Consider the following 1153433-nt stretch of genomic DNA (forward strand, 5'->3'; position numbering starts at 1 on the left):
GAAAAACTTTGATTACAACTTCAGCGTTCATTAGATTTGCAGAAATTCATCCATGAATGTCTAGGTTAAAAGAACTCCTGCTTCAGGGTCCAAACCAGAATTAACAAGTAAAATGCAGATTAATACAGTACAGGAAAGCAGCTTTCATGACTAAAAGCAGAGGCGTTTCTTAGCAAATTGGTTGAGTATTCGTTTTCTAAAACTAGACAACCTGGTTTCAAATCTGGCTCTGACATTTGCCGGCTGTACTTCAGTTTCCTCATCTGCAGATGTGGGTTGATAACTGAACCTATTTCACAGGGTTTTGTAGGGATTGAATGAGTTCATACATGCCAAATGGGTAGAATAGAGCCTGGCACATAGTATACATGCAATAATTGTTCCCAATTATTTCAGCTCAGTTGAGTCCTACTGATTCCGTACTTCCTGACATATTCCAAGTTCCTCTTCCCCAGCCCAACATCCATTATGACTATATAATATGCTTCCTCTAACACTTTAGTGCACATGTACATTCACGAATCTGTGGAAGACACTGCTGGTTATTCTCCCAATATCAGCTCTCATCTTCTATAGTACAAGTCCATTTTCCAGACTTCCCTGTAGATAGGGTACTGAATGAAAATTAAGTTCTACCAATAGACGCACTTGAATGAGATTTGAAAAGTAAAAATGAAACAAAGGAAATCCTGCTGTTTTAGATCTCTTCTGCTAGCAAGCCCAGTTGTGGAGACATGAAGTTTTTCTGCATTGTATTACAGTAACTCATCAACAGTTTTACAACTTTCAAGAGTCAGTTTCAACAGTATCAATAACAGCTTCCTGCAGCTGCCTTTCTGATTCCCTAGATAAAAATATGGGACTTGTTCTAGTTCTAGAAGCTAGAACTCATGATTCAATTTGGGTCCTCCTGCTGTTCACCTTTCTGACGGGGCAGAGGTAGCAGGTCTCTCTGGAAATTATCCCGGAGCCTGCACTCCTCCAGCCCTTGCAATGATCCTATGAGCCTCTAATCCCCATGTTGAAAGCCTTTCTGCTCAAAATACCGAGACTGGCTTCCATTTCTTGAATTGAACACTGAATAATAAAGTCTATTTCCCTGGCCCTGTTAAGAGCTATTAGGCTAAGATCATGTCTCATTCATCTTTGTATCCTTCATGTCCAAAATTGTCAAGAGAGGCTTCTGGAAAATGAACCCCTTAAAGAAGTGGGTGGAGCCACTAACCTAAGTTAAAAAGGGGCTCGACTGCCAATGGACTGAGGCAGGTCATTTATTTGTATTCACCAAATGACCTTTGAGGGCAGAGCTGCTATCAGACCAACCAATGAACAACACACTACCATCACCAAAATAACAAAAGGCAGGGGTTGAATGAATAGCTGAAACAGCAGTGCCAGCTTTGAAACAGGAAGGTGCAGACCTTCCTTGCTCCTCACTGGGGGGCAGTTCTCTCCTCTGCAGATGCCCCCGGCCCCTCAGGAGCCCAGGGAGATGTCAGGAGATAATAAAGGGGAAGAGACTGTGGGTAGTTCCAACAGCCGGGCTTATGAATGTGCACCAGGAAAACTGCAAAGAATCGAGAAAAGAATAAGTACTGCTGGGCACAACCCCAAGGTCTGAGGCCCAACATGGCTGGAGACCAGAGGGGTTGCCTGTGTGGGGTACAGGTGCGTGGAATGAGGGACATAGTGCAAAAACCTAAGACGCGTACAGTGACAAATCCACGCACTTTGGAAATCCGACTGACTCATGATCCAGTCCCAGGTCCGTTGCTAATCTCTGTGTGACCTGAGACAAATTCTTCCAGCTGCATGAGCTTCTGCCCCTCACTCCTAAACTGAAGATTATAATCCTTATCCCAGGGGATTAGCACCCCAGCAGAGGGAGCACCTGGCGCACAGCCCTCCCCAAGACCCTTCAGATCCTCAATCTCTGCACATCCCTCAAACCCAGTGTGGTATTCTTTCTAGTGTTAACACTTTGCCCTATAAAATAACTGATTTAGTGTTTTGTTTTCTAATGATGGTGCCTGAAGGTAAGTCACTGAGGTTTGTGTGAAGGGCAATTTCTCAATCCACTCATTTTGTCTGAAAATGCTTAAGGCAGGAAGTAAGATTCCCGGAAGTTTTTAAGTGCAGAAAGGATGGAAGGTAGGAGGGAGCTGTTCCAAGAAGATTGCTCCTGCCAGCTGGGGAGAGAGTGCAGGACTTGGCTTTGCTGTCCCTGTGTAATCATGTTGTCCACGCTCATCAGTGGGGCTATTAGCATTTGAGTGTAAGCCAGTCTTCCTGTGGCATCCCGGAGGATGGCTGCCTCCTTCCATGTACACTTTGTAATCTACTGCAGGTTTATTGTGATGAATTTCTCTGCCAGAAAGAACAGAATGTTTCCACTTAGTGAGAGAGATGGCTATCTCAGATATCTCACCCGTCTTTTCACCAAGATATGTCGTATTTCCTTCGGGTAGAGAATGTCTCAAGTTCTTCAGGACAGGTCTAAGCCCTAAAACACTGGGAGGACTGTTTATCCTTGTAATGAGTCTGTGATGTTCCATGGGCTCCTTGGCATCTTCTATGAAGCCTGTTGTTGGGTTTGCGGACTGAAAAAAATGCACAACCTAAAAGTTGAGAATTATGTTTTATTTGGAGGGCTAAACTGAGGACTTAAGCCCAGGACACAGCTTCTAAGATAGCTCTGAGAAACTGCTCGGAAGAGGCAAGGGAGGAGCTGGGATATATAGGAGTTTTTGCAACAAAGACCAGGGAGTCGGAACATCAAAAGATTACTGTTAATTAAAGAAAGCCAGATATCTCAAGTTAAGGAATTGAGCGCTTTTCTATGTATGGGAAGATGCAAGAGTTTGGGCTCACTGAAATCGTTCCTTTGATGTGCACATCAGCTATGTGCAGCCAGTATCCTGTGTTTTCCCACCCTGAGTCTCCTCAGGGTGCATCATGGGGGTTGGCTGTAGTGACTGAGGACTTGGCAGTGGGCAGCCCATTTGTCTCCATCCTGAGTTCCTTCAGGGCTCACCATCCGGGTGGCTGTAGTGGCTTGATGGCTGCAACATCCTTTACTTGAAACGGCAAGCAACATTTTTTATTGACAGGTTCATCCACGACAGGTAGGACTAAGGGAATTAGCCTCATAGAAATTGAAGTACCTCCCAGCAGTGAAGACACATATACAGAACCTCAGGAACATCAACCATAGGGAAACTTGGAGAGATGGCCCTGATACCCCTTTGGAAGTAGAAATCAGAATTAGGAAGAAAACTACCATTACTGGGCACCCATTATGTTCACAGCGTTGTGGCAGGGGATTTTGTAGCTCTCGCAGACTGGGCATGAAACAGTTAAGCTGTCAAATTCTAAGCTTCAGCAGCCAGTGGGAATATTTGATGTTACTGCACAGGAAGCTTATCCTAGACTGAATAATTCCTCCACAGGAGGGGAGCCTTTTTGCAGGTTGAACCCTGTCTGGAAGGTGCTCTTTTCTTGTCAAAGAGCCAGGGGCAATAGCTATCATCCTGTTCTCCAGCTCCTGCCCCTCCCCAGCCAAGAAAGTGGTGCAGGCAACTCAGCACCAACAGAGAAACACACAAAGCTCCAGGCAGAGATCCCCAGAGCTCCTACTGTACTCTGTGCACAATGGAAGAAAACAGACCTCCTTATCCGCTGTTGATGACCACCTGCATCTTTAAGCCCCTGCAGACCGAGAGACTGGGAATCCTCTACCATCGCTTTAAAAAATTACCAAGTGGAAGTGACCATTGTTTTGTCTACCTGAGCAGGATATAGACAAGGAGGAACTCAGAAAGGGATGAGAACAATGTAAAAACAGGATGACTAAGAAGAGCCTCTAGATCAGAGGGCTCCCAGATCCCTGGTGAGAGACTAATACAATAAAATGTATTGGGCTGTGATAGTATTGGGGTGTGTTAGGTGTATGTGTATGAGAAACCTGTTTTGCAAAGTGTGTGTATTATACATACAGAAGGGAAGAAAAGATTAAATAATGAAATAATAAACAAGATGCCATTCCAGATATTATTCTATGTGAATATCTGGCATTGAGGGTATTCTAATAATTCTTACAATTAAAATTCTCATAAGAAGCTTTCTTTTCAGGACTTGACATTAACAAGGGTTATTCTCATTATTTTATGCCACTTGTTTAAAAAGAGTGCTTCAGTTATTCCTCATAGAAACACTGGGAAATAGTTCCCTATATCCATTTTACAGACAAATGAACTAAGGTGCAGGGGTGTTAACTGAGTTGCCAAAGCAACATAATTTATCAAGTAATAGAGCTAAACTGCAAGTCCAAATATACCTGATTATTTACAAACCTGTGCCCTATTTACTAAACCATGCCCTCGTCACCCCCATCTGTGTCCTAATCTGTGGCATGTCCTCTTAGACAAAAAGGAAGCCAACTCCAGGGGGAAGAACTAGGACAAATAATTTTTTTAAATTAAAGAATCCAATAAAAATAAAAGGAACAAAATATTTGTCAAAATAAGCCTTTTGACAAAGGAGTATACGTGGCAAATAAGCACATGCTTAACATCATTAGTCATTAGGGAAACACGAGTAAAACCCACAATAAAACACCTCTACTTGACAGCTAGAATGACTAAGATTAAAAAGAATGATCATATCAAGTGTTGGTGAGGATAAAGAGCAGCTGGAACTCTCAAACATTGCCGGTGAGAATGTAAAATAGTACAACCACTTTGGAAAACTGTTAGATAGTGTCTTAAAACGTTCAACATACACCTCCCATACAACTCAGCCATTACACTCCTAGATATTTATTTACATAAAAGTGTGTGTCCACACAAAGACCTGTACATGAATATTCAATGTAGTTATATTTGCACTGATGTGCACACTGTTATACATAGCAGCGTCCATACAAAGAACAAGGTATTGATATACTCTAAGTCACGGATCTCAAAATAATTATGCTGAGTGAACGAAGGAAGACAGAAAAAGAATACATACCATACGATTCCAATTACAATTCTAGAAAATGCGAACTGATCTATAGTGACAGGAAGCAGATCAGTAGTTACCTAGGGATGGGGGGAGCAGGAGAAGAGAGAGATTACAAAGAGACATGAGGAAAATTGGGGGAGGGAGTAATGGATATACTCCTTATTTGAATTGTAGTGATTTTTCATGGGTGTGAACATATATCAAAACTCATCAATTTGTACTGGTTGTTGTATGTCAATTGTACCTGAAAAATATCAGTAGAGATAGGCTGCCAAGAAGATACAGCAGTAAGAAATAGGAGAAAATGAAAGCAAAATCAAGCAAGGGAAGTAACCTAAAAATAAGTGCAATATAACAGTTAAGAACCCAAGCCATAGACTCAGCTCTCAGCAAGACACTTAACTACTTCTGTAAAATGCAGATGATAATAGTATGTACCTCACAGGGTAGTTGGGACAATGAAATGAGTCATACACATAAAGCCCTAGACCAGTGCCTGGCACTTAATAATGATTCAATAAGCACTAGCTATTATTATTGCAGAAATCATTGTTTTTCATCTAAAGTCAACCCTTTTCCATTGGAAAAATCTTAAAGTCCCATCCAGCTGATAAATCCAGAAATAAAACCAGGGGCCAGTGATTTCCAAACTCAAGTTTTCTGTTGAAGGTCGATTCCTCCTCTTGAACATGGCTCGCTGTGGCTCCTTGAGATTTTGCAAGTCAAGTGCTAAATAATGTATTTAACTGCCCAATACACTCACTATCCAAGCATCAGGGAAATAAAGGATAACAAGACTCCCTTAGTGAGGGTGAGGGGAAGCAACAAGATACTGGGTCACTGGGGTAGAGCATCACCTGGATTCTGTTGCACTCTCATGGATATATATTTGTACCTTGACCAATTATTCTAGCTACCTTGGGTTCTACAACCAGAAGGACTTCCTTTGGCCAGTGTTAATCAGTACCAGAACTGAGAGGAGAATTGAGGAGCATTCCATCATAAGGCACTGTACCACCTTGGTAGTTCATTTCTATTTGAGTCATGAATGTGGATCAAGGGTTGCTTTCAGGGTTGAACAAGCACAGGTCTCTGTTTCCTAGGCTCGAGTCTTTCCTACAGCACAACTCTTTTAAGTCCTTTCTTAGCCAAGCCTATTGATTGCATTGGGTTAGAGGAGGGAGGAGGCAAGGAAGACTCAGTTTGCCGGTACCACCCAATACCAGAAATCTTGCCCAAATTTTACTTTTGAATTTGGACCTCACATTTGTAGCATCGGTTTCTTAATATCAATCTTGGGGACTCTGCACATCTCCCTAAATCTTAGATTATTGGCTTCTGCCTCCAAGTTTGAAGAATAATAGGCTGGAGTAGTGAGGAAAGGCTCATTTTTTCTGCCATGTAGCTCCTGTCTCAACTTCACTACCCATCCAAATGTGCATTTCCAACTTTCCCAGGCAGGAATGCACAGGAGAGCTGCTCAGAAGCAATCTGGGGTCATCAGGCTTCCCAGATTCTGCTGGATCCTCCCAGATATACAGTATCCTAATTGAGGCACCAACAATTAGCCCATATTCTTAAGGCGCTTGTTTATCTGATTCAACAGATTCAAATTCCTAACTACAGGTAGAAAGAAATTAATTCTTTGAACAGGGCTGTAAATCCACCCAGCTATTCTCTGTCAGCTATCAGACGGGCCAAAATCAATAACTTACTTGAAGACGTAGCCAGAGGTGGCAATATTTTGACATTTTTCTACCAGGTTCCTAAAGTTCCTATTTTGTGGACAACACTCTGAGTTCTAGCAGAAAATTGATAATCTTTTAACCAACTGATTTTCTACCACCTAACAAGGATTGCTGGTACCTCAGCCCCGTATGGCAGAGTCCTCACAACTCCCTACTCTATCCTGACTCAGCCAGTTTTATATTAGGGGATCTGTCAGTGGCAACATTCCTGCATTAGTCAGGATTCTTTTGCTTAGAAGTGACAAAAACCCGTCTCAAATGAGCTTGGGCAAAGGGATAACTTATTAGAAGGATGTGGGAGATCCCATACAATTGAAGGAGAAAAGGCTAAGACTTCTGAGGGTAGTGACTTAGCCAGCTTTTGTCACTGTTGTAGGCCCAATACCTGGAATAGATTCTGTTGAAAGTTAAATGAATAAAAGACCAAACTACAGTAAGGGCAAGGTTGCTACTTGGCCTTGATAATAACTAAAACAGCACTTCATGCCCCAGGAAGAGAGAGGAGATGGGACTTTATAATAACCAGCTTTGGGTTGTCTCCCCAGTCCATCTATTGTCAGAACTTCCCTGCTTCTGTCATCTACATGGTGTCCAGGGATCATCCCCAGGAAGCCAAACTCATACTCTGTGATCCTTCCTCCTGGTCAGTGTTGAGTGTTGCAGCATTGGCCACAGGATTGGAGTGTGGCCAATCACATCTGCTCTGTAAGAAACTTTATTTGGGCCTGAGATTCAGTCTCTTTTTGGGTGGTTGAATTGGTTACATGCAAATGTAGATACTGATGGAGGCTGTTATTCAAAGTGAGAGAGAGAAGGTTGAGGGAGAGAGGAAGAGAAGGAAGAAGAAGAAGAGGAGGAGGGGGAGGGGAGAAGAAAGGAAGAAGAAGAAGGAGAAGAGGAAGAAGAGGAAGAGGAAGAAGAGAAGGGGGGAAGGTAGGGGGAGGATAAGAGGGGATGGGGAGGGAAGAACAAGGAAAGGAGGAAGAGAAGAGAAAAGAGAAGAGCAGATAGCATTAGAGAGAAACAGAGTGCCAAATGCTTTTGAGGTCCTGGTCCAATTCCACTGCCAGGCTCGGCTGAATCCCTGTACTTGGGTTCCAAGAGATGTCTTTTATTCCTATAACAATTTCCCCTCATTCACAGAAGCTAGCTCAAGTTCTTTTCTGATACTTTCAACCAACAGATACCTCCCACCAATAAAAATATGGACACTGGGAATTCAGAAGGTTACAGATTTGCCTGTTAGTGAGAGAACAGACAACGAGCGCCATGGCCTTTACTACTCCCTCACTCCTGAAAAGAAATTATTCTGGCTGCAGATAACAGAATACAACTAATAAAAGCTTAAGAAACAAAGGCATTTTGTTATTGAACTAAGCTAGGAGAGGGGAGGCAGGCCACTGACAGGTTTTTTGCAAGCCCCAGTAGTGTCACCAAGCACCTAGCCATCCTCAGCTTACTGGTTTTCTACCTTTATGTTTTCGGTCATAAAAGGCTACCACATAGCTGGGCATCTTGAGCAAAATCCAGTGGCAAATCCAAAGGGACTATGCTTGCCCCCATTGTGTGACAGGTCTGATATCATGTTCCTGGCCCACCATCAGCCTCCTTCAGGGCCCATCCTGTAAGCAGCTGTGATATTAAGAGAAGAGTCCATGATGGAGGTGAAAGTCTGGCACTGGAATCTAAGCCCTTGTTTTTTCTTCTCACTATTTTATGTTGGAAGAGTCACTGAAGCTTTCTGTCTCAATTTCCTCTTTTTTTTTTTTTTTTTTTTTTTTTTTTTTTTTTGCGGTACGCGGGCCTCTTACTGTTGTGGCCTCTCCCACCGCGGAGCACAGGCTCCGGACGCGCAGGCTCAGCGGCCATGGCTCATGGGCCCAGCCGCTCCGCGGCATGTGGGATCCTCCCGGACCGGGGCACGAACCCACGTCCCCTGAATCGGCAGGCAGACTCCCAACCACTGCGCCACCAGGGAAGCCCTCCTCATACGTTTTTTAAAAAAGGAAAATCGTTATCCTCGATGGTTGTGAAAAGTAAATGACATAATATATATAACTGTGCCTAGTTTAATGCCTTGGAATTGACACGTTTCTCAAAGAATGAGACTTTCCTTCCAGCCTCCTAGGTCTCCTAGGGGAGAAAGTACAAGAGCCAGCTCAGAAAAAGCATGGGCTTTGGAGTCAGACAGATTTTATTTCAAATCCTGGCTCTGCCATTTATTAGCTATCTGGCTTTGATAAATTACTTCAGCTTGCTCACTGGCAAATATTTACTGAGCACCTACTATGTGCCAAGCGCTGTTCTGCCTGCTGAGGATACAGGAATGAATTAGAAAGACATACTCCCTGCTCTTTAAAGCTTATATTCTAGTTTGCTCGTTTATTAAGGCTAACAATACATTACATTCTATTATTGCCGTAAGGATTAAACAAAACAATTCATGCAGAATACGTGTGAATAGCAGATGCTCTCTAAAAGTGAATTCTCGTCCCTCCTTCCCTTTCTTAGGCTCTATTGGATGCTGGAAAAAGTATTGGCTTGGCTGTTAGAATGCTGGCATTCTAATCCTAACCCTGCAGTTGACTAGTTAGTTGTGTGATCTTAGGCAAAGACTTTAACCTTTCTGGGTCTCAATTCCTCCTCTATAAAATAAGAGGGCTGTTTGAAATAATTTTTAAGACTCCTTTTGTTTGGTTGAGATTCTGTATTTCTCAAAAGTAATCATTCACCTTGATATATTGTGGCAGAATGGGTATATTAGGCTATGTGATGATTTAAAGACAAATTTATAACTAACGTTCATCAGGGACTCACTAGGTCCAAGCATTGTGCTGTATCCCTATTTTCTGCTTTAATCCCATGACAACTGTATAAGGCAGGTATTACAATCTTCAGTTTATACGAGGAAATGGAGCCTCAGAGAAGTACATTTGGTCAAAGTCACTCAGCGAGTCAGAGGCAAAAGTGCCATTGATACCCACACCTGTCTGACTCTAAAAGCCATTAGCTTTGTCCTTTACTGCTACTGTGTGGCCACTGAGAACTTGTTATAAGACCAATTGAACAGAGTTAGTGGCTCTATAAATGAATCAGGATGTCACATCGGGAACGAGTGCCTCCTGCACAGTTCATCCATGGGAAGACACAGATATAAGTCTGGGCCCCTTCTGCATCCCAGGTCCTACTCCTGGCTTCCCCTACAGCTGCCTCTCCCTGCCTCCATCTCTGCGGATGGGTCCATGTGATGGCTGGGAAACCAAACATTATTGTTCAGGAATGATGTTTTTCAAATTGGACATCTGCTGCTTATTTGGCTGGGAGTTTGGCAAGTGTTTCAGTTTGTTGTGGTGGTCAGACCTAGAGGAAATAATTAGGTAGTCATGGCAACCAGCATCCCAGGAACACCGCAGTGACGCCAAGAAGAGAGCACTGAATGGAGGGTCCAGATGTCCACTCTGCCATGAATGCTCTGGCCTCAGGTTCCTCAGCAGAGTGTCTGGAACTTCAGTTCTAAAAGTCTCTCAATAGGAGAATGAAATATTTAATTCCATACGGAAAGAGATAGGTCCTGAGATCCAAAGAGCACCTGGACAGGTGGTTCAAAATTCATACGAAGCTGAGAAAGACTAAGGAGGGGTGCAAAAATGCATCTGTGAAGCATCCACTATGTCCCAGGGACTGTGCTCTATGTGTTGTACCATCGTCTCAGTTCATCCTCATGATATCCTTTGGACAGAGGAAGAAACTGAGGCTTAGAGAGGTGACATGACTTGCCTAAGATCACACAGCTAGATAGTAAAGGAATCAGAATTTGAACCCTGGTCTAGTTGATCCTAAAGCTTTGCTACAACACCTATACTTATCAGTGATCAGAACCTTTCCTAAGATCGCTTCTGCTAGAAGTGGAACAGGGGCTGAGTGGAAGGTAAGATGGCATCAGTCCTGAAGGCCATGTCACTTGATATTCTCTCCCCTATGTTGCCCAACTTGGTGGGATTCTGCCCTCTGGCGTAGACCTAAACCATTTTAGCATAGGCTGAACATTTTCTCACCCCAATTAGTTTAAATCCATGTTCTCTCTACAGTATTTCTGTTGTGCCCTAGGCAGTTTGCAGTTGAGTCTGAGCCCAACTCTCTCTCTTTCTTTGCCTTATAGAAAAAAAAAAAAAAAAATGACAGAATGTGCAAGATGCTCTCCAATTCCTGAATCATGGATCACCCCTCTGACTCAGAAGTTGGATTGCTTGTTACCTTATACATCTTTGAAAATTCCTGTTCCCCTTGCCAGGTTCAGAAAAATCCCACTCTTCAGTGATTTTTCTTCCTTTTTCCAGCTTCCTCTAATTTTTTTAGAGTCTCATGATATTATTATATACCCTTTTCTTGGGAGGGAAGGTTATCTGGCACTCATGCCTCGTAAGCTCGAGGAACAGATGAAAATTCTGATATTCCTGAGAAGTGGAATCAGAGGACCTGCCTTTGAGTCCCCTTTCTGCCACCAACTAGCCCGTAACTCTGAAGAAGTCAGTGGACATTTTTCCATGTGCCAAATGAGAAGTCAGACAAACTCCAACTGAAGGTGTCTTTCAGTGCTAAGATGTGGTAATACAAGTCATCCTTCTAGTAAACAAAATTTCAATTCCCACTTGAAAGTTAAGATTGTTCAACCTGCTCCTCACTTCAGAATGGACAGGGTTACCTTTAAGATGGATGCAAATTCAATCTCCTCACCTTGAGCTTTGGATTTTTCTACTTCACATTCTCTCTGAGTTCTGAGGAGGTAATCTACGAGTTTTTAAGAGAGCTGTCTTTCTCTCTCCTGATGGGTAGAACACTGAATGAAGGGCAAATAGAGATGGTGGTGGTGCCAGGGAAGAAAGTAAACAAGTTAAATGATACCTTCAAAGAATTGAAGGCAAGGGTTGCCTGGGTCAGGCTGTCCTCACTATTACCATATTTCACTGTGCTTTGGCCACAGTGGATGATGGTGTAATAGAAAGGGCATAGCCTGTGGATCTGGTTCTGTCACTCACACCATCTATAAAAATTAACTTGAAATGAATCAAACACCTAAATATAAGGGCTAAAATGATAAAACTCTTATACAAAAGCATAGGTGTAAATCTTTGTGATCTTGAATTAAGCAACTGTTTCTTAGATATGACACCAAAACTACAAGCAACAAAAGAAAAAAAATGGATAACTTGGACTTCATCAGAATCAAAATCTTTGGCGCTTCGAAGGACACCATCTGGAAAGGGAAAAGACAACCCACAGAATAGGAGAAAATATTTACAAATTATGTATCTGATAAGACACATACCTTGAAAATATAAAGAACTTTTACATCTCAATAAAAAAAGACAAACAACCCAAATAAGAATGGACAAATGATCTGAATACATATTTCTCTAAGTAGTCCCCCCTTATCCATTGGGAATAAGTTCCAAGACCCACAATGGATGCCTGAAATCGCAGATGGTACTGAACCCTATATATACTATGTTTTTTCCTACACATGTATAGCTATGATAAAGTTTAATTTATAAATTAGGCACAGTAAGAAATTAACAACATTAATTAATAATAAAATAGAACAATTATAAGAATACACTGTAATAAAATTTATGTGAATGTGGTCTCTCTCTCTCTGTCTCTCTGGCTCCCCCTCAAAATTATTATACTGTACTCACCCTTCTTCTTCTTGTGATGATGTGAGATGATAAAATGTCTACATGATGAGATGAAGTGAGGTGAATGATGTAGGCATCCTGACGTAGTGTGAGGCTCCTGTTGACCTTCTGATGATATATCAGAAGGAGAATCATTGGCTTCAGGTTGTCCTGGATCTTTGATCCATGATGATGTTGATGCTTGGATGTCAGGAGCAGACGACCTGGAAGCTTGCGGGGTCCTGGGTGAGACGGAATGGGACTGCAGGAGATTTCATCGTGTTACTCAGTACAATGCACAATTTAAAATTTATGAATTGCTTATTTCTGGAATTTTCCATTTAATACTTTCAGATCATTGTTGACTGTGGGTAATAGAAACCACAGAAAGTGAAAATGAGGATAAGAGGGGACTACCATACAAATGGCCAATGAGCACATGAAAAAATGCTCAACATCCTTGGCAATCAAGGAAATGCTAATAAAAACAAAAAGGACAGAATTATTATTAGGGCAGTCAAAATACTCCGTATAATACTATAAGGATAGATATATCATTACACATTTGTCTAAACTCATAGACTATACAACACCAAGAATGAATTGTAATGTAAACTGGACTTTGGGTGATTATTGTGTCAATATAGGTCCATCAGTTGTAACAAATGTACCATTCTGGTGGAGGAGGCTAATAATAGCAGATGTTATACATGCATGGGGGCAGGGATTACACGGGAAGTTATACATTCCTCTCAATTTTGAGAACATAAAACTGCTCTAAAAATAAAGTCCTTAAAAAATTAAAATAAATAAATAAAAATAATAAAAAGTGTTGGGGAAGATGTGGAGAAATTAGAATCCTTATACGCTGCTGGTGGGAATGTAAAATGGTGCAGCCACTTTGGAAACCAGTCTGGCAGCTTCTTAAAAGTTTAAATGTAGAGTTACCATATGACGCAGAAATGCCTCTCCTAGGTATATACCCAAGAGAAATGAAACTATATGTCCACTTGTATATGAATGTTCTTGTACACAAATGTTCATAGTAGCAATTTTCATAATGGCCAAAAAGTGGAACTCAATGTCCATCAACTGCTGATGGGATATATAAAGTGTAGTATATCCATACAATGGGGTATTATCTGTCAGTATAAAGAAATGAAGTGCTGATAGATTCTACAAGATGGTTGAACCTAGAAAACATGATGCTAAGTGAAAGAAGCCAGTCACAAAAGACTACATATTGTATGATTCCATTTATATAAAATATCCATAATAGGAAAATCTATAGTGACAGAAAGTAGATTAGTGGTTGCTTAGGGCTGGGGGAAGAGAGATGCAGGGACAGGGGGTGATAGCTAAAGAGTATGGAATTTCTTTTTGGGGTGATGAAATGTTCTAAAATTGATTGTGGTGATGGTTGCACAGCTCTATGAATGTACTACAAACTATTGCATTACACACTTTAAATACGTGAATTGTACGGCATGTTAATTGTATCTCGGTAAAGTTGTTACTCAAAAAAGTAATAACCTAGGTTGGAGTTGTTGGTGGAGAGTAAGTGAGGGAATAGGGGAAACAAAGTTGATTGGCTAGGATTTGATCATGTTGAGGCTGGTGAATAGGTACATGCAGGTTCATTATATTATTTTCCCTACTTTGCTATATGTATAAAATTTTCTATAATAAAAATAAATTTAAATAAGTAAATAAAACAGCAAGACATAATAGGCTGGCAATAAATGCAACTATTACTATTATTATTATATCCTAGAGCCGAGCACTGAATTTAAGAATTTAAGCATATACCCCTAAATAACCCATTATACCTCTCACAGCTTTCCTTTAACTTGCTTAAATTCCTTTAGCAGGAGTTAGCTCTTTTCACCATGGCCCCAGAGGAGCAGGAGAACAACTGGTCACAGACATGAAGACAGCATGTAACCCCTGATTTGCCCCCTTCTTTATCTCCCCATGGCTAATCAGTCACCCGCTCTTGCCAATTTTCCTTCCAAATGACTCTTATCTTCAGCCACTCTTGTTACCCATGCCACCTACCTAGACCAAGCCCTTGGCAAATTCAACTTAGGCTACAGCAACAACTCAGCTTCTCTCACAGACTTTCATCGTTCCCTCTCCTGAGTCTAGTGCCCATCTCTCCTACACACCACCAGCAGACTCTTCCCATGAATGTCCTTACTTATTCCTTTCCCCTGCTCAAAGATTAACAGGCTCTGCATTGCTTATGGCATAAACTCTTAATTTTTCTATCTGGATTCCTAACATCTGATGCCATCCTGTGAATCCAAACTTATCTCTATTTCAAAATTTGTCCCTATTGCTTTGATTTAGCACTTCCATCCACTGTGTCCTTTCAGGCATCCATGTGCTTCAAGGGCGGTAAATCTGAAATAGTCTTATCCAATCACGTTATTCCATTTTTCTTCCCAGTGACTGGTTTGGGAATGAGCATGTGATGAAATTCTGAGCAGTAATCCAGGAGAGGGGGTCTTTTGGGGAAAGTATATCTTGGGGGAAAAAAAGTATTACTCATAAAAAGACATGGAGGAAGAGACGGGCCCTTTCCATCTGCCTCCAGCCCTAGACATCTAGGCATTGAGGAACAAAATGTGATGCCTGGAATTGCTGCAGCCCTCTTGTGACCATGAAGAGAAGGCCAAGAGAATGAGAGATGCTGTTGAGCTGGAGACATAAACCCACTCAGCTGCTGAATTAAACCAAACCTGGAACTGAGCTACTTCTGCACATCTTATTACATGAAATAATAGATGTCTTTACAGTGCAACACAGTTTTACTTCAAATCCTAAATCTTCTTGAACCATCTCAATATAGAGTCTCCCTGACTCTGGTTTAGGAGACAGCAAGACTCTGATTTCTAAGCCTCTTCCTGTGACTTATTAGTTCCTTGAATTTGGCAAGTTACTCACTTTTTCTAGTCCAGTGCTTCTCATATGTTAGCCTGCATCAGAATCACCAGGGGGGCCTGTTAAAACACAGATTCCTGAACACGACCCTCAGGGATTTATTTTCAGGAGGTTTGTGAAGGAGCTGGAGAATTTACATTTCTAACAAGTTCCCAGGTAATGCTGTGGCTCAGAGGACCACACTTTGAGTAAGAGTGTCCTAGGCCTAAGTTTCTTTGTCCACAAAACAGACATGAGAGCATTCCCTAGTAGGTTTTATGAGGATTAAACATGATAATACAGATACAGTGCTTGGCCCAGTGTCTGGCACAGAAGTAGAGCTCAGAGATGATAGTTATTAATGTTAACTTGGGAAAATATTAATCCTGCAGCTGAGGGCTCAGTTTGTGCAAATTCCAGGCTCAGAATCATTTCTCTGGAGTTCTGGAGCCTTACATAGCAGGCTTTCCCAGACAAAAGAGCCAAAAGAAACCTGTTGACTGGGGATATTAACTAGGTGGCTGCGGGAGAATGACATGAGTGATTTGCTGGAATGATTAGAAATCATCCGAAGTATGGCTAGGTTGAGAAGGAGTGGGGAGGAAGAATGGCCTTCACTTATCAGACTCCCATTAAAATGGTTTGTAGTGTGTCCCAGCTTTATCCAAATGATTAAAGAGGTGAGACCTTGAAGAGGGGTGGGGGAGGGAACCAGACTGGTCTCTGGCTTTCAAAGAGAGAAGGCAATAAAAGATTAGTTATTAAATAAATGAAGTTCAGGAAATGATCCAATGTCTTGGGAGTGTTCAATCTCAGAAGACGAGAGGCTTCTAACCTTGTAGAGTCAAAGAAAATTCACAGAGACACACACTACCTCAGGCATGCCATTCTCCTGCAGTTTCCCAGGGTAAGGAAAAATTAAGAAGACTGAGAAATCTGAATTAAAAAAAATTTTTCCATGAATTCTTTTCCTAAAATTTCCAATAGATCTTACTTTGTTTTACTTCCCAGCAGTAAAGAAAGGTTTCTATCGCTGTTGTTGCTGGTATGTGGCATAAACACAGCCACTTACTGAGTCCTTAACATGTGCCAACATGATGCTAACATTTACCTGCATTATTTCATTTAATGTCATTTAAGTGTCATTTAAAGTCATCTTCTGACTTTGCTGTGAATTTTCATGTATGTATGAACCCTAGAGAGCCGGAATGACTATATCAGAAATCTTTCTTCTTTTTTGTCCCTATTTCCTTTTAATGAGTCCTCACCACCTACAACTTGCAAAAGGTCAGACATTACTATCTCGATATTAGAGATGAGGAAATTGAGTCAACGGAAATGTTAAAAGCATTTTCTACCACACAACCACACGGCTTTAGTCAGTGTTCTTTCTGATTTTAAAGCCCGCACTCTTTATAAGTCTTTACCTTGAGTTGGCCTGAGATCTGATCTTGAGAAGAGTCAGAATCTGTCCACAATCAGCTTAAGATCAGACTGCTCTCAAGCAAATTGCTTATCTTCTCTGGTGTCTGTTTCCTCTTTTGTAAAATGGAATTTCTGTTAAGTTTGGAGGTAACATGTGTAAAGTGCTGGCTACTGTGCGTATAGCAAAAGACATCAATAAAAGCAGATTTTATATATATGTATATATACACATATATATGAATACATACATATACATACATATATATATAAACTTATAAAAGTGTTACAGTGTTAGCTCTTATGTTTAGATTTGATCCATTTGGGGTTAACTTTTTTTTTTTTTGAGTTAATTTTTGTATATGGTTTAAGATAAGGATCCAACTTTTTTTTTTTTTTTCACATGAATATCCAGTTTTTTCAAATACCATTTTGTTGAAAAACTATCCTTTCCCCTATTGAATGGTTTGGCATGCTGGCTGAAAATCATTTTACTATATGTGTGAGGGTTTATTTCTGGGTTCTAATTTTGTTCCATTGGTCTATATATCTATCTTTATGCCAATACCTCACTGTTTTGATTACCAAAGCTTTTCAATAAGTTTTGAAATGAGGAAGTGTGAAACCTCTAACTTTGTTCTTCTTTTTCAAGATTATTTTGGCTATTCTGGGTCCCTTGAGATTTCATATAAATTTTGGAATGTGCTTTTCTATTTCTGAAAAAAAATCATTGGGATTTTAACAGGAATTGCATTGAATCTATAGATAGCTTTGGGTCATATTAACATCCTAACAATATTAAGTCTTCCTGTCTGTGAACACAGGATGTCTTTTCATTATTTGTGTCTTTAATTTCTTTCAGCAACATTTTGTAATTTTCAGTGTACAGGTCATTTACTGCCTTGATTAAGTTTACTCCTAAGTATTTTATTCTTTTTGATGTTATTGTTTTCTTAATTTCATTTTCAGATTGTTCATTGTTACTATATAGAAATGTAACTAATATTTTGTATGTTGATTTTTTTTAACGTTTTATTTTATATTGGAGTATAGCTGATTAACAATGTTGTGATAGTTTCAGGTGCACAGCAAAGTGACTCAGCCATACATATACATATATCCATTTTCCCCCAGTGCATGTTGATTTTGAATTTTTCAACTTTGCAAATTTATTTCCTAGTTCTAACAGTTTTTGTGGAATTTTTAGATTTTGTACATATAAGATCATGTCATCTTTGAACAGAGACAGTTTTACATTTTCCTTTCCAATCTGGTTGCCTTTTATTTCTTTTTCTTACCTAATTACTCTGGCGAGGACCTCCACTATTATGTTGAATAAAAGCAGCAAAACCAGAGCCTGTCCTGCTCTTAGAGGAAAAGCATTTAGTCTTCCACCACTGAGTATGATGTTAACTATACATTTTTTCAGATATGGTCTTTATTATGTTAAGGTAGTTCCCTTCTATTCCTAGTTTTTTGAGTACAGATTTACATTTTTTAAAGACACTTTTGCTACTCAGTGGAGAATGGGCTGGTTGGGGATGAGCTGATAGCAAGGAGACCCTTTTGGAAGCTGTCATACTAGGGTTTTGTTTTGGTTTTGGCCACACTGCGTGGTTTGTGGGATCTTAGTTCCCAGACCAGGGAATGAACCCGGGCCATGGCAGTGAAAGTGCCAAGGCCCAACCACTGGACCACTAGGGAATTTCCTGTTATACTAGTTTAAGCAATAGGTAATGTCATCCTGAATTCAGAAATTATCAGAAAGAATGAAGAGGAGAGAATGGTTATAAGAAACTTTTAGGAAATAATGTTAGTAGATCTTAGTGATTGATTTGATGTGCTAGAAAGGGAAGGGTCAAGGATGCTTTCCAGTTTTCTGACTTGGGAAACTGGATAAAGAAGAGCCCTTTGAGGAATAATTTTGTGAGGAAAGATGATGAATTAGTTGAAGATGAGGCACTCAGGGACAAGAAGTTAGACGGAAGGGTCAGAAGCTTGACAAGAAAGGCACAAACTGGAGAAGTTTTGATGTATTTCCGTCCAGGTGGTAATCAAAACCATGTGTATGGATGAGTTGAACAAGGTTTACACAAACAAATTCTTGGAGAGGCCAGGCAGGGAACAGCCATAGTGAATGGACCTGATGCTATACTCTAAGGGGCCACAGGGACTGGGGCAAATGACCATGCATGTCCTGCCCAAAGACTTTCCAATGTAATCAGCCAAGCAGAGACTGCTGGCTTGCGTGCAGGTCTTCTTCCACCCCATTGTTCTCCCTCATAGACCTAACAGAATAGGTTCCATCATCTTAATGGAATTTCAGGGAGCGTGACCAACCAATGGGGAGGTAATTAGAGTCCAGAGACACCCCTCGCCTTCCCCCTTGACATCATTCTACAGAGGCAGATGTGGCTCCAGCTGCAATTGGCTCTGTTTTTAGCAGCATTACTCAGAGCAGTGGCTGCCGGGAGCTCAAATTTGAGAGCCTGGGGGTCTTTAATATGAGAAAGCCAAGAGATCTCAAGGCCGAGGCCAGCAGACCTGCCTCCTGTTTCAGGGTCTGGAAGCACAGTTCTTCAAAACGTCAACGTATTAATGACCTGCTGAAGGCTTGGCTTCCGGTGCATGGGATATGTGGAAAGAAACGGTTATTTTTGTTGTTGTTTTTATACATAAACAACACAATCTGACTTTTCAACACTACAGATAGGTCTGGGCAGCCAGGATGGAAGACCCCCCACCGGGGTGACTTTCTGCAGCCAGTTCTTACATGAGCCTGAAGCTCCAAGGGGATTTGGGCCTGAGCAGACAGAGGTCAGCATCTCTGTTCCTGTTTTTCCTACGAATGGCAGGCCAACTAGGGCAGGAGATTGAGACAATTGGCCTACATTGTTGAGGCTGATATTTGAAATGCTGTATTGAACAAACTTAGCAAGTCTGTGATTTTTGCCTCTTTGATGGCTATGCGGACCAGGGAGGAGATTTTAGGAAGCTCTTTCCAGTGATAGAAATAATTAGCTCCATTAAGCAACTAGCAAGCAAATACACTCATCTTTAAAATCCTAGCTCAGATGTCACCTTCTGCATCCAAACCTTTGCCCATATCATTCCTTTGGGGCCCCATAACATTTACTTCTGTTTTGAGCCTAACTAGACCATACTTTGGGCTTCTCAAAGGCAAAGAGAATCGTATTTTAATTCTTCATGTATCTGCTCCAGGGACAAATGAGAGGTGCCTCATACACATTGTGTTTGAATGAATTAATGTATGGCTTTACTGTTTCATTAAGGCATTGTTCCTTCCCTCACAGTGCCTACTTCCTGTGGCTCCCACATAACTTTTATTTCTTTTAGCGATTGTATTAGTTTCCTAGAGCTGCCATAACAAAGCACTACAAAGTGGGTGCCCTAAACAACAGAAATGTATTGTCTCACTGTTCTGGAGGCTAGAAGTGCAATAACAAGGTGTCACAGGATCAGTTCCTTCTGAGGGCTGTAAGGGAGATTCTGTTCCATGCTTCCCTCTTCGCTCCTAGTGGTTTGCTGGAAATTTGAAGTGTTCTTGCTTTGTAGGTACATTGCCCCAATCTCTGTCGTCATGTTCACATAGCATTCTCCCTGTGTGCACATCTAAACTTCCCCTTTAATAAGGACCCCAGTCATATTGGATCCAGGGCCTACTCTACTCTAATATGAACCTCATCTTAACTAATTTCATCTACACTGACCCTGTTTCCAAGTAAGGCCATATTCTGAAGTTCTGGAGGTTAGAACTTCAAATTATGAATTTGAGGAAGACACAATTCAACTCCTAACATGTTTTAAACCTAGCAATTTTCACAGCACTCTCCACTCTCATAGCTTTTTCCAGGTCAGGGATTATGTCCTGTTCTTCTCGCAAGGCTGAGGTGTATTAGAAGGAGCTCTCTGTAGAACAAGTCACTCCTACTTCCTGGCCTTGGCTTCCTCATATGTAAACTGCAAAATTAGAATAAATAATCCTTCAGGTGACTCCCAGTTCTGAGATTCTTGGATTTCTCTGGTACTCACTAGCCTCAGGGCCTGCTGTCTTTTCTAGGCATTCTTCCCTCATCATTAACTAGCAGCAGACCTCACCATCTGTATGTGACTGTTACCGATCAATGGCATTTCTCATTTTTTTATTCAATAATTTCCATAATCTTCTATAGCTGGTTAATCTACATTTTTTGCTGGGTGTGAAGGTATACTCACAATGTAATTTTTAATAACCTTAAAGAAGATGTTATCCACACAGTCCGAATGTAGTTCACACTCAGTTGTCCGAATGACGATCTAGCCTTCTCTGAATTCCTGTTGCATGAATGAACAACTAGGTCTGGTATCTGCCTGGTAACCTTGCAACCCAGACACCTATTGTTCACCTCTATCAGCCAGTTCTTTCCTTTATGCACATTTCTCTAGCCACGTTATATGTGTATGTCTCTGTGCATCTCTGTATGTATCATCATTATTAATATCCATTCCTACCTTTATGCCTTTGTTTTAGACATTCTTTACTCCTCACATATGGCCTTTTCCCACCATCTCCTAATCATCAGTCAAGATCCTACTGAAATGCCACCTCTTCCATGAAGCCTTCTTTTACCTCCCTAGGCCAAAGAACTCGCTCCATTCTCTGAGCTGCCATTGTACTATATGTGTATTTTCTTTCACATTTAATCACTTTCTACTTTGTACCTGCAGAGGATTCAGCCTCACCACTTTTCAGCTCCAACTCTGAGTAAATCAATTGAACTTTCAAGTCTCGGTTTATCCATCTGCCAAGTGAGAACCATCATGCCCAACATTTAGAGTAGTTATGAGAATTATTTAATACAATAAATGCGAAAGTACTAGAACACAGTAGGTGCACAATAAATGTTAGCTCCCTCTTTGTCATCACCCGTGTCAGGTTGGTGCATTTGTTCATTTCTGTACCCCGCCCATCACCTTCTAGAACAGAACCTGGTATTTGCTGGATGCTTAATAAAAGATGGAGACATGGATGGTAAATTGAAGAATCTGTGAGAAAAGTTGAGAATACTCAATTTGGGCTACTACTTTTATATCAGCAATGCTGGAGTTGAGTCTTCATGGTCCAAAACCAAGCAAAGAAAAATATTTCTGGTCCCCTACATACAGTCCCTCACCCCATGACCCAGCTCCAAACTCACACATTATTTATTTATTCACTCCTATTCAGACACTCAAAATGCTAAAGCTGCCTCTTGGCTGCTATATTCAAGCCTGCCTTTCTCTCTGGACTTGACTTGTTCTGTGTATTAGTTCTTGTTTCTATTTGTCCATCAAAGTTTACATGCTCCCTGTACTGATCACTTAGGATTCCAACTGTCACCAAAAAAAAGTCTTTAATTAGTAGCAGGAAGGGCTTAATGGTATGGTAGCCATCCTCCAAAATGGCCCTGAATGAGCCTCACTTTATGATATCCATGCCCTAGTGTAGTACACTCTCATGTTGAATAAGGATGACTTGGGTGAGCCTTAAAATATTGAGAAAGTGACTGTGTGTGATGTCCAAGGCGAGGTCATAAAACACATTGCTGCTTCTGCCTTGGGCTCTGGGATTGCTCACACTGGGGGAAGCCAGCCACCATGTTGTGAGGACACTCAAGCAGCCTAAGAATAGACTCATGTGGAAAAAAACTGAGGCTTCCTGCCAACAGTCAGCATCAACTTCTCAGTTATATGAGAGACCCACCTTGAAAGTGGATCTCCTAGCCCCAGTCAACACCTCAGATGACTTTAGCCTAGACCAACATCTGATTCAATCTCATTACAGTCTTAACGTTTGAACCACCAGCCAAGTCACTCCCCAATTCCTGAGCCACGAAAACCATGAGAGATAATAAATATGTATTTTTGATTTAGGCCACTATATTTGGAGGGGATTTTTTTGTGTAGCAATAGATAACTAAGACATTGGGTTACCCAAGAGCAATTGATTCCTTATACCCAAAGACTAAGAGTACAATTCCTGCATTCCAGGAGGTACAAGTCCAGTGAGAGAGAGATTGGGAGCAGAGGGAACTATCTTGAGTTCCTACAAATTAAAAGCAGGCAATACTTCAGTTACTTTGTAAAACTTCATGAGAGTATCTACAAAAGGTGAATATGTACAAATCCTAACATTCAGAAATTCCATTCACAGATATGTACTCAACAGAAATGCATTCACTAAAGACACATGCAAGAATTTTTAAAGCAGCGTTATTGATGATAGCCCAAACTCAGGAACCACCCAGATGCCTGTCAACAGTAGAATGGATCATTGAATTGTAGTATATTCACTGGAACACTGTGCAGTAACAAGAGTGATCAAGCAAGCCACAATTACACACAGTATGGATACATGTCTCAAACATTGTGTAGAGTAAAAAAAGCCAGACATAGTAACATCTATCTGTGATTCCATTTGTATAAAGTATAAAAAAGGCAAAATTAATCTGTAATGTAAGGTAGTAGTTACTTTCAGAGAGAGTAATAAGGGGGCTGCCAGGGTGCTCGTGATGTTCTGGTTCTTGACCTCAGTGCTAATAACATGGGGCAGATTCCCCATTTGGAAAAATCAGTGAGCTATGCACTTATGATTTATGCACTTTTCTGTATGTGTGTTTACTTCAATAAACAATGTACTTTTCAAAAAGGACTTAATTTTTAAAAACAAATAAGTGTATCTGAGAGCAGTACAAATTTAAAAAGATCTTGCTTTATATTAAGGAGGGAGAAGGGAAATTCCTGGTCTGCCATTAACTTGCACTGGGCCTCAGTTGCCTAACCATAATAAAATAACTATTAATACTCATTTTGTATCAACTATACCTAAAGTATTATATCAGAAAGCAAATAAGTATGACATTGTAATTAATTATAAAACAATATTTCAGGACAGATGATATTACACTCATTTTATAAATATGGAAACAGAAGTCAAGAGAAATTGAGAAACTTGCCCAGAATTACACTGTGTATCAATGACATGGGTTGCATTTGAACCTAGATCTCTGGTTCCCGAGACTGCTTTTTTCACCAACGCCATGTGCCTACTGAAAAGACGGAAGTAACTAGGTGTGACTTCTCTTCCTCCAGTACAAGATTAGGATCTATGCAAGTGTAAATCTATATTGCATGTGTATGTAGGTTTGTACACATACACAAACACGCCCCCCTATGTGTGGGGGGCTGTATGTGATTGTTCATGTACTGAGTTATGAGGCCAAGACTCTGTCTGCCCAGTGCCAAGATCTAGACAGAAATTGAAAAATGTGAAGATTCACAGGGATGATTCCAAACATTTGATTTTTAGCATTGAATAATTCAAGCAACTGACTAGACCCTCCCTCTGCTGTTCATCCAGATATTTACTCAGTACAGACACTGACTCAGGTTCAGTGACCTCATGGGTGAATTGATCTGTACAACCGTCCTTTGGTATCTGCAGGGGATTGGTTCCAGGACCGCCAATCCCAGCACTAAAACCCACGGATGCTCAAGTTCCTCATATAAAACGGTATAGTATTTGCATATAACACATGCACATCCTCTTGAATACTTTAAATCATTTCTGGATTACCTATAATACCTAATAAAATACAAATGCTATGTGAGTAGTTGCCTGCACAGCAAATTTAAGTTTTGCTGTTTGGAGCTCCCTGGAATTTTTTCCAAATATTTTCCATCCTTGGTTGGTTGAATCCACAGATGTGGAACCTGCAGGTAATGAAGGCTGACTGTATTAATCTCCCTGATGTTTTTCTTGCTTCTGCTATTCCTGATCTTGAACTTAGAATAATAAAACTCCCAAATTGAAGCTGGGCACATGGTCACTAAACTAGAGGCTACATTTGTCATCCTTCCTTGAAGTGGGACATGAATGAGGGTAAATGATGCCTGGAACCTCCAGGTTACCTCCTTGAGGATCATGCCCTTTATGCAGGACTTGCTTTTTATCCTCCCTGCATGCTGGAAAGCGGACGAGACAGCAACCCAGCCTCAACCAGAGATAAGGATGACACTCTAAAGATGGTGCCGAAATCAGCTGGAAGAAACCTGTTCACATCAGCCCAATGTGAGGGCTCTGTTCAGCCTCCCTGACAAGTGTAGCTTTAGAGGAGGGTGTTAATGCACAGAGACACATGAACAAGCACCGTGGCCCATGGCCAATAGCTCAGCCCTCAGAGAGCAGACACTTGGGTCCCCAAGTTGGAGACCACTCTGTGGGAGGCAGCCTCAGAGGAATGGATAATGTCCTCTTTCCCCCGTGGTTGACAACACAGTCCCATCTGCACCTTTTTATTTGATCCGCACCACAAACATATGGGTAGAAATTAACTTTATTCCATTTTGTCGGAAAACTGGGTCTCAAATAAGTGTCTTGGTCACGTTAATAAGTGACATGGAGCCAAAAGCTTTTCATCATTCCTGGTCTCCCTGGAAAAGGAGCTACATGGAAACTTGAGGCCAAGGAAGGGGTTCCTGACAGATGGCTTTTCACCATTCCCACAGAGCCACACAATTCAGAGTGGCAGTCCAGGCCTCCTCTGCAAGAAGGTAAAAAAAATGCAGGAATTTCAGGAATCTGACTCTAAATCAGCCTCGCTCTCTGTCCTTTGCCAGCCTTGGGTATAAGCTGGAATAATTGGAAGCCTTATGATCATAACCTAGACTACGGCACGCTCATTCTCACTGGAGCCTCGCAACAAACCTGAATTTTTAGTTTTCCCATTTTTTTATAGATGGAAAACCTGAGGCTCAGAGAGCTTAAGCAACTTGCCCATGGCACCCCAGTGAATAAGTGAGATTCTTCACAGCAGACTCTCAGCTCTGCCTGAGCTCTGGCTCAGTGTCTGGCTCTTTTGAAGTGTACAATAAAATGTGAGTTACTATTTGGAATGGCAGGTAGGGATTAAATTGAAGTCTCCTGGACCTAAATCCACTATTCCACTTGGCCTCTGTCCTGATGCTTTTTCCCTGTCCCTGAGGCTGCCTTGGTAACCTACCCCGTAATTATGATGGCATCACTGGCATGGTGTTTACTGTGTGCCAGGAACTGTTCTACATGCTTCATTTATTAACTGTGCCCATGCCCTCCAGACAAAGACCACGAGGAACAATCTGTAGTTGAACGTTGGGTTGATGGACTCATTGAAATGAGGGAGCGTTACATCACAGGGAACCATTGGGTGTTTCAGCAGAGGGTGACAGGAAGGACTTATAGGATGTGTACTTAAAGGAACCGAAGTCAGGTGATCTTGGAGAGAGTTCAAGGAAGTAGGGGTTTGCTCGGTATTGGGTGCTATCAAGAAGCAAGGATAAGGCAAAATATTATACATAGGATGAATAAACAACAAGGTCCTACTGAATAGCATAGGAAACTATATTCAATATCCTGTGATAAACCATAATGGAAAAGAATATGTAAAAGAATGTGTATATATATGTATATATATACATATATATATACACATATATGTATAACTGAGTCATTTTGTTGTACAGAAGAAATTAACACAATGTTGTAAATCAATTATACTTCAATAAAATTAAAAAAAGGGAAGAAGAGAAAGAGGCTAAAGAAGTAATGAATAAAGAGGCAGCAGTCACTCACGCATATTAGCAGGGAAAGGCGGATGTCTGGTATTTTTGTGGTTTGCATGGTGACCCCGTTCCTGTAAATGTTTAGAAAATATATAAAGTAGCCCTTTTTTGGTCTCATTTGTGAGATGATTTATGTTCAGCAAGAGAACACTGCAGCCTGGCTGCAAGGGCGAGGCCAGCACCTAACAACCTTGCTTTTAGTGCTGGGCCAGTTCACAGATGTCCAGCAGCTTCTTCTCATCTATTTCATCTTCACAAGAATTCTATTTATGACTTAGATCCTATTAGTATCCTAGATGCGGAACATGAGATACAAAGGATGTGAGTAACTTGCCAAGGTCCCACAGGTAACAAATGGAAACACTAGGGTGAGAACCCAGGCAGTGTGGCCTCAGAAATCTTCCCTCCTGACTGGTGGGTGTAATATTCCACCTCTCCAGTTATCTCCCCGGGGCCTAATTCTATCCGTAAACCCTCAGCGTTTGACCCTAATGGGACACTCCTGCTGACTCCTCGACCCTATGCTGTGGATTCCCTCCAATCCCATGGCTGGATTCCACAGATCCTCGGTGGCCCAGACTCACTCTCTGGAAAACAGCTGAAACTCCTGACCTGAGAGCCTGCCTGGACCTTTCGCTCATTCCCACCCCAAACTCTCTGGAAACCTGCTCCGCCTGCTTTGCTGGACAGCCCCCTCATCACCTCCCATGGCTCCCCGATGTCCTCCCCGCCCTGGCGAATGAGGCTTGTTTCTGGAGGGGCCAGACTTAGGGCCTGCCCAACCCCAAGTGCCTGTTGTGACATCCTGAAAGAATCTGATGAAGGCCCCCCTAGGGTGTTAGACGCTGCCTGCCAGCTTGGAGGTGGGGTTGTATAGGAAGCACTAGCTGAGCCCCTATTTAACAGATCTGTGTCCTCGGGGCAAGCTACTTCACCTCTCTGAGGTCCATCTGCTGTCAAACTAAGGGCACGAGGGGCACTAATGACCCCCTCCAAGTGCTGCTGGAGCATCAGATGAGATACAGTATTCTTCTTTTGGTGGAAACTGAGGAAGGGATTAAGTTTTCTTTCTGGGTTGATATGGAAGAGACTGGAGAGAGTGAGCAAGGCAGGGCGACACAAGCTAGAAACCATCCTGTGCAGGGGGAGCCTTCTAGAGCTATTCGTCTTCCCCTCCACTTAGGGGATAGAAGGAGCCCCAGGTTGGGGACTACACCCTAGAGGTTATGAGCACAGACACTGTCACTGGGCCTCACGGTTCAAATCCTTGTGCCATCAGTGCTAGTGTGTGGCCTCAGGCAAGTTGCTTAACCTCTCTGGGCTTTTCTCTCTTCACGTGTGAGACGGGAAATAACACCACTTCCACAATGGTTGTGAATGAGCAGTGGGTCAGCATCTGTGGAGTGACTGGACCAGGACAGGCTTTCGGCAGAGGGAGGTTCCCTCCATTATCCCACCTTGCGAGGGTGTTTGTATTTGAAAAGAGGCTGAAGGGGAAAGGGCAGTGTCTAACTTCAAGGTCGGAAGGGCTGACACAGCCCTTTCAGGCTTTTGGGGTGGGGGGAAGGAGGGCATCCTAACCCCCATTCAGTGGGTGACCACCTATCGTGAACAGCTCAGTGCAGGGCCAGGCTGCCAAGGTGAGGGTCAGGGGCGGGTTTCAGTCTTTGGTGGGCCTGGGAATGCAAGATATTGAATATAGTGGGAAAGTATTGAATTTAACCTCAGAAATACTGAGTTCTAAATCTGGTGCCACCATGTTCTGGGCTTGGGAGAGTCACTTAACCTCCATCTTTTTCTCCTCTCCCTCCTCAAGAACTGAAGGGAAGTTCCTATAAACCCAAGGTTAAGTACTTGACTTCTACTTTTTAGTCTTCACCACAACGATCTCCAGTATGTAATATTGTTATGCCCATTTTACAGAAGAGAAAACTCAGGCTTAGAGCAGTCAAGGAGCCCACCTTAAAGATACACAGCCAATAGCGGCTGGGCTGTGACGGACCCAGGTGGCCAGACTCTAGAGCCTGTGCTCTCAACCTCTCCCACGAGCACAAAAAGCATCTCAAGTTTTCCTCTTTCTTATCTGAAACCCTGGAAGAAGAACTGCCCCCCTGCTTTCTTCCAGGAAGCTCTGAGGATCAGACAGGCGGATGGATGTGACTGGGACGTGCCCTGCTGACTGCAGGATGCATGGCAGAGATTTGGGGGTGTCCTTGCTCACTGTGGCTTTGGAGGGCAGCGTCAGCCCAAAAGAAGTCCTCAGCATGGATGAGAAAAGCAGATTTTAGCTCCAGGTAAGGGGCAGTCTTTCTGAGGCAGGAGATAGATGGGCCGCAGGCTGAGCAGCTGGAGTTTGTCCCCTGTGGACAGGTACTTCAAGATGAAGACGATAGCAGGAGGGAGGAGAAATTGAGCCCTGCCCAGATAAGAGATAAAGAGACCACATATTCCTCATTCTCAAGGTCAAGGAGACCTTCCCGACTACACATGTGTAGAAAGGCTCCTCAGAGGTCAAAAGGGAGGGAGCACCAGCCCATAGTAGGTGATGTCAACCTACCCATAGCCCTCTTCGCTAGAATCCATCTTGGCTAAGAGATGTGTGCACGCACATGATAGGACACTGAGATAAACCAAATATGGACTCAGAGCCAGGCAAAGCAAGATGATTAGCCAGAAGAAATGCCCCATATAAGTGATTCAAACTACCTCGAAGGCACAAATCTCTCTCTGAGTCCGCCCATGTGTGCCTATTCACATGTACTGTTTTTCCTCCTAATAGACACTTTGTTTCACTACTTTCCACCTCTTTGTGGAAATCCATTTCTACAAAGCTGACGGGCCAGGCGCCTTGTCACTGGCCACTGGTCTCCGGTGGTCACGTGGCTAGGATTCAGCGCTCTCACTGCCGCAGCCTGACTTCAATCTCTGGCCAGGGAACTGGAATCCTGCTTCAAGCCACTGCAGGCCGAGGCTACCCAAGATCATTTCCACAGTGCATGCTTCTGAGTGAGTTGGGCTGCCTCTGAGGCAGGAAGCCTTCCCAGCAAAAGAAGCACCCAATGAGAAAGCAAGGGGGTTCCTTAAACACCTAAGGTAGGTACTGGAAGCTTCTAGCACAGGGCTCTGCCCACGGGAGATGCACCATTCAGTGGAGTTTCCCTCCTCCTCCTCTCATCTCTTCTTGTTAGATGTTCTCCAGCCACCATTTCCCCTCAGATTCTGTGAGTTCTCCTGTTTCCGTGAGGTTGCCTGAGCCCGACTAGATCTGAATGTCGTTTGCCAACTTCCTCACAGCCTCTGGGGCAGGGGTGGATCTGCGGGAAAACATTTTGCCTGAACTCTGGCTCGGACTCCTGCAACATCTGTGGAAAACAAGGGAGTTTACCACACAGCCCTCTCCCAATCACACACTCATTTCATGCTTAGCTCCCCAGAGCGACCTTTCTCAAGAAAAATACCATTTAAAACTTTTTCTCCACCTCTTTCCCTCTTTCTGAGAGGGGGAGTTCTGAGGCCAACGATGGAGAAAGAGTCTTTGGTTTCTCCCTGTAAATTGTTGTTCTAATAGCCTGGGCCAAAGCAGGCAGAAGGGACCTCTGAGTGTACCGTGGTGTGATCTCCACGAGGTCACAAGGCAGCAGTGACTCCTTGACAGCTTTCCCTGTCACCAGAGGACAGGAGAGCCCCGTTTTCTCAGGAATTCTGGGAGAGGAGGATGAAGATGATGATGATGATGATGATGTGCATGATGAAGAAGAAGAAGATGATGATAGGAGAGAGACAAAGACAAAGAGACAAAGAGAGACAGAAAGAAGGAGAGAGAGAGAGAGAGAAAGAGGCACTACAATGCCAAAAGGAATTTTCCATCCCTTTGAGATCCAAAGCCCTATGACTCAAGGTGTGGTCCACAGACCAGCAGCATCACCATCACCCATGAGATTGAGCTTGTCTGAAATGCAGAATCCCAGACCCCACTCCAGACTGACCAAATCAAAACCTACATTTCATCAAGACCCTCCGGTGGTTTGGAGACACATTAAAGTTTAAGAGGCACTGCCTGACATAAGATTGCCTCCAAGCTTCTAGCTATGTTCCATGGAAGTCCAAATACCTAGTGCACATTCTATGGAAGTCCAAATTCCTCCCCAAATTGTCTGTGAATTCCCAGGGAGCTCACTCTCTGAGAGTCACCTTTGGTAACTCTGGAATAATTGTTATTTCCTTGCATAAGACAGTTTATAGCTTCTTTTGCCCTCTGACATATATCAAACCAGATTGGAAACTGAGTCCCTTTCTCAGTTTCCACTAAAAAGCAACTCATACAGAGCATTTGTGTGAATGTGTAGGAGATTTTCCCCAAATGTGTTTAGTAGTGGGGATGGGGTAAAACAACAACTGTAACCACTTTATACTGAACGCTAGACATCTCTGATCTTTGACTACACAACACTGGGAATTCTTCACTGGCCCCTCACCCCAGGTGTTCCCTACTTCACCTCATCTCCCCAGATCATCTCTTTCTATCTCTCCTCCCTGGTCCCAATCTTCTCTTCTCTCCCCATCCCTTTCAGGAGCTAAGCTTCCCTCATTTTCTCATACGGAGCAATAATGACATCCCTTCTGTTGTCTTCATACTATGCTCCTAAGATTCCCCATCTCTCCTTCATGTCTCAAAACACCCATCTTTATAGCAGCACTATTCACAATGCCAAGAGGTGGAAGCGACCCAAGTGGCCATCGACAGATGAGTGGATAAACAACATCTGGTATATGCACACAATGCAATATTATTCAACCTTAAAAGGGAAGGCAATTCCAACACATGCTACAACAGGAACGAGACTTGGGAACATTATGCTAATAAAATAAGCCAGTCACAAGAAGACAAATACTGTATGATTCCACTTACATGAAATATCTAGAGTAGTCAAATTCATAGAAACAGAAAGTAGAATGGTGGTTGCCAGAAGCCGGAGGGAAGGGGAAAATTGGGAGGAGTTGATTAATGAGTACCAAGTTTCAGTTTCACAAGATGAAAACTTTCTAGAGATGGGCTGCACAGCAACATGAATATATTTAACATTACTGAACTGTACACTTAGAAATGGTTAAGATGGTAAATTTTGTCATTTTTTTCCACAATTAAAAATTAAAACAAACAACAAAACCTCTGGGCAAAGAATGTATCCTTCTGAATCTTAGTTTCCTCACTGGATATTGAGGATGAATATATGTGCTCTCCTCTAAATACACCTCACAGGACTTTTGAAGCTCATGTAAATTGATGACTTTGAAAGAAAAAAAAAAAAGACAATTCTTTTCCCAAGAGGAATTCTGGTGCCAGGGGTTTAGTTCACTTTCCTTTGTAGCCTGTATATCTCTCATTTCCCTCCCCTGTCCTTCCTAGGCTCCACCCCTCCCCTAACCCTGCTCCTCTTCCTCTACCACTTCCCCTCATGGTGTGCCTTAGCGTTCATTTCCTTCCTTCTCTTATGCTTCTGATGCCTCTGGGATTTCACTGACTTCCAAGGCTTCAAGTTGCTCCATGGGTAGATGAACACCAATCTATAACTCCTGTCCAGATCTCCTTCCTAATTCAAACTAGTTTATCCTATTGTCTACTGGACTTCTCCCTTACGCACCTCAACTTGGCATGTTCAAAGCCAAACAAGCCACCATTCCCCACCAACCATCTCCTCCAAGGTTCCTACTCTTATTGAAAGGTCTAAAAGCCATCTCCCTGGTTGCAAAAAAAAAAATCTGGGAATCACCCAATGACTGCCCCCCTCTCCTTTCTACCCTCACTCCTTAAAGGCCTACTCAAGGGAGAGGGTCTCAGATGAATAATTTCTCAAAGGTTCATTTCTCTCTTAGGTTGCTGCCAGAGGACACTGCAGGGTGGCTGTGCTCTGATCTGCATGTCTTCCTCATTCTATATCCAAGCTGAAGAGACATGCCATTCTTATGGCAGAGGGGAAAAAAGACATGGCTGAAATTTGCAATGGCTCTTAATATTTCTGCTTGGTCTTGGCCTAAATCACTTCCACTTTTGTTCCATCAGCTAAATCAAGTCATATGCCCACATCTGATGTTAGTAATCTATTTCCTTATTGCACTGAAAACAAAGAAAATAAGGCATGCAATGATGAGGAGGTAAATTTCAAATAAACAAAAGGCAATTCTGTTACCATGGCAGGAGACAGACTCGTTAAACTCATTGACCCAACTGGGGAATAGGCTTGAGAATCTGTAGTGCTTTAATGAAACCTGGTCTAAGGCAACTTCAGACAATTCTCAAGCCCTCTCATTCCAGGGGAATCATGATAACCCACACTCTTCAGTGCCTATTGACAATACAATCTTTTGTTTTTAATCTTAGCTTTGAGGGTGGCATGACTCAATCAGATATGAAATGGGAGAGGGCAAGGAAACTGAGAATGACTGTATGGTCCTATATCATGGGACCTCATGTCATGTTACAGATAGAACATGGGAGCTCCAGGAGATAATGTGACATGCCTTCACTCCAACAACCTGGAAGTCGGAGAGTTAGAGAGTTGGACTTCAAATACAAGTCTCTCTAACCCCGAAGTCCCTGCTTTCCTCCCCATACCTTGAGATGTCTTACAGAATTAGATAGCTATTACTGCTTAACAAATGACCCAAAGTCAATAATTTGAAACTTATTATCTCACAGTTTCTGCAGGCCAGGAATTAAGAACCAACTTATCTGGGTGGTTCGGGCTCTGTCATGAGGTGACAGTCAAGATGTCAGCTGGGGCTACAGCTATCTACAGGTTTGACTGGGGCTGGAGGATATGTTTCCAATTGCCATGGCTGGCAATTTGGTGCTGCTTGTAGATCCTCTCCATGTAGACCTCTCCATAGGTTGCTTAAGTGTCCTTACAGCACGGTGACTGACTTCCCCCAGAGCGAGCAATGTGAGAGAGAGAGCATGCCACAGAAGCTATCCTAGCCTCAGAAGTCACATAAAATCACTTCCGCCACATTTCATTAATTAGAGTAAGACTGCCCTACATTCAAGGGAGGGAAATTAGGCTTCACCTTTTGAAGAGACGAGAATGATGGACATATTTTAGACCACTACACTTAGCAAATGAGAAAGAATTTGCAGCTCTGGTGTGAGTTGCCTAGGCTTTGTTTAAAATGAATTAGAGGTTTCCAACTTCTCTCAGGTTAAAGATAAAAATCCTCAACAAGACAGCAAGGCCATACATGCCCTACACACTGCATGCCCCCAGCCTCAAACCAGGTCTTTCCCCTTTATGTTACACACCTGGAGTGCTTTCATCTCTTCTTAAATACTGCACTCCCACCTGCCTGAAAGCCTCTCAGAGATGTTCCCTCAGTCCTCTGTGCCCTCCCCCAACCTCCTCTTGCCTTGCTAACATTCACTCATCCTTCAGGTCCTGGTTCAAAGTCGCTTCTTCATCAGATTTCCCTGATCCCTCAGACCACATCAGGTCTGGTCAGAAGCTTTTATGAATCCTTGAGTTTTTTTTTTAATGATACTTTTTATTTGCAGTTATGTATGGATGTGATCATTTGATCCACATCTCTCTTTTCCACTAATGTTCAGTTTGTATTGAGATTAATTTTTTATTCACTGTTGCATCCCCGGCACTTTTCACAGTGTCAGGAACGTAACGTGTACTCAATTACAAATGTGTTGAATAATAAGTGCCCAGACAATGATCTTCTCGTAGCAGAAGGTGTGCAAACGGAGGTGGAACCACCTTGTTATACGTGTGTTTGAGGGGAGGTTCAAGCGTCAGATCAGAGCTGACTGGATGACTTTTAAGGTTCTTTTCCTTCAGGGGAGTCTTTGAGATTCTGTGAGTCTGTGATTCTAGGGTTTCCACTCACTGGGAGACAACTCTGCCTCCCTGGATGACTCACCTATGGCCCAGGTCTCAGGTCTCCTGGCTCCTAAGACACACCCTCTCAAGGGGCAGCTAACTCCAGGCTCATGTGGCAGCCTGGTACTCACATCAATCACAAGGAAAGGTTATGCTGGAAACCTTGGGAGCAGCTGCCTGTGGGCTCTAGCAATTGGACCCTCCGTGGTTCCTTTAAGAAGTTTTACAAGGTTAAGGTTTGCTCTAAAAATAAGCCCACAAGGCTTTTTAAAAAGCTTCTAAAACCATAGGTCCACAACAGCCATTTTTGAAGGGCCAGTGAGCCTTTAATAGCTTCAAAAGCCACTACGTGGCCTGCCTGCCACAGAGGAGAAAGTTCAATATGCAGCGTGTTTAAAAACAGACCTGCTTTTAAGTCTTCTAGAATCTGCATCTGAAACATGCTGCTCCTATCAAAGGGGTTCAAGAGGGAGATCAGTATGTGTGAGGCTTGTTTCCCCAGAGGCCAGGTTCTTTGCACAGTAATCAAGTGCCCCAAATAACCACAAAACTGCAATTAGTTGCCTATAGAGAGATTAGTTCAGGTTTTTCTTTCCTGTTCCCTCTCTCCTCCTATAGGTCTCTTCATATTATGGGGTACTGTGGATTATTCTGTTAAGTGCATACAAACACAGACACACACACACACACACACACACACACACACACACACACACACACACACACAGGATCCATGGTGTGTCAAAAAGAATGTGCACCCAGATGGAGTGCCTATCAGATGATCGGCAGCAAATGAGGAAGGGCACTTATTTGTTAAATTGTTCTTAAATGCAATGTGTGGCACATAAAAGGTAGGCAGTTATATTTATAGGTATTGAATACCTATATTCAGGTGGGAAGGCAGAGGTTAGAGATGAGTGGAGAGCAGTAGAAAGAATATCTCAATGAATCAGAAATATGTTCTCCCCCAGTATGGAGATTCCTCAGAAAACTAAAAATAGAGTTGCCATGTGATCCAGCAATCCCACTCCTGGGCATATATACAGAGAAAACTCTAGCAGCACTATTCACAGTAGCCAAGACGTGGAAACACCCTAAATGTCCATCAACAGATGAATGGATAAAGAAGATGTGGTATGTGTGTGTGTGTGTGTGTATATATATATACACACACATACACAACGGCATACTACTCAGCCATAAAAAAGAATGAAATAATGCCATCTGCAGCTACATGGATGGACCTAGAGATTATCATACTAAGTGAAGTAAGTCAGAAAGAGAAAGACAAATACCATATGATATCACTTATATGTGGAATCTAAAATATGACACAAATGAACCTATTTATGAAACAGTAACAGACTCACAGACAAAGAGAACAGGCTTCTGGTTGCCAAAGGGGAGGGGGACCTGGGAGGGTTGGAGTGGGAGATTGGGACTAGCAGATGCACACTATTATATATAGAATGGATAAACAACAAGGTCCTACTGTATAGCATAGTGGACTATATTCAATATCCTGTATTAAACCATAATGGAAAAGAATACAAAAAGGAATTTATATATATATATATATATATATATATATATATATATATGAATCACTTTGCTGTACACCAGAAACTAATGCAACATTGCAAATCAATTATACTTCAATAAAAAAAAGAAAAAGAAAAAAATGTTCTCCCCAAAGACATTTTACAATTTGCAGGGAAATTGGAGAGGGGTACGGGTTACGATGAACCATATTTAAGCTCTTTGAATCCTTCAAGCCTCAGTAAGGAATTCCCTATTGACCCCTCTACATAATGAGGAACCTGAGAAGTTAAGATGATCTCACAGGTCTATCAGCCTCTGTGCACAAATGTTCTTCATTCTGGTATAAAGGGATAGTATGACTGCTCTAGACATAGACTACTGAGGTTTGAATCCTGGCCTCACCACTCACCAATTGTAAATCTTTGGGCAGTTTTCTTCACCTCACAGACCTTCAGTTCCTTTATCTGCAAAACAAAGATAATATCTAACATAGAGGGTGATTAAAGAGATAAATTGCAGTAATCTGTGTGAAACTGTTATCAGCACACCTGGAACATAGTAAGCATGTAAAATACGTTACCTCATATGAGAGGATAATTACTTTATCCTGAGTAATAAAGCATTTCTTCCCTGTTTGGGGGCAGAAAGGAAGGAGCAGAGAGCTCATTTGGAAGGATTACAGCATTTAGGAGTCAGAGATGGCTACAGAACTGAAATGTCTCAGGTGCATTCTGGATTACCACGGAGAGCAGAGATTCTTAGACGTGAGCATGTACCAGAATCTTCTTGAAGACTTGATAAAACACAGCAGGCTGGGCTCACCCCCAAAGTTTCTGATTCAGTGGGTCTGGGGTAGGACCTCAGAATTTGCATTTCTAACAAGTCCCCAGGTGAGACTAATGCTGCAGGTCCAGGGACCACTCTTTGAAAACCACTGTCCTAGAGCTCAACGAGTGGTAAGTAGTAATTTAACAATGATCCTCCCCAGCACTGAGCACATTCATTTTATGTCTTGTCTCAAGCAATCCTCCCAACAGAACTCCAAAGTAACTACTTACTCACTTCCTTTTCAGAAATAAAGAAACTAACATGGGAGTTTGGATAACATGGGAGTTTGGCCTTTTATGACACAGTCCAGTGGCAGAGCTGGATTGGAAATCCAAGTCTGATTGCCCCAAAGGCTGTGCTCTTAATCCCCATTTAGCAAGTGAGTAAACTGAGTCATGGAGCAGTTAAATCTTGCCTAGATCCCCCATATAAAAGGTAGCTGAATTCACTTTCATATCTAGATCTGTCTGACCCCAAAGTCCAAGGCCTTAACTCAAGCTTCTTTGCGAAGCAGGGTATGTTTAAGGCTGTATCCATTCCAGCATGGAGCCCAGGACCTCTTCCCTGGTGCACGATTTTCCTTTGTCCTTTCCTTTTTGCTTGACTTCTCTGGGTAATTGCCTCCTTCCTCCAGGCCCTTGACTGGGTAGGCAGTCTTCGTGGGGATCGAATGACCACAGAAGGAAAATAACTTAGAACAGGCGATTCTTCATTCTTCCTCAGCTGGTGTTTTCCCGTCAGAGCCTGGAAAGAAATGTGGCCTCTGCACACTTTAAATTGGACCATCAATTATTTGTGTCCTGAATATGTAGAGCTCATTAGGGCTGCGCTGGCCACAGTAGAGCACCTGGGCTGAGAAAAGTAAACTTTCCTCAGCTATTTCATTCCATGCTGCCCCTCCAGAGTGGAGCCTGGCCTGGGACTGCCAGTCACTAATGTGACCAATTATTTCTGTCCTCAGTTACTAGGTCATAAATCCTGCCCTGGCACCAAGTCCCTGGTTTCTGGTGGAAGAACGTTGGGTTTTAGGAACGACTCTACCTTCTGGCTGCGGAGTGGTGTGATACTGTGGTTAGGACTCTTGGACTTGAAGCCAGAGTGTTGCTGGGACCTCATTATGGCCTGTCAATAACCAGCTGTCACATTCCTGCTCTACTTGTCAGCTATCAAATGGGTCCAGTGCCTCCCAAGTTTGCTCGTGACACTGTGTTTGAGAAAAGAGGTCAGGCATCTATAAGGGACCACTGGGAATATCTAGGTTTATCTGAAATCTCTGATGTGGTTTCCTAAAAGGAAGGTGCAGAGTCAATCCCAGGCTTCTTCCCGTTCTAGGGCCTTTGCACTTACTCTTACCTGCCCAGAATGTTCTTCCTTCTGCTGTTTGCATACCTGAATTATTCTCACTCTTCAGTTATCTCCTCAAACTTCCCCTCTTCAAAGAGGCTTTCCCCAGCTCCTACCTAAAGTCCCCTTTCCTTTCTGTGCTCCAGTTACTCTCTGAAACATTACCCTCTTTTCAACCTCTTCGGCATGGAACACAATCTATACTTACCTTGTTTATTTCTTTGATTGCATGTTTGTTACCCAATGATGTCACATGCTGCCAGGTTAAGCTGTCTTTGTGCAACATTCTGAATGAGAATTTGCTGTCCCCTCTGTGAACTCCACTACCCCGAGATTAGGAAGCTTGCTCTTTAAAAACTCTGACAATTGCTCATCAGGGCAATTTGAGTTTTTCAAACCAAGCAACCAAAACAAAGTGCAGAAGTAAATTGAGTGCTGAGGGTGACACCTGACTGAAAAATGTTTGTGTTCATTAACTTAGTTTTATTGTTTTTATTGATGGTCATTAGATGTTATAAATTTGATCTGTTTTTAAAAAGGCAGGGAAAACAAAATGGAAAAAGACAAAAGACAATCCCTGCTTTGAAGGAATTCCGTTAAACGGAGAGATACACAGAATAGCAGACCACTGCACAGCCATTTGCTAAGTTTGCCAATCGAGGTAATAAAACCGCATGGAGGCTTGTGAGGTGAAGAAGGGCAGAAAAAACCAGCATGAGTAAAGCCAGGGCTAAGAAACAGGACAACATGTTCAGGGACTTAAAAGTAGCTCAGTGAAGGCTGAATGTGAGCAGAGGGGAGTGAAGGACTCATAAATACCTCTAGTGCTGCCCCACCCCGTCCTCACTCTGGGTTATGGCTGTGTGATTATTTGTCTGTCTGTGTATCTGTCTGTAATCTGAATCCCAGATTCCAAGCACGGTGGTACTTGGTGGTCCCTAGTACCAAGCACAGTGCCTTCCCAAAATCAATACTCACTTATCATTTTCTGAATGAGCTTTGAATAAATGGCCAGGTTTCCAGGGCAGTAGAGGTGGCAGGTGGCAGACATATTTGCAAAGTTGCAGACAGGGCTGAGAAAACTGGGGAGAGACAAAGGGAGCCTGGACTTTGGTTGATGTGTAGGTATTTCACAAAGGTTTTGGCCAGCAATTTGGCCAAACTAGAATTGAAACATGGGAAGAATAATTCTAGTTTTATAAGCCATAACCAAATGTCATTAAAATATGGTAGATAATTAATACCCAATAAAGGAAAATTAGAGTTATTATTTTATAATTTCCCCCAAATCTTATTATATATAAGCAGTATCTAGGTTCAGTTGTCTACTTCAACTTAATGGTTTTGCTAATAAATGACTAAAGGAAAAAAAGATCCTTTGGTAATGAAGTTTAAAATGCAGGATTTGAAATCAAATGGATTTCCTATCTGACCAAAGCTTTGCCACATTCCACATGACCTTAGACAATTAACTTAATGTCTCTGAACTTCAGATGTCCTTCCCATAAAACGGGGCTAAAATTGCAAGTCTTATTGTGGCAATTAAATAATGTGTTTCAATTATCTACTGCTGCCTATCAAACCACCCCAAATTTAATAGCTTAAAACAAAAACTTGTGATGATACCTTACAGTTCTCTGAGTTGCCTGAGCTTGGCCAGGTAGTTTTTGCTTAGAGCCTCTCATGAGTTGTAGTCAGATGTCGGCTGGGGCTAGAGTCATCTGAAGGTTCAACTGGACTGGATGTCCAAGATGCCACACTCATAAGGCTGGCACTTGCTCTCACCTGGGAGCTCAGCTAAGGCCTGCTGATTAAAACACCTAAACATGTGCTTTCCATGTGACATGGAACAGGAACACAAACAACAGCACAGCAACAGGGCTGGGTTCCAAGAGGGAGCATCCCTAGAACCAGCACTACCAAAGCATCTTGTGACCTTTTCCTGGCAGTCCCAAATCATCATTTCTGCTGTTCTCTGTTGGCCAAGTAAGTCACTGAAGCCAGACTAGATTCAAGGAGAAGATAGAAGTGGACTTCACCTCTTGATGTGAGGAGCAGAATGCATGTACAGAGAGGGAAGGAATTGGGGGCAGCCACCTTTGGAGACTATCAGGCACACAGTACATGGCGTAGCTTAGTCATGGATGAACATCTGTTCTCTCCTCCCCATCTTCAATTTAACTCATTACTTTTTCAAAATCCTTTTGATATATACTTTTAGAAAGTCAGAGCTAGGCAAAATGGCACTTTGAAGATGATCTAGGGCTTCCCTGGTGGCGCAGTGGTTGAGAGTCCGCCTGACGATGCAGGGGACGCGGGTTCGTGCCCCGGTCCGGGAAGATCCTACATGCCGCGGAGTGGCTGGGCCCGTGAGCCATGGCCGCTGAGCCTGCACGTCCGGAGCCTGTGCTCCGCAACAGGAGAGGCCACAACAGTGAGAGGCCCGCGTACCGCAAAAAAAAAAAAAGATGATCTAAGAGATTCTTCTCTTATTCTACAGACAGGAAAACTGAAGCCCAAAGAAAGGTAATACTCAATCCACGGCCTCTGTCCTTAGGCTGTGTCCCAGGTTCTCAACAAAATAGATCCTTAGTAAGTGTTTGCTCATGAAGCAAGTGGCTCTCCACACCATATTACTGTTTATAAAGTATTTCCACATAGACCCTCAAAGGCAAAGTGAGGCAGTGAGACGTTACCAGATTTTGGAATAAACAGATCTGTCTTAGAATTCTAGCTCTTCTACTCCCTTTATGATTCTCAGTGAATTGCTGAACATCTCTGAGCTTCAGATCCCCTTAATCTAGAGATAGTCTCATGAAGCATGGGTTTCTAAGACACTGTGAGTGCTGAGGTCATTAATTCAAGTAGCTGATACAAACCAAGTGCTCAGTATATGGCAGCCATGTTTGTTTCTTATTAAGTTTCACAAAAACCCTGTGAGGTAGGCATTGTAGTCCCACTTTACAGATTGGGAAACTGGACCTTGAAAACAGTAAGTGCTTTGCTTAGCACAAACAGCTAGCAAATGGCAGCTCTGGGACCTGAAAATCAGGTCAACCTTGGAAGCACCTTCCTACCCATTACCCCCACCCTCACTGCCCACACATCTATCCTTTGTAGTCTACTCGAAGAAGCAGAGGGGAGATCCTGGGTACCAACAATTTACGAAATTAATGACTACTTAGGACTTTTTTCCATTAGGGGAGGGAAATCTGCAGATCATAGTCTGCTCATATTTTAGTACTTTTTCTAGCACTTTAGAGAGTTTTATTTTATTTTTTTTAATTAATTAATTTATTTATTTTTGGTTGCGTTGGGTCTTCGTTGCCGCGCGTGGGCTTTCTCTAGTTGCAGCGAGTGGGGGCTACTCTTCGTTGCAGTGCGCGGGCTTTTCATTGCAGTGGCTTCTCTTGTTGCGGAGCACGGGCTCTAGGTGCACAGGCTTCAGTAGTTGTGGCATGCGGGTTCAGTAGCGTGGCTCACGGGCTCTAGAGCGCAGGCTCAGTAGTTGTGGCACATGGGCTTAGCTGCTCTGCGGCATGTGAGATATTTCCGGACCAGGGCTCGAACCCATGACCCCTGCATTGGCAGGCATATTCTTAACCACTGCATCACCAGGGAAGTCCTAGAGTTTTTAAACTTTCCATATTTCTTTGATCTTCAATAGCACATGAGATAGGAAAGGCCAAGATTATCATGTCTATTACATAGATGATAAAATCAAAGCTTACTTTCAGCAAAATGCCCATGGCTTCCCTTCATACTCTAGCGAGAGGAGGCTGATCACACTGTTTGCCACAAGGCAGATAAATTAGAGGGAATAAAGAAGATAAAAAGAAAACTTGGAATCAGAAGATTGTGAATATAGCTTTTTGATCCTCATTCAACTGGTGTCATATCGCCATTTGAAAGGCCAAAGGTAAACCTTGTCAAAAACTGTGACATTCCTGGAAGGGCATCATAAGCCGAAGAAAATTAGAACAAGAGTAAGACAGAAACCATGGGGGAAGGGAAAGGGAACCAGATACCCAATGGACAGACTCGGGCTGGCCCCTAAAGAAATCTTCACTTCCTGATCCACTGGACAGGGAAGGATTATAGCCCTGTCCAGCTCCTCCCCACCCACCCCCATCCACTCACCCACCCCGTTTAATTGTTGACTCCACTCTCCATGCAGATATTGACATTTGTGTCAGCTCAACACAGGGCCAGTCCCCGGGATGAAGGCTACACCCCTCTGTGCATGGCACACGTTTTAAAAAGGTTATTTGAAAATATGTGTTCTAGATCCCAAGAGAGAGTGACTTGAGAGGAGAAGAATTATTTTATTGTTTTCTGGGTTGCTTTCCTCCCCAACTATCACCCTTTCCCCTACTATGAAGAAAACTCACTTGAGAATCTTCCCTCTCGCCTCTCCTTTCCTCTCCAGAGCAAGATCAGAATTAGCAACATACTCTCATTTCCAAATGATAACAAAGTGGAATGATGGCTGGGGAGGGGGCTCTCTGGCCTGGCAGAAACCCAGCTTGTGTACAGTGTTTCTGTTCACTGTCACCAGGCAGTCAGAAGACTCAGGTTGGAGGACCAGCTCTACCCCTTTACCAGCTGTTGGCTGGGGACAAATGACATACTGCCTCTGAACTTCACTTTACTCAACTGTAAAATGGGGATACTCCCCAGAAGAGTGAGGAGACTCTTCTGTAAGATGACTCCAGGAAACATGTTTCATAAAATGTTCTCCATGTAAAGCTGTTACAGTGAACTTGGCAGGTCCCCTCTCCTTCAACTCCAGAGCTTTCTTTCTCCTCTCACTGCCAACTTATACCCAGATATACCCATGGAAGAAATGTACTGTCCCAAAGACAATAACATCTTGAAAATGGGATTAGAAGGGATAAGGGAAGGGGAGAACAAGCCTTTCAAATGACAGCAAGTGGGAAGTCTTGAACTGCTTTTTCTTCTTTTTAAAATTACAGTTTACATAAGGGTAAACCTGTTGAAAAGAACATTGTTCTGGAATCCTGGAAAATGAGCTCTGCTGGAATTTACCACATGACCTTGGGCAAGTCACTCTGCTCTGTGAGCCTCACTCTTCTACAAAGGGGGTCCCTAAAGAGGACTGTTGCATAAAATACACTCTAGACACAGACAGACGTGGCTTCAAATCTCAGTTCCTGTGGTTTATCAGCCATATGACCTTGACCTCTCTAAGTCTCAGCTTCCTTGTCTCCTAAGCAAGGTTATTAAAAGTACCTATCTAATATGGTTATCCTGAGGATTAAACAAAGTAAACTACATAAGAGATTTAGTAGCTTGCTTGGTTGATAGTAAGTACTGAAGAAAAGGAAGTTATTATATTATTAGAACTATCATTATTATTATTAGTGTTATTGTTACTGTAAAACTCTTTGGATTTCAAGTAAGTAAATCTCTATCCCTAAGTTCTCTGCACTCTCTAAGTTGAGGTCAGTCTCAGCAGGGGTATATTTTGAATGGCCCATTCTCTCCAGGGCTCACAGCAATACCGCAAGGAGACGGTGTCCATCCTGTCTGGCACACAACTTGGGAAGGGAAATTAGGCCCTTCTGTGCCCTCTCTCTGGAGTCTTATATTTTCTTTCTGGCCCTGCCCTGCCTGGCTCAGGTCTGATAGCTGGAGTTGCTGTGCTCTGGGCTCCCACTAGTCAAGCAGCCAGTGGGGAGAGGAAACCAGAATAAACATGTTTTGCAAGAGCACAGTCACTTTAAGTGAAAGCAATTTTAAGTAAGGACAATACAGAGCCTTGGCCTCCTGTTGGCAGCTTCCTCCACAGAGGGGTTTGCCGTGAAAAACCAAAGGTTAGACTGATAAGCTGGCGGTGCCTGCAACCTGGCTTGCAGGAAACTCATGACAGGACCTCCTCATTCATCATCTGAACCCATCACAGGCCAGAGGGTGTGGGACCAGGGGTGGGGAATCCAAAGACCCAACTGGAATCCAGTCTCAGCTCCTCTATTGTGACTTACGGCCTGTCCTTTCACCTTGCTGAATCTCAGCTGCCCTATGTATATATATTTTTAAAAAGGAATAAAATCTGCTCTGGGCTCCCATGAAAACTTTAAAAATGTAGTTATAAACTTTAAAGTGATTTGCAAAACTCCGAAGTTTATCAGAAGTAGGTTTTAATCTCAGCTCCATTGTCTGCTAGCCATGTGACCCTGGGCAAGTTAATTTGTTTGTTTGAAACTCAATTTTCTACTTTGTGTGTTTCATACTTGTCCTGGTCTAGTGATCCCAGAGGTCATCAAAGCAGCAAAGTATGCTAAGTTGGTGTAGTTTCTTGTTGCTTAAAAGGTCCAGAGATCTGAAATCCAAAATTAGGGTGTCTCTCTAGAAGTTCCAGGGGAAAATCTATTCCTTGCCTCTTCCAGCTTCTGATGGCTGCCACAGTTCCTTGGCCCATGGCTGCATCACCTCAGTCTCTAGCCCTGTGATCATATTGCCTTCCCCTCTTCTGTGTGTAGTCAAATCCTCCTCTCTATTCCTCTTATAAGAACACTTGTGATTGCATTTAGGGCCCCGCTGGATAATCCAAAATAATCTCCTCATCTCAAAAATTTTAATTTAATCACATCTATAATGTCTTTGCTACATGAAGTAACATTTACAGATACTAGGGATTAGGGCCTGATACCTTTGAGTTCTATTATTCAGCTACACGTAGGGATATTTAAGTAGTAGTATTCCTACTACGCTTACTAACTTCATTATTAAAGAGATGGAGGGCGTCAAAAGGATTTCACCATTAAAAAATATCTTGTGATTGAAGCTGAGGATTAGGGAGTCTTGAGGTGTACCAGAAATAATGTTGAAATTCTTCATATTTCTATGCTCTGCATAGAAGCCCATCTTAGTTATCTCTTTATCCCAAGCAAGTGACTGAGCAGAGACACTCAGTACAAACTTGATGAATGGATGAATGAATGCATGGAAATACTTGCATAAATTTGAATTTCATTTGAGTATAGAAGAGTATTTGTGTGTGTAGACTAAAATCAGATGACCTGAATGAAACCATGGCCTCCTCACTTACTAGCCATGAGATTTTGGGCAAGTTACCTAGCCTGTCCAAGAAGTTTCAGTGTTCTCAGATATAAAATAAACATAATTAAAGTATCTACCACATAGGGTTTTGCAAGGAATAAATGAGATCCATATAAAGGAATTTTCATCGTGCCTGGCATGTGATAAGAAATTGTATAATATACACATTAGCTATTACTAACTTTTTAAAAACATCTTTATTGGAGTATAATTGCTTTACAATGTTGTGTTGCTTTCTGCTGTATAACAAAGTGAATCAGTTATACACATACATATGTCCCCATATCCCCTCCCTCTTGCGTCTCCCTCCCACCCTCCCTATCTCACCCCTCTAGGTGGTCACAGAGCACGGAGCTGATCTCCCTGTGCTATGCGGCTGCTTCCCACTAGCTATCGATTTTACATTTGGTAGTATATATATGTCAATGCTACTCTCTCACTTCATCCCAGTTTACCATTCCCCCTCTCCGGGTCCTCAAGTCCATTCTCTACGTCTGTGTCTTTATTCATGTCCTGCCCATGGGTTCATCAGAAACATTTTTTTTAGATTCCATATAAGGTATCACCTCACACTGGTCAGAATGGCCATCATCAAAAGCCTACAAATAATATATGCTGGAGAGGGTGTGGAGAAAAGGGAACCATCTTGCACTGTTGGTGGGAATGTAAATTGATACAGCCACTATGGAGAACAGTATGGAGGTTCCTGAAAAAACTAAAAATAGATCTACCATATGACCCAGCGATCCCACTACTTTGCATATACCCTGTTACTAACTTTTAAAAGTTTCCAAGTTTAATTCATTCAATATATCCTTTGTATATGCCAAGAATTGACTAGTTTCGGGGGAAGGGAGAGATGGTTAGTTTAGAGAGAAATAGAGGAACTAGAAATACATCTTCAGACTTACACTAAAGAATTCTAATTGTTTTACTCATCTTCAACCCAGATTACCACAAGGACCAGGATTGGGCTTTGCCTCTAGGTTTTATTCCTTGGTAAAACAAAACAAAACAAAACTTAGATCAACTGAGGTCTTTCTTTCTTTTAAAAATTCCTTCAACAAGTATTTTCTGAGCACCTATGACTTAGAACCTTCCTGAACTCCTTTCCACTGGGGGCAGGGACTGAACCAGCAGTCGAGAGTTTCATGGTCCAAGGCAACAGCCTAGAGTATGGCATGGCTCTAAGCCATAGCTGTGGCTCAAATGATCGGATGGAATTGGGTAGGGACAAGACTGGCGATTGAAAGAATAATATCTTCATCAGGGAGGACTGGAAGAGATGCCAAAACATAGATACCAAGGCCCAAGAGATCAGAAGGCCTGGGGACTGATAAGGAGTTGGGTGAGAAGAAACGCCCAGAATATACGTTGTTGCTGTGCTTGGCTTTTATGTGTTGCTTTGTTTGGAAGAGCAGACTGCATTTAAAGGACTTATTTTCAAAGACTGTAGGCTCTACCAAGAAAACAGATATGTATACAACAAATTTAAGATGGACTGTGAAAAATGCAGCTTTAGAAGTGTGACAGGGCAGGGAGATGAAAGCAAAAAATCCAGCTCAAGGACAATGGAAGGGGATGAAACTGGGAAAGTGTTCCAAAGAAAGTGACATGACATTTCAATGGGTTTCATGCTGTTTCCTGTAACCCCTAGCCTTTCAAAACATACTTTGAAGAATCAAACACAAGAGACCAGTAGAGATTATCTGGTTTAGACCTCTGCTTTCAAGGGCCTGTTTATCCCTATTTTATAGATAAAGGTGCTGAGGCCCAAAGAAACACAGGAAATGTTGGCGGAGAGAAAATGATAACATAGATCTTTCTGCTTCTTAATATTCTCTGCTTCTAGACAGGTTAGATAAGGAGGAAATACAATTTTTTTAAATTGTAATTGCTAGATCCCTTGTATCAGCTAAAAGTATGAACAGTTGAGAATGACAAAACTCCAAACAACAATGGGTTAAATAGACAGAAACATACTCCTGTCTTGTGTCAAAGAAATCTAGAGATACTTGTACACAAACGTCTATAGCAACACTATTCACAGTAGTCAAAAAGTGGAAACAACCCAAATGTCCATGAACAGATGAACAGATAAACAAATGTGGTATATACATATAAGGAACTATTATTCATCCATTAAAAGGAACAGAATACTGATATATAATCCATCCGATGTGCATGAATCTCAAAAACATTACACTAAATGAAAGAAACCAGACACAAATGGTCACATATACTACGATTCTATGTATATGAAATGTCCGTAATAGGCAAATCCATAGAGACTGAAAGCAGACTCATGGTTTCCAGTGACTGAGGGAAGGAGGGAAGGGAGAGTGACTGCTTAACGGGTACGGTGCTTCCTTTTGGGGTGATTAATATATCTTGGAACTAGATAGATGTGATCATTTCATAACCTAGTGAATATACTAAGTGCCAGTGAATTGTACACTTTAAAATGGTTAATGGCCAATTTTATGTTACATAAATTTTACCTCAATTAAAAAAAAAAGAAATCCAGAGTTGGGAAATTCAGAACTGGTAGGCAACTTTACGACAAATTCAGGGATCGACACTCTTTCTATCTTACAGTTCTGCCACCTACAGCTTTAACTTTTACCTCATGGTCCAAAATGGCTGCTCAAACTCCAGTAATCACAACTGCATTTCAGCTATCAGGAAGGAGAAAAGAAAAAAGAAGTGAAATAGGGAAGGACCCTGAAGAATGACATATACATTGAGATTTGAAGAATGTACAGGAATCAGCCAGAGGAAGAGTGATGAGGAAGAGCTTTCCAGAAGAAGGACTCAGAGGGTACAAGTCTCGGGAAAGTTTGGTGGAGAAGTCCAGCACAGCTGGCACATGGGGAGTGAGGAGGAGAATCCTGGAGCATGGACTGGATTTCCTGGCCCACCATAGGCCGTCTGGCTCTGGAAATCTGCTATCTTTCCTCTTGCCAACACAGTTCTGGTTCATTTTACCATACCATACTCCTGAGCCTTAAGGAAATTGATTCCATAATAATAAATGAGAGAAGAGTCTAGAGATGGCCTTTGGTATACATAAAAGCACACATTTTATCTTCCAGTCAAGGACTTTTTGAAGTTATTTACCTCTCAGAGACAGCCGCCAAGGACCCCATGACTCAAGGGTTCTCTCCCGCCTCCTGAAGGCATGTTTTACTGCTGTCCTTCTAGAGGTCCTCTCCACTGTCTCCCTCCTTCTATGACCTCATTCTCAGTGCCAGTGAGAGCCAAGGTAAATTGTGCGGACTTACAGCCAGGGCCAGCTGCTGAGATGTGATCTGGTTATTTGTCTCTGCAGGTCCCAGGGGAGAGGCCTTTGGTAGAACGAAGAGGAGGAAGCCCTTGCCTTAGGTCACCAGTGTCCACGTCTCTCTGTCTTGGCTTTGAATGGAGCTGGGATTGTATGTGCCAAGGGGCACAGCTGGGGCCAACCTGCCCTGGATGAACCTCTCACACCTAAAGAGAGAAAACAGGAAACTGCTGTGCTCAGCTAGGGCTCCAGAACACTTTGGTGTGCCCTAAAGATACCACGGTTTGTTGTGATGACAAGAATGGCAGAGCTGGAGGACCTGAGTCCTGGATGGGTGACAGGATGTTCCCAAGGCAGAATTTGAAGAGTTAACCTGGTCAGCTCAAGGGTTACAGGTTATCTCATTAAATATCTTTTGGTGTTAACCCAAGAAAACTCCCTCCAAATTGCTAGATTTTTGACCAGGAAAGTTGGGGACAGAGAGGAGACAAGAATGCAAAGATTAATAGGGAATGAGAACTTGAATACTGCTGCGTATATGAATGAACTCTTAGCCGGGAATAACTGCTGCCTATTGATTCCTAACCACGTGCTTCACTCTAAGTGCATTCATCACACGTTTAAATTCATTTTATCATTGCTCCAATGCTGTAAGGTGATATGATTATCTCCATTTCACAGGTGAGAAGCTGAGGCTCTAAGAAGTGACATCACTTGCCCAAAGTCACCCAGCTATTAAGAAATAGTGTATGATCTCAAGGTCCAGGATCTTAGTTAATATCCTTCACTGTTTCTCTTTAAACTCTACTAACCAGCATTTCCCTATTCAGGCAGACATGGTGTTTCACAACACAGGAAAAGATGTGAAGAAATCGCCAAGCTCCTCTTCGATTAAAAGCAGAAACAAGGTAGCTGAAGATGTGAGATGCCTGGCTGAAGGCTGGCGATGGACAAAGGGTGGAGGAGAAGTAGGGCCCTCTACTTCCTGCCATCTTGCACTAATCTGTAAAACTCCTGATATAAACTGGGTAGTTTCCATTCACCCTTGCAAATCCCCTTTCCACCTCAGTTTCTCTGGGCCCCAGAAGCCTGGCCTCCACAGTCCCCATCAACCCTCTGGCTTCCACTCGGGTTTGACCAATGGGAGGCAACCTCAAGAGATTTGAGAGCAAGTGAGAAAGGTCAGAGTATTTATTCCCTGCTCCCTCCTGCGAGGCCACAGGTTGGCAGTGGTTGTGCTCCTCTACCAAAGGCCTCAATTCCCATCAGGTAGCTCACTGCTGAAGCTACCGCACAGCTCCTACTATCTCTAAGGGCCCCGTTACCCTTGTTTGTTTCCTTTAATTTCATTCATACCTTTGTTAATAGTTCCTTTGTTAAACTGTCCTCAATAACCCCATTCCAATGAGTCATCTGTTTCCCATTAGGACCCAGGGTAATTCAGTATGAGAGTTTTAGGTCTGGAAGGCATGTCAAGTGTCTACTACTAACCTGCTGTATAAAAAAATAAAATAAAATTCAAAAAATAAAATAAAACCAAAAAAAAAAAAACAGTCTACTACTCCGGTGGTTTTCAATTTTTCTATTGTTACCTGCAGAGATCTAGTCAGAACCATAATTATAAAACTGATGAAGTTCTGGAAGGTCACAGAACACTGCCGGCTCCGCAACCCACCAACTCCTCTTCTCTGCCTGCCTCCAACCTCTCCTTGAAATGTTAGGGCTGTAGGGAGCCCACGTCGGAACCAGCTGACCTAATCCAAACCCCTCACTCACACCAGGAGAGAGGCAGTTGGCAAAGTTTCCAAAGTGTCCTTTGTTGGCCCGAGTGGGTCTGATTTATGCCCTGGGCCTTCATCAACAGTTTGCCTCTATATCTTCCAAAGTGTAAAGTCCCGTAAATCTTCCCGGGGAGTGACAACTCGACCGCCGGCCCCTGTTATACAAATACACAGAAATGTCATTAAGGCAACCAAGAGCCCCACTGGCTTTGGCAGAGGTCTTTTCTGCCAGGCTCAAGTTACCTAAAACCAATATTTGAACAAGGACAAAACCACATGTTTTCAAAACGAAATTAAAGGGGTCTAATACCAGGCCTGGAGATGTGGTTACATCACGCATGCTCCAGCAGGCCCTCTGGGGGCTCTGCCATTGGGCTTGATCCAGCTGCGCAGGCTCCCACCCCTCTGCAGTCACCGGACTTACCTGTCCTGAGTGTGTGACTTCACCAGACAGGTGACACCGAGGGACAGACTGAGCAAGAAATAGGAACTTAGGAGGAGAGGGGGAAGATGGTGGAAGAGTAAGACGCGGAGATCACCCTCCTCCCCACAGATACACCAGAAATACATCTACAAGTGGAACAACTCCTACAGAACACCTACTGAACGCTGGCAGAAGACCTCAGACCTCCCAAAAGGCAAGAAACTCCCCACGTACCTGGGTAGGGTAAAAGAAAAAAGAATAAACAGAGACCAAAGAATAGGGATGGAACCTGCACCAGTGGGAGGGAGCTGTGAAGGAGGAAAAGTTTCCACACACTAGAAGCCCCTTCATGGGTGGAGACTGCGGGTGGCGGAGGGGGGAAGCTTCGGAGCCGCAGAGGAGAGCACGGCAACAGGGGTGCGGAGGGCAAAGTGGAGAGATTCCCGCACAGAGGATCGGTGCCGACCAGCACTGACCAGCCCAAGAGGCTTGTCTGCTCACCGCTGGGGTGGGCGGGGCTGGGAGCTGAGGCTCGGGCTTCGGTCGGAGCGCAGCGAGAGGACTGGTGGCATGAACACAGCCTGAAGAGGTTAGTGCACCACGGCTAGCCGGGAGGGAGTCGGGGGGAAAAGTCTGGACCTGCAGAATAGGCAAGAGACTTTTTCTTCCCTCTTTGTTTCCTGGTGCGCGAGGAGAGGGGATTAAGAGCGCTGCTTAAAGGAGCTCCAGAGACGGGCGCAAGCCGTGACTAAAAGCGCAGACCCCATAGACGGGCATGAGACGCTAAGGCTGCTGCTGCCGCCACCAAGAAGCCTGTGTGCGAGCACAGGTCACACTATCCACACCTCCCCTCCCGGGAGCCTGTGCAGCCCGCCACTGCCAGAGTTCCGGGATCCAGGGACAACGTCCCCGGGAGAACGCACGGCGCGCCTCAGGCTGGTGCAACGTCAGGCAGGCCTATGCCACCGCAGGCTCGCCCCATACTCCGTGCCCCTCCCTCCCCCACGGCCTGAGTGAGCCGGAGTCCCCGAATCAGCGGCTCCTTTAACCCCGTCCTGTCTGCGCAAAGAACAGACGCCCTCCGGCGACCTACATGCAGAGGCGGGGCCAAATCCAAAGCTGAGCCCTGGGAGCTGTGAGAACAAAGAAGAGAAAGGGAAATCTCTCCCAGCAGCCTCAGGAGCAGCGGATTAAATCTCCACAATCAACTTGATGTACCCTGCATCTGTGGAATACCTGAATAGACAACGAATCATCCCAAATTAAGGAGGTGGACTTTGAGAGCAAGATTTATTATTTTTTCCCCCTTTTCCTCTTTTTGTTAGTGTGTATGTGTATGCTTCTGTGTGAGATTTTGTCTGTATAGCTTTGCTTTCACCATTTGTCCTAGGGCTCTATCCGTCCGTCTTTTTTGTTTGTTTTTACTTTTTTTTAAAAAAATTTTTCTTAATAATTATTTTTTATTTTAATAACTTTATTTTATGTTACCTTACTTTATTTTCTTTTATCCCCTTTCTTTCTTTCTTTCTTTCTTTCCTTCTTTCTTTCTTTCCTTCTTTCTTTCTTCCTCCCTCCCTCCCTCCCTCCCTCCCTCCCTCCCTCCCTCTCTCCCTCTCTCTCTCTCTCTCTCTCTCTCTTTCTTTCTTTCTTTCTTTCTTTCTTTCTACTTTTTCTCCCTTTTATTCTGAGCTGTGAGGATGAAAGGCTCTTGGTGCTGCAGCCAGGAGTCAGTGTTGTGCCTCCGACGTGGGAGAGCCAACTTCAGGACACTGGCCCACAAAAGACGTCCCAGCTCCACGTTAATATCAAACGGCGAAAATCTCCCAGAGATCTCCATCTCAACACCAACACCCAGCTTCACTCAATGACCAGCAAGCTACAGTGCTGGACAACCTATGCCAAACAACTAGCAAGACAGGAACACAACCCCACCCATTAGCAGAGAGGCTGCATAAAATCATAATAAGGCCACAGATACCCCAAAACACACCACCAGACATGGACCTGCCCACCAGAAAGACAAGATCCAGCCTCATCCACCAGAACACAGGCACTAGTCCCCTCCACTAGGAAGCCTACACAACCCACTGAACAAACTTTAGCCACTGGGGACGGACACCACAAACAACGGGAACTACGAACCTGCAGCCTGCAAAAAGGAGACCCCAAACACAGTAAGATAAGCAAAATGAGAAGACAGAAAAACACACAGCAGATGAAGGAGCAAGACAAAAACCCACTAGACCTAACAAATGAAGAGGAAATAGGCAGTCTACCTGAAAAAGTATTCAGAATAATGATAGTAAAGATGATCCAAAATCTTGGAAATAGAATAGAGAAAATGCAAGAAACATTTAACAAGGACCTAGAAGAACTAAAGATGAAACAAGCAAAGATGAACAACACAATAAATGAAATTAAAAATACTCTAGAAGGGATCAATAGCAGAATAACTGAGTCAGAAGAACGGATAAGTGACCTGGAAGATAAAATAGTGGAAATAGCTACTGCAGAGCAGAATAAAGAAAAAAGAATGAAAAGAACTGAGGACAGTCTCAGAGACCTCTGGGACAACATTAAACGCACCAACATTCGAATTATAGGGGTTCCAGAAGAAGAAGAGAAAAAGAAAGGGACTGAGAAAATATTTGAAGACATTATAGTTGAAAACTTCCCTAATATGGGAAAGGAAATAGTTAATCAAGTCCAAGAAGCACAGAGAGTCCCATACAGGATAAATCCAAGGAGAAATACGCCAAGACACATATTAATCAAACTGTCAAAAATTAAATACAAAGAAAACATATTAAAAGCAGCAAGAGAAAAACAACAAAAAACACACAAGGGAATCCCCATAAGGTTAACAGCTGATCTTTCAGCAGAAACTCTGCAAGCCAGAAGGGACTGGCAGGACATATTGAAAGTGTTGAAGGAGAAAAACCTGCAACCAAGATTACTCTACCCAGCAAGGATCTCATTCAGATTTGATGGAGAAATTAAAACCTTTACAGACAAGCAAAAGCTGAGAGAGTTCAGCACCACCAAACCAGCTTTACAACAAATGCTAAAGGATCTTCTCTAGGCAAGAAACACAAGAGAAGAAAAAGATCTATAATAATAAACCCAAAACAATTAAGAAAATGGGAATAGGAACATACATATCGATAATTACCTTAAATGTAAATGGATTAAATGCTCCCACCAAAAGACACAGACTGGCTAAATGGATACAAAAACAAGACCCATATATATTCTGTCTACAAGAGACCCACTTCAGACCTACAGACACATACAGACTAAAGTGAGGGTATGGAAAAAGATATTCCATGCAAATGGAAAACAAAAGAAAGCTGGAGTAGCAATTCTCATATCAGACAAAATAGACTTTAAAATAAAGACTATTAGAAGAGACAAAGAAGGACACTATATAATGATCAAGGGATCGATCCAAGAAGAAGATATAACAATTGTAAATATTTATGCACCCAACATAGGAGCACCTCAATACATAAGGCAAATACTAACAGCCATAAAAGGCGAAATTGACAGTAAAACATTCATAGTAGGGGACTTTAACACCCCACTTTCACCCATGGACAGATCATCCAAAATGAAAATAAATAAGGAAACACAAGCTTTAAATGATACATTAAACAAGATAGACTTAATTGATAGTTATAGGACATTCCATCCAAAACCAATAGAATACACATTTTTCTCAAGTGCTCATGGAACATTCTCCAGGATAGATCATATCTTGGGTCACAAATCAAGCCTTGGTAAATTTAAGAAAATTGAAATTGTATCAAGTATCTTTTCCGACCACAATGCTATGAGTCTAAATATAAATTACAGGAAAAGATCTGTAAAAAATACAAACACATGGAGGCTAAACAATACACTACTTAATAACGAAGTGATCACTGAAGAAATCAAAGAGGAAATCAGAAAATACCTAGAAACAAATGACAATGGAGACACGATGACCCAAAACCTATGGGATGTACCAAAAGCAGTTCTAAGAGGGAAGTTTATAGCAATACAATCCTACCTTAAGAAACAGGAAACATCTCGAATAAACAACCTAGTCTTGCACCTAAAGCAATTAGAGAAAGAAGAACAAAAAAAACCCAAAGTTAGCAGAAGGAAAGAAGTCATAAAGATCAGATCAGAAAAAAATGAAAAAGAAATGAAGGAAACGATAGCAAAGATTAATAAAACTAAAGCTGGTTCTTTGAGAAGATAAACAAAATTGATAAACCATTAGCCAGACTCATCAAGAAAAAAAGGGAGAAGACTCAAATCAATAGATTAGAAATGAAAAAGGAGAAGTAACAACTGACACTGCAGAAATACAAAAGATCATGAGAGATTACTACAAGCAACTCTATGCCAATAAAATGGACAACCTGGAAAAAATGGACAAATTCTTAGAAATGCACAACCTGCCAAGACTGAATCAGGAAGAAATAGAAAATATGAACAGACCAATCACAAGCACTGAAATTGAAACTGTGATTAAAAATCTTCCAACAAACAAAAGCCCAGGACCAAATGGCTTCACAGGCGAATTCTATCAAACATTTAGAGAAGAGCTAACACATATCCTTCTCGAACTCTTCCAAAATATAGCAGAGGGAGGAACACTCCCAAACTAATTCTACGAGGCCACCATCACCCTCATACCAAAACCAGACAAGGATGTCACAAAGAAAGAAAATTACAGGCCAATATCACTGATGAACATAGATGCAAAAATCCTCAACAAAATACTAGCAAACAGAATCCAACAGCACATTAAAAGGATCATACAACATGATCAAGTGGGGTTTATTCCAGGAATGCAAGGATTCTTCAATATATGCAAATCTATCAACGTGATACACCATATTAACAAATTGAAGGAGAAAACCCATATGATCATCTCAATAGATGCCGAGAAAGCTTTTGACAAAATTCAACACCCATTTATGATAAAAACCCTGCAGAAAGTAGGCATAGAGGGAACTTTCCTCAACATAATAAAGGCCATATATGACAAGCCCACAGCCAACATCATCCTCAATGGTGAAAAACTGAAAGCATTTCCACTAAGATCAGGAACAAGACAAGTTTGCCCACTCTCACCACTGCTATTCAACATAGTTTTGAAAGTTTTAGCCACAGCAATCAGAGAAGAAAAGGAAATAAAAGGAATCCAAATCGGAAAAGAAGAAGTAAAGCTGTCACTGTTTGCAGATGACATGATACTATATATAGAAAATCCTCAAGATGCTACCAGAAAACTACTAGAGCTAATTCATGAATTTGGTAAAGTTGCAGGATACAAAATTAATGCACAGAAATCTCTGGCATTCCTATACACTAACGATGAAAAATCTGAAAGTGAAATCAAGAAAACACTCCCATTTACCATTGCAACAAAAATAATAAAATATCTAGGAATAAACCTACCTAAGGAGACAAAAGACCTGTATGCAGAAAATTATAAGACACTGATGAAAGAAATTAAAGATGATACAAATAGATGGAGAGATATACCATGTTCTAGGATTGGAAGAATCAACATTGTGAAAATGGCTCTACTACCCAAAGCAATCTACAGAATCAATGCAATCCCTATCAAACTACCACTGGCATTTTTCACAGAACTAGAAAAAATAATTTTTAAATTTGTATGGAAACACAAAAGACCCCGAATAGCCAAATCAATCTTGAGAATGAAAAACGGAGCTGGAGGAATCAGGCTCCCTGACTTCAGACTATACTACAAAGCTACGGTAATCAAGACAGTATGGTACTGGCACAAAAACAGAAATATAGATCAATGGAACAGCATAGAAAGCCCAGAGATAAACCCACGCACATATGGTCACCTTATCTTTGACAAAGGAGGTAGGAATGTACAGTGGAGAAAGAACAGCCTCTTCAATAAGTGGTGCTAGGAAAACTGGACAGGTACATGTAAAAGTATGAGATTAGATCATTCCCTAACACCATACACAAAAATAAACTTAAAATGGATTGAAGACCTAAATGTAAGGCCAGAAACTATCAAATTCTTAGAGGAAAACATAGGCAGAACACTCTATGACATAAATCACAGCAAGATCCTTTTTGACCCACCTCCTAGTGAAATAGAAGTATAAACAAAAATAAACAAATGGGACCTAATGAAACTTCAAAGCTTTTGCACAGCAAAGGAAACCATAAACAAGATGAAAAGACAACCCTAAGAATGGGAGAAAATATTTGCAAATGAAGAAACTGACAAAGGATTAATCTCCAATATTTACAAGCAGCTCATGCAGCTCAATAACAAAAAAACAAACAACCCAATCCGAAAATGGGCAGAAGACCCAAATAGACATTTCTCCAAAGAAGATATATAGACTGCCAACAAACACATGAAAGAATGCTCAACATCATTAATCATTAGAGAAATGCAAATCAGAACTACAATGAGATATCATCTCACACCAGTCAGAATGGCCATCATCAAAAAATCTAGAAACAATAAATGCTGGAGAGGGTGTGGAGAAAAGGGAACACTCTTGCACTGCTGGTGGGAATGTGAATTGGTTCAGCCACTATGGAGAACAGTATGGAGGTTCCTTAAAAAACTACAAATGGAACTACCATATGACCCAGCAATCCCACTACTGGGCATATACCCTGAGAAAACCATCATTCAAAAAGAGTCATGTACCAAAATGTTCATTGCAACTCTATTTACAATAGCCAGGAGATGGAAACAACCTAAGTGTTCATCATCGGATGAATGGATAAAGAAGATGTGGCACATATATACAATGGAATATTACTCAGCCATAAAAAGAAACGAAATTGAGCTATTTGTAATGAAGTGGATGGACCTAGAGTCTGTCATACAGAGTGAAGTAAGTCAGAAAGAGAAAGACAAATACCATATGCTAACACATATATATGGAATTTAAGAAAAAATAATGTCATGAAGAACCTAGAGGTAAGACAGGAATAAAGACACAGTCCTACTAGAGAATGGACTTGAGGATATGGGGAGGGGGAAGGGTAAGCTGTGACAAAGTGAGAGAGTGGCATGGACATATATACATTACCAAACGTAAAATAGATAGCTAGTGGGAAGCAGCCGCATAGCGCAGGGAGATCAGCTAGGTGCTTTGTGACCACCTAGAGGGGTGGGATAGGGAGGTTGGGAGGGAGGGAGAGCAAGAGGGAAGAGATATGGGAACATATGTATGTATATATATAACTGATTCACTTTGTTATAAAGCAGAAACTAACACACCATTGTAAATCAATTATACTCCAATAAAGGTGTAAAAAAAAGAAAACAAAAGAAATAGGAACTTAGAGGAAATTAGGTGTGTTCCTTTGTGCATGCCTCAAGCAGTGATTCCGGATCTGTAACAGGCTCTCCACAAAGGTCTGGGAGCCCAAGGGTGAACAAAGTCATGAGTCTCTGCTCCCAGGGAACTCACACTACAGCGTGGGAGGAACAGTAGACGATGGGTAAGTTGTTTTTTAATTGAGGTATAGTTGATTTACAACGTTGTGTTAATTTCTGCTGTACAGCAAAGAGACTTAGCTATACCTATATATACATTCTTTTTTATTTTCTTTTCCATTATGTTTTATTACAGGATAGATAAACCGAAGTCATTTCCATACCGAAGGACGAGTACCAGGGATGCAGGAAAGTTCAGGATGCCTTTGGAGGCAAACAGCAGGGACAGGTAACCCAGGGGCTGATTAGGGGGCCTGTCAGAGAAGCCTTCCAACAGCAGATATGCTAAAAGGTGCTCTATCTAACCTATTATTCTGGCTTTGTATGTGTGAGGCCCAGGAAAGAAAGGCTGTCAAGGAGAGGAGAGAAAACCCTGCTTTCTCCCAGGAGGGGCAAGTGTGAGAGGAAATTTGAGCTTTTCTCCCTGTTGGCAAGCTGGGGACAGAAATGGAGCACGCCCAGCTCAGCCTTTCTGGGCCCTCTCTATTTTAGAAACAGTCTGCCACAGACACCCCTCACCATCCTTTCCCCAGATTCTCTGCAAGAGTGCATGGTAAGGATGGGCAGGGTTTTTGCAGCTGGGCCAGCCCACTGGTACCTGTTGCTGTGTGGGTATATCTTACTCAGAGGGCAGCAACAAGGCCTCTGGCTGCACAGCTGAAGCCACGTTCTCTGGGTAATAAAGCTTTCAGTAACTTTGCTCTCCATCTGCCTCTTGTGTCCTGAGTCTCTCTTAAAAGGGAAGTGTTCCCAACAGTTTCCTTCCAAAACAAATAACATGCAAATTGGTTCAGGGTATATTATTAGACACAACTATGGGACACAAAATTTTTTTTTGTATTGTACTTAGAAAAATAAGATAAAATACGGCAGTATATGAAGCATGGTTATATTTATGGGTAGTGATACAAGGTTTTCTTATTTTTTAAGGTAGTTTCTTTTTAAAAAAATCAGTATGTGCTATTTTTCATCTTAAGGGGGGAAATAGGTAAGTGTAATGAAATGGCCTTTCAAATTTGATAAAAATATAAGAGGAACTTGTAAATCCTGAAAAAGATATTGAGGATCCTGGATGGAGCAGTCCCAAGTGGCTGTCAGAGCAGGCCCAGCCTGTGCTCACTCTCTTTTAACTTCTTAAGGAACTTTGTGTTCAGTGTGCAGGGCTGGAGTCCCTCTCCTCCTGAGGGTAGTATTCCAGGCAGGAGCCTGTGACCTGTCTATGCTCATCACCTGCCAGGACCCACATGCTGTATGACACGTCTGTCCCTGGGGAGTGAGCTCTGTCACGTCTCCGTGCAGGTGTGCACACCCCATACCTTCGGCTGGAAATACCTTTCCCCCAAGGCACATGATGAAGACACGATCTTCAGTGTCCCCTTCCCCAGGACATCTTCCCTGTTTTGTCTCTATTTTCCCTAGGCAAACTGGACGTGTTCTACTCTCTACGTGTGTTTAGAATTTAGCTGTGAAAGTACCTGGCGCTTTGCATTGGAACTGCCTGTTTTACTTACTGTCTCTCAGCGTCAGATCTGCATTCTGTTCACTCCCTGGCTTCTTTAACTATTCATTTCCTTCAACCAGAACACTGATTATGCTCTACGACAGGCCAAGTACTGGGCACTGGGGGTACAAAAAGGAAAAGACAAAGATTCCGGCTTCAAATGGCTTATTGTCTAATACAAAAGAATTAATATTTCTCTTCCAGAGTAAAGTAGAGCTTGGTTGTGAAGGGAAGGTAGAATTTAGCCAAGCAGATGGCAACAATTTTTAAAAGAAAGAAAGATCAAGGGAGAGTAAATAGCAGACAAGACCCAGAAGCCGAAATGGCCCATTTTATGTAGGAACTTATAGGTAATTCAGTATGGTTGGGACAGTAAGTGCAGCGAGGATGGGACAGAGGGGGCCGGGTGAGGCGGGAAGAGAGTGCAGAGAGGCCATAAAGTGAGGGGTAGGCCTGAGCCAGGATGTCGAGCGCTGTGTGTGCCATGTTAGGGAGCCTGTACTTTATTCATTAAGGGATCGAGTACTGTCGGAGGCTTGGCGGGTCCTAGTCAGATTAGCGAGTCAGGAACATTGTTCACCACTGTTTTTCCAGTGCCATGAAGAATAGAATATTAAGAAACATTTGATGCTGAATCAGAACATCCTCGCCTGTCCTCAGACACTCCAGGATCTGAAAGGCCAGGCCATTCTGCCATGGGGAGGAGCAGCCACCTTCTCCTGGTAGGATCAGAACTACAACAGTCCTGGCTTTAACAACTTGAACTCCATTCACGATGGTGCTTAATTCACACCCACCCCCAGGTCTCTCTACTATTACCTACACTGTGTACACGTCTCTCCCTCCCCCACTTGGTCCATCAACCACCAAGACCTGTGATTTCCATCTCACTTTACCTCCCAGATCAGCCCTTTCCTCAGCATCAGGCTAAACCTGCCAGACTTTAGGCCTCTGTGACAGGCAGCTTCTGCAGTGGGTCCCAGTGCTCCCCTGTATTAGCTGGTAGTGCTGACCTAACAAAGTAACACACAAATGGGGAATTTATTGTCTCACAGTTCTGTAGGCTAGAAGTCTGAGATCAAGGTGTTGGCAGGGTTGGTTCCTTCTGAGTTCTGTGAGGAGAGTCTGTTCCAGGCTGCTCCCCTTGTAGATAGCTGTCCTAAAGTTCACATGGTGGTCTCCCTGTAAGCATCTCTGTCTCCAAATTTCCCCTTTTTATGAGGACACCAGTCATATTGGATTAGGGCCCACCCTAGTAGTTTCATTTTAACTTGATTACCTTTGTAAAGACTCTCTCCAAATAAGGTCACACTCTGATGTACTAAGGGTTAGGACTTCAACACATAAATTTTGGGGTGGGAGTGACACAATTCAACCCACAGCCTCCCCCAGTGGTTAGGTCCTCATGTAATCCCCTCCCCTTGAGTGTGGGCCTTTATGCCCCTGCCGTGCTTACTACCAGTGACTGCAGGTGTGTGATTCCAGGTGAAGCATTTTTCTGCAGCTCAGGCTGACCCTGGGGGATCTGACCACACTCCTGACAGCTGGGAGGCATGTCTCTGTGTCTGTCACAATGAGTGGTCACATCACTCAGGTAGGAGTGGCATAGGGAAGACTTCTAGGGGGAGGTGACACTGAATTCTGAAGGATTTTGCCTAAAGGGAGAGCAAAGGGCATTCGAAGTTGAGAGCTAAAATCAGGAGAGACAGGAAAGGAGTAGGAAGGAAAAAAGACAAGAAGTAAATGAGAGGAATGGCTACGCCAGCACTTCTCCACTTTCATGGACCTTCTCTTGTTGTCATGATCCTGGTATGATAAAAGGCTCACCTTTCACATCACACCCCCTCCTCATTAAACTCACAACCATCAGGGCCTCCTAAGTGCTCCCTCAGGGATTTTTGTCCATACAACTCAGGCTTCATGGGTGTTGTGTCTTGAACAATGCAGCAAGTTGGGCAGGCAGGGAGGAGGCTGGTTTTAGGGTAGACCTTTTATGGGTACACAGGTGTACCTACAAATTCTAGGGGGATGTTCCATCTGGTGAGTGGAACAATTAGACCATGAGAGACTGTGGTGACAGCAGCAGGTTATAGTCTAGAAAAGCAAATAACAGGGCCTGGCATTTAGTAGATTCTCCATAAATATCTGTTGATGAGTTGTTCTGCTCTGTGACTTCCTTGACAAGAAGAGGGGTACACTGACAAGTGCATGGGATATGCACTAGGGATATGGAACCCTGAGTTAGGAGATACTAGGAAGTCTGGAACAGTGACCAGCATCAGGTAGGATTCTGCAAATAACTGAATCCCAATCAGTATTTCAGCTCAGGGCCCTGGGATTCAAGACAGTGACCATGCAGGGGAGCAAGCAGAAATATGGTCAGCACTGCAGTACCAGGGACCATGGCCAAACCAGGGCATTTCACTTTTTTATTCATCAACACATCCTGTCCTTCATTTGTTCATTCATCCAACTATCCATCCATCCTTTTCTAAATGAAATCTGTCCATAAAAGTTAGCATTTGACTTCCCTCTCACTTCCTTCTTTTCATGCCATAAATCCTTTGCAGAGAAGTGATTGTTAGTAAGACAGAATAAAGACAGAAAGGTGTGTCAGCACAAAAATACATCGAAGATTTCCTAAGAAATTTGGTCAATATTAGGAATCAAAATGCTGATTTGGCTTTGAATGTTGATGTTCCACTCTGAAGAATTGGAAGACCCTCAAGCTTTATAGATTTACTGCTGCCCCTTCGGGTTGAAGCTGAGATTCTGAGCAGAGGAGGAGGATGTAAGAAGTGGCAGAAGAAGGCAGGAAGTGGGTGTAAGAAAAGAAGATAGACAAGGAAGGAAGAAAGGCCCTAGATCTCAAATATCTGTATCCAGTGGACTCTGGCATGGGGGATGGCAACATGAGAAAATAAACGTTTCAGATCATCTTTATGTATGCTCAGAAATAAAAAGGATTTTCATTTTGATGATAAGAAATACTACAAGTTATCCTGGTATTTTGTTCAAACTAGGACCAACCTTTCCTAGGCCCTGGGGACACCAACATTTATTAAGATACAGTCCCTGCTCTGGGAGTTCCTCACATTCTAAGGGAGATGGCAGACAAGCAGACAGAGCAACGTGACGGAGGATAGTTCTGTTGATAAGATGGGCATTGCATCCAGATTTGGACTTTCAAGAAGACTTCCCACAGGATGTGTGGTGGCTGAGAGGCTGAATTTTGAAAGAAAGGCTGGAGTTATTCAGACAAAGAAGTAACAAGAGTTGTAGGCAGTAGGAAAAGAGCCAGGGCATGAAATGCTGGTGGTGGTGGTTAGAGAAGAGGTATGAGCAGGAAGGAGCAAGGTGGTAGGGCAAGAACTAGGTCAGGAAGGATCTTGTATGCCAGGATAAGCGTTTAAACTTTATTCTGACTGCTGCTGAGAGCCATTTGAGGAATATTCCGCAGAACTGTGATATTAAGTCACTGAGATGGAACTACTGGAATTTCTTGGATGCCTCCAACTGTTTACCTCTGGGTCCTAGGCTCTCATGTCTGGCCTGAAACTCATGCAGCCTTTGGCTTCATCCTGTGCCTTGGGAGCAAGGACTGACACCCCTGGCCCAGAGGATGGGCTCATTTCCATGATGTTGGGCCACTGGGTGGAGCCTCACTAGGTGGGGCCTTCCAGAAATGAGCGGTACACCCATGATGTCAGAGGGGTGGCACATGGGGAATAGAGTGGGGTGTAACTGCTGCTATCACTGTCCTCCCTCTTTCCTCCTGAGAAATTACAAATCCCTCCCCAGGATGCTGATCAAAGAGTCCATGCACTTCTGGAGAAATTCAACCTTCTGTAAAATCCAAATTACTTCTGGAAACTGTAGGATTGTGAAAAGACCTCAAGCTTTGTAGTGAAGTTGATCTAGATTTGGATCCTGGCTCTGTTACAAGCTGTGAGACCTTAAGCAAATTAATTACTTTCTCTGAGTCTTAGTTCTTTATCTATGAGGTGGAGATAACAATGCCTCTCTCACAGGGTTATTAGGAGCATCACAGAAGAAAATATTTGTAATTCTCTTTGGCAGCATTATATTAGCTCTGCCTCCAGAGAACTTTCTTCTTGTGGAGTTTTGCTCTTTTATTGGTCATCCAGGGCTCACTCAGTTCAGCTGTTCTGCCCTAGTAAAAGAATTAGGGAAGTATTATTTGAGAACACGGATGCCATTGGCCAAACTGAAATATTTGGCTCATCTTGAATTCGTTAGTAAATTACACTAAGTCAGGCACCACGAATTTATGAAGTGGGAGTGCAAAGAGCTTTGGAATCAAGGTACAAGTCCTGAGCTCCTTTTTCTGTCTATGCCCTTGGCCAAGTCCCCCCTGTGGAAAATGAGGTCCTTTCCGGTCCCTTCCAGTCTTGATGGTCTCCAGAACAAGCTAATAAATGATGAGACTCCAATGAGTCATGCTTATGGGGTAAACAGGAGATGTAGCACCAAGAGTGTCCCTCTTTCTTTGTTTATGTAAGTTCTGTGCATTTCCATGCAGGCCTGCAGCTAAGAGGAAATTCTTCCATGGGAAAAGAGTTAAGAAGTTCATGCTCCAAGGATGAATCATTAAATATTCCAAGAATGTCAGAGAGAAATAATGACCTACCCCAGGGGACCCCCAGGGGGAGTGAGAGAGTGAGTAACTGAAGTTGCCACACTCTGAGCCTGGTGCTTTCTCCAGTCTGATTTTAAAGAGATTAACATGATGCAATGCCAGGATGGGACTTCTCTCCACCTGTCTCTATCCCTGTCCTCTGGATACAGAAGTCCTTTCCAGGGCAAACCCATTGACGCTATCTTTGGAATCAGACATCTGGATTCAAAACCCAATTCCGCCACTTACTGTGTGATTTTGGCCAAGTGAATTCATCTCTGAGCTTCAATTTCTTTACCTGTCCAAAAGAAATACACATATCTATGCCCCAAGATTTTTTAAAGGACTGAATGAAATAACATAATAAAGCCTTTAGCCTAGTATCCTAGGAGAGACTCCATCAATGGCAGTTAATATCTTAAGAAAAGGCAGCTGGGTGGAATGGCCACATGCTGCGTGTATGGCTCAGGCCCTCTCTGAATCACCCTGGGTCTCAATGGATGAATACAAATTATGAGGTTGGTTTGGTTTCCAAGCATAGATCTAGAGGTCTCTAAAGTATGGGGAGGGGAAGCAGAGATTTCTTCCAGCAACATAAAGGGAGAAAGAGAGCTTCCAAGAAGCCGAGTGGCCAGAGGAGCACGCCTGGCTATCTGCCTGAACGTGGACCTGCAGCTGGGCCGATGCTGGGAGGGTGGGGCTCTGAGGGGTGTGGTAAGCCCGATGGGATTCATCCAGTAATCGTTCAACAGTTCTCTGCTGGGCACCTACTATGTGTTAGCCCCTGGTTCTGGAAACCAGAGACATAGAAGAGAACAAGTCATTGCCTCTGCCTTCTTAAAGCTGACATGTTAATGGAGGAACAGAAGTTAAACAAAAATAATTAACTGATATCTTTCAGGTAGTATGTATTTCCCTGATTCAGACAAATTAATCTCAGGTTTCTGAAGGGAGGCAGAAGGGCTGGCAGGGGCCCACAGGTTGGCAGCATCCTCTGTCCCCAGGTGGGCAGTGTCTCCAGATGGCAGCAGGAGCGATTCACCGTTACTGGGGTTGAAAGCACAGGTTCGGAAGTCAGACAGCCAAGGATGACACCTCACTCCACCAATTTCACACTCTGGGTCTTGGGTGCACTACTTAACCTCTGGGAGCTTTAGTCTCCTGCTCTATAAAAGAGGTGAAAACACAATTACCTTTGGGGTTGCTATGAGTTTTAAATGAGATGATAGATACAAGGGCTTAGCAAGCACCCAGCTCAGAGTAAATGCTCAATAAAGGTGAACCATTAATTAGACTGTTATTATCCTATTAATTAGCATGACCAGAATGTATGGGTTCATCTGAAATGGATTCCTACAAAAAACAGCAATGGGGTGCATGTGCAAGGAACCCCATGATTTAGGGCAGGAACTCTGTCCTGGATCCAGCAATGAGTGGGAGAAAGCAGAGGGCACTTGGGGTGAACATGAAGGGGGAAAGAAAGTGGGACTCCAGTGATCAATGCCAAGTATGGAACCTAGGCACATTTGGCAGCAGAGCAAAAATAAAGAAGAATTTGCAGACAACCTGAGGTACAAAGAGAAAGTCGAGATTCAAGCCAAAGAGTAGCTAGTAATATCTCATTTTGACTGAACACTTCCATGTGCCAAGCCCTGTGTGTTTGCTATACCGTTTAATCATTCAGCAGTTCTCTGTGGTAGGTATTATTATCCTTTATTTTACAGATGAGGAAACTAAGACTCAAAGAGATTGTAACTTACCGAAATCAACCGGCCAGCAAATGTTCTTAAACCTGGATTTGAATCCAGAGGTATCTAATGCCAAAGCCCACGTTCTCAGACATAAGGCCATTCTGTTTTTCCCAAACCCACTTGGCCTGCTTTAATCAGGATGGTTACCTTCATTCAACTGACAAACATTTATTAAGCGTCCACATTGTGCTAGCCATATGCCATGGACTGACCTGAGCTAAAGTCCTCAATAACTCTTAGTAGTATGCAAAGAAGGATGTGCAATTGAAGGAGCCCTACTTGGAAAATGGACAGATCTTTGTGACTAGTAAAGGGACAGTTTCTGACAGCTCGATTCCTCAAAAGGTACCTCAAAGGCCACCTAGCTCATGTTCTGGCATGTTGTATTGCACTGAAAATGGTGTTGCAGAATGAATCTGGGTCTCTGAGCCAGAAGACCTGTTGCAGGTCTTGGACATGTCATTTAGCCTACCAGAGCCTCAGTGTCCTCCATTGCAAAACCAGAATTTAAGACTAGAAGCCTAAACAAACCCTGGGATGACAGAAGGACTTTTGGCCTTGAATTAAAATCTTTGAGCTTCAAGGGAGAGCATCCAAATGGTGGAATAGAATGATGCTGAGCTTACCTCTTCTCATGAACACACCAAAATCACAACTATTTGCAGAACAACCATTGATGAAAAAGACTGGAACCTACTAGAAAAGATCTTCTACAGCTAAAGACATAAAGAAGGAACTACAACAAGATGGGTAGGAGGGGCAGACTCATGATACAGTCAAGTCCCATACTCCCAGGTGGGTGACCCACAAACTGGAGAATAATTATATCACAGACGTTCTCCCAGAGGAGTGAGTTCTGAGCCCCACGCCAGGCTCCCCAGCCCAGGGCTCCTGTACTGGGAAGATGAGTCTCCAGGGCATTTGGCTTTGAACTCTAGTGGGCCTTAGCTTCAGGAGTCCCACAGGACTGGGGGAAATAGAGAATTCACTCTTAAGGGCAAATACAAAATCTCACACACTCTGGGACCCAGGGCGAAAGCAGTAATTTGATAGGAGCCTGGGCCAGACCTACCTGCTGGTCTTGGACAGTCTCTTGGAGAGGTGGGGGTCAGCTATGGCTCACCCTCAGGACATAGACACTGGTGGCAGCCATTCCTGGGAGCTCATTCTATCATGTGGATGATGGTGCTGGTGGGCACCGTTGTGGAATCCTCCCTTAGATCATTCATGCCAAGACCTAGCTCCAACCCAACAGCCTGTAAGTGCCAGTGCTGGGACTCCTCAGGCTAAGCAACTAACTGGGCAGGGACACAGCCTCACACATCAGCAGACAGGCTGCCTAAAGATCTTCTGAGCCCACACCTGCCTCTGGACATGGCCCTGCCCACCAGAGGTCCCAGGACCCAGGTCCACCCACCACTGGGCAGCCACTGGCTCCAGAATCTCCTGAGCCCTGGCTCTGTCCTCCAGGAAGCCTGCTCCAGCCTCTGGACCAGCCTCACTCACCAGAGGGCAGACACCAAATGTAAGGAAACCACAATCTGGCAGCCTGCGAACCCAGCCTGCTGACAGCAGAGCAGACCCTGCCCTGGAACCAGCTGGGCCACGACCCTGCCCACTAGCAGGCCAACACAAGCTTTGAGACACCCCAAACCCCATATCCAACTGCATCAAGAGCCAGCCCCACACCCCCACCAGATCTGACACCAGGGATTCCTGGGCCCTGCAACCAGACTCATAGACCTGGCTCTGCCTGACAGTAGATCTGTCCAGCATTAACCCTAGGACCTGGTTTCACCCACCAGTGGGTGGGCAACAGCTGCAGAGTCTTCTGAACCCTGACTCCACCCACCAGTGAGCCAGCACTAGCCCCGGGGCCTCCTGGGGTTCTGCAGTCAGCCACCTTGCGACCTGACCCTGCCAACAAGCAGCTGGCAACCTCTGCGTAAAGCAAGGCCTGGCAACCAAGCAGACTGGAGGCCAACCAAGCCTACCAGACTGTTTACATAGTCAGCCCAACACAACAGAAGGACCCATGAAGCCCTTATGGGGGAACCCCTGGAACACATAGCTTGGGTAACAAGAGGGGAGCGCACTGCTGGGACGCATAGGATATCTCCTACGGAAGACCACCTCTCCAAACCTGGGAAATGTAATTAACCTACCAGATACCTAAAAATACAAACAGCAACTTAGGCAAAATGAGGTGACAGAGTAACATGTTCCAGATGAAGGAACAAGACAAAATGCCAGAAGAAGAAGTACGTGAAGTGGAGACAGACAGTCTACCCAAGAAAGAGTTCAGGGTAGTAATCATAAAGATGATCAAAGAACTCAGGAGAAGAACAGATGCACAGAATGAGAATTTAGAATTTTTTAGCAAAGAGTTAGAAAAGATAAAGAACAACCAAACAGAGATGAAGAATAACTGAAAGGAAAAATACACTAGAAGGAATCAACAGTATACTAAATGATACAGAGGAATGGATCAGGGAGCTGGAAGACAGAGTAGTGGAAATCACTGCTGCTCTACAGAAGAAAAGAAAAAAGAATGAAAAGAAATGAGGACAGCTTAAGTGACCTCTGGGACAACATTAAGCAGACTAATATTCGTATTGTATGGGGTTGCAGAAGGAGAAGAGAGAGAAACAGGCTGAGAACATATTTTAATAGATAATAACTAAAAACTTCCTGGGAATTCCCTGGCAGTCCTGTGGTTAGGACTCAACACTCTCACTGCCAGGGGCTTGGGTTCAATCTCTGGTTGGGGAACTAAGATCTCGCAAGCTGTGTGACAGGGCAAAACAAAAAACAACAAAACAAAACAAATAGCTGAAAACTTCCCTAACCTGGGGAAGGAAACAGTCATCCAAGTCTAGGAAGTGCAGAGAGTCCCCTACAGGATTAACCTAAAGAGGAACACACAAAGACATAATGTAATCAAAATGTCAAAACTTAAAGGTAAAAAGAGAATCTTAAAAGCAGCAAGGGAAAAGCAACAAATAACATACAAGGGAACTCCCAGAAGACAATCAGCTGACTTTTCAGCAGAAACTGTGCAGGCCAGAAGGGAGTGGCATGATATATTCAAAGTGATGGAAGGGGAAAACCTACAATCTAGAATACTACACTCAGCAAGGCTTTCATTCAGATTTGATAGAGAGATCAAAAGCTTTACAGACAAGCAAAAGCTAAAAGAGTTCAGCACCACCATAGCAGCTTTACAAGAAATATTAAAGGAACTTCTCTAAGTGAAAAAGAAAAGGCCACAACTAGAAACATGAAAATTACAAAATGAAAAAGCTCATCAGTAAAGGCAAACATACAGTAAAGATATCAAATTGTTTACATACAAAGCTAATAGGAAGGTTAAAAAACAAAAGTAGAAAAATAATCTATATCCACAATAATCAGTTAAGGGATACACAAGTTACATGTAAAATATGATATCAAAAGAAGTAATCATGAGGGGAGGAGAGTACATATGCAGGGTTTTTAAAATGCATTTGAAATTAAGAGATCAGCAACTTAAAACAATCATGTATCTATATAGATGGCTATAGAAAAACCTCATGCTAACCACAAACAAGAAACCTATAATAGACATACACACAAAAAAGAAAAAGGAATCTAGATGTAACACTAAAGATAGTCATCAAATCATGAGAGAAGAGAACAAAATAAGAAGGGAAAAAAAGTTCTACAAAAACAACCTCAAAACAATTAACAAAATGGTGATAAAAACATACATATCAATAATTACGTCAAATGTAAATGGACTAAATGCTCTAATCAAAAGACATAGAGTTGCTGAATGGATACAAAAATAAGACATGTGTATATGCTGCCTACAGGAGAGTCACTTCAGATCTACAGACATACACAGACTGAAAGTGAGGAGATGGAAAAAGGTATTCCATGCAAATGGAAGTCAAAAGAAAGCCCGAGTTGTGATACTTATATCAGACAAAATAGACTTTAAAATAGAGACTGCTATAAGAGACAAAGAAGGACACTATATAATGATCAAGGGATCAATCCAGGAAGAAGATATATAATTGTAAATATATAAGCACCCAACACAGGAGCACCTCAATATATAAGGCAAATATTAGCAGACATAAAGGGAGACATCGACAGTAACACAATAACAGTAGGAGACTTTTAACACTTCACTTACATCGATGGACAGATCATATGGATAGAAAGTTAATAGGAAAACACTGACCTTAAATGACACATTAGATCAGACTGAGATTGACTTAATTAATATATATAGATATACACACAAAAAAAGAAAAAGGAATCCAGATATTCCATCTGAAAGCAGCAGAATACACATTCTTTTCAAGTGCACAGGGAACATTCTCCAGAATAGATCACACACTAAGCTGCAAAACAAGCCTTGGTAAATTTTAAAAAATTGAAATAAAATCAAACATCTTTTCTGACCACAATGCTATGAGACTAGAAATCAACTACAAGAAAAAAAAATGCAACAAACACAAACATGTGGAGGCTAAACAGTATGCTACTAAATAATCAATGGATCAATGAAGAAACTAAAGAGGAAATCAAAAAACACTTGGAGACAAAGGAAAACGAAAACACAATAATCCAAAATCCATGGGATGCATCAAAAGCAGTTCTAAGAGGGAAGTTTATAGAGATACAAGCTTACCTCAGAAAACAAAAGCCTCAAATAACAACCTAACCTTACACCTAAAGAACTAGAGAAACTCAAAGTTAGTAAGAGAAAAGAAATCATAAAGATCAGAGCAGAAATAAGTGAAATAGAGAATAAAAAAAAAAAAAGAAAATATCAATGAAACTAAAAGCTAGTTCCTTGAAGAGATAAAAGTGATAAGCCTTTAGCCAGACTCAAGAAAAAAAGGGAGAGGGCACAAATCAATAAAATCAGAAATGTAAAAGGAAAAGTTACAACCCACACTACAGAAATACAAAAGACCATGAGACTACTATGAACAACTATATGCCAATAAAATGAACAGCCTAGATGACATGGACAAATTCTTAGAAATGTACAATCTAAAATATGAACATACCAATTATCAGTAATGAAATTGAATCAGTAATAAAAAAGACTCACAACACAAAGGTCCAGAACCAGATGGCTTCACAGATGAATTCTACCAAACATTTGATACCATATGAATTCTACCAAATATTTGATACCAAAACCAGACAGAGATACTACAAAAAAAGAAAAGTACAGACCAATATCACTGATCAACATAGATGCAAAACTCCTCAACAAAATACCAGCAAACAGAATCCAACAACACATTAAAAGGATCATACACCACAATCAAGTGGGATTTATCCCAGGGATACAGGATTTTTCAATATCCACAAATCATTCAGTGTGAAGCACCACATTAACAAATTGAAAAATAAAAACCATATGATCATCTCAACAAATACAGAAAAAGCTTTTGACAAAATTCAACACCCATTTATGATAAAACTCTCCAGAAATCAGGTATAGAGGGAACATACCTCAACACAATAAAGGCCATATATGACAAACCCACAGCTAACATCATACTCAATGATGAAAAGATGAAAGCACTTCCTCTAAGATCAGGCACAAGACAAGGATGCCCACTCTCACCACTTTTATTCAACATATTATTGGAAGTTCTAGCCACAACAATCAGACAAGAAAAAGAAATAAAAAGGAATCCAAATTGGAAAGGAAGAAGTAAAACTGTCACTGTTTGCAGATGACAGGATACTATACATAGAAAATCCTAAATACACTACCAGAAAACTAGTAGAGGTCATTAATGAATTATGTAAAATTGTTGGATACAAAATTAATATACAGAAATCTGTTGCATTGCTATACACTAACAACAAATTATTGAAAAGAGAAATTAAGGAAACAATCCCATTTACAATCACACGAAAAAGAATAAAATACCTATGAATAAACCTACGTAAGGAGGTAAACGACCTACAGTACAAACAGATGGTAAGATGTACCATTTTCTTGGATTGGAAGAATTGTTATTGTTAAAATGACCATACTACAGATTCAATGCAATCTACAGATTCAAGGCAATCTACAGATTCAATGCAATACCTATCAAAACACCAAGGGTATTTTTAACAGAACTAGAACAAATAATTTTAAAATTTGAATGGAAACAAAAGACCCTGAATAGCCAAAACAACCTTGAGAAATAAGAACAGAGCTGGAGGAATCATGCTTCTGGACTTCAGACTATACTACAAAGCTACAGTAATCAAAACAGTATGATATTGGCACAAGAACAGATACATAGATCAATAGAACAGAATAGAAAGCCCAGAAATAAACCCACACACTTATGGTCAATTAATCTATGACAAAGGAGGCAAGAATATACAATGGAGAAAAGATAGTCTTTTCAAGTGGTGTTGGGAAAACTGGACAGCTACATGTAAAGGAATGAAATTAGAACATTCTCTAACACCATATACAAAAATAAACTCAAAATGGATTAAAGACCTAACTGTAAGACTGGAAATCATACAATTCCTAGAGGGAAACATAGGCAGAACACTGACAGAAACCGTAGCAAATTTTTTTTGGATCTGTCCTTTAAAGCAAAGGAAATAAAAGCAAAAATAAACAAATGGGACCTAATGAAGCTTACACTTTGCAGAGCAAAGAAAAACATAGACAAAATGAAAAGACAATCTACTGAATGGCAGAAAATATTTGCAAATGATATGACCAATAAGGGGTTAATATCCAAAATATATAAACAGCTAATACAACTCAACATCAAAAAAAACCAAACAACCTGATTAAAAAATGGGCAGAAGACCTGAAAAGACTTTTTTTCCAAAGAGGACATGTAGATGGCCAATGGGCACATGAAAAAGATGGCCAACATCACTAATCATCAGGGAAATGCAAATCAAAACCACAATGAGATATCACCTCACCTCTGTCAGAATGGCTATCATCAAAAAAACCACATATAACAAATGTTTTGAAGAAAAGGGAATCCCAAACACTGTTGATGGGAATGTAAATTGGTCCAGCCACTATGGAAAACAGTATGAAGGTTTCTCAAAAAACTAAAAATAGAACTACCATATGACCCAGCAATTCCACTCCTGGGTATATATCTGAAAAAAACAAAAACACTAATTCAAAAAAATACATGAACCCCAATGTTCATAGCAGCATTATTTACAATTGCCAAGATATGGAAGCAACCTAAGTGTCCATCAGCAGATGAATGGATAAAGAAGCTGTATATACAATGGATATATATATACAACAGAATACTACTCAGCCATAAAAAAGAATGAAATTTTGCCATTTGCAACAACATGGATGGACTTGGAGAGTATTAGGCTAAGTATAAGTCAGACAGAGAAAGATAAATTCTACATATCACTTATATGTGGAATCTAAAACATACAACAAACTAGTGAATATAACAAAAAAGAAACAGACCCACAGATATAGAGAACAAACTAGCAGCTACTAGTAGGGTGAGGGAAAGGGGGAGGGGCTATACAGGTATAGGGGATTAAGAGGTACAAACATTTATGTATAAAATAAGTTACAAGGATATATTGTACAACACAGGGAATACAGTCAATATTTTATAAAAACTATAAATGAAGTATAACCTTTAAAAATTGTGAATCACTATATTGTATACCTGTAATATATATAATATTATACAGCAACCACACTTCAATAAAAAAATAAATAAAATAAAATAAAATCATTGAGCTCAAATCCCACCTCTACTGCAAGTCTACTCTGTGAATTTTGGTATACCCACACCATCCCACATCCTGGGTTTCTCTGTTAAACAGAGGTAATTGATTAATCCACATTCAGTGAATCTTTCAAGTGGTGGCTGTTTCCTCCCCCACATTCTTGCATCATGGGGACGAGACTGGAGATTGATTAGATGTCTTCCTTCTTACACCCAGCCCATTGTCCCACACCCCTCCAAAAATTTACCAGCTTAGGAGCTCATCAGACACCTGACAGCTGGGAGAATGAGTGCCTGATGTGGGGGTACAGCACGACAGTTGTACCACTCAGCTCTACTTGCTTTGAATAATAAGTTCAACTTAACTGAATAGCTCCTCTCGGAGCCTGTTTTCTTTTCCCAGTGAAACTTATGAGAGGAAAATTAGTGGGATGAACTAGTCCCTGCCACTGCAGTTGGTCTCCTGGGGGCAACAGATTTGCCCTGGTCATCATGTCCTTCCTGTCCATTTACTATTAAAATTGGTCACTGGAGTACCAGAAAATGCCTCCGCGATCCCCCTGGGTGTCAAACCACTCCCTCCATGCCCCCATTGTATAATGGCAGCCCCACCTCCTGCTGGATCATCATCCTGCCGATGATCAGAATCAATGAACTCTAAGTGGTGATTCCTTTCCTCGCCTGCTGGTCTTTTGACATAAAAAGCCCAAGGTGACCAGGAGGTAGAGATAGCTTAAAGTTTATTGGGATTCTTAGAGTGCATCCTGGTGGAAGTATTCTTCTTTTGGGAGCCAGTGCCTCTAAATCCACAAAGTCCAGGGCTGTGGGGATTAAAACACAGATTCTCCAAGTGGATCTCTAGGAGCCATGGTAGACAAGACACTCTTGCTTCTACTCCTTTGTTCCTGGACCCCTGAATTCTACCTACTGGGGACACAGCACCATATAGTGGTCATTGATTTAACATGTTTACTGCATCCTGGAAGATAGTGCCCATCTCTGCAAGGTGCCATTTCAAGCCTGGTACTTTAGATGCTTCTTCAAAAGGCCATTCCATCACTCTATCAGGGGGCAGCTTGTGGATTATACAATATATGATAGGACCAATGGACCTCATCATATGTCACGCCTTATGTCCTTTGCTGTAAAGTGGATTCCCTGGTGTAATGTGATATTAAGCACAGTAGACTCTCTTATTAATGGATTGAACACTCTGTAATCTTTGGATGGTGGTCCTGGCCAAAGACTTGCAAGTAGAAAAGGCAAACCTATACCCAGAATATGTGCCACCAAGTGGCCCCTACTATTTGAGGAATCTGTCATCCCCACTGCTATCAGGCAGCCTAGTTCTGTGATACTATCTTCTACCATTAGCTCAGACCCCAGTAGGACAGGCAACTAAGCTTCTCAATAATGATTGTTCTCCTTTGTCCAAATCGTTCCCTTTCGTGTTGGTAAACTGAGTGTCCTTCCACAAAACATGATTAATTGGTGAGTTTTCTAGCCTTTTCTAGCCTTGGTACCCACTACCAAGAAGAGATCTGGCACAAGACAGACCCCCAACAAATAGAAATGAAATACCAAATATTTATATAAACCTACTCCGTGCATCTCACTGGAACTGATGTGAGCACTAAAATCTCCAATGTGTAGGAATCTAGCTCACAGTATACACTTAATACAAATAAATAATACAAAAAAATATAAATGTAAGTAAAGAAACATTTGTGAATATACGCCTTTATATGTGGCCTTGGGATAAGGAAAGGACCTTTCTTCTTTGAGGAAAGATGCTGCAATTTGAGCAATTCAGCAGCATGGAACAGAGACTGAACTCCTTCTCCAGAGCTTAAGGGCAGGACTTTGACTCTCCGTAAGGTAGAGAGATTTAAGGCTAGCTTTTATTTCTTCCAGCACCAGCATTTAATTGCAGACTTAACAGGGGCTGAGGTCTATGAAAGATTCGCCTTGTTTCTCTGAATGTGTACATTATTTACCATAGAGTCTATAAAATATTTACCTTTTTCTCAGCCGACTGCACCCTGCTCAGCCTTAACTACCTCACTGCTGCTCAAAGCTGATCAAATAGGTGGCTGGCATCTCTCCAGAAGTGGATGGAGTGAGCAGCTGGAAAGGAACCATATTTGATGCATTTGTCAGAGCACATAGCAGTCAAGGGTGTTGAAAGCCTTTCTGAAGGTACTAGGGAGAGGTGTGGGTCTTTAATCCCTTCCCACTTCTAACTACCTACCTACATCTATTCAGGGTGCACTTATAGAACAGCTACTGTCAGCTAGAGGTCTTGAGAAGATGGATGGGAGGAACACACATTCCTATGTCCTTGTCGGAGAAGACAAGCCCGATGATAAAGAATCCTGACAAGAAGAACACCCAGATATTGGGCTAACTCTCCATATGACCAGAGTGTGCGAAGCACGTGGCCTTATGAACTAGATTTCTAGGTTGAAATTCCACCTTACTCCCTCCCTTATGAGCATGTAACCCTGGACAAATTGCCTGACTTCTGGTTGCCTGAGTTTCCTCAGGACATTAATAGTCCCAATTTCATGGGGTTACTAAGCATACCGTACCCGACACATAGAAAGCACTCAATAAAGGTTAGAGGTGAGGAGAAAGGGGAGGACAATCACAGGACGGCTCTACGTGGTAAATATGTTACGACCCCCACTTTATAGATGAGGAACTGAGATTTAGAAAATTTAGTACTTTGCCAAAATTTACTTATAAGTGGAAGAGCCAGGATTCAAGTTCATGTCTGCCTAATTCCAAAGACTCTACTTATAATCACTGCTTACACAAACACACACACACACACACACATGTACACATTCATACATAGGAAAACATGGCATAATCATCATGTGTACCACGGTTTCGGTGATACTACCAACCAACCTTCAATGAGATAAGATTTTCTTGCTATTTGCCCTTATAGCACCTCTTTCACTACAGTCATCATGATTGTAATAATTTATCAATTTGATCATTATTTGCTACAGTCTGGGTCCCTCCCTAAACTGTATGCAGACAGGTGCTTGTATTTATCATGTATTCCCAGTGCCTTGATGAATATTTCATACACACTGTCATTTAATTTCCACAATAATGTAAGCAATATTTTTCTCCCATTTTATTGCTAATGAAACTGAGGCTCAAAGAAACCAAATAACTCATAGAAGAGCCCACAGCTAAAAATAGGCGAAAACAGCTCAATCTATTCCAAAGCCCATGCCCCTCTATTGGGCCATACTCTCCCCCAGAGGAAGGAAGAAGCCAGTGTTCAAGGGTAGAGGAACAAATTTCTACGTATTAAGTGCCACCATGGCAGGCATCATACTGAAATTCATTATCGACGCTATCTCTTTTACTCCTCAAGACAAGTTATTGTTCAAAACAAGATTTTTTTCTAAGACAAGTTTTTTTGCAGACCCAGGTGCAATTCCTGCTGGGCTGAGCTGGTGTGGGGGGAAGAGGAGGCTAGCACTGAGCATGAAGTGACTGGGGAAAACTAACAAGGCTACAAAGCCCTTCAGTGTAGCTTTGCTCCAATACTTCACGTTCAAAGAATAAGGCCAGCTCAGTTGGGGCTCAGGCAAAGGCCAAGTTCAGGAGCTCAGTCCTGGCAAGGTGGGGTGAGGGAGGGATCAGGAGAGAAGTCAGATGCTTTGACCCCATCATTTTGACTCTGACTCATACAGCACTACCTGTTTGCTATACTAATGCTCTTTCTCCTATGCTTTTAAGAAAGAAAATACAGGTACCATTGATTTTCTCCATCTTTTATGTTCAATTGCTGGTTGATTCTTAATGAACACTACTGGTAGAAGTACTTGGCACAAAACAAAGTTGATAATGATAAAACCACACATAGTATAATGTGTTATTGACTACCAGTTAACAGAAATATCAATTCTTCTTAAATAAGAATAGATTTTCAAACTGAATTTTATAGAATTAATGTTCACAAAAGTAAATTGGCAGTGGCAGAAGCTATAATCAGTTCAACTGAACATGGAAAAAATGATTGATTAATATAATATTCATTTTACAATTCACAAAGAAATATTAGATTCTAATAAAATTTCAGTGGGGGCTTTCCTGGTGACACAGTGGTTAAGAATCTGCCTGCCAATGCAGGGGACACGGGTTCGAGCCCTGGTCCGGGAAGATCCCACATGCTGCGGAGCAACTAAGCCCACAACTACTGAGCTTGTGCTCTAGAGCCCACGAGCCACAATTACTGAGCCCACATGCCACAACTACTGAGGCCCACGCGCCTAGAGTCTGTGCTCCACAACAAGAGAAGTCACCGCAATGGAAAGCCCGTGCACCACAACAAAGAGTAGCCCCCGCTCACCACAACTAGAGAAAGCCCGCGTGCAGCAACGAAGACCCAACGCAGCCAAAAATAAATAAATAAAATAAAAAATTTTCAGTGGGACAGTCAGAAATAGTGAATTGTGCCGTACAGAAATTCAATCAAAATTATAAACTGGCTCAATAGAATTTGCTCCAGAAAACAAATTTTTGGATCAACATGAGTACAATTTTGATGAAAATAGTTGTTTCATATAGTAACAGCTTAAACAACTTTTGGGTAAAATGCAAGGTCTCTGAATATCTTATTCATCTTACCCAGGGTCTGGTGCTGCACTGGGGACCTTACTTAACATTATCTGTAATCCTTAAGACAACTCTTTGTTATAGGACAGCAATCCCCCGGTTTTCAGATAAGGAAACAAACCAGAAAAGGTAAGCAATTTGCCCAGGGTAACCCATGATTTAGTACCAGGGCCAGGATTATTTGTTGATTAAAACAGAATAGTCTCATGGAATAATGGTCACCTGGACCTCCCTTCCTAGATTTCAGGACACTTTGCAAGGGGCGGAGGTAACTCTTTATTTCTTGGCCTCTCCAGAAAGGCAGGTGTGGCTGTGCCACTTTTCAGGTGGAAATGTTGAGACTCAGGAGAGAAATGCACTAGCCTAAAGCTTCACGTTGTATGAAGGGTTTGAGCTTTCCCTGATCCCCAATCCACCATTCTCTTTACTCGATGAAATGACCTGCATTATAATGCTATCTCTAGAGGGGTGGGATAGGGAGGGTGGGAGGGAGGGAGACGCAAGAGGGAGGAGACACGGGGATATATGTATACGTATAGCTGATTCACTTTGTTATACAGCAGAAACTCACACACCATTGTAAAGCAATTATACTCTAATAAAGATGTTAAAAAATAATAATAAAATAAAATAGATAACTAATAAGAAAAACAAAAAAAGTAACTAGAAGCAGGGAGCTCTCTACTCCAAGAAGGGTAGAGTTGTATGGAATGTAAAGTGATTCATTCAGGGCTGACAGCATTCAGGGAATTTTGTCTCCCCACCAACACCCATCCCCCAAAGTAAAACTATCCATCAAAGATACCCAAATTAATACATCTTTCAAAGAACAGCCCATGGTCCCTGTGCTCATTATTCAACACTCAGGCAGTGAAGGGAAGGAGCCTAAGCTGGTCACTTGCAACATATTAATATCAATGTCTTCTCTTATCACTGGTTTCTCCACGAAGCAGATTTCTCCTATCTGTTCAACAGCTATCTAAATTGGGGTTTCATGAGGAAAAGAACTAAACACATTTCAGGTCTCTGGGGAAAGAAATTAAATGTTTCTATTATGATTTCCATTTTTTTTAATCCAAATCAATAAAATCATACTGAACTTTATTTCACATTCCTGGCGTGACACCTTAGTGTTCTGTGATGAAGAAGCAATTTTATAGGACAACTTAGGGGATCACCTGCCCTGGTTCAGGGGATCACCAGACCTTTCAGTTTTAAAACTGAACACAGTGTCAGGCAAATCTGGATGGTTGACCACCTTACTTGTTCACTACTGTATTATCAATACTAGCAACCACGCTACTTCCTGGTGTGTAATGACCCTCTGCTACTCCCACTAGAGTTCTCAGCGTCTTGATTTCTTTCCCTGTAGAATGGAAACAAAGGGGGGTAATACTTGTCCTGTCTCATTCACAGTGTTATTGTTCTATATAGTAACATTGAGGAAGGATTGTTACTGTTATTTTTTACACTTATTATATCTAGTAAAGTAAAAGAGAATTTAAATAATCTCTGAAAAATGCTATCCAGAGTGTCAGCTTTTTGAGACTGGAACAATGTTTTACTGTATTATGGCGTGCAGCACAGTGTCTAGCAGAAAAGATGCTCAAAAACCTAGTTGGATGAATAAAAGAATGAATAAGTGGATAGTCAGATGAATAACTACATGAATGAACATAAAGGGATTAAATTAACTCATTTCATAGGATTATTTTCAGAGACAGAAGTTTAATCCAACCCCTGCATTTTTCAGAGCCCACATACAAACAACAAATTCTTGATAGGGTTAAGATTAAAACTGGGTCATTTTAATATACTAAAATATGGTAAAAAAAAAAAACTCAATTAACTGTACTCATTTTCCTCAGTGATATTTTTTTCCCCCAGCAGCAGAAACTTTAATTCAACCTGTAGTTTACAGCTCTTCTTTCAACAGAAGCCTGAGGGCTTGTCTAACAGCAGAGCACTTGGGTTTGAATCCCACCTCACATCTACTCTCTGCTCTTATACCCAGATATTGATAAGCTTCAGAGATGGCTTCAGAGAAAGACCTGAGAAGCTGGAGGGGGTTATCCAGGAGCCCAGGTCATCGAAAGACATTAGCATCAGCATCAAAAAATTGCAAGTTGTACCAGAAGCCTGACCAAAGCAAGCTAGCAATCTCAACCTGCTTCCATCCTTTCTTCTACGTTGCCTTTCCAAATCCAATCTCCTTCTAGGCCCCCATCAAATTTCTCCTCTTGTCTCTTTGGCTTCTGTCATAGTTAAGACTCCATTAGACTCTGAGTAACTTGAGGACAAGGACCTACTTTATTCATCTCTAGATTCCAGAACTTAGCAAAGTGCCTTGTAGCATAGGAGCTCAAGAGATATAAGAATGAATAAATGAATTTAATGCCTAAAAGTTCCAGTAGTACCCCAAATTACAACATTTGTGCCTAGCTTGAAATGTGGTTTCAAGAAGTGTTAAATAAATGTGTAAAATAATGAATAAATGATTGATATGAATGACTACTATTAATGGACTATTGATTATGTGCCAGGCACTGGCTAGGAACATTTTGTATGCTATCTTATTTAATCCTTTCAATCATTTTCTCTGTAGTGCTTAGCACTATCTAACATACCATATATTTTAACTTATTTACCTTGTCTACTATCAGTCTCCTCCACAAGAATTTAACCTCCACAAGGCCCTAAATCTTTGTCTATTTTGTTCACTGCTGCTTCCCCTGCTTAGAAGAGTGCTGGTACCAAATTTATATTCAGTAAATATTCATGGTATGAATATTGAATAAATATTACCATCCTTACCTTGCATAGAAAAAGCTAAATTTAGTGGTGCTAAGAAAAAAATCCCCGATCTTGTGTCAGACATTCCAAGTCTTGCATGCTTTCACTGAAAACTGGTCACATATTGTGATGTAGGTAATATCATTATTCTAGCAGGGTGGACACTGAGACTCAGGAAGATAGGATCCCCGGCTCGAATCAGATAACAGTTCACCTAATAAAGGGCTGGGTCACAATTCAAACCCTAGTTCGTGTGGCCTCAAAACTCTTGCTCTTGCCATGACCTCAATCCACCTTGCACTGAGAAGACAACCCATCCCTGAATTAGAATATTCACGGGAAGGTGTTGCAAACCTAGAAAAAATCGAGAGACCCCATTACAACCCAAGTCAATTTAGAAAGACCCCATTGAACAAAGAGCACCCTTTTAACATTAACGATGCAATAAATGCTGAATGCAGGAGATTAGAAAGAAGTTATTAGGAGGAGAAAGACATGCCAATAACTTGAGCTCTTAATGAGATGCCCACCGCATCTAGGACGAAGCAGTTTCCCAGAGGATTATTTGATGTGGAAGGAATAGTAAGCAGCTCTTTAGTGGCACCCAGACACATCCTCTCACATACACACCTGCTCAGGGCTCAGTGAAGACAGTGCGTAAATGTCTGGAATATTACATAAAAGCTGTCTGCCCAACCAGTCAAAGCTATTAAAATCCATCTTGCTGAAACGAACCCTGAGAGCAGGTCAAACAAATCTAATTTTTATTGTTCCTTAAGGAGATGACTGTGTCAGAGACAAAGGAGAGAGGCAGGAGGCCAGTTAGAAAGAAAAAAAAAAAAAACCCTAAGAGGCCTTAAAAAATTAAATGTTCAAAAGAACCATGGCAGGCAAGATAAATGATATATTACAGTGCTGGTTTAAACCTAATTGATGACTAATGTTGTAATGCATCTGAACCTACACTGATCTATTATCCGTCTGGTTCAGGATGAAGGGACACTGGGAGGAGAAAAATTGCTAACTGTTTTAACCTGATGGAACTTTAAAAAAATAACCAGCCCAGTTACTTTAAAAGATAAATGGCTTGGTGGTGACCTCCTAATGTATATCAGGGTCTTGCAACGCAAAATCAAATGTTAATTAAATAGAATCCAGTGCAGGAATGATGCAGAAAGAGCGTGGTTTAGAGCCCAAGAGGCCATAGGGAATTGTGTTGTCGGGTTTCAAAGAAACTACCAGTGGAGAGGCAGTAATGGCAGACCACATAGGAGTAACTGAAAAAAATCAGATGTACACACAAACACCATCTAGATAACACCTACATAAAAGTTATACAGAGTAGCCTGTGGGCACAGCTAAATCACAGTCATTGGAAGGGCAGGGTTACCAACAGAGTTGCTTAAATTCACTGAGGTGGATCAGAGAGGCTTTATTTTCTTGATCTGTTACAGCACAACCTCAACATAACCCTCAGAAAACAAAACAATGCAAGATGTAAGAATACGTCAAAAGGATTCAAGAGACAACTTGAAATGGCTCCAGATGGCCAAGTCTAGGATGATGTTAGCCACAAAAGAGTGAATGTAATAAATTGTAACAAAAGACTAAAATAAGAGTCAATGAGCTCATACTGATATTAATAAATGAATATATGAATGAATGGATGAATGAATGAATGAAGAGAAGGGAAATCTTGTTAGAGTAGATCCAACTAGTAAGTGTGTAAGATATGAGGGAAATAGAAAAGCATCATTTCACATTCAGCAAGATAATAACTGTTTCAGGCAAAAACCACAATAGAGTCTAAAATTAGTGAGCAAAAAAATGTGAGAAACAGAATATTTATATGTTTCCACTGTATCTCCACTTTGAAGACAGCTGGACCAAGGGACCACAGTTATCACCAGTAACGGTGCAGATGGACATCATGTGCCTCCTGTTAAAATGCACTGAGAATACCACAGTGATATTCTTGATAGAAATGCATAACCAGAACTTAATCATGAGGAAATATCAGAAAAACTGAAGAACATTCTGACCAGAAATTGACTAGTCAGTTCTCCTCAAAGGTATCAAGGTTGTATATCTAGTATCAAGTCAAAGAATGACTCAGGAAGTGTTCCATATTAAAGGAGATCAAGGAGATATGGCAATGAAACACAACCTGTGAGGCTGGGTTGGATGCCGGACCAGAAAAACAGACATCTGTGGGACAACTGGAGACGTTTGCATTAAGTCTGTGGATTAGATACCAACATTGTATCAATGTTCCTCCCATAAATTTGATAGTTATACAATGGTTATTTGGGAAAAAAAGTTAACATTTGGGGAATTAGAGTAAAATACAGACTTTCTTTGTTCTAATTTTGAAACTCTTTTGTAAGTCTGAAATTATTTCAAAATGAAAAGTTAAAAAAATTAATACATAGAAGGCCATCATTGCACTTTCTCTGAGGAACTATACCTAGAACAAGCTGTTCTCCTCAGAGGTGGGGAGAGCTACCACAAAAGCCTGTATGTCCTTGCTCAGTTGGGAAAGGAAAGAACCAAGAGCAGAAAGAGGTGATCACTTTGATCAAGTTCATCAGAAAGGGTTAGGTACCTACAAGGCATGAGCAACCACAGAACAGTTTTGCCTGGCTTGCTCATGCCCAGGATGGTATCTGACCCTTTAGGTGCAGAGGTTGCAAACAGGTACACTGAGAACAGCTCTCTACTGACTGTGGCTTAGGAGAGAGAAGAGAGGGAATCATTGTTAACAACTGTAATAATAATTACACCATTTAATTTGCACTTACTGAGTTAGTCTCTGTGCTAATGTCCTTAATATATTATCTAATCTAAGATGTATAAAAGCCCATGAGAGAGGTACTGTCCACATTTTAAGAAATGGGAGAAGACATATTTGTTTTGTAAAACAGACTTGTTTCACTAAAAGAGAGATTTAGCAGTATTGTTAAAATGACCATACTACCCAAGGCAATCTATAGATTCAATGTAATCCCTATCAAATTACCAATGACATTTTTCACAGAACTAGAAAAAATAATTTTTAAATTTGTATGGAAACACAAAAGAGCCCAAATAGCCAAAGCAATCTTGAGAAAGAAGAATGGAGCTGGAGGAATCAGGCTCCCTGACTTCAGACTATACTACAAAGCTACAGTCATCAAAATAGTATGGTACTGGGACAAAACCAGAAACATAGATCAATGGAATAGGGTAGAAAGCCCAGAAATAAACCCACACACTTATGGTCAATTAAACTATGACAAAGGAGGCAAGAATATACAATGGAGAAAAGAGAGTCTCTTCAACAAGTGTTGTTGGGAAAACTGGATAGCTACATGTAAAAGAAATGAAATCAGAACATTCTCTAACACCATACACAAAAATAAACTCAAAATGGATTAAAGACCTAACTATAAGACCAGATACTATAAAACTCATAGAGGAAAACATAGGCAGGACACTCTTTGACATAAATTGCAGCAATATGTTTTTGGATCCATCTCCTAGGGTAATGGAAATAAAAGCAAAAATAAACAAATGGGACCTAGTTAAACTTAAAAGCTTTTGCACAGCAAAGGAACCATAAAGAAAACAAAAAGATAACCTATGGAATGGGAGAAAATATTTGCAAATGATGCAACTGACAAGGGATTAACTTGCAAAATATACAAACAGCTCAATATCAAAAAAACAAACAACCCAATTTAAAAAATGGGCAGAAGTTCTAAATAGACATTTCTCCAAAGAAGACATACAGATGGCCAATAGGCACATGAAAATGTGCTCAACATAGCTAATTATTAAAGAAATGCATATCAAAACTACAATGAGGTATCACCTCACAGCAGTCAGAATGGCTATCATCAAAAATTCTACAAATAGGTTCAGGGAACTCTACTCAGTGTTCTGTGGTGACCTAAGTGGGAAGGAAATCCAAAAAAGAGGGGATATATGTATACATATAGCTGATTCACTTTGCTGTACAGTAGAAACTAACACAACATTGTAAAGCAACTATACTCCAGTGTAAAATAATTTTAAAAAAACATTTAAGAGAAAAGAAAAAGTCTACAAATAATAAGTGCTGGAGAGAGTGTTGAAAAAAGGTGTACTCCTACACTGCTGGTGGGAATGTAAATTGGTGCAGCCACTATGGAGAACAGTATGGAGGTTCCTTAAAAACTAAAAATAGAGTTACCATATGATCCAGCAATCCCATTCCTGGGCATATATCCAGAGAAAACTATAATTTGAAAAGATACATGCTTATTTAGGTGAGATTGAATTGCTATAAACTTCCCTCTTAGAACTGCTTTTGCTGCGTCCCATAGGTTTTGGGTCATCGTGTTTTTGTTGTCATTTGTTTCTATGTAGTTTTTTATTTCTTCTTTCATTTCTTCAGTGATCTCTTGGTTATTTAGTAGTGCACTGTTTAGCCTCCCTGTATTTGTGTTTTTTACAGTTTTTTTTTTTCCTGTAATTGATTTCCATCTCATAGCATTGTGGTCAGAAAAGATGCTTGATATGCTTTCAATTTTCTTAAATTTTCCAAGGCTTGATTTGTGACCCAAGATGTGATCTATCCTGGAGAATGTTCCATGTGCACTTGAGAAGAAAGTGTATTCTGCCACTTTCAGGTGGAATGTTCTATAAATATCAATTAAATCTATCTGGTCTATTGTGTCACCCAAAGCTTGTGTTTCCTTATTTACTTTCTGTTTGGATGATCTGTCCATTGGTATAAGTGAGGTGTTAAAGTCCCCTACTATTATATACAATGGAATATTACTCAGCCATAAAAAGAAACGAAATTGAGTATTTGTAGTGAGGTGGACCTAGAGTCTGTCATACAGAGTGAAGTAAGTCAGAAAGAGAAAAACAAATACTGTACGCTAATATATATATATGGAATCTAAAAAAACAAAATGGTACTGATGAACCTAGTGGCAGGGCAGGAATAAAGACATAGAGAAGGCACTTGAGGACATGGGTGGGAGGGGGAAGCTAGGGCAAAGTGAGAGTAGCATCGACATATATACACCAACAAATGTAAAATAGCTATTGGGAAGCAGCAGCATAGCACAGGGAGATCAGCTCAGTGCTTTGCAATGACCTAGAGGGGTGGGATAGGGAGGGTGGGAGGGAGGCTCAAGGGGGAGGGTATATGGGGATGTATGTGTGCATGTGGCTGATTCACTTTGTTGTGTGACAGAGGCTAGTGCAGTATTGTGGAGCAGATATACTCCAATAAAGATCTATTTAAAAAACAAAAAAAAAAACAAAAAAACAAAAGAAAACAAAAAAGATATATGCACCCCAATGTACATAGCAGCACTATTTACAATTGCCAAGACATGGAAGCAACCTAAGTGTCCATCAAAAGATGAATGGATAAAGATGTGGTATATACGATTCAAAAATGATACAAATGAACTTATTTACAAAACAGAAATAGGTTCAGAGACATAGAAAACAAACTTATGGTTACCAAAGGGAAAAGGGGGGAAGGGATAAATTAGGAGTTTGGGATTAAAATATACAAAATATGATATATAAAATAGATAACCAGCAAGGACCTGCTGTATAGCATAGGGAACTATACTCACTATCTTGTAATAACTGATAATGGAAAAGAATCTAAAAAATAAAATATATATATATATCTGAATCACTTTGCTGCACATCTGAAACTAACACTACGTTAGAAATCAACTATATTTCAATAAAAATTTTAAAAAAATAAAAGAGAGATTTATCAATTTGGCAATGGATGGAAGTGATAACTCCATAGTCTATGCTTATTATTCTTAACCCTGGTATACTCCACAGCCTCAGCAAGAGTGCAGAGCCCACTTACCAATGACTTTTAAAAAATTTAACTAGATTTGATCCATAGTTTAGGGTGAAAGTTAAAATGTGAAAAGAAAAAAAAATACCCAAACCAAGGAATTTCTTAGCCAAGTATACAAATATATAGGCAAGAGTGCTGCAGGGTCATTTAATCTACTTATGACACCTATGATATCCAACACTTAGGTAGAACTTCACTTGTTTCACAGTAATCATTAATGTGCTAATTGCTAATGATCTTCATCTGTTCTTTTGAGTCAATAAGAATTTAGTGAACATCTTCTTGTGCAAAATATAGTGCTGGGCCTCGAAGGGATAGGAAAAAAGAAGTTACCTATTTGGACCTACTGAGGGCAAGCCATGTTAAGATCTATCATAGCAATATTCCTTCCTCTCCTTCTCCCCCCCACCCCGCCATCCCCCTCCCACCCTTCTTCTTCTCCTTCTTCCTTCTTCTTCTCCTTTTCCTCCTCCTCCTTCTTTTTCCTCTTCTCCTCCCCCCTTCCCCCTTGTCTTTCTCCTCCTCTCCCTTTCCCTCTCCTCCTTTTTCTTTCAAACTATAGAAGCACAGAAAAGGGAGGAATTCCTAAACTGGAAGATTTAGGAAGACTTATGGAGTGTAGAGCCCTGAGCAGGGTCTTGAACAGGAGGCTTTAATATGCAGGGATGAGAGAAAAAGCTTTTCAGGCAAGGGGCTCATTGGAGCAAAACAATATTGGTGGGGGAAGTTCAAGGAAATAAGAACTAGCGTGAGTGGTCAGAGCATGTGTACATGAGATGGTAAGTGTACGGAGGAAAGAGCAAGGGGTAGGAGTGGTGGGACTGCCGAGGGAGGATGTGGCTGATCCTGAAGAAGCCATTAGTTCCCTCAGGAGGGCTCTGCATCTAGCCTTCTGGACCAATGAATGGTTACTTGTAGGAGGGGGTAAGTGATGAATAAGCAGATTCCTTGTCATCATCCAAGACCTGAATCTAATTCATGAAGGTTAGGCTCAGGAATCTGCATTTACACTCTTGAGAGAGTCTCACAGACACTAAAATGACTATGAGACCTCCACCTGGGCACAGGTTGTTATTATTACATTCTTTTTAAAGAAATGGTTATATGTGCTCTTGTCCTTCAAGGTTCTCTGTAATCCAAACTTTTATAATATAAACTGGCTGTCTCTCTGCTTTATAAGAACCAGTAGAGTTTACTCATAAGGGCTCACTTTCCATGATATATCTTGATGGTAGTGGATGATATGAGTGTCCAAAGTTAGGAAAATAAGAAAAAACACTCTTGGGAAGAATTACTAGCTTCCCTGTTAGTGCAGGAGCTGACAAACAAGCTCCCCTATACAGAGGCACTGGCTACTTTCCAGTCTGGCCATGACCACTCAAGCTCCCAGACCACTGGCTAGAAAGGTCAAAGTCGTATTTTATGAAGCTCAGCTACTTCAATGACACATAGTGTTGAAAAACCTCAAGTACTCTGTAAATAGATTTCTAGGTTTTCTTGAAAGGTTTATGAGAACACCATGGCTTAGCACAAAGTTATGTGAGTGAAAGGACCGGAATGCACCTTTGAAGGGATGCATGTCACTTTGTAAATCTGTGCCTAGCCACCCAGATAAGAACACAAGTTTTGGGGTCAGGAAGACCTGGGTCCAAATCACAGGTCTTTCATTTACTTGCTGTGTGCGGAGGCAAGTTACTTAATTCCTCTGAACCTCGGTTTTCTTGGGGCTATAATGCCTAGTTCTCAAGGTTATTTTGAGGGCTGTTCTCTTCCCCCAGATATCTATATGACTCATAACAACATCTCTTTGGGTTTTCACTAAATTGTCCTTCTCAGTGGAGATTTCCCCAAGCTCTATATTTTATGCTGAAAGCACCTCCCTACCTGACCCCAACACTTCTTATCCTCTTCCCATGCTTTAATTTTCTCCTCAGTACTTAATATAATACATTATATATTTTACCATTTTTATCTTCTTTATTTTCTATCTCCAACAGTAACATTTTAACAACAGAAGAGTGGGGATTTTTGCCTTTTGTGATCACTGCTATAACCTCTATGCCTAGAATAGTATTTGAAACAAAATAATAAATACTTACTGAATGAATGCTTACTGAATGAATGGATGGATGATTAAATGGTTAGTCAATGGGAAGATTCCAGGGCCAGAACTTTTGGTCAGTATGGCTTGATAAGTTCATGCTTCCACTGTCCTTGAGTGCCAAATATCCAGAAATAAGAGATCAACTACAAAAAGAAAAGAAAAACATTAAAAACCTAACTGTGTTATACGAGAGGTTAAAATTAGGAGAAGAAGCTGGTGGAAGGTATTTAGGAACTTTCTGTACTATCTCTGAAACTCTTCTGAGAGTCCAAAAATTATTTAAAAGTTAAAAAAAACAACTGTGGTTAAAAAAAGAGAAAGATTAGCATCTCTGTGGCCTAGAAATAGAACTAAAACACAGCAATAATCAGGGGCTAAAGGTGTGGCCCACTAGGCTCTTCACCTAGCCCGCCAAGACTGTGGGTAGTTGAATTTCTGCGGCAAGGAGAATCACATGTGGCAGGGACCCAGAGTGAATCTCAAAAGCTAAAATTGAGAATCTGGGCAGGACTCTCCAATCCACAAAGGGAGGCTTAAAGTCATACTACCTGTTGTCCAGGGCTATGGCTTGTGTAGTGCTATGGGAAGGAGACAAACAGCTGTTCAACTAGGACTTGGGCCAAGCTATTTGTTATTGGCCCACTTCTAGACAAGGGTGGAAAAGCAGTATTTGAAAAGATAGTGGATGAGAGTTTTTCAGCATGAAACATAGATCATTGGACTCAGACTGAAACACAAGGAAGGCTAAAGATAAATAAAAATTGAATTGTACTTACATAAAAAGGGCAGAACATCATAGATACCAAGAAAATCTCCAAAGCTACTAGAGAAAGAGGACAGATTGACTACCACAGAATAACAGCGAGGTGGATGGCAGGTAGCCCATCAGCAGCAATCTCTGCCAGAACTCAATAGATACCTACAAAGTGCTGATGGGGAAAAGGACCTCCCCTAGACTTCTATATTCTGTCTTACTATCAATCAAAAGTATTAACATATTAGTTTGCTTGGGTTGCCATAACAAAATACCATGTGCTGTGTGATTTAAACAACAGAAATTTATTTTTTCACAGTTCTGGAGGTTGGAATTCCAAGATCCGGGTATTGGCAGGTTTGATCTCTCCTGAGGCCTCTCATTGGCTTGCCTTCATGCTGTGTCCTCACATGGTCTTTCCTCTGTGTATGTAAATTCCTGGTGTCTCTTTTGTGTGTCCAAATTTCCTCCTCATATAAGGACACCAGTCAGATTGGATAAGAGCTCACACTAATGGCCTCATTTTAACTTAATCACCATTTAAAGGCCCTGTTGCCAAATACTGTCACATTCTGACGTAGCGGGGGTTAGGGCTTTATCATATGAATGGGGGGGCACAATTCAATACATAGCAGAGTAAGAGAAATAAAGACATATTCAGATCCACAAAAAATTAGAGCATTTATTACCTGTAGACACTTGCTTCAAGAACCATTAAATGCTGTTTATCACTAAGGAGAGAAGAAAATACAAACAATACTAGAAATACATCCAAAAAGTGGTAATTAAGTTGATTATAAATGAATTAAATTCATCTGTTGAAAGCTAGAGATTATCACATGGGTTTTTTAAGACATCCTGTTACATGAGTCATAAAAGAGACATATCCAAAACACAACGACCCAAAGATTGAAACTAAGTGGATGAAACAAGATATAACAGCCCCCTATGAATCAAATAAAGCTGGTACAGCAATATTAGAATTAAGCCAAAACAACTTAAGGAAAAAAAAAATTAGTGAAATAAAGAATACTAGATAATAATGAAAAGAAATTCTGCCAAGAAGATGTAAAAACCGTAACTTGTATTTATCTAAAACCTAATAAAAATATATAGAACAAACACTGACATAGCAGATGTGTAATCATGACTGGAAATTTCAGATCATCTCGCTCAGAGATGATTTAACAATCTTGAGTATATATACATTTATTCTCACACACACACAGATACATGTAAGTTTCTAACATAGAGAATATATATGTTCCCCTTGAAAGTTCTCTCTGCCTTGTTAATCTGGCATAAACTTTTCAAACTTCAAGACTGAATCTTACTTGGGTCTCTTGGGAAGAATTAGTCATTACAACTCTGGGTTCCCTTAATATCGTCCACATATCTTCTATAGCACTTATCTTAGTATTTGTAGAAAGGTACCTATTTGTTTCCACTAGACTCTGAGTCCCTTGTTGGCACTGGCGTGTTGTCCATCTCTGCAACTCCAATTCCTGGCACATAATACATGGTTGGCAATTGCTTGTTGAATGAATGAATCCATAGTTTCTGCCCTTGAGAGCTCACAAGGTAGAATAATAAGCAGCTAACATGCATTGGGAAAGTCTAGGTGCTGAGCACTCTTCTAAGTGCCTTATAGGTAGTATCCCATTAGGCATCACAGCATCCCTACAAGGTTAAGTGTTCAGATTATCTCCCTTTACAGATGAGAAAATTGAGACTAGTGAGCTTTTGTGTTGATAACTTGTCCAAAGTCATACAGCTAATAAATAGCAGAACCAGAATTTGGTTCCAAATTCTCTGATTTTGGGGTCTGAGCCCTTCACCATCATATTATGCTACTCATATTTTATATATGAAAACACAATCACTAATAGAAATGGGTACTGGCCAAGCAACCATTGAACTAAATAGTCAATAAATTCAATGCTATTTTGCTGAAAAGATTAGTTGCACAGATTCATATCTTGACAAACTGTAAAGTGATTCCCACATCTTTCCCTTTCCCTCTTCTCTGGAAAGCACTCCTCTCTCCCACTTCTCTGGAAGGATGTCTTGCGTGAGAGATAAGGGAAGAAGTCATGTGGTCACTTTCCTTGGACTCCAGCTCCTCTCTGAGGTCATTCCAGAACCCTCCTGGCTACCCTACAATTCTACAGTCTTGGCAGGAATTGCAGAGTGGTGCCCTGTGACTCTCAAATCCATCTGGCTTGATGTTTCTCCGTGTCCTTAATAGGGACAGGAGAGATGAGTGGTACTAAGGGCCCATGTAGACAACTGGAAAGCTGCTTTTTTCTCTATAATATCGAGAAAGTTCAGCTATAGGTCACTCAATATAGGTCACCCTGGGGTGGAGGGGAACAAGACAACCATTTGCTTCTTAATCCTCATTATCATGAAAACATTATGAACTATTTTATATTTTTGGTGCCTGGATCACATGGGTCATGAACTAACATATATACACATACACATATACAGATATACACCATCGACAGCTTTATTCTCACCGAAGTAACAGTCAAGAAGAAAATACTGCTTTATTTGAGGAGATACGTATCAACTTCTCGAGTTCTGGAAGCCCTCATGCTCCATCCAGTGTCACTGAGAAATTATTATACAGCTTACGTTGCCCATTGTGTCTGTTATACGGTACATTTGACCACAGTTTATGAGACAATTTACCACCGAATAATTTCCCACCAAATGTGGAAGCTAGAGGTAGTTTAATTCATGTCTAACTTCAAAGCTGAAGCAATTGAGGGCTGCAGCTGAGCAGTGAAACAGTTGGCAGGGTGAACATTGTAAAGGCTTTGTCTACAAGATTTAGAGTGCAAATTTCTGGCCAGTAATTCAACATCAATGATCCCTTTTAAGAAATCATCTTGAAAAGCTCCTCTGGTTTTCAAGGTAGATCTCTTAAAGCCCCAGATTGGTGAGAGAGATAATAATCAAAATAACAATACTCTGTTTTTTGGTAGAGAGGGTTCGAGTTTTAAAATGTATTAACAATTTAGTCCTAATACGGATTTTGCTAAGGCTTTATTCTCCCCCCAAATTAAAAATGAGAAAACTAAAGTTCCCAGAAAAGAAATGACTTATCTGTGCAAAATCACACAGTTGTTAGGAAGTATTATAGATAAGACTTAAACCTAGATTTTCTTGTCTAATACAACACCCTTCCCCCTATACCAAAGTTTGTCGGTTGTACTTTACTTTGTGGTTATTTTTAACTGCCTTCAGATGTGGGTCCCTTAGCCACAGAGCTAGAATCTCTGCTGTGTTGCACAAGGGAAGGACAGTCAGAAGATAGCTGAGCTGAGAGGGACCTTAGAGACCATCTAGTTCCATATTTTTGCTTTAAGATGAGAAAAGCAAGACCCAGAGAGATGGGGTTACTTATTGAGACGAGACCAGGGTCAGAATCCATCTTTCCTCATCTTCAGCCTTCCTGCTACTCCCTGACACTTCGTCAGAAATGTATCACCTCCAAACTCTTGAAATTGTATTTATTTATTCAATCTACATTTACTCATCACTTGCTATGGGACAATTAAAATGGTTTAGTTACTGAGAACACAAAGATTTATACTACAGAAACTCTTAGTCCTTTAGGGAAGATAGATACATAAACAGTTATAGTTACTATTGGAGGTTTACACAGATGAAATGGATTAGGCCTATGCAACAGGGGAAGACTTAACCAAGGAGTAACAGTTGAGTTTTCAAGTAAGAGGAGAAGTTTACTATCCAGATCATGGAGAAAGGGTTTTGCATGAAGAGAGAATTATTTGTGTAAAGGAATTAAGGCTGTGAGAAATCACCGAGAAAAACATGCCAGTCCTTAGGTATGGGTAAGTCACAGGAGACTCAGAGTGACAGGAAAAGAGAGTGGAAAGAACAGAGTCAGATGAAGGCTTCATATGTCATAGCAAGGAATGAGGACTCTCTCCACAAGGAGATGAGGAACTTTAAAGCATGGAAGGCAGCAGATTTGATTCACAGACTGACTTTGTTAGGTGAGTATTATTATTCCCAATTTTAGAGATGCAGAAACTATTGGGTTCACAGAATAAATAACATGCTCTCATCATCCAGTGTGTGTGTGTGTGTGTGTGTGTGTGTGTGTGTGTGTGTGTGTGTTAAAGAGCCTCAATCAAGACTCGGGTACTCTGAATCCAAATCCCAAGTTCTTTAGACATCACCATGCTGCCTCTGAGAGTAAGTGCTTTTTAAAGCGAGAGACCGAGTCCTGAGGTCCTTCCAAAGATGTACAGCATGGAGAGTACAGAGGCCCCATACGACTCCTTCCCTGATGAAACACCCACCTGACCACTGCTTACTTCCCAGAGCCTGCTTTACTATTGGTCTGTAGAGCTTAGTTTATCTTTCCCCAGTTTCTGAAAAACAAGTGAATGAAACAACTATAGTTTTCTCTGCCTAAGACCCTTAAGGGTTTATGTTGACAGGCCAGGCAGTAAGATGTTAAGAGGAAGAAGGCACTGCTCTCTCCAGCTCGGCCCTCAAAAGAAGAGCTCAGCCAATGCACAAAATCACTCCACGTTCATATTCTGCCTCTCCCTCCCTCCCTGTCTCTCTTTGTCTCTCATATTATTTTGTCTCCAGACTCCTTCCCAAGAATCAGCATGTCAAGCCTGTGCTTTCTACATGATTCTAGGATGCAAACAAATTTATTTATCCTTTCTGCTCAAAAAATGCATTGATTCTATGTTTCATTTCCTCTGTGATATACTTTCTGCTCTTTGTGGTTATAGAAATGAGAAACAAAGAATCCCAGATCAGAAGAGTTTTAGTAGCAACTCCGTCCAACTGAAGCATCTTTTGTAGCTTTTGTATCTAAAAATCATTTGTGGCCAATGCATTGAGAGTTTGTACCTGACCTACAGTAGACCCTCAATAATTTTTAGTTAAGTTGCCCAAATGCTTGATTTCCTCTCTAGCATCTTGGGTAAAAACTGGAAGAAAAAAAATCATAACAGCCATCTATGTACAGCTGAGCAAATTTCTAAAAATGTAAAAGAATACAATCAAGAAAATAATAATTACCAGGCCAGTCAAAGTCCAGTTAGAAAACCAGAAGCTAGACCCAGTAATTCAATAGAGGGAATTTAATAGGAGAAACTCATTTCATGTGTCTTGGGAGAACTAAAGGTACAAATGGGATAGAGGAGTAACCCAGCAATTAGCAGGAACCCACTGTCACCCTTAAGGATGGCAGGACAAAGAAAAGAAATGGTATCAGAACTGAGAAGCAAAGCCACATAGAGGGAGGGATTGCCAGGGGGAGAAGAAACCATTGCAGAATCACAGCCACCCTGGAAATGCTGCCTGAGCGAGCAGAGTACTGCACTAAGGCAGCTATTCAAATAGCCAGGCACATGAAAAACTATTGGATTTCATTAGTCATAAGGGAAATTCAAGATAAAACCACAATGAGATGCCACATAAAACCCATCAGAATGGCTAAAATTAATGACTAGCTATATCAAGTGTTATCAAAGAAGTGGAGCAACTGGAACTCTCATACATTAATGGTACCATTGTAAACTACTTCAAGCACTTTGGAAAACTGTTTTTCAGTATCAATTAAAACCAAGATGCAGAAATTCCAATACTGGTATTTACTTAAGAGAAATGAAAATACATATCCACTAAAGACATGTACAAAAAAAATTTACAGAAACTTTATTCATAATAGACCCAAACTGGAAACAGCACAATTGTTCATCAGCAGGAGGAATAGATTAGCAAATGGTGAAAAATGTGTACAATGGAATAGGACACAGTGATAAGAAAGAGCAAACTATTTACATTCACAAAAATGGATGAATGTTATAACCATGAAGCATGATGAAAGGATCAATCACAAAAGACACTATATGGCTCTATCTACATGAAGTTCTTGAACAGACAAAATTAATCTATGTACATGGAAGTTGGATAGGGATCACTTCTGGGTATGGGTTATTGACAAGGAAGAGGAAAGCAGGAGACCACTGAGATAAAGGAAATGTTCTATAGCTTGATCTGAGTGGCAGTTACATGGGTCTATACATATATGAAAAAATTCATTGAACTAAACACTTAAGATTTGTGCACATTACTGTAAGTAAATTACACATTTTAAAAGTACCAAAATATTCCCTAGGATAAATAATATGGTAATGTATATCTTTGTGTATAGATCATAACCCACATATCTGTCTACATAAATAGAAGAGGCCACGAAATATAGTGTTAAGCATGCCAACTCTGAAGTCAGACTGCCTCGGTCTATGTTCTAGCTCTGCAAACTACCACATGTGCAAGTGTGGGTGTGGCATGTCAACTCTACTTTTCTTACTTTTTCCCTCGTCAGTAAAATGGCAATAATAATAGTACCCACCTCACAGGGTTTAATGAGATTTAGTTGTCCTAATACACATAACTCACTTAAAATATTGCCGGTACATACTAAGTATTTGGCTCTTGTATTCAAATTCTCCAGAGAAACAGAACGAATAGAAGATTGATTGATTGATTGACTTTTAAATTTTTTCTTTTCTTTTCTTTTTCTTTTTTTTAAGGAATTGGCTCATGCAGTATGGTAGCTGCCAAGTCCAAGATCTGCAGTCAGAAAGCTGAAGCCCTAGGAGAGCCAGTGGTGTAGTTCCAGCCTGAACAACAGTAGGCTTGAGACCCAGGAAGAGCAGATGTTTTAGTTTGAGTCCAAAGGCAGGAGAAAAACAATGCCCCAGCTCAACAGTAGTCAGGCAGGAGGAGCTCCCTGTTATTCAGGGGAGGGTCAGCCTTTTTTTTCTATTCAGGCCTTCAACTGTTTGAACGAGGCCCACCACACTAGCAAGGGAAATCTGCTTTACTCAGTCTGTCAACTTAAATGTTAATCTCCCCAAAACACTCTCACTGAAACAGCCAGAATAATGTTTGTCCAAATATCTGGGCACCCTGTGGCCCAGTCAAGTTGACACATAAAATTAACTACTAATAATTAGCTACTATTATTAGTGAAATTCCTGGATTAAGGAATATTGACATATTAAAGATTCTCCATACACATGTCACACAATATCTTTGAAATGGTTTGTACCAGTTTACATGTCAATCACCAGACTACAAGAGGGCCTGGCACACCATTTAATGAAGAAAACTATGTACAGATGTTACAGAATATTAAAAGGAAAGAACAAAGCACTCTGGTTAGGCAGTAAGCACTGAGACTTGCAGCTTTAAGGGGAGCGCAAAACCCTGAAGAAGGCTGGATACGGTGATTTAAAACTAACTTGCTCTTAAAAGCTCCTTGTTTCACAGATTCCATCTTGAAATTACTGTCACTACTTTTGGTACTTGTTCTGCATTTTGAGCCCCACTCCTGTTGACTTGCCTCCCCAGTCCCTCTCCAACTTGGCTACTGCCTACTTGCCATCCTCTTGTCTTGCCCTGGCACTCTTAATACACAGTTTCAGCAACTGCTATCAAGCAGCTTTCTTAAACAGATGGTGGAAAAGGGGATTCTAGATAAAGGAATTAGCACAAGCAAAGACGGAGAGGAGAACTTTTATTAAAGGTGAAACATATGTCTACCCCTGGGCTCAGCAATTTCAGTACTAGGTATTTACCATATAAGAAATGAAAGCATATGCTCTAGTGGTGGAAAGAGAGTTTATGGCCTTGAAACTCACGGTGCCTGGGAGGAAGGGTGTCATAACTCAGAGTCATCTCTCACCTGTCCCACCACTTCATCACCTTCTCCACTCGCTCTCCAGTCCCATTCAGTAACAATTTCTTAATGTTCCTGAATCCTGCTCTGCTTTCTTTTGTCTCTGAACCTTTGCATATGCTCTTCCCTCAGCTTGGAACACCATTCTTTTTTTTGGCCATGTGGCATAGCATGCGGGATCTTAGTTCCCCAGCCAGGGATCGAACCTGCGCCCCCTGCATTGCAAGCACGGAGTCTTAACCACTGGACCTGCCAGGGAAGTCCCTGGAACACTATTCTTTTTTTTTTAATACATTTATTTATTTATTTTTGGCTGCATTGGGTCTTTGTTGCTGCGCACGGGCTTTCTCTAGTTGTGGCGAGTGGAGCCTACTCTTCGTTGCAGTGTACAGGCTTCTCATTGGAGTGGCTTCTCTTGTTGCGGAGCACGGGCTCTAGGTGCGTGGGCATCAGTAGTTGTGGCACGTGGGCTCAGTAGTTGTGGCTCATGGGCTCTACAGTGCAGGCTCAGTAGTTGTGGCGCACGGGCTTAGTTGCTCCGCTGCATATGGGATCTTCCCGGACCAGGACTTGAACCTGTGTCCCCGGCATTGGCAGGCAGATTCTTAACCACTGAGCCACCAGGGAAACCCCGGAACACCATTCTTAATTGTTATCTGTTGACTGGCTCCTACTGTCCTTAGGGCTCATCTCTTGAGCATAACCATGCCTATATACCTGTAAGTCAGGATGGCTGAGAGAAATGTACATCCCGAGTAACCCTTCAAACTTGGGAAAAACCTAATTAAAGCTTTCAGATGATTCCTCTTTGCCATTAGGATCAAAATCTGGAAACATGTGGCCCAAAACAATCTGGTTCTGATTGCCTCTTCAGTTTCATCTCTCAGCACTTCCCCTTCATGCTCCAAGGCCAAAGTATACTGGAAGTCTTTCAGACCCTTGACACCTACTGTTGCCTCTGGGCCTTTGCACGTGTGCCGTCCCCACCAGGAACACTCCTCTCTCTGCCACTCGCTCCTCTAGGTGGCTGGCTTCTATTCACCCCCAAGTCTCAACTTAACGGTCACTTTCTCAGGGGAATATTCTGTGGGCCCTAGATTTGATTAGCTACTTCCCCACCCAATCCAAAGCTTCCTCTCTCCTTAAGATAATACTCCTTATGCTTTATGGATTATTTACTTTGTCTTTTTCTCACTAGACTAGAAAGCCCATAAGGTGAAAACTGTATTTATTTATTTTACCCTTTCACCTCCAAAGCCAAGAACACTGTCTCCAGCAACTTTTATCTCTATTATTTACATAGTAGGTACTTCAGTTTATTGGCTAAATAAATGAATGGTGTGGAGGTGTGTGCATGTGTATGCACGTGTACACACACACATAAGAAACTTTGAACAGTTATAAATGCCAGATGTGTTGGTTAATCTCCATTTACCCTCTCTCCAGATCCATTTGCTGCCCTACTTTGCCCTGCTCTATGCTTTGGGAGGCTGACTCTGTTAAGTTATATCACATTTGCAACCTGGCTTCCAGCTGGATTCAGTCAATGGGAAGCACCAATGGAAAATTAGGAAGCTGAGCAAAGAGAGGCTGGGACATTTCTTCTTCTTCTTGCTTTGGTGCCTTTCCTCTGGCAGCAGCTGTGACCCTCTATGGCTGTAGCCCCTGCTGAGAGGCTGCTCTCCAAGGCTGCAGCTCTTACCAGACTCTAATAAACTATTTCTTCCTCTTGCACCTTTGGGTCTAGAAGAGATACTGGCTTCTCACTGTTAGTATTCTCAAGGTGCTCCCAAATCCATTGTTTGCTCCCATCACTCTCTAAGTAGTCCCTTCATTACATTCTCTTCACTTAAACTATCTGAATGAATCCTGGTTCCTTATTTTCCTCTCCTCTCCCAACTGCCAGCCCTCATTTGCAGGACTCGCCCGGTTGCCTAGCACTTACTATGCTACTTACTGATCTCTTGTCTCCATTGGATGATGAGTGCCTTGAGGGCAGAGAAAACATCTTATTTATCTCTGCATCCCCAGGGTTTAACACAGCACCTGGCCTATACTAAATACTTAATAATAATTGATTGTTGGTCCCCATCTCATCTGTAAAATTGGACTGAACTATGTCTAAAACCATTTTTAAGTCTTCCCAAGCAAAAGAGGCAAAGAAAAAGTTCTTTTTAGATCTCCCCTCCTGGAAGAGCTGCCCAGGAAGATGCAAACACATTTGCCTTTTTTGGGATGATGTTGAAGCTGTCTCCAGTGGGGTAGATGCCTAAAGAAGCCCATCTTAAGCAATTTATGTTGGAGAAAAGATTTACCACAAAATATCACAGTTCAGATCAGATTTAATAGACCAATAAATGGCTGCTTAACAAGGACATTTGGTTACTGTTACATTAAGTTTCCTAAGGGACTTTGTTCTGTTCTACTAAAAGGCTGCAAAGGGCTATAAAAGTACAGGCCTTCCAAATTTAATTTTTTTAAAAAATTCAGTCTTTTTTGGAAATTGTTTTTCTTAAGTGACAGTATGAAAACAAGCCTCAAACGTTTTCTTTTCTAGGCACTTCCTTCATGTATTTTGGAGAAAGTTTGGCCTGACTTACAAGGAAACCCCTTAATTGTCCCTTAAAAGTAGAATTGCGTCATTGTGGATAAGATATGGTGTCCAAATAGCTCCCTGGGGGCTGGACGCTTGGAAACTCAGCATGATTTTAATTGTAAGCAGACAATTTGTTTTGGATTGTATGCAGAGCATGAAAATATAACTGCTATAGAATCTAACAACATATAAGAGGATTAAAGTCTAGTATTTCTCCACTGCTTTACTTCTTGGTCCTAGGCATTTTTGCAAGCCAGGAATTCACCGTCTAAAGTTATTCTGTGTCCTTTTGAAAATCTGAAATGTACTAATTATTAGATCCTATCTCCTTGAGGGGCAATGCCAGTCTTGTTCACTCCCATGTCACTGGTGCCTAACGTTATTGCCCATGTCATCTGTGCCCAATAAATATACTGCATTTCATCGATTCTAAGACATACTTCTTTTCATAGCTTAACAGCTTTGAAATCAGAATGCCTTATATCATCAATGGCATGTCACAGATTAATTGGCTTTTCCTTTTTCAGTGATACCTAAAATCATGATACCTGTTACAACTGATGGTATCTTAGACTCAGTGAAATGTGGAATGCCGAGTGCCTATGCTGAGCCAGATTCTATGTCAAGTCCTTTAATGCATTTTTCATTATACCTTGTGATAATAACTCTTTAATGTAGGTACTAATATCTCCATTTGACAGACAAGGCTCAGAGTAGTGCAGTCAATGGTCTAGAGTCACAATTTCTGATAGAGTTGGCCTCAAACCCGAGCCTGATTTCCAAAGCCCATAATCTTCCCATTATATTGTGCTGTCTCCCAGTGGAGACTTCAGATAAATGTATTTTAGAAACTATATATGTTAAAATCTGGGATGCTTCATTGCAGATTTAACTTTCTCTACCCTGGTTATCCTTAATTCAAGCAATGATGCCATCTCAAAGAGCTCTCAAAAGAGATCAAGATGTATTAATTAGTTTGTATTCTTGGTGACAGAGTGAAAGAAATATTGAAAGTATCCATGGATATCTCATAGCTCCAAGGCTAGGTGAAGGTTGGATATAGTTGGGACTCAGGAACTACTGGAACCAGAGACTCCAGGGCTGACAGGACAGTATCTTGTCTCTGCTTCTCTCTGTGTACAGCTTCATTCTTCTCTTTTACTGGAAGTCCATGATTTACACAAAGCAAAACAACGGCCCTTGACAGCTCCAGAGTCATACATCTTAGAGCTTCAGCTAATGAGACAGGTTGAAAGAACCCGTTCTAACCCAAACCTAAAAATCACAGAGCATGGGCTCATTGGCCCAGAGTTCAAGTATCTGCCCCACTCACCCCTGGAGCTGGAGTCTTGGGTGTTGTCAACCTGGACTCATGTGGCAGGTCCCACGGCAACTATGTGGCTGAAGTTGGAGGACAAGCAGGGCAAGTCCCAGAAAACAACAGTGGTAGGCAAGAAAATCCTCTGATATCTGTTCTACAAAGCCACCAGAGATGTCCGGAAACCATATCTGCAGATGATCAGAGAAGAAGGGCAGAAATATTTCCAGTCAAGGAGATTGGTGGGAAATAGAACTCCAGATGGACCTGGAAGGATGGCTATGATTTGGGTGTGTGGAGATGTGAGGGGAGGGCTTTTCAGGTAGGGAAGCAACGTGACAAATCCGTAGTCTAGTTAGGAGCAGGTCATATAGTAACACAAAGACATAGCTGTAAATTAAATCTAGTGGCATTGAGGAAAGTATATAAGAAGATGTGATAAAAGAGACCTGACTCTGTTTGAGGAATGAGAGGCAGCTTCCTTGGAAAAGTGAGATGTGAGCTGTGATCAGAAGGATGAGCAGACGAAAACAAAGTGAAGACCAGGGATGCTGGAGGGAACACCTCTAGGCAGAAGGAAACATATGTAAAAGAACCTGTGGTGGGGAAACCAAGGCAAGTTTGTGGAACTAGAAGGACCAGCTGCTTCGGATCTCTTTCTGGGTCTCTGTTAAAGCCCACTGAGGGGGCTTCCCTGGTGGCGCAGTGGTTGAGAGTCCGCCTGCCGATGCAGGGGACATGGGTTCGTGCCGCAGTCCAGGAAGATCCCACATGCCGTGGAGCGGCTGGGCCCGTGAGCCATGGCCGCTGAACCTGCGCGTCTGGAGCCTGTGTTCCGCAACGGGAGAGGCCACAACAGTGAGAGGCCCGCGTACCGCAAAAGAAAAAAAAAGCCCACTGAGGGATTCCCTTATGCAAACCTAACCAGGTCATTTACCTGCCTAGAGCTCTTCTACTACTTTCCATTACTTTCCAAATGGCTTACAGTGTACTTGAGATACTGACCCCTCCATCCCTGGGCCAAGCGTCCTCCTCCATTTACTCCACTGTGCCCTAGGGAATAAAATATACTCTAATTTTCTATGTACCATGATGAGACAAAAGCTGAAAAGCACCAAAGAGAATAAAGTTCAAATATCTAGCTTACAACTTAGTTCTCCTCTCTAATTTCACTGCCAGGCACAACCATCACAGTCTTCCAATTTTCACCTCTAAGATATAAGAGACACATGTGAGGCTTAAGGGGGAACTGGGACAATGTAATTTCCGTCCACTTTCCCTCCCTACTTGCTTTCAGAGTAGCATTTGTAGGTGCCCTCATGAAACTGATTCCTGAGGATTAGGCCTTTCTCTGCACTCTCCCCTTTTCTATGCATATGAGGCATACAAAATTTCTTTAATATTTTCCCCCAGCCCTCCTCCAACCACAGCCCCGTCAAACAAAATTGTTTCACACCTCTGTGCCTTTGCACTTCTTTGGTCTTCCTGGAATGCCTTGATCCAAATCCTTTGGAGCCCTAGTGCTGAGGGATATTAATAAGTATCGCAAAAAAAAACAAACAGACATGATTGCATCTGGGAGCAAAGAAGATGAGGAAACCCTGGCTGACCAGAGTTAGAGGGTGACTTCACCACAGGATTTCTCAGAGCTCTCTGCATGGTGAGTTGCACTGTGAATTTCTAGGAAGCGTAGTTATTTGGGATCCTGGGTTTCCCAAAACTCCTTAACCAAACAGCCATTGTAGGTGGGACATCTGTGGGATGAGGAAATGTTCCCAAGGTCACAGAGATGGGAATATGAAGAAATATGGGGTTTGGGTTTAGGATGGAGAGAAGTAAGGGTGGAGGAAGAGGGTGAGACAGAGAAGGCAGAGGAGAAAAAGGAGGAAGGGGAGGAGACATCTCTACCAGAATGAAGGCTCCCCTTCAAACCCTGGAGATGTGCCAGATCGTCCCTTCCTACAAGTGATTATTTCCCCCTTGGCTGAATCCTCCAGGGTTGGGCTGTGTGGGGCATAAAAAAATAAGCAAGCAAAGCTGCCTCCTGCTGCTACTCAGGGACCTGGTAAATAACCAGCCCTAGACGGTGAGGAGTGTGCCTCTCCTTTTTTTGTCAAGGTCCCAGCTGCAAGAAGGATGGTCATTGCTTGCTGTTGGGCTGTGACGATGCCTTCTGCTGCAGCCTTTCCTTCCGTATCTCTAACAATAGCTCTTCATGCTCTGGTCAGAGTTCACTTAAGGAATGAGAGTCAAAAGACAGATGATGTGGCATCACTACTTAATTATTCTACCAGGACTGTACTTTAACCACTTGAACTAACAATATACTAATATTAATAATAATGTTATTGATCAGAGTTACCATACACTCAGCATCTTTTATGTATCAGGAACAGTACAAAACGATGTGCATAATGAGTGTTCAAAGAATGGTAGCAGGATTATTATAAATATGCCTTTTTTTGTCCTTGTAACTGCATGAGCTGCTTCACCAACTTGGGTTGCAATTAAGGTCACATTTTCATGATTAAAAATTAAGATGAGCATGGCTCTGGCTCCCCTCTCTCTTTTTGCTTCCTCTCTTTGAATTGCTTTCCTCATCCAAACACTCAGTGCTATTTCTAATAACTCTCAAAGGGAGAAAAGGAGGCTTTGGTCCGTGTATGAGTGGCTCTACTCAGCTTCTGACACTACTGCATTAGGTCATCACCACAGCCTGGTCCCGCCTAGTTACCTTCATGCTCACCTCCTGCCTTAGTGCCATTCTTACTATTTTAGACCCTTTCAAAGCTGCAGAGTTTTTTTTTAAGGAAGGACAATACTATCTTCCCAGGGTTATTATTGGCCAATGTTGCTCCACATATGTGGTTCCAGCTATCCTCGAAGCATTCCCACCAGCAGAATCACAGGCCGCACACTTGACTGAAATGACCCTTCCTTTGCACCTTCTGAGGGCTAATACTGAACCTGGATAATCAGTTCAAAGATTTTTTCATGGGGTGTATTCTTTTAAGCATCCCTCAGTGTCCTTTTTGCCAGTAGAGTTTAGTTGGACCATCTCTAGTCATTGGAAAGAGCATAATGCAGTTGAATATCCAAAGGAGAGTTCAGATCTCAATGTCTTGAGTCTCTATGCAAATATTCCTACATCCACCCAAGAGATCCACTTCAAATATGAAGGGAGGGAAGTCTCCCAAAGCCACAAATAAAAGGCTTTGTTACAGAATTCCCTCTGGCACTGTGTGCCCACTTGCCTTATGTTTGTGCAACTAAAAAGGGCCACCCACCGTGTGAGAGACTCCTTTCAGATCAAAGAAAGATGACTCCACTGGTGCCCAGGCTTTCTCCTAGACAGAGAGGCAATTTCTAAATGGCGGCTTACTTTAAAAAAAATGTTTTGGACCCCACTCAGGTACGCCACTACATTTAGGCCACTGTCCTTTCTCTGTCTGCTTTGCTGGCTCTTTCTGTTCCTCCTGCGCTCTAAATGTGAGTTTATAACCCTCTGCTTTTCTCTTTCTCTTGACATCTAAGTTCCAGCTTCAGCATCCACCATGTTGGTGACTCTAAGATTCTCATTTCCTTACCAGAGCTCTGTTGGGTACCTACCTAGAGTCTGGCACTTACATGGTGCCCAATAAATTCCTTATCTCTAAATGCCAAAGGACATCTTCATTTATATAGCCCCTTTCATCAGAAACTAAACCTGTCTACAATTGAGTTTTTCTTCCCATAGAAATTGACGTTCTCCAAGTCCCCTTCTCTTAGTGATGCCACCGGCTTCCCAATCAAATTTCAAGTCGGTGGGATTATCTTGGTCAATTTCTCCCCTCCACTTGCTGCTCTATTTTGGCCCATTTCCACACTTGTAAAATGGGATAATAATAGTGCCTCCCTCATAGCACCCAGCATAAGGAGGCAATAAATGCTAGCCATTATTATTGTTTATATTCAGGAACCAGAATTACTATATTTGGCGTGACCAGGAACTTGTCATGATCCTCTGAGGATGGATCCCCACTTAAATTGTGGTTCTTAGTGTGATGACACTGTACACACACTAAGAGGGTTATTATAAAAGGTGTATTACTCACATAATGAGGCTTTCGCGGAAGATCAGAGTGGCTGGCAAGTACATCCAAAAATGGCTTGAGAGAGGGCAGGGGCAGGAAACTTGGTTGGGTTTTTATGGTGGTTGGGGTGGTGAGGGTTCCCATGCATGATTTAAACTTCCCACTGGTGCCAAAGGAGGGAGTACTGGGCTTTCTTACCAGCTTGGCCAGATGTGGGGAAGAAGACGAAGGAGAGGGAGGATGAGGCTTAAAAGCATCCAAAAAGTGGAGTCAGACTTTATTATAAAGCTGGGGGCTTCCCTGGTGGCACAGTGGTTGAGAATCCACCTGCTGGTGCAGGGGACACATGTTCGATCCCTAGTCCGGGAAGATCCCACATGCCATGGAGCACAACTAAGCCCGTGCACCACAACTACTGAGCCTGGGCTCTGGAGCCCACGAGCCACAACTACTGAAGCCCGTGCTCCTAGAGCCCGTGCTCTGCAACAAGAGAAGCCACCGCAACGAGAAGCCCACGCACCGCAACGAAGAGTAGCCCCACTCGCTGCAACTAGAGAAAGCCCACGCTCAGCAATGAAGACCCAATGCAGCCAAAAATAAATGAATTAATTAATTAGAAAAAATAAAGCTAAGAGGGCAGACCTCAGCCAGTCAGCTACCAAATCTTCTCAACTTTTAGTTTGAATTCTCTCTAATATGCACCTCTTCTCTCCCCTCTTATGAACCTGAATGAATGAAGGCTCCAATAACTTTTTCAATTCAAGTAGCACAAAACCTCCTTTCTGGCTTCCCTACCTCTGTTTCTTTGACCCCCTCTTGCCATCTTTGTCCCAGCCACCATTTTGCTAATGTAATATCTCAAATGTGAGTTTCCTTAAGTGGTTCCCCATGTAACTTTTTAAGACATAGTCAGAAAATTCCTTGACACTTTGCCTAAAAAGAGGTGGGGTCTATGTCCCCTTCCCTTGACTAATGAGGTACAGCAGAAGTGATGCTATCAACTTCCAAGACTAGGTCAGTAAAGGCCATGCAGCTCTACCTGGTTTTCTTGGAATGCTTGCCCTGAGAAAGCCAGCCACCATCTATGAAGTCTGGCTCCCTGAGACCACCATGCTATAGAGGCTAAATACAGGGGCTTTGAGGTATTTGTTTGGGAGGCTATATACAGGGGCTACTGTTGATAGCTCCAGCTGAGCTCCCAGCCAGCACCCAGCTCAACTGCAGCCTGAGAATGAGCCATCTTGGACACCCAGACCAATCAAGACTATCGCCTACAGCCTCAGAAGACATCCGACTCAAATGGTATGACAGACCCCAGACAAAAACTTCTCAGTAAGCCCTTCCCAAAGTTCCGACCCACGACATTGTGAGTAAATTAAACGGCTGCTGCTTTATGTCACTAACTTTAGGGTAGTTTGTTATGCGGTAATAATGGCTAGAAAACCCTCATTTTGGGCATTAAAAATTTGGACTGTCAAAGTATAATTTTTTAAGAATATCAACAATTATATATGTGTAACCTAAAAAAAGGGTACAAATGAACTTATCCACAAAACAGAAATAGAGTTCCAGATGTAGAAAACAAACTTATGGTTACCAGGGGATAAGGGGGAGGGAGGGATAAACGGGGAGATTGGGATTTATATAACACACTACTGTATATAAAATAGATAACCAATAAGGACCTCCTGTATAGCACAAGAAACTACTCAATACTCTGTAATGAGCTGTAATGGGAAAAGAATCTAAAAAAGAGTGGATATATGTATGTGTATAATTGATTCACTTTGCTGTACACCTGAAACTAACACAACATTGTAAATCAACTATATCCCAATAAAATTTTTTTTAAAAAGAGTATCAACAATTATAGAGTGAGCACAAGAGTAATCTAAGTTATTAATGAGGGAACCAGCAGATTACTAAAAATCATTCACATGTGAGACATGTTTTATGTGCTGAAGAAAGTACGTTGGAATAAGACTGCTTGGTTAAACACAAAACTTGTTAATGTTCTACAAGGCAATAAAACCATAATCTTTGGGGTTATTTTTCTTCCAAACAAAAATTATTTACATCTGTACTGGAAAACAAATCTATAAGTTATTATCTTTCTTCACAGACTCTGGGCCTTAAACAATAGTAAATCATGTGCCAAACATTAGAAAATTAATAATCCTACAGTAGGCCTATTAGATAGTGCTCCAACATGATACTGAAAGAACACACAGCTAAAGTTTTGTCTATATTTTCAATAATTTTTCTTACTAGGACCTACACTAGATCTCACCTTTTCCTACAAGCTTTTTGAAGGTTGAAAACAACCAAGGCACAAATGGAGGAGTAGTGGAGCTTCCGTCTCTGTGGCAGACAGTGGGAAAGAGACATTAATGGGTGATGATGTTCTAGCACCTTCAAACCACATCATAAAATCACCTGCCTCTTTCTTGTATTGCAGCTGTTATATAGCTAAATCTGTGGTTTGCAGATATTATATGGGTTAAAAAGCTGACTATTTTTTTTTTTTTTTTTTTTTTTTGCGGTACGTGGGCCTCTCACTGTTGTGGCCTCTCCCGTTGCGGAGCACAGGCTCCGGACGCACAGGCCCAGCGGCCATGGCTCACGGGCCCAGCCGCTCCGCGGCACGTGGGATCCTCCCGGACCGGGGCACGAACCCGTGTCCCCTGCATCGGCAGGCAGACTCTCAACCACTGCGCCACCAGGGAAGCCCTGACTGAGTATTTTTACTTTGGAAATAATGGAACTCTTAGTAGTGAGGATGATGCTGGGGGAATGGCCTGAACATCAGGTTTTCAGACTCTAATCCTAAAGTCTTTAGCATAGTGTGATATATTTAATCAAAGTAGGAGATATTTGTACAGAAAAACAGAACAGGCCCTGGACTAGGAGTCCTTTTTACAAGCCACCATTTACTAGCTGAATCACAAAACCTGGTTTCCTGGTCTGCAAAACTGGGCTAACAGTACTTATTTTCCTAACTCAGAGAGAGTTTTGGAAATGGTACAGCTCTTTTTACAAGAAAAGGATTATTATTATTATTACTACGACTACTATTATTGTTATTACCCAGTTGAGGATACAAATGGGGGAAAGGAGGATATCCATTCTAGTAGGTTGCTGGGCCTGTCCAAGCAGCTGGCAGAAGTTCTTAGTGCAGCTGACTACTACCCATGGAATTGTCTGAGTGAACAGGATGTTCTGACATATATTGACAGGGGCAGCTCAGGAAATCCCCTCTTCACCCCAGCAGTGACTCACGGGGACTCAGAAAAACCAAAAGTGAGCTGGGGGAGTCTCCTGAGCCTTTAACACACTGGATCGAGAGAAGAACTGGTCCTCCAAGGAAGGGAGGAAGTACTGCTGCAGGCTTTTGATTCACAGAGAATTGGATTAAACCCTGGCTCTGCCACTGTGTGGCCACGTGACAGCAGGAAAGTTTCTTTTCCTCTTTGAGTTTTAGTGTCCTCACCCATAAAGGGAAGATAATAATACCCAGCTCAAAGAGTTGGTGGGAAATTTGAAATTGGAGAGAGAAAAAAAAAATCAAAGAGTTCTTCATAGAGTAGGTAATCAAAGAAAACCCCCAATCCCCACTGACAGCAGAAAGGCTAACTACATGGTGATCTAGCTACACAATAGAAGATACTCAGCAGTAAAAGGAATAAACTACAGCCATATGCACCAGCGGGGGTGAATCTCTGTAATATAATAAATGCAAATGTGTGTATGTATATGTGTGTGTGCATACTGTATATTAAAAGTAGGGAATAAACATTGCAAGAGTCAAGAGCGTTTGGAAAGTTGTTAATTTGGCTGGCGGTAGAGGGAGAAGGAAAGAAGAGGAACACGTGGGTAAACACCAACGTTCCAGTTCTAATGTTTGGCGGCAGGTTCAATAATATTTTAACTTACTATTAACAATGATGATGGGAGTTTACTCACTGCTAACATGATAAGAGCATATCATGAACTAAGGATTACAATTAATTCAGTTTTTTCAACAACAACACAGAACAGGCACTCAATACATACACCTTCCTGTCTCCTGGTCTCCTTCCTAATCTCCTCCTTATTGAAATTTTTATTTTAAGAGCAAAGCATTTTCTTTGTTGTATTTGTTTGCTTCACACTGCATACAGAGTCCTTTGTCCCACACATCTTTAATTAAAGCTAGAAATTATTGGTATAGCTATGCTTAATTGCTTCCATCTTTGGTAACTGTTTTAATTATACAGTTGTCTGCTTCTCTTCTCTATAATGCCTTTTCTAACTTCTATTTCTCACTCATGTTTGTAATATAATAAGGGGGACATGCAATAAGATATTCAACTAATTTAAAAGAAAATGCTATAGTGCAGACAAGCTAAAGCCAAGACCTCAGAGCCGACACATAAGGCCTTTCACAGTCTTGCACCAAACTCAAGACTTAACCCTCAATACACATCCCTTCCAGTCAAACCGAAAGACTGTTGTTCCCCAACACATTGTGACTGTTTACACCTCTATGCTGTACCCTTCTCGAATGCCTTTAGCACCATTTTTTTTTCCCCCTTGGAAAATTCCTGCTCTTCTTTCACAACCACACTTAAATATCACCTTCCCCATGAAGGCTTCCTGAGCACTCCCAGGGAAGTTGTTTCTATCTCTTCTACGCTGCTACATTACTTGAAAAATACCACTACATTAGCCCTTAACACGGTGATTGTAATTATTTCTTCACACGTAGTTCCCCTACCACTCGAGAGGAGGGACTATACCTCGTTCACCTCAGACGTGTCTGGTGCATTACAGACAAGAAAAGAAAAATGTGTAGGAGTGAGTGAGAGATTGTTATATCAAATATTTCATACCTCCTCTGCTCTCAGGCAATTCTTCAACTGACTTGGGGGTGCTAAATAGATCAAGTGTCCATCCAGGGAGGCTTCTTGGAGAAGGGATTTATCTGGAGCCTGGAAGGATCAGGAAGGATCAGAAATATGGAAAAGGGGGTATCTTCTCTGAGGACTCCATCAGTCCCGAGTTGCTGTCTTTCTCGGTCTGCACCTGGAAGACCCATCCCCTTCCTGGTAACAGAGCGCCTGAGAGCCCCAATAAGGGAGATTACTCTCTTGTGACACAGTTTCACAGGAAGCACACAAACACTTGTGGATACAACTTTGGGTGGCCTGGAAACAATTTCCAGAGGGGGAAAGTTGTAAGATATTTTTGTATTACTCCTATTTGGTGAAATATGTTCCATCTTCTGAAAGTGTCCATCAGGAAGGGAAGTTGGTGTAACCGAGCTCAGACTACAAAGGAGGTCAGTCAGACAGTGAACACTATAGCAGTCCCTGGTAAGTGATATGAGTGCACATCAGCAAGTACTACAGCCTACCAAGAAAAAATAGTATGGTGTAGTGACTAAAGAAGAGGATTTGGAACTAGAATTGGGCTCAAGTTCAAGTTTCATCTACCCAGTCAAATATCCTTGGACAAGATACTCAACTTTTTTGATCATTTAGTTTGTCACTGATGACACAGTAAGAAAATAACATTTACCTCACAAGATTGTTGTAAGATCAAATGAGTGTAGAAACAAGGAGCATATCAGAAGTGTTCAATAAATGGTAGCAATTACTATTATTTAAACTCTCTGAGTCTGTTTGCTTCGAGAAAGAAAAAAGGTGAGGGGCAGGCAATGTTACCTACCTCCCAAGAGGTAGGTGACAAAGCATTCAGTACAAATATTTAGAAAAGTGTTTAGCACATGGCCCAGCATTCAGTGAATACCTGAATCAAGAAGAGAAGAAAGCTTAAAATGAGGAAGTTGATCTAAGATTTTTTAGTATTTTTTTCCAGAGGTGTAATCAGAGACCCTCTTTAACAACTTTAAATAGCTATGAGCCATTTCGCCAGGAAAAAAAAAAATCTAATGTCTGTATATACTTTAAAATTCTAATAAAATTGTAGTGACCCTCTGAATCCTACTTAAAAAATAGAGTGCTTGGATCCCCAGGTTTAAAATCCCTGGTCTAAATAAAGTTATAAAATATAGGCCAGAGGAAATGGGAACTACACTGTAGATTTTCTTTTCCTTGGTTTTAAATGAGTGGGTCTATTATTCATTTTAAAAACTCTTGTTAACTGAGGCAGGCAGACTGTTAAGTATAAATTAATAAACTCTCTTGGTGAAAGAAAGAGGAACCAGTGGCAAATATTTAATCTTTTCTCTTCGAAGTTGGAGTGGTTTAATCTCTGCCCTTTTTGAGCATGCTATAGATTTTAATCCCCTTTTGGCCTCTTCTTTTGATTAGAGCTAATGGAATTGTTCCCACCTTATGTCCTCATTTTCCATTCCTCAACCTGTCTGGACTTTTGCCTCCTAAGGTTAACATCACTATGAAGTAATGTAATCCATCTTTACTAGTTAGACAGATTTATTCAGAGCTCTTTCCCCACAGCTGTCTGTAAGCACGGTGAATCCGACATCCAGGATCACCCACTGGGGTTGGATATTATATTTATAGTATCTAAGCCCAAAGCTAAGAAGCAAAGTACACTCAAAATGCCCACAACTTTAGTGAACTTCGTTTCAATTAATTTGCCTCACTTCAGAGCACTGGAGTTGGCCTTACCAACATTTCTGGGTTGGAGAAAACGTGCAGATTCATAGATTCACAAACATTAAAGTTTAGAAGGCTGTCTAAGGGACAGCACCATTTCTTATGGAGCTTCCCCATGAAAAGCTTCTCAACAGAGGCCCGGGTAGCTACTATCAATTAGTTGGAAGTACCTTAGGACCAGAGACCTCTTTGCCATTTCTGGTATTCTAGGGAATGCCTTTGGGGAATATCCTTGTCATCACCTCCACACTTGAGTCCCTCTTTGGAAGGGGACCTCCTAACAGCCTTTTCCATGGTGGGGCCATAGAACTTTCTTATACCCAAGAGTCAAAACCGGTCTACCCCGTTGGAACTGACTTCCTTCTTGAGGAAAAAAAAAAACACATCTAATCCCTCTTCCACTTGACAAACGTTCAGTGAACTGTTTAATTGATTGCTCCACTTACTATTTGTTGAGCAGTAACTATATCCTAGGCACTGTGCCAGACACTTGGGGTACTGTGGTGAGCAGGATAGACCCCGGCTCTTATAGAGCTTATATCTCAGCAGGAAAGAGACTTGATGACAACTGTGATTCTTCTGATCATCAGGCTAAACACTCATAATTTCATAAACACTTGTATGCAGTTCCTTCACCATCCTGCTCAGCCTCCTCTAAATTCGGTCAAATTGGTCTAGGACCCTCTCAAAGGTGGGACTAAACAGAACACCAGGAAGAAGGCAGGGGAGAGCTTGGCCTATCATGACTACCCTGGATTAATTGCTTTTCCCTATGAGTCTCTGAAGTTCAAATGATTATCAACCTTACGTCTGAGTCCCCCCAGCTGCCCTACGGGCTAGGGGATGAGGGCAGTGCCTAGACGATCTGAATGACCTGGAATAGCTGTCAGTTTCATTCTGATCTTGGGGCACTCCCACTGTAGGGGTTACTTTGCATTGAGACCATGGACTTCTGGATCAAAGAGATCTCGGTGTTAAGTCTCAACTCTGTCACTTACTAACTTAAGCAAGCTGGGCCAACTTTATGGGCATGTGACCCATGCAGTCATGAGGGTAAGGGAAGGGAGGAACCATGCTCATAAGGAGTCTGAACTTGGTTTAGTGCTCTGCTGTCACCATCTTGAAATTCTTAATAATTTCTCAACATGGGGCCCTGCATTTTTACTTTGCACTAGGTCCCACTAATTATGTAGCTGTAAGCAAGTTATTTAACCTCTCTGAGCTTTCACGTCCTCGACTAAGACACGGAAGATGATGATATCTACTCCACAGGTATCTGCGATCTTTACATGAGACAGTGTGTGTGCCATGCATATTCCATAGTAAGGGCTACCCCCAACCAGTGTAAGTTAATGGCATTGTTATTTAGAATATCTCTTCTGAATTTATTATCTATGCTGCTAAAGTGAGCACTTCTAACTTCTATGTGCCCTTAATTATCCTATTTGTACCTCTTCTATTCTTCTAACTTAATAATACCTGCTTGGGAAAGGGGAGTTAATGTGGTTTTCTTGTTTGTTTGTTTCTTTACTGGGCATCTGATTTTTTTGTTTGCAAATACCACGTCTGCGTAGCTTACGCAAAAGGGAATTTTTGGAATGATAACATGATCTCAAAACAAACAAAAATGATAGTAAGACTGGAGAATCAGGCTTGGAAATGAGTAGGAACTAAGGCAGCTTCACTCCCAGGCAGAACAGTTCTGAAAAGGGTGGAATGCATGAGCTCCTACCATTTTCAGTCTGTGTCACTCTGCTGAAGTTTCAAATTCCAGAGAGAGCATGGCCATGACCTACCTTGGTTCACAAGCTCACCCCCAGGCCAGGGAATGGCAGGGCATCTGATTACAGTATGTATCATAGATTGGAGGTGGAGGGGACTCTGCAAATTAAAAATGAGGTGCTAGTAGAAGGGGGACATTGGTTTGGAAAAATAAAAACAGAACAACAAAATTTCCCCGGAGTGTCTGCTATGTACCCGTCACAGTGCTAGGGTCTTTTGCATAGTATTCATTTGACATTACATTTACTAGCATGAGGTAGGCACTCTGTAGATATTTGTTGAGTAAGTGAATAATTGAGTGAACTTATTTACCTCTCATACAACTCTTGGAGGTAGGTAACAATAGTTCCATTTTACAGAAGAAGAAACTGAGGCTCCGAGAACAGTTTGCTCAAAATGACACAATCTACAAGTGGCAGAGTTGAGATTAAAACCTGATTCTGTTTGATTCCAAAGCTTATTTTTGTGCCACTGCATGCTGCCTGCCTTCCTTGGGGTATATCTGAGCGACCGTTCTAAACCTCAGGACCTCCTGCAGTGCTGCCCCAAAACACGGGAGCTTGATGAATTATCGTCATTGATGGGTTCTAAAAGGTTTATCTGGGCTGGGAAAAGTTCATTTTGTGATTCTCCACTAATTACAAAAAGGAAGTGGCGCAAACTCTTTAACCTGGGGCAGGATCTTTCAGTCTCTTCAACATTAAAAGGGTATGATAATGGTGTCTCCTACAAGGTTATTGTGTGATAACTGAGAGGATGTTTGTAAAGCCTTTAGCACAGTTCCTATAACAGAAAGCCCTCAGAAATGACACCTTATCTATAGGCTCCAAAAAGTATAGAGAAACAGGAAGAAAGTGCTGGGGAAGGCATGAGGTTTCAGTATCATATTTCATCAGTTAAGTCTTAATTTACATATCTCTTAGAAAGAAAAAGCATTGCCAATTAAGTTGCGACGATGCCTTCTTATGATTTCAAGTTTTTTAAACTTTTATTAATACTGAGAAAATCTCTTGTAGACACAATTAAACATGATTTAGATAATTTTTAATGAAAATCTCTTTTAGACTTCTTTGACATGTTTTTTAATCACATATTGCTCTTTTTAAAAAATTTATTGAAGTATAGTTGATTTACAACGTTGTGTTAATTTCTGCTGTACAGCATAGTGATTCAGTTATACATACACACACACACACACACACACACATATATATATATATATATACATTCTTTTTCATATTCTTTTCCATTATGGTTTATCACAGGATATTGAAGATAGTTCCCTGTGCTATACAGTTGAACCTTGCTGTTTATCCATTCTGTATATAAAAGTTTGCATCTGCTAACCCCAAACTCCCAATCCATCCCTCTTCCACTCCCCCTCAGCAACCACAAGTCTGTTCTCTAGGTCTGTGAGTCTGTTACTGTTTTGTAGATAAGTTCACTTGTGTCATGCTTTAGATTCCACTTATAATTGATATCATATGATATTTGTCTTTCTATTTCTGACTTACTCCACTTAGATAATCTCTAGGTCCTTCCATGTTGCTGTAAATGGCGTTATGTCACTCGTTTTTATGGCTAAGTAGTATTCCATTGTATATATATACCACATCTTCTTTATCCCCTCATCTGTTGATGGACATTTAGGCTGCTTCAATGTCAATCACATATTGCTCTTGTGTACATGTAAAAAGGAAAATTTAAGCAAAATACAATGGTTAAGGTATTCGTAAGACTTCACATTCAGAATGGTTCGTCTCTTCTGAAGCACTTTCCTCTCAGCTGTTGATATGTTTTTCCACACAATATTGTCAACTAAGCCACCAAGAGAGTTGGGGAACGCAGCACTTCTTAAAAGAGAGCTACTCTGCTGTCTTGGAAGTTTCTGTCAAGCCACCAGTACCAATTTGCCAATTTTGATGCTGGTGCTATTTTCTTATTCTACTAGAAGGTACAAATAGAAGGTTTCCAGACAACAAATGGAATTCATATTTGATCCTCCAAAGGACCGCAGGTGGTTTGTTGATTAAAACGTCAATGACTGTGCTTATCCAGTCATTTTGTCCAGGAATAATAACCAAGTACTTCCAGGCAGGCAATGCAACTATGCATTGCTGGAGCCTAGTTATCTGACATCATCGATTGTAAGGCGTGCCCTGATTTCTGTGACGTTAAATGTTAAATAAGAATATGCGTCTTAGAATACATGAAATAGAGCATTAAGAAAGTTCTGGGAATGAGATGTCTTCAGACCTTTGTTTTATTCCTTGATTTGTCACAACTAGCTTGTGACTTCACAACTAGCTTGTGAAGCACAGTTGTGCTTCACAGCTGTGAAGCATTTGAAGAGAACTTAGGTATAATTTTGTTGAATCCTCTCACTTCACAGGTAAGAAAACTGAAGTGCAGAGAAGCGTTGTGACTTAGATCATCCAAGGACACTCTGAGTGGGAAATCCTAACTTCGGTTCCTCTGCCCTGAGCACTCCACTCTGCTGACTCCTATGAGAAAAGGGTTATTTCAGAAGAGTACATATCATTGGTGATCCAATGTTGTTCTGTCACTAGAAGTACCACAAGGTTCTCTAATGGGCATCTATTCTGGGTATTTCCAACTGCTTTAGTCTTCTTGGCCTTTAAGTCCCAAATCAAATGTTCTCTCTTCTGCAACGTCTTTTCCAAGAGTCACTCTCAGCCCCCTGTCGCTACCTCCAAATCCCTAGGCAGGTAATTGCTCCAGGTTTTCTGGTTTTACAACACTTACTTCCTGTTCCTCTCATAGAAGTCATCATATTGTTAGATATGAATTTATTTGATTAAAAAATTTTTTTCACATGGAATATTACAAACATACACAAAGTAAACAGAATAGTTTAATGAACCTCGACGTACCCATCATCCGGCTTCCACAATTACCAACATCCTGTCATTCCTGATCTTTCTACACCTCCCTAGCACTCTCTACACTCTAAAATTTTTTTCATTTGATGTAAAATTCACATGTAATGAAATGCACAATTACAAATAGAGATGCTCATGTAACCCACACCCCTAGCAAGGTTTTGAGCATTTCCATCACCCCAGAGAGTTTTCTCATATCTTTTCACAGCTAGGCTTCCTCCTAACCTTCAACTTTCCACCCATCAGGCAAATGCAGGTAAGTTTATTTTCCATAATAAATTATGATGAATTTTACATAAATGCAGTCATACAGTGTATGTTCTTGTATGTCTAGCTTCTTTCTCTCAACATAATTTCTATGAGATCCATTCATGTCATTGTATGAATCAGTACTTGATTCTCTTTTATGACTAGTATTCCGTTGTACGGATATATGACTGTTTATCCATTCTTATGTTAATGGACATTTGGGTTGTTTCCAGTTTGGGGAATTAATAATAAAGCTTCTGTGAACATTCATGTACAAATCTTTTTTATAAATATGTATTTCTATTTCTCTTGGGTTAATATCTAGGAATGAATTGCTGGGTCACAGTGTAGATACATGCTTTTGGAAAATGGTTCTACCATTTTACATTCCCACCAGGAAAACAGGGGAGGTCCTGGTGCTCCACATTACCTCCAGTATTCATGTCAGTCTCTTTTTAATTCCAGCCATTCTAGACGTTATGAAGTGCTATCTCATTGAAGTTTGAATTTGCATTTCCCTGATAGCTAAAGATGTTGAGCACCTTTTCATGGGTTTATTAGCCATTCATGTGTCTTCCCTTATGAAATGTCTGTTTAAGCTTTATGCTCATTTTAAAATTTGGGATTTTAAAAAATTATTGCATTGTAGTCATTCTTTATATAATCTTGATTAAAATCTTTTCTCAGATATGTGTATTTCTTCCCACTCTGTGGCTTGCCTATTGATTGTCTTGTGTCTTTTGATGAAGTTTTATTTTATCACAATTTTTATTTTGTGGTTATTGCTTTCTGTGTCCTGTACTATTGGCTTACATGCCACCTCCATCACTAGGCTGTGGGTTACTAGAGGGAAAGAGTATAAATATTTTTATCTTGTGCCCCAGTCTCCAGCACAGAGCCTGACCCATGAGTGCTGCACTAAGGCTTCTGGAGGTAGGGAGGAAGACATACGTATTCTCCTTCCTGTCTGACATCTCTTTGGGGAATAATCCCCAACTCTCACTATTCAGTCCTGCTGGTACAGGTTCAGAAGCTCAGCTTTTCTGAATCCATCCCTAGGAATGTGCACTTGACTAAAAATGGGCCAATCAAACTTTGCTCAGCATTCTTGCAAGAAATAGGAGCATGGAGATACCCTCACCCTCAGCTTCCAAGATTTAGGAGAACATTGTAAGGCTAAAGCAATTGCTAGCCATCTTTGCTACCACATGCACTGCTCTTAACTTGAATATGAAGTAAACATGGGAATTAAGAAGTGAAAAATGGAGAACAAAAGACCCTTAAAGACATATTTGAATCCCTGGACCCAGGTTTTCCTAAAGTTCACCTCCCTTCTGAACTGCCCAAGTACACGAGACAATAAATTGCCTTTTGGTTTATTTGTTGTTTATTTAATCAAGCTTGATTTGTATTTTTATTTCTTACAACCAAAAGTCCTATTTAGCATACTCCTTAACGTTACACCCTTGCCTTCAAGTTCCCGTCTCATTTCCATAGCTCCAGAGGTCCTTTGGGAGGTGAAGGAGATGGAGTGGAGGCTGATATTTTTAAGTATCTGAAAGTGTATAAACAATAAAACAGGAGTTCTGGATCTATATATTATGTAGCAGTGTTGAAAGTCACAAATTTTTCATTATGATAAAAGCAAAATGAATTACAAGACGTATCATGGAAAGACCTGCCACTAATATGTCTGAGTGTACCCCACTTCCTACTATCATTTTATTTCAACATATTGTCATCAAACATTTGATCAATAAATGAATTTTAAAAAATCCTCAAAAAGAACAAATTCTTTTAGTAGTGAAATGTTTGTCACATAAAAATTTTGAAAATAGCATATATCATGTAAAATTGATAAAGTAGAGTTGTTCTGGTTAAAGATGTATGTATGTGTGCATATCTGTGTATGTGTGTGTATATCTGTGTGGTTTATGTGCCTGTGTGTTGTGTTTATGCATCTATGTATGGATGTGTTTGTTTATGAGTGTGCAGTGTATAAGTGGCTACGAGACTGTGTGTGTATGTATGTGTCTTTGTGTGGCTTGTGCATCTGTGTATCCATATCTGTTTGACTCTGTGTCTGTATATTTGCGTCTATATTTCTGTGCATTATATTGTGGTCTAATTTGCATTTGTGTGTGTCTATGTGTGTGTACTGTATGATATATTCATGTGTCTATGTATATGTCTGTGTGCTCTTTGTATAATGTATATATGTCTGCATGTGTGTTTGTATAAATATGTATACATGCTTATGTGTAAGTCCTTGGGAATGTCTGTGTAGCTATATGGGTGTATGTGTGTGCATGTGTGTGGTTGGGGGCAGCAAGAGGGCAAAGTTACCACTATCCTATTCTGTACTTTGTGCAAATTAGGAAAATTTGCCCTCTCTGCTGGGGCAGAGCAGCCTCGCAGGCCCAGAGTTCAGCTGGCAGAGTGGGGACGGGGTTTCAGCCCCCACCAGCCCCCTCCTCTGGTGTCTTGAAGAAGAGAACAACCTGGCAGGGAGGGGGCATTGTGGAAAGCCTGGGAGCCCATTCAGCCTCTTCTTTGCTGTGCAGGCACCTTCCGATAGGATCCAGTCTGAAAACTACTCAAACCAATGTTCTTTTATGGTTTCCAAATGCCATGATTCTCGAGAAGTGAATGGCAGTGGATACTGCACAGGCTCCAGGGGCCTCCTTTGATTCAGCCCCTGAGGCCTGGAGCATGTATGACCTAACAGGCCGACTCCCACCCCTCCTTTGGCCTTGTCATCATCTCATGGCCCTGGACTCTCTTCTTCCACCTGTTCCCTCGTTGTAGAAAAACAGTCATTGGAGTTTAGGGTTGCACATTGTTGTCATGGTTCATCACATAGTTTGCACTTTTGTTGAAATGGCTCATGGCCAAGAGGCTGTGGGGTTGAAACTAGGCAGCGTTAGGGGAGAAGGATGTACGTGGTGTGGAACTGGTTAGGATGGTGAGGTTTGGGAACTGGGGAGTGGGTGAGCAGCTCACATATGGAAGACAAAGTTGGTGTTGCAGGGCGAAACCAGTGAGATTATTAGGACTTGCATTCATCCGAAGCCTTATATCCAACATGAGCATCTCTGCCCACTTTAGCTTCTCAGCAGAAGCTGCCTCTTCATTTTGGCCTGTGGCGTCTTTCGGTAGATGACTTCCGGCAAGTTGCTCTGCCTTTCTGAGCCTTCACTCCTGCAGCAGGAATCCCTACTCCCTCAGGTGCATGGCTGGGAGGAATCACTGTGACACTGCATGTGGAAGTGCAGAGCCAGTGCCCAGTAAATGTTAGCACAGTCTTTCCTTTCTCTTTGTACCCAATACCCGCTCTTCTTCTCACCATGGGTTGCCCCTAGCTCTTTCTCTGTGCTTTTAGTATAGCAGCCAGCTCTGGCCCAGCACTTAGCAAGTACTCAGTACATGTTTGTTAACTGAAGAGATGAAGGAAGGCAGGCAGGCAGGCAGACAGAGGGCAAGTAATAAAGTAAGATGGAACATTCCCCCATCTTTGGAAATGAGCTACTGGCATCCTTTAGAGAAGAGAGTTGAATAAACTAATGATTTTGCATACAAAATATGGCTCTAGGTGATGGCCAGGATGGGGAGTTTGGCAGCCTTTCTGGTCAGTGGTTTCCCCTTACGGACCATCTGTTGGGTGTCCAGTGAACTATTTCAGTTATTTTCCTCCTGAGAGGACAGTGTGGATTTGGAAGAGAGAGTGTATGCAGTGGCACCTGTTTCTGACCGAGGATCAAGTTTAAGGGAGGCTTAAAGGAGTCTAAGTTGAGAAAGAAAGAAAGGAAGAAAGACAGGAGAAAACAAGTTGGATTAGGAGCAAGGGACCCAGGAGGCAGGTAAAGGCTGTCACCGCCATAATTATGTGCCAGTGATATACCCACTATTACAGAGCACTGTGCTAGTTGCCGAGATTATAAAGTAGAAGGCATGGTCCTTACCCTCCAGAGGCTTTCTGATCTAGGGAATGGAATTGGGTAGAAGACTAAGAAGTGTGGAACACTTACTATCTGTTCAGCCCTGGGACACATGTTTTAAGATCTATCTCAAGAAATAAATATTACTTTTCTCCAAGGAAACTACAGAGAGGTTAAGCAACGTTCTCCAGGTCACTCAGCAAACAAGTAGGAACTAGGAGAAGAACCCAGGTCTGTCTGCTCTCATGACTTCGTGCTGCCCACAGGACTGGGAGCAAGGTCACCAGTGCAGGCATGTAAAAAGGAAAATGAACTTTACAAGGTGTCCCGGGGCCGGTGCCGCATGAGTAATACATGATGATTGTTGCAGAAGCTTAGAATACGAGATGTGCTGAGGCCTCAGATAGAAGAGGAAACTTTGCCGAGAAAGTAGGCCCTCAACTAGACGCTGAAGGCAGACTATGAATCCAACAAGGGAAGGAGGGCGGGGGAGGCTTTCCAGGTGGAAGGAGGCATAGTGTGTGCAAAGGTGGGAGCTGGGAAAATTCACACCCTCTGGGTTTGTGTTGTGCATTGTGGAGTATGGGAAAGAGCCCAGCCTGCTCCAAACTTACTCACAGTGCAGCCTTAGGCCAGTCACCTAATCTTCCTAAGCCTCAGTTTCCCTATCTGTACAATGGTTGTGATAGTAGTCACTTTACAAGGTTACTGAAGACCCTTAGGTCTTCAATGCATGTAACGCACCTGGTTCCTCAGAATCACCCATCTCAGTTAGACCTCAGTCTAAATCACGCCCCCTCTCTCATAAGATCCTATGTCTCTTCCTACTTGCAACTGAATCCATATATAGATACAGATAGATATATTGATATATGCTTAACCTCTCTGTACTTTATACACACACACACACATATACACACACACACATATACACTTGCATGCTTATTTACTGAATGTCAGTTTCGTGACTGTCAGTTCCACGATGACACGGACAATATCTGTTTTTCTCAACACCATCTCTTTATAGAACAGTAGGCACTCAATATATCTTTGTTAAGTGAGTGAATACATAAATGTCTGAATGAATAAATGAATTCATGAGTAAATGAATAACCACACCTATTTCTGTGCCATGACTCTAAGAGTCTCGGGGAAAATAAGTCTTTTCTCTGGTGAGGGGCAAGTTGTTAATGTAGGAAAAGCATTCAGAGAGTGCAGTCAGAGTAGCAGAAGGCCTCCACAGGTCCCCAGGGAGAAGGCCAGAACTCCTGTCTGCCTCCTGGTGTTTCATGAAACAGTCTGTGAGCAGGAAGGAAGTGACACAACGTCCAGTTCAGCTGGTTCCAGGCTTTCACAACCTAGCTCTTTCTGTCTCGTTTAAGCCTGATGTGCTGCTTCACGGGTGTGACTTGTGACCTGTCTACTGGACAATGACCGCATGACACCCACGCTGCCCGGCAGCGACCTTGAGTGGGCATCTAGACTTTCCAATAATTGAGTCTTTTAATCCAATGCAACACAATAACCCTTTATATCAAGTTAAGGACGAGGAGTGGGGATAAACGGATTCACTAATAACTACTAGGCATTTGATACGTTCTAGGAGTTCCATGATAGAGGTAAGGACGGGGGGCTGAAGGATACAGAGGAGGCTATATGGCCCTGCCTAAGGTGAAGCAGTGAACACACAGTTGAATAACATTTATAGCTTTCAAAATATGGTCTGTATATCATGTCATCTCAGTCTCCCTGTAGCCATGGAAACTATGGAAAGTAGGGATGATATTTGCATTATTTGCTCCTAACATATAGGGAACTGAGGCACCTAGGGTTGGTTCAGGATATAGATCCTGTTTCAGGGCAGATATGAACTGAGTGCTCAGATCTCATGATTATCAGTTTAGGGATCTTTCTTTCTACTGGACCTCACCGTCACACACTGGACTTTATATTGGTCAACTGTGTGAGGGTGCCTGCAAAGTCACAATCCCCCTACCCCCTATAATGTATTTCCAATGCACTTTTGTGATGGGACATCAGAATCTAATAAATCAGAGGTTGGCAAGCTAAGGCCCACTGAGGCACACTGGCCATTGTATGCTTTTGTAAGGTTGTATCGAAACACAGTCATAGCCTCTCGTTTACTTTTATCTATGATTGCTTTGCCCTACAAAGGCAGAGTTGAGTAGTCGCAACAGAAACTGTATGACTCACAAAGTCTAAAATATTTACTGTTTGGTCCTTTATAGAAAAAGTTTATCACCTCCTAGAATAAATGAACAGAATGGAAGTAAGTGGAAAAAAAATAGATTCATTCATTCACAACAGGCATTTTCTTTCCATTTAAAAGAAAATGAGAATGGGCCACAAAATTACGCCTCTGTCACTTGGCTGGATGACACCGAAAAAATCATTTATACTCTCTGAGTCTGTTTCTGCACCTATCACCTTATAGAGTTGCTGTAGGATTTCCGTGAGGTAAGGTATATGTATCAGTTATGATTAGGTTTGGCCCCATGGACAGAAAACACAAAATTAAAGTGTCTTGCACAAGAGAGCAGCTTCTTTCTTACAAGTAGAAGTGGGCAGTGGGTGTTCGTCTGGTGCTGCATGGTGTCAGAAACTTAAGCCCTTGCACCCTGGGGCTTTGCTGTATGTAGCTTTCATTCCTGAAATCCTCTCATGGTCCAAGATGGCTGCTGGTGCTCCAGCCACTGTGCTGTTGCTGCTATTACCACTAATGATAGCATGATGATAAGAAGAAACAAACCTCAGATCAAATACAAAATGCCTAGTAACAGAGATATCTATAAAGACCAGGAACCAAATCCATATTAATTCAAGTTTAGCCAAGATGAGACCTCCTGCCATAGTTCCTAAGGCAACCAGTATATTTCATTTATTCTATTCCTGAGGTACAATGAGGAGGGTCTGGAAGCTGTCTTACACGTAGCCAGCATCTAACACTTTACAAAGTATTTCCATATTTGTTACCTCATTTACTCATCACAATACTCTGGAAAGGTAAGATGAATAGGTCTTAATATTATCATTCCTTTTGTACATGATGATTCACACAGGTGCCAAGTAACCAGATCCTAGTACCTCCTACATTCCCGAAGAGTCCATGGTTAGATCTCCGGATATTTGTTGGAAATGAAGGTGAACAGTCATGGTGTGGAAGAAAGAAAATGACCCTGTACAGGAGCAAAACTTGCCACCCCAAAATGTCTCTTTGGCACGTGAATTATTTACAGCTGAAAACAATCAAGGCCCAAAAAGACTCAGGAAGAAACTCGGATGTCCTCCTTAGCTGCCTAAAGAATGTAGACAGAGGACCTCTTCCAGGAAGACAGCTATCATTGTACTATAGTATGAACTAGATATGGTAGACCGAGAGGAATCTAGGAAGGCTTTTTTGTTTGTTTTTTTAAAATTCCTGTGTCCCAGTGTCTTAGCACACCCAGCAAACATTTGTTTACCAAACATTTGCTTTTCCATCTTCATGTAAACTGCCTTCCTCCCTTTTGAAGACATAAACCATTACCCCCTACATCCTTTTTTTGTCTTTAGTGGAAGATGTCTTTACAGAGTTACTCAGTTTTGCTGGGTCTCTCCCATGTACACGTGATTAAACTTTCATCTGATTTTCTCCCGTTCATAATGTCAATTTAATTCTTAGACCAGCAGAAGAACCTAGAAGGATAGAGGAAAATTTCTTCCTCCAGCATCCCCAAACCAGGGCCCCTAGCAGATGCAGCTAACCACGTGGCCTCAGCCCCACTGAGCTACTATCCTCGCCTGTAAGACCAAGATGAGAGCATGTATTTGGGGTTGTTATGAGGATAGCAGTGTGACTATCATGCACATGGCCCATATCCAGTTCTGTGAAATCAGTTATTACCGAGGCTTACCTCTCATGACCAGTGTGTCCTTCGAAAATCACTTCCTTTTACTGCACCTCAGTCTCCTTTTCTAGGAAAATAAAGAGTTTAGACTTCTTAAACTATCTTCCAAATCTCAGTCCCATCAGCTTGGGAGCCTGCCTTTTTAATAGACATGGCTTATGTTTGAGCTCAGGTTGGAATCTTCCCTCCTGTTACTTATTGTGAGTCTCAAAACAAGCTAAAAAACGTTTCCTACTCTTTGCATCTGTAAACTATGGACAAATAGTACCTAGCTAACTGGAAAGGTAAGGATCATGAAGATTAAATGACATAGGTGTGTCCAGGACCCACCAGACTGTAACTTCCTTAGCGGCTGAGGTTCATTTGTTTTGTACATTTAAAAAATGACACCTTTTCAGAAGGTTGTTCACAAAATTGGTTGAGAACATTTTCGTAAAGTATCTCGGGAACAAGACCTCATGCAAAGTAAGCATTCAATAAATATTATTATTATTAATTTCTTTATTTTAACACCTGTCTGCAAGAGTCTTGGTGTTCAGTGCATGGTTGAGAAGCGAAGTTACAGGATACACGTCGGACAGATACCCAACAGCGGCTGACGGGAGTCTGCGTGGGTGAGTTCTGCGAGAACAGCCCCCAAACTAGGAAACTCTCGGCCTGAGAGGACAGAGCCCACTTCAGGCCTTTAAAAGCTCGGGGGAGGCCTTCCCTGGTGGCGCAGTGGTTGAGAGTCCGCCTGCCGATGCAAGGGATACGGGTTCGTGTCCCGGTCCGGGAAGATCCCACATGCCTTGGAGCGGCTAGGCCTGTGAGCCATGGCCGCTGAGCCTGTGCGTCTGGAGCCTGTGCTCCGTAACGGGAGAGGCCAAAACAGTGAGAGGCCCACGTACCAAAAAAAAAAACAAAACAAAAAAAACCCAAAAACCTCGGGGAGGCGGGAAGAAACCGGAAGAGGATGCAGTCCACTCCAACCGACAGGCGACCGCCGCAGGAGGCCACGGCAGGGCGCAGGCGCGGGCCAATCCCGGGTCCCGTTCAAAGGGCCAATCGGGGCGAGTTTTACAGGGGCCGTGGCCGGCGGGGGCGGGGGCGGGGCCGCGCGGAGGGCGGGTCGGACCGCCCAACCGAGGCTTGGTGCGGTTCCGCGCGGTTATCGGCAGGGCCGCGCTAGCTAAAATGTAATTTCAGATTGGACAAGTAAGTGACCCTCCGCCCAGTCCCACGTGTGTATCAGGGGCTTTAGCAAAAGCGCAGGCTCGCAGCGCGCACATTCTCCAGCTCGAGAGCGCACCCGGGCCCAAGCCTCCCTCCCCTTTCCCGCAGTCGCTGCCTCCTCTTCCTGCTCTGGCCGCCTGAGTCTTAACGCCAACGCCAGCCGTGCGTTGGCCCCCGAGACCTTGTTGAGTCCACTGTGTCCGCTCCTGGGTGAGGCGTACGGCCACTTAAGAGAAGGGTGGGTCTTTACTGCATCCCCAACGCTGCCTAGGAGATGTCTGGAACCCGGGGTCCCCTGTCATCACTATCCAGTTAACTATGTTAATTTTCTTTCTCCCCCCTTCCCACCGTATTTTGGGACATTTCCCCAGGCATTTTTGAACCTTTTAATTCCAGTCTGGCTACCTAAGGCATTTTAAGGCCAGTGCTGCTTGTAGCTTTCAGCAGCTTATGGTAATGTTTGAGGTGCAGTTTAGTTTAGATGGTATAATGCTCTTTGGCTACAGTTATCCTGGGTAGGAAAGGCCTAGGAGTGTCCATTTTTATTAAAGTCCTTTTTTTTTAAGCTGAACAAGATGCAAAATGGTGAATTCCCCTAATCATTGGCTATTTTCCACTAAAGCACTTCTCATGTCTTAACTAATTTTGTCTCTAAATTAAAAAGTCAAGTCATTTCCAAGATAGGGAAGAGCAGTCATTATTAGGTTACTTTTTAAAATAGGATATCAGGAGGGAGAGAGTGATTATGCTTTTGAACCACAAGTCAGTAAGAAAGAAGGCAAGCCTTCTCTTAGTTTGTAACTGGTATATAGATGGTAGAATTCTGCTTTGTTTTGTTTTGCTTGCTTTTCCCCTCTTTCCTATGATCCACCGACTGCATATCCTGAAATTGTACTTTTTAAGTTGCCAGCTGGGTCTTCCAGCCTTTTGACTGCCTCCTGGTCTTCTGGGAATCTCCTGTTAATGAGGTCCTGTGGTTGGCTTTTGACTTGGTGGCCACTGGCCTGGCTCTTGGAGGGAGCCAGCTGAGGAGGGCCTCCTGGTGGGAGGCTCCAAGAACTCTTATTAAGGATGATTGAGGGAACAGAGAGGGTGAGAAGGGCCTGGAGATTGATTTTGAGGGGGAGGGAGGTTGGGAGCCTCCCTGCTGGATTTGGAAGTCAAAACATGTGTATTGGGAGAAAGGAGTAACCCAGAGGGTGGAGATCTGTGTCTTTCTGGATGAAATTAAGAAGTTTACTGGGAGGAGACTGAGCCTTCTTCCAGGCTGTGTTAATTTTTACTGTGGGCCTTGTCTTTTCCTGGAATCTGGTTCTCTTTCCCTAACCTTTCACTTGGTTCAAATCACAGTCAATTACCAGCTGGTTCTGAAAACAGTTTGAGGTAGTGAATCCTGCCCTTAAGCTCACGGCCGGAGTGGGACCACCGCCCCCCCACGCAAAGTATTTGAAATAATTATTTTACCAGAGTGTACTACAGAGATTATTCAACCTCTTACCTGCGCATATTTTTATAATGTGGAATTTAGAGTCAACCCAGCGGATGTAAGAGGCGGTCATCCAAACCAGCTCTTGTTCATTCGTTTGTTCACTAATTTGGGAATGTGTTCTTGGCCTGGCATTGTGGTAGGCTCTGGGAAAGCAAGGATGAACAAGACTTGGTCTTTGCTTTCAAGCTTTCATCCAGTCTGCTTCTGTCTAGTCTGGCAAGGGAGATTATATGATAGTGAGCTTAGTGCTGTAGCAAGGTAGAAGAAGATTCTCCTCTCTAATGGGCTGTATGGGAAAAGAATCTAAAAAAAGAGTGGATAGATGTATATGTAGAACTGATTCACTTTGCTGTACACTTGAAACTAACATAACGTTGTAAATCAAGTATACTCCAATAAAAATTAAAAAAAAAAATTCTCAGGAGTTGAGAGAAGTCCAAATGGCCCAATATAGGCTTTTATTGAAAACTTCTCAGAGGAGTTAATACCCAAGTTGAGTTGCAAAGCATCGGTGTGATTGGGTTGGAGAAAGAGGAAAGGGGATTATCTGACTTGGAACAGCATGGGCAAAGCTATGCAAGTCTGGTGCATTGTTGATTAGTATGGGCAGACTGGAAAGGGTAAGGGGAAATCACCAGAAAGGAGGTTCGGGAGAGTGAAAAGCCCAGATCAGGGAAGGTCAGGTGAATCAGGTTAAGAGAGTTTGAAATGCATCTCCAGAGCAAGCAGCAGCTATTGAAGTGACACTGTCAGATTTGTGTTTTAGAAAGTTAATTCTGGCTGCAGGGTGGAGAATGAATTGGAGTGGTGAAGATTGGAGAGAGGCTATTATAATGCAGGTGAGAGATGGGTTAGTGTAGTAGCTATGTGACTAGAGGAGAGAGATTAGAATAGAATGGTTAGGAATTAATTACTGATTGAATGTCGGGGATGAAGAAAGGATGTAGCAGTCAAGGTACCACAGGAAAGAAAAGGCATTCCCCACTAGGATATTTTTCAACAGCTTTATTGAGGTATACGTGACATACAGTAAACTGTACATATATAAAGTGTCTAATTTGAGAAGTTTCAACGTATGTATTTATCCATGAAACCATCATTACAGTCAAGATAAAGAACATTTCTAATACCCCCAAAGATTGCTCATACCCCTTTCTAATCCCTCCAAGAACCAGTGAGTTGTTTCTGTCACTATTTAAACTCTTTTAGGATTTTATCTGTGGGGTCATACAATATGTATCTTTTGTGTGCGGTGGCTTTTCCTTAGCATAATCCTCTTGAGTTTATCCAGGTTATGTGTGCATACATAGTGTTTTTTTTTTTTTTTCTGAGTACAACTATACCATATTTAGTTTATCCACTAACCCATTGATGGACATTTGGATTATTTGCTGCTTTTTGGCTACTACAAATAAAGCCGGTGTCCATATTTGTATAAATGTCTTTGTACAGCCTTCATTTCTATTAGTTAAATACTTAAAAGTGGAACAGCTAGTTCACATGGTAGGTGTATATTTAACTTAAGAAACAGCCAAACCGTATTTCAAAGTGATTCCAGTTGCTCCAACTGGTGTGATCACTCTTTTAAATTTTAGCTATTCTAATAATGTGGAATCCTCTCATGGGGTTGTATTGTGCACTTCCCTGATGACTAATAATTTCAAACTTCTTATCATGTTGCTTATTTCCCTGTGTATATTTCATATATCTTCTTGGCTGAAGTGTTTATTTCTTTTGTCCACTTTTTAAAAATGGGCTGTTTGTTTCCTTGTTGACTTTCAAGAGGTTTTTTTTGTTGTTGTTTTTTGCGGTATGCGGGCCTTTCACTGTTGTGGCCTTGCCCGTTGCGGAGCACAGGCTCCGGACGCTCAGGCTCCGCGGCCATGGCTCACGGGCCTAGCCGCTCCGCGGCACGTGGGATCTTCCCGCACCGGGGCACAAACCCGTGTCCACTGCATCGGCAGGCGGACTCTCAACCACTGCGCCACCAGGGAAGCCCAAGAGGTTTTTATATATATTCTCATTAATAAGTTCTTTATCACAGCTGTGATTTGCAAATATTTTATCCCATTTCGTGGCTTATAGTTTCATTTTCTTAGCAGTGTCTTTTGAAAAGCAGAGTTCTTAATTTTGCTGAAGTCTAATTTATCAATTTGTAATTTTGATAATGTAAATTTTATCAATTTATTCCTTTATGGATCATGGTTTTGGTATCTTAGAAATCATGCCTAGCCTGAGATCTCAAATATTTTCTCCCATTTTTCTTTTAAGAAGCTTTATTGTTTTTTATTTTACATTAAATCCAGGATCCATTTCATGTTAACCTGTAGGACCAGATGTGGACAAAGTTTTTTTTTTTCATATGGTATCAGTTATTCCAGCACCATTTGCTAAAAAATCTATCCTTTCTCCATTGAATTGTCTTTGTACCTTTGATCAGAATCAATTTACCATTTGTATATGTGGGCCCATTTTTGGATGTTTTATTTTGTTCCATTGATTTCTTTGTCTGTTTTAATGCTAGTACCACTTAGTTTTGATGACTGTAGTTTTGTAATAAGTATTAAAATCAGGTAGTATAAGTCCTTCAACTTTGTTCTTTTTAAAAGTTATATTGGTTATTTTGCATCTGTTACATTTCCATTTTACAGTCATTTTGTCAGATTCAAAATAAAGGCCTGTTGAGATTTGAATTGGAACTTCATTTAATTTATACATTAGTTTGGGGAGAGAATTGACTTCTTAAATATTGAGTTTTCTGACCCATGGACACAGTATATCTGTTCATTTATTTAGGTCTTCCTTAATTTCTCTCAGCAGTGTCTTTTAGCTTTCAGTAGATGGGTCTTTGTCAGGTTATCTGTAGGTATTTCACATTTTTTGACGCTATTGTAAACAGTATTGTCTTCTTAGATTTCAACTTTCAATTGTTTGTTACTACTTATATATTGATCATGTATCCTGCCATCTTGCTAACTGACTTATTAGCTCTAATAGCTTTTTTGTGGGTACCATCAGATTCTTTATGTGATCATGTTATCTGTGAATAAAGACAGTTTTACTTTTTCCTTTCAATGAGGATGTCTTTTATTTTTCTTGCTATAATGCGCTGGCTAGAATCTCCACGCAGTGTTGTGTAGAAGTGATGAGAGCAAATGTCTTGCCTTGTTCCTGAGCTTAGGGAAAAGCATTCATATCTTCAGCATTATGATTTATGATGTTAATTGTATATTTTTTGTAGAAGCTCTTTATCAGGTTTAGGAGGTTCCATTCTATTCCATCTTTGCTGAAAGGGTTTTAGGAAGTTCCATTCTATTCCATCTTTGCTGAAACGTTTTTTTCTTTGTTTTTTTTTAAATGAAGAATGGGTATTGCATTTTGTCAGTTGCTTTTTTCTGTAACTATTGAGATCATAATTTTTCAGAGTCTTAATATGATTAATTACATTCATTTTTTGGGGGGGGAATGTTAAATTAACTTTGTATTCCTGAGATAAATCCCAGGACCTATATTATCCTTTTTATATTTTGTTGGATTCTGTTCTATTTGCTAAAATTTTAAGAATATTTGCATCTGTGTTAATGATGGGTATTGATATAGTTTCTTTCCTTGTATTTTAAGTTTTGTTATCAAGATAATTCTGGCCTCATAGAATGAACAGGCAAGTATTTCCTTCTTTTCAGTTTTCTGTAAGAATTTGTGTAGAATTGCCATTATTTCTTTTCTAAAATATCTAGTAGAATTCATCAGTGAAGCCATTGGGCTTGGAGTTTTTTTATGGGGGAGAAGGAGAAGTCAACTGATTTAATAATATAGGACTATTCAGATTATCTGTTTCTCCTTGAATGAGGTTTGATAGTTTGTGTATTTCAAGGAATTTGTACATATCATCTAAGTTGCTCATAATATCCCCTTATTATCATTTTAATATTTATAGAATCTGTTGTAATTTCATCTCCTCATTCCTAAGACTGGTTATTTGTCTCTTTTCTCTTTATTTTCTTGATCATTCTGGCCAGAAATTTATTAATATTATTGATCATCTCAAAGAACCAGCTTTTGGTTTCATTTATTTTCTTTATTGTTTTCCTTTTCTTTTTTAACTTACTGATTTCTGCTCTAAAATTTATTATTTCCTTTCTTCTGTTAACTTTGGGCTCCTCTTACTCATTTCTTTCTAATTTATTAAGGTGGAAATTAAGGTCATTTACTTGAGACTTTTCTAAGATAGGCATTTGATGCTGTAAATTTCTAAGTATTGCTTCAACTGCATCCCACAACTTTTGCTGTTTTTATTTTCATTCAGTGAATATACTTTCTAGTTGTTTTTAATGTCTGTTTGACCTATGGTTATATAGAAGTGTGTTATTCAGTTTCCAAATATTTGAGGATGTTCCACATAGCTAACTATTATTGACTTTTAATTCCGCTGTAGTCACAGAGAGTACTTTGTATGACTTGAATCCTTTTAACTTTTTGAGACTTGTTTCATGGCTCAGAACGTCTGTCTTGGTAAATGTTCCGCGTACACTTGAAAAGAATGTGTAGTCTCCTCCTGTTGGGTAGAGTGCTTTTTACATGTCAATTAGGCAGCTTCATTGACTACTCTTAATGTTTTATATACTTGCTGATTTTCTGTCTATCTGTTCTAACAATTATTGAGTGACATATTTAATTCTCTCATGATAATTGTAGACATATGCATTTCTCCTTGCAGTTCTATCAGATTTTGCTTTATGTATTCTGATGCTCTGTTATCATGTGCATTAATATTTAGGATTTTTAGGTCATCTTGGTGAATCATCCCCTTTATTATTTCATAATTTCTGATGATATGTTTTGCTCTGATAGCTACTTAATCATTATTCCTGATAATATTTTTGCTTTAAAATCTACTTAATGTTATGTTAATACAGCAAACTTCAGCTTTCTTTTGATTGCTCTTTTATGGTATATCTTTTCTTCCTTCTGCTTTTTAACCTATTTGTCTCCTTATATTTAAAGTGGGCTTCTTTTAGGCAGCATATAGTTAGACTGGGTAACAAAGCAAGGCCTAACAATCTCTGCTTTTTAATTAGGGTGTTTAGACTATATATAATGCAATTCATATGGTTTGTTTTAAACATATCATCTTGCTTTTTTTTTCTGTTTGTTCCATCTGTTTCTTGGTCTCTTTTCTCTCTTTTTTTGTCTTCTTTTAGATTAATTTTTTTAAATTCCATTTTCCCCCTTTATTGGCTAATTAGGCATATCCTTTTTCCAGATATTATTTTAGTGGTTGCTTTAAGGTTTATAGTGTACATCTTTAATTTATCAGAGTCAACTTTCAAGTGGTATTATACCACTTCATATGTAATGTAAAACCATATAACAATGTATTTCTAATTCTTGTCTCATAGCCTTTGTGCTACTGCTATTTCATGTTGTATATTTTACTTCCATATATGTTTTAAACCCCACAATACATGGTTATTATTTTAGTTTTAAGCAACTCTCTTTTTAAGACATTCAAAAAGTATTTAGAAGTCTTTATATGTACCACATAGTTACCTTTATGCTCTTCCTTGCATTTTATGGATCCAGATTTCCATGTGATATTATTTTTCCCCACTTCTTGTGGTGCAGTTCTGCTGGTGGTGAATTTTGGTATGTCATTTTTGGTATGTCTGATAAAGTCTTTATTTCAGGTTTAGTTCTGAAAGATTTTTTCACAGCGTAAAGAATTCTAGATATAAAGTTTTTTTCTTTTAGTCCTTCAAAGATCTTGCTCTACTGTCTCATAGCTTGCATTATTTCTGATAAGAAATCCATTGTCATTCTCACGGGTTATTTTTCTTTGTTGCATAATCTGCCACCCCCCACCCTGACTGCTTTTAAGTTTTTCTCTTTATCATTGGTTTTGAACAATTTAATTATGATGTTTCTTGGTTTAGTTTTCTTTATATTTCTTGTGCTTGGGGTTCATTGATATTCGTGATTATATGGGTTTATAGTTTTCATCAGATTTGGAAAATTTGTGTCCATTGTGTCTCATATATTTCTCCTGGTCCCTTCTTTGTTCTCTCTTTCAGGTATTCCCATTTCACATATATTAGGCCACTTGACATTTTCCACAGCTCACTGATGCTCTGTTTATTTTTTCAAAATCTTTTTTCTCTTTGTTATATTTTAGATAGCTTCTATTACTGTGTCTTGAAGGTTACTAATCTTCTGTGTTATCTAATCTCATATAGTTAACTTTTCATCTCAAACATTTTAGTTTTCATTTCTAGAATTTCAACTTGAGTCTTTTTTGAAATCTTGCATGTGTGAACTTTTAAGTTCACTCTTTCCTTTAGCTTTTTGAACATATGAAATTCAGGTATGATAGCTGTTTTAATATGTGTCTACTAGTTCTATCAAATGTGTCAATTCTAGGTCAGTGTCCACTGATGTTTCTCATTTTAGTAGTATTTTCCTGCTTCTCTGCATGCCTGGTAATTTTTGGTTGAATATCAGACATTATGTATTTTACCCTTTTCAGTGCTAGATATTTTTTGTATTTCTATAAATACACTTGAGCTTTGTTTTGGGGCATGAGTAAGTTATTTGGAAACAGTTCTATCCTTTTGAGTCTTGCTTTAAGCTATGTTGAGTAGGGCTAATTCTTCTTCACTGCTGAGGTAAAACCCTTCTGTGTACTCTACCCCATGCCCTGTTAATTATGAGGTTTTCCACACTGGCTGGTCTGAATAGGCACTATTCATGGCCCTGTGTGAAATCCACTGATTGTTCTCTGTGATCCTTTTGAGTGCTTCTGGCTCAGATAGTTTCCTCACATACATACAGTGATTGGTACTCTCCTGAATACTTCAGGAGCACATCCTCCTGTGCATCTCTCTCCTGTCTTGTACTTTGCCCCAAGAATTCTAGCCTCCTTGTTCTACTTAGATCTCTAGCTCTGGCTCCTCAATTCGGGAAACTGCAGGGCTTGGTATGGATTTCCTCTTCTGTGTCCTCTGTCCCAGGCATTAAGCTTGAGCAGTTTTAGGATACCTCATTTTTTCCCCATCTCTTTGAGATTACTGTAGTTTTTTGCCTGATGTCCAGTGTCCTGAGAACCTTTGTTTCCTGTATTCATTATTTTAGTTGTTTTAGGTGGGAAGGTAAATATGGTGCCTGTTACTCCATCTTGGCTAGAAGTGGAGGTCCTCAACTGGAATTTTTGAAGAAAATTTTAAAAGGGACTATTTGAGGTTATGAGGAAGGGATTTATATAGGACCCTGGAGGTCCTATAACCCCTTCATCAACTTAAATTATTTAGAAAGTTCTTAACAACATGGATGACAAAATGAAGCAGAGTTCATACAGCAGGTACATATGCAGTGCTGTGTGTGTGGGCTGGGTTTAGGCAGAGTGGAAAAATAAAGTAGAAATCATTCAGGCTAAATGTCTGTGTTGCCAGTCCCTTGGGCAATCTGGATTTTGGGCTGAGTTACACTGAAATCTGTTGCAGACCAGGCTGAGGGCTGAGTATCCTGAATTCTGCTACACTGGCCATGGGATGAAGAGATTAAGAAAGGACTCAGTTTCTGGTCGGCTATGGGGGATGAAAGTTGAGAAGGCAAATTATAAAATCAAGCGTGATTTATATACACCAAACTCAATGTAGTTTACCAAATTCTGGGATTGTAGAATTATGTGGCCAACTCTGACATTAGAGTGTGGCTATTGGTCGGCTGTTTTAAATCATCATGTGACATAGTGGACAGAGCATGGGGTTGAAGACCCTCTCTGTTTTTTACCGACTCTGTGACATTGGGCAAGTGACCTAAATGCACAGAACCTTAGTTACCCCATCTCTGGGTTGTGGACCCTCCAAAGTTGTTGGGAGGATCAGCAAAGCTGTCTACTAAGTCACTAGTACCAGTCCTGGAAGAGAGAAAATGCTCACGCAAAATCTGTTGATCCAAGACGAGGGTTGGTACAAAATATGAGTTTGAGAAACATTGCGATTCATGTGAAGGTACCTATTGACAGGACATATTAATAGATAACACTGATTTCTAGGGACCTATTAAAGGAAGAGTAGGGTATTTGAAGAGGGCTACCTCAAAGCCCACCTTCAAAGGGACTTTGTGAAGACACCCCAGGTCCCCTTCCCTTTTCTCCTGAACAAGTTGTTCTGATGTTAGTGTCCGAGATTGGGTATTGGGCTGGATGGGCTACTGATTTGTCCCAACATGTGTTGCATCTAGGGGGCCTCCAGGAAGGTAGAGAAGACCTGCTGTGTGCTCACGGTGGGCTACTAGCCCAGCTTCCCTCATCTCCACACAGCATCATGTGGGAACATGGGTATCTGAAGATCATTCTTGTTAAATGTACCAAGTGCCCCGTATCCCTTCTTCCTCCCTCTTTATTTTAGGAAAAGCCACGGCATGGAGGGGTTATAGGAGCTAAAAGTATATAGCAAAGAGGAAAGAAAACTCAGGAGGTCGTGAGAGTCATCTTAAAACGTTTGAAGGGATAGCTCACCCAAAGGAGGTTAGGTGGCTGATCCCGTGGGATAAAAATGAGGACTAGAGGGTGGAAGCCATATAAAGTAGAATTCAACTCAGTACGAGGATCCTTCTTCTTATTATAGTACTAGCTGCGTATTGTGAAAATTCAAACAGCACAGAGAGGGGAAGTTAAAAATTGCCCTTCAAGCTTCCACCGCATTTCTTTTCCCTAGATGTCACTGCAGTAAGCAGGCTTTTGCATATTCTTCCTGAAGTTTTGTATGTTAGGTCCTTATACAATACAGTGGTTCTCAAACTTTAGCATCTGTCAGGGTAGCCTGGCAGATGTGAGCCGCACTCCCCAGAGTTTCTGAATCAGTAGATCTGCGCTGGAGCCTGAGAATTTGCATTTCTAACATGTTCCCTGGCGATGCTGTTGCTGCTCCTCTGGAGATCACAGTTTGAGAACCACTGTTGCTTTTCCTCTTTACAGAGTTAATACAAATGCGTTCATACTATGGTGTCTAAGAACTTGCATTTTTACTTAATAAAATATAATTAGCAATTTTCTTTAGCTTTTCATTGTTTTTAATAGCTGCTTCTGTATCAGTTTTAGCAATTCCCCTATAAATAAACATTGAATTTGTTTCCAGGGTTTTTGTGAGTGTGCCCTTGCCTTTAAAAAAAAGAAAGTTGAAATGGACATTTTTGTATACATCTTTTAGATGAGCCAATCTTAAATGCTTAGAAGTTCAACTCTTGGGTAAAAGGGTAGATTTTGAAAACAGAAAGGAGGTTGAACCAATTATTCTCCCACTAAAAGTGTCTGAAACTGCCTTTTTCCCCAAACTCTTGCCAACGACGGGTACTAGCATTTTCATTTTCTTCCCATTTTTTAAGGTGTACAATTATATCTCAGTATTCTTTGGATTTGCATTTCCCTCCATTATTTGTGAGGCTGACATGTATGCATTGTATGTCTTTTTCTGTGAACTGCAAGTTTTTATTTCCTCCATCACAAGGAGGAGAGAACAGTATGAACAGAGGCACCAAACCTTCATTTGAGGGACTGCTAGTAGCTTTGTAGAGTTGGAGCCTCAGGGGTTGCAGTCAGGGAGGAGGCAGGGAGGTAAGGTGAGAGGCACAGGCAGAGCCGTAGCTTTGAGGGCCTTGTGGGCCAAAGAAAGAACTTGGGCCTTACTTTGGGCAGAGGCAGTACTGATGGTGTTTAAGCTTACGGTGTAGCTCTTGGCAATTTTAACAGGGCGTGTTTCTGGAGGGGCAAGCTGTCCAATAATCTTCCAGTAACTCATTCTTTAGGCCTTTCACCCTGGGCCTTGAAGCCACCTGGCCATTCTTGATAAACAGGTAAACACAAGACTAGACCAGAGGCCTCAGCCAGCCTCAGGCTGGGCGCTGTCTTCAAGGGAGGAATTTTGCAAGATCATGCAGGGACTGGGTTTTGTTGCTCTACCTAATACTGTACTGCCCTGAGCCCTTCCTGAATTTACTGACATCTGACAGCAGTCATCAAGGTTGGTGGGTTCTTCTGTTGTTTTTATTTGAGTGACTTTCTGAGAAAAGCTGTGGATTTGGGCCAATATGCTAATGATATTGCTTTGAAGGTCTGATTAGTTCTGTAGAATATTATTTTATAGTTAATTATGTCAACAAATCAACAGCAGCCTCTTGGAGAAGAAAGTAAAAGAGGGAGATAAACTACATATATATTTAACAAATTGTTCAGAACTCCAAGAGAGGTAGGAATTCATGTGTTACAAAGAAGAGTCCACTTAACAATAAAAAATCACTAAGTTTGCCTGTAATTTTCCCTGTTATGTGCATAGCTTTGTCATTGGCTTATGGGGTTAAACTATAATAACTTTGCATTTAGAATCAGGACACCAGCCCTGGCTCTCTGTGTGTCTGTTCTGCCACTTTTCTGCTTCCAGGGTCCTGGCATGAGAGTAAGAGGCCGTCAGATTCAGGCTTTGGCTTTTAGTGAACTCAGGCTGTGAATTGGGTTTGTGAAAGATAGACCCCATCTTTCTTCTCCCCTCCGTGCATGTGTCTGTGGGAATGGGGCTCTGGGTCAAGGAGGATGATTGACCTGGGAAGGGGTGCAGTGCTTTACACACAAGAGAGGCTTGCTGATGGTGCTTCTAGAACTCTCCAGGGACGGAGAGTTTTTAGAGGCTTTTTATTTCAAAAGGTATTTGACTATTTTATACATTAATAATTTCTCCCTCCCTCACATCCCAGGAATTCCCCTATTACTGCATGACACACGCTGTGCTTGTCTCCAGGTAGAAGGAAGTAGGGGGCCAGAACATTCTCAGTTAATATCTAATGTTTCTCACAGTAGCATTTATAGTGACATAGGTGGTGGTTATTAATCAGAGCATGGAGGGGGCGTTTCTGATGGTTGAGTGTCTGAGAAGTTTTCACAGGATGAACAGACTTGTAATTGTGTTCTGAGTGTGTCCAGGATGAAAGCAGCTTGGTTAGGGAAGGAAAGCCAAGTCATTTCAGGGATGGATAAGAGTCCTGCTCTGGCTTAGGCAAACCTGAATTTGAGTACAGCCTTCTTCCTCTCCAGGCGGCGTGACCATCCACCGGGTATCACTCCTCTCAGGATTTGAGTGTCCTCCCCTGTAAATGAGGGAAGGGTGGGTGTCATAAATGTGGGCCCCCCTCTCCCTTTCTCTGCAAAGAGAATAGCTTGGAAGGGCTATTAAAGGGCTTGGAAGGCATTTTAACAAGTCAGGAGCTGCTTTATTGGCTCACAAGTATTGAAGAGAAGAGAGCGTAAGCAAGGTTTTATGGAAGGGGACATGGGAGACTCAAAGTTTAATCTGCTTTGAGGTGGTGTTTGTTTTTGGAGTTTGGGGATGTCCTTTGATGCGTCAGATTTTCCATCCATGATTTCGTTAGGGCCTATACTGTGCATTTGGCCTCAACATGGTTGGGGTTTGTGTTTTCTTTGCGTCAGCTGTTGTGCTGTTGCCTGTGTGGCTCTTGGAGGGTGGTGGGTTTTGGCTACCATCCAGGGCTGCCTCAGAGTTGATCCCTGTGGCTGCCACATTGTGAGGCGGGCATGAGGATTTGGGGAGTTTTGCCTTTTCTGCCTGTTGGAATCCATCTTTGCATTTAAAAGGACAGCCAGCCGTTCTTCTGTCTGATTTAATAACACATCCCTCCCCCAGTCACCGCGTATTTGTCTTTAAAAATGGGCTCAGTCCAAAGCATGAAGATCCTCAACATCCTGAAAAATACTGGGTTTCTGATCCAATGATTGGAACAGTGATGAAAACAATAAACTGGTGCTTCTTTTACCAGCTAACGTCTCTGTATTCTGCAGAGAAAGGTGGAGTTGGAATAAGATGCTTGGCTTCAAGAGTATAGCTGAGATTCCGATGGCAATCTGGAGCCAGCTTACTGCCATGTGTAATATTACCAGGTGCATTAGGTTGAGCTTGAAGTACATCAACAAGGCATAACTTGAGGCATCACCATTTGACTTTCAAAAACCAGCTTCTTACATTAAATTGTCAGCTCTTTAAAATCAGAAATGATATATTTTTCAGCTTCCTATTCCTAGTGTCCTGGCACAGAAAAAGCACTTAACATTTGTTTACTGGAATTTGAGCTGTTAGACATGGTGAGAATACCTAGGTATAGATCATGCATATTAAGTAATTGCAGATGTCCAGAGGTGATTTGATGGTGAAAAGGGAAGGTTGGCACATGTTAATAGTCCTAATAGTTGCTGCCGTTTACTGAGCATGTACCATATATCAGGCACTGTGCTGGGCACTTCGGTTATACAATCCTAGTTCATTGTTCAAAGAATACAATGAGATTGGAGCTGCAGGAGACAGCCTTTCACTTTCAGAGAAGTACCTGTCAAGAAGCTGTACATTTTCTCCCATGAGTATTTTTGGTAAAGCCAGTGGAGAACCAGATATTATTGCCAGATTAGCGCTTTCCTTCCCATCCCGAACTTTCTCTCCATCTTAGAGCATGTGTGCATTGTTTAAAGTGGTATTTAGTTCCTTCTGTCAAGGAGACTAAAGTTGACCAGTGTACTCATTGCTTACCTTTTTCTTCCCAAACCTACCAACCCCCTGATTGCAATATAACTAAATAAAAGAAAAAACTTGTGTGGGTCTCGTGTACTTGAGCTCCCAGCCAAGACCAAAGATCAAAGTCAAGAGAGGATATTGAGCTCCCTCCCAGGTCCCTGGGACGCTGTATGTGCAGACACTGTTTCCACGTCAGTCCTGGAGGAGTAGCCCTTTGAGAAATAGGACTGCAGGTAAGCTCATCCACTTTGGAGCCTTGTAGTCTTAGGAAACATTGTTACCGGTCTTTGGTCACTTAGGGGAAGAGAAGGAGGAAAATACAAGAGAACAATCCCCGGAGGTTGGTTTTCAGCACTGGTATTTGAGCATGACCCCTTAGAATCTCTGGGATAGTTGTGCAGAGAACAGCCTCCCTTGTCTGTGACCCTCTTTCCTTTTCTCACGTTGCCTTTGAGCAGCTTGCATGTTTGTTAAAGAATCAGCCATGAAGCCTCTGGTTTTCTGTGGCACATTTCTAATAATATTTGTAAAGGCTATTATTTAATGAACCGCATACATATTTACCATCAGAGCAGTCTTTTGATGGTGAACAGGGGCTAAAAGCCAGTCCAGTCTTGCACTGGGGACTTGGCTGGGAGGCTGTTTCTGCCCTTCAGAGCCTCCTATAGACTGAAAAGTTAGGTAAGGCTCGGGACGTGTGTGCAGCCAGCTTGAATTTCTCCCTGTAGCTTTTCTTTGCCTTGGCCTTCACAATCTATGTCCTTATTTCTCCATCTGACCAGCCTCCCTATATTCCCTATTAGTTGTTTTTGTTTTTAGAGAATTTATCTTTGACTGAAATGAATGAATTGGAACTAATGTTCTGACTCTCAGCATTCATCCATTGGGCTCTGGAGCCATACCGTCCTGGCCTGGAGTCTCAGCTCCTCTGGTTTTGTGCTCTATGACGTTAAATAGCTTTATTGCTGAGAACCTCAATCTCCTAAACTGGAAAATGGGCTCATAGTGCCAACCACACGGGATTGTTACAAAGGTGAAGTGAAATCACAAGATCAGGTGGGCGGTTTGCAGAGCAGAGCTTAATAAATGCTAGTTGTTGCTGCCTTTGTTGTTGATATTGATATTGAAGAAGTTTTTGAAGGATTTGGTTTTCACTTTTAGGTTGGTGTGTAGAAAGAGCCCTAAACTTGCCTTAAGAGGCCAGGGTTCAAATGCAGGTGCTGCTGTTGTTTGCTGTTTGTGGTACTAAGGGCAAATTTCCCCATCCCACCAACATATAAAATGGTGATAGGGTTACCAGCTTGACTGGGTTTCAGTCAGAAGATATGAACACATGTGTAAAAGTGCCAGGCATGCGGGAGGATCCTAATCCTTTTCTAAAAAAAGAACAAATTGGAAGAGGGAATAATGTTTTCCACTTTGCAGTTACTTTATTTCTTGAGGCCAAGAGGGACTGGCATACAGCTTGGAGTCTAGGACACAGCCGAGAGTACCTATGACCCAGGAACAAAGGGCACAGAAAGGGGAGACAAGGAATCTGAGTTGCAGAAACTCCTCTGGCAGAGTTTTTATAACTCACAGGGTTGAGTTTCAGGGAAGCTGCCTAAGGGCTTGAACTTCTTTGTTTCCCTTCTTTCAGGGTCCAGGTGTGGAAACAATCATAAAGAGATCACTTAAAACTATAGTAATGGGAAACATGGTGAACTTGAAATATTTAATTAGGATCTATTTCTTACAAAAACATGAACTGGGAGGTCTGTGCGAACAGTGCAGGGAGGGTAAGATGCCCTTGTTCCCGTGGGTTTGACTCTCTTCCCAACTGATGTCTCAGTTAAATGGTCTAGAAATGGGTAGTTTGCCAGAGAGAGGCCACCTGGTGTTGAGGAAGGGTCAGTCTCTGAAGGTGGTCAGCCTGAGTTCTGAGTTAGCCGGTTGTAGACAGAGTAGGCAGGAATACCTAGCAGAGTCCTTGGCAAATGGGCATTTACTGAATGGAGGGTATCAGGCAGTATATCATCCTGAGAATGGTTAGGGATTTGGGAGCCGGAGGGAATGAGATTGCTCTCAACGCCATCACTTGCGAGTTATATGACATACTGGAGCAAGTTATTAACTAGTCTAGGACTTGTTTTCCTCATCAGTAAAATGGGGATGATAACAGTAATTATCCTCAGGGGTCGATGTCAGGATACAAAGTGGATTAAGAATGTAAGCAAGCTGCTTAGCAAAGCATCGGATACACAGTACATTTGTACCTTTTATTATTTCCCTAAAGATAGGTTTTAAAGGTGTCCACTGAGTCTCAGAGACTTGGTGAGTTCGTGCTATGTGCCAGGCACTGGGCTAACACTGGGGATACAGCTGTGGTCCAGGCAGCACTGGAGTTAATGTCTAATGGCAAAGCTCCACTGTCCATACGAGTGTGTGTGTGTGGGCGGGGGGTGGGGTGGTGGTGGTGGTTCTCCCAAAGGATGGGCTCTTTCCTGTTTAGCCAAGAGATGGGTCCAAAACCCAGAGCTGGGGGAAGCCCTGAGTCAGCTGCAGAGTGGAAATCTGCCTCTTTGGACTTTATTGGAGGTAAATCAGGATGTCTGGGTAGTGGGTGGTAAGATGAGGAATTCCTTGTAGAGGAAGACAGTCAAAAGTGAGGGAGCCAGGCCTGAGGAGCTGGGCCAGCCCCCTGGGGGACTCTTTTGTCACTGGCGCTGGCAGGAGTACAGAGAAGCCTGGATGATGGCTGGCCAGGTCTGTGTAATCCAGAATGTTTGTATAGATTCTTCATTTCCTGTGTTTTTCCCCTTGTTTCTCCCTCCAGTGTTTAGAATAATCTTGGACAATTCTAGCCAAGGACAGAGAGTTGTTGGCTTGTCAGGATCAGTGTTGGGGAGCAGCATCCCTGGGCCCTTCCAAGTGGTGACAGGGGGAAGCTAAGAGAAGGAACCCCGAGTACAGCAAGAGGATGTGTATGTGGTCAGTTCGGGGAGGTGGAACAGCGAGCCCGGTCAGGCTTCCTCCTCTTTGCAGATAAAGAGACCGAGGAAGATCTGAGCCATGGCACTGTCCCGTTTTGTCCTTCACTGTATCCTCAGCTCTTAGCAGGGTGCCTGGCACAATCCGCATTTCTTTGAATATCAGTCATTGATTGCAAAATGCATCATTATTTCATGTACCACTAAGAAGGAAAGAACATGCTACTGATCAGTCGTAAGATGCCATTGGTTGCCCAGTCACTAATTTTGAAGACGCTAAATGTGAAAAAAATGAGTGTCTCCGAATTAATAAAATGTAGTTGTAAGCATCCAATAAATATTTGTTAATTGGATGGATGAAGCATACAGAGATTAGAATCAAGGAAAAACACTAGCGCAGATAAGTACAAACCTAGGAATCCAACTATTAAAGCATTAAAGCCCGAACCTGTTCATCCTTGTTTTCTGTGGATTCACTGATCTAGGTGTTCATTCCGTAAACATTTATTGAAAACCAGTTATGTACCAGACACTGTACTGGTTTGGGGATATAGAAACTGTAGGAGCTGGGGATCCAGAAATCAATCAGTTCCTTTCTTCAGGTTCAGGCCAGTAAGGGAGACGGACACAGAAACAAAAAATTCACAGTCAGAGTGGTCTTCAAAAAGTTGGCAAAGAAAGTAGGGGCACAGTACTCTGGTGGCAGCAGGGCGTGGAGAGAGGCAAGGCAGTCTTTCCTGAAGAGGTGGTGGTTTAGCTGGATCTTGAAATGGAAGTCAGCAGGCACACAAGAGAGGAGGGAGGTAGCAAGGGAAGAGAAGCACGAGGGGAGACAGTCCCGTAGCAGTGCGGTACACCTGCGGTCCTGCGAGGGGTTCAGGATGTCTGGAGCTTGGTGTGAGAATGGGCAGGACGGAGGTGGATGTGGCTGGACAGCAGGCAGAGGGCAGCTCCTGGAGGGCCTGGGATGCCGTGCAGAGGGCCTCAGCCAGTGGTTTTCAGCCATCCTGAGTCCTGAGGAAGGACCCAGCAGAGCGATTGCTGGGGGCAGGCTAGAGGGCCAGGCAAGGGTGATCTTTGCTTCAAACAGAGCAGCTCTGCTTGGATCTGTTTTATTTCAATTTTTCCGAGTAATGGCTTGAAGGAAAGATATCCCTTTTGGATGCTTGAAGGAATGCATGGTTTGAAAACTGGTGCCACTGGTCATACGGGCGAGGAGATGAGAAGGCACTTAGGCTGGAGCCTGGGAGTTGCTCTGTGAAGCTCAGACAGAGGTAGCACATGCTCTTAACTACAGATTCCCCATTGGCCTCTACACCTGCCTGTGAACCACAGGGGGCCACACACCTTTGGGAAATCTTCGTGATCAAGTCAGAAGCTATCACTTGTAATAAAGCTGGTTTTGATTGGGATAAATAGCCAGGAAGCTGTAATGGAACATCTGCTGGCTGACTTCATTTTAGAATTCCCAGGTGTGACCTTGCCAAGGAAACATTACCTTTTTGAAGTGGAAGGGTGCAGAGCGCTGCTGCGGTTGAAATGAGACCCTGGGCGCTGAGGCCGCCCCGAGCTCACCTGGGGAGTTGTAGCATGTTCACCAGCATGGGTATCTTGGGGGCTTGTTCTTATTCTTTAAAAGGCCAATCTGGAAAATGAAAGCCTCTGTGAGATGTCTGTGTCATGGGGGCTAATCTGACCAGAGGGACTCAGAGCCGCAGTGCAGGCCAAGGAATTCCTGAGTGTTCTCTGGTCAGATTTCCTTGTAACTCGCAAGGGGTCTGTAAAGAAAACAGATTGTTTAACAAGTTCCTGATCCTGTCTCCCTCGAGGCTCCTTCCCAATTCCCAGTCACTTCCTGACATGGCTGCAGTATATTTGCCTCTTCTCCAAACCTGTATCGCAAGCTGCTAAGAAGGAAAGGAAGGGACATGAGACAGATGTGGGACCTCGGGTCCAGGCTGCTCTTGAGTGGTGCTGGCTAAATCTTTTAACTTCTCAGAGACCTATTTGCCCATCAGTATAAAATGCATCAATGTGCATTTACTGTTCTTAAGTGTGTGGACCTAGCATTAAGAGAAAAGTTACATATCTCTTGGCGTCTCATCTTAGTCACCTGTAAAATAGATTTTTAACTATACTCACCTTCAGGGGGAGAGGGGAATTGGATGAAGGCAGTCAAAAGGTACAAACTTCTGGTTATATGATAACTAAATGCTAGGAATATAATGTGCAACGTGATACATAGAATGAACACTGCTGTATTTATATATGAAAGTTAAGAGAGTAAATCCTAAGATACCTCATCACACAAATTTGTTTTTCTGTTTCTTTACTTTTAAATCTCTATGAGATGATAGATATTCACTAAGCTTATTGTGATAATCACTTCTTAATGTATGAAAGCCAAATCATTATGCTGTACACCTTAAACTTACACAGTGCTCTATGTCAATTATATCTCAATAAAACTGGAAGAAAAGAAGTAGTCTCACCTTGTAGAGTCGTAGTGAGTAGAGGGGCTGTATGTACTTTTTACAGTGCTTGTTGGCACATAATAGGTGCTCAGTACATAGTTTTTTGAATGAATGGCCGCCTGGGCAGATGAGGTTCCTTTTCAGCGCCATGGGCATTGTCCTTGTTTCGATTCAAATTCACTGAGAAGAGAATGCATATCTATTGCCTCCAGATTCTCAGCTCTATAACCCTTTATTTATCCTCATAGCACTTTTCACCCAGTGTCAGGACTTTGCTTGAATAATTAATGCAGTTCGTAAATCCTCACCATCTGACTCCCTTCCAAGAACAGAAACTCCATATCTGAGGCCATGCCTGTCTGTTCACCCACTACCTAGCTCAGTGCCTGTTAGCACACTGGCAACAATGAATGTTTTGTTGGATGAATAAATAATCAATGGCTACCAGTTCATCAGCTGCATCCCTTCATTTCCACTTTCAAGTTGTGCCATGCTTGGCTTTGCAGACCCACTTGGTCTTCACGTGGTTTTGCCCTTGATACCCGCAGGTGGAGGGACGGCAATGCCCGGCGGAGATCGGGACCTCGGGAGCTACTACGTGGGTGTGGACGTGGGGACAGGCAGTGTCCGTGCAGCTCTGGTGGACCAGAGGGGTATCCTCTTGGCTTTCGCAGACCAGCCAATCAACCAGTGGGAGCCTCAGTTCAACCACCACGAGCAGTCCTCCGAGGACATCTGGGTTGCGTGCTGCATCGTCACAAAGGTATGGCCTCAACTCTCGCGTTCTCACATGTGTTCTCCTGCTCCCACCTGCTGAGTGTGTATAGTGTGTCCATCTGGTGCCAGGGACAACGTCGGGGTAACTTTAGACACAGGCTTTGCCTTTAGGGAGCTCATGGTCTATGGCAGAGACCAACAGACAGCTGGGATGTAACGTGATATGTGCTGGGAGCAAAGTGACTGTGGCTAGAGCTGAGGAAGGGGCCAACACTGAGGGGCTCCAGGTAGACAGGATGGAGGATGCAGAACATGTAGACAGAGGATTCAGTCAGATGTGACCGAATGTGAAGATGTCACTGATAACCATAGATGACCTCTACTGCGCCCTCAGGTGTGCCCAGTGCTGTGTAAAACATGTTAACATGCATTATGCAGTCAAATCCTCACAACGACCCTATAAAGGTACCCTCATTTTATTGAGGAGGAAACAAAGGCATAGAAAGATTAGGTAACTTACTCAAGTTCATGCAGTTAGTAAGTAGGAAAGGCAGTCTGACTCCAGTGCTGCACCCTTAGTCACTGGACTCTCCTGCCTTCCAAGTGGACAAATGAGGGGAACCTCATTTTGTTCAGAGGGAACTGCATGTGCAAAGGCACAGTGGCCTGAGAACACGGTGGGTTCTGAGAAAGGAAGGAAGTCAGGCAAGACTAGCGCATCTCTGAGTTGTGCTGGGTAGACGTTTATCTTGAGTGGCCTTGGTTTGCGGTCCGCTTGCTGGCTTGGGAAAAGGAGTGATGCTGGTTGAGAATTGTTCCCTTTTAGTTTCACTTGACTGGTTTTACATCCTGGTGATCAGGAACGACAGAGGTGCTTTTGTAGTTTTTTCCAGAGGGAAAAATAAAGTCCTGGGTTCTCTCTTCTCCCTGTTCCTAGTTTAGTTCCTTAAATATTCACGAAGGGCTTGGTAATTTGCAGATGGACAATTCACCATTCTGTCCGTATTGATCAGTCTGTTTAAACTTTAATGAGCTCTGGGCTGATGTTAGTGCCCCTGGAGAAGAAGGCAGGGAGCGAAGGTGGGGGTGGGAGGCACTGGAGCATTATTATATAGGAATAAAAGGGGGGCACATCTTCTCTTCTGCCTGTTTAATTTTCCTCCTCCCTCCCCCGCCCCGTCCCAGCCCCGCCTTGGTGAGAATCTTCTACTCTTTGCCCTTGGGTCTCCTTTGTTCTTCCAACATATAGCATTTCTTGCCATTAAGGAAATTGTCAAGAAAAAATTTTATCCCCTGATGAAAAGCTACTTTAAAAACAGGTCTGCTCTAAGTACAGCTTGGTTTAATGTTGGATTTTTTAATCATCTCCCGGTGGCAGCCACCTCATCATCTGCTTGCACCCCATTAGCCACGTGAGTGCTCTGGGCATTTGTCCTTAGCGAGGATGTCTCTCTGTAGCAAACCTGGATAAAGCTATTGGGTCTTAGGCTGTTCCCCTCGCATGGGGTATGGCCATGTGGCCGCATGTCAGAAGCCATATGATAAACATGACACACCTACTCACAGCTATATTGCTATGTGAGGTTGAAGGAGGGGAGCATGTTTATATTAGAGAAGTAACACACCAGAGAGCACAGATTCTGGAGCCAGACTGCCTGGATTGACATCCCAGTTTCAACATTTATTAGCTTGTCTTCTTGGACAAGTTACTTACGGTGTCTTGCTTGAGTTTCATCATCTGTAAAATGGAATGATGACTGTACCTATCTGCATTGGGTCCTTGTGAGGATTAAATGAGTTAATACATATAAAATGTCGTAACAGTGCCTGGAAATGAGTAAGCACTATGATTCCTATGGCGATGATGATGACAATAACAGAAATGAGTAGATTATGGAGGAGAGTGAATTTCTAAGATGAAATACTGAAAAGTCAATGTCAGTAAGGGAGGCACCTCATGGGAATATTCACTCCTTTTGTCGTTAGGGTTCTTTCCATGTAAGATTTTGAGAAGCAATGGTCTGGGGCAAGGGGTGACATAAAATACATCCCGAGCTGTCTTGTCTTTCTCAAGGACTTAAGGAAGTCAAGAGTTTGAGAGCAGTTGTACTTACTGCTTCCTTTTCCCTAAGTTGCTCACATTGCCTCAGACGCTTTCCCCTTAGTCAAGTTAATGAAAACAATAAGAACAACAGTAACAATATGATGATGATGATGGCAGCTAACATTTCTTGGGCACTGATTATGTTCCAGGTACCATGCTGAACACTTTATACCAATCACTTCATTTTATCCACACAACAGCCTCTTTTTTAAAAAAAAAAACAAACTGAAATATAGTTGATTTACAATGTTGTGTTATTTTCAGGTGTACTATTTTTTTCGGATTCTTTTGTCTTATTGGTTATTAAAAAATATTGAGTAGAGTTCCCTGTGCTATACAGTAGGTCCTTGTTGGTTATCTGTTTTATATATAGTAGTGTGTATATGTTAATCCCAAACTCCTAATTTATCCCCCTACCCTTTTCCTTTTGGTATCCATAAGTTTGTTTTCTGTGTTTGTAGGTCTAGTTCTATTTTGTATCTAAGTTCATTTGTATCTTTTTTATTAGATTCCACGTACAAGCAATATTATATGATACTTGTCCTCTGTCTGGCTTAGTTCACTTAGTATGATAATCTCCATGTTGCTGCAAATGGCATTATTTCATTCTCTTTTATGGCTGAGTAATGTTCCATTGTATATATGTACCACATCTTCTTTATCCATTCCTCTGTTGATGGTCATGTAGGTTGCTTCCATGTCTTGGCTATTGTAAATAATGCTGCAGCGAACATTGGGGTGCATGTATCCTTTCGAACCATGTTTTTCTCTGATATATGCCCAAGAGTGCTGGATCTTATGGTAGTTAAGAACCTCCATACTGTTCTCCATAGTGGCTTCACCAATTTATTATGAACTCTGTTTTAGAGCTGGAAGAAATGAGCTGTTAAGAGGTAAAGAAACCACCCAAAGTCAGGGGTTGGGCTGCTGCTGTCTCCCTCTTGCTCTGTTTTTGTCCCTCTCTTCAGCCTCATCTTATTCCACATGCCCGCATCTTGGAAATCGTATTAAGCTACCTGAATTTTTTTTCTAAATTAGCACTGAATGGAGAACTTTGAACTTATCCTGATTGTTATATTAAGCATTCTGAATTACAAGTGCCTTTACCCAGCTGTCTGCTTATGTGGAAAATGTGTGCCCCCCCCGAGCAGGGGTCATATCTTGTTTACCTGTATTTCCTTAGAGTTCCTCACTTGTAATGTGCCCCATTCATGTCTGTTGAGTACGTGAATGAGTGAAATATCTGTTGTTTTCATTATCTGGCATGCTCTTCTCTCATCTTTTTTTTAACCTGCCCAGTTCCTGGGTACCTTTTAAAGTAAAATTAAGCATTACTTCCCCCTGGGAGCCTTCCTCTGGATGACCTCTGACAGTCCCTGCCTGCCCTTGACAGCCTCAGAAGAAAGAGGGTGAGAAGTCCCTCTCTGCTGCCCCAGAGCCCACGTATTCACCTGTATCAGTATCTGGTCCTTACCAGATTGTGTTTTAATTGGTGACTTGTTTTAACCATGAGCTGAACTCTTGGAGAGTGTCATCTCTGTGTCCACAGCACCTAACACATTGCTTGGCACAAGTTTGATGCTCAGTAAATGGTTGCTGAATAAGTGTTACTTAGAGCTAAAAACGAGCAAACAGAAAACATTCTGACATCCCTTATCTTGTTCAAATGTTGCAATAACTCTATGACATAGTTTTCCATACTTCCTATTTGACACGTGAGGATATTAAGGCTCTGAAACTAATGAGTATTAGAGACAGACGTAGACCTCTACTGAGATGGCTCCAAATCCTCTTCTCTGTTCTACTCACCACTGCCCCTGAAACTGTCAAGTCTTCATTGGGTTGATACCCACACATCTAAAAATCTCTATGGAAACGCACAAGTCCTAGAGCTTATGTCATCCTTGATTTTAAGAGTTTATATCCCTTTTTGGAGCCGCAAATCTTAATCACCTCAACAAGGCAAGAACATTGCAAGGTAGTGTCTAGTAACAGCTTCCATTAGGAAGAAGATAAGCTGGAGGTACCATTCAGCCAGCAGGTATTTGTCAAGTGTCATTAGTCTGCGAATATTTATTGAGCACCTACTATGTGCTGTGCTCTTTGCTAAGCGCTAGATTATATATGGGAGTGAGGGCTACAACAGGTTCTCTGCCCATGAAGCCAACGAAATACCATTTTGTTCTAAATTGTACCAGCTATGTGAGTAATGGTTGGAGAGAGAAGGAGCGGAAGAGGGAGTCACCCGTGTGGGATTGAGCAATCATGTCAACCTCCTATATTTATAGAACTTTTATGGTTTACAAAGTACATTCCTATCCATTTGATTGTCATACAAGGTAGGTAGGGGAGGGGTTGTTACTCCCATGTTAAATTGAAAAGAAATACTGAAATCCAGAGAGTTAAGTGACTTTCCCTAAGTCACCCAGGAAGTGGGTGATAAGCCTGAACTCAGGCCAGATCTCTGCATTCCCTCCATCTCCAACACCACATACCTTCATCTTTTGTCTGGATTAGCCTTGGAATGTAACTGACCTCATCTATGTCTGTGCACTTCCCCTCTCCAATTGTGCTCCTTCTTGAGCTGGAATGATAGATATCTGTTAATGCTAACTTGATCAGGTCACTCTTTTGCTTACAGCTCTTCTGTAGCCCCATACTACTGCTTGGATAGAACTCAGAATCCTTAAATGGCCTGTAGGCGCTGTGTGGTTTGGTTTCAGCCTGCTCTCCTGGCTCATCTCATGATGCTTCTCTCAGCTCTGCCTTCCACCCATATTCTCCTTCTGTCATAATCCCACACATGCACTGCTCCCCTTGTCCTCTGGCCGGGCTTTTGCACACATTCTTTCTTCTTCCTGCACACTCTTCCTGCCTTCCGTTGACATATTTCACTCCTATTCATCCTTAGATCCATACTGTCCGATACAGCAGTCACTAGCCACATGTCACCGTTTAAATTTAGTTAAAATTAAATAGAGTTTAAAATTTGGTTCCTCCATTGCAGTAGCCACGCTTCAAGTGCTCGGCAGCCACGTATGGCTGGTGGCTGCTGTGCTGGACAGCACAGGTACAGAGCATGTCCATCACTGCAGAAGGTCCCTTGCATAGTGCTGCACTGGATCTTAGTTCAAAAGGCAGTTGTTCAAGGAGGAAGCCGTTTCTCGCCCAATGTTACCTCCCAACTAAGTCCTATTTTACTCAGTGTTTTCACGTCTCTTGTACTTTTTTGTCATAGAACTTCACATGGTTTGTGAATCATTCATTTTTTGATTAATATCAAATAGTAAAATCATTCTATAATCAAGTAATAACATAACAAAATAAATGAAGTAAAATAAAATAATTCCCATTTGTGGATTAATAGCTGTCTTTTCTACTAGATTTTGTACTGCAGGAGGGTAGGAACTGTAGTTTGCTCATCCAGGTCCTCACGTATAGTAGACCCGGGAAATGTAAAAAGAATGAATGGCTCAAGACATTGGGACCTCCCTACTCCCAATCAATGAAGAAAGCTTGAGGAAGGATGTAGGGTTAAAAGTGAGACTGGAGAACACTAAGAGTGATTGTTCAGGAGGAATATTACGGACAGAAGCGCTTAGGTGGAAAAGTTAGAGTCATCCCTGGCTGGAGCAGGTGGTTTCCAGTAGGAGGAGGAAGGGAAGCTGGAATTGGTGTTGGGGGCATACCTGGGGTGGCGGGTTCTGAGGCCAGTTGGGAGCTCTTCTAGAATCATCCTGAGTTTCAGACTGACCAGCAACAGATTCAGGATGGCTTGGAGGAACAGAAACTAAATTCAAGGATGCCAGTTAGGAGGCAATTTCCTTCTTCTGATAAAGGTCTGGAAGCTGAGATTTGTTTGAACCATAAGGTCTGGGAGGCCTGGGGCTATGTCTCTCTTGTTGAGCATGTGTCCTCTGTGGTGGCACATGTAGGTGCCTAATACTCTCTCTTTAATAAATGAAGGGCTGGGTTAGGATGTTGGCCGAGGAATAAAGAGGAGGCACGAGACTGAGAGACTTTGGAAGGAAGATCGAACAGGACCTGGTGACGATGGAGAGGAAGGAGGTAGAGGCAGTGTCAGAGTTTCTGTCCTTGGAGGAATGTTGGTGTCACTGACATAAATGGCAGTGTTTGGCCTCTATCTCTCTACCTTATGTTCAAGGGACTGTACCACACCTGAGCTAGGATGCTGTGTAGGTAATGGACCAGGACTGGATTTGTTCATTTTACTGGTCACTAGAGTAGATTTTGTAAAGCTGAAGGCCTCCAGGGGCCTTGCAGGTAACATACACCCCACACAAGCTGTATTAGCCTTGTTGTTATTCCCACCTTAGGGCCTTTGCACTGGCTGTTCTCCTGCCTGAAACACTTTTTCTGCAGTTTTCTACAGGGTCGGCTCCTCAGGTCCTTCAGGTGTTTCCTCAAATCTCACTTTCTCAGCAACTACCTTCCCCTTCTCCGGCATTCCTGATCCCCCTGACATCACTTTCTAGTATACTGTACATACACGATATAACCTTTTCGGTTTATTGGCTGTTGTATATCCTTACAATGTAACCTCCAAAACAGTAAGGAATTAAAAAAAATATTTTGCTTTCCATTGTTTCCCAAATACCCAGAAGAGTGCACAGCTTGACCTTAGAAGGGGCTTGATTGTATTTGCTGCCTGACTGAATGCATAATCGAATTGTGTAGGCAACAGGGAGTGATGGGCCTGAGGGAACTGGGGATTTCATAACCTCATGCACACCCCCAAAGCTGACAAAGGCATTCAAATCAAGATTTAAAAGAATACAGTACCAGCCACATGGAACTCTATTGCAAGCTGGATTCCGTGAGGCCCCAGGCTTTGACGCTTGCTCCAAATACAGCCAAAGATAAAACCAGGTATGCCTCTGACCCTCCCGTTCTCAGTTCGGAAGATTTCTGAGGAACACTGTCTCCCCACCCAGTAAGGCACAGCCTGCTGATTTAAAACACATGCGGAATTGAACTGGTTCCCACAGTCAGAACAAAGCGATGCACAATCCCTTCCCCAAACATTTGTTTGCTGCCCCATAGCTACGAGTTGACAGTTGCGAGACATGGACCAGGTTACCGAATGAAGTTGCAGAAGTCTCCTTCTCTGGAAATTCTTTAGCAGAGCAATGTGCTTTCTCTCTAGCTGAGGAAATTCCCTTGATGCCAAGCTGTTGGGGTGAGTTTACTAGCCTGCTTTCTTCTTCCATTAATGAGCATATAAAAAAGAATCCTCAGGTCAGCAGGTCGAGTCCCAGGGGCCTTCTGGGTAGTGTGACCCTGACAGCCATCTCTCTGAGATGATTTAGATGGGGGTGGGGTTGGGGAGTGGAGGGGGTCCTCATGATAAGCCTGATGAGCATGGTCATAAGGCATTTCCATAGAAGGCTGGGGAAATGACAGTGGCTGCCCAACCAGATCAGGTTTAAATGCATGTCACAATTATTCCTCCAGTTCCTGGTGATAGGTTTTCGTTTTAGAGATGGAGACACTGCACTTTTGAGGCTGAAAGGCCATGGTTAGAATATAGAACTCTGTAGGTCTTCGAGGGGATTCATAAAGTAGATTGTAGAGAATATTTTCTTTGCTTCTACTGGAAAGTCAGTCCCACCATAATTCTTAGGAGGATTTGAGTTTATCCAAACTTTTCAGTTGTTTATCCTGTCATTTTATATGTGCTTACATGACACACAGAGCATGCTATGCTTCATACATCAGAGAGATTCCATGAACACAATTAGTAAGGCAGCGAGTGAGTTTTCCATCCTTCATATTTCCTACAAAGGTTTATCGGTTCCAGAGTACTTTCAAACCAATTGACAGTCTTGATCCTTACCTAGGAGTTCTCTCTCTCTCAGGAACCTGAGGCTCAGAAAGGGGATGAGATTAGTGCAAGATTACCTGATCCGGAAGTGGTGGAGTTGGAACCAGAAGGTGGCTCTTTTGACACTGTAGCCCATGCTTGTTTCTACTCCAAAGCTGCCTTGTGGTATTGAGTTTTATTGCATCTTCTACATGTTCCCTCCCAGTTCCTCTCTTGACTAATTGCAGGCCTGTGTGGGGTGGGCTTGCCCAAGTCAGGCATGCACTCTCTGGGCACAGAGACCAATAGGGCCGCAAGGCAGGTAGACGTTAGGGCTGGCTTGTTGATTGTTAGATTGATGCTCCATGAGTTCAAAGAAGATTGGAGGCAGCTAATTTCCTCAAATAGTGGCTGCTACTTATTGCGCACCAAATGCCAGATGTTGGGCTAATCACACCTTATTTTGCTGAATTCTCATAACGTCATTAGGAGATGTAGGTCTAAGTAATAGCTTTGTGTAACCAAGGAAACTGGTTTTCTGGCTTCCCAAAGTCACATGACTGGTTGGTGGCAGAGCCAGGTTTCAAACTCAGGGCGTCTGCACCCAGTACCATTGATCTTAGCCACTACCCAGGGATTTCCAAGCCAAGTTGGAAGGACATTCCAGGTAGAGGAGGCCATGCTTATAAATGCTACAGAGACATGATCCAGCAAGGCAAGGGGGTGATTAGAATGGCTGGAATTGGGTAACATGCCCTGGGTCACATAGCCAGAGTGACAGAGCTAGGATTTGAAACCAGGTCTTTGTGGGTCATTGTCATGAGGCCATGCTGACAGGCACTTGGGTTTGCGGCTCACATTCTTCTGAGTCTTGATGGATCAGTGTAGTAAAGGTGTACGGGGCGTTCACCTGGTGATGTGGGGCAGAGGTATTGCCAGGCATCACAGATGGCTGACTAGCGATGTTCTTGCATACAGCACATGCCCTCTCTGCAGGGTGAGTCTCTTGGGCAGGCAGGCAGTATGGTGGAGTAGGAAGAACACAGACTCTGAGTTTGAATTCTGGCTCTGCCATCGACTGACTGGCTGTACGACAGGATTAAGTTCAAATTCTCAATCTTTGGAGCCCACTTGCTGTTCCCTTCCCTCCCCAGTCTTCCACTTATTTTTTTATGAAATGGGAATACTAAATGTTTCCTCAGTGGGTTTTGTAAGGATTAAATAAGATGATGTTTGTAAAGTACCTGACACTCCATAGGTGCTCAATATATGGTGACATTTTATAATTTATTGTGGTTATTATTTGAAAAAATTAATGCTTTTCTTTGTTGAAAAATCTGTAATAATTGTGTGTAGCTCTTATTTGAGGAACCCATTAAATAGTAAGAAACAGAATCCTAAATGACAAGTCCAACATTCCAAAACAGGAAAAAAGAAGACTTGAGCATTTTATTTTATTTTATTATTATTATTATTTTTGTGGTACGTGGGCCTCTCACTGTTGTGGCCTCTCCTGTTGCGGAGCACAGGCTCCGGACGCACAGGCTCAGCGGCCATGGCTCACGGGCCAGCCGCTCCACGGCATGTGGCATGTGGGATCTTCCCGGACCGGGGCACGAACCCATGTCCCCTGCATCGGCAGGCGGACTCTCAACCACTGCGCCACCAGGGAAGCCCGACTTGAGCATTTTAAATGGTGATGGACACATTTGAGTTGACTTTTGTGGTATTTAAAAGGTTATTGTCATGTTTTAAGTTGGCAGGAAATGTTAATGAGTATGATCACTCATGCTTTTTCACAAAAGGAAACCATAGAAACAAAAATTAAAAAATAGAATTCATCAATAAATCTGTTATTCTCCAGCTTAAAAAATTACATGACAAAGTGAAAAATCTCCCATCTCCTCCAGCTGTCATTTCTGTTCTCAGAGGCAACCACTATTATCAGTTTGTTGTATATTTTTTTTGTTTTTTTTGTACCTTATTAATATATCATGGATGTATTTCCATTTCATCTTTTATAGCTCAACTTTGTAAAAAAAAATTTAACAGCTTGAGGTATAATTTACATACCATAAAATCATCCATTGTAAATGTATAATTCAGTGATTTTATTAAATTTACACATTGTGCAATCATCACCATAATTCAATTTTAGAATAGTTCTGTTACCCCCCAAAAGTTCCCTTATGCCTGTTTGTAGTCAGTCCCCAGCCCCAGTCATAGATAACTGTTTTCTGTCTTTATAGTTATTCCTTTCTAGAAATTTCACATAAATGGAATCATACAACATGCCTTCTTTTGTGTCAGACTTCTTTCACTTAGCGTAATCTTTTTACGGTTCATTCATGTGGTTGCACAGATAGTACTCTTTCTGAGTACTATACTTTTGTATGGATATAACACACTTGGTTTCAACATTTGGTTAAACCATGGTGAACATTTGATTTGTATAGATTTTTGTAGATGCTGTTTATCAGGTTGTAGAAGGTCCCTTCTATCTTGGTTTATTGAGTGATTTTTATTTATTTATTTTTTGCATCTGTTGGTGTTTGTACTTTATTCTATTAGTATATGTTATACATTAATTGATTTACGGATATTGAATGACTCTTGCATTCCTGGGGTAACCCCACATGGTCATGGTGAAAAATGAATGTTTTATATGTTGCAATATTGGTTTGTTAATATTTTGTTAAGGATTTTTACACTTAGGTTCATGGCAGTTATTGGTCTACAGTGTCCTTTTCATTTGATATCTTTGTTTGGCTTTGGTATCAGGGTAGTACTGGCCATGAAATGTTGGAAAGTGTTCTCTCCTTCACTATATCCTAAACAAATTTGTATAGGAGTGGTATTGTTTATTCTTTGAATGTTTCACAGAACTTCCCAATGAATCCATCTGGTCCTAGAGTTGTTGTTTTGTGGGAATGTTTTAGGTGCAATTTTATTTTTCAAGAAAGACTGTTTCTTAGTTTCTTGTGTAGCTTTGGCCAAGTTCCATAGCCCCAAAATGGTTGTTTTTGATGATGTTGTTCAGTTTTATGCTTTTATTTTGCTAAGAAGATTTGCCAACCTCTTCATACTATCACACCCAGAAGATACTTCTCTATCTCTTCATTTTATTTTTATTTTTTTGGCGGTACGCGGGCCTCTCACTGTTGTGGCCTCTCCCATTGCGGAGCACAGCCTCCAGACGCACAGGCTCAGTGACCATGGCTCACGGGCCTAGCCGCTCCGCGGCATGTGGGATCTTCCTGGACCGGGGCACGAACCCGTGTCCCCTGCTTCGGCAGGCGGACTCTCAGCCACTGCGCCACCAGGGAAGCCCCCTATCTCTTCATTTTTAGTGACTGTAGAAAATTCTGTTTTACAGGTATACCATAATTTATTTAATAAAAATAATTTTTCCAATTTTTAGGTATATTCTTAAACAGTTAACTTTTGTTTATATGTAATTTTACTTACTCATGCTAATAATTCACTAAGATAGGTTCCTAGAAGTAGGATTGCTGGGTCAAAAGTTATGCATTTTTTAATTTTAGTAAATACTATACTATATTCTTTAAAATTTGTACTAAATTATCACACTGTTAGGATAATATAAAAGAAGGTCCACTTCTCCCTGTCTTGCCACTACTATATACTCTTAATTTTTTAAATTTTTGCCAATAAGAAAAACAAAGATTGGGATATTTTTATTTGCATTTATTTAATTTTAGTGGAGTTGGGAATCTTTTTATATACTCTTTGACTATTTCTTTTTATTTTATGAAGTGACTTGTCATGTCCTTTGCTTAATTTCCAATTAGATCGGTTGTCTTTTAAATTAATTTATAGGATCTTCTGATATTTTAGTGACATTGAACTTTTATTTGTTTTCTGTTGTAAATACTTTATTCTGCCATTCATTTCCTTCTAGTCATAACTGTTTTCAGTCTTTTAAAAGCCTGTATTTTAATTTATGTTTTTTTTATTTGTTTTTAAAACAGAAAGTTGTACAAGGGATTGATTTAAACCAAATTCGAGGGCTTGGGTTTGATGCCACGTGTTCTCTGGTTGTTTTGGATAAGCAGTTTCATCCTTTACCAGTGAATCATGAAGGTAGGACCATTTCTCTCTCTTTTCTTGGTGGTGGGATACTGGCCGGGGCCCAGTTGGAGCATGATATCAAGTGTTATCACTGTTAGTGAGATTTACAGGTGGAGCATGGAGCCCCAAAATCATGTCCCTAGAGGTTAAAGCTTGGGCAGCAGTTAGTAGGAGAGGGATGACATTGGGATTAGGTGGATTAGGAAGAGACTTGGCTCCATAATGCACAGGAGCCACAGCAGAAAATCTGATGTAGGATGAACATGGGATCATTAGCTCAGAGTGAGTAGCCTTGAAACAGTTAACTGGTCTGGGCCTTTTCAAGGAAGGGAGTGTTGTCTATGCCTGAAATTGTTTTGCATATGAAGCTCCTCCACCACATTCATTTGAGTGGGTGAATCAAGTTCACTTAAAGAAAATAGAATAAGACAGACAGGACCATATATCACACAAAAGCTGGAAACAAATGGCCTCTCTATTTTCAATAGCCAGACCAAAGACATTCACATTTAATGACGTTGTTCTAATACACTCTCATTACACTCTCATTGCACTCTCTCATTACACTCATGAGTACTGTAACGAGCTGTTTCAAATGTAAGTGCCAACTTTTATCCACTGTCAGAAATTTCTCATGGGTGTGTCTCTTTTGGGATACTCTAGCCAGTAGTGCTAGCACCAAGGTTGCAAACCCAAAAGTCAGGTAGGTAATGTAAATGAATACAGCGTGCCAGATTTGAGAAAAACAACAGCACATGTGCAGAGATAAAATTCAACTGACATTTAACCTTTTGATGAGTGGCAGACATTTGGGAGCAGTGGAGACTGTGGTGCACTGGAAATTGCAGGCTCCATCTAAAGGAGTGTGACTCTGCATTTTCAGTCGGTTGTTGCCAACATAGGTATCACAAGCAAGGCTCGCCTTTGGGCGAGGCTGTATTAAAGAATCCTTGGAAGTGGACACTGCTGTAGCAGCACCTTTCTTAACTGGCGGCTGTGGATACTGGGGCACAATGGGACACCCTGGCATTGGAGTCAGGCAGTCCCAGATCTTAGCCCTGCTGCTGTTGAGCTGTGACACCTTGAGTGAATCACTTAACATCTGCATGGCTTGGTTTCTCGTCTGAAAGAATTGGAATAATGAAACAGTAGCTTTGCTGTGAGAATTAAGTGAGAGCCGGACGCCTGAATGCTCAGAAAAGTTTCTTAAGTCCGATTATGAATTCCTTAAGTTAGGAGAATGTGTCTTACTTACTCCTATGGACCTAATGCATGGAACAGTGATTTTTATAAATGACATGCCCTGCAAAAGTATGCAAATGGATGAATGATTAGAGCACAGTGGTAATGGTGACCATCTTTTACACATACACACACACACACACACACACACACACATTTTTTTCTATTTATGCCACATTAACTACCCCCCCCCCCCCCCCGCCGTGTGCCTATCCCTGTCTGATTAAGTGTTGGGGCTTCAGAGACGAATATGAGTCGTCCTTGTTCTCAGTGGCTGACCACTGGCTCAGCTGGCATTGTTCCAGCCCAGGAGGGCAGGGCAGCCCCCTTCTAGACCACTTCAGAGAGCAGAGACCCAAGGAATGGGACTGAACCTACAGACCTCAGCTCAGGAGCAGCAAGCCCTCTCCAGCCACGGAGTGGGCTGCTTGGGGAGGCTGCCAGCACTTCTTCGTTGGCTTGTTTTAAGTAGTGGTCAGGTGATGGTCTGTTAGGGATGCTGTGGGAGGAATTCTCATTTTGGATGGGACTTTAGATGTTAAGAGCCCTAAGTTCCAAGGACTCTGTACCTTCTAATCTGCTAAGACACATGGTTTTAAACTGGTTAGCACATTAGAAACAACTGGAGATCTTTTAAGATTACCAATTCATGAGCCTTACCCCCAGGGTTTGTATTCAGTTGGCTTGGGGTGAGGCTAGGGCATCAGTGTTTTTAAAGTTTTCTCGATAATTCTAGTATGTGGAGAATTACTGGGTGCAGATGAATGGACAACTAAAACATTAGGAATAAGAACATCTGAAGTAGAGGAAGAGTTCCTTGTTAAACCTGCTTATACCAGCACCCTCCCGGATGCCATCTTTTTTCTCATTGTAGAGAGAATTGCCTCCTGTTGACAGTTCTCCTATTAAAAGTGTTACCTAGGTTGCAACCTGAATTATAAGTGTTGAAAAAACTGTATTCCACCTAAAAGGTTAAAATGTACCCATTCATCAAATGCATCCAGCTGCAGGTGCCCTCATCAGTTTCTTGCCTTTCAACAGGTTCTATTAAGGTTAGATTTTAACGACAATGGATTAGCCTGTACTAGAAAATGAAATTCAGATTTTAAGGATGAATTAAGAGGGTCTTTAAAGACTTCTGTTTACCTGATAATGACCCATTCTTGACTGGTTAATTGGAGTAATTGTGAAGAGCAGGGAGTGGGGTCAGGAAATTAACCATCACCATTAAAACCAAACCCATAAGACCAGCGAAACTTACTTTCTTTTGATGGTAACCAAAAAGAAAAAGGAAAAGAAAAAAAAATCCCAAGGAAATTAAGTGCACTAGTTTGAGAACACTGACCTACATGATAAAATAGTCTCATTGTTTGCCTTTTCTTGTTTGGTCTTTCTTCCTTTTCAAGATCAGACCAGTGCTGGGTTGGACAGAGGTGCCATTGCTGTGTGCTTCCTACCTCTGCAACCCACCTAGCTCAGACCATGACTGGGTGAATCATTCCAGCCACAGGAGCTCCTGGGAGGGAGAGGAACCAAGGGAGATAATTTAGGGTCAGGGAGGAAGTTACTACCTAGGCTACTCTGTAACAGAAACCTAATATTTAGATGGTTTTCTGATTCACAGTCATTTCCTTCAAGTACCCCGGAACACCTCCTGTGAGGTGTTGACAGTATTAATTGAATGAGTACAGGGATAAATAATCTGCCCTAAGGTAAACTGACTATGTAACCCTAATTCTGCTCTACCAGATTATTTCCAGTTCTCTTAAAATATGATGCCTTTATGGGTCTGTGCTCTCTTGGTTTCACGTGCTGTTTCTATTGTGTAGCCCCTCCTCCCTCACTCTGTCTTCACCTGCTTATCCAGTGGCCAGTCATTTTCAGAATTAACCTAAAGCTTTCCTGCGTCTTGGAAGCTCCCTGTGCAGCCTCGGACTCGGCTAACTGGGGGCTTCTCTGTGCTCTTCCTTCTCTCTGTACCATGTCCAGGACTTCTGTCATCACTCCATACAGACGTTTTTCCATTTACCCACGTGTTCCGTAAGGGCAGAGACTGTGGCACATTCTTCTTGGTATCCCAGCACCCAGCCCTGTGCCTGGCATGTAGCAGATGCTTAATAAAAGATGAAATGAACTTTCAGTGGAGTCATTTATTTGTGATTTTCTACAGGCACTGAAAAAAAGATTAACTTCCAGGTTGTTGTCTGTAATGAACATTGTTAATTAATAATCATAATAAATATAATAAAGTAATTGATTCTACACAGTGCTCAGTGTGTCATTCTGAGAGCCTCTTCATGTAGAGGTAGTAGTGGCTGATCGGTCTATCTTTACAGTAGAAAGTTTAGCAACAGGTGTTTTTGTCTTGAAGCAGCTGCAGACAGATTCTATACAATATTTAAGATGCAATGCAGATATTGTCCCCCCCAACACCCACACACCCACATTGTGTGCGTGTGTGTGTGTGTGTGTGTGTGTATGAATGTGTGCCCACATACCCACAGTCTGATTCCGTGATGGTTCTGGAATAGGACCTGGACATCAGTATTTTTAAAGCTATCCCAGGAGATTCTAATGTGAAACTAAAACCAGAACTTTAAGCAGTTTTGTCGTACAGTAGAATCACTCAGCTGTTTAAACAAAATCTTAGATGTACCTATGGAAGGTTTCATGTACTTTCTCTTATTTTAAATGTATTACTGTTGTTTGAGGAGTTTTTGTGGGACCTGAAATCTCTCCAGGCAGGCAAACCAATGAGTGAGTCCTTGACTCATTATGATGATGACCTAATTTAGATGTATCCTTAGGCTGACTTTTTTGGTAAGTTTTAAAAATTCTTTTTCAAATATATGGAAGAGTAAGGAAAATAAGATAACAGCCTCATATGTATGTATGAGGATAAACAGATGAGGTTTTGCCACATTTGCCACAAGTCCTTTTTTTTTTTTAAAGAAAGAACCACTTGAAGCTTCAGTCCATGCCCTCCCCCTCCCCCGTCCCTCTGCCCAGCAGGTAATGGTTCTGCCATAGCTGGTGTTCACAAACACATTTCTTCTGTGCTTTTACCACATGTGTGTATACCCACAACAACAAACAATATATACTGTGTTTAAAAATACCCCAGCTGGTGTCATTATTCATGTTGATGTGTGTAGCTCGAGTTTAAATTGGTTTTACTAATTTATTTATCCATTCTCTGCACAGATCTACTTTCAAAGAACACTTTGTGCTTTTCCCAGCTGTGAGGTAGTAGGCATGTCTTCAATCTCGGAGTCAGATTGTCGTTGAAAACGGCCTAGATCTCAGGGTTGTTTTAAGGATTAAATGAGACGATGTGTGCAAGAGGTTCAGCACGAGGCTTGGGACACACACACGCAAACGCGCATGTGCAGCTTTATAAACATGCATATCAGCAAAATTATATAATTGCTGCAGTTATTTTGCCAGTAAATAAAATAACATGTGAAGTGCCTATCTCAATTACTCTTGAGTCCCTTTTATCTTCCCCGTTTATAATCTCCCAGGTATATTCCTTGCTGTTCTCTGCATTTTGCCATCAGAGGAAGCAGAGGACTGTGAAAAGAATACTGGCTTGCCCATCAGTGCAGGATGAATTAGCAGAGTCTGGGGAAGGGGGAAAGGGGCAACTAGTTTCTCTGTGGGCTGCAGGATGGTAGAGGTAGGATGTGAGGGGCACTGCCCATGCTCCTTTTCCAGCTGATTTTAAATTCTGTTTCCTGTGATTTATTCCTCTTGAGGGCCTACTATGTGACAAGTACTTGCCATATCCTTTATGCACATTATCTTTTGTTCAATGAATGAAAAATCTCAGTTAATCCTTATATGCTACATTTTGCAGATAAGGACACTTAGGCTAAGAAAAATTAAATAACTTTCTCAGTATTTCTGCCTATACTGAAAGAACGTTCCCCATTAGGTCTGCCTGGTTCCAGAACGGAAAAAAAATTCCAGTGCTTCCCACCCCACCAAACAAACCAACCGAGTGAGGAAAAACACTTAAATTAACTAATTTTAATTAGAGTAACTAGAGGAAGTGAGAATATAGGCAAATAAAAGCCATTATGTAACTGTATATGATATTATACCTAAAATATTGGTCCATATTTCAAGGAGACATACCTTAAAAAGCTGAAGTATTGTTTTAGGCTTATTTCATTGGCTCTTTTCTTGAGTATGTATCCAGAAAAGTTTTTCTAGAATAGGTGAAATAGGAAAGGAAGGGGAAAAGTTGAGAGAGAATGAATGGTAATATAATTAATTAGTGGATCTTGACTGGTTTTTCCTTTAGACGTTTAACCCTGGGACTATATTCAAAGAGCACGTCTCTTCAAGGGTCCAAGATATGGGTAGGATGTACCTAGTCAGTGTTGGTGGTGGTCCTTTCACTTGTTTCTTGTTGATGTGTGAAATTATACAAGCAGTTGTGCAGATTTTTGCCCTTGGGAATCCATAAGTGCCCCCTTGAATTAGAAGGATAAGGATGCACCTGTGTCCTCATCTCCCTTGTTTTTGCTAGGGGATTCTCATCGAAACATCATCATGTGGCTGGACCACCGGGCGGTCAATCAGGTCCACAGGATCAACGAAACCAAGCACAGTGTCCTGCAGTATGTTGGGGGCGTGATGTCCGTGGAAATGCAGGCCCCGAAGCTTCTGTGGCTAAAAGAGGTAAGTGCATAGCGTTGAGGAGCGATTACTCATAATAGCAGAGGATTCCATTTATTGAATCTATTGGTACCAGGCACCCTGCTCATCACGGCTGTTGTATTTGATTTTTGCAGCAAGTCTCAGGAAGGTTGATCCCATTTTATTGATTTGGTTGTGGTTAAGTCATTCTGCTTAACTCAGGCAAGGCACTGAAATAAGTATTTGATGCAGATTATCTCTTTGAATCCTAACGGCAACCCTATAAAGTAGTTTTTTTTCTTTTTCTGTATTTGTAAAAACTAAAGCTAATAGAGATTCGTCAGCTCCCCCAAAGTGACTCAATAAGTATGCAGCAGAACCAGGATTTGAACCTAAAAATGACTGAAATTGATTTTCTTAATATCCACTGTTCTATTGAAGTTCAGAGAGGTTAATTACCATTCCAGTTAGAAAGTGGCAGAGCTGGGATTCAAGTCCAAATCTTCTGACTGGAACATTCTTTCTCTACATACTTTTAGCCCCCAATGATTAATTTTTGGCCTTAGTGGCATTTTATGGAATGCCTTTCTCATCTCACCTGAACTTGAGTTTCCATACCCTTTTGTGATAAGGTGATCTCTGGCTAAGGCACTTGCAGGTGGTTCCCATTTCCAGATGTTAGAATCATTTATGAAGTGTGGAGAATGGTGATGTCAGCTTAATGGTTCCCAGTAGAGATGGATGTGTGAGAAAGTTCAAGTCCTCTGGGAATTGCAGGAACTTGAAAACCCCTAGGTGGTCTGGTGAGGAGAGAATCCATCTAATGATAAGACCTGCCGTGATTCATTTGCTGGCCCTGAGGTTTCAGGTGGATTGAGTCTTCAATTACTCAGATGTGGGGTTGGGGAGAGTTTAAAGGTGATGAGGAGGTGTCCTTGGATTGCCACCATGGGGCAGAAGGGAGGTAAGTAAAAAGGGCGTCAGTAATCAAGCCAGGCTTGGCTTGTTACTTGTTTAGTATATTGAGCTATTTTGTAAGTTTTAATTTGCAGAAAGACTTCTATATTTGCTAAGAGTTTGAAAACACAGAGTGTTTTAGGAGTTGGGGGTTTTAGGATCCTAATTCTGACTCTGTTTGCATCACACTGTGTGACTTTGGGCAAAGCGATTCTCATCCCCAGGGCTCACTTTTTCCATCTCTAAAGTGAGAGAGTTGGACTGGATCAGTTTGGAAACTTCATACAAAAATATCCTGAAATACAAAGCAGTGTATTGATTTGTATTTGCACTGCCTCCACACTCTGCTATGTGTGCTATAGACTTTAACTGATCTCATCCTAACAACCTCTGCCTGGTAGATGGCATGGGAAACTGAGGCTCAGAGAGAGGGTTATATGACTTTCCCAAACAGACGATACAGCCAGAATTTAAACCTGTGTCTCCTGGTCTCCAAATCCCAGCTCATCCCATTAGTCATGCAGTACTAAAATCCTCTGTGAAGCATACGCTTTGGGAAGGACCAGGAATGAGGGTGGTGATGGTCTTTAAGCCAGCCTAAACATGTGCAAAAGAACAAATTGGTTGGCTATGTCACCCTTCTGGACCACAGGTGAGGAATAGCTGTTCTGAATTAAGTGAGGAGGATTGAGCAGGTGGTCATTGGTACAATACCAGAGCCTTATTAAGCACCTGCTTCATAGCCAGCTCAGGGCTGTATATCCCAGGAGATCTAAATATACCTTTGGTATGAACCTGTCAGGATATTTACCTGTGTGCTTGAGATCTAACTGCACTAAATAAAGCCCATAGAAAATAATTAAGTTCTAGATTTGTGTGGCAATGATTATGACCTAAGACTGACCATCCATCCATCCATCCATCCATCCATCCATCCATCTAATCAATTCCATTTCAGAATTTTCTGAGTAAGGCTCTAAACAGTGCCTCACTGTGCATTTAACTACCTGAAGGCTGACCCTCAAATCTGTTTTTCAGACTTTTTCAATTTTTTTTTTTGTCTTTTTGGTAAGCATGCCCAGGAATCCTTGCTGAGAGTTCCTTTGGTTTTACTGTGATTACAAATTCAAAATCAAAACAACTTCTAAAATCATGTTTCGTACCTTCTCCTTAAAGCCTACCAGCATGGCTTACAGCTGGCTCTTCTCAGACTTCAATGTGTAAATGAATCACCTGGAGAGCTTGTTAAACTGCAGACTCTAACTTAGTAGCCCTGTGGTGGGAGCTAAGAATTTGCATTTCTAACAAGCTCCCAGGTGATGCTGATGTTGCTGGCCTGCAGACTCACAAAACCACTTTCAATGCTAAAGGCTCTACCTTTGTATCCTGAAAAGCATCCATGTGTGGAGAATCGGGAAACAGTACCTTCTTTTTATTGGGCTTGTGGGAGACTGAGGCACAGGGAAGTACAATAGCTTGAGCTGCTGTTCAACAGCACATTCGACGTCAGAACATGAGAGTCTGTGCCAAGTTTACTGGGCTGCCATTTGTTTACTCTTCATTCATTCCTTAATTTGCCAAATCTTACCTGAGGTCCTGCTGTGAACCAGCACTGTGGTAGGAACTGGGGACATGGGCACAAAGAGGACTCGGCCTTACCCTCAAGCGGCACAGTGACCACTGGGGACAATGGTGGGGGAGCATAAGGAGAAGAGAGGCACGGAACCAGAGCCGGCAGAAGATGCACTGAGCGCCGAGATGCAGGCATATGCAGAGTGCTTTCAGGGAAAATAATTTGCTTCTGCACGAGCTACCTGAGATGAGCCTCAAGATATGAGTGGAGGTTTTGCATAGTAGAGAAGATAGGAAGGATACAGTATTCTAGAGAGAATGAGGTTCATTATGGTAAGGTGTGTAGGCCCTAGGACAGGAGCCTGGGATGCTTCCCTGAGTGTAGTAGGAAGTGAGACCAGGTAAGTAGCCTGGGTTCAGTTTGTTAAGGGCCTATTTGGTGAGAGAGATTAGTGGATGGTTGTTAGGCAAGGGGGAAAGTGTCTTAGATACCTTTGGCAGGGTGAAGGGATTGGATTAGGAATGAGAAAATGTGTGTGTGTGGGGAGTAAGAACCAGTTTATTTATTTATGTTTTTATTAGTACATGTGCATTTATTTATTGACCATGCCGTGCGGCTTGTGGGATCTTAGTTCCCCTACCAGGGATGGAACCTGGGCCCCAGCAGCTAAAGCACCAAGTCCTAACCACTGGACAACCAGGGAATTCCCCTAAAACCAGGTTTCTTACTTTCCTCATTATAGCACTTAGTTGGCCTTGCTTTGCCCTTAGGATAAACTCCAAAATTTGTAACCTGGCTCAGAAGATGGTGTATGACGTCATTTTCACCTCCCTCCTCTGCTTACTGTGTGTCTCTCACTTTGCTCACTCTGATCCATCCACAGGGATCCACTCAGAGTGCCTCAAACACACCAGCTCTTTGCCACCTCAGCCTTTTGACTAGGGGTTGGCAAACTAGGGCCATGGGCCAAATCTGGCCTGTTGCCTGTTTTTGGATGTCCTGGGAGCTAAGAATGAGTTTTACATTTTCAGATGTTTGAAAAAGAATCAAAAGAAGAGTCATGTTTTGTGACTTGTGAAAATGGTAGGAAATTAACATTTTAGTGGCCATAAATAAAGTTTTATTGGAGCACAGCCATGCTTGTTCGTTTATCTACTGTCTGTGGTGCTTTTGCCCTACAGTGGTAGAACTGAGTATTTGAGATGGAGACTGCATGGCCTGCAAAGCTGAAAATATTTACTCTCTGGACTGTTAGAGAAAAATTTTGCTTACCTCTGGTCTTAATGATGCTCTGATGCTGTGCCTTCTGCTTGAATATTCTTCCCTCTTCTCACCATTGATTCTAACTCATCATGTAGGTCTCAGCTTTATTGTCACATCCTTAAAAAAGCCTTTCCTGACCCTCAAATAAATCAGAGGTCTCTTGTCATTGTACTCTTAATTTTACTTCATTGTATCTTTCATAAATTGCAATGACACGTCAATTTGTATGATGATTTGTATAAAAGCTCACCCCCTCCAACCAGAGTAATCCACAGGAGGATGGAGATGATATCCATTTTGTTCCTTGTTGTGTCCCTATCCCTAATTAAATGCCTGGCAGATAGTAGGTACTCAGTAAATATTGTTTGAATGATTTGAGTGGGCCAATGAGGAGCTAGTGCAGTTTTCCAGGTGAGAAGTGATGAGACCTGAATTAGGCACTGTGGGATGGAGAGGAGGTGGGTTCCAGAAATCGTTAGGGGTTAATGTCAGCAGGACATTGGGGCTGATTGGCCATGAGGGGCGAGCTAGGTGGAGGAGTCAGAGCTCACCGCTCATCTCGGTATTGCTGTCATTCATGTGCTCCTTGTCCTTAGCCTGGAATCAGATGTCAGAGGGAGTTGGGCAGAATTTGGAGTTCAGACTTCTCAGAAGACAGAAGTGGTATACTAGGACCACCGTACCTTTTGGGCAAAGCCTTTGCTTGGGTCCTAGTTCGGCAATATGGAATTTTAATCATGTCCTTTACATATAAGGTTTGTGTGTTTTAGGTTGACGTACGTCTCCTTAATGAGAATTGTCAGATAAAAGGAAAAATGCCATTTGATTTTTTCATAACCCCCAGCAGTCTGGCTTCTCCATTTGGTCTCAATGATTCTGACTCTCATCTTAATGAAGGCCAAATGTAAATTAAGTTCTCTCAGGCTGGAACAGCTGGAGTCTCCTATCTTTATAAACATGAAACATTGTAGGGTAACAAGGTGCAGGCTGAGGAAGGTCAAGCAAGTTAACAGGCTGATGCCGATCCTGACAGCTCAGTGTTAATGGAAGATAATTATCTGGCTTGTAGCGGATGCATGGAGATATTCCAGTCCGTCTTTTAACTCATTTCCTCTTTTTGCTATTGTCAGCAGAACAGAAAACTAATCATTTTATAGTTTGCAATTTTCATTGTTCATTCCAAAGGTCTGGAAGCAGCTGGCTGGAATGTCAGAGGATTTTGTTGATGGGTTTAGAAAATATATCTGCCCCTTTCATCTCCCCAGTCCATGCCCTTCTGCTTCTCTTGCCCTGATAACATATTGGGAAAATGAGTAAATGATTCTCTGATTGGCTCTAATGTGCTTTATCCTGTGTATGTAGATTCTTGGGAGGAACCTGGGAGTGTGGATAGCCAGAGGGGTGGTTTGATAACTTCCTGCTAGCTGTGGAGGGTGCTAGCACACTTAGCATTGGATGCTTTGCAGTAGGAACTCTTGAAAAGAAAACTCTGTTAGACTTCAGGAAAGCCTGGTCCTTGTCCCTTCTGTACAGTAAGAGACTGGCATAGTAAGGGCCTCGACTGGCCTTATTCTTTCATTCTTCTTGATGATATAGTAACAATTATTCTCTTCTCTTTAGGTTTCTCATCTTGAAACTTTATGAAAGATAAACAATGTCAGTTTCTTTCTTGGAAACGCACCATTTCTTTTTTTTTTTTTTTTTTTTGCGGTACACGGGCCTCTCACTGTTGTGGCCTCTCCCGTTGCGGAGCACAGGCTCCGGACGCGCAGGCTCAGCGGCCATGGCTCACGGGCCCAGCCGCTCCGCAGCATGTGGGATCCTCCCGGACCGAGACACGAACCCGTGTCCCTTGCATCGGCAGGCGGACTGTCAACCACTGCGCCACCAGGGAAGCCCACCATTTCTTTTTGGATGGCAGTTTGGTGGAAACTATAGTCTTTTTCTGTTAGTTACTCTGGCTTTACATTTTGTGCATAGGTCTGATATTATTTACCTACATTCGTCAGATCTTAGCAGTACAGCTCATACAAGATTGGAGCTCTGGGAGATAGAACACAGTTCTGTAACAACAGAAAAAGTACAGGATTTGAAGCCAAACACACTTGCATTTAAATCTTTCTCCACCATTTACCGATTTTGCAACCTTAGGCTAAGTCAGCATCTCTGAGTTTCAGCATGCTGAGCTGTCAAATGATGATAATAATATCAGCTTTGTGGAATTATTATAATTTAGTCAGATATTTGTAAAATATCTTATTCAAAGAGTAGTCTAATTCTCACTTCCACTGTGCATAAAAATGTTTGTCTATACTGATGGGCATGTCAATAACATTCTAGCACCAATCGAGAGAATTTTAAACACTAGAATATCTTATTTTAAGTAGCTGAGTGTAATGAGTGGTATGCTTTTCCTGTTTGAATAATAGCTATGGAAACCACCTAAAAATGACCACAGAGTTGTCAGAGACAATCATAGAAAATAGTAGAAGAGTATAAAGCATATTTTCAGAGTCATTCATTTATTTGAATCATCCACATCCTATGTGTAATACCTATACCAGAAAGCAGCCAGCTTTGAATTGCAAAGCTGATTGACTTACTGAATACCTTCTACTTGTTTCCCCTAAAATTCACCAGTGCCTCCAGCCCCAGAATTATTTTATTCCACAATGATTATTTAATCTTTACACTAGTCTTGTGGAGTAGATATTATCTCTTTTTATAAATGAGGAAACTGAGGCTCAAAAATATTAAATGTCTTACTCCTCGTCTCGTATCATGCAAGCATACGTACATCAAGAACCATACAAACAGCTCCATCCCCCATCCCCCTCCTGTGGAGACCTGTGCACTTCACTGTGGGAACCCAGAGGTGGTCTCTGTCTTCACAAAATTACAGCCTTTTAAAAATTAAAAACACACACACACACGTATATGTATATGTATTTATTTATTTGGCTGAGTCGGGTCTTCGTTGCGGCATGCAGGATCTTTTAGTTTTGGCACATGGGATATTTAGTTGCGGCATGGAAGTCTTAGTTGTGGCATGTGAAATCTAGTTCCCTGACCAGGGATCAAACCCGGGCCCCCTGAATTGGGAGTGCGGAGCCTTAGCCACTGGACCACCAGGGAAGTCCCCAAAATTACAGCCTTTTTGGACTAAGCAATAACAACAGAATAAGGAATTAGATGAAAACAGTAGCTAAAATGTATACAGTGCTTATTATATACGTAGTACTTGTCTAAGCATTTCATCCATGTTAAACTCATCTAATCCTCACAACCACCCTATGAAGTCAAGTCTCATATTTTACAGATGACAAAACAGACTCAGAGATGTTAAGCAATTTGCCTAAGGTTATTCAGCTAATAAATGGCAAGGCTGGGGTTTGAACCTTGGCATTTCAGACCCATAGACTCATTTCAGAGCCATTTCACTCTACTACCTCTTCAAGTGTTTGTCTTGCAGGGTTTGAATAATCTAGTTCAGGGAAAAAACTTGGAAGTAATGACTTCAGGAGAATCTGAGGCTGGGAACAATGGGTGGTAGGTTCGTTTTTTTCATTTAAAAAGTCTTGGCTGAGTGTCTCCTGTATGATGGGCACTGAGGTTGCAAGGTGAGCAAGACAGATGAGGGCCCTGGGTAGCCTTCTGGGAACTTAGATTCTAGCATAGAGCAGCAGAAAAGAGACACGGAGACAAATACATAGGCAAAGTGATTTTGTTTTCTGGAAAATGCTATGAAGGAGAATGGCAGATGAACAGATTTGGCATAGCTAGTGTGTTCTCTTGGGAGGTTTTGGTTGACAAGAATGATGAGACTTTCAGGAAGAAGGAGCAGCAGATTCAATGAGAGGAGGAAGGCACCTGAGAGATCAGCATAGGAGGTCAGCAGGGCTGGCCAGGTATGAGCAAGGCAGGGAGTGGCAGGAGGTGGGTAAGAGAAGTGACCAGGGGCCAGATCCTGCACAGCCTTGAGGCCGTGGACAGGAATTTCGATTTTATTCTAAGACAGTGAGAAATGGTTGATGGATTTTAAACATGCGTGTGACATGATCTGTTTTATGACTTCAAAAAGATCCTTCTGGCATATGTACTGGGTAGATAATAAATATTTGTATAGGAACAACAAAGTTTACACTATAATGTGAAAGGGAAAAAAGTTATGAGGCTGTGCAGTCTTATAAATGCATTTGTCTTAAGAGACTTACAGTATAGAAAAAAAATGGCTGTATATTACAAAAAACAATAATGAGACACTATCCGTGGTTGGTATAGTTTGCTAATGTTACAGCACAAAGATCATGCTTTTATTACTTCTTTGTACTTTTCCATTAAAAAGTAATCTTATAGTCCTAGCTAACCTTTCTGGTTGACAACACTTCGTTATTTAGCATGGGATTTTTTTTTTCTTCTTGGGATTATTTTCCTAAACCATCTGCACTGTATGAGGGACTTTACATGCAGTATTTCCTCTAAGCCCCTCAGTGACACAGTATTATTATCCCATTTTACAGATGAGGAAAACAAGACCCAGAGGGCTTAAGTAGCTTGCTTCCCCAAAGCTATGCAGTAAGTGGTAGAACCAGGATCCTCACCAAGTCCAGCCCTCCTCCAGCCCCTGGGCTATATCCGTTGGCCCTCACTGCCCTGTTGCTCATTTCAGCTCATGTGTAGGGTTACAGGCTGGCAGCCCACAAGCTGAATCTGGTCCCCAGATGGGTTTTGGTGGACCCACCCTGTGCTTGAAAAAAAAATTCTTTTTTGAATTAGTGTCCAACATTTAAAAACTAAGAAATTTCACATAAAAATCCAGATTTTTCTGCTTCTCTAGAAAAAATAACAAAAGGATTTAGCAGTCCTGGGTTCACATTCCCATGTGGAAGGAACTGGCCAGAGTTGTGCAGGAGCTGCCCCTCGAGAAGGGGCGAGTGTCCTTCATTTCACAGTGGTCCCCACCCAGCCTGCCTCACCATTTCCTTTTCCAGCAACTACCCGTCTAGGCACTTGGATTTGAGACCCAGACTGCGGGAATTTGTTCAAGGAATCCATCATTACTTTTCCTATAACAAAATGCTTAGAGAAATGGAAAGACTTTCCAGTTGGGGAATTTCTTGGTCAGTGGATCTAAGGATACCATACTCATGTTCTCCTACACCTCTGGGTCTTTGCTGAGGTCTTCCTTCTGCCTGGCAAACTTAAAATCATTTCTTTTCACTTGGGGAAACTTATACTAATTCTTCAAACTCCAGGAAGCCTTCCTTGACTTTCTCTATGTTGATTGGGGTCCTGCCCTCTGTCCGCTATGGCATCCTCCCCTTACCTCTACCCTGGAATTCATTAAACTATATTGCACCTCACTTATCTCCATGTCCCTGGTGTCTAGGGCATTGCTTAGCATCTCACACTGATAACTCAGTACATATTTTAATGGATGGATGCATGAACTTATCAAATCATTTATCATGCCATTTTTGATTGCTGGGTTTTGTCTGTCCAGATAGTTCCATTCCAAAGTAAAGGTCCACTGCAAGTTGAGTGTACTTTCATTTTCTCTTCCCTGTTGTGGAAAAGGAAGTTTGGAGTATTACTACTCCTTTCTACCCCAGAGCCATCCCTTGGCTGCAGTCTGTTACCTTGAGTCACTGCTTATTTTGTGAGATTGATGCAGTAACTCCTCTGGGCCTCTCTTCTGTGTCTTTGTGCTCTGAGGGGACTAACCCCTTTATGTTGCTCCCTTCGCCCCCAAGAAAATCCAAGACACATCAACTGAATCAGACAAGCTCTCTTTAGAATGTTTATACTAGGGCCGTTTTACGTTTGGACCAGATTCCTCCCAGCCTTTGAGCACTGCGGACGGTACTGTCAGCTGATGTTAGGGCATCTGTTGTGGATTTTCTCTCCAGGGTGGTCTTCCCATAAACTGGGCTCGTAACTAAAATATATGGAGTGTTGAGGCTGATGGCCTGCCTTCATTTACCTGGACAGTGAATCCTTTCCTTATCCCTGCATTTGCATATTTGATTTATGCCAAATATATGCTGTATTCTTTTACTTTTATAGTCCAACAGAGTAATTTAAAAAAGCAGGCCAAAATTTTAAAAAAAAAGAAGGACTTGGCCTGATACCTAATAACATTTAATAAATGTCAGCTATTGTTATGATACTTTATTTTGTATTTTACTTTATAACTTCTGTGACTTGGACATATGTTTTCTTTATTTGATTGGAGACATGGCCTTGCAAGTTAAATGTTACTATTTGTTACATTTTATAGATAAATATAGTAAGCCTCAAAGAGATGCAGTGACTTGTCCACAGGTATCAGGCTTGGGTCTTTATGAAGGTCCTTTTGGATCTAAATCCTGTCTTGTTTTTCTCGTTTGTTTTTTTTCTGCTGCACCATGTTCCTTCCTCATCTGGATTGGTGGATTCTTGGCTCCGTAAGAGGAGGGACCAAACCTTTCTCTCCATACCTGACTATTGTCTTCCCCGACCCAAACACAGTGCTTGTCATTGAAAAAATATTCAATAAATATTTGCTAAATGAATTCTTGTTTCCTGGTCCTTTCCAGACTTACGGCTGTAATAGCATAGTCCACGTGCCCAGCTTCCTTGCTGCCAGCCTTGTCCGACCACTGTGTAGGGGTGTCAGCTACATCTAGGAATTTACAGTATAACCAGAGAAGAGAGAGAAAGATTGCTAAGTTTGGCTGGCCTTATGCTCACATGGTATGATTCGATGTAAAACAAAAAATGAAGAAAATTCTTTCCTCACAGTGGTTAAAATGGAGGTCACATCTATTGGAGGAAAATACTGTCTTTAGAAAAGACACTAAAATATACAGTGCAGTTAATGTGTGTTGTGATACAAGAACTCATTAGCATGATCAGCTGCACTAAGGTGGACTGTTAGCTTGGAAATCTGGGGGCCCAGGATAGGTGGATGTTAACTGGGGAAAGGGAGGAGGGAGGCCAGAAGTCTGACAAGATGCAAGTCACAGCATTCTTCTGGAGGGGTAAGTAAATCTCATTTCTCTGAACATATGGGTTGGTTTTATTCTTTTTTTTTTTTTGGTTCTATTGTCTTCAAAATGAGAATAACTGTGCTGCTATTGTAGGGATATATTCATTTAATCAGTGAAACAAACATTCATCTAGTAACTGCTATGAGGAAGGCGTTGTACCTGGTGATGGGGAGACAAGGCGGAAGCCAAGAGTATCCTTTAATCTCAAGGGGCTCCCAAGTCTAGGACCAAATGTAAGAGGCTGTGAAAGCCATTTTTTCCCCACATTTTATTATCAGAATTGTCAAACATACAGAAAAGTTGAAAGAATTTTATAGTGAACACTTAGAACCATCACCTAGATTCTGCCATTAACATTTTACTGTACTTGGTTTATCACATATATATCCATCTATATGTCCTTCTATCCATCCAATCAATCCACCTTAAGTTTTTGGAGTAAGTTGAGATATTGTTACCCTTGTGAAAGCAGTTTGAAATAATATCTTTCCGAGATACTTACTAAATTCTATTTAAGATATTGACTCTGTTTGATTGCTGTCTACAAACATCATCAACACCAGCACTAGAATTTATTAACTATCTACTGAATTTATTAACTATCTATCTATCTACCTTTTAACTCTGCTGTCTTGCTTAATTCTTTTGAAAATCCTGTGAGGTAGATGTTAGCACTTACTTCACAGATAAAGAAGATGAGGATGGAGGGAGTTAGATGGATTACTACCTACTGGCTGTTACTTCTGGCAGTGTTGGGATGCAAAAACCTGGGTTTTCTAACTCTAGGAAATGAATTTAAGGAGTCAAAAGTTAGCTGGTCAACTCCAGTCTTTATCAGGGGCAAGGTGCCCCGGTCTGTCCTACAGATGAGATACCTGGTTCTCTTAGTTTAAATTTCAGATCCCAGATACCACATTTGTTTGGCTTAAATTTTGAAGATAAATATGAACTCTAGAATAAAAAAGTTACCTAAGTTAGACTCACAGTTAAAGAATCACGCTTGAGACCGGGTGCGGTCTAAGATTCCCTCCACTACACAAACTCCAACCCATTTCTATTTCGTCTGTGTTCCAGCACAGGGGTCTCCAACCCCCAGGCCGTATACTGGTACCTGTCTGCGGCCTGTTAGGAACTGGACTGCACGGCAGGTGGTGAGCGGCGGGCGGGCAAGTGAAGTTTCATCTGCTGCTCCCCATCGCTTGCATTGCCGCCTGAACCATCCTCCTCCCCGCCCTCGGTCCGTGGAAAAATTGTCTTCCACAAAACTGGTCCCTGGTGCCAGAAAGGTTGGGGACCGCTGCTCCAGCACGTTAGAGTTACCTCCCAAAGAGCTGGCCTCTTCCTCCTCTTTGCATTTACCTCCTCCTGAAACATCTGCAGTTGGAAAAAATGAATAAATGATCTAACTAGTTCCTTAGCTCTTCTGAACCCCAGGGTCCTGGCAGTACTTCTGCAGCTAAGACCTCACTGGAGGCCAGTCTCTGTGCATGAAGCTGTGTCCACTCTGCTGGTTGAATGACAAAGGGACTCAGGGATCCCCATCAAAGCCTACATCTCTCTGAATCCTTCCTGTATGGAGAGGCTGTAGATTAGGTGAAACTTGGGAGTGACCTCAGTAGTAAAAGGAAGTCTGATCTCAGCTCTACAGCCTCATCAGTACCCCTACCCACACCCTCTCAAAAAGCTGCTTTAGTCTGGCTTCCAGGCTGTGTCATCTCAAGAGTCAGTGTCTTCTGGCTCAAAAATGCAAGACTAGGGAGTGTTCGGAGGGAATTAGAAGCTGCCTGGGTAAGTGGCTCTGCCCCCTCTGGCCTCTGTCTCTCATTCGGGCTTCGCTTAAGGGTCTGAACTGTGGCACAGATAAATGTTTCCTTCCAGTAATGCTGCATGTGCAGAGTATTAGAGCTTGCCCAAGGAAAGCAAAGCAAGCTACCAGGACGTAAGATCTTTTTACCAATTAATTATTCATAATATTATTAATAATAAGGGTTTCATCTTCTCTAGTATTATTTGTATTATTCACCACTGATTAGTGAAAATGACCAGTCATGGATGAGCCCCAGTTCAGGGACTGGCATTTGGGAACAGCCGTAACTCCTGAAGTTCTCTTTCGGTGCTGGCATTCTGTGAGCCTAAGATAGAGGAGAGAATCAGGACCAGGGTGAAACCTACTGCAGTTGTCTTGGCATGAGGCCGTGTGGTCTGGCTTTGACCGGGGGTCAGAGACCAGACCGTGGACCTGAGAAAGGGAGTGAGTCACTGTGCAAGTATTTATCAAGCACCGCCCATGTGCTGGGAAGCAGCAGCCAGGCAGCAGTGAAGGAGTATTGGGTTTGGAGTTCAAGTGGCCGAGGTTTCACACCAGGTTGTTCACTTAACTGTCTGCATGATCTTGGGCAATTCATTTCACTTAGGCGCCTTAGTTTCCTGTTCATGAAATGGTATTGACAACAATATTTTGTATGAGAAGTTATTTGGTAAGTTGTAGGGTGCTGGTGGTAGGGATGTATTTTCAGGTGATGATTAGGACAGAAGTTGATTTCTGGGAAAAAGGTTAGTGAGGTCTATTTTTCATATACTTAACTCTAGATGCAGTTAAGAGAGCTAAGAGTGAAGGGGAAAATCCACATGGTCTGAGGGTAGGCCCTTTTTTTTTTTTTTTAACCGTGCTTAATCTTGATGGACAACTTGGGGAGTAGGTAGTAGTATTTGTGTTTGAGCTTGAAACAGGCTAGGAGTGAGTGCTAGAGCAGGGCATCTAACTCAAATCTAACTCAAGCCTGTGCCCTTTCCACAGCAGCTCACAGGCCCAGGGTTGTGGAGAGTGGAGGAATCAGGGGGAGAGTAAATCCATCCTCTGATGCCCCAAGTGACTGTTTACAGAGCAGTTTCACTTGCACTGTTATTAGTAGCTTATGGGGCACTGTCTTCAGTAACCAGCATTCTCAGGATGATGGCTGTAAGAGGAGAGGTCTTTAGACCTCAGAAGAGGTCTAAAAATACTAGCATGATACCCATCGGTTCCTGCCAGAGTTGACCGAGGACATTCATTCATTCAGCAAATATTTATTGAAAATTTATTTTATTTCAAGTACTTGGTTAAATGCTGGGCGTATAGCAGTAAACCAGAGTCCCTGTCCTCAAGCAGCTCATATTCTAGAAGAGGGACAGAAATAAAGGCACAGTGCTCTGTAGGTAGGATGGAAATTCAGTTCCTTATGGAAATATGCCCGGGTTGGGGGAGAGGAGCCAGGAGGAGGTGACATGTAGGTTGGGGGCTAATGGAGGTAAGCACTCAGTGGGGTGGATGGACTGGCGTGGGAAGAGGTCTGGCAGTCCGAGGAAAGGAGGCCTCCGTGGGGCTGCAGAGAGAGCGTGGTGCGAGCCTAGAATGTGAGAAAGCAGTTCTAGCTCGGTCTAAAGGCACCTTTGGAGGCCCTTTTGCGTATTCAGTACCATTCATTATGGGAATTTCCTTTTTGGACATCATGGGATGGAGCCCTAGCCCCAGGCATAGAAAAGCCAGAAGCTTCTGTCGCCCCTGTTCTGACCATCGCACCTCAGGGCCTGGATCTGAGAACCCAGTGATGACAGGCTTGGCGTGCTTCTGTGGCGGCAGTGTCCTCCCTGGGCTCAAGGAGAAGCCCTCCTCATTTCAGTCCTCTCAGGACCAGACTAGACAATGCCCCGGAGCGCAAGGCAGAGAATGAACCCCTCTTGTCCAGGAGGGTGGGACGGAACCCCGGGCGGGGACTCCTCCTTCTCTTTGGTGGGCGTGTGACTCAGAGGTGGTGACATCAGCCATGACTTCATTCACCCAGAGGAGAGGCTGGCTGCAGACCGCGAGAGGGGCTCTGCCTTCTGCCCTTCCTTCTCCATGTTATGTCTCATTGTCGGGACGTTGTCATGGTCCTGCTCTTGTTTTCCACACGTCTTTTTCATTTCTTTCTTTTTCTGTCATTCTCACTTTATTCCCTTCTCATGTTTAAACTATTCTTTCTCTTCACCCCATCTTCCCTTTCTCTCTCTCTTCATCTTTTGCTTTTGTCTTTTTCTTCTCATTCCTTCGCCACTTCTCTCTTCCACTTAATCTTTGTTTCATTTTCTTTCTCGCTCATCTTCTCTTTTGCCTCCCTTTTCCTTTCTTTCTTCCTCTTCCTCTGTTCTGTCTCTTTCTTCCGTGTCAGAAATATGTATGGAAACTGGTCCTCCTGCCTTCCACCTCTTCTCCCCTCCAGATTTCCCACCATGTTTTTTTCTGTCCTAACCTTCCTAAAAGTGGAGTAACAAATCACCCCCTGCTCAGACCTCAAGGTCCCCCCATTCTCTTGTGGCCTGTCTAATGAATTCAGATTTGCTTCCTACTCCACTTCAGTGCACATCTCTCAGGCTGACATTCTCAGGGCTCCTTTTCCATGGCCAGGGATGCAGGTGCTGCTTCTTCCTGCACTTTTGTTCAGGCCCGTTGCCCCAGCTGGACTGCCCTCCATCCCATCTTCCTTAGTCTTTGCCTTCCCTCCACAGCGAAGTCAGACACTACCTCCCAAGTAATACGTTTCTTCTGCTGCCTGCCCACAACAGTGCCTTTCTTTCATGACCATGCAGCATCCTTAGTTTATAAATCAGACATTTTCAAACTTGAATTATTCTGTGCTGCTTCTGTATCATGGCTGGGTGTTTCCTATGCAGACTCTTTGCTATACCTCACCAGTAAGCAACCTGAGGATTAGGACCAGTATATTCCTGCCTTTCATCTATGGTTACCTTCACATGTAGCACACACCTGGCCACAAACCAGGACTGATAGACAAATTATTGCATGGTCAATAAGTATTGCATTTAAGAAATAGTTATTTCATGTTAACTGTAGGGCTACAGGTGAGTTAATTATGGTCCTTCCTTAAAAGGACCTAAGAGTCTAATAGGGAAGATGGATAGGCCCCATATAATTTGAGAAGAGTAAGGATTGTGGGGGAAACTAACATTTACTGGGGATGTGCCAGGATGAGCGTTGTAACATGCATAACCTCACTGAATTGAATCATACTATCAATATAATGAGTTAAACACTGCTGTCAGTGAACAAAGGGAAACCCAGAGATATTAGGTGACTACTGGCCAGGAGTAATGTAATTACCAAGTAGGAGAACCAAGGTGTTATTTTTTTTTTTAAATTTTATTATTTTTTAAAACTTATTTGCTTTACAATTTTGGGTTAATTTCTGCTGTACTGCATAGTGATTCAGTTATACATACATACACACACACACACACACACACACACACACACACACACATATACACATACACATATATACATTCTTTTTCGTATTATTTTCCATTATGGTTTATCACAGGATATTGAATATAGTTCCCGGTGCTATACAGTAGGATCTTGTTTATCCATTCTCTATATGATAGTTTACCTCTGCTAATCCCAAACTCCCAGTCTATCCCTCTCCAACCCCTCTCTTTTGGCAACCACAAGTCTGTTTTCTGTGTCTGTGAGTCTGTTTGTTTTGTAGATAAGCTCATTTGTGTCATATTTTAGATCCACATATAAGTGATATCATATGGTATTTGTCATTCTTTGACTTACTTCACTTAGTATGATAATCTCTAGGTCCATCCATGTTGCTGCAAATGGCATCATTTCATTTTTTTATGGCTGAGTAATATTCTATTGTATATGTGTACCACATCTTCTATACCACATCTTCTTTATCCATTCATCTTTTGATGGACATTTAGGTTGTTTCCATGTCTTGGCTATTGTGAATAGTGCTGCTGGGAACATAGGGGTGCATGTATCTTTTTGTTTTTTGTTTGTTTGTTTTTTCTCTCCAAGCAGGTATAATGCTCATGATAAAAGCAGTAAAATCATCACAAACACACCTTGGAAACATTATGCTAAGTGAAAGAAGCTGGTCATGAAAATACCACTTTTTCCATTTACGTGAAATGTCCAGAATAGGCAGATCCATAGAGATAGAAAGATGAGTAGATTAAGGACTGTGGGGTCAGGGGAAATGAGGAACATCTTTCTTCTAAGGTGATGAGTATGTACTAAAATCATGGTGATGGTTGCACAACTTGGAGAATATACTAAAAACCATTTAATTGTACATTTTAAATGGATAAAATGTATGACGTGAATTATAGTTTCATTCGGATGTATGACCAGGCGTGGGATCGTTGGATCACATGGTAACTGTATTTTTAGTTTTTTTAAGGAACCTCCATACTGTTTTCCATAGTGGCTGTACCAGTTTACATTCCCACCAACAGTATAGGAGGGTTCCCTTAGGAGAACCAAGGTCTGAACTGAAGTGTGTCAGTCTCCAAAGCCCCAGCTCCTTCCTGAAGTTGGAAACGTGGCGGGACTGACATTCTAACTAATAAGAACAATCATTTAAGACGTGCTCACTCTGAGCCAGCTGGTGTTCTGCACACTTCACATACACTTGCTCGTTGTTCTCTCAACAGCTCTGTGGTGAAGATGGTACTGTTGTCCTCTGTAATTCTCATAGGACAGAGAAGTAGAAGTGAAGAGTAGTTCAGTTGCTTTCTGAAGGTCACACAGCTGTGACGTATTAGAGCCAGGATATGCACCCTTGCGGTCTGGCTCTGGAGAAGAGGCAGTGGAGTGTGCAAAGGCACCTCCATGTAGAGTAGCACGTTGTGTTACTAGAACTACCATTGCATCAGTCAGTTTGAGGAATCGGACAGGGGAGAGGAGGGGTGCTGAAACGCAAAGGTGTTGAGCGGTGAGGCTAAATGGAAGCCTGGAGCCAGACACAAAAACCTTACAGTGTTCAGTGCCCTATACAAGGACCCTTCACAAAAGATGCAGAAGTGTTCCTTAGAAAGGGATGTTTTCTGTGACATTGGACTGTTACACATCCATCATACGGAAGGGTTTATGAAGTTCTGCTCTTCTACTAGTTGAGTAGTGAAGGGATTTCTCAGTCGTGGACCTTGTCTGTGCCCTGCAGGAAATGACAGTGGTATAAATAAAGAAGGAGATATATATACACATATATACATATCCAGATGAGCCCCCGAGAAATGCCAAATGGAACCGTAAAGTACACCCATTCTTTATGTGTTGGGGGTAAGCAAAGTTTGGGTTGAAGGAAATTGGGGAAAGAAAGAAGAGGGCCACCACTGGGAGCCAGCCTGGACTGGACACCAGGTTGTCCTCAGATGTCCCAGAGCACTCGACATTTGATGGAGCGCTTTTCCCACCTCAGCCCCCTCTCCAGTACGCTTGGAAGCCATTCAGCCTGGTGCTGCACTGACGCAGGAGTTCCAGCCAGGAAGTGAATGAATCCATTTTCCAATTAAAATGAAACTTCTCCAAGGGACCTGCTCACCCTAAGAAGAGAAATTTATCTTCCTGGCAGTCTGGCTTGGCTAGGATATGTCTCTGCCCCTAAGACAGATGGTGAAAAGCCATTAACTTGAATGAGAAAAGAGAAACTGGGACAGTCCTTATTCACAACCTCATTCACTTATCCATTCATTTCTTATTTCCATTTACATAAACTCCTGTTCAGCTTGCACATCTCTGCTCATTCATTTATTTGTTCATTCACCTAATGTTATTCCTTGTCTATAGATCAGATACAGTGCGAGGTCCTAGGAACAGCGAGACTGAACAAAAACACAGTCCCTGACTCTTAGAGATTTCAGTTTAGGGAGAGAGATAAACATGTGAACAGATGATGGGAAGGGCTATGATGGGGATATTCACTGAGTATTATGGGGGCATAGCACAGAACACCCTACCCAGCTTAGGGGAATCAGAGAAGATGGCATGGAGTGCGTAACACTTGAGTCCTAAATGATGAGCCCATGTTGGCCAAGTGAGGGAGGGAGGGTATCCAGATAAGGAACACTATGAATAAAGATGTAATGGTGAGAAAAAGGACGATGTATGTGATTTTAGTGCAGTATCTCAGATCTATCAGAGACGAAGCTGGCAAGTAAGACATGGTTTGTACATGCCACGTTAATAAATTTAATCTTTAACTCCAAAGGTAGTAGAAAACTTTGAAGGGTGCAAAGGGTACTACATTGAAAGCTCCCTGTGGGTGGGGCTGTGTCTATTGTTTGCTCTCATTTCCCTTGCACTGAGCACAGTACCTGACATGTAGAGGATACCAAATAAATAATGAAGGAATGAATGAATGATTTATATAGTCAAATATTCATTTTACATAGGCCATTACATTCTAACTGGCTGTGTAGAGGGAGGGAATTGAGGGGGTTAAAATTTGAAAGAGGCTGTATCAGTTAGGGTAGTGACAGGCCACCTCAACACTTGATGGAGTAAAAAAGCAACCATTTATTTACCTTGTAATTACGCAGGTTACTGATTAGGGATGAGCTAAGCTAAGTGGATTTTCTTGTCTCTGCTGAATGTGTTCAGGAGTCTCCGGAGGGCTGCTGGGTTTCCTGATCTTAGCTCTATTCGGCTCTCTTGAATGTGTGGAGCCTTGGCCGGGACGGTTGGTTTTTGCTCCACGTGTCCTCTCATCCTCCAGCAGGTCAGCCTGAGCTGCCTCACGTGGCAGCTCTACATTCCAAGAAGACGAGAGCAAGGTCTTCAAGAGCTCAGTTCAGAAGTAGCACAGTGGTGTTTCTGCTTCATTGCATTGGTCAAGCCAGGTCCTAAGCCCAGCCCCAATTCAAGTGGTGGAGAAACAGATTCACCTCTTTTTTTTTTAATTGAAGTATAGTTGATTTACAATGTTGTGTTAAATTCTGCTGTACAGCAAAGTGATTCGGTTATACATATATATATATATATATATATATATATATATACACCATTCTTTTTTAATATTCTTTTCCATTATGGTTTATCATAGGATATTGAATATAGTTCTCGTGCTATACAGTAGGACCTTGTTGTTTATCCATTCTGTATATAATAGTTTGCATCCGCCAACCCCAAACTCCCACTCCAGCCCTCCTTCAGCCCCCTCCCCCTTTGGCAACCACAAGTCTGTTCTCTATGTCTGTGAGTCTGTTTCTGTTTTATAGATAGGTTCATTTGTGTTGTATTTTAGTTTCCACATATAAGTGATATTATATGTTATTAGTCTTTCTCTTTCCGACTTACTTTACTTAGTATGATAATCTCTAGTTGCATCCATGTTACTGCAAATGGCATTATTTATTCTTTTTTTTAAGGCTGAGTAGTATTCCATTGTATATGTGTACCACATCTTCTTTATCCATTCATCTGTCGATGAATATTTAGGTTGCTTGCCATGTCTTGGCTGTTGTGAATAGAGCTGTTATGAACATAGGGGTGCATGTATCTTTTTGAATTATAGTTTTTTCTGGATATATGCCCAGGAGTGGGATTGCTGGATCATATGGTAATTCTATTTTTAGTTTTCTGAGGAACCTCCATACTGTTTTCCATAGTGGGTGCACCAACTTGCATTCTTACCAACAGTGTAGGAGGGTTCCCTTTTCTCCACACCCTCTCCAGCCTTTGTTATTTGTACAGTCTTTGATGATGGCCATTCTGACTGGTGTGAGGTGGCACCTCATTGTAGTTTTGATTTGCATTTCTCTAGATTCACCTCTTAATGCGAGGAGCTACAGAGTCATACTGCAAAGGGCATGAATACAGGGTTGGGGAGAGTTCTGGCCACTTTTGTGGTATACCATAGACAGGATGGCAATAATCCAGGTGATAGAATGTGATGGACTGAAAATAGGATAGTGAAGATGTGGTGTGATGGGTAATTTTATGTGTCAACTTGACTGGGCCACAGGGTGACACTTGTTCAAACATTATTCTAAGTGTGTCTGTGAGGGTGTATCTGGATGAGATTAATATTTGAATTGGTCAGCTGAGTAAAGCAGATTCTCCTCCCTAATGTGGGTGAGCCCCATCTAATCAATTGAAGACCTGAATAGCATAAAAAGGCTGAAAAAGAGGGAACTCCTCCTACCTGAGTGCCTTGAGCTGGAAATTGGTCTTTTCCTGTCTTTGACTGAAACCTTGGCTCTTCTTGGGTCTTGAGCCTGTTGACCTTTGGACTAGAAATTACACCATCAGTTCTCCTGGTTCTCAGGCCTTTGGGCTCAGATTGGAACCCCTGGGTCTCCAGCTTGCCAACTGCAGACCTTGGGACTTCTCAGCTTCTATAATCGTGTGAGCCAATCCTGATAATAAATATACATATATGAAGAAATATACAAATGTACATAGATGTCATATATATGAAGGAGATATATATATATAGGATATATAAGATATACATATTATAAGATATATATTTTATATATAAGGTATATATATATATTACATAAGATATATATATGTAGTCTCCTATTGGTTCTATTTCTTTGGAGAACCCTGACTAATACAGGGGGGGTGAAGAGGTGGGAACCTCTTCATGGATTAATTGGGAGTTTAAATTAGAAGGATGATTGGATGTAAGCAATGAGAGAGAAGGAGAAGATGAATCCTAGGGTAACTGGATCCCCTGACATAGAAAACCAAGGAGGAGGAAAACATTTGGGGAAAATAACAGATTCTGTTATGAACGTGTCGAGTTAGAGGTGCAGTGGCGCATCCAGGAGACGTGTCTCAGGAGAGTTTAGAGTTTGAGATCGTGCATGTTACTCAACTAGTAGTTGGTTGGAACCTTGGGAATAATTAAAATTGTCCAGGAAGCATGTGAAAAGTGAGAAGAGCATTTGGATGAATCAAGAACATCTCTCTGCATTTAAAGGGAAACTAAGGAAAAGGAGCTCAGGAAGGAGATAGAATAGCAATGATGAGAAGGGCATGAAGGGATCCAAGAGAGTGAGGTGGTGAGGAAGACCTCCTCACTTCTCTGTTTGTCCAAGTCTCCCACTTTATTTCACGTCTGTTGCAAGACCTTACCCAGTCCAAAGCCCTCTCTTCTCTTAGAACCCTCCCTTCCACAGACAGTACCACCCACGAGGAACTGTGTTATCTAGGTTACCATGGCATCCTTCTTTCCTCCTTCTGCATTTTATTGTGCTTTAGGGAGGCAGACCCCTGAACTAGCACTGGGCTGGGCGTTAGAGGTCTACATTTTAGTCTGTCTTTCCACTTACGTGTTGTGTAACCTTGGGACAGTTGTGATCCCTTTCTGGGTTTTACTTTCTTAACCTGAAAGGTGAGGTTTATAATTTCTTACCTTTCCCCTATTCTTTGCCTTAAAGAATTATACAGGTCGGATGAGATCATGCATGTCAAAGCACTTTGAAACACGTGAAGCTCTGCAGTAGTAATTAGAGTGAAATCCGTTGACTTATCAGGCACTCCACATTATTTCATTTAACCCTCCCAACGTCCTTTGAGGTAGATGCTAGTAATGTGGCATTTGAGGAAACTGGGGCTTAGAGAAATTAATTTGCCTAAAGCTACACAGCTGGGAAGTGGTGAAGACAGTAATCAAACTCAGGTCTGCCTGACTCCAAAGTTCTTAGGGCCCACATACCAAAGCCTTGTTTTCCTAATGCATGTGGTGTATCACATTCCTGGGCAAAGTCAGCTTTGCAGAATACGATCCGTTTTCATGCAAATGATAACATTTTTATGGTTGGAAAATCTGCTCTAGTGTGGATTATAAATTTACCTTTCTGTAGAACAGTAGAGCTCTAGGGGAGGTGTGGGGGGAAGATGCATATATGTATCCAGTTCTTGAAAATTAAATAATTTAAATTATACAATAGAATTCTTTCATTTTATAAATAAATTCTGTGAAGGTACAGTACAGTTAAACAAAACCTTCTCTAAAGGGGGTGATCTACCTTGTCATTTTAGAGTTTTGTTTTTTGGGTGTCATTCTCAGCAGTAGCATAAATATTTATTCTACTTGACCTTTAGGCTTCAGCTCAAATCTATCCTCCATGAAGTCTTTTTTGGCCACCCAGGCCCCAAAGCCCTTTCCCTTCTCTGAACCCTGTTTGTGGTTACTCATTAGAGGCAGATATAGGGCCACACGAAAAATATTATGAGAAAGTTATGAGGCTGACTTACCAAACCTTGGTATCAGGCTCATTATATTATCATCATACATCATCTTATTAATTACCATTTCCTTTGCACACATCTTTCTCCAGCTTCATTGTAATTTTACTTTATTTTTATGTATTTATTTATTTGCGGTACGCGGGCCTCTCACTGCTGTGGCCTCTCCCATTGCGGAGCACAGGCTCCAGACGCGCAGGCTCAGTGGCCATGGCTCACGGGCCCAGCCTCTCCGCGGCATATGGGATCTTCCCGGACCGGGACACGAACCCGTGTCCCCTGCATTGGCAGGTGGACTCTCAACCACTGCGCCACCAGGGAAGCCCTGTAATTTTACTTTAAAAGAGTTTGACTTTAAGTTTCTTTATACCTCCTGAAACTTTTTGCATTTAAAAAAGTTAGCGGCTTTTTGCCCTCCAGGAGTTTGAAATTTTGAGATGGACTTAGGCACGTGAATATATAATAAGGACACAGCAAGGGATGGAGGGATTCACTGAAAAGGTGATATTTGAGCTGCATTTGAAAATCGAAGGTAGATGTTTGATCATGAGAGAAGATGGGAAAGTCAATCCAAGTAGCAGCATCAGCCTCAACAGAGTCAGGGAGATATGAAAGAGTACAGTGCGTTTGGGGAAGAGAAAGAAATGAGGTGAGATCAGGGTGGGGAGTGATGAAGACAGGGATAATGGGCAGTGAGCCAAGAAGGAGTCATAACAAATAGTGGCCAAGTTGGAGCTAAGTTACGTGTCCTGAGAGCCATGCCAAGGAGATAAAATGTGATTCTAGGCCGCAAGGAACTGTCGAACCATTTTAAACAAAGAAACGTCATGGTAAGTTTTAAGTTTTTAGAAAGATGTCACTGGTAGCACAAACCTCTCAGCGTATCTGTCTGACTTAAAATATCTGCAGTGTTTGGTCTTTTTCTCTGTGGATGGGAGTATGAAACACAGTTATTTCATTCATTCTGGGAAGTTTCTGTTTGCGGATTATGACCCAGTCCATGTTTTCAGCATCATCTTTTTTTTTTTTTAAAGAATGAAGTTGAGGATTAAGTTTCTTCCTGAAACATCTCTCCTTTCTGGGCCATCAGCCTGTGCCCTAATTCTCAGTTGTGAATATAGAGTGAGGATAAGGTTTTGCTTTTTTAGGGGACGTTGTGCTGGAAAACAACATCGTGAGTATTTGGGATGTTCTGGCAGGACCATTTACTGGGAGGGAATTAGGGAGCTCTGTTCTTCCCTTTCATTCACTGCACACAGCAGGGAGCCCAGATAGAATCCCACTGCAAGTCGTGACAAAATACTTAGTTGATCCTTTTTTAATTGGTCATCCCTACTTTCCCATGCTGCTCCTAGACCCTCGCATCTCCCAACATACATTACAGCGTCTGCTTCATTTTACCCTCAAGTTCCCTTGGCATCTAGAAGCCAGCAGAGACCTCACTGCCTCCCTGGACATGGCAGTGAGAAGGAAAGGGAGAAAGCTCCAACTCTCTGCCCCAGGCTGGTGGGGTGGCTGCTGCCTGGCCTTGAACCTCAGATACACTACTCCACCTCCGCCCTCTGCCAAGACCCGCAGCTGTGTGTGCTTTGAGTGTGGTTTTATGAAGTAATAGATGATTAAAAAAGAGATTTGTTCTCTTTGGTGGCTTTCAAGCCTGAGGGATTGCTTAGCTCAAAGGATTGTTATTGGAATGCAGAAGCCTTTATTGCCAAGTCATACACCCCAATCACTGCTGATTTCTTTTTTTTTTTTTTTTCCTTGAAAGGACTACTTTTTGTTAGTTGCTTGGTAACTGGAGGAGAGGCTTAACTCCTTCAGCACAGAGAGCTCCTAGTTTGAACTGGATTCAGTACCCACATTATGAGATGCGCCTAAAGTTGGCTTGTGTTGGGGACCTGCTCTGTGTTTGCTCTAGCCCGTGTACCATTTGTGCATGGAAGTTGTTATGAGGGATGTAGAAGTTAAGTGAGTTGCCCAGGATTGAAAGTGAAATCTCTGAAGTTTAATAAAACATTAGAGGGCTTCCCTGGTGGCGCAGTGGTTGAGAGTCCGCCTGCCGATGCAGGGGACATGGGTTCGTGCCCCGGTCCGGGAAGATCCCACATGCCGCGGAGCAGCTGGGCCCGTGAGCCATGGCCGCTGAGCCTGCGCGTCCGGAGCCTGTGCTCCTCAACGGGAGAGGCCGCGACAGTGAGAGGCTCACGTACCGCAAAAACAAACAAACAAACAAAAAACATTAGAAAAAATGTGTTTTGGAGGGCTTTTCTTCTGTAAAGAATGGTAATAGCTTCCATCATGATGCTTCCAAAAGGCCAAAACCCACAGCTCTGCTAGATCTGGGAGCCTCAGGGTGGTGACTGTGGCCTGGGAAGGAAGGAACGCTCACTTTAGAGTGGGAAGCCCCATGTGGCTTTGGGTTAAGGCCTTGTCATCTGAACCTCAGTTTCTGCATCCTTCACGTGCAGACTGTTGTGTATCACCTACAACCTCTGAACCATCCTGAGAATCCAATGAGATGAGGAACGTGGGGGCACTGTTGTAAGCTGTGGAAGAATCTAAGAGGACAGTCGCTGTGCCTGATGCAGGCCCAGTGGTTCCAAGGATGGAATTAATTCAGTAAGATTGAGGCCCTTGGCTGGGACTCCGCTGGTTGGGGAGAGGCAGGGATGGAGAGATTTTCTCATAGAACTGGATTAAGAATCCATCCACGGGGGCTAATAGGCCCTTGGCCAATCTGGCATTTGATGACTAAGCATTTGTGAATCATGTAGCCCAACCTAAGTACACCATGGGAACCTCATAGGTGGTGTCAGCATCTCCAAGTAAGGGATCAGGCTTCTGGAGACATCCCTCTCATCCAGGCAAACGCTTTCCCCGTCTCCTTTGCTGGCTAAGCTGCAGACTTTGCTTGTGGAGAAGGCAGGGAATACTACTGCTGTCTTCTCCCCCAGGACCATGTGCGTTTTTAAGGGTGCCTTGCACTCCTTATATGATGCCATTTCTGGTCACTCCTTCTGTGGAGAGTTTGAGCCAGGGTCTCTGGCTTTGTCCAGTGAAGCCGGCGTTGTCTCAAGAAAAGATGGCGCCGCCAGGCTGCTTTGTCCCTCCTGCCCCCGATGTGTCTCTTTCTGGCCAGAGGCCTGATGCTGTCTCTGAGACATTCTGCCTGGGTTCCGTTGTCCACAGAGGCTGTCTGCGTGGCTACAGGCTGAAAGCTCTCATTTTGCAAGGTCTGTAATGACTGTATACAAGATCTAACAGAAGCAGTTATTTTCTGAGTTCAGGAAGACTGCTTGGCTTTGGCTGGTAGCACTGATCGTTGCTGCAGTGGTTTCGTGGTTTATTTCTGATTGGCCTTGGATTTCTGAAGTCTTTAGAAGGAGGATGCCTTTTCTCCCTGAGAACTGATCACCGAAACCACAGAGCACATGGAAAGAGATTTGGGGGACTACCCAGAAGACATACTAGTAGCTTGACTCATAGTTTCAAAGGCTACCATGTTCTGACTGATCTATTAGCATATAAAGATACTGCTAGTTCAGAGCTACGTTTGGCATACTTAGTCAACTTTAAGTGTTGCTTTGTTTAACATTAAGACGTATGGGTGTTCAAAGGAAAGTTTAGCCCTTTCTAGATGTAAGCGCTCCCCCAAATGCTTAGGAATTTAAAATAAACAACCAACAACAACAACAGAAAATGGGCTTGACACTGCCTTTTACATCTGAGCCCTTTTGATGTTATTATTGTTTTAATGGGACCCTGTTCCTGGGTTAATACTCAGTTTCTCTGCTGTGCGTGGATGTCTGTGTTCAGAGAGTGGTGATAGGGGAAGAGAAAATAGGAAGAACTCATAGAATTTGAGGCCAAATATAGATAAAGAATAGTTGTATGTCTATAAAATAGATAGAACAGCACTCAGGACTTTTGTGGTGTTCTAAGGAGGTAACACATGTGGAAACCCTTTGTAAACTCTGAAGCGCCTCTCACCTGAGAGAGATTGGAAGGTGAAACTGAGCAGTTTGTCTAGTTGTTGAATGCATATTTATCGAACGTCTGCTATGTGTTACCTGCTAGCATATACTAGAATATGTCTCTTTTGGATCTTCTGTCTTGTTGCCTTTAGGTTCCCAAAGATACCCATGTACTTAGGATACGTTCCTTTTTGTTGTAGCCTCTTGGGGAGGGAATAATTGAAACCAGGACGTGGAGAGTTGCCTGGGTGGTAGGAAACCTTTCTTGCTGCTGCTTCTGTCTGTATTGCTCTTCTCTTTTTGAAGTCCTACTTCTCCAGGTCCTTGGCAAAAAAATGGCCACTTCACAGTTTCCAAGTTTATCTCACCTCCAATTCCATTCAAGGGCAGAAGTTAAATGACTCCATTTGGATCCTGATTCTAAATTCCTGGGAGAAGGAATCTGATTGGCCCAGTTAGGTCACATGTCCACCCCTAGTCCAGTTAAGTGTGTCAGGGGGACTGGAGTCATGTGATTTCTACCTCACAGCTAAGGGTCCAGTCCTGTGCCGGGGAGGAGAAAAGACAGTTGTGGGATATTATGGTGCATAAAACTGACAAGGTCCTTGACCTCATTGAGCTTACAGCCTAGCAGAAGAGAAGGACATTATACAACTACTTGCAGGGTGATATGGGTTATATGACAGCCAGACCTCACCTGAGGAGATCCTGAAAGACCTCCCCAGGGAAGGATGGATTGGGTTAACCAAAGTGGGCAGAGCAGCAGGGTGGTGGGTGAGGAAGGAGTGTTCTGGACAGAGGTGGCAGAGGAAGGAAAAAGCCCAGTGGCAGGAAAAAAATATCTGACCACATTGGCAGTGTGGAAGAAATTGGAAGGAACAAATATTTTAAAAAGTTATAAGAATAGCTTGATTCCGTACCATTCTCTCTGGCTTAGATTGGAAGTTCTTTGTGGACAGGGACTATCATTCCTGTTGCATTTGGAACCAGTCAGCCTGGGGAGACTTTTTCATGGCAGGACACATTGCATTTCATCGGGTAATTTCGTAGTGTGGTTTTTCTCCCCAGTTCACAGCTGTTCAGCTTTGAAATCTTTTTATGTGTCTTGAAGAGTATCCTCTTGCCCTTCACTGGGAAGATGGATTGCGTACCCTTGCAGAATGTACTTCCTCCTGCTCCAGGTTGGCAAAGAGGAATAAAAGGGAAATTATAGTCATTTTTGGAAGGATCAATAATTGCCAATTTTTCTTTCCTGTATAGTACTGCTTTTATATCACTCACCATTCCCAGCCCCTGAACAGATGTTTTATTGGGCATTGTTGGCTATGCTTTTGTTTTGAAAATTTTGAAACATTATTGAAAGAGGAGAGGGGGAGAAAAAATAGCCCATAATTGATTGTAATATGTATTTAATTTGGCAGAACTTGAGAGAGACTTGCTGGGATAAGGCGGGACATTTCTTTGATCTCCCAGACTTCTTATCGTGGAAGGCAACAGGTGTCACAGCACGGTATGTTAATTATGAGTTGGATTTTATTTGTGTTCATCCATTCTTGGGTGTCTGTATATATACACACACACACACACACACACATATATATATATATATATATATATATATATATATAGCTTTCTTAACTCGCTTTGACTGGATGTACTGTTTGTACATCTGCATGCGATTTTGCATACTTGAAACATCTTGAATCCATCTTCCACTTCCACTGCACATGCCCAAACACCATTGTTCCTATGAGGCCTGGAATGTGGGTATCCAAGGTGAAGACCATTCATTAAAATTGGACACATTTAAAGGAGACGTGAATAGTCCATTGTGAAATGTGACTATTTTTCCAAAGGCGCTTTTTACGTGATGAATAAAAGAAACATTTTTTGGCCCCTAAAATTAAGGCAAGAGTTATGTTTTTCAAGGAAGGTGATTTTAACTTTAACTAGATGGGTGTGTTAATGAAGCTATTTTGCTTTTTATATCAACGTACCTGAATCATCCCAGAGTGTAGAAGTATGTATGTTGAAGTCAACAGTATTTCTCAAGAAATTACAAATATTATAAATAAGTTATGTGCTACACATCAGAGACAGTTTTAAAAATACTCATGGAGTGTGATTGTGGCTGCTACAATGGATGTGTGCACAGATGTGCATATATATGGACAGATTGGACATGTACTCTCAAAGCATGCAAACCTGTTGTCATCTTGACCTCAGATTTCAGGGGATGCACAAGGGGAGGGGGCAGTAGGGCAGGGAGGGGTCTTCTTATCTTGGAAATGATTTAGAATTGCATATGAGAAAGGGGATCATTTCCCAGAGGACCGAAAAACCTGCATGAGTATGTATATATTTAGGTATATCTTAAAGTCATCTCTTTTAGAGAGCGCTAAATCCTCCCTATTTTCCCTTTTATTTAAACTCATGAGAAGCTGGGAATGGGAGTACCATTTTCCCTGTGCTCTTTCTGTCTATCTCATTTTGTATGATTTGGATTTTCCTTGTAGAGAGTTGATGAGAGTGTGATAGTTCATTTGGCAGCAGGGGCTTCCAGAAAGGAGATAGTAGAAGATGTATTTCACAAGCACATCATTCATCTTGTTGATTATTCTCCCCTCCCACTAATGAAATGCTAGGGTGGAGGGGATTCACGTGCATATTAAAATGGCCTCAGTAAACCTCAGGTACTCATCCCTCTCTGGGGAGAGGGCTCTGGAGGAGTGGTCTGAACTTTAACCCAGAAGGTGCAATTAGTCACCATTATATTGTTATCATCAATGGGGAGGGGGTTGTTTGGGTGAAGATCTCATCTGGACATTCCTCTTTTCGTATGATATTAGTTGTCTAGAGTTATTTCTGGCAGGACCTTTCTCTAGTTTTTTCCCCTATCTTTGTGCAGTAGTGAAGGAAATGTTTTGATTATTTTAGCCAAATGGACCTAGGAGTCAAAACAGTGCTAATAGTGTAGGTATTGGTAACAATCCATTGGCCCCCACAAGCCTTGAGAACTCAAAAGCAGAACTACAGATGGAGGAGGACCTTGATTTTCCTTCTCTTTTTCCTTGGATGTTAATCAATCCAGTTCACTGATGTCCTCCCTGTTTTTCTGATAGTGCTAGATAGTCCACACCCCCATTTCCAAGTGTCTAATGCCATATTAAGACACCAAGAAGCCAGCTTTTTGAAGCTAGCTCTGGCTCAGATAGATTTAAATGCATTGCTTTGCTTATCCACTGTGGAGTTACAACACGACTTATCCTCAGTTCTGCCATGCAAGAGGTTGGTGACCTTGGGAGTGGCCTTACCTTCTTTGAATCTCACTTTCCTTATCTATAAAATGGGGATTGTGATACCAAACTAGCCTGATTATAGGAATCAGCCGAATCATTTATTCAAAGCCCAGATCCTCAGGGCTTCCAGTTTCAAGCCTCCTGAATCAGAATCCCTATGGGATACCTGGGAATTTGTGTGATTAACAAGTGCCCCAGGTGGTTATATGGTCCGGTAAGTTGGGACAACATTGCCTAACAGAGTATACATGAAAGTAATATGTAAGGTGGTCCATACCTGTGAAGGATTGGACGTATTTTGAAAGGTCAGATGGATTTGGTAAATTTAAAGGTGGACAGCTTCTCGTTGGCCTATCAGAACATGCTTGGGGGCTTCCATTGCCCACCTGTGACAATCTGAAATCCTGAGGAAGCAGAAAGTTTAGTGCTCAGAAATGATTTATTGACTGTCCAGTCATCCCTGCCATTTTTTATTGGCTGAGACACTCATGACTCATTCTACTTTCCTTAGCGTGTATTTGCAGTCCCCTCCTCGCCCCTTGCCCATACTCGCCAGCACCTTCAGAGGCCTCCCTTCCACCTTTGCTCTTCTGGAGAGCTGAGCCTGTGGACCTTGGGCACCAGGCACCAAGTTCCTCTTGTAAAGATTGTTGCCCTCTCCCAGGCACACTTCTCTCTTACATCTGTCTTTCTTTTTTGTTGTTTCCTCAATCTCTTCATTCTTTCTTCTCTATTTCAACTTGCATGATCAGGCGAAACAAGTAATCTCAGAGCTTTCTCAATTATAAATATAATTGGGGTAATGACAATACTTACTCCATGGGGTTATTGTATGGACTGACTGAGTAAGGTGACAGAAGAACTTCCAACACAGCGCTGAGAAAGTTTTTGAAGGAATTAGCTCTTTTATTTTTCTATAAATTTATTTATTTATTTTTGGCTGTGTTGGGTCTTTGTTGCTGCACGCGGGCTTTTCTCTTGTTGTGGTGAGAGGGGGCTACTCTTCGTTGCGGTGCTTGGGCTTCTCATTGGGTGGCTTCTCTCGTTGCAGAGCACGGGCTCTAGGCATGCAGACTTCAGTAGTTGTGGCACTCAGGCTCAGTAGTTGTGGCTCGCGGGCTCTAGAGCGCAGGCTCAGTAGTTGTGGCACACGGGATTAGTTGCTCCGAAGCATGTGGGGTCTTTCCGGACCAGGGCTTGAACCTGTGTCCCCTGCATCAGCAGGTGGATTCTTAACCACTGCACCACCAGGGAAGCCCTAGCTATTTTATTTAGTTTCCTTACTGTATCGATTTTGGCAGGGAGTCTTTGCATTAAACTTCTGGCCTAGCGGAAAGAGGGAAATCCTTGTAGTCAGACTGACCTGGGTTCAATGTCTCTGCTATGTACTGTCTGTGAGCAGCTGGAGTAAATTACCACCCTCCCCCTCGCCCACCCCCTGCCCAAATTCAGGTCCTCATCTGGCAGTCCTGTCAGGGTTAGAGGTACTGTGGATAAAACGTGTAGCACATAGTATTTAAACAATTCATAGTTCTTTTAATGAAAAATCCCCATTGTCTTTCCATCTTCTAGAATAAGGAAGATGAGGGTCTGAGTTTGAATGTACGAATGCCAAAAAACACTCTGGACAGTGGAACATGAACTTGGCATCCTCTGGGCCAAGGAGAGGTTCAGATTTGGTGTTTATCTGGCTCTTATTGTGATTGTTTTGGGAGGCTTTGGGGAAATGGGTGCCAAAAAGGCTAGAGGGTGTTTTTTTCCCCTTTCTTTTTTTCTTTTTATTATTCTAGTGGAGTCATGGCTGAAAAAGTGATCAGATTTCACCTTGTCTTAAGCCTTCAGACTTGTTTTTGGCAGTGACGGTGTGTAAGAAGTCTTCCTCCTCCTCCTCTTATCTGTTTTTCTCTCTTCTCCTGCTTTCCCCTCCCCCCTCGCTTTATTTATTGTTCTTATCTTCTAAACTATGGCAGCTACTCTTGTTTTTCTGGGTCACTGAGAAAATCACCACTTTGGCCTATGATTAATTTGTAATTCAGCTCCATTCTTTTCATTATATTGATGAAAATAATTATTGCTATTTTTTTAAATAATAATTTATATAATCATCATAGTCATCATTTATTGACTGCATTCTCTATATCTGTGCTAACTTTTTAACAAATGTGAACCCCATTAGTCCTCCCAACCATCAGTTAAAACAGGTGGTGGTATCACCATTTTGCAATTCAAGAACTAAAGCTCAACGTTGTAGTAATTTGCCACATCCTAGCCTTTAGTGGATAACTGTCCAGAATTTTGGTAACATGAGAAGTGGGAAGTCAGAAATTTGAGTAATAAAATTTTGTATAATCAGACAAAAACATATTCATATGTATAAATCCTCCCTCTAAAGAGATTTGATGTGACTGATAATAGAAGATAAAAGCAGTGATAAAAATATTAAAAAGTCACAATGGAGTGAAATATTAATAGAATAAGATAAAGCCAAGAGCTTCATAGAAACTATATGGTTCATCATAATTACTAATTGATTTGTTTCCAAGCTTCCTAGTGGCCAAAGAAAAGGTGAGAACATAATCAAGATTAACTAAGTGAACACATAAGAACCCAACTGCTGTTCAGGAGAAGAACTCCCTATAACATTGCAGTCTGAGAGCAATTTCTCCTAGATTATCAAGGGTTGCCAATATTCTGTAAATTGTCTAAAAGTATGTCCTTTGAAATTCAGTTATAGCTTCAAATAGACTTTATTTTAAACCTAGTTTTAGATTTACAGAAAAGTTGTGAAGGTAGTACGAGAGTTCCCATTTACTTGACACCTAGTTTTCCCTATTATTAACATCTTATGTTTGTGTGATACATTTGTCAACAATTGATGAACCGATGTTGATATATTATTATTAACTAAATTCCATACTTAATCATATTTCTTTAGTTTTTACCTAATGGCCAAGATCCTATCCAGGATACCATATGCAATTAGTCATATCTCCTTAGTCTCTTCTTGGCTGTGACAGTTTCTCAACTTTGTTTCTGATGACCTTGACCGTTTTGAAGCGTGGTCATATATATTATAGCATGTCCCTCTAATGGAATTTGTCTGACGTTTTTCTCATGATGAGACATGGGAAGTATGTTCTGGGGAGGAAGACTACACTGCCTATTGCTATTGAGTACCGTTCTCATCATGTCATATCATATCAAGGGTACATACTAGCAGCATGTCATCACTGTTGATGTTGATCTTAATTATCTGGCTGAGGTATTGTTTGTCAGGTTCCTTTCCACTTTCTATCTTGTATTATTGGAAGGAAATCACCATGCACAGCCAACACTAGGAGTAGGGAGTTATGCTTCAATTCCTTAAAGATGGAGTTATCTACATACGTTATTTTGAATTATTTTTATAGAAGATTTGTCTATTCTCAATTCATTTATTTTTATTTCTTTGGACAAAAAGAAATTGATTACCAAGTTCCTTATGCACAAGAGACAGTTTGGTTAGTTTGCTTTAGAAGTTATATGTTAGAATGTCTGAGTTTTCTATGGCATATGGGGAAACAGGGCTGAGTTTCTAGAATCTCAGGTTTATTTTTCCTTACATTTTGTATATGATATATTACTCCCCCCCACTACAATGTACAATTCTGTGAAAGTTGTCAGTAAATATTCTATTTTCTACTTTGAGATGAATTTATGTTCTTTAGAATTGTAATCCTTTTAAAATAGCAATTATTTTCCTGATTTGCATGGTTCTCTATGTGTGGGGTTTATAAGGGATATTATTATTCTGTTATTTTTCTTATGGTTATTTGCTAATCTGTCAGGAGAAGATTATGGCAGGTTATTGATCCAGATCTATAGTCATTTTCCAAATATAATCTCCAGGATCTCAAAAATAGTATCATTATTTAATGACTCTTATTACTGTATTTCATTTTTTAAATTATAAATCTACTTTATACAATTTATTTTTTTTACTCTATGTATTATTGTATTTTCCCTATCAAATATTATCTGAAAACATGTTTTTGATACCCGTATAATATTCTATCTTATGTCTGTATAATGTCTGTGTTAGTTTTGCCAAGTTTTTAGGCTTAAAATGATCTCTTATTTTAATGTGCATTTTTATTATTAAATGCAGTTACCTTTTCTTATATTTATCAATCACTTGTTTTATTAATTTATGTCAATTAATGTCAATAATTGTATCTATTAGTATTACATGTATTAATTGCCTATTTATGTCAACTACTAATATTTATATTGGATTTCAGTGTTTTCCTAAATATTGGTGAGAATTCATGTTTTTGTTTGTTCATTTTACTATTTTCCCCAAGGTGTTATTTTTGAAAAAATTTTAAAGCTACAGAAAAGTTGAGAGAATGGTATATGGAACACCATATCTTTACCTACATCAGCGGTCTCCAGCCTTTTTGGCATCAGGGACCTGTTTCGTGGAAGACAATTTTTCCATGGACTGGGGTTGGCGGGGGGTGGTTTTGGGATGATTCAAGTGCATTACATTTATTGTGCACTTTATTTCTATTATTATTACACTGTAATATATAATGAAATAATTATACAGCTCACCATAATGCAGAATCAGTGGGAGCCCTGAGCTTGTTTTCACTTGCCACTCACTGATAGGGTTTTGATATGAGTCTGCAGGCAGTTGATTTATTATGGTCCCTGTGCAGTCAAACCTCTCTGCTGATGATAATCTGTATTTGCAGCCGCTCCCCAGGGCTGGCATCACCGCCTCAGCTCCACCTCAGATCATCAGGCATTAGATTCTCATAAGGAGCACGCAACCTAGATCCCTCGCGTGCGCAATTCACAGTAGGGTTCTCGCTCCTATGGGAATCTAATGCTGCCGCTGATGTGACAGGAGGCGGAGCTCAGTAGCGGTCCGTGGCCCGGGGGCGTTGGGGACTCCAGACCTATAATTCATCAATTAACGTTTTCGTTACATTGTGCTCAAAAGTATTCTATCTCTGACATGCATATGTGTTTATTTTGCTGAACCATTTATAAATGAATTGCAGATACCACCTTCTTTCCTCATAAATTCTGCAATGTGATCCCCAAGAGTACTGTCCTTCTCCTGTGTAACCACAGTGCTGTTATCACACTTAGGACCATTAACATTAATCCTCATTATTTAAATTCCTAACAGGTGCCCTATTGTTAACTGTTCAAAGTGCCACTCACTTTTCCTTGCCATTGGAGTTCTGACTGATAGAGACTACATACAGAACATATTAGCTAGATGAAGAATGAAAACCTGCCTCATTATCTTAGAAAATACTTGTTAACCTTTAATGTATAGAGCTTCTGGTATACTGGGTGGATAATGCAGCTCAGAAGTGAGGCTAAACCAGCACTTACATGTTCAGGTGTATGTGTTCTTATATGGAGGAAGGCAGGCCCGATATGCCAACCAGATGTCATCAAGTCAAGTAACTGAGTCAGCAACATGAATGCAGATCCTGCTGAGGTGTGCTTACCTAAAGCCAGTGCACACTGGTTGCACCTGGGCATGGAGAGTGAAGGCGTGGGCTCGATGTTATTCTAGGAATGACTTAGTACCTTATCTTTAACACAGTGACCCCTTCAAACATGGCTTAATATATTCCAGTGTCACAACAATCAGAAGGATTTCCCTTACCCCCTTGGAGAAGATTAAGTGAGGGGATGGGGTGCAAAGTCAGCTGAGCTTCCTCTGGTGCTGCTCTTAGTGGAGAGAGCGGGCAGGGAGCAGGCTCATCCTCCCTAAGGACTGAGGCAGCAGCAAGGGAGGAAGAAGGGGTAGACTTCCACGATAATATCTGCCTCTGGTGGCCTGCCTGCAGTCCACATCCCTTCCTTAGTACTTGACGTCCTGATTACCTCACTCAGTTGCATATCTAAGATAAGACTTGATTAAAAAAAAAAAAAGCTTTATTGAGAGAGAATTCACATACTATACAAGTCACTCATTTAAAGTATATAGTTCAGTGCTTTTGATAGATTACATTATTTTTATGAATTTTAGTAAAATATCTATAGCATAAAATTTACCATTTTAAGTGTCCAATTCAATGGCATCAATTACATTCATGGTGTTGAACAGCTATTACCACTACCTATTTCCAAAACTTGTTACCCCAAACACAAACTCTGTAACCATTAAGTAACAACTCCCTGTTCCTGCCTTCCCCTGCCCCGTTAACCTCTAATCTACTTTCCGTCTCTATGAATTTGCCCATTCTAGATACCTTATATAAGTAGGATCTTATATGTCTGGCTTATTTCACTTAGCATAATGCTTTCAAGATTCATCCATGTTGTAACGTGTAAGAATTTCCTTCCTTTTTTACGGCTGAATGATATTCCATAGTATGCATATGCTACATTTTGCTTTTCCATTCATCTGTTGGTGGACCCATGATGGATAATTGGGTTGTTTCTTCCTCTTGGCTATTATGAATAATGCTACCGTGAATATTGATGCATAAGTATCTGTTTGAGTCTCTGCTTTCAATTCTTGTGGGTATATATCTAGGAGCGGAATTGCTGGGTCACATGGTAATCCTATGTTTAGCTTTCTGAGGACCCACCCACTGAACTTTTCCATAGCAATTGCATCATTTAACATTCCCACCAGCAATGTATGAGGATTCTAATTTCTCTACAGCTTCACCTGTTTTTTTTTTTTTTTTTTTTAATTATAGTCACCCTCATAACTGTAAAGTGGATTCTCACTGTGGTTAACGACTTGATTTTTTGTTAGAAATCTATTGAATGAAAGTAAAATTTATTGAATTTAGGTCATCCTAGAGGTAACATTTTTTGGCCAGAACTTGGTTGAAACTTGACAAGGATTCTGAAGGTAGTGTCATAAAATTAAAGAGTTCTGGGGAAAAAATAACAGTTATTTCTGATATGATTGATGCTAAAACTCTTTGATATGCATTGTTTTATGGTTGTGTTGAAGGATGATTTCTCAGAACAATGGTATAAAACCGTTCTTCTAGGGAGAATGATTCAGTCATCCTCTCGCGTCAGCTTATTTTTTGGTATCTTTAATAGTGCTGAGAAATGGCCTGTAAATATTAGATTTCCTTTACCCTTATTTTGGGGAAAGAAGAGTGCTCTCACTCTCTACAGAAGAAAAATAATCCTTATCTCTTCACTGATGAGTAATAGAAAAAATAGAAAATTAGAAATCATAGTGGTTTGAACAAACAGGCGTTCATTCTCTTCTGTAAGTAAATACAGATGTATAGAGTTTTGGGCTACTATGACAGTCCCACAGACTCATCAAGGACACTAACTGTTTTGGCATTTTTACTTCGTTATCTTCATCCCTGACTTCCATTCTCAAAGATACCTCATGGTCCAAAATGGCTTATGGAGTCTCTGTTTTTCAGCCCACATTTCATATAGCAGGAAGAAGGAAGGTGGGAGTTGCATAAAAAGGATATACACACCTGAGTCAGCCTTCTTTAGAGAACCTTCTTTGAAGAGCTGCATAATACTTCTGCTTGCATGTCATTGGTTTATGCTCACACGCAGCTAGAGCCTGGATAAAATAGGCTTTTAGTTGGTGCGTTGCGTTTCTCTTACTACTAAAGAAAAAAAGCGAGAATTAATACTGAGAAAATAAAAAGATAATCACAAAATTGTAATTTCTCAGTAAGTTACACTGACCGTTATCCCAGATACTAATTTATAATCCTTCTATAATAGTGACAGAGAGAAGGGTGAGCACAGGACAGGTCATAGGGGTGGTGATATATAGTTTGAAACAACTGTAGCTCATAGTTTCCTTCCTTCATTCATTTCACTTACTCATTCATTTATTCTTTGCATGTATGTTAATAGAGCACCTAAGTGGTCTCTTCTCTCTAGTCTAGCAGTAGGTAGGTACACATTTATTTAAACTATTCAAATTCCTGTAAGGGCTGGAGCCAAATACTCCTTAGCTCACAGTTTTGCTCTGCCATTTATCAGCTGGGTGAACATGGGAAAGTCATTTAATCCTTCTCAATCCCAGGTTCCTTTTATGGTTGAAGGGGGACAAAAATTACATGGCTTTGTTTTATGGAGAAAATGGAGCACCCTGGGTGAAACCTCTAACCAGTTTGCAATACAGAGTAGTACACAGGAAGTGCTACTTTCATTTATCTTTCCCTTCAGTCTTTATTTTTTAGTTTTACGTTTTAAGGTGAAGCTAAATTCAGTTAAACAGCTTACAGGTGGGGTGGGGACAGTGGGCCATTTAGAAACCAAATAACCTGTTGGGCAACTTCTCTCCCCTATTGGGTTTTGTCTTGCCTTCCTGTAGGGTTCTGTGAGTCAGAGGGTGTGAGAGTGTCTCCAAAGGTCTCAGAGCTGTTGTGGGCGTGAAGAAATGAGCAGATGGCAGGAGACCACAGGCCATCAGTATTCAGAGGCTGAAAGTCCAGGAAGGGCAGGAGAGAATGGAATATGCCAGGGCTGTCGGGGCAGGAGGGGAACGGAGTGTTCATATCATGGCTTCTCACCCATGCCTACAGTTGAGGCACAGACCCCCAGTGACTGGGAGTCCTGCTGCTGCCCTGCACTAACGCTTAGCTATGGGATCATCAATGACTGTCCCTCTTTATCTGCTCCGTTGAGTCCAACCCTGGGGAAGGTTGAGGTTTCTTCTTTCACTTTTCATCAGTAAAGCAAATCTCGATGGAAAAGGTTAGGAATCCCCACATCTGTCCTTTGGGACAAAGGTGGTAAAAAATGTGTGACCTTGGGTGGTTATGATGTGCACCCTTCAGTAAGAACCACTAGTCTGAATTTGCTCAGTTCCCATAACTTAAAAAAAAAAAATAACAGCCAGTTTGTATTGAATACCTGCTGTGTATCAGGTACTGTTCTAGGTCTTTTTTTTTTTTTTTTTTCGGTACGTGGGCCTCTCACTGTTGTGGCCTCTCCCATTGCGGAGCACAGGCTCCGGAAGCACAGGCTCAGCGGCCATGGCTCACAGGCCCAGCCGCTCTGCGGCATGTGGGAATCTTCCCGGACCGGGGCACGAACCCGTGTCCCCTGCATCAGCAGGCAGACTCTCAACCACTGCGCCACCAGGGAAGCCCCTCTAGGTCTTTTGTTTAAGATATATGTGTATATGTGTGTATATATATATTGAAGTATAGTTGATTTACAATGTTGTGTTAGTTGCAGGTATACAGCACAGTGATTCATATATACATATATATATATACATATATATATATATATATATACACATATATATATATATATATATACTTTTTCAGATTCTTTTCCCTTATAGGTTATTACGAAATACTGAGTGTAGTTCCCTGTGCTCTATGGTAGGTTCTTGTTTGTTATCTATTTTATATATAGTAGTGTGTATATATTAATCCCAGCCTCCTAATTTATCCCTCCCCCTTTCCCCTTTGGTAACCATAAGTTTGTCTTCCATGTCTGTGCATCTATTTCTGTTTTGTAAATAAGTTCATTTGGATCTTTTATTTTTTAAATGCCACATATAAGTGATATCATAGGATATTTGTCTTGTCTGGCTTATTTTACTTAGTATGACAGTCTCTGTGTCCATCCATGTTGCTATAAATGGCATTATTTCATTCTTTTTTATGGCTGAGTATAGTATGTATGTGTGTGTGTGTGTGTTTGTGTGTGTGTATACCACATCTTTTTTATCCATTCCTCTGTCTTTTTTTTTTCGGATCTCATGTGCTTATCTCTAGACATGAGTTCTATATGCCTGAAAGATAACGGCCAGTATGACTAATTTTCCAATTGAGCAGCTATGTAGCATTTCCTTTACTTAACAGTTTTCTCTGAGACCTCGAATCACTTTTAGAATTTAGTTTTGTTTGCTCTTTAATATGGTAAAGTGGAACAATCTTGGGATGGGGTTCCTCATTTACAAATAGTATGATGGTAGAGTCTTTGCCAAAAATGTTTTGGAACTGTAAAAGTGCTAAAAAATAGAGATCTCATTTTCCAGGTGATATGACAGACTCCCAGAAGGGTCTCACCCTGAAGGTGAAACTAGTAAGTGAAGTATGAGTTAGGTTTTAAGGGGACATCCCCACATCATACATTGTTTAGGGGTCCTTTCTCTGACCCGAGAAGGCCTCCCTCGGGATGGACAGGACATCTCAGTCTTGGTGGCCTCTTAAATTAGTTTGCTATCCAGGATGGCGGTCACTGTAGGTGAACTCTTGTGAACCTAGTTATTGGGCCTTTTGAATATGATGTACCTGTGCGACTCTGGGTAGCCTCTAAGTTTCATTCACTCTGATTAAAGGTATCAGTATTCAGTCTTGGAACCCATGATACTGTAAGGGCTGTGAGGCCTTGGCGGGTGGCGTGGTTTGAAGCTTGGAAGATGTGTGTGGTCCAGCCAGGTAACCTTGGGCCCCTGGCACTTGGTCTGTCTGCAAGATTTGGTGATTGAGCTAGTGATCCATTTAGCCCCTCCCTGGACTAAAACTCTGAGTCTGAGAGGTAATGGTGTTGACCAAAGTCTTGCTGTGGCTTCTTTCTTACACCTCATTTTTTGGAAAAAGTATTGTAAAAGTCTAACATTAAATTCAACCTTTGGGGATGTAATTTAGTGTCAAAATGCTATACTCTTTCCTTCTTTTTTTCACCTCTTCCAGTTGGTTTAATATCTTTTAGTATACCTTCCTTTTTTCTTGTTTTCTTCCTTCCTCTCTCTAAATTATCGTCAAGGACCTTTGAAGAGAATTCTTAAATGTTATTGAGAAATTGCAGTCAGGGAGTCCTTTGTTCCCAAGTCATTTAGAAGATTACCTTTCCTTTTGTTAAATACGAAAAATTGTCAACCTGTATTGTGAGAAGGTGCCAAAAACTGCATTCACCAATAAAAAGCGTCAGCTCTCATTATTGCCCAGATATTATTCTTTTCAAAAGCTGAGTGCTCTCCGCAGGCTTTCTAAACAGTCTTCGGCTCATTCATCTTCCTGGTTTCGTTACATTTTGAACCTCTCTGGGTCTGTATAGAGTGGCAGCCTGTCTTTTAAAAATTAATGGGTTCCAAATGCCATTCAAGACTATTTCTGCCCTCAACCTCCTGCTCCCTTCTCCAGCTCTGCCTGTTAGGAGTCTTATATTCTGTATAAATATTGAGCTGGAGATAGTTTCTGAAGAGGTGTTTGGACTTTTAATTAGCACTGACAGCCTGTCTGCTTGGGCTTTTGCTCTGCGGTCTCCATGGAAAAGTCAGGCAGGTCAGTATGGAGGGGGCGGGGAGGCCCGCAGTGGATATGTTCCTGGCGGCTGGCCCTAGAGACACTGAACTCTGAGCCAACCATGAAGTCATTTTGAATTTAAGGAGTCTTGCTAATCCAAGGCAATGTGTCTTAATTTGACAAAGTAAAGACTGCCCGATAAGCAACCCTAACTACAAGTTCTGTGAAACTGGGGGTGTTTGTAAGTTTAGATTGTGCTAGAGAAATGTGGTGATGTGGAAGAATGGGTTCATTTTCTTCTCTTTACTCCCTTTCCCAGCCCCTCCCTCCTCCCCCCTCCCCTCCTCCTCTTCCTCTCTCCCTCCCTGCCTCTCCCTCTCTCTCCCTCTCTGTCTGTCTGTCTGTCTCTCTCTCTTACTTACTTTGGCCCAATTCGGCCCTGCAGTCTGGCCTCTGCAGTGGCTTGATGTGAAATTTGAGAAACATATGTAGTTTTCTATTTCAGGAAAATGATCTCAGGAATTGAATGTGTTTTTTTGGTTGGCTGTTAAGCTCTGATCTTGCCCAGTGTGGTTTTTTGATGATGGGAAAGAGGCTTCAGAATGCTTTTTGTCAGAATTTCGTGTCATAAACCTTACAGCTTGGTTGCTTTCGCTGGGCCCCCACCCCGTCCCCAGCCCACGACACAATGTCATCTATTCTGTCAGAAGTGGGAAGAAGTGCGCGTTGTTCGCATTACAATCAGTTCATTGCTGCGGGCACGCACATACACGAAAATGGCCGCCGTGTCTGTCCTTCACAAAAGCTATTTTAAATGTAGTTCAGTGGAGGACCAGGGGTCTGCATACTGTTGCCCATAAAGGAAAAGGGATCCGTGGGGGAGAAGTTGGCCTTTGTTTTGCCTTGTAAGGGCCAGTATTCTTCTTTGTTCTTGAGGTGAGAGCCAACAGTGGGCCCAGTGCCCTGCACACTAAACTTCAATGATCTAGCCATGCGATGGATGTGCAGACCAGCAGCGTCACTGGGACCTGATGAGAGTGGAGCTGAGCGAGGGGCTCAGGCGAGCGAGGCTGGCACAGGCACGGGCTGAGAGTTGGGTCTGACCTGCCCCATGTCCAAGGGTTTCCAGTGGAATGAGGCACGGCCCCAGCCCGAGAAAGGCTCCCTGACCTGTGGTTCTCCACTAGACGTGAGCTTCTTGAAGATGGTAGCATGTCCGTGTTCATCTTTGTATCCAGGGAGTACTTGCTGAATTACTAAGACAATCATGTGCTCAAGTGGAGGTCTCTGCAGAATATGCTGGGAGTACAGAGAAGGGACTGACCTCCCCACCTCAGAAATTGGGGTGGGGTAAGGGACACAAAGGAGGAGAAAGTCCAGGAAAGGCTTACCCCGAGGAAGGGAGCTGACATTCCTGGGCAATATGCAAGTTATCCTATTTGATTCTTACAGTGTATCATTTTTATAGATGAGGAAGCCAAGACTCAGGGAGGTCAATGAACATGTTCAAGATCACACAGCTCCTGAGGAGCAGAGGCTGGATCTGAACCTAGGTTTGCATGGCTCCAAAGCAGTGCCCCTTGCAATGGCCCATCCTTCTATCAGGGGAGCAAGGATGGGAACCCTAGTGCCTTTCACACTGCACTTGTCTCCTCCTCTTGTTTGGTCTGTAGTGAACTGATCACCTCCTTCTGGCCCTAACATCTGACCTTTGTCTAAAGGGTTTGGGAAAGTTTAAGAGACTTTGAGGCGGTGGTGGAGGTGGGCTTCCCAGGAAGTGAACGCACTGAAGCTTAAGCTTCAGGGACCCTTGCTCGCATGGCCCTGTGAATGCAGGTAGTTGTTGGGAGGCATAGAATGTTCCAGGTGGAGAGGGGTTGCAGTCAGGAAGCATTTCTACGTAGGCATTTCTGATCTCAGGAAAAGGGAACCTAAATCCCCAAGGCTCCAGGTATTTGTTTTAATTTTTTTCTTATTGTAAATATTCATTACTGTACGTGATCTTGTATTCATAATTTTGTATTCCTTTCTTTACGAGTTCCCCCATATAAAAGCTTCAGGCCCTTCAAGATGTGGATTTGCCCTGGAAGTGGTGTGAGAGCACCCTTCACGGAAGAAGGAATGTAAACTCAAGGTAGCCACTGAGTTTGGGCTCCGGGGTAACACACCAGCCCTGGGACTCATTGTGTGACCTGGAGCAAGCTTCTTACCTTTTCTGCACTTCATTTTCCTCTTTGTACCCTGTAGGCTTGCTGTAGAGATTGTAAGCAATCACGTGTATAAAGCTTGTAGGACAGCGTGCTTAGGATTCAACAGATGTCAGCTTCCCCTGGTGCTGTGATTGTTATTTGTTACTGGTATATGAGACCCACGTAGATGGAGCTGAATACCCATGTCTGCCATTAAAACATTGACCTTCTGAGAGGGATAGTGCAAGGACAACTTCAGACTTACATTAAAAAGCCCACAGACTATCCTTTTATGCATTGATTTCCTTATCATCTTTGACCATCATCCAAATGGCTTCAAATAAATTTCATTATGTGGAAAACTGGTGATATGTTCACAGAGCTGAGACAGGAGCTGTCTTCATCTCCAGCCGCTCTTCATCACACACCAAGATTCCAGCCCTGTCAGACGTCTTGCCCAGTCCCTGGGCCTTTTCCTGTCTTCTTTGCACATACTGTTCCTCTCTCTAGAACATCATCTGCCTGCTTTTCTCCTTGCTGAGCTGTTGCTCATCCTTCAGAATCCATCTTCAATGTCCTGTTGTTTGTGAAGCCCTACAGACTCCCCGGGGCAGTTAGACACTCCCTCTTCATTGGTCCTCTAGTTTTCTAGCACTTCTCTCGTTGTACTGTAATTATTTCTCGGCACATGTTTTTCTTGTACTAGCTTCGGAACCCTTTGGATGAAGAAACCACAGTTTATTCACCTTTGTAGTGTGTATGACGCATATTAGGTGCAGAGAAATTTGGGGGGGATTGGAAAAAGTGTTTCTTTTCGTGTCATTACAGTATGTCCTTTTTACAGATGAGGAAACTGCGACTCAGAGAGATCAAGGAACACATTCAAGATCACACAGCCACTAAGGAGCAGAGAGGCTGGATCTGAACCTAGGTTTGCATGGCTCCAAAGTGGTGCTCCTTTCTGTGGCCCATCTTTCTAGCAGGGGAGAAAGGATGAAGACCCTAGTTCCTCTCACACTGCACTTGTCTCCACCTCTTGTTCGATCTGTAATGAATTGATCACCTCCCTCCGGCCCTAAGATCTGGCCTTCGTTGAAATTATTTGGAGAGTATAGGACGCATATTAGGCACAGAGAAGTTTGGGGGGATTGACTGGAAAGAATTTTTCTTTTCATATCATTATATTTTAAAAGCCACAATCATTTGTTCCAGAAGAACTGTATGGTATGATTACACAGAATCATGTTTTCCCATTGGTTTTTACTCCAGTTTAAGAAAGGTTCTTAATGTCTGATTGATCTTCAATTTGAAATGACTTTGTAGCGTTTTCCTTGTTTCCCTGCTTCCAGCCCTCTGATTTAAGCAGATGATGCTCTGTAAATAATTACTTGTGTCTTCCTTGCTCTAAACTGTAACTTGGTGAGTATAGGACCTTGCATGTTTGGTCTGCAGCTCTATCCCCAAGACCTAATAGTTCTAGAAGAACTATTATTACCTCTTCTAGTAGAAAAAAGTATAATAATAATTTTAGTGGTATTTTATATAATAACAGTATTTAACACATGCTGGCACTGTTGTGTGCACTTCAGACATACGAGCTCCTTCAGTCCTCCCAGCAGCTTTGTTTTATATGTACTATCATTACCATGCATATTTTACAGAGAAAAAAACTGAGGCTCAAAGAGGCCAAGGACCTTGTCCAAGACCACACAGCTGATGAGCAGCAGAGCTGGGATTTGAACCCAGGCAGTCTGGCCCCAGAATGCAGGCTTTTTACCACAATGGTGTACTGCCTGTGATTAGCACTAATTAGCTCAGCACTTATTTGTTAACAGATTATTAAGGGAATCCCACAGAGACCTATTTTTCTAAAGTGAAGAGTTCATTTGTTAGGTGTTTATTTACCGTAAACCAGTGGTTCTCAAAGCATGATCCCCAGACCAGCAGCATGAACGTTACCTGGAAATATATTAGAAATGCAGATTCTCTGGCTTCACCCCATCTATTGAATTAGAAACTCAGGGAGTGGGACCCATTAATCTGTGTTTTAACAAATCCTAGAGGAGCTTCTGATGAGAACCACGGCCAAAGACTAAATCATTTTCTCTGGAATTTTACTTCCTTCTTTTGGCTTTTCTTCTTTTTCTTCTTCTTTTTTTCTTTCCCTTTCTCTTTCCCTTCCTTTCCTTTCCAGGGTAGAAAATAAGAAAATTTTAATTTTTCCCAGGTTTATTGAGATATAATTGACATGTGATATTGTGTAAGTTTAAGGTATGCATTGTGTTGATTTGATACACTTATATATTCAAAATGATCACCATGGTAGCATTCAAGATCTGTTCTCTTAACAACTTTCAAGTATATAATAAAGTGTTATTAGCTATAATCACCATACTGTACATTAGATACCCAGAACTTATTCATCTTATAACTGGAAGTTTATATCTTTTTACCAATGTCTCCCCATTTCCCCCACCCCAGCCCCTGGCAACCACCATTCTCCTCTCTGTTTCTATGAATTCCACTTTTCCAGATCCCACATGTAAGTGATATCATACAATATTTGTCTTTCTCTGTCTGAGTTATTTCATTTGGCACAATTCCCTCAAATTCTGTCTGTGTTGTTGTAAGTGACAGGATTTCCTTCTTTTTCATGGCTGAATAATATTCCACTGTATACCTATACCATATCTTCATCCTTCCATCCATTGACACTTAGATCATTTCCATTTCCATTTCCAATTTACATTTCCCACCAACTGTTTAAGCCGTACTGGTTGTATCTGTGATGAGGGAAGTAGTAAGAGCTGGAGCTATTCACTAGCATCCTTGCCAGAGGGTGTCCTAAGAAATGGATTGTAGGTTTTGCAAAGCAGCAAGGACTCCATAGTACTCCAGAGAGTGACTTGTATTCCTAGGAATGGAATTCTGGGAGGTCCAATTCCAGAGAAAACCAGGCACCAGGTGAGACATTTTATGTTTTAAATCTCCTTGTTTTCAAAAAGGTATCTAAAAGCGATTTAAGAGTGTCAAGATTTAGTCTTAAGGTTTTTTTTGTGTTAAAGAGGCCATTGGTGCAAGTCAAGACCTAAGGACTGTAAAAATATTGATGCAACTGTCAGAGGTACATGGTATTTGACCTCCTATTAATAAAGACAAATTACCGCATTTCTGTGATATTTGAGTCTGCAAGAACGTCCCTTAATTCTGCCGGTATTCCATTCCACAGCTACTGGGGCTGAGGGGACAAGGGACACAGGCTTGTGTTTCTGATTTATGAGGTGGAATAGTAGTCTGATTTACTAAACTGAAAGTCAGAGAAGGTTCAGATAACAACAGAGTGAAACTTCATGAATGATAACAGCCACAGCAACAACTCAAGTATTTGCTGGTATAGCAGCAAGTTTTGGCCTGAAGTCATCTGTAGAATAAAATACAAGCTGGGGGGAGTGATTAGTAGGGGAGCACAAATAAATAGAGGGCAAGGCAAGTACTGAGCTGATTAAACTGGAAGCAGGAGGACTTTGAGGGAGGTTTTCTCGTGGAGCTTTTCAGGATGTAGGGAGTGGGGTGTTCATCCTGGCTGTTTGCTAACACCATCCCACTTCAGGGATTGTTCCTTTTCACCCAGATTTTAATGGCGGGTCATGCCAGCATAGCAGAGTAGGGTAGTACACCCTGAGTTACTTAAAAGACGTCTCAGCGTACTACGCAGGGCAGCGTTTTTATTTTTCACCCTCGTCTTTGCTTCGTTGAAAGAGAGCACTTCAGATTTGGTTCATCTAAGCCTCCAACTTCAAAGGGAGCTCATTCTAGTTTGACAGCAGTCACATCCATTTTTTGCCAATTCTTTGACCTTTAGAACAACATGCACTCAGGTCTGACCTGTCAACTGTCTATAAAAATCCATCCCCATCAAGGACTTAATATTTTCAAGAGCATATCTAAAGGATGGGAACCCTTCTAATTTTGTTCCTGCAGGACTTGTTTTGGGAGAAACCAGCTGCTGCTTCTAGTCTTAATGAGATGTGACTTTAGAGGGGGCCTCGACTTACATTATGGTCCTGTACCCTTTTATTACAAGCTACGCATGATGTTTTTAGCCATTCACGTCAGCATTTTTCTCCAGCTGCAGTCAATTTTATCTCATTCTTGTTGATCATGATCATTTGACTGTGAAAGTATAAAAAGAAATTAAAAAAACACAAGTGTTTCCAAAGGCCATTTGCCATGGGAAAATAGAATATGGTGACCTTTCCACTTACGTCCATTTGGGGGCTTTTGGCCACGAGGGTCAGTTCACATGTGGCTTCTGGGACCATTCTTTGGTGTGTTTCAGGCAGTCCAGATGTCTTGAATTTCTGCAGAATGAGAAAGAAAAGCCAGAGAGGAGTCTGATTCGATTCAACTAGAACCTGATTGGCTAATTAGGATAATAAAATTCCTGATGCATCTTATTCATGTCTCTGCAAAATAGTAAAAATAATATTACTTTATGTTTAAATAGTTCCTGTCCTCTTAAAGAACTCAAGCAGGGTCCCTTTCGGTATTGCCCTCTGTTCCCAAAATATATCTGAGATGTTGTACGTGGTTTCAGAATGCAGGCACCTCATCATGAAGGATAAATGACTGTGGTGTGGGGAATAATATATTATTGGAATTACCTAAAATCGGGGCTGAGGAAGCCTGTCAAGCTTCTAATAGCTATGAGGCATTTTTGTATCTCAGTTTCTTTATCTATATTGTAGGGATAATATAGTATCTTCCTCATAGGCTTATTAAGACCGTTGATTGTGTTAATACGTGTAAAGCTTTTACATAGTAATACTGGCACATGGTAAGTTCTCAGTAAGTGCTGTCGTTCGTGTTGGTTTTAGAATCAGTCAAATATGAATTTAAATGCCCCCTCTGTCACTTACTGGTCACACAGTCTTGGGCAATACTGATAACGATCAACATGGATGCCATGTACTGAATATAACTTACAATGCCAAGCATTATATTAGGTACTTTATGTACATTCTTTTTCTCTCAAAACTTACTTTAACTTTCCAAGGTATGTATGATTATACCCACTTCATAGATGAGTAACTTAAGGTTTAGAGATACTAAGAAGCTTGCCCAAAGTAACAGAGCTAGATTAGTAGCAAAGCTGACTCTCTAAAGTTCTTGTTCTTAGTTAGCTACTTAGTTAGGTTCCCCAAGCCATAGTTTTATCATTTCTAATAGGAATAACAATAACTCTTTGTCAGGACTACATACTGAACGTTAAGTATTTGGTACCTACTGGGTACTCTTGACATCATGCACTGTGATATTATTATCACCTCCTATTACAGCTTTCCATGCAATAGAATTTTCCTTTTTTCTGTTCCTCATGTCATGTATATATCTGTAGGGATTGAAAGAAAGTTCTTAAGTCTGTGTTCTTGCATTTCTGAGAACTTCAGAATCACATGTATGATTTGGTGCTATATTTGGTGTCTGGGTATCTGTGTGTACATGTACTTTCTATCCAGTCTAGAAGTAGATGGATGGGTACTAAATCTGGGTGCTATGTAAAGCAACTCACAAATGTTCAAAATCATGGACTTGAACATGAAAATGTCTTGGCTCGACATTTTGCTTTTCTGTTTATTCTGAAAGTTGTTTAAAAAAAAAACTGGCTCAGCGGAAGCCAAGCATTTGGGAACCGAATCAGTTTGGATCGGTAGGGTGGAGTCAGCATTATACATACATACTTGGCACTCAGAAGCAACAACAATCCTTATACTGGTATGTAAAGATATAATATATTCCATGATGTTTTAGCTTGTGTTGCCTGCCTTAGTAAGTGAAAACACTTTGTAAAATTGGGCTGCAGACTACTGCCCCATTTCTCCCTCTCCTTCTGGTGTCAGATCCTCCATATGAAGGATCCTTGCCCATTTTCTTCATTTATTCAATTACCCATTCACTCCTTAACCCCCAGCAGTATAGTTTCACCCTTACTACCCACCTTTGGATCTAAATCGCTTACCTATATTTAGAAGTGATATTAAGATATTAACATTAAATCCCAAACTGCCTCGTATTACTGATATGGATAGAGAGGATGGAGACCTCACTGTGGTCATTGTCACTGATCACACAGAGGTTAAGTGATGCCAAAACTGGGGTTGAAATGAGCGATGCAAAGACTGAGGCCAAAGACGAAAACTCGCAGTGCTTTGGGGTAAGTACTGTCGCCATGCTGAACTTCGGTGTATTCCTGATTGATCCCCACTTTAGAGATGTGGAAAATGTCGCGGGACTGAGATTTTAATAACCTGCCCAAGGTCACTTGGCTTCTAAGTACTTGCCAGGATTTAAACGATAAAACTCAGACTCATGACCACTACAGTCCTGCAAGCCGCTCAGTAAGTATTTGTCAATTAAAAAAGAATCAGTTCCCTCAGTTCTCAAAAATGAAGATAAATGATCATGTCATACATTATGTTTCACTGTGAAAAATGTTGTAACTGCAGAGTGTACAGTACAATGAGAAACATGTGAGGCACAATGAATTATGGTGGGCTTGGGGGCAGAATGAGGGAAGGAATGGGGAGACGAGCGTCTCAGGGAGGAAGCACCAAGACCGGGTTCCAGGCCTTTCCTTTGAGCTACCAGGGCAGCCTGCATTTCTCCCCCGCCCTGGGGCATACTATTCAGTGTTCTCGTGTGTTTACTCATCTTTACCTCCCACTGGACTGTAAGCTCTCTAAAGGCAGGGCCTAAATCTTGTATCTTCATCACTCAATACAGGAGCTGGTACCTAACAGCTGTTTAATAAATACAGAATGACGAGTGAATGAGCTGCAGGGGTGAATACAGTGCACAGGTGGAGACAGGACATTACAGCCAAAGACTCGAACATGGATGAAGGTGTGAAAAGTCATTGCATGTCCAGAGAAAAGTGGGTGGTGTGGAGTGGACAGGGCATGGAAACGTAGACTGGGGTCTTGTGAAGGGTTGGGTCTGTCATCTGTACCTGTGTGTGCCATGATTAAGGGTGATATCCTTAGATTTCTTGAGTGCATGCCTTTCTTCAGTACCTCTTCATCTTTTCAAGGACAAAGACAAAGGACCAAAAGTTGGGGTATATCGTGGGAGTGACAAAGATCTATTTTCATATCCCACTTCTGCTACTCATCATCTGTGTGACAGTGGGCATGTCACCTAGCTTTGTTGTCCTGCTTATTATAGAGTAGGCATTCAGTGAAGATTGGTTGAGTGGACTAATTAGTGTAATTATATCTTTTTGAAAGAAAGCTTTGAGGAATTTGAGACAGAGCTACATAGAAGACCTAGTGCTGTGCCTGGTGTTTGTTCACCTAGTGGAAGACATGGCTTAGGAATTTCTAGGCATGAGGGACCCTGGGCGTTTAGACACAGTAGCAGCGGTGTGGTTCACAGTGGCTGGTCTGCCTGGAACAGAACCAAGCTAGTGGCAGGGTAGGCTAGGGGCAGTCAAATCCCCAGGGGGAGGAACAATTGGGCGAAAGGAAACAAGGTTTGTCGGGGCTCATCAGGTCAAGGAAAAGGCTCCAGTCTCAGTGGAACCCTGGATGGCAAATCAGGTAACAGCTGAGATGCTCAGTGGTTTAGACCTCGGCTGGTAGAGAAGCCAGGGTTCAGGGAAGCCTGGGAGTGGGGGCCCTGGGCTCCTGAGGCCTTGGACTCCAGGCTAGGACATAAGTAGCACAGTCAAGTCCAGACAGCCTGGTGTGGCTGAGCCTAAGCCTACTGTTTGCCCCCTGCTATGGTCTGGAAAGGGCTCATCTTAAAGGTTGTAGGGCCACGGAAGAAAGGAACTCATGCATTTTGATTGTCAAAAAGTAAAACAAGGTACGCTTTATCAGTGAGCTGGACACTTCTGGAAGAGTTTTATAAGTGTTCTTTGGATTTATAAAGTAACATATGATTTTTCTTTCCTTTCTCTCTATAAATCATACCAGAGAGTAACATTTTTTTTTCTCTAGACTAACTTTGACAAAGACTGGACCATGCTGTGTGTATGGCCAGTGTATAGATTTAGAGAATGCTCGGTTTCTTTACTCCTCGCACATTTATCAAAGCCCTGTTGTGTGCCCTGCCTTTAAGGGACGCTGAGATGAAACCAAGGCTCCCCCAGTCACATTGCAGTGCAATTAGCACCATAATGGAGGTCCTGTAGATTCTAGATTCTGCAGCCGCAAAAAGGGGAGTGATCAGCTCTGTCCAGGGAACCAGCACAGGCCTCACAGGATAGGAAAGGGATGAACAAGAATTTACCAGGTGGATGACGAGCGCCACCTGGCAAACAGGCAGCAGGTGAAAAGCCGTAGGTGTGAAAGACCACGATGCGTCTGCAAAGGTGGAGCTTGTTGGCATAAGCAGAACATAGGGCACATGTCAGGAGCATTTGGAGAGAAGAACAGGATGTCCCCATGTGCTTTACTCAGGCTTTGGGCTTTTGGGCGCAGACTGGAGTCAGACTGCATGGCTCTAAACCCTGGCCCCGTCGCTTCATGCCCCTGTGATCCTGGGCAAGCACCTCGATTTTCTGTCCCTCCTTTTCCTCATCTGATGTAATCATAGGACATACCTCACAGGGTGGTTGTGAGAATCTGAATAATAACATAAAGCACTTCGAACAGTGTCTGGCGTATCGATTATGATGGTGATTATATGAGCTATAGAATCATATAATTAACAATGATCATTGTTCTTAAATTGTAACCTATAGTCCGGGTGGAACAACCTGATGAGAGTGATGCTTAAAAAAGGTGGAGTGGAGTGTGGATTGGAGCAGAGGACTGGGGCTGGCAGTGGACAAGTATTGCAAAATTCCCAGGGATGTTGGAGGGCTGACCTAATGTAGTGGAAGAAGAGATAGGTCTGGAAGATGCTGGAAAGGTAGGCTTGCTCGAGTCCGGTGAGCGATGAGATGAGGAGGGTGAGAACCCTTTTCTCTCAGCATTCAGGAGTTGTGGTAGAAAGATGCTGATGTTCAGGGCTAGCATGTCCATATTTCAAGGTACCACCGTGGTTTTTATGAAAGTTCTGCTTCCTGCATTGCCACTGAGCTCACATCCATACTGTGCATGCCGGGCAGAGTTCTCTTCATGATGTTTTCAGCCGACTTAAATGTAACCCATGATGATGACCATATTTACATAATGTGTGGCTGGTGAAATCATGGAAGATTGGAATTTCCCATTTTAATTCCATTTTAAAGATGCTTGTTAAGCAGAAGGATATAATTCATTTTTCAAACTGCTGAAATGTTATTTTGGCCTCTTGAATCAAAGGCATTCCGCAAGTGTTTTCTTTATTACATGCCTTAAACTTTAATTAGAATTTAATTATAAGATCCTGATGGCATGAGTAAGAGGAGCAGATGGGACAGTAAAAGCAGCTTCGTGAAGGAGGATTAAAGATTGAAAGTTGCTCGCTAATGGCGTAAGGAATGAACAGAGAGCTAAATTACTATGCTTTTCTGCTATTCTGATGCTTTTTCAATTCTGCAACTTAGTTTTATTCCTGGTTTGAAGCTGAAGAATCTCATAAAATAGATTTTTTATTTCATTTTTTCAGTCACTGGAGTAGGTTTGTGCATCTAAAGTAAACTCAATGGACACTTTATTTGAATCTCCATTCTAAACTCAAAAGGATCCTTTACTGTTGGTAAATATTTTTGAACATCAAGATAGAAAGCAGTACCAGGGTACAGGCTTTTTCTCCCTCTCTTGCTTTATGGGTTAAGAAAAAAAAAAAAAAAAAGATGGATAGATGTTCCAGTAGGTATTGTATGCAATTGTGCTTCTAGAACTTGGCTGGACTGAAGTCATTTTTATAACATGCACCCTGTGGGATGTGTCAGCTCTGGGACAGGGAAGGAACACTGTGTGTGGGGTCAGGGTCAGAGCCTTCATAATTTGCTCTTGGACAAATCACTTCATCCCTCTGATTCTCTTCCCTAACCTGTAAAAATTATTAAATAATTCCCACTTTAGTGTTGTTGTGAGGATTTCATCTAAACACAATAATTCTGTAGTGCTTACTGAGGGCCTACTAGGTCAGTGCCTGTCCTCAAGAAGCTAGCTCAAAGACTAGAGGGGAAATGGACCAGTAAATAAATCAAGATGATGTAATATGTCATAGGAGAGGTATACATACAGTGCCAGAAGGATGCAAATCACTAACACGGACAATTAGAGCCAGGTGATAATGTATATATAAGAATGCTATTAATATAAAATGCTTTACAAATATAAGCCATTTATCAGTATAAGGTGATGACGTTAGGGGTCCAAACCTTTTGATTATTCTCAAAGCAGATAGAACATTATTTACAAACAGGTAAAACACAAAACTGGTAAAAGACGTGGCAAAATGGTGCTTTATTTCTTCTGGCACCTTGTACAGCAGTTTGTACATAGCTCACACAGCTTGGGCTCAAATCATATTTGCTGAATTGATCTGAAAGAGGCTCACGTCTTCTCATGAGTAAACTTAAAATGAGCATAAGAGAGATTTTGCTAGAGGTGGATGGTGACGGTGTGAGTCCATGAAGCCAGGGTGGGTTTTTCCATGGGAATGTTGGCTGTCTACTCAGAAGGTAGCTCATGTGCCCCTCCTGCCCTCAGCCTGTCCCACTATTGGCCTTTGCAGCCATCCCCCTCACTCCTTGGGTCATTGGCTGGAGGCGTGGTAGAGATTTGGAGTGGGGGCACCTTGGGACTTCCCCCCACATCACAGTGAGGATGACCCATTCTGCTCCCGGGGGTATATCTAGCATGACCTTCTGGTCGGCTAAATGATTCCACTTCTTAAATGCTTTTGCTCCTAGTTTTTCTTTCTCTTTGAAATCTCAAATTTTGAATCTCTCTCCTCCCCCCACTAATTACAAGCTTAATGCAGGCCAGGCAACAGTTGAAAATAAAGAGGAGGGAAAATTACATAATGAAACAAAAAGCATTTCATCTCCTACCATCTAGGGACAACTTTTTTCTTTAAATATTTTGATGTCTGCTCTGTTCTAATTGTTTGCAAATTCTGTATTTTCAAACTCACCTACTCACTGAAATTTATTTGTAACTCCCAAATTAATACGGAGTGGTGCTTTTGTGGTCATTCTCAGACATGCACGGAGCAGCAAAAAAATTTCTGAGTTGCTCCGACGTGCTCATTCCCAGCGGGGTTTGAGCAAGGTGACCCTCTGCCCTCATGTTTCTGTTATCGTGTTATAAATGTGTCCCTTTTGTGGTCCATTAGTGCCCCATTTTTCTCATTTTTGTGCTTCTTGTTGGTGATTTTACTGTTTAAATGAGCCCCAAGCATAGTGCGGAAGGGCTGTCTGTGTTTCTAAGTGCAAGAAGGCTGTGTTGTGCCTTATGGAGAAAATATATTAGATAAGCTTTGTTCAGACATGAGTTAAGTGCTATTGGCTATTGAGTTCACTGTTAATGAATCAACAATATATATTAAATGGCGTGCTTTTAAACAGAAGCACACAAAAACAAGGTTATATATTGGTCAGTTGGTAAACATGGAACCAGAGGCTTGCAGGAACCTAACCCTGTATTTCCCCTAGGAGCGATGAGTCTGTGTTTGTGGAGACTTTGTAGAACCTAATACTGAGAACCGCCTGTGTATCTTTCTGCTCTTCTTGCTGTCTCTTCCATCTCACAATAGCTCAGTCTCTGTGTTGTGTGCAGTATGTATACATTTGCTTAAATTACATGTGCATATATTTAGCAGTTATGGTGTCACATGACACACTGTTCTGTGACATATCTTTTAACTCATCAATGGTGTTGGCCTTTAGCCTGTTTGCACCCAGATCCATTTGTTGCCCTGTCCTGCTCTGTTCTGCATTCCAGATGGTTGGCCCCTGCCCCCTGGCAATTTGACACCAGTGGGAGATGGGAGGATAGGAGAAAGGGAAGCCAGAGCATTTGTCCTTCACTCTCTGCCTCGGACAGCATCGCTGGCAGTGGCCACATCCTCTGCATGGCTCTCCCACCCACAGAGTAGGTTCCCATGGCTCCAGCTTCTGCTGAGTGAGCCCGGCTCTTGGGCTCCAGCAGCCATACCTCCTCCCTTTGTCCTTTCAGCCAGCAGGTGGGAGCAGCTTCCTGCTGCTGCTAATCTCTGAGTTTCTTCCCTGTCCCCTGGGTAAAGCATCAGATTCAAACACCAAAACAAGACCAAAAAAAGAGAGAATAATAGCAAGGGTCCAACACCATATGAGAGAGACTGAGAAAGGAGTGGAGAGAGTCATCAGCACCAGAGCCATACGTGCTGTGTGGTGCTGGTCTTTGCATTGTGCACAGGTTAAGCAGCTGAGATGCCATTGGTGGTTGGAAAGCAGCCAGTGCCTCTGGTCCCGAGCGTATTTGTCTGGAATATGATGCCCCTTAACCTGACTAGCTCATCCACTGAGGGGGAAAAAAATCCATTCTGATAATTATACTGACAGGGTTCTACGAGGGCCTCATTCCCTAGAATATATATTTTTTTCTGGCCTCCTTATTCCCTTCTTTACTTTAGGACCCTATCCCAAGAGTATGAGGTCCCTTGTGGGTCTTACATTCCATTTTGAGCCTCTCGTGTTGGCACAGTCCTTATTAAAAATGTATTTTCTCTGAGCCTTGGCCACACCCGTTGAAGTGTGGATTCACAGAAGGGTCCTCAGAGCTGAAAGACATTTTTGAAGAACCACTATACCAAGCGGCATTAAATATTTGTCACCTGCCACATGTAAATTGTTCATCTATTTGCTTTACCTCTTGGACCAAAAGGTTTCTTGTCTCGTTTCTGCTAAAGTGGAGATCACAGAAAAGCTGCCTTCTACCTTACTTTCCTATCCCTTTTGGTCTTTTCCTATCCCAGGAATATGGGACTTTTCTCTGTCCTCGTAGCAATACTGGGAAAGATTGCTTCGACCTTTCAGTATTTCATTGGAGGGAAATGTGGAGTGATGATGGAAAAAGCCTCAGATTCTGGGGCAAGCAGAATGGGCTCTGCAAGCTGTGTGGGTTTGGGCCTTTGATATTTACAGTTTAAGTCAGTTGGGCAGGTAAAATGGGACAGCACGTGAACAGCACTTAGCACCATTCCTCGCACCCAGTGGGGCTGCCATAAAAGGAAGCTCTCTCTTCTCATTTTCTTAGCTCCTCTATCTGGGACTTTCCAAATACATTTTTAAGCAGCCTAGAATAAAATATGCTATTAATAATAACCAAAAGCATGCAGTTTAATCTTATTAAATAAACCTGAAATGTTGCTCAGACACCCTTCACTATTTATGGAATGCCGTTGTAAAAAAAATTTTGGTTTTGCTAAAAAAAAAATAATAACTTACTGCAGCTTAAAGGCTGGTTTCAGCCTTTGTTATTCACACCTGGAAACATACAGAAGTTTGGGTAAGTTTGGCATCCGCATGTGCATGTATATATTTGTATATATCAATATTTATTCTTTCTTTCTCTCTCTCTCTCTCTCATTCTTTCTCTCTCTCTCTCTCACTCTCTCTACATATATATGTATGTATATGCAGGCACACATATAACTCTTTAAGAAACGTTCTTCTAGTGTTTTATTTTCTTAAAGTCTGTACTTCACATCATTTTTTTCCCCCAGAACTGTTTATCCTCACTCCAGACATGACCTTTGGAAAGGTGGCAGAAAAAACAAACGACTTGTGTGTTTTGGGGCAGTCTGCATTCCTTTTAACTCCCTGAAACGGGGCTTATGCTTGGGCTTTCAATCTATTTGTCCTGGGGCCCAACCCCTTTGATTCCTGCTTGAAAATTAACCTGTTGTTCAAGCTCACATGAGAGCTGCCCCAGAGCTCTCTCGGGTTCGAGAACTAGAGATCTATGAAGTGTTTGACTTTATTTGTAACTTTAACCGCGGCAGCCTTAACCGGGCTTTTGTTTTCTTCTTTAACTTTATCCTTGTAACCTTAACCTGATTTTGTCTTCAAATCTCCATCCTCCCCCATCCCACAATTCCTAATCCCTCTTTTATCCTCAGATTTTCCTCCAAAGTCAAGAGTATGACATTTAAATTCATCCTTTAGGAAGTGTCTACAATCTAACACAGACATAGAGTTAGGTCTTTTTTTTTTTTTTTTTTTTCTGGGTTGCTTAGGAAGATTAAATAAAGGTTTTAGAATGTAGAATTCAAAAAAACACGGGCAGAAGTTGTGGTGTGGCCTGCGAGTAGGAGTGTGGGTTTTAGAAAGTACCATGATGCTTCACTTGGCCTTGGGGAGACTGTTTTTTCCTCTGTGAGGAGCCAGGAGCCAGGGCTATGGATGGTTTAGGCAGAGAAGGATTGAAGGGATAACTGCTTCCAGACCCTGAGCCTTGAACTCTCAGCGATGGTTCAGGCTCTCGAAAAAGGGAGCAAGAGGCGTTAAGAGGATGGAGGAGTCTCCACGCAACTTCCTTTAGCCCCAGCTCGTGTGCATTCATCTCCCAGCGGGTGCCTGGCCCCACGGAACATACTGCCATACCTCCGTGAACCCTCACAAGCCTGCGAAGGAGACCGTAGTGTTTCTCTTTTACAGTGGAGGAAACTGAAGCTCTTCAAGGTACAGGAAATTTAGGGTCTGACCAGGATTACAATGGGTCTGGATTGCCCAGTTTGTGGATCGTCTTTCTCTTTCCCCCAGTACTTTTTCCTCCTTGGTTTCCACGGCCCCTCTTTGGAACTTACTTTCTTTTAATATTCCTGCCAAAGGGAGGGACTAAGATCTGTGCAGTATCTATGATGCGTCAGGCACTGTTTTATGCGATATACATCCATGCAGGGTACATTCTAATCAGAATCCTATGAGAGGGTGGTGGTCTCCCCATTTGAGACAGGAAATCCCTGAAGCTTTGAGGGTTAGGTCATTTGCCCAAGATCACATGGGACAAGGAGGTGACTCCCTGGAGACTAGGTATGACTGCATAACCTTTGCCATGCCCACTACAGCAGCTCCCCACATTAGGACAACGTCCCAATATTGGAGTAAAGCCACTCAGATTAGAAGTGGTAGATGTGTGGCCATGAGTGCAGAGGTGTTGTGTGTCATGCTCTTTTGCAATCTCGTTTTATTTCTAGAGATTCAAGGCAGAGGTAGGCTTGCTTTCTCAGTCTCAGTTTCCTTAAAAACAAAGGTAGCAACAATAATGATGAATATTGCTCAGACGTGAGTATCTGTGTGTATGTACCAGGCACAGTTACTTGGTCTTTATTTATCTTTTATTCTTCCAGGTCAACCTTATAACAATTTCAGAGTGTTCTCTCATTTACAGATTTGGAAATACTCAGGGAAATGGAGTCACTTCCCTGTCCCACCTCACACTACTAATTAAGTGGAGGAGTAGGGATTTGAACCTACACCAAAACTATTTCTTACACCAACACTATTCTCCCTCCACTCAGCATATGGGACACACATCCCTGGGAGCACGTGTGGGGACCTCAAGGGATTCATAAGATGACTTATAGTAGTGGAAGGATAGGGGTTAAAGAACACTGATTCACAGAGTTAAGAAGTGACACGACACGCCCCTTTTCAGCTGTCATATAAACCACTGGATTACATCAAGGAGAAAGTCTTAAGTGTAAGGATGCCTTTTATAACTTCCTAATACTTCATCCTTTTTTTTTTAACCAAGAGAGAACAGGGCTCAGGCTCTGAGCCTTAGGCAACAGAACCTAAAAGAACGCAATGACATTTGTTATGCTTTCATTGTACTTAAAATTCTTCCCTATTTAAAAAAGTATTATGGCATGTTTATACATGCAGAATTATATAATGCATATGTAAGGTATAAAGAATATTATAATGAACATCCATGTACCTATTACCTACTGAAAAATGACACTATTTTCAGGTACTATTAGAAGCTTCTGTGTATCTCTCCCCGTCACATTTTCCTCCTCTCTCTCCCACCAACATCTTTCATAGTCATTGCACGATTGTCAAAATCAGGTAATTAACATTCATACAATACTGTTATCTGATGTATAGAATTTATTCTAGTTTTGCCTGTTGTCCCACTGATGTCTCTTTTTCTGGACCAGAACCTAATCCAGGATCACGATGCATATAGTTGTCAGATCTTCTTTGTCTCCTTTAATTTGGGACAGTTCCTCAGTCTTGTCTTTTATGACCATGACATTTTCGAAGCATCCAGCCAGTTGTTTTGTGTCATGTCCCGCAATTTATGTGATGTTTCCTCAGGATTACATTCAGGTTTTGCGTTTTTGGCAGGAAAACCATAGAAATTATGTGCTCTTCACAGTGCACCGTATCAGGAGGCACACGATATCAATTGGTCCCATCACTGGTGAGGTTAACTTGTGATGCCACTTGGCTAAGGTTGTGTCTTCCAAGTTTTCCACTGTAAAGTTACTACTTACTTCTTGGTAATTAACATTACCTTGTGGGGAGATAACTCTGAGACTGTGTAAATATCATGTTTCTATCATGTTTCCTATCATACTTTGCCCACTAATTTTGGCATCTATTATTAATTCTTGCTTGAGACAATTATTCCTGTGATTTTGCCAGGTGTTTTTCTATGTTTATTATTCCTTCTGTACTTATTAACTGGAACTCTCCTTAGGTGGCTCTCCCCTTGTCTCCCATTTATTTATTCTTTCAATTATTTATTAATATCAGTATGTACTTTTGAGTTCTTATTTTATTCTATTGGTTATAATCCATTATTATCATTATTTTGTTGCCCAAATAGTCATCGACTTAACCATTGGGAAGCCCTTCATTTTGGCTTCTGTGTCCTTTAGACTTGTCCTCATCTTTGGTTGAGCACGCGTTTACTTTCGGGCACCATAGGCTGTCACTTAGTACTTTCCTTGCCCAGCCCTGGAATCAGCGATTCTCCAAGGAGCTCTTAAGAGAAGTCGACTCTTGCTGTGCTGCTTCCTTTCCTCCCAGTCGCTCCTTCATCCACTATAATATGATTTCTACTCTCCCCAGTGCACTGATGCTGCTGTTGTTACAGGCAGTGGGTATTCTTGGTTCTTATGTTACTGTGTATCAGGCACCTCTTAGGCCCATATCAGGTCCTCCCAGGAGGATGGTAAAGAAAAGTTGCATTGTTTCTTGTTTCAGCTGCCGATGCAGCACCCAGGTGTGCGTGGGCTCTGAAAGACATCCCACAGGTATAAACTGACAGTGCCTCACCTGTCCATCCGGAACCATGGGGCTTCCCTGTTGATGCCACCTCTGAATCTCCCTCTGTACCCACACGTACACAACCTGGATGTGTAGGGGAACTGATGCTCTGTCTCTCCCCATCGTGGATATTCTGAGACAGTTTATATGGCTTGGGGGATTGGAGTGTGGAGGTTGGGGGATAGTACTATGGGATGGAGAATCAGCCTCTTTTAGAGGGGCTAGCTTGCTAATGCAAATTCATCTTGCCTCTCCTCCTTATGTGTTTCACTCCCTTTGTTTACCCTTCCCTCCTGCTCCCTGAGATTGCACTTCCTGTTGTAGTGTCGGTACTTAAACCTCTTGCTCAGGCTCTGCTTTCTGTGTTTAATACTCATTCTCTATAATCCCTTAACTTCCATAATATCATATGTTCATGCATTTATTCCAATTCATTCATTCATTTAAAACTTACTTCTTGAGACCTTCTCTGTGTGAGGCATTATAAACAGGTAGATAAAGACCTTGGTCACATGCAGCCTATTATAGTGGAGAGACAGAAATAACCAAGTAACCAAATACAAATAATTCACCTCAATGACAAGTGCTTGGAAGAAAATGCAACAGGGAGATGGTAGAAGGGTGGTCAAACAAGGAATGGCTTGGAGAAGGTTAGTGAGTATTCTCTAAGAAGGTGACCTTGAGCTGAGAGGGACTAAGGAGAAAAAGTGAGCTCCAGAAAGAGGAGGAAAGGCAAGGACTCCCAAACCGGGATGTACACTTGACCTGTTTGAAGAGCACAGCAAGGAGGCCAGTGTGACACAGTGAGCAAGGAGCTAGTTGTTGGAGTTCTGGCCAACAGAGGTGGAAAAGGACCACTCCTTGTAGGACCTTATAGGGTGTGCTTCGGAGTTTGGAATTTTTCCAGAAGTACGGGGAGGCCACTGCATAGTTTTGGCAAACCAGTGACATGATGTGATTTACATTTTAATGGGCTCTTTCTATGTGCTGTGTGGAGAACGGATTGTTGGGAGATAAGAGTAGAAACAGGCAAGAGGCAATTGCAATAATCCAAGTGAGAAATGACTGCGCTTTCGACCAGTCATAAAGATGATGGAAAGTGTTTAGGTTGAGGATCTAGTTTGAAGTTGGTGCTGAAAAGACTTGCTCGTATGGGGGAGGGGAGGTTTCAGGCAAAGACTAGTCAAGGATAAATCCCTGACCCTTCTCTTCCCTTGAACTTGATGATAACACACGTGCTTACACCTTTCTGACACTTCTGTCCAGGTCTCATTCACAGGTTCCTCTTCGAGAGTCTCTTTACGTTAGTTTTCAGAGGCTCCTGACCTTTGTTCTTTGCTCTTTTTATTCTGCCAGGGGTTGTACAGCAGAAGACACAAACTAGCCTTCCTGTAGGATCCCTGGAGGTAGCAGATAAGAGGTGCAGGCTGAGATAACTGCACATGCTGACACCATGTGAGTGGGGACAGCCATGGTGAACCGTGTAGCAGGAGCCTGGTCTCAAGGGGGCTTCCTGAAATGATCTCAAGAGAGGGCATGCTGGCCCTGTATTGCAAAGCCTTTTGGTCTTTCAAGGCAAACCAGAAATCCAGATTTAAAAAAAAAAATTTGCAATCTTAGGAGTTTTATACGTTGGCTGAAACTTTTTTTAGAACTCTGTGGGGGCCAAACAAAACAAGTCTGTGTTCCAGATGTGGTCCATGGGCCACTGGTTTGCAACTTCTGCCGAAATATTCTTTCTGGGGTAACTCAGTGTACATGGCTTGGTTTTCTTGATTTAATTTCTAAGCCAGTGACTTCCAAATCTGTATTTCCAGCACTTTTCTTCAAAATATAAGTAGCCACTGGACATAGCTACATAGCTTTTTTTGAAAATTTTTATTGGAGTACAGTTGATTTACAAAGTTGTGTTAGTTTCAGGTGTATAGCAAAGTGAATCAGTTATATATATGTGGAGATATATATATATATGGAGATATATATATATATATATGGAGATATATATATAGATATATATATATCCATTCCTTTTCAGATTCTCTTCCCATATAGGTTATTACAGAATATTGAGTAGAGTTCCCTGTGCTGTACAGAAGGTCCTTGCTAGTTATCTATTATATATATAGTAGTGTGTATTGGACATAACTACATAGCTTTCCGCAGTTGTCTCCTACCAGAAGGTCCCAGGTTCACATTCCCCACCAACCTGCCCCTTTCCTGCCTGCTTCATCCTAATGACTTGCCATCTTTTCTCAGAGGTCCAGGCTGAAACCTGGCTTCAGTCTTGACGCCTGCCTTTCCGACCAACATCATATTCAGAAGTCCATCTCCATGTCTTGTTTGTGTTACTTTCTAAATATTTTTCAATGTGCCTTCTTTTCCCTTCTTCTACAACCTTAATTCGGTCATTCAGGTAGCTTTGGAAGCAATATAGCTAAGGCTCCATTATTATACCCATTTTACAGATGATGAAAACTGAGACTTGGAGAAAACTTGTAATTTGTCCAAATCACACAGTAGCAAGTGGCAGAGTAGCAGTTTGAACCCAGGCAATGTTAATTGAAGAATGTGTATTCTTCATCAGTACAATATAATGAATTGCTCATCTATATTATAGGAGATGTAAGTAACAAGTGTGTGATCTTGGTACTCATTCCACAGTGTATATGTATGTCAAATAATCATTTTGTATACTTCAATATATACACAATTATATTTGTCAATTATTCCTCAATAAGTTGGAAAAAAAAAGAACAATTCTGTGGAAAATAAATAAATAAATAAATGGAAAGTGTGTAAGAAGTGGAATTGCCTAGATTTGCTTATAGTAGACCTCTTCTAGTAAGTTGATAAATTTATATATTTTTGGTTACAATATCATCTTGATATAAAATGGTGCTTGATAAGTACTCAGGGGGTATTTGAAAACACATCTTTCCCTTGCAGATTTTTAGCTCCTTGTTTTAGATACATTTTCTTCATGCATGAAATCAACTGAATCACAGAGAAGTTCAGTGCAAATTGTGAAAGTTCAGTGTTCACACTGAAGATGCTTTAATGTCATTTACACATATGATATATAAGGGAGTCCAGGTGTCTGAAAGTAAACAAAATTGACCCCCTGTGACCAGGAGCCTGTTGCCTGCTGTCTCTGAGTCCCGTTTTTGGGTGGGTTCTCTGTAGGTCATCTGCACCTTCTGGCAGCCTTCTCCCAGCTGTCCCCAACAGACAGGCCTGGCCTGGGCTGGCTCTGGAAGGCGATTCTGCCTGCCTCCCCTTTCCTTGGCATTTTCTAGAGAGTTTTATTTTGTTTTGTTTTAATGGAGAGCTGCTGGCAACTGCATTATGACCATGTGGCAATACCCAGTTGGTGGTCAGTTCTCTGCTTACTTTAGAGGGTAGATTTTATTTTGGACAAATTTTAGTCACCCACAAGAGAGCAAGCTTGTTCCTTGGTACTCTGATGCTCTGAGTTCAGATACAACCAAAAGCCTTTGCAAGAAACCCTCGGGGATTTTTCCACCAAAACAATGTAACTGTGGTGACTGAGAGCTTGAACTTTGGATTCAGACATTCCTGGGTTTGAGCCCTACCTCCTTTCTCTGAGTCTATTTTTTAGTCTGTAAAATGGGAATAATAATACTGCATAGGATCCTTATGTCCACTGAATTAGATAATGTCTGTGAAACCCTTAGTCAAGTACTGGCCTATAATAAGCACTCAGTAAATGTCATTTATTACTATTATTATTGTACTAATTGAGTAATTATTATATTAGCTCAGGTAACAGTTCTTCAGTCAGCTCCTATAATGTATTCCCCTAGCATAGCTGTCCCGTTGAAGGAACGGCTTAATTATTGTTAAGCCGTGCTTGGTTAGCATTTCTTCCTGCCCAATTTTGAATGCATGAATGAATTAAACAAACACTTTTTGAGTATTTTCTAGGTGCCAAGAACTGCACTAAATCCTGCATGATTAAGAATGACATGCTGTGAAATTTCGCCCCTTTTTACTCCCTGTTTTAAACCAGAACTGCATTATTGTGTTTCCTCAAATGTGCCATCTCTCTCCTACCTCCACACCACTGCGAAGATTGTTCCCATGGCCTGGAGAGCTCTCTCTCTCTCAGTTATCAAGCTGGCAGATTTCTACCCTTTGTTCAAATCTTATCTGAAGCCAACTTGACTCCCCCAGGGAGATTTAAGTGCTTTTTCTGTTGTCTGTGTGCCATGCTTTGAGTACGTTATTCCTTTGTAATATGAGTGTGTGTATTACAATTGTTTGCCTGTGTCTCTTCTCACTGGACTAGGAACACTTTGAGGGCAGGGACCGTGTCTTTCTACTTTTGCCTTCTTAACAAAGTGCTTACAGCACGTAATTCTATTTATTGGTGAGTGGGATGGATGAATGGGTAAGTAGATGGAAGAAAGAAGAAAAATGATATGTGAATTAAAACAAATGAATAAATAAATGAAAGAACCGATGAAAGACACAGGGACCTGACCTTAAGACCTTAAGATATTGTCATGCTTACAGAGGAAACAGGAATGTAAACACTCTCAGGGTGCAGTGGGAAATGCTTAGAGGTCCTTAGAGTATAAATAGCAAGTGGTAGTCAACAGGTTCTGCCTGTAGACGTGTCTTGTTTCAGCTACTCCGTGTTTGCTTATTTATTTAAAAAAGTAATTCAGGTACTGAATATAAAAATCCAGACCTCCGGCTTCTCAGATTTGGCAACACTGGGCCGTTCATTCTTTGTATGGAGCAGTGTCCTAGAGCTTAGGGAGCTGAGAGGCAGGGGCTGCCTTTAAGTGTAGGTGAGCGCTCTGCAGTCCCCTCAGCTTTACTCATTTATGTTACCATCCTGACCTTGAATGCACTTGGGTTTGCAACCCCTACTGTAGAGGGAGATTGGGAATTTCTCTAGGTGGGAAGTGAGAAAAAGGACAGTTTTAGTGTGGATGGAAGGAAGGAGTGGCCGTGAGTAGAAATGCCTGGAGATGTGAAAACTCTGTGGGATATTGGCATAATTCCCATCCACCTGAAGCACACAGCTGGTAGGGTACTAAAGGGATGGCTAAGGCCAGAGAAGCCTGCGGGGGCCCAATCAAGGGTCTTTTTTGTATTTTTTGCTAAGGAGTTTGGCTTTCAACCTAGGGTAAATGGGAGGAATGACATGGTTGTCCCTTGTAAGGTGGATAAATTCCAAAGGGTGAAGAGTAGATGGAGGTGGACCTGATAGGAGGCTATTCTCTAATTCCGTGGTTCTCAGCCTGGGTGATTTTGCTTCTCAGGGGACACTTGGCAAAGTCTGGAGACATAACGAGGGGGTATGGTGTTGGCATCTTGGGAGTAGAGGCTAGAGGTGCCACTAAACATCCTACACTAACAAGACATCCTCCACAACAGAGAATTATCCATCCCCAGATGTCAGCAGTGACAAGATCGAGAAGCCCTGCTCTGTCCAACTGAGACATCAAGAGGTCATGAGCTCCTTAGTGACAGAGTGAAAGGGATACAGTCAGTGTATCTGGGACGTAAAATCAGTGGGCCTAAGCGACTGATTATTTGATTGCGTTTGTTTGAGGAGAGAAAAGGAGGATGAACAAGTAGAGAGAAAAAGCTGAGCAGGATTTATTTAGCAAATAAAGAAGAAGCCAGCCTTGAAAGGTAACTGAAAGTGCTATGTTGTCAACACCATCGTTCATGCCTATTGATTAAACAGCACAAACAAGCACTTATCTTTTTTCATCTTTAAGAACAAACTGATATTTGTAATTTTATTGGGATCTAGCAAACTTAGCCTATTTGGGGAAAAAATATAGAAAGGTTTCCATTTATAGTCTGGTGCAATTTTTGCAAAAGATTTATACTTTAGAGTTTTGAGATAAAGTCATGAGGCCAAGGTCAGTTTAAGTGTGGTCCCAGGTCACTTTCCTGATGTTTTTCTCCCTCTAGAAATTCGTTGATCCTTTAGTACAGCGGTCCCCAGCCTTATTGGGACCAGCAACTGGTTTTGTGGAAGACAGTTATTCCACGGACCGGAGGGTGGGGGATGGTTTCGGGACGATTCAAGCACATTAAGTTTATTGTGCACCTTATTTCTATTATTATTGCATTGTAATATATAATGAAGTAATTATACAGCTCACCATAATGCTGTCAGGAGGCGGAGCTCAGGCGGCAATGTGAGCGATGGTGAGCGGCTGTAAATACAGATGAAGCTTTGCTCACTCGCCCGCCGCTCCCCTCCTGCTGTGCGGCCTGGTTCCTAACAGGCCACGGACCGATAGTGATCTGTGGCCCAGGGGTTGGGGACCCCGGCTTTAGTTTGTATCCCTTACAGAAATTCATCGGAAAATGGGAAATTATGAAGGTAACTCTATCAAAGCGTGTCTGAATTTTTCTTCTAACATGACTATTTTGACACTTGTTTTTACTAGTTAAGGGAAAATGGAGCTTGGAATTGACAGCTCTTAACCTTCCTTATGCTAAAATTGATCTCTTCTGTTGGTGCAGGAGATTCGGCTTTTGAAGGGCCAGGAAGAGGACGGGGTGGGGGGGAAGGAAAGGTTGATTAATAGTGACCTGGCATACCACTCAGTCTTGGACAGAAGCTTTTTTAAAGTCCCAGATCTTCACCTCAAATAGTGCTTCATCCAGGCTCTGCTTACCTGGAAATATCTTATGTCCATTCAAGGTATATAGATCAGGCAGGATTATGAGGAATGAGGTGGTGAGTACACTTAACCTCCATCTTCACATAATCATAGCTGCTCTTTGTTTTCCCTCTTTGGAAACTGCCATTATGAGAAGAGTGAGAAGGTGGGAGAAGGTTCCACTGGTATTCATCCAGTCCCCACTGGAACACGTGTGTCCATTCTGTTTTGTCAGTGTATCGGCCAGAGTCCCTGCAAGAAGCAGGTGGCACACTCCAGTGGGGTAATTGGAGAAGAATGGGCAAGTGTGGGGTAACCACAAGGGATAGTGTGCAAGACCCCTGGGCTACCAAAAGTGGAGCTGGTGCCAAGGGCAAGGGGCGGCTGTGTTACCAGGTCCTGGAGAGCTTGTGTACGGAGAGGCTCAGCAGTGTGACCTTTGGTAGGGAGCCACAGCCAGGCCACACTTCCCTCTTGCCTGCTGATACCCCTCAGTGTCCCCCGCATTGGCCAAACCCAGGCCAGAGGGCAGAGAGCCTTTTGGTGTGATCCACACCATCAACATCCTGGGTGAGAAAGCAGGGTGGAGAAGGAGAAGGAGAAGGAGAGTGAATCTGGAGAGGCAGATGGAATGTCTAGGACATGGGGACATTCCTTCTGATTGCTTGCTTCCTGTGGTCAGATATTTGTGGAAGAGTTGGGTGGTGATGGAGGCTGTGCTTTGGAGTCAGAGAGTCTGGCCCAGAATTTTATCTGCTCCACCTGCTAACCGAACGAGTCTCAGCTCTTCAGAGTTCCCCAAGCCCGTGTTTCCTCATCATATAATGGGAGTGAGGTTAATGCTACACCAAAAGGTTTGGGAGAGCCTCAAAAGAGAAAATATTTCAGTGCTGTTGACTGGGACTTGGAAAAGGCTGGAAGAAGCTATAGTAAAATGTGAGCAGTGTATCTCGGTGAAGTTGTTTTTCTATGTAAAGCAGATACAACTGTGTTTTGAGCTTATCGTTGCTTTCTTTGTTCATTGTATTTTTCTGTATTTCAGATTCCCTACTGTCGGGAAAAGAAAGACATCCATAAGGGCTATTAATAAATATGTTGGTACTGCCCTTCAGATTATGATTGTTGGTATCGTGCTCTCTGCCTTGCTGAGGTGTGTGAATGAGCAGCCACAGCAGAGCTGGCCTGACTGTGGACAGACCGTCGTATGTCATTTCTTGTGATGTGGCCATAGGCTCAGTTCTAGTGTTCCATCCCCAGGAAGCCTCTGCTGGGCACCCCCCACCCCCACCCCAGTGCTTCTCCTCTGAGCACCTATAGCCCAAGGCTATTCCCAGCACTTAGCACATTGTGTTGCAATTACTTCCTGTACTAGACTGGGACCTCCTTTAGGTCCATGCTATCTTTTATTCATCTCCATATCACCAGCCTTGTCTCTTATTTGTAAATGCTGCCTCCATTCCTGTTGCTCAGGTTCCCCCACCTCTCTACAGGGAGTCCTCAGCCTCACATACCATAGCTTCTACAATGGAGAACAGCAAATTCCAAAATCCCGGGAAGAATTTTGATTATTTTCATATGGGTCAGGTCCACCCCCTTTATTGAATCAACTATACCCATGGGAGTGGTATGTTATAAAGGTCTCAGCTTTAGTCAAGGATCGAGTCCCAGGGGAATCTGTTGTGGCCAGTGGGGTGGGGTCTATACAATCATGTCAGCTCTTATTTAAATCCATTGGTCGCAGTGGAGGAGGATGAATCAGTTAGGAATGCATTCAGCTTCATGACAATACCAAGAAGCTTTTATTTAGATCAGTGGGTTGCAGTGGGGAAGAAACATGGATCAGGAATATATTTGCAAGAGTGCAAACATTGTTTTCTGGAGGGTGAAAGAATCTTAGATATTACAATGGTTTGTGGCTTTCTAAAGCTCGTCCCTACCTAACAATGTAAACAGATATACAGGTATTAAAATTTCATGGGGGCAGGGATAAGGAAAGGGATGTCTAAAAAGTCTCTTTAGTGGGGTTGATGGAGAAAAAAAGGTTGAGAAACACTGAGTTATAATGACAATAATAATACCTAACACTTACGGAGTATTTAACAAGTGCTAGGAACTTTTTTGGATGCCTTATTGTATATTATTAACTCGTTTAACAAGGTACCCATTTTACAGTGGTTTAAACAAGTAGACTTGATTTCCTACTCCTGCACTCCTAAATAAAAGTCCAAAGGGGGTTTGACCATGTCAAAGCCAGTGTGTCTTTAGTTCTGTAGACTTTTCCTTCATGCTAATTATCTCATGGTTGCAAGATAATTGCTGTAGCTCTAGACGTTACATCTACCTTTAATGCTAGAAGAATGGGGAAGAAATGGAGAAAGCTGTATCTCCTTTTTTCTTTTTCTTCTTCCTCTTCTTCTTCTTCTTTTTTTTTTTTTTTTAATGAGAAGCATAAGAACTTTTACACTCCCACTGGACTTCTGCTTAGGTATCATTGGGTGTAATTAGGTTGCATGGCCACTTGTAACTACAAGGGAGACAGGGATAGGGAGAATAAGATTGTCATGGTTCACTTAGGTCTACATAATCTAATCTGATAGCCAGCTATGACTATTTAAAATTTTTTTTTTTACTGAAATATAATTCATATTCCATAATATTTATCATATTAAATGTACATTTTGGTGGTTTCTAATATATTCACAAGATCATGCAGCCATCACTACTATCGAATTCTAGAAGATTTTCATCATCTCCAAAAGAAATCCAATATCCATTAGTAGTCACTCCTCATTACCCCTACCCCCAGCCCCTGGCAACACTAATCTACTTTCTGTCCGTATGGGTTTGTCTGTTCTGGACATTTCATATAAATGGAATTATACAGTCTGTGGCACTTTGTGTCTGGGGTCTTTCAGTTAGCGTAAGTTTTTCAAGGTTCAGTTAAGTTGTAACATGTATCAGTACTTTTTAAAAATCAGTTCCTTTTTATGACTTGTTAATAGTCAACTACTTGGATATACCACATTTGTTTATCCATTCATTTGTTGATGGACATTTAGGTTGTTTCCGCTTTTTAGTTGTTATTATAAATACTGCTGTGAACATTCATATACAGGTTTTTGTGTGAACGTATTTTCAGTTCTCTTGGGCATATTCCTAGGAGTGCAGTTACTGGATTATATGGTAACTGTGTGTTTAACCCTTTGAAGAAATACCAGACTGTCTCCAAAGCAGCTGCAGCATTTTATAGATCCTGATGGAAATGAATCAGTTTCTCCACATTCTCACCAACACTTGTTGTTTTCCATTTGTTGATTCTACCCATCCTAGCAGATGTGAAGTGGTATCTCATTGTGGTTTTGATTTGCATTTACATAACAACTACTGATGTTGAACATCTTTTCATGTGCTTTCTAGCTATTTGTGTATCTTCTTCGGAGAAATGTCTATTCTGATCTCTTGCCCTTTGTTTCCAAATGGGTTGTCTTTTTAATTGTTGAGTTATAGTGGCTGTTTTCATTTAAATCAGTTAAAATGAAATAAAATAAAAATTCAGTTTCTCAGTCTCACTGACCACATTTCAGGTGCTCAGTCACCATGTGTGGAAAGTGGCTGCATTATTGTACGGTGCATGCGTAGAGCACCTCCATCACTGCAGTGTAATGGACAGCACCGGCTTAGACCATCAAGACTGGTCAGTTGGAGGTGGGGACATGGCCACTGTAAACAAAATCAGAATTTTCTTATGCTGAGGGAAATGGCTTAAACATTAGAACATTCTTCAGAAGGAGGAAGATGTCCTGGTCCTCGGAGATAGGGAGATACATATTTAGTATAAATCTCCTGAAGGTGCATAGAATTTTTCCAAGGGAGGAGCTGGGGCAGGGGGTGAGTGGGAGGCCAGAATTCTAGACCAGGGATTGGCAACCTTTCTCTGTAAAGAGCTAGATATTAAATATTCTTGCCTTTGCTTCTACATGGTATCTGTCACAACTATTCAGCTTTTTCGTGAAAAAGCATTCGGAGACAATGTGTAAGTGAATGGGCATGACTGTGTTCTAATCAAATTTGGTTTACAAAAACAGGTTGTGGGCTGGATCTGGCCCAAAGGCCATGGTTTGTGAGTAACATTATGTAGAAAGGTATGGAAGTTTATAGAGGCCTACCATGCTGCAATAAAGGGAATGGTAAGATATTTGGCTTTAGAAAATAGGCTTTAGGGATAGTGGTATATAGAGAAGGCTAGGAAGAGAGACAACCAGACTGTAGGTATCCTCAGTGCATGTCAAAGTTGTTTTGTTTTGTTCTGGCATTTTTGTTTGTTTTTTAAAATATTTTTAGTGACAAGAAACCATCAGAGGTTTTTAAGTTGGAAATTATACAGTTATGTTGGCTTTTTAGACAATCCTCTGGCACCATTGTGAAAAGCAGATCGGAGCAAGGGAAGCTAGAGGCAGAGAAGACCAATTAAGAAGCTGTTGAAGAGCCTGAACAAAAGTAGTAGTATAAACCAAGTCATTCTGTTAATGAGTATACATACGTGTCTCCCTAATCATGTCAGGCTGTTTACAGAATACCCATGACAGTGACACAGGTTAAGCTTTTGTGTCTTGGGTACAAATAAAGATCTGCTAAATATCATGCTAATTGCATCTGTACAGATATTGACAACCAAGCAGATAACTTGTCCCCACTAACTTCTTCACTGTGGGCTGGGCAAGAAGCAATGTTGATTTAAATGAGGTGTGAGAGTGGGACTTGGACATGCTCTTTTCATGTCCCAGGAGAGTCACCTGGAAAGCCAGAGAATTGGTGCTGAATATTACTCTGAGAACATTGGTGGCCTTTGGAAAGCTGTGAGACGGGAGTCGACTGGGGAGGCTTATTGTGGCCTTGGAAGAGTTATTTCTAAATGGGGAAGTGAGCTCCTTCGCCATGGCTCAGTTCTGAAAGGCCCTTGGAGGGGAAAAGGAAGCCTTGCTGCACTCCTCATTTATGAAGTTGGGTCCAGAGTTGAGCACAATATGGAGGTTTGCCTGGGAGTGTCTGCCATCAGCAAAGATGAATAATCCACGTGGACTTCAAAAATAGCAAATGCAAATTATGTGTCCATGGATTTTTTTTTTTTCAACATAGTAATCCTTCCCTGTGAGTACACAACATATTTTCAAAGCCAATTTTGCAGATTGAGGGAGGAGAACTCTACAATAAATGTTGCTAAGCTGTTGCTAGGTTGGTTTTCCTACTTGTAAGCATATTAGTACAGAATCCTCTGAAGTTTAATTTGGAATGGGATAATGTGTAGTGATTTTTGAGAGTCTTTATTATGTGACCATACTCATCAAGAAAGCATCTTGGCTTGTTCACTAGTTATATCATCACTGATTCCTAAAATTATGAAATATAAATTAAAATATAAGAAACAGCTTTGGGCTCTTCACAAAGCAGAATTATACCTCACCCTAGGAATGAAAATGAAGGAATACCGTCCATGCACAGCTATTTTTCTCTCTGGGTGTCCTGACTTCAGATACTGTGAGCATCAGAAAAATGTCTCCTGAACCTGATTTTGAGTGGCCAGACCTACATCCAGTGGGAATTATGAGTAGTTCCAAGGGTGGAGTGGACAGAGGTGATGACATGAAAAGAGACTGCCCCTTTGACCAGGCCTGGTTCATGAAGTCATCTTTCCAAGAGTGGGTGGTGGGTGGGTGTGTACCTGTGCAGGCCCCTGTGGAAGCAGAGGTCCGCTGCCTCTCCAGTAACACTCGAAGGGCAGAGGCTGTGGCTCGCCCTGAATGTCAGTCTTTGATGTTCTATGGAGGTCTGATGAGAGGAGTGAGGGGACCTCATCCATTCTCTGAGTCCAACACCCTTGAACAGAAGGGACAGACTGAGTCCAGGGCATACAGTGTTCACTGAGTTTGTCAAATTATTTTTCAATCGTGTAGGGTTTGGGACTTCCCCAAGTGTATTTTGCCAAGTGTTTGTATACTGGTGTCTATTAAGAGCAGTGCACTCTGTACATGTCTGATTCGTCTACCCTGGAATTTTCAAAATACTGTAGTTTGGAGATATCTGATGTCCAGAAAAGGTCTTCTGAATTTTTAAATGTCCTTTTTGCTCTTTAATGAGACCAACAGAAATGGATGACTCCAGTGATCACAAAGAGGCCCAAATTTGCTCCCAACTTCCTGGCCACCAAGGAGCTTTGGGCATGAGTATTTTCTGGGATATTTGTGCCAACAGTGCTATTCTAGGGCATGTTTCTGATTGTTTTACATACACCTGCTCAACAAAGCTGTTTTTGAGGGATTTGTCCAGCAGTCATTAACTTTTTCTTTTCTTTCTTTCTTTTTTTTTTTTTTTTAATGAAGCTTCTCAAGTCTTTTCTTAGAACAGGGAAATCTCTTTGTGACAAAGAATAAATAAACGCTAGCTAGTTAGATGAACTAGTTCCTTCAACAACAACAACAAAAAAGTGCAGAGAGGGGAAAAAGAGAGAGGGAGGAGAAACTATAATGAAAAAGACTTAGGAAACATATGGACCACTCCTGATATATGGTTCTTATTTGAACCTTCACTCAAAAAACAACTGTTAAAAGAAGAAAGTAAAGTAGTAGGAGAAGTAGGAACACAGAATGGACATCTGGTGATATTAAGGGATTATTTTAAATTATGATACTATTGCAATTACTTTTAAAAAGATATCTCACATTTTATAGATGCATGCTTAAATATTTGCAGAAAAATAATGCAAAGTCTGGAATCCTCTTAAAACGAACTGGAGTGAGGTACTGATGAAACAGGATGGCCATGAGTTGAAATTACCTGAAGCTGGGTGATAGGTACATGAGAGTTCACTAACTATGCTTTCTAATTTTGAACATGTTTATAATTTAACATACTAAAAAGTTTTAAAAACTTAACAGTTTGGAATCTCTGAAAGTCTTGGGTTCCTAAGGGAACTTCTTTTGGTTGCCTTTGCTTCTATTCCCACCTCCCTAAACCTCAATGGAGGGATATTTTCCCCTTTAGTTGTGGCTGTTTCCCTCTGTCTCTTTCTCCCTCCCTCCCTTCTTCCCTCCCTCCCTATTTCCTGTCTGCCTGTCTTTCTGTCTCCTCCCTTCCTGTCTGTCTTTTCTGTTTTCCTGTCTATCTTCTTTTCTTGCTTTTCTTTCCTTTCCTGACCTTCACTGGGGCTGGGACAAGAAGACACATGTTTCGTATCAAGTTGCAAATATACTTGGGACATATTATCATGGCAATACAGAGGCCAGGCACTTTCTGGAGACTCAGATGAAAGAGGCAGGCTGCCAGTGCCTGCCTGACCTCTAAGTGGTCTTACTGGGCTGAGGACAAAACTTGACTAGGCCACCCTCCCCCAACATCAGTCACTGTAACTGGTTTGTAAAACTGTTTGCCATGATGAGAAGGATTGGGGTCAAAGTTAACTTCTTATCATTAGTGTGGATTTTCAAAGGAGACGTTGGGACCCCAGTCTTACATTGTCACTGTCTGTGACTTGGAAGGAGTTCCTGGCTTTGAGGTTTTGCTATGAGATTGGTCTGATTTGGTCCGTGTCTGAGCAGACAGAGAGATTAGATTATTGACCCCCAAACTAGCCTCAGAAAGTAAGTCATGATGGCAAGAATCACCTGCAGAGATTTTTAATTCTTTAAAAAAACCTTTTAGTAAAGATAGTTGAGCAACCTGCTGGGAATTCTGATACAGTAGATCTGAGTGGAAACAGAAGCTCAAATCTGTAATTTTGTTAGCTTCCCATGATTCTTATGATCATTCGGTTGGGGATCTTCTAGATTCAGGGTTTTTTTTTTTTTTTTGATAGATTGGAGGGATTCCAGCTGCTCAAGGAGCTGATTGAGATTGTATTTTCATATAGTTCTGCTTTATTACAACGGATGTGGCAAGTTTTCCATTGGTGTTATTGTTTTTAATTGTTTTCATTTAAGATGACCTGTTTCTGAGCAAGGCTTTGCATCTAGTAGTTATTACCATAAGCATAAGGTAAATAAATGGTGAATACAGAAAGGAAAGTCAGGAAAAAGAAAGATAACTAACACTTATCGAGTGCCTGGTATTGTAGTCGAGTTGACTCATCATTTATGTTTTCTCCTTTAATTTTTGCCAGAGCCCTGGAGAGCAGTTATTACTACTCGGTTTTGCATTTGATGAGATTAAAGTTCAGAGAAGTTCAGTATTTTACCTGAAGTCACACAGTGAACCCATGCCTGAAGGAATATTTGAACCCAGATTTGTTTGTCTTTTGTGCCACGCAGCCTTTCTGAACTCTGCCGCCCATTTCCCAGTCCTTTCTTGGCCCCAGAGGATTGTGTAACAGGAGGGGAAATCTGTTTAGAGGTCAGGAAACCCTACCAATGCGGCAGGCTGCCAGAGCTTCCTTTGCTGGGCTGTACCAGAGTGTTTGTTTTTCTTGGTCCAGCACTGGGTAAAGGTTCCACTGATAGCTTTGTCACTGCTCAGAACACCAGGTGTCATCACTGGGAACTGTTTGGCAAAGGAACATGACAGCTGAGGGACAGAAGCCTCTTCTAGGTGGTTTGCCCATATCTGAATTTGTGTGTGTGTGTGTGTGTGGTACCTTGTCACAGGCCTGAGATGTGGGAGTTTTGTGAGCACCATCCAGCATCTTGGCTTTCTCTGACAGTGTGAAGGTCAGAATGTCAGATGGAAAGAAAAAATTCCCCCAGTGGATTCCAGGCACTCCCTGTCACTCAGCTAGTGTACTACACACTGGTCTTCTTTCCTGTGGCCTGTTTTCCAGGTCACTTTCCTCAGAGGAGATCCTCCTAAAAATGTAGGTCTGATTATGCTCCTCACTTGTGAAATCCCTTCAGTGACTCCCCATTGCTTGAGCCCCTCAGCATAGCAATGAAGACCCTTCCTGGGCTGGCTCTGTCCCTCCAACTGCATTTCCTACTCCTCCCTGCATCAGGAACAGCCCGAGTCCTTGCACTTACAGCTGTGCAGCCTATTCTAGACACAGAGGGGAAAAGAACCCCAAGAAAATGGATAGAATTGAGTTCTAACTTGCATGGTGCCTGGCAGTATTTGACTTTTCCTTGTGATTGTGGCCTGTCTCTCCCACTGTACTGGAAGCTCCCTGAGGGCAGGGCCTTTAACTTGTCTCCTGTTGTATCATCACACGGGGAACAATGCCCAGTACATAGGAGGTGCTCACAGGATGGAACAGATGAATGGTAGTCACTATGCAGTGCTGTTCAAGGTCAAAGGAAGGCTGGCTTATTGGCTGGAGTGTTCAGGGAGGGCTTCACAATACACCCGTTGTGAAGGAGTTCGGCTTTGAGGAATCAGCAGAACTGGTTGTGGCTTTAGTCTTAAGAGAATCAGAATTTTTTGCAGGGCTCTTGATGTATCAGAAGGAAGATGGGTTTTAGAACCAAAGAGATCTAGGTTCAAATTTGGACTCTTTCACTTACCCGTTTTGTGACTTTAAGATCTCTGAGTTTCAGTTTCTTCACCCATAAAATGAGATTGATACTACTTTCTTTATTCTGAGGAATTAAAGTGTTATCATATATAAAGCATGCGGCATAATGTCGAGCATGTATTAGGCTCTCAATCAGTGGTACAGATACAGCGTGACTAAATGTCTGGGAAACGGGGATTATTTAGAGGAGGCAGTTACATTTGATAAAAATGGCACAATTGTTACACTGGCACAGAAGAATCAGAGTTAGATTTCACAATTTTGTGGCTATTTTCATGTTCTTTGGAGATTTCTCTCACATTGCTATTCATTTTTTTTAACTTTGAAGAATTGGGGGAGGGGTGTGTGCCTCCAGCCTACCCACCTGATACATAGATTCCCTCTGCCCTAGCACTGGGGACCTGTTTGAAGGGAAGGCTCTTCTGGCGGGGGGGATCATGATGAGAAGAAGAGGGGGATGAGAATCAGCTATTTTTCTGAGGTGGAAAAGTTGGAGCTACTCTTCCCATAAGAAACAACATACACCTGACTTTCCTTCTGCTGTGTGTGTGCACGCGTGCGCGCACGCATGTACACTTCTCTATAGACCTTGGTGTGAGAGTTTTCACTGAGGTCATGATCCTGGCCTCTACCTAATTCTTCCCCTCGTCTTATGCCATCCCTCCTTTCCTCACTTTGTTCACACACATCTGCTTCTCTTGGGCTCCTAGAAGATGCCAAGTTCTTTTCTGCCTCGGGTTCTTTGAGTCTGCCAGTCCCTTTGACTGAAATTCTTCTCCTCTGGCTCTTTTCATTTTTCAGAAGATCAGCAGGGCCCTTCTCCTGCAGTAGTATTGGAGCAAAATAATGGAATTGGTTTTTCAGTGTTTATTTTACGTCATACCAAGGAATAATATTTTAAGAGTGTTTGCAATTCTTAATTTTTTTTAAACAATGACATTTAATATATTTCAAATACAAAAATGTAGGCACATGGTAGGAAGCCTTCCTCTGGGCTCTACTGCTGGTCCTACTCTTGGTGTCAGTTCCCGCTCCCCTGGGCTCCCTGTAAAGCTACTGTCTCTTCAGGGAGGACGATTAACATCACGCTCCGCACCCTCACCCTCACCCTCACCCTCACCCTACTTGAGCCTTCAGAACCACAGCCTCCGGGCAGTTCTTCTGCCTTCGTCTGTTGCAGGTGGTTTTGTCCCTGTCCCTACGAATCCGGTAGGTGGCCCTGCTGGGGACCCAATTCCTCCCCCTCCCCAGTGGGAGATGGGTGGGGGCAGAGGGGTTACCAGAGTGGAGTGGCAAAGAGGGGCCAGGAGTGCTTGTCATTAGGGTATCCAGGAGGGGAAGGAGGGAACAGTTGGACGGGAAGAGTCAAGAAGGACAAAGTTGCTGATGAACGTCTGAAATCACAGTATCATGCCAACAAAAATAGCAGTAATTCAGGACTCAAAAACACAGCACAATATGCTTTAATACCAAAACGTGGTGGTGTATTCACAGTTCTCACCTTAGAAGTTATCTCCTCAGGGAGACCCCCTCAACAGGGACTCTTCTACCTTCCACATTGAAGTCCCCATCGCACTTACTACTCTCTGGAAATACATTGTTTCCCCTTTTGGATTGTTTAGTCATCTAAATATATTGTTTAGTCGTTGAAATCCCCCAAATGTAATCTAAGCTCCATGAAGGCAGGACCCCTGCCTGCTTGCTCCCCAGTGCCTAGACCTGTGTCTAGAACGTACATAGTCAGTTCCAATCAATATGTGTTGAATGAGTGGACGGGAACAGCTTTGGCAATCCAGGTTGCTTTGGGTGAGCTGAACATTGAGGAAAGGGGTGTAGTTGCCTACAGTTCTCTAAGCAAGGTCAGGCAATGCTGATACAGGCTTGGTTATTATCATTACAATTATTATTTTGTTTCAAAAACTTTGAGGATGCCAGGCATGTTGTGGAATTGAGGGAAGTAAAAATCTTGCAACAGATGGTACCACCTGCAAAAGAGAATAAGTCTAATTTTCTACCCCACCCTCCGTTCCCTATCACAGATATGAATAAACACACACCAAATTGTTTTTAATGCTCCCTTTGGAGGGAGGGCACGTTTAGTATTCTGAGTCAGGCTAGGAGAGTCTGTAGCCACAGGACAGCTGGGAACTCAGGTCCACGGAGGGCGCCCGGGATGGAGGTGAGGAGAAGGCGCCTCCTTGTCTGGTGACAGCAGCTGGGGCCTTCTCTGCTTCCCTCCCCACAAAAATCCAGTTGGAACCAGCGCATGCTGGGATCCTGCCTGCCAGACAGAAACAGATGGCCTCAGGCCGCCGCCGATCTGGTGGCACCAACTGCATAGCTGCTGCTTTACTCACGGTCAAGGGAGACGGAGATGGAGATGGTGGAGGTGAGGGCCGGTCACCTTGCATTCCCTCAGCAGCTGAAGTGACTCACTTTGCCGTGGCTGAAGTTACAGGTCAGGTTCTGTGGGCTGTAAGAATTCTGTCTGCTCACGCCAATGAGAAGCAGACTTGGCTAGGAATATTTGTAAACCTGTATATCTTCAATCAAAGTGTTTGAAAAAGATACTTTATTTTTTCCCCTTCATCCTTCACCTGCCACAGAAAGGGCTTGTTGGAGTTAGCTTAGCAGTCATTTGTTAAGTGCACTGCCCGCCCCCCCCCCCGCCCATGCAGCTTTGAGGAGGACAGCAAAGAGGGGGTCAAAGAAGCTTCCCTCAAGCAGCCGCATAGCACAGGGAGATCAGCTCGGTGCTTTGTGACCACCTAGAGGGGTGGGATAGGGAGGGTGGGAGGGAGGGAGACGCAAGAGGGAAGAGATATGGGAACATATGTATATGTATAACTGATTTACTTTGTTATAAAGCAGAAACTAACACACCATTGTAAAGCAATTTTACTCCAATAAAGATGTTAAAAAAAAAAAAAAAAGAAGCTTCTCTCACATCCCTGAGGATGTATGAGCAACTCGGAAAGGCAGAGCGGGAGATGTAAGTAACATTGCATGAGGAGTTAGATGGTTTACTTTCTGGGGCCAGGATCATCACCCACTAGAGGCGGGACCCTTGGCAGGTCCCTTAACCGCCATGGCCTCCTGCTGTCTCATCTCCCATACGGGAAGGTAGGACTGGATTGGGAACATCGGATAGATTAGCTCTCATGCCTGTTCTTATCGATTGGAAATTGCTGTCTGGAGCAGTGTGTGGGATGACTGGTAAGTCAGTCTCAGCTAAGCGACAAAGAAATATCCACTCTTGATGTTCTCCAAGTGTATGGACCCAGGGATAGTGGCTCACAGGCCAGATATTACCTGACTTGATGGTAATTTCTGCCCCTGTTATTTTATGATTCCATGTGTCCTACAGGGATCATGTAACATTTTCCAGTTTTAATCATTGCCTGAGACTTTATTAATGAAGGTGAGGAACATACACACAAGCTGACTTTTATTGAGAGTTTGAGATTCTGTCATTTGACCCTCCTCTTTTTTCTTTTTTTTTTTTTTTCCGGTACGCGGGCCTCTCACTGCCGTGGCCTCTCCCGTTGGGAGCACAGGCTCTGGACGCGCAGGCTCAGCGGCCATGGCTCACGGGCCCAGCCGCTCCGCGGCATGTGGGATCTTCCCGGACCGGGACACGAACCCGTGTCCCCTGCATCGGCAGGCGGACTCTCAGCCACTGTGCCACCAGAGAAGCCCCTTGACTCTCCTCTTTTTGGAGAGAGAAACTATTAAAATGACTTGCCCAAAGTCATTCAGCTAATAAGTGATAGAACTGGAATTCAAACTCAGATCTGCCTGCCTTCAGAACCCAAGTGCTCAACCACCACCCTGCACCACTCCCCAGTTGGAGATTGTCATTAAATGTCCATGGGAATGGCACTGGATGTTAAGGACACAGAGATCAGAAGGGTGCTCGAGAGATTTGTTAACTGCTATCTGCCCATCTCTTTTGAGCTTACAAAGCACTTTCAAAATATTGTGAACATATACTGAGTGCTACAGACCCATACAGAATTTTTTTTTACCTGGATTATTTCATTTAAACTTTCAAAGCTATTACTGCTTTTTTTCAGGGGAGATAACTGAGGCTCAGAGAGTTAGGCAACTTGCCCCCGTGGCTGGGACTAGAGCTGAGGACCTCTGGAGTCTCTGATGGCACCTGTTAGTGCTGGCGAGTACCGAGTGGACCACTTGGCAACATTAGAGGTGCTTTTGAGTATGAAAGGTGGGGTGAGTATCCCCCTCGCTTAGGTCTCTTCTGTCCTCTAGAACTTGGGGAAGATATTGCCCTTACTTCCCAGTGTGAGCAGGGAAGGTTCCCGGCTGCTCTTCTGGGCCCTGTCCCCTGGCTGGGGCCGAGGGAGCTCCTCTGGTCCAGGAGTGCTCAGCCAGCGTCTGAGTGGCTGGTCACCATGTGACTGACCTCATGCAGCAGGAAACTTTCTTCCCCTTCTTGAAAACTGAAAACATTAGGGCTTTCCTGGTGGCGCAGTGGTTGAGAGTCCGCCTGCCGATGCAGGTGACACGGGTTCGTGCCCTGGTCCGGGAAGATCCCACGTGCTGCGGAGCGGCTGGGCCCGTGAGCCATGGCCGCTGAGCCTGCGCATCCAGAGCCTGTGCTCCGTCCGCAACAGGAGAGGCCACAACAATGAGAGGCCCGCGTACCACAAAAAAACAAAACAAAAACAAAAAATAAACTGAAAACATTAGACCATCAGATGTATGACTGCACTGAAAGCAAGAGATTAAAAAGAGGTGACCTGCCGAATAGGTGACCTGGAGTAGACCTTTAGAAAAGTGAATCTCCTGCTGGCCCTGCTAAATTTAATTTCAATAATTCTGTTTTTGTTTTTTAAAAAACTATCTTAGAAACTTAAAGGTTAAAGAATAATAAATACACATACCTAAGTATATATAGAGAGATTTAAAATGTGTATGAAAATAGGGCTCTTCAGAGGGTAAGTGGAATAGTACTTTTCTACTTCAGTAGTCTCTCCACTTGATTCTTTTGCTTGGGGAACTTTCTGTCTTTCCAGTCAACTCAGTTCATTTGGTGCTGTTGCTTTCCTTTTATGAAAACGATTAATTCTGGAGATTCAATCAAAATAGGCTTGAAAATACAACCCTCAAATTGCAAATACCAGGGAATCTGGAATTTGCCTTTTCTGGGCTGAAGTTGTTTGTGGGTAAGTTTGCTGCCTCGCCTCTGCCTCTACCCAACAAGAAGTCTCACTCTTTTCCAGGTCCCCCCTCCCAGTTCGTTTCCAGCAGACATGCATAGGCACCCATGCACACCCACGTGTGCCTGCATGCTCACACACGTTTTTGACTTTGTGCTAATAGGTAAAAAAGGCCAGCATCAGCAAGGCTGGGCCGCAGGCCTGTCTGGTTTAAATCTAAGCTGCCTGGGAGATCTGGGGTAATAAGTGAGTGACAACAGGTGCAGATTTTGTTACACCCTCCTGAGCTCAGCCCATAGTTCTTTCTTTGATTCTTTTCACCCAACACCCTTGCCTTAGTTGCGTCCGATAAATTTTATAGCTGTTTGATCCTGTTTCAGAGCGAAAGGGAGATTTTTCTCTCCACTTGGCTGAATGGTGCCTAAGTCAAAACCCCACTTCCTGCCCCCTCGTCACTTCTTAAGAAGTAGTGGTAAGGAACAACCGCCAGCCAGAAGCTGCTGCTGGGTCCGGTGTCTGCAGTCTTGCACGTGAAGAGCTAATTTTCGGGTCCTGTTTTAGAAGAGCCAAGAATTAACTTGCAGAGAATTAACCATTTGGGGAGAAAATAATTACTGGGCTTCTTCTGCCCTGTGATAACTGGAGCCACCGGCGGATCCTTCCTAGTGGTGTCAACGCCCACTTCTATTTAAAACAAAGTATTGCTCTAGGGGCCTTGAAAGTACTATCTGGATGTGCTCTGTGGCACATTTTTGTGTGAGCCACACTGAATGTTGGCGTTACAAGGGGATTTGTTTCATATCTTTTTGGTGCAAAGTCCCAGGGCAGTGAGACATTTTCTTTTTTTAATTTTTATTTTATATTGGAGTATAGTTGATTTAACAATGTTGTGTTAGTTTCAGGTGTACATCAAAGTGATTCAGATATACATGTATCTATTCTTTTTCAAATTCTTTTCCCAATTAGGTTGTTACATAATATTGGGCCGAGTTCCCTGTGCTATACAGTAGGACCTTGTTGATTATCCATTTTAAGTATAGCAGTGTGTACATGTCAGTCCCAAACGTGTATGGCTTCTGCAGGTGTCAGATGTGTTCATGGGCCCTGCATGCGAAGTTGTGGTGGGGCCCCATCAGGGTTCCTTCAGAAACAGGCTGTGGTCTGAGAAGAGCATTGTTTCTGATATGGTCCAGTGTCCTCTAGAAATTTTGAACCTTGCCCAGCTGCTCTGTTCCCCAGTGTGTGGATTTTTTTTTAAATATACTAGCCCACAGTACGTTTGGAAAGGAGATGGTGGACTTTTCCATTGGTTATTGGAGGGGACCTGAATACAGCAGGTCAGATGCCTCAGTCTGATCAGAGTACAACAAAATGTCACGTGGTCTCATGATGTAAATACCCACTGTCCGCTGCCAACTTCACAATCTGGATGTCTGTCCTGCATTCTCTCCTGATCTCCAGACTGCACAACGAGCTCATCATTAGGTATCTCTACTTGCTGGCTCACAGGCACCTCAGGCTCCACTCCTTTTCCCTGAAATAATTTTGCTTTTCTTTCAGTGTTTCCTGTCATAGGGAAGGTGCTATCAGTATTACCCAAACCAAAACCCTTGATATCATACCTCCCATATCCATTACTGTTCACTAAATGAGGGGCAAAGACTATTATATTGCCCCTTAACTACCTCCGGGATCCGTTATCCTCCTGACTGGGCTCCTTGGCTCCCGCCGTCCTTCCTGCCTTTCCCCCAACTTGTATCCCACCTCACCTTCTCACTCCTCACCTCCCTCCCCGAAACCGGTGGTCTGTCCACCTCTAGTCTTATCTTTGAACGTGGATCTATTACTTCTCCATTTGAAACCTTTCGGTAGCATCCCATGCCTGCAGTTTTCAAGTCTTACCTCCCTAGTGTGGAGTTCAGGCCTGCTGTGATCTCGCTATCCCCTGATGTTCCCAGCTCACCCTCTGCCACTCTCCTGGTGGAAGGGATCAGAAAACCTGGATCCCTTCATTCTCTTTCAACTCTTTGTATTTTTGCACATGCTATCTCCTCTGCTAGCAATGCGCTTTCCTTAACTGGCTTAATCAACTTCTGTACTTTTGTGTTATTAGGTTATAGTCCTATTTGTGGCTTATATAAGATGGCATCTTTCTTTCTTACATGGTAGTCTAGAGATGGATGCTTTCCGTGAGATCCTCCAGGAACCCAGGTGGCTTTGAACCATCCTTACGTGATGCTCTTGTACGCATGATCTGAGGTGGCTTTCAGCCTCGGTCTCCTTCCAGGCAGCAGGATGAAAGATGGATGAAGAAGAAACATACGTTTCCCTTTAGGGGCACATTCTAGAAGCTGTACATATCTCTCCTTCCCAATCTTTCCTGCCTCCTGGCTGTCTGGTACTCTACTTCTGTGGTAGTAGAAGTAGTAGCAGCAGCAGCGACAGTGATGGTGGTGGTGGTAGCAATAGATCTCTAGCAGAAGTCGTAATAATAGTAGCAGGGGCAATAATAGTAGTAGGAGTAGAAACAGTATCATTTCCCATTCAGAGTTTCAGAAGAAATTGAAGGGTTAAGTGGCCTTGGTCACAAAGTCACACAGCTAATGCATAGACAGCCACGTCAGCATTCGAACCCAGAGCCCTCTTACTCCAGAGCCCACCACCAGCTTTCAGTCCAATCACACTGAGTGACAGTTGTTTCTTTACATGATTATCTCTCCCGCTAGAATCTGAACTCCTTGAGAAAAAGGACTTTTCCAGTCCTTTTGTCTTTTGTAGAGCTTTGTCTTTGTAGAGCTTAGCATAAGGCTTGGCATATAGTCAGTAATCAGAAAGTACTTTAGACATATAAGTCAGGTTTCTTAACCTTGGCACTCTTGACGTCTTGGGCCAGATAATTTTCTGTTGCAGGGCTGTCCTGTGGGGTGTTGTAGGATGTTTAGCACCATCCTTGGCATCTACACACTAAACGCCAGTCGTACATCTCTCTACCTCCCTGTCAGGGAGACCAAAAACGTCCCCAGGCATTGCCAGCTGTCCCTTGGGAGGCCAAATTCCCCTGGTTAAGAACCACTGATTTAAATCAAGTGATGGCCAAGGAGCCTTGAATACTGCTCACATCCAGAAAGGACGTCTTCAGGATTGGTAAGGCTGCTGCGTCTCTCAAAGATGATGATTTGTTTTCCAGGCCTCTGTGTGTCTGGTGTACAGAGAGGAGGCTTGCTACACTCAGAGGGTGTCTACGGAGGCGGCTGCAGTGATCTCCCTGAGTATGCCAAGCCTTCTTGGGAAATACCAGAGAGGGTCCCTCTGGAGGCAGATCTCCCTGGGCCCTGCAGATCTGCTGTCTGGCCTGGCACCATGTGGCAAAATCTCATCGCCTTACCCAAAACTATGCTTTTGTAACTCTCCCGGCAATACAGGGGCCGTGTTCTGTTTCCTGATTTCTCTTTTCTATTTCCAGATGTGTTACTGGTGACATGTGGAGCCCATGGAGAACTCTGTTGCAACCCAAGTCTCTTATTCTCTGCCAGCCCCGTTGTCATAATTTTCCCGCCGTCTAAGCCAGTCTAAGTTATGTTACCATGTGGTGGTCAATGTCTGGGTATCGTTGTCACCTATATTATTCTCGGGCCTGTAGCATGTTGCAAGGAGAAAGCTTTATAGGTTTTTCTACAAAGGGAGTTAGCCCTTCTGTGCTTGCATCGCCTTTATTGATGACAAGGGACAGGAATTCTAAATCTGCCATTTATTTGTTGTGTCATTTTGGACAGTATACTTAGCTTCATTGATACTTTATTTGTTTACAAAATAGAGTAACCTATTTGTCCAAGCTACCCCTACAGAGTTATTATAAGAGCAGAATAAGATAATCTGTGCAAAAGGCTTAGACTCCCCAGTGTTATATACTATTAGTGCACTTTTTGCACCCAAGAAGACTGCAGCATCCTCGTTCTTTGGTGCTGGTTGTAAGTTCAGTTAAGGTAGACTCTATCTCTGCCTTTTTCTCCCAGTTCCTAGGACCTAGAAAGTATTCAGTAAATACGTGATGAATGACTGTACGAAGAAGAGTTGGAAAGTCAGACCCTGTGGTCCATTGCTCCACTGGGGGCTGGAGACAGGGGTAGAGAGTTGAGTTATTGCGTGGTTTACATGTCACTTACATTTGTGAAAGACGTTGCAAGCAATCACATTTTTAAGAGTTCACAGAGTATTTACTAGAGGTCACAAACTTGAGTGCCTGCAGAGGCGGTACACACGTAAGACACTGGCAGGCATGAGGTAAGACAGGTGAGGAGGGACCCAGGAAGCTGGGGAGAGCACCCCCAGCCTGAAGACATTCACAGTTCATGTACTTTGAAGTCTCTGCATCAGCCAAACAAAATATGTCTTTGGGCCCATTTAGGTCTTCCGGCAGCCATTTGTGACTCCTAATTTACAGTGTACCTAGGATAAACCCTGGCGCAGGTGCTGGGCAGATAAAGATGAGGCGCTCAGAGTCCAGTAGCAGAGGTGGACAGAAAATGAACAGTGAAAGAATGAGAGTAGCTAAGGTGTATTGAGAGCTCCACCAAGCTCTGTTCTGTGTCCTTTACAAATGACAACAGCCCAGTGTGAGGTAGGGGCTCTTATTGCCCCTGTAAATGAGGCTAGTTAAGATGCAAAGAGGTTGAGTAACTTGCCCAAGGTTATGAAGCCAGTAGCTGGCTGGTGATGAAATGTAATGTGCTGTGGCCAATGGTGGAAGAGCACAGCAGCCCCCTTCTAGATCTCATCCTTCCACTCTTGCCCGCTTCCTGTCCATCCTCCACACATCAGCCTAAGTGGTCTCACAGGGTCACTGAGATCAGGTCCCTCGCAGTCTCCCAGTTGCTCACGCAGTAACGTCCCTGCTCCGAGGAGGCCCCGTGCCATCAGGTCTGCGCTCAGCTCCGCTTGCTCAGCTGCACAGGCCCCAGACCCTTACGGTCACTCTCCCCTCTGCCCAAGTCTCTCCTTCTTCTGAAGGACCGTTGTCATTCCTCTGGCCTCAGCTCCAGGGTCCTCTCCTCAGAGGCCCACGCTGCCAACCCTGTCCAAAGGCAGCCTTCTGCGTCACTCTCCTCCTTGTCATTCTGCTGGTCTCCTCCCTGGCACGCGTGTTTGCCTGGCTGACTCCCCCACTGGGATGTGAGGTCCAAGAATGCCAGGACATGTCCTGTTCCCTGTATCATGCCATTGGTGACACATGGCCTGCACAAAGTAGACACACGATAAAGACATGTCTGTTGACTGAACGAGGCAGCAGGTGGGAGGAGGCTAACTTCACGGTGCAGAATCAGAGGGATTGAGACCCACCCGACGTCATATAGGTTAACGATGGCACAGTCGAGATTTGAGCTGATCGTGACAGCGCCTTGCTTGAAACCCGTCATTGCCTCCCCATATTTCTCCGGTTAGCGTCCCTGGCACTTGGCATGGGCCACAAACCTTGATGTCTGGCCTTGCATCGCCTCCAGCCCCATGGCCCCCGGTTCTCTGCACACCCTCCCTTCCTGCTGTAGCCACGCTGACTTTGCTGCCGCCTAGTCAGTCCACGTTCTGGCCGGTCCAGCCCTTTTCACATTCTCTTCCCTCAGCTCTCATTATCCTTCAAGTTTCATCTTAAACACTCCTTCCCCAGAAATCTGTACCCAAGCCCCCGGACCAGATTAGATGCCTCTCAAGTACGCTCCATTGCATTGATCACAACTGTCGCTACAGAGTCATTTTTGTGATTCACTGTCTGATTCTGATTCTGGCTCTTCTGCCCAGGTCCCCAAGAAGGGCACCCGGTTCATCTCACTCATCTCTGTGTACGCAGGGTCGCTTCCTGGGCCTGTTAGGTGGCAGGTGCTACGTAAACATTTGTCCAGGGACTGAGTGAATGAATCACTGAGTGTCAGTGAGTGAATGAAGAGCACCTGAATCTACTGTACCCACCTCCCTTCTCTGGGAAATCTCCCTGATAAGATTCCACAGCCTGGCGGGCGCTTGCCCTTCACAGATGTCTGTCTGTATCTGGTAACCAGAGAGGTCGAGCTACAGGGGTAAGGAGCCCTGTGTTTGTCTTGTCCCAGCGCAGGAACGGGAAGAGCTTTGGCTCTGACTGTTATAATGAGGACTAAAATTAGCCCTTCGGGGGTGATCTTTGTTTACCACTGCCTGAGGTCACTGTTCTTGGAGAAAGGTCAAGAGAACCGGACAGGAGGTGGGTGTTTACAAGTTCTGGCCCGACTAGCCCACGATACCACGCCTCAGACCCTCGTTTCCCTGACCCCTCATTAATTAGATCTGAAGAGGCGACCTCAGACATGGATTTTGTCTTTGAAGAAGGATCCAGAGCCCAGGATAGCGTCCTGAAGGCTTTGTTCTCCTCCTCCCCTCCACGCTCAGTCAGTCTCTCACCAGGTCCTTGTGATTCCAGCTCCTCAGAAGCTTCTCTTCTTCCTCGGGGGATGGGCAGGGGCATGGGGGGTGGGGTGGTCAGAGTTCTGCTGTCGCCTGAGGAGCCCTGTGTTTTAATTTGCATTACGTGTGACGGTACCTCCCGCGACCTCCAGGTTGGGCGTTCTTCAGGGTTGGTGGTGGGAAACCAGGTCTGTACAGAGATGCAATCAGAAGGGAAAAGTGTGGGGCAGATAAACCTGCTTTTGCCCTCAGAACAACTATCCCCCCCACCCCACCCACCCCGTAGTGGAGCTCTGTCTGCAGGCCAGGCACTAGCTAAGCATACAGTCTGCATCACCCTGGACTGGCCCGTTCTCAGTCATGGTAAGATCCAGACATGGCTCACTAGCTCATCTCCAGGACTTCTGTACCTATTCAAGCCTAAGGACAGCACATCAACTCTTGCTTTTTTAGCTAATAACACTATTTGAGACCTAGAACTTCACTGGTGTCTCATCCCACCGACACAGCTGCCTCGTGTGTACACATCTCGCTGTGTCATTGGTTTCTCATCCCACCGACACAGCTGCCTCGTGTGTACACATCTCGCTGTATACACATTCATAGGGACTTGGAAAATGGTGGGCAACTGATATTTGTTGAAGAGGATCTGGAAGAGAAATCGCAGTTGCTAATATTAGTAATTTTGGCTCTGCAACTTTGAGTCAGTTACTTAGTTTAATTTTGTTTCTTTTTACCAGGACTGTCGGGAGGCAAAAATCACATGTGTCAAAGGTGCCTAACCATTTTTTCTTTTGATCAGCATGGCTGTCCTCCTGGTTGGGACACTGCCCTCTCCCTCACGCCTCACTGGACAATGCTTGTTCACCCTGCGGGTCTCACTGAGATGCCACTTCCCCAAGCAGTCCTTCCCTGACCCCTAGGGTAGATTGGGGCCCTCTTAATTATAAGATTTCAAAGTACCCTGCACTTTTCCCACTTAAGACAGCTGTAAGTATTGATATAATTTTATGTTAAATGCTGACCTCTTCTGCTCCCTCCAGGGTACAGGAGGGCAGATACCATATCTATCTTATTTTCTTCCTTGACTGGCACAGAATTGGCATTCAGATTGACTTTCCCTAAGGTCAGCATTTAGACCTCCATGTCACTAAATCCTCTTTCACTTGATTTCACTTTTTATTCTGGAAACCTTCAAAGGTATACAACAGTCAACAGAAAAGAAATTTCATGTACCCATTACATGTAGTGGCTGAGAACGTATTTGTCCTGCATCCCACTTCCTAAGCGATGGGTCTAGTGACTGCTTTGGGGGAAGTGTTAGGGAAGTACTTAGTACATATTACACTGATGTTACAGATGTGTCAACATGCGGCTCACTCTGGAGAGTATGTCCGTGTGCACATATGCATGTGGCAGTGATTGGTCTAATGGACTAGGATGATGGTAGATATTTAACTGAAAATCTTCTGGTTTGGAGTTTTCACGTAAATGCCACTGAAAACATGAATATTTCAGACCCTTTCTGAATCTAGAGTAGTTATTAAGCTCAGGGGAACAGACTCTGTTTGGAGGGAATCTGAGCCAATTTATAGGCTGACAAGAGAGCTGTGTGTTGATATAAAATCCACCCTCCCCATGTGGTCTCTGCACCAGTTGGGAAGAGATCTTGGGGTTTCAGAAGAGACCATTTAATGGGGAGATTTTCCATAGGTTTGATGGACAGATTTCAGGAGAAGTATATAGTACTTGTGTGTGTGTGTGTGTGTGTGTGTGTGTTTAAATGTGCCAAGTGAAGCTGAAGAAAAAGGAGTACTGCTTGCTAATACCAGTTATTGTTAATGAAGGCCTGCCCAGGTCAGTTGCTGTGCCAGGAGGTCCTTTACAGTATATCTGTTCCTCACAGCAAGGTTTTAAGTTCAATGTCATTACCCCACCTGAGATGTGAGAAAATGGAGTGGTTCAGAGAGTTGCCCATGCCTAATCACATAGCAAGTGGCAGAGCTAGAATTTCAATCCAGGACTACCTATTTCCAAAGCCTGTGCCCTTTCCATTACACAACATCCTGAAACATTCTTTTGTTTACTTGAGAGGTAAGTACCAGTTGGGAACTTATTCACTTCCTCCTTTATTCATTGTAAACCCAGAATGTTTTACAAATTCTGCAGCAGCAGCCAGCTCTAAGGTTTAGGCATGTCATAGATTTTTTTTTTTTTTCCCCCAAATGGCTTATGTTGGTGTTTCTCTGCTTCTGGTTTGGAAGATTTTTCAGAGTCAGATATCTATTGTGACAATATTTTTAAACCCTTACTGAAAGTGCCAAGGCTGTCCCATTAGCTGTTCTTCCACTAGGCAGTCCAATCCATATTGGTGCCTTATGGGTGCATTACAGTGGCTGGGAAGTCCAAGACTTTGCATGTGTTTAGCAGTTATCAGTTAATTGCCTAAGTTGTAACTTTTCAGTGTTAGGATTTCTGTTAAGAAACACCATAATAAATTTGCTCTGACTTATTCCAGTTGAGGGGGAAATAATTAGGAAATGACTTTATTTTGACCCAAGGATAATAAATATCTCTCGCCTCACCTTTAGAGATTTAACATACTGGGTCATTTCCATGACCCAAGCTAAGTTTCAAGTTCTTTTTTTTTCTTATTACTTCCCAGCAGCTACCTTTGTTCAGTTTAAACGAGGCCATTCCTTGTTCCCAGGCATGATTCAAGTATTCATACTTCTGTGTCTTTGTTTATAATGTGTATAGCATTTACCATCTTACGACTTTTTAATACCAACTTCATCATCTACTTCTTTCTCAGATTTTTTTCCAGCACTTGAAAGCACAACTGCATATTGCCTTTCTATGTTTTGTTTCTCCATGGTTTGGATTTCGGTAAGGCTGCTTATTAGTGTCACTTACACCACAGTAATGAATGGGCTCATTTTCCCTCCTTCACTGGACTGAGGACTGGGACTCATGGTTTATCTCCATTGCCCCGTCACCTCCCACAGAATCTGCACTGCGTAGCCGCTCAGCGTCTTTTACTAAACTGCAATCTAAAGGGAAACTTGTGCGCTTTTATTTAAATAAGACCGTAAATTGGGCACAACTGTTTTCATGACTTTGAAATTCCCAGAAACGTTATTCTTCAGTACTGTTCTTTTGTTGAGATCGAAGGGGTTGGCTTTACAGTAAATCAAACGAATTGCAGAATCTTAGGACCAGAATAACAATGATAATAATGATAAAAACTAGAAGTCACCTGCATCATCCATTCTCTTCTCTTCAGGCCAGTTCCCAGCCATCTTAAACTGACATGGCCGTCCTTTCTTAAAGATCCCTTTGAAGAAGAATGTCGTCTCATGCCAACTCGTGTCTTCTAGTCTTGTAAGTTAGGCAGTTTTCTCTCAGTTAATCTGAGTCCTCCTTTACTGAAATTTATGCTCGTTGCTTTCATAGAAATGGAAAACAGTTGCTTTCAACTGAAGATATTTCCCTTCCTAAAGATGATTATTCCATCATTCCATATCCTTCTCTTCCCCTGGTGTAATTTTCCCTTCCACCTGACATTCTTTTCTGTTCTCCATTTCCAAACTATTGAATGCTACACTCTTTTTTTTTTTTTTTTTTTGCGGTACGCGGGCCTCTCACTGTTGTGGCCTCTCCATTGTGGAGCACAGGCTCCAGACGCGCAGGCTCAGCGGCCATGGCTCACGGGCCCAGCTGCTCTGCGGCATGTGGGATCTTCCCGGACCGGGGCACGAACCCGTGTCCCCTGCATCGGCAGGCGGACTCTCAACCACTGTGCCACCAGGGAAGACCTACACTCTTAATTTACTGGTCTTTTGCCTAAAAATACTCAGGCTAGGTATGATTAGTAAGTGATCATTGATTTCAGGTGTATCTAGAAATATGTCTCACACCATTAAAATCAGTGGATCCAGCCAGGTTGGTGAGTAACTGAAATACCGTGACCCTCTGAGATCTATGGTGGTTTCTTTCTAAGCCTGCCATCAGTCATTCCCATCTCAGTTTCTCCGGTTGCCTAATTTACAAGACATGATTTGTTTGTTGTAAACCTTACTTTGCAAGGTTCAAAAGAAACAGAAATGATGCCACAAGGGAAACAGTAAATATAGGCCATGGATTTTTTTTTTTTTCAGATCTGGTTTATAAATAAGCCTTTCTCAATTAGAAAAACACATGATCATTTTAAAGGAGATAAAAAAGAAAAGACATGGTACACTGTAAATGCACTTTTACCTTTTTGTATGGTTTCTCAATTAAGAAACCCCATGAGCTCCTTTGTGCTAGTTATTAGAAAGAAGAGTAAGCAGGCAACTTCCCTTCCTTATTTAGTTTAGCAAGGATATTGACTTACACTTGAGCAGAGGCCTCTGGGCCCTTTTGTTGGTTGGTTGTTTTGTTTTTAATTTGAATGCATTTAAAAACTCAGCATATGGACTGAGTTGCAGTGGTAGAGCTCCAGTTGAGCCCTAGCCCTCAAAGCCGACTTCCAGTACAAGAATAAAATGGGTATGCTTGCAGGTTAAAGAAGACATCAGTGACAGGTACTGAGTCAACAAACATTTATTTAATGTCTTCTATGTGTTAGCCTTACTGGAAAGTCAAAAAAGCAGAATGTTCATCTAGTTTACAGTTGAGGGTGGGAGACAGTTTAGCAGGCAATCATAATGCAGCGCATGCTAGGATAGGGACCAGTGGAAGCACCATGGAGGGGGGATGAACAGCACACCCTTGGACAAATTCCCAAAGGAATCGACACCTGAAGGTGATTAAGATTTACCAAGGGTCAGTAATGTAAGGGTGTTTCAGACAGAGGGAACTGCATGATGAAGCACAGAAGCGAGTGGGAGCAGGACCCATTCAGGAAGCTGCTGTTTGTTTCGACCAGAGAATGGGCAAACCACCAATAACTTAGTACTGCTCACCCTAGTTTCCCTAGGATGTGTATCTCAGGCACGTTTTTCATTTTTTCTCTGGTTCACGAAGTTAATTTCTCAAGCCTTCTGTGCTCCCCTAGAGCTTTGTATTTGCTCGCATTAAAACCCTTCTTAGGGCTTCCCTGGTGGCGCAGTGGTTGAGAGTCCGCCTGCCGATGCAGGGGACATGGGTTCGTCCCGGGAGGATCCCGTATGCCGCGGAGCAGCTGGGCCCGTGAGCCATGGCCGCTGAGCCTGTGCGTCTGGAGCCTGTGCTCTGCAACGGGAGAGGCCACAACAGTGAGAGGCCCACGTACCAAAAAAAAAAAAAAAAAAAAAAAAAAAAACCCTTCTTACATTGATTTTTTGCATTCCCCCCGGTACCTACGACTATGTTCCCTTCCTCCCTCTGAGCTACTCAAGGGTGGAGATCCAGTACTCGCCTCTGTATCTCTGTGACGCCATGCTCAGTGCTGGCAAAATTGTGTCTGAGAATTAATGAATCACTCCATGATGCATGAAGTATTCTGACTGGTTTTGACCCTAACTTTGCTGAGGGGGCACAGTTTGGGCCCAATATTGGTATCCCAGATATGAATCAAGAATTTGTTTTTTAAATATTGTATATTAACGCATGTATGTGGAATCTGAAAAAATTGGTATAGACGATCTTATTTACAAAACAGAAATAGAGACACAGACGTAGAGAACAAACATATGGATACCAGGGAAAGGGGGGCGATGGGGTGAATTGGGAGATTGGGATTGACATATATACACTGTTGATACTCTGTATAAAGTAAATAACTAATGAGGACCTACTGTATAGCACAGGGAGCTCTACTCAGTACTCTGTGGTGACCTAAATGGGAAGGAAATCCAAAAAAGAGTGGATATATGTATACGTATAGCTGATTCACTTTGCTGTACAGTAGAAACTAACACGACATTGTAAAGCAACTATACTCCAATAAAATTTAAAAAAAAGAATTTAGTTTTTAACTCAATTTTACGTTGAGTTGAGCAAGAGTGAGCTGGGTTGCTTAGGTTATTATTTCATTTAGTTCACATAATGGTCAACTCAGAGCTGAAAACCCATCTCATTTCTCTGCAGTGTTCTTAACATTGTCTCAAAGCAAGGTTTCATTTGAATATTTCTTCCGTTAGTCTTTCCTTGATCAGAGGTAGCTATGGTACGGTGATGATGACGACGATGATGAATGAAAACAATGAGAACAAAAATGGCTACTGTTTGTTGGGCATGTGCTGTGTACCAGGTGCTGTGCTACATGCTTCACATGCTACATGTGAATTAACTCACTTAATGAACTTATGAGGTAAATACTACTATTACTCTCCTTAAGGGATGAAGAAAATGAATGCAGGGAAGCATCACCGTGTCTGATCCAGACTCTGTACATGCTCAGTAATGCTTTCCTCATAGCAGCAGTGAAATCAAAAGACTGAAGGAGCCCTGAGGAGGCTGGGTATTTTGTCTCCCATCTGGAGGCAGGATCATGCTTGAACTGAATGCCTTGATACACACACTATGCCTAAAACATCTCGTCCACAACCTCGGTTCCCCTGGTGAACTCCTATTCACATTTCAGGACTCACAGCTCAAACTACTCCTCTAAGGGAAGCTTCCTTAATATCCCCAGGTAGGGTTGTCCTCTTCCTGCATTGTTCCTCTTAAATACCTTGTATTTCACCTGTGAAATCCCCCCATCAGTGTCACACAGAGGGTATGCTCCTAGAGGCAGTGTGTTTTATAGTGAAGGACATGGCTCTGAAGCTAACTGTTTGGGTTCAAACACTTGCTCTCCCCATGTGAGCTGGGTGATCCTACGGTGCTCTGCTCCCCCAAGAGACTGTTAACGCCCTGAGGCTAGAGAGATGATATTTACTATAAATGCTTAAATGGCTAAGTCACAAAATTGCCATTTTCTTGCCATTAATAGCAAATCTGACTGTATCCTCCTTCTGAAGAGCTGATGTACTGTTTCTTGATCTTGATCCCTGAAGGATATTGAGAATTGAAATTGTTGTTGTCATTGTTTTTAATGGACTATTTTTTAGAGCAGTTGTAGGTTTACAGCAAAAATGAGCAGGAGGTACAAAGATTTCATATCCCCCCTGCACTACACATGCGTCTCAACATCCCCACCTAGAGTGGTGCATTTATTACGATGGAGGAACCTACATTTACACATCATAGTCACCCCAAATCCATAGCTTACATTAATGTTCTCTCTTGGTGTTGCACATTTTTATGGGTTTAGACAAATGTAAATATGTGTCCACCATTATAGAACCATACAGAGTACTTGCGCTGCCCTAAAAATCCTCTGTGTTCTGCCTGTTCATCCCTTGAGAACCTAGGTTTAAGGCCATCTTTTTGTTTGCTTTTTCTTTTTCATTTCCATTTCATTTTCCTGTTTTTGTTCCTTTCCCTTCCTTCCTTTTTTTAGAGACAAGATATCTTGAAAGTTATGAAAACTTCAAGTCTATACTTGTAGTTCACCAACTCTTTTTTTTCTTAAGTTTAATTTTATTGGAGAAGAGTCGATTTACAATGTTATGTTACTTTCAGGTGTACAGCAAAGTGATTCAGTTATGCATATACATATATTCATTCTTTTTTAGATTTTTTTCTCTTAGAGGTTATCACAGAATACTGAGTAGAGTTCCCTGTGCTCTACAGTAGGTCCTTGGTTATCTATCTTATATATAGTAGTGTGCGTATGTTCATCCCAAGCTCTTGATTTATCCCTCCCGCTACGTTTCCCCTTTGGTAACAGAAGATTTGTTTTCGATATCTGCAAGTCTGTTTCTGTTTTGTAAATAAGTCCATTTGTATCACTTTTTAATTCAATTTCACATATGCGTGATATCATATGACATTTGTCCTTCTCTGTCTGACTTAAATTAGTATGGTAATCTCTAGGTCCATCTGTGTTGCTGCAAATGGCATTATTTAATTCATTTCATGGCTGAGTAATATTCCATTATATATATGTACCACATCTTCTTTATCCATTCCTCTGTCGATGGACATTTAGGTTGCTTCCATGTCTTGGCTATTGTAAATAGTACTGCAATGAACATTGGGGTGCATGTATCTTTTCGGATTATGGTTTCTCCGGATATATGCCCAGGAGTGGGATTGCTAGATCATATGGTAGCTTTATTTTTAGTTTTTTAAGGAACCTTCATGCTGTTCTCTATAGTGGCTTTACCAATTTACTTTCCCACCAACAGTGTTAGGAGGGTTCTCTTTTCTCCACACTCTCTCTCTAGCATTTATTGTTTCCGGACACCAACTCTTTCTTTTAATGTTTTCTTCTCTTTGTCTTGTTTGAAAAGTCTTAATCTGGCTCTCTCCCCTTTGTGCTAGAGAGATACTACTTTGTGTGAAAACTCTCGGCTCTGCAAGCTAAGTAAGCAGGCAGCTCCTTGGTTGCTAGAACAGTTGGCATCATAACTGAGAAGGGCACTGGCATCACCGTGGTGACCTCCACTTATCATTATGGCCATCCTCATATTGGCATCCTCAGTACCTGGAGTATAGTGAGTCCTGACAAAGGGAGAATAGGTGAGGGAAAGAATTCTCCAAGCTCTTGTGCATTTTGCACCATGGGAGAAGAATGGCATCATTTCTAGAGACCAAACCAAAATTGATAGAGAAAGAGAACTAGAGCTATAAGATCTGCTAAATATTCTTAGTAGCTGTAAGTATTGAATGCCTGCAGGTGGTATCACTGGACAAAATCAAGCATAGCAGTTTGGAATGTTTATTGTAGAGGAAGTCACTATGTCTTCCAAAACAGTTGAAAGACAAAAGAACAGTTGTCAATGCCTCTTAAAAGATAAAGTAAAACATATTTGTTGAGTGCCCACAGTATGTTAGGTACTATGCTAAACTATAGCATAGTATAATTCTTATTATAACTAGGGGAATTTGTAAAGGTAACCCCAGCTTATCAAGGATGTGTTGGTTTTATAACTTGTTTATGCACTTATTTATATTGAAGAGTATTCTTGAGTTAAGGTGATGTTTGTTGGGTGCTCCAAAGGCCTAATATCCAAATGGCCAAATGGAATAAAGGAATGCATGGGGCCAATTGGCAAGAGCTATTTGAATCTGCCCCTTTCTCACCCTCTGCCAGGAATCTTAAATTATCTCTTCAAGGCAGACCAGCCCTAAATGATCATATATTAATATAACTCTCTTTTCCTTGCTCCCCACCACAAGTAGTTGCATTAGAATAGCTTTGCTCTTTTTCATATATTTCTTGTCTGTAGCATTAGATCCCAGGCTTACTGATGTGTACACTTTAGATAACGTTGGATCAGGCCCAGTGCTCAGCTTGACAAATGGCACATTTGGGATGCCATTAGGACTGAAGAATGTTGAAAGATAAGGATTGTATAGACACCACTGTCTCTGTTGTTGCACAGTGTGTTGTCCTGTAATAGGATAGGCCAAGATGAGCTGACCTTGGAAGAGATATTTTAATATTGGAACTCATAAAATGTTTGGGAAAGTTCTCCCTTGTGATTCAGACTGGGATAGGTGCATATGTCCTAATCTCTTCTAAGTTATACTAAGATACAGCTATGATTGGGAATAGGTCTTGGTATGAATAACCTCATATTCATACTAGGGTAGACCTTGCAGAGGAAGCCAGCACTGGAATGTGGGACCTTAAAGACAAGAGGTTTGGAAGAACTAGAAGGGGGACCAGTGGTGAATCTTTGGATGACCAGAGCCAAGAGGCTGAGATCGAGGCTCATGTCCAAGAAGTCAGAATAAGCCTGAAATGATTGAGTTAGAAACCCAACATCACCAGAATGGAGAAGGAGCTAGGGCAATGGCAGAGGCAAACCAGAGGCAGGGGCCGGGGGCGGGGGGTGAAATCTGAGGATGTTCCCATCAAAAGGCAGCCCCAGCAGCCCCATTTTAATGGCCTTTAGCTCTGGGGTCTGCCACTGGAAACCCTTGGGCCCGTAGCCCTGCCCACTTAGTGGAAGAATCTAGGGCAGGATATAAATTCTTGTCGTTCTCCATGTCTTTTGATACCGTAAGCTCTATGAATACCCTGTAATGCCCTTCATAATATTTATTAGAAATTCGAGTGAGCCGTTCATGGATTTTTCTCTCTTGCTAGATTCTAAGCCCCATGAGGGAAGAGACAATATCTGATCTTGGTACACATTAAGAGCTTACTGAATATTTGTACTGAACGTAGGACGGAGGGAGTGAATCGCTCTTTTGTTCCTTTTTCCTCATTTGGGGAAAACGCTCAGCCCTTGAGGTTTGCAGGCTCTCTCTGAGACGTGCTTTGCACTGTACTGTTTCCCACTGCCAGCCCCTGGCACGTGTGGTTCTTTCCACCTGAAACTTTCTTCCCTTTCCCCACTGACAGTCATCTCTGCCTCTCTGTCTTCTGCTCCCGCCTCTTCCTCTGCTCATGTAGACCAACCATCCATCTGACTAACATATTTTTTCTGTAGCCATCTTGATGCTGTCAGTCTGGTTACTGGGAGCTCTGAATGTCCTGGAACCCATTTAGTCTTTTTAGGCTAATTTTGCAGATTTCTACTCTTATTCATGACAGACTGACATTACAGCTGAAATCTCAAAGGCGGTCTTAATGTCCCCATCTTGAATGAACATTTCATTGTCCCTGTGTCCCCACCTACGGTGTGCATCCTGAACAGCTTGACTTTTATCAGACCATCCTCACAGGAAACCTAAGGCAGCGACTCATTTGCTCCCTAGAGCTCTGTGTTTCTTGAGCTCTTCATCTCTTTTTAGTCTCATGTTTTTTTCTTTATTAAGAAAAGGAAATCACAGACAAGGTCAACACAAAGAAATCAAATATCTCAAATTTCTTATCCTCTTCACATGCTCTGATTTGCCTTTGCAGTGATGTGTAAATAGCCTTTCATGAACTGTCCTGAATACGTGCATAGTTAACAAGTGTGGACTTTTAATGGATCAGACCAGGGTTTGAATTTCTGCCTTGCTCCTTCCTAATGCTTGACTTCAAATGAGTTACCCAACCTTACTGAGCCTTAGTGTCCTGCTCTATCAGATGGGGATACTGATAGTATCCTTACCAGTGGGTTGTGGGAACAGTTGCGATAACCTCCGTAAAAGTCCTGGGTACGGTGCCTGGCGTATAGCAGGGACTCAGAAAGCTCTCTAGTTCCTTTCTCTTTCGCCTTTATTCTTCCCCCTTCTCTCATAGTCCCTCTAATTGTTACCATCCTTATATTTTAGGAGATAAATCCAAACCCCTGAGTCCAGGGGCTTTAGCAAGATCTTGGAATGTTTTGGCGGCGATGTTAGAATCCTTTGTTTTCTGACTCTTAGTCTCGTTCTCTTTGGAGCATGGGAAAGCTCCCTGGACTTGATTACTTATTCATTCCTTTCATGCTCCCCATATTGTCACGGCCACCTTCGAACCATATTATCGGCAAGCCTAACTGAAAAGGCAATTTAATATTGCCCTGTGTTGCATCATGGCATGTGTTATTTCGGTCCGTCTTGGACCTGTCAGCAAGTCTTGATGAAGTACAGAGTCAATAGTAACAAGCCTGGAGCCTGACAGCTCTTTAACAGGAGCAGCTCTGATGGGTGCAGTGGTATTTCTTCAGAAATAAGACCCTCTTGGTCTCTTTGTTGATACAATTAGCAATCCTATCCAAGTCATATCTCCCCACGAGCTGTATCTTCAGTGCTGGTAATTCGGTCTGTTGTATGGCTTGGAAAAACAGAGCCATCATAGGCCTGGGGTGTACTGAATGCCATAGCCAGGAATACGTTGGTAATTTATCCCTGCTCTCAGCTCCAATCACTCTGTTATCCACTCACTTGTTCGATTGAGACTCTCCAGGTTCTGCCTTCCCCAAGCAGAGAACAAAAGGTTTCCCTTGAAAGTGGGGGCCTGGCAGTGTCAATACAGTGAACTGCTTATAAATAATGCAGCAGTGCTGACTTCATTTTTATAAAATCATGTTGGAGGAATATGGGATAATGATCAGGCCCCTGGAACTCAGCAGGCATGCGCTTTTGATGTGTGCCTTGCTCTGGGTAAAAGCAGGAAAGTCAGAAGTTCTCCTTGTTCTGGCTGCTTCATGGTTAGAATCTTGGTGACACTTTCCCTTTGTCTCTCCCAGAGTTTGGAGGCTCCCACCAGCCTAGAAAAACTCTGATATGTACCTAGTGGGCCCATGGTAATACTTTTTGAATTAATGTGTTTTTTTAAGGTGATGATGGTAATTATAGCAGTTACCACTATTGATCATCAAAAATGGTTTTAGATTCTGTCACTTTAATCCTCCTAAGACTAGAGTCATCTGGCTGGCCTGTTCTCTCTACACCCTCTATCTTCCCAACTACCCTTAGGCTTTTTCTTTTGTCTTGCCAGATTCCCTAAAAACAAATCCTCAGGGTATAAACCTAGCAGCCAGAGCTCTGGGAATTGAGTTGGGGAAAGCACCTTGAGGGCCGACCTGTGAAAAGGCAGGCCCTTACTTCATCTCTCTGGTCTTGTCAAGATGCCTCTACTCTTGTCTGAGCCTTGGACCCCACTCTGTCTGAGGGTAAACCTGAGTCTTCTTCAGGGTGTGGGAGAAGGAGTGTCCAGGTTGCTCATCATGAGGGCACACGGGGGGGTCTAGTTTCTTCTACATGACTTTCAACCATCCTATTGACTTTAGCCCCACTTTTATTCCCACTTTCCATGTCCTGAACTTTTCTGGGTCTCTTTAGGGTAATCGTCGTTTTTTCTACTGCTACTTAAGTTTTATCTTTCCGTGTCTACCAAGAGAGTTACTACTCATCTGTCCGTCTTTTCTGGCTTTCAGATTTCTGTTGCTGTCATCTTCTATCCTGTCTTCTTTGACATTGTGGGGTTTTGTCTTTTTGAAATTTTCTTCCACTGTCATTTTTTTAGAATTTTTAAAGGGAGCAGAGGTCAACATGTCTAGTCAGTCTGGCATCTTTAACTGGAAGTGTCTTTGTTTTTCATTTTTTAGAAAAGGAAAGATGTGTTTGAGATTTGGCATGTTTTTGTGTCTGGGGAAGTAGGTGATGGGAGGTACGTGAGGTAGGCAAAGTGCATCTTCAGAGCTGTCTTTGTTCTGTTTAGGGGGATGATCTGCTCAGGGAGCCCAGGGCTCTACTGCTGCCCTTGGACACTCCAGGGTTCTAACTCCTGTCTCCCTTAGGGCCTGTGCAGAGGGAAATAGCTGAAGATCTGGGCCTTAGAATACGAACAAATAAAAAGTGATTGGGAACCTGAAAGCTTCCTCCTGTAACTGACATCCTAGGGTTCTCATTCATTACCTAATAAGCATGCATTGAGCTCTCAGAATTTGCCAGAGAGGCACTCTGCTTGTTGCTGGGGAAAGACATGATAGATGAGGCAGATATGGTCCCTGCTGTGGGAGGTCATTGACAGGGCTGATATACTGACATTCCCAGAAGGCCAGATAGAACATCAGGAAATGAAACAAAATAAAATAATAACATTCTGTTATGATGCGGAGGTAGATCCTTCAGTACCTCCTGGCCTTACCCACTCACACACACTCTTGCCTAAGATAGTATAAAATTCAGCAAGCCCACAGTTCTAGACTCCTCCAATCTGTCAGGTCCTTTAATCAAGGTGGGCCACTGAGACCACTGAATTTCAGGCACACCTATATAAAGAATAAGGGCAACCCTAGGCGACCACATCCAGTTATACCATCATGAATCCTTGATTTCACTTGTGTGTTTTTACACTGCTTGTTTGTCAGTTCTGAGTTAAACAAAGAAAAAAGAAATCTGACTTTAGTTGAATTCAAGTTGCCTTTCTAAAAAAGTATGATTTCCTCTTTAACCCACAAGTCTTCTTGGTGAATCGATCCTTTTATCACTATGTAATGGACTTCATTTTCCCTGGTAATATTTCTTGTTCTGAAGTCTACTTTGTGATGTTTGTATAGCTACTTCCACTTTATTAGTAGTAGTATTTCTATGGAATATCTCTTTCTGTCTTTTTACTCTTTAACCTATTTGTGTCTTTATAGTTAGAATAGGTTTCTTGTAGACAGCATATAGTTGAATTTTATTTTTTATTTTTATCCAGCTTGATGATTTCTGTCCTTGCATTAGAGTTCTTAGGCCATTTACATTTAATGGTTGGGTTTTAATCCACCATCTTGCTATTTGCTTTTTACTTCTTCGATATATTCTATGTAATTTTCCCCTTTACCTGCCTTCTTCTAGATTGCTGAAATATTTTTTAGTATTCTGTTTTATATCCCAAATTGGTTTATTCATTTTATCTCTTTTTTACTGGCTCTTCGAGGATTTTTAATATGCATTTTAACTTATCAAAGTTTACCTTAAAATTATTTTATACCCTGTCACATATAATATACTTTCATGTCTCCCTATTATTTGTGCTGCTATTGTCATATGTTTTCTTTGTACATATAAGTCCCACAATGCACTGATTTTTTTCTAAATTCTCTTTTCAAGATAAAGATTTAAAGTCAATTATCTTTTAGAAAAATTTTAAAATAAAAAGTCCTTTGTATTTCCCACATATTTCCTGATTCTGATATTTTTCATTCCTTTGTGTAAATTCATATTTCCCTTTATTATCATTTTCCTCCTGCCTGAAGAATTTCCTTTAACATTTCTTACAATGAAGGTTTCTTGGAAATGAATTTTCTCAGCTTTTCTTTGTCTGAAAAAGCCTATGTTCCACATTTCCTTTTGCTGAACATAGAAGACTATGTTGATTTTTCTCTTTTTAAATTATTTCAGTGCTTTAAAGATGTCATTCCATTTTCTTCTGGGTTGTGTTGTTTCTGGTGAAAAGTCAGAAGACTTTTTTATCCTTGCTCCTCTGTAATGTTTCTTTTTCTTTGACTACTTTTAAGATTTTCTTTTTTCACGTTAAAAAAAAAGAATTTGATTATAATCTATCTTGATGTGGTTTTGTGTTTATCTTGCTTTGGTTTCATTCAGCTTAGCTCTGTGGATTGATAGCTTTTATCAAATTGAGAAAAATATGTGGCCATTGTTTCATCAAATATTTTTTAACTTAGTTATATTTATTCTTTATACAGCAGGTCCTTATTAGTTATCTCTTTTATACATATTAGTGCATATATGTCAATCCCAATCTCCCAATTCATCCCCCGCCCCCGACTTTTGCTCCTTGCTGTCCATACGTTTGTTCTCTACATCTTGTCTCTATTTCTGCCTTGCAAACTGGTTCATCTGTACCATTTTTCTCGATTCCACATATATGCATTAATATCCTATATTTGTTTTTCTCTTTCTGACTTCCTTCACCCTGTATGACAGTCCCTAGGTCCATCCACGTCTCTACAAATGACCCAATTTCATTCCTTTCTATGGCTGAATAATATTCCACTGTATATATGTACCACATCTTCTTTATCCATTCATCTGTTGATGGGCATTCAGGTTGCTTCCATGACCTGGCAATTGTAAATAGTGCTGCAGTGCACATTGGGGTGCATGTGTCTTTTTGAATTATGGATTTTCTCTGGGTATATGCCCAGTAGTGGGATTGCTGGGTCATGTGGTAATTCTATTTGTAGTTTTTTAAGGAACCTCCATACTGTTCTCCATAGTGGCTATATCAATTTACATTCCCGCCAACAGCGCAAGAGGGTTCCCTTTTCTCCACACCCTTTCCAGAATTTGTTTGTAGATTTTCTGATGATGCCCATTCTAACTGGTGTGAGGTGATACCTCATTGTAGTTTTGATTTGCATTACTCTAATAGTGATGTTGAGTAGGTTTTCATGTGCTTCTTGGCCATCTGTATGTCTTCTTCGGAGAAATGTCTATTTAGATCTTCTGCCCATTTTTTGATTGGGTTGTGTTTTATTTGTAATATTGAGCTGCATAAGCTGTTTATATATTTTGGAGATTAATCCTTTGTCTTGATTCGTTTGCAAATATTTTGTCCCGTACTGAAGGTTGTCTTTTTGTCTTGTTTGTAGTTTCCTTTTCTGTGCAAAAGCTTTTAAGTTTCATTAGGTCCCATTTGTTTATTTTTGTTTTTCTTGCCTTTACTCTAGGAGGTGGGTCAAAAAAGATATTGCTGTGATTTATGTCAAAGAGTGTTCTTCCTATGTTTTCCTCTTAAGACTTTTATAGTGTCTGGTCTTACATTTAGGTCGTTAATCCATCTTGAGTTTATTTTTGTGCATAGTGTTAGGGAGTGTTCTAATTTCATTCTTTTACATGTAGCTGTCCAGTTTTCCCAGCACCACTTATTGAAGAGACTGTCTTTTGTCCATTGTATATCCTTGCCTCCTTTGTCATAGGTGCGTGGGTATATCTCTGGGCTCTCTATCCTGTTCTGTTGATCTACATTTCTGTTTTTGTGCCAGTACCATTTTGTCTTGATTACTGAAGCTTTGTCATATAGTCTGAAGTCAGGGAGTTTGATTCCTCCAGCTCCGTTTTTTTCCCCCAAGATTGCTCTGGCTTTTCACAGTCTTTTGTGTCTCCATACAAATTTTAAGATTTTTTTGTTCTAGTTCTGTAAAAAATGCCACTGGTAATTTGATAGGGATTGCATTGAATCTGTAGATTGCTTTGGGTAGCATAGTCATTTTCACAGTATTGATTCTTTCAATCCAAGAACATGGTATATCTCTCCATCTGTTTGTGTCATCTTTGATTTCTTTCATCAGTGTCATACAGTTTTCATAGTACAGGTCTTTTACCTCCTTAGGTAGGTTTATTCCCAGGTATTTTATTCTTTTTGTTGCAATGGTGAATGGGATTGTTTCCTTAATTTCTCTTTTTGATCTTTCACTGTTAGCATATAGGAATGCAAGAGATTTCTGTGCATTAATTTTGTATCCTGCTACATTACCAAATTCATTGATTAACTCTAGTAGTTTTCTGGTGGCGTCTTTAGGATTCTCTATGTATAGTATCATGTCATCTGCAAATAGTGACGGTTTTACTTCTTCTTTTCCAATTTGTATTCCTTTTATTTCTTTTTCTTCTCTGATTGCCATGGCTAGGGCTTCCAAAACTATGTTGAATAACTGTGGTGAGAGTGGACATCCTTGTTCTGTTCCTCATCTTAGAGGAAATGCTTTCAGTTTTTCATCATTGAGAATGCTGTTTGCTGTGGGTTTGTCATATATGGGCTTTATTATGTTGAGGTAGGTTCCCTCTATGCCCACTTTCTGGAGAGTTTTTATCATAAATGGGTGTTGAATTTTGTCAAAAGCTTTTTCTGCATCTACTGAGGTGTCATATGGTTTTTATTCTTCAGTTTGTTAATATGGTGTATCACATTGATTGATTTGCATATATTGAAGATTCCTTGCATCCGTGGAATAAATCCCACTTGATCATGGTGTATGATCCTTTTAATGTGTTGTTGGATTATATTTGCTACTGTTTTGTTGAGGATTTATCCATCTATATTGATCAGTGATATTGGTCTGTAGTTTTCTTTTTTTGTAGCATCTCTGTCTGGTTTTGGTGTCAGGGTGTTGGTGGCCCGGTAGAATGAGTTTGGGAGTGTTCCTTCCTCTGCAGCTTTTTGGAAGAGTTTGAAAAGGATGAGTGTTAGCTCTTCTCTGAATGTTTGAGAGAATTCACCTGTAAAGCCATCTGGTCCTGGACTTTTGTTTGTTGGAAGATTTATTTTTTTTTAACATCCTTATTGGACGATAATTGCTTTATAGTGGTGCATTAGTTTCTGCTTTATAACAAGCTGAATCAGCTATACAAATACATATATCCCCATATCTCCTCCCTCTTGCATCTCCCTCCCACTCTCCCTATCCCACCCCTCTAGGTGGTCACAAAGCACTGAGCTGATCATCCTGTGCTATGTGGCTGCTTCCCACTAGCTGTCTGTTTTACATTTGGTAGTGTATATATGTGCATGCCACTCTCTCACTTCATCCCAGCTTACCCTTCCCCCTCCCCATGTCCTCAAGTCCGTTCTCTACATCTACGTCTTTATTCCTGTCCTGCCCCTAGGTTCTTCATAACCATTTTTTTTTTAGATTCCATATATATGTGTTAGCATACGGTATTTGTTTTTCTCTTTCTCACTTACTTCACTCTGTATAACAGACTCTAGGTCCATCCACCTCACTACAAATAAGTCAGCTTCGTTTCTTTTTATGGCTGAGTAATATTCCATTGTATATATGTGCCACATCGTCTTTATCCATTCATCTGTCGATGGAGACTTAGGTTGCTTCCATGTCCTGGCTATTGTAAATAGAGCTGCAGTGAACATTGTGGGACATGACTCTTTTTGAATTATGGTTTTCTCAGGGTATATGCCCAGTAGTGGGATTGCTGGGTCATGTGGTAGTTCTATTTGTAGTTTTTTAAGGAACCTCCATACCGTTCTCCATAGTGGCTGTATCAATTTACATCCCCACTGACAGTGCAAGAGGGTTCCCCTCTCTCCACACCCTCCCCAGCATTTATTGTTCGTAGATTTTTTGATATGGCCACTCTGACTGGTGTGAGATGATACCTCATTGTAGTTTTGATTTGCATTTCTCTAATGATTAGTGATGTTGACCATCGTTTCACGTGTTTGTTAGCAATCTGTATGTCTTTTTCAGAGAAATGTCTATTTAGGTCTTCTGCCCATTTTTGGATTGGGTTGTTTGTTTTTTCGTTATTGAGCTGCATGAGCTGCTTATAAATTTTGGAGATTAATCCTTTGTCAGTTGCTTCATTTGCAAATATTTTCTCCCATTCTGAGGGTTGTCTTTTGGTCTTGTTTATGGTTTCCTTTGCTGTGCAAAAGCTTTTAAGTTTCATTAGGTCCCATTTGTTTATTTTTGTTTTTATTTCCATTTCTCTAGGAGGTGGGTCAAAAAGGATCTTGCTGTGATTTATGTCATAGAGTGTTCTGCCTATGTTTTCCTCTAAGAGTTTGATAGTGTCTGGCCTTACATTTAGGTCTTTAATCCGTTTTGAGTTTATTTTTGTTTATGGTGTTAGGGAGTGTTCTAATTTCCTTCTTTTACATGTAGCTGTCCAGTTTTCCCAGCACCACTTATTGAAGAGGCTGTCTTTTCTCCATTGTATATTCTTGCCTCCTTTATCAAAAATAAGGTGACCATATGTGCGTGGGTTTTTCTCTGGGCTTTCTATCCTGTTCCATTGATCTATATTTCTGTTTTCGTGCCAGTACCATACTAGGATTACTGTAGCTTTGTAGTATAGTCTGAAGTCTGGGAGCCTGATTCCTCCAGCTCCATTTTTTATTCTCATGATTGCTTTGGCTATTGGGGGTCTTTCGTGTTTCCATACAAATTGTGATATTTTTTGTTCTAGTTCTGTGAAAAATGCCATTTTTTGTTTGATAGTGATTGCATTGAATCTGTAGATTGCTTTGGGTAGTATAGTCATTTTCACAATGTTGATTCTTCCAATCCAAAAACATGGTATATCTCTCCATCTGTCTGTATCACCTTTCATTTCTTTTAGCAGTGTCTTATAGTTTTCTGCATACAGGTCTTTTTTCTCCTTAGGTAGGTTTATTCCCAGGTATTTTATTCTTTTTTTTGCATTGGTAAATGGGAGTGTTTCCTTAATTTCTCTTTCAGATTTTTCATCATTAGACTGTCGGAATGCAAGAGATTTCTGTGCCTTAATTTTGTATCCTGCTACCTTAGCAAATTCGTTGATTAGCTCTAGTAGTTTTCTGGTAGCATCTTTAGGATTCTCTGTGTATAGTATCATGTCATCTGCAAACAGTGACAACTTTACTTCTTTTCTGATTTGGATTCATTTTATTTCTTTCTCTTCTCTGATTGCTGTGCCTAAAACTTGCAAAACTACGTTGAATAATTGTGGTGAGAGTGGACAACCTTGTCTTGTTCCTATCTTAGAGGAAATGGTTTCAGTTTTTCACCACTGAGAATGATGTTGGCTGTGGGTTTGTCATATGTGGCCTTTATTATGTTGAGGTAAGTTCCCTCTGTGCCTACATTCTGGAGGGTTTTTTTATCATAAACGGGTGTTGAATTTTGTTGAAAGCTTTTTCTGCATCTTTTGAGATTATATTTTTTCTCCTTCAATTTGTTAATATGGTTTATCACATTGATTGATTTACATATATTGAAGAATCTTTGAATTCTTGGGATAAATCTAACTGGATCATGGCGTATGATCCTTTTAATATGCTGTTGGATTCTGTTTGCTAGTATTTTCTTGAGGATTTTTGCATCTTTGTTCATCAGTGATACTGCCTGTAGTTTTCTTTCTCTGTGACATTTTTGTCTGGTTTTGGTATCAGGGTGATGGCGGCCTCATAGGATGAGTTTGGGAGTATTCCTCCCTCTGCTATATTATGGAAGAGTTTGAGAAGGGTAGGTGTTAGCTCTTCTCTAAATGTTTGATAGAATTCGCCTGTGAAGCCATCTGGTCCTGGGCTTTTGTTTGTTGGAAGATTTTAAATTTCAATTTTATTACTTGTGATTGGTCTGTACATATTTTCTGTTTCTTCCTGCTTCAGTCTTGGGAGGTTATACCTTTCTAATTATTTGTCCATTTCTTCCAGGTTGTCCATTTTATTGGCCTAGAGTCTCTTATGGTGCTTTGGATTTCTGCGGTGTCTGTTGTAACTTCTCCTTTTTCCCTTCTAATTTTATGGATTTGAGTCCTCTCCCTCTTTTTCTTGATGAGTCTGGCTAATGGTTTATCAATTTTATTTATCTTCTCAAAGAACCAGCTTTTAGTTTTATTGATCTTTGCTATTGTTTTCTTTGTTTCTATTGCATTTATTTCTGCTCTGATCTTTATGATTTCTTTCCTTGTACTAACTTTGGGTTTTGTTTGTTCTACTTTCTCTAGTTTCTTTAGGTGTAAGGTTAGATTGTTTATTTGAGATTTTTCTCGCTTCTTGAGGTAGGCTTGTATAGCTATAAACTTCCCTCTTAGAACTGCTTTTGCTGCATCCCATAGGTTTTGGATCATCGTGTTTTCATTGTAGCTTGTCTCTAGGTATTTTTTGGTTTCATCTTTGATTTCTTCAGTGATCTCTTGGTTATTTCGTAATGTATTGTTTAGCCTCCATGTGTTTGTGTTTTTTACGTTTTTTTCCCTGTAATTGATTTTTAATCTCATGGCATTGTGGTCGTTTAAGATGCCTGATATGATTTAAATTTTCTTAAATTTGTGATTTGTGATTTGTGATTTGCTTGCTTTGTGACCCAAGATGTGATCTATCCTGGAGAATGTTCCATGTGCACTTGAGAAGAAAGTGTAATCTGCTGTTTTGGGATGGAATGTCCTATAAATATCAATTAAATCTATCTGGTCCATTGTGTCATTAAAAGCTTGTCTTTCCTTATTAATTTTTTGTCTGGATGATCTGTCCATTGGTGTCAGTGAGGTTTTAAAGTTCTCTGCTGTTATTGTGTTACTGTCGATTTCCTCTTTTAGAGGTGTTAGCAGTTGCCTTATGTATTGAGGTGCTCCTATGTTGGGTGCATATATATATATAATTGTTATATCTTCTTCTTGGATTGATCCCTTGATCATTATATAGTGTCCTTCCTTGTCTCTTGTAACATTCTTTATTTTAAAGTCTATTTTATCTGATATGAGTATTGCTACTCCTGCTTTCTTTTGATTTCCATTTGCATGGAATATCTTTTTCCATCCCCTCACTTTCAGTTTGAATGTGTCCCTAGGTCTGAAGTGGGTCTCTTGTAGACAGCATATATAGGGGCCTTGTTTTCGTATCCATTCAGCGAGCCTGTGTCTTTTGGTTGGAGCATTTAATCCATTCACATTTAAGGTAATTATCGATATGTATGTTCCTGTTACCATTTTCTTAATTGTTTTTGGTTTGTTTTTGTATGCCCTTTTCTTGTGTTTCCTGCTTAGAGAAATTCCTTTAGCATTTGTTGTAGAGCTGATTTGGTGGTGCTGACTTGTCTTACCTTTTGCTTGTCTGTAAAGCTTTTGATTTCTCTGCCGAATCTGAATGAGATCCTTGCTGGCTAGGGTAATCTTGGTTGTAGGTTCTTCCCTTTCATCACTTTGAATATATCATGCCATTTGCTTCTGGCTTGTAGAGTTTCTGCTGAGAAATCAGCTGTTAACCTTATGGGAGTTCCCTTTTATATTATTTACCGGTTTTCTCTTGTTTCCTTCAGTAATTTTTCTTTGTCTTTCATTTTTCCCAGTTTGATTACTGTGTGTCTCAGTGTGTTTCTCCTTGGGTTTATCCTGCCTGGGACTCTCTGTGCTTCCTGGACTTGGGTGGCTATTTTCTTTCCCATGTTAGGGAAATTTTCTGTTTAAATATTTTCTCAGGTCGTTTCTCTCTCTCTTCTCCTTCTGGGACCCCTATAATGTGAATGTTGATGCGTTTAATGTTGTCCCAGAAGTCTCTTAGGCTGTCTTCATTTCTTTTCATTCTTTTTCTTTATTCTGTTCTGCGGCAGTGATTTCCACCATTCTGTCTTCCAGGTCACTTATCTGTTCTTCTGCCTCAGTTATTCTGCTATTGATTCCTTCTAGTGTATTTTTCATTTCAGTTATTGTATTGTTCATCTCTGTTTGTTTGTTCTTTAATCCTTCTAGGTCTTTATTAAACATTCCTTGCATCTTCTAGATCTTTGCCTTCATTCTTTTTCTGAGGCTCTGGATCATCTTCACTATTACTATTCTGAATTCGTTTTCTGGAAGGTTGTCTATCTCCACTTCATTTAGTTGTTTTTCTGGGGTTTTATCTTGTTCTTTCGTCTGGTACAAAGTCCTCTGCCTTTTCATCTTGTCTCTTTCTGTGAATGTGGTTTTTGTTCCACAGGCTGCAGAATTGTTGTTCTTCTTGCTTCTGCTGTGTGCCCTGTGGTGGATGAGGCTATCTAAGAGGCTTGTGGAAGCTTACTGATGGGGGCGACTGGTGGTGGGTAGAGTTGGGTGTTGCTCTGGTGGGCAGAGCTCAGTAAAACTCTAATCTGTTTGTCTGATGATGGGTGGGGCTGGGTTCCCTCCCTGTTGGTTGTTTGGCCTGAGGTGACCCAACACTGGGACCTACCCTGCTCTTTGGTGGGGCTAATGGCAGACTCTGGGAGGGCTCACACCAAGGAGTACTTCACAGAACTTCTGCTGCCAGTGTCCTTGTCCCTGTGGTGAGCCACAGACATACCCCCCCACCTCTGCAGGAGATCCTCCAACATTAGCAGGTAGGTCTGGTTCAGTATCCTACTGGGTCACTGCTCCTTTCCCTGGGTCCTCATGTGCTCACTATTTTGTGTGTACCCTCCAAGAGTGGAGTCTCTGTTTCCTCCAGTCTTGTCAAAGTCCTTCAATCAAATCCTGCTAGCCTTCGAAGTCTGATTCTCTAGGAATTCTTCCTCCCATTGACAGACCCCAGGTTGGGAAGCCTGACGTGGGGCTCAGAAACTTCTGTCCAGTGGGTGGACTTCTATGGTATAAGTGTTCTCCAGTTTGTGAGTCACCCACCCAGCGGTTATGGGATTTGATTTTATTGTGATTACACCCCTCCTACCATCTCACTGCAGCTTCTCCTTTGTCTTTGGATGTGGGGTATCTTTTTTGGTGAGTTCCAGTGTCTTCCAGTCGATGAATGTTCATGAGTTAGTTGTGATTCCGGTGCTCTTGCAAGAGGAAGTGAGTGCATGTCCTTCTACTCTGCCATCTTGAACCAGTCCCCCAAATATTTTTTATTAGATATTAACAGGGTCAGTTTTATGTTGTGAATGTCTTGATTTTATTGGCTTCTGTTAAGGATTTTTGAACTACTTTGCGTGGGAGGCTATTAATGTACTTTGGGCCTAGTTTTATCCTTTGTAGACTTCTTTTTAAACTTTGTTAGTGCAGGTAGTGTAGTCACACTGCTAAGGCATGTGTCTTTTAGGGTCTCCACTGAATGTCTCAAGTGATCGGTGAGGATGTTCCACTCTTAATTTTAGTAACTCAAGTGACTCCTAGCTCTTCGTGAAGTCAGAACCATTCCGCTCTTAGATTTCCACTCATTCCTTCATCAGACCTCACGGAGTGTCAGTGTGCATATCTACATCTCAGTAGTCAGCAAAGAGTTCATGGGACACTTGTGCAAATTTTCAGGGCCCTCTTTCTGCATTGCTACCTCCTCTTAAGAAGTCTGTGCTTCCAGCTACCTTAAATTCCCTGGATTCTGATCTCAGTGCCCTTAGCTTCATGATACTGCTGTGTTTTCCTTGGCATCCCTCTTCCTGCTTTGTGGTCTGGTGTGTGCTTCCAGGCAGAAAGCCAGCACCATCTTAGGGCTAACCCCATTGTTTCCTTCTCTCAGGGATCACAGACCTGTGCTGCCACTTGTTCAAGGTCTGAATACAGTTGCTTCTTATGTTTACTTGGACTTTTCTAGTTATTTAAGGCATGGGGGTAAAATCCAGTCTCTCTTACTCCATCATGTTTAGAAGCAGAAGCTTCTGTTATTGCCACTTTAGTGAGTTTCTGTCTTTTTGTGTGTGTGTGTGTGGTATGCGGGCCTCTCACTGTTGTGGCCTTTCCCGTAGCGGAGCACAGGCTCTGGACGCGCAGGCTCAGCGGCGGCTCACGGGGCCCAGCCACTCTGTGGCATGTGAGATCTTCCCGGACCGGGGCACGAACCCATGTCCCCTGCATCAGCAGGCGGACTCTCAACCACTGTGCCACCATGAAAGCCTGAGTTTCTGTCTTGATGTGGCATTTAACTTCATCAAATATTTTCTATTCTTCAATATGAGTTGATCATTTTTCTCCCTCTTAATAAAATCCTGTGGTAAAATACATCCATATATCTTCTGTTATTAAAACATTCTTGAATGTTGTTCTTGATGTATTTTTTCCACATTTTTATATTAAATTTGGTCATGTCTTATTTAGAATTTTTATGTTCTCATTCATAATGTGAGAGCGGCCTCTGATTTTTGTTTCTTATCTCTACTTGGTTTTTGTAACATAGTTATCCTACCTTTATAATTAACTTGGGGGAACATTCCTTTTTTTTCTAGATTCTGAAATATTTTGGAGTACTCTGTTCCTTGAACATTTGTTAGAACTTTCCAGTACAACCATCTGGGCTTGAAGTTTTATTTGAACAGGGATTTTTAACTGCTGACTCAATTTCTTTAATGGTAACACATTTATTAAGGTTTCCTGTGTTTTTGAGTCAGTTGCGATAAGTTCTGTTTTTCTATTAAGCTGTCCATTTCATGTAAATTTTCAAGTTTACTAGCATAATGTTATTCATGTAATTCCTTTTTTTTTCCTGTTAATGTCTGCCTTATCTGTAGTTATAGCCCCCATTTCCATTCATGATATTTGTTATTTTTACCTTCTCTTCTTTTCTCTTCCTCAGTTTTTACCAGAGGCTTTTCTGTTTCATTTGTCTTTTCTTAGAACCATGTTTTGGCTCTGTTGATTCCCTGAATTTTATCTTGCTATTTTATGTCTTTCGTCTGCTTTTATCTTTACTACTCCTTTTTGATCTTTCTTTCAGTTTAATCTATTACTGTTTTTCATAATTTCTTATGTTACCTTCTTAGGTTATTAATTTTCAGACATATTTATTTTCCAGTAAAATATTTTAAACCTCTCAATTTCTTTGTGAAATACCAGTTTACCCATCTGGTCTCTGCTTGTATTGTAAAACATTCTTCCTTTCTCTCCCCCATATGAATATATAGAATTGAGTTTGTTGACTGCATTGGAGTCTTTTAATTCTTCAATAATAGTAGTAGTATTCTTTTGGTTTACCTGTTTCTTCAAATTCTCAAAGAATCATAAAAGCTTTAAATAAATTGTCTCTCTTTTCAAGTGCCTTTTTTTTATTTCTAAGAGCTCTTATTTTATATGTTTCACATTATGTTGTTCAGTTCATAAAATTAAATGAATGGTAATATTCTTCTTTGAGTGTTTAGTCATTGAAGTCATCCTCTTTGTTTTGCTAATATTTTTGATCTTGTATCCTACTCGGATATTTATGTTGTCATATTTTTAAAAATTTGTATTTGCCATTTCTTTGCTGCCCTTTTTTTTTAAATAAAAAAGCAAAACCTCTTTATCACATTTTTTAAAACCTGTATTGTAAGCAAGATATCCCTTAATTTTAACCCCAGTGTGATTATTATCTTTCAACCAGTTGTAGAATTCAGCTCATTCACATTTGTTGTAATAACTGTAATAATTGATTTTATTCTTTATATTTTATTTTTGTTTTCTGTTTATATTACATTACTTGCTCTCTCTTTTTATTTTAATTGGTTTAGTTTGGTTTCACTGTTAATTCTCTCTTTATTACCTTTTTATTCCTTGTTAATTTGAGCATTCTACTAAGCTTTTTTTTTTTCCACTAGTGATTACCATATCATTTCTTACAACCAACATTAAATTTATGTTCTGCCCACACATACAAAGTCCTTTTCCTGCGTACCCCTTGTCCAATGTCTGACTTTGATGTTTTGCTAACTTAATATTTTCAGTTCCAGGCTATCATTAGATTTTCCTTCTAATATAGCATACCTGTTGTGTTTCAAGAAAGCTTAATATTACAAGTTTCTGTTTACATGATCATCATCTATTTAGATTTAAATATGTATGTACCCATATATACATGTGTGTGTATATATATGTATGTAGACACACTATGGAGAGAGAGAGAGAGAATATGAATTAATATCAGGATTCACCACCACTGCTTCCTCTAGTCTTTGATTTCCTCTCTGTTGAGATAGCTGCTCAGAAGCAATTGTTTTTTGGTTATGTTCTTTTTCAAGTATTGTCCTCAGAGAATGTATATGGGAAGTTTCCTTTTGAATCCTTGCACATTGAAAATCTTTTCCTTTCCCCAACAGCTGAATAATATTTTTTCTAGATATAGGATTTTTGGATCATTTTTCTTAATGGTTGTACATTTTTCCACTGTCTTCTACATTCCAGAGTTGTAGATGAGAATTCCTTAGCTAGGCTGAATCTCTTGCCTGCCTCTGTAAGTAACTTATTCTTTCTGCCTGGAAGCTTGTATAATTTTCTGTTTATGCTTGAACTTCAAGTATTTCCTGGATTCACTTCCTGGACTTAATGAGACTTTTCACTGAAGACTTAAATCTTGCTTCAGCCAGTTTAAATAAATAAATAAATAAATAAATACATAAAAACTAGTACTCTATTTCTTTAATTAGAACATCTCCTTCATCTTTTCTTTTTTTCCTTTTCCTCTTCTTTAAAAATCCCTTCTGGAATTCCTGTTATTTTCATGTTAGGCTGCCAGATCTGCCCTCCAAGCCTCTTATTTTTTCCCTCATTATTCCTTTGTGTCTTTGTTACAGGTAGTAAGATATTTCGTTCACTTGGTCTTCCAGATAATTAATTCAATTTTTAACAGTGCTAGTGTTTTGTTTTGTTTTTTTAATTCTCCTATACAGAAATGTTTAATAAAATTGAAAGTTAGTGGTTTTAATTCAGAGTCTTTCATGCTGCCTTCTGATTTCGCATTGCTTTCATTATTGATGTTCTCTTCCAATTGTTTTCATCATTTCTACCTCACTGAGACCTTCCTCTTAGAGGTGTTCTGTATGATCTTCTCTCTCAGGTAAACTAGTCCCCTAAGTTAGGTATTATTTTTGTTTTGCCTACTCTTTAGTTTATGTTCTTTTGACTCTCATATAGGCTATAGGCTTTTATAGTCTCGTTGACATTAACAAATCTGAAAGCAGTGAAAGTTACAGCAGTTTCTGCCCTGGTGTTCTTGCTGGCAGGGAACAAATAATGAGTGACCCTTTTCCCTGGGTGGACTCAGCTCTCCTTTCCTGCTGCCAATCTTTGAAACAATTCACCCTGCTAGGATAACCCCTGTCTTTCTTGGGCTCCTATCTTGAATTCTGATCCTACAAATCACTCCTCCCACCCGTGCTCTCACACACGAGAATGTAGGTGCACGTGAACACACACACGCACAGGCTGATAGGTCAGCTTGCCTGAGGGTGAATAGCTATCCTGAGAGTGCAGGTTGTTCACTAAAACACCTGAGGGAATGACAACAGTGGTCCTAATAGAAGCCTCAGAGGGAGGCAAACCTTTTGTTCTGCTGCTGCTAGCTTGCCTTTACTTACTAACAAGACAAAGTCCTGTACTTGCTCTCTCTCTGCTGAAGCCTTCTGGAGAACCTGTGGCCTCAGATGTACTCTCTAAGTATTGCCAGTTGTGCTGTGCTTGTATATCCATATTACCCAAGAGTTGATTTAAAGAGACCCAAATGGGAGGGACACTCACAGTGTCTGAATAACCCTAGTGTAGGAGGGACTTACCAGAGGCATCTGCAGCTGTAAAACTTCCTGCCTCCTGGGTTTGGTCACCTTCACTCCAAGCATACTCTCTGGCCACTTATTCTAACTTTCTGCGAGAACTGGACATCCCTCTCCTTGCCCTTATTGGGGGTGGGGAGGGAGAGTCTGCCTGGAATAGCTTAGTCATGCTGTAAAGTGTTGAGCTGTTTAACTATTGCTCTGTTATAAACCACAACCAGTGCTCCGTAGTTCAACACAGTAATCATTTATTTGACTCACAGGTAGCTCATTTAGGCTGTTCTCTGAGGGGTGGTTCTTCTGTTCTCAGCTGGACTCACTCCCTCCAGTCTTGGCTCCCTGGAGATGTCTGATCCAGGCTGGGCTTGGTGGTCATTGCTCTGCCCCACATACCTCTTATCCTCCTCCTGGCACCAATGGGCTAACCCTGAGTGATCTTCTCAGAAGTTCAAGAGAGCAAGCAGAAACACATAATGTATCTTGAAGCTTAGACTTGAAACTGGAATGCAGTCACTTCTGCCTCATTATTTTGGCCAAATCCAGTCACATGACCGAATCCAAAGTCTAAAGGTAGGAAAGGCGGCCCTGCCCACAGTGTGAGGTTGGGAGGAGGAGGGTGTAGCCCTACAAATTAAGTGGCAAAGTATGTGGATACGTAGAGAGCGGAAGACTTGGGACCATGAACTCAACCTGCCTCAGCATTTAAGAATTGCAATGAAACATTTCCAAGTTATAATGCTACTTCAAAGGAGACAGCCATGAGGTTAGCTTGGAGGTAGTGAGGAAACTTGTGCAGAGGACAGACACATTGGAACTGGACCATAAGAACAACATAGAGTTTTCCAAGTAGACAGCGTTGAGTGAAAGGAGCAAAAATCAGTCAAGAGGGAAGGGACAGAATAGAGGCACAGAAGTCTGCAAATGAATGGAGCATTTGGTGAGTGAAGAGTTTTCCTATGTAGATCGATCCCTAGAAGCAATCCTTCCACACAGTCTTTTGTCTCATTTAATTGTTCTTTCCAGTGAGCTATCATAGCTTCTAAAAAGTTGGAATTTCAGGCGTTGTGCCAGGAAGAGTTATCCTATTGTATATTCTTCAGAACATGCTGCATAGATGGCTGCTTTCTTTATACCTCAAAAAATTATTTTGCTTAAATAAGGTGAAGGGTTTAGCACATATATATTAAGTTTCTACTGGGACTAGTGTTCCTTCAATATATAGGTGCCACTTAACTTAGCTCAATGTGTTCTGCCATATATGCCACATGTGAAAAAAATACTGAGAAATAACATTTGTTTGCTTTCAAAAGACATTTAGGTTTCACAAAATGTGAGCTCTTCTGTGGAGCCCTCCCTGACACTTTCTCCCCCTTTCTCCCACCAGGTTCTCCTGCTAAAAGTTCTCATTTCTCTCTCTACTTTCTACAGAACATTTTTGTTAGGATGTGATTTTAGTGGGATTGTTTGATCACTGTCTCCTCAATTAAATTGTCAGCTTCTAGGAGAGCAGTAGACCAGGTCTTTTGCATATAACTGGTTCCCCAGAGCCTAGCATAGTGCCAGGGTCATAGTGACTGAATACTAAATATTTGTTAAGTGAGTGAGTGAATGAGTGAATCACTGTGAATGACTGAATGAGATAGGCCTAGACTATTGGCCCTATGAGATAGGTAGGTTTTGGTTTATCTGTAAAACTGCAAGCGTTCCCCAGGTTTATCACTTACCTGTGGTGAGGCAGACAGACCATATTCATTCTCTAGAGCTTCCATTCAATCAGTATTCATCATGGCTTGACATATGGCAGAATGTGGACTAGGTACTGGTGATGTGGAGATCATTAGGGCTGGTTTTGCTCTGAAGGAGTTGCTGGTTTAGTGGCAGAGATAGAGAAGGAAAGGGGCAAAGGCAATCATTGTGTTAAGTGTTAAGATACAGGTATGTCCACATTGAACTTGGAGAAGAGGCTTTGGACTCAGCTGGCCCTCCACTGGGGCTTTTTGAAAAGGGGCAGTCTGAACTGAGTCACGAAGGCTAATCAGCGGTTAGACACGTAACAGGGAAGAACATTCTGGGCAGAATGGAGTAAAGGTTTCAAGGTACAGGGAAGTGAGCAATCATGGCCACTATAGGATACTTCAAGTAGTTCAGTGTTGCAGAATGGAGAAAGCAAGGGTGGGGATGGCAAGCGAGGAAGCTGGAGGTCAGCATGGTCATGTCACAGAGGGTTGCTCAAGCCCAGCTAAGGATGGGACTTCTTCCTGAAGGGAGTGAGGAGCAATTGAAGTGTTTGAATCAAGGGTTGGTGTCATCGGGTTTTACCTTATGAAGTTTGCTCTGGACACAAGGGAGAACAGATTGGAAGGCATGGGACTCTTGGGAAGAAGATATATAAAGAAGCAGTTAATTATACAGTGTGATAAGGTCTGTGTGAGATTTGATTCCTGCGCTGTGATCTCAGAGGAGGAGCATCTAAACTAGAACTGGAGTCTCAGTCTAGTCTAAAGGAAGTGTTTCAAGTTATCAGGGCTAAGAAGCTGGGAAGAATTTTCCAGGCACCTAGAAGTAGGGTAGAGGCACAGAAGTGTTCGAGAATGTGACCTTTTCAGAGTGCTGCAAAGGATTCTTTATTGCTGGAGTGTAGAATACTAAGAGGGAATTGATGAGAAATGAAGCTGGAGAGTAAAACGCCATCCAGAGCAAGTCTTCCTTCTGTTAAATATTGCTTTAGACTGCAGTTATCACATCTATACCAAGAACTTTTTTTTTTTACTTTTTTATCGTAGAGAATTTTGAACCTGTACAAAATAGAGAAGTATAGCGAACACCCATTTAGCCACCCTCAGCCCTACAGCCGTCAACCTGTGGCTGGGTCTGTTCCATCTGCAACACCATTCACTGCCCCTTCACTTGCTCTTTTAAAGCAGATCCCAGATAATATATCTTTTTTTTTTTTTTTTTTTTTTGCGGTACGCGGGCCTCTCACTGCTGTGGCCTCTCCCATTGCGGAGCACAGGCTCCGGACGCGCAGGCTCAGCGGCCATGGCTCACGGGCCCAGCCGCTCCGCGGCATGTGGGATCTTCCCGGACCGGGGCACGAACCCGTGTGCCCTGCGTCGGCAGGCAGATTCTTAACCACTGTGCCACCAGGGAAGCCCAATATATCATTTTATACATCAGTGTTTCAGTATGTATCATTTAGCTAAGAAGCCTTTTTCAAAACATAACCACAATTATCAGTTTCACACCTAACACTTAATAATAATGCTCCGTATCATCAAGTAGCTAGTCATTGTTGTAATTTCTGTTTATCTCACAAATGTCATGTAAATATGAACATAGATATAAATACAAATATTTATATACATTGTTTGATCCAGACCTAAATAAAGGGCTGGGAGCCTTTTGAAAGAGAAAGAAGATGCTCTCAGTCATTAACAGGTGTCAGTGGGGACTTTTGATTTAAACAGGGATGTTTATTCTACTTTTTCAATACTATTGAAATATTGAATAGTATTTCAATACTATTTCAATTTATTCTACTTTTTCAATACTATTGCAGATATCTGGACGAGTATTAGGCAAAATATAAAGGAGACCAGGCTCATATTATTGGTTCTACCTTTCTCCCATTTTCTTAGGTCTCTCTGCTCCCTGGTGTGCAAATGGACATACTCTGCAGAGAAAGGCTGGGATGACAGTTTCTGGAAGATGGTTGGTTTGGAAGACTTGGTTGCAGATAATTACAGCAAAATAGGTAAAAAAAATAATTTTTTCTGATTATGTGTATGTACACATGAATATATTGGTGTTTATTTTTTGTTTGTCTTTGTCTGAATTAAAATATAGGAACACAGCTCTGTTTTTCCAAGAGAAGCGAGTAAGTTATGATGGGTAGGCCATGACTAGTAGGCCCTTGCATTGGGGCTTATAGGAACTGAGTTATGAAAAGCTGCCTTGAAATGTAGACTGTTAGACGTGGGGCTAGACTGAGGAAGATACTTGCATGGAGCAACTGGGAATAGCATAATCGAAGGGATGTGTATGGATTGTCTCCAGTCAGACCTAGGAAAATGTCTTGTGATTTAGGTTCAAGGAACCAGGCAAGGCCATACAGAAAAAAAATAATTGAAGAGGTCAAAATTGGAAGGATCAGGAGCAAGACATAAACTGGAACGTGAGCCAGTGGTTCCTGACTAAAGCCGTAGGGTTCCTGACTTCCAGTTTTATGTGACACTAACTGGGTAGTAGAGGTGTGGATGATTGGTAGGAATTTACCTGGTAAAAGAATTCAGATACTAGGTACATATAATTGTAGCTGATATGTTAAAGTTTCAGGTTTACATGTTCATGTCACAGAAAGATGTTTATTTCTTATAGTTACTACCTACGATTCTAGTAAGCTGTCATCAGGTAGGCAATTATACCTGATTAAAGAGAAGTACTTCTGTATTGTTTAGTGTGAAGGCTAGGAGGTTGTAATGAGACAATTTAAAAGTACTGCAGATTAAACAGGATGGCAGAGTATTTCCCTTTTATGTAGTAGAATAGAGGTAAGTGATTATAAGGCAGCTCTGCCGTTCTCATAACATGTCCTCCAACTTTGGGTCCAGATTAGCCACTTCATTTCTCATCAGTTCCCAGCCAGTTAGTGGGAAGAATATAAAGGACCAGAAGAATCCATCCACATTCCTTTGGAGGAAGCATAACGTGGAAATGGGCCACATCATTTCTGATCACATCCTATTGACTGGCACTTGTTGTTTTTTTTTTTAACATCTTCATTGGAGTATAATTGCTTTACAATGGTGTGTTAGTTTCTGCTGTACAACGAAGTGAATCAGCTATACATATACATACATCCCCATATCTCCTCCCTCTTGCGTCTCCCTCCCACCTTCCCTGTCCCACCCCTCTAGGTGGGCACAAAGCACCGAGCTGATGTCCCTGTGCTATGCGGCTGCTTCCCACTAGCTATCTATTTTACATTTGGTAGTGTATATATTTGATCGGCACTTGTTAATGAGGCCTCATGAGGCTGTAGGGGTGGCTGGGAAATGTGGTAATTGGCCAGGCAGTCAGGTGACCATTCATGTGACTGGCCAGAAGTTGAGAGCTGTGCTATAAAATTTGAGTGAACAACTAGTAGTGTCTGCCATAGTTTCAACCCCCCTGATAACTGAGTCACTTAGTAGGTCGTTTCAGTCCAGCCTTTCTCTGGTGGAGTCCTCATGACTACTCTCTTAGATTGCAAGAGTATAAGAATAGAAATATGAAAGATCCACGTAGCATCTATGCTGCTATGCTGTGGACAACATAGCTCAGTTGTCCATGGTCTGTTCAACTACTAATAGCTAAATCTGGGGTAAAGAACAGAGCCAGGGTAGTATGCAGAAAGAACCCTTCTGGACTTTCTGTGGCTCGACTGAAACCGTCATAGGATCTGAGCTGGTAGAGAAGGGGAGGAGCTTGGGACCAGGGGAAGGGAGGAAGAAAGCAAAGCAGCAGTCATTAGTCATCAGCTGCATTCTAAGTCCTTTGGTCGGTGATTTGGTAGGTGATTCATTTATCTCATTAGGCCCTCACAAACCTATTTGTCTAGCTATTTCCATTTTACAGATGGGAAAACTGAGATTCAGTTCTTTTGTCTGCTGTTTAGTTATAGGGTCAATAGTAGGACTAGGGTCTCTGAGTCTACACTTTTCTACCAAAGCAGACTTCCTCCTTGGGATATCTGGGACCTGAGGGAACTGACGTGGCTGTATGGCTGGCCTCCAGCAGGATTAAGCAGAAGTCCAACATTTAGCACCCAAAGCCAGTTTGAGCTTGACTGGAACAAACATCCGTAGTCCACACCTAGACAGGAGTCAGAGTGTGATGGGCTCTCAGCTGATGAGTGGATATAAATTCACAGGGTATAAAAAGTATTAATACTTTAAGTCATATGGTGGTTAGTTTTAAAATTCTGGGTATTCAGACCTTCTGGAGCCAGCAACTGAGATAGCAGCTGGGGAATAGAGTCAGTCTTTTATTCTGGGGGCTGAGGGAGCCAACCAGAGGATGGCGGGTCAGGACTCCAGCCAGCCAGACTGGAGTTTTGGACAGTGCCTCAGGTCCAGCAGGGGAAATGGTCAGCCAGACAGCAAAGTGATACTCAACCAAAAGCTTCTGGAGGGCAGGGACTGTATCTGCCGTACCCTTGAGTATCTTGGCATAGAAGATGTTGGTAAATATCTACTGAAAGAATGTGTTTGACTTGAGCACAATTGTTTGAATTGAGACGGATTGGAAAGAGTTAAGAGAAAACGGTGGCAAAGAGATATCTCAGGTGTCTTTATTTGCTCTGGCTGCCATAACAGCATACTATAGACTGAGAGACTTAAACAACAGAAATGTATTTCTCACGGTTCTGGAGGCTGGGAAGTCCAAGGTCAAGGTGCCAACAGGGTAGTTTAATTCTGAGGCCTCCTCTTGGCTTGCTGTGTGTTCATGTGATCTCTTCTTTGTGTGTGTGCAGAAAGAGAGCTCTCTGGTGTCTCTTCTTATAAGAACACTAAACCTATCAGATCAGGGCCCCACCCTTTTGGGCTCATTTAACCTTAATTACTTCCTGTTGACTCTTATCTCCAAATACAGTCACATTGGGGCTTAGAGCTTCAACATAGGAATCTTGGGGACACAATTTAGCCCACAACCCCAAGGTACTAGTGCACTGGTCATTAGAGCTAAAGCAGGGCCACTAAGTCCTGAGTCCCCAGTCTGGTGTTCTGGAGGCTCCCCATGAGCTCCCTGCCTTGAAGAAGAAGCATCAGGACTGAGTACTAGGGGAGGGACTCTTGTCCTGTAATTGAGGGGTTCAGGCAAGTTGGGTCTAAAACACTGAACTGGGAGCAAGGGTAGTTTTAGTTTTAGCACTGATGGTATGAACTTAGACAAGTCTCATAATGCTGTATATCTTTATAGCCTTGCCTATGAAAGATATAGTTAATGGTAGAATGAAAACTAATAGTTTACTGTTTCTGAGACATGATACTATTGCATTACAACCAGTATCCTTTTAAATTTTCAAAACAGTGTAACAGAGTTATTTTTATTTATCCTGTTCTACAGCTGAAGAAACCAAGGTTCAGAAAGGGGAAGGGTGTCTAACCTATGCTTGCACAGTTTGCAAATGGTAGAAGCAGAATTGAAACCTATGTTTGGAGGATTCCAAATCCTCTTCTAATCATTTTGCTGTATTGACTTCCAAATAATGTTTATTGTGTGTGTATAGTAGGCAACAAATAAATGCTAATCCTCCTTCCCCTTCTATATTTCAAGCACATTTCTGTGTGCTTTCACATACCTTGTTGCATGTAATTCTTAAAACCAGTGACAAAAGTACTGTTACCTTGTTTACAGATGAGAATCAGAGATATAAGTAACTTTCTATAACCACATGCAGAACCAATAAATGATGTCAGGATTGAAACCCTTCCTGTGGGAGGCCCTAGAAGGAGCTAATATTTTACTGGAACACAAATTTCAACTTCAATTGCTTCATTGTTTAAGTGATTTTTAAAATTTATGTGTCCACCCTTTCCCTCAAATTTAGTGTTTGTTCCTGAGTATTCCCATGGTGTGTTGAACGCAGATTTATTATAGTACACATTGATTACCTGTTTACATGTCTTGATTCTACTGTAGACTGTGAGCTCCTTGACCTGTGGATTTTCACTTATTTACATTTGTATTCTGGCCCCAGCACAAGACATGGCACATTTTAGCAGCTAAATTACTCTTTGATTAATAAGTGGGTAAATGAATGACTGGGGTGGCTGGTACTGGGACGTCCACACTTTTCGCTTTTAAAAGCTCTAGTGATGTTTACTGATTTTAGCAGTTATCTTAGGTGACTTGGGTTCAAGTTCAACTCTGATTTTCTGATTATTTTCATCTTTTTGTGCTCCCCTCCCTTCCAACACAAGACCCATGTTTAATTAGTATATTAGCTCTGCTAATAGAGCAATACCTACAGGAAATATTCATTAAAAGTCCATAATGCTAATCTAGCAGAAAATTTCCAGAATAATTTTATTAGATTTCGCCTGTTAATGGATTTTTAATGGATGTCCTAAGGAGCCATATCATTAACCAGAATATTACCATACATGAGTTAAAACTTACCCAGTCGTCAAAATTAATTGTATGATGTTTCCTTTGATTTTCATTTCTGGTGACTTGAACTTGTAGTTTCAGTCTGAACCAGAAGTGGAGGATGTTAAAGAGGACATGCACTCTCAGTTGGGACTTTCAGAAACTCCTCTGGAAGCTACCTCCAGGCAGTCGGAGCAATTCTTGGAACTATGAGAAATGAATCTCGGAAGCCTCCCTATGAAGTGTTAAACATTTCCAGTGGACTCATTACCCATCAAATGTGGACACTACAGTGCAAAACCTTTTAACAGATTTGAACAGCACATCATGGATTTGAGCATTAATATAATTACCATAATTCGCTCCATGTGGGGCTTTTAGCCAAGTCTTTACCAGCCTTCCTGGGCTCATGCAGTAAATAAATGCTTTCCCTGAAAACTGAACACCTCAGCAACTGATAGTCTTATGGAGGGACATTTTTGAAATAAATTATTTATGAAGTGTAAGTTAAGGATCAAATGCAATATTTATATGGTGCATTTCAAGGACAGGGGAAGAAATTTACAGTGTTTTAAGTAACTACTTGCAAGTTTCCAAAGATAAAATGTTACTACCTAATGCCTTCCTTAAGGAGGTATTTGGATGGTTTGGTTTGGGAACATTATACAAAGTAAAAGAAAAAAATAGTTTTGTGAATCAAAAGAATATAGTAGACATTTTTTTTAATATCTTTATTGGAGTATAATTGCTTTACAATGGTGTGTTAGTTTCTGCTTTATAACAAAGTGAATCAGTTATACATACACATATGTTCCCATATCTCCTCCCTCTTGCATCTCCCTCCCACCCTCCCTATCCCACACCTCTAGGTGGTCACAAAGCACCGAGCTGATCTCCCTGTGCTATGAGGCTTCTTCCCACTAGCTATCTATTTTACGTTTGATAGTGTATATATGTCCATGCCACTCTCTCTCTTCGTCTCAGCTTACCCTTGATATTTCTTGACAATTAAAACTATACTAGTTGATTTCATGTTCAGAATTGATGGAGAAAACCCAAACCAGTATTTTGTAGGGAATTATATACCCATAGACCAATTAAATGATCTGTGTCAATAGATTTTGACCTTCAGTTCTCTGTGAATCATTCCCTGGTTACCCATCTAATCCTAAACATGTATCAAAAGCAAACAAGAAGGAAGAGATCAGCAGGGAGGAAGGACCCTTAGGAAGAGAAGCAACACCCCACCTGTTCTAATTGATTATCCAGGCTCTCTTTCAGCAGGTTCCATTGCTTTTTCACTTCCTGGGAAAAGTGCTTCGTTGTATTGTTGGGGCAGGCCACTTTATGCGTGTGTACAGCATGGCTGAATTATAGAGTGACTATCTGCATTACAGAAAGAGCCTTGTTACATAAAAAGGTACAGTGTGTTAGCTTATAGATCATTCGTTTTGTGGGGTCAGGGAAGCCAGGCAATGCAGGAACTAACTGTTAAATGAGAGGCAGAAATGATGATGAAGCCAATGTAAACGGGACCATTCCTTAAGGGGAGGGAGACTGCATTTTTTCACTGGGTTTCTCTCCCTTTATGAGACCACGTTTTAGACGTCGGACACTGTGGGCCCTTCACCTGGCACATGGTACATACTGATGAAGTATTTGTTGAATATATGTTTAAATGAAGGATTTGATTAAATAAGCCCCCCTTTGGCTTTGATTATTCCTAATAGTTAATGGACCCTATAACTTCTTTTGAATTAAATGATACTACAAGTTGATAGACAATGTTTTTGTTTCATAAATTCAGTGTTCACAGTCATTTTTCACTAACCTGTTTACCACTGAAGAAGGGCTCCTGTGGAAGACACTGCCCCCCGTCTCCCCCCCGAATGAGAGCTCATTTCTACAAGAAGTCTCTCAGAGATTTTCCAGACAGGAAATGTTACAGACTCCTTCACAAAAAAAAACCCAAATAACTGAAACAACTTATTTTAGGAAGATTGGGAATATCGCTTTTCCAAAGAGTAAAATAGACCCTGCAGTTAACTGAAGCTGAATTTTAGATATTTTTGTCCTGTAGACTTAAAATTATAGCTAAAGAATCTTGACTAATGACATGTATGTGTTTGGGACATAGATATGTCAGAACTCACCACTGTCCCTCTCCAGAGTCCAACCAGTTGAGAACATTTCACAGAGACACCTGAAGCAAAGCATGATATTGACTTTGGTTAGACTGAATTAAAGAGCAGTGGGGGGAATCCTACCCTCTTTTCTGAACCTTGGGACCTGCATGGCACTGACTTGATCCATTCATTGGCAGGCCAAGGAGCTGAGACAAAGAGACAAGACACCTGGCTGGGCTTGCTTCGGCACTTGATCTGCTGAATTTAAACTCCAACTCCAAGAGCTCACTGGCCCTCAGGTGGTTTAAATCCAAAGAGCCCCCAGGTTGTTAAAGTAGACACATGCCAAGCCTGTACTGACCCCATTTCAAGGCTGTTGCTCCACTTCCACATGGCCCCGTTAGGTGTTGGTTTTTTCCAGAGTCTCATGGATCAGCTAAACGATTCCTACTCCCAGGCTGGAAAGAGTAAAGAGTATAGAAGCAGGAGATGGGAGTGTGTATACTAGGGCTACTCCATCCTCGGGGAAAGAAGAGGAAATGCCCCTGTGGAAACATGCCCAAGGGGTTTTCACCAGCAATATTTATCAGGACCAGTGTTGGGAGCCTGAGTCCAACAGTGTCATCCATAGTTGTGGGGATTATAAAATCCTTTTAAGCTGTGAATACTCAGTGTTCTGAATTTGCCCAATAGAACTGGACATGTTTACAAGGATTTATCCATTCATTGCTTGGAATGTGAAACTTGTTTTTCATTTAGAGGTTTGCTGAACTGCTGCACCATCTTGGTATCACAAGATGCCAGTGCTGTTTTTAGTAATTTACATTGGGAGGTCTGGAGAAACCTTTGGCCACAGGTAATCGCAGTATTTTCCAGGCTCTGTTGGGGCCAGTTGTACGACCTCTTCCATGTCCTGAAGGAGACCATCCCGTGGGTGCTCTGGACTGGGCTTTGCCCTTGACCCTGGGCCTTTGATCTTATTACCCTGTCTACTGTTAACATCCTTCTCATTCCTGCCCAAGTGGCAGAACACGGTCTTTCCAGTACTTGAGGCAAGAATATATCCTCTGAGTATCGTACTGTCTTACTTTACCCTTTAAAATTAAACTTCTGCCTGATGGAGAATGACCTAGAGTTCTTCCTGTCAGTTAGTGACCTATCCAATCATGCATCCATCCCTCCAGCCATACTACTGAGTGCCTCCTATGTGCTAGGTGCTGGTCTAAGTTCTGGAGAAACAAAAATGAATTCATCATGGTCCATCCTCTTGAGGATCTCATGTCTTTGGGGGTGAAGGGTGGAGATAATTGAATTACTAATCTCAGTGTTTTTTGTGTTTTTCAATAATCTAAAGATGTCCAAATTACTTGAGTAAGCAGAGCATGAAGTCACTAATAACTAGAGGCTGTAGCAAAGAAGTCTTTGCATGAGCTAGCATTTGAGATGTGTCTGAAAAAATATGAGTAGTAGTTTACCAAACAAAGAGGGGAAATGATTTGTAAGGCAGAAGAAACAGCATAGGCAGAGGCATGGAGGCATGGAAGAGTGTGAGTGTCTGTGAATGGTTGAGTGTGGCTAGAGCAGTGGACCTGGGATGGGGTGGGGATGAGTGGCAGAGGATGGGATAGGAAAGGGGACTGGGTTTAATCTCCAGTGGGACTTTTATCCTTCCTTGAAGCTGGGGCCGCTGGTAAGAGACTCAGCGTCACAAGATTGGCTTCATTGCTCTCAAGAGATGGTGCCGTTACTATCCTGCCAATGCTGTAAATAAAAGTGAAGGCAGTTTTAGGAGTTTTTTAGCTCCTATGAAGACGAGAAAGAGAGAGTGTGTGTGTGTGTGTGTGTGTGTGTGTGTGTGTGTGTGTGTTTCCCAAGCCCATTTCTTTCCTTTAATTACATATGGTACCCATTATGTACCTTCCTTTCCATCAAGATTTGTTGGGAAGCTGAAATGACATATCAGATCAGAGGACAATGTCTACAAAGCCTGTAGACATGTTAGCTGTTATCATTTTTGAGTGTACCTTGGCACTGGAGGACAACAGTCTTCACTCCCTGGATACTCTATGTTTCCTACCAGTGGGCCTCAAAGAAGTACCTGTGCTCCCCACTCTTCACCACCCTTAGATTCCCAGCAGTACTATTTCAGCTGCTGGCCCTTCCAGGAATAGTCCTGCAGAGCCAGAAGGGCAGGGGAACAGTGATGACCACATCATGTTGTAAGGTAATGGCTTTCAGAGGTTTTGCTGTATACAAGGTTTCATGTAGCTGCTCCTCCTTTCAGTATGGCACCTGGAAGATAATTGGAAGCCTCCCAAAAGTGAGGTCAACCTCCAGCTTCTCTTCCTACCACTGGACAGCCAGTGAATACTGGAGCCAAAAGGGATCATGGAGATTTTGCTCTAATACATAGATGAAGAACCAAGACTCAGGGAGGCAGGATGAATTTCTTTGTCTTGCAGCATCTTAGTGACAAAACTGAGATCAGAAACGAGGTCTTCCAACTCCCAGTCCTGTTGCACTACTGTCGCACTACTACTATTTTTTCAACCAGTTTTGGGCATTTAGCTAATCTGGATACTGTCACTTGAAGGGGACTAAGCACTGGGAGAATGTCACTGAGGGAAAGACTTAGGTGAATTCACCCAACCCGTTGTCCAGTCTTCAACCTTGAACATGAAGGAACCGAACTTTGCCCAAGCAGCTGGAAATGGTTGCATCTTGGACTATATCAAGCAAGCTTTTTAGTGACTGATGTAGATAAAGTAAAATAATTAAGTAATATATTAGCCATTGCCTATTTTAATAGTTAAGGGTTTGGTCACCAGAGTCAGACATTCCTGAGTTCAGTTCTGGCTCTGTCATATGTATTGCTGTATGTGGTACTTGATTTTTCTGAGCCTTAATTGGTATATTTTGAAGATTAAAGAAAACATTGCAGGTAATGTCCCTAACACATACAGAGTCTTCAGAAAATGTTACTTCTTAGTATCTTAACAACTTTCTGCTCTCCTGAACACAAACTCCTCTCTAAGTTATAGGTCATGTACGCCAAGGCCAGTTCCCTTTGAGTAATCCCATGTAATTATTACCAACTTCTTCTGACCTTGGGGAATGTCTTTTTCTGAGCTCCACCTTTGTATTCACACAGTTTTTTTCCCAAGTTGGATATAATAAAACTAATCAGATGTCTGCTTCTAAATCATAATCACATTCTTAATTCTTTAAGAGGTTACCTTGGGCTTCCCTGGTGGTGCAGTGGTTGAGAGTCTGCGTGTCAATGCAGGGGACACAGGTTCGTGCCCCGGTCCGGGAAGGTCCCACATGCCGCGGAGCGGCTGGGCCCGTGAGCCATGGCCGCTGAGCCTGCGCGTCCGGAGTCTGTGCTCTGCAACAGGAGAGGCCACAACAGTGAGAGGCCTGCATATCGGGGAAAAAAAAAAAAAAAAAGAAGAGGTTACCTTGATCTGAATTACAGGTTTCCCTAAATTCTTCAGTCCCAAAAGTGGCAATCTTTAGTTTTTTCTCATGAACAAAAGAGCACATATCCACAGGCAAATAAAAAAAATACAGGATGCATTCGTGATAATTAACTGGGAAACTCAGTGACTAATGTTCCTACAATGCTTTACAACTTTAGAAGGGTTTTTCTTTTCATGTACTATCATATTTATATTTCCCATCAAATTCGAAAAATAGGCTTTAACACAGATTTACATTTGGGGGAACCAAAAATCATGAGCTTTAAAGTCAGAAAGACCGAGGATCATATCCCAGATTTACCTCTTGTCTGTATAACCTTGGATGAATCACTGAACCTCTCTGAGACTGGATTTCTTCATCTATTAAACAGGTATAGGAATACCTACCTTGCATCGTCCTTATGAAGCAGTGATTTTATATATATATATATATATATATATATATATATATATATATATATATATATATATATATATATAAAAAAATATGAAGTGTCTGACTTTTGGTAAGACCCCAGTAAACAGTAACTAAATTAAACAACAAAAGAAGATTTGGTACTCTATATCATAGTGGAGCTAACATTGGGCTCCCCTAATGCCAAATCCTATGAATAACTAAAAAGGATTTATGATAATTTTGTTCAAAGGAAGGAAAACAAAGAAGGTTGGGCTAATGGGATGCAAAGACAAGATCATATTAATGACTGAGTAAAAAAAAAGAGAGGAAAGACTCTTATTTTCCTTCTTTGCTCTTGTTCATCAACTTAACAGTACTAGGCATCATGCTGCATGCTTTAGAATAATGGTGAACCAAAGCCAGCAGGGTTCCTGCCTTCCTAGAGTGTTTAGTCTAGTGGAGAGAGCATTAATCGACCGAGAACAAAATTGCCACTGAGGTAAATGCTACAAAGAATGGGGAAAAGGGGCTTCAAGGGTATAAATATAAGAAGGGGTATGAACTTGTCAGAGAAACTAGGAAATGTTTGAGGCAGTGATGCTGAAAATAGGTTGATATGCATCAACTCTGTGAAGAGGGGTGGGAACAATGCTTGAGGCAGAGGAAACAGCATTTGAATGACTCTGGCAGGAGGGGGCATGATGAAATGAGGCTAGTGTGGCCAGAGCTGAGAAAGTTGGAAGCCAGCAGGATGCAAGAGGATGCTGAAATCGTTATCCCAGAGAACCAGCTTCATTCAGACCAAGCATGGCTGTAAGAAAACAAAACCTAAGAAGAGTATTTAGACCATCTCAGTCAATTTTGTATATTCATGCCTAATCAGGCATCCACAGTGAAGAAAATAAGTTGTAGATATGATCTTGGAGCCCCTGAGAATAAGACTGAATTGCTGCTTAGAGGTAGGAAATGGTCATACGTTATCCCAATTTTCCAAAAGTTCGGTCCCTCAAAACTATTGACCTGTGTCCTTCATATTAATGATATGATATCTTGGTTTTGATTATTAAGCCTATAATTGTGAAAGAAGGTGTCATCAGGAGGTAGTCTGGGTTCACTATGAATAAGTCCTGCTACCCTAACCTTAGGTGTTGCCTGTTCTTGAAATTCTTTTCTCAGTTACACTCCCTGTCTGGGTGGTTGGTGCATAGACCAAGCTCCAGTAGCACCTGGTGCTTCCATCGTGTCTGCTTTTATATCCTCTTGTAGACTCTCTGTGTTTTCAGACTCTTTGTTTCCTCTTTGTGTCCTAGCATCACCACTAAATGAATGTTTGATAGAGACATAGATGGATAGGGAGGTTGAGCTCCAACGCAGAACTCTTGATTTGCCCACACAGCCCAGCCGCACAACATGCTGCTCCTGCGGGCATCTCCATCTCAGTAAAAGGAACCACAATTCTCCCAGTTGGGCAGGACCCAAACCTAGAAGTCATTCTTGATGCTTCTTTTTCTCTCACACCTTACATTCAGTTCATCAACAAGTCCTTTTTGCTTTGCTCCAAAAGGAACCGGAATTAAGCTATTCCTACCCCTTTCCACTGTTACCCTCCCAGTTCAAGGTACTTTCATCTCTTGCTGGGTTAGTGCACCAGCCTCTTCATTGGTTTCCTTGGTTATGTTCTTCCCTCAGATAATCCGTTTTCTACATGGCAGCCAGAATATTATTTTGAAAATGTAAATCAGATCATGTTACTCTCCTGCCTAAATTCTTCCAGGGGCTTTACATTACAATTGGAAAAAAAAATCTAAATCCCTTGCCATGTTATACAAAGTCCTATGTGATATTTCTCACCCTCTCTCTCTTTTTTATTGCTTACCATGCCCCCATGTAGTCACTGTCCAGCCACAGTGACCTTCTTTCTGTCCTCAAGCATTTCTAGTGTATGTTGCCTTTGCATTATCTCTGCCCTCTGTCTGGCTTGGCCCTTCTCAAAATATTCACATGGCTGTCTCTTTGTCTCTGTTCAGGTCTCAGCTCAAATGTCATTAGAGAAGAGCCTTCCCTTCCCACCTGTCCTAACATCCCCACCCCCTGCTCTAGCCGTATTCTGTTTCTCTGTTGTGTTTTCTTCTTAGCACTTGTCACTATCTGAAATTACCTTATTATTATATTTATTTATCTGTTTATTGACAGAACAGCTGCTCATTAAATATTATTTAATAAATAAATGATTTAATTAGAATTTTGAGAACACAATAGATCAATAAAATGGCATAGAAGAGAAGTATCCTGCATGCTGCACATTTTTTGAGAATTTTTAAAGTTTTCTTATAATGAAAGGAGAGACATTTGAAATGAATATATTCAAGAATGGATCCCAAAATGGCTGAGAAATGATCTCAAAGACTGTTTGTAAAGGGCCAAATCTCAACCTATTTGTGAGTTCCTGGTATGAAATGCAGAATTGCGTTTTAAGTTGCCCTTGTCAATATTTTCAATCAACAACTTAGATGAATACATAGAAGACTTCATGAATAAATATGTAAATGATACAAAACAAGGAACCGTAATTAATACATTGAATAACATAGTCCAAAAATTATTTTGAATATCAGCAGACTAGAAGGTAGTCTAAACTTAACAAGGTGAATTTTTACCAAGGATTTATAGTCATGTCTTTTCGTTAGAAAATACAAGGAAGGAATGACAGAAGATATGAATAGACGTTTTTCCAAAAAGACATGCAGATGGCCAGCAGGTACATGAATAGATGCTCAGCATCTCTAATCATCAGGGAAATGCAAATCAAAACCACAGTAAGATATCACCTCACACTCTTGAATGGCTATTATCAAAAGGACAATAAAGTGTTGGCAAGGATATGGAGAGAAGAGAACATTTATGACTGTTGATAGGAATTAAATTGGTACAGCCACAGTGGAAAACATTATGAAGGTTCCTCAAAAAATTAAAAACAGAACTACCACAGGATGCAACAATTCCACTTCTGGATATTTATCTGAAGAAAATGAAAACACTAACTTTAAAAGGTGTATGTGCCCCCGTGTTCATTGCAGCATTATTTACAATATCCAAGATATTGAAGCAGCCTAAGTGCCCATCGAAAGATGAATGGGTAAAGATGATGTGGAATATATATACAATGGGATATTATTCATGGTTGCCAGAGGCCAGGGGTGATGGATGTTAACTAGACTTACGGCGATGACCATTTCACAGTATCTACAAATATTAAATCATTGTGTTGTACACCTAAAACTAATATGTTATATGTCAATTATGCTGCAATAAAAAAAATACAAGGAAGGAAAACAATGGTGCATATGTAAACTCAGTAGTAACCTAGATTTATTAGAGAATACTTGGTTGCTAAGGAGTAATGAACCAAGTAAATATTTGTTGAGTACTTACTATGTACCAGTCACTTCTAGGTGCTTTATAACTATTAACTTATTTAATACCCTTAAGCAGTCTAGGTAGGTACTATTATACTTATTTTACTGATGAATAAACTAAGGCCAGAGAAGTAAGTTGCTCAAGGTCACACAGTAAGTAATAGAGCCAGAGACAGGTCTTCTCTAGAGCCTGCATATCTGACCACAAGGCTGCAGAGCCTCCTGGGGCTGAGCTGCACTAATACAGCTGCACTATTCAGATCAAGATAGGAAGAGCCACTTCTGGTCGGATTAGATCTGAAATCATGTGTCCCATTCTAGGCCTCACATTTATAAAGGCCACTGACAAAAAAATTAGTTTATCTGCAGGAAAATGACGCAGATAGAAAAATATAATTTAGACCCAGTGAATGCAAGAAACAGTTGAAGAGTCTGGGGTTGTCTGATTTAATGAAATCACCTGCCCAAAGTCAAAACATTAGTAAATCATGGAGCTAGATCCTAATCCAGATCTGCTGGACACCAAAGCCCCTTCTCATTGCTGACTCAAGGAGATTCCTCAAGAAGATCACAAAAGATGCCTGCCATCTCAGAGGTTCCTTCTTCCCTTTCTCTGAAATAGCATAGGGGAAGGAGGCCTAAGGATGTGGCTCCTAGATGAATAGAACTATCTCGGCTCCTCTGAAATTCCAGAAGAACAAGTGAACAATATGACGTCTTACAAAGCAGCATGTGTTTTAATCACATTAAAATGTACAGTTCAGTTTTGGATTTTTTCCCCCCTTCTTCTGAAAGTTATTAGCTTCTAGATCCTGTTTGGACAACTGAGCTCATGCCATGATTGTCATCCATTTAGAGGACATTTAGTTCAACGTTCTTGAAAGGCAGCCGTTTCCAGTGGTTGCCCTTCTCCATCACGTGTAACACGTCAGCTGCTGCCTCTCCTGCTTAGCTTCTCTTGGTCACGCAGTGGATGGGTGACGACCTTGGCCTCTGAGGTGGCCCTTACCTCTGACTTCCTAGCTCCTCTGCTTTGCCCTTTACCCCAGTTCTGTAGAGTTTTGATGGTGCGATACCCATGACCTTTTCAGTTTCCCAGCACGGGCTAACCTTTCTGAGAATCCACATCAGAAGGCTGCTGTGGTCAGGTTGGCGGGTCACCGGTTGACTAATGGCCTTCTCCAAGGTTTGCTGGCAGATATCACGTTGCCGTGAACTCTATTGATCCTAGAAGTTTGCCTGCTGCTCAGACAACCTCTGTGGGCAGGAGGAGGCCCCGTCACCCATCTGTTCTCGTGGCGAGGAGAATGAAGATGATCCCTTTGTGGTATCGTAAAATCTAGAAAGACATTAAAAATTCCGTTAAATTTTCATACCCTTTTAGCTGTTGAAATGTACAATCTATTAGGAGGGGAAAAAAACCTCCTGCAATTTTATTTTCCCCGCTGCCCTTACTTCAGAGGCTACTTAAGGGACCAGGTAATGATTTTACGATGTTTATTAATACTTCATGTTCTTCCCTTCCCGCAATCTTTTCTACCAAGGGCTATGCATTTCTCTTTAAATTGAAAGTACAGAAGCTGCCAGGGGTTCTTTAAGATACAGAGCTTTTGCAATATCATATGTTGTCCTGTTATGGACATTGTATGTAGATATCTGGTGTCTCAGAGATGCTGGGTGGGAGACATTTATTTTTAAAACGCACTATCAGGGAATGGAAAGAACATGGGTTTGGGAGCCATACGTATATGAGTTTGAATCTTGGCCCTGCCATTCCCTGGCTGTGTGACTAGTATGAAGCAAGTAGCTGAACCTGAGTTCACCCACCTGCCACATTGAGAAAGTAATTCCTGAATAATATCTGGTCATTAGAATGACCTCATACAGAGACCTCATAATGCAGGCCTCACAGAAAAAAACCTTGTCCGATCTGAGTACTCAAATTATTTTTAGTTTCTCTTAGTTTTTCTGAATAATTATTTTTATTTTCTCATGGGCATCCTATTGAGTCACTGGCAAGATATTCCTCACCCCTTTAGCTGCTTGAGAATTTAAAGCAAAATTGAGACTCCTTTTTGGTGGATTTTAAAGCCACTGTTATATATGTTTAGGCCCATCTCAATTCATTTTGTTCCTATCTTTGGCTTTATTTAATCTTTAATCCCACTCCCCTTGTTCTGTCTTTGCCTACTAGTTATAAGCTCTCTCAAATATTTTCTAAGACAAAATAGTATACAGAAAAAACTTTGGAACATAGTAGGTACTCAATAGATATCTGGTAAATGAATGGATGTAGAAGTGTTAGAAAATACACAAAGAAAGGCTTCTGAGGAGAGTTAAAACAAAGGAAAGAAAGTTGAGATCATGAGTCCTGCCTCTGAGATATCTAAATGAAGACAAGGAGTAGGCAGTTGGGTCTATGCTGAGACGAGAGATATGGTTAGAAATAGAGATTTGGACATCATCAGCATAGGTGATATTTGAAGCTCCTGATATGTGTCAGAGACTCTAGCAGAAGAAGACAAATGGATCTGGGGGAAAGGAAGTGCAACACTTAAAGGCCAGGTAGAGGAGGATGTGCCTGCAGAGGAGGCTAAAGAGTAATGAACAGGGAGCTAATCAGACCAGGAGAGTTGAGAATGGGAGGGAACAGTCTCCGGGGAGGTTGAGAGAGGAAATGAGATTAGGACTCAAAACTATCCATTTGATAAAGTGACTTTATTATACTAGTGGGGGCAGGTGATAAGGGTTGAGAAATGATGATTAGTTCAACAGCTACAACTAACGTTGACCGGATGCCAGACACTGTGCTACGTGCTTACTATGGATTATTATACTGCAGCCCGTAGTCATCTTATACCTCCCCCAACCTTTTACAGAAGAGGTAAATTGAGTCCAAAGAAATTAATCACCCAGAGTCACGCAGCTGGCTAGTGTGGATTCAAGCCACATGTCAGACATGTAGTCAGATATGTAGTCTGAGATGGCAGACTCAGAATAATAGCTGAGAAGACAGAGCCAGCAAGTGTAGACAGTTCTTTTTTTTTAAAATTCATTTTTATTTATTTATTGTTGGCTGTGTGGGGTCTTCGTTGCTGTGTGCGGGCTTTCTCTAGTTCCGGCGAGCGGGGGCTACTCTGCATTGCCGCGCGCGGACTTCTCATTGCGGTGGCTTCTCTTGTTGCAGAGCACGGGCTCTAGGCGCGCGGGCTTCAGTAATTGTGGCTCGCGGGCTCTAGAGCGCAGGCTCAGTAGCTGTGGCACACGGGCTTAGTTGCTCCGCGACATGTGGGATCTTCCTGGACCAGGGCTCGAACCCATGTCCCCTGCATTGGCAGGCGGATTCTTAACCACTGTGCCGCCAGGGAAGTCCCCTAGACAATTCTTAAGAAATTTGCTTGGCAGGGAAAGAAAGAGAAATGGGGGCAGTTGCTAGAGGAGGAATAGCTGAAAGTGGATGGAGTTTTCTGTTGCTTGGTTGGTTGAAGATGGCAGAGGTTTGCTTGAGCAGGTCTACTTGCTGATGGGAAGGTTCCAGTAGTGAGTGATAGGTTGGGGATACCAGAGAGAGAAGGGAGAATGGGCACTGTAAGTTCCCAGGGAAGGCAGGAGGCATTGGCTTCTAGACAGGAGCAGGGATATAGCCCTTCTACTGTAATAGACAGGAAGAAGATGGGGAGACCTGGGGGAGTGTAGGCTCAGAATGGGAAATTGACGGAGCTCCCTTCAGGTGACTTCTGTTTTCTCTGTGAAACTGGAGATGAGATGATCATCTGTGAGTGTGGTAGAGAAGTGGGGGAGTCAGAAGTTTGAGAAGAGTGGAACAGGTTTAAATAGAGAATGTGGGAGCAAGATGATTAGAGAAAACCTGGAGGATTGATGAATGGTACTGAGAGCCTGGGTGAGGGGTGGTCATGAATTTATTATTAATCTGCCCTGTTGTGTAATTTTCTCCAGCAGCACTCAGCATTCTGGTTGCAAGCACAGAGGGCAGGATTGTTCATTTGTTGTTTTGTTAATCTTAGTGAAGAGTAGCACCACCCATCCAGTTCTGCAAGCCCTTGACACCTCTTTTTCCTGGATTCCCCGTGTCTACTCAGTTACTAAGTGCTATCAGTTTCATCCTCCAAACATCTGTAATTCATGCCCTCTCCACCAAGTTTATATTCCTGGAATCTCCCATCTGGGCTATTCAACAGGCTTCTAGCACTTGTCACTGAGTGGAAACTTGCTTTCTTCAACCCATTTTGCATACTGCAGCCTGCATGAACATTTTATAATGAAAATGTAATCCTGTGACTTCCCAGCATAAACCTTCCCAAGTCTTCCCAGTGCTTTTGGGGCACAAAACAGAAGTTCCACCATGGCCTTCCCTTCTGGCACCATTTTTCCCTCTGATGTCTGTCTTCTGGTCCATTGCCCTTCTTTCAGTCCTCTGCACATCACACCCTTTTCCTCACCACCGAGCCTCCTCTTATGGTCTTACTGTCTTGCCTCTAGTGTCAAGTCCATGTTCTAGGCAGCAGAGGAGCAGGGCCAAGGGCAAAATTGTGCATGTTCAATGAGTCTGATTCCATTTTAGAATGTTCTCTTTGACAACGCACCAGCCACTTCTGCTTACATCTCATTGACAAGAATCGTATTACACAAATACAACTATCTGCAAGGGAAGCTGAAAAAAGATGTTTTTCGCTTGGTTGCATAGCAGCCTCCAATAAAATCAGAGTTGTGTTATTGAGAAAGAAGGGAAGGATGTGTGACTAGGTAGGCAACTCTTAGTCTCTGCCATAGATGAGAAAGTGTTTTCCAGGTGAAGAGTTTAATGAAGGGTATTGCTGATAGAAGCGAGAGCATACATAAAGGTTCAGAGCTGAGTAATAGGGTGTGTACAAGGGAGAAATTGCTGGAACATTGAGTTAGAGGCCAGAAAAGGGGAGGGATAAAACTGGAAAAGTAGGCAGGGACCAAAGTATAATGGCCTTTCTATGCACAATGAGTTACTTAAGCTTTATCCTGTATCTTCATGTTCTCAAAATGGTATCTTGTACCCCAAATGACGTCAAGCAAGATGGTCCATTGAGTATGGAAAGAAATTTAGAATTTCTATTTATTTCTTTTAAAATTCCATTTTTATGTGTGTTTCATAATGCACACATGTAATGCATAAATTCAAGAGCATATGTATGTAATTTATAAGTAATAAATACATATTGGGAACTGGTGCTAAAGACTTAGTGGTATGCACAATCAAGATGTTAGAAACCATTGCATTAGGCAACAGGGAGCCGTTGAAGGATTTTAAACAAGGAAATAATGAGGTTCATTTTGCCATTTCTTTCCTTAACAATATAAAGTTCTTTAAATTAAAAAGATATGTTTTTAGAATGTTAGTACTTGGAAAAGAACATAGAGAGCATCTACCTGGTTTTACAAGGGAAACAACTGAAGCCCAGGGAGGTGAAATAATTAGGGACGGTCTCTGATTTAGTTTGAGGCAGATCCTGCGTTCAAACCCACATCCTGTTTCCTAATGGTCCTTTGTGTGTTTTCCCTACACAATTCTTCTCTTCCTGATTCTCATCCTCTTTCTTCAACAATTACTCTCCTCATCAGAACCGCGGACATGTGGGAGCCAAGAAGGGAGCAAAGGTGTACATATCTATTAAACATGAACAACCAACAAAATAGAGTTTTTGTGAAAGTAAATTAACCAGTTTAGACTTCAATTCTATTGACTGTTTTGCTCTCAACCTAGAAGTCTCAAGGCACAGATTCCTAGTTTCTGTTTCCATGATGCTGAAACCGTCTACAGTTCGTTCAGCTCACTGGAAAGAACTTTGACATTGTATTTGCAAAGCTAAGGGGCTACAAGATTGAACTGAACAGCTTTCTGACTTGGAAAGATAGTCTTTCTGAGAGGTGCGCTGCTCCGCTTTATCTCAGCTCTGTGCATATGAAGAAACATGTGTTCCCATGGGAATGTGTCTGTGTTTGGATATATTTCACAGAGAGTATCTTGTAAAAACTGATAGGGAAAAAATCTGATTTATAGAATCCTGTTTCCTGATGCTGTGAATACTAGTTCAGGTCTATGTTAACTACTTCTTGGCCAGTGTAATTGATTTATTTCCTCATGCCATCATCAGCCGAGCTATGCAAGTGGGGGAAGCACAGGGCTGATAACCAGATGGTGAACACGATCTGTACTCTCTCGGGTATTCTAAACTATTCAGAAACTTCAGTTTATAGGGGTACAGACCAAGGGTTAGGTGTCTCTAGACGAATGTGTTTGTCAAGTTGATGATCGTGTTTACCAAGATCCTTTTATCACCAGCTGAGTCCTCTTTTAATGGCTTAGGTCACCCTGGAATTATTTCAAAAACCAGCCTGATGTTAGAACCTCCTGTGGGCTTTGCCAGACACAAATCTGAAATGAAGTCTGTAGTCTTCATGGTAGCAAACTCCAACCTCAAGCTCAATTATATGAATCATGTGCAAATGTTTTCATATTTGAGCAAGTTCTCGCCCCTGCAAAAATGACCATTTATTTAAAAGAGAGACCCTGCTTAAAAACATTAAAAAGTTTGGGGATATAGGAATCTTGACTACATTTCCCAAAGGGGAAATTTTATATATATATATATATATATATATATAATGTATGTTTTAATGTCTTTAAGCAGGCTTGCTCTTAAATATATATAATTTATTTGGGATTCTATATAGAATCCTATTTCATATATATATATATATATATATATATATATATGAAATTGTGTGTGTATATATATACACACATACACTAAACACACTTATCTGTAGTTTTAGGCCCAGATAACAGTTTTTTTGTTTGTTTGTTTTTGTTGTTGTGTTGTTGTTGTTTTTTGCGGTACGTGGGCCTCCCACTCCCACTGCCGTGGCCCCTCCCGCCGCGGAGCACAGGCTCCAGATGCACAGGCCCAGCGGCCACGGGCCCAGCCGCTCTGCGGCATGCGGGATCCTCCCGGTCCGGGGCACAAACCCGCGTCCCCTGCATCAGCAGGCGGACTCTCAACCACTGCGCCATCAGGGAAGCCCAAGATAACAGTTTTTATTTGACAGTCCTGCATAGTCTGAGATTTAGTTTGTATATTGAAATAATTGCCTTTTATGGAACATTCTAACCACTTTGGGCACAACAAGAAAGAATCCAGTATATACCATATAATTTTATGGTCATTTCTGAATGAACATATATATGACTAGAGTTTCTGATTTTTATTACTTAGAATGTAGGCTGTTGCTACAATAAAATCTCAAATTACCGTGGCTCAAACAAGAAAGGGTTCTCTTTCTCTTGGTCCAGGACTGTACTGCACCTGAATGGATTCAAGGATACAGGCTTTTCAACTGGTATTCTGCCATTCACAGGGTTTTTGACCGTATGACTGAAGGAAGCCCATTCCAGCCCTCAGGAAGGAACAAAGAGGAGGGGGAACATATAGTCCTCTCCTTCAAGGTCATGAACAAGTACTTACACAGATCATTCTTACTCTCATCCCCTTGACCAGAACCTCATCACAAGGCCAGAACTCGCTGCAGGAGGGGCTGGGAAATACATTCTTTAGCTGCTGGTCATGTGCCCAGCTGTACTATAGAAGGGACAGAGAATGTATATTGGGGACCAACTGTTAGTCTTTGCCATACTAATTAAGTTGATGTATGTTTTCCAACATCTTTTTTTCTATCTTCAGTAGAAATGGATGTCAACTCCTATGAGACTGTTTCTCAGTCTACCCTAAAGCGTGAGGGAACAGGGTGGCATGAGAACTAAACTTAGTTGAACATGTACTCTATTCTATGTCCTTTATTTACGGTATCATTTAATTATTATAACCACCATGAGTAAGTATTATTCTTCCCAGGTTACAGGTAAGGAAACTGAAGCTCAGAGAGGTGGAATAATGCCACAAAGCCAAGTGGTAAATTTGGCACCTTTTAATTTTCTAGTTATTACAAAATTTGATTCTGGAAAAACAGCTGATTCTCCCTTTCTGCGCCTCCATTTCCTCTCCTATAAGCTGAGGGGATTAGACTATATCAGCTCTTTTCAAACTGCGGGCCTTCTTAAAACACTGATTGCCAGGCCCCCTGTAGAGTTTCTGGTTCAGAAGATGTGGAGTGGGGCTTTTCCAGCGAGCCTCCAGCCATACTTTGAGACCCATTAGAGTAGATGATCTCTGATTTCTTTCAGCTGTTTCCTACTGGAGGACGAGTGACCTTCATCTCCTGTGTTGGTGGGTGATCAGAAACATTACTACTTCATGCAGTGACTTCCCAATGGCTTTGGCCAAGTTTAATGATGATCCAGGAAAAGTCTCAGTATTCATTTACGGATTTGTTCAACCAATATTTATTGAGTATTCCATGTGCCAGGCATTGTGCAAAATACTGGAGATAGAGTATGATGAAGACACACCTGGCCCCTGCCTAAGATGTGCACATAGACTATGGAGAAAACAGATTATTCATTTACTGTTGTTATTGAAAAGGATGTGCAGGGCCCTATGAGGATAAAATACTCTTCTCCAGAATTTGCGATGATAGCTTCAAACTTTAACCTAAACAGGTTTACTTTCTGCCGTGGTCTTAAATTTTCTGTTTTCTATATCTAGTTTGAATTTTGTTCTTTGCTTTTTGAGGTATTTCTGTCGTGCCAGTTCAGTAAGTGGCATTTTTAATTAATTTTTGCCAATCTTAACGTCGCCTTCCTGTCCTAGATGAAACCTTAGCTTTGTTCAAAATTTGCATTTTCATTTTTAGCAGATAGTGACAGTGTAAATCAACAGCAAGAGCAGAAACCCTTGTCTAAAGCAATTTCCGCACTATTATTCCAACTTCAATGAAGTTAGAAGTCCTAGGGAGATGAATTCAAATAGTCATCTCTATCCCCATCCGTACCTCCAGCAGTTTGGCTTTTATAAAGAATAAAAGTTGAAGGATTCAGAGTTCTTGAAGGGAGGATGTCTAGTATAAAAAGAGAAGGAAAGGGAATAGCGTCTTGATAACAGTTATCGTTTGTTGAGTGTGTATTATGTGCCAGTAACTGTTGCCAAACATCTTACATGAATTATCAAGTAAACTTTCTGACAAACCAGTGAGGTACAAGTTCTATTATTATCTGCCTTTATAGATATGGAAATCAAGGCTCACAGAGGTTACATAACTGGCCCAAAGTCTCATAGTTATTTGCTGGAGGAGCAGGGATTCAAAACCAGGCCTTTCTGACTCCAAAAGCTCATGCTTTTTACCAGTAAATTACAACCCCAGTCATTTCAGTCCATGCATTTTTCATGGGGATGGTGCTGAGTCATTCGGCGTGCTGGTTTTCTGACTCATCTCACTGAACAGGGCCATATCTGATGTGTCGTCTGCACTTTGCCTTGTATCCTCTTTCTTCTTGCCCATTTTTCTAGCACAGTGCACCTACTCCATCACCTTCTTTCTTTCCATTGGCCGTAAAGCAAAAGCTTCTTATGGACTGTCTCTGTGATACTGTAGAAGTCTGGTAAGCTTGCCAGGGGGTAAAAGTGCATTTGTTCAGGACTGTAATGTTTATTTGAAAGGGATGTTCAATCACAGGTCTGACTTTTTTATGAGCCTCATCTATATCCTTGTGATTGGAAAAATGCTTCAGTCAGTAATGCCTCCATGAAATTTCACTATCACATGCATTTATTTTTAAAGATTTGGCAATAAAAAGCACTCGAATTATTGATAATACATAATAAATATGAAGTAAATAATGTGTGTTTTAAAATGAAATTTACCACGATAGTGATGAGAATATGGGCTTTTATTTTTTGTAAGTCAAAGACTTATGAAAGGTGGGTTATCCATCACTAAGGAATAGGTAAGCCCATTAATCTGGGGGTTCAGTTTTTCTCTTTTTATTGGCAAAAACATGATTCTACTCTTCAAAAGAAAGAGTTAGGAGTTTTACTTTTTAAGCTCATTAAGATGGTTCCAAAAGTCTTGGCTAGCAAAACACCTTTTTAAAAAATCAATTTTTCAATAATTTAGAGTGAAGCAGACCCATATAGTTACATTTCCCTTAAGGGAGATATGCTTTCAAAATAATTAAAGTAGAGGCAGTTTTATAGATCTTGAGAAAATGTGCTCAGAAAATGTCCTTTGATTTGCTATGAACCCCGAAGCTTTGATAAAACTGGACAGACCTGGGATCAACTTCCCACCTTCATCACTAGCTCATGGCGCATGACCTAGAGGTACAGAGAATGCTACCTGCCCACCTCATCTGTATACTCTTATCCCTTTTCTTAACAAAAGTCAGGCTTTCAGCTGCATATAGGGCTCTTTAAAGACTACATTTCCTGGCTTCCTTTGCAGCTACATATGTTCATCTAAGTTTTGGCCAATGAGATATAAGCAGAAGTGTTCTGTGGGATTCCTGAGAGGCCTCCTTTAAAGCGAGGTGAGGGGGCTGCTTGGAAAGGCACCCTCCTGCATACCTGAATCAGGTAGGTTGGCTGGAGTTCTTGCAGCCGTTTTAGATAAGGAAGACAAGGGCCATACCCCAGGGTTGGCAGAGTAGGGAGCTTTGGTGGTGCTACCATACCTGCCTTGGATTTGCTATCTCTGGACTTCTCTGCAAGAGAAATTTATTTCTGGCTTTTTTTACTGTCACTATTTTGTGGGTTTATAGCTACATTTAATCATAACTAATAAAAATAGTGACTCATCAAGTTTGGGGAAACAGCAGGAACATTAACATAATAAGTTTAGCTGTCATTATTGAGCACCTTCTATATGCCAGGAACTGTTCTGAGAGCTTTATTTGTAGTAGCTCATATAACTCATTCAACAGTCTTCTAAGAGACCATTATCCCCATTTTACAGGTGATGAAACAGAGGCATAGAGAGGTTAGATAACTTGCCTAGTGTCATACAACCAAGCCAGGAGTTGAAACCAGTCTAGCTCTAGAACTTTCTCTAAACCACTGTGGGAAGGTGACTTGACAACATTTTCAAAACAAGCAAAAGCTAGACTCAGACTCCAGCTTTTCCCTGTATAGGAGATTTATCCCTTACACCTGACTTTGTTACTAATTATGTTGAGTGTCCTCTGTCACTTCGTTTAATTCCCCTTGTGCCTCGGAGTTTCCACCAATAAGAGACATGTAACAGTACCTCACCATGTGTATTGGGCATCCACTCTGAGCCTGGCGCTCTGCCAGGTACGAGAATACATTAGTGACAGTTCTGCCCAAAAGGAGTCCACAGATTGCTCAAAGAGTTGAGACCTGAACCTTTGAGTAAAACTGAGGAACAAGGGAAATGCAGAACAGCATTACCACGTCCAGGGAAGTTTTTGCTGCTTGGCATATAGTAGGCAATCCATGAATATTTCTGGAACTGAAGTGACAGCACATGATTAAGTGCCGTATGAGCAGGAGGAAATAAATGTTGTGAATCAAAAGGAATGGAGACCTTTGGAGTCCAAAATGCTCAGGCGGTAAGTGTCTTACTAAGGGTAAATTCTCAGTTAATGTTGGTGGGGTCAGTAAGTGAAGGAGTCTTGCAGATTTGGTAAGATTTGGGTCGGTGGTAGGTAAATTGGGCTGCTCTCTCCTTCCTGCTCTTCCCGTATGTCAGGTTTAGTTCCTTGAACACATTCCACGCTTGCCTGCTTTGGTACCTAATACTTTCCTCTCTTCTGGCCACGCTTTCCCAACCTCTCTTCCTAGAGAAGTTCTGCTTGTCCTTCTGGTCTCAATGACCTACAGGGAGCCTCTCTTGAGTAGACCAGATCTCTCTAACATAACCTCTAGATGTGATAGAACCCATCAAAATGGAAGACTTGGTTCTATAGGCAGTATATATTGTGAGAATTTTGTCAGCCAGAATTATCCTTGAAAATCCCATAGAAAGTGAGCTCCACGGTGGAAACTGACAAACCAGCATAGGCAATAATTACAGTATTTATTTCTTCTTCCTTTGAGACACTGGCCTATTTTAGGGTCTAGGTTTATGAAAAAATTAGATCACTTTCAGCCGAGCACCCCTAGGGGGTTACGTAGTAGACCATGATATAAATGGCGCCCTCTGAAGTTGTTCAGTGCCTGCAGAACTGTACACAGTGGGCTTGTTAGAGTCACATGTAGCAATAGGAGACACGTGCACTATGGGAAAATCAGAGCTGAAGCCAACCCAGCTGGGTTCCCTGAGTGGGATGGTGAAATAAATCACTTGCATTATTTATATTGTTTAATTTCTCTCTGCATCTCTCATTTGCTTCCTGAATCCTGGGTACAGTTGAATTCGTGTGTCACATCTATGAAAACCACAAATCTTCTGCACTTCCTTTTATAACGCTCATTATGTTTGAATTTTTCATGGATTGTTTGTAATTATGGGTTTAATGTTCCTACTCGATTATATATTCCATGAGGGTAGGGGCATGTCCACCTGCTGTGGCCCCAGCACAAACACAGTACCTGGCGCAGTTTTTCCAGGCAGTTCCTTGCCAAACATTGATGTGGCTTTCCACTCCCCGGCCTTCAAGACGATCCACTGAACTTCTTTCTCACTTACTCAGGGCCGAGATCTGGAGCTGCTGAGGCACTCAATTAAGTGTAGGGGGAGATAAAACCTGCCTGGGCTGGTGCTGCACTAATGCTGCAGAAACTCCTGAAACTGATAATTATCCAGAGACACTTGATATAGGAAGGGCCTTAGGAGCTTTGGACCACCTCGGCTCATCATCACCTCATTAAGCCCCCCCCAATTCCCACTGCCAACGCCAGGCCCCAAGGCTCCTCCCCAGCCTGACTTTGAGGCCCTTTCACAAGTGAACGTCACTGAAACATGACCTTGAGCATATGTCAATATTGGTTTCTGAAAAGACTATCCAGTAACACCAGCATTATCTTCTCCCTTTTAATTTTTCCTTTTATTTTGAAAAGAGTAAAAGTAAAGGCAACTAAAGAAAAGTCAGAAAGTAAATGAAAGCAGAAAATAATCTTACCACTCTAATACCCCAATACAATTTTAATTAACTTTGCCTTTTTTCTGGCCAGTGTAACACAACTGAAACTATATGCTATCAATGGTTTATAGTATACTATATACTATCAATTTATATACTATATACTATCAATAGTTTGTGACGTGCAGTTTTTAAAGTAACACTATTACATATTCATATTTCCATTTTTCCATTATGCTCTTTATAAGCCTTTTTTTTTTTTTTTTTTTTTTTTTTTTTTTTTTTTGTGGTACGCGGGCCTCTCACGGTTGTGGCCTCTCCCGTTGCGGAGCACAGGCTCCAGACGCGCAGGCTCAGCGGCCATGGCTCACAGGCCCAGCCGCTCCGCAGCATGTGAGATCCTCCCGGACCGGGGCATGAACCCGTGTCCCCTGTATCAGCAGGCAGACTCTCAACCACTGTGCCACCAGGGAAGCCCCTATAAGCATAATTTTAATTACAGCATAAACTGTAAAATTTTCCACAAACTTGAAAATTTTATGTATCTAATTTTGCTCTCGTAAAGTAATAATAGACACTTACGTGTAGTCACTATTGGAGGTAAGCAGTCAGGCTGTGTCATTTTCTCAGATTTCATCTTCCCAGCTCTGGAATTCTGTAAGAAAAGGCTGAGTACACTTAGGATGATAAAGGCAAAATATAATATCTCAACTCTCAGTTGTTTAAAGGCCAATGGCTAGGTTAGTTCTACCTCTCTACCTATCCTTTTGATAATAATTATTGTTCATTTATTTTGTGTGTGCTGTCTGGTCCCACCCTGTAGTATGTGCATCAAGAGAGATGTAATCTCTCTGCAGAGTCTAATTCTGCTGTTTCCTCCAAATTTCTGTTATCTTTTGAATCTGCTTGCCTATTTGGGTTTCTGTCTTTCATGTTAGAGCCTGCCCTCAGAGGGTCAGGTGATCCTTGGCTATCTGTTTACGTTCAAGAATGGTGTACTAAATAGCTGATTGAAAATTCTGTACAGGGCTTATCAGCACGGTCCTTACTGTAGGGCAAGCTGGATGCTTTGCTTAGTAAGAGAATCTTTGGGTCTCTTCTCTTGCTCTCATTGGAGTCCCCAGAAAGAGTATCTTCCACTATTTTAATATCCTGTAGCAGGGATATAGGCCTGGCTTCTTGAGTTCAAGAAGGCAGGGTAGGGAAGAGGTTGGATACCTCCGTATTCATTATGAAATCTTTTGCTGTTTCTTCCCCTTTTTCACTTTAACTTCCCCACTCTTAATTGCCTGGTATCCTGTATCCAGATGCCTCAGTTTTGCTTTTTCCAGGGAATAAGCATCCAGTCTTTGGCCAGGTTGGGGAAAGGGATGGTCATGACGCCAGTGTAAAGTCACTGTTGAGTTTACCTTTTTATTAAATAGGCTTTCAAGCAGACCTCCTATTTTCAGCCACTCTTTAACCTCATTTCTAGAGAGAACATGTGCCACTAAATTCCTAAGCCTTTTGGGGTTCTGCAGGGCAAATTGTGTTGCTTCTTAGCTTTCCTTGCAACCAATTTAGGATTCAGGTAGCTTAGGATTGGTAATTACCATTCATGGTTCTTCTTTCTAGCCTCCAAAAGTTTGTTGCTGCTATCACCTTTTACATGTTTTTGGCCTTATTTCTTTTAAAAGACATACCTCTTCCATCTCATACTCCTCAGGATGACGACTATCACAAAAACAGAAAACAGCAAGTGTTGGCAAGAATGTAGAGAAATTGAAAGTTTTGTATATTGTTGGTGGGAATGTAAAATGGTGTATCCACTATGGAAAACAGTGTGGTGGTTCCTTAAAAAATTAAAAATAGAATTATCATATGATCCAGCATTCCATTCCTGGGTATATACCCCAGGTAATTGAAGGCAGAACTTTAAGAGATATATATGTACACCCATGTTCAAAGAGCACTATTCACAATAGTCAAGTGTCCATTGACAGATGAAAGAATAAACAAAATGTGGTATATACATACAATGGAATATTATTCAGCCTGAAAAAGGAAGGAAATTCTGACCCTTTCAAGGATGAACCATGAAAAGATTATGTTACGTGAAATAAGACAATCACAAAAGGACAAACACTATATGATTCCACTTATATAAGGTACCTAGAGTAGTCAAATTTAGAGACAGAAATTAGAATGGTGTTTGCCAGAGGCTGAGGGGAGGGGAGAATGGGGAATTATTGTTTAATGGGTACAGAGTTTCAGTTTTGTAAGATGAAGAGAGTTCTGGAGACGGGTGATAGTGATAGTTACACAACAATGTGAATGTACTTAATTGCACACTGAACTAAAAATGGTTAACATGGTAAATATTATATTATGTTTAGTTTACTACAGTTTTTTTAAAAAAGGAATACCCCTTTACTTTTATCTCATGCCCATTGTGAGAGAGAAAACTGATTAATATGTTCAATCTATTACTTAAATAGAAGTCCATTGTTCCCTGTTTTGTTTTTGTTTTTTCTTTTTGCGGTATGCGGGCCTCTCACTGTTGTGGCCTCCCCCGTTGCGGAGCACAGGCTCCGGACGCGCAGGCTCAGTGGCCATGGTTCACGGGCCTAGCCGCTCTGCGGCACGTGGGATCCTCCTGAACCGGGGCACGAACCTGCATCCCCTACATCGGCAGGCGGACTCTCAACCACTGCGCCACCAGGGAAGACCTGTTTCCTGTTTTATAGGAAGACTTTTGGAAGTTAAATGACTTGCCCTGGTCACAGAGCTAGTCATAGGCAGGCGAGGATTTGATCCCGTTCTGGGAGGAGGGCTGGGGCTCTTACCTGCTGTGTTACATAGATCAATTCATTCTTTCAGTAACCAGCAAATATTCATTAAGCCTTTTCTTTGTCCCATCACTCTTGACAGTAACAGTGAGCAGGAATGTTTAGCTTATATTACATTACAGTGTGAAGAAGGGATTCCATACAATAGCAAGAACATACATAAACAAGACAGTGGCAACTACTGATCTGTGTTACGATGGAAACAAAGTGCTGACAGCATTGTGGTGGGCAAGACTTTTGAGTTGAGACCTTAACGTGTAGATGGTTTCAGCAATGTGAACATGTGGGCAGGAGTGTTCCTGGCATGAGAAACAGCATGTGCACAGGCCTAGGGAGGGGAATAAGCCTGGCTCCTTTGAGGAATTTAAAAAGACCAGTTTAGCAGAATGTAGTCAGAGGGGGATTGGTAAGAAATGGGGTAAAAGATGTGTTAAATGTGGAGCCTCATGAGCCTTGAAGTAAGGCAGCCAGAGTTTTCCTCGGGGTGGTAACAGAAAGCCACTGGAGGTTTTTCAGAAGGGAAATGATGTGATGATTTTGCTTTTTAACATGCGGTTGGCTTTCACCAAGTATCTACCGTGTAGCAGGTGCTTAGGTAGACACCAGAAATGCAACAACGAGCAGACGCTTTTGCCCACAAGGAAATTATAGTCTGGTAAGGAAGGAAGAGCAGACAATGCCAGTAACACACAGCAGCATAGCCCACAGTGTGCGCTCTGGGACTAGAGATGAGTTTTAGGAAAAAGTGTTCCATGATCAGTATAGAAACGTGTCTAACTTAGTGCAGCTCGGCATTTCCCAAATTTACTTGCACCAAGAGCTTCTTTTAAATAACATCTTCTAACAGCTCTTTGAACTCATGGAGTGTGAAACACACGCCGGACAACACTGAATTTAGGAAAGACGACAATTAAGTTATACGCTGGTGGGATGACTCTGCTGAGAAGGGAACTAGCACAGTTCAGGGCGTGGAGGAGGCAGGCATTCAGGGTGGCCTTCCAGGAGGAGGTGAGCCCTGAGTTGCTTCCTGAGGGGGGAAGAGAGGTTAGCCACGTGAAGAAGCAGGGACGAATATTCCGTAGAGGAAGAACAGCCTGAGTGCAGACATGGAGACCCAAATAGCGCCCTCATCATCCTAGGAAAATAGATGTACTAATTTCAAGCAGGACAAAGATCCATTTGCTGGTTTCGCTCTGTAGTGGAAAGAGTTGTTTTAAAATGGAGACAGTAGAATGCAGTTTTCCTAATCTGGATTTTAATGTGAACTGCCAATTTCTGCTTTCCAGTAGGCCTCTGTCCTCTGCTGCCACGTTCGGCCTGTCTGAACCTTCACCGTCTCCTTTCCACACCCTTCTCTTCCCCTGCCCTGCACACTGTGCAGCTCTGTCTTGGGAAGGGCAGACAGAAGCCCCTCGCTGTGTACCTTTCTTGCCTGTGTCAGATGGCGGAGGCTTCCTGGAAGTGTGGATTTCCTGTTAGTACCTACAGCTCTGTTGGCACCACTCTTTCTGTCTTCACATTGTTTCTGTATTCTCTCACACTGCCGCCCAGTTTTCCCTTCCACATTCTTCCAGGTTCATTTTGCATCTGATTGGTGTAAGGCAGCGTAATTAGAGGATGTCACATTTCCACCGGAGGGTCTTCCCTCCTGTGCGCCCAGCCCCTTCCACCTGATAGAATAGAGGCTCTTTACATGGGTTATGTTTTCTTCATTGTTATTAAGTGATTAATAAAAATAGCTTCCACTTATTAGCACTTAGTAGGTACCAGACACTATGCCAAGCACTGTATATTACCATTTAATTTTCATAACCCTAAGTATGTGTTATTAGTTCTGTTTTACAAATGAGGAGAAGGGGATTAGAGAGTCACTTGCCCAAGGTCACTCAGCTGATCAGAAGAGAGGCCATTATTTAAACCAAGGGCGCAGTTGTAAATTTCACGCATCCAGTACACAGTGTCATTGAATGCTCTAATTGTAAACATTTATTTTCTGGGGATTCTGTGGTTACATCTGCTGTGTTTCAAACTCACCAGGAAGCTTTAAAAAGTACGGATTCTAGGGCCCCACTTCATAACCACTGAGCAGAAGTCAGATGGGGCCCGGGAATTGCTGTTTTCGAAAGCTCTCTGTGGGATAATGCAGTGGTTCTCATCAAAATGGCTTGGAGGGCCATTGCTGAGCCCCACCCCAGAGTTTCTGCTTTGGGAGGTGTGGAGTGGGGCCCTAGAATGTGCATTTCTAACAGGTTCCCAAGTGCTTTTCATGCTGCAGTTGGGGATCCCACTTTGATAACGTTGGTCTGATGCAGTAGGTAAAAAATGAGGGAACAGAGCCAAGCGATAAGAACAGGAGGGTTAGCATTTGGAAAGCAAACGCTAATGCATTTTTCTTTTCTTTTCTTTCTTTAAGTCCTTGAGGCATTATTTGGTTCTGACCAAACATTTTAATTAAGAAATAAGAAGGGAGATATGTTGGAGTGGGATTTGGAGTCAGACAGCTGGTATCAATTCCCAACTTCACCACTTAGGAAGGCTCTGGGCTTCAATTTCCTCTGCTGAAAAATGGTGATGCTAATATCTGCCTCCCAGCCATTTCATAAATGGCATTTCAGTCTCCATCTCTTCCCTTTCCACTTACCTCAGGAAAGACTTGCGAAAATCCAAAGCCTTAACCGTTAGTCTTAGGTTCAGGAAGTTTTTCGGGCTATGGAAGCTAGCTATAGTGTGATTTCATTTTTTGAATTATTTAGACCTGATATAGTTGGTTTCTCTTCTGACTCTTTTGCCTGCTCCTTCATTGTTCCCAAGAGCATATGCGAGGTGGAAAAACGGTAGTATCCTGGAGCATCTGTTGGATAGTACGCTAGTTCATGGCCTGCCGCATTGGCTCTGGGGAGAAAGCAATATCACCCTTCCACTGGAGAGGGAGACTATAGGTTACTAAGCAGAACCTCACTGAGGGAATTTGCAAGTACGTCTGGAAGACTATCATTTTCCCAGGAGGAAAGAGTAAATCTAAAGCAACACCTGAGCTTTGGGATATCGGTGTTTTTACTCACTGGCTGACAGAAAGGCTTTGCAACCAGAGCAACTAGATCCTAACTCCAATCCTGCTATATACATGAAGTGGGACTCAGACTAAGTTACAAGTCCATCCTGTATCTTGGTTTCTTTATCTACAATATGGGGATGACCTCCCCTCCCTCACAGGCTTAATAAGAGTTCAGATGAGATGAGAGCTGTAAGGTGCATTGTACCATGCCTGGATCACCACTGGTGCTTAGTGCAATGTGGCCTCTTTCCTTTGTACCATGATTTGCTTCTATGTAACTTCCTCTATAAGGGGGAAGAAAAGAGGAAAATAAAATACTTATGGAAAATCAGTTAAGTGCCTTGCGGTGTGCTAAGCTCTTTTATATTCATCATCTCGTTCATTTTTTTCACAGCATTCCTTTTGTGTACTACTCTTCCCAGCTTATACAAGGAGAAGGCAGCAGTTAAACACATAACCCAAATTCTTACAGCTGGTAAATGATGGAGTGGATTTGGACCCAAGTGTGTCTAAATTCAATACTTGGGCTCCTTCCATCCTATCTCACTATTTGAGCAAGGAACCTGGGACAACATCCATCTAAGGAAGGAGATGCAGGGTTTCAGGTTTGATTTTTCTGGCTGGAGAAAAGTATTCATACTTTTGCCTTGTTTTTCTAGTTCCTTAAAGATGTGAGCTACTGGAGGATATTAGACATCTATTTATGGCTTCCACTTCTAAGTGAGGGATAACAGAGGTGCCATTCCTAAACTCCTCAAGTAAACCATGTTGCCATGCATTCAGAGATGTTCTCGACAGTATTATTTATAAAAAGAGTGGTTAGAAATGACAGTGTTGAATTTTATCTGAGCCCTGTGCTCCTGGAAAACAGTGAAGGCTTATACATGTCCCCAAGCTTTACATTCCAGGAAATGGCCTACTGCAGAGAAGCGTCCTTCCCCATGTGACTTGGATAAGACTCCTGGATGCCTCCTTTGTTTACTTCTTACGGAGGCCAGACACAGACCCTCCAGATTCCCATTCTTTGCCTTATGAATGATTAGCTGCACTGCTTGTCCCCACTGATCAGTTGGAACAAAATGCATGTTAACCAAACTTCGTCCTTCCTCAGGCCCCTGAGCTTTGGCCCACCCTCAGCCTGAACCATCATACAGCCCTCCTTCAGAGTCCTGTATTAGGGTTCTCTAGAGAAACAGATTGATTGTGTGTGTGTGTGTGTGTGTGTGTGTGTGCGCGCGCACGCACATTATAATGAATTGGTTCATACAGTTGTAAAAGCTGGCAAGTCCCGAGATCTGCAGGGTGAGGTGGCAAAGTGGAGACTCAGGAAGAGCTGATGTTTCAGTTCAAGTCCAAGGGAAGGAAAAAAGCCCCTGTACCAGTTCAAAGGTTGTCAGTCAGGAAGGATTCTCTGTTAGTGGGGGTTGGAGGTTGGTAGAGCAAGACATAAGCCTTTTTGTTCTATTCATGTCTTTAACTGATTAGATGAGGCCCACCCACATTAGTGGGGGCAATCTGCTTTACTCAGTCTATTGATTTAAATCTTAATCTCTTTCAAAAACCCCCTCACAGAAACACCCAGAATAACGTTTGATCAAATATCTGGGCACCCTGTGGCCTAGTCAGGGTGACATATAAAATTAACTATCACAGGTCCCTCCCCCAAAATAGTCTTGCCTCAGGGTAAGATGCTCTCTGGTCTACTATCCAGTCACACCACTCTTTCACGCCATTTCTCCACATTTTGTTCTTTCTATCCTTGTTTACTCTGTAAAAGAAAGACCCCTTTTGTCTAGCTCTTGGGACACTTGCAGATCTTGTGGTCACAATATTCTCCTTATTGCAATAATTTTCCATCCCTTACTGCAAATGCCCCTTTACCCCCTTACAGTAATCCTTACTAAGTCTCTCCTTACTAAGTCTGGATCTGTTTTTAACTTGACAGAAACAAATTAAGTGTCTGAAACTAAGGGATTAGTTAAGTAATATGGCACATCCATACTACAGAATATGATACATTTTCAAAGAGAATGTACTCACTGATGAGTAAAGAAGTCTGTGATGTATCACTGAGTTAAAAAGGCAGACTATAAAATTGCATACTTGTAATATCCCTTGTATCAGTACATAAAATTAAATACTTGGGTATCTTCATATTTTGGAAGGGTATTCTCTATTAATTTCAGTAGTAGTTATCTCTAGGAGGAGGAAAATAAGGGAAAGGTTTTTTTTTCTCCTATCTTTCTGTATTGTTTGAACTGTCTGTAATGAAGTTGTATTATCCTTGTAAACTGAAGAAAAACCACTGTGCATAATAGCTTTGTGATCTTGATTTTTGTTTAAAAAAATAGTCAATTCTGGTTATTCAAGCCAGGGCCTGGTGGACTGGCCTCATGGACACCCCCCTCCATGGATGTCTACCCTTGATCACCTTCTAGAGGCTGTACAATCCCCAAAGTCTCTCCAAAAGGCAGAGTCCTGAACAGTTTGTCTGTTTCTCCTCCCAGCTGAAGGCACTGAAGTCTGTTGGAGATCTGGGCTGGCTTCCTCTGCCCTCGGTTCCCCCTCTGGGAGCCGTCCCTCTGGCCATTGTGAAAGGATGAGAGGGCTGGTGACACTTCTGGGCTTTGGGCCAGCCTTTTTCATTTTGCGCAAGGTCTGTTCAGTCTCCCAGGTCCTGTGTCCAAAGAATGAGACTTTAAAATGGAGAAATTACATTTTGTTTTATTTACAAAGGTTGATCTTCTTATCACTTGAGCATTTTTCCCAAAATCTCCATGAGCCTTCTCCCTCGGCCACATACATACTGGATGACCTACATGGAGACTTAAAAGACATTAAGTTAGAGCGTCATTTTGGGACACCACTTCTGCTGAATTCCCATGGCAACATGGTTGAGGGCTTCAGGGATTTTACTCTGACATTTGGCTCAATGCCAGCCTGGCAAATTCCACTCCTCCCCGTGGGTCCTGCAGTGCCAGCATCCTCCTTCACTCAGAATGAGGTCATTGTCTTTGTGGTTAAATAGTGGACACTTTCTGCTCTTCAGCTTTTGTTCTACAGTACAGCCTTAGAGACTTACAGTTTTACAGCTCCAAATTACCAGCCCTCCCCTCTAGAATGCCTCCACACTGGCAGCCTCTCACCACAGATTAAGTTCTAGATTAGAACCTCCGTTCCTCAGCCCCCCAAATCTGGATGTCTCTTAGGTGTCAGGGCTAGGGCATCGTCACTTTGGGGCGTTTCCTTTTCTAGTTGAACCAGATCGGATTTATATACTGATGTCATTTGCGGGGGGGGGGGGGCAGTTCTGGTTCTTAGAAAAAAGTTTAACAACCATAGCCACATTCCATTTTTTTTCATATATTTGAGATGTTTCTGGGCTTTGGTGGTGAAAGAATCTAACGTCTTAGGATAAACAACAACAACAAACTTAGCCCTTTTTGCCTTTATGTTCAGTATTTCTTTGTAGCTTGGCTATTGAAACACAACAGCTATTAAACAGCTGTTAAACTTAGTTCTTCATAGCAGCCTCTCCTTGCCCAGTTGAGTTCCCTATACATTTCCCTCTCCTCCTTTATATGTATATTTGTCTGTCTGTATCTGTGTATTTATTTCCCTTCTAAGGATCTCAAAACACAAAGGCCCTGGTCTTTTAATATTGTCTCTGTATTGTTGAGTTTTGCTGTTAAACCTGACCAAAAGGGACACACCGTAGTCTGCTTTCCATATTCTGTCTAGTAAATGGTTGGTTGTCAGGACAACGGCATAGAAGGTGGAGGGTCATTGATAACCACATGAATTCTTTAAACAAACATGATGAGAGCAAATTCCAGTGTGTGCTTGAAAGCTGCAAAAGAAGAGGAAAGGTTTCAGACAGGTCCTTCCTTTTACAAATTTGATACTCCCTTTAAGAATTAGCTTCAGTTGGAGTTGCTCGTACTTTCATTAAAAACCCTGAATCTTGGCAGTGCCCTTGTTGGACAGTGTGCTTGTCCTTCCAGCATGTTAAGTGGGACTTGAATAGCACCCCGACCTGAGCACCTGCCTGTGCTCTTGACAGAGCCCCTAGCACAGCAAGGTGGTCCTCCACGGTGTCTCAGGAACAGACACAGAGTAAATGCCCAACACACATTGTAGGAATGAATGATCTCAAGTCTTCACAGTGTCCCTTATAGATGCATTTATGATTTATATCTGCAAAGAAACTGAATTCAGAGACTTTAAGTAACTTTTTCCAAGACGCTTAAAAGTGTGAGGGTGGGGATATGCACAGAACTAGAACCCAATTCATCCTGGCTTCTAAGACCCCATTCGTTTCATTATAGCACACTGCCTCACTATAAAAAAATAATAACAATAAGGAAGAGACATTTTAAAAAGGCAGAAGACTCCTAAGATGAAGTATATGCTTTTCAAAACAAAGGTGGAAAACCTTTTTCAAAGGTAAAATCGTTGGGGAAAAAAGAAAAATAATATGTAATTTAATGTTCATTGAGAATAAGCAATTAATTCTGCCCTCCAGGGGTGAATTTATGTCTAGCTTATTTGCACATGAAAGTACAAGATTGGCTTCATTTATATGAAAGTAAGACATCTGGTTGGGAAGCAAAAAATTTGGTCAATTACCTGAATCATGTTTGGTCTACATGATAGAAAAGCCCCAGATGTCTTCAAATCACCAGATGTTTGGCGTTGTGCGGTTAACACCAGACCCACCATCTGACTTTGTCATGTGAGAGCTTGCTGTTTGATTCCCCCATTGTTAGAAGGCTGTTATCATTTTGTAAACCAGCAGTTTGCAAACAGTAGTCTAGACTAGAGGCCGACACTGGCCCCGACAAAGTGTTCACTGGTGTGTGATAGGATGAGAAAATAAATTCATAAAAGGAAATGTATTTAAGTGAATGTCCTTTATTTTGAGATCATCTCCTTTCTCTTTTTTTCAGTGATAGAACATTGTGTCAAATGATCTTTATTCTAGGATTTTTTTTTTAATGAATCTAGGGGACCAAATAAAAAATTGAGAAGCCTATCTCAGTCCCCAGTTTTCTTTATGTGATTTTTATATTTTACTGGATTGTGCAAAAAGAAAATAAAACTGGAGAGACCACTGCTCTAAACCTGGTAATATCTTCAGCACAATGACAGCTAAAATATTTTCATATATTTCCTGAATTTGCCTTCCCCTAGCAGTGGGGGAACTCTCCACGGCAGAACTGTTTGTCTGTTTCTTAAAAGCATTGGTCATCTTAACAGTCAAGGGTTTTGCTGACAAAATCATAATTTTTCCTTTTGAAGCAAACATTTGGTCCTTAAAATAACTCTGAAGGGAACACCTTCAACGTTTTAAAACATTTCACTCTGGAGACATGCCATGGAGACACGACCATGGGGAGACACTTTTTGTGCTGGAAAACTGAATTCCATCACTGTGACTATTTTAACAGATTTTCACAGTTTCTGCAGTTTGCTCTCATAACCCCCAAAGCATATATCTCTACATGCCCTAACGTTGAGGATCTCTCCTCAAGCTTTATAACCTCAGCCAGAATGTGCCAGGCAATATCCCATACACCAGCAGTATGGAGTCATAATAACCATGATATCCCACATTTATCAAGCATTTGCCATGTGGCAGACAGCATCCTAAAGTGCACTATATGTATCATCTTGTTTGATTCTCACAACCTCTTTGGGAGAAAAATAGCATTATTGTAGCCTTTTTGAAGGTGAGGAAACTGCAGCAGGGAAATTGAATCAATTGAATCACCCTGCCCAAGTCACAAGCCCTGTGATTGGTAAAGCCGGGATCCCCACCCAAGCCTGCCCACCTCCTGACCTGACCTCCTGAGTGCTCTGATAAACTGAAAGAGCTCTGCCCTCAAGGCAGTTAGAATCTAAAATAAAAGAAGGAGGCACAAGGAAAAAAGCCATTATGTAGAACAGAATGATGTAATTCCAAGAAACATGCTGTAGGATGGTACAGGCAAGACTGATTAATTATGAGCTACCCAGGAAAGGCTCTTTGGAAGTGGCCTTAGGCTAGGTGAGGACAAAATAGGGCATCAGCAATTAACTAGAGAATTAGGTCACTGTGGGTGTCAAAGTGGATGATTTCAAGCTAAAAAGACTGCACTTTATGCTCTGTATAGTTCAGAATTGGCCACCTGCACCGCTGGAACCCACTGGATCCTTGCCACCTCTCCTGTTCTCCCTGTGACTTAGACTGATTTAGGTGAGCTTCCTGCTCCCGTTGGGGGAGGGGGCAGGATGGCACTGTCACAGCAGGGAGTATAGAGAAGTGGAGGATGCCTGCCTCTAGTTGGGAGCCCTAGGGTTCAGTCCAGACTCTACTACCACAGGGAGTGGCCCCAGGGAACCCACCTTTCTCCTTGGTTCAGTTTTCTCTGCTGTAAAAGGAATACACTGAAGTTGATGGTCCCTAAGGGCCATTTGAAGTCTGTTTTTGAAACCTGCCTAGGAGAGGAAAGGAAGGAGCTAGATGATTCAGCATGCTGGGATTTCATGTTCCTGGACATGACCCACCATGGGAGCCTCTTGTAAATGAAGCTTCCTCCTTTTGTATCCATGACAGCCAACACACACTTGAGATCATTCTCCCTGGCTCCAGTATCTACCCCCTTGAATCTATGTGGTATAGTACAAAGATCTCAGACTTTGGAATCTGAGAATCCTGGACTGAAACACAGACCATGCCCCTCATCAGATAGGTGACTTTGAATAAACTATGTGACCTTTCTGTTGTGTTTATTTCTACAACTGTAACATGGTGAGTCTAATACTAGCTTAATGGATTTGTTGCTAGCATTGAAGTGGATAGCAACTAAACAATGCTAACTAAGAACAGTGACTGAAACTCTGTAGGTTTTGATAAGTAGGCACTATTACTATTAGGATATTTATCTTCCTAAAATACAAGTTGTATTGTATACAAGCCACTTGTATTGTATACAAGCGACTCCTCTGCTCACTGACCTATAGTGGTTATCAGTTGCTTGTTAGAACAAGTCCAAACCCCTTGGCCTGGTGTCCCTCCTTAGTGATAAGACCTGGGGCTTTTCACCTATAAGTTAACCACCGTCCACTTCTTGAATCAGACTTGATCAGGCAAAGAGAATTTGAGAGCCTCTATTTCACTAAGGATGATATCCACAATGTCTTGTCACCAGAGCATCACTGTACCTAGTGAGAGGCTTGGGCCTGCTGGTCAGCCATTTTCTAGGCACGTGCATAAGCCTTAATGCATTATATTGTGCCCAAGTTAGAGAGATGAGAGTGTACTACTGGTGGGGATTATATTAGGAAACATGTTCCTTGTCTCAGCAGCATTCAAGAGTTAAACTTGAATCCAGTCTCTGCTCTTGACTCCCCCAACTGCTGATATTCAGCATCATGGGTGTGTGTGTGTGTGTGTGTGTGTGTGTGTGTGTGTGTGTGTGTGTGTGTGTGTAATCTTTTTGTCTAAGTTAGTTGATCTGTACTTTATGTTCTTTTCTTTCTTTTTTTGTTTTTTAATTTGTTAACATCTTTATTGGAGTATAATTGCTTTACAATGGTGTGTTAGTTTCTGCTTTACAACAAAATGAATCAGTTATACATATACATTTGTTCCCATATCTCTTCCCTCTTGCGTCTCCCTCCCTCCCACCCTCCCTATCCCACACCTCCAGGTGGTCACAAAGCACCGAGCTAATCTCCCTGTGCTACGCAGCTGCTTCCCACTAGCTATCTACCTTACGTTTGGTAGTGTATATATGTCCATGACTCTCTCTCGCTTTGTCACACCTTACCCTTCCCCCTCCCCATATCCTCAAGTCCATTCTCTAGTAGGTCTGTGTCTTTATTCCTGTCTTACCCCTAGGTTCTTCATGACATTTTTTTTTCTTAAATTCCATGTATATGTGTTAGCATACGGTATTTGTTTCTCTCTTTCTGACTTACTTCACTCTGTATGACAGACTCTAGGTCTATCCACCTCATTACAAATAGCTCAATTTCGTTTCTTTTTATGGCTGAGTAATATTCCATTGTATATATACGCCACATCTTCTTTATCCATTCATCCGATGACAGACACTTAGGTTGTTTCTATCCCCGGGCTATTGTAAATAGAGCTGCAGTGAACATTTTGGTACATGACTCTTTTTGAATGATGGTTTTCTCAGGGTATATGCCCAGTAGTGGGATTGCTGGGTCATATGGTAGTTTTATTTGTAGTTTTTTAAGGAACCTCCATACTGTTCTCCATAGTGGCTGTATCAATTTACATTCCCACCAACAGTGCAAGAGGGTTCCCTTTTCTCCACACCCTCTCCAGCATTTATTGTTTCTAGATTTTTTGATGATGGCCATTCTGACTGGTGTGAGATGATATCTCACTGTAGTTTTGATTTGTATTTCTCTAATGATTAGTGATGTTGAGCAGCTTTTCATGTGCTTCTTGGCCATCTGTATATCTTCTTTGGAGAAATGTCTATTTAGGTCTTCTGCCCATTTTTGGATTGGGTTGTTTGTTTTTTTGTTGTTAAGCTGCATGAGCTGCTTATAAATTTTGGAGATTAATCTTTTGTCAGTTGCTTCATTTGCAAATATTTTCTCCCATTCTGAGGGTTGTCTTTTGGTCTTGTTTATGGTTTCCTTAAAAGAAATCTATAAATTCAGTTGAATGAATATTACTGAGAACTTATGTTCTGGACACTGCTAGGTACTAGGGGGAGGGGAAATGAATGCAGAGATAAATAAAATTGTCTTTGAGCTATTCTCTGTCTAGTAGGAGAGAGGGAAAGAGATAGACACAGGGAAAAAACAAAACATAGCATAAGGGTTATTTAAAATTTGATTTAAAATATATGGTATGTTTATTGATTGAACACCTACTACAGGTCAGAAGAGAAGGCTAGGGATATAAAAATATAAAAAAGAGAGTCCAAATCACAGAAGAGCTTACAAGATTATAATAGTTACAAAGTATAACTCAGAAGAGGTATTGGCTGGGAATAGTGTCTACTGAAAGTAAGCCCTATGAGGGCAGAGACCCTTATCTATCTTGTTCTTTAATTCATTGTCAACACGATAACAGTGCCTGGCACATAGTAGGTATTCAGTAAACATTTCTTTAGTGAATGATGAATGCTAAAGATATCATCAGAAAATTATTTACTCAGTAATTTAAAATAGAATATAATTCCTAGTTAAAACAAGATTATTTTTAGGAGGAAAATGAAGGGAAATGAACAACTTAATGTTTTGGAAGATGTCTTTCAACAGGTGGCAGAACATGTCAGGTTTGAGTTTTTCACTACTTTCTCTGACTGAGTGAATAGTTCTGGGTATGTGTACCTCCCATTCGGAGCAAGAATTACTGGAATGTTTTTCAGTCAGTCTTGTATCCGTTGTGGTTCCAGGTCTAGAAAACTCTGTGAGCCAACCTGCCCAGGTGAGATCTCTGTAGAGGAATTTAGGTGCTAGGTATGCATCAAGCCCCTGATTCTATAAGTTTTTTGAAAAATAAGTTTCCATAGCCAGTCTACTGGCAGCCATGAGCACACAATAGTATTTTGTTTTGTTTAGTTGAGGGTTCGTGGTTCACGTAACTTTCGAGCTCTACCAGAATTGGATCAGGTCTTTACACATCTTTGAAACTACCCCAGCACATAGTATGCCCGTGTGAAATAACAAACTCATAGAAACCACCACATTCTTTTGAAATAACTCCAGCCTATTGTTTGAAAGTTAGTCTTGGTTTCCGTTCTCCCACCTTGAAACCAGATTGAAAGTGGATTCAATCAGAAAGGACTCAGAGACCCACTCTGCAGGCAGGGCAGGATGTCACTTAGAACTGTCCCAGCTGATCCAGTTGGCCTGCTGACCTTGGCAGAACTAAGCGGGGACAGGGGGGTCCAGTGCCAAACAAGGAGGAACCGGGTTGCATACCACCCACGCCCAAACCTCTCTCTGACATTTCCACGGGCTTTGAGCCAGCTCTCCCCCTGGGTTTCATCTCATGTTTGTAGGAATACAAAGGAACACTGAACCTTCCAGTTAATACAACACCCCGCCCCCAGCTCCCCCTTCCTAGAGGGGATAACAGTTCTGTTGACCATTATAATGCATTTTCTGTCTCCCAGCAATCCCCACAGTCATTAATTTCTGCGGCTGACGTCAGGAAAGAGGATTATGTGTGTGTCTGAAACTGTTCCCAAAGTGCTCATTAGTCATAGATAATTGAAAAACTGGTAGGGGAAGATTTGGTGTAATAGAACCCCCGCCTGTGAAGAGCGCCTGTAACCACCGGCTAATTGTAGGCCCCAGCTTGTGACCCTCACGCCAACTCTGCCCATCAGAATGGGAACCAGTGGACAAAAGCCCAAGAGCCCTCAGAGCAGTTGCTTTTCTACACCCCAAGGTGAGAGTGTGTTCACAGGAACAGAAGCCAACCAGATCAAGAAAATAAGTGAACTCGCTTTGGGCCTCTCCCCTGCCTTCAGGCTGAGGAGCAGGGTTTGGCAAAGGCTTGTGACATTCTCCTTACTTTAATTTTGCTTTTATTTTAACCTAACTAGTTTCTTTTGATCACAAAAGGAATACAAGGCCAATGTACAGAAGAAGCACAAATGACAGAGAAGAGCACCCTGCCCTGGATCCCATTCCCCGCTGTAACAATATTCTGCGTATTTTTCTAGGACTTCTCTGAAAGCGTATGTGCTTACATTTCTGTGTCCTCTAACAAAATTCACAAATGGGATCATGCTCTGAATGCTACTCTGCATCTTGCCATTTTCACTTAATTTATTTTGGACTCCCTTCCAAATCCATACTTTAATTCTTCCTCATTCATTTTAATGGCTATGAAGGATTCTGCTGAATACATGTGCCCTAATTTATTCACCCTGCACAGATTTAAGGGGGAAAACACCTTCAAAAATATTACACAAGAAGCACATGTTCAAGGTAGAACAATTAGAAAGTATAGGTTGGGGACTTCCGTGGTGGCACAGTGGGTAGGAATCCACCTGCCAATGTAGGGGACATGGGTTCGAGCCCTGGTCCGGGAAGATCCCACATGCCGCAGAGCAACTAAGCCTGTGCACACAACTACTGAGCCTGCGCTCTAGAGCCCGCGAGCCACAACTACTGAAGCCTACGCGACTAGAGCCCGTGCTCTGCAACAAGAGAAGCCACAACAATGAGAAGCCTGCGCACCGCAACGAAGAGTAGCCCCCGCTCACTGCAACTAGAGAAAGCCCACGTGTAGCAATGAAGACCCAACACAGCCAAAAATAAATAAATAAATTTATTTTTTTTAAAGAAAAAGAAAGTATAGGTTAGTAGCAAGAAAAAAAAATCATAATTTCACTATCCAGAGAAAACCTGTTCTCTGTATTTTTTCCCTGGGACTGTGTTTTTACAAATAAGTGCATCTACATCTTTGTTGTTGTTCTTAAAAAGAAGTCATCTCCGGGTCTTCCCTGGTGGTCCAGTGGTTAAGACTTCGCCTTCCAATGCGGGGGAGGGGGTGGGGGTGGTGGGGTGGTGTGCAGGTTCGATCCGTGGTCAGAGAGCTAAGACCCCACATGCCTCGGGGCCAAAACACCAAAACATAAAACAGAAGCAATATTGTAACAAATTCAATAAAGACTTTAAAAAAATGGTCCACGTCAAAAAATCTTTAAAAAAAGGAAGTCACCTCTACATAATGTTTCACAGCCTGCATTTTTCAGTTGGCTCTGTTGTTTTAAAAATAAAAATGATTTCCTTTTCTCGCCTTTCTCGCTGCAGGCTTATCTTCTTAAATGATAAACAAAGAGCTCAAAGCTGTTGGTCATCAGGCTACGTGGCCTTAGTTGGCCCCGCCTGAGGTCCCCTGCTGCCTCTCTTGTCCAGGAGGCCACAGGTCTCCTATCCTCCCTGGTGCCCTTTTTGCAAACATACGAACGCCTCAAACACTGTGTCCCTTGGGGCTCCCTGCGGTGAACGCGCTTTTCACTCTAATGGCATCCATCTCCCCGAGCGCTGAAACCAGCAATCTGCCACCTGTCTTTCCAGACCAGGCTCAAATGTCCCCTTCATCTTGATTTCCTGCTCTCCCCCGGGCCACCCTCACCGTCCCTCCTCGGTGCTCTGGGATCACCATGCACATTCCCCTTTGAGAGCGTTTCATCTACGGTCTGAAGAGCCTTGGTTTACACAGACCACTGTGTGAGCCTTCTGAGGTCAGAAGCTCCTCTTTCCCTCATTCGCCAGCACCTAGATCTGGGCACAGGGTAATCGAAAATATCTGGGGCCATCCTCATTACCACTGTTCTTGAAATGTTTGCTAAAATGCGTGAATAAATGGTTGAACGAAGAAGGGAAGAGACTGAAAATGCTGAGGCTGTGAAGTTCTCATTAAGTCTGGGAAAACCGATGCTGTGATTAATTTAATTTTATGGTGAAAGAAGAGCGAAAGGAGGATTATTTCCGGAAAAGTTGTCAAGACACACTAAAGCCTGCTCTGACAGCTCTTCTGGTCCCCAGTGCACTTCTGGCTGATAAAGTGTGATTTCCTGGGATGAATTCTCAGAGATTCCCGCCTGTTTCTATCATCCTCTCTTATGCCAAGCTGTTTCCCTTCGGGCTCTAGCTAAACAAAGCTTCTTCCTGCTTGGGGTCCAGATAGATGGTTCCTGAATGCTGTGGTTCCAGTTCACAAGAGGGTGTTAATCTTTGTGCATATTTATTTTTGTTCCTAGATGACTGGATTGAGGAGAAAGCCTGGCTTACTGCCCTAGGTCGGGTTCTTTGGAAGCAGATGCTGAGACAGATTTGGGGGTATAAGATGGTCATTAGGGGTTGCCACCTGTGAAAGGAAGGGGGCTGGAGTAGGATTGGGCGGAGGGAGAATTCAAATGTGATGAAGTCCCACGAGACCTTGGCCGACCTGGCAGAGTATTCTGGAGTGAGTGGTGCCCATCAGAGCCCTCTGATCCCACTCTGCTAAGTCTCTAGGTCTGGCCACCCTGGGAAAGGCATCACCTCATCAAGATGATCTCGAGGAGCTGGCACCTGTCTGCTGACAGCTGGCAGCTGACCTGACTGCCCACCGGGCAGCAGGTCCATCCTTAATGGGGATCCAGGTGGTGATGGCTCCCTATCTACCATACTCCCCATATCCAAGCAACCACCGCGACCTGCCATTTCTGTTTTTTTTTTTTTTTTTAACATCTTTACTGGAGTATAATTGCTTTACATTGTTGTGTTAGTTTCTGCTGTATAACAAAGTGAATCAGCTATACGTATACATATATCTCCATATCCCCTCCCTCTTGCGTCTCCCTCCCACCCTCCCTATCCCACCCCTCTAGGTGGTCACAAAGCACCGAGCTGATCTCCCTGTGCTATGTGGCTGCTTCCCACTAGCTATCTACCTTATGTTTGGTAGTGTATATATGTCCACGCCACTCTCTCACTTTGTCCCAGCTTACCCTTCCCCCTCCCCGTGTCCTCAAGTCCATTCTCTACGTCTGAGTCTTTATTCCTGTCCTGCCCCTGTGTTCTTCAGAACCTTTTTTTTTTTTTTTTAGATTCCACATATATGTGTTAGCATACAGTATTTGTTTTTCCCTTTCTGACTTACTTCACTCTGTATGACAGACCCTAGGTCCATCCGACCTGCCATTTCTTGCTCCACAAAATCTCTCCTATCTGCCTCTGTTTCTGCATCTCACTTGCCAATAACGTTAACAAATGCCCTTCTCTTTTCTCTGGTTACTGAGATAGCTTCACCACTGCTTTTCCTTACCCCGTTCTGTCCTCTGCTACAGTGCTGCCAGAGAGACCTTTAAAAAGATACAAATCCATGTCTGTGAGTCTGGGTAGTATATTCAATATCTTGTAATAAACGATAATGGAAAAGAGTGGAAAAAAAGAATCTAGATATATACATATATGTATCACCAAATAACTTTGCTGTGCACCTGAAACTAACACGATATTGTAAATCAACTCTACTTCAAAAAAAGAAAAAAAAAAGATGCAAATCCAGTCACCTCACTCCCTGGCTTAATGCTCTTTCAGAAGCTTACAGTGATCTTTGTGATAAATTCAAACACCTTAGTCTGGATTTCCCTACTTTTCTCTCCAACCGTATAGGCCTCCTCCACCCCATGCTGGGCCCCACCCCAGTTTATGTGCCAGTTCAGTCAGCCCGGTTGGCCATCTCCCTTCTTTCTTGGCCTTTGCTCAAGATGCTGCCTCTGCTGGGAAATCTACCTGTGCTCCTCCAGCATGTAATTTGAACCCAGATCTTATGGCTGCAAGCCCAGGCCTCTCTCTACACTTGGCCAGCCAAGGCTTCTTTCTAGATGACTGTCCAAAAGGCTTGGAAGTGTACCCCACCCTGCTAATCCTTTTTCTCTTCTGAACCTTTTTTTTTCAGTGAAAATGACAGCCTTTATGTTTGTGAGGATTGGGGATGAAGATGGAATAGAAGTTTCCATTTTGACCTTCCTGTGAAAATTCACCCTTAAAAAAAAAAAATCTGAATGTAGTGGGCAGGATTTCTAAATGGTGCCACTTTTTAAACATACATAATGTTTGTGCTACAAATACATCTCTTGATTCCTTCATTCACTCAGAAGCTGCACCAGAATGTAAATGTAAAGAATAAGAGCACAGGTTTGGTATCCATCAGAGTGGAATCCATGCCCTGTGCTCCAACACTTTAAGTGACTTTCCCCATCCATCTGTGCAATGGGGACAGATTAGAATAGTACCTACGTAGGGTATGTTCCCATAGGGTTATTGCGACAGTAAAGTGAGAAAATGCATGACATGTCCTTAGCACGGTCCCCAGCATAGAAGTGCTCAGTGAATGGGAATGCTGCCTTGTATGTGCTAGCTAGAAGACATAGTGACATGATTGAGACAGTGTCCAGAGCCAGACTGTCCACAGCTAAGGGTGCTGCTCTCCTCCAGGTTTCTGCTGGTTGTGCTTGCAAAGCAGACAGACTAGAGGCTCTCTGTGCTCTCCACCTCATCATTTGAGCATCTGGACCTTATCCTCCAGTCCAGTGCTGTCCAATAGAAATATAATAGAAGCCAATATGTAATTTAAAATTTTCCAGTAGCCACATTAAAGTAAAAAGACATAAGTGAAATTAATTTTAATATCTCATTTAACCTAATATATCCAAAATATCATTTCAATATAAATTGATCTAAAAACTATTAATAAGATATTGTATATTCATTTTCTCATGTGAAATCTTTGACATCTGATGTGTATTTTCCACTTAGAACCTCTCAATTCAGACTCTCAATTTTCACTGTAAATATTTGACTTAGATTTCTTAAATTAACGTTGAAAAGGTAGATTTGCACGCCCAAGTTGTTCCAAATGTACTCAAAAGTTTTTCAGTAACTGAACTATCAGTTTTGAAATTGAGCTGGAAATGAATTCAAATGAAATTAATTTAGCACCTTGGTTACTCCGGCCACATTTCAAATGTTCAATCCACATGTGCCTAGTGACTCCCATATTGGACAGTGGCACTCTAAGAAACCATGCAGCGGGTTCAGTCTTCTGCTGCTGCTTTTTCTTAGCTAAACTTTTTCCAAATTGGATAGAATTTGATAAATGGATAAAAATGGAGGAGCTTTGCAGAGGAGCTTTGTTTTCAGTTAGGGGAGGTCATGAGCCATTTGCCCTCTGCCTCCCTTACTAACCCCCCCCCCCGCTGCCCCTCCACCCGCAGAAGTCCTGCAGCACCTCGCCGCATCCCTGGAACTCCATGGAACAATTAACAAGTGGTAGGAATCTTAGCACTGAGCAAATGGCACACATTCAGAATCTTGGACCCTTGGAGCTCAGAGGGATCTTAGCATATATAGAGGTCCAGCCCTACCCTTCTTACAGTGCAGAAATACTTATGATAAGTTCCTTGGCTGGGGTGGGTGGAGGGCGTGACTCAGCCCCTGCTGAACACCTGGGAACAGATGGATCCCTTCATTCTCTTCTGACTTACATGGTTCTCTGTGTCCTGATCTCATCTCCCTAACTAGGTTGGAGGCAAGGAGCGCCTCTTACAGTGACACAGCGCCCACACAGCACAAGACAATCAATAAATTCTTAACTGAAGGCCTGACTGACTGCAGGAATTCAAGGTCACCCGAAATATCAGGGTCACTGCATTGCACAACTCCGAAGAACACCATTCAAATTGTATTCTGTGGTTGTGCAAGTAGCAGCCTTGTAAAGTTTGCAGAGTTTAGACTGGGCTCTCTTTTCCAGCTGAGAGAAACTTCTAAGAAATTCTTTGTTGAAACAAAATAATTCCCTCCCTTATCTTCTGATAGGAAGCAACTACATAAGTAAATTTTCTCAACTTCTTTAGGAATATACGTTAATCAGGGAGTGTGTATGGATGTGTGCATATGTGTGCATGTGTGTGTGTGTGTGTGTGTGTGTGTGTGGTATGCTGGTAGAGCTGCTGTGTTTGGAAGCTCATTTGGAACAGTTTGACCATTTCAACCTAGGCTCCAAGAGGCCAATGTATTTGTAGCTTTTGGAATTTCTCATGAATGGAATCTTTCTCTGATTTGAAAGATGCCGTAGAGCTCTTGGCTTTGTAAAGCACCCCAGAGCATGACCTATGGGAACCAAGGACATATACCTAAGTCACCAAATGAGTATAGGGACTCTTTGCAGCTGCATGGTTTCCATCTTCATGAAGCTGAGAAAAGGCAGAGGAGAGGGGAGGGGGCAGAGAGGTTCTCTTAAGAAAGCCCTCTGTTTGCTTTTGTGTTTTTCAAACTGACAGGTGTTTATTTTTTCTTCTGTCTACCCAGGAAACCAAGTGCTGCCTCCTGGAACTTCTCTTGGAAATGGGCTCACACCAGAGGCAGCAAAGGACCTTGGCCTTCCTGCTGGAATTGCAGTGGCAGCTTCACTAATTGATGCCCATGCAGGAGGACTAGGTAATCTCGTACTCCATGTCACTACCAACACTGTGTTCAAACTCTCCTCAGAATCAAAGACACTCCTTTTCTGTTTTTAAACCAAAGACTGAGAGCTGGTGATTCAAGATACAGTAAAGAAAAACCTTTAACAGTTAGGCATGTGGGTAGAATTATAGAACTTTTCATCAATTATAGGATTCATTTATAATTTTATTAGTTTCTCCATAAAATAATAGAAAAAATGATGTGAATAAATATCTGGGCGGTTCTTTCTTTTACCGAAAATTTGATAAAGATACATTAACTTCCAACTAGCGTGGATGATGATGGTGTATTAACTTGTACTTCCTTTTTTTTTTTTTTTTTTTTTGCGGTACGTGGGCCTCTCACTGCTGTGGCCTCTCCCACTGCGGAGCACAGGCTCTGGACGCGCAGGCTCAGCGGCCGTGGCTCACGGGCCCAGCCGCTCCGCGGCATGTGGGATCTTCCCAGACCGGGGCACGAACCCGTGTCCCCTGCATTGGCAGGCGGACTCTCAACCACTGAGCCACCAGGGAAGCCCCTATACTGCTTTTTTCTACAGATACTCCGAAACCCTTACAATTCTAATTTTATTTTCATATTATATTTGGCTTATATGCTATGTCCAATTACTTGGGTATATCCCTGATTTCATCTTCTAAATAAGTCTCCAACCTGGCATTCTTGTGTTCATTTATTCATTCATCAAAGACCCATTGAACACTTAGTATGTCCCAGGCATGGGGCTGGGGGACAGTGAAGTTAATTTAAAAAAAAATAAACAAACAAAATCTCATCCCCAAATGGAAGACAGACAATGAGGCAAGGTTTACAGTAAAGTGTGATAACTCTGTCCTCTTCTTTATCCTTATTGCAGTTTTTTGGCAGGGAGGGAGGCATTGTTCAGATCCTCAATATTTTTCACTTCAACTGTAGCCAAATCTTTTTTTCCTAGCCTTTCTTTCTAAGAGTGTTTCTTTTTAAATTATGGTTCAAACTTCATGAGATCAATTTAGTAGATCATGACCATTGGATTTTCAGAATAGAATGGACCGACCAGAGTAGAAAATCTCAGAGTATGTCTAGCACAGTAAGGGTAAGCACTTTTTTGTGGAACTTATGTTTCCACTTCCATTTTATGTGTCTGTGCATGTGTATACTGGGCCATGATGAACGTGAATTTCTTACCATGGCTTACAGTCCAAAAAACTTTGAAAGATTTTTTAGTCCCTACTTCATATTACAGACAAGAGTTATCTATTTAAATGCTTTCATCAAGCTGCATTCCCAGAGCTCTGTCCATGCATATTCACCTCCATGTCTTTGCACGTGTGTTTCTCTGCCTAGGATGACTGGTCCTCCCCTTTGCCCACTTGCTAACTTCTACTCTAAGTTGAAGACCCATCTTAGATGCTTTCTCCTCTGTGTAGCTTTCCATGGAAGACACTTCCATTTATGTTGAAACTCTCTAAGCTGTCCTCCTTTCAGCACTTTTACCTACCCCTATGGAAGAAATGACTGTGTTGTAATTGCTCTTTTATCTGCTTGTCTTTTCCACCAGACTATAAGTTCCTTGAAGACAGGGGCATTGTATTACTCATCTTGTGTAACCTGTGCTGAGCTATGTCTGGTTCTTATAGATGCTTGATAACTTTATTAAATGAATAAAGTCACATTAAGGCAAGAATAAGATAAAATAGCCCTACCCTGTAGAGTGAAAGTTAATCTGTTTCCTTATACAGCAGATTATTAAGCAGTGGCTAGTTCTTCTGCATGGTCTCTGGATTTTCAGAGCAGGATAGCTCTCATCCATCTACAAACATGTCCGTCTTATTCATCTTTATGTGTTCAGGATCTAAGACAGTGCCTGAGAAGTAGTAACCAGCCAGTAATGCATGTGGGTTGGAAAATACTGCTTATAGACAAAGGTATTTCTTTCCCTTTTCAGTGTGGACAGTGTCTGCTTTTGATTGGAATGTCATGATTTTGGTTTTTAAGAACAGGTACAAAGAGAATTTGTGGTCTAGACAGACATGGAGTGTTCCTGTCTCCTAGTAATCCTGACCTCCCATAACCTGCCTGAGGCCCGGGAAGCTTCCTCCATCATGCTTTTCCATTTATCCCTGGGCCAGCAGTCTCTGTCATCTACCTGCACCCAGGGGACAGGCACTAGGCTTGGACCACCACATGCTGAAAGTAAGCAGGCTGCACCTTGGGAACTTTCAGGACTCTGGTTCCCTTGTCAGTTTCCCAGACCTCCCTAAGGAACAAACCGAAACACACCTTCTCACTTCTGCCCAGGACTCGCTGCATCCTCTAGGAGGGGAGACTGTGTCCTTACAGGTGCCTGGTACTTGAAGACACTCAGAGTTGTAAGTTGAACCGCACTGAAAGGAATCTAGGCCATGAAACGACCCCCCTCTTTTCCTAAATCAGAGATGGTCAATGGCAGAAATTTTTACCCTTAGAAGCTTTGGCTGAGATTTTTTTTTTTCCCTTTAAAACACAAATGCACGAGACTTTCCTGGTGGCACCGTGCTTAGGAGTCCACCTGCCGATGCAGGGGACACGAGTTCGATCCCTGGTCCGGGAAGATCCCACATGCCTCAGAGCAACTAAGCCTGTGCGCCACAACTACTGAGCCTGCACTCTAGAGCCCGCGAGCCACAACTACTGAGCCCGCGTGCCACAACTACTGAAGCCCGTGCACCTAGAGCCTGAGCTCAGCAACAAGAGAAGCCACTGCAATGAGAAGCCCGTGCACTGCAACAAAGAGTAGCCCCCGCTTGCCACAACTAGAGAAAGCCCGCACACAGCAACGAAGACCCAATGCAGCCAAAAATAAATAAATAAATAAATAAAAACAAAACAAAACACAAATGCACTTATGTTAGTGAGTTTCCCTTGTGTTTTCCAAAAGTAAGTTCTTTAAGTGGAAAGATAGCCTAGGACCTTGGCTTCCCAAAGGGCTGAGCCTAGGGGCCAGCAGTGGCTGGGGAGGGCCCAGGCAGGCGACAGTAAATACCTACTTAGCAACTTTGACCAAGTTTTATCCTTCTTATACCTCCGTCTCTCCCCTTCACCTTACAGCCAGTTTAGGGTTAGGATGTCTGGGAAAAAGAGGAGGCCTGGGAGCAAATATTCCCTCTTGTTTCCCATGCCACCTATGCCCCTTTCAGAATGTAGAAGAGAAGAGAGTCCTGAAAATCTTAAAAAGGTCATCCGCCCATTCCAGCCGTGCAGTTACTAAAGATAGCTACTGAATGTGTGTAAACATGGTGGTTACTGGTCTAGGCACTGGAGATTATAGCAGTGAACCGAGCAGCCAAAGCCCCACACCTTTTGGAGAGAAAATTCTCATACTCTCCTGGCCTGCATGTTTGTAACTTAATAGTATCGGTTTGAGACAACTAACCCCTGAGACATATCATGATGCTGTAATAAGGGCTCTGAACATGGAATCTGAAGATCTGGATTTAAATTCTTACTCTCTCTACCTGTGTACCTTGGGCCAAATATCATACCTCTTCACACTTCCGAATTTCCCCTTCTGCCATACAAGACAGTGATGCCCTCCTCACAGACGTGTTATGATATAAACAGGTAAAGCAGCTGACGTAGCATCTGGCACATAGTGGGCACGCAATAATGAGGTATCTTTCTTCAATTTTTCTCACTCTGGAGTGACAATACCTGGCACAAAGTAGGAGCTTTATAAATGGAAGTTCCCTGAGTTACTATCCAGGAGAACTGTCTTCCCTTTGCATAGGCAGTCGGAGAAGAACCCCAGGCTTCTGGACTTTATCTGCCGTCCATGGATCTGCCCTAAACTTCCTTCCCCGATACTCTTTTACAGAACACAGGATTCACTGCTTTAAGATTCTGTACAGATTGTGGTCAGAAACAACCTCATGATCTGGTTAGATGAACTCCATGCTACGAGATTGTCAAGTGTCAGGTTAAGAATCTGGCTTTGGAATTGGATGCCATCCAGGCCTCGCACAGACAAGCCGCTGACAATCACAGCCCCTTCAAGTGCTGACCTGGTGTGACCTACCCTGGACCCCACATTCTGACTGTTACAGGGGTCAGCATTCTGCTTTGGAGAAAGACTCCTGGACTCTCAGTCTCCAGGGAAGCCTGGAACGGGAGGATAAAGATCAAAGAAGCGAGTGGAACTCAACTCATGATTTTTCCAGTTCTGGAAAAAGAGGAGGAAGCACTTGGTGGGAATAAAAATCAAAGATAAGAGAACATTTTGTACTTAAGGTGCTGGTTAGTAAGTTCTCCAGCGGATAGCCAGAAGATGGGAGGAGCTGTGTTTGCCCTTTGTGGGGGTGGTTCTCTCCAGGGCTCCGGCCGCTGCTCTCTTCCTAGCTTGTAAAAATAGTGGTAACTTTGTTCCAGGTCTTTTCTTGGCTCCAGCAGCCCAGCTGTCCTGAACTGGCAGTAACAACCTGATTTCTCTCTCAGGCCCTCCCTCCTAGTTGTTCTTCTTTATCAGACCAGCTTCTGATTCTCCATCACATCCTGAAGCCGGGCTGTCTCCTCCAGGAGCCTTCCCTGACTCCCCCAAGCTGACTTAAACCCTCCTTCTTCTCGCTCCCATGATGCCTGGGACTTGCCTTGTTTACAGTACACGTCACCCAGGTTTATGTGCGCAACTTTGTCTCATTTACAAGTTTGTGAACTCTTCGAGAGTGAGCCCCGTGCCATTTCATTCTTATATCCCAGCAACCAGCACAGTGTTTTGCGTGTGACACGTGCATATTTAGTGAATGAGTGAATGAATGGCATCCCCTGCGTGAGGGATGGATATTCAACTGAGAAGTAGAGTAACCTCTCGTTACAGAGGCGGCTGCCCTGTACATTAGGTGTACCTGGCTCAGTTCTCCATGAAGCGAAAGAGTTGTTCTGAGCGCTCCCTGATCCAGTCCTGGGTGTCTGGAAACTCGTGTCCTTTGTGCTCCCATCATGTTAGCAGGTGTTGGCCAAGAGCAAGCGTTGTGCCTAGGTTTAGCATCACTCTGATTCCAGATACTGGGTTCTTTGCCAGATGTTGATTTGGCTTAAATTGCTCATCTGAGTTTCAGAATCAAACCAAATTGAGGATTTTGAATTTCTCCCTCCCCTCCCTTGCCCTCCTCTCTCCTCTTCCTTCCTTCCTTATAGCAGAAAAATTGGTTTAGCCCGTCTTGCAAAAGGAGCTTCTGGTTCATGCCCTCTTAGAGCAACACATAGTTAATTCCAGTGAGCAATAAACCTTGCCAACTTTTCATCTCACCATTGTCAGTGCTCTAGAAGCAACACTGATTCTCAAAGCAACTTTATACATACTATTATTTTGTTCCATTCGTTAAATGAAATAATGAGGCTCACAAAGACTACCTCACTGACCCAAAGTCACACGATTAGTAAGCGGTAAATGCATGATTAAACCCACACTGTCTGATTCCAGAGCTCACACTTCTAATCACTATGCCTGATGGAATGCGTATTGGTTACAGTGTGCTCCAGTCTACTCTTGAATTTGACACTTAAAGTAGCATTTGAGCGAGTAACAAGTATTAAAAAAAGGAAGTCTTTCAATAAATATTTATTGATGACCCACTTTACTAGTTGATGAGAGTATAAGGTGAATATGAGAGAGAACTGGACTTGTGGGAACTTGTAGTCTAGTAGAGAAAACAAACATTAAGTAAACAATGGAATTATATGTTCCAAGTATATAAGCCTTTAGAAAAATATGGAATGGGCCCAGAATTGAGACTTGAAGAATTATAAAAGGATTCCTAGAGGAAGTGATGTCTGTAATGTAACTGCAACATTTCCTGCCCTATTATTGCTTCCTGGTAAAATGGAATTCATTTACTTGTTGTAACTCTCCAACTTCAGTTAGGCTTTATTCCTAATAATAATAATAACAATATCACTAATAAAACAAGAATCACTACCCTTATTGGTACTACCTTTCGTGTGCCAAGTACTCTGCTGGACACTTCCTATACTTTATCTCTTGCTTCTCATGATGATCCTACAAGGCAGAGGTTACTTCCCATTCTGTACGTGAGGAAGCTCCATCACGTAGCTAGTATCGTGGCAAGATTTGAACCTGAGTCTGACTTCAGAGCTCTTGTTCTTTTTCTTTGTACCAGTGGTTCTCACCCAGGCGGGATTTTAACTCCCCATCCACAGGACATTTGACGCTATCTGGAGACATTTCTGTGATTGTCATTTGGAAAGGGGAACTGGTATGGCATGTGGTGGGCAGAGGCTAGGAGCGCTGCTAAATGTCCTACAGTACTCAGGGCAGCCCCACAGCAGAGAGTTATCCTGCCTTGAAGTGCTGGGAATGAGAAGCCCTACTCTAAACTGAAACCCTTCCAATGATAGTATTTCCCTTCATCAATTCAGTTTATTTCCATAGAAGCCAAAACACAGCCCCAAATAAGCGACTGACTGATAAATTAGTACTTTGTCGAAATAGACTTTGTGAAATTAACTCTTCAGTGAAAATAGTTGTGAGATAAGCCAGTAGAGTGAAGACTTCAGACTAAGGAGTATAAGATGATTCCTGCCCCTTCCGTCTTACCCAGAGTCTAACACACGACCACTTGTCCAGCTTTCAGCACATCATATACACTTGCCTCCTCCTTGCCTTTGGTCACGCTGTTCGCTCCGTTCGGGCTGAGCCCCACTCCCCACCTAGACAGTCCTACTCATGTGTCAGCAGTCAGGCTAAATGTTACTTATACAGTGGAGCTGTCTCCAAACTGAACCCTGCTCTTAGAAACCAGGATTCACTCCCTCCTCTGTGTTTCTGCCACACTTTCACCTATTTCATTTTTCCCACCAAATCATGTTCACTCTGCCCATCTTTCAGCATGGGACCCACAGAGTCAGTCCCCCGTGAATCAGTGAGTTAATTAAGATAATAAAAGTGAGAGGATTTTGAAATATCCAAAACAAGGATTGCTAAATCCAGGTAGGGGAGCCTTTAAAAAATATATAGATACCTACGGCCTACCCGCGAAGGATCCTGAGTCTGAGTGTCTGGGGTGGGGCCGGGAAACCGATTACAGGAAGGAAGTTGTCACCTGGTGCCCAGAGGAGACGGTTTGTGGGACAGGTTGGCACTGGGCACACAGGTCAGAAGCAGAAGCGATGTGCAACTCTCAGGTAGACAAATCAGACCAAACCACAACTGTGCTGAGAAGGAGCCAGGCCCAGACTCAGACCGGAAACTGGGGGCAGGAGGGACTGTGTCCAACAAGAAAGAGAAGCTTGGATCCAAAGAGGCAGACGGTCTGTAAGGAGGGGGATTAGAAGAGCAGATAAAGTCTTGCCGGGGAATCTGGAAGGAGAAAAGCGGTGTCAGTGCCCAAGCAGATAGGGCGAGGATGACTCCGGGAGTTCCTGGATGTGAATCAGAAAGGGGGAGGAGGCGTTGGTTGGTGTGATTTTAAGGTTATTGTGTTAGGCTGAGGTTTGGTTTAATGAGAACCACTGTTGCCTGAGACCAGAGCAGTTGCATGAGCCTTGGTGAGGGGCAGAGGGGATGGGGGGAAGGACGGCCTTGGGTTTCCTGTCCCCAGACCCCAGGGCTTTCCTGGAACACTGTGCTTCTCTGGACTGTGAGGGATGAGCCTTAGCTGGGAGACCGGTCTTTTCTGTGGTCAGAAATCAGGGCTAAGTGCAGCCCTGCGGGGCTACAGCCCCCTCCTGCTGTCCTACCCCTCTCTAAACCTGTGCCACACAACCCAGGATATGCCGCTATGAGCCTACCCTGAAATGGTTAACTTCTTTATTTTATATACAGGCTCGTGTTTGGATAATGAGTGATCGTAGGCTTAAGAACTAAAAGGTTGCTTAAAGACTTTCTGTATCAAATTCTTCAATATGCAGATGAGAAAACTGAAGCCCAGAAAAACAGTGAGTCATCCAAGGTTACCCCAGCAAATTACCATCAGAGTTGAATTTAGAAACTGAGCCTCCTAATTTATTGGTCAGGGGCCCTGCCCCTGTTATGCCACACCATCTCCAAATTAGGAAAAGGGAATGGTTTTGGGTATCTGGAACTCTATCCATCGTGGAAAATAAGAACAGGCAAGAAGTGGGTGTATTCACACCTGTGCTTAGGTATATGTGCAGCTGTATATGCATTGCATGTATATACATGTGTATGTGTGTATACATCCCTGTATGTGCGTGTATGTTATTCCATTCTACCCGTTATGTCCCATTTAATGGCTGCAGTCAGGATCCTGGCTGGCTATCAGATAGGTAAACTAGTTGTTCTAAGCCACTCATGAGTAAGTCTCTTCCATTTTGTGGTCACAGTCTGCATTAAGGGTCTCCCTCAAAAGCTGGTAATAATAAAAATGCCTGGCATTTCAAGTTCCTTCTGAAAAGTTCAAAGCAATTGTTTTTGTTTCAGTCTGTGCCCAGCTTTGCGCTGGGCACTTAAATAGTCAGTGTCATCAGCTCACAAACACACTGTTGGCTGCCATTGTTTTCTGCATTTAATATACAAGGATATCAAGGTTTAATAACTTGTTTCATTGTGACATTTCAGTAAATGATAAAGTTGGATCCTAGGTCCAAGTTTTTTTTACTCCAGAGCCTATGAGCTTTTTCCTGCTTGCCCTTCTAGTATATTTATGTATGTCTAGATATGTCTATGCATTTACTTACCTTAGCCTATAATTACACAAACTTATGTCTGTATCTAAAATGGAAGGTAGAGCTTCTATTAAACATTCTTCCAGGTAGGTATGTTTCTAGATCCAATTTTTTTTTTTTTTTTTTTTTGCAGTACACGGGCCTCTCACTGTTGTGGCCTCTCCCGTTGCGGAGCACAGGCTCCGGACGCGCAGGCTCAGCAGCCATGGCTCACGCGCCTAGCCGCTCCGCGGCATGTGGGATCCTCCCAGACCAGGGCACAAACCCGTGTCCCCTGCATCGGCAGGTGGACTCTCAACCACTGTGCCACCAGGGAAGCCCTCTAGATCCATTTTATGGATGAGAGAGTTGAGGCCCAGATTGGGGAAGGGACTTAATAAAATATACTTCAAACAGCACACATGTTTGGGGCTCTCCCAGCCATGGGGAATAAGACCAGGCTCATTAGACCAGGCTGGCTATTTTTTGACTGTGGTGGAGAGATCAGTAATACTAAAGTTGATAATAATTTTGTTGATTATTTTTGTTGATTAATGTTGAAATGAATGTTGATATTAAACTTATCTGTGTAGTGACTTGCCACTTTCAAACCATCATCCTGGTATTTTTGCTTCCATTAATGGTTGAGCAAATGGACACTCCAGTAGGTGAAGGGATTTGCTTAAGGATACAGGATGAGGAAGGATTGGATCCAAGACTGTAATGCTGATCTGTCTCTCCCCGTCATTTCACATTTACTTTGGTGAAGACATTTCATCAAACAGTGGAACAAGTGCTTCCTTCTAAACAGAGCAGAGTGTGTTGACTCAGTGTGAGTTCCTGTGCCCAGAGGGCCTGATTTCAAGCAAATCTCTGACCAAACTCATCAGCTTCAGAACCTTATCTGGTATCCAGAGGGAATTTGTAACCAGAAGGTTCTACTTATTCACTCATGTATTAATATGTGACTGAAAAGATGAGCTGCTGTTTTCCTTTGCTGAGCTTGGGAACAAAAACAAAAACACAAGGAATAACCCAGCCCCAGGTTCTGATACTGCCAACCACCTGTTAGGAGGACTTCCCACCCCAAGTTCAAAAGGTAGAAGACTGCTGGAAAAGTGTTTGTTTGGGGACCCAAAGTCTAAGATTGCACTTGCGTCACTGGCTGTGAGAGTAGGCTTACCCCAAAGGTCCACTGTTTTTCATGGCACAGAAACTCAGCACATGGTGCTTCACATCCATGTAATAACCCTGAGCGCTAATGTTTACTCTGGGGCTTGCACATCCGCAGCTGTTGGTGGGAAAATGCACATCTCCAGTCATCGCCCCTCCGCGGCAGCCTCACATCTGAACTGCTGTCTGCTTCCTTATCATCTCCCCACGGGCCTGGGTAATTTCCTTGTTTTCAATTTTCTCTTAACTAAGCATTCATATGAGTCATTATAAAGGGTGAAGAGAAAAAAAGATTGTTTTTTCCCTACACTGGGGATCTTGAGGATTGCCTCCTGGCATCCTGCAGCCAGTATAGATGTCTAGAGAAACTAAGAAAGAAAAATCATGCTGTGTGCTATGATGTAGGAATGTGACTTCTAACGACAGTGAAAATGAAAAATCTTGAGGTAACACAACAGTAATTAAGAACACATAACTGATTCAAATCCTGATTCCACTTCCTGTCCATGTGACCTTGGGAAGTCACTTGACACTTCTTGCCTCAGTTTTTTCCATCTGTGAAATGGGAATAATAATCGCACCCACCTCATAGAGTTGTTTGAAGAATAAATAAGCTAATATCTGTAAAGCACTTAGGACAGTGTCTGGTAGTGCTATGTGTATTTAGGTATGACTAATTGGATCTCAGCAGATTTACGTTATGAATGATAGCAGTGAGCAAGAGAAATTCAAAGATTCCTTCCTTTATTTACCAAACATGTGATAGCTTCCTTTTACGTGCCAGGCATTGTTGTACGGGTGTTGGGTGTAGTAGTAAATAGAGACAAGTTCCTACTCTGTACAGCTTCTATCTTGCTGCGGGTGTTCGTAACCTTACATATAAACATATATGTGTATATTTTTATATGTGCTGTATGCATGCATGCGTGTGTATGCACACACATGCACATGTATGGGCGTGTTTGTGCCTGTGCTTATGTGTGTCCACGTGTGTGCATTTGTTATACACTTCTGTATGACCATCCATGTATATATACATGTGTGTGTCTGTGTATATGTGTGCACAAATGTGCCTGTATCTGCATGCTCATAAATGTGTATGTATGTCTGAATGCTTGTGTGTATCCGTATATGTGTGTGTGCCAGTATACACACACACACATATACATACACACTTAGGTATATGTGTTTATGCATGTGTGGGTATATGTGTGTATATATGTACGTGTATAGGCATGCATGTGTGTTTATCAGGTACTGCTAAGTGTTATGAGGGACAGGTCTGTGTAAAGCAATGGAGAGTGCCAGAAGTTGCTGCCAGTACAGAGAGTTCTGGAAAGTTTAATCCAGAGTGGTGACATTTGAGGAAGCAGACCTCAGTGAAGTGAGGGAACATTTTATGGTTTAAGAAGCAAGGTAACAATTAATTCAATCAGCAGATATGTGTTAGGCCCATACTTGTATGGGCCTCAGATGCCATACAGGGCACTGGGGCTACCAGAGATGACCCAATCCTCTCTCTAGAGGAGCTTAGCAGCTGGTGGAGAAGGCAGACTTGTCATCAGAAAAATCTCATTGTAACCTGCATGCTGCTTTTCCCAGATGAGAAGGAAGTGTCACAAGAGGGCAGGTAATGGATCAACTAGCTCTGCCAGGACAAGTGAGAGAAGCATCACCTAGGAGGTGGAAACGGGATAAGCATTTCAAGAGGCAGGAACAGAATGTGAAAAACTTCGGAGTGTGGAACGGCCTGACTTCATCCAGGAGCATTTCAGTATGGGAAGCTTGCTGTTCACGTGTGAGGGGAACAGTGAGAGATGGCCGGGAAATCAGAGCCGGTACTGTGGTGTGGGCTCTGAGCTCCCAGCTTTGCCACTGGTTATTAACAAGTTACTTAGCTGCTCAGTGCCTCAGAGTTCTCCTCTATAAATGGTAATGACAGCAGCACCTCGTCCGGTGGTTGCATTTTATAGACGCCTTCTCCTGACATATGGTGAGCTCTTAAGTGTTAGCTCTTCCAGGTCAGAAGCTCAAATGTAAAAAGCCTAGAATTCCAGGTTAAGGAGGTTGGATGCTAAAATTAAGTTGGATCAACCCTATCTATTCAAATAGCTTCCTCAGCACTGATTGTCATGTGAAAACTATGTCAAGTGTTCTACATGAAGCATTTGCCTTTGGGAGTGCAGCTCTGATTTGTAATACCAATGGGTGATAGTGCAAAGGAACAGTTAGAGCAGTAAAAAAAAAAAAAAAAAATGCCAGCTCATTTTAAGCTTAGAACAAAACTGTTCACTTCAATGGAATGAAGCAGATGTTTATTTTCCCAGGCCCTGGGAATTCAGAAATAACCCACTTGCTGCCAGGGCTTTGCCCTCTACCTTTGCAATGTCACTTACTCAGCCTGCAGAAGCATAGCTGGAAGGGAAAGTGCATTTCCCCACCTCTCACTTCTGTATCTCAGCATCCTTTTTACTCATCCATCAGGCCTGAGGGTGAGCACTGCTACTTTTCACTGTCTCCTACCCACTCTGACCTTGGCCACTGTCTTTGTGAGAGGAGATTTTTCTCTGGTCCTGTCATCTCTCTTCAAATCCAAACACAGAATGTACAAAGTCTGCCCATGCTCACTGTAGTCTGAGCTGCTGAATATTCTTCCAGAGCCCTTTAGGATTTCTGTGCCCATACTTCTTTTTCTTTTTTTTTTTTTAACATCTTTATTGTAGTATAATTGCTTTACAGTGGTGTGTTAGTTTCTGCTTTATAACAAAGTAAATCAGTTATACATATACATATGTTCCCATATCTCTTCCGTCTTGCATCTCCCTCCCTCCTACCCTCCCTATCCCACCCCTCTAGGTGGTCACAAACCACCTAGCTGATCTCCCTGTGCTATGCGGCTGCTTCCCACTAGCTGTCTGTTTTCGTTTGGTAGTGTATATATGTTCATGCCACTCTCTCACTTTGTCACAGCTTACCCTTCCCCCTCCCCATATCCTCAAGTCCATGCTATAGTAGGTCTGTGTTGTGTCTTTATTCCCGTCTTGCCCCTAGTTTCTTCATGTCATTTTTTTTTCTTAGATTCCATATATATGTGTTAGCATACGGTATTTGTTTTTCTCTTTCTGACTTACTTCACTCTGTATGAGAGACTCTAGGTCCATCCACCTCACTAAAAATAACTCAATTCTGTTTCTTTTTATGGCTGAGTAGTATTCCATTGTATATATGTACCACATCTACTTTATCCATTCATCTGTTGATGGACACTTAGGTTGCTTCCATGTCCTGGCTATTGTAAATAGAGCTGCAATGAACATTTTGGTACATGACTCTTTTTGAATGATGGTTTTCTCAGGGTATACGCCCAGTAGTGGGATTGCTGAGTCGTATGGTAGTTCTATTTGTAGTTTTTTAAGGAACTTCCATACTGTTCTCCATAGTGGCTGTATCAATTTACATTCCCACCATCAGTGCAAGAGGGTTCCCTTTTCTCTACACCCTCTCCAGCATTTACTGTTTCTAGATTTGTTGATGATGGCCATTCTGACTGCCGTGAGATGATATCTCATTGTAGTTTTGATTTGCATTTCTCTAATGATTAATGATGTTGAGCATTCTTTCATGTATTTGTTGGCAATCTGTATATCTTCTTTGGAGAAATGTCTATTTAGGTCTTCTGCCCATTTTTGGATCGGGTTGTTTGTTTTTTTGTTATTAAGCTACATGAGCTGCTTATAAATTTTGGAGATTAATCCTTTGTCAGTTGCTTCATTTGCAAATATTTTCTCCCATTCTGAGGGTTGTCTTTTGGTCTTGTTTATGGTTTCCTTTGCTATGCAAAAGCTTTGACGTTTCATTAGGTCCCATTTGTTTATTTTTGTTTTTATTTCCATTTCTCTAGGAGGTGGGTCAAAAAGGATCTTGCTGTGATGTATGTCATAGAGTGTTCTGCCTATGTTTTCCTCTAAGAGTTTGGTAGTATCTGGCCTTACATTTAGGTCTTTAATCCATTTTGAGTTTATTTTTGTGTGTGGTGTTAGGGAGTGTTCTAATTTGATTCTTTTACATGTAGCTGTCCAGTTTTCCCAGCACCACTTATTGAAGAGGCTGTCTTTTCTCCACTGTATATTCTTGCCTCCTTTATCAAAGTTAAGGTGACCATATGTGCATGGGTTTATCTCTGTGTGCCCATACTTCTGAATGTTCCATCTTCATTTTGTTGGTGGCAATGACAAATTTTCCCACATAACTGCCTTCTGTTCCCATTTTGGTTAGAAATTACTATTTACTGAACACTGAGAATGGAAAATTGATAGAGGGGCAACGTGAGAAAATACGTTATTTACACTATTTCCAATTACCCATAGTAAATCGAATCATAATACAGATAATCCAAAAAAATGAGTATTTTAATTTGAACATAGTTAGGTTTTTGCTTCGCTTGTTTGTACATCTGATTTCTTTCCTTATTTACGTATTGTAGTGGTTTTCAAATTTGAGTATGCATAGTCAACTAGGGCATTAGTTAAAATGCAGATTATTGGGTCCCTGCACCCACCACTATGACAGATTCACACCAGTAGGTTTGACGGGGGCCTGAACATCTGCCTTGTCTCCGGTGCCCACATGATCCTAATGAACTTCACCACTAATGCCTTAACAGATGTGGGAGGGCTGGTCTAAACTCAAGTTGGTTACAGTCAAAAGTCATCCGTGTGTAATCCAGAAAGAACAAAACTGAGTCCAGGCTAATTGAAAGACTGCATTTAAAAATTTTTTATTTCAAAAGCAGAGCAATAAAGAGCTCTTCCAATCTGGTACACTTACCATGAGCTGGGTGCCACTTAAGCGTTTACCTAGACAGCACTTGATATGGGCAACAACTATGGCTGCGTACATTCTCCCCACCCCCATGTAAGGGCCACAGTGAGACTTACCTTGGTTCAGGCATGTGGGTGGGATGGGAGGAGAATCTCGAAGGTCTGTCTGACTCTAGGTCTCCTGTTCTTACCCTCAGATAGCTTCAGCCAAGCCTCTGTTAACTGAATTAGCCATGGACAGTTTGTTTTAAATGTTCAATAAACAGAAAACATGGAGCATCTTTGGATCAAATGCTCAGGTCTAGGGAAAGCTGTTTGTTTTAAAGAGATTGTGTTAGGCTGTTAAGCTGTATTGTTGCAGTTTCCTGGGCTGAATTTAGCCTAGAGAGTTAAAAGTATGCCAGCCTTGTGACTCACCACTGTGAAAACTGAGGGTGGGTGTGGACTCCGCCACCAGTATCAGTAACATGAGTGAAGACTCTATACACCTTTTATATTCAGGCCTCTCACCACTGAAAGTTGTAAAGAAAAACCCACATAGTTCAGTTCTGCGAAATGCATTAAATATTCTGGAATAATTTGGCTCTTATTCACAAAATGTCTGCTTTACTGTGGTGTAGCCTTATTGCCCAGCCTAATGCGTGTGGGCTAATAATTCTTTCCCCATGTGCATATCTCTAAGTGTAACACATAGACAATAACATTTAGACATTTAAGTAGATGATTATATTACTGTCTCCCCCACTTAGACTGTGAGCTTCCTGTGGGCATTGTATCTGGTCATATTCATCTCTGTAACTTCAGACCCCAGCACTTAACCCAGGAAGCATATGCATGAGTTAATGTTTTTGTCTATAAACAACATGCTGTAGCAAAGTCAATGATATAAAGAAATAGAGATATAACATGAGGACTAAGTTCTATAGGAATTTGAAAAAGGGAGAAGTCTCTTTCAGTAGAAACATTAAGGCAAGGGAACAAAGATACTAATATTCCTTGAGTGACTTCAGCATGGCAGGAATGTGCTGGGTAGGCTCCTTGTATGATCTTCACATCAACCCCAGCCGCTTGTTCAAGGTCACACAACCAGTAATGAGAACCCCAGAACGTCAGCCGCCAGGGTCCTTTGGGGAAGTGGGAGGGGTAACCTGTGAACTGTACCCAAAGTAATGGGTATCTTCTCCACTGGAAGCAATGAAATGTAGAAGAGTCTGGTTGGAGAGAATAGCAATAGCATATGTGAAGGCACTGAAATGTGTTCAGAAATGGTAAGCGTTTCAATTTGGCCAAAACCTGTGATATCTATGAGAGGTTCCTGGAAGATGAGGCTGTCAAGGTCAAATAGGTGGGGAGAGAATGGCAGTACCTGAGCACCATGTTTCAAAGTCTTTGCTGCCCTGCTCTTTTCCCCAGGCATTGTCAAGCCACTGAAGGTGGTTTTAAGCAAGAGACTTATTCCACGCAGGACTTATGTATTTCTATTCACAATAGTTTGGGAAGAGGAAAGTGTGAAGGAGAAGGGGTAGCCTGAAATAGGGTTGAAAGGAAGACAGGGAATTTGACATCTTCTTCCTTCTCCCCCTCCCATTCCCCCTCCTTCTTCTTCTTTCTAAATCCATTGATTAGGCAAGAGTTGTTTAAAATTTTGGATGCTCTTTATATTTCTTCTATCTATTACTAAATTAAATGTATGAAAGTATCTTTTTAAATTTGAAATAAAATTTCTCTCATATTTGGCAGTAAATAGTAAATAACTTTTTAACCTTAAAGTCGCAGAGTAGTTAATCCAGTTTCTAAGCTGGGCTTTCATGAAAACCTATTGTCTTTCACGGAGATATCCACTTGACTTGAGGGGCCATAATCAAAAGAGAAGCCCAAAGAACTGGGCTTGATACTTCTACTGCTTTACACGCTGGACATTTGCTGATTTGAAATCTGCAGCTGAGACTCTGGTAAGGGTAAGTGAAATACCAATTTGGTAATCTCTCCAGGCTGGAAAGACAACAACCTGAGTTCAGGGATCATTAAGGATGAAGAGTACTGATAAACACTCTAGGCTTTTAGTTGGGACCATAAGAGTAAACTGAAAAAGACAGACTTTACAAAGGCTGAAGCCCGGCTTTGAATGAGCTCAGCACATGATTAAATTCTGTTAATCTGTCCCTACTTCAGCTAACTGCAAGAAGGAAAATTATATTTTTTCTGGAGGAAGATAACATAATCAGAGGTTCAACTTATAAATAAAATTTTTCATATACAATTTCTCTGTTGAACAATCTAGTTATACAAAGTATAAGAATTTTCATAAAGCAAGGGAAAAACCAAACCCACAGAAGATCCAGATGTTGGAAATATTATACATGGACATTAAAGTATCTTTGAGTAATTTGTTCAGAAACTTATAGGAGAAGATGGAGAATTCAGAGAACTGGGAGGTATAAAAACAACCAAACAGAAATTGTAGAACTGCAAATTCAATAATTGAAATTAAGAACTGAAAAGATGGTATACAGTTAACAGCAGACTCAATATAGCCAAAGGGAGAATTAGTGAACTGGACAATAGGTGGGAAAAATATCCATGCACACTAAAAAATATCTGTGGAAAAATATCCATGTATATCCATGCTACAACACAGTATACAAAGGATAGAAAAATACACAAAATACACAGAGGAGTATGAGAGATGGGCATGGTAAAGGGGTCTAGTAGAGATATAATTGGAATCTTAGAATGAGAGGAGATATATAATAAAGCAGAAGCTATATTTGAAAAGATAATTTCCAAAAGTTTTCCAAAACTTGTAAAAGAGCTCAAGTGAATTATTTTAACATTGGAAAAAAACTATGAATGCAATTTCATATTTAAAAAAAGAGGAAAATGATATGACAATTTTAATAGTTGTTTAAAAAAAGGCCTTTCATAAAAAAATTTAAGACCGAGTCATGACTTTAAAAAAATCTTAGTGGGCTTCCCTGGTGGGCGCAGTGGTTAAGAATCCGCCTGCTGGGCTTTCCTGGTGGCGCAGTGGTTGAGAGTCTGCTGCCGATGCAGGGGACACGGGTTCGTGCCCCGGTCCAGGAAGATCCCACATGCCGCGGAGCGGCTAGGCCCGTGAGCCATGGCTGCTGAGCCTGCGCGTCCGGAGCTTGTGCTCCGCAATGGGAGAGGCCACAACAGTGAGAGGCCCACGTACCGCCAAAAACAAAAAAGAATCTGCCTGCCAATGCAGAGGACACAGGTTCAAGCCCTGATCTGGGAAGATCCCACATGCCGTGGAGTAACTAAACACATGCACTACAACTACTGAGCCTGTGCTCTAGAGCCCACGAGCTACAACTACTGAGCATATGTACCACAACTACTGAAGCCCGTGCGCCTAGAGCCCGTGCTCCACAACAAGAGAAGCCACTGCAGTGAGAAGCCCGTGCACCACAACAGAGTAGCCCCCGCTTGCCACAACTAGAGAAAGCCCGCGCTCAGCAGCAGAGACCCAGTGCAGCCAAAATTAAATAAATAAATAAATAAATAAATTTATTAAAAAGATAAAAGAATCTTGGCAAACAAAGAATAGAAAGGAACTTTCTTATTCTGATTAAGGATATATAGAAAACAAAACAAAAAACCTAATTCAAACATTAGACTTAATGGTGAAATAACACTTTCCCATTCTCACCACTTCTATTCCACATTTTATTGTAGGTCCTAGCCAGTGCAGTAAGTCAAGAAAAATATAAAGATTAGAAGAAACAAATAAAACTAACATCATAGGTGACACAATAACACACATATAGAAATTTAAACATTTTATAGATAAAATATTAAAATTTATAGATAATTTAGCAGGGGTGCTATTCAAAAAGTCAAGACAAAAATAAGTTTCATTTTGTAAAGAGGAAACATTTAAAACATTAAAATTTTAAGTAGCATAATTAACAATAATATAAGAAATCTAATACCTAGGAGTAAATTTAATTGCACATGTGAGAGACATCTATGCAGAAAGCTATAAAACATTATTGAGAGAAAATGAAGAAGACACAAATAAATGGAGGGATATATGATGTTCATTGATTGGAAGACTCAATATTACATAAATGTGACAGTTCTCCCTAGTTTGTAGTATAGACTCAATGAGTCCAGTTCAAAATTCTAGCAGATATTTGTGTGAGGGGCTAGAAATTGATGATCAGATTCTGAAACTTTTATGGAAAGAGCCAATCATAAACAAGACAACCTTGGAGAAGAGCAGAGTTGGGAGGACTTAATACTAACAGATATAAAAAAAACTTGTTATAGAGTAATTAAGGCTGGTATTAGGGCAAGGTAGACAAACTAGAGGAAAAGAGATGAAGGAATCTAGAAACAGATTCACAGTCAATTTATGACAAAGGTAGTACTGCAGAGCTGTGAGGTATGTTAACTGGATATCAATATGGGAAAGATTGAATGTTGCCCCTTGCCTTACACCATACAGTAGAGTTTATATACAATTTATAGATAACGGAATATTATTCAGTCATTAAAAAGAATGACATCTTGCCATTTGTAACACATAGATGGACCTCAAGAACATTGTGTTAAGTGAAATAAGTGAGACAGCAAAGGGCAAATACTGGATGACTGTATGAGCTCTCTTACATGTGGAATCTAAAAACAAGCAAACAAAGAAATCCCAAGGTCATAAGCACAGGGGACAGGTTGGTGGTTGCTGGAGAAATGGCAGAGGGGGTAAGAAGGTACAAATGAAAACTGAGAAGTGAGGGGTGGACACCAAACCTTCCCAGCTAAGTCCTGATACTTGACAATGGTTCAGTACTTCAGTGAACTGTGAAAATGACTTTGAACCCTTGAATCGTTTGCAGTTTTTACATGTTCCTCCCTCTGCCAGGGTAAGAGCAAAAGCAAAAATTTACTCGTTTTCTGTTGGCTTTTTTTCCCACTAGAGGTTTTCTTTTCTTCCCGCTATTATAGTTTAAGTTTTATCCTGACAAATTCCAGGACACTAGTCAAATTCTTTTTCTTTTTTAATGAAATGTGGTTGCATTACTTGATTGATAATAGCCCAAATGGACTCAGGCCACACAGCGCCATAGAAAGAGGATGGTATGAAGACGGAAAGAACACCTGTGGACCTGCCAGAATTTCGTCTGTAGGTTGGCACGTAGATGGCAGGATGTGGGGAGGATGTGGATGATGAGGACCAGCAAGCTTTGGGGCACCGTGCCCAGTGACAGCATAACAGGTGTGCCGGGGCAACACAAGGCTGGAAGGCCTGGCAGGTGGAAGCTGCTTCATGTTGTCTGTTCGGTTGCTGCCTCTGGTCTGCGCTGCAGGTGGCCTCCTTGGGAGTCGTCTCTCCAAAGAGCCCACAAGGAGATGCGCTGACATGGACACACTCCAGAGGTTTGCCAAGAGGTGCTTCGAGAAGATGGACTGAGTGTTATTTTTTAAATCACTCAAGAATTCTTCCCTTTGGAATACAGAATTTAGAAAGAGAGCAAAGGACGAGTGAGAAATAATATGAATATACAGCATATATCCAACGGAAGTGTTGGATACCAAAAAACCGCCCAAGAATACCCACAACTCCATTTCTACAGTCTCATGGTTGGAAAACATGATCTCCAGAGCCAGACTGCCCGAATTCCTATTTCACACCATCACCTGCTGTCTGGGATCAAGGGTCAGTGACTTACCTGCTGGCTCTCAGGTTCTCATCTCCAAGATGGGCCTCATAACAGTGATTGTGAGGATCCAATACCACGGTAATTTGCATAAAGCACTTAGAAGAGCTCCCTACATATGTATTAACTGTTATGATGATGGTGATGTAGAGAAGACCTAAGGCTTTTGAGGTAGGCTGCAGCGGGACCCAGGGTGAGTGGCCACAGCCAAGGTGGAAGAGATCTCTGACCATCAGCTCAAAGGGGAAAAAGGTCCTCAGTGGAGAAGCCTGTTTGGACCCACATGGGGTGAGTCATTCCTCCTGCTAGAGACTTGCTGTGCCCCTGTGACAGCCGTGGTTAGGCTGCTGTGTACCAGTGTCCTTGGCTCCCAGGAGACTGTAAGCCCTTTGAGGACAGTGATTATGTTTTTTCAAGTATTATTTCTCCTGCAGTGCTGAGCATGGTGTCTCACGGAGAGCTGTGCTCAGTAAAGGTTTGTCGAATTGGATCCTACTGAACAGAGGAGAGAGAGAATATTATTCGGGGCCTAACATGTGCCAGCACTTTTCTTTCAAAACAAGATTGTATTTTTACATTTTACTTTGAAATCCTCACTTCCCTTTTACAGAGGAGGTACTAGAGGCTCAAGGAACTCCACTCATTTGCCTGAGGTCATGTGGCTGGAAATGACTCTCTGAAATCCAGTGCCCTTTCCAGGCCATTCCCCTGTCCCCCAGGGCCTGGGGCACAGGCACAGAGAAAAGAGAGCAGAGCCCGGCTGGAGAACAGAGCCCAGGGCTGCTGTCCTGAGAACGTGGGTGTCAGAAGCAGGTGCGTAGGTGGAAAGGGAGGGCTGAATCTTTATCTCTGCTGAAGCAGCAATGTCGTGTCAACTACAGTTTTTGAAAAATGCCATCGTACTCCTGTGGGATTTGCTGTAATTCATTTTTGCTCTGTCTTCCACACTATTTATTTACCTAAGCCTTTGTTCTCTTTGAAACTATTTGAGCCACATGTCATTCATTGTGTTAAAACCCTGGGCCCGTTATCCTGCTCAGGTTTTTTTCCTCTCTCCAGCTGCTCTGCATAGCACTTAATTCTCTGACTCTGGCCTGACTCTTATCCGGCAGTAGGTCGCCTTACACTCCCACCCCCATTCTCCCAGGAATGGGGGCCAGGAAAGGAGGATCCAGCTTCAGACTCTATTTTTCTTTTCTGTCTCCTTGTTGTCTAAAGCATGAGCCAAGGTTAGATCAATCAGTCTAGGTGTGGTGAAGCCCCGTGACCCTCCCCAGGGGAAATCCTAGCCCCATAGCAACTTGGCTGGTTTTGGCTCTGGGAGTGAATTCCAGGCTTTGAAGAATCTGTCAATGTTCAACTAACCCCACAAAACCTCTGGAAGTTTTTTGATGGAACCGAAACTCACACCAAGGGAGGAGGCCCTGAGCGTGGCATCAGAGGCTGGGGAGAGAGAGAGAGACAGGGAGCCAGCTAAGATCTTTTCCTCTGAAATTTCAGGCCTCTTCCCCGGGTTCAGGTGTCCTAAAGAGTCTGTCTGAGCAAGTCCCAACTCCCCTTAACATTTTCCTGAAGCCTCTCACTGGCCTGCTCTGTGCCTTTAAGGGGATTGTCAGGGTGTCTAGTGCCTTTTTCACCTGCAAGGAGCCTTCAGATAATTTTATGAATGAGACCATTTGTCTAGGGGCAAGACAAGATTGCTGAAGGAAACCTAGTCCTGCTGTCTCCTGGGAGAAGTTGGATACTGATATTTATTTAGCAGTTCTTCTATCTAGCCTTATGTGTAGGGTGACCACGTATTACAACTTGCTCAGAACTTGGTTTGGTGCTTCCTGGGACACTAGGAGTACAGTACTAAAAGCAGGAGTAATGACCCTGTAAAGCAGATACCATTGCTCTCACCTCACACCTGAGAAAACTGAGGCGCACAGAGGTTAGTTAGCGTCTGGCAGGCCGCACAGCACACTTGGGGTGGACCTGGGAATCCAGTACTATAAACTGTCCGACTTCAGGCCCTGAGCTTTGTCCAACCACGTTCTTCAGGATACAAGGCTGCATCTCCATCAGACTGTGCAGCCCAGCAGCTCGCATCATCTATTTCTCTCTCCCGTGTCTTTGTTTAACTGTCTCTTTTGTCTCCAGGGCTACCTGAAATGCCTTTCCTCTGCTATCCCCTTCCCCTGCTGACTGAGGAAGCTCCTGGCTCACCTCCTTCAGGAAGCCCTTCCTGACCATCCAGACTAGGTCAGGGGTCCTGGCTCCACGCTTTCATTAGTCACATTCAGCTCTGAGTCACTGGTTGTTCCATACTATCTTTTTTTTTATATATATATATAAATTTATTTATTTATTTTTGGCTGTGTTGGGTCTCCTTTGCTGTGTGTGGGCTTTCTCTAGTTTCAGTGAGTGGGGGCTACTCTTCACTGAGGTGTGTGGGCTTCTCATTGTGGTGGCTTCTCTCGTTGCAGAGCACGGGCTCTAGGTGTGTGGGCTCAGTAGTTGTGGCACACAGGCTCAGTAGTTGTGGCTCACGGACTCTAGAGCGCAGGCTCAGTAGCTGTGGCACACGGGCTTAGTTGCTCCGCAGGATGTGGGATCTTCCAGGACCAGGGCTCGAACCTGTGTCCCCTGCATTGGCAGGCAGATTCTTAACCACTGTGCCACCAGGGAAGTCCCTCCATACTGTCTTTTTTTTTTTTGCGGTACGCGGGCCTCTCACTGTTGTGGCCTCTCCCGTTGCGGAGCACAGGCTCTGGACATGCAGACTCAGCGTCCATGGCTCATGGGCCCAGCCGCTCCGCAGCATGTGGGATCCTCCCGGACCGGGGCACGAACCCATGTCCCCTGAATCGGCAGGCGGACTCTCAACCACTGCACCACCAGGGAAGCCCCATACTGTCTTATAAGTGTCTGCCTGTATACCTTTCCACCCCTCCTAGACTGAGATCTTGTAGAATAAAAGGAAGCAACTTTCATCTTTAGCGTTCTAGCTCCTCACACAGTGCCTGGCTTATAATTGGGGGTCACTAAATAGGTGGTGAATTAATTAATTTATATAACATCGGAAGACAACTGTGTGATTTAGAGTCACAGTTTGAGATCTATGTAAGGATTTATTCCATAAGATACATTTGTGGTACTTGGATCAGTTCTCTTATTTTAATTTTTTTTTTTTATAGTGCTGCAATGAACATTGGGGTGCATGTGTCTTTTTTTAATTTTTAATTTTAGAAAGTAATTTTTTGTGAGTTAACTTGCCTGTTTGGATTTCAACTTGACCCTTTACCATGTCTAGTGCCTGCGAGTGAAAAATTGTCTTTTATGAGGTCACAGGTGAGAATGTCCAAGTAATCTAGAGGCCGTGTTGAGGTTAGGAAGAAAGGAGTTTCTGAAATCAAGTCTTCACTTTGTCTTTACTGTGGATTTTGCTAGTGTTCTCTGAGTCTCAGATTTCCAAGTTACTACCTATTAGCCTACCTTTGAGATTCAATCTTTCTGGGTAGAAGGGAGGAACAGAATAGTGAGACCCAGTTATCTGAGGGTTTATGCTTTGTTCTCTGACCCTCCCAAAGCTCTTGTATTGACATCTGATGGGTGCAAGTCATGCATGAGTGTAGCACTTAGACAGAAATGACATTTGCCATCACCAAGTTGAATTGCAGGATGAATGGTGCCACATGTTATCATGGCTTCAGGGATATAAACAGCTTTTGGGTTATTATCAACAATGTTTAAAATGTTAGCCTGGATCATTCCTACTACCTGTTACCCCATTTTCTTTATTCCCCTGAGCCCCCCATTATACTGTCATCAGTTGTATACTCAAGGACAGAAAACAAATGTTCCAGTCAGTCTAAGTAAGCCCAAATCCCTCTGGCAAAGCACGCACCATGCTAAGAGGGAATGCCTGAACTGTCAGGCCAAGCCCTGCTCTTAACACCAAAGACAGAGTGGTCAAGTAATGACAACAATGGCACAACTATATGGAGTAAACTGTGATCCAGGTACCATTCTCCTCACCTCATCTTCACAGTAGCCCTATGAGCTACATTCTATCATCATTTCGATTTTATAGACAAAGGAACTGAGGCCCAAGAAGGTTAAGTGGCTTAAGACTTGCGGCTTGCGGACTTGAAGTCAGGCAGTCTAATTCTAGAGCCCTCTTTGTTCACCATTATGCCCTAAATAGAGCAAATATCTAGTAAAGTCTGTTCGCATCTCATTTAAACCAAGACCTTCCCTATTATGTTTCCAGCTCTGTGGTGGGGTGGAGTGTAGGGGACAGGGATGGTGGCAGTGTCAAGGAGTGTAAAATTTCTTTGTAGACTTTTTACATAGGATTTTTTTAGAAGGTATACCTACTTTAGGATTTAGATTGGATGCATTCTAAATGGCATTTCTTTCAAAGCCAAGGCAATGCTTCATTAAACGCTGGGATCACAGAAATCTTTTCAGCTGTTTCACTCCCTTTCATTTGTTAGGATTGAGATGAACCCTTTGGGCTTGCTTTAGTGGATTATAACAATAAATCCTGAAAGAGATCTGAGTTCAGCTCTGCTGTTTGAGTACTTAGAATTCTTATAAGTGGTTGTAAAGAAAGGAACTAGTTTCTGTAGCTCCATGAGATTTAAAGTTGGGTGGATCTGCCTGTGACACCGTCCTCCCCACTGTAACTCTGGGAGACCTTGGACAAGTTCCTTGAACAACTTTTGGTCTCATTTTCTGAATTAGTAAAACAGTGCGATAATAACTACCTCCCAAGCTTGTTATAAGAATTTAATGCAACAATATTTGTAAAGTGTGAGGCACAAAGCAATCTTTCAATAATCAGAAAGACCATAGGACCTTTACTCTCTACCAGTGATTTTGACAGTTCTAAACAAGGTGTGTTGTGAGATTCCAGTAAAAGTTTTACCGTCACCCATGAGTTGTCCCTCAAAACTCTTCAGTATCTTTCACTGTTAGGCATATTTAAGACATGGAGTATTTGCCCATGATTAAATCTCCTACCTTATCTAGAAAATGTCTTGTGTTTTACTAGTACATGCCTTGTGCCACACACATTCATTCCTTTGTTAAACAACAGCAACAAAAATTGGTGAGTCTGCCCTGGCCTCCGTCGGCTCACAGTATGGTAGAAGGAGACAGCTGTGCAAACAAATATGTTACAGATACAATGATCGAATCTGTACCGTGTCAGAGGGTGGGGCATAAGGAAAGAGGCTTGGCCAGTTCTCTCTGGCTGGGGTGCCCAGGGGGATGGGGAAAGACACGGTCAGGAAAGGCTTCTGACGAAAGAGTTGGGTCTTCACCATGGAGTTCGTGTTCGCCAGGGAGATTGTTTGGGGATGGAGTGTACTGTGGAAAGAACATTCTAAGAGGAAGGAAGAACATGAGGAAATGTTCAGTGGCCTGGCCAACCAAGGCCCATTCAGGAATAAGTAGGAAGTCTCTACACTTATGCCAAGCACTCCTATAGGTCCCGGATTTCATAGTCCCATTTACTGAGTACTGGTAGGTCCCACATACATCTCACTTAATCCCTACAGCAATTTTGTAAAGTAAGTGTTGTTATCCAGAACCTTCAGATATGGAAGTTGAGGTTCTAGAGATCAAGGCATTTGCCCAAGAACATGTCAGTGAGATTCAAGCCTAAGTCCGAAGACAGTAATAGTAACAGTAATAAAAACAGCAAGGATTCCTGTAGTGCTAGGTACACTCTAACCAGTACTGTCCTATACAGCACCCACTAGCCACATGTGGCTACTGAAATTAATTAAAGTGGAAAATTCAGTTCCTCAGTTGCACTAGCCACATTTCAAGGGTTCAGTTGCCACCTGTGTCTGGTGACTGCTCTATTGGAACATGCAGATAGAGAACATTTCCATCATCTCAGAATGTTCTCTGGACAGCGTTGGTCTAAGCACTTTACATATGTTAACACATTTAATCCTTATAACAGTCCTATGAGGAGGATACTGTTATTCAAATTGTACAGATGTGAAAACTGAGGCATGAAGGAGATAAACTTAACCAAGGGCCCATGATGAATGAGTCCAGGTTTTTAAGCACAGCAGTTTACTGCCAAACCCATATATTATTTTCTATATAAAATGAACGAATATTAGTCAAAAGAATAAATTCAGTATCTTCTTGTGTAGAGACTGGTGTTTGGTCCTCTTCAGAGAAAATGCCTTTGATGTGACTCTTACCATCCCGGGAGCTTACAGTTATTGCAGCAGGCTTGGCATACGTGAGGTTTTGCATACATGAGGCTCCAGAGAGCCTTCTCCCCAGGGACCCTATAAACCTCTAGGCCGTCTTAGTCAAACAACTCATTTGATGCAATTTATCAGTCAGTTCATTCCTCCAAATGGTCGATTCAAGAGTCTTAGGTAATGTTCGAAATCCTTCGTGTCCTTTCTTCCTTCAGAGAGGGTATCTGGGGTTGTTATTTTAAGAGCACCTTTCTCAAGATACCAGTGCATCCAAAGCAGACCTTTTTTGTTTTTCAAACATAGGGAAAAACCCTCAGACTAGGAGACTAAAAATCCTAGTTTGAGCCCTGCTTCTGCCTCCAAGTAGCTAAATAAACTTGAGTAAGTTACTTTACCTCTCTGAAATTCAGTTTCTTCAACTGTGATCTCAAAATAAAATAACACATATTATAGGATTTTTTAAAAGCTACATGAAGGGTACAGTGTTTAAGGATGCTTTGCAAGCTATAAAGTACTTTTTATAGCTGTAAAGTATGAGATAATTATAGCACAAATGCTAGAGCTTGGGATGTTTTTCTTCTATATAACCTTTTAAAGTTTTCAAAGCAGTTGTGGCTTGATAAATTACAGGATAACCCACTCTTAATCATAACATTTGCAAAATCTCTTTCTTCTTTGACATAAATAGATATTCAATAAATGTTTGGATGGAAGGATGGATGGTTGGTAGATGGGGCAGAGGGAGGGAGACAGCACATAAAGGAAAAGAAGTTTTAATTTTTTCTTTTTTTCCTCTTTAATTTTGTGCTTTTAAAACATATTCCTTGATATGAACTGTGTTCTTGTATATGTGGAAGGGGAGGAGTCATTAAATAAAAGGCCCTGAATTGATTCATTGACTCAGTATGCTTGTTTTTCTGCTATTTGTTTTTCATTCAACAAAAAAATTTACTAAGCAACTACCATTAGCTGGTCATTGTGCAAGTTTCAGGGAAAACCCAGTTGAACATCTCACAATTTTATTTATTTTTTTTTTTGGTGCCTATTTCTTCAGCTGCTAATTTTGCCCTTTAAACTTTCTGAGGAATGCTGAATTCACTGACACATGAACAGTCATGTGAAGGGCCCCAGCAGTGCTGAGGGCTGCGCTTATCAAAACCCCGTCTTAGGAATTGTTTCCTGATGTACACGTGAGGCCCATGATCCCTCTATGGATTGTGAAATGTGTTTATGCAGAAAGGAGAACGCTCCTCCTCCCCTTTGTTGCTTTCCCTACTTTGGACCTCTTTTCCCCGGCTCGGCCCCTCCGCACTCTATGTGGCCAAAGGAAAAATGAGATATGTCAGGGCTGGGATTCATGTGGTCTCACAGAGGCATCAGCCCTGCACCACTCTTGGATCAGATCAGTTCGGCAGAGTGTAGAGAACCTCTCTGGAGGGGAAATTGGGCAAGACCTGCCTCTCACCAGTGCTGTACCAGCCTGGCCAGAGGTTTTCTAAGTCTCCTCAGGACTTGAGAATATAGGATCTTGGGAGGGATTTTTTTTTTCCTGCCCTCCTGTTTCCAGGCAAGGAGACAGTGGACTTGGTATTTAAAAAGAATCACTGTGTATATTATGTACTGAAAATGGCTGGAAAAGAACCTCAATTTGTGATCCATTTCTCTCCTCGTGGATGTGAGGGAGCAGTTTAGACTTTCAGGTGGTTTGTGGCAGAATCAGGGTTCAAACCCAGATCTTCAAACTCTAAACCCATGGCTCTTGCTAAATGTTCCCTGGTGAACTGACACTTCCAAATATATTTCCTTTGTATAAGACAAGTGTCACTTCATAAAGTGAGGGAGTCTAGAAAGAACATGGGTTTTAGGGTCAGACAGAACAAGGTCAAGGGGCCATATCCTGGCACTGGTCTTACATCTCTGTGACCTTGGGCAAGTTACTTTGTTTCTTCTGTGTATGTCGAAGGGAAGAAAATATATTTTGTAGATGTTGCAAAGATTAAATGAGACAATATTTAAAGATTTTAATGCAGTATCCAGCCTATCCTAGCTATCTAACATGTTTTCTAAAAATGTGGGAAGAATACAACTGTCTCTTGAGAAAGAGTTCAGATGATATTGGTAATATCGATGGCGATAGTGATGGTGGTAGTAGTGACATAGCAACCATTAATTAATCATTTAATTTTAAACATTCCCTCTGTATCAGAGCTCCCATGTGATATTGTTATCTTCTTCATTTTATAGCAGGTCTTTCTGTCTTCAAATTCCATTCTTTTTTCATTGTAACACACTTGTTCCCAGATTTTAAGGCTAGTAATATCAACAATGAATCTGCTAACCAGAGAAGAAACAGAGAAATATTTTCCACAAATTTCTTTTTTCCCATGTTTAACCCCCTTTCAGGATTGAAGTACCCTGTAAAATAAACTTTGTCCATGCTTTACATACGTGGGACCAATAAAGGCAGTCACCATCAGGGATTCCTTGAACTTACATATAACACCGTGGACCCGCAATGGCCAACCCCTTTTCTGTCAAGGATCTTGGGATCAATATATTTAAGGCCACAATATTTTGAGATATGCAGATGAGTAAACATCATCCACCTGGTTATTGGGTTTTTATCTTAGAGAAAAACCTGAGACCCAGCAGTTCGGAATCAGACTACGTGGATGTGATTCCCAGCCCTGCTTCTGGTGAGCTGTGTGACCTTGGTTCAGTTACTTCTCATTTCTAAGCTTCAGTTTCCTCCTCTGTAAAATGAGGATAATAATAACACCAATCACGTTCAGTGGTTGTAAGAATTAAATGAGACAGATGCAGAGAGAGAGCATGCAAATAGAGCTCAATTAAAATTATCTCATATCTAGGATTTCTTCCTGTTCAAAAGCCTTTGTTTCCTGGGTGGGGAAATTTATCACCCAGGACTTCCCAGAAAAACGTAGAGCACTCTAAGTACATGGAAAAGAGGGAATTTAATACACAAAAATGGTGACCCAGTTATGAAGGAGCCGTGAAGGGCTATATTCCCTGTGAAGCAAGCCAGGGGTCAGCAGAATGGAAGCTATTGCCACCCCTGGCTGGAGGAACATAGGAGGAGGTTGTGTGACCAGAGACGAGGGGCGGTGAACACAGGCCAAGTGGGAGCATTGGTGGCCCTGTCAACAGAGCTGAAATCATGGAGGAGACGCAGCCACCTGACACGGGGGAAGCGAGGGAGATGCACTCTGGCTTTCCAGTGCCTTCAGCCCTCAGACCTCCTGGCAGGGCTGACCTGGTGTCTGGGAACCATGGGCTGCAGGGGCAGCCCCACGATGCCGAGCAGAGCAGGGGACTTGGTGAAAACTTCAGGTTGCTTCCATGTCTTGGCTCTTGTAAGTAGTGCTACAATGAACATTGGGGTCCATGTATCCTTTCAGATTATGGTTTTCTCCGGGTATATGCCCAGGAGTGGGATTGCTGGGTCATATGGTAGTTCTGTGTTTAGTTTTCTAAAGAGTCTCCATGCTGTTCTCCATAGTGGTTGTAGGCCCTGCAGTTTTTCTTGTCCCATCCTGATCCCTGCATTGAAATGCTCCGTCTAGGCTTCTCCCTCCCTCCCACAAGACCGTGAGCATCCCAAGGAAAAGGGACTGTCGTCTTACCCTCACAGCCTCAAGCGCTGGTACTTTCACTTTCTACTCTATGCTGGCCACTGTGGTCGGTGCTGGGGGACTAAGCACGTGGGCGAGACAGTGCCAGCTTCCTACAGCTTTTATGATCAAAGGAGAGGCAGACGGGCTGTGGTAATTCTGTAAGTTACCAGTGTCTTGTATGCTAGCGAAGCCCAAGGGGAACTGGGAGCCGCATCTTTCCCGGAGGAACAGGGAAGCCTTCCGAGGAAGTAACATTTGAGTTACGAAGGAATTGGAGTTCACCTGGCAAAGAGGTTGGGGAATGGCATTTCAGGCAGAGGGCAGAGCGAATGCAAAGGTCTGGAGGTGGGAAGGAGCACTGAGGATTGGAGATGGAGAGCGGGGAGGCACAGCCCGAAGCCCATGGAGCCGGAGGGAGCTGTTCTCTCCCGCGTCCGGCCTCTGTGCTCTGCCCTGATGCTTCCCACCTCCTACCTGTGTCCTAGCTGGGAATGTTTGCGTGTTTTCGGCTCCTACATCACACCCAGTATATCGTTTTACGTGTACAAAGTGCTCGTTGGATATTTGAATAAGTGACAGACGACTCAAGGCTCTAAATGGTCTAACTCTCCCCTCGCATTTATAACTTCACTCGCCCAGCAAATATCAAGGAACACAATCTGTGTGGAGAAGCAGCCTGAGCTTATACCATTTATGGGAAACTCTCTGCCACCTGGCATTCTTTCAACAGAAACTCACTGTCAGTCACTCTATCCTTTATGCCGAGAGTTCTGGGATGAGTAGCACTAAGAATGGTGAGCCAGAGATGCCGAGAAGATCCAGTCATCAAACGATTCTTTTGCCTTCGTTGAGACTGAAATGTGATGTGTTAAACCAGATTCCCTTCAGCCCTGCTGCTTACTAGCAGTGTGACTTTGCACGGGTCACTCCATCCATAGGTGGGCCTTCCTTCCTCCACTGATGCGTGGGGTTAATGATATCAACTTGACAGGCTCAATATAAAATGAGACTATATATATAAATATTCAGCATGGTGCCTGGTAGTTCGAGAGCAAAAACCACTGATGGCTGTTGCTTTTATTATTCGAATTGCAGTTACTATTATTCTTCCGGTGTTCGAGGCTGTACGCTGAGGAGGGGAGAGCAAAAGCAGAACGTATTTCCCTGCTCCCCTGGCAGAGGCCCGTTACGCTCTTTTGGTTTCTGTTTGAGACTGGCCTGCACGTGGAATGCTTTCTCAATGTTGTTTGGTATTAAAAAAAAGAGTATTTTATGTTTGTTTTAGTTTTCTTTCCTTCTTTTTTTTTTTAAGAGGATTTTGTTTTGTTTTGGTTTCTCACAGGAGTGATTGGAGCAGATGTGAGGGGGCATGGCCTCGCCTGTGAGGGACAGCCGGTGACGTCGCGGCTGGCTATCATCTGTGGAACATCTTCTTGTCACATGGGGGTGAGTCTGCCCAGCAAGCAAGCGAGGGCGGGGCTGCCACACTCCAGAGAGGACGGCCTGGCCAGGGAGGAGATCTGAGCTGTTCGCCCCTCCCCACCTCAGTTCCTTCCCTTCCTGCCCCCCCCCCCCCACCCCTGTGCTGTGTCTAGCTGAAAGCTCAGCCCTCCTTCCAACAGCCTTGCTTAGATTTGCCAGATCTTTTTCCAGGGGCCAAATTCTTAAAAAGTGTGAAAAGGGTTGAGTCTGCCTTTGACATCACCCTGGCCAGAGAGCCGAGGTGGAAGGGGTGAAATCAGATCCAGAGATGGCCGAGCCTCGCTCCCAGACGATCTGTCCCTAATGGGTAGCTGAGTCTTCTCTGCACAGGGGTGTCTATTTTCCTTGGCCGCTGAGCTCTCTCTCAATCAATATAAATCCATCTCCCTGGGAGCAGTCTGATGATGTATAGAATTAGGCTGCATATCATGACTTCAAAAGAACACTGATAAGCAGTTTTCACTTTGTTAATTTTTCTTCATGAATTAGTGGAAAGGCTTTCTCCAAGATTGCAGTTAAAATTTAGTGCCTGCCCTAAAATTTATATCTTCTTTAAATGCATGAGTCTGAAAGCATTCCATTTCGATAAGTATCCATTTCTACCATATTTTTATTTAAGAGTTGTTACTCTGTTAAACTAAGATGGACGATGGACGACTCCTTGGATTTTCCCCAGATGAGTAAAATAGAGGGGAGGGTGGGGGAGGAGGAGGAAGGCAAATGGGAGAGTAGCGGGGACATGCGTAAGGATTAGAGTGGGATCTGGGATACAGTCCAGGGCAGAATCTCTACGACGATGGAGGGACTTATGTGCCATGAGAAACTGTGTTTAGTTACCGTGGGGACCAGTGAGCCTTTTGTACCATGAAATATTTTGGTTGAGTAAATATTGATACCTTTACTTATCCAGTGATCCTCTGCTCTTGTGTCCAGGGCTGTGCTAAATCCTGGGGATGTAGGGATGACATAGGGCCTCCCATTGTTGAGATAGATGACAACAGGTATTACGGTACAAGGCCTCACAGTATAGATTCAGACTGAACTCGAGATACTGAGCATCTAGTATGTGCTAGGCATGGTGGCAGGGGTTCTCACACGTTTCATAAAGATGATGGGACCGCCCGACTGGTTTCCAGTCCCAGTTCCTCCACTTCCTAAGGATGGGCCCTCAGGCAAGGCACTTAACCCCTCTGGGCCCCAGATTCCTCATCTGTGAGATGTGGAGAGTTGTAGTACATGTCTCATAGTATTGTGAGGATGGATCGAGGTGACACTGCCAGGGTTAGCTCTCCATCACTTGCACTGGTGTTGCTGGGCAGAAAGGACACAGTGGCTGCCTGGGGAGGGTCCAAGATTAGGGACAACGTCCTAAAGGGACAGTAGTGCTGGACTTCTTACACCCCCTCCAAAAAAAATTTCCTTCTGTTTGTTTCCGTGGACGAACTCTTAGATGGAACTTCTTAAAGTTTAAAAGCCCTGGCCTCTTTCTTCCCCTCAGCAGCCCTATTGTAAGGCTTGGCTGTCACTGAAGGGAGAGATCAGTGGAGGCCTAAGGCCGCCTTGAGCCGGAGGTGCCCACCAGGGCAGTCAGCCCTCATCTCCCCCGACATGAGTCTACACTTGCTAGCTTGTCTTCACTGAACACTGTTTTCAACCTTTTTAAATCACCTCCCATTTTCACAGGGACACATCTGATCTGGTTTCTCCTGTAAAGCCTACATTTCAGGCATTTTTACCCCACTCAGTTCGGATTTATGAGCAAAAGCAAATCCATATGAATGTGAGTCTGTGACATCCCCATGTCTCAGTTTCCTGGTCTCTTAATGAAAATGATGCTGGCTTGTTGTACAGCATCCATTTTAGAAATTAAGCAACTAAGGCCTAGAAAAGGCCAATAATTTTCCCAAGGTCACCAGGCTATTCAGCTGGAGCTGAAGACTCAGGTCCAGCTCTGTCTGCATCCCAAGTGCATCCCCCTCAGTGCCTTACTATGTTGTGCATGATTACGATGTGTCCGTACAGGAATGGAGAGAGCGTGGGCTTCAGAGTCAGACGGGTGTAGGCTTGGACATCTGCTTATGTACTCTTTGGGCCTGCGACCTAAGGTGAGCTACTTAAGTTCTCTGAGCCTCAGGTTCTTCATCCGTCACACTGAGGGTGAGGATGCCAGTCTCACAGGGTTTCTGGGTAACATAAGTTATGTACATACATCCGTAGTACACAGTAGACACTCAGAAATTGTGGGGATTCTTATTACACTTTCCTAGTGATATAAAAGGCTCACATGAAGCAACTGTTGGGCTTTAATGAGTTTGATGGGCAGCTGCAGTTGGTTGCAATGAATGAAGGCCATAAAATGCCAGTTTATTATGGTTGTGTTGTGCTGGAAATAAAGTCCCCACTCCCACCCCACTTTGTACTTGGGAGTGGGAAGGGACCTTCTGGGCCAAGGGGATTAATCAGCAGCTTTATGTTATGTGGTGAGGGCGAGACTGTGGTCATGCTGGCGTCGGAAAATGCCTTTGATCTGGCTCAGGTGCTGGACACCCAGCAAGCCAACAACAGTAACACCTCTGTGAGATCTCGGAGAGGTGCAGGTCTGAGGAAACGCTCCCAGGGAAACTTAAGGACCCTCTTTGTTGTGGTTCTGGCAAATAAAACCACCAACTGTCAGGAAAAATTCACCGAACAGAACACAGGGACCAGAGGGGTCTGTGGGCTTTTCAAAAAAGTGACTTCCAGCTTGGTCTGAAGGATCCTCTTTCTTCCTGTCTGCTCACTGCTGATGTTCCTAATTCTGTAGGTTGATTGGGTCAAAATTCCCAGGAATATTTTGTGTTTGATCCTGGTTGCTTCTTTCTAGCTCACCCAGAATGAATGAAGGAAGGAATGTAACGAGTATTGGTACTTAGGAGTTGCCTTCCTTCACATCCCTGTTACTTCCAGGAATCTGGAGAAAAAGCCTGAGGTTGAACATAAGCTTTACTAATCAGGCCTTTGATATTTTACAAGATACAAGTGTGGGCTGCACATTTATCTTCCTCGTAGATGATTTAATTAACAAGGAAAAAAAATACTGTTCTTTTTTTAACTGCATGAAAGCAGAGCTGCTTGTTCAGAGTTAATTACTACCAACTCACCAAAACCCAAGATCATACACAGCAGGGGTGAGCCAGAGGTTGAAAAGTCACAGGGTCAGATGGCGCTGATCCCTGCCATCGCTCCAGCACCCCTTTTCTCAAGCTGTCAAGTCAGGTGGTAACTTGGCAACTTGTCTTTAGTCAGCATGACAGATGGAGAGGGGACCGTGGGGAGGGGGTGGGGAAGACTGAAGAGGTAAGGTTTGAGCAGCACGATAGTTGGTAAGAGCTGGGAATTACATCTGCATCTTAAATCACTCAGAACTGAAGTTTTCTCAAAGTTTTAGATGAATGTAGGCATGGTGGCTCTCTATCACACAGTAGGTGTGGAATTTCTAAAATAGGCTTTTACAGAAAAGCTGGCTTCACCACTTACTGTGTGAGTTTAGGTAAGATACTTTGTCTTTCAGTACCTCAGTGTCTTCATCTATTATATGTGGGCAGTAGTGTTTCCCCAGAATGTTGTTTTGAGGATCAAATGAGGTAATCTTTGTAAGCAGCTTGGCACTGCACCTAACACCATATACCAGACATGGTATTATTGTTAGAAATGATTCATTAAAGCTAGAATGATCCATGTGACAATGGATTTGAATTAAAGACGTCAGGATGAACTCAGGTTGAGCTTAATGTAGATTACAGATGGATACATACAGAAATATTTACAGACGTGCAGGTATACAGGTTAGTAAACATACATGTATTTCCTAGCTGTGACAGTGGAGGGGGCCTAGAAACAAAGACACCCTAGCAAATAGTTGCTACAAGCACTCCTGGTGCCCAGATCTTGGTTTCTAATACCATTCTCCAATAAAAGGGTCAGGGCTTCTTGGAGAAATGGTTGATCCTAGGACCAGGGCTGGAAATAGACAAGATGAGCCTAGGGTATCTTGTTGTAGCACCAGAAAGTAAGATAGCGCTCAAAACAAAACAAAGTAAAAACAAACCCCGCCTCCCCCCAACCCCACAAACTGAAGGAATTATCAGGAGCCAACCAAGGGGGCTTCCAGTGGCCAAAACTGTAACAATTTGAGCAGAATAATAAAGTGTATTGGAGTATAACCCAAAGTATAACATAACTATTGTGAGTCCATGCTGATACCAATAAATGAACAGAAGAGACAAATCTATCATGCAGGAGAATTGATATAGATATTCCCCCCTTAAGGAAGTGGAGCATACCTTCCTATTCCCTCACAGCAAAGGAAACCATAAACAAAATGGAAAGACAGCCCACAGAATGGGAGAAAATATTTGCAAATGACGTGATCGACAAGGGGTTAGTCTCCGAAACTTACAAACAGCTCCTGCAGCTTAATATCATCAAAACAGACCAATCAAAAAATGGGCAGAAGACCTAAATAGACATTTCTCCAAAGAAGACATACAGATGGCCAAGAGGCACATGAAAAGATGCTCAACATCGCTGATTATTAGAGAAATGCAAATCAAAACTACAATGAGGTATCACCTCACACCAGTGAAAATGGCCATCATCAAAGAAATCCACAAACAATAACTTCCTATTCCTTAAGCATGAGCTGCACATGGTGACTTCCTTTCAAAGAGGAGAGTACCAAAAGGGAGAAAAAGCATAACTTTATAGTGGGGAAATCTGACACACTAACTTCAGCCAGGTTATCAAGGTCAACACCAACAGTGATAAGTCATGTTGATAGTATGTACTGCTGACATGGTGTGAAGAGAATGGCGCTTTATCTCTGTTATCTTCCTCCCGAAAACCCATAACCACAGTCTAATTAATCATAAGAAAAGCATCAGACAAATTCCATTTGAGGGACATTCTACGAAATACCTAACTGGCACTCTTTGAAACTGTCAGGGTCATCAAAAAACAAGGAAAGCCTGAGAAATTATTACAGCCAAGAGGCGCCTAAAGAGATATGTAATGTAGCATCCTGGATGGGATCCTGGAACAGAAGAAAGCTGTTAGGTGAAAACTAAGGAAATCTGAATCAAGTAAGGTCTTTAGTTAATGATATCAATATCTTTCTTTAGTTGTGACATATGAACTTAATGTAAGATATTAACGATAGACAAAACTAGGTGTAGGGTCTATGGAACTCTGTACTACCTTCCCAAGTCTTCTGTAATCTAAAACGGTTGTAAAATTAAAAGTTCGTTTTAAAAAATTATTCATTAAAGCATTCACTCATTACCAAAACATTTTCTTGTATTTGCACGGCCAAATACTCAGGGTATTAAGATAAATAAGATAGCATGTCATGCCTGCCTTCATTGAGAAAGACAGACAAGAAGGAGATGACTACAGTTCAGAGTGGTAACTCCGATGGTAAGTTTAGGACTGAATATGGAGATAGGGGACGACTCAAGCTTCCAGTAGACAGGGAAGCTTTCCTGTAGGATGTGCTATTTGTAGGACTGTAGTTCCCACCCCCCACACTGGGATGCTATTCCTGCCCAGTTTCAGGCACTAGACCCTGGCCTCACCCTTCTCTTCTTTCTCTTCTGTGTCCACATCACCCACAGCAATACCAATTTGCTGCTGGGTGGGATGTGGGTATTGCAGGCCCATTGGGAGGGCACCACAGGAAGGGAGACTATCACAGCTAAGAAGAGTGTGGGCAGGTTTCTCTGTCTTGGACTCTTTAGCAAGTGGCATTGGCAGAGGTCACTGAGAGAGGTGGAGAGGGAAGGCAGTCCATAAGGCACAGATAGGACCACTGTTACACCTCCCAGTGAAAGAGCTGAGCTACTGTGCATGACTCGCCAGGACTCGCTGTTGTCAGCCTCTGGGATCCGTGTTCTCAGGAGTCAGTCTCTCCATACTGAGGCTCGCCCTGGGCCCTGCAACTACATGTTTGGAAAACAGACTGTATGCTAGGCATCGATTGGCAAGGAGAGGTTTGATGTGGTTCCATGAGCAGTAAGACAGCTTGTGCATTCAGGAAGCTCAGCGTAGCGCTTCTCCTGGCATTTGAGGCAGGACAGTTCTACACTGCGCTGGACAGAGGATGTTCAGCATCCCTGGTCCAGCCTCAGTCATTATAAGGAGACGTTAGCTGCTACCATCTATTGAGCACCTACAGTGCACCAGGCACTGTGCTAAATCCTTTATGTCATGTCATCAGTTCAACAATCCTGTGAACTGGGCACCATTACTCTCCCCATTTCACAAGTGAGGAAACAGAGGCAAAGAGCAGTTAAGTGGGTCACACAGTGTGACACACAAGAAGCGGGGACGCTCATCTGAGCCCCCTAGGGGACTGACCCTAGAGTCCTTGCTCTTCCCTTTCAGGTACACAGCTTCTCCCAAATGCCTAGAGCAGAGGGAGAGCAGACTCGATTGGAATATGGGCAGATGTTGGTGCATACATCTCACCAAAGAAAAGCTTTGAATGACAAACACCTGAGAAGATACTCAACATCATTAGTCACTAGAGAAATGCCAATTCAAACCACAGTGAGATCCACTACATGCTTGTTAGAATGGCTGACACTGTGGTGAAGATGTGGGAAAGTGGAACTTATGTGCTGCTGGTGGGAATGTGAAATGGTACAACCACTGTGGAAAATAGTTGATCAGTTTCTTACAAAGTCAATGTACACCCACCGTGTGATCCAGCTGTTCCACTCGTAAAAGCATATGTCTGTACAGAAACTCATAGCAGTTTTATTTGTCATAGCCCCAAACTGGAAACAGCCCAAATGTCTATCGACAGTGAATAGTAAAGTGTTGGTCCATCATTAGAATGGAATACTACTAAGCAGTAAAAGGGAATGAGCTATTAATATAAGGTACAACATGAATTAACCTCAAAATAATTATGCTGAGTGGGAGAAGCCAAACAGAAAGAGTACAAACTATGTAATTCCATTTATTAAAAATTCTAGGAAATGCAAACTAATATATAGTGACAGAAAGCAGAATGAGTGGTGGCCTGCAATGGGGCAGTGGGCAGGGTAGGATTACAAATGGGCACAAGGAAACTTTTGGGGGTAATGGATATACTTACCTTGATTGTAGTAATGTCTTCACTGGTGGGTGTCTGCTGTGTCAAAACTTATCAAAGCAAATGTTTTAAAAATGTGCAGCTTATTGAACGCTAATTATAGCTCAGTAAAGCTTTTTTACTATTAATTAATCAATTTATTTATTTGGTCGCACCAGGTCTTAGTTGCAGCACATGGGCTCCTTAGCTGGGGCTCGCATGCGAACTCTGAGTTGCGGCACGCATATGGGATCTAGTTCCCTGACCAGGGGTCAAACCCAGGCCCTCTGCATTGGGAGCACTGAGTCTTAACCACTGCGCCACCAGGGAAGTCCTAATAAAGCTTTAAAAAGAAAAAAAGAATACCAGAAAAAATAACAATAATAATAGTGTCTGCAATCACTTATATAGTGCTTACTGTATTCCAGGCACTGATTTAAATCTATCTCTAAAAATTGTTTGGTCCTCATTTAAAAAATAGTACATAGTAGGTGCTCAATAAAAATACTGGTTGTCACTTCTTTCCTTCTAACCCAAGTTCATTCTCTAGCTACTCTGACTTTTTTTTTTTTTTTGCGGTATGTGGGCCTCTCACTGTTGTGGCCTCTCCCATTGCGGAGCACAGGCTACAGACGCACAGGCTCAGCAGCCATGGCTCACAGGCCCAGCCGCTCCACAGCATGTGGGATCTTCCCGGACTGGGGCACGAACCCGTGTCTCCTGCTTCGGCAGGCAGACTCTCAACCACTGTGCCACTAGGGAAGCCCCTCTGACATATTTTACTGTTCTGCTCTTTTGATCCCTAGCACGGACCAATAGGTATGGTTATTTGTGTTTTAATGGTAGCAGTTTGTACCTCAGATGAAGCTGACTTGCCTAGTGGGTCCACATTAGTGGGTCCATGTCTCCATTTCCCCCCTTGACCCATGCTGTCCAGTTGAGAGCTGGGGCATAATAGATGCTTAGCAACCGTATGTCTGGATTGCTTCCCACCCACACCCTTTGCTGACAAGTGTGCAAGCGCTTGGATTTTCCTAAGTCTCCTTTCACTCCTTCCCAGTCCACTGGGGCTGTCTTTCAGCATCTGACTCTGCTGAGTGGGGACCAACTAACTGGGAGAAGCCCCCCGTGTCTGAGGTGCTGTCAGTCTTGTTTCCCACCCCACCTTACCGGGGACACCTGCGAGTTCACTCGGCCTCTCTGGGAAGTGAGAGTTTCACTGAACAGCTTTACCTCAGTGGGGCCTGGGAGATACAAACCAGCCACACCTGCCCTCTCTTCTTTCCTCCACCACGCAGTCCTCCGGAACTCTCCATTCCCATCCATCACCCCTGTGCCCTTGGGGGGAGAACAGGATCCATTCCCAGCAGCTCTTCAGGATGCACTTTGGCTCGGAGTGGATCTGCAGCCTGATCTCTGTTCTGTTGGGAAAAGAGGGTTCAGGCGCCCTAGCGTCTTGGGCTCTAACCAGAGAAAAGCCACCCTCAGACCATGCCATGTCGTTGGAGATGCATTCTTTGGATGATGACTGTAGCAGCTCTGTGTTTCACCCAGGCCCGAGCTAGAGCAACAAAGGATGCTGTGCATCGTTCCTCACAAGGGAAATGCAAAGGCAAATGCAAACCCCAGTGAGACCCACTACACGCTTGTCAGAGTGGCTGAAGTCCGGCAAGGATGGGGAACTGGAATTTCACACGCTCCTGCTGGGAACGTGAAATGGCACGGCCCCTTTGGAAAACAGTTGAGCAGTTTCTTACAAAGAAACTCTCATACCTACTGTGTGATCCAGCCGTTCCACTCCCATAAAAGCTGGGCAGGGCTGTCTGGTCCCATGTTTCTGGAAGCCCACCAGGAACGCAGCAAAGCCAGGTGTAACACAAGGCCTTTCATAAGGTCAGAAACAAAAGCCTCTGATGAGAGTCTGTCAACTGGCCTGAGCTCAGTTTTCCACAAAAGACGGCAGCTTGCCTGGAAGAATGGTAGAAGCAGAGGGAAAAAACAAGATTAGCAGCAGTAACAATAGCAGCTAATATTTACTTCATGATTATCATGGGCTAAGAAATCTGCATCTATTATTGCATCTAACCCTCATAATAACCTTATGCAGTTATCAGCATTATCCTCCCATTTTACAGGGACTGAAACTGGGTCTCAGAGAGGCAAAGTACTTACCCAAGTCATATAGCTCGTAAGTCCTAGAGATAGTTTCTAACTCAGGCTGTTTGATTCCAGAGCTCACATTCTCAATTCTTTGCAGAACGATGAGACTGGAGCCATAGTATGGGTTAGTCATGCACACGGGTGTTTTGCAGAAATGGGGTGAAGTGATTACAAGGCAGATCTTTTCCAGAGGCTGGTGAGAACTGCAAAGTGAGGGCTGGATGCAGCTTGACCACAGTGTTCTCATTTTCCCTCCTTCCCAGTCTTTCAAATCTCTGCCTTTCAAGGGGCCCCCAGTCTAATGATAACAATAAAAATAAATAGCATCACTTGTCACCATCATCCCCTGGGCGGAGAGTATTTATGAGACTTTTTATTTGTCATCTTCCCTGTTTCTGTGCTGCTTTGTGGTCAAGTACTGAATTAGGCAATTTGAAGACATGTGGCTAACTTCCCAAATCACAGAGATGTTTTGTATTCGTTTGGAAGAGCATGAAATGAAAACCACATTGATTTTTTTTTTCCCCTTTTTCTATTTACCACTCATCTGCTGTATGGGTGACTGTGATACTGTGGCTGCTGAGGATGACCTAGCAGTGATAGAAGTGTTTGTGCTCTTCCAGCGAATGAGTGAGGATGAAAAGGAGGCTGAGACAGCCAGGGCAGAGCCCTCGCTAAGTGTCAGCTACTATGCCACGGGCCTCAACACACATCAGCTCATCTAGTTTATTAAACTACGTAGTCACGAACCGAACGAACTTTTTGGCCAACCCAATGCATACGTTTAGTTCAGGGGTTTCAGGATTTTCGCCTTGTTGCTTCCCTCTTATTTTTTCATCCCCATCTCCCACTCTCCTTGTACGCTCCACCAAGGGCCTCTTTTTTCACCTTAATTAAATTTTCATATTTTTTTGTCCCCCAGAGCTATCAGAAGTTTGGTGTAATATTCTGTTCTTCTACTTAACCAGTGTTAGAACACCAGGAGAAATAACATCTAAGAGACCAAAGCTCCCAGAAGAACCCATGAGAAATGTTTTGAGCAATCAATGCTGAAGGATTGAGGTTGAAAGTCTCCTTCTAATGAACAGTCAGTGGCTCCCTATTGCTGATAGAAATAAAAAGGTTCAGTGTGAAAACTGAGTAGACATTTTGGCCATGTTATAGATTTGAGATATATTCAGTTGAAAAAGAATGGAAGTCTTAAATCCCAAGGAGGTGAAAGTTACTGCAGTGCTGTGATGCATTTTTTTAACTTTTTTTACTGAAAGATAATTCACATACCATAAAATTCACCCCTGCCATGTATTTTTCAAACCTCTAGAGAACTGAGTATAGTGATGTTTGAGAAAGAGAAATTCTCAGTGCCCAGATTTTAGGTTACACTGTGGAATGATACCAGCACGGGATCTTTATTACTTACAGAGATAACAGAAAGATACCACAAAGCAGTAAATTTTCACTTGCTTGCACTTAGGGTAGCACCTGACACATGGTATGGGTCTAGTAAATATTGGATTGATAGATGGGCAGAAGGACAGACAGAAATATACTGGGCAACCATCAAGGTTTGTTGAAGAATAAATCGTGCCATAACAGTTTGATGTCCTTTTTTAAAATTTTTTTTCTTTTTTCTTTTTTTTGATGTGTTGACAGGCTGTGTGGTGAATGAAGGGACATCCAGCATGTCAGCTCTCTGGTCTTCAGGAAGGATTCAGGTTCTTTCTTGATGAACTGACACTTCCCACTTGACACAGCAACGTTGGTCCATTCAGTCACAAAATTGCATCCACCTGAGAATTGATTTTTTTCACTGAATTATACCTTGAAGCAGGCCATAAGCAAAATCATAAGACTGATTGAAAAGTATTTGTATCATCCAATTGCCAGATTTGTGTTTGGGCCTCCAGCCTTGTGTGGAGCCAGGCAGAGACTGAGCCTTGATTCTGTTGGTTGGGGGGGATGTTTAACTGGAGAGTGCTTTTGAATGATCGGTCAGCCGCCCAGGAGCTGCTTGACATAGACAAGTCAGAGGCCACCCTGACTTACGTACCTGCCATCCACCTTCATGTTAAACTCCACTGCAAGTTCCTCAGGTTTCTATGTAACTCTCAGCTGAGAGATTAGCTATGATCTTCAAAGGCAGGGCTAGGGTTCTCTGGAATTAGGGAGATGGCCCACGAAAAAAAAAGAGGGAGCCCACAGAGAAGATGGCCAGTTATATTAATATAGGTACTCATTCTTCTGTGATATGCAAGACCCTAATTTGCATGGACCTACTTTGACAGACTCATAGTGAAGATGGTCCTGAATACTAAGTCTGATGGCTTCACTCTCCCGATTAAAATCTCTCAGTAATTCTCCTGAATTGTAGCTCCACGTAGGAGATCTCGCGTGATCTGAGCCCTGCCCACCCCTGGCCTCATCCCCTGCTATCCCTCACTTTTCATCCTGTATTCTAGCAGGTACATCTCATATCCTTATATGAATTCCATGGGGCCAAAGTTTGAGAATAGAGACTATCCAGATTTTAGAAAGTTAATACTGTACGTCTACAGTATATTACATAACTATGCCAGTGAGATCTGGGGTAGCACCCATAATCAATCACATTTGTATTTCTGTAGGAAAACTTGCAAATATTCAGACCAAGTAGGTTAAATAGGTTCTAAAGAGCAAGATATTTATTCATTTTGCCATCCAATGAATCATGAAAAATCTTGGGTATTTGGAATGCTTTGAATTGAAGTATACACTTCTTGAAAAGAGCCTGTGCTTTCTCACTTGGCCTTAAGGCATATTTTTCTCTCTGCCTGGAGTGGCCACATCTCCCTTCTACCTGGTGAGTATCATTACCACCAGAATCATCATCATTATTATAATTCACATTTATTGAGCACTTACTATGTTATTTGATACTCCCAGTAAACTCTGGGATGGCCCTCATTGTATTATGATCCCAAATGTTCAGATGAGGAAACTGAGGCTTGGGGAGGTCACAAGGCAAGGAGGAGGTAGAACTGAGGTTGAACCAAAGCCCAGGGACCCTAGAATCTGTGTTCTTAGTCACTACAGTATCCTCAGTATGTGTCTTCCCCAAAGGTCAGGTGGTACTTCCATGCAACCCTTGTTCCTTTCTCCAGCTTGTCTGGTGAGTTGTACCTCCTCAGAGGCCCTCAGAGTTCTTTAAGCCCAGCTCCTGGGCAGCACTTACCACTCCCTGTCTTCCCCACAAGGCTGAGCTTAGTGAGCAGTCAGGGAAAAGCCTGCTTCATGCTCTTTGACCGTGGCACATAGTAGGCACTCAACACATCGTATGTTCTCAAGTTCACCCAAAGAGGTGTGCTAACAGATAGCAAATAATTTGTATCCCCTGTGAGGTTAGATGGTAAACACCATCACAATTTCAAGGATAAAAAATTTGGATCTAAAAAAGGAAAAGAAATATTCACCAACAAAAAGGCTACTCAAGTTTATGTGTGGTATATGTAAAGAAGAGGAATTTGCTGGGGACAGTATTTTAGGGATGAACAAGGAACATGTTTATGCTTAGGAAACAATAGCTAGGATTTATTAAATAATTACCATGTGCTGGTTTCTCTGCTAGGCACTCCGTATATAGAATATCTAATCCTCACAATAAATATGTGAGATTAATTTATGAAAGAGAAAGATGTAGTAGCCATGTTTTGGGTCAGAATAAAGAGTAATACAAATATATTCAGATATAACAAAAGTCAAATGTCATTAGAGGGCGGTAGCCTAAAATGACCCAATAGGGTATATTTCTCCATCTAAGAGATGATAGAATTGAGGTCAGAAAGATTACAGAGCTACGACATGGCAGGGGAAGCCAGGTCTGGCTGGTCTCCTGTCTTTTATATTCACTCCTTGAAAACGTTAACACGGTACCGAAGTATATCCCACTATCCTACCCAAAACTGGGTCCGGTTTCGAGTTCTGCTTCTGGAAAAAGCTGCTGGAACTTGGAAGGAAGCACATAATACACAGCTACAATGTGTAAGGGAAAGTGAGCCCCACGAGCGAAGTTTGGGTTGGTTAAGATGTGGGCTAGTTCTGACTGCTTAAGAGAAACCTTATGGGTTGGCTTAATTTTCTTGTTTATTAAAGTTTTTGTGATCATAAAATGACTAACTCTTTCTTGGTGCTTTAGAGTTTGTAAAATGCCTTTTGGAATGTAATGCTCGGAATTACTAAGTGAGGCAGACAGAGCAGGTGTTTTCTTTTTTTAAGTGAGGCTCAAAGAAACTAAGTGATTTGTCCAGAGTCCCACAGCTAGCGAGGGTTAGGGCCAAGACTCAGATACATGTGTGAGCAAACCCCAAGCCTTTTCTGCCACGTGCTTAGTTGGTTCATCTTTGTTTACTCAAATTGAAGGATCCTGCAGTTGGGGAAAGCCTGGTTCCTCACAGGAAGGGCTCTCGATTCTGCACCGCTAGTCCCCATTTGTGACTGTAAATTCTCCGTTGACCTGCCAGCCAGTGGTTCTCGATTACTACACATAAAATGTCCCTGGAAACTCCTTACAAATGCAATTCTTCAGGTGCCACTCGCACAGGGGGTGATTTATAGAGTCTTGCTGGGAAGGAGTAGTTATGAATCTGTCATTTTAACAAGTGCCCCAGTGATTCTAATCAGGAACTTTCAGAAAAATGGCTTTAAGCTCCTTCCGAGTACCAGTGATATCTTTCCGTCACTGTTTCCTCAGTGCCTAACAGAGCACCTTGTACATAGAAGGTACTCTAAATTTACTTCAGTGAATTATGAAGTAAATGAATGTAAAAGTAGTATAAAATGTAGTAAATTAAGTTGGATGGTCATCAGTCCCTGCTGGTTTGGGTCACTCTTGGAGGTTCCTTGAGTCTCCATCCTTTCAAAGAAAATCTCTCTTGGTAAGCTTAGGTCTAGACAGATTTAGAAGTCAGGACTTGGAGAGAGTACCTCGTAGAATCTGCCAAAAATTAGAGATTGTAGAATTCTTATTTTTTTATGAAAAGCAGGGTGAAGTGAAACCATGGGGGACCCCATTTGCAGCTCTGTGCAGACAGACTCAGAAACCAAAGCATAGACACACCAGGATGCAACAGGAAACCACAGGGGTCTAAGATCTTTCAGTGTAAATAGGAAGTCAGAGTTTACTTTTGAACACGCAAGTGCCAAGTTGAAGTGCAGTGTGTAATACACCTCTCTGCCCAGCCCTTCCTTGAGCCCGGGCACAGATGAAAAATGATTCCATCTGGGTAAAAGCATTTTCAAATGTTTGTTCTGATCAGGGCTTGGAGCAAGCTGCTTTTGTTTGTGCTGGTGAATAATTTGGGACACAGGTGCAGTTTGGACTTGAAAGCATGAATTGCTCTCCCTGGTTTTCCCTGTAGTGATATCTGAAACTCCCGTCTTCCTCTACAAAGTCATCTTAGTTCACATACGTTCATAAAGCATTTGCCATTGACAGTTGCCTTTCATATACCCCATCTGCGGACCTTTGTGTCCAGGTGCATAGTAGTGGAACGTTGGTGGACACTTAATAGGTACTCTGTGCCAATCGGGTTGACATCTGTAATCGCATTTGATTGCTACCATTGCATTGGAAACTGATAAGTAGGATACAAATGATCATCACTGTTTTGAGATAAGGAAAATGTGAGAGTGATAGAAAAGACATGGGTTTTGAAGTCAATCATGAATATACTTAAATGAATAGTTATTCATTTAAGTATATTCACATCCAACATACTTAAACTTTCTTACCCAGGGTGCCTTCTTTTATTCAGCCAGTTGTTCTCGAGCTTCTACTGTGTGCCAGGCCCTGCAGTGAAAATGGTGAGCAAAAGTAGACACAGACCTTACAGTCTAGTGGGGAAGAAGGGTTCTAAGCAAACAATCACAAAAATAGGTAATTACAGACCTTGATAGGTGCTTTACATTCATACCCTGCTGCTGGGAGTACAAATTGGTGTACTCACTTTGGAAAACACTGAAGCGTTGTTTGAACATGCACATACCCTGCCCTCTACCAATTCCATTCCTAAGTAAAAACCTGGAGAAACTATTGTACCCTTGTACCAGTGTGTACCCAGAGACAAGTACAAGAGTATTCATAGCATTATTTTTCATAATAACTCCAAATTTGAATCAACCCAAATTTCTACCAATAATAGAATGAATATACTTAATTGTCTTCTATTCTTACAGTGGTACACATACTTAAACTGAAGGAACTACAGCTACATAAAACAATGTAGGTGAGTCAAACAATTTTAAGTGAAAGAAACAGGACATGAAAGAAAATACAGAATTATTTTATTCATATAAAATTCAAAGAGACAAGAGAGTCAATACATTTTAGGAATGTATGTATAGGTGCTGAACCTAGAAAGACAAACAAGGAAATAATTTTTTTGCCATGAATATCAGGACACTGGTTACTTACATGGCGGTGGGTGGGGTGCTGGTTGTTGAGGTTAAAAAAAAAAAAGGTGCCTTCCCAGAGGGGCTTTGGAGAAGTGGCATTTACTGGTGAAGGATGGATGAGTCTTTATTATCAGTCTTTGAATTGTGCACATCTGTTTTATACACTCTTCTGTATGTATGATATGTAAGTGCTGTGAAGCAGAGGAACAACCGTGGGAACGTAAAGCCAAGTGACTGATAAAGTTTGGGTGGTCGACTTCTGTAAGGCAGGGATGTTTGAGCTGAGATACTTTGATTAGGTAACTAAGCAGAGTCCAGTAGGGAGCGAGGAGGGTTATATGTGGCGGTGGATAAGAGGAAAGTGGTCCAGGAAGAGTACAGCAGGATAATGGGAGGGAAATTGTCAGATTGTGTGTGGGACAGGAGAGAGGCGTGACACAAGTTAAGGCTGGAGAAGCAAAAAGGGTCAGGACGTGCTGGGTTTATGAGCCTTATGAAAGATGTTTATCTTAAGAGAAACTGAAAGGTTTTAATCACAGTGGGTAACATAAGTAGATTTACAAAGGATCAAAATAACTACAGTTTGGAGAACAGATTGGAGAGAGACCAGAGTGGATGCTAGGAAACCAGATAGAAGGAGATTGGAGATCGGGTGAGAGATGATATCGCAGTAGCTTGTCTCAGATTATGGCGGGGGAGATGGAGAGAAGTGGATATATTTGAAGGATGGTTTAGAAGGTGAAATTTATGGTACTTTTGGCAGTAAAAATGCCGAGCTTGCAGGGTGGATGCAATTGGGGCTTCCCAGGAGAAACCTTTCTGGTTAACATGGATGTTAAGGAGACAAAAGAAACATGACATATAAAGGCAGTGTATGATCCTAAATTGGGTCCTAGACTGGAGAAACTGTTTTTCCTTTTCCTGTAAAAGACGTTTTGTGGACAACTGATGAAATTTGAATCAGATCTACAGATTAAGTAATAGAATTGTATCCATGTTTATTTCCTGGTATGATCGTTGTACTAGGGTCATATAAAAGAATATCCTTCTTTTTATAAAATGCATACTTAAGTATTTAAGAGTAAATGGGCATTATATCTACAACTTACTCTCAAATGGTTCAGAAAAAAATTTTTTTACATACACACAATGTGTGTGTGTGTGTGTGTTTATGTGTGTGGATGCATGGATGGATAGATAGATCAGACAGATAGGTAGATAGATAGATAGATATTCTTTTTCATATTCTTTTCCATTACAGGTTATTACAAGATAAGTAATATAGTTCCCTGTTCTATACAGTAGGACCTTGTTGTTTATTTTATATATAGTAGTTTGTATCTGCTAATCCCCAACTCCTTATTACCCCCCTGCCCCTTTGGTAACCATAAATTTGTTTTCTATGTCTGTGGGTCTGTTTCTCTTTTGTAAGTAAGTTCATTTGTGTCATATTGTAGATTCCACATATGATACCATATGATATTTGTCTTCCTCTGTCTGACTTATTTCATTTAGTATGATAATCTCTAGGTCCATCCATGTTGCTGCAAATGGCATTATTTAATGCTTTTTTATGGCTGAGTAGTATTCCATTGTGTGTGTGTGTGTGTGTGTGTGTGTGTGTGTGTGTGTGTGTGTGTGTGTATCACAGTTTCTTTATCCATTCATCTGTCAATGAACATTTAGGTTGCTTCCATGTCTTGACTATTGTAAATTTGCACTTTATTAAATTATAAAATATGCATGTATTATACACTCTCTGCAGGCATGATAGCTTTCACAGTAAATTTTAAACTATAGAGCCAGGTGATCTCTGTGGTTTGGATAGTCAAGGAAGGCTTCTGTAAAGCAGTGATGTTAGAAGTGTCATATTTTGGTTAGAGAAGAAAGAGGTCCAAGCAGAAGGGACAGTATGAGCTTCATCTGTGAGATCATTATCACCTGCAAAATTTCTTCTCTCTCTTCCCTTCTTTATACCTTTTGTTGTGGTCAATTTTTGTATAATTGTGTTTGTCAGGACCTCCAGTATTATATTGAACAGTTATACTGATTAAAAAGCCATCTCATCTTGTTCCTGATATTAGAGGGGCTGTGTCTGAAATTTCTCTAGTGAATATGATATTTGCTGGAGATTTTTTAGATCTATAGATATATCAATAATTATAGATATAGATATTCATTTTGTGAAATTGAGAAAATGATCTTCCATAGCAGTCAGGACAGATGACCACTAAAGTTGATTTTATTTGACAGTTCCCTTCCAGGGCCAGGGAAGAGCATCACTGTGAACTTCACAAAGGCAGGGACTGTCGACTCTCCATTGTATCCTCTGTGTCTGTTCTAGTGCCTGGGACTGAGTTAGGCATTAAGTACTTATTGAATGAATGAATGGAAGATACTTGTTGAATGAGTGAGTTAAAGTTAGAAATTATTTTTTTAAGGGGAGCCAAAAACCTCGCTGCTCTCTACAGCTTCCCCACACACACACAGTGTGAACAGAGTCAGTGGTGCTGCCGTCCTTACGTTCTCGCAGCACGTGGCACAGTCAGCTGGGCATTTGACGTGGGGAGGAAGAAATGAATGATCCGGTCAGAGAACATTCCGTTGCTGGCTATTAGACTTTGCCTCTAATGATTCACCTTTATTTGAACTGGAGCCAGGTGGTTAAAGATGATTTAATCAGGACAAACATAAAATACTCTCTTTAATGGAATAATTGCTTATTTCATTTTCTCCTTAAAGTTGGCCATTCATCTCATGCCAGTGTCTTTCAATTTATGTATGTTGCCATGAAGTATTGAAAGTGATTGTTCTGAATTAAGTCAAAAGTACTCACGAAGAATTGTCTAAGTGTGTTAGCAGAGGGTTCAGAGTTCCAGTATGAAATTGGAAAGTGGTTGGTAGAGTGGCAGGCTTACGTCCAAAAAGATTTGAATGCCCTAGTAAGGTTATATACAGGTTTATTGGTGAATAACTGAGGGAAGTTGGTTGTCATAAAACAGGCAGTTAGGTAAGAATATCTTAGTAGTTTTGAATACTTTATGGTGGTTCTAATCGTATATGTACTTCTCATTTTAAAGGGGATTTAATTTAATAAGTTAGTTAAAGTAACAGCCAGTGTTAGAATGTCTAGTGTCCAGAAACTGATGACTTTTTCCTGACTTGGGTCTCTGTTCAAAAAGCCTTTGATGGGCTTCCCTGGTGGCGCAGTGGTTGAGAGTCCGCCTGCCGATGCAGGGGACACAGGTTCGTGCCCCGGTCCGGGAAGATCCCACATGCCACGGAACGGCTGGGCCCGTGAGCCATGGCCACTGAGCCTGCGCTTTCGGAGCCTGTGCTCCGCAACGGGAGAGGCCACAACAGTGAGAGGCCCACGTACCACAAAAAAAAAGCATTTGATGACTCCAGAAAGTAACCGTTAATTTATGGAGTCCTAGCTAGCTCTGTCCACCTCCTCTCCCACGTACACTCTCCGCTCCAGCTACCTGTAACGAGATCTTATAATGGGGGTCTTCCTTTCCTCGAGCTTTTGGAAGAGGCCCTAGAGACAGACCACCTACGTAGGGCTTCCTAAAAGGCTATAAAACTAGTGTTAAAAGCCACCCTGAGGGCTTCCCTGGTGGCGCAGCGGTTGAGAGTCTGCCTGCCGATGCAGGGGACACGGGTTCGTGCCCTGGTCCGGGAAGATCCCACATGCCGCGGAGCGGCTGGGCCCGTGAGCCATGGCCGCTGGGCCTGCGCGTCCGGAGCCTGTGCTCCGCAACGGGAGAGGCCACTGCAGTGAGAGGCCCGCGTACCGCAAAAAAGGATAAAAAAAAAAAAAAAAAAAAAAGCCACCCTGAGGATGTAAAACAGAAGTAGAAGTCCGAGGAAAGAAGCCAAGGTTGACTGTTATATCTGAGGTAGTAAGTCAAAAAGTGAGGGCTGCTCTGGGAATGGGCTGTATGTCCACTGGAGACAAGGCAAAGGTGTGTGTGGGTCCAGCACAAGGGATCCAGCTGGGTATGTCGTAAATGGGACCCCGTCCAAAAGGAATGAGTGAGGAGCAGTTGAGTTTACCCCTGAGGTCCAGGAATGAAAGGGAGCCACGAGCAGAGCAATGGAGAGATGGAGAGGGATAGAGAGAGGGAGAGAAAGCACACTCCAGGCATACTACTGTGGGATTATGGGAGTCCCCAGAACCGCATCATGAGAGTTCATATTGGACCTGCACCCCACCCTGAGGACATGTCGGAGCCAGATCACGATCCTGTCAGTCAAGTAAGACCTCCCCGAGGCACCTGCCCCGTGTGGAGCAGACTGAGCAGCAGGCAGCTAGCCAGCAGAGGAGAGGGTGGAGGAGGACAGATAGAAGCACCCTGAACCCCACGCCCCCTGCCCCCAGGTATGCTTCCAAGTCAGCTGTAGCCAAAGGAGAGAGACATTTTCAATTAGATGAGATGGGAGTTTTAAATATTATTGATAAAATGGAGTGTTCACATTTAACGTTGAAGGTGGACCGAGGACTTTTTATTATTTGAGGGTGTAGGAATAGTATTGCTCTGCCTGAAATTTCATTCCAGAACTAGGAAGAAGAGTTCACAGAACAGATTTTACAGAGAGTAGAGAAGTGAACAAAGTGGTTTTCCTCCCGTACGCCGTAACTGTGTGGGCCCTTCCATAAACTAGGACATACTCCAGGCTCTGGCCGTTCTTCCCTCTCTCTCCTACGTTGACAAATCTTTTTCTACTTATTCATATAAGACGACAACATGCTGTAATAGCTTCTTTCTAAAGAACTGAAGAGAGGGAGGAAAAGAAACTCTCTCAACCCCATGTCAGACTCCTGTATCCCCATTTATCCGCTATCTTTACTTTTCTGCCCTCATCTATCACTTTTCTCTTTGTTCACACCACTCCAGCTGCACTGATTCTTTGTTGTTCATGTAAGATAGCAAGCACACCCCTGCCACAGGGCCTTTGCACTTGCTCTTCCCTCTCTGCCTGTATCACTCCTAACTCCATGCTTCCCTCCCTCATTCCCTTGCAGTCTCAGTTTAATGTAACCTCATCGTTAAGGTCCACCCAGATCACCCTGTATTAAAATAACAACACTTGCCCTCATGACACTACTTAACCTCTCTTTCCTGCTTTACTTTTCTAAAAAGCCTTATCACAGCTGACAGATTATATATTTGAATTTTCCTGTATTTTTATCACCCCATTTTCCACCACACCATATAAATTCCATGAAGGCAGGACTTTGTTTCTTCCCAGCTATATCCCTAGACCCTTGAACAGTGCCTTGAATATGGTAGCCACTTACAAATACTTCTTGAATCAAGGAATGCTTCCTGACTTGCTTTGGCCTTTCCGTATGCTATTTCTTCAGGCAAGAAAGCTTCTCTTTCCCTTCCTTTTTTACACCTCCGCCCCAATGAGCCTGCGAAAATCCTGTGCATCCTCTGAGACCCCATTTCCGTACCACCTCCTCTGTGCCTCTGTCCTAGTCAGATGTTATCGCTCTCCCCAGAACCCTAAGCTCTCGGTTATGTTTCACTTTAGTCTTCACCACTAGATCGTCCTGCCTCAGGCTCATGTTCTTTCTTGATGTTTAGGTTTCAGAGATGACTCACTCGGCAACCGCAGGTCCTTCTCATGTTGTAGAATTGTAGAGTAGCTGTCTTTAAAGTCCATACAACAGGATAAATCCTAAATCTAGACTTTCTAATCCCTCAGCATTTTCCTTTCTCCTCCTCTTCCTTATTTTTCCTCTTCTCTTCGTCATCATAAAGTCCCAAGCACATATATGTAGGTCATTTTCTTCAAGCTTCTTTCATTTACTGGTCAAGGAGATAGCCCATCTCTTCCATTGACTGGCCTTCCCTGTGACCATGCTACGTAAGGAACCCTTCTCTCACTTGGCCTATGGAACAGTTGAAATGCCCCCAACCATTAATATTATAAAGCGAAATGGTGTCTCTCAATAACGGCTTTGGTAAACTGGTCATCTAATTTTTTTTCAAGTGTACAAATTTGTTTATATTTACAATACCCTACAAAAATGGAAATTTAGAAACTTTAGTTTCTATTAACTTTTTAAATAATTTTAATTCATTGAGTAATTTTAATGTAAATTAATTTATACATGGGGGAAATGATATTGGGCTGTTGAGCACATGAAATCATCTTCTGTCTTCCCTGAAATGGTTTGGGAGATGAGGCTGGTCAGTCATTTTAGCTCTGTGCCTCCCTCATAAGATCCCATTAAGGTTTTGACCAAGAAGATGGTAATATTTCATGATGAAACTTGGAGAAGTTAAAATTTTATAGATGAGCTTATGCTTTTTCTCACTTTTTTTTTTTACTTCCTCCCTATTTTTATTCCCTGAGACCATTTGCTTGAGGAGGAATTTCATCAGAATCCCTAGTTGAGAACCGCTATACTGGACAAAATTGGACCTGGAGATAAATTCTCTCACAACTTTTATGGAGTGAGATGCATTGAACAGTAGATTAAACAGCTTGTTTATAAACTATCGGTCACCGGCTTAAACAGCACCTCACCTGTATTAACTGAGCCTCCTCCCATGATTCCAGGCGAAAGTCATCACAAGTTCCTTTGTGTTACTGTAGCACTTTATTCATATGTATGTTGTTGCACTCATTTTATTTTATAAAAATGTAGCAAATGGGTGTCTCTGCCACTAGACCTTGAGCTCCCAAGGCCTGGGACAGTGACGCATTCATCTCTGATACTCAAGGTCTAGCATGTAAGAAACAGTGAAAGCTGAAAGGATATACTGAGCTACAGTCTGCCCAGTCCCATTAATAGTCGGTGGGCATTTCTTGAGTAACTGCTATGTGCCAGGTATTTTGAAATACTGGTGTTCTTTATTGCTTATAGTGACCCTAAAAAGCTTTGTTATACCTGTTACAGATGAAAGAGGGTATAAGTGATTTACCCAGCCACAGAGTCAGTCAGTAGCACACCTGGCCCTGAGCTCAAGTCACTGGGAGCCAAATTCTGTGTTCTTTCTCCCTTCTCAGAGCTTAAAAGACCTTTCAGGCACCCGTTGATAATGCTTAGCTACCAACTCTATAACAGCATGAAAAATATTTCTAGAACTGTGATCATCCATTCAGAGAACCGTTAAGAGACCCAGAGGGAACTTTAAAGATCACCTAATTGCATTCTCCCATTTATAGGTGACAAGGTGGAGTCCCAGAGAGGACAAAGGTCTTGGCCACCATCTCCCCTACCAGCTTGAATCATATTATTCTTCCCCTTCCCAACCCGCCTGCAGTCAGTACTCTTAAGTTCTTAGCAAGTTTGATGACCCTGTGTATGGCGTAGCCCACGCTGAGCTCTCTAACCCCATGTTGCACTCTTCTCCTTCCCCTTCTCTCTCCTCCAGCCCTGCTGTACTACACTCTCTGCTTCCTCTCCTTCTCCCTGAAATGCCCTTTATTTCACTCCTCCTGGCTAACTCCCACTTAGCCTTTAAATTTTAGTTTAGGCGTCATCTCATCTAACGTAGCTTTCAGACTACATTAGGTGGATTTCTGTGTGCCCCCATGGTACATACCTCTATCACAGTGCTTGTTGTGTGGTTTGTTTGTTGTTAGTTGGGTGTATGTTGTCCTGACCCAGTGGCTGTGAATTCCTCAAGGGCAGGTATTGTGGCCTGTTCATTTCTGTATCACTAATGACTGGTATAGCCCCTGACACAAAGTTGGCTTTCAGTGAATTTTAAATGAAACAGTCGCTCGCTTAGGATTCAGGTCTGAAGTGGGACAAGCATTGAAGATGTGGTGGTGCTGAATGCTCACCTTTTTTTGGTGTCTTGAAGGTGTTCTTGAAGGCTCTCCCAGTCTTGAGGATCCAAAAAGCCCACCCTTCCATAACGCCCAGGTGGTGGTGTTGGACTGCACCAAGAACTTCTGTAGAAGGGCCTGGCATGGCCTGTGCAGCCTCCTCGCCCAGTTCTGAGGCTCTCGTAGTATCTGTTCTTCACTGCCACTAAGGGAAAAAGCGCTTTCAGAGCAAGGAGAGCTGGGGGAGGCCACCTAAGCCAAAGTTGTCAGGAGGAGTCAGGATATAGAAGACTAAATTCAAAGGCCAGGCCCTTGAGATCAGGCTTGTTATGAGTGAGAGATGGAGATGAAGGTCTTGGGTGAGATGTTACCTGAATCAAGGCAGCAGCGGGTCTGAAGTGGCTGACAGTTTCCCCTGCCCCTTGGAGATGTCCAAGGCTCACATGTATGTGTCGGCTTTTCTGCCATTGCTGGTCAGGTGGTTTAAAAGTCCAAGGTCAAAGGAGCAAGTTTGAAACATTCAAAGCATGGAGTGGCAGAAGGTGGTAGAGAGCACAATTTGGGTAAGCGTAGATGGATTAAATGAGGTGAGGCAGTGAAGGGCTTTCTGGAGAAATATATTAGAGGCAAAGCCTCTTTTCCCCTGCCTAGAACTGTTGACTTAGCAAAGTACAAGAAACCACACATGCTTACACACCAGGAGGCTGATCCAGAGCTTGGAGGCTCCAGAGGGCCAGGGAAGGCCCAGCTCTGTGTGGAACACTTACGTAGCCTGTGACCGCAGGAACTTTTGGGCAACATAACAGATAATTATCATTCACTATGCATTCAGTTGTGAATCAAAACAAACCAGAATGAACCACTGTGCAGTTTCAGCCTCTGGTAATCCAGAATATGTGTGCTTGAGAGGGGCATCAGTGGGTTTGTGGACTTCTAGCTACAAAGCAACCAAAACATACATTGGGATTATTTCTCCCATTGCCTTCAAGAAAAAAAAAAAATCCCTGCTCTTTAGCATGTTGTGAAAGGATTTTCATCATCTGACCTCTGCCTGCCCTCCACTCATAGGTCTGACATTAAATATTTGCATGTCCTGCACCATGGCTGCCTGACCTTGGGCAAGTTATATAACCCCTCTGAGCCTCAGTTCTCGCATCTGTAAAATGGGGATATAGATACCTATCTTACAGGCCTGTCATAATTATTACATGAGATAGTGCAGATAAAGCCAGTAACCCAGGCTTTTGCTCACAGTATGTGCCAGTTCAACATTTGTGTGATTTTACTGTGCATTCTACATTCCAGCCAAATCATAACACCTTCTTCAAGCCATTGTTGTGCTAAGAACTTATACCTTTATTGAAGTGCTTATCAGAGTCTCTTGCCATTTTGGGATTAGCAGTCAGACATCATGATGACACTGAAAACTAGGACAAGGACAGTATCTTTTTCATCTTTGTTTCTCCAAGGCTTGACACATAGTAGGTGTTCAATTAAATGTTTGCTAAAGAAGTGTGTGAAGTGTCTCTGCTCTAGAGAGTCTTGATTCTCCACAGGCCCCAGATGTTTCCTGGGCCCTCCTCTGTTCACCTGTCTTAGGGACCTGCTCGGTGTCAGAAACCACACCAAGTGCTTTGCATGCATGGTCACAGCTAATAGCCCCACAGCCCTAGAAGGCAGCTGTGGAAACTCTTCACAGATGAGTGCAGAGCCTCAATTAACAGAAATGCTTCAAGTGTAAACATTAGATGTGTTTTTTACCATCAACCCATTAGGGACACAACTTGAGATCCAAGCCATCCTCTGGGTCTGGCATAAAAATGAGACACATTTCTTCCACCTAAAACCTACCGAATCTCCAGCCATCCGCACCCTCTGCCGGCACCTCTGTTATTTGCACATGAGCAGGATTAACCAGGCTGGTCTGCACTCTTCACTCAGAAAAAAGTAGATTAAACATTGCCTGGCTTAACATTTCCTGGTTCAGAAAGTTAAATAATCAGCTGTCACTTGTTGATTATTTACTGTGTGCAGGCAGTGTGTCAAGGATTTCTCTCTGTTGCCTCTGATCTTCCCAGACCTTCTGGAAGGTGAATACTCTTGTCTGTCACTGACATGGAAGAAACCGAGATTCATCGGGCTCTCATAACTTGCTGCATGGGCTGTGATTCCCAACCTGGCTGAAGCGAAATGCCTCTTCTTCATGGCACTATTCAGCTTCCAGGAAGCAGTCTCACCGCCCCCCAGGCCTCGTTAACCAGCACTCCCCTCTGTGTATCCCCCAGGGGCAGGTAGAGAGGGTGGAGGAGTATTTCCCCCTACCATGGCTGAGTGCTCAGTCACCACCCTCCGAGAGCAGGCCAGTGAAGTGGAAAAATAGCTCTTACTCCTAACCCTGACATCTGTCCCGCAGGTGAGAGCCAGATTCTCAAATTGCTACGCCAATGGCACCTAAGCGCACACCACACACAGAGGGTATCAACACACAGAGTGTTCTGCCAGAATTCACACGTCCTGGAAGCCAGGCTGGCCCTGGTGGCCAGTTTCATTTAATCTTGTGTCTGATTGCTGCATGATGAGTGGAGAGAGGGAGAAAGGCAGGACCCTAGGGAAGCATACTGAGCTCCAGAAACCAGGCTTGGTTTGCTCTTTAAGGGTACTCTTAGGCAGTGCCCTTACCCTTGCAGGCACCACGAGCCCCTTTCTGTCAACCCACAGCCCAAACTAAAACCGGGAAGGAGAAGGGCTGGTTCCACCGACCCCCTTACATTCATCTGACTTTTCTGGTTCCCAAACATCCAAGAAGCAGCTAGCTATCGTAGGAAGAGCTTTTGGAGTCAGACAGACCCGGATCAAATCTCCATTCTGCCACTTGGCACCCGTGTGGCCATGAACAAGGGCTTTGAATTTTTGTGAGCCATGGTTTCTTCATCTGTAAACCAGAGGAAATGGCAGCGTTCTCATGAAGACTATACCTGAGAATATGTATGAAACCATCAGCACGTAGTGGCAGCTTGGCAAGTGTTAGCTGGCCTTCCCTCCCTCTTTCCCCCTTGTTCACTTGCAATGCCTTTAAAAAAGAATAAAAACCATTGTAATTGTCATTTGTTATGTTGTAAGCCAAATACATGACTGATTAATAACACAGAAACTCTATTTAAACCACTCTCCCAGAACCGTAACCCTGTCCTACATCAGGTCATATATTTTATATTTTACAGATAGCTGCTTTTTTCCCTTTTCTAACCCCACCTCCACCCGCATTCTTTTTTCTAAGGTAATCCAGATGGGCCCTGGTCCGTTCTCATACACTAAATAGCCTATAGCCTAGCCAGGGGTTAAAATCAGGCCTGCCTCACATGCAGAGGATCTATTCATAACAAAAGCTGCCTCCTGGCCATTGCCTACAGCTGAACACTGTTACTCTGAAGCCCCCATTTCACTTGTTTCTGATTGTTCTGCAGTGTTTACATATCGCCTGTATTAGCCCGGTCTTTTATAAGAGTACAGGCACAGGGCATACCCTCTCAATCAACTTCCCCTCTGAGCATCCTTTCTTCTTTAGTCCCCTTGCCTCTGTGGTACAAGCCATTTCTCTTTTATAAGAACTCATTTAAATAGAAAAACAATTTTTAAGTAGTTTCTGTTTTTTGGGTTTTTTTTTTTAAAACATGAGTCTCCCTTAACATTCCTAAAGAACTGCTATTGAATATGGAGAGTATGAAAAGATACACTGGAATGTGTGAGTTCTCTCTCTTTTCCTCCCCCACAATATAGGAAAATCCCATCATGTCTGTTGAATTTGCAAGGGACATATTCTATTTAAGGTCCAGGAGGAGCTGGGCTGGCTCCAGACCAAACAGTGAAGAGGGTGCTCTCTGCCTGCTGTGTCCTTACCTCTCCTTTCGACAACCTTTTTTCTCTCAAAAAAAAAAAAAAAAAAGTGTCTCAGAAAAGATACGGACTCTTTGGTCTGATTTGAGTTTAAATCCTGATTCTGCCTTGTTTGGAAGCTGGGAACTTGAGTTAATATCTCTGAAGTTCAGCTCCCTTTCTCATCAAAATCAAGTGTGGCACAGGCTTGCCCAGCCATCTTAGGTGGGGGAATGTATGTGAAAGTGCCTGCCATGGGGTGACAGAGAGGTTTCAGGGCATGTCACTTCATTTGACTTGACGGCAGTGGCTCTCCAGCACCCTGGATGCCTCTTCCAGAAATGGCAGGACGGAGGGCCACGATCACTTATCTGCCGTGGACATGCTGTTGCATGTGCCACCTGTGTGCTGTCCCTGGTAACACAGTAGGTAGCCAGAGCAGGTTGGGTTTCACAACTTCTCTTCCTATCTCCCTTCTCCAGGCCTTCTCCATCCAACCATCACTGTATTTTAATGTTCTCATCAGTCTCCTTTGTTACAGAGAAAATGTATGGGGTAAACCCCTTTACCTACGTACTGCATAAATACTTCTCAGTTTATAATACTTCTGCAGTCATTCATTGAGGGAGCTATCCATGTAACTATGGATAGTTTTTAGTTCTCTTCGCCCATCCAGACTGGCCTTCTCATCTTCTGTGAGGCCAAAAATGGAGAGAGGGTTCTGCAGATGAGGATTCTTCAGGCCTAGGGACTTCCCTGGTGGCACAGTGGTTAAGACTCCGCACTCCCAATGCAGGGGGCCAGGGTTCGATCCCTGGTCGGGGAACTAGAGCCCATGTGCATGCTGCAACTAAGAGTTCACATGCCACAGCTAAGGAGCCCACCTGCTGCAACTAAGGCCCAGCACAACCAAATTAATTAATTAATTAAAAAAAACCAAAAAGGATTCTTCAGGTCTAGACTTGTATGGACTTGGCCCAAATTCCCCTGAGCATTCCCTAATTAGCAGGAGTGGGGTCTTTAGGGAGTACTTCCAAAAGGCAACGACTGATGCATGTGCACAGGAAGTCTTTTATCAAAAGAGGCCCCAGTATAAATCAGCCAAGGCTCTCTTTGCCTTTATATAGTATGCTATTAACAGGGTAAAGCCTCACTTGTATTTAATCCCAGTGATAGGTCTTGTCAATAGAACTGAACCCATCTGAGTGATAGTTTGATTCTTGCTCTCTGTTCTCTAGAGCCAGTACAGCCTCTGTACCCTACTTTAAAATTCTAGTCAAGAGGGTGTCAGATCGTACTTTTTAAAATTAAACAGCCGCATGTATGCCAATCCATAAATAAGAAGTACACTTTGGCCAGTATGGAGGTGATGATATTAATACGGGCTTCATTTCCCTGGGTCACTGAATGTACCAGGCACTGCACCAATGCCTATAATAGACTGTGGCACATGTAATCTTTACAGATGTGTAAAAAGAGGCCCTATGTGCCCCATTTTTCAGATGAACACCCCAAGGGCCAAGGTCACACAGAAGGTTAAGACAGAATGTTGAGAGTTAAACCAGAAAATCAAAGTCCCTGGTGAGATTTATGAGATGATATCTGAGGCCAGACACGGGTATTAAAGCAAACAGTCTTAATAAGGGAAATGCAGAAACTGATCAGAAGCAGGGCTGGGAGAGAAGTGTCCACAGCTTAGCAGTTAAAATCAGAGCATGTCTGACAGAGCGCTGTGTCATAGGTGCCAAGGGCCTGTTACAAGGGAAAAGACTGTGTCATCCTCCTCTGTACCTGCTGATCAGCCTCGGCTGAGAAACGACTCCCAGGCATCTTTTTAAAGGAACCCTAAATTCTGTAGAGGGAGCTGCTTTTCCTAGCAGCTCATTTAGAATCAAAAGAGCCTTGGTTGAGCCATGTTTGAGAACCGCTCAATAGTACTGTGCTCACTCGTGGAGGGTGTGACAGAAATAGAAAATATGGTTCTGATTCTGAGGGTCCAGTTTGCTATGTGACATCAGAGCAACAGAGCTAAGAATCCGTCTGATGAATAAATACTGTGCAGAGCACCCCTCCTCCTCTTTAGCTCCCTCCCCGACACCCCACGGCCCCCTCCCCCATTACAGAAGAAACCAGTCCTTGTTTACCCACCACAGATTGTTTGGGCTGTGAAAAAGATGCAAGATATGATTTTACATCTTTGGGGTCATACAGCTCTCAGAGCTTCCAAAGCTGAAGGCAGTCCAAGCTCCCTGGAGCCAGTCAGGCATTTGTATAGGGAAGGCCAAGTGTAGCTAAAGGGGGGAACTTTAGGAAGACCCCAAAGTTTCCTTGGTTGTTTAGTGTCTCTTGCCATCAACTTCAGTTGCGTTAAGTATAAGTGGATGAGAAACATATGAATGACATTTCTGTTGTGATCACATGTGGGTTTCAGCATGATGAAGAGTGAGGCTTAAGGAGTCCAAAATCCTTTGCAAATAATTCAGGACATTGCAGGCAGTATCTGGCAGCCTCCCTCCATCCCAAATTTGGGAACCATTTGGTTGGGTGATACACCTGCTCAGTGCCCTCTCTGCCCACTTAGGCTGCTAAGCCCCAGGGGATATCTGTGAACAGGTTTCATGTGTTCTTGTTTTGCTCAAACTGAAATAAAGGAATTGGTTTCTAGGAAAGGCAAACTCTTTACTGGAGGACTCTGGACCTTTCCAAAACCTCCAAATAGAGGAGAGGAAAATTTGGCAGGCCTGAGCTTTATTAACCATGGGTCACTTATAGGTGATTGGACATATGTTATATTCTATTGTTCTTAATGCCAGTGAGATTGTTACGTTCATAATAATTTTAGCCATGCTCTACATTTGTGTGATGATTTCATTTTCAGAGCATACTATGTACATATTGCATATCAAATACCTATTATGTATGTATTTATAGATCTAGGTATATACATTCACACATGTAACATGTGTTAGGACAGCCTGCAATATGGAAGCTAAGGGAAGATGCAGGGAGGCACACTCAACCCAGCAATGGCAGAGAAGTCAGAGTTTAGAGAAGGCTTCCCAGGGCAGGTAATATGGAGCAGAGTCTTACAAAAGGACGTGTAAGAGTTAGTCAGGGGAAAGCGAGAGGGGCTGCCTTTCAGACAGAGAGAGGAGAATTGATGAAGACTCAGAGATGAGAAAGAAAAGGAGAATTGGGGGAATTTCTAGGGCAATTTCTCTCTTGGGGAATTTCTGGGCCTTGGTGGGCTTGCTGCAGTAAAAAATGATGGGGCAAAGGGCGGGGGAAATGGTCACATGTATGATTAGGCCGAACAGATCAAAGCCAGGTCAGAAAGGTCTCATATGCCGTGGGGAGCATCTAAAGGATGTAAGTAAGGGAAGTGATATAATTAGGTTTGTGTATTAGAAGGATCATTGGGGTGCAGGTATGGAAGTTAGAGTCTGTGAGTGGGGCTTGTGGAGGTGGAGGGAGAAGGACAATATTTGGGGCAGGGATGCCAGTTTAACTGCTGTTGCAATAACCCAAGCAAGAAAAGGTATGGGACTGACTAATGTAATGACAGTGGGGAGAAATGCAAAGGCTTGTGTTTGAAAAATAGAGTTGATAGTCCATGTGACCTACAGTAGAGCAGATGAGTGAGATCAAGCAGGGAAGAATGATATCCTGCTGGATGGGTAAATAGGGTACCATTCACTGAGACAGGGACCCCCCGAACAAGAGGAGCCCCAGGAGGAAGGATTTCAAGGTCTGTTTGGGACATGTCGATTAGACGTTCAGGTCAAATGTCTTGTATGGAACTCAGGAGCAAGTTCGGAGTTTGGGATAAAAATTTGAAACTCAACAGCATAAAAATTGTCATAATACACATGGGAGTGTGTGAGCTGACCCGGAGAGTTGTGGTAAGTAAGAAAAATCCAGGAGGGAAGAGAAAGAAGAGCCCACCAGAGAGACAGAGCTGATATGGGGTAGGGTCTGGACCTGACCTCGGTCGGGTCTTTGGACTCACATCTTTCCACTTTCCCAAAAAGGAATAGAATTAAACCATCTGTGTTTCACGTTTCTTGAGAGCATGTTATGTCCTAGGATCGTTGTATACTTTATACCATTTCAGACTGGCACAAAACTCTAGTAGGTGAGATTTTATCTCCATTTATAGATAAGGAAGCTGAGACTCAAAGAGATTCAAAGGTTCATGGCTAGGATGCGACCAAACCAGAATGGAAAACCAGGTTTTCCTGACTCCAAGGTCTATGCTCATATTATTGTACTAAACCATGTTTATTTACTGCCTTTAAGATAAGAGGTGGTTCCTCACCGTTTCGTAGGAGAGGCAAACAGCTCACTTCAATTCAGTCTGAGAAGTACAAAGATAGAGGTGAATGCTAAGAGCCCCCATTCATAAACAGAATTCTCTGTGCTCTTCTTTGTACTGTGTAGTGAGCTGGGAGTTGTCTGGAATGTGTATAAATGGTTTTTTTTCTAGTAAGACGATAGCACAGTCCATTTGGAGGGAGAGATGAGCCACCACGGAAATACCCACCGGCCCCACACATGCCTGTGGCTACCCTCGAACATTCCCAACCTGGCTGGAGACACTCAAAACAAATCCTCCTGTTCCCTCCCAGGACCACTGGCGCCTGGAGCCTGCCTCCTGCCCCTGCCAGAGGCTTAGGCCAAGCTTGGGATGATGGAGTGGGGGAAGGCAGAGCGGACGTCTCTGAAGCAGCTCCCTGCCCTTAGCCCAGTCGACACTCCCAGAAAGAGGTGTGAGCAGGCGCCTGGGTTTTATCACCGCAGGGAAACTCAGCTGACAGTAGCATAGCCTTAGATCAAAGTCAGCCAGTGGCGTCCACTCATGGATCCAGCTTGGGCACAGACATGAAAAGAGGCAGGAGCACATAGAGAGAGACTTCTAATGCCAACTCCAGCATTTCTGATCCTTGTGATCCTGGGTGGTTTGCTTACTGTCCCCGTCCCTGGATCTTCACCTGTAAAACGGGCTGTGCGTGCTCGACTCCATGTACTCTTAGGGTTATTCTAAGTCTGAATGCAAATGTACGCTCAGAAGTCCCTTGGTACCTGAGTTACTACCCAGCCCATCCTGCCCTCCAATACCTACTGGATTGTAAACTTCGAGAGGACAGGGATTATGTCATTTATGTGGCTCTGGACACCCATCTTTCCGTCTTTTTATATTTAAAATAGTAGTTTGAACTCAGTCTGTATCCAATAAGTATGTGCTGAATATTTACTCAGCTAATGTAAGATGTTATAGATAGCAGCCATTGAATATAACCCGTGAAGTTGGCACTCAAGAAAACCCCTCAGTAATCTTGGCCACAGGTCAGAGAGGCAGTAGAACAAAGTGGATACTTACAGAAGCCCCAAGAGGTAACCCCATGCAACCCCATGAGCCCCAGGGCATGTGAGGGCAGAGTCTGTGTTGAAATAGCTTGCTGTAGAGTTCTGATTGGCCAGCTAGGGGAGAATGACTCAACTTCCCGGAATCTTAGTCTCAAAGGCAAGTGAGATCTTAAACATCTCTAGTCCAATCCATTTATTTTATAGATAAGGAGAGTCAGATTTAGAGAGAAAAATAAGCTGGTAGATAATAACTTGGATCCTGCTTGTATCTTGTAATTACTCCTCCCATATTTACTAGCTATTTGACCTCCTTCAGCTGAGATGTCCTCATTTGTGGAGTATGTATAATAATAGGACCTCATTGGGTCCTCACTGGGTCTCATTGGGTCGTCATGCGTATTAAATGTGGTAATGTCTATAAAGAGCCTAGAAGAGTCTGGCACATAATAAGCCCACAGTAACTGTTAGCAATTACTATTTGATTTCTATTTCTCCTTCTTCTTCTTCTTCTTTCTATATTATAATTTCTTCTTCTTACTGCCTGGCTTTGAGGGTGGTTTCACTGAGACTTTTTTTCAGCCACCGTATTTTAAAAATTGAATCTTTGACAAGCAGTAGGATATGTTGATGCAAAAATATACCCATCCTTCAAACCGTGTGAACTTTTATATAAAGTAAAATGCAGAACTTTAAGCCCTCATGAGAATCAAGATGCTTGCACAGCCTCATGACTCTGATCGTTGCTGCCTGGGATGCCCTCCCTCTCTACCTAAAGAAGCACTTATTCGTCCTTCAAGGCCTGGCTCCCATGTGGTCACCTCTGTGAAGTGCTCACTCCTTTCCCAGGCAGTCTGGGCTTCTACCACACTTGTCACCCACCTCACTGTAGCACTTGGCATGTTTCGTTGTAATTTTTCTATTTCCACTTCTGTCTGCCCAGCCTGACTAGGAGCTCCTTGAGGAGGAGGGGCCGTGCCTTATTGTTAATTCTTCTCCTCCAGCTCCTCCTTCCTCTTCCCCCTCCCTCCTCCTCCCTCCTTCCTCGTCTCTCTTCTTCTATTATTATTGTTGTTGTTATTTTGCCTTATTATTTTTATAACCTTGTTGCTGATCTCAGTGCCTAGCATATAGTGTGCAACCAAATGTTTTGTTTTTATTTTGGTTTTCTAATTATTTATTTATTTATTTTTGGCTGCATCATGTCTTAGTTGCCACATGCAGGAGCTTCCTTGTGGCATGCAGGATCTTTCATTGCGGCACGCGGGGTCTTTCGTTGTGACGCGTGGGCTCTTCCTTGCAGCCTGTGGACTTCTCTCTAGTTGTGGCATGCGGGTTTTCTCTTCTCTAGTTGTGGCGCGTGGGCTCCAGGGCACGTGGGCTCTCTAGTTGAGGTACGCAAGCTCAGTAGCTGTGGCGCACAGGCTTAGTTGCCCCGTGGCATGTGGGATCTTAGTTCCCCAACCAGAGATCGAGCCTGCATCCCCTGCATGGAAGGCAGATTCTTTATCACTGGACCACCAGGGAAGTCCCAAATGTTTTGTTTTATTGCAGGTTTTTATAACTTTATTCATATCACACATAATTAAAGAATGTGTCAAAGGTCTACATACACTTTAAACAATACTAAATTGAATACTCATGTACCACGACCCATGAAAAAGGATATTATGGAAGAGAATATTACCAGTACCTTTTATGTGCAGAATTTTAACTGTATGATCAAATAAATGTTAACTACTTTCTTGCTGTATTTTGCTTAATGTTCTAGTTCTTAAAGTAAGTTTGAATCTTGTTTTGGGCATGGCTCACGATAAGTAGTCCTTCCAAGTTTATACCATCTGAAAATATAAACTTTGCTTCTGTATTGTCATCTTCTACTTCATTATTAAGACCATTGGCTAAATAAAATGAAGAATGACTCTAGAGACCTCCTTAATGGTTGCAGTTACTTTTGGCTGTGGCCATTCATCCCAGTCACCTGACTATCCCATCATGCAAGCCTCATTTCAAGGAGAACTAATGTTTACTTGGTATTTAACATATAATAAGCTGTTTATATGTGACAGCTTATTTCATTTTCACAAAAGTCCTCCCACATTTATGTCATTCTTCCCATTTTGGAACTGAGGAAACTGAGGCTCAGAAAGATTACCTTTTATAAGGTCACCTGGCTGGAACATGGTAGTCAGGATAGAATCAAATAGATCTTTGACTCAACCCTTGTTTTCTCCTCTGCTCTTCACAAGTGTATGGGGGAAAACTGATCAAAAGCCTTTTGCTCGTGAAGATTCCCTAACCTACTTGTCATCAAGGCTAGGAGGTTGGTTCAATCTGAGTGAGTCTATGTTGTCTCTAATAACCCTTGCTTTCTGCCCTTGAAAAGTAAATGAAGGACTCAAAGAATCAATGGTAGCCTAAAATCAAGGGCATACTTTGGCAGAGACAAATACAGAACCTATAGAGCCTGGCTGCTTTGTATTTTTATAACCTAGGGCATGCTATTTAAGTCTCTGCTTCAATTTACACATCTGTACAATAGGAATAATGGTAGACTCTTCCCTTTAGGGTCGTTGTGAAGATTAAGTGATTTAACTCCTGCCATGTGCTTGGAATATGGCCTTTAGTAAGTACCCAGTCAATCGTAGCTGCTGTTGTTGCCAACAGCACATTATTGCTGGAAAGTCAGCGTCCTGTAAGGACACCTGTCATTAGTGGAGTCAACTGTGCTCCTTCCTTTTGGATCACAGAGCAGCCTTCAGGCCAGGATAGCCATCAGCATGGAAAGAGCTTTCACAAAAAAATATTTTTAAGTATTTACGTTTATTGCAAAGGATTAAAGCACACATAAATACATGAATGTGCTCACTCTCTCTCTCTGTCAAAACAAACTATTACTTGTTTTCTCCCAGAGCTTGGGAGTGATTGGAGGTGCTCTGGGGAACATATTTCTGTGTCCCTGTCCATCAGAGTCATGATATCTGATGAGAAGCGTGTACCATTCCAAATGAGTGAGCACAAGCAGGAGTCAACTCAGAAATTTCTGGACAGAGCCAGGCAGAGCCTTCACCTGCCATTTCTGAGCAGCAGAGCCCCAGTCTGCCAATGGAGTTCTGCAAAAGCTGATGCAGGAACATCTTTAAATCGTGGGGTTTGGGGTTTGGGTAGGGGGAGGTGATGCAAAGCTCTCCTAAGCAATTTATGTATACAAGTTTTGCTTGTTTGTTTGTTTTTTAAAAAGCATATCCTGGGATTTGAGGCCAGTATCTACCTGAGTTCAAGTCCCACCTCAGCCATTTACTACCTGTGTGACTGTGGACAGTGTGCAACCTCTCTGAAACTAATCTGTCTGATGGTGCTAGAAGAGTTCTGGAAGAGAAGGGGTGCAGGGCATGAAAAGAGATGGCTTGACTTTGGTGGGTATCCATCCACCTGTCCAAACCCTGGATCCCAAGTGCTTGGCATGGGCTGTCTTATTTGCCCCAAAGCAGCTGGGGCATGCAGTATAGGGCAGTAGTTTCTAGATTTGGCATGTGATAAAATTTCCACTGGCAAAGACAGAGAGACAAAAATGAAGACCATTTAGTGTGTGCTTCTTCTGTCTGGAACGCTCTCTGTATCATATATCAACACAAACACACACACACATATATATACAAATACAGACAGATATACATATACTCACACCTGAATAATTTCTATGTATGTTTTCATCTTAATTCAAATATCACTTCTTCAGAACAGCCTTATCTGACCCCTAGATTATATTAGGTCCCTCACTTATGAGCTCTTATAATACCTTTTGATAGTCTTTCATTTATTTATCACAGTTTGTATGTATACATTTGTGTGATATCCATCTTAGGGTGACCAGTTGTCCCTTTTGCCTAGTACTGAGAGTTTTCCAGGCCATAGGATTTCTGGTGTTAAAACTAGGAGAATCCTGGCCAAACCTGAATCATTGGTCTCCCTAGTCTGCCTCACTCTGAAGAGAACAGCTCCGTGAAGGTGGAGACTATGCTCTTTTGTTTACATTTGCTTTCAGTGCCTGGATCACAGTAGGAGCTCAGGAAACATCTGTTGAACCCATAAGGAAATGAGTGAATATGTCAATGAAAGCTAAACTGTCTTCTCTTGCAGGAAAACAAACAAACAAACAAACCTTTTTTTTCCCCCTGAGATTATTCTTTTTCCTTTAGGTGTTAAATTTACCCTTTTATAAATTACCTTTATTTGGCAAAGTTTAAAGTTGATAATATTGTATAGTCTCCTGCCTTCCCTCACCCCCTTCCTCTTTGGAGGGTGGAATTCTTGCTGATTTGAGGAATCACTCATTTAGTGAAAAGAGAACCAGAATAGTTAGAGCTCAGACATTTAAAGAAGTGCTGCACTATAAACTTTATGAGGGCAGAAATTATGGTTAGATTCAGTTCACTTCTATATCCCCAGGGTCAGGCGTAGTAAGGGCTGAATAAATATTTGTAGAATAAATGAATGAGTAGATTCTCTGCCCAGCCTCAAGACATGCAGGAGTAGACCCAGTGTGCCTAACTCCTTTTTCCTCCCTACCTTTTAATACACCCTTCCACAACCATAATATCACTTCAGCATTCATCCCTGCTGGGTGGATGAGAAGCTCGTGCCATTCCAGATGAGTGAACACGTGGTCCATCCCTGCCTGTCCCAGTCCATCTCTTGATGTCCTTTCCTAACACCTAATGGGCTTCCATGGTCTGCTACCAAAAAAAGACGTTGCCGTATCTTGAATAATGAGAGCATCTCTCTCACCTGCATGTCTTTGTTCAAGCTATTCCCTTGACATGGAGTGCCTGTTCTAATTCATCTGGCTAAATCTTACTAGTCTAAGCTTATGTCCCATTCTCTCAGAAGCCATCTCTGGACCATTTCATTCCTCACCCACTGTGCCCCTCCACAGTATCCTATGTTTTGTCTTTACCATCCCATGGACCACACTGTTTTCTATTTGACTATTTACTTATCCAACTACCCTGAGATGAGGAGCTTCTTAAGACAAGAACTCTTTCTGATTCATCTCTGTGTCCTCAGCACCCAGTTGAGAGAAATGGTATGCTATTAGGTGTCTAATAAGTGTTTGTAGAAGGAGGGGGATATATCAGTTTTTTCGTGCCATTAAAATGCTAGGTTAGAAACAAACATAAAATCCCAGCGGTATACAAAAGGACATGTATTTTTGTTCACAAGTCTATCGATTGGCTGGGTGATGCTGGTGATTCGGGCTCGCCAGTTGCTGGAGGACTGCGGGGATTTGCCGATCCTGTTTGGGCCCTCTCACGTATCTGAAACATCACGTGTGAGAACTGAGCTGACTCAACTTGCTGCATATCCATCCAGCAGGCTCGCTGGGGCATGTTCTTGTGGCAGAGGGAGAGAAGGAAGAGCAGAAGCACACAGTTGTCGAGGCCTAAACCTGGGAAACCGGTGCACAGTGTCACTTCCGCCTCATTCTGTTGGCCAAACCAAGTCACAAGGTTGACCCAGACTCAAGGGTTGGGAACCCCACCTCTCAACAAGAGGTGCTGAGAAGTCATATTGCACAGTGGGTGGAAGCAGGGAGGGCTAGAAAATGGGGACCATTATTACAATCAGTCTACCACAGAGAGGGAGTTGGCCAGGAGCTGTCACATCAGTTTCTTTCCAAAATGATCTCTTTTGCTACCTTGACGCCTGAATGAGTTTATCAGAAAGGTTTCCAGAGGTGAAGCCAGGCCCGTCCTTTGTCAGGACTGACTTCCCCACCGTCAAAGGTATTTAATAAGAAGCTGGTCATAGAAACATCACATGGGAGGAGGATAAGGCTCCTTCTAGCCTTGAGGGACAATATTTTCACATACTCTGCCCCTTTCTTTCCAGATCAGCAAAAACCCGATCTTTGTACCAGGAGTCTGGGGCCCTTATTTCTCAGCCATGGTCCCTGGGTTCTGGCTGAATGAAGGTGGCCAGAGCGTTACTGGAAAATTGGTAAGTTGACACTTTCTTCATATGGTCTTTACTGTTTTTACACCCTTGAGTAGTCCATTTTGTCACATTCCCCGTATACCCAGGATCCGGAAGGCTTGCAGACTCCTACATCAGAAGAATTAACTTTCTCTTAGCACAAAGTCTCACATATGGAGCATATGTGGCCCGTGTTTGCCAAAGGAATCAATGTTGATCCAGGCATTGATGACTAACCCATCTTCTCACCTATCTTTCTTTCACAGAACAACCCATTTTTCTCACGGCAACAGGGGTAATATTCTACTTGGTAAAAAGGACTATGTTAATCTCCAGCCAGAATCCTTCAGTGGTTCCCTGTAGCCCTTGGGACATAGCTCAGATAGTTTTCTGGGCACATCATTCCCTTTGTGGTCTGCCCCCTCCAGTCTCACCCATGTACTTGTCACGAAGGCCAGATTGCCCTACTCACAGCTTCCCCATGGCTCCTGTTATTCTGCTCCTCTGTGCCTTTGTATATGCTTCTTTCCCTACTCGGAGAGTTCTTTATCACTTGCTAGTTTTACTTGATCTTTAAGATGTAACTCCAGTTCTTAGCGCATTCTGCGATAATCTGTCTTTTCCAGAAATCTACGCACTCTTTAAAGGCATGGGTTATATCATACTTCTCTTTGTATTTAGCTCAGTGCCTGGTTCGTAGAAGGTGCTTGGAGAAAATGTGTTGAATTCATGGGGTCATCTCATAGGGAAGACAGAAGATCTATAAAAGTGAGATGAGTACTATACCAGAGGTACAAGGCACAGAGTTCGCACAAAGCTAGATTAAGGAATTCTTTTCAGGGGAGAAAGCATTTGTACTGCACCTTAATGATAAATAGGGACCAACCAGACACAGAAAGGTAGGGATATTCTTCTAGGTATGAGAACTTGCATAGGAACAAAGACATGGGAGTGAAAAATAGCAAGGCGTATTTGAGAGTAATTGCAGAATTTCAGTTGTGGCATAAACTGTTCTTAGAAGAATGACTTACGATAAAAGTTAGAGAGCTGGGCAGGGACCAAACAGAAGTCCCTGTAAAACATGCTAAGGAGTTGAACTTCAGGTAGTAGACCACAGAGAGTAGGTGAAAGATTGGAATAGTGATGGGTGTTGTCAGATCTCTGTCATAAAAACTGGCTAGCAGCCGTCAGGAAGAAGGCCTGAGGGTGCACGGCTGGGTGAAGAGAGACCAGCTTTAATAGGTTAGTCCACAGACAAAAAGCCATGAGGACTTTGGCAATAATGGACAGTGGCAATAATGACTGAGAATTGAGGTCAAGAGATCAGCAGACCTTGGAAGGATTAAATGTGGAAAGCAAGGGACAGTAAGATCCAGGCTCAGTTACTCAGCCTCACATTCACTATGTTGTATTGAAATCATCTGTTTATGGTCTGCTCCCCTACCAGCTTTTCTAAATGTCCAGCCAAATCAAAAGTGATCTGATCTCAAGCTGGATATGGATACAAATAACCATTAATTTTCCATTTCTTCATGTGTTTCTCTTTTATTCTTAGCTGCCTCAAGTTCTCTCTCAAAGTTGATGCACGCATAGGTGGGTGGCTGGATTCAAAGAGCATGTTTTGTGCCTTCACTCTTGTGCCAGGCTGTAGAGATACCTGAATTAGTCCCCCCATTAGTCCCTGGTTTTAAGGAGCTCATCGTCTAGTAGAGAAGCACAGTGAGTATAAATTAAATAACGTCTGATAGGTCTTAATAACCAATTAGACTTTTCTAGAAAAGTCAAGAAAAAGACATCACTCTATGCCTAAGGTACAGTGGGATTGAAACTTTACAGTCTCCTCTTTAAACTAGTGTTATGTACTTACACAACTTTCCACTTAAATATCCACTCCCTTTCTATGACACATAGAAAACCCATTACTGAAACATAGCCCTTTTCAAGCCCACATCATGGTATAATTACCTTCAGGAGAACCAGAAGTCATAACAGACACAACCCAGAGTCTTTTTTAACAAGGATAACAATCCAGTAAACTAACTCTTTGTGCAGGGTGCATTGTCCATGAAGCTGTCCATCAACAGGTTTTCAGAGAGTTAGTTTACTAATTGACCGTCTGTGTCAGTCTAGAAATGCTTTTACCAGTATTTGACTCAGAGTTGGCTCTGTTGCTATGGATATAAGCCATCTTTGCCCAAACATTATGACGTATCTTGGTGGACAAGAATTCGTTATGCCTGTTTCCTAAGCCTGAATTTAAATTTTAAAAAATGACCCTTTTCTGACCATTAATAAAATCTTCATAATAGTCCACTATGGTTTTTGACAAGAATCATGGGACTTTCTGGCCTTTATCTAGCTAGTTGATTTTGCATCATCAACCAATGAAGTTGTATGTAGAGTTACACTTAGGGCAGTTCTATGTATAGAGTTTCATTAGACATAGGAATGGGGTATGACTGACTTACCCATGGGTTACAAAAAGCAAAATCTAAGGAAGTCGAGAAGTTAGCATAATGGGGCAAAATCTGAATCAAGAACAAAACAGACTGTCCAATAAATCGTCAGTCCAGAGAGACCAAGCAAAGAGACAGAAACCACCTATAAAATAAAGAGATATAAAAATAATAACAATGATGATGGTAATAATAATAAAAACAACAATTGTCCCTTATTTATTTTACACATGAAGAACTGAAACTCAGGGTAGCAAGCACAGCCTGGAGAGATTCCTGATGCACTGTCAATGGCCTTTTTACCTGTTTCCGTTGGTACCCACCTTTCCTTTCCATTTACTTTTTCTGGTTTATCACGGGTTTTACAGCCTATTGTCATCATACAGAACACCATAAGAGGAAGTTACATTGCTTTTATTCCGTGTTTCATATGTACATATTCTCTCATAAGCTATGTCTGAAAGTGGCTGCTCCGTTATTACATTGTCCAGAATATATTATAAACATGCAGTTGTAAATATATCACCTAAAGCAGAAGGGAAGAGATAGAAGAAGAGGGAAGTAAAGAAGGGGAAAGAAGAGAGGGAAAAAAGAAAAAAGAAACAAAATTTATCTAAACTCTAGATTTGGAAAAAAGATATTTTGTTTCATTTTTACAATTAAATACAGATCTTCCATCACAAAGCAAAATCCTTCATTCCAAGTATATGAATAGATTGGTACTTTAAAAAAAAATCTCCATCTGGTTAACTTCAGGATGAAGAAAAAAATAAGATAGGATCTTTTCTGGCTCTGGAGCCTTTGCAATTTCATCTGTCTGAGATTTGGGCTTGTTTTTCACTCATTTCAAGCTTGTGCTGCTGCTATTTATTTCCTCTTAGAAGGGCACATACCCCATTCCCATGGATGATTTACTTCAGTTCACCAAACACCCATCAAAGATTGTCTCGTGCTTGTTGATACACTCTCCAGAAAGTTTTGCAAAAACCATCACTTTTTGCCCAGGCTTTTTCCACAGAGCACCAACTGGTACAGTCACTGTGTCCAGATGCTGAAGCTTATTTCCAACTGGACCTCAGCCATCCCTCTGTCCAAGCACTCTTCTCTGTCTTACTTGAAGTCATTTTTCTTGGGGGAGGCATCGGGTAAGAGAGCCTAAGACAGTTTCCTAAGCTGCCCCTATGGTGAAATTGGCTTTCTGGGACAACTGGGCTTGGTGGGGAGTTACCTTTGGATTTTTTGAAGCCAGAATTTAAATTTATAAATTTGGGCCACAGGGTCATAATGTTTGCAGGGTTCTAGCTCTTGGAGTTTTAGAATCGGCGCATTGCAAGTGCCTATCTGCCTCCTTCCTTGTCACCAAAGCCCCTCAGCCTGGGGCTAGCCTCAGGGGGGTCAGCCAGCTCTTCCATATGAAGAGCTTGCCAAGTACTCAGTGCTGTCCAGGTTAGAGGTAGTGATGCCATCCCTTCATTCAGTCACTCTTTCCAGCATGTTACAGAGATTTCCTGAGGGATTACTCTGGGCCAGGCAAGAATATGGTCACACATGATTCCTGTCCTCCAGTGGCTTATCATCTAGTGGGAAAGCTGGATATGGAACTGGCAATTATAATTTATTATAGCACATAAAAGTAGATTGCACTACCCCGACTGGGAGAATCTGTTCTATGCTCAGCACATTGAGGCCCTCATGAAGATTCAGGATTTCATCTGATCTTCACAGCATGTCTATGTGGTCAGTTTTACTAGTGACTAAGGCTCAGAACAGTGAGGTAACTTGATCAAGGTCTTAACAGTTGTAAATGGGAAGAGCCTTGATTCAAACCCAAGTCAGCTACTGGAAGCCCCAGATCTTTCCAGAATTGAACCTGACTTTTATAGGGCTGCCTTTCTGAATTTTTCTTACAGTTCTCTTGTAGACTTCCTTGAGAAGCAATTATTGCATCAGTTAGTGTGACTTTCTTATCAAGTGTATTAAAGCACATATAGTTGGCAGGCTTTGTAAGGCCATGAGAGAGAAACTTATGTGTATCAGCCTTGACAGGATCTAGGTATATAGACTTAGGTGTGTCCCCAGCATGTCACATTAGCTAATTGGAATGACTTCATGGATACAAAGACCAGCTCTGCATAAACAGATGCCTCCCTGTTCTCTCCTCCTGCCCAGGCTTTCACTGTATTTTTTGTACACCCACCTGGATTCCTGCACATCTTCCTAATTACCTTACTCTTCCTATAAGGACACCAATTCTATCAGATCAGGGCCCCACCCTTATGATCTTATTTAACCTTAATTACCTCCATAAGGTCTCCATCTCCAAATGCAGTTGTATTGGGGGCTGGGCTTCAACATCTGAATTTTGAAAGGATACAATTCAGTCCATAACAGTCATACATATTTCAAACAAGTTCTGAGAAACAAAGCATAATCTTTTGTGTTTACCTACATATTTACCATTTCCATTGTTTTTTATTTCTTTATGAAAATTTAAGCTTCCACCTGATATTTCCCTTCAGCGTGAAGAACTTCCTTTAGCATTTCTTTAGTTGTTGCAGGTCTACTGGCAAACAAACAAACAAACAAAAACACACCTTCTTAGTTTTTTTTTTTTTTTTTTTTTTGCGCTACGCGGGCCTCTCACTGTCGTGGCCTCTCCCGTTGTGGAGCACAGGCTCCGGACGCGCAGGCTCAGCGGCCATGGCTCACGGGCCCAGCCGCTCCGCGGCATGTGGGATCTTCCCGGACCGGGGCACGAACCCATGTCCCCTGCATCGGTAGGCGGACTCTCAACCACTGTGCCACCAGGGAAGCCCCACCTTCTTAGTTTTCTTCTTTTTTCCTTCAACACTTAAAGATGTCAATGTATTGTATTCTGGCACCATTGTTTCTTATGAGAAGTCAAACATCATTTATTTTGTTCTTCCCCTATGTACAGTGTATTTTTTTTCCTCTGGCTACTTTTAAGATTTTCCCTTAATCTTAGTTTTTATTATGGTGTGCCCAGATATTGTGTTTTGGAAATTTATCCTTCCTCCCCCAGGTTTGCTGTACTTCTTGAATTTGTAAATTCCTGTCTTTCACCAAGTTTGGGGAATCTTTAGCATGTATATATTTAAATGTCTTTTCTGCCCTATTTGCTCTTACTCCTCCTACTGTGACTCCAATTACACATTTTTAAGACCTTTGGCTATTGTCCCATAGCCCCTGAGGGCTTCTGGGGTTTTTTTTATTCCCCCCAGTATTCCTCTCTCTTTCTCTCTCTGTCTCTCTCCTTCTCTCTCTCAATTAGACACTCTCTATTGGTCTTTTTTCAAGTTCACTGACTCTTCTGTCTGCAATCTCCAACCAGCTCATGGACCCATACATTTCAGATATTATATTTATCAATACGAGAATTTCTACTTTTTAATTATTTCCATTTCATTGCCATTTCCTATCTGTTTGTTAGTTATGAGAGTGTTATCCTTTACATCCTTAAGCATTGTTAAATTACTAGCTTTAAAATTCTTGTCTTCTAATTTTAACATCTGTGTTATTTCAGGGTTATTGTCCATTAAATGGCCATTCTCTTAAGTAAGAATTACATTTTCCTGTTTCTTCATACGTCTAGTAATTTTGACTCATATCTTGAACATTGTAATTGATGTATTGTAGAGACAGTGGATTATTCTTATTCCTCTGAAGAGTATTTTCTTAAGCAGGTAATTTAATGACAACTCAAACTCCAAGTTTTGTCTCTCCTTTGTTGAGTTCTTTAAGCCTTAGTTGGGCTACTTATTATGTAATTCAGAGATCATCCAGAGATTAAGGTAACCTTTATGCACAGTGTTGAGCTCCCTTTCTATGTCTCTCTCCTTTCTGAGATCTCCCTACCTTTTATTTTCTAGTTGCTATGGTGGCCTTGAACTCTGACCTCTAATTTCTTAGCTATGAAGACTGCATACTTCTATCTATCTGAGTATTAGCTGTCCTGCGTGACACTGATTAGGGCCTGCCCTCAGGCAAAAATCTGTAAAATCAAGAAACACATATAAAACTCTTTTTTCCGGGGCTTCCCTGGTGGCGCAGTGGTTGAGAGTCCGCCTGCCAGTGCAGGGGACATGGGTTTGTGCCCTGGTCCGGGAGGATACCACATACCACAGAGCGGCTGGGCCCATGAGCCGTGGCCGCTGAGCCTGCATGTCCGGAGCCTGTGCTCCACAGCAGGAGAGGCCACAACAGTGAAAGACCTGCATACCGCAAAAAAAAAAAAAAAAAAAAAAAAATGTTTTTTCCTTAAATGTGTCTGTTCCTTCTCAGTTTCTACCTGGCTTTGGTCACTTCCCAGTATCTTCAGAGAATTGTTTGATATATTTTGATCAGCATTTATAATTGTTATCTGGGAAAGAATTCATATGATAAGAACTATTTAGCCATTTTAAGAAGTGGAACTGGGCAGAGGGGTGGTGGTGGTGGGATGCATTGGGAGATTGGGATTGACATGTATACACTAATATGTATAAAATAAATAACTAATAAGAACGTGCTGTATAAAAATAATAAAATAAAACTTTTTTAAAAAAGAAAAATATTTCAGATGTGATAAAAACAATATACTGGCTTCAGAATTTTTAAAAAGGCAAAATTAAAATGAATAAACATTTAATCAGAAGTCTCCAAAAAAAAAAAAAAAGTGGAACTCCTGAATGATTTCTTTTAAATCAAATAAGATTATGTTTCTTCCCTGATTAAAACCCTTCTGTTGGCAATCTGTATGTCTTCTTTAGAAAAATGTCTATTTAGGTCTTCTGCCCATTTTTGGACTGGGTTGTTTGTTTTTTTGATATTGAATTGTATGAACTCTTTGCATATTTTGGAGACTAATCCCTTATTGGTCACGATGTTCGCAAATATTTTCTCCCATTCTGTAGGTTGTCTTTTCATTTTGTTGATGGTTTCCTTTGCTGTGCAAAGGCTTTTAAGTTTGATTAGGTCCCATTTGTTTATTTTTGCTTTTATTTCTTTTGCCTTGAGAGACTGATCTAAGAAAATGTATTGCTACGATTTATGTCAAAGAATGCCTATTCCTCTTCTAGGATTTTTATGGTGTCACGTTTTATATTTAGGTCTTTAAACCATTTTGAGTTTATTTTTGTATGTGGTGTGAGGGAGTGTTCCAATTTCACTGCAGTCAGGATAGCTATCATCAAAAAGTCTACAAATAATAAATGCTGTAGAGGGTGTGGAGAAAAGGGAACCCTCATACACTGTTGGTGGGAATGTATTTAAATTGGTGCAGCCATTATGGAAAATAGTATGGAGGTTCCTTAAAAAGCTAAAAATAGAGCTACCATATGATCTAGCAATCCCACTCCTGGGTATATATCCAGAGAAAAGAAAACTCTAATTCAAAAAGATACATGCACCCCAATGTTCATAGCAGCACTATTTACAATAGCCAAGACTTGGAAACCACCCAAGTGCCCATCAACAGGTGATTGGCTTAAGAAAATGTGGTATATATATATATATATATATATATATATATATATACACACACACACACACACACATACAATGGAATATTACTCAGCCATAAAAAAGAACGAAATATTGCCATTTGCAGCAACATGGATGGACCCAGAAAATATTATACTTCTCAAAGTAAATCAGACAGAGAAAAACAAATACTATATCACTTATATGTAGAATCTAAAAAATAATACAAATTAATACATATACAAAATATAAACAGACTCACAGACATAGAAAACAAAGTTATGGCTACCAAAGTTATGGAGGGAGGGACAAATTAGGAGTATGGCATTAACAGATACAAACTACTATAACCTAAAATAGATAAGCAACAAGGATTTACTGTATAACACAGGAACTATATTCAATCCTTGTAATAACCTATAATGGAATATAATCAGAAAAAAAATAACTGAATCACTATGCTGTAAACCTGAAACTGATGAAATACTGTAAATCAACTGTACTTCAATTTAAAAAAATCTTTCTGTATCCTCTCATAGTACTTAGAATAAAATCTAAAGCCTTTGCCATGGCCTGCTTGATTTTCTCCACTTTCTACCTCTCTATCCTCATTTTGTACAACTTTCCTACTTACTTACTCCAGTCTAGTCTCACTGGACTCCTGTCAATTCCTAGGACATATGAAGCTCTTTGCTACTATAGAATCTTTGCATTTGTCATTCTCTTTACTTGGAAATTGTTGTTTCTTTTTTTTTTTCTTCATGTCTTATCTTAAATTTCACCCTCAGGTCTTTCCTGAACCCTCTATCTAAAATCAGTGTTCATATTACAGTAACTTATCTATTTCCTTCAAAGAACGAATCACTATCTTTAATTATTATATGTATTTGTTGACTCTATATGTCAATAGAATATCATCTCCGAGTGGACAGAAAGTACACCTGCCTTAATTGCTACTGAATCCCCTGTGCTTACTATGACCAGAACAGAGTAGGTGTTCAATTAACATTCATTAAATCTATAAAACCTTATCAGGCTGGACTATATGTGAATATTGGGATACCCATTTTCCCTTCATAAGTCAGAGCTTTGTGAAAGCGACGACTTCTATTTGTCTTTGTATCCTGAATTATTAGAATGATGCCTAGCACAGAGTAGAGATGTATCACATTAGTTTAATGAATCAGTGAACTAACAAACTGTAAAAATGAACAAAGCTACCAATTTTGATGGTGAATGAAATTGACTAAACTAACCCTGCATTAAATCAGAATTGATCAACTTGTAAGAGAAATTGTCCTATGTAAAGCTTATATGAAAAGTTGTAAAAAGAAAAAAAAAATGAACACATAGTTTATATTTTCCTCTCCAGAATGTTTGTTGTTCCTAGGAACTGTTCAGTATTGAAACTCGCAGTCCTTTCCAGCAGTATAAAAAAAATTGTCTAGATTGGGCTTGCTTCTTTCATTAGATTTTCATGAGAATTTCAAAGCTGGGAAAAATCAGGCAAAATGTTTTTGCTTTGAGATAAGAAGATGAGGTAAGCAAAGAGTTGAAATAGCTTAGATGAAGAAGTGACATTACAGGTAAATACAAATGGAAAAAAAGCAGTTGTCACAAGTGATGAACATTGCTCTGAGCCTAATGATTGTTTTACCTGTAAAGAAGGAAAAAGGCAGCCTCAAGACTAATAGATAGTCTTGGTGGCGCAGCGATTAAGAACCCGCCTGCCAATGCAGGGGACACGGGTTTGAGCCCTGGTCCAGGAAGACCCCACATGTCCCAGAGCAACTAAGCCCGTGCACCACAACTACTGAGCCTGTGCTCTAGAGCCCACAAGCCACAACTACTGAGCCCACGAACCATAACTGCTGAGCCCACGAACCACAACTACTGAGCCCATGTGCCTAGAGCCCACGCACCGCAACAAAGAATAGCCGCCTCCCCCCCGCTGCAACTAGAGAAAGCCCGCGTGCAGCAGCAAAGACCCAACACAGCCAAAAATAAATAAATAAATACAATCTTAAAAAAAGAGCAGATGCTCCATCTCCTATTAAAAAAAAAAAAAAAAGAAAGAAAAGACTAATAGATAAAACTGATTTTAATAGAGAAAAACCCATCAAGCAATAAGATAGCTTTGTCTTAGCAAAATGATCATGGAACCTAAAATTCTCAAATTTTAAATTTGCCTTTGTGATGTGTTTTTCTTGCCTGTAAACTCTTTGCCAAAGGTTTTGCTATCATCAGGCGGTGCAGTTCTCTGTGTAATTTTACAAACTCTTGCCTATTTGTCGTATTAACTTATTCAGGGTTTTAGAGAGAGAATTAGAAATGGTCTTGTCCAAGGTCATGCCCTGAGCCAGAGTTGAGCTCAGGTCTCAGGAGTCCTTGTCTGCGTTCTCTCCGTCATATCAAGGGTCAAAAACGCAAATGCTTAAAGGAGTCAGGCAGCATAAATGAATAAACAGACCAGGCAATGAGGTATTTTTTACTTCTACAGAGAAGTTTCTCTTTTCAGCTCTCAGTACTCTCGGGCTGAATTCCATGTTCCCTCCTTTGACAGAGAGATGGGCATAGAGAAATAGATTGCTACTACAGGTAAAACATTAGTGCCATCATGATGATAAATTGAGTGGTGGTGCCTCTCACAAACTGGAGGGTGCAGGCCTGTCTGAAGGGATCAGTCACCACTCAGCTCCAGCTGACCCTTGCCATGGGGGAGTATGGTGACCCAGTGTTTTACATTCACCAGTTCTTCAAGAGAAACCAAAATCTGGACTTAAAGTGAAATCTCCCAGTTTTAAAATATTGGCTCATTTTTAAACACATTATATATCCCACGTAAAATACATCTGTGGGCCAGATGCCACCTCGTACCACCCATGTATGATCTCTGTGTTATACTGTATTGCATTTCTATTTTTCCCATGTTCCAAATGCAGGTGTCACCTTAATAAGGAAATGCCAAAAAGCCCCACAATTCTAGTTATGTATTGTAAGATGGCCTTTTCCTCTTGATCCTGACCTGAAAGCCATCCTGAGGAAGATGTGACTCCACCCAGCTTAAGCTTCCTACCTATCCAAATAGTTTGTAGCCTTTTCTGCCTTCTCCTACAGCTGCCAGCTCTCAGAGCTGACATCTCAGAAGATGGAGGAAACAAGCAAAGAGTCATAGAGTCAGGATGGTTCTGTCTATATATTTCTAAGGCAGCCACTTGGAAAATATAGTTATCGTCGTCACACTTGTTATTGGGAAACAAATAACCACTTAATGGGACGCTGTGATCTTCTATACTGTGCTAAATGTATTAGAGAACAGAAGTAGAAGGATCAACCCTTGCAACAGGCACTCCAGGCGTTTGAAATGAGTACTCAGTTATTCGACAAACTGGCTCCTTCTTTGTTAATCAGGGTGGGCCTTTGTCATCAGATGCTGTGGGAAAAAAAAAAAAAAAAAAACTGCAGCTGACCTTTTAAGGTCTTGTTCTTCCAACCATTTTTACTCTTTTGGTGGTACTTCCTTCTCTTTAATAATAGGCGTTACGATCTAAAAGCCACCTGTATATCACTCACTGCAACCTTCCCTGCAAAGCAAATTTTACTGTCCACATTTTACAGTTGTAAGAGAAGAGGCTCTGAGAGGTCAAGTAACTTAGGTAGCAGAGAATATAAGTATAGACCATGAGTTTTGAACCTAAGTCTGTTTCCAAAGCCCGTGTTTTCAGCTACTGTCTTAAAATGTAGATTTTATTATTATTCAAGTATGATGAGGCCAGCAGATCAGGAGATGATTGCCACTGAAAGGATAGTTTGTTACTCACAGTTCTCCAGAAGAGGGGGCCGGCTAAACCATGCAGGGCCAAATGGGAAGCACTAAGGTTGTCCCTAGTTGTCTGGTACCTGGCTCTGGGGTGATTAGAGCAGGGAAATAGAGGAGGTGGTGAGGAGGTGTGCTCTGTATTAGTCAGTTTGCATATGAAAGGCGTGCTTACAGGCCAGTGGAGTCCTTTACTATCTCTAGGAATTGGCTAGCCCTGGAAAGGGCAGTCTCTCCAGGGTCAACAGGGCCCCAGATCCCAAAGCATCACAAATACAGAAAAATAAAAAGACATGATTAAAATGCCCACATTTCCTTTTATTAGACCCAAAAGTTCAAAGCCATCCTTTCACTCTGATTTTCTTATGCTCTGTAACTACTCAGTCACTAAGTTTTGTTTTATTTTCTTCAAAATGTGTCTCATTCATTCTTTCGAGATGCCAGGCATTGTAGGCACTGAAGAATGGGAAATAATGAGGTTTTTGATTTAAAAGAGCTCAGAGCGTAAGGTAAGAGATAGACATATAAACTAATCGTTATTGAAGAACTTGATAAATGCTGCAATAGAGCAAGGACAGGGGATATTCGTGCCTTGTATTCCCAATGTCAGCCTCTGAGCCCTGTCTGTGTTTCCTACCCTCTGTGCCTAGTCATCTCCCCATTGTACATACCCTACTGGGTTAATTTTCCTTAACTTGTCACTATTTTGCTCCACAAATCGAAATAATTTCCTGTGGCCTACAATTCAGTAAAACAATAGTCACTTATCTGACTTTTAAGAACCACTGTCTGTCCATACCCTCCTCATGCATCCGTATTTTCACCACTTCATTTATTCTCTAATTTAACATACAGTTACCCTCTGACCAATGTGTGCCCCACACAAACAGACACAAATATAAAGCATGGTAAGTGCTCCCAAGAAGTACATGGTATTCTGTGGGCATGTGGTCCATTATGGTTTGTACATCCCACATTTATCCAACAAATACTTATTGAGCATCTATGATATGCCAGTCTCAGGGCTAGACCAGCCTTCTTACTGTCTATACCTAGATTTGTCTTTCCATCTTCATATCTCTACTCATCACAGCCTCCTTTCTGGTATCCCTTGCCTCTAGCCCTTTACTCCTCCAAACTGCCTGTTCTTGGCAATTATTATATATACAACTATATAATAATTGCCAAATATTATATATACAACTATACAGTAATTGCCAAATTATTGACTTCTTGCTTTATGCTCTTGTATGTATTTCTTATTTTCCACTCTATCCCAGAGCCTAGTCCCAGTACCTGGTGTATTAGGCATTCGGTAAATACCAAATAACTGCATTCATGCATGTGGGACACATGCTAGCTTCTGTGCTTCCTCCGGGAAGCTCATTTAAATCTCCCTTCTCTGACCTCCTAAAGCACTTCCCATAGAAACTAGCCTCAAATCAAGTAATGGCTTTAATTATCCATTATTGATGCCAGTGGCTTCATTGTGATGCTCCGACTGGACTGCAAACTCTTTAAGGTCCAAACCATGCCTCATTGCAGTAACCCCAAACTGAACCTTCAGCAAGTAAATATTCAAAACCTGGATGATTTTCTTTCCGTTGAAATCACCAGTTGCTTTGGTATTATTTTGACACATTTCTACACAAATGGAATTTGACAAGTTATACCTGGAAGTTGAGTAGACAATGTGACATGGTAGTTAAGACCAAGGACTTTAGATACAGAGAGACCTCAGTTTGAGACCTAGATCTGTCACTTAACTCCCCTATGACCTTAGGCAAGTTACTTAATCTCTTCTAGTCCTGGTTTTCTCATCTCCATGGTGGCTAATAGTATCTTCTTCACGGGAATGTTGTAAGAAATAAATGAGATAATATATGTAAAATGCATAGCTTAGTATTGGTATATGGTAAATGAGTCAATAAATTTTAGGTGATATCATTTATTCTGTTGTTGGCATTATGGTAGGCACGCTCTGTGTCGCAGAAATCCTGTTTTAAAAGGAGACTAGGACGGGGTAAGGGGGAGAGGAGGTCGCTGAAGCTCAGAGCAGATAAGTGACTTGCACAAGGTCGCATAGCTAGTTAGTATCAGAGCCAGAACCCAGACCCAGCCTCGGTGACTCCAGAACAAAATCTCGTCCTCTTTACACAGACCTGACGCTCAGGAAGCATGCTCAGAGAAACTATCCCCGTGAGGCCACGATAACCGGTCTGTCCGTAGTTTGAATGAAAATAAATAGATCAGAATGGTTGTTTTGGGGATTCACGTAAACGTTGAGACAAAACACAGATTAGGTTCAGGAACTCAAGCCCATTGTTGGGTGTGGTTTAGCAAGCAGAGTCACAGCATGGGGAAACACATCCCTTCCTGATGCATAGTGCATATTATTTTGTTTAGAGCCACCAAGTGGATTAAGGAATAAATCCTAGACGTGGAATTTCAGATGAGAAGATGGTTGTCTGCAGAGCTCAGACATTTCTGTCCTTGGAGAGAGAGCTCTGTCCCAGTTTCCCATGCGATAACTTCTAAGTCAGGGGAGATTCTCTTGACAGCTCTGGGGCAACTCTTTTTTGTGTTTTTTAAACTGGGACTCCCTCCTCATAGACTCTTTCACTCAACTTCTCTGTTAGTAAGACACAGAGAATAATTCAAGGTCTGACATTGCCCTGGGGTAACAGCGTGGGGTAACCGGAGGGGGGATGATGTAATCCAGAGGCCAGTGCTTTTAACACCCAGGCCGGCCCCCCTCTACCTCATTTACCCTGAGTTACACCTCCTTCTCATGCCTCTGTCAAACCTCATTCTTGGACCTGATACTACCTGCTGCTACCAGTTCAGCCTTGGGAGTTTCTTTTCCTGCTGTTCTTCTCTTTAAACTTCTTTGTTTTTATAAATCCAAGAGGCCAGCAGTTGGTTAAACAAAGCTAGATTTCTGAAAGAGCTGAGACACTCTTGCTGAGTTAGCATTTTAATATTCTTGGATCCTCTGTAGAGAAAGAATTGAAAGAAACAGACATTTTAATATATCTTCTTCTGGCTTCAACATAGACTAGAGAAGCTATAAAATTGACCCCTCTCTCTTGTTTTTCAGATAGATCACATGGTGCAGGGCCATGCTGCCTTCCCAGAACTACAAGCCAAGGCCACAGCCAGGTAACAGCTCTCTCTGTTCTCTACAGTTTTCCATGCCCGACCACATTAGGGGCACTGACTTTAGGCAGCTGCATGATTTTCAGATCCTGTGAGCAATGAGAATGCCTGGCAGTACTTGGTTATAAGACAGTCATCTGGATGAGCCAGGACATACATGTATTAATTTTCAAAACAATCTAAGAGAATTCACAAAAAAACTAGAGATCCTCCAAGAATATGCCAGTAATCATGGTTGAGAAGCTCTGACATAGAAGAAAGAGCATGGATTTTTTGAGTCAAAGTTTCTTGGATTCAACTCCAGTTTTTCTCCTTAATAACTATGTGACCTTGGGCAAGTTATTCAACTTCTTTAAGCCTGTCTTTTCATCTGTGAAACAGGATAGTAACTGATAGGAGTGATTTCTAGAATATATTGTTAAGTGAAGAAAGCAGAGTATATTATTTATTTATTTATTTATTTATTTATTTATTGGCTACGTTGGGTCTTCGTTGCTGCACGCAGGCTTTCTCTAGTTGTGGCAGGCGGGGGCTACTCTTCATTGTGGTGCATGGGCTTCTCATCGTGGTGGCTTCTCTTGTTGCGGAGCACGAGCCCTAGGTGCGTGGGCTTCAGTAGTTGTGGCTCACAGGCTTAGTTGCTCCTTGGCATATGGGTTCTTCCCTCACCAGGGTTCGAATCCATGTCCCCTGCGTTGGCAGGTGGATTCTTAACCACTGCACCACCAGGGAAGTCCATAAAAGAGTGTTTATAATATACTCTTTTTTATGTAAAAAGAAGGTGATATAAGAAAATATATGTGTACCTACTCATTTATGCAAAAGAAATATAGGGAAGTTAAACTAGAAACTCATGAGGTTGTTACCTATAGGAGGTGGGGTAGGAATGGGATGGAAATAATGGGGAAATGGGAACAGGGTAGTAGGAGGGAGCGACACTTCTTTGAGTATACCTGTTTATATAACTCATACTCTTAGAATCATGATGATGCTTCATGTCCCCCTGAAAATAAATAAAAGATAGATAGATAGATAGATGATAGGTGGATGTGTGTGGTGGGGGTGAAATACAAACAGTGAAAAAAATGAACCTGTAGTATTAATAATAAATAGTATGGTCATTAATGGGGGTTTGGGAAAGAAAAGAATTAACCTAAGTAATTTCTACAAAATTATTAGCCAATATGCTTCAAAGATTAGGAAGCTTAAGGAATTACTAGAGAATTGTCCCAGATTTGAGGAGACTAAGATGCTACTACATCTAGAAACAATGTATGATCATGGGTTAGATCTTGGCCAGAAAAAAGCACATTAGTGGGGAAAACTGTCAGCATTCAGATAAGTATGGAGATTAGTAATAATACTGTATTTATGTTAATTTCTTAGATGGTGGGTATAGGGGAAGTCTGTATACTATTTTTGCAATTTTTCTGTAAATCTAAAATTATTTTGAAATAAGAAGTTTGAAGAATAATTATTGAATGAATTTCATGATAATAATGCTTAGTAGTTGGGCTTTTTAACAAACGTAAGGTATTTTATAATATTTTCAGAGAAACCCCATTCATGTAGCTAGTACCTGGCAAAAGGGAGATAGTCAAAGGTGGAGGTTACTATCCTAGATCCTGGAGCCAAATAGCCTGTCTCAGCTGCACCCTTTAGTAGCTTGTTACCCTGGGCAATGTACTTAACCTCACTGTGCCTTAGTACTTCACTGTACAGAAAAATAATAACAGTAAACACCTCATAAGGTTGTTGAGAAAATTAAATGAATTCAAATAGTGTCTGGGATATAGCAACAATTGCTGAGCTGTAATAAATATTCAGTAAATGGTAGTGGTAGTGATAAAATTTGTAGTTACTCGTATTAGACATTTCCATTCCACCAAGGGACGTCTGTTCTTATGGGGAGGCACACCTGCACAGAGCAGAATGAAGTGCATACTGACTAGAACATAAACTCTGTGTCATCAGGGTGCAGAGGAGGATTGATCCCACCAAGGAGTTTGAGAAAAGTTTCATAAGCTTTCCCTTCTACGAGTCTCTAGTTACAATGTCATTACCATCTACAGGGATCATACCACTTAGCCAATAACTAGCACTTTAGTTGGCTTAGAGACCACATAACCTAGAAGAGGAATGCCTAACCTCAGATCACCAGGGAACCCCTTAATTGTGTGCAGAGTTTTGTTGATTATATACTTACGCGTACATTTCTGGGAAGAGGGGCCATAGCTTTTATCAAATTCGTGAGGGGATCCAGCATTTTAAAACCTCTAACCCAAAGGAAGGAGCACAGATGTAGAGTTTAGAGATCTAGATTCAAATCTCAGCTCCCACATACGTAGCTGTTTGAACCTTAGTTTCCTTATCAGAACATAGGATAGTAGACATGAGAGAACCAGCCATGGATAGCTCTGAGAATTTATTTTGAGTTTACAGAAGCAATGTATTTGGAAAGGCTTCGTAAACCGTACGATGACAATGACAACAACCACTACTACTACTTCTACTACTATTACTAATGATTATAAAAGAGGCGGACATTTTGGAGGGGATTGTTCTAGGGTTAAGCAGCAGATGTCATCACCTGCCTGCCTTCTCATGGAGTAGCAAGAACACTGGACTGAAGTCTTGGCTTCTGGTACCAATTCTGCCATCAATGTCTTGGTGACTCAGTTTCCTCACCTATAAAATTACAATGATCCCACCCTGCTTAATTCATTTTCCAGGTGTTATGAGGATGAAAGTAGACCGTGGAAATGCCAGTCTCTGAAGATCTTAGACATCAACGCAAATCTAAGGGATAGGTTAGACTTTGCAATGAAATACTCAAAATGTCCAGAACTTTCTTCTGTAGCTGAACCTCATGTGAGTAGTTTTGATTGAAAATAGGAAGAAAGGGAGGATTTATGGATTAGCATGTAAACCCAGAGAAACAGCAGCACAGTGTGGTCCAGAAGCAGTAATTTATAGAATTCAATCTTAGAGTCAGACTGGATTTACATCCCACGTCTCTTCACATGCCAGCTGACTTCATCCCGCTTTCCAGCTACCTCTCTGTATTTTTCCCTCTCTTTAGAGCTAAGTTGCTCCAAAGCATTGCCTGTACTCTTGGTCAGTTTCCTCACTCCTCCCTTGCCCACTCCAGTTTGATTCTGTCACCATCGGCCCCTGAAACGTTTACTGTTCAGGTCCTCGGAGACCACAGGATGTCTTCCAGTCCCCTTCCTTGAGCTCTCAGCTCCATGTGGCACCAGTGATCACTCCTTCTCCTTCCCACACTCTCTTTTCTTGGCTTGCCAGAATGTCACCCTCACCTAGTTTTACTTCTGTATCTCTGACAATTTCTTAATCTCCTTTTCAGGCCTATGATCCTTTTCTCTGTCACTAACAACAAAGTTCATCACAGCTACATTCTTGGACCTCTTCTCTCTTTGTGGTCTTTTCCATGATCCCATCTACATTCTTGGCTTCATTTCCTGCTGTATTTTGATGACTCTCAAACTTTTATCTCCAGTTTGTATATACTTAGTAGGCATTCAATATTGGTTCTCTTCCCTTCCAATTTCTTTTTATTGTCTTGCAAAGGAAAATGTGTCTCTATCTTATCAGATCTATAAATAGACTATATCAAGACTAGCACTCACTATGCTTCAGATCTTAGAAATAGGAATAGTTGTTATTAAGTGAAGTTAGTTATTTGGAAGGGACAACAAATCCCTTGGATTCAAAAACTGTATGCCTCTTACGGTGCGACTTAGTGCTGTCTGCAAACAGCAATGCAGGTCACCCCTATCTCAGAGCTTAGCATCAGCAAATCCTATTTGAAACCATAGAAACAAGTGTTGATAAACAGATTGAGTATTTTATACTCTTGATTTACTGTAATCCTTCTAGGCTTCAACCTGAAGAGAAGCCTTCTGTGAGCTTATGAATTAAGTGAACAATAACTAGATGTACCCATGCATGTAAATGGCAACCGGCGTCTCTTTCTATGTAGGGCCAAATATCCAGAGATGTTACTCCGTAGCCAGAGATCACCTTCCATTGATTACAACTTCAGCTCTTTTTCTCTAAACTGCCCATTATTGTCTTACTTTTCTTAAAGAATCTTTACCAGTGGTTCAGAATGAGGTTATGGTGATGGCACAGTTCGGTGGGAAGATGTTGGCATAATCCACAAGTGCAGGATTCAAGGTTGACAGCAGAGCCAAGGTTAAAATCCAGGTCCTCTGACTGTCTGATGAGTGTCTTATGAGCACTTATGGTATAACGGTGAACAAAGAAAAAAAAAATCCTTGTTTTCATGGAAATTGTGCTCACGCACATACACACACATATACCTATATGTGTGTGTGTGTATGTTTATGTTTGTATGTATGTAGAGAGAGAGAGAGAGAGAGCACATACTCCAGGAATTGGTAAGCATTCTAAAGAAAAATAGAGATGAGTAAGGAGACATAGAACGACAAGAGGTGTTGGAGTGACGGATGGGAACTATTTCAGGTGAAGAAGCCGTCCTTGATGAGGTGGCACTCAAACAGGACTCTGAACTGAATAAAGAGAGAGATCAAGCCATGGTTATATGGAGGAGATCCCTTTAGCCCAAAGGAACAGCAAGTCCCAAGGCCAGGAAGCAGCAGCCAGCTTGGCAAGCTCAGTGGACATTGTAAAGGGCACTGTGACTGACCAAAGTGTGAGGGAATGGGGGACAGATGAGAGGTAAAAGTTAGCCAAGGGTCAAACCATGTGGGTCATTGTAAAAAGCTATAAGACCACTGCACTTTTTTCAAGATTTTTGTTTTTGAGCAGATGGAAGACACAGTCAGATTTACCTTTTAAAAGGATTACTTTGGCTGCTCTGTGGAGAATAAACCAGACCATTGGTGGGGACGGAGGGTCAGTGGAAGACATGACTCCTGACCTCAGCAAGTTTATGGTCTACTGGAGGAGGACTGGAGACAGAGAAGCCCAGCCTGTTCTGAGCTCCTTTTTCAGCGGTCACTGCAAGCAGTGGTCATTTCTCATTGTGATTCTGTGAATTTCCGGTCTCTCGGGTGTGCAAGGTTCTGCTAATTCCCATCCTCTCTCTCAATCTGTCTTTCTTTTTTCCCACTTTCCCTGGAGTGTTTTGTTATTCCTTTCAGAACAATCAACTTTTCTTGATATGATTTATTCTTCAAACCTCTTTTGCTTCTGTGATTTCTGTAATCCCACTGAGGATCACTTTAAAAATGTACTGGTCCCCCATATGCCAAATCTCAGAATATATCTAAACCTTCCCATTAAAATCTGTATAAATGCCCCCGCCCCAGAGCAAGAAAAGGAGAAAGAAAGACCAAGAACATTTTTTAAGAATTTTCAGTGTGCCTGGCACTGTGCTTAGTGATAGTTTTATTTATATATATATATATATATATATATATATATATAATCTAACTTAATTCTAGTTGAGGAAATGAGTATTATAGGGACTCCACTTCTAAACATTGTTTCCACTGTGCATTCTACTCTTGTGTTCTCAGATTGTTCCCTTGGCCTTTATGTCTTCTTCAACCTTGGTCCCTCAGTCTGACAACTGGGGCCATCAGTCTATCCACAAGTATTGACTTAGGCTCCCCTGAGCTAGGACAATCATAGACCCAGGGTGATGATATTAACACCTTTCATCCCCTAGGGTGTGCCAGGATAAACGGTAAATTCTTGATGTCTCTTGAATGAGAAATGTTTTTCTAAATAGACGTAAGCTGGGTATTACAATGCCTTTCTTTGGCTTCTGTTTTACAGGCAAGGATAAGAAAGTGTTCAGGGCACTGGGGTCCTCTCAAGAAGACTGAGGGCTGTGCTGACTTAGGAAATCAGTTCTTCATTTTCTGCCTCTCGGCAGATTCACTGTAGCCCAGCATAGTGCCTGGCGCATGGGTGGAAGTGCAGGGTGGGGTGTCACAAGATGCTTATTCCTTTTCTCTGCCCCCTTCTGTGGGGTATACCAGCACGCCTGGAAGGTTGTGTCCATATGCCTCCAGAGATCTACTCTTTTGGCAGCTGTACTACAATGAGAGGGAGAGGTAAAAATAACCTCTAACAGTCCATGCGGGATCAATATTCATATATTCTACACTTCAGTAACCGTGTTGAGCACCTGGTGGGATGCATAAGATGTGACTCTTTCCCAAAAGGAATTCAGATTCCAGCAATGGATACAGATAAAATTAAGAGGCAATTATCATACAGTGGAGGAAGGGCCATTCATTCATTTGATGGCTACTCTTGGGTGGTTCTCTGTGCCAAGTTCTCTGCTAGATTCTGAATGTATACTGGTAATGGTCTGCCTTCATGAAGCTTAAAGTCCAGAGAAGGCCATAGGCAGTTAACAAGTAAATGAACCCATAAATAAGTCTATGGCGACCAAACATGATATGAAAGAAACTAACAGAGTACGATGATAGAATATCAGGGAAACCCCATTTAGATGAGGTGGTCAGGGAAGCCCTAGCTGATGGAAGCACAGTTAAGATCTGAAGGATGTAAATGAGCTAACCATGTGAAGAGCAGAAGGGAAGAACACTAAAGGTTACCAAAGGGGAGAGGTTACTAAAGGGGAAAGGGGGGTCGGAGGGATAAATAAGGAGTTCGGGATTAGCAGATACAAACTACTAGATATAAATAGATAAACGATAAGGTCCTACTGTGTGTGTGTGTATATATATATATATATATATCTGAATCACTTTGCTGTATATCGGGAACTAACGCAACATTGTAAATCAACTATATTCAATTAAAAATAAAAAGATGAGTCTAGAACAGTGATAGCCATAGGCAGGTAAAGAAGATAAGGAAGAGAATTCTAGGCAAGAGGGCGAAGGATAGGCAAACATTCAGAGGTTAAGACCTGCATATTTTGAAAAATTAGAAGTAGTTTAGTGTCACGAGAGCATGATGTGTACAGTGGTGAGGAGGGATGCAGAGTGGAAGGCATGTCTGTAACGTGGTACAATGCAGGGAGAGCTAGATAATGAAGAACATTATGCCAAACAAGGAAGCTTATACTTTATCTTGAGGACAGTGGGGAGGAATCACTGAAGGTTTTAGCTAGGTATGGAGTCATCATCAGAGTTGCATTTTAGACGAACCACCCAGGAAGGAGTGCAGAAAACCTAGTTGGAGGGGGCACAATTTCAAGGCAGGAGATAAGTTAGAGGGCCAGTCCTCTAATCCAGACATTTGAAGAGGGCCTGCATAAAGTAGTAGCAGTTATGAGGGAGAAAAGCGTGCTGGTTAGAGGAATATTTAAAATAATAAATTGACAGAACCTGGTCCAAAATTAAATTTGGAAACTGAGGGAAGGAGAGGAATCAAAAATGATACCCACTCTGACTCTGCCCCCAAAATGGTTGCTTGAGCAGCCACTTAAATGAGTTTGCCTTTGGTCAAACCAAGGAGCATAGAAAGAAGAGTGAGTATATCAGAAAAGATGATGTGTGTCATAGTAGACATTTTTTAATTGAGGTCCGTTTGGGCATCCAGGAGGAAGCATTTGATGAGTGCTTGGATATTTGACATGGAACTCATCATAGAGAAATGAGCAGGAGATAAGGGCATATATTTGGAAGTCTGCAGCAATAGCTAGTTAACTGGAGCCCTGAAAGGAAGATGGGATCATCCAAGGGTATAGAAAGAATGAGAAGGGGGCCAAGGACAGGTCTCTGGGAGTCTTCATATACTTAAGGGACAAAGAGAGGAAGAGAACCAGCTAGAAAACCAAAAGAGTATTGTCGCCTGGAAACAAGGGGAGGAAAACAAATTAGTAAGAAGTGGCCAAGTGGTACAAAATGCAAAAGACAGTTCAGGTGACGTAAAGGCGAATGATGGTCCATCGGAGACAGCAACAAAGCGGGGATTTCTCCTCATGGTGGAGCCAGTCTCAGCAGAATGGGGCAGGCAGAATACCTATTGCAGTGGGTCAAGGAGGAACTGGAGGTAGTGTGGAAGCTTCTTTTCCAAGACTTCCTCTTACTCCTAGAAAAGGCACAAATTCTTCTGTTAGACCATGTGTTCTGATTTGGGGTTTGAAAGTACGGTCACCATACTTTGGGGCATCCTGTGAATCCAAAGAATTAAATGGTTTATGGAGAAGGAAAGTAGAGATTCCAGGGGTGCGGTATGCATTGAAGATTGTGAGCCATGAAGTCTGAAAAAAATCTTCCCTGACTCTAGAAGTGCATTTCCTGTGATGGAAAACAAGAAGGAACTATTTATTGATCAGCTATCATTTTATAGTACTCAGGACTCCATATTTAATCTTCATAGCAGCCTATAAGGTAAAAGTATTAACCCTGATAGCAAAAAAGTAAACTAGCTTGGAGAGGTTTAGTGTACCTGGTCAGCCACCTGGTATACAGTGAAGTCGCTTTGTGATTCTTGAAACTGTATTTTCTTCTTCATACACAACAGGACTAGGAAAGCAAGGATTTCTCTCTCTAAGAGAGGATAAATGAGTCTGGAGTTCATGAAAAAGAGGGAGACCTATCACTAGGAACAGTTAATATGTGATTCCCGAGCTGGAAGAGGGCAGACCGCCATTTGAGAAAGAATTGATAAAACATACAAACTGAAACAAAGTCAAAACCAAAAAAGGCACCATGCAAGGTTAAAATTATGTGAATAATGATGTGCATTTGTTATTTTAATGTTTTCCAAGTGCATTTCATTTTGAATGATATACTCAGATAGCGCACATGGTAAGGGATAATTGAAAAAACGTGCAGAAGAATGGCTGCATTCAAAGAATAAACATACAGCTGCGAGGAGGTTAGGAGTCAAAGGGGTAAGCATATGCCCCGTCCCCCAGGGATCTCATTAGTGCACGAGTGACCGTATATGTAGAGGCTAAATGAATCTCACTGTTTGCAAAGACCCACAGTAAATGAGACAATGACAAATCAATAGTAATTAGGCCGACAGGTTCTTATTGACCCAGATGTCTGAAACCAAATGCCCTGCTCTGAGATTCCTTGAGAGACAAAAGATTTATAGACATGTGCTTCTTCTTTTTTTTAATCCCTTTACTCTAAGTGCAGTGATGCTCTTCTGAAGTTCAGTGTTGCTAGAATTAGTGCAGACTCTTGACTTCTGGCTGGAAAGGATGTTCTTGTGGCCATCGTTGGCCATGTGACTGTGTTGGACCAGGAGCAGAGAGAGCTGGGAGATAGAAAACCAGGGTGTGATCGTATTCTCCCCACATATGTGGTTCTGGCCCTACCTTCCATGGAGACCTCAGAGGATCCTTTCTTAACAGTATCATAGAATCATTCTAAAACAGAGTTTGAATGTAGGGCTTTGACAAATAATTCCTGGCTGGGGATACAGAATCACAGAGAGGGTTTAACTTTGGACTCCGTCACATGTCTACACGCCTTACTCATCCCCTCTGTAAAGGGGTGTTAGCGGTACTTGGCTCACTGGGCTATGTTTGAAGGCCAGAGGAGCAAGGAGCAGCAGTTAATGTTACTCTGGTCAGTGAGCCTTTTCCCAAGAAGATCTTCATCTTCTAATATGATGTAGGGCCGAAGATTTTTACAGACGGGAATGAGGAGTCAGGGCAAGAAGCAAGGAGAGTGCCTGGTAGGCTGGACTGCCCTTGCCTCCGCCCAGCACACTTCTCACACTTACACACGTGTGCACACACACATTCTCACACTTACACACACACGCGCACTCACATAGAACAGTTTTGTTTTTCTATATTTTCTATCTTGGAGTTCCACATAAAGTTTTTATTTAATAGGTGTTTGAAAACCACTACTCGTTTGTTTCTTTCTTTACACTTAGTTTAGAAAACTTTTAGGAATTTCATGGGATCCGGAGGGACACTCACAGTGTCACAAAACTAGAACTAGAAATCGCTGAGCTGCACTCCTAAAACATTTTAAATGTAAATAATAAATATTATCTTATGTATCTTAGATATCAACCTCCCTTGGTCATTGATCTCCTATACTTTTTTCCTACCATTATTCAAGCCATGTTTAAGGCTGTGGTTCCAAGGACACCAGTGGGAAGTGGCATGGGATGCCAACCCACTTTCTTCTAGAATTGTCAGTTCAAGAGAAGGAAGCACCTTTAAAGAGGGGAAGGGTAACGAACTTTTGTGTCATGCAGTGAGATTTCACCCAGTGAGGTATTTTATACCCATTATATGCATGGGAAAACTGAAGCTCAGAGAGGTTAAGTCACTGGCCCATTTTACCCAGCTAGGACAGGTAGAACCAGCATCTGAATGCAGGACTGCCTTGACTCCCAAGCCCATCATCTCTGTCTCCCTCTCAGGTAAATAGACTGAGAGAATGAGAAAGGTCATCTGGCTCCCTCATTCTACATGTGAAGAAACGAAGGCTTAAAGAGCGAAAGAACTAGTGCAGTGTCATTTGGTAGGTTTAGGTTGGAAACCAAGCCTTCTAACTCCTGATCCTAACTGCATTCACTCCATCATATCACTGCCCTTAGCAAACTCCTATCCTGAGTCGGGGAACCATCTCCATTCACCATCATATTATTATTATAATTAAGAATACTGATTTTTAAAAATCCTTGACATATGTCCAGTAGTGTACATTTTGCAAAATCCTGTATCTTCATCTACATAGTCTCCTTTGATCTTCACAAAACCCTATGAGGTCAGTTGGGCAGGGATTATGATGGTTGTTTTTACAGATGCAAAGAGAGTGGTTCAGAAAGTTTGAATAACTTCCTCACAGTAGTGGTTACACACCTACAATGGAGTAAAGCCATTCTTGGATCTGGTCTTCTGAGTCCAAACCTTTCCACCTTCCACCAGGACAGGCCTCCAATCCTTGACGAGAGTACAGCGTGATTTGAGAGTGTGGTTTGCTGATTTCTATGGGTTGGGGTGGTTTTTGTGCTGAAGCTTTTGGGACCCTGCTTACTTTCTGGATTTGATATGGGAGTACAAATGATTTCTTTCTACAGAGCAATTTGCTCCCTGACCCTACCCACCCACCCCCTTTTAAAAACAAAATCCACTTCTCTTCCAGATGCCAGAGTATATATGCATATTTGAACAGTCACCTGGATCTGATTAAGAAGACTCAGCCCGTGGGTTTCCTCACTGTTGATTTACATGTTTGGCCAGATTTCCATGGCAACCGGTCTCCCTTAGCAGATCTGACACTAAAGGGCATGGTAAGTAACAGTCAGTCCTTGCACGAAGGTGAAGGCAGGCCAAAGGGCTACAGAGTTTGAAAGAAGCAAAGTGAGGAGAAGGCAAAAGAGGAAAAATAAACAAAGCTGGCCAACAGCCCACTGGCTTCTTGCAGATGCATTGCTGTTGGGAAGGCTCTTGCCGCTCCTCAGGATGATCTGCTGGAAGTTCTCATTGTTTCTGAGCCACCCTTGAGAGCGTTCGAAGCAGGATTTCTTACATGTAGCTACTGCTGCCTCTTTGTCCCACGGAGCGGCTGGAGGTCGCGAGCCCCTGCCTATGTAATCTTTGTATTTACATCAGTTTGAAGAGTCATGTTCTCCATCTCCATCTCCAGGCTGCCGGGTGAGTAAGTGGTAAATGTTACGACCTATGGTCTAGCTTACCGCAGCCACCCGTCTGCCTAGGCCCTGAGTCAGGGCTGCTCAGAATGCATGCCAACATTTTTAGGGTTTCAGATAAACTTTGGTAGAAGTAAAATAAAATTAATAACTTACGTTGGTGGTGAAATTCAGCTCTTAGTGACCTTCAGAGTCACTTCTAGTGCAGATATTTGGGGCCGGAGGGGCCAGGATGACCTTGGTGGAAGAGCTCACAATCACCTAAGCTAAGAGGTAACATCCTGATGGCCAGGTGAAACCGGTTGCCTAAGAATAGCTTAGACACAGAGAATTGTGTTTGAGGATGGATGAAGCATGTGAAAGCTAGGGAAAAAGAGCTAAACTACAGTTCCAAGAGGCCAGGAGAGGCCACAAACAAGAAAAGAGGCCATGAATTCAGAACTCACATGTCAAGAAGTGGAGAGCAGAGGGTGAGGTGCATCAAGGCGGGGGTTTAGAATGGAGGCCATGAGCAGTGCAAGGTTTATGCAGTGCGTGACAGTGGAGCAGGCCTGCTGGCTTGAGGAACTTCAAAACTTAACAGGCTTTGGCTTTGTGATTAATTCTATTGAGAATATTTTAAATATTTTTATGAGGCCAACAGAAAGACCCAATCTTTATTTTCATTACCTACTTGACATAAGCAACTTCTGCTAATAAAAGGGAGTCATGGTGGAAAGAAAAGAAATTGGACATAGCGAAAGTGATGTCTGTCTGGAGTCCATGAAGTGCGGCCCACACAACAAATAATGGTCTCGGCCTCCTGTTTGGCCCATGGAAGCAGAAGAGGAATGTCTGGAGAGGGCCACGTGGCCACAGGCTATAGCTAGAAAGCCGTACTTTCAGGCAACTGGCTTTCTGGGTACAAACAGAGGTTAGGGGAAGCACACATTTTGTATGAGTACAAAAATCCATGTCTTAATTAGAGACAAATATCTAAAGCCAAATATAGGAGACACTTAAAATGTTAAAGAAGTGAAGAAGCATGACCAGTTCATAAAATGACCCCCAAACAAAGCAGGGTTGTATCTTAAAATGATTGCAGCTCTGAAGTCCAGGGCTTGGATCTGGAGTCCTTCCTTTGGGGTCCTTTCCTTGCCAATACCTGCTGTACCAGCTTCATCATCCAGCATGGCAGGTGCCATGGCTTCCTAGTGGCTTTTGTCTGTGTTAAAACCAACCCTGACATCCAGAAACTTAAGAATTACCGTCATTAGGATTCCAATAAAGGTAGCCCGAACACAGACTAGAATGCCAAAGGAAACAATGGAGTGCTTTTAAGACTGTCTGTCTCATTAGAATAAGTATGCATAAGTATGTAATCACCGAAGGAGACTTCTTGCACGGGGACATATGCCCAATGGTATTAAAAATGCTGGTATATTTATCTTTTTAAAAGTTCTGTTGTTTTATAAACATACCTTATACATCACCTGATGTTTCTTAGCAGTGATTTCCCTTAATAACTGCCCTTGGGTTAGCCTTACCTTTGAATAGCTGTCATTTGATGAATTTACATCACAACACTGGAAGGAGAAGATGACCTAGATAAGATAGAAGGAAGGAAATTCTGGGCTAAAAATTTTCCCCAGGGCTTCCCTGGTGGCGCAGTGGTTGAGAATCCGCCTGCCGATGCAGGGGACACGGGTTCGTGGCCCGGTCCGGGAGGATCCCACATGCCGCGGAGCGGCTGGGCCCGTGAGCCATGGCCGCTGAGCCTGCGTGTCCGGAGCCTGTGCTTCGCAACGGGAGAGGCCACAACAGTGAGAAGCTTGCGTAACGCAAAAAAAAAAAAAAAAAAAAAAAAAATTTCCCCCAAATCTCTCTTTTTTTAAAATTTTTATTTTATATTGGAGTATAGTTGATTTACAATGCTGTGTTAGTTTCAGGTATACAACAAAGTGATTCAGTTATACATATACATATATCTATTCTTTTTCAGATTCTTTTCCCATTTAGGTTATTACAGAATATTGAGTAGAGTTCCCTGTGCTGTACAGTAGGTCCTTGCTGATTATTTTATATATAGTAGTGTGTATGTGTTAATCCCAACCTCCTATCTTGCCTCCCCCGTACCTTTCCCCTTTGGTAACCATAAGCTTGTCTTCCAAGTCTGTGAGTCTGTTTGTTTTGTAAATAACTTCATTTGTATCATTTTTGTAGATTCCACATATAAGTGATATTGTATGATATTTGTCTTTCTCTTTTCAACTTACTTCACATAGTATGATAATCTCTAGGTCCATCCATGTTGCTGCAAATGGCGTTATTTCATTCTTTTTATGGCTGAGTAATATTCCATCGTATATATATAACACATCTTCTTTCTCCATTCATCTGTTGATGGGCGTTTAGGTTGCTTCCATGTCCTGGCTATTGTAAATAGTGCTGCAGTGAACATTGGCGTGCATGTATCTTTTCTAATTACGGTTTTCTCTAGGTATATACCATATATATCATATGGTAGTTCTATTTTTAGTTTTTTAAGGAACCTCCGTACTGTTCTCCATAGTGGCTATATCAATTTACATTCCCACCAAAAGTGTAGGAGGGTCTCCTTTTCTCCACACCCTCTCCAGCATTTATTGTTTGTAGACTTTTTGATGAAGGCCATTCTGACTGGTATGCAGTGATATCTCATTGCAGTTTCAATTTGCATTTCTCTAATAATTAGCAATGTTGGCATCTTTTCACATGCTTTTTGCACATCTGTATGTCTTCTTTGGAGAAATGTCTATTTAGATGTTCTGCCCACTTTTTGATTGTGTTGTTTGTTTTTTTGATATTGAGCTGCATGAGCTGTTTGTATATTTTGGTGATTAATCCATTGAAGGTTGCTTTGTTTGCAAGTACTTTCTCCCATTCCATAGGTTGTCTTTTTGTTTTGTTTATGGCTTCCTTTGCTGTGCAAAAGCTTTTAAGTTTAATTAGGTCCCATTTATTTATTTTTGTTTTTATTTTCACTACTCTAGGAGGTGGATCCAGAAAGATATTGCTGTGATTTATGTCAAAGGGTGTTCTGCCTAAGTTTTCCACTAAGAGTTTTACAGTGTCTGGCATTACATCTAGGTCTTTAATACATTTTGAGTTTATTTTTGTGTATGGTGTTAGGGAGTGTTCTAATTTCATTCTTTTACATGTAACTGTCCAGATTCCCCAGCACCACTTATTGAAGAGACTGTCTTCTCTCCATTGTATATTCTTGCCTTCTTTCTCATAGATTAATTGACCACAGGTGTGTGAGTTTATTTCTGGGCTTTCTATCCTGTTCCATTGATCTATATTTCTGTTTTTGTGCCAGTACCACACTGTTTTGGTGACTGTAGCTTTGTAGTATAGCCTGATTCCTCCAGCTCTGTTCTTCTTTCTCAAGATTATTTTGGCTATTCAGAGTCTTTTATGTTTCTATACACATTTAAAATTTTTTTGTTCTAGTTCTCTGAAAACTGCCATTGGTAATTTGATGGGGATTGCATTAAATATGTAGAGTGCCTTGGGTAGTATAGTCATTTGGACAATACTGATTCTTCCAGTCCAAGAACATGGTATATCTTTCTATCTGTTTATGTCATCTTTGATTTCTTTCATCAGCATCTTATAGTTTTCAGAGTACAGGTCTTTTGCCTCCTTAAGTAGGTTTATTCCTAAGTATTTTATTCTTTTTGATATGATGATAAATGGGATTGTTTCCTTAATTTCTCTTTCTGATGTTTCATTGTTGGTGTATAAAAATACAACAGATTTTTGTGTATATTAAGTTTGTATCCTGCAACTTTACCAAATTCACTGATGAGCTCTAAGTAGTTTTATCATAGCCTCTTTAGGATTTTCTATGTATAGTATCATGTCATCTTCAGACAGTGACTGTTTTACTTCCTTTTCAGTGTTGATTCCTTTTATTTCTTTTTCTTCTCTGATTGCCATTGTTAGGACTTCCAAAACTATGTTGAATAAAAGTGGCGAGAGTGCACATCCTTATCTTTTTCCTGATCTTAGAGGAAATGCTTTCAGCTTTTCACTGTTGAGTATGATGTTAGCTGTGAGTTTGTCATATATGGCCTTATTATGTTGAGGTAGGTTCCTTCTATGCCCATTTTCTGGAGAGTTTTTATCCTAAATTGGTATTGAATTTTGATGAAAGATTTTTTTGCATCTATTGAGATGCTCATATGGTTTTTATTCTTCATTTTGTTGATGTGGTGTATCGCACTGACTGATTTGTGGATATTGAAAAACTCCTTGCATCTCTGGGATAAATCCCACTTGATCATGGTGTATGGTCCTTTCAGTGTATTGTTGGATTTGGTTTGCTAGTATTTTGTTGAGGATTTTTGCATCTATGTTCAAATCTCTTTCCCTCAGTCCAATTTTGGATAACATCAAAATAATCACCCTGAATCTATTTATCATGTTACGCTTTTGCCAGAACCTACAATGTGACTACTTTTTCCAACATTCATTCACAAAATGTGTATTTGGTGCTTACTTTGTAGCAAGTACTGCTGAAGTATAATCCTTACATTCATGGAGCATATTTCAAGGGAGGGAGGTGCTTGATAAAATGTTAAGTTAAAAAAATACGTAACATCTAGAATGTCAAGAAAATCCCAGTAGGGCAAGAACCATATGTGATTTTTTCTTTGGGCTCCTGAAATATTTCTCTGAGCACATACTAAGTGCTTAATATGTACTTATTGATAATTGATAGTCAACATGGAGATAATAAGAGGTCATCTGTTGGCTTAGAAAAAATATACATGTGAACAATTTGCTAATTCTAAATGAATTAGATTGCTACTGACTCGTACTATCCCTATGATCAGTAGCTAAAACCAGTCATAATGTCCGGGTAAATGAAGATAAGAAGTTTCCATTTTATTATAATTATGAGTGCCTTTGTTCATCGATGAATTAACTAATTATTTTAACAAATACAGGCCCTGTTATAGTTGGTGGGGGATATAAGTAACTGGACACAACTCCAGCTTTCAGGAGCATTAGTGTTTTGGTGGGGTCGGGGAAGAGAGGCAGGCAGAATATATAAACAAGCAATGAGGATACAGGGTCAAACTCCAGGTGCCACTCACTGCCCAGCGCTCCTTAGACGTGTGGTAGATGATAACCTAACATGGTCTCAGCACTCAGATAGGAGGCTTCAAATAGGAGGTGACATTGACACTGTGTGAAATAGGGAACGGGGTCTGGGACCAAGGGAATCATAGTATGTGCAGTGCTCTAGAGGGAGGAGAGCATGGCGTGTGAATGTTCACGATTTTTTTTATATCATTGTCTAACCAGTGATAGATTGCATTTAGCATTTTATCTAGGTAATTAAAAAAGGCCTTCTCAGAGAATGACTGGCCACTCCCTGTTCTCCTTCTGCTTCAGCAGCATCACACTCTCCCAGTTCTTTTCTCTCCCCTCGTTCTCTCACCCTTGTTAGACATTCATCCATTCAGAAAATGCTGATGGGTCACCTACTATGTGCAGGCCTATGCCAAGCTGAGGGAACACCAAGAAGAAAAGAAACTGTACCTGTTCCAAGTTCACATGAAAATGGGGGAAATAATATTGTACATGTGTGAGAGTGTGCATATGTGTGTATGTACATAATGTATGATCCCTGTAATGCAGACATCTATACAAGCCGAAGGAGGTGCTCAGTAAATATCTGATTTTGAATTATTTTTTTAGGTGGCATTTGGGCAGCAAACCCTGATGCAGCCTTTCTCTGCGTCACTTGAAAATACCTGTGAAGATAAAAAAAAATAAAAAGCGTAAACTCATTCTGACTTTAACAATTAAGATGACTTTCAACTAGGAAAACTAGAATTGACAATCTCAGAGAGAATCTGGGAAGATCTTCCAGAATCTAAAAGACTAAATGTAACTTGTTTGATAATCATAATATCTGACATGAAAACAAAATAAACCACCAGGCTTGCAAAAGTTGGGACCTCTCCACTTTCCGGTCCCTAGCTTAAAAATGCAAGGTCCCTTTAAGCCTAAAAACAGAGCAGTCATCCCTCTCCTGTGCTGCTGATGGTTAAGGTTTTTTGTTCTGTTTTGTTTTGCTTTTTGGAAGCAGCCAGTGAGTTTAATTTCCCAGAACTCCTCCGCAACCCGGACCTTACCTTCCCTTTCACTTCAATCCATTAGAAAACTGCCAACCCAAGTAGACAACTGGGCTGGAAGTCTGATTTAGAATGAATGGTGATGCACTGCAGTTCTAAGGACCCTGAATCAAAGTCTGTTAAAGGGGCAGAGATAGGGAAACCCTGTGAATTTGAAGGAGGGGTGTAGTTTTGCATGTCTACCCTCTGTCCTAGGATTAGAAAGCAGGGCAGTGGTGATCCACCTCCGGGCAACAGAGGTACACAAAATAAAAACTGCTGAACTCTGGGAATTGGCAACTAGCTATAGATCTAAAGAGGCAAATCCAAGTTACAGTTAGCGGGGCTGAGAGTAAATTGTGTACTGTATGCTGGGAAACACTGAATATGTATAGCGCTCTTGTTAAAATGAATTTAAAAGGTAATAAAGTGAGTCCATTAGGAAAAACATGTTGCACACAAAGAAAAAGAAATATCATTTTGAACACTTAAGGGAAAGGCCTCTTAAAAATTACTTACTACTGAAACCAAAAGAAAATATTTTAAAACTCCTTTGCATATTCAATAGGATTTTTTTTTTAAAGCACATCTCTATGAAAGAGAGCAGAAACTTATTAGGAAAAAAAATGAGTTCAGATGGAAAGGCAATGGAATGAGGGGAGAAAAAGGAAATGATAAAGACAGCTAAAAATACAAAAGCAGAATTAAAACTTGCATTGAAGGTTTTAATGCAAAACACATAATTTTTCCTGAAGAAAATAAGATCAGAGCTGTCATAAGACATAGTATATATTTTAAATTTTTTAGAAAAAAATTTTGATGTAGGGGCTATGGCTTCTTTTCTTTTTAATTTCAACAGTGCTTAGGTCAAAGATAGGCACTGAATAATTGCCTATGGTTAAGCAGTTAGTTCAGTCTTCACTTGTCAAGTGAGGAATGAACAGTGATCTGTTCAAGGTCACAACACCGAGAAATAGCAGAGCTTAGATGAAAACAGGAATCCCGACTTTTAGGATGCACACTCATGAGCCTCCCTTAACTCATACCTCTGGACTTCACGGAATGCACTGACTGTAAAACGTGAGTCCCCACAGTTCCATCATGCCTGGTTTCACACTGAACCACACTCTGCAGCCCGGTCCCTGCTCCCCTGTCTTGACCACCAGCCTTCTCACTCGTTCTCCCATTTTTCCCCTTACCCTGATTCTTGGATTTAAGCTCTGACCCTGTCTCTTCTCAGTAATAGTTCTCTTTTTCTTTCCACCCTCACTGACTCAGATTTCAAAAGTAATCACCACTCCTGGTTTGACCTGGCTCTAAACCCTTCCGCTTTAGGTGCCTACCCTTATAAGTAGGAACAGGGCATACCCCAGGAATCCTTCCATTAGGCTCGATAGAATCATTTTCTTTTGTCTGGTAAGAGTTGGCTCCCTGCCATGTCCCTAGCTGTTTCATTTCTCCATTGGTGATGCATATGTTGACCTGCAGCACTGGGCTAAAAAGAGGTGGCGGTTATGGGGTGGGCAATTTAATAGTATGCTTAGACCAAGTAGCCGGCAATGTAAATATTTCTCCTTGCCACTTGATAAATGAGGCACGGAGAGGTAAGGGCTGTACGTATGATGTTTGAAAGAAGCAGAGGCTTGGGTAATAGCAATCAGTCACAAGACAGTTAACACCAGTGATTCTACATTCTTTACAAACGAAACACAACAATGCTTTTTAAAGAAATATGACGTGGTCACACATAAAGAGATGAAGCTAAATACCAGGAATGGTTGCATGCTTCAGAGAGTTTGTGTATGTGTGATTGTTCTTATTCTGAATGGTTGGTTAGATAACTTTTACTCTAGTGAAGCAGTAAAGTGAGCCCAGGATTTGAAGCCAGACCTGTGTTGGCATCCTGGCTTGAAAATGTGCCAGTTGTGTGACCTCTGAGGTTAGCTCTGTGAGGTCTGTCTGCTCATCAGTAAGCAGGTGCGGCACAGGCTTCCTTGCAGGGTCGTTGTCAGAATCAAATGGAGAGACTGTCACACAGCAGACAGACAGCAACAGCAGCTGCTTTTGAACCTGTAGCTCCTGCTGAGTGGCCCTTACTTGCACGTTTACAAGATGGCCTTTGAACCCCGGGCAGCCAATCATGAGCCGCCCACCTTAGTCCCAGGACCAGTGGGGCCTTCCAGTCACGGAGGTCACCAGCCATGAGCAATCCGCTAGAGAGGCTGAACAATCACTTGGTCCATCACAGGAACCAAGTTTCATACAGGTGTAGAGATTAGTCTTCTCTACTTAAGTATTTAAGTCTTTGGCCCTCAGTTTCCTCAGCAACACAGTAAGCAGCTCAACTCTGGTATACCTTACAAAACAGCTAGAGCTGGAGGAGTTGTGAAAGAGTCCTTGCCTCCTTGTATACATGACCAGTTTTTATTCTCAAATTAATATGACCTCTTTGTTATGGTGGTGTTTTTTGAAAAGTTCTGTTCCTGAAATGCCCACTCAAAGAAATAAATTACCTCAGAGATATATCAGGCCGTGAGAACACACCATATTCACCAATTGGTTGAAACATGTTTTTCCTGCTTCACTTTGCAAGTACAACACTACCCAGAACAGAAAGTTATTTTCTGGTTCTTTGAAGAGCTGTGATTTCTAACATAAGGCCATATGCCGCTCAAACTGCTAGAGAGGTTGAGTGCTGTTCCAAGCGTTCTTCAAAGCAAGTACAAAGCAACGTGCATGTGGAAAACTGGGAGAGAGTCAGGAAAGAAGCGTTAAGAGATCTTAGCCAGTTCCCAGAGTGACTCCCAGCTAGAGACAGGCATCACTAAACAGAGTCAGACGCGGTGGAGTCAGCGACTCGGATGAGTATTTGCAAGAGCTCAGGAGAAGTCAGGGGCTGAATCCCTGTGGCTTCCTCCGGTGGGGAGATGCATGATGGAGCTGGAAGCTCATGGGCCAATTAAGCAGCCTCTGAGTGATATATTTTAAGCCTTGGAAACACATGGACTCTTTGATACGAGTTTGTTGATGTTTCTGTTATGATATAATGCTGTTTTATGTACCATGTTTTACATATTGTTTTTCCCTATGAAAAATTGAATCCTATAATGAAGCTTAATTTCCTCAGTATCGTTTAACTGGTTTTGGATAATGTATTTTTTTATTGAAGCAACTAATTTACCGGCTGGTGTTGTGATTTGTAATACGTGCTGTTTTTTCAGGGACCATGATGTACCAAACACCATGGTAGATGCTTTCCAAGCATCATCACCAACTTCCCTTATAACCCTGCAAGACAGTGTAGTTACTGCATTGAAAGGAATGGAGAATCTGAGGGTCAGAGAGTCTAAGTAATTTACTCAGAGGAGAAAAGAACAGAACTGGTAGTAGAACCCAGTCAGTTCAAACCGAGGTCACCGACATTCTCTGAGAGGAAAAAAATGAAAAACTAGATCTTTATATTTTTGGCATTCCTTCAGCTCTGTTTTCAATATGTCTGAAATATTTCTCCCTCATTTTAGTGATTTTTTTAAAAATGATTTTGCATTACAGAATCAGACTTTTCTTTCTTAGTGCTTTTTATCTTCGTTGTATACACCAAACAACAAATAAAACTGGGGGTGAGAGGGGTGGTGTGGACTGTGGACAGGAACCCTTCCCAAGGTAGTGTATGATGACAAAAGACTGAGGAGTGGGACTTCCATGGCAGTCCAGTGGTTAAGACTTCACCTTCCAGTGCAGGGGGTGTGGGTTCGATCCCTGGTCAGAGAGCTAAGATCCCACATGCCTCGTGGCCAAAAAACCAAAAAAAAACCAGAAGCAATATTGTAACATTCAATAAAGACTTTTATAAAATGGTCCACATCAAAAAAACTCTTTAAGAGCTTCCCTGGTGGCGCAGTGGTTGAGAGTCCGCCTGCCGATGCAGGGGATACGGGTTCGCGCCCCGGTCCGGGAGGATCCCACATGCCACGGAGCGGCTGGGCCCGTGAGCCATGGCCACCGGGCCTGCGCGTCCGGAGACTGTGCCCCGCAACGGGAGAGGCCACAACAGTGAGAGGCCTGCGTACCACAAAAAGAAAAAAAAAAAAAAACTCTTTAAAAGGAAGACTGAGGAGCGAATCAGGTGGAAATCTGCCAGGAAGACCCCAGGAGATAAATAATGAGAAAGAATTAAGGCAAGAGCACCAAGGATGGTATCCAAGTTGGTGTGTAAGTCCAAGACAGGGTTAGATGACGGCAAGTGTGGACCAGGACGGTTGACCAAAACAGCCTTGGTTACACTGGTGCAAACGTGTGTTAAAATGACTTAGATTTAGAGCATCAGAAGCAACGCAGACAAAAGCGTGAAGTGCCTGGTACATCTGGAAAACAGCAAATGGACCCGTGTTAAATGGTGTAGAGTTCACCAATAGAATAAAGTTGTGAGGGAGAATGTCAGTCCATCATGCAGTCGTCGTATGTATATTAGTTGTCTGTTTCTGCTATAATAAAATACCACAAACTTAGAGGCTTAAATTTATTATCTCACCGTTCTGTAGGTCAGAAGCCCAAGCTGGCTCAACTGGTTTCTCTGCCCCTGCTTTCACAAGACCAGAACCAGGGGCTTTTATCTGGAGGCTCTGGGAATAATCTGCTATCAAACTTCCTCAAGTTGTTGGCCAAATTCAGCTCCGTGCAGTTGTAGGACAGAGGTGCCTGTTTCCTGGCTGTCAGCCAGGGATCCTCAGCTTCGAGAGGCCACCCACATTCCTTGGCTTACTGCCCCCTTCCTCCATCTTCAAAGCCAGCAGTGGTGGATCAGGTCCTTCCCATGCTTTGAATCTCTCTGATTTCCACTTCTACCTCATCTCTCCTGCTTTATTCTTCTGCCGTATCTCTTGACTGACTCTTTTGTCTTCCTCTTCTGCTTTTAAGAGTTTATGTGATTACATTGTGCCCAACTGGATAATCCAGGATAATCTCCCTATTTTAAGGTCAACTGGCTAGTAACTAGTTCCACCTGCAAAGTCCCTCTACAGCAGTGCCCAGATTAGTGTTTGAGTAATCAGGGGATGGGGACCTTGGGGGAGGGGGAAACATCTTTAGAATTCTGCCTATGACATTGTATTAACACATTTATGTGCATTTCCCATTTCTGGGTGAGTTTTCGGCAATGTGTCCATTCCTGATACTGATACCTATAAATATTTTCAGGGAAATTTGTCCCCCTTTCTCTTCCAGGCTGCTGACTATCTCAGACCTGTTCTCCAGTCCCTGGCCTCTATCCAGAGGTTTTCCAGAAATCTCTCTGATCCTCCTCATTTCCTTGCTATCCGGTCATCAGCGCCTCCTGCATTATTGACTAAACAGACAGCATTTTTTTTGCCCCTTTGTGTTCTGAAAAACTTTCAATCAATTCCCTTGAGCCTTGGATACCCCCTCAAGCTCTGATGACCTAGAAAATCTCAGGATAGGGAATCCTGTTTTCTTGTCTTTTGTAATCTTTAGAAACCCCTTGAGATCTATTTCTAAGCCTTTTTTTTTTTTTCTTAGCAACATATATAACTACTTAAATTCTTTTAACAGCTAAGAAGGGAAAAACTTAGCTAACTAAATTACTGATATATTTGTTTATAATCTCAACTACTCCAGGGCATATGGACATATAATTCACAATACCCAAGTTTAGGGCAATCATTTCTATAATTTATTGTGCATTAGGACCTTGTTAAAAATGCAAAATTCTGGGCCCACACCAAAAGTTCAGTAAATCAGGAGATGGATCACAGGAAATCTGCCTTCAACTCAGATCCCGGGAAAGAGTTAAGAGATGTGCCTAAATTCGCACAGCTGCCAAGTGGCAGCAGGATTTAAGCTGAAGTCCAGGATGTAGATCATCTGTCTTTCCCGTTCACAGAGTAAATGGAAGTGTGTAGGTTGATAAGGACTAAGGCTTCTCCAAGGAGTCCTTGCACATGAGTCTCCCACTGTCCTATTCCTGGGTGCTCATCAAGGGCACACTGCTTCTCCATACTCCTAGACATCCAGACCTTTCTCCTATGATCCTGATGCTGATGGCCAGCACACTTTCTACCCTACGTTCCCCACCCTGTACAACCACTGGTCTTCAGTCCCCATCGCTAATACCCTGACAGTACCCACAGCATGTTGCAGGAGATCCTTTATTGCTGTATCCCAATTAATGAATGGGGTTGAGCCCCTCATTGCACTTCAAGAGAAAGGGAGTGAACATTTATTAAGAGAAAAGGAAAGAGAATGAACATTTATTAAGCACTGCAAGTGTCTAGGTCTTGTCGATTTGGTACAGCTTGCTGAAAAAGTAAGGCGCCGTGCAAACGGTAGCTCATTTTTTTAAATTAATTATTTTTGGCTGTGTTGCATCTTCGTTTCTGTGCGAGGGCTTTCTCTAGTTGTGGCATGCGGGGGCCACTCTTCATCGTGGTGCATGGGCCTCTCACTATCGCGGCCTCTCTTGTTGTGGAGCACAGGCTCCAGATGCGCAGGCTCAGTAGTTGTGGCTCACGGGTCTAGTTGCTCCGTGGCATGTGGGATCCTCCCAGACCAGGGCTCGAACCCGTGTCCCCTGCATTGTCAGGCAGGTTCTCAACCACTGCACCACCAGGGAAGCCCAAACGATAACTCATTTAATCATGAAGCACCTTGAAGTATTATTATTCCTATTTTACAGATGAAAAAAAAAAAATGAGGCTCAGAGTGGTTACAAAACTCACAGTGTCCTGCAAGCAGTTAGAGGGAATGTTGAGATGTAAAGCCATGTGTCTTACTCCAGAGCACATCATCTTTCTGTTCACCTACACTTCTCTTCTAAGCCCAATAGTATTTACATAAACATTTTATAATCATTATCTAGGAGGTTGAAATTGTCCATTGCAGTTCACATCTCTTTGGCCACCGTATGCCACTTTCACACACCTCTAAATATTAACTATGAGTGTTTTCTATTACAGTCCTCTTTTCACAATAGCCAAAATAAATAAAATGTGCTTACCATTGCAACTCTCCATGGGGCTTCCCCACACATTTCACTCTCTCGCCCAAGCATTCGAAAGAGACACGTGCACATCTATAAACAAATTCCTTCCACTTATGCTTCCTTCCCAGTTTTTCTTACTGATAGAACCATTCAGCCTTCAGCCAAGGGTATAGGCTTCTCTGGCCTATCCCAACTTTCTCACTGGTTACAAAGCTGCACCTCTCCCAGGACATCCCTGACATTCTCAGGGCACTGCCACCTGCATACCATGACAGCTCCCTGAGGGTCCTCTGTAGCCTCCTGAGTGGTCCACATGGCAGGCACTCCTTAGAAAGTTCCTTCTTAAGCTGACTGCCATTTGATTTTTGTCAGGGTGGGGCTGGGATTCCTGATACTTGAGGGAGAATCAAATGATGATCTGCCCTTCTAGTGTCTCCATTTGCAAATCAGGTAAGATGTCAAGGAAGTAGGGATCCTGGACCATAGTAATTTCACAGTTTAGAGAGGTGTCTTTCACTGAGTCACATTTCAACTCCATGGCCCTGGTGTTAGTGGTGAGGGAATGTTGGAAAGAGCTATGGGAGAACCATGTTTGCTTATTTATTCCCTTTGGATGCTGAATACCTTCCATATGGTGGTCCATGTAATAAATTCCTTCTAGAAATTCTTCCCAGGAATAAGTTTGTCTCTCTTGAAGCATAGGTATGTTTCATTTGTCATAAAAGAAAGGCTACGTCATCCATTATATGTCCCTCTTTTGCCATAGCTACTAGTAAGCAAGCTCAGGAGTTAAATTTAGTGCTCATTTACACTGATGATCTCATTCTCAATTTCTGAAGATAAGAAGCTATCTTCTCTTTCCTTCCTATGATTTTGAATCTCTGAAGGCACTAGAAATTTAGAGAAGGGCTCTTGACATCTTTTTGCTTGAATATCAGTACTTTGGGGAAGTTCTCATGAATATTTGCTGGGATTAAGGAAGCAAAATCTAGTGATATTTTACCCCTCCTCTCTTATGGGTTCTTACTAATTGAGAAGAATATCAGAGCCAGTTATTGTCAATACAGAGCCCTGGGGTTCCTAATAACTTAATAGGAGAATGACTCTCTTTTTTTTTTTTTACATCTTTATTGGAGTATAATTGCTTTACAATGGTGTGTTAGTTTCTGCTTTATAACAAAGTGAATCGGTTATACATATACATATGTTCCCATATCTCTTCCCTCTTGCGTCTCCCTCCCCCCACCCTCCTTATCCCACCCCTCCAGGCGGTCGGTCACAAAGCACCGAGCTGATCTCCCTGTGCTATGCGGCTGCTTCCCACTAGCTATCTACCTTACATTTGGTAGTGTATATATGTCCATGCCACTCTCTCACTTTGTCACAGCTTACCCTTCCCCCTCCCCATATCCTCAAGTCCATAGGAGAATGACTCTTATATAAAAAGTCAAATTCCTCCCCTACCCGCATCACAGTTTATCCACCTCTGGCACTCGGGACCCTCCTGTAGATGGATGTGTGTCTGCCAGGCAGACACACACCCAGCCACGTGGAGGGTCATGGCTTGATTCGCATCTCATTGATGACCAGCGATAGGAGGCCAGAGGCAGCCTACCTTCTGGGCTGGCTCTGGAGGAGAGCTCTAAACTGTGGCCCAATCAACTTTCCCAACAGACCACCAACAGAGATGCTGTTGAGGCCAAGCCAGTTTTGGAGATGAGTTAAAGAGAGACCATTTATGACTAGTGATCTTTACCCAGGACCAATGCTCGCCCTGGGGCTGGTTGCTCACACAGGGTGTTCAGCTGAGGGGGGCATAGGGCAGGGCTGACATCCTGTCCACTCTGCTCCTTTTTAAAATTCACTCTTCCAGATGGGATGCCTTTTGCATTTAGTCCATCTGGAGGGAGCACCTTTTTCTAATTCACACGAAGACTCCATATGAGCTACAGGGTGACTACTTTTACTCCAATCTCGTACAAGCCACTCCTCTGATGAGGAAGGGTAAGTGTGGAGTTTGGGGGAGCGGGTAGAGCGTGCAGTAAGCAACTAGAAGTGATGGTCCAGTGTTTTTCTCTCTTGGGGCATGGAGGAAATATACCCCTCCACCTCTGTGAATATATGAGGGGCTGAGGTAGTAAATACTGTCCTCTCATAATTGTATAATATGACAGAGAAGGATAGGATGTTAGGAGAGAGAATTGTGTGCAGAAGGAAAAAGGAGCATTGAAGTGTCACTTACACATTCAGCAAATATTAACTTAGCGCCACTATGTGCCAGGCGCAGTGGCAAGCATGGGAGATACTGTGGTGAGTAACACAGTCTGTTGGGACACCTAGGTTTGGGCTTCACGAACCTCTGGACTCTCTCTTAAGCAAATTATTTTCTCCTCTGTGAAATGAACTTCTGTGATATCTGTGTTGCTCGTGTTCTCCTAGTTCTAACATTCTTATTGTTCATTTAGGTCTCTAGGGACCTTTCTGAGAGATGTTCCTTCACAGAGTTATTGGCTGGGGAACATGCATCTTTAGAGCTCCTTTCTGATTTCTCATTCAAACCTCTCATGCTCCTGTGTGTTCAAATCAAAGCCGTTATTCTCACTGACTGACCCCATGATTTTCCAAAAAAAAAAAAACCTATCAGCAGGTAGCACTACTGAATTTAGGAATACCCCCTTCCGCCAACTTAGATGAGTAATCAGAACAGCTGGAACACAAGTTGCTAAGTGAGGACAGGAAAGACTAGACACTGGCGAAGAAAGCAGGGCTGACCCCGGGGAGAATCACTCATAGAAGACAGGGAAGGTGCTTCTGCTTCAGAATGAGGGCAACGGGGGGAGAATTTTTCACATGATCAGTTTGCATTTGAGAATAAGCACTAGCTCCCTTGTAGAGAGGAACAAGCACCATTAGAAACAGGAAGGTTTGATCAGGAGCTATTTTAGCAATCGGGAAGGATACGATGGAGGCCTGGATTAAGGAGGTGAGTGACAGTGAGGACAAAGAGAGGGGATGGCTTCAAAAAAGATTCTGGAGCTCAAATGTATAGGACTTGGAGACTGATTAGATCCTGGAAGGGAGAGAAAAGTCAGGGGAAAGTGTTCCCAGGTTTCTGGTTTGGGCAGTGGAGTGGTATCTGTGCCCTGTAACAGGCCAAGGCTGACCCCTTAAACCCCGCTGGGGGTGGAATCTGGAGAGAATAATAAATGGGGCTGGAGCAATGAAGGACAGGGACCTTGGTAGACCACTAGGCTCTCCTATTTTAGTACAGACTGCATGTCACCTCCTCATTGAACTCAGGACCATATACACTGTAGGGCCTGAGAAAAAGTATGTTACATGAATTAATTTTGTAATGAAAATCTAAAGTGAACTCTGGCATTGATGCCCACCAACTTCAGACTAGGCTTGAAGAAACCAGCAGTCTTCACCCTCTAGAAATGTCCCAAGCGGACACCTTCATGCATGGGAGACATGAAAGTGAGACTGTGAACAAGTCTTGAAACCACCCAAATCCAACATCCTGTTCAGTTCTGGAATCTCTCAGAAATTGACATACTCCATATAAGCATGTGGTTCCGATTGACTCTAATGGGATTCCCTGGTAAACCACAGATTCTAAATTATCCCCTAGTAGGTATCACATTTATAGTAGACATGTTATTTTACTCTGAATACCTCCTGGATGCTGGTCCACTGAATTCTGACAGTAGCAGAACTAGGAATAATCACCTTTTACTAGAGTGCCACTACTACGTGTTCATCTCTATAAGCCAAAAAGAATAGGTGTTTGTAATAAAAGAATGTTTTTAAAGAAGAAACATATTTAATTCCATGCTAAGAAATATCAAACACAATCTCCTAAAAAAAAAAATCTCCTTATAGTATTTGTTTTATTTTTCTTTAATCCAAGGCAAGGCATTTTCTTTGGGGGAAGAAGGGATACTTTTTCCCAGGTCTGGAGATTAAACAATTCAGTAGTCACTTCACGTTCAGCTTACAAAAAGGGGATTTGCATATGAACTTGTTTCGGCAAGAAAACACATCTGAACGTGTTTCATGGGAACTATCTCTAACCATGGCGCCATCTCCTTCTTTTCTTTTCTTCATCCCTACAGGTCACCGGATTGAAACTATCTCAGGACCTCGATGATCTTGCCATTCTCTACCTGGCCACAGTTCAAGCCATTGCTGTAAGACAATTTAATGCCATTTTTAAAGAGACTTAAATCTGTTAACAAACTTTAGACCACATACTCCCCAAGATACATCATATGCTTTTGTGACAAAGATTCTAGGGAGCTTGCCAAAAATAGATGCTTGTCTGTGCAGAAGGAAATTCTAAAGGTCTTTACCTGCTTTACTAGTAGCCTCACATAGCTGAAAGCTAAAAGGGGTTAAAAGCTTTGAACATCATGCTTACCATCTATCTAATTTGTCTTCTAAGTTCATTAAATAGAAGCAAGGAAGTAGATGCCATGTATGCTTGCATTAAGGAGAGCTGGCATTAAGATGGTCCAAATTTATAAAACACGTGGTATTGTTCACTTTGCAAAAGGATCCAGTCTGGGGTTCCTTTAAATAGTAAGCTTCCTTGGAGCATGAAAATGTTTATTTTTATAATTAGCTGCTCAAATGAGAGGTTTGGTTGGTTAGGGAAGGAGAAAGGGGGGAATTTAAAGTGTTAGAAGCTTCTAAACTGAAGATCAATCAAAAATGAAAACAAACTCCTAGAAGCCCAAACATCATTGTCCAAGGACTCTTATTCTCTAGAGGTGATCCATGAGTGAGCCACAGAAGGGTTCTAAACCCTGAAATCACACACGAAAGTTTGCACGTGTGTGCGTGTTAGAAATTGCATTTGAAGGGAGTGGGTCATGCCTTTCAGGATCTCAGAGCTGGTAGGAACCCCAAGATAACAGTTAATCCAGTGAGGCTTAGCTGATCTGGAAAGAGAATTGGGGACCAATAGAAAGGAAAAAATCAGTTCACTGAATTCAGAGTCAAAATTTATTTTTCAGAAATATACCTATTTAAACAAAGTACTTTTGTTTATTCATGCTATATGGACATATTTATATGCTATTCTGTCTCTTTCTCCACATACCACTTTCATATCCTCATTGCTTCAAATAATAGAATTACATGCATTTTTTTCTGTATATCCATGTCATCAACAAAATCGCTTTTCTTATGTTTAGATTTATCCAGGTACCAAGTACACACAATAAGAGAGCAGAACTGGCCAACTCAATTAGATTAAACAGTCCTTCTTAGCTTATAGACCAATTTGACTGTACCTTCCTGAAACAACTATCTTATTAACAGCCTGTCCAGTTCAGTAATATCAGTCAGCCTGCTTTATTTATGGTAACTTGGTCAAAGAAAGACAATTCTGACATCTATCAAAATGGCGGGAGTTGACTACCATGAAAAAATGAAAATGGAGAACAAAAATACGCATCAGTAATAAAGACAGTTATTTAGCAATCCTGCTTTACAGTAAAGATAATAATAATATTGATAAATAATATAGTTTGGGGATATTATGTACCAGGAACTATGCCAAATATTTTACATACGTTATCTGACTTTACCTTATGAGGGAAGTATCATAATCCCCCTTCCGAAGATTAGAATCTAAACCTCAATGAGGTTAATTAACTTGATCGGTTTCATACAGCTAGTAAGTGGCAGAGCTGGGATTTGAACCCACAGCTTTCTAAAATAAAACTAGGTACACGATGAATTGAGGAGCTTTTTTTGTTTTTGTTTTGTTTTGAATTTTTGAATTTTATTTATTTTTATATAGCAAGTTCTTATTAGTTAATCTATTTTATACATATTAGTGTATCTATGTCAATCCCAATCTCCCAATAATTGAGGAGCTTTTATATTCTGATCTTAATATCACTGTGTGAAAAGTCTTACAGTGGAATGAGCCACTTGCATTAAAATAAATAATCCTGGGAAATCAGAGCTGTGTGAGGCTCTTCCTTCTGAGTCCATGCTAAGAGGGGGACATGAAGAATGAGACCACACAGATGAGCCAAGGGGCACCATTCTGTGATGACAACCACTGGTCCCTCTCACTGACACCCACTCTCTGTGCCAGGCACCAAACAGGGTACTACACCCACCTGTGAGTAACCCAGTCAGTAGGTGGGATTGTCCTCATTTTACAGACAGAGGGAACACTGCTTGCCAGGGTCAAACAGCTAGTGTATGGTCGAGTCAGAATCGGAACCTCTGTCTACTCCTAGGCTTTTGCTCTTTCCACGTTACCATGCTGCAATTTTCTTTGATCGCTTTGTAAAAGCTACATGATTGAAATAAGCCTTCAGGCATTCCTGAGAACAGTTTTGATTTGACACATCTTAGACAACATCATTAATTTGGCCAGGATTGTCTCACAGAGGTCCCCTTACTGGTAAGAAGTCCAAGAATGTATAAATTAGGTTAAACCTAATGCAGGCTGAGGGCTGGGGAGGGCTGGGATGGGAGAAAGCCAACTGCATTTTCCCAAATACTGCACACTTGGAAAATCAATTTTGTATGTAATGGGCCGTACATATATTAAAAGCTATCATATTTATTCTGTCCATTGTTTTAATGACCTTTATAATACCATGAAGAGAAGGCAATTTAAGACAGATTTTTCGATAAGGCTATGTTGTATAGTCAATTGAGCTGTGAGGAGTTCAGTCTGTTTTGCAAAAGTATCTGGGCATTCTGATCTTTTAGTGCCTTTGTGCATTTTAATGTGCATTTTAATGAAGCATTCTGATAACAGATATTTTCCCATGATGTTCACCTTGAAAAAAAAAATGTGTTCATTGACTCTGAATATAGCCTTTACACCTATTTGTTGTGAAGTTAAAGTTAAGCAAATTCTTTTCTGTAGTAATATCTACGGTTGATATTTTGTAAGAATGGGATGAAATTAGAGATATTGTAATGAAGTTAACTTGGGACTATGCAAAACCCTCCATGAAGTGAAATTCTCTCTTGACCAAGCTTAATTGAAGGAACTGTCAAACACCCAGTTTATTCATAGCCTGTTCATCTATAGCTTTCTTTGCAGAATAGACCCTTAAAAAGTACTATTTGCATTTGAAGTCTCTCCATTTGCATTTGGTTCTGTACATTCCCAGTGGAATAGCCTAATTTTAATTTAAATTTCTCTGTGAAAACATTTTTTCCAGAAAGGTGAGCACAAAATCATTTTAGCACAAAGCCCTTTGGTGGGGCATTTAAGGAGGGTGGAGTGTTTCACACAGTGGCGTCTGGGACACCGAAAGGGAAGGCCCTGTAACTAACCGGGCAGCCCGAGTGGGAAATTCCTGCTGACAATGCCACATGGGAGAGAGACAGGCTGTCACAGCCCCTCTGGAGCGAGTGCCTCTTGTTTGGATTGCTTCTTGCCTTTTCCCAGGGAATGTGCTTTGTGTTACTCTCCTCTCAGGCCTGCTAATCACATGAGCCCTCAGGTCTCTGATTTTAGAAACATCAGAAATATCAATTTTGCATGGCATTTCCACGCATATTGGGAGGCAGCTTCCCCTCCCCTAAGGCAGATTGCATGGCTTTAGGCAAACTATAGAAATCCTAAATGGGGATAATAATATGCAGTTTTTGAGTGTTTCATGAAATTAGAGGTGATATTAAGGAGCATAGCAGAATGCCTAGCATAGAGCTAACAACCAGATTAGCTCTCATTTCTAAACACCCTCCCTGTACTGGACACTCCTATGAGCTTCAGATACACTGTCTACAGCAGCAAACTTGTAAGATAGATGTTACTGTATTTCAGCAAGTGTAAGACCACATTTTAAATTTTTGTTGCATGTTAGCATTTCAGACAATCCATGGAGTTATCAGATGAAAAATATGGTGTTATTCTTCCCATTTTTAAAATGAGAATTGAGTCATGGAAAGGTTAGGTATGGATTTGATTCAAGAAATAGGTGAAATGCCTGAATGCCATCCCAGCTTTTTTTAAATTCAAAAGCCATGCTCTTATCTCCTGCAGATTCATGCCCCTGGAGTACACTAGGGTTACCTGGAATCCACCGACACCAAATGATCCATGGTAGATGTAAGGGCATTTGTAGAACGCCTGAAATTAGTTATAATATTATTTTATATATGACTCTTTTCTGGGGAGGTCAGTAGGTTTTATCATATTCTCAAGAGGGTTCATGACCCCCCAAAAGCGTAAGAAAGAACATCTGGGGGTAATCAGCCATGTTCAATAAGCAGGGTCTGGCCGCATAGGGTACAACATGTTTTAATTTTTTTTAACACACTACATCTGTGGAGGATCTTTGCAGGCCCAAGTTTTACCTAATCCATATTCTTACCAGATTCACTAATAACTTCAACAAACCTGAAGTCTATGGGCTGGAAATCTTGGTTCTGGACTGCCCCCATCCCTCATCATTTACTACACAGCAATCAGGATTTCACACACCCCTGGTCCCCAGATCACCCTCTAGCGCTGCCTCTCCCAGAGGCACCCCCTGGCCCCAGGGAGACAGCTCTCCGGAGAGTCCTGTGAAAGAAGCTTCTACATCCCGCCGCCCCCCCCGCGGGGGTCAGGGGAGCATCCTGATAACTTCCCAAACCCTCTTCCTTTACTTTGGTTAAGCCTCTGGTGCTGCATGCCCTCAAGCTGAACTGTCTTCTCCTCCTCTGTGCACCTGAACACCGTCTTCCCAGCACCACTGTCACACCTTCAGCGAATCTGTGATACTCTTCTGTCCAGCCCGAACCCCGCCTTCTTGGTGGCGGCAACATCTCTGGCCTCCCAGATCCTTGACCTCCGTATTCTCTCTTGACCTCCTCCTCCCCCTTGACCTTCTCCTCCATCCGCTTCAGCCCCTCACTCCCATGTGCACACCTGGGACTTGGTCATCCCCCAAAGTTGCTTACTCCCTGAATATCTTAAGGGCTATCTTGCCACCAAAAAACCCTCTCCCTCATTTCTCCCCAGAGCCACTTTCTCAATCATCGCCATGCGGCTGCCTCCTGAGGTCATATCACAGTTCATCTTTTTTGTTTTTAATCCTTCTCTCAAAAAAAAAAAAAAAAGATGATTTTTGGACTTCCAGTTTTCGAACTTCCTAGGAAATTATGATTTTTTAGATACTCGAATACCCTAGCTAAAAGTAATGACTTATACATTAAGATTCACCTCGATGACCCTGTGGTAGCGGTCTCTTGTCAAGCATCAGTAATTTTTACTTTAGTGAACTGAGCAAGACAAGAACGATAGATAACACATTTTCAGAAGAAAGGAAGACACAAGGGCTGAAATGAAAATATGGTGAAGCCATAGCATATGGCATGTGGTTTCTGCATCATCCGAGATCACTAAGGACTGACTGGGAATGGATTCTGGCACTGGAAGCCTCCTTATTAGAACCACTACCTGGTTTCAGGTGGTAACAAAGGTTCTTTTGCCAGCCTGAAGTCTTGTGTCCTACCTTCTTTGTGCAATTCAAGCCCTCTTTCCATGTTTCTGCTGCTGAGTTTGTTGGTGCCATTTCCAAGGAACAAACTTCTTTAGTTCCTCTTTAGGGAAGGGAAACTGACTCAGAGATCTCCAACTGTTATCATTGGAGTAGAGCTGCCAATGACTCCATTCCCCGTACCTCATGGAGGACCTGGGCCATAATGGACACTCATCAAATGTGTATTTGAACGAACTGTGTTAATATGCACCGTGTTAACATTGTCAACATTGTATAACTACTGATAGAAGCAAATGGTGCAATGATTCAGAAGATTTTGGAGTCAGGCAGGCCCAGGTTGGAATTCCCGCTCTGCAACTTAATATAATGGTGTGATCACGGGCAATGTAATCTTGAGTCCTGACTTTCTGAGGTAGTGTATCTAGAGCTCCTAGTGCGGCATCTAGTACTGGGTAAACACTTAGTAAATGCTCCCGATCAATTTACCTTTGCTACCGTACTGATGCCTTCTTCTGTTCTTCCCTTTAAGTTCGGGACGCGCCTCATTATAGAGGCCATGGAGTCAGCAGGGCACTCGATCAGCACCCTTTTCCTCTGTGGGGGCCTCGGCAAGAACCCCCTTTTTGTGCAAATGCATGCGGACATTACCGGTAAGTCTAAGAAGAAGGAGAGAAAGTCATTGTAGGCTTGGCAGCAAATGGGCGTGGCCAAGATCTAGACAGGGTAGAGAATAGGAAGATATAAGTAGTGTGCCAAATTATTTTGAGTATTTATGTTAAAATGTATTTTTTTTCTTAAGACAGCTATGGTTGTCACAGTGGGGAAAGTGACTTCTATGTGTAGCTAACTATCGGGTCATGGTAAGAAATGAGACACGAGAGGTCAGCAAGGACTAGATCTTAATTCAAGTATTTACTCAACAGTCTTGAGTACCTCTTCTGATCCCCCCCACTGCGGGACGTATTGAAAATACAGAGATGAAGACATGATCCCTGCCCCCAGGGAGCTCAGGGGCTATTGAAGAAGGCAGACAGCAGACATGTCAAATCCAGTGTGGCAAGAGCGCTGAGTGAGAAAAGCACAGGGTATTGGGGAAACACCATGGGCCACCTCGCCCTGGTTTGGACCTGTGACGGTGCACAGCAAGTGACTGGAGGAAGTGATAAGGAAACTGTTTGAAGAAAGATTGCAGAGCCCAGCCATGGTGGAAGCTGCGGGTGTCTGGCTGCAGATGGGGGTTTGGACCCTAAGACCCCAAGATCCTGTGATTCCTTCTCGGCTCATCAGAATCAGGGATCGTGACACAGATGGAGAGAATCCAGGGTAATGGGCTGATCTCTCTGTGATATGAGCAGACAAAAGCAGAGCAGGATCTGTAGTGCAGACCCCTGGGCCCCAAGGAAGGGGCCCCACAGGCAGGAGGCTTGCTGCTGTCCCAGAGGCTGGCCTGGGCTTCCATCCCTCTAGACCTGTGCCCTCATGCCCCTTGCTCCTTTCTCTCCCTGTGTCTCCTGGGGACTGATGTCCCCCCTCCCTACCCCATCCCGGGGTGGCCAGGCACCAGGGCTGGCCAAGGATAGGGAAGTAGGAGAGAACTGGACCCTGCTCACAGCCCCACCTCCAGTCTCATCTGAGCCCACCCTCCCCTGGCCTCCATTCATCATGATCTCTTGCTGTCCCCTGTCGCCTGGATTCCTTACCTCTGACAGCTGGGTGGGTCCAGGTTTCTGCCCCTGACTCTCCCTTCCCCCTCCAGGCCATGCAGATCCCTGCAGGTGAGAGCTTTCCCAATCATGATGGGCAACATTTACCCCCTGCACATCGTGAGATCAAACTAAATAAGTTACTGATCCCCATCTTAGAGGTACGGAGGCTGAGGCACAAGCCAGAGAACAGTATCGAAAAGCACACAGTCTAAGGGTAAACATATAAAAAGAAGTATAGAAATGACTGCCATTAGCCACGCTCCCGCTCTGTGTTGACGTGAATCACCCTATTTACATTTAAGCCGCACACACCACCAAAAGGTAGAAATTGGTGTCCCCATCTTACAGACAAGGAAACAGGGTCAGGAAGGTGACTTAAATTAACTGTCCAACGTCAGACACCCAGTAGGGGCAGGACCAGGATTGTCCCAGGTGTGTCCAGGCCCAGCGCCCCCTACACTATGCTCTGACCCAGGTTTCTTAACTTTTCTGCCCGGTTTGTAACCATTTGATGATGACGACTCCTTTCCTAAAGTGTCCAGAACCTATGGAAGTAGGCCATTCTGAGGCAGAAAGAAGAAAGACGTAAAAAGGAGCTCAGATTACCTTCGATTTTCCCTAGGAGAAAAGCCATGACTACATTTTATCTCAAAGTCAGCTAGCTTGTTCAAGTACGGTTCAGACTTAAAATCTGATCTGTGAGTGACTTTTTAATTTCCAGCCTCCAAATAGCCACCAAAACTTCCTACCTGGATTCAGGAGGGGAGAGAAAATCAACCTTGGCTAACACATCACCCAAGGGAATGGGAAACAGGGCCCCCAAGAGCAGGGTAGCCTGTGTGACCCAGGTCCTGACTCTGCACCGCTGCTCCAGCCTTTATGAAAGTGAGTTCTCTTCCAGGCCTCACACCCCTGAGCTGACTCAGAAGCAGGGGTACAGTGGCTTCAGAGAAAGTTCTGCTTTGGAAACTGTTCTCCTTCAGGCTCATGAATGAAAAGGCTGTTAATCGTTATTTGGATTCCAATTGAAACTGGACCCTTTGTCTCTGACTATGGACCAGTTACAGTTCCGGACAAAGGGGCCTTTTCTTTGGCCTGAAACTCCTCTGCCTTGGGAAGCCGGTGATTGACAAGTGATGGCAAAGTGCATCTGCCTTTAAATGCTTTGGGTTCTGCTAAACTCATTAATGCGTCAGATAAAATAGTTCACATTCCAGGCAAAGCTGCCTTCTTCCTCTCCTTCACCCAGCATTCTGAGAAAAGAACACATTTGCATTTGTTTCTGCAAAAGATGGGTACACAAGCCGGGGGTGTATAGGTAGAGTGTTTGGTGCCTTTAAACGTTGTAATTGCTCTAGTTTTCCTGCAAAGAAAGCTGTAGAAAGAACCATAGACCTGGTACATGATTCTCAGGAATAACATGTGAAAAACACGGTGGGATTTGGGAGATGCTTTGGAGATAGTGTGGAGTAATGGAAAGAGCAGGGGACCAGCTCTGTGACTTTGGGCAAGTTGCTCTACCTCTCTGAGCCTCATTTCCCTCTTCTGAAAGGTAGAGATAATATTATTTCCCTCATATAGATCATGCTGAGGAATACATACTCACACGTTTGTGGGCACCAATCTCTGTGCTTCACTTAAAATAGGTGTTCAATAAATGTTAGCTCACTTCTTCCCTGAAGGCAGCCCCACGCCAGAAAGGTGGTGCATTTCAGAAAAAAAGAAGTTAAATATTTTTTAAGCAAATCTTTGCCATTTGGGGAACAGTCTGCTCCTGCTCTGGGCAAGCAGGGAGAGTAGGGTTTTGCCAGCTTGGGAAATGTCCTCTACGTGAGGAGGAAGAATCTCGTTGTACCCTGGGCATATAGTTAACTGTGGTTTCAAGAAATACTTGGTGTGTACTAAGTAATTGTAGGTTTCCCTCACTGACTTGGGACTAAATGTTCCTCCTAAATTTTGTTTTGTAGAATTCTGGCAGTTTCCTTAGGGGTTTCCCTCTTCCCGCCTTATTCATTATTTCACTCATTTACTCCTTCATGTATTCATTCTCTGAGTACACATGCTGAGCTTGGCGCGAGCATGCAAAGAAGAACAATAACGTCCTGCCAAGAGGGCCATTACAAACAGAAAAGTGCTCTCGTGCTCTGACCACTGTCCAGCGAGGACGGGGTACCCAGAGGACGTTGGTGGCAGCGTGAGTCAGTTCCAGGCAGAGAACAGATGACACACTCAGATTGGATTAACTGGAGAACAGTCGAATAAAGGGTCTATTTACAGAGGTGTGGGCAGGGTTGAGGGAAACCCCGGTCACCAGGCGGTACCGTGGGGCTGCCCGCAGTCTGACCACCCCTAGGCTTGCAGGGGCTGGGGCAGGAGGTGACCCACCTGAGACTGAGGGGCTATGTGAAGAGGGGCCTCGTGGCTGGAGACGAGCTCAGTCCAGGATGTGGCCGGAGGACAAAGGGGCTACAGACTTGGTCCACACGGCAGTGTCCCAGGACCCAGAACAGGTGTTGGGGCCGAGGTGCGAAGAGGGTGGGAATAACTGAGATACGGTAAACATTAAGAATCATAATAGCTAATGCCAATTTAGTGCCTCCTCTAAGCACTTTTAACCCTCACAGCAACTCTGTGAGATCAATGGAAGTTTAACCTCATTTTGCATCTGGGAAAACAGGCACAGAGGGGTTAAGTAACTTGCCTAGGATCACACAGCTAAGGCAGGGAGGAAGCCAGAATTCAAACCCTGGCAGCTTGGCTCCAGAGCACTTTGGGCTGCAACTGGAGAGCTGATGGGGGATCCACCCGGCTCCTCTGGTTGCCCGTTCCCAAGGAGAGGGGCCTGTGAGTAGTTCCTCCCTGCTCAGAGCAGTGAAGCTCTGACAGGGTAAGGAGGGCTAGGAGGCAAACAGCATGTGGAGTGCTGTCTTCTAAAAAGTCCCAGGGCCATGGGATGGTCATGGTCACACCCCCATCCCCATGATCCCCAGACTCCGCAGAGGCTTGCGGTGCTCTCTCCTGATGCAACCAGCACAACCCTTCCACGTGGCCTGGTGTCTTTCCTGCCCCTCTGGATGGTTGATGGGCAACCTACCCCATCCTTTCCCTGTGGTCCACTTTCCAACCCAGATGGAGTGCATGGAGGAGGGCTTCACCCCTCACTGAGATTCATCCTAACAATAGAGGCCACCACTCTCAGGGGCTTATCATAGACCAGGAAATGTGTTAAGCCCCATATGTGCCCTTTTTCATGGATCCTCACAGCAAACCTGTTATCATCCCCATTTTACACAGGGAGAAACTGAGGCTAAAGGGTTTAAGTGACTTGCTGAAGGACACAGGGCTAGTGGAACCAGGTCTGCGCTTTTCCCAGAGACCCCACCCCACCTGATACTTGTCAGCAAAGTCTCCAGTGCTGGCCCTGCAGTATGGGGCTGGTATTCCTAAGTCCACTGGGATATGTGTGGGAATTCTTCCCCCCACCCCCTTTGTCTGGGATGGCTGGGGCAGCTGCCCCAGCCCTGGAGTAGGACAGTGAGTTAGGAGATGGTGGGAGCACAGAGGAGGATGTGTCAGGGAACTCTTGCCAGAAAAGATAGGAAGAGAAATCCAGTCTTTGGAAAAATAATGTCTTGAGTAGAGGAAGATCTCACAGGTCTGGCCACAGAGCTTACCTCTGTGGAGTTTGCTGCCATCTCCTGATTAGCAAATATATTTATATTTTATGTACGTTTCATTTCATATACACACACATATAAAATACTAAGAATTCTAAATTATTCCTATTCACCTTAAGTCCACTGTGAACCTTCAGCCTCTGGGAGTTGTCATGTGGAGTGTTCCTCCCTGCCTGGTGGACCCCTACTCATCCTTCAAATGCTTGTTTAATCCTGAGCTCCCCTGCTCTGACCCCCTTCCCCATCTCGAAAATTCATTCGTTCATCACGTAAGCAGTTACAATGTGCTAGACACCGCTCTCAATTCCAGGGATTCAGCAGTGGACAAAGAGTCCCTGCCCTCATGGAGCTTAGGTTCTAGCAGGCAAGACAGACAGTAAACAAGAGAAGTAATAGCACGGTGTTGGAAGGCAATGAGGAAATCATGAGGCGGGTAAGGGATGTTGTGGGTAAGTTGTCATTTCACTTCAGATGGTCAGGAAAGCTGCAGTGGGGAGGGATGTTTGCACAGACTTGCAGGAGGGAGTTGCCATGGGGACATCTGGAAGCAAGTGACCCAGACAGAAGGAACAGCACAAGCAAGGGCCCTGAAGCAGATTCAAGAAAGGGCAAGGAGGCCGGGCAGTGTGGCCCAGAGGAGTGGGGAAGCCAATCAGGGTGGGAGAAGTGGCACGGATCCTGGAGGGCCTTGTCAGCCTTGGTAAGGGCTTTGGCTTGTACTCTGAGGCCCCTGAAGGAAGGATTCATCACACCCTCTCTCACTACTTCCCTTTCCTTAGTGCATCTCAGTTGGAGACCCAACCCCCTGTGTGGCCTTTATCTCTCTCTCATCCATCTCCCCTTTGAGACCTGAATAGCAGGACAGTCTTATTCATCTCTGTATCACTGGCCCCGCAGAGCACTTCGTAAATGTTTGTTTAACTGCTTAAAATGGCAGGTAGCAGCTAGCAGAAGCCTGGAAAACCTGGGCAGAAAGGTCTCCTGAGTTCAGATACGTATAGATAGATAGATAGATGATTGATAAATAGATAGATAGATAAATATAGATATAGATACAGATATAGATATAGATATATGGTGCTGGCTTCCAGGGGACCCTTGGCTACTGCAGCAGCAGGCAGAGGCAGTGAAATCCTTTAGAACCAGGTAATCCCAAAGAACAGGGAACTGCAAGGGGGAGGGGTGGAGCACTGCTGCTGCCTCTGCATCAGGTGTTTGTGCTGCTGGAGCTGCTGGCCGGCTCCCCGCGTGGCCCCTGGCCCTACTACTCCCTAACCAAGGTGTGGCCTTGTCCTGCGCAGGCATGCCTGTGGTCCTGTCGCAAGAGGTGGAGTCTGTTCTCGTGGGTGCTGCTATTCTGGGGGCCTGTGCCTCGGGGGATTTCGCTTCTGTACAGGTACGTGAGGACCAAGGGGTGGGCCATGGCCCCTCCCCTGTCTGGGGCTGTCCTTCCTCTTGACAGCAGCTCATGTCTTGCAAAGCACACACAGGATATAATTAAGAAATGATAGGTTCCAGCCAGGGAAAGCACAAACACTTCTAGCCTCACATATTTTTTGCAGTTTTCATTTGACTTGACCTCCATTACTGTCAGTTGTTCTGTCTTTCTGTTGGTTTTCTTTTTTTCTCCTTCAAAATAGCTCTTATATTATTTCATTTGAATTTCCCCTTGACCATTTTTCTTTTAGCAAGCGAAGCAGGTAAGGTACAAAACAAATTTTTCATGTGAATTTCTGATTTGTATTTGCTTCTTTCATCTCCATCCACCACTTTTCAAATACCTCTGAGGTCTCTTTCAGCAAGGTACACAAATGAAAATGTTAGTAAAATGGAGTTAGAAGAAAAAATAAGGAACAAAGATATAGGAAGAAGGAAACAACTCGATGGCAATGATGGAGCAGACAGTTTGACTCTGAGCTTCCTGGCAGCCGAGACAAAAAAGAACCCATGATAAGTTACATAATTCTTATTTTCAAAAAGAGGAAGCATACTAGTTTCTTTAGGAGACAAAGCTTTTCCTACCACTGAATTGAAAAAGACATTTCACATGTGGGTTTTATGGAGAGACTTTGAGTGGTAAAATAATAGGATTAACAATAGGTTTACAAAAAGGTAGAGAAGCAGTATACTTTACGGCTGAAGGCACAAGCTCTGAAGTCAACCCTCACTTGACTTCCAACTAGTTCTGTAACCTGACCGTTCTGCTTCCACTCCATTTCTTTATCTGTAATAATGATCAGGAGCACATTATGAGTTCTTTCTCTGGACCGGGAATGTACGTTCAGTCCCGCAGCAGCTCTATAATTCCCATTTTATAGTTGAAGAACCTGAGGCAAAAAGAAGTTAAATAACTTGGCTTACGTTGAAGCAGCTAGTAAATGCCAGAACCAAGAAGTCTGGCTCCCAAGTTGTAACTGAAAGTTGAAGAAATATTTGTTCAGCTGAGTCACCAGAGAGCTTAAGTGACTTGCCCATGGTCTCAAAGTCAGGACTAGAAGCCAGGTTTTCCACCAGTAGCCCAGTAATGAGAACCTTATTTATTGTGACCCTCTTATGTACCAAGAATTATGCTAGGTGCTTTTCATATAACCTTCCTGCTACCTCTCACAACCCACACAGGCAACAGAGATCCAGAAAGATTACGGAACTCAAGTGTACACTATTGGAAGTGGTCACATGCAAGAGTCTGATACCAATATCTGTGCTCTTTGTGCCACATTTTGGGAAGTGTGGTGCACGGCACCCTGCCAAGCCTCTCAAATTGATGCTTGTGAAATATCCCTTCCAAAGAATTGAACCCACTCATGAATGCTTGTGGATCTTAACTGGAGTTTTTAAACAAAGATGGTAGAGTTGAGTTTTCAACTTTTTTCTGGATTTTCTGGTGCTGTCTCAGAAACATCACGTGGAGATGTTTATTTATTGTTGAAATGTCAGTGACTTGTCAGTTATTATTTTAATGTGTTGATTTATGAAGATGTTCTCATAACTAGTTGCCTTGCACTTCCTGGGACAAAGCATAATTGCCAGAACAAAACAGTAGAGATGCTTACTAAGGCCCTGCGTAGGTTAATGCATATTATGGACTGGAAGTTTCTGTCCCCTCAAAATTCAAATTTGAATCCCTAACCCCACAGTGTGATGGTATTTGGAGATGTGGCCTTTGGGAGGTGATTTCGATTAGATGAGGAAATGAGGGTGGGACCTTTATGGTGAGATTAGTGCCCTGATGCGATGAGACACCAGAGCTTGCTTTTTCTCTGCCATGTGAGGACACGGCAAAAAGGTGGCCATCTGCAAGCCAGGAAGGGAGCCCTCACCAGAGCTCAGCCATGCTGGCACCTTGATCTTAGTGCCTCCAGAACTGTGAGAAAATGAATTTCTATTGTTTAAACACCCAATCTGTGGTATTTTGTTATGGCAGCCCAAGCAGATGAAGACACCTCATTTTATCTTGACAGTCTCCCTGCCTGCGGGAATAAGGCTTTCTATTCCTGTGTTATATATGAGGAAACCCAGGCTCAGAGAGTTTTTAAGAAGTTTGCCCAAGGCTACAGTTAATAAGGGGCAGAAGCAGAATGGAAATCAAGGTCTCTCTGGATTATATCCTCTGTTGATTTTCATTCTTTTTCTACTTTAGTCTAATTTTTTTTTCTTTTTTCTTGAAAAAAAAATTTGGCTTCTTAAATATTCAAAGGTGAATTTTCTGAAAAGAAATGTCATTGGTCACAAATCAGGAGACAGTCTGCCACTGAAACAGAGTAGTGTGACAAGATCTGGCTGCCTTATCAGATACTTCATACCATGCCTTGTGGCACCTCATTGACATCTTAGTCAAATCTGGAGTTTCTAGCTCTGAGAAGTTTCCACTCACTTCTTCTCCTAAGTGGAAACTGAGCTTCATCCCACACTGACATCTTCTTCACTACATAATATTTCCCCTTAATATTCTGGAACAGGATCTAAGATATGGTAGATCAAAAATTGGAATTGTTGACTTGAGTAGCAGCTGCAAGGCCCACAAAATCTTAAAGACAAGTTCATGTCTCCTATTCGACCCGAGGAATTATGTGCCTCTCCTGACTATTTTTAGGAGACACTGTAATCTAGTAAAGAAAGCCCCCAGGTGCCAGAGACCTGAATCTTACCTGTCATCACATGCCTGAGGGAATCCATGTGGTCTTAACCTCTGTGCATGGTTGTTGTACATCCTCAAACAATGTCACTTGGCCTCTCCAGGTGCTCGTTTCATTTGTTTGTTTTATTTCCTTTCTAAAAAATGTTTAAATAAGAATTGCCATTCATGTGGAACTGCTGAGATAGAGCCTTTGAAAGATTCAGTGACCTCCGTGAAGCCCAGGTATAATTGTCAACATTGTAATAATGATTATGTTTGGAAATGTAAATGCATGTGAACTTGGCTTCATTCACCCCTCTCTAAAGAAGAGGTGCCAACCTATGTGCCCCAGGCCTGGAGACCAGCTCAGGATTCTGGCAAGTTGAGGTGAAAAAGAATTACTTCCTCCCTGTGATTCATATTTTTCAATCTGAACTTCAACACAGTTTTTTCTTTGAACTTCATAGATCCTAGCTTGATCTTCAGGGTGCCTGCCACTCCTTCCTATAAGAAAGCTGAGCAGAGCTTGCCAGCAACTCAATGATTCCAGCAGGCCAGATGTTTTGTCTTCTCATAGACCACACATCTGGTCGTTGGATAAAGGATTTCACTTCTTATCTGGATGGGCAGACTTTGGTAGACTCAGTTGGAGTCGTCTCCTTCAGATGAAGGAAAGGCTAAGAAGACTCCAGAAGACCCAGGCTGCAGACCTAGGGAAGAGTCCTACGTGCCCAGGGAGACAGGGTTTCCCAATGTCTTAGGCCCATGAATGGATGACTTCAGCCAGGGGTAGAGCGCTATACCTTCCTTTGGCAGTACCAACAGATCAGAAGGACTTAGAATTGTGGATTTTACTTACAGCTATTGCAAACTTCTATATATTTGAATTCTGGGGAAAGTTTATCAGCTGGAGGGAGAGGGATAGTGGATGGAATTATCTGATGGGGGTATTAATGGAAGAGATTGGTCAAGTACAAGGTCCATTGCTATTCCAAATTTTGAAGCCTGCTGACAGTTCCTGCTTCCACCTCTTGTTCATTTATCCATTCATATTCTCATCCTCAGAGTCTCTCTCTCCCTCTCTTCCTCTGCCCGTTCCTACCCTCCCTTCCTTTAGACAACTAAAGTCTTCCTGCTCCTGTTCCCTTTCCAAATTAGGATCTCACAAAGGGTAGTTATAGCCATCCATCTGCATTAAAGAATAGAATGACTAATAATATCTTAAAGAATTGTCCCTCTCCAGAAATGGTGTTCTCCTTTTAGTAGTTTTCAAAACTATTCTTCCATTAGACAGTGTGACAAGTATCACGTCACAGTTGTCTTTGTATCTGCAGCTTAATAAAATGGAATCAAATCACAGAGATGCCATTTTCATGGTAGAAGTTCAGCTATTGAGTAAGTGGGAGGGGATGCAAGGAAGGAAGTCTTCCTCCCTCCTTAGAGTTATCCAGGCGGTCTTGGCATCTGTGGCCTTTCCACCTGACCACTCCCCCATCCCTAGAATGTCACCCATTGCTCCTCTGGCCATCAGTGTGATCAAAGTGATCAAAGTGATCCTCTCAAATTCTGAATATCCTGGAAAGCAAATAATTATCATTAGAAGTTGGGAGCATCCCATAACAATCCTCTAGGCTCCCAGGCCCTGGGAAATTAACACACTGGAAAAAAATCACTTTATGAACTATCAACATGCTTACACTTCCTAAGTACAGACAATAGAGAGGTTCTAAGAAATGCAAAGGACACATAAAGCAAGAAAGCGGTTTCAAGATGCCGTGAGAGAAAACTCAATCCAATGGCAAAGAGGCAGAAATACAAAATGGCTTTCCACTTTCTGCTTCCTTCAGCCCCTCTGCAGATGTCATTAGCTTCCTGTAATGTCTTATCTTAAAAGAAAGCTTTTTTCCCCCCAAGACTATTTATATAAAATAAGCTTTAATTCTAACTGTGCTATTGATATTTATCTTGACACCCACCCTTGCCCCCCCCAAAAAAGCAGTAGAGGAAGCCTCTGAAGCAAAAATCAGCAGAAGGAGACAGTGACAAGAGATCAAAATGAATTCAGCCATCATTTTAATGGTAGTACCAGGGTAAAGAAAATAAGCCCTTGGAATCAGCCAATTAATCAAAACCTTTTTTCCTCCCACGGTGTGAGGGTTGCCGCCTCTGTAAACCATTGACTCCGTGCGTTCCCACCATCAACTTTCCCTGTCACGTTCCAGACAGACTCCTGTGTCTCGCAGACCAATGCATCTAAGTGGCCAGTGGAGAGCGGTGATTACTCACCCTTTCTGTAATGTGTGCCCACAGGATAAACTATCCGCGCTGACCGCAGTGGTCTACCCTCAAGGTCAGTCCTTGCAAACATCCTCACTGCTTAGCTGAAGCCTCTCCTTCTGTTCTTTTTCATGACATTTCCTTCATTTAGAGCCAGTTTCTATTCATCACCTATTATGTGCTTCAAAGCCTGTTATTTTTTTATGCTATACAATACGTCTCCATATTGTTTTGTTTTGTGAGAGTTAACTTTCTGTGTTTTTTAGTCCTGTTTGGCTTCCTGTCACCGTAAATACCAGTTTTACATTTTGCAAAGTAAAGTTGATTACCATGATCTAGCTTTCTGGAGGTTTGGAAAGACTGATATATAATAGATGTTCAGAAATATGAAACCATGCCATTTCTTGGCACATTCAGTCTTAATTTGCTGGGTTTCTTTCCTTTTTCTGGAATACAACTACTAATTCATGTTCATTGGGAAAAAATAAGAAAATTCAGTTAAGCTGAAAGAAAAATATGAAAACACTGATATTACTGCCCTAAAACAACCACTATATTAGATTCTGGCTTCTATCTTTGTAATCTTTTTGTACATACTTTTAAATTATTTTATACTTTTCTAAATTACAAAACTGTGTTCATACAATGCATATTGTTTTATAGTCTTTTTTCCCCCACCCAAAAATACATAGTAAACATCTTTATTTATCATATTTGTAGGCTGTACAATTTTCTGCCCCATAGTAGACCAGCGGTCCCCAACCTTTTTGGCACCAAGGACCGCTTTCGTGGAAGAAAATTTTTCCACAGATGGGGGTGGGTGGGGAATGGTTCAGGCCGTAATTCCAGCGATGGAGAGCCACAGATGACGCTTCGATCCCTTGCCCGCCGCTCACCTCCTGTTCTGCGGCCCGGTTCCTGACAGGCTGCGGACCAGTAGTGGTCCGAGGCCCCGGGGGTTGGGGACCCCTGCCATGTACCGTGACTTATATCCCCAGTCCTCTAGTTTTGAATACTCATGTTGTCTCCGTTGTTTTAAAGAATGCTGCAACTAACGTCTCTGTATCTGAATTTTTGCCCATACCCTAAATTATTTACACAAACTAAATGATGGAGGTATAGTTATTTGGTCAAAAAGTTTGCCTAACTTTTAGGATTTTGATACATATTAGCACTTTATACTCCCACCAATAGTGTGTGAAAATTCAGGGCTCACATTCCTCGTGTATAAGGCATCTTTTGCTGTGAATTTTAGTTTCATTTGGCTTTCATTCCCAGGTCTCGTAAAATCCTATTTATTTCACATATGGTCCTGATACTATCAGTTTTTTTTAGTAACCTTTTGCCCTTTGCTGCTTAAGCATGTGTTTCATGAGATATGAGATTCTGGTTTCTAATTAAATGGATTCAGGTTTCTGATTGGATTTTCTGTATCCTGTCCCATATGTGAGTGCCTCATAGAAAATCAACAGAAAACCTGAAATGGTAGTTAATAGTTTAAAGAAGGGTTAAATTAAGAATGTGATGCTGGTCCTAACATTCTTTATACTTACTGCCATACCTGGTTAACAGTATATTCTTATCTTTTTGAGAATTGCTCCCACTCAAAAAAAAAAAAAAAAACAACAACAAATTCAGGTTCTGATTAATTATACATCTCCTTGTTCCAATCCAATTGGCAGAATGGCACCATGGATATAAAAGTCAAAAATTAGCGCAAAATTAGTATTCTATTTTTAGGAAATTATTGCAGTTTGTAAGAGATATGACATTGGACTCTCCTGTTCCTTACAGGGTGATCCTGGAACAGGGCCTGTTACTTTCCATCCTTTGTCATTCATAGAATCCTTGCATCAACCAGTGGATGTTAACAGTCCCCACTGTGCAGATGAGGACAGTGAGGCATGGAGAGGTCATTATAACTTTGCTTGACACAAAGTCCATGCTCTTTTTGTTCCATCAAACCATGTTCTTTATATTCCAGTAAATATGTATCTGTTGCTCGGAAAAAGGAAAAAGTGTAGATTCCAGTATAGCACTTTAGCTGCGCTTCTACGGGGTAGTGTGGTTTATAGAACATATCAGCAGCACATGTTTAGCCTCACTGCTTGGTTGAGTATGGGACATAGAAATAAAAAGAAGAAATGTACCCTCTTTGGTTTGGAAAGTTTCTAATTCCTTTGCCTGGAGAAGGCTTCATACCATACTCCCAGTAGTGTTTTGTTTTATTTATTTGTATTTAATCATAATCTGTCCATTTACTTTTTATACAGATATATATTAAAACGCACTTTAATTAAGAACTTTAATTAAATGACACTTTTTATAGTATTGTTATTAACACAGAGATTTAGGCTAACAAATATTTTTTTTCCAAATATCTCCTTCCACTTGCAGTTTTTACTCAGGAACTTAAGATTTGGGCTTTTATAAAAGAAAACAGTGGCCAAACATCTACTGAGTATTTTAGAAACTTAGAAGGGTTTCAGAACTGTATTTCTAAAATAAAGTTTACCTACCTTTTTTTTTTTTTTTGCGGTACGCGGGCCTCTCACTGTTGTGGCCTCTCCCGTTGCGGAGCACAGGCTCCGGACGCGCAGGCTCAGCGGCCATGACTCACGGGCCCAGCCGCTCCGCGGCACGTGGGATCCTCCCGGACCGGGGCACGAACCCGCGTCCCCTGCATCGGCAGGCAGACTCTCAACCACTGCGCCACCAGGGAAGCCCTGAGTTTACTTACCTCTTTGACTTCATTTTGTTCAAGACAACATTTTATACTGGTGCAAATCTGAAAAAATATGTTAGATTATTTAGTAGAAATGAATGCCTGTAAGTACTTGATTCCTCATTCTAATGATCATTTATGCTTTTCCTTTTTATAATAAACGTCCTTGTTGGAATAAATCAGAAATGAATAGATAGGACTTTTTTTTTCCTCCCTTTACTCTAGGATGTCATGAATAGATTATCCATGCTGTATAACTTTAATATTCAACACAGTAAATTAGGGTATGGAACCAAATAAGAGATGAGGGAAGACAAGACCTTTAGTTAAATCAGGAATTGTCTGTAATTGGGAAAAAGTTCTGAAAAATGACTACACACACACACAGTCATATACACATACATACCACATGCCACTGGACAAAGTCTGATTCAGAGTCATGGAATGTTTAGAGGTCTTACTGAAGTATATGAAAGACTTTTGGTTCCATCATTGAGGCAAATGATCAAGAAGCATGCAAAAGAAGAAATACCATTATTACAGCTGCTTATTGGAGGTGTTTGATACACTGCAATGAACCATAAAGTACCACATGTGTAGAAACTTGGATGGCATGGCTCTCATCACATGCATATCAAAGAAATTTGAACATTTAAAAATTTAGTACCATGTTAAAAGTTATACATAAGGAAATTTCCTATACTCTTATCATCATAATTTTACAAATTAAGAAACAGGGTAGGAGGGTTTAAGTGACTTACCAGAGCCCATGGCTAGAAAGGTATGGAGCCAGAATCCAAGGCCTAGCCTAGGATTTCAAAGCTGAGGATTGTTCAACTTGGTCATACATGGGAGTGGACTCCTCTGGGGCTGAGTGTGATTGCCATTATTTAAAAAAACTAGTACCAGTAATAGACAACTAGAATTTTTAAAACTTATTTTATGGAAGTATAGTTGATTTACAATGTTGTGTTAATTTCTGCTGTGCAGCAAAGTGATTCAGTTATACATATATATATTCCTTTTCGTATTCTTTTCCATTATGGTTTATCACAGGATATTGAGTATAGTTCCCTGTGCTATACAGTAGGACCTTGTTGTTTATCCATCCTATACTAGTTTGCATCTGCTAATCCCAAACTCCCAATCCATCCCTCCCCCACTCCCCCTCCCCCTTGGCAACCACAAATCTGTTCTCTGTGTCTGTGAGTCTGTTTTTGTAGACAACTAGAATTTGAATGTACATTAAAATGTCCCTGTGTTAGTCAAGGTCCCCACAGAAGTTACCTTCAAATTAGGATAGTTTTAGACAGTTTAGTAGAGGGACTATTTACACACTGGGGACCAGCCCTGGAGAAATCACAAGGGAGGATATAATATACTGGGGTTTGTAACAGCTGGACCTTAAGAGGTGAAGGGAGAGCACAGTTACTGGAACCCCTGAACCCCAGAACAGAGGGCTGTGTGGAGGCGACCGAGTCAGCTGGCTTGCCAATGACCCTGGAAGTGAAGAGCTGGGTTATTGACCCCATCTTCCTCCCGCTCTCTGACTTACTGTCAGGCTCCCCATTGGCTGGAGTCAAAGTCATAGGGCAAGAAAGCTCATTGATATAGTCTGTACCAGTGAGCCTGGCTCAGCCCAGAGAAGGGTGGGAGGGGGTCTTTAGGAGCGAATGCAGCTGTCCTCCGTAGTCATCCAGACTGGGCTGTGCAGGTCTGTCTGCGACCAGAGGCCAAGCTGTGAATGGTTTGTTACAGATTGGCAGTGAGATAAGGGACTTGCATCAGAATATAAATCAATTACAACATTTTGTTCGTAGCAAGATGTTCTCAGTGAGAGAATCAGGGTGTTTGTTTACTTTCTGGAGCAAACTCCTTATGTCATTATGGACGGGCCCTCTGAGTAACACTGATCAGATCTGTCAGCTCTGCAGATGACAGGCTAGGGTGCTCAAAAGGGACCCGCTTATCCCTGCTTTCCTTTTTCTGCCTTCCCTTCTGCCAAAGACAAGAGAACTGTGCCTCTTCTGAGCTGGGCACTGTGCTACGGTACTTGAGATGCCATTTGATTCTTGCAAGGTAGGTTATTCACCTCACCATTACAGATAGGAAACTGAGGCTCAGAAAGTTTAAATAACAGATCCATCATCTAACAAGTAGCAGAGCTGGCGATCAAATCCAGAGCTGACTCCAAAACCTGTGTTTTTTGTATAGGCTGCCCTAGGGCCATGCTTAAAATTATCTGACATTAATACCCAGGAAACAATGCAGGGTTCTAGGGGGGATTGCCTTGTTTGGAGACCTATGGCTGTGTTCTCTGCTTTTGGTAACAACAACCAAGCCATGGTTTCTGGGAATAGACACACCCCAACTCCCAAAAAGTCAGACAGCACCATTTATGGGTCCCATGTTACTTTGCTTTACAAGGCCTTTCCCAGCCTAGCCAGCCAGATCAGAAGGTGAAGTCAGTTTGTTTCTAAGTGGCTCTTGTCTGTTTCTATCTCTTTTTAAATCTGGGAGGTCAGGAAGAAGATGGGGAGAAAGAATTCATGACAGGGATGCATTTCCTTAGAAATGTTATTAATTGGCTGGGCAAAACAAGAGAAGGAAATAAAATAGCTGCTCCTTACTAAGTAAAGGCATCTTCTTCCCTTATCTCATTAAAAATTAAAAACACTCTTGGCTTAAGCAGGGCAAATTAGTAATTAAGTGCTATATAATCAACTTGTGTAAACATAATATCGAAGGGGAGGCCAAATTAATCACTCTGCTGGCTTGTTTTTGCCCCCATCAATGCACCTTTTACCTGGGTCCTTCCTGTGATGTCAGGATGCATTTCCTGCTCTCCTCTGCAGCTGGAGATAGAGTGGGCTGTGATAGCTGGGCTGACAGATGACAGTGGGCTACATCTGGAAAAGGCATGTGTCTTGGCCTTGATTCAACTAGGTGATGAGGCTCCCTATTTAATCTTTTGAGCCAAGGCTCATCAGCAAGAGGCTGCCACGTGACAGGGACAGTCCTCGATGGTAGCAGGACAAAGAAGATTTAAACACATCTTGGGGCCCATGGAGTTCCAGTCTGGTGGGGAGGAGGTAGACACAGACAGATACAGTTATGAAAAAATCAACACTAAATGTAATGACAAAGACACAGCGCCTTGGCTTGGGCTCAAATCATGGCTCTGCCACTTACCTTAAGTGAATTACTTAATTTCTCTGTGCCTCAGAGCTCTCATTAGTAAAACATAACAGTAATATCTGCATCATTGGTATATTATCTCACAACTCGTGTTGTAAGAGGTCAACACGTTAGTACATGTAGAGTAGAATACTGTCTATTTAATGTTGGCTCTTATTTGTTTAACTACAGTTGCTATACAGTGGATAATGGAGCACCAAGGAAGGAGTGGCTTCCATTGTCTTAGGGCTAGAAATAGAAAGGCGCTTCTGAGAAGGCAACATTTGAACCAGGCCATATAGGATTAGTTGGTGATAGAGCTGGAACTCTGTGTGGAGAGGCATGTGAACCAGGCTGGCTCTTAATCTTCGCAGTAGAATACCTTCTCTGAAAGCAGAGGAAGGAGCATGTGCCTCAGTCCTGCACAAATCTCTCTCCGTTTCAACTCAACACAATAAATATTAGTAATAACTGCTGGAGCTCAGTCGTGTTATGGCAACTGCCTGCCAAGTCTTGGGGGTGGAAGAGGGTAAATGAGCTGAACCTGTTGTGGACGGAATAAGAGGAAATCAAATGAGGCCAAAGAAAGTAGCCCACTAAGTCACCTTGCTACGCTCAAGGTGATGGCATCTCCTTGGCTTGCTAGCTATGTGAACCAGCCTGGCTGGGCAAGGTACTTAGTTTCTCTGATCCTCAGTTCCGTATTAACCGACCCCACTGAGTTACTGCAAATATTCTATGCATGAAAGCACAGTTAGCATAATGCCTGGCATGCAGAAAAGTACTATTATTAATATTTCCTGTATTCATTTGATCCTTACCCCAAAACCAGTAAAGTAGGTGGTAGCATTGTCCCACTTTATAAAGCAAGAATTTGAGGCATCAAGACTGATAAGCTAAAAAAAAAAACTGATAAGCTGACCTGAGGTCACATGGATGGCTAGTGGGGGGAGGAGGGCTGCAATTTAGCTGGTCTGGCTCTAGGCCCACTCTCTGCATATCCCCTGCTGCCCAGTGTCTCAGAGGGCACCTAGAGCTGGCTTTACATATTATATGCTAGAAATAGGGCAGAGGTCACTTGATTATGTCCAGGCCCCTCAGTTGCTAATGAGGAAGAAATCCTTTCTCCTGTTTAAAGGAATGATAGGGTTGAGCCTACGACAGTGGTCACCCTCTAACAGGTGGGGCAGGTGGGGCAGGCCAGAGTGACTCACCAGGAATGATCAGCCCTTGGACGCAGTGGCGATGCAGCTGCCTGCACTGAACTTGGCAGTTTTGCTTAGGGAAGAAAACAATTTGTTTATTTTTTTATCATTCATATTCCTCTTCCGTAAAGGATTTGAGGAAGCTTATAATACATGACTAAGCAGAATAAAACTAAGCAAAATAAAACTCACAAGTTAGAAACTATGTAGGAAGATAATATACCAACTACTTAGACTAGGGGGTCCTCAAGTATATATATGCCTGCAGGCCATACCAGGTAGGCCATGGAAACAAGCAGAGAACAAGATGATTTCATTCTGTACCAGATTGGAGAATGTATACTCTGCCTAAGGACCTTGAAATTCAAATTGTTTTAACCCTGCGTTGGTGAGTGTCAGACCAAGCAGATGTGTGGGACAGGTTTGGCCTATGGGTCTCTGACCCATAAATAAGGGGATTACTTTGAGCTTCCCAGCAGCCAACACAAAACTGGAAATATGTCAAGTCATATAGTGTCCACAGAGTCAAGGAGGTGTACCAGTTTTCCAAAAGAGACCACATTTTCCCTGGTACCAAATTCTAAAATGTCCATTCCTTTAAAAACAAACAAAGAAGTCATTCCATGGAACTTTACAGAAGAAGCAGAAGAATTCATCCTATACTACCTTGCTAAAGGTCCGGAGCAGGACACTGAAACTTGACTTGAGGTCAAGAATTGCCCAGGCTTATAACTTTCTGGAGCTGTCACCTGCCCCAGGGGTAGGACTGAGAATACCCGGCATGGTGGACGGATGGCATGTGCCTTACCACTCTTCCCTGAATATTCCTTCCCTCAGGCAGCTTCACAAACAAAGCTGCGTCACTGACCTAGGAGTGTCTTAGAGGACCTCAGTACTAAAGCTTTTTACCCGCCTGGCATCAGGAAAGTGCTAAAATGAAGCACCCATCCATCGAGAAGGGCAACAGATGTCGAAGCCTATCAAATGTCAGTAAACAGCAAGCCTTCAGAGGCCACTGAACTTGGCATCCTCTTAGCAAAAAGGCACTGTTGCCTTCAAGAGGTAAAGCCATGGACTTTTATAAACTACATTAAGTGATGTATTTTTTTTCTTAATCTCTACTTTTTTTAAGGGCAAATTTAATGTTCCCAGAGTGTTCTAGGCTTTCAGTCCTGGAAATGTAGGTCTTCAAAATATCCTCCCAGTAATTATGAGAAGTTTCATGTTCAGCTTATCTAGTACCCTCCCTTTTACTGTTAGCAGTATGATTCATATTATAAGCAATAAATAGGACCATAGTTAAGAGCACAGACTCAGATGTCACATAAATCTGGGCTCCGATCCTGAGTTCAGCTGCTAAAGCTGTACATTAGGTCAGTCCCTTTACCTCTCTAAGCTGGTTTTCTCACTGTAAAAATGAGACTGTTAAGAGTGCCTGCCTCATAAGATTGTTGTGAAGATTAAATGAGATAATATGTAGAGAGTATTGAGCACAGTTACTGGTGTGAATAAACTTTCAGTGAGTTATACAAAATTAGAGTAATATTTTTGATACCTATCATTATTAGCTGACTGTAAATCACACGTTGTTCTAGCGCTTTATGTATACTATTGAGATGGCTGGGCCACTCATTTGCCTGTTTGCTCTCAGATAGCTTATTCACACCTGCCCTGCCGTGTATTACATTTCTCAGGCTCTCTGGAAACTGGCCACTGAGTAGATTTGGCCAATGGGAGATGCTGATGGAAGATGGACGTGCAGGAAGCAAGCGGGGAGAAGTCAGGTCATTTCTCTCTTTCACTGCAGCAGCAACTTCATCTCCTGTGTGATTCCAGCTCCCAGGCTTTCCCTTCAGGTCCCAGGGCTGACCACTCAGCCATTCTTTGGTTTCAGCTCCAGCCTGACATGGCCAGCCCCCGGCTCTGGCCACACCACTACCTCCCATCATCCCTTGATCCCTAAGAGGAGCAGCAGCTTTTTGCCGTCCCCGATCTCTGAGTTCCTTCAATATCATCTGTTTGGCTTCTTGGTTTCTTGTGTCATCAATGAAACCGATTTCTTGTGCTCAGTTCCTTTTGTTGAATGACGTAGAGTGGTTTCGCTTCTCCCGACTGGACTCTGATTGATACCGTCACTTTTAAGCATTAAGAGAAGTCAGTCCTTATGGCAAATCCACTTCCCCTCCTCTCTCCCTGTCGGAATGAGCTAGGCCAACAGGAGAAAGGGTGGCCACTTATCATGGAAAGCAGTTCACTTTGACTAAGTGACACCCAAAAGACAAGAAATTGACGTTAGCAACTTTAGTGAATACCCAGCTCTGAATAAGCCCACTCTTGAGTCAGGCATTGAGGCCAGTGGCCACAGGTAGCTCAGCACCTGTCTCAGGAGACACAACTTGATTACAAGTCCGAGCCAGGCACAGTTCCAGTAGTGTCTAGTCAAAAGGAATAGAAACTCCTCTTTCTTGAACCAGAACTCTGGACCTTTCTAAGTGAATCACTCTATTACATGTGTGATTATTCTCATCACCCAAATGAGGAAATAGAGACTCAGAGAGGGCAAGCGATTTGCCCAAAGTCACATAGCTATTAAGTAATGGCATTAGGAGTTTAAGTCTGTATGTCTCAGAGCTTATGTTTATTGAGACATATCTTTTACTCAGGGTTTTCCAAGCTTTCTTCCTATCTCAAAGCAAATTATAAGAAAGCTACATGCATAAGTCATATTGCTCTGGCCTTCTTGTAGATGTTTCCTTGCAGAATCAATATTTAGCCTTTCTCACCTAACTCTCACAATAGGTTTATGTGCAAAGTCTCTTTTTTTCAGTTTTACAAATGAGAAAACAGACTCAGAAATTAAAAGAACTTACCCAAGGTCACACTGGGTGTTAATATTCAAGCTGGAATTTGAATACAGGTTTTTGTGTCTCCAAGCACATGCTGTTTCTATGGGTGACCTCAAAGTTGTGGATAGTGTAATAGAGGGCCAGATGTTTTACAATTTTAAAAAAGAAAAAGAGGAAAAGCAAGGCCAGGTTCCCCACCTTCAAGGAGCTGACAGGCTAGAAAAATAAAAATGAAGTAACCTGAAACCGGAGAGTGCCATTACATAATCTGCTCCCTGGTAACAGCTACAAGCAGGAAAGAGAAGTGTGGCTTTGTATAAAAAGTAGGGCTTGAAGTGGAAATGTTAACTTAGGATGAGCAGAGAAGCAGCAGGAAGTGGGCTTTTCAGGTAGAGGTGCTAGTGAAAGCAAAGGAGTAACACAGACAGAAAGACATCAACTCAACTCCTAGGAAAGCATCCCAGTTCGGGAGTAGCAGAAGAGAAAGCTCGATATATAAGGACCACAGTTGATAGGGAATGGGGGTTGTCAACTATAAACAAATCATTAGGAGTTTGATCAGGAGTCTTGGGAGCATCCTTTGCCCAACATCCCCTGACTCTATCATTTTTTATAAAAAATGTTTCAGGCTAATAGTCTCATTTACTTAAAGTCAACAACATTAAGTGCTTCTTAGATAGTAATACTGCTTCCTGCTTAAGCAAAAAGCCTGTAAGTTAATTCAGCCTGGGAGTAACGACAAAGATTTATTATTTATCTCCCAGCAGTTTTGAAGCCTCCCTGAAATATAAGGCCACACTCTTTAAATGCCCCTAGAAAGTTATCCTATTTCACTAGAGTGCATTTGTGTATAGAGTATAACATATCAGGTTTGAAAATTTCAGGATGAAGAAGGCACCTTCTGAGACAAGGCCACTGAGATATGGGAAGCAAGCAACCCACCTCACCCCACCTCAAAATCTACCCCCTCGCCCCTCCCCCCGTCCTCAGCTGACACCTTGGCCGAAGGAGCCTGTGTGTTGCAGTTGATCAGACTGAAATTCCTACCAAGTTGGCCATGTCAGTTTCACCTGTCAGCATCTCTGATGAGGAGGGATCCTGACAAACCAGACTGGTTTAGATAATTGGATTATAGCAGTTGTCTTCATCTTAGTAAACTGACTAACTACTATAGACAGACGTTTACAGAGGAGAAATTTATAGACAATCCTAAAGTGGAGATTCGAGGAAGTGCTTAGACGACTGGGAAGCAGCAGGCTTTAGTGAGTCCAACATATTGTGATGTGGTGGGGAGCTGTGACCCCTCTCTTCAAGGCGCTCCTAAAAGGATAGCAAAGGGTATTCATGTAGTTTCACCAGTCATCGCGTATGTGACTTTGCGGATTAACTCACTTAGTCCTCACAACAATCCCATGAGGTCCTGATATTCCTTGTGCTTTGCAGATAAGGAGATGTTTGCAGATAAGGAGATGTTTGCAGATAAGGAGGCCAAATTACAGAGAGGTTCAGTACTTTCCCAAGGTCACACCCTAGTAAGATATGCTCGGTTAATGTTCTGACCCTGTAGTCTGTTCACTGGGAGAATATTGGAACCCATCTGTAAAGTTGCCTTGGGACACTTCCTCATGGTCAGGCCTCCCTCTACACTTCCGCCACCTCCACCTGTGCTTATCTCTAGCACTGCCCTTAGATGTTTCCATGTCTGCTTACCCTACTTGGGTGTGAGCTTCCAGGGAAGGATCCCAGAATTCCTCACCCTTAATCAGTAGCAGGTGCTGTGTAAACGTGTGTTGTACCGAAGTGGAGGTGAAATTGACAGGGAATTTGTCGTCTCCCTGGAGCTGGCCGAGCAGACCGGTTACCCAGGGCGCCAGCCACTAAAGCAAGGGTGCTGCTGTGATGGATGTGGACGGAAAGCCCATAGCAGGTAAAATCCGACCCAAGACCACCTAGTTCTTAGCTCTGTCTCTGAAAACAGCTTTCCCTGTTCACACTGACACTCACTCCAGACGGTCCCCGTGCTTCTCAGTTACTCTCTCTTTTTCAAAGATGAGCTCCCCATCCTCAGTGTCGGTTCCGTTACTGAACAACTCGATATATAACCTGAGACACGAGGTCTACCTCTCTGGGCCTCAGATTCCTCATCTTTGCACTGAAAGAATTAGGTTCTGGTCTTCAAACAGTTTAAAGTAGCGGATCATTTGGGAGCACACTGTACAAAACAGATAGACGCTGAGCCGTGTCTTCCTGCTCACCGTGTCACGCCCTCCCTTTCCCCATGGCAAGGTGTGACCCCTTAGAGGGTCTCAACTGAACATAAGAAGCACTGGACTCGATCGCTTCAGAGGCAGTAACCCAGAATATATTAAGGTAATGAACACGAATACGTAATAGTATTGTACAATAACAAAATAGCTTCAAAATGGAAGATCCAAGCCACTGAGGAAGGCGGGTTCGAGGGCTCCTGGCTGGACCCCTGCGCCTGCTCGTCTGTCAGATGCCGTGTGCTCCTGGAGGACTTGTCGGCTTGGCCTGATCGGGTACAGTGGGTTGGGGAAGCTAAAGGCTCTGGGCCCCATCCTCCTTGGCTGGGAACAGACCGCGTGTCGTGGAATTGTATCCAGCCACTCTTGGAGATTGATTTTCCATCTGAGGATCTGACCTCTTGCTTCACCAGCAGAGGGGGTCAGACCATCCTGGGAGGGAGGTCAGTGAGCTAGCCCCCTGAAAGGCCTTCCCTTTCTTTCTCTTTCTTTCTTTTTTAACTGTCTGTTTCAAAGGGAATTTCCGATTACTCTGGGGGCTTAACACCACCGGTTTGAATCTCTCTTGGCATTGAGAGCTTTGAGATAGCCATATCCCCCCCCATCAGTGCTTTGTGCTAGGAGATTACTAAAGATTTAATTCCATTTATGTCATTGGATTTATTTCAAAAAAAATCCAAAAACCTTTTGGAGTCAGGGATGAATGCCCCATTTCCTTTATTTGTTGTCAGTCTTCACAGATTCCTTATGTGAATGCCTCAAGGGTAAAAATCTTGCTTTAGTTATTTCCGTATCTCCAGCGCCTAACACAAAGACTGACGTTGACTGCTTGATAAATATTTGTACATCATTCAACAACTATACCCCCAGGTACAGTGATGTGTGAAATAACCATTGTACTAATTTTCATCACATTTACAGTCGAGTGTAAGAGACAGTTAAATACAAATAAGTATATAGTGTATGTTGGGTTAAGGGCTGTAAAGAACAAAGAACAGTTTCAGTGGAAGAACAAATTTGAATGATTGATGAATGAATGAAAGTAAAACGACCTCAGCTGCCAACCCAAAAGCTGTCTCATCTCATCTCTTTGTAAATAATTATTATTGCTATTATTTTACTTATCACAACTGCTACCACTTCTTGAGTATCCACCACGTTCCAAGCTCTGTGCTAGCATCTTCCTATTTGGTACATCAGATTCTCAGAAGAACCTTGCTGTTTAGGCCTTCTTATCCCTTATTCCAGATGAAAAAATAAGGCCCAAGGAAGGTAATTAACTTGTTTATGGTAAGAGAGCTAATAAATGTCAGAGATGGATCCAGGTTGGTCTGACAGAGCCTTTGCATTAAGCAAAACGGAAAAAATTCCAAAGGTTATCGCCAGGGATCCAACAGGGTGTCCCCGTTTGAGGAACACCACCTCCTACCTTGTTACAAAAGATCAATGATGTTAGGTGAGAGGAGGAAACAAAGAGAAAAATCTATGCTGGAGAGTGAGAGGGAAAAGAAGGAAGATAGTATTCTTGAATTGGCCATCTTATCAGCCTAGCAATAATAAACCATCACCATGGGAACAGGAACTCTAATTAATGACAGATGTTGAGTCACTTTAAAAACCACACCATCTGAATGCCGAGCTGGTGCCGTAACCCTCTCTCCCCTGCCACAGCTGGGAGCATGCTATGAACTTGTTGGAGAGACCCATCTTTCATGGGTGGAGCAAACTCTGGACTTGGCATCAGAAGACTTACATTTGAGCCTCAAATCTGCCTTTCTGAGCTCTTTTGCATTGAACAATAAGCTCACCAAAATTGTGAGGTGGCTATCATTAATTTTGTCATTATTATTATTACTAGTAGTAATAGTAGCTTTCTGAGACTCAATTTCAAGATCTATATAATAGTAAGTAATATCATTTCATCAGTTACTGCAAGAAGTACACTTACAGCAATGCCTGGCATAGACAGTGTGCCATCGTATTTAACCATGGTGATGCTGACGCTGGAGGAGAAAAAGAGGAAGGGGGAAGAGAAAGAAGAGCAGTTGCAATGATGTACGTGCATAGAGCTATGAAGTCTCTGAGGTGTGATACAAATGAGGGCATTCTACTCATTGTCAAAATATTTTTGGTCAGTTCCTGGGCTGGTAGCCCATTCCTATGTTTAGTTTTCTCAAAGGTTCTATTGTCTGTGTTGCCTTTTTGTCCGGCCCAATATGCATGTCTCTCCTGCTTCCGGCTGTGCAGTTTAACTGGGGGAAGGACAACCAGGACAAAGAATTGACAGAAACCATGAGAAAAATTTACTCAGAGCCCAAGTTCTCTATAGGCCAGGATTTTCCAAAGGGTGGTCTTTCATACATTAGAAGGTATTCCTGGAAAGAATTCATTTGGAAAATGCTACGCTCAAGTTAACTAGGTATCTTTATAGCGAGACTTTGCATAAACCTTTAATATATAAACTTGTGTTGTGAATCTCCCGGGTTGGGGAGGCATTTAGAATATAGACTTTCATAAATTTACTTGACCAAAGAATTAGTCTTTCATGGAGCATCTTACTTTGCTAAAGGACCAAACATTGGGAAATGCTGCCATAAGCCGAGGGTCAGACCATAAGGTGTACAAGTAGTACCACATAAACAAGTTTGAAAACCTCCACCAATCTTCCCATCAATTCATGTGTCTATTTAACAAACTAAAAGAGCACCCGTGCTATATTTGGCAGTGACTACGTGCTAGATGGTGGAGAAGCAACAGCAAGATCCATGTATTTCCCACTCTTACCCTCTCGGAGCTCTTGCGTGCCTATTGAGGTGAGGGAGAAATTGCCTAGCGGTAGCAATGCAGTGTGACAGCAAACAGATGGAGATCCCAGGGTGGCATGGTACCAAGGGAGGGGCTTCTTATCCAACTGAGTGGGTCAGGAAAAGTTTCCCGGAGGAAGGAACTTCCAACCTGAGATCCAAAGAACAATTAGAGCTCTGTAACACATTGTCAGTGCACTTTCCCACGTGTTGTCACAGTGCATCCTCACAGCAGCCCTCCGGGTCAGACACAATGAGTGGTAAAAGGAAAGTCGTTAAGTGCTGCTTAATGAGCTCCTACTACAGGTTAGGGGCTGTTCTAGGCATTTTATACACTTACTGCATTTAATCTTCACAACAATGAGTGGCCTCAGTTTACGGATGAAAAATTAAGGCTCAGCTTAAAGTAGCACAAAGCTGCACGTGTAATTTGTATAAAACGAGGATTGAACTCAGAACTACACGATTCCAAAGCCACCTCCCATTGCATCTTCCACCAGTGATGAGCCCAGCCAGTGGCTAATCCATGACAGCGTTTATACCAGAATGAGAAATGTAGAAAAGTAAGCAGAGCATCATAAATGTTTTCTTCCTAAATGATTTATGTTGTCCTGAGAAGTACCCTGGTCCCAAATGTTTGGTGTAGAAAGTCCTATGCTTTTTTTTTTTTTTTTTAATATTACCTTGTATGAGAAAACCTTTTTTTATTTTGAGTTCTTACTTGGCAAAATAAAAACTTGCTAACCATGTGCCATTCTCCAAAGTAATTTTGGAAGTATTAGTGTCCATGAAATTTAAAAATCTTGGAAATATTCTGTATGTATTTTATTGAACATACTCATTCTAAAGATGAGAGGAGTGTGAAGCTTCACATTGCTTTGGGTTTGCTGGTTGGAACTTGGATGAGTTACTAAACTCCACAGACTCAGGTGTCCAGCAGCCATAAATGGATACAAAGTAGAATAATGTGGCATCTCCCTAAATGCACACATATGCCACCGGTGGCACTCAGGATGACTTTAGCTGGCATGTGGACACTCTTTCTAATAGTTATATATTGATTTTAATGTATATTAGGAAAAAGGTAACCAACACCGTACCTATGTTTTCATAGACATTTCTGCTTAGAACAAGGCAGTTTGAAAAAAGAACAGGGAATTTATTTGGAATTTAGAAAAAGTATTACATGTATAATACTACAGATGGTACTTGGATATGGAAACAATTATGAAGATGGTATGTGAGTAACTAAAATTTGTGAAATAATAAGATAACATGTGTGAAAGTGTCTCATGCATAGAAGGCCCCAGTAAACGCTTCCTTCCTTTCTGATTTATCTGGCCAGCAAGTGGCAGAGCGCAGGACTAACCCTCATAGCCTCAGACTCCCAGTCCAGTGCTCCTTCCAGGACACCTTTAACTCTACTGCTTCCTATCTGCCTGCCTCACCCAGCATCCTACCCCTCGCCACTCATCCCTCAGGATAAATGCAGTGAGTAGGTATTTCAGAAGTGACTAGTTGGCTTTGCAGAAATGTTCTGATGAATGTCAATAATAAATAAAGTATACCTAACAGCATAGACAGTGTTAGCATTTGGAAAAACAGGAATTAGATTCTGAGACTTGAAAGGGCCCTCAGAGATCATCTCACCCAACCCTGCCTTTTACGGATGTGGAAGTTGGGACTCAGGGAGGGGAAGTGCTTTGTTCAGAGCTCTTAGCTGATCAAACCAGGATGAGGATTCATATAAAACGTGCAGATATAAAATGTTACTTTTTTTTTTTTTTTAAAGACCTGTTTCCTGCTTTCCAGAAAAGTAGCAGGGATGTACCACAAAAGAACTTTTACTTCCACAAATCTAAAAATGTGGAAAGTCATGCTTCATACTGTGCCCATCAAGAAAACATTGTAAATGATCACTGGAGAAGGCATTCCTGGTGGTATTCTTTTGTCTGTTTGCTTGCTTGTCTGTTTTAATTGTAAAGTACACGACATAAAATTTACCATTTTTGCGTGCCCAGTTTAGTAGTGTTAAGTATTATTCACATTACTGTGCAACCAGTATCCAGAACTCTTTTCATCTTGCAAAACTGAAACTCGGTACCCATGAAACAACAGTTCTCCACCTCCCTCCCCTCCAGATTCTGACAACCACCATTCTGCTTTCTGTCTCTATGAATTTGACTACTCTTGGTACCTGATATAAGTGCCATGATATAGTGTTTGTCTTTTTTTTTTTTTTTTTTTCTTTTTTGCGGTACGCAGGCCTCTCACTGTTGTGGCCTCTCCCGTTGCGGAGCAACAGGCTCCGGACGCGCAGGTTCAGTGACCATGGCTCATGGGCGCAGCCGCTCCGCGGCATGTGGGATCCTCCCGGACCGGGGCACGAACCCGTGTCCCCTGCATCGGCAGGCGGACTCTCAACCACTGTGCCACCAGGGAAGCCCAGTGTTTGTCTTTTTTTGTGACTGGCTTATTTCACTTAGCATAATGTCCTCAAGGGTCATATCCATAGGCGCACGTGTCAGAATTTCCTCCCTTCCTGGTTGTTTCCTTGATGCGACACAGCCTGTTCTCTGTGGTCCCCATTTGTACCTATCATCACCGTGAAGACTTTGGCACGCTTAATATTTTAGTGACTTCTCTCCAGTGGGGAAATATGGGGTTGGCCAAAAAGTTCATTCAAATGGAAAAGCCCGAACAAACTTTTTGGCCAGCCCAATATCCCCGTTGGGGATGACAGCAGCAGTGAAAAGCGATGTCGGAAAAGAACTGAAACCCCCTTCTCCCAGTCTTTTCTAAGTAGGTGACAAGGGAGAGAAATGAGATTGCATGCTGCATGCCCCCACCCTCACCCCCAATTTCCTTCATTGCTTCCACCGCAAGTCTTCAGTCAGCCGTAGAAGAGCAGTGGGGCAGTGGGGTTAGTGGTTTCAAAAGTGGATTTTCAAGAAGAATAGGCTTGCGTTCCAGTCTAACCTCTGTAACTTACTAAATCTAGGATGTTGGATAATACGATTAAGCTCTCAAAGCCTCATTTCTATTATCTGTGAATGGACAGAATAATACCTGTATCCAAATTTAAAAAAAAAAAAAAAAAGCTTGCTTTTTTTCTCCTTCTGAGTGGTGAGATATTATTTTCTGGATACTATATTTTAGTTTCTCAAATTAAAAAATAATAATACAGTGACCCCGTCCGCTGGGTTGTTCAGAGATGGGATGTGATGTTATCTGACATTTTGGCCATTGAGATGTCTTGTTCTAGGCTGAGGACTTTAGGGGGAGATGATGCTCATCTATTATGCAGCATCTGTATGTCAGATACATTACCTTTTCATCCAGAACAGAGTAGAACTCTATTATGGCCCTGGACTCTTTGCATCATTAACATTTGCTGTCTCCCCAGCTTGCCTTAACCATCCCTGTTCCCGCAACTCCCACCCTTGAACAGCACCTAGCATAATGCCCAGAAATCTACAGATGTCCCCCCTCGTTTAAAAAAAAGAAAAAGTGTTTCTTTAATGCATTGGGAATCACTCAACATTTGCCTGTGTTTATTTGGCCACTAATACAACCCCATATCTTAAGATACTCTCTTCCCACTCCGATACCCCCATGGCCTCATGATAAAAGGTACCATTCATTCGACCTCTCAAGGCTGGCAAAGAAGGAATCCTGGGGTATAGAAACTGATTTTGACTCCTCTCTGAGCACTCCTCCTTGCTGACCACTCAGGAATTTTTTTTCCTGGCTTTTGACCCTCCCCTCTTCTTTCTTTTGATAAATCAGACAGCTGTCCCCAAAGGGATTGCATCCATTACCTTTCACTAGAGTTGAGTTCACTTTCCGTTGCATGTTTCTGTTTAAAAAGAAAGCCTTTTAAAAGGGTCGAGCATACACTGAGTGTGTACTTAATTTTTAATATGTGTGTGCCCACAGCCAAGAGAACAGAAGAGAAGCCTTAAATAACAATGAGACTGAATAGTACATGTGCGTTTTATGTGGCACTGATTCCTAAATATATATATTCTTAGCAGCCAGGTATTATTTAATACATCCCCATTAGTCAAGATGCCAAATCTAAATGAAAACCATGTTTAAATATATTTAATAATATTATGGCTTTTGGTTGACTGTCAAACTAACATAACTGTATGTTTTCCCCAAGCCAACACTCAGTCACTGTCTTACATTTTTACTCTGAGTGCTAGTTCTTTTGTGCTATCAAGCCAATTTTGATCATAAAACAATATATACCACAGACTTTCAGCATCGTTTTCACTGGGCCCTTAAATGTAAATGTTTTAGAAAGAGAACAACCCTGAGTTGTTTGTTGTTTTTTTTTTTTTCTGGCCGAAAAACGAAATGTCTCTTCTTCGTGGGGTGAGCCTCTGAATTTAAAAGGAAATTAATAAATGTCTTAGAGATACTAAATTGTTTGTAGTTTCTGTAACAAATGGTGTCTGCCTTTTGAGTTGTTATTGCTTTTAGTGTTTTGTACTAAATGTACTATGTTCATTATTTTTTCTTGCGATGATTCAGACTTCTGTTAGTTTTGCAATAGCGCCACCTAGGGGTTCTGGGGAACATTGAATGTGCTGCTAAAATGTTCTCAGTACCTTTTAAAAAAGCAATGCCCCTGCTCTTTGAGATGCACTGACAAAAGGCTTGTGGGTCTTGGGGTTGAAGAAGAGAGAAGGCAGTAGTAGCCTGACGAGATAGGTTGCTAGTTCCACCCACCAGGTTTCCAATCTGGCGGCAAACCAAAAAGAGCTATAACTAAAAAGAGTTCTTTTTATAAAGAACTAGCCAAACTTGGAGTAAAATATTCTGTTCTAGCAGATATTTTTAAACTATTAATAAAACATCATTGCATTTATTTAACATGTTTAACTCTTGTTCTTGTTTTCAGTAGTTTTCTTGCTGTTTTCATCCTCCTGATAGGCATTTCCTGTAGAGATTGCAGTGAAATGATTCTTGCATGTGGTGCTTTGATTTGCTCTCTTGTAGTAATTACTTTCCTCTCACATCTCCAAATGTTCTCCTGTTTTCTCTCTTCATTGTTCTCTGTATTAGTCCTTACAAAGTTTTATTTCAGCCTATTTATTCTTTCCACTAATGTTTCATTATCGTTTCTTCTAGTTTCTGGGTTCTTACATGGTTCTTTATGTTTACATCTTAAGGCTTTTTAAAACCTGATTGAAAACTATCACAAATGTGTTTATTAAAAACATAATACAGGGCTTCCCTGGTGGCGCAGTGGTTGAGAGTCCGCCTGCCGATCCATGGGACACAGGTTCGTGCCCCGGTCCGGGACGATCCCACATGCCGCTGAGCGGCTGGGCCCGTGAGCCATGTCCGCTGAGCCTGCGCGTCGGAGCCTGTGCTCCACAACGGGAGAGGCCACAACGGTGAGAGGCCCACGTACCGCAAAAAAAATAATAATAATAATACAATTCTTTGATTATATAAATGCTGATAAGTAACTCTTATAAAACTTTTTTGCACCATATTAAATTCAAAATAAGGAACATGTGTTTAACTTCGTACACTGTAGACGTTCTATGATTCATTTTAAAAAGTAAATATAGTGCATAGCAGTACATAAAATTCTTATAAGCAGGTATTACCTATGTGTCATATCTCTTTGTAGATGATGATGACAATGACGATGATTTTAGGCAACATGTGTTGATGCTTTCTACATGCCAAGCACTGTTCAAAGCACTTTACATGAATTAACGTATTTAATCACCACAACAATATCATGGAACTGGGCTGAAAGTATTCCCGTTTCACATATGTTTACAGAATGCTTATGCATTCCCAAAGGGGAAACTTCAACAAGGTAATGTATGAGCCCGCCATAGTTAGTGTGCAATAAAAGAGTTAACATTATTAGTTCTTTCTTGCACTTTGGGAGTCAGTTTTGGTCACTTTTCTTTGTCCCATTAACCAGCTTTCCCTTTGGAAGCTTGTGCTTCCCTTCACCCTTTGATACCTGTCTGCTTCTCCTCACTGTGTGCCTCCAGCTTTATCTATTGAAAAATCACTGTCTGCCCTCACAGAGCTTATATTCCCACTGGGAGGTGTCCAGTAACAAGTAATTCCAGGAACAAGTAACCACCATAAATAATACGATTTCAGGTAGCCAATAAATAAATAAATGAATGAAAATGCTGTGAGAGAAAGTAAAGCAACGTAAGGGAACAAAGAGAGACCAGGCAGATGAGGTGGGAAGGACTGGCTGTGTGAGAGGTGGGAAAGGCCCTCCTGAGGAAGGATGTTTGAGCTGAGACTGGAATGGCAGAGAGCACAGGGAGTACAAAGGCCCTGAGATGGGAATGAACTGAATGTATCTGAAGAAAAGCAAAAAGACCAGGGAGGCAGTCCTTGTTCTCAGGTTTCTTAGAATCTTGCAGGGGAGAAATACAGTAAAACAGACAGCTGTACTAGAGTTGGCTGTGTGCTGTCTTAGGTGATGTACCTCACCCAGCCTTCAGGAGGCAGAGAAAACGCTCCAAAGGAGTGACAGTGGATTCATGACTTGGAAGTGTTAACTGAACAAAGGTGTGTGTGTGTGTGTGTGTGTGTGTGTGTGTGTGTGTGTGTGTGTGTGTGTGTTGAGGGTCTGAGATGGGAGGAGGGTGTACAGAATTCTAGATCTTGGGAACAAAGGATTCACAGACCTAAAGGTCAACTCAGTAGGTATTGGATGAAAATGTGAATTTGAGTGAATAAACGAATGAACAAATTAATGCTTTTGTCTTGTAGCGGCAGCTCATAAGACAGAAGTATAAAGCCGAAAAGCATTTTGTTAGTTCACCTTGATAAATCACTGTTCCAGATTCTGCCCATCATTTCCCTGTAGGCAGACTCTTATGAAGACCCGTTTCATTATCAAAAGGCTGCTTGCCTAGTAGGTTATTCAGGGATTTATTGGGAAAGCGAGCTAAGCAGTCATTTTAACCTGGGGACTGGACATATCCAAAGCCCAATGGCCAGCATTCTTGTCTTTCCTGAGCATTGCTTGGATGAGAACTATGGGATGGATAAATGGTTGAAAAACGAAGTCATAATCTCAAGAAGGGAGAGTGGCTGTTCGTGTTCGAGACCCCAGAGCTAATTGCTGGCTTGAAAAGTAGGGACCTGGCTTCTGGTCTTCGCTCTACTCGTGGTTGCGGCACTGGTCTCTAACCTGTACAGTGGAGTGGTGCCAGGCAGTGGCTAAGGTCCCTTCCAGCTCTGGAATTCTGTGTTCATCTTACTCTACCTGATGAAGAGAGGGAGGGAGTGAATGTGTATGGGCACCAGCCCTGTCCTGGGGTACTCGCTCCCCCAGAAGCCTGGGCATCTCTTGGCCCAAAGCACCCTAAGAAGCTGTCCTAATCTGCCACACTCATGGGTGGGTTCTGGCTGTCCACCACCTGTGTTCCTGCAGAGCCATGAATGACCACATTCCTGATGGCCTCCTCCTTCCCCTGTGTCTGTTCTTCTGCAGTGATCCAAGAGCTAGGTATTCCTGATGTAGCCTTTTCTTAGAGTCCACACAGGGATCCTCTGGTCTGCCCATTTTCCCTCTCCCCTTCCTGCTCTAAAGCCATATCATAAGCATTCAGATCTCAGCCCCTCCACTAAGCACCTGTGTGGCCTTGGTCAGGTTTCTTAATCTCTCTGTGCCTCAGTGTGGATAGCAAATAACCTATAGGGTTATTTGTAAAGATGAATGAGATAATTCATATAAAGCAGTTAGCACAGTGCCTGGCTCATCATAGTGCACCATGCATTGCTGCCTTCCTTCCTCAAATGTTTTCTGACCTGTTCTCAGGCAAGCAGGAAGGATCCTGAGGTATACAGGACACCTCTGCCCTGAGGAGTCCAGTCCAGTGCCTCCTGTGAGGCACATGCTTTCCCTAGGTTACCTCATTGAGTCCCCACCGCAATCCAGAGCGATGCTTATTCTCCTCAGAATTCTTTTCAGACTGCAGCCCAGAGACCAGAGAAGTCATGTGACATTCCCTGCAGCATACAATTTGTAAATGGCACAGTTGGAATCAGAGCTCAGGTCTCCCAGACTCCAAATCCAGTGCCCTTTCCCCCACTTCACCCAGGCCACCATCTCCTGGCTTGTTTTGAAGGGAAAAAGCAGCAGTGCATCATGGGAGTGATCATATGGGAAATCAGCTCTCCTTCCCAGGACATCCACTACCAGCTTTCAAAAGAGGGGGGACCACTAGGCTCGAGAGCCCAGCTCCCAGCAGCCCTTGGGTCAACCCATCTGAAAAGGATCCGTCTTTAAAAGCAAGGAGCCAGAAAAAATAATTCATACTAAAAACAAACTCTGTCATGAGTCATTTGACTTTGCTTTCCCCCGAACACATAGTTTATGTCTTGGGCGAGCTAAGGCTAAAGGAACATCTGATACGTTTTAAGCTAGCAGAGCTATTATTTAAGGAGCTCTACATCCAGTGTGTGCCCATTGGACCCATGGTTTAAATCAAGGCTTGTGCTAAGGGAGCCTGACAGTTCGTTATTGCTGTTGTAGTTGTTTCGGCGTGTGACTGTGTACGAGTTTTATCAAGGTAACAAGAATCGGTCCATGATTCAAAAGTTCTCAGGTGGTGAACTAACCTACGCAGTAGCTATTCTGAGTGAGTCTGTGCCTGAGAGGAATGTGTATAATGTGCATGTGTTGAGATGCGTGAGCCCCTTTGGAAATGAGAGGGAGAGAATAGGGGAGGGCAGCTTCTGAAGGAGCTGCTTTCTGGTTGCATCAGCAGAGGAGGGAGACTCAGCCCTGGGTCAGAGTATTGCTGGATGAACAGGACATAACCCAGAACACAAGGCAAGTGTCTCTGTCTCTGTGGCTGACCCGCTCCTCTTTAGATAACAGAAAAATGATGGAAATCGACTTACATTGTAAAAACTCAAACATCAAAGAGTAAACGGGAAAGGCACAAACCTCTCCTGATCCCAAAGGTAATCGCTATTGTCCATTTTATATGTCTTTCTAAGCTTTTTAAGGCATTCATAGACATATATGTGTATGTAGGGTCATAGAGTAAAACTGTTCTGCAAGGTTTTTTTTCACTTATTAGATATTTGGAGTATGTCAGTGCATATAGAGCCACCGCATGTCTGTTACATGTTGGTAGTAATTCCACAGTCAGCACATATAAAAAATGATTTAACCAATGTCCTGTTGATAGACATGTAGGTAGTTTCTAGTATCTGGCTTTTGCAAACAGCAATCAAAGGATCATCCTGGGTATGGTTCTTTATACACAAGTATGAAAAGTTCTCTTGGAGAGATACAAAAAAGTGGAATTTCTACTGGAGGGATTTATGCCTTTGAAATTATGTTAGCTGTGGCCAAAATGTCCTCCAAAGAGGCTGTCCCAATTTGTATTCCTGCCAACAGTGCCCCTGTTCCTTTGCCAACACTGCACATTGTCAATCGTTTTAACATTTTTGCCCATTTCTCGGGCAGAAAATGACTGCTCATTGTTCTTTTCCTTTGCCTCTGCCCTGTTGCTAGTGAGAATGAACATTTTCTTTATATCTTCAGTCTCTTAATTTCTGTCTTCTGTTAATGGCCTATTAACATCCTCTCTTCATTTTCCTCCAGGGTCGTAGGTCTTTCCCTCGGGGATTTGGAGAGGTTCTTCGTGTGCTCTGTGCATCAGTCCTTTGTCATTTATCTTGAAGACTTTCTTGTAATAAGACCTTCAACATCCACCTTTGCTTACCGTGTCTTATACAGGAGTTTTAAATTTTCATATACACACATCTGTGAATCTCCTTCTTTATGGCTTCAAGATTTCTTGGAAACTTTCCCTGTAAACTGTTTCTTTTCCTGGAGCTGTGTTTTTCAGAATAATAACATTTTAGACTACAACACCCCGGGTTAGCAGAATGGTCTCTGTTTTTGCAGACATTCTTGGTAATTTCACCATTAATTATGGGGAAATTTTGAAACCATGTGGATCGGTCCTAGGCAAATGAGAGGCAGCAGGGAACTAACTAGGAGCGGGCAGCCTGAAGTCATATATATGGACCTTGGACCATATCCAGGCTCCTGTACTTACCACTTGATTTGGGGACATCACTTTGCTGCTCTGAGCCTTAGTTTATGTCTCTGTAAAACGGGGCAAATCACAATTTCAAAGGGTTACTGTGAGGTTTAACATCTCCCATGTCTCAGCCTACTCAATACATGTTTGTTTCTGCCCCTCCTGATAAAAGGTCTTTTTCTCCCCCCACACATGTAAATGTAACTGGTCACTTAAGACTGTTGACTTTCATCTCTTCTGAGGATTTTGTAGCTGAATCGTGGAGTCACAGCTTGCCCAAGAGTCTGAGGCAATTTCCTCATGATGCATCTCTGTGGGCCTAAGGGAAACTAAACACCTACACCATTGCTCAATGCTGGAAAATTCTCCAGGGTGGCCGACCCCTCTTGGCGGAGAGAAGCCAGGGCTCTGGGGGACTACTGCAGTCCATGTGGGTGGAGAGCTTTTGTCGTTCCTGGACTCACTGAGCCTCCTGCTTGTGCGGGCACAATTCCCTCTCCTTTGAAATCTCTTCCCCTCCCCTTGCCTGGCATCCTTCACTTATAGCAACACAACACTCGAAGTTGGGAGCCCAGACACTTGAGCCAGACTGCCTGGGTTCAAAATCCAGCTCTGCCACTCTTACTTGTGAAGCCTGGAACAAATGTCTTCATCTCTCTCTACCTCAATTTCCCTATCTGTAAAGTGGAAATACTGGTATGACCTACCTCATAGGGCTGTTATGAGAGTTGATACTTATAAAGCCCTTGGCATATAGTACAGTGATCAAGGAGCTACAAAGAAATCATATACAGTATCTGAATCCTGGCTCCTCCTTTCACAGCCAGTTGACTTTGGATAATGTACTTATTCTGACCTCAGCTCTCTCATTTGTAAAATGGGTATGAAAATAGCTATTTCATAGGATTGCTGGGAAAGTCAAATGGGATAATGTATGTCATGATTATAGGGCTTCAATTATTGGTGGCTACTGTGGTGATGGTTATTGAAAAAGACAGGAATGAATATGCAGGGAATACCTACAACTCAAAAGCAGAGAGGCTGGTGATTAAAAGAGAAGGTTCTGGAGTCAGACACACTGGATTGGAATTCAGCCTCCACTACCCTTGGCCCTGTGACCTTGGACCTAAACCTTTTTGGCATTCAGCTTCCTGATCTGTTAAATAGGATTGATAGTGGGGCCTACCTCTAGGCTTGTAGGCTTGTTATGAAGAGGAAATGATGGTAAACCAGGAACATAGGAAATGCTTAATAAAATTAACAGTTATTGTTCCTCATATCTCCTGCCCATCAATGGGAAGATTCTCGTCTGCAGTCAGGAGTCCCTGGGTAGGAGAAATGGCATCACAGCCAGAGCCCCTGCCCAGTCCATTCTGCTGGGTTTGGAGCACAAGGTAGGAAAGAGGATCAAAACTCAAGAAGGGAAACTGAGGCAGAAGCCTGGTTTTTACGGATCAACCAAAATGATTGAGGTAGAGAGAAAAAAAAACACAATTAAGGATGTCCCTCAAGATTTATCTGCAATGATATATTTCCTTTTAATTCTTAAAGCAGTCCTATTGGGTAGGTTCTGTTATTTCCAGTTTTCACCTGGTGAAACTGAGGGTGAGAAAATGCAAGTGACTTGCGTAAGATCACACAACTAACAAGTGGAGGAGCGGGGATTTGTGCCCAGAACCATCTGGCTCCAAATCCCTAAAGCTACGCTGTCAGTATCTAACCCGCCTCTGTTGGGAGCAGCTCAGAGGCCAAGCAGGATGGGGCTGGGGGGCCCCTGTTTCTCTGGGAGAGCAGAGGAGGTGGAGACAGGGGCAGTGGGCCTGGAGCTGACAGCCTGCATGTAAAAGTTTGGAAAGTTTGCCCTGACAGGAAAGAGAGTGTTTTCAGCTGAGGCCATTTTCAGCTGTACCCTGTGTACTAGGCCAAGGGTAAACAAAAACACAGCCATAAACAGTACTCCCCAGAATTCTCGTCACAACAGCCCACTGTGCTCTTTCTGTTTGGAGATGACTGTCGAAACGCTTCGCGTGAAAATGTCTGAGTCTGTTACTGTTCACCAAGTCAGTCACAGCCCATTCGAACAAGGTGCCTTGGGTGTGAGTAGAGATGCAAGAGTCATCAGGTGACCAGCCATTATGAAGTCTCAACAAATGGCCTGCCCGGGAAACCAGCATCCCTGGACTAGGGCCAGGCCTATCCTAACGCCACTGCTTGGAAGGGGCCCATCCTAGTTCAGAGGGCCTGTCCCAGCTCGTTACAGAATATGTTTTTATAGCTATCCTTTCTCTAATTAAACGTAAAGTATCAAAGCTGGAATCAACTGAACAAGTCCTCTAGTCTAGTGCATTTAAAAGTTGGAGACATTTGGTTCCCAGTGGGAGGTGACATTCCCAAGGTTATAGAGAGAAAACCTGCGACTGGAATCCAGGCCTCCTGATTCTTAATCTAAAACACGTCTAACGCTGCCCTCCTGAACCTTTCCAACACAGGTGCAAAATTCCTGCCAGCCTCTCCAAAGGGCAGGGCTGGAAGGTGGGAGAGGTGGGAGGGAGGTTGTGTTTGTCCTTGATACTTTCTACCTTGCCCTCTACATCTGTTCCCTCATTTCAGTGTTTCGTCTCACCTGCCAAAACTAACTAGTCCTGTGAGCCCAAATCTAGATCCTTGAGAAGCAGCTTCTCGGGTTTGCAGAGTCATTCCTGCTCCCCTGTCCAGGGTTTTTTCCTGCTGTGGCAGTGCTGCCTCTTGAACAATGGACAGGCCCACAGACCAGGAGGATGCCTGGCTCAGCCCCTCTTGGGGGTTTCCCAGGTGAGATGTGGCCTCCCCAAGTATCATTCCACATCTCCAGAGGCAGGCCAGGAAGAGGAAAGGGATGAATGTTAATTGATCACCTGGGAACATGCTGGATTATAACCACATTTAATCTGTAACTGAGGCTCTGTGAGGTAGGTAGATGTTATCATCTCCTCTTGCAAACAGGAGCAAGAAGTTAGGAAGGCAAATCACTTGTTCAAAGCCACACAGCCAGAAAGTGAGAGAGTTGGGACTTGAACCTAGACTTGTGTGAAAATCCAAAGTATAAGCTCTTTCAAGTTCACCAAGCTACAGAAAGTGAGATTAAAGTGTGTGTGGAGGGCTGCCCTGGTGGCGCAGTGGTTGAGAGTCCACCTGCCGATGCAGGGGATACGGGTTCGCGCCCCGGTCCGGGAGGATCCCACACGCCACGGAGCGGCTGGGCCCGTGAGCCATGGCCGCTAAGCCTGCGCGTCCGGAGCCTGTGCTCCGCAACGGGAGAGGCCACAGCAGTGAGAGGCCCGCGTACCGCAAAAAAAAAAAAAAAAGAAAGTGTGTGTGTACACACGCACACAAGTGCGCACACACACAGTGGAAAAGTGCTTTCTGAACTGTGAAGAGCCACCTACCCGTGCAGGATGATGAGGATGACAGTTAGCACCCAGTCCAGGCCAAGCATGAAATGGCTCCTAACAGGCGGGTGCTTAGCCTCTGGGGAAACTCGCCTTCCACGAGGAAGTCTGGGGAGCACAGCCATTACTCACAGAATCTTCTTACAAGGAGGGGAGTGGAGGGGCTCTTTAGGGGCAAGGATCTCTCAGCTAGTCCAGTAGTTCTCAGATGTCATCAGAGGGCTACCACAGGCAGAACCAACTGTGTAATTTATGGGATCTGGTACCAAATGAAAATGTGGGCCCCTGGCCGGGGGCAGGGAAGTCACTCATGGCTGACAGGTGACCCCCCAAGGGTTTCCAGCTTCCCAGTTGCCTACCCAACCCTCCGTGGCAGTGGGGAGTGGCGGGGAGAGACACTGCTTGCCCGGCCCTGAGACACTGCAGGCTCACAACCTGGCCTGGCTCTCCCCGCAGCTGTGCTTGTCCCTACACTCCTGCCACCCCATGCCACCCTGTCATCACCCCAGGAGTGCATGGTCAGCAGTGGAGAAATGGGGTAAGGTGCCAGGCAGGGAGCAGGCTGGTCCTGGACAGGGAAAGGCCCCACATCCAGCACGTGCTCTGCTGTCCCATCAGCCTTCGTCCGCAAAGTACACATTCAAAGATAAAATTAAGAATTTCAAAACAGGGACTGCAGATCACTAAACCCCAAGCTTGAGCCTTCCTGGCGTGGGACCCTGGATGACTACACAGGTGACATACCCGTGAAGTTTGCCCTTACTGCAGGTCCTTAGCAGAGTTTCACTAGTACAGAGGAAATGAAGAAATAAGGGTAGTATGTCGAGTTTTTAACAAAGCTGTATGTAAACAATTTAAATGATTTCCCTGTATTCTGAGATCACGATAACTTTTTTTTTTTTTTTTGCTTTGATGTTAAAAGCTTTTTTGTTATGACATCATGGTCAGAGTAAACGTTGAGTAGGTTTTTTGGTGTTTTTTTTTTTAAAGGTTCTTGTTTGGCAAAATAAGACGCTGACAATTCTTTGTAGGTCTCCAAAAGGTTTGGAGATTGTATTGGTCCAGAGATTGGAAACTCCTGAGCTGAGGCTTTCGAGGAGAAAGCCCTTCCTGATTGTTGGGGAATGGAGCCTTTTCCCAGCTGCTGCCATCAGAAAGGCATACAGTTAGTAATTGTGGTATATTTCAGTATTTTCTAGGTACATCTTTGCTTTTGTGAAGTCTAAACTCTGGTGGAGTCTGTGAGAAGAGGCAACACAGAATAAGGGCATCAAAATCAAAATTCAAAGTCTGAAACTCCCAGTTCCCTATGACCCTTGAGAGATCATTTCTGCAAATTTGCCAACCATCAGGAGCTCCACAGAAGTAAATTGGAGAGGTGATAACACACCCAAGGACAGACCCAGCCTATGTCTTATGTCCTGGTCTAATTATTAATAATCGATCATTAAACTGTCCAGGACTCAAAGGAGAATTTATTGGGATAATAAACTATGGCTACCCTTATTAAAGGCTCCTTCACCTCTCCTGAGGCAACAAGCCCCACAGAGGCTGCTGTTTCCCTGGGCAGGAACCCATGGTGGCCAGTTGAAGGGCTGCATTTGTCCTGCCAGAGGCCTGGGCTGGTTGACAGCCTGGGGCCTGGAAGATCCCCTTGTGGTGGTAAATCTGTGTGACTCCCAGCCCAGCGGCTCCCACCATTGTATTTTTTTGTATCAAGTCGAAGGCCAACCCACTTTCAATCCTTTGATGAGGGAAAATATGTCAACACAATGGTCCACTGAACTCTGGGCATAGACAACATGCAATGCTTTTTGGGGTCTGTAGCCTAAATGATTTTGCTCCAGAAGATGTGGAATTAAAGATAAAGCAGACAGCTAATTGCTGTTAAACCCACATGCTCCAAACCAACCATTATGGTCTCTTCTCAGTTACAGAACCAGAGAGGCTTTCCCTAGAATAGGCGTTGGTAGACTGGGCTTTGGGGTGAGAAGCAAGAAGGAGGAAGAAGGGGAAGAGGAGGACAAGAGAGAAATAACACGTCACAGAGGGGTACAGTTCTGAAATGCACAAAGTCTGTGCCGTTTAATTGGGATTACTTTTGCTTTTTATCCCATGTGGATTTCTTTTTATCCATAGGGAAAGAAATCTTTGACAATACCTGCTTCAGAGTCTCAGGTTTAAGAAGCCAATCACTGACCCGAGGAAAAAGAGACATAAATCACTTTGAAGTTCTTCAGACAAAGAACAGCTCGAGGCAAGCTGGAGCGTTTGCAGGGCATTTTTGTGACATTTCTGGATGCCCTTTGTTTCCCTCTTTCAAGAAAAGCCCTTTCTTTGCTTGCCTTCTCACATAACAGCCTGGGATTCTTGTCCCCCCCAAAAATGCATTTGAACTTGTGGGTTTGTTAAGAGTCAGGGCATGAAGCATTTTTCCATGGTAGAAAATTCTGGCATTCCAAAGCAGAACTAATGTGAGATTTGGGAAGGCTGCCCTATTTGTGCACTTAATTAGGGCTCCCCAAAGGCAGCTGATCCATTGGTGTCATAGGAAACCGACGGCAAGGCCGGCGAAGGCTGCAAATGTGTGAGTACCCAAGAGGGGGGCGAATGTAGATTCCACACCTGTTCCCCACTGCCTTGGATCAGGACTCAAGGGATATAAAGACAAGGGCTTGCCTGAAATGCTCATTTGGATCCCAGGCCTGATTTCATCGTTCTGTGTGTCAGCAGTGTTTGAGTCACGTCCCAAAACACTTGGAGATAAAGGATCAGAGTTATAGGTTCTATTTGGATCTGTGAAATAAGGTCTTGGTTCTGAAGATCCGTGAAGTTGACAAAATTACAGTGGAAAAATTATAGACTTTAAAGACCAACCAGCCTGTGCTTTGAGTCTTACTCTGCCACTAGTAGATGGTGTCAGTTTTTGAAGAAGTTATCCAGTTATTTCCGAGATTTAGTTTTCTTCCCTATAAGAGGCCATACTAACACCTCTTCCCATGGGTTCATTATCGTAACAACAGCTAACATTTGTTGAGCAATTACGGTGCGTAAGGCACTGTTCTAAGAGCATGAACTGTATTAACTCTTCCATCCTCCGTAGACCGTATAAGGTAAAGTCTGTATTAGAGGTTGGCAAACTGCTCCCCATGGGCCAATTTTTGCCCACTGCCCATTTGTGCAAATAATATTTTACTGGAACACAGTTATGCCCATCTGTTCGTGTCTACTCTGTGGCTACTTTCATGCTATAGCTCCAAGGCTGAGTAGTCGAAACAGAAACTGTATGTCCAACCAGATCTAAAATATCTACTATCTGGCTTTGTACAGAAACAAATTTGCCAACCCCTGCTTTAAATTATCCCAATTGAAAGATGAAGAAAATAAACCATAGGCATTTTGGGGGGGCTGTGCCCCATAGCATGTGGAATCTTAGCTCCCCGACCAGGAATCAAACCCACACCCTCTGCATTGGAAGTGCAGCGTCTTAACCACTGGACCACCAGTGAAGTCCAACCATAGACATTTTAAATAGCTTAACTGAGGTCTTACAGCTGGTGACAGATAGACCTAGGATTAGAACCCAGTATCCTGACTCCAGAACTTGTGACCTTCACCAGTATCCTACGTGTATAATAATATACATGAATTGCCCAGTGCAGTGCCTGACGCATAGGAGATGCCTGACACATCTGTTTGCTTAAGCAATCCTTTGCATTCCCCCACGGTTCTCCTTTTCCTTCTGCCTCCTTTTGCAGCTTCATATCAATTTCTATTGCCTTTTCCTTCTCTTCTGCCAGATTATGTTTTCAATTCTGCAGACTTCTGGGCAATTTTATACCCATTATCTCAATGCATCAAACAACCCTGTGAGGTCGGTATCATTATCTTCATTTAAAAGATGTAGAAACCACTCCCGACCTCTGAACTCTCAGGAGTTTTTACACTTCATTTGTTAACGCTCAGAGGAAACGTTGCTAGGAGCTTTGGGAACGTTTATTTAATGCTGAAAACTAACATTAGAGAAAAAATCTCGACAGTTACTCGAGAAAGGATTACAATCTAATTGGGGTGAGAAAATAGTGTAAAATATTGGAACAACAGCAGGCATTTTTAAAGTTAAGTTATTTAGTACAGATCGTGCGTGGGTGTGAATTCAGGGAGCTGGGACAAGAGGATGGACCGGGGGTGTGGGGTGCAGGCAGGGACGGTTTCCAGGAGGCGGTTCAATGTGAGCTGGGCCTCTAACGTGGGGCAGGATCTTAAAAAGAGAATCTCAGATTTGAGTATCATGGGAGTGAGGAAAGGAACCACAGAGAGAAGACATAGAAATGGAAATGTCTCAAAGGGACAGGCCCAGCAAATCCCAGAGAACTCTGGCAAATCAGAATGAGTAAATAGGGAACAGGTTGTGTTTGACTTTGAAGGCCAGAGAGAGGGCCTTAGAATAATAGTAGTGCTAATTATGATAACACTTAGGTGCAGGATTGCTGACCCAGGCACTCTAGATTCATACTCTCCTTTAACCCCACCAACCCTGCAGTGATATAGGTATTGTCCTATTTCGCAGGTGAGAATATTTGAGGCTTAGATTGTAGCAATCAAATGTTAGTGGGAAAATTAGAACTATTCCACAGGCCTAGTTCAAGAGCACAGGGCTTTTTGTTGTTACTTTTCTTCTGTGGATACACGTGCTTGCAGGTGGGGTTTTAGATATGCCCATACAGTATAATCTTAGGCTCTGCTGGTTAAATTGTTCTTGCTTTCTCTGATGCTATAATCTATTATCAATTGCTCGTGGACTCAGATGGAGAACACCAGGAATTAGATGCTCTACACCTGGACCACTATGATACCTCCCATCACAGGCACTAGGGAGCCATGGAATGCTTTTGAGTGGGAGATGCCATGATGAAAGGAACTACTCTGCCAACGAAGTCAGGCTGGATGAGAGCTGGGAAAGACAGGAAGAAGGAGGTAGTATGGACTCACAAGTGTGATATGCAGTTGTTAGTTCACCTTGGATTGAGCCACAAGAGCTAGGGTTTGGGGTGACTGAAGAGGACATGGCAAGAAGAGAAGGGTAAATTTATGGAGTCAGAGGGCCATGACCAGCACTGCTTAGACCTTACTACTAGACAGCCATGCTTGATGAACAGAGGACTTGGAGTCTGAAGATTTAGGTTCACATCTTGGCTCTACTGCTAAAGTTGCACTGTGTGAAGAAAGAGGGAAAAGGGAAGAATTATATGCTGTTTGAGTTAGACAGCATCTCATATGTCTTCCCATCAACTCTGGGAGGTGGTAATAATAAGAGCAATAGGTAACATGTAAATACTTCTGTGTGCCAGCACTATCTGTGTTCTCTTCTAGCCATTTCTCTATATTTTTAATCTTCATAGAAACCCCATGAGATAAGGGGCATTGTTATTCCCTTTGGATAGATGAGGTGACTGAGGCACAGAGAGGTTAAGTAACATGGCTGTGGTCACACAGCTGGTAAATAGAGGAACTAAGCTTTGAACCCAGGCAGTTTGGCCCCCAGAGTCCATGCTCTTAGTCATTTTCACACTGTCTGTAAGGCATGTTTCACCTCGAGGAGTGTTCTGGGGGTAAGGTTATTCTATGTCATCCTGTAACCTGCACGCTGACAGTCCTGCCTCTGCACCACAGGGTCAGGGACCTCCCACTGAGAAGGCTTCCTGCCACAGCCTGGTACTTCTCACAGCTGTGTGGAACCTTTCACTCCATCCTCCACCCAGACCCTCACACCCTGACCTCCTGGCTCCTGGCCACACCCATTGCCCTTGATTCTAGCTTCCCACCCCTGTAGGACTTGTGCCCCTGTACCACACCTCCAGCTCCCCTTCTCTGAACAATTTGTTTTTGTCCTTTGGACACTTTTACCTCTTTGTTCAAGGTAAGACTCTAGCACCGAGGTTCCTCCCCCACTCCATGCCAGCCCACACAAGTGGCATCCCCATCAGATTTGTACCAGCTTCTGGGAACAGGACCGGACAACTTATTCAGCCACTTTCTCAAGGGCTGGTCACTGGCAGCTATACCGGTCCCACCTGTTTCTGGCCTGGTAGCTGCCAATCCAACTAGATGGGGCTATTCTGGGAGCAGCAAGAAGACTTAGTCACCCTAGTTGAGTCTTCCTTAACAAAAGAAGTCGAAAGGCCTTTTGTTGTTGTTTGTTTGTTTTTGTTGTTGTTGTTTGTTTTCTTAATGTGCATTAAAATTCTGCCCAGGATGCTATAGCAGTTAAGACATGGCCCCTGAAATCAGAAGGATACGGGTTCAAAATCCAGTTCTGCTGCTTGCTAGCTGTGTCATCCTAGGAAAATTGTTCCATCTTAGCTCTTCGTTTGTAAAGTGGAGCTAAAAGAAGGCCTATCTTATGGGGTAGTCACAAGAATTCGGTGAAAGGATGTATGTGAGTATGTATCACACCACCTGACCGGCAGTGAGTGCTCAGTAAGTGGTAGTTACTATCAGCATTATATTAAGTATCATTATATAAAGTATCATTCAAGACTCCCTGGAGATAGTTCATTCAGACAGTTATTTACTCAGCGGACATTTATCAGGAGGCTGCTGTTTGCCAAATCTATGCCAGGTACAAATATAGGATGTATGTTTATGAAAGGAAGGAATGCATGTTAATCACTTATTATAGGCCAGACACTGTTCTAGGCATTTTAGGGACATACTTCATTTCACCTTTTTTTTTCAAGTACATATTCATTATTTTAGTTTTTTAACCTTAGAAAGTATATATATATATATATATATATATATATATATATATATATATATATATATATATTTTACAGTAAGTCCTTGTTGGTTACCTGTTTCAAATATAGCAGTGTGTACATGTCAATCCCAAATTCCCAATCTAACTGCCGCTACACTCCCCCATAACCATAAATTCATTCTCTAAGTCTGTGAATCTGTTTCTGTTTTGTAAATAAGTTCCAAAACAAAAAGATACAAATGAACTTATTTATATTTCATCTTGATAAGGGCTTTGCAGGCAGACATCGTAATTGTCATTTTACAGATGAAGAAACTGAGGTTCATAAAGGTTAACTCCCCCAAAGACGTGGCCAGTGATTGAGTGTAGCCATAAATCAACCAAGATATTCTGAGATCAATTCCCCACTATTGAGAGATCCACATTTTACTCTCATACTCGTGCAATCGAATGCCTTTATCTATGCACCCACCTTTCTGGTTAAAAGGAAGTACAAAGGAATGTGTTTTTTATTTCATCCTTATTGGTACAAACCTCTGAAAGAGGTGAGAGCTCTGCGCCTATCTTAGCATTCCAGTGATGAGCCTGGTGGGGACTGCCCTCCAATGATTGGGGATTTCGTCATCCTTCAGGATATCTTCTCTCCTTACATGGGACTAGAACTAGAGAGGGAGAAGGCAGCAGGTAAGGAGCTTATACTGGACTCACCCAAGGCATACTTTGCAAGTTATTTTGTTTTTTTTAAATCAGTCCCAGTCATAAGCTTGCTTTTTGGATCCATGCCTTATGCCTCTAGCCATTGAAAGCCAAGTATGTCAAGGGAAAAAAGGTCCTTCAGTTAGTTGAAATTTTATTCTGTTTCTACTTTGGTGGTTTGAAACTAATTACAGACTCTGGGTTGTGCCTATATGTCCAAAATGAAATGAGAGTTTGAGCCAATTGCTCTTAATAACGAAGAGAGGAAAATCCACTTTTCTCTCCATTATCTAAAGATTTCAGGCATATGTGAGTTTTGTTTTTTTTTTTTTTAAATCGAATTATGTGAAAAGTTGGCCTCAAGCCTTCATTTCACTTTGCCTTTCTAGAAACTAGTCTGAAATTTTGTTTTGGAAAGGAGATGACATGCCTTAGACTGCTTCGGCGGGACTAGAGGGTCTTGTTGGAGCAATCGCAGGCTAAGAGATTTTGGTATTGTTATGATAAAATGTTTGTGTATGCTTGGGGGAGGGAGGTGTATTGCAAAGGATGACTCTTCATTTAAATTTTTTTTGAAAGGCTGGAGTACCTAAAATAAATTTCAAGATGAACAGTTTCCATTCATCTCACTTATTGATTCATTTATTTGGTCCTCACTGTTGCCTAGAAGGCCCGCCCGGCCTGGCTCTTCGCCTCGTGCCCAGGCCGCTCCATCTATCCTGGCCCTTTCACTCTCTGTCCATATACTAAACGCACTCCCACCTCTGGGCTTTTAGACGTACAGTTCCCTCTCCATGGAATCCTCTTCCTTAGATATTTGCATGATTCATCCTCTCATCCCCTTCAGATCTTTGCTCAACTATCATTTTATCAGAGAGATGCCATTCCTGCCACCCTGTACAAACTGCCTTGTCTACTCCTGTCATTCTTTATCCCTTATCCTGCTTGATTTTGTTTCCTTAGTACTTATCGCCATCTGACATAATGTATCTGTATATGTATATACATTAAGGTTCAGTCTTTGTGCTGTAACATTCAGTGGTTTTGACAAATGCATAATGTTGTATATACACAATTACAGTATCATATAGAATAATTTCAGCACCCCCCAAAAAAATCCCCTGTGCTTCACCTATTTAATCATCCCTCCCTTCTCCCTGAGCCCTTGGCAACTACAGATCTTTTCATTACCCTAGTAGTTTTCCCTTTTCCAGAATGTCACGTAATTGGGATCATGAATAGGTAACCTTTTCAGACTGGTTTCTCTCACTTAGTAATATGCATTTAAGATTCATCCACGTCTTATTGTGACTTGGTAGTTCATTTCTTTTTATTGTGTAATAATATTCAATTATATAGTTGTACCAGTTTGTTTATCCATTCACCCACTGGAGGACATCTGGTTGCCACTGGTTTTGGGTGACTATGAATAAACATTTGCATACAGGTTTTTGTGTGTTCTTAAGTCTTCAAATCAGTTGGGTAAATACCTAGGAACACAATTGCTGGGTTGTATATTAAGACCATGTTTAGATGTGTTATAAACTACCAAACTGTCTTCCAAAGTAGCTGTATTATTTTGCATTTCCACCAGCAAAGAATGAGAGTTCCCATTACTCCACATCTACGTCAGTGTTGACATTGTCAGTTTTGCAGATTTTGTCTATTCTAATAGTTATGTAGTGGAATATCATTACTGTTTTAATTTGTAATTCCCTGATGGCAAATGATGTTGAGTATCTTTTCATATGATTATTTGCCACCAGTCTGTCTTCTTTGGTGAAGTTCATATCTTTTGCTCATATTTTCACTGGGTTGCTTGCTTTATTATTGTTGAATTTTAAGTATTCTTTGTATATTTTGGATATAAGTTCTCAGATATATGTTTTACAAATATTTTCTCCAAGTCTGTGGCTTGTCTCTTCATTCTCTTAAAATTGTCTATCACAGAGCAGTTTTTAAATTTTAATGATCCAGCTTATCATTTTTTTCTTTCATGGATTGTTCTTTTGATGTTGTAGCTAAAAACTCGTCATTAAACCTAAGGTCACCTTGATTTTCTCCTGTGTTATCTTCTAGAACTTTACAGTTTTACGTTTTACATTTAGGTTTATGATCCATTTTGAGTTAAGTTTTGTGAAAGGTGTAATGTCAGTATCTAGATTTTTTTTTTTTGCATGTGTGTGTCCAGTTTTTTCAACACCATTTGTTGAAAACACTGCCCTTTATCCTGTTAATCGACTTTGCTCCTTTGTCAAAGATCAATTTGAATGTGTTTGTGTGGGTCTACTTATGGGCTTACTCTTCTGTTCCATTGATCTATTTGTCTGTTCTTTCACCAATACCACATTATTGTGATTATTATAGCTTTATAGTAAGTCATGAAGTCAGGTTATGTCCATCCTCTAACTTTGTTCTCCCTTAGTATTATAGTGACTAATAAGTATTTTGCCTTTCCATATAAGTCTTAGAATCATTTTGTTTTGTTTATGGATAGCTTGCTGAGTGTTCAGTTGGGACTGTGTTGAATCTGTTGATCAGGTTGGGGAAATTTGTCATCTTAACAATATTGAATCTTCCAATCCATGAATATAGAATATCTCTCCATTTACTTAAATATTCTTTTTCTTTCATTAGAGTTATGTACTTTACCATGTAAAGATTCCATACATTTTGTGTTAAATTTATACCCAAGGACTTTGGTTTTTTACAGTATGCTATTGTAAATGATTTTAACTTCAAACTCCAATTTTTCATTGCTAGTAATTGGTGGGATGTAATTGACTTTATATATTAACCTTGTATCTTGTGATTTTACTATGTTCCCTTACTAGTTTAAAAAGGTGTTTTGTTTATTTTTTTTATTCTTTGAGGTTTCCTACATAGATAGCCATGTCATCTAAGAATAAAGATAGTTTTATTTCGTCCTTCTCAATCTGTATGCTTTTTTATCTGTTTTTCTTGTCTTATTGCACCAGCTAAGAGCAATACAATCTTGAATAAGAGTGGTAAGAAAGGACATCTTTGCCTTGTTCCCAGTCTTTAGGGGGAAAGCATTCAGTTTTTTCTCATTAAGTATGATATTAGCTGTAGAGTTTTTTGTAAATGTTCTTTATCAAATTGAGGTTGTAGAGTTTTTTTGTAGATGTTCTTTATCAAATTGAGGATGGTCCCATATATTCCAAGTTTGCTGAGAGTTTTTAATCATGAGTAGGCGTTGGAGTTTATCAAATGCTTTTTCTGCATCTATTAATATGATTATATGAATTTTATTCTTTAACCTGTTTATGTGGTGAATTACACTGATTGATTTTTATAAATGTTGAACCAGCCTTGCATACCGAGAATAAATTCTATTTGGTTGTGGTGTGTAGTTCTTTTTATACATTGTTCAATTTGTTCAATGAAAAATCAGTTTCATTGATTTTTTCTGTATTGTTTTCCTGTGTTCAATTTCACTGATTTGTGCTTTTTATTATTTAGTTTTTTTTCCTTCTTTTTTTTCCTTTTTTCTTTGCCTAATTTAGGCTTAAATTGCTTCCCTGTCTTTGGGCTTCCACAAGAACTCCTCCTTAAATAGAGCCTGCATCTTGTAGCTCTTTCAGTTGTCATCCACTATTACTACACTGGAGCCCTGTTTGTATCATTTTAAGGTGTAGGGAAGGGAAACAGCCTAGAATCTTTTGATTGAATCCTGGGCCTATGTCCTTGGGTTGTGACCTTCACAAATGTTTCTTACCTTTTTTCCTCCCTTATAGGTGAGAAAGGGAGACTGGAAGGAGCTAGAGTTGGAGGGGTGTCCTTCCCCTGGGTGGGGTAAGGCTCTGGTTAAGCCTTTTCCCCTTAAAAGTAGGCCTTTGTTATAAAGAACTCTCTGGCATATTTTCACAGTGTTTCCTCTTTTTCACTCCTGCTGGAGCCAGTAGGGGATCATTCTTGCCTCTTTACAGTGAGAATCTGGTAGGCTTCCTGGAGGTAAAACCCATGAAAGGGTGGGCCTCCCAGTAGACTGAAGCCCCAGAAGTTTCTCAGTCTCATGCTAGTCCACGCTCAGCCCCCAGCACTTTATCAAAATTATCAATTAAATGTCCCTACCAGTTTGTGGCTCCAGTGGCTTCTGCTCTAGGTAAGAAGATCTCAACTGCAACTCTCTAGAATTATCCTGTTTCTCCAGATCTCAGGGTGGTGGTTTGCTCTGTAACCTCAGTTCTCCAAGCAATCCAAGACAGATCAGTGATTTTCAGTTTGTTAGCTCTCTTCTTGTTATAGGAATGGGGGTAATGACTTCTAACTCCTTTACACAGTTGAGCTGTAACTGGAAGTCTCTCTGTGTATTTCCTTAGTGTATTTCCTGATACTCTTACAAGGATGTAAACTTATGAAAGCAGGAGGTATGTCTGTTTTATTCACTGGTGTATCTTCAGTAGCTAAAATAGTACCTGACTCAGAGTTGGTGCTTAATAAATATTTGTTAAATGCATTGATTAATCAGTTGATACTCACTGAGCACATCAATATACTAGGCACTGTGCTTGGTATGGAGATAACAACAGTGAAAAAGGAAGATCCCATGTGTCTACAGTCATTATTACAGTGGCGGTAGGGGGTATGGTGGGCATATACCTTAAATGGAAATAACAATAAACTACGGATTAGAGGATAGGGAGGTACTGAAGCATAGAAGACACCTACCTAAACTAACCTAAGCAAGAGGGAGGAGGAAACCACCAGAGGAGGAAACCACCATGTGAGTTGACTTGTAAAGAATGAATAGCTTCTAGCCCATACGACGGAGGGTGATCCTGGCAGAGGGACAGCATAGATCCGATGAAGTCCATGTCGGACAATGTGCAAAGTGATTTTCTCCCCCACCTCATGTAACGTTTAGTGCTCCACATAAGGCAGGCACCATTAACTCATTTCACAGATCAGAGAGTTTAAGTGATTCGACGGAATGTCACCAATGCTGAGTAATGAAGCAAGTCCCTTTGAGTCCAGAGTCCACTTTCTTCCTGCTACAAAGATGACTAAAGCATGAATTCAGAGCCTGGTGGAGGAGCCAAACACATAAACAGATCTTTCTGGTACCAGTGCTCCCTTTGAATTTGCTTCATTGTTGTTTCTCTTTAAGACTGCAGCCCTAGAAGTAGTGAGTTGCAAATCAGGGCTGCTTTGCAAATGCCCACAAACCACTGGGGGGAGTTTTGTCAAAGAAGGCGGGAAAGAAAAATAAATGTGAGTTTCTGCTCTTTAAACCTCAGCCCAGTGAGGCAGACTTCCTGGAATACTTCAGGCCGCTTCAAAGGCCTATTGTGGGAAGTCTCCAGATGTGCGTGAAAAACCTCACTGGGGAGCTTCCCAGTGAAGAGGCCTTTTAAGCTTGAACTGAGATGAAGGAAGTTGACGTGATGAGTCCTACCAGGTGGCCCGTTTTCTGAAGGCGCCCAGATTCCACCATAACCTTGAGAAGGCGGGGGGGGATTAGCCAGTTCAGATGCCTTTGCCAAACAGTGCATCTTTTTTGATTGTGGGCAGCAGGGCTCTTTTTTTTGCTGGAATCAGGGGTGGGGGGCATTCACCAAATGATTTATCTACCTTTAAATTGTTAGTGACAGCCTGGTCATTCCTCCGGCATATCTTGGGAGGGCTGGGAGGGATTTCAGGATTGGAAAAAGTCGAGGCCCTGAGTGATTTGTGCCAGTTCTTACAAATGATGCCTCTTGCCATTCTGAGAGCCAGCATCCTCTGGGTTCTTGCTCAGAGGCTCTGCCCTGAATCTATGCTTAAGCTGTCTACCCAGTGCACTGTCTGGCCTCGGTTCGAGACCCCATCTTCTTCTTGCTAGACACGGTGGAGTCAGAGAGACCCACGTTTAAATCCTGGCTCTCCGGCTCGCTTTGTCATCTTAGAGTAATTTCAAATTTTCCAGGTCTCAGTTTCCTCAGCTGTACAATGAGGGAAACCTAGTCCCTGCATCATCCTCTGGCTGTGAGGAGATGAAAGGCTGAGGTGATGCCCTCACGGCACCCGGCACAGAGCCTGGCACAGAGTAAGGACCCAGTCTGTTTTTATTCCCTTCCTCTTCCCTCCAGTCGTAAGGGAAGATGGGGGCTGTCCCATTTAGCCTTTGAATGTTCCTTCTGTAGCTCTTTAAATCCTATCCCTGCCTGGTCCGTATGAGCTTAGCTAAATATTTTGAGCTCACAGTGTATTTAGGGGGAAGTTCTTTTGGCTACAGCTAAAATTAGGCCTCTCTTTTGCTCCTCTGTTTACCACCCCCCCTTCCTATTTTAACTAATTAGAGGCATTGACACCAAGAAACACTTGAGAAAAGTTGGGAGAACAGCTGGGAGTTGTTCTGGATACGGGCAGCTGCTCCCTCTCAGCGTGCAGGCACGGAAGAGGATGCTCCTGATCGGGAAGCAGGAAGGGTGCCCTGGAGAAGATGGAGGAATGCCAAAGCCTGCCTGTGGCTTGGCAAACAGCAGGGTGTGCGTGTGGGGAGGGAGGGAGTCTTATTACTGTGTCCTCTACCTTCTGCTCAAAGAAGGGGGGAGGGGTGGTTCAGAAAGAGCAGCAGAGACAGAGCGAACGAGGGGAAGAAAGAACCGAAGGGAAGGAAGGCGTTAAGAAGTTCAGCTGGGTGGCTAGTTATTTAGTTGTTTATTTCCTGCAGAGGGCTGTCCTCCCACCTGGATTACTACTGGATTCTCCCAACTGGTCTTCTCCCGACTGCTCTCATGCTCCAGGTTGCTCTCCCACTGGAACCAGAGAGGGTGTGGGAAAGTGCAGATCTCTTCCCCTAAAACTCTGCAATGGGTTTCCACTATGGAATTAAGGAAAAATTTCAGAACCCATCACATGGCCCCTGAGCGCCTGGGATGCCCTCCCCCTCCACCCCTGCCACTGCTGCATCTCAGCCCTCTGCCTTTCCTTCATCTCCCTTCTCCAGGCCTTCCTTTCCTGCAGACAGATTATCTGACTTTTATCCAGGTGTCTCTACCTTCTAGCTGTATGACCTTGGCTGGGCAAGTTACTTCACTACTTTGTGCCTCATTTTCCATATCTGAAAAATAGGGACAGTAACAGTAATTGCCTCAGAAAGTTGATGTAAGGGGTTAAATGAATAAATGGTTATTAAATATTTAGAATAATGACCGGCATGTAACTGCTCAGTATTGCTTTATCTATTGTTGTTGTCATTGCTATCATTGTTATTATTTCTTTTCTTCCCGTGGCTGTAATTCTGCCCCTCCCCCAACACACAAACATTTTCTTGACCCAGGTTCTCCTTTTCCTTCAGCCATAAGCTTAAATGTCACTTCCTGAGAGAAGTACTCCCTGACCCCCCCCCCCCCATCTAAGCCAGCGTTACTCACGTAATATCCTGTAGCCCCTTCTGCTTCCGTTCCACAGTACTTAGTGTAATGCATTGGTATATATTTTTGAGAATATTTATTTACTGTCTGTCTTCCCCTGTAAGACTCTTAAGTTTCCCAAGGGTGAGGACTGTGCTGATTTTGTTCACCAGTGACTGCCAAAGCCTAAAACAGTGATTGGCAGATAGCAAGTGTTCAATAAATGTATATGAAGGGGAGGGAGGAAGGAGAGGAGGAGAGAGGGAGGGAGGAAGGGGGACAGGGGAAAAGAAAAGGAAGATTATTGGGAAAAAAGAAAAAATACTTCCAAAGCTCACTCTCCTTGGCATCTAGTTCTCTCCCACTCCTTAGGATATCCAGGGCTGCAGAATACTTCTTGCCACTAGCTCCCACTATGCTCACTTCTCTTTCCTGTGTCCCACCCCTTTGGGACCTGCTCTAGGCATCTCCATCATGTTGATATGACAAAGATACCTTCCAGTATACTGACTATTCCACTAATCCCTTCTTGTTAAACACAATGAATGGGCAAACATTTGTCTTCTGGAGATACTGTCTTCATTAAACTCTTATAGGATGAAAACTCCAGGTAGTGAGCCATAAACATGATCAAGCTTTTGGTGTCACCTGTTCACTGGGGACCTTACTTTTGAAGGCTCTTCCTCCAATATCACAGAAATTTTCAAAGCTATCATGGTAGAATTTGGGAGTCAGGAGACTTTTCATCTGACCTCATCTTTGCCTTACTCTATGTTAAATTCTGACCCCTTCCGTTGGTTCCTGCCCATAGCCAGCTGTGACACTCGAGCACCTATGCCCCTGGTGTGTCCCCTCCTGGTGTAGTTCACGCAGCCTCCCTCCTGGGTGTCCAACATGGGGACTGACCTTGCCATGACCCATCTGTCAGAGGAGACCTGGCAACTCTTGTCTCACGGGTAGACCACCCAGAAAGGTTGCCTGCAACATCATTTTATTTTTAGGGGAAAAATACAAAAATATATTTTAAAAGATAAAAAAGGAGGACATGATAAAGCATGATATCGAGGATGTTTTACAAAGGAAATGGGCTTGAAGTGACCTGCTGTGGGGATGCTGACTCCATAGTGCTTTAGCAAAATATGTCTTAATTTTTTTTTACATGATCTTTCTTTTTCTTTCTTCCTTCCTTCCTTCCTTCTTCCTTCCTTCCTTCCTTCTTTCTTTCTTTCTTTCTTTCCTTCTTTCTTTCTTTCTTTCTTTCCTTCTCTCTCTCTCTCTCTCTCTCTCTCTCTCTCTCTTTCTCTCTTCCTCCCTCCTTCCCTCCCTCCCTCCCTCTCTCTCTCTCTGGGTCTTACTTGCAGCACACGAGATCTTCAGCTGCAGCATGCGGACTTCTTACTTCTGGAATGCGAACTCTTAGTTGCAGCATGCATGAAGGATCTAATTCCCCGACCAGGAATCAAACCCAGGCCTCCTATGTTGGGAGCGCAGAGTCTTACCCACTGGACCACCAGGGAAACCCCTGTCTTAGTTTTAATGAACTTATAAACCAACATGCTTCCATTTTGAAGTAAAAACAACATCCCAGGTCATAGAGATGTTTACAGAGTTATTTATCAAGCAAGTGAGAAACATGCCAGAAACAAATTTCTCTAAGGAACATACTGGGATTTTTTTTAAATATCTAGATCCTCATCAAGGATTGTGAAGTCCTAAAGATAATCCAAAGTCTATGCCTCAGTATAAATAGTTTCTGGCCTTAGAGAGGTCCAGTAACTGTTAGTTCTCAAATATCAGTCTCAAAAGGGGTGTCTTCTTTTCCTGGGAAGGGTGATTCCATAAGGAGGAATTGGGGTTCCTTGCAGCTCAAAGCTATACTAAGACCCACACTCATCATACCTGGCAGAGAACTTCCTGGGCTGCCATGGAGGCAAGAGGGTCCCAGCCCAGCATCACAGCTTCCGCCAGCATCACTCACACTGCCTTCCTCTCTGAAGAGCTGGGTCCTTCTTCCCTTCAGGAAAACTTCCTGCAGGAGGTGGCATTTTAGATTGGCCATTTCCTCACCCATCCATTCATTCAGCAAATATTTATTGGGTGAGCACCACCAACAAGCTAAGCCCTGTGCTTCAGCATGACCTATAGACACAGTCCCTACCCTCCAGGAGTTGTTGGTCCAATGACAGAGTCAGAGAATAAAGAAATAATTGCACATATAACCAATATACTCATTATGAGCGCTTAAAGGAGAGGTACAGGGAGTGATAGGAGTGTTTAAATGGGATTTGAGATCCATAAATGTGACTAGTGATTCCTGCCTTCTAAGACAGTCAGCTTATGAGGGGGGCCAAGTTTGCCCTGGAGGGGAGATTTGACCACGGACATATTGCCAGTGCATGTGATAGTAAAACCAGACGGACCTTTTAACCAGTCTTCTTATTATATTTTAGTTCTCTAAAGACAGTGCACCCTCCCACCCACACTGTCCACACCCGAGGTGAATGGCTCACGCCACCCTGCCCTTTGATATACCACTGAGTTAAACACATGGATTCTAGCTCCGGGGCTTGAATTCTGGATCTGCCGTTTACTAGCTGGGTGATTTTGAGCAAGTTACTTAACCTCTGCTTACCTCTCTTTTCTCCCCTGTAAAATAGGGATGATAATGATAACACCGATCTTACAGGGTTGCTGCAAATATTGATGAGATAAGGCATGTACACTCTTAACATGGTGCCAAACGCATACGACACCAAAAAATGTTAGCCATCATTCCTAAGGAGTGCTTAAGGAGTGGTGATGATTCTTATTTCCATGTCTTCCACAAGAGCAGAAGTAAGATCTGGTCCCTAAGCAGGAATCTGGTGGGGATGTGTGAGAGAGTGGGGGGGGGGGCGGGCGGAGGACATTTCCTTCCAGTTTTCCTATTTAAAACCGGCCTCCCCATAGCCATTCCAGCCTTGAAAAGCTGCTGAGCTCCCTGTGCCGATCGTGCTCACACTCACTCCTGGGTGGAGGCCCCCACCCCGTGCACCCCCACGTCAAGGCTTTGCAGTTCCAGGCAGCCGTAGTTTCTTGCTCCAAGATGTCTGTGCATAAGGACACTAGCATTTTCCATGGCCTCCTGTCTTCTATCTTGACACGCATTTTCCTGTCCTCCCATCTCCTCCTCACCACCCTAAGGAAACCCAGGGATGCCTTTTTGGGAAGGTCTCGGCCATAGGCACTGTGTTGGGTGTCCAGAGGTTGCACTTAAACTCCCAGGTCGTCTAGAGCTTCTGCTGCTTTTGAAAAAAAAAAAAAAAAAAGGGCTTTCACATCTCTGGAGTAGGGGCCAGATCTTGCAGCACTTACTGGGACAAATCCATTTCTTGCTGAATAATGGAGCTTCAAACCCTCATGACTGACTGATGGAAGCTTTGGCCAGGTCTGTGAGGAGTCTTTGCAACATTATTTCTCTTGATGTTCTTTTCTTATGGCTGCTGTCCTCTGAACAGGAGGCGGGGCCGAGGCTCTGCGGCTCCGTTACCCCATGGCCTTGAGTGAGCCTTTCATATCTAAAGAAGCAGGCTGTGTGCAGGCGGCCCTCCATCCCAGTCCTCACTCTGCCTCCACCTAAATGGGCAGATGCCTAAGCCCAGAAGCCTAAGAGTTCTTGAGCTACTTCTGACAACTCTTGCTCCGTGACGCCCCCATCTGACCCATCAGCGAAGCCTCCTGAGCGCCTCCTGTATCTGTGTGCGTCCCTCTTGTCCAGCGGCACGGCCCTGATTTCCCCCAGGACCCATGCACCTGGCCCCTGCCAGGCTGAATACACTTCTGGCTTCCCTGCGGCCCAGGGAAGGAGACTGCAAGCAAGGGCCGTGTGGGGACTGCCTGCCTCTCGGCTCTGTCTCATTCACCCTTGCCTGCGCTCCGTCTGCTCCAGACAGGCTGGCCTTCTCATGCCTCAAATGTGTGATTTTTCCTTCGTCCATGTGGTCCTCTCCTCTGCTGGATGCATGTTTCCCCCATCCTTCACCCAGCTAAAGCCAGCATATCTTTGAATGTCAGCCAAGCCGTAACACACAGGATGCGTACACACATACATACCATATCGTTCATACCTGCACGCCATACACAGCAAGAGGCAGTGGACCAGTCCCTGGGGGAGGAGGGAGCCCTCATCTCTTAGATTCGGCCAGCTCTCTGACAGAGAGAGGGAGGATCTGAGGAGACAGCTGTCTGAGGTGCAGGCTTTGCAGTTCCAGGCAGCCGTAGCTTCCCTTGCCACGCTGCTCGGCCTCATGCTTCTGAGCAAGGCGTCCGAAGGGGGGCTGTGGACAAGACCGCTGCTTCTTCTCTACTTGCTGCAACCTGACAGACCACTTCCTGATTACCTGGCAGAGATGAATTTGACTTCTGCAAACAAACTATCAAAGCTTTTCTGCCCAAACTATCAAACACAGTCTCACCTGTCCGTCTGGCTGCATCCAAAACATTCGTGCCAAGAATTTTTTGTCCTTTTGGGCTTCACTCTCCCAACCACAGAGACTAGGCAGGAAGGGGGAGGGGGAGGAACGGGGTGGGGGAGGGAGAGAACGTCAGATTGACTTGAGGACATTTACAAAAAGTATTCCACTCGCCCTCCTCCACTCCCCATACACATTTCTGGCCCCGCTGGGACTCTCTTCCACTCACCAGCCCTCCCATTTTTCCCCCACCCAGAGCTCTTCAGCTCATAAGAAAGATCTGCAGCCCGGGAGTCAGGAGTCCCAAATTCTAGTCCTGGCTTTCACACCAGCTGGTTTTGTGATCTTCTCTGAGTATCGTCAGTTTCCTCCTCTGAAGCATATTCAGCAGCTGGATTTCACCCCTGAATCCACTGGGCGCAGAGGTAACCAACATTTGTGAACACTTGCTTTATGCAAAACACCAGGCTAGGAATTAATGATTACTTATCTACTCGCAATCCCTATGAGGCAGATATACTATTCCCATTTCACAGAGAAGGAAGATAAGACGTAGGAAAATTAAGAAACCTGCCCAGGTCCACAGGTTGGTAGAAAGGAGGCAGCTTTCAAACCCTGATCTGCTCTTTCCATCACACTAATCTGAGTCCCAAGTATACTGCAGGAAAAGAAGTCATGGTGACTGTTTACAAAACAAGAAATAGAATTCACCCTTTTCATTCATGCATTATGCAGAAGATGGGATGCCTTTGTTGCATTTTTCCCCCATACATACCTCTGCCTGGGAGCTAAGAAGAGGAAACACACACATCAGGACTTCACGTACTCATCTGTAAGAGCCACAGACCCAGTACCAGAGGAAGATGAAGAAACAGGAGCGGGAACGCTGGGTGCTGTGAGGCTCTTAGGTGTCAAAGCAAACCCAGCCCAAGCCTTTGGCTACATGATGAGCAAACTGAGGGCCAGAATGGTCATAGAACTTGTTTGAATTCACCCCATTGGAGAGCAGAGCCTAGCCCCCAGGTCTCCTGACTCTTTCTACAGAATCTCCCAAGTCAAATAGTCCTCCTCCATTCAAAAAGAAGAACCTTCAAGAACATTGATTTTGCACCCGTCTAAAAACCACTCCGAGCTATGCTAAAGGTATCGGGCGTTGCAAAGGTGTTCTCACAGAAACGCCCAGCTGGACACACAAAGAAGCAGGTCTCCAAGGAACAGGGTAAGGATTGTCCGAAGGGATCTGTGCTGGTGAGATTACAAGAATCATAATATATGAATAAATGAACATATGGAAGAGATCAAGCAAAGCCCTCTCCTTCTTCCCATATGTAAACTCAGCCTTTGCCTCAAGTCATTAAGCAAACACAGATGCAGCCAGACCAGGCACCAGATGGCAAACGAGAGCTGGAAGAAAAGGTAAAGAAAGCTTTCGGTGTTTATTCAAAGATGGAAAAAAAGCCATGATCCAAAATGCTGTGGTTTCCACAGAATGGTCACCTAGGGTCACCAAGACCCAAACCAAGGCCCAAAAGCAACCAAAACAAAACAACACAGAACTAGAGTAATCGTGATTGGTAAGTTGTAGGAAAACCACCACTGTCTTCTGTCAATGGAATACAGTGTCAGAAGAAAGGGATAATTCAGGGAAATGAAAGAAAGGGTTAAATAAAGTAGAAGGACCAGAGAGGAACCGGAAAGTGGGAAGAATGGGCTTTTGCTGAGTACTTGCATGTGCCAGTAGCTTTGCACCCTTGGTCTCATTTAATCTTTACAACTACCCATTTAGGTATTGGCCAAGTTTTACAAAGAAGGAGATTTCATAAATGGGCCAAAAGAGATTAGGTTCCAAGGTCACATCACAGGAATTCCAACCTAGCTATTTCCAGTGCTGTATGTGTACTGTTCCCAGCTTTGCAATCAGAGAACTCTGATTTCTAATCTTATATCCTGCTGTCAGATCATGTAATATTTAACACAGAAAATATGGTCCTTGAAAGACTCCATTTACCCTGTAATCACTGAGCATTTGCCACATGCCACGCCCCTGGGGATACACTTGGGTTATAGTTGTGTACCAGACACACAGGGGGAGTCATATGGCGCTCTCTCGCCCCTTCTGCCCATCCCACTAGGTGTAAGGAAGAAAGTGACCTCATCAGCTACTGCCTAGAGGGGAGACCAGAGGAGATGCAGACTGGGGAAGAGAGCATGCCTGAGAACTTGACTTCACTTCTATTTCACAAAAGACACCCTTGCACATTCCTCACCCCCCTCTTAGCTTGTACATTGGGGATGAGCATCTGTAATGACAATCCAAAGGGCATCCTAGCTTTTCAGTGTGCATGAGTTTATGTATCCAGGATAGGAAAATTCCAAAAATGCTTCAGTTTCAATGAAAAGTTTAAAGGAACGTGAAAATGTACCCCCTCTCCCCAGATCAGTTAGAGCACTCCGTAGCTTGCAGGTGGACCGGCAGGGCAGAAGCTGCTTGCAAGCTAGGCAGACCAATCTCCCAACTTCGCTAACTAACCTTGCTTCCTAGGCAAGCCACACAACTGCTTTCGTTCCAGTTGCCTTGTCTCTAAAACAGAGTTAATGTGTACTTTGAAAGGCTGTTGTCAGACTTTTTTACTTTCCTCTTACTCCTCTCTTCCCACCTGGCCAGTCTCTTTACAGCCATTTCATTTTTTTCATTTTTTCCCATTTTCTTCTTTTACCAAATCCCAATCCAGATGAATCCAGATTTCTACCTTATGCGTGCCTAAAGGCCCCTGAACACTGTAAGGAAATACTATACAACAATAAGGCAGGCTTCTAACATTATGTAGTAATGATCCCCAGATAGCCTCCCTCATCCTCTAGGTTCTAGGCGGGTTTGGCCACTGGGCACCAGAAGGAGCCTGGAGGATAATGAAGCTGTTTGTTTCCCCAGCTCCGTCCTTGCTGAATTGCCACAATTTAGCTGATCCACGTACCATGTATCTAGACCATAGGCCACAATTCTGGCATGTGGTCCTCTCCCTCTTCCCATCTTCTCTCGGGTGGTAGGAATCACTCCCTCCCCTTGCTTCTTCAGGCCAGGAGGCGGTAATGGTTCCCCACTGTTGCTAGTCTTCTCCTAAACCTTCTTTTCAACAAACCCTTTATTAAGCTGTACATCCGCTACCCAGTGTGAGTGTCCATCTGTTTTCTCACAGGAACTAGACTAATGTGTCAGATTAATTTCTCATTTTCTGCAGTGATCATATCAAACCTCCCCAATTCCCAGCCCCATCTTTCCTCCCACATTCAGACATATGACCTCCTATTTATTCTCAACCACCAACTACCTCAAAAAGAAAATAATAGCCATTAGAAGGACATCTGCCGTCAAACCTACATTTCTCATATCCAGTGGAATGCTGGAGCTGGCTCACACTTGCTCCCAAGAGCCAACTGTGGGCATCTCTGCCCCGCTCCACATTCAGTGACATCACATTAGCAGCTTGAAATTAGCCATAGTGGAAGTCTTTACACCACAGAAATTGGCAAACACTACAAATCAGGGCCTTTTGTGTTTTGATAGAGCCAGTTGTTGAGCATTTATCAGCACACCACTGCTTCCACCCAGATGCTGCCTTTTTCTCCTTTACATTTGTTACAGTGGAGAGATCGATGCCCAACCTATCATCAGAGGCTCCTCCATCTCCCACTGCCTCTGATAGTCCATTCGATCCCTTTCCCTGCATATTTATCCTCTCCTTCCATACTGACTCCTTCTCTCATCAGCATTTCAACCTGCTCTAGACTTGTGCTGTCCCATACAGTAGCCACTCATCAGATATAGTTACTGAGCACTTGAAATGTGGCAGGTCCAAATTGAAATGTGTAAAAGACACACCAGATTTCAAAGATTTAGCATGAGTACAAGAACGTAGACTATCTTATTAATAATAGGTTAAATGAAAGATTTTAAAATTAAATTCACCAATTTCTTTTCACTTTTTTAAATGACCTCTAGGAAATTTAAAATTACTTATGTAACTCACCTTATTACTGTTGGGCAGTGCTGCCATAAACTCTCATCTTAAAATAAAATCCCCTCTTCTACCTCTCAGCCCCTCCAGTTTTTGCCTCTTACAGGCAAAAATGTTTGAAAAAGCGGCCAGCCTCACTGTCATGATTTTCTTAGCACCATCTCCCTCCTCCTTAGCCAAGGATGATCTAGCTTCCACTTCCACAAATCCACTAAAATAATGCTAGTCTAAGTCACTAATGCTAACCTAGGCCATTGCACAACGCAAAGGGCTTTCCAGGCCTTACCCTGCTTTACCCTTAGCAGTATTTTGCAATATGGAGCACTCCCTTCATTGAAACACGTTTTTTTTTTTTTTTTTATTTTATTGAAGTATATTTGGTGTACAACGTTGTGTTAATTTCTAGTGTACAACAAAGTGATTCAGTTGTACATATATATACATTCTTTTTCATATTCTTGTCCATTATGGTTTATTACAGGATATTGAATATAGTTCTCTGTGCTGTACAGTAGGACCTTGGTGTTGAACCATTCTCTATATAATAGTTTGCATTTGCAAACTTCAATCCATCCCTCCCCTACCCTGCCTCCCTCCTTGGCAACCACAATTGTTCTCTACGTCTGTGAGTCTGTTTCTGTTTCATAGATAAGTTCATTTGGAAACACTTTTCCACTGACAACATACTTTGTTGATTTTCCTCCCGCTGCTCTGAATGCTGCTTTCCACATTCCTTTGCCAGCTGTCCTCTCTCCTCTACCTAGCATTCTCCGTTGGTCTTCTACCGGGTTTTGTCCATCTCATCCACTTCTAAGGATTCATTTTCTGTTTATATGGCAGCAGCTCCACAGCTGTGCACATGACATCTCCACCTAAAAAGTCTCACGGGCATCTCAATTTAACATGTTCAAATCTGAACTCAGCATCTCCACCTTTGCCTGCAAAACTGGCGTTAGCTTAGGCAGGGCACTATTGGCAAGGGCACCACATCTACTTAATCGCTCCTGCCAGAACCTCAAGGACATTCTGAACCCAGCCTCTCTTTTCCCTCCACTTTGGTCTCTCCTGGTCTCTTTCTAAACTATACCTCGTGTCTCTTGAATTCTTCCACTTTGCTTTAATTCCACAGTCACCATGCTAGTCCAAGCCACCATCAGCTCTTGCCCAGACTGCTCCAAGGGCCTCTTGAATGGCCTCCACCTTTACCACTCTCTAACCCGTTCTCTACACACCAGCCAAGGTGACCTTTCACAAACTTGGAATAGGATGGCTTTGGCTTAAAACTCTCCAATGGCTTCCCCTTAACGTTGGCATAATGTTGGAAACCCTTAACGTGATATTAAAATGCCACCCAAAATCTATTCCTGCCTTCGTTTGTAGCTTTGTCTGTTATCACTTTTTCCCTCTGTTCTATCTACTCCGGCCATCTTGGACTTCTTTTTGTCTTTTGAATGTGCCACATTATCTTGACTTGGGGCCTTCAAATGTGTATTTCCTTTAGCCTGGCACCCTCTTCATCACCTTTACCTGTCCAACTCCTCTTTAGCCTTCAGATAGTTCCCTAAGCCCCCAGACTAGTTTTGTCTCCCTCTGGCACTCTCTTATAGCACCTGTGTTTTTCTAATAGACTCTGAACTCCATAAGGTCAAGGATCAGAGCTGTCTTGTTCACTGACATATCCACAGTGCCTAGCACAACACGTGGCACACGACAGGTACTCAATAACTAGTTGAACAAGAAAACATTATCTGATTCAAGCTTCCCATTTTAGAGACGAGGAAACTAGCATCTAGAGAAAGGAAGCAACTCATTCAAAATTGCAGAGCCTAGACACAGATTTGTACAGGACCAGAGCCTCCTGATTTCCAGATCAGTTTTCTTTCCAGTACATCATGTGCCTTGTCAATAACTTAGCAACCAGAGGGAAGCAGACTGAATTCCCTATGTCTTGTGAAAGCCAGAGCAAGCTCATCTTCATAAACACAGCTGACATAGGTGTTGTTTTCTTTGTTTGTTTTGTGTAAAAGGCCTAGAAGTCCAACCCAGAAATAAACTCCACATTTCTAAACCTACAAGCTCCTACAACTTCTATTCCCTACAGCCCCTGTTCTGCTCATTTTTCATCTTTCTTCCCCCCATTAACCAGAAGCATCAGCTGGCATCCCATGTTGAATGGTTCCTTCATTCCATGCTCCTTGTCACTCCCCTGCCCAGGCAGCATATTACATGTAGCAGATTAGGAAGTGCTGTCTTTAAATAGCAGCACTTGAGAAAACATTACAAGATCCTGTGTAATCCTGGGGTGCAGATGGGTGTAATAATTATAAAAATAACAAATTTTTAAGCTATTACTTGTGCTAAATTAGATGGTTTACATGCCTTTTCTCTTATCTTTCTAACTCTATGAGTAATTATTTCTATTTTACAGATGAGTAAACTGAGGCATAAAGAGGTTATTAAATTGCCTAAGCCATTCAGTTAGAAGAGCCAAGGTTCTGATCTAGGCAATCCAGAGCCCATGATCTTAACCATGTGACATCTGACAATAAAAAACAGGTTGACCTGACAGTTAGGAAATACTAAAAAGTACAACTGAGGGAGATCCCAAAGTTGCTTTATACAGATATCCTACCCCTGATTTATTCATTCATTCATTCAATCATTCATTAATTCATTGATCCATCTACTCATTCGTTCTTTCATTCTCTCAACACTGTTTATTGAAAAGTCACATTATATCAATTGCTGGGAATACTGATTAAAATTAATGACCTCTATCCTCTGAGCTCTCACCGTCTAGTGAAAGAGGCATATAAGTAAACAGACATTTATCCTACTGTGTGGTAAGTGCTAAGATAGAGGGAAACCAGGAAGCTTTGGGAACACAAAAAAAGATTAGAAACCAACTTAAAAGGACACTGCGATGATTTATCCTGGACTTGCCTTCCATGCTGTCCCCTCACTCTGTCTGACCTCTGCTCCCTCCTTCCTTCCCAGTTTCCCTCCAGCCTTTCTCATGCTTTTGGTGCTTTGGTGCCATCTTTGGCCTTCCCAACTCCTGGTTTCAGACTCAACCTCTCTGCTTGTCTTTTTCCTCCTGCTGTTGGTTCGAAATGCATTCTGGCTTAGCCAAAGGCTCTTCTGCACCATAAACCAGTCTGAGGCTGGCCCCAAAGACTAGACCAGTGTGTGCATGCCCTACTTCTAATGTGGCTCTAGTCTAGGAGAGTTGGAGATCCAAAACAGGGAGTTTAAGGAGTATGGAGGGCAGGATAGATGTGTCTTAGATAATTTGTTTATTTATCAGCCTAAACACAGAGAAATTGATTAGTGACTACCCAACATCCCTTGAAGCTCAGTCATTATGTCCTGCATGTCCCACACCACTTTTTCATTACCCTGTAATATATTGGTCTCTGTGCAGTAGTGGAATCTTCGGTTTTGCATCAGAGTAAAATAAAATAAACCCATCACACTTGGAACATAAGGAAATGTTAATACCATCACATTTTGATTCTTTGCTGCCAATTATGGTTCCTGATCTGTTGACCAAAGAATCTTCCCAATACAAAATTAATGTTGAAGCAGGAAGTGTAAGTTTCCAAGGTGTTCAGACCCTGAGAGCTTTCAAGATGTTGCGTTTTCTCGAGTTGCAATCTCCTGTTGGCCCACTCCATCCTAAACAAAGTTTCTCCCCTGCAGTCATAAATGAAGCATATCCTGGCTAAAGAATTTTGTGGATTAGAGGCACCAATTGAATTTGGCAACTAAGAGAGAATTAGTGGTGATTCCTATTGATCGACATGTTTGATTTAATAGATGAGGGACTCACCCCTATATATGGAAGAAATCAGAGTCAGAAGAGGTATATGGGTTGAAAGAAAAAGAAGGGATTGAGATTCTGGAAATAACCATGAGGTGGAGGGGGACATTTGATAGGAATGATGGGGCAAGTGAGAGAATTGGATTAATGGGCAATTGAAGTCAGAAAGTGGCAATTAGAATATTGGAAACACTCTGAAAACACAAGACTCAAGTATTGGATGGGTCTTGTAAACAGATGCTGAAGTCTTACATGATGATGACAAACCTCCAGATGGATGGGGAGACTCAGATCTAAGCCTTGGCCTCATTTAACAGCAGCAAGAGGCTGATGATGACAGCACTGAGATGCAGGGGAGCTGAGGATGATTATATCTCTATCATTAGGTGGCGTAAACTTCAGAGTGAGTTTTTTTGCTTGCTGATGGAGGAGTAATCATCTGGAAATGATAATAAGGAGATATGAGAATATTGACACCCACCACCTTCCCCAGCCCACCTACCCCACCAACCTGAAACATATACCCAAGTAATACATGTTAACTCTTACTTTTAATGAAGTTTCTGGGAAAATAAGCTTTGTTTCAGTTGATGGGTAAATAGTAGTAGTAGTAGTAGTAACAACAACTATAGTTTTAATCATTTATTCCATAACAATAGACCTATAAAATAGGTATTAAGATTCCCATTTTGGGGGCTTCCCTGGTGGCGCAGTGGTTGGGAGTCCGCCTGCCGATGCAGGGGACACGGGTTCGTGCCCCGGTCCGGGAAGATTCCACATGCCGCGGAGCGGCTGGGACCGTGAGCCATGGCCGCTGAGCCTGCGCGTCCGGAGCCTGTGCTCCGCAAGGGGAGAGGCCACAACAGTGAGTGGCCTACGTACCGGAAAAAAAAAAAAAAAAGATTCCCATTTTTAAAATTGAGACTCAGAGTGTTAAGTGGCAGAGCTAGGATTTGAATTATGGTCTCTATATCACCAAAGCCTTTGTCCCACAGTGAATGGTTAAGAATAGAATTCCAAAACTGTGTGTCTCCTCATCTTTCAACTGGGAATATGAAGTAGGTAAAGTGTTCAGTACAATACTGGGCCGTAGTAGTACTCAATAAATGTTAGCTGCCATTATTATTGTTGTTGTTGAGTTATTGTTATTAGTATTACTTTTATAGCTCACTGCATTACCTTCTATTCTCAGCCAGAAATATTAGTAGGACCATTTCTTTTTCAGTCAATAACAGATTATTAGATGGGTGATAGCTTGCAGTTTTGAAGTCTGTAATCTAATGCTTTTAGTAAGAAGCTTGATATTTTGGCTTTGAGAAAACCCGTAGGAGCCAAGTCAAACTCATGTAAGTAAGATGAATAGTCGTTCAACTGTTCATTCTAGGACCCAGCCCCTTAGTGGTCAGGCCATGTATTAGGACCACACTTCAAAATATCACAGTGGTAGGTAGCCTTACCTATTGTGGAACCTCTCCCCTCTGCCATGCTCGCATGACTGAGTTGGAATGAAGCTGTACCTTGCTGGGGAAACACAGTGGGTATATTCCCTCTTAGAGTGAACCTAGTTTAACAAAACAAAACAAAAACCTAATAAAATGTACCATTGGGGGTAACTGGTTCATTTGTCAACTGAGAGTTAATCAAAAAAAGACATGTACATGGAACCAACAGATTGCAGAGCTGGCAAAGACTTCAGAAATAATCTAATCCAACCCCTTTATTTTGCTGATAAGGAAAGTGAGTCCCAGGAAGGGGAAGGGTCCTATGCAAGGTCATACAGCTGGCAGTAATTTTGTTTGCTTCAAAAATTAATATGAACAATCTTTCCATACATCACTGAATCCATCTTCCTGCCTTTGTAAGCACAATGTCATGACTATAATTGAATTTATCTTTGATGGTGGAGAAAGCAAGCTTTCAGGGTTTTACAGGGCCCTAAAGTCATCAGAGCAAGATAAATTGTCATGAACTGACGCTGAAGATCTGCCTATTGGCTGTGAGCTCCTCAAGGATTAGGCCTGGTCTCATTCATGAGTTAAAGCAAGTTTCAAATCCTAGCTAAGCCATTTACTAGCTTAGGAAAGTCACTTAACCTCTCTCAGCCTCTGTTTCCTCATTATAAATTTACATAATAAGACCTTCGTTACAGAATGTTTGTTAGCATCAAATGAGGCAAGATATAGGTTCACAGTGCCTCACCAAAATAGACATTTAATAAGTGTACACTTTCAACTAACCTTTAGCTAATGTCCTGCTAAAAGCTACGGACACATCAATGAATAAGAAAGCCAAGGACCCTGATTTCACAGAGCTTAGGTTCATGAGGGAGGAGTAGAGGTGAGAGCCAAAGGAAGAAGTAGACAGTAACCAAGGATGCAGATAAATTAATATAATTTCAGGCCATGCTAAGTGCTATGAAGGGTTATGAAGACAAGAAGATAGGATCATGTGGTAGAGGGTGTTCAGGAGAAGTAGAATGTTTCAGCTAAGAATGGCCCAAGTCAGTCTCTTTGAGATTATATTTGAAAAGGACCTAAGTCATATGAAAAAGCCAGACAGTCTAAGATTCAGAAGCACACTCCTGAAAGAGGCAGGAAGGCCCCCCAGCAGAGGCAAACTTGCCACGTTCAGTCAACAGCACCATAGCCATTGCATTTGCAGCACAGCCAGCACAGTGAGCAAGACCTGAGGTGAGGTTGGAGACATCCACCCAAGTTCGACCTTGCAGTTCTAGGCCATCTTATGAAATTTGAATTTCCTTCAAAAAGCTTCCATTGCAGCTTTCACTCCCACTTGGTGTCTGCAGAGTTGGAGAATTGATTGGTGTGAGGAACCCACATATTTGGTGTCAGAAATATTGTGGGTAAAAATAGCTCAGAGAAACAAAATCTAATTTACTTCATTCGATGATCCATCCGACAATTTTTTTTTTTTTTTTTTTTTGGCTGTGCCATGCGGCAGGTGGGATCTTAGTTCCCCAACCAGGGATCGAACCCATGCTCCCTGCATCGGGAGTGCAAAGTCTTAACCACTGGACCACCAGGGAAGTCCCATCCAACAAATACTTATAGATCACCTATTCTGGCCAGGCACAGTTCTTAGTGCAATGAATGAATCAAATAAAAACCCCTGGCCACATGGAACTTGCATGCTAATGGAATAATAAATATGTAAAGTTTATGGAGCATTTATTAGGTGCTGCACCTGAAATAACTCACGTGGTCCTCAAAACAGTCCTACTAGAGGCATACTGTTCTCATCCACAGTTTTAGATGAGGAAACAGGCATAAAGAAGTTAAGTCATTTGTCCATGATAATGGAGCAAGTGGTAAAGCCTGACTTCAAACTGTGGCAGTTGGTGATAGTCGGAGTGTCGTTCTGAAAAATCACCCTGACTGGTCCTCACTGTTGTTAGGGTGCCAGTTAGGATGTTGGTCAGAGATTGGGATACTTGAATTTTTAACAAAGCTGTGAGTAGACACTATTATTTCCACTTTATAGATGGGAACACTGAGGCTTGGCTCACACATCTGGTAAGTCACAGGGCCCAGATATGATCCCAAGCCTATTTACCTCTACAACCTAACACCTTTCCACTAGCATCTCCATTTCCTGCAAAATTGGAGAGTGCCACACCCCTACCCCTCCTTTATGATCAAGAGACTAGCCCAAGGTGTATTTTAGAGTGAATATTGGAGAAATAAGCATTTGAAAATTTTTATTTCCATTTTGTAGGCATTCTACAATGGAAAATAAAATATAAATATACCAACACATACTTATAACAAACACAGTGTTTTTTCTTTTACATTCTTTTACATTGAGATACAGTGTACATAAAGTGAAATTCACAGATCTTAAGTGTACAGTTTGATGAAGTTTGATAAATGTGTACACCCGTGTAATCAACACCCTAATAAATAAGATATATGTATGTGCGTGGATGTGGGTGCGTAGGTAGGTACGTAGATTGATACCATGTATTTAAAATTATAAATGAGGTGTGAGTCTTCACGTCATGATTAGTGATGAAGACCTACCCCACTCTTTCCTTTCTCTAACTACTTCCTGCTTCTCAATTGACATTGTTGTCATGGAGGTTACACAGAATACCAGGTGCAGGTCAAACGATGACTGTGTCAAAAGGAAAACAGAACAAAACAAAACAAATAGCAGAACAACTAGCCATTTCTTAATGCTGTTGGAGGAGAATCACATTGCTATACTTTGTTTTTCTACGGAGGGATCATGTGCCTCCGCCCACACATCAACATGTGAACTTGTTCCAGTAAAATGAGTCAGAGCCCCTCAAGAAGTCAGATTCATGTATTTCAGAACTATGTGTCAGTATCTCTGAAAAGAGGTACAGTGTACTGTATTGGTGTGTCTTGCACACGCACACACACTCATTCTCACCCAAGGAGATGGCGCAGCTAATAAGCAGCAGAAGTATGATTTGAATGCAAGTCCAGGGAACGCAAGCATCAGGCTTTTTGCATTGCAGAGAGGACAGGAGTGTTGGGTCTGAGTGTAGGGTTAAGCAAAGGCCTGGAGTCGGAATTCTGGCTTTACTGCATATTCGCCTTCTGACCTTGGGCAAATTCCTCCTACTCTGTTCACTTCTTGGTTGATAAAGTGGGGATAGATGATGATATCTGTGTCATGAAGTCGTTTTGAGAATTTAAAGGGTCATGTACATAAAGCAGTTCGTACAGTGCACAGCACAGAGTGAGCACCTGCAAAATGTTGGCTAAACCAGTAACCTAGCAATGGCCATGGAAGTTGGTTGCTGGGCCAATGGATGCCTTGTTTTTTGGATCATGTGCTCCATCAGTTAAAAAAATTTTGAGCTTACATGCTAAATACATGCAAACTTATTTACGATAAAGCATATACATATTCTACTGTGCTTGTAGATCATTTGCACTATAAAACAGCTGAAATAAAATGTTATTTTATAGTGAGGTCATCATACTAACATTATGCAGTACCTAAGGGTACACTGTTTATGGCCAGGTGAGTTTTTAATGATTTTTTTAAGTGATTATTGATGATTTCTAAACGATTTTGAATATGTCTCTGTATTTATATCTCAAACAGTATTCTTTTTCTTCTTTTTAATTGACATATAGTTGCTTTACTATATTATATTAGTTTCAAGTGCACAGCATAGAGATTCAGTATTTTTACAGATTATACTCCATTAAAAGTTATTACAAGATAATGGCTATGCTTCCCTGTGCTGTACAATACATGCTTGTTGCTTATCTATTTTATATATGGTAGTTTATTTCTCTTAATCACCTACCCCCATCTTGCCCATCCTCCCTTCCCTCTCCCCACTGGTACTCACTAGTTTGTTCTCTATATGTGTGAGTCTGTCTCTGTTTTACATATACATTCATTTGTATTATTTTTTAGATTCCACATATAAGTGATATCATAGAGTATTTGTCTTTCTCTATCTGACTTATTTCACTAAGCATAATATTCTCTAGGTCCATCTACATCGCTGCAAATGGCACAATTGCATTCTTTTTTTATGGCTGAGTAATATTCCAGTGTGTGTGTGTATGTGTGTGTGTGTGTGTGTGTGTGTGTGTGTATAAAACATCTTCTTTGTCCATTCATCTGATGATGGACAACAAACAGTATTCTTGATAATTTTGATTTTTTTCCCAATTCTTGTCTTATCTGACTAGATCTTTATCGTTTTTACCTTATAATATGAAGAGCTAGCACCAAGTTAGTAAAAGTATCATCATTTTTTTGTTTCCTTGAATCTGAATTATCACCATTGCCTTTAAATCCATTGGTTGAATCTTTCTCAGCTGCTTGCCCATTTTGTGAGGGTTTATTTAAATAAAATTAGATAATACCTAGAAACCTACCAACCTGGCACATGTAAATGATGATATGTAGCAAAGCCCTGGAAGCTGGGGACATAGAATGGAGTGCCATGCTGTCATCCCTGGTGTTGGAGAGCTCTCACCCTTCCCTTAGGACACCTCACACATCTTACTCACTCATGACTGTCTGATGTGTGGACCAACTGATGGATCTGGTGACAATCTGCATATTAAGCTTGAATTAATTTCTTTAGACTAAAAGTCATATAAATGGCACTTCCAATATTTTCTTCTGGAATCTTAACAGATCATCTCCAGCACTCCTTGGAGCACATGTATGCCATTTTAGAAACACCGTTAGATGATCTCCCATCGCCTCTGTCGTGAAAGTCGTCACCCTTTCATTCAGCAGCTCAGCAAACATTAACCAAGCAGCTGTTAAGTGCTAGGACCGTGTTAGGCATGAGACCCTCAGTAACATGGTTCCTGCCTTCAGGGAGTTGACAGTATAGGTCCCACCAGGCCAGGTCCTGGTTGTTCTTCCCTGTAGACTGTGACTCTGGACATGGCCAAGCTTGCAGTGAGTGCCCTTTGGTGCCTTGGTCTAGACTGCCTGCCAGCCTTCCCAAAGTCTTAAGGCCACTGTTCCCCTCCCACCGGGTGGGAGAGAAGGTATCAGATCGCCTGCTCCCCAAACTGCCAACATTCCTGTGTCTGCCACTCGTGGAATCCCCATCTTCTCCACGGGTGAAGAGCTCCTTTCTTTCTTGAACCTAACTTCCCTGGGTACCTCACCCAGTGTAGCCTAGAGCCCTTTGGTGGCTCCCAAGCCAGGCCGTTAACACGTGAGAACTGGGAGTTCCCTGTGCCCACACAGGCCTGGTGTCTGCCCGTGCTGCTCCCAGGGAAGTGGTGAGCAGCGTGTGCGGACTGGTATCTCGGCCTTGACACGGCAGCAAAGGGTCAAACCCCATGAATGCAGTCTTTCATGGCCTTGGTACAGGGCTCCTATTTTTTCCTGCAGAAACTCTTACACTTGCTTTCAGAAGTGACAATCAAATGTGAACTTTCATGGTTTATTTATAGCTCGGCCTTATAGAGAGAAAGAAAAGAAGTGATTAAAAGGCGATTTTACCAAATATTTTGTTTTTAAAAGCTTTCATTGTGTGGGCAAAAAGGAAAGAGAAAAGTCCCTGTCTTCGTTGTGCTGTCTAGACTCCCAAAGAGCGTAGTGTACTACAAATCCAGATTGTCCGACTCCTGCCTGCTGACAAAAAGTATGAAGTTTGAGGCCAACTTCAAATAAACCCTTTGAACAGAAATATATTGTGGGGGGTGACTATATTTAGCACATGTCAGCATTTCCATAATAAATTCATATTGTTGTGCTATGGTAATTTCCAGATTTACTGCAGCCAGTGGGTTCATGAGGTTTCAGTTTTATGTTAATTATTTGGAGAAATGGGAAAACTCAGCAGTGCTATTTCTGATGACAGCACTGATTCTCTGGGCATTCTCCATATTGTGTCAAATACCCTTAGTGAGCCCTGTGTCCCAGGAGAGAGGAGAGTGAGCACAAGTCATTTTGACTGCCTGTAGAAGCATAATTTTTTAAAATATAAATTTATTTATTTTATTTATTTTATTTTTGGCTGCATCAGGGCTTCATTGCTATGCATGGGCTTTCTCTAGTTGCGGCGAGGGGGGGCTGCTCTTTGTTGCTGTGCGCGGGCTTCTCATTGCAGTGGCTTCTCGTTGCAGAGCACGGGCTTTAGGCGTTCAGGCTTCAGTAGTTGTGGCTCGCGGGCTCTAGAGCACAGGCTCAGTAGTTGTGGCGCACGGGCTTAGTTGCTCTGTGACACGTGGGATCTTCCCGGACCAGGGCTTGAACTCGTGTCCCCTGCATTGGCAGGCGGATTCTTAACCACTGCACCACCAGGGAAGCCCATAACTTTTTTTTAGAGTGCAGTACAGTTTTATTTTCCTTCAAATGATCAAATCCCTATATGCCGCTATATAAAGTTTAGAAGACAGAAAAAACAAGTTAACAATAGAAAAAGCTATCACCCATGCTCTTGAACCTGTTAATATTTTAATATATTTTCTTCCATTGTTTATTATACATGTGTAACACAGTTTCTGAGATAGAATTGAAAAACAACTGTTTTTTTTACTCTCACTGTCCCTTTACACTTGTGCAGTGGAGCTAGTTTCTCTCTGCCCTGATTAAAAATTCTGTTAGTTCCATTACTTTCTTAGATAGGTAGAAAGTTACTTAGATAATACAAGTTTTATAGTCCCTTTAAGTCATGAGACATAACCAAACTTCAAACATTAGAATACCAAGGAATATATAATAATCACCACTTATTTTTTTTTTTTTTTTTTTTTGCTGTACGCTGGCCTCTCACTGTTGTGACCTCTCCCGTTGCGGAGCACAGGCTCCGGACGCGCAGGCTCAGCGGCCATGGCTCATGGGCCCAGCCGCTCTGCGGCATGTGGGATCTTCCTGGACCAGGACACGAACCCGTGTCCCCTGCATCGGCAGGCGGACTCTCAACCACTGCGCCACCAGGGAAGCCCCACCACTTCATTTTTTATCCAAAGATAAGGCAACTCCTCACTCCTCCAGCTGGGACTGTTGCAAATGTGAGGAGTTGGCTGTGATCAGATTCTTCTTTGTTCCTCATTCACTTTCTCTCCAGTATATATTAGCTTTTTTCTTGTTCTTCTGAGGTGGTTGGAAGGTGTAAGGGAAGAGAGCACAGGGGTGTAGGAAAGTTCTTATCTTGATCAGCGTTGTCATAAGTTTAATAGGTGTTTACAGCTAGGCTCCATTGTAGATTTTTTTTGGGAGACTTTCCACTTCTGGAAACCTCTGACTCTATCCTGTCCTTGTCCTTCTCTATTCTAGTAGATTGCTTGCTCTTTTAATTCCTTAAAAATCCAGTAGGGGGGCTTCCCTGGTGGCGCAGTGGTTGAGGGTCCGCCTGCCGATGCGGGGGACGCGGGTTCGTGCCCTGGTCTGGGAGGATCCCACATGCCGCGGGGCGACTGGGCCCGGGAGCCATGGCCGCTGGGCCTGCGTGTCCGGAGCCTGTGCTCCGCAGCGGGAGAGGCCACAGCGGTGAGAGGCCGGCGTACCGCAAAAAAAAAAAAAAAAAAAAAAAAAAAAAATCCAGTAGGGGACTTCCTTGGTGGCACAGTGGTTAAGAATCTGCCTGCCAATGCAGAGGACACGGGTTCGAGCCCTGGTCCAGGAAGATCCCACCTGCCGTGGAGCAGCTAAGCCCGCGCACCGCAACTACTGAGCCTGTGCTCTAGAGACCGCGAGCCACAACTACTGAGCCCATGTGCCACAACTACTGAAGCCCGTGTGCCTAGAGCCCGTGCTCCTCAACAAGAGAAGCCACCGCGATGAGAAACCCGCACGCGCACTGCAACAAAGATTGGCCCCCACCCACCGCAACTAGAGAAAGCCCGTGAGCAGCAGCAAAGACCCAATGCAGCCAAAAATAAATAAATAAATTTATAAAAAAAAAAATCCAGTAGTTTGCCTCAAGCTTCTTTATGCAGGCTCCCTCTGCCTCATTAGGTGGCCATACTGGACAGGATCTGAGGCAACCCAGGAAGCCCTCTCACCTGTGGCCACCTCAGGCTCATGGGAAGCAGTCATGCCTTTTGGAGTCTGACACGTTCTGGCAGTGCTGGCTGATCCCAGGGCAACACTCCTTCGCTGCTACACTGAAGCTGCTAGCCAGCGCTTCTGCTCCAGACAGGAGCCGCACTCAACCCACCGTGTCTCACACCCTCAGGGATACACAGCCAGATCCCTGTGGCGTCAGTGAGGCCATACTCTCACCTCTCCCCTAGAAGTCCTGATGCTCAGTCAACACACAGCTGTCTCCTAAAAAATCCATCTCTTTTTCTGACCTTCCACATGGATGAAAGGTTTGAGTTGATTTATGGGTCCTCAACTATGCTTTTTTTCAAATTCTTCAGGGTGGTCTGTTTCCAGCTCACTTTGGTATCTCATATCTGTCAACTTTAGATCTCAGACAAAACTTCCATTTCAGCATTCTTTCACGTGTACGGTCCTTAAATTCATTTATCCCGTAGACTATTCGCTGAGCGCATACGATACACCAGATGCTGAGTTTGTCAGTAGAAACAATTATAACAGTTCCTGCCTTAAGAAGCAGGAGTCTAGTTGGGGCAGCTGATGTGCTAACAAAGAATTGTGGTGCCGTATCATAAATACTGTGATAGATGGAAGCACAAGTCGCCTGGGGAGCAAGTAACTCATTCTAGGTGGGAGGCAGGTAGTGGGGATGAATCAGGAAAAACCTACTGTGGAATCAACACCTGAGCTAAGTTTAATATTTAACTCTGTACTTTTCTGAGAAACAAAATAACCTCTTTTTAAACCTTTGAAATGTCTATCACTGTTATTTCTCAATAATTTATTTTAAAAATAAGCAAAGGTAACGTGAAGAAAGGAAAGAAGAATTCCCTGCTATCTGCCCTGTGTCCACACATCTGTTACAGTGGGAAGGAAAGTGACATTTATGGAGCTCCTTCTCTAATACGGGTTTCCTGGATCCCACCCATGAAGGCAGTCCTGGAATGTCGGCTCCAGTCTGAAGCCTAAGCACAACCCGAGGAGTATTCCCCTAGGGAATTTTCAAGCTTCAGAGGAGGCAGGCAGGAGGAGGCGGGGTCCTCCCTAAAATAGGCAGAGCAGAGCACCGCTATGAAGGAAGAAGCAATCCCAAAACAAGAGAACCAGTGGCAAAGTTGGCGATGGGGATGGCTGAGACCATCTCAGCAAGACATGGGGCTTACTTTAAGGGAATCAGAACTTAATTTATGAAGGAAAATGTTATGACATATGTTGGGGTGAGCAGAGCTCTTAAAATATTCTTGTTAAGTGGAACGGTAGTGACCACACTAAGATGTTTTTGCTGTTTTGCAGAGTGGCCCCAGTCTGACCTTCGTTGGTTCTTATCCTTTCACCTTGATTCCCTTTTCAATAATTTTTCATAATTTTTCAAATCTCCTCCTGAATAAGCCTGCCATTTCTTTCTGCTGTCAGTGTGCTTGCTACTCTCAGCATCTCTGATCTCCCAAACAGCACTTTTAAATCCACTGGGGGCTAGGAAACCAGATAACTAGTTCAGAATGTCCATGGCGTCCTTGGGGAAGAGTTGGTAGGACATCCTGGCCAGATTGGAAATATGTGTAAGTGATTAGCAGATGAAAAAGTATCAAGTTTCTTAATCCTTGAATAACTATTGAAAAGAAGTTTATCTGCTTCTAGCATAGTATTTGTCACACTCTATTTTGATCACAGTAAATGTCTTTTCCATTCTGTGGTGAGCTCTTTGATGAAAGGACCCATTCATTCTTCATCTCTGTATTCCATATATATTGGATGCTGTGCTTGGCACATAGAAGGGGCTCAATACATTTTATGAATATTCTAGGTACTGAGATTAAGCAGCAAATAGACAAAGCTCCCAGACTGTGTAGCTTACATTTTGGTTAGAACAAGGAATGGAGAGGGAGAGAAGGAACACATAAACCAATAAGTACACGGATTGTCAAAAAGGAATTAGTGATAAATAATAAATATATTATTTATATAATTAAATGTGTGTGTGTGTGTGTGTGTATAAATAAATAAATCGTAAGTAAGGCGGTAAGGATGGGCAAGACTTGGATACGTTTTGAAGGTACCCAGGGCCTTTCACATTCTGTGTGGTAGTCAGCTCTTTACATTTCTTTCCTCCTCTGCTCGTGTGTGAGTTTCTCCAGGGCAAAGAGTATATCTTATGCAAATCTGTATCCCTAGCACAGTGTCTGTACATATTGAGTAATTAATATAGAGAGAGAGTAAGAAGTTGTACATATGTGACCTCAGAATGACTACATCCTTTACAATAAGAGTTCAATAGCTGTTCCTAAGACAGGACCTATTCTGAGGAGCTTTGTCATGCTGTTGCTTGCAATCTCCCCAGGTAAGCCTTTGGAATCCAAAGTTTGGCTTTACTCCATTCCCCCTAACTTTCCCATAAACTTAATAGCATTGGGAGACTACCCGAGGAAATTTGACCTCTCCATTCATATGATGGAGCCAACACAATCTATGGTTGATCTTGCTGCTGTTCACTCTGACTGTGTCCACCAAGACACTGCAACTTGCTGACTGCCCACTAACCACATTGTAAAGACAAGAAAGTCCTGAGGTCAAGTCCATTAGACTCAGCCCAGAGGTCTCACATCTATATAGGCACAGTTGAAGAGACTACTGGAAAAAAGAACTAAAAGTGAAATGAAGAGGTCTTAAACATTCTGTCTTAAAGTACAGGCACAGAGTGGCTTCTGTTCAGTTACTGCTGTTGTGAGTTAAGCAGACAACGTGCTCAGTGGCTGATTATGTTGCCTTCTCAAGCCCTTGTGTCCAGGTAATGCAAGGGGGAAATAATTCCTTCCCACCACACCCTGCAAGCCATAATAAAAGTGCTTTGCCTTCCAGGTTGTTTATGCCCTGGAGATCTCAATAGGCAACAATTTATTAAGCCCAGGCTGTGTGGTCCTAGATGTAACCTTTAATGTTCATTGGATTTTAATCTTATCACCAGAGAAAGTAAGTTGAAAAAAAAAAAAAAATGGACTCACCAAATCTCTCAAGGGAAGTAAATTCTAATTAGAATGTTCTTGCTGGGACTTACCTGGTGGCTCAGTGGTTAAGAATCCACCTGCCAACGCAGGGGACACGGGTTCAAGCCCTAGTCCGGGAAGATCCCACATGCCGCGGAGCAACTAAGCCCGTGTGCCACAACTACTGAGCCTGCACTCTAGAGCCCGCAAGCCACAACTACTGAGTCGGCGTGCCACAACTAGTGAAGCCCGTGCACCTAGAGCCCATGCTCCACAACAAAGGGAAGCCACCGCAATGAGAAGCCCGCGCATCGCAAGGAAGAGTAGCCCCCCGCTCGCCACAACTAGAGAAAGCCCACGCTCAGCAATGAAGACCCAACGCATCCAAAAATAAATAAATAAATTTACTAAAAAAAAAAAAAGAATGTTCTTGCCTGTGACAGGCCTCACATTGGTATTAACTTTCCAACTTAGTTCTGTGTGTTCTGTTTTCCATTTGACAGGAGGCAATGGCAAGAATGAGCAAAGTTGGGAAAGTTGTGTTTCCTAGACGTGAGGATAAAAGGTAAGTTTATATGTTTTCTATGCACAGTGCTGAGGAGTGAGGACAACAGACACATGCAACTTTAGAGCCGGAATAAACCACAGGGGTCAGCAAGCCAGGCCTTTCATTTAATAGTTGATAAAACTAAGTCTCAGAGACGTAAAGTCACTTTCAGTTCCCCAAGATCACAGAGCTAGATAGGGCCAGACCTGGAGGTCAAATCCAAACTTTTGAACTCTCAAACCAATGTTTTTTTCCCTAGGTCATTAGCAGTAAATCTGGTCTCCTCTGTTCTAAAATGGGGATCTCTTATGTCTTCCACACGGTAGCATCTGTCTGTTCCTCCACCCTTTGCATCATGTGACTTTGAGGGCTACAACATGACTTTTATTTTAAATTGAAATATAGTTAATTTACAATATCCTGTTAGTTTCAGGTATACAGCAGAGTGATTTTGTATATACATATATATATATATATTTTATATATATATATATAGAGAGAGAGAGAGAGGGAGAGATATTCTTCTTCAGATTCTCTTCCTTTATAGGTTATTATAAAATATTGAGTATAGTTCCCTATACTATACAGTACGTCAGCATAACTTTGATTAATGTTTTAACCCCAATTCACAAACACTAATTTATTGAGTGCCTGCTGTCTTCAAGGCATTATGCTCTTTGGCATCTAGGCAGGATTTAGAAGGGAATAAGACAATCTTATTTATGCAGTAGATCATTTCGAGCCAAAGGGATAGGTTATATAATAGAAGTATTACCAGGTGACAAAGTAACCCAAAACAGAAAAGAATTTGACCCTGTAGGAGTGAGGCAAAGCTTTTGAGAGGACGTTAAGTCTAGCTGACTTTAAATGCTTAAAAGAAATTGTCAGGCCAAAACCGAAAAGCACTTTGTCAGTAGAGGAATAACACAGGCAAAGTTATAAAGGTGACAACAGCATCGTATATTCAGGAAACTATCAACAACTCATAATTCTGAAATGCAAAGTATGAGATGGGAGATGACAGGGAATGAAATTGGGTGTTGGGGGGAACAGAGTGGGTCCTCTCATAATGAGCTTTGAGGCCGTGCTAAGGACCTCAGACTTCATCCTACTGGTGAAATGGAGATACTGAACTTTAGGCAGTGGTGGGACCTGGTCAGATGCAGATATTAGAAAAATCCTCTTAGAGGATGCGTTAGAGGGCCTAAGGGTAGGAAAGACCAGATGAAAAGTTTTTCAACAATCCAGCTGAGAGAGGAAAAGGACCTATCTTGAGTCACTGGTAGTGAGTTTAGAGACGAAGGAACAATTGTGCAAGTGGCTTTTATCATTTTAGGAAAGTATTTGAGGTTAAGACATAAAAGCAACTTCTACCTTATACAGTGGACAGGCAAAGGTGCTGATCCCACCAAAGCATAATCGACATTTAACGGAGTGGAAACGTCCACGGAAAGAGCCATCCGGTATCCTTTTATTTTCTTGAAGCAAGTCTCCAAATGGAGCTGGGCTCTTAATCCTCTGAATATAAACCCCTCTCTAAGTACCAGGATGAGTGGAGCAGGCCCTTACATGGGGGAGCTCAATGCAGGAACATGGAGAGAACTGAGTTCCCCATGGCAGTGGGAGCCCTGGCCTAGCAGCATCTCTCTTTTGTTGAAATTAGAAACAGATTATTCTTCTCCATCTCTTCACTGACCCTCTGAAGACTCTTGAGGGAAGTCTGTTTTTAAGTTCTTTGAGTAGATTCCACATGTTCTTTTTTTTTTTTTTTTTACATCTTTATTGGAGTATAATTGCTTTACAATGGTGTGTTAGTTTCTGCTTTATAACAAAGTGAATCAGTTATACATATACATATGTTCCCATATCTCTTCCCTCTTGCATCTCCCTCCCTCCCACCCTCCCGATCCCACCCCTCTAGGTGGTCACAGAGCACCGAGCTGATCTCCGTGTGCTATGCGGCTGCTTCCCACCAGCTATCTATTTTACTTTTGGTATTGTATATATGTCCCTGCTACTCTCTCGCTTTGTCACAGCTTACGTTCTTTTGAAAAGAATCCTTGGCGGCTTGCTGTCAGCCGCTGTGAGAGAGGCGCACACGATGCTCTAGCACCATCTGCAGGCGGCCTGAAGATTTGAAAGTGGAAAGAGCCAGTTTCCTTCTGAGCTACACTCAACATCTCCTTGACTCAAATCACGTTCTTGTCTGTATAGAACACTTACTTAGGTCTGTGCCACACAGACCTAAGAATGGAAGGAAACATTTATATATCATATATCTAATAAAAGATTAATATCCGTATACAGAGAACCCCTAAAACTCAATAACCAAAAGGCCAACGACCTAAATCAAAAATGGGCAAAGGACTTGAATAGACATTTCTCCAAAAATGATATACAGATGGTCAATAAGCACATGAAAAGATGCTCAACACCACTAATCATTAGGGCAATACAAATCAAGACTACAATGAGATACCAGTTTATACCCATTAGTATGGCTACTGTCAAAAAACCAGAAAATAACAAGTGTTGACAAGGACGTGGAAAAATTAGATCCCTTGCACACTGTTGGTGGGATGTAAAATGGTGCAGCCACTGTGGAAAATAGTATGGTGGTACCTCAAAAGTGTAAGATAGAATTACCATATAACCCAGAAATTCCACTTCTGGGTATGTGCCCAGAAGAACTGAAATCATGGTCTCAAAGAGATATTTATGCACCCATGTTCATAGCAGCATTATTCACAGTAGCTAAAACATGGAAGCAACCCAAGTGTCCATTGACAGATGAATGGATAAAGAAAAAGTGGTATATGCAACAACAGAATATTATTCAACCTTAAAAAGGAAGGGAATTCTGAAATACGCTACAACACGGATGAACCTTGAGGATATTATGTTAGCGGAAAGAGCCAGTCACAAAATGACAAATATTGTATGATTCCCCTTATATGAGGTATCTGGCATAATCAAATTCATGGATACAGAAAATAGAATGTTGGTTGCCAGGGGCTAGGGAGAAGAGGAGAATGGAGAGTTATTATTTAATGGGTGGAGTTTTAGTTTTGCAAGGTGGAAAGAGTTCTATGGATGGATGGTGGTGACAGCTGCACAATAATATGAATGTACTTAATGCCACTGAACTGTACACTTAAAAATGGCTAAAATGGTAAATTTCATGTATATTTTACCACAATTTTAAAAGTTGGAAAATAAAAAGCACAGGGAAAGAAGCACCTTGGACCTCAGCTTCCCATGTATAAAAAAGGAAAAATATAGTCTCTCCATCTTTTGACATTTCAGGATAATAGAAGGATGTAAGAACATTAGCTCACATCGTGTAAGCACTTGACAGTCCGCATAATATTTCATGTTCATGTTTAAAATTCAGTCACTCTGTGACGTAGGTACTGTTATCATCCCTCTTACAGCAGGGAAACTGAGGCTCAGACCATTTAAAGAAGTTGCCCCAAATCACCTAGGCTTCTCTGCCTGGAAAAACGATGCTTTTCCCACTGTACAAAGAATAAGGCCAATGAACAAAGTTGCTGCAAAGTTGTCAGTATTAAAATTAGAAATCGTCAAGTGTATGAGAAAGAGTACTGACCCAAGCTTCCTTCTAGAAGTTTCCCAAAGTCAGAAAATCCAACTCACATAGTGAAAAAATTGCTTGACGTTAGATTGTCAGAGAGTAGCATTTGAAGAAGAAAATTGCTGTCCCCAAAATCATTCTATGATTAATAAATTTGGAGGCTCATAGAGTGGGTTTTAGTATAATCTACATATAGTGAGATTGATGGTAATTTTGGAATGTTAATTTTTTAAGTAGTAACCATAACTAGCATTGATATCACTTGCTGTGAGTCAGGCACTGTTCTAAGTTCTTCTCAAATACTACCTCATTTAGTTCACATAACAGTTCACATTACCTCTATTGAGGTAGGTCTTGTAATTTTTCTCATGTACAAATAGGGACATTTAGGAACAAAGAGATTAAGTAAAATATCCATGGTCACACAGCTAGTAATGGGGCCAAGCTGAGATTCAAACCCAGGCCTCAGAGTCCACCTCTTAACCCTGTGTTTGGCCCCATCACGGCTCTTAAGTTACCAGAATTGTTAAGGTAGAAATGCTGGGCAGGGGTGTTCCTATTAATCTGTTTAGCTCTGCATGTTACAGGTAGAAGTCCCTGTGTGCATTCAGGGTTACTCTTACACTCTCTCTCTCCCCCAATTCCCAAGCTTGCACCAATGCTCCTTCACGAGGACTTCTTTTCAGAGAACCCCAGAACCTACCAAGACATGCTAGACAGGGTTCATCAACCCCTTACCTCACGTCAGCTCCTCCCAGCCAAGAGGAATAAGGGCCAAGCTTCCGTCTCCAAGGATAATTTGTCTTAGCTACTATTGTCCTTTTCAAGATTGTGATGCCAAGGTAGCTTCAGCTGCTCTGCCTTCTAACTCACGGCCAACACCAGTTCTAACAGGTCTTATCTGAAGACTCAGTTGGATAGTACAGGAGAAAAGGGTCCTCTGTGGGATGCCCAGAAGGCAGGGCACAGCTCCAGGAAAGGTGTTAGTCACATTCTCATGGGGTTTTACTCCCAGATAAAGGAGTCTGCAAAGGAAATGTAGGTGTGGAATGTGCAAAGGGTGATTAAAATGTTCAGTCGCATCCCTGGTCAGGCTGTGACATTAAACCAGTCGCTAAACTGGTCAGGGGTGGGGGGGTTGGGTAATCATATATGAAATACTTATTGAAGCTGGGAATGTGAAAGGCCCTGTGTCAAGCCCGGCACTTCCACTGTGTTATAGTGGAGGCTTTGAAGTCGGATAGCCCTGAGTTTGAATTCCAGCTCTGCCGAGTCTTAGCAATACTATTTTAGATTTGCCTCTTTGAGCAAATCTCAGCTCTAAAACCTTTACCTCTAAAATGGAGATGTAGGTTCACCCATGGAGGTTAAAGATAGTGAGTGTGAAACATGTGACTCAGGATGCTGTCAGCATCCAAAAAATGGGAAGTGTCTGCAAAACTGTAACAGATAACACTTCTGTTCTTCTAAATGTCAGGGGAAGCAGCATAACAGTCTTGCTTGAGATCATCCAACATATTTATTTTTCTCCTGCAGATATTATGACAAGAAATATCAAGTATTCCTAAAGCTGGTTGAACACCAGAAGGAGTATGCATCCATCATGAAAGGGGACTGAACTGAGCTTGCACGGGCGGATGCCAGGTTTCATGTCATTGCATCAGGGGCCTCTGTCATTTCACCTTATACTTAAGACCCTTAGGTATCATTTCATCATATCTGTATTTTCTTTTTAATAAAGAAAACTGAGACGTGTGCAACCAGAACTAGAGTCTTCCATTTCACAATACCACCGTTATTTACTTGGTAGTTTCCACAGGCACCATCATGGAGACAGAAACTTCACCAAGAGTCATAGGATCTCCTATGGGACTAGAACTTGGGGATCATTCAATCCAGGAGAAACTGTCCTTGGTAACTGATTCAATGTCAGCCACTAAAGACCTAACTTCAGGTAGGGCATCTAATGTTTATTCTATAGGTGGCTAAAAACTTACTAACTTTTTATTTGGAAATAATTTCAAACTTACAGAAAAACTGCAAGAATAGGAATAATACCGGGAACACCCATGTACCTAACTTTTTCCTTTGAATGGTTATCCTGTCTGCTTTCTCATTTATATGTTCTCTCTCTATATGCGTGTGTGTGTGTGTGTGTGTATATATATATATATATTTGTATACATATGAATACATATATACACACAAATTTTTATGAATCACTTGAGAGTAAATTTCAGTAGACTTAATATTTATATAGCACTTTTATTTAATCTATTCATATTCAAGTTTTGTCAATAATTCAATAACGTCTATTATGGCATTTTTCTCTCCTGAGTAGGATCCAGTTTAGACTCAGATACTGCATTTAACTGCAGAATAGTCATCTTGCAAACATCACTTTAAGATAGGGGCAGGCAGGGATCATCAATGGATCCAGGAGGAAATTATTTTTCTTTTTTAACATCTTTATTGGGGTATAATTGCTGTACAATGGTGTGTTTGTTGCTGCTGTACAACAAAGTGAATCAGCTATACATATACATATATCCCCATATCTCCTCCCTCTTGCGTCTCCCTCCCACCCTCCCTATCCCACCCCTCTAGGTGGTCACAAAGCACCGAGCTGATCTCCCTGTGCCATGCGGCTGCTTCCCAGTAGCTAACTATTTTACATTTGGTAGTGTATATATGTCCATGCCACTCTCTCACTTTGTCCCAGCTTACCCTTCCCCCTCCCCGTGACCTCAAGTCCATTCTCTAGGTCTGCGTCTTTATTCCTGTCCTGCCCCTAGGTTCTTCAGAACCATTTTTTTTTTTTAGATTCCATATGTATGTGTTAACATACGGTATTTGTTTTTCTCTTTCTGACTTACTTCACTCTGTATGACAGACTCTAGGTCCATCCACCTCACTACAAATAACTCAATTTCGTTTCTTTTTATGGCTGAGTAATATTCCATTGTATGTATGTGCCACATCTTCTTTGTCCATTCATCTGTTGATGGACACTTAGGTTGCTTCCATGTCCTGGCTATTGTAAATAGAGCTGCAATGAACATTGTGGTACATGACTCTTTTTGAATTATGGTTTTCTCAGGGTGTATGCCCAGTAGTGGGATTGCTGGGCCGTATGATAGTTCTATTTTTAATTTTTTAAGGAACCTCCATACTGTTCTCCAGGAGGAAATTTTGATGAGTAACAGGATATATGCATGGTCTTAAAATGTCTCCTCACAGATTGTTTATCAGTTACAAGAAGAAAAAGAAAGTTAACCATACAGGGAAGAAATAGGACAGCATCTTGATTGGGTGATCAAAATTAACTTCAGATGGGTAAATAGACATCATGGGCCTCCAGATGTGATAGCCTGAAAAGGACATAACATCATTCTGGCTGGGAATGCATAGCCTCGATCTAATCATAAGGAAACATAAGACAAAACCCAAATTGGGCAGCATTCTGTTTTTTAATGGACTATACTCTTTAAAAATATCTCTGTCATAAAGACAAAAGTGTATGGAAAAGAAACATGGTGGCTAAAAGCTTTTGATACAGACAAGTATTTGAAAACACAACTACAGTTACCTTAGTTGATACCATAACACACACATACAAACACAAACATACACACATGTACGTACGCACACACACATAGCATTTTGGACCCAAGAGTAACGGCTAGTTTTGATTCTAGAGCTGTCATCATTCAGATGAGTTTGAATAGAGAACATATGGAACTTCAGCAACATAAGTCAGCAGGTAGAGAAGAAAAAGCCACTACAGCTCAGTCTTCAAACCTCTTTTGGAGTACTTATTCTGTGCCAGCTATTGTGCTATGCGCTGGAGTACAGGGATAAAGAAAACATGGTCCCTGCCTTCAGGGAGCTCCCAGTCTAAAGAGAAACAGAGACAAGTAACTTGATCACAGTACACTGGAAGAGGTGCCACATTAAAAGACGGCACCTGCCGCCATAGAGCACATCCAACAGCAAGAAAAGGAGGAAGCAGTGGAAGGTTAACAGATTGGATGGAAAGCATTATGATGTAATGGCTGTGAGCCCTGGCTTGGGATTCTAGGCCTGGCTCCACCTCTGACTTGATGTGTGACTTGGAGAAAGGCCCTCAATCTTCCTAAGCTTCAGATTTTGAATGAGGATATTCACAGTACCTACTTTACCAGATCACAATGAGGATTAAGTGAAATAATACCTGTAACGCACCTAGCTCAACTGTCTGGATCATGCCTGTCTTTTTGCAGGACCTGGCATGTAGGAGATGCTCAGAACACTAACAATAAAAATTTTGAGTAGAATGACCACACCCAGTTGCAAAGGCCAGCTCTGTAATAACATTCTACAGTATCCAAAGGATATAGAGATCTTGGGCAGGGACTAGAGTGTGAAGGTAGGTGTGGCTGTCTAATCCAGCAGGCTCTGGCAGCAGGAAGAAGCCCAGTTCATTCACCTAGACCCCAGCCAGAACTTGAGCTATGGGTGAGAAGGATTGAGGAGTCAGACTCAGCACCTCAGAGGAGAAGTCAGGTATAGCAGGACCTAAGGCAAGATGTCAGGACCACAGTCAGACAGACAGGCTCAGGCTGCTAATACTGATCAGCTCTGACTTAGACACCAGGTCAGGCCTGGGCCCACTCGAGCAAAGCAGCGGTGAATGCAGAAGTTGTGCCTGGCTAGGAACACAGAGGTGGAAGAGTGAATAATTAGCAACTATTTGCCAAGTTCTTCCTGTATGTTCTCTGCAATTCTTACCATAACATAACTTACGGTAACATTAACTCCATCTTCCAGTTAAGAAAGCTTAAGACTCAGAAAACATAAACAGCTCGCCCAGAATCCCTCAGGTGGCAGTGGAGACAGGATTCGAATCCAGATCTGTCGCTTTGGGTGTTACCATCTTGTAACAGCTGCAGAGGAATCCAGCCCCAACAGCCTGCTCTTTAGTTAGAGTACTCGTGCCGTGGGTGAACAGCGGGGCTGCTGGTCCTTCTCTCAGGCAACTCCTATCCAAACCAACCCTGGCTTCCCACTGCTTTATAGAGAAAGGAAAACACACACAGGTGAGGCAAGGAGAAATCCTCTGGCATCTTAACAGTGAGAAGCACTGTTAGAAGGGCTGAAAAACCTTGGGCAAGATACTCAACCTCTAGGCCTCAGTCTCCCCCCTCTGTCAATGGTATAATCCTGCTACCTACGGCCTAATGTTGGTCATAAGGGTTCAGTGAAGAAACTCTATAAAGGCCCAAGCACAGTGCTGTGTGGATGATAGACACTCTACAAATACTGTTTCCACAGTGTTCTCTGGTGTCACCTGGCCAGATGGTTAATCCCTAAGAAAATAATTCTGTTTCCTACTATAAAGCCAGTGTTTTAGGAAAATGTAAATGTCTATATGGATTTCTTTAACCATGTGTAGCTGGAGAATAAAAATTTTAATGACTCCAATACTCACCTTCTTGCACTGGGAAGGGGGGTTTATTTAATGCACACATGTAAAGTATAAGTGTATTTAGCTTTTATGAATAAGAATTACAGTGTGGCCAGAGTGGTTTGTGGGATCTTTGTTTGGTTTGGTTGCCTACTAAAAGCTTTTCTTTCAAGTTGAAGCCAGCCTTGTTTCGCAAATCATTTTGCTAAGGAACACATTTTGGGTTTTTCATTTTGACCAAAAATACTTCCCATATGTGAAGAACATAAATGTGGCTTTCCAAAGAGCCTGAGAGAATAAAAGCTGGGAGAGGGAAGTGGAGAGGAAAAGACAAGGACAGCGGAATGGGTGACATGGTGCAGAGCGGCAGTAAATGACAGGACCCAATGCCAGAGTTTGCTGGAGTCCAAATGCAACAGCTAGAAGGGATACCCTCTCTCAGGGAGACCCCGACTGGGTGGTGGTCTTTATATTCACACCACAGTCTATGTTGTTGCCAGTTGCACTGGGGAGCAGAGGGATAGAGAGTATGCGTTCCAAGGGGAGTGGTGAAAATAATGTAGGGCATTCCTGGAAACACCCAGCTCTGAGGAGGCACCAGATCAGCAGGTAAGGGTAACAAGCTGAGCATTAGAGTCTTAATGTTAAGGTGACCCTCTGTTTCTCACAGGCCAGAGGATAATCAGGTTATTCAGGTTTAAGTTTGTTGCCCTGTCACTGACCTGGTTGCTCTTGTCGGAAACTAAGACTCTCAGGGCCTGTGTTCTCAGCACCTAAATTGTTCCAAACACATATGGGTGCTCAGTATATAAATAAATACACAAAGATGAGACATTTTTCTGCACAAAGAAGGCAGGTAGAACTAAAAATATCTCAAAAATGTCTCACTTGCAGATCAAACAATCTAAGATATGTGTTAGCGAACCTTAATTTAAGCAACATTGAAAACTTTAAAATGTGACATGGTCATTAATGGTTAAGAAAATCATGCCTTATACCTAACGACTTGCCTTTAGTTTTTTATTGCGCATGTGTGTGTGCACACACACACACACAACACCACACACCTCATTTTGGGTTGTACTTCAAGCTCAGAAACCTTTTGCAAATTTTCAGTATTGGGCTTCCCTGGTGGCACAGTGGTTGAGAGTCCGCCTGCCGATGCAGGGGACATGGGTTCGTGCCCCGGTCCGGGAGGATCCCACATGCCACGGAGCTGCTGGGCCTGTGAGCCATGGCCGCTGAGCCTGCGTGTCCGGAGCCTGTGCTCCGCAACGGGAGAGGCCACAACAGTGAGAGGCCCGCGTACCGCAAAAAAAAAAAAAAAATTTTCAGTGTTGTTACAGACCATTCCCTGTATGATCTTTTATGGGAAACCAATTGCATCGTAGTCCAGAAATACCCATTGTTCACCAGGACTGCAGTACACATGCTTTCAGAATTCAAGGGTGTAGTTACAAATAATTACCATCAAAGGATTTAAAATGAAGGACATTGTCACTAAACAAAAACTAATGACCAAGCAGAGCTGTGTAATGTAATTATTCTTAAGATGGGCCTTCTGATGAATTACAGAAGAATCTTTGTGCTGTCTCATGTCTCCATAAATGCACTTAACTGTTATTGACAGTAATAGGAGGAAGTCTTGAACATAAAAATCTTTTTCTTCCTTTTCTAGTTTCCACAGAGAGAACTTAAAAAGCAGTACATTTTTAAAAAGGATGTTTCTCCCAGTACTTCTAAATATTTGACAATTATATAAAATTTATAAAACAAAAGTAACTTAAATAAAAACAAAGACCACTGCTAATAAATTAAGGTTTTCCAATTTATTATTAGCTCACCCATTAATCTTACGGTCAGTCTCTATTCTGCGCAGAAAATCATTTAAAATTACATATTAGAATAAATGCTTCTAAAGACCTAATTTTATTTGCTTAAGTCATACCTGAAGTCTTGATTAGAAGTGTTTCCTTATTAAAATCTAGGGTGAGCCTGGCTCCCTATTCTACAATTTTAATACACTGGAGGTGGAAAATATTTTACTTATTATTGTCTGGTATTTAGGCAAAGTCAATAATGATGCCTTCCATTTGAATATTTCTTTGCAGTATCCACGTTGACTGCATGCATGTAATCTCAGCTGCTCCTCATAATAGATTGGTGAGGGGAGACCTGACAAAGGGAGGGATCTCATTTTATAAAAACCACGTCTCCAAGAGCTTAAGTTACTCGCCCAAGATTGGGTAGCTGGATCACAGAGGCAGGATCACTCCAATGCTTCTTCCTAAGTAAATTCAATTAGCTTATTTGTGCAACAGAGGATGATTCATTAGTTAGCTAATTGCTCTCTCCTCTGTGGTCCCCCTCTTTAGAAGATGTATGAATATCTAGGAGGCCCCTTCTGATGCTCATTGGTTGATCAAAGTACTGCGTTATTTCTATTGGCAGCAGAGTGGTGAAGCGATAAAGGCTTGAGCCACGGCGTCACTGAGTCCTGCCTTCGGATCACAGCTTCACTGCTTACTAACCCACACAGTGTATGAACTCATGCAAGCTAGTAACCTGTGAGTCTCCATTTCTTATCTATAAGGTAAAAGAAATGAAAATCTGCCTCACGGCTGATGTGAGAAGTAAATGGGATGATGTTTTGAAGTGCCTGGCCCAGTGCCTGATAAAAATAGAACTGCAAGGAACACCAGTTTTTCTCCTCAACCCATCCATTTTTACATTATAAAGTAAATGCGTTGTTTCTAGAAGCATCTAGAAGCATTGTTTCCAGTAACGTTGGATGACTTTATATTCATTTTCTATAGGTGAAAGTTCTGTGTTCTATCCATAACAACCAGCCAGTACTGGGCCCTTACTATGTCAAGAGTGCTGGAATAGTTCCCGTCAGTGCGTAAAGGGGCCAGCTGCAGATTGCAGAGAAAGGGGACACACATAGAAAGAGATTTAACAAGCCCAGAAATGTCATACTAGATGCCCAATGCACACCACGGTTGATAGGTTCTACAAGAGGTCTAAGGATGTCAGTAATGCAGGCCTGTCTGGAAAGACTCATCTGTAAGTGATGAAACATCCAGCCCTGCCTTTCTCAGCTCTGCTAAGCTCAGGTACTGAAGGTCTTTCACCCGAAGATTCAGCTCTGCTCCATCCCGAAGATAAGCCAGGCTGAGGCAGGCGGTGTACACCCAATTCCGACCAGCTGCAGCTCTTCCCCAGCCAGTGAGTCTGGAATTCGTCTTTCTGCCATTAGGCCCTAGGCACTGGGAACCTCACTAAATCACAGGCTTCTCCCCAAGGGACAAACATGTTTATCCAGTCTGGCATGACCCCTTGAAATTGCTCAATTCTTCTTATGCTAGGCACAAAGAAAGAAATGTTGAGTCCACTCACATGGTTCACTGCGTTATTCCTAAGCCATTTGTCAAAGTCCATGCCTCACATTTTATTGCATTCCGCATGTAATCCTCCTGAGCTTTGTTTACTTATTCTCTTATTTCTGGCCTCACTAATCCCTTCAAATTTGACTTTTGAAACTGTCTCCCTGGGTAGAACCTTGGCTCTCCTTCAACCATAAGTTAAATTCACCTTCCTGCTACTCTGACTTATAAATCGTCTCTCCCATCCCACCTGGCCCCAGAAATCCCTCTCAAATTAAACCATATGGAAGGCTTATCTACCTGAACTCAGCAAACAGAAACTAGAGGTAAGCATCTGGCCCTCCAGTTTCTCTCCTGGGGCCAGAGTCCTGCTTGGATTTTAAGCAGTTTGATAGAACCCTGATACATTATCTAGCACTTATGAGCTCTCTGCCCCAGGGCCAAATGCAGTTCCCTGTAATTCTCCAGCCACCAACCCAGGTCTTGCTTTTGCCCATACAGACCTCCCAGAGAGAATCCAAAGGCCTCAAGCATGCTTTCTGGCAAGAAACTTCTATTGCGATGCCAGCTCCGCTGACATGAGTGATAGCCAGTGAAGATGTTCTCCGAGGGCTTGCCGTTCCTGATCTCTTATGGTTGAGTGGAATCTTGTAACCAGTTCTGTTTAATGATCTGTGAGAAATGATGGGTGTGATTTATGGACCAAGTCTTTGTTAAGTGAGAATCCCCAGAACTTTCTTTTCTCCCGTACGACAGCCAGCACTGTTCCAGTGTTCTCCCTCCTCCTGGGCTCCAGAGTAAAGATGAGTCAGAGGAGAGCCCCCAACCAACCCACAGTGAACATGCAGCTTGAGTGAGACATAAGTTTTAAGGTGGTTTCTTCCCTCAGCATAATCTTTTCTACCCTTACTGATGCACCTCACAATTGATATACCTCAAACTATTAGCACCACCCTGACCCATATGAAGCCAAGTTTGCCATGATCTGAACATCAGGCTCAGTCTTGTTAAATTAGTGCCCTTGGTCCCAGCCCTGAACAACGCTTCTTGCTTCCTTTTCCCACTAGTGTGTGTTGAGTGCTCAATCTCCCAGGAAATCATCAGGACACCCTCTTATTCTACTCCAGGGTTTCCCGAGAGAATGTTTGTCACTCGGGATGGTGCTGAGCTGCAAGTGATAATAACCCGAGAGTAGCTTATATAAGATTTTTTTTTCCTTATTAAGAAATATGGAGGCAGGCAGTCATCAAGTTGGCGTGTGGATTCAACAATTCCATCGAAGATCCAAGCCCGTTTTATCCTTCTGTTCCTCCCACCTCAGCCAGCTGGCTTTTGACCTTAGGTTTGTTACTTCCTGATTGCCAAGATGCTGTCACTTTCAGAGGCATCTCATTTTTCACATAACAGCATCGAGGACCTTCTCGCAATGCCACCGTTTTTGATCAAGGAAGAGCCTCCCAGCAGACTTCTCCTTAGGTCTCGTTGGCCAGGTTCTGCATCACAGATCTGCCCCTAGGGATTCTTAAGACTGGCTTAGAGAACTCAAGATGCACTGGGACTGGGCATATTGCCGTTCCAATGAAATCATTGTTCTGTTAGAAAAGGGGAGGAGGGAAGAGCTGTTGTGTAGGCAGCCAACAGGGTTTGATCTACAGGGTTTGCCAGAATAATAGGTTTTCCTTGGAAAAGTGAGCCAGAGCCAACTAAGTTTGGGAAACGCTGAGTTAAACAGGCTTTTGTTATTATAGGATATCTTAGAATAGTCTAAATATGGTATGTGCATTGTGAATCTCCTAGAGAGAGATAAGTTGTGAGACATCTTCCAGACTTATTCCATTTTTGTATCGAGCATTTTATTGCACTCATATAGAACCACTATAGTAATTTGAACCCAATGAACCAAGAATCCATAATGTTTTGACCTGAGTCATATGAATGTTTCTTTCATGTTATCTGTGAATAAGGTTTATTCAGCAAATTAATGGTTACTAAGTGCAATTTGGTTGTTTCAGCTAATTATAGAAACAAAATGCTATTTACTACATTACTGTATCAATTTACTATATTCACTACTTTACTATATCAAATATTGTCTTACAAATGAATATTATTAATTATCAAGGTCTAAACTAGTCATTAAAAATAGGCTTAAAGAAGATTTTTATTTAGAAACACATTATAATAAATCTTTCAATTCAATTAAATTGCCCTTTCAGTTAAATTAAATTGTAGCTCTTGAAGCACCATAGATCAAGCCATTGGGATAGCTAGTGTCAAATACTAGCTGAAAATTCAATCCTGCATTTCTTGGTGATCTTTTTAAATTTAGTATTTCTATTTATTCTAACTTTAAGTCTTCCTCCCCTCTATTATATATTCCAGGTAGGAACCTCTCTAGTCACACACAGCAGCCTGAGGACTTCTCACTCTTATCTCCCCTTCCTGTGCACACCCTAACCCTAAACACATGTACATACCTACAACATGGACAACCTTAACATAGTGTTAGATCTTCGGCTAAAAAGGGCAGAAAGCTCTTTCCTTGAGACCAAGAAGATACCAATGGGAAATATATCTAACATTAGCTATTTTGTGACACATTGAGTTTCTAATACTAAATTTCATGAGTTGCATTAAAATTGAGCTGATTTAAATTCCAATATTGTATAGAAATTTTAATATCATCCTTTTGACAATAGGTTTCTAAGACTTTTGGTTTATTATACGTTAATGATTTTAGAAGAAGTTTTGGCATATCCTAGAAGATTTTAAAAATACTTGTCACAGTTAAGAAAGATGTGAAGAAACCATACAGTTGAGTTATGTTAATAACAAACTTTTTTTTTACAAATGTGCATTTTCCTTTTTGACATCTACATAGTAATTTTTAAAGTATAATTTCTGAAGCATATGGCTTAGCTGTTCTACACAGGTGTTATATTGCGCTGGAGAACGTATTGTGCTTCTGTATATTCAAGCATATGTTTCAAACCTACTTTTCTTAAAATAAACACTTTATAGACTTCCTGCTATTTATATCAGAAACATATACTTGACCTTGATATCACCTGCTCCTTTTAATACAGGGTCTTGCCAGGAAACTTCTGGGAGCTTATGAAATCTACAGGAAGTAAGTACAATGTTGACTTTATTCTAAAGGTGATTGAGTTGGTGAGGAAGTGGTTAAAAAAAACACCTTTATGACTGTAAATGTAGAATGAGATAACAATGTGTTACCCTTTTAAACCTTTCCTTATCATTTTCCTCTCCTCACAACCTTTTGCATTTGTACTTAATTCAGTGTTCTAAAAATTATTGTTTCTCATACTACACTTTAATCACAGCTCTCACTTTCAAATATATTATAGTTTATGTACCAATAAAAATAGCTAATAATGATAGTATCTTACACTGGATAAACTCGAAGAGTTTCCACTGGCCAAAACAGGGCAATTGTTGCATCAAAAAAAGAAACAACTATAATGGATTAATAGGTATATACCAATATATAAGCATCCATGAGTGGTCCCTAAATATGAACATGACTTAATTTATATTTATCCACTGGATAACTGCAACATACTGCTCATCAAATCATACTTTTGCAAGTAGATTGAGTCAAATCCTTCCACCCTGGACCTGAAATACAGGGTGATATTAAACTGAAATTGTCTCTTTTAGGAAAATGAAGGTCCATGTTCCTCATAAAAGAGGAAGAATAACAGGTAGTCTTCTCAAATCTGGAGAGCACAAAGGATCATAAGAGCGTCATCTGTATTAGACTTCTCCAGAGAAACAGAACCAACAGTGTGTATATATGTATACACACACACACACATATATATATATATATCTGTGTGTATGTGTGTGTTTGTGTGTGTAGATAGATAGATAGATACTTGTTATAAGGAATTGGCTCACAAAATTATGGAGTCTAAGATATCCCACGATCTGCTGTCTGTAAGCTGGAGACCCAGGAAGTCCAGTGGTATATAAGTTCCGAGTCCAAAAGCTCAGGAAGAGCCAATGATATAAATCCAAGTCCAAGGGCAGAAGACAATGTCCCACCTTAAGCAGTTAGGCAGAGAGAATTCTCCCTCCACCTTTCGGTTCTATTCAGGCCCTCAGAAGATTGGATGATGCGCACCCACATTAGGGAGGGCAATCTGCTCTACTTATTCTACGGATTCAAGTGCTAATCTCATCCAGAAACACCCTCACAGACACACACAGAACTAATGTTTAACCAAATATTTGGATACCCCATGGCCCTGTCAAGTTGACACACGAAATTAACCATCACACCATCCAACTTCAGATCTGTGGTTCCTCTAACCTAGTGATTCTCACTCCCAATTGCATTATTAGAAGAACCTGTTTGGGTTCCACCTCCAGAGATTCTGACTGAATTGTTCTGAGATGTGGCCTGGCATTGGTTTATTTGAAAATCTCTGCCAAGTAATTCTCAAATGCAGCTGGCATTAAGAACCATTACAATCTAACTATAGCGGTAACTTCACTTTTTCTCTGGGAGAGAATAAGAGAGACGATCCTTCAGGAAATACACTTAAAAACACCATCACCAGCAATAACAAGCCACTAAATGCCAGACATGCCAGGTCAGATAGTAATACTCATTTAATCCTTTAAATAGCACTATAAGGGGCATATTACTATCCTGATTTTTGTGATAGGAAATAATAAATGGTAAGTGAACTGAAGCACAGGGAAGTTAAATAAATTACCAATAGTCACAGAGCCAGTAAATCGTGAAAGCAAGGACTCAAACTAACTCTGAATGCATACAAAACCCATACTCTTCACAATATCACACTTCAGATACATTTTCTTCCTGGATTCTTAGCTAAAAATAGGCTGCTGTCTAGGCTGAGTAGGTAACTTCTCAGTATCAGCCTGTGGTGACAAACATTTTCATTATTTTTCATCAAAGAGCCACCTCTGGGGAAGTGAACACTGCCGGGCTCACCTTTACAGGAGAGGGAAAGAAGGCATGTATGAGCCTGGTTTGAATGGGAGTGCACGTGGTTGTTTAGAATCACTGCCTAATGGTATTGTTTTAAAATAAAGTATAGATTTTAAGTGCCGTGATCAATCTTTGATAGCAATAAACTACCTTTCTGTAGAGAACTGAGAATTTCTATATAGGAATTGCTCTGGGCACTCAATTTGGTGGAAAGTAGGAGCTACCAGACTTCACAAAACTGCTTTTGCAAAGTCCTTTCCATAAGAATGAGAAAACGTCAGCTGTCCAAGATCAAGGAATTAAAGGGGAAAACCAGTGGAAATTGTGGAGAAGCAAAAGCCCACTCACCCTAACAACCCTACTTGTCACTGCTGCTGTCTCTCAGACAGGCAAGGATGTTTATGGAACCATCTGACTGAGGCTAAAAGGAAGAGATTAGATACTCTGTGTCTTTATAATTAAATATTATTACTATTATTATCTTCCTTTAAAGAAATCTCTTGGATTTCCCATACATCTTCACCTCTTCCACTCTGAGAGTCTAGGTTCTAACTACATCTAAAAGCTTCCTAGCTAACTTCTTGCCTCTATCTCTCTTCCCTTTATTCTAGCCTGACTTGTTGCTGCCAATCTCATCATCAACTCTCGCATGCTGTCTTTCATTTGGTTTCCTATTTTTAAGGGTAAACGGAAATAAAAGGAAGACCCTGGTAAGGTCCTAAGTGGGGGTGTGGAAGGAGAATCTTCCATCACTGTGGTGGGGCTGTGAGGAGCTGGGAGACAAATGCCAGAATGACCTTCTGGAAGGGATACCAAGGTCAAGGTAGGGCAGCCGGCCAAGCCAGGTTGTTATTCCCAAGGGTGAGGTGAGGAATAAGTGTGAGAAATGGAGCCCAAATGAGGAAGAAGAGAGCAAGAACTCACGTGAGAGGCAGTCTAAATGAATGCTGGAGACACAGTGCTGGTGATAGTAGCATCTTTTTGTATGAAGTCCCAGCATGACTAAGCCAGGTTTATTTAAAGGACCTGGAATGGTATGGATGCCCCTGCTCTGGCTCCAATACTCTGGCATACTTCCTTTCTTAAAAATTATTATTATTTTTTAATTAATTAATTTATTTTTGGCTGCGTTGGGTCTTCGTTGCTGCGAGCGGGCTTTCCCTAGTCGCGGCAAGGAGGGGCTCTACCCTTTGTTAAGGTGCGCAGGCTTCTCATTGCAGTGGCTTCTCCTGTTGTGGACCGTGGGCTCTGGGTGTGCGGGCTCAGTACTTGTGGCTCACAGGCTCTAGAGCACAGGTTCAGTAGTTGTGGCTCACAGGCTTAGTTGTTCCACAGCATGTGGGATCTTCCCGGACCAGGGCTCGTACCCATGTCTCCTGCATTGGCAGGTGGATTCTTAACCACTGCGCCACTAGGGGAGTCCCACTGTGGCATACTTCTGAGCAGGGGAGCTCTTTGGCCCGTATAACCCCTGATGGATCTATCATTGGGGCTGGCTGTTGTGTCACTGTGATTCTGAAACTTCCTCCTCCCATCAGATGTTTCCTATCTGTCTGGGACTGTCTGGAAAGCAGTGGTGCTTCAGTAATCCTAAACAGGCTCTCCGCAACACCTCCTTCTTCTAAACATCACGATACCTGAAGCCCAGGATGGTTCACAGCACATTGACTATAATAGATACTTAGGAAAACAACCAGTGTAGCAATGGGAAACCTTGCCCCAGAGTTTCAGTCGGTCTGGAAAACAGGGAATTTCATCATGACCTTTGTTTTTGTCAGAATCTAATCAGGAAGTAGAAACCACCTGAGCATTCATAGTAGCGATTCCAAAACTGGTAAAGTTACACGGGTAACGGAGGAACTGAGAGCCAAAATGAGGACAGGGAGGCAACCCAAGAGTCATTGACAGAAGGAGGCCATTAAGACCCTAGGTTACAGGGACAGAGGAAGAGGTGGTACCACTGGCCTCTGGGCAAAAGCTGAGACCATGGCAGGACTGTTCATGGAGATGTAGCTGCTGCTGGAGTCATTGCCCCAGCCAGGGACTCCAATCTCCCACCCTCCATTGTCTCACCGTTGCCTCCCATTTGGCCATATTCAGCTGGAAACCATCAGAAGTGGGAGGCTGAGAAATGTATGCTTCAGGGGTCAACCCTCTGCAAATACAGAGCAGAGTGCGGTTCCAGTGAAGAACCTACCTAAGGCAGCATGCCCCAGAGAGGCTAATCGCTCTTCACTATTAATCAAAATATTGATACAAGGCCCTCAGACATACTTCCATACCAGTACTGCTCCTTGCTTCACTCTCCACAATTTATACTTCTGCCATCTTTACTGCCAACCTACCCACTGTGCCTCATGGAACCCCCATTTCATTCATACTACTCTGTGCCCCGAACCTTTTCTCCAAACACTCTCTCTTTATGACTTTAATAGAATTGTGACTCTTTCTTAGCAAAAACCTTGTGTCATTCTTTCTGTCATTCAACAATGATACATTGAATGAGAGTTATGTCAATGATAACTAACCTTGCAATGTTGTTTGTGTTTTATACACAGTAAGCCCTGCCGTTCTCGCAACCACCTTATCTTCCTCTTTATAGATGAGAACACTGAGACTGGAATACTTAAGAAACTTGCTCATAACACAGCTGATAAGTGGCCAAGACAGGAATTAAATGTACAGCCGGGCTCTAGAACCAAAGTCTTATCCAGCATACAGCCCTGTTCTAGGAATGGACATATAGTAGTGATCACTACAGGATGATTCCTGCTAACAGAGTTCAGTGGGAGAAGATATTTTTAACTTCTCATTTTGAAATAATTTTAGTTTTACAGAACAATTGCAAACAGTATAGAGAGTTCCTATATGTGCTTCCTGCGTCTCCCCTAGTGTTAATGTGTAACACAACCAAAGCATATTTATCACTAAGCATTAACGTTGGTACGATACTCCTAACTGAACTACAGACTTTACCAGCTTTTCCACTAATGTTTTTGTCCCAGGATTCCATGCAGGACACCACATTGCATTTAGTCGGCATGTATCGCTACTCTCCTCCAAACTGTGCCAGCTTCTCAGACTTCCTTTGTTTTTTATGACCTTGACACTCTTGAAAATTACCAGTTAGGAACTGGGGTTTGTCTGATGTTTTCTCACAATCAACTGGAGTTATGGATTTTTTGGATGAATAATCCAAAGGTGGAGTGTGCTTCTCATCACATTGTGTCAAGGATACATGCTATAAACATGACTTATCACTAGTGATGTTAACCTTAATCATTTAGTGAAGTGGTGTTTGTCATATTTCTTTACTGTAAAATTACTACTTTTACAGTAACTGCTTTCATATTCTATTAGTTAGAAGGGAGTTGACTCAGCCTAGCCTACACTCCAGGGGAGGGGAATTAAGCTCTACCTTCTGGAAGGGGGAGCAACTGCTCTTATTATTTGTAATTCTTCTGTAAGAAACATTTGTCTCTTCTCCTCCAATTATTTATTTATTTATTCTATCATGTATATCATTATGGATTCATAGATGTTTGTTTTATTCTTTAGGTTATAATACAATACTATCATTATTTACTTTGTTGCTCAAACTGTTCCAGCTTTGGCCATTGGGGGCTCTTTCAGGTTGACTGCCATGTGCTTTTCACATATCACCATTTTTTTTTTTCGGCACGCAGGCCTCTCACTTTTGTGGCCTCTCCTGTTAAGGAGTACAGGCCCCGGACGCTCAGGCTCAGCGGCCATGGCTCACGGGCCCAGCCGCTCCGTGGCACGAACCCGCGTCCCCTGCAACGGCAGGCGGACTCCCAACCACTGCGCCACCAGGGAAGCCCCATATCACCATTTTTTAAAGCACTTCCTTGTTTTCTGTCACTGCGAGATGCTCTAGGCTCATCTTGCATTCTCTCTGCCCCTAGAATCAGTCATTTCTCCAGGGAGCCCTAGCTCCTTTTATTGGAGAATGATGTTAGAAACCAAGATCCGGATGCTAGATGTGCTTCTAGGCCGTCTCGGTCCTAGAAAATATACGTATGTCTGTATCCTACCCCATGTATATACATATAAGAAGAATTTAAGTTAATAAAAGTCCAAATAGGTTGTTAAATAAATTAGCTATGAAGAAAAATGCCACATTCTGTGTAAAAGAATTATAGATGTGATTTAATACAAATGGGGCGAGGCAGTGGTCAGTGTGGTCTTCTTTGTAGCAGGAATACTTAAGCCAAAATCTTTTAAATGAGCAGGAATTAGCCAGGCTAAAGGGCAAGGAGAGAGCATTTCAGGCAGAAGGAGCAGCCTCTGAAGAAGCACTTAGTAGGACGAGCTCAATGCATTTGAAGAATTGGAAGGGATCCATCATGGTGAGAGCAGAGTTATCCAAGGGAAATGCGACTGCAAATGGGTAGAGGCGGGATCATGTAGGGCCTTGAAGGCCATGGTAAGAATCTCCTTTTATCATGAAAGCAATGGGTTGCCACTGAAAGGTGTTAAATAGGGGAGGGGGTACGTCCTACTTCACATAGAAATGTAGGGTTATGTGAAGTGGGAACCTCCCCAACTGCCTCAGCTCTCCTGTCCCACCTATTAACTTTTCTCCGCTGGCGCCCATCCCCAGGAAGCCATATCACTCTGGTCCACACCACAGTCTTATCTTTCCCGTTTGTTTTGGATTTCACCAAGGCCATATCTATAAAATGTACTCATGTGAGGGATATGTGTATACTTTTGTTGTAAAGTGTGCTCTCATTTACATTATTTATGTAAAGCCTTTTCTAAGAACAGATTTGAATCCAAAGCCTCACAGAACTCCAGGCTCTGCTAAATAGTAAGAATAATGTTTCCTTCTTTTCCTCAGTTGCTAAGAAGTTCATGACTACATATGATACACACTCAGTTGTATTTTCCTGTGAATTCCTGATAAATTTTTTCTCCTTTCCTCTTTTACTGATTGGTTGTTTTTAGTGACTTCGGATTGTTTATTTTATTATACCTGTACTTTTGTTGTAAATAAATTGAAGACCTTTCTTGAAATGAGGACAGTTACAATTTATTTTAAAAATTAACAAAGAAATAAGAAGCCCATCCTACAACTGGATGCTGGAATTTTCTCTTTGGCACCCCTACCAGCCTCAGCCTGAGGATTTCAGTAAAATGTGGAGCTCCTGAGTTGCTCTGTCTCTCTGAGCAGCTCTAATTACTGCAGAGTTATTGATGTTTATTCATTGTTGGGCCAAATGAATTAACAATGGTCTGTTGTTTTTGTTAAATAATGAGGCACTGGTTGTTTAAAAATGTTCATAGTGCCTTACATAAAAACTAAAGCATTACTAAACTTAAAATACCTTAAGAAAACAATTTGTTTATTAAAATCATAGATTTAAAAATGCATGGATCAAATGTAACTATTAAAATGAAAATAGTAGGTTCTATATCATCTATAGAGTAGTGTTGCTGGAATGCAATAAAGACAAACAATTATCCCCAGAGGAACACTATTACAATCATTGCTTAATTACGGTTTATTTTTCCTTTCCTCTTGTGATAATTACTCACTCCTTCAGACTAAGAGATACTGACATTTCACTAACAGCATGATTGTTTTTATTCCATATACCCCGTGGTTTCCTCTCATTTTAGTCCTAAGACAATGTGTTCAATTATTTGCAGGTTCTAAATTTGTTTTAATGGTGTCTGTGTTTATTTAGATTAATGACTCTAATTTAAAAAATTAGAAAAATTTTATTTTGATATTTTACAAATATATTGAGTGCCACTTGACTTGTTAAGGAATTCTCAGTCCTCATACCATATATTAACTTAAGTTTGAAAGTCAAGTCAGAAAAGCGTCGGGACTTGGAATTGCAAGACTTGGATTTGAATGACAGCTCTATCACATACTAGCTGTATGTGAACTTAGATGAATCAGTTAATCCCTCTGAGTTGTTCTTTTCTTATTTTTAAGGTAGAGTTGGTAGTCATCCCTCTATCCAACCCACTAGGCTGTTATGAGGTTCCAATGGAATAATGTCTGGACAACTGTTCACTTTGTACACCATAAAGTTCTTGTCAAGGATCAGTCCTAGTAAGTGTATTCATTCAATTCAAAAACATTTGCTAAGTACACACTATGCTTCAGCCCCAGTGCTCGTGCCAGAAATGCAGAGATGTTTGAATAGAAGATGATGATGATGATGACAAAGTTTCATAGAGTTAAATATATACACAATATTTCTTATGTCTGTGAAACAACATTGGAACATTATAATGGAGTTAGGATATTTCCTCCTGTTAAATCTTTTAAATTTATGTTCTACTCACTCTGGAAGCAATAATTTTATTGTAACTTTGTCATAGATATTATATGCTGAGTGTTAACAATTAATATAGCTGAGAATCTGGATTTGCAAAGGATATAATTTATGATTCTATTTCTAGTACAAAAGTCAGAAACTGATTAATTTTTTATTAAACTGGTGAATTTTAACAGGCTTTATGCTTAGTTCTCAGTGTTGTCCCTGATCAACTCTTTCTATTTTGGACTGACAGTGGGCCCAGGTCAAGTTTCGAGACAAATTGTCACAGAAAAAAGACTTTTGAGACCATCTGTATCACCTATTTTTTCAGGAGTTTATTTCAGAGTGCAGAAATGGCATTAGGACTCCAAGGGCAAGAGAAATGTGAGCTGTAGTTACAACGGGGCAACAAGGAACTGAAATTCCTGCAGGGACAGCAAGAGACAAATTGATATGCCGAGTTCAAAAATCAGTCATCAAATACCGATGGACCATTTACCATGTACAGAGCACTAGTGACAGGGATACAGCAGTGAATACAGACCTGCTACCCTGCTCATGAAGTTTAGAGAAATGAGGAAGAGTCAAGAAGAGTTAGGCGGAAAAAACAGTACTTGGAAAGACTTGGAGGAAGAAAGAAGTATGACACCTTGGGGCTTGGAGGACATGTTCCGATTTGTTCTGTATATCTGTATATCACTCCCAATGTCTGGTATTGTGTTGTACACACACAAAGGAACAGCAGATATTTTAAAATCAGCAATAAATGATGAACACTAATGACTATGGCATCACTGGATCAGCTGACCCTCCCAGAGCTAGGGTAGCTCTGAATGCCAGAGCATTAGTATCTCCACTGGTAAAGTATGAATCATGATATCCACTATACAGGATGATATGGAAAAATAATGAGGTGATATATGAGACAGTAATTTTTTAAATGTGCAAACATCATCAATGTGTTCATTGTTCATCTTTGAAACAAATAGAGGAGTAGTAAGAACATGGAAAAGAAGAACTTCCAGGAAGATTCTACATTGGAAGGGTCAGAATCCTGAATACTTTCTTAGTTTTAGTTTCAAATATATCAAAGAACAGACTGTATCTGAATCAGAAATAGCCACATCTGTGTCAATCTGTGGACTTGGGGGAGAAAGAGAAAGTGCTCAGGCTGTCAGTGGAGTAAAAGAATAATCATTCCTTATGATCAAAGCTCACAGGCCAGTGAACCTGAGTTTCACACAGCAGAGCAGAAGGTGAACAATTTGATTAAAGAACATATTAATGACGGCAATCAGCAAGTTTGGGTAGATCCTCCACAGACTCAAACTCATTGTGTTTATATATTTATATACCTACAGACAGATATGTGCATTACTATGAAACTTGTTAAAGCTTTGTTTGGAGGTTATGAAATGATATACCTGAAAACACATTATAATATACCAATACATATAGAACTCTAAGAAACTGCTATTATCTGTAATATTTTGATTCCAGGGCCATTACGAACTTATGGGCAAGTCTTCTTAATAATGGTCCTTTGGGAACCACTAAATGGTCTTGAATGAAATCCAAGTCTCAAATTGCTTAAACAAATTCCACTGTCTTCTGAATGGTGCAGTCGTGCTGCTTCAGGATGTGAGATAATGTTACTGTGACCCGGCAGCTTTAGCAGAGCTAACTCTATTAATAAGGCCCAATAGACCTTTATCTAGAATGATAAAAACCAATAGCAAGCAACTTTAAAAAATACCCATTGAGATATCTTGGAATAATGCCACACATTTGAGTCTGAAGAAGAAAAATTAATTATTTGTAGAGGGAGTGCACTCCCGTATTGCTCATCTTGCCTTTTACTAAGTATGGGGAGCAGTCAGACTATAATGATGGGCATCACATGCAATGAGCTTAAGTAAAAGCTCTCAGGATGTCTGTGATTAAGCATAGAAGCTACTCTCTCCATGCTGTATAAATAACTTAATTAAATTAAATTTTTTAAAAAAGAAGCTACTCTCTCCATAGGGCATTTCCATATTATAGACCCTGTAGATTTATCGGTCAATTTACTGGTCATATTATACCAGGCATAGCAAATAGGTTTCCACTCCCCTGCCAATATTAATTGATGGGTAGTGGCTGCTGGGGGTAGTTTGTTGAAAAAGGCTGTGATGATAAAACCAACTCTGAAGCAGAGATCATGGATGTGTGTGTTTGAAGGTGGAGGTGAGGGTTAGGGGGCCCTATACAGTGGTAGTCTGTATTAGGAGAAAGGCTGATCAAGCACAGGCCAAAGGTTACCCAGATACTAGCTACTCATTTATTCATTTGTTTATCCTTCACCTCTTCAAAAAAGACATGGAAGAGAATATCTGTAATATAAAAAGATTTTAAAAATCAGGGCAAAAGGAAAGTAAGATCAAAACAGTAAGTTAAGGCCACTGAGAAATGCAAATCCTGCACACTTAGCAATGGGGGCTTAACGTTGACTCTGAATTTCCTAACAGCCAAATTAAATATGGAAGTCATAATCATTGACAAGATTCACATTGTCAGAAATATAAGGTTGGTCATGTAATGTCAACTGTAAGACAGACATTCTGGTATAAAAGAATAGGTGTGGAACTAGAAGACGTGAATTTAAATCCAAAGGCTGCCACCTAGTAGCCATGTGACCTTCAGCAAGTTATTTGAACTTGACTGCCTCAGTGTCATCATTTGTAAAATTTGGATAATAATGCTGCTTCATGAATTGCTCTGAAGTTAAATTATGAAGTGAGCATGCTCTTTATTTTCCATTTGGTCACCTAGATCCATACCCTTCACTTCTCTGCCCTGCAGACTGCATCAGCCAGGCTCCCTTTGCCCTCTGGCTTCCTGTTCAGTTCAGCCAACAAGGAGTAACCTCTCCCCACCTCTTCAATGCCGAGAGTCTAATGGTAGCTGGTCCCTTTATGACTGCAGCCCTTATGGGCAGCAGCCTTTCAGAGCACCAGCTCTCACCAAGCTCCATGATACTGTGGCCTCCCCTTGCTTCTTCAGGCCTAAAGAGTAACAGCTACTTGACGTTGCTATCTCTGGGTGCCTCAGGATGACTTTTTGGTTTCCCCAACTCCATTCATACTTCTGTAAACTGTCTCTGCATTTAATTCTCATCAGAATCCAATGTGAACATGTTTTCTGTTTCTGGCCACGGCCCTGACTAAGACAATGAATATTTATAACAAATGGGAGGGAGATGGGAATAGAGTCGATTTTTGAGCCCCTACTACAGCCAAGCAGAGAACCAGTCACTATTTATAACAGATATTCAATAAATGCTGATAAATCTGAAGTAAGGGGTCTGAGACAGGATAAGGGAGAACAGATTTCACCAGAATTTGAGACACAGGACTCAGATCCTTTCCATCAGATGACCTCCTTTCTCCAATATGGAATGTCAACAGAAGAAAGAGAAAGAATCAGGATTAATCGGCCGGTTTAGCCTGAGCAACAGCAACAAAATGCTAACATTTATGAAGGTGTAAAATCTGTTCTAGGTTTCAAAAAAAATTCAGAGGGAAATGGTGCAGCAGAGAGCGAGAATGTGAATTTTCTTTGTGCCATTTTAGGTACCTGGGGGAAGAGTGGAGGTGAGTGGGCATAATATAATTAATGGAATGCCTACTGTGCTTTTGTGCCATTCCATTTTGGAACGATTTACGATTTTCCAAGGATGTGCTATCAGAAAGGAAGTATTTTGCCTCCTTTTCACAAAAAAAAGATACTTTAAGAATCACAAACAAAAGAGAAAGTAACAAGAACACGTGAACTATGTTCTGGCACAGGGACAACCAAAGGTTTGTGGGCACCCAGCAAATTCTGCTGTTGTCCCTAGAAACCACCAAAGGCAGGTCATTCCAAGTGCTTCCCTACTGAAGCATCCTACATGTTACTGCGGTCAGGAGAGGCTCACATCCTCAGATCCTCTTTATTGATAGAAATCTATTTTTTTCTCCGTTGACACACATTTTTACAGGAAGGCAGAGATGTCTTAGATCTTATGTGCACAAGTCGTCCCCATAACCAGAAAGACAGACCTGGTACAAAATAACCACAGCGCAGGGGAGAACTCACAAACAAAGAAAAAGAAGCATAAAGTGAAATGTTTTGCTTTTCTTTTCGCCATTTTCATCCTGTTTTGATTTCCAACATGTGCAAGTCGTTCTGTTGCTATAAAACTTATTAAATGAAGTAAAAGAGCAAAGACCAAAAATGTAATAATGAAATGAAGTTTTAATCCCTTACAGTTTTTTGGCATCATCAGCTTGATAATATTTGATATACACTGAAGGGTTTTTGAGTTTTAGACAGAACTTTTCTTAAAACTGTTCATGCGTCCCAGATGTGACCTAGTTTCTTTCTGGGAAATGGATGCTGAGTGTTGCACAGGCAAGTCAAGCAGGCATGGCTATTTTAGGAGCCATTAATGTAGTATATTTACAGGGACCAAATATGTGACTCCAGCTGGCCCGTGAAAAACCTTCATTGAGCATGTACTATGTGCTGAGCACAGAACTGTAAACACAAAGGACCCGTCCTGATCTTGAGGAGCTCAGAAACCAGGTAACAAACATGTTATATGGTAAAAGAAAACACATGTAAAAATAAAGCCAAGGCATAACGTGTGCAAATGTCAGAAGCTGGAAGAAGGTAGAGAAGTGTTCCGTAATATGTAGGCATTTTTTTTTTGTCTTAGGAGAGTTAAGGGAATGCTTCACAGAGGAGGTAGAATCGGAACAAATGCTAAAGTTTTAATTCCAGCTGGGAAATTCTCTTCATTTAGGTCATGACTTACTTATGGACAAATGAATTTATGGTCCACTTGTATTGACAAGAAAACAGATGGAAAAAGCCTAAGATAAGGCTGGGCATAAAATAAGAATCATTAAGTGCTTTCTCTCTTCTCCAGTATTGTTTCAATTGAGGTAAAATTCACATAACATAAAATTCATCCTTTTCATCATTTTAAACTGTCCAGTTCAGTGGTGTTTATAAATTCACAATGTTTTACAAGCATTACCGCTATCTAATCCTACAGTATCTTCGTTAACCTACAAAGAAAGGCTGTGCCCATTGAGCAGTCACTGGGCCTTCCCCTTCCCCTCCAGCACCTGGCAACCACTAATCTTTCTGTTCCCATGGATTTGTCTGTTCTGGACATTTCATATAAATACAGTCATAGAATATGTGGCCTTTGTGTCTGGCTTCTTTCACTTAGCAAAGCATTTTCAAGGTTCATCTAAATAGTAACATGAATCAGTACTTCATTCCTTTTTATGGCTGAATAACATTTATGATACACAAATACCACATTTTGTTTATCCGTTTGTCAGTTGGTGGACACTGAGTTGTTACTACCTTTTGGCTGTTGTGAATAGTGTTGCTATGAACATTCACATACAAGTTTTCATTTAAACACCTGTTTTAAATTTTTTTGGGTACGTATCTATAAATGGACTTGCTGGGTCTTATGCTAACTCAATATTTAACTTTTTGAGGAACTACCGAGCTGCATTTCCATTGTGGATGCACCATTTTACATTATTACCAGCAATGTATAGGTGTTTTAATTTCTTCACACCTCACAGACACTTGTTATTTTGTTTGTTTGTTTGGTTGGTTTGGTTTGGTTTGGTTTTGCTTGTAGCCAATCCAGTGGGGGTGAAGTGGTTTCTCATTGTGGTTTTCATTTGTATTTCCCAAGTGACTGATGATTTTGAGCATCTTTATATGTGCTTATTGACCATTAAAATACCTTCTTTGGAAAAAAGTCTATTCAGATCCTTGGCCCATTTTTAAATTGGATTGTTTGATCTTCTTGTTGTTACATTGTAAGTTATTTATATATTCTGCAGACAAGTCTCTTAACAGATAGATGATATGCAAATATTTTCTCCCATTCTGTAGTTGTTTTTATTTAAATGACAGTGTGCTTTGATGAACAAAAGTGCTCTTTTAAATTTTTATAAAGACTAAGTTATCTATTTTTTTTTCTTTTGTTGCCTATGATTTTGATATCATGTTTAAGAAACCATTGCCTAATCCGAGGTCATGAAGATTTACACCTGTGTTTCCTTCCAAGAGTTGTAGAGTTTTAGCTCTTACATTTAGGTCTTTTGATTCATTTTGAATTAATTTTTGTGTATGATTGAGGTAGATATCCAAATTCCTTCTTTTGTGTGTGGCTATCCAGTTGTCCCAGTACCATTTGTTGAAAAGACTATTCTTTCCCCAATTGAATATTCTTGGTACCTTATAGATGTCTGGGTTTATTTCTGGATTCTGAATTATATTCTGTTGGTCTATATGTGTGTCCTCATGCCAGCACCACAGTGTTTTGATTACTGTAGCTTTGTAGTAAGTTTTGAAATAGAGAAGTATGAAGAATTTTGTTCTTTTTCAAGATTTTGGATATTTGGTATCCCTTGCAACTACATGCAAGGGATGTAATCAGCTTGTCCATTCTTCACAAAGGCAGTTAGAATTTTGATAGAGATTGCATTGAATCTGTAGATCAATTTGAGGAGTATTGTCTCTTAACAATATTAAGTCTTCCAATCTATGAACATGGAATGCCTTTCCATTTATTTAGGTCTTCTTTAATTTCTTTGAGCAATGTTTTGTTGTCTTCTGTGTACGAGTCTTACTCCTCCTTAATTAAATTTATTACTATTTTATTCATTTTGATTTTAAATGGAATTGTTCTGTTCTTTTCAGATTGTTCATTGCTGGTGTATAGAAATACTACTATAAGATTTTTATATGTTGGTCTTGTTTCCTGCAACTTTTCTGAATTCCTTTATTAGCTCTGTGAGATATATATATACATATATATATACATATATATGTATATATATGTGTATGTGTATGTATACACATATGTAGATTGTATATATATTCATATCATCTGTGAATACAGATAGTTTTGCCTGTTCCTTTTCAATTTGGAGGCCTTTTCTTTCTTTTTCTGGACTTGTTGCCCTGGCTAGAGCTTCCAGTATCACGTTGAATAGAAGTGACAAAAGCGGACATTCTCATCTTATTTCTGATCTTGGGGGGAAAGCTTTCATTCTTTCACACTGAGTGGGGTTTTCACACATGGCTTTTATCATGTTGAGGAAGTTGCCTTTTACTCCTAGTTTTCTGAATAATTTTATCATGAAAGATTGTTAAGTTTTTAACTTTGTCAAACGCCTTTTCTGCATGAATTGAAATGACTGTGAGGGTTTTTTTCTTTTTTTTCTATTAATAGGATGTAATATACTGATTGCTTTTCATATGTTAAACCACCCTTGCATTCCTGGGATAAAAATCACACTTTGTTATGGGGTATAATCCTTTTAATATGCTCTTGGATTTGTTTTGATGATATTTTGATGAGATTTTTGCATCTATATTCAAAAGGGATATTGGCCTATAGTTTTCTTTTCTTGTAATGTCTTTTTTGGTTTTGATATCAGAGTAATGCTGACCTCATAGAATGAGTTAGGAAGTGTTTCCTCCTCTTCTGTTTTTTGGAAGAGTTTGAGAAGGATTGGTGTTATTTCTTGAAACACTTGGTAGACTCTACCAGTGAAGCCATGCAGTCCTGAGTTGTTCTTTTTTGGAGGCTTTTGATTATTGATCAAAATAATTAGGTCTATTCAGATTTTCTATTTCTTCTTGATTCAGTTTTGGTAGTTTGTGTGTTTTGAGTAATTGTTCATTTCATCTAGATTATCTAATTTGTTGATACACAAATGTTTATGGCATTCTCTTATAACCATTTTTATTTCTATAAGGTCAACAGTAAATCTTCATTTCATTTTTTATTTTAGTGCCTTGAATCTTTTTTCTTGATTAGTAGATCTAAAGGTTTGGTAATTTTGTTGATCTTTTCAAAGAACCAGCTTTTATTTCATTTATCCTACCATTTTTCTATTTTCTGTTTCATTTATCTCTACTCAAATCTTCGTTATTTCTTTCCTTCCACTTGCTTTGGATTTAGTTTGCTAGTTTGGATTTTTCTTTGCTAGTTTCTTAGGAAGTTTAGATTATTGATATAAGGTTTTCCTCTTTTTTTAATGTAGACATTTTAGAACCATAAATTTCTCTCCAAGAACTGCTTTAACTGCATCCCATAAGTTTTGGTGTGTTGTATTTTCTTTTTCATTCATCTCACAGTATCTTCTAATTTCTTGTGATTTCTTTTTTGACCCATTGGTTGAGAGTGTGTTGTTTAATTTCCACATATTTGTGAATTTGGCAGTTTTCCTGTTTATCTTCCTCCCTGCCTCCTTCCCTCTCCTCTTTCCTCCCATTTCTTCTTTCCTTCCTTCCTTCCTCCCTTCCTCCCTTCCCTCCCTCCCTTCTTTCTTTTCTTTTCTTTTCTTTCTTTCTTTCTTTCTTTCTTTCTTTCTTTCTTCTGTCTTTAAAAAGGTTTTTGTGTGTGTGTGTTGAAGAACACTAAACATGAGATCTACTCTGTTAACAAACTTTAAGTGTACAATACAGTATTATTATAGGTTAACTATAGGCACAGTGTTGTACAGCAGATCTGTAGGAGTTTTTCATGTGACATAACTGAAACTTTATACCTGTTGAACAGTGCCACCCCATTTTCCCTCCCTCCAGCCCCTGGCAACCACCATTCTATTCTCTGTTTCTATGAGATTGACAGTTTTAGATACCTCATATAGGTGAAATCAGGCAGCATTTATTCTTCCATGACTGGGTTACTTCACTTAGCATAGTGTCCTGCAGGTTTATCCATGTTGTCACATATGGCAGGATTTCCTTCTTTTCTAAGGCTAAACAATATTCCATTGTATGTATATACCACATTTTATTTATTCGTTCATCTGTTAATGGATATTTAGGTTGTTTCTATATGTTGGTTATTGTCAATAATGCTGGAATGAACATGGGAATGCATATATCTTGTAGAGATCCTGATTCCAATTCTTTTGGATATATACCTCAAAGTAGGATTGCTGGATCATATGGTAAGTCTAATTTTAATTGTTTGAAGAAACCCCATACTGTTTTCCATAGAGGCTTCACCCTTTCACATTTTACATCTACCAAGAGTGTACAAGGTTTCCAATTTCTCCACATCCTCACCAGCACTTGTTACCTTTTAAATATATATATAATAACTATCTTAGCAGGTGTGAGTGATATCTAATTGTGGTTTTGATTTGCATTTCCCTGGTGATTAGTGATGCTGAGCATCTTTTCATATACCTATTGGCCACTTATATGTCTTTAGAGAAATGTTAATTCAAGTTCTTTGCCCATTTTTTAATCTTTTTTTTGTTTTTGTTTTTGTTTTGGCTGTTGAGTTGTAGGAGTACCTTATATACTTTGGATATTAATCTTTTATAAGATATATGGTTTTAAAATATTTTTTCCCACTCTTAGTTTGTCTGTTCATTCTGTTGATTGTTTCCTTCACTGTGCAGATTTTTAGTGTAATTACATATGTAATTTTGCTTTTGTTGCTTGTGCTTTTTGGTGTGTTATGCAAGAATCATTGCCAAACCCAATGTCATGAGCATTTCTTCTATGTTTTCTTCTGGACTTTTATAGTGATTTCTCATTTTATTTCATGGTGGTCAGAAAAAATGTTTTGTATGGTTTCAGTCTTTTTAAATGTATTGAAATTTATTTTGTGGCCTAACATATGATCTTTCCTGGAGAATGTTCCATATGCGCTTGAGAAAAAAGTGTATTCTGCTGCCGTTGGGTGGTGTGTTCTATATATGTCTCTTAGATCCAGTTGGCTTATAATGTTATTCAAGTCTTCTGTTTTCTTGCTGATTTCTGTGTAGTTGTTCTATCCATTATTGAAAGTGGGGTGTATATATATATATATATATATATATATATATATATATATATATATAAAATATGTCCTACTGTTACTGTTCATCCCTTTGTTAGTTTTTGCTTCATATATTTTGGTGCTCTGTTTATGTGTCTATACTTAATATATCTTCTTGATGTATTATGCTTTCATCACTATGTAATAGCCTTTTATAACAATTTTCCTTAAACTCTATTTTGTCTGATATTAATATAGACAATCCAGCATGTTTTTTTGTTTGTTTTTTTAAATTTTATTTATTTATTTATTTCTGGCTATATTGGGTCTTCGTTTCTGTGCGTGGGCTTTCTCTAGTTGTGGCGAGCGGGGGCCACTCTTCATCACGGTGCGCGGGCCTCTCACTGTCGCAGCCTGTCTTGTTGTGGAGCACAGGCTCCAGATGCGCAGGCTCAGTAGTTGTGGCTCACGGGCCTAGTTGCTCCACAGCATGTGGGATCTTCCCACACCAGGGCTCGAACCCGCGTCCCCTGCATTGGCAGGCAGATTCTCAACCACTGCGCCACCAGGGAAGCCCCCAGCATGTTTTGATTAGTGTCTGCATGGAATATTTTTTCACATCTCCTAATTTTCAACCTAGCTTACCTTTGAATCTAAAGTGAGTCTCTTATAGATGTAGTATGGTTGAATCATGTTTTTTAATCCATTCTGCCATTTTTTTGCCTTTTGATTGAGGTGTTAATTTCATTTACCTCTAATGTAATTACAGATAAGGAAGGACTTCTATTTTGTATAGGCTGTCTATATGTCTTATATCTTTTCTTGTTCCTCAATTCCTCCATTACTGCCTTCTTTCATGTTCAATATGTATTTTTTAGTATTCCATTTGGATTCCTTTCTCATTTTTTTCCACACAGTTTTAAGTTATTTTCTTAGTGGTTGCCCTAGAGATTAAAATTAGCATTTTGATTCATAACAATTTAGTTTGAATTAGTATCAGCTTAGCTTCAATTATGTATAAAATGTTTGTTCCTGTACAATTCCATCCCTCCCTTTATGTTATTGTCACAAATTACTTTTTATACTTTGTGTACCCATCAAAATAGACTTATTATTTTATACCATTTTCTTTAAATCATATAGGGAAAACAAGGAGTTACAAAGTAAAAATACATTAATACTGACTTTTTATTTACCTATGTAGTTACCATTATTGCTCCTCTTGTGTTTTTTCCTTCCCCTTCTCCCTCTCTTCATTTGTTCCATTGTTCCTTTGCCCCTTCTTTCCTTGTTTCTTATTTTCATTTCTAAAACATTGGTAGAAAAAAGAGAAAGTTGTATTTTATTATTATTTTAAATTGGGAAGCTTATAATGTCCTTGGTAATTAATCGTTTCTCTTGTCTTTGACACTCACATGGTGTGTTACAAAATTGATTTACCTTTTTTTATATGCAAGTTCAGCATCCCCAATTAGATGGCAAGCAGAGTAAGGGTAGACACTCTGCCGTATACTTCTGCACATTTCCAGTGTCAAAGGAAATGTTCTGTCTATAGAAGATACCTAATAGGTGGTTGTTGATGTCCTAGATATCCTGCCTCCTTCCTTCAGGTACGCAAGCTATTATTATCCTCGTTTACAGTGAGAAAACTGAGAACCAAGAGAGTTCAGGAACTTGACCACGGGCTTTGTACGTGACATTGTTTTTCAGGCAACTTGCCTCAGTTATCTCTGACAAGCCTACAACAAGCTTTCCCACCACTAGCACCAACTTCTGGCAACAGGCAGTACTTGTAATGAATAATCCAACTGAGACAGCATTCAGTTTGAGATGCCTATCTGTTCTTTTTGAATCAACACTGAAAGCAAATGAAATAGAATTATTTCCCACAGACTTCCTGAGCAGTAGAGAGAAATGTTTGAACTTTATTCTCAACTGAAGGACAATATTTGTGAGGGTAGCTCTGCATGCAAGTCACAATGAACAACTTCAAGTGGAGCAGGGAAAGCAGCATGACCATAGTTTGCTATTCTTGAGACTTGAAGTGGTTGGTACTTGTCCTTCTGGCTCACAAACCTCCTTGCTTGGCTTGGGGAACACAGTGGGATAGTAGAAAGCACAGATGAGGCTTTTGGGGCCAAACAAAAAGGGTTTTAGTTCTGGGCTATCTGCCATACATATTGCAACTTTGAAGAAGTTACTTCCTCATTTGCAAAAATAAGGATTGTTGTAACGATTAATTTAAATTGTGTACGTGATGGTGCCCGGAATAGAAGAAATTGATGTTAGCTTTCTTTCCATCCATGGACCCATCTCACTTCTCCACTTCCCCCACCCCCACTTTCACATTGTCCAGAGTCCTCATTCTCTCTGCTTCCAACCCCTTATAAAATATATGAGCTGTTAAGTACTTTCACCCTGAAGTGTAAATGGCTACTAGGTTCAGTATTTTAGTTTTTACAGGGATGTTATTATTTTAACACAGAACTAAAATCTAATGTCCAAGGAATGAAATTATAATTAGGAAATGTAACCTGCTTTGGTCATAGAAATTCAGCCTTACTAAACACCATTCCCCATAAAATGGAGCCAGGGCTTCTTTGAGAAATGACTGATGTCAAGATAGGGACAGGAAAGTACAATACAAGGGGAACCTAGAATGTCTTGTGTATGGAAGAGCTTAAAAAACAGTAGAAGTATGCAGAAATGACTCAGAAGCCAACTTGAAGGGGTTCCCATTAGCTGAACTTGGGACAGTTTGATGATTAAAAAGAAATAGTGGCAAGAATTTATTGTATCATATTGAATAAAAACACGTTTATGCGTCCATATTTATACTTTAAAAAGTAAAAGGTGGATATGGAGATAAGAGGAAAAGTCTTTTTTCTTTTAACAGAATAATGTCAGCTAATAGATGTAAAAAGAATAATGGAAGTAGAAAAGCACCATTTTGTGACCATCATGGTAATAGTTAATTCAGGCAATAATTAACAATGGAAGCTAAAAGCAAAAACATTGGGTGACAAACTTTTGGGGAACCATATATTCACACAGTCTCAAATTACTAAGTAATTACAATGGAAAAAATCTTTACAATGGAGAAATCTGGTGGACACTATCTGACTAAATTATAAAATCTAACATCTCCCATAATCAGACAATCCAATGTCATATTCCTGCCAAGGCAACACACTGAGCTCCTATATAATCTCTGCTAAAAATGGTAAAATCAAATCTGGTCATGAAGAGACAACCTGACAAATGTTACTGGACTGGACTATTCAAAACTGTTTCTGTCATGAAATCACACACACACACACACACACACACACACACAGGCTGGGGAACTGACCTAGATTAGAGGAGACTAAAGCAACTTGGCAATAAACACAATGCATGGTCCTTGATTTCTTGATTTTTGGATTCCAGAGCAGGGAAAATAATTAGAGGCAATTAGGTAAATTTAAAGAAGGATTGCATATTTAATAATAATATTGTATCAATGTTAAATTTCCCAAGTGTGATAATTATATGTGGTTATGTAAGAGAATGTCCTTATTCTTAGAAGATTTAAGGGTAATTTATTTTGTTCTATTGAAATATATATATGGAGAGAGAGAGAGAATGTGGCAACTATAGCCTAAAAACCAATTTGAACATAAAAAAAATACACCCCCAAGAGTAGGCCAGTTATTCAGTCCAAATGGTCAACTTAATTATTCCTCAGAAAAATCATGTGAAGTTTATAAGAAAAATTGTATTCTAAATAACAGGTCCAGCTCATCTTCAGATAAAAAATGTCAAGATCTTAATCCATTCAAGGTCTCTCAGTCATGTATTTTAGTCACTAGGCTTCAGTCAGCAGATTCTCTAACAGCGACAATTAATTTCACTCATCTAGATATGATGGCTTCGCTTGCTTCACAGTGTTAAACAAAAAGAATCTTGACTGCCTGAAGAAATATTTCTGTAGCAAGGGAAAGTACAGAAACAATGACTGAAGAACTGTACATGCTATATTTTATTTTGCAATGATTGTCCTTTAAAAAATCAGTTCTAACCACAAAACACACACACACACACACACACACACACACACACACAAGAACACAATTTTTGGAGGTGATGGCTGAGTTTAGAACTTTGATTATGGTGATGGCATCATGAGTATACACAGATGTCCAAACTCATCAATATGCATATATTAAATGTGTGTAAATGTTTGTATATCAATTATACTTCAATAAAGCTTAAAAAAATGGTTCTGATCTCCCCTAGGAGAATTCTCCTCTTTACATTTGAAAAGAGATTTTCTGAAGTATGCAATTTATTCATTATATGATCAGTTTCTTCATCTATAAAATAAAGATTAAAAGTGTTACCTACCTTGTCAGTTTGTTGAGGATAATGAATCAGCAAAGATGAAGAACTTAGAATAGAGCTTAGCACCTAATAAGTACTCCATACATTTTAGCTGTTATTATTGTTGCTGTTGTTGTTGTAGGTTTTTATAGCCTCAGGACTGGATATCTTCATGGTTACCAATCATGTTCATACAAAACACCGTTCCAGCGTGAAGTCCCATACGTTAATGAAATGTGCAGCTTCTCTCTTTTCTCTGTAAGGCTAAGCCCTGATCAGTTTTTTAATTTATGTTTGTTTTGTTTTGTTTGGGGGATATCTGGAAAATATTTCCGAATCACATAACATAGTATTTATTTATTTGGTTAAATCATTTCAAAAATTTTATTAACCATAACTGGACTTCTAGGTATTTCCTACAACTGCTTCTATTAACAAACCCATCACACATCTTTCTTGGCATTTCTGTCTTTGTTTTTACAGCCCAACTTTTTATGGCTAGATAGCTCCCCCCTTCTTCTGTCCTTAAATGATCTGATACATTTCTTCCTTTTAGCATTTTGGTATTTTAAGATGTATTAAATTCTATATAAGTTATATTATCTAACACATGGAGAGTGAGGAAGATACATTTCCTCAGGCAAAAATCACTTCCTGTATTTTCAACTGATATATGTGTGGAGGTTTCAGAATACCATGTTTAGCCACGATGGTTTCAAGTATAGTTTTCTCAAGCTATAATAAAATATAAGCAGTATCTCTAACACAGTGATTCCTGTCATTCTTAGAAATCATGCTCTTATTATTATTTCTGTGAACCTTGTCTCATGAATGTGATTTTATTCACTTTCCATTTATATAATGTAAATTAAAGAACTTCTTATTTTAAAATATTTATTTTCAATAACCTTGAAAACAATAGGAGGTACCTTGGGTAGTTATACTGTAAAGTTAGATTTTGCTTGCTTTTTAGAGACAAACATCTTTGGATTAAGTGATTAGCCACTGTGTGTCAGTGTTTAGATTTTATTTTAAAAATCTGCTTACATGGATTAGAAGGATTTTTGTATAGAAGAAACAGGTCACCAACAGAATGAGGCATATGGATATCTCTTCTAACAGAGTGTTAAATGATGACATGTCTTATAATTCACTTAAATAAGCTGAGCTAGAAAGTACAGGATTTATATATTTAAGTGATACTTTAGGTTGGTTACATCATCAGTACATTTTACTAAGTGTTTATTTTTGTTACCTGTTGTTTTTATGTTTTTGAAAACATAGCTTTTAAGAACATATACCTTGCTATTACATTTTTTTCTCATCTGAGTGCCTTAGGACAAGATAAAATAATCTGGTCCAATTTTATTTGACTTAGAGCTTTGGGGTGAGTTTAAATATGCTTAATAAAATGAAATAGTTATTTTCATCTTCACTCAATAAATGGCAAACTAATCATTCCTTCCCATCAGTGTAAAATGCAATTGATAATATCACCCTATGTTGTGATTTATCTTTCATAACTTTTGCAGGCACTCCAGTTTTAAATTCTCTAAGGCAGCGTTTGTTTGGTGATTTGACACCAAGCCCCTACGTGAAATTATAACCATGGCTACGATCCCTTTCCATTTTGGTGCCTTCTCAATGCAAGAACCAGGAATACCAACATGCTTCCTCTGTGACCATTTTAACTGTGTGGTTATGATACTATTGCCCCAGTTAAGGTTACCTGTCCATGCTTTTTTGAACCATGCTTTACCGTTCTGAGTGATGGTACCCCCACCTCTACCTAAATGACTGTGGACATTACTGCTGTTCAGATGATACTGTGATGTGATACCCAGATCCCAACATCTGGGAGTGCTGTTGGCAGACAGCCATCAGCCTTTGTGAATTGCCTAGGCTGTCATGCCACCTTTCCACAATAGTCCACATCCAAGGACTCGTCAACTTGGTGGCATAAGGATCAAGCCCCCTTCATCCAAACTTCATTCAGACATCTCAGAAGGGTCATTCCAGCTTCAGAGCTCCCCAGGGATTGGTTGGGACTTTCAGTAGGACTGCATCACAGCCTTCCTTCTTTCTCCCCCTGAGCACTTCTGCTTCCTTTCCTTCCCTTCCATAGCTGTTATTCCCAAGGGCACTTCTTAATAAACCTTTTGCATGCTAATCTCCATCTCGGAGTCACTTCTTGCAATTTTTCTTATAGTATAAATTTGAAATCCCTTGCATTGTAGATGTACATTCATCAGTGACAGAGATGACTTCACCCTTAATTTGAACTTGTACTTCTTCATTGAAACCCTAGAATAATCTCTTTTTGGGCAACCCAACAGGTTAGTAATAACATCACTTGTAAATACTGAACTAAAATGCATTAAAAAGCAGTATCATTAAGTGATATAAAATCACTTAAGTCTATAAAAGCCCCAGAAGCAAAATTCTCAGTGTCATGCACAGTCTCCAAATGAACATTAATTTCATAACAGGAGTGAAATTATTCCCTTTTATACACAGTGGAAAGTAGTCCACATCCTTTATCCCCTTTCTCCAGTTTCTTTCTCAATAGTCACCATGGCTGAAAATACCTGTGGGGATGAAGTTTGTCCTAATCCGATCACCTAAAAGTTCAGATCTACTGAGTGCCCAAGTCAATTCTGTCCAAGATTGTCTCTTTGTCAAAGCCTAAAACTCACCCATGGTTAGCGTTTGGGATTGGTCTTGCTTCCCTAAACCCAGTACAGTATTTAACAGAGCTAGGCACTTGCACTGACTGTGATCACAGGTCTGAGAACTAGAAGCTGTTTTAAAATGTCAATTTTTGTCATCATCTCTCTTCCCTACCTAGGGTTTGTAAATCCCCTTGCCCAGGGCCTGGGCATTCTTATTTCAAAATATCTCCCAGATTCTGAAAACTGTTACAATCTAGAAATGTCTCCTGTTGCATTTAACTGACTGTGGATCTCGATGCTGATCGGATGTTGGATCTTCTGTGTGGGGGAATGCTTCAGGAATGAATGCTTTGCTGGCAAGGTCCACTGGATTGTCTGCTGCTGATATGGTGACTCTGCTAGAATGGCTGCTCTTTTTGAATGTCTAGTTCCATGCCTGTCCAGGCCAGGGTTTTCTTCTAGCTGGTGAACACCCTCAGCCATTCAGGGTATCTACATATCAGCAGAGAAAACCTTAGACTTCTCCATTTTTTCACTCCATGGTTTGAGTGTGCAAGACATAGATTTCCTCTTTACAGGAGAGCCTACTACAATTCTTTTTAAGGTACTTAATCAGGGATTTTCTCCTTTTATCATGAATCCATCCACTTAGAGTCCAATTCAGAGCTTAAAATCTCATCCTGACATCGTCTTTCTCTTAAATTTTTTTGGTTTATTTTAAAAAGGTAATATTAGTTCATTTTGGTAAAATAGGAAAATGAAAAAAAATAATCACAGTGAATAACCTCTACAAACATTTTAATATATCTTCTTTCAGTTTTTTTAATGAGTGCAAACACACGCACACACCTTAAGACATATAGTTAAAATAGATTGAGCAACTATTATGAGCTAGGAATTGTTAGGCATTTTATATGCATTTGGTCTTCACAGCAACCATAAGAGAAAATGTGGAGAGAATTGCTGTTTTTGTTTTTGTCTGCAGGCATCCAGCTCCCCTACTCCATCCACATGGGGCAACCACCCCATGATTTCAACTTGGGTCTACAGTCCTGGTGGGGCAGCCAGTCGAGGTCCTTTGTCCTCTTCTGGCAAAGGGTTGGATACATATCCCTGATAGACCCATCAGATGCCCTTCCTGCAACTTGAATCTTGAACAGAATGACTCAGAAAGACTTGCAACCATTTTATCATATTCATCTGGGTGGTGCTCTCCTGAAAAAACTTCTTATAATTTTTGCTACCTCGATCTGATGAGCTGCTCTGGGACCTGCCCTTTCCCATGCAGAGTTCTTCAAATTTTTCTCCGAATCTGTGAGATTTTCTACACTTGCAATAACATTGTTTTCTTTATAGTTACCAGGTTTGATTTCACCCACTTACCACCAAAAAAATCCCTAAGCAATATACACATGTACAGAAATATACAAGTATTATTCGAGTTTACAGATGATAAGATCACTATAGAAATTTTCTAAATTATTGTAAAGTACAAAGAAGGTAAAACGTACCAATTATTCCAAAACCTAGATATTATCGTTATTACTATTCACATTTTTGTTTATTTCCTTTAGTCTCTCCTCTCTCTGTGTATATATATATACATATATACACACACATGCGTCCACAGATATGTGTCTATATATATACAGAGAGAGAAATCCATACTGTATGTACAGATTTGTATCATCACTTTTTAATTTTAATATTATTTTGTAAGCATTTTCCTGAGTAATTAAACTTCTTTCAAACTATTTTAAGATCTACAATATATTTTATTGTATGGATGTATCATAATGTAGTTAATCATTCCTCTTTCAGACATTTAATGGCTGTTTCTTTTTTTGCTTTGATAAATAGCACTGCAATCAACAACTTGGTTGGCATCTGATTATTTTCTTAGAATAGATTCTGGAAGTAAAATTGACTTAAAGGCTTTGAACATTTTAAAGATTCTTGATATCTATTCTCAAAAACTTCTCAGAAAGATTGTGCCAATTTATAATTCCATGGCTAGTGCTTCAAAATTAGTTTTATTCAGTTCTCCAAATATGGATGCTGACTTTTAGGAATGAATGCCAGAAGTTGGAAAATAACAGCCTATATTGTATCAGGCATTTCTTTAATATCTTTTTTTCCTGGTATAATGTAATGCAAGCTAATTTTATAATTAAAAACTTAGAAAAATATTCTAAAATGCTTGTTCCAGTTGTATATGCAAGTGTACTTTACTCTTTTCAACATTGTTTTGTGTTGTTTTATTTCAATGATTCATGTTTTGCACTTTTCTAACTTTTCATATTTGTTTGAAATATTTGTATTTCTTCTTCTCTGAATTCACAATCATGTCCTTCACATATTTTCCCATTAGATCTAGTACCATGAGGACAACTGGGCATCCTTCCCTGAGGACCTATTCTCTGCTTGTATAAAGCCCAGAAGGATAACTCCGTTGCCCCTCACTTACTCTTCTTAAATACTTCAAGTAGTTTAATCACTTGTGGCTCTTAGTAGTAAGTGTTCTCATACACTTCTAAGCATATATGGTTGCAGTAACTCATATTTGCAAAGGAGTTTTTAATTCATAAAAATCTTCCACATCCGTTATTTTTGCCTCTGTGAGGTATGCAGGGCAGGTTAGTGTCATTAGCATTATTTCAGGAATGTGGTGGTTGGGTTCCAGAGGAGAAAGCTGTCATCATTGCCAGTGAGAAGTAAAGTCAAGACTCAGACAAGGTCTTCAATTCTTAGATCTTTTACTTTTCATTAAGTCATATTACTAATGTTGCTAGTGTCCCGAAGTATAAAATACTTCACACAAGGTAAGAAAGTTCTGGAATAATGTTAAGGGACTCAATAACAAATGCATGTACTGTATTTTAGAATGAGACTGATTTATATTGGCGGGCTTTTAATTGCAGTCATCCATCGGTTTTAAACTTTCAGTGTCTAAGTATAAAGATGCAGTAATAGAAAGGATCCAGCTGCATTTTTACACAGAGCATGAATTGATGAGTCTATGAATGAGTTGAAGTGATGTAAATCAACAGCAAGACTAACAATATGCCAGCCCATTTCAATAGCCTAAGCTATACATCAGTACCTTGGAGAGTTTCCAATTTTACACCTCCCCCTCCCCCATGAACATTCTCAGAAAAGACAAGTTTTCAACCGTTAAAGAAAAATAAGAAGCATTGTACATTGATATCTTCCATGTTTTTTGAAAACTAAAAGATCATTTCATTTTTCATTTTCCTACCTTTTGCCTCATTTAAAATAAAATTGCCCATGGTTTGTAATCTCGTGAGAGCTTATTTGATTTAAGCAGCTTTATAGTATTTTTCTCCCATAGGAAACACATTTCTTTGCCTTATCTGCAAATTAAAATATCGTTTTCTAATGAGAGCCTAGAAGAAAATCAACTCTCCCTATCTGGAGTGGTTTTTATTCACGGGTGGGATCTATTTCTGCAGACGTTGTGGAAGCAATGTGGGTCTCCATAGCTGTAGCCAGGAGCTTGTCCTACCGGCGAGGAAGGAGGCCGGAAGATGCCCGAGCCGGCCCTGCGTACCCTTAGGCCCCCGTGGCCGCTTCTGCCCTTGGGGCTGCGCCTCAGCAACCCCCAATCGCGCACGCGCACGCGCACTCGCTGCCCCCCACCCTAGCTGCACCTGCCAGGTCATAAACCCCTTCCCACCGTCTCGCTCGCTCTCTAGGAGGCACAGTCTTGTCTCACGTTGATTGGTCGAAGCCCAAGAGGGCGTGTCCAATCAGCAATCCCTCCTGCTCAACCTATTCCCGCTCTTCCCGCCCCCTCCCCGCCCCACCCGTCCCCCTCCGGCACCTATCTTCTTTGTGACTGGTGCGCGCCCAGGTCACTCAGTGCGGAGGGGAGAGGTGTGCCGGAGTGGAAAGGAGTGCCGGAGTGGAAAGGAGGGGTGGGAGGACGACGGGGAGGGGAAGGGAGGGGAGGGGGCGGGGCTCAGGTGCTGAGCTGCGCGGCCCGGGCCAGACGGGGGAGGGGGCGAACTGCGGGGCGGGGCAGGGGCAGCGGCGAGGAGGGGGTTACGCCGGCGACGTCGGCAGCGCGAGGCTTCGCGCGTGAGCGGCGCGGTCGCTGGGCCTGGCTACCGAGCTTTCCTGACGGGCGAGCAGGTCCTCGACACCGGCGCCTGGCGGAGCGCGGGGAGGAGGGAGGTTTTGGTGTCAGCGGTGTAGTTGACGGCAGTCCCGGCCATGGAAGAGACGCAGCCGCTTCCGCAGTCCGAGCTGCCACTGTGCGACAGCCTCATCATCTGGGTGAGTACCAGGGGGCGAGGGGGGCCGGGAGACCGCGGAGAGGTCCTGGGGGGTGCCTGGTCACTGGCACCTCTCAGGTGAGCCTGCGGAGCAGCGGGGACCACCTGCGCCCCGGACTCCAAGCATTGCCCTCCGCGCCTCGCGTCGCCCTTGACCGCGAGAGTGCCACCTGCGGGTCGCGGGGCAGGTGTGCGTCCGTGAGTGAGTGTGCGTGTGTTTATGTCTTCGAGGGCGGGGGGAGGGTAAAGGGAGCTCTGGGGGGCGGGACGGAGGAGGCTCGTCTTACCGCCCTGATCGTGCTCCGAACAGCTGTGGCGGGAGCCAAGCGCCCATCCCTTTACTCCCTGCTCTCCCATTTTCTGCCCCTGCCCTGCGCCCAAGCCCTAGACTTTCTGGGCCACTGACACCCTTGCCTTCCGTCTGCTGAACAGTCTTCCCACAGTGACATTTGTGTCACTTGGGAGTGAAGACCCCCGCTGAAACCTCCCTCCCACTGCAAGCACCTTCCTCTACTTGGACACGGGTGACCAAGAGGTGGTTTTAGTTAGTGGATCATTGCTTCTCCCTGACCCCAGGACATCCATTTTTGTAGAAGCCTCTTAGAAGAGATGTTTCCACGTATTTCCTGCATGGATCAGAAGATATGTTAGGGGTGGGGGCATGTATTCCCTTTTTCTCACTTGTTCCCCTCCCCTTCCAATGGACAAGCATTTTCCTTAAAGGAAAGAACGTGGCATTTTCGTTTGCACTTTATCCGCGTTTAGTATTTCTGTTAATTTGTTGGGTTTGGACGGGCAGGATCTGTCCCCACTATTCCCACCAGCAAAACAATGTCTCTGTCACCTTTTGGAGGTGCTCAGCGATCAGAGAGAGCTGACATTCAGGTGTGGCTTCTAACCCACATTGGGCAAGGTTGATGCTCGATGGTCCACAAGGTGCTGTCAATGATGCTTATCCCTAAACCAGTTGTTTAGTTTTGTGTAGGGGACTGTGTGCAGAATGGAATGTAAACAGACTGGATTAGGAGGCGGTAATTGGTTGATGAGATTCCCTGTCTATCTCACAATGCATGTAATTCAAAAGAATGAGAAATTAGGGAAGGTTTCTGACAATGTGTGAAGTTTATTGGAAATAACCATAATGTAAAGCAACCGTTACACTTTGGAGGTAAATAGCTTTTGCTTTAAGTAGAATGCAAGCATCTGGAGTTTCTGAGTTAAAAGCAATTAGCAAAGTGTTCATCTGTATTTTCACTTAAAAGAAGTATTGGGAGTGCTTCCCTGGTGGCGCAGTGGATGAGAGTCCGCCTGCCGATGCAGGGGACAGGGGTTCGTGTCCCGGTCCGGGAACATCCCACATGCCGCGGAAAGGCTGGGCCCGTGAGCCACGGCCGCTGAGCCTGCGCGTCCGGAGCCTGTTGCTCCGCAACGGGAGAGGCCGCAACAGTGAGAGGCCCGCGTACCGCAAAAGAAAAAAAAAAAAAAGAAGTATTGGGATTTAGATGCCATGTTTAAGGCTGTCATGAAACAAGGCAACATTACTTCTAATGATGTGTTTTATTAAACAAGTGACTAATTAAAGGGTGTATCCTAATCTGTTGCATTGTTGCTCTAAACATGACTTACCTAGTAAACTTAGTCTTTATGATGTCATTGACTTACATGAGAGTTGGTGGTGAAGTATAGGATTTTCTTGAATTGTATTTCAAAATTTAAAATATTTTGTGACTGTATCCATTGTTTTAATCAGTATTAATAAATAGTGAAGTTCCTACTTTGTGTAAGACACTGAGGAAGAAAGATATCAAGCATAATCAAAGAATTTTCAATTTTAATTGATGTGGTAGGCAGAGCTGTGTATTTTTTATAATGGAAGGCAAAATTCCTTAAAAACTGTAAAAATATTATTTATTTATATTTACTTTTATTTTTCTGGCTGCGCCATGTGGCATGTTGAATCTTAGTTCCCCCGCACAAGGGATCGAACCCGTGCCCCCTGCATTGGGAGCACAGTCTTAAGCACTGGACCGCCAGGGAAGTCCCATATAAAAATATTATTTATAATATAAGGAAAGATAAGGAATCATAGGTGACAGAGTATAACTGGTTGTTCGCTTCTCCAGTTCTCTCTCAGGCTGCTGAAACACTATGGAGAAAATGGAATTAACGTGCAGACTGTTGCCTCTCAAATGCTGCTACAGCCAAATTCTCTTGTTCCTGTATACTGCCCAGCTTTATGATTAAGAATAACCACACAGTTCCTCTCTTACTTCTCCTTGCAAACCTTTATCAGTACCCTGTTTGAGCCCCAAACCTTCTCCCCATCAGGAAAACGACCTCCTCCTTATCTTTGGCTCTGGCTCTAGGTCCACCTCTTTCACCTCTTGTAAAACTTTGCTCTGTCATTTATCCCCTTTTGGTATTTATTTTTTTCCTTTCCATTAGCTCTTTCCTCTCTACATGTAAACTTGCTCGAATCTTCCCTCTCTTAAAAAGAAAAAGAGCCATCAGTCCCTATTAAAGCTACACTGTATTCCCCCTCTTCCTTCACAGTCATATTTCTTGCATTTTTAAGTACTCATCCTTTATACTTTTTGAGCTTTAATTTACTCCTCAGCCCATTGCACTTGAGCTCTTTTCTCTAAGGCCTTCACGTACTGGGATTGGCAGACTGGGAACTATTATATTATCCTTATCTTAATTGATGGCTCCTTTGTGAAATTATCTTCTGCCTTAGTTTCTTAGGTTCCTGCCTCTAGGCTTTTCTTTACCTCTCTGGATGATTCCCAGTGAACTTTGCTGTTCGTCAGCTACTGCATAGTTGGTCTTACCTCACCTCCCCAACTTTCTGCAAACTGGTCTCATGCCACACTCCTCCGTGCCCACCATGCTGTGTTGACTTTCTGTTTCTTGAAGTCAAGCTCTTTTTTTTTTTTTTTTTTAATGCATCAGGGCTTTTTAACTTCTCTTCCCTCTTCCTAAAATATCCTCCTTCTGGTTCTTCCAATGGCTGGCTGGCTTCTCACCATTCAGTTCTTGGGTCTCTTGTCATCTTTCAGAGACAGTCTGTGACAGTGAGTGACCTACCTGTCTCCTACTCCTATCCCATTGTAACCTGTTAACCCCTTTTTGTTGTGTCTGTAACACTTAACATTTTCTGAAGTCATCTCGTTTGCACTTTGGGGTCAGAGCTCTTGTCTGACCTGTTTTCTGCTTTATTCCCAGAAACAAAAACTGACTAGGATCTGCAGTACAACATTGAATCAAAGTGATGATAGTAAATATCCTTGTCTTGGTCCTGACATCAGAGACTAGTATTTCACCATACGTTATTCACCACTAAGTATATAGGTTTTTGTAGATACCTAGGATAAATTTTTAACTATTTCATAGAGGATTGATGAATTTCAACAAGTAGAAATCAAGAGAAATGAGTTTTCCAGACACAGGGAAGAACTTCTAGCAGTAACGTAATAGTCTTCTTTGAGGATAGATTGAAAGAAGGTAATGGAAGACACCTTTGTCATGATATCCCTGGACTCTTAATGAATGTGCTCCCTGCCAAGCTAAGTAATGTTGCGTGTTGAGGGGAAGTTGTAGGAGATATAAGATTAAAAAACCATTATGATGGGACTTCCCTGGTGGCGCAGTGGTTGAGAGTCCGCCTGCTAATGCAGGGGACGCGGGTTCGTGCCCCGGTCCGGGAAGATCCCACATGCCGGGGAGCGGCTGGGCCCGTGAGCCATGGCCGCTGAGCCTGCGCGTCCGGAGCCTGTGCTCCGCAACGGGAGAGGCCACAACAGTGAGATGCCCGCGTACCGCAAAAAAACCACAAAAAACGTTATAATGGAAGTGAGAAGACAGCTGGTAGTAAATTGTGTTCTTTCAGTACTGGACATTGTTCTAGGACAATAGAACCATCCTTAACAGAGAGGTCATCAAGAAAAGTTGGTTAGGTGAAGAGATGCCTGTTTTGGCAGTTCTTTAAAAGTTATATTTTATGATTTGGAGCTCACCTTAAAATAGTTCTTAGAAATGTTATACTGCTACTTAGCAAAACATTCAGGGCTGAAGGATAAATTTGGGCATCATTTACATGGTAGAGAGAGTTTGAAGTACGTGTGTGAAGATAAATTTAATTCTGCCTTTTGGCTCTGTGATTTGAAAATTTTAAATCTTTGGACTTTAATTTCTTCAATAAAGTTAGAGTGCTGGACCAGGCTTTCCTTAATGGTTTACTTGGTTCTTTCATTCTTTGCCTTCAACATGCCGGTGAAGGAAAAACTAATACCGAATGTATGCCCAAGTTACAAAAAAAAAAAAGGCTGAATCATTTTTATGAAGATCTTAAAACTCAGAGCAGTGATTCTCTTTCTGAAATGAGCAGCTGACGGAAGAGAATTTGAGAATAAAGTTGACCCAAAGTTGAGTTTTTGTTGGGTATCAGTGGTGAAAACCCCTTTTCTTCCTTGATTTCTTTGACGTTTATATTGAAGCAGTTCAGGAACAGCATTTCCACATTTCTGATTGTTTGCTTTATTTAAAAATAAAGAAGAAAGTAAGATGCTATTTGCCAGAGCACTGTGTTTAGTGATGGAAGCCCTGTTTGTCCTTTCTGGGTCACTCACCAAAAGACTTTTGCATCTTCACCTCTATAAAGAGTAGTCTGAAAGGGTACATTTTCTTTTGTCCCACTGCTTTGGCTTCACTCCCCTCACTGAGCTTTATAATTCATTCACACTTCTTGGTTATAAAGTCTTTCAATTTAGCCAAATGAAGTGACGTTCTCTGTTACCTAATTTATTTTGCAACTAGTTTAAGAGCTTCCAAGAAATACTTTTCATGGCTGTAAAAAGAAGAAATTGATCTTAATCTGGGCGTGGTGGACCATGAGGCACTCAGTGTATTTACTCCTTTTACATATTTCTTTACTATTTTGCCTAATATTCTGTGTCTCATGAAATTGCCTTCTTAAAATCACTAATCATATCCATTTTGTAGAAACTTAATGATGTAATGTGTAAGTAGGAAGGGTTGAGAAGTGGGAGCCACATTTTACCCGAACGTATATGATTATCTTCCTTTTAAAGATGCCCTAAACCCTGGGGTTTTTCTTCCTTGTACATCCACCCAACTGCAAAATCCTTCTTATTTTATAATTTAAATATTCCATGAATTCACACTGTCCTGTTAGTCAGCATTACCCTAACTAATCTTAGCATTCCATGTTGTCAAAAAGACCATTGCAGGAGCCTTCTAACTGAGCAAGCATAAAGCTACTCTCTCCCATTCTCTGTGTCACTCTTGCTACTATCCAAAACATACTAAAGATGTCTCTTCCTTGTTACTCTTTAGTGATTCTTCATCACCCAGAGCAATGGTTCTAAAGAACTGATGTACATAAGAATCACTTGGGGATTTTCTGATTTAGTTTGTCTGGAGATTCTGTTACATATTGTTCTTAGATGCCACACTTTGAGAAACCCTGACTCATAGCTAATGTGCTAACAGCTGTTGAGTTTGTACCACGTGCCAGGCACTGATCTGAGTACACTGTGTTTGCTAATTTATTTAATTCTCACAACCAACTTGTGAGGTAGAAACCATTCTACTGTTTCCCCATGATATAGATAATACCATTAAGGATAATTCCAAGTTTCTTGCCATGACCCCGAGTTCTGACGCATGCCTGTTTTTTATCCCCTTGGTTGTCTCCCTTAACAACTGAACATGCAGAGAAATCCAGCAATACTGAACTGCATGTTACCTAAAAATACCGTATCTTTTCTTGTACTTGTGCTTTTATCATGTTGCTATTTCCTGAAGTTTCCTTCCCCTGGCCCTTTCTTTACTCAGGGTCATCCATTGGAATCATCTCTAAGAAGTCTTTAATAAATAAGTCTTTAAGAAGTTTTTAATAAATACAAGCCCTAATTAGGTTAGTTGACTCTTGTATATTTTGGAACATTTTGTGCATACTGCAGTCATGAGACTAGAAGTGACATCTTCTGCAAATGATTTGTGTCTTTTTCTCCTCTCCTTAACTCTGGATTGAAGCGACTTGAGAGTGGAAACCTGGTGTTTTTCCCTTGTAACTCCTTCCTATACTACAGTGCCCTACGTAGAGTAGAAGCTCAGTAAAGTATCTTTATCTTTGTGCTTTGAAAGTAACTGTGGCTAGATTTACGTAGTTTGTGTCATTCTTCCACTTTGTATAAGGATAATGGAGACAGATTTGTAGAATCTCAAAATACAACAACCACTAAAGGTGTATTATGGTGGTAAACTAAGGAATTATAATTGAATAGTAAAGGAGATGAATATGTGAGGGAATAAAGAATCATAGTATATTTAATTTAAGATATTTATGGATTGAGATTAGATTTCGAGAAAGTATATAATCCATTGAGCTCTGTTGCAATTTGCTTTAAAAAAATTCCTCTATCTTGTATTTGCTTATTAGGAAGAGTTGCCACTGTTTCACTTCTGTTTTTAAAATGTACATGAATGTTTAACACACAGAGATTTGAAAAGTTAGTAGCATCTAAAGCCAAACTAGATAGATACAACTTGACGTGATTGGTGGGCCCTGGACTGTTCATGCTCTAAGGGTAACTGTTGGTAACAGGCAGAAGTCCTGCCTTATTTAGAGCTTATTGATTAACTAGGTAGTTTTAGACTTGACATTTCTAGCTTTTGTTTTCCTACCAAATGATATGAGTGAAATTTTAACTTGCAGATGTTAGGTTATCTTAAAATTCTTTTCCTGATGTTATTCTCCTAAAAATTGACAAAACACAGACTATTACTATCTTAAGAGTTCTACACGTGTTTTTCAGAAATTCTGAAGTACTTCATGCATGACATCAATACGTTTGACTATTAGGTATGGTAATGATTTTATGAAATGTTAAGTATTCTTATAAAAATATAACAGTCATAGAAACATATTAGTATAATTTCATTTGTTTGGCAGGGTCTATTTAAACAAAACAGTTTTCTCTCTAGTGTTCATTCATGTATATAAATTGAGGGGGGAGGGGAGTAAAGCAGTTAAGTAACTTGCTTTATGTCATTTTAGCTGCAGACATTCAATACTGCTGCACCTTGTCAGGATGTGAAACAGCTGACTAATGGAGTTGCCATGGCACAAGTTCTTCATCAAATGTAAGTAGTGTTCCACACTCTTCCTGAAATAATTGTAAACCCAATTTCAAGGAAGAAAATTTAGACTTGTGTTCTAAAGGTTATTGAAACTTTATCCTTTCCAGTGATGACAGGTATATTTTGCCAAGGCATTCTTGCATGTAAGGAACAAAAAATTTTACCACCTGATTACTTCTTGCTTGTTCATAGAGATACATCTTAATTAAATGAGCAATCAGGGTTCTTATCTATTCAAGAGATGTTAATTTTAAACTTGTTCTGGTCATGTTCACAAGTTATAGTTACTGAGAAAGAAATAGGTTAAATGAGTGATATAATTTCTTATACGGTAATGTTTCCTTCAGTTATTCTGTTGTCATCTTAAGATATCAGTACATGGAGATTATTATTTTTGAGATAATTGAAGCAGGAAATACTGGATTTGGAAAAAATATTAATTTAAAATCTATATTGAATTAATAATCATAATTGTATGAATCCACCAATAATGAAATGTTGTGTAAATGACATTTTAAGTCACAAATGCTGGGTACCTTAACCAATAAAGTGATTCTGTTTGGGTTGGGCCCCTTTTATATAATTATACAATATCAAAAGTTCCTAAATCCATTATTTCGTAACTTTTGCCAAACATTGTATAAGGATTAGGGTTATAATATCTACAATATGAGTTGTACTCTTCTGTACAGGGCCTATTCTGTAGTCATAATTTTTAAAAAATTAATTAATTTTTTTTGGCTGTGTTGGGTCTTCGTTGCTGTGCACAGGCTTTCTCTAGTTGCGGCAAGCAGGGGCTACTGTTTGTTGCGGTGTGCGGGCTTCTCATTGTCATGGCTTCTCTTGTTGCAGAACATGAGCTCTAGGCACACGGGCTTCAATAGTTGTGGCACATGGGCTCAGTAGTTGTGGCACATGGGCTTAGTTACTCCACGGCATGTGGGATCTTCCCCGGCCAGGGCTCGAACCCGTGTCCCCTGCATTGGCAGGTGGATTCTTAACCACTGTGCCACCTAGGAAGCCCTGTGGTCATAATTTATTAGTTAATAGTCATACTGATTTTGTATTAGCTTACTTTCATGGTAATATATCTTCAGTGAGACCAGACTCCTATTTCTGCTACATGGTTTTATATATCAGAAATTATTTAATTATTGCCATCATTTTGTAAAGGTTTTTTATGATTGACATTGAAAAACTCTGTAGATAGATTAGAAAAACTTCTTTACCACTCTTAGAAAAACAACTTCAAACAATATCATAATCTTAGTTACTTGGAATCTTCAAAATGATCTAATTTGAATAGACAGATTTTATGGTTAACTCAAGATTAACACTTTAAAAGATAAATTTAGCATGTTAACATTTTTTTTTGGCAGTCATTCTAAAATATGCCTTACTCCCCTGCTTTCTTAAAAATGTTTCTTAATTATTTATACCCTAATTGGTTTCAAAGTGATTTAATTGGTCAGAACTAAGAATTCTGAATATGGTCCTTTCTTGATGATTTGGGAAAGTCATCATTGTTTTTTGTCATTAGCACATACGACCTGGCCTTTTCTCATTCTTGTGCGTGTTGGTGTAGACGCAGCTACGTTGTTTTGGTGTAGGTGTAAGGCCGGTGAGCATTCACTCACTTCAACAGTGCCATCCAAAGATGTCATTTATATGTATTGAAGTGTCTTTAATAGCTTTACACCACAACACAGTAGATGAGACCTGTTTTTACTATTATATGGTGATACATATGGCTCTTTGACCTCCTGTATGCTAGCACTGTACCTGATGTTTAGAGTAGGGTCAGGTCAATTTTAGTTAAACCGTATCCTTTATCACCAACTCATTCTTACATAATGTGTTGGATTCTGTTGTTACTGCTGATCCTCTGTCTATCTGATTTTTCTTTTTTTATTCTCTCTTTTGTCTCTTACTGTCTTCTAATAGCTTTTCTGCAGGAATAATAAAATGGCCAACCAATCAGAAAGCTCTCATTCTTCATAAAACAAATGACAGTGACCTAAAATTGGGCCTAAACCTCTTTTTTTGTTCCATTTGTTTTTGCATGTACTTAGATGTCTACACCTCCTTATAGTATAAGAGCCAATTTAAATTTATTTTTCTTTTTGAACCCCCTTCCTCTTCTGTAAGCTTTTCAGAAGTCTGGATCCAGACAGTGAAACTTATAGCATACATTTTCCCCTAGTTGGGTCAGTTTATAATATTCCTGCTAAAAAAAGCAAATTTTACCTTATTTCTTTGAACACTTCAAAGCACTTTATATATGTTCCAATTTATTATCTATTGCGTTGATGGCTGTTGTGACTCACATCAAAGTTGTTACTGAAAATGAGAAGGAAAAATTTGCTTTTTAAGGAAGTAGCAAAATCTAATGAATAATTCTTTCATTAGTTACCTGAGACAGGTATGCTTCTAAATAATAAAATCTTAAAAATCAATTCCCAGGGCTTCCCTGGTGGCGCAGTGGTTGATAGCCCGCCTGCCGATGCAGGGGACACAGGTTCGTGCCCCGGTCTGGGAAGATCCCACATGCTGCGGAGCGGCTGGGCCCGTGAGCCATGGCCGCTGAGCCTGTGCGTCCGGAGCCTGTGCTCCGCAACGGGAGAGGCCACAATAGTGAGAGGCCTGCGTACCGCAAAAAAAAAAAAAAAAAAAAAAAAAAAGAATCAATTCCCAAAGTATATGACTTAGACATAATATGCATCTCTTTTTTAAATGCAGAAACTGTTGTTATTTTAAAGACACATGGGGGGAAAATTATAACTACAACTGTATTCATATCCCATGGTTTCCGTAACAGTGCCACAGATTAGGTGGCTTAAAACAACAAAAATTTGTTCTTTACGAGTTCAGGAGGTTAGAAGTCCTATATCAAGGTATTGGCTGGACCGTGCTCCCTTCAAAACCTCTAGGTCAGGATCCTGCCTTGCTGTTTCTAGTCCTTGGTAGCCCCAGGCATCCCTTAGTTTGAGGCATCATAACTTCAATCTTTGTTTCCGTCTTCACACGGCTGTCTTCCCTCTGTGTCTCTTCTCCTCTTAGAAGGACACCAGTCATAATGGATTAGGGTCCACCCTAATTTAGTGTGACCTCATCTTAACTTGATTACATCTGCAAAGACCCTATTTCCGAATAAGGTTACATTCACAGGTAGCGGGGGTTAAGCCTTGAACACATCTTTTTTGGGGACATAATTCAACCCATAACAGCTATAAATAGTGCATGCTACTTTTTAGCTTTGTCACTTTAAGCACCAGATAATTTCTCTGTTTTTTTCTATTGTCTTTGACTAGACATTTTTGTGAGAGGGAGAAGAATGAGACAGAATGTAGAATATCCAGAGACCTCAAGTATCATGCACTTACTTGTTCATTCATTCATTCAGCAGATATTTGAGCATTTAAAATAATAAATCATGAAAGCCAACATATGAGTATTTACTAAATGTAAGACATTGTTCTATACCCTATACATATGGTATTTCATTTAATTTTTATTACTGTTTTGTGAGGTAGGCATTATTTTTATCCTCAGTTTATAGGTGAGGAAACAGAGGTTTATAAAGGTGAAATGACTTCAGTAAGTCAAATAATGAGTAAAATTGCAAAGCCCATATTTTTATCACTTTGGCCTGACTCAAGCCAGTGCCCTCAGTCAACTGTAATCATTTCAGCCTAGTATGTTGAACCCCTCCTGATAGACTTTTACTTTGGAGTCTTAATAAATGAGAGGCCAGATGTGCATGTCCAAAGTACAGATCACAATTTGATGTGCTAAGCACACAAGGCCTTTTGATTATTTACGAAGAATGGTGTCAGGGTGTCCACTGAAGCAACACAGCTATGTTGTGTCTAGTAACCAGTAGGTGTTAATTACTACCTATATTTAGTTGGTAGAATTATGAAGACAAGTACCATGGGTGGAGTTAAAAAATAATCCTGTAGTGTTTCTTACTTAGTTTTATTAGAAAACAGTTAAGACCACATTTCACTTCCTTAGTCTTGTGTTCCCTTCTTATTTGGTGTCTCTTAAGTTTCATTGAAGTTCTGGGAAATACTAGAAAAAAGGAGCTAATTGTTGGGGCCAAGAGTCTAGTTAAAGCATGTAGATGTGGCAGTGCAAAAACGTGAAAGAAGGATATGTCCTGAATGTTCTGAGATTGGATATAAAGTTTAATAGGGGGAAAGATTGGCTGCAATTATAATTGTTTGAGAAGGATGGATTTGTTTGTAAGAGAACAGGAGTTAGATTTCTATGGAGAAGTTAGAAAGTATTTCTCAGTTAGGGTATTATGGACTGAATGTTTGTGTCCCTTTAAAATTCCTGTTGAAGCCCAAACCCCCAGTTTAACTATATTGGAGATGGGGTCTATACAGAAGTAATTAAAGTTAAATGAGGTCATAAAAGTGGGGAGACATCATCCAGTAGGATTGAGCTCCTTATAAGAAGAGAAGTCAGAGAGCTCACTCTCTGTCTATAAACATCCAAAAAAGAGGTCATGTGAGCACACAGCAAGATGATAGCAACTAGAGATCTCAGAATGAAACCTACCTTGCTAGCATCTTGATTTTGGACTTCCGGCCTCCAGAACTGTGAGGAATAAATTTCTGTTGTTTAAGCCATCTAGTGGTATTTTGCTGTAGCAGCCTGAGCACACTCTAAGACATAGGGCTAAAGCTGATTTGAGATGGGAAGGAAGACAAGTAGGAATGCAAGACAAAAGGAGGAAACACTAGAAGAGGTTATCTCTAGATCCATTTTCTAAAGGTAATTACAATGGAATTATAGAATTATAGAATCATATATGAAGATTTTTTTTAGGGTCAGAAGACAACTGTAGTAGGTAGTCAGGGTTCTCCAAAGAAATCGAACCAATAAGATATGTATATATATGCATGTGTATATGTACACACACACACACACACACACACACACACAGGATGAGACAGAAATTTAAGAATTGGCTCATGTGATTTTGCAGGCTGGCAACTCCAAAACCCACAGAGTAGGTAGACCAGCAGGCTGGAGATCTAGGGAGGAGTTGATGTTGCAGCTAGAGTTGACAGGCAGTCTACTGGCAGAATTTACTCTTTCTCAGGGGAGGTGAGTCATTTTCTTAAGGCCTTCAGCTGATTGGATGAGGCCCAACCGCATTATGGAGGGTAATTAGCTTTACTCAGAGTCTACTGATTTACATGTTAATCTCATCTAAAATACATCTTCACTATAACATCCAAGCATGTTTCACCAAATATATGGGTACTGGGGCCCTGCCAAATTGACACATAAAATTAACCATTGCAACTGGCATACCTCTTCAACTTAAACTGATGTCAAAAGAAAGTAAATTTACTTTGAGAGTTTTGACTCATTAACTAAATAAATTTAGTCTTTTCAGGTAAATACCTGGTTAGAAATATACCATTTATACACTTAGCCCAGTTATTTTGGTAATTATAGCCTTAGCATCTGAGAAAAGTCGAAAATAATTAACATTAATTTGCTCAAAAGAAAATGGTTACAAATTCCAAAGAATGAATTGAAAATGGTGAAGCCATTTCTGGTTACTGTAGTCAGAAGTGACATCTTCTGTTTTAGCACATCTGAGGCAGAATGATTGCTGAAAAACTAGGCACTGTTTTCAGCTTTGCATCTTTAAATTCAGGATACCGCCTTGGAAATAACCTCTTTAATTTCTACCCTCACTTCAGTTGGCTTATCTGTAAAGTAAAAATTTAGGTAAGACCTCTTCTAGTACTAACATTCTGTAATCTCTTGGTGTTTGTTTACTCCTTAAAGCATTTATCACATTCTCCTTTGAGTATAGTTATTTGTGCTCTTTACTTTCTCCCTTTATTAGATATTTCTCTAAGAGTCAGGTTAATAAATTATTCATCTTCATTTTACTCTTACAGCAAGCATCCAAGTATTTGTTTAGAATATAATCTATTGGGCTTCCCTGGTGGCGCAGTGGTTGAGAGTCCGCCTGCCAATGCAGGGGACACGGGTTTGTGCCCCGGTCCGGGAAGATCCCACATGCCGCAGAGCGGCTGGGCCCGTGAGCCATGGCCGCTGAGCCTGCGCCTCCGGAGCCTGTGCTCCACAACGGGAGAGGCCACAACAGTGAGAGGCCAGCGTACCGCAAAAAAAAAAAAAAAAAAGAATATAATCTATTATTGTAGTTCACTATTTATAATCGGGTGTTATTCTTCAAGGCCTTATTGAATACATAAAAATTTGGTATAGCAGTTCTTTGTCTTGGCCTTCAATGTCAATATCGGACTTAATACTAAACTTTGCCATGTACTAGTGTCACTTGGGGAAAATTATTGTCTTATTCTCAGTTCACTGAGGAGTAAGATTGGGGATAATGGTTGCTTTGCCAAGTTACTATGATATTTAAATGAAGTAATATGAAAAAACATCAAGCACAGTGCTTGATACATAGTAGACACGTTAAAATGTTTTCCTTTTTTTTCCCTTTAGGATTGGGACTTTTACATCTACCTACCAGGGTGCCTAGTATGAGATATTTAGTAAATGTTTGTTAAATTGAAGATGTTAATGACTTAATTAATTTACTATGAGTAATTCCAAAAGAAACCCTTAGGAATAACAAAAAGTTCAGTGGGTTCATTTTAAATAATATTTACTATTCTTATTAAGGACAGGCTTTAAGATGGAAAATAACTTTGAATCTGTTGATTAAATTTGGTATTTTTCATGAAATAAAATCATTTTAATGTTCAACATTTGTATTTTTGTTGTAGTGATGTAGCTTGGTTCAATGAATCTTGGTTAAGCCGAATTAAAGAGGATATCAGTGACAACTGGCGAATAAAGGTATGTAGAATGAATGCTAGAAATACTTGATCCAAACAGTGGTCTGAAATTAGCACTAAGCTCAACTAAATCTTATTTTTTAAATTAACTGAAGGGTACATTTTATTGTGTATAGTTTGAGTTTTGACACTTGTGTATGTTCTTATACCATCATAGTTAGATATAGAACGTTTCCATTAAGCAAAAACAGGCACATATGCCCCTTCCCAGTTAATCCTCACTCTTGACTTGGCCCTGGCTGGCCACAGGTCTGCTTTCAGTCAGTATAGGTTTAATTTCTGGAGTTCCCTATAAATGGAATCAGATATTATGAACTCTTTGGTATTCTTTTACTCATGTATTGTTTTTGAGACTCATCCATGTTGCCTGTATTAGTAGTTATTTCTTTTTTTTTTGCTGAGTAGTATTTCATTACACTGATTTACCACAATTTGCTTAGCCATTCACCTGTTGATGGATGTTGAATTGTTTCTGTTCTTTCTTCTCTAATATTGGTAATTTATGTCTTTTATATTTCTTCCTTGATAAATCTGGCTTGATGTTTTTCAATTAAAAAAAATTTTTTTTGAAAAGAACTAGCTTTTGTTTTCTGTTTTATTGATTTCCTTTCTCTTCTTTGTTATTTCCTTTCTTCTTGACATCTGCTCTTTTTCTTGCTTCTTAAGGTGAAAGCTTAAGTCATCAGCTTTAAGCACTTTTCCCTAGTAGTAAGCATTGCCTTAGCCACATCCCACACATCTTAACATACTGTGTTCTTATTTTCATTTAGATCAAAATATTTGGTAATTTCCCTTGTGATTTTTCTTTTGACCCCTGGGTAGATTAGAAGTAGGTATTTCAAATTCTAAATATTTGAGGATTTTCTACATATCTTTCTTTTATTTATTAATTTCTAATTTAATTCCATTTTGTTTTGAGAACATACTCTGAATTCTTTTACATTTACTAAGACTTATTTTATGACCTAATATATGGTCTGTCTTGGTGAATATTCCATGTGCACTTGAAAACAACATGTATTTTGCAGTCCTACAAATACGGATTATTACAGCTTTGTTGATAGTACTGTTTACTTTTATATCTTTATTGATTTTCTGTCTGATTATTCTATCAGTTAAGGGGGGAGGAGTCCTCAGATCTCTAATGATGATTGTGGATTTGTCAATTTCTCCTTTCAATTCTAATTTTTTAATCATGTAATTTGAATCTGTGTTATTTGGTTTATATACATTAATTTTTTATGTCTTCTTGTTGAATGAATCTACTTATCATTATAAAATGACTTATTTTTATCCCTGGTAATATTTCTTTTTTGGAAGTCTACTTTGTCTGATACTGATGTACCACTCCCGTTTTTTAAAGATTATTTTTGCCTATTATATCTTTTTCTCTTCTTTAGTCTCTCTGTGTATTTATATTGAAAGTGATGTAGTCACCTAATAGTTAGGTCTTGCTTTTTTATCCATTGACAATCTCTTTATTTCCTTCTTTTTTTAAAAAAAATTATTTTCTTATATTCATCTTATTTAAATCCTTGAACATTTTTTTTTTTTTTAAATTTTTGGCTGCACTGGGTCTTCATTGCTGCGCGTGGGCTTTCTCTAGTTGCAGCGAGCGGGGGCTACTCTTCGTTGCGGTGCGCGGACTTCTCATTGCGGTGGCTTCTCTTGTTGCAGAGCACAGGCTCTAGGCACGCAGGCTTCGGTAGTTGTGGCACGCGGGCTCAGTAGTTGTGGCTTGCGGGCTCTAGAGCGCAGGCTCAGTAGTTGTGGCGCACGGGCTTAGTTGCTCCACGGCATGTAGGATCTTCCCAGACTAGAGCTTGAACCTGTGTCCCTTGCATTGGTGGGCGGATTCTTAACCACTGTGCCACCAGGGAAGCCCCCCTTGGAACATTTTTAAACTAACAGTTTTAACTTTTTTATCTTCTAATTCTTTCATCTCTCATTTTAGGCTTGTTTCTATTGACTGAGTTTTCTCCTAATTATAGTTCACATACTCCTGCTTCTTCACATGTGTAGTAATTTTTTATTGGACGCTAGACAGTGTGAATTTTATTATTGAGTGCTGGGTTTTTTGTATTCCTTTAAAGAGTGTTGGACTTTGTTCTTACAGGCAGTTAAGATACTTGTGAATCAGTTTGATCTTTTCAGGGTTTGGGGGGATGGAAGGCAGATCTAGAGTTATTTTCTCCTCTAGGGCTAGGTTAGACTCACTACTAAGCTGTTACCTTTTGGGGGGTTTTAGTGAATGCTTGTCTGTATTAGCATAGTCATGATCTCTTCACTCTGACTGGTGGGAATTTCAGCAGTTTCTGGCCCTGTGCAATCTTCAAGGAATTGTTCAGCTTATAGTTCCCTAGATTGTTGTTTCCTCGGAAATCATTTTTGTTTCATCTCATTGAGTTTCACCCATGCACATGCAAATTAGTATTCAGCCAAAGAGTCAAAGGGACTACTATGGAGATTTCTTTCCAAAGCTCTCACCTCTTCATTTATCTGCCCTGCAAATCCCAACTACCTCGACCTTCCTGAACTTCTGATGTCTATCTTCTCAACTCCACGAGAACATCAGGCTTTGTTTTGTTTCCACCTCCCTGTGCCATGGTATGAAAATTGCCTCTAGAGAGAAATCTTAGACTAGTGTAGGGCTCATCTTTTTTGTTTTCCTTCTCTTAGAAATTAGAGTTCTATATTGTCTTTTGGCTAAAGCTTGAAAACAATATTCCTTGTATTTTGTCCTGTTTTCTAGTTGTTTGTGGTGGAGAGTAAGTCTAGATCCAGTTACTCACTCATGACTGCAGGTGGACATGCTCATAGCTAAATCTTTTAAGTTGGTACTTGAGTTTGTTGTGGCTCACTTTAAATACAATCACTCTAGTTTAACTATCTAAGGAAGAAGACATTTTTTCTATAATCAAACTCTGAATAAAGCTTTGATGTTTAAAAATCATGTATTTGTATTTATAGAACTCTAATATACGTTTTTGTTGTCATTTTTATCAGGAAGTTTTTATTGTATTTCACCTTGGCATATATTTTATTTCATTGTTAATATTAAATAATTTATTTTTTTTCCTCCATTAGGCTAGTAATTTAAAGAAGGTACTTCAAGGAATTATGGGTTATTACAATGAGGTATGAAAATCATTTGACTTTGTTTAAATATAAAATACTCTGTGATAATTATATTGACACTGAAAAATGACTTGGCTTTTTGTTTATAACATTTTACTGGTATATAATTCATAATTGAAATATATTATGATTTTTCCATTTTTAGAACACTCAAATTTTGTTAGCGTAAAGGGGCTAAAAAGTAATATATTGATTTGTAAAATAATGTTTCTATATTGATACTCTTCAAGTTGATTTTTTCTCAAATAAAATCACTTTCATCTTTATATAATTTGATTTTATGCAGTGCTATAAAGTAGACCTTATAACTAAATTAAAGTACTTTTCTATTTAAAGCGTTGTTTTTATATTTCTTTCCAATGTAAATAACAGCAAAGACATACTATGAAATTATGCTTGTGCAAGTGAATTGGGAAAAAATGCAAAATAAAAGTAGTATTAAAGTCACATTAGATAATGCATTATTCAAGTGATTTGTTTTTCTTATTCAGCATCTTAAGAAGTTCTCTAGCAGGATTATTTGATATTAGAAAGTTTATTGCTTAATGTGTAAAAGTTTTTGGTTTGGTTTTGCCATTAAAGAATTTTGTTTTTACTTTTTAAAGTTTTCATACAATTGAACTTGCAGTTTCTTCCAAATAATTCTAGAACTAAAATTTTTCAATTCATTAATGCCTAAAACTCATTTTGAAGTTTTTTGGTGTTTTTTTAATGGCAAGAATACTTTTTAGTTTCTTGCAAAAAACAATCTTGGGAATTCCCTGGCAGTCCAGTGGTTAGGACGTGGCACTTTCTCTCCCAGGGCCTGAGTTCAATCTCTGGTCGGGGAATTAAGATCCTGCAAGCTGCATGGCACAGCCAAAGAAAAAAGAAAAAAGCAATCTTAAAAAAAAAAGATAGAGCCAGGAAAGATTAATCCATTAGATTTTTTGTTCATTTGGTTTATTTTATGGTTCTCTATTCATTGAACATGTATCAAAATATTATGAACTTTCTTTGACTTAAGTCTGTTTATTTTTTTATGGAAAGGCATAAGTTTTATCATAATAGATCAGGCCAGGGGCTTCTTAAACAATTCCTCTCTCTGACAGTGGGGTAAAGGATATTTGTTATAAAACCATTTTAGTTGCTTTTGGTTGGTTCTCAAAATTTTGGGAGGTGGCTTGAACTTTACTAACTGGTTTTAGTCAGTAATTGTGGGTTTATCATTTGTTAATTTATCTGAGTCTTTTCGTGAACCTATTTATAATTTATTTTCCTTGCAATAATTCAGTGTAGTCAATTCTCTGTAGCCTACATAAATGAGTGATCTAATTTATTTTCAACACTGCAGTTTTTGGGACAACAGATTTCTGAAGAACTTATCCCTGATTTAAACCAAATAACTGAATGTTCCGATTCTGTGGAGCTTGGGAGGTTGCTCCAGCTTATTTTAGGTTGTGCTGTCAACTGTGAAAAGAAGCAAGGTAAGTGAATTTCAGTCATTTGGGGATATCTACTTTCCAGAGACAACCTACATTGCTATAGGAAATTGCATAAAAATGTACTATTGTAGACTGGTGGAAAGCACACTGAAATGTAAGCCAGAAGATCTGAATTCGAGCACAGCTCTGCAATTAAAAAGCTATAAATCTTCAGTATCCTAACTGTACCTAGATTCTGAGATTCGTATTCAGTGGCTAAATAAAATGTACTTTAATTAGGTTAATTTAATCAATGCTTAGGACTTAGTGGATATTCAATAAAAATTGTACTTATTTATTTGATACATTATCTCTTTAACATGTGAGAGACAGAACCTTAGGTTGATTCAGATTTTCATAAATGATTATGCAACTACTTCCAGGCTTCTTCAGATGATATTCTGCTCTTTTTAGAAGAATGCTTCCAAAGTATCCTCCAGATAAAGATAAGCAGTCTGATGATATAAATGGAATTGGTGTGCTATGTTGGTATATATGAACACAGTGATCCATATCCTGCTGAGTACAAAAAGAACATTTTTGGTTGAATGTAATGAATAAAATGTGAACTGAACAGACCAAGGTCTACTTCCTTGAGGGGCTTGCATCAGTCTGGGTGATGACATTTTTTTTTTTTTTTTTTTTTTGCGGTACGCGGGCCTCTCACTGCTGTGGCCTCTCCTGTTGTGGAGCACAGGCTCCAGACGCGCAGGCTCAGCGGCCATGGCTCACGGGCCCAGCCGCTTCGCGGCATGTGGGATCTTCCTGGACCGGGACATGAACCCGTGTCCCCTGCATTGGCAGGCGGACTCTCAACCACTGCGCCACCAGGGAAGCCCTGGGTGATGACATTTTTGATGCTGATGTTTTTTGCATGCTCATCCAAAATTGGCCTTAGGACATCACCTTCATAAAAGAATGTTGGGTGCTGAAGTTTGTAAAACATTTTAAGTCAGAACCTTAGGAAACACATTCAGTGTTATCTAACTAATGAAGAGAACATATGAGACAAGATAAATTCAGTAAGAATCAATTCAGGAAGGAGAAAAATGAAACACATGAAATCAGCTATAGTTTATCATAAAAAAGGGTTTTGGTATCAGAAAACTTTCATATTAGTCCATCTCTATTATTAACTGGCTGGTTTTTTTCTAGGGCAAGTCAGTACTTCTCCTTAGACTTTTATTTCTCATAGATAATGTCAAAGGTCTCTATGTTTCTGTTGTTTTGTTTTTTTTAATGAAAGTAAGAAACGTTTTCTTATGGAAAGTTAAAACTTCTATATATTTTTAACTACAAATTGACAAATAGTAATTCTTTTATGAATTACCAATTTTCTATTACCGTGGTCCTTTTTATTTTTCTATTTAATGCTTTGTTTCTATTTCAGTTACTGGTTATTTATAACATCTTTTGGCTTAACTTTAGCATGTTTGTTGATTTTAATAGTCTTTTTCAGAGAACCAACTTTGGGCTTTGATTCATTTTGTTTGTACTATTTAATATCTATTCTGTTATCTCATTGCTTCTATTGTGAATTAATCAGTTCTTTCTATTCTAAGCTATAATTGATGTTTTAAGCTATAATTTTCTCTTAAGTTTTGTTGCCTCCTATAAATATTGATATAATATGTAGTATTTTCATAATTTAGTTCTAAGCATTACTTAGCAATTTTGACCTCAGATTTTTAAAAGGAGGCTCAATTCCTGGGTATATAAATAAAAGTTTAGCAAGTAATAAATATAAAGAAATAGTTTAATTTTCATTATTTTGAAAGTCAGGATTATCTGATTGGGTCTATTTTTGGAGGTATGTGTCTGGGGTCTCAATTTTTAGGAGTGAGCAGATAAATGGAAAAAAAACTTGTAGTAATTTAATTAAAATGTAAAACCAAAACACATCCATAATATAAACCACCTTCCACATATTTGTACTTTTCATTGAGAATTGATTTTCAAAATGATTCAAAGGTATTGCAGCAGTCTTAATCTTGAAAGAATTAACTAATTTGGTTAACAGTACCCTGTTTATCTTGGTGTGGAAAGAGAAAAATTTTATGAAGGTTTCAGTAGACTTGAAACACTCCATTATCCAACAAATCCAGTTAAAAGAAATCATTCCATTGCTTGTGCCTCATCTAGTTAATTCTTCCCCCTCCAACACACACACACACCATAGAGTTTAGTGGTCGGGTGCATACCAGAATCTATCAGAATTTTTTTCCAGTACTTGGCTTCACAAATAAAAGAGAGATTTAGAGAACTTTTAGAAGTCTTCCAGAGTATCATTAAAACAATAAAAGCATTAGAAAATAATAAATCCTTCAAACTTTTGGAAAATTGTTTTAGGTGGAGAACATACAGTTGCTGTCGATCTAAACCTGCAAATACAGGAAAAAGTCTCATGATTCATCACTTCTAATTGTGACAGAATCAACTTATTGCGCTCCCACGTGTGTGTGTGTGTGTGTGTGTGTGTGTGTTAAGGTATAAGGATCTCCTTAAGGTGAAACTTGGTGAATGTCGAGCAGGTGTTTGCAGGAAGCTGTATAAGTCTCTTCATTGAAAACCTTCCTGAAATGAACTAAGTAGGTGATAAATGAAACTTTCTGAGCTTAGATCTTAAGAGTTCACTGAATACAGGCATACCTTGTTTTATTGAGCTCTGCTTTATTGTGTTTTTCACAAATTGAAGGTTTGTGGTAACCCTATGTCCAACAAATCTATTAGCACCACTTTTCCAACAGCATTTGCTCACTTCATGTCTCTGTGTCACATTTTTGTAATTCTCACAGTATTTCAAACTTTTTCATTATTATTATATTTGTTATGGTGATCTGTGATCAGTGCTTTTTGGTGTTACTATTGTAATTGTTTTTTTTTAATTAATTAATTTATTTATTTTTGGCTGTGTTGGGTCTTCGTTTCTGTGCGAGGGCTTTCTCTAGTTGTGGCGAACAGGGGCCACTCTTCGTTGTGATGCGCGGGCCTCTCACTGTTGTGGCCTCTCTTGTTGCGGAGCACAGGCTCCAGACGCGCAGGCTCAGTAGTTGTGGCTCACGGGCCCATTTGCTCCGCGGCATGTGGGATCTCCCTGGACCAGGGCTCGTACCCGTGTCCCCTGCATTGGCAGGCAGATTCTCAACAACTGCGCCACCAAGGAAGTCCTATTGTAATTGTTTTGAGGCACCATGAACTGCACCCATAGTAACGTGGTAAACTTAATCAGTAAATGTTATAAATGTTGTATGTGTTCTGACCGCTCCACCAACCAGCCATTTCCCCATCTCTCTCCCTTCCTCCGGCCTCCCTACTCCCTGATACACAGCAATATTGAAATTAGGCCAGTTAATAACCCTGCAGTGGCCCCTTCGTGTTCAAGTGAAAGGAAGGGTCCCACATCTCTTACTTTAAATCAAAAGCTAGAAATGATTAAGCTTAGTGAGGAAGGTATGCTGAAAGACAAGAGGGGCCAAGATCTAGGCCTCTTCCACTAAACAACCAAATTGTGAGTATGAAGAAAAAGTTCTTGAAGGAGATTAAAAGTGCTGCTTCAGTGAACACACCGATGATATGAAAGCGAAAGTCTTATTGTTTATAGGCAGAACATTTTAGTGGTCTGGATGGAAGATCAAACCAGCCACAACGTTCCCTTCAGCCAAAGCCTAATCTAGAGCAAGGCTCTAACTTCAATCTTGTGAAGCCTGAGAGAGATGAGAACACTGCAGAAGAAAAGTTTGAAGCTAGCAGAGGTTGGTTCATGAGGTTTAAGGAAAGCCATCTCCAGAACATAAAAGTACAAGGTGAAGCAGCAGGTACTGATGTAGAAGCTACAGCAAGTTATCTAGAAGATGTAGCTAAGATAATTAATGAAGGCCACTATATTAAACATATTTTCAGTATAGACAAAACAGCCTTTTATTGGAAGAAGATGCCATCTAGGACTTTCATAGGTAGCTAGGAAAAGTCAATGCCTGGCTTTGAAGGACATGCTGACTCTCTTGCTAATGTAGATGGTGACAGAGTTGAAGCCCGTGCTCATTTATCATTCTGGAAATCCTAGGACCTTAAGAACTATGCTAAATCTAATCTGCCTGTGTTATAAATGGAACAACAAAGGCTGGGTGACAGCACATCTGTTTACAACATGGTTTACTGACTATTTTAAGCCCACTGTTGAGACCTACTTCTCACAAAAAAAAGCATTCCTTTCAAACATTACTGCTCATTGGCAAAGCACCTGGTCACTCAAGAGCTTTGATGGAGATGTTCAACAAAATTAATGTTGTTTTCATACCTGCTAACAAAACACCTATTCTGCAACCCATGGATCAAGAAGTAATTTTGACTTTTAAGTCTTGCTATTTAAGAAATACATTTTGTAAGGCTATAACTGCCATAAATAGTGATTCCTCTGATGGATCTGGTTTTCAAAGTACATTGAAAACTTTATGGAAAAGATTTACTATTGTAGATACCATTAAGAATATAGGTGATAAGGGGGTTCCCTTTTCTCCACACCCTCTCCAGCATTTATTGCTTGTAGACTTTTTGATGATGGCCGTTCTGGCTAGTGGGAGGTGATACTCATTGTGGTTTTGATTTGCATTTCTCTAATGATTAGTGATGTTGAGCATCTTTTCCTGTGCTTTCTGGCCATCTGTATGTCTTTTTTTGGAGAAATGTCTATTTAGATTTTCTGCCCATTTTTTGATTGGCTTGTTTGGGGTTTTTTTGATATTGAGATGCATGAGCTGTATGTATATTTTGGAGATTAATCCCTTGTCGGTTGCATTGTTTGCAAATATTTTCTCCCATTCTGTGGGTTGTCTTTTCATTTTGTTTATGGTTTCCTTTGATGTGTAAAAGCTTTTAAGTTTAATTAGGTCCCATTTGTTTATTTTTGGTTTTATTTTCATTACTCTAGGAGGTGAATCCAAAAAGATCTTGCTGTGATTTATGTCAAAGATTGTCCTGCCTGTGTTTTCCTCTAAGAGTTTTTATAGTATCCAGTCTTACATTTAGGTCTTTAATCCATTTTGAGTTTTTTTTGTGTGTATGATGTTAGGGAATGTTCTAATTTCATTCTTTGACATGTGGCTGTCCAGTTTTCCCAGCACCACTTATTGAAGAGACTGTCTTTTCTTCATTGTATATTCTTGTCTCCTTTGTCATAGACTAATATACCATAGGTGTGTGGGTTTATCTCTGGGCTTTCTATCCTGTTCCATTGTTCTATATTTCTGTTTTTGTGCCAATACCAAACTATTTTGATTACTGTAGCTTTGTAGTATAGTCTGAAGTCAGGGACCCTGATTCCTCCAGCCGTGTTCTTCTTTCTCAAGATTGCTTTGGCTATTCAGGGTCTTTGTGTTTCCATACAAATTTTAAGATTTTTTGTTATAGATTTGCAAAAAATGCCATTAGTATTTTGATAGGGATAGCATTGAATCTGTAGATTACCTTGGGTAGTATAGTCATTTTGACAATATCGATTCTTCTAATCTGAGAACATGGTATATCTTTCCATCTGTTTGTGTCATCCTACACTGTTGGTGGGAACGTAAATTGGTACAGCCACTATGAAGAACAGTATGGAGGTTCCTTTAAAGACTAAAAATTGATTTGATCCAGCAATCCCACTCCTGGGCATATATCCAGAGAAAACCATAATTTGAAAAGGTACATGCACCCCAGTGTTCACTGCAGCACTATTTACAATAGCCAAGACATGGAAGCAACCTAAATGTCCATCGACAAATGAATGGATAAAGAAGATGTGGTACATATATACAATGGGATATTACTCAGCCATAAAAAAGAATGAAAGAATGCCATTTACAGCAACATGGATAGACCTAGAGATTATCATACTGAGTGAAGTAAATCAGAGAAAGACAAATACCATATGATATCACTTATATGTGGAATCTAAAAAATGATACAAATGAACTTATTTACAGAACAGAAACAGACTCACAGACTTAGGAAACAAACCTATGTTTACCAAAGGGGAAGGGTAGTGGGGAGGGATAAATTAGGAGGTTGGGATTAACATATGCACACTACCATATATGAAATGGATAATCAACAGAGACCTACTCTATAGCACAGGGAACTCTACTCAGTTCTCTGTAATAACCTATATCAGAAAAGAATATGAAAAATAATGGATATATATGTGTATGTATAACTGAATCACTTTGCTGTACACCTGAAATGAACACAACATTGTAACTCAACTATACTCCAGTGTAAAATAAAAACTTTTTAAAAATAAAGGAATGTTTCCCTTGAGGGGAAAAAAAGAACATAAGTGATTGATGGGAAGAGGTCAAAATATCAACATTAACAGGAGTTTGGAAAAAACTGATTCCAACTCTCATACATGACTTTAAGTGGTTCAAGACTTAAGTGGAGGAAGTAACTGGATATGTGGTAGAAATAGCAAGAGAATTAGAAGTGGAGCTTAAAGGTATGACTGAATTATTGCCATCTCATGACAAAATGTTAACAGACGAGTCGCTTCTTATGGATGAGCAAAGAAAGTGGTTTCTTGCGATGGAATCTACTCCTGGTGAACATGCTATGAAGACTGTTGAAATGACAATAAAGAATTTAGAAATTACATAAACTTAGTTGATGAAGCAGCAGCAGAATTGGAGAGGATGGACTCCAATTCTGAAAGACGTTCTACTGTGGGTAAATGCTATCAAACAGCACTGCATGCTACAGAGAAATTGTTTGTGAAAGGAAAGGTCAATTGACATGGCAGACTTCACTGTTGTCTTATTTTAAGAAATTGCCACAGACACCCCAGCTTTCACCACCACCCTATTCAGTCAGCAGCCATCAACATCAAGATAAGATCCTCCACCAGTAAAAAGGATTACCACATGCTAAAGTCTCAGATGATGGTTAGCATTTTGTTAGCAATAAAGTACTTTTTAATTAAGGTTTGTACGTTGTTTTTTTAGACATAATGCTATTGTCACTTAATACACTACAGTATTGTGTAAATATAACTTTTATATGTACTGGGAAACTAAAAAATTCGTGACTCACTTTATTGCGATAATTGCTTTATTGGGGTGTTTTGGAACTGAACTGGTACTATCTCTGTGGTATACCTGTACATGTGAATTCATCTCATAATACTGAATATTTAACAAGAGGAAAGAAATTGTCATATTGTTTTAACATTAATTGCAATTTCTTCTCTTTTTCTTCCTTGTCAGAAAATTAGAGATTTTCTTTAAAACGTTTATAGATATTTTTATGAATATTTTCAGTTCTGCTTATTTGTTTACAATGGACATATTTTTTGTGGTAAAATAATATACTTGCATAAAGAATTATGTGTAGTGAATGAATTTTTATGTTGTTAATTGAACGACTAAATTTCTATGGGTGAAGAGTAGGGTTTTTTCAGATCTGATTTTTTTTTTTTAATCATAGAACATATTCAAAATATAATGACACTGGAAGAGTCTGTTCAACATGTGGTCATGACTGCCATTCAAGAGGTAAGCTATATCATGATCACATATGTGTGAAAATCCTAAACCAAATTATATAAAACTGTTCACATAGATTTTATGGATGTATATTTCACCCCTGTTTAAACGAGCCCTTTGTAGTAGGTTTACTTATCTTTGGCTGTTGTGTCTTCCCCAAAAATTTCTTATAAGGACTTGAAGCCCAATTGTAGTACCTCTGCATTTTAAAAGTTAAATTAACATTGTCAGTTTCCTTTAAATAACTTCAACTAAGCAAGATAAACAGCCTCTTGCCAGTTAGGAGTTTTTATAACTTCTCTTTGTTTCTGCCAGGTAGAGTAATCTTTTCTGAAATTTTAAAGTGTGTGTGTGTATGTATCTCATATGCATTTTCAGAATGTTAGAACTGTGAGCAAATAGAGTGAAAATTAGGTTTCGGAGCCAGGTAACCTGAATTCAAGCCAGTCTAGTTATCTAAGTTGTACCATAGAGATTCCGAATTCATTCGGTGCATGTTCATTCTTAAAATCAGAACAAAAGGCTGAGATGAAGTCAAGTGAAAAGGAGGCCTGAGGGAAAGTTGAGTGAAGGGTTAGTGAGGAAAACATAGTTTGGAAGAGGCATGACTTAGAGGGAGCCAGCATCTAGGACTTTAGAAGTGTGTATACTCTGAGTTTGCATTGCTGGTTGGAATTCAAAACATCACTATGCATAAATCTGCCTTTCATATGCAGAAAAGTTATTTTACAGGATCCTTTTTTTTTCATATAATTGTAACTCCTACTTTTAAAATGACTTCTCAAATTAGGAATTTTGCCACATCACTCATTTAAAGCTCTATTTTTAAAGTGCCAATTCATGTTACGGAAAAATAAATTTTTTTATTATGTGATGTGTTCAGTTTTATTTAGTAATTCATTGTTTAGAACTTGAATTATAATTTTTCAGTACATTAGTATTTTAAATATATCTAAATATTTCAAGCACATTTTACTTATGTCCTCATGTCAATGTAATGCTTGAACACTGTGTTATTTAGCTTAAACCTCTATTCATTTTTTATTTGAATAATATAAGGATCATCAAATTAAGGCAAGGAAAAGTTAAACATAAAGCATTTTACTTTCCTTTCAAGTAAACATATTTTTTACTGTGTAAATCTTACTTTATTGTACTTAATTTTACTATTTTAATTCTAGTTGATGAGTAAAGAAATAGTGAGCTCTCCTACAAATGATGCTGTTGGAGAATTAGAGCAACAGGTGAGTATTTTAGTATGTGAGGAAAATGTTGCACAGTGATAGAGTTCCTTTGTCAATTACTATCTTAAAGGCTTACATAGGAGACCACATACAAGATTATTTTCTTCCATGAAATTTAGTATATTCTCCTATAAGATCTTAATTGACTATTATGCATTCCTTCATGAATGCAAGTAGTGTTCATCTCCAGAGTTTTTAATGATCATGTTTGAAGAGATGAGTGGCATTAAACTTTCCTGACATTTGTTAATACATATGTGGCCCATTCTGTATAGTTACATAATTAAATAGTACTTAAAAATTCTGCTGAATTCTAATTTACCTAATAAGGAAATATGATTTTTGTCACAGTTGCTTTCCTCTAATATTGAAGAATTAACTCAAAGGTCCTGTACTCAGGGCTTCTTTCCCTGGTTGTTTTACACAGTTGTTTTACATGGAGGAAAAGGCACACTCCTCTTCTGTATAACCAATCTGGGTTATAAGGGGAAGGGTAAGAGGAAAGGTAAATGCATCAAATACTTTTCCTGTTATATGTTTGGACATCTGACTTTCATGAGTGTCACCAGCCATCTCAAGAAGTATTTCAAATTAAAAAAATTTTTTTCTATAAAAATTTTATTTAAATATAAACATGCTGTGCTCTAAATTTTTTTCTGTGATAAAATAAACAGTTCATCCTCTAATACTCTGTTTTAAATATTTCACAAAGATTTACATAAAATTTTATTTCTGTGGGACCTTAGCCTTAAATGTTAATGAGACTCTGTTGATATTATTTACAGAAAAACAACATATTACTACTTATTTGTTAATAGGTAAATTTTAAAAGCATTTCCAACATCAGTGTATATATGTGTTTTGATAAAAGTATATTTTTCAATTTGTTTCAAAATGTGATTTACTAAGAGTTAGGACATTTTCTATTTCAGCTTAAAAGGGCCCTGGAAGAACTTCAGGAAGCACTAGCAGAAAAAGAAGAACTGAGGCAAAGATGCCAAGAACTAGATATGCAGGTATGGATATCGAAGAATAATTTCCTCTTTAAATTTACAGGAGTCTTATTTTAATTAATTAATTAGTAAAGTGTTTTGGAGGTTGGGTTTCATTTCATGGAGGGACCATTGAAAGAGTCTGTTATAGGCTTGACTCTTCAAACATGAACTTTATAATTCTTCTTTTAGAGTTGAAAATTGCTTGCTTAACTACTTCATTGAGAGGGTCATTCTAATTGCAGAATTTCAGCTGCTTAGATGATGCCTTGGTTTGTTGTTTTGTAAAAAGGGGAAACTAAAGTATCTACTTTATAGGGTATGAATATTAAGTGGGGTCCTTTATGGAAATATTTAGAAGGGCTTGACCCCCAATAAATTTGAGATCCAAGTTTGTTTTGCTAACATGTATGTGTATATGAACACATGTATGTGATTCTTGGGTTCCTATGCACATACGTGTTAGCAAAATAAACTTGACAGGAGAGACGGTAGTTAACAGTTAAAGGAGTAGATTGTCAAACCAGGCTGCCTATATTCAGAACCTGGTTATGTTACTAGCTGGTTGTATATGCTCAGGCAAATTGCTTAATTTCTCTATACTTCATATTTCTCTTTTGAGATATGATGTGTTAATAGTATATATCTCCCAGAGTGATAATTACATTTAAATGAATTAATATACATAAAGCACTTAAAGCAGGGTCTGGTGCATAGGGCTGTGTATATGTTTGCATGTATTGTTATTATTGTTATGTGAAAATTATGCAATAAGTCTCGAAAAATTATACAAAGATTTAAATGTACCATCATATTATGCTGTATGTAAATTGCACTTTTCATTCAAATAATGAGCTACATAAATAATTGACTCTGAAAAGTGTGAGGACAAGGAACAAAGGTTGTGGTAGCATTATCCTTGCTTGATGAGATAAATATCTAAAGTGATAGGGCTGGGTAATATTTCTAACATTCAAGGGTCTGCAAATAAGAAAACGAGAAGTGACTTGGTCAGGGTGACTCAGCTACGTAGGGCAGTGACAGCACTAGAATCCAGATCTTCTAACGTCATCTTTATACATCACTCTTCTATGTTTGAACAAAGCCAGTGTTTATATTTGTACAAAGCTAGTGTCTCAAAATTATGAGAACGTCTACCTTTTCTCCTTTTTCCTTTCCTAACCACACTCACCTTGCATATATATCATCACATATATGCACAGACCTGCACAGCATCAGAGATGTTTTATTTTCAAGTAAGATTATATCCTCTCTCCAGAATACCTCATATAAAGAATAGAGGATTGAATCATTCAGGTATTACCAGTCTCATGTAGGATCTCTGTACAGTTTTCTGAGAAATTCTTATTCAAAAAAGAACACAAAATACTGTGTTAAAACATTTCAGTGTTTGTAACACATGATGGAGAGTATGTGATGATCTGATTTTAGTTGAAAAGTGTAGACATCCCAAGTTTTGGCATTTTTAATTCCAGTATCAAAATAGAGTCAACCCTCAACTATCTGCTACACATGTGAAATGAATATAATCAAAACTGCATATAATCAAAACAAAAATAATTAATTTAACAATATGAATTTCACACAGGTGTATATGATACCCCAATTTTATAAGGAAAATTATTTTTGAAAAATGTTTACTTTTAATCATACGTCACTTGAGAGTGATTCTAAAATTTTGGGGGAATTCTTTTTTAATACTCAACCAAATAAACCAAAAAAGAAAAATAAGCTGCAAAGAAATTCACCAAGGGCAGGTGAATAAACAAAAGGGCATAACCTAATGAAGTTAAATTAAAAGCTGGTAATCAAGGAAAGAAGCAGGCATATGATGTTGACAGAGGTGCTGCATGGCAGGAACCTGCTGTTCTTCCTTCATCCCCAGCCCATGCAGGGGAATCAACAAAAATCTTGAGACTTCCCACAGTAATCTACCCAATCAGAAGGAAGTTCACACTATGAGTCCTTCATTTTCTTTGGACTGGAGAAGAGTGGAAATGATGGCTAAGAAGAAACTAAGGACTCTTTCTGATAGGAACAAAGGCTGTAGGGCCACACACTGAATTGGGGAAACAGTCTGATGCCCAAAGGAATTTCTCCATGGGAATGGAATATACTTCTCACCACCCTGGTATGAAGTACTTAAACCTCAGAAATGAGAGCCTAGCCCAGGTGTTATAAAAAGATTGCCCGTTGTCTCAGCTGCCCCGATGCTGCCCCCCCCGCCCCACTATCTTCCCTGACCATTCACAAGGCTATATAGAGAGGTGGAGAGAAAACAGTCCCAACTATTACCCAGAGGGGAGAACATACTGGGCCATGGGTTACAGTGGAAAGGGTGTCCAAGAAGTCTTCAACACTATGCCAGAACAAACAGGGTATCTTAACTGCCCACAAAACATGAACTAGATGAAAAGAATCAGAGCATGACATCTCTGTGAACATTACAGACTAAAACCAAAAACAGACAAGAGCATGTAAAAGACAACAGCCAAGCTTAGAAAATAACTTTCACTTCATTTAGTATTACAATTTCATAAGAACACATCAATAGAATAGACTAGGTGGTAGGACAACAAAGTGAAGATTTGAAAGGAAATCGCAGCTAGATAGAAACAAATCAGTGAATAATGTTTAACACCAACCCTTACCCTAGTTAAGCTATCAGACTTCAAGAATACAGGAAAAACAACTCAGTCAGTCAAGCAGAAAAGGTAAGTCACCCACAAAGATAAGAAAATCAGGCTCCCCTACAACTTCCATGCCGGAACATAGAGGAGCAATATCCGCAAAATGCTGAGGCAGGGAAACAGCATTAACTGAGGAGTGCAGGTGCAAACTCCCTTTCTTGAAAAAAAACTACTCATTGACACAATCCAGTTAGCAAACATGTTTTAATCAGAATAAAGAATGCAAGAACAGAGGAGATTCTGTAGTGAAAGATCTGGTGATGAAGCTCAGTCCATTTAAATAAAGATCTGTGTGAGTTCTGTGTAAATTATGGTTATAGATACTGGGACAAATGAAATTATGACTCATTAAGTCAGGAGTAAGGCCTGATTATGCGTACTTTAAAAAAAGATAGAAAAAAAAATCCACATGAGAATTTGATGTAAAGTTTTGAGAAACTTTCACAAAGTTTTGGTCCAAGATGATTATGGGGCCTTGGGGCAAGTTAGGACAGGTTTATCAACCACTCTATACCTGCCTTTCCCAGTCATTATTCATACCACCTGGCAGCAGTAGGTAACACTGCTTCACTTATTGCAGTAACAGAGGCTGGTTATTCTTGCTTCTAGTATGTTAGAGAAAAGCATACTTTTACCCAGCATTGTATAAGATTCAATGAGGCAGTTATTTTCAAACTTAAGGTGTCTACATACAGAGTATGTGCGACTGGGCACAATGTGATAAAGAGGACTCCAGCTATAGAAGTTTACTTTATATTTTAATTTTTAAAATAATTATAAAAATATTAAGTCTGAGTGATGTGAGAATATGAGTATTATTTTTGAGCTTTTTTTTTTCCTTTTTAGCTTTTTGAACTTTCTGTCTCTTTTAAATAGCTCAGAGAGAGACAGAGACAGAGAGAAACAGAAAGGGACAGAGGCAGGTACAGAGTGAACCTAAACAAAATATCACCATGGCATCTTGTTAAAAGAGATGCCTAGAACCACCACTGGACACTCTTAAGTCACCCATCTGGGATGGGTCCGAGGAATTCTCATGTTTAATACCCACCTCCTTCATATCTGTGATAAAGGTGGCTCTAGAACCACAATGTAAATTGCATGGATAGGAACAAGGTTGGTTACCCACTAGATATTGAAAACTAAGTTTGCCCGTGCTCCTCTCCCTTCTTCAGGGGATTCTTAGCCAGTTTGAAGACAGGGTATTGTTTCTCCTCTACCAGTCTTTTTACAACAGCCCCTACCTTCAAGCTAGAACGAGATCTTGTTTTCTTTGTGGGCCCCCAACCCCCCATAGTATACTTCCACCAAAGCACCACATTTTCTGTCCTGTAATTGTTTACATTTCTGCTGTAGCGATCTTAAAAGGGCACAACCTCTCATTCTTTTTTGTATCCCAAACACTTAGGATTGTACATGACAGGTCATTAGACTGCTTGCATGACAAGAATGGATGCATGCACTGAATTTAGGAAGAGAAACTGTTTCCTCCTAGACAGGTCACTAGACTGCTTGCATGACAAGAATGGACGCATGCACTGAATTTAGGAAGAGAAACTGTTTCCTCCTAGTCTGGGAACAGTTTCCCAGCCTTTGTTTGTGTTCCTTATTTGGAGGACAGTGTTTGTAACATACCTACACTGTATTTAAGACTATAATTTGATTTTAATTTCCTCTTATTAGCTTGGTGTGTCAATATGTAGTCCCATTCCCATAACTGGACTGAATTGATTATACCTTTTGAAAATATAAATAGCAAACTTGTGCAATATTATATTGTAAGTTATGGGAGGTCAACCTTTTTTCAAACTAATCTTAATAAAATCACACATAAACTTCTAGTCTTATAAAAGGTCACAGCCTTAGCTGTAAATTTTTAAAGATGTTTTTAAATGAAAAAGAAATAAAACTGAGAGAGCAAATCATGCTTAACATAAATATGTAAGTAAAATTAAAAATGTATCAAGTGCTGATGTTGATGTGATTCTGAAGTTACATGTTTGTATCCATTTTAAATAGTTTCAGTGTGCAGTTGCATTCAATTCAGGTTTTTGTTACTGATTCATTAACCAAATAATGTGCCCTATTGCCTGAAGACGTGATGTGTAACTGATAATTTTCTACCAGGAACCTAAAATGGTAACTTTGTATATATGTGTGTATATTTTGGCTTACTAGGTAACAGCATCCTAAAAATTTATACCTAAAAGGGAAACAAATTAATTTTTTGAAGTTCATTGGTATTTAGAGATTTTAGAGACTTAGAAACATTTTCTTTTCAGAACTAAAGCAAACATAACATTTGAAAGATATTCTTATATGAATTAACTCTGTTTTCTCTGTATTAAGAAAGTTGATTTCTTCTGACCCAAATCTCCCAGACCCAGAACTCCAGAGTTCTAAGGATCCTTAGAAATTATCTAGTCTGCTTGACCAAGCTATTTAATGGCTTGGTCAGATTTATTCTAAGCTTTTTTGCTATTGATGCTTATGTTTGTGTATTTGTTTTTTAGGTGACAGCACTTCAAGATGAAAAGAATTCACTAGTTTCTGAGAATGAGATGATGAATGAAAAACTTGACCAGTTGGATGGCTCTTTTGATGATCCAAATACAATGGTTGCAAAAAAGTATTTTCATGCACAGTTGCAACTAGAACAATTACAGGAAGAAAACTTCAGGTAACATTTGTAGTGGAAATCATTTTATACAGTTTTATTAAAATAGTAGCTAAAAAATCATAATATCAACAACTAATTTTTAAGCATTACAAAGCATGTTTAGGATTAGTATCCTAAAAATACTGTTGAAAATACTGAATGGTGTAAGTGGTTCCTGCCCTCATAGGGCTAACAGTTCAGTTTGGCAAGTAGGATACATACGTAAAAAACAAAACAATTCAAAATAATGTGTGATAAGGGCCAAATGAAGGCCATAGGCAAGTCCAAGAGTCGTTTAAAGGAGTGATTGCTGAAGCCTGGGGAGAAGTGGGAGTTTCTTACATAGGAGAAGGAACTTGATAATAAATGGAAAAAATGTAAATCTCAAGCTAAAGAAGATGCTTTTCATATAAACTTTTATATTTCTTCTTTTAAAAAAAAAGTGTACATCTAACCTTTAATAAAAATTGATTGTCTCTTATGTGCTTACCACTGAGCCTTGCACTATAAGGCCTTGAGGGTAGGTGCTCCAGTTGTACTGTATGTATTTTTGTTGTTGTTACTTTATTATTTTTTATTATTATTAGTTTTTTGTTTGTTTGTTTTTTTTGCGGTACACGGGCCTCTCACTGGTGTGGCCTCTCCCGTTGCGGAGCGCAGGCTCCAGACGTGCAGGCTCAGCGACCATGGCTCATGGGCTCAGCCGCTCCGCGGCATGTGGGATCCTCCCGGACCGGGGCACGAACCCACATCCCCTGCATCGGCAGGCGGACTCTCAACCACTGCGCCACCAGGGAAGCCCCGTTGTTACTTTATTTTGATATGATTTCAAACTTACCAAGAAAGTTGCAAGAATAGTATAAGGAGCTCCTTTATACCTTTCATTCAGATTTGACAGTTGTTTTACAGTTTTCTTCATTTGATTTCATTTCATTTGATTATGTAAAGCAGTCTCTTTACATAATCATATATATATATATATATATATATACACACACACATATATATATACACACGTGTTAGTTTTTGGAACCATTTGAGAGTAAAATGGAGACATGCCCCTTTACCCCTATATACTTCAGTATGTATTTCCTAAGAACAAAGATATTCTCTTATAAATCACAGCATAGTGATCAAAATAGTGAATTGGTCATTGATACAATATCATTATCTAACCCACAGATCATATTCAAATTCCAGCAGCTATTTCAGTGTCCTTTATAGGTAATTTTTTTCTTGGTTCAGAATCTAATCCGGGATCATGCATTGCATTTAGGAAATGGATCCATTTATTGATAGTAATGGATATTCAATGGACAATAGTTCCATTACTGTCATCATTTGTCTTGATGTTTAAATTGTCCCAGATTTGACCACTGAGAAACCTTTCAATTTCAACATGTTGCTATCCTTCTTTGAGTATTTTCTTACTTACTGGCACAACAAAATGTTCCAGACTCTTCTTATTCTTCCTCAACTCTAGAATCAGCCATTTCTCCAAGAAGCCCTTATTGCTTTTAGTGGAGAATGTTATTTAGAAACAAAGAACTATGCTCCTGATGAAACTTTCTGTCATTACTTCTGAGCCACCTTGGTGTACAGAGCTAGGAAATACCCTTGCACAGGTTCATACCAGTCCATGTTTGCACACGTGCGTATATGCACATATCTGCATTTATTTTCATACCTACAATTATGAACAATGCGTTCATCTTATCATCTTCCATTTTAGTCCAGTGACTTCAGGGTTCATTCTGATTTTCTCCATTTCCAAATTGTAACTCCCTTCTCCAACAGTGAGAAACCTGGCTTCCACTTTCCTCAATACATTTCCTCATTTACTCAATCCCAAAACACATAGGAAGTAAGAATTGCTAACCCATACCTCTGTAAAAAGCAAACTAATACTAGACTTCAGTACATTTACAGTTCTGTTTTTGTTATGATGACATTTGCATATTGTGAAATGAATAAATGCTGAGTACAATTTGGCATGTTTTAACAAATGCGTACATTTTTGTAACTCACACTTTTATTGTTTGATAGATCATTTCTGTCACTACAGAAAGTTCCCCTATGCCCTTCCCAGTCAACCCCTATCTCCCAGAGAGTAATTACTCTTCTGATTATTTTCCACCATGGATATGTTTTCTCTCATCTAGAAGTTCTTATAAATTGAACTGCAATATGAATTCTTTGGTGACTGGCTTCTTATGCTCAGCATATTTGTGAAATTTACAGATGTTGCTGAATATATCAGTAGTTCATTCTTTTTTATTGCTGAGTAGTATTCCATTATATGGAATTATTTCTCATTATGACACATTTTGCTTATTCATTTTCCTTTAGATGGGCATTTGGGTTTCCAGATTTTGGCTAATATAAATAAAGCTGGTATGAACATTGGAGTATAAGACTTTTTGTGAACATATTTTTTCATTTCTCGTTGGCAAATACATGAATGAACTGGTATTGCTGAGTTACACATTATGTCTGTGTTTAGTGTTAAAAGATACTGGCAAACCATTTCCCAAAGTGTTAATATTGTTTTACATTCCCACCAGCAGTGCTTGCTGCTGGTTGCTCTAGTTACTCTGCCTGTATAACATAACTTGGCTTTATCAAGCTTTTTAATTTTAGTTATCCCAGGGGATGTGTTAAGGGTGTTGAATTGTGGCTTTAATTTGTATTTTCCTGATAACTAATGATATGGTAAGCCCCTTTTCTTGTGCTTATTGGCAATATATCTTACATTCTGAATCGTCTCTTCACACTGTTAGCCTATTTTTAAATTGGGTTGTTTGTCTTTATTACTGAGTTGTAGGAGTTTTAAATATATATATTCTGGATACAAAATCTTTGTCAGATATACAGGTAGTAATATTTCATCCATTCTTGGCTTGCCTTTTCATTTTTCAAATGGTATCTGAAAGAGTTAAAGTTCTTAACTTAGGTGAAGTCTGATTTATCAGTATTTTTAAGATCAGTGCTTTTCGTGCACTGTCCGAGAAATCTTTGTCTGCTCCCTTGTCATGAAAATACACTCTACGGTTTTCTTCTAGAATCTTTATAGTTTTAACTTTCACATTTAGGTCTGTGATCCATCTTGAACTGATTTTTTGAAACTAGTGTGAGGTGTGGATGTGAAGCTTTATTTTTATTTTCCTTATGAGTATTTAGTTGTTAGCTGAAAAGAAATTTATTTTACTCTGTCAAATTGCTTTGGCACCTTAGTGAAAAATGATACAACCATAAAATTTGGGTCATTTTCTGGACTCAGTTCTTTCCCATTGATCAATTTTTCTATCTTGATGCCTATAAGACACGATTTTGACCACTATGGCTCTAGAGTAAGTCATTTAAAATCAGGTAGTGTGAGTATTCCAACTTTGTTCTTTCTCCTCAAAATTTGTTTTACCTCTTCTATCCTTTGCTTTTTTAGTCAGTTTCTGTTAAAAAAACAACCTTTTGTGATTACGATTTGGATTGTATGTGATTGATACCTTGACCATATTGAGAATTTCTGTCTATGAATGTAGTATCTTCGTCTATTTAAGTCTAATTTCTCTAGCAATTTTCTGTTGTTTCCATCATAGTTTTATGTGTGTCTTCTGTTAATTTTATTCCCAAATATTTAATTTTTTTGCTGTTACAAACACAAAACATTATTCTGAAAAGTTACTGCTAATATATAGATACACAATTGATCTTTGTATATTGAAACTTTTATCTTGTATCTTGAAACTTGTGTCTTGTATTTTGAAACCTTTCTGTCTTGCAAAGTTTCTTAATTTCCTTACTGATTCTTCTAGTTGTTTATTGAAGTAGAAAATCCTAAGGAATCTACACTCACCTTGTCTATTAATAGAGCTTTACCTCTTCCTTGTATTATTTCTGCCTTGTATTTATCTTCTTTGTTTTGAGCAAGAGCAAACATCTTGGTTTGTTCTGGGTCTTTGGAGAAAATGTTCAATTAAGTACTGTCAATTATGAAGCTAGCTGTAGAGTTTTTAAATTTGCTTTTTATCAGATTGAAGGAGTTCCCCCTTTATTTCTGCCTTGCTACAAGTTTTATCATTAATTGGTGTTGATTTTTTGTCAAATGACTTTTCTGCGTCTTGAGAAGATGGTTTGGTTTTTCTTTTTCACTCTTTTAATATGATTAATTTTTGAATGTTAAAAAATCTTATATTCTAGGGAAAACCAATTGGTCATATTTTATTGTCTTATATACATATGACTGGATTTGGTTTGCTAATATGTTGAAAGTGTTTTTGTGTCTGTCTTTATAATAGATATTGGTCTGTAACTTTTTTCTCTTGTAATGTCTTTCAGGTTTTGTTATCAGAGTTTTGCTAGTCTCATAGAATAATTAGGAAGTATTCTCTCCTCCTCTATTTTCTGAAAGAGTTTATGTAAGAATGATACTATTTTTTCCTTCAGTATTTGATAGAATTTATCAGTAAAACAATGGGATCTGTGGTTTTCTTTGTGAAAGGGCTTTTAATGGCACATGTAATTTCAGTAATGGTCATAGGGCTTTTCAGATTTTCTGTTTCATCTTATGTCAGTTTGCTAAATTGTTTTTTTCAAGGTATATGTTTATTTGATTTCAGTTTTGAATTTATTGGCATAAAGTTGTTCATAATATTCTATTTATTGTCCCTTTAGTGACTGTAGGAGCTGTAGTGGTATTTCCTTTTTCATTCCTGATACTGGTAATTTGTGTTTTCTCTCATTTTTCTTGGTCACTCTTGCTAGAGGTTCATCAATTTTATTAATCTTTTCAATCATCCTTTATTAACTTTCCATATTGTAAGTTTTAGATCTCTGTTCTTTATTTATTTTACTTCCTTTGGATTTAATTTGCCCTTCTTTTTTTAGCCTCTTCAAGTTAGATGATTGATTTTAAGGCTTTCTTCATTTCTAAAATTAGCCTTTAAAGCTGTAAATTTTCCTCTAAGCACTGATTTAGCTGGGTCCCCAAAATTTGATTGATTGTGTTTCTATTATTATTCAGTTTGAAATATTTTCTAATTTCCCTCGTGATTTCTTCTTTGACTTGGGGATTATTTAGAAATGTGTTGTTTAATTTCTAAATATTTAAGGCTTTTCTACAGACTTCGTATTGTGACTGATTTCTAATTTAATTTCCTTGTGGTTAGAGAACATATTCCATGAGACTTCAATCTTTTAATATTTATAATACTTATTTTATTGCTCATCATATGTCGTATTGTGGTGAGTGTTCCATGTGTACTTGCAAAGAATGTGTGTTCTGTTTTTTTGACTGACTTGTATCATAAATATTAATTATATCAAACTGGTTAATAGTGTTATTCAGATCTTTTCTGTATTTTTACTGACATTTTTGTTTAGTTCTATCATTTATTGGGAGACTGATGTTAAAATTTTCGACAGTAATTATCGATTTGTGGATCTCTGATTCTGTCAGTTTTTGCTTTATCTATTTTAAAATTTTGTTTTTACTTATATATACCTTTATGATATGTCTTTCTGATAAATTGACCCTTTTATTATTATGAACTGTCTCTCTTTATCTTTGGTAATACTTTTTGTCTTTAAAATTTTTTTGATGTTAATATAACCACCCCAGCTTTCTTTGCTTACTGTTTGCATGGTACTTTTTTTCATCTTTTTACTTTTAATATATTGTGTCTTTATATTTAAAATATTTCTTGTAACTAAAATATATTTGAGCCTTGCTTTTTTTTATCCAGTCTGATAGTCTCTGCCTTTTTAATTGGTATGTTCAGTCCATTTGACTTTTATGTAATTTTTGACATGGCTGTATTTAGGTCTATCGATTTTCTATTTTTCATTTGTTATATCTAGTCTTGGGTTTATTTTTCTTCCTTTTTTGCATTATTTTCAGTTGATCAAAGAATTTTTTAATATTTTAATTACTGTATTGTCATTTTAGTTTTTGTTGTTCTAGGCTTTGAAGTATTTATTCTTTATCATAGTCTATACTTAGAGTTAATACTTTACTACTTTACACGCTATGTATATTTTTGGATAACTTTAATATATACATTTTCTCTTCATCTTTTGAAATTAAAATTCCTGTTTGAACTAGAAAACCAAGCTCAGTGTTTTAGAAGTAAAAATGAAAATTCTGAACATCTGTTGCTTCTCAGGTCTGTTTTAAAACCAACAGCTGAAAACTTTAGTTTTTCTTCTTTTGAATGCAGAATCCAAAAAAACATTTTAGAAGTAAGTTTTGCTAAGCTCATATCTCAGTAAGAAAACAAATAATGGAAATTACATTATAAATACTTGTTTTCTTTATGCAAGGCTCGAAGCTGCAAAAGATGATTACCGTGTTCACTGTGAAGAACTTGAAAAGCAATTAATTGAATTTCAACATAGGAATGATGAGTTGACTAGTCTTGCTGAGGAAACAAGAGCCCTGAAAGATGAAATAGATGTTCTTAGGTATGGCATGTCTAAATATAATTATGTCACTTCTAAGTTATTACTTAGTCATTTCAGTATTCCATATTTTAATCAGGGATTCTTAGAGTTTTCCCTATGTATCAAGTATTGATCAGTTTTTATCCAGCCTCCTAGTCTTTACTTCTTTTATGCTTGTTGATAGTTATGGACTGTTTAAGGATAACATTTGATTCTTGTTAGGACAGTTTCATAAACCTTTTTCTTATTTCTCATTTAAGAAAATGATACCTTTTTCTTAAAAATTTGTAAGCTGAGTTACTTTTAGATACATTTGGCTTGACTTTCTTGTGCTTACTAGTATATCTTGTGAAATTTTTGTGTAAGGAAATGCAGTCACAAACCACATTTTGACATTTGATAAAATATAGATAAGAATCCTAGCATTTATTTCAAGGTTATCTCAGGTTTGTCTTATAGTCTTTGACAATATAAAATTTATATTTAGTTTTTGCCTGTAAAATGTTACTGAAGCAAGTAGTCTATCCACATGACTTTTATATTTTCTGTTAAATTTTTTTAATCAGCCATTTTCTTGCACAGTTTTTAATGTCCTTATTTTAAATGAAATCTTTATAACCATTAATTTGAACTTGCATGTGATATTGAAGTGGTTTGGTTTATTTATTTATTTTTGCTCTAGCCCAGTTGTCAGATAAGCACAACTCCAAAGGGAAGTGCTTTGCTAAACAAATTATAAGTTGAGTCAACTTCCTTAGTATATCAAATACTTAGAGCAGAACTACATTAAATATTATGCACAAAGCACAATTGGCCTGTAAGCTACAGAGCAGCTCAGAATTGTTCAATTATATTTAGAAAACCATTCTTTTTTTATACATTTTTCTGATATATAAAATAGTTTGATAATTCAGTTTGTCAAATTTGAAGCATTTTTATTTTGATGACTTTATAACGGAAGGGTTGAACTTTAGACAGTTTTAGGCCTGAGTCTGTCTCCAAAGTTCTCGCAAAGTTTATGATTTCTTTTCTCTGTCCCTCTCATTTTTTTTTAACCAATTGATAGTTCATTGGGAAGACTCATTTTACAGCCAGAATAACATTGTTATGTGTACTTACTAGTTTTTACACAGTAATGTTTAGTCTTTGTTATTATAGGGCTACCTCTGATAAAGCAAATAAACTGGAGTCAACAGTTGAGATATATCGTCAGAAGCTCCAAGATCTGAATGACCTTCGCAAGCAGGTGAAAACTTTACAGGAAACAAACATGATGTATATGCATAATACAGTCAGCCTAGAAGAAGAATTAAAGAAGGCAAATGCAGCACGTACACAATTAGAAACATACAAGAGACAGGTAAGAAAATATCTTGATTTTTTAAATCAGTAAAATTGAAAAGAGTTTAACTTTGAGTTGTCTAAGTCTTTTACATTTTTGTTGGCTTCTGAGCTTGTATATTTTTTGGACATTTTTATTGTTTTGTTAGTATTTCTGGTAACCAGTGATAAATGCCTAGAGAATGGAGTTATAGCCTAAAATATTCTCTTCTGCTGTTTATCAAACAACCTAGATAAACAGGGTAGAAGGCTGATATTTTTTTTTGGTAAGTTATTATTTGTGTATTTTAAAACTTATGTTTATTCTTATCTACATGCCATTTCCACAAATTTTTTTTTTGTTATATAAATTAACCAATTTTTATAGGCTAGCAACATTTCAAATGGTGGTGCTTTACTGGGCCTTCAGTTCCCTCAGTCCTCTGATGGCAGACTTTACTGTGACAGCAGAAGTGGTATTGTAGGTCCAGGCACCACCAGCTACCGTTTTCATGCAGGAACCACAGTGCCAAATGCCCACAGCTCATCTCTTCATCTTGGTTTTGCCACAGAAGGAGCAAGTGTATTTGGCATGCTGGCTGATTTCAGTTTTCTTCACCATTTTCCTGAGGGAGGCACCATAATGGGTCCCGTATTTACCCACAATTCCAACCTTCTTGATGCATTTAGCCACGTCGCTGCAACCTAGGACCAAGCCCAGAGAGTCCACAAATATTTAGAATTAGACTATAATCTTAGTATAAATTTTATTTCCAGTTTCTCATTTATTGAACTCTGAAAAGCTATCAATATTATATACTCTCATTTTGTACTTTTGTTTCCGATAAAAGGTTCAGGATCTTCACGTTAAACTTTCCTCTGAAACCAAAAGGGCGGACACACTAGCATTTGAAATGAAGCGGCTTGAAGAAAAACACGAAGCTTTACTTAAGGAAAAAGAGGTAAACGTAAATATAATTGATATGTAATATGTATGTCTTGTTTTAGTTTTTAATACTGTCCTTGCTGTTTTAAGAATGGAAGTGATGTAATCCGTTCTTTCTCCAAATTGAAATTGGTGATATAAAAGAAAGTCTTGTAGACATTTTTTATGGGGTTTTGTAAGTTTCTTTCATATGGGAAGATGAAGTCACAGAGCCTAGGTCATGTCTCAGTGCATGTTTTCCAGCTCTAGACTGTCAGCTCCTTGAGAGCAAGGACCATAGATGCAATTTTTTAACAGCTTTATTAGGATATAATTTATATACCATAAATTTCAGCCATTTAAAAGGTATAGTTTAATGGTGTTTAGTGTATTCACAGGGTTGTGAAACCATTATCACAATCAAATTTTAGAATACTGTCATCACTGCAAAAAGAGACCGTGTGCCCATTAGCAGTTACCCTGCATTCTGGCCTCCCTTCCCTCAGCCTTAGCAATCATTAATCTACTTGCTGTCTCTATAGATTATATGAATATAATATATATATAATATACGAATATTATATATATGAATATATAATCATACACTATGTGGGTTTTGTAACTGGATTCCTTCATTTAGCATAATGCTTTCAAGGTTCAACCATGTTGTAGTGTGTGTCAGTACTTCATTTTTATTGCTGAATAATAATCCATTGTATGGATATACCACATTTTATTTATCTGTTCATCAGTTTATGGACATTGGGTTGTTTCCACTTTTTGCCTATTAAATGAATAATGTGGTTATAAACATTTATGTACAAGGCTTTATGTGGACGTATGTTTTCTTTTTTTTTTAATATTTATTTTTTGGCTGCGTTGGGTCTTAGTTGCAGCACGTGGGATCTTTCCTTGCAGCACGCGGGATCTTCATTGTAGCGCGTGGGCTTCTCTCTAGTTGCAGTGTGTGGGCTTCTCTCTAGTTGTGGTGCGCAGGCTCCAAAGCACACAGGCTCTCTTGTTGTGGCACGCGGGCTTAGTTGTTGCGCGGCATGTGGGATCTTAGTTCCCCGACCAGGGATCGAACTGGCGTCTCCTACATTGCAAGACAGATTTTCAAGCACTGGACCACCAGGGAAGTCCCTTCATTTCTTGAGTATATACCTAGGAATGGTATTGCTGGATCATATGATAACTATGTTTAACTTTTTTAAGAACTACCAGACTTTTCTAAAGTGGATGAACCATTTTTCATTATCACCAGCAATTTGTAGATTCTAATTTCTCCACATCCTTGACTAAGTATATTAAATTTTAATTTTGGCTATCCTAGTGGGTATGAAGTAGTATAGCATTATGATTTTGATTTCCCTAATGACTAATGATATTGAACATCTTTGCATGTACTTATTGGCCATTTCTAATTATCTTTGAGAAATATCTCTTCAAATTATTTGCCCATGTTTTGTCATTTGCCTTTTTAATTTCAAGTTCTAAGAGTTCTTTATATATTCTGGATATAAGTCCCTTGTCAGATACATGATTTGCAAATATTTCCTCCCATTTTGTGGGTTGTCTTCTCACTTTTTTTTTTGATGGTATTTTTTTTGCAGCAGAGTAGTTTTTTTATTTGATGAAGTCAAGGTTATCTATTTTTTCTTTTGTTAGTTTTATGGTGGTGTTTCTATGAAACCATTGAATAACCCCTTAAGGTTATAAAGATTTATTCCTATGTTTTCTTTTAAGAGTTTTATAGTTTTAGCTCTTATATTTACTCTGTGATCAATTTTGAATTAATTTTTTATGTGGTGTGAGATAGGTTTCTAACTCTATTCTTTTGTGTGTGTATATTCAGTTGTCCCAGCACCATTTGTTGACAAGACTTGCCCCATTGAATTGTCTTGGTACCCTTGTTAAAAATCAATTGACCATGATACTGTAATGATGGATATACCTTTGTCAAAACTCATAAAAGTGAAACAGAAAGAATGAACCCTAATGTAAGCTATGTCCTTTAGTTAATAATAATATTATTATTATATTGGCTCATCATTTCTTACAGGTAACCACAATAATGAAAGATGTTAATAATAGGGAAAATTGGGGAATGGGGGGAGATGAGGGAATATATGGGAACTTTGTACTATCTGTTCAGTTTTTCTGCAAAAAAGTGTATTAATTTTTTTTAAGTAAAAAAAAATCATTTGGCCATAAATATATGACTTTATTTCTCGGCTTTTCTTTGTCATTGATGTGTATGTCTAGCTTTATGCTAGTACCACACTGTCATGATTACTGGCGCTTTGTAGTAAGTTTTGAAATTGGAAAGTATGAGTTCTCCAACTTTGTTCTTCTTTTTAAAGCTATTGTTTTGGTTATTCTGGGTCCCTAGCATTTCATATGAATCTTAGGATCAGATTAGCAATTCCTGAAGAATAGCCAGATTGAGATATTGATAGGGATTGCCTGAATTTGTTGATCAGTTTGGAAATCTGGCCACCTTAATAGCATTAACTTTCTGATCCATGACTGTAGGATAACATTCCATTTATTTAGGTCTTTAGCTTCTTTCAACAATGTTTTGTAGTTTTCCTTGTACAAGACTGCACCTTTTAAAGCTTTATTCATGAGTGTTTTATTCTTTTTGTTACCATTATAAATGAAATTATTTTTTCAGTTTCATGTTTGGATTTTTCAATGCTAATGTATAGAAATACAATTGATTTTTGAACACTGATCTTGTATTTTGCATCCTTGTTGGATTCACTTAGTATTTCTAATAGTTTTTAGTAGATTCTTTAGGATTTTCTATATAGAAGATCAGGACATCTGCAAATACAAGTAGTTTTACTTCTTCCTTCGCAATCTGGATGCCTTTTATTTCCTTTTCTTGTCGAATTGTTCTGGCTAGAACCTCCAGTACTTTGTTGAATAGAAATGGCAAGGGTGGATATCCTTCTCTTGTTTCTGATATTAGGGAGAAAGCATTCACTCTTTCATCATTATGTATGTTACTAGCTGTGGGTTTTGTTTGTAGATGCCCTCTATCAGGTTGAAGAAGTTTCATTTTATTCCTAGTTTGTTGCATGTTTTTATCCTGAAAGGTTTTTGGATTTTGTCATCTGCTTTTTCTGGGTCAGTGAGATGATGTGTGGTTTTTGTCTTTTATTGTATTAATGTGGTATATTACACTGATTTTTGATATTAAATCAGTTTGCATTCTTGAGGTAAATTCCACTTGGTCATAGGGTATAATCCTTTTTATATATTGCTAGATTCAATTTGCTAGTATTTTGTTGAGTGTTTTCCCATCTATATTATAAGAGATATTGGTTGGTAGTTCTCTTTTGATGTCATTGCCTGGTTTTGGTATCAAGATGATACCACACAGAATGAGTTGAAAATTTTTTCCTGCTTTTTAGGTTTTAGCTCACTTGAAGTCTTTTATCTAGTGTGTCCACCCACTAGGGTCATCTTATTGACCTTTTCTGTTAACTGTTTGTCTTTTTTTTTCCTGCATTGGGACTGTCCTGTTTCTTTGCATGTTTCATACTTTTTTTGAAAATATGACCTTTAAAATAATATAATATTTCAACTCTGGAAATCCAGATTTTCCTTCAACCTCAGAGTTTGTTATTATTGCTGTTTTTTTTAGTGACTCTTTTGGACTAATTCTATAAAATCTTCTTTCTTTGTAATGTTCAACCGCTGAATTCTCTGCTCAGTTACCATTGAGATCAGTTAATGATTAGTCAGATATTTCCATAGATGCCTTGAGCCAATAACTCTCCCAACCTTTGCCAAAGGACTCAGTGTGTATTTTGGAAAACGTCTTCAATTCTTAGGCAATTTCAAACTCTGCCTTTGCCTTTATTTCCTATTTGCACAGGGCCTTAAGTTTATCCAGAGCTGAGACATTGGGGCCCTCTCAGGTCTTTTCTGGGCATGCACACAACTCTATATATAGCTGGCCTCCTGGATCTCCAGGGATATGTCAGAACTTTTCTAAGTCCTCTATGGATTTCTTGTTTCTCAGCTCTTCCTTGTAAGGTTTTGGCAAGGCTCTTGTTTGCCCTAACTGGCATCACACCCTCCAGCAGCTATAGTGAAAACAATTGCTGATGATTGTTTTTGACAAATCAGTCAATGAAAAGTATGACTGGGGCTTCTCCAGAGTGCTTCTAGACAGACCAGATAGTGACAGTTCTCTAAGCATGGGGCTTTTTTAGGAGGAGTTTCATATCCAGTCTGACCATTCTGGTGGTGGCTAAGCTGCTGTTTTTCAAAGCCATAGAAATTGAGAGGGAATTCTCTGGTGGTACAGTGGTTAAGACTCAGTACTTTCACTGCCGTGGGCCTGAGTTCAGTCCCTCGTCGGGGAACTAAGCCGTGTGGTGCGGCCAAAACAAAAAACAGGAACAAAGCTACAAAGATTGAAAGTCTGCTGGTTTTCAAGGCTACTCCAGAGTTGGGGAGAGGGTGATAGTAGTAAGAATAGTTAAAAGAACAAAAAGCTCCCTGTTCTGAGATTTAGCAGAGTTTCTTTAACAAGTGCTCCTCAGATCATGGCCGACCCTTGGTTAATTTTCAGAGTTCTGGAAAAGTTGATTTTGACAAATTAGCTAGTGTTTGAATTGCATTTATGAAGGAACAGATTTATAGGGGTCCTCATGCCTGACTGTAGTTATAGTTTATAGTGTTCATGTTCAGAGATTCCTACGGCATCTGTGCACTCTGGCCTAAGGACCCTTGGAGTCAGGACCCTTGGACCCTAACCAATTTACTGTTAGGTTGATTTGAACCACATAATGGACTAAGTAGAGTTTTGTTTACTGATTTGAAATATAACATTTAAAATATGATTTTATGTTAAAGTACTTTTCAAGTTCCGGGAAAATCATTTAAACATGAGCCTTTTGTACAGAGTGTAGAAATTTGTCATTGGCTGTCAGCGGTAAAATAAAATAGCCAATGATATGAAGTCCTAGCATGCTATCCCTAGGAAATAATGTTTTTCCACAAATTCATACTTCCAGTATGCTACTTAGAGTAATAGAAGGAAATAACAAGTCTCCAGCATCTCTTACACACCAGACTATAGTCTAGATATTAGACAAACTTTATCTCATTCGCTACTCAGAACACCTTTGCAGGGGCTTATGAATCAGTATTCTCATTTTGATGATAAAGATCTAAAGCCAAAGAATCAATAACTTGCCTTAGATAGTATAGCTGGAAATAGTGAAACTGAATTCGGGGCACGATCTATTTGCCTCCAAAGTCCATGTACTTTTATTACTCTACAGTTGCATATTTGTGCTCTGTTGCATAATTACATTCATTTGGTTCAAAGATAAACTATCTAATGGGGAAAATCACAAGCTTTGTGTTGTATAAAGTCTATTATTTATGTGATTTATACAAGAGAAATTACCCCTTAGCACTAAAACTAAAACATTGTCATTTTTAATTAAGGAACAATTATCAAATTAAATTAAGATAAATTATTCTAAGCATAAATTAAATGGCCTGTGGGCAGAAGTAAATATTTTGCTTATATAAACAATTCTTTTTTAGAGACTAATAGAACAGCTTGATACTCTGAAAGAAACAAATGAAGAGCTTCGATGTTCACAAGTACAACAGGATCACCTAAACCAAACAGGTGAATTTTGTTGCATTTAGAAAAGGTTTTGTTAATGGTAGATATACTGAAATGTTAATCTATTTTTTTGTTGCTGATGTTGTTTAGATGCATCTGCTACAAAAAGCTATGAGAATCTTGCTGCTGAGATTATGCCAGTGGAATATAGGTAAACTTGTTTTTATTAATTGATAACCCATACTTAATATTAGAAACGTGATTTCTTCTTCCTTTTGTAAATTTCTAAGCCTTTAACATTTTCCATTTTACGAGTCATAGGGCTTGAAAATTACTTTGTCTCATGCTTATGCTTTCTAAATCAGATTGTTATTGCTACTATGGAAGCTTAAAAATTTACCAGAAATAAAATTTCACTTACTAGCTGAATAACATATTCTAGTTTATATAATACAGCCTTTATTGTGTTTAACTTATTTTTTTATCCTTAATCTCTTTGATAATACTTCAAAATGACAGCTATTGAGTGGACAGGAATTTCCTCTTTTAAACACTAAGGAAAACCTTTTTAATACTTGGCATTCAGATCCACACTGGTGAAAAAAATAGGAGAGGAGCTGTCAATTGCAGGAGGATTAAGCTGGAGTTAAACAAAATACAAATTTTAGAGGTTCCTCTTGACCTAACTTTAATTTTGGTATTTTACTGCTATGTTTACTTCTAGGTATTTGACTAATCTGGTATAAAATTTTCTTTTCCTTTTTTGTGGCAACAGTTTTATTTGTTAATTACTTTTAATTCTACTCTTTATTTAAACAGCTTTATTGAGATATAATTCACCCGTTTACAAATATACAGTTCAGTGGTTTTTAGTGTAATCACAGAGTTGTATAACCATCATCACTATCTAGTTTTAGAACATTTTCATCCTCCACAAAAGATACCCGGTACCTCTTAGCAGCCATTCCCCATTCCTGCCTCCCCTCCATCGCCAGCTCCAGGCAACCAGTAATCTACTCTGTCTCTATGGATTTGCTTGTTGTGGACATTTCATATACATGGAATCATACAATATGCGTCCTTTTGTGAGTGAATTCTTTCACTTTGCATAATGTTTATAAAGTTGTTGATTTTCAATTTGTTCAGCTTTTTGCTGTTAAGATAGAGCTCCTTACATGCTGGGCTGGAAACTAACTTGCACTTTTTAGTTAGTAATATCCAGTGATATTAATCATTTAAAAATAGCCATTTTTTAAAGTGATGGTGCTGGCATTCAGAAGAACAAATATTGTGATTAATTAAAATTAGTTGCTTTTGGGGAATGGAATTTAGGAGGGCAGCAGGTAGGAAGCATTACTTTTTAATTTAATACCATTCCTATCATTTGCATTTTTAAAAACATGTATGTAAACCTTTAATAAAAATTTTTTCTAAAAACAAAAAGTCTAGAGACACTCATATGACTGTCATTATCATAAAAGTATACTTAAAAATTTAAAGCAAACTGTAGTTTCTTAAATCTGCTTTTTATTTATATGTTTTCTAAGGATGTGCTATATATTACCTTTAGTGTGAATAGTTTCTAAATTATCAAAGTAAAATAATTCATATCATGTCTTAGAGATTTACATAATAAACATTTATTGGCATATAATCTTATACCTGTACCTTTAAAAACTTACCATTTGTTTTTTTGAGACATAGTACTACAATGCACAGTTTTTTCTTAAGAACTTTCAGAAGCTTTGGTAACGTTTCAAAATGACAGCTAGCGAGTGGACAGGAATTTTCTTTTTTACAAAGCAAAGAATTTAAAAAACTCTTATACTTAAAAAATTGTTTTTAATTGCTTTTTAACATCAGGGAGGTGTTTATTCGACTGCAACATGAAAATAAGATGCTTCGATTACAGCAGGAAGGTACTGAGAATGAACGTATTGAAGAACTTCAGGAACAGCTGGAACAGAAGCACCGCAAGATGAATGAATTGGAAACTGAGCAGAGGTGACTGACACACTCCTTCATAATTGATAGTCATAGCGATTTAATTACCTAACCACAGAATCTTGATTCGCAGAAGTGGAAGATATTGTAGTTCCAATAATTAGGATTTGCACAAGTTTCGATTTTTGTTTTTTCATCTCTCACTACCCACTATTTTTAGCAGACTTTGTTAAAGCAAGTTGCTTATTCTTGAATTTCATTTAGATGTCTTCACAAATGACAAAAAATTAACAGATGAATAAATGACAATCTGGTTTTCAGCTGGAGTCTTGTGCATAGATGGTATGTAGATTGTGGAGTCAAATTTGAATTCCACCTCTACTTAAACTGGGCAAGTTACTTAAATTCACACTTAGTGTCCTCAGCTATAAATTGGAGATGACACCTATTTGCAGGTTCTTATGAAGATTACAGATAACGTGTTTAAAGCAAGTGGTGTACTTATCTGATATCAATGAGGTGTTCAAAAATTATAATGTTTAAAAAAAATAACGTTTATATGGTGCTTACTAGTGCCAGGCACTTTTCTAAGCACTTTTTAATATTAACTCAGTAAATTCTCACAATAAGTCTATGAAGTAGTAACTATAATTATCTCTTTTTTTATGGACAAGGAAGCTGAGGTGCAAGGTGTAACTTGCCCAAAGTTACACAGCTAATAAGTTCTGGATCCTGCGTTTGAACCCTCTGTCAACCTGACTTCAGAGTCTGTGCTCTTTAACCACTTTGCTAACCTGCCTCTTATAATAGCATACTGACAATGAAGGTATTTGGATTTATCTGACCTACCTTTATTGGATCTTAGAGACCACCAGGAATTTTAAAGACACTTGAACCTTGTCTCTCAACTTGTATGTATACTATTACATCAACTGCAGTTAAAAGAAAAATAACGTTTTAGCTTTCTGAAGAGACCATTAAATATTGCTGTTTTATATGGTTCAATATCAGCACTGGAGATCCTAAGTTTCAGCTGTTAATATAGGAAGATAGACATGTGAATAGATAATTATTATGTGATAACTGTAATATTGGAAAAATGGAGTGTCATGATGGTCAGGTGTGTTATGTCATATATATATGAAGAGAGAAAGTCAGACAGATAGTAACTCTCTCTCTCTTGCTGGTAACTTCAATGGCAGTAATGATTAAGCAGGGTTTTTTGTTTTTTTGTTTTTTTGACTGGAGTATAACTGCTTTACAGTGTTGTGTTAGTTTCTGCTGTACAACAAAGTGAATCAGCTATACGTATACATACATCCCCTCCCTCTTAGACCTCCCTTCCACCCCACCCCCATCCCATCCATCTTTAATGAGATTTTGCCAAGTTAAAAAGCTGCAGTAGTTGCTAGTGCCAATCTCTTTAGTTGAAATAAAAGTCATGAAGAAATGGTTGGAAAATGGTGGCCTTCCTCTTCTCCCAACACCCTGTGAAATCTGAAACAAGAAATGGAAACCTAATTTCCATTCATTAAAAATACAACTGAAGGAAAACTGAGCTAGTTTTCTGATTTTTATACCAGTGAGTACAGTGCAGAAACGTTATGATTTGCCGCTGACTCATTAAGAACCTTAAATTTTTAAACGTGGGCATGTATGCTTTCAGGATAAAAATGTCTTTTTTTAAAGAATATTTCCTTGAAAGTAGGCTACTATACCATATATTATACCTAGCCACAGATAATTGTTCAGCTTTGGTTATTGCTATTAAATGTATACATTATGAGTTAAATTGCATAAATGCACCTTTATAGATCCTTAACTACTTTGACTTTCAGTACAAATAAACACGTGTGATTCATCTTATAATAGGCTGAGCAAAGAACAAATTCGAGAATTGCAGCAGCAGATTGAGGACCTCCAGAAGTCTCTGCAAGAACAAGGCTCCAAGTCTGAAGGAGAAAGTGTAAGTAACTTAAAAGTTATGATAATTCTGTTGTGTATGGACTCTCTGTAATAGGTCCTGATGTCCAAATTAATCTTGTACTTGCAAGTGCTACCCTTATCATTGGGGGTGCCCTTAAATACCGTATATATATGCATAACAGATGCAGTGATTTTGCCAACTTGAAGCCTATAAATTGATCATATGGATTGGAAGGTGATTTCTATCTGTCCTACTTCAACAGCTACCCTTAAGTTCATGGTAATTCCTGATTGGGAGCATGCTACAATTGAGGCCTTCACAGTTTTGCTGGGATCCCAACAGGACTGGCCTGAGAAAACCCTAGTGAGAGTAATCTGCAGTCAGAATAGAGGAAAAGAGAGAATGAGAAAATGATCTCTACCAAAAGAACATTCAAGAAGTAGGTCACATCAGCCTCCAAAGGACAGAAATCTTAAAGCAGTCTTGAAGTACATCACCCCTTATTTCTTCCCTCCTTTCATACAGACTCATGGCCTTGCCATTTCTCATGGTTTTTGATGGCAAACAATTGTGAGGGCAGCGGTAAGAGGACTTAAAAAAGATCAAACAGCCTAAGTCTGAATAGAACTAGCAATGTTTATATAGTTCAATCTCTATATACTGAGAGGAGAAGAAGTAATAATTGAGGGAGGAATGTATTTAACTAAAACAACAACAAAAAGATAGGGCTGATGTCATACTTGACACATTGGACCTGTCTTCAAGATCACACAAGTATTACAGCAAATATTTTCCTTTGTTTCCATTGGGAAGTGTGACAGAAACTGAATATCTGCCCTTGATTCTTTTGCACTTGCCATCCTATCTTCATGCTTTTCAGTATAGACTAAATCCTTCCTTAATCTAGTGTCCCTTGTACTTCTTTTATAGCCTAGCATTTAAGCTAAAATTAGGACTCAGGGCCATATTCTTGTTAATATCCCTTGTAAGAAGGTGTGTTTCTGTTGTGTTAGCAACCTGTGTAGCTCATTCTCAGTCTGGACTTGCAACTAGCAAACTTACAGAATGAGAGCAAAGCACAGGTGGGCTGGCCCACAGACCATTCTTTCCTCTTCTTTTCTGCCACAGCTTGCATCTCAAACAGTCCCCCAAGAGAATTATTTGATGAAAGTTTGGCATTTGGAAAATATAAATAGACTTTGTAAAATAGTATGGATGAGCAGAGATTTTTTTGAACTAATATATGAGAGAGAAAATGAACAACATTGAAATGGGAGTTGGATCCATAAACTCAAATTGAAGAACTGCTTTCTTCACAAAGACTTCAAAATACTAAATGGGCTTTGTGCCAATAGCTCCTCAGTGGGCTATGCTATTGGGAGTCTAGGAAGCAAAATGAAGGACAAAATGTTCATTTCAACAAAAAGCCCTTTTTGTTGACTATAACATACATACAAAAAAGTATGTTGTGTATGTGCATTGTGTATGTGTGTGTGTGCATATTTCCTAGCTCTGCTCATGGAAGAGGCTTAGAAACAATGATCCCAATAAGCATGCTTGAAACTGAGCGGGACGCTGTAGAACCCTCCCAAGTACAAAAGTCTTTCTCTGTCTCCCATTTCATGTTTTAAGGAAAAAGGCTTTGGCCTCCTAGACCTTACCTGAGTTCTAAAGGGCAGATTCAAACAGTTACTAATTAGGGAAGGGAGAGAATGCAGAAACAGAGGAGGAGCGGTCAAGAAACAACAGTGCAGATGAAGCATGGTCCTGGTTCCTCCTCAAAGGATATACATAACAATATATCTCTGAGTTCTTCTACAGGAAGTAAGATCCCCACCCAGGTGGAGGATGGTAACTTCAGGCTGAGCACATGATTTCTAGAGCACTGCCCTGTTACCTCACCACCAACCAATCAGAGAAAGGTCATGCACCCTGTAGCCCTCCCTCAAAATTTGCCTATAAAAACTCTTCCCTGAAAACCATCAGGGAGTTCAGGCTTTTTGAGCATAGGCTGCCCATTCTCCTTGCTTGGCCCTTCCATAAAACTTTTTCTGTTCCAAAAAAAAAAAGATAGGGCTAGATGTGTGTTAGATATTGATTGGATAGAATGTTAGGTAACTATACTTGTATTGATGAGGGAGAGTAAATAAAGAGATGAAAAGGAAGATTGAAAGGGTTGAGTTTTCTTTCTGTCTTTTATACGCTTTATATGATTTTCTCTTTTTTCCCTGGGGGCTTGGAAAATAGAAATCATCTCATGCATGGCAGCATCTCATATGTGCATATATACAGTATTGTAACCTCTCTAATACAAATTTTTTTAAGCCACATTAAAAAATATTTTTAAATGGGATCATTTTGGGGTAGTACATTTTGGATTGCAGCGTTTTAAGGATTTTAAATTTATCTTTTTAAAAAAATTTATTGGTGTCCAAATTACATTTTAGATTATATATTTTAAACTCTTCAAACTATTTGGTAGATGATACAGAACTAGTATTGCAATCTAAATTCCTTTTTGCAATCTAATTCCTAAGTTCTTTTAAAGAGGAAATTTTGTGTTTTAAATTTTATTTTTTAACAAAATCCAATTGCTTCATTTTGATGTTAATATTGAAAGTGCTTGCATTTATAATGATAAAGTTTTATTATAGAGATAATTTTTGTTCATTAAGTCTATTCTTTAGTGAAGGTCTAAAATCCTAAAATTTGTGTTTTAGATGGATGATTCTTTAGGAGTTTAAATGTTTGATACTCCTCAATATATCACATTCAGCTTGCATTTGCTATTTTCCTTTGAGTTCAAATTTTATTTTCATTGTATTCAAAAATATGAAGTATTTTTCTGCTATGATACTTACTCTTCCTAATTTAATTTCCTATTCTCTTTCTCTTTCTTCTTTGAAGTAAGAATATACCTAAAATTTCCTGTTTTTAAAAGTATGTTATTAGAAATACAAATTTTTAAAACATTTATAATTTTATATAGTATCCCTTCAAAAGGAGGTAAAGAGATTTCAATGTCTGGAAAACTTACCTTTGTCACAATAGTTATCTTACAGCAACTTTTTCTAATTTTTATAGTCCAGCAAACTAAAGCAGAAGTTGGAAGCTCATATGTAAGTAAAACTGATTTTCATTTCAAATATGAGAGGGGAAGGGTTTTAAAAGCTTCTGAAGTTATTAATATCCTTTTCTGATTTTGTTTATTAAAAGTAAAAACGCTGATGCCAATTCAGTGTTCACCACTGCTATCAAAAGTGAAAAGAAGAACATGGTAAAAGGGTCAGCCTACCTGCTCATGATCCCAAACTCCTACATTTTTTTATCGCTAATGTCGTTTGAAGAGTTTATAAAGCAGACAACTGTCAGAACTAGATTATGTGGAAGTGTGGGATGTTTAACCTATAAAATATTTAACTTTCTTAGGAAGCAAGGGTGGCCAGGGGAAAACTGTAAAATTTTTGGCACCCACCATGTGTCAGGCAGTTTACATCCTCATAACCAACCCCTAGAATATTTGGCAGGTATTATTCCCATTTCACAGATGAAGAAACTGAGGATCAGAAAGTGACTTTCCCACAGTCCACAAATGTTATGTGGCAGAAACCAGTTTTCATTCTTAGGTCTGTTTGGCTCCAAAGCTCCATGCTCTTTCCACTACTTAGGGAAAAACTAACGGAGGTCCATGAAGAATTACAGAAGAAACAAGAGCTCATTGAAGACCTCCAGCCAGATGTAAACCAGAATGGTAGGTATTTGTAAAAATCTGGATCAGACTTTATGTAAAGATTTGACTTTTTTAGTTGAAGGATGCAAGAACTGTGTATATAAGTCTTCAGGCAATGCAGATACGTACATTGCAAATAAGAATCATAATAATTTTTAGTGATTTAAGTAATTAATAAATGATCATATCCTAAAGCAAAAAAAGGTAAATCTAATAAAATGACCTGATATATAGGAGTATCAAACATTGTAAAATATAATAAAATTAATACTATGGAAGTGTAAATAAAATAATTTATAATCAGATTGAAATGAACTTCAAACATGTAGAAAGAATGCTTTATTTTGTGATGGTTGTGCTTACATTGTAAGGTGTATTTGCTCAATGAAATACTTGATAGAAGGGAGAAAAATAACTCAGTAAAGCAGATTAGAGATATTTTTTAAGAAAAAATAATACAAAATGATCAGGGATGTATTGGGTGTAGTTCAAAAGTTTTAGATAAGAATTGACTACAAAGAAGAAATGAAATGTTTCTCTTCTAAGTTCTCATTATCAGTCTTTAGAAAATATATTTTTTTTTATGTGAGGAGGGAGTACTTTAAATTGCTCGTTTCATTTTCTTTTCAATAACAGTACAAAAGATCAACGAACTTGAAGCTGCTCTTCAGAAGAAAGATGAAGATATGAAAGCAATGGAGGAAAGATACAAAATGTACTTAGAGAAAGCAAGAAATGTGAGTGGCTTACCTTTCAGGGTTTTAGTCTTTGTGAGTTGGGTTCTAATTGGGCCTTTCCCACCTCTTCTTGGATCTATGTCACATCGCTTTGCTCCCCACTACCCTGCCTTGCCAGTCAGGTTCCTGGTGCGTCTCCACCTCAGTCCTCATGTTCTTTCCCTCTCACTCATCAGCATCAGAAAATACTACGCATGGCTTCATAGGGACAGTTAAATATTGATTGTAGTGACCTCATATAGAGAAAATGACTACTGTAAGGTATGTAATCTTTAGCTCTTACAGTGAACATTTGCCTTTGTGAAAATTGAGCTTTGCAAACTTGTTTAAATTGTTTTAGCATTAAGTCTGTATTAGACAGTTAATGTTCTAAATGTTCACCAAACTTGTTTAAATTGTTTTAGCATTAAGTCTGTATTAGACAGTTAATGTCTAAATGTTCACCAGACTAATTATTCTTTTCCTTATTTCATACTTTTTCTTAAATATCTGTAAGTACTGTTCTCATAAAATCTTTTATTTCCATGAATATATTTTCCTAATTAACTGTAAGTATTCTCAAAGAATGTTAATGTGCCCTTTTTTAGTTACTGAATAAAAGAAGAGAATTTTATGACAGAGCCTTAAAATACTAACATGTCTTCCCTTATGTTTAAGTTTTTTATTTATTAAGGTGTAAATAGTACCTGCAGCAACAGGTACGCCCCAAGATCTCAAGGCTTAGCAAGATAGAAGTTCCCTTCTTTTCTTTTTATTTATTTATTTATTTTTTTGCGGCACGCGGGCCTCTCACTGCTGTGGCCTCTCCCGTTGCGGACGGAGCACAGGCTCTGGACCCGCAGGCTAGCGGCCATGGCTCATGGGCCCAGCCACTCCGCAGCATGTGGGATCTTCCCGGACCGGGGCACGAACCCGTATCCCCTGCATCGTCAGGTGGACTTTCAACCACTGCGCCACCAGGGAAGCCCAGAAGTTCCCTTCTTGATCACATGAAGTTCAGTCGTCAGTGTGGGAGGGGCCGTACTCTATGCAGTCATTCAGAGCCCCCAACTGACGAAGGGTCAGCCTTCTTCACTAAGGGGTTCTCAGATTCACTCGACATTGTCCAGCTACAGAGGAGGGAAGACAAGCCAAGATCGTATGGGACATATGTAATGGATCAGGCGTAAATCTCTTCCCTTGCATTTCATTGGGCAGAACTCAGGCAGGTGGCTGCACCCAACTTCAGGAGGCCGACTTACTAAACATCCGGGCAGTCTGCCACAGTTCAGTGTCTCTGTTACAAATGTGTAAATGCTTTCAGTAGAAAATTTATTGAAAGGTTCCCAGAGACAACTGCTGTTAACAGTGCATTTTTTTCAGTGCCTATTATCTCTGTGATTGTTTACCATAACACACCCACACACCCAATTTGTATGATCGTATCACGTATGATTTTGATCGTGTGATTTGTATTTTTAAACTTAATGTCCTCATGTTATATAAATATAGCTTCATATTTATCAAGCACCTGTCATGGTAAGCACTGGGAATACAGCAGCAAACAATACACTTGTGTATGGAGCGGACTGCAAAATTAAAGAGTTAGCTACATAATATTCTTTCAGTTGAGTAGATATATCATTGTTTACTTAGTCAACATCCTATTGTTGGAAATAGTTTGTTTCCATGTCTTTTTTGCTCCTAGAAATAAGGCTACGGGAAACATATTTATACAGAAAGTTTCCCCTTATTTTGGTTTATTATGTTAACCTTGTTCCTAGGTTAATGCATCAAAGTTATTGGGTCAAAGGATAAGAACATTTTTAAGATGCTTAACATGTATTTCTACATGATATTCTAAAAGTATTATAACTAATTGGACAAAGCAATGACAATGAATACTGTATTCTTGCCATTATCAAATATTATCATTTAAAAAATAGTTGCTTTCTTGGTAAACATGATTTCATTTTTTACTCTTACACTATTTCAGGGGAGAGGTTAAAATAGTAACATATGTACATGATAGAAAGCTCAGAAAATATAGAAAAGTCACAACCATACTTTCTATCACTTAGAGGCAACCAATTTTTATGTGTTCTTTGTAATTATGATTTAAAAACTAATGTGTCTGCTTTTACAATGTGTACTTCATAAGGGGAGGTACTTCGTAAGAGTCAGTTGCCCTGACTCTGGCAAACTGCTGCAGCCCCATCTGCCACAGTGCCTGCCACGTTTAGCAGTGAATCGTTTTGAATGAACCACAGTAATGTTTAGGGATATTACTTTCTACTCTTTTTTCTTTACCTCTATAAACATAGATGAAATTTTCTTGTCATTAAATTTTAAATCTTTTAAAATAGATTTGTAATTAGGTGATACAGATGACCTTATTATTGGAAACTTGTTTTGCTTGTATTTATACCTAATATTTCTGAGTTGATTTGCTACCATACTGCTGACTACATAGTTTAGTTCAGTCTCTGAACAACATTCTGATCAAACTTTGTTTTTGCTCACATTTGGTAATTAACATGGATATGATTGAATACTCTAGAATTTGCAGACAAAATCATCAATGTCTATTATATTTATCTTATATATTGAATTACATCTAACTAGATAATGGTAGTAAAAGATTGTTGCTAAGAATTTTTTTTTGTGTTAGTTACTCCTACTTTGTACAGTTAGCAAGTTCCCATATAACTATTGAATTCATTTTAATTAATTAAAAAATGTTTTAATTTATCTGATTCAAGTTAAAGGTAGAAAAGTGTTATTTCAAGACCTCAGTGCTCAAAGCTTGATAAGGCTAAGTAACTATTTCTGAGTACTGAGCCTGGAGAAGGATATTTGATTTGGGGATGGGTATCTTCCCATTTTTGTACTGAATTTTTACACCATTTCTAGTCTGTAGAATGTTATTTTTGTTACTCAAATTAGAATGTGAAACAAGTTATAGTTAGCTCCTGGATCACTTTCTGGATAATGTTCCACTTTACACAGATTTTACACACTGTGTTCTTATTTCAGTATTTGACAAGATAAAGTGAATGTAAGAGATTTGTTTTTTTCCTTTAAACAGGTAATAAAAACTTTAGACCCCAAATTAAATCCAGCATCAGCTGAAATAATGCTACTTAGAAAGCAGTTGGCAGAGAAAGAGAGAAGAATTGAGATTCTGGAGGTAAAACTTCCATATTCATATATCTCCTCTTAATTATTCTGTCAATGTATAATTAACTGCTGTCAGTATTTGCCATTAATGATCAAATTTCACAAGAATTTAGAAGTTAGGAGTGTCATGTTTTAGCACTCAGTATGCTTATTACAAAGCATCTCACAAGCCCACAAGATGGGCCTCTACAAGCTCATGTGTCTTGCTCCATTGTATGTCTCTCCCTCTGTATCAGCCAATCATATAGACAGCCCTTCTTTCTAGTAGAGTCCTGCCATCATACTCCTTTTAATATTATGTGGATGAGAGTTCATTTAAAAAAAAAAACACAAAGCTCACCTTTTTAAAAATGTACTACACTCAGTTAACCAGATTCTTCTTTTACTTTTCTTCTCCCAGTAAATCAACTAGGAAGGTTATGTTTCAGGGAAATACACTATATTCATTTACCATTTTCTTCATATTATTTCAGGGAAATACACTATATTCATTTACTCATATTATTTCTGAGCCAGTAGATAGAGACTGTGGTGGAAATAATTTATTTAAAGCTTTAAAGACTTTAATGTACAGAGTACACACCAGCCTTATGGTGCACTTGCTGCAAGTGCTTGTCCAGGCCATGTCAAGTGTTGTAAAAAATCACTGGATAGAAGTGTCTCTCTGAAGAAATACTATTCATTCTTCAGGATCCAGCTCCAGTATCTCCCATTTATAAAGCTCTCCTTGTATATCTTAGGCAAAGTTAGTTGTCTCTTTATAGTGACTCTATGTACTTTGAACTCATGAATTCATCCCACAATAGCATTTTTCTTTATGGCATGTGTCAGAGTGTCGTGAGGGCAGAGGCTGTATCATATCTCTGTACCCCCACGGCATTAAATATCACATCAATCAGAAGCCAAGGTTACAGCTTTACTGTTAACTTGTCTTAAAGTTGTCACTCCTTTCTGGTCCTCAGTCTCCTCATCTGTAAAATAATGGGACTTGAACTGAATAATCTATGAACTCTAAGTTGCTTTGAATAGTCACTTCCCAGTGAAAGCCAATGAGAATGTGCACCAGTGTTGATACTTGAAATGTAGCTCCTTTACAAGTGTGATGACAAAATGGTGCCTCTAATATAGGGCTGTGAGGAAAATCTTAAGTCACAGCATATGGGCCTTTAATTTATGTGTAGTTATCTGTACACACACTGCAAACACTAAAAAGGAGAAAACTAATGTTTATAGCAGAGGTTATTCTGTCTGCATCCTTCTCGGGCAGTCTGTCTGGAGTGGATGTGAGCGAGAAGATGGGCATCTTACCTCCTTTGTTTCCTGTATGCTTTTTGTACCACGAGCATCTTGCTGTAGGAACATTCATATGTTTTAGATGCCAGCTATATCTGGCGCGCTCCACAACATGTACAAAATCAGCTGTATTAGAGTAACTAAGAAATGAACGTCAGTCTCTAGGGTGGCACGCAGATAGGGCCCTGGGCAGTGTAGCATACAGTCACCAAGGACTGAGACAGAACAATTCTTGTTAAGCTTTACAGGAAATTTTAAAGGATTTTCTGGGGTATTTTTCCCTACATCCTTTTTCTCCGTAGTTTCGACTCTCCGCAGGTGCAGCTTTGTTTTGTCACCTAAGCCAGTTGTTACTTTTTTCTCTAGATATAGGAGACAGTAGCATAAGAATCACTCGTTTCTCGTTTGTTATTGTTTAATATCTGTTCTACCAGTACAGTTCCTAAAATAAAGATTTATTAGTCACAATCTTACTCTTTCCTAAAGGTGCTGGGCATGCATTTCCCATGATTCAGCTTTACAATTTGTATACTTTCTGTGCCTCACAATGCATTCTTCCCATTCTCTTGATCATGGGCATAGTGAAAAAAATATTCCATTTTCAGTAATTTGGGTTTGTTTCTGGAATTTTAATAGTCCTCATATCTTTTTCCAGAGTGAATGTAAAGTAGCAAAATTCCGCGATTATGAAGAAAAACTCATTGTTTCTGCCTGGTATAATAAGGTGAGTTGAAATTTAGCCAGTGAATCGATGTTTAGAACAGTGTTTATCAAACATTTTGACCATGAACCACAGAAGGAAATATACTTTATACTACAAATTAGTATGTGTTCATGTTTATGTATAACTGAACAAAGTTACCTTGACTGTGTGTGTTGCACTCAGGTGTTTTCTATTATATTCTCTCGTTTTTTTTTTAAATGTTGATCATAATCCAAATTTACTTTATATTTTTAGTTGATTTTGACTTTGAAAACCACTAAATTGATTTCAGGACTCACCAACCTTTAAGTTAATGCACATGAAGCACTCATACAGTTCTTAAACATCTTTAGAATCGCCTTATTTGAGCTAAAACATTTAATTTGTGCTTCATAAAGTGTTTCTGTAGAAATACGAATATCTGTATAATGCAAAATTAATTGCTTCTAGTACTCAGCATGTATTTTAACATCCCTAAAGCCTCTCAGTGTATCCTTTGTTGTATTTTCTTTTTTTTAATCCAGAGACTGCTCTTTAAGAATTGTCTATCTGTCCTAACAGAGAAAATAGTATAAAATAATTTGGTATATTTTATTTTGTCATCCTTAGTATGGTGGGATGTTTTCAAGAGTAGCATTTCCTGATGTATATGGTTCTTTCGAGTATCCTAATCAGCTAGCATAGATAATAACACAGCCATTATCTACCTTAGCTGCCATTTATTTAGTATGAGGGAATATCAGTTTATAGACTCTCCACATGTGAAGCCTGTGCTTCACCATGAAGAACTGGTTCTCCATCCTCAAACATGCCTTTTTCTTTCATGTCATCATACTTTTTGTCTGCGTTTTCTCCCTCCCTTCTCTATTTGGTGAAATCTGGCTTAATTTAGCAAGACCTTGAAGGAGATTGTGTGAGGTGTCCCCAGAACCTTCCTTCATGGGTTAGCCATCCTGGTTAAGATTAGGCACAATGTATTATTTTCCTTGTTGTTCTGTGGCCTCTTGATACATAAATCATCAAAGATATTAGAGCCAAATAATGCATTATTTAATCATTTTTCAACCCATATTTTTTGAGCATTTACAATATTGTTGTCTATTGTACTAGTTACCAGTGAAGCTAAGTTCAGTAAAATCGCTTTATGTGATCTAGTGAGAGAGGAGTAGTGACTTCTTCCCTTAGTAAGAAACCCAATAGCCACAACTCCAGTAATTTGTCATGTACTGATATATAGCTAGACCATAGTAAATTTGAACTATTCTGTGATTCTCAAACTTTAGCATTCAACAGAAGACTTGTTAAAACACAAACTATTGGACTTACCTGCAGAGCTTTTTATTCAGTAGGTCTGGGTAGAATCCACAGGTATAATTTGCACTTTTAAATTCCCAGTTGTGCAAACGTTAATCCAGGGACCACACTTCAAGAACCATTGATCCTAAGCTTTTCTCTTGTGCTGTGTCTGCTCATAATGGCTGGAGTAATGGCCCCAACACAAAAATTTGCCTTGGGACTTTTTTCTACTGTTAGAATTAAGCTTAATTCTGGAGCATTATTTTAAGCTACTGTTTTTAACAATTTCAAATTTAATGGGTCAAAATAGAGAAACAGGGATTTATGCCTTTGTTTTCCCCTTTCTTACTGGCATTATCACGTGGAGTGTAGCTCCTGAACCCTTAATTTTTCTATAACAATGAGGAAGATACCAGCTATATAGAATTGTTTTGAGGATTAAATGACTTTGTATATGTGGAAAGCACTTTGCAAACTCTACATAGTCATGTTATTTGTTTATTTTTGTTCAGAGTCTAGCATTCCAGAAATTAGGGATGGAATCTAGACTCGTGAGCGGCAGTGGTGCTTACAGAGACACGGGGGCTTGTGCTCCTGCCCGGTCTTTCCTAGCACAGCAGCGGCACATCACCAGCACCAGAAGAAATCTCTCTGTTAAAGTTCCTGCTACGACATCTGATTAAACTGCAAAAGAACACATAAACAGAAGTGCCCTTAAAATATTTTGTATCTTTCAACTAACTACCAGGTTGGAAAAGAAGTGTATGATTCTGGACATCAGCTATTTTAAAATCAAAATTCATAAAATTAGTCTTGCCAGCTGATTTTGAAAACAGAATGTGAAATTAGCATGTGTGAATAAATGGAAGATGATATAATAAGGCAAAAATCTCAAACATTTGTCTTTTGAGAGTATTATATTATCTCAAATTGACTTTGTATATTTTAGTTTAATGTTTTCGGTTGGACCAGTAACTAATTTGCAATGTGTAATCGGTAATATGTAATCTAAAAATACATCTATTTTAGTGTTTTGGTATAAAAATAGTTGTGAAAAAAAATAGTTGTGAGGTAGGCACGTGGAGAACTATACAAGAGTTATATTTTTTGACTTGACCTACACAAGGCGTTACCTCTGTCCTCTAATTCTGTCGCTGAATGGGTATATTTTATCATGTAATGGAAGATATAGCATTTGGAAGATTGGACTATTAAAATGACTTCTCCATAGAAGTGACTACTTGGCAATTTTGCAGATTTAGAAGAGGTCACAGTTCTCATATGTACCTACTATAAACTAAGGCTTCTGTGCAGCATGGTTGAAATGTTAAGGGTATAGAAATGAACTGACTTGAAGAGATGACTTTCTGATGGGAAGCAAGCTAAAAAATATACTTCGTGTGAAATGCCCACACTATTTTAATATAATTAATGAAGATTACAATTATTATTACTTTTAAGCATAAAATTATCAGGGTTTCTGCTAAAAAAAAAAAAAGATGCATTAGTAGTTTTGCCTCTTCACTGAAAAGAGATAGTGAAGTAGAGGAACAATTTGGAATCACTTTTTTTTTTTTTTTTTTTTAGCGGTACGCGGGCCTCTCACTGTTGTGGCCTTTCCCATTGCGGAGCACAGGCTCCGGAAGCACAGGCTCATGGGCCCAGCCGCTCTGCGGCATGTGGGATCTTCCCGGACCGGGGTGCATGAACCCGTGTCCCCTGCATCGGCAGGCGGACTCTCAACCATTGCGCCACCAGGGAAGCCCTGGAATCACTTTTATCTTGCTTACTAATTAAGGAATTTGTCTTGGGTTGAGTTTATGGTATTCAGTTCATTTCTGCCCAAAGCTCCTTTTTTCAAAGGCATTACTCTGTTATTTTTGGTCATTTTTAAGAGTCACACTTTGGAATTTTAATTTAGTTGAGTTGAGTTAAATCTGTGCTGTCCAATAATGTAGCCAAAAGTCACATTGGCAATTTAATTAAAATTAAAAATTCAGTTCTTTGGTTGCACTAGCCACATTTCAGATGCTCAATAGCCGTATGTGGCTAGTGGCTACAGTACTGGACAGTGCAGATATAAAATACTTTCATCATTGCAGAAACTTCTTGGACAGTGTAGTACTAAATCTTTTTATAATAACTTGGAAACACTCATTGATGTTAGACCACAAAAATGAAAAAAAGAAAAACGTTAGGACGATTTCAGATATGAAAAATAATTGAATTATGATGTAACTAGTATCTTACATTCCTTATGGTTGAATACCTTATGTTGTGACATAATCTTTCCAGTGCTATTCAGAACTACATACCTATCAGCATATGTCTAGACCACGGGTCAGCAAACTTTCTGTAAAGGGACAGATGGTCAATGTTTTAGTAAGTATTTTAGGTTTTGTGGGCCATATGATCTATCGCAAGTACTCGACTCAGCGGTAAGTATAAAATCAGGAGCCATATACAATATGTAAATTAAATGGGTGTAGTTATATTTCAGTAAAACTTTGTTTGCAGAAACTGGCAGTAGGCCAGATTTGGCCTGCAGGCTGTAGACATCTGTTCTAGATTTTATTCTTAGTTTTTTTTTTTTTTTGCAAATATGAGTATTGTTCCATTTACAGTATTATTCATTTAGATACTTGGTTTTTATATTCTATACCAGTAAATGTTTTCTAATCACTGAAAATATAAGAATTTCATACTATATTTGGGTCTCTGAGATTAGGGAGCATCTGTCAGGATATTTTATCAGGGTTACTTCTTTTGACTACCTCTTAGATTTTGGTGTTCTTTACTTGTACAATTATATTGTTGGATTTCATTTTCCTGTATTATTGTAGTCTCTGCTTGCCTGTGACTTTTAGTGAAATGAAATAAGCTTTTGAAAATATTTTAGCATGCTAATTAAAATTTTCTAAATATTATAGCATTTTGGTACATTTTGGTCAATGTAAGATATCTGCTCCTTTGGTGTTTACTACTTGCTTATAATTGAGATTTCACAAGCTCTTCAAGCTCCCTTTTAATGAAATTTATTGTAAAACATCAATTTCAATAAATTAGTATTTTCACAGTTCAATTGCTTATAAATTTTCAATCATTATATTTGGAATTTCTGAAAAATTCATGCAATTTCTGAATAAGGATGTAAGGCTAGATTCTTTTTCCTAAATAGAGAAAAAGCAAATTTTGTGATGATTTAGCACTTTTCTAGTTGGTAGAATTTAAAATGCTCAATATGTATTTATACTAATAAATTACTAATGTAATTTAAAGTTCTGTATTATTGTGATTAATCATATGGAAATTCAGGAACTGATCAGAAGTGAGAGTCTTTTCCACATCTGGTTAGTGTAGTGAGATTGACACCCTGTGGGTGGTAAAGCATTATAAATATTCATCTTGAACCATGATTATACATGTCTGTCTGTGCTGTGAGGCTTGAGTGCATATACCAGGGAAGAGAAATTCAGCATTTATCTCTCTGATTGATTGATAAGGAATTGAATGTCCCAGTGATTATAAAGTAAAACCACAGACCAATTTGGGAATGATCTTTAATTTTGAGTATTTGCTCTAAGATTAATAAGTATTCCTTTATCTTTTTAAAATAAAAGTGTGTATACATATGACAATGATGTTTATCCTCCGCTTAACTTAATGTATTGTGAAATATTTGAAGTTCACTCTATTTTTTTTAATGAATAAGGCTGTTGAACTAATGATTTAATATAGATTAAGAACTAATGTCTTGTCTAGAAACATTAAACTGAGTAGCCCTTACTCAGATGTCATCGTCTTTGATAACTGGAGCGCTCATTTGAATGTCAAATAATGCTTCTGCATCTACACCTGTTGCTGTATAGTGGCACATGTGGCCCAGTGGGTTGGCTTTTAGGCCACAGTACTATCTGTTTTAGGTTCTCTATATGTATATTTAATGAGAAACATTCCTATGTAAAAATGTGTGTATATGGTTGTATGCATACATTCTTGTGAACCTGTACCTTGCAAAGAAGTAGTTTGGAAATTTGTAAAGCACAAACATAAAAGGAAATCGTGTGCAGTTATTAAACTTGATGGAGCTTAAATGTAATTTTTAGTTTATAAAAGGTTCTTTCTATTTTCTATGGCAAAGACTTTGACACTTGAAAAATAGAAGCAATACTTGATTTATTTTTGTATTTAGTATATTATTTTAAATAAATGATTGTCCAATAACAATACTTGTCAAATGTTTTAAAGTAAATAAACTTTCCGATTCTGTGTCTGATATGATGAATTTTTAGTGGGTACAAGTGCACATTTGTTGCTTTAAATAAAGGACTTAAATATTTAGATTGGTAAAGAAAAAATAATTCTAATTTTTTCATTTGTTTTTGTGTGTGTGTGTGTGGTGAATGATGTGTAAAAATGATATTTTTGGTGTGCTCTTTTATATCTCCAATTTGCATTATCATGGAATCCAGAATATTTCTGGGGTTTTTTTGTGTTTTTTTGGCAAAGACTACGACTATATCCATTCTTTCTCCCCTTCTTCCTTTAGCAATAGAACCCCATACTTCAGCTTGTTATATTTACCATGGGGTGGGGGAGTTAGATTAACTACTTGCCAGATTCCCTTGTAACTAGGTGGGGCCATTTAACCAAGTTCTGGCCAAAGAGATGTGAATAATAGTGATGTGTGCCTGTTAAAAGAATGGGCTGCTTTCCCTAGCTCTTCTCCCTCCCCATCTGGAATGCCATGTGCCTGAGGGCAACCCTAGTGGAACAATAAGGAAGAAGGCACTTGTATCCTGAAATCACCATTTAGTCATATCAGCTGTGGACTTCCAACCCAGATTTCTCTTAGTTAAGCAGTTTTTAAAGCTGCTTTATTTGGAGGTTTCTTTCTTCCAGTACCCCATTTCCGAATCTTACACAGGTTTTTCAAAATGAGTTGTGAAGTTTTTAGAAAAGTGCAGGTGTTTCATGTTCTTGGAACGTGTCTTGGAAAGGTTTAATTCTGTTCATGTTAATGGATGCTCAATAAATATTTGTTTAATCACATGAAGTTAGTTAATGTGTCAGTTATGGAAAGATGATGGAGACAGAAGTGAAGTCCTATCTCACTCTAGGTAGATCAACATGATCCCAAAAGACCATGATTCTACTAATTTGACTTTCTGAACTATACAATAAATGCTGGCCATACATTATTTTGTGACTAGTTCACTAAGAACAACCCAGAGTTCTAGCCCTGTACTGACCAATGTGATGGCTGTTAGCCACACTGGTTATTAAAACAAATTTAGATTTTATTTCCTCCTTCTAGCCACATATGGCTAGTGGCTCTGTTATTGGACAGTGCAGATTAAGAACATCTCTATCATCACAGAAAATTCTATTGGACAGCTCTACTCTAGATGTCTAAATTAAATGTACACATTCTACAGCTCTCTGAAGTTCCATATTATAGGGGATAACAAATGTAGTGAAGTGAAACTTTCAGGCATCACCCTGCACACAGGGACATGCTGAGGGATAGAGCTACAGTTGGATCCTTAATCTGGCTATGGTTTTGATGGTGACGTGCTCCATTCCCTTGCCCACCTGGGCTGCAGCAACTTGCTATCAGTAAAGTGGTTAAAAGTTGCAAGTTAGCCCTCTTGCCTCTTGCTTCAACTCAAACATTCCCCTCTTCCATAAATTCTTCCGGGATTTCTCAAAAAAGATGAGATACATTTTTCTAAAACTTTCAAAGTCTTTGTCTTAGCAACCTTAATGTGATCTACCTTTGTTTTTTTTTTTTAATGTGTCTGTCTTGCTACACTGTTTCTTGAGGTCACCGGCCTTAGAAAAACAACAACAAACCTAAGGGTTGGGTTTCTGTTTTTGTTTTGTTTTTTGTCAAAGATAAGCAGAATCAGGAAAACCTTAGACTAAGAATAAAGAAAACTCAAAATCATAAATTAAAGAGAAGACATTATAATGGATGCCTCAGAAATAAAAAGGATCATAAGAAACTATTATGAATAATTAAATTGTATAAAATTGGATAATCAAAAATGTATAAATTCCTAGAAGCATTCAACCTACCAAGAACAAATCAAGAGAGAATAGAAAGCCTGAACAGATCAGTAACAAATAAGGAGATTGAAACAGTAATCATAAACCTGCCCACAAAGAAAATCCCAGGGCCAGATGGCTTCATGAGTAAATTCTACAAAACATTCAAAAAGAATTAATACTAATCCTTCTAAAATTCTATCAAAAAATAAAAGCAGGAACACTTCCAAACTCATTTTATGAGGCCAAAATAACTTTGATACCAAAGTTAGACAAAGACTTCACAAGAAAGGAAAACTACAGGCCAATATCTCTAATAAATACAGATGCAAACATGTTTAATAAAATACTAGTAAATCAAATTTCAGCAGCATATTAAAAGGATATACACCATGACCAAGTGGGTCTTATCCCTGAGATAAAAGGATGCTTCAATATACACAAATCAATGTGATTCACCACATCAATAGAATGAAAGATAAAAATCACGATTATCTCAGTAGATGCAGAAAAAGTATTTGACTAAATTCAACATCTATTCATGATAAAAAAGTAAACTCAACAATATAGGTATAGAAGAAACGTACATCAATACAATAAAGACCATATATGAAAACCCCATATCTAACATCATAATCAATTGTGTGTGTCTATGTCAGGGGGAGACTAGAAACTTTTCCCTTAAGAACTGGTACAAGAGAAAGATGTCCACCCTCACCACTTGTACTCAACATATTATTGGATGTCCATACCAGATCAATTAGACAAGAAAAAACAAATGAGGCATTTAAAATGGAAAGGAAGAAGTAATATTATCTCTTTGCAGATTTCATAAACATATATGTAGAAAACACTAAAGACTCAACCAAAAACAAACAACTGTTAGACCAATTTTTAAAATTCAGTAAAGTTGCAGGATAAAAATTGACATACAAAACTTGGTAATTCTATAATACACTAACAATGAACTATTCAAAAAGGAAATTAGGAGAGCAATCCTATTTACAATAGCAACAAAAAGATTAAAAATACTTAGGAGTAAACAATCAAAGAGGTGAAATATTTGTACACCAAAAAATATAAAACACAAGGAAATTTAAGAAGACACAGATAGTTTTAACAACATCCCATGTCCATGGATTGGAAGAATTAATATTGTAAAAATGTCCATACTACCCCGAGTGATCTAGAGATTCAATGTTATCCCTATCAAAATGCCAATGGCATTCTTTACAGAAATAGAAAAAAAAAATCCTAAAATTCATATGGAAACACAAAAGACCCTGAATAGCCAAAGCAATCTTGAGCAAGAACAAAGCTGGAGGCATTACACTGCCTGATTTCAAACTATATTACAAAGTTATTATAATCAAAACAGACATATAGCTCTTCCACCACGTGAGGGAAAAAGAAAAATCTGTGACCAGATGTGGGGTCTCAGCTGACCATGATGACACCTTGAACGCAGACTTCCAGTCCCCAGAACTGTATTTTCGAGTCAGGACAAGATGGCAGAGTAGAAGCACCTGACTTCACCTCCTCTCATGAAAACACCAAAATCACAACTAACTGCTGAACAACGATTGACAAAAAAGACTGGAACCAAAAAAGATATTTTACTTCCAAAGACAAAGAAGCCACAATGAGACGGTAGGAGGGGAGCATTCATGATACAACCAAATGCCATACCCACTGGGTGGGTGACCCACAGATTGGAAAATAATTATATTGCAGAGGTTCTCCCACCAGAGTGAAAGTTCTGAGCCTCACCTCAGGCTCCCCAGTCTGGGGGTCTGGCATTGGTAGGAGGAGCCCCCAGATCACTTGGCTTTGAAGACCAGCAGGGCTTGACTATAGGAAATCCACAGGACTGGGTAAAACAGAAACTCCACTCCTGGAGGGTGCATACAAGTTTTTGTGTACCCAGGGAAAAAAGCACTGACCTCAAAGGGGCCTGGGCCAGACATACCTGCCAGACCCACAGGGTCTCCATGGGAGGCAGGTGGCAGCTGTGGCTAACTGGGGGACGAGGACACTGGTGGCAGAGTTACTGGGAAGTACTCATTGGTGTGAGCTGTCCTGGAGGCTGCCATTTTGACACTGAGATTTGGCCCCATCCAACAGCCCTTATGCTCCAGTGCCGGGACGTCTTAGGCCAAACAACCAACAGGGAGGGAACATGGTCCTACCTATCAGCACATGGCCTGTTTAAAGTCGTCCTGAGCCCACGACTGCCTCTAAACACACACTTTGACACAGCCCTGCCCACCAGAGGGACAAGACCCAGCACCACTCACCGGAGGGCAGGCACTAGTCCCTCCCACCAGGAAGCCTTCACAAGACTCTTAGACCAGCCTCACCCACTAGAGGGCAAACACCTGTGGGACCACAAACACAGAAAGTTAGACAAAATGAAATGGCAGAGGAATATATTCCAGAGGAAGGAACTACATAGAATCCTAAAAGAACAACTAAGTGAAGCAGAGATAGGCAATCTCCCTGAAAAAGAATTCAGAGTAATGATAGTAAAGATGATCCAAGATCTTGGGAAAAGAATGGAGGCACAGACTGAGATGATACAATAAATGTTTAACAAAAAGCCAGAAGATATAAAGAACAACAACAACAAAACATAGATGAACGATACAATAACTGAAATGAGAAATACACTACAAGGAATCAATAGCAGAACAACTGAGGCAGAAGAACACATAAGTGAGCTGGAAAACAGAATGGTGGAATCACTGCCACAGAACAGAATAAAGAGAAAAGAATGAAAAGAAATGAGGACCTGAGGTCTCGTAAACTCATTTCAGAGTTTAAGAGAACTTTGAGTCTCTCAAATGAGTTTAAGAGACCTCTGGGACAATATTAAACACAACAACATTTGCATTATAGGGGTCCAAGAAGGAGAAGAGACAGAGAAAGGGTCTGAGAAAATACTGGAAGAGATAATAGCTGAAAACTTCCCTAACCTGGGAAGAGAAACAGTCCCCTAAGTCCAGGAAGTTCGGAGAGTCCCATACAGGATAAACCCAAGGAGGAACATGCTGAGTCACATTGACACAAACTGACAAAAATTAAAGACAAAGAGAAAATATTAAAAGCCACAAGGGAAAAGCAACAAACTACATACAAGGGAATATCCATAACCTTATCAGCTGATTTTTCAGCAGAAACTCTGCAGGCCAGAAGAGAGGGGCATGATATATTTAAAGTGATAAAAATGAAAATCCTACAACCAAGAATACTCTACCCAGCAGGGCTCTCTTTCAGATTTGACAGAGAAATCAAAAACTTTACAGACAAACAAAAGCTAAGAGAATTTAGCACCACCAAGCCAGTTTTACAACAAATGCTAAAGAAACTTCTCTAGGCAGAAAAAGAAAGGCCAAAACTAGAAACAATAAAGTTACAAATGGGGAAGTTCACCAGTAAAGGCAAACATACAGTAAAGTTAGGAAATCATCTGTACACAAACATGATATCAAAACCAGCAATGATGAGAAGAAGAGAGTACAAATGCAGGATACAGGAAATGCATTTGAAATTAAGAGACCAGAAACTGAAAACAACCTTGTATATATATAGACTGCTATATTAAAATCTCATGGGAACTGCAAACCAAAAATCTACAATAATATACACACAAAAAAGAAAAAGAAATCCAAAGCCAACACTAAAGATAGTCATCAAATCATAAGAGAAGAAAACAAAAGAGGAAGGGAAGAAGAAAAGACCTACAAAAACAAATCCAAAACAATTAACAGAATGGCAATAAGAATATACATATCAATAATTACCTTAAGTGTAAATAGAATAAATGTTCCAACCAAAAGCCATACACTGGCTAAATGGATACAGAAACAGGACCCATATATATGCTGTCTATAAGAGACTCACTTCAGATTTAGGGACATGTACAGACTGAAAGTGAGGGTATGGAAAAAGGTATCCCATGCAAACGGAAATCAAAAGAAAGCTGGAGTAGCAATACTCACATCAGACAAAATAAACTTTAAGATAAAGTCTGCTACAAGAAACAAAGAAAGACACTATATAATGATCAAGGGATCAATCCAAGAAGAAGATATAACAATTGTAAATATATATGCCCAGAACACAGGAGGACCTCACTATATCAGGCAAGTGCTAACAGCCATAAAGGGAGTAATCGACAGTATCACAATAATATTGGGGGACTTTAACACCCCACTTACATCAATGGACAGATCAAGACAGAAAATCAGTAAGGAAATACAGGCCTTAAATGACATATTAGACCAGATGAACTTAATTGAAATTTAGAGGACATTCCATCCAAAAGCATCAGAATGCACATTCTTCTCAAGTGCACACAGAACATTCTCCAGGATAGATCACATTTTGGGGCACAAAGCAAGTCTTGGTAAATTTAAGAACATTGAAATGATATCAAGCATCTTTTCTGACCACAATGCTATGAGATTAGAAATCAACTACAAGAATAATACTGCAAAGAACACAAATATGTGCAGGTTAGACAATATGCTACTAAAAAACCAATGGATCACTGAAGAAACCAAAGAGAAAAAATACCTAAGAGACAAATGAAAAAGAAAACATGACAATCCAAAAGCTATGGGATGCAGCAAATCCAGTTCTAAGAGTAAAGTTTGTAGCAATACAATCTTACCTCAGGAAACAAGAAAAATCCCAAATAAACAACCTAACCTTACACCTAAATCAACTAGAGAATAACAAAAAAACCCAAAATTACTAGAAAGAAAGAAATCATGAAGATCAGAGCAGAAATAAATGAAAGAGAGACAAAGAAAACAATAGAAGAGATTAATGAAACTAAAAGTTGGTTCTTTGAAAAGATAAACAAAACTGATAAACCTCTAGCCAGATTCATCAAGAAAAAAAGGAAGAGGGCTCAAATCAATAAAATTAGAAATGAAAAAGGAGAAGTTATAACAGATACCACAGAAGTACAAAGGATCATAAGAGACTACTACAAGCAAACATATGCCAATAAAATTGACAACCTAGAAGAAATAGACAAATTCTTAGAAAGGTACAATCTCCCAAAACTGAACCAGGAAGAAACAGAAAATATGAACAGAACAATCATAAGCAGAGAAATTGAAACTGTGATTTTAAAACTCCCAACAAACAAAGTCCTGGACCAGATGGCTTCACAGGTAAATTCTACCAAACATTTAGAGAAGAGTTAACATCTATCCTTCTAAAACTATTCCAAAAAATTACAGAGGGAGGAACACTCCCAAATGCATTCTATGAGGCCACCATCACCTTGGTAACAACACCAGTCAAAGATATCACATAAAAAGAAAATTACAGGCCAATATCACTGATGAACATAGACACAAAAATCCTCAACAAAATACTAGCAAACTGAACCCAACAGTACATTAAAAGGGTCATACACCATAATCAACTGGGATTTATCACAGGGATGCAAGAATTTTTCAATATCTGTAAATCAATCCATGTGATACACCACATTAACAAATTGAAAAATAACAACCATGATTGTCAATAGATACAGAAAAGGTTTTGACAAAATTCAACACTGATTTATGATTAAAAACTCTCCAGAAAGTGGGCATAGAGGGAACCTTCCTCAACATAATAAAGGCCATATATGACATAGCTAACATCATACTCAACAGTGAAAAGCTGAAAGCATCTCCTCTAAGAACAGGAACAAGACAAGGGTGTCCACTCTCACCACTTTTATTCAACATAGTTTTGGAAGTCCTAGCCATGGCAATTAGAGAAGAAAAGTAAACAAAAAGAATCCAAATTGGAAAAGAAGTAAAACTGTCGCTGTTTGCAGATGACATGATACTATACATAGAAAATCCTAAAGATGCTACCAAAAACTTACTTGGGTTCATCAATAAATTTGGTAAATTTGCATCTATAGATTCCATGCAACCCCTATCAAATTACCAATGGTATTTTTTTGCAGATCTAGAACAAACAGATCTTAAAATTCCTATGGAAACACAGAACATCCTGAATAGCCACAGAAATCTTCAGAAAGAAGAATGGAGCTGGAGGAATCAGGCTCCCTGACTTCAGGCTACAGTATAAAACTACAGTAATCAAAACAGTATGGTACTGGCACAAAGAAGACTTATAGATCATTGGAACACGATAGAAGGCCCAGAAATAAACCCACACACTTATGGTCAATTAATCTACAACAAAGGAGGCAAGAATATACAATGGAGAATAGAAAGTCTCTTCAATAAGTAGTGCTGAGAAAACTGGACTGCTACATGTAAAAGAATGAAATTAGAACATTCTCTAACACCATATACAAAAATAAACTCAAAATGGATTAAAGACCTAAAAAAAGTATATATGTGTATAACTGAGTCACTCTGCTGTGACTCACACAGCAGAGATTGGCACATTATAAATCAACCATACTGCAACAAAAAAAAGAAAAAGAAAAAAAATGGAGTAAAGACCTAAATGTAAGCCTGGATACTATAAAACTCTTACAATATAGCATAGGCAGAACACTCTTTGACATACATGACACGAATATCTTTTTGGACCCACCTCCTAGAGCAATGAAAAATTTTTAAAAATAGATGAATGGGACTTAATTAAACCTAAAAGCTTCTGCACAGCAATGGATAAAATAAACAAAAAGACAACCCATAGAATGGGAGAAAGTATTTGCAAAGGATGCAACAGGCAAGGGATTAATTTCCAAAATCTAAAAACAGCTCATGCAGTTTAATTTCAAAAAACAAACAACCCAATTAAAAAAGGGGCAGAAGACCTAAATAGACATTTCTCCAAAGAAGACATACAGATGGTCAAAAGAGGTTAAAAGATGCTGAATATTGTTAATTATTAGAGAAATGCAAATCAAAAGTACAATGAGGTGTCACCTCACGCCAATCAGAATGGCCATCATCAAAAAGTCTACAAACAATAAATGCTGGAGATGGTGTGGAGAAAAGGGAACACTCTTGCACTGATGGTGGGAATGTCAACTGGTACAGCCACTATGGAGAATAGTATGGAGGTTCCTTATAAAACTAAACATAGAGCTACCATATGATCCAGCAATCCCACTCCTGGGCATATATCCAGAGAAAACCATGATTTGCAAAGATACAGGCACCCCAATGTTGACTGCAGCACTATTTACAATAGCCAAGACATGGAAGCAACCTAAGTGTCCATCAATAGATGAATGGATAAAGAAGATGCGGTACATATATACAATGGAATATTACTCGGTCATAAAAAAGAATGAAATAATGCCATCTGTAGCAACATGGATAGACCTAGAGATTGTCATACTGAGTGAAGTCAGACAGAGAAAGACAAATATATGATATCACTTATATGTGGAATCTAAAAAAAGGGTACAAATGAACTTATCTACAAAACAGAAATAGAATTACAGATATAGAAAACAAACTTATGGCTACCAGGGGGTAAGGGGGGGGATGGATAAATTGGGAGATTGGGATTGACATATACACATTACTATATATATATAAAAGAGATAACTAATAAGGACCTACTGTATAGGACAGGGAGCTTAATTCAATACTCATAATGGCCTATATAGGAAAAGAATCTAAAAAAGAGTGGATAAATATACAACTGATTCACTTTGCTGTACACCTGAAACTAACAAACATTGAAAATCAACTATACTCCAATAAAAATTTTTAAAAAAGGAACTTAAAGACAGGGCAATAGGAGCAAGAATCAAGATGGCAGAATAGAAGGACGTAGAGCTCAACTCCTCCCACAAATACATAAAAAATACATCTACAGGTGGAACAATTCTCACAGAATACCTATTAAACACTGATAGAAAATATCAGATGCCCAGAAATGCAAGAAAGATCTCCCTCATAACTGGGTAGGATGAAAGGGGAAAAAGTAAAAGATAGAAGCAAGACAGGACCTGTGCCCCTGGGATGGAGCTGTGAAAGAGGAAAGGTTCCCACACCCTGGGAACCTCCCTTACCAGAGGAGAGATCAGCCAGGACAGAAAGGAAAATTCAGAGGCTTGGAGAGTTCAAGCAGCCTGTTTGTCTCAGGTTGAACAGAGAGAGAACAGCACAGAGGATCCATGCTACTTTGCTGCAGTCCCCAGCCTAAGATGTGTGCCTGCTAGTACATGCAGGAGCTGAGTGCTGAAACAAACTTCAGAGGACAGACCCAGGGAGAGGACTGGGGTTAGCTGTGTGGAGACAGCCTGAAGGGGCTGAAGTGTGGCATGGGCTGCAACCAGGGGTGTCTGCAGAAGAAGCTCAGCCCACCATAGAAGCAAAGCACCATTAAGAGGCATATGAAGGGAAGGGTGGGGTCCACCATAGCAGCCTCACTCTTGGTGTGCTCACAGCCACCATGCACTGCCACTGACACCCCATTGTTAATGCGTGAGTGAAGGGAGAGGTGGGGCCTGCCATAGCAGCCCCTTTCTCGGAGCTGCCTCTACAAGCTCTGGGAGCATGCAAGCGCCAGTGTCAGAGGGCTGCCCACATGTGGATGTGGGGCTGAAAGCAGAGCTCTTTCCCCACAGCTGTGTGATCCACACCACCATGACTGACTTTGTAAACTCAGCACCTGCAGGACACCGGAGTGGACAATGGGTACTCCTGTGGCTGGGACTGGTCCAGCCTTAGCAGCTATAGTCTTTGTGGGCACATGCACATGAAAGCGGGACCAAGGTTTGGGCTGCTTCCATAGCTCCCATGGTAGGACCAGGCAAGCAACTACAGCAGTCCTGGTACCTGATTTCAGTGGATGGGTGCCTATGGATCTACTCTGGTGGCTCTGTGAACACAGAGCCTGAAGGACACCGGGGATGATTGCCTGCATTCCCACAGTGGAGGCAGGGCCAAGGGTAGTGCGAACAACAGTATACTTTGTAAGTCCACACAATGGGTGACAGATGACACCATAGAGTGCACTCCCTGGTGGACAGCTCCAGCAAAGGAATAATCAGTGGCTCCTCTTCCAGAGGGAGTGTTCCAATCCTGCCTACTTAATACTGCAGCTTAGAAATGGATCTAGGGCTTCTAGTCCAACAACTAGGGAGCAGACCCTGACAACCACAAAGAGGAGGCCCCATTCAACATCCAGTGCAGGCTCTGGTCACCACAACACCAGTCATACCCCCATCAAGGGGATAATGGCCAGCACACACTGAGGAAAGAGGCGGCAGGCAAAAATACTAAAACAGCCCTTGCACCAAAAATATTAAACCCATGCAAGCTACACAGGGGTCCTTCCACAAAAAAATAGCCCTCCAAGACTACAATAGATAATTGTTTCTCCTAAATTCATAAAGTAAGAGAAATGTAAGTAAAATGAAGAAGCAGAGGAACCACTCTCAATTTAAAAAATCAAGAGAATTCCCTTGAAAGAACAAACAATGAAAGAGACCTCTTTAGTCTAATAGACATCGAGTTCAAAAAGGAGATAATGAGAATATTGAAGGAATTAAGAAGGGCTACTGGGCTTCCCTGGTGGCGCAGTGGTTGAGAGTCCACCTGCTGATGCAGCGGACACGGTTTCGTGCCCTGGTCCAGGAAGATCCCACATGCTATGGAGTGCCTAGACCTGTGAGCCATGGCCACTGAGCCTGCACGTCCAGAGCCTGTGCTCTGCAACAGGAGAGGCCACAACAGTGAGAGGCCCATGTACCGCAAAAAAAAAAAAAAAGAAGGGCTGATAGAAATGCAGATTACTGTAAAATGAACTAGAAACAATAAAGAAGAACCAAGAAAAATTAGAAAATTCATTTGCCAAGACGAAAGCTGAGCTTAAGGGAATAAATAGCAGATTGAATAATGCAGAAGAATGAATAAGTGATCTGGAAGATAGGATAATCGAAATCAGAACAGAAGAAAAAAAGCCAAATAGAAAAAAAATCAAAGCAATAAAAGGGACCCATGGGATAATAGGAACCCTTGCATAATAGGGATTCCAGAAGGAGAAGAAAGAGAAAAGGAGATCAAAAATATATTTGAAGAAATTATGGTTGAAAACTTCTCAAACCTAAAGAAGGAAACAGATATCCAGGTACAAGAAGCACAGAGGGCCCCAAACAAGATGAACCCAAACAGAACTACACCAAGACATATCATAATTACAATGGCAAAAATTAAAGATAAAGAGAAGATTCTAAAGGCAGCAAGAAAAGAGTTGATTACAAGGGAACCCCCATAAGACTATCAGTTGATTTCTACACAGAAATGTTGCAGGCCAGAAGGGAGTGCCTAGATATATTCAAAATTCTGAAAAGGAAAAATCTGCAACCTAGGATAGTCTACCCAGCAAGATTATCATTTAGAATAGAAGGAGAGATAAAGAATTCTCAGACAAGCAAAAACTAAAAGAATACAGCACTACTAAATCTGTCCTAAAGGAATATTGAAAGGTCTTCTCTAAATAGAAAAGAAGCAAGAATCTACAGGAAAGAGAAAAATCACAAATGGAAAGTAAATCACTTAAATAAGCCAGTACATCAATTTAAGAAAAATAAAAATTAAAAAAATTCTATGAAAGTGATGATAACCACAATGAACAGCAAAAGGTAAAACATGAAGATGTAAAAAAGGACAACAAAATAATAAAATGCGGGGGAGGAGAGTAAGAAAACATACTTTTTTTTTTCAGAATGTGTTTGAGCCTATATGACTACTAGTCTAAAGCAAGTAGATATAGGAAGGGGTTAACATACTTGAAAAACAGGGTAACCACAAATCAAAAACATACACTAGATTCACAAAAACCAAAAAGAAGAGAACACAAGCACAACACAAAAGAAAATCTTCAAACTACAAAAGGAAAAACAAAAAGAAAAAGGATCATATAAGAAATAGAAAATCAACAGGAAAACAAGGTTTAAAACAGAAATAAATATATACCTATCAAAAATTACCTTAATGGTCAATGGACTAAATGCCCCAATCGAAAGACAAACTGGCAGATTGGATTAAAAAAACAAAACAAAACAAAAAAAGAAGCTACAATATGATGCCCAAAAGAGATCTACTTGAGGGCAAAGGACACACATAGATTGAAAGTGAGGGGATGGAAAAAGATATTTCATGCAAAGAGAAGTGACAAGAAAGCACTTGTAGCATTACTCATGTCAGACAAAATAGAGTTTAAAACAAAATCTCTAAAGAAAGATAAAGAAGGACACTATATAATGATAAAAGGATCAATACAAGAAGAGGATATTACACTCATCAACATTATGCACCCAATATAGGAGCACCCAAATACGTAAAACAAATACAGACATAAAAGGAGAAATTGACAGGAATACAATAATAGTAGGAGACTTTAACACCCCACTTACATCAATAAACAGATCTTCTAGACAGAAAATCAATAAGGCAAAAGAGATCCTAAATGATACAATAGAACAGTTAGACTTAATTGACATTTTCAGGACATTACGTCCAAAAAAAAAAAAAAACCCCAAAACAGAATACACGTTTCTTTTCAAGAGCACATGGAACATTCTCTAGGACTAACTACATACTAGGGCACAAAACAAGCCTCAACAAATTTAAGAGTATAGAAATTATTTCAAGTATCTTTTTTGACCAAAATTGTGTGAAACTAGAAATCAACCACAGAAAAAGAAACAAGAAAAAAACAATCACATGGAGACTAAATAACATGCCACTAAAAAACCAATGGGTCAATGATGAAATCAAAGAGGAAAAAAAAAATCTTGAGACAAATGACAATGATACCACAACCATACAAAATCTATAGGATTCAGCAAAAGCAGTTCTTAGAGGGAAGTTCATAGAGATACAAGCCTTCTTTAAGAAACAAGTAAAATCTCAATTAAACCACCTAACCCACCACCTAAGAGAATTAGAAAAAAAGAACAAAAACTAAAGTCAGCAGAAGGAAGGAAATAATAAAATTCGGAGACGAAATAAAAAAAGAGATTAAAAAATTAATATAAAAAAGCAGTAAAACCAAGAGCTAGTTCTTTTTTTGTTGTTGTTTGTTTGTTTTGTTTGTGGTTCGTGGGTGTCTCACTGTTGTGGCCTCTCCCATTGCGGAGCACAGGCTCCAGACGCGCAGGCTTAGCAGCCATGGCTCACGGGTCCAGCCGCTCTGCGGCATGTGGGATCTTCCCGGACTGGGGCACGAACCCGTGTCCCCTGCATCGGCAGGTGGACTCTCAACCACTGTACCACCAGGGAAGCCCTTTTTTCAAAAAAAAAAAATTATTTATTTTTGGCTGCGTTTGGTCTTCGTTGCTGAGCATGGGCTTCCTCTAGTTGCAGCGAGCGGGCACTGCTCTTCATTGCGGTGCATGGGCTTCTCATTGTGGTGGCTTCTCTTGTTGCGGAGCATGGGCTCTAGGTGCGCAGGCTTCAGCAGTTATGGCTCGCGGACTCTAGAGTGCAGGCTCAGTAGTTGTGGCGCACGGGCTTAGTTGCTCCGCGGCATGTGGGATCTTCCTGGAACAGGGCTCGAACCCATGTCCCCTGTATTGGCAGCAGATTCTTAACCACTGTGCCACCAGGGAAGTCCCAAGAGCTGGTTCTTTAAGAGGTTAAACAAAATTGACAAACCTCTGGCCAGGCTCACCAAGAAAAGAGAGAGGACCCAAATAAACAAAATAAGAAATGAGAGAGGAGAAATTACAACCAATATTGCAGAAATACAAAAACCATAAGAGAATACTATGAATAATTATATGTCAACAAATAGGACAACCTTAAAGAAATGGACAACTTTCTAGAAACACACAGCCCACCAAAACTGAATCAAGAAGTTATAGATTATTTGAAGAGATCAATCACTAGAAGTGAAACAGAATCTGTAAGAAAAAAAAAAAAAACCCAACTCCCTACAAACAAAAGTCCAGGACCAGATGGCTTCACAGGTAAATTCTACCAAACATAAAAGGAAGAACTTATACTGATCCTTCTCCAACCCTTCCAAAAGATTGAGGAGGAGGAAATAGTCCCAAAGACATTCTATGAAGCCCCCAACACCCTGATACTAAAACCAGAAAAAGACACTACCAAAAAATAAAATTACAGGCCAATATCTTTGATGAATATAGCTGCAAAAATTCTCAGCAAAATATCAGCAAACCAAATCCAACAACACATAAAGAAGATCTTGCACCATGACCAAGCCGGATTCATTCCAGGGTCACAAGGATGGTTTAACATTTGCAAATCAATCAATGGGATGGAGCACGTCAACAAAAGAAAAGCCAAGAACCACATGATCATCTCCATAGATGCAGAAAAAGAATTTGATAAAATTCAACATCCATTCATGATAAAAATGCTTACCAAAGTGGGATTAAAAGGAACATATCACAACATAATGAAAGTTATTTACGACAAACCCAGAGCCAATATAGTACTCAACAGTGAAAAGATGAAAACCTTCCTGCTAAAATCTGGAACAAGACAAGGATATCTACTCTCACCGTTTTTATTCAACATGGTATTGGAAATCCTAGCTACAGCAATCAGGCAAGAAAAAGAAATAAAAGGTATCCAAAGTAGAAGGAAGAGGTAAAACTGTTATTACATGCAGATAACATGATATTGATACTATATGTTGAAACCCTAAATACTCCACACAAAAACTTCTAGATCTAATAAACGAATTCAGCAAGGTAGCAGGATAAAAGATTAACATACAGAAATTGGTGGCATTTCTTTACACTAACAAGGCAGTATCAGAAAGAGGATGTAAACAAACAATCCCTTTTAAAATTGCATCCAAAAAAAAAAAGACTTAGGAATAAGCCTCACCAAGGAGGTGAAAGACTTATATGCTGAGAACTACAAAACATTAATAAAGGAAATTGAAGATGATTCAAAGAAATGGAAAGAAATCCCATGCTCTTGGATTGGAAGAATTAACATTGTTAAAATGGCCATACTACCCAAAGCAATCTACAGATTCAATGAGATGCCCATCAAATTACCCATGTTTTCACAGAACCAGAACAAATAATCCTAAAATTTATATGGAACCATGAAAGACCCAGTATTGCCAAAGAAATATTGAGGAAAATGAACAAAGCAGGAGGCATAATCCTCTCAGACTTCAGACAATACTACAAACCTACAGTGATGAAAACAGTGTGGTCTTGGCACAAAAACAGACATATGGATCAATAGAACAAAATAGAGAGCCCAGAAAAAAAACCACACAGTTACAGTCAATTAATCTTTGGCAAAGGAGGCAAGAATATAAAATGGGAAAAAGACAGTCTCTTCAGCAATTATTGCTGGGAAAGTTGGACAGCTGTATGTAAATCAATGAAGTTAGAATACACCCTCACACCATACACAAAAATAACCTCAAAATGGCTTAAAGACTTTAATATAAGATATGACACCATAAAACTCCTACAAGAGGGCTTCCCTGGTGGCGCAGTGGTTGAGAGTCCACCTGCCAATGCAGGGGACATGGGTTCATGCCCCGGTCCGGGAAGATCTCATATGTCACGGAGCGGCTGGGCCCGTGAGCCATGGCCACTGAGCCTGCGCATCCGGAGCCTGTGCTCCGCAGCGGGAGAGGCCACAACAGTGAGAGGCCCGCATACTGCAAAAAACAAAACAAACAAAAAAAACTCCTACAAGAGATCATAGGCAAAACATTCTCTGACATAAATTGCACCAATGTTTTCTTAGCCCAGTCTCCCAAGGCAATAGAAATAAAACCAAAACTAAACAAATAGGACCTAATCAAACTTACAAGCTTTTGCACAGCAAAGGAAACCATAAACAAAACAAACAAGTACTGAATGGGAGAAAATATTTGCAAATGATGCCACCAACAAGCACTTAATTTCCAAAATATACAAACAGCTCTTACAATTCAACAACAAAAAAACAAACAAGTCAATCAAAAAATGTGCAGAAGACCTAAATAGACATTTCTCCAAAGTAGACATACAGATGGTCACTAGGCACATGAAAAAATGCTCACCACCACTAGTTATTAGAGAAATGCAAATCAAAAGTACAATGAGGTGTCACCTCACACCCATCAGAATGGCCATCATCAAAAAGTCTACAAATAAATGCTAGAGAGGATGTGGAAAAAAGGGAACACTCCTACAGTGCGGTGGGACTGTAAATTGATGCAGCCACTATGCAAAACAACATGGAGGTTCCTCAAAAACTAAAAGTAAATGATCCAGCAATCCCACTTCTGGGCACATATCCTGGCAAAACTATAATTCAAAAAGATACATGCACCCCTATGTTCATAGCAGCACTATTTACAATAGTTGAGACATGGAAGCAACCTAAATGTTCATCAACAGCTGGAAGGATAAAAAAGATGTGGTGTATATAAGTACAATGGAATCCTACCCAGCCACAAAAAAGAGTGAAATAATGCCATTTGCAGCTACATGGATGGGCCTAGAGATTATCATATTAAGTGACTTAAGTCAGAGAAAGACAAATAGGATATCACTTATACATGGAATCTAAAATATGACACAAATGAAATTATCTACAAAACAGAGGCAGACTCACAGATAGAGAGAACAGACTTGTGGTTGCCAAGGGGGAGGGCGGGTGGGGAAGGGATGGATTGGGAATTTGGGATTAGCAGGTGCAATCTATTATATATAGAATGGATAAACAACAAGGTCCTACTGTATAGCACAGGGAAACTATATTCAATGTCCTGTAATAAATCATAATGGAAGAGAATGTGAAAAAACTGAATCACTTTGCTGTGCAGCAGAAATTAACACAACATTGTAAATCAGCTATACTTCAATTAAAAAAAAAAGATAGGGCAATGGAATTTATCCAAACTGAAGTACAGAAGGAAAAGAGGCTGAAAAAAATTAACATAACTTCAGGATCCAGTAAGTCAATATCAAGGGGTCTAACATATGTGCAATTGAATCCTATGTATATGGGGGCAAGGTGTGAGTTCATCAATAATATTTTAAGAAATAATTTATTTATTTATTGAAAAATAATTTGAAGACCAAAATGTATCCAAATGTTCTCAAAATATTAAAGTCATTGATGCAGTAACGTCAACGAACTACAATTAGGATAAACAAAAAGAAAATTCTACGAAGACACTTTATCACCAAACTGCTAAGGAGTAACAATAAGAGAACAAAATCTACAAAACAGCCAGAGAACAAAAGACTCATAATGAATAGGAAAAAAATATATATGAATTATTGTGGACTTTTCACCCAAAGCTAATCAGAATAAAATGAAGGCTCATCTTCCATTACAAATATATTTGGAACTTTACTTTCAGAGACTTAATGGCAGAAACACCAGGGAATACGTGTGACAGAGTAAAAGTTAAAACTAGGCAAAGAATCCCTTGTAAAGGGATTGTACAGCATTGGTCCAATTTCTGCTACATTTATAGTCCTGGCCTGTTCCTGCCATTCACGGTGCTGACCTTGGGAGACAGCAATGTCCTGAGGAGTCTTGTGTCATTCATCTGCACTTTCATTCAACATAAAAAGAGAAATAGTATTTTTCACGGTCTGATTGTGGCCCGGATAGCACATTTGTAAAGGAATGTGAAAAAGGGCTTCTTTCTTTCTCAGTTTCAGCTGGAGTCCCAGTTGCTGCCAGTCAAGTGGGCCCTGCCAAGTGCTGGTGAGGCCCCAGGTCTAAAGTAAGGCACTGGGACCCTCCCTGTACGGGCCCTGCCACGGGTACGCAGAAACAGCCTTTGAAACCTTGTAGCCCCCTGCCTGGAAAGAGGGTATATAATAGGTGGTAAGGTGAGGAAAGGACTCTCCTGGAGTAAACTTTAGTCAGCCTCCTCTAAACTCTCTAGGTGTTGACCTTGGTGACTGTCCTTGTCGGGCTTGCAAGTTGCAGCAAGATTCTTGCTCAGCCAGATTAGAGGGCAACCCTTACCCTCAATATCTGATCACCCGGGCCTGCCTTCAGCCAGACTCCTGTGGAGTCAGTTTAACCTTGTCCTTTTCCATCCACTGACCCCACCCTGCTCCTTGGCTGTAAAGCCCCACTGTCCATGCTGTATGCAGAATTTAGCCCAGTTCTATACTGAAGACTCTCTCCTTCTATTGCAATAGTCGTGAATGAAATCTGGTTTTGACACTTTACTACTGTTCAGCTCTGGTTTTCTTTAACAGGAGGGTCCTCCCTACTTCCCACCCATCTCCCACAAAGGAGAGAGGGACATAGTTACTCCTCACCAGGGAGGAGGCTTCAAGCCAGGAGGGATTTACCTGTGCTGTGTGGAGTTCCTGGAGTACAAGAACGAGTGCCACATGGAGGTTTGAAACTTCCTATAGGCAATAGGCTCAGTGAGGGCGACTGCAGTGGCTCTCTTGAGAGGGCTGTTTTGGGAGGGACCTCCACATAATGTCATCTTTGTCATAATGTGACATATTGTGGACCCTGTTGCACAGCCAGCTCGGGGTCATCTTGGATCCTAGCAAGAGGACTGCCTGCACTGGTAATATGGGATAAAAGGAGGTGAATTTGCAGATGCCCAGGATTGGGAGAGAGACATTAGGTAGAGGAAAAGCATGACCCCCTCAAGGGCAACGCACATGGAGGGCCCTGGTGGACTGGGGGCCTCCTATGTGTCAGACACAGATACAAAGGAAGAGGGACAGGGGAGCAGGAGCTTCCAAAATGGACCAGCAACAAGAGAGTTACAAAAGGAAGAAAATAAAATCTTTGTGTCATGCTTGGACAGGAAGAGAATTCATATTTTAGAGTTTCTCCAATGAGCTTTGGGGAAAGAAGGAGACATTTTACATGGCCAGAAAATTCAACGACTCTCAGTCATGTGTCCCCAAGCTTTCTGGTTAATTGTGGTCACACTCTACTTGGCTCTGGGTCCCATTGCATCTATTAGGTCAGGATGAGTGTCCAGGGGTTTTCTGTTGACTCCACAGGGAGTAGGTAAACGCCTGCCCACTTAGAATCATGGAAAATGAACAGCAGCGCAGGAATGGAATTCAGAGATCACTCAACAAAGCCCTTCATTTAACAGCTGAGGAGACTGAGCACATAATGGAAAGTCTTTTGGCCAATTTCTCAGTCTTCTACGTGGATGATCTGACTGAGGGAAAACAAGAAGTGGAAGGCAAGATCTCAGGTGTTCTGTTTGATTGGTTTTATTCTAGAAAGAGCATTTGGGTTGTTTTCTAGAGATGCAACTTTCCAGGAGGTTACAAAGAAATGGCCTCCCTCCCTCTGGTGGGTGGCTTTGGTTCTCCCTTTCTGTTCTTCTAGCAGCCAGGAAAGATCAAATCTAACTCCTACATATTAGGAAAGGTTACCACTGCATCCAGACATATTCTCGGCTCTCTCAGACAGACTCAGGCGAGCACCAGCTAGACTCAGTCTCTGTCTCTCTCTTGCCTGCCACCCTCTGACCACCAATTTTCTCTCTCTTGCTTCTTCCCTCCCCCACCCCACCTCATTCTAATTCTCTCTCCTCCCTCCCTTCCCCACCCCACCTCATTCTAATTCTCTCTCTCCTCCCTCCCTCCCTGTTTCCCTTTCTAATGGTCTTCACTGAATTGGCTTTTCTCTGAATCCCAAGCAACAGGAATGAAAAGCCCCAGATCCCCATGGCCCGTTTTGTTCTGACCTAATTACTTAAGTCTAACCACCTTGGAAAAAAAGACCTTCTGTATGGGTTAGGCCTGTTTACCAGGTTTGTTTGTGTTGGTCTGCATGGGTGTTGGCATCAAAACCCCATGGACTATCAGGGGTACCTGGCCTTCCAGTTGATGCCATTTTCTCCCCTCAGTGACTACATGGAGGAGGGTTGAGCAGGATTCTGACATTTCTAGTTCCTGCTACAAAATAGTCTACCAAGGCTCAGCTGTTGTGTTTAGGCAGGGAATACTTGCCAACCAAAAGCCAACATCAATTTGTGAGAAATGATCACACCCACCACATTGTCAAATCCAGTATGAAATGGCTTGGGAATAAATAATGCCTGAGAAGGGATTTAAGGTGAGGAGGCACCTTGAAAGCAGAAAATATTTCCACATTTTTCCCCCCAAACCTGCTTTCCAGGTTTGGTTAAAGTGGTCACATTCTTCTTGGTCCTGGGGTCCAAGGCCAAGGAGTGTATCCTTAGGTAAATCAGAGAAATTTCTTCTCCATAGAAACCTGCCTATAAATCAGGAATCCTACCTGCCCTACTGACTTCCCAGGGGCCATTCGGAGGCAGAAACAGGATGAGCTTGCCCAGTGCTACCAAGTGTGAGGGCCTTTCTAGCTGACCTCTGTGGCTGCCCCAGGGCCCGACTTCTCCTATCCACCATTTCGCACCACTCTGACCCGGGCCATCTCAACAGGCCAGAAGCAAGTCCCCGTTTAAGGAAGGAAGCGGGAAGGAGGCAGATCACAGCTATGACTTTCATGATGTGCTTTATGGTTTCCAAATCACTCTGGTTTTTACAGCAATTCTTCCTTTAGAGAAGGAATCACTATTCTCTTTTCATTTCCTGGCTGGAGAGGCAAATCACTCACAACATACCTGATTTGCTCAAGGCTCCACGGGAGATGGCAAAGCTGGGGTTTGGATCCTGTTTCCTCTGAGTCCAGTTCCTATGGCCTGTCCTCAGAGGCACTGCATGCTGTTCCCTCCTGCCTTGGGGGGACACGGCCATTCTTCCTGCTTTCCTTCCCCTCTCCCTCCCTGACAACGTCATGCCCAAGGAACGGCACAGAGGCGGTGGCTGACTGGAGAGATGGTCAGGCTCATTCTGAAGTTCAGACTCAGCTTCTCATTGTTTGGAGGCCTGAAGGTAAATTTTTGCACAAGGGAAGTAAAGAAAATAAACAACTCAGTTCTCGCCAACTGTTCTCCAAGGCACATCCGCTTACCTGAAAGACAAAAATATAAGGTGAGTTACCTGTTCGGGCGGCGTCTGTGCCCAGCAAGGACTGAAACCTTCTACCACGTCTTGTGAAACCTGAGCAAACGGAGGGCCTGCTAGGCCCTGGGGCTTTATGTACTCGGCTTATTTGATTGCAGCCACCTGAGTTAACCAAAGCCCAGCGAGCTAAATCCACAATCACACACTCCGATGCCTTCAGGAATCAGGCAGATGAGGCACAGGTGAGGCACAGGGTGTAGATGAAAGAAGTCAGAGGCCTGGGTTGATCGAGCAAGTGAAGTCTAGCCTAAGGCCTTTCAAAAATCCATTAGCAAACAATAATGACAAAAGCAGACAAAGAACAAAATTCTAGGTAATTTTTCTCAATTGTTAAAAGAAAATTGTTGAAAAGTATAAGCAAGTAAACATCAGAGCAAGGTTTCTCAAGAATGAGGCATCTTTTCTCTTTATCACGTTTCCCTCCTTAATGACTGGAAACCTCTCTGCCATGGCTACCTGCGCAGGGCAGACGCCATCTCATCCCACTTGTGCTTCACGTCTTCTGGGTTTCCGCCACGCCCTCCCCCTCATGAACGCGCTGCTCGCCTGACTTGTGTAACAGCACCCCACGCTGGTCTCTACCACCAGCCCTCTTGTGGGTGTTTTAATAACTTACTTTCTCCCTAAGTAATATATATTCACTACAAAAAGAAAAAAAATTGTGAAAAGTATAAACACAATAGAAGATCTCATAATCCAGACAGAACCCTTGTTAACGTTTTGACATATTTCCTCATGGTCCTTGTAAGGATGCTCCAGCACACCATCACTGGGATTACTCTCTGTAGCTAATTCTGTGTGCTGCTTTTACTACTTTGTGTTTCCCCATGTCATGAAACTTTCCTGGAAACAGTTTATATACACATGCCTCTATTTTGTTCTTGCCTGTAATGAGCTGTTGAGGAAATAAAATTAGAGAGTATCTGCAAAAGTGTTTAGTAAATTGAAATATGCTTCAGAATTATATCATACTTATATTGTTTTGTGCCTGTTTCCCACCAGCGTGTGCCTATTTATCTCTGTTCCCCTCATCCTTATCTCTTTACCCATCACAAATAGTACAATGAGGAAATCTGTTAAAATAGTACCAGATCAGATGTATTGTAAATACCCAAGATTTTCCTAGAAGAATCCAGATATTGTGACAAAACTGGACCTAGGGAGTCAGGAACCAGGGTTAAAGTACAGGTTCTGCCAGTAACCAGCTCTGAGCTATGAGTAAACCCTTTATTCTTACAGACCTAAACATGTCAAACTTGTCAAACATATGAGATAATCTCTCTCCTAACTACATTATGTGGATGGGCAAGGATACCAGTAAGACAGGAGATATGAATTTGCTTTTAAAATTATGAAAACAAGGGCTACTTGATTTCAAAGCTTCATCCTTGACCACGGGAAACATGGACCTTCTCCTTGACGCTTCCACTAACTAACCAGGTCAATTACCTCATTAGTAAAATGAGAACACTGACCCAGGGTTTTTGGGAAAAGTTCTTCCTAACCTTATCTCCCACGATCCAGTGACTTTTTAAACATTTGTTTGAAAAATGAGGACTCAGCCTCTTGCCTTTCATGAAGCTGTCTGCTGCTTTGTTGGATCAAGTGGGAAAAACTTAAATGAGGAAAAGAAAATATAAATTTGCAGTAATAGCTTTGCCATTTGCCCTGATTGTGTACGTATCCTAATTCCACACCTGATCATCTTTTGCAATCTATCCCATCCCTTCAGGGAGGCTGTTTTTAGAAAGTGCTGGATCAAGAATGAGGCAAAGCAGCTGTGCACCAAAGCCGGGAGTGTGGCGGGGGAAAGCCAGACGGTGGTGTTGACTTCTTAAGTCAGTGCATCTTTCAGGTTTCTATCTCTTGAAAACTGTTTAGCTAGGCCTCATTCTGTCACAGCTGAGGGAATCCCCAAATTGCTTGCCTTCTAAGAATTTCATTCTTCTCAGGCAGAAAGACAGATAGTGAGACCAACTGCTTGCAAAAATGGCTCCAATTTCCCCTCTCGCCCTGTATCCCCATCATTTGCAATGTGATTTCATAGCTCTTCCCATAACAATTGTGCTATTTTCCCTTCCCCTTGCACCAGGTCTCACCTTATGACTTGTACTGGCAACAGAATGCAGGGGGGAGTGATGGTTGCCAGTTCCCAGCCTGGCCCTTAGGAGGCATTGTGTGCTTCCTGTTCTCCCTCTTGGGGTCTTTATCTTCCACATGAACACCAGCCCGGCTAGCTTGCTGGAGGATGAAACTTGGAAAAGAGCCCCATTGTCCCAGCTGAGGTCATCCTAGATCCGCCTTCAGCCTGCTGACCTCCCAAAAAGGCCAGAGAGGCCAGCTAAGATCAGTTGAGCTCCCAGCTCAACTACAGACTCCTGAGCAATAATACACACTTATGGTTTTAAGTCACTGAGTTTTCCACCTTTGTTATGCAGCAATGTAATAATGGATACATAGGATATGAACTTGCTGAATCTTAAAATGGAAGGGCCTTTAAGTGGGGAAATGAGTTACATTGTAATTATGCAGGAAGGAGCACTAGATGAGAACGAGGGAACTTGAGTCTTAGGCCCTGTTCAGCCAATTCTTTGGGCATGTGATCTTGAATAAGAAACAATTCTCTCTTATTCTTAGTTTCCTTACATTAAGAAACGGCATACTGATCGATTGCCTGTCTAACTATTAATAACTGGGTTGCTGTAAGGATTAAATGAGATAATTTGCTTGCAAATGAAACCTGTAATTAAAAGGGTGTGTTATAACTCTCAATAGCAAAAACAACAGTGAGTCAAGAATAATTATAATACTTAAAATACACAGGTGAAACTTTGCATTATAATAGGAAATCTGAAGCTCTTGTAGACAGGAAGACTGGAAGGTATTCCCATATCTCATGTCTGCTTTCATGTTAGGAAGTGACTTGGCCAACGTGAGGAAAAGTGGCATAGACCAGAGGAAGAAAGACACAGAAGATCTAATCAGAATCAGTCCAGATACACTCAGGACAGTGTCCTATAGCAGGAAAATCTGGGCTCCGGATCACGCATACATGGATTCAAATTCAAGGGTCTCCCTTTCTGTACTTTGGTGGCATGATCAACAAAATGACACTGTCTCAGCAAATCAATCTATATTTAATTTAATGATAAGAAACCTATCATGAATTTCTGAGTGTCAACTCTGTAGCATAGTTACCTTTTTTAGGAGACACTGCTAGGAAGAGCACAGGCTTTAGTGTTTGATAAACCTGGTTAACATTGAGTTCTAGCTCTGCCTTGTGAGATTTATAGCTTTTTAGATGCTATAAACGGCCCTGTCAAGCCTCAGGGCTTATCTCCAATGTGGTGATAATAGGAATTTGAAACTTGTAAGTTTACACTAGAACACATGCTCCTTAAGAGATATTTTTTTCTACTTCATTCATTGTCATATCCTCAGGGCTGAATGCCTGACACATGATAGATGCTCAGGAAATATTTATAAAATTAAGAAATTGGGAAATTAGTTGAATTGATCTCTGCAACATACCTAACTCAATACATGGAATATACTAAATTTTTTCTTACTAATTTTACATTGTTATAAATTAAAACACCCTTTTGGAACTGGCTGGCTTGGAAACATGAGAGTTTTCACTGCATCTGCTTTTGTACATTTCAAGTTGTATACCATGTAAATGTATTAATTAGGTTTTTAAAAGGTCATTAGAATGTGAAACAGCAAAAGGACCTCTTCAGGGACCTGTTATAGAGTAGAATCTCATCTAGTTAAGCCTGTGGCACTTAGAGTCACTTGTGATGCCCATAATGAGAAGCAAGTAGCCCTTTTCCTTGCCCCTCCCCCAGCCTCTTCTTAGCAATTGGCTCTAGTTCTGTGTGAATGGGTTGCCCTAAAAAGATCTTGGAACATTTAAAACTCTATAAAGAAGGCAAGTGTTCAACCTTCTCTCTGGGAGACAGGCAGTGTCTGAGCTCTTGTTCCAGTGTTCTGGGGGACAGCACAACGTGGAGCTGAAATCTCCATCAGAGTCAAGCCAGGACTTGGGAATTAAGGGCATAAGTCCTGGTGATGCTCCACCCAGGGAATCCTGAGTTGCAACCAACGGCAACAGTGAGTCATGCTGGGACTTCCCTGGTGGCACAGTGGTTAAGAATCCGCCTGCCAATGCAGGGGACTCGGGTTCGAGCCCTGGTCTGGGAAGATCCCACATGCCACAGAGCAACTAAGCCTGTGCGCCACAACTGCTGAGCCTGTGCTCTAGAGCCTGCGAGCCGCAACTACTGAGCCCACATGCCACAACTACTGAAGCCTGTGTGCCTAGAGCCCGTGCTCCGCAGCAAGAGAAGACACTGCAATGAGAAGCCCGCGCACCGCAAGGAAGAGTAGCCCCGCTCTCTGCAACTAGAGAAAGCCCACGTGCAGCAACAAAGACCCAGTGCAGCCAAAAATAAATAAATAAATAAACAAACAAACAAACAAAACATGCTTTAAGAAAAAAAAAAAGAGTGAGTCATGCTGGAGTGGACTATCTGGTGTGGACTGAACACTGCTGCTTGCCATTCCGGTTAAACAGTGAAGGCTGCCCTCCATGAGCCGTCGGTCACTGCAGCTGACCCCAGTGGTGTGCTCTGAGTGGAATTCAGGCTGGAGAAAAAGAGGATACTGGCCCTAGAGTGTTAGGATGCATATAAAGGAATAATTTCAATGAGCCCAAACTCTTGCATCTTCCCATAAAAAGAAAGGCACTAAAATCATAAATTTGAGATGTCCGGTTTTTTTTTTTTGTGACTAGCAGTAATCTTTTGATGTTTGACTACATGGTTTTTTTCCATCAAAAACTCCTATATATCCTCATTCTTTCCTTATCTTTTGGGAACAGTCCCTAAGAGCTATCTGAGAGGCTGCCTTCCCAGGGTAGAGTCCTCAGTAATGCCCCGAATAAAACATTCTCAACTTTTAGGCTGTGAGTTATTTCTTCCTGTTGGACCTGGAGACATTCCAACTAAAGCAAAGCACATCAGGGAGAAAAGTAGGGAAGGGCTGAGAGTCTGGGTTCCCACACTCTTATTTCTTGCTACTCACCTACTGAGAAAGGCAGAAAGGCTTCCCTTTTCTTAAACTGTCCATTCTCCAGAAAATGCTCCGGATTGAAAACGTCGGGGGTGGCCCACTCTGCGGGGTCCCTGTGCAGTGCAGTCAGGTTAGTCAGGACCATGGTCCCCTGGAGAAGGCAGCAAGGACTCAGGTAAGACTTGACCCACACAACACACATATGCAGAGGGGCGGCAGTCTCCCCGGCTCCCACAGCAAGGCTGATAGCACCCTGAACTCCCTCAGCCTCCCCAGTCCGCTCCCTCTGAGCCCAACCCCTAGGACCCTGCTCTTTGCCATGGGACAGCTTACCATGATGGACTGGAACTGTCTGCTGGGAATTTTACCTGGGGAAGTGTGACTACTCGACTGCAGAATGGATCTCTGCAGGGACTTGTCAGTGTATAATTTGGGAGGGAACACGTATGCGTCAATAAGAGAAAAATGTGACATCTCCCACTCTCTTCCCTCCAATGTCTAGTCCGTTCTACAGAGAGTTTCATAATAGAATGAGGTCACCCAGTGAAAGGAACCACTATCCTTCCAGATACATAACAAGAAACCCAGGAGTCCTCCTTAGTGCCTCCCTTTCCCTCATTCTGCCCTCATCCAGTCCTTAAGCTAGGCTGGTCAACTGTACTTGAAATTTCTCTTGATTCTGTCCCCTCCATTTTATGTCCACCACTGCCCTCTGGTCCAGGCTATCACCTTGCTTGGCTATACTCCTATAATAGCCCTAACTATGTCCATTTCCTCTCTTCCCCTTCAATGTGCTCCACACTAGCTTTGAACATAATTTAATCATTCCACACCCGTCCACCCACCACACCTGGAACCTGATAGATACTCTTCAATAGCTCCCAACACTCTTAGATTAAGGACACATCACCTGCTCCCTGTCTGAGCGACCCTCCTTCTGCCTGCACTCCCACTATACCAAGCTTCCTTCAGTTTCTCAAACATGCCACATGTTCCCACTCATTTCTGTGCCTTTTTACATGCTGTTCACATTGCCTGAAATATCCTTCCTCCCCACTCTGTCATCGAGTTGACTCTTAATCATCCTTTTTTTTTTTTGCAGTACGCGGGCCTCTCACTGTTGTGGCCTCCCCCGTTGCGGAGCAACAGGCTCCAGACGCGCAGGCTCAGAGGCCATGGCTCATGGGCCCAGCCGCTCCCCGGCATGTGGGATCTTCCTGGACCAGGGCACGAACCCGTGTCCCCTGCATCGGCAGGTGGACTCTCAACCACTGCGCCACCAGGGAAGTCCTCTTAATCATCCTTTAATCCTCAGCTCAAACCTCACTTCCTTTGGGAAGTCTTCTCTGCCTGCGCTTGCTCCCATTCCTCATTGCAGCTAGCTTGCGTCTTTCTAAAAGCCAGTGAGTTTTTTCCCTTGGGCGGTTACCATGGTTTATACTTATAAACTTGCATGATTATTTTCCTCTGAGTTGTTTTCTGAGCCCTAAACGTTTTAGGTGCTTAATGAACATCTGATGAATTAATAAAGAATAATAACTGCTATTTTGAGCACTTTCTATAGTCAGCACAAGGTTAAATAGTATACATGCATGATCTCATTACATGTTCACCTGTGAGGTGGATTTAAATGCACTTTTACGGATAAAGAATTTGAAGCTCTGAGAGGTTGAATAAGATGCCCAAAGTCACAGGGTGGGAGGAAGTAGAACAATGATTTGTATTAGGACGTTTGACATCAGAGTTATGGCTCCTAGCCTCTACAATGTATAGTCAATGGGATCTCACAGTTCCTAGGATGATAATTCCAGTCAATATTAAAGATCAATGTTAGAACAAGTCTGTTGAGCTGGGATGATTCCCTGGAGCTAAATGAATTGCTATAAAAATGCAAAGATCACCTGTGAGATAATTTACCTCAGCCTTCACCCACAAGATGATCCATCAGCAAGAAAATAGTAAAAGCAATTGCTGCAGGAATAGCTGCTTTTCCTGGCTCTGCAGGGATGGTGACGAAGGGGTATCCAATGCGGAAGCTCCTCTGGCTTTGCCTTGAGATCATCCCCAGGTACAACAAACAGAGCAACTTAGACAAACTGGATCTAATGAATCCACAGAGGCCCACCAAGGTGGAGAAAGGAAAGAACTGTAAACGTGCAGTGTGCAGAGAGGACACTAGGGGGCATAGGAGAGCTGCCTGCTGAGATCCTAAGAGTGGTGTGCAGAGTGAGAGCAGAATTTCCTTTGTGAGGACCGGGAATTTAACAGGGACCCACTGAGGAATATTTCAGGGAGACTCTTTTAAAGTCAAAGTAAAGCAACTCCTGTGGAGAGAACATGGTGTAGTACAAAAAAGATGAGCCTGGGAATCAGAACAGTTCCGTTCCTGGAGCCCAACTCTTGTCACTGTAGCTGAGAGATCTTATGCAAGATTAATTACTCTCTGAGCCTCAGCTTCCAAATTTATAAAATGAGGATAACAGAATTATTCTGAGGACTAAGACATTTTAAATAACCTATATAGTCCATGGAACATAATCCTATTTAAAAAGCATTGGTTCCTTTTCTGATATTTAATACTGCACACAATTGTATTGCTTTCCCTTGTGAGACAGTCCCATTAAGGGGCTGTAAGTCAAAGCTGGAAAAATACCAGTGGGGATATTATGTTAGAAACACCAGCATCAATGTGATGTTGGCCCAGGAGGTCTCAAGTGTCCCTTCATATTTCAACATTCTATAACCCAGGATTATGAAGCAGAATTTTCTAAAGTAAGTCTGGCAGGTCCCTATCCTGTAAGAAGCTCTCCCAAGGCAAAGAAATGGACCTCATGGCAAAGTCTGACTGAGAATTGCTTCTTGCTCTATCCCCAGAAATATTCACAATGCATGTCACGTAGTAAGAAATCTCACAGCAAAGAAAAGCCAGGCTTTGCCTAAACACAGCTAACCTAGGAATCCCCCTTCCCCTCCATAACTCCTATTAACAACCAGTTGAACTAATTTTCTAAGATCATACCCAGGGAACAAAACTAGTATTTCATCTGGCATAATATATCTCTCTCCCTATTGAAGTGATTCTCTAGGACAAGAACACATGTTACTTTTCCAGTTGAGATTCCCACCATTTACAAATATGAACTTGGAGATCTGAGGCTGTGAATGAGCCCCTAATTACCTTGGGCAGGTGGTATCCACCCAAGGTGGTGTCCACTGTCACCTCTCTGGGCACATTCATGGGGATGATGTTTCCCATTCTCTGCACCTCGTGGATGACAGCATTGGTGTAGGGCATGGACTCTCGAGCTGCCGTGCTCGGCTGCTGTGATTGGCCAAGCACCCTGTCGATCTCAGCTTGGACTTTTTCTGGAAAAGCAGAGGAGGTTCTATTATTCTATTATTCCATAACTTTCCTTGAGCCTCGTTAAGGAATGGAATAACCAGGATCAAAATGGCTAAAGTTATCGTAGGCTCTCTAGACTAGCTCCTCAGGGAGGTATGTGAGTGGAAAGTGGGCCCTGCTGTGAGACAAATCTGGTGGCAAACTCTTGCTCTACAACATTCCTGCTGCACTTTACTGAAATCATTTGAGCCTCAGTTTGCTCTTTTTATTCATTAGAATAAATCCACTTCCGCTTTAAGATGTTTTGAGATATACACGAACTGATTTAGGGAAGCAACCAACAAATGAAAAAAAATCCCATTAATTGTGCCCCAATATCTGTTTTCTTCTTTTTCTACAAAAATAGATATTTTAGCTGGATACCTGGTTGCACAGCTAAAGACTACATTTCCCAGATTCCCCTGTGACTAAGTTCTGACCAATAGAATGTAAGTAGAGAGGATGTTTAATACTTGGAAGAGGCCCTTAAAGGAAGGGTGTGTGCTTCCTCCTCCTTCTTCCCTTCCTACTGGTGGAAAGGCAACCTTAGAGGTGAGCCATCTTTGAGAGTGCCAACAAGGGCACCATTCTAGATACAGCAGAGCAACACAATGGAAAGAGCTTGGACCCCAAAAGGGTTCTGCAGAGTCCAGCTTAGAGTTTCTCATTTCAAAGAAAAATAAAACTCCTTTTTTTAAAACTGAATATTTAAAAACTTTAAAATTGTGGTAAAATAAATATCATATATAATTTACTATCTTAATCATTTTAAGTGTGCAGTTTATTCACATTATTGTGCTACCAATCTCCAGAAATTTTTATCTTGCAAAACTGAAATTCTACATCCATTGAAGAGGATGCCATTTTGCACTTTCCCCAGGCTCTGACAACCACCATTTTATTTTTGCTTTCTATGAATTCAACCACTCTAGATACATTATATGAATAGAATCACACAGAATATGCCTTTTTTGACTGGATTACTTAGTTTAGCATAATGTCTTCAAGGTTCATCCATGTCGTAGCATGTGTCAGAATGTTTTCTTTGTTTTTTTTTTTTTTTTTGTGTGTGGTACGCGGGCCTCTCACTGTTGTGGCCTCTCCCGTTGCGGGGCACAGGCTCCAGACGCGCAGGCTCAGCGGCCATGGCTCACGGGCCCAGGCGCTCCGCGGCATGTGGGATCTCCCGGACTGGGGCACGAACCCGCGTCCCCTGCATCAGCAGGCGGACTCTCAATCACTGCGCCACCAGGGCAGCCCAGAATGTTTTCTTTTTAAGGCTGATTAATATTCCATTGCATTCCACATTTTGCTTATCCATTCATCCATCGATAGTAACTTGGGCTGCATCTACTTTTTTATGCCATTTTAAGCCACTGTTATTTTGGAGCCTCTAATAGGGAAACTGTATCAATACGCTAACTAGGTGGCTTTTAAATTTAAAAAGGACTTCCTTGGTGATGCAGTGGTTAAGAATCCACCTGCCAATGCAGGAGACACGGGTTCAATCCCTGATCCGGGAAGATCCCACATGCCACGGAGCAACTAAGCCTGTGCACCACAACTACTGAGCCTGTGCTCTAGAGCCCGCAAGCCACAACTATTGAGCCCACGCACCACAACTACTGAACCCCGCGTGCCTAGAGCCCGTGCTCCGCAACAACAGAAGCCACCGCAACAAGAAGCCTGAGCACCGCAACGAAGAGTAGCCCCCTCTCGCCGCAACTAGAGAAAGCCCGCGCACAGCAAAGAAGACCCAATGCAGCCAAAAATAAATAAATAAAATTTATGAAAAAAGTATCTGATAAATAAAAACACAGAGAATTTATAAATAAATAAATTTAAATAAAACCCTGTAATTCACAGTTACAAGTGCATTTTTTAAGTGCATGACTCAGGACACATAAGCATAAATATACACACATATAAAACAAATATTTATTCATATGTATAAGGAAAGAAAGTTTCACGAAAAAGCCTTATCCTTAATACACAGAAAGCATTCTGATTTCCCTAATCTATTTTTTTTAATTTAGGGAAAAAAGTTAGTCTCGATCCACTAAATTGACTTTATGTCCTGTTAATAAACTTTTACCCACAGTTTGCAGAACTGTATCCCAACAGTTTTTATCCTTCATGTGCTTAAACTGTTTGGGGGCCTAGAAAAGGAAAAATGATTGTAACAGTCACTGTCGTCGAAAGGATTACAGTCTGTGGGGAAGGTATACAAATAATGTGTGGAAGCAAAGTGATGGAGGTGCAGTTAGGCAACCTCTAAAGGAAGGAAATGCTAGTATTTTCCCAGAAGTGTGGGGAGACATCTTGGAGGGGCTGTGGTTGAGTAAACTCTTCAAGCGTAGCTAGGAGTTTACCGTGCAGAGAAATTAGGGAAATACATTTTGGTATTATTCTTCTAGGGAAGAGCAGGTGTTACGGCCCAGAGGTACAAATAAGGACAGTGAAATTAAGTGACATATGACTTAATGACGCCCCCATGCAGGGTGGGTAGAGTCGAGGCTGGATGGGCAGAAAGAGGCCCAGCAGAGGGCATGATATACCAGATTAGGGAGTATGAGCATTGTCCACAGGGCAATGGAAGACATTACTTCGAAGGAGGGAGGGCTGCGACCAGATTTCATATGTGAGTGGAATGGAACTCTTTCCTGGAACTCACCACAATGTCAGTGGACTTCACTGTTTTTCCCACTGGACTGGGAGTTTCCTGAGGGCTGGGACTCTCTGTTATAGTTGTGTTACATGGACCCATCACAATCCTCACAGAAAAACCGAAGAAGGTTCCCGTTCTCAAGTCCACCTGGCCCGGTAACTGTCCTACCTATCTCTTCATCCTACCATGCTACCTTCTGGTCCCACCTTGGGACAGTGTGTTCCAGGAGGCGCCATTCTGACCTGGCCCAGGCCCATCCACTGACATGCTCACCTTGGATTTCGGGGTAGAGGGCCATGTAGAGCAGACCCCAGCGCAGCGTGGTCGAAGTTGTCTCCGTTCCAGCAAAGAAGAGGTCCAGGGTGCTGTAGATGAGGTTTTCCTCGTGGAAACTTGAAGTAGCACTGCCCTTATGCTAGAAAGCACAATGATTATTGGATTATTCAGATGGTTCTTAGTTGCCACAACACAGGGGCCCTCATCCTAGAGAAAACGTGGAAGGAGAGAGCACAGGAGAAATGACTTTCCCTTTGGTCATCTCAGGAGGCAGAGGCTTATTACTGCAACATCACTAGAGTCCTCCTGCCCCAAGTGCTGGAAGCTTTTGTTAGCTTTGGTGGATGAAACAACACAACTAATTTTTGTACACCCATAATTTTGGAGAATCTAGCATTACACTGGAAAAACAGCCTTGGGTTCCAATAGTAGCCACACCATTCACTATCTGTATGACTTGAGCAAGTGAATAAACCTTTCTGTGCTTATATGCTATTTCACAAAATAGAAATAACAATACTCACCCCTTAAGATGGCATTCTGAATTATGCGAGATGGAAAGGACACATAGCAAATTCTCAACAAATGTTTGTACTGATACCAGAAAGAATAACTGAATTTCTCTAAAGTACAATAATTCTCATATCTCCCTGTTAATCTTTTCCTTTTTAGGTTAAACTTCTCTGGTTCCAACAGCCATTCCTCATGGCACTCCAGCAGCTTTGCCACATTCCTCCAGAAGCTTCAATGCATCAACATTCCTCCCTCTGTGGTCCCACACCTGCACACCATATAGCAAGTGACGTCTCCCCCTCTGGGGAGTAATCAATGCTTCTATTAATGTTATGCCAATCAGGTGAAACAAGAGTGGAGTTGGAAAGAAATCCACATTTCTGCCAACTCTAGGAGAACGAATGAGTAATCTGATGAGTCAAAGATAATGACACAGACGCAGTGATGTGTGCTAACCAGGGGTGTTACTATGGTAAAGGATATACATCCCATTTTGCTTTTTTCCTGTAGTAATATTAAAAAGCGGATGACATGGCGATGAGGGAGGAAGGCGAATGTCTGTCCCATTTGAGACTAATCTCTGGCAACTGACACAGATTCACTTGTGCTCTGCACTGGGAGCTGGGGGAAGGGGTAGGTAACTGGCACCAGTCTGACTAATGATGAAACAGCACTTATTCTTCCTTTTGTCTGTATCTCCCTCAGATATATGCCGAGGACAGAGACTAGATCATGAGAAGGCAGTATTTGGGCTTTCCAAAGCCCTTAGGCCCAATACTGTTAAACCTCTATCTTTATTTCTAATTGTCTCATCAATTAACTCATAAATCAATTCTGAGTTAATGTTATTCCTACACTCTATGAAGTATTGCCTCTATTTTCCTCCCCTGTGGTAGGCTGAATAATGACCCACAAAGAGGTCCATGTCTTAATCTCTAGAACCCGTGAATGTTACATGGCAGAAGGGACTTTGTAGATATAGTGAATTAACGATACTGATATGGGAAGATTATCCTGGATTATCCCAGTGGGCCCAATATAATCACAAGAGTCTTTATAAGAGGGAGGCAAGAAAGTCATAAAGAGAAGATGTGAGGATGGTGGCAGAAAAGATGCTACACTGATGGCTTTGAAGTCGGAGGAAGGGGCCCTGCGGCAGGGAGTACAGGCAGCCTCTAGATACTGGAAAAGTCAATCAGTGGATTCTGTCCTAAAGCCTCAAGTAGGAGCCAGTCCCTCCCGCAACTTGACTTCAGCCCAGTGAAACTGGTTTCAGCCTTCTGACCTCTAGAACTGTAAGGGAACAAATGTGTGTTTGTTTGGTTTTTTTTTTTGGTTTTTTTTTTTGTGATACACGGGCCTCTCACTGCTGTGGCCTCTCCTGTTGTGGAGCACAGGCTCCGGATGCGCAGGCCCAGCAGCCATGGCTCACGGGCCCAGCCACTCCGCAGCATGTGGGATCTTCCCGGATCAGGGCACGAACCCGTGTCCCCTGCATCGGCAGGCGGACTCTCAACCACTGAGCCACCAGGGAAGCCCCATGTGTGTTGTTTTAAGCCCCATGTTTGTGGTGATTTGGTACAGCAGCAATAAGAAACCAGAATCCCCTCATTTGCTCTTTAAGAGTAAAACTCAGGTAACAGCTCTGGTTTCCTCACCTTTTCTATTTCCTTGAGGTAAGCATCAATGAAGTCTCTTGCTTCTGCAGGATTCCAACCTCTCTTGTGGTTTTCAATCACACGGGCAACAAACATTTTCAGTTTCTCCCAGTTCCTGAAGAGCATTTGGTGGGGTCCAGGAAGGAAATTCATTATCCTTGGAAAGACATTGTAGAGCTGATGGAGAAAACAAAACAGTCATGGAGACAAGGGAGTGCCAGTTTTCTACTTTTGAAGACAATGAAACCACATTCTCTTTCCATCTCTTTTATTTACTTAAATTTAACGCTTGGAGTCACCCCTGACTCTTCTCTCTCTCAACCCTCTTCTTTCCCCTCGGGCAAAGAATTTCAGCTCTCCATCCAAAATATAACCAGTCTCGGACCACTTCTCACCACTCCATGTGCTTTGTCTTCCTTGTACAAACCACCAACATTACTTACCTGGATGCTGTAAAGCCTCCAACAGGTTTCCTGATTCTATCCTTAACCCCATTCCCAGTCCATTTTCCACTGAGCTGCCAGAGGGACCATTTAGCTGTTTAATTGATTATTTCACTTTTTGGCTCTTCCAATGACTTTCCATGACATTTAGACAAAATTCTACACCATTCTCCTAGCCTGGAGCTCTACGTGAGCTGGCCCCTCACCCTCTTGCCACCTCCTCTGCTATCACTCCCTGCCATCTTACTCTCTTTTACTCTTTCAAGTCCAGCCCCATTGGCCTCTGTGAAAACATAAAAAATATTCTTGTTTAGGACACTGCATTTGCTGTTCCTTCCATCTAGAATGGTTTTCCTCTGAAATCTGTATAACCCCAGTTCCTTTAATTCATTAATGTGCTGCTCAAATGTCACCTACTTGGACCTGTCTTACCTGATAATCTTACAGTTAGTAGCACTTCTGGTACTCTCTTTCCATTCCTTTATTTTGTTTTATTTTTTTCTGTGACAATTATCATTAGTATGTGTATGTATATATATTTGGGTGTGTGTGTGTGTGTGTGTGTGTGTGTGCAAAATGTCTATCTATGTATGTATCTATGTATGTATCTATGTATAATCTATGTATTTATCTATATATCTACATACCTATGTATGTATGTATGTTAAATATGTACATGTATTTATTTGTCTGCCCCCACTATGATGTAATCTCCATGTGGCTAAGATATTTTTTACTGAAATAAAGTGGTCTTTGAATATATTTTCTCTAATAATACATAGTAGAAAATAGATAGCATAAGGTAATAGAAAGTTGCCTAGATTTTAAGTGAAACAGGCATGGGTTTGACAATTAGCTCTGTTTCTTTCTAGCTGTAATACTTCGGTAATAATAGTAATAATAATAATAATAGTAGTAATGATGTGATTTGTGGCTACTGTAGCTGCCAGTGGGGCCTGATGGTTATTTTCATGACTAAATGACATGAGATCTATACTGCACTTGACACAGAGCCAGTAGACTACTATGGGATGTGCTTACATATTCCCATATCTGCTTGCACACATCAGGATGATCCATTTCATCTTTAAAGGACTGATGTAAAAACTTATTTGAGATAAAGTATGAAGAGTTGTCCATCAAAGTGCCTGGTCTACTTTGGGTCTCTAAGAAATGCTTCTTACCCCTGCCCTACTGCCCCATCCTACCCTCCCAGGATTTCTGTTTCCTGGGAACAGTCAGCCGGGTACCCACTGAACTCCCATGACTTCCTAGGTTCTGTCTTAACAGGAGGGAAGAAACTGGAATAACTGGATGGGCAGCTACCACGGTTAGAAGTGAGAACAAGGAACATTATTCAAAAATAACACTGACAATAGATCATAATAGCTCACATTCATTATGCCCCTTTAATGTGCCAGGAATCACGCTAACTACTTTATCAGGATTGGTGTGATGGATCCACAAGTCTCCAGCTAAGGATACTTGTTAAGAATAAATAAAACCCTTGGGGCTGATTTTCCCCTAGAAGTGTCTTCCAAATCCAGAAATGTGGCTGAGAGGCCAAGAAGCTGAGTAGAGGTTTTGACAGACTCACAGCACTGGCAGGACAAAAGTGGAGAGCAGGGCCCACCAAGGAAGGGGTGAGTTTGACCCCTCTAAATCTATACCCTACAAAGTTAAAAGACTGATAATATCAAGTGTGGATGGACATGTAAGTAGTGCAACCACCTGGGAAAACTTTAAGTAGTTTTTACAGGTGTAAATGCAAGAGAAATGAGTGGATGTGTCCACATGAAGGATTGACAAGAATGTTCATTCCAGATCCCCAAACTGGAAGTCCCCCAAGTGTTTATTAATAGGGAACAGAATAACAAATGGGCATATTCATAAAATAGAAAAGTAAGCAGATATTTTTTTAAAAGTGCAACTAACATATGAATCTGAAAACAATGTGCCAAGGGAGAGTCAGGCAAAGAACAGTACTTCTGAGGGAGGATGGACACGGAGGGCTAGGGAGGGACATGGAGAGGAGAGACACAAAGGTGATGGCAATATTGTGCTTTGTAAAGAAAAGAACATAGGTCCGTAGGCGCACTTCATGTAGTTTTTTACCTTACACAAATGTTAGAAACGTTCTTTGTCTATAGTCAATATTTAACAATATGATGTAAAATACTAAATTCAACAGATTGACTACAAACATGTTTGTGTTAAAGTAAATTTTAAAAGGTTATATGTTAGCTTAAAAAAAAAAAAGGAAGAGCTCATCTGTGTCCGACATCAGCCCAATATCCTTATCCAAGATAGGAAGTGAGGACTGCCTCACCTGGCACCACATTGATGTCTCGAGATATGTGACCTCATCCAGCAGCCTCAGCAGCTCCTGGAACTGAGTGTCCTCGTAGTCAAAGCGCTCCCCAAATGTGATGGAGCAAATAATATTGGAAACTGCATTGTTGATTTTGAAGTGAGGGTCGAAAGGCTGTCCTAGAGGCAGAAGAAGCGAGGGATCCTTCAGATTGGTTTCCTTCTCTTTCCCTGAGAGTCTACTCTACATGACATATGACATACTGACTACAGAACCACCTCTGAGACTGTGGCCCCAGCAACCTACACAGGGTCTAACATACAGCAAGCATTCAGTCAATGCCTGGGAAGTCAAACTGATGACCAGGATTTAAAACCAATAATAAGGGCTTCCCTGGTGGTGCAGTGGTTGAGAGTCTGCCTGCTGATGCGGGGGACGCGGGTTTGTGCCCCGGTCCAGGAAGATCCCACATGCCGCGGAGCGGCTGGGCCTGTGAGCCGTGGCCGCTGAGCCTGCGCGTCCGGAGCCTGTGCTCCACAATGGGAGAGGCCACAACAGTGAGAGGCCCGCGTACCACAAAAAAAAACAAAAACAAAAAACAATAATAAGTTTAATACCCATCTTATTCTTAATTCTTGAGCTCCATGAGGGCAGGTCATGGTTAGCTGTTCACTGTTATCCCCTCAGTGCCCTACATAGTGCTGGGTGCAGGACAGGCACGTAGACTCTTATTAATCATGAGCCACAGTTCCCTGCACCTGTCCTATGATACACTCACCATCCTCCTCTCCTATTGCCTGGATGAGGAAGTGGGTCTCTTCCTGAATGCGCTCCTCTAAGCTCTTCCTTCCTAAACCAAAGCTCTTCAGTGTTGTCAGGGCAAACCTTCTTTGTTCCTTCCACACCTGGCCTATGGACATGATCAAGCCTGGGAAAAAGAAAGCCAACATTATGAAAAGAAAGCCAATAAGAGCCATGGGGGTAATGCATCAGATGGAAGGAAGGAGAAAGGCATTAAGGCACTTGAAAACTATTCAGAGAAATAATCCCAAAGCAATAGATATAGTGGCTAGCATTTACTGACTGCTTCTAATGCCGGACACTTAAACATTTTTAATGCATTGTGTAATTTAGCACTCACAGAACCTCTCTGAGGTAGGTCCTATCATAACTGCCAACCCTCCCAACAATTTTGTTGATAAGGAAACTGAGGCACAAGGGATAAAAGGAAACTCCGCAAGGTCTCAGAGTTAGTAAGCAGCTGAACAGGCATTCAAATTCAGTTCTGCCTAACTCCAAAGCCCATGTTGTGATTACTTGTCACATAAGTAACTGTAAGTATTTATGTTATGCAACATACTAAGAATGCACTTAGGGATTAGACAAAAATCCATACTCATAAGGAGGCAAGGCCTTTAGGAGACGTCCTGTCTAAGCTGGACCTTAAAAAATAAATGAATCAGGGGCTTCCCTAGTGGCGCAGTGGTTGAGAGTCCGCCTGCCGATGCAGGGGACGCGGGTTCGTGCCCCGGTCCGGGAAGATCCCACATGTCGCGGAGCGGCTAGGCCCGTGAGCCATGGCCGCTGAGCCTGCGCGTCCGGAGCCTGTGCTCTGCAACGGGAGAGGCTGCAACAGTGAGAGGCCTGCGTACCGCAAAAATAAATAAATAAATAAATGAATCATTCAAGAGCATGGAAGAGTGAAAAATCTATGCAGAAAGAACAACACAGGCAAAGGGAAGAAAAAAAAAAACACCTTGGCGCGTTCAATAGATGATCATTTATTTCACAATACATGTGAGGCCACACTTCTTTCATTTTTTCACTTCCAGAGCACTCTTCAACTCCTTCTAATATCTGCCTTTGGCCTCTACCACCTCAAGGACATGGCCTTCCCTGCTGTCCAGTTCAGGATCCTTTTCAACGTCATCTTGATGTGTCAGCAGCATGAGACACTTCTTTCTTCTCTCTTTTCCCAGGACGTGACACTCTCCAATTTTCCTCCTAATTCTCTGACTGCAGAGAACTTACCATATCTTTTGTTAATTCATCTTCTATTATATTTCAAAATGATCTAGTTCTCCATTCAAGTTCTGCAAGCCACTTCTCCCCTTATCTATGCTCCATTTTTGGGAAAATCTCATTAGCTCTTTCTGTCCCTCAGCTCCAGACATACATACAAGTGTCTGCTTGACTCTGCTGATTTAAAGGCATTTCAAACTCAGGATTTCTACAACTGAATTCATGATTGCTCCATATACAACTCCCCACCCAGGCCAGCCAACACCTTGCCCTCCTCCAAATATTCCTCCTTTCCTTTACCTACCCATTTGGGTATCTACCTCAATACCTCATTCTCTCTCTGTCTAGGTCATCATGTCTTATTGGATTTGCCACCTGAATATCTTAAATCCATATATCTTCACGGCCACTCTCCTGGTCTAACCTACTGTACTGTCATTTCTTGCCATCTCCCTAGTTCAAGCCACCACCTTCTCTAACCTAAAATGCTGCAACAGTCTCTTGCTCCCTTTATTCCATTCTTGACATTGCAGCCTAAAGAAGTCTTTAAAATGTACCATGTAAGTACGATGATTCCTTTCTCTACTGAAACCGTTCAAGAGCTTTCACTATTATTAGGAATAAAAAGCAACATCCTTAACAAGGAGATGCATGAACTACTCCTGGCCAAACTCAGCACCTTCATCTCCCTTTAATTATCTCTGTTTAATCCCTGTGCTTCCCACACTGGCCGCCTTTCAATTCCTCAGTTCACTGTCGTTCTTCCCACCTCAGAGACTTTTCATACTCTATTCCCTCTGACTGATTGCTTCTTCACACTTGTCATTTACTTACATTAGCTTTTCCTGAGTCTCTGAATTAGATTAGATACACCTAAGAAGTGCACCCTGCTCTTATCTTCATGCCAGTTAAGGCCTGAAATTATTAGAGTAATTGATATTGTTTTCATGAATGGAATGTAAGTTACAGAGAACAGGATTTTGTCATTCTCCTCACTGCTCTGGCACTGGTGCCTAGCACTGGGCTTCACATGGCTGATAATAAATAGAGTGAATGGATGTAGAGTTAATGGATGAAATATTTCAAAGAGGAATTGAGAAGCACCTGAAAAATATGGTGCTTTGGTAGAAGAATAAATCTGAGTTTTTCATTTAGATTTTTAAATGTGTTCGTTTATTTAATGATCATTTTAAGTGTTCATGCCAAAGTCTTCTAATATAGATGGAAGGGTTAAGATACCTTGTGGGGCACAGCCTTAATAATAGAGCATAAGGAACTAGAGGCAAGAAGGGATTACATCATCAGCAGGAGGAAGCAGATCCACGTCCATTTTCCTAGGGAAGAGACCTGAATGGGACAGCAGAAAGAGAGAGCGAGAACGCATTGCCTTTCTCAAAAAACACATCACATCACTGAGTGATGTGAATACTTACTAATTAGAGCTGCCAGAGTGAGTTCATGCAGGTGATGCAGCTTCTCTCAAATCCCTGACATTAGGGCTAACCCTGCCAGGTGTCTGTAACAGGGAAATGTGGCCACTCAGCTTCTTTTAAATACTATTTTTTTTTCTTTTTTTTTTTTTGCGGTACGCGGGCCTCTCACTGCCGTGGCCTCTCCCGCCGCGGAGCACAGGTTCCGGACGCGCAGGGCCAGCAGCCACGGCCCACGGGCCCAGACGCTCCGCAGCACGTGGGATCCTCCTGGACTGGGGCACGAACCCGCGTCCCCTGCATCGGCAGGCGGACTCTCAACCACTACGCCACCAGGGAAGCCCCACTCAGCTTCCTTTAGGGGCAGGAATTTTATGATGGGCCTGGTCCCTGGGAGTGTTGGAGAATTACAGTCACAAAGCTACCTTTCACAGACTACAAGAATATCAAACGCACACATCTTATATTAGTCAAGAAACTTACCATTTTTCTTAAAAACACGTTCTCGAATAGGGGTTATAGGGCGGTTCACAAACTTTTGCTCCTGGTGGACAAGGACTTCTTTGATTAAGGGCAATCCAGTTATAACAACTGAAGGCAAGTCACCGAATTCCAGGCTAAAAAGGTTCCCATATTTCTTCACAAACTGAAAGATAGTAAAATAGTCACAGAATATGCACATGTCTGTGTGTCCAGGACCAGAGGGTTTGTGTAGCTGTGGGAGCTTGGATGGGGGCAGGGAGTGTCTGTGTGCACACCTGTGTGTGCACTTAGGTCTGATGGTCTGATGGGGATGTTTCTACCTGTTTCCATTTCTCCTCCTCTCCACTAGACTTGGGCTGAATCCACTACAGGACATAGACATTCCTTATAAACATTCATTCATATGTTCAACTTCCTCGAATTGAGTGAGTATCCACCCTTAGTCCTGAGAATAAGGCCTAAAGATTTAACAAAATAAACAAGGTCTTTAGCTGCAAGCATCTTAAAATCTAGTGAAGGGAGAGAACTCATACATGTGACTCACCAGAGAAGGCTGAGATATGTTTAGTGAACATGGACTTCTTAGTAAATCATATCTGTTTAACCAGGAGAGAATGTCCCCTTCCTCAACATGTTCTAGGTGACAGAAAATTCATTATAGGGCTGGGACCGGGTATGGAGAAGAGCACACTAGTTCTGGAGCCATGTGCAAATCTTAACTCTATGGTTGACTAGCTGTGAGCTCCAGGGAAAGTCGCCTCACTTGTTTGGAGCCTCAGCTATAAAAGGAGAAAATTATTCTTCCCTCAAAGTGTTCTGTGAAGAAGAATGAGAGCAGTGATGTGAAAGGCACTTTGTTCCCTGGTACCTGGCAGACAGCCACTCGAGCCTCTGGGGAATGAATGGGCTCTGTGTGCAAAGGGATATGGAAGCACTTGCTCATGTGACAGACAGGACAAGAGCACAGGGATGATGTGCGAGAGACAGGAGCTGGTGGTCACAGACAATCACGTCTACTGGGTGCCATGATAAGCACCTTTCACATTTTATTTCATTAACCTCACAACTACCCTATGGTAGTAATGATTTTCCTTGTCTTTCAGTAAGAAAAATGAGTCCTAGCAGAAGTAACTTAGCCAAGGTGACAAAGCTATTGGGTGTTGGTGAAATTTGCCAAGCATTATGTAAGAGTTAAGAACAAAGCCATGAACCTGAGATGGTGCTTGGACTTTAGAGTTTAGTGGAAGTGACAGAATGAATGTGAGAATGAGGGTGAGGGAGCTGTGAGAAGAAGAGTGAGACAGAGAGAATGGAAGAGTGTGTGGGTGTGTCAGGAGTGTACACAAATGTTCAGGTATGTGCAAATACGGCTTGGACCGCAGTCAAGGGTCATAAATCAAAGTCTTCCCTGACATGCTTACTCAAGAGAGGAATCTAAGTAGACCTGCCCATTCCTGCAGACTGCAGGGCTGTGTCTTACTAAGGCTGTGGTATCAAACAGAAGTGCTCATTTCCTCCAGGTATCTGTGGCCCCACCTCCCCAGCTGCCATGCACTTATGCTCTCCCATGTCGCCTCAAGCTCCCTGGACTGTGTCACCCCTTCAGAGCAAATACTATTGATTTAGTCTCATTCCACCACCCTGCTCCCATATTAAAGACCAAGCCTGAACTCCATCCTTCCATTGTTTTGTTGGTCTACAGTCTTCCATCCATGTTTGTTCATCACTAGCATAGTAAGTCTGTCTTGTTAGAAAGAGCAGAGCCAAGATTCCATCTTCGTCTAGTCTGCCTCTAAAAGTGCACATCCTGTTCTAACAAATGGCAGGAATGGGTCTATATAAATCAAGACTTTTTATTTCCTCACGCTGAATGCCTGGACGAACTTCTTAGGTTTTACAGAAAGGATTTCTTGACTATTTCAGAATGTACAGTAAAAATATTTTTGGAATGGCTGAAAATCTCAGGTCAAGCTAAAGGACTCCTAACCGACAATGTATACGACCTGGAATCTCAGCTTGCTCTTGGAGGGGACTTGGCACTCCAGCAGTGTTTACTGAAATGAACTTCTACAGAGTTTCACCTCTTACCAACTCTCTGCCCACGTATATTTCTAGTCCGACAGAGCTACATCAAACATTTTTATGGCATGATCAACTGCGTAAACATGGATACATCAAAGGACCTCCTGCAGCCCTGGTATCAACGGTGGTGATGTCTACCAATTCTTAAGTAACCATGCCAGTCACTGTGCCAATGGCTTTACTTGGAGGTAAATGTAAGTCCCAGTGTCATCTGAGAAGACTTTGTAAGGTAGAGAATACATTTCGATGTACAAAAACAAACAAGTTCTTAAGAAAAAGACAGTGTAAGGGAAAAAAAAGAGGTTAAAAATAAGGTTGTTCAGCCTCCTACACTATTGGTGGGGATGTAAGAAGGTACAGCCACTATGGAAAACAGTATGGAGGTTCCTCAAAAAAACTAAAAATAGTGTTGCCATATGACCCAACAATCCCACTCCTGGGCATATACCTGGACGAAACTATAATTCAGAAAGATGCACGTACCCCTATGTTCATAGCAGCTCTATTCACAATTGCCAAGACATGGAAACAACCTAAATGTCCACCAACAGATGAATGGATAAAGAAGATATGGTGCATATGTACTATGGAGTATTAGCCATAAAAAGAATGAAATAATGCCATTTGTGGCAACATGGATGGAACTAGAGATTATCGTACTAAGTGAAGTAAGTCAGAAAGAGAATGACAAATACCATATGATATTACTTGTGGAATCTAAAATATGACACTATTGACACAACGAACTTATCTACGAAACAGAAACAGACTCACGGACATAGAGAACAGACATGTTGCTAAGGCAGGGTGTGGGAGAGGGATGGTATGGGAGTTTGGGGTTAGCAGATGCAAGCTATTATGAATAGGATGCATAGACAACAAGGTCCTACTGTATAGCACAGGGAACAATATTCAATATCCTGTGATAAACCATAATGGAAAATAATATAACAAAGAATCTGTATATATGTATAACTGAATCACTTTGCTGTACAGTAGAAATTAACATAGCATTGTAAATCAACTATGCTTCAATTAAAAAAAAGGTGGTTCAAGAGGCTAAAACAGGCTTAAAATCAGAAATGAAAATAGAAAGATCAAGAGAAAAGGAATAGCACAGTAGCTATAAAAGGCAAATAAAAGTAATAGGTTACAGGAAATTTCATATGAACGATAAGTATTCCAAATGTAAGATGAAGCACTTAAATAATAAAGTAGAGCAAAATAAATGTTTAGAATAAAAAAAATTAGAAGTGGTGAGTTAGTGAGACAAGAGACTGAACCATGAGATATAAAGTTGAGGAAGATTCTACTTAATTTAAGTTCTTAAACTCAAAAGCCAACAGAACAAAGACAGGAAAACATAAAAAGGAAAAAAGGAAGAGTGTATCAATTCTTATTCCCACTAGCAGTAGGTGAGAGGGTCTGTTCCTCTGAACACTCACCAGCACTGAGCTCTGTGCTCAAGGAGCTAAGATTCTCTCTCACTTGCTAAACTGTATTTTAAAATATGTCACTCAATGCATTTGTATTGCTTTTATAGTTACAAAGCGTTTCTATCCAATAAAGCACCAAAAAGAAACCTAAGGACATAGGGAATAAAGTTTCATAACACTTCTTACACTTTTTAAGTCATAAAATCCTTCAAAAATCTAGTATGTCATGGATCTGGTAAAGCAAAACCCTGTACACATGAATACATTTATGCATAGATGCAGTTCACCAGTCCCCTGGGGTCTCTGAACTCCTGCTAAGAATACTGCTCTCACTGGTAGTTCTTGGGGTTATGCTAGGTTTCTGGGAACAGCCTGTGGAAATCAAATTCAGTTGTCAGGCACCTTCTGACATTGCTATGTTATATGTGAGGGCAATACAGAGATCAATATGCTATGGTGTTTTCCTGAAGTGTCAAAGCCTCTCGGGGAAGGCTGACTACAGAAAAAAACTAACGCACAGTGGAAGATGATATATGTTATAATGCTGAAGCAAGGGGCATGACGCTATTGAAAGAAGAGAAGAATTCCACTCCAGGTACGGGAGAAAGCTTCTAAGAGGAGCTGATATTTGGGCCAGATTGTAAATGAAGGTGTGGGTACCTGCAAAAGGATATGTGTTGTGAAGGCAAAGATTTTAGGCTGTGGGAATAGCATACACCAATGCAAAGACAGGAAAATGTGGGCTTTCAGGAACAAGTGAGCTCTGTTTTCTGACGGCAGTACAGGTTCATTAGAGAGCACTAACCCTGTGGTTGGTCAAGGCTGGGTGCTGGAGGTACAGGTCCTTAATCTTAAGATGCCCCCAGTCTAATGGAGCATACAGATAAGTAACCAGTTCTTATTATTACCATTCTGTACAATAAATTATTAAATGGGGGAAAGCAGGAAGCACATAAGGACACCAAAGGCTAGGATAGGTTTCTGGGAAAAAAATACCTTCTCATTTGTGTACAGAGAGGGGAAACAAGCCTGGCAAGGTAACGTGAGCTAGACCAAGGATATACAAATGTCAAGTGAAATATTTTGGATCTTGTTTTGTTTGCAACTAGAAAACTGAATAGGAGAGGTAAGGGCAGTGAGTGCTTAAGAACTTGGATTTTTGAAGTCATACAAATCCATTTATATCCAGCTTCTGCTTTCACTTTCTATGTGATTTTTGGTCAAGTTATTTAACTTCTCTGTGTCCCAGTTTCCAAATCTATAAAATGGGGGATATTACTAATTCCCATCGTTGGGATGGTGGTGATAAGTAACCATAATACTAAAATAAATAATAAAATTATTTATTGTTATTGATATATTTGGGAGTATATTTTAGCAAAAGGACTCTGGTTAGATCTGGACAAAGGAATGGAGGGGAAGTGGCCAGAGAGTGGATTAATGCAGCGCATTAATGCAGCAATCAGGCCAGACAAGGTATGCAACCTCAACTGGCTTTTCCTTGAGTTTGTTACTATAAATTTTTGAAGAAAGGAGGAGGGTGGTAGATATAGAAAGAAGCATCAACTATGTGCTAGGCACCCTGGCAGTAAACTGATATTCATGAACTTGTTTGATTCTTATAATAACCCTACAATGTATTCTTTGTTTTCAGAAAAAGAAGCACAGAGATTAAGTGCCTAGCTGGTGGTCATAAATTTGGGCTCTTCCTAACTCTCTCTGTATGTCTCATCCTTAACTGAAAGCATGAAGATATTCTCTCTCTCTCCTTCTGAGTGATGAAGCTCCCTAAATATTAGCTGGCCACATGACTTTCCAATCAAAACCACATTTCTCAGCTTCTCCAGGTGTGGCCAATGGGACGTAAGTAGTGGTGATGTGTGCATCTTCTGGGTCATGTCCTTAAAGGAAAGTTGCTTCTCACCACCTGCTCCTTTCCCCTTTCCATGGACTGGAACTCATACATGAAGATGTTGTAGGACGAGAGCAACATGATAGAAGGAACTGGGGTTTCTGGATGACCTTGTGTTACAAAGCAGCCTTCCTACCCTGGTCTTCCTGCCTACATCTGAACTCACTTCTGAGACAGAAATAAATTTCACTCTTTTTTTACACCACTGTATTTTGGGGCCTTTTTATTACAAGCAGCTTAATGTATATCCTCATAATACATTTATCCACCTTATCTACCATTCTCCCACTTTAGTCCAATAAGATTTTCTCTTATTTAAATACATGCACATATAGCTGTGGTAGAGGAAGTTTAGAAAAAAAGGGGAAAAACAAGAATGGTTCATGGTTCCCATCATGCCATACAAATAGGCCAGTTTCTTCACGGCCCTCTCACTTTGTTTTAGCTCATGTCACTTCCTCCCATTTAAAAACCTCCTGTCCACTTTACTCCATATAACCATTTGCCTAACATTTCTTTCCAGTTCAGCCAAATTTATTTCAACATTCTACAGAGGTTATCCCCAGGGCTTCCCATTCACAGTGATCCCACCTCATGATATCTCATTTGGTTACCAAAAGTTTATACACACATTTCAGCATACACTGTCTTGTACTGTGCCTGTCATATAATAAGCATTTCATAAATGTCTATTGGATAAATGAACCCCTGGATAAGTCAATTATCCTCTAACTACATCTTGAAAAGTCAGGTAGCATAAGTCAGAGAATAGGTATATGAGTCAAATAGTCCTGCGTCCAAGTCCTTGTTTAATGTTATAGCTGATAGGTAATGATAGATAGGTAAGTAAAGATAGATAAATAGGCAATGATAGGTAGTTAATGATAGGTACTTAATGTTTCCAAATTGCTGGGATGTAAATTTAATTACAACTAAATCACACCATTTAACTCCATTTTTTTTACAGCCAAAAATATTTCATTGCAAACCTATATAAAATAAAATTTAACACTTCTGGTGAAAAATCTTTGGGCCAGAGATAAGACCCTAGCCTCAGTTTCATCCCTGGCCAGTTTTATGACATGAGGCAAATCATGTAACCTCTTTAGTCATATCTATCTTAATGGTAAAACAAGGGCACAGACAAAGTTTCTGATTCCAGACAAGAGTGAGTAAAAGCATCTCATTTTACTCCTCCTCATCATCATGATACTGACACATACAAAAAGTAACACCAATAAAACCCTGTTCTCTGTAGTCAAAGGACCAGATAAAGGGTGGTCCACCAGGACAGAACATTTCAACCTTTCTACCTTCCTTTTCTGGAGACAAATACCATAAGAGATGTGACCCTCCCACATCCTAATGAGGGGCTACAGCAGTGAAGAAGATGCATGGAAACTTGCCTTCATCCTACCTTTGCAATAAGGCGGTGCCCCTTCCCTGCTGATTCTATGAGCTGTGAAGAAGATGCACGGAAACTTGCCTTCATCCTACCTTTGCAATAAGGCGGTGCCCCTTCCCTGCTGATTCTATGAGCTGAATTGTGACTATCACCCCTGAACAGCAGTAAAGAGACTCCTTGAAGTAGTCAGTGGGCAAAATTCTGATTTCTACCACTCCACAGAAATAAGGAGGCACCTGTATCCCATGGAGATGATATGGTTAGATCACTGACTTCCCCCCACTCCCAGTAAGAAAGAGGCTACCCTACTCAGAGGGGCCCCAATCTTTTGTCCCCATCCTCATTCTCTCCAGCCTGCACTGATGAGAATGTGGGTTGGAGTCCTATGGGGGTGGACAACACATAAGTGGGGTAGACCAGTATAGTATTGCAAAGACTTTATCACCTAAATTGACATTTGAACCACAATCCACAAAAGTGAACATTCTGAATATCAACAGATTGACTATCTGCTAAAATAAAAGATTTACATAGAGTCCAGAGTCACATAACAAAATACACCAAATGTCCAGAATATAGTCCAAAATTACTCATGTTACCAAGAACCAAAGAAATCTCAAATTGAATGAGTTGAAACTAATACTGAGATGATAAAGATGTTGGAATTATAGGATAAAGATTTTAAAACAGCTATTGAAAATGTTTTGATAAACAATTATACTCTCAAAAAAAATTTTAAACAGAAAATCTTAACAAAGAACTAGAAAATATATATAAGAACCAAAGAGAAATTTTAGAACTGAAAAATACAATAATGTAAACAAAAAACTCAATAGAGCAACTCAGTAGCAGGGTGGTAATGACAGGATAATCAGTGAAATTGAAGACATCAATAGAAAGTATCCAATCTGAACAACACAGAGAAAATAGATTGAGAAAAGATAAAACAACTGAGCTTCAGGGACTGATATTACAATAACAAAAGATCTGTCAGTTGTGCAATCAGTGCCAAAGAGTACCAGAAGGAAAGGAAAAAAACATGGACTTGAAAAAATATTTGAAGAAATAATGGCTGAAAACTTCTCAAATTTGGTACTAGAAAAACCTACAGATTCAAGAAGTTGTGAGTGAACCCAATAAATCCAAAGAATTCAACACCAAGACATACAATCAAATCTCTGAAACCAATAAAAACAAAGAAAACTTCTTGAAAGCATGCAGAGGAAAACAACTCATTACTCATGGGGAACAACAATTCAAATTACAGCAGATTTCTCAACAGGAACTAGAAAGGCCAGAAAGAAGTAGCACAACATTTTCAAGGGTTTAATAAAAGAAACTGTCAACCTAGAATTCTATATCCAGTGATAATATACTTCAGAAAAGAAGGTGAAATAAAACATTCTTAGATGAAGGAAAGCTAAGAGAATTTTTTTGCCAGCAGACCAGTTCTAAAAGAATAGCTAAAGAAAGTTCTTCAGTTAGGAAAGAAAGAGCAACAGAAAGGGTAAATAAATGGGTAAATACTGTAGACTAATCTTCTCTTCTTGAATTTAACAAATCATGTTTGACAGTTAAAAGAAAAATTATAATACTGTCTGAGGTGGTTCTCAATGTCTGTAGAGGTAATATTTAAGACAAATTATATATTATAAAGTAGGGGAAGGTAAAAGGACTTAAAGAGTTTTAAGGTGTCTGTATTCCACCTAAAGTGGTAAACTGTTGATACTTATTGCAATAAGTTATGTACTCACAGCATGTAATCTTGACAGCAAGCACTTAAAAACAATACAAAGAGATATACTCAAAAACACTATAGATAAATTAAAATGGAATTCTCAAAAAATGTTCAAGTGACCCACAGGAAGACAGGAAAGGAGAAACAGAGGAGTAAAAAACAAAGTGAAAAATAGGAAACAAATAATAAATTAGCAGACTTTTGTTTTAACAAATCAATAATTACATTAAATATAAATGATCTAAATTCACCAATCAAATGTCTGATATTGGCAGAATGAAAAAAATTACCCACCTATATGTTATCTACAAGAAATTCATTTCAAATACAATGGTATAAGTAGAATAAAAGTAAAAGAATAAAGAAGCATATATTCTGCAAATACTAATCAGAAGAGAACTGGTGTGGCTATATTATATCAGATGAAGTAAAATTCAGGCAAAGAAAATTACCAGAGATAAAGAGGGACATTACATAATAAAGAGCAAATTCACCAAGATGACATGACAATTTTAATGTGTATACACCATCTAAAAGAGCTGCAAAATGAAAACTACCAGAACTGACTAGAGACATAGAAAAACAAGTAATTATAGTTGAAGACTTCGACAACCCTCTCCTAGTAACTGATAGAATCAGTAGACAAGAAGTCAACAAGGGTTCAGAAGAACTAAAGAACGCAGTCATTTAATTATATCTAATTGACATACAATATAGAACACTCCACCCAACAACGGCAGAATTCACATTTTTTTCAAGTATGCATGGTGCTGTATCTTTGGTCATAAAACCAACCATAACATATTTTTTAAAAATTGAAATTATGCAAAATATGACCTCTAACCATAATGTACTCCAACTGGAAATCACTAACAGAAAGAAAACAGGAAAATCTCCCAATATTGGAAATTAAACAACACATTCATTAAAGAAGGGTACAGGTTTAGGAGCCTAGTTTTAAAATTCTGTAGACTAATCCTGTACCAAATGTGTGTTTCTCCCAGAAAGTGATAAAAACCTTCTCCATCGGAATCTGAGTTTGTATTATAGGCTTGTGTTTAAAGTGCTCCAGGCATTTCTAGGGAAACGGGAACTATTATTTGTTGGGCACCTACAATAAGCTGTATTAATATTGACCATTCACTGTTTTATTTAATGTTCACACCCACCTATCACAGTGTTGTCTGTCAGCAAGGTACCTGTGCTGAGAGGCAGGGAAGCAGCTGAAAATGCTTGAGAAAGTGCTGGCTGTTGGAGGGAATTCTAAGGAATTCAGAGTGGCCACAGTTAGGCAGCCCTGATGGAAGATGATTATAAAGAAGTGGAAAGAGGTTACAGCAAGATTTCCAAGTGGCTCCCTAAGGAGTCTGAAAGCTGGGAAGCAGCAAGAAGCCTTGAGAAAGCCTAAGCAGAGGAGTGACATTTTAAAATGATTACTTTAGTGAGAGTGGATTGCAGGGCGAGGAGGCTGAATGTGAGGGGCTCAGTCCTTGTGGGGATGGGAGCAATTCATTTGAAAAGTGGTGAGGATTTAGGTAGAAGTATCACCATTTCACACATGGGAAACGGAGCCTCTGAGAGGAAAAGTACCGGATTTTTCCCCCCCAAGGAAAATAATATTAAAAATACAAAGTGATTATAGTATAAATACAATGTCCCAATAATATGTAACAAGACACACAATTAAATGACTTAAAGAACATATCGTGTCTGGCACACTTAAATAGTAAACAGTTAACAAAATTTCATCCCTAGAAGTGGAATCATGCTGGTTGCTGGTGAGGAGAGCGAGGCTCAAAGCTACCCGGGTGCCCGCTTTAGCCTCAGAGCCCACACACCCCCGCCCCAGCCTCCCGCCCTCGGTACCCGGAATGGCCCTTGTCCTGCAGATCAGGGTCAGGACGCGGCCCTGGCACCTTCGCCCACTCCTACCCTCTGAAGCGACAGGTGCCCCTTCTCAAAGTCCAGATGGAAGAAGTTGCCTACGAAGGGCAGGCGCGGGGGTCCCGGCGGGTAGTTCTTCGGGCGCCGCCTTTTGAGGAAATCAGCAAAGAAGAGAAAGGCGACGGCCCCCAACAGGACAGTGCGGGGACGGAGAACGGTCCAGAAAGCAGCCGCCAGGGAGCCCACCGCCGCGAGCATGGCGGCGACCTCGGCTCGCTCTTCCGCGGTCTGATCCAGCGAAGGTCCCGGCGGCTCTCAGCCTCTAAGCTGCCAGCACTGCCCTCCTTCCCCGCCTGCCCCCGGCCCCGCCCCACCCCGCCCCCCCCTCTCCAACCCTCACTCCGCCGCGCCCCTACCCTGGCCCGCTAGGCTCCCGCGAAGCCTGGTCTGCATGACCCGTCTGGGCTCTTCCTCAGGCCGCGCCTCCTGCCGCGCCCCCAACCCGCCTCCACCCGGTCCTCTACTCCCCTCTGCCTTCTCCCAGCCCGCCTGCCGCCCACCAGATGCCTGTGGCCGGATTCCTGGGAGAACAGCAAGGGTCTCGGAAAAGGCCTGGCTACAAGCGTTTTTATTAGCTAGTTAGAGAGCCTGTCTCTCTGTGAGACCATCGGGGCTCTTGGGTTTATGTCATCGCATCTCAGAGAGGGCCGCGGACACTTGAGCTCTGTGTTTTTCTATCATCACCGTCTCACCAAAGGACTGGAACCGCGCCTGGTAATAAAATAGGAAGACAGCAGCACCTGATATTTTCTGGGCGCTTACTATATGCCAGACTTCTTTAGATGAATTGCTTAATTCTGACAAATTTATGCAGATACACTTCGTTCCATCTTGCAGTTGCAGAAACTGAGACAGAGGTTAATATCAAATACGTGGTAAATAAATGAATCCACCGGTCTGCAGCACATTTAAAGGAGGCCCTGTATTTGTAACTGTTTCGAAGTTTAAGAAGCATTACATCAAAGCTCTAGCACTGAGGCTAGTCTTTAATAGGTGCTTAATGAACATTGAAGATAGGTGTCTTAGTCCTTGTCCTTTTTGGTTTGCTTAGTGAGATTCTTCCTCTGAAGCCTCAAGATGGTGTAGGAGCCCAGGTTCCAACCTTTTGTGCTATCCTGTGTGCCTACCTGTGTCTCACCATTTGTAAGGTACTCAAAACGTGAAGCGTAGTACTGGAATAGTATAGCACACACTCAGATTCTCAACATATATATAGACAACCTGATTAAAATCTTTCTTTAAAAAGAAAAGAGCATTCAAGTCTCTTTTCTATCTTCCAAAGTCTATAGGGAGATACTAGTCAGAGCTTAGTTTTTAAGTTTTTATCCTTCCAGTCCACATCTTCCTGTTTAACTATAGTTGTTATGCATCCATGCAGTGTTTCTAATATTTATATAAATGCTGTTTTTAAAATAATTCTACAATAGATTTTTTTTCTCAGTACTTTGTGTTTGAGATCTATCTGGGTTGATACACGTGGCTTTAGTTTATTCACTTTAACAGCTATGTAGTTCTATCACTACCCCACAATTTTTTGGGGGGAGTATAATTGACACATAACATTGTATTAGTTTTGGGTGTACAGCACAATGATTCATCTGAGCAAAATGATCACCCAAAAGGTCTAGCTAACAACCAATACTATACACAGTTACAATATTTTTTTCTTGTGATGAGCGCTTTTGAGATATACTCTCTTAGCGACTTTCAAATTTGCAATATGGTATTAACTACAGTCACCGGGTGGTACTTTACATACAGATGATTATTTTATTACTGGAAGTTTGTACCTTTTGACCCCCTTCATCCATTTCACCCATCCCCTTCTCCTGGCCTTTGGCAACCACCAGTCTGTATCTATGAGCTCTGTTTTTGTTTTTGTCTCTGTTTTCAGATTCTACATATAAGTGAGGTCATATAATATTTGTCTTTCTCTGTCTGACATTTCACATAGCATAATACCCTTGAGGTCCAACCACATTGTTGCAAATGGTAAGATTTCCTTAAAAATATATATAGATCTCACATTTTTCTTATTCATTCAATCATTGATGGGTGTTAGATTGTTTCCATATTTCGGATATTGTAAATAATGCTGCAAGCAATATGGGGATGCCATCAACTTCTGTGTTTTCATTTTATTCAGATAAATACGCAGAAGTGGAATTCCTGGATCACATGCTAGTTCTATTTTTACACCACAATTTATTTACCCATTTCCATATCAATGAACATTTAGGTTTGTTATCTCCCTCCATCCCTTTTTTGTTTGTTTGTTTTTGTCTTCTGTGGGGTTTTTTTGGCGGGGTTGTTTGTCTTGTTTTGTTTTGTTTGCGTTTAAACAATGCTGCAAATGAGAGATTGTGCCATGGGCTGGAATGGATGATGTAACATTTAAGATTAGATGATCTCTATTGACTTCTTTTCATGGACTTTGTATAAATCAAGTGCTGGACTTTACCTAAAATGGTAATGGTTTTGATATATTTATAATAAACTGATTTAAACTTCTTCTACAAGAAGAAAAATTAAGAACACTTCTTTGAAAACAAAGATGAAGCTTCACCTAATTTGCTTTCTCCTTGGTTCCTTCTGAAGTAAGGTCTCAAAGCTGTGATTAATATTTTTTCATATAATGAATACTCTTAGGACATTGTATAGCCTGTGGTAAGTACAAAGGGAAAAAAAGACATTTTCCACCTTAAGAGCTTTTACCATGATCAGTATGACCTTCCCTGGTTGAATATTGTTCTCTTCTTGTTCCATTAAGTTAAAATACAAGTCAGCACAGGTATTTGGTTCCTAATATTTTAAAATGTAGTATGACTTTAAAAAGTATTTTGTATAAGGTTGTGTGTGTACTCTGTCTATACCTCAGGTTCAAGTTACTGACTTTATGTTCTAAAGAAAAGTGAATAACACAAAATTAATAATATCCTTAGTTATAACAATAATGAGGTGATTACTGGTATTGGTGTTCAGTGTTATTTTGTACTTTATACTTTTCCTTTTATGTTCTCTGTCTTGTACCAACTAATCCCCCAAATCACTGAGTTGCTCTTAAAAAAAGAAAGAAAAAGAAAAATGTTAATATTGTGTACATATTTTTTGTCGATCAAGTCACACACATGAAAGCATGTAAAGCAACTAAGTGGAATATTAATTGTATGCTGGGAAATTATCAGATTAGTCCCTTCATTGGTTCTTATGCCACATGAATTCCTAGATAAATTAGTAATTCATTATGAGTGAATTGTGATTACTACTATAAAGTGATTTTTTTCAGCATTAATTGAAAACTGTTATGTGAAACCTGTCTATCCAGAGAAGTTACACTGTATAAATATTAAGAAGTAATTTAGCTAGATTATTTTTGGTATTAAATTATATGTCAAGTACTTGAAGTGAATTTGAGTTTAAAAGTAAGGCATATTTCCTAAACGACAGTAATAAATTATTAATTTGAAAATTTCTTATTTTGAAATTTTAAAATTCTATTAGTTGTCTTTTATATCTTCTTCCACCACATAAATACATTGTTTGACAATTAAAAGACAAATGTTTTCTGAATGTTTTTAAGTATTTATTTTATTTTATTTTATTTATTTAACTTTATTTATTTTTGGGTGCGCTGGGTCTTCGTTGCTGTGCACGGGCTTTCTCTCTAGTTGTTGCAAGCAGGAGCTACTCTTCGTCATGGTGCACAGGCTTCAGTAGTTGTGGCACATGGGCTCAGTAGTTGTGGTACACAGGCTTAGTTGCTCTGCAGCATGTGGGATCTTCCCGGACCCTGGATTGAACCCGCATCCCCTGCATTGGCAGGCGGATTCTTAACCACTGGGCCACCAGGGAAGTCCAAGGATTTATTTTAAAAATTGATGTGGTATATTATTTTTAGAAAGAAATAACTTGGCCCATCAGGATTTTTTTTTCTCATTATCTGAGAGTTGAAGGGCTTCCTGTAATAATTGTGAAAAAACTTAATCTAAATGTGTTAACAAATATTCTGTACTTTATTTGTATATCTTTAATGACCTGAAAATCTAAAGGGTAATCTAAGCTAACATGTTTTAGAATATCCAAGAAGAAAAAAAAAACTGCTTTTTATATCAGCCTTTTAGATTTCTTGAAGATTTTGGTGAAGAATAAAAGTACGTACTACAAGTATTGATAAAAATCTGAAAAAACTTTTCTATCAAACCCACAATATTTAAATAGAGTTAGTCGTGGAGGATCACTGTTTAACAGTGGATATTTTGTCTTTTGTGTTTATATTATTATATTCAAATTGCAAGTACAGCTGACCCTTGAACAACAACATGGGTTTGAATTGTAAGGGTCTGCTTATACACAGATTTTTTTCAATAGTAAATACTACAGCATTACACAATCTTTGGTTGGTTGAATCCATGGATGGTTGAATCCACGGATGGTTGAATCCACAGATGCAGAACTGTATAACATTTTAATATTTGCCAAAATGGTTTTGTAGAAGAAATCCTAAATATCTAATTTTTTTTTTTAAGTTAAGGAGAAGTAAAGATTTTCTCAAACAAACATTGAGGGAATCTGTTGCTAGTAGGTCTGCCTTACAAGAAAGGTAAAAAGTAGTTCTTCAGAAAGAAGGAAAAAGATACAGGTCAGAAAATCAGAACTGTATAAAGAAAAAAAAAGCATTAGAAAAAATAAAGTAAAATAAATATTTTGTTTTCTTTTTCTTGATCTGATAAATAAGTTTGTTCAAAATAAAAATATTAACCATGTATTCAGTGATTATAGCTTATAAATAAGTGATATGAATGTTGTAAGGGACAGAAGGAAGGAATTAGGAATACTCTGTTATAAAATATACTTTCCCTACTGATGAGGCAGTTTGATATTACCTGAAAAGTGGACTTGGGTCACTAGAAAATGTGTATCATGAACTCTAGGGCAACTGCTGGACAAATTTAGAAAAAGAAAATTTTAATCAATATGCTAAGACAGAAGACAAAATGGAATTATATAAAAGACTCAGTTAAAACCAGAGAAGACAGTTAGGTTGCTTCCATCAGTTAGGTTGCTTCCATGTCCTGGCTATTGTAAATGGTGCTGCAGTGAACATTGGGGTGCATGTATCTTTTTGAATTATGGTTTTCTCCAGATATATGCCAAGGAATAGGATTGCTGGATCATATGATAGGTTTTTTTAGTTTTTAAGGAACCTCTATACTGTTCTCCATAGCAGTTATACCAATTAACATCCTACCAACATTGTAAGAGGGTTTCCTTTTCTCCACACCCTCTCCAGCATTTATTTTTTGTAGATTTTTTTGATGATGACTATTCTGACCAGTGTGAGGTGATATTTCATTGTAGTTTTGATTGCATTTCTCTAACAATTAGTGATGTTGAGCATCTTTTCATGTGCTTCTTGGCCATCTGTATGTCTCCTTTGAAGAAATGTCTGAATGTCTATTTAGATCTTCCACCTACTTTTTGATTGGGTTGTTTGTCTTTTTCATATTGAGCTGCGTGAGCTGTTTGTATATTTTGGAGATTAATTGCTAGTCGATTGCTTAGTTTGCAAATATTTTTTTCTCATTCTATGGGTTGTCTTTTCATTTTGTTTATGGTTTCCTTTGCTGTGCAAAAGCTTTTAAGTTTAATTAGATCTCATTTGTTTATTTTTGGTTTTATTTTCATCACTCCCTAGGTGGTGGATCCAAAAAGATCTTTCTGTGATTTATGTCAGAGAGTGTTCTGCCTATGTTTTCCTCTAAGAGTTTTATAGTATCCAGCCTTACATTTAGGTCTTTAATCCATTTTGAGTTTATTTTTGTTTATGGTAATAAAGAATGTTCTAGGGCTTCCCTAGTGGCACAGTGGTTGAGAGTCTGCCTGCCGATGCAGGGGACACAGGTTCATGCCCCGGTCTGGGAAGATCCCACATGCCGTGGAGCGGCTACACCCATAAGCCATGGCTGCTGAGCCTGCGCGTCCGGAGCCTGTGCTCTGCAATGGGAGAGGCCACAACAGTGAGATGCCCTCGTACCACAAAAAAAAAAAAAAAAAAAAAAAAAGAATGTTCTAATTTCATTCTTTTATGTGTAGATGTCCAGTTTTCTCAGCACCACTTATTGAAGAGACTGTCTTTTCTCCATTGTATATTCTTGTCTCCTTTGTCATAGATTAGGTGACCATAGGTGTGTGGGTTTATCTCTGGACCTTCTATTCTGTTCCACTGATCAATATTTCTGTTTCTGTGCCAATACCATACTGTTTTGATTACTGTAGCTTTGTAGTATAGTTTGAAGTCAGGGAGCCTGATTCTTCCAGCTCCATTTTTCTTTCTCAAGATTGCTTTGGCTATTCAAGGTCTTTTGTGTTTCCATACAAATTTAAAATTTTTATTCTAATTCTGTGAAAAATACCACTGCTAATTTGATAGGGATTGCATTGAACCTGCAGACTGCTTTGGGTAGTGTAGTCATTCTGACAATACTGATTCTTTCAATCCAAGAACATGGTATATCTCTCCATCAGTTTTTGTCATCTTTGATTTCTTTCATCAGTGTCTTATAGTTTTCTGAATACAGGTCTTTTGCCTCCTTAAGTAGGTTTATTCCTAGATATTTTATGATTTTTGATGCTATGGTAAATGAGATTGTTCCCTTATTTACTCTTTGTGATCTTCATTGTTACTGTGTAGGAATACACAAGATTTCTGTGTATTAATTTTGTATTCTGCAACTTCACCAAATTCATTGATGAGCTCTAGTTAGTTTTCTGGAAGCATCTTTAGGATTTTCTATGTATAGTATCATGTCATCTGCAAACAGTGACATTTTTATTTCTTCTTTTCCAATTTGGATTTCTTTTATTTCTCTGATTGCCATGGCTAGGACTTCTAAAAACTATATTGAATAAAAGTGGAGAGAGTGGACGTCCTTGTTCCTGATCTTAGAGGAAACACTTTCAGTTTTTCACTGTTGAGAATGTTTGTTGTGGGTTTGTCATACATGAGCTTTATTATGTTGACGTAGGTTCCATCTATGCCCACTTTCTGGGGAGTTTTTATCATAAATGGGTGTTGAATTTTGTCAAAAGCTTTTTCTGCATCTATTGAGGTGATCATGTGGTTTTTATTCTTCAGTTTGTTAATGTGGTGTATCACATTGTTTGGTTTATGTATATTGAAGAATCCTTGCATCCCTGGGATAAATCCCACTTGATCATAGTGTATGATCCTTTTAATGTGTTGCTGGATTCGGTTTGCTAGTATTTTGTTGAAGTTTTTTGCGTCTGTGTTCATCAGTGATATTGGCCTGTAAATTTTCTTTTTTTGTGGTATATTTGTCTGGTTTTGGTATCAGGGTGATGGTGGCTTCATAGAATGAGCTTGCGAATATTCCTTCCTCTGCAGTTTTTTGCAATAGTTTGAGAAGGATTGGTGTTAACTCTTCTCTAAATATTTGATAGAATTCTCCTGTGAAGCCATCTGGTCCTGGGCTTTTGTTTGTTGGAAATTTTTAAATCATAGTTTCAATTTCAGTACTTGCCAAAATGTGCACCGCTGGGAGCGCTACTCCGATCAATATTCCTTGGGGCTCCTGCTACCAGTATCCTTGCTCCCACAGTGAGTTATAGTTGATCTTTGCCATCCCAGGAGACCCTCTAGGACCCCTAGTTAGGTCTAGCCCAGGTTCCTATGGAGTCACTGCTTTGCCCTGGGTCCCAGTGCATATGAGACCTTGTATATGCCCTCCAAGAGTAGTCTCTGCTTCCCCCAGCCCTGTGGAGCTCCTGCACTCAAGCTCTGCTGGCCTTCAAGGCTAAATGTTCTGGAGGTTCGTCCTCCCAATGCCAGACCCTCAGACTGTCTTGGAGGGCTATCTTTGTGTGGGACTATCCCTGTGTAACCTGCATGGGTTTAATATTTTTTGGTGTGAAGGTTGTTTTTAGTATAGATGTCGGCAACCTCTTTCCTCAGTGCATGCTGGCCATCATCCTCTTGATAGGAGGTGTGACTGATGTTGTGGTGGCCAGAGCCTGCACTGAATATTGACCAGGGACTCCCCTTTTCTCTGTGGTTGTCACTGCCCTGTCAGAGGGGGGTCTGTTCCCTAGTTGTTGGAGTAGAGGCCCTCAGATCTGTTTCTTAGCTGTGTTTCTGATCTGTGGTGAAATGTAGGCAGGATTGGAGCATTCCCACTAGGAGAGAAGTCACTGAGTATTCCTCCTCTAGAGCTGTTCACCTGTGGGTGTGCTCTGTTGTGTCAGATTTCACCTGTTCTGTGAGCTCTCAGATTACATCAGATTACACTTTTGTTGGCACTGTTCTCAGCCACACCTTAACCATGGGTACACTGGCAGTTTGCCCTGATGTCTCTCAGATGTTGTTTTCACTAAGTCACCAATGTAGATCCACTGAAGTCAGGTCCCAGGATTGCAGTAGTCCTGGATTTGGACCTGCTCTGGTCGCTATGGGGGCAGCTCAACTCTAGCCTGGTCCAACCCCTGCATGTACGTGCCCACAAAGTCTATAGCTGCTAAAGCTAGACCCATCTTGGCTGCAGGAGCACTTGTTTGTTCAGATGTTCTGCAGGCACTGAGTTTACAAAGCAGGTCGTGGGGGTGTCAATCTGTGTTTTGCACAGCTGCAAGGAGAAATTTCAGCTTTTCTTCCTTAGTTGAATGGCCCCTGGGGCTCAGCTGTGGTTTCAGCCCCACCTCTGCATGTGGGCCACCCGCAGGGGTCTGCTCCCAAGGCTGCCCTAGAGCGCACAAGTCTGCCCCAGTGAGGAGGGGGCACAAAGGTGGCAGCAGTTGGGGTTGTGAGAGTGCCTGCCACAGTGGAGACATGGTGCGGAGGAGAAGGCGGTGGCTTCCAGGTTGTGGGAGCCCTTCCTATTCCCCAGGCGTCAGGGTCCAGCGCGTGGGGAGGGAGGTTGCAATGGCGGCCCTGCCCCTTGCACATCACTCAACAATGGTGCTTCACTTCTATAGCATTCTGGGTTTCCTCCACAAGCATTCCCGGGTGCAGATTTCCTTACTCCTGTCCCATCAGGCTGTCTCCTCACAGCCAACAACAGTCCTCTCCCTGGGTCTGTTCTCCAAACCCCATGTTACAGCATCTAGCCCCCTCTGCACAAGTGGACACACCTCTCAGGCTGGGGCATGCAAGGCTGTGGTAAGGACCATCTGTGTCGGTCTCACTCTGTCCTGCCTGCCACAGACCAGTTGCTGCACTCTCCTCTGATAGCCCCCAAAGCTGCAATGAACATTTTGGTACATGACTCTTTATGAATTATGGTTTTCTCAGGGTATATGCCCAGTAGTGGGATTGCTGGGTCATATGGTACTTCTATTTGTAGTTTTTTAAGGAACCTCCATACTGTTCTACACAGTGGCTGTATCAATTGACATTCCCACCAACAGTGCAAGAGGGTTCCCTTTTCTCCACACCCTCTCCAGCATTTTTTGTTTCTAGATTTTTTGATGATGGCCATTCTGACCGGTGTGAGATGATATCTCATTGTAGTTTTGATTTGCATTTCTCTAATGATTAATGATGTTGAGCATTCTTTCATGTGTTTGTTGGCAGTCTGTATATCTTGTTTGGAGAAGTGTCTATTTAGGTCTTCTGCCCATTTTTGGATTGAGTTTTTTGTTTTTTTGTTATTGAGCTGCATGAGCTGCTTATAAATTTTGGAGATTAATCCTTTGTCAGTTGCTTTATTTGCAAATATTTTCTCCCATTCTGAGGGTTGTCTTTTGGTCTTGTTGATGGTTTCCTTTCCTGTGCAAAAGCTTTGAAGTTTCATTAGGTCCCTTTTGTTTATTTTTGTTTTTATTTCCATTTCTCTAGGAGGTGGGTCAAAAAGGATCCTGCTGTGATTTATGTCATAGAGTGTTCTGCCTATGCTTTCCTCTAAGAGTATGATAGTTTCTGGCCTTACATTTAGGTCTTTAATCCATTTTGAGCTTATTTTTGTGTATGGTGTTAGGGAGTGATCTAATCTCATACTTTTACATGTACCTGTCCAGTTTTCCCAGCACCACTTATTGAAGAGGCTGTCCTTTCTCCACTGTACATTCCTGACTCCTTTATCAAAGATAAGGTGACCATATGTGTGTGGGTTTATCTCTGGGCTTTCTATCCTGTTCCATAGATCTGTATTTCTGTTTTTTGTGCCAGTACCATACTGTCTTGATTACTGTAGCTTTGTAGTATAGTCTGAAGTCAGGGAGCCTGATTACTCCAGCTCCGTTTTTCGTTCTCAAGATTGCTTTGGCTATTCGGGGTCTTTTGTGTTTCCATACAAATTGTGAAATTTTTTGTTCTAGTTCTGTGAAAAATGCCAGTGGTAGTTTGATAGGGATTGCATTGAATCTGTAGATTGCTTTGGGTAGTAATTTTCACAATGTTGATTCTTCCGATCCAAAAACATGGTATATCTTTCCATGTATTTGTATCATCTTTAATTTCTTTCATCAGTGTCTTATAATTTTCTGCATACAGGTCTTTTGTCTCCTTAGGTAGGTTTTTTCTTAGATATTTTATTCTTTTTGTTGCAAAGGTAAATGGGAGTGTTTTCTTGATTTCACTTTCAGATTTTTCATCATTAGTGTATACGAATGCCAGAGATTTCTGTGCATTAATTTTGTATCCTGCTACTTTACCAAATTCATTGATTAGCTCTAGTAGTTTTCTGGCAGAGTGTTTAGGATTCTATATGTATAGTATCATGTCATCTGCAAAAAGTGACAGCTTTACTTCTTCTTTTCCGACTTGGATTCCTTTTATTTCCTTTTCTTCTCTGATTGCTGTGGCTAAAACTTCCACAACTATGTTGAATAAGAGTGGTGAGAGGGGGCAACCTTGTCTTGTTTCTGATCTTAGTGGAAATGCTTTCAGTGTTTCACCATTGAGGACGATGTTGGCTGTGGGTTTGTCATATATGGCCTTTATTATGTTGAGGAAAGTTCCCTCTATGCCTACTTTCTGCAGGGTTTTTTTTTTTTTTATCATAAATGGGTGTTGAATTTTGTTGAAAGGTTTCTCTGCATCTATTGAGATGATCATATGGTTTTTCTCCTTCAATTAGTTAATATGGTTTATCACATTGATTGATTTGTGTATATTGAAGAATCCTTGCATTCCTGGAATAAACCCCACTTGATCATGGTGTATGATCTGTTTAATGTGCTGTTGGATTCTGTTTGCTAGTATTTTGTTGAGGATTTTTTCATCTATGTTCATCAGTGATTTTGGTCTGTAGTTTTCTTTCTTTGTGACATCCCTGTCTGGTTTTGGTATCAAGGTGATGGTGGCCTCATAGAATGAGTTTGGGAGTGTTCCTACCTCTGCTATAATTTGGAAGAGTTTGAGAAGGATAGGCATTAGCTCTTCTCTAAATGTTTGATAGAAGTCGCCTGTGAAGCCATCTGGTCCTGGGCTCTTGTTTGTTGGAAGATATTTAAGCACAGTTTCAATTTCAGTGCTGTTCATATTTTCTATTTCTTCCTGATTCAGTCTTGGCAGGCTGTGCATTTCTAAGAATTTGTCCATTTCTTCCAGGTTGTCCATTTTATTGGCATAGAGTTGCTTGTAGTAATCTCTCATGATCTTTTGTATTTCTGCAGTGTCAATTGTTACTTCTCCTTTTTCATTTCTAATTCTTTTGATTTGAGTCTTCTCCCTTTTTTTCTTGATGTGTCTGGCTAATGGTTTATCAATTTTGTTTATGTTCTCAAAGAACCAGCTTTTAGTTTTATTGATCTTTGCCATGTTTCCTTCATTTCTTTTTCATTTATTTCTGATCTGATTTTTATGATTTCTTTCCTTCTGCTAGCTTTGGGGTTTTTTTGTTCTTCTTTCTCTAATTGCTTGAGGTGCAAGGTTAGTTTGTTTATTCGAGATGTTTCCTGCTTCTTAAGGTGGGCTTGTATTGCTATAAACTTCCCCCTTAGAACTGCTTTTGCTGCATTCCATAGGTTTTGGGTCATAGTGTCTCCATTGTCATTTGTTTTTAGGTATTTTTTTATTTCCACTTTGATTTCTTCAGTGATCACTTCATTATTAAGTAGTGTATTGTTTAGCCTCCATGTGTTTGTATTTTTTACAGATCTTTTCCTGTAATTGATATCTAGTCTCATGGCATTGTGGTCGGAAAAGATACTTGATACAATTTCAATTTTCTTAAATTTACCAAGGCTTGATTTGTGACCCAAGATATGATCTATCCTGGAGAATGTTCCATGAGCACTTGAGAAAAATGTGTACTCTGTTGTTTTTGGATGGAGTGTCCTATAAATATAAATTAAGTCCATCTTGTTTAATGTATCATTTAAAGCTTGTGTTTCCTTATTTATTTTTATTTTGGATGATCTGTCCATGGGTGAAAGTGGGGTGTTAAAGTCCCCTCTATGAATGTGTTACTGTCGATTTCCCCTTTTATGGCTGTTAGTATTTGCCTTATGTATTGAGATGCTCCTATGCTGGGTGCATAAATATTTACAATTGTTATATCTTCTTCTTGGATCAATCCCTCGATCATTATGTAGTGTCCTTCTTTCTCTCTTCTAATAGTCTTTATTTTAAAGCCTATTTTGTCTGATATGAGAATTGCTACTCCAGCTTTCTTTTGGTTTCCATTTGCATGAAATATCTTTTTCCATCCCCTTACTTTAAGTCTGTATGTGTCTCTAGTTCTGAAGTGGGTCTCTTGTAGACAGCAAATATATGGGTCTTGTTTTTGTAACCATTCAGCCAATCTGTGTCTTTTGGTGGGAGCATTTAGTCCATTTACATTTAAGGTAATTATCGATATGTATGTTCCTATTCCCATTTTCTTAATTGTTTTGGGTTCATTATTGTAGGTCTTTTCCTTCTCTTGTGTTTCTTGCCTAGAGAAGTTCCTTTAGCATTTGTTGTAAAGCTGGTTTGGTGTTGCTGTACTCTCTCAGCTTTTGCTTGTCTGTAAAGATTTTAATTTCTCCATCAAATCTGAATGATATCCTTGCTGTGTAGAGTAATCTTGGTTGCAGGTTTTTCTCCTTCATCACTTTAAATACGTCATGCTACTCCCTTCTGGCTTGCAGACTTTCTGCTGAAAGATCAGCTGTTAACCTTATGGGGATTCCCTTCTGTGTTATTTGTTGTTTTTCCCTTGCTGCTTTTAATATGTTTTCTTTGTATTTAATTTTTGACAGTTTGATTAATATATGTCTTGGCATATTTCTCCTTGGATTTATCCTGTTTGGGACTCTCTGAGCTTCCTGGACTTGGTTAACTATTTCCTTTCCCATATTAGGGAAGTTTTCAACTATAATCTCTTCAAATATTTTCTCAGTCCCTTTCTTTTTCTCTTCTTCTTCTGGAACCCCTATAATTCGAATGTTGGTGCGTTTAATGTTGTTCCAGAGGTCTCTGAGACTGTCCTCAGTTCCTTTCATTCTTTTTTCTTTATTCTGCTCTGCAGTAGTTATTTCCACTATTTTATCTTCCAGGTCACTTATCTGTTCTTCTGCCTCAGTTATTCTGCTATTGATCTCATCTAGAGTATTTTTAATTTCATCTATTGTGGTGTTCATTGTTGTTTGTTTCATCATTAGTTCTTCTAGGTCCTTGTTAAATGTTTCTTGCATTTTGTCTATTCTATTTCCAAGATTGTAGATCATCTTTACTATCATTATTCTGAATTCTATTTCAGGTAGACTGCCCATTTCCTCTTCATTTGTTAGGTCTGGTGGGTTTTTATCTTGTTCCTTCATCTGCTTTGTGTTTTTCTGTTTTCTCATTTTGCTTATCTTACTGTGTTTGGGGTCTCATTTTTGAAGGCTGCAGGTTCATAGTTCCCATTGTTTTTGGTGTCTGTCCCCAGTGGCTAAGGTTGGGTCAGTGGTTGTGTAGGATTCCTGGTGGAGGGGACTAGTGCCTGTGTTCTGGTGGATGAGGCTGGATCTTGTCTTTCTGGTGGGCAGGTCCACGTCTGGCGGTGTGTTTTGGGGTGTCTGTGGACTTATTATGATTTTAGGCAGCCTCTCTGGGTGGGGTTGTGTTCCTGTCTTGCTAGTTGTTTGGCATAGGATGTCCAACACTGTAGCTTGCTGGTCGTTGAGTGAAGCTGGGTGCTGGTGTTGAGATGGAGATCTCTGGGAGATTTTCACCATTTGATATTATGTGGAGCTGGGAGGTCTCTTGTGGACCAGTGCCCTGAAGTTGGCTCTCCCACCTCAGAGGCACAGCACTGACTCCTGGCTGCAGCAACAAGAGCCTTTCATCCACACGACTCAGAATAAAAGGGAGAAAAAGTAGAAAGAAAGAATTAGTAGAAGTAGAAAGAAAGAAAGAAAGGAGGGAGGGAGGGACGAAGTAAGGAAGGAAGGAAGGAGAGACGGAAGGAAAAAAAGAAAGAAGATAAAGTAAAATAAAATAAGATAAAACAAAATAAAGTTATTAAAATAAAAAATAATTATTAAGAAGAAAAAAAGAAAAAAATGGACGGATAGAACCCTAGGACAAATGGTGGAAGCAAAGCTATACAGACAAAATCTCACACAGAAGCATACACATACACACTCACAAAAAGAGGAAAAGGGGGAAAAAAATCATAAATCTTGCTCTCAAAGTCCACCTCCTCAATTTGGGATGATTCGTTGTCTATTCAGGCATTCCACAGATGCAGGGTACATCAAGTTGATTGTGCAGCTTTAATCTGCTGCTTCTGAGGCTGCTGGGAGAGATTTCCCTTTCTCTTCTTTGTTCTCACAGCTCCCAGGGGCTCAGCTTTGGATTTGGCTCCGCCTCTGTGTGTAGGTGGCGGGAGGGCGTCTGTTCTTCGCTCAGACAGGACGGGGTTAAAGAAGCAGCTGATTCGGTGGCGCAGGCTCACTCAGGCCGGGGGGGAGGGAGGGGCACGGAGTGCGCGGCGAGCGAGCGCGGCGGCAGAAGCCGGCGTGACGTTGCACTAGCCTGAGGCGCGCCGTGCGTTCTCCTGGGGAAGTTGTCCCTGGATTCTGGGACCCTGGCAGTGGTGGGCTGCACAGGCTCCCGGGAGGGGAGGGGTGGATAGTGACCTGCGCTCGCACACAGGCTTCTTGGTGGCGGCAGCAGCAGCCTTAGCGTCTCATGCCCGTCTCTGGAGTCCGCGCTTTTAGCCATGGCTCGCGCCCGTCTCTGGAGCTCCTTTAAGCAGCGCTCTTAATCCCCTCTCCTCGCACACCCGGAAACAAAGAGAGAAGAAAAAGTCTCTTGCCTCTTCGGCAGGTGCAGACTTTTCCCGGACTCCCTCCCAGCTAGCCATGGCGCACTAACCCCCTGCAGGCTGTGTTCACGCCGCCAACACCAGTCCTCTCCCTGCGCTCCGACCGAACCCCAAGCCTCAGCTGCCAGCCCTGCCCGACACGGCGAGTGAGCCAACAAGCCTCTCAGGCTGGTGAGTGCCGGTTGGCCCTGATCCTCTGTGCGGGAATCTCTTCGCTTTGCCCTCTGCACGCCTGTTGCTGTGCTCTCCTTTGCGGCACCGAAGCTTCCCCTTCCGCCACCCGCAGTCTCCGCCCGCGAAGGGGCTTCCTAGTGTGTGGCAACCTTTCCTCCTTCACAGCTCCCTCCCACTGGTGCAGGTCCCGTCCCTATCCTTTTGTCTCTGTTTATTCTTTTTTCTTTTGCCCTACCCAGGTACGTGGGGGGTTTCTTGCCTTTTGGGAGGTCTGAGGTCTTCTGCCAGTGTTCAGTACGTGTTCTGTAGGAGTTGTCCCACGTGTAGATGTATTTCTGGTGTATCTGTGGGGAGGAACGTGATCTCCGCGTCTTACTCTTCCGCCATCTTCCCGGAAGCCCTCGGAACTCAGTTTTAAGGGGACTCAGTTTTAATCCCCACTTCGGTTTTATCTTTCCCCAAATCTTTTAGGGAATGGGGCAATGTTTTATCTTTCCCCAAATCTTTTGGGGATTGGGGCAATGGCTGCTCTACTTCCTGCTGAGATGGGGCATGGTCCTGCCTAAGTTTGGGGGAGTAGTTACCGAATTAGAAATATTTGAGTTCCAAGTCCTGGATCCGAGTCTTATACGATTAAGATTTCAGCCCCTTAGGAATAAGCCTGAAACCTGATCTGGACCTGGCACTTTGGAGAGACTTGTTGTAGCTAGTTTTTTTCAAGCCATTCCCTATAAGGGGGAAACCCATCAAGGCAATCCTGAAGACCCGCAAATAGGATGCGGACCACATATCTAGCAGTTAGAATTATCGAAAGAATCAGCATATCAATGTATAGTTTTGTAGGTTAAAGGTATGAGAAAGGATGAGAAAACAGAAATTTCATTCCGCTTGTTGCAACAAAGACTTAAAGTTTCCCAAAGGGTGAGATGTTTGTTCCCGGGAGTCTGCTTGCTCGCTGTAGACAAGCTTGGCTGGTTTGTCTCACCATGGCACTTCTGATCTAAGCTAGAAAAGAACAAAAATCCCTCCTCCCCTTGGGAAGATGGAGCTGGGATGAAAATCAGGTAATATGACCCCTAAATTTCTTCCCCAATTTGTATGCCCTTCATTTGTGTGCCCCTCATAACTGGCTTGCTAAAGAAACCCAGGGCAGCAGCTACTCACCTGTCTGCCCGCTCTCCCTCTGAGAGTGTATTCTTGTTTAAATAAATCTTCATTTTACTTTCTTAACCTCCCTGTCTCATTTCCAAATTTTTTCCACGATGAGGCAAGAACCTTAAGTTCACCAGGAACATGATAAGCAGGAACCCAGCAACATGGCAACAACTAATTTGCAGGAGAAGCTGGTAAACGAAGCCTTGAGCTGGCAGCCATGTGTCTATCTAAAACCTGGGGTGGGGTTCTCTTGCTAAAAGAGAAAAGGGGATCATTAGTATTATAGGAGAGCAGTTAGTGTTAGTGATAAGTTGTGTGCCAAGTTCATTGGGAACCCCCTGAAAACATATCTATCTTGTGGATCAGAGTTGGAATTCAAGTAGGTTGCCTTGGATCAAAGTTACATGACTCTGTGGGCTCCACTTTGCTTAGTCCCAGGAATCAGTGGTAGCAAAGCGTCCTTGTCTTGCCCTATCTCTTCCAAGGGGAAGATTCCTTCCCCTTGACTCTCTACTTCTTGTGCTCTTTTTCCTTCCAGAAAACTCTTTTTTGCTTTATTTAACAAGTGTTACCTTCATGTACCTTTTTGGGATTAAGGGCATGCTCCTTTTAATTTCTTAATCGGACACTCCAATAAACACAAAGTATGGGGGTGGGGTGTAGCTTATTCTCAGGAGGGTAAAGAGCAAGAGGCTTACTTTGGCAGTAACTGCCCTCTGTTATTCCGTTCCTCCTCTGCATCATTCACCTGGGCAAGGGCTTGCAAATGTAAGTGATGAGTCTCTAACACTGCTCACTGAATCATCCTTGGACTCTAATTCTAAGGATCCCACCCCCTCACTCTTTAAAAGCCAATGAGTACTGTTTCTAACTGAATCTATCTGGGAAGTCACAGAGAGAGCAGCGGAGCTTTGTAGTTTTCTTGCAATGAGGCACATGAGTGATGTAGAGAAGTAACTAAAGGTCAATATAGCTGGCTGCTATAGTGGAGGTTCATGCAACAAATTTTGTATACCTCCAATGTGGCAGGCATCATCTCTCCTGCTAGTAAAGGAGATACAATGTTAGGTAAATATATATCAGTCCATGTTCTCATGGAGCTTACAGTCTAGATGCTGTGCCTAAAGGAACGTGAGTTCCCAGATCTATGATTAGTCTTTATATGTTTTAGATGTTTCCTCCTTATGCACTGTAGGCCGTATATATGTCACTGTTACTCACGCCCTGAGACAGTCCCTGTTGTCTCTTAGCTTCTCATAGCTGGAAGTCCATTATGGACTGGCCATTTTGCTCACCAGTCCCAAGTATGCTGTAATGTTGCACATTATACTGTCATTATTTTCTGGTGGGAATTTTATTCCCATGATGCTGCAGAAATATATATGTGTCATCACCAAAACATTCCACTTTGTTTTAAAGCTAGTTAGGGTCAGGTAGTCAGCCATGAACTAAAAAATCACCCTCAAAACTCTTACATTCTATTCTGGGTTTTGTTTCTAATAGCTAAAGGACTTTCAGGAAATCATTTAGCCTTTCTGAACTTCACTTTTTTAGCATTAAAATGGAGACCAACAATTTGTATTTATCTTCCTCAAAATTGTAGGGCAATACCAGTGAGATAATGAGTGTCAGAATGATTTGTGAAGTGTTTTTATTATTATATCTTATATTCTTTAAGAAGTTTCTCTCTCTTTGTTTAGCATTTACTCCCTGTATCAATTGACATTCTCTACACCCTAAAATTACTCTATCTTATAACTTTTAACTTAATAACTTTTACAAATTCAAATAATGCCATGCTCCAGAACAACTGTATCAACTCACTCTGTCACACATACACATGCACAATGGTTATTGATCGTATATACTTTCAAGCTCTTACCTACCTTTGTTTTATTATTTCGCTGTCCTTTTGTTTTGTACATATCAAATAAGTGCAGAAAAAAGTAGTGAGAGTGATAGGATTGCTAGTAAGATAAAGGTATTATTTCAGTGGCTATTAGAGATAAAAATTGAAGGTGATAAGAAAATGCTGTGTATTGCACATATAAATAGAACGAAATATTTGATTCTTGAGAATAAAGATAAAATCATGTATGCAAAAAAAAAATCAACTCTACATAACTTAGAAAGAGACATGATTGCACGACTAACTGGAGACTAAGAGGTGAGACTTAGAAATAGGACAAGATCCAGGACTGGATTAAATACATCTCCAGGCATCTAGGCTGCAGGTCCCATTCCACTATCCCATCTGATGCTGCTGCTGGAAAGAGGGACTCTACCTCCTTTCCCTCCAGTCTTTTACTGTTCCAAAACTTGAGGGGAGAGATTCCTGCTGGCTTGGCTTAAGTCATGTGCTTGTTCCTCTGCTAGGAAATTCAGCTGCCTTGATTTACTATCCTATCATGATGTCACCCAGAGGGGAAGATTTAATTTCCCAAAAGAAAATCAGGGTACTATTAACATATAAGTGACAATGGATGCTAAATGGTCAAATGGTGTACATATACATGTATATACACACACACACACACACACACACATACACAAATGCATATACCTATGTAAACATGACTAATACATGAAAAAGTTATGTATATGCACACAGATACACACACATATCTATACACACATATTACTATACACACACATTACATCATACAACATGTGACAAATGTTTAGAGGTGGCGAGAATCAACAGGGATGGGGAAGAGTGATGGATAAAATTTTTAAAAAAAGGAAGCAAGGCTTCTCTGGTGGTGCGGTGGTTGAGAGTCCGCCTGCCGATGCAGGGGACACGGGTTCATGCCCCGGTCCGGGAAGGTCCCACATGCCGCGAAGCGGCTGGGCCCGTGAGCCATGGCCGCTGAGCCTGCGCTTCCGGAGCCTGTGCTCCACAACAGGAGAGGCCACAACAGTGAGAGGACCACGTACCGCAAAAAAAAAAAAAAAAAAGGAAACAGGTGGTTGTAAATAGAGGATTGACATCAACGTTTAATGCCAATTTTACCCTAACGTTGGTCCAGAAGAGGTTAGAACACTGAAAGTTTGTCAAAGTAAAATACAAAATGAAGACCAAATTTGAAAATTCCCTGAGCAGACAATACCATTGAAGCCACATAAACACTAAATCTAGCTTCTTTCACGAATATAAGTGAAGCTTAACTTAGATTGCTTCTTGTAACTGCCTCTGATAATCATACAAGAAATTTAAGTCATCTTCCTAAAATGCTATAAAATAATCACTATTATCAATCCCCTGCCATCTGGAAACTTCCATTATAATAACCAATCATAGGAAAGGTTGAACAGCTTCCTAATTTTCATTTTATACGTCACCCTGAGGAGTCATGTCTCTGAGCTTCCTAACAGTTTTGAGTTTGAAAGCTCCCAGTCTGTGAACTGTTCTTATGTGCATAATAAACCCTTACTAAATACTACTTCATTGGTCCGGCTTTAATTTTTCTCTTTCTGGATTTTTGACAAAGTTAAGCCCGATGGAATGGTTTCGGATGAAACTTGTTACAAGCCACTGACGTTGACCAGATACTAAAGCCCTTTTGACCCTCCATGATTAATGAAAATGTACAGGTGAGAAGTGTGTACACTGCAACGATGAGGAATTTTATTCATTGTTGTTCAATAACCACTTACCGAGCACTTACTGTGGGTCAGGCTCTGTTCTAGGCACTGGAGATACAGTGGGGAAGAAGACAAGGCCCCAGGTCTAGTGGAACTTACGTTCTGATTGGAGACAGCTGATAATAAACCAATTACAAAAATAATCAGATGACCCTAAGCGCTATTCAGGAAAGTAAAATGGAGCTGGTTGAAAGAAAGTGACAAGTTGTTTCTTAAGGGTTGGTGGTCTAGGAAGGTCTGCCTGAGTAGGAACAGTTAACTCATATCTAAATGCTAAGAAGGAGCAAAAAAAAAAAAAAGAAAAAAAAAAGTGTGGTTGAGAGGAGAGAGCAGAATCATGCAGAAGGACTAATAGTGACCCTATTGGGGAAGAATCTTGGTGTATTCATGTGGCAGGGCAGGGGTACGGGAATGCTCCAGAGGTAGGAGAATAGAAATCATGTCAGACAAGGGATTTGTAAGCCACAGTAAGGAGTTCGGAGTCTATTTTAATTTTGATTAGAAGCCACTGGAGGTTTTTTTTTTAATTAATTAATTTATTTTTGGCTGTGTTGGGTCTTTGTTGCTGCGCGGGCTTTCTCTAGTTGCGGCGAGCGGGGGCTACTCTTCTTTGTGGTGTGCGGGCTTCTATTGTGTTGGCTTCTCTTTGTTGCAGAGCACGGGCTCTAGGAGCGTGGGCTTCAGTAGTTGTGGCTCGCGGGCTGTAGAGCACAGGCTCAGTAGTTGTGGTGCACGGACTGAGTTGCTCCGCGGCATGTGGGATCTTCCTGGACTAGGGCTTGAACCCATGTCCCCTGCCTTGGAAGGCGGATTCTTAACCACTGCGCCACCAGAGAAGCCCGCCACTGGAGATTTTTAATCAAAGAGTGACATAATCTGCTTTTATTTTTCTGTTAAATGACCCTCTTTCCTTGAAGAAAATGGTTTGTAGGTGTAAGAACAGAGGAAGGGAGAATGGTTAGGAAACTATTGTAGCAAATAGGCTGGTGGATAATGACTCAGCAACGAGAGTAAAGATGGAGAGAAGCACCTGGGATTCAGGATGTGTCTTCCAGATCTCAGAAATGAGTAGTTCATCCTTCTAGTGTCTCAGGCAAAGAACTTTTGAATCATACTCATTTCCTCTGTTTCTTACACTTCAAATGTAAATTCGCAAATCGAGTTGTCTATCTTCAAAATATATCCAGCACTTCTCACTGCCTCCTCTGCTGACACCCTTTCACAAGTATCCTCATCTCTCATCTGGATTATTGCAAAAGCCTGGTCTCCCTGCTTCTGTGGTTGCCTTTGGAACATTCATACACATTCATGCACGCATATTTATGGCAGGGCGTTTCTTTAAAATACAAAATCAGATCATGCCATTCAGCTGCTCAGATAGCTGCCCAACAACTTCAGTCCTCATGATGTCCTGGCAGGCCTTACTGTCTGGCTCTTGTGGTTTCTCTGACTTTATCTAGTACTCTCCCAGGGGATCGTCCAGTCTACTGCAGTCCCCATGCCGCCATCTTTGAATGTGCCATGCACACTCCTGACTCAGAGCCTTTGCCCCTGCTCTTTTCTCTGCCTACAAAGCCCCTCCCCAAGATGTCTACATGGCTCTTTCCCTACCCTCCTTCTGGTCTTTGCTCAGAAATTGTGGTCTCAAGAAGGATGTTTCTGACTACCTTATGTAAAACTGCAACTCCTCCCCCTTCCTGTTTTCTTTTTCTTTCTTTTTAAAATTTTATTTATTTTTGGTTGCATTGGGTCTCCGTTGCTGCGCACGGGCTTTCTCTAGTTGCGGCAAGCGGGGGCTACTCTTCATTGCAGTGCATGGGCTTCTCATTGCGGTGGCTTCTCTTGTTGCAGAGCACGGGCTCTAGGCATGCGGGTTTCAGTAGTTGTGGCACGCAGGCTCAGTAGTTGTGGCTTGCGGGCTCTAGAGCGCAGGCATAGTAGTTGTGGCACACAGGCTTAGCTGCTCCGCGGCGTGTGGGATCTTCCCGGACCAGGGATCGAACCTGTGTCCCCTGCATTGGCAGGCGGATTCTTAATCACTGCACCACCAGGGAAGTCCCGTTTTATTTTTCTTTATAGCACGAATTCTCACTTAGCATACCATATGCTCTGATTTTTGTTTATTCTCTCTCCCTCTGCCCCCCAGTGGAATGTAAGATCCATGAGGAGCACAGAGTTTATAAAACTCTGTTTTGTTCACTGTGATATCGTCAATGACTAGCACATAAAAAGATGCTCAATAAGTATTTGTTGACTATGTCAGCAGATGATAAAAAAAGGAAAGGAAAGAAGAATAATAAAATTCACATTCTAGGAAGTACAGAAAATAAAGCAATCTGAAAAAGACATTAAGATTAAGTGGGTCAAATATTCAAAAAGTTAATGAAGAGATTAGATTTTATAAAGTAAAAATGGGTTATTTTACACATAACAAAATGACATATTTATGTTAGCATCAATAGAATTTCTAAATATAAAAATTTAATCTTTGAAATTATAATGATCACACAATGCATGTAGTACTTGTTAAGTACTGGTAACATTTAAAGCATTTAAAAAATATTTTAGAGACTAATTTAATCTGAGGAAGGTGAGATGGGAAAACTGAGGCACAGAAGAGGAGGAACTTGCCTGAAGTTATTCATCCATTAAGTGACGAAGACAGGACTCAGACACAGGTTGTCTGTGCCCCTAACCACTCCTCTTGTTTTTAATTTTTCTAGGTACTTTAATTCCCCAATTGTACTGTTTCTCTGGCCATGACCCTCCTTGGGACTTATTTTTCTTATCTATAAAATGCATGATATGAGGTTAGGCTACGTAGTGTACTGAATTTTGTAAAGTGAAGAGTGTTTGCAAAGTATGTCAGGGGCTGCATTGCCAGGTCCTGTGGAATGTCACCTCTGAAGTTTGAAAACTAAAAGAACAGATTAGAATTTGACCTGGGAAATTCCAAGGCTATTTAGTAAAAACCCATAAAACACCATTAATTTCTGAAAAGGTCATTCTCCCAAAGACAGGCAACACAGAACAGTACCTGAGAGTGGGGTTATTTGGAAAGCTCAGGTGAAATCTGAAGTTCTGAGCCGCTCCTTGGATGCGATGGGTTGAGGCTGCCCCCATGTGGTCACAAAGTGACATTGTAGAAGCAAGCCCGCCCTCTTAGTTTTCAGAACTCTGTTATATCCTTGTTTTCTTCCAAGCACTACGTCACTTGATGTAAAGCCATTGATGAGACTCTAGCCATGCCAGCATTTTTCTAGAGAACATTCATAGTTTGAACTGATCACAGGCTAAAATTCTGTTGGGACCATGGCATTCCTAGCCCTTGGTAATCTGGGGCCCGATAACCTATCCATCTTTGGTTCCATCTAAGGTTCTTCTCTCTATTTCCTGCACACGACAGGCATTCTCTTCCTTCTGGGATTCTGCATACACAATCCCATGGCCTGGAATACCCTTTGCCTCCATTTGTACTACAAGAAACCCCCATAAGACCCGACTAAAAAATTCTGTGTGACCCCTGTATTTCTGCCTCCAAGAGCCTGAGTTATTTTGGGAGGAACGTCATGCTTTTCTTGACTTTGCATCCCCCAGACCCTAGGACCGTGAAACCCACTAGCAAGCTGGTACCTCTTGCTTTCAAATATTCTTAATTGCGTTTTATCTCGAGTTTTAAACAATAGAAAACAGCTAGTTCAGGCATCCTTATTTCCCACCTTGACTATTGAAACATCCTCTTAAATGGTTTCCCTGCCTGCCTCCATTCTTTTTCTCCTTCACTTATTCTCCAAACAGTTGCCAGAGCAAAATGTCCAAAAATCTACATTAATAGGCTACTATTTTACAAAAAATCCCTCTGCTGGCTTTCTATTACTTGCTGGAGTGACCTTCAAATATTTTGATTATGTACATTTATTAGTAAAATACTTCTCAGCGTGTACCCACAACATAGATTTATTTAGGTATTTATAAATCATATAGATGTACTACTATAGTCATGAATCAAGTATGTTATAAAACACATAATAATAAAATTAAAGGATTAAAAATAAGAATAATTCTTACAATATTTTTGTAAACATGAAAATCTTATTGCACTAGTAATCATATTTTATGGTGAGAGCCATATGATTGGATGTACTTGATTGTTTTTGAAACTCTTTGTTCAACACTGAGTTACTCTATTTCAGTTTACTTGGGTGCTTCATTTTCATGGCTGCTGTAGCCATAGTAATAGAAGTTCAGAATTTTTTTCAGCATCTCAATGGAGAGCCTTGTGAAACCTTCGGTGAAAATGCAAGTGTATCTGGAAAATACTGACTTAAAGAACAGGATTCCAACTCCAAAATGGCATTCAGGAGTCTTTAAAACCTGGCCCAATCTATGCTTCCACACTGGCTCTGAGCATTGTCTCCTGTACCCTGGCGTACTTGATCTCAGATCAACTGCACAACTTTGAGTCCAAGGCTGCACCATACACTTCCACATTTCTTTGCTTTTGCATGTGCATGGAATGTACTTGACTTCCTTTGTCTGCTATGAAGTTCTAATCATCTTTCAAAAGTATGCATATAAAAGCCTTTGCATATAAGGCTTTTATATGCATAAAAGTATGCATATAAAAGCCTTTCTCAAATCTTTGAGATTTTCCAAATTCCACCCATAACCCTAGACTCAGTTGTTTCCTTGTTTGGTGCTTAGATAAAATCTTTACATTCTCTCCAACTATATTTTTTTTCAGTGAATTGTAGATTTTTGATTTATTTGTCCCAATTTTCTGCAAGACTTGTGGGAAGCAACTGTTTATCTCTGGCAACCTCCTCAGTTCATGGGAGGAGTTCAAAAAGTGTTTGTGAAGTGATAAGTGAATGCCAATAACTACCAGTAAGTCTGCACATGTCCCCCAGACAATTCAATCATGAATAAAACACCAGTCACCTCCAATTACTAGATGGCAGGTCCTAATCTCTATAGTGAGACACCTTGATCTCCTATGGCTGGAAGCCTTTATTACTTTTCCTTTGCGGGAGACTTCTTACCAGGGACTTTTCATAATGACCTTAGTCACCTGGGATTATTCTCCAGATTATCTAGGATTGCTGCTATTATGTGTGCTATGCTCAGCAGAGAAAGAGGAGAACATCCCTTGGACATTCTTGGATACCCAGGTTTGTTTGCTTTTTTAAACCTTGTTCTCTATCATCTGACCTGACTAGATTTTGGGGGGTAGGGAGGAGACATGGTCCAATTCAAGAAACTGACTGGGAGAATCAAGACTTTCTAACCATGAATAAATTGCTCCTTGGGCTGCATGTTCTGTTGTCAACTTGACATCACTAGCATTCTACCTAAGGACTCTGAGAAGCCATGGGCTCCATGTACTAGAATCCCCGTCCTATGGGGTTTCAGCTTAGAGCTGGCCACTGAGCATCGCTAGTAGGAGATTGGGAAAGTGGGAGGGAAGGAAAAGCAAGAGTCAGCTGAAGCCATGAGCAAAGGCAGGTAAGGGATTCTCAGAGGTTTTCTTACAAGCTCTCGAGACCATTTACTTTTCTGCTATAGACTGACACTATTGGTGGAAACTCTTCAGAGATCTTCATCATCTTTCTGGCAAGCTATTTTGAACTACCCATTTCAGTTCCTTGGGCTCAGTCTTCAGTGTTGGCTTCCCTGACATTTGCTCCCCCAGCTATTCCAATGACGTGTAGTTCCTCAACTCCTATATCCAACTCCTTACCCTTGGAATTCATGGAGTTGTTTCTGTTTTGCTAGCGAAACTCTGTGAGGTGTACACAGAATGAGTTAGATAGTTGGGCTGTTGGCCATCTGTAGCAGGTATCTAAATCATCCTCCAATGTAGGGGTTTAGAACAACAGCCATTTCATTGCTCTCAATTCTATGGGTCAGGACTTTGGACTTCCAGAGCTCAGCAAGGATGTTCATCACAGTTCCTTGCGGTCCTGCCTGCAGGGGCTTGATAGAGACTGGGAGATCCAAGTGGTTTCGTGTAACGTCTGAGGCCTTGTGCTGGCTCTCTGCTGAGACGCCTTGATTCTCCACCACGTGACCTCTCTCTCCACGTGGTCTGCCACCACTCAGTAGTCTGGCTTGAGTTTCTTTCTATGGTGGCTGGCTTCCAAGAGGGGGAAAGCAGGCACTGCAAGGCTTCTTAAGGCCCAAGGCTTGATTGGCACAGCATCACTTTGTGATATTCTATTGGCCAAAGCAGGTAACCAGCCCAAATTGAAGGGAGGCACCAGAGTCCTCCTTTTGAAGGGAAGAGTGGTGAAGTCACTTTACAAGGAGTATGGGAAGGAATGTTGCAGCCACTTTTGCAAACAATTTCCACACCAGCTGAGGAAATGGAAGCATGGAGAGGTTAAATAACTTGCTCAAGGTCACTCAACGGCTAAGTGACAGGGCCCAGATTTGACTCTGATTAATCTGACTGCCATGTTCGTGTTCTTTCCCACCACACTACACTGCTTTAAGACTTCCTTTTCATTTCTCTCTAAAGCTTTTCCTGACTACATGTTTGTATGTCCAATTTCCACATGGCTTCAAGGCCCAGAAAAAATTCTACCTTTCCAATTTTTCCAAGCTTGAAATAAACAGTCCTCCAACTTACCCTTCTATGGCATTTTTCTTGAGGTCCTTCACGTTAAAAAATAAAGCCAAAATGTCTCTATTTCAGATAACTAAATCAGAAGCTTCCCATAGTGTCTTCATATTTCAGTTCGTGTATAGGGTTTTATCTTTCCCATAAGCCTGCTAGAATCCTGTAAATAGGGTTGGGTCCTATATATCTCCCTTACCTCTTAGATCATATAGCATAAAGTCTAGTGCACAGCAGTTAATGAACAAATACCGAATAAATGAACACGTGAATGAGCCCCACTCTGTTCCTTCAGAACCATTCTGACCTCCCTGTATACCAGGAAATGCATAGCCATTAAACGTAAGCTCGAAGAGCCTCAGCCCTACCCGTCATCACTTAGGACCCCCTCCTGGCTTCTCTGCTGACTTTGCTCTTTCCGTGCCGTGTCCAGGTAACTTCTGGCCCTTGGCTTAGCGTCATGGCTTCGGCTCAGCTTTTAAGTGTTGGTTTTGACATTCTTGGTTTTGACCCTTATTGACTTCTGAGAACAACATCGGATTGGATCTTATACCCTGCTTCCCATCTTTGTCATCCAGACCATGTCTTTACTCCGTTATAATCTTCCTGAGAACAGGAACAATGTTTTGCTCATCATTGACTGACCCCATCAATACAAAGTTTAAAAAGTATTATATAGATTGAAATAACTGGTGCCCTTAACCAGACCCACCCTAGTCCCTAAGGAGATTGTGGTTCAGACAGAATGAGTGACAGATGTGTTATAATGAAGTGCTGTGGGCTGCTTTTGCCTTAGGGAGGAGCATGAAGCCCTCCTGCATCAGGAGGGCTTCCCATGAGCCAATAAGATGAGCAATCTTGAGTGAGGCATGCTTAACATAGCCATAACGAACCTGGTGTCACAGGAGCCAACCCGTTGCCAATTCTCTACACATATGTTGATCTTTTTTTGTTGAACTTCCCTGGAGCTCCTTTGCTTATTTAACTTTCCTTAATAACTAGCAGATGGCTTCTGTCTGGGCAATCATCAGCTGGTGCTTAGCAATGGCAGATTCAAGAGGAGGCATGGGACTTGTTAGGGGTGGGGGAATCCAGATGCTAACATGCAGAATGCCAGGTGAAGTTATCAGGCGTTGTTTAATTGGTGTTGGAGGCAGTGAGGACAGATGAGAGGGGTATTAGGCAGAACCCTTCCTGGGAGGGGGAGACTGCTGCTCAGAGAGCCAAGCACAACTAGAGATGACAATGGCAGTGGAAACCAGGAGCAACTCCGGAAGAGAGACCAGTTCTTTTCTGAGTACTCATTATGTAGCAGCAAGTATTATGCATACAGGTATGCAGTCAATCAATATATAGGGTATGTAAACTGGGACCCACCATTTATTCACATATTCATTCATCCAACAAATGTGTGTTGAGGTCCTAACTGTGCATTGGGCCCCATCCAGTGCCCCCAGGCCATAGAGTTAAAGCAGTGAACAAGATATGGTCCCTCTTGTATCTGTCATTGATTTGCATGAAAATGATTAAGTGCATTCAGGTGGTACAATAAGCAAACAAATGGTTCACTTTGCTTTAGAGGAAGAGGTTCAGGTAGACAGTACAGTGGCATGGAAAGGGTATTCGGCAACTGGAAGAGGCTCAAATTTTGTGTAGCCAGAGGAATGAGAGAAATAAGCAAGGCCATAGAATTGGAGAAAACCTAGGGTAGTCCAGGAAAAGCTCTCCACTGGTTGGTCCTGGTTGCTCTTCCTGGATGTGAGAGTACAAATGATGTGTCATGTGTGAACAAGTCAAACTGTTTACAACAGTGGGTGGCTGTCCTCTGTGTCAGGGTCCAGGCACCTTCTCTACCTGATGCTCACCAAGCCCCCAGCCCTGTCTTCATGGGGCTTATGGACTACTGATGGGTGTGGGAAGCATTCAGTCATGCATTCAGCAAATGCTTGTTGAACATCTTCTCTGTGTTAGACACTGTTCTAGGTCCTGGGGCTGCAGTGATGAGTTATATAGATACAATAAGAATAGATTGCCTCCATTCTAGAGGAAAACAAGTAACAAATAAATACATGGTATAAATTTCTGGCAATGATACTTGCTATGAAAGAAAATTAAGTAGAGTAAGCGGATAGAGACAGCAGTGTGTGCAGGGGGGCTGGCCTCATTGAGAAAGTGGCATTTGAATGGAGACCTCCATGGACTGAGGCAGTAGGCCATGGCAAGGTCGTGGGGAAAGCATTCTAGGTGGGGAAAGCATGGTGCAAAATGTTTCTGATGTGGTGAACATTTGGAAAGTTTGAAAACTAGCAAGGAGGCCAGTGTAGCCAGAGTACAATCCAAGGGAGAGAGTAGTAGGAGATGAGTTTGGATGAATGGTCAAGGTCATATCATGTAGAGAGATGTAGGCCAGAGTAAGGGGCATAGATTTTATTATAGGAGTAACAGGGAGATGTTGGAAGGTTTCACAAATTTCCACCTTTGCATAGATTTCATTTCTCATCCACTCTACATGTACTGTGTGGTGAGCTGGCTTACCATAGTCACTCAGGGTTCAGGCTGATGGAGGAGCCTGACACACACTTCCAGGAATACCAAGATAGGGGGAAAGGAATGCTAATTCTAATCCACCTCCACAGAATTCTTTCATGTCCTCTCTCCATTTCATATTTGTACGTCTCTTCTTTCACCGTGAGACTCTTGGTTCCCCAAATCATCAATATATTTACACATTGGCTTAATCTTATAATGCAATTAAAATGTTTGGGGACTTCCCTGGTGGCGCAGTGGTTAAGAATCCACCTGCCAATGCAGGGGACACGGGTTTGATCCCTGGTCCAGGAAGATCTCACATGCTGTGGAGCAACTAAGCCCATGTGCCACAAGTACTGAGTCCACGTGCCACAACTACTGAAGTCTGTGTGCCCCAGAGCCCACGCACCGCAACTACTGAGCCCATGGCTGCAATTCCTGAAGCCTGCGTGTGTAGAGCCTGTACTCCGCAAGAAGAGAAGCCATCGCAATGAGAAGCCCATGCATCGCAATGAAGAGTAGCCCCCGCTCGCTGCAACTAGAGGAAGCCTGCGTGCAGCAACGAAGACCCAACACAGCCAAAAAAAAAAAAAGTTTGGAGAATTGAAATAGTCCACATCACTACAAAAAATAAAACTACTACTAGGATTTCTTTTTTTATTTTCCTACTACCCACTTCACCCAAGACTGAGGTTATATAGTTGAATATTATATTCTTTCATTACTTAGTTATTTCCCCCTTTCAGCATATTTTATTCATTTGAAATAAGGTGGGTTTCTTTGTTTGCTCTTCATTCTTTTTTTGTTTTGTCACCTATTGTCTGCTTTTGTCTCCTTTTCCAACTATATTCTTTTTTTATTACTTTGCTCTCATATTTTAGTGGAGTTTTAGGGACAGAGATTGATAGGCAGATTTAATCCACCATATTAACTGAATCAAAGTGATCTTGAAACATGTGAATTAAATTATATTTCTCAGAAAAGTCTTAGTTGTGCTGCAGTAATATAATGTGATCAGGCACTGATCTTCTCTTAAAGCTTTTACTCAAAAGTGGCGTATATCACTTCTGGTCACATTCTATTGGTCATGTCTAACTTAAAAGTGGGCTAGAAAGTGTAATCCTACCATGTGACCATAGGAAGACAGCCAGAATATTTGTGAACAGAATTATTGACACTCACAGTATTCCTTATGTGAAATCCCATGGATTAGAATTAGACGTATCAATTTGGCCTTATGGTTTCTAATATGTATATATACATATACATATAAATACATTATCCACATAATGTGTAAATATATGTTTTATCTTTCTAGTATATATAATAGTACATCTATAATATGGCATATATATAGTACACATTATATATATGGATATATATATATATAGTGTGTGTATATAGATGTGTATATATGCACTCATTATGTATAGATGGGGGAGAAGGAAGGGCTCTTGCTTACAATAGAAGGTTCAGTGCCAACTGGTAGACATAAGGGAGTGGGAAATCATCATTTTGCAACATCATCATAATAAAGAATGGTTCAGGCAAGAATCATCCATGGTGCTAAAGGGGATATTTTAATGAGGAGCAGGATATTTTCATGGTCTTAAACTATCTCTTCACTGATCACTCTATGTATGTACTATCTTTATTCTTACAGCTTTTCTGTAGGTTTGAAATTATTTCCAAATAAAAAGCAAAAAGGAAAGGAAAAAATAAGAAAAAAATCGCAAATTCCTGCAGAGCCATTGTGTGGGTTACCACTGGACATGGTCATGTGCAATTTTATATAGAACACCCCACATGAAATTATTGTGTGTTCCTGAATGCAATAGCACAGACGTGTTTTTCACCTATGCTGTGTTTGAATTTACACAGATGAGTTTAGTATTAAGAGAAAGAAAGAGCAGGGAACTATTGTTTTTTTAATTTTTTGTTTCAAACTTTTAGCTGTGTTTCTGTCTTTTTATTTAAACTAATTTTAATAGGTGGTATAATTTGCAAGGAACAACATGTATTTCTTCTGCATTGGAGTGACACACTGCACAGGTTTTCTAAATGCTAATTAATTCCAACTTCACTTTACCTGCTGTTTCAAAGGCTGGCAGCTTGTCATCATCGTCTGAATGACAGCTGTTTCTTATCTCCTCTTTTTGAAAAGAAATAAGAAAATAAAGATAATAATTTTCAAAGGAATGTAGCAGTTCAAAATGTGACTGCAAATTCTCTGATCTCCCTCCATTGATGGGTGGAGTGTCTCTATCCCCCCTCTTGGGTCTGGTAACTGGTGGAACCACAGAGGAAGCTGAAGTAGCGCTTGGTGACTTCTGAAGCCAGGTCCTGAGAGGCAATGCAACTTCTGCTTTGCTCTCACACCATTTGGTCTTTAGCCCTGAGCCACGAGGTTAAGAAGTCCTGTCATGTTCAGGCCACCAAAGTGACCCATGTGGAGAGACCAGACGGAGAGGCCCTGAGACTACATGGGGAGAGAGAGCTGGCCTTCCCACAGCTGTTCCAGACTCCCATCATTCCTGCGTAAACACTGACTCAAACTGCGTGAGTCACCCCAAGCCAGAAGCCCCTAACTTAGGTGCTTTCAGAATTCTTGGCCCTTAGAAATGGTGGGAGAAAATAAAATGATTGCACTAGTTTTAATCCACTAGGGGAAAGAAGATGGAGGTATTAGCAGAAAGATGAGAGTTGAACACCGGGGAAATGCAGCAAAAAGCAAGTTCAACTTACACTGCAGGATCTTGGAAAGCTCTAGAAACTGAAGGACCAGGAACCAAGGAAGATGGGGGTGATGCATGAGGCTAGAAAGAATATTGTATTCTTTCTATTTCTATATTGTAATAAAGTCCTTCTATTATCCTTTGCAGGCAGGCATTTACCCCTTCTTTATCCTGGCAGGATGCAGGATGTTTACTCTGTGGAGAAATTGAACCAAAAAAGGCTCTAAACTTGGCAACACCAGGCATAGCAGACCATGAAGGAGAGGCTCGACACTGAAACCTGGAGGATTTAGTAAAAGTCTATGGAGAAATCCTGAGTTCCCTTCTACTCTTGCACATGGATCTTACAATCAGTTTTTGCATGTATCCTTCTTAACTGTGATGAACAAATAAGGAAAATTCCATTGTGAGAGGGATTACAACACACACACACACACACACACACAGATACACACTTTCGCAGATTATAGGACATTAGTCTCCAGACTAAACAGGCTTACTCAGTATTCAACACAATGCATGGAAAAGACCCATATGAATGTACGTTATCTTAAAATTTCAGAGCACCAGGTAAAGATATGACCCTAAAATGTTTCATAGGATGGGAATTAGGTAATATTCAGAGAATCAAATAGAATAATGGTAATTGGACCTCATCCAAATTAAAAACTTTGTGTTTCAAATGACACCAAGAAAGTGATATGACAATCTACAGAATAGGAGAAAATATTTATCTGTATATCTGATAAGGGATTCCTGTTCATAAAGAACTCTTAGAGTTCAATAATAAAAAGGCAAATAACCCAATTAAAAATGAGCAAAGGATTTAAATAATTATTTCTCCAAAGAAGATATATGAATGGCCGTTAGCACATGAAAAAATGCTCAACATCATTAGTCATTAGGGAAATATAGATCAAAACCACAGTGAAATATTACTTTACACACACTAGAATAGTTGTAATAAAAAAGACATACAGTTGAAGTATTGCTGAGGATGTGGACCAAATGAAATCCTCATACATTGCTGGTGGGAATAAAGAATGGTGCAGCAATTTTGGGAAACAGTCTGGAAGTTCCTAAAAATCTTAAACATAAAGTTGTCACATAACCCAGCAGTTCCTCTCCTAGGTGTATATATATATATATATATATATATATATATATATATATATCTCCACGAGAAATGAAAACACAGGTCTGCACAAAAACTAGTACATGAATGTTCATAGAGGCTTTATTCATAATAATCAAAAAGTGGCAATGAAGTACTGATACAGGCTACAGAAATGGATAAATCTCAAAAACGTTATGCTTTCTGAAGGAAGCCAGACAAAAGACCACATATTGTATGATTGCTTTTATATGAAATGTCCAGAATATGCAAATCCTTAGAGACTGGGGTGGGGTGAGGTGGAGAATAGGGAGTGAGGCTGATGGGCATGAGGTTTCTTTCTACAGTGATGAAATGTTCTAAAAATTGATTATGGCACAGGTCATACAACTTTGTGCATACACTAAAAACCATTGAATTGTATACTTTAAATGGGTAAATTTTATGGCATGTGAATTATATCTCAGTAACATTGTTCTATCAAAAAGAGTGAAGACAAAATGTAGCCTTTTTAGAAATGCATGTTTTCAAAACATTTACCTCCCCCAAATCCCTGTGTGGCAAGTTCTGAAGGACATGTTACATTGAGTCAATGGGATAAACCTAGAAAGCTGAAAACCTATCATCTACACATCTCATAATACTGGGACTATAGCAATACAGCGGCAAAGGAAATCCCAGGATGGCAGCCATGAGGCAGGTCTGAGAACAACCGTTCTAACAGGAGCTGGAGGAGAAGAGCTTCAATAAGGATGTCCCCAGGAAAAAAAAAAAAATCTTGTGGGTGATGTGGTGGATTTGACCTTGTGAAAAATATTATTCAGAATTGACTGTTGGAGAGTTAGGGAAAAATTAGAGCTGGTGATAGAAACAACTAAACAAACAGAAAAAGATGTAATTGTTAATCCTGGAAGGACAAAAAATTGAATAAGAAGTATAATTAGAGTGAACTACTAGGCTAGCAGTGAACAACACTTAAATGGTCATAATGTTATAATTGAATATTGATACAATTGGTGTTGCCCCATTGTCAATAAACAATGCAACCCACCAAGAAAATGGTAGTGTTGGGGATGAGTTTGGGTATCTCTGAGTTCAATGTCTGCCAGAACACCATATTGACACTGTATTTCACAAGTTTAAAGGTGAATTTGGTTTCACTCTGGGGTGTTTAAGCAGACCAATTATCCCATCAATCTCTGAGAAGAGCCCTTTTCAGCTCTTTGCAAATATTCAGCTTTTGAATATTTTGTTTTTCCCAATGAACACAAAAGTGGCTCCAATGAATGAGAAGTGATGAGACACTATCTTTTTATTAAAATGTTTCGATAATTTAAAAAATTGTTCTATTTTATCCAGGACATTTTGTTTTTTAAACAGCTTTGTTGAGATATAATTAACTTACCTATATATGTATAATCTCACATTGACAGATACATTCCCCATTTAAAGCATACAATTCAATGGGTTTTGTTATTACATTAACACATTTTTAAGGGAGTAGGTAAAATATATATATAACAGAAAACTTGCCATTTTAACTATTTTAAAGTATACAGTTCAGTGGCATTAACTACATTCACAGTGTTGTGCAAACATCACCACAATTTTGTTCCGAAAGTTTTCATTACCTCAAACAGAAACTATGTTGACATGATTTGGCTTACGTGTTAAAAGAATAACTCTTTATGCTATGTGAAAAAAAATTTATATTGGGAAGGGGCACGATTGAAATATGGGACCTGATAAGAGTCTATTGCAACAATCTAGGTGAGAGATGGTGGGAGCTTTGGCCAGAATAATATTTGAAAGTTCACAAGAATAGGTCAGATTGAGGATGTATTTTGAGATGAGAGATTATAGGATTTGTTGAAAACGTGAATATGGAGTACATGGAAAATAAAGGAGTCAAGAATGATTCTAAGATTTTGGTTTGATCAATTGAGTTGTCATTTTCTGAAAGAGGTTGGAGCAGGTTTGGAGTTGTGATGGTGGTGGAGAGTTAGGAGTTCATTTTTGGAACTGTCAAATTTGAGATAACTTAGATATCCAAGTGAAGATATGAGTAGTGAGTTAGATGCCTGTAGTTCAGAGGAGAGGGCCAGGCTGGAGATATAAATTAGAAATAGTGGATGTAGGTGGTATATAAGCCATGGATTAGATGAAATCAACTGGAGAGTGTGTATGGATAGAGAAGAACAGAGTCCAGAGGGTTAGGGCTAGTCCAACACTGTGCCACTAACACGAGAAGCAATTTATTATGTTTTTGAGAAAAGACAGAATGTAAGAGATACTATGAGTGTTCACCCACTGTCAGAGTGGTCCAGTTTCTGTCTGTGTGGCCGCATGGACTCCTACACACCCTTTTCCTGTGTCTGCTGTGTGGCTGTACTGGGATCAGCATCTCAGTGGAATGATAACAGTGAGCTGTGGTGAATGATATTATAGTATTACTCTGATGATCACAAGGTATTAAGATTTTGTGTTGGTTGGATAAGTTGTAAACTCATGGGTAACCTCCCATGCCTTTGGTGTGTGGTAGGGTATTTTGGAAGAGTTGTGGTGTTCAAGATCTGATGCTACTTTCTGACATGTATTGTGGTTCCTTACTTGTCCTGTCATTAGTTGGCCCAGAAGCAAGACTGTGGCACATAGAAGTAATATTGATTAAGCCTGACCCTTGGCCAGGTAGTAACGTAAGCTCAGCCCAGTCTTCTTATTATAGTGCCTCAACCTTTCACCACAGCACTCTTCTCCTTCATCATCTTTACTTGCGTCCAGAGACTTTCAGGGCAGTCTTTACTTATAGTCCTTCATGGAGACATTTATGAAAGGCCTACTTTATCCAGGATACCTTAAAGATATTTATTTTCATTTGATTGAATCATCACAGCAACCCTATGATGTAGATTTTTTTTATTCCTACCATTCCCAGTTTACAGATGAGAAAACTGAGGCTCAGGTAGGTCACGCAGATGATAAATGGCAAAACTGAGAACCAAACACATGCCTGCTGGACTCCCAAGGCCGTGTTCTTCCTGCTTTCCACACTAATGACATATCTAATGCATGAAGCATAAACACATAACAGAACTTCTCATGGTTGCTGGTGAGGACTAAGCAGGTTTTCCCAGGAAAAAAATGCAGGTGGGGCTGATAAAAAAAACCCACAAAAACAGCTGGATTTCTTTATAGAAACATCTTTGCAAAAGAGTGAGTGGCCATGAAAGCAGACAAAGGCTTCAGTTGTGACTGTCTTCACATACCAACTAGGTTGGCTGAATTTACTTTGGAGGAAAGAGGTAAACAGTGTACATTTTCATCCATATCGCCAAAGCTAGCACCTCTGATTGAATGTTTTACTTTCTGGGTGGTTGTTTATGCATTGTGAAGTCATGGCATTTATGTCTCAGTGTTGGTGGAGGGTGGTGGAAAGGGACAAGATCAAAGAAATCTAAGCGCTTCAGGCAACGCTATGCCACAAACCAATCATTTTGCATTTACAGTGTACATCCGAGCTTCCCCTTTTTTCCCTCCCATTGAAATGTGACCTTGGCCTCTGTCTCTGAACCAGCCAGCCTTTGAACAGATGTAGTTTTATGGTTTAGGTTGGAAACTCCAGATACAAAAGCTTACACAAATTTTAAGAACGAGCTGAGATAACTGTGAAAGAAAGCGCTTGCTGGAGGAGTCACAAAGCCAGGAACAAATCTCCAGGCCATGTAATCACAAGGGGTTTATGCAAACCTCTTAAAGGAGGTTTCTCCAAATATACATCCCATTTCCCCTTTAGAAAGGGCTGTTCCTTTCCAATGAGTCAGTGTTTAACAGAGCTTGGCAAAGTATGAGCCTGTTGGCTGGAAGAAGATGCGGTTTTAAAACTCGACCTATTCTTTAGAGAAGAAAATAACCCTTAAGCTGCATTAACATGGCCCACCAGGAGCAGCAGGCAAGGGGATTCGGTTATTCTGTTAGCAAGGCGTCCTCTGGGCTGGCATTTCCATTCCAGGCTGCAGCAGCCCCTGCTCGCCTGCACCTGCCTTGTTATCTGCCTCCTGCAGACTAGACTTGCCTTTGTGTGTGCCATCTCTGAGCGTGTATTTGTGAGCAAGGCTCAGCTTTCTGGGCTTTAATTTTGAATGAGATGGAAAACACACTCAGCACAGCCACTGCCTCCTGTGTCTAAGTCTTGGGGCAAAGTTCATTTCATCTTCCTATCGCGTGAGAAAAATGGAACCGCATTGGACGCAGACATGGTAGGATTATGCTGTAACGTGCTATTTTTAAGGACTGATCTATTGGCCTTTTTGGGTAGTATAGTACTGTTTTCTTAGTATTTTTATGAATCTGAAATCAGAATCATTTACATCTTGAGATCAAGATCAAAGACACAACTTTTCAACGCATGTGGAAAGACAGATTGCTGGGTAGTCTCCCAGCCTGGTCAGGGCTGTGGGTCTCACTTTCTCAGTAAGCCCCCAGTTCACAGAGCTTCTATTGCTAGAATAATTCTTCTCTGCTCTCCTGAAGGAGTGGAATGTGACCTGAAAGCGATGCAGGTAATTCTTCCCTCTCTGGGATCTCCATCTGTAGATGATAACACTAAATGAAACAGAGATGAATCAGAAATGGCTTATTTGAAAGCAATATTATAGCTCTCAATAAAAACCTTGTGGTATCTGCCTCTCCCTCCCCCAAAAAATGTTTGTTTGAAAAAGATCTCCGAAGTTACCAAACAAGAGATGGGATTGAGTGGAGTCAGATGAAAATATCTGGAATTTATTTTATAGCAGTTTCATTATTCTCTTCCTTCTCTCCCTCGTTACTTATCCTTCTCTTGTCTTTTTTTTTTTTCTGTCTTGACACTCACACTTCACTCCTTTCCCCTCTTGGCTCCAGTTGTCCCCCACAAATAAGTGACTGGACCCTCCTAGCAGAGGCTAGCTGCTGGGGTTCTAGGAGAGACCAAAGTCCCAGGGAGGAGAGGTGTGGGGGGAAGAGACACAGTTGGAACAGGGCAGCTGGCTGCTGGCGCTCACTCTGGAGCAGGGGTCCCCAACCCCCAGGCTGCAGACCGCTATGTGTCTGCTGCCTGTTAGGACCTGGCTTGCGCAGCAGGAGGTGAGTGGCGGGCGAGAGAGTGAAACTTCATCTGCCGCTCCCCATTGCTCCCCAACACTCTCATTACCGCCTGACCCATCATTTGCTTTACTGCTTGAACCATCCCCCCATGACCCCCATCCGTGGAAAAATTGTCTTCCACGAAACCAGTCCCTGGTACCAAAAAGTTGGGGACCGCCGCCCTAGAGGTCTTCTCCACAGTCAGTCCAGCAGAGCCAGGGGGCACCCCAGTTCTGTTCATTGCCCCTGGCTGCTTGGCCAAGAACAGTGTGTGTGGTTCCAGGGACAGGGACAACACCAGCCAGAGGAGGAAGCTGTGGGGTTGGTGGGCACTGGGGGGACCAGAGCACACAGACGACTAAAACAGCAGTTCTGTGCCATCTTCGTGATGGACTTGTGCCTCTCCCAGCTGCTGTGTCCAAAGTTGTAACTCGGTGGCTCATGCTATGTTCATAAAGTTTTGAAACCATTGCAGAGTTTTAATCAGAAAAAGCTTATGTTGTATAACTCTCTGTGTGAGGGATAAGAAAATTGTAATTGCTGAGTTTGATTTCTGCACATAAGCAATAAAAAACCTTCATGTTTTTGTTCATTCTCGGCTTGTGGGAGACTGACCTGTTACCAGGAAGGAAGAAAACCATGGCATCAACAATGTATCTGTTGAGTACTTTAGATGCTCAACAAAGATTTGATGATAGTTCGTGTTCCATGGAAATGTGTTCTGTATTATTTAGTTCATTATAAAATCCTAGCAATCCTGGGGCTCAGTCCCTCTAGAGTCTTCTAGATGGCTGAAATGGACCTGGGGATGACTCTATGTTAGAGCTCACTGATTATGACAATGGAAGGGACCTCTCACACCACCCTGCCCAGAAGATGTGAAGTGACTTGTTCAGCGACCCCCAGTGAATCTTTGGTAGAGAAAGGAATGGTTGCTTGCTTTACTGGGCAAACCCTCCCAGATAACATTTGCACAAAGCTGGAGGGTGGGAACAGCATTGAGAATTTCAGCAACCCTGAGAGCCAATGCAAGGAGCCATCTGACCTCAGTTTCCTCTTAATTATCCCCCAATTACTGCCTCGGGTTGTATCCTTTCTTGTTCCCATATCCCTTACTGCTGTCACCTCTCTGGCTCTATGGGGCAGAGGTAGGAGGGTCTCTCCACTTCAGATGCTTGGACCCAGGTATGGCTACATGTCCTTCTCCTTGTGTCCTTAGCAAAGCTGAGAGAACTCTGGGGGTGGCGGCTTGAATGAGATTTTACTAAAGGTGGACACGTGGGGACACAACTGTCTCTTTCCTGATAGACTGACATCATCAGAGGAGTCAGGCTTAATGACTGCAGGCTAATCCCCCAGCTCACAACGACTTGGTGGGACATTCAAGGCAGAGACGTAAACTTACAGCAGCTGTGAGGGTAGGCTGGCTGGGCTTTTTTTTTTTAAAAAAAAAACAGAGACAATCAGATTTCTCCTCCTCAGGTGGATCTTCCATCCTGATGCTGTGTCTATTTCCTGCAGATTTCTCTCCCTTTACACAAGAGGGCGCTGGAGCCCAAGGTACTGCACTCTTGGCTTGGAGAAGAGGATCCAGGGAAAGGCGGAAAAGCCGTCTGGCTGTGTTCCAGTTGATGGCACTAGCTCTGCCAGCTGGAGGTTCAGGTACTGTGTGTGTACCCCGAGATGCAGTGACTCGTAGCGCTGGGAGGGAGGATGTAAACCTCACCCAGGCATCCAGGAGCAAGGGGTTCTGGGCACACGTCTGAGAGAGGCATTGCCTAGCTTGGAGGGTATCCTGCAGAAAGTGACTATGTGAACCAGGCTTGGGACCTTTTAGTTCAGAGAAAAGAAGATTGATGGTTGGGTGGGGGTCGGGGGGATGGGAACTGCCTCTGCAGTCCTAAAAAATTTTTTTTTAAACATCTTTATTGGAGTGTAATTGCTTTACAATGTTGTGTTATTTTCTGCTATATAACAAAGTGAATCAGCTATATGCATACGTATATCCCTGTATCCTCTCCCTCTTGTGTCTGCTTCCCACCCTCCCTATCTCACCCCTCTAGGTGGTCACAAAGCACCGAGCTGATCTCCCTGTGCTGTGCGGCTGCTTCCCACTAGCTATTTTACATTTGGTAGTGTATATATGTCCATGTCACTCTTTCACTTCGTCCCAGCTTACCCTTCCCCGTCCCCGTGACCTCAAGTCCATTCTCTACGTCGGCATCTTCATTCCTGTCCTGCCCCTAGGTTCATCAGACCCATTTTTTTTTAGATTCCATATATATGTGTTAGCATATGGTATTTGTTTTTCTCTTTCTGACTTACTTCACTCTGTATGACAGATTCTAGGTCCATCCACCTCACTACAAATAACTCAATTTCATTTCTTTTTATGGCTGAGTAATATTCCATTGTATATATGTGCCACATCTTCTTTATCCATTCATCTGATGACGGACACTTAGGTTGCTTCCATGTCCTGGCTCTTGTAAATAGAGCTGCCATGAACACTGTGGGACATGACTCTTTCTGAATTATGGTTTTCTCAGGGTATATGTCCAGTAGTGGGATTGCTGGGTCATAGGGTAGTTCTATTTTTAGTCCTAAAAAGCTTTTGTTTGGAAGAGAGACTAGGCTTATTTTATGTGGCTCTGGTTGCAGAACGGGGACCTATGAATAATCTTTATCAAGAAAGAGATTTCAGCTCAACATATGAAGAATTTTGAACGTGTGGAAGGTAGTGTGGTTTAAGCAGGAAGGGCGTGGGCTGTGGAGGAAGCCAGAGTTCACCTTCTGACCCGCCCTGACCAGCTCTATGACTCATCACCTGATCTCCCTTAACCTCAGTCCTTTTACCTGTAAAATAGGGAACATGTTGTCTACTTTATAGGCTGGTTGTGGAGAGTCAGTAATTTGAATAAAGTGCACAGCATCGTGCCTAGCATTTTTTGGGGGGGCTCAATTAAAAACATCATAGTAGCTAAGCTTGATTCCTTATTCTGTGGAAATTGCTGTGCCATCTCCCATCCATTGTCTCTAAGCCCCCAAACAACCCTATGAGGTAAACGTTCCTACTTGTATTTTACAAAAGAGGCAGGCGGGTTCAGAGGGTGTAAGAGATTTGCCCAAGGTCTCAAGCCTGTGAACTTTTGCGACGCTGAAATCCTAAGCCAGGTCTGTCTGTCTGCAGAGCTGTGCTCCTGCCAGGACACCATGCTGCCTGCCTGTGTCAATGTGGTGTCTTCACCCCGAGGGCCCCTGGGTCTGGGAGCTGTTGGCGGGTTTATGTATCACACACAATGATGCAGGGGCACATATGTTGTTCTGGCAAAGGCAATGCGCCTTTTCCAGTGTCAGTTGAAGCAGCGGATGAATAATACAGGGAGAGGGACCCACAGAAGGGGCAAGAGGAGGCCAGAGTCGCATCAACTCCCCTGCCTCTAACAGGGGCAGCAGAAGGTGCAGCTGGCGGGGCCCCATCATCCTGCCCCTGGGTTTTGCACAGCTTTCCTTCTCCATTCTTTCCCATTTTTGACACTTGTGATTATTACCAATCCTGGTGGCGCTGACGCACGGGAGTGCAATGGTTACCATGGCATGCTTAATAGCGAGAGCAGATGTTTGGCAGGCTAACTCCATGCATTCTAAATACACAAGGCAAAAGGCGGTGGAGGGAGTAATTGATTTGCTGACTGCGATGGGAAGCCAGCCCGTGCCGCGCTGGGCCCAGGCACCTTCCCACATCCTCTCTCTTACACAGCATGCGGCCTCGTCAAGAGCTGACCCCTCTGGCCTCACGTGTTACCAATTCCCACCTGCTCACCTCTCTCCTGCTCAACACCTGTAGCCTCCCAAATAAGCTATGGTCTGTCTCCTGTCTGGGTCTCACAAGCAGTTGCTTCCATCCAGAATCCCATCCCACGTTGCCCACCTGTCCCTCAGTTCTGGGCTTGGCTCTCTAGCATGCCCTCCTGAAGGCTGAGTTGGCAGGGTCACCCTGTGCCTACCCTTTCATAGAACTTACTGCTGGGCAGTAATTGCTTGTTTAATTGTTTATCTTCCCAGTAGAAGGCAAGGTTTTTGAGTGCAGGTACCATGATGTTTACAGGAATAATTTTGACTCTAATTTATATAAAAATCACATGAAATAAAACTTCCATCTTTTACCATTAGTATCGCATTCCTTGCAAAAACACCTCACAATTGGTCATGACAGCAAGTGCCCATGTCCTCTTTCTAAACAGGATTATTATTATCTGCATACGAAGTACCTCTGAGCCTGTGTTTGCAGCATTGCCTCCATCTAGGAATCTAGTGTTTCCCTTATTCATCTCTACCTTTTCAAATCCTGTCCATCAATCAAGACAGCTTTCAACTGCCATGTAATCTTCTCTGATATACCCCTTTTCCAAGCAAATATGATTGCTTCTCAACCACGGACCCCTTCCCCATCACCCTACTTCCACTGCATACTTAACACCAGAACATACTGTTTGCATTTCTTTTGATACCCTCGACTTTCCAAGATGCAGCCAAGTGCAGTGGAGAGCCCAGACTTTGGCCTCAGGCCCAAGTTCATGTCCTGAGTCTGCCATTTACTTGTTATGTATAATTTTGGACATATTAAATGACCTCCCAGCTGCATTTGCCCATTTATTGGAATGGGTATAATCACACCCACTCCACTGGGGAGCCATGTGGATCGAATGAGATACTGAAGAGAAAATACGCAGCTCAGTACGTGGAAACAGTAAGAGCTCATTAAATGGCTGCTATTATTAAGTCACTGATTACATGTTTGCCTGACACTCCCAAGGAGACTGTGCCCTCGTTGAGGTCTGGTGCCATGAAACCTGCCACCTACAACTGGGTGAGTGGAGGAAACTTGCCCGCCCTGCTGAGCTCCGCTTTCCCTGTCTGTAAATTGCGGTTACAAGACAATCTGGAGAGATAAATATATGAGTTCCTGTTAAACTGTAAGCTCAAAAACAACCTGAGTCAACTTAAAAGAACCAGATGAGAGGAAACGCAGGGAGCAAAGTCACATCCAACTTCTGCTTCACTTTGAAGATGCTGGGGCTCGTTTATAGTCAATTATTGCCTTGGTGACACACGTGGTTTGTATTCAACTCACCCACGAGTTCTGAACCAGGTAAAGGAAGAGTCAGAGAAGGGAGTGGTGTGTGTGTGGGTGGGGGGGGAGGGAAATGGAGGATAGAGAGAGGGTTTTCCAGAGACAGAACCACTGAGAATTTGTCTGGAGAAGAAAGAGATACTTTCGTTTGACTTTATTTTCCAATCATCACAACTAAGAGTAAAGAAACTACCAGCTCTGTGATTGTGACCAAGACCTTAAATTAGTAAAGAAATCTTTTACCTAGTGGTTTGATGTAGGGCGTTGACAAAAGTGAATGTTAGTGAATGTCACTGAGCTGATCCCCAGCTGGGTGGTAGGATTGAGAGGTCCCTGCCATTTCAGTTACACCAAAGTGTTCGTAGCCTATTTTTCCCCATCTTAATGAAAATTCTGTGATTTTCAAAAACTCTATTTCAAAAGAACTATAGCTGTGGCTCATAGTTTTCAAATTATGAAGTGGATTTTTTTTATATCACGTTTTCAACAGTTGCAATTTCCACCTCCTTGGGAAAGTTACAGGAAACACATAATCCCTCCCCTCCAACCCAGTGCTCCCTTGATTCTATGCTTATGAACTGGAGCTCAGGTATTTTCTAGCATGGCTCTGGCTGGAGTTAGCTTGTTCCCACTCCCTCACTTCAGCTGCCATGTGAGAGCTGTGAAGGAAGTCTCTGGGTTATTGCCTCTCTATACTTCATAGACTGCTCTGGCCCCCCGGCATTGGGTGACAGCCACACACAGCCTTCAGGTCTGAAGAGCTGGATTCTAAATCTTGATTTGTCAGTAATTTGTAACACTGAGAATGTATTTTCTCCATTCTGGGCCTCAAGCTTCTCACCTGGAAAACACCAGGGTCGGACTCCATCATTTTCTGTGTCTATTCAGGAGATCATACGGTTTTTCTTCTTTAGTCTGTTGATAAAGTGAATTGTATTGATCGGTTTTTGATTGTTCAACCTTGCATTCCCAGGATAAACCTCACTTAGTACTTAACTTTTCACGTATTGTTGGATTTGATTGGCCAGTATTTTGTTAAGGAGTTTTGAGTCCATGCTCAAGAGGGAGATTGATCTGCTGATATCTTTGCTTGTAATGTCTTTGGTTTTGGTATCTGAGCATCCCAACTGAATTGGATAATGTTCCCTCCTCTTCCATATTCTGGGAGAGTTCGTGTGGATATTATTTCTCCCTTAAATGTTTGGTCAAATTTTCCAGTAGACTCCATCGTTTTGAAGGTTTTTCATATTCTAGGCAGCTCCCAGATAACTGAGGGTCTTTCCTGGGGAAGGTTTGAAGGGGTGTCCCACCTCAGGCCTGTTAGAGGAATAGGGGAAACACTTTCTCCAAACCACACATGGAGGGTTCCTCTTCCATGGTTACTTTTGGTGCTGTGTCACCAACTTGCAGGCCAATTTTCCCAGAATGATTTGGAGCCTCTGGGAGACAGCATGGATAGTGGAAAAAGCTCAAATCCTTGGCTCTAGCACTTAGCGGTCACGTAGCCTCCCACCCACATTCCTAAAATTCTCAGAGCCTCGGTTCCTGCATCTATAACTGGGCAAGGTAAATTTTAGCTCGCAAGACTGGTACGAAGATAGGTTTTCAATGAGCGCTAGCCTCCTTCCTAGGAAATAGGAACACCCCGTCCTACTTTACTCAGGCTGTGGGACCCATCTGTGTATAAAGCCTGTTTGCTCACCTCTGAATCTGGGATAGAGTCTTTTGAAGGGACTCAGAAATGCGAAGACAGAGAGCTATTTTTTTTTTCCCATCTGTTCAGCAAGACAAATGAGTTTACCTTGAAAACAGTCACGTTACAAAGTAATTGCTGGATTGGAACAATTTGTTATAATGCTCCAGTTGCAGGACTTCCCTGGTGGCACAGTGGTTAAGAATCCGCTGGCCAATGCAGGGGACACGGGTTTGAGCCCTGGTCCGGGAAGATCCCACATGCCGCGGAGCAACTAAGCCTGTGCACCACAACTACTGAGCCAGCACTCTAGAGCCTGTGAGCCACAACTACTGAGCCCGCGTGACACAACTACTGAAATCCGCATGCCTAGAGCCCGTGCTCCGCAACAAGAGAATCCACCACCATGAGAAGCCCGCGCTCTGCAATGAAGAGTAGCCTCCACTCGCCGCAGCTAGAGAAAGCCCGCATACAGCAACGAAGACCCAATGCAGCCAAAATAAAATAAAATAAAAAGATAGACTGTCACTCTCCAGTTGAAGAGAACAAGACTCAGGCAATTAAGTGATTTGTCCTTAAGATAATAAGTTGGGGATCCAAAATATAAGTCTAAGTTTTCTAACTCAGAGTCTACTGTTCTTTCTAAGACAGGACTATATTCTGATCATACCAATAAGTGGCTCTCTTCTTCTGTTAAGTTCCATGTCGTTTTAAGGACTCGAATTACCTTTACTTCACGGGATGCTCTTTTATTACAATATGACATGGTTATTGAAAGAAACAAAATCACAATCCTTTGGTCAACATACTTTCCATTCAAAAAGTACAGTGCTCTTTTGAACCTCTGGTGTTACACAGAAAGCCTGAGTTTTGGAATCAATCCTAGCTCCCTTAATTACACATTATGTTATTTTAGGCAAGTTTTTAAGGCCCTTTGATCCTCTGTTCCCTCATCTGTCAGATGGACATAATCACATCTACCTGTTGGGTTGCTGCAATGGTCAAATTACCTGTGTACGGTGTGGTTAGTGCCTAGAAGAATGTTAAGTGCATGGTGGAAGCTAAGTCAATGTGACTTTTCTCTCCTTCCTCCTGTCTAGCGTGTACTTTTTGATCCACTTCCAGATCTCTAAAACTGTCTCCTAACATAGTAACTAATAACAGTGGAAACTAATCTTTATCACTAATGCACAATTCATCTGGGAGAAAGCCATTCCTCCTTAAATCAGGACTAATCAACAGGGCCTCAAGACCCAGACCCATCCTACCATGAGCTTGTAGGAACAGATGGAAAATGGGCTGTGCAGATGGGAAAACTCCATTTTCCAACAGGAAACCACTGTTCCAAGTGGTTGGAACCACTTGGAATGAATATTTTGAATCAGGAGGATGAAATATTGTAAGATTCAAAACAGGGCCATGAAATTAACTAATGCACTGCAACTCCCAGCATCACTGTGAGGCAGGGAGAAGGAATAATAATGGGGCTTTTAAAAAATGGTCCAAACACATAAATTATTTACTTGCGTGTGCATCAGTGTCAATGACTCCCTGAAGCTCTTCTGCTGATGGCATTATCCCTCACGCCCTTCCTAAGAAAGGCCGTTCTCATTGCAAGGTCCTTTGTCTTTGTGATCAGGTTATTATAGAACATGAACACTATAAATACATAGCTGTCATTTTATGAGACCTGTGTAGGGTTAAGCACTGTATGTGGTTTTCCCATACCTTATATCCAGCCCTTATGATGGTCCTGCAAAGTAGGTACTTTAAAGTCTGCTTTACAGATGAAGAAACTGAAATTCAATGATGTTAAGTGATGTACCCAAGTCACACTGTAGTATGGAAGAGTTTTTCCTGCTTCTGTTCTTGTGTGTCAGAGCTTTCCCCTAAGTGGCCCCTGAGCAATCAAAATGTTCACCCCATCTCATCACAGCCCTTTGCCCTCTGTATGGAGTCTTAGCTGGGCACCAAGGGTCTTCAAGATCTGATCCTTCCTTCTCCAGCTTTGCCTCCTTCACTTTCACCTGGAGCATCATGCTCCAGTTCCCAGTTCCTAGAACAGAGCGTTCATATCTCGGGGGTTTTGCTCATTTTGTTTGGCCTACCTGGAAAACTCAGCCCTGCCACCCAAGTACCCCACGTCTGGCCCTGTTCTGGCAATTACTTCTCCTCTGCCAGGACTCAGGTCACTCATAAATAGTCTAGGAGGCCTTGCCTGACGACAATGACACCCCTATCATCGGGCCGAGCTGAGTGCCCCTCTGTTGTGGTGGAGTACTCCTGGCTTTCCTCTCACCTAGCACTTATCCTCTGTGGGACTTAGCAGCTCTAGTGTCTGCCGTCACTGACAGGTGAGTCCTGCCTTACTCGTCTCTGTATGCCTGGTACCCAGCACCGCTCCAAGCACAGTGGAGTGTTCCTTGAACCGATGAGTAAATAAATGAATGGATGGATGGACGAGAATGAGAAAAGCTCCCTGCTAAAGCATCCATGTAGTATGTCTGTGGTATTCATAATGGCCTCAGATCAACAAATAAATAAGTTATCTGTATAGGAGTAAGTCACTAATGCCTCACAGAGATCCCAGAGAGGGATGAAGGAAATCATAGTGCCGCCTGAGTGCTGTTCTCTGAGTGGGAAGGGTTGAGCTGGGAGACAGGTAGATGGGAGTGGACATGCATTTCCTGACCTGTTAAGTGCCAGTGAAGGAAGCTACCGACAGACCAATTTCAGGCAAGGGTCAATAATGGAAGGAAAGAAGTCCAAGTTAGTCAGTGGTATTTGGCTATAGGCCTTACCTAGGATGTCTGGAAAACGTTCTGTCCGTTGGGAAATCCATTCACACGGTTTACTGAGGTCTGATCACAGTAGGTGCTCAGTAAATACTTGTTAAGTAAAACAGAGAGAACTATACAGGGCTGAGCTCTTCTTTTCCCTCCCTAGATACAAGAGATCCAGGGTAATTAGAAATTCCAGGAGGAAGCAGCACCCAGGCAACTGGCCCCCCGTGGGCAGTGCGGAATGGAGGTTAACACAGGCCTTGGCGCTGGAAAAGTCTGTGTATATATCATGACTCTACCACTCTCCTGCTGAGCCTCTAAACCTCAGCTCTGTTTATTCATAAAGTATAAATGGTTCCCACCTCTGAAGGCTGTCATGGGTATTAGGTGAGATTATAGTACCTGGCCACAGCATGTATTCAATACTGAGAGTTTCCTTCTCCTTCTCTTGGGTCAGGGAACCTTGGCATGAGGCAGCAGGAGACAAAATCCAAGCCACCCTGGTGTGTGGAAACGCAGTTCTTTGCACCCTGGCAGGCCTGGTTCTCGGAATGGGGCAGACCAGCGTCTGGCAGCTGGATAATAAGCCAGGATGGAGGAGGACTGGCAGGTCTGACAAGTAATGGCCAGTAAGGACTGTGCTGAGGGAAGGCAGATCATCATCTCTGTCTCCAATTCCTCCTGCGCCTTTAGCAAAGTCACAGAACATCTCTGAGTCTCAGCATCCTCATCTGTAAAATGCTCGCCATTCTTCTTGCATTCCACTCCATCCCTGGCCCAGCCTTGTGTTTTGTTCTGAGGATAGAGGGCATACATGTGCCCTAGACAATGCATAGGCCATTGCAGTGGACCTGGTCAGAAACCACTCCATCCAGGAGGTAGGGGAATAACCAGCCACCAGTGCTCCTTCCAGAGGCAGGTGTAGATTGGATCTCAGGCTCTGGAAGCTGCCACTGTGCACAGGACTTTGTTCTAGGTCTGCCTGAGAAATAGCAGGGGTCTTTTGGACCTCAAGTCAACTGAGGAAGATGTTGATGTGATTACAAGTGTGGTGATAGTTACAAAGAGTAGAGAAGATGAATCCAGTTTAGGGGTAGTGGTACCTTTGCTCTCTTTATCTGGCATTGGGATAAGGTGGCCAAGACCTGGCAACCTCTCAGATGCTTCATAACCCAACAATTCTGTCATTCATAGTGTCCTATACTTGGGAGGGACCACTCATCTTTCCCATTACTGACAGGTTTCCATCTTTTTTTTTTTTTTTTTTTTTACGGTACACGGGCCTCTCACTGTTGTGGCCCCTCCCGTTGCGGAGCACAGGCTCCGGACACGCAGGCTCAGCCGCCATGGCTCAAGGGCCCAGCCACTCCGCGGCATGTGGGATCTTCCCGGACCGGGGCACGAACCTGTGTCCCCTGCATCGGCAGGCAGACTCTCAACCACTGCGCCACCAGGGAAGCCCTTCCGTCCTTTTTGAATGCTTCTGAGGACAGAAAACTACCTACCTTAGAGAACAGCCCACTTCACTGTTCACCAGTTCTGACTGTTAGTATGTCTCTTCTCTCAGGTTGAACCAAAGTCTCCCTAATAACTTTCCTCATTTCTCATCCCACTCTTGGACCCAGAAGGGAACAGAACACCTCTCCCAACTGTCTTTTTGTTCCTTTGCTGTCTCTCCCACTTGCTGACTATGAGGGCCGGTGGTGCCACAGTTGAGTAAGGAGTCAGAAGTGTCATTAACCAAGATCAGCCCTGGTGGGAGTATTCTGAGCTTGAGGTGGCTTATTGGGGATGGGCTGATTATTCAGAGGTGTGCACATATGGAACTTAAAAATGGAGGCTGTAGGTCAGGGTTTGAGTTCTGGAAAGTTTTATATAGTGAGGGACATATGATTTTGATCTTGCAGGATAAAAAGGCATCCAACAATTAAAAATAAGTGAAAAGGGTATTGCAAGCGGTAAGAAATCACAAACGTGCATAGTATCATTAGGAAGCAGTGCATGGTCCACGTGGCTGAAATAAAAATGGGGACAGAGTGGCAAATGTGGCAGGAGAGAGAGGCAGTGGTGAGACACAGGAACGCAGTGCAATGCTTATCTCCAGCAAGATATTAGCTGAGCTGTAGTTGGTCTTATTTGGTAGGTAATGGATAGCTGTTCAGTTAGTATGCAGTTTTATGACACTTTTTTATTTATTCAGAAGTATAGCCTCTTATAGGCCAGACCCTATTCAGGGCCCTGACACTTCAGCAGCGCAGGGCCCAGGATGTAGTATATGCTTTACCTGTATTTTCTGAATAAATAAGCGTGGCGGATGGCTTGTGAGATGTAAGGTGCTGGAACTTTACTTAGGACAGAATTTCTTAGTATCTTGCATAGAACACTAGTTCTGAGGAATGTTAAAATATTATTTGAAAATAAAAAGTACTTTGGTCAAATAAGTTTGGATTAAATAAGGGTAAGAGAATTTGTCTTTTTTTTTTTTTTTTTTTTTTTGCGGTACGCGGGCCTCTCACTGCTGTGGCCTCTCCCGTTGTGGAGCACAGGCTCCGGACGTGCAGGCTCAGCCGCCATGGCTCACGGGCCCAGCCGCTCCGCGGCATGTGGGATCTTCCCGGACCAGGGCACGAACCCGTGTCCCCTGCACCGGCAGGCGGACTCTCAACCACTGCGCCACCAGGGAAGCCCTCTTGTCTTGTTTTGTCTCAGTTGCATGTGCATTAGGCATTTAGACTCACCAAGGGGGAAGAGAGATAGCCTAGGGTGCTCCCCAAACTTACTTGAACATGGAACACCTGTCTGGAGGAGCACTACTCGGTCTTAGTGTTCCAGGAAACACAGTCTGATAAATACAGACCTATAGGTATCAGAAAGTAAGTAAAGAATAAGAATGTTATTTTTTTATTATTGAAGTATAGTTGATTTACATTACTGTGTTAGTTTCAGGTGTACAGCAAAGTGATTCAGTCATATATATATTTTTTCCATTATAGGTTCTTATAAGATACTGAATATAGTTCCCTGTGCTATACAGTAAATCCTTGTTGCTTGTCTATTTTATGTATAGTAGTTTACATCTGTTAATCCCGTACTCCTTATTTATCCCTCCCCCAACCCTTTCCCCTTTGGTAACCCTACGTTTGTTTTCTATGCCTGTGAGTCTGTTTCTGTTTTGTACATAGATTAATTTGTATTATTTTTTAGATTCTACATATAAATGATATTATATAATGTTTGTCTTTCTCTGTCTGACTTACTTCACTTAGTATGATAATCTCTAGGTCCATCCTTATTGCTGTAAATGGCAATATTTTATTCTTTTCTATGGCTGAATAATATTCCATTGTGTGTGTGTGTGTGTGTGTGTATGTGTGTGTATACCATATCTTCTTTATCGTTTCATCTGTTGATGGGCACTTGGGTTGTTTCTATGTCTTGGCTATTGTAGATAGAGCTGCTATGAACATTGAGGTGCATGTATCTTTTTGAATTAGAGTTTTCATCTTTTCGGGATATATGCCCAGGAGTGGGATTGCTAGATCATATGGTAAGTCTATTTTTATTTTTTTAGGGAACCCCATACTGTTTTTCCATAGTGGCTGCACCAATTTACATCCCCACCAACAATGCAGGAGGGCTCCCTTCTATCCACACACTCTCTAGCATTTATTATTTGTAGACTTTCTGATGATGGCCATTCTGACCAGTGAGGTGATACTTCATTGTAGTTTTGATTAAGAAGCAGACTGGTTTTAATCATTAAGAGCATGGTAGAAGAACAAAGTGGAGAAGACCCAGCTACTTCTTAAAATATCTGACTGAGAAGGAACACATATAACTTCAGTTCACATTCCACTGATGAGAACTAATCACAAGGCCATGCCTCAATGCAAAGGGTGCTGGGAGATGGAATCTCTGCTGGACAGCTACTTTTTTCATCTTCAACTCCCCATTATGGAAGAGGGAGTAAAAATTTTGGTAGACAGGTAGCTATCTCTGCCACAGTGTCTGAAAGAAACACTCCATGACTGAGTTAAAGAGAGAAAACTCAAAAGAGTCTGAATGTGCAGCTTTACACTGCAGAGTTCCAAGGGCTGGAATTATGTCCCCTTTTCTCTGACTTTCAAAGGTGTATCAGTAAGCTTAGCCAAGTTTTGCCATGATAACAAACAATCCCAAATTCTTAGTGGCTTAATTTTTGTTCATGCTCCAAGGTTGACTTTTCTTTATGTATATGTCTATAATACTGATTTCCACTCTGTTCCACATTGGCCTTTGCTCCTGGTCCCAGGCTGCTCTCAGACAGCTTTCTGAATTGTGGTAGAAGAAAAAGAGAAGGTGGAAGAATCATACAATGTCTTTTAAAGCTACTGTTAGGAGTGACATGTTTCTTCTACCGATCTTTATTGACCAAAGTAAGTGATTGGGATCAACAGGGTGGGGTTGACAATTCTCTTGCTGGAAAGGGAGTCACGAGTCACAGGCCAAACTTAACATCAATGAGGTGGGAATGTATCACCCCCTAGGGAGAGGATACAAGTTTGTAACACTAGATATTTTGAAAAATAATATAATACACCCTACAGGGGACCCAGAATTCCCACCCTTTGGAGTTAGGGCACTGGAAGTTCCTGTGGAATTGCCCACCAATTTCAGGGGAGAGTCACACCTTCCGTTGTTGGCAGTCACTCAGCATTAAAAAGAGGATTTAGATTTCCAGTCTTGTGAATGTCAGAGGTAATGTCTTCCTCACTTGGGCTGCTCTCAGCATCCCTGGAGTCCTGTGTTCAATACTCTCTCCTCAACACACGTGATGAGGGAAGGACCCCAAATCCTGGCTTATGGAGTTAAGGGAAGAAGGTATACAACCTGGTGTGTGTGTGTATGTGTTGGGGAGGAGAGGATGGCGAATTCTGAAAAATAGGTGGAAAAGAGATTAGATGTGGCTTGCGTATGCTCTTCCCTTTCCTGGAAGATAATCTCCCTTTACTCACCTGGAAAAATTCCACTCAACATCTCAGGGTGAGCACAAGTGTCTTATCACAGGAAGCTCTCACTGATCTGCTTAAGTGGAGCATTTATACGCTCTGTTTGCCTTCCTCATTCCCAGGAGAAACCTAACAAAGTGCTTGTCACATACATACAATTATTTATTTTCTTGCTATTATGGGTTGAATTGTATACCTGCTTAAAGACAGGTTGGAGTCCTAACCCCTAGTGCCTCAGAATGTGACTTTATTTGGAACTAGGGATTTTACAGAGGTAATCAATTTTAAGGTAATGACCTTAAAATAAGGTCATTATGGTGGGCTTTCATTTAATATGATGTGTCCTTATAAAAGGGGGAAATTTGGGCACAGAGACTGACATGCTTACAAGGAGAACACCATATGAAGATAAAGGCAGAGATCTTGGTTATATTTACGTCTATAAGCTGAGGGACACCAAAGATTGCCAGCAAACCACATGAAGCTAGGAAAGAAGCACAAAACAGATTCTCCCTCACAGTCCAAGGAACCAACCCTGCAGACACCTTGATTTTGGACTTCTAGCTTCCAGAACTGTGAGGCAGCACATTTCTGTTGTTTAAGCTACCCAGTTGGTAGTGCTTGGACACAGCAGTTCTAGCGAGCTGATATACTTGCTTACACATCTGTTCCCCCAATTTCCTCCCAGTCTTGACACCCTCCCCAACTTGAGTCCATTCTGGAGGAAAGAAACAAAGCTTTCTTTCTTCTTCTTCCTCTTCCCCTTCCCTCCCCCTTCCTCCTTTTCCCTCCCCCCTCCCCCCTTTTCCTCCTCAGCCCCTTCCTCTTCCCCCTCCTTCTCCTTTGGCTCCAAGGGAGGGTAGAAAAGGGATTAAAAGGATAACAAATTTTAGAAGAACAAATCGGAGCTGTGTGGAGAGGAGAAGATGACAAGTAGTGAGAGCCACATCTCTGAAGGTGTTCAAACACAGGGAGGCTGAAGGAAACTCTGCTAAGGACTGGTTCTATGAGAATGCTGAGAAAGTGTTTTGCTGGTTGGAATCTCCCAGGGATTGGCCTATTGATCAATATTTTGGAATTCTGGTGATATGGAACCTCACGGAACTGTCAGAGATTGTGTGGGAGAGCAGGATGTGTGTTTTGAGCAAGGGCTTAGTATAAGGTGCCAATTGCTCTCCACCAGATAAGTCTTTGTCAGAGCTCAATCTGCCCGTGAATTTGTCTGGAATCCATTCCCAGCAGCACCATCTGCTTGTGATTGTCCTACCATCTGACTGTTTACCCTCTGTCAACCCCCCTCCCGTGGGCACTCCCACCACCAGTAAGAGTCCACCCATTGTCCAACCTGGATAAACTGAGTCTGAGGAGAGACCTGGCAGCACAGAGAGGGAGGAGGAGGGAGACCATCCAACACACTGGTGTTCAGGGCCAAGAGCCCACCACGCCTTCACACAGGACCTGGGGAGGGAGCATGTGGCTGAGCCAGAGCCATATTGTGCCCCAGGCAGACTGATGGCTCCACAAGTAATATTGATGCCTTTTGTTTGGAAACTCTTTGTGGAGGCTTCCCATGTCCCAACCAATCACGCTAAATGCTGGGCTTCCCCCAAGCCACTTTGCCTTTTGCACAGCCCCATGGCCAAATGTGCAGGCAGATGAGCGGCCCTGAATGCTAATGAGGGGAATGGCTGGCATTCCAGAGGCACCAGCTCTGGGAACCCCTACCTTTGTTGCTAAGGAGACTTGGAAGCAGAGCTGAAAGGCTCTCACAAGGGGTGGGGGGCGAGGAGGGGGGAGCAGAAAGGCGAGTGTTTATTTTCAGAGCCACACAGTTCTCCAGCCAGCTCCAAAGCTGTCCAGTTTCTGATCTCAATTAGAATATAAAATCCCGTTATTGTTTCTCTTAATGATCTCGGGAAATTCCTCTGAAGAGTTAGTGGGCACTTAGCAAACTGTTTGGATGGCGCGATCTGTACAGTTGTGCTTCCGCTTTTGTGAACCGATCACGTCCAGAGTCCTGAAAACACCCTTTATTCCTGTCTCCAGAAGGTGGTGATGAGCTGGGGGTACTGGAAGAGGGCAAAACGTTGCTGGCTTTTCCAAATGTTCATGTGGAGGTGCCATTCCACAAACGTGTTCCAGGTTCCCATTGGATGGTGAATCTGGGCTCTGTGCTGGGGACAAAGACCAGGAAGACCTTGGTCCTGGCTTGGCGTGTCCACTAGACTTGCTGGGGAGTCAGACCACACACACTAACGGGAATTCTGTGGGTTATTTGCTCTAACTGTGACCTGCAGGGCACTGCTGGACTGGAAGTTGTGCACTGGGTTCTGGTCCTGACTTTGTCACTCACTAGCTGTTACTCCTTTGGCAAGTCCATTTACCATCCGAGCCTCAGTGTCTCATCTGTACAATGGGCATAGGAATGCCCACCTGGTTGGGTTATGGTGAGGAGTAAGGAGAGCAGAGAGAATGAAGAATAGAAATGTGGAGGACATGGTCTCTGCACTCTAGGACCACACGACCAGTGAGCCAACCGTTGGCTTATAAGGTGTCTGTATCTGGAAAGGGCGCATAATGATTTGGCCCATTGAATGGTGTAAAAGGAAACACTGTGGAGCACATCTCTGTGCCAGTGTCAGGCGATTTGTATACATTATCCCCTTCAATGTGAATGACTCTATGGGGAGGTAGTGGATTGCTCAGGGTCACACATCTGGGAAAGAGTCTGCCCAGGTGGTGAGATCCAGCCTCTGCTATGTCTTCAGTGCTCTTTCCATCTTTAGAGGCTGAGGTTTTTGGAGAGTTGGGGCAGATGCAGTCGACACCAAGTCCCTCCAGGGAATCCTGGAGGTTAACCGGGCCACTGCACACAGACACCCATTTAGAAAGATTCTGCTAGAGAAAGCTGGTCAAGATCACAGACACCAGACTCCCTCTACCCAGTGTTTACTAGAAGTTCACAATGACACAGTCACAGGGAGTATACGAAACAACTCTGATCTGAGAAAAAAAAAAAGAGAGAGAAGGGTAACATTGTCCATAAGCAAACCATGCAAAAGCTTTAGCATAGTGGTCACTAAAAAATATTCTGAAGCATAATGACCTCATAGCATTTTGCTGTTTGTGGCCAGTGGTTTGCTTCACAGCCCGGCCTCATTTAACCTCTGCTGTCACTTTGTCACCGAGATATCTAAGCTGTTCTCTATGGCTTAAGTTGATTTTTTGTTTTTTTTTTAATGCTTTACTCAGAGAAAATCTAATGAGTATTTACTTTTACAAGGGCAAGTCTTACAAATACACACCCTCCCACCTACATACCACATACATCCTGGGGTAAAGCAGTGGAGAATTCCAGACCGGAGATGATCTAAGAGCAACTGGCCCTTGGTTCTAGAAAGCAGATGTATCTCAAAATTTGTTTGTGCTGTAGCAGTAGCATTATTGCTCTCTGCCATTTCACACAGACCATTGTTCAAGCTTCCTGAGGCTCAGCAGCTAAGAGAAGGGACATAAGAAAGGCCCACATCTCTACGATGTGTCTGCATGACATGGCTTTCAGTGTTTATAAAACTCCCCTGAAAAGTACAATTACTCCCGTTTTACAGGTGAAGGAACTGAAGCTCAGGGAGATTTAACATTTGCCAAGGCTGCCACCTACTAAGTGCCTGAACTGGATTTTGGCTGGTTTTTTAAATTAATTAATTAGTCTATTTTATTTTATTTTTTTAACATCTCTATTGGAGTATAATTGCTTTACAATGGTGTGTTAGTTTCTGCTTTATAACAAAGTGAATCAGTTATACATATACATATGTTCCCATATCTCCTCCCTCTTGCGTCTCCCTCCCACCCTCCCTATCCCACCCCTCTAGGTGGTCACCAAGCACCGAGCTGATCTCCCTGTGCTATGAGGCTGCTTCCCACTAGCTATCTATTTTACATTTGGTAGTGTATATATGTCCATGCCACTCTCTCACTTCGTCCTAGCTTGCCCTTCCCCCTCCTCATGTCCTCAAGTCCATTCTCTATGTCTGCGTCTTTATTCCTATCCTGCTCCTAAGTTCTTCAGAACCCTTTTTTTTTTTAGATTCCATATATATGTGATAGCATACGGTATATGTTTTTCTCCTTATGACTTACTTCACTCTGTATGACAGTCTCTAGGTCCATCCACCTCAGTACAAATAACTCAATTTCATTTCTTTTTATGACTGAGTAATATTCCATTCTATATATGTGCCACATCTTCTTTATCCATTCATCTGTCGATGGACACTTAGGTTGCTTCCATGTCCTGGCTATTGTAAATAGAGCTGCAGTGTATCCCTCCAGCCAATTATCCATAGGCACAACCCAGCAGCTTTCTTCTGCTTCACTTCTCTGAGCCTCTGTTTCCTCAACTGTAAGGAGCTGTGAAAGCTGCCACATCGAGTTGTCAGAGTTGGATGAAACAGAATACGTCAAGTTCCTGACACAGTAGTTGCCCAATGCATATTACATTGTCTGATCTAATATTCTAATTTCCCTCATTTGGTACTTTGGTAGCATGAGAAAGCCATGTTTTTCTGCTTATTTCTCTGTTCTAAAAGGCAGCTAGGAAGCCCAAGGGCTCTAGAGTGTTAGAGGGGCATTTTTCTGGGCAACTCAAGGATTATAAAAACTAGAGCAGGAGAGACTAGAAGGCCCTCAGAGATCATTTATGTTGGTGGATCCAAATTATTTTGTTCTTAAGGTTTAATTTATAAGATTTTAGGAGATACCCCACTATGTAAAATGTATTAAAGGGGATGCTCAGAGACCTTTCTCTTTGCTTTTTCCCTTGACCTAACTCCTTCATCCTGTCTTCCACGCACAGAGATTGGAAAATCAGGATCCAGGTCATTCAGCATTAATGATGGTACTGGGAATACTTCTGTCTCTGAAGTCCTGGGCTTCCTTCAATGAGCTCATACTGCCTGAGTGGTGTGATGTGAATGTAAGTATGTATGTTGTGGCCAGCGTGGTGCAAATTGCAGGGGGGTGGATGTTAAGACTAGAAGAACTTTGGGAACTGATGGAAAGTTTTACTTGGTTTTCCTGCCAGAGGAAGCAAAGAAGATGTTACCTATTTCCACAATCCTTTGTTCCAGGAGTCCCTCCTCCGAAGTTGTATTCAATACTCTGGGAAAATATCCTTGGAGACAGTGTAACATCATCTAGTTTTGTACTAGAGAAAATATTGAACTTGTTCAGAAAACTTCACTTGAAATTCTGCTTCTGCTGCTTAGTATTAAGATAGTATATTGTTAATACTTTTATTTTTCTTACAATGTGGAAATCCTAGAATAGTGACTAGAGGAAAGGCTGACTTACTCATCCAAATAAGATATATTTAGGTCTATTATTTCACAGGCATTTTTGGGAGTTGACAACATCTAGCATGTTTTTTACTATATGGAATTGCAGGGTTTGCAAAAAAACAGTTTGATCAGCAATACAGAAAAAAAATCATTGAATATTCATCACCAGCTTTATAAGAATAGAAGGGGATTTTAAGAAATTGGGTTTTTGCCACCTCAGAAGAGAAAACCTGGTTTCCTTGTATCACTTTGAGCTGCTTATGAGTGAGCATCATAGCCAGAAACCAAGTCCAAGCTCAAAGTGTTGACAATAGCTGCATCGGCCTCAACTCTGACAGCGCCTCCACCGCTGCACTCGGGCTGAGGAGAAACATGTGTCCCGGTAAAAAGGGAGACAAAGGGAACATCTGTTCTCACAATATGGGCTTGTTATCATAGCTCCTTTAAGTACTGAAGCGCTGGCTCCAAGAGCATATTTCTCCAGCATGGAATCTCCGCAAGGCTTGGTCAATTTTCTGAGGGCTCAGGGACAGGTTGTAAATGAGATTGTAGTTGTGAATGAGGCATCTGGCTCGTTCATTCTCCAGAACTCCTGCCATTGGGTTGGGTGGGTGGGAGATTTTTAAAAGAGTATTTTTTTTAGAGTATTTTTAAAAGAAAAAACAAGAAAGAGGAAAATTCATTAGCTTGAATGACTTCTGAGCAAGAATTAAATGCTAATATTTTGAAATTTTAAGCTTCTTAAAAACCAAGTGACACCCTTAAAAGATATTTACAATCCTGGCTATGCACAATAGATGTTGAGAGGAATCTGAGGGTGATTTGGGGGAGGAGATGGGGTCCAATATAATCCATAGGTAGACTCTAAAGCGATTTTAGCTTGTTCTTCGTAGCCATAAAACTTTAAAAGACCAAGTTTTGAAAATGGTGGGGTGCCGGCTAAAAGCAATTCCTAATTGCTCTAGTTTATGTTTATCTTACTGAAATATCCAAACATGTTCCTAGACATGCAGGATTTAAACAGCTCATTTTTATGCATTTCTGGAAATATATTTACTGTGACTCCCTCCAGCTTGCTGTGTGATCACAGGTAAATCACCTAACTTCTTGTGGCTTAGAGTCTAGATCTGTATAATAGAGATGGTGGTGCTTATCACAGGACATACTCTGGTACCCACATGTTATATGTACCAATACCAATGTGTTGTCCATGCTAAGGGTAAGTAGATTTTGATAACTGCAGAGAGGAGTTTAAGGGTAGAACACAACAACAGCAAAGGTCAGTGACTCATTCATAAGCTCTTAATTGTGAGCTTATATATGTCAGATACTGTGCTTGGGAATAGAGAGGATTTTGAGAAGTGGTCTGTTACCTTAGGAAGATCACCAACCAGTTGAGGTGATAAGAGATGCAGAAAATTAACTAGAGTGCAACAACAATAACAATAACAATAACGACTGATACTCATATATAACATTTACCATGTTTCAGGCACCCCTCCAAACAATTTACCAATATTAACTCACTTAACACAACAACCCATTTTACAGAGAGAGAAACTGAGGCATAGAGATGGACAGTCAGTTGCCCAAGGTTGTTCTAGTCCATGCATTTAACCACCATATTGTATTATAGAATGAGGGGAAAGAGACTGTTTCAATCAGGGCTCAGATTGTTTTCTAAATATTTTCCATGAATTGTAAAGATCTACGCTACAGGTGTCAAGCTTTTAAATATCTTTATAGGGGTGAGATACATCCCTTGCATGTGGCTCTTCTAGTCTCCTGTACTTGTGCAGACTATAATAATGATTGTGAAATTCTTTCTCAAAGAATCCAGAAGGAGTGGTCCCTGGTCATTTTGCAGAAAGCCACGACCAGTCTATTAGATTTGGGCTATAGTGGATACCTGTCATCTCTGTTTGAGCTCTGTTTGGATTTAAACGTGCAAGGACAGTTGAGCATGATGCTCCTCTCTGAACTGCTCTCTAATGAGTGTTTTTAACAGTGGACTACAGACAGCTGGGGTCCTAATGTGATTTATTCCATTCAGTTCTATTCAGTTCAGTCCTGTCCTGTCCCTTCCCAAGCCAACCCATCCCATCCCATCCCATCCCATCCCATCTCATTCCATACCATCCTATCCCATCTCACCCCATCCCGTCCTATCCAATCCACTGTTTTTTAATTGTCTGTTCTATTCAGGTTTATTTACTGTCTCTTTCTCCTATTAGAATGTTGGTCGTTTCCTCTGCAGAAATATCTTCCTTTGAGTTGGTCAGTTGCATCTTTACAATTTTCTGGATTGGGTGGAGGCCCTTGACCTGGTCTAGGTTGGATCCCTCAAGACATTTCCTCATATTCCACCTCTGGAAATATAAGTCATGGACTTTGGAGTAAGTGTCTGACTGAGGAAGTTACTTTAATTTTCGAGCCTCAGTTTCCTTGACTCTAAAATAGGGATAATCAAATTGTTTGAAAATTAATAAAATAGTAAGTGCTTAGCACAATACCCAGAACTATTAAGCACTCATTAATGTAGGTATTTTTATAGGATAGTTATAATGGTTATATCATCAATATTACTTAAAATACACAAGAAAATATTTTAATTAGAAGACATTATTTATATATATAATTTAGTTTATATTTTAATTAAAAATTAGAATTAATATTAAAAAATGCATATAAGAATTACCACTGGTGTGTGGGGAGGCCTTTTCTTCTATCTTCTAAGTTTTACCGTTGGTAGAGGATTCGCGCATCAGACAAAAGTCCATTGACTGAAATTTATCTCTGTCTAATTTGCTGTCATTAGGGGATGCCCAAGACAGCTGCATAAAATAACCTTACAATCCATCTTAGTGTTGGGAAGCTTGTCCTTGTCCCACCAGAACCAGAATGAAATAAGAACCTCTTTACTCTCCACTTCATGTTCAGTTTACAAAGAACTTTTAAATCTCATTGGATCCTTTCTCAAATCTGGGAGGTATGTTTTATTATTATCAGTCCTATTTTATAGACAAGGAAACAGGCTTGGCGAATATAAGTGACTCAGCAAGTGACTCCAGACTTGGTGAAGTCTGGACTTGAATCTGGTTAAAAACACACAAAGAAACAAACCAACAAACAGAATCTCATGAACTTTCTGGTGTGTCATGGGAGATTGGTGTAGCGGGAAGTCCAATAGAACTGGGTTAGAATTATGCCTCAACTTCCCACCTGCTCATATTTTATCACTTTGAGTGTGGCTTTCTCCTCTGTAAATAAGGACATTAATCCCTTCAGCATGTGGTTGATGTGAGGAGTTAGTGATGCAGCGTATGTTAAGTCCAGACCCGTGTCCTTGAGGGCTCTCATTGCACTATGCCTCCTTGAACTCTAAAATATTTTCTGTCTAGCCTTCAGTTCACTGGGAAAATTCCCAATTACCAGTCACTCAAATATTTATCCCAACCACCCATCTTTCTTTAGAAAGCATGACCAGTTATTCATAGTCATTCCTTATTTCTTTCTCTTCAAGGATATTTTCTTGACAACCCCCATTAAAGAATAAGCTCAGAGTAGGTTCCCAGAAATGCTAATTTGATGATGGATGTTCTGCCTTCACCCTGGATGAGGAACGCCCTGGCCTACATATTTCCTTGCACATAATAAAGAGCACTGATTCATCATTGGGCAGAATAGGGATGATCTGCTCAGTGTCTAGAGGAGGGCCATGGTGGTCTGCTAAATACTGTGGCTAATAAACCAACAAGATGACCTCAGTTAATCCTCTTTCCTCATTAAAGATAGTTATAGATGTTTCCAGATTTGGCTGACACATTCCTTGGCTATTGAGGAACTAATGAATTTCATAGAAACAGAGAAAACAGGCATAAATAGTGAAAAGGCCATGAGAAAGTCATTTCAAATCTGCCAGAATCTGCCCCAAAGTCAACAAAACTCCATTTTTCCCCAGAGCAGTTCAGAAGTATGAGAAAGGTCCCAGTCTTTGGGAGTCTCTTAGTAACTAAATTTATGATCCATCATCCATCATCAAAACTCAGCATTTGTTTCTTTGGAAACGTCTTTTCTCTCTACCTGATTTTTGGTTTTGTTTTGTTTTTGTTTGTAACCCCATCAACACTCTCACAGTCTTGATATGTATACACAGACTCATGAAATAAAGGTTATTTCAGTAAACTTTTGATCTCCTTTTTTCCCAGTATCTTCCCTAAATGACCCATTTCAGCTTTCCCTGTGTTCTCCTCTGGTTGAACCTTTGGTGGACACTGCGTAGAGAATGAAGCCTCATTCCAGCCTTCAGGATTCACAATAGGGTCTCAACTTTACTATTCAATCCAACGTGACAGTCAGTCCTGTCTTTCTCACTCTCTTCCCCATCATACTCATTCTCACCTTCTAACCTTTGCAGAAGATGGTTTCACACTCAGAATGCCCTACCCAGCTATTCAAAGTCTACCTCTCCTCTGGGCTCAGCTCAAGTTCTCTCTTCCAAGAAGCCCTCTCTGAGTACTCACTGAGCTTTTTTCATCTCTTCTGTCTTTTCTTTGGACTCCTTAAGTCTAGTTTGTGTCTTTAATTATAATACTTTATTCTGTCTTAAAAATTTTTCTTTTATTGGCTTTGAACTATTGGCAGCCTCTGTGTCTTACCTAAAAGTTCCTTGAGGCCAGAGACCATGTCTCATCCTTTCTGGTTTCCCTCCTGGTCCAGCCTCTAGCACAGGGCTGGGCTCATAACAAATGTTTAATAAATGAGTTTCTAATTCATCTAGATGAATTTTTTACCTAAAATTTTCATTTCCCCCTCTCTTTGGTATAGTTATTAGAAGTCCTTGGGTATTATATGGTATTCATACTTCATGTGGTCTAGAATTAACTTGCATTGGAAATTCAAAGCAAAATGAAACAAAAACATACAGAGAATGAAAAGGCATTAGTGCTGTTATATGATTACTTCTAGAAAGTACTAATGTGTACACTAACTTTTTTATTGAGATGTAATTGATATATCACATTGTGTAAGTTTAAGATATACAATGGGATGATTTGATACACATATATATTATGAAATGTTTACTGTAATAAGGTTAGTTAACAAATCCTTTACCTCCCATAATTACCATTTTGTTGTTGTTGTTATGGTGAGTACATTAAAGCTCTACTCATAATAACTTTCAAGTACACAACACAATATTGTTAATGAGAGTCACCATGTTGTACGTTAAATCCTTGGAATTTCTTATAACTGAAAGTTTCTTCCCTTTGACCAACATTTCCACACATTTCCTGGCAACAACCATTTCTATGTGTTCCATATTTTTAGACTCCACATATAATGCTAAGTCTTCATGAACAACAGTATGTAGTTAAGTACAACGATTTCAGTGCATGTGTTTTTGTATGTGCTGCCTCTTTTCCATTTCACAGGTCTCCGACCTAGTTCTGAATTTCATTATCTCACTTAAGCATTGCAATAACATCCTTTATCCTTTTTATAATTTAAATTTCTCCTTCATTCTTCACATAGCCATCAAGGACCTTTCTGAAATACAACTTCATCATACCACTCTCCTGCTTAGAAACACAATGTGCTCACTATCTTTGAATTAAATCCAAGTTGTTTGGTCGGTCATCTAAGACCGTCCTAGATCTGATCCTATCCTATATTTTCACCTTTTTCATTTAATATTCTTCTTAATAGCCCTTGTATTCTATTCAAACCAAATTCCTTGTATTGAGCTTCATACATAATGCTTTGCTTGGCTAACTTGCATGTTTGCCAGGAAGGGCCCTCTATTTCAGTCCTTTGTATACAAACTGCACTTTCCCTTAATGATCAATTTCACACTAACATAACCTTATCACCTCACTAGGAATGAATTCTCCTTTGTCTGAATGCCCACATAGCACCCTCTAATGGCATTTATCACCTTCTATTTTGGATTTAGTTATTTATGTACATTCATTTATTTGTTTCCTAAAAAAAAGGTTGAACAGAATTGTGCAAGGTACTCAGGATAAAAAAGTATCTTAGTACTTAGGTAGTACTAAGTCCCAAATAGAAAAATACAATATATCAAATATGATAATGGGTGTTAAAGAACTGTAAGAGGCCAGATAAAGGTTGGCCTAAATCTGTCTGGGGAAATCATGGGAGTCTCAGAGGAGTAGAGCTTGAGTTCCGACATAAAAGGTGTTTAGGTATTAATTAGCCAGGTGGACAGTGTGGGGAGTTGGTGGGGACAGAGGAGAGGCAGACAGCTCAGGTAGAGGGTGTAGGGTTAGAAAAGGCACAGCCATGGGCTTCTCTGGTGGCTCAGTGGTTAAGAATCCACCTGCCAATGCAGGGGACACGGGTTCGAGCCCTGGTCTGGGAAGATCCCACATGCCGCGGAGCAGCTAAGCCCGTGCATTACAACTACTGAGCCTGTGTGCCACAACTACCGAAGCCCACGCACTTGGAGCCCGTGCTCCACAACAAGAGAAGCCACAGTAATGAGAAGCCTGTGCACCGCAACGAAGAGTATCCCCCGCTTGCCACAACTAGAGAAAGCCCATGGCAGCAACGAAGACCCAATGCAGCCAAAAATAAATAATTTTTTTTTGAAAAAGAAAAGGCACAGCCACAGTAGAAAGCAAGGCACAGTTGAGGAAGGCAAGTTATTCATTATGATGGGGTAGGATATGCTGAGAGAATTACAATAGAAGGAGAAGATACTGGTCAGGTGGATAGAGACCAGCTTTTGCCTTGCTAAACAGTTTAGAGTTCAGCCTGTTAACAGTCATGCTGATGATTTCAATCAGGGGAATTACAAGGTTGGATTGTAGGTTAGACTCAGAGAAACTGTAAGCAACCTGGTGGGGGATTCATGTCTGATTCATCTTTGTGTTTCCTGATTGTGCTCAGCATAGTGCCAGGCACATGGTTTATGTACAAATTGTATTTGTTAAGAAGTGAAAGAAAGGGATGTGTCCACTCTTAGACTGCAACACAAATGGAAAGGTGTGTGACTGCTTCCATGTCCTGGCTATTGTAAATAGTGCTGCAATGAACATCGGGGTGTATGCATCCTTTCAAACTATGGTTTTCTTTGGATATATGTCCAGGAGTGGGATTGCAGGATCATATGGTAGCTCTATTTTTAATTTTTTAAGGAACCTCCATACTGTTTTCCATAGCGGCTGTACCAATTTACATTCCCACCAACAGTGTAAGAGGGTTCCCTTTTCTCCACACCCTCTCCAGCATTTACTGTTTGTAGATTTTTTGCTGATGGCCATTCTGACTGCTGTGAGGTGGAACCTCATTGTAGTTTTGATCTGCATTTCTCTAATAGTGATGTTGAACATCTTTTCATGTGTTTTTTGGCCATCTGTATGTCTTCTTTGGAGAAATGTCTATTTAGATCTTCTGCCCATTTTTCGATTGAGTTGTTTGATTTTTTTGATACTGAGCTGCATGAGCTGTTTGTATATTTTGGAGATTAATCCCTAGTCGATTTCTTTGTTTGCAAATATTTTCTCCCATTCTGAGGGTCGTTCTGAATGGGCAAAGAAGATGTGGTACATATATACAATGGAATATTACTCAACCATAAAAAGGGACAAAATAATGCCATTTGCAGTGACATGGATGGGCCTAGAGATTGTCATACAGAGTGAAGTAAGTCAGAAAGAGAAAGACAAATATATAATATTGCTTATATATGGAATCTAGAAAAATGGCACAGATAAACTTATTTGCAGGGCAGAAATAGAGTAACAGATGTAGAAAACAAACTTATGGTTACCAAGGGGGGAAGAGGAGGTGGGATGAATTGAGAGATTGGGATTGACATGTATACAGTACTATATATAAAATAGATAACTAATGAGAACCTACTGTATAGCACATGGAATTCTACTTGGTGCTCTGTGGTGACCTAAATGGGAAGGGAATCTAAAAAAAAAATATATATATATATATATATATATATATATATATACACACACACACACACACACACACATATATATATACATATATATACATATATATATACACACATATATATACACATATATATACATATACATATATATATATATATGGCTGATTCACTTTGCTGTACAGCTGATTCACTTTGCTGTACAGCAGAAACTAATACAACATTGTAAAGCAACTATACTCCAATAAAAACTAATTAAAAAAAAATTTGTGGAGCCCAGTACAAAATGAAAAAAAAAAAAAAGACATATGAACTGTAAGCTGCACACTTCACCTGTACTCAGATCACACAGGTAGAGGGCATTTTCTAGCTTCCTGAGTCTGTTGATCCATGTCTCACATTCTTCAGACGTGTTTTTCATCACTGGACTGACAAAAGCCTGTGAGACTGGCCTGATCTTCAAAGTGCTCAGGAGATCTTTGGGGGCTGAAGTCTCAGCAGGAGGGTTTTCTGGCTGCAAATCCTTTTCTGGAGTTTTCTACCAAAACAACACAAACATTTCACTGGCAACATATTCATAACCCAGAGCTCCCCCAGTATCTTGGCCAACATGAGGCTACACAACTAGCAAGATTTATTGTAGGTCTGGCTTTGTAAAGAACTACTATGTTGAATACTCTCTTTTTTCTTTAAGAGAAGGTTAAAATTGTGACTTTTATTCAGTTTGCATTTCTGATTCACACAAACAGAGGTTTTTGTAACTGACTGAGACTTTCATGATGTTCTACTCTGTTTTATACTAGTGGGATCAATAGGCAATGCATATAATTTCTTGGGAAAACCTCTGGATCGTGAGTATGAGATTCTTGACAAAAAGTGATTGAAACAATAATGGTGTTAGCTTTGGCTTGTGGGCTCACTATAATGAAGCATAAGGCACTAGTTCTGTCTGTCCTATTCATTTAACAAAGGAAGCTGAAGTCCAGAGTGGGGAAGTGACTTACTAAGATCATATAGTGAATGGTAGACACAAAACTAGATCGAGGGTATAGAGGTTATACCTAGCTCATCTTTGTATCCTAACCCCACGTCCAGTACAAAATAGAGATCTTTTTAGAATAAATAGACACATGAGTGTCAGTAGAGCCATGTAAGACATTCTGTCACCTGTCATGTAGAGAGAGTGAGCATCTATTGTTTGATCTGCCCAACCCCAGTTTTCCAGGAATTGCCCCTCCTTTCAATCCATATGGCTATAGAGAGAACCGTCATGTGTCTAAGCACATAGTGCAGGACTGGGCATCTAATGCAAAATGTTCAGTAAACACATTTTCCAGTGATTTTGGAACCATTTGTGAGAGTTAAAGCCAGAGATAGGAAAACAGAGATCATTCTGGATGAGAGGTAAGAAGAGAGAGACAGAGAGGATATGAAACTGACAGCGAGAAGAGAGAAGATATAAGAAGTCATGATGATGTTCAAGGTTCAAGTCTTTGATTTTATTGTTATGTTTCTATCCTTGGGGAGATATATGTATACATACATATAAATAAATAAATAAATAAAATATAATATATATAAATATATATATTATGCTCCTTCCTTATCCTTCTAATAAATTAAGTTGGTAGAGTTGGTTATATTAATTGTAATTCAAATATTCTTAACTAATTTTTCATAGAATTAGGCTTTCCAATTTGTATACCATCTGCGCTTCTCCCAAATTCCAAATACCTGAATTTCTCCAATTTTGTACCTTGTCTCAAACCTCTCACATATAAGCTGTGGAAATCCCCTTGCTCTAAAGAATAGTAATTTAAATAAGAGGCCAAGTTAACAAACATGGATTCAGCTACTACTGGGGAATGTGAAGAATTGTCTTGTTTAAAATAATATAATGCTATACAAAACTGTACCCATACGGATGACTAGTGACCAGTACATTTTGAGAGATTAATATATAAGAATTCTACTTTGATAAAGTTTATTTTGGGAGAAGCTGAAAGTTTTTATAAAGTAAATAGAATAGTGATTCTCATACTTTTTAGAGCTTTGGACCACTTTAGAAATCCAATGAAAACTTTAGATAATCTACCCAGATGGATGCACATTTGCCTACAGTTTGGTGGATGATTTTAGAAAATTCAAAGAGGTCCTTAAAGCTGAGAAACTGACTTTAAATAATTATATATTTCTTCAGATAATTAACACTCTCTTTGACCACTAGAGACAGGGAATGGGGGAATTTGTATGGGCCTGAATTAAGCTAAACCTAGGAAGTAAGTACGTAAGTAGATAACTAACTAACTAACTAACACACCCTATACTGTTTTGGTCCCACTGTGTCAGGATGAAGTCCAAATTCGTTGCTTGGCTCATAAGACCATTCAAGTTCTTGTTCTTCCTTCTCTTCTTTCAATATATACATCATTTTCTCCAGCCACATAAAACCAGAAAAAAAAAAATACAGCTGTTTGATGCCCTTATGCCTTATATACGCTGTTTCCTCTGTTGTAAAACTCCTTCTTGCTACCTACGCCTTGATACGTTAGGCTCCTACTCATCCTCCAAGGCCCAAATCATATTTCACTTCTTGGGGGAAGCCTTCCCTGATAGCCCCAGCCTAGGGGAGGGGCAATTCTTTGTAGCCCCTTTATCCATCATAGCACTTATTATGGGATAGTGTAATTGTCTGTTAGAGTATCTCTCCCATCTGCTAAAGATCTTGAGCCTGGGCCTGTGAGATAATCATTTATGTATCTTCAAGTTCTGGTTAGTGACTGTCACATAGTTGGTTCTCAAGATATGTTTACAGGATGAATAAGTGAATGAATAAATGAGTGATTTTCCTGGAACAATAGGAAAGTTGCTTTACCAAACTTCTGCTTCAAGTCGCCTTTCTAAAAAGTGGGACAACGAATGCTGCTTATACAGGAATATGAGAAGAATCGATTATTGCAGAGAGGCAGTAAAATCCTCAAACAAGAGGCAAAATAAAAGAGCAAAGTATATATTTTTTATAATCTTATTCACAGCAGACTTAACACTCAAGGAGAAAAGCATTTGCTGTTGTTTCTTGCATGGAAAGAGGCTTGCCAAAATGGATACTATTTTCTAAAATATTTCGAAGTGTGAAATGCATGAAGAGGCCTCTCGTCATCTGAAGATGAATTATGTTCTAATCCGGGCATTTAAAAACAACAACAACAGAGAAACTCAGGCAGTTTTTCAATTCTGTCTGCATCTTCTCCTGGTTAAGTGCTGGGAATATTAAAATGAATTTTAAATGCTTGCCAGATTTTTTTTTTTAAATCAAAGAGCCCATTACATTTTAAAATGGGATGTCTGGGGAAAAGGTCACCCTAAGTTTCTGGAAGCTGGAGTTAAGATGTTAAAATAGGTCTTACAACCATCCTTTTGGCAGTTGGTGGACTGGTCACAGGCTCTGGAAGGACACCTGTCCACATGCTACAAGTTCAACTTTCAGGGGCCAATGGCAAGCCCATCACTGAGTGGTGATAAGTGGTTTCTGCATGCATACCAGCTAGGAGAGAAACCAACCACACTTTAGGAGTTTGTCTGTATTCCTTCTCTGCTGGAGTAGAGTCTTGAAGTCAAAGATAGTCTGATAGTCAAGGAACTGGGTGGAAATCAAAAATTCAGAAGGGAGGGCCTCACCCAGCATCAGTGAATAGAAGGCGAAGGATTGGTGAAGCCCTTCGCTGAGGTCTGTATACCCAGCTGCATACCATATGTTCAGTTTTTCCTTGAGATATCTCATTAACTTCAGGATGCACTGGAGTAGCAGAGGTTTCCTTTCCTTTCTTTCCTGGATGAGAAAGAAAAAAATGGCTTTAGTTTGGTCTCTTTATTTTAACACATACACATATACACCCAGGCAAAGAAAATGTGGAGGCTCTGCTATACGATTGGCATTGTAAATGGTGATGGGGATACACTGGTGGATAAGAAAGATCTAGTTCCTGCCCTGATGAAGCTCACAAAGGGGAGGTAAATGCTAAGTAATCACTCAAGATTATTATTTAATTACAAACGACCATAAACACAACACAGGAATATGTGAAAATAAATTCCTTTTGGGCTAGGGATAGGAGTGGTGAAGGATCAGAGAAGGCTTCTTGGAGGAAGTGACACTTCAAGTGGGGACCTGAAGGATGAATAGGAGTTTCCAGGCAAAGGTGATTGTGGGCATGTGCATAGAGCAGAGAGTTCCAGATAAGCAGAGACATCAGCCTGTAGAACTGTCCTCAATCAGGAGGGCTTTTACAGTTTGGGAAGTGGCATGGGACCTCTTCCTGTGGTCCTGCCTCTTAGAGAAGCAGGCACTTCTGCCTCCCTTACCACCCAAGTTTGTACTTGAAGGATCGTGTAAAACCTTTGTCTTCTCCCTTCCTTGTTCCTTTCAATGGTTAGAAGTCCTATATGGGAAGAGGTTTGAATGGCATCCCTAACCCAGGAGATTTTACTGTCCAGGTGCTAGCTGCTCAGGCTGCTGCTTTCATGAATAGAAGAAATTTCCTTAGGATGCAGGAAAGAGACATAAAGACCTTCAGTTTAAATCCTCTAAGGCTTATTGTGGGCATCATTCATTCATCATTCAGCACCTGTCATCAGACTTGGCAACATTCATTTACTGTATAAATCAGTATGACAACGACACAGCATAGACTTCTAGGAGCTTCAGCTTCAATATTTAATGTGTAATTCAAATATGCCATTAACAAATACATATTGTTTCTGAGTTGGGTGTTGCTGTTTTCAATAAAATGGTTCAATCAATGAGTTTTAAACAAAAGGTAGAGGGTGACAGTATAACACAGTGGTGGAGAATAGAGGCTCTGAAGTCAGATGCCTTGGGTTTGAGTCTTGGCTCCTTTCTCTATTAGCTGCATGACCTAGGGCAAGGGACTTGTCCTCTTTGTGTCTCAGTTTCCCTTTCTGTAAAATGGGGATAATGCCATCTATAGGTTATTGTGAGGATTAAATGAACTAGAAAATGTAAAGCAAATACTTGGAGCATAGCAAGTACTCAATAAATGTTAACTAATAGTGTTATCTGTGTAAGGATGTTTATATAAATAAATTCACATATTGAATTAAAAAGCCTTTTGTTAGACTTTTAACACTGCACCTACAACTCATTATGAATCTTCTCCCACAGTTTCTTAATGGAGAAGGCAATGTGATTTCATAATCTTCTCTGAAGTCCCAGCACCCAGCATTAGAATAAATACTCATTGCATGTTGGTTGACTAAATGGATGATCATGTGGCCTAATCTGAGGTTTGGAAAATACAGTCACTGAATATATAGTTCTGTGTCTCCCATTCCTTTTCAGGCCCTATGGGAGGAAGGATTTCTCTCTTTATCCTTCTATACCTAACCCAGATGCTATAGATGAACTTTGGTGTCAGATCTCATGCTATAATCTGGCTGCTTCCCTTTACCAGCTGCAAGCTTTCAGATCCTAATTTTGTCAGTTGTGAAAAGGGAATGATAATAGCTTTCTGCAATAATATTGTGGAGATTAAAAAAATTACCTAATAAAATGCTTAACATAGGGAAGATGCCCAATACAAGGTAGTATTATTTGTTATTGTGTTATTTTATGTGATCTTAAGCAATCTAGTTTCTCCAGAAAAGAGGACTTTACATTAATTATGATGTGCCAGGCATTTTTGTGGGCACTGTTCACATGCATTATCCCTTTTAGTGTAAGATCTAGAACCTAGAGTTTGTCCTGGTCCAGTTTCTCTACTGTCTGCACTTGTCAAAGTTCTATTAGAAGAAGATGCATGTTCATCTCCCTGGTCTCTTTTAAGCTTCCCTTTCTCCCTCCTAATGCCTATAAGCATATTTTAAAAAGTAATGTTTTGCACATGTGAAAATTGAGAAACCTGAGGCAGAGGTGATTTTTTTTCTTTCTAACACAGCAGGAAGGATAAATAATAACCATCTGTCTAGACTGCCAGTTGAAGATTTGTGCTGGAGGAAATAGGTCAAGCTGGCTTCTAGAGATTTACAGGTATTGGAAGGACCAGGTTTCACAGGGCTTCCAGTGGATTCTGAGTTACACAGCCAGCCATACCATCTCTCCCCCACCCCAACTAATGACTTGAAATCAACGGTCTTCAGCACTGGCTGCTAAAATGCTCCCACCTGGGGAGCTTTAAAAATTACCAATGCCTAGGTGTCACACAGACCAATTATATCAGAATCTCTAGGGGTGAGAACCTTTTGGGAATTCTAAAAAATTCCCAGGTTATACTAAAGTAAAGCCATAATAGATAACAATTGACTTAAAAGAATGAAATAATGCCATTTGCAGCAACATGGATGGACCCAGAGATTATCATACTAAGTGAAGTAAGTCAGGTAGAGAAAGACAAATATAATATGATATCATTTATATGTGGAATCTAAAAAATGATACAAATGAATTTCTTTATAAAACAGAAATAGACTCACAGACATAGAAAACAAACTTATGGTTACCAAAGGGGAAAGGGGCAATGGGAAAGGGAGGAATAAATTGGTAATTTGGGATTAACAGATATACACTACTATATATAAAATAGATAAACAAGGATCTACTGTATAGCACAGGGAACTATATTCAATGTCTTGTAACAACCTATAGTGTAAAGGAATCTGAAAAACATTATATATATATATGAATAACTGAATCACTTTGCTGTATACCTGAAAAATTGTAAATCAACTATACTTTCTAAGAAAGAAAGAAAGAAAGAAAGAAAGAAAGAAAGAAAGAAAGAAAGAAAGAAAGAAAGATAGAATATGGCCTCATTGGACCTACTGGATGAAGCTTTTGTGAGAAGAAAACATATATATCTTGAATATCTATATATGTCAGACATTTCCCACATGTTTTCTTACTTAATCTGAAGAATAACTCTGTGAGGTAGAAATATCTCCATTTGACAGGTGAGGAGACTGAGCAATGAAAGTTTCAGTTATCTGCTTGAGATGACAGAGGTAGGGTTAGGTTGGGATTCTAACCCATTCACTCACTCAATAAACATTTGTTAAATGCTTATTATGATACGACAATGAACAAGGCAGAATCTTCTCATGGAGTGTACATTCCAGTGGTGAGGGCAAACAAGTAGGTATGAAAAATAACGTCAAGTAGTGATAAGTGCCAGAAACACAACTAAAGCCAATGATGGGGGTAGAAAGTAATTGCAGTTGCTATTTTAGATAGAGAATTCACCAAAGGCCTCTATGAAGTGACATTTAAATAGAGTCCTGAGTGGAGAAACAAGGGAGAAAGCCATGCAAATGTCTGGGGAAAGATCATTCCAGGAAGAAGCTATCACAAGGGCAAAGGCCTCAAGGAAGGGAGTATTTGGTGCATTCAAGCAATAACTGAGAGAAGAGCCTAGCTGACACGGGATGAAAAGAGCAGAGAAGTGGGTTAGATATTTGCAGAACTAAAGGGCCTTATGGGCCATGCATGTGACCCTTCATTTTGCCCTTCTAGTGATATCTTGCTGGCCACCCCTCCCTCATCCCAGTGCTGTGGTTTGGTGGGAATAATCCTTAGTTCCAACTCCAATCTTGGTTTGTGATTCGTTGAAGACTATTTTGGTATCCCAATCACAGTCTTGGTTCAAAGACGGACATGAAACTCAGTCTGAGTCTCTGAGATGAGAGGAGATATCTGTTACAGTTTCTTAGCTAGTAAAGTTCTCTCCTTCTTGGCAGGACCTCCCAAAAGAGAGTGCTGTGAGTATATGATGAACATAGCTGCCAGAGCTATTTTGCTATTACAGGAGTGCCCAGAGCAGTTGGGACACCAACATTTAGAGGCTGAAGATGATGCCAACACCAGGTAAAGCAAGCAGAGAGCCAGAAAGGAGCAGATCCTTGATCTGACACTTGAATGGCTAGATCAAACCATGTCTATAGCTCTTGCTGCGGCAAGACTTTTAAGTTACATAAACGAAATCTCATTATTGTCTAAACAAACTGAGTTGGCTTTTCTGTCCCTTCAGTATAAGTAGTTCTAACTAGGAATTACTATGGATTTTTTTCCTTAATAAAAGGGAGGTTAAGCTCTTAGCCATTTTTCTGTGCTATCTTGAGTGATGGGCCATCAGAAAATGTTTGAGGGGATCAATGAACCTCTGAGGCTACCATCATTCCCTCCTAATTTCCCCCCATCAGTAGTCATGCTATAGCCCTGCTCGATGCTTCCTGCTCTCCTTCTTTCCTTCCCTCACTTCACAGGCTCCACTGTGAAGAGATTCAAAGTTGGGGTCATATTTCATTTTTGTAAAATACTACTTCAGATCTTAGAACAAACCATGTTTGGAGGAGTCTAAGCTCTTTTGTGTTTGTCTTCATGGGAGTTTGTATCATTTCTTGGATCTGTGGCTTGAGATATTTTTATCACTTTTGGAAGGTTTTCAGTCATAATTTCTTCAGATATTGCTTCATCTATACTCTCTTCCTCCTCTCCTTCTGCAACATAATTACACATATGTTGGATAGTGTCACCATTTCCTATATGTCTCTTATACATTCTTTTTTGTATATCCCATCATCTTTTCTCATTTATGCTTCAATCTGGATATTTCCTATTGAATGATATTCCAGTTCACTAATTCTCTCTTCAGCTATCTTCTATTATACCCATCTGTTGAGTTTTTAAATTTAATTTTTGTACTTTTTAGTTCTAGATATTCCATTTGATTCCTTTTATAGATTCAAATTAATGGCTGAAAATTCTTCATCTTATTCATTTCCTTAAACATATTAATTACAGTTATTTGAAAATCCATGTCCTGTTTTGTATCATTCATGACCATTTCTAACTGAACATTTTGTATGGATAATTCAAGAGATTTTGAGATGTTAATGTCTTCCACAGAGGGTTTTTTTCTTCTTTCTGTTGGTTGTTCAATTTGAATTTCAAACAATACCTTTCAAAGAAATATTGTTTTGTATTTTTAAAAGTTTTTATTGGAGTATAGTTGATTTTAAATGTTGTGTTAGTTTCAGGTGTACAGCAAAGTGAATCAGTTATACATATAGATCTATCCACTCTTTTTTTTAAGATTCTTTTCCCATATAGGCCACTGTAGAGTATTGAGTAGACTTCCCTAGACTATACAGCAGGTTCTTATTAGTTATCTATTTTATATATAGTAGTATGTATATGTCAATCCCAATCTCCCAATTTATCCTTCACCTCACTTATCCCCTGATGACTATAAGTTTGTTTTCTTTCTTTCTTTTTTTGGCTGCCTTGGGTCTTTGTTGCTGCACATGGGCTTTCTCTAGTTGGGGTGAGCGGGGGCTACTCTTCATTGTGGTGTGTGAGTTTCTCATTGTGATGGCTTCTCTTGTTGTGGAGCACAGAACTCTAGGTGCACAGGCTTCAGTACTTGCAGCACATGGGCTCAGTAGTTGTGGCATGTGGTCTCTAGGGCATGCAGGCTTCAGTAGTTGTGATGCACAGGCTCAGTAGTTGTGGCTCACAGGCTCTAGAGCACAGGCTCAGTAGTTGAGGCACATGGGCTTAGTTGCTCTGCAGCATGTGGGATCTTCCTGGACCAGGGATTGAACCCGTGTTCCCTCCATTGGCAGGCGGATTCTTAACCACTGTGCCACCAGGGAAGTCCCCATAAGTTTGTTTTCCACATTTATGACTCTACTTCTGTTTTGTAAATAAATTCATTTGTACCCCTTTTTTAGATCCCACATATAAGCAGTATCATATGATATTTGTCCTTCTATGTTTGACTTACTTCACTCAGTATGACAATCTCTAGGTCCATCCATGTTGCTGCAAATGGCATTATTTTGCTCTTTTTTATGGCTGAGTAATATTTCATTGTGTATATGTACCACATCTTCTTTATCCATTCCTCTGTTGATAGACATTTAGGTTGCTTCCATGTCCTGGCTATTGTAAATAGTGTTGCAATGAACATTGGGGTGCATGTATCTTTTTAAAAATGTATTTATTTATTTTTGGCTGCATTTGTCTTCATTGCTGCATGCAGGCTTGCTCTAGTTGCAGTGAGAGGGGGCTACTCTTTGTTGCGGTGTGTGGGTTTCTCATTGTGGTGTCTTCTCTTGTCGTGGAGCATGGGCTCTAGGTGTGCGAGCTTCAATAGTTGTGGCACGTGGGCTCAGTAGTTGTGGCTCATGGGCTTAGTTGCTCCGTGAAATGTGGGATCTTCCTGGACCAGGGCTCGAACCTGTGTCCCCTGCACTGGCAGGCAGATTCTTAACCACTGTGCACCAGGGAACTCCCACATGTATCCTTTTGAATTATGGTTTTCTGGGGGTATATCCAGTAGTGGGATTGCTGGGCCATATGTTAATTCTCTTTTTAGTTTTTTAAGGAACCTCCGTACTGTTCTCCATAGTGGCTGCATCAATTTACATTCCCACCAACACTGTAAGAGCATTCCCTTTTCTCCACACCCTCTCCAGCATTTATTTTTTGTAGATTTTTTGATGATGGCCATTCTGACTGGTGTGAGATGATACCTCACTGTAATTTTGATTTGCATTTCTCTAATAATTAGTGACGTTGAGCATCTTTTCATGTGCTTTTTGGTCATCCATACATCTTCTTTGGAGAAATGTCAATATAGATGTTCTGCTCATTTTTTGATTGTTATTTGATTTATTTATTCTGATATTGAGCTGCATGAGCTGTTTGTATATTTTGGACATGGATCCCTTGTTGGTTGCTTTGTTTGCAAATTATTTTCTCCCATTCTGAGGGTTGTCTTTTCATGCTGTTTATGGTTTCCTTGCTGTGCAAAAGCTTTTAAGTTTACTTAGATTCTATTTGTTTATTTTTGTTTTTATTTTCATGAATCTAGGAGATGGGTCAAAAAACATCTTGTGATTTATGTCAAAGAGTGTGCTGCCTTTGTTTTCCTCTAAAAGTTTTATACTGTCTGGCCTTATATTTAGGTCTTTAATTAATTTTGAGTTTATTTTATTTATTTATTTATTTACTTTAACATCTTTATTGGAGTATAATTGCTTTAGAATGGTGTGTTAGTTTCTGCTTTATAACAAAGTGAATCAGTTATACATATACATATATCCCCATATATCTTCCCTCTTGTGTCTCCCTCCCTCCCACTGTCTCTATCCCACCCCTCTAGCTGGTCACAAAGCACTGAGCCAATCTCCCTGTGCTATGCAGCTGCTTCCCACCAGCTATCTATTTTACATTTGGTAGTGTATATATGTTCATGCCACTCTCTCACTTTGTCCCAGCTTACCCTTCCCCCTCCCCGTGTCCTCAAGTCCATTCTCTAGTAGGTCTGCATCTTTATTCCCATCTTGCACCCAGGTTCTTCATGACCATTTTTTTTTTTTAGATTACATATATATGTGTTAGCATACAGTATTTTTTTTCTCCTTCTGACTTACTTCACTCTGTATAACAGACTCTAGGTCCATCCACCTCACTACAAATAACTCAATTTCATTTCTTTTTATGGCTGAGTAATATTCCATTGTATATATGTGCCACATCTTCTTTATCCATTCACCTGTCAATGGACACTTAAGTTGCTTCCATGTCCTGGCTATTGTAAATAGACCTGCAATTAACATTGTGATACATGACTCTTTTTGAAATATGGTTTTCTCAGGGTATATACCCAGTAGTGGGATTGCTGGGTCATATGGTAGTTCTATTTTTAGTTTTTTAAGGAACCTCCTTACAGTTCTCCATAGTGGCTGTATCAATTTACATTCCCAACAACAATGCAAGAGGGTTCCCTTTTCTCCACACCCTCTCCAGCATTTAATTTTTGTACATTTTTTGATGCTGTCCATTCTGAGTGGTGTGAGATGATATCTCATTGTACTTTTGATTTGCATTTCTCTAATGATTAGTGATGTTGAGTATCCTATCATGTGTTTGTTGGCAATCTGTATATCTTCTTTGGAGAAATGTCTATTTAGGTATTCTGCCCATTTTTGGATTGGGTTGTTTGTTTATTTGGTATTGAGCTGCATGAGCTGCTTGTAAATTTTGGAGATTAATCCTTTGTCAGTTGCTTCATTTGCAAATATATTCTCACATTCTGAGGGTTGTCTTTGGTCTTCTTTAGGGTTTCCTTTCCTGTGCAAAAGCTTTGAAGTTTCATTAGGTCCCATTTTTTAATTTTTGTTTTTATTTCCATTTCTCTAGGAGGTGGGTCAAAAAGGATCTTGCCATGATTTAGGTCATCAGAGAGTGTTCTGCCTATGTTTTCCTCTAAGAGTTTGATAGTGTCTGGCCTTACATTTACGTCTTTAATCCATTTTGAGTTTATTTTTGTGTATGGTGTTAAGGAGTGTTCTAATTTCATTCTTATACATGTAGCTGTCCAGTTTTCCCAGCACCCCTTATTGAAGAGGCTGTCTTTTCTCCACTGTATATTCTTGCCCCCTTTATCAAAGATAAGGTGACCATATGTACATGGGTTTATGACTGGGCTTTCTATCCTGTTCCATTGACCTATATTTCTTTTGTGTGCCAGTACCATACTGTCTTGATTACTGTAGCTTTGTAGTATAGTCTGAAGTCAGGGAGCCTGATTCCTTCTGCTCCGTTTTTTGTTCTCAAATTGCTTTGGCTATTTGGGGTCTTTTAGTTTCCATACAAATTGTGAAAAATATTTTTCTAGTTCTCTGAAAAACCCCATTGGTAGTTTGATAGGGATTACACTGAATCTGTAGTTTGCTTTGGGTAGTATAGTCATTTTCACAATGTTGATTCTTCCAATCCAAGAACATGGTATATCTCTCCATCTGTTTGTATCATCTTTAATTTCTTTTATCAGTGGCTTATAGTTTTCTGCATACCGGTCTTTTGTCTCCTTAGGTAGGTTTATTCCTAGATATTTTATTCTTTTTGTTGCAATGGTAAATAGGAGTGTTTCCTTAATTTCTCTTTGAGACTTTTCATCATTAGTGTATAGGAATGCCAGAGATTTCTGTGCATTAATTTTGTATCCTTCTACTTTACCAAATTCATTGATTAGCTCTAGTACTTTTCTGGTAGCATCCTTAGGATATTCTATGTATAGTATGATGTCATCTGCTAACAGTGACAGCTTTATTTCTTCTTCTCTGATTTTGATTCTTTTTATTTCTTTTTCTTCTCTGATTGCTGTGGCTAAAAATTCCAAAACTATGTTGAATAATAGTGGTGAGAGTGGGCAACCTTGTCTTGTTCTTGTTCTAAGTGGAATTGGTTACAGTTTTTCACCATTGAGGACGATGTTGGCTGTGGGTTTGTCACATATGGCCTTTAATATGTTGAGGAAAGTTCCCTCTATGCCTATTTTCTGGAGGGTTTTTATCATAAATGGGTGTTGAATTTTGCCAAAGGCTTTCCCTGCATCTACTCAGATGATCATATGGGTTTTCTCCTTCAATTTTTTAATATGGTGTATCACATTGATTGATTTGCGTATATTGAAGAATCCTTGCATTCCTGGAATAAACCCCATTTGATCATGGTGTATGATCCTTTTAATGTGCTGTTGGATTTTGTTTGCTAGTATTTCATTGAGGATTTTTGCATTTATGTTCATCAGTGATATTGGCCTGTAGTTTTCTTTCTTTGTGACATCTTTGTCTGGTTTTGGTAACAGGGAGATGGTGGGCTTTTAGAACGAATTTGGGAGTGTTCCTACCTCTGCTACATTTTGGAAGAGTTTGAGAAGAATAGGTGTTAGCTCTTCTCTAAATGTTTGATAGAATTTGCCTGTGAAGCCATCTGGTCCTGCGTTTTTTTTGTTGGAAGATTTTTATTCACAGTTTCAATTTCAGTACTTGTGATTGGTCTTTTCATATTTTCTGTTTCTTCCTGGTTCAGTCTCGGAAGGTTGTGCATTTCTAAGAATTTGTCCATTTCTTCCAGGTTGTCCATTTTATTGGCATATAGTTGCTTGTAGTAATCTCTTATGATCCTTTGTATTTCTGCAGTGTCAGTTGTTACTTCTCCTTTTTCATTTCTAATTCTATTGTTTTGAATCTTCTCCCTTTATTTCTTGATGAGTCTGGCTAATGGTTTATCAATATTTTTTATCTTCTCACAGAACCAGCTTTTAGGTTTCTTGATCTTTGCTATTGTTTCCTCCATTTCTGTTTCATTTATTTCTGATCTGATCTTTATGATTTCTTTCCTTCTGGTAACTTTGGGGTTTCTTTTGTTCTTTCTCTAATTGTTTTAGGTGTAAGGTTTTGTTGTTTATTTTGTATGTTTCTTGTTTCTTAAGGTAGGATTTTATTGCTATAAACTTCCCTCTTAGAACTGCTTTTGCTGCATCCCATAGGTTTTGGGTCATCGTGTCTCCAGTGTCATTTGTTTCTAAGTATTTTTTAATTTTCTCTTTGATTTCTTCAGCGATCACTTCATTATTAAGCAGTGTACTGTTTAGCCTCCATGTATCTGTATTTTTTACAGATGTTTTCCTGTAATTGATATCTAGTCTCATAGCGTTGTGGTCAGAAAAGATACTTGATACAATTTCAATTTTCTTCAATTTACCAAGGCTTGACTTGTGACCTACGATATGATCTATCCTGGAGAATGTTCCATGAGCAGTTGAGAAAAATGTGTATTCTGTTGTTTTTGGATGGAATGTCCTATAAATATCAATTAAGTCCATCTTGTTTAATGTATCATTTAAAGCTTGTCTTTATTTATTTTCATTTTGGATGATCTGTCCATTGGTGAAAGTGGGGTGTTAAAGTCCCCTACAATGAATGTGTTACTGTTGATTTCCCCTTTTATGGCTGTTAGTATTTGCCTTATGTATTGAGGTGCTCCTATGTTGGGTGCATAAATATTTACAATTGTTAAATCTTCTTCTTGGATCGTCCCTTGATCATTATGTAGTGTCCTTCTTTGTCTCTTGTAATAGTCTTTCTTTTAAAGTCTATTTTGTCTGATATGAGAATTGCTACTCCAGCTTTCTTTAGGTTTCCATTTGCATGGAATATCTTTTTCCATCTGCTTACTTCCAGTCTGTATGTGTCTCTAGGTCTGAAGTGGGTCTCTTGTAGACAGCATTTATACGGGTCTTGTTTTTGTATCCATTCAGCCAATCTGTGTCTTTTGGTGGGAGCATTTAGTCCATTTACATTTAAGGTAATTATCGATATGTATGTTCCTATTCCCATTTTCTTAATTGTTTTGGGTTCATTATTGTAGATCTTTTCCTTCTCTTGTGTTTCTTGCCTAGAGAAGTTCCTTTAGCATTTGTTGTAAAACTGGTTTGCTGGTGCTGAACTTTTTCACCTTTTGCTTGTCTGTAAAGGTTTTAATTTCTCCATCAAATCTGAATGAGATCCTTGCTGGGTAGAGTAATCTTGGTTGCAGGTTTTACTCCTTCATCACTTTAAATACGTCCTGCCAGTCCCTTCTGGCTTGCAGACTTTCTGCTGAAAGATCCGCTGTTAACCTTATGGGGATTCCCTTGTGTGTTATTTATTGCTTTTCCCTTGCTGCTTTTAATATGTTTTCTTTGTATTTAATTTTTGACAGTTTGATTAATATGTGTCTTGGCGTATTTCTACTTGGATTTATCCTGTATGGGACTCTCTGTGCTTCTTGGACTTGATTAACTATTTTCTTTCCCATATTGGGGAAGTTTTCAACTATAATCTCTTCAAATATTTTCTCAGTCCCTTTCTTTTTCTCTTCTTCTTCTGGAACTCCTATAATTTGAATGTTGGTGCATTTAATGTTGTCCCAGAGGTCTCTGAGACTGTCCTCAGTTCTTTTCATTTTTTTTTCTTTATTCTGCTCTGCAGTAGTTATTTCCACTATTTTATCCTCCAGGTCACTTATCCGTTCTTCTGCCTCAGTTATTCTGCTATTGATCCCATCTAGAGTATTTTTAATTTCATTTATTGTGTTGTTCATCGTTGTTTGTTCCATCTTTAGTTCTTCTAGGTCCTTGTTAAATGTTTCTTGTATTTTGTCTATTCTATTTCCAAGATTTTGGATCATCTTTACTATCATTATTCTGAATTCTTTTTCAGGTAGACTGCCTATTTCCTCTTCATTTGTTAGGTCTGGTGGGTTTTTATGTTGCTCCTTCATCTGCTGTGTGTTTTTCTGTCTTCTCATTTTGCTTATCTTACTGTGTTTGGCGTCTCCTTTTTGTAGGCTGCAGGTTCATAGTTCCCTTTGTTTTTGGTTTCTGTCCTCAGTGGTAAGGTTGGTTCAGTGTGTTGTGTAGGCTTCCTGGTGGAGGGTACTAGTGCCTGTGTTCTGGTGGATGAGTCTAGATCTTGTGTTTCTGGTGGGCAAGTCCACATCTGTTGGTGTGTTTTGGTGTGTCTGTGGACTTACTATGATTTTAGGCAGCCTCTCCACTAATGGGTGGGGTTGTGTTCCTGTCTTGCTAGTTGTTTGGCATAGGGTGTCCAGCACTGTAACTTGCTGGTCGTTGAGTGAAGCTGGCTGCTAGTGTTGAGATGCAGATCTCTGGGAGATTTTCGCCATTTGATATTATGTGGATCTGGGAGGTCTCTTGTGGACCAGTGTCCTGAAGTTGGCTCTCCCACCTCAGAGGCACAGCACTGACTCCTGGCTGTATCACCAAGAGCCTTTCATCCACACGGCTCAGAATAAAGGGGTGAAAAAGTAGAAAGAAAGAATTAGTAGAAGTAGAAAGAAAGAAAGAAAGAAAGAAAGAAAGAAAGAAAGAAAGAAAGGAGGGAGGGAGGGAGGAAGGAAGGAAGGAAGGAGGGAAGGAAGGATAAAAGAGAAAGAATATAAAGTAAAATAAAATAAAGTAAGATAAAATAAAATAAAGTTATTAAAATAAAAAATAATTATTAAGAAAAAAATTTAAAAAAAAATGGACGGATAGAACCCTAGGACAAATGGTGGAAGCAAAGCTATAGAGACAAAATCTCACACAGAAGCATACACATACACACTCACAAAAAGAGGAAAAGGGGAAAAAATCGTAAATCTTGCTCTCAAATTCCACTTCCTCTATTTGGGATGATTCATTGTCTATTCAGGTATTCCACAGATGCAGGGTACATGAAGTTGATTGTGAAGCTTTAATCAATGCTTCTGAGGCTGCTGGGAGAGATTTCCCTTTCTCTTCTTTGTTCCCGGGGCTCAGCTTTGGATTTGGTCCGCCTCAGCATGTAGGTCGCCGGCGGGCGTCTGTTCTTCCTCAGACAGGATGGGGTTAAAGAAGCAGCTGCTTCGGGGGCTCTGGCTCACTCAGGCCAGGAGGAGGGAGGGGCACGGAGTGCGGGGCGAGCCTGCAGCGGCGGAGGCCGGCATGACGTTGCACCAGCCTGAGGCCCGCCATGCGTTCTCCCGGTGAAATTGTCCCTGGATCCCAGGACCCTGGCAGTGGCGGGCTGCACAGCCTCCCTGGGAGGGGGGTGTGGATAGTGACCTGTGCTGGCACACAGGCTTCTTGGTAGCGGCAGCAGCAGCCTTAGCGTCTCATGCCCGTCTCTGGGGTCCGCGCTCTTAGCCGCGGCTCATGCCCGTCTCTGGAGCTCCTTTAAGCGGCGCTCTTAATCCCCTCTCCTCGCGCACCAGGAAACAAAGAGGGAAGAAAAAGTCTCTTGCCTCTTCAGCAGGTCCAGACTTTTCCCCGGACTCCCTCCTGGCTAGCCGTGGTGCACTAACCCCCTGCAGCCTGTGTTCATGCCGCCAACCCCAGTCTTCTCACTGTGCCCCGACCGAACCCCAAGCCTCAGCTCCCAGCCCCGCCCGCCCCGGCGGGTGAGCAGACAAGCCTCTCGGGCTGGTGAGTGCTGGTCGGCCCTGATCCTCTGTGCGGGAATCTCTCTGCTTTGCCCTCTTGTACCCCTGTTGCTGTGCTCTCCTCCATGGATCTGAAGCTTTCCCCCTCCACCACCCGCAGTCTCCGCCCGCGAAGGGGCTTCCTAGTGTGTGGAAAACTTTCCTCCTTCACAGCTCCCTCCCACTGGTGCAGGTCCCATCCCTATCCTTTTGTCTCTGTTTATTCTTTTTTCTTTTGCCCTACCCAGGTACATGGGGAGTTTCTTCCCTTTTGTGAGGTCTGAGGTCTTCTGCCAGCGTTCAGTAGGTGTTCTGTAGGAGTTGTTCCACGTGTAGATGTATTTCTGGTGTATCTGTGGGGAGGAAGGTGATCTCCGCGTCCTACTCTTCCGCCATCTTCCCCCCCCCCCATTAGTTTTTGAAAGATAGTTTTGCTGGATTTAGAATTCCAGATTGATAGTTTTGTCCTTCAATACTTTAAGGTTGTTTTTCCACTGTCTTATTGCTTACATCTTTTCTAATGATAAATCTGTTGTAATTCTTATCTTTGCTGCTCTATGTGTAATTTGTCATTTTCTCTTGTGCATTTAAGGTTTTTTATTTACTGCTAGTTTAAGCAATCTGATTATGATGAGCCTTGGTATGGCTTACTTCAAATTTCTAATACTTGAATTTCATTAAACTTCTTAGGTCCATGTCTTTATAGTTTTCTTCAAATTCAGAAAACTTACAGCCATTGTTTTTTCAACATTCTTTTCTTTCCCCCTATTTGTCTTCTCTCCTTCTGAGACTCCAATTTCTCATGTATTAGGCTCCACTAGAGCACAATACCCTTCTGGGGACTCTAATCAATGCCACATGTGTTTCTCTCTGATTGGTGGAAATATGAACTATTCCCAAATCTGTGTGAGATCTAAAAATTTCCCCATCTTTTTCTTTTGGTGTTTCTTTCTCTGGCCTTGTGTAGTTTCCTCAAATGCATGCATTAGCCAAGTCTTCATATGAAGACATGAGGGCAACTCTTTGGAAATCTCCAGAAAGTACCCCTAGGGGATCTCCCCTTGCTGCTACTTTGTACTGGACATTCTAGCCTTCTTGGGCTTCCTGAACTTCATACCCTGTCCCTTTAGCTCAAGGAGAATGCTGGGCTCAGTTTGGAATCCCCCTTCTTGTTCAGTAAACTGAGCTTACTTCATTTCCTTCTCTCAGGAATCACTGTTCTATGCTGCCTGATGTCCGAAGTCTGAAAAATATTGCTTCATATATTTTGTTCTATTTTTTATTTTTTTAGGGTGAAATGGTACATCTGATTTACCATTTACCAGTAAACTGGAAGCGGAAGTTTACTGCTTTTGTTTTTCTATGACCAAGAAGATCCTCTGTTCTTAATATAAGCAAACATTCCTTAACTCTGTCTTTAGGTGATAAAATTGATTGCTTCATACATAAAACTTCTAGCCTAAATACAGATCTATGTGTTTGGTATTCTAATAAAGGACCGTGTGAATAAAAAATCAACTTACTTTATTTCGTCCTGGTAACCCAAATCTTGATGGTTAAGCAATGTTTCCAGGAGGCTCAAAGTCAAATACAATCCATGTTTCCCACATATAGCCCTGACCTGCAAATAAGAAAAGATTTAAAATTTCAATATAATGAAATTAAGATTTGAATTTCCCTCCTATAATTAGAACTTATATAATTTGGACAAAAAATTAATAACCAGGAGTGCATTATACCATTAAGATACCATTTAGGACAAGAATGTCCAACTGAATGTGCATCACCAGCAAATTTTTAGTTGCTTGACACAAAGATATAGTTCATTACTCAGAAGCCACTGAACTTTGAGATGCTGATCTTACATTTTTGTCAGCCATGGAATGGGTAGTCCAGACCTAGAAATTATACACACTTATTATATAAGTAAATTACAAAGTAATTTTTTACAACTACTTTGATTTACCAAAGAAGCTTGTTGTATTAGTAAGGTTACTATCACTATCTGTATTTTATATATAAGGAAATAAAGGCTTAGAGAGATTAAGTGACCTTCTCAATGTCACATAGTTAATAAATGATGAAACTTAGTCTAGAAACCAGGTGCTCAATTAATGTTTGTGGGATGGATGAATGCAGGGTCATTGCAGTTTCCCAAGTACTTAATATTTTCTGAGTCCAGCTGACAAACAAGTTCATCTCTGAAGTATCATCTCTGAGTGATACTTAGATTCAAACACGTCAAACTTTTAGAGTTGTGATAGTATGTGTTCTGTGTTTAGCATAATGTTTAAACATAGAGACTTAAGAATAAAACATGACTAATTTTGAATACCGGATATGCTGCCTGTGATTTGTGTGATCTCAGGAAGTTACTGAACCTTTTTATTCCCAATTACTTCATCTACTAAGTAAGACCAGTATTTTCTACTCCTCAAGAGAAAATAAGCAGTTAGAATAATGCTTGGATTTTAGTAGACATTTGATTAATATGTGTTGAAATGAAGAAAAGGAAGAGAGGGAAAAGGAAGAAGAAGGGACATAGAAGAAAGAGAGAAGAGAAGAGAGGGAAGGAAAGGAGAGAAAGGGGAGCAAGAGAACAAGAAAGAGAGAGAGAGGAAGAAAGAGAAAAAAGAAGGAAGGGAGGAGTAAAGGAAGGAAGACAGGGGCAAAGAAAAGAAAAGAAACGTCTAATTCAGTGTTTGGAAAAATTGTAGCTACTATTATTATTTTTCGAGGAATTTCCATACACTGACTGTATTAAGCATGTCTTTTTATTCTGATGCCTTGACATCATGGGGCCTTGCTGATCCTGGAGAGACTGCCTCTCTCCCAGGGCTAGCCAATTCCTAGAGATAGTGAAGGACTGGCTTGCAAGTGTGTCTTTCATCTGCAAACCAACTACTTCTTTGGGCCACTATTTCCATGTCCTAATTACTCAAGGGCCAAGTGCTAGGCAACTAGGAATGGCCCTTATGTCCCTGAGCCCACTGAAATTATTCAAACTAGCCAATCCTAAGCCTTCTTACTCGTCTCACCCATCCCACAATAAAGGCTCTTGCCCACGTTTTCCCTCATCCTCTCTGCCTCCTAACCTCCTGGTGCTTCCCCATGTGGCCTGTGCAGTGTTCCATTCCCCTCCTCTTGGGTACTGAGTAACAAACTGTCTTTTCAATGGCAATCATCTCCTGATCTGTTGGTCTGACCGTACTTGAATAATATAACCTAGATTTTAATACAGTGACAAAAAGCTAATTTTCATTTGTCTTTATGCAAGGAATCAGCCAATCTGGGTTAGAAACTTGCACATTTACTTACTAGCTGTAGAAGAGTATGTCATGGAAGGAAAAAGATCTATTTAAAACATGAAAAAAATGAATAATAGTTTGTCAGAAGAAAAAGGGGTTGAGTATAATTCCAGGCAGAAGAAAAGCATGTATAAATGATGGGTGAGAAAGAGCATGGTGCTTTTTATAAACTGCATGTATTTTGGCATAATTCACCCTACTGTAGTTTTATACCCCTTTTCACTGGACAGTAAATATCTGTTCATGAGAGCTTCTCTAAAAGACAGTGGTTTGCTGAGGGCTGGAATTGCGTCTCCTTCATTTTCCTATCACCATTCCTAGCACAGTGTTGAAAACTAGTTATTGAATAAATGAATACATGGATGAATTAGGAATGAATGAATGAGTTGAAGGTCCTGAAGAGTGGAATGTGTATGGGCATAGGTTGGAAAAAAATTAATTGAGAGAGGTAGAAATTAGTCACATTATGCCATTTTACTCAATAAATAAAAATAGACTTATCCTCATAATTAGAGCATATTAGTGTATTTTTAAGTATCAATATTAAGACGTTATTCTAAAAACAGTTTATTTACTTCTGGCAACATTGAGTTTTGCTCCAGGCTAAATGAACAGCAGATTAGAAATAGTACATCAGGGTTCCTAGAAGCAGATTGATTGATAGCTGCTAGGAACTGACAGTGACAGTTGTGGAAGAGCAATAGAAACATCTACCAGAAAATCCTGGCAATTTAGTGTTATCTAGGATTATTTAAAAAATCCATATTCATTAGGATGTCCCTTGTTCAATAAGAAAATGTTTGGCTATGTATAGTTTCTTCGTTCAATAACGACATTTTAAAAATCAAATGTAAATAAAATATTTATGTTATTTAGGAAATGACATGTAAAATAAATATTCATTTCCTCAAAATGCTCCTTGAGACAGTGATGCACAGATGCTCTCTCAACTTCCTCCCTTCCCATTTATGGTTCCATTTGAATTTTACCCCATCACTCTACTTAAATTGTGTTTACCAAGTCATTAGTAACCTCCACAGTTTCAAATTTAATGAATACTTTTCAGTCCTGATTACAGATGATCTCTTCGCAGCATGTGACATGGCTGATCATGCCATACTTCCATAAATCTATTCTCTAGACTTTCTTGACCACTGCCATATTTCTTTTGATTATTTTTAGTCTCCTTTCTTGGCTTGTCTTCCTCTACCTACTCCTTAACAATGAGCGTCCTCCTCAACCTTCCCTCCTCACTTTCCATTATGTCCTTGAGGAATCCTAATTACTCCCAAGGGTTCAACTCCATACTGAAGACCCTTAAATCATTTAGCTTTAAGCTCTCAACCTACATCAACATGTTCAAAACTGAACTCATCATCCTTTCCTTTACCTCTCCAACTACTGATGTTCTATTTCCTATCTCAGAGAACGGTACCACCACCTACCAAGTTGCCAAAGCCAGAACCTTGGGAGTCATTTTTGATTCCTCTGAATTCAGGACCTACGTCTAATTAAGTCACCAAGACCTACTTTTCTATCTCCTTAATATCGCCATCCCTCCTGCTACTACCCTGGTCTAAACCCTCATAATTTCTTGCTTGAATTACTGGAACAGTCTTTTAAAGGTTCTCTCTGCCTCTAATTCTCCACATTCTATTACAGTGCTCTTTTCAAATATCAAATTTGATCATATCACTCATTTGTTTGATTCCACTGGGGCTTTAGGATAAAGTTCACACTTCTCAGAAAGACCCTTCAAAAACAAGTTCCTCCTTTCCATTCTAACATCAACTTGAGCAGCATCTCCCACCGTCCCCAGCCACCATATATTTACTGTGTTCTGCCTATATGAAATGGCTTACAGTTCCCTGAATTAGCCATGTTCTCTCTTACTTCAGTGACATTTCACATTGCACCTTTTACCTGGAATATCTTTCCTGTCCCTTCCTCTGCTCTCCCCCAGTTCTTTGCCAAATTCACACGTCCTCTAAGATTCAGTATTTGCATCATCTCCTCTGGAGTTTTTGGGTGAGGCTAGGTTAGTGTTCCTTCTCTGTGTTCAAATTTACTGCCATCACTGCATTTTACATATAGAATTGTATCATGTTTAAAACATTACCTTTTCCCTGAGCTCCTGGAGAACTCTGGAACTGAAATCATAATAGTTTGTTGTCCTTAGTGTCTTATCACACAGAACACATTGAGTGATTAATATGTTGAATGTAAGAATAAACATGCCATATTGTTCAGAAATCTGGCTATTGCTTTGGAAGAAGGGAATGATTTGAAGCTAGTAGAAACCATTTATCGTTTAAGGGCAGAGTGTACTGATATAGAAACAACTAAGTACAAAAAAGGAACCTGGCAAACTGCAGAAGAATGTCTTACAGTTCTGGTCACTTGGTAAACTAGTGTCATTGCTGTAGTCTTGCCATGGGAGTGAACCTCACATTCACAAGCCCCAGTTCTCTAAGTAAAGGACTCCCTCTTGATGATAATGAGGGAGTTGCATGAAAATGAAGCAAGAGTAATTAGAGGTAGAGCAACCTGTGTTGTAGCAGCTCCTCCTGGCAGGAAGGTCTGTAAGTAGTTTGGGAGGTCTTTGTGATGTAGAGCAGAAAGAGGATGAAAGAATATGGATTATGTATAAAAGTGTTAAACTGAACCTGCATGCTTGGAAACTTCTTAGGTTCTACACACTATTCACTCTACACCTGATTTAAATAATGGTCAGGGAAGTTAATAAGTAAATGTATGTGGATCCATGTTGCCTCAGGAATTCTTCCTGAGCTATCATTGCGTCAAAAATGTGATAGAGGAACAGAATGAGTGAGTCCACAGAATGAGGATGACAGATATTAGATACATTTTTATACTCTTCTTTGAGAATGGCGACAATGCCATTGATTCGAGTGACAAGACCCATAGATCACCCTTCAAAACTGCATTTATTTATCTGAGAAGAGGCAGATGATCTCTGAACCATCTGAAATATTGGCTGTGAGGATGTGCTCTTTTTCCCCTCGGCACGGGGTGCATAGATTTTGTGAGAAACTTAAGGAGGTCTGTGAAACCCTTCCAACTCAGATGGCCTTTCCCAGTCTCCTCTGAAGTCCTGTGTCCAGGAACAAGTATGTTGGGGTGTAATCCCTGCTGCTTGCTGTGTCCAGTGTCTGTTGGGCCTCAATTTGTCTCACGTTCTGGGGAAACAGAATTCTATTTGCCATGCCTCCCAGAACTGTAATATACTTTGAATGAGTTCCAGATGTCTTAAGAGATGCCAGATGGCTCCTGAGAGGCAGACCAGCTTCAAGGAAAATGTGCCCTATTTCCTTGGATATGAACCACAAATTTAAACTTTCAGGGCCAGCTCAGGGTGGAGGACATTCAGGGCCCGTTCTGATAGCCAGCGTTCAATGTGGCTATCACTTGACCCTGGGAAAGGTTCTCCTTCCTTAGGCTATTTTGCAGTGATAATTTCACCAAACACAGATTTTTTTTTTAAATATAAGGAAGGGAAACCTATTTACTGAGTGCCTCATATATCAGACAGTATACTAAGTACCTTTACATATTTATCTTGCTTAATCCTCACAATAGACACAGGAGGTAAGATATTTGGAACCCAGTTTTTCCAGATGGAAAATCTGAGGCTCAAAGAGTTTCAGTAAATTTATTTTGATTTTCAAGTCATTTATGTACCATTCCACCAGGGCATCTGAGAACATTCAAACTTCACTGATGCTGTTATGTATTTTCCAATCTAACAAGAAATGGCTCCTTCTTAGTCAATTTCCACTGATCTTCTCAATAACATAATGAAGGCCATTTATGATGTACGGAATCTCCTGTAGTGTTGTCTACTTCTTCTAGTGAAACAGGCTTGCATGTTTAATATTCATGTATACAATATACATGCACACACACATGTACACACTATCATGTACTTTGCCTTTGCATGGTTAGTTGACTATATAAATGAAAGCACAGAGAAAGCTACTTCTGTCCTAGAATAAGAATCCACTTTCAGCATGTTGTGTCCTTGCTTCTTTAGTAAACATCACTTGTTCTTCTGAATTCTCTGACTCTCTCAATTCTTAACCCCTGTTTACCTGGATGAAAGGCATTTTCCAATCTTTCCTATAGGATTTTTTTGTTTTGGGGGTCTGTAAATTCTAATTCCTTCTGCTCCTCTGGAATTCTAACTCCTGTGTCCTGGACTCCTTCCAAATATATCCTTCCAGATATATTCTGCCTATTGGAGTTCTAATTGTGTCTCAATTTCCAGTATTCTTCTGTAGTTTGAATCCTGGCTCTGCCTCTTGTTGGCTGTGGTCCTTGAGAGATTCAGTTGGCTTCTCTGAGACTCCGTTGTTATTGTTGTTTTTCATTTATTAAATGGGTATTATAACATCTACCTAGATCTTGTACTTTGTATTTGTAAGTGTTAAATGAGTTAATGTAAGTAGAGCATTTAGTGCAGTGTTTGGCACTGTAGGAAGAACTCAGTAAAGCTTGGCGGTGAAAGTTGCTGAAAATGGAATTGCAGTAACAGTGGTCATTATCCAAGGTAACCTCATGACTGGAGTTTGTCTGGCTAAAGACAACACATGAATTAATATGGTTCTGGATCCTCTTTCATGAAACATATCTGCACTGTTAATTAATGCTCCCAAACAGCAGGCTAATCTCTGTTAGCAATAAATCACATCAGTCCCTACAATTTGGTGTCCCTAAGGAACAGAGTACCACCTGCTGACCTCACTGGAAGCTGGTAGAGGGTGTGAGAAATGAACACTTGGTCTTAGAAAAACATTTGTTTTCCATTGTGAAAGATTATTTGGTATTGTCATATTGTCTATTGTTAGCGTAAAACATAGCCCAGTGTAAGTAATTAATTCTGCACATTTCACAATTCCTTTTCTCTCTTGTTTTTCTCCTCTTGGGCACAGAAAACAAACAATTGTGAAATGTAATCCACAGGCAGAACACAGATCCTAACTGTGCCTTCTATCTTTTTAATTTGAATTTTTATTTTAGTGTCTTCTAATCACTTTTATATTTCTATTAAACAAGATATTGCCTGATTTCCAAAGGGATGGCCAATTTATCATATAAGGGATTAGATGTAAAAACAGGAAGAGGAAATCTTTTACTGTAAACATTCTGTATTCTTTAGCACATCACTTTCCTCCTGGTTGATTGAAATTTGGGAAATGATTATTAGACTTACACAATAAATATTGAACTTACATTATATAAATGCTCCTAGAACCTACATAGTATATATGCACTCCTACTTTCAAAGCTAGCCAGTTATGTATCTCAGTATGTATTATTCTTAGTGAATAATATAACTGTGCCTTCTTACTATAAACCTGGTACCCCGAGGTAGCCTTCTAGAGATGACTGAATCTGAAATCTAATTTCGGTTACCTTGGGTGGGGGCAGGTAGCCAGAGAACGAGCGATCTTCTTTTCGAAAACTCAGGTTGAGATTCTCCATGTTGAGTTTGCCCTTGGTTGCCCTTAGTGCCATCTTCAGGATCTCCAACAGGTGGTGGTTCACTTCTGACTGGGAGTTGGAGTCTTGAGGGGCAGTACTGCTTGGAGAGGCAGGAGAAAGGCTGTGAAAAGATGATCCACTCAAAGCTATATGGCCGGGGCTTCCCTGGTGGCGCAGTGGTTGAGAGTCCACCTGCCGATGCAGGAGACACGGGTTCGTGCCCCGGTCCGGGAGGATCCCACATGCCGCGGAGCTGCTGGGCCCGTGAGCCATGGCCGCTGAGCCTGCGCGTCCGGAGCCTGCGCATCCAGAGCCTGTGCTCCGCAAGGGGAGAGGCCACAGCAGTGAGAGGCCCGCGTACCGCAAAAAAAAAAAAAAATCTGTATGGCCGATTCACTTTGCTCTACAGCAGCAACTAACACACCATTGTAAAGCAACTATACCCCAATAAAGATGTTAACAACAACAACAAAAAAGCTGCTGTGTGTTTTCACACCACACCTCTCACCCCAATACATACTGTGGAATGAGAGGACCCACCTAGTAAGGCCTTCTAAATCTGGGTAACCTCGTCATGGGACTACATGTGGAGATTGCATAGATTAACTAAAGTCTGTTCCACTCTAGTGAGTCCCACAGTCTGTTCTCCCAGGGGTACCAACCAATTGAACTACAACATAGACCAAAACTTGTAATCCACTAACTCTTTTTTTCCAGGTTAGAAAAACTTAGAAGTGACCATAGTCGTTTACTTTTCCTGCTTTATCTTACTTTTCTTAAGCCCAGATAATTATTGATAGCAAATCTAATTTCCAAACTGTCCATTGCCACAAGCAAAGCAAAGCAAAGCAAAGCAAAGCAAAGCAGATCCTACCAGATCCCCATAACCAGGGAATCTATATAGAAGGAAATCTTGAACCAGGTGAACTTCCTACATTATCCTCGACTCTGCTCTTTGTATCTGGAAAACCCAGAAAATGTTTGGGTACAATTATTTACTTACCGCCTGGCATGCAAATGTAAGTAGTTATTAAAATAGTGTATCTAACTGACTATTGTTACTTTAAATAATTGGCAAAAAACAACAGGTTGATGAAATGTTATAGTCATTTATTTTGTGAAACTAGTTTGAGATGTTTACTCATTTAACATTCCAATGTATGTGTCCTCCCAGATCCAAGCTGCACTATTTTCTCCACAGTGAAGCTTTTCCTTATTTCCACTCCCTCAACTTAAGTGCCACTTCCCTAGAGGGACATTCCATGACGTCCCCCAACCTCCACTCATGTAAATCAGTTTCCTTTCAGTGGTGTGCTGGTAAATCTTTAATGACTAGCTCTCCAAGATAAAGCCCTAACCTGTAGCATTACTATTTTTCATGGTGCCAATACTCCCACCATGGCTGATTTCAAGCTGCCAATATGATGTCCCTGAATGAGGAACTGGGAATTGAGGCTCACTGGCGGCCCTCCTGTTGCTCCAGAACCCCCTGCTTGAGAGACTCTTTCATAATTCTTTGTTCTTTTCCTTAATAAGTCTCCCTCAAGTTGCAATTGCTTCCTTATTCTTTTAGCTGTTGTTTCCTGTCTGACCTCCTCCCTAGTAGACTGCTCCATAAGACGTGGGCTGAGTCCGTTTTGCTCCTATATCATGTGGATCTTGTAGAGATTGGCCTTACCAATCTGATGTATCTGTCCCAGATTTGAATCAGAAGTTTTCCTTCCTCTTTCCTTTTCTTGCAACACCAGTTCCTGTGGGTAGGAATTCGTAAGGTTTTGGCCTTCGGCTCAGCACACAGAGTACTGAATGGGCAGGTGTTATATGGAACCCATTTACTGCAGCTGGTGGATTTCGTAGAAAAACCTGCTGCAGGAGTTTACTTCATCTGGTCCAACTTAGGTGATGAGAGCCGTTGCCGCTCCTGCCGCCACTGGTGATGCTGGAGGCTTTTTAAACTTCACAGAGTGCCCCATATAAGGCTCTACCTGATGGAACCGGGGAGGACCTTTTTCTAAGCTGTACATTAATTAACAAAGAGCCTGGATTAATTACAGGTCATCAGTCCTGCACTTCCATAAACACACTGTCTGGTTTATATAGAGCAGCACCTTCTCTGATGAATTCAAAATGATGTCTTTATGCACCTTTTCTATACAGTAGATATCCAAATGTCCCTGCGAGTGAAGTGATGCAAGCTCTCTGGATAACTGGAGTGCCAGTGGCATTCCACAGATATTTATGGAGCATCTCCCATGTGCCAGGAACTATGCTAGAAGTATGCTGGACACTGAGTTGGCCAGGAAAGATACCATTCCTAACCTCAAATGTCAAAGAAGTAATTACAAGCACAATGACTGTTATAAAGAGAAAGGGCTATGCGGTCATATAGCAAAGAGCTATAACCTTTGCTATATGCGGTCATATAGCAAAGAGATATAACCTAGTCTAGGGCTCAAGAAAAGTTTCCTGTCTAGGATTCGTAAGACCTATATCTGCCAATAAGTGGCAATATGTTCTGGTGCATCGTCTACTACCCTTCAGGGCGCAAATCTCACTATCTGTTCCATGTGAAGTGTGGTTGCTGATTATTAAATATTGCCAGGGCTTTACAGCTCTCAGCAGGGCAATTGCGCCAAGTGATAGTTGACTGGTGTACCCACATGGCAGCATCACTTTCTTTGGACTGTGAGCCCCTGAGGGAGAGATTGGGCTTTGCCAATCTCTGAATTCACTGTGCTCAGCAAAGTGTGCCTGGCATTCAGTGAATGTGTGTTGACTGAAGTAGTGCAGTCAAAAAGGGCACATCATAGAAAGGAATCAAGTCTATTACTTGGCCCTTGGATATTTTTATAGGACACTGTGCCTTTTTCCTAGAGTGAAGTGATACACTTCAATGCCATGGCTCTTAACCACTATGTCACATTATTTGTAACGGGAAAGAGTGTCTTCTGGTAGGATAGTTTAAAATAGTAAAAAACACTTATATAGCACTTGCTATCTATCAGGTACTATTTTTAAGAACTTTGCATTGACTAACTCAGTTCCTCTTACAAATCTATGAAGTGAAGGGAAATCTATCATTGTTCCCATTTTACAGTTGGGGAATGGAAGCACAGAGAGGGTAAGTGACCAGCCAGATGTTGCAGAGCCACTAATGGGCAGAAACAGGAATTGAGCCCAGGCTTCTGTCAATGGAAGTTATGCTCCTAACCACTGCACTTTGTCATTTTTTGTGGCGAACACAGAGACTATCATGCTTTACTGTGCCTCATTTCTAACGCTATTCCTCACATCCTAATTTTTACGTTGAGTCATTTCTTTCCTTTGAGATGATGTGAAGGAATTTTTGATTTCTGTACCTCAAACCTTTCTCTGCTAGTGCCTGTAACCCAGGAGTTCACTGACCGAACATATTTCTGGAATCATACTGTATGAACTGGAGCTCTGCCCCGGTATACACTCATTTCTTATTTCATAATGAGGTTTTTCATTTTCACATGGCAACTTCATAAAAAAGACACATGCTTGACGTTAAGAAGCTGGTAATTGTTGCAAATAACTTTCTATGCTGGCCTGCGTACAAGAGAGAAAAAAAAAACTATAAGCAGAAGCCAACTGTTGGTGAAGAGCAAAGTGATTCTGCATTAGGTGAAGTTTTCGAGTGTACGACCTCCACAATCCCTGCCAGCTCTTGAAGTCTACAAACACTATGCCCACAAAAAGGGAGAAAAGTACCTTTGATGCCTACCACCCTGAGCTTCTTTCACCTTGCTGTCCTCAACTCTTTTGTTTTGCTGTGGATCATCTGAAGCTGCAACTTTTAAACACCAGAGTAGCTTTTCATAATTCACCTGAAAATTAAATATCAAACAGAACATCCTCATTGAATTTACATGTAGGGGAAAGAAGATGCCTGAGATAACATGTATTTGGAAAAGTTTTAGCATTAAAACTGTTAAAAACAGGTTTTAAAATATAATAATTATTCGTGCTTTTTTATCAACTGTTCCTTTTATTTTCCCTTCTGGACATACGGTAAAATAATACTTCCTGATTGTCTTGTGGTTGAGTAGGGTGATGACCAGTTCTGGCCAGTGAGTTGTGAGCAGAAGTGACATGTGCTACTTCTGGGCTGAGGATTAAACTGCTGACATGACACCCTCCAGGTCTCTCTTTTTCCCCTCTGCCATCACATCCAAAAGTCCTACAGAGTGGTTGCTTCATCAGCATGGGTTTGGAGCTAAGATGATGATGGTACTGAGAAGAGCCTGGGGTGGACTCATTATGAAAAATAAACTTTTATTGTTTTAAGCCACTGAAACTTTGGGGCAATTTGTTACAATAGCATAACCTAGTGTCTAGCTTCTCTCTCTCACATAGATATATTCAACAGATATAGTCAGATTACTTAGGGGCAAGGCCTTATTTACCTAGGTGAAAAACTCAAGACTTTTTTTTTTTTTACATAGGAAAGGACTAAAAGAATGTCATCATTTCCATTGCTGGGCTGGATGACATGCTAGGGACTCTGTTCTGGTGGGCAGACAACTCCACGGCAGTAGAGGGCGTAGCAGTGGGGACAGGAAGCCATATAAGGTCCTGATAGAAACTAGATCTCAGGCTGGAGAATTGGCTTGAACTGAAGATTCAGAGAGTTTGTACTAATAGGTTGATACTGTATTGCTAAATACATCTCATAAATATACAACTGATTCTATTTTCACAGATAAGGGATGGGCAGGAGATAGAACTAACATTTATTTGAGTACCTACTAAATGCTAAACATGAGACCAGGAAATTTGCATTTACTTTACTACTAAATCCTCAGATTAGCCCTATGAGATTGGTTTTGGCCTGATTTTCCATCAACACATGCTCACAAATGATTTATCCATTGGTATTATTCCTTCCTATTTTAGGATATTTTCCTTTAGCTCCCAGAATTTGGTTACACTTGGGCTATGCTTTGTATTCATCCACAATGTGAGCTTGGGAAGTGCAGTGCTCAGAGAAAGAACCCTGGTCTCATCTTTGGGGAGCCTTTATCTCTGTCCTGGGTCTACTATTAATTCTCTGGGTGCCCTGAGCAAGTTCCTTAACCCCTCTGGGTTTCAGTTTCCTACTCAGTGAAATGATGGTGGTGAATTATATTTCAAAGATACCTCCCACCTCTTAACTCTCTAGGAACTGTCATGATACATCTTCGATAAGTTCTCCATTCTAACCTCAGAGCCTATAGACTGATCAGCTTGTAAATAGACTCAGGTGGGCCCATTATCTTGATTCTGTAAGTATCCCAATGGTGTTAAGAGCAGACAATGAAAGTTTGGACAGGAAACCCTTTAAAGAGAAATCAAACAAGGCTGAGACCTAAATCTGTTTTCTATATGGGTCTTATCTGACTAGAGATTTCCACATATAAATATGCTTTGTATCTTATGGGTCAATAGTAAAGGTTATTTTCAAGAAAGAAACTTACCTTTTAATTCTATTACTCTGGTGGGTACAAATCAAGTAAACAAAAGGAACCCACACTTAAAATAAAAAGATGGTCATACCATTTCAGGAGATCCCCTCCCAGAAAATCGCTGGCAAAGGATCTTGACTGTTGGTAACTGCAGAGGGACCTCAAACCTCAAGAAGAGGTGGCTCAGCTGAGACTGGAGAAGAAATCCTGAAGAGACAGGATCTTCAGCTCTTTCTGAAGCTTGTCTAATAAGCCAGAACTCAAAAGGCATGACTTGAGTTCTCTTCTGACCAGCAAGAAGAAAAGTGTCTTCTTTTGTTGTTCCACTTGGCCTCTGGCCAATATCCTGAAACAACAACAGTAATAACAAATTAACAGGGCTCTAAAATAAAATGACTAAATGCTAATGCAAGGAAGAAGAAGCCTAGTTGGGCTGGTATCAAAGCATCCACTTTTAAGCCTTGTCCTAAAAGGAACAGGAAAGAACACTTACACTTGAAAGTAAGTATTCAGTCTGGGTATATTCATTAGTTTACAATGTCTCAGGACCTTCAACCACAATAGAAAACAGCCCAACAACTCTTAGGATACAGAGCTGCCCCTTACCATCTGTTCTAAGGACCAGTCTCTAAGGTTTCTCCTGGGGAGGCCATGGATATAGGACAGGGACTGGTCTCCAGTTGGTACAGAGCTGCAGTAGACATTTTCCTGGTTGGGAATCTTAAAGAAACAAAGACAAATGGTAGTAAGGATCAGAAGGGGTGGGTGAAGAGAAAGAGAAAAAAAGGGAGAATATGAGTGAGTCAACAAATTCTTTTTTTTTTTTAAATAAATAAATTTATTTATTTATTTATGGCTGCACGGGGTCTTTGATGCTGCGCGTGGGCTTTTCTCTAGTTGTGTCAAGAGGGGGCTACTCTTCATTGCAGTGCGTGGGCTTCTCATTGTGGTGGCTCCTCTTGTTGTGGATCACAGGCTCTAGGCGCACGGGTTTCAGTAGTTGTGGCACTTGGGCTCAGTAGTTGTGGCTCATGGGCTCTAGAGTGCAGGCTCAGTAGTTGTAGTGCACAGGCTTAGTTGCTCTGCAGCATGTGGAATCTTCCCGGACCAGGGCTCGAACCCATGTCCCCTGCACTGGCAGGTGGATTCTTAACCACTGCACCACCAGGGAAGTCTGAGTCAACAAATACTTAAAACACATTCACAGTTCCAAATGACTTCAGCCCATGTGGTCATTGAGTCATTGAATCCCCACAGAAGAGAAAGGTTACCTCAACATTAACTTCATCATTATGCAGTTAACAGAAGTTTGATAAATAAATGGACAATTAGACACTTTTTCATTTATGCAATAAAGAAGGTGTCTGTGACAAAGAAAAAATAGGTAGACCATAAGATGTTTATAGGCAAATGGAGGGCTATTATTAGAGATAGGGCTATCCTTGGGCTGTTTCAATTAGCAGATTCAAGAAGGGCAGCAAAGGCAATTGTGAGCTTTGTCAAGAATGGAATAGAAGAGATTAAAACACCCAGAATATTACACCCCAAGAGCAATGTTATTAAAGGTTACAACAGAATAAATGATGGAACAAGGGTCAATGATAAAATCCCATTCCCTCATGCCATGGTGTATGATGTATTAATAATGTTTTTTATTTTCTGTATTTTATGATGGTTTGACATCTTGGGGGCCTTGCTGGCTGGAGGAGACTGCCCCTTCAAGGGCTAAGTAATTCCTAGAGATAGTAAGCAGCTTGCCTGCTAATACATCTTTAATATGTGAACCAACCAATCCTAAGTCCATATCTCCAACCACCTCCTTTATCTAACTCTCACACACCAAGCCAATATTTCCCCCACCCTAAATCTACCCAGGTCCAGATATCAGACAGGGGACAGCCCCTCTTTGGGCCTCCAGTGGGCCCAAAGCCCACTGGAATTGTTCAGACCAGCCAGTTCTGATCTATTTACCCTGCCCTGCATTACCTTTCCCATGGAAACCCCAGTAAAGGCTGTGGCCTGTGCTCTCCCCTCACTCCTCTGCCCCCTGATTGACTTTGGTGCTTCCACATGTGGCCCTGCATGGTGTGGCATGCCCCCTTTTCACTGGGAAATGTAAATAATACATTCTTTCAAAGGCAGTTGCTTCTATATGTGTCACCTTGCCATACCTGATTAAAACAAAATCCTGGGTACAAATTGAATCACATGGCTATTTTTAATGTCAAGTAATTGAAAGGAGACATTATCAGAAGGATTCATTGAAAACTGAGTGTCTGTACTCAATTGATAGTTATATTGAATAACCTATCAGTATGAATGGCAACCTACAGATGCTGTATAGTCATGAAACATTTTAAAGAAAAATCAAGAGGGTCTCTAGAGTGGGCAGAGTGAGGAGTGGCAGAGGGTTCTAAAATAGGCATAATAAAATAACACGACATATATTGGGCACATACTCTCTACAAGGTACCATTATGAGTACTTTGTTTATATCATTCAATTTAATCCGTACAACAACCCTATAAGGTAGGTAGTATTTGTACCTTTTTATATTTGGAATGCTGAGGCTTAAAGAAGTTAAGTAACTGTATTCCTTCATTTAAGAAATATTTATGGCTTGCCTAGGCTAGGCCAGGCACTGTGATAGGCCCCACAGTGAATAAAACAGATATGGCCTCTGCTCTCACAGAGCTTGCAGATGATGAGAGGCATGGCAAGCGACTGTGACAGTACACCATGGGATGGTAAGGGACACTATTAGAACAGCCCATGGGTCCATCTAACCTGGACTTGGTGGTCCAGGTCTGGAAGCAATGACATTTAAATCTAGGCTTGAAAGATGAGCTAGATTTGGATAGGCTAAGGAGTGGAGACTTCTGTGATAGACGGGATGGGAGTAAAGGGGAATAAAGAGGAGAAGAGAAGAAGGAAGAGTACAGGAAAAGGAAACTGGATGTAGAAAACCTCAAAGGTGCACACACGTGCCTAAAAGAGAGTAATGGATGCTCTCAGAGCATCACTTAAGTTTTTGGAAAGGCAAAAGGCAAGGCTGGAGAGGGAGACAGGAGAAAGGAGATGAATAGCCTTAACTCTTGTTAGTATCTGTGTTTTATCCTGAGGGCAGTGGGGAGTCATGGTAATGTTTTTAGTAGATCTAGCACTAGGCTAGACTTGCCCAAAATTTACTCCCTAGTAAATTATGCAGATAAGATTTGGACCCTGCTTTTCACCTTTCCTCTGGGATGAGAACGATTACACAGTCTGTCCACAGAACAGTTTCATTCTGCAAGGTATTTAGTTAGGTATTTCAGACATAGTGTTCTCAGAACAATACGTTTCTTTATAAATACTTGTAATATAAAATATTTATATTTTCAGGTACATATAAATATTTTCTGCCTCTGAGAATTGATACACTTCTATATTACAGTATTCTAAAGCTGCATTTATCAACACTTATCATTCTCATGGAGTCAAGGTGTTCTTTAGTCCCTTTATTCCCATTTATACAGCAAATTTATTGAGTGCCTTTATCTTTGGCACTAGAGATACAGGTGAACAAGACAGGTATGATTGCTGACTGCCCCTCATAGATCTTTTGGCCTAGACATTACAGACTACATTTTATGGCCTTGCCTATGGAAAGGGGAAAATATATTGTGCTCCCAGGAATGCTGTGAAGAATGAATGCCATAATGTATTTTAAATATTTTGCGTATTGTACAACTATATTATGAATTTGTTTGCTATTTTTTTGTGTATCTCCTTCCAAAAGATCTATGAGGGGTGGTCAGCAATCATACCTGCCTTGTTCACCTGTATCTCTTGTGCCAAAGATAAAGGCACTCAATAAATTTGGTGTATAAATGGAAATAAAGGGGACTAAAGAACACCTTGACTCCATGAGAATGATGTGTTGATAAATGCTTCTTTAGAACCCTATGAGGGCCAGAACTCTCTTGTATCCTGCTGACTCCCAGCGTCAAGAAAAACACTGAACTTGAAGAAGAAACCAAGAAAGACAGTGTCAGAATGATGATGATGTCTTGTTCAGGCCAAGGGCACACCAGGCCTCAGACATCTCCCTTCACCGATATAAATCATCCTGGGCTGTTTTTCAAAAGCAAAGAGTGTTCCTAAATTGTCAAAGGAGATAAAATGGGAAATTCTGATCAAGAATCACTATGTTTCTGACTTCAGGGGTTGTCAGAGTACCTATAAAGTCTCTGATACTACAGCTTTCTCTCATTTGTTTTACTTTTTTTTTTAACATTTTTATTGGAGTATAATTGCTTTACAATGGTGTGCTAGTTTCTGCTTTGTAACAAAGTGAATCAGTTATACATATACATATGTTCCCATATCTCTTCCCTCTTGCGTCTCCCTCCCTCCCACCCTCCCTATCCCACCCCTCTAGGTGGTCACAAAGCACCGAGCTGATCTCCCTGTGCTATGCGGCTGCTTCCCACTAGCTATCTATTTTATGTTTGGTAGTGTATATATGTCCATGCCACTCTCTCGCTTTGTCACAGCTTACCCTTCCCTCTCCCCATATCCTCAAGTCCATTCTCTAGTAGGTCTGTGTCTTTATTCCTCTCTAACCCCTAGGTTCTTCATGACATTTTTTCCCCCTAAATTCCATATATATGTGTTAGCATACGGTATTTGTCTTTCTCTTTCTGACTTACTTCACTCTGTATGACAGACTCTAGGTCCATCCACCTCGTTACAAATAGCTCAATTTCATTTCTTTTTATGGCTGAGTAATATTCCATTGTATATATGTGCTACATCTTCTTTATCCATTCATCCAATGATGGACACTTAGGTTGTTTCCATCTCCTGGCTATTGTAAATAGAGCTGCAATGAACATTTTGGTACATGACTTTTTTTGAATTATGGTTTTCTCAGGGTATATGCCCAATAGTGGGATTGCTGGGTCATATGGTAGTTCTATTTGTAGTTTTTTAAGGAACCTCCATACTGTTGTCTATAGTGGCTGTACCAATTCACATTCCCACCAGCAGTGCAAGAGTGTTCCCTTTTCTCAACATCCTCTCCAGCATTTATTGTTTCTAGATTTTTTGATGATGGCCATTCTGACTGGTGTGAGATGATATCTCATTGTAGTTTTGATTTGCATTTCTCTAATGATTAATGATGTTGAGCATTCTTCCATGTGTTTGTTGGCAGTCTGTATACCTTCTTTGGAGAAATGTCTATTTAGGTCTTCTGCCCATTTTTGGATTAGATCAATCCCTAACACCATACACAAAAATAAGCTCAAAATGGATTAAAGACCTAAATGTAAGGCCAGAAACTATCAAACTCTTAGAGGAAAACATAGGCAGAACACTCATTTGTTTTACTTTGAATCACAAAATACTGCTTGGGAATGGATAACACAGCAGCCTGAAATGACTTTGAGCGATGCTAGTTTTGTAATATTGACCTCAGAGAATTGGTACAAATGAAGCAGAGAAATTTAACACAGTTTCAGCAACTGTCCTTGGGCGTTAGAACTTGAAAGTGTTGGAAGTGTAAACAATTCTTTTAAAGAGATGGCTTATAAATAAAATTATTTTTAAGTGGTTATATTGTAGAAGACATGAACACTCTGCACCAAGACAAGTGAACACAACAAACTGTCTTAGTATTAGGCAATGGATAGCTGTGACTTGGGTGAAAATTTACAGAGACAGCATTAAATGCAGAGTTGAAAAGTTCTATTACTTAAATAACTTAGGCCAAGGTCTTGATGCATTCTAGAAGGCTGCTAAATGGCTCAAAAAAGCACACTAGTGATAATAAATACAACCATGAGAAAGATGCATGTAAAATATTTGATAGTTTTTGAGAAATGTAGAATTGAAAAAATAGTATTTCCAAATTAATATATATATGATTTTAATATATACTTTAAACATATGAATACAGTAAATGTTAGCATTAATCATTTGGCTTATTTGTTTTTGTAAAATTTATATTTTATTTAAATTTTAACTTCTAATTATGGAAAACTTTACACATAGGCACATGTAGCTAGAATAGTATGATGAAACTCCGTGTACTCATCACCAAGCTTCAGTTATCAACTGAAAACCTTGTTTTTTTATATCCACATCACCCCCCACCAGAGATGATGTGAACCCCAGACAGTGTATTGTTTCATCTGCATTGTTTTAGCATGTATTTATAAAGCAGTGAGTTTTATAGTGTGGTCCTTGGGTCACAAGCCTCAGTATCACCTGGAAACTTGTTAGAAATGTGAGTTCTCAAGACCCACTCTAGACCCACTGAATGAGAATTTCTAGGGTTGGGAGCCTAGAAATCTGTGTTTTAACAAGTACTCCAGTAATTCTAATGCACAATAAAATTTGTGAACCACTGACCAAAGGATAAAGATTCTTTGCTAACATAACCACAATTACATTATTACACTAAAAAATTCCTTATTAACAGTAATTCCTTGATATCATCAAATACCTAGTGAGTGTTCAAAATCCCCCAGTTATCTGATAAATAGTATTATTAGTTTGTTTATTCAAATCAGGAGCCAAATAATATCCACATATTGCAACTGGCTAATATCCCTTACATCTTTTAAAATTTCTAGTTCTTCCTGGACTTCCCTGGTGGTGCAGTGGTTAAGAATCTACCTGCCAGTGCAGGGGGCATGGGTTCAAGCCCTGCTGGGAAGATGCCACATGCCGCGGAGCAAATAAGCTGGTGCACCACAACTACTGAAGCCTAGAGCCTGTGCACCACAATGAAGAGTAGCCTCTGCTCGCTGCAACTAGAGAAAGCTCTCATGCAGCAGCGAAGATACAATGCAGCCAAAAAAAAAAAAAAATATATTTCTAGTTCTTCCTACCCTCCCACCTTTTCACATTTTTTCCTTTGCAATTTATTTGTTGAAGAAGCTGAGTTGTCTGTCCTATAAAGTTTTCCACCATCTGGATTTTTTTGCTGTTTAACAAATTGTCCCATATATTTCCTGTAAAACAGCAGTTAGATCTAGAATCTTGATCACAGTCAAGTTCAATCATTTCATAGTTGGTATATTTTCCCATGGAAGCAAATGCTGTCAGGTTGTCTTCCTTTTTGTGATATTCACAGGCACCGATAATCATTGCTTTAGTCCATTTTTTTTTGTTAGGATTTTAGAAAATAGTGGTATTCTCACTCTACTATTACTTCTCATGTATTGGTAGTAATGTTTCTCTAAAGAGAGACTGTCCCTTATCAACCATTATCTAAGATACGGTTTGTAGAGAAAAGGCACATTGAATAAATGCTTGATTCTCTCTCTTTTTTTTTCTTTTTTTTTTGCGGTACGCGGGCCTCTCACTGTTGTGGCCTCTCCCGTTGCGGAGCACAGGCTCCGGACGAGCAGGCTCAGCGGCCGTGGCTCACGGGCCCAGCCGCTCCCGGCATGTGGGATCTTCCCGGACCGGGGCACGAACCCGTGTCCCCTGCATCGGCAGGCGGACTCTCAACCACTGCGCCACCAGGGAAGCCCCTATTATTTTTATTGATATCCAAAATGTCCCACTTTGACTAGTGGGAGCCTTTAATTTTTTTCTTTTTTTAGTGAGTCTTTTCTTGACAAGTCTTGGAAGGTCTTTGGTATCTTCATTGTTTTTGGTGTAAGCAGATGTTACAGGCTCAAAGCTGGAATCAGCCTTTAGAATTTACTGAACACAATACAGGCGGTAGGGTGCTCATTCACATGGGATTGTTTCTACATTTTTCAATGGACGAGGCTAGGAAATGTATTTTTTTTAAAAAAGAGTTCATACTGATATTTCCAAATCAGATGTAGGAGTATAGGAGTTTTATATTGTCTCATCAATATTATAGCTATATTTCATTTCTCCTACACTGGAAATTCCAAGTCCCGAAACCACCAAGATGGTGACTCATTTGCTTTATCCCCCAATACACATACAGAAGAACAGTATCAACATAATGGTTACTGAAAACCTTTAAAGGTATTTTTTCAAAAATATTTTCCTTAGAGTATATACCCCACTAGAGACATACAGTGAAGTTATTATGTTTTAAAGTTATTTACAATAGTTCCACGCTCTTTGGTTTTGCTGTCAATTAATACATAGGTTCATGTGGTAGCTAGTCTCCAAGGCGGCCCCAGTGATCCCTGCCTCCTAGTACTCATGTTCTTGTGCAGGCCTTCCCCTCCACACTTAATTAGATTTAGTCTGGATAACCAATAGAAGAACACTGTACAAGTGATGGTATGCCACTTCTGAGATTAGTTTATTAAGACATTGGGGCTTCAGTTTTGGTTGTGCACATACACGCTCACTCTCACTCTCTCTCTCTCTTTCTGGGATAACTTATCTTGGGAAAGCCAGATACCATGTCACAAGCAGCCCTATGGAGAGGCCCAAATTGAAAACAGACAAGATCTCTGGCCACAGCCAGCAAGTAACTGAGGCCTCTGTCAATAGCCACTCAAAGGGGCCTAGAAGTGGATCTTCTAGCCCTGGGTAAACCTTCAGGTGACTGCATTCCTGCTGACATTTGGCATGAAATTTCATGGGAGACCTTGAGTGAGAACTACTCATCTAAGCTATTCCTGGATTCTTGTCCCTCAGAAACAGTGAGAGATAATATATGGTTATTGGTTTAAGTGGTCACCTTTTCAGATAACTTGTTATGCAGCAATAGATAACTAAAACAGACTTTATTTTGTTTTCAATTTTTAGGGCTTGATTTTTTTAAACATTTAAGTTAGTTTTATATTTATGTATAATATTTAAATAGTTCCAAAGCCAAATCTACAGAACAAGATTTAGTCAGAGATTTGTGGTTCCTATTCTTGATCCCTCCATTATATTCCCTCTAGTCCCAATAGGTAACCATGTTTTTTAAAAAAAGTTTTTATTAATTCCTTCATTTTTAAAAACATAAGCAATAATAGATATTTAGAAGCATAATCTACATACTTTTCTTCACTTTGCTTTTGTTTAATTAATAGTATATCTAGCTATATTATTTCATACAATGATATATAGTATGGATATAGCCATACAATTATATATATGTGTGTATATATATGATTCATATATATAGTGATATTCTTCATTACTTTCTACAGTTTTATTAAAGTTTTTGTAATACTCCATGTATGGATGTACCTTAGTTTTTTCAACCTGTCCCTTATTGATGGAAATTTAGGTTGTTTACAGTTTTTGATATAATAAGTAATGCTGCAACGAATACCTTCTACATAAATTGTTAAACATATTTCCAGTATACCTTTGGGATAGATTTCTGAAAGTGAGATTTTCATGTCAAAAAATTCATACATAAGTAGTTTTGCTGATTATTGCCTAATTTCCTTCCAAAGTGGTTGTTCCATTTTAAATTTCCTCTACCTTCTAACAAAGTATGTTGTCAATTTTCTGGACTTTTGCCAGTGTAATAGGTGAGAAATTATATCTCAAGGTGGTTTTAACTTACATTCCTTTTATTAAGAGCAAGGCTATATCTTTTGATATGTTTAAGGGTCATTTATATTTATCATTCTGTGACCTGTCTGTTCCTACATTTTATTCATTTTTCTAATAGTTTACTGTCCTTTTTCTTCTTAATTTTTAGATGGAAAATTCTATCTGTTAGGGATATATTTATCTATGACATAAGTTGCAGATATTTTCCCCAGTTTGTTAAGTATCTATGTGCTTTGCTGATGGTGGTTCTGGCCACACATGTGTAATCAAAATTATCACGTTTTTTCTTGTTGTATCTGCATGTTGAGTCACAGTTGAGAAAATTTTCCCTTATCTCAGATTATAGAGGAAATTGCCCATTTTCTTGTACTACTGCGCAGTTATTTTTTATATTAAATCCCTGATCCATCTGGAATACATCCTGGTATACATCGTTACATGTATAATATGTGAAGAATATACATGATTTAAAATTTTCTCTGTGGCTAGATAATCCTATATTGCTTATTAAAAAGTCTATGTTTTCCCTACTAATTTGTGATGTCATCTTTATTATACACAAAATTGCAATATGCCATTGGGTCTATTTATTCACTTTTTTTCCAATTCTATTAGTCTCATCTATTTATGTGCCAAAATAACACTATTTTAGAGACAGAGATTTTACGTTTTATATCTGGTAATGCTAGCCATGTACCCACTGCTTTTCTATTCAGGGTTTTACTGACTATTCTTGCTTGTTTATTATTTCAAATTAACTTTATAACCAATTTGACTATTTACAAAACAAAAATCTGATACTATTTTTACTGGAATCACATTAAGTTTATAAATTACCTCAGAGAGGATTGACATCTTGATTTTGTTCATGTTTTTTCCCATTCTTCAGAATTGTGGTAAAATACCATGACATAAAATTCATTATCTTCACCATTTATAAGTGCACAGTTCAGTGGTATTAAGTCTACTAATGTTATTGTGCAACCATCACCACCATGCATCCACAGAACTCTTTTTATCATACAAAACTGAAACTCTATACCTATTAAACAACTGCCTATTCCCTCCTCCCCTCAGGCCCTGGCACCACCATTCTACTTTCTGTCCCTATGATTTGACTACTCTGAGTATCTTGTATAAGTGGAACCATACAGTATTTGCCTTTTTGTAACAGGCTTATTTCACTTAGCAAATGTGAAAATTATCCGTGTTGTAGCCTGTATCAGACTTTCCTACATTTTTAAGGCTGAATAATATTCCATTGTAGGCATACACCACATTTTGCTTATCCATTCATCTGGTGATGGACATTTGGGTTTCTTCTCCATTTTAGCTATTGTGAATAATGCTGCTATGAACATGGCTGTACAAATATCTCCTTGAGACCTTCCTTTCAACTCTTTTGTGTATTACCAGAAGTGGACTAGCTGGACCTAATGGTAATTCTATTTTTAACTTTTTGAGAAACTGCTGCACAGCGGCTGTACCATATTACATTCTCACCAACAGTGCACAAGCATTCCAATTTCTCTACATCCTTGACAACATTTGTTATTTTCTGTTTATTTTTCCTTTCTTTCGTTTTTTTTTACTAGTAGCTATCCTAATGCGTGTGAGGTGGTACCTCATTATAGTTTTGATTTGCATTTCACTAATGTGATAGTGATGTTGAATATCTTTTCATGTGCTTATTGGTCATTGTGTATCTTCTTTGGAGAAATATCTATGCAAGGCCTTTGCCCATTTTTGAATCAGGTTGTTTTTGTTGCTGTTGTTGAGCTTTAGGATTTCTCTATATATTCTGGACATTAATCCCCTTATCAGATTTATGTTTTGCACATATTTTCTCCCTTTCTGTGGGCTGCCTTTCTACTCTCTTGATAGTGTCTTTTGATGCACAACATTTTAAAATTTTCGTGAAATCCAGTTTGTCAATTTTTTATTCTGGTGCCTGTGCCTTTGGGGTCAGATCCAAGAAATCATTGCCAGATCTAATGTGAAGGTTTTTCCCTATTTTTCCTTTTAAGAGTTTTATAGGTTTAGATCTTAAATTTAAATCATAGATTCATTTTGAGTTAATTTTTGTATATGGTGATCATACTTTTGTATGCAGATATCCAGTTTTCCCAGTACGATTTGTTGAAAAAAACCTGTCTTTTTCCAATTGAATCATCTTGGCATCCTTGTCAAAAAATCATTTCAGGCTTCCCTGGTGGCACAGTGGTTAAGAATCCGCCTGCCAGTGCAGGACATGGGTTCGAGTCCAGGTCCGGGAAGATCCCACATGCCACGGAGCAACTAAGCCCGTGAGCCACAACTACTGAGCCTGCGCTCTAGAGCCTGCGAGCCACAACTACTGAACCCGTGCGCCGCAACTACTAAAGCCTGCACACCCTACAGCTTGTGCTCTTCAACAAGAGAAGCCACCACAATAAGAAGCCCGCGCACCACAACGAAGAGTAGCCCCCGCTCCCCGCAGCTAGAGAAAGCCCACGCGCAGCAACAGAGACCCAACGCAGCCAAAAATAAATAAATAAATAAATAAATCTAAAAAAAAATCATTTCAGCATATATGTGAAGGTGTATTTTGGGACTCCCTACTCTATTCCATTGGTCCATATGTCTGTCTTTATGCCAGTACTATACCATTTTTATTATTGTATCTTTGCAGTTAGTTTTGAAATCAGAAAGTATAAGTCCTCCAGCTTTGTTCTTTTTCAGGATTGTTTTGGATATTCAAGGTCCCTTGAGATTCCATATGAATTTTAGGATGAGTTTTTACATTTATACAAAAAAGGTCATTGGGATTTTGATAGAAAGTGATGATGTTAATTTTTTCTGTACAAGAATATAATAGCATGCCTTTCCATCATTCAAATATACTCATGTTTTTCAAGAGTATTTTATATTTTTCCTCATAAATGTTTGGACATTATTTCTTGTTCAGTTTATACCTATGTATTTGATTTATTTATTTAGTTAATTTAGTTAAGTATCTATTTGCTATTGTAAATGGTGTTTTCCATTTTATTTTCTAACTAGTTTTTGTACGTACGTATGTGTGTGTGTGTGTGTGTGTGTGTGTGTATATATGAAAGCCATTGATTTGTGGATATTGATGGTATAACTCTATTTTGCCAAATTCTCTTACTGTTCTTTTTTTAAATAAATTTATTTATTTTTGGCTGTGTTGGGTCTTTGTTGCTGCGCGTGGGCTTTCTCTAGTTGCAGCGAGTGGGGGATACTCTTCGTTGCGGTGCAAGGGCTTCTCATCGCGGTGGCTTCTCTTGTTGCAGAGCATGAGCTCTAGGCACGTGGGCTTCAGTAGTTGTCGCTCAAGGGCTCTAGAGCACAGGCTAAGTAGTTGTGGCGCACAGGCTTAGTTGCTCCGTGGCATGTGGGATCTTCCCGGACCGGGGATCAAACCCGTGTCCCCTGCATTGGCGGGCAGATTCTTAACTATTGGACCATCAGGGAAGTCCCTCTTACTGTTTTAATAGTTTCTTCATTAGAAATTGTGACAGTTTATATATATAATTTTACCATCTGAAAAGAGTTTTTCCTCCTTTTTAATTATTATGCCTGGATTGCTTTCTCTTGTTTAATTATATTAGCTAATACCTCCAACATAATATTAAAACCCAGCAGAGATATTGGGTACTTTGACTTCTCCTGACTCTAATGTGAAAGCCTCTAGTGTTTCTCCATTAAATAATATGTTGGCTTTGGGTTAATATATAGAGAGATGCATTTTGGAAACAAAAATGAATATTCTCAAGGAATTTACAGACTCATGGAAGGAGATAGACAAGGAAACAAACTATTTTAATAGTATAATAACATCTTCCATATGCACAGATTGATGTAGATGTACCTTAGAAAAGGCAGTTTTGGTGGTGAGACAGTGATGTTTCTTGATAGACTTGATATCTGTGTTGAGACCCCGATGTAATTAGGAGTTAAATAGAGAAGGAGGGAAGAGAATTTCGCATAAAAGTAACTGCATGGTCAAAGGATAGGAGATAAAAAGCAGCAGAACTCTGTTTGGGACATAGAAGTTCAGTTTAGTGAAAGGTGGGGATTGAAGGGAAGTAGACAGTGAACAGAGTTGAGTCGGTACAATAAGTCAAGGAGTTTGAATTTTCTACTAGGGCACTGACGATTAAGCAATGGTGTTCAAGTGTTTTAAGTAGGGGCTACACTTGATCAGTGGTTTTGAAATTCCTCCTAAAAAAGGTAGCATATATATATCCCTGCCCCATTGGTGTTGTGCTTTGCCATGTGGCTTGCTTTGGCCAGTGGGATGTTAGTGGATATGACATAAGCAAAGACTTAAAATGTACTTGTGGTTGAGTAATGCAGTTGTGTTTGTCCTTTTGAAATGTTTCCATTACCATGAGAAGAGCTTGCCTTGAGGAGCCCATTGGATTCAGAACAATAAGAAAAACAGAGCAGACCTGAACCAAATCTGCAGTCTGGAGACAAGCCTCGAAAATCCTACTGGAATAAGTAAAAGCTGTCTTACTCACATATGTGATGTGAACAAAAAGGATTATTGTTATAAACCACTGAGTATTGGGCTTGCTTGTCTCACAGCATTATTACTACCACAGCTGACCAATAAAGAGAAGAAAGCATAACAAAATAAGTCCTGTTTTAAGATAATTAAAATCTTCCCACTGATGTGTAATGGCGGTCTGACTAGGATGATGGCAGAAGAAACAGAAGAGGACACTTTGAGAGACATAAAAAAGATGGAATTTAAAGAGCTCAGTGATTAGTTGGATATCAGAGTTAGGGATGGAGAAGAGGAAAGCATGCACAGATTTCTTGCTTATGCAACTGGGAGAGTTGTGGGACCTTTCTGTGAGACACAGACCACAGGAAGAAGAGCAGGATCAAAGGTTTGGCTTTGAACTTGTTGGAGCTCAGCTGCCAATGCACAGTCAAGTGGAAATGTCCCTGACATCTGTCTATCCATCTATAAAATGAGGATAACATCATGTGTCTCTACCTACCTCAACGGCTGTTGTGGAGAACAAACAAGATAAAACATGCAAAAGGACTTTGTAAAGAACATACTACGAATCAACTGTGATAATTATTAAAATTAAAACACTAACACTTACATTTTCATGCTGCCAGATGCAAAAAGCACACTTTAATTTTATTTTTGAAACTGTGCTACTGAGTCTGTTTCTAGTTATACATTCTTTTTTTTATTTTTTGAGAGAAGGCAGAGCTGATGCTTCTGAGAAGCAGTGTAAACAACATATATGTATTTTCAAAGATGTGGAAGGAGAGGACTTAGAGACAAAAGGTCCTAGGGCTGGCAGTGAGAAGAGCCAGGCTCTAACTGGAGAACTTGAACTATCATTTAAGCTCTCTGGGCCTCTTATTCTTCATTTGTGAAATGAAAGTTTGTATTTGTTGATTTCTAAGCTACCCTTACTGTTCTTGGATACATGAAACTACGGATTCTCTTAACATTTTCAGCTTTACTTACCTCCTACTAATGATAATCTTTAAACTTATCTGTAATTTAGAATAGAGTTTCATACTTGCCTGTCCCCACCCATGTTGGCTCAAGTCTCTATCAGCTACTTTTCTTTTAGAGCAAATTCAGCTGGTCCAGATTGCCTGTTACATCCCAGGCAGGAAGGCTTATTTTCATCTGTGTATGAGGAATAAGGATCTAGAAGTTCTGATTGGTTTACTTCTTTCACTGTGGCAGGATTCCCTTTACCACTTAGTCAAGGTGGTAGTGAGGGTCTCTGTACCAGGCAACTGTGGCTGCCACTGGCCGGCCAGGACCATACACTCGGCAGACAGAACCAATTAGGCCCCCACTTCCTATGAGGTATTGCTGTGTTTGGTGGCTGGGTGTTAGCCCTGCTGAGCCTCCCATCAGAAACCTCCTTGAATACTGGGAGAGGAGGGACAAATCATCTTCCTCTGGCACTACAGAGCTAGCAAAGAATCCAGATTGTGGAGGTCCAAGAACAGCCTACCCAATGAACATTCTGCCTTTTACAATGGCTAATCCAGAAACTGTACCCCAAATGGGTAACTTGATGTGATAGGGAGAGTGCCAAGAAACAAAATTTCATTTATAAGAGAAAAACTAGAAGTGACTTAAATGCCCATCAATAAGGGATTAGTTAAATGACCCATGTTATATCCATATAAAAGAATGAATACAGTTTGGGGATTAAGGACCTAGAACCTGGGCCTCAACTGTGGCTCTGCCACTTCTCAGCCTTATGACTAGGGCAAGGCACTTGACCTCTTTGTTTTTCAGTTCCTTCATCTATGATCTGAAGATAATAAGAGTTCCTACCTCATTGGGTGCTTGGGGAGTAGTAAATTAGTTAATATATGTAAAGAGCTTAGAATAGTGCCTGGCACATAGTAAATGCTATATAAGTGTTAGTTCTGATTATGACTCTCATAGAGACAATAAACATGATGCTTAGGATGAATTTTTTGAAGCTGGGGGAGAATTCTTGATATGAAGTGAATAGACCAGGATAATAAAGAGTATATACATAATGGTTCATATTCAGTGTCCATGCATGGAAGAAAGAAGAGAAAGAAATATACCACTATTTGATTGAGTTTTAATTTCTTCTTATTTATATTCTTCCGTTTTACAAAATTTCTACATGAGTATATAATATTTTATAATTAGAAGGATCAATAAAAATTTTAGGAAGGAAAAAGAGAAGTCCCCAGTGTTTGAGATCTTGCAAAACATGGTCTGAGTTCCATTGGTGGACTGGTAACCACTCCAAAGTTTAATCTTTGCAGAGTTCTCATGAGCAAAAGATCCCAAATCCACAGGATTTTATATTCTCATGACTGGAAACCAGTGAGCATCTGAGTGATTTAGTAAGGGCTATTAAAATTATAAACTAAAAATACTTATGTTAGAGTTTACTGCAGACTCTAAGTCAGTATTCTACTAAAATGTCTGGCTGTTACTTCATGCTTGGCAGTACTGCAAAACTCCTCTATATGTCGGTTTAATTGCAACTTCAGCAATTTTTGGAAATGGTACTTTGTTACCAATGAATCATTAGTTTGTCTTGATTTGGGTCCAGTTTTCAATTGCTGCTACTCTTGCTTTTTAATTACAAAGTAATAATCATTTAGAGTCATCATTACCAAGTTAGTTTGTTGTGGATTGTTTGGTTGATTCTTAACAGAGTGCAGTGATAATATATTTATATCAAGATAGTTTAAGGCTGATAATTTTTTGATGTCTAGACATATTTCATTGGATTTTGAATATAAATGATCTTTTCCTGTAATGTTAAAGCAGACGAACCCTCCCCCTCTAGCACACCCCAAATTTGCATGTATGGTGACATCACTGTATAACTATCGCTGAGTTAGTCACAGATAGAATAGGTTGACCAATTCAGTTACTGGTCAGCAAAGATGTGATACACAAACTGACCTTAAAATTCATTTTCAGATGAAAAAAAATGATTCTAATTCTATCTGATGCAAAATGTGTTAATTACCATTAGTAGAAGCGTGTGTTGGTGTGAGTCTATGTTTCCAACCTAACTCTCAATTTTCCTAGCCAATTACCAAGAAAAGTTCAGGTATTTGTTACTCACTTGGCCATCCAGAAATCTGCAACTGAGTGCTCCCGTTAGGAGTTTCTGGTTGTCCTCTGGTTTCTGGTTTTTCTCTGGGTGCTTGCTCTTTTCCACTTCATCTGGGTCATGATTGATTTGATGATCTGTGGGATTAGTAGAAGCTGGGGGGTCTCTGCTAATCTGCTTTGCAGTACCAGACGCTGATTTCTGAAGTACGGTTTGAGTTTCTGCCTTCAAGTTCTCATTCTCCTTGCTGGGAAGAAACAGTTTTGCACTTTGTTACTCAGGGCAGACTCCATCTGCACTAGGCTGGCATAAGCAAAGTAAGGTATTAGCATGGTGTTGGGAACATTGGTAACTTAGCATGGCGTAATGAAGAAGTAAACGTTGGTTAGTTGTCTAGGGATCATTTACCATAGAGAGACCATGTTATTCTCTTCTCAGGCTTTATCTTCCATATACTCATAATCTGTCCATCTGCTCCAAAACCCTTACTGTAAGAAACGGCAGTGTCAAAGATGAACTGTAAAGGTTATCACATATCTTTTTCACTTACAAGTCTAACAGGTATTTTCAGTGTTTGCAACTAGAAAAGGAAGAAAGTCAAGGCAGTTTGCCAGCTCCAGTTCTGCTCTATGTCTCTCCTTAATTGCCTCACTGTGAGGCTTCTTTTTCTCTCAGTAGTCTTCCATTTAATTTTAATATTAAATATAGAGGGAAAAAAAACCTGTAGGAAATTTAAATAAAAAACAAAAATCTAAAAATTATTCAATGTTGTTTAATAACTAAAGACATAAGTCAAAACAATTACAAGGTATTGTTTTATTTGTTTAATTTATTTTATTTTTTTAAGTATTATTTATTTTTAAAATTTTTGGCTGCACTGGATCTTTGTTGCTGTGAGCGGGCTTTTTTCTGGTTGCAGTGAGTAGGGGCTACTTTTCGTTGTGGTGCACGGGCTTCTCATTGTGGTGGCTTCTCTTGTTGTGGAGCACAGGCTCTAGGCACGCAGGCTTCAGTAGTTGTGGCATGCGGTCTCAGTAGTTGTGGCTTGCGGGCTCTAGAGCACAGGCTCAGTAGTTGTGGCACATGGGCTTAGTTGCTCTGCGGCATGTGGGATCTTCCCAGACCAGGGCTTGAAGCTGGGTCCCCTGTCCCTTGCATTGGCAGGTGGATTCTTAACCACTGCGCCACCAGGGAAGCCCAAGGCATTGTTTTAAATATAGAAAACTTCTTTGGAAATAAGAAAAACAAATGCTCATGGTCTCATAAATAGATATAATTCTTATAGTGGATGACCAGACTAAACACGTTAAGAGTCAGGAACTTGAAATTTTTAACCTAGTAAATCAATTTTTAAGACTGTATATTAAGGAAAAAATGCAGAAAAAGAAAAATTTAAAACTCTATTTTTTAATAGATGGATGTGTTGAGTATTTCATTCTATGTTCATATGAGAGAATGTATGGAGCCATTAAAATAGTTATGAATAATTTTAATGACAAAAGAAAATGTCTAGTTATACAAATAAATGAAAATATATAATTATCTTAACTATAAATTCATGTATAGATGTATATGTGTTCATGTGTTAGAGTACATAGTATATCTAGAAGGAAATGTCAGAAGTAAACAGTAAGTATCTCCTAATAGAAGTTAGGATATTGCATTATGCTATATTATATCATATTATATCTTATAAAACTATTATTCTAAATTTCCTACATGAGGAAATGTTATTTTATTATCAGGAAAAATAAATTTAAAAATAGCTATGCCTTAAGCAGAACACTCTATGACATAAATCACAGCAAGATCCTTTTTGACCCACCTCCTAGAGTAATGGAAATAAAAACAAAAATAAACAAATGGGACCTAAAGAAACTTAAAAGCTTTTGCACAGAAAAGGAAACCATAAACAAGATGAGAAGACAACACTTAGAATGGGAGAAAATATTTGCAAATGAAGCAACTAATAAAGGATTAATCTCCAAAATTTACAAGCACTCATGCAGCTCAATATCAAAAAACCAAACAACCCAATCCAAAAATGGGCAGAAGACCTAAATAGATATTTATCCAAAGAAGATATACAGACTGCCAACAAACACATGATAGGATGCTCAACATCACTAATCATTAGAGAAATGCAAATCAAAACTACAATGAGGTATCACCTCACAATGCTCAGAATGGTTATCATCAAAAAATGTAGAAACAGTAAATGCTGGAGAGGGTGTGGAGAAAAGGGAACCCTCTTGTGCTGTTGGTGGGAATATAAATTTATATAGCCACTATGGAGAACAGTATGGAGGTTCCATAAAAAACTAACAATAGAACTACCATATGACCCAGCAATCCCACTACTGGGCATTTACCCGGAGAAAACCATAATTCAAAAAGAGGCACATACCACAATGTTCACTGCAGCTCTATTTACAATAGCCAGGACATGGAAGCAACCTAAGTGTCCATTGACAGATGAATGGATAAAGGTGGCACATATATACAATGGAATATTACTCAGCCATAAAAAGAAACGAAATTGAGTTATTTGTAGTGAGGTAGGTGGACCTAGAGTCTGTCATACAGAGTGAAGTTAAGTCAGAAAGAGAACAACAAATACTTTGTGCTAACACATATATATGGAATCTAAAAAGAAAAAAAAAAACGTTCTGAAGAACCTAAGGGCAGGACAGGAATAAAGACGCAGACATAGAGAATGGACTTGAGGACATGGGGAGGGGGAAGGGTAAGCTGGAACGAAGTGAGAGAGTGGCATGGACATATGTACACTACCAAATGTAAAATAGATAGCTAGTGGGAAGCAGCCGCATAGCACAGGGAGATCAGCTCGGTGCTTTGTGACCACCTAGAGGGCTGGGATAGGGAGGGTGGGAGGGAGATGCAAAAGGGAGGTGATATGGGGATATATGTATATGTACAGCTGATTCACTTTGTTATATAGCAGAAACTAACACATCATTGTAAAGGAATTGTACTCCAATAAAGATGTTAAAAAAAATAAATAACATTAAAAACAATAGCTATGCCTTATGCCTAGATGGTTGTATACATTTTAGCTCTTGTTATTGACACAGTGGAAAGGACCCATTTTAAAGCATGTCATGTTATGTGAGCATAAAACAATTGCTACAATACTTGTTTATTTGAATAAGGCCAAGATTTGATGTATGTATATTTTTTACATTAATTCTCTTAGTCATGGCAGCATGAGAAGCAAAGAAGGCTTAAGAAAGAACTCTGAGGAACACCTACATTTACAGAGGGAAGAGCCCTAAAAGGAGATTTAGAAGAAATTCTAAGTAAGGTGGAAGGGAAACCAGGAGAATGTGGTCTGGCAGCAAAGTGAAGAGAATGTTTCCAGAGAGAGGGCATAGTCAACAGTGTCATGTGCTGCTGAGAAAGATGAGTCCTGAAATGTGTCCGTTGAGTTAAGCCAGAAGTACGTCATCAGGAATCTTGATAAGGGGAGCTTCCTGAGGTAACAGAGGTGGACGCTAGAGTGAAGTGGGTTGAGGGGAGAGGGGAGACATAAAGCTAAAGGTAGGAAGTATAAAGACCTCTGTGAAGAATTTTGGCTGCAAGAGAAGAGAGCGATGGGGTGGTGCTGGAGTGCAATGTTGATTTCAGATAGGGCTTTGTTATTATTATGTTCATCTCCTAAATATACAAACAGCTTGTACAACTCAACAACAAAAAAACAAACAACCCAATCAAAAAATGGGCAGAAGACCTTAATAGACATTCCTCCAAAGAAGACATATAGATGGCCAGTAGGCACATGAAAAGATGCTCAACATTGCTAATTATTAGAGAAATGCAAATCAAAACTACAATGAGATACCACCTCACACTGGTCAGAATGGCTATCATTAAAAAGTCTACAAATGACAAATGCTGGAGAGGGTGTGGAGAAAAGGGAACCCTCCTACACTGTTGGTGGGAATGTAAGTTGGTGCAGCCACTATGGAAAACAATGTGGAGGTTCTTCAGAAAACTAAACATAGAATTACCATATGGTCCAGCAACCCCACTCCTGGGTATATACCTGGACAAAACTATAATTCAACAAGATACATGCACACGTATGTTCATAGAAGCACTATTCACAACAGCCAAAACATGGAAACAACCTAAATGTCCATCAATAGAAGAATGGATAAAGAAGATGTGGTAAATATATACAATGGAATACTACTCATTCTTAAAAAAGAACGAAATAATGCCATTTGCAGCAACATGAATGCAACTAGAGATTATCATACTAAGTGAAGTAAGTCAGAAACAGAAAGACAAATACCATATGATATCACTTATATGTGGAATCTAAAATATGGCACCAGTGAACATATCTACAAAACAGAAACAGACTCACAGACACAGAGAAGAGACCTGTGGTTGCCAAGGGGGAGAGGCGTGAAGGAGGGAAGGACCGGGAGTTTGGGATTAGCAGATGTAAGTTATTGTATATAGAATGAATAAATAACAAGGTCCTACTACTGTGTAGCACAGGGAACTATATTCAATATCCTGTGCTAAACCATAAGGGAAAGGAATATAAAAAAAAGCATGTCTCTATGTGCATCACTGAGTCACTTTGCTGCACAGCAGAGATTGGCTCAACATTGTAAATCAACTATACTTCAATTAAAAAAAACAAAATTATAAAAAAGAAACTAAAGACAGTAGGGACTTCAACATATTTAAATGAAGAGCCGGGACTTCCCTGGTGGCACAGTTGTTAGGAACCCGCCTGCCAATGCAGGGGACACAGTTTCGATCCCTGGTCTGGGAAGACCCCACGTGCTGCAGAGCAACTAAGCCTGTGTGCCACAACTACTGAGCCTGTGCTCTAGAGCCTGTGAGCCAAAACCTCTGAAGCCCGCATGCCTAGAGCCCGTGCTCTCAACAAGAGAAGCCACTGCAATGAGAAGCCCACTCATAGCAATGAAGAGCAGTTCCCGCTCACCACAACTAGAGAAAGCCCGTGTGCAGCAACGAAGACCCGACCTAGCCATGAATAAATAAAAAAATAAATAAACAAACAAAAGATAAATGAAGAGCCAACTGACCAAAGGAGAGGATATCATTGATTAAATAAGGTGAACCCTGACAAAGTAAGATCTCTGAGAGAACAGAGATAGAAATGAAACTTCAGGGTGGGGAAGTAGGAAGATGGGTGAAGATGCAGGCAAATTTTAACATTTGGCGACAGGAGACTGACCAAATTGCTGACAGCTTGAATTTTCTCTTTGACATACAAGGTATGGTTACCTGTTGGGTCTCAAGAAAGGAAATGCTGGGGTAGGAAGTCTGAATTAAGGACATATGGCCTGACATAGCGTCTATAAAGAGCGGAAGATAGCTGATCAGAAAAATAAGGAAGGTTGTCTGGGCACAACTGAGCAGCCACTGAAGGTTGGAGACCAGGGATTTTGCAGCATCAGTTGGAGAGGGCACATGCCCAGTAGTCCTCGTGGAGACGCAAGGAAGGCAGACAGCGGGGCTCGTCCAGAGCTGGGGCTTTGCCAGACAGGTGCAATCAAATGGCAATACAGCAAGATGGGAATGCTAGAAGAAGAGTGTATATATAACACACAGTTCTTGCAATGAGAGAAGACATATAACATATGGTCCCTGACCTCAAGAAATTTCATTTCATTTCGCTGTCCAAAAATAACAGAAATAATGTTAGCAACTGGTATAAACTTGCTTCTAGAAGTCAGGATAGTGGTTATCTTTGGGGGGAGGTATAAAGTCCAGAAGGGAACATCAGGGGGCCTTCTAGGATTTTGGTACCATTCTGTTTCTGGATCTGGATGTCTGACGCAAGGGTAAATCAGGTTTGTGAAAATTCAGTGAGTGGTATACTTGTAATGTGCCCTTTTATATATTACATAGGTATATTTCTATAGAGTGTTAAAAGAAATTGGCATAAAATTTACATAAATAATATGAAATCTACCTAATTTGTATATAAATAAATGTCAAGTGAGTGTTACAAAGAATCAGTGCTATTTGAAGTTCCTAAGAAAGATAAGTAACTATGGTTTGCAATGGTTGCAAAAATAATGGTATTACTGGGCTTCCCTGGTGATGCAGTGGTTGAGCGTCCGCCTGCCGATGCAGGAGACACGGGTTCGTGCCCCGGTCCGGGAGGATCCCACATGCCACGGAGCGGCTGGGCCCATGAGCCATGGCCGCTGGGTCTGTGCGTCCGGAGCCTGTGCTCTGCAATGGGAGAGGCCACAACAGTAAGAGGCCCGCGTACCGCAAAAAAAAAAAAAATAACAATAGTATTACTGAGTATTTAGCTACATGGCAGCCACATTATAGCCATTTACAAACATTCTTTTATTTAATCTTTAGATCAACCCTATGGGTAGGTACCCGTATTACTTTCATTTTAGGATGAAAAAATATAGGTTCCGACAGTTCACGCGATTTGTCCACTTCTACATAGATACATGCACAGGGTCTAAGTCTTCTTGATCGCACCTTGATTGTTCCGAGTCAGGACAGGATCCATGGAAGTTAGGAAATATGTGAGGAACAGAAATTAGAGGACGAGGCATGCAGGAAGTGAGGATTAAAAAGCAAAAATGGTCCTGGGGCAGACAGTTAACTCTTCTGGATGAAGGCAAGGGGGATGAATCATCTTTGCTTTAATCACCTTCAAAATCATTTTGTGGGCAGTCTCAGGACAGAATTGCCTGAGAAATGTTAAATGTAACTGTCTGTTAAAACAGCCACAGTAGATGTAAAATCAAAAATGACCTGTTAACTCTGTTCAAAGTAAAAGCTGTTTTTCTTTTTTTTAAAACAAACAGCATACATAGCACTTTAAAATTATGAGAAAGACTCCCTAGCTGAGAAATGGCATGTGTCTGCTATGAGCACAATTCGTCAACAGGCATTTGTGGTTATGTTGTTCACAAACCCACAGTTCTTTCCTCTAGGCTTGTGTGCTCTCTACCTGCAGTATTGAAAATAGAAATTTGCCATTTCAAAGGAAGGAAAAAAATGTCATCAATACTGTCTAGGAAGCAAGACACAGCTAGCTTCCTCATATGTACTGCTAACCTCAGCTGCTGCTCTCAGGGATGCTGTGAAGGGTTTAGTGTCATCTGGGAACTATGGCAATTAGGAAGGATGACAGTAATGCTGGATGATAAATAAATGAGGAGAAAACTGTCCAATTGTTCCCTTTCTCACACTAGGCTCTTCCTGCAAATCAGCCCTTTAGTGCCACCCTTTTGTAGAGCTCAGAGTCTCAGGATTAGAAAGAAACATTGCAAGGGTGTCTCGTAGCATCCTCTGCCCAAAGCAATATACAGATCCCACACTGGCCCCACCTCCCATGCAACTCCATCTCACCAGATCTCACTTTTGATTTGGATTACACCCCTCATGAGAACATCAACTCGCAAATGGAGGACCCAGGGGGCTCAGCAGAAAGGTCACCAGATGCCATCTTAAAGGTCTGCCAGCCTTGGCAGAGGTTCAGTGCTGCCAATTTCCAACTGCGTACCATCTAACAGGCCTCAAACCCTCTGGAGAAGACAGTCCAGAGTGTGCCAACACAGTGAATGGGGATCTAATTTCAGTAAATGAAAGCATGTTCTTGTTTGGAAGTAATAACAGATAATCGGCACAACCAGACTTTTCTCTTTTAAAAAGACAACAACAAAATAAAAAATAAAGTGGGACTGGGGAGGGGACTGCAGCTGAAAACCTCACCAAACTCCATGGGGAAGCTGAAACGTAAAGCCTGTGCTAATGTAGCAAATGTTGTTGTGATGAAATGTGAGGGTTTTTTCCTCTTCTTTTTTTTTTTTTTTTTTTGTTTACTCCCTGGAGCCATCCATATACTATTATCATTGATGTTTAGTCTTCAGAAAGATTTTTAAAGTACATTAATTCCCAAACCCATGCCCAAATTATTTCTTTGTCATTGTAATTATGCTAGCTAACATGTCCTACATGCTTATTTCTGTGTCAGCCACTGTGTATAAGTTCACATAAATTATTTCATGTTATTCTAATAATCCTGAAAAGTAGGTATTATGATCATCATTGTACAGATGAGAAAAAAAATCATAAGGGAGATTAAGTAAATTGCTCATTGATAAACTGATAATAAGTAGAGATCTAGGGCTCAGACCCAGGTCTGTACGGATCCAAAGCGTGTACTCCTTCCTCCACATTTCTCCTCAACTTCATACCCATAATAAACAAAATGGCTACTGTTAAACAAGACGATTTTGATTCTCTTTTAAAATGTTAATAAAAAATAATGTATATAGAAGTACCTAGTCCATCTTCCAACCTAGGCTTATAAAGTCCCTCTCAGAACACCCAAGTGGCCATCCTTCAGCTTTGATTTGTACCTTCCCAGGGACAAGGGATTCATAACATTCCCAAAGTTATTTCCAAAGTATCCCACATCTCTCTTCATAGCATTGAGCCACATTCTGACAACAATGAAAATAACCAAAGTGTATTTTTCATGGCATTTTGCACTATACTACTTTACAGAATGAGAACAGTTTCTCAAATTGGGGCCATTTTGGCTGCAAAATTAGTAACCAGTTCAATCACCAATTGTTCTTTGGTATGATTTACTCCTCCCCTCCCCCTTTTCTTTTCTTTTTTAATTGAGGTATAGTTGACTCACAATGTTATATTAGTTTCTGGTTACAGCACAGTAATTCACTATCATTATAGATTTTACTCCATATAAAGTTATTATAAAATGTTGGCTATATTCCCTGTGCTGTACATTTTATACATGTTTTATACCTAGTTGTTTGTACCTCTTTGTCCCCTTCACCCATTTGCTCCTCCCCCAACCCCTCTCCCCTCTGGCAACCACCGGTCTGTTCTCTGTAACTGCGAGTCCCTTTCTGTCTTGTTATATTCATTTGTTTTATTCTTTAGCTTCCACATATAAGTGAAAACATACAGTATTTGTTTTTCTCTGTCTGACTTATTTCACTAAGCATCCAGGTCCATCCGTGTTGTCATAAATGGCAAAATTTCATTCTTTTTTATGGCTAAGTAATATTCCATTGCATATATAATGTTCTTTATCCATTCATCTGTTGATGAACACTTAGGTTGCTTCCATATCTTGGTTACTGTAAATAATGCTATGAACATTGGGATGCACATATCTTTTCCAATTAGTGTTTTCGTATTCTTCAGATAAATTAACTCACAGAAGATGATATGCCAACATACCTACTCTTCTGAAACCTTTTTACATGTAAGTCCAATTCTACAGCATTAGGCATATTTACACCATGGATGTTTTCTTCTGTTTTACTTGTTTTTTAGCTATGCATTATTACCTTCTTAGTCAGGGTTGCAGTGAGCATCCAATCCACTCACTGTCTTCAGGCTGTGTTGTCTTCAAAGATCTCACAGTTAAGCGGGAAAAGCAGACATTTAAACAGAAAATTATAATATAATGTGATAATTGAAAAAAATAGAGTATGTAAAAAAAAGATATAGAATCACAGAGGGTTGTCAAACCAAATCTGCTTAAGAGGAGTGGAAATGACTCCATGAAGGAATTGATTTATAAGATAGCAGGTGAAAAAGAAAGTAAGAGGTGGGAGAATATTCCAGATAGAATGAAGGGCTTGTTCTTGGAGAAAAAGACAGTGATTGAACTTCAGACCACCTGAGGCGGGTAAGAATTGTGTAGGGTGCTGGATAATAAGATAGAAACTTGGGTCACTCTGAACTTATTAAATCAGAATTTCTGAAAGCAGGACAAGAAAATTTATATTCTTATCAAACACCTCAGATGATTCCTGTGTACACTGAAGTTTGAGAAACAATGGCATAGACAATGAAAAAGGAAGGTCTTTTCCATAGTTGTGCAAAATGTACAAATAATTTCAGGCAGTGGCTAAGGACGTGAGCTATATGTCCAAGACACCTGGTTTTGAGTCCTAACCCCAAACATAACTTGTGTGATTTTGATAAGTTATTTCACATCTCTAATTTTCAGTTTCTCATCTGTGAGATTAGAAAAATAATACTTATCAAGATAAGGTGTATAAAATATTTAGCACCGAGCCTGGGTTCCCAGTCAGCCCATGACAAATGGTAATTTTATTTTAGTCCTAAGTTAAAGTGCTATCTCCTTTATCAACACCTTTCTCATCACCCAGGTACAGAAGGGGTGCTCTTTCCTTTGGATCCCCAAACTTTCTTTGTTGATAGGTAAAACTAAAGTTTGAAGGATCAACATTTCACAGTTCATAGGAACTGAGGAAAATCTATTTAAACAGATAAAAAGACAGAGTTCATGTAATCTCTCCCACCACCTTGTTATTTACTAATAATAGTAAATACAAGTTATAGAAATCATCCACTTTAAAAAAAAGCAGATTAATTCATATTTAAAATCTGCTCTGATAAAGCACAATTCTTTGGAATCACATTCCTTAATTTTACAGAAAAAAAAAAACCCCAAAACCCCAAACATTGTTGTATCAAAGTGTCCTCAGGTGAATTATACCCAGGAGCTGTGCAGACTGTGCTGTTTTTAAATCTTTGAGCCAACAATTTCAACTATAGGCTTGAAATTGAATGTTCTTTGCACTTGCATTCTCCCCTGTTTCTAAGCAAGATAATTGTGCAACTGCCTGGCCTCTTCATCAATTATCTCCGTGCTTTAAGGCACAGCTCTGAGCCAGGTTTTCCATCCATGCTCTGAGATCCTCGAACGGCTCCTACAGTTCTTCTCTCTCTGTAACATGTTCTGGATACATCCGCAGGGTCTATGGGAACAAGGAGCAATAATGATTGCTATAGGGGTTTTGTTTAATTAGATTGAACTAAATCAGTGGTATGTAAAGAGACCATGGATTTGAAAAGTGTACTATAGGAAAGGAGGGGAGGAATGAATAGGCAGAGCACAGGATTTTTAGGGCAATACTACTCTGTCTGATACTATAATGGTGAATGCATGCCATTATACATTTATCCAAACCCATAGAATGTACAACACCAAGAGTGAACTTTAAAGTAAACCATGGACTTTCAGTGATTATTATGTGTCAGTGTAGGTTCATCAATTATAACCAGTGTACCACTCTGGTGAGGGATGTTGATAATGGGGAAAACTACGCATGTGTGGAGGCAGGAGGTATATGGGATGTCTCTATACCTTCCTTTCAATTTTGCTGTGAACTTAAAACCGCTGTAAAAAATAAAGTCCTAAAAAAAGTGTACTGCATAAAAATAAATCTGTGCTTTCTCAAAATTATAAGTGGTTAAACTATATGTGGCAAGGTATTATCTCTTTATAGAAAGTTTCCCTGTATGTATATAAGAACTTATGTTTTGTTTTGCTCTTAAACCAAACTAGGATTATACAGTTTTGTGATCTTTTAAAATTTTTCCAGTTGACAATATAATGTGGATACCTTACACATCAATGTTTATGTATCCACAAGAACATTTAAAGTGTCTAGATAGTATTTCATTGTATAGATATACAAGAGTTTATTTAACTAGTCCTCTATTATTTGGGAACATTTACTGTTCTCAAATTTTTACTAGTTTAAATATTGCTTCTCTGCTGGACATTCTCCTTTTCTCCAACTTCCTTGTGTCCTCATCCACCCTGAGAAGCTGAGCTTTGTGGACTGATCAGCTGGTCAGCTCCCATGTCTTCTGATTCTGGCCCTGGCAGGAGACTGGTTCTCCCTGCAAGAGTGTCTCAAGCTACTTGTGTCTTCTGCCCAAAGGTCACTATTTTCTCCAGGTGGCCTGAGTTACAGAATGCTTCCATCTCAATAACATTCCCCTTTTCCAATCTCTGCAGACCTTGCAGCTGCTAGCCCATGATTCCTGTATTATATCTTGCAATTCTTTTACTCTTGTAAACAAATCCTCCTAGAATCATCCTAATTTGAGTTATGTAATCTGTTTCCTACTGGACCCAGACTTGTATATGCTTGTGTACATTTTTGAAACCAAACCATTACATCTACCCATAATTATTTCCACAGAATTGATTCACAGGTGGTGATTTGATGCCAAAGTACATACACTTTTAAGGCTTTTTATAAGTATATCTAAAAAACAATAGCATATGAGTACTCTTTTTCTTAAACCCTTGTCAACCTTGGTATTTCCATTATAAAAACATTTCCAATTTGATTGTTAGAAAATAATATCTCACTGTTGTTTAAACTTCTTTCATTACCACTCAGGTTAATTCCCCACCCCACTTCCCCAACCATACATATATACCTAGTGTTCATTTTTATTTCTTCTTTTGTGAATTGCCTGTCTAGATCTTTTGCCAGTTTTTGAAACTGGGCTGATCATCTTTTTCCTATTGATTTGTAAGGGCTCTTTATACATTAAGAGGATTAATTTTTTCCTGTCATATATGTTGTAAATAGTGTTTTGTTTTTGCCTTTTACTATTTATTATATTTTTGGAAGTGTAGGATTTCAAATGGTAAAGTAACAACTTTTACCTCACAGTCTCAAGATTTAAGATCAATGGCCACCTGTTTTTTATACCATTGATTTGACATTTACTCACATAAAGCCCTATACTCTAATTTAAAGCTCTATGCCTATGTCTTGGGCTGGAGGCTTATGTCCCAAACAGTATCTCATGCTCCTTTTTACTTCTCACAGTGTTTAGAATAATAATAATAACTTAAAACCTATTGTAGGAGGTTAATAAAAAAGGAAAAAAACAGTGGAAAGGGCATAGGAGGAGTATGATTTTTAGCATATTACTTCATTTCTTTGAACTTGTGAAAACATAGACAATTGTTTGTGCTCTGATATCGTTCTGTTTTAGGGACAGATTGAGTTCATGGATAGTAAGGTAATATGTAGATTATATAGCAAGAAATACAATAAACAAAGATAAAGTATTACAATTAGTTATTTCTTTAAAAAAAAAAGAATAAGTAGGTATTTGAATTTTTAAATCACAAAGTTTATCCAGGCTTTATGTAGGGACTATAATTGATTATTGCTACCATCTCCTGCCTGGATTACCATAATGACTCCCTAAATGGTCTCTCTCATTTTACTCATGCCTCTTCCAGTTTATACTCCACTCAGCAGCCAGAACCATCCTTTAGAAAGCATAAATTCGATTGTGTCCTCCACTGCTCTCAATTTTCCAATGTCTTCCCATTCTACATAGAACAAATCCAGAGTTCCTACCAGGGGCCACGTGGCCCATGATCTGAGCCCCGAGGGCCTCCCTGATCTCACTTCCTACGCCCCTCCCCTTGTTCACTAGCTCCACCAACTCTAGCTTCCTTGCTCCATAGTTTACTCTCTGTGTAGAACTGTGGAGGCACGGGGATGGTGATGAACACCTGTGGTGTCGCTTGGTACAGACTGACTCTCATGGGTGGAAAATCAGCAGCTATGCAGCTGCCCTGATCTCTGGGTGCTGTGCTCCTGGGAAGTGACACTTTGGCACTTTGTATGAAGCAGGCATAAGGCAACCTAGTACCAAAAAAATCTGCTTAGACTCCAGATGCTCAACTTAGGTGCTATTTGTAGCAGTTGTTGGGGAAAGCCAAATGTTCAGTATCTGGAGAACTTGGGGTCTGTGGGAAGTTGCAGCCTCTTCTTCTGGGGCAGGAGAGGGAAGAAGAAACTACTAGTTTTATGGAAAGTTGGAATCTGGTGAGCCACACCCACTGGGATAGAGTTGGTCTAGTCTTAGCCAGCTCACTGCTAGTTAACCATGGATAAGTCTCATCTGACTCATCTCTACACAGTCTCAGTTAAATGCCATTTGCTTAGAGACGCCTTCTGGAAACGTCCCTTGTGATTCCATATACCCTTATGACCCTCCTCTATTTTTCCTCATTGCACTATCCTCACTCGAATGGTCATTGTTTACCTGTTCGTTGTGTCTCCCATCACTAGGATTTTAGGTAACCTGCTGTGTCCCTAAGGCTTGACACTCAGCAAGTACTCAATTAATGTTTGTTAACTGAAAAGATGTCAATTCCATACATGCATTAATTTCTAAAACTGTTAACATTAACACTTTAAAAGAGTTCAAGAAACTCAAAAATATTGTATTAATGTGAAGGGCTTTGAGGGATTAAAAAGTGACAGAATATGGGCTCCATGAGAGTCATGTGGAAAAATAAAGAATTTTATATTTATTGGCTCTAAACATCAATGTACATTATTACAAATATTTGCTATTCTTTCCCATAACATCTTGGAGTCAGCTTCCCCTGTGCTTAGCAATTCTATACCAACAGCAATATAACTATGGAATAAAATGCTTTGGGTCATTGATTCTTGGCATGGGAAGGAACTATAGAGTCCAACTTTATTCACCAGAAGCATCTCTACTCACAGGAGTTTCTTGAAAGGGACCCAATTCCTCTTTTATTTAACAACTCAATTTCCAGATTCTATAAATGTTCCCCTAGGCCACTTGTCACACCCTGGAGCTTCCATAATGCCACCCCTTTAGTGCTTGCACCTTTAGTGTGCCAGGATCCCTCCTAAAATGTGGCATCCAGGATGAAGCATAGTACTCCCAGGTGACAGGTCTAGTTCTGAGTATGATGCCTGCCTCCTGCCCCACCCCCCATTCCTCTATCTGGACACCTTTGGCTCATGCTGAGCTTAAACCCAAGTGTACAGGGGAAAACCCTCCATTTTATTCTCCACTCTACTCTCTACTACTACCACACACTACTGGTCATCAAAGAACTCCAAGCAGTTCTTTGACATCAGCTGAGGGTCCTACATTTCAATTCCGTTCTGACACTATCTACCTGGAGTTAGCACTGATGCCACAGGTTAAGGGCTCAGTCACACAAGACTGCCCTGCCCCCTTCAGGTGTCAGTCACAAGTCCAGGTTGGTACCTATATTTCTGACAGGGTGGCTATAAATTAGGATTCCCACAATTCCCTCCTCAGGTTTGATGAATTTGCTAGAGTGCCTCACAGAGCTCAGGAAAACCATTTACTTGCTAGATGACTGGTTTACTGTAAAAGGATACAACTCAGGGACAGCCAGATGGAAGAGATGCAGAGGGCAAAGTATTTGAGGAAGGGCATGGAACTTCCATGCATTCTACAGACATAACACCCTCCCAGCACATAGATGTGTTCAGCAGCCTAGATGCTCTCTGAACCCCATACCTTTGGGATTTTTAGGAGCCTTCATCATGTAGTTATGATCAATCATTCACTCAGTCTCCAGCTTCGCTTCCCTCTAGGAGGATAGGGTGGTGTCAGGCGCTGAAAGTTCCAAGCTTTTAATCATGGCTTGGTCTTTCTCGTGACCAACCTCCATCCTGGAGCCACCCAGGATCCCACCAAGAGTATCCTCATTAGAACAAAAGACACCTTATCACTCAGGAAATTCTTAGGGCTTTAGGAGCTTTGTGTCAGGAGCCAGGGTCAAAGATTAAATAGTAGAACAAATGATACTCCTAGTACTCTTATCTCTTAGGAAATTGTGAGAGTTTTAGGAGCTCCATGCCAGGAGCTGGGTGGGAGCAGAGACCAGTATGTATTCTTTTTTTAAATTGAAAATTTTTTTTCATTTTTTATTTTTTGGCTGCACCGCACAGCTTTCGGGATCTTAGTTCCCCAACCAGGAATCGAACCCGGGCCCTAGGCAGTGAAGGCACGGAATCCTAACCAGTGGACTGCCAGGGAATTCTCAGAGACCAGTATGTATTCTATTACTTCACAGCAAGTAAAACCCAAATATTTATTCTATATAATCACTTACATGTACCCTTATCTAAAGACATACTTTACATATATTTCTCTTGATTTTATCTTGCTGGTTTTCGCTCATTTTCCTGCCAAGTCTTCCCAGCATTCTACTACTTACCGTTTACTAAAGTGATTTGTCTATCTTCCTTCAGTTGGGGATTTCAAAAAATGTTGACTAAGAACAGGGTCACACATAAATCCTCTCAACCTCTCCACCTCCGACACATTGTGTTTACATCCATTGTTCAGTCACTACCAGGTTGGTATGTCGCCTATCTTAATACTATTCAGTCCAGAATTTTCTGCCTTATTTCAAGGCTTTGTGAGAAAAATGTGCCTAATGACTCACTGAAATTAACCAATACTGTGGTTAATTCCCTTCATCTGCACTGCAGTAACCTCATCAATAAAGAGAATGTGGTCAGTTTAGCATGCTCTGTTTTTTAGTCAACATGCACCAACCCTTAGTGACCATCACCTTTGTGTTTTGTTCTCACATCTAATATATTTAATTCTTTGGCCTGTAATTTTGCCAGGGATTGTCCACAAGCCTCAAGTTCTGTGATTTCATTACCAACTTTTATCTCCTTTTAGAAAATGAGATATTTGTCTCAAGTCAACTGGCATATATGTTCTTCTGGATCAGCTATCAGATGACTCATCAGGGTTCCATAGTAATATCTTCGTGTTATTTTAGCAACATGGGCCTTTAGACTTGTGTTTAAAGCACTAAGAATTGTCTTTCTAGATCTTTCCTTTTCTTGGCATCTATTGTACTCTAATTCATTCATTAGGCTTTCAATATGTACAAGACTTTGCACTCAGTGCTGAGGGTACAGATGTGCACGTAGAATTTACAGGTAAATGGGGGGAACACAGAAATGCACAGGAAATTGTCAGAGTGCAATAATCCCTACGAATGCTATGGGAGCCCACAGAGGGAGGGAAGCAGGCAAATCTGAGGCCGGTGATGGCGGCAATTCATTAGATTTGCATTTTACAAAGACGGTGCTATAGCTATACTTGAGAATTGGGCTTCTCAAACATGAATGTTGCATAGGCCTCACCTGGGAATTGACAACAGTGCAGATTCTGACTCAGTATGTCTGGAGAGGGGCCTGAGAGTCTGCATTTCTAACAGACTCCCGGGTGAGGTCGATGATGATGGTCCATAGACTACCCTTTGAGGAACAAGGATTCAGAGAGTGAATGAGAGAATGAGATTAGAGACAGGGAGCAGGGTTTGAAGGCTGGTGTAGGGATATATGAGGAAAATGATGATGGCACAAACTGAGGGACACCTGCTTTACTCTTTAAGCCTGTACCTTGATCTTTTTTGTGAAAAATATGTATTCTAAGTAGGCATTGAGTATTTTCCGTTCATCTCCTGTTAGTAAGTGTCCAGGCTTAACTAAAAAAAGACGGAGGGAGTGCTATTCCAGTCTTAATTCTTAATAAGTGGCCTGAATTTAAGTTCACTGAGGCCTCAGTTGTCTCACCTCATCTGTAAAATGGGAGACTGGTTGTTATGGGTTATGTGCCTCCCTGCCAACTCATATGTTGAAGTCCTAACCCCCAGTATCTCAGAATGTGACCTTATTTGGAAATAGGGTGACTGCAGATGAAATTAGTTAAGATGAAGCCATGCTAGAGTAGTAGAGTTATAAGCCAACTGACTGGTGCCCTTATGAAAAGAGGAAATCTGTACACAGACACATATATAGGGAGAGGCAAGGAGAGAGACCTGGAACAGAAGGATCCTTCCTGGGCACCTCAGAAGGAGCAGGGCTCTGCTGACACCTTGGTTTTGGCTGACTAGTCTCCAGAACTGTGAGACAATACATTTCTGTTGGTCTAAGCTACCCAGTTTATGACATTTTCATTCAGCAGCCCTAGCAAACTAATAGACTGATTTGTACCTTGAAGATCACTTCTCTGATATACTATCCATCTTTTCCACACATCCTATAAGAAATCTGAACTAAATGTGGTTACACAAGAATAGTTCTATTTTTCCATCCATTATTAATTTGTAATTTTTTTAATCCAGATTTTCCTTATAGAAACTTCTTCTTCTTTTGGCTTTTACTTATGTTTCTTATGTACATTTTTAATTTATGGGCTCAACTGATTTACCCCAAAGAAAACACCTTCTTGAAGCCCTGGCTGAAAGGTGTAGATGTAGTATGATTAAAATGTTTTTTAGAGTCAGACTTTGGAACATGCAAAGGCATGGTAGCAGTGGGTCTGTCTTTAACTCAGCAACAAGAAGCCTCTTGAGAGTTATTTATTTTTGAACCATACAAAAATATTTTAGGAAAGCTTGTTAACTGTCCTATGTCATTCCAGCAACAGTAACATCAAGTCCATAGAAACAGAAAGAGAAAACTTATTTTAATATTAAAAAAATAACAATTGTTTTATTGTCTGTGTCATAGAAGAAACAGAACTGTCTTTTATTTCCAATTAATGTAGTTGACGTAATGTACTCTTAATTCCTGAATCTAAAGTTTAAAGAATAAAGAGAAATAAATACAGGTACCTTCTTATAAGACAGATGGAATTTTTCTCTACTTTAAAAGGACAAGGATGCTTCCCCCACCTCCCACCCCCATTAGGAACGTATTAGACTCTGATACCCCTGGAAAAAGGAAGGGGTTGGGGATGAAGGGGTTAAACAAACAACCTCAAAGAGGAATGGAAATTAGTAGACTAGCAATGTCTTCCAGGTAGAAGGAGAATTGAGCAAGGCATTCCAACTGATCTTATTTACTTTTCTGGACAACGACTGGGATTTGTCAAGATCAGCAGATCTTGAAATAATCACTTATCACAGTATCTTAGTTTCTTCATCTACAAAACAGAGATAACCTGGCATAGAATATAAAAGGGATGCCAAGTGTTTCATAGAAAGAGATTTGATTTTTTACTTAATGTCTTGTATCCATGGAAAGATTTGCCTCAATAATAGTAGCAGAACCATTTATTAAGCACGTTGAATATACTTCTAGGCACTGGAAAGATGTTTTGCATACTTTTTCGCATTTGATCCTCACAACAACCCTACTAGATAGATGGATTTTATTCCCACTTGATAGAATCTGAGGCCAGAGATGTTAACTCACTTTCTCAATGTCAAAAGTCTAGGAAGGCACAGAGCCAGGATTCAAACTCACATCTCTCAGGTCTGTAGGGATCTCAAATGTATGACTCACGTGCTGCAAAGCTCACTTCCTGTGCCATGACAGACATTACTAATTGATTACAGTACTCACTTTGGAATCTCTTGGGGCAACCGTACTGATTGGTGGGGAGGTAAATTTGCCCTTCTAAAGCCTATACTCCATAACAGTAGTCCTCATGGCCTCATCTTCAGGGATTCTGATTTAATAGGTCTTGGGTTGAACCCCACATCTTTACTTTTAAGGACTCTCTGGGTGATTCTGATGATAGCCAGGTTTGGTGTCCACTGCTTTCTGAACCTATGTTCAATGAGGTTAGATCTTTATGTTTCTCTATTTTTTTGGTCTGTGGGTTTCTGAAATAGAGGAAAGAACTAAGGAAATCATTTTAGGAGGGAAAGGCAATTATTAACGGGCTGCTATTTATGGAATATCTACTAGATGAAAGGCAGGGTTAGTATCTTCTTTTTCTTATGCAAACCACCAAAACTCTGGAAGGAAGAACTGGTCATACTTTTCTGTGCCAAACATCTAGAGAATTTTAGCGATATATGAATGTCCCCCTTCAAGTGTGACTGTGATGAGTTTAGAGGAAGAAAGCCCTCTTAGTTATGTTCTAAGAAGCCCCTATTGGAGGAGTATGGATTATGAAGAAAAGTAAGTGAAACTCTTACAATTGATGACTCATTACCAATCCCAGTCCTTTAATTCATAACAATTTGATTAACAACCTTCCCCTCTCCCTCCCCACCCCCCCAAAATGACTAAATGTGGTAGATTACAAACCTGATGAGAAGAAGCAGCAATGCTCCATTAATATTTATAAATGTCTCAATGCTTATATTTCCCATCTATTTGGAAAATCAGCCCAAGTAATTAAGGAGTATGGGGAATTACAAAGATGAAAACTTTAGGAAAACACTGTGCATAGAAGTTATCAACACTATTTTACTTTTACTGTTTCATCTTAATGACTTAATTTTCCATGGACAGTGTTTTTAAAATGTAAATTTCTGGATTAAAGAAAAAACTTCATTATCATCCAAGCAAAACAGGTATTTTTCAAATAGTAAACTTACATCTTTGGCTTCTCCACAAGGTATCGAAAGTGTTTACTTCCAGTGATTGTCACCATCATCTCAGGCATTGCATTTGATCCAGGGGCAGTCTTCCAAACTGAAGACATAATTCTCAAAACCTCTTCAAATCCTTGGGGGTGGAAAATAAGTAAAACTCTTTCTCTGGATTTTCCACTAGGCAACTGTAGCATCCTTGTCAATAATAACAACAACAATAATAATAGCGAGACCAAGTGCTTTACCTATATTATTATTTCAGTATTTCTAATAAAATCATGAGAAAGATACTCTTAATTACTATTATCATTCTTGTCTTACAGTTGAGGGAACAGGCATAATGTAGCTAAGTAACTTATCCAATATCACATAACAGTAATTAGCAGAGTTGGGAATTCCACCTAAGAGGGCTACAAAACTGGTTGACAGCCATTCGGTGACGCTGCCTTCCTGTACTACAAGTCAAGTGACAGGATTCTTGTGAGGTCAGAGAGGAAACCAGGGCTTTAGAGGGACGTGTGAAGAACTCAAATTCAGTTTTGAAGCTCAGTTTCCCTATTTATGAAACCAGAATAATTCCAGTTCTGCTCTCTGGATTCAGGGATAAGCCAATGAGATCATGCATCTGAAGGAGCACTGTCCATAGAAAAGGGGATTTTTCTCGTTATCACTGATCTGTTTCTGCAACAATGCAGTGGATCTAAAATTGAGATCCAGCACTAGATATTCATTGCATGTTTAAACAGCTGTGATGCCAGGAGAAACTTAGAATTTCTATAAACCTGGTCCCAGGCTAACCATTCCCTATCAGAGGCTCTCAGAGATTGAAAGGCTTTTAGAAATCATTCTAATCCAAATGCTCCCTCTACAGATTGGGAAACCAAGGCCCAGAGAGGGTGTTATTTGACCAAGGTCACACAGCGAGTGAGAGCATACCTGTTTCCAGTACTCTGGTCTGATAAGTAGACCAGGGTTCTTCCCCAAACCCTAGCTTCACTTAGTGTGTGGTGAGCAATAGGACCTGCTCTGCGAGGGTAGCCCCATCCCTACAATTTCTTTGAAGCTATCTGGAAACTTCAAGGACCAGAATTTGTGATTATGGGGGTCCTCTCTACCCAGCAGCTGCGTGTCAATCCTTTCCCTGGAGAGCTCAGAGGGGGCGGCCTTACCGCTCGGGCGGCTCAGGGGTGCGTGGTCAGTGCTTCTCCCCAGAATCCCGACCTACGGAAGCCTGTGGGGACCGGGGTGGGGCGGGAGACCGGAGCCCAGGAGTCGGGCCAATCACAGGGCCCCGCTCCTGGGCGGAGGCTGCACCAGCCCCCGGTCGCTAAGGACGCAGAGGGCTGTTGCTGGGCGGGGACCAGATCGCCCACCTGCGGGAGACTGGGGCCTTCCCCGCGGGTGCCCAGGGTGTGGCTGCTGAGAGGCGAACAGTCTGGATGTTTTTTTCAAATCTGGTCTTTGGAACTTCCTCGAAGATCTGTGAGCGTCCTTCTTGAAGTCCATCTCTCTCACTTGTGTGGTCACGCCTGTCCCGCTCTTTCCCTTAAGCTTCATTTTCCTTCATGAAGTGTGGACGCAGCTGGGAATCTTACACTTGTCGCTTCACATCCAGGCTCTTCCACTGTATGGCTTTGGATAAATCCCTTCTTTTCCCTGAGGTTCAGTGTCACAACTGCAAAATGGAGGAAAAGTACTAACAGGGGCATAAAGGTAAGTTGGTGATGCAATTAAATAAGAATATTAAAAAAAATAATTTCGAGTGATATCCATCTGCCACATCCTTCATTTGAGCCAGATAAATATTACCTTATAAGTTAACAATTACCAATAAAATAACTTTATTTCGATTTTTAAAGATTAAGAATACAAGGCTTGGGGTATTGAGAAATTACCCAAGACCATACGGAGGTAATTGACAGAGGCAAGATTTGAATATAAACCTACATATATCCAAAATTTCTAGGCATTCTTTATTATGCTAAAAGTTTTCAGCAAATGTGGGTAAAGGCACTTTAAACTGACTCCAGAATGGTGTTATTTCCATTAGCAGCAGGAGCAGTCCCAGCATCCACAACCCCTGCCTCCTGCCCTCTAGCTGTGCTGTGTTTTGTGCTTTACTGTAATCATCTACTGGCACATGCTGCCAGAGATGGATGATATACTGGGCTCCCCTCTAGGGCTCACTCTCTAGTGGGCAAGACATACGGGCATATTCTATGATATACAAAGTGCCAAGGGAGTAGAGGCGAGGGGGCAGCTCCCTTCTCACTCCCCCAGTCCAGCTTTCACGTTGTCACCAGATCAGTCCTCCCAAGGTACAACTCTGATAAGCCCCCTCCTCTAGTCCAATGTCTCAAAGGCCTCCCATCAGCCATGGAGGATGTCCATGGTTTCAAAGTCTTCTGTGCCCTGGCCTCAAGCTAGACCTAACTCGCTATCCCACTACTTCTCCCAGACTTGCTAAACTCCATTCAACCTGGTCCACTCACTGGCCTGAATCTGCCTTTCATTTCTCTGCCCCTGTGCCTTTGTTCATTCTCTTTTCTCTGTCTACAATAACCTTCTGTTTCCTCATTGTGTCAGCCTGCTCTCCATTCTTTAAGTTCCATCTCAAATGGCCAAAAGTATGTGCCTGGGAATCAGACACCTTGGGTTCAAGTCCTGGCTCTACTATTTCAATGTGATCTTACTCAAGTCACTTAATGTCTTTATATCTTAGTTTCATCTTCTATAAAATGAGGGTGATGTTTTGTAAAGATTAATTGCGTTATATAAATAAGGCATTTAGAACAATGCCTGACACGTAAAGAGCAATATAAATGTTGGCTCTCATCATTATTATAATTATCTGTCAAGAAGCCAAACCAGATCCCAGAAGCTGAAAAGGATTTCTCCATTCTCTGTATAATTTGGTTTCTCTTTTATTAAACGTGTCTTTCTTTGCCTGTTTGCATCAGTTATCATATCTTCCAGGACGACGCTTGTGGTAGGCTGAGTAATGGCCCCCCAGATGTTCACATCCTAATCCTTGGAAGCTATTAATGTTACCTTCTGTGGCAAAAGGGACTGCGGATGTGATTAAGTTAAGGATCTTGAGATGAGGAGATTATCCTGGATTATCCAAGTGGGTCCATTATAATCACAAATGTCCTTAAAAGAGGCAGGCAGTAGGAGATTTGACTACAGAAGAGGAAGTAGGAGATATGACCTTGAAAGCAAAGGGTTCGAGTGATTTGAAGAAGAGGTCCTGAGCCAAAGAATGCAGGTGGTCTCCAGAAGCTAGGAAAGGCAAGGAAACAGATTCGCCTCTAGGGCCTCCAGAAGGGACCACAGCCTGCTGATCCCTAGACTTTAGTCTCACTTTAGTGAGACTGCTTTTGGGCATCTGGCCTCCGATTTGTGTTGTTATAAACCACCAAGTTTGTGATAATGTATTTATTATAACAGCCATAAGAAATGAATGCAATGCCACTGAAGGATCTACTTCTTTATAGACCTGGTCATACTCTATGGCTTGAATAGGCTGAACAGTTCTCATCAATGACTAGAACACACATATCAGAGGATAAAGAAGTCTTCTATCTGCCCACAGCTTAGTAACCTGTGAGGATAAGGTGTTGAGGCTGCTGGCAGAGATCTATATCAACACATACTACCTTTTTCTCAGTAGACGAGGAGGAAGCCAGATCAGAACTGAAAATAGAGCCAGTGTGTGAAAGGTGACAAGACAAAGAGCCTAGATCCAGCTATACCTGAAGCTAGAGTCTAGAATTCCCAAACAGAGGAGAGATAAATTTCCCTTTTACTTAGGATGTTTTGAGATGGGCCTCATTAATCTTTACCCAGAGATTTCTGACTAATACAGAGACTCTTAAACTTCATGTTGCTAAGGTTTATATGTGGGGCGCAGTTAAAAGATTGAATGACATTTTAAGTTTCACTATAAATTCTGTGATAAAGCTTGATGGAGTAAATTGATCTTGATCAAATCTGATATTCTACTAAAGACTATCCTTTGACCTTATCTTGACTTAGAGGTTTTATAAATGCTAACTAGAAACATAATGGCATTGGAGGGAGGCTTTCCATAATGCAGCTGTTCTATCAGTTTGGAGGTATTTAGATGAAATTTGATATATTTTTTCAGACCCCAGGGAGCCTTTGATTTGCCATTTCCTAGCCAAGTGACCTTGAACAAACAATTTAACTCTTTTATCTTTAAGGTAGAGACAAGCAATAACTACAGTCAGAGCTGCAAAGAAAATCTAGGTGTGTTTGACTCTAGAAGTAGCCTTTATAACCACAACTCCACACCTCCTCTGTGGGTGTTAGTTAGCCATTGTTGTTGTTAGCATTGTTACTATTAATGTTAATGTTTTTATTGGCATTGTTTTAAGGCTCTAAGTCCCTTAGAGAAGCAGATTCTGTGACAGAATTCTTAAGAAGGAATGGCCTTTTCTTATCCGGGATTTTTTTTTTTTTACTTCACACTCTGCTTTATGAAATGACATAACCAGGAAACATCTCTCCGGTGGTTTATATTAAACAAGACAAAACAAAAAGCTATGCAATAAACGTCTCTGCAAGATTAAATACTGCGGTTAAAACTGCCTTCCTAGAATTCAACAGCTTTAGATTACGAGTCACCAGAGAAAGATTCCAGAGAAACATCTCCATCCAATAGTCAGCTCTCTCCCCTTCACCCCCCATAAAGATGAATAGCTGTAATAAGGGGACCAAAGAATGCCCCCACCTAAAACTTCATGATTTTACATTTACCATCAAACAGACTAAGGAAGAGGAAAAAATTGTCTCCAGTGTTTGGTTTTTGCCCATATAAGTCAGAACAGAATGAGATTATAAATAGGAAGCGATAAAACACTGCTCTTTTGAACAGTTTATTCAAAGATCTATAAAACTGAGGCATTTTACATTGAAGTCCCTGTCCAAAAAGAGAAGGGACAAATACGAATGTAAGATGAGCTGTGTTGCAAAGAATATGGGGTATTATACTTATTTTTTTTTTTGCCAAATAAACATACAGGACCCAAGCCAATGATCTTTATGACTAATGGAGGATGTCAGGTAAAAAGATGAATAAGGGCAGGCTGATTTTAGAACAGAATGCAAATATGGCCAAGTTTCTTTCCTCTTTAAAATGCTCTCATGGCTCTGGAAAAACAAGGTCATGTAGCATACTACATGGGTTGACTTTGGGCCCTATATTAGTTTGGGTAGATGGGTTGACTTTGGACCCTATATTAGTTTACTAGTGTTGCCATAACAAGTACTACACAGTGGGTGGATTAAAAACAGAAATTTATTGTTTCACAGTTCTGGAAGCTAGAAGTCCAAGAAGGTGTCAGCAGAGTTGGTGCCTTCCGAGGGCGGTGAGGCAGAATCTCTTCCATGCCTGTGTCCTTGCTTCTAGTGGTTTATTGACAATATTTGGTGTTCCCTTGGCTTGTAATTTCTGCCTTCATGTTCATATGGCATCTCCCTGTGTGCACATGTGTGCTCACTCGACTCCAATATAACCTCATCTTACCTCTGCAGTCATTCTATTTCCATATAAGGTCATATTCTGAGATATTGGGGGTTAGGATTTCAATGTGTGAATTTGGGGGGCATACAATTTGCTATTGACTGAATATTCATGCTCCTCCCCCATCCATATGTTGAATCCCTAACCCCCAATGTGATGGCATTTGGGGAGAGGACTTTGGGAGGTAATTAGGTTTAGATGAGGTCATGAGATTGGTGCACTTATGAGGAAAGAAGGGACCAGAGCTCTTTCTCTTCATCCCGTGAGAATACAGCAGGAAAATGTACCTCTGCAAACCAGGAAGAGGGTTCTTAACGGGAACTGAAATGGCTGGCACCTTGATTTTGGACTTCCTAGACTTCAGAACTTGAGAAGTAAATGGTTGTTGTTTAAACCACTCAATCTATGGTATTTTTGTTATAGTAACTTCAACTAACTAAGGCATAATTCAATCCATAAGAAGGCCTAACTGCTTGGATACAAAATCTGGCTTAGCACTTAGTATGGTGTTACTTCAGGCAAGGTACTTTGCCTTTCTGTAACTTTATTTCTTCATGGGTAGTACCAATGCCTACAATCATGTAAGGTTGAAAGGAATTAACAAACGTTTAGGATAGTATTTGGTATATGGTAAGGGTTTGTCTTTAGCCTTCCTCCTTAGGATGATATACATGTTCTTTCTTTCTTTCTTTATAAATGTATTTATTTATTATTTATTTTTGACTGTGTTGGGTCTTTGTTGCTGCACGTGGGCTTTCTCTAGTTGTGGAGAGCATGGGCTACTCTTCGTTGCAGTGTGCGGGCTTCTCATTGTGGCGGCTTTTTTTGTTGTGGAGCACAGGCTCTGGGTGCCCGCAGGCTTCAGTAGTTGTGGCACATGGGCTCAGTAGTTGTGGCTCGCGGGCTCTGGAGCACAAGCTCAGTAGTTGTGGCACACGGGCTTAGTTGCTCCCTGGCATGCGGGATCTTCCCGGACCAGGGCTCGAACCCGAGTCCCCTGCATTGGCAGGTGGATTCTTAACCACTGCACCACCAAGGAAGTCCCACATGTTTTTTTTATGGCCTCCTTGGTTTGGCTGTTACTCCTCCAATTCCATCTCCCTCTCTTTCTCTCCAACTGAAGCTGCACCAAGTTGCCTGCAGTTCCTTAAAAACCTCCCATGAAGTTTTATCCCTCATGCCTTTGCAGAAGTTGTTGCTTTTGCTTGAAATGTTTTCCTCATGACCTTGTTTCTTTCAAGATAAGATTGAATGTTACCAATTCTGTGAAGTTATCTATTCTCAGTGTCCCTAGGCAGGTAGGTCTGCTCTCTTCAGTAAACTAGCAGTCTAAATGAACCCATGGGTTAAATCCAATTCACCTGCCTTCACTAATCAAGGTTATTTTAAGATTTGCTTGTTCTCCAAGCAGCATGTCCTCCAAGCAGCATGTAGCCTGAACAATAAGATGTTTGCCTGAGCTGTTTTCTAGGACTTGGAGTCAGCTGTGTCTAGTTTGAGCTGAGCCAGTTAAGACTCGATAAGACCACCGACCCTTCAACTGGGCATGCGTGAGTGTCCACTCAGTGATCTTTTGAACGTGCAGAGGGCTTATAGCTCTTAGTTACGCCTGCGCAGAACAACCATTGTTGCACCTTTTCCCAATCACCTTTCTCCGCTCCGCATGCCTCAGGCCTACCACTTCATTATTCATTATCCCATAAATACCCCAAGCCCCTTGCCTTCTGGGCGGGGAGGTAGATTTGAGATTTGTTTTTCTGTCTCCTTGCTTGGCTGCCTTGTGAACAAACCCTCTTTGCTGCAAACTTCAGAGTCTCAGCATTTTGGCTTGCTGTTCATCTGCAAAATGAACCTGGTTTGTAACATTAACACTTATTGCTCTCAATTGTAATTACTGGTTTATTATCTTTTTTCCCTACTCGGTTTCTCTTGTTGATGGTAAATATTATGCCTTATTCATCGTATGGCCAGTTCTAAGCACAGTGCTGGCATGTAGTATGTGATCATAAGTATATTTTAAATATATGAAAGGAAACAAACATATGTTGGATAATTTGTAATAGCATAATACGAATTATGATAAGTAAAGACCATTTAACAAAAGATAGCATCTTCTATTTAAGATTTACAATATGTCAGTCACTGAATGAGTCACTTATGTGTGGTATCTCATTTAATTTCAGTAATGTTCCTATAAGGGATATATTATTTATTTTTTTGTTCTGTTGAGAAATCTGGTCTCAGAATGCTGGATTAGACAGGACTTTTGATGGTAAATAGGAGAAATTCCACTAAAGCCAATGATAGCGAAAGGGGTATTTCTCATGAAACTCAAGTACAGAAGTGAACTCAGGCCTCTGGCACAGTCAGGGACATGGAGATTATTTTTTTTTTCTTAACCTTTGTCTCTGCTTCTCTGTGTACATTGGCTTCATTTATTCTCTTCTCTGCTATATGTTGGTGTTTTCTGATCCCAGACCATGGGAAAAAGTTATCCCCACAATTCATGAGTTTATATTATTTCCATTCAAGAGACCAGTAAACCTAGAATTCCTTGGTTCCATTTACTAGGGTTGGCCTAGTTTGGGTTAGGCCAATTTATCTGAACCAATGAATTGTTGCACTGAGAGAAAGGAGATAATAGCAGAAAGATAAACAAAATTGTTGGAGGAGACCTTAGCCTTAAGGAAGAGACAGTATCCAGCAAGTTACAAGGTATAGGAACCTGGTAGAGGTTAGTCTGATAGGAGGTTGAATAATTTGCCCAAGGTCTTGCAGCAAATTAGTGGTAGAACAGTGATTCAAATTCACATCTGTCTGACTCTAAAGTATTGCATCTTCTCCTTGGAGCAACATTTTTAACCTCTAGAGTATAAAAAAAGAGTCCTAGAAAAATGTGGTCTTAATGAAATGTCCTAGAGAATGACTGCAGACTAGAAGTTCTAAATCACAGAAAGACCATTCTGGTCACCTCTGCCCTGGATTGTTAAGAACATTACCTGATTTTAAGTTTTAACATCTGTAAATCACAGAATTTCAAGGTTGAAAGGAATCTCATAAGTTATGCCCAGTGATTCTGAAGGCTTCAAAGAGGGTATATGGTAGAATTAAGAACACTGACTCTGAGACCAGAAGGTTGGGTTCAAATATCAATTCCACCACTTACTGTTGCATGTCCTTGGGCAATGGGTTTAGCATTTATGCCTTGGTATCCTAATCTGTAAAAGGAGGATCATAACAATAACTACATTATTCTTTTTTTTAAAGCAATATTTGTTACACACTTATGTGCAGACCCTTTTCTAAGTGTTTTCTATTTACCAACACATTTATTATCATAATAATTCTGTGAGGTAGGGAATATTGTTTTCAATTCAGGAAACTGAGGCAGAGGGAAATTCAATACCTTGTCCTAGATTATACAGTTACTTAGTGGTAGGGCTGGGATTCAAACACATGCAGTCCAGCTTCAGTGCTTATGCACCACCACCATGTTCTACACCTCCCTGCTGCTCTTGGGAAGAACAAGTGATAAAGTATACATAAAGTGCTTAGCACAGGTCCTGACACACCCTACATTCTCAGTGAATGTCAATGCTGCTGCCATGACTGTCCTCCCAGTTCTAATCTTCTTACTGCCAGCTATGAAACCCAAGTGCCATAAACTCCTCAATTCCTGAATGCTTGTGGGGAAAGAAGGAAGCCTGCTTCATTTCCTAATACTGCTTCATGGCCTAGAAGAGGGACCTTGTGTAGATGTAGGACTTTTCAATGCCCAGTATCCCCACCCACTTCTAAAATGGCCTGATTGGGATAATGCTCCCTCTTTTTGGTGGGAAGTAAGAAAGTGGTTGAGAGAAGGAACACTTCTTGATAGAGCCCCCAAATGGTCTAAGTTGATTTTATGATAAAACTTACTATATTAGTATCACTGGTATCTATATCTATTAAATATTTATAGGGCATAATTTTAAGGTACCACACTGAGATGTTGAAGATACGATGATGAATCAGATTTGAATGCCCCTCTCAAGATTACCAATCGGAGAGGTAAAATATGCTCATAAATATTCATAATACAGGACTGGAAAGATTAATATTCTTGAAGTGTCCATACTACATGAAGCAATCACAGATTCAGTGCAATCCCTATCAAAATCCCAATGGCATTTTCCACAGAAATAGAACAAATGATTCTAAAATTTGTATGGAACCACAAAGAAATCTGAATAGCCAAAGCAATCTTGAGATAGAAGAACAAAACTGAAAGCCTCATGTTTCCTGATTTCAAACTGTTACGAAGCTGTTGTAATCAAAACAGCATGGTCTTAACATAAGAACAGGCACATGAATGTCTAGATCAATGGAATAGAATACAGAACCCAGAAGTAAACTCATGCATAGATGGTCAGTTAATTTACAGCAAAGGAGCCAAGATATACAATGGTAAAAATCAGAATCTTCAGTAAATGGTGTTGGGAAAACTGGACAGCCACATGCAAAAGAATGAAGCTGGAGTATTATCTTACATCATACACAAAAATCAACTCAGAATGGTTTAGACTTGAGCATACCTCCTGAAACCATAAGACTCCTAGAATAAAATATAGGCAGTAAGCTCCTTAATGTTGGTCTTGGTAGTAATTTTTTGAATTCGACACGGAAAGTAAAGGCAACAAAAGCAAAGATAAACAAATGGGACTACATTGAATTAAAAAGCTCTGTACAGCAAAGGAAACCAACAACAAAATGAAAAGGATACCTACTAAATGAGAGAAAATATTTGCAAATCATGTATTTGATAAGGGGTTAATATCCAAAATATATAAAGAATTCATACAACTCAATAGCAAATAAAACAAACAATCTAATTATAAATGGCAGAGGATCTGATTAGACATTTTTCCAAGAAGATATACATGGCCAGGTACATGAAAAGATGCTCAGCATCACTGATCATCAGGAAAATGCAAGTCAAAACCTCATTGAGATATCACCTCACATGTGTTAGAATGGCTATTATCAAAAAGACAAGAAATGACAAGTATTGGTGAGGATGTGGAGAAAAGGGAACCCTTATGTACCGTTAATGGGAATGTAGATTGGTGCAGCCACTATGGAAAGCAGTATGGAGATTCCTCAAAAACTTAAAAATGGAACTAACATATGTTTCCAGCAATTCCATTTCTGGATATTTATGTGAAGAAAATGAAAACCCTAATTTGAAAAGATGTATGCACCCCATGTTCATTGCAGCATTAGTTGCAATAGCCAAGACAGGGAAACAACCTGTATCCATTGATGGATGGATAGAAAAAGAAAATGTGATTGCTGTATCTCTCTATATAGATATAGGAATATTAGTCAGCCATATAAAAGAAGGAAATCTTGTCATTTGTAACAAAATGGATGTACTTTGAGGGCATTATGCTAAGTGAAAAAAGTCAGATAGAGAAAAATACTGTATTATATGTGGAATGTAAACAACAAATAAGCAAACAAACAAAAAGTCAAAGCAAAGCAAACTCATAGGTACAGAGAACAGATTGGTGCCTACCAGAGGCGGGGTGGGGTGGGTGAAACAGGTTAAGGGGGTCAAAAGGTACAAACTTCCTGTTATAAAATAAACAAGTCATGGGAATATAATATACAGCATGTTGACTATAGTTTATAATACCATACTGCAGATTTGACAGTTACTGAGTAAGTAGATCTTAAAAGTTCTCATCCCAAGAAAAAAAATTTTGTAACTCTGTGTGGTGATGGATGTTAACTGGACTCCCAATGATCATTTCTCAATGTATACAAACATGGAATCATTATGTTGTACACCTGAAACTAATATGTTATATGTCAATTATACCTCAGTTAAAAAAAGAAGTGATTGTATAAGTGTTCAAAGATATAGATGCAGTGTGGCATTTTTTTCTTTTCCTTTTAAATAAATCCTGTATTTAAATCTAAATCTTTTTTTTTTTTTTTTTTTTGGCTGTGCTGGGTCTGTTGCTGTGCGGGCTTTCTCTAGTTGCGGTGAGCGGGGCTACTCTTCGTTGCAGTGCGTGGGCTTCTCATTGCGGTGGCTTCTCTTATTGCAGACCATGGGCTCTAGGCATGTAGGCTTCAGTAGTTGTGGTGCATGGGCTCAATAGTTGTGGCTCGTGGTCTCAGTAGTTGTGGTTTGCGGGCTGTAGAGCACAGGCTCAGTAGTTGTGGCACACGGGCTTCATTGCTCCGCGGCATGTGGAATCTACCCAGACCAGGGCTTGAACCCCTGTCGCCTGCATTGGCAGGCGGATTCTTAACCACTGTGCCACCAAGGAAGCCCTAAACTTTTTTAAAAAAATATTTATTTATTTGGCTGCGCCAGGTCTTAGCTGTGGCATGTGAGATCTTCATTGCTATGTGCACAACCTTCGTTGTGGCATGTGGGAACTTTAGTTGTGGTATGCTAACTCTTAGTTGTGGCATGTGGGATCTAGTTCCCTGACTAGGGATAGAATCCAGGCCCCCTGCATTGGGAGTGCAGAATCTTAGCCACTGGACCACCAGGGAAGTCCCATGGACTTTAAATCTAATTTAAAGTACTAGATTTTATACTCCAATAAAGATGTTAAAAAAAAAGAAGCATTAGATTTTAGATTATGGAACATTCATGTAATGAACCACAGAGCAGTCATTGGAAGTGACGTAATTAGACATAGACATGTAAAGATGATCACGATATATTAAATTTAAAAACCAAGTTACAAAATTGTATGTGTCATAAATGCCATTTAAAAACATATAGTAAAAATAACATACTCTAGTAATAGAAAAAGAGTTCCGGCAAGACACATTAAAACATTACAGTATATAATTCAACAATAAAAATATAATTAATTCAATTAAAAAACAGGCAAAGGATTTGACATATGTATGAATGTTACTCAGTCATAAAAAAGAAGGGAATCTTGCCATTTGCTACAACATAGCTGGACCTCGAGGGCATTACGTTCAGTGAAAAAAATCAGACAAAGAAAGACAAGTCCTGTATGATCTCACTTATTTGTGGAATCTAAAAATAGAAATAAAAAATTTAAAAAAAACCCAAACTCTGAACTCATAGATACAGAGAACAGATTGGTGGTTGCCAGAGGTGGGAGGTGGGCGGGGGTGGGTGAAATGGGTGAAGGGGGTCAAAAAGTACAAACTTCCAGTTATAAAATAAGTCATGAGGATATAATGTACAGAATGGTGACTATAGTTAATAATACTGTGTTGTATGTTTGAAAGTTGCTAAGAGAGTAGATCTTAAAAGTTCTCATCACAAGAAAAAAAACGTAACTATGTGCAGTGATAGAAATTAAGTAGCCTGGGGTAATCATTTTACTACACATACATATTTCAAATCTTTATGCTGTGCATCTGAAACTAATATAATGTTATGTGTAAAATAAGCATAATACAAAATATACAGTTAGAAGGAGCAGCAAGAAATATGAAAATCTGAAGGAAGGAGAAATTACTTCAGCATAGTGGGATTAGGGAAGGTTTCATTGGAAGAGTTAGCACATGAGTTGGGCCTTTTAAAGATGGCGATTTGATATGTGTGGAGGGAAGAGACAGTATGCCAGGCAAGGTAAAAAAAGAGCAAGGAATTGTGAGATGGGGTCAAAGAATGGTGTTTAGTTTCACTTGGAGGATGGTAGAAGGTAATTTCGGAAGGTAGGTTTGGGCCAGTTTGTAGAAGATGTTGAGTATGGATTAAAATGCATATATTACTTTGGATTAGGACAGAAGGTTGTGTATGCTATTTTATGGTATGAGTGAAATGACCTCACCCACAGCATTAGTCAGGAGGGTCCAAGTTATGTCTCTTACGTTGTTAAGAGACAACATTTACATTTCAGTGGCTTAAGAAAACAAAAGTCAAAAGTTTATTTTTATTTATGCAAATTCTGCCGTGGATTTGGGCAGTTCTCCAGGACAATTATCCTCTGTGTGTTGGTTGGCTCCGCAGTCTGGTCTCTGTGGACGCTGTGGCACCTTCATGTTAACACAGGCTTCCACAATGGCTGTGGCAAGAAAAAAGTTCTGAGAGGTTACCCATCTGGAACTAAGTTACTTTGTTCTAGAAGCCACACACGCACTGCTTCTGCTTACAGCTCATTGGCCAGACGAGTACCGCGGCCCTTCCTAGTGCAAGCGGGGCCTGGGAAGTATGGTCTCTGTGTGTCTGGAAATGGAGAGGACATGGATACTGAGGAGGCCTAGTAATGTCCGCCACACCCAGACTGGCAGAAAATCACTGTGATTCAGAACAAGATTGTATTTACAAACAAAACAGAGATACGTAAGGCTTCTAATACTCTATTAACAGAAATTTCCCCATCTGTTGCATTTACAACTTTCAAATGAAGGAAATACTGTTTACGGTTTATCCACCCACAACGTGTAATGAGAGGAAGATAGCTACTTATTTCTGTAGTCTGCCTGTTATTATCTCTAGGGCAGCACAAATTGGTGTATGTTGTATGGGGCATAAGCTCTGCCGACACACAGCTGACACCTCACTTGGCTTCAGCTGCAAGCTGCAGTCTAGTCATTATAGACCACATCTTCCAAAGGATGCCTCTTTATCAGAATGTGATGAGAGAGAAAGCCATGCTTAGGGAAAGAAGAACACTGATGAAATGTGTATACACACAGTCGCCTGTATGTGGTGTGAACATGTTACACGATCTACATAAAAGGAAGATATTTTGAGAATGGAATGTAGAGCTAGTATGGCCTAGTCAGAAGTGCCTGAGCTTTGGAGTCAGAGATCAATAAGCTAGAATCCTAACTTTATGAACTAATTGCTCTGTGACTTCGAGCCTCAGTTTCTCATCTTTAAAATGGCATTGATAACAACAGAATTCTCCAAAAAGGTGTTAAGGATAACAGCTAAATTTAATTAAGAGCCTGGTATGTGTCAAACTTTTTACATGTGATGTTTTATCACATCATATCTATCATCTGTCCTCTATCCATCTCTCTCTCTCTTTCTCATCAGCATATGTAAGGACATTGATTCAGCTCTTATGCAATGGGAGGGAGTGTTCCAGCTTGAGTCTAAACTGATGTACTGACCTGGTGAATAAGGCCTCAGGTAGTGGGTTTGCATGAGGGATTTTTCCAGGGGTAGAGAGGAGCTACTGAAGGAATATGATAAAGTGGTTTCATGTGGGTATCTAGGAATTAGCTTGAAATAGGATGGACATTATGGTGTTTGTTGAGATTTAGGTATCCCACCACATACCCAAGACTGTACATAGCTAGAAGTAGATGGTAAAAGAGATGATGTGGAGAGACTCTGAGACACAGAGACAGAAGCAGCACTTGTTTGGTAAGTAGGTGACAAAGTGTAACACACAAGAGAAAGGAAGGCTATTTCCCTCCACCTTGGCATGAACACCATAAGAATCAGAATGTGGCTCTGCTAGAGTCTCTTGAGAGTGTGATGCTTTGAGTGCACTGGACCACAGCACCCTTGGGAGGTAATCAATATCCACCTGGTGGGCATCCTCATCTGTGACTGTGACAAGGCTGCGCTATCCTCAAGTGGCTTCCTGATCAGTTACCATATCCTCAAGGGAGAAAAGGAAAATCAACAAAAGTACCATGTTTCTGAGAATGAATGGAATACCCACTGGGATCCTTTGAAATTTTAGGGAGGCTCTGTCTTTAATAGCCGATCCATAGATTCTAACCCAAGGTCTGACACAAAGGAACTCAGAAAATGCTTTATCAAAGAATAAAAGAAGGAATGAAGAATCATCCCCATCCTCAAGTGAATGCTGTGTTTCTCTGTGGGGACAGTAGTGGCATTCTGGATGGAACATTCTTCATTGTGCAGGACTGTGAAGAACATTTAGCACTAGTTTCCAAGAGCATTTTCCATTCCATATTTTTATTGGCAATAAAAATATCCACCACCCCATGCTTATTGTGGGGATGCTACTCCCTCAGGTTGAAAATCATTGATCTAATGGGACCCAAGACTGCTATGCAGGCTTAGAACCAATATTTCTGTGGGAAGCCATACAGCCTCTGTAGAGTGGGACCTTTTTCTCTGTATGCTCAGGACATTGGTGACTGGGATTTTCTCTTGCTTCCTTTGGTTGGTGCCCTAGGAATCTCCTAGAAAGGAGCTCCGCTTGACATCCCCATGTGCTTTTCCTGAGCAGTGAGTCTGCCAAGACCATCCCAGTATCATCCTGAGGAGCCAATCCTGGCCCCTCAACACCACCACCGTCTTGGTCTCTGTCGTCAGAAGTCTAGAAGCTTCTGAGTACTGCATTCCAACTGGTGGAGATTTTTGAAAGAGGAGTCAAATGAGAGTAAAAGAATCAGCTTTATTTATAGTCTGGTAGGTATTAAAGATCAGGAAGATCAGGGCTCTTTGTCAAAAATGGTTTTGGGACTTTTTCTACCGCATAGTCCGTAAGCCATACAAGAGACTTATAGAATCTGCCTGGAATATTGTGTTTATGTATGTAAGCGGAGGGGATTACTTGGATAGGGAAGGCGAGACGAGTGAGACAGAGAGAAAGATGCCTTTTAGGATCATTTGTTTGTGTCTTTTTATTTTATTTTTTTTTTCTTTCACTTTCTGCCTCCTAAAATTCCAGCAGCAATACTGCCAGTTCTAATATTCACCACTAGGTGGCAGTAAAACAGAAATGTCTGCAAAGAAAGCAGAAATCCCTTCAGAATTATAATAAGTTTTATAGACCAAGACAACTGCAGTTGTAAAACATTATGGTGTATCAATTGGCATATTTGCTGATCAAATCTTTACAAGGTTCGAATAGGCTCATAAATACTGGTTTCTCTAGTTTGGCCTATTCATGCTTCATGCTTCTGTTTAAGACATTTTGGAGGCTGGGAATCCTGCACATCGTTGAAATATCAAAGCAATATGCCACTGACAATTTGTTTTCCTGTGATTGAGGGAAAATATATATGCCTCGATTAGAAGCACTACCCAAACAAGCAGAATTTGCTACATTCAAAGATGAGCTCATTTTTCATGCAAGGCACAGCCCAGGCTGGAGTGAACCAACAGCTAAATCATTTTGCTACTTGATTTTTATAAGTGAGTCCAATTCCCTTACCATTCCCACTAGAGTCTTATTATGCAGGGATGTTTCCATTTTTTTTCTAATAAATGGTAACCAGCTGATGATAAAGTCAGGCTTTAGGATAAATGCATAAAATCATAGCGAAGGGGGTGACATCAAAATACCCTTTTTCATTGAAGTGTTGGTCTCATGTGGGTGGTTGAAAAGAAAAGTGAATTGGTTTATGACTATCAGCATTTGATAATGGGGAAACTGAGGCCTAGCTGTTAAGTGACTTGCCCAAAGACATGTGACTAATGAGTGATCTAACCATACTGTGAAACTAGGTTTCCCTTAAGGCAATGGGTGGGCTGTGAAACTGATTACCGTTAGAGAACTATTCAAGAATTTTTGGATACCAAAGCAAGTTGAGTAGGTAAGCTTCTTTCTGTTTTTTGCAGATGTGCACACGGATTGTTTTAGAGAAAAGGGTGACATTTCTTGAAAAGGTAGACCATCATATGGTGACTGCTTATTTTATATACTTAGATAAGGATCTTGTCTCTGGCCAATCATTTGTGATAGATTCTGCCTTAGGGAACATCTCTTTGGCTTCCTTCTCAGAGCTAATGCTTACGTTCGCTTTGCTCTATCTAGAATCCTCTGCTTCTGTTTTCACCTGGATAAATTCTGTTGAAAATGAATTTGGTGGCCCTTTGATGTGTTCCCCAGATATACTTCCTAGGTACTTTCTCCAGGGAGGAACAGTTCTTTGTCATCATTGCCTGAATTTCCGTTAGATGCAAGGTGGAGACCTTATCTGTTTTGCTTGTCGTTATATGCATGGAAGTGCTTGACGCATAGGAGATCCTTGAATAATTACTGTATGAGAGAATAGAGTGATCCTAACCCTGGCTTTTACACAATGATACTCTTTTTGAAGATGGAATATTTATTTGATAATTTGAAATAATACAGAGTATAAAATGTTTAATGTATATTGCATATTAAATGTATTGTAATCATTTTAAATAACTGAAAGTTTTAATTTTATCACAGTAATTATATATGCATATAATTATACTATGTTCATATATATATATATATATCAATTTATCTATCAGATATATATAGACTTGTTTGTTTTGCTCTAGGGAAAGAGAGACTAGTAATTATTGATCCTTGCTCTGCAGCAGGCACTGTATTTAGGTCCTTGTACATATTGATGCTATTTAATCTTCAAATATAAGCAGTTTGAGTGACTAAATTAGAGCTCAGATAATTATATGGCTTGCCACGCACTCAGAATATAAGGAAGCTGAGTTCACACCCAGACCTACCTTCCTCAGAAGTTCCTGGTATTCCATTCTCCAGAAGTGAATGGGGCTCAGAGAGCAGGTGTCCCTTTCCTACTGTCAGACAGCTAGTCAGTGGCAGAGCTGAGTGGTAGAATCTGGGACTCCCGACCTTTACAAGATTTCACAAGGCCCAGACTTTCCATCAGCTCTGTTTACACTGAGAAATGCATTAATTTGGCAATTGTCTGGGCCCCATGTGAACAGCTGCTAACTTGTGGTGTTAGCTAGTTCACAGATTCCCTGGTCCTCTTGACTCCAGCTTCTGCAGAAGTTTAGGATTGGGAAATACAGATTTTGTCATTCATTGGCTTGTATGTAAAAATCCATTTTCCAGCTCTCCCACTCCTTAGTCTCGTCCTAAGCCATCTTGCTGTGCATTTGTCAAGGACATTTGCCATTTTCAATTTGGAGAGAATAATTCAAGTTAGAGAAAACTAAGCACCAGAATTCATGAAAAAATATATTAGGAACAGTTTAAAAATGGGAATGGCTGTATTTGCTCTATAACAAGCAGAGCATTAAAAAAAATCAATAATAAGAACAACAACTAATGGTGATAATGTCTTCCCTGACTCATAGGGATATTTAAGAGTAAAATGATGTAATTGATGGGAAACACTTTGAAAAATAAAAGCAGCATGCAGCCCAAGACATTATGATGACTATACGATCGTCCTTAAGCACAGCTAAAAGTGAGCCTTATCTCCCTCAGGACCAGATGTCATCAATGAGAAATCATTTGTATAATTCCCTAAGCGCAAAGGATGTCTGCAGGGCTCCAGGCTCTTATACTTGTTGTTATGATCTCTCCATAGGGTGTTCCATGGATGTGGCCCAGGGCAAATTAGAACCTCTCTGAGCCTTTGTTCCCAGGTCTGTGAGATGGGGATTAATCTTATTAGTAATGGCTGCCTTCTACAGAGCAATTATATGTGCCAGGTACCAAGCACCTGGGGTTTATCATTTCATTTAATGCTTACAAAGGAAATGCCTTATTTTATAGATGAGGAAAATGAAGCATAGGGCATTGAAATATATAGGCCTAGATCACACAGCTGGAGTATCGTGAAGCGTGTAGAAATCCACAGATCTTAACTTAGTCACTGTGTGTGGTGGCTTGTGCAGATCTGACTCTCCATGCTTTTCTCTATCCCCTCTTCTTCTTTGGGCAGTCACCACTCCTCCAGAACATAGTCCATAGTATTCCGTGCCTGTCCATGTCACCACAGGGTAAGAGTATGACCAGGCCTAGCCAGTCACAATAATACTCTCACTCTAGCCCCATTAACTGACCCAAGGGCTGGGTACAGGATGAAGCCCTGGCCAACCAGGATCCCTAGGATTTATATATATAAAAGTGGGGAGAGAGACTGTCTCTCCTGTAGGATTGCCAGCCAGGATGAGGTAAGAAGACTCAAGAAGACTGTTTACAATAGGAAAGAACGAAGCCAACAGAATAACAGAGGCAAGAGATGGAGAGCATTCTGGCTGCATCCTTTAAGCCCCTAGGCCCAGCAGTGCTTGAGGTGAGATCCACCCCACGGTTTCCAGTCATGGGAGTCCGTAAATACCATTTTTTTTTTTTTTTAAAAAGACACTTTTTTTAGAGCAGTTTTAGGTTCACAACAAGGTTGAGAGGAAGGTACAGAGATTTCCCATATCCTCCTGCCTCCACACATGCTTAGCCTCCCCCATCGTCACCCACCAGAGCTGTACGTTTGTGACAATTGACAAACTTACATTGACCCATCATAATCACCCAAAGTCCATAGTTCACATTATGGTTCACTCTTGGCGTCATACATTCTATGGGCTTAGACAAATTTATGATGACATGTTTCCACCACTGTAGTATCATACAGAGTAGTTTCTGTATGATACTAAATAAAATTTTTTTTAATTTATTTACTTTTGGCTGTGTTGGGTCTTTGTTGCTGCTCGTGGGCTTTCTCTAGTTGCAGCGAGCGGGGGCTACTCTTCACTGCGGTGCGCAGGCTTCTCATTGCAGTGGCTTCTCTTGTGGAGTACAGGCTCTAGGCTCACAGGCTTCAGTAGTTGTGGCACACAGGCTCAGTAGTTGTGGCTCGCAGGCTCTAGAGCACAGGCTCAGTAGTTGTGGTACACGGGCTTAGGTGCTCTCGGAGCAGGGCTCGAACCCGTGTCGCCTGCATTGGTAGGCAGATTCTTAACCACTGCGCCATCAGGGAAGCCCTAAAAGTCCTCTGTGTTCTGCCTATTTACCCTGACCTCCCTCTCCATCCCTGGCAACCACTGACTCTTTCACTGTCTCCATAGTTTTGCCTTTTTCAGATGTCATGTAGTTGGAATCATACTTTTCCAGATTGGCTTCTCTCACCTAGTAATATGCATTTACGTTTCTTCCATGTCTTTTCATGGCTGGATAGTTCATTTCTTTTTAAAGCTGAATAATACTCCATTGTCTGGAGGTACCACAGCTTATTGATCCATTCACCTACTGAAGGACATCTTGGTTGCTCCCAGGTTTGGGCAATTATGAATAAAGTTTCTATAAACATCTGTGTGAAGGTTTTTGTGTGGACAAAAGTTTTTAACAAATACAATTTTAAAGCTAATTGAATTAGATTTTTGGCATTTGCAACCAAAAAAATTTCTGAGTAATATAATAGGTAACAAAGTTTGTTTATACACATTGTCTTCCTTGGTTCTTCCAACAACTCTGTTCCCTGTATTCTTATGAGTGGCTTTTTCTAATAGAAATAAGAAGAACCAGAAAAAAACTAATGACACACTTGATATTTATACTCAGTGTTTGTGCCTCCAAAGACCTTGTGTTTTCCATACTATCCTGCTAGACACAGAAGGTAGAACCAGACATGCTAATGAGCTTTGATTTTACTGTAAAACAAAGGCAGATAATCTGTCATATTAGAACAATCTCTTTTTTAAAATAATTAATTAATTAATTAATTTTTGGCTGTGTTGGGTCTTCATTGCTGTACGTGGGCTTTCTCTAGTTGCAGTGAGGGGGGCTACTCTTTGTTGCGGTGCACGGGCTTCTCTTTGTGGTGGCTTCTCTTGTTGCGGAGCACAGGCTCTAGGCACCTGCAGGCTTCAGTAGTTGTGGCACGTGGAATCTAGAGTTCAGGCTCAGTAGTTGTGGCGCACGGGCTTAGTTGTTCCACGGCATGTGGGATCTTCCCAGACCAGGGCTCGAACTCATGTCCCTTGTATTGGCAGGCATATTCTTAACCACTGCGCCACCAGGGAAGCCCAATAATCTCTTATTTATTCTGATTATCCCCAAGAAGTTAACAAACGTTTTTCTAGTTATTTAGGCAAGTAAATGCCCCAGACTTATTTTAATAATATTTTGTTTTAAATACATTTGACACTTTCGTGCCTTTTTGACAACAGAACTGTAATCATGATTGTACTTTTTACTTGATGATCAGGGTCATAATTTCCCCTGTCATAACAGACAACACTCTTTGTTGTTAATGTGATTGTTTAACTTTCCAATTAGATGGTAAGGTCCATGTGGGTAGACAGTATGCTGTCATTGTCACTGTCATCATCATCACCATCATCATCATCCCAGTTCTTAGCCCAGTACCTGGTATCTACTGTTAACTAAAGGCCTGAGTCATGAATGCATGCATGACAGGCATAATTGTAAAATGAGCTGAATAATTCTAATGCAATTCAATTACAAATGTTTAAGAGGCTACTGAAATATGCAAGATTGGTTCTTCATTTAGCCCCAGATCACTAAGGTTTTTGTCTGCTTTTTTTTCACATTCCTTCCTCTTTTCCAACATGTTTTGCTGTTCATATGGGTCTACAACTGTGGGTGTTATATAGGCGTGTGTAGAAAGGAATGACCAGTCTCTAGTATCTGATAGGTCCTGGCTCTGTCGTTCAATATTTGTGTGTCCTTGAACACACCCCTTAACATCTCTGACCTTCACTCTCCTCCGATGCAAAATGGTAATCCAATAAGCTACCCCAAAGATGTGTGATAAGGATTAACTGTAATAAGGCTATCAAGTCACCCAGTAGGTGAACCACAAACATGTTTTAATGAGATGTTAAAGAATCATGTTCCAGAAGAGTAGGACACTGAATGCCAAAGTATTAAAATGAGGTGAGGGACAGTGCTGCCTGGATGGAGGAAGTGCACAGGGGAATGAAGGTATCACTCAGAGGGTTTCCAGTGTGGTTTTGATACTGCAAGTGCCAGGCCAGCCTGAGGCCAAGATCAGGTTGTGAATAAAGAGGTCTTTCTGAGCAATGGAAGGAACACATTTGTTTTCAGAGCAAAGGACTCTTTCCTTTAGTAAGTGATGAAGTCAGTGTACATGAGTCCCATTGCTTTAGATCCCCATTGCCGTCACCTGCGTGTGCAAACCACAAACACCTCCAGGGACCAACTCCAGACAGCTTTGTGGGACATCAAGCTGTTGCTATGTCATCACTTTTTCCTTTCCTGAGGAACATCATCTCTGTTCATCAAAGATAAAGGAAGATTTTTTAAAAAGATAAAGGAAGATAAATATTAGGAAAGCAGTTTGGGATGCAGGAGATCCTTAGACCTTGCTACTTACTTAGCCTTTCAAAACATATCTAAATAGATAACTATTGATTACTGTGTTAGCAGGAGAGGGTGGCTGTTGAGAATATGGTCTGGAAGTCACATCGACAGGGATTCACATCCTTGCTTCTGTCTTTACCGGTTTTGTGACTTTGCACAGGTATCTAACCTCTCCAAGCCTCATTACACTCACCCATAAAATAGGTATAAAGTACGTCCTTGGCATGATTGAAGAAGAGCCCAGAGCTTGGTACTTAGCAGTTAACTGACTGTCACAGTTGCTTGGATTTTTGTACAAGTCATATCAGTGAATCCGAGAGCTAGCAGGACAGAGTTCGCTCAAGGTAGAACATCCCTGGCTGTACTGCATTGTTGGACTCTCCCTCCCTCTCTCCTTTCCTTTCCACTGTTTTTATTCAGTCCTTTGTATATTTCTTTCTTCCTGTCTTTGTCAAACATCTCTTTAAAAAGAATTTTTTTTTGCAGTATAGTTGATTTGCAGTGCTGTGCCAGTCTCTGCTATACAGCAAAGTGACTCAGTGATACACATATTTTTAAAGTCAAACATCTCTTGATCATTTACTTTGTTCCTACAACGGAGCAATCAAACTTCTTTACAAAGTACTCTTGTGGACATTCATTTTGCTTTTACATATTTTTCATTTTACAAAGTACATTTATATAATGTGTGTTGTTTTATTTCAATATATTTTATTTACCTATGATATATATTCAGAAAAATGTATGAATCACAAGTGGTCAAGTAATTTTTACAAAGTATGTGTACCTATGTAACCAGCACTGAGATAAAAAAGTGAAGATTTCCTATACCCCCCCCCCCCGCAAATCTCCCTGTGCCTCTTCCTAACCAAAGGTAACCGCTGTTCTGCTTTCCAACAACTTAGATTAATTTTGCCTGTTTTTGAACTTTAGTAGATGGAATTATATACTCTTACGTGTGGTTTATTCCTTTCAATTAGTTTGTGAGATTCATCCATGTTGTTACTTGTAGCAATAATTCTTTCTTGCTGCTGTATAGTATTTTTTAAAATTCATTCTACTATTAATGGACATTTGGGTTGTTATGAATTCTTCTGTTTGTCTTTTGATATACGGGTAAAACAGAAACACATTTCTGCTGGTTGTATACCTAAGAGATAAATTGCTGTGTTGTAGAGTGTAAATCTTCAGCTTGATTAGGTACTGCATAAGGTTTCTCAGAGTAATTCAAACAATTTATTCCCCCACCAGCAGAGAATGAGAGTTCTAGTAGCTCCACATACTTACCAACAATCGGTATTGTCAGAATTTTTATTTATACCCTTTCTGTTGGGTGTGTAGTGGTATTATTTTTATTTCAATTTGCATTTCTCTAACACCTAATGAAGTTGAGTGTCTTTGCATATGCTTATTGGCTATTTGAATATCTCCTTTTGTGAAGTGCCTCTTCAGGTTTTCTGTCTTTTTTCTTCTTGATTTGTAGGCTTTTTTTTTTTTTTTTAATTCTGGATACGGGTTCTTTGCTGTATACATATGGCAAATATATTCTCCCAATTTGTGGTTTACCTTTTCACTCTGTTTATATATGTATTTATTTATATATTTATATTTTTAATTTTTATTGAAATATATTTGATTTATAATGTTTTATTTTCAGGTGTACAGCAAAGTGACTCAGTTTTATATATATATGTATATATATACACACACACTATACATCCTCTTTCATTATAGATTATTACAAGATATTTTGTATAGTTCCCTGTGCTATATAGTAGGCCCTTGTTGATTATCTATTTTATATATAGTAGTGTGTATACTTTAAGTTTTAGGGATTTTCTGTTTAGATTTTTGTTATTGTTTTCTAGCTCTAAACCACCGTGTTCAGAGGGCATATTATGTATGACTTAAATTATTTGCAAGGTGTTGAGACTTGCTTTATAGTCAGGTGTATTGTCAATTTTGATAAATGTTTTATGTACACTTGAAAATACTGTGTGTACTGCTACTGTTGCTCTCAGTTGCAGTGTTCTATAGCTGTCAGTTAGTTCCAGAGTATTATTTGTGCTATTCAGATCTTTTTTTGTTTGTTTTTACTGATATTTTTGTCAGTGTATATACTGGTTATTGAGAGAGGCATGCTAATATTTCTATGATTATATATTTATTTTTTCTTATGTCAGTTTATATTTCATGTATTGTGAATCTATGCAATTGAGTTCATATTAATAAGTGTTAAATCATCCTTTTATCCTATGAAAATTTTTTTTTAATTTCTAAAAGTGTGTCTTGGGACTTCCCTGGCGGTCCAGTGGTTGGGACTCTGCGCTTCCAATGCAGGGGGCATGGGTTCAATCCCTGGTCAGGGAACTAAGATAACACATGCTGTGCGGCACAGCCAAAAATTTTGTTTAAAAATGTGTCTTACCTACATTGTCTGATGTAGTTGTTTTTCTTTTTTTTAAATTAGTGTTTGCATGGTATATATATTTTCATTTGTGGCTGAAGCTATGGATGCCCTGCTGGTATCTCCTCAGCACTCAGTCTTCCAGGAAATGCTAAATCATCCTACTGAGTCCCATAAGCACCTTCAGCTCTCTGCCTGACATTTTTAATTGACTCCTGTGGCAGACAGGAAGTAGGGGGAGTTAGTAGTTCTCCAGGCAGAGCCCTCTGCCAATAAGGTGTGGGAGTTTAAGGATAAATACCTCAGTTTTCTAACCCCTCAGTTGAGACAACTGTGATATATATTTTATACCATCCCACATCAGTCCATAGCAGAATTCAGTTACAATTGCCCCAAGAATTAAACTGTTCATTAATGCATCCAGTATCCTTCCTTTCCCTGTCTTATTTTCTCATTCCCTTACATATGATCCTGTCATCACTTAATAGTAAACTATTTGCACTCAAATACTTGTGTCAGGGTCTGTTTCTGAAGAAATCCAGCCTAGGAAGCTATCTTTTACTTACAGTTTGTCTAATATCTTTATATTTAAAGATGGAGCATATTGTTGTGTTTTGTTTTATTCAGTCTGTTAATTTTTGTTTTTAATCAAAATATTAATCCACTTACACTTAATGTGTATACTGGTGTATTTGTGTGTTCTGTTTTCTCTCATGTCTAGCTTCATTATTTCTCCTCTATTAACCTGTTAGTTATACATTCTTTTACCATACTTTTCGTGGGTATCCTAGAAATTACAAGCACACTTAACTAATTACAGTCTAATATAAATTAGATCTTTTACCACTTCCCAGATATTGCTGATTGAGAACATTCATACTCCTTTTATTCTTTTCCTGATTTTTGGTTATTAATGTCAAGCAAAGTAACACATACATTTTAGAGTTCGCAAGACATTATTATCATTGTTTATAGATAATATTCATTTAGGTTTATATACTTGATGTACCTCTACCAATTGTCCTTAATTCTTTCCTGCATTTTGATTTTATTGCTTAGAATCATTTTCCTACTGTCTGAAGAGCTAACTACTTTAGTGGGATTCTGTTGACAATGAATTTTCTCAGGGTTTTTTGTTTGCTTGTATAGAAACATTTTTATTTACTCTTTGCTTTTTTCTTCTTTATATGTGACATTGTTTTTACTTAGGAACAACTTACTTACATTCAAAGCACAAAATCTCAGCATTCAGCTTGATGAAGTTTTATGTATACCATCTAAATCAAGGTTTTGAACATGTAGAGCACTCCAAGACGTTTTCCCATCCTTCCCTACAGACACCACTTTTGCTATAGAAGTAACTGCAATTCTGTGTTCTTCAACAATACGTTAGTTTTGCCTGTTCTTGAACTTCATACAAGTGGTACCATACAACATGTACTTTTGTTTCTGGCTTCTTTGACTCAACATTAGGTCTGTGGAATCATCTTTTATGTGTAATAGTGGGTTTTCTTTTTATTGCCATGTAGTATCCCATTGACTCTATTACAATTTATTTATCCACTCTATTATTGATGGACACGGGTTGTTTTTCATTTTGGGCTTTTAATAATAAAGCTGTGACGAACATTATTGTACAGGCTTTCTTTTGGTAGGACATAAATACTTATTTCTGTTGAGTATGTACCATTTCTCATTGGTTTTAGTTTTGGGAGTTAATAGTTATTTCCTTTAAGAACTTTAAAAAGCATTTTTATAGTTTTATAGCCTCTAAAGTTTCTATTGAAAAGTCAGGCATTAAGTTTTACTATTGCTCCTTTGAAGATAAATGTGCTTTTTCCTCTGGCTGCTTTTAAAATGATTTTGTTTTTGGTTTTTAGTAGTCTTATTATGATATTCCTAGGTGTGGTTTTCTTTTTGTATATCCTACTTTAATCTGTGGCTTAATATCTTGTCAATTTTTGATAATTTTCAACTGTCAACTTTCAAATATTGCCTTTGATCCTTTCTTTTTCTTCTTCCTTTACACAATTCCATTATATACATGATAGAGCTTTATATCCTCTCTCACATGTCTTTCTTGGTACTTCCTAAAATTTTCATCTTTTCTTGCTCTCCCTGTGTTAGCTTGAATAGTTTCTATTGACCTAACTCCTGGTTCACTGTTATGTCCATATAGAATTCTTAATTTTGATTATTATATTTTTTAGTTCTAAATTTTTAATTGGATTTTTGTAAGTGCCAGTTCTCTGATATATTCTCCATCTTGTCATCTCCACATTTTACTGACATTTATTTTTTTAATTAAGTTGGACAAAGGCTTTTTAAAAAATTTATTTATTTATTTATTTTATTATTTTTTTAAATTTTTGGCTGTTGGGTCTTTGTTGCTGCACGCAGGCTTTCTCTAGTTGCGGCAAGTAGGGACCACTCTTTGTTGTGGTGCGCAGGCTTCTCATTGTGGTGGCCTCTCCCATTGCAGAGCATGGGCTCTAGGTATGCAGGCCCCAGTAGTTGTGGCATGTGGGCTCAGTAGTTGTGGCTCGTGGGCTCTAGAGCGCAGCCTCAGCAGCTGTGGCACACAGGCCTAATTGCTCCTTGGCATGTGGAATCTTCCCGGACCAGGGCTCGAACCCGTGTCCCCTGCATTAGCAGGTGGATTCTCAACCACTGTGCCACCAGGGAAGCCTCTACTGACAGTTATTTTAAAATTCATGTCTGATGGGTTCCCAAATCAGGTCATCTTCCGTTCTTTTTCCATTGTCTGTGGTTTTCCTGTTATTCTTGTTTGTTGATATGTCTGTTATGTTTAATTGAATGGCAGACATAATTTATGGGAATTTGTGGAAGCTCTTGGTGATGTCATTTGCCTCTAGAGTGAGTTTGCCATATGCTCAAGATCGTCAATAGAGGGCAGGTCACACGAATACAGTCTGAGACTGAGATGCATTGAAGCTGGGTTGCAAATTTGGTAATGTTCCATTTGCGTCTGGTCCATCCCATATCTGGAGGGTAGACCCCCATAGACATTATTTATTTGATTCTTATATTGTATCAGGTAGGATTCCCTGGGATGCTGCAAGTAAAACAAAAAGTAGCTTAAACAGAATAAATTTATCATCTTACATAACAAGAAGTTCAGAGATAGGCTGGTTCTTTGGCTGCTAATTCATAAATGCACCCCGGATCTATCTTGGGTTCTTTAAAATTCTCTTGGCTTTGTTCTCATGGTTTTATGGTCGCTGCATTTATGGGTCTCATATGTAGCTAACACTATCCTGAGGTAGGAAAGTGAAGTTGTCTCTATGGGGCTCTGTGTAAGAGTGAATAATCCATCTTCTGGAGGCCTCCTTCCCCCAGAGTCTTCCCTTCATGCCTCTTTGGCAAGAATTTTGTCACATGCCTATGCCTAAACCAGATTTTGTCAGGAGCAACGGAAGGGCCATGTTTGACTTAGACTAGTCAAGAGTAACCACTGAGTCCTGGGGAGGGGTCCTTCCTCTGAGCATATAGCCAAGGAGAGTATGAACACCTAAGCAAAACTGGGACCTGATTAACAAAGAAGGAAATAATATGTATCTGTCACTTGGAGAGATAGCTGGGTCTCATACAGCAATCCTATGAGAAGCATATTATTGTTGTCGATCCAGTTTTAATTATGAAAATTCTGTGATTTGTAGAGTTTGAATACCTAGCACAAGGTCAGTTATTTGGTGTCAGAGTCTCTATTAAAATAAATATCATCTGATTCCAGATTCTTTGTTCCTTTTCTTAAAATTAATAAATAAATTTATTTATTTATTTTTGGCTGCATGGGGTCCTTGCTGCATACAGGCTTTCTCTAGTTGCGGCGAGCGGGGGCTACTCTTCGTTACGGTGCACAGGCTTCTTATTGAGGTGGCTTCTCTTGTTGCAGAGCATGGGCTCTAGACGCACGGGCTTCAGTAGTTGTGGCACACGGGCTCATTAGTTGTTTCTTGCGGGCTCTAGAGTGCAGGCTCAGTAGTTGTGGCGCATGGACTTAGTTGCTCTGTGGCATGTGGGATCTTCCCAGACCAGGGTTTGAACCCGTGTCCCCTGCATTGGCCAGGGAAGCCAATGTGTGCCCCCAGGGAAGCCCCTCTGTGTTCTTTTGAATGCCTTGCAGTCTTCTGACAAGGATAGAAGTTTCCTTTTTTTTTTAATAACCGCCGCTATAAGATGTTCACATATACAAATTGAGGTAGATGTCACCATTTTCTTCACCCTGCCTTTGCAGATCTTAGCAGAAATGTCATGAATGGCCAATCAGGATGAGAATGTTGTGGGGACGGTGTTAATCACCTATAGATCTAAGATTGCCTAAATTTTTAATTTATGTATTTATGTGGCCATTCCTCAATAAGTAGTGGACATAAGCCACCTAGGGCCTAAGCATTATAAGGTGTTGCTATTCAAGATGTAACCACAAGGGACAAATTAGATTTTTCACTTCCATTAGCAAATATGATTTGTGTCCATTCTCTGCTGCCATTCATAATTTTGAACTCCACTCTACTTAAGATATTCCCTCTCAGCGTCAGCTGAATGATTTTCACAAGAATCTGTCTCTTTGAGAAGTACCCTTAGAATGATGGATTAGTGGTCCTGACAACATTTGCTAAGTTAGGAGCCCGTTAGCCCTTTCCATTTCTCTCCTCCAGAGTGGAGGTGGGGAGCCATGAAGCGCTGCCATCAGAAGAGTTGGAGAGTAGACCTCTTCATGACAAAGCAGCTGGAACAACCACAACTGCAGCCCTTGAGAGCAGCTCCTGCCACGGGGTCAGAGGAGCAGCATTTTATGTTCCTTTGTAGAATAAACTGAATATTTTTATAAGAAACAAATCTTCCATCTATAATCCTGTTCCCATTAGTGGGTCAAGGCAAGAGCAAACCGGAGAGGCTTAATTTACTTAGGAGACATTCAGTATAAATACTATATTCCCTTGTGTGATGTTCTTGTTCTGTTAGCCTTAATACGCGCAAACAAAGATGACTTACCCAAAGTTTTGATATGCTCGAAGACCATCCTTCTTATAACAGGGTGTTCTTTCTCGGCTGGGTGTCAAGAAGATCTCAAAAGTCTACATCAACACAGCATGTATTTTCCCTCTGCTAAACTACCATACAATCTGTAATTGCTAACCCCACAAGTTTGAAAGTTTACCTTAACATTTGTGGGAAGCAGATGGTTTTCATACACTGCCAACCTGTTGTTACCAAAGCATTTTCCAAGAATTGTTTCCCAACCACAGTCACTAGCATAATTAACCTTTCTGTGGATTGAATAAACAAGAAAGTGATCACCGATCTGCCTGAAAGCCAAATGCACCATTCAAGATTTGCCTCAGAGCAAGCTCTGGGACACATGTAAAACCACATGTGGCATGATGAATGATCAATTTTTGGTATGTTTTCTGGTGGCCACTATTCCTTCCTCTGTCTCCTCCTCTATTCCATAGTGCACCCTCTGGTTCTGGTCCTGTGTTCTCATTTACCTGTTTCTGTCTGCAGCCATTGGTCTGGCTAGGTCCCAAGATAGTCTTCTGAATAGAATAGTAACCAGGCAAGAAGTGTCTAGGCTGTGAGAGAAAATGGCCTCAGATTTGAAGCTTTAGGATCAGTGCTTCACAGCTGTTTGTTTCCCTACAGGCTTCATCTGGCCTTTTTCAATACCTGTGAATTTCCTGCCGCTGCCCCTACCCTCCCCACCTTCCTGGTCTTTGCCCTGTGTTTTGTTATGAGTGTCTTGCTGATTTCTCTCACTCTCTCTTTGGTTTATATTCCACTGTTTCTTCTGACTTTTAAAAAACTTTTTACTTTGAAACAATTACAGATTCATAGGAAGTAGCAAAAAAAAAAAAAAAAACCCCAAAAACCTAACAAACAAAACGTGCAGAGGTCCCATGTATAGCTTTCAATTAGTTTTTCCTAACGATTACATCTCCCATAACTATAGTACAATATTCATACCAGGAAGTTGACATTGGTACAATCCACCGGGTGTATTCAGGTTTCAACAGTTTTAGATGCACCCGTGTGTGTGTTTATGTGTATGTGTGTGTACATGTGTGTTCTGAGTTTTAAAGAGGAAACATCTGCCTGACTTTGGAATGGCTCAGAGTCAGATTCAATAAACATTCATTAAGTATATGTATGAGACATTGACAGATAATTCACATGAGCTTGTTCAGTTGATCTTCACATCAACCCTTTCAAGAAGCGATTATGTTATTTATTTTACCTGTGAGGAATTCAAGCAAACTCCACAGAAATCCTGTGATATTCCCAAGGTCATCTAAGTAACAACCTGATTCCAAGGCCAGGGCTCAACGATGCTGCTTGCCTGGTCCTTCAGCCTCTGTGTAGACCATGGCCTTTCTTTTCATGCACTTTATTCAAGTCATAGCCTGTCTTGGACCTTAGCTTTGCAGGGGCCTCCTACTTTCCCGCCTCCCTGGCTACTGATCCATAGCCTAGACTCACTTCAGGACAGAATAAAACTCAGGTCTTTTAACTCCTGGTGAAAGTTCTCCACACTGATTCTTGTCAGAGTGGGGGAGGATGTTTTCCCCTTCAGAATAATAAGTACCACTGACTGATGTGTCATGAGCTGTGCTAGCCTTCTTGCCTCATGTTCACTCTGAGAAGTCCTATGAGATAACTATTATTATTATCCCCATTTTACAGTTGAGGACACAGGCTCAGAGAGCATAAGTGACTTAGCATCAGGCACAGAATTATCAGGTGGCAAAACCGGGACTGGAACTTGTGGCTGTCTGACTCCAGACCTGTATTTGGGACCTATAGTTCTTGCTTTGAAAGTGTCAACTGAAAAAATGCACAATGTGAGGGTTGTGAGTGAAGTTTTATTGGGGGCAAAATGAGGACTCTAGCCTGGGAGATAGCATTTCAGAGGGCTCTGAGAAACTGCTCCAAAGAGGCAGTGGGGGAGGTCAGTGTTACATACGATTTTAGTGAATGGGGTACGTGCAGTCAAGCACACATTTTGGCAGAGGCTGGCTGCTAGTCACGAGGAGCAGATGTCACCGTTAATGATTTTAGTGCTTTTGTAGACATGAGGAGAGGCAAGAATTGGGCTCATAAAATCTCCTGAATATATCTAACTATATGAAGACCTCTTCTGCCAGTTTTTCCCAGAGCACAGAGTGCCTCATTCCTGATCTCCACCCTAAACTCCTTTTAGGGAGTGTTGAAGGTCAGCAGCTGCAGTGACTCATGATTTAATTCTTGCAGAGGTAGATGGCATGTGCCAATTTGTAGTTGGCAAAAGAAACAAATAATTAACTCATTTTCCTCTAGACATAAAAACAAAACAGAAAAGTTCAAATTGTGTGATATAGAGATAAAAGTTGGAGATTAACCCTATCAAATTACCAATGGAATTTTTCACAGAACTAGAACAAGAAATTTTACAATTTGTGTGGAAACACAAAAGACCCCGAATAGCCAAAGCAATCTTAAGAAAGAAAAACGGAGCTGGGGGAATCTGGCTCCCTGACTTCAGACTATACTACGAAGCTACAGCAATCAAGACAGTACGCTACTGGCACAAAACCAGAAATATAGATCAATGGAACAAGATAGAAAGCCCAGAGATTAAACCCACGCACATATGGTCACCTTATCTTTGAAAAAGGCAAGAATATACAATGGAGAAAAGACAGTCTCTTCAATAAGTGGTGCTGGGAAAACTGGACAGCTACATGTAAAAGAATGAAATTAGAACACACCCTAACACCATACACAAAAATAAACTCAAAATGGATTAAAGACCTAAATGTAAGGCCAGACACTATCAAACTCTTAGAGGAAAACATAGGCAGAATACTCTATGACATAAATCACAGCAAGATCCTTTTTGACCCACCTCCTAGAGTTAGGGAAATAAAAACAAAAATAAACAAATGAGACCTAATGAAACTTAAAAGCTTTTGCAAAGCAAGGGAAATCATAAACAAAATGAAAAGACAACCCTCAAAATGGGAGAAAATATTTGCAAACGAAGCAACTGACAAAGGATTAATCTCCAAAATATACAAACAGCTCATGTAGCTCAGTATCACAAAAGCAAACAACCCAATCCAAAAATGGGCAGAAGACCTAAATAGACATTTCTCCAAAGAAGACATACAGATGGCCAACAAATACATAAAAAGCTGCTCAACATTGGAGTAGCTTTTGGAGTAATCCAAAGCTGTAATCCAATGTATGCTCCAATCCAGCATCATTGGAGTAATGCAAATCAAAACCACAATGAGGGATCACCTCATACCAGTCAGAATGGCCATCATTAAAAAGTCTACAAACAAATATTGGAGAGGGTGTGGAGAAAAGGGAACCCTTCTGCACTGTTGGTGGGAATGTAAATTGATACAGCCACTATGGAGAACACTATGGAGGTTCCTTAAAAAATTAAAAATAGAACTACCATATGACCCAACAATCCCACTACTGGGCATATACCCTGAGAAAACCATAATTCAAAAAGGTTCATGTACCACAATGTTCATTGCAGCACTATTTACAATAGCCAGGACATGGAAGCAACCTAAATGTCCATCAACAGATGCATGGATAAAGAAGATGTGGCACATATATACAATGAAATATTACTCGGCCATAAAAAGGAACAAAATTGAGTTATTTGTAGTGAGGTGGATGGACCTAGAATCTGTCATACAGAGTGAAGTAAGTCAGAAAGAAAAACAAATACTGTATGCTAATGCATATATATGGAATTTTAACAAGCAGTACTGATGAACCTAGTTGCAGGGCAAGAATAAAGATGCAGATGTAGAGAATGGACTTGAGGGCACGGGGTGGGGGAAGGGGAAGCTGGGATGAAGTGAGACAGTAGCATTGACATATATACACTACCAAACGTAAAATAGATAGGTAGTAGGAAGCTGCTGCATAGCATAGGGAGATCAGCTCGGTGCTTTGTGACCATCTAGAGGGATGGGATAGGGAGGATGGGAGGGAGGCTCAGGAGGAAGGGGATATGGGGGTATATGTATACATATAGCTGATTCACTTTGTTGTACAATAGGAACTAACAACATTGTAAAGCATTTATACTCCAATAAAGATGTGAAAAAAACCTAGAGATTAAAATTAATTCATGTAGTATATTAAAATTTTGAATTATTTCCTAATAATTAAAAATTGGGAGATTTCACATAAAAATCTGGATTTCTAGATTTTCATGGTAGACCAACACAACCGGCAATGGATTCTCGGCACAGCCCTGAGTCTATGCCTTCTGGGCTGTCATTGTTCCCTGACAGCCCCTTTTCCCTGCCCTTCCAACCCTGCAGGCTTGTGAATCGTTGGTGGTTCCTCAGATAGAGCATCAAGGGAATGGGACAAAGTTGTGGCTTTAAATCACGATTCCAATAGTACCTGTGCACCTATGCCAGTCTTGAAACATCATCACGGGTCCTTTGCCATTTCATTTCATGTTTACCTTCCCTCCTGTTGAATTTGCATGAGTTTATGACTGCTTTGGCCAATAGAATCTGGGAGAAGTGACTATGTGACTTTCAAAGTTAGGTTATAAAGGTCATGCAGTTTCTTCTTGTTCGCTGGAACACCCTCTTTTGGAACTAACCTAGGACCATCATGCTGGAGAGGCCATGTGTAGGCATTCTGGTCAAAAGTCCCCTTGATCTTGGTAATCATTCCACAATGTATATGTATGTCAAATCATCACGTTGTACACTTTAAATCTAAACAATGGTATTTGTCAATTGTATCTCAATAAAATTAAAAAGAAAAAAAGTCCCAGCTGAGTCCAGCCTACCAGCTATCCCTGACAAAGCACCAGACATGAGTGAAGCCATCTTCAGTCCTCCAAACCAGCCCATCTGCCAGGTGAATACTACTGAGAGATTTCAGGGCTACTTGGAAGAGTCATACAGCTGAGCCCTGCTCAGATACTTCACTGCAGAATCATGAGATACAATAAATTGTTACTATTGTAAGCTATGGGGTAGTGGGGGGTTTTGGCAGTCAATTAGACAAAGGATTTAAAGCTCTGTGCCTTAGTTTGATCAGGTATAAAATAGAATTCAGAAAATGTCTTGTCCTTTTCATACAGATGTCTTGATATGTCTTGTCCTTTTCATACAGATGAAAATAGGAGCAATTTAAAGAATGGATTTAGCAACACATTGGAAAATACCAAGTACTATTCAAATAATGTTATTATGATTATAAAAGACTGATGGCTTTGTGACCATCTTTACCACTTCACCAAGCCTCAGTTTCTTTATCTTTAAAATAGAGATATTAATAGCTATCACTGGCTGTGATTAAGTACTTAGCACAGCACAAAGCACGTAAGTAGTTCCTTTTCCTTTACTTCTTTTTAGAGCCTTCTAATTATTGTTTCTTCTTTGTAAGGTGTTCCAAGTTTGACTCTCCTTGGACTCATGTACCTAAACTCCAATCTCTCCCTTTTCCACATCAAAACTGAGCAATCCTGAGTGAGCTTCAATTACTCAAGATCCTTCTAAAAGGTATGGTGGGGGAGGGGAGAATGGCATGCCCATTCTTTCAGAAGCAGCATATTGCAATGAAATGAGCACAAATCTTGAAATCAAGAATTTGGTACCTGTAGGATTTCATGATGCCTCTCACATCTAGGCAACTTCAAATCAAGGCAGCATATTAGAACACTTCATGAAAAGAGATGCAATGGCATGGTAAGGGAAATGGGACAGTTTACTGTCTGTGGTTCTAAATCAAATTAACTCGTCCAGCTCAGGAGAAGAATACTTCCTTGATCTATTCAATATATAGCTTTTGATGTGTATTCCAAAGGATCTGATTCCAGATGTTTCAGATTTGCTGGTTGTGGTATGGTTATTTGGTACTTTTCTCTAAGGTGCTCAGCAATTTCGAGGCGGGTAATTTGTTTCATTCCCTCTGCAATTAGTTTGGAAAACTAATATTCAGTATTTATATCTATATCTGATATGCCCAAGGAGTTTGCCATTTCTTTACTTCCTATAGCCTAAGAGGGAGAAGCCTTCAAGTGATACAGATGTTGTGATAAAGACAGACTTGGTGGGGAACTTAGAAGGCACAACCTCTTTTTCCAAGATTAGATTGTTGATGGTCTGGGCCTCTTCTATTTACTTTCCCACAGCCTGGGGTAGACCAAGGACGTGAAGATCATATAGGATAAGTGTGCCATGCAGTTTTCGGGCAGATTGTCGTGCAGTTAAACACTTGCTATAGGAGTCCATGCGTTACTGACCCTCCCAAGTTGGGCCCCAACAAGGGTCCTCCTGCTGGGTGTGGCTCATGCTAGTAGAACGAGACCGAGTTTGGTTCAGAAGAAAAGGATGATCAAAGATTGGAGAGGTGAGAGCTTGCACTGGAGAATTGTTAATGAGCTTTGCTTGGTGACACCTGAAGTTGGTCTCAGTGTGTGTGGATCAGACTTACGTCATGAAGCAAGATGCAAAAAGCACTTTGTTAGTAAAACCTGTGAATGTAGTATATATTTTTTGTTTGCTCAGCTTGAAATGCTTTTCCCTACATCCACATCCACATAAACCTAGTAACTCTCATCCATATTTTAAGACATTCTTTTCGCTCTGGAAAAACCTTACTTGAGTCATCTGAGCAAAATTATTCACTCTACTTGTTGTAGCCCTACTTTTTGTAGTACTTACTTTGATTGCAGGATAGCATTTGTTTCTATACATTGGTCTTCCTGACTAGACTGTGAACTCTTTCTAGATAAATGCCATGCCTGTTTCTTCTATGATAACTCACTACACAGCACGGGGGTTGATTTTGAGAAAATACCTAATAAATAATTGGATAATTATTTACAAGGCTTTGGAAACAAAATAAAAGCAGAAAAGACTTAAAGGATTTTGGAGAAGAGAAAGGGAACTTGTACAATATTTATTGAATGCCTAATATATGTCATTTAACGTAGAATAACATTTGTTCCTCAAAGCACCCTTTAGAAAAAAAAGTATTATTGTCCTCATTTGACAGAGCAGGAACTGAAGCTCAGAAAGTGTAATAAATATTTCAAAATCACACAGCCAAGATTTGGTTAATTCAGAATTTGACTTGAAATCTGTGTGATTCCAAAACCCTAAGTCTTTTATACTATCTTTTCTACTTCTCAGTGAGGTTAGAACTCATAGTGTATGCTCCTAGTGAGCAGGATTTCTGGAAGTCTGATTTATTTTACTCCATTTTGTCAGAAGAGAAGGCTTAGCCACTTCCCAAACATCAGGCCTGTCTCCACCTAGTGACTTCCTGACTTCCCGGCTACTTCTACGATCCAATATTCTCAGATGGTGAAGAGACCAAGAACTTGATTAGGCTTTGGTTAGCAGTAGGTGAAAGGACTGTGCTTAAATCACATAATTTTTAAAGCTTTATTGAGGTATATTCGATATACAAAAAACACACACATATTTGAAGTGTATAATTTGGTAAATAGGCATGAAAACATAGTTCCCTTGTACCTCTGTGTAGAATGGCCAGTAATGTTAAATAGAAGTGGTCCAAAGTAGTCCCTTGATTTGCTCCTCATCTTAGGGGAAAGCATTCAATCTTCTACTATTAAGTATGATGTTTGCTTCACAGTTTTTGTAGATGTGGTTCGTTAGATTGTGGTTGTTCCTTTCTATGCCTTGAGTGCCGAGAGGGTTTTTGTTTGATTTTGTCTTTTTTTTTCTAGCCAGAATTGGATGTTGGATATCATCAGAGGATTTTTCTGAATCTACTGAGATGATTATATGTTTTTCTTGTTAATCTGTTAATCTAATGGTAAATTACCCTCAAGATTCTTTATAACTTTTAGAGTCCATGTATCTATGATTATAGGGTATTTAAATACTTGGATATATCTTATCAAAATTCTAGTATTGTTTTGGACATCATAAGTCTAAAGGCTAATAACTAAAGATGATATAAATATATATCTTAGGTAGTGTGGCAAATTTATACTTATTAGACTTGTAGCTGGAATTCTTTTCATCACATGGGCTTTGATATTTATTAACTTTTTCTTACCTAAAATACAATTATTCCTGACTATACAATTCTGTAGGTTTTGATACTCAGAGTCATGCAACTACTCCTAAAATCATGACACAGATTCATCTCTCTCTCTCTATGCCAAAATTCCCTTATGTAGTTTCTTTCTAGGTAAGCCCAGCACCCCCGTCCGAACCTTGAAAACCATTGATTTGTTCTCAATATTTATAGTCTCACCTTTTCCTGAATGTTGTATGCATGGATTCACACAGTATGCAGTCTTTGGGGAGGGCCTTCTTTTGTCCAGTAAAATGCATTTATGATTTGTTGATGATGTTTTGCATATCCATAGCTTGGGAGCACATTTTCTTGCCAGCTTCCTGTACGGAAATGATTATAAACTGTTGGGAATGTGGTATATTTATTAAAAGAAAATGGAATCATATACATAAGTGGTGAAGTGGGGAGGCTATGATTTGGTTCATTGTCGTATAAAAGTCACATTTTTCAATATACAAAAAACAAAACAAAGAAAAACTGTGAACTATGGGCCAGCAGGCGACAATATCCTTCAAGCGCACAAACAGGAGGGACCTTGTAGGAGGTCCAAGTGCCTGCCATAGTCATTCTCTGTCTATTTTGTGTATTTAGTAGTTATTCATTAAATTCTTGCTTGATGAATTAGGCTGGATTAGATAGCACTGTTGTATGTGTAGCCTATATGGTATTGATAGTGTGAAACAGTTAAATAAAGAAGGGGTAGGTGGGGTAAGGTTTAGTGAATGGAGTTAAACTTTTCTTCCTAATGAGGGATACATTTTCAGCTCAGGCCCCCATTGGTCAGATCCTCTGACAGAATAGGCAGTGTGAGACAAGAACAGCATGAGGCCCAGAAGAGTTTCAGCAATGATAGGAAAAATGACAGATACGGTAGATCTCATTTGGTTAGCCATTTCACTCTAAAGGTTTTCTCTAACCCTTTGGGGAAGTTGAATAGGACATAAATATCAGGTTGCCATTGTATAGTATATACAATCCAATGCAAAGTGTGCTTTTGTTAATTGTATTACAAACTGAATATTCTTAGTGCATGAAGGAGATTCAGCTCTCAACTGGTGCTCTGGATGTCTCTGTAAGGTCTTGCATAAAAAGAAACTCTCTAGATATTCTGAAGACTGGCAGGTGCATCTCAGGAGAAGCCCCCCCCCAATCCCAGTACAAGTCATATCTGACCCGTAGCTAGGAAACCTTCAGGTCAGGGTCCCTGGTATTGGTGGGGAGCAGTGAGCTCTGGGGTGGGTTGGGAGACTGACACTGACACTTTGTAGGACATCTGGGAAAGTAAAGTTCCCTCCCCTTAGACAGCAGGGAGCAAATTACTAGGCAAAAGAAGCCCAAACTTACAACAAAAGCTGTCAAGCACTCATTCACAGCAAATGTCAGACTCCAGACACCAACTGCTAATGTGTTAAAAAGCACTGATTAGGAATTATTGAAGCTGCCTATAAACTTTCAATTACCATTATTTAAGAAAGTCTGAAATGAGATGATTCTAATTCCACCAGCATTTTATGTTTTTCTTAGAGGTTTCAAATCTGTGAATGTCAGCATTTACAAAATTTAGATGAGAGATATAATTATAATAAATGCATTATAAAAGAAGGAAACAGGATTGAATACATATAAGCATCAACTTTAGATCATATGTACAGCATTAATTTTGGAATTGGTTTGTATGATGTACATAAAAAATAATATACCTTGAAACTGGGTAAGTTTCATGAGGGTAGAATTTTAATTCTATTTTGTTAATTGATATACACTAAGCCCCCAGAACAGTTTCATGCATCCAGTAAGTTCTCAAAAAATGTTGAATTGAAGTAGAGACGAGAAAGTAAAATAAAAATAAAAATTTGCAAACCAGAAGGCCTGTATAGTTGCTATGATTGGGCAAGAAATTTGACTCTAAATTTCCTAGAAACTAAAGTGAATATGAAATCATACTTGGTTACATAGCTTATATTGTAAAAAGGATGCCAAATCCATTAAGGGGAAATTAAGTTCTTCTAGGGCTAAACTTTCTAAGAACTTCCCAATATAGAGTTTCATAAGAATCAGCAGTGAGTTTGGGGGGTTATTTTTCATAGCAATTGTCAGTGAAAGTTGAGAGCATAAAGCTAAACTTCAACATATCAGAGATAATCATGAATGGGTGGTAAAAAAAAATGAATAAACAGAAACTTCAATTCAATAGAGTTGGGAGACCAGAAGGGGGGCTCTCATGCCCTGTGACAATAGGCAGAGCCCAACAGGAAAATGAAGGGCTTCCTCTTCCTTGCTGGCAAGAGCTCCCAGTGAGAGACTGTCAGAACTCAGCCAATGAAAAGCTGTGGGCTCTTTGTTTACTACAACCCTCCCAACTTCCTTTTCCCCTCTATGAAACAGTTCTTCTCTCCATCTTTGCTGGAGACTTGCGCATGGCTCACCATGGTTGCAGACCCCGAAGAGCAATTCTTTACTGATCCTGAGAAATAACTGGCAGTCTGATTGTTTTAGGTCAACAGAAATTATACTTATAATATATACTTATAAGAAATTTCTTATACTAGAAAATATCCCTTCTAGTGTAAGATGAGAGGAGTTGGAAGGGGGCAGCAGGGAGTGATATGTGAAATTGTACAGGTAGGCAAAGCCATACTGTGGCTGAAAGAATTTGGCTTCTCAGAAATTGTCTCCCATATGTCTTGTTAGTCATCTCCTGATCAACCTTGTTTTTAATCATTTACTCACTCAGAATCATTAATCACTTTTTATGCCTCAGTTGCTGTAATAGATGCTGAGGATACAAGATAAATTCAACATAGTCTGGTTCTTAGGGAGTTCTGAATCTCGTAAAGGAGAAAAGCAAGTCAATGAGTCATTATGGAGAATAGTTAGGAGTTTGGTCCCCATGGTATGTGTGGGGACACAGCAGAGGCATCTAAATTAAGCTGGAGTCAAAGCAGGCTTTCCAGAAGAGGAGACCATAGAGCTGATTTTTAAAGATATATTTGAGTTAACTGAATAAATAAGGGAGAGAAGGCACCCTGAGTGGAGGAGTGGCATGTGTACTGGGAAATTGTAATTACTGTCTGGGGTGGAGGGCAGTTCTGTAGAATAAGATAAGCTTCTGGGGATTAAGGAGAGAGGAAGGCAAATGAGTAGGAAGAAAGGTGATGGAGAGCCTTGTGGGTTTTGTGGGTTAAGGTAAGAACGTTGAACTTTATCCTGAAAGCTATGGACAGCCATGATCATCGGAAAAACAAGATTGTAGTGATTACAAGGCACTTTTTTAAAAAATTTTTATTGTTTTGGCTCCATTGGGTCTTCATTGCTGCGCATGGGCTTTCTCTAGTTAACGGTGAGCGGGGGCTACTTTTCGTTGTGCTGTGCGGGCTTCTCACTGTGGTGGCTTCTCCTGTTGCGGAGCATGGGCTCTAGGCACGCGGGCTTCAGTAGTTGTGGCGTGCGGGCTTAGTTGCTCCGTGGCATGTGGAATCTTCCTGGACCAGGACTTGAACCCGTGTCCCCTGCATTGGCAGGCAGATTCTTAACCACTGTGTCACCAGAGAAGTCCCTACAAGGCATTTTTAATTTAATGATTAGTAGTTTTAATCTTGGTCAAAGAGGGATTCTTCATGCTGTTCTTTTGGTTCTAAGAGGCAGTTAGTAACAAAGACTTAGGAGATCTGAGTTCAGATTTCAACTCTGCAACTCTTGGGACCTTAAGAAAGTGATGTAACTTTTCAGAGCTCCAGTGCCTTCATTATAAGTAGAGTTAATAATGACTCCTTAAAATGTAGGTTTGATGCTGAAATAATGTGAAACAGCCCCAGTTTTCACTGGGCACTTATATCAGCATTTACTGATTCTGAAACTCACGTGGTCTGATTTTCACTTTGAGGTTGTTTTCCCAGAGCCTTTTTCAGAAGGTGGTGTCTATATTGTGACTCTCTCTGCTCTTTCTTTAGTTCACAGTATTCCTGTGCCTTTTGGACTCAAGCTCCAGTCATATCCAAACTCATCCTTCAAGCCAGGGCAACGTGGGTCTGTAGAGAGTTCCTAAAAAGTCTCAGAGTAGCAGATCTTGTCACTAACTGGAATTAGAGCAAGTGACAGAAACATGTAGTTCTCATCGAAACCTCTGGATAAGAACATTGCAAAACTTAACACAGTCAGGATCCGCCAGTGCATCAGCAGATCGAGTCGTGAAATCATCCAGAAGTTAACACTGCTCATTAATGATGAAAATGTTATGAGGATGTGCTCTGGGTGTGGAAAGAAGGGTGGCCGTGACTTAAATAAAGACAGGGAGGCAGAGGCATATTTTTGAAATCAATTTTTCTTAAAATCAACCCATTCAAAGTAAGTCATTATAAAGCTAACCAAGGATAACAGCTCTATCCATCAAATCTTTTGCCTTCACAGTCGAGTGAAATCTTTTTCTTCCCTTTATAATCAAAACTGAGAGGGCAGTTGAATTTCCCAGTTAGAGGCAAAAGAGTCTTTTCTTGACCCCTGCTCTTTATCTCCATTGAATAGCTCACTCCATTTTAATGTTACGTTTTGTTATTCATATTATTTTTTTGCAAAATTATTCCCAGAGGAAGAAGAGTATAATGAAAAAGTATCAGGCTTTTTATTTGAAGAACTAATCAGATTTCAGGAAGACACACCAGTGCACTGTAGGTTTTCTGGGCAGGAAGCTAAAATGATCTCTTCCTCACTACGGTTATGTAAGTACTCGTTTAGCAGAGAATGAGTTTTCTGGCCTTTATAGGGAAGGCTCATAGAAGGAGGTGGAGGGTTCTATTGTTAACAGCAGGAGGGATACCAGGCCCATGTTAAGAACATTTCCTTTTGAAAAATTGAAATATTATCCTAATAGCTGCAGTGTATTAATTCTTCAGTCTCATTCCAGGAAGAAATGAAGTTATTGTGGAAGAGGACTGCCTCAGAGAGGATGCCTGCCTCTTAGTCAAGATAGGTTCATTATGGCTAATGAATTACATGTGGCTTATTGTATTTCACAAAGCCCAGAGTACACAATAATATACTCATGAGACCAAGTTGTATTCAGCCATGTGCTAGGATTCAACCCATAAGGGTAAGAAAAATCAACAAAGAAGTGTGGTTTTTTCTATTTAATATTGTTCTGAGTATTATGTAGGTAAACTGAGCTTTCTGAAGACATACCATAGCTTCAGCATTTGACGAAATCTAAGGCAGTATTTAATCTAGGGCCTTCATGTTATAACTGAAGAATCAGAGGTGTCTGATTTGCTAAAAGTCATGGAGGTGATTAGGGCCAATTATAGACCAAGAGACTAGGTCTTCTGAATTGCAGTACCAGCCTCTTTCTTACATTGCATTCTTGAGGAATTCCTTAACTAGTCTAACTTTATTAAGAGCATAAATTTGAGGGATGAAAAAGCATCTAATACCTGTTGAGTAGTTAATAGATGTTTAGAGTGGTGCTTGGGGGCTCTTAAATTTAATATTTCATTTAATCTACAGTGATCCTGTGAAATCAGTATTATGCTCACTCTACAGTTACAGAAACTGAGGCTCAGGGAACTTGACTTGGTCAAGGTACCAAAGTTAAGATATGGGAACTGGAATTAGCTCCAAGGTCAATTAGGCCCCTAAATTACCACAAACTACTACCTAACACTTAGTATGAGTGTAGGAAATCATAAATTCTGAGTTGGTATTGAAATTAGAGGAAACCAACTTCCATCTTCAATTTAACGCAAGATTTTTCTTTACATAATTCCTGAAAAATGTTCACCAGTTTCTATTTTAGCATCTCCAGTCATGAAGAACTCTCTCTCGTAAGATATCTAACCCTTGTAGATATCCAGTATAAAGTATTGCCCATATTTGATTTCTTAGTTTACCCTTATAACTAATATCCCCTAGGTCATACTCTTATATTCCATTCTGCATGATATACTCAATCATTCATTTATTAATTCAAAAATATATATTGAGTGTCTATCACATGCCAGTCACTATATTCTGGGAATGCAATGGTAAGTAAAGCAATACCATACCTATCTTCATGGATTTTGCATTGTTTAAGCAAGGATTTGGGTGTAATTCATACTTGAGTAACTGGAAGAGGAGAGAATTAATAACAGAGCAAATAGAATTTTTAAAAAAAGATAACCCAGGCTCTAAAATGTAGCTTGCTCAAAACTATAATAAAATGTTTATGTAGAAGGCAGCTGACATGCCTTTGAGGGTCACTTAGAAAATGAAATATGGGGAGAATTTTTCCTTTGAGAAAGCAATGAAAAAATTTGCTTAGAGCATCTAAATGGCTCCTTAGAGATCTGGCTGAGTTATGGCCAGTGACATAAAGGAATCCCCAGCAAACAGGGCTATATGTTTGGCTGGAGGCAAATTGTGTTAGATGCTAGACTTTCCATTGTGCAAATATTGATTCCAGAACACAGTGTAAATAGGGCTATGGTCCAGTCCTGAAGTAGCACCTGATTAGACAGGGTCTCAGAGGATTCACCGAGAAGATCCAGTTCTATCATAATAGATAAGAAGCAGACCTGGGGAAGGCTTGAACAGAGGCTGCTGGGAAAATACCTTTCCCAGGGAAAGACTGACTAATCTCTAAGCACTTACTGTAAGCTAGAACCTTTACATAGTTATCTCAGATAACCCTCACAACAGTTCTCTGAAAGAAGAATATTATCCCTCTATTATAGATGAAGTAGACCAAGTCTCTTGGAAGGTAACTTATAAGCCGAGGAGTTGGAATTCTCACCCATGTGTATCTGACTCCTAGTGCTATGCATTTTCCTTTACATCATGCTGTTCTCTTCACATTTCTATGAAGGCGACTGGCAGATTCCTTGAAACTCTGAGTTGAGATTTCAGAAGAGGCAGGTTGAAGCTAGAGAAACTTAAGTTTCAGGGCCCTTCATTTGCATAGGACCCATTCAAGGTCTTTTGGGGCCTTAGCAATAAGGTCATATATTTTTATAAACATTGCAACACTGACATATTTGCATATTCTTTTTCTTAAAGAGTGCCTCCATAATTATAAAAAGTCTTTGCCTCCATAAAATCTGTTCTAAAGCTATTTAGAGAACAGTCATCATTCATTCAACAAACTTATCTCGAATGCCTAATACATGCCAGGCACTGTGCTAAAGTGCTGTTGATACAGCAGTGAATAACTTAGAACAAAGATCCCTGTCCTCATGGAACTGATAGCCTACAGGCCACGTGCATTGTCAGAGTCCTGTCAGGAAAGGCATGCCACACATTAAATGGATAATTTGAAGAAAATATAATAAAGGGGCTATTTACCAAGATGTGGTTGGGTGTAGGTAAACTGGAAAGAATGGTACAGTGTTCTCTGGTTAGTAACAGGAAAGCACTAACCTGATGGACAAGGGTAGGGAATGGTTACTAACTAGGGACAGAAATAGTTGTGTGAAGAGAACTTCCTGATAGGGGATGAAACCTTTAGTTGATGGCAACTAACCAGTCATAATGGGAGGGAGGAGGGCAATAAACAGCCTCCTTTCTCTTGTCCTCTGAGTTCTTGCTAGTATTCCCCATTGATCAAACCCAGCTGGAAGTTAGAAAGCAGGTTATTCCATTAGTATATTCATACAGATCAGCCTCCTGGATGATGTGATACAGAATAGTAGAAAGTGGATATGGAGGAGAAACAGATGATATACATCATATACATCATATGTGTTCAGTTCAACCCTTAGAGCTCTGGTGAGGATGTAGTCTGGGGAAAAGGGTTACATCAAGTAGAATGCCAATTCTCTAGTATTGATGTTGTTTAGGAGAATAATATAATACTATTAATAATAAGAGAACATACTTATTGACAGCATACTCTGTTGTAGACATGACCTGAGATTTTGCAGCATCTGATACCACATAAGTTCTCTCCTTTAAACAATATTCTAAAGGATTCTAGAAGTTGGTGTTTTGCCAACTTTGAAGTATTTTCCATCAATATAGGAAGAGTTAAACTTCCTGAGGGATCCTTTCATATCTCTCTATGTTTTATATCTTAGGGTCTGTAGAACAAAAAAGAAAAACCATTGGGTAACTGTATATATGAAGAATTCACATTCAGTCAGCCATAGTGAGGATCATAAAAGACTGAGAATCACTAACTACTGAATCAAAATGGATACTGTTTTGCAAATGCCTTAGTTACCCCCTGATTCTCTCTCAGATTGGGTACATGTTAAAGGTCCATTGGACCTAGGAGGCAGAATGTGAAAGACACAAGGCATTGAATAGCTCCCATTTCCTTCTTAAAACATTCTCAAGCAGAAAGGCTATTCCCAAAGAGAACCAAAAAGGACTGACCTATTTATGAGAATGAATTGATTTGTCCACCTAAGAGACATGTATCAAATCACTCATGCCACTAAGATTGGATATGCAAATGAGTTCTTTCAGAATTCCTCAAAGTTTCCCAAAGTAAACTTGGAAAAGTTCACAAAGTTAACAATGACTTTTTCCACATCCGTGACATCAAACATACATTAACCAGTACTTAATATCCAGAAAGTCTGATCCTTGTTGGAGTAAATGAGGTACCTAAAAATACCAGGGAAATCTAGACCCCAAATTATGCTTTGAATTAAAGAATTATTAAGCTGTAAATTGTACTTACAAATTATTCATTGAATGCCTTCATTTGACAGATGAAAAAATTGTAACCTAGAAAAGGAAAATGACTTGTTCAAGGTCACAACATGAGTTAGTGGCAGAGTTGTGATCAGTAGCTTTTGTGTCCAGTGTCTGGGCCTATGGTCCTTATAGTTACATTATACTGGCTTTCAGAGACATAGACAGGAAGACCAGCGGTCTGAGAGTCCCTGAAGTTTACTCACTCAGTCCATGAGAGAAAGAATGTTTATCATTCCTCCGATAACATAGAGGGAAAAATCCAGTGTTAAAGAACTCAATTGGAGAAAAACTATAGGAGAAAGGAAAGTGCCTAAAATAGTCTCATCTGTCTACACTTTCAAAAGGAGAGTTTAACCTGCGCAATCTTGTTTGACATCACCAGGTCGTTAGCTTCATGGAATGTGAGCAAGGCAGTCGCTTCTGAGACTATCTGTGGGCAAATGATCGTACCTCTAAAATATGTTAAGAAATTTAATCAGTATATCATACTATACAAACTAGATTAAATGAAAAATGAATAAATGGAGTCCATGCTCTGATAATTGCTGGACAACTTCATTCTTCAAGAGTCATTCAACTGACCCACACAACTGATGCTCTACTCCTTTTCTTGAGCAGGCATGGAAAACTTGAGACTTCTGTGTTCAGACTCCCAGCTTTCCCAAGACTCCACTATCTGAATTTAGCTTTCGATACAACAAGAAAATTCAGCTGTGCCCTCTTTTGAACCACCATCTTTCCATTTAACTGGATCTGATCCAAATGAGTTTACCTGAGCTGTGATATAGTCACACTTTCCAAGAAGCCATTGATTCTACTAGCTGTTATCTGCCTAACATCAATTGCCACCTGAGTCACAAATAATATGGACTTTTTCTCTGATGTCACCAGGGATGAGAAGCACTTACTTCCTTTCATTGATAACTAATATCTTGCTCTTTATATTTTGTTATTTTTGTTGAGCAGGGGGTCATTTTCTATTCCCATGGAGTTCTCCAAGAATGTCCTTGACTTATTCTTCCAACACTCAACACTCCCAATGTATTTTCAGTTGGTTGGTGTTGACAAAGCCAACTTATATATTAGAAATGTTGAATCTTGAAACAGATGAAATGGTACAAGAATACTGCCAGAATGGAGAACTGGTGAGCTCCCCTTCTACTTCAGATTGTTATTCTCTTTCTCATTTTGCCTAAACATTAGTAACTTATAGAAATATTCTGGGTCAGCTAGGAAGTTTCTCAAGATGTTAGAGAATGATATTTCTATGTTTTGAGGGAGAAAAATAATGCCCTTCTTAGTACACTTTATTTTGAGCCTATGTCAGTTAACTGTTCATTTCCAGTTCTGTTCGTGACATAGAAAATCATCCATGCATCCATGCTCTGGACTACAGGCCATGATGAATATCAAAGTTCAGGCTTATTTTTCTATGACTATTAACCAAGGATTGAAGCATATCAAATAAGATAAAGTCAGGAAAAAAGGTTGCTTTCAATAGGGAAATTTGGCCCATGGTAGGTAAATAATGAATCCAGTGTGAGTCATTTGTCATATAAGCCTACAAAAAGACAATCTGACATTTGTCTTCTTATACATTTAGAAGGAAAATAAATATATCCTGGAAATCTATGAACATTGATATGCTACACCATCAAAAATCCTTTGAAGGGGGCTTCCCTGGTGGCGCAGTGGTTGAGTTCGCCTGCTGACGCAGGGGACACGGGTTCGTGCCCCGGTCCGGGAAGATCCCACATGCCACGGAGCGGCTGGGCCCGTGAGCCATGGACACTGAGCCTGCGTGTCCGGAGCCTGTGCTCCGCAACGGGAGAGGCTACAACAGTGAGAGGCCCGCGATCCGCAAAAAAAAAAAAAAAAAAAAAAAAAAATCCTTTGAAGGTACCTAAGTTACCCTAGATGACCGTAAAAGTTCAACTATGCCCAACTCATGTATTAAACTCATAGCATTCTGAAGGCTTATCTTTTAGCCACGAATTTATACAATTTTCAATATTAATATTCACTACCGGGGAAGAGCTGTGAGAAAGATTGGGAAGGCCTACTCAAATACAGTTTAATAAATTTAATTTGTATTTGACATAGAATCAAACTTCAAATGGGGTGAACCAAGAGCAGTGAGAAATGACAGATGGAAAAGTATATGAAACCTTTTTGAACTGATTAATTAATTGACTTATTGCATCATCCAATAAATACTAACTGAATGCTTACCAAGTTTGATATACTACATCCATTGGGTGACTAAAACATATGGTCTGTGCTCTTACAGAATACACAATCCAGTAGTCTTTAGATAGCATTTGTAACAACAGTATGAAAGTATATATCAATGAGGGAGCTATATGCTTTCTTGACCATACTTCTAGGTAAAAAAAAAATACTTTTGGTATGAGCCCAGAGGTCCCTCAAGAGGGGGTACTCCCTAAGCTATCCCTTTGCTTCTAGTTTACATCAAATGCTGGCTTTGTTTTATTTTTAATTAAAAAAAATTTTAAATACATCTTTATTGGAGTATAATTGCTTCACAATGCTGTTAGTTGCTGTTGTACAACAAAGTGAATCATCCATATGCATACATATATCCCCATATCCCCTCCCTCTTGAGCCTCCCTCCTACCCTCCCTATCCTACCCCTCTAGGTCATGGCAAAGCACCAAGCTGATCTCCCTGTGCTATGCTGCTGCTTCCCACTAGATATTTGTTTTACATTTGGTAGTGTATATATGTCGATGCTACTCTCACTTTGCCCCAGCTTCCCCCTCCCCACTGTGTCCTCAAGTCCATTCTCTACGTCTACGTCTTTATACCCGCCCTGCCACTAGGTTCATCAGCACCATTTTTTTTTTTTCCGTACGCGGGCCTCTCACTGCTGCAGCCTCTCCCATTGCAGAGCACAGGCTCCAGACGTGCAGGCCCAGCGGCCATGGCTTACGGGCCCAGCCGCTCCATGGCATGTGGGATCCTTCCAGACCGGGGCACGAACCCGTGTTCCCTGCATCGGCAGGTGGACTCCCAACCACTGCGCCACCAGAGAAGCCCTTCTTTTTTTTTAGATTTCATATATATGCGTTAGCATACCGTATTCTTCTCTTTCTGACTTACTTTGTATGACAGATTGTAGGTCCATCCACCTCACTATAAATAATTCAATTTCGTTTCTTTTTATGGTTGAGTAATAATCCATTGTATATACGTGACACATATTCTTTATCCTTTCATCTGTTGATGGACATTTAGGTTGCCTCCATGTCCTGGCTATTGTAAACAGTGCTACAATGAACATTGTGGTACATGACTCCTTTTGAATTACGGTTTTCTCAGGGTATATGCCCAGTAGTGGGATTGCTGGGTCGTATGGCAGTTCTATTTTTAGGTTTTTAAGGAACCTCCATACTGTTCTCCATAGTGGCTGTATCAATTCACATTCCAACCAACAGTGCCAGGAGTGTTCCCTTTTTACCACACCCTCTCCAGCATCTGTTGTTTGTAGATTTTCTGATGACGCCCATTCTAACTGGTGTGAGGTGGTACCTCATTGTAGTTTTGGTTTCCATTTCTCTAATAATTAGTGATGTTGAGCAGCTTTCTATGTGCTTCTTGGCCATCTATATGTCTTCTTTGGAGAAATGTCTATTTAGGTCTTCTGCCCATTTTTGGATTGGGTTGTTTGTTTTTTTGTTATTGAGCTGCATGAGCTGTTTGTATATTTTGGAGCTGAATCCTTGGTCCGTTGATTCGTTTGCAAATATTTTCTCCCATTCTGAGGGTTGTCTTTTCGTCTTGTTTATGGTTTCCTTTGCTGTGCAAAAGCTTTTAAGTTTCATTAGGTCCCATTTGTTTATTTTTGTTCTTATTTCCGTTACTCTAGGAGGTGGATCAAAAAAGATCTTGCTGTGAGTTATGTCAAAGAGTGTTCTTCCTATGTTTTCCTCTTAAGAGTTTTATAATGTCCAGCCTTACTTTCAGGTTTCTAATCCATTTTGAGTTTATTTTTGTGTATGGTGTTAGGGAGTGTTCTAATTTCATTTCGTTCTTCTACATGTAGCTGTCCAGTTTTCCCAGCACCACTTATTGAAGAGACTGTCTTTTCTCCATTTTATATCCTTGCCTCCATTGTCATAGATTAGTTGACCGTAGGTGCGTGGGTTTATCTCTGGGCTTTCTATCTTGTTCCATTGATCTATGTTTCTGTTTTTGTGCCAGTACCATATTGTCTTCATTACTGTAGCTTTGTATTATAGTCTGAGGTCAGGGAGTCTGATTCCTCCACCTCCGTTATTTTCCCTCAAGACTGCCTTGGCTATTCGGGGTCTTTTGTGTGTCCATACAAATTTTAAGAATTTTGTTCTAGTTCTGTAAAAAATGCCATTCGTAATTTGATAGGGATTGCATTGAATCTGTAGATTGCTTTGGGTAGTAGAGTCATTTTCACAATATTGATTCTTCCAATCAAAGAACATGGTATATCTCTCCATCTGTTTGTATCATCTTTAATTTCTTTCATCAGTGTCTTATACTTTTCTGCATACAGGTCTTATGTCTCCCTAGGTAAGATTATTCCTAGATATTTTATTCTTTTTGTTGCAATGGTAAATGGGAGTCTTTCCTTAATTTCTGTTTGAGAGTTTTCATCATTAGTGTATAGGAATGCAAGATTTCTGTGCATTAATTTTGTATCCTGCAACTTTACCAAATTCATTGAGTAGCTCTAGTAGTTTTCTAGTGGCATCTTTAGGATTCTCTATGTATAGTATCATGTCATCTGCAAACAGTGACAGTTTTACTTCTTCTTTTCCTATTTGTATTCCTTTTATTTCTTTTTCTTCTCTGATTGCTGTGGCTAGGACTTCCAAAACTGTGTTGAATAATAGTGGTGACAGTGGACATCCTTGTCTTCTTCCTGACCTTAGAGGGAATGCTTTCAGTATTTCACCATTGAGAATGATGTTTGCTGTGGGTTCGTCATATATGGCCTTTATTATGTTGAAGTGGGTTCCCTCTATGCCCACTTTCTGGAGAGTTTTTATCATAAATAGGTGTTGAATATTGTCAAAAGTTTTTCTGCATCTATTGAGATGATCATATGGTTTTCCTCCTTCAATTTGTTAATATGGTGTATCACATTGATTGATTTGCATATATTGAAGAATCCTTGCATCACTGGGAGAAATCCCACTTGATCATGGTGTATGATCCTTTTAATGTGTTGTTGGATTCTGTTTGCTGGCAGTTTGTTGAGGATTTTTGCATCTGTGTTCATCAGTGATACTGGCCTGTAATTTTCTATTTTTTTAGTATCTTTTTCTGGTTTTGGTATCAGGGTGATGGTGGCCTCATCGAATGAGTTTGGGAGTTTTCCTTCCTCTGCAATTTTTTGGAAGAGTTTGAGAAGGATGGGGGTTAGCTCTTCTCTAAATGTTTGATAAAATTCACCTGTGAAGCCATCTGGTCCTGGACTTTTGTTTGTTGGAAGATTTTTAATCACAGTTTCAATTTCATTACTTGTGATTAGTCTGTTCATATTTTCTATTTCTTCCTGGTTCAGTCTTGGAAGGTTATACCTTTCTAAGAATTTGTCCATTTCTGCCACGTTGTCCTGTTTATTGGCATAGAGTTGCTTGTAGTAGTGTCTTAGGATGCTTTGTATTTCTTCAGTGTCTGCTGTAACTTCTCCTTTTCATTTCTAATTTTATGGATTTGGGTCCTCTCCCTCTTTTTCTTTCTTTCTTTTTTTTATTTTTTTGGTGGTACGCGGGTCTCTCACTGTTGTGGCCTCTCCCATTGTGAAGCACAGGCTCCAGACGCGCAGGCTCAGTGTCCATGGCTCACAGGCCTAGCCCCTCTGCGGTATGTGGGATCTTCCCAGACCGGGGCAGGAACTCATGTCCCCTGTATCAGCACACGGACTCTCAACCACTGCGCCACCAGGGAAGCTCTCCCTCTTTTTCTTGATGTGTCTGGCTAATGGTTTATCAATTTTGTTTATCTTCTCAAAGAACCAGCTTTTAGTTTTATTGATCTTTGCTATTGTTTTCTTTGTTTCTATTTCATTTACTTCTGCTCTGATCTTTATGATCTCTTTCCTTCTGCTAACTTTGGATTTTGTTTGTTCTTCTTTCTCTAGTTCCTTTAGGTGTAAGGTGAGATTGTTTATTTGATGTTTTTCTTGTTTCTTGAGGTAGGCTTGTATAGCTATAAACTTCCCTCTTAGAACTGCTTTTCCTACATCCGATAGGTTTTGGGTCATCCTGTTTTCATTGTCATTTGTCTGTAGGTATTTTTTGATTTCCTCTTTGATTTCTTTAGTGATCTCTTGGTTAATTAGTAACATATTATTTAGACTCCATGTTTTTGTGTTTTTTACATTTTTCCCCCTGTAATTGATTTCTAATCTCATAGCGTTGTGGTCAGAAAAGATGCTTGATATGATTTCAGTTTTCTTAAATTTACTGTGGCTTGATTTGTGACCCAAGATGTGATCTATCCTGGAGAATGCTCAGGGCACACTTGAGATGAAAGTGTAATCTGCTGGTTTTGGATGGAATTTCCTATAAATATCAATTAAATCTATCTGGTCTATTGTGTCATTTAAAGCTCCTGTTTCCTTATTAATTTTCTGTTTCAATAATCTGTCAATTGGTGTAAGTGAGGTGTTAAAGTCCCCCACTGTTATTGTGTTGCTGTCGATTTCCTCTTTTATAGCTGTTAGCAGTTGCCTTATGTATTGAGTTGCCCCTATGTTGGGTGCATATTTTTTTATATTTGTTATATCTTCTTTTTGGATTGATCCCTTGTTCATTGTGTAGTGTGCTTCCTTGTCTCTTCTAACATTCTTTATTTAATGTCTATTTTATCTGATATGAATATTACTACTCCAGCTTTCTTTTGATTTCCATTTGCATGGAATATCTTTTTCCATCCCCTCACTTTCAGTCTGTACGTGTGCTTAGGTCTGAAGTGGGTCTCTTGTAGACAGCATATATATGGGTCTTGTTTTTGTATCCATTCAGGAAGCCTCTGTCTTTTGGTTGGAGCATTTAATCCATTCACATTTAAGGTAATTATTGATATGTATGTTCCTATGACCATTTTCTTAATTTTCTTGGGGTTTTTTTGTAGGTCCTTTTCTTCTCTTGTGTTTCCCACTTAGAGAAATTCCTTTAGCATTTGTTGTACAGCTGGTTTGGTGGTGCTGAATTCTCTTAGCTTTTGCTTGTCTGTAAAGCTTTTGATTTCTCCATTGAGTCTGAATGAGATCCTTGCTGCGTAGAGTAATCTTGGTTGTAGGTTCTTCCCTTTCATCACTTTAAGTATATCATGCCACTCCCTTCTGGCTTGTAGAGTTTCTGCCAAGAAATCAGCTGTTAACCTTATGGGAGTTCCCTTGTATTTTATTTGTTGTTTTTCCCTTGCAGCTTTCAGTAATTTTTCTTTGTCTTTAATTTTTGCCAGTTTGATCACTAAGTGTCTCGGCATGTTTCTCCTTGGGTTTCTTCTCTGTGGGACTCTCTGCACTTCCTGGACTTGGGTGGCTATTTCCTTTCCCATGTTAGGGAAGTTTTCTAATATAATCTCTTCAAATATTTTCTCTGGTCCTTTCACTCTCTCTTCTCCTTCTAGGACCCCTATAATGCGAATGTCGTTCCATTTAATGTTGTCCCAGAGGTCTCTTAGGCTGTCTTCATTTCTTTTCATTCTCTTTTCTTTATTTTGTTCCGCAGCAGTGAATTCCACCATTCTGTCTTCCAGGTCACTTATCTGTTCTTCTGCCTCAGTTATTCTGCTATTGTTTCCTTCTAATGTAGTTTTCATTTCAGTTATTGTATTGTTCATCTCTGTTTGTTCTTTAATTCTTCTAAGTCTTTGTTAAGCATTTCTTACATCTTCTCGATCTTTGCCTCCATTCTTTTTCCGAGGTCCTGGATCATCTTCCCTATCATTATTCTGCAATATTTATCTGGAAGGTTGCCTATCTCCACTTCATTTAGTTGTTTTTCTGGGGTTTTATCTTGTTCCTTCATCTGGTACATAGCCGTCTGCCTTTTCATGTTGTGTATCTTTCTGTGAATGTTCCGTTTTTCTTTCTTAAGATTGCTTTGGCTTCAGGGTCCTTTGTGTTTCCATACGAACTGTAAAATTTTTTGTTCTAATTCTGTGAAAAATGGCATTGGTGTTTGACAGGGGTTGCATTGAATCTGTAGATTGCTTTGTGTAATGTAGTCATTTTCACAATATTGATTCTTCCAATCTGAGAACATGGTATATTTCTCCATCTGTTTATGTCATCTTTGAATTCTGTCATCAGTGTTTTATAGTTTCCTGACTAGAAGTCTTTCACCTCCTTACGTGGATTTACTCCTAGGTATTTTATTCTTTTTGTTGCAATGGTAAATGGGATTGTTTCCTTAATTTCTCTTGCTGATCTTTTGTTGCTAGTATATAGGAATACAAGATATTTCTGTGCTTTAATTTTGTATCCTGCAACCTTACCAAATTCATTGATTAGTTCTAGTAGTTTTCTGGTAGCATCTTTAGGATTATGTATGTATAGTATCCATGTCATCTGAAAAGAGTGACAGGTTTACTTCTTCTTTTCCAATTTGTTTTCCTTTTATTTATTTTTCTTCTCTGATTGCCTTGGCTAGGAGTTTTAAAACTATGTTGAGTAAGAGTGGTGAGAATGGACATCCTTGTCTTTTTCCCGATCTTAATGGAAATGCTTTCAGTTTTTTACCATTGAGTATGATGTTTGCTGTTGTTTGTCGTATCTGGTCTTTATTATGTTGAGGTAGGTGCCCTCTATGCCCATTTTCTGGAGAGTTTTTATCATAAATGGGTGTTGAATTTTGTCAAAAGTTTTTCTTCGTCTATTGAGATGATCATATGGTTTTTATTTCTTAATCTGTTAATATGGTATACCACATTGATTGACTTGCATATATTGAAGAATCCTTGCATCCCAGGGGTAAATCCCACTTGATCATGGTGTATGATCCTTTTAATGTGTTGTTGGATTCTGTTTGCTAGTATTTGTTCAGTATTTTTACATCTATGTTTATCAGTGATACTGGTCTGTAATTTTCTTTTGTTGTGATATCTTTTTCTGGTTTTGTAACAGGGTGATGGTGGCTTTGTAGAATGAATTTGGGAATGTTCCTCTGTCTTCAATTTTTTAGAAGAGTTTTAGAAGGATCAGTGTTAGCTCTTCTCTAAATGTTTGATAGAATTCACCTGTGAAGCCATCTGGTCCTGGACCTTTGTTTGTTGGAAAATTTTTAATTACAGTTTCAATTTCATTACTTGTGATAGGTCTGTTTGTATTTTCTATTTCTTCCTGGTTCAGTCTTGGAAAATTGTACCTTTCCAAGAATTTGTCCATTTCTTCATGGTTGTGCATTTTATTATCATATACTTATTTGTAGTAGTTTGTTATAATCCTTTGTATTTCTGCAGTGTCAGTTGTGATTTCTCCTTTTTCATTTCTAATTTTATTGATTTGCATTCTCTCCCTTTTTTTCTTGATGAGTCTGGCTAATGATCTATCAATTTTGTATATCTTCATAAAGAATCAGCTTTTAGTGTTTTTTGATCTTTGCTATTGTTTTCTTCACTTCTATTTCATTTATGTCTTCTCTGATCTTTATGATTTCTTTCTTTCTACTGACTTTGGGTTTTGTTTGTTCTTCTTTCTCTAGGTGCTTTAGGTATTGAGTTAGATTATTTTTTGAGATTTTTCTTGTTTCTAAGGTGAGAGTGAATTGCTATAAACTTCACCCTTAGAACTGCTTTTGCTGCATCCCATAGGTTTTGGGTTGTCGTGTTTCATTGTCATTTGTTTTATGTATTTTTAGTTTTCTTCTTTGATTTCTTCACTGATCTTTTGGTTATTTAGTAATGCACTGTTTAGCCTCCATGTATTTGTGATTTTTTACATTTTTTTTGTAATTGACTTCCAATCTCATAGTGTTGTGGTCAGAAAAGATGCTTGATATACTTTCAATTTTCTTAAATTTTCCAAGGCTTGATTTGTTACCAAGGTGTGATCTATCCTGGAGACTGTTCCGTGTGCACTTGAGAAGAAAGTGTAGCCTACCACTTTCTGGTGGAGTGTTCTATAACTATTAATTAAAACTATCTGGTGTATTGTGTCATTTAAAACTTGTGTTTCCATATTTATTTTCTGTTTAGATGATCTGTCCATTGGTATAAGTGGGGTGTTAAAGTCCCCTACTATTATTTTGTTACTGTCAATTTCCCCTTTCATGGTTGTTAGCATTTGCTTTATGTATTGAGGTGCTCCTATGTTGGGTGCGTAAACATTTATAATTGTTATATCTTCTTCTTGGATAGATCCCTTGATAATTATGTAGTGTTCTTCCTTGTCTCTTGTAATATTCTTTATTTTAAAGTCTATTTTCTCTGCTATGAGTATTGATACTCCAGCTTTCTTTAGATTTCCATTTGCGTGGAATATCTTTTTCCATCCCCTCACTTTCAGTCTGTATGTGTCCCTAGGTCTAAAGTGGGTCTCCTATAGACAGCACATATATGGGTCTTGTTTTTGTATCCATTCAGCCAGTCTGTGTCTTTTGGTTGGGGCATTTAATCCATTTACATTTAAGGTTATTATCTATATGTATGTTCCTATTACCATTCTCTTAATTGCTTTGGGTTTGCTTTTGTGGGTCTTTTTCTTCTCTTGTGTTTTCTGCCTAGAGAAATTTGTTTAGTATTTGTTGTAAAGCTGATTCGTTGATGTTGAATTCTCTTAGCTTTTGCTTGTCTGAAAAGCTTTTGATTTCTCTGTCAAATCTGATTGAGATCCTTGCTGGGTAGAGTAATCTTGGTTGTAGGTTTTTCTCTTCCATCACTTTAAATATATCCTGGCACTCCCTTCTAGCCTGCAGAGTTTCTGCTGAAAAATCAGCTGATAACCTTATGGGGATTCCTTTGTATGTTATTTTTTGTTTTTCCCCTGCTACTTTTAAGATTTTTTATTTGAATTTAATTTTTTAAAATTTGTTTAATATGTGTCTTTATCTGTTTCTCCTGGAGTTTATCCTGTATGGGACTCTCTGTGCTTCCTGGACTTGGGTGACTATTTCTTTTCCCATGTTAGGGAAGTTTTCCACTATAATCTCTTCAAATATTTTTTCAGGCCCTTTCTTTTCTCTTCTTCTTCTGAGACCCCTGTAATTTGAATGTTCATGTGTTTAGTGTTGTCCCAAAGGTCTCTGAGATTTTCTTCAATTCTTTTCATTCTTTTTTATTTTTTTAATATTTTTTAAAATTTATTTATTTTTGGCTGTGTTGGGTGCTTGTTTCTGCATGTGGACTTTCTCTAGTTTCACAGCGCAGGGGCTACTCTTCGTTGTGGCATGCAGGCCTCCCTCTGTGGTGACCCCCCTATTGTGGAGCACAGGCTCCAGGTGTGCGGGCCCCAGTAGTTGTCGCTCATGGGCTCTAGAGGGCAGGTCCAGCCGCTGCGGCGCACAGGCTTAGCTGCTCCATGGCATGTGGGATCCTCCCAGACCAGGGCTCGAACCTGTGTCCCTCATGTTAGCAGGCGATTGTCAACCACTGTGCCAACAGGGAATCCCCATTCATTTTTCTTCATTCTGCTCCTTGGCAGTTATTTCCACCATTTTGTCTTCCAGCTCACTTATTCATTTCTCTGCCTCAGTTATTTTGTTATTGGTTCCTTCTAGTGTATTTTTCATTTCAGTTATTGTGTTGTTCATTCCTGTTTGTTTGTTCTTTAGTTCTTCTAAGACTTTGTTAAACATTTCTTGTATTTTTTCAATCTGTGCCTCCATTCTATTTCCAAGATTCTGGATTATCTTTACTATCATTACTCTGAATTCTTTTTCATGTAGATTGCCTATTTCCTCTTCATTTATTTGGTTTGTAGGTTTTTACTTTGCTCCTTCATCTGTGAAATATTTTTTTGCCATCTCATTTTTTTTTTCTTTAATGGGTCAGATTGTGTTCCTTTCGTACTGGTTGTTTGGCCTGAGGCTTCCAACACTGGAGTTTGCAGGTTGTTGGACAGAGCTGGGTCTTGGTGCTGGGATGAGGACCTCCAGGAGACCTCACTCTGATGAATATTCCCTGTGGTCAGAAGTTCTCTGTTAGTTCAGTGGTTCAGACTCAGAGCTCCCAACACAGGAGTTTTGACCCCACACCTGGCTCATGAACCAAGATCCTGCAAGATGTGCATGGTGGCAAAAAAAAAAAAAAAACGTGAATAACAAAGAGTAAAAAATAAAATTAGACTAGACTAACAGATATGTTAGAAAGAATATAAAAATAAAAATATAGATGAAACAACAACCGGAAGGTAAAACAGAACCACAATAGTGAAAAAGAGAAGAGAAAAAAAAAAAAAGGAAAAAAGAAGGTGGAAAAGACCTTGGCTGTGGAGGGCGGGGCCTAGGCAGGGGTGGGTTTTGGGATGGTGGGTGGGGCCTATGCTTAGGACCCACAGGGCTGGAAAAGGCCCTGGGGGAGTGTAAGGGGTGGGGCTTAGGCTCAAATGAACAGAGGGAGCCCAGGCATGCCTCTGGTCTCAGAGGTTGGGGGACCCTGCCTGGGAGCCCAGCAGGCTTCCTGGGCCCGAGTTTGCAGGGCAAATGCACTCTGCTCCTTTCCCACTCCTCTTGTCCTGGAGGGCCCCTCTCAACAGCCTCTCCTGTTCTCCCCTGGCCTTCTTCTTATACCCCCAGGGCCATGCGGCCTGGAAGCATCCTCTGAGGACGTAGGACCTGGCCTGAGAGCTGGGCAAACTTCCCCGGCTGATTGGGCAAGGGAAAACATTGCCACGCTCCCCCTGATCTGAGCCTGTGAGGGTCCCTTCAGGTGTGGGAAACCGCCCCCCACAGCCACCCCTCAGGGGTGCCAGTCCTGTGTGGCCTCCACTTCTCCTCTGCCCTCAGTCCCCCCATGTCCTACCAGTTTGCTTGCAGGTTCCTCCCATCTCCTTGAGCATCGAGGTCCCCCACCAGCATCTGGCAGGTGCCCTAGTTGTGGGGAGATACGAACTCTGTGTCTTCACGTGCCTCCATCTTGACTCCACCCCTGGCTTTGTTTTAAAGATAAAAAATATACACCAGCTTTTAAATAAATTTTATTTTTGATATATTGATTTTCATGTCATTGCTGTTTCATTGTAGAAGAAGGAATTTATTTTATGGTAGAATTATGTAAAATATATTGTAAGTTTTATTTCTTGATTTTTAAAATAATCATGGATATCTAAAATATTTACATATCAATGAGATGACAATTCCCAAGCATTCTCTATGAATGTTTGGTTCTATTGGTTCTTTCTTCCCCAGTCTTCTCCACATAATGTTAATTACCCACAATATCTTATTTAAGAGTCAGCTTGATAAGTCTGTCTATTTTATTTCATGAACTCTTACTGTTATATATGGCTTCCAAACATTTAGTCACTTTCAACATTAGATATTTTTGCAAACAGGGTCCTGTGGCTCATATTTGCTATAGAAGTTGATCTAGTGCAATGAGGCAAACCAAGAGCAATGACAAATGAGAGCTAGAAGGGAGCTAGTCAGATAATTCCACCTCATTTATCTTTTGGGGGATTTCTCCAGGGTGAAAAATTTCCTTGTAAACCTTCCAAAGAAGTCTTGCAGGTCAAGCAAACATGTGTGACAACAAGCTGCTATAAGTCTTCCTGGCTTATTCAGAAAAAGTGGCCAGTGTCCTAAAATACATTGTGTTTCTTCTCATATTTCCTTGCCCCATTCCCCTTTTCTTTCTCACCTTCATTTCTCTAGGCTTGCTTCTTCTAAATAAAGTATCATCATTTTAATCCTTGCCCCAGGCTCTGCTTTATAGACACTTGGCTGAACCCAGGAATGATTCTAGAAAACAAGATTTAAAAATTGTATTGCCCACTTGTCTAGAAGTAGTAAAACCCATTGCCAGTAGTAAGATGCTATTCATTGCAATCACTTAAGTTTTTACCTGTGGAAAATTGGGGTAGTGCAGTTGGAGGCAAGGCATTGGCACACCAATAAGTTGCAGCCCTTAATTGATATGGGAACAGGGTGTTGGTTGGTTTGTTTCTTTAATAAAGGTTGTAAAGTGGGGTGGCTGCTTTAGGTAGCACCGGAGACCTAGTTTAGAAAAAAGAAAAGCAAAGGAGAGTCAATTTCGACTTAAGGACGAATGTAAAAACCAAAATGTTTTTAATCAAATCTCTAATGGTCAGTCTTCTCACCTGTAGTTTCAGGGTTGAAAATCAGGTCCAGGAACTGATTATAAGGGTGACTGAGCTACCAAAAGGATCAGTACTTAGTCTCAATAGGCGTTCTATGCCAAAGCTAGGACCTTGATAGATAAAGAATAGAACCATGAGACCTGGGGTGGTAACATTTGAGTAAGCAAATCTGAGAATCTTGAATCCTCAAATTCTCTTGGACCTTTTTGGCCAGTAAAAGCAGCACTTTCATCTTTTCCAGAGGAGAATAGCCTCCCTTTCCTTGGAGACCAAGTAATTATTTCACCTGGAGCAGGTACCTTATAAAGTGATTATCTCAAGACTCACCCGTACCACCCATCATTACCTCTTGGCTAATGATCAGAATTAGGTCTCAGCACAGCCCTGATAGAGAAGTACAAGCATAGCTCTGAAAAGAAAAATCCTCAAGCCAAAGCAATCTCAGGATTTGTCTAATGTGTATCAGGAGTAACAGGGGAGAATAGTTGTTGGGATGTGCAGATCTCTGTGTTTCACATTTAATGCCTCCAGACAGCATCCAGTGAAGGAGGACAGAATGACCTATGCTTAGGATGTCAGCTATATTCTTTCCTCAGTATCCCAGTGCTTGTGCAATTAACAGATAGCCTATGGTGGCAGATATGTAGGCCGTGCACTGGCTCAACAACTTAAGCTCCTCCACACCAAGGCTGATCTAACCATTGTCACTGCTAAATGCAAATCTGCTAGCAGAAAATACCAAGGAACAATTCTTCAGGGAGGCCAAGCAGATCTGGGAGCAGATCATAATATCAATGGCCTTCCAGTTTGGAGGAAGAAGTCACTTATGTTTTACTGGAATGGACATGTACTCCAGATTGTGTTTTGACCTCCCGTCCTATAGAGCTGTTGCCATCAGTGCCTTCTGAAAGCTTATAAAAAGTCTCATCCATTGGTGTGAGTCCAACACAACATTGCCTCTGATGAAGAAACCTATTTTATAGCAAAGGAAGTGTGACAGTGGGCTCATTATTATGGGTTTATGGTCTTACTGTGTACCCTAAAACCTAGCAGCAACCAGCCTGTTAAAAGATTGGAATGGCCTGTGAATGCTCAGCTAAGGCACTGGTGGTGGGACAATGCTTGCAGGGTGGGAAATTGTCCTCCAAGACATGGCATATAACTTGAACTGGTGGTATTTTGTCCTGTTTAACTAAAATATATGGCTCTGGAAAATAAGGGGTGAACGTGGCAACCCTAACTCTCATGCCCTGTGATCTGCTTGTGGGATCTGTGCTTCCATTTCCTTAATCTTAGTCTCTGCCAGGTACAGAATCTAGTTCTGTGGTGGGGGCACTCTTTTCCGGGGGATAGAGTTCTACTAAACTGATTGTTGTAACTACCATCGAGCCACTTTGGACTTCTCACAAGTGAGTAGACCAGGAGGCTAAGAAGAGCCTTACTGTACTGGCTGTGGCAATTTAACCTACCTGTCACTATCAGGAGAAAGGGTGACTGCTATACTAATCCAGAGGAATCACTGGGGTGTCTCTTCATACTTCCATGCCTGGTAATGACTATGGTCAACTACAGCAAACATACTTGAACAAGGACAGAGCACTTAGTTGCTATCTCTTAGGTATTAAAGTCTGGGTCACCCCACTAGGCAAATGACCCAGATCAGCTAACATGCTAGACAAGGGTGAGGGGAATCTAGGATGGACAATTGATAAAGGAGTTGAATATCAATTTTGCCCTTTAGACAAACTACAGCAGTAGGGCTGTAACTTGTACAAACTCTCTTGCTTTCATGTTCCAGGATATTACAACTGGCCACCATATTGAATGTGAATTATTGGACCTCTCCTCTCAGAGAAGGAGTGATAACACCTTCATGTGTGTGTGTATATATATATATATATATATATATATATATATATATATATATATATATATATATATATATATATATATATATATATATATATATATATTTAAAAAGGATATATATTATAGCCCTGGAGATTCTTAGGACAGGAGAGAACAAATGGATCTCAGTGGTGCAAGAGGCTGTCAGTGGCCAAATTAACATTTCCTTTGGAGCTCAGTGTTTTTCTGGATGGATTCACCAGTCCCTGTTTGAACTTTGCTAATCCATTCCTGTGTTTTTGTTACTTTCACCAGATCCTTTTGATCCATCCCAGATGCTCCCAGCAAGCTCACACTACAACTCGCTACCAGCAGAGACAGAACCTACATCTCCCTGGTTAGCTCATATTAATAATCAGTGAGCTAAGTAACTCAAACCACTAACTCATAAACACATAACCTTAAGGAGACTTAAAGATAAAACAGCACAATAGGAACAATAACAGAACACTGATTTGGCTGGTGGTGCATGACTAGACATTTTATTAATCAATTATTAAGTGCCAGACATTGAATTATATAAAAATATACAATAAGGCACAGATTCCTCACTCAAGAAGGTAACAGTCTTGCAAAAGTGATAAGAAAAATAATGGCAATATAAACTAAAAAGATTCACAGACGCTAACAGAGTTGAGAACAAAGCAATTTTGGGATTTTTCAGGGTCTCAGGAAAGGCTGCAGAGGAGAGCTATTTAGAAAACTAGCAGCTGTAAATTTTCATTTCTTTGTTGGAGGTTTGAGAGATGACATGGAAATCCTATGGTAGACAGAAAGTTCCTACTGGTTAAAGTGTTCCATTAGGACATGCTGTTATACTTCGGAGTGTTATAGGATCCTTCTGTTCTTTCAAGTAAGAAAGTCTACTTTCTGCATACTCCCACAGGGACATTTATTGAAATCTGAGGCAGATGTGTTATCTCATCAAGTTGTATGCTGGGGTGAGCAGGGGAAAGCTGAGCCCAGTGCCTCTCAAGATAGCAGTGCCCTTTGTTTTGAGTTGAAGAGACCATCATATCCTCAGTTTTGAATCATAGTTAGCACCAATTGCTCATAGCCATTTCAGACCATTTTGGGTTTCATTGTGTGGACACCAGCATGGAGCTTTCATTTTTGCAGCTTGGAGTTTACATGAAACTCAGCAAGAAGACAAAAATTATAGGAGGAAGTGTGGTACCAAATGTATCTTTCATAAAGATAAGAAAAATAATTTTGGCTCTTTCTTGATGTATTTTTCTAGTTACTAGTTACACTTATGAATGTGTTTAAAAGTTTACTTGTATTTCTCCCCCAACCCCTTTTTCATCATCATGTACATTAGACAATTAATTATTATTGGTTCAGTCCTTGCCTAGCCCAGCCAACTCTTAGAGAGAATGAAGGCATCTCATGGAATTAGAGGAGACTGAAATAAGAAAAGATGGAAATCTGCTTCTGGCTGTTTTAGGAAGCTTGTGGATTGCAGGAAAGCCACCAGGATATCAGTGCCTGCATTGAGGCCATGTGGCTGCCAATGAAACACTAGGACTTATTTCAGGTTTGCAATATCTGTGGTAGGCACAATTCTAAGAGTAAACTCGATGATCTTTCTCCCTGTATAATAAGTGCCTTCCCTTTGAATGTGGGTATAACCTGTGAATATGATGAGATATCACTCCCATGATTATGTTACATGATTACATGGCAAAAGGAGGTTATCTGGGTGGGTCTAATATAAAAACATGAACCCTTAAAAAGCAGAGAGTTTTATGTGGCTGGTATCAGAAGAAGTCAGAAAGAGTACAAGTATGAGAAAGATTCCATGACCTACTACTGGCTTCAGGGGGCCATATGATGAAAAATGTGGATGGTTTCTAGAAGCTGAGTACAGCTTGAGCTAACAGCTAGCAAGTGATGGGGACTTTAGTCCTACAATCGGAAATAATTGAATTCTGCTCATAACAGGAATGAGCTTGAAAGAAGTCCCTGAGCTGCAGATGAGAACACAGCTGGCTCATATCTTAATTTCAGCTTGAGCAAAGGACTCAGCCATACAGTACCAGATATCTACCCTATGGAGCTGTGAGATAACGAATAGGTGTTGTGTTAAGCTGCTAACCATGATGGGCTTTTTTTCAACAGTAGAAAACTAATATAAAATCCAAGGGTGGAAATAGTTTGAACTGCAGATTTACAGTCACATGTGGGTTCATCCTGAGCATTATTTCTTACATGCTGGGTGACTTCAGGCTTAATTTCAGATATTTATTTCCTCATCGGTAAAAGGGATAGAATAATACCCACCTGACTCCTGGGACTGCTACTACAATTAAATGAGATACAGCTTATAAATACAATGCCCAGCTTATAAATACAATAACATAAATGTTATTTCCCACTCTGAAGTAAGATTGACCAGGGCAATCCATTCAGAAGAGATAGAAAAAGCCTATGTTAGATATTATGATTTGTAGGAATTAGAACTGTATACATCTTTGGAAGGGGAGGAAGAGAGAGCTCAGAAGAGTAACATTTAAGTATTATACAGGGTAGTGAAGCACATGATTCTCCTGACAGTTTGGAGCCAGAATAGAGCCCAAGAGTTCTAGGGTCAATGCTAAGACTTAGTGACTCAAAGCCAGGAGCCATAGAGTCCCACACATTCTGGTCTAGATGGGACTGAAAAATCTATAGACCGGCACTGGTGCCAACATATGTCCCCAGGAAAAAGTCTTTCAATTCATTTATTTATTCATTCATTCATTCACCAAATATTAATTAAGCACTTGTATACATGGTAATCGTACAGTGTACTGAGTTACAGCAGTGAACAAAACATGAAAATTTCTGCCCTCTTGGACTTTATTTTAGTAGGGAGATGCAGGCAATAGACAAGATGGTTTGTCAGATGGTGATAAGCACCGAGGAAAAAAAATAAGTCCAAAAAGGAGGGTAAGAAATGTAAGAAAAGAGGCCCCCCTCAGACCACAGTTTTAAGTAGGGTAGTGAATGTATGTCTCACAAAGGAGGGACCATGAAGCAAAGATCCAGTCGATGAGGCAGATGAATATCTGGGGAAACCACACTCAAAGAAGAGGAAGTCTGGCTTAACAAGCTCTCCATGATCTGGCTCCAACTAAGCAAAACAATAGCATCAGGATAGCTCTTTTCACAGTGGCCAGACAACATTTACCAATCCAGTCAAGAAGGTGTTTAAACAACAATATTTGACTCCCAGAGTTTGAACAGAGCCCAGCAAGATGTCTGATAAGGTCTCAAAAGCACATTTAGCTAAATATCTCCATTACTGGGTGTTATTTAAACCCTTGCTATGTGGCAGGCAGTGTCATTAGTGCTGAGAACAACTCCTCGGTTAATAAGTAGATAGGGTCTCCTATCCTTAAGGAGTTGACTTTCCGTAGAGAGTAGAGGAGGCACATTAAACACAATTGACAACCTCATTATAAATTGTGATGAAGGATGGACCTTCAGGATGGTGGAAGAGGAAGACATGGAGATCACCTTCCTCCCCACAAATACATCAAAAATACATCTACATGCGCAACAACTCCTACAGAACACCTACTGAATGCTGGCAGAAGACCTCAGACTTCCCAACAGGCAAGAAACTCCATACATACCTGGCCATGTGGCTGACAGGGTCTTGGTATTCCGGCCGGGTGTCAGGCCTGAGCCTCTGAGGTGGGAGAGCCAAGTTCAGGACATTGGACCAAGAAAGACCTCCCAGCCCCATGTAATATCAATCAGTGAGAGCTCTCCCAGAGATCTCTGTCTCAATGCTAAGACCCAGCTCCACTCAACAACTAGCAAGCTCCAGTGCTGGACACCCCATGCCAAACAACTATCAAGACAGGAACACAGCTGCACCAATTGGCAGAGAAGCTGCCTAAAATCATAATAATTTCACAGTCACCCCAAAACACACCACCAGACGTGGTCCTGCCCACCAGAAAGACAAGATCCAGCCTCATCCACCAGAACACAGGCACTAGTCCCCTCCACCAGGAAGTCTACACAACCCACTACTGAACCAACCTTACCCACTGGGGGCAGACACCAAAAGCAATGGAAATTACGAAGCTGCAGCCTGCGAAAAGGAGACCCCAAACACAGTAAGTTAAGCAAAATGAGAAGACAGAGAAATATGCAGCAGATGAAGGAGCAAGGTAAAAACCTACCAGAACAAACAAATGAAGAGGAAATAGTCTATCTGAAAAAGAATTCAGTAATGATAGTAAAGATGATCCAAATCTTCAAAATAGAATAGAGAAAATACAAGAAACATTTACAAGGATCTAGAAGAACTAAAGAGCAAACAAATAATGATGAAAAACACAATAAATGAAATTAAAAATTCTCTAGAAGGAATCAACAGCCGAATAACTGAGGCAGAAGAATGGATAAGTGACCAGGAAGATAAAATAATGGAAATAACTACCACAGAGCGGAATGAAAAGGATTGAGGACAGTCTCAGAGACTCGGGGACAACAGTAAATGCAACAACGTTTGAATTATAGAATAAGAGAAAAAGAAAGGGCCTAAGAAAATATTTGAGGAGATTATAGTTGAAAACTTCCCTAATATGGGAAAGGAAATAGTCAAGTCCAGGAAGCACAGAGAGTCCCATACAGGGTAAATCCAAGGAGAAACGCACCAAGACACATATTAATCAAACTATCAAAAATTAAATACAGATTGGTTCAAGAAGGTAGAGTAGAAGGACAAGTTCTCACTCCCTCCTGCAAGAACACAGGAATCACAACTAACTCCTGAACAAACATTGACAGGAAGACACTGGAACTCACCAAAAGAGATAACCCACATCCAAAGACAAAGGAGAAGCCACAATGAGATGCTAGGAGAGGCGCAATCACAATAAAATCAAATCCCATAACTGCTGAGTGTGACTCACAAACTGGAGAACACTATTACCACAGAAGTCCACCCACTGGAGTGAAGGTTCTGAGCCTCACGTCAGGCTTCCCAAACTGGGGGACTGGCAACAGGAGGAGGAAATCCAAGAGAATCAGACTTTGAAGCCTAGTGAGATTTGATTGCAGGACTTCGACAGGACTGGGGGAAACAGAGACTCCACTCTTGGAGGGCACACAAAATAGTGTGTGCATGAGGACCCAGGGGAAGGAGCAGTGACCCCATAGGAGACTAAACCAGACCTACCTGCTAGTGTTGGAGGGTCTCCTGCAGAGGCGGGGGGTGGCTCTGTCTCACTGTGAGAACAAGGACACTAGCAGCAGAAGTCCTGGGAAGTACTCCTTGGCGTGAGCCCTTCCAGAGTCAGCCATTAGACCCACCAAAGAGCCTGGGTAGGCTCCAGTGTTGGGTTGCCTCAGACCAAACAAGAACAGGGAGGGAACCCAGCCCCACCCATCATCAGTCAAGTGAAATAAAGTTTTACTTAGCTCTGCCCACCAGAGCAACAGCCAGCTCTACCAACCACCAGTCCATCCCATCAGGAAACTTGCACAAGCCTTGTAAATAGCTTCATCCACCAGAGGGCAGACAGCAGAAGCAAGAAGAGCTAGAGTCCTGCAGCCTGTGGAACAAAAAACACATTCACAGAAAGATAGACAAGATGAAAGGCAGAGGGCTATATACCAGATGAAGGAACAAGATAAAACCCCAGAAAAACAACTAAATTAAGTGGAGATAGGAAATCTTCCAGAAAAATAATAAAAAAAATAATGATAGTGAAGATGATCCAGAACCTTGGAAAAAGAATGCAGGCAAAGATTGAGAAGATGCAAGAAATGTTTAGCAAAGACCTAGAAGAATTAAAGAACAAACAAACAGAGATGAACAATACAATAACTGAAATGAAAACTACACTAGAGGAATCAATACCAGAATAACTGAGGCAGAAGAACAGAAAAGTGACCTGGAAGACAGAATGGTGGAATTCACTGCTGCAGAACAGAATAAAGAAAAAAGAATGAAAACAAATGAAGATAGCCTAAGAGATCTCTGGGACAACATTAAACACAAAAACATTTGCATTATTGTGACCCCAGAAGGAGAAGAGAGAGAGGAAGGACCTGAGAAAATATTTGAAGAGATACAGTCGAAAATTTCCCTAACATGGGAAAGGAAATAGCCACCCAAGTCCAGGAAGTGCAGATAGTCCCATACAGGATAAACCCAAGGAGAAACATAATGAGACACATAGGAAAAAATTGACAAAAATTAAAAACAAAGAAAAATTATTGAAAGCAGCAAGGGAAAAATGACAAATAACATACAAGGGAACTCCCATAAGGTTAACAGTTGATTTCTCAGCAGAAACGCTACAAGCCAGAAGTGAGTGGCATGATATACTTAAAGTGATGAAAGGGAAGAACCTACAATCAAGATTACTCTACCTGGCAAGGATATCATTCAGATTCGATGGAGAAATCAAAAGCTTTACAGAAAGCAAAAGCTAAGAGAATTCAGCACCACCAAACCAGCTGTACAACAAATGCTAAAGGAATTTCTGTAAGTGGGAGACACAAGAGAAGAAAGGGACCTACAAAAACAAACCCAAACCTATTAAGAAAATGGTCATAGGAACATATATATCGGTAATTACCTTAAACATGAATGGTTTAAATGTTGCAACCAAAAGACACAGGCTCACTGAATGGATACAAAAACAAGACTCATATATATGCTGTCTACAAGAGACCCACTTCAGACCTAAGCACACATACAGACTGAAAGTGAGGGCATGGAAAAAGATATTCCATGCAAACGGAAATCAAAAGAAAGCTGGAGTAGCAATGCTCATATCAGATAAAATAGACTTTAAAATAAAGAATGTTAGAAGAGACAAGGAAGGACACTACATAATGATCAAGGGATCTATCCAAGAAGAAGATATAACAATTATAAATATATATGCACACAACATAGGAGCACCTCAGTACATAAGGCAACTGCTAACAGCTAGAAAAGAGGAAATTGACAGTAATAGTGGGGGACTTTAACACCTCACTTACACCAATGGACAGATCATCCAAAATTAAAATAAATAAGGAAACAGAGGCTTTAAATGACACAATAGGCCAGATAGATTTAATTGACATTTATAGGACATTCCATTCCAAAACAGCAGATTACACTTTCTTCTCAAGTGCACACAGAACATTCTCCAGGATAGATCACATCTTGGGTCACAAATCAAGCCACAGTAAATTTAATAAAATTGAAATCACATCAAGCATGTTTTCTGACCACAACACTATAAGATTAGAAATGAATTATGGGGGAAAAATGTAAAAAACACAAAAACATGGAGGCTAAACAATACGTTACTAAATAAGCAAGAGATCACTGAAGAAATCAGAGGAAATCAAAAAAAAAAAAATACCTGGAGACAAATGACAATGAAAACACGAAGATTCAAAACTTATGGGATGCAGCAAAAGCAGTTCTCAGAGGGAAGTTTATAGCTATATAAGCCTTCCTCAAGAAACAAGAAAAATCTCAAATAAATAATCTCAAATAAACAATCTAACCCTACCGGAACCCTACAGGAACCCTAAAGGAACTAGAGAAAGAAGAACAAACAAAACCCAAAGCTAACAGAAGGAAAGAAATCATAAAAATCAGAGCAGAAATAAATGAAACAGAAACAAAACAATAGCAAAGATTAATAAAACTAAAAGCTGGTTCTTTGAGAAGATAAACAAAATTGATAAACCATTAGCCAGACTCATCAAGAAAAAGAGGGAGAGGACTCAAATCAAAAAATTAGAAATGAAAAATGAGAAGTTACAACAGACATGGCAGAAATACAAAGCATCCTAAGAGACTACTACAAGCAACTCTATGCCAATAAACTGGACAATGTGGAAGAAATGGACAAATTCTTAGAAAGGTATAACCTTCCAAGACTGAACCAGGAAGAAATAGTAAATATGAACAGACCAATCACAAGTAATGAAATCGAAACTGCGATTAAAAATCTTCCAACAAACAAAAGTCCATGACCAGATGGCTTCAAAGGTGAATTCTATCAAATATTTAGAGAAGAGCTACACCCATCCTTCTCAAACTCTTCCAAAAACTTGCAGAGGAAGGAAATCTCCCAAACTCAGTCTGTGAGGCCACCATCACCCTGATACCAAAACTAGACAAAGAATCTACAAAAAAGAAAATTAAGGACCAATATCACTGACGAATATAGATGCAAAACTCCTCAACAAAACACTAGAAAACAGAATCCAACAACATATTAGAAGGATCATACTCCATGATCAAGTGGGATTTCTCCCAGGGATGCAAGGATTCTTCAGCATATGCAAATCAATCAGTGTGATACACCATGTTCACAAATTGAAGTAGAAAAATCATATGATCATCTCAATAGATGCAGAAAAAGCTTTTGACAAAATTCAACACTGATTTATGATAAAAACTCTCCAGAAAGTGGGCATAGAGGGAACCTACCTCAACATAATAAAGGCCATATATGACAAACCCACAGCAAAAACATCATTCTCAATGGTGAAAAACTGAAAGCATTTCCTCTAAAATCAGGAACAAGACAAGGATGTCCACTCTCACCACTATTATTCAACATAGTTTTGGAAGTCCTAGCCACGGCAAGAAGAAAAAGAAGAAGAAAAAGAAAGAAAAGGAATCCAAATTGGAAAAGAAGAAGTAAAACTGTCATTGTTCGTAGATGACATGATACTCTACATAGAGAATCCTAAAGATGCCACCAGAAATCTACTAGAGCTAATCAATGAATTTTTTAAAGTTGCAGGATACAAAATTAATGCACAGAAATCTCTTACATTCCTATATATTAATGATGAAAAATCTGAAAGAGAAATTAAGGAAAGACTCCCATTTACCATTGCAACAAAAAGAATAAAATACCTAGGAATAAACGAACCTAGGTTGACAAAGGACCTGTATACAGAAAACTATAAGACACTGATGAAAGAAATTAAAGATGATACAACCAGATAGAGAGATATAACATGTTCTTGGATTGGAAGAATCAACATTGTGAAAATGACTATACTACCCAAAGCAATCTACAGATTCAGTACAATCTCTATCAAAACACCAATGGCATTTTTTACAAAACTAGAACAAAAAATCTTAAAATTTGTATGGAGACACAAAAGACCCTGTATATCCAAAGCAGTCTTGCAGGACAAAAACGGAGGTGGAGGAATCAGACTCCCTGACCTCAGACTATACAACAAAGCTACAGTCATGAAGACAATATGGTACTGGCACAAAAACAGAAACATAGATCAATGGAACAAGATAGAAAGCCCAGAGATAAACCCAGGTACATATGGTCACCTTATCTTTGATAGAGGAGGCAGGAATATACAGTGGAGAAAAGACAGCCTCTTCAATAAGTGGTGCTGGGAAGACTGGACAGGTACATGTAAAAGTATGAAATTAGAACACTCCCTAACACCATACACAAAAATAAACTCAAAATGGATTAAAGACCTAAATGTAAGGCCAGACACTATCAAACTCTTAGAGGAAAACATAGGAAGAACACACTTTGACATTAATCACAGCAAGATCTTTTTGATCCACCTCCTAGAGCAATGGAAATAAAAACAGAAGTAAACAAATGGGACCTAATGAAACTTCAAAGCTTTTGCACAGCAAAGGAAACCATAAACCAAATGAAAAGACGACCCTCTGAATAGGAGAAAGTATTTGCAAATGAATCAATGGACAAAGGATTGATCTCCAAAATATATAAACAGCTCATGCAGCTCAATATTCCAAAAACAAACAACCCAATCCAAAAATGGGCAGAAGACCTAAATAGACATTTCTTCAAAGAAGACATACAGATGGCCATGAAGCACATGAATCGCTGCTCAGCATCACTAATTATCAGAGAAATGCAAATCAAAACTACAACGAGGTATCACCTTACACCAGTGAGAATGGGCATCATCAGAAAATCTACAAACAACAAATGCTGGAGAGGGTGTGGAGAAAAGGGAACCCTCTTGCACTGTTGGTGGGAATGTAAATTGATAAGCCACTATGGAGAACAGTATGGAGGTTCCTTAAAAAACTACAAATAGAACTACCACATGACCTAGCAATCCCACTACTGGGCATATACCCAGAGAAAACCATAATTCAAAAAGACACATGCACCCTAATGTTCATTGCAGCACTATTTACGATAGCCAGGTCATGGAAGGAACCTAAATGCCCATCGACAGACGACTGGATAAAGATGATGTGATAATATATACAATGGAATATTACTCAGCCATAAAAAGCAACGAAATTGGGTCATTTGTAGAGACATGGATGGATCTAGAGACTGTCATACAGAGTGAAGTAAGTCAGAAAGAGAAAAACAAATATCGTGTATTAATGCATATATGTGGAACCTAGGAAACTGGTACAGAGGAACCGGTTTTCAGAGCAGAAATTGAGACACAGATGTAGAGAACAAACATATGGACACCAAGGGGGGAAGCGGCGGGGGGTGGGGGTGGGGGTGTGATGAATTGGGAGATTGGGATTGACATGTATACACTGATGTGTATGAAATGGATGACTAAGAAGAACCTGCTGTATAAAAAAATAAATAAAATTCAAAAATTCAAAAAAAAGATAAAAGAATGTATTTATGTATCCCATACAAAAGTATACTATATAAAGAAGATCAATGATTCTCCTGAAAAAGTGCCAGGGAAAACAGCTTATTCTGAATAAAATATTTTCTTCCATTAAAAAAAAAAAAAGAAAGAAAAGAGTCATGTACCACAATGTTCACTGCAGCTCTATTTACAGTAAGCAGGGCATGGAAGCAACCTAAGTGTCCATTGAGACATGAACAGGTAGAGAAGATGTGGCACATATAACAACGGAGTATTACTCAGCCATAAAAAGAAACAAAATTGAGTTATTTGTAGTAAGGTGGATGCACCTAGAATCTGTCATACACGGTGAAGTAAGTCAGAAACAGAAAAACAAATACCATATGCTAACACATATATGTGGAATCTAAAAAAATATGGTTCTGAATAACCTAGGGGCCAGAAAGGAATAAAGACTCAGATGTAGAGAATGGATTAAGGACACGGAGAGGGGGAAGGTTAAGCTGGGATGAAATGAGAGAGTGGCATTGACATGTATACATTACCAAATGTAAAATAGCTAGTGGGAAGCAGCTGCATAGCACAGGGAGATCAGCTCGGTGCTTTGTGACCCATTAGAGGGGTGGGATAGGGAGGGTGGGAGGGAGATGCAAGAGTGAGGGTTTATGGGGATATAAGTATACATATAGCTGATTCACTTTGTTATACAGCAGATATGTAAAAGAGTATATATATAAATATATATATGTATAACTGACTCACTTTGCTGTACAGCAGAAACTAACGCAACAATGTAAAGCAATTATACTCCAATAAAGATATTTTTTAAAAATTGTGATGAAAAAAGGAAACAAGGAAGAGCATGAGGTAGAGACTTGCATGGTGAAGAGCTTGTTAATGTAGAGTAAAAGAAGAGGGACTTGGAGAAGATGAAATTGAAACTGATTCACCAGTGTGGGAGTGGAGCTGGCAGCCTGTGCAAAGGTGTGAGGCCTAGGGCACTTGGAAAAAGAGTGGAGTTACTGCGACTGTCTTCAACACTTGACAGATAGATTTGGGTGCATCTAAAATGATCTCCAAGAAGCACTATTCAACAATAGTCAAAAGGTAGGAACATCCAAATGTTCATCAGCTGATGAATGGGTAAACAAAATGTGGACTATCTATACAATGGAGCATTATTCAGCCATATAAAGGAATGAAGTACTAATTCATGGTATATTGTGGGTTAATGTGGAAAACATGATGCTAAATGAAAGATGTCAGCTATTAAATACCACAAATTGTATGATTCTATTTTTTTTATTAAATTTTTTTTGAGTATAGTTGCTTTACAATGTTATTTTAGTTTCTGCTGTACACTAAAGTGAATCAGTTATATATATATATACTCTTTTTTAGATTCCCTTCCCATTTAGTTCACCACAGAGCACTGAGTAGAGTTCTCTGAGTTTATAGTAGGTTCTCATTTGTTATATATTTTACAAATAGTATCAATAGTGTATATATGTAAATCCAAATCTCCCAATTCCTCCCACCCTCACCCCCTTTCCCCCTTGGTATCCCTATATTCATGCTGTACGTCTGTGTCTCTATTTCTGCTTTGCAAATAAGATCATCTATACCATTTTCTAGATTCCACATATGCATGTTAATATATATTTGTTTCTCTGTTTCTGACATACTTCACTCTATGACAGTCTCTAGGTCCATCCAGGTCTCTACAAATGACCCAATTTCATTCCTTTATATGACTGAGTAATATACCATTGTATATATGTACCACATCTTCTTTATCCATTCCTCTGTTGATGGACATTTAGGTTGCTTCCATGTTCTGTCTATTGTAAATAGTGCTGCAATAAACATTGGGGTGCATGTGTCTTTTTGAACTATGGTTTTCTCTGGGTATATGCCCAGTAGTGGGATTGCTGGGTCATATGGTACTTCTATTTTTAGTTTTTTAGGGAAACTCCATACTGTTTTCCATAAGGGCTGTATCAATTTACACTTCTACCAACAGTGCAAGAGGGTCTCCATTTCTCCACACCCTCTCCAGCACTTCTTGTTTGTAGATTTCTTCTTTTGTGTAGATTATGCCTATTGTATTTTATTTTTAACAATTCTTTTAACATCTTTATTGGAGTATAATTGCCTTACAATGGTGTGTTAGTTTCTGCTTTATAACACAGTGAATCTATACATTAAAGTATATCCCCATATCTCCTCCCTCTTGCATCTCCCTCCCACTTTCCCTATGCCACCCCTCTAGGTGGTCACAAAGCACCGAGCTGACCTCTCTGTGGTATGTGGCTGCTTCCCATTAGCTATCTATTTTACATTTGGCAGTGTATATATGTCTTTGCTACTCTCTCACTTCATCCCAGCTTACCCTTTCCCCTCCCTATGTCCCCAAGTCCATTCTCTATGTCTGTATCTTTATTCCTGTCCTGCCCCTAGGTTCTTCAGAACCTTTTTTTTGTTTTTAAGATTCCATATATATGTGTTAGCATATGGTATTTGTTTTTCTCATTCTGAATTACTTCTGTATGTCAGACTCTACGTCCATCCACCTCACTACAAATAACTCAGTTTTGTTTCTTTTTATGGCTGAGTAGTATTCCATTGTATATATGGGCCACATCTTCTTTATCTGTTCATCTGTCAGTGGACATTTAGGTTTCTTCAACGTCCTGGCTATTGTAAATAGAGCAATTAACATCATGGTACATGACACTTTTTGAATTATGGTTTTGTCAGGTTATATGCCCAGTAGTGGGATTGCTGGGTCATATGGTTGTTCTATTTGTAGTTGTTTTTTTGTTTTTGTTTTTGTTTTGTGGTACGCGGGTCTCTCACTGTTGTAGCCTCTCCCATTGCGCAGCACAGGCTCCGCACGCGCAGGCTCAGCGGCCATGGCTCACAGACCCAGCCGCTCCATGGCATGTGGGATCTTCCTGGACCGGGGCACGAACCCATGTCCCCTGCATTGGCAGGCAGACTCTCAACCACTGTGCCATGAGGAAAGCCTCTATTTGTAGTTTTTTAAGGAACCTCCATACTGTTCTCCATAGTGGTTGTATCAATTTACATTCCCACCAACAGTGCATGAGGGTTCCCTTTTCTCCACTCCCTCTCCAGCATTTATTGTTTGTAGATTTTCTTTTTTTTTTTTTGCGGTACACAGGCCTCTCACTGTTGTGGCCTCTCCTTTTGTGGAGCACAGGCTCCGGACGTGCAGGCTCAGCGGCCATGGCTCACGGCCCCAGCGGCTTGTGGGATCTTCCCAGATCGGGCCACGAACCCATGTCCCCTGCATCGGCAGGTGGACTCTCAACCACTGCACCACCAGGGAAGCCCTGTTTGTAGATTTTTTGATGATGGGTATTCTGATCAGTGTGAGGTGATACTTCATTGTAGTTTTGATTTGCATTACTCTAATGATTAGTGATGTTGAGTATCGTTTCATGTGTTTGTTGGCAATCTGTATATCTTCTTTGGAGAAATATCTATTTAGGTCTTCTGCTATTTTTGGATTGCATTGTTTGCTCTTTTGATATTGAGCTGCATGAGATGCTTGTAAATTTTGGAGATTAAATGGAATATCATTTTCCATCCCCTCACTCTCAGTCGTATGTGTCCCTAGGTCTGAAGTGGGTCTCTTGTAGACAGCATATATACGGGTCTTGTTTTTGTATCTGTTCAGCCAGTCTATGTCTTTTGGTTGGAGCATTTAATCCATTTACATTTAAGGTAATTATTGATATGTATGTTCCTATTACTGTTTTCTTAATTGTTTGGGGTTTATTATTGTGGGTCTTTCTCTTTTCTTGTGTTTCCTGCATAAAGAAGTTCCTTTAGCATTTGTTGTAAAGCTGGTTTGGTGGTGCTGAATTGTCTTTCCTTCTGCTTGTCTATAAAGCTTTTAATTTCTCCGTCAAATCTGAATGAGATCCTTGCCTGGTAGAGTAATCTTGGTTGTAGGTTTTTCTCTTTCATCACTTTAAATATGTCCTGCCACTCCCTTCTGACTTGCAGAGTTTCTGCTGAAAGATCAGCTGTTAACCTTATGGGGATTCCCTTATGTTTTACTTGTTTTTCCCTTGCTGCTTTTAATATTTGTTCTTTGTATTTAATTTTTGATAGTTTGATTAATATGTGTCTTGGCCTGTTTCTCCTTGGATTTATCCTGTATGGGACTCTCTGTGCTTCCTGGACTTGATTAACTATTTCCTTTCCCATATTAGGGAAGTTTTCAGCTACAATCTCTTCAAATATTTTCACAGTCCCTTTCTTTTTCTCTTCTGCTTCTGGGACCCCTATAATTTGAATGTTGATGTGTTTATTGTTATCCCAGAGGTCTCTGAGACTGTCCTCAATTCTTTTCATTCATTTTTTTTTATTCTGCTCTGCAGTAGTTATTTCCACTATTTTATCTTCCTGGTCACCTATCTGTTCTTCTGCCTCAGTTATTCTGCTGTTGATTCCTTGTAGAGAATTTTAAATTTCATTTATTGTGTTGTTCATCATTGTTTGCTCTTTAGTTCTCCTAGATCCTTGTAAACGTTTCTTGTATATTCTCCATTCTATTTCGAGATTTTGGATCATCTTTACTGTCATTATTCTGAATTCTTTTTCAGGTAGACTGCCTATTTCTTCTTCATGTGTTTGGTCAGGTGGGTTTTTACCTTGCTCCTTCATCTGCTGTGTGTTTTTCTGTGTTCTCATTTTGCTTAAGTTACTGTGTTTGGGGATATCCTTTTTGCAGGTTGCAGGTCCATAGTTCCCGTTGTTTTTGTTGTCTGCCCCCAGTGGGTAAGGTTGGTTCAGGGGCTTGTGTAGGCTTTCTGGTGGAGGGGACTGGTGCCTGTGTTCTGGTGGATGAGGCTGGATCTTGTCTTTCTCGTGGGTGGGACTGTGTCTGGTGGTGTGTTTTGGGGTATCTATGACCTTATTATGATTTCATGCAGCCTCTCTGCTACTGGGTTGTGTTGTGTTGTTGTCTTGCTAGTTGTTTGGCATAGGGTGTCCAGCACTGTATGTTGCTGGTCCTTGAGTGGAACTAACTAGGTCTTAGCGTTGAGATGGAGATCTCTGGGAGAGCTTTCGCCATTTGATATTATGTGGAGGTAGGAGGTCTCTGGTGGACTAATGTCATGAACTCCGCTCTCCCACCTCAGAGGCACAGGCCTGGCAGCTGGCTGGAACACCCAGACTCTGTCAGCCACATGGCCAGGCCCATGGGGAGTTTCTTGCCTTTTGGGAAGTCTGAGGTCTCTGCCAGGGTCCAGTGGTGTTCTATAGGAGTTGTTTCATATGTAGATGTATTTCTCATGTGTTTGTCGGGACGAAGGTGATCTCCACGTCTTACTCCTCCACCATCTTGAAGGTCTCTCCCCTGTTTGTATATTTTTTAATGATGGCCATTCTGACTGGTGTGAGGTGATACCTCATTGTTGTTTTGATTTGCATTTCTCCAATAATTAGTGATGTTGAGCATCTTTTCATGTGTTTTTTGGCTATCTGTATGTCTTCTTTGGAGAAATGTCTATTTAGGTCTTCTGTCCAATTTCTGATGTTGTTTGTTTTTTTGATATTGGGCTGCATGAGTTTCTTATACATTTTGCAGATTAATCCTTTGTCAGTTGCTACGTTTGCAAATATTTTCTCCCATTCTGAGGGTTGTCTTTTTGTCTTGTTTATGGTTTCCTTTGCTGTGCAAATGCTTTTAAATTTAATTAGGTCCCATTTGTTTACTTTTGTTGTATTTTCATTACTCTAGGCAGTCAAAAAAGATCCTGCTGTGATTTATGTCAAAGAGTGTTCTGCCTATGTTTTCCTCTAAGAATGTTATAGTATCTGACCTTACATTCAGGTCTTTAATCCATTTTGAGTTTATTTTTGTGTATGGTGTTAGGAACTGTTCTAATTTTATTCTTTTACATATAGCTGTCCAGTTTTCCCATCACCACTTATTGAAGAAACTGTCTTTTCTCCATTATATATTCTTGCCTCCTTTGTCATAGGTTAGGTAACCATATGTGCATGAGTTTTTCTCTGGGCTTTCTGTCCTGTTCCATTGATCTATATTTCTGTTTTTGTGCTGGTACCATACTGTCTTGATTACTGTAGCTTTGTAGTATAGTCTGAAGTCAGGGAGCCTGATTCCTCCAGCTCCGTTTTTCTTTCTCAATATTTCTTTTGCTATTTGGGGTCTTTTGTGTTTCCATACAAATTGTAAAATTTTCTGTTTTAGTTTTGTGAAAAATTGCTTTGGTAATTTGCTAGGGATTTTATTGAATCTGTAGATTGCTTTGGGTAGTATAGTCATTTTCACAATATTGATTCTTCCAGTCCAAGAACATGGTATATTTTTTCATCTGTTTGTGTCGTCTTTCATTCCTTTCATTAGCATCTTATAGTTTTTGGTGTATAGGTCTTTTGCCTCCGTATGTAGGTTTCTTATGTAAAACCTTCAGAATAGGAAAATCTGTAGAGGCAGAGAGGAGGTTATTAGTTGCAAGGAGCTGGGGGAAGGGGGAAATAGGAAGTGACTACTAACAGATATGTGGTTTCCATTTATGATTAAGAAAAATTATGGAACTAGATAGTGGTAATGGTTGTACAACATTGTGAATGTACTTAATGCCGCTGAACTGTACACTTCAAATTGTTGAAATGGTAAGTTTTATGTTATTTATATTTTACCTCAATAAAAATGTAGTAAAGAAATGATATCAAAGGCATATCTGTCTGTAACAACTCTAACTTTCCAGTTTACCAGACTTCTTACACTTCAGTTCACATGCTTGGAAAGCAGGCAATGGATAGCAGAAGTGGGTGGACCATATTTTCTGTCCCTCTCAAACCACTTCCTCTCTCTTGCCCCTTTGAAACTACAAAAAAATTGCATGATTTCCCTCCTTCTCTCTTGAAAAACATGTGTACGGGGAAAAACTGTACCACCTTACAGTTTCACCATAAATAGTGAATGCCAGAGGCAATAATATATCATATAGCAGCTGTTTATGCTTCATATCATCTGTGGGCTCTCAGAAGCCTCTCCCAGTTCTTACTGGTTTTGTTGTTATTGAACTGTGTTCTTTTTCAGAATGTGTGCTTCTAATCATAACTTTAAGGTCAACATCATTTCTGACTGGTAGCATAAAAGTTTAACAAGTATGACTAAACCATGCCTGGCTTCCTAGTTTTATTTTCTAGTATGTATCAGAAAGCATACTAGCAGGAGATCAAATGCTCAGGGTGAGCTTCATGGTAGATGTTGTAGAGGTAAAGACCCTACATCTTCTTCCAAGAAGCTAGAACAGGAGCAGGCAAAAATATTAACCCTTTAGTGAATGGACAGTGATATCTCATTGATTCATAGGTTCTAGGGCACCTTCTTATGCACTAGCATGGGGCTATAGAGAAAGCACAGGCTTTGGAGTCAGACAGCTGTTTTAAAATCCCAGGTCATCCATTCAGCTAACTGTTGGATAATGGACAAACAACTAAATTTCACTGAGCTACAATTTTCTCATCCATTAAATGGGATGGTTGTTAAAAGAAGTAAGAAGTATATATCAAAAGCAGCTAGCACAACATAATATCTCATAGGAAACACTCAATAAATGGAATATTGATTACTCAATAAAAATATTAATATTGGCCAGTCCAATAACCAGAAACTGCTTTTCAGGGAAGAAAGTAAGCAATTGTTTGAAGTGGTGATTCACTAATGTAGAGAAGACAAAGACCAGCTTTAGCCAAACTCAATTTCCTTAATAGATATAGGCCTATTCTGATTGTCTTGTGTGAGTTTTGGAAAATTGTGTCTTTCAAATGACTGGTCTATTTCATCTCGGTTATCACATTTGTGGTCATCGAATTGTCCATAGTATTACTCCTTAACCTTTTAATGTCCATAGGATATGTAGTAGTGTCCCCTCTTTCAGGATGGAATGTTCATTTACAGATTGAAGAAGATTAAGAGAGAATGAATATTTGGAGGGAAGATCATCAAATCCCCAGTTTTGGGCTGGTTAAATCAGAGATACGTATAAAACATCTAAATGGAGAAGGTGAGTAGCAGTTGAATACACAAGTTACAGTTTAGTATATCCTGTCAGCCTTTCAGTTTGAAGAAGAGGGAGGGATGAACTGTATCAAATACTGCTGGTGGAGCAACTAAAATATGGAGAAGTTTAATCTTTCAATTGAGCAGTCTTGGAATTTGCTGACAAGAACAGTTTCAATGGAGTTGTGGCTCAAAAACTTGATTAGGATGGATTCAAGACAAAGTGAGAGGAGAGGAATGGAGAGTGAGGAAAGTAAACTCTTCAGAGGAGTGAATTAGTTTGAATCCTCTGAGAAGCAGATTCCCAGATGAAATTAAATGTGCAAGGATTTTATTAGGAAACATACCTGTGTTAGAGAAAGTGGGGAGAGAGCTTAAAAAGATTGGGATAGTCCTTCAACTGCTTGTAAGTCTGACCTTCATGAGGGGGAAAGGGACTGAAGGTTGGATGGACACGTCATAGACTACCACGTGACTAAAGGACATTTCCATAAGGCTATCAGAGAGTTGTAGCCAAAGGCATCAGAGGAGTCTTATTTAGTGGACTCAACGTACCTGCTTTAGTGTTCCTGCTATACTTGGCCACTGACTAAGTCGCTTGTGCGAAACATGGCCTTGGTGCAAGTGTAGAGGTAGATTTTAGAGCATAGCAATTGGGTTCTTGGTCAGTTACACTCCCTGTAGTTGGAGGTCACCAGATGGATTCTCACAGCCACCGTAAGGATTTTTTTCTGTAAAAGGGGAGAGGGAAGTACATGGAGGAAAATATGTTCTCTTTATAAGATGGGAAAATTTCCATGTCTGTGTGATTATGAAAATTTGTGACATAGGAAATAAGGTGGAGAAGTGCAGGAGCTATTCTTGAGTGGGTGACAGAAAGTGGGACTTGGTGTAAAAGTGGAGGGGTTGAAGTCCATAGGGTACATGAAGAGTTTATGCGTCATAAGAAAAGCTAAAGAAGAAACAGGTGAATATATTTTCTGTGTGAGCTTGTTAAAGTTATCTTCTGATTGCTTCTTTCTTCTGAGAGAAATAGTAAGCAAGGTCTAAGCTGAGAGGAAGTATGGGAGTAGGGGTCGTGGTTTGGGGAAAGAGAAAAAGGTGTAGAGTAGTTACATAAGAGAGTAGGAGGATGAGTGAAATTAGCATGAATACCAAGCAGTCTTAAAGTTCTGCTTGAGTTTAATGGTCATGAATGTAAGATGAGACCAATCAGCAGGGTTTTGATTTTTCTCTGATCAGTTCTGCTGTGAGGATGTTGGAGAGTAGGTAGAGAATTTTATTTAACGGGTTGGCATTAAAAGTAAATTTTAAAATTTCCAATTTTATATTGTGTTTAATTATATTTTTGTGAGTAACTTTTCACTGCATTAGTTACATTATGGTCAGAGAGGATGGTCTGTATGATGACAATTCTTTGAAATCGGTTGAGATTGCATTATGGCCTAGGACAGTTTTTCATAAAGAGTCTGCATGTGTTTAAATAGGATGTGTGTTCTCTGACATTGATTCAAGACTGATATAGATAGATAGATATTCATTAAATCAAACATGTTAGTTGTGTTGTTCAAATTTTCTAGCTCTTTACTGACCTTTGTGCTTAATTTTTCACAGATAATTGTGTTATAATATTCTAATAGGTCATAGGTTTATCTATTTCTATCTGAAGTTTCACTTTCATTCTTTTGCATTACATTATGTTGAGGTTATCTTAAGTCCATATAGATTTAGAATCATTAAAATTACCAGGAATTTAAAACTTACTATTTTGTAATAACCTTTTCTATTTTAAAAAATGCTTTGGACTTTCACATCAGTTTGATTTAATTTTGACATAACTGATATAAATTTCTTTTGGATAGTATTTCCTAAGAAATCTCATTTAATCTTCACAAAAGTCCCTGAAGTGGAACTTAGCGTTCTCTCTTCTGCAGCAGGAAAACTGTAGCCCAAAGGGCAAAAGCATCTGTCTCAGTGCTAGTAAGCAACAGACCTGGGAGTTGACGTCAGCATTTCCTACTTCTCATGTTACCCTCACTTCAGCACACTGCCTCTGAGGAATTAAGTGGTGAAGTAGAGTGAAGGATAAGGTGCTATAGGGACAGAGCTGAGCACCTGGCAATAGATTAATTCTTCCTGGGAAGAATCTTCCAAGGAAGCATCAGACAGCAGGTGATATTGGAGAACAGCCTTGAATAATTAATACAAGTTCTCCAGGTGAAGAAGGAAGGAAAAAGCATTCTAGGCTAAGAAGACATGAGGTATATAATGTAGGTAAGTTTTTGTTCCTTAAAGGAATTAATCTAAACTTTCTATTTCATCTCCAGGCATAAAATAGGTGCTTAGTAAGGGTTTATTGGCTTAATTTTATTTAGTCATTCTCTTTGTTCCATGTAGCAGACATGCTATTTGCCTCTCTAATATTGTCCTACCCTTTCTTCTTAGTAAGATAACCCTAGTTACTATGGAGGCAGCAGTGTGCCCAGATAAAAGACTATGTATGGTTCCCAGTCTCCCTTACAGCTTGAGATATAAACAGAATCTGTTGCGAGGACCTATGGGAAAGTCCCATAAGTGATGGAGAGACAGCTGATCTGTCCCTTTTGCCCTTTACTCTATGTTCTGATTCCTGATTAGAATCATAAATTTATAGTCATAGGTCCAGTGGCTATCTGAGACCATAGGTCAGCTGTGAGGATGGAAACTACATGGTAGTGACAATAAAATTGAAAGGCAGAAGGAGCTTGGGTCTCTGATGACAATGTGAACTCACCATACCAATCCTGAATGTCTATTGTAAAACATATTTTATGTGAAAAATAATGTTTTCTTGTTTATGCCACTATTATTTCTATTCTCTGCTATGAGCAGCCAAATACAATTCTCAACTAATATATTCCAAATTCAGCATCCTTTTCAGGAATGTAGGTGACTGGCGCATTTAAAAATAATTGTGGCTAGAAATTACTATTTGGAAAATGCACAGAAATACCGAGAGAATTTCCCAGCTGGACCCCATTCCCAAGGAGGATCTCAAAGACAGTTTTATGCCAACTGTATAACCTGGAGGAATTCCAGAATCCCTTCAGGAAGAGAAGGTGGCTGTGGCTGCTGATACTGCTATACTTTAGTGGAAACTGAAAGGCTGGAATGATGACCTTTCAAGAAGAACAAATGTTATTAAATAATGGAGTTTTTCCCACCTCCTACAACAGTCAGTAGCAAAAGTATGAAAAGGGAATCCTATTCTTCTATTAATAATTCCTCAGTCAGTCTCGTGCTGAGGAAGCAGAAAGCAACTGTAAAATTAGCAGTTTTGCCTGCAAATTAGCCTCTTGCGAAGCCATAAAAAGAGAAAGGGAATTAAGGAAAATTCTATTAATGGAGTCAAGGATGGAAAACCAAGAGTGATAGGGCATAAATACCCAGACAACTGATACGTATTTTTAGGAAGATATTACCCAGGTTTTAAATAGCTGCTTATAGCTGTGTATGAAGAACGTGTTAATTGATAGCCCTTGGATCAGTGTCCTTTCTTAATGGCGCCTTGGAGCAAATCTCTCAGAACTTGAAGAGCACAAGGTTTAGGTTGATATTAATAAAAACCACTCTGTCCACCTCTAGCTGAGATATTACTACTCCACTTTAGAATGGCAATGCAGTAATTGGAAAGAGGTTTAACTTCAGAGGCAGACAAAGTTAGGTTTGACTCTGGCTCTGCTCCTTCACTAGCCTGGGGAAAGTCTTTCATCATTCTGTGCCTCTACTTTATCTTCTATCAAAGCAGGTGGTGATTGTGCTTCATTGTGTTAAGAGCATTAAATTAAGTACCATGCAAAGAATTTGGTCCCTAGTAGGTTGTTAGAAAATGTTAGCCCCTTTCTACTTTCCCTTCCTCATTAGAGGGCCAGGGACATCAAACCTTCTTGCAAACCTATACAAAGCAGTTAAATTTAGTTCTGGGTAATTCTCCCCATAAGACGATCAGTCCCTACAGAGGAGCTGAACACGTTTTTATAATTTATGACTGGTCTCAGGCAACAGGCTCCCATGTGCAATTTTATGAAAATAATAAATCAATATCCAATAATGGGGGATAATCTCAAGAAGGAAACTGAGACTCCTTTAACACTAAAAAGGCAGGAGGCTCCATTTCCAACAAGGAACATAGGCCAGAGACTTTTGAAATTTGTGCAATTTTTTAAAAAATTTGCTTTTTGTTTGTTTATTTTTGACATCTTTATTGCAGTATAATTGCTTTACAATGGTATGTTAGTTTCTGCTTTATAACAAAGTGAATCAGCTATATGTATACATATATCCCCATATCTCCTCCCTCTTGTGTTTCCCTCCCACCCTCCCTATCCCACCCGTCTAGGTGGTCACAAAGCACCAATCTGATCTCCCTGTGCTATGTGGCTGCTTCCCACTAGCTATCGATTTTACATTTGGTAGTGTATATATGTCCCTGCCACTCTCTCACTTCGTCCCAGCTTACCCTTCCCACTCCCCTCTCTCACTTCGTCCCAGCTTACCCTTCCCACTCCCCGTGTCCTCAAGTCCATTCTCTACATCTGTGTCTTTATTCCTGTCCTGCCCCTATGTTCTTCAGAACCTTTTTTTTTTTTTTTTTAGATTCCATGTATATGTGTTAGCATACGGTATTTGTTTTTCTCCTTCTGACTTACTTCACTCTGTATGACAGACTCTATGTCCATCCACCTCACTACAAATAACTCAATCATTTGTAGGTTTGGTGGTTTCCACAGTCTTAGGCATCTAATACTTAAATTCTAAGAGCAGGAAAGGAGTTTGGGGCTCTGTTGGAGGGCTTGGGTGAGTCTTAGTCACTCCTGCTTTCTTAGTTCAAGACAGTATTTCACACCTGAAACACATTTTCACTCCTAGGTCTGAAAAATGGCAAGATATAGACAAAGCAGTTAAATCCACAGTGCACATGGAGGGCGAACACTCTTTGAAAGTGGATAAATCATTGAGAAAGACCTTAACAGCACTTTAAAAAAGTCTTTTTCTGGGCTTCCCTGGTGGTGCAGCGGTTAGGAATCTGCCTGCCAATGCAAGGGACACGGGTTCGATCCCTGGTCCAGGAAGATCCCACATGCTGCCAAGCAACTAAGCCCGTGCGCCACAACTACTGAGCCTGTGCTCTAGAGCCCATGAGGCACAACTACTGAGCCCACGTGCCACAACTACTGAAGCCCGCGTGCCTAGAACCCGTGCTCCACAACAAGAGAAGCCACCTCAGTGAGAAGCCTGTGCACCGCAACAAAGAGTAGCCCCCACTCACCACAGCTAGAGAAAGCCTGCGTGCAGCAACGAAGACCCAATGCAGCCAAAAATAAATGAGTAAATAAATTTAATTTAAAAAATATTTTTCTAATTGGTGGCTGTAGCTTATAAGACTGGGCCAATTTAGAAAAATCTAACTGTCCTGGTAATACTCATCAGAGTCACCTCCAAATGTTGTAATGTAATGCCAGAATCATTCCCCTCCAAGCTCTTCATATCTTAAGATTATAGAATCTGGCTTACGTGGGACTCTTAAAAATAAGTAATAATTTAAATTCCTCAACAACATCACCACTGAGTAGTCTTCCTACTTGTGTTTGAGCACCTCCAGCAACAGAGAGGAACATTCTTTTGAGAGAATCTCTAACATGCTGGGCAATACTTTGCACAGAGGATATGTATTCAATTCCTAGGGTTGCCATCACAGAACACCACAAACGAGGTGGCTTAAAACTATTGAAGTTTATTGTGTCACAGTTCTGAAGGCCAGAAGTTTGAAATCAAGTCAGGGCCATGCTCCCTCTGAAACCTGTAGGGGAGAATTCTTCCCTGTTCCTAACTTCTTACTTCTGCATTGCTACAACCCTACAAGCACCCTTTGTATATGTAATGTTCCATACATATATTTGTGTTCCATGCATATGGTTGTGTTGACTTTGTCCTTGGCAGAATTTTCCACTCTAAGTAAAACAAGTCTCCTTAAAAAAAAAAAAAAAAAAAAGGAGGACCGAGTTGCAGCTGAAGATCCTGGCAGCAGGGCCACATTCATGAACATGAGCTGAATTCCTTCCAAGACTGGTCAGCAGTGGAGAGAGACTGTGAAAGGAAGTATAGAAAACTCCAGCAGCTGGAAGAGCAGACCAGGAGGCTGAGAAAGGACATGAAGAAGAGTCCCAGTGCTGACCTGGTCATCAAATCTGCTGTGAAGATGTCCTTAGACTTACTCTCTAATCCCCTCTGCCAGCAAGACCAGGACTTACTGAACATGGTGACCACCCTGGACATGGCCATGAAGTGGATGGATACCTTCAACCAGGAAAAAGTGAACCAGATCTGAAAGACCATTACTGAACCCTGAAAAAGTTTGGCAGTGTCTTCCAGAACCTCAGCATGGTGGTGAGAAGGTGGTAGGAAGCAGCCTTCCTATATACTAGGACTATAGGTGATTGCAGGCCAAGGTGGAGAAGTATGAGGAAAAGGAGAAGGCAGGGCTGGTGCTGCCCAGAAGACCTTTGGCCTGTATGGGATGACCTTGAAGCCAAGAACAAACAGCTCCTGGATGAGCTGCTGAGGTTCTACAACAGCCAACTCCACTCCTTCCATCTCAGCTTTGAGTCCCTGATCCAAGAGCAGGTCAGGAGACACATAAGATCTTTGGAGACTTGACCCAACATCTTGACCAGCCTGGACACCTGGATGAGGTCTGGGCAGCAGGAGACTCCAGGAGAATGAGACCAAACTGAGGGAGTCCAGAACCTCTCTATTGTGTCTGATGACTAAATCCCTCTTCCCTTCAGAAGATTCCTAGGACACCAGTCAGCCTCTTGAGCCTTTGACCTTTTCAAGTTCAGGTTCAGACGTCAGCCTAGCAGAAGGCCCTCCCTTAGGAGAAGTATGGTACCTGGCAGGTTGGAGACAGAGGCGGCTCCCACCCTGCCTCACCAGCCCTTTGGAATGAGCTTGGCACCAGGAACCCCAAGCAGGCTGCTGTCTCCCCACCCAATAGCAAGAGCCAGGAGACACAGGTAAGCAGTGTAGAAAACCCCAGGGACTTTCTTATTTCCAAACTGTTCAAAGTATATCCTGGCCTAGAGCCAGAGCAAGCTTCCAGACTTCAAAGGGCATGGGCTTTCTCAGCTTACTTGAGGTCCTAGTCTTGCCTGAGTGGTTGAGATCACATTTACCTCCAAAAGAACTATCCTGGGAGTCCACGCATCCTTGTTTCCTTTCCACTTCAAAGACTCTCCCCTGTCCCGGAAGAGGCCCTTCCCTCCAAGAATGTGTGTGGCTGCGAATTCAGCCTTCCCTCTGAGAGCTGTGGTCCTGCAGCTTTAACAAGCCCCTCACTCCAACCTCCCAGCATGGCAAAGCCTGGTTTAGCCCACTTCTATGCCTTAGGTCAAGTGCAAGGAAGTGCTCCAAGTCTTGTAAGTTCCCTAGGTAACCAGGATTCAACTCATGCAAGTATCCTACCAAACAAAATGTCACAGATGGAGTCACAGCCTCAAAGCAAGGACAGTGGATTTGTGCTGGCAGTTGGGCTGGGTCAGAAAGCGAAAGCTATGTCCTGAGGCGATTCTTCAGGGAAAGGCACTAGGAACAGGCAGTCCCATGGACATCTGGGATGAATTCTAGACACCTTGCAGCTGCCAGGAGGAACAACTGCCTGAGGGTGTTCAACAGAAGATGCGTTTGGGTTTGTGCAGCCTTGGACATTGGTAGACATCGAACTGAGGCCCCAGAGTTCCCTGCCAGAAGCCTGTGTCTCTCTGCTCTGGGTGTTGCCTCATGTGTTCAGTTGACTGAAGACAACAAAGGTGGGGTTCAGGTCAGAGAGTCAAACCACACCTTTGCAGCAATCAGCCCCAAGTGGTCAGGACTAAACTGACAGCTTGCCATTTTTGCCCACACCCATCCTCTTAGGACCAATAAGGGGAAGCCAAATATGCTCTCCCTCAGCAGTTACGTAGGATGCCCGTCTTCTAGTCAGCCCACCTCCAGCTTCCCCACTCCCTCAACCTTCCATCAGCCCGCACCTTCCCCTTTTGCCACCATAAAGCTTTCCAACTCCTCTTTCTGCCTTGGATTTGGGTCTGTGCCAAATTCAAGCTATAGTAGTGGCTGCCTCCCTTGCTGACAATAAGCAGTGCTTATTGGGGGTCTTTGTTTACCTCTACAGAGATTGTTAATTTGAGGAGCAAAAAAACAATCAGAATAACATGCGCTCCCCACCCCCAAATATCTAGGCAGGTTTTCGTTATACTTTGCTTATTGATGGGCTAGTTCCATTTATGAAGGTTTTTTAAAAAACATCTTAATTGGAGTATAATTGCTTTACCATGTTGTATTAGTTTCTGCTGTATAACAAAGTGAATAAGCTATATGTATACATATATCCCCATATCCCCTCCCTCGTGCACCTCCCTCCCTGCCCCCCTATAATTTATGAGGTTTTATACATCAAAAAGCTTTGAATTTGACCAGGATGTTGATTAATTCATCTCTGAAAAAGTAAGTGGCATTTAATTTAGGTAGTATATTTTATAGCATTAAACAGCTTATGCATTAGGTAGCTTCTCAAGATGTTATTCTATGCACAGTGGCATTTAGCAGATTGAACAGAGTGCCATCATCTCATCCAGAAACACAGACGAGTCTCATTTGAGAGCTGTATGCTAAATAACCGATACTTGGTGACAAAAGTACTCCTAACCTGAGTTTCCTACCACCAATACGGACTTCTTACTCTGAGGGCCTGTCTTTCCGGCCACATTTTATAATGCCAATGAAGACATGCCAGAGATTACCTAGTGTGTAATAACTTGACATTCGAGCACCAGGTCTGTCCAATGGTGGTGGCGGGCACTATTATTATATCCAGGTAAATAAGGGTCCGTTTTTAAAAATGCCAATTCAAGATACACATCAAGGGTACAGGATACTCAGAAATGAGTTTTGAGCAGTGTTGGTATCCTGAAGGCTTCCAAGCTTCAGTTGTTTGCCAGCCATTCTTGGCATTCCTTGGACTCCACTCCAGTCTCTGCCTCCATCATGAAATGGACATATTCCTCCTGTGCAAATCTCCCCTCTTATAAGGACACCAGTCATATTGGATTAAGGGCCCACCCTACTGCAGTATGACCTTATCTTAACTAATCACATCTGCAATGACTCTATTTCCAATTAAGTTCACATTCTGTACTAGGGGTTAGGACTTTGAAGTTCAGCCAAACCCACTTAGTTACCAAGTGACCTTAGCCAAGTTACCTAAGCCACAGTTTCATCTTCTAAAACATGGGACTAAACTTTGAGAAAATTAAATAAATTAATGGCTGGAGAGTGTATATCAAGATGATTAGCACAAGGTGGGCACTAAAGAAATGCTATTTTTTCCTTTCCCAATACCAAGACGTTATTGTCTGATCAGTTTATTTATTTATATATTTATTCTTTCAGCAAAGATTTTTTGAGCACCTAATATACGCCAAGTACTAAGGTATCATTCATATAACAGAAAAAGACAAACACAATCCTTTTCCTTACGGAGGTTACCATCCAACTCTATCCTGGATTTTAACTGAAGAGTTTATTTAGCAAAATGCCCAAAGACCTTCAAGATAAGAAGAATGTTCATTAGCCCACAGCCTGACTATTGAAGAGTAATAAAAGGAAAAAGAACTAACATTTATTGAGTGTTTATCATGAAGTAGATGCTGTGCTAGATGAGTTATATAATATCTCATTGAATCCCCTCAAAATCTGGGGACATATGTTCAATTAAGTAAACTGGGATTCAGAGAAGTGAAGAAAGCTGCCTATGAGCTCTCAGCTAGTAATTACTAGAGCTTCTTTCCCCTCTGCTACACCTAGGAGTCTATGCGCTGTTGGTCAGGCATTTAGTCATCAAATTGAAGACATAGGATGTAGAGATGCATGAAGAAGAACAGTGGCCCAGTCCTCCTTTGTGAAATCCTTGACTCTATGCATTGGGTGGCATTTTATCTTGAAGCAAACTTCCAGGCCATTTTTCCACCCAGTTATGACTTTACTTTCTATACACATATGAGAGCAATTGAAGCAAAGCTGAAATTGTGCCAAATTCTGCTTACTTTATGCTGAATGGGTTTTGGGAGATCCACTAGCACCCTCTAACCATGGTCTCTTGAAATCAGAATGGTAGGGGATGCAATCAGTGGCCACATATGTAGACTCATTACAAGATTTTGACCCCTTTAATTCTGTGATCTAAGAAACCAGACCCCTATGCGTTAGCTGAAAGGGAGTCCTTTACAGTCTTCCTTATTGATTGCCAGAGTTTTCCCAAGGCCCTGTATAACTACCCAAGGATTCATAAACACTAGTGCCAGGTAACAAGCCCTCCATATGGTTTGTCTTTTCAGAGAAATCCTAGGAGATTAGCAGCTTGGAAGACCAAGATAGTTGTGGAGTTGATGTCTGTTTCTATGTTCTTTTCCTTCATTTTATTGTCTGTGTGGATCATATATTCTGTTGGACACCAGCAGGAATCCTAAAAGCCTTTCAGAATAATATATTTCTTCTTGTTTTTTGGAATAACCTACTTCAAAACTCTTACAGACATCTTATCCTGAATTTGTTGAGGTTTAATATGTAAGTTACACTTGGTTCATTTGTCCACATATAGTTGTGAATCAAAGTCTATTCAATATTGAAAAAGTTGTCTTGTTACTGTCATTTCTGTCAATGAGGATATGCTTTCAGATCAAAGTAGCAGGAAACTTTTAGAGCAGTGGTTCTCAACCAAGGGCAATTTTGCCAGCCCCCGACCCGGGGGACATTTGTCTGCAGATATTTTTGGTTATCATAACTGGTATGTGTGTCGGGGTGCTATTGGCATCTATTTGGTAGAGGCAAATGATGCTGCTAAACATCCTACAATCACAGGATACTCTCCCAGAAGAAAGAATTATCTGTTCCGAATATCAATAGTACTAAGATGGAGAAACCCCAACCTAGAGAAATATTTTTCTCCTATAACCTTTAGGCATCACCTTGGAAACTGTATGAACCTGTGTTCCAGGCTCAGATCAACTACTTATTAATTATTTTAACATGGTCAAACAGCTTAATGCTTTTGGACGTGGGCTTCACTACCTGTATGTAAAATGAGGGAAGTGATTTTGGGGAAAGAAATTGGAACATCTTGAGCCACTAGTTACATTTTGTGGTCAAAGGAAAAAGGGGAAAAATGTTTAGTATTCAAAGATGTTTTTTGAAGACTGATTTATAATAATGAATATTATAAGAAAGTTTTTTTAAATAAATGATAGTTTATCTATTTCATAGAATATTATGAGGATCTTATAAAAAATAGTTCTTATACATGGAAAATGCCTTTATTCTAATGTTAAGAAAGAGAGTAATGGGATTCTAATTTGTATGTAAAGTAGGCCAGAGGGGAATTGGTTACTTTGTTTTCTGAGCTGCCTCTATCCAAATTTCTTACTGTTGCACTCATCACAGTGCCCAACACTCACTTGTTTATGTCTATGTCTTTATGACCAGACTGTATACACCATGTCGATGATGGTGGGGTTTTAGTCACCTCTGTATCCCCACTGTCTTGCATATAACTAACTGCATTGTCCCTCAAGAGATAGGTTAGTGCTACCTGCTTTGGTTTCCTCATCTGAAAAACGCAGGCAAAATTGTGCATTTGTTGAGAGCAATAAATGAAGCAATGTTTGTAAGTGTCATAACACTCTGTATCTGACACATAATAACCATTCAGTAAACTTAGTTATTGTTATTACTTGCATCCCAGCTCTGTCCATAACAAGAGGTGTAAACTTGGAAAGTAATTCAGGTCTTTTCTTTTTTTTTCTCCTTTCCTTTCCTTTTTCCTTTCCTTTCCTTTCCTTTCCTTTCCTTTCCTCTTTTCTGTTGTCCCCTCTATAAATGAAGACTTGTACTAGACTATCTAAATACTTCCCAGATTCTAGACTCTTATATCCTTTGATTCTAAGGATTAAAGGCTTTAGGAGCCTTGTTGGAGACTGTGCAGACTCTTAGAGTTGAAAATGGCTCCATCGACTGTGGTCTAATGAGGCTTTGAGGCTTTGGACAGTCATCAGGAGGGAGAGTGTAGTGGGTGGGCAGGAGATGACATGGTGTCGGGGAAAGAGCACTGGGTTAGGCATCAGAGAACTGGGACCTAACTAACGTGTTGTGTGGTTGCACATATTATTCCTCCATGGCAGCTTCCAGCTTCCTCTCTAGTAATAACAGAAAGAAATAGCTAGCAAGTTCAAGGGCTCTCCCAGCTCCTACCTGGTATGATTTTGGCCTCTTCATGTCCTGTCGGGCACGCTACACTGAATTTACTCTTCTATGCAGTGGTTGTTCCCCTACCCACCATGTGGCTGCCCTCCTCCCTCAATCTTTCTGTGACTCTAGGTTTTGAAGACAACTTGTGTTGTCTTCCCATTTAGATGCTACTTTATTAAGGACTCTTGTTTGCTGTCTAGAAGTCCCAGAAGTAATGCAAGGTATTTGTCTGAGTGTCTTAGGGTTCTTTTTGCATCAGAATGACATAATGAGGCTCGTGGGACTAACTGAAATTTAGGGGAAAACCATCTAGTACGGTACTGAGAAACCAAAGGCAATGGGAAAGTCCTTCACAGGAACCAGAGAGTTTCTAGAAATGACAGATCAGAAGCCACCTGGAAACAGATTAATAATGATGAATAAATCATTAAATCTTAGATTTATCCAGTCTTGCTCCAGAAAGAACAGCAGATTAAATGAAGGCAAATTTAAACTCAGTATTTGAATCAAACTTGTAACTAACAACGGTAATCTATCAAACAATGGAACTACCTACCTTTCAAGGAAGGGAGCCTCCAGCTGGAGAGTGGACAGTTTTAAAGCTGGAGAAGATTCTTGTTTCTGATGAGAGAAAGAATTTAATAATCTCCAAATTCTTTTCAGCTCTGAAATGGTGGTTCTGTCCATGAACGTGGTAATACTTGTTGAGGACTGATACCGTGGAATGGCCATCATATCAGATGCCAGGCACTACGCTAGAAGACTTTACCTGCTCACAATGACCCTAAAAAGAGGTCCTTAATAATTCCATTTTGCAGATAAGAAATTGTGACTCAGAAAGGGAAACTGAGTGTTTTTCCCAAGCTTATAAGAAGTGCAGTAGGGTCTGACTCTATATCTGGTGAAGAATCCTTAAGAAGTCAGAAATCAGCTGGTTCTCAGTGTTTTGACTGTACCAGTTTGGGCTCGTGAGTTCCTCCATAGGGGAACCAATTAAAGGGCAGATTGTTAGCTGCTTTGCACATAGAAGGGGAGAGGAGGAGAAACAAAAGACTCTACATCTTGGTGAAGAGGCAGAAGTAGGATGCCTACGGGAAGAGCTTGTCTAGGAGTTCCTGCCACCTGCAACCCGGCATTTCCCCCTCCTAGAAGCCGGACAGACTGCCCCATGCCAGCCTGTCAGTAGAGAAACTAGCAAGGAGAGAACTCCGAGGCCATCAGACACAAGAGCCTGCCTACAGGGTACACTGTGAAAGGGGGGACCCTGGGAACAGGGAGCAATGGCCAATCCTAGTGGTTAGCAGGTAAAGGAAAGGAAAGGGACACTGAAATGTACTATGTGTCTTAAGTACTGTGTTGTGCTCAGCACTTTTAAAATATTTCCTCTTTTAATTCCTTTCAACAGTCTTATTAAGAAGGTATTATTTTCTTCATTTTTCCGAATGAAGACACTAAGGCTTTTAAGAAAATTGTCTTACATTATTCAGTATGCCTTGGATATTAAGCCAATCTTGTCTGACTCCAAATTCCACATTTTCTACCAAATTATGGTTTTCCAAATTCTATTCACTGGTGTTCCCTTTCTCATTTTCACCACAACTGCATAGCCCTGTACTTTTGTTTAACATTTTTCTGTAAATCAACTTCCCTCCTTCTTAAATTTTACTTAAATGAATGCATTTTAAAAGGAAGATGCATAATGTCAACATAAATGGAAAGCAATTTCACTTGACATAAATAGATGGTAGTAACAAAAAAAAGAACATTATTAAATTCCTGCTGTAGAGTCTTATGTCTAGAAGGCTCTGTGCCTAAGGCATAATTTCTTTGTAAAACTGAAGATTAGCAAAGTGTTAGATGCTAAAGATACAGATCACCAAAATGATGTTTTCCTTGTTGGTATCATTGAATGGATTAAAAGATAACTGAAATTCTTGTCATGTGTTTCAAGGCTATTTAATGCCGTTTCTCTGGCCCATCCCACACCATCTCTAGGACCATCAGTATTCCATAGCTATGCTTTGGGGAGTTCATCATGATAGTGGCAATATTATAAGCTCTTCTGAAATCAAGGAAATGCTCACTTTGAATACCATTTCCCCAAATGAAACAACACAGTTACTAGATAGGAAGCAGAAAAGGATGCAGAAAATAAATAGATCCTTCCAAATGGTTTTCCTACCTCGAGTCGTCTATCCAATGTGTTATAATTAAAGATCATCTGGGCTTCCCTGGTGGTGCAGTGGTTAAGAATCCGCCTGCCAATGCAGGGGACACGGGTTTGAGCCCTGGTCCAGAAAGATTCTACATGCCACGGAGCAACTAAGCCCGTGCACCACAACTGCTGAGCCTGCGCTCTAGAGCCCATGAGCCACAACTACTGAAGCCCACGCACCTGGAGCCCATGCTCCACAACAAGAGAAGCCACTGCAATGAGAAACCCGCTCATTGCAAGGAAGAGTAGTTCCCGCTCGCCACAACTAGAAAAAGCCCACGTGCAGTAATGAAGACCCAATGCAGCCAAAAATAAATAAATAAAATAAATAAATTGAAAAAAATTAAAGATCACGACAATTTCCTGCTAAGAAAAATGGTTTCTTGTTGCAGATATAAGTAATTCTCAGTACCTTATCCTAGAATTTAAGGCCTTGTTAAATTCTATTAGGTCCCACCACCACCATCAGACTCAGGCCAAAGTGAGTCAAAATGAACCACTCTTGGTTTCTCTTATATGTCCTCAAAATGTCCTGCCTCCATACTACTGCTAATGTGTTCCTCTCTCCGTTCCCACAGTGTATCTATGTGGGTAATTGTGGTGGGCAGAGAGAGACAAGCCTGGAAAGATAAGAGTAAGATAAGGTCATTTTTAATTGTTTGTTTGTTTCTTTGTTGTTGAATTGTTGGATAGAATCCCTAGTATTATTAATTCATTCCTAAATGTTCTGTTCTTTCACCTAAATCTGATGGAAAAAAAAAGTTGTGCTAAATGGAATCAGAGTGCTCATCAAAAAAAAAAAAAAAAAAAAAAAAAAAAACAGCATAGCTGACACTTTTAGGAACAGGAAATGAACAAGGTTGAAGACAAATTATCAGTGATTTTGTGTTTAATAACTCAAACATCAAAGGAACTTGTGGCTATGAGGAAAGATTTAATATTTGAAATCTCAGGACTACTCCGGCTATAAGCTCCAGGAATGCTCATGGAAATTTTGAGATTAAAGAAATCACGTGACTGTCACATTGATAAGGTTTATAACTGTCTTATGAGGAAAATAAAATGATGCATTTTGAAAAAGAAGAAAAAACCACAGTTGAATATTTTAGAGATTTCTAAATATATACTGTTACATATTTTTGGCCTTTTCTGTTGAATTTATCTGAAAACATAATTGCAGAAGATTGTGAAAAATAATAATAAACTTTGGAAGGATTCAAAAAAAAAAAGAGTAAGAGAAGGAGAGCATGCAAAGATCTGAAAGATAACTATTGGGGTTGGCGATGGGGAAGCTCTGAGAAATTTGCTGTAATTGTTTCAGTTCTAGATTAGGGAGGTTGGTGGATTGAGGAGTAAGTAGGGGTTGAGTACCCGGAGACAGCAAGAGCACCTTATCAGCTGAGATAAAAGATGAAAAATGAAGTGTTAGATAGAAACACAGGAGAGCTTGGAGCATATTTTCAGGTTGAGGTTTGGCTCCTTTTCGCAGGAGACAAAAAATTAGAGAGGAAGAGGCTTAAGAGCTAAACCAAGAGACTATGAGGGAGAACAGAATCAAGAAGAAATGTGAAGGGCTTGGCCTCGTACCCGAGGAAGGACACATCACAGTAGAGTGATGACTTTCTATAAACAGAATGGAATTAGCAGAATGAATTTGTAGCACACATTACCACTAAGTAGCTGGAGAGACAGGATCTGTCTGGATTTTTGCCATTCAATGTATAATAGTAGGAGAGTCAGCCTGCTAATCATTATGTGCAGTCACAGAACATTTAAGGTGAAAGGAAGTCCATTCCTCTACCTTATATTCAGATCCATGTCATACTGAGCATAGGCCTACTCTTTTAACTGTAGTGGCAGGAGATTAACATCTACATGAAAGAGAAAATTCCACTTTCAGAAAGGCTTAAATATCAGGAGGTCCTCTTCTAAATAGAAGTGGTATCAACCTCCCCATCAGATGGTTCCAGTATTGCTCTTAAAAATCCCTCAGGACTTGAATCCCTTTTCAAATATGTATATAGTGATGGATTTTTTCCCCCTTAAATCTAGATAATAGTCTATTCAATCATTTTTCATATGAAATGATTTCAAAACCTTTCATTGTCTCAGGGATTCTTTTTTGGATGTGACGTCCTAAAATAAAATTGTGATGTCCTAAAATAAAAATATCACCTGAGCAATGGTTTGATCAGAGAAAAGTTTTGAAGAGTTCATTCTAGGCATTAGGTTTCATTAAGTCCAGCCAAATGGCTGATTGAGATTTATGGAGTACTTATTATACGCAGGCAATTTCTTAAGAGTTTTAATGCATTATCTTATTTAATCTTTTCAATAACCCTATGAGGTAGGAACTATTAATGTTCCATTTTACAAATTGACAGCTGGAAGCCAAGATGGGCTAAGTAATTTTCCCTAAGTAACTAAGCCAGCAAGTGGCTGAGTTGGGATTTGAACTCAGGTTTGTTTGATTTCACTACGTGATGACCTTCTCACATGTTGGTTTGTTTTTTATTTATTTCCTTTCCATCCTGTACTTGTACAGGTTTCTTGAAGAAAGTGCTGAGCAAAGAATATGGCATACAGAGGCTCTTGTTAAATATGGGTTGAAGCCTTGTGGTGTAGATATTGCTAGCTCCCATTTTGCAGATGAGAAAATTGAGGCTCAGATAAACAACAAATATTTATTAAGAGCCTACAAAGTACCAGACACAGCACTGTAACCAACAGTGTGACAAAAGTAAGCACAGAGTTATATACAGAAAAAGAGTCCTATCTCTGGACTCAAAGGGCAACACTATTTCCATAACATCACAGCTTTTCCTTCCAGCAAAATATCCTCAGAATCAATCTAGAAGAATGGAGTTTGCCCTCTCTGCAAAAAACAAAAATCAACCAACCAACAAAGAGTAAAGCCTGTCCAGAAAAGCAAAGATGTCCTTAGAGACAAAGAAGGAGTTCTGGTGAGGAAAAACAATAATGTATATGTCAAGGAGTAGAGGCTCTCTTTACCCTCTCCCCACAAATCTAAAACACTTTTTATTAATGCCCCCCCGCCCACAGCAAATGTGGCATTCTTTTAAATATGCCCTAAAAGTGTAAATCAGAGCAAAGACTATATTTCACGCCAAGAGGCTTGTATATCCATCAGGTATTTATGGCAGTGCTGTTAGCCAACTCTTCCATCTGGGATGTCTTTAGTCATCTTTCATCTGGTACACCTCTTAGAGAAACTCCAGAGCCACAAAAGGGCTCATCTTTTAGACCTCCTTTGGCAGGAGGGAGAAATCCAAGGTTTTCCCATAAAGCCTGTATTCCGCATTGCGTTTAAAGTGGTTGTTTGATATGATAAGGTCTTTGGTGGGATACTTGGCCCTGCCTCCCAAGGATAATAGAGGACAATTATTTTATTCTGTTGTGCCATCTAATGAGGAACCATCTCTTAAAAGCACAAGGGTTTGTGTAATCTACAAATTATTGGGAGAAGAGATTGAAGATTGTCTCTGCGTTCCCCCTCCCCCAAACAAAAAGCTTCATCCAGAAGAAGAGAGCTTTTTATCCTTTCTAAATTTGGTAGTGAATACCTGCTCTAACCTAAAACCAGTTGGGGAAAAAAAAAACAAAACAGAAGAGGAAAGATTTAATAGACCCTTCCATTAAATATGATTGAATATTCCTGGAACCAAGTTGTTTCCCATATACTTTCCAGTTTGACTCTGTTCAAGCAGAGGTGAAATCTAAACATGAGCTTTTTTTTTTTTTTTAATAATCATTTCGAAAGAGACGAATGCATCACTGAGAAAAAACAACAGCTTTAATTGTCACTTTGGACACCGCAAAGCTATTCCATTAATCCCTCAGCAGAATGCCTCATTATTAAAATAATATGTGGGGAGTTTGTAGTCCAAAAAAGCCAGGAAACAAATTCACTGCTAAAATGTTCCAGAATGTCTCAGAAAGAAATAAAACTACCAGAGCTTTCATCCTATTCCAATCATAGACACCATGTCCACGAGGAATAGTAATTCGTCTTGACATGACTGCTCAAATGGTTCCAAACACACAAACCCATGCTGGAGACCACTCCGACTGCTCCCATTCTTGGCCTGGATGCAGAGACACAGGCCTGCGAGTGTCTCCTATCAATTAGACAGTCAGAACAGAGAGGGGCTGGCTAAATGCATGGGGGTGAGGAAGCTGCAGGGTTTTATACCTTATTAATTGGACATCGCTATTTAAACTCTTGAAGTCTCCAAATGGCTTTGGCATGCGGTCAGACCCATAAAATAAATGGACTCAAGAAGTGGAAAGGAATACTCTGAGCTAGGCCATTTCCTGTTCCTCCCTAGAATCCTAAACTGTATCTGGTACCAGAACTTCAAGCTCAAATCTCAGCTGAATGCTCAGCCAGCCTTTACATGCTGCTACAACTATAATCAAGACTTTTCTTTTTCTCGTTTTGCTGTAGCCTCTTCAAGAATAAATAACCACCTTTATTTTTAATCAGCCAGTAGGTATGCATCGGTTGAAAGAATTTGCCCAGCAAAATAAAAACTTGCTTGGGTTTTTTTTGTGGCTGGTATTTTGTCAAGCAGTAGTGCCTCCTCAGCCTTTCATATCTGTCTTTCTGAGTGAATCATCCTGAAAAGGTTATCTCTGGCACTAAAACTGGGAAGGTTCTGCTTCTGGGAGAGAAGGTGGTGGGAAAGATCAGTATAGGTTTCTTTCTGTCTTTGCTTCCTTGAAAAGCAAGTCTTCTGAGACCAGATGGCTTTATCCCATGAAAAGGAGCAGAGAGTCAGGCAACAAAGTGGACACCTCTGTCACAGCATCACCCCATCACCAGCCCTACTCACACTTGTGAGGACTGATAGCAGATTACCCTTTCACACCTGGTCTCCGAGTGGTGGGCCAAGGGAGATCTCCTTGAGGGTAAAGAGGTGAAGCCAGATTATGAATTGATGGCGTGCTATTTAGAGTGTAAAGAGATAAATTGACTAGAACTATTGGGAAAGCCTGGGAGAAAAACACTATGCAGCTAAATCCAGTTCAGAGGTTCCTTAGCAGAGGCTCTGCTGTGGGAGATTTAAGGGAGGGGAGAAAGAAGCATCCTTTTACTAGCCACCTATTTGGTACCAGATGGACTCTTTAGGGCTTCACAGACATATCACATTTAAACTTCACAACAACACTTTGAGAGAGGTCTGACTGTCCCATTTTATGGATGAGGAAACTGAGGCTTAGCGATGTTAAGGTGCATGCTCATGGTGCATGATGTAAACTTTAAGGTTGGAAATGATATCTGTATATCCTCCCAATCGTGGTAACTGCCAAAGGCTCTCTATACCACTTCGAGTAGACAGCTGTGGCCCGCCCTTCCTCAGTGCCCCTGCCTTCCCTGGTGGTTGTTTCCACCAGCTGTCATCCTAGTGCTTCATACTGGGGTCTGTTAGGTGCCTTCACACTGGGGTCTGTTAGGTGCCTTCACACTGGGGTCTGTTAGGTGCGTCACCTGGACCTTTGCTCATAGTCTTGCCTTTGGTAACCAACACTCTGTTTCCTCCAAATAAAACCTGATCTTGGCACCAACATTCCACTTCCCTGCACTCATGTTAGCACACTGTCAGGAAGACGAGCAGCCCAGGCAATAGGCAGAATAGTGTGTCGTAGTTTCCATCCGACCTCTATATTCTCTGTTAATTTACGGTTTAATTTGGTGCTAAGAGCACAGGCTTTGGGTTTACTCAGAACTGGGTTCAAATCCTGGCGTTACTTCTCATTAAATGGGTCACCTCGAACAAGTTTCTGTGTCTGTTAGCCTCAGTATTCTTGTCCACAAATAGGGGATAGGAATGCCTTTCTCACACTTATTGTTAGGATTGTGTGAGATAATGTATACAAGCACTCAGCATAGTGTGGCATGCCTAGTGAGTACTTAATAAATGGAAGCTATTATTTAGGGTAGATGTTTGAGGCTAAATGGTCTCCATATTTATTTTAGAGTTGACAAATGAAGCTAACATCCCAGGGAAGGAATGAGGCAGTACTATCAGAGAATACTGACCCACCTTCCCCTAGGATGCTGAAGTCTCTTCCTACCCTTGGTGGAAATATTCCTTGCACTACAATTTTTCATGTCTTGCAAGGTCCAATCAATACAATTGATTTAATGATTAATTTATTGTGTTCTCAGTAAAAGCCCTGCATCGACTTCTTAAAATGAAATCTTATTGCATTTTAGACAAACGAAGTTAATTGGCAGCAATCACTTAAAGGGGAAGCACAAAGCATTCTAAACACACATACACAATCAAGCCCAATAATGAAAAGCAAAAGTCTTGTACTATTTTAAGAATGCAAAACTGGAGGGATGAGTGAGAGTATTAGCGTTTTCTGAGTTACTGAGCCACAAAGAAGATCATCTGGGCCAGTTATGCTCATCTGTGTACTGACCTTACTCATGCCCTTTACTTATTGCCCTCTCTGTAAAGACATCAGGAGAGGTGTTTTTTGGTTTGTTTTTTTCCCCTGCTGTCCCTATTAGGAATAGTTGTGTTCTCTTTGGCTTATGGTTTGTTTTTATCTCATAGACTGTAACCAATGAGGCCTTCATCCTTCCACTGGTTTACAGAAGACCCAGAGGCGAATCCATGTCCCATCCATACCTTTGGGCTGCGTTTTTTAGTGATGCATGTTGTGTAGGTTTCAATCTAGACCTGTGTTTTTGTTTCTCTCATTGTTTACCTTTGTTTCATCTTGCTCACCAAATTATAAAATGGATTACCTAACCAAATATCAACGCATCTTTTTAAGTTGCCTATATTTGGAACACAGTTAAGGGATATATAAATTATTAAATAATGAAATACAGAAATTAGGGGGGAAAAGTCTAATTTCCTGTTCTCTCTTTTTTTTTTTAACATCTTTATTGGAGTATAATAGCTTTACAATGTTCTGTTAGTTTCTGCTGTATAACAAAGTAAATCAGCTATACGTATGCATATATCCCCATATCCCCTCCCTCTTGCGTCTCCTTCCCACCCTCCCTATCCCACCCCTCTAGGTGGTCACAAATCACCGAGTTGATCTCCCTGTGCTATGCGGCTGCTTCCCACTAGCTATCGATTTTACGTTTGGTAGTGTATATATATTCATGCCTCTCTCTCGCTTTGTCCCAGCTTACCCTTCCCACTCCCCGTGTCCTCAAGTCCATTCTCTATGTCTGCTTCTTTATTCCTGTCCTGTTCTCTCAGGCCACGAACTAGCTTTGTCATCAGTTACCTGCAGCAGTATTTGCCTTCTGATGGGAGCAAAAATGGACTCTACTGGCAGCTATCTCAACCCAGTGGTTGGTTCTTTCTCAACAGTTCTGTCCTCCTCAGCACACCCGCCCCAAGAGTCTGAGAGAGCTGGAGGGCCTCCCACCAGGGGCTGTGGGAGGAGATTCAGAGAGGTCCTGGGGAGGGCTGACTTGGCCACTGGGTGTCAGTGTTGCTGCACTTGAGGGAGGCCTCTGGACCTTGTCTTTGGCAGCAAGAAATGCTTCCTGCTTTCCTCGATTAACTCAGGTGAACCGGGATGAAATAACATTCATTAGATCTTTTTTTTTCTGCTCCAGAGGGAAGGGATGAGAACTCTCTTTGATATACACTTTCCCAACTGCTGTGAATGTTAAGTTTAAGGCAATGGAGGGATCAGTAATTTTTAAAATTACTTTTCTTCACCAGAAAGCTGTCTTGATAGAATTGCCTACCCAGCACCACACCAACAGAGCCCACTGAGACAGCAAGCACCTTGGCCAAATCCTAGGCTTTGCAGCCTGAAGACCTTGGGTCTTCATCTGAGGTACTTTTTCCTCCACCCCTGTGTTCTAACCAGCTTTGTGACCACCAACAATTTTGAAACTTGCTGTGCAGCAGTTTCCTTGTCTCCAAAATGCAATTTATAATACCTGTTTCAGAGGAATGCTGTGAGAATTAAATTGGGTTGGGCATGTACAGCAGAAGCTCACAATAGGTGCTCAATAAATGAAAGCTAATGTGGATAAAATGTAAGCTGGGGAGAGCTGTGTGGTAGCTCAAAATATATTTTGCATATTTTTTCCAGTGTCCTCAGAAAGCATGCAGAGGGTGTGTGTGTGTGTGTGTGTGTGTGTGTGTGTGTGTGAGAGAGAGAGAGAGAGAGAGAGAGAGAGAGAAAGAGAGAGACAGGACGGGAGGTGGGATGAGCTGCGTGTGTGTGAGAGAGGGGCTCTCAGGTGAACATGCACAGGAAGCACAGTGATCACAGTATATCACATGACATAGTTGCTGAATTTGTATCCTATCCTTTTTTCCCCTGCCTGACAGTTCCTTCTAGTGGTAGTCAGCACTTTTGACATGCTCACTCGTGACAGAGAGCACGATGTAGAACAAGGAGCAGCCTCTCCCCAGGGCCAGAGCTCAGCATCCCTGGGCTCTACCATCATCTGTACCAACTCTCTGACATCCTCAGATGAGACAGCTTAGTCAAAGGTACATGGCTTTGGAGTTGTGCTCCCATGGTATTTGGATTAGGGATTAAATAAGATAGTACCAGGGAAAGAACTGAGGACAAAGGAAACTGAAATCCCTAGTAATACTCTCCTGTCCGCTTACACCGATGCTGTGAGGACCACTCAATCTGATGCAGGAAGTTGCCTCACCAGACCTGCGGGATCTCTTCAAACCATCTTGCTTCAGAGTTATGTAGAGGAGGAAAAACACAATTTCTATTCTGAACACATTAGGTTGGAGCTGTCTGTTCAGTAGGTGGAGATGGTTACTGGACAGTTACAAATATAGATATATAACTTTGGAAGAACTCTGGGTGAAGAATTGGAAGTCTCCTAAACTGGTCACATTGCACTTAAGCAAATAACTTTCTTCCCAGTCTTCTCTGTCTCACTGTCCTCCTTCAACTCCTTTTTAACACAGGCTGTTAGTCCTTATTTTCTTTCAAAAAGCCATAGGCTAGATGGAGATACTATTCTCTTTCCACTTGGCACATCCGTTCTTTCTGGGAACTGTTACATTACTGCCCAGGTATCACTGAGTAGGGAATCCACCTGGAAGTATGGAATTCTGTTCCGTAAGCCATGGCTTCCTGCCTCACCAAGTTTAGAGGTTTGAGACTGAGTATTCTCTAGGTTGACCTAGGATGTGATATTGTTGCAGAATCTAAGAGAAGGGCTGTTAGATGATGCATAACAGTATTTTGTTTTTCAGAATTGGAAACGGGCCCAGAGAATCTAATTGATTCTTCCCATTACTATAGAGCTCAGAGTCACCATATCAGGCTGCCTCCTTGCTTATAAAGCAAGGGGTTATCATTCCAGATGGTAGTTCAAACACTTAAGAGACCAGGGAGTGAAGTCCAGCCCTTCTCACAAATCAGCTGTTCTAAAGCTGAAACTCTTCAATGCCTTTACACACATAGAACCCTTAATCACTGTGGGTCATTGTGACATAGACTTCAGTTTGTCATAGGACAAAAAATATTCTGGCTTTCAAATATAGAGATGAACTAATGAAACACAGTTTCCCTAAAGGTAAGATGGATTAAAGCTGTGCTGGGCATCCCGTGTTCTCACTGGCCAGTACTTCCCAGTGCTATTATGGAACATGAGTCTTTGGGATGCTTAGTTAGGAAAAAAAAAAAAAAAAACTTTGGAAAAGCTTAAAGTACATTCTCTCATTTCCTTAAAGGTCCATAATGAGAATTAGCATATTAAAGGTTCCAGTTAAAGAAATCTGCTCAAAGTTTGAAATTAGTCAACTCCATATATGCAACTTAACAGAAAACACCTATTAACATCCCATAGAAGAAATGTTTTATCTTTCTTTGAATTTCTGATATGAACAGTGTTCTGGGTACTTAATTGGTTTTCATCTTTAATCTTTGCAACCAGCTAGTGACAGAGACATTGTTGATAATCTTTTTATGATGAGGAACCTGGGACTCAGAAAGGTAAGGGAATTTGCCCAGGCTCACACAGTCAATATGCCCTGCTTTTCACTTTATGTTTTTTTAATAATTTTTCATACATGTGACCTTCCTATGTGTCTTCACTTATAATGTAATCAATGCCTAAAATTGGATTCTCGCCATTCCTGGCTGGGATATCTTCCTTATGTCTTAAGACCTAGGTCAAGAATCATCTCAGCTGTGCTAAGTGTTTCTCCCTCGTGCTCCTATAGTATTTTTTTTTTACCTTGATCTTAATATTGTCCACTTTATTTTGAAAGTATCTATTTATGTGCCTCTTCTTCCCAGTAACTTGTAAGCTTCTTAAGAGCAGGTACTGTGTCTTCACTCTTCTTTGTCTACCTGCTCCCGAGCTCAGTGCTTACCTTAAAGTCATACACATTTATTAAGACTCCTGTGGTAGGGACTCAGTGTCTGTCTGTTGCACTGAATTGAACTGAGCTGAACCGAAGCCAGTTCTCTCTAACTTCAAAGCCCCAAACATTTCCCACTATACCTCACTGTCTCCCATTCCAACTGTAAAAGTTCTATTAAGCTTTGGCCCAGATAAGCAATGAACCTATTTTTGCTCCCATGGTATTTCGTAATGCTGTGGAGAATTATAGGGAGCAAATCTGGGAGGAGAATAGGCACCTTAAATGAAATTTATATTACATCACAGGTTGCATTAGCAATCTGTGTATAAATCCGTTAGTACAGGGCAGGGAACAAAGAAAGTTCCAAGCAAACATCAGCTATTATTTAAACTATTGCAATTTCAGAGAACAGGTTCAGTCATTATCAATAATACTTTTATTTCATTCATTGAGTTACAGATTAGATTTCAGCATTTTTGTTGATGAATATCTTGGCTGGGTAGATTAAACCTGAAAGTTAACATTCTGGTGCTCAGAGCAGATATATGTAAGTGAAAAGCCGCCACTAGTGGGAAATTCTGCACAGACAGGTAGGTTACAAACCCACACTGGACACTATAGCCTGCAGTAGGGATGTCATTAGGACTTGGACAGAAGAGCTGCACTTGGAAGTCAGGTTAAATCTCTCTCTTTTCCTGCCTTACCACCCATGACTAGCACCATCTACCCATCAGGAAAACAGGAGAATGAAGCTTAAGCTTTGCCCATTTATTTGGCAAGTTTGCAATCATAATTCTTTAACAATAGGTTTATGGGGTTTTAGTGGTTGTGTTTACTTCTATGTGTCACTTTCCCTTCTGTTGAAGGCTTTGAGGCACACTCTTCAATCCCTGCCTCCTCTCTCCCCATATCTGACACTAAGCCCTGAATGTTAGTAGTTAAATAGCCCCCGAGTTTATCTCCGGCTTATTCACAAACCCACACTCTCTGAAAAACTGAAATAGGCTCTTGACTTGTCTTCCTGGCCCTGGTCTGATTAAAATAAATCATGCCATTTCCATGCTTCAAGATCTCCCATGAACAATTAGAACTACTCCACTGAACAGGCTAAATTCTTTATCATCTATCCCAGTGACTCCTAGAGCCTCCTTCTCCCTGTTCAGGTGCCCAGGTACACTTTGGATTTCTTGACCATTCCCATCCTGTGCCTCCATACATTTCTGCTTTCAGGAATTCTCTTCTTCCCCATGTGTTTGGCATTTCCTAGTCGTCCCTGAAACATCCTCTCCTCTGTGAAACCTCTCTTTCTCCTCAAACGGGTGTGCATACAGATCCTCTGAGATTCCACTGCACTTGGCCAGCCCTCTGTCATGTTGACACAGAGTCCGCTCCTTTTCTTTAGCCAGAAGGAGCATTCTGGTCATGTGAGAAGGACCTTTCGTTGGAGGAGCAAAGGGGTCAATGTGACTCCTTACCTTATGACACTCTCTCCTCCTCTGTGTCTGGAATGTAAAATTTAGGCTGGGTAGACCTTTTGCTAGGGAGTTTCCAAGACTTAGAGGGCTAGGAGGGACCAGGTACCATGAGAGACTGAAAATGGGGAAACTAATTCTAATTACTTGGGCTTGATCTGAGCTCTGTCTTAGAGTTCTCCCCTGAAATTTGCTTATTCCACATGGGATCTATTCCAGTTCCCTAGAGTAGGCAGGGATTCAGATGAAAACCACGGCAAGGAATAACCAGGGTGCATATGGTTGGCATCTTTTATGTTATATTTTCTCAGGAGCTTGAAGTGACTGAGCAGGCATTTGGGATCCTGGCTCCATCACAACCACACAGTGTAACACGCAGCACGTTGAATGGTATTTGTTTCTGTGTCTTTCTTCCCTGTTAGACTGTGAGCTTTTCATGTCCAAGGTCTGAAGCACATTTGCCCTTGTTCCAGTCCTGTGCTGGGCCTTGCAGCTATCTCAGCAAAACAGAGCAGGGCTGGCCTGGTGGCTAACAGTGTGGCCTTCACAGACAGTCAGCTTTGGTTCAAATCTCACTTGTACCACTTATGGGGTGTGACCTCAGGCAGGTTATATAAGCTTTCTATGCCTCAGTTTCTTCCTGCATCTAGTGAGGATAATGACAGTATCTTTCCTACATAGTTGTTGAGATGATCCGATGAGCTAATGTGTATGGAAAATTTGTGACTGCCACATAGCAGGCATTGATTAGATGCTAGTTAAACATAATTTTATTCCTCTAGGGCATGACATTTTATCATCATGTAGTAGACACTTAATAAATGTAAGCAAATAATAAAGCATTGGATGAAAGTTTTTCAAGGCCCTGTACAGATTGGCTTGAGGCAGGGTGATGTTCTCTAAAGAGCATGGGTTAGGAGTTGGGATGATGAGTTTGAACTATAGTTCTGCTACCTCCTGCTTTCATTAACATGGGCAAGTCATTAATCTGTCTCAGCCTCAATAATATTTAATCCCAGAGGTAGGTGTTATTTTCACCTTCTATTTTATTTGTGTCTCTGCACAGTGTCTGGTGCCCTGTTCTCCAGACAGAGAGCCACTTCCTTATGAACTGAAGCTTTGTGACGGGGAATGCTAAAGCAGGGAGCAGAAGTGAGGGCTGTGAGAAGTCTCAAATGACCAGGCCCCCCTGAGGACTCCTGAATTCTACCTTCTAAGTGGATATGTGTGATTGTGACTTATGTTTTTGACTTGGGCAATGGTTTTATTAAAATAGGAAAAAAGTCTTGTATTGCTTATTTGTCTCTACCATTTCAGGTATTTGGGACACCATTTAGCAAAATCATTGATTTCAATATATTCTGATAAGAGGCCTTTTGATTTAGTTAATACAGATGACTTTTGAGAATTAAAAAAATTAATGTAGTTATTTTAATTTTGACCATATACACAATCCCAAGTAGAGGCTCTTTGGGATCTATTTTGATGAAGACATGAAACAGTTAAGATTAACTGGGGCCTGGTAGTGGGAGGTGGGCAGTGGTTGGGTGTTACAATTTATTGAGTGCTTATTTTATACTAGTCCTTTTCATTATCTGTCATGCTAATAACCACCCTGTTGAGCATTATTAGGCCCATTTTATAGATTAGGAAAATTGCACAAAATCAGAGACCTGAAGAGTAGAAGTTCCTGAATTTGAAAACTGATTCATGCTCTTTGGGCTATAACACCCTGCTTTCTGAAGTGGGAAGAGTGACTTCCAGACAGGCCCTGGCACATAGGACAGGTTCAGTCAACATTTCTGCGATGTTGGATGGATGCATGCATGGATGAATGGATGGATGGACTGATGGATGGATGGGTGGATGGACTGATGGGTGAATGGATGGATGGACTGATGGGTGGATACGCCCAAAATTAGCAGCAAGGCAAAATGTGTTAAAATCACTGGAAGTGTGAAAAGGTTTAGGTATTTTAGGGTGGCAGAAAGTGCTTCAGCCTCTACGTTAAGTGCCAAGTGACCAAGAGGAGGACGGTACCAAATTCAACAAGTGCTGAAGGAACCCACAGACATCTGTAAGAAAAGGAATAAGCGTTTTAGATGCCTCCCCTCCAGCCCCATTTGCTGAGTTGACAAGTTAATTACTCAGCTATCAGGAGGTAACTTGGTAGCAGTAACACGTGTAACTGTGTAATTATCAGGGGTTCCAGTAGTCGCTGTGTAATTATCAAGTAGTTTTCATGAAACGACATGTGTTTGCTTGTAAATATACAATTAAGCAGTGTTGCCACCATTAACTATAAAACAAAACCGCATCTGGCACTTAAGGTACCAGCTGTCGGTCCCCACAATTAAACTTTTCTTTAAATAGGATTAACTTTTCAAAAGGTGCCAAATAGTAAAAGCTCACAGAAGCACATCTGATACTACTGATCATTCTATTCCTTTTGCTTGAAATGACACATGCCTACTTTCTTATAACACCTTAAAATTGTTGATTTATTCTTTAAGGTCAAGCTCAATGCCAATTCCTTTCCTTGTATTTTGCAGATTCCTTTAAACAAGATGTAAATTATGCTTCCCTAAATTCTCTAAACATCTTTGTATCTCTCATGCCTTTTAATACATCCAACTTAGCTGGGAATTTTGGGCATATCCATCTATCAGTCGTGCCACAAATATTTATCAGGACCCCAATTATGTAGCAGGCTCTGGGCTAGGCACTGAGAATACAGTTGTTGACAAAACAGATATGGCCTCTGCCACCAAAACTTTACAGTTTAGGAGGAAAGACATGTATACATAAATAATTGTCAGTGTGATAAATCTTGTAAAATAATAAGCAAAGTCTAGGGCTCTGGGTGTTAATTCTCACTTAGTCTAAATTGCTTGAAGGTGGTAGCCCCAAGTCCTATTTCCTAATGTATTCAATAATTACTTATTTAGCACATACTTTGTACTCTTTGATGTGCTGTGTGCCAGGGATTTTATAATAAACTTTTTATATTTTATATATTTATATATATTTATATTTATATATTTTAAATTTTATAATAAAGATAGGCATTATCCCTGCTTACATTTAAACTCCCAAGTTATCTACCTCAGCACCTGGAGCATATCAAGTACTCAGTGTGTATTTTTTCTTGCCAATGACATTCGCTAACCACCTTAGTATAAAATTATTAGCATCCTTATCTTTATGTTGTCCAGGAGAACCTAGTGACATATATTTTGAGTGTTTTCATAGAATACAGATATTATTACTGGTCATATAAGATATTGCCCCAGAAGTGAAAACTTAGATTTATAATTTGCTACTATATTTTCTTAAAGTTCACATACTTATTATAAAAGTCTTTGACAAAAACTTGCAAATATATAAAATAATCACACAAATGCTCCCATTCAGAGGGACCTGAATTTTCTCCCTGATATTTTTAACTCATAATTTTTTTCAAAGGTGAAAATTTTGTGTTCTGCTTTTTTTCCACTTAGCATTACAGCATGAACATTTCTCTGTATTATTAAGAATATCATCTGAATCTTTGCCTGAATAGCATTAATTTATTCAACCTATATTTATTTAATGACTACTTATTTTTTCAGCACTGTTCTGGGTACTGGAAATATACTTAAAATGAAAACTGAGAAGGACCCATAAGGAGTTCAGATTCTGAAAGATAGATTATAAATAAAGAAGTAACTACATACTATGGATGGTAATCTGAGGTAAAAGAAGGGTAAGAGGATAGAGAGATGGGGGAGATGCTATTTTCCATGGAGTGCTCAGGGAGAGTGTCACTGATCAGGGAATATTTGAGGAAGACCTGGAGGAAATGGAGTTCACATGCAGGAATCTGGAGCAACAGAAGAAAAGCAGGTGCAAAGGCTCTGAGGTGGGAGTGTGCTTGACTTGTTCAAATAATGGCAAGGAGGGCAGTATAACTGAAGGAGAGTCAGCAAAGGGGAAGAGCAGTAGTGAAATCAGAGCAGTAAAGAATGTCAGGGATATATGGATCACCTAGGGCCTTGCAGGCCACTGAAGGTCTTTGGGTCAAATAGGGAGCTAAAATGCCACCATTTTAAAAGATCACTCTGGTTGTCATGTTGAGAATAGATCGTAGGAAAGAAGACTGGAATACGAAGCCCAGTGAGAAAACTTTTAGCAGTGATGCAGAACTATGTTTCTGGTCTTTGAATTAGAAATAACTTTTAAAAATCAATAAAGATTTTTATAGAGTAAAAAAAATAAAATGGTATAATGAACCCTGACACTCAGCTTCAACATGAAAACCACATGACTGATTTTGGTTTATCTATACACATTCTTATTACCAACCCCCATGCCTTGTTGGATTAAAAAAAAAATTCCAGAATACACTGTTATCTGTAAATAAGGGAACACTTTCTAAACTAAGGAAAAAAAAAAGCAGTGAAGAAATGTGGAAGGAAAATCTTATTTCTGTAGACTAGAATTAAAGGCTCTGGACATAAAATAACATACTTGGGAAAGTATTTACATTAAATATACAAAGTTTAAATACACAAAGTTTACATTGTCATATGTAAAAAATTCATAGAAATTGATAAGAAAATTTACTAATACAATGGCATATATTTGGGTGAAGTAAATAAAAACCTTTTAAAAAAATGGGTAAGAAGATGACACCAAAAACTTTAATCATACAAGAAATCAAATACAAATAAGCTAAAACCATAACATGCTACCCCCTACCCTGAGACTATAACATACTTCTCTTTAGCAAAACTAAGGGTGTAGGGTCGGGTGCAGGAAAAGTGCATTGAAGCACTACTAAAGGGCAAGCAAATTCCAAGGGCTTTGGAATTATATTCCCTTTGACCCAGTAATACCAATCCCTTTGATATCCATTCCAGTATTATTTAGAATGCAGAAGAATTAGAACCAACTTTGGTACCCAACTGTGGGCTAGAATCTTCATTATTGCATTCAATTAAAATTTTTTTTGAGTCATTTAGGCTTATAGTTGAATCACATACATGAACAGTAATTATATTCTGTCTAACGTTTTAATTCTTTCCTCTATACTAGGTCTCTCTTCCCAGTCAGTCCCATCCCATTCATAGGATGGTACATTCCCTGGAGCAAGTTGGCTAATGTTTGTCTAGGTCTGTGAAATCCCTATTTGGAAATTGATCTATGGTTGTAGTTTCTCTGCTTGTTTCCAAAAAATATTACCTAAGAAGCAGGTAATTTCTTGTGGGAATTAGACACTCAGTAGGTGACGGGCCTCCTCCTGTGAATAGTGTGTGTATATTTCTTAGTTTTGAGCCTTGAGACCTAGCATTCCAGTGTTCACAATTTCACATGAATGAAACCGCCATCCATCTGGCCAGGTAAGCCACAAATCTTGATATTTCCCAGGGCTCCCCTCCCCCATCCAATCCATCAGCAATTCCTAGTGGTTTTACCTCCTAAAATTTTTCCAATATGCTTGCTTCTCTTTACCACTACCCAATTCCACTCCATCATCATTTCTTTTCTAGATAACCTTCTAACTGGGTCTACCTGCCTGCACACAGGTATCTCTTCAATCCATTCTCCATACTCTAGCTGGAGGAAGCCTTTAAGTGCAAATGCAAATATGCTGCTCCCCTGCTCAGAAGCATTCAGTGTCCTCCCATTGCTCTTGGATGGAAGTCAGGGCCTTAACCCAACCTATGACCAGGCTTCACCTGCCTCTCCAGCCCATCCCATGCCAATCTACAGTCTTGGCTGGCTCTAACCATTCTGCATTTCTTTCAGGCCCTCATCCTGGCAAAGATTTATTCCACTGTAGGAGCTTTGCATATACTGAAATACTTGGCCCTCATCTAGAGTAAAGGACAATACTAGTGCTTCCCACTATCCCCTAGGAGCCATTTTTATCAATTCTGTATACCTTACCCTTCTGTGCAGCACCTTCAGCTCCTTTGTTGATGGTTGCCCTCTGGTTACTGGAGTGGCATCGCTAGCCGGAAGTTCCTGGGTGTTTAAACTCCCCTCGCACAAGGACCTTTAACCAATGGTTCTAAGCAACAGTCTGAAAAGCCAGCAAAATTGCATAGATCGGGGCAATTCTGAGGCAAGGCTTACAATCCAGAGGTCTCCCCACAGGGTCTGGCTGAAGCTATTCTCTGCACAGCTGTGCCTGAGATCACACTGTTGCCTGGCTTCCCATCTCTCTGTGATAAACCTCTAGTGCAGGAACCAGTGTCTCAGGGCTGCCTTTAGGGAACCCCATCTAAGACACCTAGAGAAGCATGTACTCACTCTTTAGATCTCAGGACAAATGTTACTTCTGAGAAATTTCTATCTAAAGTTCTTTTTCCACTCGAGCTGATGAGCATGTCTCCTTCATCCCAATAAAAATTTGATATGTGTTGTGAGAATCTTTGACCATAAGCCACATAAGGCAAGGACCATGGTGTTTGATTTATCATTGTGTCCCCAGTGCTTGGCATAGTAGCTCAAGAACAATAAATAAAGATTTATTAAATGAATGAACACAAGTTGACAGGCTATAAGTGTGATGAACATGAGTACAATGACGGATGAAAAATGGCATTATTCAAAACCTTTTTACTGAGAAGCTGCTATATACCAACCAAGGTAGGAACTGTAAGTTTACATAAGGCACTCGATAAGTATTTGTGAAGTGAAAGAATGAATACATGATATATGAATGAATTGTACAAATAAAATTACAATCTGGTTGGAGAAAATAAAAACATCGGAATGGGAAAAATATTTTTGAAAGTCAGGATTTGTTGACATATCCCAGAGGTTGTCTAGTTGGCCTCAAAGTTGCCTTAACAAAGAGAAGGGTTTATTCTTTTTGAATTTCAGCCAGATGGGCTATTTCCAATGTTATGTGACTATACTCGGCTGAAACTAAGGTAGCTGCAAGAAGCTAAGGCTCATTATAACCCAGCTATTTTCTGTGCCTTTACACTTACTTCTGAGATTTTACTTGGCACAATCTCCATTAGAGAGATTAGAACTGAAAACAGTTGAAGTTTCATGATTTTATAGCCTGTTTATTTTTAAACAGTGTGGGGGAGGTCCTCAGTTTGACAAACCTAAAGTTGTAAGATCCCATAACCCATATTTTGGGGTATTCTGATTGCTGAGAGTTCATAAACTAAAATCAGCATCTTAAGGTGGAAGATATTGATCTCAAGTAGAGACTAGCTTTTTTTTTTTTTTTTTTGCCATACACGGGCCTCTCACTGTTGCGGCCTCTCCCGTTGCGGAGCACAGGCTCCGGATGCACAGGCTCAGCGGCCATAGCTCACGGGCCCAGCCGCTCCACGGCATGTGGGATCTTCCCAGACCGGGGTACGAACCCGTGACCCCTGCATTAGGCAGGCGGACTCTCAACCACTGCGCCACCAGGGAAGCCCAGAGACTAGCTTTGAATTTAGAGGTTCTTACTCCAATTTCTGCCTCTTCCCCCAAAGTTACAAGAATGAGCTCTTGCCTTATAACAACATCAGTATTACAGAGTGAATTTTCCTTCTAACAACCCCTATTCTAGGCAATTTGGGTTGGTTTTTAGATGAAGGGATTAACACGTTTTCTGTACTAAGATCAAATTGCACAACTGAAGGTGCTTGAGGATAAATTCCAAGTCAACTCTTGTTGAAAGACTCATTCTAGAATATCATATATTATGCTAAGGAAAGGGGGCATTTGGCCAGCTGAATCATTAGCAATTGCTTTGATGTATGCTGTATTTTGAATTTTTTGATCTGACTCAGATTATGTTTCACAATGTGTATTTCGATCATAACATCAGCGAAAATTATTGGGCATGTACTAAATGTAGCACATCAGTGTGTTAGCCTAGGCATAAAAATGGAAAAACATCAAAAAATTTTGTAAACCACACACATGAATCAAGTCCACCATGCTCCAGTTTTTAGCCATCCCCTCACTAACTCAGCTGACTTCAACCAAAGGAGGCTCAACAGCATTTGATATTTATTTTAGAATCATTTTAGGTTTCTGAGACATGCTGGACTGTGATGGCTAAGTGCCACTGAACTATGTGTGTTCAGATCCTACCTCTCCACTATGTACTGAGTTCAGAGGCAAATTGCTTAATCCCTAATTTCTGTGGGAAAATCATTTACCTTTTGTGGTCTCAAGTTTCTTCATCTGAAAGCTGATGATAATAAGTTACCACCTCAAAGCCTTTTTTGGTAAAGATTAAGTAAATTTAATATATGTAAAGTGCTTAGAATAGTGCCTGCAATAATAAGCACTATATTCAAAAAAAACTTTGAAATTAAAAAAAAAAACATGTATTTGCTCACTTTTTCACTGACATTTGTATGATCATAGAGAAATTCCCAATGTCCTCAAGTTCTGCTTTATTTTTATCTCTAATGTGGACCTACTGGCAGTCTCCCCACTGTGTTTTATAACGATTAAATGAGATAATCTAGCAGAATATTGCCTTGCCAACCCCAGAGCATGTGGCCTTGTATATATCAAGCATTTAAAAATATTTATTGTATGAATGATTGAGGGAGGTGAATGAAAGAACAAATTAATTTCTATGCCACCCCATGTCATATTCATTGATTCATTTCAAAAAAGTTACTGAGGATCTTCTAGGTGCCAGGTATTTTACTAGATCCTAGGGGATGCTGGGATGAACAAGACAGTCTCTCATGGAAATTTAGAATCTGATGTGAGAGACAGATATTAATCAAATAAGCAAGCAATTCATTATAATTGTGACATGTGCTAAAAACCCTATAAAAGCAGATGTGTGATTATCACATTTATTCAGCACATTTCTCTCACTTTACAGATAAGGAAAGATAGGGCCAGACAGTTGGAACTGAATCAAGGTCAGAGTGTTAAATTTTTTATATTAAGACTTTTTTTTAGAGAAGTATAAGTTTTACAGCAAAATTAAGGGGGAGGTACAGAGACTTTTCTTAAACTCCCTGCCCTCATATGTGCATAGCCTCCCCCTTTATCAACATTGCCCACCAGAATGGTGCATTACAATTGTTACAATTATGATTACACATTGACACATCATAATCACCCAAAGTCTACAGTTTACATTGAACTTCACTCTTGATGTTGTACCTTCTATGGGTTTGGAAAAATGCAGAAGGACATCCATCATTGTGGTATCATGCAGAGTGTGATACCCTAAAGATTCTCTGTGTTCCACCTATTCATCTCTCCCCCACCCCCAACTGCTGCAACCACTGATCTTTTTACTGTCTCTATAGTTTTGCCTTTTCCAGAATGTCATATAGTTGGAATCATACAGTATGTAGCCTTTTCAGATTGGCTTCTTTCACTTAGTAATGTGCTTTTAAGTTTCCTCCATGTCTTTTCATGGCTTGATAGCTCATTTCCTTTTAGCACTGAATAATATTCCATCGTTTGATGTACCACAGTTTAGTTATCTATTCACCGACTAAAGGACATCTGGGTGAGTGTTAATTTTTTACTTTGAACTCCATGTTGGATGAAAGTGACAAATGGCTACTTATTATGCCTTACAAGGTAGTTAAATTCTGCTTTTCAGATCAAAGTGTGCGGCTTAGTAACAAGTAAAAGGATGGGGAAGAAACACCTCAAATAAATACAATCATGGTTTCTAAGAGTTGACTACCTTCCACATACCAAGCACTTTATATCCATCGTTTGATTCAGTCCTCACAACCTGTGAATAAGTATTATTGCAAACTAAGTCTCAGAGGGACTCTGGGCAAGATTGCTTCAAGATCACATGGCCAGAAATCGCAGCAAGCACTGTCTACTTGATAATGAAATTCATGCTCTTCTACCATAGCAAACTATTTCTATTTGGGAATAATTTGGGCTCAAATCTTAGCCTCAGAGTGTGCAATCTTATAGTTCTTTAGGCTTCAGAGTCAGTTCCTGAATTTCTGGCCAATGAAGACTGTGAATACGTAAACATATATCTTATTGCTTTCTCCCCTTGGGTACATTACTTACTTTTTCCCTCATGTGAAACTCATACTTGACATGGTGGGATAAAGAGAAAAAGAAAAAGAGAATTAGGATCTCAGAGAGCATCATAGAGAAATTGGGATGTGACTACAGGATGTTTTTGGTGTCCTGAAATTCCTGAATTTTTCCAGGTACCTCTGAATTAGTAGACAGTGGGACTATACTTGATGGAAATTCCCAACACAGTCATTATTAATCAGCAATATTCTTTTGAAAAGACCATTTTCTTCTACTTTTCAGAGATCCTGTTTCCAGAGGGATACTCAATAATGTGGGTGACTATGTGTCAGGGAGAGGGTTGTGTTGGTCACTCACCCTTGGAGATCTCTCAGGGAGAGCATAAGAGAACCTTTACTCTGTAAAGAACCACAGCTCAACTGTGTAGCAGGGGCAGAGATAAATAAGATATCCATTTGCTGAGTCATGGGCCAAGTGTTACACTAAGACTTTACATGTATATTACATGGATACCTCATTTTCTCAATAACTCATTACATCCTCATTTTACAGATGAGGAAACTGAAGCATAGAGAAGGTAAGTGGATAGCCCAAACAAGGTGACAGAAGTGGGACTGAGAGTCAAACCTAGATCTGAGTGACTCCAAATCCAGCCTTGCTTTTCCATGGAAACACATTCCATAAATATTAGTTAGGAAGGAAGACAAATCTGATCTACTGGCAGGTTTGTTTTATTTGTCCACTAAGTTCATGGTTTCATTTTGCCCTACATTTCATATTGATCAGATGCTCTACTAAAAAACAGAAATTTAAAATGCTCCTAGAATATCTGACATTTTCAGTGACTTCATTGTTAAAAGGACACTGGGGAGCAAGGCAAGAGTGGAGTTTTCCAAGATCCATTACTATGTACAAACTGCTCTCTCCCACATCTCTCTTAAAATATCATCATGCATTCAGTTTCATGCTATTACAGTGGCAATAAAGCAACTCTCTGCAAGATACATGGAAAATTCTTCATTCTCTGCTAGGGTAGAAGAATTTAAGCTCCAAGGCCAAAAGGAAGAGGCATCACTTTGGTAACTTTAAACTCAGAGAAAGAGTACATATATATGGTGGTAATATTTACACACATTTTACTCATAAACTTTTAAAAAGATCATGCCAGTTTTTAAATAGAATATGGTAGGATTTTGTCTCCCTGTTAACCAGACATTTTTGAGCACGAAAAAGAAGAAACAAAAGCAAACCTAGAAGTAATACTTATGGTACTTATGGTAATGGTTTTAAATAATGATAGGCATTCAGATTCTGAGAGAACTACACATATAAGAGAAAGATTTAAGGCTGAAGTTAAGTAATTTAAGGCTTCTATAATCACGTGCATGATTATCATGTATTGTAGTAATGAGGCATACATGGTAAATCATTTACAATAAGAAAATAATGACTATTATTTGTATTCTGTCACTTCTAGCTTTCCTGGAGTCAGCTGGGGAAAGAAGTAATCAGGGAGAAGAGCCAGGCAAGGGAGAGGAGGCAGTAGCTTCTTCCTGTTGCTTTTCTTTTGCAGTTGGGGAGAGTCAGTCAGTGTTCCACCCACCTGTCTCCTGACAAATCTGATCTGATCCACCTGAAGCCGATCCAGTGCATGTCCTGTGTCATTTCCTAGGAAGAGTCACACAGGATCTCTATATGACACCAAGACAGAAAGCGTCTGTTCAGTGCCTTGGAGAAGGCTCTTTCTGTTTCAGTGGGTAGGTGGTATAGTATAGGTCGGTGGTTCTCAAATGTTAGCATGCGTCAGAATCACCTGAGGGCTCATTAAAACACTGGCAGATGGGTCTAATCCCCAGAATTTCTGATTTATTATGTCTGGGGTGGGGCACAAGACTTTATGTTTCAAACAAGTTCCCACATCATTCTGCTACTGGTGGTCTGGGGACCACACTTTGAGAAGCACCGATGTAGAGGTTAAATAAAACCACAGGCTCTAATATTAGACCTGGGTTCCTATCCCAGCTCTTCTACTTGCATGACCCTGGGAATACAACTTTACCCTTCCAAAGATTTTTTTTTTAAATTTTGCCCGCAGTGGGCTAAATATTGTGCTGTGTGTTTTTATATATGTAATCTCATTAGGATCTCAGATCATCAGTGTGAAATAAATATCATCCTCCCCACTTTACAGATGAAACATGAACTCAATCTGGAGACTGACTTTTCACATAAGTAGTGAGTTGCATGATTTTCACCAGGTGCAGTAACTAATTCTTTAAAATGGCCTCAATTTTTCTTCCTCAAATTCCTCTTAAATACTTGGAAAATGTTTTCCATTGGGTTGGGATAAAAACTGCATGTCAACAGAAGAGAGGAGAGAACTTATTCTTGACCATAGGCAGGAAATTGAGCCTCCTCTTTTTCCAGGAAGGGAAAAGAACCATCAGCCTGAATGTCCTTTTGTAGCTCTGTTCACTGTGTGTCTGAGAAATAGTTCTGAAAAGAATACAGCTTTTATTAAGTTGATTTGCTTACCTCCTTAGATATTTGATTGGCGCCAAAGTTTTCCATCATCTTCTCACTATTTACAGTATTGGACATAAAAATAAAAAAATTTATTAAACAATAAAAATGCTCTAATAAAGTAGATGTGGTAAATCCTTCCAAGTGTCAGCACAGAAAGCAATTCCGTGAGAGCCAAGAGAATGGGCCTGCATCAGGAAATGCAATCCTAGTTACAGATAATATTAAAACCTATTTAAAAAAAATAAAACAAATAAAAACCCTTATGTATTTAGACTTACAGAAGAGAGAGTCTGTGAGAGATTAATGAAGACCTTGGGATGTACAGACAAAGCCTCAATATTTCCACTTATGTGTCCTGCATTGACACTTGGCATTCAAAACTATCTCAAGTCACTTTGGTGGAGGAATTTATGAGGTATTGCGTGGCAGTCTGATTTAAATGAGTCTCTGCAAATATACTTGGCGTAAACTTACCTGTCATAGACAATGGCACTCTTTGAAGAGGGTTTTCAGATTCATCACAGTCTCTATGGTATTTTTCTTTAATCTTGGAAAATAAGGTGTTTAGCTAAGGCTGCTAATTCTTTGAAACTCTAATCATTTAAGCTGTCTAACCTTGTTCAGGGTAATTATTTCTATCCATTATCCATCATGCTAAGAAATGACAGCTCAGGGACAAGGAGACTTTTCAAGCAAATGCTTTAAGACGGTGTTTTAGTTTGCAGGCACTGGCCAATGTTAATTAAATTAAATAAACAATGACTCATGGTATAAACAGAATAGAGAAGCTTGCAAGAAAGAAATACAGTTCAATAACTTTAAAGCTATTTTTTCTTTCCAAAAGAAAATAAAAGAGAGCCTTTATTCTCTTGACTTTATGTTTATCTTTCTAAAATTTAAGGTGTTGTCAAAATACATTGTCTCTGAAAGTCACTTTAGACTAGCAGGGAATTCTTTCTGGATTCTATTTTAGGAGGCTATTCTGTATTGGGGACACATTTTTCTAAAGGGAGAAAAGTAAGCTTCTTTAGGAAACATAGGACCATGAGTTAAGCCCCTAGCCATTTGCAAGTAGGGAAACAAATCCCAGTGGATGGGAGGTGTAGGTAACATTAGTGTAACTGCCAGTATTTCTCCAATACACATCATCGTTGAGTATAACTGCTAATATCTCTCTAATATGTATCACTCTTTTCTGGCAAGTTTTAGTTGATTACCATTTTTTTGAAAATTTGTCCTCAAAGATGGATAATAATCTGAGAACAAGTGGCATGTATATAAATACATGTAACTATTACCCACCACCTATTGCCCACATCCTTTACCTTGAGGAGGAAAATATCTGACAATCTATCCATGTCCTTTAACTTATTGTAAAATCTGCAGCTTATCAAGCTCTTAAAATTTCAGAATCTTGGAGTGCTGAATTTACATCGATGAAAAGAAAGAAGCTGCTGGGTTACCCTTACTTTCTTTTTTCTTTTTTTTTTTTAACATCTTTATTAGAGTATAATTGCTTTACAATGGTGTGTTAGGTTCTGCTGTATAACAAAGTGAATCAGCTATACATATACATATATCCCCCTATCTCCTCCCTCTTGCCTCTCCCTCCCACCCTCGCTATCCCACACCTCTAGGTGGTCACAAAGCACCGAGCTGATCTCCCTATGCTATGTGGCTGCTTCCTACTAGCTATCTGTTTTACATTTCGTAGTGTATATATGTCCATGCCACTCTCTCACTTCGTCCCAAATAACCCTTCCTACTCCCTGTGTCCTCAAGTCCATTCTCTACGTCTGCGTCTTTATTCCTGTCCTGCCCCTAGGCTCTTCAGAACCATATATTTTTTTAAGATTCCATATATATGTGTTAGCATACGGTATTTTTCTCTTTCTGACATACATCACTCTGTGTGACAGACTCTAGGTCCATCCACCTCACTACAAATAACTCAATTGCATTTCTTTTTATGGCTGAGTAATGTTCCATTGTATATATGTGCCACATCTTCTTTATCCATTCATCTGTTGATGGACACATAGGTTGCTTCCATGTCCTGGTTATTGTAAATAGAGCTGCAATGAACATTGTGGTACATGACTCTTTTTGAATTATGGGTTTCTCAGGGTATATGCCCAGTAGTGGGATTCTGCGTCATATGGTAGTTCTATTTTTAGATTTTAAGGAACCTCCATACTGTTCTCCATAGTGGTTGTATCAATTTACTTTCCCACCAACAGTACAAGAGGGTTCCCTTTTCTCCACACCCCCTCCAGCATTTATTGTTTGTAGATTTTTGATGATGGCCATTCTGACTGGTGTGAGGTGATACCTCATTATAGTTTTCATTTGCATTTCTCTAATGATTAGTGATGCTGAGCATCCTTTCATCTGTTTGTTAGCAATCTGTATATCTTCTTTGGAGAAATGTCTATATAAGTTTTCTGCCGATTTTGGATTGAGTTGTTTGTCTTATTGATATTGAGCTGCATGAGCTGCTTGTAAATTTTGGAGATTAATCCTTTGTCAGTTGCTTCATTTGCAAATATTTCTCCCATTCTGAGCGTTGTCTTTTTGTCTTGTTTATGTTTTCCTTTGCTGTGCAAAAGCTTTTATGTTTCATTTGGTTCCATCTATTTATTTTTATTTCCATTTCTCTAGGAGGTGGATCAAAAAGGATCTTGCTGTGATTTATGTCATAGAGTGTTCTGCCTATATTTTCCTCTAAGAGTTTTATAGTGTCTGGTCTTACATTTAGGTCTTTAATCCATTTTGAGTTTATTTTTGTGTATGGTGTTAGGGAGTGTTCTAATTTCTTTCTTTTACATGTAGCTGTCCAGTATTCCCAGCACCACTTATTGAAGAGGCTGCCTTTCTCCATTGTATATTCTTGGCCTCCCTTATCAAAGGTAAGGTGACCATATGTGTGTGGGTTTCTCGCTGGGTTTTCTATCCTGTTCCATTTAACTATATTTCTGTTTTTGTGCCAGTGCCATACTGTCTTGATTACTGTAGCTTTGTTGTATAGTCTGAAGTCTGGGAACCTGATTCCTCAGCTCCGTTTTTCTTTCTCAAGATTACTTTGGCTATTCAGGGTCTTTTGTGTTTCCATACATATTGTGAAATTTTTTCTTCTAGTTCTGTGAAAAACCCCATTGGTAGTTTGATAGGGATTGCACTGAATCTGTAGATTGCTTTGGGTAGTATAGTCATTTTCACAATGTTGATTCTTCTACTCCAAGAACATGGTATATCTCTCCATCTGTTTGTATCATCTTTAATTTCTTTCATCAGTGGCTTATAGTTTTCTGCATACAGGTCTTTTGTCTCTTTAGGTAGGTTTATTCCTCGCTACTTTATTCTTTTTTGTTGCAATGGTAAATGGGAGTGTTTCCTTAATTACTCTTTGAGAGTTTTCATCATTAGTGTATAGGAATGGAAGATATTTCTGTGCATTAATTTTGTATCCTGCTACTTTACCAAATTCATTGATTAGCTCCAGTAGTTTTCTGGTAGAATCTTTAGGATTCTCTATGTATAGTATCATGTCATCTGAAAACAGTGACAGATTTACTTCTTGTTTTCAGATTTCAGATTTCCTTTTATTTCTTTTCCTTCTCTCATTGTTGTGGCTAAAACTTCCAGAACTATGTTGAATAAGAGTGGTGAGAGTGGGCAACCTTGTCTTGTTCCTGATCTTAGAGGAAATGTTTTCAGCTTTTCATCATTGAGAATGATGTTGACTGTGGGTTTTTCATACATTGCCTTTATTGTTTGAGGTAAGTACCCTCTACGCCTACTTTCTGGAGGATGTCTATCATAAATGGGTGTTGAATTTTGTTGAAAGCTTTTTCTGCATCTATTGAGTTGATCATATGTTTTTTCTCCCTCAATTTTTAAATATGGTTTATCACATCGATTGATTTGTGTATATTTAGGAATCCTTGCATTCCTGGGGTAAACACCACTTGATCATGGTGTATGATCCTTTTAATGTGCTGTTGGATTCTGTTTGCTAGTATTTTGTTGAGGATTTTTGCATCTATGTTCATCAGTAATATTGGCCTGTAGTTTTCTTACTTTGTGACATCCTTGTCTGGTTTTGGTATCAGGGTGATGGTGTGCTTGTAGAATGAGTTTGGGAGTGTTCCTCCCTCTGCTATATTTTGGAAGAGTTTGAGAATAGGTGTTAGCTCTTCTCTAAATGTTTGATAGAATTCACCTGTGAAGCCATCTGGTCCTGGGCTTTTGTTTGTTGGAAGATTTTTAATGACAGTCTCAATTTCAGTGCTTGTGATTGGTCTGTTTAAATTTTCTCTTTCTTCCTGGGTCAGTCTCGGAAGGTTGTGCTTTTCTAAGTAAGAATTTGTCCATTTCTTCCAGGTTGTCCATTTTATTGGCATATAGTTGCTTGTAGTAATCTCTCATGATCCTTTGTATTTCTGTAGCGTCAATGGTTACTTCTCCTTTTTCATTTCTAATTGTATTGATTTGAGTCTTCTTTTTTTTCTTCATGAGTGTGGCTAATGGTTTATCAATTTTGTTTATCTTCTCAAAGAACCAGCTTTTAGTTTTATTGATCTTTGCTATTGTTTTTTTCATTTCTTTTTCATCTGATCATTATGATTTCTTTCGTTCTGCTAAATTTGGGGTTTTTTTGTTCTTCTTTCTCTAATTGCTCTAGGTTTAAGGTTAGGTTGTTTATTTGAGGTGTTTCTTGTTTCTCGAGGTAGGATTGTATTGTTATAAAATTCCCTCGTAGAACTGCTTTTGCTACATCCCCTACATTTTAGGTCATCGTGTTTTCATTGTCATTTGTTTCTAGGTATTTTTTGATTTCCTCTTAGATTTCTTCAGTGATCTCTTGGTTACTTAGTAGTGTATTGTTTAGCCTCCCTGTGTTTGTATTTTACAGATTTTTTCCTGTAATTGATATCTAGTTGCATAGCATGGTCAGAAAAGATACTTGATATGATTTCAATTTTCTTAAATTTACCAAGGCTTTATTTGTGACCCATGATAGGATCTATCCTGGAGAATGTTCTATGAACACTTGAAAGTGTATTCTGTTGTTTTTGGATGGAATGTCCTATATATATCAGTTAAGTCCATTTTGTTTAATGTATCATTTAAAGCTTGTGTTTCCTTATTTATTTTTATTTTGGATGATCTGTCCATTGGTAAAAGTGGAGTGTTAAAGTCCCCTACTATGACTGTGTTACTGTCAATTTCCCCTTTTATAGCTGTTAGCATTTGCCTTATATAGTTTAGTCCTCCTATGTTGGGTGCATAAATATTTACAATTGTTATATCTTTTTCTTGGATTGATCCCTTGATCATTACATAATGTCCTTCTTTGTCTCTTGTAATAATCTTTATTTTAAAGTCTATTTTTTTTGATATAAGAATTGCTGCTCCAGCTTTCTTTTGGTTTCCATTTGCATGGAATATCTTTTTCCATCCCCTCACTTTCAGTCTGTATGTGTCCCTAGGTCTGAAGTGGGTCTCTTGTGGATAGCATATATGTGGGTGTTGTTTTTGTGTCCATTCAGCCAGTCTGTGTCTTTCGGTTGGAGCATTTAATCCATTTTCATTTAAGGTTGTTATCAATATGTATGTTCCTATTACCATTTTCTTAATGGTTTTGCATTTGTTGTTATAGGTTTTTTCCTTCTCTTGTGTTTCCTGCCTAGAGAAGTTCCTTTAGCATTTGTTGTACAGCTGGTTTGGTGGTGCTGAATTCTCTTAACTTTTGCTTGTCTGTAAAGGTTTTAATTTCTGTGTGAAATCTGAATGAGATCCTTGTTGGGTAGAGTAATCTTGGTTGTAGGTTTTTCCCTTTCATCACTTTAAATATGTCCTGCCACTCCCTTCTGGCTTGCAGAGTTTCTGCTGAAAGATCAGCTGTTAACCTTATGGGGATTCCCTTATGTTTTACTTGTTTTTCCCTTGCTGCTTTTAATATGTTTTCTTTGTATTTAATTTTTGATAGTTTGATTAATATGTGTCTTGGCATGTTTCTCCTTGGTTATATCCTGTATGGAATTCTCTGCACTTCCTGGACTTGATTAACTATTTCCTTTCCCATATTAGGGAAGTTTTCAACTGTAATCTCTTCAAATATTTTCTCAGTCCCTTCCTTTTCTCTTCTTCTGGGATCCCTATAATTCAAATGTTGGTGTATTTAATGTTTTCCTAGAAGTCTTTGAGACTGTCCTCAATTCTTTTCATTCTTTTTTCTTTATTCTGCTCTGTGCAGTTATTTCCACTCTAATCTTCCAGGTCACTTATCCGTTCTTCTGCCTCAGTTATTCTGCTATTGATTCCTTCTAGGGAATTTTTAATTTCATTTACTGTGTTGTTCATCATTGTTTGTTTGTTCTTTAGTTCTTGTAGGTCCTTGTTAAACATTTCTTTTATTTTCTCCATTCTATTTCCAAGATTTTAGATCATGTTTACTATCATTACTCTGAATTCTTTTTCAGGTTGACTGCCTATTTCCTCTTCATTCCTTTGGTCTGGTGGGTTTTCACCTTGCTCCTTTGTCTGCTGTGTGTTTCTCTGTCATTTTGCTTAGCTTACTGTGTTTGGGTTGTCATTTTCGCAGGCTGCAGGTTCATAGTTCCTGTTGTTTTGGTGTCTGCTCCCAGTGGGTAAAGTTGGTTCAGTGTGTTGTGTAGGCTTCCTGGTGGAGGGGACTGGTGCCTGTGTTCTGGTGGATGAGGCTGGATCTTGTCTTTCTGGTGGGCAGGACCATGTCTGGTGGTGTGTTTTGGGGTGTCTGTGACCTTATTATGATTTTAGGCAACCTCTCTGCTAATAGGTGAGATTGTGTTCCTGTCTTGCTAGTTGTTTGGCATAGGGTGTCCAGTAGTCTAGCTTGCTGGTCATTGGGTAGAGCTGGGTCTTAGCGTTGAGATGGAGATCTCTGGGAGAGCTTTTGCCGTTTGATATTATGTGGAGCTGGGAAGTCTCTGGTGGACCAGTGTCCTGAACTCAGCTCTCCCACCTCAGGCGCACTGGCCTGACACCCAGCCGGAGCACCTAGACACTGTCAGCCACATAGCTTTTGGGAAGTCTAAGGTCTTCTGCCAGTGTTCAGTAGGTGTTCTGTAGGAGTTGTTCCACATGTAGATGTATTTCCAATGTAGTTTTTGGGAAGAAGTTGATCTCCACATCTTACTCCTCCACCATCTTGAAGGTCTATTTGCTGTTATGACTAATCATAAAGTGTACTATATTACAGGTTCATTAAAAAAGGGTATAACTCAGGAACACCCAGATGCAAGAGATGCATAGGGCAAGGTATGTGGAAAATGACGAGGAAGTCTGCATTCCCTCTCGGAGCTCGCCCTTCTCCCCAAATCTCCACGTGTTCACGCCACCCTTATTTTCTTTTTCTTTTTCTTTTTTTTTTTTTGTGGTACACGGACCTCTTACTGTTGTGGCCTCTCTCGTTGTGGAGCACAGTCCCCGGACGCGCAGGCTCAGAGGCCATGGCTCACGGGCCCAGCCGCTCCGCGGCATGTGGGATCTTCCTGGACCGGGGCACGAACCCGTGTCCCCTGCATCGGTAGGCGGACTCTCAACCACTGCACCACCAGGGAAGCCCCCACCCTTATTTTCTGTTTATTTCCCTTTCTCCTTTTGCCGTGCCTAATAGAGCCATAGGAAAGATTAATGCTTCACAAATATATCAGTGACCTTTACTATATGAACATATCCTGCTAATTTTGGGGATTTACGTAAAGTAACTTGCAAGTTTCTTGAGTTCAGAGACTATGTGTTATTCATCTTTGAATGGCTCTCATAGTCCGATGGCCCCCAGTGGGAATGATATATGTAGCATTTTTTGCAGCCTGAGCCTAAGTGGAATCACCACTGCATCCAAACATGTCTAGAAGCCGTTTGGAGGATGACTTTAATGTTTTATTTTTTGAGGATGCAGTAAACTTGAAAAGAACACATTCTACAGGAAGAGAAAATCAAAGATCACAAGTTGGGATAAAACTTAGTGTTGGAGTAGAAGAATAAGTGTAATTTCACATCTCTCATTCAGATTTTCTGTCTACCCAATTCCTATCAGTTCATGGTTGAATCCCATCTTTCTAGAACTCCAGTGAAACACTGAATAATAAATAAGTAAGCAGACAAATAAGTAAACAAATAGCTGTATGTTACAGTGTGAACAGCAACTCCTGAAATAAGTGGAAATAATACAAGTGGCTACAGCAATAATGGAAGACAGAACCTTTGATGAAAAACTCAGTACCCTCAACAGCAACCTTGGCACAGATCTCAATGGGCAGACCAGCAGTGGGTAGGGATGGTTTGTAGACAGTAACAGACTGCATGTTGGTATGATCAACATGAAGCACCACACTTGGGCAATGTTCTTGATGACTATTAAATGTAGTGTTGGCCAGCTCACCAAGGACAGGACATGGCATACTGGAGCTATTTCCTTTCTCTTCTGTCATCAACCTCTTTCCTGCCTGAAAGAGAACAGTATCTGAAAGGTCAGCCATATCATCTTTTCTACTTATGGTAGATAGCATTATTAAATGAAGGAAATGCCATGGGCTGGTATATCTGGATTTTAGCTAGGTATTTGCTGGTGTTTCAAATTCATCTTATAGGCAACATGGAGAAATACATCTTGGTGATTCTAAAATGTTTGAACTACTTACTCAAAGTAAAAGGCCTCCAGTGTCATAACTATTCCCATAACAGACTGAGAAAGCTTATGGGAAGGAACTTACCCTTAAGGGAAGAGAGTCATGGTGTAAAAATCTGTTTTAATGACAGAAAAGCAGAATGAAAGTGTGAATGATATGTCTGAAAGATGCTTACCAAATGGGGAGATGGCCCAGAGTAGAAAATGACAATCAAGTCAGATACAAATAGTTCCCATAGGCTGGACCATTGGGCTGAATCTAACATAATGAGTGAAGTATAAGTGAAAGAGTGCTTTTCCTTTTTCTAAACATGCAGGCTGGGGTAGTGAGAATTATATGATATGTTCAAATAGAATAAAACAAGTTGCATTGACTTTTTTTGGTTTATATTCTTAACATTAAATCAAACCTGTTTCTCTAGTAAATTACAAATTATATCCAGTTTCCTTTCCAATTCTTAAGAGATGAGTACTTTCTGGGATAATAATGTGGATAAATAAAGTTTTCGAGTTCTCTCCATATGAAAGTCAGCTGTTGCATGGTGACAAACACTAGTGAGGAAGGATAATTCTCGGTTGGGAGTTATCAGGCTATTGAATGTGAAATTAACACAAACTATCCCCTATATCCTTAGGCTTTTTTCACAGGCATTTGCCTCAGGAAAATTTCCAAATGTTTGAGGATTTTCCAGATACTGTTCTGATCTGACTTCTGATTTAATTGTGTTGCAGTCAGAGAAGATACTCTGTGTGATTTTAGTCTGTTGAAACATATTTAGACTTGTTTTGTGTCCCAGCATATGGTCTATTATGATGAATGTTTCATATGCACTTTAAAAGAATGTGTATTCTGCATTATTGAGTATAGTGTTCTATAAATGTCAATTAGGTGAAGTTGGTTTATAGTGTTATTCTATATCCTTACTGATTTTTTTTGTCTACTTGCTCTATCAATTATTGAGAGAAGGAATGTGAAATCTCCAACTATAATTGTGTATATGTTTATTTATCTCTTTAGATTTCAGTTTTTGCTTCATGGATTTTGAAGCTCTGCTAATAGGTACATACACATTAAGACTATTGCATCTTTTTGATGAGTTGGTGGCCCATTTATAACTATGAATGCCCCTTTTCTATTTCTGCTATATTCCTTGTCTGAAAGTCTACTTTGTTTGATCGTAATATAGCCATTCTAGTTTTCTAATGATGCTTGTATACCTTTTACTCTCTTTTTACATTTAATCTGAGTCTTTATATTCAACATTTGTTTTTCTGTAAACAACATAGAGTCTTGGTTTTCTATCCAGCTTGACAATGTCTTCCTTTTAATTGGGGTTTTCATTATTTTCACTAATGTATTTGTTTAAGTCTAACATCTTGTTATTTGCTTTCTATTTTTTATATTTGTCCTTGTTACTTTTCACTCTTTTCTGAAGAAAAGTTACAAGACATTCTTATATTTCCTCTCATGTATGCTGTGTGTCTTCTGACCAAACCCCTTCCTGGCTGCTTTTAAGATTTTTCTCATTCATTGATCTTCAGCATTTTGATTATGATATGCATTGGTGTGATTTTCTTTTTGTTCATCCTTTTGTGGGTTTTGAGTTTGTTTTTGTTTCTTTAGCTTCTTGGATATGTGATTTTATAAAATTGATAAAAAATATTTAACCATTATTGTTTCAAATGATGTTTCTGACCATCCCCTCTCTGAGACTTCAGTTAAATATACACTAGCATCCTTAATATTGTCCCTTTTGTCACTGTAGCTTTGATAATTTTTTAGTGTTTTTTCTTTGTATTCCAGTTATGATACAGTCTATTGCTATGTCTCCAAGTTCAATGCTCTTTTCTTTCACAGTGTCTACTCTGTTGTTAACCTCATCTAATGATTTTTAAAATGTTTCAGATATTATATATTTTTAACTCTAAAGATTCTTTTTTATATATTAAATTTCTCTCTTTATTATGTTCAAATTTTCTTTTAAATCCTTAATCATATTTATAATAGCTGTTTTAAAGTCTCTATCTGCTAATTTTATCAGTTCTTACATTTCTGAGTCTGTTTCTATTGACTGTTTTTCTCCTGGTTATGAGTCAGATTTTCCTGTGCTTCTTCACATGTACTGTAACTTTTTATTAGATGCTCAATTTGTGGATGTAACATTGTTGAGTGTATGGATTTTGTTGTCATCCTTTAAAGGTGTTGAATTTGGTTTTCACAGGTCATGAAGTCCCTTGCAGATCAGCTTAATTCTTTTGAGCCTTATTTTCAAGATTTTAAAAAGGTGACCAAACATATACTATACTCTATGTCTAACTTAGACTTACTACACAGTCATGATCCTTCTAAGGGCCCTACTGAGTGCCCCACATGTTCAACAAGGTTTCTGCACTCTGGATGGTTAGAACTGGAAATTCTTCCAGTGCTGTGTGTGCTCTGGAAATTGCTCAGCTACAGCCTTGTAGTAATTGTTCTTTCCATGATAGTTATTCTTTGTTTGGCTTCACGTATTTTCATGTTATGCATGTGCTGCTCATGTTCAGCCAGACTCAGGGAAATCCATGCAGATTTATTGAGCTTTTTCTCTCCATAACTCCTTTTTTTCCCATTATTTTACCTTGGAAGTTACATGTGCATCAGTCTCCCAAATTCTGATTTCTATCCCCTTTCAGATAGACCATTGTTCTGTCTGGGCTCCCCCTTTCCTGTAATGATACAGAAAATGCCTCGAGGCAGAAAATTTGGACAACTGTAGGACTTACCTTGTTTGTTCCCCTTTATCCAGGATCACTCTCCTGTACTGCTTGCTGCTCAGTGTCAGAAATCAACTGTTCACATTGTTTGTCTAGTTTTCTAGTAGTGTACTATACGAGGTTAACTATACTACCAGTTACTGCAATATGATTGGAAGCAAAGTTGATAATGTAGGTTTTAATCCCTTATCTTGAGGTAAGTTTTTCCATTTTTACATTCTTCCAGAACAAACAGATTTTTAAAGTAACGTAGTTTTTCCATGTACTTTTGACAGTTCTATTACATACACTACACTTGCAAGTTTTGTGAATTTCAGTAAGTTCTTAAACATATCCAAGACTCAGTTTCCTTAATTAAACATGGGAATAATAGTACTAATCTCATGAAAATATAAGTAATCAGATATATAAAGCCTGGGCTTTAAAAGAAGATTGATAAATAGTTCTGTCACAAAAATTTTCTTAAAAAGAGGCAGAATTTTATGGTTACTTATATTTGTCTCCAATTGTAAAATAATCCTTATCTCTCCCATAAATCGAACAACCAACTAGATGCAAGTTAAAAACAGTGATCTCATATTACTGTATTTTAATTATTGCCCTGTATCACTAAAGAATAAACTTGTTCCCTCTGTGCCAAAATTTAATTGACTACTCAGGTCAATAATATTTTTATATAGCACCTTTCAGAAACCACAAGGAATTAAAAACTACACATACAGGATCACTTAAATTTTTTCTATCCCTGGCTCTTGGCCACCACTGTATAGTTTGATCCCACACAGGATTCTAAAATGATATTCCAATTTCAAAGCCAAGATACACATACCATTCTTTTTCTTCATTAATAGGATAGAATACATACCCCAATAAACCAGCCAACAAACATTCTAAATGCCAAAACAGAGATTATTGACTTCCACAATAACTTGACTTCCTTACGCTGTCAGGCTTACAAAAATAAAACCCAGTGAAGATGGAGATGTACCCCAGGGCCTGGGAAAGGGGTACATCAGTGAGGAAGAGGTCAGCTCAATTTATTACATAAGTAATCCAAGAGTGTTTGGGATGATTGGAATCTTATAGATCACCTAGTTCTGTGGTTTTCAAACTGTACTCCAAGCATGGAGCAGGTGGGGATGGGGCAATGGGAAAGGGAAGGTTAAATTGTCAGGGCCCTAGACAGCCTCCTTTTGTCATGCAGAATAGCTCCAGTGTTTTATTTGGGTTCTACAATATGATTTAGTTGAAAAAAAATAGTTATGCTGCTAACCAAAATTGTTGACTGATCATGGTTTAGTCAAATAACCTCATTTTACAGATGGAGAGTGACAACTAAAGAATGACTTCATGCAAGTTTACACAGCTAGTTAGTGGCATTGCTATGAATATAACTCAAGTTCCTGGTCTCCCGGGCTACTGTTTCTCACAAAGAAAAAGGAGGTATCTAGAGGACAAGTTTTCCTACTGTTCCTTATTTGTTCTTCTCGCTGTATTCCAGTTCACGTGCTAGGTTCTAGGGAAACAAAAATAAGGTTAATGTCAAATAGGAAAAAAACATACTAGTATAACAATAATTATAATACAGTGTTGTGAGTGCATTTTGAAGGTAAAACAGAGTGCTACCAGAATGCAGAGGAGGGACATATAAATCTTACTGGGGGTGAGAGGGTAGGTAGTATCAGAGAAGCATCTTGACAGATGTTAAGATACTGGCAGAAAAAGAGGAGAGAGTTTTCTTCCCAATAGAGGGAACAACATGTGCAAAAGCCCAGAAATGAGAGAAAGGTTTGTATTCCAGGGTGGTGATGTCAATAAGAGGGAGGAATAGGAAGCCCTGGACACTCCTTCTCCCCATGGGCACACCAATTGAACAATTCTACACAGACCAACAACTCCCTTTGTGATGAATCCAGAAACCAGTCGAGAGGCTCCTGCACCCAGGGCAAGCAGGAAACCAACCATATCAAAGCTGATTGAGAAGCTCCCTCACCATAACCCCTTTCCCAGCACAGCATCACATGATTGGGAGCAAATGCCCAGCTCCCAGATTCTCCCTGGGAAGGGAGGAAAGGGACTGGACCAGATGTCCAATGTTCTGATGTTTGTGGAGGCTGCTCGAGGGGCTGGTTTCTCCCTTGTCTGAGTCTGAGCACTAACAGGAAAGCTCCCAGATTCAGAACCTCTGAGAACAAAAATGGTGGCCTGACTAGCATGTAAGCACTTGCCATAGCCTCTCCCCTGGCTCAGCACAGAGCAAGAGGGTGAAAAACCCCAGATCCCATCTTCTCCCTAGGGGGGAAAGAGTTGGGCCATGTGTCTAATGTTCCAAATTTTCCAGTGGCGGCCCAGGGGATTGGCTCTGTCTCAGAGTGCTGACAGGACCTGGTGTGTTCTAGATGTCTGGAAGCTGCTGAGAACCACACAGCAGTTTGGAGTAGCAGGCAAGCACTCACGATAGCCCCTCCCACTGTCTCAGCACAGAGCAAGAGGGTCAAAAATCCCAGATCACAGATTCTCCTTGGGAAGAGGAAGAGTTGACTGTGCATCCAGTGTTCTGACATGTCAAGCACCTGCCAGAAAATCTGACTTCTGTCTACCCAGTCTCAGAACACAGACTGTGCCTGGTGTACACTAGATGACTGAGAACCACTGAGAACAAAGGTAAAGTTTTGGACTAATACCTGATCACCTGACAGAGTTTCTTTCTGGCAAGAGAGGAACGTTTTTAGTAAGACTCCCAGTCCCTGGCTTTTCCTGGGAAGGGCAATAGAAGATTCAAACATACAACCAATGTTCAGACTTTTCAGTGGCTTACCAAGGAACTAGCTTCAGTCTCTCCAGTTTCAGAGCATGGGAAGACTCAGCATACTCCAGATGTCTAGAAGCCACTGAGAACAAAAAAAGGAGCTGGAGGCATGCTGCTGCTCCAGAAGACTCATGGTACAGCAGACAGACACCAGAGGGAGCAAGAAATTATGAATGCCTGAAAAAAAAGGAGACCGGGAAATTTCTCTAATTGGTAATTTACACACAAAAGTGCAGAGAGGACACATAACACAGAGAAGGTTTGAGTGGCCCCCAGAATCTCGGGTCAAACTGATTGATGAAGGTCTTCTCCTGGATGAGCCCAGTCCATGAAGACTGAGTGAGGTGGCTGTTTTCTCCTAATGCACAGACAGCAACACAAAGCATAGAATGTAGGAATGGATGAATGAGTGAATTAAAGAAAGGAAGGAAGGAAGAAACATGAATAGAATGAAACTGGACCCTTCTCTTACACCATATTTGCAGACCATATATCTGATAAGGAGTTAATACTTAAAATATATACCAAATGCCTACAACTCCATAACAAGAAAGTAATCTGATTAAAAAATAGGCAAAGGACTTGAACAGACATTTTCCTAAAGAAGACAAATCACCAACAGGTATATGAAAAGATGCTCAACATCACAAATCATAAGGGAAATTCAAATCAAAACCACAATGAAATATCACCTCACATCTATTAGGATGGCTACTATTAAAAAACAAACCAAAAAAAGAGAAAAGTTTTGGCAAGGATGTGGAGAAATTGGAAACTTTGTACACTATTGATGTGAATGAAAAACAGTCCAGCCATTATGGAAAACAGTTCTGAGGTTTCCATATAAGTAAGATAGAGCTACCATATTACCTAGCAATTCTACTTCTGGGTATTAATTCAAAATAATTGAAATAAGGATCTTGAAAAAATATTTACACTCCCATGTTTATTGCAGAATTATTCACAACAGCCAAGATGTGAATACAACCTAAATGTCCACTGAGGGACTGATGAGTGGATAAAGAAAATGGGGCATATACACACAACAGAATATTATTCAGGCTTAAAAAATAAGGAAACCCTGACTTGTGTAATAACATGGTTGCACCTTGAGTACATTATGCTCAGTGGAATAAGCCAGTGACAGAAGGACAAATACTGCATGAGTCTACTTAGATGAGATATTTAAAATAGTCAAACCCAAAGAAGCAGAGAGTGGAACAGTGGTTGGCAGGGGTTGCGGGGAGGAAAAAGTGGAAAGTTACTGTTCAAGGGATGTAATTTCATTTTTGCAACATGGATAAATTCTATAGATCTGCTGTACAACATTGTACCAATAGTTAAAAATACTGTTTTGTATACTGAAAAAATTTATTAAGAGGGTAGTCATGTTAATGTCCTTACCAAACACACACACACAGACACACACAAATTGTGTTCTAGGAATAGTAAAAGATTAGTGTAGCTGGAAAGCAGGCTACAAGGGAGACATTTGCATGACAGATGAGAAATAAACTGAGGTTAGGTCACATAGACCTTGTATCTTTCAACCTAAAGAAGCTAAGGAAGGAGCCACAGTCACCAGTACCGTACCACTCAATCCCTCTAGACTCCAGAGTGATGGCCCAGCCCTTGCTTCCCTCATACATTCTGATCACTTGCCTAGTAAGGGCTACACCCTATTTCCAGGTCACTGCCTAATTACCCACAACACTGCCTCTGCTCTGCTGTTCTTAAGGGATCTTTCTTTAGCTGTCATCTTATTACAACTGATTAGTGAACTCTGGAAAAAAGTTTAAGAAATGTGGAACTCAGATACTGATTTCCATTGACTATTTCTCTGCCTGATCTGTAAAAATATTTCAAGGAAGAGAAAAACAGTGAAGGCATTTGTATTTGTGCATAGTTCATATCAGCTGGACGTGGTTCACATCTTCAGCTATATCGGCCATGAAGGAAGTATTCTGAATCAGAGCTTGGATTTTACACTGCTCTTGAGGTGCCAAACAACAGCAGCAGCATAAACACAGGTGCTGAGGATAAAATTATTAATAGAATCAGAAATGGAATCCTCTTATAATAAAACATACATCACAGCAATGATATTATTGCTCCCAGTGGAAAAACATGTACACACACATCTATACATACAGATGTTACATGACTGTATTGCCAAAGGCAAATCATAATGAGTTGAAAAGTTTTGTTTCTCTTTTACTCTGGCTTTGCCAAAATTCTGGAACTCCATGATGTCCAGGGTGAAATGTGCTTTGGGTTACAGCTTTGCTTCTTGCTAACAATGTGTTGAGAGGTTATGTAACTGTTTAAATTTTAATGTTCCTATCTATAAAATGGAAATAACAGTTAATCGGCTTTTCTCCTAAGTGAATTAAGTCAAATTTATTTAATTTAGATTATATACCTGCTTTATCTTGAGTTGTATTTAAATCGAGGTTACACATCAGAAAGTAAGGGGTTAAGACGACTATGTTCGTTCTGGGACTTGTAACTGAGAGCTGGTCAAAACTAATCTTTCTACAAGACTGACTCTTGAACCAATACCCAAGTCCCTCTCTCTGGTGGTTGTGATGCTGACTTCACTGACACATTAAACCTGACAGGTTGGACAAGGCAGCTGAAGGAATACTACAACCATCAGTACCATTAAAGGTGGAGCTGTATTTATTTCCATTTCTCTAAGAGTTGGGTCAAAAAGGACTTTGCTGTGATTTATGTCATAGAGTGTTCTGCCTATGTTTTCCTCTAAGAGTTTTATAGTGTCTGGCCTTACATTTAGGTCTTTAATCCATTTTGAGTTGACCTAATGAAACTTGAAAGCTTTTGCACAGCAAAGGAAACCATAAACAAGATGAAAAGACAACCCTCAGAATGGGAGAAAATATTTGCAAATGAAGCAACTGACAAAGAATTAATCTCCAAAATTTACAAGCAGCTCATGCAGCTCAATATCCAAAAAACAAACAACCCAATCCAAAAATGGGCAGAAGACCTAAATAGACATTTCTCCAAAGAAGATATACAGATTGTCAACAAACACATGAAAGAATGCTCAACATCATTAATCATTAGAGAAATGCAAATCAAAACTACAATGAGATATCACCTCACACCAGTCAGAATGGCCATCATCAAAAAATCTACAAACATTAAATGCTGGAGATGGTGTGGAGAAAAGGGAACCCTCTTGCACTGTTAATGGGAGTGTAAATTGATACAGCTACTATGGAGAACAGTATGGAGGTTCCTTAAAAAACTAAAAATAGAACTACCATATGACCCAGCAATCCCATTACTGGGTATATACCCCGAGAAATCATAATTCAAAAAGAGTCATGTACCACAATGTTCATTGCAGCTCTATTTACAATAGCCAGGACATGGAAGCAACCTAAGTGTCCATCAACAGATGAATGGATAAAGAAGATGTGGCACATATATACAATGGAATATTACTCAGCCGTAAAAAGAAGCGAAATTGAGTTATTTGTAGTGAGGTGGATGGACCTAGAATCTGTCATACAGAGTGAAGTAAGTCAGAAAGAGAAAAATAAATACCGTATGCTAACACATATATATGGAATCTAAAAAAAAGAAAAGTCCTAGGGACAGGACAGGAATAAAGACACAGACATAGAGAATGGACTTGAGGACATGGGGAGGGGAAGGGTAAGCTGAGATGAAGTGAGAGAGTGGCGTGGACTTATATATACTACCAAATGTGAAATAGATAGCTAGTGGGAAGCAGCCACATAGCACAGTGAGATCAGCTCAGTGCTTTGTGACCACCTAGAGAGGTTGGATAGGGAGGGTGGGAGGGAGACCCAAGAGGGAGGAGATATGGGGATATATGTATATGTATAGCTGATTCACTTTGTTATAAAGCAGACACTAACACACCATTGTAAAGCAATTTTACTCCAATAAAGATGTTTTTTTTAAAAAAAAAAAAAGGTGGAGCTGTAATTTAAGTGAGAACCCCAGGCCTGGCACAGTAGGCAAACAATGGCTATATTACAGAATCAGAATCATTTGCCTGAAAATAAAAAGAGTAATTAGCTGTTCACTACCTTATAAACCTTAGGTAATTACAGAGCCGAGAATTCTGAAAAATTAAAATAAACATAATTTAAAAATGGGGAAAAGTAATGAGAGCTATTTGTAGGCTGCCGAAGTGATTTTCAGCAGACCAGTCTAGTCGGACTGTCAAGATCATATCTCGAATCATGTTAATGTGAACATTTATCACTCAAACCTCATCTCTACATTAGCTAATTGAAGCCGTTTAAATTAAGCAACAGGACAATTTAGGCTAGACATAGGGCGTAAGACTTGTCAGTGAAGTTCAAAATAACTCATCTTACTCCCAGAAGATCATAGAATCTTTGTGTTGGAAGGAATATTAGGGTGTCAGCTAGCTCAGTCTCCCACTCACACACAGAACCCCACTATAATATCCATCTCTGTGCTTTGTCAGATTTTTTTGGTGTGTAATTTTACAGATGCAAAATTCACTAACTCATAGGAAGTTTTTGTCAGTTCTAATTGTTAAAAAGATTTTTCTGTATTTTATATGAAATCTCTTTCTTTTTCACTTCCATTCATTTGTTTTAGTTTGGCTCTGGACCACAAAACACCCCTACCCACTACAATGCATGTGCTTTTCCGCTGTCTGAAGACATTTCTCAGGCCTTCCTTGATCCTCTCTTTTCCCAGCTAAATATCCTGGTTTCCTTGGATGTACTTCATGAGACAGAGTTCTCAGATTATGCTCCTAGCTGTCCTCTGCTCAGTATAATTCAGTTTCTCTGTGTTTTTTCTTAAAAATGATCTTGCATAACAGAACATATCTTTTTGACATATGACATCATCTACACACAATTTTTGTTTTATTTTTGTTTTGTTTGTCTTTAGTTTTCTTTTTTTAGTTTTTTTAAAATAAAATGTTTAAAAAACATTTATCTTTAAAAACTTATTTATTTTTTGGCTGCTTTGGGTCTTCATTGCTGCGCGTGGGCTTTCTCTAGTTGCGGCGAGTGGGGGCTACTCTTTGCTGTGGTGCACGGGTTTCTCTCATTGCAGTGGCTTCTCTCGTTGGGGAGCACAGGCTCTAGGTGCAAGGGCTTCAGTAGTTGTGGCACGTGGGCTCAGTAGTTGTGGCACACGGGCTTAGTTGCTCCGTGGCATGTGGGATCTTTCCGGACCAGGGCTCAAACTCATGTCCCCTGCATTGGCAGGCCGATTCTTAACCACTGTGCCACCAGGGAAGTCCCTGTTTTTAGTTTTCATATTGACCTGTTGGATTGTCCAAATTTCTGGACAAACAAAAGTCGGCTTTTGGCTAAGTGAACAATTATGTTGCAAATCCTAGATCTATGCCCTTTCAAAATTAATATAGAATTCTTCTAAGTTAACAATCTAGTTACTAGAAGACAAGCAAATAATTATCAGAAGAAATTAGGATAGTTTAGTATAACTGATTTTTGAATATTGAACTAGCTTTGCATCCTTGGAATAAACCTCACTTGGTTATGGTATGTAATTCTGTTTTAGGTTGCTGATTTCTATTTGCCAGTATTTTGTTAAGGATTTTTGTGACTATATTCATGTGAGATATTGTTTTGTAGTTTTCTTCTTTTGTATTGTCTTTGCCTGGTTTCGGTATCGGGGAAATATGAACTTAATAAAATGAATTGAGGAGTGTCTTCTCTTGTATTTTATGAAAGAGGTTATGTAGAATTGGAGTTGATTCTTCTTTAAAGTTTTTATAGATTTCTGTAGTGAGACCATCTGATCCTTACCTCACACTATATTCATGGATTAACTCAAAATAAATCATAGCCCTAAATGTAAGAGTTAAAACTTTAAACCTTCCAAAAGAAGATATAAGAGAAAATCTTTGTGACTTTTGAGCAGGCAAAAATTCCTTAGGTAGAACACAAAAAGTACAACTTATACTCTGTTGCATATGTCTCACAGTGATCACTAATAGCAGATTGAACCAATTCGTACTGGAGCATTTTACTGATAACTAGCAGATTAATTACCTGATATACTTATATTGAAATAAATGTCATGCTTTTGATGAGGTTTAGGTCTGATTTAAGGACTTATTATTAGAAAAATCAGGGAAATAAAAATCCAAGTTGTTAACTCCAAAAAATTAATTTGTACAATACAGGATACGTAATTTTAATATCCTGAGTAGCTCAGATATGAGCAATGATGGTATGATCATGTAAACACTGATTATTCACTTAAACAAAATTGTTGACAGCTATGCATCTTAGGAGAGTGAAAATAGAGGAAAAATAGGATTGGTGGGGCAGGTTGTAAAAGAGTTAATATGTAATCTTCAGTAGCAGGAAGTCAATAAATAATGTCTAAAGTTGAAAAAACAATTAAAAAAGCCATATAGTCATATTATTAGAAGTAATCTAAGTGCCTGAGTGGGAAATGAGATTGCTAAATGAATTAAAAGTTAAGTGGGGAGTTAACCTAGGGAGTAGATGAGGAAACGTGTGGCATGAAGAGGGGGTGTGGAAGAGCAGAGATAAATGAAGCATGGGATTTCAATTTTTTAAAAATATGTTAGTAATATCTATCTTAGATACAAGATCTTTAGATACAGTTCTTACTTTGATAAAAATAAACAGTGCATCAAATGAAAAGGAAGTGGGGAAGGGAGAAGGGGAGAGGAGAAAGAACATTGTAGTTAAGTTGCTTCACTGCACAGATAATGAATGTAACCTTGCAGGATAAATGAACTAAAACTAGCTGCATGTTATGCAGATAGGTATTTATTCCCTGGAATAAAAATTGCAGTAACAGCATCTTATGGTTGTAGGAGAATCTCACATAACTTAGACAAAAATGAAGATGCTTGTTAGGTGATTTCATATTGATAACCAAGATATTAATCACTATTGATAATCAAGCTATTAGTGTGTAAAATGCATATACAGAAACAAATAGTAATAGGTAACATTTATTTAGCACTTACTATATGCTGGGTAATTTTCCTAAATACTTGTTTTTTTAAAGTTAAATCCCCACCCAGCCCTAGAAGTAGTAATTATTATTATTGCTGTTTTACCATTTAGTTTCTGAAACTTGTCCATGGTCACTACTATGAAGTGATGGAGCCCAGATTCAATCCCAGGCAAGCTGACTTGGTATCCCATGAATATCAAGTGGAACAAAGCAGTATTTCTAATGTAGTTTATTATTTTGCATAATATAATATGTATAATTAAATTAATGCATGAAATATTAAAAGGAAACATTTCATTATTTCATCTCTAGTCTCTATTCTTCTACTAGAATTTTATTTATTCAGGGAAGTAAAAAGCATTTTGGTCGGTGGAGGGTAGGAAATATTATTGGGAAAATCAGATCATTTTTATTCATCATTGCTCTGTTTTATGGCATATTTGTTAATATAGGAAGCTTTCCCTGACCAACAGTATAGGTTATATATTTACTATTATGAGCTTTCATAGCATCCCACACTTTTCCTTTTATGACAGCTAACTATAATTCAAATTTTAAAATTACATTGTAAATGTCTGTCTAATTTTCTAAACTATAAGTTTTACAATGACAGGTACCTTATCTTTTTTCACTGTTGCTTAGTATCCATCACAGTGGGTGTCACATGGCATACACTGAACATTTGCTAAATAAATGAACTATCCGTGATGTGAATTCAGTGACATTTTAGCTAATTTTCTATGGAATTGAATTAACTTCTTTTTTCTCTTTGCTATTATAAACAATGCCTAAATGAGTATCCTTATACATATATCTTTTACATTTATATAATTACTTCCTTATGATCAATATCTATACGTGAAATTCTTGGGTCAGGTTGTGTGCACATTGCCAGACTGCCCTTTCCATTTATTATGAATTTGTACTCCCATCTATAATGTATGCATTTGTTAAGGCAATGTTAGCTGTTTAAACTGATAAATCCGCGTCTTAGTGGCTTAACAAAAGGGAAATTTATTTCTTATTCATATAAGCTTCATTTAATGGGGGATTTTGTAGTGGGAGGCCATGTAGTCACTGAGACCCAGGTTGATGGAGTCTGCCAACTTCCATATATGGCTACCAAAGTCTCCCTGACCTTCTAAATCCACCCAGCAGTTAGGGAAAGAAGAGAGTATATGTACACATGTTGAGAGTGGGAGTGAGAAGGACAGGGGACGTTATGAGCCTGACCTAGAAGTGGCATATATCGTTCTGCCATATGTCATTAGTCAACACTAAGTCAAGTGGCACCTATGTGCAAACAAGAAACATAACCCAGCTGCTTACATCAGAGGAAAGAATCACCTACAGTGAATAGCTAGTTGTTATCTCCTAGTGTATGCTATGCCTTGTCAAAAAAAAAAAAAATAGAAGCCATCTTTTAAACCTTTGCCAATATGAGAGGGTAAAAGATAACCTGTCTAACTTTCATTTGTGGTTTAAAAAACCTCTAAAGAGGTTGAACCTATTTTTATACATATTTTACCCTTTGTATGTCTTCTTTTGTGATTGCTTGTTAATGACCCCCCCACCCCGCCCCCGCCAATTGGACACCCTTTATTATTAAGCTCTTTACATTTGCCTCATGTCTGTCCTTCTGATTTAAACTTAAATTAGTCTAATTCTAAAGCCTATTCCTTTCAGCATCGTCATGATCCAAAATAAACTGAATACTTATTTCCAAGTCCTATAACCTTGAGTATTGTTGACTGAGAACTTGAATTCTAGAATCAAATATAAAATAATAGTGTATAAAATAATAACATAACAAATATTTTGCTTTTTCCATGCTTACATTTCAAAAAACAATTTTATTAGGAGAAACTTTCAAACCAATAGAATTGATATAAATATGTTGGGGGTGACGCTTGGAGTATTAAAAAATATATGGTTACTTAAAAAAATTTAAGAAAAGGAAAAAATGACTCTAGTATTTATAAAGACATTTAGTTCAAATATGCAGGTAAAGAGTTCTAATAAAATTGTTTCTACTTTTTATATTGGGGAGTTGGAAGGTAGTTGAAGCTGGTTAGCCCACCACTGTCTGTTCAGTTCATCATTTTAACTGGATTTTGAATCTGCTTATTAGTTTAGAGATAACTTCCTCATCTGCATAGGAGTATAACTTAGACCACGTGATGAGAGAGAAAACCAGAGTTCATCTTTATCTCATTGTATTGAACATGTAAATGAAGATAAATGAAGTGTGGTTCAAGATGGCAATTTCAGGACATGGAGTGGGTGATTAGCATGTGACTAAAATAATCTTGAGAACTTAGTGACAAATGAAGGCAGTATGAATAAGACGTATATTGGTAGACTGTTAATCCATGAGAACAATGACTGAATTTACATTTTTTTACTGCTTTATCCCTGGCACCTAGAACGTTGCTTAGTGGGTGCTCAATACACATTTAAAAAATATTTCTAAGCAATTGCCCTAATTGATTCCTCACCCTTCATCTCATTGGCACTTGGCTATCCCATCTATCAATGTTGTTCCTTGTTTTCTCATTTTCATACTTACTTCATTCTCAATACCAGTTCCAAGCTGTTATCTTTTGGGCTATTGCTTTCTTTCTTCTCTACAAATAATTCCTTTTCCCCCAGCAGGGATGCTACCCACATAGAGCCATATCCAATAGTTCTAGGTCTTCAGTATGGTCTCAGGGACCCTTTCTCCTGGTACTGCCCCTTTGGACAATTCTCTAACCATTCACATTGTATTTATGATTGAAGCTCAAACACCTAGACTCAAAACTACAGAAATCAGGAAAAGGTCTTCCTTTCATATTTAAATTGAATGAGATTCAAAGCATAGAACAATATTCTAATTTCACTAATGTGGAAAGATTAAAGATTTTTATAAGCTTTGTCTAGGTGTACATATGAAAAGAGTATTAGATTTGTTAATTTTTAGGGTTCAATTGCAGGTAACAGAAACTACTCTTAACTATTTTAAATAGAAAGTGATTCAATACTCAAATGTAGGGGCTTGTAACACTGTTGAATAGGTAGGTATATAAGAATAACTCCCCCAAACTACCATACAATTAGCCTTTCATGTTACCTCTGCTATTATCAAGAAGCCGGAGCATCAGGAATCCATGGGATCAAACGCTGTTTCCAGGATCTTACTAACTTATCCTTCATTCAGTCATCTTGGAGGGGCCATAGCCAACTGTTGACTCCAAAATCACATCACCTTAGCTGCAGTTTGGAGATCAGGAAGCTGGAACCAGAACTGTTGACCCCTTGATCAACTGAGCCTGCTGGTACCACACCTTGGAGTCAGACAGACCTGGGTTTGAATGCTGGTTCTCTTATATCTTAGACTTGTAAACATGGGAATATTGTTTTACATCTCTGAGCCTCAGTTTCTTCCTCTGTAAAATGGAGATGATAATAATTCATAAGTTTGTCATGAAAATAAATGAGCTCCTGAGAAAAATATCTGATACATAGTTGATACATCAAACACATTAGTTACCTTCCGAATGTTGCCTGTGCCTTAAGCTTGCTCTCTGAGTCAGTCCATCTGTGCTTATATTAACTTCCTCATCCAGAAACTGCAATTTATGATATTTTTCTTGTTTATTCATAGGTTCACTGTGAGAAACTAGTGAGAGGGTATATATGAAAAGTACAAAAGACTGTGAACTGTTAGGCAATATTATTTCTTTTATAGACTGATTGGACTGCTGTAATTGATTTGACCAACCAGGTCAGTCTGAGGAAATAGTCAAGTTCTTTAGAAAATCATTTCCTGTATTGCTTTTCTTTCACTGACAATATATCAAGTCAGTCAAAATTGTTAATTAATTTATATATATATATATATATACATATATATATATATATATATATATATATAGGTTTGTATCTAGAAAGACAGATGATAAAATAGTAAGAAAATGATATCTATGAGGCAGGCTTAAAGGAACAGAGATTATTCAGCCTATAAAGATGATTTATGGTGGATCCTTAGGCATAGAGACAGGCCTTGTTTCAAGAAAACCCAGTATCTGAACATTGATGTTTACAAAACCCAAATGAAGGGATAATCAATCACTCCACAAGAGGACTCTTCACCTCCCAAACAGATTCTCTTTTACACAGGGGATATCCCAAATAGAAATCAATTCATTTCATAAAATTTAATTTGCCCAAAACGTTTCAGAAAAAGGAGGTCCATCTGTCTAAATGCCTCTTACACTAAGAATGGTCACCATCTGTTTTCTAATCCTCACAGGACAGCAAATAAGAGATTGAATTCTAAAATGTGAAATTTAAATTGATCTAGGGAAGAATTTCATATCTTGTTAGTTATAAGTGCAGGTTAATAAAGACAAGGCATGGACTTTACCATGTCTTCAAAAACAAAATGACCTTCTCTGCTTTCTCCAGGAGACTGCCTTAGGAGTGGGCCTATCTAAAGACTAAGGTAGATGAGATGACCTTTAAGGCCCCGCAGGCCCTAGGAGGCCATGGCTTCTCGGAGCGCAGATAGTACTCAGAGCTATTTGTGAAAAGCGTTAGGAGAGATGGTGCCATATGGAAGAGATTCACAATTGGAGATTGTATGTAGAAGACAGTGTAAATATAGAGGCAGCTGAAGGGCTGGAAGAAATCTCTTTAGAAATATGCTTTCTGAAACCCTGGACACCTGTTTTGCCAAATTGGGTAGGAAACCTGGATAGAATATACTTTCTTGTAAAGATTTTACTGGAGATCTCCACTTCTTCCCATTTTCCTCTTTAGCACAACCCAGTATGCACACAGGTACAGAGATTACAGAGCAGAATAGAAAAACTTAAAAAACATTTTATGAATGTCTAATGTCAGCAACTGAATTCGGATTTGACTTTATTCATGTTTGTTTGATGATTGGGTTAGTATAATGAGATGAGAGTTTAAGATCATTGATCTTTCCCTCCTGAAAAACCTGGTCTTATAACTGCCTATTTCTGGTCATATGCTGGTAGATATGGCTCTACCAACTGGCTCTCTGAGGGAAAACAAACAAACCAACAAAAAATTAAAAAGCCCTGATTTGTAGTGTTTGCCAATTTCCTTGGTGTGAATTGTTCTACTATGGACAATTTCAAACTACCAACAGGATGGCAGTAAATGCAGAGCTGTGAAGAGTGGCACATAATCAGTTCTCCTGAAACAACTACAGCATATACTGTATCTTCTTTATGACATTTGCCATACTCATCATCGCCCTGTAGCTTCATACACTCCTTACCTTCTCTGTTCCATTGTAAACATTAGTCTCTGGCTCTTAAGTGCTTTTATCTTTTTCTGATTCATCTCTGTCTTCCACTCCTCCTACCACAATGTCTGGCATTTGTTGAGTGCTTGAATAGTACCTATTGAGAGAATGACTGACTGACTGAATGGATGAGTTTTAAATTCTAAATTAAACATAAGTCCAATGATGAGGAATCAAATCTTATTTTATTAGCATTTTCCTGAATTCCAAAAGACACCACTTCACCAATTCTCCTTTTGGTATCCAAACCCCAGTTTTGTTCCTGTACTGGGCAGAAGTTTACTCAAGAAATGTGGACATTCCCAGAACCAATATGCTAATAACAGTACTTCTGAGATAATTGTTTACAGAGGGCATGTGATCCAATTCTGTCAACAGTATACAAATGCAGATTGGCTAGGAGACTTTTGACAAATCTTCTTCTCTACAGTAAACAGAGCTGCACTAAAGGAAAGCCCCTCATCTTGTCTTTTCATAGTATGTGAACATGTGATGTTTAGATCTGAGCAGACTCCTGGTGTTCTTTAGTGAAATCCAAGAGAATTGCAGAGAAACTGACCTAGAACCTTGACCCTATTCACCTGCTGAATTAATAAACCCCAGACTGCCTGCCCCTTTACTTCTTGTTAGACGAGCTAATAAATCCATATCGTTTCAGCCACTTTTTAGTGGGTATAGCATTATATACAATATGAAAGCCTCCTAACTAATGCTCTGCCTTATAAATTCCATAGACTCTTCTCTAATTTTCTCATGATATGCAAGTTCTCCATTGGCTGGTTTCTACCTACCTTTGCTTCCCTCCTCTTCATCACAGTCCACACCACTTAAGATCCTCCTAAATAACCCATGTGGCTTCTTGTCCTTGCTCAAGCATTTGCTTCATTTTGGAACATACAGCCTAAATTCTCTTACCGTCAATGCTTCAGTCTCCTAACTACACTGTGTATACTTGGAAAATCCTGGTTAACCCTTTAAAATACATGTTCTCAATCTACTTCATCAACAAGATTTCCTTTAATCTATCTCTAATTATCAATTACTCCCTTAACTATACCTCATTTTGTACCATATAGGTACTGAAATTGTATTTAAGTTATTCATATTTTTTTGTTTCACTCTTTTACTAATTTCTCTCTCTTGCCTACTCCCCTCACCCCTCCCTGTGTGCATGTATGTTTTCTTCACTCTATATCTAGTGTCTAGTTTGGTGCCTGGCACATAGAAAATGCACTAGCAATGCTGGTAATTTTTAAAAATTAACATTCATATACATACACAAATATTATATATGATTGAACTTAAGATGCTGTTAATTGTAAGCTGAACCCCTAATTTATGGATCACTAAAAAAGAAGAAAAAAAAACACATCTAAATGAATAATGAATTGCCATCAGTTGCAAAAATACATCATATTTCAGAGACGATGAAAATGAAAAGAAGAGAGAGTCTTAGAATCAGGGAAAACCATGCACTGAAAATGTTCATAGAGGGAGAATAATATTATTTATTTTCAAAGTATGATGCAAATGACAATAGGTTTAAGACCTGAGACATTTCTCACTTCTCTTCAATAAAGTTAAGCTTGATTCATGTATTAGTTTGCTAGGGTTTCTGTAACAAATTAACATGTGCTGAGTGGCTTAAACAACAGAAATTTATGTCTCATAGTTCTGCAGGCTGGAAGCCCAAAATTGTGGGCTGTGAGGAAAGGATGTGGTCCAGGCCTCTCTCCTTGGCTTGTAAAGATGGCCGTCTGCTCTCTAATGTTTCTTCATACCATCTTCCCTCTAGGTGTGTCAGTCTCCAAATTTCCCCTTTTCATAAGGACATCAGTCTTATTGGATTAGGACCAACTCTAAATGACCTCATTTTAGCTTATTATCTGTATAAAGACCCTATCTCCAAATTAGGTCACATTCTGAGATACTGAAGGTTAGGACCCCAACATATGAATTTTAGGGGAACACAATTCAACCCTTATCAGTTTGTTAAATGCTTTTACTTAAAAATGTTTTTTTCTACTGTATAAGATATGTTTTTTAATGGAAGTATTTAAACATATTAAATGATGCTTAATGTTGTGAAGAGGGTCCCCTGGTACATCTATAAAAAAATTAGTTGAGGACTGGCCTCCAGATTTTGGATTCACTTATTATTGATGAGGGAAAAGAACAGTCCACTGACTGGAAGCTCACATTCCGTGGCTTTCCTTCCAAAATTTTTTAGAATAACATACAAGGAAGAGAGATAACTGACATAATGCTATTTAAAAATGATACCAAAACACATCATAATTTAAATAATTAGGTGCTTATACTGCTAAAAGAGTATGCATTAGTACAATTTTTCTGCAGGCAAAAATTTAGAAAAAATCTTTAAAAATTGTCCATATTCTTTACCTAGAAATCCCGCTTCTAGGACTGTAGTCAAAGGAAATTATTAGAGATGTGTACACAGGTACATATACCAGAATGTTTATTGTAGTGCTTTTTATAATCACAAAAATACTAATAATAAAATAAAAAGAAACCAACTAAAATGTCTAAAAAAGGGACTAGTTAAGTGTATTATTGTACATCTATACAACTGACCACTATGCAATCTTTAAAAATTACATTGTAAAGATATTTAGTATCATATATTGATATATATGTAAAAATAACTGAAAATATTATATAAAATATAATTCTATTTTGGTTAAAAATAAGATTAACTATTTCTGAAAGGGTGATGAATTAAATCATTGCTACACAGTACTTATAGCTGACTGTTGGATTAGGAGTGATTATTTTTCTTGAGGTTTTGGTTTTGCTTAAGACATCTATTATTCTTTCAATTTAAACAAAAATATTGTTTTATATAATAGGTGACCATTTTTAATGAAAAATTCCATATTTTTTACAACCATCCCCTATGCCCCCCAAATCACATTATTTTTGGGGAAAGGCTTCTGTTTTAAAAGCTGTTTCTGTCTACTTCCTAAAATATACATTTGAGTTCATTTTGTCTAGAACTTCCATGAAATGTGATATTATGGCAATAATGAAAAGGCTGTAGAAAATGGAAACATGGAATAAAATAACCACTTCAGAGAAGTCTGTGGAGACACCATACCTCTTAGAGGGAACCTCAGACCACTCTCCTCTTTTATGAAAACACATTTTTCCTCTAATTTCCATTTTCCATATTCAAAAAAGAACAAATTAGAACCATCACTCTTTTTCCAAATTTTATAGCCTGTTGTTGCCAAAGATACGATGATAGTCTTCAAAATTCTAAAAATTCTGAATGTAATATATTTTAGTGTCATCACTTTTCTAATCTCAGTGGCAGTGTAAAACTATCAAATGAAATAAATGCATATATACTGCATTATAATGACAATAATAATGATACTTCATATATGTGTGCATTTTATGAATTACAAATGTTTTCACATTTATTTCATTTTCTCCTCATCAAAAACCCCTATGACTAGGGAAGGAAAAACTAATTTATCTTCAATTCACATCCAAGGAAAACAGTGCTCAGAAAGGTTAGATGATTTGCTCTAAGCACACAAGCAGGGCCAACTGCACAATGAGTAGGCTCAGTGCAAAATGAAAGTGTTGGGTTCCCTGACCAAGAGAGCTGAAAAAGAGTGCCATTAAAGGTAGGTACCAAACAGTAAAACCTTTTACTTTTTTCTGTGGTCTCTCAGTCTTCCCTAATGTTTGCTAGTTAATCCTATGCTCCCTCCAGCATGGGGATACTCAGGGTGAGTGCACACCCTCACAGTTGTCTGGGGGTCCACCTTCTATGCAGCCCACCTTTAGCTTGGTTCCCCTTCTGGTCAGCCAGCTGAATGTTCACTGCTGCAATCCATCGTGGACATGCAACCTCCAAGGAGCTGCAAGTTCCATGCTAGAATGTGTTCAGTATGGTACCTGGATCCAGGATGGGTGAAAGGCTTGCCACTGAAGAATCACCTGGCAAACATGCCATGGCACTGTCAACCAAGGGAGGGGATGGCCACCACTATGCTCTGCCCATGATGCCACAGGGAGCATAACCAGGCCTCTCTTCATCCATATCCAGATCCCAGTGGGGGCAGAGGTGACATGAGGTGAGGGCAGGGAGGTGACATGAGGTAAGGGCAGGAAGACAGGCTAGGTTCAGGGTGCCAAAGGGTTGGTAACATGTGGCCAAGAACCCATCGTAGGGAGGTAGTTGGAGGTAGGACCACATGTAATTTGATGTTCTAAACCCAGGGCACATGCCCCCTTGCCCCACCAGACTTCACTTAAAACACAAATTCAAAGATAAATTATTAAGGATTTCAAGAAGGCAACCACAGAGCATTAACCCCCAAGCACAGAGTCCTTTTGAATATGGAGCCCTGTATGATTGCATTGGTCACATGCACATGGAGCAGGCTCTGCTGGAAGTGGCAGGGCAGGAAATATAACTTGGGTCTTTCAAGTCATTATTAATGCTAGCTAGATTGTTGATGCTAGCTAGTGCTTACCATGTGCCAAGCACTTTGGGTGTATTAACTCATTTAATCCTCACAACCAGTTTGTCGTGGAAGTATCAATACTATTTATCACATCCATTTTCCAAAAAGGAAACTTCCAAATGTTACACAATTTATAAGTGGCTGAACTTGAACTTGGAGAAGAGTCCCTATTCTTAGCCACTAGGATATATTGCCCAAGAAATCTAAAATTACTTTACTCAGCTGCTGTGGAATTTTAATACTCAGTATCTTTATTCTGGATTGGGTTTGTATCTTATTCCACTTAGTGACATTTAAAAGTCCATATTTACAATACGTATAAAGAGTTTCTCTCAAATCTTTGCTGCCATCCACATGGGACTAGATAATGACTGAATTTTATGTTTTTGTTTCCTTCTCCCTTCTGTAGAAGAATCAGAAAAACTAAGCAGTATCTTACCTCTAAGCCTTGTCGAGCAGGGTTTTGATTCCTGGAGAGCTGGCACCTTACCAGTCCTCAGAGCAGAATTAAGACACTTTATTGTTACTGTTATTTTAAATTAAGGACTGGGATCCCGAGTTTAAAAAGTTAGTAGGTAGAGTGAGGAGGAGCTTTGGAATTCCAAAATCCAAAGCTGTTGGATGAGGGCATTTAGTTTCGGGAACAAGGTTCCAGGATTTGCACCCCTCTCTTGTGACACCCTATCTATATGCAGATCTCTAAAGGGCAACGGGCACTAGACATCTTGGTACTCACCTTCAGCCAAGACTCCCTATGACCAACTTTGGGATGACAGTAACAGAAAGCTCTGTGACTGTAAAGGACCATGTAGTCTTAGACACTGAACATCCAAGATGACTAGTATATTGAATGGCTAGTGAACTGAAGACCAGGATGCTTGTCCTGAATGTTCCAAATGGTGTTGGGCTCTCAGGGGACCAACTTGGGTGAGGAAGAAAGCCCTAAATTGAGACTGAGGCATGATGTAGGCTCAGAGCAGATTAAATTATTATACAGAAATTAAAAATATGGTATTGTTTTATACCTCAAGTTCCTTAGTGCGCCAGAGTTACAGGAGGAAACAAATCAGGTCAATTGCAGTATATGCAAGCTCATATTGCCTTTTTGCTTCAAGTTGGCTCAACTTACTGGTGTAATTGTAGCCCTGAGAGGTTAAAACTACCTGGTAGTGATTCCCATCTGGAAGAGTTGAAAGATGAGTTCCCCTTCCCTTCAAAGTTTTCCATTCCTTTCTGTAATTATTTATCCACAAGGAAAAGTAAACACAAAAACATGAAATTATGTAAAAGCATCAGTAAAATGAAAGAAGAAGGATGGAGGAAATTTGTATTTATGGTGCACTGACTATATACCAGACACCTGCAATGCATTATCTTATTTAATTCTCAACAGATATCTGAAATGTAGTTATTTGTTATTATACTTACAGATTAAAAATCTGAGGCTCAGAAAGATACTAGACTTTGACGGAAGTCATTCACCTAGGAGCTGGAAGTGATAAATTCCTATCAGAGGCTGGTGGATTTCAGATAGTAAGTTCTTCTGTTACAAAAAAAGAAAAAACAAAATGAAAACAAAAACAAGAAAAAATCTCTCTGTGTGGTAGAGACTGAAAGCCAGGGAAAGGCTTGTATGAGGGGCTTAGCAGGATATTGTTAGGAAGGGAAGCTGAAGTTTGTTGATTGACTCAGCATTCTAGCCTCTTACACCATTCCCAAGGTGCCATCTCTGACTGATTCACCATATATATGTCAACTAGTCTTCCATATCTATTGTGCTCAGATCCTTCAAAAAGTCTATTACTAATTTCTTCCACTGAAAAATGTGAATGCATGTACTTCTTATAAGTAATATTAACAAAGAAATAAGGTGAAATTCAGCTTGCCCTGGACATGCAACCCTGATCCAATTCATCCTAGCTGCCATCCAATCCAAGTACTAAAAGATGCCCTTACAGACACAAGGCAACAACCTATTTAAAAACAACTTGAAAAATTAAGGAAACCTACATGTAGTATAGTAACAACCTTCCTCAAGTCATTTCAATAATTCTTAAAGAACAGACAGCTCGCAACTCAAAAGGCCCATATATGAAATGGTAAGCCCTTCCCAAGTGACTAAGAAATGTACATGAAAAGAATTTTATGCAATTATGCTCAGGGAATATTAAACCTTAATTAATGTAGTGGTGATTTCAATAATAAAATGCCCAATGTTGTCTAAGAACACATGGAAAGCATTAAACCAATGGTTAGATTTATGGCTGAATAAATCAAGCATATTGTCAAATTCATCAGGGAAATCTCTCCACCTATATGTGTTCTTGGTTCTATAGAGCTCCCTCCCAGAATGCCAGAAATTCTGTCAGTGACTCTCTGCGTTCATGAATTGTGACTATTGCAATACATTTAAATTATAGATGGGGCATTTTCTGGTGAGCTGTGTGCCTGCCTGTAAAGTGACCCAAGGTACAGAATCCCTGGGTTTGCCTAATCTAGTCACTTGTGTATATCTATGTATATGTTTCAGGGATATCAGACTAGAGATGGAGTGGATATAAAGGTTGGGGTGCCTGGTTTAGAGAAGGAGAGAAGCAGCTGTATTGAAACATATAAACAACAAAGAGCCAAAAAAATAAAGATTATTTTTTCTTATGAATATATCTAACATGTTAAACAGATTCTGGCAATTTCCTGATGGTTCAAAAAGAATCCTGAGCTGAGATTTTCACAGAGAGTGTTCCAGGCTCTGAGTCCTGTGCCTCGTGTATTGAATCACATCTGCTACAGGGAGGAAGCAATGAATAATTAACTTGGCCTCCATATCACTACCATAGATTACAGTCATCTTGACTGCTGGACTGCCTTGCACAACATAAACCATTAAGAAAACTCAGTTACTCTCTTTCCTTTTAAATTTGTCTTGCTATCACTTACCATTGTAAAGGGTAAATCTTTCTCTAGTTTTAATTAAAGCATTTAAAATAATTTACATTGAAGTCATATGCGCTTGGGTCTGTCAGAATTGATGCTTTAATAACATGCCATCCCTTTCTCCATTGCCCTGAAATCTGTTAAAATTGCCACTAATCTAATTGGGAACAAAGTTGTCAGATGCATGCAGCTCTGACAGTTTGTCTTTCTGCAAACTGCCGACAGATTGCAAGTTACGCATGTGTTGAGCAGATGGGTAAGTTAAAAGGAACACCAAAAAAAAAAAAAAAAAAAAAGCAATTTATTAAATCACCTGGAAGCAGCAGCTCCAGTCCAAAAATAGTGAGAATGAAATATAGCAGGAGCCGGGAGAGCTGGCACTAGAAGATACCAGAAGGTACCGGTTACAAAACAAGATAAACATTTGGAGATGCCTCAGCTGTGTTACAGAATAATGAGGAGTTATTTAACCCGATATAGATTACCAGCCAAAATTAATTTAGGGTGCAGCTTTTTTGGAAAATGGTTTCCAAAGTGATTGCTTTAACCCTTTAATGTCTTCTCCTTATCATGGGAAGACAGGCACATTTTTGTTCTGTCTTGTTCTCACTCAACCACATACATGTATATACCCACATCTTTGCACACACAACACATTGGCAGACATATACACAGCATCCAAACTCATATACATATGCACACATGCACATCTGTACAACCACATACTAAAGTGTATGTGCATAGACACACACATGCATACATGTGATCTTGCATGTGTACATGTGTGTACGTGCCTGTGAGATATATATGTACATATACATCAGACTCAACTCTGTCATCTATCTACCTATCTATCTATCTATCTATCTATCTATCTATCTATTTACCATCTATAGTTATGTCCATGAGAGACTGCTTGTTTTCCCTCATCTGAAGCAAGGTTCTGAGTAAGCCATGCATGCCTCGGGTACCCCGCCTATAGTTGCTCTTACCATAATTGCTTTTAAGTGTTCTATGTGAAAACTATCCAGGCAGGAGGTTGGGAAGCACGGAGGTCAGCGTGGGGGAGGTTATTAGGAGGGGAAGGGAAGTGGAGCCTAATGGCCTCTTTTCAGTGGGGTTCCATACAGCTACTCTGTGTGATCAGAACTTTTGAGAGTTGTTTGTTGAAGCCTTAGGTGATTTAGTAAGCATCAAATAAAGAGGACATGTTTTAACTAATACTTGCCTCATTTAGGCAACCTGGGCCTGTATAGAGCCATCAGTTCCATTTTAAAAAGGCAAGAAATCTAAAATAAAGATATATTCTGTCTCTCTAGGAGCTCTTGACAGACCCAGAGTTCTAGAAAATTAACTTTCTTTCTGTTCCTGGAACAGACCAACACAATTACTTTAGGGAGTCTCTTGCTGGAAATTTAGGTGATCTGCGATGAAGAGCCAAGAGAGGAGAGTATGTCCAGTTTCCCGAGAGCAGTGTGGTGGAATTCAGAGATTAAATATTGCTGTTCTGCTCAGCTCGCTCCCCTTATCACTTGGCTTCCTGGGGCTGTCATCCACTTTCATGCTTTCGGCAACCACATAGTCCGATGACTCGCAAATCTGTATCTCTAGTCCTGGTTGTTCTCACCTGGAGTCAGAATCCTATATTAAAATATCTGTGGCAAATCATGACATGAACATTCCTGGGGTCTCTCAAACTCCATGGGTTTAAACTGGAATTCCTCAATTCCCCCTCCAACTCACTTCTTTCCCTGCATTCACTATGTTAGTTATTCACATCATTTTACTCTTTATCATCCAAGCTAGAAACCTGGGAGTAATACTAAGTCACCTCTTTTCTTCACCAGCCATAGCCAGTCAGTAAGCCTCACCAATTTTGACATCCCAATGTCCCTTTAAATCTCTTCTTTCCACTCTATCGCTAATAGAACGTCTCCAACTTAGGCTTTCCTCATTTCTTACATGCATATGAGCATAGGTCTTCCTTTCTAAAGTTTCACGTCTCCTCTGATTTATTTTCCATATAGTTGCTATGGTGACATCTAAAATTCAAATCATACTATGTTATTTCCTCCTTGCTGTGCTGGACATTCTGTTTGCCCCAGCAGATCTGCTCTCTACCCTTCTCCACTGTCGCAGGAGGCTGAGACAGAAGTTGACTATTTCTCCTGTTCCATCCTTGCCAGGCCACAGATTGTCTGTGGTTGCATTCCTCTCCTGAAGGCCACAGCTCCTGTTGAATTGCCTTCTCCTTTACCTACGGCTTCAGCTGGAGCTCTCTCCAGGATCTGGGAAGACCTTCTACCCTCTGTCCTTTAAAGCCTGGGGTGCTGTTGTCTCCTCTCTTTTGCTAACCTCAGGATGCTTTACCCAGACTCATTAGTTCTTCTTTAACCCTGCAAATTGTCCCCTCATTACTCTTTTTTCAATGACATCTTTACAGGTGCCATCTATTTCCTCCTGGGGTTCCAATGGTTGCAATTCCCCATTGCCAACAAAATAAAAATTTCAAGTTCAAAACATGGCCAGCAAGGCTCTTTAGAATCTAGTCCTTGACAGCTTCTCCACTCTTGTGGCCCTGGCCCTCACTAGCTTACATACCTGGACTTCCTGAATACACTGTACCATTTCACACTTCTGTGCCTTTGCTCTTGCCCTTCCCCTTGTAAGAAATGTCCTCTCAGCCCCAGACATTGTCCCACTCCCACGTCTATAATCTCTCTGCCTCTTGCTTCTTTTTCCTGAAAGATGCAACTCAGGCATCACCTCCTCCAGAAAGTCTTCCCTGGGTCTTGGTGTTCCCATCCCCAGCTGTGGTCAAAAAGCTTTATGGACTCACAATGAATACTACATATGAAAGGCTCTGGGAAGTTGCTTGCTAAGGGTATTTGTTAATCTATCTAACCCATTTTTCCCAAAGCTATTTGACCCCCTAAATTAATTTTCAGATCATTTTCTTCCTTTTTCCTTCCTCCGTCTCTTCCTTCCTGCCTTTTTTTCTTCCTCCCTCCCCCTCTCTCTTCTTCTTCTTCCTCTCTCTCTGTTTTCTTTTTTCTTTCATGCTTTCTTCCAAACAGCTTACTGGATTAACTCATTTAAATTTGACAATGATTTTATAAGGTAGGTCCTATTATTATGACCTTTGTTTTTACTGAAGAAAGTGAAAAGTAAGGAAATTGAATGTTCTACTCAATGGCAAATCAGCTAGCAAGTAAAGAAGCCAAGATGTCAGTGCAAAGAGTTTCATTCTACAATTGTACCCTTAATGATAATATTAAAGATAGAATTTTGTTATGTCTAGGCATTACTTATAGCATATGTGAGAATAAGTATATATAATCCTCACATGTAAATAGTAATAACTATAAAATAATTTCTCAAAAGTAAAGAGCCAGCCATTATGTTTCATTTAATATATTAGATTAAACTTAGTATTCTGCTCGCAAGCCAGGGTAAGATTCACGAGCCCTCAGGGTGGTATTTAAGATCAAACAAATTAAAAATATTTGCTCAGTAGTTCAGTTTTCAACATGACACTTTCTCACACACAACTTGGGAGTAAAAGAAATGCTAAGGTCCCCAAGATAAGTATAGAAAAATCCAGAAATAGTAACCACATATTTTTCAACAACACTCAACATATTTTGAACAGTGTGGTCCTAGCCAGGAAACTTCAGTTGTCCATGGAGAAAAAGGCAAATTCACAGGCAGGAAAACATAGCTCTTCTGAGACCCTTGAAGGACAAAGATCATCTGTTATCACGAACATCATCATCAACTAAGTAGACAATTTTTGAGAGCATGAACAGTGGGTAGTTAGGAAGAAAGTGGAACGTATTCAGCAAGTCACATTAACGGTTTAAATCCTCAGTACATTGATAGGTGTTATGTCCACACATTATTATCTACTAATGTTTTAACAACTAAATAAGGTTAACAGAAAAAAAAGTGCTTGTGTAAACTGAAATGCAACACGCAATTTTAAGACTTTATTATGTTATCCATTAGGATAATATGCAGTTAAAAGTCTCTATTAAAACTGTCTTGTCACTCACTGCCCACTAGCACACAGAATTCCTGTACTTCCTAAGCAACAGTGTACATCAGAATCACCAGGGAAGCATTTTAAAAAGACACATATCTGAAGTCACACAAGAAGATTCCGATTCAATAGTTCTGGAATGAGCACTAGCTTCTATTTACCAGAAAATCTCCCTAGATTAATCTTATGTACACTCATGTATTAAACAGGATGGGCTAGGTTATGCTGCAGTAACAAAATCTCCCACCAAAATCTCAATGGCTTTACATTACAAAAGTGTATTTCTTATTCATTCCACATGGAAAGTGTAGGTTAGCAGGGAAATTAATCATCCTAGTCACTCAGGAATCCACACTGACTGAAGCTTCATCTAGATAAGTCCTACTATGACCATAATAGCTGTGGGAAGGGGATGGGGCAAATCAGGCACTTGCTCTTAAAGTGTCTCCATGGAAATAACACTTCTCACATTCCATGCTTGATGCAGGTCAAATGTCTACATTTAACTTCAGAGTAGTGGAAGATTGTACTTCTGCCATGTGCCTGGAATGGGAGAGACGTGGAAATATTTGTGAACAATGTTAATGGCTACCCAAATCTCTGAATAAGAATGGTTAAGTTCAGCCTCTTTAGTTTACAGGGAAAGAGAAAGAGCACAGAGAAATTAGGTGAATTTCCAAAATTATACAGCTAACTGATAGAATTTGAATTAGCATAATGTTCTCCTTACTGCAACTATTTTCTTAAAGTATCCCAACTAATGTAACCTACTTCTCTTGCCACCCATTCTTTTCTTCTTTTCTCCCTCTTGTCAGAAATTTTCAAAATTGAAAAAATTTCTTCCCTTAACACATAACTTAGGGTTTGTGATTTATTTGATGGCAGTTTAAAATAAGATGTTTTTAACCCCACTTAGAAAGAGTCCACTTTCATGATTTATTACAACTTTCTTTCCCTGTTTAATTAAACTCATTTCTTAGGAAATGACTCATGGGTAATCACGCTAAGAATAAAATTAGTCATATTGCCCTCTTTGTTATAAAGTGAGTGTAAATAACCTTTAAGGCAATTTTTCTTAAAAATCAAAAAAGCATGTAATAGTCCCCAATTGAGCAGCATTATGTAAAATAGACTCAGGGAGTAGTAAATCCAGACGCTGTCCTATTATTGCATGAAAAAAGGCAGAATTTTACATTCCTTTATTATTAAACCAAACTCTATCAATTGAATTTCTTTGTGGCAATACTCTGTTTTAGAGAGTTAAAGTACCATTTAAAAAATTCCTAGACTAAAACCTGTTGTATGGTTTCTTTGCCCACTGGAGAGATATAAAACCATTACATTTAAGTATCATAATAGCTAACATATGTTATTTCTTAGAAATGACACCACCATCTGGGTTAAGGTCCACTGATGATTTCATACAATACTCCAGCTTTCTTCTGGTAGAGAGAGGCCAAACTGTTCCAACTTTAACTACCCTGTTGTACTAATGAAAAATAATAAAAGGTTACACTTAAGTTTGACCTACTTACTGGAGATCAGATACTGCTTTATTAATAAATTATATAATTATCATAGTAGCTGGGATGCAGAAGGCAAGCCAGATGCTTGTGTTAAGAAAGGGAGTTGGGGCCCAAACCCATCTTCCCAAATTACTCATTTCTAGCCAAGCAGATCATGGATTTTCCTGGTTGGTAGAAGGACTGTTATGCAGTGGAAAGCCCATCCACCTTGTCTTCAAATCCTGACTGTTTTATTTGTTAATTGTGAGACCTTCAGCATGTTACTGAATCTCTCTGACACTCAATTTTTTAAACTATAAAACAGGAATAATTTTATCAGTGGTAGTGGTAATTTTGTGACTGTAGAGTCTCTAGCAAAGTACCTCTTTCACATAGTAACAGGTTAGGAAATTACTATTATTTTTATTATTAACTTTTCCTCTATCTAGTCATCTTTATTTCCTTCCACATGGGCACAGAGAAGCAAAACAAGAGGATAAGAGCAAGGATGCAATCAGGAAGTAGAAGGAGAAGCCAAACTGAAAGGATGATAAGCAAAGACCATATTACACACTACAGATCTATTCCTAGAATGGCTTTCTAATGTGGCAGAATCACTAGACAATAGAAATATACTTTTGTGGATAAAGCAATAGCGGTATTGGTTTGTTTTCATGTAAGCCACCTTGTGCCTCGCTATCCTTAAAGGGCATTTGGTGAACTCTCACTGATAAAACCAGTTTAATCCCTGTGGCTCACTGAAGTCATTAACTATATGAGTGAACGAGGGTGGGGGGTTGAGGTGGGGAGGGTGGAAGAGTGGAGGAAGGGAACTCTCTCACCTGACTGCTTCCTCACTGGCCCCTTGCCTATTGTCATGCACGCAGCAAACCTTCTGGGCCAATCCATCTGACTGGCTGTGCAGGGAATGGGGCAGCCTGGATAATTGATGGACTCAATCTGACCAGGCACAGGTGGCACGGAGACAGCGTACAGCAGCTTCTCAGGTTTGCCAGTGCCATCTGTTGCCATAAGAACATCTGTCGTCAAGGTCACCCTGTCACCCTCTGTTAAAGTTACAGGTTTGGTGAGTAGGATAATGTCACCTAAGAAGAAGGGGTATGTAGGTTGGGGGCTTGGAGAGAAGAGAAAGGGAGACCAAGATACACAAAGACAATAAAAAATCTTATGAAAGATGAATATTAATAATAGGGAGAATTACTGGGTCAGAGAAACAAAGGAAAGTACATAGGATTTTAAAGGAGAACTTCCTTGCAAAAGGTTTGCCGAAAGATTACTGTCATTGTTCTCTCTAGTGACACGAGCTCATTTTAAAGAGTAAGAACATTTAACCAGAGGCATGACACACATTTGTAAAAGAAATATAAGTAATTAAAATAGGATTTACTTGGAAAGACAAGCACTTTTCTCTCTGCTTACTAACTCTAAAAACCAATTTTTGATATGCTCCTCTTGTATAAGTACATTTGATTAAGTGTCTGCTGCGAGTGCATGTGTGTGAGCACGTGTGTGCGTATTCACAGTGTGTGCAGGGAGGGAGCAGAGTCGAAGGGGGCGTTGCATTTATTAATGAGCTGATGGACAAAGTACTATAATGAAGCAAATGCAATACTGGATTTTTAAGTGGCGAGTATTCTATGGGGCCAGACCTCCAGCAGCAACGGTTCAGCTCTCCCTCCCTATGTTTGTTGCCGATGCTTTTTAAAGCAATTTCACCCAGTGGCAAAGAAACATCATTCCCATCTGTTTAGGAAGTGTGGCTTTACTTATTGGACCAATATTGCTGGCACTGTGGGCTTTCAGGGACTTAATGATGATCATTGAATTGTGAGATGAGAAGGGAGAAATAATCTGCTCAATTTTATGAATCGTACTCACATCTGCCCCATCAAACCTAAAGGGCAGTAGATGGAAACAAAATGGTTTTTCAGCAAAAGGGAGGGTCTGGGAGGGCGTAGACAAAAGAGCAAATGAACACTCTTAGTTTTATCTGTACCTTTTAGTCTGGTCACCAAACACCATACGGAAGATTAAAATGGGGATCTTGGAGAGAAGCAAAATCTTCATGGCCAACTGCATTTCTGGTTGTTGGATGTGTGGAGGGTATGTCTAATTCAGTTTGTTCCTTGACTCAGTTGTTTCATGTTTTGATAGTAGAAATGGGATGACTGTTTGGTAGCGATTAAGGGTAGTTCTGCCTCTACTCTGTCCTCTAGTTTGGACTAGGAGGATGTCTCTCTCATCATCTTTTCCTGATCCTCTGTTCCTAGTCTTACAAGACAGGTAATGTTAAGCATAGACCAAAATTCAAGCAAAGGACTCATAAACATTGATTTCTATGGCCTGGATATCCAAATTATTTAGTGACATACACTTAAATCTGTATTCCATATATAGCAAAGCATTATTTCAATTACTTGGCTTTATAAAATTCACAAAAATTAATTTTCCTTGTTAGTGAAGTTAAGTCTTTTTGGTGCCAAAGCACTTTAATATTATCACATTAATTTCAAGGGGACTCTTTCCTAAGTTATGATACAATTTAAAAGCAAATGGACTTGTACTGCTAAAGGGCCATGTGATCCTAGAAAACTCACTTAACTTCTTTTGGAAATTCTGCCCCAAACTGCCCATCCAAATCCAGATTCTTTAAGCACAGCTGATCTGCATATGTATCTTGCTCTTTCTAGTGCATAAAAGCAAGTCACATTCCTAGCTTTCTCATTTGATCCCAGTGTCCTAGCTCACTCTTGTCTTGCCAACTCTGTGCCCTAGTTCTGTACTCTGACAGTACCGTCTCTGGTCCCTCCAGATCTGTTGATCTTAGTATTTCGCTTTCTAGGACTTGATACTTTGTTAATGTGGCATATTGGGGAAACAAATGAGTATTGCATTTTGGGGCATAGACTTCTAAGTCACTCTGAGCAGCTGGCTACTTACCAGTTGAGTGACCTCAGGAGAGTTTCTTAACCTTTCCAAGCCTTGGATTGCTCATCTGTAAAATGGGATTTAAGATGGTAATTATCACATAGAATTCCTGAAGATTAAATGCTTGACATATTGTCTGACATATAGCAAGTGACAAATAAATAGTAGGTCTTAATGTTATCAATCTTTAGCTTAAACTATTTTTCAAAGCTTAATGACATTATTTATATAATTATGTAAATATTTTAAACTCCTGTCTTCATTCCAGACATCTCATGTCATGCAGTTTCTTCCCCAGAGCAAGAGTTGAGCTATTCTTGGTTCCCTAATACGTTGTGGTTGATTTAGGTAAGCTCATCTTCTCATCCATAAGCCTAGAAAATGAAGAGGGGTGTTCTTTTTCAGTGGTTCTCAGCCTGTACTCTGAAGTGCCCCAAGACCTCCACAGAAGGGACTTGATGATGGTCACACTTCATGGGGAAAGGGTAAGACTACAAAACATCCATGCTATTCCCAGCTGGAGCTGCCCTCCTCCAGTTGTTTGGCTTACGTCTGGTAGACCACCTGAAATATTGTTCTGTGGCTGAAAGATTTGATGGTCCTCAAGATCCCATTCAGCATTAACAGTCTGACTTCTAGACAATGACTGAATATATTTCAACTAACCTATCAGAGGAGGAAATCATATTATAATAAAGAGACATACCTTATTATTTCCTTGATAATTCAAGGAGCTGATTATGAGCACTGAAGTTCTGAAGTGTTGAGAGGAGAGAACTTTAGGCTACACTGGGCTCCTTCTTTACTAGAGCAACTAACCTCAGACTGTGTATGTCTTTGAATGTTCGTGTCAGTCAGATGTTTGTCTGCTTCCTTTTTGCCATCTTCCTCGTATCTTTTAATTTGCTACTTCTAGTGTGCTGTCAGACAAGACATTAAATAATGCGACTTGTTAGTTGTATGTGCAAACTGAGAGTAATGAAGCTATGAGTTGAAGACATTAAGATTTATCCTTGATAAAAACCCTTGCATGGATTTTACTAATTGGCTGCACAGTAACTTTATTTAAGGGACCCATCTTCTGTATAGGGAGGATGAGCTGATAAATATTTAATACCAGTTGGGAATGGGGGAGCCCTGATTTGTAGAATTTGTTGATTTCTGTGGTGTAAATAATCCCACCTTAGCTGATTTCAAGCTGCCATTGCAGTATCACTGAACATAGACATTGTTATACATGGAATTGGGAAGAGATGGGCACAAACTGGCCCACCTCAGCACATGACTGTGTTGAAGAGACTGTCAGCTAAGAGACTTGTGAAAAGTAACCCACTACTCTGCTGACATTAGCATTCAGCGGAATACTTAAAACTGCCAGATATGTGGGACCTCAGAAAGATCGTACAATTCTTATACAGAGATTTCTTCTACAGAGATTTGCTTCTTTTTAAATTTAAAATTTATTGATGGCTTATACTTGCTAGGCACTATACTAAACATTTTATGTGAATTAGCTCATCCAAACATATAATCCTCTGAAACGGGAACTGGGATTAGCCACATTCCAAAGTTGAAGAAACTGAGGCTTAGAATGGTTAAGTAACTTACCCAAGATCCCACAGCAAATAAGGGATGGATTGGGAATTTGGATCCAGATAGTCTGGCTCAAAACCCCATGTTTTCACTGTGAACCAACTTTGGAAACAACAGAGCACATTTGACTGGTAGCTATTTTCTAACAAATAAACATGTGGATACCTAGTTGATGATTATCCGGCCATTACTAGACATAGTTTCAACATATAACTTGTAATGATCTCATTAGTATGGGTCCATGAAAAAGGCCATATGTAAGGATTATTATTATTATTTTTTGGCAAAGGAAAAGAAGAGAGATATAAATATTTAAAACTTCATAAATTGTATGCTGATCCTTTCAACCGTCTCCTCTATTTATTTCCTCTTCACTTTTCAATTGAATTTACACAGCTTGCCCAGCCCAAGTCAATGGATGTCACCATGGAAAAATGAAAATCAAAAGAGAAAACTAAAGTTTGAAAATTTTCATCCATGTTTGTTCATTCTAAAGCGCATCATGGAATATTGGTCTGCAGGTATTATTTGGTGGCCCTCACACAGCCACATAACTTAAGCAACCATAAATGCAATGTCACATTATAGAGGGCTTCTAATTTAATTGAGTTTAAAGTAGGCCAAAGTTGGTTATTTATACCTTTCTGCATAGCTTATACTTACAATTACTTCCCAGAAAATAAAAACAAAACATAATATTCAGAAGGATGACCAGCCCTTTCTAAAGATGAAAGTATTTCCCCCAATGACATATTTCAATGTAAATCCACCGGTATGAAAAACTGGTGGAACTAAATGTTATTTATTTAATCAGTGGGTAAGGATAAGTCTAAGCTGTTGTTCAACAAATCAGTTCCCTTTACAGGTGGCCCAGAGAAATGGTTAGATTTTGCATGATGCAATTTTTCTCCCTTGCAATGATTCTCAGTAACCTGCTTTTCCCAAGTATCAAGGAAACAAACAAAAACTGGCTTAGATTGGATCTTTTCCACATATACCACAGCCATTTTTAAATAAAAGGAGGTGTGTGTGTGTGGGGGGGGGGTGTGTGTATTGGCATCACTTTTGCCAAAATAGTGGAACTCTAACCTCACAAGCACACTCCAGTTAGCAGGGTCAGTGAAAGTTCAGGTGTTGAGGGACTACAATTTTCCCGCTTATCCCACCTCCTCCCAGACACAATTAAAAGCAGGTAACCCTATAATCTGATGCTGGTAGTCTCAAGCTAATTCGACTTTGATAAGAATGTAGGCAACGCTCAACTGCAGAAAATTAACATACACATTTCCCTACATGTACTTGGGGAAAAGGGAGAAATAAAGCCATGTGCAAAATCTTTCCAAAAACTCAGCCAGAATTCATTCATATCCACAGACTTCATGTCACATTAACTCACCCAGCCTGATGCCCAGGACTACACCCTCCAGCTGACTGGCAAGGTTAGGCTTCAGCTTTTTAATAACCTTCTTATACATATAGACCTCTATATCCAGGATCTATGAATACACAGATGATTATTTAGGATTAATGGATCATCCAAAGTGCCAGTTGGCACATTTTGAGTAAAAAGTGTAACAAATGCCGCTGTTTACTAATAAATAAAGCCTCAGCTGTAAGAGAAATAAATTAGATGCATTTAATTGGTAGGCCACAAACCTCCCCTCTTTATTACAATGCTGCTTCTTGTTATTTTATGATGTCAGTGTAGATGGCAGACTGACAGAGTGTTTATGAATCACAGTTTGCAGATGGCACTCTTGGTTCTCGGCAGCTATGAGCACAAGTAGCATGAGGCCTCAATAGTGGATTTTGCCAAAGACGACCCCCTGAGAATTAGCTGTCTCCGTTTCTCTTGTGCCAATCTCTCCTTGGCCAAGCGCTACTGTACAAACCCACCTTCAATAAACTGTGACTGCCTGGCAAGGAATTAAAGAGCATTCACACCCAAGAATGCCCTCATCTCAAGGTGATCTCTTTGTCATTGCAGAGGGGGCCTGTGATGATTCTCAGAGCAGCTTCCTGCAATTTCTTACAGGGAAGATGACGAAGGATCCAGCAGGACACACACCCCTCCCCCTTCCCACTCACTTGGCTCTCCACGCCCACCCTCCCCCAGCTGACAGGAGTGATTTCCCATCTCTCGAGCACAGCATAAGGTCCTTGCACTTGGGATTCCAAGCTCCCCTAACTAATGACAGCTTTGTCAGCACACAGCTGGGGATGGAGGGGGGAGGGGTCACCCCAGCCCATGGAGCCGAGGCTTCACAGCTTCTGTACTCCCTGCATTCTCCTTGGTCACTAGTCACTTCTGTGGCTGGGGAACAGCACACAGGAGACACGCAGTCCTAATTGTCAACAGATTTGTACATTTTTGTCACTGGTTAAACTCATAATGGATTTTATTCGAATGGGTTTTTTCATTAGAAAAATGTGAATAATCAAGCCCTTTTGTAGAGAACAGAGTGTAGTCCGAACACAAAATAATAGTGGTAAGATGAATGATAATAGAGTATTGGGATGGCCAAAAAGTTCGTTCGGGTTTTTTGTAACATTTTATGGAAAACCCAAACGAACTTTTTGACCAAGTCAATAATATCAGGAGCTACCGTTCATTGAGATAGGCTAAAATCACTGTTGCAGAAGTATCTTGTGACAGTTTGAAACACATCAGCACCATTCCCGCTTTATCTTGTTTTCTTTTCCTACCTTGCAGTGTTCATTCATGTGAGCCCTGGCTATGTGTTCATGAGGGCCCGGAGAGAAATCCTGACATCACTGCCATCTCCCTTCCTCTTTGCCATTGTGTCTGGTGGGGACCTGATGGAGGGGGTCTGAGCTCTCCAGCTGTCTCATGAAGCTTGAACTAAAATGGCTCCTGGAGGTCAAGCTGGATTAGTTAGAGAAAGCACACAAACAAAAATACATTTTGTTCATTTGTTGGTTGGTTTCAGAAACACTTTTGGAAAATCAAACTTTGATTTTTCAGTTTATCTGAGGCTTCCGGTTGTTCCCAAGGAGTTTATTTAAAACAAAGGGAAAGTCATCTATGTTATATAAAATATATGAGTGCATCCCTCTAAAGATCACGCACAGGCAAGGATTTCTGCTCTCACCACTTTTACATTGTACTGGAGTTTCCACCTGGCTCAAGGTAATATATTAATATGTATGTACATACATTATAGATACTGTATAAAATTGGAGGCATATGGATTGAGAGAGAAGTTGTAAAACTGTCTTTATTTGCAAAGGACACGACTCTGCATGTAGAAAATCTTAAGGAATCTACAAAAAACAATTGAGTTTTTGTATGTTGTCAATGAACTTTCTGAAAATGAAATTAAAAAGTTACATTCATAATGACATTACAAAGAAAGAAATACTTAAGAATATATTTAGCAAAATATGTGTCAGGCTCATATTCTGCAAACTAGAAAACACTGTTGAAAAAAATTAAAGAAGATCTAAATAAAGTGAGATGTTCATGGGTTGGTAGACAATATTGTTAAGATAGCATTTCTCCTCAGATTGATTTACAGATTCACTTTAATGCCTGGCAGAATCCTTAAACTTGCTTTTTTTTTTTTTCCTCTCTGTCTAAAACTTTTGTGAAAATGCAAAGGAGAGCAAAGGTAAGAGACTCATACTTTCCAATTACAAAATTTACTATTAAAGTATAGTAACCAAGACCATGTGGTACTGGAGAAAGGTTAGAATATAGATCAATGGAGCAGAATTTAGAGTTCAGAACTGTACCCTTATATTTATGGTTAACTAATTTTTGACAAAGATGGCAAAGCAATTCTTTAATCTTTTCAGCAAATTGTGCTGACACTTGGATATACACATGCAAAAATTTTAGATGTTACCCTTATACCGTATAAAAAATTAACTCAAAATGGATCATAGGCCTAAATGTAAAAACTAAAACTATAAAACTTCTAGAATTAAACATAGAAAAAAATAGAGTAACTCAGGAGGGAGTGAGTTTCCCCCAGGAGGTGACATTGAGCAGAAAATCTATTGAAATGAGGAAATAAACTATGCAAAGTTCTGGGAGAAGAGTATTCCATACATCAGGCAGGTAAAATAGCAGCTGTAGATGTCCAGAGGTGAGAGTAAATTATGCATCTTGAAGGAGCAAGGAGACCAGTGTGGTAGGTTTCATTGTGACACTGAACTGAACAAAGATCTCTTAGAAAGGGCCTAAAAAGCACTACCTATTAAGAAAAAGTTAACAAATTAGACTTAATCAAAATGAAAGTTTTCTGATCTTAGAAATATACCAATGAGAAAATGAAGTGTTAAACTGCAGACCGAGAGAAAATATTTGCAAATCTTATATTTGGCAAAAACCTTGTATCCAAAATAGAAAGAGAACTCTTACAACTTAATTATCAAAAGATAAATAGCCCAATTCAAAAATGAGCAAAAAATTTAAACAGACATATCACAAAAGAAGATATATGGTGGTCAATAGGTACATGTAAGCTGCTTGAGGTCATTAGTTATCAGGGAAATGCAAATTAAAGGCACAATGAGATAAAACTACATATCTACTAAGATGGCCACAATTAAAATATATTACAAAACTAAGTTTTATTGAGGATTTAGAGCAACTGAAACTTTCATGGATTAATACTGGGATTGAAAATGTTGTAAGTATTTTGGAAAAAAGTTTAGCACTTTTTTTTAATAAAGTTAAACAGACACTACTACTTGTCCCAGTAATTCTAAAACTAACTAGTTTCTAAAGGTAAATAAAAACATTTTGCTCACAAAAACACTTGTACAAAAATATTCATAGCAGTTTTATTCATAATACCTCCAGACTGAAAACATTCTAAATATCTTCATCAGATAAATGGGAAAACAGTTCTATTCATACACTAGAATATTACTCAGCAATTAAAAGGAACAAGCTACTGATTCATACAATAGTATTAATGATTCTCAAAACAATTATGCTGAGCAGAAGAATCCAGGGCACATACAGTGAGATTTCATTTATATGAAGTTCTAGAATGAGCAAAACTAATTTATAGTGACAGAAAGTAGATATGTGGTTTACCTAGGGCTTGAGGTAGAGGCATTGAGTACAAAGTATCTTGAGAACATTTCTTGGGATGATGTAAATGTTCTGTATCTTAGAGAACAAGTAGTTACATGGGATTTTTCATTTGTCAGTCTCATCAACGTGTACATTTAAAGTGTTGTAATTTATTATTTTAAAATTATACCTCAATAACGTTGATTTAAAAGTAAAATTAAAAATAACCAACCTGAAATGATGAGAAATCTTAAACTTATTTCTAAAACAGGCACCAAACATAAAAATTTTTATTACAACTCCTAATAATCATTCAATGATTAAATATTTCCTATATTACATAAAATTTTAAGATTATATAAAAAGATATAAAACTTACCAACTTGTTTTATGAGCCTAGTAAAATTCTGATACCAAAAATTAATAAAAATAGATAAAACAAAAGAGAAAAAGTTAAGGCAAACTTTTTTATGAACATAGGTAGAGTAATACTGAACAAGCTATTAGGATATCAAATTAAGCAGTTTAATAATAATAACAATAACAGCAACAAGTAGGGTTCACCACAGAAATGAAAGGATTGTTCACACCCTAAAAATGTTTTAAAATGTATCTCACTCCATTAAACAATTTAAAAAGAAATAACCAAATTATCATATTAAAGGACACCTGGAAAGCATTTGATAAAACTTAACACAGTCATGATAAATTATTTTAGCAAGCTTCTCCCTTCAGTCCTGAGACAAAGTAATAAGACAAGAAAAAGTAAAAAGATGTTTGACTTTTATTAACTGTAGATAATATGATTATTTATATGTACAAATTTAAGTGAGTTAACTGAAAATTTATTAAAAGTAATAAAGGAGTTCAGTAAGTTAGCTTGATATGTGTTTAATAAACAAAAATCACAAGTTTCCTACTATCAACGAAACAATTAAAAACACTTTGGGAAAAAACACATTACATTAAAAATCGAATAGCTAAATAGAATCTACAATACCAAGGAATTAACCTAGCAAAAAAAATGTGAGAGCCATATGAAGAAAATTATAAAATTTTAATAGAGCTATTCAAGCAGAACTGAATAAATGGAGAGGCATTTATTCAATTTTGTAAAGTTATTAATTATAACAAAATTAATTAATATCTATTTAAAAGTTTCTCCTGAAGAATTATTGCACAAAATGCCAGAATTTTTTTGAAAAGAATACATATAATTAAAACACACAAAATTAATTGTATATATGTACTTAGGCAAATTGGATTAGTTGCCTAATTAACATTGAATTTTCTTTTACTTTTACTAAGGTTACCATCTCTCAAGGCAATGTGCTCAGATAATAAAACACATTTGCTAACCTCTCTTGCAGGTAGAAGTGGCCATGTATTAATTACTGTACATACTAATATCACAAGGCAGGGATTTGGGGAAAGCTCCTTAAAAGAAGTCATGCTCAACTCCATACATGCCTTCTTCTCTTTGCCTTCCTTCTCATTTTAGTTTGGAATACAAATGCAATGCTGGGAGTGAAGCAATCATCTTGCAACCATGAGGTAATGAAACATGAGGATGAAAACTATACTCAGGATAGTTGAGCAAAAAATGAGAAGGCTCTGTTCTTGATGTGAACAAGGGCCATATCAGCCTGGACTCTTGAACTTTTGGTTTCCTGTTTTGTGAGCACACTAAATTTCTCATTTCCTTAAGCTACTGTAGGCAGTTTTCTGTTATCCTGTGACATAAAGAAGAATGCAATCTCTAAGTGTAAAATGCTTCAAAGCTACAATAATTAAAATATCGTGCATTGTGATATTAATGATAGAATAGACAAATATGTGAGTGACAGTCCATAATTTACATTTATAAATATAAATACTATATTATATATAGTATATGTATACATTAGTATTGGATATATATATAATTATACGTGTAATATATATATTATTCTTCATAAAGTAGGCATTGAAAATCTGTACCATATGTGGGGCAGCTAATTTAAAGCAGCCAGCAGATGAAGAAAAATTTCACCAGGACAAATCTGTCCATCTTTGGAAGTTTTCCCACATTCTGAGAGCCTGCCCCCCTTGTCCAAGCAGCTGCACAGTGATCTCCCTTTTTGGACTGTGGTGCTCTCTGTATATTCTGCCCCTCACATCATAGAGCATCCCCAGCTCATTGCCCTCTATGACCTAATTTGCTCATCCTTGTTTTTCATCACTATCTGCCCATGGGAGTCTTTGTCCTGCCCTGCCTCAAGCTGGTGTCAAATGATCCCTAACACTGGACCTTTCACAATTGGTAAATTCTTGCTGATTCACTCTTTAACTCAAAAGTCAATTTTCCTGTTAATGTTCAGGATTCCATCCTCTGCACTCCTTCCTGCCACCCATTTATGCTGATTGATTAGGTCAGAAAGCTCAAGCTTTTCATTTAGTTCTTCTTAACACCCCTGTCATTTAAGTCCATTAGTATTTGAATAGTGGACTTTAAAATATTATATTAAGTTTTATTGCTTTTTGACAAAGGCAGTTCAAGAATAATTTCTGAATACCTTATAGAAACCATAAAATGTCAGAGTTACAAGGGTCCTTGGAGATCATCTGCTATTACCTCTTATTTTACAGATGGAGAAAGTGCAGCCCAGAGAGGGGAATGATTTGCCCATTGCAGCACATGTCATTAGTGAAGGAGCTGAAGATAAAAGCCTAGAATTTTCTTGATTTTCACATTAATCTCCAATTGTTTGAGTTTTCTTTCTTGCTAAGGGCCACCCTATTTATTTGTCTTCCTGTAATCATTTGGGGATTACTGTTCTTCACTGTCAGGAGGAGATGGGCCCATAAAGAATAATCCCAGTTTCTTTCTCCATCCTCTCACTTGTTTTCCCCAGGACATGAGGACTGATTTATCTAATTGGAGAAGTGGCAAAAACCTAACAACTCTGATAAGTAGAAACAAAGTCACCGAAATGGCATTTCAGCAGTGTTGGCCCATCTCTCTCTCATTCTTTTGAACCACCTGGTCCTACACAGAGTGGGTTGCTGTGCTTTAACTCTCCATATTATCAAAGGATCAAACAGAGGCTGATCTTTGCTTCATCACAGCCAGCTACAACTACTTTGTAAAGTCAGCTTCTCATGTGTTCTGATTTGTATATTCAGTATGGGGGTAGGAGACCTTATCATAATTCTTCAATTTAACTTTACTAGTAATAAAACTAACTCTACTTCAATCCTTACTTTATTCTTTGTATCTGTTCATGAAAGACTAAAAACCTGGAGGGGAGAAGTGATGTATTAAGCTTGCCCTAATAGCTAGTATTTGTTTCTATGTTTTGAGCACCTAGGCATCAGGTTATGGATTTTAGGGCTGAGTGTCAGAGAGGGGAAGTGTTTGGAGCACTACAAGAGGCTGAATTACCTGGTTAATTACAATGACATTCTAAAATGCAAATTTGGTTTTATTATTCTACTTGAAGTGATTCTAGGCTTCCCATGTCCTAGTATTTTCCAAATGGATGTGAATACCCTGCGGACGGATGTATAATATGGTAACAAGAGACAAGAAGGATGTGTTAGAATATCTATTTCTCTTTATTTTTCATAACTTTCTTATTTCCTTTTTGCATATTTTATAATGTACATAATCTATCAGAGCAATACATGTTAAGTTTATACATTGAATGTGCATATATTGGGAATGAGTGCCCAAAAGCATTGACTCATGAGGGTAACCGATTAAACAAAAGTTTGGATACCTCTGATCTAGGATTTCAAATTCTTCGTGTGAAATATAAGCCTATCTGCTATCAGTTTGACACTTTAGCCTCATTTCTTTCCAATCCTCTTCTTTGAAATCATTCTTTCAATCAGTATTTATTGAAGGCTTATTCTGTGCCAGGCACAGTGAGAGGCAATGGAGAATATTACTGAAGAAGAGTGACAGAATCCTGACCCTCATGGAGTGTACTTTCTACCTGAGACTGCAGGGAGAAAATCTGATCTTGCCTGGGGGCCCAGGGAAGGCCTTCTTAAGAAAGTGGTATTTGAGTTCAGAAGGATGAGTTCTTTCTAGGCATAACAAATTACTGGAAGTTCCTAGAATTTGTTAAAGTATCCCACCTAACACTTATATGGGTTAGTCCAGCTGTTTTGAAAGCTCTTTCTCCAGCCCACACCCACTTTTTCATATAAATTCTCATTCTCATCTTAGATTCTTATGGAAACCCACTCGTTCTCTGAACTACTTACATTATGGCACTTACTTCCTATATCAAAATTTTCTTTGTGTATATTGGCCTTTGGCACTGATCTTGTTTCTCATTGGCAGCACATTGCTTGGAATGGTATGTTGAATTGGGTAGAAACTCCCTAGTATTCAGTCATATTAAACTATTTTCTATGTTATTTGTATAAAATATTCTCCATACCTGGAAAGTTCTTTCCTATTTCTTCACCTGTTTAAGTCTGAGTTACTCCACACAATTTAAATCTCTTAGGGAACCCTTCTTTAGGCCACAGGAGATGGTGTTCTTTGCTTTCTTTCCCGACTTTCTAGATGGCCAGAGTATTTGAACATTCCACAGAATAAGTAATCAATAGTATTGCAATTATGTGTTTAGTGGTCTATTTCTACAACAAATGCATGATCAAATTGATGGGAAGAATATTTCTTATTACCTTTTGTATTTTTTCCTAACATCCAACATTGTACCTAGCACATAGTATGTGCTCAAAATGATGGTTTGAGTAAAAGAATAAAAAAATGCACATTACTATCGTAACCTATAAGGCAATCCTAACATCTAGTTTCATGTAAAAGGGAGCAATAAGAACACAGTGGGGAGTAAGTTCTATGAGTGTGCATTTGTATGTTCATATGTGAACATATGGTGCCTTCATCTTAGTGTATGACTAAGGGTTAATGATATACATAATCTGTGTTTAGTTTTTGCTGTTTATTGTCTGTCTTCCTTTCTATAATTTAAAGCACACTGTGAAAAAGTCCTTGTCAAATTTACTGCCATGTCTTAGCTCCCAATAATTCCTGGCTCATAGTAGGTGATAGGTAAAAATTGTGTTAAATGATAACTAAATAATACTTATTTAGGGCTTGATATGTGCAAATAGTTTGTCTGGCATCCTGCAGATACTTCCTCATTCAATACTCACAATAACCCCGTGTTGCTGATGAGTCAATTGAGGTTGGGGAAGTGAAGTGACAAGCCCAAAGTCCCCTAGCTCTTAAGTTCAGAGGCAGGCACTCAAACCCAAGACTCTCTGGCTCCAAAGTCTACATTAAAAGTGAAGCCAAATTGCCCTTACATTAGAAAAAAATTGCCCTTGGGTACATTTCTTAATTAACCCCACCCCTGTGTTTAGAGAAAAGAAAGCTGTGAACCAAGAATAAATTATATTGCCTTGTAAACTGTGAACTGCAAACTTGTGAAGTAAGGGTAAATTAATTGTGACCAGAACATGGCCCCAGCCCAGCCATATATGGCTCTCACAACAACTTGGAGACAACAGAGGAGGAGAAATGTGTCCACACCGAGCCCAATCTTTCTCCAGTTCATTTCTGGAGGACTGACAGCAAAGCAGCCTTTCCTATGCAACTGGCTAGTCTGGGAACTTGTCCAAATGCTTGAAGGTAACTTTGATTCTCAGTGGTTTGGCTGAAGGTAACTCTGACTTCAGTGGGGTTAGGTCGTGGGCAAGAGCTGGCTCCTTTGACATCACCTTGCAGCATGTGGCTCAGCCTCTGTCTGACGTGGGCACTTTGTGCAAGAAACTTTTTCTTTCCAAACAACATATCCTCCTTCTGACCTTACATCGAGAATCATTTTTATTCCAGAGCGATAACAAGTTTTTCCATGCTCCCATGGCTGCTGACTATAACTGAAGGCAAATGTGAAAGGCAAATGGATCCAGGGTGACATGTCCTGTCACTTTCTAGGCCGTAGACACTAGATGATGTGAGGTTATATGTGGTTTCCTTGGCAGCCTTGAGCCTTGTCTGTGGCAATGGAGCTGGCAAATGAGTGATTGTGAATGTTCACACAAGAGTGTACAAAGGGAGAAGACTTCTTGAAACAAAGAAAGGAACTCCAATTTTATCCAGTCTTGATCATTACATACATTGTCCGATTGGAATGCATTTAATATGTTCATTTATCATGTTCCTACTATACTGTATGCATATGCACACAAGGAAATATAGTATATAATCTCTGAGAACATGTGTTTAACAGAAACCTACATGGAATGAGCCATGTGAAAATCTGGGGACTAGTTACCAGTCAGAGACAAATGTAAAGGCTCTGAGGTGAGAGAATCCCTGTGTGTTCTAAGTGTAGCAAGAAGTCCAGTGTGTCCAGAGAAGAGGGAATGAAGGAAATGGTGGTAGGAGATGAAGTCCAACAAGAAGCCAGGAGTTAGGGAACCATTGTACCTACCTCTTAGACTGTTTTAGTCCATATAATGGAAAATCCATGGGAAGATTCTGAGCAGGAAAGGGGCATGACTTGACTTCCTATGCTAAAAGGAACACTCCACTGGGGAGTGGAGAATAAACCTTGGGAAGGTGAGAACAGAAGCTGACTGACAGGTGAAGAAGCTATCACTGCAACCCAGGAGAGAGCAACGCTGGCTTAGACTAGAAAGTGGAGATAGAAGTGGATGGTGAGAAGCTACAGGATTCAAGGTATGTTTTGAGGGTGGAGCCTGAAAGATTTGCTAATATGTTAGATATGGAATGGGATGGATAAAGAGAAGCTGATGATGACAAGCTTTGGCTTGAACTGTGTATATTAAAGTGGGGAACAGGGTAGGAAAGGTGTGAATCTGGTTTTAAGTGGGAAATCAAGAGCTCTCTTTCAACATATTAGATTCGAGATGTCTATTAACCATCCCAGGGAGATGTTAAGTAAGCAGTTAGTTATGTAAGTTCAGAATTCAGTTGGGGCTAGAAATAAAAATTTATAGTTAGCATCATATATTTAAAGTGATGGAATTGGATGATATCATCTAGGAAGTAAATTCAGGTAAAGAAGAGAAATCTTAGAAAAAAAGTACTGCCCCTAGTAACTCCAATAATTTATTAACAAAGGTATTATTCAACCCCAAATAATTCAACCTATTCTTTGTTGGGCCATTTTCTATGGGCTAATAGGGATTTCAAAATATATAAGACAAAGACTTTGCCCTCAAGGAAAAGAGGTTGGTGTACTGCAAAGAACATTGCCAATGAGCACTAAACCTGCCCTACCTCTTACCAGATGTGTGATGTTGTACAAACTACTTAATCTTTTTAGCTTTCAGTATTTCTGTCTTACAGGTGAGGCGCTAAGTATCTATGTCAGCAGTTTTATGAGAATTAAGTTACCTATTAAGTGTATGATAGTCTATAAATTCTAAATTATTTCTCTTCAAAGAATGCTCATTTGGGGGCACTGTTCCCCCATACATCTTCCACGTAGTCCAGACTCTAAGCTGCATCAGGGCAGGGAGCACTTTTATCTTGTTTTTGTGCCTAGCATCATAGGTTCTCGATAACTATCTGTGGAGTAAATTAAGTGTGAAACCAGTAAGTGCATTTGGATAGGATTTAGGTGCCCGGACACTTACATGAATCAAAGTAAATTCAGTTCCCTCACCTCACAGAATTTCCATACAGCCCGGGCATTTCAAGACAGTGAAACTCAGAGAGAAAAGACAAGCAAGATAAAATACATAATCCAAAATGAATGAATTCCAACACTGTATTTGCATGTAATTCAGACATGCTGGACTACTTTTATGCCATTTAGAGCAAAGCAATGCATCTAAATAAAACAAATATCTAATTTTAAAAATATTGTAGAAATTTACCAATCTTTAATATTTTGATTAACATCACAACTACTACTAATACTAATACTTATTACTAATAATTAACAATTATGTATTATATTTTCTTAAAAATTCAGTGGTGAGGAGTATTTAGCAACATCACACAATGGGATTTTTGAGAGATGATTACACATCTGTAGTACCCTAGTCTCAGGATTTCAGTAGCTCATTTTTCACCCTCTTCTTTGCATTCTTCTGAAGTCTGAAACTCTTCTTCAAGGACAAATGACTCCTGCTATCCCTGTATCTACATGCATTTTGTTTGTTTTTTGTTTGTTTAAATGCAAATTAATTTAGATTCTCTGTGTGTCCTGCCCTCAGATCATGCCCCCCCCCACTCTCCCTCTTTTTAAAAAAAATTTTATTGGAGTATAGTTGATTTACAGAATTTTATTAGTTTCAGGTGTACAGCAAAATGAACCAGTTATACATATGCATATATCCACTCTTTTTTAGATTATTTTCCCATATAGGTCATTACAGAGTATTGACTAGAGTTCCCTGTGCTATACAGTCGGTTCTTATTAGTTGTCTATTTTATATATAGTAGTGTATATGCCTACTCTCCCTCTTGATGGGGACCTTCTTTCTTAGGAGTCACAGCAGGGAAGGTGTCCAAGCAAGGGAGGAATCCAGTGGCTTGGAACTGCTTTTGTAATCCTTATAAGATATGTTAGAAAGGTTGACTACAAAAGGAGACACATACTTCTTAAAGAAATGGGGTCTGAATGGAACCTATGACAGTGTCATGATCTCTGAGGGGAAGTTAAAAGGGAGAGGATGTGTGAATGGCCTTTTCTCACTGACAGGGCTTCTGCACTCTCTTCATATTCTCACCTACATTCATTTCCTCACTGTATCAGTCTGCTAGGGCTGCTATAACAAGTACTGCAGACTGGGTGGCTTAAAAAAGAGAAATATATTTCTCACAGTTCTGGAGCCTAGAAGTCCAAGATCAAAGTGTTGGGAGGACTGGTTTCTTCTGAGGTCTCTCTCCTTGGCTTGTAGCTGACTGTCTTCTCCCTGTGTCTTCACGTGGTCTTTCCTCCATGTGTGTCTGTGTCGTAATCTCCTCTTCTTATAAGGACACTAGTCATATTGGATTAGAGCCCACCCCAGTGACATCATTTCAATTTAATTACCTCTTTAAATGGGTACCGGGGGTTAGAACTTTAACATATAAATTTGGGGAGGGGACACAGTTCAGCCCACATGACCTATGTAGGAGGTTTTCCGCACTGCTGTTTCTCTCTGATTTTCCATCTTGGGAAGATCTGGGAAGCCCCAAGAGCACAGTAAATTTAAAAAAAACATAAAATTTGAGTTAGTACATAGTATGACTACTAGCTGAGTACTGTAGTGGATGGAGGCTTGAAAGAGCATTAACTGTACTTCTTACCAAACTCTAACCTCTGGAATTTATACTTCTTATTCACAACTTATGAATGGATGAATGAAGAAAAAAAGAGCTTCTAACTATACTGGCATATATTTCCACAACAATTTATTTTTACCCCTAGGTGTCAGGAATGTCTATTTCTTTCAAGAGGCTGACAAAAACTTCTCTGTTGAGTTAGGAAAATCTCAGAATCAAGCAGCCAGATCCTTCTTTTTGCCCTGAGAAGTTCTGAGGAAGAAAATAGGTCAGCATTAACGAAAGCAATATTTTCAACTTGACAAACTGGTCTCTTTGTGTTCTTTGGCTGTACTCAATGACAGAAATGTAAGAACATGTTCAAATGAAGGAGGTAATAATCTGCCTGTGTCAAGTTTGGGGCTTGGTTTGGTTCTGCGTCATATTGAAAAAGTGACATTGGCATAGCAAGACATCTTCAGAGGTTGATTGACTAGAATAGGAAAGGACTGGAAACCAGGAGACATTTAGAAAGGTGGAAGAAATCAAAAATGTTTCACTTGTTAAAAAAAGGGAGGAGGGCAAAAAATACAACTATCTCTTTTTACATATTAAGAGAGTCATATGGAGGGAGGTGGGGACTAAGTTCATGTGTCTCCAGAAGGCAAATCTAGGACCAGTACATGGAAATATCAGGGAGTAGACGTGGGTTAAGGAATCTTCTAAAGGTAGGAGGAGGGTTAAAGTTAATGTTCATTTTGCTCTTCATATTTTGCTCTTCTGTATTTTCCAGTTTTGTTCTCTATAGAATTATATTTCATGTTATAATCAGAGAAGAAAACAAATACATGTTCTAATGTAAAGAGAAGAGAGAACTAACATTTATTGAGATATTATTTGCCCAGTATTTGACATATGTTACTGGATAAAACAGTAATAGTCTAAAGTTAGTTGGGTATACATATGAAAGATTATTTTTTCCAGTCACTGCTCTCAGATGTGCTATTTTTATCATCTATTAACTTTTTTGATGAGTGCTATAATTTTCTAATCACTTTAAATTTTTAAAAATTCAATCAGTACAACATTAAATTTCAAACTGATTAACCAACCCCTCCTCACCAATCAGTTCAAATTTGACTCATGTTTCTAGGGGACTACAGCCATGTGGTGTATGTGTATGTGTATGTGTAGGGGGTGTGATCCATGCTTCCACACTTTCATTCCTCATACTTCTCCCTCCTGTCCATCTTGTTCTGTCTCCACAGGAGGAAGGGATTAGGAGAAGTGGGGGAAAATATTTATATTTAACTGGGTCTGCAGTTATATCTTCTATCAGATGTTGCTACTCCTCCTCAGGACACAGATTGGTCTGTGTGGCAGGTGTCCAAACAAAGGCTTTTTTGTAGGGCTCATGTGTATGTTCTTGCACAGTTTTACAATTGGTATATTCCACTCCTACTCTACATTTTTTCCTCCATAAAATACAACTACAGCAATACCATTGGAAATACACCTCATCCTCTTGCAGCCAGGATCCCCATGCCAGTGTGGAGTTGCTCTCCTGGCTGGCACTGGCAAGGTGACTCCAAGTCACCTTCTCAGGAGTCTTCTGATCCTCAGGAAAGCCATCTGTTCTTATTACATCAAGTGGTGGGCATGAACCTGTTTGAAATCTCTATTCTCCACACTACCATCTTCCTCTAACCCTCTTCTTCCTTGCTGAAAGGGGCACTGGGTGGATCAAAACTCCATTGTATAAACAGTTGTCTAAGCAGGGAATGAGATGCCAGTCTCTCCTCCTTGAAGGTAATCCTATTCTTTGGCATTGATTCTCTTGAGGTCTCTCTCATTGGCTTTGGGATGAAAAAGAAAAAGCAGCAGCACTCCTCCTACTAGGTCAACTACTCATATCTCTTATGATGCTCACTTTCTCTTCTGTCATTTTCCTTCTTAAATTTGAGGAAAGGGAGAACTGGTTGATCATAGGTGGTATGTTTGCCTACTTCATACTGAGCACGGAGAAAGGCCCAGTTGTTGGCATTTGTTTTGGTTGTTCTCACCATGTAATATTGGATTTTTAATTTTTTTTTTTTAATGCTCTGTTTGGAGTCCTTCTCTCCTCTCCCACTCTAGGGCAATAGGAAAAATCCTGTTTATCATCTGTGATATATACCTGATACCATTTAGCCCTCATGAAAAACTATAAAGAAATACTATTGCCATTTTATTGACAAGGACATTGAGACTCCAAGAGGCTAAGAAAGTACCTACTGTTGCTCCCTGCAAGGGGAAGAGCCAGGGGGGGAACCCAGGCCTGGCTGACTTAAAGTTTTTCTTTGTCCACTCCACCAGTAGTGGCCATCTATGTACAGAATTATGAACATGCTTTTATCTAGAAGGCCCAGTTTTTACCATGACCAGTCATCTTCTCTTAGACTTGGGTTCCTCCTGTTCAAAAGAGGGATAAGTGTAGTGTGTATGCTCAGAGGACTATTTGGAGGATTGGAGGTTATTATAAATCTAAAATGTTTAGCTCTAAGAGGAAATACACACAATGTTCTGGGTTCTCATCCTGCAGAGAGTTGACTCAGACAGTACTACTGGTTGCATCACAAAAGATGTTCTAATAGTTGAGGACCCTACCCCTATAACCCTCTTCCTATGAAAAGGGAAGTGGTGTAGGGATTATCTGACTGACTTCCTGCTTATAAGGGGAAGAGCTTCTAGGTGCCCCCTCTGGTATCAACCTGTTTCCGTAGAGTTCAGCAATGGTGAGATGGTTTCCTGCAAAACTTCTGACAAGAGTAAGGAAATGAGATTTCACAACCATCCCAGATTTGTCTCTCCTTGAGAGTTGTAACAATTGCTGTAATTTTGTCAAATTAGTAATGATCCACATGGTAGTGACAGCAATAATATACACAGTGGGTTATACATAGAGCTACACACAAATAATGAGCTCCTTGTGCCTGGAAAAGGTTGAACTGAAAGCTAGGTGGTCATCTTCTAACCGTCTGAAGAGAGAATTCCAGCATTGGGTCAAAGATTAAAGAGAGGACCTATAAGTTTCCATTGAACTCTGGATTTCTCTCAGACTATGACTGACTTGAATTGGTTGCATGGATCCAAGCTTTCCTTCTTGGCTTAAACCACTCCATGCTGTTCCCATTTTGAGCCAGCAAATGTACCCCATCTCCAAGGCTGTCCAGTTCATCTGCATCACTGAATGGTAATTCTGACAAAGAAGAAAAACAGAGCTCATTCCTTGAGCCAAACATACCACATTTATTTTTCCCTTTCCTAAATATGCAGACAGTTTATTTAGAGAGCCTAGTGGTTCAGCTCTTGTTATATATTATTCCTAATAGACGTGTTTGCTCACATCTCTGAGACTGCACTGTGGGGGAGCTGTGAGATGATTTCTTCCATTTTTCCAGATCATATTTAATACAGATGCAAGCCACATTTTTCGTAGTGTGACATAATCTCATCAGAATGATCAATTCCTTCCATTGCAGAACCAATAGGCATACAACCTTGCCTAAGAGAAGTACTTATTGGATACTTTTGGATTCCCCTATCACTATTTGTTACCAAAAGCAACACTACTCTAGGGCTAGACCCACACGGCCTTATTTCTTTGGGTTGACAAACACTTTTCAGGTTGGTTTAGCATGAACTGCTGGTGAACGACTGCATCTGTGAAAGTTAATGTCCTGTACCTTAGCCCAGATGAATAAATTCATCTCTTTATTGGCACCATGAAGACTTTCCATTTTTTGAACATTTAAAGTTCTTTTTTATGCATTAGGAGAAATTTTCAGCCAAGGCCATCTGATTTCTGAAACAGAGTTTTTGAATGTTCCCAGTTAAGTAGAAAAGGCAAAGATGAACAACTAAAATAATAAAAAGAAAGAAAAAAAAAGCAAGAAAGCAAGCCGAACAACTACACTAAAAAACATTTAAATCCATTTCTCTATGGGCTAAATTTCCTCAAACACAGAAAAAGCCAAGAGGTTGGAAGCTTGTTTTTTATTTCTTTTTTAAATGTTACTTTTTTTCAATTTATTTTTATATTGGTAGATGATGTGAGACTCATTACATTTTATAGGCCTGAACAAAATCTTAAAATTTCTTACTAATATTATGCAATGACATAATGCCATTTGTAGAGGTGTCACATAAAGCAATTGACTTTTACTGGCTTCTGATGGCAGGACTTGCCATTTTATATTGTGTTTTATGTAAGCGGTTTCCATATTTATCGACCTCACAGGATTTCTCAAGTTGCTTAATTATGGTAGGAAGAAGATATCTCTGTGGCCTGACACAAGAGCTTATTAAAACTCCTTTTAAAAAGGGAATGGAAGAAGTGGAGAGGTGAATGAAATTAACATTTAATAAATGCCTGCTATGGGCTGGATGCTGTAAGGTACAGGTAAAAGAAGAGGTACCTACCATGAAGTAGGCACTGCCTTGACAATACTCTGGAAGGTGTATTTAGTTTCCTAATTTCACAGACAAGCAAACTGAGGCTCAGTTGTTATGCCCAATGTCACAGCAGCTATTAAGTGGAGGTGCTAGGATATCCACTCAAATTTGACTTCATGTCCATGCTATAAAGTCACAAAAGACAGCATTGCTCACATAATAGTGCCTCAGATTCTATTGCTTTGGAAGTGGGTAGGTTCTCCCTTTGAGAATTCCTACTCAGAGGATGAAGGTTCAGGAGGACCTATCCAGTGAATTAAAAATTGGAATTTATTTTTATCACCAAGATCTCTACTCATTTGTTTCCAAAGTTTAATTAAAGGAACTCTACATCACCAAAGGAAATGAGACTACATTTTGCAGAATGTTATTAAAAAATTATGCAAGATAGGAGAGCTCCCTATATCCTGATATTCTACCCTCATGTTACTGAGTTCCTTCCCTGGAAAGTCCATCTTTTTCTTTTCACCTAGTCCTGCAGCCTCCACATCTGGATGAGGCAGCTTCTTAAGTAAGAGAGAGAGGTGTAGCAGAGATTGGTGGGAAAAGGATTCCAAGTCACACTGACTAATAGAATATTAATGCTCTACCAGACCTAAGAGATTCCCTAATCAAGCCTTTGATTTTTATACTGGAAAATTTTGAGGCCCTGAAAGGGGAAATAAAAAGCTTTTACTTATAATCTTCCACTGATCCATCCCCATCAGTTGGAAGTAATGCTTGGCCAAAGGGTTAAAGTATACATAGTTACAAACTGATGGTCACATTGCCAGCTGCAATGTCTTGGGAGGGGCCATGGTCCCTAGCACTCTGAGCTTACCACTCTCACATCAGTTACCACAAGGATGTCATGGTTTTATCTTGCTAGCATTGACCTCATTGTTTTCTGTGCATTTCCTTCACCTCTGCTCTCACTGGTCCTCAGGACCAACTTTCCTCCTCCCAGTCCAAAATGAAGCAAAAATAAAGATTTGAAGAATTCATTTATTTCTGTGGTTGAGGTAGAGTCTCAAATTTTTGGATGCATGCATGAAGAGTCCCTGAGATTAGATAATTCCCAAATGTGGGGGAAGAAAAGTGAAAAGGCAGAGTAGTGATTTAGGTGGGAGAAGGATAGGTGGGAAGAACTGGGTAAGGATTCCTTTAATTGAGAGGCAGAGAGAGCAACATTAGGACCCGAGGGAACAAATAGGAGGAAAACAGAACAAGCTTTCCTTGAGCATGGATATTTCACCTGATGGTCAATTTCCCTTCAACATTACTGGACATTGCTAGTCCAAGTCAATGTGAATCGACTGAGCAGAGAGAGGGATGCTGGACAACGTGATGAGGATAGCGTCATGGAGGAAGAAGCTGGCTCCCCGACCAATGTGCAAACAAGCAGATCGAGTGGTGCAGTAGTGACACCAACACCATCACATAGGATATGGTACTTGCGCTCATTCCTCTCTATTGTGAGCAACTGGTGGGAGAGCTGTGTCGTTCCCTCTGTAGCCCCAGCCAGCTGTTATAGTTTCTCATGTACAGCAAGCAGTTGGAAAAAGTTTGTTGAATAAGCGAGCCAGTGTATGAAGTAATTTGTCCAAATTAACAGTGAGTTTAATGATCTGACTAGGATAGAACCCAGGGCTCCAGACTCAAGTCCAGTTGTTCTGCTAAACATTCTCTATTCAGTGGCACAGAGGATAGATAAATAAAATACAATACAGAAGTGCTCTGATTGAAGGAAGGGTTACATAGAGTACAGTTTAAAATGCACTTTTCTATTTTAAGCATTGATACTGTTCAGGTAGCAAGGCTAACCCCTCTCAGTCAGTAACTCTGGCTTCCAAGAAGTGTAACTTCTTGAGCACAGGATATCTCTATTCAATTTACATTGACTAAGCCTAGGTTGCCTTACAATATTGAAGATAGAGGGTACTTGTAGCCTTGAGACCTACGATTTGAGTTTTTCCTCTCTCTCGGTTAGGATTGTTTCCTTACAAGCATTTGGCTGCAGAGCTGTGGTCAGATCTAAGTAACTCCAATATCAGCTGGGAGAAATCAGTATTCCCTGAGGATTACAGCCATGCCAGCTTGGCCACTAGTTCAATTCCTAAAGATGGAAGGGACACTTAAGACCATCTAGTTCAGTGGTTCTCAGCTGGGAGTTGTTTTGCCCCCAGGAGCCATTTGGTAATATCTGTAGACATTTTTGATTGACAGTTAGTGGGTGGTCCTGGCATCTAGTGGGTAGAGGCCAGGGATGTAAACTATCCCACCATGCACAGGACAGCCCGCACAACAGAGAATTTTCTGGTTCAAAATGTCAATAGTGTTGCTATCACAAAAACCTGACCTAGTCCGTATATCTTTCCAGAGTAGAATTCATCTACAGTGACTCACATATGGGATTTTCTAGCCTCTGTTTAAATATGTCAAGGTGTAGTGCTCACTGTTTCACTGGCAGCTTGTTCCACTCCTGGACAAATCTTCGTTTAATTGCTTGTTCTTGGTGCCCTCAGAAGCTGAATGCCTGTTACCACACTGTTTCATAATTATCTGATTCCTATGTGTCTCTTGCACCCATTGGACGGTGAGCTCTTTGAGGGGCTGAGCCTAGTTCATATTTATCTTTGCACTCCCAGATTCTACACAATGCCTGATACCCAAAAAAATTGCTAGGTAAAAGATTCGGTGAGTAAACAAATGAATTAAAGAATTAGAGGTCTTACATTCCAAGCTATACATTTTTTCAGGACTGAAATTCTCATGCTTAGGTTCTAGGTAGTGAAGCTCTAGGCAATGAAACTTGTCTCTTGGACAGGAGGTAGGAGAGAAGGACCACATGCTGCATCAGGCTCTATCTTGCCATTTGCTTCTAGGCAATCCTTGTGAGTCTGGAAAACTATACATACTCTTACTTTGCATTTTTCTTTCACTGGAAGTAAATTTTCTATAAAAAGTGCCAACACTGGGGGCCAATGGAAAATATTTTATAATCAACAAGTTTAATTTGCTGAGTGCTATGCGTTAAAATCACTGAAGTAAGTTGGGTTGGCCAATTCCCAAATTCCATTGCCAAACTGAGAAACACTTTCTCAATTTTGCTATAAGTGGCCGTGAGCCATTGGACAACTGAGCTTGGACCAATATTAGAAGGAAGGAAAGAACATGGAAACCAATTCTCCCTTGGGGTTGAGAAGACCAGAGTAATTGACCACACTTTTTCAATTTCACTTTAAAGTCAGTAAATAATAATGGTAACTCACATTTGTAAAGAGCCTACATAGGATTTTTACATCTGTCCACCTTCTCAGACTATAAAAAATGTCCACCTAGGAGGTAGGGGTTCCAGGAAATATGGGAAACCACAGGACCATATGATGGATTTTTTTTAGAGAGCCAATTATTTTTTTAAAGAAAATGTGGAACAATTTGTTATATTAAAACACTAATATATTGTGAAATAGAATGAACCATTGGCATAGTCTTTTTAGAGATAACTATCTTCAAAGAAACTCTGAATTCACAGTGGGGGTGTTTAGAAATATATTTCTAGACCATTCTCTCAATTACGTTTGAAAGAAAACAGTGGAAAAGTTGACACAATTTGGCAACATTATCTCCTTTAATGTCATGACTCATCATTTTACTTTTTCTGGAATTTTATTCTACCTTCTCTTGTTCAGTCTTCAAACACATTCTTACACATTCTCCAAGGCTCAACTCAAATATTTGCTATATTCTTTTTGAAGATTTCTTTGACTCCTGGCAGTGGCTCCCTTCTCCATGCTCTACCTGCCTACATTCAGTCGTGTCTCAAACTATAATGTAATTAGCTGTTTATACCTCCATCTTTCCTGATAGGCAGGAATATTCTGGTGGGAGGAAACCATATCTTAACCTCCATACCCCTTATGGTGACATTTCTATAGAAACAACCTGCAACAAATTAACCTCATAGTCAGGTCATGATAAGAAGCTTCTTTACAAATATTTCCAAGAGACTCTGATCATATATTGCTTGTATAAAATTATAAACATTTTATACAATTTTAAAGGTTAGTTTCCATTTACAGTTATTACAAAATATTAGCTATATTTCCTGTGTAGTACAATATATCCTTCAGCCTCTCTTACACCCAGTAGTTTGTATCTCCCACTCCCTCATCCCTATATTGCCCCCCTCCCACTGGTAACCACTAGTTTGTTCTCTATATCTGTGAGCCTGCTTCTTTTCTGTTATATTGACTAATTTGCTGTATTTTTTTAGATTCCACACCTAAGTGATATCATACAGTATTTTTCTTTCTCTGTCTGACTTATTTCACTTAGTATAATGCCCTCCAAGTCTCATTCCTTTTTATGGCTGACTAGTATTCCATTATATATATATATATGTGTGTGTGTGTATATATATATATATATATATATATATATATATATATATATATATATATCATGTCTTCTTTATCCATTCATCTGTTGATGGACATTTAGATTGCTTTCATATCTTGGCAATTGTAAATAATGCTGCTATGAACACTGCAGTGCATGTATCTTTTTGAATTAGGGCTTTTGTTTTTTTAGGATATATATTCAGGAGTGAAATTGCTGGATAATATGGTAGTTCTATTTTTAGATTTTGAGAAACTGCCCTTCTGTTTCCCATAGTGGCTGCACCAATTTACATTCCCACAAACAGTGTACAAGGGTTCCCTTTTCTTCACATCCTTGCCAACACTTGTTATTTGTGTTCTTGTTGATGATAGCCATTCTGACCCGTATAAGGTGATACCTCATTGTGTTTTTGATTTGCATTTCCCTGATGATTGGTGATGTTGATCATCTTTTCATGTGCCTGTTCGCTATCTTCATTTCCTCTTTGGAAAAATGTCTATTCAGTTTTCTTCTGTCTATTTTTTAATCAGGTTGTTTGTGTTTGTGATGCTGAGTTATATGAGCCGTTTGCATATGTTGGATAGTCACCCTTCATCAGTCAACTCATTTAAAAATATTTTCTTCCATTCTGTAGGTTGTCTTTTCATTTTGTCTATGGTTTCCTTTGCTGTGCAAAAGCTTTTAAGTTTAATTAGGTCCCTTTTATTTATTTTTGCTTTTATTTCCCTTACTTTAGAAGACACATCCAAAAAAATTTTTGCGATTTATGACAAAGAGCGTTCTATGTTTTCCTCTGGGAGTTTTATAGTATCTGATCTTTCATTTAGATCTTTACTCCATTTTGAAGTTTATTTTTGTATATGGTGTTAGAGAATGTTCTAATTTCATTGTTTTACATGTAGCTGTCCAGTTTTCCCAGAACAACTTATTGAAGAGACTATCTTTGCTCCACTGTATAATCTTGCCTCCTTTGTCATAGATTAATTGACCGTAATTGCATGGGTTTACTTCTGGGCTCTCTATCCTGTATCTTTTACCTGTTTTGCTTTTCTTAATTAATCAACTTTTATTTAATTGTATTAATTATTATTAATTAATTTTGTACCCTGCAACTTTACCAAATTCATTGATTAGCTCTAGTAGTTTTCTGGTAACATCTTTAGGATTCTCTATGTATAGTATCATGTTATCTGCAAACGGTGACAGTTTTACTTCTTTTCCAATTTGGATTCCTTTTATTTCTTTTTCTTCTCTGCTTGCTATAGCTAAAAATTCCAAAACTATATTGAATAAAAGTGATGAGAGTGGGCAACCTTGTGTTATTCCTGATCTTAGTGGAAATGGTTTCAGTTTTTCACCAATGAGAACGATACTTGCTGTGGGTTTGTCATATAAGGCCTTTGTTATATTGAGGTAAGTTCCCTCTATGCCTACTTTCTAGAGAGTATTTTTTTAATCATAAATGGGTGTTGAAGTTTGTCCAAAGCTTTTTCTGCATCTATTGAGATGATCATTTGGTTTTTCTCCTTCAATTTGTTAATATGGTGTATCACATTGATTGATTTGCATATATTGAAGATTCCTTGCATTCTTGCAATAAATTTCACTTGATCATGGGGTATGATCCTTTTAATGTGCTGGTGGATTCTGTTTGCTAGTATTTCGTTGAGGATTTTTGCATCTATGTTCATCAGTGTTATTGCCCTGTAGTTGTTTTTTTTGTGTGTGACATCTTTGTCTGGTTTTGGTATCAGGGTGATGGTAGCTTTGTAGAATGAATTTGGGAGTGTTCCTCCCTCTGCTATATTTTGGAAGCGTTTGAGAAATATAGGTGTTATCTCTTCTCTAAATATTTGATAGAATTCGCCTGTGAATCCATTTGGTCCTGGGCTTTTGTTTGTTTGTTGGAAGATTTTTACTCACAGTTTCAATTTCAATGCTTGTGATTGGTCTGTTTATATTTTCTATTTCTTCCTGGTTCACTCTCAGAAGGTTTTGCTTTCTAAGAATTTGTACACTTCTTACAGGTTGTCCATTTTGTTGGCATATAGTTGCTTGTAGTTATCTGTTATGATTCTTTGTATTTCTTCAGGCTCAGTTTTTACTTCTCCTTTTTCATTCTAATTCTGTTGATTTGAGTCTTCTCCCTTTTTTTTCTTGATGAGTCTGGTTAGTGGTTTATCAATTTTCTTTATCTTCTCAAAGAACCAGCTTTTAGTTTTATTGATCTTTGTTATTGTTTCCTTCATTTCTTCTTCATTTATTTCTGATCAGATCTTTATGATTTCTTTCCTTCTGCTAACCTTGGGTTTCTTTGGTTCTTCTTTCTCTAATTGCTTTAGGTGTAAGGTTGTTTATTTGAGATGTTTCTTGTTTCTTGAGGTAGGATTGTATTGCTATAAACTTCCCTCCTATAACTGCTTTTGCTGCATCCCATAGGTTTTGGGTCATTGTGTTTTCATTCATTTGTTGCTAGGTATTTTTTGATTTCCTCTTTGATTTCTTCAGTGATTTCTTTGTTATTTAGTAACATATTGTTTAGCTTCCATGTGTTTGTATTTTTTACAGATTTTTTCCTGTAATTGATATAGAGTCTATGGCATCATGGTCGGAAAAGATACTTGATAAAATTTGAATTTTCTTAAATTTACCAAGACTTGATTTGTGACCCAAGATATGGTTTATACTGGAGAATGTTGTATGAGCACTTGAGAAGAAAGTGTATTCTGTTGTTTTTGAATGGGATGTCCTATAAATATCAATTAAGTCCATCTTGTTTAATGTGCCATTTAAAGCTTGTGTTTCCTTATTTATTTTCCTTTGGATGACCTGTCCATTATTGGAAGTGGGGTGTTAAAGTCTCCTACCTTTATTGTGTTATTGTCGATTTCCCCTTTTATGGCTGTTAGCATTTGCCTTATGTATTGAGATGCTCCTATGTTGGGTGCATATATATTTACAAGTGTTATATGTTCTTCTTGGATTGATCCCTTGATCATTATGTAGTGTCCTTCTTTGTCTCTTGTAATAGTGTTTATTTTAAAGTATTTTTTTTTCTGATATGAGAATTGCTACTCCAGCTTTCTTTTGATTTCCATTTGCATGGAATATCTTTTTCCATCCCCTCACTTTCAGTCTGTATGTGTCCCTAGGTCTGAAGTGGTCTCTTGTAGACAGCATATATATGGGTCTTATTTTTTTATCCATCAGCCAGTCTATGTCTTTTGATTGGAGCATTCAATCCATTTACGTTTAAAGTAATTATCGATTTGTATGTTCCTATTACCATTTTCTTAATTGTTTCAATTTTGTTTTTGTAGGTCTTTCCTTCTCTTGTGTTTTCTGCCTAGAGAAGTTCCTTTAGCATTTGTTGTAAAGGTGGTTTGGTGGTCCTGAATATTCTTAGCTTTTGCTTGTCTGTAAAGGTTTACAAATCTCTGTCGAATCTGAATGAGATCTTTGCTGGGTAGAGTAATCTTGGTTGTAGGCTTTGCCCTTTCATCACTTTAAATATGTCCTGCCACTCCCTTCTGGCTTGCAGAGTTTCTGCTGAAAGATCAGCTGTTAACCTTATGGGGATTCCCTTGTATGTTATTTGTTGTTTTTCCCTTGCTGGTTTTAATATTTTTTCTTTGTTTTTAATTGTTGATAGTTTGATTAATATGTGTCTTGGCATGTTTCTCCTTGGATTTATCCTGTATGGGACTCTCTGTGCTTCCTGGACTTGATTGACTATTTCCTTTCCCATATTAGGGAAGTTTTGGACTGTAATCTCTTCAAATATTTTCTCAGTCCCTCTCTTTTTCTCTTTTTCTTCTGGGACCCATATAATTCGAATGTTGGTGCATTTAATGTTGTCCCAGAGGTCTCTGAGAATGTCCTCAATTCTTTTCATTCCTTAGTTATTTCTGCTATTTTATCTTCCAGGTCACTTATCTATTCTTCTGCCTCAGTTTTTCTGCCATTGATTCCTTCTAGAGAATTTTTAATTTCATTTATTGTGTTGTTTATAACTGTTTGTTTGCTCTTTAGTCCTTCTAGGTCCTTGTTAATGTGACTTGTATTTTCTCCACTCTATTTCCAAGATTTTGGATCATCTTTCCTATCCTTACTCTGAATTCTTTTTCATGTAGACTGCCTATTTCCTGTTCATTTGTTTGGTCTTGGGGGTTTTTACCCTGCTCCTTCATCTGCTGCGTATTTCTCTGTTTTCCCATTTTGCTTAACTCTTGTGTTTGGGGTCTTCGTTTTGCAGGGTGCAGGTTCGTAGTTCCTATTGTTTTTGGTGTCTGCCCCAAATGGGTAAGGTTGGTTCAGTGGCCTGTGTAGGCTTCCTGGTGGAAGGGATTGGTGCCTGTGTTCTGGTGGGTGGGGCTGGATCTTTTCTTTCTGGTGGGCAGGGCTGTGTCCAGTGGTATGTTTTGGGGTGTCTGTGATCTTAGTATGATTTTAGGCAGCCTCTCGGCTAATGGGTGGAGTTGTGTTCCTGTCTTGCTAGTTGTTTGGCATGTGATGTCCAGCACTGGAACTTGCTCTCCATTGGGTGGAGCTGGGTCTTATTGTTGAGCCGGTTATCTCTGGGAGAGCTCTTGCCAATTGATATTACACTAGGCCGGGAGGTCTCTGGTGGTCCAGTGTCCTGAACTTGGCTCTCCCACCTTAGAGGCTCAGTCCTGACACCAGGCCAGAGCACCAAGACCCTGTCAGCCACATGGCTTGGGAAGCTATTCTGTCACGGAGTTGCCTGAGGGCTGGGCATCCTGTTGGGGGCTCCTCTCCTTGGGTCCTGGAGATGCCTGAGGGGCACCCTCCTATCAGGGCTTTCCTGGTCAGGTGCAGTAACCTGAGGGCCGGGGGTTGGGTCTGAGTTATGTGGGGCGCTGGGCACTCAGTGCTCACCTTCTCTGCTCCAGAGTGCAGCATCGGGGGGGTTTGGCCAATGTCTGAAGTCCAGGTTATGGCTTCCACCCAGGTTTACATCTGGCCCCCAGGTTTACAACTTCAAGATTCTCCAAACAGCTATGTGATTGAGCCATCTAATCTCTGTCAGCCTGCCCCAAGTGAAGAAGAGATGAGCCTTCTTTACCACACCTTTTTTTCTTTTCCTCTGTGCTCAGTGTAGTTCCACTTGCTCATAGGGGGCCGCATTCAGAGGCCTCATCCCCTGCACTTCAGACCAGAGTTTCTCACGGGAAATCAACAAGTGAGTTTCAAGGCAACTTTCTATATAGCATTACTGAGGTAATACATAACTTTTGGTATTTTCCATCATCATCGCATGAGTTGGCTGTCACACAGTCCATGAACAATTTAGAGTAAACTGCCCCCTGGGAATTCCCTGGTGGTTCAGTAGTTAAGACTCCATGCTCCACTGCAGGGGGCACAGCTTCATCCCTGGTGGGGAAACTAAGATCCCACAAGTCTAAATTCATGTAAAGTTGTTATATTCTCACCTGTGCCTCCAAATCTTTACTGCAAATATAGGTTGTAAGTATCTACTTCCAATATCTCCTCTTTAACATATAAAGAGATCAGTTACTTGTGGCCCAGAAGTCCGTGGAGCTGCCCCTTTGACCTCCATGAAGGCTATAGATTTGCAGCCACAAATGCACAGTTCACTCCCTGACTCTGGTTTGAAAAGTCATTCAAAGCCTTTGGGCCAGAGCCTGTTCCCACACTAGGCAGGGCTCCTGAGGCAAGGGAGGTGGTGCGAGGCATTGGGGGTTGCTAGATACGTTTCAAAAGCCAAACTCTTTATGGACAAGCCTGGAAAATGGGGCCCCTGTCACCCACTGCATGCAGGAGTTTCTCAACCCAGGACTTCTCAGCCACCCTGTCCATGTTAGCATTTTATAACTATCATCTCTTTTAACCCGTGCCACACCTTGTGAGGTACCATTGATTCTATGTTGCAGATTAGGAAACTAAGGTCTGTACATGTAAATCACTTGTTCAAGGTCATACAAGATGTAATCCTTATATTTGGATGGAAGTTTTAATATAATTGAGGCAATATAATATGTACACACACACACACACACACACACACTCTCATAGTTTATTTTCAAAGAGATATTTATTATGTGTCAAAGCTGTAGCAAAGTAAAAAGAACAGAAATTCTGAGTCCTGATCATGACTCTGTAACCTAATAGCTGTGTGACTTAAAAGTGGGATAAAATCTATTTTTCTCTTTACATTCATTCTCCTCCAGCACAGAGCATATTCCCAACACTGTGCCCTGTCTGAGTCCTGTGAGACTGACCTCCATGGACTGCTCTCTTAGGCTCTCTTACTGTCTGCCTTCCGGTTGGGTTTGGCCAAAGGGAAGCATCAGAGGGAAGATAAAGAACACAAGGCATTTCTTCACGTCCTGCTACCTCACTTACTCACTGCTGGGCTGAGGCTTGAGAGCTCCCTCCTCTTAGAAACAGTGTTGGGAGGTGGCTCTCCAGTAGGTATAGCTCTTAGCAGGTTCTAGTAGCATCTTTCTCTCCTTGTCCCAGGCAGAGAGGTGGTAATGCTTCTCACATTATGAGGATCTCCTAGAGCTTTACTATTTCTCCTATTTCCCTTAACCCTGCTCACACTCTGTAGTTGAGAGAGCACTTTCATTCAACTCGCTTCAAACAGCCCATAGAGTGTACCATTTCTGTTAGGACAAAGACTGACATGTGTCAGCCAGCCCCCTTTGTCTGAACCTCAATTTTCTCATCTGTAAAATGGGGACACGAATTTTGTGAGGGTAAAATCATATGTGTTAAAAGTAAACATAAACTTTGTAAAAGTACTAAAAAAAATTTGTCATCATAAACTTACTGTTCTTTTCAATTAAAGTTTGCACTTTCAGTTTCCAAATATATACTAAAAATCTATTATCGGTAAGGCCCTATGCTAAATGCTGAGGGAAATCCTCTAAGCAGAGATTTAATTAGAGATGGGAAGAGTTGATATAGGCTAAGAGAGGGAATAAGGGTCTTGATAGATAAAAAGAGATGATTTGGCTGTTAAAGAGTAGTAGGATTTTTGCTCAGTGAAATTGGGGAAAGATGTAAAAGATTCTAGGGGAGGGGAAATGAGTTAGGGGTTTTGCAGAGGTTGGAGAAAGCAAGGCATATTCAAGGTGAGTGAGTAAACCAGTTTCATGGGAGATGAGGCTGGGCTGGAGGGTTGGAATAGATTTTCAAGGTCTTTGTAAAGTAATTATATGCTTTAGGAGCCTGGATGAATAAGAGGGAAATAAATTCCAATATATCTTAATATCTTTTTCCTACTATGGCATCTGTCCTATGAAAAGCTCTGCACTGAAAAATAAGTGATCCAGTGGGATTTGGATGTCTTCACAACATGATTCGATTGATTGTCCTAATGGATTTTGCAGCAGATTGAATATTAAAGTAGCCAAGAAAGGATTTGACTGAAAATAGCTAATTTAGGCCAACTGGTACCTTTTTCAACATATATTTATTGAACCTTTGCTATGGGACTTTATTTTGGGGCCCAAGAAGGTAAAACACGTACACACATAGTTCATTTATTTGGGCCCTTCTCCATACCTTTACTCCTGCCTCTCCCCCACACATGCTCCTTAGGGTCCAGCAGAAGACCTGGCATATATTTTGTAGATACACAGGTGTATTATTTTTATTCCTTTTGGTTAAATTAAAAAATGAATGACTCATATAATTTATTTATTTACTATTTTTTAAACATAATTTTTATTGGAGTATAGTTGATTTACAATGTTGTGTTAGGTATACAGCAAAGTGAATCAATTATACATATATACATATCCACTCATTTTTAGATTCTTTTCCCATATAGGTCATTACAGAATGTTGAGTAGAGTTCCCTGTGCTATACAGTAGGTCCTTATTAGTTATCCATTTTATATATAGTAGTGTGTTTATGTCAGTCTCCCAATTTATCCCTCCCCCCATTTCCCCCTAGTAACCATAAGTTTGTTTTCTACATCTGTGACTCTATTTCTGTTTTGTAAATAAGTTCATTTGTACCATATTTTTAAAATTCCACATGTAAGTGATATCATATGATATTTGTATTTCTCTGTCATATTGACTTTCACTCAGTATGACAATCTCTCGGTCCATCCACATTGCTGCAAATGGCATTATTTCATTCTTTTTTATGGCTGAAAAATATTCCATTGTATATATGCACCACATCTTCTTTATCCACAGAGCTACACAACAGAACTTTCTGTGTTGATAAAAGTGTTCTGCATTTGTGCTGTTCAATGTGGGAACCACTAGTGCATGTGGCTATTGAGAATTTGAAACATATCTAATGTAAATGAGGGGCTGAATTTTAAATTCTATATAGTATGATTTAATACAGATTTAAATTTAAGTAACCACATTTGGTTAGTGGCTACATGCATGGGACAGTGCATTTCTAAAGAGAAGTAGTCACAAGTAGGAAATCCACATAGACTCCATTCATCATGTCTTCATAACATTCCACAGTGAATGAAATCCTTTTCCATATAGTCTCTTTGCTACAGTGTTTGAGCCATGATTTGGGGTAATGTTCTAGGCCTTCCCATGAGTTTCTACCAAATTGTTCCACTTTTAAAATGTTGTTTAATCCATGTTTACTCAGCTTCTCTCCTGAAGGTAAAATGCGGTTGGCAGGAAATGATTTTCCAGCTGTAATCATTGTGATTCACTGAATGTGTTTACACCTGCTGGGCTTAAAATAGCACAACCTTAATTTAATAGCACCTGTAATCAATCTAAATAATTATAAAAAGGCTTGGTAAGCCTGTGGTGTTGCCGAGAGAGAGTTGCTACCAGAGAGTTGCTGTGTGAATGACCAACTGACCAACCTGCTAAGAACTTCTACTCAATAGATAAGATGGGTAAGCATAATGTGCTTATTGTTTTTATGATTATTTGAAAAATTGTGTGCATGTATGCAAGACAGAAAATATTGATGTTGAAAAACTTAGAATTCCCATTTGAAATATAGCGTCAAGGAAGCCTTTCCTAATTAAGCGTCCTAACATTATGCAACCTCAAATTACCTGTCTTTGATACAGCTCAGGATCAAAATCTATGTTGCCTTGAAGTAAGCCTGAGATCAGCTAAGGAAAGGAAAATATGTTACTAGTTTTTCTAACCATACTGAAGTTATTTGTGGTCCTCTAAATACTACATGGTCTTGCACATTGCCACTCCTGTGAGAGTCCTATTTCTGCAGCTAGGAATGCCCCTCATCTCCTTTGTTGACTGATAAACATTAGTTTGGGTTGTCTTTCAAAAACCAGCACAAATAGTACATCCTTTATTGAGATTTCTCTGACTTCCCAATAAATGCAGTGAGATACTTTACTTGGGAATTTGCACATACTTTAATAAAAGCAAATTAATCGCTATGGATATTTGTTTTTTATGTGTGTGTACCATGAGAATGTGAGCCCAATAAGGACAGGAGCTGTATTTAATTAATCGTTGTATTCCCAAGAATTACTACAAAGATCAATGATGTTTAATTCAAAGTTGTTAAATATAAAAACATGCTTCACCCTTTAGAGCTAGAATGTCATTTCAAGTTAGTTTTTGTTTGTGCTGTGTGATTGGAATAACCCAGAACAGAGAGAATCCCCAAATGTTTGGGATTATATACTAGAATATATTATATGAATTTAAGGACGTTTTCCTTTTTAAGTGTGTTTTGTTTAAAATAATGTTAAAATTTATCCCTTCACTCATTAACCATGCTCTGAGCCTCTACTAATCTGACTAACTTGAAATAGTCTTTATCACTTACCACTACTACCATCACCTGCCAGGGATCCGTATATTCAATTATTCTCTTTGAGTATTCCAGAGGGATGGGATTTTCTATATAAAATATACTACTGAAATGTAAATTCCATGAGAACACATATTCCCTTTTTTTCCAGTTTTGATTGCTGACACAATCCATATCCTGAACAGTTACTTTGTACTTAATAAGAATTCAACATATATTTTATATTAACAGCAATCAACAAATGTAATCAAACTTGCCCATGTCTTTACAATCCCTCATTTCACCATCCAGTACAGATACCATCCTGCTTAATCGTCCATGATCACTCTGCTACTCACAAGTTTCTGCCTATGCCACCGCCTGGCCCCCTCCTGATCTCCTCTAGACAATAGCACTCCATACCCCCAGGCCACTGTCCATCCCACTGCCGACCTTCTCTATAAACGAACATCTAGGATTTCATCACCATCAGGTCCACTCTTTTCACTTTACATGGCCAGCTCTTTCAGTGGGAGTTTCTGTAACACAGCTGATGCATCCTAGTGACTCCATTCCTCTCTCTAAATGACTCTTCTTTCCAGAACACACAGGTGACTCTGGGGTAATTGTGGTGGGTTTATCTTTGGGTGAGAGAATGCTCAAATGGAATCTGCTAGTGTAATTGAAAATACAGTTCTCTCCAACAATCAGGCACATTTGATCTGGCCCATTCTATGAGAATTCACTTTACTGTGATTTTTTCCCTCTTAGGAACTTTATTTTCTTCTTCTTTAGTTCAAGTGCCTTCAGGAACATCCAGTTTATTGTATAGCTATGGATCTAAGTTTATGCCCTTCTCCATGAAGCTCCTAGGTCACCTGAAAATCAAAATATGTGTTTGGACATCTGTTTATGTCTTTCCCAAAGCTGGTCTTCCCAGAGAAGTCAGATTATCCCAAGTGTGGCTCATGGAACAGAAGCTTGAAAGGAGTAAAATTGAAAGTCTTTGTAGTAAGGAGGTTGGTAAGGTGGTCACTATTGTTAAAGAGGTCATTATCGAGGCTGAAGTCAGAAATGGAATGGGGTGGGACCCCTTAGGCTCCCAGTTATAGTGTGTCATAAACCAAAGAAAAGAAGTTACAAGACTAGGTTACTGGATAGAACTTTCTATAATAGTGATCCACAAACCTGGTGGGGTATGAGAGTCACCTGGGAGTCTTAAAAAAAATTTTTTTTTTAGGATGCACCTCAGGATTCCCAAAACTCTTTCACAGTGATGTATCTCACTTAGTATGTCCTGGGTTCTGGGAGGCTGGTCACAGAGAGCACAGGGTAGTGCCTCCCAACTTTTACATATATGGAACACTTAGAAAATGATAATGCTTAATGTTTGCACAGCACACTGTAGAGAATAAACACAGTAGCTTGTGGCCTGACATAACCATCCCAAGGGGCTCCAGCTGCTCCAGAGCCAATATGGTGCCTAGATTGCTGAGAGGATTAATCTTGGCACATTTAAATTTGTGTGCCACTGCACATGCTCAGTTAGGAAGCTTAGAGAAAGTGTGACCTATCTCAACCCTCCAGTTTATTCAGTATCAGATCTGAATGAGGGCAAATTAGCTTCTTAGTTCTGTATTCCTGGAACAATATGTCCTTAAAGAAGGTGAAAGAGAGCTGAAAAATTGTGGAAGGTAAGTGACTCAAATACAATTTTACATAGATAAATTCACAAAACAGTAATATGCATGAAGATAAGAATAACTGAAACCTATATATTAACACCTTACTTTCATGTTTTGCTCAAAAATCTTAAAGTCCTAATTCCCTACCTTGGCATCGGGAGTTCTCTTTTGTCAAGACCTCTATTTCTAAGTGTATCTACTTTTGTCTTCAAATAACCTAAATTCTAGCCAAAAAATATCCCATGTGTTTACTGATGGGAGTTTGGTATTTTTAAACAGCTATTTTAGACTCACAATTGCTTCTCTTCCTAAATCACTCATCCTTCATGAGCCAGCTCAAATTTCACTACGCTTATTGAAAATTTTCTGATCTCTCCAGCCACAAATCATATTTCTCTCTTTCATACTTCTGTAAACTCTTATCTGAGCCTCTATTATTCTGCTCGTCACATACTATGTTATATCTATTTATACATGACCTGATTAGTGGGAATTAGACAGGCTTTGGTTGAAATCTAGCATTTGCCACTTACTAGATGGATGACCTTATAAAAATTATTTAAATTTGCTGAACTTCAGTTTCTTAGTCTAACGGATTAAATGTAAGAGTATCTATCATGTAGTAGACTGTTGGCAAACAATGGCTTCAATTCTCCGTCTCAAACCTTTGCCCTTGCAAGTGGCTTTGTAGGTCATGCATCAATAGGTGGAGTCTGTGTCCCCACTTCTTGAACTTGGACTGGTCTTGAGACTCACTTTGGCCAGTAGAATGTGATGAATGTGCCCGTTCTGAACTTAGGCCTCAAGAAACCTTGTGTGCTCCCACTTGCTCTCCTGGAATCCTGCTTAACTGTCGTTCAAACAAGCCAAGGCTAATTTCCTGAAGCATGTGAGACCACTAGGAGCAAAGATAAGCTGTCCCAGCTGAAGACATTGTAGGTCAATCAGCAACCAGCTGACTTACTGACACATGTATAGGTGAACACAGTTGGGATGAAAAGAACCCCCCCGCCCTGCAACTTCCACTGAGCCCAACCCAAATTACCAAAACATAGATCTGTGAACTTTAATATATGGCTGTTTTAAGCTAGTGGTGCCCCAACTTTAGCTTGCATCAGAATCACTTTGGAGCTTTGTTAAGATACAATTACTTGGCCCCACCCATCGAGATTCTGATTCATAGGTCTGAGAGAGGGGTCCCTAAATTGTATTTCTAGCAATTTCCCATCTGATTCTAAGGCAGGTGGTCCAGGTCCCATGTTTTGAGAATGACTGTTTTAATCTGTTAGGTTTTGAAGTAATGTAGCAAAAGCTACCTGATAGACAGGGGCACTCAGTTAGTAGGCACTCAAGTCTAGTTATTGCTATCTGTTATATTTCTTCAACTAGCCTATAATTTCCTTGAAGAAGATGACTATTATCTAGTAAATATATCCTCTCTTATCTCTTGAATTGCAGTACCTTGCATGTGATAAACATATTTTGATTCAGTATCCTACACAAATAGCAAGCAAGTGTCATACAGAATTCCTTTGCTCTTTATAACTATAATATTCTCTTTCATAATTTGGGAAGATTTTCTAAAGATAATTTAATAACCTTTGATTCTAAAATTCCTTCTTATTTCTTACATTCATATGCCTATGAACTTCTGTCAAAAATAAATAATAGAAGGTCACAGTTTTATTATGGGATGGCTGCAGATGTATTGTGCTACTGTAGTTAGAAGGGTTGAGGATTCTGGTAAGAAGGTAACTTAAGTAATCAGCCAGGGGAAAAAAAAGCCAAGGAGAGAATGAATAGCTTGGGAGAAAATGGAAAGATTAGTGGACCAGAGATCTCTATAAGATCTAAAGGCAGTTTTGGTGAGAATACAAAGGTAAGAGAACAGGAAAGGAAAGAGTATGGTCAGAATGTAAGCTATTAGAATTTAAGATCTGGAGAATGAACTTTTTAAATAATGCCCAGGAAATATGTATTTTAAAACAGATCCCAAAATGGTTCTGATATGCAACAAGGTTAGTAATGAATATTCTGCTATAATATGCTCTTTACTTTTGTTGAAAGCCATGGTAAGAGACAAACATATTTTACCTACTTCTGCAAGGACTGAAAACTGATGCTGAGAACATTACCCATTATATCATTCAATGTTTCCTACAAAACTCCATGTAAAAAAATTTCTGTCCAATTTAGTGCCCGGAAAAAAGAAAAATTTACCTTCCCTGAGGAATTGCTATATTTCTTCCTTTATGGTACTGAAAGTTAAAGAATTCACCATGGTGGCTTCTTCCTCATGGTTGCTAAGCAGCTAAGAGCCAAGCCTGAATCTCAGCCATTTCTAGATTGTTAAGTCCCCCTCCTCTTTCCTCTCAAGGCCCCTTGTGTATACCCCTGCATTACCACTGACACATCATATTTAAGTTACTCATTAAATGTATTTCTTCATCATTTCTTGTAAACCCCTAAAAGTAGGCACATTGGCTTTTATATCCATTCATCTGTAGTAACTAGCATAGTGCCTGCTGTGAAGTAGACTATAGGGAAATTTTTTGCTAAGTTATTAACTAAATGCTGACAACTATTAGATACATGAATTACATTAACAATGATGGTAGGTAAGTTTGTTCTTACCTTCTTTCATGGCTTTTAATTATATACATATATATATAATATTAAATTATATTTAATTATAATATATATAAATTTATTATTATCATATGTGTTTCACTGCTGGGTGTTAGGAGGAAATCCTTTTTTCTCATTTCTTGTACTCCCCCTATGTAGAGGGATACCAGTTAGTCTTACATCTCTGGCTTTTTCTCTGTCCCTTTACTGAGTCTATCTAGGAAGGTAGAATGACTTATCTGATTGATAAATCTGAGAATCAACCAGATATGTTCAGCCTAAGAGTCCTCATTTTTACAGTTTCATCATTTACATCATTTAGATCTGTGTTTATTTGCTACACTCCCTTTTATTCCTCCATTCACATAGATCTAGTTTGTCCTCTGAAAGCTCAACTCCCTTTGTAAATACATTCTTTGCTCTTTCATTTCATGGTACTTTTTGTTTATCCTTTGTCATTTCCAGAACTAGAACAGTTTCCTGAGCCCCCATTTCCTCCTCATCTATAAAGTACGCTTCAGTTACCTTATCTACTGCTTTTGGCCCTTACACAGTTTCTGAGCCAGCTTATTTCCTGAGACTAAGACATCACAAGTATGCTTCTTTAATGAATTTGTGATTTATTTATCCCATTTTCTCTGTATAAGGAGACTTGCATCTAACTTGATAGTGCCCCACATTTATTTTTATTTTATTTGCCCATTAATGAAATCTGCTTTATTTCAAATGGTAAAACAACAATGTGGTTCTCCAATATTCACATGTATAATTAGCAGGTTTTACAACAAAGAGCCCCAGAGGTAATATAAAAGCAGTCAAACCATGTAACTCCAGACTAGTCTTTACTTGGTTCCGAATGAAGGTCAAAATTTATAATCTGAAGACCAAAAATATGTTGGAATGGTATATAGACCTAGTTGGTGAACATGTTAGATGGTATGAAACCATATTAGATGATATAACTCTAATGTCTGAATGTAGTGTATATAAGAGCTATTTTGTAAAAGACTATAAGAAAAACATGTGAAAATAATCTGAATCAAAGATTTTATGATCCCATACTCAACCCAGGGGTGTTTGGAGTCCCCAGAACAGTACTCCCTGTTGTGGCTCAAATTCTTAAACAATGAGTTAGCAGAAGGGGGCCAAAATATATTGACTCTACCTTTACTTTGATAAGACTAAGTTAGAAAATAGTTTATACATGGGACAGTAAACTCTAATATTGATCCAGATTACATATATTTACTCACTTAATTACAGACATCGCCAAACATACACAGGCCTCCTCAAGTGTGTTGGGCCTCCATAAAATAGTGGCAAAGTGGCACGTATGGGTAGGAAAGAGTATGTACTCTTGGAATTTACATGCTCCAAGAGGAAAGAGGAAGGGACTGCACCGAGCAACCTCAGTTTACACTTGCTGAATTTACCTGTCATATTCACATATCTGTCACTCCGCTCTCCCTGGACTGGAGTGTATAAAGAGACAACATTCAGAAGTATTAGAGAAATTGGGGCAAATAGACTGAGATTAATCAACAAACAATAAAATAAATTTGAATGAAAGAATGGAAAAAATAATTGGGAGGAGTCCACTGGAAAATGTATATATTTAGGTAGGAAAGACTACTTTGAAATCCCTAGGTATTGCCATTAGAATACTACATTGAGAACCAAAATGAAAACCTTATGAAAGGGCTTGTGGATAAACTGACTTCTAGTAACACCTCTAAGATCCAGGCCATTGCCTGAGGGTAGCTTAACAGTGACAGTGTCATCAGCATGCAATCATACCAAGCTAATACCCACACAAGTATAAATTTAGAATTGCTCAGTGAAGCACCATGCTATTATGACAATAAAGACAACAGAGAGGCTGACATTTATGAGCTCTTCCTCTGTGCCAGGCATGAGCTAAGTGCTATATATATTACCACACTTGGTCCTCTAAACAATTCTGTACATTACGTATCAATATTCTCATTTTATAACTAGGGAAAACAAGGCAAAGTAACATACTAAATAAAGCTCATAAAGCTGGAAGTAGCAAAGTCAGGATCTGACCCAAGATTGGCTAACTATAAACCCAGTCTTTTTTTTTGCATATGCCAAAGTAAACACATCTGTAAATATTATGAGGCTGGATTGTGAGAACTCTAGGACTTCTGACTTTCTATATTTCTATGACCTGACACTGTGAAAAGTTCCTGCTAGTTAAATGCTACCCCAGATCATCGCTTTTCTTCTTTCCTCTTTTCATTCCTTTGTTTCTTCTCTATTTGAAAGTTCCAGTGGGCTAATTGGAAAGGTCTTCCATAAATACAGTAAAAGTCATTATGAGGTTATCCAAAGGACAAAATGAGGAGGGAGGGTGTGCTACAAGTGGAAAATTATTGTAAGTTTGAATTACAACCTAGTTGGACCTGCTTAGGGCTCAGCAGAGGATCACATTATATACCAGGACACTGCTAAATAGATTTTACTTTAAATTCGAAGACACAAAGAAGATAATTTTAAAATGGAAGATAAATATTTCACATATGTTTTTAGATCTCATAATTTGAAAGACTAATCTCTGAAAAATTATGTAGAATCCGGATCATCATCATTATAGGAAATATTCCAGACAATTTCTAAAATATATGTATTTCCCCAATTTAACTAATATTGTTCTAGAAAGAGCACTGAACTTGGAAAGTAAAGGTTTGGATCTTACTGTGTGAAATAGGATATGTTGGTTAGTCTCTCTGGGCATCAATTTCTTCATCTGTACAGAAGGTTAAGTAATATGTTTCACAGACTTATTATGAATGATCAAGAAAAAAAATGTATGTTAAAGTGTCTGGCTCAGTGCAAGGCCTCTAGCTGATATTAATGATATATTGTATTTAAATCAGTGGAGGTACATCATTACATTTCTTCAAATTCTCAGATCACTTTCTTGACAAATGTCATAATCTTACAAAAACCTGAAAATAATTTGTATTTATTCAGTCATTAAATTACCAATTGTTTTTTGGGTGCCTATGATAAGCTAGATACTGTGTTAGCCTCTATGGATATAGAAATTAAAGAAATGTCTTCAAATTGCTTATGATTGAGTAGAGAAGAAACAAGAAAATAATTATAAACAGTGTGCAAAATGCTATGGTAGAAGAAATCCCCCAGAAAGAACCCCTAACCATAAAAGAGAAATGATCCAAAAACAAATTGGTAAGTGGAGTCTTTCTTAGGAAACTCAGTAGATTTCTACTTTTGGCCAAATCATATGTTGTTCTTATGTAACTCTGACTCTTATAACTGGAAGATACTTTGTCTGAGGTATTGAAATGCACACTGGACTTGGGAATAAAAGAACTAAATTTTAGGTCTGGGTTTGTCATTTAGCAGTTGCCTGAATGGGCAAGTCAAAATAATTTGTGAATTTTAGTTTTTCCTTCTGGGAAGCATGTGTGTGTGTGTGAATTAAACAAAAGAAATTTTCATTCATGTAACATTGCAAAATAGCTAATCAAATGGCTAAGTTCAGAAGGTCAATAATAGTGGTGGACTTTAGGAACTGTGAAAGGGCAAGAAAAATCTCCAAGTTTGCTTCACACATGGCAGTGAGCTGAATGGCACTACAAGTCAAAGACTGACTATATGTGCCATTATTTAATGCCAGCCGAGGGCCTGATTCTGTCTCCTGGAGCCAATGATGGCATTTCAGGCAAAGATGACAAATAAAGGGTATGCATGCTGACACCCCAAAAAGTGTCAGACAAGACACACCTCTGAATATAGTCCCCTGAGTTCAAACACAATCTCAAAATCCTTTCTCAACACTTTTAGTCCAGGTAATCACTACCAGTCTGAGTTATCTGTCATTTTAGATTCCTAATCAAACTCTGACAAACAGCCTCTCTGACATGACTTAAGTGCTGCCTTTTAGCTAATCAGGGTACTGCCTGGAACCTTGCAGTGAGCTGGAGGAAATATTAGGAGAAAGAAACATTTTACACATTCATTCCAAAAACATTCAGAAATTATAATTAAATTTGTACTGTAACCAAAGACAAGATGGTGTCTACAAGTGTCCTCACAGCTGCTGAGCTTCATGCCCAAGCTTCCTAAGTTTATTCTGAGTTTTCATAACTGTCTGCTACCTAAAGTCATCTACTTATGTATTTCTAATAATATACAGGGATGAAAGCCACTCATAATAGCTTAGTCACTGAGACTATATTTTTTGAATATTGACTGAGTATATATATATATGTGTGTGTATATATATATATATACACACACACACACACACACACATTTACAATGTACCTGGGTATATACATGTGTGTATATGTACATACATATATGCAGGTTACATTTATTTATAGGCATTTTATATTGTTAATGCTACTGTTACTATACTGTTTTTATTTCAATTTCTATTATTCAAAGCTGGTGTATTAGCTCGGGATGCCTTAACAAGATACCACAGACTGGGTGGCTCGAACAATAGAAATTTAGTTCTCATGGTTCTGGAGGTTAGAATACAAGATCAAGGTGCCAGCAGCATTGGTGTCTGGTGAGGACTCTTTCTGGGGCTTGCAGATGCTACCTTCTTGCTGTTTGTGTACACGCAGAAATCTGCAAGATCTGTGAGATCTACTGTCTCTTTTAAGGACAACAGTCCTATTGGATTTAAGGCTCTACTCTTATGACTTCACTTAGGCCCTATAAGAGGGTCATACAGGTTATCTCCAAATATAGTCACAATAAGGGTTAGGACTTCAACATATGAATTTTTTGGGGACGTGATTCAGTTATAACAGTACATAAGAATATAATTTTTATTTTTTGACTTTGTGTTGTGAAGCCTTGCTAAACTCAAGTATCAGTTTTAGGTAACATTTCTGTAGATTCCTTAGTATTTTATACTTAGACAATCAGGCTCTCTGCAAATAAAGACATTTTCATTTCTTTATATTAAATCTGATGGCTTTTACTTTTTAACCTAGGCTTCTTGCACCGGTTAGTATCTCCAGGATAATATTGATTAGGAGTGCCTTGTTCCTGAATTTAGGGAGAAATAATTCAGTGTTTTTCCACAAAGTTAGCAGTAGGTTTTTCCTAGTTACCCTAAATCAGGTTGAGAAAGATCTTGTCTATTATTAGTTTGCTAAGAGTTTTTTAAATAAATGAGTTTTGAATTTTATCAAATGCTTTTTTGCACATGCTGAGATGATCATATGGTTTTTTATTTTACTCTTTTAATAAGGTGATTTTAACTTATTGATTTTTCCAGTGTTAAACAAATTTACATCTCTGAATTCCACATGGTTATAGTATATTATCATTCTTACATATTACCAGAGTAGATTTAATAAAATTCTCAAGAATTGTATTTATGAGAGATATTGGTCTTTAGTGTTCTTTTTTTTTTAACGTCTGTATTGGAGTAGTTTTATTTTCTTACAATGCTTTTGGTTTAAACATCTGAGTAATATTTGCTTCATAACATGAGTCAGAAAGTGTCCCATCTCTTTAGTTTTCTAGAAGAGTTCATGAGTGATTGATCAATTGGTATATATATTTTAAATGGTTGATAGTTGTATGGTCAGGCCACTCAAGATGGCTGTTGTCTTGCTCTCTGTACATCCCCTGCTCACCCAGTTCCTGCTTTATCTACACCCTACTCACACGACTATTCAATCCTCTTAGTCATAGGGCTTAATCAGTAACTACCTACCTGCTTGTCCCTCTGTCCCAGCCGCTGGTTTCCTTGGTAACTGATGATCCAACCTGACGTAGATTCCCCCTATAAATGGTAGCCTCCTTCTCCCAGGAGTATCAAAGACTTGCTGCCATGTCCCTCCTGCTCTCTGCCACGCATGGTGGGGTGTTGCTCCAGGATGATGCTTCCGACTTGTAAGATTCCCTATCCATGTAATAAACCACTGACGTCTCTGTTGCTCTCTCTGGGCTCTTTCTTCAGTTTTGTGGCTGGGCAATTGCAAGGCTTGCAGAACTACAGAGGGCAGACCGACGATAGTGTTCACCAGTGAAGCCATCTGGGCCTGGATATTTCTTTGTTGGGAGGCTATTAGCTACAACTTTAGTTTCCTTAATATATTGTATTTGGCTATTAAAAATATCTGTTTCTCCTTGAGTGATCTTTGGTAGCTGTGTCTTTCAAATAATTTCCCCATTACATCTAAATTGTCCAACTTACTGGCAAAATGTTCATAGTATTCCCTTTCTTTTAAATGTCTTTAGGCTCTGTAGTGATGTTCTTTCTATTATTTCTAATATTAATAATTTTTATATTCTCTTATCTCTAATTAGTTGGGTTAGAGTTTTATAAAGTTTATTTACCTGTCATTGGAAGAGTTTTGGTGTTTTTTCCTGTTGTTCTTCTGTTTTCTTTTTCATTGATTTTTGCCCATTTTTATTATTTCCTGCCTTTGACTTTCTTTTAATTTAATTTGCTCTTCATTTTTCTATTTTAAGGTGAAAGATTATATAATTGTGTTGAGAGATTTTGTTCCTAGTATAATCACTCAGTGCTATAAATTTTCCTCTAAGCACTGTTTTAGTTGCCTCCCACACATTTTGATGCATTTTCATTTCTATCCAATTAAAAATATTTTCTAATTTCCCTTGTGCTTTCATATTGTGTATTTAGAAATGATTTTTTTTAGTTTTAAATATTTGAAGGAGCTTTCAGATGTAGTTATACTGTTGATTTCTACTTTAATTCCATTGTGGATAAAAAACAGGCCTCTCATGACTGTGATACTCTTCAGTTTGTTGTGACTTGTTTTATGACCAGCAAATGATCTAAGTAAAAAATTTTTTTTTTTTTTTTTTTTTTTTTTTTGCGGTATGTGGACCTCTCGTTGTGGCCTCTCCTGTTGCGGAGCACAGGCTCCGGACGCGCAGGCTAAGCGCCCATGGCTCACAGGCCCAGCTGCTCCACGGCATGTGGGATCTTCCTGGACCGGGGCACGAACCCGTGTCCCCTGCATCGGCAGGTGGACTCTCAACCACTGTGCCAGCAGGGAAGCCCCTAAGTAAATATTTTGAGTGCTCTTAAAAAGAATATATATTCTGTTCTTGTTTGCAGTGTTCTATAAATGTTAGTTAGGTCATGTTGAGTGATGGTGTTAAGTCTCCTATGTTCCTATTAAATTTCTGTCTACTTGCTCCATCAATTATTGAGATAGGAGTGTTAATCTCTAGCAATAACTGTAGATTTGTCTATTTCACCTTTTATTTTTATCAGTTTTGCTTTGTTTTAAAGTCCTGTTATTAGATACATACAAAAGTAGGATTATGTCCTTAAAGAATGGATCCTTTGATCATTATGAAGTATTACTTCTTAATGTTATTTATTGATCAGATTTATTACCTAACAGGCTTTAGGAAAATGAATCTCAATAATGGATTAGTTTTAATGGAGGGAAAGAATCTTAATCAGCCTTCTTCAATTACCACAGAGAAGCAAGCTTATAATAGGTTGAAAGAGGCCTAAACATGAAGTATAGGAAGTTATGACATGAGGCAGTCATCCTAGAACACAGATTCTTTCCTGCTTAAAAAAGTTCTATGGAGCCACCTTTTCTATAGGGTGGCAATTTTTAAAAAATTGAAGTATAGTTGATTTATAATGTTGTATTAGTTTCAGGTGTACAGAAAAGTGATTCCGTTATACATAGATATATCTATTTTTTCTATTTTTTCAGATTCTTTACCCTTATAGCTTATTACAAAATATTGAGTGTAGTCCCCTGTGCTATATAATAGGTCCTTGTTGGTTATCTATTTTGTATATAGTAGTGTCCTTTTGTTAGTCCCAAACTCCTAATTTATCCCCCCTTTTCCCCTTTGGTAACCATGAGTTTATTTTCTATGTCTGTGGGTCTATTTCTATTTTGTATATAAGTTCATTTGTATCATTTTTTTTAGATTCCACATATCAGTTATATCATATGATATTTGTCTTTTTCTTTCTGACTTGCTTCACTTAGTATGATAATCTCTAAGTCAATCCATGTTGCTGCATATGGCATTAGTTCATTCTTTTTTATGGCTGAGTAATATTCCACTGTATATATGTGCCATATCTTCTTTAACGATTCATCTGTCAATGGACATTTAGGTTGCTTCCACATCTTGGCTATTGTAAATAGTGCTGCAATGAACATTGGGGTACCTGTATCTTTTTGAATTATAGTTTTGTCTGGATATCTGTCCAGCAGTGGGATTGCTGGATCATATGGGAGCTCTATTTTTCATTTTTTAAGGAACCTCCATACTGCTTTCCATAGTGGCTGTACCAATTTACATTCCTACAAAGAGTGTAGGAGGGTTCGTTTTTCTCTACACCCTCTCCAGCATTTGTTATTTGTAGATTTTTTGGTGATGGCCATTCTGACCAGTGTGAGGTGATACCGGATTGTAGTTTTGATTTGCATTTCTCTAATAATTAGCAATGTTGAGCATCTTTTCATGTGACTTTTGGCCATCTGTGTGTCTTCTTTGGAGAAATGTCTATTTAGATCTGCCCATTTTTTGATTGTTTTTTTTTTTGATATTGAGCTATATGAGCTATTTGTACACTTTGGAGATTATTCCCTTGTCGGTCACATAATTTGCAAATATTTCCTCCCATTCTGTATTTTGTCTTTTCATTTTGCCTATGGTTTCCTCTGCTGTGCAAAACTTATAAATTTACTTAGGTCCCATTTGTTTATTTTTGTTTTTGTTTCCGTTACTCTAGGAGAAAGATCCAAAAAGATATTGCTGTGATTTATGTTAAAGAGTGATCTGCCTATGTTTTCCTCTATAGGGCACTTCTAAGATTTTCCACTAGAATGTCCTTCCGTGGCATAGGGACTTGGTCAATCTTGTTCATCAATGTATGCTCAGCATCTAGAAGAATGTCTGGCACACAGTAGGTACTTAATAATTATTTAATGACATGAAATCTAAACATCTTAGGTTGGCATTCAAGGTCTTTCACAATGGGCCTTAGTCTCATTTATCATCACCACTGGCCTTGTGAATCCCGTCAGGTTAAGGGATGAGAAAGAATTGGAATGAGTTGTCAGTACCAGATCTTCAAAGACAGAGCTGCAACCAAAGATAGTTTGAAGATCAATGTACTAGAAAAAGGCAGGACAAAATTTTAGCTATCTGGCAGGAATGATATTAAGTGTTATAGGGCTACACTAAGAGAAATGTCAGTGCTGGGTCAGTGCAGTTACGTCCATTTGGAGTCTTTTGGGATCAGGAAGTAAAGGAGAAGATTAAGTATAGGTTATATTTGGGATGTATGAAGTAGCACGTTAATTTCCTTTGACAGTGGTTGTGGGCAACATCGCTTTTATTAAAGGCCCAGGCTCCAGTAGACTATTAATGCATCTTAAAGGCTCTCTGTGTTTGGCCCTAGAAATGCCACCGTCACATAACATGGCACTTCTTGCCATTACATGACCACTATACACATTCATACTACCTTTGCTTTGCTCCTGTCATTTCTTCTTTCTAGAAAGAAACTCTCTCCCCTATACCTGCTTTCCTGACTTCCTGGCTGGGTGAAATCTTCCTTTCTTATCCTTCATGATTCAGATAAATTAGTAATGTTTTCTGAATATTTTACTGGTCCCCTCCAGACAAAAATTTCTCCCTTCTGTTTTTCAAACCCTTCATATCTGGCACCCTCATAGCAACTATCATATTCTATAACAATTTCTATTTATGTGTCTGTTCCTTATATATAATGGACCCTTTTTTATAAATAAAAAACATACCTTTGATCCCTAACATTTTTTTATTGAAGTATTGATTTACAATATTGTATTAGTTCCAGGTGTATAGTGATTCAATAATGTTATAGATTATACTCCATTTAAAGTAATTGCAAAATAACAGCTATATTTTCCTGTGCTGTACAACTTATCCTTGTTGCTTATTTATCTTGTACATTGTAGTTTCTATATCTTAATCCCCTACGCTTATCTTGCCCCTCCCCACCTTCCCTCTCCCAATGGTAACCACCAGTTTGTTCTCTATACCTGTGAGTCTAATTCTGTTTAGTTATATACAGTTGTTTTATTTTTTAGATTCCACATATAAGTGATAACACACCATATTTGTCTTTCTCTGTCTGACTTATTTCACTAAGCATAATACCCACTAGGTCCATCTATGTTACAAGTGGCAGAATTTCATTGTTTTTATGGCTGAGTAATATTCCATTGTGTGTATGTGTCATGTCTTCTTTATCCATTCATCCACTGATGGACTCTTAGGTTGCTTCCATATTTTGACAATTATAAATAATGCTTCTATGAACATTGAGGTGCACAAACCTTTTCAAAATAGTGTTTTGTGTTCTTTGGATATATACCCAGGAGTAGAATTGCTGGATCATATGGTAGTTCCATTTGTAGTTTTTGAGGAATGGCAATACTGTTTTCCATAGTGGCTGCAACAATTTACATTTCCACTGACAGTGTACAAGGGTTCCCTTTGCTCCATGTTCTCACCAACATTTGTTATTTGTAGACTTTTTGATGATGGCCATTCTTCCCAGAGTGAGGTTATAACTTATTGTGGCTTTGATTTGCATTTCCATGATGATTAGTGATATTGAACATCTTTTCATGTGCCTATTGGCCATCTATATGTTGTCTTTGGAAAAATGTCTATCCAAGTCTTCTGTCCATTTTTTAATCAGGTTGTTTTTGATATTGAGTTATATGAACTGTTAATATATTTGGTTATTAATCCCTCATCAGTCATATCACTTGTAAATATTTTCTCCCATTCAGCAGGTTGTCTTTTTGTTTTGTTGATCATTTCCTTTGCTGTGCAAAAGCTTTTAAGTTTAATTAGGTCCAATTTGTTTATGTTTGCTTCTGTTTCTTTTGACTTAGGAGGGTGATACAAAATAACATTGCTATAATTTATGTTAAAGAGTGTTCTGCCTATGTTCTCTTCTAGGAGTTTTATGGTTTCACGTCTTACATTTAGGTCTTCAATCAATTTTGAGTTTATTTTTGAACATCGTGTAAGGAAATGTTCTAATCTCATTCTTTGACATGTAGCTGCCCAGTATTCCAAGCACCATTAATTGAAGAGACTGTCTTTTTTTCATATATTCTCTGTATATTCTTGCCTCCTTTGTCATAGATTAATTGACCATAGGTGTGAGGGTTTATTTCTGGGCTCTCTATCCTGCTCCATTGATCTAGGTTTCTGTTTTTTCTTTTGCTAGTGCCATGCTGTTTTGATTACTGTAGCTTTATAATATGGTCTGAAGCCAGGGAACATGATAATTAGAACCTTGTTCTTTTTTCTCAATATTACTTTGTTTATTTGACCTTTTTGTTCTTCCATATAAATTTTAGAAGTATCTGTTCTGGTTCTGTGAAAAATTTCATGGCTATTTTGATAGGGATTGCATGAAGTCTATAGATTGCTTTGGATAGTGTGGACATTTTAACAATATTATTCCAATCCATGAATGCAAGATATCTTTCCATTTCCTTGTATCATCAATTTCCTCATCAATGTTTCATAGTTTTCAGAGTATAGGTCTTTTCACATCCTTGGTTAAGTTTATTCCTAGATAGTTTACCCTTTCTGATGTAATTTTAAACAGGATTGTTTGCTTGCATTCTCTTTCTATAGTTCATTTTTAGTGTATAGAAAAGCAACAGAGTTCTGTATATTAATCTTTTACCTTTACTGAATTTATTTATTTGTTCTAAAAGTTTTATGGGGAGACTTTAGGGTGTATGTATATATATGTGTGTGTGTGTGTGTGTGTGTATATATATAAAATCATGTCATCTGCAAATAGTGGCAGTTTTACTTCTTCCCTTCAAATTTGGTTCTCTTTTATTTGTTGTCCAATTGCTCTGGTTAGGACTTCCAATACCATGTTAAATAGAAGTGGCAAGAGTGTTCATTCTCATCTTGTACCTGATTTTAGAGGAAAGACCTTCAGCTTCTCACTGTTGGTATGATGTTAACTCTAGGTTTGTCAAAAATGAACTTTATTGAGATATGTTCCCAACATTGAGAGTTTTTATCATCAATGAATGTTGAATTTTGTCAAATGCTTTTTCTGCATTGATTTTGATGATAATCTGATATTTTTTAGTTCAATTCCATTCATTAATAATCATTTCTCACTATATATTATAATAAAAGACAGTTGCCAATCAGAGCTTCTCATGAGCAGGAAAGAAGCAACATCACACCAGTTTATTAAGAATTCAACTGAAAACAAAATAAATTTAAATTCTGGTTAGCTTGTGCATTGTGATCTTAGATAAACGCATATTTTATTCTACTTTAAATGTTACTGAAAATATCTTATATAGCGGAGCAAAATTTGACACCCCAAAATGTGTCTCTTTGACACGAGGATTAATTTAGGCTGATTATTATTTTTTTATTAATTTTTATTAGAACATAGTTGCTTTACTACATTGTGTTAGTTTCTACTGTACAGCAAAGTGAATCAGCTATATATATACATATATCTCCTCTTTTTTGGATTTCCTTCCTACTTATGTCACCTAACAGAGCATTGAGTAGAGTTCCCTGTGCTATACAATAGGTTCTCATTAGTTATCTATTTTGTACATAGTATCATTAGTGTATATGTGTCAATCCCAATCCCCCAATTCATCCCACTCCCCCTTAACTCCTTGGTACCCATATGTTTGTTTGCTACATCTGTGTCTCTTTCTGCTTTGCAAATAAGATCATCTATACCATTTTCCTATATAGATTCCACATATGTGCATTAAAATACAGTATTTGTTTTTCTTTTTCTGACTTACTCTGTATGACAGTCTCTAGGTCCATCCACATCTCTACAAATGAACCAATTTTGTTCCTTTTTATGGCTGGGTAATATTCCATTGTGTATATGTACAACATTTTCTTTATCCATTCCTCTGGATGGACATTTAGATTGCTTCCATGTCCTGGCTATGGGATGCAGCAAAAGCAGTTCTAAGAGGGAAGTTTATAGCAATACAATCCTACCTCAAGAAATGAAAAAAGTCTCAAATAAACAACCTAATCTTACACCTAAAGCAACTTGAGAAAGTAGAACAAAGAAAACCCAAAGTTAGTAGAAGGAAAGGAATCATAAAGATCAGAGCAGAAATAAATGAAATAGAAATGAAGAAAACAATAGTAAAGATCAATAAATCTAAAAGCTGGTTCTTTGAGAAGATAAACAAAATTGATAAACCTTTAGTCAGACTCATCAAGAGAAAAAGGGAGAGGGCCCAAATCAATAAAATCAGAAATTAAAGAGAAGTTACATCTGACATCACAGAAATACAAAGGATCATAAGAGACTACGACAAGAAACTATATGCCAATAAAATGGACAACCTGGAAGAAATGGACAAATTCTTAGAAAAGTAAACCTTCCAAGACTGAATCAGGAAGAAACAGAAAATATGAACAGACCAATCACAAGTAACGAAATTGAAACTGTGATTAAAAACCTTCCAACAAAAAAAGTCCAGGACCAGAAGCCTCCACAGGCAAGTTATGTCAAACATTTAGAGAAGAGCTAACATCTATATTTCTCAAACTCTTCCAAAAAATTTCAGAGGGTGGAACACTCCCAAACTCATTCTACGAGGCCACCATCACCCTGATACCAAAACCAGACAAATATACCACAAAAATAAGAAAATTACAGGCCAATATCGCTGATGAACATAGATGAAAAAATCCTCAACAAAATATTAGCAAACCAAATCCAACAACACATTAAAAGGATCATACACCATGATCAAGTGGGATTTATCCTAGGGATGCAAGGATTCTTCAATATATTCAAATCAATCCATATGATACACCATATTAACAAACTGAAGAATAAAAATCATATGATCATCTCAATAGATGCAGAAAAACTTTCAACAAAATTCAACACCCATTTATGATAATAGCTCTCCAGAAAGTGGGCATAGAGGGATTATCTGATATTTTAAATCCTTTTGTTAATGTGATGCTTCACATTGATTTGAAGATATTGAACCATCTTTGTATCCCTGGAAAAAATCCCACTTGATCATGGTGTTTGATCCTTTTTATATATTGTTGAATTTGGTTTGTTTAATATTTTGTTGAGGATTTTTGCATGTATATTGAGGAGAGATATTGGTCTGTAAATGCTTTTTTTGTAGTATCTTTGGTTTTGGTATCAGGGTAATGGTGGCCTCGTAGAATGAATTTGAGAGTACTTCATCATCTTCAATTTTTTTGGAATAGTTTGAGAAAGATAGGTATTAGTTCTTCTTTATTTGTTTGGTAGAATTCCTCTATGAAGCCATCTAGTCCTGGAGTTTTGTTTGTTGAAAGTTTCTTTTAATTACAAATTTAATGTCACTATTATTCAGCAGTATCTTCAAATTGTCTATTTCTTCCTGATTCAATTTTGGCAGGTTTTATGTTTCTAGAAATTTGTCCATGTCTTCCAAGTTGTCCAATTTGTTGGTATATAACTTTAGCATTACAATTGTTTTGTATCTCTGTGATACTGGTTTTTATTTCTCCTCTTTCATTTCTTATTTTGAGTCTTTTTTTCTTGATAAGCCTGGTTAAAAGTTTATCAATTTTGCTTATCTTTTCAAAAAATAAGCTCTTGGTTTCATTTATCTTTTCTATTGTCTTTTATTTCTATTTTATTTAGTTCTTCTTTGACCTTTATTTCCTTCTTTGTGCTGACTTTGGGCTTTGTTTTTTACTTTTTCTAATTCTTTTTGATGGTAGGTTAGTTTTTTTGTTTTTTGGATTTTTCTTGTTTCTTGAGGTAAGTCTATAACACTATAAACTTCCCTCTTAGAACTGCTTTTGCTGTATCCCATAGAGTTTTGGAAAGTTGTGTTTCCATTTTCATTTATCTTGAGGTATTTCCTGATTTCCTTTGATTTCTTCATTGACCCACTGGTTTTATAGTACCATGTTGTTTGTCTCTACATATTTGTGCTTTTCCCATTTTTCCTCCTGTAATTGATATCTAATTTCATACATTTGTGGTAAAAAAAATGCTTTACATACTTTCTATCCTCTTAAACTTGAGACTTGTTTTGTGGCCTAGCATGTGATTGATCATGGAGAAAATTCAATAGGCATCAAAAAGAATGTGTATTCTTTCATTTTTGGTGGAATGTCCTGTAGATGTCTAAGTCCAGCTGGACTAATGTGTCATTTAAGACCACTGTTAGCTTATTGTTTTTTTTCTATCTGGACAATCTGCCCATTGATGCAAGTGGGCTGTTAAGGCTCCCTACTGTTGTTGTATTACTGTCACTTTCTCCCTTTATGTTTGTTAATATTTGTTTTATATAAATAGGTGATACTATATTATGTACATATGAATATGATATGAATATTTCTACCCCTGCTTTCCTATCACTTTGATTTGCACGAAATACTTTTTTCCCAGCCCCTCACTTTCAGTCTGTGTATGTCTTTAGCTATGAAGTGAGTCTCTTGTAAGCAAAATATAGTTGGGTCTTGTGCTTTTTATCTCATCAGCCAAATTATGTCTTTTAAATGGAGCATTTAGTCCATTGACATTTAAAGTGATTATTTATAGGTATGTACTTATTACCATTTTCTTGCTTATTTTCATGCTTTGTAGTTCTATTTTAGATTCTTACCTTGTGGTTTTATGATTTTCTTAGTGATATGTTAGTGTTCCTTTCTCTCTACTTTGTGTATCTATTGTAGGTTTTTGATTCGTAGTTACTATGGGGTTCCTATATGTCGACCTATAACTATATCTACTTGTTTTTAACTGATAGTCATTTAAGTTTAAACACAATCTAAATGATATACATTTTTTGCTCCTTTCCCCAACATTTTGTGTTTTTAATGTAAGATAACATCTTCATGTTTATCCCTTTAATGATTATTGTAGTTATAGTTAATTTTACAATTATGTCTTTTCATCTTTGTACTAGCTTAAGTGGTTGATCCTCAGCCTTTACTGTATATTTGCCTTTACTTGTGGGATTTCCCCTTTTCTATACATATTTACTTCTTGTTGTAGCCTTTTCTTTTTCCCTTACAGAAGACACTTTAACATTTCTTTCAGATACTTTTAGTATTGATTAACTCTTTTAGTTTTTGCTTATCTGAGAAGTTCTTTATTTCTTTTTCAATTTAAAATGATAATCTTGCTAGGTAGAATATCCTAGGTTGCAGGTTTCTCCCTTTTAGCACTTTGAATATATCATGCCACCCCCTTCTGACCTGTGAAGTTTCCACAGAAAAATCAGCTGATAGCCTTATGGGATTCCCTTAAATATGACTCTTTGATTTTTCTCTTGCTGCCATAAGAATGTTTTTAACTTTTGCCATTTTAATTATGATATGTTTTGTTGTGGATCTGTTTAGGCTCATCTTGTTTGGGACCCTCTGTGCTTTCTGTAAATATATATCTGTTTCCTTCTTCAGGTTTGGGTAGTTTTCAACCATAATTAAAACAAATACACTTTTTACCCCCTTCTCTCTCTCTTCTTCGGGGACTCCTATGATGTAAATGTTGTATGCTTGATGTTGTAGCAGATGTCCCTTAACCTGTTCTCTTTTTTTGGTTATTTTTTCTTTTTGCTATTGTGATTGGATGATTTCCATTATTCTGTCTTCCAGATCACTTATGCATTCTTCTGTGGCACCTAGTTCTCTATTAATTGCTTCTAACGTGTTTTTCATTTCAGTTATTGTATTCTTCAGTTCTGACTGGTTCTTTTTTATATTTTCTAGTTCCTTTTAAAATTCTCACTGTGTTTATCTATTCTTTACCCTAATGCAGTTAGCATCCCTATTACTAATGCTTTGAAATATTTATCTGGTAAATTATTTCTGATTCACTAGTCATTTTTTCAGGGGTTTTCTTGTTCTTTCAATTTTCTTATTCTTGTCCTCTGTCTTCTCATTTTGCTTAACTTTCTCTATGAAATTAGGTGAAACATTTATTCCACTCTTTAAGAGGTGTCCTAGTGTGGAAACATCCTGTGTGCCCAGTGGCTTTGGTGAGAGAGCTGGATCTGACATGAGCATGAGTCACATCTTTCTCTAGGGTGTGCTGGCAGCTGCTACCTTGGTAGAAGGTGTGGGGCTGGAGATGGAGGGCCAGAGCTAGATATGAGCTGGGGCTTTTCCTCTGCTCAGTGACCAGCACCATCCTACTGGGGATTTGGTTAGGTCCCAAGTTTCCAGAAAAGAATTCCTGAGATTTATGTCTGAGCTGACTCTGTTCCATTTAAGTGTGTGTTCTCCCAGCATCAGCACCCTCACCCAAGACAGGAGCAGTGCTAGAGCAAGAGGGGCTTGTGTGGGTGCTTGGCATGGGTTAATGTATGGACTGTGTTGGCCCTAATCACAGTCAGAGACTTGGACCACTTCTAATGTGCTGCCTTCATAAGCATCAGTTGTGGCTACTCCCCCCCTGCTCTGGATCTGAGCTACCCTTGTCCCTCAAAATTGAGCCTTCCCCTCAGCCATATTGGCCTGCTATGGCTGTATGGAGCTGTGTCATGAAGCAAGTGAGATCAGAGAGGGTACATGGCTCAGTCTGGGGCACATGCCAGGGTGGTCTCAGGAAACTGACCACCATCCCTTTCTGTTTCAATCTGCTTTCAAACCAGCCAAGGGGACTTTTCTTCCTGGTGCCAGACCCCAGGGCTGAGGCACCTAATATGTGGCTTGAAACTTCACTCCCCAGGGAGGATCTCCACCCATGTGATCCTCTCCTTTTCTGCGACCGCTCCCAGGGACACAGATCCCACCTGATCACTTCTTTCCCTTCTTACCCGATTCCGTGTGGATCTTACTTACAGCCTTGGTTGTATAGGAGTCTTTCTTCCAGTCTCCAGTTAGTTTTCAGTGAGAATTGTTTTGCAGGTAGATGTGTTTTTCATGTAGATGTGTTTTTGAGGGGAGGTGAGTTCCACTTCCTCATACTCTGCCGTCTTGATCTTACTCCCATATAGTCCTTCATATTTTTAATTATCTGAGTCTCTACGGCCTCGGATAGTGTTAGTCATGTAAATCAATAAGTATTTTCTAATGAGTTGCTTGAGTGAGTGAATGTTATATAATCACAAAGTTTCCAATTCAAGCATTGTGGGATCTGTGACATTGATGGCTACTCTTGTCTTAAAATGTATTTCATGCCTGTCCTGGAGCCTAACAATTTATCTCCTAGCAAAAATTGAATGAGAGGATACAATGAACATAGTGAGAGATTTCTGGTTTTGTTTAACTTGCATAACCTGAATAAGTAATCCACAGAACAAATCCAAAAAGGCCAAAACTCCGTAAAAACAAAACAAAAAAACTGCAATAGTATTTAGGAAAATGTAAATTAAATGAATCATGGAATGTGCTTCCCACTCATTAAATAGGCAAAAAAATTTTTTAAAGTTATAATAACCTGTGCCTATGGGGATGCAGAGAAAAACAAATCACTGATATATTACTGACAGAAATTTTGAATGCAATTTAATAATAGCTATTATAATAAAATATATACATACCCTTTGACCTAGTAGTCCTAACTCCTGAAAATCTATTCCATAGAGAAAAGTTTGTGAGGATATATATACTGAATGTTCTTTTCAGCATTAGTTGTAGATTAAAACACACTGGTTGAAAATAGTGTCCAGCAATAGCGGTTGGTAAATGTTTTAAGTGCGAAATGCAAGATGAAGGGAACAGTGTGTGGCATGACCTTTATTTTAGAAAAAACAAAAACAAATATAAAATTACTGCTTGCTTGGGACTCCTGCTTGAGTATAGAGAAAGATGTGGAAAGATATGGATTCCAGGTGATCTGTTTTCTAGGGTTTGGGGAAGTGGTATGAACTGAGGAAGGATAAGGATAAAAGAGATGGCAAGAGACCCCAAAGGAATAATTGGCATTAGAACATTCTAGTTTTTCTATTGATCTATCTATGATATTGTGGAAGTAGATAAAAGAAAGTTCTAGAAAGTGATATGAAAAAAATAACATTGATTTGAAAATAGAATGGAGCTATGGGTAACTTTCTTCTAGCATTTTTGTCATTTTGATATCCATAAAATATATTGAAACAAAATATGCAACAAAGTTACTCTGAAGAAAACTGTTGACATAGTTATAAAAATCCCTTTTAGCATATATTTTTTGGAAAATCAAAGCAAAGGAGGGAAATATACACACACACAGACACATTCATTGTATTAGGAAGTATGAACTCCATCCAACAACACCATGACACACAGAAAGGTGTCCTTAATTTGGCTACTGTTCTACTCCTGCAGCTCTCTACACCAACTCCCTACACTGATCCTAGGAGCAATATCTCCTCAGATCCTCTAGGTTGTAAGCTCATTGAAGACAAACACTTTGTCTTTTCATGTCTGTAATCATCACACCTGTGAATGTAGGTATTCAATAAATACATGATGAATTATATTGAAAGGAAAGGAATGGAACTGAATGAATACCATTTGAGGAATCTAAATAGGAAATGTATTTCTGAAAAACAAAATTGGGAGACATGGACCAACATAAGTCAAGCAGCATTTACTGCTTGACAATGAAAATGAATGCAGTAAATTTGCATTTTCTATTAGGAGTAGAACTAGAATATCCAAAATGTTTATAAATAAAGATGGCCTTGATGAATGCAGTTGCACTGAGTCAGTTACAAAAAGACTATTGCATTCTAGAAATGCAAAACAGTAACAGACTTTCAATAAAACAAGTGTCCATGGTCACAACATATAATTGACCTATGCATAATCTGTTCTTTGATATAAAACCTAGATGTAATTCACTTTCATTTAATCCAGTTTTTCCAGAATTGTGAAATGCTCTCTAGACCTGCTTTTTTCCTACTTTAAAGAGAAAGTGTGTGATTTGTTCTACTGTTGTCTCTCTACCATCCCCGCCCCCAGCACTGTGCCACCTAGCCCCTTCTCTCAGCTGGCAAGCACAGGCCCCAGATGCCAACAGTGAAAGATATTTTATCTGCTGCATCTGGTTCCTTAGCAGATTCGACAGGCCTCTGTGCTGGCAGCCTCATAAATGCCTTTGGGCTTGTCACATGGTGAAAACTCCCAACTGGTTGTCTGAATTGCCAACCGTGCTTCAGCTCACTGGAGGGAAGGGGGAAATAGCACATCTTGTCTACCTACTGATAACCTCTCGTGTAAGTGATCAATGGCTTCTGAACTGAAAAATAATCCTAAAGAGCAGCCCCAACTTGGGTTAAATTTCATCCTCTTGATACAAATTTGTTAAGTAGTACATAACTGAGTTTTGTTTCCTTAGCCAGAGAGGAAATCCCCAGCAATTTGGACTTCAGCATGTCTATTCCGAAATTAAATTAAGAAAGCATCAGCATTTTAGAATTGGAAGGAAAATTAAGAGTCAGCTAATCCACCCCCTTAATTTATCTGATGAAGAACTCGGGCTCTGAAAACGTAAGGGATTTGGCCAAGGTACCAAGCAGGACAAAGGAAGAGATTGATCCTGGAGGAATGCTGGGGGTGGGGAAGTATGAAAGCAAGTGAAAGAACAAAGTTTGCTTGTAAGTGGCAGAGTGGAGAAAACCTTGGAGATGGTGTGGCAGAGAAGTGAGTCCAACAAACAGGGAGATCCAATTCCTGTGCTAACTCTGACACTGCTTAAGGTCACATAGCTTGGATGTGACAAGTTATCTAACCTCTTTTAGGCCCAAGTTCCTTCATCTGGAAGAAAAATGAGTTAATCACAGATTCTAACTTGTTTGATTATTTTGAGGATTAAATGAGATAATGTGTAATGTATCTGACAAGGATTAGGCATATGTCCACTTTTTTCAATACATTTTTATTGAGAGTTTATCATGCATTGGATATTATGCTAAACACTTGATAAGTAGTGCTTATTATTGATATAGTTGATGAAACCAGTAAATGAGGACAGGCTTGTAAAACTAGGACAAGAGAGTGAATCTTCTGAGCAGTTTCCTGTTAAAATGCATGCAGGCAGCAACAGTATCCTCACACAGACATTCACATCCACTGCCGCACTGCTCCAATTCCCTCAGTTGCAGTGAGCTCTGGTTTCCAGCAGGGGACATCCACGGCCCAGACAAGGGAAACCCGGGCCAGCTCAGCCTTAGAGATGATGAATGAAAATGATAAAGCACAGAGACAAGCCTGAGACTGGCTTGTTATGGTATTCATTCCACAAAGACAAGAGTTCTGGAAGGGATGAACCCCACAAGTTTCTTGAGCACTGAGCTTACAGGAATGTCAGTGAATTTTAATTTCTCTTAATCCTTTATTTACAGGTTTAGGCCCTGAGAAAGACTTTTGTTTAGGTTAATAGGGAATAATTCTCTTTTGCCCAGGACAGAGCAAGAGAGCTAGGTTTTGGTGACTCTAACTCACACAAGGTCATTTTTGGAAAACACATCCTGAGAAGCACTATAGGGCTTAGGATATGTATTGACTGGTGTCTGGACCCTAGAGTTTATTTATCATCTATTCAGGAACCAGAGAGGTAATGACTAGAAGGTAAATGTATTTTGGGTTAGCTGTATGTTAGTAGTTAACAACCAGCTCTCTGAGAAAAAAAATGTGTACCTGTGTGTGTATGTAAAGTTTATTATACATTTTACTGATATACAGGATGTATGTCACATAATTTACATAAAATATAGAAGAATCTTTATTATAAATGCCATATAGCAAACTGATTCTCATAGAATGTTTTAGTTGGTTTTTGCTGAACTCTTGTATCCACAGTCAAATTATTTTTGCAATTCAATCGTGATTTGACAAAATCAGACTGCAAATATATGCTTGATTTCTATCTACAAAGAGGTCACTCACCTCGTTGAAGAATGAGTGTGGTGATGACATGATTGTTGGTTTGGATATTTTCATTTACATTAATGTAAAGGAGAACAAAAATGAAACTACAAAGACATATGTTGAAACTTCATATATTTATTAATGGCATGATCTAAATCTTTGCTAAATCCTCTAATAGTATTTGAATACCAAAATAATTTCCTCAATTATTTGTGTTCACAGTATTATAGAAACTGCACACTTTTGAGTTTAATCTTCCTTATTAACCTATCAAGTCTAGAAAAATCAACAAAACAACAAATCAAGGCTTGATTTATAGCATTCACCATTTCCATGGTGTAAATACTCCTACCATACACTTCAAGCTATCAAGGTAGTGTCACTGAACAGAGTTGAAAAGATATACACAGTAGTACACCATTATATAGTGTTTCTACCATACAGTTATAATAGACATAAATAATCTAAGCACAGAGATAATAATAAAATGTATTAAAATTATTAGGAAAATGAATTTTAAGTGTTAAACTTTTTTATTCATAAAATCCAGAGAATATCTGTCTTGGGTAATCTTTTTGTAAAAATGAGTCGACACTGCATAGGATTTAGCATATAGTAGCACTTAATACATAATTGTAAAGGAAAGAGAAACCTAGAGCCAGAGAGGCATTTTGAAAAATACTGTATCTAAAATGTTTTTTAAAAATTACTGAACAATTATCATATGAAAAACACCATGCTAAAAGCTTTACGTGGATTAAACCACATAATTCTCATAATAATTATAAAGGGTATGTATGTATGTATTATTTTCCCCAGATGAGAATCTCTGTCTAACAGATGAGAATGCGAGACTCAGAGAAAGAAAGTGAGTTGTTGAAGTTCACACAGCAAGAAAATGTTAGGGCTGGAGAATGAAAACAGCGTTGACTTTAACGATTATGAAACAAAGCAGTGGCAATAACAAAATGTCAGTCTGAATAAAAGCAATGGAAAGAATGGAAAGAATTGGTCTGGGAAGAACACTGAACTTGAAAGTGAAATCTAGCCTTGGCTCTGCTCTGTGAATTTAAACAAATCATTCCACTTCCCAAAATTTTCTGTATAACAGAGGCTGTGAAATGTACCCCATTCCATTTTAAAGCTGGAACTTCCCTGGATGTCCAGTGATTAAGACTTCACCTTCCAATGCAGAGGGTGTGGGTTCGATCCCTGGTTGGGGAACTAAGATCCCACATGCCTCGCAGCCGAAAAACCAAAACATAAAACAGAAACAATATCGTAACAAAATTCAATAAAGACTTTAAAAATAGTCCACATCAAAAGAAATCTTTAACAAATAAAAGAAAGTAAATAAAGCTGGGACATAGATGCAGAATGTGCCATCTTCTTTAGCAACCCAATCTGGCTTTGCCAAAGTCTGGCTTCCAGAAATATCAAAGTTGGAATCAACCACTGTGTCCAAACCTTGCTCACCCCGTCCTACTACCCTTTGTCCTTGTACTCTTCATCCCAGCAGAAGTTAACAGATTGGAGAAAAAGGACAAAGAGGCTAAATTCTCTGTTCAGTTTAAAGATCCATAGTCAAGGTGAAAGATCAAGAAATTTGGTCTATTTCTCTTGACTATCTGAAGGTTCCACAATAAGGGAAACACATGGGCAGAAATCAAGTCTGCAGAGGGAAAATGTTGAGTCTTTGGGAACAAATATCCTGTGGTTGCTGGTGCTGGAGAGCAGCATAAAACCATGTGAGGGCTTTCTGGAATACCCTTTTCTCTCTGAGAAAGTACTGTGCATCACTTAGAAGATAACTGAATCTTCTCAATGTGGTCAGATGTGGATGGTCTACTTACAGTATCTAGATCATCGGCCATTGTTTGGCAACATTTCAACCTCCCAATCTATTCATCCACCGAGACAACCTTCTTCACCCATTTCCAATGGTCCAGAGCACTTGTAAATCTCTGCAATCTAATGTGGGGCCCTGGGCATGGAAGGATGACCCTTGCCAGGGCCAAGTAGGACTAGACAGGAGCAACTTGAGCTATGTTAGGAGCTCAGATGTTTGTGGAACACATCTCCCACCCTTAGCCTAGCCCACCTCCACCTCTCCTCTAGCACTCTATCCACTGATACCATGTGTATCCCTTCAGATGTCTTCACTCCCATATGCTCTCTGGACATGCCTTTATCACACGCTTCTTTATGTGCTTTCCTCGCCGATAGACTGTGAACTACTTCGGAGAATTGTCTGTGTCATAATTCACATTGTAACAGTAGAACTCAGCACAGAAACTGAAATATAGGAGGTGTTAAAATTATTTATAGAATAAATGAATAAATGCTGTGTGGCAGACATATAATCAGCTATTCCACTTCTGGTTATTTATCCAAAGGAAATAACCACTGACTCAAAAATATATATGCACCCCCATGTTCACTGCAGCGTTATTTACAATAGCCGATACATAGAAGCAACTTAAATATCCATCAATGGATGGATGGATAAAAAAGTGATACATTGCAGATAGTGGAATATTATTCAGCCATAAAGAAGTAAAACTTGCCATTTGCAACAATGTGAATGGACCTTAAGGCATTATGTTAAGTGAAATAAGTCATACAGAGAAGGATACACACTGTATGATCTTATTTACAGGGGGAATTTGAAAAACAAACAAACAAAAACTGAGTTCATAGATACAGAGAACAGGTTGATGGTTACCAGATGCAGGAGGTGGCAGGGGTGTGGGGGTTGAAATGGGTGAAGGTGGTCAAAATGTACAAAGTTCCAGTTATGTCATGAGGATGGAAAATGTACAGCGTAGTGACTATAGTTAATAATACTACATTGTATATCTGCTGTTAAGAAAGTAGATCTTAAAAGTTCTCATCATTAGAAAAATTTGTAACTGCATGGTGATGGATGTGTAACTAGACTTGTGGTTATTTCACAATATATACAAATATCATTATGTTGTACACTGAAACTAATATACTAATGTTATATGTCAATTACACATCAACAAAAAACTTTATAGGGTAATAATTATTAGTGTACTTTTAACAAATGAGGAAGTTGAAGCCTAGAGAAGATGTGAATTGCTCAAGAGTGGCTAGTTACAGAGTAGAGTTCTCTGTGCTATACAGTAGGTCCTTATTAGGTGTCTATTTTATATATAGTAGTGTGTATATGTCAATCTCAATCTCCCAATTTATTCCTCCCCCCTTCCCCTCTGGTAACCATAGATTGTTTTCTACATCTGTAACTCTATTTCTTCTTTTGTAAAGAATCTAAAAAGAGTGGATGTATGTATATGTATAACTGATTCACTTTGCTGTACAGCAGAAAGTAACACAACTTGTAAATCAACTATACTCCAATAAAAAATTTTATAAACAGTGGCTAGATAGAATTGAAGAATGTCCCAAATCCCAAGTATGATTCCCATTTTAATACCCATATTTCTACACTCTGCTAACTTGATAAGTTGATGTTGGTTAAATTGCTCTAATACTATTATTTTTACTTAAAATTTTCTCAACACTGAAGTATGACAGGATTAACTTTTTAATGTTTAGGCTGAACCTCAGAATTTTAGATAAGAATTCCAGAAACCAGTTGTAGAAAGCTACTCAGAGAAAAGGGATAAAAGATTTCAGTAGGATTTTTACTCCTTCTGCCAAAACCATGTATGAGTTGTTCAAGGATGGGTGGGGTGGAGGTAGGCAGGCAGGACTTGTGTGTACCTTGGTTTTTCATGAAAACAAAGTATGGGTTGTGGTGGTTGGTGCTTCCATTCTTCTTACCCTGTGAAGAAATATTTTAAGACAAAATGCTCTAGTTATAGGCCTTGATGCTCATTCAACAAACAGGCTTCTCCATTCCAATTTTAAATTACTTCGTGTCTATTGTGAATTGAGGCTCACATTCCCGTATCTACAGATGTACTTAAGAGTTCATTTACCATGTATTTATGTTTCTAAAAATATTGACATTTACATTCTTCTGGAGAGAATAAGAGCTATGTTAAATTACTTCCAAGGATGAGTCCATGGAAAAGAATGGTTTCCCAAAATTTTTTGCATTTCAATATTTGTAACCATGGCAGGTAACTCTTTTATTTGTCAAGACTCTAACCGAAGGGCCTGTATAGCAGAAAGCAGCATTAGAATTTGTCTAATACTTCGAGATACACTGCATATCCCAAGTTAGTCAACTATAGTATGACTTTGACCATGATGTTTCCATACATTGAGCCAAAAAATTCATATTTGGATGAAAATGATAATAGTAGCTAACATTTATTGAGTGGCTATTTGATCTTGGCATTATGGTAACCATTCTACATTTCACTCAATCCCCATCCCAAGCCTATGAAGTGATGACTATCCTCACAGTTTTATAGGTGAAGAAACTGAAGTTTAAAGAGCTTAAGCCACTTACTCAAAGTCACACAGTGTTCCAAAGCTGGGCCCTGTCCTCAGGCTTCTCTGGCTGCAGATCTTCTGTATTCTTACCACATTTCAATAGTAGACTAAAAAGTCCGACTTCAGACTCTAGGCAATATGTTGAAGTGTATTGAAGAGGGCATCCACAGTCACTGAAACAGGAAACCTGGAAGTAACTATCTGCATGGCTTAGAACAATTATTTGAGTCTTAATTTTCTTACATTTAGAAAGTTTAATGATGTACATCTCACAACACTGAAGGATTAAACAGAAAGTGGGTAAATGTCTAACATATAGTTTTCCATAATACATAATTTCCTTTTATGATCTAAGTTTATGATCTGGCATATTTCTTTTGTTTCTGTTCTAACTAGAGCTAGAGAACACTGTTCAGGAACTAAGACCACTCTCCCTACAGCCCCTTCTCTCCACCTCTTGCCTGCTTTTTGTTGTGTATACACACACACACACACACACACACACACACACACACACACACACACAGAGCTCTCTGTGATCTAGTTCCAGAGCCTTCACATACCCTTTTTTCTTACCTGTGTATACAGTTGCATAATTTCTTTAAGGAAGAAATGCTGTGAATCATTTTGATTGTAGGAAAATAAGCTCCAGGACAATGATCCAGAAAGTAGAGTTATGAGGGTAGGGAAAAAATTGCTCTCATCAATAAACTAAGAAGAATTTGCTGGTAGTCAGATGAGGAAGGAGAAGGAAAAGAGAAAAAGATGAAGGGGCTAAGAAGTGACATGAAAAATAAAAATGTTAAAGTGATAAAGAAAGCCGAAGTTTTAGAGGCAGAAACCTGAGGATGAAATATAGCCATTCAGAAATTCTCAGTGTTGGGTAGGGCTCAGGGACTAAAAATAGAGAGATCTTCTTCCAATTCCAGTTGAGGGAGTACACCAAACATTGGTTTCCATCTTAAAACTTACCCCCTTGAGATTAAATATAAAAGTCCAAAAAGGAACAAAGGAAAATGGAACAAAATATTTCAATACATTTCTGAAAGGAGAAAAATTGAGAGAAGTTTGGTGAATACAGAAAATGGAGATATTGCTGCCTAGAATATAGTACTCTGGGCTACAAACGAAGTGTGTAGCTAGATTGGTCAGTTGATCACCAATCATATTTCTGCTTTTAGCATATTGGAAGGTTTTGTTTCTCTTTCATTGCTGATTAAATTTGGGTCATTGACTGGGTTTATAGCAAGAGAATGTGGGCAGAAGTAATGTTTGATGCTTTGCAGCCTGGCCCTGATGTGCCCTGAGCAATCCTCCACGGACTCTTGCTTTCCCACTGAGTACAGAAATTTCTCCAGAGGATTCAGAGTATTGCTAATTGTACAATAGCAAAGAAAACCCATATGTGTTACCCAGGCCTTCCAGTTTAAACATCAGTAAGCAACCAAGGACCAAAAAATAAGAATCAGTGACATGAAAAAGGCCAATCAGAATGAGTAATGTGCTAATTAACATTAAAGTAAGTGTAAAGAAGATTATACTGATTCATCATTGACTTAACAAATATTTAATGAACACCTGCTATGTGCCATGCTTTTCCAGATGGTGAGATTGGTGAAAAAAGACAAGGTGCCTGTCCTCACGGAGTCTCATTTTCAATAGGCCATGTTAAAAAAAAAAAAAAAACATAAAAATCAATAAATGTAATTTTCCATAGAAGTAAATTCTCTGTAAAAAACAAAACAAAACAAAAAAACAGGTAATGATTCAGAGATCCATTGAAAGAGGGCTATGTGTAATCAGGGATAGTGTTATTGATTAGGTGATTATAAATTTGAAAGTAATGTTGAGGAAGGGCCAGTCATGCAAAGATCCTGGGACACTGTATGTGGGAGAAAGGTCAAATTATGGAATCTAAAAAATAAAAAAGTTTCTGATGAACCTAGGGGCAGGACAGGAATAAAGACACAGATGTAGAGAATGGACTTGAGGACACAGGGAGGGGGAAGGGTGAGCTGGGATGAAGTGAGAGAGTAGCATTGACGTATACACACTACGAAATGTAAAATGTAAAATAGATAGCTAGTGGGAAGCAGCTGCATAGCACAGGGAAATCAGCTCAGTGCTTTGTGGGGTGCTTTGTGAGGTGGGATAGGGAGGGTGGGAGGGAGATGCAAGAGGGAAGGGATATGGGTATATATGTATATGTATAGCTGATTCACTTTGTTATACAGCAGAAACTAACACAACATTGTAAAGCAATTATACTCCAATAAAAATGCTAAGAAAAATAGTGCAAAGTTCATGGAGCAAGGAAGAACTTGGTATGTTCAAGAAACGGAAGCTCACTCTAGTTGGAGCATAAGAGAGCATGGGTTGGAAGAACTCATTTTGGGGCATTCCTCAAAGACCCCCAACATAATATATATCTTGTTTTATTAGAGCACATTAAATAAAATCAGCAATTGGTTCCTGATTTACTTTCAGGAAATCTTGGCTCCATGGCTGGGGAAGAGTCCTCAATAAAATACCTTGTTTAACTTACCCAACTTACAGATGAAGAAACAGAGGTCCAGAAAGGGGTGAGGAATTATGTATGGACATCTAGCCTGTTAGAAGCAGAATGAGGTAGAAATTCTTCAGCTCTGTTTCCTAAACCTGGATAATTATGATTTGAAAAACTAGATTAAAAGCAAGATACATCAATCCTACTCTAGGAGATGCCAATTTAGAAGATGTGGCATGATGTCCAGGAATCTATATTTTAAAAAGAGATTCAGGTGGTTCTTAAGAACTGTGAAGACACAGTGGAGAGACCCATGAGCTTGCACTCAAAACCTAGATTTTCATTCCTATTCCTCCACTGGCAAAGAGTGTGACAGCATCTCTAAGCCTCTGCTTCTTCATCTTAGTAATGGGGATAATGCCAGCCTAGCCTGTCTTCTGGTATTTGTGGAAGAAGCATTGCCCCAACTCTCTCCTGATTTTGATAAAGGGAGAGTTTAGTAAATAATAGCTATAACCATGATAAATGTTTATATACAGGACATAAAGAGCTTTCACTTTGATCCTCATTGTCTTTCTTATTATTGGGATGCACAAAGCTGACTCAGTTCCCAATGTAAACCCTGGTTCTTCTCTCTTCTGTCTCTCTATTCTCTATTCCCTATTACCTTTCTACCATTTTTTATTGCCTCTCTTCATAAGACTTTATCAGCTATTTATTTTTAAGTGAAACTCATTCAGAAGTACTCATTTGTCAATGGAGATACTAGTTGAGGTATGGTTCGGGCAGAGAAATGCAAGGCGTGGACAGTTGTTATTTCACACTATGCTAAAAGAAGAGTCAGACTAAAATCTCTGGTTTACAATATGATTCTTTGAAAGGAGATTTTGTTCCCCTTAAAGGGAAATAATTTTAGAAGATGCTGCCTCCGCTCTCCCGTACTATTTTTTTTTTTTTTTTTTTTTTTTTTGCGGTACACAGGCCTCTCACTGTCATGGCCTCTCCCGTTGCGGAGCACAGGCTCCGGACGCGCAGGCTCAGCGGCCATGGCTCACGGGCCCAGCCTCTCCGCGGCATGTGGGATCCTACCAGACCGGGACACGAACCCGTGTCCCCTGCATCGGCAGGCGGACTCTCAACCACAGTGCCACTAGGGAAGCCCTCCCCTACTCTTTTTCAAGTTTCCCTCCAGGATATATGAAATACTGTTTAAGAGCTAGACTTTTCCCCATTGCATCATAGATTCCAGCAAAACTCCAGGCTGGTAAAAGTGGTGTAGGGTAAAATTAGCACAAATGATGCTGACCAATCCAGTTTTATTATCTAAACAAAATGAAAAGGGCAAAAAAGCTAACCTGGCTTTAGACTATGTAGGCATTTTAGTCTAGGGCAAAAAATGGCATCCATTTCATTACCTATGCCAACCCCAAATAAATGAGAGCAGCTCCTTCAGGGCTATTCAGGAAAGAAACTTGAGGCTGATATGGACTTTATCCTAAAGAGAATCCTGACTGGTGAGACATACTTATCATGAACCCGAGAGGAGGGTGAGGTTGTGATGTGCCAGAAATTTGCTCTGTCTGGAGTGGGGAGAGGGCTGTGCTAGATAAGAAAAATCACATGGGTTAGAAGCCAGAGGATTTGATTCTTTTTGTTTTTCAGTTGAGGTGTAATTAACATATAACATTTTAGTTTCAGGTGTACAACATGATGATTTGATATTTGTATATATTGCAAAATAATCACGATAGTAAGTCTAACATCCACCATACATACTTACAAAAAATTTTGCTTGTGATGAGGACTTTTAAGATCTACTCTTATAACAACTTTCAAACATGCAATACAGTATTATTAACTATAGTCATCATGCTACATATTACAGCCTCATGACTTTTATTTTATTACTGGACGTTTGTACCTTTTGATCCCCTTCACCCATTCTGCCCACCCCCACCACCACCACTGCCTCTGGCAACCACCAATCTGCTCTCTGTATCTATGAGCTCATTGTTTATTTTTTAAATAAATTCCACATATAAGTGATCATACAGTATTTGTCTTTCTCTGACTTACTTCACATAGAATAATGCCCTCAAGGTCCATCCAGCTGTTGCAAATGGCAAGATTTTATGGCTGAATAGTATTCTGTTGTGTATATATGCCAAAATTCCTTTATCCATCAGTAGACACTTAGATTGCTTCCATGTCTTAGCTATTGTAAATAATGCTGCAGTGAACACTGGGGGTGCATGTATCTTTTCCAATTAGTGTTTTTTTGTCTTCTTTGGATAAATACCCAGAGGTGGGATTGGTGGTTCATATGGTAGTTCTACTTTCAATTTTTTGAACCTCCATACTAATTTTTATAGTGGCTGCATCAATTTACATTCCTGCTAACAGAGTACAATAACTCCCTTTTATCCACATCCTTTCCACCACTTATTTCTAGTCTTTCTGATAGTGGACATCCTAACAAGCGTGAGGTAATATCCTATTGTGGTTTTGATTTGCATTTCCTTGATTAGTGATATTGAGCATTTTTCATGTGTCTCTTGGCCATATGTACGTCTTCTTTGGAAAAATGTGTGTTGAGGTTTTCTGCCCATTTGTAATCAGGTTTATTTATTTATTTTTTTTGCTAATGAGCTATATGAGTACTTATATATATTTTGTATATTAACCCCTTATCAAATATATGATTTGTAAATATTTTCTTCCATTCAGTGGGGAGAAAATGTCCCATTCATTTCCCTGATGATTTCATTTGCTGTGCAGAAGCATTTTAGTTTGAGGTAATCCCACTTATTTTTGCTTTGTTACCTTTGCTTTTGGAGTCAGATCGAAAAAATCATTGCAAAGACTGATGTCAAGGAGCTTGACACGTATGTTTTCTTTTAGGGGTTTTATGGTTTCAAGTCTCACATTCAAGTCTTTAACACATTTTGAATTAATTTTTGTGTATGGTATAAGATATTAGCCTTGTATCATTCTTTTGCAAGTGGCACTCCAATTTTCCCTGTACCATTTATTGAAGAAACTTTCATTTCCCCACTGTATATTCTTATTCCTTTGTCATAAATTAATTGACAATATATGCATGGGTTATTTATGGCCTCTTATCCTGTTTCATTGATCTACATGTCCATTTTTATGCAAATACCAACTGTTTTGATTACTATGCTTTTGTAATACAGTTTGAAATCAGGATGCCTGATGCTTCCAGTTTTATTGTTCTTTCTCAAGATTGCTTTGGCTCTTCAGGATCTTTTGTGGTTCCATACAAATTTTAGGACTGTACTATTTCTGTGAAAAATGCCATTGGAATTTTGATAAGGATTGCATTGAATCTGTAGAATGCTGTGGGTAGTATGGACATTTTAGCAATATTTTAACAATATGACTCTTCCAACCCATAAGCATGGAATACCTTTCCCTTTATTTGTGTCTTCAATTTCTTTCATCAATGTCTTATAGTGTTTAGTGAACAGCTCATTCACCTCCTGGGTTAAAATTATGTCTAGGTATTATTTTTGATGCAATTGTAAATAAGATTCTTTTTTCTTCTTTTAAAAAAAATTTTTTTTACATCTTTATTGGAGTATAATTGCTTAACAATAGTGTGTTAGTTTCTGCTTTATAACAAAGTGAATCAGTTATACATATACTTATGTTCCCATATCTCTTCCCTCTTGCATCTCCCTCCCTCACACCCTCCCTATCCCACCCCTCTAGGTGGGCACAAAGGACCAGGCTGATCTCCCTGTGCTATGCAGCTGCTTCCCATTAGCTATCTATTTTACGTTTGGTAGTGTATATATGTCCATGCCACTCTCCCACTTCGTCACAGCTTACCCTTCCCCCTCCCCATATCCTCAAGTCCATTCTCCAGTAGGTCTGTGTCTTTATTCCTGTCTTACCCCTATGTTCTTCATGACATTTTTTTTTCTTAAATTCCATATATATGTGTTAGCATGCGGTATTTGTCTTTCTCTTTCTGACTTACTTCACTCTGTATGACAGACTCTAGGTCCATCCACCTCATTACAAATAGCTCAATTTCGTTTCTTTTTATGGCTGAGTAATATTCCATTGTATATATGTGCCACATCTTCTTTATCCATTCATCCGATGATGGACACTTAGGTTGTTTCCATCTCCTGGCTATTGTAAACAGAGCTGCAGTGAACATTTTGGTACATGACTCTTTTTGAAATATGGTTTTCTCAGGGTATATGCCCAGTAGTGGGATTGCTGGGTTGTATGGTAGTTCTTTTTGTAGTTTTTTAAGGAACCTCCATACTGTTCTCCATAGTGGCTGTACCATTTCACATTCCCACCAGCAGTGCAAGAGTGTTCTCTTTTCTCCACACCCTCTCCAGCATTTACTGTTTCTACATTTTTTGATGATGGCCATTCTGACTGGTGTGAAATGATATCTCATTGTAGTTTTGATTTGCATTTCTCTAATGATTAATGATGTTGAGCATTCTTTCATGTATTTGTTGGCAGTCTGTATATCTTCTTTGGAGAAATGTCTACTTAGGTCTTCTGCCCATTTTTGGATTGGGTTGTTTTTTTGTTATTGAGCTGCATGAGCTGCTTGTAAATTTTGGAGATTAATCCTTTGTCAGTTGCTTCATTTGCAAATATTTTCTCCCATTCTGAGGGTTGTCTTTTGGTCTTGTTTATGGTTTCCTTTTCTGTGCAAAAGCTTTGAAGTTTCATTAGGCCCCATTTGTTTATTTTTGTTTTTATTTCCATTTATCTAGGAGAAGGGTCAAAAAGGATCTTGCTGTGATTTATGTCATAGAGTGTTCTGCCTGTGTTTTTCTCTAAGACTTTGATAGTTTCTGGCCGTACATTTAGGTCGTTAATCCATTTTGGGCTTATTTTTGTGTATGGTGTTAGGGAGTGATCTAATCTCATACTTTTACATGTATCTGTCCAGTTTTCCCAGCACCATTTATTGAAAAGGCTGTCCTTTCTCCACTGTACATTCCTGACTCCTTTATCAAAGATAAGGTGACCATATGTGCGTGGGGTAATTTCTGGGCTTTCCATCCTGTTCCATTGATCTATATTTCTGTTTTTGTGCCAGTACCATACTGTCTTCATTACTGTAGCTTTGTAGTATAGTCTGAAGTCAGGGAGCCTGATTCCTCCAGCTCCGTTTTTCATTTTCAAAATTGCTTTGGCTATTCGGGGTCTTTTGTGTTTCCATACAATTGTGAAATTTTTTGTTCTAGTTCTGTGAAAAATGCCTATGGTAGTTCCATGGGGATTGCATTGAATCTGTAGATTGCTTTGGGTAGTAGAGTCATTTTCACAATGTTGATTCTTCTAATCCAAGAACATGGTATATCTCTCCATCTATTTGTGTCATCTTTAATTTCTTTCATCAGTGTCTTATAATTTTCTGCATACAGGTCTTTTTTCTCCTTAGGTAGGTTTATTCCTAGATATTTCATTCTTTTTGTTACAGTGGTATATGGGAGTGTTTTCTTGATTTCACTCCAGATTTTTCATCATTAGTGTATAGGAATGCCAGAGATTTCTGTGCATTAATTATGTATCCTGCTACTTTACCAAATTCATTGATTAGCTCTAGTATTTTTCTGGTAGCATCTTTAGGATTCTCTATGTAGAGTATCATGTCATCTGCAAACAGTGACAGCTTTACTTCTTCTTTTCCGATTTGGATTCCTTTTATTTATTTTTCTTCTCTGATTGCTGTGGCTAAAAATTCCAAAACTATTTTGAATAATAGTGGTGAGAATGGGCAACCTTGTCTTGTTCCTGATCTTAGTGGAAATGCTTTCAGTTATTCACCATTGAGGATGGTGTTGGCTGTGGGTTTGTCATATATGGCCTTTATTATGTTGAGGAAAGTTCCCTCTATGCCTACTTTCTGCAGGGTTTTTATCATAAATGGGTGTTGAATTTTGTCAAAAGCTTTCTCTTCATCTATTGAGATGACTATAGGTTTTTCTCCTTCAATTTGTTAAGATGGTGTATCATGTTGATTGATTTGCATATATTGAAGGATCCTTGGATTCCTGGGATAAGCCCCACTTGATCATGGTGTATGATCCTTTTAATGTGCTGTTGGATTCTGTTTGCTAGTGTTTTGTTGAGGATTTTTGCATCATTTTCATCAGAGATAGTGGCCTGTAGTTTTCTTTCTTTGTGACATCTTTGTCTGGTTTTGGTATCAGGGTGATGGTGGCCTTGTAGAATGAATTTGGGAGTGTTCCGCCCTCTGCTATATTTTGGAAGAGTTTGAGAAGGATAGGTGTTAGCTCTTCTCTAAATGTTTGATAGAATTTGCCTGTGAAGCCATCTGGTCCTGGGCTTTTGTTTGTTGGAAGATTTTTAATCACAGTTTCAATTTCAGTGCTTGTGATTGGTCTGTTCATATTTTCTATTTCTTCCTGGTTCAGTCTCGGCACGTTGTGCATTTCTAAGAATTTGTCCATTTCTTCCAGGTTGTCCATTTTATTGGCATAGAGTTGCTTGTAGTAATCTCTCATGATCTTTTGTATTTCTGCAGTGTCAGTTGTTACTTCTCTTTTTTCTTTTTTAATTCTATTAATTTGAGTCTTCTCCCTTTTTTTCTTGATGAGTCTGGCTAATGGTTTTTCAATTTTGCTTATCTTCTCAAAGAACCAGCTTTTAGTTTTATTGTTCTTTGCTATCATTTCCTTCATTTCTTTTTCATTTATTTCTAATCTGATCTTTATGATTTCTTTCCTTCTGCTAACTTCAGGGTTTTTTTGTTCTTCTTTCTCTAATTGCAAGGTTAAGTTGATTATTCGAGATGTTTCCTGTTTCTTAAGGTAGGATTCTATTGCTATAAACTTCTCTCTTAGAACTGCTTTTGCTGCATCCCATAGGTTTTGGGTCGTCGTGTCTCCATTGTCATTTGTTTAGGTATTTTTTGATTTCCTCTTTGATTTCTTCAGTGAACACTTTGTTAAGTGGTGTATTGTTTAGCCTGCATGTGTTTGTATTTTTTACAGATCTTTTCCTGTAATTGATATCTAGTCTCATAGCATTGTGGTCAGAAAAGATACTTGATACAATTTCAGTTTTCTTAAATTTACCAAGGCTTGATTTGTTACCCAAGATATGAACTATCCTGGGGAATGTTCCATGAGCACTTTAGAAAAATGTGTATTCTGTTGTTTTTGGATGGTATGTCCTATAAATATCAATTAATACATCTTGTCTAATGTATCATTTAAAGCTTGTGTTTCCTTATTTATTTTCATTTTGGATGATCTGTACATTGGTGAAAGCAGGTTGTTAAAGTCCCCTACTATGAATGTGTTACTGTCGATTTCCCCTTTTATGGCTGTTAGTATTTGCCTTATGTATTGAGGTGCTCCTATGATGGGTGCATAAATATTTTCAATTTTTATATCTTTTTCTTGGATCGATCCCTTGATCATTAAGTAGTGTCCTTCTTTGTCTCTTCTGGTAGTCTTTATTTTAAAGTCTTTTGTCTGATATGAGAATTGCTACTCCAGCTTTGTTTCGGTTTCCACTTGCATGGTATATCTTTTTCTATCCCCTCACTTTCAGTCTGTATGTGTCTCTAGGTCTGAAGTTGATCTCTTGTAGACAGCATATATATGGGTCTTGTTTTTGTATCCATTAAGCCAGTCTGTGTCTTTTGGTAGGAGCATTTAATCCATTTACATTTAAGGTAATTATCGATATGTATGTTCCTATTCCCATTTTCTTAATTGTTTTGGGTTTGTTATTGTAGGTCTTTTCCTTCTCTTGTGTTTCTTGCCTAGAGAAGATCCTTTAGCATTTGTTGTAAAGCTGGTTTGGTGGTGCTGAACTCTCTCAGCTTTTGCTTGTCTGTAAAGGTTTTAATTTCTCCATCAAATCTGAATGAGGTACTTGCTGGGTAGAGTAATCTTGGTTGCAGGTTTTTCTCCTTCATCACTTTAAATATGTCCTGCCAGTCCCTTCTGGCTTGCAGAGTTTTTGTGGAAAGTTCAGCTGTTAACATTATGGAGATTCCCTTGCGTGTTATTTGTTGTTTTTCCCTTGCTGCTTTTAATATGTTTTCTTTGTATTTAATTTTTGACAGTTTGATTAATATGTGTCTTGGTGTATTTCTCCTTGGATCTTTCCTGTATGGGACTCTCTGTGCTTCCTGGACTTGGTTAACTATTTCCTTTCCCATATTAGGGAAGTTTTCAACTATAATCTCTTCAAATATTTTCTGAGTCCCTTTCTTTTTCTCTTCTTCTTCTGGAACCCCTATAATTCGAATGTTGGTGTGTTTAATGTTGTCCCAGAGGTCTCTGAGACTGTCCTCAGTTCTTTTCATTCTTTTTTCTTTATTCTGCTCTGCAGTAGTTATTTCCACTATTTTATCTTCCAGGTCACTTATCCATTATTCTGCCTCAGTTATTCTGCTATTGATCCCATCTAGAGTATTTTTAACTTCATTTATTGTGTTGTTCATCATTGCTTGTTTCATCTTTATTTCTTCTAGGTCCTTGTTAAATGTTTCTTGCATTTTGTCTGTTCTATATCCAAGATTTTGGATCATCTTTACTATCATTATTCTGAATTCTTTTTCAGGTAGACTGCCTATTTCCTCTTCATTTTCTAGGTCTGGTGGGTTTTTATCTTGCTCCTTTATCTGCTGTGTTTTTTCCTGTCTTCTCATTTTGCTTATGTGACTTTGTTTGGGGTCTTCTTTTTGCCGGCTGCAGGTTCATAGTTCCGTCTGTGGTTGGTGTCTGTCTCCAGTTGCTAAAGTTGGTTCAGTGGGTTGTGTCTGCTTCCTGGTGGAGGGGACTAGTGCCTGTGTTCTGGTGGATGAGGCTACATCTTGTCTTTCTGGTGGGCAAGTCCACGTCTGGTGGTGTGTTTTGGGGTGTCTGTGGACTTATTATGATTTTAGGAAGCCTCTCTACTAATGGTTGGGGTTATGTTCCTGTCTTGCTAGTTGTTTGGTGTAGGGTGTCCAGCACTGTAGCTTGCTGGTCATTGAGTGAAGCTGGGTGTTGGTGTTGAGATGGAGATCTCTGGGAGATTTTTGCCATTTGATATTATGTGGAGCTGGGAGGTCTCTTGTGGACCAGTGTCCTGAAGTTGACTCTCCCAGCTCAGAGGCACATCACTGACTCCTGGCTGCAGCACCAAGAGCCTTTCATCCACACGGCAACCACTGTATATTGGTCCAACTCTCTGCTCCCAGGTCTGCCCTGGTTTTTGCCTCAGTCCAATCCAATATTGAGAATGGTCAGACTGTCACTTCAGGAAATTAGTTCTGGAAGATGGAGGTCTTAGATTAGGATGCTAGCACTGTTGAGTTCTCACAGGAGCTCTCTTTCTGGTTTGTAGTATGACCATCTTCCTGCTATATCCTCACATGTCAAAGAGCAAGATTATTTTCTTAATTTCTCTTTCTGGTAGTTTATTATTAGTGTATAGAAATGCAACAGATTTTTGTATATTAATTTTGTTTTCTGCAACTTTACTGAATTTACTTATTCTAACAGTTTTTTTTTTGGTGTGGAGTCTTTAGGTTTTTCTATATGTAATATCATATCTGTAAATAGTGACAGTTTTACTACTTCCTTTCCAATTTTGACATCTTTAATTTCCTTTTCTTGTCTGATTGCTGTGGCTAAGACTTCCAATACTATGTTGAATAACAATGGCGAGTGTGGGCATCCTTGTCTTGTTTTTGACTTTAGAGGAAATGCTTTCAGCTTTTCGGTGTTGAGTATGATGTTAGCCATTGGCTTGTCATATATGGCCTTTATTATGTTGAGGTATAATCCCTCTACCCACTTTGTTGAGAGTTTTTCTCATGTATGGATGTTGAATCAGAAGGTCTTGATTCTTGGCATGTTTAGGATAATTTCTAGCTTTGTGATCTCAGACAGACAAAAAACTCCATCTCCTCACTTCTGAAAGTGAGCTAATCTCCCTGGGTGAATGAATGAAGAGTGGGTGTTATAAAATAATTACAAATATAATAAATGGGATTGGCATTTCACTTATATTTTACTTTACATTTTTTTGATTGCTGGTGAAATTTTCTAACTGACCTCTAAGACCTGGTCCTTCACCCACTTTAGGACACAGACCTTAGATAAAATCTGAAGAATACTCTGGCTTTCCCTCTCTACCACAATGTCTGACTCTATTAATTGGAGTTCAGTCTTCTCCAGCCAGTTTTGTTTAAGTTGCCTCCTTTAGTAACTCAGTGACTTTTTGTTTCCTCTGACCAAAACTTACATCAGATGCCTCTCTTGCATAGTGTATTCTACCTTTCCATTTACACATAAGAAAACAAATCCAACTACATTTATGTCTTTATAGAGATAATCTTCAATCAGCTTTAGCTTTAAATAAATTACTTTCAAATTTTGGAAACTTAATTCCTATTTTAACATTATTATAATACTACATCTTTGAAATGCCTACTCATATTTTGCTCTTCTATACTGTAATGCAGGACATGATTCTCAACTGAGCATCTGTGGTTACTGCTGGCAATTGTGCTAATTATGTTTTAGTGGTACACTATGGCTATTCTGTTTCCTGGTCATTGTGAATTATCTTAAATTTTAGATTTAAACCATCAATATAAAAAGCTGTTATCAATGACAAAAATGAATGCATCTCTGAAATAACTTGTTGATATCCCTTACTTCTGAGTTTACAAATTTAAATTCTACCCACCAGCCCTATGATTATAGCCATAAAAACCATTTAGCCTTCTTGCTTCTCAGTTTTCCAAAACCATAGGATTCTCTAAAAAGTGGTGAAAAAATATCACAACTCCCCAACTATCAGGCTGTCACCACTACCTAAAGACACAGGTGATGGTCATCTCATTTTGCATTTACATAAACCCATCTATCCTTCATTTAATGTGCTAAAAACCAATATCTATCCTAGGGCCCAGGATAGAATAATTGTTACAACAATTTCCTTGTGTAAAAGCATCTACAGAATTTTTTTGTGAACACTGTATGACTCTTTTTTTTAAACATCTTTATTGGAATATAATTGCTTTACAATGGTGTGTTAGTTTCTGCTTTACAACAAAGTGAATCAGTTATACATATACTTATGTTCCCATATCTCTTCCCTCTTGCATCTCCCTCCCTCCCACCCTCCCTATCCCACCCCTCTAGGTGGTCACAAACCACCTAGCTGATCTCCCTGTGCCATGCTGCTGCTTCCCACTAGCTATCCACCCTATGTTTGGTAGTGTATATATGTCCATGCCACTTTCTCACACTTACCCTTCCCCCTCCCCATATCCTCAAGTCCATGCTCAAGTAGGTCTGTGTCTTTATTCCCGTCCTACCCCTAGGCCCTTCATGACATTTTTTTTCTTAGATTCCATATATATGTGTTAGCATATGGTATTTGTTTTTCTCCGTCTGACTTACTTCACTCTGTATGACAGACTCCAGGTCCATCCACCTCACTACAAATAACTCAATTCCATTGTATATATGTGCCACATCTTCTTTATCCATTCATCTGTCGATGGACACTTAGGTTGCTTCCATGTCCTGGCTATTGTAAACAGAGCTGCAATGAACATTTTGGTACATGACTCGTTTTGAATTATGGTTTTCTCAGGGTATATGCCCAGGAGTGGCATTGCTGGGTCGTATGGCAGTTCTATTTTTAGTATTTTAAGGAAACTCCATACTGTTCTCCATAGTGGCTGTATCAATTTACATTCCCACCAACAGTGCAAGAGTGTTCCCTTTTCTCCACACCCTCTCCAGCATTTATTGTTTCTAGATTTTTTGATGATGGCCATTCTGACCGGTGTGAGATGATATCTCATTGTAGTTTTGATTTGCATTTCTCTAATGATTAATGATGTTGAGCATTCTTTCATGTGTTTGTTGACAATCTGTATATCTTCTTTGGAGAAATGTCTATTTAGGTCTTCTGCCCATTTTTGGATTGGGTTGACATTAAAAATACATCCAGTGTGTGTGACTGCAATTCTCTTGGGACTGTAACTCACTCTCGAGTCAGTTAGTATGAGTCCAGGAGGAAAAGTGGTCATCCTAACTCATTTGGCTACAGGTTTTAACAGGTGTAAAGAACATTAAATTCACTCAGAACAAGGCAGCATTTCTGATGGGAAGGAAAGTGACAGTTAACACCCACCTGGTTTCACCCAACTAGAGGAGGCTGAATATTAAGGCATCCTTTATTGCTTTTTTGCTCTTATTTCAATTTGTTTCCTTGCTCATTTGTTACACATTATTCCTATGCTTGATCGTAATGTTACTTGGGGTCCTCCATAGCTAGCATACCATATCAGTGTGGACTCTGTCTGCTTTCCAGAGTTCCTTAGCACCCGGCAGAGTCTTCTCAGATGTAATTTTTGCTTCTAAGTTTGGCCCCCATGTGTGTAGCGTTAATTTCTCTGGCCTCATATAATTCGTTCAGGGACTTACACCAGCTGAGAACCACATATGGGAGTCCAGATTTACAGAGCTTTTTGATTTTATGCCTTGCCAGCCCAGAGGAAACAATTTTCTGGTTGAATTTTGAGTGTTTGCCCTGGTTGTATAGTCCACTAGTAAAGGCAGATTAAGAAACCACAGTCAACAAGAGACGCGTCCAACAGCAGGTTGAGCCAGTCAGCAATCTTCCACAACCTCTCTGCTGCCCTTGCTTCAAGAGTCACGCGAATGTTCTTTGTCCACTCTCTTTGAAACCTCAGCTGCTATTTATGCATCCTGCTGCCATGGGTCCAGCTCACAGTCTGATTTCTCTATTTCCCAGAGAAGTTTTCCTGTCTCCCAGTTTTCCCAACTGTTCCTTTTAACTGTGTGCCCTAGGCAAATTATATTTTCTCTCTGAGCTTCATTTCTTTTCTAACTGTAAAATGAAAAGATTGGATTAAATAAGTACTCTTATGTCTCAAATAAAATTCAAGACCACACTCTAACCTCATAGAATACACTCGCTCTCAAGAGTTTTGCACAGCAGAAAATGACACTCAGCATTTGGAACAAGAGATACCCAGATGTGGAGTTGGACATCCCTAGCACTGGTTTACCTCCTTTTTTCTGGCTTTCAAATAATGTATCTTCATCTCTGCTCAGAATCTTGATGTTCTTTTTTTTTACAACAATTTATTGCCAGGAGAGGAAAAGGAAGATGCAAATTATTTTGAAAGGAGATGGCCAACATAAAGCACATCTGGAATAGAATGACTTGCCAAGTCTCTCCAAACAGAAAGAGTTTAGCAATTCTGAGCATAAGGTAGACAGCTCCACACATACTTTATTTTTCTGTAATTGAAATCTAACCTTTCTTTCTCCCCTATATTTTTCACTTAGGCCACCCTAAAAGCTATATTTCTTCTGTTCTATCTACTTATGAGGTTTTTTTCCTCCAAAAATAAGAAATGAGATGACAGGACCATCTATAAGATTACAAATTTGTCTTGGAATTAGAATGGGAGCAACTCCTTATGCCAAATGTATTTACAGTCATCATTTATCATGAGTGTCAGTATGGTTAAAAAAAAAAAAAAACGTGATGCACAAAACTGTGATGTCCCTGGTTTAAAATTAAGAAACTAATTGAGCAAATGTGACCAAGGAGAGCAGCATGGGTAAGGGGTGAAATTAAAGAAATAATAAGCTAGAGAGGTGCTTGAGAAGTAGAACATGGCCATCAAATTGCAAGGGGGTGGAGGGATTAGAAATAAATCAAGAGTTCTGGATCAAGTAAAATGGGGGCAATGAAAAGCACAAGCAAGCTTCCAGCTCCACAGCTAAAGCAAGATTCACTTCAATTAAGCAAGGTGAGAATTGTGAGTCCAGGCACGCCCTAATTTTCTTAAGATTCTAATTGAGACCCACATCCTAGCTCCAAAGCCACTTTTACTTGAAAACCCTCATGTAGGTTAAAATAATTCATTACACTTCAGTTAGTCATTGACCTACAAATGCATTTACTTGGTAATTGTTCCTGGTCCACTTAACTTAATCATTTGGTTGTATCTCTATGCTTCAGAAGAGTACACCTACTGCGTTATGAGTTTTACCATCTTTTACAACCAAAAAAAAACCAAAACTTTTTTTCTGTGTAATTGACATACAATAAACTGCATATTTAAAGTGTACAATTGATATGTATTGACATATGTATACAATTATGAAGCCATCACAGTAATCAAGATAATGAACATACCTATCACCTCCTAAAGTTTCATCATGTCCTTGGTAATTCTTCCCTCCTGTCCTTCCCTGACCCCAGCATCTCTTAATCTGCTTTCTGCTACTATCAATTAGTTTACATTTTCTAGATGTTTATATAAATGAAATCATGTATCATATATATATTTTGGGTCTGGATTCTTACAGAATAATTATTTTGAGATTCATCCATGTTTTTGCATGGATTAATAGTTCTTTTTATTCATTTTAATTGCCAAGTAGTATTTTCTTGTATAGATACATATTGCAATTTATTTATTAGTTTATAGACATTTGGGTTATTTTCAGTTTGGGACAATTACAAATAAAGCTACTATAAACATTTGTGTGCAAGATTTTCCATAGATATATATCTCCTTTCTTCCTGATTAATGTCTAGGAGTAAAATGGCTGGATAATATGATAAATATGTTTAACTTCTAAGAAACTTCCAAACTATTTTCCAAAGTAGCTGTACAATTTTACATTCCCAATAGCAGTGTATGAGAGTTCTAGTTTCTCTGTAAACTCACTTACACCAGGCATTCTTACCATCTTTCTTACCAACAAAAAAACAAAAACAAACAAACAAAAAGCTTTAAGGATGCTGTCCATTCACTAATTGAATGCCTACTATATGACAGGCCCAGTGACTGGTCAATAGGATTTTTTGTGACACCATATAAAATAGGGAGAATCAGTTTTGCAAACTGAAGAAGAAAGTATGTCTGTTAGGATCACAGAAAAAAAAAAAAGAAAAGAAACAACAACAACAACAGTGGAGCTAGGGACAGGATTTTGGGGCTCAAGAGTCATGTTTCAATAGTGCATTTGATTTTTAGAATAGCTGCAATAAGGGAGAAAATGTCATAAGCCTTTAAATAGATCACCTAGATTTGATTTGAATCCACAGTGAGAGCAGGCCTATAATATGTCAGTTATTTTAGATGCCTACATGAATATTATCTGCCTTATGAGCTCAAAATAAAGACTAGGGCTTTATATGATTGCTGGTGTAGATAGGGAAAGAGAGGATCAGGGAGATTAAAGGACTTGCCCCCAGTGTTACACAGCTAGAAAGATGTGTAGGCACATAAACAATTCAAATGTATACTTCCAGAGCTCTTTTCTACATTACACATTTGAGATTAGTTTACAACTCAGGTTGACTGTATTTCCTATATAACCAGCTGGTTCATTTCCCCATATGTAGGATAAAACTGATAAGCATTATAGCTACTACCGAGAACCTACTATATGCATCTACTGGAACATGTCATGGATCCAATGGAGGGAAGAAGGGGTTGAAACCTCAAGGTTGAATATTACATGAATTTGCTTTACCTGGTTTCCTTGCTACTGGAGCATAAAATAGAACCCAATATTGACAAATGGGTTCTAAAGAAAAATATGCCTCCTTAATATGAAGAGATGCACAAGAAGAAATTATTCTCCTACTTGATAGATATGACTATGTCTTTAAGGAACCTATATAGCAACCAGTCTGCAACCTTTAGCAGAGAAGTTGTGATCACATTGAAGATGGTGTAGCAGAAAGGTACAAAGCACAATGACCAGAGTTGTTAGGTCATTGAATTTACCAACCTTGAATCTACCTTTCATGGACTGAATATTTGTGTCTCCCCCAAATTCATATGTTGAAGCCCCTAACTCCCAATGTGATGACATTTAGAGGGTGAGGCCTTTGGGAAGTAATTAGGTTTAGATGAGGTCATGAGGGTGGCCCTTCATGATGGGATTAGTGTCCTTATAAGAAAAGGAGGAGTCACCAGAGATCTTTCTTTCTCTCTGCCAAGTGAGGACACAGAGGGAAGGCAGCCATGTGCAGAAAGAAAGTCCTCACCAGAAACTGAATCTGCTGGCACCAGGACATTGGACTTCTGGACTCCAGAACTTTGAGTGGCTTAGACAACAGACATTTATTTCTCAGTCTATGATATTTTGTTATGGCAGCCTAAGCTAAGACACTGCCCTAATGCAGACTTCTTATGAAATAAAATTTCCTTGCAGTTTAGTTCACTATTAGTTGGTCATTCTGTTCCTTGTGCTAAAGCATCCTAATTGATTCAGCTTGAAAACTACAGGTCAGGCACCAGACTCAGTACCTTCTAATAAATTATCCCATTTAATCTGTAAGACAAGGCCATGAGATAATTATTGGTATACTCATTTTGAAGACAAGGAAACAGAAGCTCAGAGATTAGATGACCTACCCAACTTTAGACAGATAACAAGTGGTGAAGAGTCAAACCAAAGACTATTTGACTGTAAAGTCCATACATTTTTTTTAAACATCTTTATTGGAGTATAATTGCTTTACAATGTTGTGTTAGTTTCTGCTTTATAACAAAGTGAATCAATTATACATATACATATGTTCCCATTTCTCTTCCCTCTTGCATCTCCCTCTCTCCCACCCTCTCTATCACACCCCTCTAGGTGGTCACAAAGCTGATCTCCCTGTGCTATATGGCTGTTTCCCACTAGCTATCTATTTTACTTTTGGTAGTGTATATATGTCCATGCCACTCTCTCACTTTGTCACAGCTTACCCTGCCTCCTCCCCATATCCTTAAGTCCATTCTCTAGTAGGTCTGTGTTTTTATTCTTGTTTTGCCCCTAGGTTCTTCATAACCATTTTTTCCCTTAGATTCCATATATATGTGTTAGCATACAGTATTTTTCTCTTTCTGACTTACTTCACTCTGTATGACAGATTCTAGGTCCATCCACCTCACTACAAGTAACTCAATTTTGCTTCTTTTTATGGCTGAGTAATATTCCATTGTATATATGTGCCACATCTTCTGTATCAATTCATCTGTTGATGGACACTTAGGTTGCTTCCATGTCCTGGCTATTGTAAATAGAGCTGCAATGAATATTTTGGTACATGACTCGTTTTGAATTATGGTTTTCTCAGGGTATATGCCCAGGAGTGGCATTGCTGGGTCGTATGGCAGTTCTATTTTTAGTATTTTAAGGAAACTCCATACTGTTCTCCATAGTGGCTGTATCAATTTACATTCCCACCAACAGTGCAAGAGTGTTCCCTTTTCTCCACACCCTCTCCAGCATTTATTGTTTCTACATTTTTTGATGATGGCCATTCTGGCCAGTGTGAGATGATACCTCATTGTAGTTTTGATTTGCATTTCTCTAATGATTAATGATGATGACCATTCTTTCATGTGTTTGTTGGCAGTCTGTATATCTTCTTTGGAGAAATGTCTACTTAGGTCTTCTTCCCATTTTTGGATTGGGTTGTTTGTTTTTTGATATTGAGCTGCATGAGCTGCTTGTAAATTTTGGAGGTTAGTCCTTTGTCAGTTGCTTCATTTGCAAATATTTCCTCCCATTCTGAGGGTTGTCTTTTGATCTTGTTTATGGTTTCCTTTTCTGTGCAAAAGCTTTGAAGTTTCATTAGGTCCCATTTGTTTATTTTTGTTTTTATTTCCATTTCTCTAGGAGGTGGGTCAAAAAGGATCTTGCTGTGATTTATGTCATAGAGTGTTCTGCCTGTGTTTTCAGCTAAGAGTTTGATAGTGTCTGGCCTTACATGTAGGTCTTTAGTCCATTTTGAGTTTATTTTTGTGTATGGTGTTAGGGAGTGTTCTAATTTCATACTTTCCCATGTGCCTGTCCAGTTTTCCCAGCACCACTTATTGAAGAGGCTGTCTTTTCTCCACTGTATATTCCTGCCTCCTTTATCAAAGATAAGTTTACCGTATGTGCATGGGTTTATCTCTGGGTTCTCTATCCTGTTCCATTGATCTATATTTCTGTTTTTGTGCAAGTACCATACTATCTTGATTACTGTAGCTTTGTAGTATAGTCTGAGGTCAGGGAGCCTGATTCCTCGAGCTCCATTTTTCTTTCTCAAGATTGCTTTGGCTATTCGGGTTCTTTTGCATTTCCATACAAATTGTGAATTTTTTTGTTCTAGTTCTGTGAAAAATACCATCAGTAGTTTGATAGGGATTACATTGAATCTGTAGATTGCTTTGGGTAGTAGAGTCATTTTCACAATGTTTTTTTTTTGTTTTGTTTTTTAACATCTTTATTGGAGTATAATTGCTTTACAATGGTGTGTTAGTTTCTGCTTTACAACAAAATGAATCAGTTATATATATACATATGTTCCCATATCTCTTCCCTCTTGCATCTCCCTCCCTCCCACCCTCTCTATCCCACCCCAGGCAGTCACAAAGCACCGAGCTGATCTCCCTGTGCTATGCGTCTGCTTCCCACTAGCTATCTACCTTACATTTAGCAGTGTATATATGTCCATGCCTCTCTCTTGCTTTGTCACAGCTTATCCTTCCCCCTCCCCATATCCTCAAGTCCATTCTCTAGTAGGTCTGTGTCTTTATTCCTGTCTTACCCCTAGGTTCTTCATGACATTTTTTTTCTTATTCCATATATATGTGTTAACATACGGTATTTGTCTCTCTCTTTCTGACTTACTTCACTCTGTATGACAGACTCTAGGTCTATCCACCTCATTACAAAGAGCTCAATTTCGTTTCATTTTATGGCTGAGTAATATTCCATTGTATATATGTACCACATCAATCCAAGAACATGGTATAGCTCTCCATCTATTTGTATCATCTTTAATTTCTTTCATCAGTGTCTTATAATTTTCTGCATACAGGTCTTGTCTCCTTAGGTAGGTTTATTCCGAGGTATTTTTTTCTTTTTGTTGCAGTGGTAAATGAGAGTGTTTTCTTAATTTCACTTTCAGATTTTTCATCATTAGTGTATAGGAATGCAAGAGATTTCTGTGCATTAATTTTGTGTCCTGCCACTTTACCATATTCATTGATGAGCTCTAGTAGTTTTCTGGTAGCATCTTTAGGATTCTCTATGTATAGTATCATGTCATCTGCAAACAGTGACAGCTTTACTTCTTCTTTTCCGATTTGGATTCCTTTTATTTATTTTTCTTCTCTGATTGCTGTAGCTAAAACTTCCAAAAGTATGTTGAATAATAGTGGTGAGAGTGGGCAACCTTGTCTTGTTCCTGATCTTAGTGGAAATGGTTTCAATTTTTCACCATGTTGGGGGGACGATGTTGGCTGTGGGTTTGTCATATATGGCCTTTATTATCTTGAGGAAAATTCCCAAGTCCATACATTTTTAATTACAATATGACAACTCATTGGAGAGGCTCTGGTATAAATGTAAATTTAATTAAAAAATATATAAACTTAATTAATTATGAAGACAGGAACATGCTGGCTATTTTATTAAGGTGACAGAGTTCAACTATACTTTTATATATATATAATTTGAGGCTTATAGCAGTCTTGAAAAAGTCCAGATAATCATTCCTTCAGTTATGTTTTTCAAAACTAAATCTTTAGTGCATGCTACATGTCAGACACAAAACTAGCCTCTGTGAGATACAAAAGCTTGGGATACAAAGAAGTAAAATACATGATTCCTGCCACAATATTTGGGTTGGAGACTCAGTAAACAATATGACAGATGCCTCAGTTAAGAGTACTATATATAAATTGTTTGCTACAAAGTGTTTTGCAATTTACATTGTGGTTTAAAATTCAAAAACTTTATCACACACGATCATTTAGAGTATAATGAGCAGTTAATGATAAGGGTTAGTTTCTGTGTATGAGAAAGGAGGATACCTGAACAGATCTGCCTTTAGAGTTGGAGGAGGGGGGCAAGTGGATGGATCAGCTGGAAGGATGCCCCCAGATACTTGTCAAAATCATTCCTGAATGCAACTGTGAGTCTCTCCCCAGGGAATTTCACCTGAGTTTCCTGGGGCTGGATAGAATTGATGCAGCAGTCTGTGATGTCCAGAAGTCTGATTGAAACTTTCTGAGAACAGAGATTCACATTGAAATAAATAGAATAGGAAACCAGTGTGTGGTAACCTAATTCTTCCCATATAGCAGGTTCCTGGTGGAAAATAACAAAACAAATTTTAAAAGGAAATTCTTGTACCAAAGCAACCAGTTCGAAACAGCGATGTGTATCAGACCACAGAAAACTCTCCCCCAGTGGAAGTTGTAAGAAAAAAAAAAAAAAACCTCTCTACCAGTCACTTAAAAGTAGCCTGATTAAAATAATTAGAAATTTACTCTAGGGAACAATCCATTAGTAGTCAAGGATGTACCAGATGAATTGATATGTCCCTTAAAGTCCTCCTCTCCATAAAATAACTTTCTGGGCATTATGTTTTTGTTGTTGCCTTCATTAATTTTTTTTTTTTTAGTTTTGTTTTCTTCAAGACACTACCATTCACTGGCTAAGTATTAATAAAGAAGTACTTTCTAGAGTGAAAATAGATCTCTTCAGGGCAAGCATGGAACACTACCCTGATCTCTCTGGCATGTTATAGGTATCTTATTTGGGATGAGGGGGAAGGGTTTGAATATCTTCATCAGCCCCTCCACCCCCCTCCTTGAGGAGCATTAAGGGACTAGAGTTGTCTCTTGTTGGTGCCAGTCACCCACTTTTTGACTGGGGCTGGCTTGTCTGATTTATCTATGTTCTGACATGGCTTTTCTTACAGGCTGAAGGAAAACATAACTTTTGTGAAGAGCAGGTGCTCTTTTCCACAATATTCAGGTGGTTTGGAATAATCCCAACTGTAGTACACTTAAACTAACTATAAATGTATCCTTCTGTTAAAAAGTAAGATTCAAATCAGGATCTGGGCCATGTGAGCAATCTGGACCTCTAGAGGAAGACTGGGGAATTCCTCAACAACAAAATACCTCTGTAACTCAGTCTAGATAACTAGTGGACTCTAAATTGTGACTATTTGCAGAAAAAGATGAAAGGTCCTATGGAAACGTTTGCCTAAAAGCAACTTTAGTTTTCCTTAATTTGGTTATTTTACTCACCATGTATGATTCCCCCTTGCTGTCCTTTCCCTATTTCACTTTTGTCTCTATTGTATAGTCCTTTATTGAACACATGTCTGCTAAACTCTTGGACTGTAAAGATCTTTCAGGGAAAATCTTTCTTTCTTGTTTGTACTTGTTAGGTACAAATTAAGATGTTCTAACAAAAGACTCCAAAATACGGTGGCTTATGTAAGATAGAAGTTTGTTTTTCTCATGCAACAGTTTGGAGATAAGTGATCCAGGGCTGTTGGAACCTCTGCCCTACAAAATCATACAGAAATGCATATTTCCTCTAACTATGGATTTGTCCTTCTCTAAGAAGTTTTCTTCCTCATCAGAGTTCAATGTTAGAAGATTCTCTCTCTAAATGTAAAGGAGAAAAAAGTGGATACTGGGACAATTATCATCTTTGCCATAAGGACAAAGTAGAAAAGACATTGAAAAAGAAACCAGAAAACCTCAGTAACTGGCCTGGTCACTGTGGAAGGTTGCTTGGTCTTTTGTTTCTTCGTTTGTAAATGAGGGGTTGAACAAGATATTTCTGAGGTCCTTTACAACCTCAGTGTTATATGAATCACTTTCCTTACACACTTTATTTACTTCTGACCTCTATTTTCATAATTCAAAAAGGAACAAGTGAACGTCAATTTGCTTACCAACAGTGAGCAGTGTTTTCTTTCTTTCCATTTCTGATTATTTTTTAAAATGGAAAATGAAGTGTCATTGCTTTTACTTTGATAAGTTGTAATATGCCTTTTCCATCATTCCTCTTGCTCTCAGCCTTCTCTCGTATTAGCAGGTAAACTGGTTGTTCCTGAAAAATAAATCACTTCAGGGAATGTTCTTTGAGGAAAATTTAAAGAAAGGCAAACTTTGTTTTCTTTTTTTAAAAAATAATAATTAGATTCTATTCCCTTGCCTTACTTCTTATAGAACTATTAAACAAATCCTTATGAAAAAGGAAAGGAACAAAGAGAAAAGCAGTAGAGATGAGAGTCTCTGGAAAACTCATTGAATGGATGGAAAAAGAATCAGAGAAATTTGGAAGACAAATATAAACCCTATGAAAATCTATTGTGATTATTATATTAAATCTAGAGAAATATTCAATTTCCTACATACCACAAACATCATCTTTCAGAAAAACCCTCATAACTAGAGTAGACTGTTTCTTCTTGCTTTTTTATAACAGCTTTATTGAGATATAATTCACATACTATAACATTCAACCTTTTAAAATATAAAATCGGGGGCTTCCCTGGTGGTGCAGTGGTTGAGAGTCCGTCTGCCGATGCAGGGGACATGGGTTCGTGCCCCAGTCCAGGAAGATCCCACATGCCGCGGAGCAACTGCGCCCGTGAGCCGTGGCCACTGAGCCTGTGCGTCCGGAGCCTGTGCTCCGCAACGGGAGAGGCCACAACAGTGAGAGGCCTGTGTACCGCAAAAATAAAATAATATAAAATATAAAATCCAGTAGTACTTAGTATGTTCACAGAGTTATACAACCATCATCACTACTGAATTTTAGAATATTTTCACCATGCTCAAAAGTATCTATTAGCAGTCACTGCCCACCCATCTCTTTCCCATCTCCAGCCCTTTTTCTACTTTCTACATCTATGAATTTGCCTACTCTGGACACTTTATGTAAAACATATCTGGGTTTAGTTTGGGGCTCTCATTTTTATATCACTGTTCTATATGTCTATTTTTAGTATAGTAACACACTATCTTGATTACTGTAGCTTTGTAGTAAGTTTTGAAATCAGGAAATGTGAGTCCTCTTAATTTATTCCTTTTTCAAAATTGTTTTGGATATTCTGGGCCTTTTGAATTTCTATATGAATTTTAGGATCAGCTTGTCAGTATCTTGAGAAAAGGCATCTGGGATTTTGATAGGGATTGACCAGCATTTGTAGATAAATTAAGTTTTCCAGTTTGTGAACAAGAGATATCTTTTCATTTGTTTAGGTTTTACTTAATTTCTCTCAATAATGTTCTATAGTTTTAAGTGTACATGACTTGCGTTTCTGTGGTTAATTTTATTCCTAGGCATTTTATTCTTTGTGATGCCACCATAAATGAAGTTTTCTTTAATTTTATTTTCAAATTGTCCATTACCAGTGTTTAGAAATACAATAAATGTTTTGATATTGATCTTGTATCTTGAAGAATTTATTACTTGTAGTTTTCTTGTGGATTCCTTAAAAATTCTATATAAAAGAACTGCAGATAGCTTTACTTTTTCCTTTCCGATTTGGATGCATTTTTTTTTCTTGCCTAATTGCTGTGGCTAGTACAATGTTGAATAAAAGTGAACAATATTGTCTTGTTCCTAATCTTAGGAGGGAAATCTTCACTCTTTTATACCATGTTAGGTGTCAGTGTTTCATAGATAACCTTTATCAAGTTGAAGAATTCTCCTTCTATTCCTAATATGTTGATTGCCTTTTATCATAAAAGAGTGTTACGTTTTCCATGTGCACTTGAGAAGAATGTGTTTTTCTGTTGTTAGTTGAAGTGAACTTCAGATAACTGTTAGATTTGGTTGATTTACAGTGTTGCACCTTGCTGATCTTCTACCTAGATCTACTATTATTGAAAGTGAAATACTGAAGTCTTTTACTTCTGTTGTTGAATTTTCTATTTCTCCCTTCAATTATATCAGTTTTTGTTTCATGTATTTTGGGGTTCTGTTGTTAGATGCATCTTGTTTATAACCGTTATTTTTATAACAATGGATTGACTTTTTATTATTATAAAATATCCTTTTAAAGTTAAAATAACAATTCTTAAAATCTATTTTGTCTGATACTATATAGCCACTCCATATCTGTTACTATTTTCATGGCATATGCTTTTCCATCCTTTTACTTTCATGCTATTTGTGTCCTTGAATCTAAAATGAGTCTATTTAAAGTGTGTCTTTGAAAGTAAAATGTATTGTTATATCATTTTTTTTCCATTCCATCAAGCTCTACCTTTTAAATACATTTGGCATTTTCTATAAGTTTTACATCTTTTTTGTTCCTCCTCTATTTCTCCATTACTGTCTTCTTTTGCATTAAATTCATATTTATAGTATACCAAGTAATTCCCTTACTGATTCCTTTACTCTGTATTTTTTAGTAATTTTATTAGTAGTTGCCTTCAGGATTACAATTAACATCTTCACTTAGTTCACATTATTACTAATTTAGTTTCAATAGAATACAAAAAAATTTGCTCCACTATATCGCCCACCTCCTTTGTCCTTTTATTATACAAATTACATATTTATACATTATAAGTCTCTCAGCACAGTTTTACAATTATTGCTTTAGCTGTTGTCTTTTAAATTAGATAACAGAAAAGGCTTACAAACAAAAACTACATTTATACTGTGTTTTATAATGACCTGTTGTCTTCATATGGATTCAAGTTACTGTCTATTGTCTGTTCATTTCAGCCTAAATGATTACTTTTAGTATTTCTTGTATGGCAAGTATGCTAGTGATGAGGTCTCTCAACATTTATTTATTTGGAAATATGCTAATTTCTCCATTTTTGAAGGATAATTTTGTTTAACATTGAATTTTTGGTTGACAAAGCACATAAAATGTCATCTTACTGTTTTCTGTCCTTCATGGTTTCTGATGAGATGTTAGTTGTTAATATTATTGAAGATCTCTTATTCATGATAAGTTGCTTTTCTCTTGCTAATTCCAAGATTCTCTTTGTTTTAGCTCTCAACAGTTTGACTATGGTGTATCTAGGTATGCATCTCTTTGAGTTTATTGTACTTGGAGTTAATTGAGCTTCTTGAATGTGCAGAATAATGTTTTTCATCAAATTTTGGACACTTGGGGCCCATTATTTAAAATATTCTTTATGCTTTTTTCTCTCTCCTTTCCTCTTGGACTCTTATTTATGCTTGTTTGTATGCTTGATGGTGTCCTACACGTCTCTGAAACATTATTCTTCATTCATGTTTCTTTCTATTCCTCAGACTGGATAATCTCAATTGACTTTTTTTTTTAAATTCACTGATTCTTTGCCCACTCAACTCTCCTCTTGAGCTCCATTAATGAATTCTTATTTTTTAAATTTCTTTTCACATCTTTATTGGAGTATAAATGATTTACAATGTTGTGTTAGTTTCTGCTGTACCACAAAGTGAATCAGCTATATGTATACATATATCCCCATATCCCCTCCCTCTTGAGCCCCCCTCCCACCCTCCCTATCCCATCCCTCTAGGTTGTCACAAAGCATCGAGTTGATCTCCTTGTGTTATGCAGCAGCTTCTCACTAGCCATCAATTTTACATTTGATAGTGTGTGTGTATATATATATATATATATATATATATATAGTTGATTTACAATATTGTGTTCATTTCTGGTGTACAGCAAAGTGATTCAGTTATATATATACTTTTTCATATTCTTTCAATTATGGTTTATTACAGTATACTGAATATAGTTCCCTGTACTATACAGTAGGACATTGTTGTTTACTTTCTATATAGTAGTTTGTATCTGCTAATCCCAAATTCCTAATTTATCCCTCCCCCATCCCCTTTCCCCTTCAGTAACCATAAGTTTGTTTTCTATGTCTCTGAGTCTGTTTCTGTTTCATAAATAAGTTCACTTGTGTCATATTTTCATTTCCACATGTTAAGTGATGTCATATGGTATTTGTCTTTCTGACTTACTTCACTGAGTATGATAATCTCTGGGTCCATCCATGTTGCTGCAAATGGCATTATTTCATTTTTTATGGCTGAGTAGTATTCTATTTTGTATATATACCACATCTTCTTTATCCATTCATTTGTTGATGGACATTTAGGTTGCTTCCATGCCTTGGCTATTTTTTTTAGTACTATAATGTGGCAACACTGGAAGACAGATTTCCTCTTCCTCAGAGTTCTTTTTGTTGCTGCTTTTTATTGTTTTCTAATTGCTGCTGCTGTTTATTTGTTTAGTGACTTTCCTTGTCTAATTCTGTAAACTATGTATTCTTTTTCATGTGGGGTTATTGATGTTTCTTCTTGATTAGCTCATTAGTCAGACAATTATTAAACAGATTTCCTTAAATTCATGAAACTGATAAGTATCCCATCCTTGACTGAGGGTCTCTCTATGTGATGGGACATGCTTTTTAAGGCTCTGGCAGGAAATTTATAATTCTGCTATAGTTTTAACTCTCTGCTTATACAAAGCATCAAAGTCAGTTAGAGGTGAGAGGTTATGGCCTTCTATGGTCTTTTCTGGGCACATGGGCTTTTGATTTCTTAGGAATATGTCAGAGGTTTTCAATGCACCCTATGGACATCTCATTCTCCAATTTCTCTTTTTAAGGTTTTTTGTCAGTCTTTTGTTAGCCACAAACGGTACCACCAACACAGACAGCTGAAATGCTAAGCAATTCCCACTGATTATTTTTGACAAACATCCTGGAGATAGGTCTGTTAACACAGAGTAAGCCTTGAATCAGGTCAAATAAAGACAAACTCTGAGAGTACAGCTTTTAAGGTGTTGTCAGAAAAAGTCAAATAGTGACAATTCACTGAAGATGGGGGTTTTAGGGAAACTCTGACCATACAGAGTCAGAGTACAATGGCTGCTAGGCTACTACTTTTCACTGTTGCTGATGTTGCAAGGATATTGGTTTTCAAGGTGATTGTGGAGCTGAGGAGATAGGGATGGGAACAGGGAAAGTGAAAACACCACAAGGCTTGCTGTTCTTACCATGATAATGCCATTTTCCTTAAATAACTCTCATCATATTGTTAATTTCCAGAGTGCTGAAAAAGTTTTTTTTTTTAAAGTGTTATCACTACTTATTTAAAGAAGCATATTTTTCAGGTCTTTACTCCCCCATTCTGTAACTGCTATTTTATTTCACCTACTTTTGCAACATATCTTTTACTGCATTGCTGTGGTGCCAAATCCATTCTTGGATGTTTGGGGCCAAGTACCTATTTGGTTCTCTCAGGGTTGAAATATTCTGAACTTTATATTTTATACTTGAGTTCAGATTTCATTATCTTTTGGATCTAAACTGGGTGATTGGAAAAACTTGGAGCCTTCTGAAGACATGTGTGGGAGAAGAGAAGACTGACAGCCCTATTTTCCTCAGCACTCTCTGTCATCTATGAACACCAGTTGATTCTTCTCAAAATGGCTTTTGCTGTGGTACATTGCTCCTGAATAGCCAGCTTGAGAACAAGATTCAGTTATGTTCTCTGGGATGAAATGACTTTCTCAAATAAAGAAAATCCAAGTTAGACATGATTCTTTCCCCTCTTCCCCTTGCAGGAGAGTACAACCAGAATTTAAGGTATCAGGCCAAAGATAGGGCTCCAGTTATTTCAGGGCTGACATCACTGTCTCTGATTTTTGTGCCTAATTTATACTCTATCCATATTCTAAACTTTATACTCTTCTTTCATTATTCTTTCTACAATTATTTATTCAACATTTACCATGTGACAGACATTTGGGCTAATCCCTGATGACATAAAATATATTAAACATATTATATTCTCTCTTCCCAACCTGAGTTAATATACCCTAGTCCTCTAATTGGCTCCCCCAGTATCTTGCCCTGTAATCTTGTAGAAGTCTTTTCCCTTCTGATCCTCCTTATATTCCTCAAGTTTTATATGGCAGGCTTATATTAGGTATATTTCAGACCTTTTCCCCACATTGGATATATTACCTCTATACTCCCATTTTCTCCTCTACTCCAAAAGTTCAACAGAATGAATGGTCAATCTTATTTTCATTTAAGCTATCATTTATTAAACATATTCCAGGAACTAGGCCAAGCATTTTTATATTGGGTTATTTCATTACATATATATGTATATGTCTTACATTCTTATAATACCTAGCCTTATACCAGATACTATTATTATTCCATTTTAATAGAAGAATAAACTAAAGTAGAATGCTTGACTTACTTGTCCAAGATCAGATGGCCAATAAGTAGTTGAGCAAATATTCAAACTCAGGAAGTCTAATTTCACAGTCTGTGGCATTATTTATTATAGAATACTATATTTCTATGAAAAAGTTATGAAGAACACAGTCACTGCAGTGACACTGTCCACAGAGTGAAAAGGCAAACTATGGAATGGGAGAAAATATTTGCAAATTATATATCTGTTAAGGGATTAATACCCAGAATATATAGAGAACTCCTAACACTCAACAACAACAAAAAATTCAACAACTCAATTCAAAAATGGGCAAAGCACTTGAATAGGACTTCCTACTCCATGATTCCCCATCATCCTGCTTCTTTCCAATTTGGAGGCTATTTATAGTGTGAATTCTTAGAACTGTATCTTCCCAATTTTTTTCTTCAGTACTACTCCCAAAGTTTGGGTGCAGACAAGGCACCACACTATTCAGCTTGTTCTACTGAATCTTCTGTATTTGATTTGTACTTTAGCGTTATTATTCTTATTGCTGGCTGCAGCTTCTGATGATTTATTTGGCTATTTTTAAATAGTTTTTTTTTAAATTTTGTGGTTATAACTTTTTATTGCTTTTTTATTTATTCTGGGAGGGAAAATTCCTGATCTAGCTTTATTCTATATTCTTAACCTTAACATTTCCCTTATTTAACTTAAAATGTTCCTATTGTAATAAAATCCCATTCCTCAAGGATACATTTCTAATGTGTCTTAGAGGTATGTATATCATGAGTTTTTTCTTTTTAACTTTTATTGATGTATAGTTGATTTACAATGTTGCATTAGTTTCAGGTGTACAGCAAAGTGAATCAGTTATACATATACATATATCCACTCTTGTTTAGATTATTTTCCCATATACATCATTACAGAGTATTGAGTAGAGTTCCCTGTGCTATACAGTAGGTTCTTATTAGTTATCTATTTTGCATATAGTAGTGTGTATATGTCAATCCCAATCTCCCAATTTATCCTCCCCTCTCCTTATCCCTTAATAATTATGTTTGTTTTCTACATCTGTAAAATTATTTCTGTTTTGTAGATAAGTTCATTTTTATCATTTTTTAAAGATTCCACATATAAACGATATCATATGATATTTCTCTTTCTCTGTCTGACGTACTTCACTCAGTATGACAATTTCTTGGTCCATCCACGTTGCTGCAAATGGCATTCTTTCGTTCTTTTTTATGGCTGAGTAACATTCCATTGTGTATATGTACCATATCTTCTTTATCCATTCCTATGTTGATGGACATTTAGGTTGCTTCCATGCCCTGGCTATTGTAAGCAGTGCTGCAATGAACATTGGGGTGCATGTATCTTTTTGAACTATGGTTTTCTCCGGGTGTATGCCTAGGAATGGGATTGCTTGGTCATATGGTAGTTCTATTTTTAGTTTTCTAAGGGAACTTTATAATGTTCTCCATAGTGGCTGTACCAGTTTATATTTCCACCAACAGTGTAGGAGGGTTCCCTTTTCTCCACACCCTCTCCAGCATTTATTTTTTGTACATTTTTTGATAATGGCCATTCTGACTGGTGTGAGGTGATACCTCATTGTAGTTTTGATTTGCATTTCACTGTTTTTGCATCACTAATAATTAGTGATGTTGAGCATCTTTTCATGTGCCTTTTGGCTATCTGTATGTCTTCTTTGGAGAAATGTCTATTTAGATCTTCCACCCATTTTTTGATTGGGTTTGTTTTTTTGTTATTGAGCTGCATGAGGTCTTTGTATATTTTGGAGATGAATCCCTTGCCAGTTGCTTTGCTTGCAAATATTTTCTCCCATTCTGAGGGCTGTCTTTTTGTCTTGTTTATGGTTTCCTTTGCTGTGCAAAAGCTTTTAAGTTTAATTAGGTCCCATTTGTTTATTTTTGTTTTCATTTTCATTAGTCAAGAAGGTGGATCAAAAAATATTTTCTGCTATTTATGTAAAAGGGTGTTCTATGTTTTTCTCTAAGAGTTTTATAATATCTGGCCTTACATTTATGTCTTTAATCCATTTTTATTTTATTTTTGTGTATGGTGTTAGGAAGTATTCTAATTTCATTCATTTACATGTAGCTGTCCAGTTTTCCCAGCACCATTTATTGAAGAGACTGTCTTCTCTCTATTGTATATTCTTGCCTCCTTTGTCATAAATTAGGTGACCATAGGTGCGTGGGTTTGTATCTGGACTGTCTATCCTGTTCCATTGATCTATATTTCTGTTTTTGTGCCAGTACAATAGTGTTTTGATGACTGTAGCTTTGTAGTATAGTCTGAAGTCAGTAAGCCTGATTCCTCCAGCTCCATTTTTCTTTCTCAAGATTGCTTTGGCTGTTCGGGGTCTTTTGTATTTCCATACAAATTGTTACATTTTTTGTTCTAGTTCTGTGAAAATGCTATTGGTAATTTGATAGGGATTGTATTAAACTTGTAGATTGCTTTGGATAGTGTAGTCATTTTCAAAATATTGATTCTTCCAATCCAAGAACATGGTATATCTTTCCACCTGTTTGTGTCATCTTTTATTTCTTTCATCAGCATTTTATAGTTTTCTGAGTATAGGTCTTTTGCCTCCTTAGGTAGGTTGATTCCTAGGTATTTTATTCTGTTTGATGTAATGATAAATGGTATTGTTTCCTTGTTTCTCTTTCTGATCTTTTGTTGTTAGTGTATAGGAATGCAAGAGATTTCTGTGTATTAATTTTTGTATCCTGCAACTTTACGAAATTCATAGATGGGCTCTAGTAGTTTTCTGGTAGCATTTCATAGATGGGGGCTAGTAGTTTTCTGGTAGCATCTTTAGGATTTTCTGTATATAGAATTATGTCATCTGCAAAGAGTGACAGTTTTACTTCTTCTTTTCCAATTTGGTTTCCTTTTATTTCTTTTTCTTCTCTGATTGCCATGACTAGGATTTCCAAAACTATGTAGAACAATAGTGGTAAGAGTGGACATCCTTGACTTGTTCCTAATATTAGAGGAAATGCTTTCAGTTTTTCACCATTGAGAATGATGTTTTTGCTGTGAGTTTGTCATATATGGCCTTTATTATGTTGAGGTAGGTTCCCTCTATGACCACTTTCTGCAGGGTTTTTATCATAAATGGTGTATAATTTTGTCAAAAGCTTTTTCTGCATCTATTGAGATGATCATATGGTTTTTATTCTTTAATTTGTTAATATGGTGTATCACACTGATCGACTTGTGGATATTGAAAATTCCTTGTGTCCCTGGGATAAATCCCACTTGATCATGGTGTATCATCCTTTTAATGTGTTGTTGGGTTCTGTTTGCTAATATTTTGTTGAGGATTTTTGTGTCTAAGTTCATCAGTGATATTTGCCTGTTATTTTCTCTTTTTTGTGATATCTTTTTCTGATTTTGGTATCAGGGTGATGGTGGCCTCATAGAATGAGCTTGGGAGTGTTCCTTCCTTTGTGATTTTTTGGAAGAGTTTCAGAAGGGTAGGTGTTAACTCTTCTTTAAATGTTTGATACAATTCGCCTGTGAAGCCATCTTGCCTGGACTTCAGTTTGTTGGAAGATTTTAAAACACATTTTCAATTTCAGTACTTGTTATTGGTCTGTTCATATTTTCTGTTTCTTCCCGGTTCAGTCTTGGAAGGTTGTTTCTAAGAACTTGTCCATTTCTTTTATAAAGAAAGAAATCTTCTTGTCCATAAATTTTTTAAAATTTATGAAGGCTTGAGTTGTGACCCAAGGTGTGATCTATCCTGGAGAATGTTCCATGTGCACTTGAGAAGAAAGTGTATTATGCTTTCCAATGGAATGTCCTATAAAGATCAATTAAATCTATCTGGTCTTATGGATCATTTAAGGCTTGTGTTTCCTTATTAATTTTTTGTGTGGATGATCTGTCCATTGGTATAAGTGGGGTGTTAAAGACTCCCATTATTATTGTGTTACTGTCGATTTCACCTTTTATGCCTGTTAGCATTTGCCTTATATATTGAGGTGCTCTTATCTTGTATGCATATACATTTACTATTGTTATATTTTCTTCTTGGATTGAAACCTTGATCATTAAATATGATCCTTGTCTCTTGTAACAGTCTTTATTTATTTATTTGTTTGTTTATTTATTTTTTAAAGAAGATGTTGGGGGTGGAGTTTATTAATTAATTAATTTATTTATGCTGTGTTGGGTCTTCGTTTCTGTGCAAGGGCTTTCTCTAGTTGTGGCAAGCGGGGGCCACTCTTCATCGCAGTGCTCAGGCTCAGACCCTCAGGTCACTATCGCGGCCTCTCTTGTTGTGAAGCACAGGCTCCAGACGCGCAGGCTCAGTAGTTGTGGCTCACGGGCCTAGTTGCACCATGGCATGTGGGATCCTCCCAGACCAGGGCTCAAACCCGTGTCCCCTGCATTAGCAGGCAGATTCTCAACCACTATGTCACCAGGGAAGCCCAACAGTCTTTATTTTAAAGTCTATTTTGTCTGATATGAGTATTGCTACTCCAGCTTTCTTTTGATTTCCATTTGCATGGAATACCTTTTCCATCCCCTTACTTTCAGTCTGTATGTGTCCCTAGGTCTGAAGTGGGTATCTTGTAGGCAGCATATATACGGGTCGTGTTTTTGTATCCATTCAGCCAGTCTATGTCTTTTGGTTGGAGCATTTAACCCATTTACACTTAAGGTAATTATTGATATGTATTTCCTATTACCATCTTCTTAATTGTTTTGGACTTGTTTTCATAGGTCTTTTTTCTTCCCTTCCTCTTTTGTTCTCTTGTGGGTTGATAACGATCTTTAGTATTGTGTTTGGGTTGTTTTTTCTTTTTTGTGAGTGTGTCTATTGTACTTTTTTGGTTTGCATTCCCCATGAGGTTTTGATAAAGCAGTTTATATATATACAAGGTTTTTATAACTTGCTGGTCTCTTAATTTCAAATGCAATTCCCATTTCCTGCATTTGATACCTTCTTAACATTGACATTTCCCTTATTTAATTTAAAATGTCCTTATTGTATTAAAATCCTGTTCCTCAAGCCTACATTCCTAATGTGTCTTAGAGGTGTGTATATTATGAGTTTTTAAAAAAATTAATTAAGTCTTTGGGTAGGCACTTGACTAGTGGAAAATATTGTGTTTAGATTCTTAGGTTCAAGCTCTGGTTCTTCAAATATGCAATCTAGGAAAGTCACTTATTTTCTCAAATTTTGTTTTTTCATAAGCAATTAAGAAATACCTGTTTTTCACCTCATGTTTTTTGAGAGAATCAAGTGAGGTATTGTAAATGGAATTCCCTTGTAGATTCTCTAACGTATAAATTACGGGAATTGTGTTGATGATAAGATGATGGTGCTGATAATGAGGATGAATTGCTTTTTAGTAATAAGGAGTGAAAAAGCTCAAGGGATTACATCGAATTGTTCCTGGCTTATTGACACTTATCATGACAGTGTGACCCCATGGATTTCCATGGAGGGAAATCTTAAGTGTCGGGGAACTTTCTCTCATCTTAGTGGCAAGATCTGGTAAAATATAAGAAACAAATGAGAAACTTAAGATGTCTGCATTTTCAATAAGCAAAGCCACAGTTTATTTTCAATTAAATTATTTTCAGTCATATGCAATTACCAAATGCAGTTAGGCCATTCATTATGTAGAGAAGAAAAATGCAGCATCACTTGTGTTATTTTTAGTGACAGTAGAGCAACTGAATGCAAAGTACCATGTTACTTTTCTCCTAGTTTTTGTGTCTATGAGTTAATTTTCACAGTTGAAAAGAAACAGTGCTCTCTTTCATGTGGGTTATATTTTCCCAAGTTTCTAGGCTTGTACTGGAGTACAGTTCATCCATCTTCCATGACACTCCCACCTGACTGCTTCTCTGATACCAGTATCTGGTGTTCTCTGTAAAATATAGAAGGCAGTCTCCTTGGAAAATTAAGACTAATTTTTCACAGCACTGGTGAAAATTCAAATAACAGTGGATAAATGTCAACTTTCTGAAATACTATAGAAGATAAAATTTTCCAGTTGTACTCCTGAGACCCACATTATAATTCCTCCACTTTCTTAGTGACTTTAGCAAACTACATTTTCCTCATCTATAAAATGGAAATGTAATAGAACCTATCACATGGGGTTATTGTGAGTATTCAATGTGTTCATATAGATAAATAACAAGAGCATGGTACCTAATAAGCTTTCAGTCTATAGTATTGACTACGAGATAGTAATGATGATGTTTAAGCTTCATTCACTTTTCTACTTATTCATTCTACAGACATCTTGTTGAGTGATTTCTATGTGTCAAAAATGAGGTTAGAGGAAGTGGAAGTGGAACGATTTGTCCTCCTCACTCAGCCTCTTATAACGACATCCAAGGTATATCAGTTCTAATCCTAAATATTTTGAAGTTCTATTTCTCTCCTATTTAATCCCTTCACCAACCCCCCAATCTTTGTTTCTTTATATCTTTCCTGGAGTATTTCCAGAGACTCTTAATTGGTCTTCTTGACTCTTGCCTGACCCCTTCCAATACAACCTCCACTCTGATGCACAAGATAACATTCTAAAACATGTCTCATTCTGTTACTCTCTTACTTACACGTTTGGTTTCTCTACCTCATCTAGAATACAGCACAATCTCTAGATCCTGAATAGATATCAATGTCATGATATCTGCTGACTCTCTCTCCAGTCCTATTTTTGACCACATTTCCTTATATGCATCCTATCCCATCAGCTTTACTGAAATACTTAACACTTAGAAATGTATTGTACTCTCATTTCCCAGCATTTATGAGGACTAGTCCTCTTGCCTGGAAAATGCTTTCTTGAGCACAATCCATTTTCAGACAAAATTAGTTTTTCTACCTTCCATGCCCTCTCCACTGTGTAGCTCTCATTTGAGCATTTAACACTTGTGTTGGGTCTGTTGAACATTGGGGTTCATGTATCTTTTCAAATTATGTTTTTTCTTCAGGTATATGCCTAGGAGTGGGATTGCTGGGTAATAAGTTAGTTCTATTTTTAGTTTTTTTAAAGAACCTTTATAATGTTCTCCATACTGGCTGTACCAGTTTACATTTCCACCAACAGTGTAGGAGGGTTCCCTTTTCTCCACACCCTCTCCAGCATTTATTTTTTGTACATTTTTTGATCATGGCCATTCTGACTGGTGTGAGGTGATATCTCATTGTAGTTTTGATTTACATTTCTGTAATAGCAATTTTGAACATCTTTTCATATGCCTTTTGGCCATCTGTATGTCTTCTTTGCAGAAATGTCTATTTAGGTCTTCTGCCCATTTTTCAATTGGGTTGTTTGTTTTGATGATATTAAGCCACATGAGCTGTTTGTATATTTTGGAGATAAATCCTTTGCCAGTTGCTTTGTTTGCAAATATTTTCTCCCATTCTGTGGGTTGTCTTTTCATTTTGTTTATGGTTTCCTTTGCTGTGCAAAAGCTTTTAAGTTTAATTAGGTCCCATTTATTTATTTTTGTTTTCATTTCCATTACTCTGGGAGATGGATTGAAAAAGATATTGCTGCGATTTACGTCAGAGAGTGTTCTGCCTATGTTTTCCTCTAAGTGTTTTATAGTGTCCAGTCTCATATTTAGATCTTTAATTCATTTTGAGTTTATTTTTGTGTATGGTGCTAAAGAATGTTTTAATTTCAAGTTTTTACATGTAGCTGTCCAGTTTTCCCAGCACCATTTGTTGAAGAGACTGTCTTTCCTCCATAGTATAATCTTGCCTCCTTTGTCATAGATAAATTGACCATAGGTGTGTGGGTTTATTTCTGAAGGGTTTTGGGGAGGGATCATTAGGGAGTTTGGGACTGACATGTACACACTGCTATATTTAAAAAGGATAACCAACAAGCACCTACTGTATAGCACTGGGAACTGTGCTCAACATTCTGTAACAACCTAATAGGGAAAAGAATTTGAAAAAGAATAGATACATGTATATGTATAACTGAATCACTTTGTTGTACACCTGAAGCTAACACAACATTGTTAATCAACTATATACTCCAATATAAAATAAAAAGTTAAAATAAAGTGATTATTTTATTTTATTATTATTTTTTGCTTTATGTGGGCCTCTCACTGTTGTGGCCTCTCCCGTTGCGGAGCACAGGCTCTAGACACGCAGGCTCAGCGGCCATGGCTCACGGGCCCAGCCGTTCCACGGCATGTGGGATCTTCCCGGACTGGGGCATGAACCCGTGTCCCCTGCATCGGCAGGCGGACTCTCAACCACTGCGCCACCAGGGAAGCCCTAAAGTGATTATTGATAGATATGTCTTCATTGCCATTTTGTTACTTGTATTCTGGTTGTTTTTATATTTCTTCTGTTATTATCTTCTTTTTTTAGTTTCTTCCCTTGTGTTTGGATGATTTTCTTCAGTTATATATTTGTGTTCCTTTCTCTCTAGTTTTTGTGTATTCTACTGTTGGATTTGATTGTTGGTTACCATGAGGTACATATATGTTGACCTATAACTACATCTACTTATTTCAAACAGGTAGTCATTTAAGTTCAGGCACATTCTAAAAGATCTACATCTTTTACTCCTGTCCCTACATTTTATGTTTTTTATGTCATATTTTACACCTTCATGTTTATCCCTTTACTGATTATTATAGTTATTGTTGATTTTACAATTTTGTGTCTTCATAATAACTTATTTAAGTAGTTGATCCTCAGCTTTTACTATATATTTGCCTTTACTAGTGGAACTTTCCCTTTCCTATATACATTTACTTCTTGTTATAGCCTTTTCTTTTCCACTTAGAGAAGACTCTTTAACATTTCTTTTAAGGTAGGTTTCATATAGAACTTTCAGTTTTTGCTTGTCTGAGAAGTTCTTTATCTCTCCTTCAGTTCTAAATGATAATCCTGCTGGGTAGGTTATCCTAGGTTGCAGGTTCTTCCCTTTCAGCACTTTGAATATATCATGTCCCTCACTTCTTTCTGTAGATTGCAACACTTCTGCAGAAAAATCAGCTGATAGCTTTATGCTATTAGCTTGTATATGACTTTGTATTTCTTTTGCTGCCTTTAGAATTCTCTATTTTAACTTTTTCCATTTTAATTATGATATGTCTTGTTGTAGGTCTGTTTGGGTTCATCTTTCTTGGGACCTTCTGTGTGTCCTGTACCTGGATATCTGTTTCATTCTTCAGGTTTGGATAATATTCAGCCATACTTGTTTGACCCCCTTTCCTTGCCCCCTTCTCCTTCTGGGGCCCCTGTAATTCGAATATTGGTATGCTTAATGTTGTCCTAGATATCACTTAAACTGTTCTCCTTTTTTTTTTTTTTTTAACATCTTTATTGGGGTATAATTACTTTACAATTGTGTGTTAGTTTCTGCTTTATAACAAAGTGAATCAGTTATACATATACATATGTTCCCATATCTCTTCCCTCTTGCGTCTCCCTCCCTCCCACCCTCCCTATCCCACCCCTCCAGGCTGTCACAAAGCACCGAGCCAATATCCCTGTGCCATGCGGCTGCTTCCCACTAGCTATCTACCTTACTACGTTTGTTAGTGTGTATATGTCCATGACTCTCTCTCGCCCCGTCACAGCTCACCCTTCCCCCTCCCCATAACCTCAAGTCCGTTCTCTAGGAGGTCTGCGTCTTTATTCCTGCCTTACCCCTAGGTTCTTCATGACATTTTTTTCCTTAAATTCCATATATATGTGTTAGCATACTGTATTTGTCTTTTTCTTTCTGACTTACTTCACTGTGTATGACAGACTCTAGGTCTATCCACCTCATTACAAATAGCTCAATTTCGTTTCTTTTTATGGCTGAGTAATATTCCATTGTATATATGTGCCACATCTTCTTTATCCATTCATCCGATGATGGGCACTTAGGTTGTTTCCATCTCCGGGCTATTGTAAATAGAGCTGCGATGAACATTTTGGTACATGACTCTTTTTGAATTTCGGTTTTCTCAGGGTATATGCCCAGTAGTGGGATTGCTGGGTCATATGGTAGTTCTATTTGTAGTTTTTTAAGGAACCTCCATACTGTTCTCCATAGTGGCTGAACCAATTCACATTCCCACCAGCAGTGCAAGAGTGTTCCCTTTTCTCCACACCCTCTCCAGCATTTATTGTTTCTAGATTTTTTGATAATGGCCATTCTGACTGGTGTGAGATGATATCTCATTGTAGTTTTGATTTGCATTTCTCTAATGATTAATGATGTTGAGCATTCTTTCATGTGTTTGTTGGCAGTCTGTATATCTTCTTTGGAGAAATGTCTATTTAGGTCTTCTGCCCATTTTTGGATTGGGTTGTTTGTTTTTTTGTTGTTGAGCTGCATGAGCTGCTTGTAAATTTTGGAGATTAATCCTTTGTCGGTTGCTTCATTTGCAAATATTTTCTCCCATTCTGAGGGTTGTCTTTTGGTCTTGTTTATGGTTTCCTTTTCTGTGCAAAAGCTTTGAAGTTTCATTAGGTCCCATTTGTTTATTTTTGTTTTTATTTCCATTACTCTAGGGGGTGGGTCAGAAAGAATCTTGCTGTGATTTATGTCATAGAGTGTTCTGCCTATGTTTTCCTCTAAGAGTTTGATAGTTTCTGGCCTTATATTTAGGTCTTTAATCCATTTTGAGCTTATTTTTGTGTATGGTGTTAGGGAGTGTTCTAATTTCATTCTTTTACATGTACCTGTCCAGTTTTCCCAGCACCACTTATTGAAGAGGCTGTCCTTTTTCCACTGTACATTCCTGCCACCTTTATCAAAGATAAGGTGTCCATATGTGCATGGGTTTATCTCTGGGCTTTCTATCCTGTTCCATTGATCTATCTTTCTGTTTTTGTGCCAGTACCATACCGTCTTGATAACTGTAGCTTTGTAGTATAGTCTGAAGTCAGGGAGCCTGATTCCTCCAGTTCCTTTTTTTGTTCTCAAGATTGCTTTGGCTATTCGGGGTCTTTTGTGTTTCCATACAAATTGCGAAATTTTTTGTTCTAGTTCTGTGAAAAATGCCAGTGGTAGTTTGATAGGGATTGCATTGAATCTATAGATTGCTTTGGGTAGTAGAGTCATTTTCACAATGTTGATTCTTCCAATCCAAGAACATGGTATATGTCTCCATCTATTTGTATCATCTTTAATTTCTTTCATCAGTGTCTTATAGTTTTCTGCATACAGGTCTTTTGTCTCCTTAGGTAGGTTTATTCCTAGATATTTTATTCTTTTTGTTGCAATGGTAAATGGGAGTGTTTTCTTGATTTCACTTTCAGATTTTTCATCATTAGTATATAGGAATGCCAGAGATTTCTGTGCATTAATTTTGTATCCTGCTACTTTACCAAATTCATTGATTAGCTCTAGTAGTTTTCTGGTAGCATCTTTAGGATTCTCTATGTATAGTATCATGTCATCTGCAAACAGTGACAGCTTTACTTCTTCTTTTCCGATTTGGATTCCTTTTATTTATTTTTCTTCTCTGATTGCTGTGGCTAAAACTTCCAAAACTATGTTGAATAAGAGTGGTGAGAGTGGGCACCCTTGTCTTGTTCCTGATCTTAGTGGAAATGCTTTCAGTTTTTCACCATTGAGGATGATGTTTGCTGTGGGCTTGTCGTATATGGCCTTTATTATGTTGAGGAAAGTTCCCTCTATGCCTACTTTCTGCAGGGTTTTTATCATAAATGGGTGTTGAATTTTTTCAAAAGCTTTCTCTGCATCTATTGAGATGATCATATGGTTTTTCTCCTTCAATTTGTTAATATGGTTTATCACATTGATAGATTTGCGTATATTGAAGAATCCTTGCATTCCTGGAATAAACCCCACTTGATCATGGTGTATGATCCTTTTAATGTGCTGTTGGATTCTGTTTGCTAGTATTTTGTTGAGGATTTTTGCATCTATGTTCATCAGTGATATTGGTCTGTAGTTTTCTTTCTTTGTGACATCCTTGCCTGGTTTTGGTATCAAGGTGATGGTGGCCTCGTAGAATGAGTTTGGGAGTGTTCCTCCCTCTGCTATATTTTGGAAGAGTTTGAGAAGGATAGGTGTTAGCTCTTCTCTAAATGTTTGATAGAATTCGCCTGTGAAGCCATCTGGTCCTGGGCTTTTCTTTGTTGGAAGATTTTTAATCACAGTTTCAATTTCAGTGCTTGTGATTGGTCTGTTCATATATTCTATTTCTTCCTGATTCAGTCTTGGCAGGTTGTGCATTTCTAAGAATTTGTCCATTTCTTCCAGATTGTCCATTTTATTGGCATAGAGTTGCTTGTAGTAATCTCTCATGATCTCTTTTATTTCTGCAGTGTCAGTTGTTACCTCTCCTTTTTCATTTCTAATTCTATTGATTTGAGTCTTCTCCCTTTTTTTCTTGATGAGTCTGGCTAGTGGTTTATCTATTTTGTTTATCTTCTCAAAGAACCAGCTTTTAGTTTTATTGATCTTTGCTATTGTTTCCTTCATTTCTTTTTCATTTATTTCTGATTTGATTTTTATGATTTCTTTCCTTCTGCTAGCTTTGGGGTTTTTTTGTTCTTCTTTCTCTAATTGCTTGAGGTGCAAGGTTAGGTTGTTTATTCTAGATGTTTCCTGCTTCTTAAGGTGGGCTTGTATTGCTATAAACTTCCCCCTTAGAACTGCTTTTGCTGCATCCCACAGGTTTTGGGTCGTTGTGTCTCCATTGTCATTTGTTTCTAGGTATTTTTTGATTTCCTCTTTGATTTCTTCAGTGATCACTTCATTATTAAGTAGTGTATTGTTTAGCCTCCATGTGTTTGTATTTTTTACAGATCTTTTCCTGTAATTGATATCTAGTCTCATGGCGTTGTGGTCAGAAAAGATACTTGATACAATTTCAATTTTCTTAAATTTGCCAAGGCTTGATTTGTGACCCAAGATATGATCTATCCTGGAGAATGTTCCATGAGCACTTGAGAAAAATGTGTATTCTGTTGTTTTTGGATGGAGTGTCCTATAAATATCAATTAAGTCCATCTTGTTTAATGTAGCATTTAAAGCTTGTGTTTCTTTATTTATTTTCATTTTGGATGATCTGTCCTTGGGTGAAAGTGGGGTGTTTAAGTCCCCTACTATGAATGTGTTACTGTCGATTTCCCCTTTTATGGCTGTTAGTATTTGCCTTATGTATTGAGGTGCTCCTATGTTGGGTGCATAAATATTTACAATTGTTATATCTTCTTCTTGGATCGATCCCTTGATCATTATGTAGTGTCCTTCTTTGTCTCTTTTAATAGTCCTTATTTTAAAGTCTATTTTGTCTGATATGAGAATTGCTACTCCAGCTTTCTTTTGGTTTCCATTTGCATGGAATATCTTTTTCCATCCCCTTACTTTTAGTCTGTATGTGTCTCTAGGTCTGAAGTGGGTCTCTTGTAGACAGCATATGTAAGGGTCTTGTTTTTGTATCCATTCAGCTAATCTGTGTCTTTTGGTGGGAGCATTTAGTCCATTTACATTTAAGGTAATTATCGATATGTATGTTCCTATTCCCATTTTCTATATTGTTTTGGGTTCGTTATTATAGGTCTTTCCTTCTCTTGTGTTTCTTGCCTAGAGAAGATCCTTTAGCATTTGTTGTAAAGCTGGTTTGGTGGTGCTGAACTCTCTCAGCTTTTGCTTGTCTGTAAAGGTTTTAATTTCTCCATCAAATCTGAATGAGATCCTTGCTGGGTAGAGTAGTCTTGGTTGCAGGTTTTTCTCCTTCATCACTTTCAGTATGTCCTGCCACTCCCTTCTGGCTTGTAGGGTTTCTGCTGAGAGATCAGCTGTTAACCTTATGGGGATTCCCTTATGTGTTATTTGTTGTTTTTCCCTTGCTGCTTTTAATATGCTTTCTTTGTATTTAATTTTTGACAGTTTGATTAATATGTGTCTTGGCGTATTTCTCCTTGTATTTATCCTGTATGGGACTCTCTGTGCTTCCTGGACTTGATTAACTATTTCCTTTCCCATATTAGGGAAGTTTTCAACTATAATCTCTTCAAATATTTTCTCAGTCCCTTTCTTTTTCTCTTCTTCTTCTGGAACCCCTATAATTCGAATGTTGGTGCGTTTAATGTTGTCCCAGAGGTCTCTGAGAGTGTCCTCAGTTCTTTTCATTCTTTTTTCTTTATTCTGCTCTGCAGTAATTATTTCCACTATTTTATCTTCCAGGTCACTTATCCGTTCTTCTGCCTCAGTTATTCTGCTATTGATCCCATCTAGAGTATTTTTAATTTCATTTATTGTGTTGTTCATCGTTTCTTGTTTCATCTTTAGTTCTTCTAGGTCCTTGTTAACTGATTCTTGCATTTTGTCCATTCTATTGTCCATTCTATCTCCAAGATTTCGGATCAACCTTACTATCATTATTCTGAATTCTTTTTCAGGTAGACTGCCTATTTCCTCTTCATTTGTTAGGTCTGGTGCATTTTTATCTTGCTCCTTTATCTGCTGTGTGTTTTTCTGTTTTCTCATTTTGCTTATCTTACTGTGTTTGGGGTCTCCTTTTTGCAGGCTGCAGGTTCGTAGTTCCCGTTGTTTTTGATGGCTGTCTCCAGTGGCTAAGGTTGGTTCAGTGGGTTGTGTAGGCTTCCTGGTGGAGGGGACTAGTGCCTGTGTTGTGGTGGATGAGGCTGGATCTTGTCTCTCTAGTGGGCAGGTTCACGTCTGGTGGTGTGTTTTGGGGTGTCTGTGGCCTTATTATGATTTTAGGCAGCCTCTCTGCTAATGGGTGGGGTTGTGTTCCTATTTTGCTAGTTGTTTGGCACAGGTTGTCCAGCACTGTGGCTTGCTGGTCGTTGAGTGAAGCTGGGTGCTGGTGTTAAGATGGAGGTCTCTGGGAGATTTTCGCCGTTTGATATTATGTGGAGCTGGGAGGTCTCTTGTGGACCAGTGTCCTGAAGTTGGCTCTCCTACCTCAGAGGCAGAGCCCTGACTCCTGGCTGCAGCACCAAGAGCCTTTCATCCACACGGCTCAGAATAAAAGGGAGAAAAAGTAGACGGAATTAGTAGAAGTATGAGGAAAGAAAGAAGGAAAGGAGGGAAGGAAGGAAGGAAGGAAGGAAGGAAGAAAGAAAGAAAGAAAGAAGCAAAGAAGGAAAGAAGGCAAGAAGGAACGAAAGGAGGGAGGGAGGGAGGGAGGAAGGAAGGAAGGAGGGAAAGAAGGAAAAACAGAAAGAAAGAAGATACAGTAAAAATAAAATAAAGTATAATAAAGTTATTGAATTAAAAAATTCTTAATTAGAAAAAAAAAAAGGGATGGATAGAACCTTAGGACAAATGTTGGAAGCAAAGCTATACAGACAAAGTCTTACACAGAAGCGTACACATACACCCTCACAAAAAGAGGTATAGGGGGAAAAATCATAAATCTTGCTGTCAGAGACCACCTCCTCAATTTGGGATGATTCGTTGTCTAAAGGAGGGAAGGAAGGAAGGAAAGAAAGAAAGAAAGAAAGGACGAAGGTAAAGTATAATAACGTTCTTAAAATTAAAATTGATTATTAAGAAAAAAATTTTAAGAAAAAACCATGGATGGATAGAACCCTAGGACAAATGGTGGAAGCAAGACTATACAGACAAGATCTCACACAGAAGCATACACATACACATTCACAAAAAGAGGAATAGGGAGAAAAATCATAGATCTTGCTCCCAAAGTCCACCTCCTTAATTTGGGATGATTGGCTGTCTATTCATGTATTCCACAGATGCAGGGTACATCAAGTTGATTGTGGAGCTTTAATCCGCTGCTTCTGAGGCTGCTGGGAGAGATTTCCCTTTCTCTTCTTTGTTCTCACAGCTCACAGGGGCTCAGCTTTGGATTTGGCCCTGCCTCTGCGTGTAGGTCGCTGGAGGGCGTCTGTTTTTTGCTCAGACAGGACGGGGTTAAAGGAGCCGCTGATTCGGGGGTTCTGGCATACTGAGGCAGGCGGGGAGGGAGGGGCACGGAATGCGGGGCGGGCCTGCGGCGGCAAAGTCCGGCGTGACCCTGCACCAGCCCGAGGCCCGCCGTGCGCTCTCCCGGGGAAGTCGTCCCCGGATCCCGGCAACCCGGCAGTGGCGGGCTGCACAGGCTCCGCGGAAGAGGGGAGTGGAGAGCGACCTGCGCTCGCACACAGGCCCCTTGGCAGCAGCAGCCCCAACGTCTCCCGCCCGCCTCTGGGGTCCGCGCCTCCAGCCGCGGCTTGCGCCCGTCTCTGGAGTCAGCGCCCTCAGCCGCGGCTCGCGCCTGTCTCTGGGGTCCGCGCCCTCAGCCGCGGCTCGCGCCCGTCTCTGGGGTCCGCGCTTTCAGCCGCGGCTCGCGCCCGTCTCTGGGGTTCGCGCTTTTAGCCGCGGCTCGCGCCCGTCTCTGGAGTTCCTTTAAGCAGTGTTCTTAAACCCCTCTCCTCACGCACCAGGAAACAAAGAGGGAAGAAAAAGTCTCTTGCCTCTTCGGCAGGTGCAGGCTTTTCCCCGGACTCCCTCCCAGCTAGCCATGGCGCACTAAACCCCTGCAGGCTGTGTTCACGCCGCCAACACCAGTCCTCTCCCTGCGCTCCGACCGAACCCCAAGCCTCAGCTGCCAGCCCTGCCCGACACGGCGAGTGAGCCAACAAGCCTCTCAGGCTGGTGAGTGCCGGTTGGCCCTGATCCTCTGTGCGGGAATCTCTTCGCTTTGCCCTCTACACGCCTGTTGCTGTGCTCTCCTTCGCGGCACCGAAGCTTCCCCCTCCGCCACCCGCAGTCTCCGCCCACGAAGGGGCTTCCTAGTGTGTGGCAACCTTTCCTCCTTCACAGCTCCCTCCCACTGGTGCAGGTGCCGTCCCTATTCTTTTGTCTCTGTTTATTCTTTTTTCCTTTTGCCCTACCCAGGTACGTGGGGAGTTTCTTGCCTTTTGGGAGGTCTGAGGTCTTCTGCCAGCCTTCAGTAGGTGTTCTGTAGGAGTTGTTCCACGTGTAGATGTATTTCTGGTGTATCTGTGGAGAGGAAGGTGATCTCCGCGTCTTACTCTTCCGCCATCTTCCTCTGTCCTGTTCTCCTTTTTTTAAATCTGTTTTTCTTTTTGCTGTTCTGATTAAGTGATATCCATTATTCTATCTTCCAGATCACTTATGCATTCTTCTGCATCACCTAGTCTGCTGTTAATTCCTTCTAGTGTATTTTTTCATTTCATTTATTGTATTCTTCAGCTCTGACTGGTTATTTTTCATATTTTTAGTTCCCTGTTAAATTCTCACTGTATTCATCTATTCTTTTCCCTAATTCAGTTAGCATTCTTATTACTAATGTTTTGAACTATTTATCTGGTAAATTGTTTATTTCTGTTTCATTATTTTATTTCAGGCTTTTTGTTGTTGTTCTTTCAACTGAAATGAATTCCTCTGTATTCTCATTTTGCTTAAATTTCTTTGTCTCTATGAAATTATGTGAAACACTTGTCCTTTGCAGTCTTGAAGGGGTGTCCTTCTTTGGGAGCTTTTCTATCCAGGGTGTATTTGCCCACTGGCTTTGGTGGGAGAGCTGGATCTGACATGAACACAAGTCACATTTTTCTCCAGGGTGTGCAAACAGCTATTACCTTTGTAGGATGTGGTGCTGGGGATGGAGGGACGAGGGCCAGATCTAGGCCTGAGCTGGGACTTCTTTTCTGCTCAGTGGCTGTCACTCTTTATCATGCTGGCGTTAGGTCCCAACTTACTAGAGCAGAAGTCCTGAGGGTTGTGTCCATGCTGACTTTGTTCCCTTTAAGTGTGTACTCTCCCCAATCCCAGCACCATCATCCTTGCCCCAGAGCAGAGCTGGTGCAGGTGGGGCTGGTATGGGTGCTAGGCATGGGTGTGGGTGTGCGCCAGGGCTGCAGTCAGTGACTCAAACTATTTCTGATGCACTGTCTGAGTAAGCACCAGTAGTGGTTGCCCCTGTCCTGATCAGACATTGCTCTGGGTCTGAGCTGGCTGTTTCTCTCCCAGCTGAGCTCTCCCTTTGTCTGCTGCTGCTCTCACTCTGGTGTGCAGCTAAGCCACAGAGAAGGCAGGGCCGGTGCTGGCACTTGGCATGGGTCTGGGCATGAACTATGATGGTTTAGGTGCAGTTAGAAACCCAGACTACTTTTGATGCACTGCCTGTGTAAGTTCCGTAGTGGCTGCCCCTGCTCTGCTCAGAGATTGCTCTGAGTCTGAGTCACCTTTGTGCCTCACAGCAGAGCTCTCCCCTTGGCCACCACAGCCCTTGCCCCAGTGTGGAACTGCATTGTGAAGCAAGCAGCGCCTGAGCAGTCACTTGGCTCAGGCTGAGGCCCATGCCAGGGCAGTCACAGGAAACAGACCAGCTCTTGTGCTGTTTCAATTTGCCCTCTCTGCCCTGTTGCAGGAGTAAGCAATCATGTGTACACTCTTCACGAGCAGATTCCAGGCTTCCTGCAGCCCTTATGTTAATCCCACAGGCCCTCCAACCAAGCAAGAAGACTCATCTTCTCGGCATCAGACCACACGGCTGGGGCACCCATATGTAGCTCAAACTGCTCACTCCCCAGGGAGAATCTCCACCCGTGAAATCCCCCTCCTCTTCTGAGTCCCCCTCCTAGTGGCACAGGTCCCAACTTGATCATTTCTCTTCCGTTCCTACTAGATTCCCCATGGATATTTCTAACAGCCTTGGTTGTACAGGAGTCTTCCTGCCAGTCCCCAGTTAGTTTTCAGTGAGAATTGTTCCACAGGTAGATGTCTTTTAGATGTGTTCATGGGGAGAGGTAATTTCTTTTTTTTTTTTAACATCTTTATTGGAGTATAATTGCTTTACAATGGCGTGTTAGTTTCTGCTTTATAACAAAGTGAATCAGTTATACATATACATATGTTACCATATCTCTACCCTCTTGCATCTCTCTCCCTCCCACCCTCCCTATCCCACCCCTCTAGGTGGTCACAAAGCACCAAGCTGATCTCCCTGTGCTATGCAGCGCTTCCCACCTAGCTATCTATTTTACGTTTGGTAGTGTGGGAGAGGTAATTTCTATGTCCTCCTACTCTGCCATCTTGATCCCTTCCTCTAAACTTATACAATGTTACATGCCAATATATCTCAATAAAACTGGGAGAAGTGGGAAGAAAAGCAAGTCTCAGCAATTGCAAATCTGACACTAAAAGTAGAAAGTCTCTGATTTAGGACCATAGTATCTGACATTTCTCTCAATCTGGCTTTGACTCTCTTTAGAATCTGTCTTGTTTCTTCATCTTCCCTAGCTGGATTTGGTGTCACATTACTTGGATTGAAAAAGGGTGATAAACCTGTTACTACTCAAAAAGAAATTGCATTTAAAACCATAATTTATAAAATTCTGCTGGACACGTTTTACCAACAATAACAAAGGTATGGAATACAAATGTGAAGCTTCTCTCTGTCATTAGACAGCTATCCTAATATCATGCAAATGTCACTAGAGAACAGATTTATGTATAATAGAGAAATGAAAATATATAGAAGTATAAATGTACATATATATTCAATCATATAAATATATGATTTAAATGATTTTCTTGGCAGATAAGTAATAGGTTTAAAATTAAATCATAATTCATTAGGTAATTTTGGTAAGATTCTCTGCTCACTGCCAAATTGTTCATAAATTCCTACTGGAATCAGTTACTTAATATTACTACCTTATATCAACTACACAATTCCTATTCTTTTCCAAAATATAATATTTCAAAAAAGGAAAGTTCAACATCTCAAGTCAACTGTGGCTCACATATATATCTAATAGTAATTTCCTAAATTTGTATTTGGGCTCAACATGTTACAAAGTGCTTTAAGGTTAAATCTCATTTGTTTTTCGCAGGGATAGGTACCCTTGCCTCACCAACTTGGAAAGTCTTAATGGCTAGCATGAACTTATTGGCTAAAATGTTTTGGTAAATTGGGTTGTAATAATTCATTTATTCTTCTGTATCAAAGGATATTTTCCATCAATTACTCTACATTTTCCTTAATCTATGTCTCTGAGCTCTTATACATGCTAGATATTATCATTATAAAAGAATATGGATTTAACAAGTAGTTGGTTGATTAATGTCTGTTTCTTTTGTTTGCATTTAATGGGGCTAGTGTTGCATAATTTCTCCTTGAACAAAACCTCTGAGTTAACATCTATGTATATTAATCTTGCTAAGGCTCAGTTCTCTCACTTGTAAAATGGGTAAATAAACAGTACATAACACATAGTGTTTATTTTATGATTTAATGATATAATCTATGTGAATTCTGAGCACAGTGCTAACTACGATTGAGCAAAAGAAAGAAAAAAGAGAAATGGTGACTACTGTTCTCTTTCAGCAAATGGATTAGTTCCAATCACTTCAGTCATTTTGCTGTTTACTTGAGAAAAATTGTATAAATTAAAAGAAGCATATATTTACATCTCAAAGTTAAATGTGAGTGGATACTCGGGGACAGTCTAGTGACTTCTCTAGACAGCTTTTTAACTTTGTCTTCCAAAGGGCTATCTATTGGCCTGGCAGCTGAATCATCGAAAGTCATAATTAGGTGTGGAGACACTGGATGGCAAGTAAGCGGGCTGTACAGTGGCTCTCAGGAGCAGAGATGAGGTAACACTGCCATGTTTGTTTGTGGACACTTTGTTAACCACAATCGTCGTGGCTATTTGTATAGCATGTCTACTGAGGGTAATAAGTGATGAAAAACATGGAATTTGGGGTCATAATAACTTGGGTACAAATCCAAGTTTCTTATTATCTATTTGATTTCAGACAAGATACTTAATGCCTTTGGTCTATTTCCTCATCTATAAAATGGAGATAATAACACAGTTGAATTTCACAAAGATTCATTACATAAAATCTACACTAAAATATACATTATCTCTTGCACATAATGGCTGTTCCCCTGATGTTTGTCCCTTTCCTTTCTCAGATTAATCCTCATGATCCCTTCCCTCCTCTCCTTCCATGCCTATCAAATTTCCTTTATAATCTGGCTCATAGTAACTCAGCCTCATTACTTGGTCACAATACCTCTACTGAATATCTGTGTATTATAAAGAGGAAAGTAAACTACATACACACAATGAAACTGGCAAAGATGGGGAACTTTGTAGTCAGATATATTTATGTTCACGTCCTGTCACCACCACTACCAGCTGTAGATTCCTAAGAAACTTATTTCACATGGCTAAATCTCAGTTTCATTGTCTTTAAAACGATTTATGTGAACTTACTTTCTTGTGTTGTTGGTAAAATTGGAAATAGTGCATGTAAAAAACCGGGAATAAAGCAGACTATAACAGCTATCTCTGACCTTCTTACTTTGTTTCCCCTATGATAGGTAGACTTATATATAGATATCAAAATAGTACATACTTGAATGGCAGAATAGATCCAAAGACCAACTCAGGAGGTGAGGGCAGCTTGGATGGGTTGGTGAAGGGATTCATAACAGGATGGAGTTTTGACTTAAAGCAGTGTGTGGTGTTGGATCAAGTCAATCAGTGTAACATGTGGGATAGCCTGGAGCTTTGATGGTGCCTTAAAACAGCTGTTAAAGTGCGTTCTCTTTTTTTAAACATCAACTGGAATTATTTAGCCAGGCAGTGTTTGCATTAACCAAAAAGCCGCCCTGCCTGCAGAGCAACTATTAATTGGATTAGATGCAATCTAGCCATCAAGTCTTGATATATTATGCATGTAAGTCAAATGGATTAGCAGGACAGACAGGCAGACATTGTGAAAAATGAATGAGTAGAGTTGACCAACAAATATTTTATCCCCAAAATGTGGATGTCTTGTTTGTAGACCATTCATTCATCCATACATTAAACAAATATTTCTAGGGTGCCTGATATGTGTCAAACTCTAAAATGGGCTCTGAGGCCCCAAACATGATGAAGATAGAGACCTGGCCCTGAAGGATCCCAAAGTCATGTCGTGGTGTCAGGTTTATAGACAGACAATTATAGTACAAAGAGGTGAGTGCAATGTTTGATACATGCCCAGGTGTTTTAGAAGTACAATTAAATTCCTGATTCATCTTTGGAGGGCTGGAGAAGATCTCAGAACTAAATCTTGAGTATTAGAAGATAGTTAAGAGTCAGGAAAGCCAAGCAGAGAGAGAGGGCATTCTAGGCAGAGGGTATACCATGAGCAAAATCACAGTGGCATGTAATATGTGTGCACAGAAAATATTTGTTGTTGTGAGCACATGAATGCAAAGAGTAAAGAGTGATACGTATAGAAGTAGGTATATTAGACAACCTTGGAGGGTTTTGTTGACTGGGTAAAGGATCTTAGAAATTACACTGTAGGAATATTTAGAATTTTTCAAGCTGGTTTTGCATTTTAGAACATTTTGGTGATGGATATATGAGAAATGCATTTGAGGGAGAATAAAATAATGGTTATTATTTTGGTACAGGTGAGAGATGATAAGAGTGAACTACTGGCAGTGGAAGTAGAAATGCATAGAAAGATTCTGATTCAAAAGATATTTAGACAAGGAAATCTTGAGGGATTTAGTGATTTATTAGACGATAGGATTGAGAACAAGACAGAAGTATGCATGACTCTCAGTTTCTAGATTTAGTGACCAATCACTTGTGTAATTGCTTATTCTACGTCTGTTCATTCTAAATATTACGTCATAAACTTCATGACAGCAAGAACTAGATCTGTTTCTCTCTTGACATATTAAGAGAATTTTTCATAGTCCCTAACACATGTGGATGCTCAATAAATGTTTGCTGAATCAGTGTATCATAGAAAATGAAGGATGATTAAATGGTGAGAGGGGAAAATGATGAACTCCACATTGGATGTGTTGGTTTGCAAATTTAAATGAAACATGAAGACAGAGATAAATAGCAGGTGTGTGTGTATAATCAGGAATAACCAGGTCAGGAATCACTGAAATTCTCTGTCAGATTATTAGGAGTCTCTTACACTGGTAGATCTCTTCTTTATTGGTGATCAGTTGAATGCATTTCCTGGTTGGTCAATTGATTTTTTTCCATTTGATTCATTTCTGAACAGAAACATTTCTTTAGTGCTTGAGCTAAATGAGATTTTCAACTATACTGCATTAGATTCCCACTCTATGAAAAACTGTACAATCTGGGGATTAAGTCTCAGTTCCAGAGGTTTGGTCATGTATTTTAATTTACATCAGGAATGCTCTAGGTTAGTCCTGAAAGAAAAAGAAAAAAAAAAAAGATATCTTCCCCAGATAGGTAGGGAATAACAGGTTGAAAAGAAAAATAACTGAATTGGAAACTGACCAAGACTGATGACTTCATGGCAAATGGTAATTTGCATTGTACCCAGGAAAAGCTGTAAATAGAGATATTTAAAGCCACAGAAACCTGACAAATAATGCCTGACCACATTGCCAAATCCTGACATTAAGACAACAAGGCTACAAAATCAGATATGAGCTAAGTCTGAGGTCATCATCAAAGAAGTTACATCTGCAGTGCTAACTTCACCCTACAGGCAAGGGCTGTAATTGATTAGTGATGTCTGCCGTGGGCATAGGAGAGGGATTGATAGTACTTGAGTCAGGTATTTGCCATCACTAATGTAGACAAAAGCCATGTGAAGATAGATAGAAGAAAATGAATCACTGAAGCACAGGAAGGACCTTAAAAGGCATTTGATGGTGGGATATACTTCACAATATGCATGCCATGTAGACATTCCCTGGAGTCCTCTAAAAATGGAAGCACTACGCTTAAATGGCTGATTTTTATTTCTGAAAATTTGACCATTAGAAAGATTTTCTTTAAGAGAAAGCAGGCTTATTTTAACCTTTATTGTCACAAGTTATTTTGATGACACAAAGTAAGCTTAATCTTTAAGATGAAATAATATCCACAAGCATAAGCCCAGAAGTAACTGAATTATTTGAATTTTCTCTTTGAAAAATAGAAAATATTTAATCAAAATAATTCTATGTTGACTAAGTAATCAGAGCCATAGTCTTATCTCTGCTTCCTCATTGGCCAATGTCTAGAGTTTCTGGGGAAAATAGTTTCTTGTTTTCAGAGACCTCTATTTAAAGTGATCCTGGGGTCTCCTTCAGTTGTTCATTTAAGGTTTTTTTTTTAACCAATCCACATTTATGGAGATGTACTATGTGCTCAGTATTGGACTTAGTTTTAAAAGAAATGTGTCTCACTGTCCCTGCCTTCATGAGGTTTTTCATATACCAGACAATGTTATCACCTTCTCTTCCTTTATCTAGTGCTTTCCTAATCAGCAGCCCATTATTTACAGATAGGAGGTTCCCAAATTGCAAGACCTAAGGGAGTTGTCCTCAGAAAGGACCCTAAAAAATTATCTTATTTCCACATAAAGTCAACAAATTTATTCAGGAGTATAGCTGGGTTCTCTTCTCCTCCTCATTTTCCTTTAATCCCAAAGAGGAATCCATTAAGCACTTGATTTCACAATGACTGGCACTCTTGATAAGGCGGCAAGCAGAAGCATTTCCTTATTAAAAGGGAGCTATGTTTTATAACATGTGACCCAGTTTTCTCCTGATCATGACTGATAGGCCCAGAAGTGGCCATCTAAGCCAAAGAGAGACAATTGATAGGCTCACCATATATACACTGGTGCAAAAGCTCTGTCTGATAATGATGACTTCATGAACCAAATAGATTTCTTTGGGCATCTGAGCTGTAAACATGAGGAGATGGTTGTTTAGTTGATTCTGGTAGAAGAGAAAAAGGAAATACATCATGAAAAGTAGACACAGGAAAAGAACTTAGTTATATTAGTGGCAGAGAGCCCCAACATAAGAGTGAATTGATGCCTGCTTTTAAAGGGAGAAGAACTACTGAAGGGGCCTCTTGAGCTACTAAGGGTGTCATCTGACTACTGAAGTTATTATTCTGTCTCAAATATAGCCCCATTTTTATGAGGCTCAGACATGTGATTTATGCTCCTGTTATCTATATTCCATTCGTATACTTACAAAATGCATCCACATTCATACCAACTTTTGAAACAAATGAGTCTATTTCCTATTTGGCCACAAAAATTTATGTAAGGCACATTTACACTCAGTTTCTCTTAGGCACATCTACTCCACGCATGATGGGCAGTAACTCATTGTGCAGCATCTTGTGAAATTCCAGTAAGAGAAGATTCCTACACACAGCACCATGCCCTAAGGAGTGACAGTGACAAATGACTGTACCCAAAGAAGAACAATAAAAACTGTGATCCATCACATATAAAGAACATCTGAAGGCTCTTGACATGATAAGCTTAAGAAAATAAAATGCAGCTAACTTCAAATATATAAAGAGTAAATATAAAAATGGTGCCTCAGACTTGTATTATCTGTGTAAAAGGAGAAGAAATAAGATTAATGTGTGGAGACACATGAAGATGGATTTTATTTAAATACAAGTATTGTGACCATTTCAACATTATTACCTACCTCAGTCTGCCCCCACCCACTCCAGGCCCTCCCAAAAAGAATGGACTAACTGCTTGAGTTAGTAAGTTCTCTTCTCCATCACTTGAAGAGTTTGAAAGAGGCTGAGTGTCTATTTTTCACACTGGAGAGGTTGTTTCTGCATGATTGAGAATTTGAAAGAGATAAGTGACAAGGTTGCTTCTAATCCATGACTCCATATCAAATGGCTTCTAGTTTTTAAAACTAAGAATTGACCTCAGGAAGAGCTTTTCTATTTTAAAGCTACCAGGTAAAATAAAAGCAGTAATTCTACTGGAAAAGTTGGACACCAACAGTAATCCATAGACAGAAAACCAGGTACTACTTAAAGAAAATGCCTCACTGGAATAAGATCATGTGTCTCTAACTATGATTTACACAGATGTTTTTAATTTTTAACAGATCTTGAAAGATTAAAAGAATCTACATTAGGATCAAGAAAGTGCCAGAAAAACTTCCTTTAGAATGTCACCTTTGTTGTAGATGGAAAAGTATTGGGTTTAATCTATAAATTTGGGGGTTTTTTTGTAATTCAAATTTATATTCCAAAAACAGCGTGTTTGATAGATTATTTTTAATCTAGCAAGGTCTAAAGAGCTCTATTGACTGTAGCTTTATGAAACAAGCATTAGATTAGGAAGGACAACTTCAGTTGTAGAAGTTTTGTGATAATTTTAATGTAATCATTCAGTTGCTGAATAAAAAAATTAACCATGTATATTAAGGAAAATGGTTATTGAAAATATAGAATAGTAAAAAAAGAATAGAGAATTTAAGAATTTTTATTTGAGTAGAATGTAGCAATGAACAGGAAAAACAAAAACAAATAAGACTCAAGTCATAAATATGCTTATTGGTTACAAAAGATGTTTGGAACTTATTCTGTGGGTTCTCAACTCCTCTCCATCTCCCAGAGAGCAAAATAAGTCTATATTCTAGTAGTAAGATATATATTTGGCTCTGTCTCTTTCTATGTTACATGGCTGTCATTGAAGGGTCTAGGCAGTAGAGAAAACACCAATACATAAGCACCATAAGTAAATTCTCAAAGTTCACTAGCCCTCATACCCTTCCTTCTCATCCATCTCCTCCTCCTTCTTCAGTGAATCCACTTTCTTTGAGAGATAATTTAATAGATAATTTGAGAGATAATTTCTTTGAGAGATAATTTAATTTAAATGTTGCAGTGATGGTCTTTAGGGATATGCACACATATTGTGGCTTTCTCTCTCTTTTGTTCCACTTGTAATTAGATGCGACCCTGTGACTTTCCTTGACCAATGCATTTGAACACACGTTATGTGTGTATCTTTTGGGGCTAGAGAATCATTTGCTGATGCTAAACCCTCTAGAACTCTTTTCTTTCTGCCACAGCAACATCGAGCTTCCCGTTTGGCCTGGGTAGTGAATAAACACAATGAGGACACAGAGAGAAATCTCTAACTGACCCACATTGCACATGCAGCATGAATGAGGCGGGGGGGGGGGGGGCAAATATCCAAAAAAGTTTCTTGTTTTATCCAACTGAGAGTTTGGAGTTTTCCTGATATGGAAGCATAACATAAAAATCCTGGTTAACATAATTGTAGATATTGAACTTTGTTTCCTTAGGGAACATTGTGAAATGTGAAAAATATTTAGGAAGGGTAGTGAGGGGAGGAGTCTCGCTCCAACACCCCACTGGGAGAACTGAGAATTCTGGACTTGGAAGATTGGGTAAAAGCGTTTGACCTATGGCTGTCTTAGTCTCAAATGAAAAGAGCCTTTAAATTTGAACCTAAAAGAACTATAAACATAAAAAAGAACCTTGAGCAAGTTGGTGGCACCAGCCTTATTCCACTGGGCTGGAATGATATGGGACATTTGCTCTCATTATAGCTGTTGACACCCTGCCTCAGTTTCTTTTAGCTTTAGTGTTCAGAACAATCCCATCCCAGCAGTTGTTGGTAGAAAATTATTCTTGTAATAAAAAGTGCTCCATGCAAGTACAGGGGTGGAGAAACAAGCTTTTAGTGTCCAATCCCCTTCCTGCCATAAATGCTAGAGAATTAACTTGAGAAGAAGAAAATATATTATTAAAAAGTAGTTAAGAATACTTTAGGTATAAAGCAACTGATTTCAAAAAAGAAGAAGAAAGCATGTATGGATTTATAGGTAAAGTTATTTCTCAGTCCTGTGTTATGAATAGATACAACTCCCACAGAGATCAAGGCAATATAGAAGACTTAACAAGCCACTTGGATAGAGCATTGAACTTCAAGTATTGGCATATTAATTTCAATAATTATCCAACACTTTAAAAGATGAATTAGAAAGGCAGAAGCAGTTTAGCCTAGTGGAAATAGCACTAAAGAGGGGTTCAGAAAGTTTGTCCTAGGGCTGCCACAGATTAGCAATGTGACCTTGGACGTGTCACTAATCCTCATCAATACTCAGTTTCCCCAGATATAAAATGAGTGGGTTAGAACCAGGCAGTCTCTGAAATACTCATAGCTTCTGAGTGCTGTGATTCTCTGACCCTTTGATTTGGTGTTTATTCCCCAGTCTGACATTAACTAGCTTGAACAAGTCATTTAGTATTTCTGGACTTCATTTGCCTCGTGAGAATAATAATAGCTTATCTGCCTGAAGGAAGGGGCTGGAACCCATTATCTCTCAAAGTCCCTTCCAGCCCTAACATATTTTTCTATGAAATAAATATTTCAGGAGCGCATTATTATGTCTGTTAATGTTTCTACCAGTGGTGTTGATAGGAGCCATATGAATTTTGGAAGAGTGAAAGGGTTGGAATGTAGGGAAGAGAGGAGATAAGAAAGAAGAGTAAAAGGACAAATAAAGACGAGATGATGGAGAGACGAAAGTAATGAGTATGGGCAAGGATAAAACCTGGCTTTGACCTATGCTTTGTCTATTGTTTAAGATGCTTTCAGTTAAAAAGCAAAACAAAGCATCAGTAAAAGCACAGATGACCGAAATCAAACTGGTTACAAATAGAGAGTGTATTGCCTTGTGAATCTTACAACTTCAGAAATATGGCAGCTTCAGGCATAGTTTGAACCAGAGATTCATGATGTCATTGAGATTCCAGGCTTTCCTCTAAAATTCTCTTAGTTCTGCCTTCCTCAAAGGGTTGACTTCATTCTTACACTGGGTTCCCTCATGGAGCAGTTTCAGACTTTGTTATACACATTATACTGTCCACAGAAGTACTACTTTTATTTCCTCATTTCAAAGGAAAGATGCTTTGTTTTATTCACTACTATACTCTCAGTGTCTAGAACGCTGACACACACAAAGAAAGCCCTGAATGAATATGAATTAAATGAATGAATAACACTCAGCTCTTAAGGTTTTTTATAAGACTTAATGTAGAAAACGCATATGAAGCACAGTGCTTGATGTATAATAAACACACAAGAAATAGTAGTCAAAATACTAGGTGAGGTAGCTTGGAGTTAATACGGGAGAAAAAGAGGATAATAGCTGACCTTTATTGAGTATTAACAATATGTCAGGCACTGTTCTAAGATGTTAAATATAATAAATCATTTAATTTTCAAACAGCCTTAGGAGGTAGTGGTATTAGTTTTCCCATTATCTAGATGAGGAAACTGAGATGCAGAAAGATTGAGATGCAGAAAGACTTGGCCGAGTTTACACACCCAGACTCAAACTCATTGTGACAATAACACATAGGTTATAATCTTTCACAAAACAGCAAACATAGTAAGTCCCAGTTGAGGATGTATGTATTCTCAAATCATCATGAGTTTCTCAGCCAATATAGGAGGCCATCATGTCTTTTACATTTAAGCTTAACCTGTGTTAGAAATTCTGAAGTAGAGTATAGGGGTCTGTAGCTTTCAGGGTCTGTGCTGACAAATTTTGGGTTCTTTACTCCTTGGTTTGCAGAGTGTCTTCTCCCCATCCTCTCTCTCTTTGGCACTTCTTGTTAGAGACAGTTTGGAGGAGAGATGGTTAACTTGATTAATTAGGTTGACTTACCCTCAACTCTGTAACTCATGGTGGTGTGGAAAGAAAATGGATTAGGGAACTGGATAGACCTGAGCTGAGTTTAAATCTCAGCTCCACCATTTTTCCACTGAGTGAGTACAAGAGTCAGTGCAATAATTTCTGGGAGGTAGTCCTACCATTTCCCCCTTTCATGTCTACAGCCCTTATGTTTAACAAGAATTCATCATGTGGGAACTCATCAAACCATATGACCTTGAATTGAAAGGAATCAGGAATGGTTAATTTTTTTCCTGGCCAAGGTCAGCCATGTACAGAAAAGCTATCACTTCAATCCACAATACAAGGGGATATATTGATCTTTTGAAGGAATGGGTTGCTTCCTTGGGACAATGGCCTGACCCAGTGTACTTTGGTCTAAGACCCTGCATGGAGGTAGTGATTTATAAGGGCCTGTAAGTATCAATAGTGGCACTTTTCTCTAATGCAGCATATTGCTACCTGCCAAGTGACACTGGCCAATGGCACATTACAGACAGACAAAGTGATTTAGAGAAACCAGGCAGCTTTCCCTCAACTCAAGCTTATTTCAAAACCTTCAAGCATAAGTATAACAGCAAAGGTTCTGAAGGAGTCTAGTTGTGTTATGAGTGATTTAGGTTTCTCTGATTATCTGCTCTGTCTCCAGGAATGATTTTGGAGAACAGTGTCATAAGATACTAGTGACCTAATTTCCCTGCCGCAGCAATAATTATCCCCAAGCTCAGCATCATTATTTCAAGCACATAATACAATGTTTTACATATAATATGTACTTGATAAATACTTATCAGTGATTAAATAAATGAATAAATATCCCTGGTTGCCTTGTTTAGGTAGGTCAGAAAACTTTGGGGGTGAAAAAGCTTGAAGTGAAAAAAGTTATGTGACTTTGAACAAATGACTGAACTCCTACCTCATTGCCTCATTTTATCTTCCATATCAAGTGGATTGCAAAGCCCTAACATTCTTTTTTCCTAAATATTTACATTTGCCCCTGAATTCTGGGCCTCACCACCTCTTGCTTACCCTTCCTGATTTGTTCTCCTTCACTCATATCTTTCCTCCTCTGGTTCCCCCTCCTGAGTGCTGTCAGATGATCTGATCATGTCTTTTCCTCCACTTCAAACCTTTCAGCGGCTCCCAAAAGGCAAATTAGACTCTGTTGATGTATTCAAATACAAAAGTGCCTGTCTTTCGTAAAATGTCGCTTTTTGTAAGAGGTCTTGATGGGCCAGGGCCACCCAACCTTATCAGCTGACTGCTCAGTGGCACAGGGAAAGGAGCACCCTCCCCTTTTCTCACCATTTTGCCAAGTATGGTGAGGAAAGCACTCTCTCAATCTAGATCATAGACCTATTAACTAAAAGGGAAATCCAAATGTCATTTCCAGTTTCCTCCGGAAGCTTTGAATAAGACACAGAGCCGAGGTGACTGATTCCACTTTATATTTTGCTCCCAGCAAAATGGTATGCTCTGAGTTTTAAGCACTGAGGGCCCAGCAAGCCACTAAATGCATTTTCCCAGGCATGTTTCACCCTCAATTTTTCTAACCTCTTACAATCATGGGGGAAATTTAATCCATATGTTTCTGGTTCATTTACACTTAACTCATCAAAATGTTGTGCTGTAAGAGCGATTTGATGTCAAGGAGGCCTTGTGGGCCTCATTTATACATGTCTTTTCTTTGAACCAGGAAGTTAAGGTTTGCCAGAAAAAGCAGAAATCAACATTTTAAAGGCTGCTTCTTTTTCTAAAGTGAAACTTTAGAACCTCTTACAATGTGAGAATTTCTAAACCCAGAACGCCAGGGTTTTATTGCTTAGACATCAGTGTGCCCTCTAATCCTTTTTCCTTTCTCTCCTTACCCCTAGCCAGACAGTGTGCCGCCATTCTTAAAGAATATTTGAGAAATGAAGAGTTAATTGGGGAAATGGGAGTAGAGCAGGGGGCAAAAAAACAGTGACAAGGAATTTCAGAATCCTGAAACTCAAATGAAGTAATTGACTGTGGAGGACTTCATATGTCATCCGGGATAAACACAGTTCCTTCTGACTTGCTGAGCTAATGGAGATGAATATAACACCATGTGGCTTACCCTGCAGACATCAATTAAGTCTCTTGTAATTGAGACATCTTTGTTGGTCACCCTAGACCAGTGCTGTCCAGTAGAACATTCAGCAGTGATTGGAATGCCCCACGTGTGTGCCGTCCGATATACTAGCCGTGTGCAGCTATAGGGTATTTACAGAATGACTGTTGTGATTGAGAAACTGAATTTTTAATTTTGTTAAAAAATATTCAACTGAGAAAGCTTGAAGACCTAATTGGCTTCATTAAGCTATTCATGAATTGGGTAGCATCCCATCTAGCAACTAGAAGGGTACTCCAAGGGGTTGTACAGAGTGGAAGATTTTTATTGGAAAAAGGGTGGGGCCAGGGGGCTATTAGCGAAATAAAAATAAAATTAAAAATAAAGGGTTATTTTTAGACCAGGACATTTTTTATGGGGGGAAGGGAAGGGCAAGGGTTTTATTATGCAGATTGCCTCTTTTTCTTCTGGGGTGGATAGAAAGTCCCACATGGCCCATTACCTCTTTGTTTCTGACCAGAAAATTCAAGACTGATTGATTAAGATTGCATTTCTGGTGAAGGTCAAAACTGCAGTTAGATTAGATATTATATCTAGGTTTGGTATCATGGGCTTTAGCCCACATGACACTCTTTGGGACCTGGGGTTTTTAACAGTTTTAACTAAATTATATTTTAAATTTAAACATTCACATTTGGACAGTGCAGCTATAGACTCTATGGTGATGAAACAACCACAGCATCTTTTGTGTTTTTGCTACCTCTTAAAATATATTAGGACCTTTATGATACAGCATAAATAAATTTTTAGTATTAAAAATTTAGCTAATGCCATTTTCTGAATAAGGGTGGAAAAACCTAATGAATCAAGAATATATATCACAATCCAATAACAGAAGCCAATCCAAAGCTTTGGCTGAATTTGTTTAATAAGGGAATATTCTCTTAGAAAAATATTCCTATCTATTGTATGGAAAACAATTAGACCCAGCTAGCTTTATGATTACAAGTGATTGGAATAAAAGAAAATATGCTTCTTTGGGAGTCTGTGCCCATGGAATGGCCCATATTGTAGTTCTATGTTGTGTTTCTTTAATCATTTTCAAAATATTGATAAGACAGATAGATGATACTTTAGGATGTAATAGTACATGTTCAGTAATAGTCCAGATGCATGAAGATTACTCAAAAGTCTCATGACCATTTCTAATAGCTGAAAGAATACCATGTCTTAAAGATGGCCTAAGGTCTACACAACAAAGCTCTAATCTTCAGAGCAATTGAAAGCTAAAAAGGGGAAGATTAATGAGTCAACATACTTTTGGTCCATTTCATATAAGGAAGCTTTTCTTAGAGGCCTAAAGCAAGAGAGAATTAAGCATATTGCTGTGACTAGTGGCTAGAGTGAGAACCAAAAAATGTCTTTATTTTCAACAGCAAAGATTTTTTTTTAACACCAATCACAAAGAGTTAAGAACTCTTGGGGCAATCCAATCCCCCACAGGGAACCTCTCATACTCCATTTAAAAACTAGCCTGCCCTTCTCTCTACATGTTATAATTTTGGCCAAGTTGTGGAAAATATGCTGACTGTTCTTGGCTAGTGAATATTTGGAAAGATCTCAAAATCATTCAATAGGAAAAGTAAAAAGGTATTTGAAATCCTTTGAAATATTGAAGAAAAATTACAGTTATGCCTGAGTCACTGGGACTCATGAGTCACGTACCCCCTAACTGTATCCCAATGAATTAACTAATTAATTAACCATTTCTTGGGCTCCTATCTTATGCAAGGCACATTATAAAAGCAGCTTTTGTTGAATATCTCGAAACTTTATTCATTCATTCATCGATTAATTCAACAGCAGTTTTTGAGACATTGAGCCTTGTGTTCTGCTATGCTAGGCCAAAGAAGAAGTCATCTGTGTACTCAAGAGACTCAATCATTAGTCTCAGTAGATTAAACATATGGACTACTCAGTCTCAGTGTTACTACTTGATTATGTCAAAGAGCCTCAACTAGGCAGACTTTTTCACATATGCCTTGGAAACACTTTCTGTCAATTACCACAATTCAGTTTTTATTCTTTTTCTGTTAACAATGGCCATGGAGCTCAGATGACTGCAGTGTACAGTTGTGCTGCCTACTTTCCCTCTGGGTGTCACTATTAGGGAAGCTATGAACAAAAAATATTTCAGAGGTCATAAATGGTACTATGCCTGCAGTTTGCTGAACATCTTCCAGATGGTAACACTGTTTGGTGAACAGAAGTTCTTTGAAATTAGACTAGAAAATAGTGGTGACTACTTCCTATAGATCCCGACTTGTTGCTAAGAATGTTTTTTGTTCCTATTTTGTCTGTCTCTCTAAGTACTATATTTTGAACATTTTCAGGTCAAATCTTCTATTTGGATAGGAGTTTGCATTCATATGTGCTAACTATGGGCCAGATGCTGTTCTAAGTGTTTTACTGTGTTTTTTAAAATCCATAGTCATAAAATTCCTATGAATTTTGTTATTCATATTAGTTATTCTCATTAAAAAAAAAGGAAAATGAGACTAGAAGATAATTGACCCAAATTCACACAGCATGTAATTAAAGGAGCTAAAGCATATCTTTGCTCCATGTCCTGCTGTATACTAAACTCATGCTTTCAATCTCTCCCCTATCCTACTACATCATAGGCTTAGTACATAGTCTTCTTAGTAGGAAATTATCAAGGTGACATACTTTTCAGATAACATGTTCAGACAAGCCATTTCTAGAAAATTTGTATTTCTGGAAAAAATACTAAAATTATGCTAACGGATAAGAAATATTTTGCTAAAATCCCAATATTAATATTTTTGGAGAACTGTAGATGAGATGACCTTTAGAGAACTCTTACCTTGCTATAATGCTGAAGCAGAGACACACACTGAGGTTTAATATATTAATATTAATGATCACTTAGAGAAGGTGGGCATTAATCACTAGCTAAAATGCTAATAAAAAAACTATAAAAATAACTAATGTTTACTGGATGCTTATATATGCTGCATATGGTACTTTGTCACTATTATCCCTGGGAGCACAGAGAGAAACTCAAGGCCAGTCATTTACAATGACCATCAGGAATCAAACCCAGTGCTATCTAGCTTTAGAGTATATTCTCTCAACATTCTACTATACTACCTTGAGATAGCAAGTGGGAACACCTTATAGGAGGTCAAGTACTGTAAGAATATAAGAGTAGGTAGGCTGCACACCTATATACTTCATTTTCTGGGTGATAGCCAGCTGGGTACTTTAGAATGTAATGTGGATGTACCCTCTTCATATAAAGATTTCTCAACAGAATTCATCACCTAACTGGGGCCCCAAATCACTGTTCCTAGATGGAAAAGGAATGAAAAACACACAGCTATTGAGTGAGTTCCTGACTCAGCAAAGAATAAATACCTGTTTGACAGACGCTTAACTTCCTTACAGCAGTGGAACGTGACACTAGAGAGGAAAAGAAGCTTAAGGAGAGTAGGAGAAAGATCACCCTGATTTAGCATCACTATTTGTATTCCCTGTAAAGATCTTAAGGGCTGAGCCACACATCAGAAGGTCCAAGGGTCCTCACTGTCTATGGTTTGAAGTTTAATACTATTGCCAAAAACCAACTGACATCAGTGACTCTTACCTACAAAGCTCTGATGGAAAGTGTGTACTAAGGGGCATTCATCCATTGAGCAGGGCCATAATTTTGTGAAAGGTAGTTAGCATTGGCAGGTGAGCCATAATATATCTGACCTTCAATCATAAATCAACAGCAGGTAGAAAAACCACTGGACAATATATCTCCTGCCACCAGGTTGCCCATAAAATACAACATAGTTCCCTGGGCAATCACAGATGGATAAAACAGTGTGCTGTTTATAGCATCCTGAATCTCTGGGTTGGACTGAAATGAAAAGCTTTGGTAATCTTCCCACCCCAAAAATCTTTGCTCCTTGGGCATACTGACATGTCAGCATCTGTTTAAATGCCACAGCTGCAGACCAGTGTCTGAAACCACTGGCTGCCCTAAAAATTAGAAGGTGGCATTCAATAGAAACAGCCCCTCCTAAGCCCCAGGTGAAATGGTCCAAGTTTAATGTTCCAAAGAGAGACACAGATTTGTTTCTTACCATATCAAAGGCAAAGAGATCATTTACAACTTGTAGTCCTGCACCCTCATTCATCAAAGCTACACATCTCTGTACCAGAGTTCATAATTTCAAAAGATGGGCTTTATTTCCCCATCAAAACTTTGTTGGCCACGTACTAGGTACAGGTGCTAATGATACAAGGACAAATAAGACAAATCGCATCCAGCCATTTAGAGGCTTTACATACAAGATGACTGTTTGACTTGATTTTCAAGTCTGTATTTCATATTTGGAGGCCTAAAAAGAGTATTTGGTTCTTTCTGGGAGCAGAACAGGAAAAATCTTTACAGAGGTAGGGTTTTCTGAGTGTTGTAAAATGTGTGTGGGATTACCTAGTAGAAAAGCCAGATAGGAAACTCATTCCAGCAGAGGAAGCTACACGAGCAAGGGGAGACACATAACATGTTAGGAAAGCTGTCAGCAGTGGATATAGCCGCAGGTGGCCTGTGACATGGGGGCTGTGAGATAATGCTGAGCAGAGGCTGGGGTTGGATCACGGAAAGGTTAGGCTAATGAATGTAAGCCCTGTGATTCACAGGGGAGCCACATGAAATTATAGATAGCTGGCCTCATGCTAGAAGATTATGATTTACTGAGTCTGGGTCGGGGGTGGGAGAGCAGAGAATCTGTATTTTCAGCAACATCCCTCACAGCCACCAATAACAACTAATGCTGATGCAGCCAGTCTTTGAAGAGTTTAAGCAAGGAAGAAACATGATCCGGTTTATACTTTAGAAAGATCATTTCAGGAGTAGACTAGAATACAAATTTGAAGGGGCAAGGGCTGAAGTCAAGGAGCCCCTCTTAAGTAATCATTATATTGCCACACATTTGGGATGAGAAACTGATGCTGAGAGAGGTTATGTGACTTCCCCAAATCAGTACAGCTGGTAACAGAGGCATAATTTGAAACCAGATATTTCTCATTCAAAAATCTGGGCTTTTTCATTTACTATGATGACTATGATGTACTTACTTTACCCCACCGCTGCAAGAATGCTACGTTGGCTAAGTCTTAGCCTAAGGTTGGAAGCAAATGAAGTAAACTCTGGCCAGTTAAAGCTCCTAAAGTAACAAGCACAGGTGATCACAAGACATAGGTGCACACTGGTTGGAACTAGGCATTTTTGCTGATTTCCCCAACCTGCCTGTAATTCGCGTGCAGCATAACTGAAACTCATGTAAGTGGCATTACATACAAAAAGACAATTGGAAAAGTGGTACATACGTTAAGCACATTGTCCTGTACTGGCTGCACTGTGATGTAAAAGATGAATCAAGTAAACAATGGCTATAACTAGAAATTACTAATAATTTAGACTTTCATTGAACTAGGCTTTCAGTTTGCATGATCTCATATAATTATCAGAAGAATTTTATGAAGTATGTAGTATTAATCCTACTTTATTTGGGGGCATTTATTTATTTTTAGTTTCTTCTAATTTTATTGAGGTGTAATGACAAAAATTGTATATATTTAGGGCATACAATGTGATGATTTGCATTGTGAAATAATTTAATTTCTACATTCAAGCTAATTAACACTTCCAATACTTTAGTTACCTTTTTGTGTATGTGTGGTTAGAACACTTAATCCTTACACTCCTAACAAATTTCAAGTGTAAAATACAGTATTATTTTTTTAGGCAATTTATCTTTCACTTTACTTTTTGTATAATCTAATAGGAAAACATGTTTTAATTTTAAAATATTCAAATGCAGAGAATTTCTGACGGATACAACTTTGGTGGGAAGAAAGCTTCCCCTGGGACACTTTTTGAGGTTTTGTCATTTTTTTCCCTCTGGCTTTTTTTTTTTTAATTTTTATTGGAGTATAATTGATTTATAATGTTGTGTTATTTTCTGCTATACAGCAAAGTGAATCAGTTATACATATACATATATCCACTCCTTTTTAGATTATATTCCCATATCGGTCATTACAGAGTATTGAGTAGAGTTCCCTGTGCTATATATGGTAGGTCCTTATTAGTTATCTATTTTATATACATTAATGTATATATGTCAATCCCAATCTCCCAATTTATCTCTCTCCCTTTTCCCCCCTGGTATCCATAAGTTTGTTTTCTACATCTGTGAACATTGGGATATATGTATCCTTTCAAACCATGTTTTTCTACGTATATATGCCCAGGAGTGGGATTGCTGGATCATATGTAGCTCTATTTTCAGTTTTTTAAGAAATCTTCATACTGTTCTCCATAGCGGTTGTACCAATTTATATTCCCACCAATAGTGTATATTCCCTTTTCTCCATACCCTCTCCAGCAATTATTGTCTGTAGACTTTTTATTGATGGCCATTGTGACCAGTGTGAGGTGATATCTCATTGTAGTTTTGATTTGTATTCCTAATAATTAGTGATGTTGAACATCTTTTCATGTGCCTCTTGGCCATCTGTATGTCTTCTTTGGAGAAATATCTATTTCGGTCTTCTGTCCATGTTTTGATTGGGTTGTTTGTTTTTTGATATTGAGCTGCGTGAGTTGTTTGTATATTTTGGAGATTAATCACTTGTTGGTAGCTTCATTTGTAAATATTTTCTCCCATTGTGTGGGTGGTCTTTTCATTTTATATATGGTTTCCTGTGCTGTACAAAAGCTTTGAGTCTAATTAGGTCCCATTTGTTTATTTTTATTTTCATTACTGTAGGAATTGGATCAAAAAAGATTTTTCTGCGATTTATGTGGAAGAGTGTTTTGCCTATGTTTTCCTCTAAGAGTTTTATCATATCTGGTCTTACATTTAGGTCTTTAATCCATTTTGAGTTTATTTTTGTGTATGGTATTAGAGAATGTTCCAATTTCATTCTTTTACATGTAGCTGTCCAGTTTTCCCAGCACCACTTATTGAAGAGACTCTTTTCTCCATTGTATATTCTTGCCTCCTTTGTCGTGGATTAGGTGATCATATGTGTGTGGGTTTACCTCTGGGCTTTCTATCCTGTTCCATTGATCTGTATTTCTGTTTTGTGCCAGTATCATACTGTTTTGATGACTGTAGCTTTGTAGTATGGTCTGAAGCCAAGGAGCCTGATTCCTCCAACTCTATTTTTCTTTCTCAAAATTGCTTTGGCTATTTGGGGTGTTTTGTGTTTCCATACAACTTGTAAAGTTGTTTGTTCTAATTCTGTGAAAAACGCTATTGGTAATTTGGTAGGGATTGCATTGAATTTGTAGATTGCTTTGGATAGTATAGTCATTTTCACAATATTGATTCTTCCAACCCAAGAACATGGTATATCTCTCCATCTATTTGTGTCATCTTTGATTTCTTTCATCAGTGTCTTATAGTTTTCTGAGTACAATTCTTTTGACTTCTTAGCTAGGTTTATTTCTAGGTGTTTTATTGTTTTTGATGTGATAGTAAATGGGATTTCTTTTGTTTCTTTAATTTCTCATTCTGATCTTTCATTGTTAATGTATAGGAATGCAACAGATTTCTGTGTATTAATTTTGTATCCTGCCACTTTACTGAATTCATTGATGAGTTCTAGTAGTTTTCTGGTAACATCTTTAGGATTTTCTATGTATAGCATCATGTCAGCTGCAAACAGTGACAGTTTTACTTCTTATTTTCCAATCTGAATCCCTTTTATTTCTTTTTCTTTTTTTCTCTGATTGCCATGGCTAGGACTTCCATACTTGTCTTGTTCCTGATCTTAGAGGAAATGCTTTCAGTTTCTCACAATTGAGAATGATGTTGTCTGTGTAAAATACAGTATTATTAATTATATTCACCATTCTGTACATTTGACCCCCAGAAGTTATCCATATAACTGAAAGTTTATACCCTTTGATGAACATCTCCCCATTTCCCACACCCCCAGCTCCTGGCAACTGCCATTCTATTCTTTGCTTCTGTGAATTTGACTTTTTTTAGATTCCACATATAAGTGAGATCATACAGTGTTTGTTTTTCTGTGTCTGACTTATTTCATTTAGCCTAATGTTCTCCAGATTCATGCCTGCTGTCACAAGTGGCTGGATTTCCTTCTTTTTTATGGCTGAATAATATTCCTGTGTGTGTATATGTGTGTGCATTCATCTGTTTATGGACACTTAAGTTGTTTCCATGTCTTGCCAACTGTGAATAATACTTCAGTAAATATGGGAGTGCAGATATCTCTTTAAGATACTGATTTCATTTCCCTCTGGATATATACTCAGTAGTATATTGCTTATAGATTGTTGGATCATATTATTTTTCAGTTTAAGAAAGTAAAGCCTAGAGAGTTTCAGTATTTTGCTTAAGACCATATAGCAACTGTTGGAAACAAACCTTAGTCTGTTTGACTCTAAAGCCTCTTCTCTTTTCCACTTTCTCACAATCATTCCATTTTACAATAGTCTAGTTGTGGGTCATTGCCTACCTAGCCTAGACTCCAGAATCCCTGCCACTTTGATGACCCTGAGTGACTATAGGTGCCAGATTATTTGTACTTAAGTGTTATTTATAACTTTTATGTTTGTCACATGTTGGGATACTTTTCTGTTATTTTATTTTTCTATTAATACTAAGCATCAAGTAAGGGCAATAGTATACGTCACATGAAATATAGAACAAATATATCCCTAGGAGTATGTGGAGAGGGAAATGGGATCTGCCCTTCCTAAACTAATTAGTAATGGTCTTCATTGGGAGTGTTTACTGATTACAAGTCCAGAGGGTAAGACCAGTTTTCCTTGGCTAAGCAGATAATTCCTAGGATCAGAAACACAACTCCCCTAGAGTCAGACTTCTAACAGATTTCAACCTTGGTGCCAACTGTGTTTAATTCCTTCATTCAACAAGTATATATTGAACACCTTTTTTTTTTTTTTTTTTTTTTGCGGTACGCGGGCCTCTCACTGTTGTGGCCTCTCCCATTGCGGAGCACAGCCTCCAGACGCACAGACTCAGCAGCCATGGCTCACGGGCACAGCTGCTCCACGGCAAGTGGGACCTTCCCGGACCGGGGCACGAACCTGTGTCCCCTGCATCGGCAGGTGGACTCTCAGCCACTGCGCCACCAGCGAAGCCCTTGAACACCTTTTATCACCACACCCTGGGAATGACACAGTGAACAAACCAGAGACTGCTGCTAAGGAGTTTTATTCTAGTAACTGCTTGGCCCAGGTATAGCCACAAGAAGGCAACATATATTTGTTTCTATTTACTATCTTTCACCCAGATTACAGGCTCGTTGAGGAGAGAGAACTGATGTAACTTGATTTCATTTACCCTAATGTCCTCCCTAGATATGGACAACAGAACACAGAATTTATTCCATGAATTGTTGTTGAATGAATAAATGGCCTTGAATGAATAAATGGCCTAGAGACCCATGTATATTTTTGCCTGGGTGACACTCTGCTGCCAACCAGCATACCACTTTTCATGAAATCTGGCCCAGGGGAACTTTGTGTCAGTGTGTGAAGCCTGCTGGTGGGAAAATAACTTGAGCTATTTATGCAAAGGGTCTGTTTTTGCCTGAAGGCCCTTATGACTTCAACATCCCCGTGGTCAAAGACAAATGCAGAAGACCCTTTGGGATAGGAGGCACACATTCAAAAGCCAGTGAATGCCCTGCAATAGAGAAGTGTTCTTTTCTCCAAATATCCCACCTCTGTTGAACAGCCAAATATGGTGCTGGGCACTGAGCAATCCAGTAGTAACCAGACAATTTGCCCTTGAGAATTTCACAAACTAGTGGGAGAGAAATAATCAAAATAGCTTACATGTATTGAGTACTCAACATTCTGAACTCCATTAAATATCTAAGGAATTCTATCAGATAGATGGTAGCTATCCTTTGGTACTGGTGAGAAGCCTCAAGTAGATTGGCTAGTTTGCTCAAGGTCACACACAGCTCATACATGGCAGACGTAGAATCACAATTTTTAGATACATAACACCATAATCCATGTACTTAACCAGAATTACACAGCCTCCCTGTAATAATTCCACAGACACCCCTGGGTACATGCTTTTGAGGGCCCGCAGAGCCAGGCTGTCAAAAACCTGACTGCCTGGGTTCAAGCCTTGCCTCTGCTACTTGACAATGTATTTAGTCTGTGTCTCTATTTCTTTACTCATAAACATGGATAATATTAGTACCTACCTCAGAGAATTTTTGAGGATACTGTGAGTTAAATGAGATTCTTAAGCTTTACTGATGCTTACTTATTAAATGCTACCCCTTTCATTAGGGCAATGAGTTTTCACTCCTCTGAAAGTGGTTGTATTGATGGCCCTGTTTGTAGGGGCAAAAACCAGAAAAAAGAGGATGGTTTCTTTCCTTCACATTTAGGGTACTGAATTATTAACCTTTCCTTAATCTGAATGTAGCATTAGACGCAGGCTATGCTCATGCACAGAAGCAGTTAAAGAAGAGAGGAAATTATTCCTGCCTCCACTTTTTGCCTTCAACCTATCTTTCCCAACTATTATGTAAATTATGTAAAACCAAACCTTCCACTAAATCTACTCCACATTTGGCATTCTCTCTCAGTAACATGGACACAAAGAGCTGAGAGCAACTCAGACATGCAGTATTTTCAGATGAAATGTCAAAGTTTATTAAGCACATGACCAACTCCAGTGTTTTTACAGAAAACCTGAGCATATTCAATTTGTACTAGGACATTAAAAATTCCCAGAAACATCAGATTATTTTTATATAATTCTAATTTAGCTTATTTATGTATTATTCCCCAAAATGACTTTTTAAAATTCTGGGCCTTTGTTTCTGAGTGAGATTTACTGAGTTTTTGCTCCTCTGTGGGACTAAACAATAATAATAAACAACCTAAAGTGGGCACTAGCAAAACAAATGAATAAATTTCATTCAGGAAGCTGAGTAGAGACTTCTCAGGGTAGGCAGAAATAGCAGAATCTTTAGAACCTTCAGACTGAGGAAATTAAGCTGCCCTTCATCATGAATGCTCAGACAAAAGAAAAATGTTTAAGACTGTGTGTTCACATATGCATGCACATGTGTGTATGTGTTCATGTTTCTGCATGCATGTGTAGTATGTATGTGCAATCATGAACAAACGTGGATACATTCGTATACTGGAGTCAGACTTGGTCAGAGAGCCCTCCGAGGATGTGGAAAGGAGCTCAATAACACAGAAATGCTTGTCACTCATGAGGTCATAAGATATCTGACTTAGTGAATTAGATGAGATTTCTTGGGGCAATAATCATACCTCTTACCTTTTAATGAGAATTTACTAGACTACTCCTCACTGTATATAAATGACTTAAAGTCCTCTTTAATACCCAATGAAATAGGCATTAAATTTCCTGTTTTACAGGTGAGGAAAATTAATCTCAGAAAGCTTGAAGGCAGGAATTGAATATAAATTTCAATGGCTCTAAAGTCTCACTCTTTCCACAAAACCCTACTTCTGGGGAAAGTCTCTATATTCTTTTTTTTAAATTAAGGAATAGTTGATTTACAATATATTGTATTTATTTCAGGTGTACAGCATAGTGATTCAAAAATTTTATAGATTATACTCCATTTAAAGTTATAAAATATTGGCTATATTCCCTGTAATGCCCAGTATATCCTTGTAGCTTATTTATCTTTATACATCATAGTTTATACCTCTTAATCCCGTACTCCAGTCTTACAGCCTCCCCATTCTCTCTCCCCGCTGGTAACCACTAGTTTGTTCTCTATATCTGTGAATCTGTTTTGGTTTTGTTATGTTCATTCATTTTATTTTTCTATATTCCACATATAAGTGATAACATACAGTATTGTCTTTCTGTGACTTATTTCACTAAGTGTAATACCCTCCAGGTCCATACATGTTGTCACAAATGGAAACATTTCATTCTTATTTTTATGGCTGAGTAGTATTCCATTGTGTGTGTGTGTGTGTGCGCATATATATATATATATATATATATATATATATATACACACACACACACACACCCCACATCTTCTTTATCCATTCATCCATTGATGGACACTTAGGTTGCTTTCATACCTTGGCTGTTATAACAAATCCTGCTATGAACGTTGGGATCCATGTATCTTTTCAAACTAGATTTTTTTTTTAACATCTTTATGGAGTATATTTGCTTTACAATGGTGTGTTAGTTTCTGCTTTATAACAAAGTGAATCTGCTATACATATACACATGTCCCCATATCTCCTCCCTCTTGCATCTCCCTCCCACCCTCCCTATCCCACCCCTCTAGGTGGTCACAAAGCACCAAGCTGATCTCCCTGTGCTATGCAGCTGCTTCCCACTAGCTATTTTACATTTGGTAGTCATTTTCTTTGGGTATATACCCAGGAATGGAATTGCTGGCTTATATAGTAGTTCTATTTTGAGTTTTTTGAGGAACTTCCATGCTGTTTTCTATAGTGGCTGCACCAATTTACATTCCTACCAACAGTGTACTAGGGTTCCCTTTCCTCCACATCCCCACCAACATTTGTTATCTATAGACTTTGTGATGATAGCCATTCTGCCCACTGTGAGGTGGTATCTTATTGTGGCTTTGATTTGCATTTTTCTGATGATTAGTGGTGTTGTGCATCTTTTCATTTGTCTGTTGGCCATCCATATGTCTTCTTTGGAAAAATATCTATTCAGGTCTTCTGCCCATTTTTTATTGGATTGTTTGTTTTTTGGATATTGAGTTGTAGAAGCTATTTATATATTTTAGATATTAACCCCTTATCAGTCATATCATTTGCAAATAATTTCTCCATTCAGTATGTTGTCTTTTTGTTTAGTTGATAGTTTCTGTTGCTATGCAAAAGCTTTTAACTTTAATTAGGTCCCATTTGTTTATTTTGGCTTTCATTTCTTTTGAATTAGGAGATGATCCAAAAAAATATTGCTATGATTTATGTCAAAGAGTGTTCTGCCTATGTTCTCTTCTAGGAGTTTTATGGTTTCAGATATCATATTTAGATCTTTAATCCATTTTGAGTTTACTTTTGTATATGGTGTGAGGAACTGTTCTAATTTCATTCTTTTACATGTAGCTACCCTGTTTTCCCAGCACCACTTATTGAAGAGACTTTCTTTTTTCCATGGTATATTCTTGCCTGCTTTGTCACAGATTAATTGACCATAGGTGTGAGGGTTTATTTCTGGGCTTTCTATTCTGTTCTAGTGATCTATGTGTCTTTTTTTTGGTGCCAGTACCATGCATTTTGATTACTATAGCTTTGTAGCATAGGCTGAAGTCGGGAACTTGATACTTCCAGCATTGTTATTTTTCTCAAGATTGCTTTGGCTATTTGAGGTCTTTTGTGGTTCCATATAAGTTTTAGTATCATTTGTTCTGGTTCTGTGAAAAATTTCATGAGTATTTTGATAGGGATCAAAATACTAACTAAAGCAACCTAAATCTATAGATTGCTTTAGTTAGTATGGACATTTTAACAATATTCTGATGGTTGATATGATTTCATTTTTTAAAATTTACCAAGGCTTGCTTTGTGGCCCAGCATGTGATCTGTACTGGAAAGTGTTCCATGTGCACTTGAAAAGAATGTTTATTCTGCTGCTTTCAGAAGGAATGCGATGTAAATATCAGTTAAGTCCAATTGGTCTAATGTGTCATTTAAGACCATAGTTTCCTCATTGATTTTTCTCTCTGGATGATCTGACCAATGATGTAAGTGAGGTGTTAAAGTCCCCAACTGTTATTGTCAATTTCTCCCTTTAAGTCTGTTAATATTTGCTATATGTATTTAGATGCTCCTATATTAGGTGTATATATATTTATAATTGTTATATCTTCTTCTTGGATTGATTTCTTGATGATTACATAAAGTCCTTTCTGTTTTTTGAAATAATCTTTGTTTTAAAATCTATTTTGCCTGATATAAGTATTGCTACTCCAGCTTTCTTTTTATTTCTATTTCTATAGAATACCTTTTTTCATCCCCTCACTTTGTCTGTGTATGTCTTTAGATCTGAAGTTAGTCTCTGTAGGCAGCATTTATATGTATCTTGTTTTTGTATCCATTTAGCCACTCTGTGAGTTTTGATTGGAGTATTTAGTCCATTTCATTTAAAGTAATTATGGATAGATATGTACTCATTGCCATTTTTTTGTTTTTGGATTGTTTCTATTTCTTTTTTTTCCTTTTTTCTTTTGTTATCTTCCCTTGTGATGTGATGACCATCTTTAGTGTTATGTTTGGATTCCTTCCTCTTTTGTGTGTATCTATTACAAATTTTTGGTTTGGGGTTACCATGAGGTTTCTATGTTTTATATATATATACACACACACACAGATATATGAGTATATACATAAATATATGATCATCTTAAGTTGCTGAAATTTAATTTCAAATGAATTTTTAAAACTCAGCATTTTTTTCTCCCCTCCCTCATCAATTACTGTTTTTGACATCATATTTTACATCTTTTGGTTTTGTGTATCCCTTAACTACATATTGCAGGTATAGATTATTTAATTTCTTTCTTTAATTTTCCTATTAGCTTTGTATCTGGTTGGTTTACTACCTTTAGTGTATATTTGCCTTTAATAATGAGCTTTTTCCTTTCGTAATTTTCATGTTTCTGGTTGTGGCCTTTCCTTTTTCACTTATAGAAATCCCTTTAACATTTCTTATAAAGCTCTTATGGTGATGCTGAACTCCTTTTGCTTGTCTGTAAAACTTTTGATCCTTCCATTAAGTCTGAATGAAAGTCTTGCCAGGTAGAATATTCTTGGTTGTAGGGTTTTCCCTTTCATCACTTTAAATATATTGTGCCACTCCCTTCTGGCCTGCAGAGTTTCTGCTGAAAAGTCAATGGGAGTTCCCTTGTACGTAAACTTGTTGCTTTTTCCCTTGCTGCTTTTAACATTCTTTTTTTTTATCTTTAATTTTTGCCATTTTAATTACAATGTGTCTTGATGTGCTCCTCTTTGGGTTAATCCTGTTTGGGATTTTGTGCTTCCTGATCCTGGATATCTATTTCCTTTCCCATGTTAGGGAAATTTTCAACTATTATCTATTCAAGTATGTTATTTGCCACTTTCTCTCTCTCTTCTCCTTCTGGAAGCCCTATAATGTGAATGTTAATGTGCTTTATGTTATCTCACAGGTTTCTTAAACTGTCCTCATTTCTTTTATTTCTTTTTTCTTTTCAGCTTCAGTGATTTCCACTACTCTGTCTTCCAGCTTACTGATCCATTCCTCGGTATAATTTAATCTACTGTTCATTCCTTCTAGTGTATTTTTCTTTTCAGTTATTGTATTCTTAATCTCTTTGGTGGGTTTTTTAAATTTTCTAACTAACTCTTTGTTAAAAAATTCTAACCTCTTACTCTGTTCATCCATTCTTCTCCTGAGTTCTTTGATCATCTTTATGATCATTACCTGAATTCATTATCAGGTAGATTGTCTATCTCCCCTTCACTTAGTTCTTCTCAGGGGTTTTTACCTTGTTCCTCTGTTTGGAATATGTTCCTCTGTCAGCTCATTTTGCCTAATGTGCTGTTTTTATTTATCTGGTAGGTTACTTACATTTTCTGACCTTGGATAAGTGGTCTTTTTTAGGATATTTCCTATGCATTCCAGCAGTGCACTCTCCTCTGGTCACCAGAACTATATGTCCTAAGTTTGCCCCTTATGTGGGTTGCATGTGTCCTTCTGTTGTGGCAGACTGACTGTGAGCAGTCTGGTAGGTGTGGCTGGCCCCTGGTCTAGTTTGGCCGCAAGGCCCTACCTTGGGTGGAGACTGCCAGTCTCTGGTTGGTGGGTCCAGGTCACAAGATGGCTGGCTGTGGAGCCCTGGTGGTTGAGGGGCTAATGCTGGCTCACTGGCAGGCAGAGCTAGGTTCTGAGGTGGGTGGTTGTGGGCCAAGCTTCCTGGATCTAGCATTGGCCTGCTGGTGGGTAGGACCAGCTCCTTCAGGTCTGGCTGTGGGTTCCACATTGCCCCAAAGCTGGTGCTGGCCCTCTGGTTAGTGGGAAAGGATTCAGAGCTCCTGGCTGAGGAATCCAAGGTATATTGGAGTTGGTGTCAGTCTGCTGGTGGGCAGGACTGTGGCCCGGGGTTTATGTGGCTACTGCCAACTCACTCGTGTGTGGATCTGGTCCCAGGAGTCTCTGGCTGCAGGGCCCTGGGGGTTCCTGAAGCTGGTGTCAGCCTGCTGATGGGTGGGATGGAATCGCATTGTGGCTTGCTGAGAGGCTCAAGGTGTTCCAGAGTTGGCATTGGCCTGCTTATGTGTTGGCTGAGTCCTGACAAGGCAGGCTACAGGACTGCGGTTATCCTGGGGCTGGTGCCACATGCTAGTTGGCAGGGTTGGGTCCCAGGGGATACCATGGCTGGTGCCTGCTCACCAGGGTGAAGCTGGGTCCTGGGGCCATTACTGGCTCACTGGCAGGCAGAGCCATGTGCTGGAGTCTCTGGCAGGAGGAACCACTGGTGGGAAGAGCTGAGTCCTGGGCACTCTGGCTGCAAGGCCTGGGGGTTCTGGATTTGGTGCCTTCAGCTTATGGGTAGAGCCCAGGGGTTCTGGGGCTAGTATAGACACATTAGTGAGAAGAGCTGAGCCCCAGGATCAATGGCTGCAAGTCCCTGGGGGTACTGTGTCTAGTGCATGCATGCTGGTATGTGAGGCTAGGTCCTAGGGTAGCTGTGGACTCAGGAGGTCTTAAGGTAGCCTGCCTGCTGGTGAGTGGGGCTGTGTCCCCATTCAGTTAGTTGCTCAGACTGAAGCGTCCCCAAACTGATGTCTATAGGCTGGTGGGTAAGGCTACCTGTAGCCTGGTGTTAATAAGCTAGAGGGTGGATTGATAATAAGCAAAATGGCACTTGTCAGTACCAGTGTCTACATGGTAGAATGAACTCCCACAAGTGACTGCTGTCACTGTCTGTGTCCCAAGGGTGAGCTCCAGTTGCCTCCTGCCTTTCTGGAGACTGAAAGATCAGCAGGTGGGTCTGACCCAGGCTCCTTTCAACTTACTTCTCTTTCCTGGGTCCTAGAGTGTGTGACCCATTTTGTGTGCACCTGTTAGGAGTGGTTTGTCTATTTTCCACAGACCTCTGCATCTCCCAAAAGTAAGCCCTACTGGCCTTCAAAGCCAAACATTCTGGGGCTCATGTTCCTAATGTGAAACTCCTGGGCTGGGGAGTGTGATGTGGGGCTCAGACCTATTGCTTTTTAGGGAGAACCTCTGCAATTGTAATCAATCATCATCCTGTTTGTGGGTTGCCCAACCATGGGTACAGGTCTTGACTATACCATGACTTCGCCCCTCTTATCGGTCTTGTGGTTCCTTCTTTATGTCTTTAGTTGTAGAAGATCTCTCCTGTTAGATTTCAGTCTTTCTCAGCAGTAGTTGCTCTGTAAATACTTGTAATTTTGGTATGCCCATGAGAGGAGGTGAGCTCAGGATCTTGCTACTCTGCCATATTGAACAAGCTCTGCCAGTCTCTGTACTCTTTATTTATTATTTTTAACATCTTTATTGGGGTATAATTGCTTTACAATGGTGTTAGTTTCAGCTTTATAACAAAGTGAATCAGTTATACATATGTTCCCATATCTCTTCCCTCTTGCATCTCCCTCCCTCCCACACTCCCTATCCCACCCCTCCAGGTGGTCACAAAGCACTGAGCCAATATCCCTGTGCTATGTAGCTGCTTCCCACTAGCTATCTACCTTACGTTTGTTAGTGTATATATGTCCATGCCTCTCTCTCGCCCTGTCACAGCTCACCCTTCCCCCTCACCATATCCTCAAGTCTGTTCTCCAGTAGGTCTGTGTCTTTATTCCTGTCTTACCCCTAGGTTCTTCATGACATTTTTTTTCTTAAATTCCATATATATGTGTTAGCATGTGGTATTTGTCTTTCTCTTTCTGACTTACTTCACTCTGTATGACAGACTCTAGGTCTATCCACCTCATTACAAATAGCTCAATTTCGTTTCTTTTTATGGCTGAGTAATATTCCATTGTATATATGTGCCACATCTTCTTTATCCATTCATCCGACGATGGGCACTTAGGTTGTTTCCATCACCAGGCTATTGTAAATAGAGCTGCAGTGAACATTTTGGTACATGACTCTTTTTGAAATATGGTTTTCTCAGGGTATATGCCCAGGAGTGGGATTGCTGGGTCATATGGTAGTTCTATTTGTAGTTTTTTAAGGAACCTCCATACTGTTCTCCATAGTGGCTGAACCAATTCACATTCCCACCATCAGTGCAAGAGTGTTCCCTTTTCTCCACACCCTCTCCAGAATTTATTGTTTCTAGATTTTTTGATGACGGCCATTCTGACTGGTGTGAAATGATATCTCATTGTAGTTTTGATTTGCATTTCTCTAATGATTAATGATGTTGAGCATTCTTTCATGTGTTTGTTGGCAGTCTGTATATCTTCTTTGGAGAAATGTCAATTTAGGTCTTCTGCCCATTTTTGGATTGGGTTGTTTGTTTTTTTGTTATTGAGCTGCATGAGCTGCTTGTAAATTTTGGAGATTAATCCTTTGTCGGTTGCTTCATTTGCAAATATTTTCTCCCATTCTGAGGGTTGTCTTTTGGTCTTGTTTATGGTTTCCTTTTCTGTGCAAAAGCTTTGAAGCTTCATTAGGTCCCATTTGTTTATTTTTGTTTTTATTTCCATTTCTCTAGGAGGTGGGTCAAAAACGATCTTGCTGTGATTTATGTCATAGAGTGTTCTGCCTATGTTTTCCTCTAAGAGTTTGATAATTTCTGGTCTTACATTTAGGTCTTTAATCCATTTTGAGCTTATTTTTGTGTATGGTGTTAGGGAGTGATCTAATCTCATACTTTTACATGTACCTGTCCAGTTTTCCCAGCACCACTTATTGAAGAGGCTGTCCTTTCTCCACTGTACATTCCTGCCACCTTTATCAAAGATAAGGTGTCCATATGTGTGTGGGTTTATCTCTGGGCTTTCTATCCTGTTCCATTGATCTATATTTCTGTTTTTGTGCCAGTACCATACTGTCTTCATTACTGTAGCTTTGTAGTATAGTCTGAAGTCAGGGAGCCTGATTCCTCCAGCTCCGTTTTTCATTCTCAAGGTTGCTTTGGCTATTCAGGGTCTTTTGTGTTTCCATACAAATTGTGAAATTTTTTGTTCTAGTTCTGTGAAAAATGCCTGTGGTAGTTCCATAGGGATTGCATTGAATCTGTAGATTGCTTTGGGTAGTAGAGTCATTTTCACAATGTTGATTCTTCCAATCCAAGAACATGGTATATCTCTCCATCTATTTGTATCATCTTTAATTTCTTTCATCAGTGTCTTATAATTTTCTCCATACAGGTCTTTTGTCTCCTTAGGTAGGTTTATTCCTAGATATTTTATTCTTTTTGTTGTAATGGTAAATGGGAGTGTTTTCTTGATTTCACTTTCAGATTTTTCATCATTAGTGTATAGGAATGCCAGAGATTTCTGTGCATTACTTTTGTATCCTGCTACTTTACCAAATTCATTGATTAGCTCTACTAGTTTTCTGGTAGCATCTTTAGGATTCTCTATGTAGAGTATCATGTCATCTGCAAACAGTGACAGCTTTACTTCTTTTCTGATTTGGATTCCTTTTATTTCTTTTTCTTCTCTGATTGCTGTGGCTAAAACTTCCAAAAATATGTTGAATAAAACTGGTGAGGGTGGGCAACCTTGTCTTGTTCCTGATCTTAGTGGAAATGCTTTCAGTTTTTCACCATTGAGGATGACGTTGGCTGTGGGCTTGTTATATATGGCCTTTATTATATTGAGGAAAGTTCCCTCTATGCCTACTTTCTGCAGGGTTTTTATCATAAATGGGTGTTGAATTTTGTCAAAAGCTTTCTCTGCATCTATTGAGATGATCATATGGTTTTTCTCCTTCAATTTGTTAAGATGGTTTATCACATTGATTGATTTGCGTATATTGAAGAATCCTTGCATTCCTGGAATAAACCCCACTTGATCCTGGTGTATGATCCTTTTAATGCGCTGTTGGATTCTGTTTGCTAGTATTTTGTTGAGGATTTTTGCATCTATATTCATCAGTGATATTGCCCTGTAGTTTTCTTTCTTTGTGACATCCTTGTGCGGTTTTGGTATCAAGGTGATGGTGGCCTCGTAGAAGGAATTTGGGAGTGTTCCTCTCTCTGCTATATTTTGGAAGAGTTTGAGAAGGACAGGTGTTAGCTCTTCTCTAAATGTTTGATAGAATTCGTCTGTGAAGCCATCTGGTCCTGGGCTCTTGTTTGTTGGAAGATTTTTAATGACAGTTTCAATTTCAGTGCCTGTGATTGGTCTGATCATATGTTCTATTGCTTCCTGATTCAGTCTTGGCAGTTTGTGCATATCTAAGAATTTGTCCATTTCTTCCAGGTTGTCCATTTTATTGGCATAGAGTTGCTTGTAGTAATCTCTCATGATCTTTTTTATTTCTGCAGTGTCAGTTGTTACTTCTCCTTTTTCATTTCTAATTCTGTTGATTTGAGTCTTCTCCCTTTTTTTCTTGATGAGTCTGGCTAATGGTTTATCTATTTTGTTTATCTTCTCAAAGAACAAGCTTTTAGTTTTATTGATCTTTGCTATTGTTTCCTTCATTTCTTTTTCATTTATTTCTGATCTGATTATGATTTCTTTCCTTCTGCTAACTTTTGGAATTTTGTGTTCTTCTTTCTCTAATTGCTTGAGGTTCAAGGTTAGGTTGTTTATACAAGATGTTTCCTACTTCTTAAGGTGGGCTTGTATTGCTATAAACTTCCCTCTTAGAACTGCTTTTGCTGCATCCCATAGGTTTTGGGTCGTCCTGTCTCCATTGTCATTTGTTTCTAGGTATTTTTTGATTTCCTCTTTGATTTCTTCAGTGATCACTTCGTTATTAAGTAGTGTATTGTTTAGCCTCCATGTGTTTGTATTTTTTACAGATCTTTTCCTGTAATTGATATCTAGTCTCATGGTGTTGTGGTCGGAAAAGATAGTTGATACAATTTCAATTTTCTTAAATTTACCAAGGCTTGATTTGTGACCCAAGATATGATCTATCCTGGAGAATGTTCCATGAGCACTTGAGAAAAATGTGTATTCTGTTGTTTTTGGATGGAGTGTCCTATAAATATCAATTAAGTCCATCTTGTTTAATGTATCATTTAAAGCTTTTGTTTCCTTATTTATTTTCACTTTGGATTATCTGTCCATTGGTGAAAGCGGGGTGTTGAAGTCCCCTACTATGAATGTGTTACTGTTGATTTCCCCTTTTATGGCTGTTAGTTTTTGCCTTATATATTGAGGTGCTCCTACGTTGGGTGCATAAATATTTACAATTGTTATATCTTCTATTTGGGTTGATCCCTTGATCATTATGTACTGTCCTTCTTTGTCTCTTCTAATATTCTTTATTTTAAAGTCTATTTTGTCTGATATGAGAATTGCTACTCCAGCTTTCTTTTGGTTTCCATTTGCATGGAATATCTTTTCCCATCCCCTTACTTTCAGTCTGTATGTGTCTCTAGTTCTGAAGTGTGTCTCTTGTAAACAGCATATATATGGGTCTTGTTTTTGTATCCATTCAGCCAATCTGTGTCTTTTGGTGGGAGCATTTAGTCCATTTACATTTAAGGTAATTATCGATACGTATGTTCCTATTCCCATTTTCTAAATTGTTTTGGATTCGTTATTATAGGTCTTTTCCTTCTGTTGTGTTTCTTGTCTAGAGAAGTTCCTTTAGCATTTGTTGTAAATCTGTTTTGGTGGTGCTGAACTCTCTCAGCTTTTGCTTGTCTGTAAAGGTTTTAATTTCTCCATCAAATCTGAATGAGATCCTTGCTGGGTAGAGTAATCTTGGTTGCAGGTTTTTCTCCTTCATCACTTTAAATATGTCCTGCCACTCCCTTCTGGCTTGCAGAGTTTCTGCTGAGAGATCAGCTGTTAACCTTATGGGGATTCCCTTGTGTGTTATTTGTTGTTTTTCCCTTGCTGCTTTTAATATGCTTTCTTTGTATTTAATTTTTGACAGTTTGATTAATATGTGTCTTGGTGTATTTCTCCTTGGATTTATCCTGTATGGGACTCTCTGTGCTTCCTGGACTTGGTTAACTATTTCCTTTCCCGTATTAGGGAAGTTTTCAACTATAATCTCTTCAAATATTTTCTCAGTCCCTTTCTTTTTCTCTTCTTCTTCTGGAACCCCTATAATTCGAATGTTGGTGCGTTTAATGTTGTCCCAGAGGTCTCTGAGAGTGTCCTCAGTTCTTTTCATTCTTTTTTCTTTATTCTGCTCTGCAGTAGTTATTTCCACTATTTTATCTTCCGGGTCACTTATCCGTTCTTCTGCCTCAGTTATTCTGCTATTGATCCCATCTAGAGTACTTTTAATTTCATTTATTGTGTTGTTCATCATTGCTTGTTTCATATTTAGTTCTTCTAGGTCCTTGTTAAATGTTTCTTGCATTTTGTCTGTTCTATTTCCAAAATTTTGGATCATCTTTACTATCATTATTCTGAATTCTTTTTCAGGTACACTGCCTATTTCCTCTTCATTTGTTAGGTCTGGTGCATTTTTATCTTGCTCCTTCATCTGCTGTGTGTTTTTCTTTCTTCTCATTTTGCTTATCTTACTGTGTTTGGGGGGTCTCCTTTTTGCAGGCTGCAGGTTCGTAGTTCCCGTTGTTTTTGATGGCTGTCTCCAGTGGCTAAGGTTGGTTCAGTGGGTTGTGTAGGCTTCCTGGTACTTCCTGAGGGTACTAGTGCCTGTGGTGTGGTGGATGAGGCTAGATCTTGTTTCTCTAGTGGGCAGGTCCACGTCTGGTGGTGTGTTTTGGGGTGTCTATGGACTTATTATGATTTTAGGCAGCCTCTCTGCTAATGGGTGGGGTTGTGTTCCTGTTTTGCTAGTTGTTTGGCATAGGTTTTCCAGCACTGTGGCTTGCTGGTCATTGAGTGAAGCTGGGTGCTGGTGTTAAGATGGAGGTCCCTGGGAGATTTTTGCCTTTTGATTTTATGTGGAGCTGGGAGGTCTCTTGTTGACCTGTGTCCTGAAGTTGGCTCTCCCACCTCAGAGGCAGAGCCCTGACTCCTGGCTGGAGCAGCAAAAGCCTTTCATCTACATGGCTCAGCATATAAGGGAGAGAAAGTAGAGAGAATTAGTAGAAGTAGGAAGAAAGAAAGAAAAGGAAAGAAGGAAGGAAGAAAGAAAGAGAGAAAAGGAAAGAAGGCAAGAAGGAAAGAAAGGAGGGAGGGAGGGAGAAAGGAAGGAAGGAAGGAGGGAAGGAAGGAAAAAAGACAGAAAGAAAGAAGATACAGTAAAATAAAATAAAGTATAATAAAGTTATTGAATTAAAAAATATTTAGAAAAAAAAAGGATGGATAGATCCTTAGGACAAATGGTAGAAGCAAAGCTATACAGACAAAATCTTACACAGAAGCATACACATACACCCTCACAAAAAGAGGTAAAGGGGAAAAAATCATAAATCTTGCTCTCAAAGTCCACCTCCTTAATTTGGGATGATTCATTGTCTAAAGGAGGGAGGGAAGGAAGGAAGGGAGGAAGGAGAAAGAAAGAAAGAAAGAAAGAAAGAAAGAAAGAAAGAAAGAAAGAAAGAAAGAAAAGTATAATAGAGTTATTAAAATAATTATTATGAAAAAAATTAAAAAAAAACAATGGACGGGTATAACCCTAGGACAAATGGTGGAAGCAAAGCTATACAGACAAGATCTCACACAGAAGCATACACAGACACATTCTCAAAAAGAGGAAAAGGGGAAAAAAATCATAGATCTTGCTCTCGAAGTCCACCTCCTTAATTTGGGATGATTTGTTGTCTATTCATGTATTCCACAGATGCAGAGTACATCAAGTTGATTGTGGAGCTTTAATCCACTGTTTCTGAGGCTGCTGGGAGAGATTTCCCTTTCTCTTTGTTCTCACAGCTCACAGGGGCTCAGCTTTGGATTTGGCCCTGCCTCTGCGTGTAGGTCGCTGGAAGGCGTCTGTTTTTTGCTCAGACAGGACAGGGTTAAGGTAGCCGCTGATTCTGGGGGCTCTGGCGCACTCAGGCCGGGGGGGGAGGGAGGGGCACGGCGTGCGGGGCGGGCCTGCAGCATCAGAGGCTGGCATGACGTTGCACCAGCCTGAGGCCCGCTGTGCATTCTCCCTGGGAAGTTGTCCCTGGATCCCAGGAACCTGGCAGTGGTGGGCTGCACAGGCTCCCCGGAAGAGGGGTGTGGATAGTGACCTGTGCTCGCACACAGGCCCCTTGGTGGCGGCAGCAGCAGCCTTAGCATCTCCCGCTCGTCTCTGGTGTCCGTGCTTTTAGCCGCGGCTCCCGCCCGTCTCTGGGGTCCGCGCTTTTAGCCGCGGCTAGCGCCTGTCTCTGGAGTTCCTTTAGGCAGCGCTCTTAAACCCCTCTCCTCGCGCACCAGGAAACAAAGAGGGAAGAAAAAGTCTCTTACCTCTTCGGCAGGTGCACACTTTTCCCCGGACTCCCTCCCGTCTAGCCGTGGTGCACTAACCCCTTCAGGCTGTGTTCGAGCCGCCAACCCCAGTCCTCTCCCTGCGCTCCAACCGAAGCGCGAGCCTCAGCTCCCAGCTCTGCCCACCCCAGCGGGTGAGCAGACAAGCCTCTCCGGCTAGTGAGTGCCGGTCGGCACCAATCCTCTATGTGGGAATCTTTCTGCTTTGCCCTCCGCACCCCTGTTGCTGTGCTCTCCTCCGCGGCTCCAAAGCTCCCCGCTCCGCCTCCCGCAGTTTCCGCCCGCGAAGGGGCTTCCTAGTGTGTGGAGACCTTTCCTCCTTCACAGCTCCCTCCCACTGGTGCAGGTGCTGTCCCTATTCTTTTGTCTCTGTTTTTTCTTTTTTTTTCTTTTGCCCTACCCAGGTACATGGGGAGTTTCTTGCCTTTTGGGAGGTCTGAGGTCTTCTGCCAGCGTTCAATAGGTGTTCTGTAGGAGTTGTTCCACGTGTAGATGTATTTCTGGTGTATCTGTGGGGAGGAAGGTGATCTCCACATCTTACTCTGCCGCCATCTTCCTAGCACCCCCTGTACCCTTTAATAACAATATCACTTGTGGTGCTTAGGAATTCCTGTGTCAGTAGGCTTTCCCAGATTTAATATGAAGGAGAGAAAATATTATTTTAATTAGGTGTATTATATCTGAAAAGCAATAGCTAAAGACCTAAAGATGGACACATCATCAAACATACTTTGAAAAGTCAGGAGGTTTTTATATAGGTTATTATAATAACCCTATGGTCCACAGCTTGCCTTGAGCACTACCTTCCAATTACCTAGTCTGTTTTTTCTATCTGGTTTTAAAAGTATATCTTCACTAGTCCCTCTCTTCCAGCCAAGGTGCTCAATAAATATTAGTTGAATGAGGGCAAAAAATATAATTCAAGGGTTATGGAATAGCCTATGAATTTTAAAGTTTTATTTCATTGATCTCTTTGAAAAGTCCTTTCTTAAGGACAACATAAGTGGCATTGGATTCAAATGAATGAAATTTGCTATTCCATGAAGAAACAAAGCAATGAACCCCATTTGTTTTCTCAATAAGCTCTCAAGGATAAAGCCTTATTGTATATTGTATGAGTAATATTAGCTACTGTAATCAATACCTTGCAAATTTCAATGGCTTAACACAATAAAAGTTTATTCCTTGCTCATAAAAGAGCCTAACACTTCTGTTTCTCTTTGGCATACAGGATCCTTTATGCAGTAATTCAAGGACCAAGTCCCTACAGTCTTGTAGATCTGGAATGCCAGAGGGCTTTGGAGTCAGATAAGGGAAAAGAGGGAGAGAAAAGCCCTCTTTAAAACCCTGGCCCAGAGAATTATGCTGAGACAAGATGCTGGAGTAGAGGATGTGATCTGACCTCTTCTTATGGAAACACCAAAATCACAACTATCAACTGAACAACTATTGACAAAAAAAACACTGGAACCTACCAAAAAAGATACCCTACATCCAAAGACAAAGAAGAAGCCACAACAAGATGGAAGGAGGAGCACAATAGCAATAAAATCAGATCCCATAGCCACTGGGTTGGTGACCCACAAACAGAAAAATAATTATACCACAGAAGTTCTCCCACAGGAGTGAAAGTTCTGAGCCTCACATCAGGCTTCTCTGCCTGGGTGTCTGCCAGTGAGAGGAGGATACCCCAGAGACTCTAGCTTTGAAGGCCAGTGAGGTTTGATCACAGGAATTCCATAAAACTGAGGGAAATAGAAATTCCACCCTTGGAGGGTGCACACAAGTTTTCATGTGCACTAGAGCCCAGGGAAAAAAGCAGTGGCCTCATAAGAGACTGGGCCAGACCTACCTGCTAGTATTGGAGGGTCTCCTGCAGAGGTGGGGTGGTGGTGGCTGTGGCTCACTGCAGAGACAACTAACTGAAGTGGAGATAGGCAATATATCCAAAAAAAAAAGAATTCAGAGTAATGATAATTAATAAAGATTATCCAAGATCTCAGAAAAAGAATAGAGGTACAGATCAAAAGATACAAGAAATGTTTAATGAAGACCTAGAAGAACTAAAGAGCAAACAGAAATGAACAATATAATAACTGAAATGAAAAATACACTAGAAGGAATCAATAGCAGAATAACTAACTGAGGCAGAAGAAAGGATAAGTGAGCTGGGAGACAGAATGGTGGAAATCATTGCCATGGAACAGAATAAAGAAAAAAGAATGAAAATAAATAAGGACAGTCTAAGAGATCTCTGGGACAACATTAAATATACCAACATTCACATTATAGCAGTCCCAGAAGGAGAAGAGAGAAAGGACCTGGGAAAATATTTGAAGAGATAATAGCTGAGAACTTCCCTAACATGGGAAGGGAAACAGTCACCCAAGTTCAGGAAGTGCAGAGAGTCCCAGGCAGGATAAACCCAAGGAGGAACATGCTGAGACACACAGTAATCAAATTGATGAAAATTAAAGACAAAGAAAAAATATTAAAAGCAACAAGGGAAAAGCAACAAATAACATACAAAGGAACTCTTGCTGAGGCCATCAGCTGATTTTTCAGCAGAAACTCCGTAGGCCACAAGGGAGTGGCACAATATATTTAAAGTGATGAAAGGGAAGAACCCACAACCAAGAATACTCTACCCAGTGAGGCTCTCATTCAGATTTGATGGAGAAATCAAAAGCTTTGCAGACAAGCAAAAGCTAAGAGAATTCAGCACCACCAGACCAGTTTTGCAACAAATGCTAAAGGAACTTCTCTAGGCAGAAAAGAAAACGCCACAACTAGAAATAAGAAAATTACAAATGCAGACTTCCCTGGTGGCACAGTGGTTAAGAATTCACCTGCCAATGCAGGGGACATGGGTTTGAGCCCTGGTCCAGGAAGATCCCACATGCAGTGAAGCAATTAAGCCCTTGTGCCACAACTACTGAACCTGTGCTCTAGAGCCCACAAGCCACAACTACTGAGCCTGCATGCCACAACTACTGAAGCCCACGGGCCTAGAGCCCATGCTCCACAACAAACCACCGCAATGAGAAGCCCACGCACTGCAATGAAGAGTAGCCCCTGCTTGAAGCAACTAGAGAAAGCCAGCATGCAGCAACAAAGACCCAACACAAGCAAAAATAAACATAAATAAAAATAATTAAAAAATGAGTCAGAATAAAAAAAAATTATGAATGGAAAACTCACTGGTAAAGGCAAACATACAGTAAAAGTAGAATATCATCTGCACACAAATATGATATCAAAACCAGCAATTGTGAGAAAAGGAGAGCACAAATTCAGGATATTGTAAATGCATTTGAAATTAAAAACCCAGAAACTTAAAACAATCTTGTTTATATATAGACTGCTATATCAAAACCTCATGGTAAACTGCAAACTGAAAATCTACAATAGATACACACAAAAAAAAGAAAAAAGGAATCCAAAGACAACACTAAAGTTAGTCATCAAATCACAAGAGAACAAAAGTGGAAGGGAAGAAAAAACACCTACCAAAAAAATCCAAAACAATTAACAAAATTACAATAAGAACATATATATTGATAATTACCTTAACATAAATGGATTAAATGCTCCAACCAAAAGACAAAGACTGGATGAATGGATATAAAAACAAGACCTGTATATACATTATCTACAAGAGACCCACTTCAGACCTAGGGACACATACAGACTGAGACTGAGGGGATAAAAAAAAGTATTTCATGCAAATGGAAATCAAAAGAAAGCTGAAGTAGCAATACTCATATCAGACAAAAATGGACTTTAAAATAAAGACTGTTACAAGAGACAAAGAAGAACAATACATAATGACCAAGAACTCAATCCAAGAAGAAGATATATAACTGTTATAAATATATATGCACCCAATATAGAAGTACCTCAATATATAAGGCAAATACTAACAGCCATAAAAGGAGAAATCAACAGTAAGAAAATAATAGTGGGGGACTT

At 40.3% G+C, this 1153433-nt stretch overlaps 4 protein-coding genes, 4 long non-coding RNA genes and 2 pseudogenes across 25 annotated transcripts; 4 read left to right on the forward strand and 6 right to left on the reverse strand.

Moving 5' to 3' along the window:
* Positions 1-4455: 4455 nt before the first annotated feature.
* On the reverse strand, positions 4456-126043 carry LOC137218793 (uncharacterized). 2 transcript variants are annotated; one of them, XR_010940855.1, is made up of 8 exons: positions 125617-126043; positions 125038-125098; positions 89133-89280; positions 39634-39811; positions 38986-39089; positions 36245-36299; positions 12449-12689; positions 4456-5081 (listed from the first exon to the last, which is right to left on the reverse strand). It is a non-coding gene; the product is annotated as an uncharacterized lncRNA (long non-coding RNA). The 2 variants fall into 2 exon arrangements; XR_010940854.1 differs by having other exon boundaries at positions 4456-8885.
* A 52-nt stretch (positions 126044-126095) lies between these two features.
* Positions 126096-539912, forward strand: FGGY (FGGY carbohydrate kinase domain containing). Of its 12 annotated transcripts, none has more exons than XM_067726327.1 (16): positions 126096-126228; positions 146293-146507; positions 158382-158493; positions 164261-164412; positions 192624-192712; positions 284822-284937; positions 334460-334588; positions 366128-366231; positions 404897-405004; positions 419835-419896; positions 430954-431101; positions 448729-448803; positions 454616-454736; positions 460771-460865; positions 534508-534569; positions 539683-539912. In XM_067726327.1, the coding sequence occupies exons 2-16, from the start codon at positions 146307-146309 to the stop codon at positions 539762-539764; spliced, it is 1656 nt and encodes a 551-aa protein (XP_067582428.1). In that variant the 5' UTR covers positions 126096-126228; positions 146293-146306; the 3' UTR covers positions 539765-539912. The 12 variants fall into 12 exon arrangements, with proteins under 12 accessions (XP_067582428.1, XP_067582430.1, XP_067582431.1 ...); XM_067726332.1 differs by lacking the exon at positions 126096-126228 and adding an exon at positions 126309-126456; XM_067726328.1 differs by lacking the exon at positions 126096-126228 and adding an exon at positions 140416-140534.
* Positions 248795-281313, reverse strand: LOC137218795 (uncharacterized). Its single transcript, XR_010940856.1, has 3 exons — positions 281187-281313; positions 252886-253078; positions 248795-251691 (listed from the first exon to the last, which is right to left on the reverse strand). It is a non-coding gene; the product is annotated as an uncharacterized lncRNA (long non-coding RNA).
* Positions 373704-375832, reverse strand: LOC137218797 (uncharacterized). Its single transcript, XR_010940858.1, has 3 exons — positions 375554-375832; positions 375155-375349; positions 373704-374802 (listed from the first exon to the last, which is right to left on the reverse strand). It is a non-coding gene; the product is annotated as an uncharacterized lncRNA (long non-coding RNA).
* Positions 539913-547395: 7483 nt separating the features above from the next.
* On the forward strand, positions 547396-559037 carry LOC137218796 (uncharacterized). The gene is made up of 4 exons (XR_010940857.1): positions 547396-547613; positions 550065-550108; positions 557934-558053; positions 558518-559037. It is a non-coding gene; the product is annotated as an uncharacterized lncRNA (long non-coding RNA).
* A 20181-nt stretch (positions 559038-579218) lies between these two features.
* HOOK1 (hook microtubule tethering protein 1) lies at positions 579219-646541 on the forward strand. 2 transcript variants are annotated; one of them, XM_067726341.1, is made up of 23 exons: positions 579219-579444; positions 586283-586329; positions 586525-586610; positions 593396-593468; positions 596555-596605; positions 597939-598071; positions 605527-605594; positions 606767-606829; positions 607762-607845; positions 613046-613212; positions 619510-619650; positions 620788-620989; positions 621801-621911; positions 627452-627539; positions 627627-627687; positions 629340-629480; positions 631293-631386; positions 634432-634466; positions 635016-635098; positions 635714-635814; positions 638882-638983; positions 640922-640990; positions 642778-646541. In XM_067726341.1, the coding sequence occupies exons 3-23, from the start codon at positions 586588-586590 to the stop codon at positions 642946-642948; spliced, it is 2061 nt and encodes a 686-aa protein (XP_067582442.1). In that variant the 5' UTR covers positions 579219-579444; positions 586283-586329; positions 586525-586587; the 3' UTR covers positions 642949-646541. The 2 variants fall into 2 exon arrangements, with proteins under 2 accessions (XP_067582442.1, XP_067582441.1); XM_067726340.1 differs by lacking the exon at positions 586283-586329.
* LOC137212461 (large ribosomal subunit protein eL43-like) lies at positions 621241-621682 on the reverse strand (annotated as a pseudogene).
* A 21200-nt stretch (positions 646542-667741) lies between the features above and the next one.
* Positions 667742-699325, reverse strand: CYP2J2 (cytochrome P450 family 2 subfamily J member 2). Of its 5 annotated transcripts, none has more exons than XM_067726345.1 (9): positions 699035-699324; positions 688530-688692; positions 685373-685522; positions 684613-684773; positions 681841-682017; positions 679667-679808; positions 676522-676709; positions 673356-673494; positions 667742-668132 (listed from the first exon to the last, which is right to left on the reverse strand). In XM_067726345.1, the coding sequence occupies exons 1-9, from the start codon at positions 699242-699244 to the stop codon at positions 668110-668112; spliced, it is 1353 nt and encodes a 450-aa protein (XP_067582446.1). In that variant the 5' UTR covers positions 699245-699324; the 3' UTR covers positions 667742-668109. The 5 variants fall into 5 exon arrangements, with proteins under 5 accessions (XP_067582446.1, XP_067582444.1, XP_067582445.1 ...); XM_067726343.1 differs by having other exon boundaries at positions 667742-668217; XM_067726344.1 differs by lacking the exon at positions 685373-685522 and having other exon boundaries at positions 667742-668217; positions 699035-699325.
* Positions 699326-757761: 58436 nt separating this feature from the next.
* Positions 757762-834605, reverse strand: C2H1orf87 (chromosome 2 C1orf87 homolog). Its single transcript, XM_067709704.1, is given in 14 exon segments — positions 757762-757808; positions 757811-757921; positions 765599-765803; positions 769015-769094; positions 784397-784458; positions 784598-784695; positions 791819-791984; positions 795623-795738; positions 797447-797580; positions 797583-797650; positions 797652-797701; positions 797947-798075; positions 814467-814701; positions 834499-834605. Coding segments are annotated over 14 exon segments (1608 nt in total).
* Positions 834606-864164: 29559 nt separating this feature from the next.
* Positions 864165-922923, forward strand: LOC137208892 (bridging integrator 3 pseudogene; annotated as a pseudogene).
* Positions 922924-1153433: the final 230510 nt, after the last annotated feature.

This window comes from Pseudorca crassidens, chromosome 2 (assembly GCF_039906515.1).
Source record: "Pseudorca crassidens isolate mPseCra1 chromosome 2, mPseCra1.hap1, whole genome shotgun sequence".
Lineage (NCBI taxonomy): Eukaryota > Metazoa > Chordata > Mammalia > Artiodactyla > Delphinidae > Pseudorca > Pseudorca crassidens.

Coding starts and splice junctions, on each gene's coding strand:
- FGGY (XM_067726327.1), top strand. CDS start 146,307: ATGCCCGGCGGAGATCGGGACCTCGGGAGCTACTACGTGGGTGTGGAC. Junction 405,005..419,834: donor AGAGCGTTACTGGAAAATTG/GTAAGTTGACAC, acceptor CTTGTTTTTCAG/ATAGATCACATGGTGCAGGG. Junction 431,102..448,728: donor ATCTGACACTAAAGGGCATG/GTAAGTAACAGT, acceptor TCATCCCTACAG/GTCACCGGATTGAAACTATC.
- HOOK1 (XM_067726340.1), top strand. CDS start 579,382: ATGGAAGAGACGCAGCCGCTTCCGCAGTCCGAGCTGCCACTGTGCGAC. Junction 593,469..596,554: donor GTGACAACTGGCGAATAAAG/GTATGTAGAATG, acceptor TTCCTCCATTAG/GCTAGTAATTTAAAGAAGGT. Junction 598,072..605,526: donor CAACTGTGAAAAGAAGCAAG/GTAAGTGAATTT, acceptor TTTTAATCATAG/AACATATTCAAAATATAATG.
- CYP2J2 (XM_067726343.1), bottom strand. CDS start 699,244: ATGCTCGCGGCGGTGGGCTCCCTGGCGGCTGCTTTCTGGACCGTTCTC. Junction 688,693..699,034: donor GGCACCTGTCGCTTCAGAGG/GTAGGAGTGGGC, acceptor ACTATCTTTCAG/TTTGTGAAGAAATATGGGAA. Junction 668,218..673,355: donor CTTTCTGCCTTTCTCAGTAG/GTGAGTAGCAAG, acceptor TTTGTCTTTCAG/GTAAGCGGATGTGCCTTGGA.